This window comes from Lissotriton helveticus, chromosome 7 (assembly GCF_964261635.1).
Source record: "Lissotriton helveticus chromosome 7, aLisHel1.1, whole genome shotgun sequence".
Taxonomy (NCBI): Eukaryota; Metazoa; Chordata; class Amphibia; order Caudata; family Salamandridae; genus Lissotriton; species Lissotriton helveticus.
Genome location: NC_136068.1, coordinates 521,097,343 through 522,071,780, shown reverse-complemented (window position 1 = coordinate 522,071,780; position 974,438 = coordinate 521,097,343). Strand labels below are relative to the sequence as shown.

Here is a 974,438-nt window from a genome sequence, read left to right as displayed (position 1 = left end):
ATGGACACTTTTGACACGTCAAGACCACCTCTTATCTTGCCTATGCTAAAAGGGGTCATCAAGCATGCACCCAAGGTTTTTAAAGATTCTGTTAGGGCTAGAGTTATCAACCCCAGGATTGAAAAGAAATACAAAGCGGCCCCTGCAGACCCAGCTTATATTAACGGCCCTGTAGCCTAAGATTCATTAGTAGTCTCTAATGCTAGGAAAAGAGCCAATTCTCAGACATCAGGTGATGCTCCACCCCCTGATAAAGGGTCCAAACTCTTGGACGCTTCTGGCAAAAGAACAGCGTCCCAGGCTGCTAACATATGGCGTATTGTCAACACTCAAGATTTGTTAGCCATGTACGATAGGGCACATTATGATGAGTTAGAGACCCTATTACAGTACCTTTCAGACAAATAAAAAAACAGGGCCAATGACCTTAAACAAAGAGGGAAAAGGGTTCACTAACACTTCCATTCGCTGTGCTCTCGACGCAGCAGACACCGCTTCTAGAGCAGTCAACACAAGTGTCCTGCGTAGACATGCTTGGCTACGCTTTTCTGGGTTTAAGCCTGAAGTTCAAACTTCTATTCTAAACCAACCATTCGATCAGGAACACTTATTTGGACCTAACATTGATTCATCACTTGAAAAAATGAAAAAGGACACTGACACAGCCAAATCTATGGGAGCATTGCAACCGCAAGCTCCCAGGCGCTCCCAGACGTTCCTTCTGTTGCTCCTTAAACAAGGGCACCTCCAGAGGCTACTCCTCTGACAACCCCTCCACCTCTTACAAGGCTCCCACCCAGTTTACAATCACCAGAGGTTACCAGAGAGGCGGGTACAGAGGCAACAATAACAAAGGTAGAGGCAAGACTAATAATACCAGATCTACCTCCACACCTACCCAATGACTTCCCTCCACTCCCTCTAGACCATTCCACTCCAGTCGGGGGAAGAATACAGCAGTTCTTTCCTGTCTGGAATAACATTACCACAGACAGGTGGGTGAGACAAATTGTTCAGTCAGGTTACTGTCTAGAACTTACCCCTACCCCCACCATACCACCCACACAGCGTCCAATGCCGTTAGAACATCTATCACTTCTCAAGCAGGAAGTCATCTCACTCCTGCAGAAGGGTGCAATAAAATTAGTTCCACTGCATCAACAAAACACAGGAGTTTACTTTCTGTATATTCTCATTCCAAAAAAGGGCGTCTTTCTCAGACCTATTCTAGACCTCAGACCCCTAAACCTGTACATACAATCAGACCATTTCCACATGGTCACACTTCAACAGGTTCTTCCTCTCCTTTCACAAGGCGACTTCCTTGCCACGCTAGATCTCAAGGACGCCTACTTTCATATTCCTATTCACGCATCTCACAGGAGATACCTCAGGTTTGTAGTGGACGGACAACACTACCAATTCAAAGTAGTCACCACAGCACCTCGAGTATTCACCAAGTGCCTCGCGGTAGTTGCAGCTCATCTCAGAAGACAACACATTCATGTCTTTCCATATCTAGACGACTGGCTAATAAAAGCCAGCTCATACAGTCAGTGTGTACATCACACTCATGCTACTATTCAACTACTTACCAACTTAGGGATCACATTAAATCACGCAAAGTATCATCTGCAACCATCCCACATACAACAATACCTAGGTGCCACAATAGACACCTCAAAAGCACTAGCTTATCCCAGTCCAGCCAGGATAGCTAGCATGCAAATCCTAATAACCAAATTTCAGCCTCAACACTCTCTTCCTGCTCGAATGTTCATGCAGCTCATAGGGATGATGGCCTCTTGCATATTCATAGTGCCTCACGCAAGACTCCAGATGCGTCCTCTAGAAGAGTGCCTAGCACGACAATAGAACCAGACTCAAGGTCAGCTAACAGATATGGTGTTGGTAGAGCCAGTTCCACAGATTGTCTTGACAGCGGATGCATTGCTCTCCGGCTGGGGAGTTCATCTACTGCATCACACCATATGGGGCATGTGGACTCCTCAACAAAAATTACTCCACGTCAACCATCTGGAGTTATTAGCCATATTCCTAGCCCTAAAAGCATTAAAAAAACAAATATCAAGCAAAGCTGTCCTAGTCCGAACAGACAACATGACAGCAATGTATTACATACAAAAGCAAGGCGGGACACACTCCCTACAACTCTCCCAACTAGCACAAAATATATGGAGATGAGTGATTCCCCAGAACATTTGTCTCCTAGCACAACATGTTCCAGAAGTCCAGAACAATATAGTCGTCAAACGCAACAGATTCACAAGTGGGATTTTCATCCGCAAGTTCTTCAACCGGTTTTCCACATGTCGGGACAACCAGACATAGACCTCTTCGCCACACACGAAAATGCCAAATGCCCAAGCTTCATCGCCAGATAGCCACACCCATTGTCCAAAGGCAATGCGATATGGATGAATTGGTCAGGCAGATTTGTGTACGCTTTTCCGCCTCTTCCACTCATTCCACTGGTGGTGCGCAAACTGTAGCAACACTCACTGACCTTTATCCTAGTTGCTCCAACATGGGCCAGACAACTGTGGTACACAATATTGCTGGAACTATCAGTACTCCTGCACCAAAAACTACAACTCGCCCCACGCCTCTTAACCCAGAGGAGAGATCAGACACCCAGATCCAGCACAGCTCAGCTCAACCTAGCGATCTAGCTCCTGAGGTCTTAGAGTTTGGTTACCTTGACCTCCCCCCTGACTGTATGAACGTTATCAAAGAAGCTAGATGCCCCACCACTAGAGCCTGCTACGCAGCCAAGTGGAAAAGATTTGTCATATACTGTAACAACAACATCAATCCATTAGATGTGTCTATTCAACACATCATATGTTATCTATCACATCTTCAAAGATCTAGCCTAGCATACACATCTATTAGGTTACACCTCGCTGCCATTGCAGCCTACTTACAAAATAGACAACATTTATTGTTATTCAGAGTACCTGCCATCAAAGCATTTATGGAAGGTCTCAAAAGAATAATTCCTCCCAGGGAACCACCCTCACCTGTGTGGAATTTGAATATTGTACTCACAAGACTAATGGGCCCACCATTCGTACCTCTACATAAATGTGAGTTACAATTTCTTACATGGAAAGTCGCTTTCCTTGTGGCTATTACTTCCTTTAGAAGAATTAGTGAGATACAAGCACTCACTATTCAAGAACCATTTTTCCAACTCCATCATAACAAAGTGGTTCTTAAAACCAGTCCAAAATTCCTTCCGAAGGTTATTTCTCCCATCCACCTCAATCAGTCTGTGGAATTACAAGTTTTCTTCTCGCAACCACAAACAGTCGCAGAAAGAGCTCTACATACTCTTGATGTATAAAGAGCACTCCTTTATCACATTGAAAGAACAAAACCTTTTCGTAAAACAAAAAAACTTTTTGTATCTTTCTCACCACCACATAAAGACAACCCCATATCCAAATCTGGAATTGCAAGGTAGATTGTCAAATGTATACAAATTTGTTATCACAAAGCAAAACGCACATTATCTGTTCCTCCTAGCGCCCACTCTACCCACAAAATAGGGGCTTCAATGGCATTTTTAGGGAACATTCCCTTAGATGACATCTGCAGAACAGCTACATGGTCTACACCGCACACATTCACAATAAATACACTAATAGACCAAGCGGTACTCAAAACATTATTTCAAACTACTGCAACAGATACAGGTGGTCACCGGTAAGGATGTGTACTGCTATACAATCTATGCAAAGTGTGTGATCTGCAGCTAATATGTCTCGAACGGAAAATGCTACTTACCAGTATGCATCTGTTCTTGGCATGTAGAGCTGCAGATTCGCACACACCCACCCGCCTCCCCGGCTACCTTTATCTGTTCTGTTATTATCTTAATTAGATACAGCATACATGGGCATCTTTTCTGTTTCCTACAAAACTCCATTTCCCTGCTGGCGAAAAACAATCTGAAGATGGGAGCCGATGCCCATGCGCACTATCATCCAAAGGAGGAGTCACCTATCTCATGACTTCCAAAGACTTCTCCAAGACAAAAACAAGTGCAAACATCTGGGCCCAACACCAGATGGCGATCTATGCATAGTGTGTGAATCTGCAGCACTACATGCCAAGAACAGATGCATACGGGTAAGTAGCATTTTTCTTTTCAACAGATGCCACACACCGGGTGCTGAGGCGACAGGAGCGGAAGCCAAAGCTACAGAATTACTTAAGTACAATTAAAGTGCCTAACAAAAATGAATGTATCCTTGTGTAAGGCAATTGGCGCTCATGTAAAGCGCTCTGATACCTTTAGGTCAAGTGCGCGCTATTTAAAACTAGGAAAAGAACAAAAAGTGATAACTCCCAGAGGAACATGCTGGAGAAATGGAACATAGAACAGAGATTCAGAACCTGGAATGTAAAGGAAAGCATGCAGGGAAAGGAATCCTGCAGGCAGGGGACATAGCATTCATAGGCAAGATACAATACTTCCCTGTGGTGCATGTGCACACCAGACTGTTGCTAAATAGAAAGTCCTAAGCTGGAAGATGCGCACAGTTCCTTTGGTGTTTTAAAGCCTTTCTTGATCTGATTCACTTACTGTCCCAATTTGCCATCTTTGATCCTCAGACCTGATATGATAGATGTTCTGGATATGAACCCCAGATGCCCTGGCCTCTACTGAGTCAGGCAATGCTCAAGAACCCTGCTTCAGGCAAGTAGCCCTTCCATAGCAGGCTTCAGGTTAGCTACCTGGTTGATGGCAGATACTGAGATGCAATAAATATGAAGGCGCACTGTTGACTACTGATTGCCGATGCGCAACAGACGTTCCTTTCAAATCCCGAGAAATCGTTTGCAGCCAAGACTTTCCTAACTCTGGTAAATGATTTAAAAATAAACGAATGCGATAGCTAGGATTAATGTCTTGTTTCAATCCTGGTGAAGTGTGATTCATTTTGACCTCTGTGATAAATATAGTGCAGCCTAAAATGTTACCTGCTATTGAGGGGCGTGGCTCACTGGTTAGAGGCGGCAGACCCGGAAGCAGAGGACGGCCCGGTACCAGGGTTCAATTCCCGATGCGGCAGGGTCGTGGACCAGGGTCAGCGGACTCGATAATTCTCGCCTCGGTGCCTACTCTAACCCGGGATCACACTCGGCAACTCTGGGCATTAGCTTGCCTCATCTCCACAACGGCCCCCCACATACGCCGGGGATGCCTGGTTTCACCTTGGAGATACCCAGTAAGGACCATCTCACAGGGAAAACCAGGACGGGTTCCCCAGCGGTCTACAGCGCGGAGATACCCCATGTGGGGTGATTCATGCGCTTTACAAGACATCATTACATTACATTTATTTTCTTTTTCTCAGTAGATGGAATGAAAACTGGGTGATCTTGTCTGAGTGTCATAATATATCAAAGCCTGTACCAAGGTGAAGGTGTTGAGCTTTGGGTTGCACAGGCTGTGGGCCATCATTTCCCAGCCCTTTGTTTCCTGCATAAAATTCTCTCATCACATTAGGCCTGATTGGATGTCAGAAACGTTGCCACTGTGGCCCCGGATGCAACCTCTACAGGACACCTGAACCAGTGAAATCTCGGGCAGCCAAGGATATTTACCCATAATGCACTTTAGCTGTTCAAATTTGTTATTGAGTCACATGTTGGCCATATCCAGCTGATCGATGATTGGGGTGGGGAGGACTAGTTGTTTTTCCTAAAACTTCTTACGATGCTGACCCAGCTCCTCAGAACTGCGCACTGCAGTGCAAACTTTAGCAGTATTTATTTCTGTCACCTTATTCAGTCTCAAGGTAGAGAAAATGAAGATGTCATACAGGATCCAGATCTCGGGTATCTACTGGAGGGTGACGATCCACCCTCCAGTCCATGTCATCATGCAAATGGCAATAATTTTTACGGCACACACACATCACACAATGTACTATCAGCTCTCAACATCCGGCATTCGAGCAGGAGCATAAAAGATGAGACTTCAGGGGGACTGAGTATGTTTTACAGGGAAAACAACAGCTTCTCTGGCATGGGTTTTTAGTAAAAACTGCAAATAATGCGCCCATCATTTTGGCGTTCCCATTGCTTGGTGAGGAAGGGGTTGTGTTTCATTTGAGCTGGTGGTTGTAGGTTGTGTCCTTCGACACTTATTGTGCCTCGCCAGACTGATCATGAGCAGGAGAGATAAAAACCACAAAAAGGGACGGATGGGAAAACGGCGACATAGGGAGAAAGCAATGTAGATAAAGAAGCTGTAAGAGTGAGGTAATGGAGCAGGGGGTGTCTGGTGGTGGATTAAAGAGGCATGATGTGGAATCAAGACTTTGCAGGCTTGATATTAGGCATGCTGGCCTTTGATAGAGCAGGCTGAGGCCTTCTGAGTAAAACTTTAGTTTGCAGGGGACACCTTGGGTGTATGTTCCACCCATCTGGGTTTATCACTGTGTTGACAAGCAAACGAAAAACATAGATACCACTACCCAATGATCTTGGCATGAAGGCCACTGTTGAAATTAGAAGTATGATTGAACAAAACATAGGAGGGCTGAATCGCAAGGCTGGCCACATAGTTCCATCGCTTTTGGTCATATACTTCCTTCGGTATAAAAAGCATAAAAAGCACAATACATTTTTAAAAAACAGGTCATGTTGAAGATTACCATCTCCAGACCAACAGGTTGCACAAAAACGCCCAAACATGGACAACCTGAAAGGGTTCTGCATAATTCAATGTGGTTTTCACACTGCAGTTCCCTCTGCTTTCAGCACAAAGCACCTATAATGCTTGAAAGTTGATCACCATTGCATTTTGTATCACACACCTAGTTTAGCATCACATGGTTGTTGGAGATAAGCTAAAACAAATTTGGGCCAATATATGTTGATGATTTATATAGTAGGTGTGCCCCAAAGTGCAGAGGAAGAGATGGTGGAGAGGTAGAAAGTACACTTCTAGAAGGGAGAGCCCAAAGGCAATGAGAAAGGAGGTTGGTGGATGGGATGGTCTTCTAAATGCTGATATCTCACTGGACAGGAGAGGGACCGTAATAGATTTCAATGGGGCGGTGAAAGTTAAGAGAGAAATCAAGACATTTGGAGTTGGAAATCATGGTGAACTGTTAAAGAAATAACTAGGACAGGATAGAGAACGTTCTTTGGACGGAAAGGCACTGGCTCCTTTCCACAGTGTCTGCAGGCCGACCTCTCATGAGGCCTCTCCCTAATAGATATATTTGCCTGAGAGCTCACAGGTGAAGGCTCAGACAGTTATCGACTACTCATTTTCCTTGGAGCTTTGGTCTTCAGGAGGACCACCTAGAACATAGCAATACAACACTTAGGATGCAGAATACTGGCATGATGTCTCTCCGAAATGAGCACATAGGTTATCCAAGAGTGATACTTAGATTACATAGATCGCAAGTGTCCCTGTTTCTTCAGTGGACAGCTCATTCAGTTCAGTTTTTCTTTGCAGTTTGATTGTTGTAGGCTTAGATGTCCTAGTTACAATACTAGAAGTACCATAATGATAAGAAAAACAAGCATTTGCAATGCAATAGGTCTCGCATTTGCGACAGTTTAAGCTGTTGGCATTGTAAATGACATTGTCTTTATTTATGTGTTTAGAAAAGCTGCAAGCGGTGCGTAAACACACACTTAGTGGTTATAGTTGTTGCTTACGAGAAGCAAGGCTGGCTGTGCCTCTTTTACTGCCAGCCTTTCTTATCATAAGCAAGGACTATAAGTACAAAGTGCGTGTTTACGCACCACTTGCAGTTTTTCAACACATAAATAAAAGGCATTGTCATTTACAATGACAACAGCTCAAACTCTTGCAAATGAAAGACCTATTGCATTGCAAATTCTTGTTTATGTGTGGATTGTGTTGTGCCTTGCTTTCACGGCGTTCTCTATGTCTCTGCATCGCTATGAGTATGATGCTGCATAGAATGTTATGCAAAAGAAACAATTGATGAACGGAATGCTGGACAATGCAAACATTCACCCCCAGTCACAAAGATCTGGGTTTAATCCATTATTCGTTTGCTCACCACCCCTCCCCACCTTTGACCCAGCCATTTGCAAAACAATCTTGACCCTGTTCCTTGTGGGAACAGTCCAGCCCGCACTGCTAAGCCAGGTCCTCCCCGGACCAGAAACTAGCATCCTGGGACCGGTTTCAGGGCATCACCCTTCATCCACAACGCTAGCTTAAATCCAGTGGTGTAGTGAGCATGGGACCCATGTCTGGGCATACCCTTCCCATTTAGGGCGACAAATGCAAAAGAAACAATTGATGGACGGAATTCTGGACAATGCAAACATTCACCCCCAGTGTCACAAAGATCTGGGTTTAATCCATCTTTCTTTTGCTCACCACCCCACCCCAGTTTGGACCCAGCCATATGCAAATCAGTCTTGACCCTGTTCCTTCTGGGAATAGTCCAGCCCGAACTCCCAAGCCAGGTCCTCTCTGGACCAGAAACAAGCATCCTGGGACCGGTTTCAGGGCATCACCCTTCATCAGCCAGGCTAGCTTGAATCCAGTGGTTTAGTGAGCACGGGACCCACGTCTGGTTATACCCTTCCCACTTAGGGCGACAAATGCAAAAAAACAATTGATGGACGGAATGATGGACAATGCAAACATTCACCCCCCAGTCACAAAGATCTGGGTTTAATCCATCATTCTTTAGCTCACTTTGCCACCCCAGTTCAGACCCAGCCATATGCAAATTAGTCTTGACCCTGTTTCTTGTGGCAACAGTCCAGCCCGAACTGCCAAGTCCTCCCTGGACCGGAAACAAGCATGCTGGGACCGGTTTCAGGGCATCACCCTTCATCAGCCAGGCTAGCTTGAATCCAGTGGCAAAGAGAGCAAGGGACCCACGTCTGGGCATACCCTGCCAACTTAGGGCAAACAAAGCAAACACAAGGAGATGATGGATGGTGTTTTGAAACTTTTAAAACACTCATCCCTAGTCACAGATCAGGATTTAATCCATCATTATTCTTTAGCTCACTTTGCCACCCCAGTTCAGACACAGCTATATGCAAATCAGTCTTGACCCTGTTCCTTGTGGGAACAGTCCAGCCCGAACTGCCAAGCCAGGTCCTCCCTGGACTGGAAACAAGCATCCTGGGACCAGTCTTAGGGCACTTGGAGTGTTTGCTTGACAGTCACACCTTTTGAAATCAGAGGCTAAGGAGTGGGGTCCTGTGCTTCTGGTGGGGTATCCTGTACATATATGCACTTAACCTACAACTGGTCTTGATATTTCTTAAACTTACCCTGTTCAGTGGATAAAGAAGAAACGTATTTGTACTTTGGAGTCCACCTTGTTTACTGGGTACGTGGGACCTCATTACACTGGCAATGAGATAAAAAAATGGATGCATGTGAAAGACGTTAAAAGATGAGTAAAGATGCATTTTTGAGGCTTCAAATGCTAGAGAACGAATTGATTATGTTGGCTGTGTCGTCATTATTAAAAGCTATTATCAGACATAGGAACACCATGAATTAATATTTCATATTTATTGACTGAGTCTAATATTCCTGTGTAAATAATATGAGCTGCTTCTTATCACATTAACGTATTTGGTATAAAAAGTATAATGATGATGAACAATACTAATGTTTATGTAAATGTGCTTGTCACTTTTTATTCTTTTTTTTGTGCCTTTATTGTTTTTAAGAAACAACATCGAATAAAGCACTTTTTGAGTTGACTTGAGTAAAGATGTGTATGACCACCAGTGTCCTCGTCATCAGTAGCCTCGAGGCAAAGCAGCACATTGAGAAAGTGCTGGAAGAATTGGAAGCTGCACAGAGGGAATGTGCCGGGAGAAAAGCCCATTGTGGAATACTTTGTGAAACTGTTGATTTATTGAAATCTTCCTACTTTCTGCCCAAGGTGATTCGGGGCATCAGCTGTAGCTGTACTGAAGAGATTTCATCAGACATGCCTTCAACACAATATTGAAGCCTTTGGATTTTAAAGTGCCGCATTGAGAAGGCTGGGAAATGGTTATTCGTACTTTTTTTTTTTTTTAAAGAAGATTAGCATTCTTTTAAAGAGCTATTGTATATTGTATTTGGAGGTATTGGCCGTAACAGCACATTTGCAAAAACAGTTTGATCCTCGCACATCATGTTGGATCATCATATGATGCGGGGCAGCACAAGACTGGGCAGCGGCGTTACTAGGAGGGTGCGGGGGGGTGCGGACAGCACCGGGTGTCACCCCATCTTGGGTGACACCAATCTAGTTAGTTAGCTGCCTGGGCCCTGGCCACTAGTGCTGCTTTAGTTAGTGCAAGCGCACGCCACCGCACAACGCACGCACCAGACCAGATGTATGTGATGATCGTCACTGGTGGTGCGATGCGGATGCGCGCGGTGCGGCGTACCCAGCCGTGTGGGTTCCAGGGCCGTCAATCTTTAGCGCACCAATGACGGCCCTGGGACAGCCCCGCGCGCTGTGTGCACCTGCTCTGACGCGTCACGGCGGTCACGCGCCCGCCAGGGAGGTCGGAGACGGCGAGACTGCGTGCGCGGTGTGTCGTGAGAATAAAGAATTAATACCGACGACATCAGAGACTGCACCACCATCTTCTCTGTTCTTTGATGAGAGAGAAATAATATAATTTATTTATTAATATGAATACTGTGTGAACTAAGTAATTTAAAAATGTGGCAGTGCAGTGGCACACAAATGAACTGATCAGATTCAGTACATGCTTTTTTTTACTGGCACAAACGAAGACACGGCCCTCTTTGGGCGGGTGCACCAGGCTAAAGCTTTCTTCCTTCCTTGGGCAGTCACGATAGGCCTGGGGACTGCGCGGTAATGGCATTTTGTTTGCTTTGATACTTGCACAAGTGCCACCATTGCCTACGAATGTAACGTTTATTCTTGTGCTTGAGTGTCTACCATATATTGCAGTATTATACCTCTTCTAATTGTACTTTGTTTTCTCTCGAGCAGACTTCACTTTAAAATAGTTTATTGGGATTAGACTGTAAACACCTGGTGCAGAGATCTTTGTTTACCCAACAAATTCCAAAGCATTGTAGCTGTAAGATAACTTTGGTGGTGAATACACTTGCTGGCGAGATCTGTGTGCAGTCTAGTTGCAGGCCGGTCTGACTCATGCAAAGTATAAAGAGTTAATGTGCCCAGCTGCAAAGTGAAGCATGCACCATGCAGGTCACAGATTTGTATTTTAGGTAGGAAGCTCAGCGAGTTACTGCTTTCATTGCAGACATTCTTGAGTGAGATAGGTCTCAGGTTACCATCCTTGTAATATACCTGCTTAATGAATTATGAACCATCTTTAAGGAATTGCATGCTAACTGCAAGGTATAAGTTTAGAAACAGTGCCTTTTGCTCAGTATTTCATTATTCAAATTTTTCACAAAAGTGTTCCTTTAGTAATAAAGATGCATTAGTAATTGCTTTTATACACGGTTATTAGTTTAATTACTCGTGTAGATAATGCATCTGGCATTCAGACAGTGGATCTGAAGCTCTTACATTCAGAGATTGGAAAATTCAAAACCTGCCTTCAGTCATAGTTTATCTTTTAAGCACTTGTAACCTGCAAACATGTCACTTTTTCCTCCTGTAATGCACCGTTTGCAACCTCATGTATTTTGTTTGCTCACAATTGTCACTTTTGCCTCTTGTAACTTAACGTTTGCTTTTGTAATTTGTTCACTTGTAATTTTCTCCTCATGTTTCATTACTGTTCCTATTGTGAAGCGCTCTGACGCCTTTGGGTAAAGTCTGCGCTATATAAAAACGCATAAATAAATAGAAGACCGGAAGACCCTGTCCGGCCCCGCCCTTCCAGCCTCCTAGGCTAGTCCTGACGCACCCGGGCGGTGCATTGCGCTTGCAGTTGCACACGGCCGGCTGCATGATTCATTGCTCAAGGCAGGGAGCAGACCAGGCCTTTCCTTGAACTCGTCACTTCACTTGCAGGTGGTTCACTTCACAGTTAGTTCACTTCATACGTATACTATGAAGTGAACTGCTTTGGCTGAAATATGCCTGCTTTGCTGGCCGGTCTTCATCCTGCTGCCTTATTGTCCATCCTGGCAGTGGCAGCTTTTATGTCCCTGTGCTTTTGGCTGTGGATTTGTGTTTCTGCTGACTTGTGATTTGCTATTTTGGTCATTCCCTCGGTTGGGGCCCTGCTTCTCTGGGTACACACTGGCTGTGCCATATCTCTTTTGGGTTTCTGGTCTGTTGGAGGTAAAATCGGCAGTATGGGGTTACCAGTTAGAAAATAGAGCATTCATGCTGCGCCTTTCAAGTGCCCACAAAGAGAAGAGAGGAACCAGATTTTAAAGTGAAGATGAAAATATGGTTCTGTGATTTCATCACATGCCGCAGTAAAGAGAAACTGTATGAACATATATATATATATGATAGCTTTGGATGTGTCTGCTTTATACACCAGCATACACCACAGGGACGGTCTTAGAGCGGTGCAATATTTCCTTAATTCTAGATCTGAAGGATGCACAGAACATACACGCATGGTCATCGACATGATCACTCTGTGTCTGGAGAACAATTTCTTTCTCTTTGGGAAACAATATTTCCAACAAATAAGAGGAGTAGCGATGGGGGCCTGCTTCTCTCCCAGCTATAATTTACAACAAGGGGTGGTGATGGACAGAGTCTCTGAATTAAGCAGAGTACTCTCACCCAGTCAAGAGATCAGGGCTAGATCCAACACCGTTTTTTAGCTCATTGCACCATCCCAGTTTCAGAACCTGGCTGTATGCAAATTAGTCTGTCCCTGGCCCAGTGCATCATGGGAACAGTGCAGACCAGACTACAAAAGCCAATTCTTACACTGGGAAGGAAACAAGCTTCCGGGGACCGGTTTCTGCCATTTCAGGCGTCTTCGGCCCGGCTTGCTTGAATCCTGATGGTGCAATGAGCAAGGGACTCACATCTGAGTATACCCTTCCACGCTTAGGGTGGACAAAATAATTTACAACAAGGGGTGGTGATGGACAGAGTCTCTGAATTAAGCAGAGTACTCTCACCCAGTCAAGAGATCAGGGCTAGATCCAACACCGTTTTTTAGCTCATTGCACCATCCCAGTTTCAGAACCTGGCTGTATGCAAATTAGTCTGTCCCTGGCCCAGTGCATCATGGGAACAGGGCAGACCAGACTACAAAAGCCAATTCTTACACTGGGAAGGAAACAAGCTTCCGGGGACCGGTTTCTGCCATTTCAGGCGTCTTCGGCCCGGCTTGCTTGAATCCTGATGGTGCAATGAGCAAGGGACTCACATCTGAGTATACCCTTCCACGCTTAGGGTGGACAAAATAATTTACAACAAGGGGTGGTGATGGACAGAGTCTCTGAATTAAGCAGAGTACTCTCACCCAGTCAAGAGATCAGGGCTAGATCCAACACCGTTTTTTAGCTCATTGCACCATCCCAGTTTCAGAACCTGGCTGTATGCAAATTAGTCTGTCCCTGGCCCAGTGCATCATGGGAACAGGGCAGACCAGACTACAAAAGCCAATTCTTACACTGGGAAGGAAACAAGCTTCCGGGGACCGGTTTCTGCCATTTCAGGCGTCTTCGGCCCGGCTTGCTTGAATCCTGATGGTGCAATGAGCAAGGGACTCACATCTGAGTATACCCTTCCACGCTTAGGGTGGACAAAATAATTTACAACAAGGGGTGGTGATGGACAGAGTCTCTGAATTAAGCAGAGTACTCTCACCCAGTCAAGAGATCAGGGCTAGATCCAACACCGTTTTTTAGCTCATTGCACCATCCCAGTTTCAGAACCTGGCTGTATGCAAATTAGTCTGTCCCTGGCCCAGTGCATCATGGGAACAGGGCAGACCAGACTACAAAAGCCAATTCTTACACTGGGAAGGAAACAAGCTTCCGGGGACCGGTTTCTGCCATTTCAGGCGTCTTCGGCCCGGCTTGCTTGAATCCTGATGGTGCAATGAGCAAGGGACTCACATCTGAGTATACCCTTCCACGCTTAGGGTGGACATAATAATTTACAACAAGGGGTGGTGATGGACAGAGTCTCTGAATTAAGCAGAGTACTCTCACCCAGTCAAGAGATCAGGGCTAGATCCAACACCGTTTTTTAGCTCATTGCACCATCCCAGTTTCAGAACCTGGCTGTATGCAAATTAGTCTGTCCCTGGCCCAGTGCATCATGGGAACAGGGCAGACCAGACTACAAAAGCCAATTCTTACACTGGGAAGGAAACAAGCTTCCGGGGACCGGTTTCTGCCATTTCAGACGTCTTCGGCCCGGCTTGCTTGAATCCTGATGGTGCAATGAGCAAGGGACTCACATCTGAGTATACCCTTCCACGCTTAGGGTGGACAAAATAATTTACAACAAGGGGTGGTGATGGACAGAGTCTCTGAATTAAGCAGAGTACTCTCACCCAGTCAAGAGATCAGGGCTAGATCCAACACCGTTTTTTAGCTCATTGCACCATCCCAGTTTCAGAACCTGGCTGTATGCAAATTAGTCTGTCCCTGGCCCAGTGCATCATGGGAACAGGGCAGGCCAGACTACAAAAGCCAATTCTTACACTGGGAAGGAAACAAGCTTCTGGGGACCGGTTTCTGCCATTTCAGGCGTCTTCGGCCCGGCTTGCTTGAATCCTGATGGTGCAATGAGCAAGGGACTCACATCTGAGTATACCCTTCCACGCTGTATGAACATATATATATATATGATAGCTTTGGATGTGTCTGCTTTATACACCAGCATACACCACAGGGACGGTCTTAGAGCGGTGCAATATTACCTTAATTCTAGATCTGAAGGATGCACAGAACATACACGCATGGTCATCGACATGATCACTCTGTGTCTGGAGAACAATTTCTTTCTCTTTGGGAAACAATATTTCCAACAAATAAGAGGAGTAGCGATGGGGGCCTGCTTCTCTCCCAGCTATGCCTGTTTACATATGGGATACGGGGAGGAGCAGGTCCTGTCGACTAACTTCGGGGACACAATGGCCACCAAAGTTGTTCTATGGTTAAGGTACATAGACGACCTTTTCGTGATTTGGGATGGGTCCACACAAGAGGCTGAGGAGTTCATTAACAATCTTAATGACAATTGTATGAACCTTAAATTCACTAGTCAGATCAGTGCACCTCAATTTGCTTCCTAGATGTGGAAATTTTTGTGAGTGGGGGTAAACTTGAAACCAGGCTATTTAGAAAAGCAACAGCAGGTAATAGTATCCTCCACTCAGGTAGCCATCACCCGCCCATCTAATCAGGAGCATACCCTACGGCGAAATGCTTCGCATTAGACGTATTTGCAGTACTGATGCAGGATGTCTAGCAGCGCAGTCAGAATGTGCTGTGAGATTCAGCCAGAGAGGATATAGCAAGGCTGTAATAGAGAGGGCCATGAATCGTGCAAATGCGCAAGCAAGAACCTCACTATTAGCAATTACACCCTGCAATCTCACAGAACCCATGGAAACCACACCAAGTGAAATGCAGTCTACCAAACGCAAAGATGAAAATACAACTCGTTTGATTTTCACTTACAATAACCAACACCGCACTATCAGAAATATTATCAAACGCATCATTACGAGTGACCCAGTATTAGGCAATCAAATTAAGGGGGCTCCCATGATTGCCTACAAGCGAGCGAGAACACTTGGTAATTGCCTGGTATCTAGTAGTCCAGAAACACGTGTAGAGACTCCATGGTTGAACAAGAGCAAAGGGTTCCTTCATTGTTCAACCTGCAAGACATGCAAAAATGGGGTCAGCAGGAAAGATTATGCTACGCCTTTTAATAAGATTCCGACTACCATCAGGTATAAGCTGACCTGTCGCACCGAGTACGCAGTGTATGTGCTGGAGTGTCCCTGCGGCCTCCGCTATGTTTGCAGCTCGAGGCCGCATGTTTACAAGCGTATACTCCAGCACCTAAGAGCCATAACCAACGGGGACACTGCGTACCCCGTAGCCAGGCACTTCGGCTTAGTACACAACAAAAAGGCCTCTGAATTGCGCTATTTTGTAATAGACACTGTCCCTTCTCAAAGAAGGGGCGGAGACCGTGATCTATTGCTGCGCAGATTAGAAACTCGGCACATTATCCTGCTTGATACAAAGAGCCCCAATGGATTAAATGCGGGGGAGGACTGCCACACTTATCTTTGAATAATTCATATATTGCGGTACAATCTTGAATGAACATAGCAACTGCCTCATCCCAATATCACATTTTAAATTAATACTATATTTTTTCACATTTTCGCACTGGGTTGCACGTAACAGCTCAAGAACCAAATGTCAGTCAACCACTAGTCACTTATAGGTTAAGTGGGCACACAAGTATACTTTATTTAGGGATTCATCCCTAGGACATATGGTTATTCCACTATGGTAGTAATTTAAAAGTTAGGGAGTCCTATATGAATTAGATCATAAATTCAACAGAATTTTTATAGGTGTAAATACTTCATGATTTTTATATTTAAATGGGTCTCTTTTATATGCACATAGGTATATATTAATCTATATAATTTTATGCCCTGGTGTTTACATAACATATAGCAAATTCACCCATGATGCACTTTAGTTTGTTTACATTGCGTAATGTTGCACAAAAGTTTTTAAATTTTACTTGTTGCTGCTAGTGATGTAAATTGATGAATTTTAAATAAGCGTGTATAATATGAATGTTTATTTATCTATTCAACTCCAAAACTTAGTGCATAAGTAGGATCTTAACAAAAAACAAACACTGTACAATATCTATTGTTCAAATTGTATAATCAAATGTCACGACTAAGCCCACGTGTGTCAACAGTACGATCATGCATTTATGCAATTACCTTTTTGTGATAGTATATGTTCTATATCTATGTAACTAGCCACTGACCATTGGTTCTGAGCCCTTGAAATAGAGCACGCCCGCCTTGTATCGATGTCATGTGATCAAGGTGCTGTTTGCACCGAAACGCGTCATGGCGGTATGGTGATGAGTAATTAAAATCACTACTCCCAAATACTGGGTTTGCCTCGTCTGTTCTGCTGCTGCTGGACGTCTTTATGCCGAATATATATATATATGTATATATATTATATATATATATATATATATATATGTGTGTGTGTGTTTTTTTTAAAGATGTTACAGATTCAGGGACTGGGAGGATGGGATAAATAACTAATTATGTGCTGTCTTTGAAAAGGTGACGGTCTTCCCAGTAGACAAACTGCAACCCCGTCAGATATGGTGGTGTTTTCTCACTGCTGGGACAGTTATTTAAGCATTAATATTGTATTGTGAATGACCATTAGTTTGTTCAGTCAGTTAAATGCTTGCTGCCACTACACATGCTGGGAACAAGTGTGAATTCTAATAGAGCTGAACTAACAACTTAATTCTCAAAAGGTGAAAAAATAAAGCAACTTTTACATTAGTTGAAATTATTAATTACATTGCTACAAAATGGCAAGAATATGAAGCAAACAGAATAGAAAAATCATTTTATTATTCAGTCTGTGGGTGCATTTGTCCTGGCCCGGGACATTGTACTTGCACGCGGTGCCCGGCGCAGGAACAATGATTGCTCAGGGCAGGCCTTAGACTCCTCACTCAGTCATTGACTTCACAGTTCACTTCATATGTATGAGGTGAACTGTGAAGTGAACCACTGGGTGACGAGTCTGAGGCCAGGCCTGCCCTGAGCAACCACGCCTCCGGCGCCGGGTACAGTGTGCAAGTACAATGCCCTTAATGGCATTGATCTGTTTTTAGGTCTCGCCTGTCGATGCGCATGCGCATCGAGCTTGCGAGCCTATTGCGGCTTAAACAAGCTTTAACTAAGAAGCAAGGAATCCTGGCGATTCCTTGCAGTGCCCGTGACTTTTAAGCTCAATGCGCATGTGCATTGAGCTTAAAAGCTCGTGCACATCAGTTCCCTCAGCCGCAATCGCCGTCTGTTCCCTCTGCCGCATTCCTCCGACACCTTTTGAAGTGAAGCTTAGCTTCACTTCAAAGGCCCCGGCTTCTTCACACCCACATGCCGCTCTCCCCGCTCCGCCCCCTCCCCTGCCCGCCATGTGCATTTCTCCTACACCCCCTCCCCACAGCAATGCCCTCCGTCTGTTTTACAATTTGAAGAGGTGCCTCCTCACATTTCACTTCACTGCCTTCCAACCTCATGGTTGAAACTTTAGTCACCATCTCCTGTTTGTCGTACCCCAAGCAGCGGTGCACGCACTACCAATCCTTCTGTTATGCCACATCTCGCAGCTTAGATTCATTCCCTCTTTCTTTTAACTCTCCACATTTCTGCCTGTTTCACTCTCTCTTCCAACTCTCACCCCCCTCTCCATTTACTTACACAAATCTCGCAGATACCCCAAGCAGCGGTGCACGCACTACCAATCCTTCTGTTATGCCACATCTCGCAGATTAGATTCATTCCCTCTTTCTTTTAACTCTCCACGTTTCTGCCTTCCAACCTCATTGTTGAAACTTTAGTCACCATCTCCTGTTTGTCGTACCCCAAGCAGCGGTGCACGCACTACAAATCCTTCTGTTATGCCACATCTCGCAGCTTAGATTCATTCCCTCTTTCTTTTAACTCTCCACGTTTCTGCCTGTTTCACTCTCTCTTCCAACTCTCACCCCCCTCTCCATTTACTTACACAAATCTCGCAGATACCCCAAGCAGCGGTGCACGCACTACCAATCCTTCCGTTATGCCAGATCTCGCAATCTTCCATCACACACGGAGCTGGTACAGCACAGGCAACGGCAATGCAAGCTTCACTCAAACACGGAGCAGGTACAGCACAGGCAACAGTTCCAAGTGCAAGCTTCCCTTACACATGGAACAGGTACAGCACCGACAGCAGCAGTACAATCTTCCCTCACACATAGATCAGGTACAGCACAGGCGGCAGCAGTGCAAGCTTCCCTCACACACAGAGCAGGTACAGCACAGGCAGCAGCAGTGCAAGCTTCCCTCACACATAGATCAGGTGCAGCACAGGCGGCAGCAGTGCAAGCTTCCCTTACACATGCAACAGGTACAGCACCGACAGCAGCAGTGCAATCTTCCCTCACACATAGATCAGGTACAGCACAGGCGGCAGCAGTGCAAGCTTCCCTCACACACAGAGCAGGTACAGCACAGGCAGCAGCAGTGCAAGCTTCCCTCACACATAGATCAGGTGCAGCACAGGCGGCAGCAGTGCAAGCTTCCCTTACACATGCAACAGGTACAGCACCGACAGCAGCAGTGCAAGCTTCCATCACACACGGAGCAGGTATAGCACAGGCAACGGCAATGCAAGCTTCACTCAAACACGGAGCAGGTACAGCACAGGCAACAGCAGTGCAAGCTTCCCTTACACATGGAACAGGTACAGCACCGACAGCAGCAGTGCAAGCTTCCCTCACACATAGATCAGGTACAGCACAGGCAGCAGCAGTGCAAGCTTCCATCACACACGGAGCAGGTACAGCACAGGCAACGGCAATGCAAGCTTCACTCAAACACGGAGCAGGTACAGCGCAGCCAACAGCAGTGCAAGCTTCCCTTACACATGGAACAGGTACAGCACCGACAGCAGCAGTGCAAGCTTCCCTCACACATAGATCAGGTACAGCACAGGTGGCAGCAGTGCAAGCTTCCCTCACACACGGAGCAGGTACAGCACAGCCAACAGCAGTGCAAGCTTCCCTTACACATGGAACAGGTACAGCACCGACAGCAGCAGTGCAAGCTTCCATCACACACGGAGCAGGTATAGCACAGGCAACGGCAATGCAAGCTTCACTCAAACACGGAGCAGGTACAGCACAGGCAACAGCAGTGCAAGCTTCCCTTACACATGGAACAGGTACAGCACCGACAGCAGCAGTGCAAGCTTCCCTCACACATAGATCAGGTACAGCACAGGCGGCAGCAGTGCAAGCTTCCATCACACACGGAGCAGGTACAGCACAGCCAACAGCAGTGCAAGCTTCCCTTACACATGGAACAGGTACAGCACCGACAGCAGCAGTGCAAGCTTCCCTCACACATAGATCAGGTACAGCACAGGCGGCAGCAGTGCAAGCTTCCCTCACACATAGATCAGGTACAGCACAGGCGGCAGCAGTGCAAGCTTCCCTCACACACAGAGCAGGTACAGCACAGGCAGCAGCAGTGCAAGCTTCCCTCACACATAGATCAGGTACAGCACAGGCGGCAGCAGTGCAAGCTTCCCTTACACATGGAACAGGTACAGCACCGACAGCAGCAGTGCAAGCTTCCATCACACACGGAGCAGGTATAGCACAGGCAACGGCAATGCAAGCTTCACTCAAACACGGAGCAGGTACAGCACAGGCAACAGCAGTGCAAGCTTCCCTTACACATGGAACAGGTACAGCACCGACAGCAGCAGTGCAAGCTTCCCTCACACATAGATCAGGTACAGCACAGGCGGCAGCAGTGCAAGGTTCCATCACACACGGAGCAGGTACAGCACAGGCAACAGCAGTGCAAGCTTCCCTCACACATAGATCAGGTGCAGCACAGGCGACAGCAGTGCAAGCTTCCCTTACACATGCAACAGGTACAGCACCGACAGCAGCAGTGCAAGCTTCCATCACACACGGAGCAGGTATAGCACAGGCAACGGCAATGCAAGCTTCACTCAAACACGGAGCAGGTACAGCACAGGCAACAGCAGTGCAAGCTTCCCTTACACATGGAACAGGTACAGCACCGACAGCAGCAGTGCAAGCGTCCCTCACACATAGATCAGGTACAGCACAGGCGGCAGCAGTGCAAGCTTCCATCACACACGGAGCAGGTACAGCACAGGCAACGGCAATGCAAGCTTCACTCAAACACGGAGCAGGTACAGCACAGCCAACAGCAGTGCAAGCTTCCCTTACACATGGAACAGGTACAGCACCGACAGCAGCAGTGCAAGCTTCCCTCACACATAGATCAGGTACAGCACAGGCGGCAGCAGTGCAAGGTTCCATCACACACGGAGCAGGTACAGCACAGGCAACGGCAATGCAAGCTTCACTCAAACACGGAACAGGTACAGCACAGCCAACAGCAGTGCAAGCTTCCCTCACACATAGATCAGGTACAGCACAGGCGGCAGCAGTGCAAGCTTCCCTTACACATGGAACAGGTACACCACCGACAGCAGCAGTGCAAGCTTCCCTCACACACCGTCACACACCCTCAGCTTCACACACCCTCACTCACCCTCACACACACACACACACACACATACAACAACAAAAAGAAGAATAGAAATAAACTATCCTAATCCACACTCTAACTCCTAGATTTAAATCCTGAGTCCTAATTCACCCTAATAAACTAACAGCCTAATTCACCCTACAAATATACCCTCAAGATACGCAACAGAAAGACATCCTAGAAAATAACAACCTAAGTAAAAATACGCGCAATGATGTTTTGCAAGCTTCAGGTCACCAAACTAACAATTATTAGGACAACAGAACACCAACAAAAGAACGAAGAAATCTCGGTCAGGATGCGAGGACGAGGATGTACAAACCCAAAAGTAAAACAGCCTATTTTTAACTTGGGTAATAAACAAGCACTATTCATCCGGTAAATGGGACGGATTAAACACAATTGTCACGAGTTACACACAAAGCCGTAGGCATATAACAATAGCAGTTCATCACACGGATTTACATCAAATACAGAAAACATATTACGCAAGTTGGATTCAGCGCTAACATCCCTCAGACGCACTCCTCCCACACCCCCGCTACGCCCCCTCCCCTGCCTGCCGTGTCGAGTGGCTTCAGGTATCTTAGCCCCATTCCAGGCCCCTGCTGCTTTCACACCCTCATGCCGCTCTCCCAGCTCACCCCCTCCCCTGCCCGCCGTCTCAGTTATCTTAGCCCCACTCCAGGCCCCTGCTGCTTTCACATCTTCATGCCGCTCTCCCCGCTCACCCCCTCCCCTGCCCGCCGGGTCACATTCATCCCCCCTCCCCTTCTCTGCCTTCCCTCCATTCACCCCAGCGCCACTTCTCCTCCCCCTAATTACATGCCTTTCACGGCAGCTCTCTCGCACATCAAAGGCTGCCCCCCACTCCTCGCAACAGACTTCGTTGGCCCCGAGGCAACCAGTTCTGACACACACCAACTTACAGCTTGACTTGTACTGACCCTGCACCCCAGCAGACATGCAATCATCAGACATCCACTATCATCAGACATATATATTCACCCACTCTTCTTCAGTCACCCACTTACACAAATCGCGCCGATACCCCGAGCAGCAGTGCCCGCACTAGCGAGCGTTCTGTTATGCCACATCTCTCAGGTTACAGATCCCTTCTCTCTTTCTATTCCTCTACACGTTTCTGCCTCTTTCACTCTCTCTTCCAACTCTCTCCCCCCTCTCCATTTACTTAGACAAATCTTGGTGAGGCACAGGCAGCAACAGTCCAAGCTTCCCTCACTCACAGAGCAGGTACAGCACAGGCAGCAACAGTGCAAGCTTCCATCACACACGGAGCAGGTACAGCACAGGCAACAGCAATGCAAGCTTCCCTCAAACACGGAGCAGGTACAGCACAGGCAGCAACAGTGCAAGCTTCCCTCACACACAGAGCAGGTACAGCACAGGCGGCAGCAGTGCAAGCTTCCCTTACACATGGAACAGGTACAGCACCGACAGCAGCAGTGCAAGCTTCCCTCACACATACATCATGTACAGCACAGGCGGCAGCAGTGCAAGCTTCCCTTACACATGCAACAGGTACAGCACAGGCAACAGCAATGCAAGCTTCCCTCAAACACGGAGCAGGTACATCACAGGCAGCAGCATTGCAAGCTTCCCTCACACACGGAACAGGTACAGCACAGGCAGCAACAGTGCAAGCTTCCCTTACACACAGAGCAGGTACAGCACAGGCAGCAACAGTGCAAGCTTCCATCACACACGGAGCAGGTACAGCACAGGCAACAGCAGTGCAAGCTTCCCTTACACATGGAACAGGTACAGCACCGACAGCAGCAGTGCAAGCTTCCCTCACACATAGATCAGGTACAGCACAGGCGGCAGCAGTGCAAGCTTCCCTTACACATGCAACAGGTACAGCACAGGCAACAGCAATGCAAGCTTCCCTCAAACACGGAGCAGGTACAGCACAGGCAGCAGCATTGCAAGCTTCCCTCACACACGGAACAGGTACAGCACAGGCAGCAACAGTGCAAGCTTTCCTTACACACAGAGCAGGTACAGCACAGGCAACAGCAGTGCAAGCTTCCCTTACACATGTAACAGGTACAGCACCGACAGAAGCAGTGCAAGCTTCCCTCACACATAGATCAGGTACAGCACAGGCGGCAGCAGTGCAAGCTTCCCTTACACATGCAACAGGTACAGCACAGGCAACAGCAATGCAAGCTTCCCTCAAACACGGAGCAGGTACAGCACAGGCAGCAACAGTGCAAGCTTCCATCACACACGGAGCAGGTACAGCACAGGCAACAGCAGTGCAAGCTTCCCTTACACATGGAACATGTACAGCACCGACAGCAGCAGTGCAAGCTTCACTCACACACGGAGCTGTTACAGCACAGGCAGCTCTGAACAATGTGCCTGACCTTATTGCAAGGTGAACTATCCCTTTCTTTCTATAAATTGAGATAAGCCTAGTAGTGGATGTGTTAGCTCCTAGTACTAGTTTCAGTGTCTATTGTCACATTTCATTTGAACTATACATTCCTAAAGCCATATGTGTGTGTTCCCATTAATCCCTGGTGCTGTACTTCACCGTCCCTCAACCCTTTTCTAGTGAAAAAAGGGGGAGGGGGATTGGCAACGCCTCACGGGAGCAACCACCATGGAGGATGTGTCAAACTGGTACTCGCTTGACTCCCCACTGTATCATCATCAGCAGTTGCCAACCGTAAAAGTAAAGGGGATCAAAACATTGTGCTAAAGAAAACAAAACTCCGTGTCGTGATGTGAATGACCCAACTACGTGATAGGGGCTACCCTCCCGCAGATACCCCGAGCACCAGTGCCCGCACTAGCGAGCGTTCTGTTATGCCACATCTCTCAGCTTACAGATCCCTTCTCTCAGGTACAGCATAGGCAACAGCAGTGCAAGCTTCCCTTACACATGGAGCCGGTACAGCACAGGCAGCAGCATTGCAAGCTTCCCTCACACACGGAACAGGTACAGCACAGGCAGCAACAGTGCAACCTTCCCTCACACACAGAGCAGGTACAGCACAGGCAGCAACAGTGCAAGCTTCCATCACACACGGAGCAGGTACAGCACAGGCAACAGCAATGCAAGCTTCCCTCAAACACGGAGCAGGTACAGCACAGGCAACAGCAGTGCAAGCTTCCCTTACACATGGAACAGGTACAGCACCCACAGCAGCAGTGCAACCTTCCCTCACACATAGAGCAGGTACAGCACAGGCGGCAGCAGTGCAAGCTTCCATCACACACGGAACATGTACAGCACAGGCAACAGCAATGCAAGCTTCTCTCAAACACGGAGCAGGTACAGCACAGGCAACAGCAGTGCAAGCTTCCCTTACACATGGAGCAGGTACAGCACAGGCAGCAGCATTGCAAGCTTTCCTTACACACGGAACAGGTACAGCACAGGCAGCAACAGTGCAAGCTTCCATTACACACAGAGCAGGTACAGCACAGGCAACAACAGTGCAAGCTTCCATCAAACACGGAGCAGGTACAGCACAGGCAACAGCAGTGCAAGCTTCCCTTACACATGGAACAGGAACAGCACCGACAGCAGCAGTGCAACCTTCCCTCACACATAGAGCAGGTACAGCACAGGCGGCAGCAGTGCAAGCTTCCATCACACACGGAACATGTACAGCACAGGCAACAGCAATGCAAGCTTCCATCACACACGGAGCAGGTACAGCACAGGCAACAGCAATGTAAGCTTCCCTCAAACACGGAGCAGGTACAGCACAGGCAACAGCAGTGCAAGCTTCCCTTACACATGGAACAGGTACAGCACCGACAGCAGCAGTGCAAGCTTCCCTCACACACAGACCAGGTACAGCACAGGCGGCAGCAGTGCAAGCTTCCCTCACACATACATCAGGTACAGCACAGGCGGCAGCAGTGCAAGCTTCCCTTACACATGGAACAGGTACAGCACCGACAGCAGCAGTGCAAGCTTCCCTCACACATAGATCAGGTACAGCACAGGCGGCAGCAGTGCAAGCTTCCCTCACACATAGATCAGGTACAGCACAGGCGGCAGCAGTGCAAGCTTCCCTCACACATAGATCAGGTACAGCACAGGCGGCAGCAGTGCAAGCTTCCCTTACACATGGAACAGGTACAGCACCGACAGCAGCAGTGCAAGCTTCCCTCAGACATAGATCAGGTACAGCACAGGCGGCAGCAGTGCAAGCTTCCCTCACACATAGATCAGGTACAGCACAGGCGGCAGCAGTGCAAGCTTCCCTTACACATGGAACAGGTACAGCACCGACAGCAGCAGTGCAAGCTTCCCTCACACATACATCAGGTACAGCACAGGCGGCAGCAGTGCAAGCTTCCCTTACACATGGAACAGGTACAGCACCGACAGCAGCAGTGCAAGCTTCCCTCACACATAGATCAGGTACAGCACAGGCGGCAGCAGTGCAAGCTTCCCTCACACATAGATCAGGTACAGCACAGGCGGCAGCAGTGCAAGCTTCCCTCACACATAGATCAGGTACAGCACAGGCGGCAGCAGTGCAAGCTTCCCTTACACATGGAACAGGTACAGCACCGACAGCAGCAGTGCAAGCTTCCCTCACACATACATCAGGTACAGCACAGGCAGCAGCAGTGCAAGCTTCACTTACACATGGAACAGGTACAGCACCGACAGCAGCAGTGCAAGCTTCCCTCAGACATAGATCAGGTACAGCACAGGCAGCAGCAGTGCAAGCTTCCCTCACACATAGATCAGGTACAGCATAGGCGGCAGCAGTGCAAGCTTCCCTCACACATAGATCAGGTACAGCACAGGCGGCAGCAGTGCAAGCTTCCCTTACACATGGAACAGGTACAGCACCGACAGCAGCAGTGCAAGCTTCCCTCAGACATAGATCAGGTACAGCACAGGCGGCAGCAGTGCAAGCTTCCCTCAAACATAGATCAGGTACAGCACAGGCGGCAGCAGTGCAAGCTTCCCTCACACATACATCAGGTACAGCACAGGCGGCAGCAGTGCAAGCTTCACTTACACATGGAACAGGTACAGCACCGACAGCAGCAGTGCAAGCTTCCCTCGGACATAGATCAGGTACAGCACAGGCAGCAGCAGTGCAAGCTTCCCTCACACATAGATCAGGTACAGCACAGGCGGCAGCAGTGCAAGCTTCCCTCACACATAGATCAGGTACAGCACAGGTGGCAGCAGTGCAAGCTTCCCTCACACACGGAGCAGGTACAGCACAGGCAACAGCAGTGCAAGCTTCCCTTACACATGGAACAGGTACAGCACCGACAGCAGCAGTGCAAGCTTCCCTCACACACCGTCACACACCCTCAGCTTCACACACCCTCACTCACCCTCACACACACACACATACAACAACAAAAGGAATAATAGAAATAAACTATCCTAATCCACACTCTAACTCCAAGATAGAAATCCTGAGTCCTAATTCACCCTAATAAACTAACAGCCTAATTCACCCTACAAATACATACTCAAGATACGCAACAGAAAGACATCCTAGAAAATAACAACCAAAGTAAAAATACGCGCAATGATGTTTATCAAGCTTCAGGTCACCAAACCAACAATTATTAGGACAAAATAACACCAACAAAAGAACGAAGAATTATCAGTCAGGATGCGAGGACTAGGATGTACAAACACAAAAGTAAAACAGCCTATTTTTAACTTGGGTAATAAACAAGCACTATTCATCCCGTAAATCGGACGGATTAAACACAATTGTCATGAGTTACACAAAAAGCCGTAGGCATATAACAATAGCACTTCATCACACGGAATTACATCAAGTATTAAAAACATATTACGCAACTTGGATTCAGCGCAAAAAATAATCAATAAACATTACATATGTCTCTTAGCTTCACAAAAGAAATCGTAATACAATTAATACATTTTAAGTGTACAATATTCATGGCGAAAAGAGTACTTAGAAACTCAATGAACAGCTCTTGTACGTCAAATTACAAACAACTGCTAATAATACATTACATAACACTTTAAGAAAATAAATACATTACATATCGATTAATAAAAACAAGACTTTAATTACACGACATATTAATCATTTCGAAATATTACAAACAAAAAAATACAATGTCAACAGTATTAAAAATACACTCCTATTCATTCGTTAACTTAAATATACTATATGTAGTAAATAAAACACTTAATTGCATATAAATTACATAAATAACTAAAATAATTACAATCGCTAACAAAATATGTCACTATTTATATAAATACACTCGTAATTATTAACTATTTTATGCATACTATCAATACTACTTTACATTATATTAAAAAAACACGTCGAGGGAATCTCTTACCTATCCTACGACGCACCAACAGCACACGTACAGGAACACGCCTTCCGCATCCGGCTATTCTCCATGTTCTGGAGAATTCCACCGATTACGTATGCTAATCGGAACGCGACGTCAAAAACGTCGCGCTCCGATTGGCTAAAAAAAATGTCCATCAAAAATAAAACGTAACGGTAGGGAAAAGAAAAAAAAAAAACTAGAACGCTAACCTGGTAAATGTAGGTAGCGTTCAGGTGGCGATTTCCGTCAGACATTTTATTAACAAAAAATTTTTTCAACATCAACCCCTCACCCTCTATAACTCTCTATCACCCTCAACACATCACCATCACTCACCCTCACTCACCCTCAATCACCCTCACTCACCCTCACCCTCACTTACCCTCACTCACCCTCACCCTCACTCACCCTCACTCACCCTCAATCACCCTCACCCTCACTCACCCTCAATCACCCTCACTCACCCTCACTCACCCTCACTCACCCTCATTCACACTCACTCACCCTCACTCACCCTCAAGCCCTCACCCTCACTCACCCTCACTCACCCTCACTCACCCTCAACACCTCACCCTCAATCACCCTCCCCCTCACTCACACTCAACCCCTCACCCTCACCCTCACTCAGCCTCAAACCCTTACCCTCAATCACCCTCACCCTCACTCAGCCTCAACCCCCCACTCACCCTCAAATCCTCATCCTCAATCACTCTCAACCCTTCACCCTCACTCACCCTCAACCCCTCACCCTCACTCACCCTCACTCACCCTCACTCACCCTCACTCACCCTCACTCACCCTCACTCACCCTCACCCACCCTCACTCACCCTCACCCACACTCACCCTCACCCTCACTCACCCTCAATGCCTCACCCTCACTCACTCTCAACCCCTCACCCTCACTCACCCTCAACACTTCACCCTCACCCTCACTCACCCTCAACCGTTCACCCTCAACCCCTCACTCACCCTCACTCTCACTCACCCTCACTTACCCTCAACGCCTCACCCTCACTCACTCTCAACCCCTCACCCTCACTCACCCTCAACACTTCACCCTCACCCTCACTCACCCTCAACCGTTCACCCTCAACCCCTCACTCACCCTCACTCTCACTCACCCTCACTTACCCTCACCCCCTCTGCCTCACCATCACTCACCCTCACTTACCCTCAACCTCTCAGCCTCACCCTCACCCTCACTCACCCTCAACCCCTCACCCTCACTCACCCTCACTCACACTCACACTCAACCCCTCACACTCACTAACCCTCACCCTCAACTCCTCACCCTCACTCACCCTCAACACCTCACCCTCACCCTCACTCACCCTCACCCTCCCTCAACACCTCACACTCAATCACCCTCACCCTCACTCACACTCAACTCCTCACCCTTACCCTCACTCACCCTCTCACCCTCAACCCCTCACCCACCCTCAACCCCTCTCCCTCACTCACCCTCCCTCACACTCACTCACCCTCACTCACCCCCACTCAACACCTCACCCTCACTCACCCTAAACCCCTCACCCTCACCCCCTTACCCTCAATCACCCTCACCCCCTTACCCTCAATCACCCTCACCAATAACTACAACTTTTCTAATGCTATACTTATTGCATTCCAACCCCACTCATCCACGCAACGCCACTCATCCACGCAACGCCACTCACACACGCAACGCCATTCACACACGCAACGCCACTCACGCAACGCCAGTCACACACGCAACGCCACTCACACACGCTACGCCACTCACACACGCTACGCCACTCACACACGCTACGCCACTCACACACGCAACGCCACTCACACACGCCACTCATCCACGCAACGCCACTCATCCACGCAACGCCACTCATCCATGCAACGCCACTCATCCACGCAACGCCACTCATCCACGCAACGCCACTCTTCCATTTGCAAAAAGAAAAAAGTCTAACTATTCTATTGCGAGACCTATTGCACTTCCAATGCTTGTTTTTTTATGTTGAGGATTCATTATGATGTAGCAATGCACTACATGATTGAAATTCTCAATATAAAAATGCAGGATGCAGTTTGTCTGGGACCTAGGCCATTCGCATGTCTTCAGTTGTCTTTATTCTTAAACCGTTGTACTGTATAATTTAACATGTTTGTTAATGACGCTTATGAAGAAAATGCAATAATGAGCAAGTTTGTTCAGCGGATAATAATAGTCAATCCCGGCTTCCGTCTTTTACAGGCTTATTACCATCAATAAAATAGGCGACAAGCATAAAAACAAAAAAATATGAATGAAAATGAACAACAGCACAGGGCGACTCACAAAATGACCAAGATGAAAACCTCCCAAATCATTTGCACGAACCACTCGTACTAGAGGTGACACTGACATCCTACATTTGACTGGACCCGCTGTTTCATCAGCCCACGCCCACTACACGTGCTTAAAAACACACTTTGTTTTGGATATATTATATCACTCATGCCACATGGTATACATACATCAAAGAGGCCAAGTGGATGCCAGCAAAGAAAAGAAAAAAAGAAAGAAAATGAATCCGTCTCAACGCTACGTGGATCCATGCTTCAATATGTCAAGAGACCAGATGATGGCCAGGGTAAGGCGGGTTCATCAAAAGACACAGTTCCTCGACCACCAATTGATAACACTGATTCTGATGCTAGTATGCATTCTGCAGAAGAGGAAGGAGTTGAAATATAAGAAAATGAAGCAAGAAAACAAGGAATGGAAATTCAAATGGATGAATTTGAAGCAGAAGGCAGTACTGAAAATGGCTCTGACCATGATACTGTAAATGAGACGATGAATGAGGTTAAGGGCGAAAATTGGAATATTTTAGATAATGCTTCTTTTTGGAATATACCAGTTCCAGATCATTTGCGGGTTGAAATCATCAAAAGAGGAAGTGCTTCTTTCCAGAACGAAGATGGCCCTTTCAGAATTGCAACAAGGCAAGATCCAAAAGTAAAAGGAGATGTTCGCCAGCTATTAAAAGAGTGGTTTTACAAGGTGATGCCAAATGGCGAGAAAGTGTTGCGATCATGGATGGTTTACTCACTGGTCAGTGACAAATTGTATTGTTTTTGCTGCCGACTCTTTGCCGCTAATCATGCTACAGACACGACATCCAAATTTGTGACTGGATTTCAGACGTGGTGGAAACTGAGCCCTAAAGTGCATAATCATGAGACATCCGAAGAGCACTTACATTGCCTTGAAAAATGGAAAACATTGGCAGCAGGACTTAGACTGCACCAAACAATTGACGCTGAAAGTATTGCTTTGATGGACATAGAGAAGAACAAGTGCCGAGACATTTTGCACAGGTTGCTCGATATCACATTGTTTCTTGCCAAGCAGAATCTGGCATTCCGGGGCCACAATGAAGATGAATCTTCATTGAATAAAGGAACATTTCTTGAAATGGTTGAGTTGCTTTCTAAATATGACCCAGTGCTGAAAGAGCACCTAATGAGATTAAAGCGAAGCACATGTAAACTCAAAGCATCAGTATCTTATCTTGCACCACAAACTCAGAATGAGTTCATACATGTCCTAGCAAATCATGTGAAGGAGAAGCTTGTCATGGATATAAAATCTGCCAGGTATTTTGGGATCATGTTCGATAGCACACCTGACACATCACACACTGACCAAATGTCCGAAGTGATCAGAAATGTGAAAATCCAAAATAGGAAAGTTGAAGTAAGAGATGTGTTTCTGGGATTTTTCCCTTTAAAGGGCAAAAAAGCTGTTGACCTCAGTTCTAATATTCTTAAAAATCTGGAAAGTGATGGACTCGACATTATGATGTGCCGTGCTCAAGGTTACGATAATGCTACCACTATGGCTGGAATCCATGGGGTGTACAAGCCATTATGAAAAGAAAGAACAGGAAAGCTATTTTTAATGGATGTGTGGACCATTCGCTTAACTTGTGCGGCCAACACTCTTTTGCTGAAAATGCTTTGTGTGTGACTTTTTTTGGAACTCTTGAGACAATGTTTTCCTTCTTTGCTGCTTCCACTCACCGATGGGATGTTTTAATGGACCACACTGGAGTCTCAGTGAAAAGACTATCAACAACACGCTGGAGTGCTCATCATGCTGCAGTAAAGGCAGTGAAAGAAAAATGTGATGAATGTGTGGCGGCAATTGAAGCTCTATGTGATCCAGAGGAAAATTTAAACACAAGAGGTACAGCCCGAGGTCTTTTGCCTGCTGTCTGCAATTTCACGTTTCTGTGCTACCTCTACTTTTGGTGTGATGTACTTGAAGAAGTTAATCTTACACAGCTGTACCTTCAGACTAAGGGCTTAACTGTTGACAAGGTGGTGAAAAAGCTAGAGACGCTAAGACTTTTTCTGTACGACGAGCAGCGCAATCATCTAGTGGAGAAGGCAATTGAACAGGCGCTTTTAAAATCAGACCAATATGGAATTTCAGTAGAGAGCAGACTCAGGTTCAAGAAGAGGATGACAGGTGAGAAGACGAGATGCTGGACTAACTCTGCAAGAAGAAAACAAGAGGGCGATGCTTGAGTGTATTGATCGTTTCCATTCTGAACTCCAGATCAAATCAAGAGCCATCAATGAAGTAGCAGCCATATTTGAGGCTGTTCAAGCCAAGAGTTTGATATCTGCCACTGAAGAAGAGTTACTGGTGTCCATTCCAAAATTGACCACTTTCTATGATGAGTTATCCGAGGGAGAGCTTTTATTAGAAATACCAAGGCTGAGAAGGCACCTGAAGGCAGCAGAGATTGATCTCGGAGAAGCCAAAGACTGGTCAGTATTGGACGTTTTGAAATTCATAGCTGAATGGGACTTTCTAGAATCTCTCCCATATCTCTCATTGAGCCTACAAGTATTTCTTACGATCTGTGTGTCTGTGGCTTCATGTGAGAGGGGTTTTTCTTAGCTGAAGTTTATAAAGAACTATTTGCGATCTACCATGGGACAGTCAAGGCTTTCTGATCTTGCAATATTATCAATTGAGAGTGATTTGGCGAAAGGAGTTGATTTTGATGAAGTAATTAACAAGTTTGCCGCTTTAAAGGCCAGGAAAGGAAAATTCTGATTAGTCTAGATTTAATGTGACATTGTAATTTGTACTGTTGCATACTATTCTGGTAGTTGCTGATTGTGCAAACCCAATGCAGAACGGTTACAACCTTATCTCCTGTAACAGTAACATTTAAAGTTTAATGTTAAAATAAAAATAAAAAAGACAGTAACATATTTTCTATGTAATTCTTAGTTCTTAACTTCTTACAATCTGTTACCTCCGACCTTGTTGAATTCAATTTTTCTTCTATGGCCTTTTTAAATATAGGAACTAAATTTACAAACATTACTAAGGATTCTGTATGGTCCCGTTATTTGCCATCTGTGTCCACTGGCGGACTCGGAACGGAGGAGGTCCATGCGGTAAGTCGTGAGGGGGTGACACCATGAGTTACCCGCACCGGGTGACACCAACCCTAGTGACGCCACTGAGACTGGGTATATTTAGTAAACAAAATTCACAGTGAAGTCTCAAGTGTGTGTCTGGGAGACCTTTGGCCGTCGCTGCTTGGCGGGCCCCCTCACCAATCTGATGGCACATGGTAAAGCCACCAGAAGGGGTCCTGGGTGAAGATCTACGCTTCTGCCATCCTTTCAGTCACACCTGAGGCATTTCATTTCCAGCTGTCCCCACAGCCCGGCGCACGAAGTGCTCTTTGAGATTACAAACTCTTGTGCACAGGTGTTTCACGGGCATGCAAGCACAGTGTGACTACTGAACGATTAAGGCCCATTGTTCACCCTTTCCGTCAGAAGCTGTGGTGCAACCCGGCCCACAGTTCCTCTTGCGACACTGGCTGGGCTGGAGGAGTACAAGGTGAAAAGGGGTCTGTTGTACCGCATGCAACTGCCCAAGAGTGGGTGAGAGCTTTCCCAACAGGAGCGCCCAGCAGCACTTCTGGGCACTATATGTCGTCTTGTGGATTCTGTTTATGCTCCAGTGTGAGGAGCTTGGAGGGCCAAACTGTTCTGAGACCTGAGGCCCGCTGGTGCCCTTCGGAATAAACATTGAGGGAACGATTGCATACTGGCAGATGGCATTGGTACTTCCTGATGCATCCTGTCTTTTCCAATGTCCTTTCTGCACCCTTTGCTGCAGTGTCTGCACCGTTACACCCAAACCGCCGAGTCTGCTGGTTCAGTGGACTAATGCGTGCGTTCGACTTCATGGTCCCAGGATCAAAACTCTGTGGGCCTGCTCCACCTTTCAGCCTTCTGAGGTCGATAAAAGGAGTACCATTGAGTTCGGTACCAATAAACGTCTGTTATTCAGGCCAAGATACCCTTCTGGGTGAACGTGCGCTTTAAAAAAATGAACGTTGTGTAAAAGACTTACCCCTAACTTGTACTGTGTTTATAAAGGAGGGAATGCACCAAGCACATTTTCATTCACTTTACACAGAGAGAGGTGAAAGTAAGTTTGAAGCAAAACCAGCCTGCTTCTTTATATAAAACGCCATAAATGACGAACTGTAGGGATTACAACCTGAATCTCCAACACAGGCATGCTTGTGACAGCGACAACTATTGGCCCGCCCAAGAAAGTGCCAAAAAAGAGCTGACTATGTGATGACGTAATGCCCTGGCCATCGCCTGTAAAAAGGGCCTACATTTTCCCCCCTCTGACATAACGACTACACGAATGGTGCAAGGAAAACTCAGAGTTTGTGCTCTGGGTGTGGGGAGGGCTCAACGCCAATCGGGAGGCTAGCAGCAATATTTCATGATGGCCCCCAACTTTATAGTTTCCAGTGGGGGGAGGGGGCAGCCACCTGTGGGCGCACTACAAATACAAGAAACAGCCACCATTGTCCCAATTATTAACAAAATAGTGCTCACTGACTTATAATGCAGACCGTGTAACTAGACAAGTAAAAGTCCATTCGTTATGGGAGGTAACAAATGCAGACAAGGCGGTAACAAGGAGGGACTAACAAGCCTCATAACGAATTGGAAGCCAGCGTTTACGAAGGACAATGACACAAGCCAATCAAAAATAAGGGCGGGCTTCAAATCCATACTCCAATACTACATGCCTCACAGCAGCATATGCGTTGCCCAGGCTCGACCTAAAAACCTCAATTGCATGAGCTATTCAGACCTGGGATTAGTAAACCAGAGAGCTCTGAGGTTATGTTTTTCTACGCTTCTTAAGTACCAAACAGTTACCCTTTAAAAGCTGCTTGCCTCTATGTGGCATGCGTTTTCAGAAGAAAGATATTAAGCTTCCCTCACCTGAGATACAAATGTCACCCATGCCTAGCATAGTGCCAGCAATCCTAAAATGTGTGCACACAGCGCCATTCAGCTAAGGGCCTTTGCCCACATCCTCCTTCAGATGGACCTGCTCACTTCTGGCGCCAAAGACCTCTCTGTGCCTTCCGTGGCTGAGCAGTTCTCAAGGGCCAATCTTTTGATTTGGACCATGGGGAGGAGAGCACTAACAGCCAGAAATAACACATTATGGAAAACAAGGAAGGGAGTAGGGGATATAGGACACTGGGATGGTCATTAAAGAACGCTTTGAGTGCCATCGGTGTTGGCTGTTCTGGAGAGGGCGTGAGAGAATGCCATCCAAAAGTCTCAAAAGGTAGCACTTGCAGGCAACTCCCAGGTGTTGGCATGATAGGGTAGCTTTTGGGGAGAGACCCTGGAATACCCCACAACTAAACTAAACACCAATGTAGGGAGAGCAATGAGACACTGACTAGCTGGTCTAGATGATCTTTTCAGCACCCTGTGCTACTTCTGGTGGATCTTGAGCAACCTTTTGTCTATTTCAGACAGTTTTTTCTCCCAAAAATCTACAGTGTGCAAGGGAAATGTCATCTGCCAAAGCAACAGGTTTTAAACCCTGTAAGGACTGTTACAAACAAATGTCTGCAACAGATCCCCATCAGGTTTGCCTGTGGTGCCTGAGGTCAAACCACTTCTCTAAGGCCAGCAATGACTGCACATCAATGAACCTGAAGGCCAAATGAGACCTCAAGGCGAAGCTCTGTCACGAAGCCCCAGAAGACTCTGCAATGAGACTGGTCACAGTCAAAGGGTCGTTATGGATGCAGAAGTCACGGAATTCGTTCCGAGATTGGTCATCGTCATTCTCCAAGTCTTCCAGTGAGTCGCTGAATAAACACTGAAAATCCAAGTGGGACACAGCCCCTTCCCGCCACTTACATACTCCTGAGAAGGCGCAGCAGTGTCACCATGCCTCTCAATCAAACTCCCGAAGTCAGTCAACATCGGAGCCCATCCCATAACTTGTCCCAGCAAAACCCAAATTTCTGGGACCGTCTGTGACACATCAAAAAGTCCCACAAAGCCATGCTCCGACTCTTCGGATCATTACCAACTACCTCTGGCACACCTTTGGGCCTCAAGGTGCCATGAGACCTGCCATCTGTGCACTGCTAGTGGGTTTATACTTGTTGCCAATTGGACCGCCAAATCCACTACCTCCTCTGGCTCCTGTTTTGATTCCATCTCCTGGCACTATGCTCCACACCAGTTCAAAAAGCTTCGGCTCCGATGTAAGCTCCATATACACCGCAGGACAAAGTACCCATTGTGCTCTATGAGTCAGCCGTGCTTGGCTTCCATCAAGGTTCCCCCTCCCCCACTTGACTTACCTCTTCCACAAGGAAGGACACATATGTTGCATTCCTTATTTGACACGGATTCGGACAATGATTACGATGCAGGTTGATAACATTGAGCAGTTATACCATGAGAAGAATTGGTATGATGACCTACAAGAAGCCTGAGCCCATCATACTTCTGAGTCGGGCCTCCTCTAACCCCCTGCTCCTGCCACTGAGGGGAGTGCTTATTATGCCATGGTTATGTGTAAGACGGCCAAAGTCTTGACCTCCTGCTCCTCATCTTAAAGGTCAAAACCCATGTTCTAATGGGTGCACTCCAGCTGGGGCAAACATCTACTGATCCCCTCTTGGCCGTCAATGAGGCACTTACAAATAGTCAGTACAGGTTTGGCGTGATCCATGATTTTGCACATTGGTGGTCCCAGAGAGGTTTAATGACTTCCTCTGGCTTCCTTATCCAGAATGGAAATTATGTGATGGGTTTGCTTGAGTCGTTGTAATTGCCTAAAGAAGTAGCTGTTGTAAAATGTGCAGCACACGAGTGACTGTTGGAAATCGTAATGAGGATTAGCTGGCAAGGTACTTTTAGGGGATTGGGTCAAACCGTGCTCTGGCTCTATGGTCAATCTCCAGATTGTGAAAAGCCACCACCCTGCCCAGGTGACCCTGATTTTTTCCTCCCAGTGCCCTTCCGCAGAAAGCTTAGTGGTTCAGGCATCTACAATTCCAACTAACCCAAATACATATCTGACTACAGGAAATCTGAATGAGTGGAGACCTTTGGGAATGCTCTTTGGGATTTGGTGGCTCAAGTCCTCCCAGGTATCCTAGGTGAACTCTGACCTATCCATACCCAGGCTATATAGGATGGTTGTGATGTGGCCAAGTTCACAATACGTTGTGACTTGCATACCACCATGCCTGTATATGTTCTGCCATTTTTTAGGCAATGTCTAATCGTCACCTATGGATGTTTCCTTTGATGGGACTCGCCTATTTAGGGACAAGGCAGATTGTACTCTGCAGTGATTCAAAAATAGCAGGGCCACAGCACGCTCCCTGGGCTTATCTACCCTGCCTCGCCAGTCGCATCAGCCCTACCATTCCTTTTAAGGATTAGGTAGAGGTACACCTTATGTCAGCCAATTTAAGCCCAGCAAGGTGCCTATTAGTTTCAGGCCACAGAAGCCAGGGGCCCACGGTCTGAGTCGGCATGCTTCTCAATCAACTGACCCCCCCCACCCGCAGCCTCACCTGCCACACCCCTTAAGCATGCCCTTAGTTAATCATAGCTACTTAATTGGAGAGAGGGTCTGACGATTCTTGTTGGTTTGGCAGACCATTACGTCAAGCAGGTGGGTCCTGCAGATAGTCTGGAAAGGGTACACCTTGCCCTTCATTGCCACTCCACGGCACCTTCCATCGACCCCAGAGCAACTGACTGAGGACCATTTGTCAATCTTACGGCAGGAAGTGCAAGCCCTTTTGGCCATAGGGGCTGCCGTGAGGGTGTCTGAGCTTGAAATAGGTCCTGGTTGTTATTCCACTTACTTTCTGGTGGAAGGAAGTCCCAGGAAGGAGATGTTGTTGTTGGACCTGCGGGACGCCTATTTCCATAGATCTGCCCTGCAGGCACATCTGAGCTACCTGCAGTGGGTTGTGGCACAGGAGCCTTTTCAGTTTTCTATGCTTCCTTTGGTCTTAACAGTGCCCCTCATGAAATTTGTGGCAGTGGAAGAAGCACCTTCAGAGGTGCGAGACTTCCCCTACCACAATGACTGGCTGTTGAACGCAGGCTAGCCCCAAGCAGTTGTCAACCATTTCCAGACTATGGCGAACCTCCTGTCATCTTTGCTTTTCGCTATGGTCACATCTAACTCCTTCTCAGATACTCCTCTTCATCTGAGCCATTCTGGTTACAGTTTGGTTTTTTGCTTTTCCTCTGGAAAGGAGAGTCCAGGCCATTCAGGCTATGATCCCCATCTTTCAGTCTCTGACCTGGACTTAAGTGAGGTTGATACCAAGGCTGCTGCATCTGATGGCCTCCCGCAGGTCAAACACACTAGGTCTGCAGTGGGATCTGAAGTCCCATTAAGTCCAACATCAAGGGGATCTGTCCAACCACATCCAGATTGTAGAAAGAAACTGTGAAAGAGCTGCAATGGTGGTTACTAGACCTCAACTAGGTCAGAGACAGACCAATCTCCCTACCCCTCCTAGAGTTGACAGTGGTGACTGATGCTTCCCTTCTGGGTTGGGGAAGCCATGTGGGAGAGGTGGATCTCACTGGCCACTGGCCTCTGGCCTCTGGCCTCTGGTTGAGGCTGGGCATCATATCAACCAACTCCCTGGAGCTGAAGGCCACCCAATTGCCATTGAATGCCTTCCTCCATCCATCAAAGGTACACTGATGCAAATGCTTATGGACACCACCATCATGTTATATTGCAACAAGCAGGGCTGTGTTGGTCCTGTACCCAGTGTCAGAAGGCGCTACGTGTCTGGATATGGCTGAACTATCAAGGGATTCCTGGTGGTGAACCACCTGGCAGGATCTTTGAATGCTAGGGCAGACAAGATCAGCCTTTGACACCTAGCAGATTAGGAGTGCCAGTTACACACAAATGGGACAAGGTGTCTTCTGCAAATGGTAAGCACCTTGGCTTGAACTATTCGTCCCTGCAGAGAACAATGTCAGTACAATATCAATACAGAGTGCAATATCGGGTCAAGTTCGCACTACATAAACCGCTGTAAAATAAATAAATAAATACATCAGTGCTTCTGCATGCTGGGGTTTCCGAAGTAGCTCTCGCTCGGAAACATGTTCGTAATAGTGTGGAACCCGGGAATCCTGTACGAATTCCCACCTATACCACTCCTGCCCCGAATTCTGAAGATCAGGAATGATCAGGCCCAAGTCAAAATAATGGCCCGATATTGATCATGGAGCGTATGGTCGCCAGAGCTACTGGGCATGAGAACCTGTCCTCAGGATGCCCCTCCAGGAGGACCTGCTGTTGCAACAAAAGGGCAGGGTTCTGCACCTGGGCCTTTGCAGTCTCCACCTTTATGCATGACGAGTGAGCGGCAACAGCTAAACACCTTCTACCGGAGGTGGTTGATGTCATTTTGGCAGGCAGACGTCCCTTGACTAACACTACATGCCAGTGATTGGGACAAATTTGTGGTTTGGTGCAGCACACGCCAAGATTGACCCTCTCCAGACAGTTATCTGACATTCTGTTGTTTGTTTTGTCTCTTGCCTTGCAAGGCTTTGCTTTGGGCACAGGTAAGGGGTACCTTTTGGCCTATAGGTTTGCTGAACCTGCCCTCATTATTTAAGTAATTGGTTGTGATGCATTTTCTTAAGTCTCCAATACTTGTTTCCTCCCTCTCTCTTCATTATGCCTCATTGGGAACTTAACTAGGTCCTCACGTATTTGACGTGCACTCCCTTTTATCCACTTCACACCTGCCCCTTCCGGCTTCTCACTCTTACAGTGATCCTCGTTGCTATTATCTCAGAGCAGCGAGTGAGTGAGTTTCAGATTCTATGTGATGAAATCGCCATACACCACCTTCTTCCCAACCAAACTGGTTCTGAAGACACAAGCTTCCTTCTTGCCACAATTTGTGACGCCATTTCACTTCGGTCAAACCACCAACCTGTCGGCTTTCTATGCTTCATCTCATCCACCGGAGGAGGAGAGACTCCATCACTGGGGCTGGGGGCTAAGGTGTTACATCGATCATACAAAGGAACACTGAGTGGACAATCAGCTGTTTGAGGGGGTTCAGTCGGGTAAAGTAAGGAAAGGCCTTACAAAAGAGGACTATCTTCTGTTGGATTGTACTCTGCATCAAGATCTGGGTTGCCCACAAAGCAGCTTCACAAAAGTATGCACGCCAAAGCTGCAACAACTACATTGACACGTGGAGTTCCTACCCTGGACATCTGCCAGGCACTTATGTTGGTGTTGCTCCATATGCAGAGACGGGCAATTCGCCCACTCAGTACAACAGGATTTCTTGGTATGATCCTATTCACTGGCCCACGTCCTAATAGGTACTGCTCTGATATTTATTCAAAAGATGAGGAATATGTGGTTAAAAATCTCTATCACAATACCTGGTCATTTACCTTCGGTAACGCGCTTTCTGGCAGAGACTCTAACTGCAGATTCCTTCTCGACCCTCCCGTCCTCCCTGTTCTATGAATTGGGCTCTACTCCTCATAAGATCCCAATTCTAGGAATCTGCGCATTTTTGGAGTGGAACGGTGTCAGTGCAGCGCCACACAGTGCTACCTGCCTGCTCACAGAGATACTGCTTAAACGTTTCTTGATCCAATCTGATGCCTGGGGGATATTCAAAAGGTGAGGAATCGATTTTTGAAGTGTCTTAATTATATGCGTATTGAACACTCTGTAGCAAGCATTTCGGTAAAATCTGTTTCCAATGGCTATATTAGAATGTAAACCACTTTTATTTTTGAAGTGTCTTAATTATATATGTATTTGGCCTCTCTGAGCCAAGCAACATCAGACGGCAGACCACCTCACCTCCCTTCTCTCTGAAGCTCTGAATGGTAGTGCTGCTTGGGGCAACCCTGCAGAAGACAGGAACCAAACAAAGGCAAGAACAATGGCTTGACTAATTGCATTTAGAAGAAATTGTTAGAAGTGATTGTAATCATAAACTTAGAAACATTAATGCCGCGCCGCGACTGCCCTGATGATGATGATGCTATTAGTGAACCAAGAGGGGAGTCATTTGTCTTTTACCCCATATATGTGACCCAGAGTGTTACTGTATATAGAGAAACATTAGAGTCATTTATTTTTGTGCAGCGCACCCCCTGAACTGATGTATTTAGAGATGCTTTTATGTGATGTGAAGGAAAAGGTGGCCGTGCGAAAAAAGTAATCTGCGACTGCTATGATCCAGGATATGCATGTTTTATACGTATAGGTGGTGATGGTAGTGTTTGGGGAGGGTGATGTTTTAATGTAGAAGCTAAAACGAAAACCAGAGCATGCACCATTGGTCAATTCATTGAGCAGATCTGCTCCAAGTAGCTAAAAGTATTTAGTAATTTTCATCCATTCTTGAACTAATTCATCAAGCCTACTCCTCACCCATCCAACTATTCACTAATTTGTGGAGCCATATTGCATGTCTACAATCTCCATACATCCATTCAATGGATGCACAAGGATCTGCAATAAACTTTTAAAAGCTCCACTGATTTCCTCATCTGTAGAGTAAAGTACTCCATCCTTACAGATGGAACTAACATTGTTTCGGACCCTATCTGTCTTAGTCTTCCAGGCCAGGAGTTTCCCGGCACCTTCCCCATATTCAAAGTGGGCCAACTTACTAGCCTCCCATCTCTCTAAGACCCGAGCGTTTAGAACTGAGGAAAGATCTCCTTTCAAGGCCTTTAATCTGTCTTGCAACTCCGCTAAGGGGGACCCTAGGTTTAGATCAATCTCTTCTTGAAGGCCTGCGATCTCTAATTCCAGCGAGGCTACTGCATCCCTGTAGGTCTTATTTTTATATGAGGATAAGTTGGTTAGATAACCCCTTAGTGTGGCTTTAAAAGCATCCCAAGTGATCCCAGGTGAAGCAGACCCCAGATTAATCTCCCAAAAGGACTTGGTTTCCTGTATTAAAGCTTCTATAATATTGGAGGAAGCTAGAATTGATCTATCAAAAGACCAATTTCTTAGAGAGGGCCTGGGAGCAGCGACAAGCTCAAGAAGGATGGCTGTGTGGTCAGAAAGATGAAAAGGTAAATGAGAGATTGATTTTACCTGTTTAACCAAGATATGGCTAATCAAAATAAAATCTATCCGAGACTGATGATGAAATTTATAGTTCTTAAATGTCACCCCCCTTTGAGACCCATGGAGTTTCCTCCAAATATCAATGTAATTCAATGCTTTCATGTTATTTAGTAAATACATCCTAGTTTTGGATAAAGTTTTAGCCCTATTAGAGGGTGACTTATCCAGTACTGGGTCCAATACTATGTTATAATCGCCTGCCAAGATAACAGGCTCTGGGAATAAGTACAGTTGCGAAAAAAGTGTGGTTAAAACAGATGGATCGTCCTGGTTTGGGCCATAATACCCTACTATCGTGAACGCTGAACCCGAGACACGGAAATATATCATGAGGATAAGAGGGTACAACCTAGTCAAGCAAGGGACTGGCTATCTGGTATATCTCTTTCGACCTTAAATTTAGAACAAAGGAATGCCTTAAATCGCCCTTTTACACAGGAGGAAGTAAACTTTGCCATCTCTAAAAGTAAAAAAAATAAAGCTGCAGGTCCCGATGGGCTACCCTCCGAAATATATAAAATATTGTCCCCCATAATTCTTTCCCATCTAACAGACCTGTTTAACAGTATACTAGTCGATGGTACCTTACCTCCTGCATCTTGGGATAGGGCTTCCATAACCTTGATTTTAAAACCGGGTAAACCTACAACTAGCTGTGGGTCGTACAGGCCGATCTCAATTCTTAGCACAGATTATAAACTCTTTACATCGGTCCTTGCAAATAGATTGGGGGGAGTTGCAAACAACATCCTGCATGTGGACCAGAAGGGATTTGTTAAGGGAAGGCAACTCTACGAATTGACCTACGACCTTATCGGAGCAATAGATATGGCCACATTAGCATCTCTCCCCTTAGCAGTTTTTACCCTTGATGCTACAAAAGCTTTCGATAGGGTGAACTGGGTATATCTAGAGGAGGTGTTGAGAAAGTTTAATTTAGGTGATAACTTTAGGCGAGCTATTAAATTACTATATAAAAGCCCTTCCGCCTCACTACTGGTTAACGGTGAACTTACTGAGCCATTTAACATCACGCGAGGAACCCGTCAGGGGTGCCCTCTCTCACCACTTTTGTTTGATTTATATATTGAACCTTTTGCTCAGTTAATTCGGGATAACTCTAATATAAAATCTTTTGTTTTTGAAGGATGGGAGAAGAGGGTTGCATTGTATGCGGATGATGTTCTTATTTTTTCATCCGAGCTGAGCTCGTCCTTTCCTACCGTTATATCTATAGCGGAAGAATTCGGGGCAATATCCGGATATGAAGTGAATGCATCCAAAACTGATATCATGGTTTGGAATCATCCCGCACCGATTGTAGGGGTACAGCCCAGCTCTACCCTCAGATATCTCGGGTTAAACATCTATACTGACATCAATAAGATTGTCCCCTTAAACTTTGCTGAAGTAGCTAAGGAGGCTCGAAGATCGTTGAGATTATGGTCTGCTCTCCCTATTTCCCTAATAGGCAGGTCGAACCTGGTCAAAATGACCATTTTGCCTAAGATTACATATTTATTCAATACAATGCCTCTTTTTTTTGACCCATCCTTGATTGCCAAACTTCAAACCGAAATAAATAGATTCATATGGAATAGTCATACGCCTAGACTATCTTGGAAGAAGATTAGACGACGTTGAGAAAAAGGGGGCCTTGCAGCACCAGATTTGCAATTTTATGGTTGGGCCTTCCAACTCTCACATATTAGGATGCTCTTAAAGGCCCCTAACAATACTGGCTGCGGGAAACTCTTTTCAGCACTTCTAAGGGGGGGAAAAATTGGGCCGACAAAGTTTTTATTAAAATTTGGCGACCCTAAGTATTTCAAGAAGGTTAAACTAAAGGTTTTAAGAGACCTGGCTAGAACATGGGCTAGTCTAAGACGAACACTCAAAGTGGATTACTATTCTGGTAGGGCCCCACTTTGGGATTCCCCAGGAGCGCCGTCTTGGCTTTTAGATAGTTTAGCTCTCCCAGTTAGAGAAGCCGGACTCACATCATGGGGGGAATTATTTGTTGAAGGAACTTTACTCTCATGGGAGACTCTGAGCCTAAATATAGGAACTCGTTTTTCACGATTTAAATATCTCCAAATTCAGAGTTGGTCACAGGCCTATAGCCAAGGAAGGCGTAGGTTTAAAATAGGTATCGATAGTAATTTAGTAACTCACCTGATGGATAAACCACCTTTCAAAAAAGAGATTACATTTTGGTACAATCTTATTCTGGAAGAGACTGATGGTGAGTTTCTGTTACCCCTCTCGCTTTGGGAAACCTATATCACCGACATCGATGTGGAAGGCCTGTGGCTAAAATCATTTAGGATTCTGGGTGAGATTGTTAAACCTTCTTGGCTCCGCCGCAACCACCTGTTTACACTGCATAGAGTGTATTACTCTCCATTGCGTCTATCTAAGTTCCCCAATAATGATCAGGTGGCATGCCCTAGATGTGGCTTGGTAGCAGCATCAGATATTCATATGTTTTTTGAGTGTCCGTTTATATCAATATTTTGGAATGAAATCTGTGCTTCTCTCTCGTTAGCAATAGGTTCGCAAGTTAGCCCTAGTCCTATGTTAATCTTTTTTGGTATTATACCAGAGCTTGACGGTATGTGTAAAAAATTGGTCTTCTATAGCTGCTTGCTAGCTAGAAGAGAAATATGCAGACGGTGGAAAGATAAGACACCCCCTCTCTTTACCGATTGGCGTGCAGCAATGCTACAGATGTCCAAATTAGACATGGCTAGAGAAGGTAACCAGCACAAGAGAAGATGTTGGCTACTTTTGAACTGGTAATCTTAGAATAGGGGACCAAGGGTTTTTGTTTTTTTTTTCCCCCCCATGTCCTATGATTTTGCTGCCTGTTGGGTCGTTTATTCGATCCTCGTCTTCTATACATACCCATCAAGGGCGACGTCGGTTACAATCTGGGTTGTATTGAGCAGTACGCTAGTCCAGATGTTATCATTCAACGATCATTGAGGTGTCGATGCTTGGCACTGCGGGATATCCCGGTTGGATCCATGAAAGTCCCCCCCAGTTAATCTGGGTCAGTGTCTTAGTTATCCCCTCTAACTGTTCGTTATTGTTTGGTTTCCAAGGGCAAATATGAGGACAAAAAAAAAAAAAAATTAAAAAAAAAGGATCTGCAATAAAAAAAATGCGTAGTAGAACAATTTTTGCAACTTCTTTCAAAACATTCTGTGGGGGAGAACCCTTCCAAACACCCCTCGAAGTGGTCTGGACTGCTTGCTTGCTACAGGCTGAATGAGGTCTGGCTTGACCAAATTTGCCAGGGCTGCCTTCAGTTCCCAGTCAGGCCCTGGTTACGCCACTGTCAACAGGTAGTGCCTAGAAGTGGTGGAGGCTTGGCAGGGCTCAGTTCTCCTAGTGAATCATTTAAAGGACGCAGCACTCCAGAATAGTTGTCCCCATTGAGTTACTTGCAGCCTGGTCACTGTTGCTGCTGGCTCTGGCAAGTTACCTGTCTGGGTCAGAAATAAGAAATGTATGTAGGAGGGTCTGAGGGACAGTATTTATATACCAACTGTACTCCATACCCCCAATCAAAGACTTGCACAATTACAGGGAGAAAGTCAGTCTAATGGTATGACAAAAAAAAACTCAAATGCTCAAAAGGAGCTGCTCACTAGGTGTAAATAGCTTGCCCAATACCTGGCATAAGAGAAGTCTCCATCAGCCCACCCATTTGGCGGAGCTTCGTCATTTGGAGGACTATGAGAGGAGGGTAAAATGTAGCCAAATGTTGCTCCGAGGCTAACATAGATAGATACCTGACCTCATACTCTCAATGATCTCAGCCACAGTAGTTGTTCAAGATATGAGACAGCTGATGAAGTGCAGTGCAAGTGATAAACAGGTGCAAGTTAAAAATGACTACAAGGACAAAAAATAAGTTTATTGGGCATTGTCCAAATGCCACAAAATAAAATAGATCACCTGATAGTATGGAACGAATTTACTATCTCCTGGCGAATAGTGAGAGAGACTTCTCTTATGCCAGGTATTGGGCAAGCTATTTACACCTGGTGAGCAGCTCCTTTTGAGCATATGAGGTTTTTTTGTCATACCATTAGACTGACTTTCTACCTATCTGGGTCAGACTGGGACAGAAAATAGGCCCAGGTACCAAAATCAAAGTGAACCCCCCTTAGTGAATTAGCTAAAAAAAAAAAGTGCTCATGTTTGCAAATTGGGCAGTTTCGAGCTTGCAATGACAGACTGTATAAGTGTTTTGCAAGGCATTGGAGAGTGACTAGATTTGAGCTTGCTGAAGGCAATGTTTGTTTTGGTATCAAGGAAATCAGCTGTAAAAACTAGCCGAGCAGACTATAAAAGCGTCCCACAAACAGCCAAAAATCCGGCCCACACACTGGCCTGTCAGATCAGCCTCTCGGGCTCTGCCTGATGGCCTGTAGGCCAGCCCGACCCTGTTCTCTGTGAATAACTACATTTATCCTTCTCTCCCTGCGGTCTTGTCAAGCTAGCTGTCTGCTCGCTTTAGCCGTCCAGGACATTAATTTTGGCAGAAGGGGATGGTTTGAAGCAAAAGAACGAGCTCTCCCTTATTAGGTACATTCGATAAAGTCCCTACGAGTTTTCATTTGTTTTTAACCGCACTTGCGCTTGAGCCAAGTTATTTTTCCGGGGCTTGTGTTTAGTCTGAGAGTGTGTGTTCCAGGAGAAACACCGGCCTCGGCCCCTCCCGCTCACGCTGGAGCCGCGGAGCTCGGGCCTCATCAGTCAGAGAGTGAAGGGTGTCCCCCGGGGCGGCGGTAACACGGCCCGTCGGAGCCCGGAGCGGTCTGGCCTGCGTCCGCTGCTCAACGCAGAACAGGCTGCGACAGGCTTTATGGCCGGAGAGATAGCACTGTCGCCCGGAGCGGCCTCTGCTAAGATAGCGCCTGGTCGGAGAGAATTTTGGCGCCCTTGTTGATGCTAACGAATTAAGGGCCATATTATCAAGACTGGGCGATACAATTATCGCCGCTTTATCGGCAGGAAACTGCCGCTAAAAGTGGTGCTAATGGGCTTGATAATATGCCCTTGTGGATTCCCATAGAAAGACATCTAACCTGGGCTTCTATGGGAATTCTCTAGGGCATAATTTTATCGCCCAGTTTTGATAATATGCCCCCAAATGAGACAGCAGGGGTGGCTTTTGAGTTCACAGTTCGCAGTGACTGGCCCCTGAACACAAACGTCCCCAGACCTCCCCCAGATCAGCAAAATCACCTGTAGCTCAGCTGCCTCACAGGGTTGATGGTTCTGTTGATGTGTGTCAGTCAGCAGAGGTCAGAGGGTGAAGGGAGGCAAGGAAGGGGGCTAAAGGGGAGTTAAAAACATCGCCCGCCCGATGATTATGAAGGCCTAAAACCACTTTACACTGGCAAAGCAGGAAGAAACGAACAGGCAGGGACAAGGCTGGTGCAAGATGAGAAGGGTGCTGCTGCTGGCATAACCTTAATGCACACAGCCCCATGCACCCCCTAGAAAATTGGCACCCTGGGCCTGAGCCCAGCTCTCCCATGCTTAAGGCCGTTCCCTGCCCATCTCTCCGGTGCCTTAAAATGTGTGCGCTGTGTGAAATCTCTTTATGCCTCAGAGAAGCAGCTGGGATCTGTGGAAGAAGGACTTAAGCCAGACCAGTGGCATGTTTGCAGAGCAGGTATTGCATTTACTAAGGCTTTGCTCCAGTGCAAAGTGGCACGTGGTATTTACTAAGCAGCTCAAAAAGGTGTTTGCGCCGGAAAGGTATCTTTTCTAAGCACAAAAACGCTTTGCGAAAAGGAGACATTACTGGGGCTGATCAGCACAAACACCCATAAGTTTTGATGCAAAATCTGATCTACTAAGGTAGCAAGACCAGGCTTTGCCTTAAAAGGTAATGCCTACTTAACGTCGACGTAAACAATGAGAAATGTGCCCATTTCACCATAAACGCCAAAATGTACGTGTGGTGCAATGATTGGTGTTCTGAAAAAGTGAACTGAAAGCAGGGCTCGAGTCGGGGGTACACGCAGGTACACACCGTCCCCCACTCTTTTCACAGGGTGGACGCTGTCCCCCTGGCCAAGAAGCTGGGCCCCACAGAAATATGCTGAAAGTGTCCCGGTGTAATTTTCAGACACCGGGACACGTTCAGCACGTGATGTCATGAGGTCATTTGCATATTGTCAGTCCCCCACTTCTTTTTATAGGACTTGTGGCCTGACTGAAAGTGTATGGTTTCAGTATAAATCCTATGCTAGACAGCGCAATACACCCTCTGCACTATGGTGCGGGCTGCGCATTGGAAGATGTGTTAGAGTGCCAGCACCGGATATGACAGCAGCAGCTAGACAGTCTTAATAAATATGGCTCGGAGCTTGTGCAAAACACAGCAAATGTGGGTGCTGCGTTGTGTGAAAGCGTTGTAAATCTCAGCCCAATAGTATAGCACTTTTGTTCAAGGTTTGAGTCTGAGATGTTTGCTATTAAGGAATGTGTGTGCTCTTCTGGCAGCACAGGATGAATCAGAGTTGGTTCTGTGATGGAAACCTCAGAAGAGTTTGGAATGCGTTTTCCAGGAGGAGTGGTCATCAGGTGCTCCTTGCACCCGAACCAGTGTCCCCTGCCTTCTTGGCGGCAGTATTCTACAGCGAAACACCCAGTACAGTCTTACTTCTAAACCCATGGCTGGATCATTAGTTGACTTTGGATAAAACCCCTTATGTTCTAAATCAAAACATGCCTGATGATACCATAAATGCATCAGCTGTAATAACAGAATACAGAGAAAGGCGTCTTTAAAATACGTTGTTTTATTAAATACAATAAATGCACATATTGGGAAAGACACAAGTGAGCAACAGCAGCATTTGTATATACAGGTAAATTCTTCTTTAGTTTTTGCAGGATGAGCACTCCGTGGTGAGGGAGGAGAAGGCGCAGTCGGCGCAAAGCCGGCCTGACATCTGGTCGGAGAAGGTATGGGAGGGTTCTCCAAGGGGGGGGGGGGAGCTGGTAGCTGGTGGGGGGGGGGCACAAAAATCCAAAATAATCCTCAGAAGTCAGGTCCTCGAAGACTAGGCTCTTTAATAAACAACTCAATTGCCATAAGCAAGATAAACAAAGCTCAAACAGGCAATAACTTTAATGACGACAATAGAGAGTCAAACGCTAGGGAGGGACGCGTCAAATGACCTCAATTCAGTTTTTATCTTGGAACGTCAATGGTCTGCGCGTTCGAGGGAGAAGAGAACGTATCTTACAATATCTACGAGATTCCCCAGCGCAGATCATTGTCATCCAAGAATCACATCTTCTAAAAAGCGAGGCCAGCGAGATACTGAAAAAACAGAAGTGGATTGACAAATTCATCAGTACTGACCACAACGCTAATATAAGAGGAATTCTCTTAATTTGTAAAAAAGCTGCAAAGGTGCAGATTCTTAACTTCAACGAGGACAATAGTGGAAGATGGCTGTTAGTCAAGTTGTCTATTGATGGATGGGTGTGTAACCTTGTCGGTTACTATGGTCCCAACATAGACGACCCATCCTTCTTAGAAATAGTCAGGAACAATTTAATTACCACCTCGGAACCTATAATATGGACAGGGGATTTCAATGTCATATTGAACCCTAAACTAGATAAATCCACCTATCACGGGAGATATAAAAGTCATCCTCCATCCAAAGCCAGGCAGTCTCTCAAAGAGATTATGGAGCAAATAGGTCTGGCAGATTATGGAGAGAAAGGGCGGGCTCTAAACAAGGGGTATCTTTTAGGAACCTAAAATATAAACATACTTCAAGAATCGACTTTGCCTTGTTCAGTTATAGCCTTCAAAACTCTATATCCAGTATTAAGTATCTGCCCTCCCACTTATCTGACCACTCGGCACTCTCTTTTACATTAAAACTCCCAGGTCATGTCAAACATCCCTCTTGGTCTTTTGATCGCACCATTCTACTAGAATCGGAGGAAGTGAAATACTTAAGGATAGAAACGAGCTCATTCCTTGAAACAAACCTAGGTTCAGCCTCTCTTGTTACAGTCTGGGAAGCTTTAAAAGCCTACCTGAGAGGGTGTATCACAAATAGAGCCTCGTATCTGAGGAAAGTCTATCTGTCGAAAATTCAAACTCTCGAAATGGAATTAGAGAAAATCGAGCAGAGACTGGTGGCATCATCCGGGACAATACAAGATCAAAATAATCTCTCTGATCTGAGAAATCGGCTGGACAATATATTACAAGAGAGAGTAACTAAGAGGTGGGAGGCTAGCAAAATTTCAAATTTTGAATTCGGGGAAACAGCGGGCAAGATTTTGGCATGGAGGGTTAAAGCAGATCAGGCCAAAAGTCATATCAGAGGGATAAAGGCTGAAGGCGAAAATGATCTTAGAACATCAAACCAAGAAATTAGTATCGCCTTTAAGGAATTCTTTGAGGAAATATACAGGGAAGATACCCCTGATAACCAACAGTTAAGAGAAATATGGTTAAACCAGATTACTTTACCTTCCCTGTCACCCATACAACGTGATGGGATTGAGATGGATATCTCTGAAAATAGAAGTAAGGAGGGTCATTCTGTCACTTAAACATGGTAAAGCTGCAGGCCCCGATGGACTTCCTGGGGAATTATACCGTGTTTTGGTTGACGAAATCGCCCCTACTTTAACAGTCCTCTTCAACGATATCTTGAGGGAGGGCTTTGAGCCTCCTCGATCATGGAGTGAGACTACCATAGTATTGATTCCCAAATCCGGCAAAGACCCAACCCTATGTGGATCATATCGCCCAATATCTCTATTGAACAGTGATTATAAGATCTTCACGTCCATATTAGCATCTAGAGTGGGCTCAGTAGTGGGGGAAATAATTCACCAGGACCAGAAGGGATTTATTAAAGGCCGCCAGCTTTCTGATCTAACGTACGACCTCGTAGGGGCAATTGACATTGCCTCAGCCTTCTCCCTCCCATTGGCAACACTCACTCTAGATGCAGCTAAAGCCTTCGATAGGGTAAATTGGGCCTACCTCAATGACGTGTTGAAGAAATTCAACTTCGGGGAGAGATTTTGTCGTACTATCAAACTTATGTACAACTTACCATCAGCCCGGCTCTTAATAAATGGCACACTGTCTGAGGCATTGGGGATTTCGAGAGGCACTAGGCAGGGTTGCCCGCTTTCCCCCCTCCTCTTCAATCTGTACATCGAACCGTTTGCAGAAGTCTTAAGACGAGATGTACTCATTCCACCTTTTAGGTTTGGAGAGTGGGAAAAGCGGGTAGCTCTTTATGCAGACGATATCATAATCTTTACTTCAGACCCAGAGATAACATTCCCAGAGGTAATAAGGAGAGCCAAAGAGTTTGGTTGTATCTCAGGCTATGAGATTAACCCAAGTAAAACCGATATCATGGCTTGGAACATTCCTGACTTACAGTTAACCGTAACCAACTCGATGAGATATCTGGGTATTCGGATAGTCCACGACATCGACAAAATCGCTCAAGTTAATCTCGCGAGAGTCTCTAATGAAAGCAAGAAACTTTTAAAATCCTGGTCTAGTCTTCCACTGACTGTCCTCGGCAGAATAAGTCTGATGAAGATGTCCATTCTCCCTAAATTCACTTTTATTTTTAGCACTATCCCTCTCGCTTTTGATAATGTGGCCTTAGAGAAATGCCAAAGAGAGCTTAATTCTTTTGTGTGGTGTTACAAATCGGCAAGAGTGGCATGGAAGAAACTGAGAAGGAGGAGGGAAAAGGGGGGATTGTCTCTGCCTGATTTGCAGTATTATGCGTGGGCTTTCCAATTGTCTCACTCAAGAATGCTCTTAAAAGTCCCAACTAATACATCTATAGGTCTCATGTTTAATGCGATGCTGACCGGAGCCGGTTTACCACCTAATGGCTATATGTTCAAATACGGCGATCAGAAATATTTCAAAAAAGTTAAATTAAAAATTCTTATGTCCCAAGCGAAGACCTGGTTTCATATAAGGAGGAAACTAGGATTGCAATATTACTCTAACTTTGCACCCATTTGGGAATCTCCGGGTTTGCCGCTTTGTCTGGAAGACAGGCTGGCAACTCCGCTGAGAGAAGGAGGAATAGCAACATGGGGAGATCTGTTGGTAGGCGAATCATTGAGGCCTTGGGAGGAGTTAAGGGACCAACTGGGCTCAGAGTTTTCGAGGTTTAAATTTTTACAAATAAACAGTTGGTTTAAAACAATGAACAGGTCAGGGGTAACATTTGGGAAGTGCAGCTCCACTGAAGAGAAATTGGTAGGAAGACCAGGAGGGGGTAAAGAAGTCTCGCAGTGGTACTGGAGTCTGTTAGAAGAGATAGATGGAGAATTTATCCTCCCGGAACAGCTATGGGGCATAGAATGTGGGGCCCAGAGTATTGAAATTTGGCAGAAATCCTGCACCCTGCTATATAAATGTGTTAAACCGGCATGGCTTAGGCGCAACCATTTTTTTACGATACATCGAGCCTATTTTACCCCCTTAAAACTGTCTAAATTCGTTCCAGGGAAAAAATGCAATAAATGCAATTACATCGCAGCTTCAGACATTCACATGTTTATAGACTGCCCCAACCTATTGCAGTTCTGGAATGAGGTTAAAGCGACCCTGGATTCGATTCTTAACATCTCGATTTCTCTAACACTCCCCCTGGTTATTTTCGGATGGGACAACAGTATAAAGGGCCATGCAAGGACATTTCTGTTTTACGCAATACTACTTGCAAGAAGAGAGATATGCAAGGTTTGGATAGAAAAAACACCACCAACACATGCAAACTGGTTAACATCTTTGTATACAACCTCTAAGACTGACATGTTGAGATCAGGTGGCTCACGTAACCGGGCGTTTTGGAACTATTTGGTTCAGTGGAAGCAATAGCCGGGGTTTTTTTTTTTTTTTTTTTTTTTTTTTTTTTCCCCGGTCCAATGATTATGCCTTAGTAACTCCAAGAACTAGGCCCCCTTCGGTTGGCTCCAAGGCTAGTTCAACTGGTGTAACACCAAGGTTGGAGTCACACCCCGTCCTCTCTTCAGGCCATCCCTGCCGAGGGCAACCAACCGCATTATCAGGGGCAGCAGGAGGCCTGCACTCTGAGTAATAAATGCTTGGCAATTGGAGGCTGAATAAGAGGAGGATCAGGCAAATGAGGATAAAAAAAAAAAAAGAAAAAAAAAAAAAAAAAAAAAAAACAGCAGCATTTGTATGGACTGTTTTGATAAATTGCATGTGTTTAGTTCTTGCAATGTTTAGTGTGTTGGTCCTGATGATGATGTACTTCGAAAACGAGCAGAGTCAAGGCTGCCCTGTATCTTTGTATCTGGTCAGTTTATATTCTACGTGGTGCTTGTTGGCGGTTCCAATTGGTTTAGTGTGGTGCTCTGTTGTGTGGATATGTGTAGGGGACTTTGCCATTTTTATATTTACGCAAGAGTGAATGGTTGTCTGGCGGTTTGAGTTGGGTTGTTAGCTTGTCGAACTGAATGACTTTTCTACTTTATTGTATGACTGAAATTGTGCGTGGACTATTTATTCTGAGTTGTTGTAGTTCCAAGCAATGGATTATGTGATATATATATATATATATATATATATATATAGAACGTGAAGCCCCACCACTGCATTCGGACTGCAAGTACGTTGCACTCTGGGACTGGTAGTCCCCAACATTGACGTATGCAGAGACAATACTGTGCAGGTGAGCCCGCCACCACTGGGAGGAGGATCTTAAAAGGAATCCCTGTGTGGGTGTCTACATTGCTAACGGACTAGGCATTTGATGAAGGCACAAGCCGAAACCGGTCATGCCACTGTTCCTGTAATAAAAATTACTTGCCAAAACCTCGCTGTGTCTCTGGTGATCTTCGCAAACGGAGAGGAGAAGGACCTTCTTTAAAGTGGAGAGAGTGATTTTATATTTTGCGCGGTCCCTTTGACGCGCACCAGAGACCCTCCCGCAAGTGGCCGTGGATAGCATTGGAGAGAACTGATGGGTACCGAGGAGTCGGATTAAGCCACGGCCCGCCACTGAAACCTCTGAGGCTTGGAAAGCATCAGATAACATCAGGCATGGAGGGTACGGAGAGATGCCGATACCCGACCTGTGCCTACGGATGCGGTACCTCTGAGGCTGTGGCAGAGAGTTTGGGTGTTTTGGCAGCCACAAGTTGTGTTAAATAGATGTGAAGCCCCACCACTGCATTTGGACTGCAAGTACGTAGGAGCTTAAAAGGAATCCCTGCGTGGGTGTCTATACTGCTAAAGGACTAGGCATTTGATGAAGGCACAAGCCGAAACCGGTCATGCCACTGTTCCTGTAATAAAAATTACTTGCCAAAACCTCGCTGTGTCTCTGGTGATCTTCGCAAACGGAGAGGAGAAGAATCTTCTTTGAAGTGATTTTATATATATATATATATATATATATATATATATATATATATATATATGTTGCGTTGCTGAGAAGCATCTAGAAGCTCATCAAATACCTATGCTCCTGTATTGTTTGCACTAGGATACAATGTACTGTCTAATTGTTCAATGGCACCTATGAGCATTGGTGTCTGTGCGGAGTGGATTGTACCATTTGGGACCATTGCTTTGTCAACAGTACAGTTATGGTGCTAAGTGGTACCCAAGGGTGCTGGAAAGATGGTCTAATGTTCTGTTGTCTCTGGGAATTATGCATGTTTTCTTTGAGTAGGACATACCATTACGGGACATCGCTTTGCCTTTAATACGTTGGTGCTGTGTTGTGAACATAATGGTGTGGGAAGGTAGACCATGTTCTGTTGAAGTTGTGAGCATTGTGTAGGCTTTGGTTTTATGCAACCGACCATCAGCACAGAAAAACTGAGAAATGTCTTTTTCTAGTTTATTACCTCAGGGTACAAACACCTCGAAGTACTTAAACCACAAAATTTAAACTACTGCAAACAAGAACACTGGGGAAAACACAGTTAAGTACTAGGGTTGAAGTTAATTAAAAGAATAGTAAACAATATTTTCAAATGAAACGGGACAATATAAGGACCCTCTCTTTACCCCATTAAATAATTACCTTCAATTCCAAGTTTCTATAAATATGTAGGATATTGCTAACGCGGGATTACTGGTTACTAATTATCTTACCAAATCCCATTTCCTGTCGACCGAATCGTTGGTACCTGTCTTGAGTAAAAGGTAATCTCACTATAAAATCAATTTAAGAACTTACACCACTCTAAATGACCACTGACCAAAATTAAGTTTTAAAGATTTAATATAAAGTCAAAGATAACTGAAGATACAAACTTCTCAAAATGAGATTCAAAAGGTATATCGGTATCACTATGAACATGAACTTCTTGAATAGTCTGAGTCTGAAAAACAAAATAATAAGTACAAGTTCTAATAACATGAGCGTTGCCAAAATGAATACAAGTTGCAACCTCAAAGTCATTACAGAAAAGAAAATTAAGGTTAGTCTGTCCCTACACTATACTAAATGACATCCCTACTTAGCAAGATCTTAACCCTCTAGGTGTCAGCCGTGGTGATTTCCTAAGAAGATCACGCACTTCTCTTTGTCTCTTCTCTGATAATGGGTCTCTCCTGATCAGCCTATCTGCCTACCCATCCGCTTCCTTAGGCTCCCAAAATCATCTGCTCTGCTCTCTTCCCGGGTCTCTTTCCCTAATACCAAATCACATTTTCAATAGAAACGCCCCTTGGGACGCCCCTCACGTGGTACATCTTTGCGCGGTAAACTCCATGATGGTACTCTTGAAGACCCTCGTTATAGTTGACCTTGGTTCCCAGGCTTCTTCTTCAGTGCGCTGATACCCCCTGAAATTCCTGGAAACTCCTACAGGCCTGCGCAAGGCGCCACTGAACAAAGTCCCTTTCATTCGAGCTGATTAGGACCCTCGCACCTGCATACAGCTCGTCCTGCAGTGGGCCTCAAATTCCAGACTTCACCATATCTTAGGCCATAAAACACTCTCAGAGCTCCATACTGGACACCTCACGACCTCTCCTCTAACGAGCACATGACGATTTAAACTTCATGACATTATCTGTTCTGGCCTACTTGATTTACATGCAGCAGGTTCCTGCACTCTTAAAACGTTAACGTGATTTAAACAGCAAACATTCTTAACTAGCATACGTTTCTAAAATAACACATCTATAAAGCATATACTTTTAACCCTAAGTTCAATAGTACATTTTGAAAGAACCATGTCAACCTTGTCTCACATTATTTTAGCAGCACGTTTAGATTTGCTTGTGAATTGCCATGAGGCCTACACAAAATACTGGGTTTTAGAGTTACATTCAACTCTTACATTATTCCTTTAACATGAGAACGTGAGGTTTTCATATTCATCCCAAACATTTCTACATTAGTCTCACACAGTTATGATTATTGTTACTCTACTTAAACATTCTATGCCTTTCACCACTGAATATAAGACACTCGGTGTATTTCACTTCTAAATATAAACACTCTGGTGCAAAGTACATGTTAACTAACTACGTGCTTGTAAATATGGCGTACTTATACATTTTTTTTCAAACTTGTGCTCTCTCAGTCCCCCCTTTGATGACCTTTAGGGGTCATCATCACCATGACACTAAAATGTAGAACCTTTAAAGTGAAGACAGGGCAGTACCACTTCTTTTCATACTCTCTAATGCTTTCAGACTCTTATATTGAGTGTCCTGCATCGCTGTCAACTCTTCTTCCTGTTTCTTCATAGCTCTCTGTAACCTATTTGCTCTATACCATTGATACAAACGCACCAATCCCCACAAAGTGATTACACAAATCACTACTATGATGATGGGTTTCAATATGTACCAAACGATACCCTTTCCTAAGTTGGCAAACCAACTTCCAACTTTACCCATTCCATGACCTACTTTTTCCCACACATTTACCTTTGCCAGGTCCTCAATTTCGTAGTGTATGGCAGTGATGTTTTGTATATACTTCTCTAGAGGCTTTGAATTGTCTGGAATGTAAGTACAACATTCCTGGACCTTCAAGGCCCTACAGACTCCTCCCTCTTTTGCTAACAGAACATCTAAAGCAAGTCGGTTCTGAAGAACCATTGCCCTAATCGATTGCATCTCCCCTTCTATCAGCATCAAGGATCTTGCAGTACTGGCAGATAGCCTATCTACGACTGTAGCTAACCTCCTGATCTTAATGTCATTCATTATCAATCCTAAGAAAGGGAATGCAGCACCTATTACATCTCCAACTACTTCTGCTGCACCCAACCCTCGCTTCCATCTAGTTGATATTTCTTTCTTAGGCGTGTCTAAATTCTCAACATGATATATTTTAGGGAAGACAACAGCCAGATAGCATGATCCGTACCAATTATCTGGTAACTTCACATAGGCATATCTTCCACATACAAAATATACATTTGGTATTGCTTGCATCCCTTTCATGAAGTTCTTAGAGTAGTACTCCAATTGAAAAGCATGTTCGCAATTGACTTGTCCTACATAAACGTTTTCATAGTAGGAGTAACTCCTGTGAATACACAGTTTCCCCCGTTTCTCCTTATCCAAAGCAATTGGACCAATACTACCTTTTCGTTGTTGTGCCCTTTCCTCCTTGGTCCAATCTGTTTCTCCTTGTCCTGATGCCTTCAATACCTTCTGCTTCCTGTATCTAGTATCTACCTGTGCTATAAACTTTTTCTCAACTTCTGATATTTGACAAGTCAGATTGTTGATTCGAGCATGTGAAGTATCTAACGTTCTCCATGGAATAAACCATTTGTGTAACCTGTCTTCGCTTTTGTAGTAGTCCCATTTGTTCAAATGCTTGAAATTCGGAACCTCTGGCAATGTCGAGTCGAAATTCGAGAAGTAATACTCAAATCCGTCTCGTCCATAAAACATACTTAACAATAAACTGCACGTTATCCCATATGTCAACGGGAGATGATGGTATTTGATACCCTCCTCCACCGAAATTGGTAATTGCATACATACATAGCAGTCCTTTACCTCCATGGCATCAACATATTCATAAAGCAACTTAGCATAAGCATTTGACTTGTAATTCCCCTGTGACTCATCCATGTGTAACCTTTTTACTTCTGCATCTAACAACGCTTTGTCTTTCTCATTGATGTTTCCCTTCTCCTTAATAATGGTAGTTCTCGGTGTTGACACTCCCTTATCCTCCTTAACTGTGGTTCCATCCCCTTCATGTCCCGCTAGGAATGAAACAGTTACCACTAAAATTATAAGAGAAACCACTACTCCTAAAAATGTAACAGCTATACATTTTGCCCTGCGGTTCGGGTTGCCAGCCTCCATGTTCTCAAAACAGTGTAGTTTTCGACTATCTTCCAGCATTCACTTCCTCTTCTTTTCAAACAAAGTCTTTCTTTCTTGCAATGTCTTTCTTGGAACACTTGGAAGCTTGACAATTTGTTTCCGCAAAACAGTTCAAAGTCCAGTAGAAAATAGACAACCCTAGCCCTTCTCCATCCACTAAAATGAAACCCCTATCACTTTTCTTCTTCCACTCGGCGCTAGGTTATCTTGCAACAAGTTTACAATTCCTTTTCAAAAGTCTTATTTTCGTCTGAAGTTTTGTATGACTCAAGGAGTGACACTACTTCTTCATAAATGTCCATCCGAAGTATCATTCCCTCAGGTTCTGGACAGTTCGTACCACACCATGGAAAGTCAACCTTTTCTAGGATTATTCTCCTTATTTCGCTCAAGACAAGTGGACGGACGAAATTGAGAGTTAGCGTTTTCTCAATTTCCAATCCTGGTACTATCAGTTCTATATCCACAATTACAAAGGGGTCCGTTCTAATCAAGATCACTTTCTTCACTTTTCCAGATCTGCACCCCTTTGAAGACATTCGTAGTATGATATTAGTCCACAACAATAAGCACTCCTAGCAATTCTACTACTCGTTCAAGCATTTCCAAACGAAGAAGAGTTCCCTCCAATACTGGATATCGTGAACAGCAAACTGGAAACTCAACTGTCTCTAAAAGCAATTTTCTTATTCCACTCAGGAGAGCAGGATGAACGATGTTGAGTGTCAGCAACCTTTCGGTCTCCGCTCCTGGCAGTAGAAACTTTATTTGCACTGTGATGATCGGGTCAGTTCTGATCAGTTCCACTTCCCTGATCCTCCCTGTTCTGTGTCTCCCAGACATCTGCAACAAGGTAGGTCCAGTCGGGAGTAGAGTATCTTCTGCTAGGCACTCGCACCCTACTTGATCTTCTAAGACCCTCCTCGGCTTGATCCTGGATATCTTCTTCTGGATCTGAGTCTTCGGATATAGGAGTAAGCGTTTCTTCCTGGGCCGACCTCAAACTTAGCCTTCTTCTTCTTGTTGGCCAAGTGGCAGCTCCAAGCCTTATTCTCCTATTCCTTGTCCTCTCACTTGGTTCTTGATCGCTCCGATACGGATCTGAGTCTGAGTCGTATTCACTTCTGCTCTCTCCTTCAGTTGCGTCTTCTGTCTCACTGCCGTCCTGCCTTCGCTCTTCTTCTGAATCCGATGCGTTCCCAACTTCCTCCGACACCTCCTCAGCTGCCTCAATCCCTTCTTGCGACTCTTCTTCCACTTCCGGGCTTTCGTCTGGGATGGGAGCTGTTCCTTCTAGAGGTGCTGGAACTCTTCTAGTATGGGATGCATGGATCCAATTTGGCAGCCCCCCGCACTTCACCGCGGTGTTCGTGATCAGGATTACCTGAAAGGGCCCACGCCAGCGAACATCTAGGCAGTTCTTCCGGACGTGTTTTTTAACCAGGACCCAGTCCCCTGGGTTCAGGTCATGACACAGGTTCCTCGCTGCTGGAACTTCAGCCGCATGCACCTGAAGGGACACAGAATGGATGGCGTCAGACAGTCCTTTACAATAATCCAAGATCAGATCATCTGTAATATTCAATAGAGCAGTAGTTGGAACTGTAGGAAGTCTCATGGCCCTCCCCATCAGGATCTCGTGAGGAGAGAGACCTGTCCTCCTATCAGGTGTGCTGCGCATGCTCATGAGCACTAATGGAAGAGCATCTGGCCAACTCAAAGATGTGGATGCCACTACTTTAGCCAATCTATTCTTCAAAGTGCCATTCACTTGTTCCACAATTCCTGAAGCTTCTGGTCGATAACTACAATGCAGTTTTTGATCGATATTCAGTGTGGAGCACAACATCTTCACTATTTCGCTGTTAAAATGTTTTCCTCTGTCCGATTCCAAAGAGGCAGGCACCCCGAAGCGCGGTATCAACTCCCTGAGCAACAATTTAGCCACTGTGAGAGTATCGCACCTACGTGTAGGGTACGCTTCAACCCATCTGGAAAATACGCATACAATCACCAACACATACCGAAGGCGATTGACTCTTGGCATTTCGATGAAGTCTAGTTGCATTCTATTGAAAGGCCCCCCTGACCTCCCAATGTGACTCAGTGTGACTGGTGTTCGTTTGCCTACGTTCAGTTGTTGGCAGGTAACACATCGCTTACATACTGATTCTGCTGCTATTCTGAATTTCGGGCAATACCAAGTCTGCCTAAAAACTCTCATCATAGCATCCCTTCCTAGATGTACTGGACCATGTATTTCTCTCGCCATGGGATTAGCTAATTCTTCAGGTAACACAGCTCTCCCGTCTGCTGAAACCCAGAAATCCATTTCACTTCGCACACAACCTGCTATTTCCCATGCCTTTTTCTCTGTTTCAGGTGCGTTCTCCTGCATTATTCTTAAATCCTCCCAAGTGTCTACAGTTTCTAACATCATACTTAATTCAGTCTTTTCTTCTGCACCTTCTATTTCCACCTTTGAGAAAGAATAACTTTGTTCCGCACAATAGCGTGCGACTTCATCAGCATATCTATTACCTTGTGACACAAAATCTGTATTCTTAGTATGAGCTACACACTTCACCACTGCAATATCAACAGGACCTTGTAATGCTTCTATCAGCAATCGCACAAATTCTCCATTTCGAATGGGCGAACCAGAGGAGGTCATGTAACCCCTCTGAGACCACAACTGCCCGAAATCATGAACCACACCGAAACCATATTGGCTGTCCGTGTAGATGGTGACTCTCTTTCCATTTCCTGCTATGCAAGCACGAGTTAGGGCAATAATCTCTGCTACCTGTGCGGAATGTACTCCTTCCAGGCAAGCGGCCTCTACAACTCCAGCAATGGTACAAACAGCATAAGCTGCTCTCAACCGACCAGTATCGTCTCTTAAACATGAGCCATCAACAAAGTAAATTTCATCGGGGTCAGACAATGGCTCATCCACAATATCTGGTCTGGGTTTCGTGCATAGTTCAGTCACATCAAGGCAATCGTGGTCTTCACATCCTTCGCCTTCTATTACCGAAGGTAATGGCATCAAAGTAGCAGGATTCAAGACAGAGCATCTCCTGAGAGTCACGTTTTCTGCGGCAAGTATAACTTGCTCATAACGCGTGAGCCTACTATTGGTCAGATGCTGCGTCTTCGTCCTGGTCATTAACAATTCAACTGAATGTGGTACATATACCACTACTGGATGTCCCATAACAATACTCTCGCTCCTTTCAATGCTGACACCCGTTGCAGCAACGGATTTGAGACATCCGGGCAACGCTGCGGCTACTGGATCTAATGTAGCCGAAAAGTATGCAACTGGTCTACGGGCATTACCGTGGGTCTGTGCCAAGACTGACAAAGCACATCCCTCTCTCTCACAGCAATAGAGTGAAAACGACTTTTCATAATCTGGCATTCCCAGAGCCGGAGCACGACATAAATCGTCTCTCAGCTGTAAAAACGCCACCAGACATTCTTCATCCCATGGTACCGGATCACTCACCTCCTTGTGCGTCAGTTTCTGTAAGGGCTTTGCTTTCAGTGAAAAGTTAACTATCCACTGTCGGCAGTAACCCACCATTCCTAAGAACATTCTAACTTCTCTCTGTGTTGTAGGCGCATTCATTTTCATTATCGCCTCAATCCTCTCTGGGGACACCTTACGTTTCCCTTTTTCTAACCTGTGCCCTAGATACTGTACTTCTGTCAGACAATACTGTAACTTGCTCGGAGATACCTTATGTCCATTTTCAGCTAAATGATTCAGTAAGGCAATTGAATCTACTTTACAAGCTTCCTCTGTCTCTGACGCAACAAGTAGGTCATCTATGTACTGTACCAGAACCGAGTTCTGTGGCAGTACTAGATTCTCAAGATTCTTCTTCAACAACTGATTAAAGATGGATGGACTGTCTGTGAATCCTTGTGGAATTCGACACCATGTTAAAACGCGATCTTCCATTTTAAACGCAAAAAGGTACCTGCTCTCTTCATCCAATGGGATTGAAAAGAAAGCCTGACAAAGATCTATCACTGTGAACCATTCTGCTTGACATGGTATTTGAAACAATATTACTGATGGATTCGGTACCACGGGACAACATGAAACGACTATGTTGTTAATCTTTCGTAAATCCTGAACTATCCTAAACTTCCCACTAGGTTTCTGCAAACCCATAATCGGGGAGTTACAAGGACTGCCCACGATTTCCTTCAGTATTCCCTGCTGTATCATTGACTCGATCACAGGCTTTATTCCCGCAATCGTTTCCTGGGACAATTTGTATTGAGGCGTTCTTGGAAACTCAACATTTTGTTTTACCAGAATTTTTACCGGTTCTACCCCTTTAATCAATCCTATATCTTCTCCTGTGAAATCCCACACCTCTGACGCCACTGCATCTCTTAAGTCTTGTGGAAGATCTTCTACAGTCAGAGTAGGATATAGTTCTACACAGAATTTTGAATTGGCCACCTTAAAGGTAGCATCATCGTCGGTAGTCTGTACCTCCACTCCTTGTGGGGTGCAGTATATGGTGCAATTCAATTTGCATAACAAATCCCTACCTAACAGACATACCGGACTCGAATCACAAACCACAAACTGATGTTCGTTCATGTGGTTTCCAATTTTCACAGACACTGGTTCTGTCAAGGGACTAGTCATTCTTTTATTTGCGACTCCTACCACTTGAATTGTTTCCCCTGACATTGGCAAGTCTGGAACTACCGCTGATCTCAGAGTCGAACGAGTAGCCCCAGTGTCCACTAAGAACGTAGTGGGACACCCTGCCACTTCTGCCTCAACAAATGGCCCTCTCTGATCCACTTCTAGAACTGCCCCGAGGGTACAGTCCTCTTCACTGCTCACCCGTTGTCCTGTCAATGGATCAATGTAATAACATTTTTCTTCCTCGATAAACAGAGGCATTTGTTTAAAGACCTTTCCTCCAGCTGCTATCTTCGGTGGCTGTGGGAATTGGGCCCGTGGAGCCGAAGTCCCCCCTTTGGCCACCTTACTGCTTGGGACTGTCACTTTTTGCACTGGGTCTTCTTGGACCTGCTCTTCTACTTCTTGCTCTCCGTTTTCAGGGTTAAAGGGACACTCGCGTCGCCAATGCCCCACCTGGTGACACAGATGACACTTTGTCGTTTTCTTTAAAGTGGCAAAGTCTATCCTAGGTCTCTGCCCTTCTTCATTATCTTTGTTCTGACCATTTGGTTTTCGTCCCATCCCCTGCTTCTGCTGGCCACCCTTCCCAGCGGACTGCATTTGCACCACCATCAATTTCTCCTTTAGATTCTTGGCTTTAGAATCTATCTCGTCACTGCAGTACCTCGCATATCGTAAAATCTCATCTAGTGGTTTGTTCTGCCAACAGATTAAATGTTGCTGTATCATCAAACAAATATCAGGTCTCAACCCCAAGACAAACTTTGACACGAACTGCCCTATGTCTTTGGGATCCATTACATCTAGTCCACTGTATTGCTTGAATGTTTTCAACAATCTTTCATAAAACTCGTGAACTGTCTCCTTGGGTTCCTGCCTTGTTCGGTCTATTTTTACCCAATCTATATCCTGTGGTGGTACCTTATCTTTCAGCCATGCTATTACCCTTTCATACTTTCGCATGACTATCTCAGATGGTCCATTAGTTCGAACATCCCTCAATGGTTCAGCATTTGGCCATTCGACACTAGTCTTACAAGGGGTCCACAGATCAGATGGGACCACGATGTCAAACAACGTGTTCAAATCTATCCACAGTACTTTCGAAATTTTAACAAACCTCTCTACCTGCTTATACCACTCGACTGGGTTGTCCCGCAACTTCGGAAATGAGTTGGTAAATGCGGCTAAGTCTCCTCTACTCCAGGGCACATGTACATAATTCCCATTTGATATTTCTCGCAAAGGGAATGCCTCCATCTGCATTACCCTTCCCTCAGGGGTCATCACATTTGTACTTCGCCTAACTGTGCCCTTTTTCGACCACCTTTCTTCCCATTTATCCAGTTCTCTCCACACTCTTATCCCTGTTACCAACTCTCTTATGTGTGTTTTTAATCCAGTAGTTCTCTTCTCATCTAGATCTTGGTCTGCGTACTGTAATCTGTGGTTGCTCTGCAATGCCCTTGTCCTAGACAAATCCACGGCATACTTGTCTGCCAAATCAGTCAGTTTTTCATGAAACGCTCTAGCTTTCCTAGTAATATCCTTTGCCATGAACAATAACTCATCCTGTTCATACAATTCTATCCTTTCCAAAGGCAATGTTCCATCTATTATCTCATCAACATCTGATTTTAAACTGGTAACATCAAGCCTTTTTGCCTTTATTTCAGCTTTCAAGACACTCAATTTAGCTCCTCCATCTGCATCTCTCCCATCCCAGCTCCGAGATCTACGTTTAGGTATTGGTGAATTATAGGGAGTTCTCCCCTGTTCCCATCTCTCCAAGTCCCATGCCTTTCCGTCTTCTCGGGGTGGGTGGTGAAACACTCCTTCATGCCTCATAGCCCTTCTCTCCCCTTCCGGGCTAGTTTCACGGGATGCAGGGTAAGGTGTTCCCTTACTCCCTCTTTCTTCCCTACTTCCCTGTGATTCCTGATTATTCGAGGCGTGGCGGGACCTATCGCTGTTCTCCTTTCTCCAATGTTGAACGTCTTCCCCAAGTGTATGATGAAGGCACCTAAACCTATTCTGGAAAGCCCGTACCGCCTCATCTCCTCCGTTCCCCCAGAGACGGGACATTTCCTCACATTCTACAATCCTAGTATTTTGTTCCGGCTGTTCTCTCTGATTTGTAGGACATGCATCCCCTCTATTCTCTTGACTTTGGCCTTCCCGGCTCTGACTGCTTTCGCTGGCCCCACAATGAGATACTGTTCCGTTACCCCTGCTTTCCCACTCTGGTTCCGTTCTTGTCCTGTTACTCGGAGATACTATGGACCCGTCCCATTCCCTCAAATCAGCTCTTAACTCTGAAAAAGATCTTGGCCGCGGTCCCCTTAGATCCATTGGTCCTCTCGGACCTCCCTGTTCTGAATTGGGACCGACAGTTGTGTCTAATGGGGTGTTCCACGTTACCGAACCTGGTAATTGTTTCCATGCATTCGTCACATTATTCCTCCTTTCCATCTCAATCCTTTCCCTATCCAATTGCCTTTGTTGTTCCCCTCTATCTCTCTCAGAATTATAGATCGAAACTATGGGTCCTATGGTAACAGGCACTTGAAGAGCGTCTGGCAATCCCACAGACTCAACCCTTTCTGTGGTTGGCGTTTTCTGCACCACAAACCTTCCCACTACACTCTGTACAGTGTTGTTTAGAGGTGTTTCTCCGCCTTTGCTAGGTGTCCATTCCGATATAGGGAGTGGTGTATACCCCTCTATCTCATTCCCATCTTCCCTTGCGAGCCCTCTATCTTCTATCAATCCCACTCTCGGAGGTGGTCTATCCATTAACAATCTGTTTATCAGATTGTCCTCCGACTCGCTTTCCTCGTCTTCTTCCATGAGGTTTCCTCCTCCTGACACCTCCCTCATCGGATACATTTTCTCCACCTCAATGGTCTGTATCCTCCAACGCTTTTCCTCCTCATCCCATTTGGAATCTCGCACTGCCCTTACCGATCGCGTCAGCCTTTGTTGACGCCTGTTCAAATTTCGGTCGTGTGCAGCCTTAATCCATGCATTAAGAGCCTCAAACTGTGTTGGTCTAGGTGAGGGTTTCAATGAGGACATGGTTGCTTTTAGCCGATGTAACACCTCTAACTTAAACGTTCCATACTTCGGGAACTGCATTTCCTCATTTCCTTCCGTAAGCTTATTCCAAGCCCCAATCCACAATATCGTATGCAGCCCCACATTCGTTGCCATATAATGAGCTGGCGTACCCTCTGGGGGAGCCTCTTCCCCGTAATAATGTTCACTTCGTTTACGTTTAAAAATCCCTTTCAAACACTTAAAACACTTCATGATTTCTCTTTTCTCCGCGTTTGTTTACTTCCTGATGATATTCCACCAATCTCAGCGCCGTTCTCACTAACTGGCCTATCCGTACGCGACTTTCCTCCGACGTCACTCTAGCCGCCCAACCAGAGCGCGGCTCTAGCTAACGTCACACCAACCGCTCAATCACAGCGCGGCTCTAGTCGACGTCACCCGTCCCACTTCGCAGCAGTTCCCCTCCTTTCTCAGCTCGTCTCCTCGGTCATGCACGCATCCCATTCATACTCTGAAAAATGATTACTTCCGTCCAAGCGATCACCTTTCTTTGACTGTACGCCCACAGTCTTTCTGTAGTTGTCACCTTAACTTGGCGAAATGTCTTTCCGATTACTTCCAGACAATCGCCTTCTCCGATAGGTTACTCACACGCAGTAACTTTCGACCAGCGTCCGTTACTCATACACTCACTCTTACACTCCCCCTATCTTGGATCCACGGCGGTCAATGGTACCTCGTGACCTCCGTACTATGGTCGACAACTACCCTGGATGTTCGATACACCCAAAACCACTTAAGCTCTGGCCTGAACTTAAGATTTCACCAGTTCACCCGTTTACCAGGTTACCAGTTTACCAGGTTGCGCGCGCTCACAACCTTCTCTCATTCACACTACAGGCATTCAACTCCGCAAGACATTACAATACAAATACAACACAAAACACCGCAATCTGTTCACGCATGACCCTTTTTATACTCACTCTCCGATACTGCTGCTTTTCTCGCACCGTCTGCACCTTTCGGCACACGATTCTTCCGCTGCTCGTCTCTCGACGTCTCGGGCCTTGGGGTAAACTAACCTCTCTAGATTACCTTCCTCAAGAAGATAACCATCCTCACTCTGCTACCAACTGCTAACGCGGGATTACTGGTTACTAATTATCTTACCAAATCCCATTTCCTGTCGACCGAATCGTTGGTACCTGTCTTGAGTAAAAGGTAATCTCACTATAAAATCAATTTAAGAACTTACACCACTCTAAATGACCACTGACCAAAATTAAGTTTTAAAGATTTAATATAAAGTCAAAGATAACTGAAGATACAAACTTCTCAAAATGAGATTCAAAAGGTATATCGGTATCACTATGAACATGAACTTCTTGAATAGTCTGAGTCTGAAAAACAAAATAATAAGTACAAGTTCTAATAACATGAGCGTTGCCAAAATGAATACAAGTTGCAACCTCAAAGTCATTACAGAAAAGAAAATTAAGGTTAGTCTGTCCCTACACTATACTAAATGACATCCCTACTTAGCAAGATCTTAACCCTCTAGGTGTCAGCCGTGGTGATTTCCTAAGAAGATCACGCACTTCTCTTTGTCTCTTCTCTGATAATGGGTCTCTCCTGATCAGCCTATCTGCCTACCCATCCGCTTCCTTAGGCTCCCAAAATCATCTGCTCTGCTCTCTTCCCGGGTCTCTTTCCCTAATACCAAATCACATTTTCAATAGAAACGCCCCTTGGGACGCCCCTCACGTGGTACATCTTTGCGCGGTAAACTCCATGATGGTACTCTTGAAGACCCTCGTTATAGTTGACCTTGGTTCCCAGGCTTCTTCTTCAGTGCGCTGATACCCCCTGAAATTCCTGGAAACTCCTACAGGCCTGCGCAAGGCGCCACTGAACAAAGTCCCTTTCATTCGAGCTGATTAGGACCCTCGCACCTGCATACAGCTCGTCCTGCAGTGGGCCTCAAATTCCAGACTTCACCATATCTTAGGCCATAAAACACTCTCAGAGCTCCATACTGGACACCTCACGACCTCTCCTCTAACGAGCACATGACGATTTAAACTTCATGACATTATCTGTTCTGGCCTACTTGATTTACATGCAGCAGGTTCCTGCACTCTTAAAACGTTAACGTGATTTAAACAGCAAACATTCTTAACTAGCATACGTTTCTAAAATAACACATCTATAAAGCATATACTTTTAACCCTAAGTTCAATAGTACATTTTGAAAGAACCATGTCAACCTTGTCTCACATTATTTTAGCAGCACGTTTAGATTTGCTTGTGAATTGCCATGAGGCCTACACAAAATACTGGGTTTTAGAGTTACATTCAACTCTTACATTATTCCTTTAACATGAGAACGTGAGGTTTTCATATTCATCCCAAACATTTCTACATTAGTCTCACACAGTTATGATTATTGTTACTCTACTTAAACATTCTATGCCTTTCACCACTGAATATAAGACACTCGGTGTATTTCACTTCTAAATATAAACACTCTGGTGCAAAGTACATGTTAACTAACTACGTGCTTGTAAATATGGCGTACTTATACATTTTTTTTCAAACTTGTGCTCTCTCAATATCACACCCCAAATACGATGAAGACAATGAACAGGTTTGATAAAATATGAACCACAATTGTTTTATGTGGTAGGCTCCTTCTTATTTGGGTTTGAACTTCACAGCTCTTTTATGTGTTACAATAAGGTTCTGACATAGCTGAATGGATTAGTGGTTGCTGTTTTATGCGGAGCGTTGTGGCTCCAACTTGCAGTTTACGAGTTATATGAATACATAGCAGTGACTGTACAAAGTACAGATATTTGAGGGGGGAAACAGGTTCTACTACACCAGGGGTGTCCAACTTTGGACCTCAGGTTGCTGTAGAAAGGGATAGAGGGTAGCCTTTCTTGGGGTCAGGAAGAGAGAGACTACTTCTTCCAATCTTTGCTCCCTCCTCAACCACTGATCATGTTCCAGCACACTGTCCCCTCCGTTCCTCTCCAAGAGTAGCTTGCAACAGTAATATAGTCAGGACGGACAGAAAGCAACTCTATCCTTTCCTCTGAAAAGTGTAAAGCCTGTGAAGTAAGAGATGCAGCTGCACAAATACTGGGACCAGAGGAGATGTATAGACCTGCGAGGGTACACTCCCCTAGTTCATTGCACAAAATACAAAGAACCCTCGGATCCAAATTGGAGAAAAATGTAGGCTGAAAATGGAGTCCATTTAAAGGCCGGTTTCCCAGACCCACCAAAGGTGTCATGCTTCATCATTGGGGAACCTCCTCACACCATGCAGCCTAGTCATGGAGTGGGCTACAACCCCTTCTCTGAGTAGCCCGCACCATGACTAGGCTTCATGGTGAGAAGAGGTTCCCCAATGATGAAGCATGTGGGTGAGGGAAACCGTCCTTTAAGGGGAAGCCTTCATTTTCAGCCTACACGTTTCTTTCTTTTAGACCTGAGGGTTCTTTGTGTTTTGTGTAAGAGATGTAGGAGCATATTACCAACAAGTAGTGATATTTATCGCTAAATAGGCTTAGCGACGATTTTTTTATCGCTGAGCATCGCCGGGATTTATCGCTGAGATAACTTGCTATTAGCAACGTTTATCTCCAAAGCGATACATTTTCTGACGTTAGCGGCGAAATACGTGAATATCGCTGAGAATACAGCGATATTCACGCATTAGCGACGAAATGCTCTTAGCCATGTTATCCACCTCCAATTGGATAACATGGCTAAGAACTGGTCTGGGCAGGTGTTAGTTTTTGGAGATATTCGCGCTTAGCGTGAATATTTCCATCGCTACGACTGCCTTGCTAATAGGCGATAGCGACGTTAGCAACTGCTTTCAGTCGCTAACAGGTTGGGTACGCCCACTTTGCATGTCCTTAGCGATAAATATCGCTGACATGCAAAGCGGGCCCGAACCAGCTCGCTATCGCCTACAAGCTGTCGCTAACTGCTGTTAGTGACAGCTTGCTAATAGGGCGATAGAATTATCGCTGCTTAGCGGCCGAAAACGGCCACTAATATCGGCAATAATTGCCTATCGCCCCCCTTGGTAATATACCCCGTAGCACCATCCCCGCGGAAGCAAGAGGCCTTCAGCCTTCTTTTGTTAAGGTGTACAGAAGGGAGGGAACATTTTTAATAGAAAGGTGACCCTCCGCCCGACTACACTTTCATGATCATATGTGCACACATACACATGGCTAAACCACATACACGTCAATTCTCCCTGTTATGGAGGCAGCCTTTTCCCCTATAATATTGATATATACCCACCCTCCTTACCCTTTTTTCTTCCTACAAGATCACAAAGCCTTCCTATAAATCCCCCCAAATTAGGTTTTTGTGCTTCCAAATATCAGCATGCATTTCAATTCGCCCCACATCTCCTCATGCCCACCTATCTTCGCTCATCCAGGGACAGAACATCCTCTGTGTCAGCAAATTCTGAAGTCTTAAATTCCTTAGAAGAATTGAGAGCAAACCAAAACCACAGTCGGAGAGAGGAAGAAGACTCAAAGGGTGTTTGCGATGTTAAGAGAAACAAGGGAAAGAGGCAGCGGAAGCCCATGATACTGGTGATTCCCCCTCTTTTGTCGGTCGCTCTGCATCCAAGGTGTCATGTCATGTTCACAGTGAACAGCCTTAGCCAATACTGAGGGAGCTGCCACTTATCCAACTGAGACTTTCCTTTTAAACTTGTAATCTTATTTCACTATTGTTTTCTTGCTGACCGCTACATAGTGGCCCCTTCTCCCTAATGTTTTGCACTCATGCAAAGCAAAACACAGTGAGGCATATTTACAAGAAAACTTTTGAAATGCAACATTAAGCCAAGAAGGCTAACCCCGCACCCTGACAGTTTCCTAATGCAGGGATGCACCGTAGTCACAAGAATACGGTGCACCCCTGTGTGTGAGAAGTTGGCCTGATATGTGATGTCCACTATTCTAGTGGGCACCCTGTATCAGTCCAAACAACCCTTATGGTGATGGTTGTAAAGTCAACCTTATAGACCAGCTATCCTAGTGGTAGAATGGGCAAAGCAGTCTTAGGCTAAACTCAAGAGGGCATGTAAAGCCAGCTATTTTACCCCTTTGTAAAACCCCTTTAATACCAGGTGAAAGGACACCACACAGGTTATATATACAAATATATATGTATTTATTACTAACACAATCCTCTGAACTCTTTAGGAGGTTAGAGGCATAAGCACATAACAAGATACTCAATTATCATACAATAAGTTGCACAAAATACAGTAGGGCCCTAGGGGCACGTAAAACCATATACTAAAATAGTGGTATAAGGACCACGTCACAAACAAAGGATAGGCCTGGGGAATAGGGAATCACTGGGGCTACGCTGTACTAATGAGAGTTAGGGAGCAGGAGGCCCACGGGATGCGTGTGCAGTGTCTTTACACACACGCGAGTTACCATAGAGTTAGAATGGGAACGAAAGAATTGGAAACTAGTTCTTTAGGACACTTCCGGATGGACTAGGAGAAAGCTACTTAAAACTTAGACACTAGGTTAGTCAATACCCACAGGAGCACCGAAGTACTCGCGTTACCTCACCCACAGGAAGCGGGTGCATAGGTGTCAAAGTGTGTTGGGTTTCGTCGCTGAATCCTATGGAGCCTTGAAGAAAGATGCTGCAGGCGACCAGGAGAGAAGTGTCTGGGTGGATCCAAGGGTGATCGAGGATAAAGAGTACCTGAAAGCAGAGGGGACAGAGTCTGGGTCACTAGCCAGTGACCAGGAAGGAACCAGGCGATGTCGCGAAGCAATCAGGTGATGTCGTGAAGCTTGACTCTGCAGCCACGTGGACCAGGAGGCGTCGACGACAACCAAAAGCTGGATACGGATTGTACCACAAAGGATCTCGCTGTTGGCGGCGTCGGCTTCCGGATTGGAGTCAACCAGCCTTGGCAAATGCAACCCACGCAGGAATCGAATATTCGCTACGGGATAGACCAACAAGGTCTATGGGGCTTCTCCTTTGCAGGGAAGCAGGGGCCCACCTGGAGCAACCAGGCAGGTGGTGTAGATTCAAAGGTTCGTCGTCACAGAGGCCACTAGCCAATGGGCCAGTAACTGGACAGACTCGTCGAGCAGAAAAATGCGAAGGGCCCCACGCAGAACACGTGGAGTGTGGAGGGCTGATCTTCGGTGCAGTTGATGCTCGGGGCTGGGGCTTCTCAATCCCCAATGCACAACTTCGAGGGTGCCTCAGAAGCTGCACAAGTAGCAAGGAGCAGGCTTTTCAAGATGGCTGGCCCCACGTCTGTCGTCGCCTCCACGGGTCTCAGCTTTGAAGGGACTGTGGATCAGGGTCAGAGAAGTCTGGAAGTCTGGCTCTCGTCGGACTCTGTGCTTGGGCTCCGGCAGGAGCGTCGACAAAGTAAACCGCTGATCGCTGGATGGTGCCTGTTTGCACAGGGTGGTCACTCCTTGACCACAAGGGAGATTCTTCAGTCGTCTTCTGTAAGGAGATCGTCAAAGGTCCAGAGTTTGGTTTCAAGTTTCAGTTCAGGATAAATCTAAAGTCTCTAGACTCAGCTCCTGCCTATATACTAATCTGGTGGGCTGGATTACCTGCTAGGTCCCTCCTATGGGTGGGAGCAGGGAAGGAGGTGGTTACACCCCTTTCCCTTTGTCCAGTTTCGCGCCAGAGCTGGGGCTGGAGTGCCCCAGCAACTGGTCTGAACCGGGCTATGAATGGGACACCTTGTGTGCCCCAGGCAGTGTCTCATTTCATTCAGCCCTCCCTGCCCCAATACACTATGGCCTGTCTGGGGTGGTGCTAGCACCTCCCAAGACAGGAAACCTATTGTCCAAGCCTCCCTCGCTGGAAGGACTCCCAGCAGCAGGAGGTCAGACTTGTGTCTGTGGCAGCAGCATCCATTTTGTGATGCTGAGGCTCTGGTTACTTTTAACCGGGATTAACAGGAACAACATGTCTTCTCCCTCTAGAAGGGTGGAATGCTAACCCCGTCGCCAGAACTGGTGAGGGGGTAGTATTCCAAAGCATATGACACCTTACACGACATGTTTTGTTAAAGCCAAACCAGAGTTAGCATTTAACCGCGAGGATTATAATGCACCTAAGAGTATATGGTATGGCAATATCATAGAACAGCTATAAGGACATGGTTCCGAAAGCTGCAGACAGGCTCAGCTCATGCTAGAGCACCATCTCACATAAAACCAAGCACTCTGCCTTCAGGATTGTTAAGGCCTGCCATAGGAGTGACTTATAGGTGCATATGTGTCTATATATAATGGTAGGTATAGGAATACTATACCTAAGCAAGGGATGATTACACAACCTTGCCCCAGCTGAGTGATCAGCCAGTTGTGTCAGTTTGGATGGCCAGCCAGGGGTGGCAAACGATATGCTGCAGCCCCTGGTAGGCCTTGGATGCACCTATGCCCTGGGTACCTATGGTACATTATACAGGGGCTCATAAGGTAACCCAATCCAATTGGTGATGTACCTAAGGTACATGTAGTCCATTTTACAGTGAGAGCAGATAGCCTGGGGCCCTGATTAGCATGATACCAGGCCAACTAAGTCGAAAACCAGCTAAACACAAGGCAAGAAATCTAGGGTAACCATAGTCAGGTATCCACCTTCCTACACCCTGCATTTCCCTTAGCGCTGGTGGTAAATGTAGGCGCCTAGCGCCAACGCGGGCAGTCTTGCACCATTGTGTAAGGGTGAGTGCATTGCAGGGAAAGATTGTTTATGTGCAGGAAGGTGTCTCTTTCTGCACATAAACAATCAGTAATGGCGTTTTGTAACTTCTAAGTGTGCTGCATTCTGCAGCACACATAGAAGTTGCAACTCGTAATTTTTTTAATGATTGTTTATGGTCCTGCAGGAGGCCGCGAGGGGATGGGAAACTCCGGTCCAAGGAGCATAGAGGCATATTGGCAAGAACCTCGTTAAAATTATCGGCGTTTTAGCGGCAGTTTCCTGCTGCTAAAACGGCGATAATGGGCTTGCTAATATGGGTTATAGAATTCCAATAGAAGCCCAGGTTAGATGTTCTGCATATCTAACCTGGGCTTCTATTGGAATTTTATAACGCATATTAGCAAGCCCATTATGGCCGTTTTAGCGGCAGTTTCCTGCCGCTAAAACTGCGATAATTTTAACGAGGTTCTTGCTAATATGCCCATAGTGTTTAAGTTAACGGTGCTAAATATAAATGTGTGTGACTAAATATAAATTACAAGCCAGTTCATAGTATTTGATATTGTTGTTCTCATCTAAACACTGGGCATCTAGTGACAATGTAAAACGATTAGCCGCAACTCTTCTTGAGACAGTCGCTCTCACCCAACGCAATATCTCAGAAAATAAATGGAGTATGTGGTACTGGTCAGTGTCACTCATTCAGAAAAAAATGTACGACTAGAAAATTGTGGGCACTATAAAAAAGGCACTTAAAAAATACCGAAACAGTACTGTCAAATATACACAGTTTGGGCTGGCAACTTAGTTGATAGTTGCACAGGGGATTCTGAGTGTACATATCCACAATGGTCAAGGTTTAGGGTCAGATAGGGGTATGAGCAGCTTCCCTCTGCCCATTATATGGGGTTTTCATCCATTTGCTTAAAGGAAATGGTACGAGTCACATTCTGGCACCAGCTTTACAAGCCAGTTCGCTCCTAGAGGGCTTCAGCCCTCCAATTTGTTCACCTTCGCACCCTGGCATGAAAAGTGCCTTCTTTTTGTGCAAAGCAGTAGGGCCTACGAAATGTAAATCCTCTGTGTTCAAATCATATCTTTATGTGGTGTAACGGTAGTGGGCAGAGCTGTCAACTTGGGATCTGGGCAACCAGGTTCGAGTCTTGGCGTTGGCTCAACCGCCTGAGATCCTGGGCAAATCACTTAATCTCCCCATGCATAAAAATACATTAATGTGTCCTTGTGTAATGTAACTGGTGCTTATGTAAAGAGAGTGCTGCAATACCGTAACCTGGCATGAAAAGTGGGGGGGTTTGAGGGCTTTTTTGCTGCGCTAATCAGTAGGGCACCTGTAAGTGCAGTGCTGGCCGTGACTCAGGCACAATGGAGTACTTAAATTACAATGAATGACTGTGTGGCTCTTTCAAGACCACAATGCATGAATATCAAGGCTCGGGGGTGGGGCCCTTGAGGCTCTAATTTGTTCACCCCTCTTACACCGTGGCATGAAAAGTTCTTTTTTTTAATTTGCTAGTCAGTAGGCCACTCATAAGGATGCAGAGCTGGCCGTGATTCAGACACACTAGAGTAAATATTTAAATTATAGTGAATGTCTGCGCAGCGCTTAGAAGGCCACGATGCATGAATATCAAGGTGCTCCGCTCTGGGTCTAGACTGTGACCCAGTCACATCAGACTGCGTGGCCATGGTAGTGATGGCAAGAACCAGGTAACTGTAGATAGATTGTGCCATCTTGAGAGAACCGCAAAAAGAACTATTGATGGACAGAATGCAGAACAATGTCCTACATTCACCCCAGTACAGAGATCTGGGCCTAAATCTATTGTTTTTTTGCTCACCATGCCATCTATTAGTTTTTTGCTCACCATGCCATTCCAGTTTGGACCGAGCCATATACAAATCAGTCTTGACCCTGTGCCCAATGGGACAGTCCAGCCCGAACTGCCAGGCCAGGTCCTCCCTGGACTGGAAACAAGCATCCTAGAACCGGATTCAGGGTTTCGCCCCTGTTCAGCCAGGATAGCTTGATTCCAGTGGCATGGAGAGCACAGGACCCACGTCTGAGCATACCCGTCCCACTGAGGGTGACAAATGCAAAAAGAACTATTGATGGACAGAATGCAGTACAATGTCATACATTCACCCCAGTACAGAGATCTGGGCCTAAATCCATCGTTTTTTTTGCCCACCATGCCATTCCCGTTTGGAACCAGCCATATGCAAATCAGTCTTGACCCTGCGCCCAATGGGTACTGTCCAGCCCGAACTGCCAGGCCAGGTCCTCCCTGGACTGGAAACAACCAAGAGAAAGGACAGTATTTAAAGCACACCCAGGGAGGTCTTGATGCATCCTGTATTTGCAAAGACCGCAACATTCTTCTGGAGTTAAGCTATATTGTTTAATTTAATTTTTTTAGTGACCAAAAGAGTGTCACGTTTTTACAGAGGCCTCTGGGACGAAATGAAGGGCATGCTGATACAAGTTGTAGACCATTCCCCGGATTGTGATGTACTGCAGCTAAATCATTGGTTTTCTGTACGAAAGGAGGAAAAGACACATTTTGAGATCCCTCTTGGTTCACAATAGCCTCACCCAAAACCTTTAAGTCAAAAGACTCTTTCGAAACCCATCGAGCCAATGCAGAAAGGAACGATTTGACCTCCTCTTTCTAAGGCAGAAAAGGAAAAGAGATGATGAGGCAAGTTATGTCTCTATTGTGACTAAGAAGGTCACCTCTATGAATTTATACCAAAAACCCAAGAAAGAATTTAGGCACTTGGGGCCCTTAACATGTGCGGCTGCTAATAATCCCCAAGTGGCAATCGCACATGTGACCATGGATGTATCCTTTATCGGGCCCACAGTGAAGGTATGTAATATATTTGTAATTCTCGATTCTGGCCCAACAGGGAATTTTTGTGATTGGTCTACCGCTTGTAAGCACCATATTCCTATTGTCTGAGAGGCCTTTTTAGAACAGGTGTGTGCTGTGGGTGGTTCCCAGTTGTCTTAGGGACCCATAACACATCAAACTACAAAACTAACCATGATGGAGTGTGATGGTCAATCTAATCTTTTAACTGGATTTAATAAATGCTTCTCAATATGGGATCATACAATTAGTTGTGTGCTTAACGGAATATAATCTAACTATAGATTGGCATAACAGAATAATTACACAGTGTTTGATGAACTATTGGCTGGTAATTCAGCATTTCAAGACTGGAGAAATTACCTCATTTGAGCCAGACACCTAGTGACAGTATACACTGATGAAGAAATCTTCAATTTTTAAACTCCACAAAGGCCTTTAGCCCATGGCAGGTGAGGTGGTCATTGTTTTTTGCAGAATATTCTTTTGTATTAATCTTCAGGCCAGGTTGGAAAAATTTGTAAGGTGAACATGTCATTACAACCCACACAGAAACAAGAAACTCAAGCAGATCTACCACTCTTGTTAGCGAAGTAGAACTTTATAAATTATATAAACACTAAAATTGATAATTGCAAAAAACAACTCCTTCAGACGGTTTCACAAATAGATATTACCACTTAGTTGAAGGAACACCCTAAAGGACAATTAGTGAATGGGGTGCTCTTTCACAATGAATGGTTATATGGACAACATCTCGATTTTCTCCTTGTTGGTGGCAGAACACATTGGGCATGTATGTCAGGTCCTTCGAACTTTGCAACGATATGTGTCACTGCATTCCAGTACAAGGCATACTGGGCGCAACTTGATTAGCCTCAGTAGTCTTACAACATTTTGTCCGCCTACACGGTCTTCTGTCCAATATAATCTTGGATCAAAGAATGCAATCTGTGTCCCATTTTTGGCCAGCGTTTTGTAAATGATTAGAAATCTCTCTAGAATTGTCCTTCACCTTTCATCTTCAATCTGATGGACAGATGAAGCAGGCAAACCTGAAACAATTCCCATGTTGCTATGTGACCGAACAGAGGGTTGAACTTTCTGGTTAGAAAAATTCTCCTGTAATAACACAGTCAATTCTTCTACTGGATGTTCCCCTTTTCTATACCCTATATGGATCTCATCCAAGAATCATGTCTCTGTTAAAGACATTTGTCACCAAAAATGTCTCGGCTAATGAGCAATAGAAACAATTAAGAAACGTTCTAACTAACCAATGTAAAAGAGTTTTTAGCTCAAGCAAAAGCTTCTTGTAAGCAATAAGCAGACAAGAAAAAATAACCGGTTCCTGCGTATGCCATAGGTAAAAACGTTTGGCTGTCCACCAAGTATTCACACATAAGGGGAGCCCGAAAATGAACACCTCCTTTAATGTGTCCATTTCAAATATTAACATTTGTTGGTAACAGTGTAATGTGATTGCAATTGCATGGCTCCATGATGATCCACCCTACATTTCATGTTTCCTTGATTAAGCCTGCACATCCGGATTTATAATATATAATGCCACCAGCTCCCTTTGAAATCCAGGTACATATAGAACATGAAGTTGGTTCTATTATTGACTTGCAAACTGTTCACTGGAAGTTGTTTTATCTAATAGACTGGAAGGGTTATGGTTCTCTTGAGAGAACTCGGGAATCAGCCACACATGTCCAGGCCCCAAGGTTGTTTCGAATATTTAAATTGCTCCACCTGGTAAACACAGGCCCTGTTTCAGGGCCTTGGGATGGGAGTATTGTCAGGAAAAGTCCATGTAGGGCTCCGATTCGAGGACAGAAGGTCCACTGTGTCTTCAGATTTCTCCCACTATATTTATTGGACTCTAACCCTTCCTGGTCTTCTCTATGTCATCTTTTTGCAAGTCCTAGGCAAATAGGAATACAGTGCATGCGACAAAGTGTCTTAAAAGTAATGCACCTTATATAACACCTAATTGCAAGCACAAGCCTGATTGAAATCTATTACTTGCCTCGTACAAGTTGTCCTTAATACTTAGCTAAGTGCTGACATAGGAAACAGAAGACAATACCATCTGCCTTTAAGGCAGGCTCTCTGATGTTTGGGGCTGTGATTGATGGGCCATGAGCCGGCCCACGGTGGCTGGGGCTGCGCTGGAAATCCTGCAAGACAGCCCTAAATCTGGGCAGCCGTCTTGAGGGAACCGAGGCTATTTTATCCATGCCCATAGGAGTCTTGGTGCTTTGCATTGACACTTGGGAGGTAAGCTCCACCCATTTGCGGAGACCGCAACTCCCTGCTGGAGTTAGAATTACTTCTGGACGGAATCAAGGCACTTGCCAAGACAGAGTCAGACACTATATGGACAAGTGCTCAACTTGTTGAATGGGTGATTTCAGGCATTGGTGGTAGTACTTGTCCCCAAATGGCGAAAACTATCTACATGCTTGAGTTCGGTAACAGTTGGTGACATTCAAGGATGCTTACAAGCACAACAATCAAACTCATCTCTTAGGCTCATATCCACGTGATACAAACAGCAATGCCAAACTAAAACTGTGTCCATGTGATTCGGCGTCTACACAGAGCGCTTTGCACTTAATGTTTTTCTGCAAACTTTATCTTAAACCAAGACTCTCTTTATAAAAACCATTGTTAAGATTTTTACATATAAGAAAGTGTCGGTCCGCATCAAACTATGTGCTTCTTTTCAACGATTAATTTATCTGTTTAAAGATTTATAAATACATCTCAGCTGCTGTACGGCTTTGTAATATTGTCGAAAAACATATATATATTATTTCTGTGTATTGATCATGTCAGCTGAATTTCAATTGTATTGTGTTAATTGCTCTGAAAGATTGTTCTTTTATGTGTTCTTTTATGGCTGGTACATGGCCGAATAAAGATTTTGACTGACTGACGGACTGACTGACTGACTGAAACTCAATAGTGTTTCAGGGGAAACTTGAGAATTGAAGGTTGGATAAGTGGCGTTTGCAGGGCACCATAGCAAATACAGTGCCTTTGATATTATTGTTGCTGTTTTGAGGTCGTTCTAGAAATATCCACTGACCCACATCTGCAGATTATAGAACATTCTGTTGTTAATCTTTGGACCTGCTTGATGACCAATGGATATTTAATTAATAACCATTGATACTATTTGGTAATTGTGATAAGAAGTAAGTTCCTTGGATGAGAGTGTGAGGGATGATGTGCTTTTCTTAGGGAGAATCAAATGTAAATGTTTGAGAAGAATCCCGAGTTACGGGCACATCATTAGAGAAAGGAAAGACACATCACACCCAAACTCCAAAGTGCGCCATGTTAGGTGGATGTAAAAGGTTGTAGGAGAAGAACTTTTGTTTTCACATTAAAGCAAACGCAACTGTGAAGGGGGTGACCTTTTATCTGTTGTCTATTCGTATCAGGCAGGACCTGGCACATTGTCTCTCCATTACGTAATGCGTGTGAACGCGGCCTCAGCAAACACTATCACGCAACAGTGCAAGTAAGTAGGAGAAAGAATGTGTTATAAGTAAGTGAATAGTGCAAAGGCATATTCCAAAGGCAAGACTGGTGACCTCACTGTTTGCTTGCTCCACAAACTTTAATGTGCGCCTATATGTCTTTAATTATTTTAGATTATTTAACTAGTTTGTTGCTTTTTCAAAACCTTCCTTCATCTGGGGTCATCGGTCCCCTACTGCTTCTACTAACAAACCCAGTGATCATCAGGTGTCAACTGGGGATGTAGGGTCCATGCTATCTCTGCAACTAAAGCAGAAAGAAAGCGTTACATGGTGGTCCTCTGACAACTATCTTTAAAGCGTTGCAAATCAGAGTCTGCCTTCTCAATGAATAGTTAATGACCTTTCAAATGGCATGTCCACCAGTGAAGTCTGCACATCACCGAGAACCCAGTAGACCCCATCCAGGCATGCCGAGGAAAGACTACACTGGAACCAACCGCCCTGCGAAGGCAATCTATGCTATCAAAACTTATGTAGATAACATATGGCTATCTCTTGACCATCATGTATCATCCGAGCTGAAGAGGCCCTCAGATACTCCGTGACTGCTGGCAGGATCACACTGGCCATATCCCAAAGGGCATGGGTGTAAAAATCCAACAGGCGGAATGCCCTGACAGACCCAAATGCCAAACTAACTGCAGGAAACATGAACTTGCAAAAGGCCTCAATCATCTAAGATTTCCTATCCAGAACAGTGGTGCAGAATTAACTGGAATTCATTTTACTGGTCGAAGCCTGAACAATAAGACTGTCTGGAGTGGGATACTGGGTGAGAAAATCCAGATCACCAGGTGCTAGTCTATGATGTACTGCCTGTACTGCCTGTTCACAGGTGGGAAAGAACATGGTTTTGACACGGTAACCATCACAATAGTTGTAAGTGCATCACTGAAAGGAAGCAAGGGCTCAGATGCTGCTAACCCACGTGGTAGCATTTCTGTTAAAAATAGTTGTTTTAGGCTCAGTGGAGGACAGCTGTCATTCTAGCACCTTGGCTTCCCACCACCGCGTAGGAGGCACTTTCCTCCGATTGGTGGACCATGTGGTGACTCAAGCTCTGTCTCAGGGGAGGTGTCAGTACCACTAGCCTTTTATAAATCAGGGTGTAAGGCATCGTCATTGTAATGAGTGGTAACAAGCCACAGCCCTCACCATCATCAAAAATCTGGTATTTTGTAAAGTGCAAACTAATCACCCCTAAGGGTCTCATGGTGCTTGGGGCCGCGGGGAGATTAAGGAAGCTATTGCTCAGAGTCACATGATGCTGAGCTGTCGCGGGGTCAAACCATGAACCCCACATTCCAGAGTCAGCCGCTCCGGCCACTGCGCCACACCTCTCCCTCCTACCTATCACCAACATCCTGAAATGCACTCTGATCTGGTAAAAGATCAGAATAAAAACCAAAATGGTATTAGCTTTGATAGCATTGATGAGGTAGAGAAACCTTATTTAAATCAGGCTGCATGACGACTTGTTATTATTATTATTTCAGCACCTGTAGAGCGCACTGTCACCCTACAGGCATCCTGGCGCTAACATATGAATGCCCAATTGGGCTCATGTTAAGGACGGGGGGGGTCTCACCAATTTAGTAAAGTTATACCCTAGGGTAGAGCCATGTCTTCAGTCCTAAACAGAGACAGATCTTCCAGCTGTCTCAACTCAAATGGAAGATTATTCCATAGTCGTGCAGCAGAGGTGCTGAAAGTAGGGGTGGGCGTAGTTCGCGAAGTAGCGCTACGCGAAGCTACGCGAAGCTATGCGAAGTGCACTTCGCACTACGCAAACTTCACGTAGCACTACGCGAGCTGCGTAGTAGCATGTTCGCACTGTGCAAGATGCGTTTTCAATGATTGCACAGTGCGGACAAGCATCCGGCACTGTGCAAGCATTGAAAACGGCATCTTGCACAGTGCGAGCTGTAGTTTTCTGCTGCTCAAGTAGATTATTACTCGAGCGGCAGCTTTCTCAACGCGAACAGGTAGTTTCTCATTGAGAGCGGTCGCAAGCATGCGCAACCACTCACAATGAGAAACCTGACCTCCTCGCGTTGAGAATCTCGCCGGGATGTCATTTTGCTTGCTCGCGGTCGCGAACATGACGTTCAGGACCGCGAACAAGCAAAAAATGACCGCTGCACTACGCTACGCTGCACTACGCATGTTTGCACTGTGCTACGTGCAGCTCGCGTAGTGCGAAGTTGCGAAAACTTCGCAAACTCCGCGAGCGTAGCGTAGTGCTTCGCCCAGGGTTAGCTGAAAGCCCAACCTCTTGATTTTATGATTTTTAAATCTTGGTACCTTCACCATCCTGGCGGAGGAGGAGTGAAGGCTCCTAACAGGGGCATACCAGGCAAATGTATTCTGCATTAGTTTAGGTCCAGACCCGTGCAGAGCCTCGAATACTATGCAAAGGGACTTAAAAAGTACTCTTTGCAGTATAGAAAGCCAGTGCAGTTCCGATAAGGCCAGGGAGGTAGATGATTGCCTTGGCCTTCGCAAGGCTAATTTAGCTGCTATCGTTTGAATCCTCTGGAGCCTCTTGATGAAATGTCTTGGAGACTCCAGCAGCAAGGCATTACAGTAATCCAGCCAGCTTAGAATGGTACTTCGTACTACCAGTGCTCGAGCTTGAGCTGGCAGAACCGAAAGAACCTTACAAAGGGCTCTAATAATAGAGAAGCAGCTCCCCACGGTTTTATTTACTTGTGATTCAAAGGTCAGTTTGTTATTAAACATAATTCCCAGATTCTGCACCTTCTCCCAGGGAGCCAATGGACTGGCTGTGGCTAATGGCCAGAAATTACTGGGAAGTGACGGGCGAAACTTCCCTGCTGCACAGAGGAGAATCTCGGTCTTGTCAGCATTGAATTGTTGTGAGTTCTTTCTCAACCCGTTTGCTGTATCCAGCAGACAGGCATAAACGTTTTCCTGGGATGTAGGCTGTTCCCCCTCTAATGATAGAATAAGTTGGGAGTCATCCGCATAGTTTACAATATTGACATTATGAGCCCCTATGACAGCAATCAAAGGGCTCATATAGATGTCAAACAATATTGGGCTAATAGGGGATCCCTGGGAGATGCCATGCAGGATATCTGTGAATTCAGACTGATAGGGGGGAAGGGCCACTGCCTGTCTCCTATTTGATAGGTATGACCGAAACCACTTTAGAGCTGTGCTTACTACCCCGACCTCTTCAAGTCTGTCCAGAAGGACCTTATGGTTGACTGAGTCAAATGTGGCAGACAGGTCAAACAGGATTAGTATTGCTGATTGACCTCTGTCTGCGCGCATTCGAAGATTGCCCATCACAGTCACTAGTGCCGTCTCCGTTCAGTGTCCAGGACGGAAGCCGAATTGTACATCCTGCAGAATGTTATTGGTTTCCAAATGCTTTGAGAGCGTTCTACTAACCAATCGTTCTACGGTCTTTACAGGGTAAGGCAGCAAAGAGATAGGCCTATAATGTTTTAGACTAGTCGGGTCAAGCGTTACATTTTTCAAGAGAGGTGTCACCAATGCCTGTTTCCAACCAGCCGGTACTGATCCACTCGATAGGGATTGGTTACAGATCTGCTGAAGTATTGGGAATAATTCTGTTCCCAATTCCTTCCAAATTTTATGTGGTAAGGGATCCATAGGTGATCCTCAGGAAACACCTATGGCCATTCTGTTAAATTCCTCCGCCGATGGTATCTCAAAATTGGTTAAGAAATGTGTAATCTCCACCCCTGTCTTTCTTGTCTTTTTTATATCTGGTGAACCTTTATTGTTGTTATCACTGGGGTCTTCTACTCCCCTGGCGAATTGTCTCTTCTCAGGCCATCAATGATAGTTCTAATTTATCATCGAAAAACGTCGATAGGCTGTTATTTTAAAAATGCTTCTTGTACTGTTGGGTGCTTTCAAAATAGTATTGGAAAAGTATTCAGCCTGCGCAATATTTATTTCTTTTTTTATAGCTGGTAATTGCTGTCGTCCAACCAGTTTTGTCCTCAGCTTTATACGCCCTTCTCCACTTCCTCTCTGCCTGCTTACATTCCAGTTTCACATTTTTTACTTTCTCATTAAACCATGGGGTCGCGGATGTACCTACTATTTTATGATTTTTTAAGGGGCAAACTGGTCCAGCTTAGATGTTATCTGTGCACAAAAGGCTGCATAATTTTCTTCCACCTGTGTATCTACCTCATAAAATGTATTCAAGGAGAACACAGGAGAGGTTCTTGCCTTTTTTAAAAGGAGCTTCCAGTCCCTGCTGACAAAATTCCTCACCTCACTAACCACCGGGTTATTCATTCTTGGATTACGTACCCGGAATGTAATCAGGTGATGGTCAGACCAACCCACGGGCAAAATGTCCAGGTTTCCTAATACCTGTTGTTGCACATTTGTAATTTGGTTGCGCAACATCGGTGAAGCTCTGGCTAACATCTGTTTGGGATCTGGCATCAGTGTCAACAGTGCTAGCACCAGCATTGGGATCGTGGAAACCTGGGTGGATTGGAGGGCCGTTTTGGAGGTCTGTAGTGGAGGCCACGCAGAGTAGCTGTTACCAAGGGGGCAAACGGTGCTGGGGAGGACCCACCAACTGTAACCCAATGAAAGGCATTTGTAGTTCTTTGATGTAAGAAAGTGCCCTTTTTGTGCAGTCACTCCCCACTTTTTGCTTATGGAATTTCTTTATATAATACGAACTAGACCCGGAGATATCAGAGCACGTTACATGAGCACCAGTTGCGTTACAGACAGACAAATTCATTTTTGTTAGGCACAGGAGATTAAGTGATTTGCCCAGAATCACAGAATTGTGAGTGTCCCTGCCGAGTCTCGAACCTGGTTCCCCAGCTCTGGGGTCGACCTCCCTAGCCGTTAGGCCACATTCTCTGCTTCAATGCTGAAGGTTATACCTCTGAAAGATCACTGGATCCTGCTAACCAGGCTCCAGTGCCAGTGTTCTCTCTGTAAAACAGATACATATGATTTGGTAACCCCAATTGGCAGGGGCTTAAACCCCCTTATAAGTCCCTGATAAGTGGTACCAGTGGTACTCAGTGCATGAGAGTTAAAGGGGTCACCAGGACCTGAAGCATTGTTTGTGCCATCCTGAGTAACCCAAGTAAACGGATGACAGCAGCCCTGTCACTGCAGACTGCAGCAGGAGTGCAATCTGCTCAAACTTGATGTTACCCTCACCATGTGTGGCAAAGTGAAAGCACTATTTTTAATATCTGCCAGTCACCTCTAAGGAAGGCCTCCTGACCCCAGGAGGCAGGGTGCATTACAATAAAGGTGAGGACATATATGTGCATGCGTATATGTCCCAATAGTAGCCTTTTCCATTAAAAGCTACTTTAAGTGATCAACGGGCCATATGATAACATGGGCTGGCACCCGAGCAACCTTGAGGTAGCCAGCTCCATTATGGTACCACATAAATATGTTATGTTTGGTATCAAACAACTTGCCCTGGCACCCCTGACATGATTCACAAGTCAGAGTCGATGTGGCATGCACCCAGAGGGCTACCTTAGAGGTTGCAACAAAACCAGTGCATAAATACACCAGTACAGGGTGCACAGCCTGAAATCATCCCGTAGGCCATTGTGTTTCAAACAGTCTCTTCTCTATTTCATCCTTTTTCATCAAAAGTAATTGAGTAATCCAACAAAATGAGCCAGTAATATTCAGGTTTTCCAAGATTTATTTTCATGGTGATGACTTGTAACACAAATTGCAATGTTGAGGTCATCCATAATCATAAAACTCAATACATTTTGGGAAAGCTCCCTTCCTCAGGGGTAACTGCAATAAAAAAAAAATTTATGCAAAGGTACTATCACAGTACATATTAGTTAACTTGTACGCAACACTTATTAAAACACAATTAAATGTCGACAGCATATTATACCTATTAGGCGACCCTTAAACAAACCGTATGTATTATCCTCTCAAGTTTAAAACTAATGTCATATAATATGAACTCACCCAAAATATCCATCCCAGAAAGCATACTTACCTCCCCCAAAAAAACAGAAACATAAAACTTAGTGACCCACATGCAAATAGCTTGGTGCCCTCAGTTAAACCCACGCTTAACTAAAATTAACAACTAATCAAACTTACATTATGTGCGCTGTGGAAGTGAAATCATCTAACATCTGGAAAAAACGGTATACCATTTTTTTGTTAAGCATTCGTGCCAGAATGTTAAATTGCTGCAGATACAGCTAATTTCTCAAATCATGCCACCCGTGAAAAACCTGGGTCTACAAAGACTGAGCACCATCGCGTAATTACACCAAAACATCTTCTCAGCCAAGCTGATTAGGGAAGGGTTTACAAGCCCTGAAGTTAATTAATATCACATGACCCCAGGGTGCTCCATCCACGAACAAAAAGAAAAGAAATAAACAAAATACTGGTCTCAAAAGGTAGCCAAATACAAACATGACCATGAAACAGTCACACTTCGGAGTGCAAAATTAAACAAACAAAAAATTGGACTAAAATGATATCCTTGTATTCATCTATTGCAATGGACTCAACATATTTGTTTTAGCAAATTATCAAAAGTAGACTCAGACTTAGAGGTTGCCCACCTGGTTGCCCAAGCCTTTCCTATGCCCTGGCGGCAGTCCCCAGCTGCTGCTGCCAACACAGGAATCTGACCCCCTGCCAGGAGGTGTGAACTCTCCCAGGAGTCAGAAACAATTGCCTGGATGGGAAGGAGGTGACACCTCCCTCCCTGACAGGATGCCTAGTGTAAACTCACATCAAAGCAGTGTGCTTCAAAGCTTACACCACCTCTGATATGCATCCAGGCTGCCTCCCAGAGGAGGGCACAGCTATCCCCCTGAACTCAGGCAGGCAGGACAATTATTTAGTTTGGAGGTATACACCCCCCAGAAGGCTAGCCACATCCCTGGACTGTACAGCCAAAAAAGGTTTCTCCCATTTTGAAAAGTGGCAGAATAGAGGGTTCTGGGTAGAAAAGGTGACATACACCGCCAGATGTGGTCAACTCAGGGTGGATTAGCTCTGGAGCTATTAGCCCAGTGGCCACTTGCACCCACACCCCCAATGCCCCTAAATCTAGGATTTAAGGGACACCGTTAGCACCAATACCTCAATTCTGATTCAAATTGCATCAGAGGATAAAGAAGAGAACTGAGTCTGCGACGACAGAACCTGCACAAAACAAAGGTGTGATGCTTGGAACCTGTGGCAACCATCCTGATACTGCACGACTGCAACTTGTCCTGGATCAAAGACCGGTTCCCCCAGACAGAGGGACTCCTTTGAGAATCAGAGGCAACTCCAGACTCCATTGGACTAGTTGCACTACTCCCCTGCATTCCTCGAGTAAACACAACCTACCAAAGATTTGTCAAACATAAGAGTAAACCTCGGCACTCTAATCAGTTCAATATTGATTCATAAATAGTTCTCTTATTATTACACAAATCAATTACGACAAACAGAAAACAGTATTTGACTTGCTATTCAATTTAATATATGTAATGTATTTGGAAGCAGAGAATTTCAATAACATTATATTTCATAGATGGAGGGCACAATTTAGTAATCCTCTTGTAGGGCGTTGGACCGGCAGCCGACACGTGTTTCGTTACAGAGTAACTTTTTCAAGGCTTAAATAAATATTGGATAAAGCTCAGAAGTATTCCGTAGACGTCAAAGTTCTTCCAGTAAAAAGATAACTAGTTCCTATTTGATTATTTTGTATCTCTTGCCCGGAACGGGAATGGGGCCACACAATTTCAGTGGATCCAATAATTGTCTTATATTGATAGGCAAAGGCGTAGGGCTATGATATGCCCCTGTCCGTGTGAATTCCGCCATATGTAGCAGCCATTCCGAACAGGTAATAATAGGAGAACTATTTATGAATCAATATTGAACTGATTAGAGTGCCGAGGTTTACTCTTATGTTTGACATTTACACTGGGGTCTTTTGGACCACAGTGGGCTGACACCTTAGGTAATGGGGTGTAGTTTTTTAACCTTGAGGGGCACCAATACTGTAATGTCAATTTTTAATGCATACAAAGAGTGATGTGCTACCAGTAAGACCACCGCTACCGTTTGTAAATATTGTGGAATCAAAGATTTGCTGGCCATCGGGCCCTCTGAGGGATCGCCCAAAATGAGATGGTCCAGGGCATTGCGGGAAATGTAGTCCTGACCTCCAGCAAGTCTCAGGTGGCTGCCATTTTCCCCCAGATCACCAAACGTAGAAATAACTTATTGCTGACCTTACCGCTGCCAAGGCTTGTTGGTGGCCAGTCCAGCTACCACCACCTTTACTCGACGCTGCAACCCAAGGGAACTCTACAGCACTTTCAACCTACTACAGCAGTGGGTTCGTTTTTGACGTTTTGCACTTGTTTCCTTGCCAGCACTGTGTAAGCCGTAAAACAACCTCCACTGCGGCTTCCGCTTTAGCACCAGGCATAGCCAGGACAACTCTGCATTCAAGTTGTGGCTTAGTCCTGGGACCCACGTCATCTTAAACCCCAAGTGGGTACTATGCAAATCGACTTGCAAGTGGCTGATTATCACTGATGCTTTTTACAACTGACTGCAATGCTAAAATTTTGCAGTATTGATTTGCACTGATTTTTTTTTCCTTCTCAAATCCATAACTCAGGTTCTGCTTATCCGATTGTCTTTGTTTTGGTGTCTAAATGAATATAAAAATCTGCTTAAGTTTTATTATTTAGTCTTGTATTTGTTTTGAGTCGTGTCAATTGCTTATAGTCCATGTTGGTACTCTGAAAAACTTAACAAATGTCCCGGTAGTAAAGCCTGACTACTCGTGGTCACACTACCAGGACTGAGCTAAGGATTCATTATTGTGAATCTAAGGAGCATCGTTGGGGTATTGTGAGACTATTACATAGTGAAGCCTACGTTGCCTCACCACATAATAATCCACTTTACTACACTGGGATCAGAAGGCTTGCCAGAGGCAGACGGAAGTGTGCTCAATATCTACAGCAAGGCCTCAATCTGCTGTGGGGTTTATGATGGCCAGGAAACTTGGGGCCTGTCAGGATCAGCTGAGGAATCAGCCAAGTGACATGCATCCTCCCTTGAGGTGCAACTTGTATCTTGACACCCTCGTGCCTGCTCCTTGAAGTCAGAGTGGCGGGATTGGGTCATGTCCTGCTTTGCTTTTTATGCTTGCGTTTGGATTTATCTGAAGACTTCAAGTGAGCACTGAGTGCAAATGGCTTAGAGATTGGGACTAAGTCCAGGACTGTGACTTGAAATGTGACCAACGTGGCAATTTTATATGCTCAGCAACATACAGCTTCGCCTCTCATTCTTGAATCCCCTTTGGATGCTTGAGAGCACATTTACCAAACTACTGAAGCAACGTGCTCCGAGGCCAGGCACAAAAGACACACCACATGCGGATCCATGACCAACGCCTGCTTCCTGTATTTTGGACACAGCTTGAAGCCTGTCATTTTCGGGGTGGGCATTGTTCCCTAGCACACTGTATGAAATTCGGAAGTTGGAGGAAAACAACAAATTCGGGCCCTGAGCTCCAGATTCATGTTAAAGGGGTTGGATAAAAAGGAACTGACATCAGTACAGTTCCGTGGCCGTGCGGAGACACCATCAGGTGGAGTGCGGGACTATTGCTGTGAAAAATCTGTGGACCCAGTGTCAACCCTTGGGAATATTCTGAGGTATCTGCAGTTAGAAGTATCCATCAGAAATGACATGCAGCCTGATTCATGTAGGTAAATTGCACTCGCAAAGGGCCAGATTCTGAGAATCTGGCCCTTAGCGAGTGCGATTTTTGCATTTGGTATTCATGATACCAAATGCAAAAATCGCTATGTAAGAATTCGCATATTTGCGTGGAATGGCATTTAAGGAATCTCTAATAGAGATTCCTCAAATGCTATTCATGACACAAAACAAAATAGCGATTTTGGACTTTTGGGGCCGCTATTTACCGACAGGTCAGACCTGTCGGTAAATAGCAAAAACTCAGAAAAATGCTTTTAAAAGCATTTTTCAAAGTTGCATGTAGCACACACACATGTCCTTTGGACATGTGTGTGCGCAACACCTGTCCAAAAGTGCATTTTAGGGGTGCTACAGGGCGTCCTTTGGACACCCCTGGCACCCTTAAAATCGCTATCTTAGTTGCGAGTAGCAAATTGCTACTCGCAAATCCCCATTCATTCCTATGGGCCTCTTGGCCCATAGGAATGAATGGGGAGTATTTGCGAGTAGCAAATTGCTACTCGCAAATAAAGAACATGTAGGAATCGCTATTTAAGTAGCAATTCCTACATGAATGCCGTTTTGCGTGTCCTCAATAGCGAATCGCTATGATTCGCTATTAGGGACACGCAAAACGGCATCTACATGAATCAGGCTGATGGTCTCTTACTCAACCACTCAGAAGTGCTTTGTGCCTCATCAGGAGGATAAGGCGATATACAAATGCTACTGGAAAGATTCATACTCAGTACCTAGGCATGTAGTAAAGTTAGTAACTGGGGCCTCATAAGGCCCCTTGCTCCGTCAGAACTTTGCTTTTTGTGGCGTTCCGTGGCGCAGGAGCCTGCTCCATATTTACGAAGCAGCACTAAGCCACTTTTTTTGGCCTAATGCTGCCTCGTAAATATTGTCCCCTTTAACACAGTTTTCTGCATTAAAGAAGCGTGCAATTGGTGTTGCTGGGCATTGCCAGCAACATTCATGGCATTTTGACACTGCCCTAGATTTACAAAAAATCACACTGCCCCAGATTTACAAGAAATCGTACATCTGAGGCAGCGCCAAAAACTACATTTCCTCAAGGGAGGCGAAAGGGAGGCACAATGAAAAGGAATATCTTTATTTCTCCTTGTTTTCCCTTTTTCTGTGTCTGCTGCATTCTGCAGCACACACAGAAAAAGGATAAAAGCCTCTTGTGATTGTTTTTATGAAGGATGGTTCCCCTTACTACACAAAAACAACCATCCCCTCAACACAAGCACCCTTGCACCATGGTGCAAAGGTGCCTGCGTTGGCATACAGCAGCCCATTGTGTGTGGCGTTTGGGATATGGACAGGAATGCACCGTATCTCATAGAAACTGTACATTCCTGCCCTTTTCTTTTACCATAGGGCAGCGCAGCAGGGAGGCCTGCAGCGCTGCCATATGGTAAAACCTCATAAACGAGGCCAGGGCCGGCTCTAAGGCGGTGCGACCGGTGCCACTTCGAGGGACGCCGTGTTTGCAAGTATATTATAGTTTATAAGCACCTGCTGCAGTTACTTGCATCCAGCAATTTTCATGCAACAATAAAAATGTCAAGATAACTCATTGATTATTTTTCTTCCTAGAGAGACCACAGAGTTTTGTCTAATGGACGTTTTGACTCAGCCTAAGGTAGCCCAGTGGGTTAATATGCCAACTGCAAAGAACGTGTACCATGGAGATTGCATAAAATGTAAATAGGTCAGTGCTTTTGTCAGAGAGATCCTTTTGTTACTTGTAGCGCCTAAGTTAAAATCCTAATATAGAACAGAGAGCTAATAACTGTCATCAAAGAGCTGCATGCAAACTGCAAGGTATAGATTAGAGTGTATGATTATTCCCCCCCAGGTTTTCATTATTCTAATGTTGAAAAAAGGTTTCTTTTTATATGTAAACCCCCAACCATAGTGTTAAGTTTTAAATTCTGTGTCTGTGCGTTTCCGGAAAAAGCATTCTAAAACTATACTGTCTATCAGTATGGACAACATGTGCCTCCTACGCCTTGTAGTCCTCTGTCTTAGGTAACATTTCTATAAAGTGATTTACACTCTTATGATTGATTGTCTCAGTGCAATGTGTGTGTGCTGTAAAGTTGTCTGACAACCTATACTGGTATGAGTGGCATTATAAATCTAATTAAATGCATCTGAGTGGGAGAGTGGTTATGGAGACTTGTGGGTCATTGTCAAATGGTGGTAGTGAAGGAATCCATGGCAAAGGTGGTCATTGGGGGGCACCAACAAACATTGTCGCACAGGGCGCCACCAGCGCCTAAACCGGCCCTGAATGAGCCCCATGATGTTTAGGACCCAAGAGGGTTTGTTTCTATTTTATCAACCTCATCTGGACAAACCAGTGAGTCTGCCCAGCAGGTATTTAAAAGAGAGAAACAAAGAGAGTGCAATTGGATGAGGTGAGAATGAGGCAAGATGGAGAGAGGAAGAGAAAACAAGAGAAAGAAAGGAAGAAACGGAGTGTGGAAGAAGGAGTAAGAAGAAAGAAGAGTTGAAAGGAAATTCAGAGAGAGTATGCTAGGTCAGGAGTCCCAGCCGCTCTAGCATTAGCAGAAGCACATGAGACTGTCTGGAAGTGAATGGAAAGGAACTAGACCTCGTCCAGCTGTTTTCCAACAAAGCCGGAGTGCATCACACCAAGCATGGTGTCCCGCCAAGCCGCGAGTGTCAGAACGTGCCTGTCTGCGGGCGCAGATTGTGCTCACAGGTCCAGATGGTCTGTGTTTTTGGCTCCTCAAAGCCCTCACTCTGTGCCACCTTCCAGCTGGAGCAAAGGCCTGGCTGAGAGCCATGGCCGGCGGAGAGAAGGGGGGGTCGCACGGGAAACTGCTCAAGCATTCCAGTCTCCAAGCCCAGAGCAGCTACTCAGCTCCAGATCTGAGATCACAGACAGCAAAAGTCTTCTCTCCAGCGCAACCAATGACATCGTCTCATATCACAGACAGCGGAAGTCTTCTCTCCAGGGCAACCAATGACATCGTCTCATTCACGGACAGCAGAAGTCTTCTCTCCAGAGCAACCAATGACATCGTCTCATTCACGGACTGCAGAAGTCTTCTCTCCAGGGCAACCAATGACATCGTCTCATTTCACAGACAGCAGAAGTCTTCTCTCCAGCGCAACCAATGACATCGTCTCATATCACAGACAGCGGAAGTCTTCTCTCCAGGGCAACCAATGACATCGTCTCATTCACGGACAGCAGAAGTCTTCTCTCCAGAGCAACCAATGACATCGTCTCATTCACGGACTGCAGAAGTCTTCTCTCCAGGGCAACCAATGACATCGTCTCATTTCACAGACAGCAGAAGTCTTCTCTCCTGGGCAACCAATGACATCATCTCATTCACGGACAGCAGAAGTCTTCTCTCCAGGGCAACCAATGACATCGTCTCATATCACAGACAGCAGAAGTCTTCTCTCCAGCGCAACCAATGACATCGTCTCATATCACAGACAGCGGAAGTCTTCTCTCCAGGGCAACCAATGACATCGTCTCATATCACACACAGCAGAAGTCTACTCTCCAGGGCAACCAATGACATCGTCTCATTTCACTGACAGCAGAAGTCTTCTCTCCTGGGCAACCAATGACATCGTCTCATTTCACAGCCAGCAGAAGTCTTCTCTCCTGGGCAACCAATGACATCGCCTCATTTCACAGACAGCAGAAGTCTTCTCTCCTGGGCAACCAATGACATCGCCTCATTTCACAGACAGCAGAAGTCTTCTCTCCTGGGCAACCAATGACATTGTCCGACATTTACTTTGTCCCATTCAGGCAACACCTTCTTTTACCAAGCAATTAATTTTTTTCATCATTTACACTGCCATTTAACATTTTATATGAATTTCAAAACTTGGTAAGGGTTTGGTTTGGGATTAAGGTTTACCCTTTTCTGGTTCAAACTGAGTCCCTGTTACACCCTTTTTTACTGCCATGCAGCCTGACGGAAATGCTGATATTAATGCATTGATAAAAATGGTGATGATGTTGGGAGTAAACCAGTGTAGTGGTAAAAACATGCAACATGTTTAGTTACTATGTAGTGTATGATGATGTGTAGGTACCAGTGTAAATGTTGGCAAAGTAGTGGTTGGACATGTTGTGGTGATTTAAACTGACCTATGCCCAAGGTTTGAGTACACGGGGACGTATCCATCAGACTTGCCTCGTTCGATACATCGCACCACTATTCGGAAAAGAGGTGTAAGTTAAACTACCTTCCGGTTCCATGCTTGTTACATAGAGGTAATCAGTTCTACTGAGAGGCATGATGGACACAAGGCACATGTAGCACTTATGCGATCCAAAAGGCGGCGGGGGATTACAATTATTTGCATGGGGACGTAGCACCATGCAAATAACAGAAACACTTTGCCTCTGCTTCTGTGCTATATTATGGATGCGAGCGCAGAGGCAAAAGCTATTAAAAGCTGTTGGAGGGCACACTGAGTGTGAACCACAAAGTGGTTGCGCACGGTCTAAACATCCCGAAAGAGCACCCCATGGAAGGGAAGAAAGTGGATTCTATCTCCTCTTCCCAGATTTCCTCCTATAGAGGGATCTCTGCCCCTCTTGTAAAGCAGGCCGGGTGCCACCTGCACTTTGAACGACGGAGCGGCTGTCTTGGTGAGTGTAGTAGGGGACGCCTTGTTAAAGATTCACCATGGTACAAATGGATAGAGTGCACCCTAGCATAATGCAGACCTTGCTGCTCTTGTGAAACAAGGAGTACATCTCACTATCCTTAGGATCTTACTTTGTGATGTTTTTTCAGTGCCATGCTTGGCAGCCACCCCTCATTGGACATTGTCTGACAGCTGTGTGGATGACATTGATTCATCTCTGTTCTGAAATAAACTTTGCTTTTAGAAGTGGGTACAATACTGACATAGTGGTAGGTGTCCCTGGTGTGTTTTCTCAAAGTGGTGTTTACAGGAGAGTTTAGTGCTACACCTTTGTGGCTTCTGTTTTCCCCTTTAATTACACAACTATTGAGATACGTCTGAGGGTTGTTCTTTCACGTTTGATCAGTGAACAGTGCTCAGCAGTGACTCCCAGAATCAGGCAACTTGTACCCTAATGTGCATGCCATCTCCAGATACAGCACTAGCGTGCTCTTACGCAATGAATGACTTCTGTTACTCATGTGTTCTATGGTCAAGACTACAAGCCTAGGCTATGTGGTGGATTCTTAGTCATTGGTTGCACACATGCAATCAGTTTCCGAGGAGGTTGAATGACTCACCGCGATAAGCAACGAGGAATCTCTGCAGTTCATTCAGATCCCCACGTAGAGGACTCAGCTGGTCCCTCAGCACCAGAACACACTACATTCTGTAGTGTAGACTACAACCTGGTCTGGTTGCTTGCTCTGCCCCAAGCCTTTTTTTCACGCAGGCTGGGAAAGAGTAGCAGTCAATGTGTGGATGCCTGGGTGCCTCTTATTACTGCTCTCTCGCCATACACTATAAAGTTGGCCATTTTATGGGATCCTTGTCCCTCAGTACAGTAGCATACTGGTAAAACTACACCATGTTGTTGGATCCCTGGCCATGTCCCCATCCATTTAAAACCATGTATTGTAGTCCCTCCCAGTCACTAACTTGGGAGTCCCTCTCCTTGCTCCCTGAAGTAATCCAACACTTGCTTATAGATTCATTTTCATAGGTAGGCCGGGAGTTTTAAGTCGGATGAGACCTGTCAGTGCTCATCACCGAAGGAATAAAAAAAGTGTGACTTTGGTCACACCTTATATTGATGTCCTTAATGTTACAAGCAAAAACACTGTTTTCTTTCTCCACACATGTCAGAATCAGCTTATCTGTTGAAAGTGCAGAGCAGTGGTGCCAATATAAAGCTAACATGTACCTTCAGCACCTTCATGTTCGACTGTGATTACATTTTTCACTTTTTCATCTCTACTTTGTATGTTTCCAATACTGCACCCCTGGCAGTAAACAGTATGTATCCATGGCAGCACCCAATACCATATGAACCAATCTGCGGTAATGTCCAATGAGTAGGGTTCACCCGCAGCGGGACCCCAGCAAAGGCCCCAAGTTTACTGTGCCTATTGACTAGGCCCTAAACCTGGGTGCCATTACATAGGACCTAACCATAACATATCCATTGATAAGGCACCGCCTTTCAATTGAACAGATCCAATAGATGGCTGTGACCAATAGACTAAGACGCAACAGGGAAAGTGTCAAACAGTTAAGTCCTACCTTCCCACTCATTGCAATGCCTCTGATACAAGTATCGCTCTTTGCAGTGCCCATTCTCTGGGTTTCACACTTTCCAGTGTTCATTGCATGCACTCACCCATGGCAGTGCCCATTACCTTTGGCCCAGGTGGTGCAGAAACCACTGACCAGACCAAAATAGACAGCAGTCATCACTGAATGGACTCACATGTGGTAGTGGTCACAGACTAGGCTTGGCCTGTTGAAGCGATCACCACACAGGCTACACCTTTTATAGTGCGCATAGATTAGACTTCACCCACAGGAGTGACCACTGACCAGACACCACCCATGGAAGTTCCCTCTACTTATTTCCCACCTTCTCACCCATCGCAGTGGCCTGTACTCCAGCCCCTCTCTTCACAGTGCCTGTTGCCTAAGCCTGACTGTTGACAGTGGCCAACGCCGAGGCCCACTTGTGGCTGCTCCCATGGCTTTAGATGCCACAGGTGGCAGTTCCTCTTAACATGGGCATGGCTTTAAGAGGGCAGGTCCTGCTGAGTCTCAGGCACAGCAGTAATTAAAAACTGACTTTGAAATTAGTTCTTATTGCACTCCATATTCATCTACTTAACTTTACTGGAAAAAACATGGATCAATTACTCAGCTGTGACTGTAAAAGCCCTCATGGTAATCCATGCCAGTGATGCAGTCCATTTTACATTTCACACTTTACTTAATTTTGCATTTCCTACAAGTATTTGCTTCTCCAAATGTTGTGTTTCTTTAATATTTGTCCAAGCAACATATAACCCTTGTATAGTACATACCGTGAACTGAGTGGCATCAAGGTGTCTATGTGAGTTTAGGAAATGTGACTGGCAGTTCTTGACTGGCTCGATTGAAGCACTAAAGTAAAGGCTTGAAGGCATTGCGAGCTTCTCATAGTGGCTGAAAGCAGGTCATGAAGGTGTTCAGGCTAAAGGCACATCCAATCCATGGCCTCTCTGCAGACCACGTTAAGTGATGGTCATAAATTTGCCAATTGTCACTATCACTGTGTGAGAAAGGGCGTGGCAGTACAGAACTGTTAAAATATTGACAATAGCAAAGAAAATGCAGTGCTTGCAGGTGAGTGGGTTGTTTGTGTGCAGGGAGGGATGGTTATGTGAGTGGATGAACAAAGATAGGTGCAGAAGGAGAGTCTAAAAGGCGTGGGGAATGGCAAACAGGTGGGAAGACAGGAGTGGTTGAGACGTTTCGAAGGCCACTACCTCTCAACAGCCCTTAATAATATTTAAGTCTCACCTCATACTTTCGGTATTAAAACATTTTCAATCCTATTTGTTCAAACAAAATCATTGCTGTTAATCATTTATTTGATACTGCTAAGAAGCATTGGCAGAAGAAGGGGCGCCTCATCTCCCACCTTCTGTTTGATTCTTTCCCTGTGGGGCCTGTTCCTTATGAATCCAAGTGGACTGGGTGGCTGTGGCTTTCAAGGATGGAAACGCTTTCTAAAGGGCCAAAGGTGCGGACTCAGACTGAGTTTGAGAGTGCTATGGGTCCTTGAACACTCTAAACTTGATTTATTTGAGTTAAGAAGTCCCCGGTGAGGGAGAGGAACAAACTGCTGAGAACAAAATGGCAATCTGCAGTGATCAGTGCCAATGGGAGGAGTATAGTTAAAGGAGGGCAGAGTTTGGATTCTGTGTGTGTGTGTGGGGGGGGGGGTATTCCCTGTTGATCCAGTACATTCAATTGTCATTGAGTGTTTGAACTAATTGCCAATAAAATGTATTCAAACTCTAAAACGCCTTCCCAAAACTAATAAGTTGCCTTGTTTTAGGCCTAAGTCTGTTGTGTTATATGTATGGATGAAATAGCACAAATTCTGGGCAGGAGGTCATCCTGTGTGAAACACGGGATTGTAGTTTACGTGTTATATAAGTCACAGTTGTGTAGTAATGCCCGTTTTAGAGATTCCCCTCCCCGCCTTTTCATCGCTCTTAAAAACGGGCATGCACACCCAGGGCTTTAAGTGGGCCGGGTCTCAAGGGGTCTGAGCACCGGCAGTTTTTTTCAGGGGGCCTCGAAACGGGTCTCTATCGGGCTCTGTTTTGAGCCCTGACACAGGCCGACCGTTTTTTTCCCCAGATTGCAGTGACAGCAGTTTGCTGTCACTGCAGTCCGGAAAAAAGTGCCAGGATGCAAAACAAAGCCCGATAGAGACTCGTTTCGAGACAGCCTGCATGCACATCGATGTGTGCTGCTCACACTGCTCACTTCTTACTAGTGGAGAAGTTATGGCATGACGTCATGCCAGGTGAGTGTTGTGGAGGTAGGGAAATCCTTTAAAGAGTCATTTTCTTTCTGTATATCCCTTCTCTTTCTGAAACGCAAGAGCAGCAACATTGTTGTGGTGTCACCAGGGCTTTAAGTGGAAGCTTTGTCAATAATATATACAAGCCATAGTTACAGCTTATTTATCTTCTGCAACTAATAACCATTGACAAAGCCAATAGTCCTTACTTGTTGTAGGTATGATGTTACTTGTTGTATCACATGTCTGGATGCCATGACCGAAACAGCAAAAAACAAGTCGGGCGGCACACTATGCTAAGCATATATTTTTAGTGTGAGTGTTTTAAAGCCACGCCCCTAATTACACTGGCCACGCCCCTTTGAGAGACCCCCCAGTTTTTTTATCCCACTTAAAGCCCTGTGCACACCCATTTTACAATAGATCCGTCCGCGATGGCTCTTTATTGTGGAGAGAAAGACAGACGTTCCAGTGCAAACAGGCTCACGTGTCCCAGAGCCAGTGATTGCACGGTAATAGGCCCCTCCGCGTTTGGAATGTCGTGGTGACGTAGCCCTGGCACGTGTAGAGGATTCTTCCAGCTGTGTTGGATTGGAACGGAACGCGCGTTCTTGCCTCGGGATATTCTTGGCAGTCTCTCCGTGCGCGCGTTAATGAGGGTTCGATTACACTGCTAGGATCCAGATGTGTGCTGTGGACAGGCGCGAGGCAGGCGTCCAGAACGAGTCATAGATCTGCGTTAAAAGTCTAAGGCAAGGGACCCAGGGGAGTAACAAATGGCCCTGCGGCGCGAGCGACGGGGGCAAACCTTTCAGAGGGGCCACATTCCTCACAAGGCCAAGGATTATATGTGGAATATATGGAAGGCTCAGGGGCCCCAATTCAAATTCTGTAGGAGGGGGGCGTCCTTTTACATTACATCACTGCTGCGACCCCCCTATGCAGCTTTGCTAATGTCCTGCAGAGCCCTCTACCAGTCCAGTGCCACTGCTAAGGCAGTGGTTAATTGGTAAAAAATGAAGTACAGGTGTTCAAATGTTTGTCAAATGCCACACCCACTTTATTCGGCTCCACCCACTTCCTATAGTCCACTGGAATTTTGTGTCAACGTAGGGCCAAATTATGTGGCAGGGTTGAGTAAATTGTGCGGGGAGGAAACGGCAAATTATGCAGCATAATGAGGGACGTTTCATGAAACTTCATTATTTTGTCAGTTTTACACTTGTTAACACTTCCTGGGCATTGACTGCACCTTATTAGTACCAGTTTAACAAAAAAATATAGAAATAAGCAAAAGAAAGGTGGCCAGTCAACTTTTGCAAAGCGCCACCAACTGTTCAGCAACATGTGTTGCTTGCGTGTTTAATAACTTTTGAATCAATTGAGCTAGGAATTTTTGTTTGTTGAAATAGGCAAATTATGAAGCAGATAATGAATTATGTGGCAAAGGCGGCAAATCTATACTTATGTGAAAAACGCTGCTGCAGCACAATTGCATAATTCCAGTGGCCCTGCCTGCACGTAGGTTGTCATGTACTAATCCGTGCTGTGATTGGAAGGCTTTCCAAAGTCAACCTGGGAATCTGGTATTATATGTCAATTTAAACCACAGCATAACCTTATGGAAGGTGCCTAGTAGACGCTCCTGTCCATGATAAATACAGAAATAAGATAAGGAGCAAAATATTAGCAAGATGTCTATATCCACTGTTGCCGACTTCGTTACACTTGTTACACCAACATCAGAACGGTTTTAATCACTCACTGAGCCTCAGACACCACTTCTGGTTCTTGAAGGAACTATGCAAATGCATCTGCTCCGGGAGGCCAAAGAATTTGATAATCTGAATGTGCCGTTTATGCTTGCAATATTCCGGCACATGGGATTCAGTGAGGGGATACGTCACAGGATCTCCCTATTTAATGCTGTACCATCAGCAACAGTTAAGACAGGTTACATAATATTATCACCTTTGTAGTATCACATAGCACTGGACGATATGCCAGCTATCAACCATGCTAATTACACTCTTGACTGGAACCCCCTGTCAACATGCTGAGAAGCAAAGGGGCAGTGAGAAGGTTACAATACTCAGAGGGTCGCACAGCTCACCTACTTTATTTCAGGTGACAAGTGCGAGCAGGCTTAGTAGCAATGTTTGACTCTCTTCGTGGAACAGTCATACCTCTTTGTCTATTGGAAGAAACGAGAAACCATGCATTTTCCAATACACCCAGCTGTTGATGATGATGAACCACTGAGGCACTAACTGTGAAACACGCACATTTAGGTATCTGAGTGTATGTACGCAATGCGCATTTACCATAATATTGAGCTAAGAGTACTAACCGAGATATTGGGAGCAACACTGCACTCACTGAAAGACTGTGTAGGGTGGTGGAACAAAACAAAAGGGCGACGTGACATTCACACCTTCCGGAGTGCTGTGCCAGAATGAACCTATGACTTAGATGATTTGTGCCGGTGCTTTCCGGTGCTTAGCACCGGCACTTACTTATCAGGGCCGGGTCTACGCATCTGCTGCTTGCACGTCACATTTGCATACTGTTGACAGGCTGACTAGACTTAATTGATTAAATACCTCTCCTCATCACTGACTCGGTGCAGAGTGTTGTTCTCTCGATGTCTCCGCCGTGACCGCCTGAGCCATTCACATGGCATTGGCGCCACGGCCCTTAGCTGGTGGTCGGGAGATCGAGTGGGACACTAATAGGGCTGGAGTTCTTCCGGGGTAGGGGCTGTGCAGCAGCGTGAGCGTGCGCAGATTTTATTTAGATGATGATTGCTCGCACTGGCTCACCCGCGCACCTCACGAGTCCTCAACAGCAAGCATTAAGGCAGGCAGCCCGACGACTGAGAGAAGGCAGCACCAGGCCCAGTTTATGCTAGGGATAAGGCAGTGTGCCCCGGCCCAGTCCACCACGTAACCGTCGATCCGTAAATAATAACAAGCATTTTCAATGCAATAGGTCTCGCATTTGTGAGAGTTTTAACCTATTGGCATTGTAAATGACAAAGCCTATTAATTGTTTTAAAAACCAACACATAAATATATATAGGTGTTGTTTTAAAAAACGTATAATTAAAAGGCATTGGCATTTACAATGGCAATAGCTGAAACCCTCGCAAACGCAAGACCTATTGCCTCACACCTCCTTTCTTCCAATCAAGCATTTATCTGTGCACTGCACTGGCTCTGGTGCCAAGTGATCAATTACACCTGTGATGGCCTCAGCCAGCTCTGTGGTGCTTGTGTAAATGGGCCCTTGTGCATTGTTGCTGGCGTGCACTGGTTTGGCAGCTGTTAGTATTTATCTCTGCCAGTATGTGTGCTTGGTTATGCACAAAGGAGAGCATGCAGCTCTCTTCCTCTGTCTGAAAATGTCCATCCCAATATGCAGAAGCTCACAGGTCTGTTGATGCTTGTCGTGCTTCCTATCTTCCCTTTCCTTAATACTCAAGCATAGATTAAACGTGGGAGCGGAAATCAGCACAGTAACGGGGGCTATGCGATACTCGTCGCTCACCCCATGGACTGGACCAGATGACTGAGTTATTGGTTCCAGTTTCGTTTCTCTCCCTTGCGCTTAGTATCCCTAAAGCCTGTAGCCGAGTACTGGTGCTTCTGTTGGCCACTGCGTCCTACCAGCGGAAAAAGCTGTGAATGCATGAAGTGTATAGGGCTTCAATGGTTTAACCTTGCATTTAAAGGTCCTGCAGTACATACTGCAAGCATCTATGGTATTGCTTGCTGGAAATGCCAACCTCAGACTGTCGAAGCCAGTCCGAGTGAAGGAAAACAAACAAAACTTGGAAACGATTTCACCGATTATCAACAAGAAACTAAACTTACACACATATAAAAAAAAAAGCAGGAGGCAGATAAAACAAATCCCCGCCGGGCCGCCGCGGCCCCAACCGGAAGTCCCGCCCCATCGCGGCGAGAGGGAGCGAGAGCTGCCCGAGGAGCCACAAAGGCTCCGCATTGAGTCCCGGTCCCGAGATGGGGGACAGGGTGAAGAGCGGGCGGGCGCATGGGGAAGGCGGGGCTCTCATGTGGTGAGAGACCCCCGCAAAGCGCTACCGCCGCCCGAGATGCAGATCCGCCGCCGAGCACCGCCAGAACAGGTGAGTGTGTTGAGTGAGAGGAGGGGTGAGTGGGGGTGGGGTGTGCACGTGTGTGTGTCTCTGTTTGAGTGTGTTTGTGCGTGCGTCTGTCTGTCTGTGTGCGCGTGTGTATGTTTAAGGGGGGTGCGTGTGTGTATATGCAGTGTGTGTATGGCTTTCTTTGTGCGCATGCGTGAGTGACGACGTGCGCGCTCACGAGGTCGAATCTCGGCCTGCAAATGCGCGTGGCACTTTGCTGTCCTCATTCCCCGAAAAGTAACTACATAAGTTGTCTCGCATAGACAGCAAAAGCTTCGCTTTTGCTTACGTCTAGCGAGACCTAAAAACTTACTAGCAGACCGGCGTTGCCAGGATCTGGCTAAAGGGGCGGGGTTCAGTGCAGGCCTGCGTGGGAGCAGTAAGCCGCAGGCAAGATGGTAGGCCCCCTCCAGGGGTTGCAAAGCAGGCTAGTGCTGCCAGGTGCCACAGAACACGACTGCCTCAGAAGCCCTCAGCAGTGGTGGAAGGTGAGTCATCACACTATCTCCTGTTTGTGCCGCCATCTACATTGCCTCTTTACCGGGATACACCGCTCTGCTCCGCTCATCCAGGTCTCTCTCAAGTGGCGCCACCCGCACCACAATGCTGGTATACAATGGCACCCTAGCCCCGGGCCAAGGCTGAGACATTCAGCGCCTCCGCCGGTCGAAGGCATCTGGGAGGCAGACGTCGATCATCAGCAGGGCTGGCCCGGGGCATAAGCATGGCACGGCTGGACATCAGGAGAGCCGTGAATATTGTAAAAAAAAAAAAAGGAGCTCTGTGGCCCACGGGAGCCCGGTGCTCAGATGACTCAGATGAGCTGTGTCCTACTCCATTCCCGTTCAAGCCACGTCCCCTTCTCTTTCACTTTCATCCTATGATAGAAAGGGGCTCTGCCCCCACAGTTTACCCCAGAAGCTCCCAGTATAATATTACTGATGCACTTCCATCCCCCTGTACGTCGTTGGCAAAAAAATAAAAATAAATAACTGGGTTCAATAATACCTGTATTTACTGTAAAACTATGGCCAATTTAACAATAACTGACCTCCACTAGCAGTATGTATATTAGTAAATTATAGCAGTAATAAACTTGGACTCATTACTGTCCACCCCCAGCCTGTGGCATAGCTTGGGCCACGGCCGCCAATGAGCCTCTTGTGTGGCACTGCACGCACCTGCGTCCGTCTGTGTTTAACTTTAAATTAGGATTTTCCTGCGCTGGCTCGACCGGAACGCAAACATTATTTGCTGACACTAAACGAGTGTTGTAAGTTATTGTCTTGTGCAGAAGAAGTTGCACGTAGAAGTTCACACCTGAGTGCCCCGGCCATAGCACCGAATTGTTGCTTGTTTTTCAGAAGTCCTAGTGTTTATGGACTTGGGAATATTGGCACCAGCCAGCTTTAATGACGTCTTGTCAAAGGCGCTGAGGGACATCTCTTTGATGTATTTACAGATGTGTTTAAGAATCCTCTTAGCCCGTTGAGCAATTGTAGAGTGAAACCCTCCTTTTAGAGCCTTGGATGTCTGTCCGAGTCAGTGTTTTTTTGCCTAACAAGTGCCACGTCTAAACGTGTGTGCATGATGGAGCTTGTGACAGAGAAGGAAAACAAAAGTGAGGTGCGAAAGAAATGAAAATTTTAGAGCGGGACATGTCATAACTAAACCAAAGCAAAACCAAAATTGTCAGTTCAGAACAAAAATGTGGTTTGAACGTGAAAATAGATGTTAAAAGCACAGAAAAAAATCATTTCACTATATTTTTTCACACATTTGCTGAATTCAGGTCTTGTATTCTTTTTGCGAAGTGCAGTCTACCCTTGACCCCCAAAAATTATCACAAAATAACAATTACAACAAACCACTTAGAACTGATTTGCTTCTTTCCAAAAACTCCAAAGGGCAAGATTTGCAGCAGTTTTGCGTTTGCGCTGAACTGGTTGGTGTAGCGCCAAGTAACTGTTTTAGGTTGAGTAAAGCTTATTTTCCTTTGTTCCAATAACATTTTATGATTCACAAAGCCTGCTTAGAAACGGAGAGGCCGAGTATGCTGTGTACACCACAGTAACTCAAGGGGGAGATACCAAGGCCAACGTTTATGATTCCAGCAGGTATCTCCACTCCAGTATTCACAAGTTATTGCGCCTGGGATCAGGGTAAAAATGTAGGCCTCTGGCTTACTAGGCCCATTCCTGCATGCGGATCCCTGATCCCAGGCCCTGGTGTAGACCTTTTCCATCTGCTTCCAGCTGGTGGAAAGTGTGCGCAGTAAAGCATTGCGGATTCTTGTTTTTTTTTGTTTGGAGTTTGATATAGTGCGAGCTTGACCCGAAGGTATCAGAGCGCCTTACATGAGCACCAGTTGCATTACATACGGAAACATTCTTTTTTTTGTTTGGCCCGGGGAGATAGAGTGATCTGCCCAGAATCACAGGATGTTGAGCATCCTCGCGGAGACCCAAACCTGGTTTCCCAGCTTTGAAGTCGACCGCTGTAGCTCTTAGACCACATCCTTTCTGTGGTCCTGTACCCAGAGTTCAACTGGAGCACATAATACACAATTAGGGGTGTGGCCTAAATCGTGCAAACTAGAATCATGTGCTTAAGAAATTCATAAAGTTGTATTTAACAAAGGATAATAAAATAGCAAAATGTTACATGAGACCTGTGCACAGCATAGCCAGGCAACGCACACAAACTAGCATGCTCAAACAATTGTGATGTAGGGAGTGTGTCATGGGCTCTAGTGCAAGAAAAGAAATGGGTCAGCACTGAGAGTGACCTATAAGGGAAATACCCTTATGTTTCTGCAAACTGAAGCAGCAACTAAGTACTTATAGACAGTGGTGGGTCGCAGTGGAAGTGCTGCGGGGCCGGGAGGGCAAGGGTGGGGGGGTAGCGAAGTCAGACAAACGACAGCCAGGAGTAAAGTAAAATACTTAATTTACTCCTGGCTGTCTTATGTCTGACTTCACTACCTCTCACCCTGCCCCTCCCCCGTCCCGCCCCGCAGCACTCCCACTGCAAGCCACCACTGCTTAAACAGTATGGAAGCTTGCAAGAGAAGCAATGGTGGTGAAAAGACCGTAGGTGCCCTGGGTGTGTTGGTGACTGCACATATGAAAACTATTGTGCTTAGAAGTACATCTTTTTGGTGTTCCAAACCCAGTCTGGTAATTGGCAAGCTATCTGTTTTGGTCACCGTCTCATGTTGAAGGTGCTCTCTCAGGTGCGAATAAAAACAAAGATTACAAAATACTTATTAAAATCTTTAAATATCATTAAACTTAAATAGAGTTGTTATTTTGGTAACAGTTGTTTTCTTAAATTCTGTTGTGGAAAGAAGACTGCTTCTTCTCTTTGCATCTGTTATATAACACCATTTTCAACTAGAGGACAAAAAGTCACAAGTGGAAGTGACAAAGTGACTCATTCAAGTGTATTGCATGATTTTATTCAGTTAATTTGTTTAGAGTGTTCTAAGAACATTTTGGTTTATTTTCTCACATAGGCTAAGTACAAGTTGTATCTTTGGACTCATAGACTCTGTTAAAAATGGCATCCCCAAGTATTGTCCTCTCCCCAAATCGGCACAGAGCACTGGAATTGTCCCTTTTCAATACATTAGTGATTTTAGCTAATTTATAAAAAATTGTCCTTTAAATGCAGTTTGTTTCATCTTTTTCAAAATTTTCACAGGGCAGGAGAACCTCCTATCAAATACTTACTATGAGGAAGGCTCCATTGCTGAAATTCAGATCGGGTATTACATCTGACATTTAGCAGTGACTAGTAGAGGGTGTGGATGGAGCTAGTACAGTAAGTGGGTGGAGCCAGTGGAGGAAGTGGGTGGAGCCGGAGAAAAGTAGGTGTGGCCTCCGACAAACATTTGAGCACCTGCACTTCAAATTTTACAAATTAAGCACTGCTTGCTGGCATATCTGAACTAGGGAGTGGGAAGACATCGAATCTCACTTAATAAATTGACATTTTTGGTCACGCAAGGGCCTAGGGGGATTTAATCATCAAGATTTTGAACACTTTTAGGTAATAGCACCTTAACATTGGCCGTCTCATTTTGTTACTGTGGACCGATTTTGGTAAACAAATAAAAAATAGGCCCTGTAACAAAACTAGCGCATTTCAAAACTAGTCCAGCTCCTGCCCTCCAGGCTCCCGGCATTGGTTACTACTTACTCGGTTTTGTAACATTACTGCAGTTAAAGACCGATCACTGCCTTATTAGGAGACCTGCTGCTCTGCTGCATACCAATGTCTCAAAAGGGTGTCAGTAGAAGGACAATTAGAATTAGTACAATTAATTACTGAAGAATAAATCAAGAAGGGGAAAAACAGGGAGACCAGATACTATGCAAAACAAATTATATTGATACATTCACATATTTGACATATTCAATTCCATATGATCAAACAAATAAAGGGTTGTGCTGCATCACATTAAGGGCCCTATTATGATGGCGGACGGACGACCCCTGCGTAAGAGGGACCGTCCGCATGGGCAGCGGCGGTCCCTCCATGGCAATTAGGATGTGACCGCCACCCTGGCGGTCACATCCTGTATTTTTTACATTGCGGCGGGTGCTGCTTGAAGCAGCACCCGCCGCAATGTAAAAAATGAAAGCAGTGCATTTGCATGCACAAAGCGGCAGGCACCGTGCGGTGCCTGCCGCTTCGTGCACGCAAAGGCAGGGGGGTACCATAGGTACCCCCCCATGTGCACCACCCACTCCCTCTTCACCCAGGGGGCCCGCTACGGGCCCCCGAGGTGAAGATCCACATGCTTTTCCTCGGCGGAGAATCCGCCGTGGAAAAGCATGTTTGCACAGCCATCCTAATATGTCTGGCGGTGTCTGAGACACCGCCACCATATTAGGCCTTTTCCGCCGCGGTTGGCTTACAAAAGCGGCGGACAGATACCAGGACCCACCAGCCATCCTAATGTGGCGGTGGGTCTTTGGTGGGTCCGCAGAGGATTTTCCGCATCCTGCGGGCCGGCGGTGACTTCCGCCGGCCCGGAGGATGCGGAAAATCCTCCATCGTAATGTGCCCCTAAATGTCATGTAACCTTTTGAATACTGTGCACAAGTGCTTGTGAAGGATAGTGACGGTGCAAGTGACACGTGAGGTAGTATATACAGCGACGGTGAAGGGCACGTCGGCGAACAAGTGAGCTTTAAAGTTGTACAAAGTCAGGATAACCAAACAGTAAATGATAATGTGATATATAAGTAATTAAGTATGGTATCCTTGAGGGGAGCGCTGAGAGTTTCACTGTGAAGTCGACGACGTTTCGGCCTGTAGGGATGTTAGGCCATCATCAGGACCAGGTTACACTGATTTTAATCGCAGTGGTCTGGGACCACACCGTCAGAAGTCTGGAGTGGAAGGGCGTAAGGTCTAAGAAGAACCTAAGCGTGCCAAGGCTGGGTTATCAGGGCAGAAAGGAGGTCCCAATAGGTGAGGGGGACACGCGCAGAGTTGGCGTCCAAGGCTGTATTTCAGGAGGCTTGGCAGACAGCTGTAGGCACAAAATGGATCACAGAGCCGGCGTCAGTCAGGCTCTGTGTGGCGGGAGCAGGATCACGAAGCCGGCAGTAGTCAGGGACTACTGACACCCTTTTGAGACATGGTTGTACGTTACAGATGTTTGCCCTAGTCTCATTAGGGTATATGGGCTACCTCCTGTAGTCTGATATTATTTTCTCTTCTGCACAATGCATACTACATGACAACACATAGTGCATTTGCTCCAAACTGCATTGTGCTCATAATGATAAAGCGGGCGGGGGCCGGCGTGAATTCTAGAAAGGTTATGTTTGGTTACGGCTTTATGCATGCTGTCACAGCAGCCCCCAGAGGACCACATCCACCCAAATCAGTGCATGGATTTCGTTTGTTATTGGAGAAGCACACTTCATCGGGGGACAGAATGCGAGTGAACAATAGTTGATTATATTTTTGTGTCATAGTGACACACGAGCAGACGTCAGTCGTTGATGTGAGTTGGCAGTGGGAGGCACTCAAGTCTAGACCCGGCCCTGATAAATATGCGTTGGTGCTAAGCACTGGAAAGCACCTGCACACATTCAGCACTGGCTAAGGGCCCACCTCTGCCAATGTGGCACAAATGTGGCTATCAGTGGTGCGGCCGGTGCAGTGGCACCAGGGCCCACTGAACCCTCATTTCTCTGGTATATATTACCCAAGCTGTGGTCGTGGGGGCCGTTTCCTTGTTTGTGCTATGCCCTTGGCCTGTACATCTCATTCCCAGCCTGCTTCGGCTACTGATATCCTGACCTACAGTCCCCACTTTTGTCCCAGGACTGAGATATGCCTGCAGCTCTTCCAGTGCACCTGATTCATATCCTGCAGCCTTCACAGGATCATTACAGAGACAACACATCGATTTCTCCATTCGACTCATTGTCATCAAATAACAGTGTGAGTAAAAGCCACCCTCCTCGCCGCTCTGTAGTAGTACTGTATGCAACTAACTTCTGCACGAAAACAGCACACATAAATATTAAAATGTTTGACAAACAGTAACAAGTCTGTTAATGCTCTAACCAGGGTGAACTAGATCTGGACATCAGAGCAAGGACAACACGGATCACCCTACATCTTTCCAGGGAACGTGCAAGACGTGGGTCCAGCCCAGGTTAACCCAAGAGAGCGCATTGGCCCCTCCAAGGCCTTCTTACTGCAAAGTACACACTGATGTTTTTTTTAATCTGTTTTCCTTCCTTTATATCACACTCCCATGTTATTTTATACTACTATTACCAATGCACTCTGCAGCCAAAACAACCCAGTGCCCACCGCAGGTTGCGATCAACCCCGTCTGCTCATGGTGTGCAGTATTTTACTGGTGGTGGGGTATATATTACAGAATTGCAGGGCCACCACTGCGGTTATTGGTGACGCCTTCTTCAATAGACAATCTGTCTTTCACTCTTAACAATTGTGCTCTCCACCCTTGAACAATGTGCTCGAAACTCAAGCTTTTAGAACGAAAATTTGGTGCAGATTGGCCAAACGGATCAACAGTTAGTTGCTAAGGTTCAGAGCACTAAACAACCCGTCCTTGGCAATTTGGGGTATAACAGACATCTTACATCCTTGGAGAAGGCGAGGAGCTAACACACACTCCTCAGCACCTTTGAGCAAGACCTAGGTGTACCGAAAGATATATACCCCCCTAGCTTTCAGCAACATAGGGCAATAAAACACAGCACCCCTGCGTTCGGACAACATGGGGTTGGGAAAAAAGATTCCACCCCTGCCCTTGAGCAAAGGATAGCTGCTTGGCAAAAGAATAAACCAGTGTTCCTGGGCCTGTTTACATCACAATTTAGTTATATTCTCCCATTAAATTGTGTTGTAAACAGGTCCAGGAAAAACTGGTTTACTCTTTGTTAGTATCATTGCAACCAGTGCTCTCTGTGTAAAATTAAGATACCATGATCTCCAACTGTTTCTTTTTTGATTTCCCCTTTTGTCACTCACCTCACACATGAGCACTTTTCCTGCACTTCTCATTTTAGACAGCCGGTTGTTCTATTGATTATGCAATGTTTATAACTAATATATAAAGATTACTTTGTCTCTTGAGTTCAGTTGTTTTGTCTTTCTCTCTGGTGTATGTTGGAAGAGTATTTTTATTCTCTTGTTTAAAGTAATCATAAGAAAGCTTTTTGGGTGACTCAATAAATTAATTTGAAGTGTCGTTTTGCCTCTTTGGTCTCCAAAAGAGGCCCGTCTGGACCAATTGTCATTCTTACCATATTGTACACATGTCCTTTGACGTATTCTGGGTTACCCCAATGGTTTGAAATGTTTTTTCTGAGCTGGTATTTACTTGCAAGGGTTCTATAGATTGTATCTGTAAATGTATTCACATTACAATACAACATTTCTCTAAAGCCAGACCTATTGCCATTGCCAATTTTTGTTGCCATTGTAAACAAGATAGGACAGTTTAAGTTGTCCCTATACCTCTTTTAACGTAAAAATAATCATTGTGAAGGATGACTAGGGCACCTAACAACTGACCAATTACCCAATTACCCTCTGTGTCTACACCAGTAGAAGAGCTGTATGTCTTTTTTTTTATTTAAAGAAGGCAATGAAATTAATTATGGTAGCTAGATGTGTAATTTGGGTGTAGCGCAAAACCTGAAAAGCAGTAACTTCTCAAGTTATGGTAATACATTTACGTCAGCTGTCCTTATGCAACCTGTACTCTGTTTGAATAGAAATGTTCTCTGTATGGTAAAGACACGTACCCCTGCCCTGAGTGCCCAACTGCACTGTTGCCTGGATCGCTAATGCTGAGGTTTTTTTGTCATAGGTGAACATGGAACATGTGTGCACAGGCCTGTCCCACAGATTGTAGTTTTATTGGACTGGGGAAGTTTACAAACCTCTACCTTCACAGCGGTGGACGGCTACTGCCTTCAACCCCGGTTAAGCACCACAGCACGGTGGTGTCAGCATACCATGTACTGACCAGTAGTAGTGAACATGACCTTTTTAGGTTTTGCCTACGCAATGCGTACGAAGTACGCATGCGCTAGCAAAATCTAATGATATCTCTATGTGGGGTCGGGTATCCGCCCCCTCCTCCCATTGGCTAGCTCCATAAATGGAGGCTAGCCATTGGTAGAGGGCTCTGTCTGTCAATCCCAGACCAGATTCGGGGGCGTTCCCGAGAATTTTTCCCTTTTGGCTACGTCACGCGACGTCAGCCGAAAGCCGGGAACGCCCCCGAATCTGGTCCGACATGGACGAGTCACCGAAAAGGCTTCTGTTTTGGTGAGTGCTTTGTTTGCTGGGGCTAGGGGAGGCTCCCTCCCGCTACCCGTGTGTCCGTTCCCGCCTCCACCCCCCCCCTCCTCTCCGTGTGTCCGTTCGGAAGCCGTCGTTGAGAGTGTCTGCTGGTTTCAGAAAGTATGCCCCTGCCATTCGTAATGCAAAGCATGCAATTAAAACAATGACTCTGAGGAATTAGATGCCCATGCAAAGATAATTAATCTCACTAGTTGGGACCAAACAGGGAAAAAAGTACACAACTCCTTACCTAAGAGAACATTTGAAAATAGTGTGCTGCGTTTATCTAAAACGGGGCACTTTGCACTGTATTTTGACTCCGCCTTCCTGCCGAAGGGAAGCAGCCGTCCTTCATACAGCCAGGGCCGCGCTGGGATTGGCCCAGCCGGCCGAGCCTCCGCCGTGTCATCGGGAGGAGGAGGAGTGGAGAGCAGCAAGCAGCCAGCGTCGTCTGTCCCGAGGCAAGGAGGAGCCCCGGGGAAAGAGCAAGTCCCGCCTCGGCCCCGGAACGAAGTCCAGGTGAGTGCTTTGTTTGCTGGGGCTAGGGGAGGCTCCCTCCCGCTACCCGTGTGTCCGTTCCCGCCCCCCCCCTCTCTCCGTGTGTCCGTTCGGAAGCCGTATTGTAAAAAGGGGGACGCCATTCAGCTGTCCGCGATGCACATAAACAGAAGGTAGGACTTCAGATGTTACCCAAGCGAATTATTGCTTTTTAAACGCACAGTTTCTATTAATTTATAGGGTGCCATGGTTTGGCGTGACGTGCTTTTTATTTTTACACTAACTTTGTTTGAAAAGGGCAGAACAGGTTTCTTTTTACGTGCTCCTTGGAGGATTTTCTCTTGGCTGTTTAGCTAATGGTTGAGTGATGTGCATATATAAGCACGGATTTACTGGAGTGCATTATTTTATTGTGCTATGCAATCCTGCCTGCTTCCAGAGTACTAATGTACATGTTATGCAAATACAAAGTGCTCAAATCGGCACCTCTGTGACATTCCATGCTGTGACTTGTAGTGCTTTTGCAATCTTCTTAGATGCTGTTTTGATCACTTGATTGCCCAACAACCTAATATTCTGAAGTGTGTTGTGTTGTTAACCTATTTGGCAGAGAATAGCTGCGGCTGCCTCAAGCCGTCATTTTAAAACCTAGAGCTTTTGTTGACACGTTCTCAATTATTTGATTAGACATTAGAAGCATAATGCAGTGCCTGCGGGCAAGGAGGGCCCCCCAATCCTTCAAGGGTTTGAAGGGGCATAATCCTTCAGGGGCCCTCATTCAGCCCAACGCTAGTGAATACCAGTGAGATGGGATACTCGCCGGCACTCATTACCCCTGGAGGGTTCATTTTGTGTTACTGCATTGTAAACGACTTCAAATATCTCCAGTGTTATTATAAAAGCAAAACTTGCGAAATTTACGACTGTGCGGTGATAAGTTAAATTTACATTTAGATACTTGGAGTTAGCGATTTTTTTGGCTTCCGATGGATTTTATTAAATCTAATCTATTTTTTTTTTAACACCTGGCGGGCGTCGGGGGTTGAGTGGGCCGCATTAATCGCTAAGACTACAAGACTCAACTGCTATTCTGAGCTAACACCGCGGTAAAAATATGAGCCGGCTCGGTGACTGAATTGTGCGTACTAATCTCGCATTTGTCCCAGTTTCACCATTAACCTGGCGGGAAACAGCAGAAACTTAAAGCCGTCTCAAGAATAACAGAGTAAAAATACATGGACACTTCTTCAGCATAAAGTGTCCAAAATAGCGGTAAAAAGGAGTTGAGAATGAACTGTTTAGCCGCGGATGGACACTTCCCTCGCTGCAGCAGTAATCTTGGCTGTTATCCGGTGACACACAGTGGGAATTTACTTCCTGTCAGGAAACGCTGTTTTGTCAGTGTATTATCTCACTGAGGCGACCACGAGTGAACAATAGTGTATTACAGTATTAGAACAACAAGCGTCATACGCTAAGCCAACATTGGCCTTATCCTGAATACTATCATCAGAGCGAACGCTGGCCGGGCTCCAGGGCCGCACGCTAGTCAGGGCATCGTGGGGCTCTAGACAAGCAAAGATGCTGCTAGTGCTTCGGCATGTTGTAAGTTCATAGGCAAGCCCTGAAAGATACAAAAATAAACCAGGAAGGACCGAGACAATGCTGCACGCCCGACGTGCAATAGCAGTCTTAAAATTGATGACACTGAATTACAGCATTGGTTAGTAACTTTAGACAACAGCTTTTGTATTTATTTATTTATTTTGTATGTCTTCTTTCTTTGTTGATCTCACTCTATTGAGGCTGGATTTTATTGGATGTGTTATTTTATGGTTTGTACTGCTTTTATGGTTTTTATTCTTAAAATTAAAGAAAGTTTATATTGATATTGAACTTTGGGCTAATAAACAAGTCACTAGTGTTATTTAGCTAATGGCTAATAAATAAACTAAAATGTATTTCCCAGTCTGTGCATAGTGTCCATGTGAGAGACCACAGTGTGCAAGACTGAGTGGGAAAGATGGTGTGTGGGTGTGTGAGAGAATGAGAGAGGCAATGTCTGTGAGAGATTGACCTCCTAAATGCGGTAAAAGTGATGTCCCTCAGCCGCCTCCTGCCCTCCTCTCCCACTCCACCTCACCTCTGCCGTTACCAACATCTGCGCGTTCATTTCACTCACATCATTCTCCCCTCCCCTAACAACACACGCCTCCACCATCCACGCCGTGCCCAACACCATCATGGCAGCCGGCCTGGCCACCGTGCTCATCAACCTCCTCGCAGGGAAGGCGAATCAGGACTCGCTGGACGAGGCGCACTAGCCCCGCCGGAAGCAGCTGATAGAGCCGCTCTCGTCGTATCCTTCTTATCCGCCTTCCTCATGCTAGTTGCCGTCTTCTTGATCTGCGTGCTGAAGGATAGCCTGGAGGAGTCGCTCAAGGTGGGCCTGAAGAACGGCATCCGCTTCTACAAGGACACTGACATGCCCACCGCTGCTACCAGAAGCGGATGGTGGATAAGCTGCAGATGCCCGCAGTGCTGTAGCAAAGTAAGTCGCACGTCATGGGGAGTTTAAAACATAATGGCTAAGCGTATACAGTACTATGTGGGGTACGGGTGGCTTCCCAGGTCCGCTGTCTGTTCTTGTGCAGTATGCTGTCCTGCCAATGCTGGAAGCGTTATGCTGATAACGTGCACCGTTTGCCACGACTGAAAATGTAAATAAAAAACCTGCATACTTTTCTCTCTTTCCTTCTGCTGCAAAACTTTAGTTATCTTTATGGGGCCATCTGTTTGGCCCCCCATAAAGATAAAGCTTTTGCAGCAGAATGAAAGCAAGCCAGTCTGTCCAAGTGGGACGGACGAAAAAGAGAAAAGAATAAGTCCCATTCAAGGGAGACGCCGGTGTCTTCAGGCTGGCCTCAGGCCTGGGTGCTGGCACTTGTACGGACGGGCAGGCTGGGCCCCGGGCCGCAGGTTTCTACACTGAATAGTCAGTCACTCAGCATCTCTGCATTCCCGTCGCTGGGCCCGCCCACTGACGGAAGGCGGGCAGAGTAGCCAGGCCTGAAATCCAAGACAAGCACGATTAACATTGGAAAGACGCCCAAACATGCGCTAGTTCTACCACAACAAGCCCAACGATAGGTACGAGGGAAGCCAAGGACAGTATTAAAACGACTTTACTTTCCGGCTAAAATATTAACAAAGATACTCACCATGCAGGCCCTCTCCCGGCCTGCCCTCTCCCGGCCTGCCCTCTCCCGGCCTGCCCTCTCCCGGCCTGCCCTCTCTGTCGGCCTGCCCTCTCTGTCGGCCTGCCCTCTCTGTCGGCCTGCCCTCTCTGTCGGCCTGCCCTCTCTGTCGGCCTGCCCTCTCGCGGCCTGTCCTCTCGCGGCCTGCCCTCTCGCGGCCTGCCCTCTCGCGGCCTGTCCTCTCCCGGCCTGTCCTCTCCCGGCCTGTCCTCTCCCAGCCTGTCCTCTCCCAGCCTGTCCTCTCCCAGCCTGTCCTCTCCCAGCCTGTCCTCTCCCAGCCTGTCCTCTCCCAGCCTGTCCTCTCCCAGCCTGTCCTCTCCCAGCCTGTCCTCTCCCAGCCTGTCCTCTCCCAGCCTGTCCTCTCCCAGCCTGCCCTCTCCCAGCCTGTCCTCTCCCTGCCTGTTGTCGTGTCCCGGCGGCAGCAGGCATGTGCGTGCACTGCGTCCCCGAAGTAACAGCCCTAAAGCAAGCAAGAAGTACGCCCCCCTCCCACCAATCCCTGTTAGGTAGTGGAAACTGTCCAAACTGGGGTGCAGACAGACCCTCTCACCTTTCGGCCTGGTACCACTGCACCAGCCGCACCACTTCCCTACTGACCGTTCTCCACTTCAGCCCCGTCTAAATTACAATTCATGCTTGTGACCCTTTTGCCTGCTTGTGCTTGTTTTCATGACCCTGTTGCCTGATTGTGCCTCCGTGTGCCCCTGTTGCCTGCTTGTGCCTCCGTGTGCCCCTGTTGCCTGCTTGTGCCTCAGTTTTCGTGCCCCTGTTGCCTGCTTGTGCCTCAGTTTTCGTGCCCCTGTTGCCTGCTTGTGCATCCGTTTTCGTGCCCCTGTTGCCTGCTTGTGCCTCTGTGTGCCCCTGTTGCCTGCTTGTGCCTCTGTGTGCCCCTGTTGCCTGCTTGTGCCTCTGTGTGCCCCTGTTGCCTGCTTGTGCCTCCGTGTGCCCCTGTTGCCTGCTTGTGCCTCCGTGTGCCCCTGTTGCCTGCTTGTGCCTCAGTTTTCGTGCCCCTGTTGCCTGCTTGTGCCTCAGTTTTCGTGCCCCTGTTGCCTGCTTGTGCCTCAGTTTTCGTGCCCCTGTTGCCTGCTTGTGCCTCAGTTTTCGTGCCCCTGTTGCCTGCTTGTGCATCCGTTTTCGTGCCCCTGTTGCCTGCTTGTGCCTCTGTGTGCCCCTGTTGCCTGCTTGTGCCTCTGTGTGCCCCTGTTGCCTGCTTGTGCCTCAGTTTTCGTGCCCCTGTTGCCTGCTTGTGCATCCGTTTTCGTGCCCCTGTTGCCTGCTTGTGCCTCTGTGTGCCCCTGTTGCCTGCTTGTGCCTCTGTGTGCCCCTGTTGCCTGCTTGTGCCTCCGTGTGCCCCTGTTGCCTGCTTGTGCCTCCGTGTGCCCCTGTTGCCTGCTTGTGCTGTGTGGGTTTGTGTGGAGGGCTCTGTGTAGCTGTGTGTGTGGGAAGCTTTGTGTGGGTGTGTGTGTGTGGGGCTGTGTGGCTGTGTGTGTGGGGGGCTCTGTGTGGGTGTGTGTGTGGGGGGGTGTGTGTCATTTGCGAGAGATAAAGCTAGTGGCATTGTAAATGGCAATGCCATTTATTTATGTTAAAAAAACATAAATAAAAATGTCAAGAGCAATGCCAAAAGCTCTAACTTTAACAAAGGCAAAACCATTGCATTGTAAATGCTTGTTATTCTTTGTGCCTTAAGTGAGGCCTACAAGCTCACTCATCTTTTTAAAAAATCTGCTGATGTGTGCTTAACTCAACCTTGGCCTACGTCAGGCAGATGTGAAGTGCTGCACAGAGGAGGATTAGTAACTCTGCGTTTCTTGTATGTGTGCCCAGGAAGAATACAGTACAATGATGGAGCAGTATTGTGCAGTACATGTGTGGTTAGTACATGTACTGGGTGTATGTATGCCAGAGAGGAATACATTTTGTGAGAGATGTAGTGCTGTGCAGTGCATGCGCAGTGAAAGCGTGTGCTGGGTGTTTGTGTGGTTGCGTGAAGTACAAAACATAAAGCATGACGAATTGTGTAGCACACATAGATAGTGTGTGTTCTGGCAGTGTGTGTGTTTGTACAAAACATACCCTAGTTAAAGGTAGAAAAGCATCAATGTGCATGCACTGTTCTGCACTGAGTGTGTGTACTGAATGCATATGTACACTTTAAGGTACAATGCATAGAGGTAACAGGGCTGTGCCGAAAGTGTTCTGTGAAAGTATATTAAGTGAGTGTGCCTGCAATGGTACATTGTATGGAGGACCCTGGGCTCCATTTCAGGAAGCTCAGGCCTGTCTGGTGAAGACATGAGGAGGCGAGGAATCCCACCTTCCTGACAGAATGTGTATTGCTACATTCCAGTGAGCTGGGAGGGACACACACTGGAGGGAAAAGAAAGATACTTCCTTTACATTTTAAAAGATTGTTCTTTGATTCTGTGATCACAAGGAAGGAACCTGGACACATCTCAGGAAGGGAGATGAGGTTGATAAGGGGGTCAAAATGACTAGGGCTGGGAGCCAAGGATTAACCATTTGATGCACATATCACTTCGGCTGGCATCTGGTGAAGACTCCCTGTGTGAGGTGTGAGGAGTCGGTGTGCACCAATGGGACCGTCACCTGTGTGCACGCTTGTTTTTGGCAACCCTTGTATGCCAGGAGAGGGCCACCCTAGACTGAGCCATGTGTTGAGCTCTGTGTGAGTCTTGCTACTCCTATACCACCATGCTGCAGTATCTGTAAATCCCAGAGGGGCCACTGGTAAAGTTACCACTTCAAGGCATTCCAAGACGTGTTACCATCTGGGCCGTGGCACTTGTGCAGGACAATCCTGTGCCCCTATGACTACATACGGCAGCAACCCCGTATGCCAGGACCAGCTGCCAGTACCAATGTTGCCAGAAGGAGAGACTGACGCTACTATCCACGGGATGGACCCACACTGTGAGGGAACTGTACCGGACTCATCACAGAGTACTGCCATAGACTCCAGTCAGGCGCTGAAGAAAGGAGCAAAGTCAACTTACTGCATCTGCACAAGTTTGGAGCTGCTCCAACATGTTAGAAACCTCTGGCAGTGCAGCGGGGGCGAGAGAGCCTGCACCACAGGGTGCTGCCTCATGGGCCGCGAGCACCCCAACTTCTCCGAACCGTGCACGTTGGAGGCTCCTGCTGCATCGCTGAACTTTTCTGTGACACAAGATCGTGTAGTACGCACGTTGGGCCAATTGGGCCATATGGGGCACAGTAACCTCTATGTTCCCCGTGGCCCTCTGAAAGGGATTCTGACATACTCCAACCTCAACAACTAAGCATTCCCAACAGTAAACAACTTTCCATACCACCTTACATAATGTACTCTTTCACATATTACACCTTAATGAAAAGATGCTCAGCCACATTCTTATTCAGTATTTCATTCACATCCTATTTACACCTTTCACAATTGAAGGTGAGGAGGGAAGATAATGTAATAACTTAACATTTTATCTCACCTTTATTGTTCTCACTCAACCATCCTTCCAACCTGTGTGATCATGTTTGAACTGTGAAATTGTATATTATCTTATTTATATGTCATTTGTTATATTTGATGTTAAGATTCAGAACCTCATGCACATGACCAGATGCTCCACCCTTAGAGCGCAGTGGGCATGTGGGCTACGCTAAGCAGGTGCGGGTGGGAGAAACAAGGGACTTGGCTGCCAGCCAACCCTTGCACCTGGAGCTCATTGTACAAATGAAAATGCCATGCACAGTTGAGTTGCTTGGAACAGAGACAGGGCAAAGGACCTGGCCAGAGAACAAACCCTACCTCCAGAGCTACCTTTACAAAGCAGTGTATATTGGCTTTGTTAGTTCTGACTGTCCTGAGGTATGGTCATTATTTATGTAGCTCTTAAAGCTATGTACATGTAACAGCAAAATACAATGGCATATGAGTCACCAGAGGGTCACCTCAAATCTCTGTAAGTTAGGATAGAAGCTATGATGGATAGGGATTTTCGGAAACTTTTACTTGCTATATACTTTTTAAAAATATTTTAGAATTGGAATTTTACCGTCTTAAAATTATTTATGTTTATGTATAGGTGTGTTTATGACTTATGTGTGGACTATTGTGTACATTTGAGGGGAAGTATATGGAAGTCGGACTTCTACAATGGAGTTGGTTGATGAATTTGTAATAATTTTAGAATATATACATAAAATGTAATTTTTGTATGCTGTTTAAAGGCCACCAGTCTAAACAAACGTTACTTTTGACTGACTGACTGACCTCAAAGCTCTGAGTGTTGCCAGGCACACGACAGAAGGAAAAGAGGGACCAGGAGAAAGGAAGGTGAGACATGATGAAGAGAATGAAGAAGGGGTTAAAAGCGGCCACGTAACGCCTTTCAGTGGCTCTGATTTTCAGAAAAAGTGATACATCTGCATCCGCAGGTTTAGAGCCTTGTACAGGTGCTGATTTACCACATTTTAGACTTCTCAAAATGTTTCCAAGTTACACCTGGCAAACTGCGTCAGTTGCAGTTTTCCTGACGCAATCTTAGGAAAGCCTTGCCAATTCTATTTCCGGAAGGGAAAATATACATGTTTATAGTTGTGCAGAAAGTAAAAAAGCAAGTGGAAATGCACTTGCTAAAATGTTTCTTTACCAGTAAAATATTATTATTTTTACTCAAAGGATCCCCTTCCCATCCACTGTTATCCTGGAAGGGGATTTACTCCTGCCTTTAACTGGAACAAATCTCTGACAGTTTCTGAAGGGGGTACTAGAAGGAGTTTGTCAATACCCACATACATGTAAGTGTGTGGTCACAAACTTTCAGGGCATTCCTGCAGAGGAGATTTCTTCATACAGAAACTTCTCTCGGAGTAAATCGTTTGGGAATTACACTTAAGTGAATTTATATGCACCAAAGGCTTTATGCTTAGGGGCCGTGTTTTATAGCTCTCGGGCACGCCCACGGCAGCAACAGAGTTGTCTCCTGTTCTAACATCATATATTTCAAATTAGGTAAAGGTGAGTACTAGTAAATGCAGAATTCAAAATAACTAGAGAAATGTCATGTAAAAACGCCCTCTTTGGCAGGACATTGGACTGAAAGAGAAGTTTGGAAGAGAATAAGGGACCCGATTCACAAAAGGATTTATGGGCATGGGAAGCATTACTACAGTATTCTTTTACATACTTTTACCTGCCTTTGGGAATCCACTCCAAAACGTCCAACTCCCTATTATCGGAAGCACAAAGAGTGCATGCTCCTTTTTTATTTGTAACTAATTGTATAGGAATCTTCTCATTGCATGTATTTTGGCAACAGTTCACGAAGGTTTGTAAGAATACCTAAGAGCACTTCAAGAGGATTTCTTTAGGTACTCCAAAATGCCTGTTAATAGATCCCATCATTTTTAGGTCGAGCCTGGGCAGCGCATGCGCTGCTCTGCGAGGCTGTATTCAAGTTTGGACTTCAGGCCCCGCCTATTCTCCGCCCTTATTTATCATTGGCTTGTGCCATTGTCCTTCGTAAATGCTGGCTTCTGGTTTGTTAATAGGCTTGTTAGTCCCTCCTTAGTACCGTAAAACACAAGGACCAAGGCAGTAGACCAGGTCAAGCACTACGGTTCATCTAGTTCTTAAATCAGGATGGTGCAGTCTCTTCCCACACCCTCTGCCAAAGGATGTGCAAAATAATGAAAATACAAGCAACAAATTGGAAGGTGCACTCAAATGAAGTCAAAAAAGAAGTGGTAATGTGGATTTTCTTCTTCTTTATTCAAAAGTTATTCATAAAACATAGGCACAGCCAACGCGTTTCGTTCCTCTTGCCTCTTAGGAACTTCGTCAGGGCGAATTATGATAAGCGAAAGTGACTTGAATCAGAGAAACTTGTTTGATGTTGAAGCCGAATGACCGTTTAAGTTCATCAGCAATCAGTGCCCAGTCGGGGTTGGTATAAAATTAATTGGCCTCGTGCAATCCTAGACCGGGGTTCTATCAAGGTTTGCACGGCGTTGAGAGCGTTAAGTCTCATAAAACGGAACTCTGAGGTGAGGATGACCGTCGGGTGAATCTTACTTCGCCGGTCCGGCCGTCAATTGTAGGTATATAATGGGGAGCCCAAAACACCTGGGAGTGGTCGTTTGGTGCAAGGGCCACTGTGCTCACAGGAGGAAGCCTCCGAGGTAAGGAGGTCGAAGAGGTTGTTATTTTTGCAACTTGATCCAATTATAGACCGAACGTGTGCGGTAGGTAACCCTTAGTGCCTGTGATATGGCACTCGGGTCCCGAAGTTTCACATAGACGGCGTCCCTCCTTAGTACCGACTTGTCTTCATTTGTAATCTCCCATGAGGACTGGCTCTTTTACTTCTGTTGTTACACTGTATTTCTTATTTGGTCTGTAAGCACTATTTTCTTTAATGAGTTTCTCCTACTGCAGCCAGGACAAGCTTTTCTGCAACATTCAGTGTGCCATGCGCGCTTTCACTTTCCAAGCATCCCGGGACAATGGCGGCTGAGGTCTCACATTTACAAGAGTTTGAGCTATTGGCATTTTAATTGACAATGCCTTTTATGTATGAGTTCATTATCAAAACAGATAAACAAAAGGATTTGTAATTTAGAATGTCAATAGCTTAAACTCTTGCAAATGCGAGACCTATTGCATTGCAGATGCTTGTTTGAATTGTACTGATACAGTTCATCAATGAAAGCACATGAGGCTAGTGCACCTGTTGCAGAGACGCATCTTGCTAACAGCAGCTGCAACGCTGGAGATGACTATAAACATGTGTTTAAAACAAGCACAATCTTATGTACAGCACCACATGGTCTGAGGACTGAGGCAGCAAGCGAAGCCCTATATGAAAATAGTTATTATTTATGAAATGCAAGAGAAAGGCCGACTCTCCGCCAAACACATACGCACTTGAATCCTCCCTGGTGGGGAGCAGAGAACCTGGCAGACATCACCGGCTGGCTGGCCCGAAGCCCCGGGTGTCTGGTTACAAGCAGAGTCTGGGCAGATATATACCGGCTGCCCCCGCAGGAGGGGAGCACAGCGCTCCAGAACAGAAGGGGGACCCGGCCCGCTGCAGGCAGAACCATGCAGGTAGGACCCAGGCTTTAACAGTCCGTCTTTTCACACAGCACTGAGTCACTGCTCTCAGAGCACTAACAATACACGGGTGTGACCATTCAGAACTCAAGGGCCCTCTTTGCAGCAATCTCAGGCATGCGAAGGACTCGCTCCGCCAGTCCCACGGGTTTCCAAACCGTTTGCCCTGGAGGTACATAGCCGCCCTTCCTAATTAAGAAAATCTAAACATTGACATATGGGCCGGGCTTATGCAGCAGCAGGCGCACAACCAACTGAGCCGTTCGGCTGGGATTTAAACCCGTGGCCACTTGATTACATAAATCTCCGCAGTACGCGCATTAACCTCCTGAACTAGGGTAACATCTGAGCTGCAGCAGACGCCAGCCTTGCTGGCCAATCAAGTTTCTCTACAGCTAGCTTGCCTCCGAGGATGGCAGGTGGCAGTATTTTCACAGCTCTTAGTGCCACAGGTTTGCAGCTTCTAAGCACTGTGCATGCCAGGTGTCATGATAGGCATACGTACTTATTACGAGCTCTGAACAAGGGGGTTTGCAACGAGGTCTGCGCCAGTGAATAGGCAAATGTGCAGAATGTGATGACCCCCCCCCCCTCCCCCAGTGTCTCTCATATTTCACAGATATTCATAGGTCTTGGGCTCAGTGAGAGCTCCTTATAGTGTTGGGGGGAAATTAATGCAGGGTCCTGAACACTTTATTGTTTTGTATTTCGTTTGTGTACATGTTTTGTTCGAAACTGAACGTTGCACCCTTGCGCCGGTTCCGAGAGTCTTAAAGTTGTAAAATGTCGTTTTGCAGACACAGCTCGCAAAAATATATTCTGGCAGCGAGAATCCAGAAGTGGAGTGGCTTCTTTATGAGAGCAATGTTCGTGCCAGACCTCTGGCTCTTGCAAACCAAAACAGCGCGGCACTGTCCCTCTCTTCCACATTGCTGTTGTATTTAGAAACTATTATAAATTCCGCTCAATCCAGTCATATAATCGGATGTGTTAAACTGAAACTCACATTAACTGAAAGAAACATTCTTAAGCATTTTAAAGTCTTCACCGCATATTTACATGAAGTTTATTGTGGAATGTAGGTGGCAAAGGTTCAATGCAATGGCTTGGTTTATGTGTTGCCTATGGAGTCGAGTCTCGAATTATTTCGACTCTCTTTTCTACAGTTGCGGGCTTGCCTACCTACCTATATTCAACACAGCAAGTTGAAGCCAGGCAGGGGGAGTCCTAGGGGCGTAGCCTGGTCAGTGGGATTGGAGGAGTGTGAATCTCACATTTCCCAACTCAAAAAGCGATGTACCACAGGGTGAAGGGTTTGGATGACCATGGTTCGGAAAGGACTGTTCATTTAATGAACAGGGCCAATACTGTTTTGCATTAACTGGACCTCTGTCTAAAGTGGCATAGAGGGCGAAAAACAATGGGTTAGAATTAGGGGTGTGCATACTTTGCAGAACTCCTTTTTGCATAATTACATGGAATTACAGCAAAATGATGTGACATGCAAATACGTCATTATGATCTATATTTTATGCAGGCGCAGCCGGCACAGGTAACATCGGTGGGCTGGGCAGGGGTGGGTGGGGGGCGGTCAACAGATGATGGGATAGGGAAAGTAAAATAAAAAATGAATAGAACCACTTACCTTGTGCTTGCCGCATCGGCGATAAGGATGAGCGCAAGGTAAGTGATTTTATTTATTTTTATTTTACTTCCCCAATCATGTCTTCTGTTGACTTACCCACCCTGCCTCACCGCTGTTACCCGTGCCGGCCGCACCTTATTTTATGGAACGTCATGTACATTTTTGGCTGGAGGATGCCACTCACGTTCTGTTGTTCCTGTGCTTTCACTGTAAATGTTTGTTGTGAATTTCACCATTCACTGTAAATTTGTAACGCGAATAGCGCATAATTACGCAAAGTGGCATATGAGCGTAATTTTGGTAATTATGTGTAATGTGAGATTACTAAAATTACACTATCTTATTATAAGATTTCACCCAGACCTATTTAGAATACTACCACAATCAATTACCAGTGGTTAAACGATTTCCAAGCATTCACACCGCCTTTTGGGCATTTGCCAAAAGTATGCCTGTAAACCAGAGAATAGTTTTCCAAACCTAGTATTGCAAAAGTTTGTGAATTCCAAAAAGTAGTACATTTGCACCCATTTAATAAATACTCCCATGGGTGCAGATTTATAACTTTTTGGGAAAACCAGTCACTACATAAATGTTTAAGTTACCGATCCAAAAAATGGAGAAGTTAAAATTTCTCAGTGAAATGAAAACAAGAAAAACCAACACAAGCATAGTAGACCCGTCTCCTGGGCCCCAAAGCCAACTACCAAGCAAGGATTTATTTATTTAGATGCAGACAGGCATTTACTTCGCTGTCTATTCTCACATGTGGACTTCAGTGGCGGTGGTAAAAGCAGTGGCAAAGATTTTCATCAGGTAATTTTGATAACATTTCATTAATCTTTTCTTTAGAAAGTGATTAATTGTTGCTGAAGTGATGTAGACACTTGATTTTTTAGCACATTTTCTGATGGATAATTCTACCTGCATATTCCTCACCTCACCTCATCCAGCATGCCTGCCCAGTTGGAGGTCGAATCCCCTATTAACTCGTGGTATGGAGGATCATAACTTGAGATCAGTGGGTGTTCCAGATTGCTTTACCAGGTTATTTCCTACCCTTCCAGTCATTTCCTCTGGACATGCTACCACCACCACACCATGTACCAGAGGACCACTTGTCAAGGCTCTCTCAGCAAAGGGAGCAAAGGAGAGTTCCAGTTTCAGAAATTGGGACTAGTTGTTACTCCTGGTATTTTCTAATACTGAAAAAGGATGGGGGACTTGATCAAATTTTGGATCTTTGGCCCCTGAACTTCTTTCTAAGAAAGGTAAAGTTCAAAATGCTCACACTGGGTCACGTTCTACCTGGCTTGCATCTAGGTGACTGGATGGTAGTGAAGGATCTTGGGCTTGTTTATTATCACATTGTCATCCTGCATTCTGAGGTTATCTGCTTTTTCATGTGGGACAGAAGCATTTTCAGTTAGGTTCTGGCTCCCCTTTGGGCTGACTAGTGCCACAAAGGTGATGGCGGTGGTACAGTCCATCTGCGGACGTTAGACTATCAGTCTTGCTTTAGTACCTCGACAACTGGCTCTTAAAGGTGCTCTCACCTCGAACAGTTGTGAGCTATCTCCAGACAGCCGACTTGTTAATATATATGGGTTTTACTATCAGTCTGCTGAAGTCACATCTAACTCCATCGCAGAGGCTGCCTTTCATAAGAACTAATCTAGACATGGTGTTGAGTAACACATCCGCCTTAACAAGTCCAGTAGATTTGGTCTGTGATCCTGATGTTTTTGCTTCTCAGTTTAGCAGTTCTGAGACTTCTAGATCTCCTGGCCTCTAGCATCCTGGTTGTGGACTGTGCCTGGTGACACAAAGGCTCTGCAGTGAAATCGGAAGTCTCAGTACGCTCAATTCTACGAAAATGTTAGATTTAATTAGGGTGTCGGAGGAAACTGCAAGAGACCTGCAGTTGGGACTTCTTGACTGCAATTGCCCCAGCGGCAGACCTGCTCCTCCCAGAGCTGACCTTTGTGACTGATGTGCCATTACTGCGTTGGGGATGTCCTCTGTGAGATGCAGATCAGAGGACTCTTATTTCACATACGTCTTTTGGAGCTTCGAGCAATCCATTCGGCTTTAAAAGCTTTACTTCCAAAGATTAAGCTAGAGCTAGTATAGGTACTCACAGACCATACGATTGCTGTGTGGTATTGCAATAAACTGGGTAGAGTAGTGTCATGGGTTCTATGCTTGGAAGCTCCGTCTTTGGAAGTGGCTGGGTGGTCAGGGCATATCTCGAGTTGTCCAACACTTAATGGGATTTTTAAATGTCAGAGCAGACCAACTCAGCTGGTGATATCTAGTTGGTCGCGATTGGCATTTGCATTCTGAGATGACTTGAGTGAACTTCCAGCATTGCGGAGAACCCTAGCTGTATTTGCCACTGCAGAAAACACGCGGTCAAGAATTATGTGTGCTCTAGTTCCCAAGGCAGTGCTCACTAGGAGATGCTGTTTGCTTACATTGGGGTTTGGGACTCTCGTGGCTTTTCTCCCATACCACTTCAGTCCAGATTGCTCAAGAAGATAAAGACCAGGTCCAACACATCCTAGTGGCTCCAGCCTGGGTGAGGAATGTGGGGTACCCAGGACTTCTGACAATGTGCACCGGTCTTCCAATTTGGCTGCCTCTTATGGAGGATCTTTGGTCACAGCAACAGGGTCATGTTTGCACCGGAACTTGAGTAATGTACATCTCCTTGAATGGTGATTGCACTGTTTATGATGCCATGTTAAAGCGGTAAAGGCTCATTGGTTCAATAGGATAACTATGACCAGGCCAGTAGGATTGACCTACTTATTGTGAAGAGTACATTAAAGCAATAGGCTTTTATGGATAGTTTGTTATAAAACTGTGCTAAAGCCTGTAGGCAGGTATTTTGTTACATGGAATTCCACTGATTACACTAATAGACAGGAATTTTTGTCTATCCACAGGAACAAACTGTGGATACATAAGATATACACTGCATTAATCCTTGAGTTATGAGTGTTTTTGTTTAGGTTGACTTTTGGAAAGCTTGCACTCACCACATAAGGACTTGAGTTTGTTGGCTTGAGTTGTGAGTTGCAGCCTTCCTGTGCCCCAGATTGCAGTGAGCAGAGTCCAGGAAGTGGTAAGGAGACAGACTAGTGCTGTCTCTTCCCCAAAACAAAAGTTGTTAAAAAAAACGATTTTCCCTTTCTGTGATTGCTGTCTTTGCCTGTGGTTGTTACAGTTTAAAATTGTAGTTTTAACCTGCCTGTGATTGCATATTTTATCACCTGTTTTGTGTTTTAAACTTGTGGTTTACCCTGCCCGTGATTGCTTCGATTTAACGTTTTGAATTGTGAGATTTGCAGTCCAAACTCTGTAGTTTATCCCTCTCATTCCTGTTTACAATTCAGTTTTCCCTCCAAATTCCTCCTCGGCTCTGTGCTAAGACCCGTATCTTAAAACAGTGCACCCCCAGCCACTATTTTGTGTTCACAAGCCAGTGAAACCAGCCCCCCTGCCCCCCCCCCGCAACAGGGATATTCTACATCAGAGGGTGCTTCTGTGAGCTGTTTAAATTGTGTTTACTAGGGACTGTGCACTTCATTTTTTGGCCAGGAGAGGGAGTAAAGTTTTATTCAAACAGTATTGTTAGATTTCAAGTTAGTGAGGCCTCTATCTACAGAAGTCCAAAGTGTGGATCAAGCCTGTCTGTCTCCTAGGAGATTCTGAACAGGAGAAGCAGCTTCCAACCCCTGGCCAGCAAACCTTGTCTGTGGTCGTCAGGACCTTATATGGTCTGCTAGTGGTTGGTACATGTGTACACTGATTGGTGGTTGTATCTGTTGTTTCTATTGGATTAGGGTTAGTGTCCTCATTGGTTGGGTATTTCAGGATTCGGATTGGTCTGTGAATCAATCACTGTAGGGTTAGGGCTAGGATTTCTATTGGAAGTAGGGACTAGGTCTTCCTATGTTATTGGTTGTTTGGAATAGGGTGGGACTAGGGCTAGGGTTAGACCTTTAATTGGAAGTAGCGATTAGGGCTTCTGGTGTGATTGGTTGCTGGACTAGTTGTGGGACTAAGAGTAGGGTTAGGCTTTCTATTGGAAGTAGAGCTTCCTGTACCATTGGTTGCTTGGACTTGGGTTGGGACTATTGGTAGGTCTAGGGCCTCTATTGGACGTAGAGATCAGGGTTTTTGAACTGATTGGGTGCTTGGACTAGGCTAAGATTGGCTGTAAGGTCCTGGTCTCCTATTGGTTCTAGTTTTTACGGCTAATGTTGTGATTGGATAGTGTTGGGGCTAGAGTTCCCATTGGCTGAAGGGGTCACCTGATTACTAGGGCTATAAAAGGCCAGGGTTAGGGCGTTGAGGCTAAGGGCGGCAAGGACAAGGGCAGCTGCCTGTTTGAGCCTGTTATGGGCAGAGAGGACAAGGGCAGCTGCCTGTTTGAGCCTGTTAAGGGCAGAGAGGACAAGGGCAGCTGGCTGTTTGAGCCTGTTCGAGACTGACCAGGGCCAGAAATGCTGCCCATTTTTCCATTTAGCAATACCCAGCCCACACCATCCACATCCCCAAACTTAAGATACTTATGGATCTATAGATTTATCAATTTCTTCTAATTTAAAATTTCCAATTCACTACTCTATTTCTCAGCCTATACATCTATCAATATATACTCTACATTCACTCTCATTTATCCCAAACCTCATACCACTTCTATAATCCCCAAAATAACCCTTTCTTGACTCTCTCCTACTCTATCACTCCTTGCATCATCTGACACCTCTTTCTACTATACCTATCCCCCAAAACAAACCTTTCTAAACTCTTCCCTCTGACTCCTCCCCTCTAAAACTCCTTTGTACTCATCCAAAAGCCGCCTCCTACTACTAAGACCTAAAAACAAAAAAACCTTCACTCTTTTATCCCTCCACTATCCTTTTCAATCAAAATTTATAGACTAAAGTGTTCACTTCTCAAATTCAATATTCAACTATACTAATTCACCACTAATCTTTTTTGGGTTCCGGAGTGGCGTGCTTCAACACCCCATCATGGGTAACAAGTGCTATATGAATGCAAACCTTTTTTCCCCTTTTATCCCTCTGCTATCCTCACTCCAAATAACTGACTAATATACCCCACTGAGATTACTTTCATATTTCACCATACTAATTCACTACTAATCCTTTATGGGCTTCCGGAGTAGCGTGCTTCAACACCTCATCAGGGGTAACAAGCGCTATATAAATACAAATCTTTTCCCTCCTCGATCCTTCTGCTATCATTCAAAATCCAAATAACTGACTAACCTATCCACCACTTAAAATGTACTTGCATGTTTCACTATACTAATTCAACACTAATCCTCTATGGGTCCCGGAGTAGCGTACTACTCGCCGAAAAAGCACTTTGACGCCTCATCAGGGGTAGTAAGCGCTATATAAATACAATTACAATACAATACAATACCTTAAACACCCCCCCACCCGAAACTACGCCCCGGGTGAGGCCACACACTATGCTCTCAGGTGTCCATGTTTCAGGCAGCAGCCTGCATTGATGGTTGATGCTTATTTACTTCCATTTTGGTCTCTTAGGGGCACATTTACTATTATTCCACAAAACACGGTGCAGCAAGAGAACTTGGAGTTGCGTGAAAGGGAGAGAGCAGAAATGCTCTATATTTACAAAGATATGGAGCATTCCTGCTGGCTCCTAGTGCTGGCGCACAGTGTGCTGCCTATCGCTTATGCAGGCACCCTTACATCCTAGCGCAATGGTGTCTCCACTATAGGTAAGATTATTTTTGTGAAGGAAGGAATACCTTTCTGCACAGAGACAATCCTTAGAGTCAAAGCAGCACACACAGAAAGAGGAAGTAACAAGGAGAAATATAACTATTTGTCTTCATTGCGCCTCGGTTGAGTTGGCACAACATTTTGGTGCAAACCCAGGCTTACAAGTGTTTATAAATCTGGGTTTGCAACAAAATGTATTGGTGGATGCATGGTAACACCCATGCACCACTCATAATGCCTAACAAACGCAATGTAACACAAGGCAGCACTATGCACTGTGTTGAGTTACTTTGTATTTACTAAACCACGCAAAATGGCTTTGTGTGGCTTGGTAAATACCAGAAAGGATTATGGGTTGGTGCTGCACCACAAAAGTGACACCACCCCAATGCAAATTCATAATAAATCCGGGCCCAAATATATATGTAAAAGCAAAGGGGGATGATGGACGGAGTGTTGAACATTGGAAGCACTCACCTTCAGTGAACTGATCTGGGTTTAATCCATCATCATTCTTTAGCTCACTCCGCCACCCCAGTTCAGACTTGGCCGTATGCAAATCAGCCTGACCCTGTGCCTCATGGGAACAGTCCAGCCCAAACTGCCAAGCCATGTCTTCCCTGGACCGGAAACAAGTATCTTGGGACCGGTGTCTGGCTAATCAGCCATTATCAGCCAGGCTAGCTTGAATCCAGTGGGAAAGTGAGCAAGGGACCCACGTCTGGGCAGGATGTATGACATGACAACGCGGGCGGTTACCCCGTGCTGCCATTACGACGCTGCTTTTACAACGCAAGTCATTACAACGACTTGCGCTGTAGGCACTGGATAGTGGAATAGTTTAATTTTCTATTCCAACTCCAGCCCACGTTACAGTAGGGAAGGTGTTGGAATAGAAAATTAAACTATTCCTTTTCCAACAGCACCCTCCAGCGCAAGTCGTTGTAACGACTTGCGTTGTAAAAGCAGCGTCGTAATGGCAGCACGGGGTAAAGCCCGCGTTGTCATGGCTGCTTACCGTCTGGGCATACCATGCCAACTTAGGGCGAACAAAGCAAAACCAAAGGGGGATGATGGACGGAGTGTTGAACATTGCAAGCACTTACCCCCAGTCAACTGCTCTGGGTGTAATCCATCATCATTCTTTAGCTCACTCCGCCACCCCAGTTAAGACATGGCCATATGCAAATTAGTTTCAACCTGTGCCTCATGGGACAGTCCAGCCCAAACTGCCAATCCATGTCTTCCCTGGACCGGAAACAAGCATCCTGGGACCGATTTCTGGCTAATCAGTCGTCATCAGCCAGGCTAGCTTGAATCCAGTGGCAAAGTGAGCAATGAATGAATGAATGAATGAAAAAAATATTTAATAAAGCGCACTGTGGCCAAGCGGCTTCCTGGCGCTAGGGACTTAAAGCCACAAATCACAGAAGAGGCCACTGAGATTTAACAGGAGAACGCCTGAAAGAATAGAAAGGTTTTTAAGGCTTTACGGAAGTGGGAATAGATGGGAATAGAACGTATGGACAGGGGGAGGCAGTTCCAGAAACGGGGGGCCAAAACAGAGAACCTGGTGCCACCCGTTCTGGTCTTGCGAAAGCGGGGGAGATGAAGAAGGGAGAGAGTGGAGGAGTGAAGAGTGCGGGTGGGGGCGTGAGAAGAGATGAGGGAACTGATAAACAAAGGAGCAGAGCGGGCCTGGGCTCGGAAAACTAGGCAGCCCAATTTAAAAAGGGATCTCTGGAGGACAGGGAGCCAGTGAAGGGATTTAAGCGCCGGAGTGATGTGAGAAATTTTAGGAAGATGGAGGATGAGCCGGGCAGCCTGATTTTGAATTGCCTGTAGGCGACGAGTTTCGTAGGCTGGAATGCCCACGTGCAGGCCATTTCCATAATCAGGCCGGGAAGTGATAAAAGCCATAATAATAATTTTGAGGGCATCAGAAGAAAAGAAACGGGAAATTTTTCGAATAAGACGAAGAGACAAGAAGCAAGAAGAGACAACAGAACTGATTTGTGCGTGCATAGAAAGATCCTGACTGACCCTAATACCCAAAGTGCGAACAGAAGCAACAGGTACAGGGGGAGGGCCAAAAGTGAGGGGCCAAAAAGAAGAAGACCAGGGGTTAGAAGGGCCGCCCGTCAAAACCAGCTCAGTCTTGTCCGGGTTGAGTTTCAAATGATTGAAACTCATCCACTCAGATATAAAGACCAAAGTAGAGCGAAGTTTAGGAAGGGAGTCAGAGGAAGAAGAAAGATCGAAAACGAGCTGGAGGTCGTCTGCGTAGTTATACACAGAGACCCCCAAATCGAGAAGGGACAAGATGAGAGGGTAGATATAGAGATTAAAGAGAAGAGGGGAAAGAGAGGAACCTTGGGGAACCCCACAAGAGACCGGGCGAGGAGGGGCCGAGAAACCAGAAAGGTGAACTGCTTGAGACCGTCCCTTAAGAAAGGACGCAAGCCAGGAAAGAGCAGAACCCCGGATGCCCGCTGCGCCAACACGGTCGAGAAGGATGGAGTGGTCGACCGTGTCAAACGCAGCGGACAAATCGAGGAGGACCAGAGCCTGGGGAAGATTGGAGTCGGCTTTCCCCTTCAACTCATCAAGCACAGCAAGGACCACTGACTCCGTAGAGTGACCCGGGCGGAAGCCCGCCTGAGGAGAGGCCAAGAGATGGTTCTCCTCGATATAGATGGACAAGCAAGATGTTACATGACTTTCGAGGATCTTGCCCAAATAGGGAAGAAGAGAAATAGGCCTAAAGTTGGAAGGGAGTGATGGGTCCAGATCGGGTTTTTTAAGAATAGGGAGGACGATAGCTGATTTAAGGGAAGCAGGAACTAAGCCCTGGGTGAGGGAAGCATTAAGAAAGGAGAGAGGAGGTGCTGGGCAGCTAGAGAAAAGTGTTCTAAGAATACGTGCAGGAGCACAGTCCACCGGCGATCCGGACTTAACTTTGGTGAGTAAGGCATGGAATGAGTCCAGAGATATAGGCGAGAAATGGTCTAAAAAAGAAGAGGGCAAAGGAACAACAGAGGGCGGGCCAGGAAAAGATACAGAGGGGATATTAGATTTGATCTTAACGATCTTGTCGATAAAATAGTCATTGAGTGAAGAGCAAAGGATCTGAGATGGGACAGGGCTAGGGCTGGCGCGATCAGAAGAGGCTAAATTGTGAACTAGGGAAAAGATCTCCTTTGATTTGTTAGCCGAAAGGGCGACCTTCTCGGAAAAGTATTTAGTTTTGGCCGAGAGAATCGCTCTTTTGTATTCATGTGAGAGAAGTTTATATTTGGCCCGAAGAGTGGGACAATATTTACGTCTCCACTGACGCTCAGACCGTCTAAGATCTAACTTAAGAACTTTTAGGTCAGTATTGAACCATTTGTGAGCGTCATGGGGACGAATGGTCTTAACCCTCCTAAGCGGGGCAACCTGATCACAGGAAGAGGATAGCCAGGTTCTAACCGCCTCAGCCTGAGAGTCAAGAGGAAGATCAGAGAGAGCAGGGGTGGAAGAAGCTAGGGCGAGCGAAAGAGAGTTCAGATCGACCTGATTCCAGCTGCGAGCGAGAATATTTTTAGGTAAAGGGGGTTTGTCAGTGGAGCCCAGGTGAATAGAGAAAGAAACAATAGAGTGATCCGACCAAGTGCAGGGGAGAATGGTAGGGGAAAGGACCATACAACATGCTGACCAAATTTGGTCCAGTATGTGACCCTGGTCGTGTGTAGGGGCAGAAACGTGAGGAGAAAAATTGAGGCAGCGAAGAGTGGCCGAGAAATCTTTGGAGGACAAGTCCTCCTTAGGATCGCCTGGCCAAAAATTAAAATCGCCTAAGAGAAGGACCGAAGAGTTATTAACCACAAGAGTGGCTAAGAGTTCCTGAAGGATGGGCACAAACAGAGGCATGTTTTGAGGAGGGCGATACATAGGAACAACCGTGAGGGGAACTGAGAGATTAAGTGAGCGGGCCACTAGGTAGTCCACATTGGGTATGGGGGGAATAAGAAAGGAGTTGAAATTGCAAGCTGGAGCGAACAATCATGGCCACACGCTCCCCAACCTTGCCATCAGGACGGACATCAGCAAGAGACCCACATCTGGGCATACCCTGCCAACTTAGGGTGAACAAAGCAAAACCAAAGGGGGATGATGGACGGAGTGTTGAACTTTGCAATCACTCACCCCCAGTCAACTGATCTGGGTTTAATCCATCATATATGCTTCACATGTAGCTGATGCACTAGGAAGTGTATTTTAGATGCATTTGGCGTAGGCTCAGTATTTATTAAAACAAACAGTGTCAGTTTGTGTGCATTCGCTTGCTCAGTTTTAAAAAGAAAACCCTTTTGTTAAAAGCATTTAGATGAGGAGTAGGAACTGAGCATTATCCTCCTTTAAACCCTAATGTTCACTGTTTGCATCTTTTTGTTTTCTTATTGATATGTACGCACCGTTCAGTGCTTAATTTGAGCTGGTAGTTTCCAGTGCTCTGCACCGGCACCTTATTGTCAACACCAGCACTTATGGTGGTCTGCCAGATGGTAGCACTGTTTGTCTAATTTAGAGATCAGCACAACAACAGTTGTCCGAATTGTCATACTTGTTTGCGTGTGATTGGTAGTAGTGTTAGTACTGTAATTGTCAGCACTGGTAGAAGCAATAGGTGGTGCACACTGCAATTACCTTCTCAGAGGCTCCAGGCACATATTTGTTAGACAAATTAAGCACTGGCACTGTGACAATTGAATGCAAATGTTTAATGTTCAGCTTTTTATCATTCTCTGGGAGATTGTATATGTGTAGTTTTGTAAACTTTGTTTTCTGTTCTGGCAGTCTGGGGCCAAAACAAACAACCAACTCATTTGTAAAATTAAAATTTAAAAATAAGTGACAGGGATGCCAAATACCATGGTGGTCCGCTCTTGATTCCACTTCAAGCCTCTCCTGTCAACAACCCTACAGTTCTGGTCCCTGTATCTCATTCTTGCAGGCTCTTTTTCACTCCATCTTTTCCCATTGTCACTGTCTCCCTACCTTTCTATTCCCCTTCTGCCTTTCTGTCTCTTTCTCTTGGTCAAAGTCTGATGAAAATAAATAAGGATCAGTGTCCAGCATCTCAAAAACTATGCATTGGCCCTAGGCTCTCCCAGTATTCGCAGATAAGGGAACTGATGCACACTCCTTTCAAGTGCTTTGGCCAGGACACACACATGCACTGTGTGAATAGGGGCCCAGGGTCTGCAAGGACAGTATCAAATTTTCACCATCTGCACCAGCAAATTTCAGGAGATTTAACAAATCCTGGTTTTCAGACAGAGTTAACTACCACAGAGGGAGCCAATTTTTAGATCTGGCATTAGCCAAGACTGTTTGATTTAAATAAACGTATATGTAATTACTTATATACTTTAAAGGGGCTTTAAGCCAGTCCTCTTCTTCCATTGGTCTGCTATCCTGTCATTCACACTTTCGTCCGCCCACTGCAGCATACAGTATGGCCATTGTCTAACTTTACTGTGAGATCTGGCATGGTGTACTTTTACAACAAAGTACAACCTTACTCAATGTTGTTACCTTGAGTGCCAGGAACTAATATGTCAATGAGTGCTTTTTGAGACCCATAAAATATTTTTGATTATATAGCTAACTCTTTTAGATTGATGAGTGATGTTTAGTCCCTAAACAAAAAAGTTCAGGTAAAAAACATGGTAAAACAAAACAAGAATTGTCAAAGCAAAAAGGTGGGTGGCCAAGGCAAGACCTATTGGCTTAGCAAGCGCTTGTTTATTTTTCCTTCAAAAGGAGGACTAGTTAGCACCCCATATTTGAAAGTAATTTATGTAGCACAGATGATACTGTGTGTAAAAATGGCATTCAATTTCCAATTTATTGCCTTAATATTAGGTGTTTTCTATGTCAATGTGTACTTTCAATAAAGTCATTCTGTTCCTTTGATCGACGCTCAATTGTAGTCCTTCTTTAGTTGTGAAATGTTTGGGTTTCTGTATATCAAAATCTGGTCATATTACACATGCAAGAAATGGATCCTTAAAAGCTTAGCATAAGGGGCACGTAATTCTAGCAAAAACGCTCCCATATGTCTGCGCATTATTAAGTGTCCGAGACACACTTTAAGCAAAAAGCCTGTTAAAAATGCACTTTTCTGCCCTGAACCTCCAAACTGTTCGTTAAGAGCAAATGCATTCCATATGAAGAAAATTGGCCTATTCATGTTTCTCTATAAAAATGACCCCATTTCTGGTTAAGGTTCGGATTGCGCATTCTATCCAGTTTTTGATATTTTATTTTGAGTATTGTATCCATATCTAGAGGCCGCGTCTCAAGTGCTGTGCCCAGTCGTGAATGACGGATCTGGAGAGCGGTCTACATTTGTGAGCACCTAATATCTCAGAATAGAGTATCTAGTTCTGGATGGCACATCTAGAGCATTGTGTACAGTTCTGGTGACTACTCCGCTTCTGGTGTTCTTTCCTGTTTTGTAATACACAAGTTGAGTTTTAGTTGTGTCCACTTCTGCACACTTAGGGGTCGATTAGGATGGCGGACGGACCTGCGTCCGTCCGCTACCCCAGAGTAGGAGGGACCGTCCGCAGGGGCAGCGGCGGTCCCTCCTGTGCAATTAGGATGTGACCGCCACCCTGGCGGTCACTTCCTGTATTTTTAACATTGCGGCGGGTGCTGCTTCAAGCAGCACCCGCCGCAAGGTTAAAAATGAAAGCAGTGCATTTGCATGCACAAAGCGGCAGGCACCTCGAGGTGCCTGCCGCTTCGTGCACGCAAATGATGGTACCCCCCATGTGCACCCCCCACGCCCCCTTCACCCCTGGGGGCCCGCAACGGGCCCCCAAACAAAAGTCCGTATGCCTTTTCACGGCGGAAATGCCGCCGTGGAAAGGCATAGAAATGCTGACATCCTAATATGCCTGGCGGTGTCTGATAGACACCGCCAGACATGTTAGAGCTTTTCCGCCGCGGTCGGAAAGCGACCGCGGCGGAAAAGCTGCGGACGGTCTTCCTGACCCCCCAGCCATCCTAATCTGGCGGGGGGTCTGTGAAGGCTCCGCAGCGTTTTTTCCGCATCCTCCGGGCCGGCGGACTCTTCCGCCGGCCCGGAGGATGCGGAAAAACCGCTATCCTAATGAGGGCCTATAACTGGAGCATGATGTCCAGTTTTAGGGCTGCATCTGGACTATTGCGTTTGGTCTGGCGAAGCGCCAAGTGAATATCTTGGTAGAACTGTATGTCTCAGGGCTGTGAGTGCACACAGTGACAGTGCTTTTTGTCAGAGGGTTGTGTGCAAACAATGATTGTACTGCATGTGACACTTTCTCTGCAAAACACCCAGCAGGCCTGGTGGGATTTTAAGTCAGTGGTAGCGCACTCATCGTGGACATGACCAAGCTTCACTTTTCCCTCCAAGCAATTTTGCATGATGCACGACGTGTGTGGCTTGGTGATTCTGATCCACATTGGTTGTGACAACGGCTTGGGCCTTCTTACGTACAGGAATGTTGGCTTGTCACGTGTGACAACCATAAGCATGCAGGGTACTGGAGTGCTGAGATAAGACATAAGAATACTTAAGCTATGAGATAAGTTTGAAACTAATTGATTTTCAAACTAATTGTTTCTAACTATTCACCTAACGACATGTGCAGCATGTACAGATCTATAAATCTGATTGTAACCTGGAAGCAAGGGCAACAACCAAATTGCTGAAGAAATGTGAGTCTTCTATTTCAGGCCCAACCACAGATTAGCTGGCTGTTTCTGCAGACACTGTAAGTATTTGATTAGAACTTTTGGCAAACTTGGATACAGACTCCTGGATAGCACAATGGGATCAAATGCTGAGCAAAGATTTAGGTTCCAAAAGACTGTTTAGATGCCTTAACGTGAAAAGGCCCAGGTGTACCACTTCCTCCAGCTCTTTTAGGTAAATCTCCAAGGACCAACAAAAAGCGATCCCAAAGTGTTTACTTGAAGAGCTAGAGCGGGGTATAGTCCAGAGGAGCTATGCCAATGGTGTATCTGCTATACTTATGCTAATATCAGTGAGAGTTCAGTTGTGTTTGCTTTACATGTGTGCATGTATGAAAGTCCATGCGAATTGAAGTGTGCAGGTTGTATGATATCTCATCTATTTATGTGCAGCTGGCAAACAAGAGAGCACATCAAGTTCAGATTTGAAGCTTAGCTGCAGGTTCTTCGCTAGAAACATGGAAATGGAAAGATTCCACATTCGTAGTCAGACACAAAGGTTGCGATACAAATGTTTAAAGTTGCCCTATATGTATTTGTTGAGGCACTCCAATTGTCTCGTACCTGGAGTCATGTATTGTACAGACGAGTGAGTAATTTTAATCTATACAGACGTCAAGATGAGTGGGAACTAACAGGTATCGATTTACATCTCATTTATTTTGACTGCTAAACAGTTCGACTCATTTTTACAACTGTTCTTACAGTTGGCTTAAATAATAAACACAAATTAATTGGACACACTGATGCCCATTTTTCTTACAATCCAAAAAGGGGTAAAATTATGTCGTCCTTCTACAGAATCCACAGTTTTCTGGCATTATCCAGCTGGTGCAGACGGGACAACGTGCAATGCAACTTCATTGTCTCCCACCCCCATAGTACCTCTTTCACACAGTTAACGTATATTGAGTTTTAAAATTGTACTTAATAACCACTTCGCTCAAATGATATCTTGCGCCACTTATTACCATCTTCCATGAGAACACACATGCCAGTATTGCACTGTATTGTGATGACACACAAGCATTTGTCCAGTGATCTCTGGACAGTGCGTCTGCAGTGCTTCTTCAGAATGTACTTCTAAGGCAGAAACCTGTGAGTATGTTAATTTATCCAACTAATTAACTCTAAAACGGAAATTATCTACATCTAAGGGATTATCTTTCAACAATTCCCATTCCAAGGTATTCGGTCAATCTTTTCCCCTTTCTACCAAAGTGAAACAAGCACTGGCAAAGCCAATAGGTATCGACTGTCAGTTCTATTGCCTTGGTCAGTGTGGTGTGGCCTGTTATGATATGGTCTGTCATTGTATTGCAGGGTATGGTATGTTATGGCTCGTCATTGTATATAATATGGCATGCCATTCTATAATACGTATGGTATTGCCTGTCATTGTATAGTATGGTATGATATAGCATGGCCTGTCATTGTAAAGTATGGTATTGTATCATATAGCCTGTCATTGTATCGGCGTGTATGGCCTGTCATTGTTTAATATGGTTTAGTATGATATGGCCCGTCAGTGTATTGTATGGCAGAGCACGATACAGAACAGCCTGTTATTGTACAATATGGTATAGCCAGTCATTGTATTGTATGATATGGTCTGTCATTGTATAATATACTATGGCATGGCCTGTCTTTGTATCGTATGGCATGGTACGGTCTGTCATTGTATTGTATAGTATAATATGTTATGTTATGTTATTAAATCTTTTGTATCGCGCTCTGTTACTACAGAGTATCCTGGCGCGGTGAGTTTTAGACAAGGAGAGTGTCAGAACATAGCATAACCAACCCAACTAGAGAGGGGCATTAAACAGATGGGTTTTTAACCCCTTTGTGGGAAGTTGGCCTGATATATAATGTTCACTATTCTAGTGAGCACTTTGTATCAGTCTAAACAACCCTTATTGATGATTGGTTGTAAGTCAACCTTATAGACCAGCTATCCTAGTAGCATGGATACGAGCAGTCTAAGGCTAAGACTCTAGAGGGCGTGTTAAGCCAGCTGTTTTACCATCACATTACCCCTTGAACACCAAGTGAAAGGACACCATACAAGTTGTTATGAAAATAAACGTATATTTATTTATAACAAGACTACCCTGGCTCTTTATGAGACAGGGAGCTAAGCACACAACAAAACTCTTAAGAAAATACTTTAAGTCGCACAATTTACACAAATGCCCGAGGGGCACGAAAAACCATATACACAAAAAGTGGAATGCGAATTACTAGCAGGTAAGTAACTATTCTCATAGACTTTGGAAACGCTAGGCCTACAATGCTAAACCCTTAGATTAGAAGCAGGAGGCCTGTGGACGTCGTGTGCAGAGTGGGAACTCTCACGCGTAAGGCGGGAAAAAGTCTATGGAGGCTAGCAAAGACAAAGTTACTGTTCTCGGGCGAACCCGACTAGGTGGGTCGAAAACAAGAGTGGATCCGAACACTTAGAGTGTTGGACTATGCTGGAGCACCGGAGTACTCGGTTTACCTAGCCCAGGGGCTGCGGCTGCATAGGGTTCAAGTTGCGTCGGAAACCCTCGTTGAAGAACCAGGAGCCTGAAGAAAGGAGTTGCTGGCAGGCGGCCAGTGGAGAAGTTCGTGGTGATCCAAGCCTGGATCAGGGAAGAAGAAGACCTGAAAGCAGAGGGGACCAAGTTCTGAATCACTAGCCAGTGATTTAGGTGGGCACCAGAGTGGCACCGGACAAAGTCACCTCGACCAGGTGAGTGGGCGCTGCTGGGCTCTGCAGTCTCTCGGACCAGGAGGCGTTGTCGGCGACCAGGATGGAGGTGCGAGCTGTCCCACGAAGGTATCTGCTTCGGACGTCGCTGGACCCAGGATTGGGGCAACAAGTCTTGGCAAATGCAAGGCCCATGCGGTGGACCTAAAATGGCGTCTTGAGTGGACCAGGAGGGTCCAGGGTGCTTCTCTGATGGAGGGAAGCACGGGCCAGTCTGGAGCAACCAGACCAGCGGTGTTTGTCATCATGGAGCGTCGTAAGAGGGCCACTAGCCAACGGGCAAGTGACCTGGACAACGCGGTGAGCAGCAAAGAGCAGAAGGGCCCCACGCAGATCTCGTGGATGCAGGGGGGCTGAACTTCGGTGCTGGAGCTGCTCAGGGTCGGGGCTTCTCTTACCCCAAAGCACTCAGTCGAGGGTCACTCGGTGGTCGTGCTGGACAAGCGTCGTGCAGTCTTCAAAGATGGCCGGTCCCTCGAGGTCTCATCACACCCACGGATCACAGCTGGGCTGATGATGCAGGTTGAGGTCAGAGGTGCCAGGGAAGCCGGTTCTCGTCGTGCTGGGCAGTCTTGATCAGGAGGAGAGACTTACAGCAGACCGCGATGCTTGGTTGGTGCCTGCTGCTGCAGGGTGACTACTCCTTAGTCACAAGGGAGAAAATCTTAGGAAGAGTCTTGAGTTCCTCTCGTAGAAAGTCGGTTCAGGATTCAAAGATTGATCTAATTTGGAAGGGGGCCAGTTCCTACCTTTATCCTGAAAAAGGGGGCTGGCACGCGACTAAGTCCTGCCCTATGGGTGGGACCAGGAGGGGGGTGGTTACACCCCTCTCCTTTGGCGTGCTTTTCCCCAGCCCAGGGTCTGGAGTGCCCCTGGAACTGGTTCAAGCCGGCCTATGCATAGTGAGCACCGGGGTGCCACTTGCAGTCACCTTCCTCTAAAGCCCTGCCTACCTAGGATACACAAAATCCTGTCTGGGACGGTGCTGGCACCGCCCCTGACAGGAAACCCTTTGTCCTTGCCTCCTGCGCTGGGAGGACTCCCAGCAACAGGAGGGCAGACTTGTGTCTCGGTGGCAGCATCCATTTTGTGGAGCTAAGGCTCTGTCTGACTTTAACCGGGGTTACAGGTTACCAACATGTCGTGTCCCTCTAGAAGGGTGGAATGCTAACCCCGTCGCCAGAATTGGCGAGGGGTTAGTATTCCAATTCGTATGACACCTTACTCGACATGTTTTGATAAAGCGATACCAGAGTTGGCATATAACCGCGAGGATTATAATGCACTTAAGAGTATATGGTATGCGATATCATGGAAACGGCTAAGGGATGGATCCCGAAAGCCGCAGACAGGCTCAGCTCATGCCAGAGCACTATCTCACACGATTCCAAGCACTCTGCCTTCAGGATTGTCAAGGCCTGCCATAGGAGTGACTGATAGGAGATCTGTGTGCCCATTTAGGTTTAGATATAGGAATACTATATCTAAAGCAAAGGGTGAGTACACCACTTTGCCCCAGCTGTCAAGCAGCCAGTTGTGTCTGTTTGGTTAGTCAGCCCAGGGGTGGCATAATACATGCTGCAGCCCCTGGGAGACATCTGGGTACACCTCAGCCCTGGGTACAGGGACTTAGAGAGGGCCCAGTGCCAATTCAGTACCTGGGTACAATTTGGAATAGAGAGAACAGCTAGGCTGTGGGTCTGATTAGCAGGCCCACAGCCAGGGAAAGTCGTAAACCAGTGAAGCAAAAAGCAAAAATCTGGGTGATCATAGGATTGCAGACCCTACTCTCCTACATGACCCCCCCCAAACTTTGGGACAATAAACTAACCTTGACCAGGTGAGTCTTCTTGCTCTAAGTGGAAATACCTGGAGAGCCCATCAGCATTGCCATGATCAGTACCAGGTCTATGCTCCACTGTAAAATCCATCCCCTGTAGGGAAATGGACCACCTAAGTAGTTTGGGGTTTTCACCCTTCATCTGATTTAGCCACAAGAGGGGCTTATGGTCGGTCTGAACTTTGAAGTGAGTGCCAAACAAGTATGACCTCAACTTCTTCAGGGCCCAAACCACAGCAAAGGCCTCCCTCTCAATAGCTGACCAATTTTTCTCTCTGGGGGTCAGCCTTCTGCTAATAAAAGCAATGGGCTGGTCGTTACTATCAAAATTCAGCTGAGATAGAACAGCTCCCACACCCAACTCAGAAGCATCTGTTTGGACAATGAATGTTTTGGAGTAGTCTGGACTCTTTAGGATAGGTGCTGTGCACATGGCCTGCTTTAGGTCATTGAATGCTTTCTGACAGCTTGCTGTCCACTGAACTTTCTTTGGCATCTTCTTACTTGTCAGGTCATTGAGTGGTGTCACAATGGACCCATAATTCTTGACAAATTTCCTATAGTAACCAGTCAGGCCCAAGAAAGCTCGAACCTGAGTCTGGGTGGTTGGAGGAGCCCAGTCCTGGATGGCCTGTATCTTGCTCTCCAATGGCTGAACCTGGCCTCCATCTACAAGGTGGCCCAGGTATACAACCTGTGTCTGCCCTATCTGGCACTTTGTGGCCTTGATAGTGAGACCTGCCTTTTGCAGTGCCTCTAACACTTTCCTCAGGTGGACCAGGTGATCCTCCCAGGTGGAGCTAAAGACAGCTATATCATCAAGATAAGCTGCACAGAAGTCATCCAACCCAGTGAGAACTTGATTCACCAGCCTTTGGAAGGTGGCAGGTGCATTTTTCAAACCAAAGGGCATTACCAAGAATTGATAATGCCCACCAGGGGTAGAAATTGGTGTCTTGGGCTTGGCCTCCTCAGCTAACCTGATTTGCCAATACCCAGCTGTCAGGTCAAATGTACTTAAGTAGTTGGCAGAAGCCAATCTATCAATAAGTTCATCTGCTCTTGGTATTGGGTGGGCATCAGTCTTAGTGACTGCATTGAGTCCTCTGTAGTCTACGCAAAACCTCATCTCTTTCTTACCACCCTGGGTGTGAGGCTTTGGCACTAGAACTACTGGGCTAGCCCAAGGGCTATCTGAGGGCTCAATGACTCCCAGCTCCAACATTTTCTGCACCTCTGTCTTGATGCAGTCTCTGACATGATCAGGCTGTCTGTAGAGTTTACTCTTGACAGGCAGACTGTCTCCAGTGTCAACTTCATGGGTACACCAATCAGTTTGGCTGGGTGTCAGAGAGAACATGTGTCTGTAGGATTGCAGAACTTGTCTACAATCCTGTTGCTGATGTTCAGAGAGGCTGCCACAAAAGACAACACCATCTACTGATCCATCATCAGGATTCTGAGAGAGCAGGTCTGGGAGAGGGTCACTCTCTTCCTCCTGTCCCTCATCTGTGGCCATGAGCAAGCCCATGTCCTTCCTGCAGACATATGCTTTGAGCCTGTTTACATGGAGCACCCTGAGGGGGCTCCTGGGAGTTCCAAGGTCCACCAGGTAGGTGACCTCTCCCTTTTGCTCAATGATGGTGTGGGGCCCAGACCATTTGTCTTTGAGTGCTGCTGGGGCCACTGGCTCCAGCACCCACACCTTCTGTCCAGGCTTGTACACAGTCAGGACAGCCTTTTGGTCATGCCAAGCTTTTTGGAGTTCTTGGCTGGCCTCAAGGTTTTTAGATGCCTTTTCCATATACTCAGCCATCCTGGAGCGGAGACCAAGTACATAGTCCACAATGTTTGTTCCAGGCTTTTTGAGAGGTCTCTCCCATCCTTCCTTTACCAAACAAAGGGGTCCTCTTACAGGATGCCCAAACAGAAGTTCAAAAGGGCTGTAGCCAACCCCCTTCTGTGGGACCTCTCTGTAAGCAAACAAGAGGCAGGGTATCAGGACATCCCATCTCCTCCTAAGAGGTTCAGGTAGCCCATGAATCATCCCTTTTAGGGTCCTGTTGAATCTTTCAACAAGCCCATTGCATTGTGGACGATAGGGTGTAGTGAACTTGTAGTTGACACCACATTCCTTCCACATTGCAGTCAGATATCCTGACATGAAGTTTGCACCTCTGTCAGAGACAACCTCCTTAGGGAAGCCCACTCTGGAGAACACTCCAATTAGGGCTCTTGCCACAACAGGTGCTGTAGTGGTCCTAAGTGGTATAGCTTCAGGATACCTGGTGGCATGATCCACCACCACCAGTATAAACTTGTGCCCTGATGCTGTCTGGGGTTCCATTGGACCAACAATGTCAATCCCCACTCTTTCAAAGGGTACCCCCACCACAGGTAGTGGTGTAAAGGGGGCCTTTGTTGTGCCACCTGATTTGCCACTGGCTTGGCAGGTTACACAGGAGCGACAAAACTCCTTGGTATCTTCACTCATGTGAGGCCAGTGAAAGTGTGTGACAAGCCTGTCCCACGTCTTGTTCTGGCCTAAGTGACCTGCAAGGGGAATTTCATGGGCCAAGGTAAGAAGAAAACCTCTCTGAGACAAGGGGATGACCAGCCTCCTGGTCGTACCAGGCTTGGGGTCTCTTGACTCAGAGTAGAGGAGTCCATCATCCCAGTATACCTTGTGGGTACCTGTGGCATTCCCAGCAGCCTCAGCAGCAGCCTGCTGTCTGAGGGGTTCAAGTGAGGGGCAGTCCAACTGTGCCTTTCCCAGGTCTTCCCTGGAGGGTCCCCCTGAGCCCAGAAACTCAACCTGATCAGGTTCAAGCACTTTAGGCTCAGTTTCCCTCAGTTCCTGTAGATCAGCCTCCTCAGAGACCTGATCCACAACCTGGGGCAAGGGGGAAGGCAATGCCTTAACCCTACTGCTCCTCTTCTTGGGAGGTGTCTGGTCCATTGTTCCAGGATCCAGCACCTGTTCAGTGGGGCATTTCTTTGCCTGTGACCTAGTCACAGCAAGCACATGTGCTGGCAAGCCTAACATTTCCATGTGAGTCCTCTGCTCCACTTCTGACCATAGGGATGTTTCCAAATCATTGCCCAACAGACATTCTACAGGGAGGTCTGAACTAACCACAACCTTCTTTGGGCCACTTACCCCTCCCCAGGAGAAATCAACAACTGCCATACTATGGTGGGTAGTGACATTGCTGGCATTGGTCACTAGGTACTCTGGACCTAGCATGATTTGTCCAGGGTCCACAAAGCTAGGTGTCACCATTGTGACACTGGCACAAGTGTCCCTGTAGGCCTGAGCCATCTTTCCATTAATAAAAGGTGTCTGCCTGTATTTGCCCAAAGTATTGGGACTTGCATCAGGGGATAGATCTATATCCCCTGTACAGACAAGGACAGCCTGAGTGAGTGTGCCAACTAAGTTGTCAGACCCCTCAGTTCCCAAGGTTAAACCAACTAATCCCTTGGGAGGAGCACTACCACTACTGACTGTACTAGGGGGTGCAGTTGCCTTAGTGGCTGTAGTGGTAGGAGGTTGCCCTCCTCTTTTGGTGCACTCACTAAACCAGTGAGATTTACTTTTGCAGTATTGGCACCACCTTTTTGACTGGCCTTCTGGAGTCTTCTTTTTCTGCTGTGGAGCCTGACCCCCACCCTCTTTGGTTTGTTGGGGACCTGTCGAAGACTTCTGGTCATTTTGTTCACTCTTGGTATTACCCTTCTGGTCTGCTTTCTTCTGACCACCCTGGTTCTGAGTCTGGTTCTGCTTGATCCTTGTTCTGACCCATTTGTCTGCCTTCTTTCCCAATTCTTGGGGAGAGGTCAGATCTGAATCAACAAGGTGCTGGTGCAACAACTGGTTCTGACAATTATTTAAAATCTGTTCTCTCATCATAAGATTGTACAATCCTGTGTAATCAGTAACCTTGCTACCCAGCAACCAGCCCTCCAAAGCCTTAGTGGCACAATCCACAAAGTCAGACCAGTCCTGAGACTGAGTTTTCTGGGTGTCTCTGAACAGCAACCTGTACTGCTCAGTGGTTAAACCAAACCCATCAACCAGTGTATTTTTCAGGACCTGGTAATTGTTAGCATCCTCCACTCTTGTAGTGAGGAGCTTATCTCTACCTTTGCCATCAAAGGAGAGCCACAGTATAGCTGCCCACTGACTCTGGGGAATGTACTGCACAGTGCAGGCCCTCTCCAAAGCAGCCATCCATTTCTGGATGTCATCCCCTTGTTTAAAGGGGGGCACTATCTTGGTCAGGTGTTTAGTATCTAAACCCTTCTCTTTATCTCTTGGGAGATTGCTGCCACCAGTGGGAACTAACCCACTCCTCTGCTGCTCTCTAGCAAAGGCAAGCTTTTCTTTGGCCAGGGCAAGTTCTTCCCTTTCAATCCTCAGAGTAGCCTGTCTCATCCTTGCTTCATGCTCTAGTCTCTGAGGGGAAGTAAATCTCCTCTGTGGAGAAATCCTTCTCCTCTGAGAAGAGGCATTAGAGTGCAGAGATCTATTGGAGTCCCTAGAAGGAGATCTATCTCTCCTAACTCCAAGGTTAGGCCTAATCAGGGTCAATACTGGGGGTCCCCCAGATCCTTGCCCAAGTAGGTCTAAGTTGGCCCTAGTTAGTCTTCTGACTACCTCAAGACCCTTGTCTACCTCATCCCCAGAGGTCTCCTCTTCTTCCTCCTCCTCAACTGCATTCTCTGTGTCAAGGAGGTCTGGATCACCAAGGGTACCCTCTAGGGCTGGCATATTCCCATCTACATGAGAGGCTTTCCTAGCATCATGTGTCTCTAAGAGACCTATCAGAAAGGGAATGGTGGGGTTAGACCCCTGTTTCAGTTTCCTGGAGGTACACACTTGTCTCATCTCCTGGAAACTGAGAGCTGCATATCTTGAAGTGACCTGTGGAGGGTCAGTGCTCACCAGGGGAGTCTCAGTGGACTCTCCATGGTTAGACATGCTTTTCTAGTGAGGTGTAAGTGGTGCACTTACATACACTATTTGTTTGCCTACTGATCCCTTGCTAGAGTTGTAGTTTAGGGTGTGCTAGGCCCTAGGAGCTACAACAGCTGGTTCAGTAGAACTCAGAGTATTCTAAGCTAAGTTATATGTACCTCAGTACTTATGTGATCTTTCAAATGATATTCTTAGGATATGTGTGGTAAAACAACAGCAAGCTCAAATCCCAACCGCTGCTCACCAATGTGGGAAGTTGGCCTGATATATAATGTTCACTATTCTAGTGAGCACTTTGTATCAGTCCAAACAACCCTTATTGATGATTGGTTGTAAGTCAACCTTATAGACCAGCTATCCTAGTAGTATGGATACGAGCAGTCTAAGGCTAAGACTCTAGAGGGCGTGTTAAGCCAGCTGTTTTACCATCACATTACCCCTTGAACACCAAGTGAAAGGACACCACACAAGTTGTTATGAAAATAAACGTATATTTATTTATAACAAGACTACCCTGGCTCTTTATGAGACAGGGAGCTAAGCACACAACAAAACTCTTAAGAAAATACTTTAATTCGCACAATTTACACAAATGCCCGAGGGGCACGAAAAACCATATACACAAAAAGTGGAATGCGAATTACTAGCAGGTAAGTAACTATTCTCATAGACTTTGGAAACGCTAGGCCTACAATGCTAAACCCTTAGATTAGAAGCAGGAGGCCTGTGGACGTCGTGTGCAGAGTGGGAACTCTCACGCGTAAGGCGGGAAAAAGTCTATGGAGGCTAGCAAAGACAAAGTTACTGTTCTCGGGCGAGCCCGACTAGGTGGGTCGAAAACAAGAGTGGATCCGTACACTTAGAGTGTTGGACTATGCTGGAGCACCGGAGTACTCGGTTTACCTAGCCCAAGGGCTGCGGCTGCATAGGGTTCAAGTTGCGTCGGAAACCCTCGTTGAAGAACCAGGAGCCTGAAGAAAGGAGTTGCTGGCAGGCGGCCAGTGGAGAAGTTCGTGGTGATCCAAGCCTGGATCAGGGAAGAAGAAGACCTGAAAGCAGAGGGGACCAAGTTCTGAATCACTAGCCAGTGATTTAGGTGGGCACCAGAGTGGCACCGGACAAAGTCACCTCGACCAGGTGAGTGGGCGCTGCTGGGCTCTGCAGTCTCTCGGACCAGGAGGCGTTGTCGGCGACCAGGATGGAGGTGCGAGCTGTCCCACGAAGGTATCTGCTTCGGATGTCGCTGGACCCAGGATTGGGGCAACAAGTCTTGGCAAATGCAAGGCCCACGTGGTGGACCTAAAATGGCGTCTTGAGTGGACCAGGAGGGTCCAGGGTGCTTCTCTGATGGAGGGAAGCACGGGCCAGTCTGGAGCAACCAGACCAGCGGTGTTTGTCGTCGTGGAGCGTCGTAAGAGGGCCACTAGCCAACGGGCAAGTGACCTGGACAACGCGGTGAGCAGCAAAGAGCAGAAGGGCCCCACGCAGATCTCGTGGATGCAGGGGGGCTGAACTTCGGTGCTGGAGCTGCTCAGGGTCGGGGCTTCTCTTACCCCAAAGCACTCAGTCGAGGGTCACTCGGTGGTCGTGCTGGACAAGCGTCGTGCAGTCTTCAAAGATGGCCGGTCCCTCGAGGTCTCGTCACACCCACGGATCACAGCTGGGCTGATGATGCAGGTTGAGGTCAGAGGTGCCAGGGAAGCCGGTTCTCGTCGTGCTGGGCAGTCTTGATCAGGAGGAGAGACTTACAGCAGACTGCGATGCTTGGTTGGTGCCTGCTGCTGCAGGGTGACTACTCCTTAGTCACAAGGGAGAAAATCTTAGGAAGAGTCTTGAGTTCCTCTCGTAGAAAGTCGGTTCAGGATTCAAAGATTGATCTAAATTGGAAGGGGGCCAGTTCCTACCTTTATCCTGAAAAAGGGGGCTGGCACGCGACTAAGTCCTGCCCTATGGGTGGGACCAGGAGGGGGGTGGTTACACCCCTCTCCTTTGGCGGGCTTTTCCCCAGCCCAGGGTCTGGAGTGCCCCTGGAACTGGTTCAAGCCGGCCTATGCATAGTGAGCACCGGGGTGCCACTTGCAGTCACCTTCCTCTAAAGCCCTGCCTACCTAGGATACACAAAATCCTGTCTGGGACGGTGCTGGCACCGCCCCTGACAGGAAACCCTTTGTCCTTGCCTCCTGCGCTGGGAGGACTCCCAGCAACAGGAGGGCAGACTTGTGTCTCGGTGGCAGCATCCATTTTGTGGAGCTAAGGCTCTGTCTGACTTTAACCGGGGTTACAGGTTACCAACATGTCGTGTCCCTCTAGAAGGGTGGAATGCTAACCCCATCGCCAGAATTGGCGAGGGGTTAGTATTCCAATTCGTATGACACCTTACTCGACATGTTTTGATAAAGCAATACCAGAGTTGGCATATAACCGCAAGGATTATAATGCACTTAAGAGTATATGGTATGCGATATCATGGAAACGGCTAAGGGATGGATCCCGAAAGCCGCAGACAGGCTCAGCTCATGCCAGAGCACTATCTCACACGATTCCAAGCACTCTGCCTTCAGGATTGTCAAAGCCTGCCATAGGAGTGACTGATAGGAGATCTGTGTGCCCATTTAGGTTTAGATATAGGAATACTATATCTAAAGCAAAGGGTGAGTACACCACTTTGCCCCAGCTGTCAAGCAGCCAGTTGTGTCTGTTTGGTTAGTCAGCCCAGGGGTGGCATAATACATGCTGCAGCCCCTGGGAGACCTCTGGGTACACCTCAGCCCTGGGTACAGGGACTTAGAGAGGGCCCAGTGGCAATTCAGTACCTGGGTACAATTTGGAATAGAGAGAACAGCTAGGCTGTGGGTCTGATTAGCAGGCCCACAGCCAGGGAAAGTCGTAAACCAGTGAAGCAAAAAGCAAAAATCTGGGTGATCATAGGATTGCAGACCCTACTCTCCTACACCCTTCTTAAAAACAGAGATGATCGGAGAGGCTCTAAGATACAGAGGAAGTGCATTCCAGGCTCTGGCGGCTTTAACTGCAATGGACTGGCCTCCCAGTCTGGCATATTTGTATCTAGGCAGGGCCATTTGACATTGGTTGGCAGAGCGCAGTGCACGGTTTGGGGTGTAGAATGAGAACCGTTTCTGCAGATAAACCGGTCCAAGACGATGGGCCGCTCGAAGTGCCAGAACCAGAACCTTAAAAAGAATTCGATGCGGCACTGGAAGCCAGTGAAGGCTTCGTATATGGCTCCGCGCACTAGATCACCTAGGTAGCGAGAATAGCAGACGAACCGCCGCATTTTGGATCACCTGCAAGCGGTGTACCATGTAGTCGGGCAAGCCACTAAATAGTGCGTTTGCATAGTCGAGCCGAGACAAAATCAGGGCTCGTAATACAGTCTCTTTGGCCACTCTAGGGAGAAGAGGGAAAAATCTTCTCAAAGTTTTAAGAGTGGCGAAGCAAATGCCAGTCAGTTTTTTGATGTGGTCCGAGAATTTAAGGTCCTGTCCAAACCAGACCCCCAAATTCTTGGCTGGACCTCCCACTGAGTTAGGGCAGGGCAGGTCCGAGGGCCATATCTGGTCCTTAAAGTTGTCAGGGAAGGAACCAAAGAAAAGGACCTCGGACTTGTCCTCATTGCACTTAAGTTGGACCTGTGCAAGCCACCGAAAGACCGCTGACAGGCAGAGCCGTACGGTAGATGGATCAAAGATACCTTAGGCCAGGGGGGCGTGGCTAGCAGCATGCCAGGCTAGACGTGTGGTCCGGGAGCTCCCGGCCGACGAGAACGAAATCCGGCATTCAACACTGTCACAGATCGATATACTGCACTGTAAAGGGTGGCGGGCACCTCAGAAGCGGGGCCACCAGAAAACGGGAGATTTTGGCGGCTCCAGAGCCCCCCGATCCGAAAATAGCAGCAGCGGCCGGCGGAAGATCCAGCGAGCCAACATGGCGGACTCTCGGTGAGCTCGGAGTCCGAGAGGCGGAGGGGGGTCCCGCGGATCCGGTGCCACTGACCCGGTGACTACTCTGTCCGGCTGGGAGCGGACGCCGGGGTGCTGCGCGGTCCGTGTCGATCGCCCTGGGCTGATTGCGATACCGGCGCCGGACTTCCCATTCCAACATGGCGGAATGCCCGGGACATCGAGGCGGGCAGCTGTGAGGGTTCCGGAGGCGCTGCCCGGGGGCTCCAATCTCTGAACCGACAAGCGGCCCAGCAGCGGTGCCTGGTGCGGGACCCTGACTCCGCAGACCGGCTTCGGCAATCTGCCGGATACCTCAGCGGTAAGCGGGTGCACAGGCTTCTTCATCCGCCATTCCTGGGGTGATTGAGAGGCGGCGGCGGGCGGACTACAGGGGTGCCACCTGGTGAGATACTGCACCCCCCCACAGTGATCGGGACACTCGGCGCGGCCGCAGGGAGGGCTGTGGCTGAAGGTGCGAACCCCCCCCCTCCCAGCAATCCGGTGGTACCTTTACTAAGATGGCGGCCATTCCAAGGGAGCTGATGCCAGGAACGACCGCAGCCGGTGACGGTACCAACCTGACACCCCTGGGGGATAGCGACGACCGGCTGGAAAAGGCAGTGGCACTCTGAGGGCGGTGAGAGACAGGAACGCCGGGCGCATCACCGACATTGGAGGGGATAGGAGAAAGGCCGCCACCAGACCACTGCAATGGCGGGACATACCCCTACTGTCCCCGCAATTCAGACCCCCCCCGGCAATCATGGGGAAGAACAACCCACCGCCCAAGCCACCGAAACAGGGCCCTATGGACAATTTTGCGGCACCGCGACAGGCCAGAGGAAACCCGGACGCATCATTTGAGGCACTCGTCGATACTGGAACTCTACTGGCTGCGATACAGGCATCAAGAACGGATATTCAAGAATCACGGGCGGCGTTGGAGGTCAAGATCGGCGAGGTGGGATCGGAAGTCACTCTCCTGCGCCAGGACTTTAGGAACCTCTCGGCCAGGGTGACGGACACGGAATCGCGCATCGGAGAAGCGGAAGATGCGATTACCACAGTCCGGAGGGAAATGGCGGAACTCCAAGCATCGCACAGACAACTGCTGTGGAAGGTGGACGATGCGGAAAACCGGGCACGCCGCAACAACCTACGCTTTGTAGGTTTTCGAGAAGGACTTGAAGGGACCGACATGTCGACCTTCCTGCACACTTGGCTTAAGGACACCTTCCCAAGGGCGCCCTTCTCGACGTGCTTCGTGATTGAAAGAGCTCACAGGGCCCTACTGGCGAAACCTCCGGAGGGTGCGCGACCTAGACCGGTGATCGCACGCTTCCTCAACTTTGCAGATAGAGACTTGATCTTGAGGGAAGCAAGGAAACCAGGAGAAATCAGGTGGGAGAACGCCACCATCATGATCTTCCCGGACTACAGCCAGGAAGTGCAGAAGCAGAGGCGCTCCTTTGACTCGGTAAAGGCTAAACTCAGATCCATGAACATTACTTACATACTGCTCTTCCCGGCAAAGCTCAAAGTCATCTATAAAGAAAAGGCGATCTTCTTTACCCATCCGGAGGACGCATGGCAGTGGCTCGAGGAGAGGCCGATCTTCACTGGCAGAGAGACGGCTGGACGCGAGGAATTGGACAAGGTCGTGAGAGAAAAGACACAATGGAGCCTGCCTCAACAACAGAGAAGGAAATCCAAAAGGACATTCACTCGCACCTCGGGAACCCCATACCGTGCCCACCCGACGGCGGGAGGGAGAAGGGGGAGATCAGAATCTCCCGGGACATCCAACAAAGCAGACAGGCGATTGCGGGGTGACTGCATACAGACTTGCTCGGAAGGAGACGATGAATACGGTATTGACCTCAGAGATTCAGCAGCGGAGGCGGACGATCCGACTAGTCCACAGAACTCTGTTCATCCCCTGGTGACTGAGATCCACAACCTGGAGCAGGAGAACTCAGACAAGATGAGTGGGACGGAAGCATCGACACAAGATTCACACTCTTGAAATGTAGCTGATGTGGACTAAAGCAACGTCGGCCAGGAGGACGACGACACGCAAGTGGTCACTACCCCCTTTGTTTCTTACTTTTATATTCTTTATTGGGGTTTCGTTGACAGTTATTGAGACGTTCTCTTCAAGGTTTTACCTTTTGCTCACTGTTGCGCCTGGGCGCGGAGCCCGGCGGAAAAGTACTATACTACATCCTGCCGGGGCGGGCACAGCAAGATTTAGCTGATTAGTGGGAGGGAGAGGGTGGGCGACAGACCGACTCCTACTGAAAGCTCGGCCCTCTGGGGGATGAGTCTGGATGGGGAGGGAGGTGGGGGGGGGTTGCGGGGGGGGAAGAGTTCAGCAAGTTGGGGCAGGGGGGGGATGGGAGGGGGCGGCCACGATCGTACGAATTGAAGCACTACCTTTGGTATGAGTCCTGGATACTCACGGAACATCAGAACCATCCCACATCATGGCGGGTACACTAACTGACGCACCCCAGGACGGTAGGGGGGTATCACTCCTCACATGGAATGTCAATGGCCTGGGTTCAAGAATAAAGAGGGGGCTGGTAAATGCGTATATCAAGAGGGTGGCCCCGGACTTTGTCCTTCTACAAGAAACCCACCTACGAGGGGAGAAGTGTACGTTTATAGCGAGAGGGAGATACACAGTTCTGGCACACGCAGGGTACACGACCGATTCGAGGGGGGTAGCTGTGCTGATCAATAAATCACTACCGTTCACCACGACACGCACATGGATAGACCCGCAGGGCACCTATGTTGGGGTCCAGGGATTGTGGAGGAGGCAAACATACACAGTGCTCTCGGTGTACGCCCCACCGAAATTACAGACACGGACACTCACAGCAATTGCTTCCATTCTCCTGGAAACGGCAGACACGATCCAAATAGTAGGTGGAGACTTTAACGACGTGATGTCGGAAGAGCTGGACCGCACGGGGCCAACTCGCAGAGGGGGGGCACCGACAACACTATCGCAACACATGACCGGTCTGGGCTTCACGGACATCTGGCGGTGGCGCCACCCTGAGCAAGAGGCATACTCCTTCTATTCTGGGGCACATAGGGTATTCTCAATATTAGACTATATCTTTATGGCTAGGCATTACCTCGCTGCGGGTGACGAGATTGCATATAAGGCAAGGGGAATCTCGGACCACTCGCCATTATACGCGAAGGTGGGGTCCGATAGGGGTACAAGAGGCTCAGAATGGCGTCTGGCAGCCTGGGACCTCCAAAAGCGGGAGATAGCACAAGGACTTAGGGCTGACATCAAAGTATACGTGGCAGAAAACGAAGGCTCAGTCGACTCCGGCTCAACCTTCTGGGAGGCATTGAAAACGGTTATCAGGGACAGGGCACAGAGTAGGCTGAGGGCGGATCGGAGGAAACAACTTGCGGAGACTACGGAATTAGAAAACACGATACTGCACTTAGAAGGGGAATACCAGACTAGTAAGGAGGAGACCACCCTGAGGAGACTGCTAGACAAACAGCGGGAATACAAGGAGATAGTTTCCGATGAGGCGCGGACACAATCTCTAGCAACTCTCCATCGGTTGTACGATGTAGGGGACAAGTCGGGCAAGCTTCTAGCCTGGTTAAGCAGAAAGGAGAGGGCAGCCAGATGGGTGGAACAGATTCGAAAGTCAGACGGAGGACTGGTACATACGGAAGGGGAGATAGCGGACGCCTTTGCGTCCCACTACGCACGCTTCTACACCGCGCGGGAACTAGGGACGGAGAATGAGGCACTTCAATACATGGGAGGGGTGGATTTACCCGTGCTGACTGCCGACACCAGCCTAACGCTGGAGGCGGAAATCACACTAGACGAGATATCGGATGCCATAAATAAACTTAAAGCAGGGAAAACGCCGGGACCGAACGGATTCCCAGCGGAATTTTTTAAGCGCACGTCGGATCTGTTGGTGCGACATCTCAAAGCCCTGTACGCGGCTTCCTACCGTGAAGGCCGCTTACCACCGGACCTCACAATGGCCACTATAGTCCCGATCCACAAACAAGGAAAGCCCAAGGACGACTGCACCTCCTACCGCCCCATCTCCCTCTTAAACATGGAGGTGAAAATACTAGCCACAGTCCTGGCGACACGCATGAGATCGGTGATCCCGGATCTCATACATGCGGATCAATCCGGGTTCCTACCAGACAGAGCGACTAAGCTGAACCTTAGACGCACACATAACTGGCTCCAAGAAGTTAAGGACAGAGAGGAACCCCACTGGTTCCTATCCTTGGACGCTGAAAAAGCGTTCGACGCAGTACATTGGCCCTTTCTCATGGCAGCGCTACAGCGGTTCGGAGTGGGCCCGAAATTCCTGGGGTGGATACGGTTGCTATACACGGCACCGCAGGCACGCGTCAGAGTGAATGGCCGACTATCTCGAGAGTTTCAGATCTCTAGGGGAACGAGACAGGGATGCCCTCTGTCCCCTCTCCTCTTTACGCTGACGATCGAGGTCCTGGCAGCCAAGGTCAGGCAAAACACAGGCATCAGCGGTTTCTCGTGGGACGACTTGGGAGGAGCATAGGAAAAAATATCTTTATATGCTGACGATGTGCTACTGTATATTACCAAACCCGAGAACTCGATCCCAGAGCTGTTCAGGGAGCTGGAGGACTTTGGAGCGAGGGCGGGCCACACCATCAACTGGAATAAGTCAGTCCTCTACGACCCAAGGGGGGCTCACAACTGGGGGGCCATACCCGAGCAGCTGCTCACCACCATAGACGGCTTTCAGTACCTGGGCATATATGTTACCCTCAATAGAGCACTTTCCTTTCGCAAGAACGTAGACCGGGTAATGACTGACGCTCGTGAGGACATGACCAGATGGAGACTACTGCCGCTCACCCTACTAGGCAGGGCGGCCATGTACAAGATGATTACTCTCCCCAAGTTCCTGTATGCACTCCAGAATGAGTACTACCCACTCCCGGCTACCACACTTTCCATCATACATGCTGACCTCCGCTCATTCCTGTGGCTGGGAAAGCAACCGCGGATTGCACTCCAAACACTCCAACGACACCAATATAGTGGGGGGATCTCGCTACCCAACCTAGAGGCGTATTACTGGGCGGAACACTTGACACCCATCAATGACTGGATACACACCCCGGCAGACCACCCGACCTATGCGCTGGAGAGGTATAAACTGTCTCGCCATAACATACTCTTCTACCTATATGGGGGACAGAGACGGAGGTCGCTTCTACCAGCTACAATGATCACCCTGAGGGCGTGGAAACGAGCCACGAAACGCATGGGCTGGGAGAGACGACTGACACGGCAGACGCCGCTTTGGCACTGCCAATGGCTGACAGAAATAAAGAAACTGAAAGGGTTCCAAAGGTGGGACGACATAGGCATTTCACAAATTGGAGATGTGATAAGCAGGGGTGCCTTGAAATCATTCCCCATGCTACAGACGGAATTTGGATTGCATAGTTCACAAAGGTTTAAACACACTCAGTTGGCGCATGCGTGGAAGGCACAAAATATCACACTAGCAGACATACCGGAATACGCTCCACTAGAAGGTAGACTTCTCCAGGAACAGATGGTCCACCAGGCGGTCTCCCTCACCTATAAGACACTAACAAACCACACGTTGGGCAACTTACTGAAACTGAGAAGGACATGGGAGGCGGAGGTGGGTGTGATGGAAGATATAGATTGGGAGATGGTCCTGATACACCCCCGGGAGGTGGCGATCAAGTCGCGGCTACGGCTCATCCAACTGAACGTGCTCCATAGGACCTACTTCGATAGGGTACGCCTCCTCAAGACAGGGAAAATAATTGACCCCACATGCCTCAGATGTCGGCAACAAAGGGGAGACTTCTACCACACCATATGGTCCTGCGAAAGAATACAAATATATTGGGCACACGTCTTCATCGAATTGGGAGAGGTATTGGGACTCGAACTGGTACAAGACCCGAAACTAGCATTGCTGGGCATGACAAACGAGGTGGACCTGCCGCGCCCGCAACTCACATTCCTAGTATTAGCACTAGTAGTGCCTAAACGGGACATAGCGAAATACTGGGGAGCCACCGAATCACCAGAGATAGAGGAATGGGGAAGGGGTTTAGATCTCTACATGGCAGCGGAGAGGGTGACATACAAGGCGAGAGGTTGCCCCAAGAAGTTTGGGAGGGTGTGGGCCAAGTGGAGACAGTATCGCGGGCTTGAAGCGGGATGGGGAGAGTCGAACGGGCGGGATAACGAGGATGGTGGGTTAGCTAACGACTAAACATGACCATGTGCGGGCATAGCTCGGGGAGTCTAAGCGGTAGCCTTGGGGTTGCAGGAGAGATATGCAATGTATTGTGATGGTGAATACTGTTGAAGGCGGGAGGGTTGAAGGGCGAGATTCTGGACATGATGATCGACGACTACACATTAAAGTGCTGGGAAGGACACGATGTGGCAAGCTCCAAGTTGGGGTCTGTTTTTCTTGGTTTTACGGAACATAGTTGGGAGGGGGAGGGAGGGGATTAAACCATAAAACGTAGGGATCTACCAAGATGTGAAATGCCCGCATGGATGGCTATGCGAATTGCAACTGAGATCGATTGAAGCTATGCCGCCCGGCCTCTGGGATGTGGCTGAAGGGCCGTGTGATAAGGTTTACCCTGTTAATAGCTTTGGAGATTGTATGATAATACTGTTTCCTTTTTAGGGCAGACGATATCCTTGTATTCCCTACAACAAAAATAAAGGTTTTAAAAAAAAAAAAAAGATACCCTTAGGCCAGGTGAAAAGCAGCTGCGTATCATCCGCATAGGCCATTATTTTGGCTCCCAGCTGTTCCGCCAGATAAAGTAGGGGAGTCATATATACATTGAAGAGTAAGGGGCTTAAAGTAGACCCCTGCGGGACCCCTGTCGTCAGTTTCTTCGGCGAGGAGGTGTGAGGAGGCATCCAGACCTGCTGTGTCCTATTACTCAGGAATGATGTTATCCAGTCAAGGGCAGGCCCCGAGATACCAACGGCCTCTAGTCTCGCAAGGAGCAGTGAGTGGGGGCACTGTATCGAAGGCGGCAGAGAGGTCCAATAAAATCAAGACCGCTCTGCCACCCCCGTCCAGGCACTCCCGAACCGCCTCCGAGACCTCGACCAGTGCCGTCTCGGTACTATAGGCGGCTCTGAACCCTGATTGTGCTGGATGTAGTGCTTGGGAGGACTCGATGAAACTATCAAGCTGTCTAAATACCACCTTCTCACACACTTTTGCCAAAGCTGGCAACAATGAGATGGGCCGGTAGCTCGACGGCGCTGTTGGGTCCAGTCCAACCTTTTTAAGAAGTGGTAGCAGTTTCGCTTGCTTCCAGCTGCCCGGGACAGTAGCTGAGGATAGAGAAAGATTAATAATCTGTGTCACCTCCTGGTTAATGGTTTTCGTTATCCCTCCAAGAACCCTAGCAGGACATGGGTCTGAGGGTGACCCCGACTTTAAGGCTGCCAGGACTGCCCGTATGTCAGATTCAGAAGCAGGCGAGAAAGCAACGAACTGGGCCTCCAATTTGTGACTCTCCAGTAGCGGTAAAGCAGGTAGGGTCTGAGAAGTTTTCTGAACAGCTTCGAAGTCCAGTTGGATTTTCTTAATTTTATCAGTAAAAAAGAAGGAAAGTTCTTCACACCATTGGACAGAAGAGGGAAGCAGGGGTTGAGCAGCACATGGCGATAGGAAATTCTGGACTATCGAGAAAATCTCTTTACTATTATTGTCTGCTTTCGCGATTCTCTCCGAATAGTACCTACTTTTAGCTGCCTTAATCGCAGCATAGTAATCCTTTTGAGCAGTACGTAAGTTCTTTTTAGCGGCCGGCAGGTAGGCTTGCCTCCAGACACGCTCCAGTTTCTTACATTCCAGCTTCTGTTCTCGCAAGGCATGAGTAAACCATGGCTGTGAAGGTCTCGACCGAATCCGACGAATGCATCCCGCATTTGTGGAGGCAGCAGAACCGTTCGCAACCCAAAGTTTGAATGCATCAACAGCCGGTGGTATATCCTGTCACTGTCCAGTATGGTATGGCCTGTCATTCTATAGTAATGCATGGTATATATTGTATGGTATAGCATTGTCTGGCTTTGTGTATAGTATAGTATGTTAGGTCATTGTATAATATGGTATGGCTTGTCATCGTATTGTATGGTCTGTCACTGTATGGTATAGCCTGTTGTCTAGTATGGCATACCACTGAATAGTATGGTATGATATGGATTAGCTTGTCATTGTATAGAACAGTATAGTATTGTATGGTATGGCCTGTCGTATGGTATGGTCTTTCATTGCATTTTATATTATAGTATGCCATGGAACAGTACAGTCATGGTATAATCGTCATTCTAAAGTATGGTATGGTATTATGTTATTGTACTGCAAACAATGTTGTTCACATTAGTTGGCATAATGTAAGCAATTCTTTCTTTTTCTTGGGATCACCCTCCATGCATGGAACAATGTATATGTTCCTAGTTAGTATGATTGCTTTCACTTTGTATTTCTTGTCTGCTCATGTGAGTGAATAATAAAAGGCATATAAATGAAATGTATGTTGGTAAATGTTACATAGTCACTGTTGCTTTCATCCAATGTTTAGTCTTTATTTTGAAAGAAGTGACAAACGGAAAACAAGCGCACAGGCATTATAAAATAATATATAGAGGGGAGGTTGAAATATAAACTCACGCTTCTGTCTATTTTATTGAGAGGGTTTATGTGACCTCATGTCTGAAACTTGAAACGAGAAAATGATGTACAGCCTATTTTTAAGCGCATTTTAAGAGAAAAACATGCACACTCAGAATAAAAGGGAATGCTGCACTGGAAAAATCATTGCATTTATTGGTACCCTGATTTTATGAAACATTTTTTATTGTGAAACCACTTGAAACACACACTTAATTCACGCTTCTATCACTGCAATGTAAAAAACAAAGTTAGCTGCATATTTCCCAAAAACATTGTTTACGCACGTGTTTTGCCTTTAAATCACACGCACACAGAATTAAAAGTCATATTGCTCATGCTGATTTGGCGAAGCAATATGCCAAATAACAACAAACATTGGCAAATGATGAGGGAGGTGTGCCTAGATTGAGTTACCACATGAGGAGGAGGAAAGAGGGAGGAACAGGAGAGGAGGGAGCAGCGGCCCGATGTGGCGTAACAGCCAAAGCAGGCGACCGTGAAGCTGGGGAACCATGTTCGAATCTCCGCGTTGGCTCAAGCATCCTGTGATTGTGTGCAAATCACCTAATCTCCCTGTACCTGAAAAAGGAATGTGTCCATCTGTAATGTGACTGGTGATCATATAAAGCGCTCAGATCCCTAGCGCTCTGATCCCTTCGGGTCGAGTTGGTGCTATATAACACTGCAAAGAAATATAATTTTAAATAAGCAGTGTGGTGATCGGTACGAGGGCGTGGCTTGGTGGGGGTGGCACAGGGATATTAAGTGGCGGCAAAGTTGCAAAAAACAACTGTGTTGGCTGAGGGGTCAGCACGAGGAGATTGTGGTGGCAGAAGCTTAATAAACACAGAAGCAAAGAGCATGGTAATTGAAACTGCAGCTGTAAGCCTTTCATGAAGCCAGTGCAGGAAGTAAACAGTCCACTGAGCATCGGTCAGGTGTGGGTTAAGGGCCAGACCAGCCTACCTTCTAGATGGAGAACCAGGTTCGAGTATCGGCTCAGGCATCCTGTGATTGGTGCAAATCATTTAATATCCCCATGCCTGAAAATGTAATGTGTCCATCTGTAATGCTGTTTATGTAAAGCGCTCTGATCATTTCGGGTCCAGTTTACGCTTTATAATTTGGCACAAAAAAAATATATACAAAAGCAGTGTTGTAGGAGCAGTGGGGGGCCGACACGAGGAGATTAAGTGGCGACAAAGGTGTAAGAAGCTGCCAGAGGCCTGTGTGCTGGGAGGGGGAGGGCCATTAAATGAAGTGGGATAAAGCACTCAGATCCCTTCAGGTCGAGTTGGTGCTATATAATACTGCAAAGAAATATAAAAAAAAAATTTGTGTTCAAATCATCTTTATTGAGAAAACAAATAAGGCACCAAAGAAGAATAAGGCATACATACATTGTTACAAAAAATTTATATAATGCAGATAAATAATGAAATACACAATAAATAATGAATAAGTGAAAGAAATATTAATCAAATACAAAATACAAGATAGGATGCACATCAAAGTCCAAGGGTGATGACCATTATACATTTACCTCGGTACGAGTTGGCATGCACACATGATATCTTCTAGAGCCCAGGATTACAGTCGTCGTGGGAATTCAACTATGCAAAGAAATATAATTTTTTAAATAAGCAGTGTGGTGAGCGGTATGAGGGGGTGGCTCTTGTGGCATGCGTTTTTCACTGTGGGTATTTAATTGTGGCATGCGTTTTTCACTGTGGGTATTTCGGGCTGTTTTATAGTTTAATGTAGCTCTGTGGAGTGGTGTAAGAGACTGCAGGCATTTGTGGCGGTGACGGCGCACAGGAAGCAAGACTCGTCAAAGATAAAGATCGAAATGCAGAGGCCCATGAAAGGAAGGGGGCGGAGAGGAGCCTGCTGGCGCACGAAGTGGCTCACAGATGCAGATCAAAAGGCCATAAAAGGAAGGGGGCGGAGAGGAGCTGGCTCCCGCACGAAGTGGCTCACAGATGCATTGTGGCAAATGGAAGCATGTGCACAAAGCGCGTGATTGTGCGCGTAAGCGACACACAATCTGTTGGCAGCACTTCCAAATGCCCCTCTTACTAAATCTCTCGCCATTGAGATCGCTTACGCGATAGGCAAGGCAAGACCTAACAAGAAGAGCTAGTAAATATGGGAATGTGGTGGCAGAAAAACCAAGAGGCACTGGTGATAAAAGAAGCGCGTGAATGGGAAGAGTGGCCATGGGAGGGAAGTAGGAGAGTGGTGGGGGGCGTGGAGCGGCAGACCTTGAAGTGTGATTGGGGACAGACAAATGGTGGTGTGACGTGGCTGGTTCATTGAAGTCTAGTGCGAGGCTGATGGGTTTGCCGTGCACACGCGTCTCACACGAGTGCTCCACATGAACTGGACGCTATCCGCTTGTTCAAGAAGTTTGTTTCCCCTGCTATAGGTTCGAGCTATTAATCCCTGCGGGATATAATAATCGAAACCTAAAGACCTAGCCTTGGTGACAGTTATGGAAACATTTAAAATTCTGCAAAATCTTTCTCGTACCGACACGCATATATTAAAATTGAAGCATGCCCTGGGGAAATGTGTAAAAAGGCTACATAACATGCCAGGCTGTTCCGCAACAGAGAATGGGATACGGTCAGAATTCCAGGCTCGAAAGCCTATTTTCTTTGTCTACCAAACGTTAACTCAAACACTTTGGACAGCTGAAAGAACAATAGATTTGTGACCTGGGTTCCATCGAAGACAGAGAAATAGAGATGTATTGCTGTCCCAGAGATGGCATTGTGATCATGGTTCTGGATAGTACAGTTGAATATCCTCCACCATATCTATTACATGCCCATGCACCCAATAAATTACAAAAGATTCCCGCTATGTTGTGTCGTATGGGGTGTGGGCAGGAGTCTACCTTTCTCTACACTTCAGGGCAGTGCTCCTTAGTCAAAGATCTAGCCCCCATCTGTGAACCACCTATTCGAATTCAGCAGGGAAAACTTCCTAATAAAGGACAGAACAGGGCTACTACACATTTGTGCCCATCAAACCCCACTCAAATATTCCATACTCTTTAGTGATAATGGATTAATCATTTCAAGCCATGCTATTGTAAAGTGAAGGGACAGCCAGCTGTATCCACATTTTGACACTTGTGCGCCCTCAATGCTTGAAGCATGATCGAATAGAAAGTTAATTGGATCTGTTCCCCGAAAATATGCCGGAATCTGGGTGAAAGGAAACAGTTACTCATAATGTAAATTGAACCAAGCTATTCTGGGGGACATTGGGACTGTTGAATTACTGGGGTGCTACTGATGGGTACTCATACTCTACTAAAATATGAAATAATGTACATTGTGTTTGAAAATACACTTAACTGCTCGGTTGCTAGCCAATGGCAAGACTTACAAATAATGTGAAAACAAAATAAACTAAGTTGCTTTTAAAAGTGTGCTGTTGTCACTCAATCATGCTCTGTTGACTGGATTCACACATGATGGTCGATCTGCATTATCAATCCATCACTCGCACTCGGGAGAACCAGGTAACTACCTATTCAAGAGAACCAATGAACTACTTGTGTTGTTATACTTGTCAAAACTGGCTTTATATATACATAAATTCACTTACAGACATGAACTTTGATTGCTAATTATGTTACTGGAGCCCCGTGTGCAGTGTGAGAGTCGCAGTAAAGGGGCATTCTTTTTCTTCCTACATCCATCTCCCAACATGATATAACTGAAAACATCTCCCAAGTCCACCTCACATTTCATGATAGTATTGTTGTGACCACTCAACATATATCTTCTGCATCAGCTAGCTCTGGTGGCATGATGTATTCTGATATTTCATGAACATTTACAGCATGTCTAATCTAAAAGCTTAATTGATTTCTGTCTGCCACGTAGCCCGAATCACCTCTTACCTGCAAATCAAATCGTCTTCATATCTTAAAAATTTTATGTCATCTGTCATTGTTTTCACCATCATCCTACAACACTAAACATACAAGAGCTACTGAATTGCCAACGATGTGCAAAAAGCTAAGATCCCACCTTTTCAAAATCCCACATCTCTCTACCAAATGCCTCTTTTCTTACTTAAAGGAAGAGGCTGCTAAACTGGGGTGTTACCTGCATCAAAGCACTATATAAAATTCATGTAAACATGATGCATTATGGTTAGTGATCTACAAAATTGGGGAAAAACAATGTTGACAATTAAAGTACATTCTTTCTATTTTCAACACAAATCTGTCGAAGTGGGTCTGCTGTCACTGACTGAGCAGTCCTTAGCCCTTTTTAGGTCTCGGACCGATGGCTGGCTTGCCAGCCGGAAGTCGGAGATTTTATGACTTTCAGTAAGGGGGCTTGAACCCGCCTCTCTCCTCGTCTCTCCTCCATTGGCTGGCTTCCTAAACGGAGTCCAGCCATTGGAGGAGAGAGGCGTCCCTCGAAAGAAGCTCTGTCTCCTTCGGATTCGGGGGCGTGTTGGTGCTGTTCTTTCCACTTTTAAGCCCCGCCCCTTTTGGGGACGGCCAAACACGCCCCCGAATCCGAAAATTTTGGTCCCTTGCGGCCGCCATTTTTTTTTTCTCGTCTACCGGTGAGGATCGTCTTGTTTGTCCTGAGCTGCAGCATCAGGGTAGCACTTTATCCAATTCAAAATTCGCCATTTTGTTTCCTGCCTGCCGGCTGTTCTCTCTCCCCTTTCTTTCTCCCAGCCTGCGCAGTTCCCCTCCTCAGCCACCCTTCTCCCCCAGCTCCACTTGTGCTCTCCCCGCGCTGCCTTTCCCCCGTTAGCCGGTCTCTCTTCGCCGAGGCTCCGGCCGCCCTCCCCCGCTCTACCTGTATGTATGTATGTATGTGTCTTGCTGCCCAAACTTAGGCCCTGAAGCCATAATAACGTGGTGAATGCTGCGGGTGTTCTGCCGGCTCTTTCCACGTTTGCATTTTGGAATTGTGACTCAACAATTAAACGTGCGTTTGAGGGAAATTTTCAGTTCCGACTTGAGCTCATAGCGATTGTTGTTAAATGTTGTTGCACAGTTCATGGGTGGTCTGTGCCCATCAGTCTGTCTTGTGCTCGGTGTCGGATGCCAGTGCGACAGCAAGAGCGCTTCAGGCGTTCACACGTACTTTTAAGAGCACAGCGTGGCCCGGCAACTGTGTGCGTGGCTTTAGAGTCGGTGCTCCAACCATTTCTCCTCCCAGGGAATTAAACTGGTTCAAACGATAGATCTGAAGTCCTAAAACTCGAACAAATCGCCTTCTGTGACTAAAAATGTTGCTGTTGGCGCTACAGTCCTGCAAATTTTGAGGTGATAAGTTTGATGAGAATCAGTTTTGGCACCTGCGCAGGTATGTGCTCAGCCTACGGAATCATTTTGGAGAGGGTGAGTAAAAGGGGCGGTGCACTCGGTGAAGGTAGAGACAGGGTGGTTAGACAGTGCGCAGAGCGAGAGAAAGAGGCAGTGCAGTGAATGAGGCAGAGGCTTTACTGGGTAAGTGAAAGGGACATTGTACTAAGTGTGAGAAAGTCAAAGCAGTGAGTGCACACGGTGGGGAAAGAGACTGCGTACCGGGTGAGAGAAAGTGAGGGCGCACTCCCGCACCTGACATTGCCATCTTTCCTTAAGGGCGTCGTGTTCACCGGGACTGGAGTTGGTGAGAGCGCAGTGGCATGCCGTTTCTGCTTTAGATCTCCCTGTAGAAAATTAATATCGCTCGACAATGGGCCTGGTTGCTTTTGTAGTCAGCGTTCCACGCTTTCTTAAATCTCCAGAAAACTGAGCATGAGTTCTTGGAACCTGTATTGCTTCTGAGGCGTGAAATACAGCAATTGGGTTCTATGCCGGTTTCTTTACATTTACGACTGTTGTACGTTGAGAGCTGTGTGGGCTGTGAGAGCTGTGTGGGCTGTGAGAGCTGTGAGAGCTGTGTGGGCTGTGTGGGTTATGAGAGCTGTGTGGGCTGTGAGAGCTGTGTGGGCTGTGAGAGCTGTGTGGGCTGTGAGAGCTGTGTGGGCTGTGAGAGCTGTGTGGGCTGTGAGAGCTGTGTGGGTTGTGAGAGCTGTGTGGGCTGTGAGAGCTGTGTGGGCTGTGAGAGCTGTGAGGGCTGTGTGAGCTGTGTGGGCTTTGAGAGCTGTGTGGGCTGTGAGAGCTGTGTGGGCTGTGAGAGCTGTGTGGGCTGTGAGAGCTGTGAGAGCTGTGTGGGCTGTGAGAGCTGTGAGGGCTGTGTGAGCTGTGAGAGCTGTGTGGGCTGTGAGAGCTGTGTGGGCTGTGAGAGCTGTGTCGGCTGTGAGAGCTGTGTGGGCTGTGAGAGTTGTGAGAGCTGTGTGGGCTGTGAGAGCTGTGTGGCGCTCTGTGTGTGTGTGGCGCTCTGTCTGTGTGTGTGTGGCGCTCTGTGTGTGTGGCACTCTGTGTGTGTGTAGTCTGTGGCGCTCAGTGTGTGTGTGTGTGTGTAGCGCTCTGTCTGTGTGTAGCGCTGAGTGTGTTTGTGTAGCGCGTAGCGCTCTGTGTGTGTAGCTCTGTGTGGATAGCTTTTTTTTGTAGGTGGCTCTATGTGAGGATGACTGTGTAAGAATGGCTCTGTGTAGGTGGCTCTATATGAATGACTGTGTGGGTGGCTCTGTGTGGATGGCTCTGTGTGTGGGTGGCTTTGTGTGTGTGGCTCTGTGTGGGCGTAAATGCAATAGGTCATGCATTCGCGAGCGATTAAGCTATTGGCATTGTAAATGACAATGCCATTTATTTAACGATTAAGCTATTGGCAATGTAAATGACAATGCCATTTATTTATGATTAAAAAAAAAAAAGTCACGAGCAATGCCAATAGCTCTACCTTTAATAATGCCGAGACGATTGCATTGTAAATGCTTGTTTTATTTTGCCATCATTCTGCATATGGAACCCCAATCCTGAACGGGAACCAGCCTTAACAACGCGGGCAGAATCAAGCATGGTGTTTCCCTGCTAGCTCAACCACGAATATGCATGGTTAAGATGCTGGGATGGAGGGGCCCAGGGGCAGGGAGGATCGGGAGAGGATGCAGTGAGGTAAGTGGCCTGGGCTGGGGTTTGGGGGGGTGGGGGGGGTGTCAGGGTCGTATTTAGGGCTACGGGAGTGGGGGGTTGGGATAGTGTTTAGGGCTCAAAAGGGGGGTCAGGTAGTGTTTAAGGCTCAGGGGTCAAAATACCCGGGTAGTATTTAGGGCACAGGGTAGTGTTTAGGGCCTGGGGGTCGGGTAGTGTTTAGGGCTCAGGGTGTTTAGGGCTATTGGGGATCTGGGTAGTGTTTAGGGCTCAGAGGGTGGGGTCAGGGTAGTGTTTAGGGCTAAGGGAGGGATTGGGATAGTGTTTAGGGCTCGGGGGTCAGCCAGTGTTTACGGCTCCGGATATCATGGTAGTGTTTAGGGCTTCGGGTAGTGTTTTGGGCTCGGGTAGTGTTTAGGGCTATGGGGGGTTTGGGGTAGTGTTTAGGGCTTGGGTAGCATTTAGGGCTCAGGGAGTCGGGGTAGGGTTTAAGGCTATTTTAGGTATGATCTTTAACATGCCTCCCTTTACCAGTCATGTCTTTTTCATGAAATTGCATGGTAAAGGAGTGTGTTGTTTAGACGCATTTGTTGTTGGGCCCGCATTGTAGAGGCACACGTGGTTTACCCACGCGTGCCTCTGTCATACAACCATTGTAAACACTACTGTTCTAAAATGATATTCTGCCCTGTAATTTAATCTAATTCACTGACATCAATGAGTTTATTTCTGTAAATTGTTTCCAAATCTGGTGTTAATGCAAAATTCCTTTGTACATATTTAAGAGCGTTGGTGCCCAAAAGTGGGTGTGATGCATTCACGAAGATCAGAAATTACCAATGGCCATATTCACTAGCCAATACTGCTTTTTCAATCACCCACAAAGCAGTTCACAGCTCACAACAGTCCCAAATAATGTCTTATTGTAATGTTCAAGCACAATTGGCCTGGCAATTCGGCTTGACTGGTCCCATGGGTAGCAGGGTCAAGTCTGGTTAGCATATGGCTGGGTGCAAATTGTAATGGCATTGTGAGCAAAACAAAACTATGGATTTAGGCCCAAATCTCTGACTGGGGGTGAGTGTTTGACATTGTCCATCATTACATCCATCAATTGTTCTTTTAGCATGCGTCACCCCAAGTGGGACGGGGATGCCCAGGCGTAGGTCCCATGCCACTGGTTTCCAGCTATCCGGGCTGATGAGGAGTGATACCCCAAAACCAGTCCTAGGCTGCTTGTTTCCAGTCCACAGAGGACCTCATCTGGCAATTCGGGTTGGACTGTTCCCATGAAGAGCAGGGTCAAGACTGATTTGCATATGGCTAGGTCTAAACTGTAATGGTGTGGTGAGCAAACAAAATTATGGATTGAGCTCCAGATCTCTGAATGGGGGTGAGTGTTTGACCTTGTTAAGCATACCATCCATCAATTGTTCTTTTTGCATTTGTCAAGCGATGTAGGACTGGTATGCCCAGATATGGGTTCTGTGATCGCCATGCCACTGGATTCAAGCGATCCTGGATGATCAGGGGATATTACCGAAACCAGTCCAAGGATTCTTATTTCCAACCCAGGGAAGACCTGGCCTGATCTCATGGGGAGCAGGGTCGAGACTGATTTGCTTATGACTGGGTTCAAACTAGAATGGCGTGGTGAGAGAAAAAAACACGATGGATGTAGGACCAGATTTCTCACTGGGGGGAGGGGGGGGGGAGGAGAGTGAGTGACACTGTTCAGCCTTCCATCCATCAGTTTCACATTAAACACAACATGGGTCACATGTCATTGGGGCTGAGATATTTTAAAATTCCTGGGATCATTCAGAATTCACAACGCGATGTCCGTTTCATGATCAGATCATGGTAAAGGTTGTGACTCATTTGATGTACAATGGGTTGCTCAGAAAGTCATGCACTCAAAAAGGATGCACAACTCAGACTGCAACTTTACGTTCTAATGATGGAAAAGTTGGTTAACCATATGTTTTACAATCAATTCAACTGCATCTGCCATGATTGCAGCAAGCTCAGTATTCTCACAGAACGTGGACACAGGCTGTGATTCGTTTTTGGTTCTACTGTGGTACAATTCCACCATTCAGGGGATAACTACCCTCCACCCAGCATGTTCTTCATCAGCAGAATTTGGCCCACACTGGACTGCATCTGGCTCTGTGAAATATCTGCCTACTGGACCATGGAATGCAACAGAGATCAGTCTAGATGCTCTGAGACATCAAACCAAGTGATCAGACTCCCAAAAAATATACTACTTTTGAAATTCAAGGATGTCATGAATATCGCATCAGAAAAACTCCCTTACCTAAAAAATATGTGGAATAGATGCCCCATGAAATAATCATCACCACCTGTTTTCTCCATCCTTAAAATTCTTTAAAGAAACCATTACCATCAATGTATAAATTGATGGCCATGTGCAAGATAACATTTTGGAAACAGCAGAAAATACACTGTCTTGGATAGTGTCGTCTGATGCTGTATTGTTGTTCCAGTGTGGCTGTGCTACAAATCAGTTGTTCAGTGACTAAACTGAAAGTCCTGTCTCCGGCACACCAAAGAATAGGTCATTGAAGCCCTCGCCAAGACAAGTGGGACAGCTCAGTTTGACATTAAATGAATTCCTCCCACACACATAATCCCATGCCACAAAGTTGTGGAACTAATGGGTGCACTACATATTTTAAGAAAAAAAGTAACAAAATAATTAATAGCATAAAACATATTTATTAACTGGGTTCTCAGTGGGTGGAGTAATGTTCCATATTTCATGTGTTCATCCAACTTCAGGCAGTGGTGATAAGGTTAGAATAATTAAACTAAACATCGCTAGTCACCGCACTCAAACGCTACTAAAAAAGGCTGTTCATGTAACAATCCAAAATTCATTGCACACTCTATGCTCATCACTAACAGTAGGAGATTGTAAAGTGAATATGATGCTAAAACATCGAAACCTGTGGTCACAATCCAGCTGTCACAGTGTGTCAAATTAACTCAAAACAATGTTATAGAACAGCTACTCTCCAGAACACTGTACAGGACTGGGTTATTCATTTCTCAGTGTAACATGCATGGAGGGGAAGAAGAGGTACCAATAAGCGTTGGATATTTTGTATTTAATGATTCAGGTTGACTGGTTTAGTCAACTCGGCAATGAACTCATCCTTGAAGATGTTACTCAGCAAAGGTGGACTGCACATATTCTCAGATTTTTTAAAAACGGATGCATACATTACACAATACTCACACATATAAAATGCTTTCAAGTAAATTAAACAAGAAGGTGCTCTTAAATTAATTAAAAAGGTTGGAAATAAAAATATTCACATTTTTCGGGACATCAGCAAAGCAGTTTTCAGCCAAAGTGACCAATACAAGACTGTATATTTGCATATCATATTTTTCTTTTTAAATGGCATTCTCCCTTTTATAACAATGAAAAGTATTTTGTGCTAATCTTTGCTGCTCTACAAATAAAGAAAAGTTATCTCTATGTATATGATGCTAGTTTATAAATTAAGGTAGAAGTAACTAATGTTGAAGTGCGCAACAAAAACACTATTGCCTCCCTAACATCTTTGGTAGCTTGTGACACACAACGCAGTAGGCTTCACGTGAACAGAAGAAGCTCCAAGGATCAAAGTTCTTGAAGTGACTGTGTTTTTTTCTAGAAGCTTTCTTTACTCCTGCCTGCTTGCAGAGACAATTCAAATTCAGTTGAGAAATACAAAGAGATACATGACAAATAAACAGGAATGAGATTGGCTAGGTTATATATTCAAATTGTTAAGACTTTTTCGGGACTATCACTTGAAACTGAGTGCACCACAAAGGTTCAACCACAAAAGAGAGTAAAGGAAGTCCGAGAGGAATGGGACAGAAGCAGACAGAGCAAGGAACAGTTAGGGCTTCAACTGGGGCCATTGCGTCAGGCATAAGCAAAGAAACTGCAGAGTGGAGGGTCCTACTGCTGGAAATAAAACGGAAAGCTGAACTTAAAACATACAAATGAGTAAAGGATAAGCAAATATAATGAACAATGTATTAAAGTATTTATCTTCATTAAATGTTAAGTCTCAACGTTCATCTTGTATGTTTAAAGTTAACTAGCTTTCAAGCTGAAGCAAGGTTTCAAAATATTTCTGTTTAAATACAGTTTACAAAATTCATAGGCTCCTTTACAACCTGAGGTACTAAAATATGTAAATGTTAGATACAGCAACATTCTCTTTGGAGTAAAAAAGTTCTTCTCTCCCAATCTCTTAAGGGCCGTACAAAATATTCAACAATCTGAAGTTTAACTTGCGAAACATAATGGCGTGCTTTAACAAAATAACAATAAAAGAAACGTTGTTTGTGTACGTCAGACATATGCTTCCTTGATACAAGTGTTGACATCCCATGATGAAAGGGCACCACCAGTTAACAAGGAGATTACATTGTTTCGCCTATGGACAAACTGCACAGGTATTAGAAAAACATGCTTACAGCCCTTACATTAAAGTGGTTATGAGCTACCTGCTCCTCTTTGGCACTGGTTCTTCATGAGTCATTGTTGAGCACACCATTCTTGAGTGTTCAGCCCCACAATTAGAACAGATGTGCTTGAAGAAGCACTCTGGCCCAAAGAGGCAGATATCTCGATTGTATGCAAAGCAAATGTTTTTTAGGATAGTGGTATTTTCTGGAGCCACTGCAAGTTTGCAAGGCTGTGCTGGAGGCACTGCAAGTTTGCGTGGCAGTAGTGGAGGCACTGCACGCTTGCGTAGCAATGGTGGAGGCACTGCAAGTTTACAGGGCTGTTCGGGAGCAACAAGAGGCTTGCACGGGTGTGCTGGATCTACTGCAGGTTTGTACGGTTGTGCTGGAGCCACTGCAGGTTTGTAGAATTGTGTTGGAGCCACTGCAGGTGTGGATGATTGTGCTGGAGCCACTGTAGGTGTGGAGGATTGTGCTGTAGCTACTGTAGGTGTGTACGATTGTGCTGGAGTAAATACAAATTCACATAGCTCAGACCAAAGCCCTGAGTGTATCATTGACCAGCTTACATCTGGCTGGGCGGCTTTCAATTTACGAAATTTTTCATCATAAAGCAGCCACCCGCCATCGGGCCCATCTTCTTGGGCCTTGCGGATAGTTTCACCATAGTCAAATATGCCTTTCATCTTGTCCGGCGCATCTTCCAACAGGATGGCTGCCATAATAGCAAAGCCTCTCTGCCACACCGCAATAGATTTGCGACTGGGCTTCTTGCGTCGTTTTCTACCACTACATGGTAGCAAAGCGAACATATCGAAGTACTGCAAAGCTGCCACAGTCAACCGTAAATGTTCGGGAACACGAGCTGCCAATGGCAAACACAAGATAAACCCATCTGGCAGGTGCATTATCGGTCTCTCAACTGCAACTGACGGTAACACAGGCATTGTTGGGACTAGCGCCACTTGCGCCGCCACTGATCTAGCTAGAAGGGGGGGAGCTATAGACAGCTTGGCCAAAGAATTGGGAGATCTGTCAAACACAGGACCATGGATCGATGCAGCCTCAGGTGAACAAACTAGGCTTCTACCAGTGGAGGCGTCCATCGGGCCATACATTAATTCTATTGCTGATGTCGCTGACACTCCAAGGGCCAGATTGTCAGCCGGTATGTCTGTATTACTGTAAAAACAGTCATAATACGCTCTGGTTGCCTCAGAAATGAACCGCTGTATCTTCAGATGAAGTGTTGACTCGCTAAAAACTGGTAGACTCCTATGACATATACTCTGTGCCTGGGAGAGGTCTTGCTCACTCCATAATGACCTTGCCATCGTTTGACCTCTGCAATCATTACTACTCAGGTCAGCTGTTTCCTCCTCCTGCTCCTCTTCTTCTTCTTCATCTGCTTCATCCTCAGATTCCTGGCTGGGCAATGGGATGTCAGGATCTGCTTTGAATGTTAAGAGGTCAAAAATATCAAAGTTTTTCCCTGGAACACTGCCAAAGGAAGTTCCCTGTTGCGTACTTCCTCTTAAATTACCGCAGAATGCCTGGTCCTCACTGCTCTCTGGGGGGAAAATAACTACCCCACCACGCAAGAGGGTGTCAATTACAAAGTCCCAGCCCCTTCGCACCTGCACCTCCCAGGCCTTTAGCACGATTTCCTCATCACTTATCTCCATATCGCTCTTCCGTCTTAATCCCTTCACTGGCACTGAATTGACGCCGGTGGGTACTTCTGCCACTTTCCCATGCTGTCCGCTTCGTCTGGAAAATGCCCCTTTGTGCTGGAGACAAATCACAAAGTTTATAGAGAAATAAGATCGAGTCTTGATCGAACATATGTTCCCTTTGCCCAATTATAACTTCGATTTCACTAAATGTAAAGATGTTTACGACCGTCTAATCACGGCGGCAGCTCTCAACAATTATCTATCCACCCTTCGTCAAGCCCCCCCCCCCTTTTTTTTGCATTATAGTAAACACACAGGAGCGCCTCCCGTTAACTCTGACCACGCCACCAAGAGGAAGTATTATGGTCCAATTAAAGTAGAACACGTGAGGAGGAATTGCGTTTTGCTGGGGGTATTAGGTTATCAACTGGTGTCACTGCGTGTATGATTTACAAAGACGAGTCTTTGCTGTGCCGCTGTTTGGGTATCTCCGGTTAAAGTGGGATGCGACCAACTTAATTCCGAAACAGGGGCATCGAAGATTTATTCTCCTCTCACCTTCTACGCTCAGGCACAACAAAACAGTCTTCCCAACGAAACTCGGCGCACGGTACGTGACGCGGGGTCGCTTCAAGACGTAATCACGTACGTAAAGCCACAGCAACCAAAGGAGAAAACGATCCAAAACGTAGGACCGCCCACAAAATGACAGGCACGATTGTATGAGCGGCTCGAGCAAATAGGAACACGGTACTGAAGGCAGTCAGATCTTTTGAAATCATGCCTCAGCAGAGATGACTTTTATTTATGTATTTAATGCATTTTTATAAAGCGCGGACTTTACCCGAAGGTGTCAGAGCACTGTACAATAGAACCAGTTACGTTACATGAGAGAACTGTTACAAAAATGGAACAAAAATAGCAGGCCATAGAATCAAAACAACGCAGGCAAAAGAAACACAATATCAAACACAGCAAGCATCGTCTGCTCTCCCAATGTTCACCATGAGGACAGGCAGCAAACTGGTGGCACACAGAGAGTGGCATTTCACTGTTGGCTGGCTGGCTGGCCTGGGGGTGGGGGGGGGGGGGAGTATTATATGGTGAAAACTAAAGTGTACTCGCAAAGGAGTCACTATCAGTCAACTCTACTCACATGGTACTTGCAGCGGCGGACTCACTGTCTACACTCATCTCCGTTTATTCACTTGCAATGCACTGAATGTACATTCTCTAGTGTATATGTACTCATAGACAACAATCTGTGCATCGAAGTCTACTCACCTGAGATTATCGAGGAATGTGCATTTATACTCCTGCCATCGCTGCGTATCTGGTGAATGTGCACCTGCCCACATGACATCCTGTGTACAACAATAAACATACAGGACTATCTCTCAAATGTGTACACACATACCTGTGAACCAGCTGACCCATATTGAAGCAGAGGCATTTTAGGAGGAAGACAACTAGTACAATGAAGCCATTTTTGGCTTCAAAAATCGGCATAGCTGCCAAGGTTTCAGATTGCTGTGTGTGACATTTTCATAAATGCAGTGTAAATATGTGTGACATTTCAACAATTATGAGTGACACTTTGTCACAATCAAAATCAAGCATGAAAACCAGGAAAACATATAAATATGAGCAGTTAACCCCATTTGAGCAACAAGACATTCTAAGAAGATGTTAAAACCGCTATAAAGCAAAGCACCAGAAACTGAAGCACCTAGTTCTCTTCTGCTAATCGTACTGTTAAACAAAACGAGGACTCATGTCTGCACCAGTCATTTGCAGTGTGCGCCACGCCACTGCAAACAAAAGAATGTTTCTGTAAATTTTAGCGGTCAGTTATTGTAATAGGGTTAGATTATGTTTTTCAAAAAACGGCGCTGTTTGCTTGCCACTTACTCACCTCAAGTAGAGAATAACATAACTTCTGTAGTGGGGGATAAAAAGAGAGGGAGGCAGATAAGCACTGTTTTCCATGGGCCTTCTCACTTGAAAGGAAACATCAACGTTCGCTGGGGTACAGAATGTTGCCACAGTGCACTGCAGACTCCACTACCGAAATTTTCAGCAGGTGTTCCTCTTTAATTACTTCTGCTACTCTGACTAACGTAAAATAACAAGCTTTACCCAATTGCTTTCTTGACTGCCCCGTTATAAATCTGGCCTAATCAAATGAGTAAAGGGACATCCGTTTTATTTAAGAATACTTATAGTTTTACGAGTAGTTCAGAGTTTTCACTTACTTCAATATGAGGCAGGCGACGAGCGAAGACAGCGCCATGGCATTAGGTGCCTCACCCCGGGCTGGGACATGCTCTCACAGCTGCAGGCAGCAGCCCGCCAGCAGGTTCCAGTCGGGTCCGATTTTGTTGACCCATAGTCCAGGGGATCATGATTATACAGACAGCACGGGCCGAAAGTGACGAGCAGCAGGTATCTCTGCTACAGGTCGGCTGCAGGCTCACAACTGAGTCACCTGCCGCCAACGATGGTGGGACACATGGTGAGCCTCAGGAGGCCGAGGGCCCGAGGTAAGCCTGCGGTGGTGCGAGTAATCACGGCGCGGGTCAGGGTGGCTTGCGCTTGCTCTACCAAGACTCAGCGCGGACCCATCTCACTGTCCAGTGAACGCCGGCGCCAATGATGAAGGAGGCACCAAAATAATCATTGCGGCGTGGCGGGCAGCGGCGGCAAACTAGAAAAAAACATAACTGCTGCACACTCAGAGCGATTATGGATACACTGTTGCAATCACGTGACCACGTCACGTGAATGCCATGCCCCTGGTCGGCCTGCAGCAGCTGTGCTATAATGACTGTCTGGTCTGGTTATTGGTGCCGGCAACGCGGTAATAGGCCACCGGGTCGGCCCGACACTCCTGATTTGACAGCCATTCTAGCTCACTAGATTATTGCAAGACACTCTGACACAGCAGCATGCGGTCCGACGCTGCGTGCTCATCAGGAGTATTTGGCCAAGGCGGCAATTTCGGTCCTGCTCGTCTCTGCCTCTACACTGGCGGGGGGAATCAAGGAGGCGTTACAAATGCGTGACCTGGCATTTTATTGCGGCGATGCGGACCACTGCCCAAAAATGCGTTAGTATCACGCCTGAAGCGTGATACTTGGCAGGACTGAATCGGGAGTCTCTGGCCTGAGTAGGGTCTGTTATTACCTATGCATATTTTACTCACCTTAAATGCGTGGCAAGGTATGTGCAACAGAAACTCAGGCTGATTGAAGCCACATTGGTAAAAACACTTCTTCTCCTCCAAATATATCTTATTTACATATTTCATCTTTTTTTACCTGTAGCTGCGCAGCGTCGCAACTCTACTCATCAGCCCAGAGCTAAGCACCTTGAACTTTCCGAATGTTCGGGCCTTGGCATCATGACACAGTCTGAGAACGCGCACACGCCCATGAGGATGGACCTGCAAAACATTCTGTTATTCTTGCCAAATCTTCCAATCTGCCCGGGCCTAAGAACTGATTGTGGCCCGTGCCACGTAACTGGTGCTACTGGTGCTACTTTAAAGCGCTTCTTTGTTTCCGGTTCGCACTGTATAAAAGAGCAAAAACAGACAATGAATATTGGAGGCAAGTGTTGTAAAAACACGGAAACTAGAGCTCATAAACCGGGAACAACTGTAACTGAAACTGTTTTAAAGTTCTCTCAGCACTGCAGCAGCATGGTATGATTCAAAACTCGGGTGGCTGGTACTTACGAGTTGTTAGACGCCCGCCTCCGTCCTTAGTCCAGGGCTGTTTTCAGAGTCTTCTGCACTCTGGTGACAGACAGTCCTGGGCGGCTGCTGCACCGCCGGTCATCGACTCCATGACATGAGCTCTGTAATGAATAATTGAATTCACTGCGGGCTCACAAGATGAAGAGTTTTTTAAAGCATGTGGCGACGGCCCGGGAATGTCTGAGGAGCAGACAGACAGTGCTGCGAGTGCCATGATTGCTACGGTGCCTGTAAACCAGAAGCCACAAACCCTTCCTCCCAAAACAAACTCCCCGCCTTCGGTAGCAGGCTCTGGGGCCAGACTAATAGATGTATAATCACACTGGGCAGTACCATGACGTCAAGCTGTGAGAGCCGCGCCACTGAAAATATTCACAATTAAACATAGTTGCACAGTGCAGTGAGCCTGCCAGCAACCTTACCTCAGCTGCAAGAAATAAGCTTGCACTGGGAACAGCGCACTCAGTCTCAGGCGGCGCAGTGGCAGCTGCCACGCTCTCCATGATATAGTTTAGGCAGCGCTTTAGTAAGGTTGCTGAGGCACTTTGCATATGCATGACAATGCATTTCAGTGCGGTGATGCGGAGCACCACATTAAAATGCGTTAGTCTAATGCATGATGCATGATACTTGGCAGGATTGGTTCCGAGTTGGTCACCGTACTTGGTGTCCTCACCTGTATGTCATTGTCACCAGCTGGACAGTTGCCAGATTTTGAAACCCATCCCAAGACAAAGACGCTAAAATATAAACCCAAATGTAGCCCAATGCAGACAGTTGATTGTGGTAATAAGTTTTTGCTATCCAGAGTAATCCTTTTTAATAACCTTGGAATTACAAAAGATTGAGTATAAAAACAAGTTCAACAAGTAGCAATTTCCCCCTACACTTGCACTATTTAGACTACACAACTATTGTTTTGTTTTCACTGGTCCTGATGAAGCGCACTGGATCAACCTGACCACGCTAGCGAGAAACATGTCGACCTGACCACACCTTATGTTACCCAGGGTACATTATAACCCATGTTGTAACACACAACCTTCCGTTTTTTTTATTATGACAGGGGAACCCCTATATTAAAAATTACTGCCTCTTGGTATCCCCTAGCCATTTTTATTCACTCCTTCACCTGCACCTTTAAGAAAAGGACCCTCTCCACATACCCGCACTCATCTAACGGCTGTTCTCTTAAAAGATCTCCACAAAAGCAACCCTTCGGGGAACCCGTAGGGCATTACAGTGCTGGCCCGACGAGGAGCACCGCCCGATGATGAAGCATGACATCTTTCGGGGTGTGTGAGGGCAACAAGAGACAAAAAGTATGGCATATATCTTCCATCTCTGTATGTAAACGAAAAAATATGAGTGTAAGTTCAGCAGATTCAGCAGAAACAACAGAAGAGTGGAGGTATCTCTTTAACAGACAATGAAGGTGCAACTACTAGCAATAAAATGAGCAGGGTTGGTTGTGCTGTAGTCAAACCTAAGAGATTACAGTATTACATTTGTGAGTTGTACCAATACTTGAGGGTATAATAGTAGGTGATTTTTCGTGTAAACTGAATTTGAGGAATTAACTGTTAGTAAGATTGTTTTATATTATATGTATTAATTATTTTGTGTTTGACATGTTGTGGGAAGTTGATGCATACTTATACCATGACCTTATGATTTCACTCACCGGGACTTTGTATATGGAGCATATCAGTTGTCACTAAAGGGGGTGATGTGTTATGTTATTATAATCTACCTATGTTCCCGGTGAGACACCAAACTTGGTGTCATCATCTCTATGGTATTGCCAGTTGGAGTTTCTGGAATGTTGACAGAACTTGCAATGCAGACTGACCAGAGAGGACTTCAAGGCGAGGTGTTCCTAACTTTTCCTCTCTCATGTGTTGGAGTACAATATATATGTTTACATCTCTCCAGGTGTGTGGGGTCATTTTTACAGGGCAAGTCACTGAAACTTTGAGCTAGAGACCTGGCTTAGCTCCAGGTCCTCTTGGAACCTTGATAGGGTGACCAGATTTTGAAAACCAAAAACCGGGACACCTAGTAAACATAGAGCAATCATTTGCAAAGCCAATAGGTCTTGGTATTCCGAGAGCTATTGGTGTTGTCAATGACAATGTCTTTTAGCTATGTGTTATGGAGTGGAGTGGATGTATCTGGTGTGGAATTTTGGGGATTGAATTGGAATTGGAATTGTTTGTTGTGGATTTATGTAGCATGAAATTGTGCGGTGTTGAGTTGAGATATGTGTAGTGGAATTATGTTGCATGGTGTGCAGAGGAAATATGTGGTTAGTAAATATGTGGTTTTGAGTGCACTGAAAATATGTGGAGTGGTATTATGTATCATGGAGTGTAATTATTTGAAATAGTATTGTGTGTTGTGGAATGCTTTGCGTAATGGAGTTGAATTATGTGGTGCGGTTTAGGATTTTGTGGCATGATGTGTAATTCTGTGGTGTGGATTGGATGTAGGTGGTGTGTAGTGGAACTGTGTTGTGAAGTAGAATTATGTCATTTGTTATAGAATTATGTGGGGTGGAACTGATGGGGGCAGAGTGAAATTATGTTGAGGGGAATTATTTGGCCTGGTGTGGAGTGTATTCATGTGGATTGTTGCTCTATGGCATAGAGTGGATTTATGGTGGTGTGTTTATGTGGTATTGCGTAGAGTGTAATTATGTGTAATTAAAAAATATTTTAAAAGGCTATAAATTCCATAAAATTGGCCGTTGGTGTCCACATCTTGTACGCTTGTTACTAGAATTCCTTGCTATTGGTCTTCTTTTTTTTTACTAGAGCATTTTTGAAAAATTCCAGTACACACTTTCATACCATTTTGCAGAATTGCGAGACCAAGGACAGCGTCTGCCCTCTTCAATCTTTTGTGACACTGCTCTGAAAAGAGGGGAGAATGCTGAGCTGTACCGGTGGAGACTGAGTAACACTTGTTGTGAAAGGAGTGAGCGTTTCTTTCTGATTGAGGGGAGGCTCAGTGCCTCTTGTCACCATAGAACCCTCACGGCCAGTGGTGTGATTGTGAGCTTGGCTTTACAGGGAATGCTGGACAATTATGGCATGCTTAGGTTGATTGGATGCCCTCACCTACAGCCCGAAGCAAAAATAGCACAACATGAAAGAGGCGTGTGTTCGGACAGAGGGAAGGTTGAAATTCCTTTTAAGGATGGCAGATCATGCAGTAGATTATTAGTACACAACTGTAACTGTGCAACCACAGTTGGCTGACAATCAGACAATTAGGGGAAAATGGCTAACTGTAAGTATAAACAAGACGATGGGCAGCATGCAGAAAGTAGCAAACCCCCCCAACCCCCTCCCCCCACGATGGTGGGAGATGTACGGTGCAAGCAGCCACTGGGGCGCAGGAGAGAGCAAGCACCTGCGTCCTCGCTGAAGCAGTAGCTTTCAAACAACAGAGATGGGGCATGATGGGGTCCATACATTTGCTTTTCTTGGCTCATTTATTTTAGTGCTCTGAAGCTACCAAATCGTTTACAAGAGTCCAAACAAAGCCCCAAACTTCAGAGAATGTCGAGTTTCACAAAGACAGGCACAGGCTGGCATTGCTTAGAATCCCTTTCAGCAGCCCATCTAGTGAATGTGGTGGCTTGGATCAACAAGCTCAGTGTCAACATCTGATACGCATGTAATCCAGCTAATTTAGGAAGTCAAAACAAAACAAAAATCAGGCTCTAATCAAATGCCATCAGCCCATGTAATAGGCAGTTCAGCCAGCACCTTCGCTGCCTGCTGATGGTAAATATATCCAGAGGGAAAATAATTCCTCAAATTCTTGAGTTCAGATCCAGTGGCTAATCACTCTGGATCATTCTTGCACTCCTGTACCCAGTGGGTAAACACATGTTCGGTATGCCTCTGAACGTGCCTTCTCTTGGCCCAGCTAAGACCAGTTACGGCCGAGATAGGGGTTCTCAACAGCAGGAGCTGTAGCTACTATGGTTAGAGATGGGCGAGCCGCGAGCCAACAGTCCGCGCAAAGCTCTGAAAGTGTTTGCAATGTAGATCATTCAACATACATCACATAAAATATGATAGGGCATATAAAATACTTGAAGAGTGTATTCCTTTTATATGTGGAAACTTTGATATTAATACGGCACATTATGGCACGGCACTGAGAGGTACTTGTTGAAAGTGTTAGCTTTTACATGGTTTTTAAAAAAGTGTGAAGAGCCCTTGCAGTTATGGGTACAGGACAGTAGGAGAGGATGTGGCGTTATGGCCATAGTTGCCGACTATGGATCTGGGAAACTGGGTTCGAGTTTCGGCGTTGGCACAAAATCCTGTGAACTTGGGCAAATCACTTTATTTCCCTGGTCCTACAAAAACGAACATGTCCTTGTGTAAACTAATTGGCGCCCATGTAAAGTGCTCTAATAATACATGCGGGTGGTATTCGCGATATACAAAACTGCATTTAAAAAATAGAAAAACAAGAGATAGAGTGAGTGATGGGGTTTATAAAATACTTGAAGAGTGTATTTCGTTAACATGTGGGAAATTTGATATTAAAACAGCACATTATGTCACGGCACTGAGAGGTACTTGTTCAAAATGATAGATTTTAAATGTTTTTTTAAAAAGTGCAAAGATCCCTTGCAGTAAGGGGTTCAGGACAAGAGGAGCGGATGTGGTGTTACGGCCAGAGCTGCCGACGATGGATCTGGGAAACCAGTTTCAAGTTTCAGCATCAGCACAACATTCTGTTATGTTGGGCAAAACACTTAATCTCCCTGTCCCTACAAAAACAAGCATGTCCTTGTTTACAGTAACTGGCGCTCACATATAGCTCTCTAATAATACATTTAATACATTCAGGTGGCATTCGCACTATATGAAAATACATTAGAAAAAAGAGAAGGTGGACGAAGAAAGTGAACTGACAACACTAGCACTGTATGGAGGGCTACAAGACAAAGAAAAAAGTAGTCCCCAAAATGAAATCAGTGGATGTTTACAAGTACTTGGTCCATGCTCTGGGGAGAGGGCCAAAGGCAGGAGGGCATGACGCATCCATGCCATGGATAAATGGGGGACAAAGGATAAGAGAAAACGATACAGCAACCAAATGGAAAGCCTTACGGCGGGCTGAAGCCTACAGATTACACGTCTCTTCGAGACACTGCATGCACTGTCTAGCCGAGGCCTAAAAAGTACAACTCGATACTTAAAAAAATGTATTGGGAAAGTATTGAACAACAGGGTTTCCTGTGGAAAAAAACTGCATATTGTAGATAACTGCATTAGAAAATGCACACTTTTAATTTATATCTAACAGGATAACTCACCGGACCAATGCTAGCAAAGCTTACAGGCCATACACACAATTAAGAAACATGCTACTTGCTTGGAAAGGGTAGAGTCTTTATACTGGGATAGGGCAAATGTCTGAATCCCGTACAGAGCATGGTCATTAGGCTGGCATCTCCCCTTTTTTCTTCTTAATATTTTCCCATGCTATTATACAGTAAATTACAGGCAATTATTTTCAGGCACTATACCTGAAAGTCCTGATGATGGTGCTATATCCCTTGGTTAAGGATCGAAAAGCCATCGACAAAGTTGTCCATCTTATACACAGTTAATTGTATATGATATAAAGGTGACCTTTTTGCAATTGTTGTTTGTTTTATTGTAATTATTTGATACAAACAACTACAAGCTGCCGGAGCCTTTCACCGTGTTTGTTTGCTATGTGAGTTCATGGATACAGGCTTGAGTCCCACTGTAATTAATTCACGTTTGTTTTATTTAATTTATTTGCATATTAAACTGCCCTTATCCGGCTGGATAACGGCTAAAATATAGTACAGATTGGGGCTACATTGATTTCGACCGTATTTTTCACTAACTCAGGGACCACTGTCTCTTTTAATAAATTAGTCTGGAATCCAGCATAGATTGTATGCTGGGATAGGGTTCAGGCTCAGTACCAGCCAATAACCTCTGCTGTTTAAGAAATGGATCAATACTGAGATAGGCTTCTTGATCTCTGGTGTGATAGGCAGCATTTCCTATGCTGGAATAGGAAAAGTGCCCTATGTTGGACAGTATGTTGCAATGGACCACTAGGCCTATGTCAGGATAGGACACAGGCATTTCTCTTGGATGACCACAGTTCCTCTTCTGGGATGAACTGTAGAAAAGTGCCACTTTTAGGCATGGTTGCCCCCACCTTTTGCCTGGTATTGATGTGATTTCGACTGAAAGCGCACAGGGTCCCTGCCAACCAGGTTCCCAGTGCTAGAGCTCTTTCAGTAAACTGTACCATTGTTCCACAATTGGCACAACTTCAGCCCCATCACAAGACCCTAGTAAATGGTATCTCTGGTATCTAGGGCATTGGAACTGAAGAAGGTCCAATAGGGCTGCAGCACAAATTGTGTCACTCTAAGGACCCCTAACCAAAATCATGCTCACTCCCATTGCAGGCTACGTGTCTTGGTGCAGAAAAAAACCAGGGTTGACATGGCACAGAGGCATGTGTGCAAAGCCTACAGATACTGCATGAGATATGGATATGAGCACTCCTACAGCAGGCCTTACAGCCCTATGGCAGGGTGCACTATGACATATTGGTGGGCATACAACATGAGTGGATATGGCCCTACAATACCTAAGTCCATTCTTGGATATTTTAGTATGCATGGAAGCTATGTTGAGTACATGAGCTGGACATTCATCATTACAAGTTCGCAAGCTCCAAGATGGCTTCACTGAACCCAAAGATGTTTGGTACCAAACAGCTCATCTTAATAAACCCACACTAATACCACTGTCAGATTTATTATTAAATCCCCCAGAGGGCATCTTAGAGATGCCCTCTGAAAGCCTACCACCTGCTAGTGCATTGCTGACCGGTCTCATCCAGCCTGCCCCCACAAGACATGTTTCTGACCTCATAGGGAGGGAGAGCCTTTGCTCGCATGGTCGAGAATAAAGCCTGCCCCGGACGGAGATTTTCACACCTCCCCCAGGCAGCTGATGCTGGCCACGGCGGAAATCTTCAAAGGCCAATCCATCTTTGAAACCCGAGCCAGGTCGCGCCTATTAGTGGGAAATGCGAACACCCCTGTCTTGTCTCCACTTTTGGTGGGAGGACAGGCGGGAAAATTAGTAATACTAGGAGGTGGGGCCCCATCCAGCCAGTACCACCCCTAAGGTGGGGTAGCTGATGTAGACCCCACTTTTCACATTCCTCCATCTTCTTTCCGAAGTAATTAGCCCACAGGGTTAGGGTTATGCCCACTTCCCACATGAAGTGTGCATTTTTTTTTTGAAAATATTTTTATTGTCATATCAAGGTCATATTTATACACACATCCATGTCTTCTCCAATTATTTACATATTATTATATGGTGCCATTACAGATTAACCAACAATATCACCTTTTTCCCTTTTCCTCAGCAGTGACCCTCCCCTTCATGACCGCAAAATTATTATTGATTAATTTCTTTCTTTACCAACTTGTGTTAACTAACCCCCTCCCCCCGGCATTTCCATGTGACACAGGGCGTATTACTTGCGAGCAATGTCCATTCTTTAACTTTTCGTGGCATAATGACCATTCGTCTTGTCACTTCCTCTGCACAATGGTTTTGCAAGATGCTATATGTTCCAATCCTGCGACCTGCCCTCCGTGCACGCAATCTCCTGCGCCTTTTGATCTACCTGTCGCTTACGAGACCCCTCATGCACTCTCCATTCTCCATCATCTTCAACATCAGTACAGGCATTCACTGGATGTACGCCTCTGCACTCCTTTCAAACTCCAACATCATCATGGATAAGGAAATCGGCAGTTTGCGTAGGCCTCTTCGCTCATCCCTTTGTAGCTCCTGACCTTCCGCCTTTCCCCATCTCACCACCTCATTACTCCAAGACTCCACACTCGGCGGTTTCACCGACTTCCATTTCATTGCTATCATCCTCTTTGCTAATAACAGTGCTAGTTCTACAAATCTAGTGGCCACACTTCTCTTCTTCTCTTTGTGTCCCAGCCCCAGAATGACGTATAGTACCGACTCATAGGGTCTTCCCGGGGCAACCTCCGCTAGGATGTGATGGATTGTGGACCAGTAATATCCCAACTTGGGGCAGTCCCAGAACATGTGAAGTATACCCGCGTCCTCATGGTGACATCTGGGGCATTGATTGGATGCCTCGGGGAACATCGCTTGTATTCTGTGAGGCGTTAGGTACGCTCTATGTACGATCATGAGTTGGATAAATTTGAACTTAGGGTTTCCTGACACCTTCTTGGGGAGCCGTAGTACCCTCGCCCAGTCCCTATCACTAATGTCTCCGCCTGTATCCCCCTCCCAGCGTGTACGGAGTGAGTGCAGCGGAATATCTTTGCTTGTCCTAATACCCTTGGTGATCCACTTTGTCAAGTGACTGCCTGAACCCATGAGGTATTGCGTAGTGAGCAGGGCCGTCGCTTTCGGTTCCATGCCATCTCTAGCCCAGTGTGTGGAAATATAGTGCGTGACTTGTGCATGTAATAAGAACATCGACCTCGGTGCCTGGTGTAGATGCATAAAGTCTGCATGTGTTAGAAGTCTACCCTCCGAGAAAAAGTCCCCCACTTGTGTTATCCCAGCCTCGTGCCATGAGCTCAGCTTGCGTTCTGTGAGTGTTCAGGTTCCTAAGGGGATGCCCAGAAGAGGTATCGTGGGTGCATAGGCCTGACGATTGCCAGTGTACCGTATCACTGCCCTCCACTGCTGTATTGCAAGTTTGAGTGGGGGGGGGGGGGCGACTGTGGTATTTTCGCCTTAGGGAGCAACAATCGGTGTATGTGGCCCCTGCTCCTGTCCTCCTCTGACATGTTCAATTCATGCAGGTTACGGCCCGCCAGCCAGTAAGCCAGCCATTGAAGCTGGCAAGCGTATCCATACGCCATCATGTCAGGCACTCCCAGTCCCCGCCGTCCGTTGGCAGTTGCAGTTTAGCTAAACTTATACGTCGTCTGCCCGTACCCCAAACCAATTCCCTCCCCAGTGTGTTCAGTTGCTGAAAGAAGGCCTTGGTCACTAGCACAGGCACATTCGTGAAGTAGTATATCAGTCTGGGCAATACCACCATCTTCGAGATCGCCACTCTGCCTGCGACCGACAATGGTAATGTGATCCAGAAACGTATTTGTGGCTTTAGCGCATTAAGTGCTCTGCCCAGGTTGCCCTCAAATAGATCTTTGGTGTTTCTGTAAATTTGTATGCCCAAGTATTTGAAAGTTACTGGCGCTATTTGGAATTGGTAGGGGGCGAACTGTATATGTGTAGCCAACGCGGGTCTGCGAAAACTATACCCGTAGGACTTAGACGCGTTGATCGTGAGGCCCGATATCTTTCTAAACCCCTCAAATACTTCCGATATCCGTTCTAGTGGACCTTCCATGTTGCGCAGGAATAATAAGATGTCGCCTGCATATGCTGAAATGATATGGCGGGTATTAAGTCGGATTATCCCCATGGTATCCGCCATGGCGCGGACTTTTATCATCAGGGGTTCCAGGGCTATTATAAACAATAAGGGCGATAATGGACATCCCTGCCTCGTCCCCTTTGCAATGTCAAGAGGGGCTGAGATGCATCTATTAGACTTAACGCGTGCTGTGGGTAGGTGATATAATAAAGCGATCCATTTCGTGTATGCCTGCGGAACGCCGAATTTGCCTAGTACAGCCAACATATAATCCCACCTCAGGGAGTCAAAGGCCTGCTTAAGGTCTAGTGATATACATCCTTCACTATTCTCCCCTTCTTCCCCTTTGGCCATTAGTTGGCTCAGTCTCCTTAGGTTCACTGCAGTGCTCCTACCAGGTACAAATCCGCACTGGTCCGGGTGTATTAGATCAGGAATATATTGTGACAGTCGAGTTGCCAAGATTTTGCTCAGTATTTTATAATCCGTGTTTAGGAGCGATAAGGGCCTGTAATTCTCTAAGTACAGCGCATCTCTACCTGGCTTCAGCAATGACACTATCAGTGCCTGGAGCGTCGATGCAGGTAGTTCACCACTGTCCATCGCCTCTTTGTAGAGCGCAAGAAGGCGGGGGGCCAGGACCTCAACGTAAGCCAAATAGAATTCCGCCGGCAAACCATCCGAGCCCGGTGCTTTGTTCCTCGGTAGAGCTTTTATGGCCTGCCTAACTTCCGCCAAGGTGATGGGTTTAGCGAGAGCCTGTATTTGTGTATCTGATAGTTGGGGAATGCAAATGTCGGCTAGGAAGGATTCGAGCTCCGGTTCCGAGAGTGGTGCGTGCGGGCCGTACAGGTCTGCATAGTACTTCCGGAACGTCTCATTTATATCTAATTGGGTTTGCACTACATCTCCTACCTGGTCATACACCTTGGTGATAGGGACATTGTCCGGAACATTGCGTGTCATGCGCGCCAGTAATGCCCCAATGAAGTGTGCATATAGTAGGTAACCACTATATGCACACTTTATACCCTAAAGGTATAAATGCATACTTTATACCCTAAAGGTAGGTAGCCCATTTGGCTACCACCTGGCACTCCCTTTTAATGCCCCTAAATTTAGTATTTAGGTGGCACCCCTGAACCCTGAACTTCAGCTTCCACGGACCCAAGAAGAAACGGAGAAAGAAGAGCTAGAACCGAGTGCCTGCTGTGGAATTTTTGTGCGAAACTCTGCCTACCGCATAGACTCAACAATCAGAGTAAAGTATCTTGTCCTGCCGCTGTGAGCTATCTCAAAGCTCGAGGGGCCCTCCAGCTCTTCACAAATTGCCTGAGAAGTCCCTTAGAGGAGAGAAGCTACTCACCTGCAGCCGCAGCACCAAACCCACAGAGTTCGGTCTATCAGCTTCCCTCTTCCTGGCCTGACCGGTGCAGCATTCACCTGGGAAGAGGTACTCCTGCTCTTAAAGGACAGCTCTGTTGCCTCACCAAGTTTGGGGACACCAGGACCTACCAGAGCCGCAGTGCACCAATCCCCAGGCTACCGGACACCCTGCAACCAAAACTGACAAGAAGGAGTCCATTCAGGATATATAATTATAATTATATAACAATCTAGCATACACCTTCTGTGCAAAACCCTAACCTATGTATCTAGAGTGTAGATGAATGTTCTCTGCCAAGATGATCGATCCACCGTTACCTGTTGGGTAAGAATGTAGGTTCCTGTTTTGGTCACGAACTGGACATCCCTCACAGAGAAGTCAGTCAGTTGCAAACAGCTGAACTTCATCCAATTAGCAAGCTCCCCCAGACACCCCTTAAACTTGGCAGCCATTCCTGCCTCCTTTTGTTCCAGGGTGGCAATCAACTGAGTGTGATCAGCATATGACACCAGTTTTACCCCATGTCTCAACACAATATCTGCCAAGGGGCGCATATATATATTAAATAGGGTAGGGCTGAGAGACGAACCCTGTGGCACCCCTTGCGACAGAGGAGAGACTCTGGAATCAGAAGGAAGCTGTAGAGCCTGGAAGTTTTCATTCTATTCCCTGTTGTTACACTTTTATTGCAGCACATATATTCTACACAAGAACCACTTTGGTTCAATACATATTGAAAACGCCCCCTCTTTGTATTTTTGGTATATTTCTTTGAGCAAAAGGGAGCAAGAGTGTCTGAGTGAAAGGTTCTAGATCTGTAACCACGGTTCCTGAGGGAACAGAGTTGTCATGTTCAGTGGTAGCCAGAACGTTTTGCTCCCTGTGTAGGTTTGGGGGCTTATAGTGGCACTGTGAACTAGCTGGTCTAAGGGACTATGGGCCAGATGTAGGTCGGTCGGTAACGGCCGAAAATCGGTATTTTCGGCCGTTACCGACCGGTATTTCAGAAATGGTATGTAGGGGCATTATTTTACAGAATCGGTATTTCTGAGATGTAGGTGGGACTCTTCTGAGTCCCACAAGCCTTACCGAATCGGTATTTTACCATCAAATCCAATTTGATGGTAAAATACCGATTCCGGTGTGCATGCACATGTGTGCATGCACACCTATGCCATATGACAGGCAGATCTGCCCTTAGGGCATGTATGCCTGCCACATGGCACCCGAGCCTGTTTGGGGGGGGGCAGAGGGTGTCAAAGTGACACCCCCTGCACCCTTGTTAAAGTCGGTATTTACCGATTCGGTAAATACCGAATCGGTAATGCCCATTCATTCCTATGGGCTTCAAAGCCCATAGGAATGAATGGGCATTACCAATTCGGTATTTACCGAATCGGTAAATACCGAATTCTTCAGAATCGGTATTCCAGCACACCTGGAATACCTACATATCCACCCCTTAGATTTACCGATTTTTAATTACCGAATCGGTAAAATTCGGTAATTAAAAATCGGTAAATCTATTTTACCTACATCTGGGCCTATATATCCTATAGGGGTGCATGGAATCAGTCTGGGCCCATCCTAGGTTTATGTTTTCCACAAACACGCAGTTTCTACTGATCAGTGCAAACTACACAACACCTTAAGGTGTGTAGGGTACTCCCTTTTATATGCTGCAGTGCCGGAGAAGCAGTCACTGAGCCACAACATATTTCCCTGTTACATCACCGCATATCAACCTGGAATATCCAGTATAACAGCTCTCAATACCGAGCCAACTGAGATTCAACTGGGGGCAGGTCTCATAGTTTGTCTTCAGACCCATATTCTAAGAACTCATCCCTGAGAGTTTCGGCATATCACCTGCTCTTCTCTAAATGCTTGAAAAGTGAATGGTCAAAAAGAGAAGTCAAAGCCAGATCAAGGGTCTTCCTTCAAGAAATTAATTATCCTCACTATGCCTGTTCACGGTAGCCGAGAAACATGGAGTGTCATAGACAATTGAGATAAAAATGGAAGGATTGGACAGAACCATGTGAACAGGCTTATCCAGGTGGAGAGGGACATCTGGTAGATCATGATAATGAGCTGTAGAAAGGAAATGTCTATTGTCTATGTCTATGTAATGATTCTTGTTGAGCGAATATTTCACCCAGAGGTCTCATAGCGCTTTGGTTAGACTCAACAAACAAAAAAGAAGGACTAGAGGGAAAGAGATAAATTAAAATAGCCACGTCTTCAGGGACTTAGGGAACTTCTGGTGTTCAATCTCAGTCCAAAGTTGAATTGGCAAGGAGTTCCAAAGAGTAGAATCCAGTTCTGAAAATGTCTGCCTCCATTTCTGACTGTGCGAACCTTAGGAGTTATTAAAAGATATTTATTTGCGTAATGAAGAGTTCTAACTGGTTGATATATTTTTAATTTGTTTACCAGATACTGAGGGCCCTATCCATTGAGAGTTTTATGGACAAGACAACAGATTTTAAAATCAATCCGCTTCTTAATAGGTAGCCAGTGAAGGACTTTTAGACTATAAGCAGAGGGGGAGCGAGAAGGAAGGTTTAAAGCCAGACTAGCTGCTGTGTTCTGAAGAACCTGGAGCTTAGAGAGGTGTTCTTCGTTAATGGATGCGAGTAGAACATGACCATAGTCTAGTCGGCGCATAATTAAGCCCTGGATCAGTGGCATACCAGATGGCAATGGGACCCATTTAAAAATTTTGCGGAGGGCACGCATTAGCCCATAGCAAGTGCGTGCAACGTGATTGACGTGCGACCGCATGGATAGTTTATTATCAATCATTATCCCAAGGTTGCGAGCTGTTTCCTTCGGAGAGGGGCAGGTACCTAAGGTCGTGGGCCACCAGTCATTTGTCCACATCGATTGGGCGTCGCCAAAAATAACAATTTCTGTTTTATTTACGTTTAGTTGGAGGTTATTAGTTAGCATCCAGTTGTTTATGTCCAGCATGCATTGCCTGAATCTATATTTGCTATCAGCAATGTCTGGACCGAGAGTAATAAACAACTGTGTATCATCAGCGTACGAAAAAGTGATGAAGCCGTGGGCCTTAATGACTTTGGCCAGGGGGGATACATATACGTTAAAAAGCGTGGGGCTCGGGATGGATCCCTGAGGGACACCCCTGTTGATGGATTGACTCTTGGAAGTATAGGCACCAATTTGGACTCTGGAGGAACGGTCACTTAGATAGCACTGGAGCCAGGCTAATGCGGAGCCTCCGACACCTGACTCCCGTAGGCGCTCCAGAAGGATGCCGAGGGAGATGGTGTCGAAGGCAGCCAACAAATCCAGGAGGACCAGGATGGCAGAGTTACGGTTATCCAGAGATAATCTGATGCTATCCACCACTTCTAGTAGGGCTGTTTCAGTGCTGTGAAAGGCCCGAAATTTCGACTGAGAGGGATCTAGCACTTTGTTGTTCTCCAGGTGTTTGGTCAATTTCCCACTTATCAGTGATTCCAAGATTTTACCAAACAAAGGGAGGAGGGAAACTGGTTGGTAATTATTTTCCTGTTCAGGGTCTGATGAGGACTTCTTTAGAATAGGTCCAACTATAGCCTCCTTCAAGCTAATAGGTACCGCAGAATGTAATAACGAAAGATTGAAATGTAAGGTTAAGCTGGGAAATATAGCTAGGCTAATTTTTGATAAAGCCTGAGGAGACACTGGGTCGTTGGGGGAGCCAGATTTCACCCCTTTGAATGCCAAAGTAACTTATTCCAGTGTAAATTCAGGGAATTCATTAAGAGTAGAATCCAATGAAGAACGAGAGTTGCCTGGTCTCTGAATAGATGGGTGACTAGTGGCATGGGAATATTGACTGTAAATACTATCAATTTTTTCTACAAAAAAGTAGATAGGGAGTCAACTCACTCCTGTGAAGCCGTTAATGGGGACTGAAGAGAAGCAGGGTTTGTGAATTCTTTCAGAATCTTAAACAACTCTTTTTGAGAATTGGATGCTTTATTGATTTTTTCCCCAAGGAATTTTTTCTTAGCCAAGGCGATATGATCTAGATAACGTCTGTGTAGTAACTTGTAGTCATTACGATCAATAAGGTCTTTTGAGTGTCTCCAGAAATAGATTCTGTCTCAACATGGTGGAGATAAGTAAAAAAGGAAGAAAATGGTCAGAAAATGGAAACAATGAGAAGATAATGAAAAAGAAACAAATAAAGCCTATGAGGCCAAGAAGATAAGAGAAAAGAAAGAGATGGTGCAAAGGAAGATGGAAACAGGGCATATGGAGACCAACGTTAGAGGAAATGGGCTATACAAAATGAAGTTTCTTTGATTGTTATCATAATGCTGTTAAGCTTTAATGTGGAAACGTGGGCTGAGGAATAGGAAGGGAGAGAGAATCCAGAAGACGCTCGGAAGAAAGGTAACTATGGCGAAATGGAGCTGAATAGTGACAATAAAGTCTATAGAAAAGTGAAGGCCAGCTGAGGAGACAGGACTGACATCCAATGAAGAACGAGAGTTGCCTGGTCTCTGAATAGATGGGTGACTAGTGGCATGGGAATACTGACTATAAATACTATCAATTTTTTCTACAAAAAAGTAGATAGGGAGTCAACTCACTCCTGTGAAGCCGTTAATGGGGACTGAAGAGAAGCAGGGTTTGTGAATTCTTTCAGAATCTTAAACAACTCTTTTTGAGAATTGGATGCTTTATTGATTTTTTCCCCAAGGAATTTTTTCTTAGCCAAGGCGATATGATCTAGATAACGTCTGTGTAGTAACTTGTAGTCATTACGATCAATAAGGCCTTTTGAGTGTCTCCAGAAATAGATTCTGTCTCAACATGGTGGAGATAAGTAAAAAAGGAAGAAAATGGTCAGAAAATGGAAACAATGAGAAGATAATGAAAAAGAAACAAATAAAGCCTATGAGGCCAAGAAGATAAGAGAAAAGAAAGAGATGGTGCAAAGGAAGATGGAAACAGGGCATATGGAGACCAACGTTAGAGGAAATGGGCTGTACAAAATGAAGTTTCTTTGATTGTTATCATAATGCTGTTAAGCTTTAATGTGGAAATGTGGGCTGAGGAATAGGAAGGGAGAGAGAATCCAGAAGACGCTCGGAAGAAAGGTAACTATGGCGAAATGGAGCTGAATAGTGACAATAAAGTCTATAGAAAAGTGAAGGCCAGCTGAGGAGACAGGACTGACAGGGAGTGAAGGAAACCAGTGGTACAGAGAAACACCTGGAAAACATTTATTGGTAGTGAATAAGAGTGTAGGTGAGCAGAGATGGCAGTTTGCAGGACAACCTTGATGGAGAAGAGTGAAGGAGGACGATGATGGGTGGGTGGAGGCTGATGACGGGATACTGTCTGAAGGCAGTTGATGAAGAGGAAGAGTGAGAAAAGGATGATGAATGCACTAGAGGATTTGAAGGAAGTTGACAAAAGAGGGAGAGAAAGGAAAGACGCTGAGATTAAAGAGCTAGAGTGAGGAGAGACAGTGGAGGGAAATGAGTCACAGGATGAGGAAGAGGAAAGAAGATTGACATATAGAGGAGAGGACTGATTAGAAGAAGGAGAATGATGAAGCAAAAGGGCAGCAGGGATTGGAGGTTGAGGTGGAAAGCCAGAGAAAGCTAACAACATATAGTGTGACAGTGATCCTTGGTTTTGAAGCATGGAAGAATGCCAATGGACCAAAGGATATGCAGAGAGGTGGTGAGAGTGGGACATAGACAAAAGAGGATGATTAAGAAGAATTACAATCAGGGATATAGGCAGTGAGAAAAGAATAAGGCGGGAATAATAACAGGTCAATGGCGCTATAGTACCAACAACAGAAAGCGCTGGCAGTGGGTCAATGGACAGGGGGAATGAGGTCAGTTAGGGAGGTTGATGGTTGTAACATGGAGCCAGTGAGCAAGAGCAATGATCACATGGGTCTGATCAACGCGGCCAAAGGGACAGGATGAGTGGTAGGGGTTGATGATGAAGATGGATGCAGACAAAGGAACGATGCACAGGAAGAATGATATGGAGCAGATTTGGGACAGCAATGGAAGCAGCGAGCAAGAGTGACATGGAGATGGTGGAGAGCAATGATTGCCTATGGCCGATTGACAGCAAGAGCAACTTGGTCCGCTGATGGAAAGCAACAGTGGGACTGAGTGATGGACCGAAAAAGTAGCATAAGGCTGATGGTTAGGGTATGTACGCACAGGACTGATGGAGAGGAGTCGAAGTTAGATGGAACCGATGAAGGCAAGTGAAGGAAGGGCTGGGCCAATGGACTGCAGAATAAATTGGGGTTCATATGTGTAGTGTGAGGCTATTTGGACCCATTTGGTTCCAATGAGTTTCCAAGATTCTTTTATTCAATCAATCAGTCAAACAGCATTTGTAAAGTGCCACACTGTCACAACTTGGGGTATCTGGGGGCTGTGTCTCCACCGGAGAGCCAGGTCTTAAGTCTCTTTCTGAAGTCTGCCCGCGAGGGAACATACAGAGCTGGAGGAAAAGGTTGTTCCAGGTCATTTGGACCCATTTGGTTCCAATGAGTTTCCAAGATTCTTTTATTCAATTAATCAGTCAAACAACATTTGTAAAGCGCAACACTGTCACACCTCTGGGTATCTGGGGTATCTGGAGGCTGTGTCTCCGTCGAAGTGCCAGGTTTCTGAAGTCTGCCAGCAAAGGAGCTATAAGGAGCTGTAGTAGAAGGCTGTTCCAGGTCTTGGCAGCTATGTAGGAGAAGGAGTGGTCACAACTGCATCTGCGACGGTTGAGGGGGTTGTGTATGAGGGCGAGTGAAGAGGAGTAAAGGTGTCTAGAGGGTTTGTGGAAGTTCAGTCAATGGTTGAGGTATACCGGTCCTAAGCTGAGGAGGGCTTAGTAGACATGCATGAGGCTCTGGAAAAAGCATCTCTTCTGGATGGGGAGCCAGTGGAGGTCTCTCAGGTAGGGGGTGATGTGGGTTTCCCTTTGGGGAAATCCAGGATGAGTCTGGCTGCAATGTTCTGTATGATCCGGAGTCTTCTGAGGAGCTGGGTGCAGATGCAGGCGTAGAGGGCATTGCCATAGTAGAGGTGGCTGGTGACGAGAGCCTAAGTGATGGTCTTTCTGGTGTTGGTTGGGATCTATCTGAAGATACTGCAGAGCATGCAAAGTGTGTCGAAGCAGGAGGAGGCAATTGCGTTGACTTTTCATTTCATGGTCAGTTGGGCGTTGAGGATGATGCTGAGATTGCGTGCATGGTTGTGGGTCAGAGTTCTGTAGGCAACCAGCTGTGGTCCCATGCAGAGGTGTTCTTACCGAAGATCAGTACTTCAGTTTTGCCAGAGGTGAGTTGGAGACAGATGTCTCTCATCGATTTGGCTATGTTGGTCATGGCGTTGCAGAAGTTGGTTTTGGCGAAGGAGAGGTCCTCGGTGAGCAGGAGGATCAGTTGAGTGTCTTCCTGTAGGGGAATATGTAGAGTCCGTGGGTTCTGTTGATGTCTGCGAGGGGGGTCATGTAGATGTTGAACAGAGTGGGGCCCAGGGATGATCTTTGTAGTTCGCCACATATGATGTCTTTGGGTGTGGAGATGAAGGGCAGGCAGTCACATGCTCTGTGTGCATCCTGTCAGGAAGGAGGTGATCCACTTGTGGATGTCGTGCTGTATGTCTATGTTGTAGAGTCTGTTGATAAGTGTGTTGTGGGAGACCGTGTCGAACGCCACTGAGAGGTTGAGGAGGACCAGGGCCACAGTTTCTTCACACTCGAGGATTGTTCAAATGTTGTCTGTGGCGGCAATCAGCGTGGTCTCAGTGCTGTGGTTGGTGTGGAATCCTGATTGTGAAGCGTGCAGTAGGTGTTTTTGTTCCAGGAATTCAGTGAGCTGCTTCTTGATGGCTTTCTCAAGTCCTTTGGCCAAGTAGGGGAGCAGGGAGATCGGACAATCATTTTTTAGATACTTGTGGTCGGTGGAGGCTTTCTTTAGGAGGGGTCTGACGTCTGCGTATTTACATCTGTCCGGGAAGGTTGCTGTGGAGATGGAGGTGTTGAGGATGCTGGTGCGTTGTGTGTTGTTGAGTTTGTTGCGAGGTTGTAGAGGTGGTGGGGGCAGGGGGCGGTGGGCGCCCCGGAGAAGATGGAAGACATGATGGCTGAGGAGGTCAGGACAGTGAGCAGTGACCAGGTGGTAATGGTGGCCGGTGTTCGCTGGTTGGTTGAGGTTATTGGGGTTTAGGGTGGTGGGTTGGTGGTTTAAATTGTTGTAGATGTTGGTGATCTTGCTGTGGAAGTAGTCCGAGAGGGTGTCACAGAGTTCTTGGGAGGGGATGGATGGTATTCTCTATGGCTGTCGATTGGATAATTCTTTGACTATTTTAAAGAGTTCCTTTGTGTGTTTGGCCGTGGAGTCAATGCAGGTGGTGATGGCTACTTTCTTGGCTTCTTTGATGTGCTGGTGAGTTGCTGAGGGATGTTTTGTGTGCTGCTCTGTCGGTGGGGATCTTGGTGACGCACCATCATTTCTTCAGTTTGTGGCAGTTGCACTCAGTGGTCATGAGTTCTAGGGTGTCCTAGCTGGCATGTTTGAAGGTCTTGTTGGATTTTGTAGGTTTCTGTGGGGCAACTCTGTTGGAGCTGAGGGTGATCCAGGCGGCGAAGTTCTGGACAGCCTGATCGAGGTCTGTTGAGGCCTCGGGGTGGGAGGTGATGAGGGCCTGTGACCAACGAAGTTTCGGTGACCTTGCTCCAGCTGCGTTGGGAGCTGATGGTGTGCTGGGTGTCATTGAGGCTGAGGTGCCTCTGCTGCAGGGTAATCGGAAGATGCTCTGGAGTATCCAGGGGCACGAAGATCTTCCTGATTTGTTGAGGGGCTTCCAAGAGGCAGCAATCAGAAGGCGGCCAGCTGTGTCATTGTTACAGCCCAGCATTAACAACATAGAGAAGTGATAAACCCAGCAGTACCTGCTGCTCTCCTCTACGGAACCTCTGGGGCTGTAATTAACCAGAAAACGAGACACAGGGGGCTCCAGTACTAGGAGGGTACGATGAGGCTCGGCGAGGGAAAACTATTCATCCCTGATTACATGCACAGCAGTTCAACAGCTGCCATCATCGTAAAGGAGATTTCTTCCTGTTTACCAAAAGTCAGCAGCAGAGCACTGTGCCCACCTGAGATCTGAAAGAACAAGAAAGAAAAGGACTAAAAACGTAAACCGAAAAAGTCATTCAAAGAGTGAGGTTGTCAAAAAGATGGAAAGAAATGAAGGGAAACATAGAAAGCTGCCTACGACACTGCACCGCCATTGAACTGTTGGTACGCCCCCCTCCTTCACCCTGCAGGATTATATAAATAAGCACCATAACTCTAATTTATGTGGTGCAAAAATTCACCATTCGGCAACAGCAGATTCATTTTACGACTCGCCTGATCGTAAATAGTTTTTTCTTTTTGGCTAACATGATGCTATGGTTTAATTTACAAAGTGTTGAGGAATGGACGGCAGCTCTGATCCGGGGAGGGGCAGAGCTGAGTTACTTGGCCCGATGGAGACCGGGGCACTCTGACAGCGCTTTGTCAATGTGATGGCCACTAATACAGGAGGAAGGCAACATCATTCGTCCAGGAGGATGAGCGAGGGGGCACCTGCCCAAAAGAAAGTGTGTAGGTGATGATTGGCCATGGGCAGCACTCACCAAAATGCAAGGATTAAAAAAACAAATAAAATATATGCGTCTTATGCTGCTCTGTATTGCTTGTCTTTTTCGCCGCGTCCAGTTTCTCGCATGCGTCCAGTGATGACACCACACCACCCCTATGTTGAGCATTGCTACTTTCATGTTATTTCCCAGGTTCCTGTGAGTTGTACTTTTTTAAGGTCAATAATAACAATGGGGTGTCCCAGTAACATACAGAACTGGGGAAATATCAACAGTATCAATTTGTCCTCACTGATGTAGGATTTTCAATTAATGATGCATGAAAACACACAACTGACCATACACAGTAATTCAAATCACAACTGACAAAAACTCAATTTGACTTGAAAATCTGTGTGCGATATATTAGAAAATCATATATTGTATGTGATTTATAAACATATCAATAATAATGAGTGACAGGTGTAATACACATTGTACAAATTCAGAACAGAAAATACAAAAATATGTAGTAGCAACATAAAAAAGAGACTGAAAAATTACACAATATCAAAGAAAATAGAACATCAAAATGTATACATAAATAACACATAAACAAAGACTTATTTCAGCATCCATATATACTGAATAACCCTAGATAGGCATGCAATTTTCATTCCAAGCATAAATATGTCTATTTGGGCAAAGAACGCTTGTGCAGTTAATGTCAATGTGTTGACCCCCGAAATATGAGTGTGGGTAGGCAACATCACTGTGGGGTCTTCATCAGGACTATAAACCAAGAGTTTACAGCCAGTTTAAGAAAATTTCTCTTGGAGAGATGATGAAAATAGATTGCGCACTGTCTCTCAGAGTCAATCAAAACCTCAATGCCTGGAGTCAATACACAAATGACAAATCAAGAAAGGAGCCAATCAAAGGCATTCCTCTACTGCAGACCTCTTCTACTTCATAAAATTACTCAAAGGAGCAACCGTTGCTTCCTTGAATCCTCCAGCGTTATGTTAGCTCAGAATTGCTTGGCAGTGCGTCCCTTTTATAGGGACTCCAAAGTAATTTCCTTCTTCCTGGCAGAACCTCTGTCCGTATACAGTATTTTTTAAGGGGCTAGCCGGCCCAGCGGCCTGCCACATTGAGTACCCCTCCCATGCTGTACTACATACATCTCAGCCCTACGTGCTATTTGTTGTCTACTGACGTTGATGTTGCACAAACGGAACTGTAAAGGTGACAAAAAAATAAACATAGAGCTGGTTGGAAAGGGAATGGCAAACAGGGAGGGGAAGGCAGTGGGGCACGGAACAGGTGCCCTCTGAGAATATTATTTCCCACCGTGTTTACAGAGACGAAGCTTGGAGCAATTTAAAACAAAAGCACTCCTAAGGAGGGCTCTTTAGCAAAGAAAAAAGGAGTCCTTACATCATTATAAAATGAGAACAGTGGAGGGGTAGTGTACTTAGTCCCTGCTCTCGAGGAGTGGTAAACACAGAAAGAGGCATGTCAAATGCATGTCATGGAGAAAAAGATTAGCTGAGCAACGATGAAGCTAGCAAACTGGAAGCCTATGGGTAGGCTGAAGCCTTCAAATTCGATACAGCATGTGTCTTCGAGACAGCACATGCGCTGTCTACAACCAAGACCTAACAAGCATTTACAATGCAACGGTCTCGCCTTTGCAAAAGTTAGAGCTATTGGCATTGTAAATGACAACATTTTTATTTATGTGTTGGTTTTGAAAACAGATAAATAAATGGCATTGTCATTTATAATGTCAATAGCTTAAACTCTCGCAAATGCCACACACACACACACAGCCCCACACGGCTCTAGCCGGTAAGTCACATCCAGGTGCGCAACACCCATCGGAATCAAAGGGCTTCAGCCCCCCCCCCTCCCCCCGTCGGGTGTGGCAGCCCGGGCTCAGACCGCTCCCGGGCACACACACAGCCGCACCCGAGCACTTCACAGGTCTTTAAAAGACCATGTGCATGTTAATGAGGCTTTGATGTTGTTTCACCCCTTCCAAGAGCCCCTGCAGCTCCACTCTGCCTATTGCTTAAAGTTTCAGCCCCCCCCTGAAATTTTTTCTTACCCCCCCCCACCCCCCCGAAATGTGGCTCTAGTTACGCCTCTGGTCACATCCAACAGGAAGCTTAAATATAAAGAGAAAAACAGAGAGGGAGGGGCAAGGTAGACAGGGAGCAATCAGAGGGCAGAGAAAGATGATAAAAGGAGAGAGAGAGAGAATAGATTGATGGAAAGAGAGAGGTTGCAAAAGGACAGAAAGGGAGAGAGGATGGTGAGCATTTTGCAAGGCCTGCGTTTGGTTCTCCAGTCCGGCCCTCTGTCTCACCCACCAATCCCCCCTCACCCCCCCCTTACGTCTCTCCGTGCACGCCCCTTCCTCCGGGCATGCCCCTTTGTGTAGCTCGGCCTGACTCTAGACACCTGGGTGTGCAGATGCAATCACACTCAATCCGTCTTGTACTCTTTCATTTAATGAGCCTGCCAGGGCTCCGGGCATCAGGAGATATGAAGACAAATATATATTCATTGACTAGCGCGAGTTTAGCGTTTATTGGCGTTGTTCCTCGGAGAGCCACGTCCAGGTAACAAATGAACCGATCCCGGACAGACTGTACAAGCAGCCGCAGATGTCTTCATTGCAGTATGACTGCTGCGTGCATGCGCATAAGGCGGCGAGCCCAGGCAAGGATACTTATGATTGTGCTTAGGGAGGATTGAAACTGCAAAAGATGATTAATTAGTCTCTGTGATTTTATATGATCCGTCCAGAAATAGTCGTGCTTCATAACCTACTATTCGTGCGTGCAAGATGCTGCGAGATTTGGCTGTGAGGGGCTGCTGTGCACAGTGACGTAAACACAAAATGATGCCCCCCTGCAGAATGTGAAGAGGGACCCCTGAGTATTCCATATCCCACAGATAATCATTGGCCTTGGCCGAATGGAGGCCCCTGAGGAGTTTGAGGACCCACCGGCCGCCTGCCGGGGAGTGGAAGAGCTGGTTTCAGTCTGACACCGAGGCTGCACGGGCAGCCACGGCCCCTTGGGTCCAGATTGTGTAATCCTTCTCCTGCACGCAGCGAGGGCCTCCTCCCGCTCTCGCCGGTGTGTGTGTGAGCTCAGCGGTGACTCAGAGCATGCAGTCATGTTGCTGCACGGCAGGCGCGGGGTGAGGAGCAGCGCGGGTCCCGGCCGAGGAGGGGCGCACTGCGGGGCACAAGCTCGGCTGCAGGGTACCGGGGTGCAGACGCGCGGCCGCCGCTGAGCAGGGAGCACGCTGAACTTCCAGCGTGAGGCTACAGGACGACACTTGGAAACCCAGAGCAGCTCTCACACTGGAAGGAGGAGGTATTTGTGAGGAGGAATGCCCAGCGCGCTGCGTGTTTTAATTCCCGTGTCATGGGCGGCGTTCTGAAAACTTATTTGGGGGTGGGGGCTTGGAACTGCACATTTGCACAAGCACTCGAGTTGTAGGACAACTTTACGTTGAAATGAATGCCGGTTCAGTGCTAGGATAAACACGAAGGAACTAAGCCCCGTCCTTTTGCGATTGGGGGGGCGTGTTTTTCTTTCTCCCCTCTTCTCCATAGGCTGGAATGTAAACAACGGGTGTGTTTTTGACTTGTTGTTAACCATTCCAGCCAATGGAGAAGAGGGTAGAACAAACTGAAAAAACACGCCCCCCAATCCGAAAAGGACGGGGCTTACAGCGAGAGAATGACGACACTGAGACCTCTTCTCCAATGGCTGGCCGCCTTATAGGAGGCCAGCTGATGGAGAAGAGGGGCGGGGTTTACCCTCACTACTCAGAGTCATTAAGTCTCGCTGGTGAGACTGCGCATGTGCGCAGCCTACCCCAGTCTCGACCTAAAAAGGACTACACTTCTACATCAACCGAGGTTAACAAAATGACTTAAATTACATAACAATCAACATAGAAACACAGACAATGAAGAACTAAGAAACTAAATTAAAACAACTTTTAAAGCCAGCCTCCTGGGTGTTAATTAAATTGTGTTCTTATAAGAGTTGCTAACTTGTCCTGCTTTTAAGCACATAAAGACTTTCCTCCTTCTGTTTTCACTCGATCCTCTAAAAAACAGAATATGAGCTAAAGGTATCTATATCTGACAGGACAGCTAGTGGAAACTCGGGACTGTCCTGACAAATCTGGGATATCTGGTCATGCTAAACCTCGAGCCAAAAAAGACCCGAGCTTCCACAGAGGTGATGTGCCCTAGTGCCTACAACTACCGACAATATAACATAGAGAACCAGGTTCGAGGCTTAGCACAATGTGAGTCCCAAAAAAGCTCCCTGTGCCAAAGGATTATTCTTGGGACCTTTAGAAAGTTTTGTGCTAGGTAAAACTGCCATAAATAAAATGTGGATTCTGTCTGTCATCAGTGCTCTAAGAATTAAGGATTAACCTTTGATACCAGAGACCTATCTATAGGCTGAACTGACTGTGAAACAGGAAAAGCTGAGATCTATCTTGGCTTCCCTACTTAACCAAACTGTATGAACCTAGGTAAATACTCTTATTTCACCGAGCATCTTCCCTAGCCCTAAAGCATGCAAATAGGTCATGCCACACTGATGCATTACTTTAATGTCCTATATTTACTTGCACACTTCGCATTACATCATACTTCCCATTACCACACGCTAACACCTCCCCACATATCATGTAGTTCCTGTCCAGATTCCGCCCAGAACCACAAGGGTCCCAGCATGTATAGCATCAATATGCTACATCTCCCGCTATGCTAAATAAAAAGTGGCAGACATTAGTAAAATCACATCTCCTCAATTAGTTGGCGAGGCGCTCACACTTCTCTACCGGCTAGGGTGATCAGAGATGATCAAGGTTCACCCTGATCGGGCAACGGCAACACAGGCTCTGGCTTTTGAGCGGACCCTCTGGCGGGGTCACCTCAAATGTGGTTTCATGAGTCAACAAGTATGTATGTAGGTGTTTAAAGTGTAATGTGTCCTGATTGATTGATTTTCCAGAGCGATGTGCTGTCACCATGTGTTCTTTGCACACCACAACCTGTAAAGGATCAGCGGCAACAAGAGTGTCCTTTTTCGTGCCTGTTTAACCAGTACCCAGTCTCCTTTGTCAAAGACTGTCTCCTGGGAAGGCGGCACTGATCTGCATACTTTTTCTTTTCTGAATTGAATTGGTGTCACAAACTTTATCAGTATTCACTGATCGATTAGGGGTCCTTTGAGGTAGTTTTGTACTGATGGCTCTCCCAAATACTAAGGTGGCTGGACTCTCCCCAGTGGTGGAGTGAGGAGTTGTTCTATAGGCCCAAAGAGTCTGGCCCATGGTTTGGTTCAGATCGACTCCCTCCATGGATGCTCGCTGAATTTCCCTCGAGGGTGTCCATAAATCGTTCAACTACATCATTGGCTTAGGGCCAGAGAGTTGTACTCTTTTCCTGTTTGACGCTGTCAGACAAGAAATTCTTTGAACTCTTTGCTATTAAAGGGTGGGCCATTATCATATTTGAGGATCTCAGGGATACCCCAAAGTTGCATAGATGTCATCAAGTCATTCTATGACTTTGTCATGGGTAGTCAAAGTAAGGGTTTCCATAAAAGGAAAAGGCAAGTATTTGTCAACGACTACCATGAGATGGTGTCCATTTCCTGAAGCCTCAAATAAGTCAGCTGCAACTCTATCCCAGGCATGGGTAGGAAGGTCAGATATTGTCACTGGGCGCTGCATCATCTTGGGGACAGGCAATTGCACGTGCCACTCTTTCAACTTCTTCTCATCTGGCTCATCTACTCAAGGGAACCACACTCAATCTCTTACAGCTCTTTTGATGGGTACAAAACCACGGTGTTCTAAATAAATAAATAAATAAATGAGCTAGTTCGATGATCCACTGCTTAAGGCTCTCAGGTATGACCGTTCTCGTGCTTCTTAGTATGTTGCTTTCTTGGGTGACTAATTACTCTTCCTTTACATTTTTGAAATGTTAAAATTCAACATCACCGACAAGGGGCCTGGTGCTTCATCTCCTTGATTGCGTTTTAATACGTTCTTTGATGATTATCATGTCTTTGTCTGTATTTGCGACAGCAATGATTTGTTCCTTAGATAGAGCTGCTGGTGTGCTGGGCCTCACAATAAAATCGAGATATTCCTCAGCCATCCTAGATGTCGAACTGTGATGATGAAAAGTAATCAACTGGGTTTTTATCCTTCCCAGGTTTGTGTACGATCTCATTGTCATAATGTTGCAGCCTTAACCCCCCACCTCTTGATACGAGGGGGCATCTTCGGGTTTCCAAAGACAGTGAGCAACACCAAGTGATCTGTGTTGACAGTAAATCGTTTTTCACAGAGAAATACAAAAATGATTTTGCAAGGCCCATACCACAACCAGGCTCTCCTTCTCCGACTGAGAGTAGACATGTTCTGTTTCAGACAGACTTTGAATGAGATAGGCCACAATGTGACTCCGAGCATTCGGATGGCCGTTGTGTTGAGCAAGAATTGCCCCAAGCCCCACCAGGCTCACATCAATTATTATATTGGTATGTAACTTTGGGTCGAAGTAGGCTGTTTTAGCTGCACTCTCAATCGCATGCTTTATTGCTTTAAACTTTGGTCACATTCAGGAGACCACTGAAACAGGTAATTTCACTTTGTCAAGTCTCCTAATGAGGAACTCACTCTAGCAAAATTACGAATGTATCTTGAGCAATAACTGGCTATGCCTAGAAACGATTGCATCATGGTAACATCTTGCGGGGCACAAGTGGATGACAGTGCTTTGTCCTTGTCTGGGTCCGGAGTAATTACCCCATCAGAGAACATGTGCCCAAAAAACATACGTTTGGTTTTAAAACTCACACTTAGCTGCATTCAGAGTGAGACCTGCATTAGGAAGTAACTGGCACAATAGGGTAAATGCTTTGTCGTGTTCTTTCTGTGTTCTCACAAAATAAATTATGTTGTAACTGTAAATGAAAGCATGCATAACAGACTAGATTACTCTGCGAATAACATCCTGAAATATCTCAGCAGTCAAAGACACTCAAAAACTCAGTCTCTTTTAGCTGGACAAACCAACATGAGTCGAAAAAGGAGTAATATACCGGCAGTTCTACCCAAGCACGAATAGATGGTATCCTTTATTTAGGAAGAGACATGAAAAGAATTTGGTTCTAATCAATTACATGACAATATCCGCTACATGTGGACCAGGGTGTCTTTCCCTCTAAATTGCTTTGTTTGCCTATCGCATAGCAACAGAAATGCGCACCGCTCCACTTATGTCCTTTTTTCGGTACAGCTACTATGGGCGAAACCCACTGCATAGGGCCTGTGGAGCATTTGATAATGTCATGTTTTTAAAGTGTTTCCAACTCCTTTTCTACAGATTCTTGTAGATGAAAAGCAGCTCTATGGTGCCACTGGGCAACAGGGTGAATATCTTTGTTCATATGAAACTGCACTTTCATTTTCTTGAGTTTTCTCAGACCATGGAACACCAACAGGAATTTATTCATGATCTCAGACTGAGCACATAGGCTGTAGTTGAGGAATATCTACCCCATATCGGCAGCAGTGGCAAAACTGAGCAAGCATGCACCAGACGAGGTTCTTGTAGAACATGAATGGTGGCCTACACTGACGTTGTTTTGTGCCTCACTGTCGCTACGAACGACACTTGGCTTCATAGTGGCTTAGAAGTGGCCCAGGTATATACCTTCATGTCTGACAGAGTGAGGTGGCTCACAGGTGATAGGCTGTTAAACATTTCCAATGGCATATTAATCGACACACCACTGTCTATGATGAAGGTTATTGAGTAACTATTCACTTTCAATGTAATTTTAGGACACTGTCCAAATTAAGTTAGTCGCTTTGTTTGGTAAGTTTTCCTTGAACTTCAAGCTTCCCTGCAGGCCGTCCTTTGATAGATGTCAGCGCCCACCCATCTTCTTCACTGGTACTCAGTAGAGACAGTGAAGAACCTCGGCACGATGAACTTGACAAATATTGATTTTGCTTGGTTTCTACTTGTCGTAGCTGATGCTGTTTTTTGGTTTTGTGGGTGTGGCAAGAGTGCTTCTGGAACATGCTTTAATCAATCTTTTCTTTCCATCATAATGCACTTGATTTTTCCTTAGCTCTGCACACAGTTATGAAATGGTTCTTTTTCCCACAACCTTTGTAGATTTGTCCTAGGGCTGGGCACTTACCTTCATGAAGAAACAAAATCCACATCGAAAGCATAGCTCTGTTTTTTTCGAAGTCGTCGCCTTGCATGTACTTGTTTTTCACTGTCAAAGCGGACTCATTGTGAGCTGATCATGCTTCCATGTCAGCAGCTTGTTGTTCTGCTTGATCTTCTACTCACAGTTATCAGCATTTTCTCTCTCAACATGCACCTTTTAAAAGTATCTGAAAGACAGCCATCGATGAATCAGAGGCGCATGGCTTCTTCATTGGTAAAATCACAGAACTTGCTATATTTAATAATTGTGTCGTCTTTCAACAAACTCATCCATTGTTTCACTAGCCTGTTGTCGCGCTTGGTTAAAGAAGTACCTTTCATAGTTGACATTCGCCATTGAATTGGACTTGGCTTCCAGCTCTTCTACTTTTCGATACATTGTTGCATCAGTCTCTGAAACTTTATTTAGCACTTTTCACTCCAACACCTGCAAGGTTTTTCAAGTATTTGATGATCTTCTTGTCATCTTCCTCCTCTTGCGCATCTATAAAGTTGATCCACGCAGCCCACCTGGAACCAAACTTCTGCTTCTTAGAAGAGTTGAAAGGTAGTAGTGGGTTCAGGCAAACGGCTGCATTGTATTTCAAACTCCATTCTGCCACCATTGCGTCAGCACGTCATTCAAGCAATCCTAGTGCAGTCTCGCTACGACAACTTCTGCAAGCAGAAGTTGCTGCAGAAGCATGTTTCGCAGTATGCTTCAATCGCCCTTGATGGTGAGTAAGTTCTCTGTTTCCTATACCTTGTTGACGTTATCATTATTTCTTGCTTCGTCTCACTGATTGCTCTGTATTTGGGGCACAGAACAGCGTCTCTGTCAACCACCTCACCAGAGGTTTTGGAAGGTGTTTTGAATATGCTCCTCTGCAGGGCCTTCGGTTTCACCTGCGGCCTTTAATGGGATTGAGCAGGGCTTTGGCACAACATGTGCCAGTTGCAGACTGCTTTGCATCGATTCTGGGCACATATGGCACACACAAGCAGTTGGCAGTACTGCTGTGAACTTTCAGTGAGAGCAGTCTTGTTTTTCTAGGGCACATATCCACTACTCGTCGCCAGTTGTAGAGTCTTCTCTTGCCCTGGAGCATTTATTTATGTCATTTATAGAGCGCATGAATCACCCTGGTTAGGGTATCTCCGTGCTATGGCCACATTTGGGACAGCGAAAGTAGTTGTCTCAGAACAGTGAGGTTTTTAGTTTTTTCCTAAAGGCCATGTAGTTAGTGCAGTGACGTATGTCCAAAGGTAGTTGGTTACAGATTTGAGGGGCTAAGTAGGAGAAAGCTTTGCCTCCTAATCCAGTTTGTTTTATACGTGGTACGATAAGGAGATCCTTGCCTCCAGATCGGAGGGTTCGAGAGGGAGTGTATCTGACCACTTTGTCCTCCAGATATCTCAGTCCCATTTTATTCAAGGCTTTAAACACCATGCAGCTGATTTTGAATTTAATTATTTTTCGTACGGGCAGCCATTGTAATTTACGGAGCAGGGGGAGTGAGGGTGCTCTGGCGGGAGCACTGGTTACTAGGCAGGCAGCCATATTCTGGACCACTTGTAGACTGCTCAGGGAGGTTTTCTTTGCAGAGATCAGCACGGCATTGCTGTAGTCCAGGCGGCTTAGGACTAGAGCATGTTCCAAGGTTTTGCGTGTGGAGGAGGGGAGGAGATGAAAGACTCTGCGAAGCAGGCTAAGTGCATGGAAGCATGCCTGTGTGGTTGAGCGATGTGCTCATCCAGGTTTCATTTGTTATCTATTAGGACCCCTAGGTTCTTAACCACTGGTTTTGGGGACGGTGCTGGTCCCAGTTCCTCGGGCCACCAGTTGGGTGACCATCTGGTTACTGCATCTTCGAATAGCATTATTTCAGTTTTTTCTGCATTCAACTGAAGGTAGTTGCTGTTCATCCACTTTGTTATGGTTTTCATACCCTCAGCGAAGATGCTCTTGATTTTAGGGGTGTTTTTGTCGAAGGAAAGGAGAAGTTGAGTGTCGTCCGCGTAGGATATAGGTGTGAATCCAATGTTCCTCAGAAGTACTGAAAGTGGGGCAACATATATGTTAAATAATGTGGGGCTAAGGGAGGAGCCCTGTGGTACGCCCTTAGATACCATGGTGGTGTGAGATTTGAAAGGACCAAGGTTGACTGTTTGGGTTCTCTCCTTCAGGAAATCCGTCAGCCAGTTTAGTGCATTGTCCTGAATGCCAATGGTTCGTAGTCTCTCTAGTAGGATCTGGTGTGAGATGGTGTGGAATGCTGCGGACAGCTCAAGCAGTATGAGTATTACTGCTTGGCCAGCGTCCGCATGCATTTGGATGTCATATGTGAAATTTTTCAGAGCTGATTCCATGCTATGTCTAGGACGGAAGCCTGACTGTGAGTGGTCAAGGCAGTCAGAGGATTCAATGAAAGTGGACAGGTGTGTATTAATATGTTTTTCAAGTATTTTGCTATGGAGAGGGAGTAGTGAGATGGGTCGGTAATTGGAGATCTTGTCCAGGGGAGCTGTGGTTAAGCATTACTTTATTCTTTAGCATTTACGTGCACATTGTGCATTACATCATCCTTCCCAGAACGACACCTCTCCACATATCACGTAGTTCGTGTCCAGAGACCGCCCAGAACCACAAACGCCCGTGCGTATAGCCATACTTTTCAGGTCTTGCCTGGTTGTGAAAAAACCTCTTGGGAAAGCTTCCCTGGAAATAAATTCTGCCCATTGCTATCATTGGCTTTGTGGTTTGTAACTCACATTTGCTTGCTTTCTATTTGCTGACTTTATATGTTTTAGGTTGTCCAGCATGTCTTTGTCCCTCCCATGAGGGGCCATGTTTACCACCTCTCTTACACACCCCTTGTATTCTTTCATAATGCTCGCTTTCTGTAAACAAGCTTTTAAATCCTGTTCTTATCTTATCACATTTGCTTTGCACTTAAAGACAGAGGTCAAATGTTAGGCTCTGTCTTCCAAAGGAGCTTGGTGTTAACTTTTCTTTCTCTGACTTCAAAGTGAGAGGATTTATGTGACAATCTTGCTGGGTATTGGGGATGGGAAAGGAAAGTTTTTTTCTAGTGCACAGCATTTTAATGTCTGCAAATATTTCAGAATATATCAGAATTAGAAAAGCACAAATGAAGCACATTGTGTTGTAATTCTGAAGTGTGGTGGAAACAAATATTTTAATTCAATCAAAACAAATCAATACACTAGGTGCTGACATTTCCACACATTATCTTGTGTACCCTGTATAATTGTATCAATAAAACTGTATGTGCAAATGTAATGGTCATTTCAACTGAACATGTGTTATCTGTAATGGCATTACTCTACCAAACCATGCTTACTCCACTCTATGCCACTCCACACTACTCCACTCCACGACACAACACTACACTCTGTGCCTCTCCAAACTAAGCTACTCTATGCCACTCTACGACACCCCACTCTATGCCACCACATTCCATGACACTTCATTCCACGACACTCCATGTCACTTAACTCCACTCTACAGCACTCACCTCTACGACATTTTGCTCTATTCTACGCTAAGCCACTCCACGCCCCTCCACTCCACCTTCTGACATTTGACTCCACTCTGTCACTCTAAGCCACTCCAATAAACAAAACGTTATGCCACTCCACAACTCTATTCCACTCCATGCCTCTGCATGCCACTTTACTCCGATGTATGACGTTACAACGCATGCTTTTACCATGCATGCTGTTACAACGCAGTTTTTACATTGCAAACCTTTACAACGCATAGCGCTTTGGGGTGCTGGATAGTGAATAGTTTTATTTGCTTTTCCAACTCCAGTCCCCGTGGACACTAGGGAAGGTGTTGGATAGTAAATTAAATCTATTCCCTGTCCTAGAGCACCCCCCAGCGCAATGCGTTGCAATGGTTTTCGTTGTAATACCTGCGTTGTAAAAGCACTGCGTTGTAAAAGTTTTGTTGTAAAGGATGTTTCCCCTTTACTCCAATCTACGCCACTCTGTGACACTTTACTCCACTCTACGTCCCTCTACTCCATGACACTTCACACCCATTCACTCTACTGCACCAAGCTCCAATCCACTCAATTCGCTCTACTCTACGCCATTCCATTCTACAACACTCTGCACCACGTCATGCCACTCCACAACACTCTAGCACCACCACTCTATGACACTCTACACCACTAAGTGGTTTTTTACTCCTCTCTATGCTATGCCACTTGACTCTACACTACTTCACGACACTCTATGCCACTCCACAACACTCTCCACTCTACACAACTCCAATTTTGCCACTTTACTCCACTCTATGCCACCCCACTCAACGACACTGCCACTCCCCTCTACTGCACTCTACAGCACTCTGCTCAACTCTACTCTACACCACTCTTCTCTAACTTTTAGCACTGTTGAACAGCAGCCATGCGGGTGTACAACATGGCTAAAAAACACTGACAGAGCCAATAGCTCTTGCATAGGCGATAGCTATTGGCTTTGTCAATGCGTGTTGTTTATTACTAGTGTTGCACTGGCTTATAGGGCAATCTGGAAGTGCCAGAAGGGATGGTATGACAGGTCAGAGTATGAGCCATTTTCTTCTGGTGTTGAAGGCCTGTTTTATGGTCTGGTGAGCAGTTTTTTCTCTCTAGTATTCCTACAAACACAAAAGGATGCAGCAGCCCATATGTTGAAAAACAGCTATAAAGCTTATCTTCACAATTTCAAAATTGACCTGATCAGCAAATGTGGACCACTTTTTTGCTGCCCAGGTCGCTGATTTTCTATCCCAGTCCGACTCTGTTCATTACCAATTACGAACGAACCTTCGAAAACCCTAGTTAAAGATGTGTGTTGTACATAACCTCTCTTGTGTTTGATATAATTGCCTATTATGTTGCTCTATCTATGATAATAATGTAGGCCACATGAAGCGTACACAAGGCAACTGATTTGCCGAGAAGGAATGTACCACAGTTTATGTTTAAAAACTCTCAAGTTTAATAAATAGTTCTCAATTCTGAGATAAAATCTGATGGACTATGGTGAAACAATTCCACGTGCTTTTGTGACTTTTTAGATACTTCATTATATGCAAACATGTTTATCGCATGATTTACTTGCCTAATATTTTCCAGGTGTGGCTCATGCATGAGCTGTTACAGCCAGAGCCAACCCTTAGCCCAGCTCTCCCTCTTAACTTGTTGGATCCGCCACCTCTACTAAAAGACACATTTTACTATGTACATTCAGATTTCTTTAAAATGCTAACGTGGGTATGATTCTTGCCTTCCCTTTCCAGGGGCGGCTCCTCCATTAGGGCGGAGGAGCATCGACCCACTAAAAAAATTCCACAAGGGATAGAAAAAGAAAATGGTAATAAATTACCATTTTATTTGTCAAAACCCCGTCCGGAGCCGAGCGTCAGGAGGGGGGGGGGGGGGAGCGCAGTGATAGGCAGGGTACGTAGATTTAAACTGTGCGTGTTTTTTTGGGCCGGCCGTCTTGTGACGGCCAGCCATACATGCATTCTTTAAACCTATCTAACTCAGCTGTCTTAGACAGCTGGGTTAAAGAGAGCATAAGCTTCCAGTGCCCCTGAGAGTGGAGAGAGGCCGATTCATCCTATCCTGGTGCTGCTCTCCGTCCTAGCAAACACCGGCCGCAACTGGTCTTCTGAACTCCTCTTCTCTACCTTTGGACAGCTCTGACAGCAGGGCATTTGTCCCACCCCTTTTTGGGACAGGTGTACCTCTGCCCTTATTTGGCATGAGTTCTCAGCTGCAGCAATGCTCCGAGTTGAGACAAATGTCAGTTGCGGCCCCTGGGGAGAAGCAAGGCAGCATATGTTTTTTGGGAAACCTAGACCACTGTTGGGCCAAAGCATGTTTTCACCCATTAGTTATGGCCAACAGTGTCCGAAGTCTTACAGAGAGGCCCTTCAAGTGAAGGACAATACAGCATAAAATGATACGTTCTAACATTCTGCGACTAAAAGAGGTAGGACTGTTCAGGTTTCAAAGCTTCTAATTGGGATAACGATGACACCACCAGAAATAATGTCACATGACCTTTTCCACAGTGATGATGTCAGTATGAAATAAATCACGACACTCGGAGAGGAGCCGTCCTGGCCAAAGCAATGGTGATGCAGATGCCGCGTGCTGACAACAGTTATTATGGCCAAACACCTGTTCCAACAAGCTTCGGCAAATGCAATATGTCCTTGGCAAGCTGGTGCAACAGTTACATGTATTTTTAATGTTTACTGCAAACGTGCTAGTTGAAGAAAAAGACAACACAGACCATATAAATGTAGCAACATACATTCGCAATAAAAAAACATTTAAATGTAAAAATGCGGGAGCTTCCTGGCAGGCAGGTACAGATATAGAACAGGCCCAGAAATCCCTTTTAGTTTTGAAGCATATTTCGGGTTCATATGAGTTATAAGCACAAAGAAAATCTACTAATGGCTTTGAATTGCTGGAACAAGAATAACTTTTACAAATAAAATGTATAAAGAAAAAAACCCACCAAACTCCAAATCCTACCTGAGAAAGTGAGGTGACAGGGTTTGAATCCATTTGTGAAATAGTGTGACCAAATTCAGGGGCGTCTTGAGGTTTGGGGTGGACAAGTAGCAACACTATGTTTTACTGTGCTTCAGCTCATGAGGTCAAAAATCATATGTCTATTAGTCAATACATAGACAGTGTCTCTCCAAATAATTTAATGCAAAACACCTAATGGACTAGTTGCCTTTTGCTCAAATTATCAAATGTGATTTTAAACAGACATGAAGAAAAAGAGAGATCATTCACTGTCTCTCCCAGAACATTCACTGTCTCTCCCTTCACTGCCCTGCTTTCCTCTCAAATGCAGAATACATCTAGTTTCACTTTCCAGGAACACCTCTGATTGTAATTTTCAGTTGCCTTCCATGATCATTGTTTTTATTTGTTTCACTGCATTTTATGCAGTTAATTAAAAGGCATGCTCAGGCCTCCTGAAAGGCTGTAGGGTCGGTAAGCATCGAGACTGCCCAAAAGCGGTAACTAAATATGTAAGCTTGGTAAGTATGTAAAATGAAAGAGAAAAGGAAATGTAAACCTTGAGCCAAACCGAAGGTAAGGACACATTGGAGTGGAACAAAACCAGGTAAAATAAACATAAGGGGAGCAGAATAAAAGGGGAGAAACAATGCTGAGTGAAGTGCAGAGGAAAAACAAGAAAGCAAGAAGGGGCAACAGGCAACAGTATTTAAAGAAAAAGTAAAGGTTAAGGGAAAGAACAAATGAAAAATAAGCAAGAGAGGAAATTAGAAACAGAAAATAATTTTTTGCCATAGCTCTCGTTTCTCCGATTCATGTGTGACTAGCTCTGCCGGAACAGGTTTTTGGTTTATATTCTGAGACGTAGTCATGATCTAAAACTGGGACAAAAAAAGACTACACATCCCAGAATACAAAGATAAATATATGGATAGGCCGGGCTACTCATTCATAAACCTAGAAAATTTGAGAATCCGTTTCGCTTTTTTAATGAAAACTTGTTTTTCTTAACATAGAACAGTCACTCATTGCTACCAACAGTATGTATGTCATGTGTAATGCCTTCTTGCCTTTTAGCCTACAGAAAGTTGCATTATTGGACCTATAGTTTCTTTTTTGACACTTATAGTAATTCTCAATAAGCATAGCACACAAAATGCTACTGACTAAAGGTGCACACATGACATTGAACCACTTGGCAGCTAAGGGCGAAGTATGGAAATCAGCAGCGCAAGAGTGTAACTCAAACAGAAAAAATACAGCTCAGAGAGCACACACTTCAACCATGCACAGAACATTTGCACTCAGAGTTGTTTTTCTCTTCCAAATATTTTATTAATTTTGAGGATACAGAAATAGAGAGTTTGGTGATAATCAATTGCAGTGGATCGAATGCTTACATGAGAGACATTTTCTAGGTGCAAAGCAAGATACAGTCAGTCAGTTATTGTATGTATCTTACAAATACCAAAACATAATAATAATAATAATTATTCGGTCAATATAGACGATAAAAGCACATGAAACATATATCACCTAAGTTTAAGCTGGGTACATGATCACATCAAAAGCAAAAGTTAAATCGTATACATTCAAACAGGTGCAAAGCAAGACACATACAAGATCCAGGAGCATATGTACGATACTGCTATGTAGAGTTCAGCATTGTTGATTGTTAGCCCTAATAGAAGAGAAACGAAATGTGAGAGAAGGGGGAGAGATAGGAATGGGGGAGAACAAAGAATGCCCCAGTGAAAATAAAAGGAGAGAGAGGAGGGGGGAGATAGGGTGATGTCAGGGATAGAACGGTGCCTGTAGGCTGAGCGATCTCTAGATGGGATAGCAGATTGGTGTGGAGCCAAAAGATTTGTGTATGTTTTATATTGTATTAGTAGGGGGTTTCTGTCCCTCATGGAACATGTTGGAGTAGAAATGACAGGATATTGAAGATGTGGCCAGAAATTCGCATGTTTTGGATAAATAGGTCTAGCTTGTATGATGAGTTAGGTTTTGAAATGACTTCCATTCACATAGAATGTTTTTTACTCCAATTGTTAGGAGGAGATCCAAGTGACTCATGTCCGTGGTATTTATCTTCAGGGTAGGGGTGTGGGGCCACAGTCCTAATGTTACTGTATGGAAGTTGAGGGAGATCTTAATGTTAAAGATTCCAGTCATTATGTTTTGAATCTCTTTCCAAAATGAGTTCTGCATCTTGCAGTGAAAAGGCATATGGCTGAGGGTGCCTGGCGAATCCTGACAATTCCAACATTTGCATGAGTCTGCGATACCCAGCTTAAAGAGTTTTCCAGGTGGCCAATGTACTTTTTGAAAGATCTAATACTTGCATTGTGAGAGGAAGGGGGATACTTTGTTTTTGGGGGCACAAGTCCATATTTTCTTCAAGGTTTCTTCGTTTATTGTTGAGTGGCTAGGAGTTGGGGGTGGTTCTAGCCATTTGTTTTGGATTTCAGTAGTGATTTTATTGTTGATATAAGGGGAGTTTAAAATCTTGTATGTTGCGACAGCTGCTTAGGGTAGAGTGGGTAGTTTTGAGAGTAAGGGAATGAGAAAACTCTTCTTCACTGCGAGCTTTATCGTAAGGAAATTGTAGAAGTCGACATTATTTAAATTGTGGGATTTCCTTAGCTCTGCAAATGTCTTTGGATTGGCAACAGGGTCTTTATAATTAAAATTTTATTTTGATTTTAGATTTGTTCGAAAGGGATGCGTATTGAAATTGTTGGATTTTGTTGGGGAGTTTTTTATCAAGAGTTTTGAGGGTTATAATGGTGTATTTGAGTATGACATGGCAATGTTGTATATTAATAGATTTTATAATTAGCATTGAAATTCGGGAGTATGGTTTTACGAGGAATACTTCAATATGTAACCAAAGGGTTTTGTCTTTTAGTGTGGGACCACCAAGTAACTTGTTTGATTAGAAAGGTAATTGGTATCTATGAAAGATGGAGATATTCAGGCCTCCATAGTGTTTGTTTAGTTTTAGTTTTTTAACAGCGATTCTGCCTGTATTTCCTTTTCATAGGAATTTGAATATTATGGAGTCTACAATGTTAAAAAATGAATAGACAATTGTAGGGGTAGCATGGTGTTGAAAAAAGCTATCTGTGGGGTAATCATCATTTTGATACATTCTGTGCGACCCCACCATGTCATAAATTTAGGCTTTCAGGTTGAGAATATTTCTTTAACTTTTTTTAGAGGGTTGTCTTCAGTTAGTTTCCTTGTATCTTCTAGGTTATTTTTAAAGTGTATTCCTAAGTATTTAATTTGTGATGATTGCAAGCGAAGTTTCGTATTGTTCACAATGCATGGTAAGGTTAGTTTGTTGAGTGGGAAGACTTTTTTTTTTTTAAAGTTTAGAGAGTAGCCTGAGACCAGTGCATGAGTTGATTTCATCCAATATTGTACGAATGGCGGTTTCAGTATCTTGTGAAAAAATAAGCACGTCGTCTGCGTATGCAGCAATTTTATAAAAGCCATTCCCTATTGGTGGACCATTAATACATGTGTTAGATCTAATTGCAAAGAGTATAGGTTTGATGGCTAGTAGATATAGCAGAGGGGAGAGAGGGCAGCTTTGTTTTGTCCCTTGTGCTAGGTTTATTTTGGGTGAGAGGTGGCCATTGACTTGAATACGAGCAAGAGGTTCAGTGTATAGAGCAAAGACCTGCTGGATAAAGGTATCACATAGGTTTAATTTGCGCATGACTGCATTTAGGAATCGCCTCGAGACCTTATCAAATGCCTTTTCTGCATCTAAGGCCATGTCAATTGTATGCAAAATTGGAGCTTTAGCTCTTACAAAGATGTGGCAGAATAACCTAACATTATCTGATCCAAGTCTGCCTTTAACATATCCAGTTTGGGTCTGATTTATAAGGGGTGGGAGAACTTGTTCCAGTCTTGTTGGCAACATTTTTGCGTTGATTTTACAATCTACGTTTAAGAGGAAACTGGGCCTGTAATTTTTGCAGTCTAGTGTCTTTCCCTTCTTTATTAATTATAGTAATAGTGGCCTCAGAGGCTGTACCGGATATGTTCCCATTCATCTTATAGTGCTGGAAGAGGGATTTCATGTGTGGTAGTAGTTCATTTTCGAAAGTTTTATAGAAGTTGGTTGAGAAGCCATCAGGCCCGGGTGCCTCACCACGTTTCAGAGAGTTAATTACATTCTTAATCTCTGAGAGGGAGAAGGGTAGGTTGAGTGTTGTATTGTTTGAGTCTATGAGTACTGGAAGTTGACTTCTGTCAAGCTAATTTGTAGAGTTAACCGTCGAAGATGCAATTTTAGGGTTATATAATTCATCGTAGTAATCTAGGAAGATCTTTACTATTTCCAGTGCGTCCACAATTGTTGTTACCATTTTGCTCCTGATTGCCGAGATATAGTTGTTGTTATTTTTTAATTTCAAGTAATTTTTACGAGCTTTGTTGGATTATTTCAATGTTTTCATTTTATTACTTGGAACCCAGTTGTGGGTTCGACCACTTATTATTTTGTAGTTGTACTCATATTTTAGTTGAAACAGGAACTCTTGTTTTTCAGTTTCAATGAATTTATTTTCTAGTTGTTTCAGTGTTCTTGTTCATTTTGTTTTTTGTTTGTTTATGTTAGCCATGATATTAATGAGCTCCCATCTAATCGTGGACTTCATGGGATCCCAAAGGTTTTCTTGAGGTATCTCATTGGTGCCATTTTCATGAAAGAAGTTATTAATGGCTAGCCTTATTTTGTCTATAAGTGTTTGGTCTTGGAGTATTCCTTCATTGAACCTCCAATGTTTCATTTTGGGGGAATTGCAGGATATTTGTAATTCCACAGTAATGCACGACTGGTCTGAAACGAATATAGGTTTGATAGTCGGTGCGGAGGCAGTTAGGATGCAACGTTGTTTGTGAGTATGTAATTGTTAGACCTGGCACCATTGGCGTGGGACTCACCTGCATTTTTCGCCTTTGCCTCCTGTGTTTTGACTGTGTGTTGGACTCCGTTTTGCTGGTCTATATGCTTTGGGCACTTTGCCGCTGCTGTTCAGTGCCAACGTGCAAGTGCTCCCTTTCTTGTAATGGATTGGTGTTTCAATAATTGGCTATTCGATTTACTAGTCAGTCCCTAGTACAGTGCACCTTGTGTGCCCAGGGCATGTAAATCAAATGCTGCGAGTGGGTTTGCAGCACTGATTGTGCCACCCACATTAGCAGCCTGTAAATGTAACTCATATCTGTCCCTGCAGTATCCTTGTGCAGTCTAGTACTGCCATGTCGACTTGGCAGGTGCACCCACTTGCCAGGCGCTGCCCTTCACCTTTCCTCACAAGTTAATCACCCCTAAGGTAGGCCCAAGGTACCCCTCTGGGCAGGGTGCAGTGTGTGTGAAAGGTAGGACATGCCCTGATGTGTGTGACATGGCCTGATAGTGAATTATTGCCAATATCGTTTTTCACATTTGCAAGGCTATCTGTTCCCATTAGATAGAATGGGGAGTTTCTTATAACATCTTATAAGCATAGCTGCCCATGGGAACCAGATAGGAAAAAAGATTAGTATGCCTGAACCCAGAATGTTACAATGCATCTTTTAGTGAGGGGGATTTTTACATTCTGTGTTTGAAAAGACCACTTTTAGAAAGCAGGTGTTTTCTTCCTCAGCCATCCAGTGTGCCTCTGCTAGGTTTGTAAATTGCATGTGGTTCCAGTGAGTCTGATGAGACAGGGCTGGCCAAATACACCTGGGCTGCATTTAGAGTAGGGGAGGAGATTTACATTCACCTGAATGGGCCCGGTCTGCCAAGGACAATGTTGTCTCTACCTCCTGCCAGGAAGCTGCACCAGAGAGGACAGAACTTATTTTGACTGAGCACAGGGCTTCTCTGCCACCAGAGAACAAATGATGTTGTTGTATAAATATTGGGGCCAACAACTTCAGATCATTTCTGGGAATCAAGAGGAACCTTTATCAAGGAGAAGGGCTGGAAAAGCTGAGGAGGAATACTGGCCCTGTGCTGTTTGCTATCTGGGGTTGGCCTGCAATGGCTACTTGCTGCCACGGAAAAGAGAAAATGACTTTGCTGACTTTAGGAAGATCTCCAAGGGCTTGAATTGAGCTTGCTTCCTGTCCTGAAGTCTTGGGGACACAAAGACTTCACCACCAGCTCTCCTGAACTTCCTTGCTGGGAGTTCTGACCTGCTCAGAGGTGCCTGCTGTTGTTTTGGATCTCTGGAGGTTGTTTGGCGCTGGGAGTTGGGAAAAGTAACGCAACTTCAAGAAGCGAGACACATCCGCACCCGTTTCCGAAGCATCGCCAAAAAAATAGTCGCATCCCCTGCCCTTGGCTCAGGAAATCGCTGCACGCTGCATCAAGTGCACCGATCTCTAAAGTCCAAGATCACCACCCCGATCTCGAAGCAAGGCATGTCGTGCGGCTGCAAGAATTCACGCATCGTTCAGGATCGTCGCACCGCATAGAGGTGCCAAGTTTGTCGCATTGTTGGGTTACACAGTAAGAAACCGATGCATCAGCTCCCCATGCAGTAAGAAACTGACGCATCACCTCCACTAAGGTAAGGAACAGACGCATCACCTTCCTTGAGCAGCAGTAAGGAACCGACGCATCATCTCCCCCGGAGCAAGGAACCAACGTATCACCTTCCCTGGAGCAAGGAACCAACGCATCACTTTTCCTTTGAGCCTTTTTGTTTGTTTGTGTTACTCGACCAAGGTACTTTGTGTGAAAAGTGTTGCATCTGCAATTTGCTTTGAACTGAACTATTCCTAGCATTTGAACGTCCTATTTTTATCCCAGTATTGTGGAATTTTGTTGTTTGGTTTTGTTTTGGTTTAGATAGAGATTACTTATATTTCAAAACTGGTGTGGTGTCCATTTATAGTGGTTTCACTGCACTACAGAATGTGTTTACAAATGCTTTACACACTGCCTCTGAGATAAGCCTGTCTGCTTGTTCCAAGCTACCAAGTGGGTGAGCAGGGGTTATTTTAGAAGTGTATACCCCTTATCCTGTCTAAAAGCAAGGTTCCCTATTTGGACAAAGGTACCTCCCTCTGCCAACTAGAGACCTCAATTTCTAACAGTAATCTGAAGAGCCTGTTGTGGGAGTGTGAGTAGAAGGTAAATTAGTTATTTGTCGGTTTGTGGAGATGCCATATTTCATCTAGACAGTGTTTGTTTACGTAGGTTTCTCATCTGTTTGTGAGATTTATTGGGCCTGTATTTACAGGAAGAGCTCCTGTCTAATAGTGTCCCAGGGGAGGTTGAAATTGCCTGCAAAAATAATCTCATAATCATTGGGTAATTCGCACAATTTTTTATGCAGGATAATCAAGAATTGGGGTTCATCGGCCGTGGGGCCATATGTGGTTATTATGTAGAGTGTGTGTTGTTGTTGTTTACTATCATGATTAATTATCTCCCCTCGTTATCGTAAAAGTTGTCCAAGCTTTTTAGCTATAAGTGTAATTACCCCATTATTTTTCTTGCCGGCAGGGAAAGGGAAAGTTCTGTGTATTCAATGATGATGTATAGAGTTATATCCCCTTTGAGTTTCGCACAGTATTCTAAAAAAATTCTTCGCTTCACCGGGTGGTTGATGCCTTTTGTATTGAGGGAGAGAACCTTAAGCGTGTTATTAGTCATGGATTAAGTGGAATCTATACAATCCAATTGAGCACAGAGAAGTTGTGTGTTGTAAAATATAGTCAAGGAGCATTGAGAACTAGAATTATTTAATGTAGAGACTAGCCCCCTGTTATAATCAAGACTGAGAATGTGTCTTGTCTGATTTTTACCTAGATATGGGGTGGTTAGTGAATGGCGTATTGCTGAGGAAGTGATCAGATAATGTGTGATTATGCTGTTGCAGATAATATTTATTGTGTAAATTATAGAGTATGCTGAATGTGTTGGAATTGTATGGAAGAGTTATGCATATGGCAGATACTCAGCCCACGGGTACCTATTGAGTGAGAAGACAGCAGACTGGTAGAGAGTAAAAATAGAGAAAATACAAGTAGAGATAGACCTCAAGATGAAACCCACATGCCACCCATAACCTGCCCAGTACAGACCTTCCAGGAAATAATTGAGGGCGGTGATGGCCACATTGGCCAGGGCCAGAGTCAACGGAGGAGCAAGAGAGGTTGCAGCTATAGCTGCGAGGAGAGAGTAGACTTTAATGTTAAGTTAATATCAATAATCGCTTCTACGATAGCATCTCGTTAAACTGCATGTAACGTGTATAAAATAATAGAAATAACAATACAAGGCTGAACATATACGGAATATGGTGAGGTAAATTTGTATATGTTGGGTCTATATAAGAATGATTGTATTTCTCTGTAAATAAAAACAATGTATAATAGTAGGTGAAATAGTTGCTTTAATGGGCAGTACATGATCTGCAGGAGGAGAATCTGTAGCAGTCAACAAAGTGGGTACTTGGACAAGTATTAGGCAGTGGGGTATATAGGGTTCATGAAAGTTGTCCGGGGCCGGGACAGTTAATGTATTCTAAAGAGACAGTTTTAAAGCTTGGTACTGATTTGAAATAATTTACTGAGAGCAAATTACATGGTGTATCTAAATAGTCAATTGGCTGTACTGGATATAGTGGACTTGAGCTGCGTTTTGCGCTATGCCTTACAAGTGGTGTGTAAGGACTCGGATGTGTTGGTGGTTATATTGTAGTTGTAGAAACTTATTTCTAGCAACCAAATGTATTAGGTAACATATGTAACATATGTCCCAGCAAATAACAAGTAGTGCAACATATTAATTAACTTTGTAAGAGTCATTAAATTACAACTTTCATATTTAGGCAAGTTCAAAAACTTCATAATGACATTGTAAACTTCCCCGATGTTAATATAATGTAACAAACATCCTTGTACTCCCACGCATTTGTCGTATGAAACGATCCTAGAGCATTAATAAACATTAATGATCAGTAGCATCTGTTAATAACCATTAGTAAACATCAGTAAGTTGGACATGATGACCTACATCACCGTAACAGGCACATTATTATGGGAATTATATTCTCATCATTCCTGAAGTTGGAGCCAACATAATTGGGTAGGTGGAAAAAAAAAGTTCTCAAGAACAGTACAAACTGTACAGATATTATCATATCAGGAGACATACATTCTGGTAGCTCATACGCATTTGTTGTTGAGGAGCAACAATTAATGCATTTGGTGTTAGAGGATTGGGAAATAACAATATCCTGGAGCATCCAGTGATGACCCTTAGTAAACATTAGTAAGTTAGGGAGGTTACTTACATCACCATGAAATGGTTATCTGGTTGCCTGAGTAAACGACTTGGTGTGCAAAGCAGGAACTGGCAGAACCCGGTGATTCAGAGGGTGAGAGATGTTAGTATGTTAGTCAAGGGTGCCTAACTGGTTAATTAGCTTGATGGCTAAAAGAGTAGACCATGACAGGTAGTGTCCACATCTTGTTGTGAATGATTGTCCCGGAGAGCTGTCAGATCTGTTGGTTCATAGAAGTAGAATGATTTTCCATCTTTTGTAATTTTCATTTTTGCGGGACCCTTTAAGGAGAACGAGATGTTCATCGCTTTCATTCTATTCCTCTGAGCTAGGAATCGCTTCCTGTGGTTGACTGTATTTTTCGCATAGTCCTGTGAAATGCCAATTTTGTGACCTTTCCTTGTGAGGGACTTCATGGATCTTATTTGGCTTAGTATTCTTTCAGTGTGTTTGTAGCATAGTGGTCTGAACTTCAGTGGCGGGGGTACTTTAAGCTGGTAGGGAGCTCGGTTGGCACTCTATGGGCTCTCTCAATCTCAAAGTCTCTTTCAAAATAATGTTTTAGTACTTGCTGTATCCAGGATTCTAAGTAGGTCACACATGAGTCATAATTGCTCTCAGCTTGTTCTGGCAGACCAAAGATCCTGAGGTTTCCTCTGCAGTTCCTGTTTTTCAAGTTTTTGATTTCTTTTTCGAGGAGTTAGATCTTTTTTTCGCTGACGGTAGTCATGATTCTACCATACTGGTATTCTCCAGTGCTTTCAATCTATTTGGTGCTCTTCTGGGGATCTCCAAATACAATGGGAGGCAAGTCTCTCTGCCCTGGTTTCCTGCTACAATAAAAAGTCCCAAAACGTCATTGATGCTGTAAAATCATTCTTGGTCTCTCAGGTCCACAGACAAAGCTTTCAGCCACCAGGTCTCTCTTCAGCCATGGTTCTCCTAGTGAACAGACCTAAGTGGATAGCTAGGCAATTTTCGGAGGAGGGAGATCACCTGTCTTTTGTGTCCATGTTGCAGCAGGAGGACACCAACAACTTAAGTCTTAGAGATCCGTTCTAGTCCGTGGGTGACAGCAGGAGTTGGGATCCTGTAGTCTTCTTTTCCCACAGCCTGGCAGAGCCTTCTTTTCTTCGAGAGGTATATGAATAGTCAGAGGAGGTGGTGGTGGTGAAGTGCCAGAATTATCCTGGGTGCTAGCCAGAGATAGGAGAAGTCCCTACACCCTGTCCTGACCAAGTTCTTGCAGAATTGTTATCTATTTTTCAGCACTTTCTCTCTTGGTTTACTGCTAAACCTTACCAGGGTCCCCAAACCAAAATGACTCACTTTATCTGCCACATGAGGAATTTTGGCCCTTCTCCTATGGAGATCAGGTGTCCCCTCTGAAATTACTGAAACTGGTGTTCCCTCCTTTCCCTCCTCCTGTGGATGGATGCAGAAATTCTAGGGTGGCTCTGAGAGTTAATGGTTGCAGTTCCAGACAATGCTCTTTGGTATTCCTAAGTTAAAGGAAGAGTAGTGAAAACTGCCCTCTGTTCTGCCGGCTGGTCCTGTCCCTCCCCCAGAAGGCTATTTCAGGTTAAGTGACCACTTGCAGACAAGCGCTGCTCCCTTTCTGCTGCCAAAGTTCAAACCATTAGCTTTCAGGAGGAAGCTTGTTAGCAAGCCAGCAAAGGATAGGTATGCATGACTCAGATGCAAACTAGAACTCAAACGTGGTCCAAGGCTTGGTTCAGAAGAGGCGGTGAAAGAGATGGCACAGTGATCTGTGCTGGATCAGGAATGTGGAGGGAACAAGGAAAGACTGACAAAGGTGAACGTTGTGTGTGATGTGAAGTCACTTTGGGCCAGATTTAGGTAAACGTGAAATACCGATTCCTTAATACCGAATTTTACCGATTCGGTATTAAGGAATCATTATCTCCGATGTACCTAAAGAATCGGTAACATTTACTGAATCGGTAAAAAATACCAAATCGGAAGGTATCGTTAAAAAAAAATTCCGAAACCCCAATACCGATTCGTAAATACCAAATCCATTACCAATTCGGTAAATACCGAATCGGTAATTTAAAAATTCGGAATTTGATGAACCAGCCAATCCTGTGCATCCCAATTACCTCCCAAACAGGAAGTATCCATACCCAGGCAGCTGCACTAAACCTGGAGCTGACTGTGAGGCAGGTAGCAGAGCAGAGGAGACAGGAGCAACACAGCCTCACATTTTCACCCAGAAAAGAACAAACATTGGAAAATGGCCAACCAGGAGAGAGAGAAAGATGGAGGAGAAAGAAAAAGGAAGATGAAATTTAGTGAAAAGGAGCTGGAGGCCTTCATCGAAGACGTCAGCAAGGACCATGACAAGCTTTTTGGAAAGCAGTCCCTCCATGTGCCAGAGTCTCAGAAGAGACAGATCTGGCTTGGGATCCAGAGCAAAATAAATGCCATTGGGGTCACACAGCGCTCCATTGAGGACATTCAGAAAAGGTGGTACGACCTGAGGAAGACGGCGAAGGCAAGGATGGCGGAGAGGCAGAGGCAGGCGAGCAAAACTGGTGGAGGGAGGAGCAGAGCACCTGCACCAACACCACTGGAACTCATGGTAGAATCCACCCTCCAGCCAGAGAGTGTGAGTGGCGTAGGAGACGCAGACAGCTCTGCCAGAGCTGCCAGAAAACAAGGTAAGATGCATGCCGAGCATGCTGTGCTTCTACCTGCCCAACCCCAATCTCCAGAGAGGCATAGGGACTCCCACTCCAGTCCATGTCTTACTCATAACCTGCAATGCATCGTGGGAGATGTAGTCTCAGGAAACATGTTCAGAACAGTCAGTCTAGCAAAGCCAAAAGCATGTGACAGCAATTAGCAAGCAGAGGACAGTCAGTGTGATTGGCAGGCATAATGTTTAATGCAATGCAAATGCTTCCAGATAAGTGAGTATATCTACATTCTGTCATTACAGGCGAGACATCTCGCAGTGCAGCAGAGGGGAGCAGAGGGAAGGCACCCAGGCCAGAGGGGAGACAACAGGAGGAGGAGCAGTCGCCTGCAGGGCACACAACCACCGCACCACCACCAACAACTTCTCCATCCCCACCATCACCACAGCCCCAGACAATGCCGCCATCACCACCAACTCCATCCCCACTGCCACAATCACCACCACCACCACAGTCAGGCAGGAGACATGCCGTGGCCACCCGCCAGCAGATGGAGGTGTCGGAGGAGGAGGGCACAGGGGGACAACAGTCACCAGTGGCTGAGGATGGCAACATGGAAAGGTCTGAGACACCATCAGAGCGCGCCCGCACATCCTCCAGACGCCGCAGGGCAAGGCTAGCCAGTCCACAAATCTCGGAGCAAGGTGACAGTGTGTTCGCTGGGCTGGAAGGCAACATGCTGAAAGTCCAGCGCCTGCAATGGAGAGCGATGAGGTCAATGCATTGAGAAATGTCACACATGAACGCGCACATGCACAGAATAGAAAAGGGAATCAGTGCAATGAAGGCAGCATGTCTGAGGGCATGAGTGACGTGGCGTCGGCTGCAAGGGAGCTCTGCAGCAAGTTGGAGGAGGACCGCCTTTCTAGGCGCAGGGAGAGGCTGAGACTTGAGGCATATACCAAGACGGTGAACCGGCTGTTGACAGCTACCTCCCTCATGTGCAGACGGAAAATAGCCATGCAGGAAGAGTTGGCACATTGTAGTAGGGATGTGGCTAGGGGGATAGTGACAATGACCTCAGTACCGGAACTGCTGCAGACCGAGAAGGTGGCCACTACGGCAGAGGGGGGGACAGTGAGGAGGCTACTAGCCATAGTAGCATATGCCCTCTCCCACCGAGACCAGGAGGCGCAGCGAATGCCACAGCGCTGCCCAGGGACATTCTGGCAGTTCAGACAGTGGTGCCAAGGAACATGGCACTTCAGCGCGTGGGAGCAGGAAATAGAGCCAACTAGGAGTTGGGACTCATGTGACGGGTGATGTAACCCATGTCTGTATGGACACTGGTTTTGATCTTAATGGTGTGCTCATTAAACACCATCACACAAATACAGTAACTGGCTATGTCTCCGTACTCACTCAGAAATAGTTGTGTGTTATCCCAGCCCGTCTGTGTCTCCCATCCGGTGCTGCTGCCACACCAGCTGCGCTGGGGTCTGGCTGTAGATTGTCCTCGCCCTCGTCCTCAGTGTCAGTTAGTTCCACTGCTGTTCCCTTCTTTGTAGCAAGGTTATGTAGCATTACACATGTTGCTATTATTTTGCAGCAGATGGGGCGGTACTGACGTGCACCTCCACTTTTGTGGAGGCAACGGAACCTGCTTTTTAGCAGTCCAAAGGTGCGCTCCACAACGTTGCGTGTGCTCTTATGTGCCACATTGTATCTCCTCTCCCTTGGGGTGGATGGGTTGAAATATGGGGTTAGTAGGAAAGACCGGAGGGCATATGCACTGTCACCTAAATGTAAAAGAAAAGGCCATTTATTTGTGTCACCAATACGTTAATCCAAGGTATACATCAAGGTGTGTCACATTGATTTCCCTAGTAGGTATCCTTCTCCGAATTCACGAGCAGCCAGACGTGTATAGATCCCACTGTTCCGGAATATGTAGGAGTCGTGGGTACTCCCTGGGAACTTAGCAACGTGTCAGTGATGATCAAGTTTGCATCACATATCACCTGCACGTTGATGGAGTGAGTTGATTTGCGGTTGCGGTAAATGTATTCTGTAGCTGCTTGGGGGCAGATTGGTATGTGGGTCCCATCGATGCAGCCTATTACGTGTGGGAACTGTGCCTTTTGATAGAAATCCAGCTTGGTCTTCTGCAGCTCCGCCTGTGTGCTGGGAAAGCTTATGTAATGATGCATTCTGTCCATCATGGCGTCCAGGAAGGTGTTGAAAAAATGGGATAGGCAACTCTGTGACACACCACCTGCTGCTGCTATCACACCCTGGTAACTTCCTGATGCCAGCAGGTGCAGGCAACAGAGCACCTGTACATGGGTGGGTATTGCGTGCGCCCTTGGTGTCTGATGCTCAAGATATGGTGCCAGGTCTCGTATCAGGTCAAGGATGGTGTCGGGTGTAGCCTGTACCTGTCATGGATTTCTTGCTCAGTCAATTGGAACAGTGTGACACGCAGTCTGTACACACGCTCTTCCCATCTCCAAATCCTCAGTCCTGCTGCTCTCAAATGTAGCCGCCTTGCTATGAAGTAGAGGGCCGCCATTATGTTCACACTGTTGCATCTTGGGGCTGTTTTTATGCACTGCACCTGATTACCACATGCTCTGGATGAGTGGTAAATAACGAATACCGATTTTGGACATATTCGGTATTACCGAATTTTGCTACATCGCATTTCCGATTTATTTCAGATTAGTTAGTTACCGATTCGGTATTTTGTGTTTCGGTGTTCACCGATCGGTAACGTTTTTCCTTGGATTTACCGATTCGTTATCACCGATGGAATTCGGTAATACGTACATCGCACAGGGCTAAATACCGGTCTGTAAAGCCGAAATTTACAGAATTTCACCTTTACCGACCGGTATGCGGCCACCTACATCTAGCCCTAAGTTGTGTTTCCAAGGGACAACAGAAGGTGGTTAGCATGAAGAAACCAGAGCAGGTGTGCAGGTGACCCAAATGGATAAAAGGTTGTTTTTTCAAGTGGTTAGAGGGCTCTTTGTTGAATAACTAAGGTGGCCTGTTTTTCTCGCTTGTTGGGTTTTTGAGTGTCTGTCTTTGTGTCTTGTTGTGAAGGGTGATGTGTTTTGTCTTAGCAGATCCGTCAGTGTTGTAATTTGTTATTCCGTACTCGAGTCATAGATTTTAGAATGCTTAGGAGTAATGTTTGTTCAAGTTGGAAATAAACTGTTACTCACCGCTTTGTATGTGCAGATGGCCTTTGTAATCCTGTGGCTGTGGGTTCATTCAACATCTTTCTTTTCATTAAGTCTGGCTGCTCTAACCTAATAATCCTCAATTACTTACATGGTCCTAGTCCTTTCTCCAGATGTTTTCCTGAGGTGTTGAACAGATTAGCTCACAGAACCAGGGTAAGTAACTTTTACTCTGCAATCTTTAGTGGCATTAGCCTTTACTGTGCATGCCTTTACTCCGCAGGTAAAGTGTTTTTGTTTTAGGACTAATGGATGGGTAGAGGTGAAGGTAATGTTGGGATTCAGGTGTGGATAGTGGTAAATGGGGTTAGGTGGGGTATGGGTGATTTTAGGATTAAAAGTTGGGTAGAGGTAAAGGGGATTTAAAAGTTAAGTGTGGGTAGAGATAAATGAGGATAACATTGAAGAAACCGAGAGAACAAACTGGGAGGACATCTGACCCCACTCAGATGCCGGGATCAGAAAGGGGTGCTGTAAGCGAAAATAAAAATGAGAGGTGCTGCAGGAAAAAGTGGAGGATCAGGAGGTAAGCCCGATGCTGCCCCCTGCTTGCTCCACTCAGAACCCCAAAGGAGTGCTGTGTGCTTTACTTTTTGGAACTGTCTTGCTGTTTGGACGTATGTTCGAACTAACCAACCAGTTAAGATTATAATGCTATGCTATATACTATCATTATACTATGTCTATATGTCATCACTGTTAGGCTATTATGTTAAATCAGGCCTATATGTTCTTTTGATCCCCCTATGTAGCGTGAGCCCATCCTGCAGGCTGATTGCGGGGAAAGAGCTATCGTCTGGGGCCCTTGGATGCTTTTTGGACGCACGATCTGACCAACCTGTTGATATCATAATGCTATGCTATATAATATCATTATGCTATTTCTGTATTCTTAGAGCTCACTTCCCGCCAATATTAGCAGATTATACCTACGCTGTTAGTTCAAATTGCACATCTCTCGTGCACACCATTGTAACGTTCTCTTTTTGTGTTTAGACCATGTATCTGTTTCATATCTTATATGAAATCTATGTACATTTTAGTGCTTATATAATGTAACTGCTTCTATTGTAAAGCACTTTGACACCTTTGGGTAAAGTATGCACTATATACAAACACATACATAAATAGAAGTAAATGGGAAAGGGTTTGTCGGGGTTCAGGAGTGAAGGGCGGTTTTACAACAAAGGGGGATTTGGGAGGGTTACCCCCACCCCCAAAAATAAAAAAAGCACTGTAAAAGGGCAGTTTGATGTCAACCTCCACAAAATAAGGGGTGGTTAAAAAAGAGATATATATCTATATATATATCTATATATATATATATATATCTATATATATATATATATATATATATATATATATATATATATATATACACACACACACACACACACACACACACACACACACACATATATATTTGCTTACTGACGCCCGGTATTAAGAATCAGACATGCAACACACCAGGAAGGAATAAATAGAATGGACCGGAAATATGAAATTGAATCCCACCAACCAGACTTATGTCAAACCCATTGCAGATATGCTTGTTTTTGACGAGCGGATGAAAAGCAGTTTTAAAACAACTTTCCATCTTTCTCAAAGTTAACATCACGAGTGGGGTTCTCTTTTATTCCTTATTAATGTCTTCATGGCATCTGATACAGTCCACCACCAAAACTATGGCAAAGACTTGATCCCCTACTTTCGAAGAAGATAATATATAACAATCCTACACTTATTAACCCCTCATGTTTCAAGAGTAAAACTGACAGCTAACAAGATTCCTCATAGCACCCCTTCCCTTCAATCCTTAGCAGAGCAACCCCTCACATGAACAATGGCAACATTTGCAACTTCTTCTTAATCTAAAATATGAAAAGGAAACCCAGAGCACCTTAAAGCTAGAAACGCCTACTTTGGACAACTGTGTTTTGAGCCTCTACTTCCGATGTACAACTGAATTTCAAGAAAGCATCAATTCAACATGTCTAAAACTGTTATCCGTGACTGCAGTAAATGGTCTAGCTTCTATCTTCCCACCCAATGAACCCTGGAACTTAGAAATGCCCCAAACATTCCTTGTTAGGTAAGAAACCTCAGAGTGAACATGGATTCTTATCCCTTCCTAGTCCCACAGATCAGGAAGGTCAGTGAATCCAGGCGTCCATAGCCCAAAGTATGTTCTGCCTGAATCCCACAAAAAAAGTTTATTCTGTGGTACCTGCTTTCTAACTACGATGGATTTAGAACCCAACTTACAGACTTCTATTTCATAGTTGAATTGGAGATCTTAAAACTTCAACCTTTCATACTGTCCAGTGGCTGCGAGCAACCAGGTGTTGTCGCCTTCAAGACTTTCTACATGCACACTGAGGTGTTCATAGCACTGGCCTAGTTCTTCCACTAGACAGCGTCCTTCGATTCCATGCCAAAAAGTACCTCAGATAGAGAGGCATACCATTACTGAACATACCTAAGTCCAATTAGTGCCTTCTCCGCTGAGCCCCCTTTTCTGTACCGATAATGAAGGTTTAGAACTTCGTCCCAGTCTGGATTGGGAATTCTCTCTAATCATTTGTAATTCGAAATACCCTTGTAGACTTGTTTGTCACCATCCATGTATAAACCAGCAACTTGATGTTTAAGTGGGTGCCTGTCTACAACAAGAGATCCAAACAACAGCTTCTGCATTTTCGTGTCTGGCAATTGGTCAATAATCCAAAGGTCTCTACAAGAAGCATGTATCTATTCTTTGCTGATTTCTGCAATTCTTACTTTACTTGCACCAGTGACACACCTCCATCCATCGCAAATCTGCAGGAACAAGACTAGAGCACTCCTCAAGTTCTCACACAGCACCAAACCTTTCCCCCTTATGAAAATCTATAACATACACTCTACCAACCACAGAAAGCTTGACCTAGCATTTGAATATAAAGTATGTGTAATACTCTATGGGCCATATGTACGAACACATTTTCTCATAGACACAGAATGCGGAAAACCCTTTAATACATCTGGCCCTATATAAATGCTAAATCTATTATAATAAAATACAAGACATTTATAGATATTAAATAGGGTACAGAAACAATATTATTATTGGAAGTCCACACTAGCAGAAGCTATTTGTATACATCTTTGTCTGTATTTGTGACTTACAGTCCACTCACTCATTAATAGGGAATCAACATTGTTCAAAACATGTTTATGTTTGGGTTTGCGTGTGATCCAGGCCAACAAACACGCTACCATATTTTGAAATTGTTGGAGGTAATTCATGGGTAAGTGTGCTAATATAAACTTGATGGGATAGCACGAGAAGCAACTGTAATGGGAGCCAACGGAAGAATCTGTTTTCAGTAAATGTGAATGAAAGCTTAGGTGATACTGCAACTCTTCAGGTGCCAGATATCAGGCGTGCACGTGGCAGGCTAACAGCTCAAAAGTGAAAATACCTAGTGGAGAATTTACGGATGAAAGGGGGAGTGTAGAAAGCAGGACAAAAATAAAGGATCCCTCATAAAACATTTCTATATAAATATTGAAAATAGGTGTCTAAGGCAGCAATAAACTGCAGGATTTGTGATAGTTGTCTGTGTACATGACCTGTCCTTACCTGCCGGACTTGCTTTTAAATTATGGCCATAACAACTTCTTCTGTTTTAAGAACCACAGACTTTTCAGCACCGTGTTTCAGCCAAATCAGCACGGAGCACAATTGAGTCAGGTCAGTGTTCTTTAGGCAAAGCGTTCTTCATAGTCCCTAAAGCTGCCAGATAGGCATCCCCTGTCGAACTTGTTAAGAATACAGACAGGGCTGTTTCAATACTACTGGGTGCCGAAGATGGTGTTGACTTTTCCCTGCATGCTCTTGAAAATCCAAACTATCAAAGGCAGACCACAGCAGGGTGGGTGGAAACGCTCATGAGAAGCAGGGCAATGAAAAGTAGGAGTAGTGCAATAATGATTACCTGTAAGGAATCAAGTTATTATCGCTATGCACCCCGTCCTCGTTCCAGTTCTTAGTGATGAGATGCATTAACCACATTAGAACATTGGAATGTTGGGCGCCCCATTGAAAACAATGGAGTGCTCCAGGCTTCTGTAGCTGTGAACAAAGGCCTCACAGAGCCAGAGGGTATTTTACAAATTAGAACATTCTGCCCTCTAGAGGTGGAATATTATAATAACCTTACAGCCATCCGTAGTGGGGTCTACCGCCCATTCGAACATTGGAATGTGGCGCACTCCTTTGCATACAATGGAGTGCTCCGGGCTTCAACGGGCCGATAGAAGCCAGCAGAGCAACATTCCAATGTTGTTTATGTTGAACAAAGGCCTCTGGAGCCCGAGGAGATTTAAATCCCCTCGGACCCCCGAGAGGCCTTTGCTTTTAGTAATTAGAACATTCTGCCCTCTGGGGGTGGAATGTTCTAATAGCCTTAGAGCCCTCCTAGCTGGCTCTACCGCAAATTAAAGTCCCGCTCCCTTGTTAAAGGCCTTTGGCTTAGGCCATTAACGGTAGAGAGCACCTTTAATGGCCGGTAGAGATAGCTACAGCGGGCTCTAAGGCTATAGAAATGCACTGTTGGCTCTAAGGCTATAGAAATGCACTGTTGGTCCCAGAAGGTACGTGTACAAACTGAAAATGCACCCTAATGCCCTGTTCAATCCCTGAGGCCAGCAGAGCCAGACAAAGCAAATGTACAAGCTCAAGCAGAAATCTGCAATCTAAGCCAAAATGACTACAGTCCAGAAGACAGTTAACCAACAATGAATAATTCCAAATCCTCCTTTGTGGAGGAACAGGGACAGATGAGTATCTATGGGCAAATAAGGGTTCACTCTCCCTATTAATAGATAGTAAGCATGTCATCATATGCAACCTGGAGGCAGATACGGTGAGTTAAGTTCAGATGTCATACATGTACACCACCTGTACAAACAAACCAGAAATGCCCACTTGTTGGAAATGTTCCCTTTCTACAAACTCAGCCCAGATGTTTGCCTCCTGTTGCTGAACCTGTTTTTTATTGGTCATAGGGCTCTGTGCACCTTACCCTACTAACCAGGGGTAGAGAGCGTATTATCTCTTTTTTAAACCTGGTAAAATTAGCATACTCCTAATTGGCACATTTACTTTACTTTTAAGTACTTAGCATACTGTACTCCATGCACTCAGAACCACTAAATTAAATGCTTTTGGTGGATTCCAGCACTCATTGTGCACATTACACTTTTAAAAAGTTCTACCTTTCCTGCAAAAACCAAAAGGCTGTCCTGCCAGTGTCTCGCTGTCACCTGACAGCTCCCTTTGGTGAGATATGTATTGCTCCCAGAAAGAGCACAAAGGGCCCTGTAAGTGGGTATGGACTCCACGCTTGACAGGAGGGCCTGGGAGGCTCTGTCCAGCCCCTTCCTGAGCTTCAAAGGATGCCTACCTTGTCACTGGCAGATGAAGCTTAAAAATAGGCCTGCCTCATCTTTGCCTCTAGTGAGGCTGGCACCAAACCTTTTGGGTGTTGAGGAAATGGCCAAAAATGGTTTGGGGAGGACAAAAACTTGCCTTCCACCCTCAGGCAGGCACAGGGCATAAAAGTTGACTCCACAGCCCTCTCCTCAGAACAGTCCTCGACCTATGAAGATCAGAAAAAGAACTGCCCTGCTGTGTTCAAACGAAATGGCCAGCTGGGCCCAATTGCCTTGAACCCAGGACCCAGAAGTGACTCAATGGGTTAGTTTGCTGATGATCTGCTTGAGCTACAAGGACATACTCTTCCAGAGACCCTTTCACTGCAAATATTCAACTGACAGGTACCAACTGGACTTGTTCTGGACCCTGCTGCTGGCCGCTGTTCAAGTGACTCCTACTCCAAAGAGGTTGTCCCTAGGTCTGTGACCTTTGGTTGGTTAAGAGTTTACTCCTTCTGTCCATACTGCAAAAGCTGGGATTTAGAAAAATTTTACTTTCTGCCTGGAGAACTGAGGGGACTGGGATTGCCTTTGATGCTGCAAACATCAAACCATGGCCAACCTTAGCTTGCTGGTTTGTCCTACTAAATGAGATCTGTCTTACAGAGAAGCTTCTAAGTCCAAACATAGCAGGTTCCATCAGGACAAACACCAAGCAATATTCCATCAACATCAAGACATTCCCAGGTATAGACTTCGCCCATTCAGAGCTCTTCCGCCTTCATTGATGACCGCGTTGGGACCCTGCACATCAGCAACCCTCCGTCTCCGGCTTTGGATCAAGCTTGCAGCATGGCCAACTCATTGATGGCCACTTTTTCTCCAGAAAAGTTTTTAAGCCCAACAGTAAACTTTCACCAGGACAAACCTGGTCCCTGCATCCAAAGGTTATCCATCACGGTTGGTGTAAACTTTTGACTTTGACCAATCCAGCATAACCAGATAACAGCAGCTGATGGTTTCTGTTTTTATGAGCTATTGTTATTTCAAACTTTAAACAACTGTATCTCCAGTGCTACTAATTAAATACTTTCATGTATTTTATTCATAAAAATTTACTCTATTGGTTTGGGCGTTTTCTTATGTTGTGTTTTCACATTATTACTGTTTGAGTACTGCATAAATACTTTACACATTGTCTCAAAGTTAAGCCTGACTGCTTTGTCCCACTGTACCAGAGGGTTAAGCACAGGTTTATTTAGAGACTTTAGAGGTTCACCCTGACAAGGTTTGAGATTATTATTTAAAGTGGGTTCTTACCCCCTTCAACTAATATTCCAATTTCTTACACCCTTGCACAACCCAAGCCCGCTCCAATTGTACCTCAGACAAGATGGAGAAAATCAGCCAAACACAACAGCTTGGAAACTATTCAGGTAAGCCTGCACAGGAGAAAACCACTCTGCAAAGGAAAGAACTTCCTGAACAGAAAATAACTGACAGATTAACAAGAATGGACTCTTGTGCTCGAGAACCCTCAACTCAGCTTTGCCAAAACAACAGCTATCAATATGGCACAACTCATAGAAGGGAGTGGACAACACCAAGAACCAAGATCAGAAAAAGAGCATCACACAAAAGCTCATTTGCTAGTCTTAAGTGAAAGATTGACAGCAAAGCTATGCAAAGAGTCTGATACAACCAGTCGAAACCACAAATAGAATCCATGCACCACCGACCCAGAACTAGTGACATCAAACAATATGAGATGACATAAAACAATCAAACCTCCTTGAAGGAACCACAGAATACCTTCCCAATGAAGGAGAGGCTATGACTATTGTCGCTTTTTAAAGAGCTGCCCCTAATTGAAAGTTACGATCATGAAACAAGTGATTAGAATCTTCAGCAAACCCAGAATGCACAATTTCATTATGCACCTTGACATGCAAATAAACCCTGCTTAAGTTCTCCCAATACCACCAGGGGACAAGAATGTAGATGGTAATGCCAAACTGAAAGCATCACCTACCCCTTCATGTACAAATCTGCCAGGACCAGACATCTGCCCTCCCTCCAAGCCTGGAAGGACATATTCTCAAGCATTTTACGCACTGGGGCCAGAGGCTTAACTCCTGACGAAAAGGTGCGTGCCTGAGTACCTGTTCCACGAACTTTTGCCATATGAATGCATTTTCTTTAACAACATATGGTAGATCTGCACTTGCACATGCCCCCTCCATCAATATAATAGGAAGGTTCTCTGGTTGAATTTGACCCCTGTGTAGGCGCTTCTCCCAGTTATCTCCCTCATCCAACCACCGCGTTGCGTGTTGAAGGTGTGCTGCATAGTAGTATATGTCCAACCTGGGTCCCTTCAGGCCCACCTCCTCTTAGCGCTTTGAGAGGACCTGCAGCGACACTTTGCTACATTTCCCAGCCCAGAAAAGGGATATCAAGATTGATTTCAATGTGTCTGACTACCGACATGGGGATATTGCACAGCGAGTTTTGTAGGGCATGAAGGAATTGAGGCAGTACCACTATTTTTGCCACGGCTATTTTGCCCATTAAGGACAGCGGCATCATGTTCCAGAATGCTACTAAACACTACAGGGACTCAAGTACCATGGTCATGTTCAATTGCAGCACTTGTGTGTCCCCATGTGCTCCCTGTTTCCCAGGTACCGGAAGTGGCCTGTCTCCAATCTCAACCCTACACTGGGCAATTCCTCAGTGTTATGTTCCTTCAGCCCTGCCAGCAGGAACACCAAAGACTTTTGACTGTTAAGGCGCAATCCTGTATATACTGTGTAGTGATCTAAAAGCTGTAGGAGTTTGGGAATTGCCTTACGGGGAGATGCAACATAAAACAAGACATCATCCGTATATAGTGAGACAATATGGGTATCATTCCCTATTCGTATTCCCCAATGGTTGAGATATTGTCTGGCCCATACCACCATGGTTTCGATGGCTAGGGCAAAAAGCAATGGGGATAGGTGGCATCCCTGCCACGTGACTTACTCCAAGAACACTGCGGGGATCTAGTCTGACCCAGTCGGACCCTAACATTTGGTTCCATGTACAGTATTCTAACCCACTTACAGAAGTGTTGTCCGAACCCTGATACTCTCAGCAACTCCAGTAAGGATCCCTAGTCCACCATACCGAATGCTTTTTTGAGATCGATGGGGACCAGTGCCATCTCCTCGGTGGTTGCCTGTGTCTCATGCAGTATGTGTGCCAGGCTCCAAATATTCATAGACTTGCTCCATCCCGGGATAAACCCACACTGGTCCTCCTGAGCCAGATGACTCATGCACGGGCTCATCCAGCACCTTGCATAATATTTTCAGGTGTGTGTTTATCATAGTAAGTGGTCGGTACGCCACGGGGTCCAGACTGTCTCCGCCCGGTTTAAGGAGCACACAAATGTCCCCCTCGCTCATTGTTGGGGCAGTATTCCATTCTCAAAGGATTCATTGAATGTTTGTAGTAGTGGTTGGACTAGCTTTGCAGAGTAAGCCTTCTAATATTCAATGAGTATCTATGCTAGCAGCAGTATGAGGACAATTTTAATAGTCCTACTGGAACCCAGTGGAGGCTGGTGTTCCTATAAATTGCATTGCAAGTTCATTGTCCCAGTAGACAAGTGTTGTATGTAAATCTCCAGTCACATGTGTACTTGACAGGATCAGGTTCCACTAGTGTGGGACACAGTATCTAGTATGCATTGCTGTGTGACTGTCCTAGATACAGCAGTAGCTAACAAATGCAGCAGTTCATCCACTGAAAGGCATATGCCCTCAGGTGGGCGATGCAAACTAAGCACAATAGTTGGTTAAACAAACCAACAGTAAAAAAAAAGGGCTAGAGAAGTTAGGGACAATAGACTTAACCTTACAAACAGGTATTGACATTGCAAAGCATTTCAGTGCTCTGTCTTTGAGTGAATGGTCCTGGGAATATGCCTATAAGCAAAGAATAATTTACCTTTGGTAATGACGGACAAGTTACTGACCTTCAGTAATGCCTTACCTGGTAGATACATAATCTAGCCGCAGATTTCTTATCTTAGAATTTCTCAGGCATCAAGCTGGATTGGGAAGGTTTTTGTTTGAGCAATACCCTTATGCGCCAGTAAGTGGTGTCAGTTGGCTAAGGTTGACATAATCAGCAGCGTCACCTATATAGGTGCCACTTCGGAGTGTGGTCTGGTTGGGGAAGGGAGAGGGGTCTGCCTTTGACCCAATAGCAGTCTGTGAGCCACCACTGCAGGTCATGTGCAGTCTTTTCCGAGATCTGGCTCATGTTGAAGAGATTCCCCATATGCTGTGCCTATTGGAACTTCAAGTCCCAGTGCAGAGCCCACATATGCCATCTGGGATGTGTCACTAGCAGGATGGAAGAGGCCATGAGGCCCAGCACCCTCACAGTCTTTCTCACAGAAATCCAGGATAGAAGTTGACTCATCAGTATCATAGCCTGAATATCCTGGACTTGCTGCTCAAGAGAATAGGCTCGAAACTGCACTGTGTCCAGAACAGCTCTGATGAAAAGAAAGGGTCTGAGATGGGATCAGGTGTGACATTGGCACATTGATAGAGAATCCCAGCTAGTGTAGAAGGTTCGCCCTAGTCTGGAGGTGAGAGAGGACAGCCTGAGGCAAAGTCGCCTTCAACAGCTAGTCATTGAGATAGGCGAAGACTGGCACCCTTGATCTGCACAGATGGGCAGCGACCTCCGCCACCGCCTTGGAGAACACTCGAGGGGCGCTGGTAATGCCAGAGGGGAGTACCATGCACTGAAAGTCCTTGTGACCTACTGTAAACAGCAGATGGCATCGACCGGCAGGTAGGACAGGAATGTGAAAATAGGCGTCCTGCAAGTCCAACGCAACCATCGTAGTCTCCTGGGTGCAGGGCAGACATGACCTGAGCTAGAGTGAGCATTTTGAACTTTTCCTTTTTGATAAAGTAGTTGAAGGTTCACAGATCTAGGATAGGACAAAAGCTGTTGTCCTTTTTCAGAACCAGAAAGTAGCGGGAATAGGAACCCTCTATATGGCTCCCTTGGCTAAGACAGCCCTGACTTACTGCTGAAGCAAGTTCACATGGTCCTCCGTCAGCCGGTAGTAAGTTGGATGCGGGGAGGAAGGACTAGTTTTGAAGGGGAGAGAGTAGCCCCTTCGGACTATCTGAAGAACCCACCTGTCCGATGTGATGATTTGCCAGTGCCGGAGGTGATGGCTGATCCTGCCACCAACTAGCCACCCATGATCTCAAAGGGCCGGACTAGGAAGGCTTGCAGGCTGCAAGGGAGGAGCGGATTGACCCAACTTCTGGCCGTCCAACCCACAGGGTCGAAAGGAGCTGCGTTAATCGCTGCGAAGAGGGTTGCTGAACGTGAGCGGTCTTAGGGCTGGGATATGGCTGGCGCAACTGAAAGCCCCTTCAGTGGCCGCAAAAGGGGAGAAAGGCAGACGGGAGGTCTGGTGGCCAATGACAGGCCCAAGGACTTGGCCGTAGCCCTTCAGTCCTAAGAGACTGGTGACATCATGTCCATAAAGAAAACCTGGAAATCCCCAGAAAAGCCAAAAGTTCTCAGCCAGGCTGGGCGTCGAACAGCCACCGCACATGGAATCACTCTGCTCAGCAAGTCATCGTGTCAAGCCCACACGAATGATGCAATTCGCCTCATCTCTCGCAACTGATACTGCTTGAGAGAGAAGGACCCAGGCCTCCTACGGGACCTGTGGCAGCACTTGTGCAAACATTTCCCACATGGAGTGGTAGCAACAGCCCAATAGGCATGTGGTGTTCACCAAGAGCAATGCTGGCGGAGGAAAACATTTTTTTTGCCCCATCTATCCAATCTCTTGGATTCCATGTCCTGGGGAGCGGAGGGAACACACCTTGTGAGGAAGAGGCTTTGCCCGCCAAGCTCTATGGGGTAGGGTGGTTGGTGAGGGAGTTTGGATCGCCTGCTGCAGGACAATGGCAGCTGGCGATTGTCCTATTCACAGGAGTCCCTGAGCTGGGTTTGGACCAGGTTCCCAGAAGGACATTGGTCAAGCCCTCGTTAAAAGACAGGAAGGGGGGAGGAGCTACGCTAGCAACCAAGATGGCGGCATAGGTTCCCGGCTCCGTCGACCTTCGTCAGTTGCTAATATATCCTGTTATTGATCCTGTATCTATGCCGGACTCCCGTGTGGCTGAATCGTTCCTGGTCATAAAGTCGCAATTCCGAGATCTTTATCGCTTCGATTGAGGAAGTTATGTCGTGTTTCAATCTCGGCCTAATTCAGAGCATGAGCCGGGACCTCGAGTGCTGACTTGGCTGGGTCAGAGTCGAACAACATCGGCTGCGGGACTTGGGCGGAGTCCGGTCTTCCGAAGGTGGAGAATATCCTGGTACATTTGGATGGTAGTTCTGTGGCCCATTTGACTAAGGGGACAGCGGCGAGACGCATCTGTGGCTGTGTACGGGGGTCCGCTGCCCGGAGACCCTGCCGCACCCCCCGGGGGCGACGGGCTCGGATCCTCGCTGGGGGCGACAGGGCGGAGATTGCTGGCTCGACGGGTCACCCGCCGTTCTCGTCCGCCCCGCTTGTGTTTGTTCCCCCCGGTGTAGTCGACCTCCTGGGTCAAGATCTGATCTGCCGTTGAGCGAGCGAAGATGGAGCGGGCGGACCTTACACCATCGCTGAGAACAGTAATGGCTGCCATTGGGGCTCTCCATTCGCAAGTCAACACCATCATCCAAAAAATGATTGTTACAGTAGATACTGGGTGTTTGGGACCGGACTCCGACCCGTTGCCAGATCTGGAATGCGTGTTGTTACCCGCACAGCTGGTTTCAGCCGAAAGAGAGGACCCCGTGCGAACTCCAGGACCAGCGTCTTTGTTCAGTTCCCGGACACCAGCTAGGGAGCCCTCAACCTCTGGAAGCTCAACTTATTCAACAGCGAAGCTATCCAAGACAGATACTGCCGATCTTTCGCTTTTGGAGGAAGCTCTCAGTTTTGATCAGCTTGACTTCCTATATTTCTTCCCACATTTGGTTCTAATGCGTCCTCGAGGTCTACTGTCGGTGGAAGAGCATCTTTGTGTAACTGGTGGATTTCGAACATTAATCACTTGGACTCGCTCGGAAAATGATGGCTTTGACTTTCCTGAACAATTCAACTCTTCTGTGAACATGGCGGTTCTTCCTGAGGGCGCTCGCGCGAAGGATCGTAAGGGCCAGGGATAAGTTTGACTGTCTGGGTTTGATAAACTGATATATTGATTTCCTCGGATAACGGGACTTGATGCCTATGACATAGCGGGAGTCTGGGGGTTTCTATAACTTCCCCGATCTTGTTTGCTTGTTACTTTTTACCATTTATATTGTTTTAATTGACTAAAGGGGTCGTTTTGCTTCTGGCGGGGGGAGGGGCGACCGGGGCCAGTATGATGACTCCTCCTCCACCTTTTTTTCCTACTTTTAGGACTCAGTTCGTGGGGCGACAGGCACACTGCTAGTGGGGTTAGGCCGTAGCCATCTGCAGGGGTGCAGGGAGGGGGATGGGGGGGGGGTTCTCTTGTTCGTTTTATTTAGTTTCTATTGCCTTTTTTTTCTTTCCTTTCTTTCCTTCTTCCGTATACGAGAGGCGGGTTGTCTATCCTGAACAGACATGTTTTCTCATATTTGGGTGTCTACACTGGTCTTACTTATCCTGATTTGCAGGCGGACAGACACTTAGGGCTTCAACATAGCGGGATTGCGGAATGTGATGTTTTTCTCCTTCCACGTATCTAAACATGTCGATGTATCGTATTCCCTTAATTGATTGCACATGATTGATCTATTTGCCGGTCCACCGCTGTATTGTGTCCTATTGTATGATCCCAATATGTATACTGTTTCCTCTTGTTCTTCTATTAATAAAAATATATATTAAAAAAAAAAAGACAGGAGGGGTTCCGAGGAGGAGACACATGGCTGAAAGATCTCTGTCAAGATGTTCGTCTTTACTTCCACCCAAGCTAGCTGAAGGTCCAGGACCTCAGCTTCCCTTCTCACCACCATAGCATATGAAGCACCCTCCTCAGTAGCTACGGTAGGGGGAGAAAGGCCAGAATCTGCAGAGGTATCCAGTCCATTGGCATCGACCAGTTCCTTATATCTATCCATTTCATGCTCAGTCTGGTCTTGTAAAGGGTCCAGCTATCCCTCCCAATCCTCCTCCATTCCTAGCCCTTCAAAATAAGAATGACCTAGGCCCCAAGGGTGCTGTTGGCACCAGAATCTGTGTCAGTAGGCACCAATCCAGCTGGGGGGTCGGTCGGGCCCCTGGAAAGGCAGGGAAGCACAGAGCCAACCCAGGCATAGGTTCAGCAGAATGAGGCCTAAAGCACCAAGTCTACTCCATCAAGTCGGTCGACGGACGTGGAGAAGTTGAAGCATGCTTCAACTTCTTGTGTTTCTTATGCCTCTTACCTGAACGACCCTACAACTTTGAGTGGGAGGATGGTCCCCAGACCTTCCTCACGACCAGGACGAGAATGAGACCACCGGGGTTTACGGAGTGGTGCCGAGCACCGAGCTGCAAACACCTTTAGGGAAGCTTTCGGAGCAATGGTCCGGCAGTCGGAGCATTACTTTGAGTAGTGGTTGCGCTCTAGGCACTAAAGACAAATCAGATGTTGATTCGTCACCAACATGGTGCAGTGGAGGGCACCACACAGTTTGAATCTAGAAGTCTTCTTTCACATGTGGGAAAGCTCTTAGTCCTGCGCCCTACAGAAGGTGACCGATATTCTAGTTTTTCATTGAAACACACGTGGGTGCATTCTTAATCTGTTCTAATTTGAGTGGATCACCAAGAATGAAGTATTACAATGTTCTGGTTTATTTTCAATGATAAAAAAGTTTGTCTAAAATAGTATAGATATATTTTGTTTGCGTACATTTGAGCAAAGAGACCATTTTAAATGTATTGTTGAGCAAATTGATTTGTGTTCAGGATATGACCCACTGGGATATTAATGTTTGTTTTTAATGTCTCTTGGTGTGAATGAGCATGAGTGGATGTGGTATGGCAGATGATAGTATGATGTCAAATTTTAGCAGTGCTTTTGGATTGGGATCCTGTCATGCAAGTTTGCTTAAAAAATCTTGTTAGAGCACACATATTTCCCTTTGATCAGTGAAATATATATTTCTTATATGAATCTCTGCTTTGTATGATACGTATAAGATAGTAAAAATAAACTCCTTGTAAACAAACAAGACAGTTACTATAGTAAATTAACTTTGAGAATGTCTTACCCGTGAAATGATACTTTTGAACTAAATATGTGGAGTAATACCCATATAAAATACTTTGTAGTTGGATTTGTTTGTTTCTGAAACCTATCTTGAGATTGGCAATACCAGCGTGGAAATCTCAATTGGGACTTTTTTTAGATACTTCTAACCTTGAATGACACCTGTAGTGTTAGGTGAGGATACCGTTATTTAGCACACTGGATGTTCTTATTGTAGGAGTCATCAGAAATCCAAAGAAATTAGAAGTAAAGTTCCAAAACCATGTCGGAAGGTGTAGGTAAAAGGAACTGATATTGCACGCAAGGGTGATGCCTAAAAGCGACGCTGCTTTGTCACTTCTTGAGGAGGTACGGAACCAAGACGGAGCTACCTAGTGACACAGGAGCATTGATTAAAAAATTCTAGACCGAATAAAGTTTCAGAGAATGTAGAAATAGCAAACATTTAGTGTGGGGTCCTGAAACTGCATGCGGACCGATCACAGAGAGACTTCAACTCTCTTTCATGCATGCCCGCAGCACCCTACTCCACCAAAGCAGACATTAAGCAATATATCACTGGTCAATCCATACCCTCTAATACTCCAAGAAACAGCAGCTACAGCAACTGGTCCTGTAATAAATCTTAACCACTAGGGGAGCACGGCAGCACCACCCAGAAGGACCAGCATAGACAACGAGATTGCTGCGAACACCCAGCCTGAGCCTGATAATATGCACAGGTAAGAAATACAGTTCCTGATAAAACAGCGCATAATAAAAGTGAATGAACTCAATTACATGAACGCAATAAAATCCATCCAATCTATAGCAGATAAAATTGAGGCAAAAGACCCAACTACAGTGTTCAATATAACAAAGTCTCAACTATAAACAGCAACATGCCTGTCTGCTCAGTGACTCAGGAAACATATAAAAATATGCAATAAGAACATTCATCCCCTGTGGTATTTCACTAACGATGTAACATCCAAATTGCAAAGCCTGTTTTTTTCTTCTAGTTCTTTGAATATTTTGTCTTTCCTAATCATTGCATTTAACAATTAATGAAAGTAAGTAGGAAATAAGAAATAGATGGCATTTTCAACTGTAATTTTTTTGCCCTGGTGGTTGACCTACAAAATGTGTATGCTATTAGTTCCGGCAGACTCTTTCGTTAACGAGCACAAAGTGTTTGGTAGTTGTCCAGAAACACACAATACCCAGAGTCATCAACAACAATGATTTTTTTACTGTGTACTAACCATGCATCAATTCAGAATATAAAATCTAATAAACAAAAAAGTGGTTTGAAGTAAATCTATACATTCTTTTAGATGTGTCCAGAATCTGAGATGAAGAATAGTGGTTATTCGTATGGCTCTGAATTTGGGGGTTACCTATTATATCATATGATTCAGATGGGGTTTTGCCAAATATGTTCTTTCTTGCACACTGACTTACATTTGAAAGCCAAAAATAGAGATAAATGCAACACACAACAAATGTTCTTCTATTATCTATTCCCACACTTCTGATAATAACAGTATCCCACTTTTTTGGGTAGGTCTATCACGCACAACAGGAGACTCTCCATCTGTCCATTGCCCCTTGTTTTGAGAAAGTTTTCCTGGGTGCAGTGCAAGGCCCTTGGGAGCAGGGCACTCGAAAAACTAAATGGTGACCAACATTTTACTTTCGGAGTTAAATGGTGACCAACATTTCACTTTCGGAGTCTGATTGGGTAGGGAAGAGGGAAAAGAGTTCCTCAAAGAATATGGCACCCAAGGAGGGTCAGCTGCTAGCCCCCCCCCCCATAAAACGCTATTCCAAGAAGTGCTGGCCTGGCAGAATGTGGAACTTTACCATGCGAACTATTTAACTTAGGAGAAATTCCAGTGCTAAAAAGAACAAGTTACTTACTTTTTGTAATGCCCCATCTGGTGGAGAATCTATCTAACTGCAGTTTCCTTACCTTAAAACAGACACCAAAGCAATCTATTCCTGGAGGTGTGTCTGCGGACTGTGTTAAATTAAGGAGTCCTAGAGTACCAAGTGGGCGAAATGCCCATCACGTCACATCTGAAAATCTAGGCAGTAGTGTTTGGCCAGCATGCAGTGATACCCATGTGGCTGCCTGACAGATATCCTGAACCAGACCCCTCTCGTGCACGCAGTGGTTACAGCTTTAGCTCTAGTAGAATGAGCTCTTAAGTCCTCATGGGGCTGATTTTTAGGCATTGTGTAACTAATGTGCCTACCGTAACACCTATAAAACCAATAATGTGTTGGTCATCCACCTGGAATTCTTTGGTGCAATTAATATGAAAAGACAGTGCTCTTTCAGGGTTCAGATGGTGAAGTCTCTCCTCTTCCTTAGTGAGATGGGGATACACAATGAAGGGTGTGGGAGAAGGAGTAGTTTCTGTCCTGTAACTCCAGTTCTGTAGTAGGGGTATCTCTGTTATAGTCATAATCTAGTGAATAGTCCCGCCCATGTGCGTGGACCCCGGAGCAATCAAAAATAATCTCTTACAGTGTCGAAAAATGCAGAACTGCACAGACACTTAGGAGAGAATTTAAAGACAGATAATGCAGCCTAAAAAGGCTACACTGTCCAGTACTTCAACTAGAAATTCCACCACAAAAATCCACAAAACAGCAAAGCCTGTACAGATTTCCCTTGCTTTAACAGCAAAATCCCTCAGGAATGATAGAGAGAAGAACCTGGACAGACAAGCCCCATAGGCTGCCATTATGTGGCTCAGAACAGGATACTGTGCCTTTAAGAGAACTTTCCAGAACTTCACAGTATCCCAGAATGCCCTGCAGGTCCCAATTACTTTCAGTTCTTTTTGAAGGCGTAACACGCCAGACCTGTAGCATTCCGTACATGAATATCTCTCTCTCCACCGAGGAGGAGGGCGGGCGCTTATGACTATAACAGAGATACCCTTACTACAGAACTGGAGTTACAGGACAGAAACTACTCCTTCTGTAGTAGGGGATCTCTGTGTATAGTCATAATCTAGTGAATAGAATGGCAAGCCCATCCCCACACCAAAGCGGCGGTGGAGAAACGAGAAAATAACACCACTACTGTGCGAACAGATTTCGCAGCGAAGCCTGCCCAACCTGAGCGTCTGCCCTGGCATCAGAGTCCAGGCAGTAATGCTTAGCAAAGGTATGGACCGACTTCCAAGTGGCCGCCTTGCAGATTTCTGCAATTGGCACGTTACGAAGCAAAGCCGTCGTGGCGGCTTTGCCCCTGGTGGAATGAGCCTTAGGTTTTCCCCCTAAGGTCTTATTAGCTTTTTGGTAACACAATTGTATGCAGGACACAATCCACCTCGAGATGGACTGCTTAGAGGTAGCAAGACCCGTCCTGACTGATCCATAATTGATGAACAATTGGTCTGACCTACGAATATCTGTGGTTTTATCCAGATAATATTTCAGCACCCTCCTAACATCCAGGGAATGCAAGGACCTTTCCGCTGGAGATGAAGGCTTCTGAAAGAACGTAGGTAAAGTTATAGTCTGGTTGATATGAAAATCAGAAATAACCTTGGGAAGAAATTTAGGGTGAGTACACATAACAACCTTAGCAGCATGAAACACAGTATAAGGTTCTTGGCAACACAACGCCTGAATTGCACTCACCCTGCGGGCCGATGTAATGGCCACGAGGAACGCCGCCTTCCAGGACAGGTGCTGCAACGAAGCCTTATGAATAGGTTCAAAAGGCTCCTTCATCAACCTGGACAGCACCACATTCAAGTCCCATGAAGGCGAAGGAAGCCTGACAGGAGGGAATACTTTCTTCAAGCCTTCCAGAAAATCTTTGATCACAGGGATCTGGAAGAAGGAAGTCTGTGAAGGGCATTTCCTGTAGGCAGTCAAAGCAGCCAGATGAACCTTAATGGAATGGACATTAAGGCCAGACTGCGCCAAATGTAGCAGATAAGGAAGAATGACATCCTCCTTGCATGTTGTCGGGTCATAGTTCTTGGACTTGCACCAGATGCAAAACCTCTTCCACTTGTAAGCATAAGAAGTCCTAGTGGAAGGTCGCTTAGCCTCCTTCAGTATGTCCATACAATCCTCTGGGAGATTCAGATGGCCATATTGCACTATTGCAGGATCCATGCCGCCAGACTCAAAGATGAGAGGCTGGGGTGCACCATTCGCCCCCCGAACTTCGCGTCCCTGGCTGGTAGTACCTGGAGGCGAAGTCTCGGCATTTGCTGTTTTCGGCGGTGGCGAACAGATCTACGTCTGGAGTTCCCCACCTTGCGAAGACTTCTCCTAGTACTTCGTCGTTTATGACCCATTCGTGGTTTTCCTGAATCAGTCTGCTCAGCTCGTCTGCCTGAACATTCTGCACACCTGGCAGATGAGTGGCCGTTATCGACAGTCCTCGGGCCAGAAGCCAGTGCCAGATCGCCTGCGCCTCCTCCGACAGAGTGCGGGATCTCGAGCCCCCCTGCTTGTTGAGGTAATACATCGTAGTCGTATTGTCCGTCTGTACAAGCAGAGAGTTGGTCCGGAAGGACGGGTGAAAAGCCTTCAGCGCTAAGTGAACAGCTCTGAGTTCCAGGAAATTGATGTGGTACGTGGACTCCGTAGGGGACCACGTCCCCTGAATCTGTAAGTCTCCGGAGTGCGCTCCCCATCCCTGGAGAGAAGCATCCGTCACAATAGTCTGTGTGGGAATGTCCTTGTGGAAGGGAACCCCTCTGAGGAGATTCTCCGCTGAACACCACCACTTCAGAGACTGAAGAGCACGCAGAGACAGTCGTATTCTGTCGTCCCAAGAACCTCTCCTCTGGTCCCACTGATCTTCTAAGCACTCCTGCAGCGGTCTCATGTGCAGCCGCGCATATGGCGTCAGGAAGATACAAGAGGCCATCGATCCCAGAAGAGAAGACACCGTCCTTACCGTCGTAGATGGAGTGGACATGAGAGCCTGAGCCTTCCGAAGGAGTGATAATCGTCGCTCCTCCGAAGGAGACACGCTTGCTGACAGCGTATCGATGGAGGCTCCCAAGTACTGAATGCACTGGACCGGAGTCGGAACAGACTTGGACATGTTGATGTGCAACCCCAGCTTGTTCAACAGAACGCACGTCTTCTGGAAGTGCGCTTGAGCTTCCGAGAAGGAGGAGGCCTTGATCAACCAATCGTCCAGGTACGGGTAGACAAACACCTTGTTCTTCCTCAGGTGTGCCGCTACCACTGCCATGCACTTCGAGAACGTCCTGGGCGCAGACTTCAGCCCGAACGGAAGTACCGTGTACTGATAGTGATTGGTGCCGACTTGAAATCGCAGGAACTTCCTGTGTTTGTGTGCAATGGTCACATGGAAGTAGGCATCCTGTAGCTCTATGGCACATAGCCAGTCTCCCCGTTGCAACTGAGGATAAATCTGATGCAACGACAGCATGCAAAGCTTTTCTCTGCGAATCCACTTGTTTGCCTGTCGCAAGTCCAGAATGGGCCTGAACTCGTTCTTGTCCTTCTTGCGGACCAGAAAGAACCGGGAGTACAGACCTCTTCCCCTTTGAGACAGAGGTACATCTTCTATCGCCCTTTTCCTCAACAGGATATCGGCCTCCGCCTGGAGCTCGCGCATCTGATACTGCGAGCTGACCGGAGGAATCGATGGAGGAGGGCTGATGAACCGAAGACTGTATCCATTGCAAACAATATTCAGCACCCACTTGTCCTGAGTAATTTTTCTCCACTCTGCCAGAAAACATTGAACGCTTCCCCCCACCGGAGCGGGTAACGGATGAAGGGGAAGTAACCACTCAGGGGCGAGACCCGGACGGGTCTTTGGTCGCGGTAGAGGACTGCTGTTCACCTCTACCCCTCTGACGTTTTTGGAAGGGTCTTCGGAACTGCTGCTGTTGTTGCTGCTGCTGTTGTCCAGAAGACTGTCCTCTTCCTTTCCCCTGCGAGCCGAACCGCCGTTGGAACTGGCGGTAAGGCTTTTTGTCCTTGGGTTTCTCCAGACCCACAGCCGTCAGGGTTTCAGCCTCGGCCTTCATCCGGGCCATTTCGTCGTCGGCATGTTTTCCGAAGAGTGTTTCACCGGAAAACGGCAGATTGGCCACCCGCTGTTGTGCCTCGGGCTTGAGTGACGTAAGCCTGAGCCAAGCATGGCGGCGCTGGTTGACCCCGTGACAGTAGCCATGAGCGGCCAACAGCGCTATGTCCGCAGCGGCACTGATGGCCTGGTTGGAAACCAGCATCCCTTCCGAGACAATTTCCAGGAAGTCCTCCCTCCTGTCGCGTGGCACAAGGTCCACAAACTGTTCCAGGGAGTCCCATAGCGCACGGTTGTACCGCCCTAGCAAAGCCGAATCGCTGGAGGCTTTCATAGTGGTGGAAGAAGTCCCACAGGCTTTCCTACCAGCCGAATCAATCCAGCGGCTCTCTTTATCCGGTGGCACTGTGGAGGACGGGGAGGTAGAATGCAACTTCCTGGCCGCCGTCACTATCACCGAGTCGGGCACCGGGTCCACACGTAGGAAGGCCGGGTCCGAGTCAGGAGCCCGGTACTTTTTCAGGAGTCTGGAGGGAGCAGCCTTCACCACCGCCGGTGTAAGGAACAGCACTTCCGCCGGTTCAACCAGTCCTGGGACCAACGGCAGAAGAGGGCGAGACAGGTGCCTCTTGTGAAGCGTCACAAATATCACGGACGTCGTAGGTGTAGGAGCCGTCACCGTGATACCCAACTTCGCAGCCCCCCTCAGGAGCACCTCCTGGAACGTTCCAATGTCATCGACCGGGGACACCCTAGTCTCCGGAGAATCCGAAAGAGTAGGCGAATAGGAACGGGTCCTAGATGATGCTGTACGTGATCTGGACCTATGCCTCCTGTGGCGATGTCTAAATCTGGTGGAAGACCTGTGTCTGCTCCTTGATCTGTCTCTCCGCCTGGAGCGCGACCTTGACCTCCTAGGTCTGGGGCGTTCTGCCGGTTTCCCCGGGGCGGACGTCTTGGGCTTGGGCGGTTCCTTAGACTTAGGAGTCTTCTTGGGAGGGGTCGGAAGCCTGGGCAACGAGACCGACCGTGGCACAGGGGTCCTAGGTCCTGTAGGAAGTGGAGGCCGAGGAGGTAACGGAGGAGGGGTTGGAGCCCTCGGAGGTAGACCTCCTGGCAACGGAGGAGGAGGTGGAACAGCCTTCTTCTGGGTATACACCCCCGAATACACCGACCCCGGTGACCCGCCATCCTTTCCGGACTGAGGGGAGCCCCCCACAGTCCTAGGCCTGTCAGCACGACCCCTCGACGCCGAAGAATGGTGACCAGGCGTCGAACGTAGGTCCCTTGACGTCGAGCGCCCCTTCGGCGTCGACCGTCTTCCATGCTTCGGCGTCGAACGGCCTCCATGCGGCGACGTCGAGCCCGACCATCTCGACGACGATCCTTTATGTCTCGACGGCGATCTCTTGTGCCTCGACGGCGACCTCGACCGCCTCGACGGCGACCTCTTCGAACGCCTTGACGGCGACCTTGTCCGCCTCGACATCGACCTCGACTGCCTCGACGGCGACTTCTTCCTCGCCGGAGATCTCGTCTGCCTCGACGGCGACCTTTTCCGTTTCAAAGGCAGTCTCGACGACGAGGATCCCCTCGACGACGACGATGTCCTGTCCGTCGACGGCGATCGGCGGTGTCGCCTCGAAGGCGAGCGCCGACGCCGGGCCCGTCAACGCCGATCACTCGACGTCGACGCCGAAGACAACGACGAAGAAATCGTCACTGGGTTCGACGGCGGCCTGTGTAAGTCCCTCGACGTCGACGGGTGACGTTTTCTCGACCCAGAGCCCTGGGGAGACCGGGAGCTGGCCGTGGACCTTCCTCTCGACGTCGTGGTCAGTGCCACTGACCCAGACGGAGAATGTGGACGTTTGCTGGACTTCCTGCCCCTGGAGAGCCCCCCAGAGGCCTCAGCATGGGCAGATGAAGCCCCTCCAGACCCACCTTGCGCCTTCAGCCTCCTTTCCCCGAGGCCCTGAAGCCTTATCTTCATTCTGTCCTTCAGGGTCCTGCCAGAGAAGCCTTGACAGATCCCACACTCCTCTGTAACATGAGAAGAGGGCAGGCAGAGGATACACACCTCATGAGGTTCTGACTTTGCCTTCTTCCTGGAGCACTCCGGCCATTTGTCAAATAATGCAGGCATATTTGACATCAAAAGAGTGCAAAACACCAAGAAGAAAAGCTAAAAGTACTTAGAAAGTACTCAAATCGAATTTACAGTGCACAAACACCAATAAACCCTTGAAAAGGGAGAGCTCAATGCTCCAGGGTCCTGTTTGCAGGAGCCGGAAAAAAGAACTGAAAGTAATTGGGACCTGCAGGGCATTCTGGGATACTGTGAAGTTCTGGAAAGTTCTCTTAAAGGCACAGTATCCTGTTCTGAGCCACATAATGGCAGCCTATGGGGCTTGTCTGTCCAGGTTCTTCTCTCTATCATTCCTGAGGGATTTTGCTGTTAAAGCAAGGGAAATCTGTACAGGCTTTGCTGTTTTGTGGATTTTTGTGGTGGAATTTCTAGTTGAAGTACTGGACAGTGTAGCCTTTTTAGGCTGCATTATCTGTCTTTAAATTCTCTCTCAAGTGTCTGTGCAGTTCTGCATTTTTCGACACTGTAAAAGATTATTTTTGATTGCTCCGGGGTCCACGCACATGGGCGGGACTATTCACTAGATTATGACTATACACAGAGATCCCCTACTACAGAAAATGTGTTGTAACATTTAAGGAAACAAGTCACAACAGGTAACTTGAACAGAGAACGCTGATCTGGCAACTGCAGGAAGGTGGAAATGGCAGAAAGGTACCCCTTAAATGTGCCCAAAGCAAACCCTTGCTGGGGTAGGAATAGAACAAACAGCAGAACTTCAGGCAAGAGTGCAGACAAGGGATCAACTGATTCAGATACACACAAAACCACAAATTTGCTCCATCTGCAGATGTGAATGTTTTTTATGGAGGGACATCTGGCTGCCATTATGACATCACACACTTCGAGAGGGAAGTCAAACACTCTAAACTGTTGCTGCTCAAATTCCATGCATGTAGGTGGAGAGTGAACAGGTTCGGGTACAGAACCCTGTCCTGCTGCTGTGACAGGAGAGTCTCTGGAAGGGGCAGACAGGTCAGAGGACAGATACTCATGATCACGAGTATGGGATCCCAATCAGAAGCCACTAACATGACTTGGGCCCAGTCATTCTTTATCTTCTTGAGAACTCTGGACAATAGTGGTATCAGCGGAAAGGCGGACAGCAGCCTGGAACTCCACTAGAGATGAAGTGCATCTCAAGGAGAGAGCCACCATGGAAACTTCAGCATGCAGAAATGCCCGCACTGTGCGTTCTCTGTGGGGGCAAACAGTACTGTCCACAGTTCTCCCCAATCCCTGATAAGACCTTGCACCATTTAAGAATGTGTCCGTGGTTGAGGAGAGACCAGCTAGGAGTTGGAAATCCCTATCGATAGTGGATCCTTTCTCTGCAGCGATGTTAAGGGAGCAGGCATAAGGAGTGGCACCAGAACTGACGATGGCAACAAAGCCAGTGTGGAACCCAAAGCAGGTTCAAGAGGCCCAGACGGTACCGAAGATGAACCTGCTGGGGGGACACTGACGGTAGACGTCTGCAGATTCTTGGAGCCCATAGGGGCAACAGAGGGAACCAGAAGTGTGCTAAATAAGTGCCTCTTTTTGCTGCAACATCGCTATCACCAGCCTGCATCAGGACCACATTTTGAATTGGTTGTTCTGGAGATTGGGAACAAGACACAGTGGCACACTGATGCTCTTCCGGGAGTTCAAGAGTGCCAGGAATAGGCAGATTCCTGCTTGGACTTTTTGTGCTTCTTCTCTGACTTACCCGAAGAGGATCTACAGCAGTCCAGACTATTGGAGGTGTAACTGGACATTCCTTATGACTTTGATTAGTCACATTGCAGTCTTACAAGATTTGGTGACATAGAGTTTCACCTCATGGTTTCAAATGGTCTTTGGATTCATCTTTGTGCAGTCATCAAAGTCCCTGTTGTAGTGCTCGACCCCAGGCACCATAGTCATACCATGTGGGAGCCGGTCACCTACATTTCGTTCATTTTTTTTTTTTTTTTTTTTTTTTTTTTTTCGAAGACGTTTATTATTGCAAAAGAAGAAGTGCAGTACATATAGCAGAGCCTACAACCCTGCGGGCCGGCTGCAAGAAATCCGTGAATTGTGGGGGTATAGAGTTACAGGGGAAGGCATTGTGCATCTTCTCACTCGATGTCCGGCATGCTTCTTCACTGGCGGATTAAGTATACTCTTCACATTTTGCACACGGTCTGTTCTATAATTGACGTCTCATTTTACATTTTTCTATAATTCAACCAGTAACTTTACAACATAAAACAGGGATGATCATATCAGTATGTCCCAGTGTGTCTGTGTTGCCAGCGCCGTGCCACATATCATCTGTGCGCACGGCACCAACGTCCCATCAACTCGCTAGGCATGCGTCGGTGGCGCCTCAGTGAAATGTGGGGTCTATAGCTTGCGTGTATGCGTAGCTGCGAAGCTGGTGTGGAACAGGTCCGGTGAGCGGTGGCATCCCCCCGGCCGTCAGCTCAGTGTATGGTGTGCGTGGCAGACACATGCGCCGCCCCTGTTGCATTTTCGGTGGGTGCCACCCGCTCCCGTGTTCCTACCTACATTTCGTTCATGACAGTCCCTACAAAGTCTAATTCCTGTCATTTGGGAGGTGAGTTTCGTTGAACATTGGTAAAAAAAAATAATTGGGAAAAAATAATTATACAAGACAAGAGGAATACATCTCCAGATCTACTTTTTAGGGTTCAGAAAGAAAGAAAATATAGCCTAGTTGGCGCATACCGGTGCGCAGAGGAAATGCTTTTGAGTTTTCTGGGTCCAGTTTTTTGGTTGGAGGGAATATTCATAAAATGAGGAATCTTTGGTTAGAAATAACCATCAACATTACGTATGCAACGGTCCTCACCTTGTCTAACCCTCTTCCCAAGGCCTAGGCAGTGGCAAAGGCAGACCCAGGATGTTTCCAGAGATCACTCCCATAGTAACAGGGCCAACATTTTACTACAAATTATCACTACTGTGCCAGGTTCAGCATGTTCAATGGGATTATCAGCATTGTGCCAGGGCCAGCATATATCTTCAGGAATTACCACCATTGTGCTATGGTGAGCATCTTATCAGAATTTAAGACCTATGTGTCAGTACCACTGTGCTGTGAGGAATTAGTAGCATTGTGCCAGGGCAAGCACATTGCCAGGAGTTACTGCCAATGTGCCAAAGCCAGCATTTTACGAGAAATTACCACCAATGTGCCATGGCCAGGGCCAGTAGGCCGCTAGAGAGTATCACCACTGTGCCATAGCCAGTAAATTGCCAGGGGTCACGACAATTCTGCCAGGTCCAGCATTTTACCAAAAAACACAACTGTGTCAAAGCCAGCATGAAACCAGAGATAACCACCACTTTGTCATGAACAGTATTTTACCATGATTTACCGCTATTATTTCATGGTGGCCATGCTACTGGGGACCACCACGGTGCAAGGAACAGCATATGAAAGGAAATATCATCATTGTGGCAAGGCCACTATTTTACCAAAAAATACTACCATTGTGCCAGGAATTCCATGTTACCATGAAAAACCACCATTCAAAAAAAGCGTCAAAAAAAGCGTAGAGGCAGCACCAGGTATGAAATCAAAAAAGCACCAGTAGTATACTTTAATTAACGTTCTTTTATTCTTCTTTGTATAAAAGGTGAGACAGCCAACGCGTTTCGTTCCTATCTGAGGAACTTCGTCAGGACAGAAGATACAGTGTGTTGCACACACTGAATTCCAATGAATGAATAACCACCATTGACCAAGTCCCGTCATGGTAAAAGGCATTACCACTATCGTGCCCAGGACAGCCTTTTGCCAGGGATAACCTCCATTGTGCCAATACCTGTATGTTGCCAGAGAATACCACTACTGTGCCAGGGGCAGCATACTGCCAGTAATTACCATATCTGAGCTAGGTTCAGCATTTCATGGCCATGGGCAGTGAACCAAACATGCACCCATTACCCACACAAAGAAATTCTCACAAACGTGCACTCACACACATAGACATAGCTGTGTGCATACAAATACAGAGATGGGCACACAACTTACCTTTTTTCCCAACTTCTGCTACTTCTCTACTGGCTCTACCTCACCCTCACACAGCTCCAGATCAGCACTTCCACGAACGCCGGTGGAAGGGGGAGTGCCTCAGCCAGCCTAGATGGAGAGTATGGAGGGATGGCTGGTATGAGTGCATGGCAGAGACAGAGAGAAGAATTCGAGGAGCCATTGGAGCCCAAAGGGAATGCAGAGATGAGGAATAAAGCAGAAATGTGGGCATGAGAGAGGAAAGGGGCGGTGACTGGCTGGCAGGGCTTTGGGGCCCAACAGGAGAGCCGGTGGGGGAAGTGGATATAGAAGTGGGAGTTGGGTGGGAAAGTGGAATGGGTGTTAGTGCCTGACGAGTGAAGGCATGATTTATGCAAAACTGGAAACATCCGTCCATAAAAAAGTATGAAAAATGTTTTGGCTTTCTTCTAAGTAATATTTTGAAACATTGAATTATAGATGATTTGTATGTTTCAAACGTATACATTCAGGTGGCTACTTTTTAGTTCGACCCTATCAGACATCGCTGTTGCCTGGTTGAAAAGGTCCTATTATGGACTTACCAAGACAAGAACTTTGAGGGCCTAAAGCCAACCTAAAGATTGGGTTGTTTTCCACCCTCAGTTCCTTACTTCTTATTTAATGGCCTGCTTGTTCGTGTTGTGTTTGATCCTCCCCCAGAGCATATCCTCTTTACTATCCTCTTGATTTCACGGACTTGTGTCCTTTCATTGCTCACTTGTAGGGAACATTTTTTTTTCTTTTTTTTGATTAAGCACTCCATAAGACTGCATTCATTTTTCCGGTCTACTTGCCCCCTTGTGCGCTCCAATTGCCCACGTGCTCCATATTTCTTTATTGTGTACTTGTCATGTTGTTCTCTCACTCATGTGCTTATCTCCTGCTCTCCGTGTTGCTAACCCTTGTGCTGCCCACTCTAGATTTCTTCCTCCCCGCACGTGGCATTCTTCTCCCCAGCCCCACTACTTTATTATGTGCTTCCAATCCCCACTGTGTTGTTCTTTCCACCCCACCCTCCCTCATATGCTGCTTTCCCTTTCTTTTTCTCAACACCCACTCCTTTGCCCTCACAAGATCTTTTATTTTCAAGACTTCAGTGTCTTCGGGGAGCGGTCCTCGTACATCTGTGCTTTACTAAGATTTAAAGCACGGAAGTGACGTGGACAGTTGCCGGCGCCGCGGCTGATCTGTAACCTTCATCTGTTCCCCTTCTTTATGCACTGAACTCATACTCACCCAAGGTTTCAAAACCGGAAGCATCAACCCTCGAGAACCGGGTTAACTCCCTCCCTGCAGCTCAGTCTATCCTGGGCCAATGGAGGCTGCCTCAGTGGGTGGTCACATACTTCAGCACTAGTGAGACAGCTCAGCGACTGAAAGAAACTGTGGCAGAGTTCGGAGTAAGCTGCCTCGGTGAATGTAGCGCCTCTTACAGATCTGTGTGTAAGAGGCACTTGGTCACAAGGCTCCACCAGTAGTGAGACAGCTCAGCGGCTCAAAGCGCCGTGGCAGAGATCAGAGTGTACCTTGGAGTAGGAGAGCTGCTTGGACACAGCAGCCTGCTGGGAGATGGGTGTAACCAGCAGGGAAGTGTATCCTACGGGCCACATGTCAGATCGGAATAAGACAGCTCACTCGGTTATTGCACCTGTAGCACAGACCTGTGTTTTTGCACAGTTCCCAGTAAGCTGACTCGGTTGGTTAATGCACCTACGGCAGAGGGGGCTCATTGAATAACACGCATGCGCTATAGCGTGCAGATGTCCCTGTAAGTAACCTAGCTGAGTCGGTTCATGCGCCTCCTGCAGAGAGCTCCATCCCACATGCTCTAGTCTTAGAGATAGTTCTCAGTGTTAACACATCTGCTGCTCTGATCTCACGCTCTCTGTCTGTTTAAACTCTGCAGGTCCACTTGAGTGCAAGTGAGATAGCTCAGTGGTTTATGCCCCTGGTGCTGAGATCGCTTTGTAACAGCAGACACAGTACGCTACACCATAGCTTAAACACACAGGCAAAGGCAATAGCTCTCGCTAAACACTTATAAGGTCCCAAAGGCGAGACCTATTGGCCATGCCAATGCTTGTTTGTTTTCCATTCGAGTTCATGACAGCACAATATCTTGGTTCACGACCCAGTAAGGATCACTTAACGTACTTAAGGACTTCCCATACAGTGATTCACGCAAACCAAGATACCCACAAGAGTTCTAATTAACACGGCACACTAAGGACATATTTATTGTGTTCATTGAGTAAACTAGGAAGCCCCTGGTAGCTGGCTCAGTACAGGTGGGCAGCCCCCATTTGCCAGGCAGAATCGCTATGTTTGTTGGCACTATTATCACTTGTACGGCACAAGCTGGTTATTCAGTAACACAAACAATGCCAGCTCTTGTTCAAGCATTGGTCTCTCTGAAGGGCTGGCTCTTTGTGGTATGGGCGCAGACTTCCCAGCATCAGCTCAATGCTGAGGGTGTGGTGTCACCCCGTCCATCCGCGTGCCTCAACCTCATGAGAGTCAGATGGACGTGTTGCTGAAGGGTGGACTATTCTCCCCCTGCGGGGTGTACACACAGCTCCTGGCATGGTTACCCTAAGTCCTTTGTTAGGCTTCCTGAGAGGCTTTCCCACCTCTGCCACAGCAGGTTGTCGTGTCTCCTGTGACTGAGCACCGCAGTGATGTCGCTTTCTTGACATACATAATCTTGCGCTGACTTCTCACAGCGTTCACAAACGCTGATTTATATGGTTGTCTCGCACGACATGTAATGTAAAAAGAAAATGTATTTTATAATTGCACACATTCCTGATTTGGGAATGATGGTCCCTTTTTAGGTCTCGCTGAGTCAGCGTATGCGCTACTCGGCGAGACATTTAGTCAGTGGCTTTTGGAAGTGCTTCAAAAGGCTGTTGGCGGCCACCAGCTGTCGGTTACGCATGCGTGAACGTGCATGCAAAGCTGCCATCTTGCGGACAATGCTTGTTCTTACAGCGTCACACACAGTAAGTCAATTTCCTGTCCATGTCGGCCTCTAGTTCCCTCTCACAATGCGTCACTTGTTGATTTCTTTTCCACTTATTTAGTAACAAGAGAGAGAGAGGGAGACAAGGACGCTCCAATACCCCCGAAATAATATTAGAAACCAACAAAGGAGCGTCAAACACTAGTTCAAGGGATGACTGCCAGTGAAAGCAACAAGAAGCAGTTACACTCTGTTGTCTGAAAGAAAAAAACCATAATAGGTTTTTATTGAAAGCCCTCACTCACCGACCTGGTCGGTGACATGTTTCATCATTGGGCCCCACCAGGAATGGCCTAATGCCATCCCGGTGTGCTTCAACGCCAGTGTTACTGCGGAGCTGGTTTTGTGATTGTGCAGTGAAGAATTTAAAATGGCCAATTGGATCGAAAAAATCTTTTATTAGTTTCGCCAAATGGACAAATAAAAAGATGTAAAGGATAACGGACACAAATTAAAGGTCCACTGTTACCCCAAGTGAAAAAACGGTCAACATGTTTCAGCCTATGTGATAGGGTCTATCAGCTATTCGTCAGGACCAGGTGAATGTGAATATATTTACAGTGCTGTGTGTAAAGCCTCGGTGGTATGGACGCGCTAAGGCCCACCCAACCAAAGGACTGTTATGTTAAAAATACAAAAATTATGTATTTGATTCCATTAGGATTGGAACAGAGTTTATTCTGTTTGTGGTGCAAAACATATAAAACAGAACAGGAGACAAACAACAAGAAAAAGAGAACGACAAAAATTAGGATGGCATCCTCATCAGTACATAGCAAATTGCCAATATACTATGTTAGAAGTGCTTCAATAGAAGTTGCTCGTGGTCAAACCAGTGTGCGTGTAGCCAAGATGATCTCTATGTACACATTACTTTATTAAAAATAGGTGCACTCATACAAAGATTTCATGCTACCAGTGAATTGTGATTATTGGTCGTGCGGAGGCCTCTGAACGAGGAACTCAATATTATGTAGTATATCTATGGGTAAAAAAGGAGTGATAGACGCGGGCATGCGTCCACAAACCAACCACCCACACATGACTATGGTGTCTAAATACACATGAACAGACGGTGATAGCTAGTAAGCGAGTCACTCTCATGCGTGTGAGAATTTGGGGCAAGTAAAAGCCGCAATCCTTACAAAAGTGCTCAGTTTCGGCACTTCATGGGTCACGGGAGGGGGGTGATAGCTATTCGGCACACCCTATGCAAAGAAACATAAAAAGACAGTAATTAAGAAATGGTCCGCATTTTCTACCGGTATATGGGAGGCGGCATTGTTGGATCGCAAGACGCGGTGTACTCACGCCCTGGAAGCTAGGCACCTGCTTGGTACCTATCGTTTCCTCATTAGCCGGACCCCGAAGATCTATGCTGGAGAGGTTGGTCCGATATAAGTGGACTGAATAAAGTTAATCGCCATTGTTGACGGAGCCGCCAGTAGCCGGCTCTCCAGAAAGAACTTACATGATTGGACAGAGAGCGCTTACGTGGTTGGCAATGGTCCAACCACTGCGCGCGTAGTTAACCAATGGCAATGTTGCTCAGTGAACATGCACGTAAGGGAAAACCAATCAAAAAAGTTATTTGGTTGTCATGGAATTAATACGAACACAAAAAAACACACAAACTGGCCGAATTGAAAACGGAATTTCGCTGTATGATATTAATAGTGGAAGAAGGACCCACATAGCTCGCTAAGGGTAATATAGTGCAAGACCCTTATAATACGTTGGAGGTATTGTCTGATGGTAACAAGACCCACATGGGTTGCCATGGGTCAGCTGTGTTCGGCGAGACATACATCAATAGATGTTATGATGCATGAGGTCGGTGAGTGAGGGCTTTCAATAAAAACCTATTATGGTTTTTTTCTTTCAGACAACAGAGTGTAACTGCTTCTTGTTGCTTTCACTGGCAGTCATCCCTTGAACTAGTGTTTGACGCTACTTTGTTGGTTTTCTAATATTATTTCGGGGGTATAGGAGCGTCCTTGTTTCCCTCTCTCTCTTGTTGTTACTAAATAAATTAGCAGCACACAGCTGTGAGAGCCTCCTCCTTTATTTGACTACAGTTTTAGTCATGGCGAATCTGGGGCTTACCTCCTCAGATGTTGAGGTAGATGCAATTCTAGCTCGACCCTCCCTTTTTGCAGGCCAGTCAATATCACAGGCGGTCACTCATACCAATGAATGGGAACAACTCTCTGCACTTAAAAAGAACAGAATACGCACAATTCTTCATGGCACGATTTTAACGGAATATCTAAGGACTAACACTGCTCCCAAGGGTCTTTTAGTCACTAATGCGCCTAGGATTTTTCTGGAGGATGCACTCTTCAGAAAAGAATGGGCCATGATCGCGTGGCACTGCACACGCGACTGGCTCGTTCTTATCATAAAGACGGCTGTAAGACTATCAGAAGCCATCATGGTGGAGATTACGCAAACCGAATCCCACTTTAAAACAACTCTGACTGGTTATAAGAAACGGCTAGATGATATAAATAAGGTCATTAATGAATATAAGGACAGTCTAACTCAATCAAAAATTTCGCAATTCCAGAAAGACCTGAAAAAATTATCTTTTGCAAAGGTATACCCGTATTCCGAGCCGGATTACACAACAACATAAGGTCTTTCTGGAGAGCTGGCTACTGGCGGTCCGTCAACAATGGCGATTAACTTTATTCAGTCTACTTATAGCGGACCAATCTCTCCAGCATAGATCTTCGGGGTCCGGCTAATGAGGAAATGATAGGTACCAAGCGGGTGCCTAGCTTCCAGGGCGTGAGTACACCGCGCCTTGCGATCCAACAATGCCGCCTCCCATATACCGGTAGAAAATGCGGACCATTTCTTAATTACTGTCTTTTTATGTTTCTTTGCATAGGGTGTGCCGAATAGCTATCACCCCCCTCCCGTGACCCATGAAGTGCCGAAACTGAGCACTTTTGTAAGGATTGCGGCTTTTACTTGCCCCAAATTCTCACACGCATGAGAGTGACTCGCTAACTAGCTATCACCGTCTGTTCATGTGTATTTAGACACCATAGTTGTGTGTGGGTGGTTGGTTTGTAGACGCATGCCCGCGTCTATCACTCCTTTTTTACCCATAGATATACTACATAATATTGAGTTCCTCATTCAGAGGCCTTCGCACGACCAATAATCACAATTCACTGATAGCATGAAATCTTTGTATGAGTGCACCTATTTTTAATAAAGTAATGTGTACATAGAGATCATCTTGGCTACACGCACACTGGTTTGACCACAAGCAACTTCTATTGAATCACTTCTAACATAGTATATTGGCAATTTGCTATGTACTGATGAGGATGCCATCCTAATTTTTGTCGTTCTCTTTTTCTTGTTGTTTGTCTCCTGTTCTGTTTTATATGTTTTGCACCACAAACAGAATAAACTCGGTTCCAATCCTAATGGAATCAAATACATAATTTTTGTATTTTTAACATAACAGTCCTTTGGTTGGGTGGGCCTTAGCACGTCCATACCATCGAGGCTTTACACACAGCACTGTAAATATATTCACATTCACCTGGTCCTGACTATTGCCTGATAGACCCTATCACATAGGCTGAAACATGTTGACCGTTTTTGGGTTTCGCCTGCCGAAGGCTGCGCTCTGCGCAGCTTTTCAGCGCAGGTGAAATCCTATGTTGACAATAAGCACTTCGGGAACGTCCCCCGGCTCTCATTGGCTAGCTCCATAAATGGAGGCTAGCCATTGAGTGCCGGATCTGTCCGTCAAGGCCGGACCAGATTCGGGGGCGTTCCCGAGATTTTTTCCCAGGGCGGAGTTACGTTTTTCCCCGTTCCCTCCCCTTTCACTGAAAGTCTGTCCATTCCCGCCCCCTCCGTGTGCCTTTCTGCCCCCCCTCGCTGTCCTGTGCACGTTTCCCGCCGTCCGTGTCCTCTCCCGCCCCCTCCCGCCGTCCGTGTCCACTCCCGCCCCCTCCCGCCGTCCGTGTCCTCTCCCGCCCCCTCCCGCCCCCTCCCGCCGTCCGTGTCCTCTCCCGCCCCCTCCCGCCGTCCGTGTCCTCTCCCGCCCCCTCCCGCCGTCCGTGTCCTCTCCCGCCCCTCGGTATTTAATGTCATTTAGAGCACTCCCAGAGAATGGGCAATTTGGTAGCCTTCCGTATTGCAAGCGTCCTCGTGAGCGCTTCTGCTGCCATTTGTCTGTCAGGCGCCGCCCTGCTGCTCTGACCTGCCCCCCGCCCCTAGCAGGATTGGTGCGAGTGCCAGCGCACCTCTTCCACAGCCGGACTGGGGACCCCGAAAGATAGCTGCATTTGGGAAACCGTAGCAGGATGAACAGGCAGAGCACCCAGGTCTTCCATAGCCGCTGAAAGATGACGGAAGGGGAGACCACCGGCGCCGTGGTCTCCGGGTTCGTGTTTGGCGCCTTCGCGTTCCAGCATTTCAACTCCAGAAGCACACAGTAAGTAACAAAGTGATGCTGTTGGGTTAGTGCATAAGATCCGTAAACACTTTGTGTGTGGTGGGACCGCATGTTGCGTACCCTCACCCAGAGGAAACGCCTTTTCTTATTTACTCTTCTTAGACCGTGTGCTGTCTTCCGTGTTTTGAGTTTGCAGAAACGTAGTAAATAGCCTCTCGTTGAGAGACATAAAAAAGGGACTGGTACACTTTGCCAAGACGGCGACCATCTTGCAAGGTTAGGGCTTCAAGCCCAATAGACTGCGACTATTCCTGTCGTGACACAAGGCTTAGACAATTGTATTGTCGCTCTTTTCATTTAGTTGCGCAGTAGGTCCCACAGTTATAATACGGTCAGGAGACACGGCATCCCATTTTTTTCTTTAAATTGTTCGAAATACAGTATTTTTAAATAGACGAAGGATTGCTAGGTGGCTATTAAGAGTGTGATATATTTGCCGAAATTTTGTTACCAAGAACATGTAGGATATTTCAGGGTTTAAAACTACACTGCTGCAGTCACTACATCACACGATTTTAAGCATAGCTGCCAAAGTTTGATTGCTTATGTGTGACGTTTTCATAATTTCAGTGTAATTACCAGTGACATTCAACGACTATGAGTGAAACTTTCTCGCGAGCAAAAATCAAGGAATGAAGACGAGTAAAACATGTGCATATCAGAAATGATACCAATTTGAGCCAATAAAAACTCTTATGAAGATATTAAAACTGCTGCAAAGCACCAGAAATGGAAGGGCACCCCTAAAATAGAAGCTCAACACTTGCCTAATAATAATGAACAATACATTTCTGCATGTTTTGTTCCAGCCTATCCTATACTTTAAAACAATGCATATTCATAGTGCTTCCGGTCGCAGGCTACACGTCCGTAGCACTATAATCAGTGCTCTAAATGGACAGGTACTGTCCGCTACTGAGTACTTCCGTTTTGGGGGGGGGGGGGGGGTAGAGGAAAAGTACCTGAACTTCTCACTACTCTCACCATACATTTAATTGGAGAGCACTAGTGTGTGACATTTTAGTATATGTGTGACTCTGAATGACACTTTATCCCAGATATGTGCATGTAATCCAGTAGATTTTGAAAATGAGGAGGAATTGTTGCCCTGCACTTTGTAGCTTGTACCCGACCCCTGCCATAAATAATGCCACAGACGGAGCGCAATGCAAAGGTTTCGCCTTTGGAAAAGTTTGAGCTATTGGCATTGTAAATGACAAAATTTGTATTTATGTGTTGGTTTTGAAAACAGATAAATAAATGGCATTGTCATTTACATTGCTAATAGCTCTAACTTTTCCAAAGGCGAAACCGTTGCATTGTAAATGCTTGTTTCACTTGGGGTAACAGTGGACCTTTAATTTGTGTCCGTTATCCTTTACATCTTTTTATTTGTCCATTTGGTGAAACTAATAAAAGATTTTTTCGATCCAATTGGCCATTTTAAATTCTTCACTGCACAATCACAAAACCAGCTCCGCAGTAACACTGGTGTTGAAGCACACCGGGATGGCATTAGGCCATTCCTGGTGGGGCCCGATGATGAAACATGTCACCGACCAGGTCAGTGAGTGAGGGCTTTCAATAAAAACCTATTATGGTTTTTTTTTCCAGACAACAGAGTGTAACTGCTTCTTGTTTATTTTCCACTTAAACATCGATTTTTTTTCAGTAACCCATGGATTAATTTTTCCCAGGGACCTCAGAATTTCTCTCGTCGCCATTACGGTTCCACTCCCAGTCACCTCTTGGCTTTTCTTTAAGAGTTACACCCCTGGATTATCTTTCATGGACTGTCTCCCTTTAATATATCTTCCGCGGACACCTCTGAGTTCACTTTCACTGTTATCCCTTTTAAAGCCTTATTTCTCTCTCATTATCATTCCTCGACAAATTGTACACGGTCACCCCTTGATTTCACTTTCATGGGCAGCTCTTTTTTTATCCCTGGATTTCTATTTTGCTTTAATCAACAGATATCCGTTTCAATGCTCTCCCCGTTTTTCTTCCACACTTGAGCGTCGAAACCAGTTTCCAAAGGTGCACTCTGTAAGGAGGTGGAGTAAGCAGGAGAAGGCGCCTGCACAAAAGCCAGGCTTTCACAAACGTGTGAAAAGCTGTGCACCCTGCTCAGCGCGGATTACCGACCAATACATCTTTATGCACAAATACAGACATCAAGTCTCCAGCCGGGCGATGCCACCTACATAGAAAGACAGACGAAATGCAGGAACAGGAATGAAGCTAAAAAGCTGCAGTCATTCTTTTTCTCCATTGTTAGGAGTCAATCACACCAAGGTTCCTTCTCTTTAGGGCGATGAATAGTGCCTCATAAGGGTGCAGATGGTCGCATGTCTTGCCATGCCTTCAGAGGCACCAGTCTGACTTCAATGGAAACCTGGAGGCTTCAAGACCATCTTATCAACAAGGGCCCCACATGATAGTTTCAAAAAGAAGACACAAGAAATCATTTAGCAAATCCGATCTCACTTTCAGTTGAACTAACTCCTTACAAAAGTAGGCATTAAGTTATGGTAAAAGCAGAGGCGCAGTCCAGCGAACAATAGCTCAGGATCAGGATGGCATGACACTGGTGCACACCACCACATAATGGACTGTATGATCTCACCAACGGCCGGAACATACTGTCCTCAACACAATAACAACATAATTTATTAAATCAGGCTGGCATTATTCACACATAGCATATAATGAATAGATCCTGTGACATATTAACAATTAAATAATACAGACTCCACACAAAGTTCATGTTTCCACTCAGATAATGGACGTTACCAACGTCAATGGTACTCATTTTATTGACCTTTGGGAGGGTAAAAGGCTATGAGAGACCTGCACCTAGATCTCCACAACCCTACCTAACCCCCAGAGCTAGGGGCCTGTACAATGCGAAGGGCTATTCGGGCCAAAACAGTATTGTTATTGTTAATTGGTATTTATATAGCGCTAAATCACCGTCAGGTCTCTTAGCGCTCAGGAGGGAGTGGGCTTGACTGCTAGAGAACAACAGGGATCGAATGTGGAAAAAAAAGTTAGACCCTGTTTAAGGCCTCCATAAACAGGATTGTTTTGAGCTGTTTCCTGAATCGGAATAGAGTGGATTCCTTTCGAAGTTGTTCAGGTAGCTGGTTCCAAAGCTGGGGGAACCAAGACCGAGAAAGCTCTGACCCCTTTTGATACAGTGTTGTACCGTGAGCAGGACAGACGACAGGCCTCAGAGGACCGCAATGTGCATCTGGGAACATAGATCTCAAGGCGTTCTTTAATATAAGTTGGAGCTTGGCCATAGAACCCTTTGTGAGCAATACAGAGGCCCTTGAATTTTGCTCTTTGCCTAATAGGGAGCCAGTGCAGCTTGCGCAGCAGAGGAGTGGCATGAGACCTTCTTGGAAGCCTGAAGATCAGTCTGGCTGCATCGTTTAGCACCACCGGCAATCTGTCAGCCAGTTTATGTGGGAGGCCAATGTATAGGGCATTGCCGTAGTCCAACCTCGAGATGATAGTGGCCGACATAATCATCTGAAGTGAGGTGGTCGAGAGGAGAGGGACAAGTTTCCGTAACTGCCTTATCATGCCGGTGCAGATGCCAACAACAGATGACACTTGGTTGGCCATGGAGAGCTCGGAGTCTATTTTTATACCAAGACTCTTCACGACCCACATGGGTTGGGGGGGGTGGGACCAAGTTCTTGGGGCCAGAAAAGGTCATTCCAAGGGGATTTTTTGGTGGGGATAACAAGGACTTCTGTCTTGTCCGGGTTGATTTTTAGTGAGTTTGCTGTCATCCAACTCACCGCAAATCTGAGAACGTTTTGTGCATGGTCCTGTGCTTGGGGAGTATTATCGATGCTAAGGATAAGTTGTGTGTCATCCGCTTAGTTAAAGATTCTACAGTCCATGTTGGCTAGAGTTGCTACCAGTGGTTGCAGATAGACATTAAAAAGGAGTGGGGACAGGGCCGAGTCCCGAGGCAATCCACAGCTCAGCATACCCTTGTCTGATACCAGCTCACCCAACTGAATTCTCTGGGACCGACCTGATAGGAAGGATTCGAGCCATTGATATGCGGTCCACGAATGCCCAGGGCAGTAAGTCTGTTCAGTAGTTGAGCATGGCTGACAGTATCGAATGCCGCTGATAGATCTAATAGAATCAGGGCACTGGGTCTTTTACTGTCAGCCATCACTCTGAGCTCGTCAAGTACTGACATCATGACCAGCTCAGTACTGTGGTGTGCCCTAAAACCTACCTGGCACCCCTGGAGTAGTTGGTGGTCCTCCAGGAAAGATGAAAGTGTTTTGAGGACATGCTGTGCTAGAACCTTCGCCAGGAAGTGTAGCTGGGAAATAGGCCTATAGTTTTTGGGGCTGGCCGTGTCTGCCCCCGACTTCTTCAAAAGAGGTATGACTCTAGCTTCCTTTAGGTTGGATGGCAAATACCCGGTCTCCAGAGAGTGGTTTAACATGGTAATAATCTGTCTTTCTAACCCTATGAGATGGTAGAGGTCAGACTGGTCTGCTATAAAAAGGAAAAATAAATAAGCTTTAAAAAATAATTGGACCACTCTGGACTTCATTCCCACATTTAATATTTGAACATAACTTGATTTTTCGGGTGTTCCTCTGTACACCCCCCTCTACCCCGGAAACTGAACTGCTGCCAGGTTACCAACCACAAAACCCACACATTTTCTTATTGAAAGAAATGTTTTAAACAATAGATACAAAGCGCCACCACAGCATCACTCAGCGCCACCACAGCATCACTCAGCACCACCCAGGGCCACCACAGCATCATTCAGTGCCACAACAATATCACTCAGCACTACCACAGCATCACTCAGCACCACCAGAGCGAGACTCATCACTGGCTCTAAAAGACGCTCACACATCTCTCCAGACTTGAAATCCTTTAACTGGCTGCCATATGAAGCTAGAATACACCTGAAAATCGCGTGCATGACGCATAAGGCCATACATCACAACTCGCCCAGTTACCTCGCTGAGAAATTGACAATCTCGGGTGGCTCTAGAGCCACAAGAAGCGTAGAAAATCTACTACTGAAACCACAAAGATTCAACAATAAAAAAACATATAAACGGTCCTTCTCAGGGATGGTGCTCAGGATCTGGAATGCTCTCCCTCCAGAAACCAGATTTATCTCATCCACAACATCCTTCAAAAAAGAAGTAAAATCGATCCTCTTGGCTAAATTCACATGAATATAGGCTAAGGAAATCTCGAGACTCATTACTATTCCTTTTATGACAATGGTCAGCCAGACCACCTAGGCACCTCTGTTGCCTTTGCCTTGACTCTATGGGTACTCATTGACTTACACCGTTTTGCTCATCTTTACACAAAATGTTTTGTTAAATGATTCTTGTGGGAAACATCCTTTACAACGCAACTTTTACCACGCAGTGCTTTTACATCGCAACTTTTACAACGCAAACCATTACAACGCATTGCGCTGGGGGGCGCTCTAGGATAGGGAATAGATTTAATTTACTATCCAACACCTTCCCTACTATCCACGGGGACTGGAGTTGGAATAGTAAATTAAACTATTCACTATCCAGCACCCCTCAACACTATGCGTTGTAAAGGCATGCGTTGTAAAACTTGCGTTGTAAAAGCATGCGATGTAAAAGCATGCGTTGTGATGTCATACATCCGATTCTTGTTGTCTGTATAACCCCTAAGTGTGTAAAGCGCCGGGGGGCGTGGCCAACAGCCAACGAAGATGGCCGCTCACTAGAGGAGCTGCTTTAGCAGATTTTCCTAAAACACCCACCATCCGTCAGTATCCGAAATTTAAAGTACACTTACCCCACGAGCCAGTGAAGGAGAGATGCCGGACGGCTTGGCGGGCCAGACACGCTTGGTTTGTGCGGCCTGGAGGCCGTTGATCCGGGCCCGTGCAGCAGGTCAGGCGGGAAGTAAATGGCGCCTGCCGCCGCTGGGTCCAGCGACCGAAGATACCGGCGCCCTTGAATGGTGGAAGGGGGCCATCTAGCTGGCGGACGCTCCGTTGCAACTGTGCGGGGCTCCTGGGCCGTGCAGAGTGCGGACGGCGGCTCCTCTGTGCCGCGGGTGCCAGTCTGGCCGGTAATTGCGACTGGGAACACATGGCGCCCCGCTGCCGAGACTGCTCCGCAATGCTGGCTGCCTGAGGGAGTCCGGGCGGCTGGCGGACGGCGGCAGCTGCCGAGACTGCTCCGCAATGCTGGCTGCCTGAGGGAGTCCGGGCGGCTGGCGGACGGCGGCTGCATGCTGGCATTGTCGGGCGGCTTGCGGCTGCTCTATCTGGCACTAGCTAGGAGCTGATGTGAGCAGGGGGGACCCCCAAGTCGGCTTAGCCCAGTCGGGGTGCAGGGGCTGTCACTGCCAGCTCCCCTGTGGGCGACGGGGCGACAGTGAGGTGCCGGGTGCGCCCAGGGGGCCAAATTCGAGGTTTAATGTGACACTGTGACATCCCCGTGCAGACACTGCCAGCAATCTTGTGGGCATCTGGCGATTGGCTCAGGGGACGACAGGGGGCCCGCGGCTGTACAACGGAACTAGGGCCATTGTTGGCCGTGATTGGGTCTGGCATCAGCGCTGCTGGTGTTGTGGCCTGGGTGTGAGGCTGGACGGACAGAGCGGTGCATCGGGACACCGCATGCAGAGGAGCACAGCATCTGGTGGGACCTGTGGGGCGCACGGCGTCTGAGGGCACACCCTGTTGAGTGTCTGGAGTTTGGCTATACGGAGGGGAGTAGCGAGAGACAGCCCTGACTGGAGTGGAGATTGGGAACATGGGCCGCAACAGATCCCTGACGCAGGAGCAGATTAATCAGATTGACAGGTACACGGTCAGCATGGGGAGAGAGGATGACCACCCAGGGGGAAGCCAGCGGAGTGAGGGGACGCATGTCGAGACGGACCCTTCTCTAAAGGACATTATGGTGTTAATCATGGAGATGCGTGGCGCCCTCACGGAAATGAGGAGCACAATGGAGCCAAAGCCCGATTCGGTGACCGATGAGGTCAACCTGATACGCGCTGACCTGGGTAAAATGTCAGACAACGTTGCGGAGGTAGAGTGTGGGGTCGGCAGTCTACAGTCCAAAACAAAGCGGCTCGAGGAGCAGGTAGCTGCGCTCATGAAGAACCAGGCGGACATGGCTGCCTGCCTGGAAGATCAGGAAGGCCAGGCGCGGTGAAACAATATCCGTATAGTGGGAGTGCCGGAGGGGATGGTGGGCCCGTCCACAGACTTGTTTGTGGAAGATCTCATAACTCAGCACCTCAAGCCAAAGCGCCTCTCTAATTTTTCTCGGTGGAAAGAGCGCACCGTGCGCTAGGAGGCAAGCCCAAGCCTGGGGCACCGCCGCGCACCATCATTGCCCGCATCCTGAACTATAGGGACCCGTACGCTATCTTGCAGGCCTCCAGGGTGACGGGAGACCTTCATCTGGACAACACCACGATTCTTTTTTTCCCGGACTTTACACTCAACGTCCAGCGCCAGGGGGTCGCCGGGGTCAAGAGAGCCCTTAGGGAACAAGTTATCCAATACATGATGCTGTATCCGGCGCGACTCAAGATCCTGGATGGTGAGAAGGCGCTCTTCTTTGACTCCCCAATGGAGGCAAGCAACTGGATGGAGGGCTGGCGGACCGTGGGCCGTCACAATGGGACGCAACGCCCTCCACGTGGTCGTGCTGAGCAGGGGACCCAGAGCAGCGACAGCCAGACTCGAGGGCCTCAGCAGGCAGGGCAGTCACCGATCAAGTGACAATGGGGAGTAGACGGAAATGTGTCACTGGTGTGGAAGTCAGTATGGGAGGTGGGATACATCGGGGGCTTTGGCTTCATGCGAGGGGACGGACGAGTGACTCCGGAACAGTAGACCCCTCTTTTGAGGGATAGTCTGGGCCCTTGAATGTGATTCTGGTTGTCACTCCAATGGTTTTTCCTGGGCATTTTGGAGGGGTGTGGAGGGGGGTTGGGGGGGGGGGATTCATTACTTGATCTTTCATGGGGTGTGAACTCCGCCATATCAGTATATCTTCTTCTGCGGTTGCAGGCTTATGTTCCCTCACTTGGTTGCTATGGGTTTAAAGGGGCGACAGGCACTCTGCATCATTCAGTGGTGGGTGGTTGGGGGCCAACCTAGCAGGGAGGCAGGGAGGGGGGTGCGGATGCGGGGAGGGGATGGGTGTTGGGGGATGGTTCATGTTTGACTTATTGTGTTTTAGTCTCACAGGCATATCGCTTTCTACTCAGCCATACGCAGTGGCTCTGGGGAGATCCGGTTGACTCTAGGATCCTGTACCTCAATGGGAGATCAGGCACGATTGCGGATTTGGTCTTGGAATGTAAACGGGTTGGGTAACAAAGTAAAGCGCACATTGATCCTGCAATATGTGAAACGCCATGGCCAGGATGTTGTACTCCTGCAGGAGACCCACCTGCGCGGAAAGACTTGTAGAGCACTGGACAGGTTTGGGTATAAGCTGCTGGCCCATTTGGGGTTCACATCTGGCTCTAGGGGGGGTAGGGATTCTAGTCCGCGCGGCGCTTCCACTGATTGTGACAGGCAAGTAGGCGGAGAACTCAGGCTGCTTAGCGGCGGTCGCGGTCAAATGGGAGGGTCGCACGCTAGTGCTTAGCTCCTGCTATATTCCTCCTGGGTTGCTTGCCTCGACGTACACTAAGCTAGGGTCGCATTTGGCGGATCTTCCGTGGGGTACTCTGATTTTGGGGGGTGATACTAACGCGGTTATGAGCTCAGATCTGGACCGTTCAGGAGAGAGACAGGGCCATAGGGGGGAGGCGGGCCTGCAAAGTTTTACATCAGCGTTAGGCCTCTGCGATGTTTGGAGAGCACACCACCCCACACAAAGGCAATACACTTTTTACTCTGCGCTCCATGGGTCCTTCTCCAGAATCGATCATATCCTAGCAAGGGTGGACCAATTGGGAGATTTTGTAGACTCCTGCATTATGGCCAGGGGAATATCTGATCACTCACCGGTGGGTGTCACCCTCAAAGGGGCGGCAACTGCGAGGGCGGCCTTCCCGCGGATTGACCCATGGCGCCTCAAAGACGATTCCCTGGTAGATAAGATGAGGGAGGGCTCACAATTGTACTTTGATGAGAACCGGGGATCAGTTGATTCCCAGGTCATCCTATGGGAAGCTTTCAAGGCCGATTTGAGGGGTCAAGTCCAGGCGCTAATCGGGGCACAGAAGAAGGAGGAGGCTCTCCAAGTGGCGCAGTTAGAGAGGGAGGTGGAGGTGTTGGAACGAGAGGTGGTGAGGGCCCCTTTGTCGGAGCGTAGTCATGAGCTTGCCCTTAAACAGCGAGAACTCCGCTCGTTGGCGGAGGGTGAGGCGTGGGCCTACGCCTTAGCCGTACAACACCGGATTTATGACGCCGGAGATAAAAGCATGAAACTGTTAGCCTGGTTAGAACGTAGAGACCGGGAGAGTTCCTGGGTCGCCGAAGTGAGGAATGAGGAGGGACTCCTGGTGTCGGCCGGTGTAGATATAGCGGAGGCCTTCGCGTTGTACTACGAGGCGGTGTACACCCCGGTGTGCACCAGATCCGAATCTGACCACGAGGAGTTCCTTCGGGACTTCGCACTTCCCACGCTATCCCAGGAGCAGAGTGACAGCCTTGAGGCCGACCTCACGGCCCTGGAATTGGGCGAAGTCCTCAACGCGCTTCAGGCTGGGAAGGTGCAAGGGCCTAACAGGCTCCCTGTAGAAATTTTCAAACGACTGACCAATGTTGTGATAGACCCCATGCGCTCCATGATCCTTGAGGCGAGGCATATGGGGGTACTCCCGCCGGACCAGAGGGAGGCCACGATCGTGGTTATTCAAAAGGCCGGGACACCGGCGTACCAGTGTTCATCATACAGGCCCATTTCGCTCATCAATGTTGAGGCCAAGGTCCTGGCCAAAGCCCTGGCGACGCGCTTACTTACAGTTTTGCCTGATTTGATCCATGTGGACCAGTCAGGGTTCATGCCCCACAGGAGTACGCGGCACAATTTGCAGCGCCTATATGGGGTACTATACATGACCGAGGACGTGGGTGACACTCAAACGGCATTGATGGCGCTGGACGCCTCAATGGCCTTTGATAGCATCGAGAGGCCGTATTTATTCATGGTCCTGCAACGCCTGGGCTTTGGGCCGATTTTCTGTAGGTGGGTGTGCCTGTTGTATGAGAAGCCGGTGGCCAGGATACGAGTGAATGGAGTCGTGTCGCGAGCGTTCTCCCTGCGGCGTGGTACACGGCAGGGGTGCCCTCTGTCCCCCCTCCTTTTTGCCCTGACACTGGAGCCATTGGACCACTGGATTAGAAGAGAGCAGATGACTGGGAGGAGCATATATCCTTATACGCCAACGATAGTCCCTTACATGGCCAGACCCTACCTTTCGATGACGCAGGCGCTCCACCTCTTCGAGCTCTTCGGCAGTTACTCTGGCTACAGAATCAACTGGGCCAAGTCCTTGATACACCCTCTCTCGGGGGCCCCTCCGAGGGTCCCGTCGCGATGCCCTGACTGGGTCGTCACTGAGGGATTCAAATACCTCGGGGTACATATCACTCGAGACAGAGCAGAGTTCTTCTCCAAAAACTTGGAGCCACACCTGACAAGGCTGGCGTTGAATGTCGCTCACTGGTGCTCCCTGTCACTCACGTTAATGGGACGTGCAGCTCTCTTTAAAATGTTGGCGCTGCCGCGTCTCTTATACGTCCTGCAGAACACGCCTTAGTCGGTGCCGGATGGGGTGTTTCAGCACATTTCCCATGCCCTGAGGACGCTGCTCTGGGACGGAGGGAATCCGAGAATTACGCTGAACAAACTAACGCAGGGAGGGTACGATGGAGGGCTGGCCATACAGGACGTTCGGCTGTATTACTGGGCATCGCAACTACAGGTCGTTAATGACTGGGTCTATGTGGCAGCGTCTGAGCCAGCTTATAGGGTGGACAGGTACGCCATGCCGGATGGCAATTGCGAATCACTCCTTTATTCACGGAAGCCTCGGAGGAATCTGCCCTCCCACACGGCGGTGGTGCTCCAGTGCTGGAGAGACGCCAATAAATTTCTGGGATGGACAGGGACGGTAACGGACAGGACCCCGCTTTGGTTTGGGGATCAGCTGACGGAAGTTAAGAGGCTCACTGGCTTCAAGGGCTGGAAGTTGATCGGGATCGAATACCTGGGGGATGTCCAACTGCACGACTCCCAACACTACCACTACATACGTCTCTCTCACGCTCTGCGCGCCCATATCCCGCAGGGGACTTACATTCCATAGTTTTCCCCAATGGAGGACAGGCTTCTGCTCGACCCCATCCTAGAGAAGCCCGTGGCTACTGTGAATCGTAAATTGATAAATAATATGCCTGACCCCCTGTTGTCTCTGCAGGCGAGGTGGGAAGAGGATATTGTCAGCCTAGAAGATGATGACTGGCAGGACGCCCTGCAGAGCCCACGTGAAATAGCGGTGAGGGTCTGGTTCCGGCTGGTCCAATTTAAGATTTTACACAGGGTTAACTATCCGCAAACGCACCTGTTCGCTTGGGGCAGGTGTCTGTCTCCCTTGTGTGCGAGGGGCTGTCAGCTAGAGGGAACTTTTTATCATATCCTCTGGGATTGCCCGAACGTGGTTCCCTTCTGGACCAAGGTAGCTCGCACTATGGAGATTGTCGTGGGGCAACTGGTTGCAGTGGAGCCCAGATGGTTTCTACTAATGATCAAGGGCTCGACGGATTGGTCTAGGCATACCGAGATCTGGCTGGCCTTGGCGGCTGGGGTAGCGAAGAGAAACGTCGCAAGGGGTTGGGGGGCGCTGGAGGCCCCACAATGGGACCAGTGGCGACGAGATTTAGACTGGTGCCAGAGAGCGGAGGAGACTGTTTACAAAGCTAGGGGGTGTGTGAAGAAGTGGAGGAGGATCTTGGGCCCCTGGAGGAAGTTCCGGGGCACGCGAGGGGTGGCGGGAGAGGTGTGACATGGTGGATGCTACAATGATATTGCACGACTTGCCCTTGAATGTACCATGTAATGATTCATGTTTCTTGCTATTTGATCACTGCTGTCTTATGCAAGTCTGTGAGCAATGTTAATAAAAAGATTTAAAAAAATTAAAAAGTGTGTAAAGCGCTCTAATATCTGTGAAGATCTTGTTCGCGCTCTATAAAACTTTCAAAATAAAATAAATAAATAAATCACTCAGCGCAACAGCAGCATCACTCAGCGCAACAGCAGCATCACTCCGCGCCAGCACAGCATCCCTCAGGGCCACCACAGCATCACTCAGCACCACCACAGCATCACTCAGTGCCACCAGCACCACCACAGCATCACTCAGCACCACACAGCATCACTCAGCACCACCACAGCATCACTCAGGGCCACCACAGCATCACTCAGGCCACCACAGCATCACCCAGGGCCACCACAGCATCACCCAGGGCCACCACAGCACCACTCAGCGCCACCACAGCATCACTCAGGGTCACCACAGCATCACTCAGTGCCACAACAATATCACTCAGCATCACTCAAAACATCCTTGGTGCAACAACATTAACTGTTGCATGGCTAAACACTTTTAAAGTCCCAAAGGCGAGACCTATTGGCTCTGCCAATGCTTGTTAAGGGTGTTGGGGGGGGCTTCATTTTAGCTTTCACCCGCAAACCTCCCTCGACTTAGGTGCAAATCAACATGGAAATTAAATTCGGTCATTTTTTTGTTGTCAATCCCTCTCTCCGTTGGCATCTGCAGAAATCTTATTTCACCGCACAAATAATATAAAGCAGTGTTTTACAATCTGAAAGTTTGTTTTAACATGGATGGTCTTGCGTTTTACAACCTCTTTGTCATATTTTGAAAGTTCTTTCAGTGGATGTGTACTCTGCAAACTTTCACTCTAGTTTGAGATTCTACACATACAGGGGCATATTTACAAGGGCTTTATCTCTGCTTTTTTTGGCTTTTACAGCCAAAGAAGCGGAGATAAAACTATCGCCCAATTAACAAGAGGGAGCTAACATGCATTAGCGATTGTTAGCACCCTTTTACCCAATGCCTCCCTTTCCATCTCTAATGAGATGAAAAGTGGGCGTCACTGGGCAGGACAACCTTGTAAATATCGCTGATGTGCACATCGCGATATTTACAAGGCTGCCAACGCATTTTAGCAGACGTTAGTTTTGGGCGAAAACCGCAGTTTTCGCCAGAAACTAACGTCTGCTAAAGTGCAGACTTAGGCATACCTATTATGGGGGTGGATTGTGCTGATACGGCCCTGTGGGTCGTATCAGCAAGGTTATCGCCGTTTTGCAGGGAACATCGCTGGAAAACCAGCGATATTCCCTGCAAAACAGCGATCTCCCCGCTATTGCTGGTAATTATATCGCTCTGGGGAAACGAGTTGTAAATAATGCGCTGACAGGGCGATATAATCAAGCGATAGACGGTGATAAATAGAAAAGCGCTAAGCAGCGATTTGCGTCTATTTATCGCCGTCCTTGTAGATGTGCCCCATTGTGAATTCTTGAAGACCGCAGCTATATCTCTTTTCTCTTCTGACTGAGACCTGGCTAATACTGGAAATAGTTCTCCACGTGCTACAGGCAGCATGAAAACACCCAAGTGTGATTGGTCTTCTGGCCCTTAGGTTTGTCTCTGTTAATGGGAGCTATGCTGGACTCTCGGCTGCATGAGAGTGGGGCAGTAGTATTACTTTTGCAAGTAACACACCGAAGTCGGAATCTGATTAAGCACAACCAGCTTCTTTGCAGTCTTTGTAGGGTGACCTGACGTCCCGGATTTGCCCGGACAGTTCCGGTTTTTCACCAGCTGTCCCGGCAGATTTTGGTAATTTTGGCTCATGTCCTGGTTTTTAGACGGGGTCCACTGAAAACAGTGAGAGGCACGTTTTTGGGTGTTCTGAAGTTGTGCTAGTTAGCAGCTGTTATAAGTAAGCAATTTAATAGGTATGATGTTGGTTGTAGAAATTAAATTGTATTTATTTTCTTAATGCATGTTCTGTGATCCTATGTTGATAAGAACGGTCATTCTGCACCATTCCGTGGATGGAAAAAAATTGTAGTCCCTTTTCTATTGTTTCAAAATGTCCCGTTTTTTGACTCTCAAGTTCTGGTCACAGTAGCGTTCTGGGGAGGGAGGCCACACGTATCAAGGCACACTATACGGGGCTATGGACCGCAGGTGTAATAAGGGCACAGACACTTGTGGTTGCTCTTACGGACCGGAAGTCACGAGCGACCCCGGCCCCTTTATTTAAGCTCTCTGGCCATGCCTGGCCAGAGAGTGATACATTGTGTGTGTGTCGTTCCGGGTCTTCACACAGCCGAGTGAATGACTAGACCGCTACATCTCTTCCCAAGTTGGTATGTGAAACAAAACCATGTCAACAGATCATTAACATACAAAGTCCGCTAGTCTTTGGCTTGGCCGGGGATTCGGCCTGAGATTATATTGATGCCGGTGTCCATCTTGTTGGTATCGGGGACTTGGAGGTCCTTTGCTACTGGCCTGAGCTCCGGGACTTCGGATGGTGGTGACCTCGCAGGACTTGAAAGTGGAATTCCATCCATATCGCCTTCCGCCTCATCAATTTGCAGCTCGGCAGTTCTTGACTGATCGGCCACCCGGTGTGTGCTGCCTGAGGCCGGAACTTTCTTGAACCATGAGATTTTCCTGGTTATTGTTTCGCCGTTTCGCTCCGCAGTGACTGCTGTTCCCTTGGTTGATTTCACGGTCCACAATCCGTGTTCATAGGGAGTTCAAAATTTTCCTACACTCCACCGATTCCATAGCAGCAGGGAGCATCCAGGTAATACCATATGGGGTTGCGCTTATCGTCGATGGCTTGCTTTATCGTTGGTCTTTTGTCTCTTTGCTTGGGTACTAGCTGGGTCGTATGGTTCCTGGCTCCAGCTATCAGCCATGGGGAGTATGTCTCGCCGAGGTCCTCTTAGCATGAGTGACCATGGAGACCGTTGAGTTGTACAGTGGGGTGTGCTGCGATATTCCCTCAAGAATTGTTGCAACGCAACTTCAGGATCAGTGTTTTCTGCTATTGCTATGCGCAATACCTTGTTAGTGGTGCGCATAAACTGTTCTACTTCACCATTGGCCTGTGGCCATTGAGGGGTAATTTGGTGATGCTTGAGCCCTAAGCGTGTCAAAAAGTCTTTGAACTCACTGCCCTGGAATGGGGGCCCATTGTCGGTCTTGATGACATGTGGCAGGCCAAACAGGGCAAACGACTTTTCCAAAACGGGTTGCAGATTGGCAAATGATGTGGACGGTAACATTTCTACAATTGGTTACTTGGTGTAGCTGTCGATGAGAACAGCCGTAACTCTCCCGTCAGGGAAGCTTCCGAAATCAAGGCTCAGCCACGACCATGGTGACGGGGCCGGATCTTCGGTGATCACAGGTGCTGGAGCTTCAGTGTTGCCTGTGAGTTGACAACCTCTGCAATTACGTACGACGGTCTCTAGGCTGTCTCTAGATCTGGGAACCACACCTTTTCTCTCATTCTTGACTTCATCCTCCCGATGCCTTGATGACCCTCATGTGCCAGGACTGTCGCTCGTTCCTGTAGGCTTTGCGGTATCACGATGCGTGACCCTCTTAGGATGATTCCGTTTTCCGCAGAGCTGAGTTAATTTCTCACTTTCCAAAACTTTCCCAGGCGAGTTCTGTCAGGTTCACTCCACCCTTGGATGTTCTTGAGAAATCCTTCCCAGGATCCGCCTTTCAGAGCATCAGATACTCGCTGGAGGAACGCATCCCTGTCCATGTGCTCCTTTACTTCATCTGTCGAGAGTGCTCGCGGGCATGACCACTGCGAGACCATGTTGATGAACTCTTCTGTATTTGTCTCTTGATCAGCGTCTGCTTCTGCTGCCACTGCTGGGTGGCAAGACAAGAAGCCAGCGGGATTCTTTGTGCCTGGGCAATATAGAAGTTCCATCTGGTAATGTTGCAATTGGATGGCCCACCTTTAAATCCTCGGAGGTGGGTATGTCGCCGTTTCTTTGAATAAAGGAAGAAGAGGTTGATGGTCTGTTGTCACTCGGAACGGGTGACTGCTCACGTATAAGTGAAAATGATTGCATGCCCATTTGATCGCGAGTGCTTCTTGCTCTATTTGTGAATATCGGGCTTCTGTCGCGGTGAGCGCTTTGCTTGCAAACGCTAACGTGACCCAGGTCCCTGGTTCAGTCTCTTGGGTGAGTAAAGCTCCCAGACCTACTGGGCTGGCATCTACTAACAAATCTGTGGGACGAGTGGTATCAAAGTATGCCATGGTTGTGCTATCCAGCAGGGCCGACTTTACTTGCTTGAAAGCCTTGCCTTCCTCTGTGGTCCACTTCCAGGGGGTTTCCTTCTTTGTGAGATTCCGCAGCGTTTCTGCAATCGTCACTAAGTTTGGGATAAATCGTCCGCAGTATGTTGTCATCCCCAGAAAACTTCTTACTTCAGAAGCATTGGTCGGCGCGGGAGCGAGTTGAATTGCCTGGGACTTTCTGGGGTCTACTTTGACACCCTCTGCACTAAACACATACCCGAAGAAGTCAATCGTTTTGCGGAAGAACTGGCATTTTTCCTTGTGGAGTGTCACTCCATGTTCTGCTAGCCGCTGGAGGGTGGCTCGGAGTCGTCGATGGTGGTCCTCAATGGTTTTAGAATGAATAAGGATATTGTCGCTTACGTTAAGGACGCCTTGGAGACCTGACAGAATTTCTCTCACAGCGTCCTGAAATATCTCCGCTGCCGAAGATATCCCAAAATTTTGTCTCTTGTACAGACAAAGCCCCAGGTGAGTCGAAAACATAGTTATATACCTACTTTCTTCCGCTAGTTTCAAGTGGTGATAGCCAGCGTTTAGGTCTAACTTCGAAAACCATTGTGAGCCATTTAGGTCGGCCAAAATGTCATCAATCGTTGGGGTTAACTGTTTCTCTCGTTTTATGGCTTGATTGGGCATTCTCATGTCAATAAAGATTCGAATCTTCCCTGGCTACTTCGGTTTTTCGGCAATCACCATGGGTGACATCCAGGGAGTTGGACCTGTCACCTTTTTGATGACTCCTTGGTTTTCCAGCTTCAGGAGTTCTTGCTCTACTAGTGGTCGAAGATGAAAAGGGATCTGTCGGTGTCTTAGCGCAACAGGTTGTACAGCTTTGTCTATATGCAGCTTCACGGGTGGTCTCCTTATGCTCCCTAACCCCTTGAATAGTTGCGGGAACAGATCCAGGATGTCGTCAGTTTGGAGGAGTTTCACAGCGTTTGGAAACGCAATCAGGTTAAGGACTTCAGCGGTATGACTCCCGACCAGTATGTCGGCCTCCCTATCCACGACCTGGAAAGTTGTGGTCACTTCTTGGGTCTCAGAGTTCACCTGTACAGTCAGTTTCCCTTTAGGGGAAGTGGTTCCTGGCTTCCGTATGTTAGAATCCTTATTTTTGACGGGGTGAGCGGCGGCTTCGGGTTCAGTCGCTTGTAGTGTTGCGACCCCATCACGTTCACGGTCGCTCCCGTGTCGATCAGGCCGGTTAATGGGGACCCATCAATCTCGATGTTGCACTTGGGTTGGGGTTGATGCGTCTTCTTGAGGTCGCTTGCGAATGACACAAAGTAGCACTCTTCGTCCTCTTCTGTGGATGAATCATCCAAGCGCTGTGGGTGGCGAGAGGAGGTTCTGGTCGATCTTGAGCTTGTTGGTTTTTCCAGTGATAGATGCCTCACGGCTCCCGTTGGCGGCTTCCTCCCAGTGTTACCCCTACCTCGCGAACCTCCTCGACACACGCTCGCGAAGTTATTAAGAATTCCGCAATTTGCGCGCGGCTTTCTTCTTGCCGGGCAACTATCTGGAGGGTGTTCTTCTCTCCCACACCATCCACACGAGGTTCATCGTGTTGTTTTTGTGGGCCACTTACCTCTTCCACCTCGAGATGGTGTACGAATGGCATCAACGCACTCAGTCTTGATGCTGACCGCTTGCTCGGTTTGCAAGTTAAGCGCGGTTTCCATTGCCGTCGCACGGACATCTGATAGTTCATGTGAGCGAGCGAGGATCAGAATTTCTTCTAAGGAAATGCGGGGCTGTCGAAGTATGAGCGTTCGCAGTGTCTTGTTGCGACAGCCTTGGATGAGCTGTGCTGTCACTTCTTTAGTCTGATCGTGCATGTGCTTGCTAATTCTCTGAGGCGTGCATGATAAGTATCCATTGACTCTCCTTCTCTTTGTCTGGCTTGCCTAAGCTTGAATCGTTCTTGAGGATTGAGCTGGGGGTCAAAATGGGCATTTAGGGCCCTGACTGCCGCATCATAGTCGGTGGGTGCACCTGTGTTCGGGAGATGCTCAAACAACTTGTATATTTCATCCCCCGCAAAGTGTAAGAGTAGCGATCTTTTGACGGCTCCGTCTGTCTCTCTCGTGGCCACAAAATAATTATCGAGGCGACCGACCCATACCTTCCATCTTGGTGATGCGGTGACCGGGTCAACGAGTTCGCTGAAAGGGGGAAGTGCTGTGATTTGGGAGTGTACCGGATGTGTTACCAAAGGCGGGGCCACTGGCTGTTGGGCTGCCTCTCCTGCTGGGTTCGACATGGTGCACCTTCCTTTGACTGCACACATATCCCACTATGTGTGCTTGATGTCTTCAGTCTTGATTCTTTTCCGTCTTGCGCCTTTTGCCTGTGGTTGTGTTGGGTTTGTCAGTGTTTGTTGTCTTCTTATGTGTCCTGGGGGTGCTTGTTCTTTCCCCTGTGTAGTGCTGTGCCTCAGTTGTGTTGCTTTTTCTTTTCTCCCTGATATTTGTTGGCTCGTGAACAGCCTCAGTGCTACTGTCCCACTTGCATTTATCACTGCTTGTTGATTGTGGCTTTTCTATGCGTGGTCAGCCCTGTTGCTGGGTGTTATATCACTAACGTGGCGTGTCCTCGGTCTCTTCGCAGCTGTTCTATACCCTCGCGTGCTTCCTGTCACGCTCAAACAGGCCTTGACTGGGCTTTCCTCGCTTCTGTGCATGAGCGCGCTGGGCCATATGACCACGGAGTTTCCGGTAGTGCTGGGATACCCTCGGGTGATGCGCGCGGGCTTTTCTCCCCCTCACGGATCGGGGAACTCACGAGCGCAGGCTGCGTCGCGCTCTACTCACCGCGCGGCTTCCCGACGTTGCTGCTCTGCTCCCTCGAGTCCTCTTGCTGCTGGGCTCGGCTGGGCCTCGCGCTTGTCGGCGCTGCCCCGAGTGGTACGGTGGGTGTCTTCTCTTCGTTGGGACCAGGATTTTGCATATCCCACCCTCATCGCCAGTGTAGCGTTCGGGGGAGGGAGGCCACACGTATCAAAGCACACTATACGGGGCTATGGACTGCAGGTGTAATAAGGGCACAGTCACTTGTGGTTGCTCGTACGGACCGTAAGTCACTAGCGACCTGGCCCCTTTATTTAAGCTCTCTGGCCACGCCAGGCCAGAGAGTGATACATTGTGTGTGTGTCGTTCCGAGTCTTCACCCAGCTGGGTGAATGACTAGACTGCTACAGTCACTATAAGCCTTTGGCGTGTAGCTAATTTGGAGGTCTATCGTCAGGGTGTGTCTGAAATATGCCTTTAGGACATCTACTGCAGAGCTTGTGGACTAATGGGTGCAGTAGTTGAATTTTCACGTTAAGAACTGGTGTAGTACGAGCTTGCTTCACTTTGGGGCTGCGATTACTCAATTGGTGCATCTGCCTGGTTTATAGGCAGGGCATGCAGTCCATATTGCTAACAAAATCGAAATACTTTTTTTTTTTTTTAGAAAGCTGAGTTTTACTCGCCGAGTTACTTCAAGCTCCTTTATTTGGGTGCAGGCGAGTGTCATGTGGAATCAAGGGAGATGGATTTAAAAAGAAATCCTTTTCTAAACCTCAGGTGATATAATCAAGTTAAACATCTTCTCGACAACTGAATTCACTGCACTGCTCCAGGAAGTTGCAACCTTACCTCAAGACCAGTTGAGCGTGTCAGGGTGTGCTATAAATTGTCTTTTCCTTAATTTGCACAGAAGCCCATCCTTGGGTGTATGCGGCCGTTACCAGTGGCATGTGAAATAACAGTACATGTTGCAGCACCTAGGATGACGTGCAGCAAGGCTAAATACTTATAAGGTCCTAAAAGCGAGACCTATTTGGCTATGCTAAATACTTATAAGGTCCCAAAAGCGAGACCTATTTGGCTATGCCAATGCTTGTTTAGTTAGCAAGCCACGTATGTGCAGTCTGCCAACTTGGATAAGGAAATAAAAAACAAAGAAATTGACGCCTGCGTCATTCCATTGGCTCGTGTCAGGGTTATGATGCAACCCCTGGTCACATCATCGCATATTTTTTCTTTTTTAACAAATGTTGCACAGGATCAAGAATCAGCATTTTAAAAACATTTTATTCATGCATTTTTGGAAAAAAAGAACTACAAGCAGCGAGCAGACAATTCATATCAATATAGGCATAGGCATCACTCCAAGCATTGAGATGTATACAATGAGTGGCAAGGCAAGGTACAACATTCAGAATGCAGTACAAATCCATCTCATGCCTACACCCCCATTATTCCAGGTGAGGATTTAACTTGATGCCAATAACACGACCAACTGTCCAACAGGGCCAGCATAACCAATCAGATAGGACCGATGGGTATGTTTTGCTCTTTCCTTTTCGTCCATCGAAAAAGGAGAAGCATTACATCATGACGAGTGAGCGTAGATATGTAGGCAGAGCTTCCCAGAAGTCTCTAGCTCGCGCAGCTGCAAGAAGAACAAGTTACTTACCTTCGGTAACGCTTTTTCTGGTGGATACAGTATCTGCCTGTGGATTCCTCACCTTTTGAATAGCCCCCTGCGTCAGCAACGTTCGGAAAATTCTTTTGTAGCACGCCGGCGTGGACGACGTCACAGGAGCACGGCATCAGGCGCGACTCCGACTGACGTCACTGACTCCTTATTAGGCCTACGTCGGCGTGATGACATCAGTTCCGCCCTTATTTCCGTGCCTTCGAGGCACCCGGACGGACCAATTATTGTAGACATATACATATACAATGTACCCAGTACATAATTTCCAAAAATACACACATAGTGTGAAGATAATGCATGAAAAACACCATATATAACATATATATATATATAAACACATCAATGCATTTAAACATTGTCATAAACTCAGATATAGAAGAGTGGACAACGGGGAGGCGGGTGGGCATGTGAGGAATCCACAGGCAGATACTGTATCCACCAGAAAAAGCGTTACCGAAGGTAAGTAACTTGTTCTTCTGATGGATACATCCGCCAGTGGATTCCTCACCTTGTGAATAGATTCCCACAGCAGTCCCTACTCCCGGAGGAGGGTGTCCACTCTTCTATACCAGAAAATCCTGAAGGACAGAGCGCGCAAAATGGCCATCCCTCCTCACCTCGCTATCCAAGCAGTAATGCTTTGCAAAAGTGTGGAGGGAGGCCCATGTCGCTGCTCTACAAATGTCCTCTACAGGTACACCTCTAGACAAAGCAGATGTTGATGACTTTGCTCTAGTAGAATGAGCCATTATACCCTCTGGAGGTTCCTTACCAGCCAGGGCGTAGCAGATTTTGATGCATAGTATGATCAATCTTGAGAGTGTGCGCTTGTGCACAGCTCTTCCTTTTTTGCAGCCACCAAATCCAACAAAGAGCTGGTCATCCACTCGATAGTGTTTTGTCCTATCAAGATAAAAGCTCACCACCCTTTTGGGGTCCAGGCGGTGAAGTCGTTCCTCCTCCTTGGAAGGGTGAGGGGGAGGATAGAAGGTAGGAAGGGTAATGGACTGTCCTAGATGGAAGGGAGTTACCACCTTAGGCAGAAAAGAAGCCCTGGTCCTAAGAACCATTCGTTCAGCATGAATGGTCAAGAACGGGGGCTTTGAACTAAGAGCTTGAAGCTCATTTACCCTCCTTGCAGAGGTAATTGCGACAAGAAAAACTGTCTTAAAAGACAAAAGTCTCAAAGGACACCTGTGTAGAGGTTCAAACGGAGAACCCATTAAATATGTAAGAACCAAGTTCAAGTCCCATTGAGGTACAATAAAGGGAGTAGGAGGAAACGTATTTGTTAAACCCTTTAAAAATCTCAATACAACAGGAGATTTAAACAGAGATGGTTGATCTGGTAAACAGATAAAAGCCGATAAACCGGATAGATATCCCTTTACCGCACCTACAGCAAAACCTTACTGCGCCAATGAAAGAGCAAATTGAAGTATTTCTGACAACCGAGCTCTCAAAGGATCAACAGAATTCTCCCCACACCAGGATACAAATTTAGACCACCTATAAGAATAGATGGACTTGGTGGAGTCACGCCTGGCCGATAGAATGACATCCACCACATCAGGTGGGAGAGAAAAGGAATTCAGGTTGCCCCGTTCAATCTCCAGGCATGAAGGTGTAAGGTCTGGAGGTTGGGGTGTTGAACCTGCCCCTCCATCTGAGAGAGGAGGTCTGCCCTGAGAGGGAGACGGAGCGGCGGGCACGAGGAGAGGTGGAGAAGATCTGTGTACCACACCCTTCTTGGCCAATCCGGGGCGATCAATATGACTTGGGCCCGGTCTTGGCGAATCTTCCTCAGGACCCGAGGAATCAAGGGTATGGGAGGAAACGCGTAAAGGAGTTGTGAGTCCCAACTCAACTGAAACGCGTCCCCCAAGGCTCCCTGTATTGGAAACTGGAGGCTGCAGAATGACTGGCAGTGAGCATTCTCGTGAGTGGCAAACAGGTCCACCTGAGGAGATCCCCATGTCCGAAAGACATGACGAACTACCTCTGGATGAAGCCTCCACTCGTGATCGGCTGAGAACTGCCGACTGAGACTGTCTGCACGAACGTTCAGTACTCCGGCCAGATGATTTGCCACCAGACAAATCTGATGTTCCTGAACCCAGGACCAGAGATGCAGAGCCTCTCTGCAGAGACACTGCGACCCCACCCCTCCCTGTTTGTTGATATACCACATCGCAGTGGTGTTGTCCGTCAGGACCTGAACCGACCGACCGTGAAGGGAAGGGAGGAAGGCCTTGAGTGCCAGACGTATTGCCCGCAATTCCAAAAGGTTGGTGTGAAGAAACCTTTCTTCTGGAGACCAAAGACCCTTGACCTCCAGATCCCCCAGATGAGCATCCCTCCCTAGAGTGGATGCATCCGTTATCACTGTGGCCACCGAGGGAGGAGTTTGAAAAGGCTTTCCTTGAGACAGATTGCCTTCCACTCCCCACCAAGAAAGATCCGCCGCAGCTTCTCTGGATATCCTCACTGACTCCCCGAGATCCCCTTGGTGTTGATATCACTGCCTGCGGAGGCACCACTGGAGTGCCCTCATGTGCCAGCGTGCATGGTTGACCAACAGAATTCAAGAAGCCATCAGACCGAGCAGACTAAGGACCTTCAGGACTGGATAACCGCTCCATTGTAAAATCAAGGAATCATTTCCTGTATGTCGTGAATCCTTTGAGGTGGAGGGAATGCACGACATACAGTTGTGTCCAGTACCGCACCTATGAACAGGTTGCGCTGGGAGGGCACCAGGTGAGATTTGGGTACATTTATTGAAAAACCCAACCTGTGCAACAACTGAGTTGTCTCTTGCAGATGATGGAGCATTATCTCTGGAGATTCTGCTTTGATCAGCCAATCGTCCAGATAAGGGAATACTGGAATCCCTGACCTTCTGAGATGTGCGGCCACCACAGCCATCACCTTGGTGAAGATTCGAGGCGCAGTAGTAAGACCAAACAGTAGAACCACAAACTGGTAGTGTTGCGATCCCACCGTAAAGCGGAGATACTTTCTGTGCGACTTCAGAATGGGTATATGGAAATAAGCATCCTGTAAGTCGATTGACACCATCCAGACTTCTTCCATCAGCGCTTAAAGAACCTGCGCAAGAGTGAGCATCTTGAACTTCTCCTGCTTTAGGTAAAAGTTCAAGATCCTGAGATCCAGGATTGGACAAAGTCTGCCATCCTTCTTGGGAATCAGGAAATACCGGGAGTAGCATCCCTGACCCCTTTCCTGCTCCGGAACCACCTCTATTGCACCCTTTTTGAACAATGTTTGTACTTCTTCCTGTAGGAGCAACAGGTGGTCCTCCGAGCAAAAACCTTGGCAAGGAGGGTAATTTGGGGGAAATTCCCGAAAGGGAAGAGCATACCCATTCTCTACGAGATTGAGACCCAAAGATCTGATGTAACCGATTCCCAATCCCGTAGAAAATAAGTAAGCCGACCCCCTACTGGACCCGCATGATCCGGAATGGTGGATCTAGGGCTGCTTTGCTGTTGTAGGCGGGGGCTGGGTAGAAGAGGAGGAAGTGGAGGAGGAAGAGGCTTGACGTCCACGAGAAGGACCTCTTTGTCTGCCTCTGTAGGACCTGTACAAAGGATTTTGCTGCTGCTGTTGCTGCTGGGTCTGCTTATAGGAACGAAAATTAGACCTTCCAAAACCCTTGTATCTTTTGGCAACAGAGCCTCTAGTTTGCAAACCCAAAGAACTTGCAGTTGCTCTGCTATCCTTAAACCTTTCCAAAGCAGCATCAGCTTTCTTTCCGAAAAGGCCTGTGCCATCAAAAAGCAAATCCATCAGAGCAGCCTGAACATCCGCAGAAAACTCAGAAGTCTTTAGCCAAGCAGCTCTTCTGGTGGCGATCGAAGACCCCATGATCCTAGCCACTGAATCTGCTGTATCCATACCACTTTGTATGACCTGCCGAGCTGCAGCCTGCGTGTCAGATATCACTTCATTAAAGTTCTTTCTATCCTCCTCAGGAAGCTTAGGAGATTGCTATTTCACTGTATCCATCAAAGCATGGATATATCTGCCTAGCAAACAAGTAGCATTTGTCGATTTTAGGGCCATACTGCCTAACGAAAACACTTTTTTCGCATTTTGATCCTGCTTCTTAGAGTCTTTATCTCCAGGAACCTGGGGAAAAGCACCTGCAGATCTTTTTGAGCAAGCAGCCTGAACCACCAAACTCTCTGGCAAAGGATGTGAGGCTAAGAATTCAGGATCTCCAGGCGCCACTCTGTAGCGCATTGCCACGGACTTTGAAACTGCAGGAGCAGTAAGAGGTTTACTCCATACCTCCAATATGGGATCAGTAAGAGCCTCAGTAAATGGAAGAAGTGGCTCAACCACAGAGGAAGTAGAATGGAGAACTTCAGTAAGAATGTTCGACTTGTACTCCACAGATGGCAAAGGCAAATTTAAGAGTTCTGCAGCCTTCTTAATTACCACATGGTAAGGATTCACATCCTTAGAAGGAGCATCAGATACCGTGGGTAACCCCCATTCTGGTGAAAATTCTAGACAACTTGCATCATGCAACTCTTCAAAATAATCCTCCTGATCCTGAAGCTCGCCTTCTTCTATTTCAGCTTCTCCATAATTTCTGTCCTCCAAAAGGCGCTTCGCTCTACGCCTCGACCACTCCATTTGAACCGACGTTGTCGGATCCGGTAACGACTCCGATGGAGTCGGAGCTGGCGTCGAATGAGGAGCTGGAGCCGGAGCCGCCTTCGAATGTGAAGCTGGCACTGGCGTCGAACTTCGATTTGGATCTCAAGGTCGCTCTGGAGCCGTTGAAGCCGTGCACGGAGTCGATGACCTCGGAGGCGCCGATAGAAGCCATGGTGGAGTCGGCGTCGGCATAAACGGCAGGAAAGGAGCCGGAGCATAAGCCTGCGGCACACCCAGATTATAAGCTAATGGACCCATGGGACCAGCCGGCGCACCAGAGGGGTACATTGCTCTCGCATATACGCCATACATGGCGTTTAGAAAATGCGAAGGGTCCTGACCAGGACCAGGAAATTGAGGGTACAAACCCACCGGCTGCTCCTGAGGAGGCTGCACCGGATTGGACTCCTCCTGTACCTCTTGTTCTTTGGGATGATGTATCGGAGTCGTCGAACCCTGAGGAACTTCTTCTCCTTCATGCTCCAAAGACTGATACGGATCCAGAGACGCATTCGATTCCGGACCCGGAGTAGGCTCCCGAGATTGTAAAGGCGTGGCCTCACCTTCAGGATTACGAACTGGAGAGGGAGATATCATGCCCTTACGATGTTTTCGTGAAGATGACTTCTTTTTCGAGTCCGACTCCCTGCTGGAAGGATGTCTCGAACTGTGCTTCTTTCTCCTATGCTTCTTTTTTGATGAACCAGAAGCGTGCCCCGAAGCCGACCTCGACCAGGACCTCGACTTTGACTTTGACCTCGAGCGTCTCGATCTTGACCTCGAAGCTCTCTCGGTATCCTTACCCTTCAATTTGGCAACAAGCAGTTTTGCCTCTCGTTCCCGAAGAGCCTTTGGGTTCCTTTTAAAACAGGATCGACAACCCTTGACGTCGTGATCCAAACCCAGACACCATAGACAGTCACCATGAGGATCGATAATGGACATCATCCTTTCACATGTATCGCATGGTTTAAATCCTGTCTTCCTCGATGACATCTCGACAGAAGACCGCAACACCAAACAGATACAGAAACCAGAAATCCAGTAGTAACAAAGTTACTATCCGTACAACAGAAGATCCCAAGAAACCGTTCGCGGCGACGACGCGGAAAAAAGGGAACTGATGTCATCACGCCGACGTAGGCCTAATAAGGAGTCAGTGACGTCAGTTGGAGTCGCGCGCAATGCCGTGCTCCTGTGACATCGTCCACGACGGCATGCTACAAAAGAATTTTCCGAACGTTGCTGACGCAGGAGGATATTCACAAGGTGAGGAATCCACTGGCAGATGTATCCATCAGAATCCGCATTTAGACATCCCCCTGATGTTCTGCATCATGAAAAGCCATTGGTTAAGCCGATAGGTCCTAGAGGCGAGACCTTTTGGCTTTACCAGTTTTCTTTTGCTTTTAGCCCCTCATTGGATTGCATGTTTTCTTTCTCTCTTGTGTGCTGCTACCCCCACCAAAATGCCAGCCCCTCAAATGCATCGTGTTCAACCTTCCCTCTTAATACTCTCCACAGCTTGACACCACAACCCTACCCTAAACCTTTGCTTTTTATTTTTGCCCCTCACTCATCTTCCTTTCACCAAACTTCTTCAGTGTGCCCCCCATGCTCTCAGTGGCGTTTACACTTCCCCATGCCTGCTTTACTGTTGCTCCCTTGCCCTTTCCCAGCAATTTCCTTTATTAAATTTTGGGGGGGGGGGGGGGGGGGCTCAGCAGCTGCTGAGTTAATCCTTTCTTAAAAACACACTTTTGCACCATCTTGGAATGGTAAATCAAAAAATCAAAATGGAAGCCTCGTCAAGGTGCATGCACGTAAGATAACATTTAATCATGCTGAGCCATGATAGTGGTATGATGCATCTATGTGCGGGCATTGTAAAACATAGTTATACACATCATCATGCTATTATTCCTTTTTTTGTGTTTGCTGGTGCCGAAGAGCAGTGGCAAAGTACCTATGTTTTTTTACGGATCCCATTATTCCACGTAATTATATAATTGGCGCCCTCAGCTCCAACAGATTGATATGGTATGCCTTTTCCTTTCCCAAATTCCTTGAAATTGAAGGGGGCCCACCCCAACCAAAAAGGAAGGCATTGGTCACTTGTCAGATATGGAACATCTTGATGAAGTCATTCCACTAAGGAGGTTTTCCAACTGATACCACCATTTGAGGGTCTAGGATGCACTGGAAGAAAAAATGATTGTGCCCTACCATATGCCTGAGAACAGACATCACTGGGCAGATATTTCTGTAATGATATCATGGGGAGGCAAGCGTTCGGGACTAGAAAGAGGCAGGACACCATGAAGCCTAGTAGTGACAATGCCTGCCTCGCTAGCGGATAGCTTACTTTCTGTAATTGTTATATTTTAGATGTGTAGAGTACAGGTTCACCTCAAAAGGATACTTTTTTTTTAAGTATCCAGAACTGCTCCTAGATAGTGTAAGACCTATTCTAGAGTTTATGTTGATTACTTGTGGTTGATGTGCATTCCTAAGCGCTTTAAAGTAGAAAGTGACATTTGGAAATGCTGACTGGTTTGCAGAGATGTTGATGCTTTGGTCAGCCACTCATCCAAATAAAAACAGACAACAATCTTTTATTGCCTGAGACACGCGGTCATGCACTTTGGGACTGTCCTTGGAGCAGACTTAAGGCCGAATGGAAGGACCGCCGGTTGGACAACGCTCAGCGCCAGGACCCTGTCCCTTTCGCCCCCCGATGGTACACCGCCAAGGAACACCTGGACACCAAAATAACAGCTGCGTCTCCTTCCCCCCATGATCCACCAAAGGAACCTTCACCTGCCGACACTGTCACTTCTCCAGCGACACAACCTACGAAAGATCCTGCACCACTCCTGCCCACAAGGGCAAGAACACCCAACAATCGATCTATTGTATCCTGCTCAACGCCCGCTCACTCTGCAAACAAGTCACGGAAATCTGGGAAACCATAATCACCCTCTCCACGGATGTAACCTTCTTCACTGAAACGTGGCTCAACTGCTCCTCAAACCCTGAGATCACCACCACCACTCACGAAAGCTACCAGATAATACAGAGAGACCGCACCAACAAAAAAAGACTTAATCTTCAAGGAAACCATCAGATCCACCTTTACCGCCGATGAGTCCACGCCTCACATTGAACACCTCAACTTCCTACTACAAACTGACGCGAAGACCACCATAAGAGGCACCCTCACCTACAGACATCCAGGACCCCAAGCAACATTCTGTGGTGCCTTCCACAGTAATCGACTGTCACCACTATATCTTACTCATCAACCTCAACTTCCACATCAACAACCCCACCAACGCCAACTCCATCTCCTCCCGGGAGAACTTGAACATTGGCCTTACCTAACTTGTCACCGAACCCACACACAAAGCCGGACACACAAGACCATTTTCACCCCCCAGTGACAGAATCAAATTCAGGCACACCACATAACTCACCTGGTCTGACCACACCATTGTACCCTTCACCATCAACGACGCCAGCACACCATCACCAGGCATCGGATCTCCTCCCTCCACAGCTGGAGCAAGGTCATCAAAATATAGTGATCACAGGCTCTTAAACCCCGGGGCCTTAACAGACCTCGACCAGGCTATCCAGAACTTCGCCGCCTGGATCGCCAACAGTCGCCCCACTGAAACCTACAAAATCCAACAAGACCTCCAGACATGCCAGCTGGTGCGCTCCAGAACTCAGGACCATCAAGCGCATCTGCCAACTGGAGAAATGATGGCAAGCCACCAAGAGCCCCACTGACAGAGCAGCTCACAATACAGTCCTCAGCAACTATCACCAGTGCATCAAAGACGCCACGAAAGCAGCCATCACCACCCGCATTACCACACAAAGGAACTCTTCCAAATAGTCAAATAACTCTCCAACTTGATAGCCGTACAGAACAACACCCACCCCTCCCAAGAACTCTGTGACACCCTCTCAGACTTCCACAGCAAGATCACCAACATCTACAACAGCTTCACCCTCCGACCCAATGACCTCAACCAAGCAGCGTGCATCAGTCAAACCATCTTCACCTGGACTCCGCTCACTGCCCTGACCACCTCATCCATCATGTCTTCCATTCACTCCGGGGCACCCACTGACCCCTGCGCCCACCACCTCTACAACCTTGCAACAAACTTAATCAGCACACAACTCACCAGCATCATCAACATCTCCATCTCCACAGCAACATTCCTGGACAGATGGACACACGCAGACATCAGACCCATCCTAAAGAAAGCCTCCGTCGACCCCAGCAATCTCAAAAATGATTATCCAATCCCCCTACTCCCTTAGCTGGCCAAAGTACTTGAGAAAGCTATCAACAAAAACACCTACTTGATGCCTCACAATCAGGATTCCTTGCCAACCACAGCACTGAGACTACTCTGATCGCCGCCACAGACATCAGAACACGCCTCGACCGTGGAGAAACTGTGACCCTGACACGCCTCTACATCTCCACGACGTTCAACACCATATACCACAACAGACTCTACAACATAGGCATACAGCACGACGCCCTCAAGTGGATCGCCTACATCCTTACAGGACACACACAGAGTATCCGACGGTCACAGAGTATCCGACGGTCACAGAGTATCCGACGGTCTCCCTTCTCCTCCGCACCCAAAAGTATCATATGCAGCAAACGGCAAGGATCATCCCGCAGCCCCACCCTGTTCAACATCTATATGACCCCCCTCACAAACGTCATCACGTCCCACGGATTCAACATAATCTCCTACAAGGAAACTCAATGCCAAAACCAACTTCTACGACGCCATGACCAACATAGCCAAGTGGATGAGGGACAACTGCCTCCAACTCAACTCCGACAAAACAGAACTACTGATCTTCGGAAAGAACAACTCCGCATTGGGACCACAGCTGGTGGCCAGCAGAACTCGGACCTACACCCACACCGACCAACCATGCATGCAACCTCAACATCGTCCTCGACAGCCAACTAACCATGAAAGGTCAATGCAATTGCCTGCTCCTGCTTCCACACACTCTACATGCTATGCAGAATCTTCAGATGGACCCCAACCAACACCAGAAAGACGGTCACTCAAGCCCTAATCACCAGTAACCTCGACTAGGACGACACACTGTATGCCAGCATCTCCACCCAGCTCCTCAGAAGACTCCAGACCATACAGAACGCTGCAGCCAGACTCATCCTGTACCTCCCCAAATTAACCCATATTGCCCCACACCTGAGACCTGCACTGGCTCCCAATCCAGAAAAGATGTCAGTTCATGCATGCCTCCAAAGCCCTCCATGACCTAAGACCTGCCTACATCAACCATCAAATGAACTTCCACCAACCCTCTAGATGCCCGAGTTCCTCTTCCATCGCCCTCACACACCCCCATATCCATCCCAGCAGGGGCCGCTCCTTCTCCTACATCACTGCCAAGACCAGGAACAACCTTCCTCTCCAACTTCATACAGCCCCCTCGCTGGCAGACTTCAGAAATTGACTCAAGACCTGACTCTTCGACTGAGACACAGCGTCCAGATACCCCTATGGGTGACAGTGTTGCACTTTACAAATGCTGTTTGATTGCTCAGATTGTTTGATAACCATTGTTGCCAATCACAAATTCCAGGAATTTGCGATGTATCTTGGCTATATGTACATAGAAGTATGCGCTTTTAAGACCTGTGGAGCACAGTTAATCCCCTTAATGGATCTGTGGCTTTAGATAATGTAATGTTAGCATCCTAAACATTTTTATTATCATATCCATTTGTTTGCCAGGTTATGATCCAGAATAGGTCTGAATTTGTTTTTTGGGCCTTTCTTTAATTCGAGAAATCAGAAAGAATAAATTCCCTTTAATTTCTGGGAAGGAGGAGCAGTCTTCACATCGGCAAGAATATGTTTACTTCTTGCTGAAGGATCTCAAAATTTTGCTAGGCCTACTTCTTTGGAGATCCGAATGGTGGAGGAAGGTTGAATCTTAGACAGTAGCCTCTCTGACCAGTATGCAGCACCCATTATAATGGAACTTCACTCTTCCATGTAGTTTGAAAGGCCTCCTCCTACCAAAGTGAATAACGGAAGACAGGGAGTAGTGACTCATTGTTTTGTCCCTGATGGAGATTTACTCCCAGAAGCAACCGATTGGTGACTACCTCTGCCTTTGAGTTGTCGCTTCTGTTGGTGGAAAGGTCTATTGATCAGACCCTCCAGCTTTTCACGATTTTGCGATTGACGAAAAAATCGCGAAAACAGCTGAGAAGCGCGATGGCTGCGATATTTACTATTTCAGCCGCGAAAAAGGTGTCTCAGCTGCAATAAAAAAAATGGTGGCTGTTTTCATCTCGTCCTAGCAGAGGGTGAACCACCAGCATTTTAAACACTCCCTTTTTTTCCTGAAAACCTCTGAGCTCCGTGCCGCCGCACCAGTGGTGAGCGCTCAGTGCAAGATCAGACGTGTTTGTTGTTCAACTACATCAGACCACCAAACCCTGGCAATGCCGTTCCTCGGAGCGATTTGTTTTCCACGAAAGATGTGTTAGGTCTCATTGGACGGACTGCATGTAATTCAGGCCGCTGCTCAGGTAGGCATGGCAATATAAGAACTGCCACCGCTTGTCACTAACAGCTACTCTCCCCTACTCCTCACCCAGACCCGCCTGACTGCTTATAGAGGTTTCACTGCACAATTTAACTTTGGGGTGGGCAAGCAGATGCTTGAAGCAGTGTAATGACCGGATTGATGGCATTATCTCTCTCACAATATTTAATAGATTTTTCCGGGCCATTTTCAAAAGCGTTTACACTCTCTCTCAGGTTAATGCGTATTAAAGGGGAGGGTGTGTGGCTTAATGACCTGAGCTCACAAATTTGGATTTGGGATGTCAGGTTCGAATCGTGGCATCGAGTGACACCCTGTGATTCTGGACCAATCACTCAATTTCGCTGCGTCTTAAAGATACACCAGTAAAAAAAGCTGGTGCTCATGTAAAGCGCTACGGGTCGAGTTTGAGTTAGAGAAACCTGTAAAACAAAAAACAATTGAAAGGTCGCAGTAGCACAGGGGCCCAGATCTGTGATGTTCCCTTTGCACCTCAGTTATGGCTCACTTTTCACTGTGTACCACAGGTTGTGGGCTCCTATTTTCCTTATATTTATTAGGGTCTTTGACAACTTTACAGCACCACTGGGGAAAGACTTGAGATGTTAGTACCGACACATCTCAAATCTGGAAGTCCTTATGAAGAACCATAAAATGAAAAATCGCAAGGTTTGAAGTGAAAAAGAAAAGAAAACTGTGTAAAATAGTAATAGTTTAAAGATTAGCAATAATTTACGAACTGGTCATCTGGCATTGCTGAGGAATTCTGATACTACCCGGGATCCTAGCTGGGATTCTAAGACACCGCGTAGAAGGTCACACTAAGAAAATCCTGTAACGCCGACAAGACACTCAAGTAAAGATCACACTGCAGGTATCCTACAGCATGAGAATCTGCGACTAGAGGAAGCTAATACTTCCTAGGATCACAAAAACACAGAAAAGGCTTTCACACAGGGGCGATAGCTGCCATTGGTGCAACAGGTTCAGTGGTACCAGTGTTAGAGCCGCAAGCAGGTGGGATGTAAACTGCACACACATCACCTGTAAGTCACCTTGAGGTGGGAGCTGTATTGTATAAGGGCTCACATCCATCCCCATGCCACTGATCTGCGTAGAGCAATACTTTTTTATTTTGTTTTGATAATCTTTTTATTGGTACGTAAGATTACTGATCACGTACATTGCATCCCCATCTCTTTTTAAGGTTAGAACAAATCCTTCCTCTAGCATATTACAATAATGCAGTATTAACTAACAGTGAACAAAACATTACACGTTTTCCCATCTACAGGCCTCAGTATGACTGCCATGGTGCAGAGCGATATTTAACATTCTTACATTAGCCGTGGCAATGCACCTCCACCCACTACAATCCTGTGCCCTAGGGCACCTGAGGAAGAGGTGTCGTGCCTCATGGGTCCAGGAGGCAGCAGTGCACCAGCAGGGGTGCGTACATGGGTGCTAGAACATACCAGGGAGAAATAGGACACCCTCAAACAAGGTTAGGATTGGAGCTGTGTTTCCGTAGAGCGGCAGAACCTTAAACATACCTATTTTAAAGTATGTTTATGTCCTATATGTAGCCTTGAAGCCAAACAAAGTGTCTACATTGTAAATAAACTTAGTGGGGGTGAGATGCACACCGGTTTTTCAATTTGTTCCATGTTTTACTGTTCCTAACTTTATTTTAGGCGTGCACACTGGATCCGCGCTCCGCCCACTCGCGCTTGCAATATCAGACGAACACATGGGGGACCTATTACGATCCCACTCCAGCAGCACAGCCATCTCTACTGCCAAATTAATCCAATAAATCAATTGTATTTTATTTTTCTTCATATTTCTTCATTTTTAAACTCCACTAACTTCCTCTTTCTCCATTATTTATCGATTTATTATACCCATTTCCGTACAAGAATATCCGTAGACAGGAGTGGTTTCCGCTCAACACGACTTTATTAAAAGACCCAATGCATTCGGTATACAACCTTCGTCAGGGGTATCTATAGAAAATAAATCAGTACAACCATCAGTCTAACAATAAATTACTAGTTGCAATACAAATACAAAGTTAATAATGCATTTATGCAAAAACTTTCTTTCGAACATCCTACATACGATTTAATGACCTATCTCCGTCGACTGTCATCATTTTCCATTAATCAACGGTGCCTGCACAATTTAATCCTTGTCAAAAACCACCCTCTTTCTGTGAATAACAACACATTCCTTAACACATATACCCTCGCTGTCACAAAATTACTTTAACAGAGTTCCCTTTAATCCCCACGGTATCTCTTAGGCTTTCTTCAACTGTTCACTCTGACACTATTTCCCAGCGCGCTTACCGTGTCGTGATATTTAAAAAGAGCATTAAACGGGCTCTGCTCGCTCGGTTCCCATTCTTCAATGCGTATGTTTCATCAAATGTCCCCAGCCATCTTTTTACAAGGGGTCTGTTTCTGCTTGCTTTTACCTACTTAGTCATCTATCAACCCCTCCCACTTCCCTCTGGTGTGTGGTCACATGTCCAAGAGTAAACAAAAAAACCCGGAATAGGATTAAATTGGAAACGCACTTGCCCTCGGGTTGTGAATGAATTCGCTCTTGCTACTACATTTCCCAAAATGCTATGTGCGTACATCGTTCACAGCGTTTTGTTCTACCCAACACTGTAAACTAAATTTAAATATATCGTCTTAAATGACTGTCACAAGATAAATCACGAAATGATGTCAAACATGCTGGTTTCTAACATCCTCGTTTGTCATAAACAAACCAGCTTAAAATCAATATTTTATCTTTGCATTCCATGCCAATCAATATATTGCTTGTAAAATGAATCTGATAGTTACTCGGAAGCAAAATTCCTGCCTACTGTTCATTTATGTTGGCTGTTCAAACTTTATCCAATAATAGACCATAAATATCTTCTCTTTGATCAAGGGTGCATCCCAACGGTAGGGCAGATAATTCATTAAATGTACTTAGTGGGGGTGAGATGCACACCGGTTTTTCAATTTGTTCCATGTTTTACTGTTTCTAACTTTATTTTAGGCGTGCACACTGGATCCGCGCTCCGCCCACTTGCGCTTGCAATATCAGACGAACACATGGGGGACCTATTACGATCCCACTCCAGCAGCACAGCCGTCTCTACTGCCAAATGAATCCAATAAATCAATTGTATTTTATTTTTCTTCATATTTCTTCATTTTTAAACTCCATTAACTTCCTCTTTCTCCATTATTTATCGATTTATTATACCCATTTCCATACAAGAATATCCGTAGACAGGAGTTGTTTCCGCTCAACACGACTTTATTAAAAGACCCAATGCATTTCGGTATACAACCTTCGTCAGGGGTATCTATAGAAAATAAATCAGTACAACCATCAGTCTAACAATAAATTACTAGTTGCAATACAAATACAAACTTAATAATGCATTTATGCAAAAACTTTCTTTCGAACATCCTACATACGATTTAATGACCTATCTCCGTCGACTGTCATCATTTTCCATTAATCAACGGTGCCTGCACAATTTAATCCTTGTCAAAAACCACCCTCTTTCTGTGAATAACAACACATTGCTTAACACATGTCCAAGAGTAAACAATTGATTTATTGGATTCATTTGGCAGTAGAAACGGCTGTGCTGCTGGAGTGGGATCGTAATAGGTCCCCCATGTGTTCGTCCTACATTGTAAATAAACTAAATATACATAGCTTCATGTTGCTAAATAACAAAAAAAATTAAGATATCTGTGTTTGTTGTAGGAAAAACTGCCAAATAAAATGCTGCAAAATTACCGCTAAATTTACATATTTGTGCCGCCAAATTTCCATTTTTGTGCCACTAAATTTGCTAATATTTGCCACTGTATCCTGGGGGGTCTGATTGATGTTGTTGCGGACCTCGAGGGGTTTGACCTTTCTGTGGGTAGCATCAAAGAACCTATATGAGTGTTTCTTCTGCTTCCAGTTTTAAAGGTTTCCTCTTAGGCTTTGATATGGGCCATTTTGTCATTAGTATACCTGCCAAATAAAGTTGTGTATGAAAGATGTAAATTTAAAAATCCACTGCTGAGCTTCTGGTTGGAGGCCTGTTAACTTCAACCAAAAAGACCCCCTAATATCCATGTGAAGATGGAATAGATACAGTCTCTCGGTTGATCATTGACAAACTGTAGGGACAGTCTCATGAGGATCTGTTATCTGCCCACAAGGGCACTGACAGTTGGAAGTCTTCATTATGGTAGCAGACATGGCACACATTTTTCTCCCTGAAGAATCAAAGTTTCTGTTTTCTTCTCTGGGAGAGAGTCATGGCATGAAACGTATTCACCGCAGAAACCACAACTGAATGAGAAGAGAGTCCCATAAAAGGAAAAGAGGATTCTGGTCAGGTGGTGTGTACTTTGCAGTTTGGATGACAGTGTTAGCTGAAGCTGGAATTTGGAATAATTCTATTGCCACTTCCAACAAGCCTGTGACTAATGGGAGTAGCAAGGTTATGGATGACCGCTGGTGAAGTATTAAAAAAAATCATAAAGTAGTTGTCATTGGTAGAGGGATATTTAATTTAGGAGCTCTTCAGATTAGCAACTGTTGAACAGTGCTGATTTTGTCAACCAAAAAGATTCTTGCTGGTGAAGAATATGTTAAGGGAGGTAAAATACCTTCTCTTCAAGAAAAAGAATGGGGTCAAGAGTGATGTCTAGGCCTAGAATAACACCTTGATGAAGAGGTATCCCTTGTATAGAGTGGCATCTTGATCTTGACTTGTAACAAAATGTGAATAAGGAGAGGCATCTTGAATTTCCTTGGTGCCTCAGGTGGTCAAAGTGAGAGGATCCCCATGGGCTGGTAAGGGGGAGGGAGAGAGGGGGGGCTGGTGGTGAGCTGCTGGAGAAAATGGGTGTTGCAGAAGAATTGGTGGTGGAAGAGGCAATGATAGCCGTGGTTGTGAAGAGGGCTTTCGAGAAGGCTTGGCAGCTGGAGTCTGGTATGACCATTGGGTATGATGGTCTAGATGGCAACTAGGCCCTATAATACTCCCAATCGGATGTAGCATGTACCCTTCTCGCGGTCATCTTTTTCAACCAGTCTTCAGACTTTTGAATAGAGAAGGAAGATTGTATATGCCTCAACATCAATGGGTGCTTCGACTTCATGGTTTCTGTCGATGTTGAACACCTTTTGTCCTTGATATAAAGTGCCCTCTTCTCTTCAAACTGAACTCTGCTGTTGACGGCAAACAAGATGACATCACACCTTACCTCGACCAGAAGTGTTTTTTTCCCAAGGCGGTGTCTCCTTTTGGATGTCCTTCTGGGGCAGAACTCAGTGAGTAGAAGTAAAACACTGGTAGAGAACTGACCCTCTCGCGCTCTTGTAATATCCCTGCTACTTCCGATACTGCCTCATGCTGTCTGCACCTTTTCTCCTTTACATGAAGGTAAAATCATCTCTCTGTCCTTGAAGAAGTGCCCCAAAAAGATCCTGCAGTGTTTTCACCTTTTTGGAATGTGACGGTCAGGAAGGCAAAGTATACACAGCTCAGGTGGGGGCTGGGCAGATTTTGCCTCTTTTCTCCCACATGCAGGACTCTTTGCAAATAAAAATGGTAGTCTGTGAAGCAAAAAAAGATATACTTTCTGCCACAACATTACAGAAAAAATTCTATAGGTCAAACAATTGTGGAAGTTGCACTTATGAAGAACTGAAGAGATTCTGCAATGAAAAATAGCATTTTAGCTTTTGAAGTAAATGAACGGAAATGGTCAATACAGGCTATTTCATAAGCTGCAATAACATTTAATGGCACATGGAAAGAAACCCCTTCCTGAAGCAAGGCGAAAATGGAAAATAGAACAAAATATATTCAAAGTGCTCCAGGATCCTGCATGTGGGCGAGAATATTGAGTGCATGAGGTTATTCGTGGACATGCTGTGAGGGTGAATTAATAAGCTTTGTCTTGATTAGGTAAAGTTCCATGATAGGATTAAGGCAATTAGATTTGTATGGTGAGTCAAGGAGAGGAGAACGGTTTTTGTTTCTCTATTACACTTCTTAGCAATAGTCCATCATTCAAGCTACCGCTTCAAATATTACCTGCTTGAAGTTGTACTGCTTAGAAAAGGGTACGATCTTCCTCACACCAATTGAACAGAATCTTAGGCTAGATTCAACCACTGTTGTCCTTCTGCTTTGAGAGAGCATAAACCTGCTACTTGAACTCAACAAGACTCTTTCTTTACCGACATGATAATGTCTCAGTTTACCAAGAAATGAAAATTCCCCAGCTTTTAAAACCCATCCATCCTTTATATTTAACTGGATGTCTCATATTATCAATCACCCTTAAATCAGAACACCTTATTTCTGTATACTCATTCCCAATTCTATTGGCCTATCTGCTGCGTTGCATTTATTTATTAGGTCCTCTGTAGCACTCGTTCCAGTATTCTTGGTAGAGGTCCCTAAAATGTGGTCTCCCAGCTACCCAGTCTAGGATTGGCCAGTTTACCTAGGGCACATCTTGCCAAGTATCCTTCCCACAAGAAAATGGGTGTAACGTCCTGGGGAGAGTTCAACTGGTCACAGTGCCATGACGTCTCTATATGACATCAGTTACTAAGAAGACCTCAATTAATGGCCATATTGCAATTAACCACTTCAGCGCTAATGACAAGGGTAACTCGTCATGGACTTTCCATTGATTTCAATGGAAAGTCAATGGAAGCTCATCAGGTGCCTTAGCAGCCAAGTGGTTAAGGAAGACTCTGTAGTCTTGGCAGTCTGCTGAGCAACCGTTCAACAATTAAACACTCTAATTACCTGCAATACAGTGTTCTGGGCTTCACTAAAAGAGGAAGCTGGCTGAGACTGCCCTCACTTAGCAAGTCTCGCACAGTTTTAGAATGAAAAATGGATTGTAAGAATTTCCACACAAAGATGTAAACATTTGGAGAAAACTGCTTAAGGATTTAATATGAAGACAGATACTCTACAATTAACATTTCCTTTCCAATTCAAGCGTCAGTCCACCAAACAATTGAAGGCCTAAATAGCCACTAGGAGCATGGAAGTTAAGCATCTAGTTAGAAACAGGAACACCCCAGAGGAATTCTTGAGTACAAGTCAAATTAACACAGGGATGCCTTTCTGGCATGCGTAGTACTGGTCTCTTCAGTGGCACACAAAATATTGCGGTCCTTTGTAGCAAAGAACACAGCAGTATGTACTTAAAGCTGGGCTAGATAAGGAGTATGAATTCTGAAATGTCCGAAAATTCCCATTCGGAAGGAAAATTATTAGGCTGCATATGCTAAGGGATAACACGTTTTGTCAATTGCTAATCATGAACACCTTTATGTAGCATGTTTCTTGCTCCTTTCCCTAAACAACAACAACAGAGTCAATACTTTATATATTACGCCACATTATCAATAGGCAACCAGTATCCAAACGTAACATTGTGACTACCAAGGGTATTGAATCTCCACCGGAGTCGGAGTTTCTCACTTAAAATGTTCTTGCTTTGAGCCATTTAAACAATTTAACAGTTTTTTTTAAAGAAGACACTGCCGAAATGTGTTCAATAGGTGGAGAATGAGTGACAGGCTTCCCCTTGCTAGGAGTGACATTAGCTAAGACCCTACAATGTTGCTAAAATTATTATTATTATTATTAGGTAATTTTATAGAGCGCGCAGCTGCCCCAGCAAAGGGGCGTCCCGGCGCTAGAGGCAAAAAGCAGAGTTATTGACAGGGGAACAGAAAAGTTTTAATGGCTTTACGGAAGGGGAACAAACCGTCCAGATGGCGGATCTGAGCATGAAGGGAGTTCCACAGCCTCGCGGCCAAATGACAGAAAGACCTCCCCCCGGCTCTAGCACGTTTCACCCGGGGGACCACAGCCAACAGCTGCTCCACTGAACGTAATTGGCGGTTGGGAACGTATGGAGTCAGCAGTTTAGATAGAATTTCTGGGGGAGAAAATGTGAAGATTTTAAACGCTAGGCAAAGTGCTTTAAATTCAATCCTTTTTTGCACGGGCAGCCAATGGAGTCGCCTGATGGCGCCCGACGTAGAACAAAATCTAGGGAGCCCAAGCAGGACCCGTGCAGCAGCGTTTTGAACTCTCTGCAAGCGGTGCACATCCACCTTATTAGCCCCTAACAGAAGGGAATTTGCATAGTCTATGCGCAAGAGGATAGTAGCCTGAACTATCAGCTGGCGTGTGGCCGGATCAAAAAATCCAAGGATGGGCCTAAGGCCTCGTAAGAGAGTGAAACAGGTGCCAGCCACCTTTTTTGTGTGTTCCTGGAACCCAAGAGTGGAATCCAGCCAGATCCCCAGATTTTTTACCACTGGCTTCGGGGTTGGAGCATTACCCATAGATGTCGGCCACCACTGAGTGCTCCAAAGGTCCTTGTTTCTACCCACCAACAGCACCTCAGATTTACTAGCATTAAGTTGTAAACAGTTAGTGGTCATCCACTCAGCAATCACCTCAAGCCCAGTCCGAAATTGCGCAGGGCCATGGACACCACCATCTGAGAGGGCTACCACCAGTTGAGCGTCGTCGGCGTATGACACCAAGGTCAAGCCAACTTCACGCGCTACTCTCGCCAAAGGCTGGACATAGAGGTTAAACAAGCAGGGGTTCAAGGCAGAGGCTTGAGGAACCCCCTGCTTGCTAAGATGGACATGGGAAAGAAAAGGGGGAGCTGTGACCTGAAACGCCTTGTCTGCAAGAAAGGAACGAAACCAGTCCAAGGCCAGGCCCGCTACCCCAGCCTCCTCCAGGCGGCGCAGAAGGATCTGATGGGAGACAGTATCAAACGCGGCGCTGAGATCCAGCAAGATCAGCGCCGCAGTTTGACCCTTATCCAAGATAGACCGCAGATGTTCGCATACCGCCAGGAGTGCGGTCTCGATACTATGTCCGGGGCGGAAACCCGTCTGAGAGGGATCCAGAATACTATTGCTGTTCAGAAAGCTCGAGAGGATGTTGTTGGCGTGGGCCTCCGTCACTTTGGCGACACAGGGCTGGAGAGATATCAGCCTAAAATTTTCGGGTTTAGTGGGGTCAAGAGAGGGTTTTTTCAGCAGGGGGACCACCCTGGCTAGTTTCCAAGCCTGTGGTACCACCGCCGAGGTAAAAGAGGAGTTGATCACTTGGCATAAAGGATCGAGTAGGACCGGAAGACAGTCCGTGACGAGATCCTGCCTCATAGGGTCTAAAGGAGATCCTGATTTGACCCTACTACTTAAAGCAAGAAACTCATCCTCAGTGATGGTAGGAATAGCAGATAAAGTGTTAATAGGCAGAGGAACTGGGGTGGCAACCTGATCTGTAGGGCAGCTGGGGAAAGATTTGTAAATGGTATCCACTTTCAGGACAAAGAATTTGGCCAGCGCTTCACACTGCTCGCCTGATGTGAATGTATGGGGAGGGTTTTTTTTCCTATTTTTAAAATCACTCAAAATTTTAAAAATGCATTTAATAGGGTTTTTACTAGCCTTAATTTCGTCCGTAAGGTAAGCAGACCGTGCCAAATGTATCGCTTTGTGTTAGGCTTTAATCCCGTCCTGGTACCTTTTTTTTGCCTCTGGGTCGTAATTCTTTCTCCAGACCCGCTCAAGTGTTTTACAGGCACTACGCATGATAGCCAGGGAATCATTATACCAGGGATTAGATCTAGTACAGCGACCAACAGACTGCTTCACCGGGATGAGAGAGTCTAAAGCACATGTGAGCCATTCAAAAAATGTTTTATAGGCCTGTTCAGGATCCGTGCTTAGTGTTGGAGGGCAGGCCTCTAGGGCGGCGAGAAGCTCCTCCAACCTAAGCTTATGCCAGCAACGTCTAAGCGTAGATTTAAAATTGACTCTAGGAAGTGGAGAAGGGAGCAGAAGGGAGAGGGACACTAAATAGTGATCTGACCAACACACTCATCTAGGTGTCTTCGCTGTAAGCTCCGGGATGTTAGAAAAGACTGGATCCAGCAGGTGACCGGCCGTGTGGGTCGCCCCCACCACCAATTGTCTTAGCTGGCAGGCATCGAAGTCCGCAAGTAAGCTGCCAATTTCAGGGTCTGCGGGGAGATCAAAGTATAAATTGAGATCTCCGAGGAGAGTGAAATTAGCCGAAGTCAAGGCCAACGAGCTTACAGCCTCGATAATGGCAGACTTAAATTCTGCAGCAGGACCCGGAGGGCGATACACTAGGAGACCAGTGAGGGAGAAGTGCGCGGTAGGGGAAAAAACGAAACGAGCGCATTCACACCCCGCTACGGGCTCTCTGACCAGAGAGCAAGGGAACCTAGACTTAAAGATGACAGCTAACCCCCCCCCTCGCAGCGAACCCTCCCCCCCTCGTCGCCCTGTTCGCCCTATATAATATAGTTAGAAAAAGTCCTCTTCATACACTGGTCTTTTATTTTGTCATTCACATTTTTCTTCCACCCACCAACCCATATAGTATGGGAAATGGATCAACCCATTTCAGTCACTGGCTTACTTTAAGGTGAGCATCTGCAATGTGCCCTTTCACAAGAGGCACAACCAAACAAACAGTTACCTTTAGAGAAATTAAAAGAAAAGAACATTTATAAAGCGCAGAATACCTAAGGGTATCTAAGCGCTAAGCCAAGCAGGACTCGATAATACCAGCAACACAACTTAGAAGGAAAAAAGCCATGTTTTCTGAGTTTTATTAAAAACATCAAAAGCATCAAGCTTAGCAATGTAGGCAGGTAAGGTGTTCAAAATCCATGCCACTGCCCTGGAAAAGGAACAGCCGCCCCATCTGATCTTGCAAAATCTAGGACGGATTACTTTCTTGGCTGAAAAAGATCTGCATGACCTGCGTGCAATATAGCAATTAATAAGTGCAGGGAGATATGTGGCACCATCTTGATGAAGGGCTAGAAATACCAAGTATAAAGCCTTCAACAAATCCCCTTTTCAGGTCTCGCCTCAGCCAGCGAGCCTATGCTGCTCTGTGAGGCATTAGTAAGGGCTTTTGAACTCTGAACACAAACTTGTGCATGTGCTTTTTTTTAAATTTAACCCACAATTGGCCTGTGCATGGGTCTTTCTTAAAAAGACAGCACACAATTGATCCAATCTAGGTGATTGTCCCGCCTTCTTCGTTCCCAGGCCTAGGGTGCTCGGGTTCGAGCATCAATGCCATCTGTTTCTTTGATGACCGGGGGGCGGGATGGATATTGGGAGTATCCTACTTGAATAGGACTATTGGACTGCAACATGTGTGAAGGAGAGCCGAGCTGTATGCTGAATTGATCACAGGGGGGGGCCAGTAGAATGCTCATGGGGGCTCCTGGATGGGACTCTTTGATTGCATCCGGTTCTGGGAGGGCCTTAGTATACTGTCTGTAATTGTAATACATATTGCCCTTTCAACTGCTTCTCTGTACTGCCCATGGGGCTGTTCATATGGCGTATGAAAAGCAATAAAAATCTGTATTAAAAAATAAATCAATGCTATCTGTTTCCAATTATCACGTTCGCGTTAATTGGAAACAGATGGCGCTTGCGTTTTTCCTTGTTTATTTACTAGAGCACGGTAATGCTTCCCTGCACAGACCCCTCCCACATCCCAAACGTCAACCAGAGAGATGCCATGGCTGGTTTCACTTTAATCACCGTGGCTCCCCTCCCATGTCTCAAGTTGCAATCGCGCCAGTGTTCTTTTGCGCGATGTTTGTGCAAAACGTTAATTGCAGTGGCAACCCCGGAGCACAAACTTTGGTTCAAATTATCATTAGCTTGCTTGCACATTAAGTTGTCTCATAGTTTTAGTCCGATTGTTTCATTTCGGAATTTGTGATGAGTCGCTGTCATCGAGTTTCTTGTTTTCATGCTCTTCAGACAATGTATATGAACTCAACACAGACAAACCTCTAGGTACAACTTACAGGCTTCTAACTGCAAATGCGCTAAATTTACACTTGGCACAAACATTAACTATTCTAAAGTGCAACTATTTTATTAGCTTAAAACTGAAACTGATTGCAACTTCAAACATTTTAAAAGTCTGCTATGCAAAATATGAAAAAGCAGGAAAACTGCATCACGTGCAATCGGTTGCAAATGGGAGTTTTGTTGTAATTGCCGTTGTATATGAACATTGGAGCAGCAGCAATTAAACTGGTAGTTTTTACGTGGTTCGATCACACTGCTGTACTCTCAGCATCATTGACGAAGTAACAATTACACCACTAAACACAACACTTCACAAATAGTTTTAAATTGTTTTAAACAGTGTATAACTGAATATTTGTAACCTTGACTAATTTTGGCACACACTGTGACTTGCAGCATCTGAAGGAAAAGGATTCATTGCTGCCACATATTTGTGTAAAACTTTAGCTAGCATACTAGTCTACTGATCCCATTTAACTCTGTAAACCATATGCTATGTCACTCTACTGGGTAGCTGTATAACACAGCAGCCGGCTATTACTTTGCCTCCGTGCGTTTTTTTAAAACATCTGACTACTTGCAATTCTCTAGAGCAGGTTCTCCGTTAAGCATTTGTTCCTGAACCACACTGGTGTTGGTGTGTGTTATTTTTAAGGAGGTATTTCCCGAAGGGCAGAGAGACGATTGAGGCTTACAAAACTTGTATTTGTAAAGAGCACAAATCAACCCTTGGGGCATTTTGGCGCAGGCTACACGTTTATTGTTATCCATCTCAGTGGTACTCATTTTATCGACCTCTGAAGGATGAAAGGCTGAGTGGACCCGTCAAGATTAAAATTTCTGATCATGAGCAGTTCAGCAAGCCAGCAGACTTAATTAGACCATCCATTCTAGTCCGCATGATGAGTTTGCAGTTTATTGTCTCTTCATGGTAGTTTGCTGTAATGCTTTGGGTCTTGAGCCACACCACCTAACCTGTGTCAGGTCTGGTAGTGTTACTGCTTAGGAGTAAAATATATTGTGCCCTTACAAACAACCTGTGACTGTATGTCAACCTTCCTTGTTCAATGTGTGTGGGTCTTCTGGGGAGTAATATGTCCGAACAAGGTACCAACGGAAATATCCCATCTATAGTGCTCGTTTCACAGTCACTTGGAGAAAGCCTGTCCCTTTCTTGCACTGTTTCTGCTGCTCATGGGTGCAATCTCCCTGTGAGGTTATGGCTGATGTTTACCCGCCCTATGTTCAATAGAGAGATCTCCGAGATCCACATCTCGGTGGTTCCAAGTTCCCATGTTTTCCCTGTTCCATCGGAGTTCGGCACTCTGTTTCCTGGCTCCCCTATTGTTTTTTTCTTTTTGCCAACATCTCTCCAGATGTACACACTGTTGGCTAAAAAGAGGAGAAAGCCCTTTTGCAGCCAGCGATGGCTGCTTTGAGAGGCACCTGGTTTCCTCAATCTCCTCTTGGTGATTTACAGTTTTTACTCTTGAGCTGCGATAAGGCTGTGAGTGACTAGTTTATTGCCACGCATTTGCCTGTTCTTTCCCCAGCCTGTGTAATCAGTGCATGGGTACGCCCCAGACTTGCACAAAACAAGCATTTGCATAGCCAATAGGTCTCGCCTTTGGGACCGTATGTGTTTAACCAAGCAACAGGTGATGATGTTGCACCAAGGATATTGTACTGCATAACTAAGTACTTATAAGGTTCCAAAGGCGAGACCTATTGGCTATGCCAATGCTTGTTTGACAAGGAGCCAATGTACAGAGCATATACCCTCTCTAACAGAGGAACTCTTAAGTATGTTAAAAATACGGCAAGCAGCGCATTCTGCACCACTTGCTGTCTGTCCAATAGGGAATCATTAATATTCAAGTTAAGGGCATTGCAATAATCCAACCTGGATGAAATTAAAGCAATGGTCACAGAGTAACACATTTCAAACAGGATGAAAGCAAACATTTTCCTAAGAATCCTGACTAAAAGAAAGCAAGTAGTTGCCGTAAAATTAACTGGTGCCTCAAATGTAAAAGAAGTATCAGAAATTACCCTGAGGTTTTTAGCCGCTTTCCTTGGAATAGGCAAAGAGCCACATTATTCATGCAACCAACTGTTTGTCCAAATCAAGTCGTGGGATTACTATGGCATTGTCTGCATTTTGTGACCAAACTATATTTTTGCATGAATTCAATGTTGTTTTATTTTTTTTAACTACAAGAGGGTCAAGTGGCTTCCCCAACAATAAAGTTCTCCAAACACAATTATCAAACAATCCAAGCACTGAATATGCCAAAAGGTAGGCAATCAAACCCAGGGGCAGTACATTTGTCAATGAAACTGAAATTGTTCGAAGTTATGTTCCAGGGAATAGAACTTTTATAGTAGATTTTCATCTCGATTGTCAATGACGGGAGAGGGTGATTTGGGGAACATTTACTTACATTTCCAGGGGCTGTGTCACACTGTAATGTCATGGAATTATGAAATAACATATGTTTCAAGACATGCATTCACCCCGAGATACCCACAGAACAGTAGATACAGTGGGTCATTCAGAACGATTTGTCTCTCAAGGTCAAAGGCATTGTGTTAATTATTTCTCTAAGCAGATAATCAGTTTGTGAGAAAATCTGTACATATATGTTAACAGGTTAATATTGGGGACGATCTGCATATGTACAATGATTAAGCACAAGGCACTATTTACACCTGTATGCAAAAACAAGCACCCACATGCATACTAATGACTTTAAGAAACTCATTTGGAGAATGGAACTATATACAAAACAGCATTTCTGTGAGAAACTCTAAGGAACAGTGAAATGACTACAGCGATTAAATAAAGAATAGGAAGAGTGGGCTTTGAAATCAGGATTGTCCTGTAGGTGGGACTTCCAATAACTCAGATATGTGGAGATTTATTGTGTAATGTTGATATTGTGATTCTGGGAAGGATACATTTGAGTGAAGTCGTGTGGTGGGATTATATTTAGTGTGAACGTATGTATCGGTTTTCCCAGTTCCATGTGTCAATGGGTCGTCCAGTCCCAGTTTTTTTTCTCCTTGCACTGTGGGATCTATAGTCCTATCGCCCTCATAAAATGAGGACTACAAATCTTAGAATACAATGAAAAATGCTGGGCTGGGGAGCTACTGACCGGTGGACCAGGGAAAATTGAGATCTCAGGATATGTCAAAGGGAGAAAGTAGTCTGGTACAATGTTAAAGTCTATCAATAGTATGAAACGGGGAGAATCGCCATGTAATTGATAGCACTTGGATTAACAGTTCAGCTGTTTAAAGTTTTAATTGTGAGATGTACATTACAGGCACTGAGTGACGGCTTAAATGAGAAGCACCAAATTCCTTTAGCATTTGCTTGAAAACTGTTAAGAGATAGCAAAATATGTGTTTTGTGAACCAACACAACATAGCAGTTATTACATGCCATTACGGCAAAAGTAATTGGTCTCAGGAGCAGACACTGCAAAAACAAAACACGTTTGTAGAGATATTACATCAAGTCAGCCTGGCTGACCTGCAACTCCATGTACATCATGGTGAAAGTGGACTCGTGGACAATTTGTTCCAGTACGTCTTTTAAAATATCTGTAGTTTTATTGTAGTTACCATTGCCGCCTCCAGGTTTCCCAAATGGTTTTGCTGTTAAATACTGCTTTGACAAATCATTAAGACTGGTAGCTGGACTCATACATGTGGGGAATTCGGTAGTGATCACAGTTACCTCCTGTTTTGGTGAGAAGAGCAGCACTCTCAAGAAACGATAGGCCAGTAAAAAGATAACTCATCTCTTTAAAGGACATCCAGCGGAGAAAGAAAAACAAAAGGAACTACGAAGGTGAAGTTTCCAGCTATTAGTCGTCACTACTATTTTCTATCTAGAAAAGAAAGGCACACAAGCAATCATTATGCAAGTATAACATCTTGGAATAACGTTCACAGCTGTGCTTCTGAGGTTCACTTATGTAGTGATTCAGAGGTAGAGGAGCGCATTTCATGGAAGCAAGCGGTACAATCTCCATACACAATTCTATTATCATAAATGGAACATCTTAAATGTTGAATTGCAGAGGCAGTCAGCAGATCTCAGCATCTTGGCGGCCACATATCTACGAGACACTTGCAAATGCATAATTGGCACCTCAGTGACTTGATGCACCCATTGTACAAGATATGTCACCAGGGCTGTCTGGAACTATGCTTTGTAGTAAACAAGATATTAATCTGAACTCCAAAGATTTACTGGTTAGTCCTCATACAAACAAATGCAGGAAACACACAACACTCTGTTATCTGGAAAGGACTGGATAAAAGATTGGAACAGTCTAAAGCGTCCAGAGAAAAAGAAACAGTCTCCTCCTACATCCCACTCTTGTAGGTAAACAGCGTTTGCAATGCAATAGGTCTTGCATTAGTTAAATGTTGAGCTATTAGATTTTCAAATGGAAATGAAATACGGCATCCGCCTGCCTTTGTATTTTTATTTATTGCTTTTGTAGCAATTTCTGTACACCGCGCTTTAGCTTTGGATGTTTAAAGCTAAAGCGCTGCATGCCGCCATTGCTATAAAATTTAAAAAATGGATAAAAAAAAAAATGAAGCGTCCTCCCGCCTGTTTTTTTATTAATTTTGTATGGTTGCATGCCGCGCTTTAAATGTTTAAAGCTATAGCGCGGGGTGTCGCCATGGTCACAAAAGTAAATGCAGTGTTGTGGATGGGGCATGCCGGAGTGAACCATAAATACAATGTGCTACAGTTGGTAAAGTTACCAAAATACGATGTATTACGTCAGCAGCAGCGCAGGAAGGGTGGCAGCAATGATGGGAGGGAAGGAGTGGGTGTGAGCGAGGAGGCAACAGATGGCCAGCCAAAAAAAACTATTGCTGAGGTCTACTGGGAGGGAACCAAGCACACAAAGGCGAGACAGATGGACAGTATTGACCAACCAGAGTAAAGGAATTTAGAAAGGCAGGCCAACTACCCAACCAAAAGCGCTGGGAGTGTTGAATGCCCATATCCTGAATACAGCATGCCTTGAAGAGACAGCGCAAACTCTAGAACTCTAGAAAAGGAATCAACATTTCTAGCATCCAACTGCACCATTTAGTAAGACCAGCTCATCAAATCGACGTCCTCTTTAGAAACCCAGCAGGTGAAACAAGACGATGATGGAGCTAACATTCCAGAACAGTGGAGAATGAAAGGGGATCATCAACACTTACTATACTGGCTGAAGAGCATTCCCTGCAGCCCGTCCCATAAACCAGCAACACCAATTCTTCAAAGTTGTTTTATGCCACTTTCAGTAACCCAGAATCACCAGAAACCAGGTTTCTTAAGATGGAATTATACTTGATGCTTTGTAATTAACACAGCCTAGTCATTAACAGAAGGGGAAACAAAGGGCTGGAAATGTTTAGGTCTACTCAGTATGCTGTGCCTTTTTTCAGTAATCCTGGAAGGGTAGGCAGCAAGTGCACTCTTCTTCAATCAGTCACAGGGATGACTGTGTCATCTTCCCATTTAAAACAAATACAACTGAAGGACTGTGACAGGTAAGACAGTGATCAGAGGTGTACACCGAACTGGCTTGGTGCAATACTGGATTTAAGCAAAACCCCGGGACGCAGGGCAAGGTAGAAGTAGTACACCTGCCTCCTCTTTAAGCAGACCCTCCAGCATTTCGCGATTTGCAAAATAATCGCGAAATCAGCAGAGCGCGATTACCGCGATATTTACTCTTTTTGCCGCGAAAAAGGTCTCCGGCAGGCAGCAAAAGAAATGATACCATCTTATTGGCTGCACACGCATACCTCACTACGTGGCGCGTACAGCGGTAATACCTGCCTGCTTCTTACTGCGGCCGGCATTAGGGAATACGCGAAAAATACAGTCTTGTCAGTGGGCCCTTCTGAAACTAATTTTATTCAAACCACATTGCGGCCTTTAACTAATCCGGTCACCTGACCTGCAGCAAATTACTTCGGCAGTTAAAGTCAACGCTTGCAAACACAATCCTGTTCTATCCATCATAGGTCACCAGCTCCCTTTCTAGATTACAGACTTCTAAAGAGCATCGGGGAGTAGTTTATTAGAGCAAAATTAACGCTGACACTAGTACTCAGCTGGTTAATATTTTGGTAGCTGCACTATTTCACATGCACAAACACTTATGTTTCAGGTCGAACCAAATAAATTAGTAGAGCGAAAAAAGATGAATGCTAAATAGTTAATCTTCAAACACAAACCGCTATGTGGTGCTATTCGCCATCTTTTGCCATTACCGAATTTTGCTTCCTTAGCTAATTAGGATGACCATTTGTCAGAAAACCATCAGAAAATCTACGTAATTAGGCATAATTGTGGTAGTGTCAAGAACACAAACCAACGTTTATGATTTGTAGTTGTATATTCATATATGTATATAGAAGCCTTTTGTGTCTGGCCGGATTGGCATGACTTAGTTGTGTTCCAGCTTCCTGCAGTTTGCAGCATTAGCTGCGGCCGTCCTCATTACCTCATCAGCATACTTACTATATGCACATACATTTTCATTTCTACACCACAGGAACCCACCTAAATAATTGTATTTAAAAATTAAAAAGGCATAAGGGCCAAAGCAACGTTCCCATTCACAAGGCTCGTGTCAGTCTGCCATACTTGTCTGTGGTAGCTTGCCGGTTCCTTGTTTGGCAGTTCATAAGTTCATTTGATGTGGACTTCTCAAACCTGCTAATAAATGACCTTGTATATTCATGCCCCTATTAAAGGTGATGAAACAAAAGTTGGATATTATCCGTGCGTTTAAAAATAAATTGGCATCTTGCAGGCTAGATTACTAGGATATCAATAACAACGAAACATTTTTTTCCTGTTCCGTTTGAATTTCATTGAAGGTCTTTTTTTGTTGTTGCAGTTTTACATAGCGCAAACTCAACACGAAGGTATCTGAGCCCTTTACCTGAGCACATGTTGCATTACAGAAAGACACATACATTTTTAGACACAGGGAGAAATACCTCTCTCCCACCCCCTCGGCTTAGGGGGTATTGATCTGACGTCTGCTGCTGTCAGAAGGTGGACTGCTCTGTTCAGTGACTATGGGAGCTTGACAAAGGTCATCACCTCTGAAAGGCCCAAAGGACTGGGCAAGGGCGTAACATGGAAGGGGACAACTCTTCAGGGGTTCCAAACCCTTCAGATGGGCCCCATTCCTCCCAAGGCCATTGAATGCAGTATAATCTTGCACTGCATGCTTGGTCACATAGATTCACAATGTAACATTAACACAGGGCGGGAAGACGCAAACCCTTGCTTTGGGGAAGATGTTGGCACTGTAAGTGGAATAGGTGAGGGGTTCTCCCTTTCCCATCATAGTGGGGGTGAGCGACTTGAATACTTTTCAGCTGCATGGGTAGTGCTGGGTGTCAGCTTTGCATACCACAGCTCACATGGTCGGGTTGCCTCTTTCTCAAATATTTATCAGACCCTCCAACATTACACGATTCAGGCTCAAATCGCGAAATCATCCGACTAGCACAATGGGCGCAATATATACAATTTTGTCTGGGATATTTACAAAAAAGTGCCTACCAGGAGTCAGCAAAACAAACAATGGCCTTTAATTGGATGTGCGCGCAAACGTCACTACTTGCCGCCGTCCAATATCTGCTTGCTTCTGGCCTAGCTGTGAGAGGCGACGTTTGTATTACAAATTCCCATTTCGATTAATGAGAGAGCAAAGTCAGTTTCCAGCCATGGAAGCCTTCTGCGGCAGAATAACTATCAGAAGGGAGCGCTGGATTGCAGACATATGCAGGTCATCAATTGCATGGTCACTTTGTGTTATATATCTGGATGAATGGACAGAAGCAGCAAAATACCATTCGGGCAGCATACTATACTAAGTTCAGATTTTTAGCTAAAGTGTTTTAAGCCAGTCCCTTCATTAAATCGGCCACGCCCCTATGAGAGACCGCCCCAGTTTTTTCATCCTACTTAAAACCCTGCACACACCACTCTGCTGTTACTTAATTGCAGACTTCATTCCAAACCCAAGTCATGTGCAGTTGGAGATGTGCAGATTGGTATAGAAGAAAACTCACTCTGGCCCTGAGGCAAACACTTCTCTTGGCCCACAGGTGTAGCACATTCTGGACGTGTCCAGGAGGGAGCGGTGCCTCGGCAGGGGTGAATACATGGGTGGTAGAACACCCAGGGAGAAATAGGGACCTCTCTCTCAAGGTGCAGATTGGAGCTGTGCTTCTGTAGTGCAACAAAGACTTTAAACATGCCTATTTCACAGTGGAAAACTCTGCTAAATCAGTTTACATTGATTTAAGACTGAAAAGGAATGATTTCAAGTAAAATGAAGTGCCGCAAAAATGCCGCTAAATTTCCATTTTTGTGCCGCTAAATTTGCAAATCTATGCCGCAATATCCTGGAGGGACTGAAGGCAGGAACAAGCTTAACTAAGGCTAAAAGAAGACTCTTCTCTACCAGCTGCAGACTTGTGCAGAAGAAACTTAGATGGAGAGTTGTTTGTCCTCTTCACCGGTGGGCTTCAAGAGAAAGATGCAGCTGAGTTTTGAGTCATAAGAACTCAAGAGCCATCATAGGCTGGGCAAGGAGTTAGATTGTCGGTACTGCTTGCATGCGCTCGATGATTTGGCAGGGAACATGCAAGTCTTGTACTGATAAGATTTTTTTTAAAAACCTCATCAAAAATAGAATTAAACAAATGCCTCCCATTAAATAAAGGGAAGATGGCTTTCACTATGGACACCCAGTTTCATTTAAAATGATTTGAGCCACAACTGTGGAGCTGCAAAGCAAGAACTTGTTCTATAGCCCTAGTAGCCACAATGGCACCAGCATTATTTTGCCACAGGAAAAGAGCACCAAACTAGGGGCGGGGGGGGGGTCGTGGGCTTGACATTTACAGACCAAAGCATATATAACTGAACAGTCCTCTCAAGTGAGCCCAGTTGTAGGGAGAGATCCAATACTGAGAGTCCATGAATATTTTTTCAACTCGGAAGGCCCAGTAGGTGTAACTGGGGACAGACTCTGTAGCTACCTGGATTAGGTTAGTGGAGCCAGCTAAATCAGATAGACTAGTATGTAATCGGGTCCTCAGCAGCAAAAAAAAAAAGGTTACCCCCGTGATACAGGTGTGAGCTCCACCAGGACTATAGACACACTGTGTCTCTCTCTCTGGCCCCCAACTTCCTGCTCAGAGCTTGCAGAAGAGAGTACATAAATGTAAATCCTGCCACCACATCCACAGGGTGCTGGATGATTTGTGGAATCTCCAGCTGCTCTTGGTCCAAAACATCAGACAAATCACATTACCTGCTGGAACCCTGCATTAAGAGTCAATGAAGAACAAATCTACTGGAGACTGTCTCTAAAGGAGATAGACCACCAGTACTAGAACAGATTTGAGAGTTACTGGTTCAAAGACTTGCTTATGAAGGAAGTGAACCGACACAACAGGTGATTAGGTTACATACTCTCTCTATGAGGCTATATCCCAACAGGACTGGAAGACGTTATATTCCTAAGGAAAAAACTGAAGAGGGGTTCATCCTTCTTGAGCCGCTTATGCTTTGAAGGAAATCTGGATGTGTACAAAAACTTGATACCCGCTTCTTGAGCAGCAAATCTCTAGCACTGAATTGGTGGCACTCGTCTTCACCTGTATATAGAAAGGAGCATAGCTAAACAGGGAAGGGAAGTCAGGATTATGGAGCTTTCCAGTTAAGACTACAAGTGCATCAAAGGCTTTCCAAAGAAGAGCAGGACTTCGCCCCCCTGTATTAGACGTTGGAATCCCGGGAGTGGATGGAGTCGTGCGCGCCTGATCCTCCTCCAGGACAGAGATTCCACTTCTCAGTGCAAGACCTGTAGAACACGTCCACGAGACACTGACTTAACCCTCATATTCAATGGCAGCTTTGGAACTCCTTTCTAAGACAAGGCGTTATGCTAGCCCCCAGTTGCGCAACAGTTTCCAGCACCTAGCTACAGAGCCAGTCTAATACTCCTCACAAACACTTTCCTGGAGGGATGCCTTGCTACCGCACCAGTTACGAGGATGCATAGTACCCTGCCCAGTGACCAATATCCTGTACTGACCTTCATACGGAGTCTGGTGAGCAAATCCACTGGGTCTTTTGGGATCAGTACAGACGTCTGCATGCACAACCAGCAGCTATAGAGACACTTAAACCAATAGCAACGCACACAACTGAGATTTAAACCAGATGACTTTTCACAAAATATGAGATGCAAAGCATATGCTGTTTCAGCTGCTGCGATTAGCCAATGGCATTTAATGGCTGCGAGGGAAGAAGTTTCAAAATATTCCATCATAAAAGTTCATAGAATTGGGGCTAAACCCACATAAATAGAATGTGAAAAGCATGCTTTGAACCACACAATTTGGGAAATAGAAAGGGTGCCAATATGGTGTATGATGCATTTAAGGTAAGCAGCACTGACAAACACAAATCTATTAAACTGCCAGAGAAGCACTTTCCAGTTATACCAGTTCAGAACAGAAAAGAGCCAGAAAAAAGATCGTCTACAATTAAATCTGTATTGGCAAAAAAGTGATCAAATTCCCAATATGATTTTTATTTTGGTTTAACGCCATAAAAGACATAAAACAGATTAAAACATTGTAAGTACAAACTATTATAAAAGTCCACGAATAAGATGAAATTATTATCATTCTCCATATTCATTCAGAAAAACATTAAGAACATTAAAAAGCCTATTAAATTAACACAACTTCAGATAAATATCCATATGTATAGTTAATGATACATAGAGAATTTTCTCTCAGGTAGTTTAAAAAGTAAGTGTGTCCTTACAAACAATATAAATTCTATTTTAGCCAGACGTTACTGACCAAATATTGGAATCAAGCTCTTGTTCTTCACTCTAAAAGTGCACGTACATGTTGACTGATCATTCCTTTCGCGATCCTATGAATTATGGTCAAATGAAGCGGTTAAAACAAACTTCATCCCAATACACCATACTGAAATCAAGTATTTTGACACTCCGAATACAATATGTTGGCTTGTATCAGTTTGAAGCATTCTCAAAGCCTCCATATGACGGACAATCCCCATATTCCTACAGATAGTTATAATCCATTTTGTCCCATATAATGTAGAGCCCAAAGCCATAAGTCTATAGACTTGCATTATCGGGGAAATGGGTTTATGAAAAGACCCTCCTATATAGATTAAAAGGCCCACTGGTGTGCCGCTCATGGATGTGCCTACGTTTGGTGATGTGTGCTTGCCTACCCATATTTTTACTCAAGGTAATACCCAAGTACTCTAATGTGTGAACTTGCTTTAGGGGATCCAGTTTAGAATGGGTTTAGGTCGTGTGGAGGGGGCATGGATTAAACACCATGTACTTTGTCATGCCAATGTTTATTTCCAAACCCCCATGAGTACAGTATTTATTAAATGAATTCAAAATCTTCTGATAGCCCATAGGAGATTTGGAAATGAAAAAGGTATCATCCACAAACATTAGAGCAGGCACCATTATTTTGTCCATTGTTATCACACTGGTTCAGGTAGGGGACAAGACTATTAATAAACAATGTAAAAAGTGTTGGGGCCGGTAGGCATTCTTGCCTGACGCCTCTGGTAACAGAAAAGGGGTAACTTCCCCAGCCTGCCACCAAGGACATGCATGAAGTTCAGCTAGTGTAATCTTTTTAGGATTGCACAAAGGTTAGTTGGAGCTTCCGTATCTACCAGGACTTGCCATAGAATTGATTTTGGGACCAAGTCAAAAGCTGATTTAAGATCGACAAATACCATGTAGTCTGCTTTTCTCCAAGATGGCAGTTTTCCAATAGAGAAGGTGCAATCTAAAGACCTGGTCAACGGTAGAGATCGAGTTACGGAAGCCAGCTTTGAGGAGAGTTAAAATTTCCTTTGCAGCCATCCATTCTTGCAGTCTTCCCAATATCATTCTACTAAATGTTTTATGGACATTATTAATACGACTGATTGGTCTATAATTGGATGGAGGCAAGGGAGAGCCTTTTTTTGAAAATCGGGATCATCTCGGCCTCCATCCAAGTGTGGGATGTACATTCATTCCATGAGGACATTGAAAAGAACCAGAAAGTAATTACCCCACACATCTGTTTGACAAATATAAGTCACCAGGAATTCTATCAATAACTGGAGATTAGGCGAGATCTTTTTTTAATTGCCAATATGTAATTCAAAAAATCAGCCATCATGCTGTAGACAGGTTTGCAATCTCTGATACAATTCAAATATTTATCCAAAAGGGCAGAACTAATCCAGTCAGAAAATCACTCAACAGCACAGAGTGCAAGAAAGGGCATTATTGAATGGCGCGTGGGACAGGTCATGCATGATTGGTAAAACAGGTTAAAAAAAGACATAGAAATAGGGTGGAGATATTATTTTATTCACACAAAACAACCATTCCATAACATACAAATAACATTTGAGAAATGTATTGAGGGCCTCGAGACGAAGCCACCCTTCAATAAAAAACAGAAATAAGCGAGATAATATTGTGCTACAAGTTGATGAATGTATCCTTCGAAAAGAGGATAGGTGATTAGGTTTGGGTAAACACCTAGTAATATGGTAACTGTTCCAGGAAAAACTTAACATTATCAACTGTTCTATTGGCACTGATGCTTTCTCTTCAAATACCCACTTTTATACGAAAGTGCGGTGAAATTATTAAACCACTCAATATAAAGCATGCAATCAGGGGTATAGGTGATGTATGAAAATCAAATCTAAAATATTCACTATAATTGTAGTTTAAGTAGGAAAATTGTATTCGGCCCATCACAAACTTAAACATACAAGTATGTACAGTTATTTTTAAGGTAAAGGCCAAATCTTCCTTTTTTTCCAGCGGAAACTGAAACTATTTCCAAACCCTTCCATCTTCTGAATGTGCTCTCAGCACCAACACTTGTAGCGTGGTTTAAAATATCGTCACTCATTTGCTACCATTTCCTAGTACCAATATCCTAAAATCCGCCATTTTAAACCAGTAATTCTATGGCTACCGGAAGTACACCAAACAAGAAAACTATATATAGTTACCTTACTACAGTTAGACACCGCCAATCACTCACCGCTGGTTGCTCTTTTTTGTTGCTATTTAAGTGCTTTTGTTACTGCAAGTGGGCTTCACTTCCTATTCTTAGTTTGTCCCTCACCTGGAGCATTGACCAGATTACTTGTATTGTTTGCTTTGTTTTCAGGTGAGACTTTTTAGGTCTCTCCTGATACCATCGCATACGCAGTTACTTGCGAAGGCCTCCTATTAAATTAGTTTAAAAGCGTTTAGATCCAGCTCATTACTTACCATTGGTTGTCTTCTTCTTCCCCTACAACGGTCATTGCATCTGCTTTTACTTTCTCTTCATGTCCCTTCGAAGGACCAAGTACTGATTAATTTCTTTATAGGTGTCCACCCAGTCAGGCACGGATTCAGGTACAGTTTTTTCCTTCCGCTTGTCCTGTAGCTTTTTGCCACATCCATCCCTCACGCCCCACCTACCCCATTGCTTGTTGCCCCTTCCCTGGGAGCTTACCACTTTTCCCAGAGGCACACAGTTTGTTCAACAGAAGCTAAAGGGATTCTTAACTGAGGTGTCTTACTTCTACACCCAGAAATGTATGAATCAGTATGCCCCAACCAGCCTCGCACCGTTTTCCATACTTAGGCACAGACTACTATTATAGTGGAACAGTCGGTGCCTAGCCTCAACCCCTGTAATATACATTTGCATCCATTCTATTGACCCCCGCCTCATCCATCCTCCAGTTCCAGCACTTCAAGCAGAGGCATTTCTGGGTATGCACTTTTCTCTGGAGTGTTTGAGCCATTCCCCCCCCAAAGGAGGCCCTTAGAATCGAGAGATTTGCCAGAGCACCCAAGAAGTTGTGGCGCTACTGGAAGGGGGGGGAGGCGGTTTAAGATACTTGAACAGCATGTTTAAATTTCAGTATTAGGAGCAAGGCTTTACTTTTACTCTTTAAAACATAGAATTGCAGGTACATAAGAGCTGTAAATGACTCAAATGAGTGATACCATCTTTGCTGAACACTTTAGTATGAAGGACAGAACTGGCCCTGCCTGTATCTCATCTGTGAAGTCTGCAGCATAGGAGTCACCAGCAAGTCTGTTCTCTCGGTTGATATACCAACATATAATTTGTGGCTGCATAGATTCAATCTGACTTAGTGGAAACAAAAGATAGGAACCTTTTTGTAAATCTGCGCACTGATCTCAGATTGAAGATCACAGCCACAGATCATCAGAACCACAAGAATGTGCAGTTAGTCTTCCATTTAAGACAAACAAGAAGTCTCACCTATGCAAGATCATTTAGCCATTTCAATGTCTTTTTAGCCATGATGCATAGCAGCCTGGCTGCTGTGTAACATGGGTGAAAGTAAAGGAAAACAAGCATTGGCATAGCCAATAGGTCTCTCCTTCGGGACCCAATACGTTTTAGCCATATAGCACATTAATCATTACGTTAGCCATTAAAGTTTGTGGTCGATTAATGACGGGAGAAATCATTAATATACTGTCGAGAAAAAGCCTTCAAATGAATGGCTATATAAGCACACTTAGCAATAATTACAGTTTGTCAGAAATGGATTGATACTTTGATTAATTGCCAAAAGGCATCGGACCAGGTGTTAAGTATGTGCAGGTTAGCTTCTGTGTTCTGTAAACCTCACACTGCATGAAATGCAGACATACCGTAAACCTCACGCTGCATGAAATGCACAGACATACCTATTTATCACTAATTACTCACCTGTTGGACTTCCAAACAGTGCCAGAACATCTACAGCACACAAAAAAGCAGCCTCTACAGTACTTTGCAGAGTACCTCAGCAAGCACATTCCATGCCTTTTGCAGCCGAGAGGTGGAACAAATGACTATAAATAATGGGCAGAGTTGGTTGTCCTTTCTATGTACAGGGAGTTCCACTGCCTTTTTTTTCGTTTAAAGAAACTTGTCTTGATCTAGCAAATTTGCGCATTTTCTTGGCTTTGTAGAGCTGTGAATTAGGGAGGTATTACTGAAGTGCGGTAACTGCTGAGTGCGGTGAGAGAGAAGTCTGTGTGTTCTATTATGGATAGGTAATAGAGGTGTAGGTAATAGAGGTGTGATTAATGGAGGTTAAGCCACGTGATGCGAAAATTACCCACTTCTAATGCACAGAGCAATAGTATATAAGGAATTGTGTTGGGACACCCGTACATTGAACATGGTGTATTGTTGTAGTCTGAAAGCCTTGTAAGCGTTGCCATTTTTTATGTGTTGTTTGTTTCAGGTGCCTGCGTTTAACACTATCACGTGCTGAGGCATAACCAATGAGACGTACAGAAACTACAGCATGCACCAGTTAATGTGATTGTTAGAATGGAGCACTTGAATTGCCAATCAAACTATTAATGGAGACGGGAACCATCTCTATGGCATTATATATTTGCGGGCTACTGACATTAAGGTGCACTACCTGAAGAAACTAGTCATGCCGGTAAAAAATGGCCACATAGCAACTCTACCACGGAAATACACTCTGCTTCGAACAAGCGCACCACTACGAAGGACACTAGTTGGAGAACGCTGCACTACGAAGGTCACTAGCGTAAGAACACTATATACAACAAAAAGGAAGTGTTTCATTTGGTTCACCTGCTCCCACATATAAACGTGGATTTAAGATATAGATGTGCAATTTGCTAACTACCACGCATGGCCTCCCTATTACAAAACGAAACACTGGGATCCATGTTTAACAGGTACATTTGCACGGAAGGAAGATTTTACCCTTCCTGAAAGACTCCTTCCGACAGGTGCTGATTTAATGATGTAATGTACCGTAGCATTGCTGGCCTGACCAGCCTTCCTGCTACATAGCGCCACACCAATCGCAGACTAGCGTAAAGCACATAAAACTAACACAGCAATCTGTTACAGGCACTCAGGAGATTCCCCATGCAGGTTCTAATGGCTTATGCACGTAAACTGAGTTAGCACAGGGAGCCTAAAGAATGCACTGAAAAGGGCTAATGGGGGCACGTGCTGAAGTTCAGTTTGGAATTAACTTACATTGAAGCAGTAGAGAATGTTTTAAGTGGGAAGAGGTTACAACCACCATTTTTTTTATCTTAGTAAATCAGATGTCTCCTGTCTAAAGAGGGAGTTTTTACATGTGTATAGTGAGCAATTCCTAGGCCGCCATGCTATATAGTTTTGTGGGGGTTTTTTGTCAAATGGAATGGACTACATGAAAACCGAAACAAGCCCGGGAGTGGTGCATGCGCGCTAAAAAGGACTTTTTTTAAAAGCCCGGTGAAGCACTCGTGCTTGCCTCGGAGTGGTTTGTGCGCACACTCTTCAAGCACTGCACTCATGCTTATGGTGCGCCGCTGCTCGCTCCCGCAAAATGGATGCCGCCACAAGCACGAGTGTATGCTTGAAAATGAGCAGACCTACAGCTAAAGGCCATCCTATACAGCGCATGCGCGCTACGTAGGCGAGTCCTAAAATCAGGATCACACCTGCCCTGCCTCCAAACAAAAAGAAACGATACACTACAATCCCCGCAAAGAAAAACACAAAAAGATATTATGTGGTATCGCACAAGTTACTACTTGTGTAACGATATATCTGTAAGAGACATTAGTTAGTATTAGATTCCTTACCTTAGAATATCCCCAGGCGTCAGACTGGATCCGGAAATTTTTGCGTAGCAGTACCCATGCACGTCGGTAGGCGTCGTCTGCAGCTCCGCGTCCGTCGTCGGCGCCGTGATGACGTCGTCTGAGTACTTAGACGCCGCCTCCGCGTGCTGACGTCAGTTCTTAGACACAGCTTTTCCGCACCAGAAACGCAGAGCCATGTTAAAAACCAACACTGGTGCCATTGAAACTAGGGCCCTGAAAGGGGACAACCCTAACCCTAGATATTGGTTCGCAGAACGGGGAGGATGGGTGGGTCGGTAAGGTATCTAATACTAACTAATGTCTCTTACAGATATATCGTTACACAAGTAGTAACTTGTGCATCTGAAAGAGACACGTTAGTATTAGATTCCTTACCTTAGAATAAATACCCCAGCAATACCAACCCCGGTGGTGGGTCAGCGAACCAATAATCACACCAGAAAGTCCTGGAGGACGGAACGACCAAAGAAGCCATCCCTCCGGACTTGGCTGTCCAGGCAGTAGTGTCTTGCAAACGTGTGCAGCGATGCCCACGTAGCTGCCTGACAGATGTCTTGTAAGGGCACACCCCTGCCCAGGGCAGTGGTAGCCGCCGTCGCTCGGGTAGAATGAGCCCGCAGTCCAACAGGGGGCTCCTTCCTAGCCAAGGAGTAGCATGCCTGGATACACAGGATGATCCACCGGGAGATGGTCCTCTTGTGCACCGCTTTCCCCTTCTTCGCGCCCACGTAACCAACAAAGAGTTGGTCATCCACCCGGAACTGGCGTGTGCGATCCAAGTAGAATGAGAGCGCACGTTTTGGGTCCAGACGGTGGAGCCGCTCCTCCTCTTTAGAGGGATGCGGTGGCGGGAAGAAGGTTGGCAGGGTGATAGACTGCCCGATGTGGAAGGCCGTGACAACCTTGGGCAGGAAAGAAGGTTTGGTACGCAGCACCACTTTGTCCGGATGGACAGAAAGGAAAGGTGGAGTGCAAGAAAGGGCCTGGAGCTCACTCACTCTCCTGGCAGAGGTGATGGCAACCAGGAAAACGGTCTTCAAAGTCAGAAGGCGAAGAGGACAGTTGTGAAGTGGCTCAAAGGGAGCGCACATCAGAAAAGTATGAACCAGGTTCAAGTCCCACTGAGGCATCACAAACGGAACAGGAGGAAACGTGTGTGTGATGCCCTTAAGAAATCTACTTACAATAGGGGACTTGAATAAGGAAGGTTGATCAGGCAGCCTGAGAAAGGCTGAAAGGGCAGAAAGGTAGCCCTTGATAGTGCCCAGAGCAGAGCCCTGCTGGGCAAGAGAAAGAAGGAAGAGAAGGACCTCAGAAAGAGGGGCATTGAGGGGATCCACAGCCTTTGCTGTGCACCATGCCACAAATCTGTTCCACCTGCAGGCGTATACCGACTTCGTGGAGGGACGCCTGGCTGCCAGAATGATGTTACAAACTTCAGGAGGCAAGTCAAATGGCCTCAACTGTCGCCGCTCAATCTCCAAGCATGGAGGTGGAGACTGGACAGGTTCGGGTGGAGGACCGTCCCCTGCTGCTGCGACAGAAGGTCCTCCTGAAGAGGCAGACGAACCGGGGGAATCGACTGACAGACTGAGTAGCTCTGGATACCAGTACCTTCTTGCCCAGTCCGGAGCCACAAGGATGACTTGGGCCCGGTCGCGCTTGATCTTCTTCAGCACTCTGGGCAGAAGTGGTATAGGCGGAAAGGCGTACAACAGACCGCAACTCCACGCGCGACGAAAAGCGTCTCAGAGCGAGTGCCGCCTTGGAAATTCCAACGCGCAGAACTGATGACATTGCACGTTCTCTTCGGTGGCGAATAGATCTAACCAAGGCTCTCCCCATCGCTGAAAGAGGCCTTGCGCCACGTCCGAGTTCAGACGCCATTCGTGATCCATCATGCACCGACGGCTGAGCTCGTCCGCCCTGGCGTTCAGAGAACCTGCCAGGTGTTGAGCCACCAGGGTCACGCCCTGGCGTTCCAGCCATTGCCAAAGGCGAAGAGCCTCCTGACAAAGGGTCCACGACCCCACTCCGCCTTGTTTGTTGCAGTACCACATGGCGGTGGTGCTGTCCGTGAACACCTGCACTACACTCCCCCGGACAGAGGGGAGGAATGCCTTCAGTGCCAGACGAATCGCCCGAAGCTCCAACAGGTTGATGTGGAGCCGGGCCTCCGCCGGAGACCAGATGCCTCTGATCTCCACCTCTCCCATGTGGCCTCCCCAGCCCTGAAGGGACGCGTCCGTCACAACTATGTGCTCCGGTTGGGGAAGGGAGAGGTATCTGCCGCTGACCCAATCGCGGTCCGTAAGCCACCACTGCAGCTGTCTCGCAGTGCCCTCCGAGATCAGGACGTGGTCGGATAGGTTGCCCTGATGCGGGGCCCACTGAAACTTCAGGTCCCACTGCAGAGCCCGCATCCGCCACCTGGCGTGATGCACCAGTAGGATGCAGGAGGCCATCAGCCCCAGAAGCCGCAGCGTCAACCTGACCGAAACCCGGGATAACGGCTGAAAGATGGGAATCAGAGCCTGAATATCCCAGACCCGCTGTTCGGGTGGATAAACCCGAGTCCAGAACCGCTCCGATGAAGAGGAGCACAGGTGTGACTTCGGCACATTGATGGAGAACCCCAGCTGGTGCAGGAGGTCTGCCGTAGTCTGGAGGTGGCTGACGACTGTCTGGGGCAAGCCCGCCTTCAACAACCAGTCGTCGAGGTAGGGGAAGACTGAAACCCCTAACCTGCGCAGATGAGCTGCGACCACCGCCATCACCTTTGTGAACACCCGTGGGGCGCTGGTAAGGCCGAAGGGGAGCACGGTAAACTGAAAGCGCTCGTGGCCAACCATGAACCGCAGGTAGCGCCGGTGGGCAGGCAGGACGGTGATATGAAAATAAGCGTCCTGCAAGTCCAACGCTACCATCCAGTCTCCTGGGTCCAGGGCAGCTAGGACCTGAGCCAGTGTCAGCATCTTGAACTTCTCCTTCCGGAGGAAGCCGTTGACGTTCCTTAGGTCCAAGATAGGGCGTAGGCCCCCTTTGCCCTTCTTAGTAGTGGGAGTAGCAACCACACCCTACTTCTGGCCCAGGAACGCGCTCGATGGCCCCCTTGCCCAAGAGGGCCGTAACTTCCTCCTGCAGAAGTCGCAAATGATCCCCAGATACACGGTGGGTCTGCGGTGGCATGGCTGGAGGAGTCGCCTCGAAGGGGAGGGAGTAGCCCCTTCGGACGATTTGCAGCACCCACCTGTCCGATGTGACAGTGCGCCAGTGGAGGTGGTGATGGCGAACCCTGCCCCCCACTGGCGTCACATGGGCCTGAAAGCACGGACTAGGAGGGTTTTGAGGCGGATGCTGCGGGGGAAGGTGTGGACTGACCTCGCCGTTGCCCCCGACCGCCCGGACGGCGGTTCCCACGGCCGCCACCGCGTTGGGTATTGTCCTGCGGAGCGTGGCTGGCGGCGCGTGTGGGCGCACCCCTCCCGTGGCCACGAAAGGAGTGAAAAGCAGCCGATTGCTGGCGCGGGCCCGAGAGGTCCAAGGACTTGGCCGTAGCCCTGGAGTCCTTAAAGCGCTCAAGCGCATGGTCTGCTTTGTCGCCAAAGAGGCGACGGCCATCGAACGGCATGTCCATGAGTGTGTTCTGGACATCTGCTGAAAAGTTGGCGGACCTCAGCCAGGCGTGGCGTCTGACCGCCACCGTCGTTGCCATCGCTCTAGCTAGCGAGTCTGTGGTATCCAGCCCACACCTGATGGAATATTTGGCTGCATCCCGGCCCTCCACAAGGACTTGGCCGAGTTTGGCCCGTACCTCCAACGGACACTCTGGCAGCACCTCCGCGACCTTATCCCACACAGAGTGGGTGTAACGTCCCAAGAGGCAGGCGGTGTTGGAAGACAGCAGGCCCAGACTAAGGGATGAGAAGATCTTCTTCCCATACTGGTCATACCTCTTGGATTCCCTGTCCGGCGGGGCCGACGGGAACGCGGTCTGGGAATTGGAGGCCTGGATGACCAGGCTCTTGGGGGTAGGGTGGGTGGACAGGAAACATGGGTCGCCCGGGGCTGGGCGGTGGTGTCTGGCCACGTTCCTATCTACGGGCGAACCCGTAGCGGGCTTGGACCAAGTGCCCAGAAGAACGTCGGTCAAGGCCTCATTAAAGGGCAGCAGAGGCTCGGCCGAGCTTGACTGCGGTTTAAGGACCTCAGTGAGGAGGTTAGTCCTCACGGCCGCGAAGGGGAGCTCAAGGCCCAAGGCCGTGGCAGCCCTCATCAGCACCACACTATATGTTGCCCCCTCCTCCGAAGCCACGGTAGGAGGGGAGACAAAGCCAGTGTCCGGCACAGTGTCCAGACCACTGGCATCCCCAAGGTCACCTGTCCAGTCCTCATGAGACTGACACTCCCTGGTCAGAGGGTCCTCAGACCCCTCCCAGTTCTCTTCATCACCCATCTCCTGAAACCCAGGGTTCTCAACTAATGGGGCCTGTTCATAAAAGTGAAACTCACCAAACGACGTCTGGAGCGGCGCCCATCGGGGCCGTTCCGACGTCTGAACAGGAACGAAGGTGGAACCGGGGACGGCGCCGCCCGAGGACAGCGCCGGAGGCGACACCTGAGGGTCCGACGCCGGGGAGGTCATAAGGTCCACCGGCGACGAACCAGATCCCTAAGGGGGGCCAGCGGCGTCCCGCGGCGCCGGGCCCGAAGGCGCCGACGGCACCGGGGCCGCTGAACCCTGCGGCGCCGAGCCCGAAGGTGCCGGCGGCGTCGGGATAACGGGAACCTGCGGCGCCGTGCCCGAAGGCGTCGGCGGCGTCGGGGCAGATCCCCCGACCCGCTAGGGTTCCCAGACGGGTCCGCTGGGCCCGAAGGTGCCGCGGAGCCCGTTGGAGGAGAGAGTTTCCTCATGGCCATGAGTTAGCGCTCGATCTCCTCCTGCGACGCGTGAAGCCCAGGGACCGTAGGGTATGGGGCTGGACGCGGCGCCTGCGACTCCGTCGGAGCCGCGTGGGTGGTGTCACCCGAACCCCCGGCCGCATCGCGCAAGCGTCGGGGGGGAGTCCGAAGAGCGATGACGCCGCTTGGACTTCTTGTGCCTCTTACCTGACGACGACTTCGACCCGGAGGAGTGCGGCCTACTCTCGGAACTGTGGTGGCTCCGAGCCTGCGACCTGTCCCTCGACTTCCCGTGGGACCGGGACCTCTCGCGGCGCGGGACCGACTGCCGGAGTTCGAGTCGCCTGCGGGACCGCTCCCGCCTGGCTTTCGAAGAGAGGGCCCGGCAGTCGGAGCAGGCCTTGTCGTCGTGGTCGACGCCGAGACAAGATAAACACACGCGGTGAGGATCCGTGACCGACATCAGGCGGTCGCAATCATCGCATAGCTTAAAGCCGTGCATCCCTACGGCACCGTTCGGAGTCGAAAGACTTCGAGAAACAATCAAAAGTGATCAAAAGAGTTAGTCAAAAAATGACTAGGGTTACTGCTTTTTCCAGATCTGCGCTTGCTGGCGCGGAAAAAAGAAGAACGGACGCGGAGGCGGCGTCTAAGTACTCCGACGACGTCATCACGGAGCCCACAACGCCGACGACGGACGCGGAGCCGCAGACGACGTCTACCGACGCGCAAGGGTACTGCTCCGCAAAAATTTCCAGATCCAGTCTAACGCCTGGGGATATTCTAAGGTAAGGAATCTAATACTAACGTGTCTCTTTCAGATCAGTGTAACAGGTATAGGAGCTGTTGACATTTGTACTCATTGCTCAACTTCCCCGATTATTTTCAACCTCATGACCTGCAACACCCCCCTTGTGGAATCATCATGCACCACAAACCAATCTCAACTCACATCATAACCATATCACTGCTCCGGACTCTTAAACTCACTTCACACACAAGTATGCAAACAGCCCCTCTTCCTGTTATCCAGATCACACAGTAGAACTTATACACAGTTCCCCATTAGCCCACTATAGCACTCCCTTTCTCCCTCCTACTCACACTTCAAAGCAGCACAAGGCCCTCCCAACACCGCCCATAAACACTACAAGCACATCACACGGTCTAAATTATTCACACTCGTTATGGAAATACATTAGAATGGTGCCAATCACTCCCTTCCCGGAGCTCAATAACTAAGCATACCGCAGTCCCTTTCTTACACCTACCAGCTCACATCGCAAGTACTACACGGATCTTCCCAGCTCACATCACAGGCACACCACAGAGAGCCCCAAAGAGTCAGTCAATATCAAGCTGGGCCATATGACCCAATCCCATACTAGACGCACACACTACATACTCCTTGCGCACCCAGGCACACACTAGATACTCCTTGCGCGCGAAGCGCACACTGCATACTCATGTGCGCGAGGCACACACTGCATACTCCTTGCGTGTACAGGCACACAGCATACTCCTTGCACGTGCACACTTGAGCAGTTGCACCAACTCGAGCCTGCGTAGCTCCTCTGAACAAGTCTGTACTATTCTCACAGAATCAAGTGCCCACGCCTCTAAAGAAAAAGTTACTTACCTTCGGTAACGCTTTTTCTGGTATATACAATATCTGCCTGTGGATTCCTCACCTTCTGAATATCCCCCTCGCGTCAGCAACATTCGGAAATTCTTTTCGTAGCCTCGCGCCGACGTGGACGTCATAGAGACACGGCATCGCACGCGACTCCGCTGATGTCACCGACGCCTATAACAGGCCCACGCCGGCGTGATGACATCAGTTCCGCCCTTTTTTCCGTGCCATCGAGGCACACGGACGGACCAATGACAGTAGAAATGTACACAGTACACACAGTACACAATAGTCAAGGTAAAACACAATGTAAAGCAAATGCAGGAAAGCAATTGAACATTACCTTGACAACAAAATAATTAAACATTACAATACAGTAACTCTGGTATAGAAGAGTGGACAACGGGGAGGCGGGTGGGTCAGTGAGGAATCCACAGGCAGATATTGTATCTACCAGAAAAAGCGTTACCGAAGGTAAGTAACTTGTTCTTCTGATAGATACATCTGCCGTGTGGATTCCTCACCTTGTGAATAGAGTCCCACAGCAGTCCCCACTCCCTGAGGAGGGTGTCCACTCTTCTAAACCAGGAAATCCTGAAGGACAGAGCGCGCATAGTGGCCGTCCATCCTCAGTTCGGAATTCAAGCAGTAATGCTTCGCAAAAGTGTGGAGGGAAGACCAAGTTGCCGCCCTACAAATATCCTCTACAGGAACACCTCTAGCCAATGCAGAGGTTGACGACTTAGCTCTAGTAGAATGAGCCCTTATACCCTCTGGAGGTTCCTTACCGGCCAAAGAGTAGCAGATCTTAATACACAATACGATCCACCTGGACAAGATTCTCTTGTGGACAGCTCTTCCTCTCTTGCAGCCAGCAAAACCAACGAAGAGCTGATCCTCCAAACGACAGTCTTTAGTTCTGTCCAAATAAAAAGACACCGCCCTCTTAGGGTCCAGACGGTGTAACCTCTCCTCCTTCTTGGAAGGATGTGGGGGAGGATAAAAGGTAGGGAGGGTAATGGATTGACCAGGGTGGAAAGGAGTAACCACCTTAGGAAGAAAAGCAGCCCTGGTCCTAAGAACCATTCGATCAGCATGAATGGTCAAGAAAGGGGGCTTGGAATTAAGAGCCTGAAGCTCACTTACCCTCCTTGCCGAGGTTATTGCAACGAGGAAGACTGTCTTAAGGGTCAAAAGCCTCAAAGGACATTTGTGAAGAGGCTCAAAGGGAGCACCCATCAGAAAGGTCAAGACAAGATTTAAATCCCACTGGGGCACAATAAAAGGAGTAGGAGGGAACTTATTTGTGAGGCCCTTCAAAAACCTTAAAACTACAGGAGACTTGAAAAGAGAAGGTTGGTCAGGCAAACAGAGAAATGCCGACAACGCAGAAAGATAACCCTTAACCGTGGCAACAGCAAGCCCTTGCTGAGCCAGAGAAAGGGCAAACTGGAGAACATCAGACAAATGGGCTCTCAAAGGGTCTATAGACTTTTCCCCACACCACGTGACAAATTTCGACCATCTATAAGAAAGATAGACTTAGTGGAGTCACGCCTGGCTGACAAGATGACATCCACAACGTCAGGTGGGAGGGAAAAGGAATTCAGGTTGCCCCGTTCAATCTCCAGGCATGAAGGTGTAATGTCTGGAGGTGGGGGTGTAGAACCTGCCCCTCCGTCTGAGAGAGGAGGTCTGCCCTGAGAGGGAGACGGAGCGGCGGGTGAGAGGAGAGGTGGAGAAGATATGTATACAACACCCTTCTTGGCCAGTCCGGGGCGACCAATATGACTTGGGCCCGGTCTTGGCGAATCTTCCTCAGAACACGAGGAATCAAAGGTATGGGAGGAAACGCGTAAAGGAGTTGATTTCCCCAACTCAACTGAAACGCGTCCCCCAAGGCTCCTTGCATCGGATACTGGAGACTGCAGAATGACGGACAGTGAGCAATCTCGCGAGTGGCAAACAGGTCCACCCGAGGAGTCCCCCACATCTGAAAGATGTCGTGAACCACCTCCGGGTGAAGCCTCCACTCGTGGTCGGCAGAGAACTGCCGACTGAGACTGTCTGCACGAATGTTCAGAACCCCGGCCAGATGATTTGCCATCAGACAAATCTGATGGTCCTGAACCCAGGACCAGAGGTGCAGAGCCTCTCTGCAGAGACACTGCGACCCTACTCCTCCCTGTTTGTTGATGTACCACATCGCGGTCGTGTTGTCCGTCAGGACCTGGACCGACCGACCGCAAAGGGAAGGGAGGAATGCCTTGGGCGCCAAACGAATCGCCCGCAATTCCAGAAGGTTGATGTGAAACAACCTTTCCTCTGGAGACCAAAGACCCTTGATCTCCAGATCCCCCAGATGAGCACCCCACCCTAGAGTGGACGCATCCGCTATCACTGTGGCCACCGATGGAGGTAGATGGAAAGGCTTCCCTTGAGACAGATTGCCTTCCACGCTCCACCAAGATAGATCCGCCGCAGCTTCTCTGGAGATCCTCAGACTCTCCGAGATCTCCGTTGTGTTGATACCACTGCCTGCGGAGGCACCACTGGAGCGCCCTCATGTGCCAGCGTGCATGGTTGACCAACAGAATGCATGAAGCCATCAGACCGAGCAGGCGAAGAACCTTCAGGACTGGAACGACCGCTCCATTGTAAAATAAAGGAATCATTTCCTGTATGTCGCGAATCCTTTGAGGAGGAGGGAATGCACGACATACAGTTGTGTCCAGTACAGCACCTATGAACAGGTTGCGCTGGGAGGGCACCAGGTGAGACTTGGGTACATTTATCAAAAAACCCAACCTGTACAACTGGGTTGTCTCTCGCAGATGATGGAGCACTCTCTCTGACGACTCTGCTTTGATCAGCCAGTCGTCCAAATAAGGGAATACTGGAATCCCTGATCTTCTGAGATGCGCCGCCACCACTGCCATCACCTTGGTGAAGACTCGAGGCGCAGTAGTAAGTCCAAATGGAAGGACCGCAAACTGATAGTGTTGCGATCCCACCGTAAAACGGAGATACCTCCTGTGCGACTTTAGGATTGGGATGTGAAAGTACGCATCCTGTAAGTCGAGTGACACCATCCAGTCTTCTTCTAGCAGCGCTTGAAGAACCTGAGCAAGGGTGAGCATCTTTAATTTCTCCTGTTTCAGAAAGAGATTCAAGATCCTGAGATCCAGGATTGGACGAAGTCTGCCATCCTTCTTGGGAATCAGGAAATACCGGGAGTAGCATCCCTGACCCCTTTCCTGCTCTGGGACCACCTCTATCGCACCCTTTTTCAACAGAGTCTGCACTTCCTCCTGTAGAAGCAACAGGTGTTCCTCGGTGCAAAAACCTTGACAAGGCGGGTAATTGGGAGGGAATTCCCGAAAGGGAAGGGCATACCCATTTTCTACAAGATTGAGAACCCAAAGATCTGATGTAACCGATTCCCAATCCTGTAGAAAATGGGTAAGCCGACCCCCCACTGGAACCACATGATCCTGAATGGCGGATCTAGGACTGCTTTTCTGTGGCAGGAGGGTTGGAGGAAGTGGAGGAGGAAGAGGCTTGACGCCAACGAGGACGTGCTCTCTGCTTTGCCCTGTACGATCTGTACATGGAATTTTGCTGCTGCTGCTGCTGTTGTTGCTGCTGCTGACCTTGTCGGTAATTCCGAAAGGAAGAGCGACCAAAACCCCTGAATCTTCTGCCGGTCGAAGACCCTCTTATCTGAAGACCTAAAGACTTAGCAGTAGCCCTACTGTCCCAAAATCTCTCAAGGGCCGCATCAGCCTTCTTCCCAAAGAGGCCAGACCCATCAAAGGGAAGATCCAATAAAGTTGCCTGAACATCCGCCGAAAAGTCCGAGGATTTTAACCAGGCAGACCTTCTAGTAGCGACAGCAGTGCCCATGATGCGCGCCACAGAGTCTGCAGTGTCCAAACCACTTTGTATAACTTGGCGAGCTGCTGCCTGTGCATCTGAAATCACCTCCTCAAAGTCCTTCCTGTTGGCATCAGGAACCTTAGGAGTAAGAACACGCAAAGAATCCATAAGGGCATGCATATATCTCCCCATCAGACAAGTGGCATTTGTTGACTTTAATGCCATACAAGCAGAGGAGAAGGTCTTCTTTGCAACCTGATCTTGTTTCTTTGCCTCCTTTTCACATGGAACCTGGGGAAAAGCACTAACATTCTTCTTAGAACATGCAGCCTGAATGACTAAGCTCTCCGGTGGAGGATGAGAGGTCAAAAAGGCAGGGTCCTCAGGAGCAACCCTGTACCTCCTGGCAACACTCTTAGAAACAGCAGGAGCTGTCAATGGTTTCTTCCATACCTCCAAAATGGGCTCTGTCAAGGCATCATTAAATAGAAGTAGAGGTTCCACTACTGAATTCGGAGAATGCAAGACCTCAGTTAGAATATTGGATTTAAATTCCACAGTCGGCAAAGTTAATTGAAGGAGATCAGCAGCCTTCCTCATAACTAAATAATAAGGTTGAACATCCTTAGAAGGCGTACTAGAGCCTGAGGGCAACTCCCACTCGGGAGAGAAATCTAGGCTTCCTGTGTCAGCCAACTCCTCAAAACAATCCTCATCCAATTCACCTTCCTCCATATCAGAATGTGAATCCAAGTACCTCCGTTCTTCCAAAAGGCGTTGAGCCTCCCTTCTGGATCTCTCCTTCACACGTTTTGCAACCGGATCCACCATCTGCTCCGACGGATTCGGTATCGACGTCGGTATCGAACTCGATGGCTCAGAGGGATGTACTCGAGGACGACTTGGAGCAGGCGACGTCGGAATCGGCGTCGATGGCCTCGGCGGAGCCGGAGGATAGGAGTGAGGAACTCCTAAATTGAAAGCCAGAGGACCCATGGGACCGAAGGTGCACCAGAGGGGTACCACGCCCTTGAAAAGACGCCATACATAGCGTTAAGAAACGCTGATGGGTCCTGGCCTGGTGTAGGAAAGAGCGGTTGAAAACCTTCAGGCTGACCTCGGGGAGTGTCCGGATTCGGCTCTTCAACAGGCGCGGAATCCACATTCTCCTGTACCTCTTCCTCTTCTCGGGCCGGAGACGGATTCGGAGTCGGAGAACACACTCGCGACTCCGAAGGTGAGGCCTCACCTTCAGGTTCAGAGACATCAAGAGTAACCACCTTAGAACGTACCTTCTTAGGTGACTTCGACCTCGACCCAGACTCCTTACCGGAACGATGTCGGGACTCATGTCTCCTCTTCTTATGCTTCTTCCTTGATTTCGAAGCATGATCTGAAATCGACTTCGAGGATGAACCTTCACAAGATCCAGATCTCGACCTCGACTTCGTCCTCGATCTTGACCTCGCCCTTCGAGAACGAGATCTCGACAATTTCTCCTTTCCAGCCTTCAGTCTTGCCATCAGGAGTTTTGCTTCTCTCTCTCTCTCTCAGGGCCTTCGGATTCATCTTCCAACATGAAGAACAATCATCTACATCATGGTCAGAACTTTATCACCAGATGCAGTCATTGTGCGGGTCGGTAATAGACATCATTTTACCGCACTCCCTGCAGGGCTTGAAGCCGGTCTTCTTCGAAGACATCATCGAAGAAAATGGATACAGAGAAGCAGACAAATGCAACAAAAAGGCAACAAAGTACCAGTTGGCTACAGAGATTCCCGATAACCGTTAGCGTCGACGACGCGGAAAAATGGGAACTGATGTCATCACGCCGGCGTGGGCCTGTTATAGGCGTCGGTGACGTCAGCGGAGTCGCGTGCGATGCCATGTCTCTATGACGTCCAAGTCCACGTCGGCGCGAGGCTACGAAAAGAATTTCCGAATGTTGCTGACGCAAGGGGGATATTCACAAGGTGAGGAATCCACACGGCAGATGTATTTATCAGAAAGACTGTGCCAGCACTAATGCACATACCACCACCAGCGTCTGTACAAACCAACACCGCCACCAGCCCGAATCTTAATGTGGGCATTCACAAACGCTCGAGGACTGCCCTCAGACAAACCCTGCAGCACACCTTTGGTACAAGCCTGCACCAGAGCTGGAACATTGCAGCAGAGCCCACATAATAGTATAGCAATCGCTGACTGCACTAGCACACGACAACAGTTGACCCAGTACCCAAACGTCTACCCAATCACCGGCAAAAACGTATACCAGGCCCTGCGGAAACCTAAATACGCTTGTACAAAAAACAAGTTGGCACCAGCGTGCACGTGCACCAATCTGCACAAGTGGACTGCGTCAGCCTGCATCAGAACCTGAGCAAATGTGCATCGGCGCATAAACAAAACTCCGCCTGCACAAACTTACAAAGACTGCCAGAGTGAATCCACTTCACGCAGGTTTATGGATGGTACTGTTCACAAAGTACGCACTTCAGCTATAACTTAGTCTTCTACAGGGCGTTCGCACGTGCTGGTAGAAATGTGTGTATGCTGTCCAGGCGAGAGCATGCTGCAGAGAAAGTTGCTAGTTAAAAGGAGGGTGTGACCCAGAAGGAAAGCTTCCGGCTGTGTCAAAGGGAAAACACATTAGTAAAAACAAGCTCAGCCCAGGGGACGCGAAAGTTAAAGTGACACGCACTCTGGTTGTTCGTGTAAGTTTACGTGCATCTAGGTAAACCCAAGAGGGGGGTTGAGTGGAGCGGGGCCAGCAACGCCAGGGTGGGGAACTGGGGCACGGCTTCAAGGCTTAGTCCATCTACAGCGTTTACCTTGCAGGAGCGAGCAGCGGCACCACATGTTTCCAAAGCGCGGGCGTAATAATTGCAAACAGATGGCGCCGCTGCTCGCTCCCGCAAGATAAACGCCGTACATGCACAAGTGCTAATTGGAAACAGTGCAGTACATGCACGAGTTTCCGAAAAAGTCTGGAGTGATTCCAAGAGGTCACTTCAAAGCAGCACTTGCGTGCAGCGTTTGCGAGACCTAAAAAAAGAGCTATGACATGCTCAACATTGACCATGTCATATCTCTTTCTATGTTGCGCTGTATTGCTGTACACATTGACAAAACCAATAGCTCTTGCAAACAGACCTATTGCCTCTACCAATAATGGCTTCTTTGAAGCGCTCTACATGAGAGCACGGTTTCCTCCCGTCGCCCTCGAGTACATCTCCCTCTCTGCTGCACTCACTGCTTGCGTGCTTACCACATCCAGTTTTCATTCTTCGCATTTGCTTCTACATCTGCATTGCTCTCTTGTTCATTTCCTCCCACACATTCCCATTTTCTTCATCCCCCAAGCCATCCTGATGCTTCTCCCCATCTGCAGACCCCATTCTGTTTCTACCCCTCTTATGCTGCTTTCCCCACTTTCTGCCTCTCCCTTGCTTCCCCACAGCTGCACTAGCTGTTTTTTTCTGTTTGCCAATCCAGCTCGGATCGGCAAAGAGAAAAAAAAAAGAACACATCATTTTATAGGGTCATGTATGCTTGGTGGATGTGCCTACGAAATGATGTGGTATGCAGCATAATGTTTTTCTTTAAAACATGGCTAGAACTAATGGCAAAACCAATAAGTTCTTAAGACTAGGCCTATTAACTTTGCCAATGCCTATTTAGGTATGGTTCCTCTACTACTGTCGCCATTTGCCTTTAGTTCACTGCCCCCCTTCCTTTCAGAAGCATCCCGTGATTTCTCCCACAATCTTACCGCCTCTAGATCTGTGCAGTGAAAAGGAGGCAGCTCACAGTATAAGCATTTTGCAAATAGAAAAAGAGTACTGCAATATGGGTTTAGGAATAAAAATTGTTTGGAAATATTCTTCTGTTGATTCCTGTCAAAGAGAACCCCAGGATGGTAAACAACTCCAAGCCCTATTTCACCCTCCCCATTTAATCCTTCTTGCCCTCAACTCCCCTTTCTGAATCTCACAGTCTTTGAAAACATATGTTTGTATGGTCCTGTACTATTTGCTCGAAGCCTACAAGACAGAGCAAGAGTCTGGTTGCAAAGACATACTGAAAGATTCTCTAGAAATGCATTCTGCCCATTGCTAACCATTGGCTTATTTTGTACTCACATTTGCTTGCTTTTTATTTGATGACTCCATCTGTTTTAGGCTTGCCCCTCCCATGGGGATAGCCTGTTTACCACCTCTCCGACTGGCTCCATCTGGTCTTCCATGAGTGCTCCGTTTCTCTCATTTTAGTTCATAGCAGCAAATGTGCTGTATTTCTCTGAAAAGGTTTTCCGCTTCCTATCTTTCAGCTTGACAGATTTTCCTTCTCTCTGCCATTACCAGTCATCAATTTTTCATGTCTGTGAGGAGCAATGCTCTGCCTACAAGCTTGTTGATTTTGGTCTGTGGTCTTTATTAATAGCATAACAAACAATCATCTTAATATCACACCCATTTCATAGGCACTGGGAGTTGGGGGTGCTGAAGCGCCCCCGAAATAACCACGCTGGAGTTCAGAAATAAATGAGCAATAAACAGGCCTTTACATTTTGGTTTTATCTTGTCACATTTGCTGTGCATTCAAAGACAGGTCGCATGGGGGTGGGGGAGTGAGGGGGTGTTGATGTTTACTTTTCTTTGACTGCAAAATGAGAAGATTTATGAGACAATATTGCTGGGTACTGGTAGTCTGTAAGGAAAGGCTGTGAGATGTTCTTTTTTTTCTAGCACACAAACATAATTTAAATGCAAGTAAATGAATTATACAAACACATCAGAATTAGTAAAGCACAAATGAAGCACATTTTTGGAAGGTCTGAAGTGTGTTGGAAATATTTTAATACGAATAAAACAAATAAATACTCTAGGTGATGTTGTTTTCCACAAGTTATAGTTTGTGCACAGTACAGTTTATCCGTAAAACTGTAAGTCTGTGCCGATATAATGGCGATTTCAATTGAAAATGTGTTGTCTGTAATGGCAGTGCCTTACCACACTATGCATACTCCACTCCAATACAAGCCACAACACACTACTCCACTACACAACAGTATATCCATTCTAGGACACTCCACTTTACACTACTCCACTCTATGTCACATCACTCCACTATACTCCAATACGCTCTACTCCCCTCTAGGAGAGGGCACTCCAGTCTTCTCCACCGCATGCCACACCACACATCTCCCATCTATGCCACTTTTAGCCATGCAGAACAGCAGCCATGCTGGTGTACAAACTGGCTAAAACACATTGGCAAAGCCAATAGCTCTTGTATAGGCAAGAGCTATTAGCGTTGGCAATGTTTGTTTATACTGCTACTGGGCTCTCTTCTTGCACTATTCACATTTGGGTGTTCACCAACCAATGTACACATTATTCCATATCTAATGATGGGTTGTTGAAGCGCTCAAGTATTCCTTTCTCACACTCGGTGCACTGAGACTCACCTGGCAACTCCCGTTATGGTATTGCCTCTCTCTCTCCTGTGGTTTCAGAGTGTACTGCAGATGCAAAAAGGAGGCAAAGCGGTGCTATGCAAAATACTAACATTAGAAAAAAGACATTAAAAAAAAGTAAGCCATTATGGAAACTAGACACTAAGCTGCAAAAATGAGCACCATCCTTCAATGAATCAGTATTGCGTTCCAAGATGTATTCCGAATTAGATGAACAATCAATTTTGGAACCACAAATCACTCACTAACAAAAAACTTGCTTTTATATAGCATTACGCTTCAGAATAAAAGATGTTCCATTAAACATGAACTCTTTGTCATAACTAAAATGTTTCACGCCTTGGGAGACTTTGCTGTGGGAACTCTCCTGAGATTGCCTTTCCTGCCCACTCAGCACAACATATGCAGAGGGTGAACCCATCCAGTGAAGATTAATAGTGAGGGGGGACCAGTATCTAGGAAGAAGCACCATTGGTACATATTTTCATAGCTGCTGTGCACACAGAGCCATAAGGCTACAAGCAAGTCACAAGGTAGCCGCTTTCTAGAGCCACTAGCGGCTGAAAGAGGATCTGTGGTTGGCACATGTCGACCCATCCCTCTATAGAACCATCTGATCTGATAGGTCTTTGAGCTACAATGTTTTTCAGTTTTTTTATTCTCATCACCCAAGAGTGGGTGACTCCACCTTTAAAATCTAGAGCCTTCAAAGCGCTAGCTGTAAACTGTGGCAAAAACAAGCACTCCAAGTCTTGGGCACACTAAATGCAAGAGGTAATGTTTTTAAGAGATCATTTTGGGATGGATCATGTAGCACCAAATCTTTTCTGGCTTTCCTTTAGGAAAAGGATATAAACAAGTGCATCAACTCTGCGGTTGTCTGGACTACCCAATGGAGCATTAAAAATGTCCACATCAAGTGTATTTCAAACTCAGCCAGTTGCATTTATTGCATAAGTTTGTCGATAAAAAAACAAAACATTAAGATCCAAAGGAAATGGTCTACTATTCAGAACTAAAAAAAGTAAATCATTCAAGAATTAATTTATATAAAATAGCAATAAAAAACTGGGAGATAGCATATTCTGTGCATTGCATGCATAACCAAGGGTACATTTAGGAAGTATTTGAATCTCGGCAGTAGGACATACAAATCTAGGTGAAAAGTCTGAATGAATAAAGTTGAAATATCAATCTAAATGAGTAACAAAGGCAACAAAATCAGAACAAGTTAAAAAAATATTTTTCGAAAAAAATATATTAAATTAACAAAAAGCTTCACAATCAAGAAATAAAAAAAGAATTGAAAGTAAACATCAGTTTTAAATTAATCACCAAGGTGAACATAAGGTAGTAACAAATAAGTGACGAAACGTTTTAACACTTCAAACTCCATGGTTCTTGTGTGAAACCAAGAATACCGTATCTGCTTAAAATAATTTTTCAGAATCAAAACAGAACTGTATTCCCCCCCCCATGTCTTACTCTCCCAGTCCCCCACACATGCATTTCCTCCAACACCCCTTCAGTACAAAAAGAACATTTTTGCAAAAGAAAAGAAAATCCATTGGGTACCTCACCCTTGCACTCCCTTCTCACACCTAACCCCTTGAGAGCAAAAGTAAAAAAAGGTTTGCTTTAATTAAAATAACAAACGTCCCCTTTTCCCTTTCACAGAGACATCACTTATCCAACAGGACAGAGAAGATTGGCTTAAAACAAATAAATCAGGTTCCAACAAAGGTGGTGGGAAGGCAGAAGTAAGAGGACGAATCAAAGGCGATACCATATTCATAGATCAAACCAGGCACTTTCCTGCTGCTATGACAGTAATGAAAGTATGGCAAATTCTACATTATAACCTCGCGCCCTTCAGCAAAAACATTCTGCTACCCCCAAAGATGCCAATGTTAAATACTGGGCAAGCCATCCCCAGAGACAGGAACGTCAAGCCAATTTAGGTTCATAGGCGAAAAGAGATATTCAAAATGTGACCCAGGCTAAGGAAATAAACTTGCCCACCTTGGGACCAGGAAAAGCAGTAACTTCCAGACTGGAGATGGGAAGTTATGTTTTCACAACGGTCACACCCTGTCTCAGCTATCCCAGTGGCTGGGCCAGGAGGAGATTATACATCTGGAGTTCCAGAAATCAGGTGGTCACTCATTTAAGTTACACCTGGCAACTGGATTGGCTCACGAAAAACAAACCCTACAGGCTCGCCTAAAACATCCACAAAATAATAATCTTCTGTGATGTGCTGGTTGGAAACATCTTTATTTGTACATAATGCATAAATAAACTCTAGATCACTAACTGTGTGACCCAAGCCCCAGTATAATAAAATACAGTAGCTAATTAAACTCTTTAGTTCCTTTTTTCTCATTGCTTAGATATATTCTTCTTCCAACATGTTCTTCTCAGTGAAAGAGTCTTTCCTAGAGTCCAGTTTATAGTTCTGAGATAGGAAAATATGATAAACAGTAAGTTTCCATGTAGCTCACCTAGGTGCCACACAGTTGCATCGGACATTTTCATGAATCTGTCAATGGCTGTCACACCAGAAATGTCAAAATAACTTTATTTCGGTCTCAAAGTAAAATGTTATAGCTTCAATCTGTGCTGCCGACTTTCCCCAAATGTAACCTAGTTTCTTACTTCTTATCCCCTTTATAGTTTAGCCAATAGGAGTATGAACCCCCTTCCATATTTGCCCCTTTCTTGAAAATTAGACTGTCAGCTTCTCAGAAATATTGGTTCTCTTCCTTCATTTGTCATCACTTCAGACTTCATCTCACAAATGTTTATTCTACAACTGTTGAGTTTAACTCTATCTACACTTAACTAAGCCTTATCCATTAAAAAATTTTGAAACAGCCCTCCTACATAAGCCAGTTACACTTTTTTTTTTACAAAAAGTCTTTATAAAAGAAAAATATATTTTTGTTTATAAAAAAGTAACCAAAAGCTATAGCAAAAAAAAAAAAAGTACAAACGTGTAAGTTTCGATAAACTGGTCAACACACTGGTTCAGGGCTCTTGGTCTACTCCAACATGCTGTACAGGCACATGCCATTCCTCACACTATTGTAAAAAAAATAATAATAATAATGTATCCGGCATGGAAATTGGATCTAATCCTATGGCATCCATGAATCCCATATCATAAAGCGGTTTGCAAATCTGCATTTTTTTAAAAGTAAAAACAGACTTCCTCGGAACCACTTCAAGCAAGTCAAAGGTTGAAAGAGACACCAATAGCATGTTGATAATTAGCCACTTCCAGAATCCATAGTGCAGATTCTTCGGTCGTCCACAAAGTAGGTGAAATGTGCTGGTCCAGGGAAAAATCAGCATTGTAACGTCCATATGCACAGTGGGCACAAGGGGGAGCAAGGAGGAGGGTCACAAGTCTTTGTGGGCAGCAAACGTTCTGAAAGCCAGGCACTCCTGCCGAATTTCCATGGCAGATGAAATTGTCAGCTTCCGGTCAGACAGAAAAGGACCCTTTTATTGTCCGATGAATCTATTTGCCTTTCAATGACCCCCGACTGCAGAATGTTACCATGGCCACAGTGACATCTTCTGGATGCACCCTGGACGCACCTGTATCCTTCCGGAAATAAACAATGACCTCTCAAACACGTTTCTTAGCAGAGTTTCCATTTGCCTTCTTCCGATACTTGACTCCAATGCCACATTCTCTGGAGAATAATTCCACGCAACCACAGATGCCATTAGATGTCCAAAGGAAGTGTGTCTGGGAATTGCAATACCAAAATCTGGTATATAGATTCCATCAAATATGCTTATTTTGAAATTCAAGAATGCCATAAAAACTCCTACTTTTGCTCTGTTCACTAGAATCCCTAACTTACTTGAGGAAAAGGGATGTCAAAATTACAATTACCGGATTAATAATAACATCTCTCAGAATTTAAGAAGGCAGCATTATGGATTTGTGCTTAAGATCGGAGTTGTTTTAGGTATGTTCTAAGCTTTTTGTAAAAATAACTTTTTAAAAAAAAGCAAAACTGAAATATATTCTAGTTCATTTTACCACTTCCCATTAAACATGTGTCCGTAAAGCTAATACCACATCTTGTGCCATACGAACACACAACAAACTCTAGGTGTGCCACTGTAATATATCTAGTTTTTGAACTGCAAGGTGCATATTTGTATTCTTAAACGGTTAAAAGAATGGAAACAAAAAAAATAAAAATTCTACATTTCAACAAGCAAACTGAAAGGAAAGAAACCCAGCATAATCTATTCAGATCGCATTTTAAACTAGTCACTACACCAAGAAAAAAATTAAACTTGAGCATTTTGTACATAGTAAAAAAAAAGTCCCAGGTGCTCAGAAATGTGGAGTTTTGTCACGTAGAACAGTGCTTGTCAAATGTCCAATGGCATAAATGCCTTTTAAGTCCAAACAGTTTGTACTTTCCCACCCAAATGGCATGTCAAACACATTCCTTACCCAACTCAAGACTGCCGAGCTTGTACATTTGAGTTTGAAATTAAAATCACCCACAATTTTGGAAATGTTATAACTAATTGGTTATGCATATGGTGAGGAACACATAGGGTGCATACTAATTTTGCAACGAAAAAGGAAAGTAAACCAAAAAAATAAACAAAAATAATAACTGTAAAGTTCATTTGGGGGGGTGGAGTAGAAGGATTTTCGGTGCAGCAGACATGTATTCCATTTTCCATCTAATCTTCTAGCTTCAGGCATCTTCAGGCGGTGGTGATGAAGTTCACTATTAAGTTATCATTATCCTGTCTGATCCTTAAAGTGATGCTGTCAAAGCACAGTCCTGTATAGTCTATCTTTGCCATAAGCAGAATGTGAGCGGTTTACGGACCATAGATGCAATAAATCTTGCTAGCTCGTGTCCCTCATTCAGCTTGCAGACCTAACTTCGAGCAGAGGATGCATAAATTAGTGAAGGGACACCAACTAGCCTCATTGACCATTATGCATGCTAGTAGCACATTCATTTGCCAGAGTTACCTCCCCACCTGGTTCTTTTCCCACAGTATGTGTACACAAACCATTACACATTTGTTCTGGGAAATCACATTTTCGAATGTTCAAATAATGTGCTGGTGAATCATTATTGCCTTCTTCTTAAGGTATGAAAGGCAGTCAACTGCTCACCAAATAATCGTAGGCCCAAACATACATATTAAGGTAGACTGGCAGCACCTGACTACTAAATCTATTACCATCTGCTGCTCAACACATATGGACTCTGTCCTGGTTCCATGTTCCCACTCCACAATTTCAGTGAACTCGGGAAAGCTTGTAATGCAGGTTAGCAGCACCAGTCAATGGCCCCTTTACAACCCTTCAAATTTACTCAGCCATTCTCAGCACTGTATAAAGGAGAATCATACGAGAATGTATTTATCTGACAGCACAATGCAATGCAAATTGACTGACAATATACAAAATGTTTCTGTAAAATATATTTTCACCAGTTTTAGTAGAAATTGAAACAATTTCCTGTTAAAATGGACACATTTTCATTCACAAATGACATGACAATTTCAGAAACATTTGAGTACCGTTCCTAATATGTCCACTAAAACTAAGCAATTTCTATTAAAATGATATAGATTCGCACCGCCGCTGGGTTGCCCATTTCCTACAATATAAACAAAAAAACAAAAATTCAATGTAATCCGAACCAATTCAAATACAACATATGTGGACTCCAGGTACTAAAAAAAGAACGATACAAACTCGGAGACGTTTCTGCTTCGGAGTACTCCATTTATATCCAACGCACTCCTGTTCAACTGCAAAATAAAACAGAGGGGCACCCGCCAAGGGGGCGATTAGAGGGAGGCCTCTTCGGCCTGAACCGGTTGTGGGTGCCTCCAGCATCACCCCATATACAATGTATGGACTTCTGCACCAAGATAAACCAGGGCTAAATGCATACATATAGCTTGGAAGAAAGAAACACGTAGCAGGTCCTTCAGGGACCGCATTGAGCTTTCCCCACATTTCACCAGTATCTGAACATTATGCACAGTCCCTGTTTACAAGCGTATTACGCAGTATTACGATGCTGCAGTGCCCAATTTCTGCTCTAAAAAACAAGTAATTCCCCGTTTCCAGGCTCATGTCAGGGGTCTCACTGAAAGAGTTTAGCTGCAATTTATGTGCTTCTTCCGTAGAAAAGGTAAACTAAACCTTTTACTTTTACCATTACGCACACAATTAGTTTGCTTACTGTTTCCAAATGCACACTAACGATTTTTGGGTTCTATTAAATTGGCCATGCTTTTTTGATACTTTAACAACGGTGTGGAAATCTGTCCCTACACAAGTTATGCCTCACAGAAACAATTAGACAGCTGTGTGTATAATGCCTTAGTAAACACCAACCACATATGCCCAGTCTCGAAACTTCACTCCAAACGTTAACACTCTCGCTATCTAAGAACGCATTCCCTCTTCTTAGCTCATTTATATGATTATCGGGGCGGTTATCTGCGTATTTCAATCGAAGCACATGCAAAACAGCTAGTTCCCTCCTCCAGGGAACACCTGTAATTTTTACCCAGTACATCTCTCCTCCATTACAAGTATACATTCCCATTGCTTGCACATTACAGATCACATGGGCTGGTAAATTATAAAGGGAAGTTGTCATAGCTGTCGAGATGGCCAAACTGTTATCCATAGTTAAATATTTCACCATTCATTTATGTCTGTACATTAATGCACGTTGTTGAGAGCATTATAAAAACAGCCCAGGTTAATTTGCATCTAATTAACATAAATGAATAATGAGCCTCCAAAATGCCGAACGTAGATGGTTAAAAACATTAAATGTGCTACTTTAGTTATTTTTTGATCAAGACTCTTTGGTCCTTCCAGACTGTAGATCATTTCACCAGGCCCTGTGGTTCAAATAGAAAATGGAGGATGTAGATCAGGATTGAAATAGTTCCCAATGGTGAATTTTATTTTTAGTAGGTCGCTTATTGTTTAAATTTTTAAAATACGCAAACTACATTGAGATGTGTGCCACTATGATATTAATTAGCCGCAAACATTTTTGCCTGCAAAAAACATCAGCCATGACAATTACAAACATACTTTCTTTCAGGAGTGGTAGCTTTCTAATGACACAGGCGACCGGCACTCCATCTCATCCACCAGGGATAGCTTTGAACCGTTAATCCACCTTGGGGACATCCATCTGCACCAATAATGATTGTGTGTGTTAACATGCTGTTCAAGGAGACCCAGGCTCCTAAATGTAATTGGGGAGGAGGGTTAAGAGTAACTGCGCCAGGGTTAGAGTTTTGAATTTTGGGATACCCTTACGCACCCAGAAGATACAGATTGATTTTGAGCCTAGGATACAATTATCACAGCCATGAAAGTGCTATTTTACGCCTGCCTACTTCATGATAGAAGGAATCCACTTTCCCTTCAGCTAAAAAGTTCTTGCTGGATTTTGTAACGTGACAGTTTGAACGCAACACAATCACCCAGATTGTTGCTGCATACTCCTCCAATACAGCCAACACCGTAAGGACAAGTCTAAAGTTTTGCAGGGACATTCTTTATCAAAAAGGGCAGTAAACTGAAAAAGTTAATTCGGTGTAGACCACAGGTTGGAAAGACGTGTGCACTCAAAAAAATGCTACTTCCATTGAGTGCATCCCTTGTTGCAGTTTCTGAACACATTGCAGGTAATGCTTCATTGGTACTGCTGTATCCTGTTCTCGAGGCCACATGTATTTAAGTATGAAAGATAGCTCCCTACAGCCCAGTGTATGCCAAAGGAAGCAGAGGATGGTTTATCTACATGTCCTTGGAGAAGAGACGCAATATTTGAAACCGTACCGACTGATGGGGAGAATGAATAGGGGACAGAATGTTGCTGTTTAATTTCTCGAGAAGAATACACACAGTGCAAGAGGGAATTATTTCTGCAAAAGGGTAACTGAGCCTGGATGTCAACATCTGAGCTTTGAGTGAAAGGGTCAGGAATGGGAGGATACGATAGAAAATATTGTAGAAAGAGTACAGGTCTATAAAAAGCCTGGAACAGAATATGGAAAAAGCACCACTGATTCGGAGAAGGTAAACATAGAAAACATACAAACAGGGAGGTGTATGGACGAAGTGCATTAGCCTGAAAATACTAACTGTTGTAGAACAAAAGTCAGGTTTTAACTACGTACATTTTCCAGTGCAGAAGTCAAAGTAATCAATACTGTAGTAGGAAATCATGAAATCCAGATTTTCATATTTGGCATGACGAAGAATTCACAGGGGACGCTTAAATGGCAGCAAATAAGGAAACAAGGTTGCTGTCATTGTGGCCTTCAGACAACTGTAGATAAATACATTCAGAGGAACTGATCAAAGAGCCAGCAATCCATTCTCTTTCTGAGTGTAGTTCGGAGCTACTTTTGTTTCTTTGCATCAGGCTCACCAGTGGCTATTTTAAATGTAGCGCACATGACTCCTGGATGATCACCCCCACAATTGGAACATTGATGAATATAGCGGCAGAGGGCTCCTTTTATGCATTCATTCCTATCGTAGTGCCAGCAATAACCAATTCTTCCTGGCAACCCCGTATAATGATTCATAGGAGGAGGTGGTAGTGGTGGTGGTGGTCCTGGCAACCCCATAAAAGGATTCATAGGATTCATAGGAGGTGGTGGTCCTGGCAACCCTGTATAAGGATTCATAGGAGGTGGTGGGGGCGGGAAAAATGCCCGCTGAGGGTTAACCATCTGCAACCACAACTCAGTGTTTATAAAAGCCCAACTCAGGTTTGGGGAACCCGCTTTTATTCTTCGAAACTTGTCATCATAGATAAGCCACCCTCCCCATGCTGCCTGTTCATAGGCCTTGCGGATAGTGTCAAAATAGTTAAAGAAGCCCATCAGTTTCTCAGGAGCATCCTCCAGCAGAATGCTCCCCATAATTATAAACCCTCTCTGCCACCTCTCAAGGGTCCTTCGCTCTGGACCCCTTACTAATATATCTACGCTATCCTTTGGCAGGAGAGCGAACATATCAAAGAATTGCAGTGCAACCACCATTTCACGTAATGGCTTACTGATATGGCCTGCTAGCGGAGGGGATACGAAAAATCCGGCAGGAGGGGGGCGCGCCTTTAAACTTGCTGCAGATGGAACTGCAGGCATTGCGGGAACTGGCACCACCTGCTGCAGTGGAGGACTGTCTCTGGGAGGGGGAGTCTGAGGAACCTTGGTTAACGAAGCATGACAATCATCTGAGAGAACCTCTGGCTGTGCAGCCTCTCTAGAGTCTAGCGTGCTGTTGTCTGGTAAACTATCTAACCGTCCTTCCTTGAACTCCTCATTTAAAGGCGCCTTAGTGCTAGTGGGCTCCTCCATGTCAAAAAAACATTTATTAAACACTATGGTGACCTCATCAATGAACTCTTGGATTTTTGGGTGCATAACTGGCTCATCCATATGGAGCTCATCCTCGCACTGGATCGTGGGCTCTTTACAAGAAGAGGGAATTGTCAAGCTACTGTCCTCGGTGGGTAATAGCTCGCTCTTCTGAACACCTACTTCAGCAATATTTAGCCCAGGAAGATCCACCTCTGCTGTCTCCTCCTCTTCATCGTCAGATTCCATGCTGACCATCGGGTTGTCACTATCCACTGCGGATGTAAAAAAATTTGATTCCTGACTAGGCATTTCACTTCCCAACGTGGCTGTTCTAAAACTGGATTTATCATTTCCCTTTAAATTTTCAACCTTATGTGGGCTCTGCGGACTGTCTCCTTCCAAATCCCCCAACCTTTCCTGCTCACCTTCCTCATGGACTGAATGGGGAAAAGATTCCATTTCTGTGCGCAGGAGAGTATCAATTACAAATGCCCATCCCCTACGCATAGCAACCTCCCAGGCTTTTAACACCAGCTGTTCATCACTTAGCTCCATGTTGCACTTGTCCTCTGTTGCTTCTGCAGCACCGATGGATTGGTTTACGAGTGGCATTCTCCCCTTCTCTGGTCTGGATACCAGCCTTTTTGCACTGCAGAGAGACAAATACAGTCATGGTCTAGGAGAGAGAGTGTTTACAGTGGTCCTTAGCAAACTGGCTAAACAATTTGTCAACGTTGCTCTAAATAACCTAGCCACTAAGAAAGAAAAATACAAACACTGATCACTCAAAAGCATAAACGCATGTCTTAGTCATCAAAACAACTCTGATACCACCTTTCATAGTTAAGTAAACAGAGTACCCAATCTGGTGTTTTTATAACCTGCAATGTATTACCAGCATTGAGCCCGTTTGTAAATCCAGAGAGTCTGGTGAGACTTAGACACACCAATGTGAAGTGATTGATCAAATGTTCTTGCTTGACCGAATTGTTATCTTGGCAGCATTCAGGGAAGCTGCCTTTATAGGCTGTCATACCAAACAACTTACTGACAAAAAAAACCAACAACAAAAAACGATTACTGAAAATGGCCAGTCTTGGCTAGAATTTTCCTGGTCACAAACATTAGGAGTGAGAAGTCTGTACCCGCAAGAAAGACACCGTGCTGCCTTTAAAAAGAAAATGATGTCCAGCTGTGTCTATAAAAAAAGGTAACTTGCTAGGAATTACAATTTTGGTCGATTATTTCAGCAAAAATGATCTCGAAGGCACCTTTAGGCTGGACTAAGATCTCTCTCCCGTTTATCATTACTGCTGTCTAGACTAGTCTGGTGAAGCAGGGTCCAACAGAGATGTCTAGGCTGTTTAAGGGAATTATATTCCACTGTGACTCAGCAGGCCAGATTCAAACAAGGAGATGGACAGAGCGCTGAAACTTTTCAGACACTCACCCCAGTCACTTTAGGGCAGGGAACGTACAGTGTAAGCAGACTGACTTAATTACATTTTCTCTGTGCAAAGGTTGTGCATTCAAGAACAGGAACCTAACCAGACAAGGGTGGGAAAATGCATTCTAGTGGGCCAGAGGGCATAAACACAAACTGTTATTTGTTGGTATTCATTAAGAGAAAGACAGAAATCGTCAAGGAATCAAACTGCAAGTTGGGATTAAAAAAAGGACAAGGCGGGTTCTACTTATGGCTAGCACTTGGTATGGGTTTTGATTCTGAAGGAAGAAACAGACCTACATTATGTTGAGATTATCATTTGTGAGAAATGTGTTAGCCTTTTAGCTAGGGAATATGATGGAGATGAAGATAAAGAACACAGGCTATCCAAACACCAGACAAACAAGCAGGTTCTCATTTAACTCTGTCGCTCGACTTCTCTGACAGCCCAGGAGTGAAAGGTATGTTATATGTTGGATGATCTGGAACAGCTTCATCCATGGCTCAGCCCCAGTCACACCACATACTGTTATGGATGGCAACAATACTGCTACCAGTGGGGTAGGGTGAGTGGGTGCTGGGTGGGTGAGTGGGGCACTGGGGGGGGCGCTCGGGTTTGCGTCTGGCTGCTGAGCAACATTTGGAGTAAATTAAAGTTTCAGCAAATGGGTCACTCAGGTGGTTCAATCGCAATATTTTCTGGCAGCAGATGAAGTGATTAATCCACTTCACAAAAATGCACAGAGCAAGCTTTCTCACAAGAAAGTGAATACGTGCTTCTGCATGATGACATAACTGTGGTTCTAAAGAGGAGTGGGTCAAGAATTCCACTAAAATTCACTTCCTGGATCTTTTGAGTGGATAACAATTCCAGGTCTCATAGTCATGAACTTAGCAAGAAAACTGAATTAAAAAATAATACTTTAAGAGATAAATCCATTGTTGGGATGTGAAAACTTCTGTGTACAATGGACATCCAGTATGGCTGTTGCCATGTTATGTTCTACCCAGAACTTTTAGAGGTTTTAAGTGGTTCACTGTACAGGTGGTGCATTACCAGTCTGTAGTTCAAATGATCAGTCTAAAGTCTACCCAGCTCTAGGATTCCCAAAGCGGAAGCCACGGCAGTGCTGTATGTTTTGCCCAGGATTTTCCATCCTTTGCCTCCACTTCTCTGGATCACTTTAAGTTCGTGGGAGGGGGTGGGTTCGGGGAGCACTGGTGTTTCAGAGTGTTCATTGCTGGGTTATGATGTAGTAGACCAGCCAGCCAAATGCTAGAAATTGCCCCAGAAACTATGTTTCCCAAAGTGCTGTGAAGTTTCCAATCACCACTGCCTCATACTTCAGCTTATATTTCTTATGTTATTGGCTTTTATATCGCGCACGACTACTCAAGAGTGTCCCGGCGTGGAAGACTGAGTTGCAAGGGGAGGAATGGGGGAGGCTGCAAATCTCCTCCCCAGTTCAGCAAAAGTGCTCCTTCCAAGTTCTACGTTCTATGAAGGATGTATTCTTTTCTAACGTGACGGTCTCCAGGTTTTGCCTTTCTTAAATGACTCTTCCTAATATGTTTACAGCAGTATAAGAAGTTTAGGAGCTGAGAAAATACTTTACTCGGGTTGAAACGTTTACGGAGTCATTAGCCAGGAAATTGTTGTTCCTAACCTCTCTCTATTCTCCAGTGGATAAACTTCTCTGTAGCGTTAATGTATGCATAGGATTTTAATTGACCTAGCTACAAAAGCTTAATTTTGCAGTGTTGGGTTATTCCTTGCCATTTTCACAGCCCCCAAACTATTCAGGTGCTCAGAGTCAAAACAGCAGTATTACAAATGTATATGTGAAGGGCTCTACTGAGCTTATGCGTGACTTACACTTCTATGTGCAAGTATCTTCATTAAAGATGTGGTTGTCACATAAGGGCTTAATTGGGGGATATCTTTTTTTAGGGACAGCAAGAAAGGAATGGATTAAAAATGCAATGTCAACAGAATCTCATCTGAATGTGTGGAATCCATTAAGGACTAGCAAAGCGCACTTTCAGGCTAGCCAGATCAAATCCCAACAAGCATTTGCAATGCAATATGTCTCGCATTTGTGTGAGTTAGAGCTATTGACGTCGTAAATGACAATGTCTTTTACCTATGCGTTTTTTGTATGGAGTGGATGTATGTGTCTAGGTTGTGTTGGCTTGCTCACTTAGATATGTAATTGATGGTGGAAGAGCAGTATAAATGCATTAGACATGGGCTGGGGAGTGGGGATTTGTCTTTAGGTGCTGTAATATTGTTAGGTATGATCAGCATCATGCAAGGCCATAGCTGAACACAGCATGCCTCGCAAAGGTGTTGCGTCAGATATTAGATGTATAGAAACAAGACTCAAATGTTTGTCATAAAGACATTCATGCCAGGAAACACAAACAGTTCTTTGAGCTGGCCCAAAATAGGTCCATGAACTTTTCTACAACACATTGGGCTCCCACACATTTGTAAGATTTACAGAGTGGGCTAGTTGGGAGGCAAACATGAATGAGCTGGCACTGTTCGCACCTAAAGGAATCTAAAAGAAAAAAGCAAACAACGCCAGTTTGCCAAGACCGTTACCACTGGCACACTAGCTCACATCGATAAGGAATTACTTACTGTACAATGGCTGAGCTACTTTACGCTTTGTTTATGCAAAGGGTAAAGCCGAAGACCACAATGCTGGTACAAAATCCTTAACCAGGATTGCGCCGTGGTGCATTGACCAGCGGTAAAATAACACACTCTATTACTATTGCTTTAGTGGAAAGCTCCCGACTCAAGTCCTGTGTTTGGGAAAACATTACTTTTATTCACGGCTGCTTTAAAGGGGCTGGCAACGGTCAGACATACAAGCCTCATTTCACATTGATCACGCAAAAAGTATTGACATTTTTTGCTTTTCATGATTAGCAGCAAATGCCTTTTAGTCTTAGATCTTTGAAAAACAGGAACTCTCCCTCTAAAGTGTCTTAACGTAGCAGTCAAACGTGCAGATCCCGGATTGTGGCCTGATAAAAGTGTGAACTCACGAAACACCCTGTCAACGCCAGGAATGTGATGATTATAACGCGCTATCTGCTGTTTGCACTGTACTGCAGCAAGAAACAGAACAAGCAAGCTGCTAGAAACAAATGTGCCAGACAGAATACTGTTCAAAAAGCTGTACAAAAGTGAGCATTTTGTAGACCCCTTTGTACAACAAACATTACAACGTACTGATAGAGGTGAAATCTGACTCCAAACGCGACTGCTTCCAACTGCTAGTTGCTATCGAGAGGCCTTCTTCGGTTCCGATTGTACAGGGAAAGGGGGGGGGTTGAGGAGGTGAGGTTATTGCTGAAAAAAAGGCTTGCTGCCGCCATTGGCTGCTTCTCAAGGAACAAACAAGCACAGCCCCGCTGCTAAAGTTTCAGTTACTGTCAGTGGAAAGAAAAAAAGTTATTGTTTAGAGAGTTACATCTCCAAGGGTACAAATAATAATATTGGAAACTGCAGCCGAAGTGAATAATGCATGTAATGGTCCTATTAACTCAAACGTCAGCGGATAGAACATTTATGACTCAGCCCACACTGGAGAGACTAAAAGTGATGGCTAAGTCTGTGCAGAGACGCATCAAGGCAAAGGAAGGAACCGAATAGTGTAATATTAAGGAAACAGAAGGGTGCTGTTGAAAAGCATCATGCGTGAACCTTCTTCAGTCCTCGTTAACTGACAATTTCTGGCTTTTCCTTCCATTTTTAATTAAAGGCTGGCATAAATGTGCACTTCACGGCGACATTTTTGTTCCAAAATCATTCGCATAATCTCCTCAGCACAACTAACGAGGCGCTCTACTTAACTCTATAATTTGTCCTGCTGCTCAGCATGGAGATTACTTCACGACGGCATGTCACGCTTGAAGAGATGCTGTTTCACTGAACTCCATCCCCCCCCTTCAGAGAGGTGCATTTATGGGCATCACAACGGCGCAACTCCAGCGGCAGAGGACTCCTCTCACGTAGCACTGCACCATGAGTAACAAGAACATCAAAGCGGCCGAAAGGGGAGAAAGGAGGGGTGAGTGCACGCCGAGGTGACAAGGACTGGGCGAGAAGGGAGGGGGGAATGCCAGCAGGTAAAGTGATGGGGGCGGGAACACGAGTGGCGAGTGCGCAAATGGTGAGCACTTTCGCGGCTGCTATGATGTTTTCAGTGGCCGCGCGGCTCACTGAGAACATCAAAGCAGCCGCAAAAGTGATCACGAGGGCGGACAAATGGTGCGCGCGCCCGGTGCACATGCACTGTACCTGATCCGCACTTTGGGAGCACTTTTGAAAGCCCCTTACTCAAGGTCTGGCAAGACCAGCGCAAGCGATGGGTCAGGCTCGACCTAAAATGACACCCGAGAAGAACGGCTACTTTCAATAGGCCCAACCCAGACTGCAATTTCTAAAGAACCTCATCCAGAATATTGCACCCAAAAACACGAGGTCCTCCCAAAGCGCACACACCTCAACAAGAATCATTAATGCACTCAACCAAACTAGCACCCCTTGGAGCAGGGTCACACAAAGTATGACCTGGAGGCCGCTTACAGCCTTCCTAACCTTTACCCGCTGGGCTGCTGCTTACTTGATTAAGCACTACCATTCAGAAACTGTAAAACGGGCAAATTTTTCATTTACACCTTAAAGGAAGGAAATGGAAAGAAGCACTGAAGGTGTCCTTAACCACATATCTTGAAGTAAAACTTCATTTTCAAATACATTTGGCTACAAATATATAAAGAAAAGAAAAGAAAGTGTCTTCAAAATTAATAGGTGCATTTCAGTACTATGCAGAAGCGTTTCACTTCAGTACATTATTTTATCATTGCTTTGAGAGACCTTTATGAAAAGTGACACTTTCAGACATTACCATAACATATTCATGTCTCCCCCCTTCCCCAACAATGCGATTATTAAACTAAGATGCAAGCCAATCGTCATGTGTAGGCCCCAAGTGTTCTAAGTTGATTAAAATGGAGCATTACAGTTTATTAAATCAAACACGAGGTTTTGTACAGCCCACATCCTAAACTCATGAATTTCACAGTGCTCCTGTGATATGGATAAAAAGAGGCAAAGTGAAATAAAACAATTGCCCAAGTTCACAAAATTTTAGGAAGTGGGAAAGTTGATCCCATATTTTTTACTTTCAAGTTGTCCAATTCAGCACTAGAAGAGTGTCTCATTCCCGCTCTCGTTTTACATCAAAAGTTAATGCTTTGCCTTGAATACTTGGTGCATGAGGTTAGAGCATGCGTGACAGACAGAAGCCATTTTAAGGTATAGCTCATTTTGGGCTTGGGGATTCAAGGGAAAATAAAGCAGAATGAGGTATCTAGCTCGAGTTTGGCTTGAGCAGTCAGGGCATAATTGCAATTAGGGGGACAATGGAATAGGAAGTACATAATCTATCAACCACCAATTTGGTGAAGCAGGAATACCAACAACACAGTGCAAGTGGACTCAGACTGTGTGTTCTCTCCTCCATGAGTAAAATCAAATGATTGAACCAGACACTGATAGTAAGTATATAATAAGAAAACAAGATTGTAGTCCTGTTTTCTTATCATAGCCTTAATACCAGTGTTTAGTTTAAGTTTTCTAACTGTTAAAAAAATAATAGAGAAATATGTTATGATAGAGATAACCCAAGAGAGCTCAATCTGTCACAGAGGGAGACTGGGATAAATAAAATCCATGTCTTCTGATCCCATATTTCAAGTTTTGCTCATTGCACAACAACTTGGGTAACAATGGTTCAAATGGTGGGATGCAGGGATTATTCTCACTAAAGAAATAAGACTCTGCTGTGAAACCTTCCCAGACCTTAACTATAGAGTTCACAACCAGCATATTTTGACAAAGTGATTAAGCCAGAATTAATTGTGAAGTCTCACAGGACCATGGCTAAAATATTCCCACCTTCTAATGTCTAGCTGTGGAGGTTGGGTGTTTCAATCTGCCCACCTCGGTTAACTGCATATCCTAGTCAAGGATTTTTAGAACACTTGCTACCATAAGAGTCTGTTTCAAAGCATTCCTAATCTATACTACTATTATAAAGAGAGAACTTTGAACCTTTGAGGCGGGTAAACTCAGGAACCACAGCACCAATCCAAACACCCGATACATCGTTGTAATTGTCAGGGTCTGCAGATGGACATAGGCTATATCAAAAAATAGAATATACTTTCTTTAAAATATTTACGATAAAAAAAAAAGTAGTCCCTTGGAAGTAGCGCCGGACGCAGATTGCTCTGGAAGCTGTCAAGGAGCGAGCAGTGAAATGGATGCAAATAAACGTGCTGATCTGAACTTCGTGTGGCTTTGCTTTAATTTGGGGCTTTATTGTTTAGACTTTATGGATATCGGCTGTTTGCCCAGTCGAGAAGCGAGGCCCACCTTACGAAGGTTCGTGCAGGCTCTGAGAAGGGGCTTGCAAAGACGGAACGAAGACAAGAGCAGCTCCAATGCAGGTGGTGCTGCCTTGAGCACGAATTCACTGCTGCAAAGCGCAATCTGAGGGCTTACAGCGCTTTACTTTACTCCACTTGGTGAATACTTGGTTCAAATTGCAAGGACTGTTGAGTGGCCCCACTGTGGGAAGAGGGCCAGCGTACTACAAGGCACAGAAGGCTTTGCGATTTAGCCACGCCCACTGTGGCAGGTGCCAGTGATTATATGAGCAGACGTGGCCAAAAACTGCTCTTCCAGCCCTTCGTGAACAATGCCTCTGAAGAAAGGATTATTTCCTGAAACGCGTCAGGCTTTATATGTTCAAAGATTGCTCTGAAAGCTGTCAAGGAGCGAGCAGTGAAATGGATGCAAATAAACGTGCTGATCTGAACTTCGTGTGGCTTTGCTTTAATTTGGGGCTTCCTGTTTAGACATATATATATATACACTACTATTATAAAGAGAGAATTTTGAACCTTTGAGGCGGGTAAACTCAGGAACCACAGCACCAATCCAAACACCCGATACATTGTTGTAATTGTCAGGGTCTGCAGATGGACATAGGCTATATAAAAAAATAAAATATACGTTCTATAAAATATTTACGATTAAAAAAAAAGTAGTCCCTTGGAAGTAGCGCCGGCCGCGACGTGCGTGCTGACATCAGGAGCGCGGGGAGGAGCGGCGTACAGGAGCGCAAGGAGGAGCGGCGGACATGAGAGCGGGGAGGAGCGGCGGACAGGCGGGGAGGAGCGGTGAGGAGCGGCGGACAGGTGGTGAGGAGCAGCGGACAGGTGGTGAGGAGCGGCGGACAGGCGGTGAGGAGCGGCGGCTGAGGTAGGTGAAGCGGCCCGTGTGCGGCTCATTGGGGGCCTTGAAAGTGGCGGGTGCGCTCCGGGGGACCCACGGACAACGTCGGGGCGGGCGGGGGCCCTGAAGCCTGAGACAACGTCGGGGCGGGCGGGGGCCCAGAAGCCTGATTGCTCCCGGACAACGTCGGGACAGGCTGCTAGTATGTAGAATAAGAGACTAAAGACACAAGGAGATTGAGAGACCATAGACTATTTTATTACGATTCAGTAATCGTGTTACTTTGTACACAAGTCACCAAAGGTAGACAACAGAGGTTTATACCAGGTTGCGGTAGAAGGATAGCGATTTAGACACATCAAAACACAGTATTGCCAAATCTTTTAGAGACTTTGAGCTTAATTTAAAGCAAGCTTCTCCAACCAGTATCTCATGAGATACTGGTAGCTCTCCAGCTACCAGTAAGGAGCTCTCCTGTGTGCAGCTCAGCCTACTAACTTAGAAACCTTTGCTTGGCTGAATTAGCAGGTGTATACCAAAACTGAGTGTATTCAAGACAAAATGTGTGCATTTACAGGACTTGCAAGCTGGTGTTTGCAGAGAAATGGCAGGATTTCCAAAATATGCTTAAAGCTGATATTTATGTGAGAAATCGTGGCTTTGGGGGAGAATTTCCGAATATCACCTTGATGCCAGAGTGGCCGAAGTTATAGCCGTTATATATTCCATGGGGAGTGGAATCACTATAGCCCAAAACCCAGGACATATTGTTTGGGTTCAAGAACAACAGGTTTTTATATTTATTTTGTCCTTTGGACAAGTAGGCCCAACCCCCTGCAGCACAAACCGTTTGGCTGCCAGTTTACAGTAACGCATTATGAATCAGGGAAGGGAATTGTCTGCAGCTACGGTAATATTTAACGCTATTTAAACTTGTATTTATGGATCATTAATACAAAGCCTTTATTATTAGGGGAAGCACTCAGAGGAATTGCTGTAAGCTCAAGTGCACAACTGACAGTGGTTCCACTATAAACATGTGTACACGTTTGCAAAGTTTAACAATATTAAGCTACATATAATGCTCCCAGAATGGTCTCTGATAAAATGCAGATAGTTGCATGAGTTGAGAGCAAGACGGATGATTATTTGCTTTCATAATTCTCTTCTTTGACGCACGAGTTTATTCATATATTTATAAAGTTTTATATAATGTGAACATGGCCCGTGACGGTTTCAGAGCATTTTACATTAGGGGGACATAAAAGATAAGTAGGAGAAAGGAAAAGCAGTCACATATATGAGAGAGATGCAAACAAAGGATTAACAGGTTGATAAGTTTGATCTCCAGAGGAAGTCAGCAATAAAGTGTTTATGGTCAGAAAATCAATAATAGGCCCAGAAAAAAAATCACAAAACAAACAGGAGCGATCTTAGGGCAAAAGTTTGGATCATGAGATATTCTTTCACTTTTTAGGGCTCGGGCCTAAGCCACTACGAAGTGGAGGCGGAGCTTGCGAGCTCTTATGTGTTCAAAACAAAAATGCAGAAAGGCGTCCGGCTGGCACATTCCTTAGTTTTTTTTGGCATCTGCCTAGTGATTCGTCTTCGCTGTGCTGTGTATTTAGTAGCGTGACGTGATAGGCTATAAGTAATTTACGCGTGCCCGATGTGGCATATTCTGTGCGAGAACGAGCACGGCAGAGTGATTAATCTTAATTAGGAGCTGTCAGAGTGCCCGTGTAATGCAATCCAGATGGTGCGAGCGCGTTCACCATTGCATTGCATGTTTCATGCGCGCGTTTAACATTTAAGTCTCCCGGTCTGGCTGACGCGCAGGAATGTTGAATATTTACAGCCTGGGCTCAGAAATGCAGCTCCAGACCAGTGGTGCGCGCGAGGCTTTGAAGGCGGGTCAGCCGGAAGATGAGTCACCCTTGTCGAGCAGCTTTCGCCAACGTCACAATGCAAATGCAAAGCAGTAGTAAACACTCCGCAGCTGTGTGTACACGCGCGTGCAGCGCCGCCTCAAAGGTACAATCACTTGGAAGCAAGCTGCTAATGCGTGCTGACCTCCTGAACACGCTCTCAAAGCCCTGCGTGAAGCAGAGCAAGCGAAGGAACACAGCAAGGACAGCCAGCCTCAAGAGAGAACCCGAAGCAACGTGGACGAATAGCCGCCTGAAAAGGCTTTTAACTCACGAGGTTTAAGAACGCAGAGACTTCCTTTAACCCTTTTTGTTAAAACTTCAACGTTACCCCACATTCTCTCAGCTCCTGATAATGAGGGGTTGAACGTGGATATTCTAAATATCTGAGGGCGGTGTGCGGTCTTTCCTATTCATGTTCATGTGTATAGTCCACATTGTAACGTTCAAACCCCAAACACGTATTTGGATTAAAGGCACACTATTAATCCATTGTGGAAGGATAGGTTAGGGAAAACTGGAGAATGTTAGTAATTTAGCTACGTTTTTTATATAGAGTAAATAAATGGCACACTTTAATACAAATGGGTAAAAAATAGGCTGACTGGTATGTTGTCCCATGTATTTAATACCAAGTTAGATCTTTTGTATGTAAATTTTGTGGGAAATGCAGTGTCCCAAAACAATTTTCATCCATGTTCAACGTGAATAAGTCGCAAATTACCACGGTTTGTCCGAGAACACGAAAGTGGGTTGAGGATACACTTAAAATTATCTCCACAGCTGAACCACTGAAAACACCGCTGGTTTAACGCTCCCCACACATCAGCCGGCGCCTTTACGCCACAATCGGCACTTGGAGGCCTTCATTTTGGGAAGAAATATGCATTTCGACAATAAAAGATATTGTTTGTCGCTTCCCATTTTCCCGTGTCGGTAAAAGTACTGAGTAGTGAGTACTGAGTAGTGAGTAGAGTAGTGAGTAGAGTAGTGAGTAGTGAGTAGAGTAGTGAGTAGAGTAGTGAGTAGAGTAGTGAGTAGAAAGTAGTGAGTAGAAAGTAGTGAGTAGAAAGTAGTGAGTGGAGTAGTGAGTAGAGTAGTGAGTAATGAGCAGAGTAGTGAGTAGTGAGTGCATAGTGAGTGCATAGTGAGTGCATAGTGAGTAGAGTAGTGAGTAGAGTAGTGAGTAGAGTAGTGAGTAGAGTAGTGAGTAGTGAGTGCAGAGTAGTGAGTAGAGTAGTGAGTAGTGAGTAGTGAGTAGTGAGTAGTGAGTAGTGAGTAGTGAGTAGAGTAGTGAGTAGAGTAGTGAGTAGAGTAGTGAGTAGAGTAGTGAGTAGAGTAGTGAGTAGAGTAGTGAGTAGAGTAGTGAGTAGAGTAGTGAGTAAAGTAGTGAGTGCAGAGTAGTGAGTAGAGAAGTGAGTAGTGAGTAGAGAAGTGAGTAGTGAGTAGAGTAGTGAGTAGAGTAGTGAGTAGAGTAGTGAGTAAAGTAGTGAGTGCAGAGTAGTGAGTAGAGAAGTGAGTAGTGAGTAGAGTAGTGAGTAGAGTAGTGAGTAGAGTAGTGAGTAGAGTAGTGAGTAGAGTAGTGAGTAGAGTAGTGAGTAGAGTAGTGAGTAGAGTAGTGAGTAGAGTAGTGAGTAGAGTAGTAGAGTAGTGAGTAGAGTAGTAGAGTAGAGTAGTAGAGTAGTGAGTAGAGTAGAGTAGTGAGTAGAGTAGTGAGTAGAGTAGTGAGTAGAGTAGTGAGTAGAGTAGTGAGTAGAGTAGTGAGTAGAGTAGTGAGTAGAGTAGTGAGTAGAGTAGTGAGTAGAGTAGTGAGTAGAGTAGTAGAGTAGAGTAGTAGAGTAGAGTAGTAGAGTAGAGTAGTGAGTAGAGTAGTGAGTAGAGTAGTGAGTAGAGTAGTGAGTAGAGTAGTGAGTAGAGTAGTGAGTAGAGTAGTGAGTAGAGTAGTGAGTAGAGTAGTGAGTAGAGTAGTGAGTGCAGAGTAGTGAGTAGTGAGTGCAGAGTAGTGAGTAGTGAGTGCAGAGTAGTGAGTGCAGAGTAGTGAGTAGTGAGTGCAGAGTAGTGAGTAGTGAGTGCAGAGTAGTGAGTAGAGTAGTGAGTAGAGTAGTGAGTGCAGAGTAGAGTAGTGAGTGCAGAGTAGTGAGTAGTGAGTAGAGTAGTGAGTAGAGTAGTGAGTAAAGTAGTGAGTGCAGAGTAGTGATTAGAGAAGTGAGTAGTGAGTAGAGTAGTGAGTAGTGTAGTGAGTAAAAAGTAGAGTAGTGAGTAGAGTAGTGAGTGGAGAGTAGTGAGTAGAGTAGTGAGTAGAGTAGTGAGTGCAGAGTAGTGAGTAGTGAGTGCAGAGTAGTGAGTAGTGAGTGCATAGTGAGTAGTGAGTGCAGAGTAGTGAGTAGAGTAGTGAGTAGTGAGTAGAGTAGTGAGTAGAGTAGTGAGTAGAGTAGTGAGTAGAGTAGTGAGTAGAGTAGTGAGTAGAGTAGTGAGTAGAGTAGTGAGTAGAGTAGTGAGTAGAGTAGTGAGTAGAGTAGTGAGTGCAGACTAGTGAGTGCAGACTAGTGAGTGCAGACTAGTGAGTAGAGTAGTGAGTAGAGTAGTGAGTAGAGTAGTGAGTAGAGTAGTGAGTAGAGTAGTGAGTAGAGTAGTGAGTAGATTAGTGAGTAGAGTAGTGAGTAGTGAGTGCAGAGTAGAGTAGTGAGTAGAGTAGTGAGTGCAGAGTAGAGTAGTGAGTAGGACATCACAGGCAGCAGCTGTGCAAGCTTCTTACACTCACAAGGAGACCACAGGCAGCTGAGGTGCAATCTTCTCCTACTCACAAGAACGACATCACAGGCAGCAGCGGTGCAAGCTTCTCACACTCACAAGAACGACATCACAGGCAGCAGCGGTGCAAGCTTCTCACACTCACAAGAACGACATCACAGGCAGCAGCAGTGCAAGCTTCTTACACTCACAAGAAGGACATCACAGGCAGCACCAGTGCAAAGTTTTTACACTCACAAGGAGACATGCCAGCAGAGGTGCAAGCTTCTCACACTCACAAGAAGGACATCACAGGCAGTAACAGTGCAATATTCTCACACTCACAAGGAGATCACTGGCAGTACACACCACATGAACACACTCCACAACACATAGCAACAATACATTGGCATTTATAATGCCATTAGCTCAAACTCAAATAAATCCGAGCCCGATTGCATTTCTAATGCTTGTTTTAAGGAGGTGGGAGACTGAAACAGGCATATTTCTAGAGGCAGAGAATTCCATGTTTTAGGACGACACCCTGAGAAGGCACTGTTGCAGGTTTTCTTTTTGTGGAAAATCTGTGGTTTCAGCAGCAGGGAGGTAGGTTGTCACAGTGTTCAGCATCCGCTAGATAGTTTTAGCTTTTGTGCCAAATACCTAGAGGTATTGGAATTTAAGGCATTATCGGCCATGCATGCACTTTTATGTTGTATTCTTGCCTCATAAAGGGAGCCAGTTCCGGGGAGATGAGCTTATTTCCTTTTGTTCCGGTGAAGAGTCTGGCAGCAGAGTTAAGAGAGGCCTTTAGAAGGGCCAACTTGTATTTAGGCAAGCCCAAGAGTGTAGCACTTCCGTAGTCCAGCCTGGGCAAAACCAGAGCTTGGACTGCAGATTTAAACTCATCCTGCGGGAGGAAGGGTTTTAGTGTCCTTAGAATACTCATCCGATAATCCGTTCCTTTGGTGACAGCACTGATGCGGTTCTGCATGTTCAGGTATTTGTCTAGGGTATTTCCCAAAGATCTTGCAAAGTCTATAATGTGAGAAGAGCAGTTGAGGTACGTTACATGCTTCATCCATAGGTTGATCTTGAGATTGTGGATGGGAGAGGTAATGAGGAGGAATTCCATTTTAGCAGCACTGAGTTTGAGATGGTTGCAAATAAGGCAATTCTGAGAATTTTGTAATGCAGTGTTGGGGGACAAGAGGTCTTCTTGGTAGGAGATTTTCAGATACAATTGAGTGCCATCGCATACATGTGATAATGTTAGAAGATGTCAAGGTATCTGCTAGAGGTTCCAAGAATAAGTTGAAGAGAATGGGTGAGAGCGCACGTCCTTGTGGGACCCCAAGGGTGACTGCAGTTGGCTGCACAGGGACCGAGTGGTCTTGATGCTTTGGGTTCTATTATTGAGGAATGAGGTAAACCAGTGATGGACAGACCCAGATAACCCCAGCCTCCATTCTTGTAGTTTTAGTAGGATGTCGTGTTTGACAGTATCGAGCGCAGATGGTAGAAGACATGGTTCATTCTGGTCCAGCATTTTCAATGTGTCATCCACTCACTATGTGAGTGAGTGCAGATTCTGTGCTGTGACCATAATGGAAGCCGAATTGGCAAATGATACATGCTAGTATTTCCCAAAAAATATTCATAATGCAAAATCAGTATAACCAGTTTCAATATGATTATTGGAAACATGAGAAACAAGCATTGACAAAGCCAATAGATTTTGGTGGTTAGCCTTTTGATTTTGTCAATGCAGGACTTGTTTTGACATGTTTTTTTTTTTTAAATGCATTGTTGGAGAAGCTGCGGGCCCTCTCCATTATAACAAACATCGGCAAAATACAAGAAAATGTTCTCAAAAAGCACGCGTAACGACAGCAGTTCCTTGCAGTGAACAAAACTTTATGTGCAGATATGCTTCTTGTGAAAGAGGAGAATGCTGTCACAGTGAAGCCAGTCGAAAGAGAGACACTTTAAATAAAAACAAAAGATCTTTTTTAGTACTAGACCTAATTAGATGCCCATTTCTTAACCCAAGTCACAAGGGTGCATCCATGGTGTATACGCTTGCATTAGCAGGGATGTGGAATTCCTATAGCCCGACGCCCAGCACATATTGTTTGGGGGTCAAGCGCAACAAGTTTTAATGTGCATTTTATTTTTGGGACACGTAGGCCCAACCCCCAACAGCACAAACCCTTTTGCTGCCGGTTTACAGTAACAAATTTTAGATCAGGGTAGAGCATCGTCTGCTGCTAATGTGTTAAAGCTGTTCAAACCTTTATTTATGGTTCATTAATGCAACGCGTTTATTATTAGGGTGAGCGCTCCAAGTAAATGTTTTACGCTCGGACTGCACTACTGACAGTGGTTCCAGTATAAACATGTGCACACACGTTTTCAAAGTTTAACAATATGAGGCTGTGAATAATGGTTCCAGAATGCTCTCTGATTAGATGCAAATACTTGCAGAAGCTTGAAAGCAAGATTAATGAGTCTTTGCTTTCAAAATAAAATGTTCACAAAAAAATGCAAATAGGAAAAAAACATTTAACTAAACTACTGTAAAAGTTTAGGTACCATTTGCAGCACGCTTTGGTAATGTGCGTTGATGTATACTAGTATTTCCCAAAGATATTCATAATGGAAATTCAGTGCAACCAGGTTCAATAAGATAATGAAAAACAAAAATAAACAAGCAGTGGCAAAGCCAGCAGGTCTGAAAATGGTGGTCAGCCTTTTGGTTTTGTCAATGTGTGACTAATTTTGGCATTGTTTCTGTAAAACCTTATTGGTTTGGGAGGTGTCAGATCCCTAACAATTATAACAAACATTGGCAAAAGCAAAAGTTGGTATTGGTCTCAAAAAGCACACATTGCCACAAAATAGTTCCTAGCACTGAACAAAACCTACTTTGTGTGCTGATCGATATGCTCCTTGTGAAAAAGGAGAATGCGGTCTCTCACAGTGAAGGAGAGAGACAACATTGTAATAAACGCAATAGTTCATGGTTAAGCCAAGACCTAATTATGGGCCCAAATATTAAAGTAGGTCTCAAAAGGGCATCCATGGTATATATCCTTGCATTAAGTGCAGATTATACAAAAGTAATGAATACATAACAATTTACAGAAGTAGGCCAAGAAATAGTACTCATAGAATATATCCGTGAACTGCATTTTAGCATGAATAAATAAGCATGTGTAGATTTGCTCATGCTTGATCTGCAACTTCACTTAACCTCCAACCACTTTTTTTCCAACCTTGGAAGAAGTTTCACCTCTACAATTGTCAGGAGTAACACTCTAACCTTTCTCAATATGGGAAAAAGATTAGAGAAGAGTTGGTGAAAACCCTTAAAACATGTATGTTAGTAGGTTTGCACAGACTCAAAAGGGCATTCCAACCCAGGAACTATAGCTTTCACTAACTTCAGCCCCAGTATGTAGATCTGTGGAAACGTGGCAACATAAGGGAATTGCTAGTATTCAAACCCTACTATGGTAAGAGCCCTGGCATAAACAGAGATTAGATCAGAGCTCTTATAGAATGAGATTGCAGCCATAATTAGTCGTTGCATTACATGGCACAAAAGGAACAACTGGATTTTGTTGCAGGACAAGAAGATTTATGAAGCAACCTGCCCAATGGACAAGTAGATACTTTATTAAATTCCATACCCCTGCATTAGTCAGATTTAAGGCTTTCAGGAATTCGCACAAATTTACATAAGTAGGTCTGGAAAGCATAATTCTAGAAAATATTTGTGAACTCCATTTTAACACAAGCAAATATGCATGTCTATATTTGCTCAGGCATTTACAAGTTCACTTTCCCTCCAATCACTTTTTTTCAACTCTGAAAGAAGTTTTACTTCTGCCCTTGTCAAGGAGTAAATTTCTGACCTATCTCAGTATGGGAAAAGATTAGAGACAAGCTGATGAAAGCCCCTCAAATATGCAAGGTAGTAGGTTTGCACAGACTCAACTGGAATTCCAACCCTGGACCTCCAGCCCTACTATGTAGATCTGCCGAAAAGTGGCAAAATAAGGGAATTGTTATTATTTAGAATTTACTATAGTATGAGCCCTGTCATAATCAGAGAGGCTATTATCAGAGCTTTTATATAATGAAATTGCAGCCACAATTTGTAGCCGCACTACATGGCACCAAAGGGGACAAGTGGATTTTGTTACAGGGCAAGTAGATTTAAGAAGCAACCTGTCCCATCAACAAACTTATCTCTCGCCCAAGAGACTCCAGGCTATTGATATTACTAGAGACTCACACTGCCTGAGATGTCGTAGTGCACAGGCGGACTTTATACATTTGGTGGGGGCGTGCCCAGTAATCCAGACGTACTGGGAATCGGTCCTGGAGGATCTGACATGTGTGACGGGGTGGATAGTAGACCTGGACCAGCGTGCTTGTCTCCTGGGCCTGATTCCTCGGGAGCCCAATCGGAAAGTAAGCAGGCGATTTCTGATGTTGGGCCTTTGTAGCCAGGCGGCATATTGAGATCCATTGGTTGTCCCAACAGGGCCCGTTCCTAACAAAATGGAGGGCGGATCTGCGGGAGTGGGCACTGGCGGAGGAGGGGCACATGCGGAACACCAGGGTTATGACAAACTACCTGAGGTCCTACTGGCTTGGGGGGCAATGCTCCAGGAGATGGTGGGACAGGAATCCCAGTCGCTGCAGGACAGTTCCGGGCATTGCTTAATTTGTAAAATATGAAGTCCAGGTGCTCAAATGTTTGTCGGAGGCCACACCCACATTTTCCTGGCTCCACCTACTTCCTCCACTGGCTCCATCCACTTATTTTATTGGCACTGCTAAAAGTAAGATTTAATATCCAATCTGAATTGCAGCAAGCCAAGCGAGCCTTCCTCATAGTAAGGTTTTGAGAGGAGGTCCCAAACTTAATTTGAAAAAGAAACTTCAATTTAATGACTTTTGGGGGTAAGAATTGGAGGCCTAAAGTATTATAGAAAGGTTTTGTTGCAGGCCACACTAGAGAAATATTTTGCTCAAGAGCAAATCAGAGTACATTTTCAGCATGCCCTTGTCCTAAAAATTACAAATATCGCTCAAAGGTGTTGAACAATCACAGACGTATTATACCCTATTAGGGAGAATAATGTAGCGGATACTTTAATAAAGGGTGATTATTCAGCTCAAAACATAAGATTCAGACATTCTTAATGCGCAAATGGGCACAATGCCTGATATTTATATGTTTCTCTCGTCTTCATTGCTTGGTTTTTCTCGTCAGAAAGGGTCACTCATAGTCGTTGGAATGACACTCATATTTACAATGAATTGTATAAACTGAAATTATGAAAATGGCACTCATAGGAATCTGAAACCTTGGCAGCTATGCTGCAGGTGTCAGTGTCACTGGGCGAAGGGTGCACTGCAATGAGAGCGGAAGGACTTCACTGGCAAATGAAAATCTCCACTGTGAGCCCTGCTGCCAAGAGAAGAGCACTTACTTCCAGGCCTGGCTGTTCCTTATTTCTCATCCCCAGCCTCTGCTACGAGATAACCATGCTGCTTCCTGACCCTTTCATTTGATCCTCCACTGGTAGAGTGTGGCAAACATGTGGAATACAGAAAGAAAAATGAAATCCATATTGTTTAATATACTTTCATAAATTAGGTTTTGATTGGCTGAGGGGAGCAGACTGTATGTGAACAATATGTGGAATGTGAGATTTGTTTTTCTTTTGAGTGATTTGTTATGCAGCATCAACTCACTGGGGTAGTCAGGTTGGAACTCTGTTACAGACTCATGGCTGTGACTGACTTCATATAGTATCGGTCCCCTCTCGAGCATTATTTTTCTGAAAGCATCACTACATCACACTGGTGTGTGCCAAGTGGTGCGATTCACTTCTGTGCTTTTCGCGTCCTTTCAGAGATGTCGGTCTGTGATTGTCCAAGTGAAGTTAAGTGGGCCAACGTTTAACGTATGTGATTATTTTAAGCTTTTCCTATGATTCAATTAAGCAGAAAACATTCTGTTTTTATGTTTATGAAATAGTCTTCACACAGACCCCACTTATTCTTTTAATTGGGAGTTGGAAGGGCCAGAATTGTCTATGGAATTTTTTATATGAATGTGTTTTTGCATATTTTAATTTATATTTGTAATTTTTGAATTTTGTTTTTTCTGTCATATAGATTGCTAGGTATTAACGGATCTGTTATACAGGACTCTTTCTAACTCTTGCCTGGCCTGGTTTGGTGTGTGGATTTTTACAAAAAAGAAATAATGATAACATTTGTAAAACTGTTTAATTGCAGGTGGAATGTCTTCTCCTTAATTGCACATTCTACATTCATAGCAATTATTTAAATCATTAATATTCCCCAGACAGAGACAAAGCCCTTGTATGAGAACAGAGGCTTAAACAAAATGCGAAATTCAGTTTGTTTTTTAAACAAAGACTAATTAATATGATAAATAATTCACAGTTTGTTTCAGGATCAGGTTTTATTGGACCGATAAGATTTCATGACCCTTTATTAGCGTTAGAAGGGCATGCAGAGCAGAGGATGACAGCCCCGAGTGTGCTCCGAATCCAAACTCAAAATCTGAGCTCTGCTTGAAAAGAGATGAAAATGCTGAACATCGACAGCTATTGTGTCACAGCACTGCAGATTTAAAGTATCTGGTCACCACAGTGCAGCCTCACTCTGCTAAACTCTGCACAGAACGGGCCTCCAGAGCCTCCAGCATATCAAACAAATACCAAACGTGGCAGCTGCCGGCAATGGGATTACATCACTGAAGCTAAATGCGCAATGAAGTAAGTCAAGTTAAACATCACCCGCAAACTAAGTGCACAAAACAACCACGAGGCTTAATGACGATGGTAGCATTGAAATAAACTTTCAACTGGCGCATGCCACCATATTGCAATGCATAAGCGCACGCACAAAGATGAAACGCAATGAAAAACAGTACATTTTTATGAATAAATGTTAGGGGTTAGGTTAAAGGCCCTGCTCTTCCAGCCTCCTCCTGGCCCGGGGCATTGCAATTGCTCACCGTGCCGGGCGCCCAAGATACGATTCCTCGGGGGAGGCTTCGAACTCGATTCACTTCATAAGTAAGTCTGTTTATTAGCAAGCAGTGTTGGTTTGTTTACTTATGGTTGCTGGTGGGTGGTGCTCCCTTTCTCAATAAGCCTGCTGCAGCCTACCCTCGACGTCCACTGAACTTCTGGTGACTCGTGGGGTGCGTGTGTGCTGGGGCGTGGCGTTTTGAAAAAGATCTACGCACACTGCCTTACAACCCCCCCCCCCCCCCCCAGAACCAAATCCTACCCAATTAGTGTCCCGCCCACCGGCAACACGGAACTAAGGGCCTTCGGCAAATTTACATTTGCATATGGTTTGAATGTTTATATTTTGGGCTCTCACTGCTGCAACACTCTTCACACAGGACTCGGGAGACAAACACCACTGTTTGCGGTGAGTCAGTGAAGTAATTATATTTACTTTGGCACAATACTATTTGATGTGCAGACGGGAGGCGTAGTCCTGGCCCTGATAAATAAATGCTGGTGCTAAGCACCGGCACAAATTAAGCACTGGTTCCGTGTCAACGCCCTCTGGGCAGGGGGAGGCTCCAGAGCACGAGGGAGAGACACACGATGACCAAACATAGGGATTAGGTTGCTTAGACCTCAAATTCTAGAGACCCGGGAGCAGGGGAGAGGGTGGGGGTGGTGAGTTTCTTACAGTCGAGTTCTGTTTAAGCGAAAATGAAGCTACGAATATGGTGGACAAAGGAATCTCCACAATCATAACCATCGCTATAAGACTTGTCTTGCATTGTTGCTGATCTACGAACCACCTCGGCAGAGGCGGATAACCTGTATGTTTGTACCTTACTTGTTTCACCGCTTTGGAGATATAAACCCAATAAAGAATTTTTTTTATTTTTTTTTAAAACCTGTCCCATCAACAAGTAGATGTTTTTATTAAATTCCACACCTCTGCACTCCCCATGTAGAGGCATTCCAAATAGACAAAGCCCTTTAAGGTTTCTCCTGCACACTGCTTGCATAATTTCTAGTGAATATATATTTTTAAAAAAAGTATCTTAAAAGGGGCTTACAGCCTACCCTTAAAATAGACAAAGCTCTTTTAGGTTTTGCCTGCACATCACCTGTAAATATATATATTTTTTTCAATCTTAAAAGGGGCTTACAGCCTACCCTTACTTACCATTTGTTCGGCTGCTTTTCACTTTGTATGCCTTACTTTTTGCATTTTACTTCCTGGTTTCTTTTCATGCATTTATCTTTTCGGTGGAGTCTGGATCAAGTACTCCTTCCTTTTGAAGTTTTCATCTATATTTTATCTTTTTAGCTGGAGCTACTTTTTTAGGTCTCGACTAACGTAGGCTGCGCTTGCGCAGTCTCGCTGGCGAGATTTTATGTTTCTAGTAGTGGGGCTTGAACCCGCCCCTCTTCTCCATTGGCAGGCTTCCTAAACCCTCGGCCAGCCATTGGAGAAGAGGCTGGTCTTCAATTTAAGCCCCATCTTTTTCGGATTGGATGGGCGTGTTTTTTCGGTCCTTTCTCTCAGTGACGTCCTCAGTCCTAAACACGCCCCCCATCACGCTGCCTGTACGCCCAAGTCGGCTCTCTGATTCGTTGACAACTACCAAATAAACATTACAATTGGTGTTCCTTATTAACCAAATACACATTACAATTGGTGTTCCTTATTAACCAATCAGAGGGCCGACTGGCGCGTGCTGTCAATGGCGTCCCTGTGGGGAAGACTTGCTGCTGGTGATGTTCCGTTGGGGGTATGCTAATTTGGGCTGCTTGGCCGTCCAGCCATGTAAATCTCTCCCGGGTATCGTTCCGCTCCGTTTATTAGGAACTCCGAGGAGAGAGCAAGCCTATAGGCAGGCGCGTTTGGTGGCGGGAGCGAGTGCGGAGCAGCGGCTCCCGCGGCCCGCTCCAGGAGGGCTTGTGTCCGACCCACCTCTCCCACAGCAGGCTGCAGAGACAGGGGCTCAATTTTGATTTTGCACCGCCGCTCAGTGTGCGGTCTGGGGGGGGGGGGACCTCTTGTAAATCATCCCGCCGCCACCCCCAGCACACTGCTCCTCTCCTTCGGCCGCCGGAGGGCTCAGTGTGGCCCTACCCTGCTCTGCTCTCTCTCCGAAGGCCCCCAGGCCTGGGACTTCGATCAGGTAGGTCCCAACGGGGAAGCTATTGGTGGTTGGTTCTCGCCGCAGCCTGCACACTTCACCTCAGCACCCGGTGAGTTCACATGGCACCTCTGGAATTAATCTTTCCTCCTGCCTAAGTAAAGTACTGGAATGGATGGATGCATCCTTTCTGAAACTTAATGGCTCCAAGACCGAAATAATGATGTTGGGGCGCATGGCCCCCAAAAATCTTGATCCTTGGTGGCCTAGCTGCCTTGGGTTGCCCCCGCTCCCCAAGAAGCAAATTAAGAGTCTGGGTGTCTGGCTAGATCCCAACCTTAATTTTCTGGTACAAGCGCATAAGTTTGCGGCAACTTGCTATGGTCTGATTAGACTGCTAAGAAAGATCTTAAATCTTCTTCCTTTTGAAGCCAGGCGTCTGTTGTTCCAGTCACTCATTTTGTTGCGACTTGAATATGCGAATGCAGTATACCTGGGCGCCCCTCAGGGAACTATTAAAGTCCTGCAGATAATACAAAACTGTGCTGTACGAGTGCTAATGGATGTGCCTAAATGGAGTTCGGCCAAATCTGCATTACGCCAGTTGCACTGGCTTCCAGTGCAGCAAAGGATTTGGTTTAAGGCTATGTGTACTGTCCATAAGTCCATCTCTGACTCCGGACCTGCCTTGATCCAACCCATGTTTCAGCTCCATTATATTCCCCGGACCCTCGATTCGAACCACAAGAAACTTCTGTCAGTCCCTAGGATTAAAAAGACACGCACGGGCGGCCGTCGTTTCTCCCTACACGCTGCAAAATTCTGGAACCAGCTCCCTGATGCCATGCGACTTGAACCAAACCACCTTACGTTCAGGAAACTTCTTAAAACCTTTCTGTTTCCCTGAGCCGGAGTAATGACTAGGTACTTAATGCGCTGGGATGCCTCCGGGTAGCCATGCGCTATATAAATGCGTAATCATTCATTCCAGCGCCGATCAGGAAAGGGTCTCAGGGGCAGCACCCGTTGCAAGCTGTGTGCAGTCACTATGGTCAGTGAAGGAGGTCTTGGTGTGTCATTTGCGTTATTGGCCGCCGGAGCTGTTCGTTATGGCCTGCCATTTTGTTGTCTCCTCTGCCGCTCCAAGTGGGGTGCCTCACTAGGCTTCAATTCCCGTTGTTTTGCCCCAAAAGTGGTGCCTCAGATGAGGACCAGTATAAGAGACGTTCCCTGATGTTTGGAGGAAATCTCTGGTGTTTTGGGCAGATTTCATGGTGAGGGCTCTGGAGCCGCTTCAGCAAGCGACCATTTCCCTCGGCCGCTAGCCACGCCCCACCCCCCCATAGTGTTTAAAGTTCAAGTTTTCCTTTTCAGACTAGATTTTTAACCGTATTTTCAGATAAAGGTCTCGTGAAAAGACATGGGATACCTCAGAAACTGCACCTGGTGGCCCTGAAAGAAAGGAACAGGCGTTCGTGTACATGACTGGTACCCATTGGCAATTCCGCACATCACTTCCCGAGTGAAACAATGTCAGCGTCAACATCTCAGTTAAGAACGCTGGAATTTAATGTTCTGACATTTTGGAAAATACGTTTTTCTTATGTAGGACCTCGTGCAACAAGCAGGGGAAAGACTACTTAAGTCACCCATTCTCTTGTAGTTAAAGTGCTTTTCCTGCTTTGTTAGTGCCCTCTTATGACGTTATGCCCAATCCTCGTTCTCTGTTTCTTGTTTGAGCGTTCCTTGCCAGAGCGCCTGCGCACTAGGCTTACGGTCTTTCTCTATCTGGCGTGGAGTTATGTTTAGGGTGTTCACTGTGTACAGCAGAGTTGCAGTCCTTCATAGCCCTCTGGGCTGCAGCGCTCCTGGCACTGGGCACTCCTGATGTGCACCCCAGGCTGTGGAGAGGAGGATGTATCCAAACTCCCGGAAGCTGGGCCGTGCACCTACCCTGCGCCGGTCGGTGACTTTCTGGGTAAAATGCTTCTGTCGCTGGGCCCTGCCATCCTCGCCCAGCACCAGCAACAGCTCATGGAGTTGAAGAACACAAGGTGAGGACCGTCTGGATAAAAAGCGTAAAAGGATATGGGTGTTTGCGGGAAACTGGGTAATATAGAAGGTCTGTGGCGAGTGACTCCATGGGACTTGGGTGTTGCGAGCCCACAAGAAGTGCTTGGCAAATGACATCGGATGGCGAGTTCTGGCGTTAGTTTAGGTGGAATGCTGCTGATGAGTGTGATGGGGGTTATGTTACTACTGGACGCGAGAGACCCAGACCTTTTAAAGCTTCACAAACAATAACAAAACGTTGGCTACTCGCCAAAGCGTATGTTCATGGCTTTATGATACCATTGAAAAAACTATTACACAATGGTTCATTGTTACATGTTTATTTAGGTGTGTTTTTTTTGTTAAGAATAGTTTTCGCAATTCTTACGGTGTGTTAGAGCCAGACGGAGAAAGATTTTGAGGAGTTAAAACCGGGGCTGTTATGGGCTGGTGGAACAGGCTCACCCAGGAAACCCCGTTGTGGAACAATAGTAGGCTGCCTCAGATGTGCACGTTGGTGGGTTTCCGGGGATGGGATGCGATTGACATATCTACCTTGGGGGATGTTATGTCAGGCTGTGTCCTCAAGACATTTGAGACTCTGCGGAAGGAATTTGACATGCCCCAGACACAGTTTTACAGGTATCTTCAGTTTCGCCATGCATTACTGCCATATGTGGCGGGTCTGGAGCAACTCCCTGAGTTTAGCCCGCTTGAAGCCAAAATTATTTATGGGTGAGTTACCAGACAAAAAGCTGTCCCGCATTTACCAGACGCTTGTGCGACATTGCTCCCCGGATCTGCAGCGCCTTAGGACCTCATGGGAACAGGATGTGGGCGAATTGGAGGAGGAAGACTGGGTGGAGGCCTTAGAGGGGCCTCGGGGGCGGCGATCTCCACGCGCCTGCGACTCATCCAGTTCCGATACCTGCACCGCATCTACTACACCCGACAGCGACTGTGGAGAGCAGGCATGGTGAGGTCCCCTGATTGTTTGCGCTGCGGGATGGGGGTGGGTACTCTGATACATAACGTGTGGGAATATGGGGTGCTGCAGAGATTTTGGAACGGGGTTCTTAGATGCCTGGAGGAGGTTCTGGCCTGTGAGATCCCTCGAGACCCTAAATTAGTACTGCTTCATGTGATGGCCGGCGTGGGGGGTAATAGGCACAAGCTGCACCTCCTGTTACTGGGATTAACGCTGGCAAAATGAGACATTGCGAGAGCATGGAAGGCGCCTCGGGCTCCACCGCTGGCGGCCTGGAAGAACAGGCTGGACTTTTGTATGGGGCTTGAACTACCAGTCTATGTGGCTAGGGGCTGCCCTCGGAAACACTTTAAGATCTGGAAGCGATGGGCGGACTACCGGGGTCTGGAGTTGGACCCTCCACCGGAGGAGGCGTCCCTTCCAACTCTGTGAAAGATTGAACTCTGCGACATCACGAACTGTAGACTGTGTGTACTAGTGTATATTGTTTATCACCTATAGGTGCTGACCCAAGCAAGCGGCAGTGCTCGGGGGGGTCTGTTGTGTACTTTCTTTATTCTCTTATCATTTACTGTAAATCACTGAAGTAGCTATTAGGACGATGATGATGGCGATTGACTCTGGGTTACAGAGCTTTGCATGCATGTATCTTCAGTCAATAAAATTTGTTTAAAAAAAACAAAAACAAAAAAACGGGGCTGCCCGGACAATAAATGTAGAACTAGAGCATTTTAGCTTTGTCAATGTGATTGTTTTAGCCATGTTGTACAGTGTGGCTGTGTGTGTGGCTCTGTGTGTGTGTGTGTGGCTGTGTGTGTGTGGCTGTGTGTGTGTGGCTGTGTGTGTGTGGCTGTGTGTGTGTGGCTGTGTGGCTCTGTGTGTGTGGCTCTGTGTGTGTGGCTGTGTGGCTCTGTGTGTGTGGCTCTGTGTGTGTGTGTGTGTGTGTGGCTCTGCTGGTGTGTGTGGGGCTCTGTGTGTGTGTGTGTGGGGCTCTGTGTGTGGGGCTCTATGTGTGTGGCTCAGTGTGTGTGTGTGGCTCAGTGTGTGTGTGCGTGTGGCTGTGTGTGTGCGTGGGTGCAAATGCAATAGGTCTCGCATTTGCGAGAGATTAAGCTATTGGCATTGTAAATGACAATGCAGTGTATTTATCCGTTTTCAAAACCAACACTTACATACAAATTTTGTCATTTACAATGCTAATAGCTCTAACTTTTGCAAAGGCGAGACCGTTGCATTGTAAATGCTTGTTTGTAATTCAGCTCGTTTTGTGATTGCATGTAATTTTTGTAGCTATGCTTTTTTCGGAACATATCCACTGTTTTTTAGATTTCAAGATTATGTGCAAAAATATAATCTAATTTATTGTCATAGTCCTAAACATCGGGTATGTTTAAAACTCCTAGGTTTTCATATTTGTCAGAAAAAAAACGAGTTCTAATATCTTAACACCGTTGAGCTAATAAGGTCAAAGCACTGCATACTCAAGTTTAAAGCGAATGATGTGTTTGCAGGCCTGCGTTTGTATAAGGGTTAACAAAGGGTTTGTACTTGTCAGTCACACACTGTGTGTTGGGATTATAAAGTGCAGTCAGTTTATTCCCCACAGTGATTCTCTTTCCTGCCCCCGCTTCATGCAGACTGCACGGAGACAGAGTCAGTCAGTTATTGATAAACATTAGGTGAATGTTTACTTATTTTTTTTTCAGTGCAGGTCCATGGAGACAAGATAATACACACAGGGGTCCTTGGGAAAGGTATCAGCACGAAAGGATTTTATTTCTGGTCTTAGTAGCCTACCATCTGCATCACTGGTGCATGATACTTCACGGTTAGTAGCAGCTGATGTATAATTTAGGAAGAGGTAATTTTACTCTCTTCCTCCAACCTGGCCAATATCCCAGAAGAATGCCTACTGGTGCTACCAGATAAAACTGGTGTAGCCAGGAATGACTGGACCCCCTCCTTGCTCTCGAGTGTGAAAGGAAAGCTGCAGGTTGGATGCCCCAAATGTTTGAGAAAAACTTTCAATTTGAGTGGTTAGCATGTTAATCCACAAGTGCCATCATTTCTGCATAAAACCTGGCCAATGTATTCGGTTTGATATTTCACCTTTTTAGGTTTCGCCTGACGTCCGCTGCGCAGCAGCGTTCGCGCAGGCGAAAACTTTTGAGAATAGTATGTGGCTTTGTCCCGCCTCTGTCTTCCATTGGCTAGCTCCATAAATGGAGGCTAGCCATTGGAAGAGAGAGGCGGCCGTTATTGTCTGAGGCGATTCGTGGGCGTTCCGTACATTTTTTCCCTCGCCGCCCCTTTTAAAACGTCATTGCGGTGGTGGGCGGTTCCTATTTTTTTTTTTGGTCGCCTTGTTTTGGTCAGTTACCAAAAGCATTCTCCAGGAGTGGGCTGTGAAATTGAAGTTGCCAGGAAGGAGTTTATATTTGCGATCAGGTAAGCAGCATTTTGTTTGTAATTTTCTTTTTCCTTTGTACGTTTACCCCGTCTCATGTCGTCTCTTTGTTTTTTTACGTATTTGCGTGTCTCGTTGCTGTACCCCGTCTCATGTCATCTGTGCCCGTTCCCGCCCCCACCCCGCTGTCCGTGTGCCCGTGCTTCTTCAATCATACAAACATGAGGCAAGACCACATCGCGCTCAGGGGAATGCCGAGGCAGCGCTGGCTGAGGGAGTGCAGTGCACGAGCCGCCGGTGGCCCTCTTCGCGGGCTCTTCCTGGTTGTGAGTTTCACTACTTGTTTTAGGGGGAAAAAATGGGAGTCTCACCCTCCCAGCTGCTTCCATAGGTTGAAAGGTATGATGGCTGTTGCCTGGCACTAGCTGGAGAGCTCTCAATATGGCCGTCACACTGTATTTTGCACTGTCCCCATTAGATGACACGCGAGTATGGTGTTTGGATGTAAAACTTATCTTTTCAGAAGTCCTGCATAGCCCACAGTCTGCTGACTAAAAGCAATCCGGGCTAAAGTTTGTGAAAGAAGTTCTGTACCTTTTAAATTATATTTGCTTTTCACCTAGTCCCATAATGTATTTGTGCCAGGCCAGCCAATCGATAATCAGAACGAGCGTGTCAAGCCATTTACATGGGACCACAAACATGCAACGCTCAACTAAATGTTTTCTGCTGTGGTCATCTTTTCAGGAACTAATTAGTCGCGTGGCATTGATTGTTATTTTTTCCTGTGCCTCATGAAATTTTAGACTTCATTTGCGCTGACATCACTTGGATGAATTTAAGCGGGACGTCATTTGACGAGGAACATCTCTTTAGACATCACTTTAGCTGTTTTAGGAAGAGGCGATTGTGAAAATGACTACAAAATGTGAAGCACTGCGCTCTGTGGTTCTGCCTCACATCGTTGATATGGTGGGCATGGAAAGACGTTCATTGATTTTCTCGTTTTCTGAAGGTTTTCATTAACGTTGCAATAAAAATACATTTGACAATTTGACTTTGCATGTATATCCGGCCGGTTAGGAGCTGGCTGCATGTCACCTGGACGATCTGTTGTTTCCACCAAGTGCGCGACCAGTTGGTTCCAGTCCTTTTCTTTCTGGTTGCAAAATCATCGCATTCTGGGAGTTGTAGTTCTGTTTAGTTAAATTTAACAAAAACAATACAGATGCCAGAAAAGACAATTTGTTGATGGGAATTCCAATACGAGGTTATGTCCCAGTGAGATAGCGTCACCTGTTAACCCGTCACTTACACTGGCGTGACTGAGGTTACCCGCCCTGGCGAGGAAGTGCTTTACCTGAAATATGTTTGACATCTGTGTGGCCGATTCGAGAGTTCCTTTTCTCCAGCCCGTCTCCGAAGGCTGCATGTTGTGTCTCGCCTCTTATGAGCAGGGCAGGTTTAACTTCACGTGAGTTAGGCATCCCTGATTTGGTTATCGTTTATGCATACACCCGAAGACAAGAAGTAACCTTGCTCCCAGCCAGGTGTAAAGAGATTTTATTGTAGTGGATATTTTAGTAATGTTATATAATAAACGATTATTCATTCATAAAGCGATTTTTAAAAATAATTTGCCTCATCTCACCCTACTTTCCTGATTGTTGATCCACACTATCGTAACATGGGATTGCCAGTAATGCTATACTGCGTGTTTGCTCCTCCAGGTTCACACCCAATAGCAATTTCAGGGTGGTATGAAATCCTATCGTTTTAATTCACTACTCTTTATATGCAACTTTTTTTGAGTAAGTAACAGTTCCTTGAGATTTGTTTTACCGCATAATGCACCATAGCGATGACCTCGGTTCCACAAGTCCACGTGGTGTATTTTACTTTGCATATTAATACGCTAATGCTGTGTAACGGAAGGCAGGTCTTCGCTGCTGCATGAAGCTATTGGCATTGTAAATGACAATCAATAACTGGTGGAGGTGCACAGCACTAAATGGTCAAACTAAAGTCTTGCTCTAAACGATATTCAAAAAATTGTAGTCTTTGAAAAAACTTGCATTAAGGTTGGGTGCTCCAACAGGTGACTTAGCCGTCCTGCTATGTCCTTAGTAAACTCAAAGTAGTGAGCGCATGTACTGTGAGCGCATCCCTGTGTGTGGGCACACCATAGGTTCTCAATAACAGACTCCTTTGAAGGAGTCTGTTATTGAGAACCTAGGGTGTGCCCACACACAGGGATGCGCTCACAGTACATGCGCGCACTACTTTGATTGTAAATGACAATGCCATTTATTAATCGGTTTTCAAAACCAACACACAAATAAAAAAGTTTGTCATTTACAATGCCAATAGCTCTAACTTTTCCGAAGGCGAAACCATTGCATTGTAAATGCTTGTTACTTTGAGGTACCAACACAGAGTACGTAAGAAACGTACTTCAGGAATGAGGAACATACCTGCTGTTGCAGAGATCTGGAAGAGTAGGAGGTAGACCAGCTGGCATGCTGAGAACTTCCACATTTAAGCACATAAGTATAGGTCTATATGCACATGCTGTTAAGGCTTACACCAGAAAGCTGTGGTCAAAAATAATCTGTGTTAAACACAGACTGAACACTAATCCATGGTCGTGCTTAAGCCATATAACCTAGATTGTGCTTCTAGGGTGAAATAACCTAGATTGTGCTTCTAGGGTGAAATGTAACATTACAGCTGTACGAGTAGATATAACATTATTAGCACACAATCAAACTTAGCAGGAATTGAGTCTTGCCTCTTTCTACATAAAACAGTTTTTAAAATTGTCCCTGTGGAGTGCCTCTACTACGTGTATCCGATGTTCTATCTCACATTATCCGCCAAAAGAAAATGATGATGTTTCAACTTTACTTCACCTTGAAAGTCACAGACTAAACATAGGACATATTTGATCAGTGCACAGTGGTTCCTCTGTAGCTGTTAAAATAAGTGTCAAGTTTTACCCTGGTTGAAGACTCATGATTTTTTAGTAGGTGGTATGGAATGAAACCCTCAAACTAATAATGCGTCTCATTGTCCACATCATGTACATGCTTCACTTCCCCTACACGCCTACTTTACAACCTCCTCCCAGCCTGCACACTGCTGACTTCCAAGTCGCCCGTAGTCACACAGTAGATCATACTTTTTCGGCCCCTGGGAAAATGTGTGCGTGTTCCAATGCGTTTGATCACCCAGTCATATCACCAGGTACCAAGATGTAGAATCAAACCGGCAGCCTGCAAGGTCCCCAGCCCTAACAACTAAAACATCCAAAAACAATAGCAGCCTTACTGCAGGTATTTACAGTTTCCAGTCCTTAAATTGTATCCTACAATTCTTGCTATAACATCTGTTAGTCTAGCGGGAGGAACAAAACGACTATAAACCTCAGAATACAGGGTCGTCACCTTAAAGTCGAGGTCTAGCAACAGTGCCTGCGATGATAGTTTGAGTTTTAAGGGTTACCTGGTGACTCTGGATCACGAAGAACACAATGCTCCACCGATGCCTGCCTTCTCTTTCGATTCAGTACCGGGAGTGGCTTGTCATCTTTACATACGTTTTGTTGGCTCAACTGCCAACATGCATTGAGCCGTTAATTAAAGTCCAGTTTGAAGCAAAGCATCCTTTGTGACAGAGCCACCTGTTAACCTTGGTGTGTTACGAACACATTACACGAGGCACCCAACCAACCGCGGGACAACTGGCATCCAGCCAAGGCTACGAAGGAATGTGTAAGCCGCACAACAATACGCTTGTGGAAGACGAACACTCTAATAACACACTTTCTGAATAATATCTCTGGAAAGGATGTGGCGTTGCCAATACAGCAGCCGACTTTGAAACCAAGTTCGAATATCTCGTCGCCTGCTTTTTCTAAGCAAATCACCTTATCTTGCGAGCATGAGTAAAGTAACTGGTGCTCGTGTAAAACGCTCGGATACTGTAAAGTCGGTAACCTTCGGGTCAAGTTAGCGCTATGTAGAAGCTGCCCATAAGAAAGGAAGTGTCAGCAGCAGCTGCTCTCAGAACGAGGCTCACCTCGGGTGAGGATTCTAAACCGCCATTTTAAGTGTTCCACGGAAATCTAGAAGCTTCCGGGTTCACAGACGGCTGATGATCACGCGCGAGGTTTAGCTGGACAGGGCGCTTCCTACGGCGGAGGTTCACCGCAATAAGGCATAGTACGGGTGCGTATCAGAGACGCAGGGACCCTTCCCCTGTGCGCGGGTTGCTGGGCGGATGTGTGTCGACCTCTCGGTCTGTGGAAAGCCGATGCGTGCAGGTCTGTGCACAGTGGACGAGTTTAGCTAAAAGTAGCTACTAAGGATGTGGATTTAGATCCCATCTAACCCCCATTGCGCGTTTAAGCCTCGTCTTACCCGTAGAAGACGCAGGATCCTGCGCGGACACGCACACAATACCGCCACCAGGAACAAAGTCCGCAGCGGGCTTCGGCTCGATCAACTGTGCGCCCAGCCTGTGACCGGAGTCGCCGAGAGAACAGAACCAAAGCAGTCCCCGCCCACAAAAGGACATGAATAGCATTCTCCAAAGCCACCTATTTTTTCGGACTCGCCTACGCTGCTTAGGAGGGCGTTTAGCCAGCAGAGGGCGCGCTACGAGTGCAGTGCTTGAAAATGAGCAGGCTGGCATGCAGGCACCACTCCTGGGCTCCCCTTCCTCTCTCACGCGTGAACCTTCCAGCTAGCTCTCTAATGCAACTCGCTGCTCTCCTCACTAATGCACCGAAACCACCGCTTTCGTGTGACTTTTTATCATTTCCGGAGCTTTCCCAGTACTGTTTACCAGGACGACGACGACCCCAATTGCCCAGTCAACAACGAAAATAAAAATGTTTCCGTCAAGCTCTTTATTATTTTATATTTATTTATTTATTTATTTATGCATTTTTATATAGAGCAGACTTTACCCGAAGGCGTCAGAGCGCTTCACAATAGGAACAGAAATGAAACATAATGAGAAACATTACACAAGAACAGATTACAAAAGCATAGGTTACGTTACATAAGGTAATAGTGACAATTGTGAGCAAACAAAATACATGAGGTAGTAAAAATTGTGAGCAACCAAAAATACATGAGGTAGTAAAAAGTGACAAGTGTGCAGTTACAAGAGAAAACAAAGTATAATTTGAGGTATAATACTGCAATAGGTGCTAGACACTCAGGCACAAAAACAAGCGTTACGTAGGCAAAGGTGGCACTTGTGCAAGTATCAAAGATAAACAAGCATTGGAAATGCAATAGGTCTCGCATTAGAAAAGTTGGAGCTATTGGTCTTGTAAATGACACATATTTTATTTATGTGTTGGTTTTTAACACCTTGACCGCGGCGCTGAAGCCGCGCCCTGTGCTGGACATTCCAGGACAGGGCGCGGTCGTGACGGAACCGTTCCGTCATCAGCACAGCTCAGCCGTGACTAATGACGGAACGGTTCCGTCACCAGCATGGAAGGGGTTAAAATAGCTAAATTGATAGCTTTGTCATTTACAATGCCAATAGTTATAACTTTTGCAAATGTGACACCTATAGCATTTGTAATGCAATATGTTTTATTTACGTGACTTATATGTATTCATATTACAAATAACAATGGCCTTTATTTTTTTATAATTAATACTTAAATAAAATGTTATTGTAATTTATAATGGCAATAGGGGTGTAGAGAGAGAGGTGTAGAGAGAGGGGAGAGACGCAACACCAACACAAATCCAGTAGCATTAAAATATTTACAATAAAAGTGAAGATAATCAGCAGCTCGTAAAAATGTGATTCTTGGATAACTGCTGCCAAATGGAGGGCAAGAACGCGTTAAAATTACAAAATCGGTAAAATCTGTGCCTGGCTTAATCAATCAATCTTGGGCAAGAACAAAAGCGATTTGAAGAGGACATGACAGGAAACAACAACTGAACAGAAGACTCAGCCCGCTGTAGGGCAAATAATTTTAGAAATGCAAGGTTGGCGCTGCATCTAAAATGGAATATGGTTTACCTGAAAATTTCTAATTTCTTAAAAGTCTCAGCACGGTTATAACGTGAATAAAAAAATATGTGAAACAGCCTCAGAATGAATTAATCGTATGTAGGAATTCATAAATCACCAGACAGGATAACTCAGGAGGTTAATGCGCGCAATATAGGAGAGAAAATGTGTGCGCGCGCCTGACCTCTGGCCACAGACCTCAGACACAGCTTACAGTTAACTTGCCTGATTGATACCGAGGGTTGTGAATAACCTGAAGCGATCACTGAATTTAGAGAAGATACCACAGAGGGTTAATTTGTTTATAGCAGGAGTTCTTGTTGTAATTGCAGGTAACAAGTTCCAGTCCTTGCAAAATAACGCAGTGGGCTATGTCTTTGGAGCAAACATCTCCATGCAAATGGCGAGATTTACGTTTGAATATGTGCGAGGTATTTTCTAAAATGAGAGCGTTTGGTAGTAATTAATACCATTATTTAGTTACCAAAAAAACAAAAACAGTAAGACGAACAAGACGGAGGGCATTGCTGTGGGGAGGGGGGAGGAAAAATGCGAAACGGCCGCAGCAGGGGGCGGAGCGGGGAGAGCGGCGATGGGGGAGAGACACGGGCCGTAGTGTGAAGCAGCAGGGGCCTTTGTGCCACAGACCTCAGACACAGCTTACAGTTAACTTGCCTGATTGATACCGAAGGTTGTGAATAAGGTAATCGCCCAGTTAGGTAAAGTCTGTTTAAGACGCTATAGTCTCGCAAGAGAACGTAAGTCGTAACTTGTAAGCTTTAAGTCTGTGTGCAAAATGTGAACTATTGGAGTTTTGTTAAAAAAAGCGTCACGTTTCCAGTGGGTTTTTTTTCTTTCAGTGGGATGTGTTTTTTTTTGTTGTTGTTGTTGGGGTTCTAGGGCTAACAACCGGCTCGCATCCTGCTGTTCAAATTAGCATATCCCAAAAGCAACTTCACAACTGATTAGAATCTTGACGACGGCGCTTAAAGCACTCTAGCATCCTGTAGTTTTGTTTACGAAAGCCTTGGAGTCTGGGGCCTGTGTGTTTAAGTAAATGGAATTGAGGAGTGGTCCGAGCGGTACAGACGTATTGGTGGGTGTTGTGGGGGTTGGGTGGAGTGTTTAGTGAAGTGGATGGGAGAGAGGCTCTGTGTTTGTTTCGTTCGTAAAAAGCAATCTCCCTTATGACCCAAAAGACATACTGTAAATTTTCGCATGTATTTATTGTCCCCAAGCATTGTAAATGTTATAGTAACATTATTCCAATGATGGCAACATCGGAAATTTTTATTAGGTGCAAGCCTAGAGATACAATCCCCCAAATTTCCATAGCACGCTGTAGAGGGAGGGGGGGAAATAGTAGGCCTGCTGAATGGTGGTGAGTCTGTGTCTTTTATTAAGTTTGTACACAAGTATGTTTAAAGTGAAGCTAGCCATCCCTCCTGTGCCTCGAAGTTGCTCTCAGTTTTGTGTTTGTGGTGTGGCGAAGTGGTATGAGCTGATGTATGCTGCTGAATGGGACAGAGGGTGGATGCTTCTGATTTAAAATAATGTGCACGTTTTTTTTCTTTGTTTTGAGCCAATGTATGTGAATGTATCGAATATATGATGTTGAATGAGAGAGATGCTGGTTGATTTGTGTGTGAATAGTGAAATTTATACAAAGGTGTTGCGAAATGGTATGAGCTGATGTATGCTGCTCAATGGGAGAGAGGCTGGCTGAAGAGGAATTAAAGGAGTTTGCACGTCTTCTTTCATTTCTTTGGTCTGTATATTTGAGTGTAGAAAGAAAGGGGAGAGGGGGCCAGGAGGGGAGAGACGGACCTGCGGCGATTTCCGAAAGGAGTTTGCACGTCTTCTTTTAATTCTTGAATGTGAGCACGGCTGTATTGCAGTGCCTGTTTGTGCCCAGGTATTTTGTACTGAAAGTTATACACCCCTACAGTGACTCGAAGTTGTGATGCGAGCCTAGAGTATGAATGTGTACAATGTATGCTGAGAGGTGGCCAGGAGGGGAGAGACGGCCCGGCGGGGATTTCAGTTTGAACTCGTTTGTTTTTGTGGACTGTATGAGCGTGCTAGAAAGAAAAGGGAGAGGGGGCCAGGAGGGGAGAGACAGACCGGCACCCGTCAAAGCGAAAGCCGTGGCAGTGAATAAATTAGGGGAGGAGAAATGCCTGAGGCACAGCGCATGCTGGGGATAGCCGTGGGAGGGGAAACTTGAAGCTTTCATGTGCACGCGCTTTTAATGTCAATGCGCTTGCGCATTGAGGTTAAATTTCACGGGCACTGCAAGGAAACGCCATGAAATCGCGCAAGTTGGTTAAAGTCTGTTTAAGCCCCCATAGTCTCGCAAGCTCAATGCGCATGCGCATTGACAGGCGAGACCTAAAAACACCCTCATTGAAGCATGACCGAGACGGGCTTTTTTACCACCAAAGTTGATGTCAGAATACTTTTTAGGACATTGTCCTTTTTCACTGCTAGTTATTGTGTGAACATGAATGCTGCTGCTTGGCTTCTCAAGCCGCTCCCAGTTCTAAGTGCTGTTTCGGCCAGCCTTTAGGATTAGTCTCAATTGGTCTCCTCAGCCAGAGGCTTATCCCCGTTTTTAGCATCCTCCTGTGCTCAGTGGTTTGTTTATTCCAGTTTTAAGCTTCCTCTTGTGTCGGGCAGTCCTTCTGGTTTCACCCCCACCCCCTTTGTGGGCCTTTGTAAATCTGGCTTGTGGGGTAGACAGGCCGGTGTATGCAAAGACACCTTAAAAGCTCTGTGTTCTTGGTTGGCGTGGATGGGCAAAAGCATAAATCATCGGTTTATGTTTTTTTTTTAGTTGGAACATTTTATTTTATTAAAACATCCACTAAGTACAGGGACGCAATGCAAGTATAATGTTCGATTAAAGTTTTTAATATGAATTAACGTGCCGTGTTTATATTCGAATAGTTCTATAGTGTGACATTTACCCGAGTACATAGTGAAATCGTCATCAGTAAAAAACACAAACAAAACTACGAAATGAATACTCATCCGAACCGTACAACTTTGCTAAATACAAAGAAGAGATAGCAGACTGTTGTACACAACTTTATAATTGGTATAGTCTAGGGTTAATTTAGCATGAAGAAAAGTTCAATAAATAGATGGTCTCATATTGGGCTTAGCCAATCTCCGCAAAGGCTGAGATTCACGTAACACAAGAGTATTCCATATATGACATACTATTGTTCCAGGTTTTGAATGCAGAGACTGTCTGTTGGAACTGTCCCTGGCTGTGATGTAGCTGGGGGTCAATATACCACAACGTAATTTGAAGGATTATCGAGAAATGGATTGGGACTAGTGGAGGCAGAGGAACAGCCTCGTGATAGGAGCCCTCACATCGAGCACAAATGCAGCTGTGGATTTGTTAGTGCACGTGAGATTGCGGAGACACAGACTTTGGATTGGAAATATGCCATCAGAACAAAATTACAAATGACGTTCATACTAGGAAAAACATCAGATTATGATCTGCATTTGTAATTTTGATGGCACATTTTTTGTAGGCACGGGATAGAGCAGACACTGAGACTCGAACTAGTTCCCCTCTCATGAAGTCAGCAGCTCTGCAGCTCTCTAACGTTTCACCGAAGCACCACTAATCCCGCTGCACCAAAATGCTACTACGTGCAAGTGAGTGAAGCAAACAGCAACGGAAGATTAAGGTGTAGTCCGGGCCATTGGTATCTACCGCTAGGCCATGCCAGCAAGCAGATGTGTCCGTGGAGGGAAAAGGCAGTGAGAGGGGGGCTGAACATGTACAACCCAGGAGAGGTGAGTGCAGCCTCCTCCTGCTTTCCGTTCGCTGCTTGCAGCGGTTACTATTTGTCCTTATGCTTCTCTCCCCCAGCATAGTTTTGCTCTCTGTAGCGCATGTGCTTTTCCCCGCCCCTGTTACGTTTCTCTCCACCCATGCACTTCTCTTCTATGCCTGTTGTTGATTTCCCCACTTGCACCCTTTGTGTTGATTCCCTCTTCCTCCATGTTGCTTCTGTCATCTTCCACCATCCTTGTGTTGCTTCCACGTCCCCCCCCCCTGTTTGTTTCTTCAGTGTCCCCCTGCCACCCCTCATGGAGCTTCTGTGCGCTATGTTTCATGCGCCCCCGTTTGTTCTGCCCTGAGTAGCTTCTGCTACAGCTGTCCACCTGCTTTTAATAAAACACCTGATTTTAAATTTCGCTGCTTCTTCCTTCGTGTTGTCAGTCTGTTGCCCACATTTACTTGTAGATCTTCCATTTCATCACTGATTGTGATGCATGAAGTCCTCTGACCCCGCCAAACTCTTATCTGATCTTTGGGTAATGATCATACTTCTATTTAATTGCTATGGCTGCTGTGTGCATGGTTTTCTTGATTACATTTGTACCCCGGCTGTTTCCATTTTGAAAGCTGGCCTACAAATCCCATAATGCATCAGTAAAAAAAACAGAACGAGAATGCTTCAGCTGGGCTGTGTTATTTTATATGCCATGGCCTTTGAAGGTTATGCTGGCTCACACTGCCACTCATGCCCCCCTTCATTTGTTAGGGTGCTGGCTGAGGTGATAAGACTGTTCTGAGCACATGAGTGCCCTTCTCATCCTGCCAACAATGAAGAAAGAAACCCCCCCCCCCGCCCAGAGCTTCCACTGCCAAGTTATTATGTGGGTGGGAGCGGGTGAATCACGCCCTACTCCCAGACTGCTAATCATAAGGGCTCTTTCGTGGGGCGAGTTATCGGATGTGGACTAAAAGGTCAACTTCCCCTTCTCAAACCGTGGGATATGCTGTGTAACTCAGCTACAGGAGGACTTCACCATGTCACAGATACTCAAGGGCACATGAACACTCATCTGCTTTCACCCAGCGTGCGCCACGCTAGCTGATATGTTCTGCCGCATGCACTCTTGTTTGCAATGCATTGATCTGTGTTTATATTTGTTAACTGTATGGAGATCTCTGCTTTACCTCATCACAGAGAGAATAGCATTTTTCAAGACTTTATAAAGTTGGTTGATTTAGTACGTGTTTAATTTTATCTCTTTGCATGTATTTTGACACATTTCCATTAAAAACTGCTTTTGACATAAATTAACAACATGCCAGCCAAAGAGTGTTTCGGTTTTAATCCCCTGATTATAGCTAAGTTGGATACATCCCATTCACACATTTGGTTAAATACAGTGATCCACAACTGTTAACGTGCCCTTACTTAGGCGTCCTGCTGTGTCACAACTGGACGCTCCTGAGATCACTTTGTGGAAGAGTGGATGTGAGTTTGCGGCTACAAAGGTTTAATAATGTGGTACCTACAGTGAAGGGGGTTGTGTATATTCTAAAATATTTTGATACTCCCATGGATCTCAAGCTTGCCCTCTCACTACACTTTACGAATGCAAGCAGGTGCTAGTCTAGACTGTTCTATTACATTTCACCCGTACCTATTTATTTCCTTGTTCACTCTCACCCAACCTTCATTCCTTCTCAATAGGCTGTAAGTGGTTTGCAATGCAATAGGTCTCACATTTGCGAGAGTTTTTTTGGCATTGTAAATGACAATGCCTTTTATGTATGTGTTTTGAAAAACCTGCAAGCGTTGCATAGTCATTGCTTACTAGAAGCAAGCCTGGCAGTAAATGCGCCTCTTGTCCTGCCAGCCTTGCTTCTCGGAGGCAATGGCTATAAAACACATACATAAAATGCATTGGGTTCGATTCCCCGCCTCGGCGGGTCTCGGGCTCAAAATTCCACGGACTCGACAATTCTCGCTCTGGTGCCTACTCAACTCACGGGGTCACACTCTGCGACTCTGGGCAATAGCTTGCTTAATCTCCACTACGGCCCCTCGCGGTGGGATGCCTGGCTTTCACCTTGTGGACACCCTGCTGGGGTTTCTCACAGGGGAATACCAGGACGGGTTCCCTAAGCAAGCGCCGGGACGCTCACGGGCAGCTGTGCGCTTTACAAATCCAGCACATTTACATTTACATTTACATTGCCATTTACAATGCCAATAGCACAAACTCTGGCAAATGCGAGACCTATTGCATTGCAAATGCTTGTTTTTTTTTGCAGATATCCATAGCGCAAATTCGATCCGAAGGACCTGCCCAACTGGACAAATTTGCACCTGTAAAAGTAAATTTAATTGGATGGGTCAGTGACACTTACCCAACAATGCATAGTTGGTGTTACTGCCCTTCTCCTCGCATGTTGCAGTTTGACTCATGGCTGGTGCCAGCGCAAATTGTTGGCTCAGAGATTCACTTCTGGTGGTTGCGATGACCCCCAGCTTCCTACCCAAACGATTAATCAGGGCAGGGGTCACGGGGTTTATTTAATAATAATAAAAAAAACTTACCTGTCCACCGGCGGAAGCAGGCAGCCTCCCCTCCCCAAAGACACTCACAGCACTGCAATGGCAGCCCCAGAGGGCTGACCAAACAGTCATCGCGCCCTCAGGAGTGGGCACACCTCTCCTCTCCTGCTCACATAGAAGCCCAGTCCACCCGCAACTAAACATACAATGGTAATATCAGGAAGTTATAACCATTTAATGTTTCCGCTTCTCCCACTGCAAGAAAGCAGAAGACGCTCCTCCGCCCTAGTGGAGGAGCCGCACCTGGGGTGTTGTGTCAGCGAGCAGGGACTGAAGTTGGAACAAGGAACATGGAAGACTGGCCCAGTCATTACGCGCCAGGGGTGGATTGGCACTGCGGGCACTCGGGCATGGGCAGGTGTCTCAGTGGGCTCTGTGGGCCGTTTTTTTCCCCCTTTACCAGTCCACAGAGAGCACTGACAGGGAGAGGAAAGCAGATTTGCTGTGCGGAGGACTGTTCAGCGATGATCAGCTGTGGCCTCTCCTTGACCTCCTGCCCTGCCAAGCAATCATGCTGATGTGGGCTGGGGAGGGGTGATTGTGTGCCAGAATCGGCCTCCCAGGGGGCCAGGTGTTGCTCAGGCCTATGAGCCATTTTCACCTCGGCCCCCCTGGGGCCCACACAGCCCAGAAACAGTGCTTGCATTAGTCCTCGTGCACAGTCCTTCTCATTCAGGGCATAGTGGCGAAGAAGAATGAGTCTCACTTTTTTGGGCCAGGTGATGTGGGGTACTCGCACCATCTTCACCTTAGCACCCCCCAACCCCCATGGACGGCCCAAAAGCTGTGTTTTTGCTTTAGCCCCTCTCCTGCCACACCATTGCCCTGAGGCAGTGAAGGGCTGGGGAGGGCTGAGTAATTTACAAATAGCTGGGGCCTCGCTGTTTTTAGGTGCTCCTGCGCTGGAGGGCTGGGGAACATTTTTTAAGAGAAAGGGGCCTCGCTCTTTTCAGGTGCTCCTGCGCTGGAGGGGTGGGGAATAATTTTTTAATAGAAAAGGGGCCTCACTGTTTTCAGGTGCTCCTGCACTGGAGGGCTGTGGAATACTTTTTTTAGAGAAAGGGGCCTCGCTGTTTTCAGGTGCTCCTGCGCTGGAGGGCTGGGGAATCGTTTTGTAATAGAAAGGGGCCTCACTGTTTTCAGATGCTCCTGTGCTGGAGGGTATGGGAATAATTTTGTAATAGAAAGGGGCCTCGCTGTTTTCAGATGCTCCTGCGCTGGGGGGATAATTTTTTTAAGAGAAATGGGCCTCGCTGTTTTCTGATGCTCCTGCGCTGGAGAGCTGAGGAATAATTTGGTAATAGAAAGGGGCCTGGCTGTTTTTCAGGTACTCAGCTTGTAGGACATTGTCACCTTGGCCCTGTCTCCTTCCCAAGAACAATATCCTCCAACTTACATTCCTTGTGTGTTTCATGAAAGGGCACACCCGCGAATGTGGACCAGCCCTGCAAATGTGGGCCACTTTTTTCGTCATTGCCCGGGCCAAATTGTGATCCCAATCCGACCCTGTTACGCGCACAAAGTAGCACGGCCCAAGAGTAGAGGTCCGACTCTGACTTGCACGTCTGCATTCACTCTGTTGCATTGGACTGCAGTGCATGACCACGGCCAGGCTGCTGAGGGACCTTGCACTATTCTGCGGCAGCCACGTGCCCCAATCACTTGAGATAGTGTGCATCAGAGCACCGTCTGATAAATCGTCATGTCTCAAACTCTGTGAAAGCTGTGTGATGCACATCTTCCTATTAGCCATCTGTGGCAAGAGAGGAAGGTCCTAAAATGGTACTTAAATGTATTACCATTTTATTTTTCAGCAACCCATCCCAAAGTAAGTGTCAGGACGGGGCAGGGCCAGCAGGGAGCTGTTTGCGTTAAATGCACTTCTCTTTGTCCAGCCGTCTTGGGCTAGCCAGACATGCACATTTGAAAGTTCTCGAATGTAACTGCCTTAGCTGGGTTGGAGAAACCTTAGGCCTCCAGTGCTCTTAGGAGCACCGGGAGAACCTGCTGTATACAATCCTGGGGCTGCTTGTATGCGGAGAGCAGCACCAGGATTGGGTAGTGCAGTTTCCTGCATCGGGAGCTTCCTGGAAGACACCCGAGCAAGGAGGATGTCGTGCTGCCAAGGTAAGGGAATTTATTTTAATTTAATTTTTGGTGCCCCACCACCTTCGGTACAAGCCATCTACCACTGTAAACACGCCTGCCTCAGAAATGTGGCTACTTCAGGCCAAAAAAAGAGAGCGCCCACCTCTTTAAAAACTGCAACTGGCAGAAACCCTCTGGCAGAGCCAGGTGAAATGATCACCTAATGCACAAGTTACTTACCTTCGGTAACGATATATCTGTAAGAAACAGTAGTTAGTGTTAGATTCCTTACCTTAGAATATCCCCAGGCATCAGACTGGATCCGGAAAGTTTTGCGTAGCAGTACCCCTGCGCGTCGGTAGACATCGTCTGCGGCTCCGCGTCCGTCGTCGGCGTCGTGGTCACCGGGATGACGTCGTCGGAGTACTTAGACGCCGCCCTCGCGCGCTGACATCAGTTCTTGTACATAGCTTTCCACGCCAGGAACGCAGAGCCATGCCAGAGACCGACACTGGTGCTGTAAAACTAAGGCCCTCAGAGGGAAATACCTTAACCCTAGATATCGGTCCGCAGAACGGGGAGGATGGGTGGGGCGGTAAGGAATCTAACACTAACTACTGTTTCTTACAGATATATCGTTACCGAAGGTAAGTAACTTGTGCATCTGAAAGAAACAGGTTAGTGTTAGATTCCTTACCTTAGAATAGATACCCCAGCAATACCAACCCCGGTGGTGGGTCTGCGGCCCAAGATCACACCAGAAAGTCCTGGAGAACGGAACGGCTAAAAAAGCCATCTCTCCGGACTTGGCTGTCCAGGCAGCGGTGTCTAGCAAGCGTGTGCAGCGAGGCCCACGTAGCTGCCTGACAGATGTCTTGCAAGGGGACTCCCCGACCCAGGGCAGTAGTAGCCGCCATGGCCAGAGTGGAATGGGCCCTCAGCCCAACCGGAGGCTCTTTCCTAGCCAAGGAGTAACAGACCTTGATGCACAACACGACCCATCGAGAGATGGTCCGTTTGTGCACCGTCCGCCCCTTCTTCGCACCCACGTAACCAACAAAGAGCTGGTCGTCCACCTGGAACTCGCGTGTGCGATCTAGGTAGAAGGAGATCGCACGTTTTGGGTCCAGACGGTGGAGCCTCTCTTCCTTCTTATAAGGATGCGGAGGCGGATAGAAGGTGGACAAGGTGATGGACTGCCCGATGTGAAAGGCCGTAACTACTTTGTGCAGGAAAGAAGGACTAGTTTTTAAAACAACTTTGTCCGGATGGACAGAAAGGAAAGGAGGCTTAGAAGAAAGAGCCTGGAGCTCACTCACTCTCCTGGCAGAGGTGATGGCAACCAGGAATGCAGTTTTAAGAGTAAGAAGACGAAGAGGGCAATTGTGAAGTGGCTCGAAAGGAGCGTACATCAGAAATGTAAGAACACGGTTCAAGTCCCATTTAGGCATCACGTAAGGAACAGGAGGGAACATGTGCGTGATGCCCTTCAAGAACCTATTAACAATAGGGGACTTGAAAAGAGAAGGCTGATCAGGAAGCCTCAAGAAGGCAGAAATGGCAGAGAGGTAGCCTTTAAGAGTGCCCAGAGCAGAGCCCTGCTGGGCAAGAGAAAGAAGGAAGAGGAGAACCTCTTAAAGGGGGGCAGAGAGAGGATCCACAGCCTTTGCTGTGCACCATGCCACAAATGTATTCCACCTGCAGGCATATACCGATTTTGTGGAGGGACGCCTGGCTGCCAGAATCACATCACATACTTCAGAAGGCAAGTCAAATGGCCTCAACTGCTGCCGCTCAATCGCCACGCATGGAAGTGGAGGCTGGACAGGTTCAGGTGGAGGACCGTCCCCTGCTGCTGCGACAGAAGGTCCTCCTGAAGAGGCAGAGGAATCGGAGGATCAACTGACATGCTGAGTAGCTCAGGATACCAGTATCTTCGTGCCCAGTCCAGAGCCACAAGGATGACTTGGACCCGGTTGCGCCTGATCTTCTTCAGCACTCTGGGCAGAAGTGGTATAGGCGGAAAGGCGTACAACAGACCGCAGCTCCACTTGTGCCGAAAAGCATCTCCGAGCGAGTTCCGCCTTGGAAATTCCAACATGCAGAACTGATGACATTGCGCGTTCTCTTCGGTGGCAAATAGATCTAACCAAGGCTTTCCCCACTGCCGAAAGAGGCCATGCGCCACGTCCGAGTTCAGAAGCCTTTCGTGATCCATCATACACCAGCGGCTGAGTTCGTCCGCCCTTCCGTTCAGGGAACCTGCCAGGTGTTGAACCACCAGGGTGACGCCCTGGTGTTCCAGCCATGTCCAGAGGCACAGAGCCTCCTGACAAAGGGTCCACGACCCCACCCCGCCCTGTTTGTTGCAGTACCACATGGCGGTGGTGTTGTCCGTGAACACCTGCACTACACTTCCCCGGACAGAGGGAAGGAATGCTTTCAGTGCAAGCCGTATCGCCCGCAGCTTCAGAAGGTTGATGTGGAGCCGGGACTCCGCCGGAGACCAGAGGCCTCTGATCTCCCTCTCTCCCATGTGGCCCCCCCAACCCAAGAGGGACACATCCGTCACCACTACGTGATCCTGGTGGGGAAGGGAGAGAGATCTGCCGCTGACCCAATCGCGGTTCGTGAGCCACCACTGCAACTGTTTCGCAGTGCCCTCTGAGAGCCGGACGTAGTCGGACAGGTTGCTCTGATGCTGTGCCCACTGAAACTTCAGGTCCCACTGCAGAGCCTGCATCCGCCACCGGGCGTGATGCACCAGAAGGATGCAGGAGGCCATCAGCCCAAGGAGCCGCAGCATCAACCTGACCGAGACTCGGGATAAAGGCTGAAAGACCGGAATCAGAGCCTGAATATCCCGAACCCGCTGTTCGGGAGGATAAACCCGAAACTGCGCTGAGTCCAGAACCGCTCCAATGAAGAGGAGCTTCTGAGAAGGACACAGGTGTGACTTCGGCACATTGATGGAGAACCCCAGCGAGTGCAGGAGGTCGGCCGTAGTCTGGAGGTGGGAGACGACTGTTTGGGGCGAGCCCGCCTTCAACAACCAATCATCGAGATAGGGGAAGACTGAAACCCCTAATCTGCGCAGATGAGCTGCAACCACCGCCATCACTTTCGTGAACACCCGTGGGGCGCTAGTAAGGCCGAAGGGGAGCACGGTAAACTGAAAGTGCTCGTGGCCTACCGTGAACCGCAGGTATCGCCGGTGGGCCGGCAGGACGGAGATGTGGAAATACGCGTCCTGCAAGTCCAACGCTACCATCCAGTCTTCTGGGTCCAGGGCAGCTAGGACCTGAGACAAAGTCAGCATCTTGAACTTCTACTTCCGGAGGAAGCCGTTGACGATCCTTAGATCCAAGATAGGGCGAGTCCCCCTTTGTCCTTCTTGGGTACCAGAAAGTAGTGGGAATAGCAACCACATCCTACTTCTGGCCCAGGAACGCGCTCGACGGCCCCCTTGGCTAAGAGGGCCTTAACTTCCTCCTGCAGAAGTTGCAAGTGATCCCCCGACATTCGGTGGCATGGCTGGAGAGGTCGCCTCGAAGGGGAGGGAGTAGCCCCTTCGGACGATTTACAGCACCCACCTGTCCAATGTGATGGAGCGCCAGTGGAGGAGGTAATGGCGAACCCTGCCCCACACTAGCATCAAATGGGCGTGAAAACTCGAACTAGGAGGATTTTGAGGCAGATGCTGCGGGGGCGGGTGTGGACTGGCCTTGCCGGTGTCCCCCGGCACCGCCAGGGCGGTTACCACGTCCGCGACCGCGTTGAGGTGGGTTCTGTGGCCTGTGGCACGTGAGGGGGTGCCCCTTCCTTGGCCACGAAAGGGACGAAAGGCGGAAGTCTGCTGGCGTTGGCCGAGGCCCAAGGACTTATTTGTAGCCCTGGAGTCCTTAAAACGTTCCAGCGCGCTGTCCGCCTTGTCGCCAAAAAGGCGACGGCCATCAAAGGGCATGTCCATAAGGGATGCTTGGACATCGCCCGAAAAGTTGGTGGACCTCAGCCAGGCGTGACGGCGAACCGCCACCATCGTTGCAATCGCCCTGCCTAGCGAGTCCGTGGTATCCAGCCAACACTTAATGGAATATCATGCTGCGTCCCTTCCCTCCGCGAGGGCCTGGGTTAGCTTTGCCTGGACCTCCGCCGGGCACTGCGTCAGCACTTCCGCAACCGTATCCCACAAAGAGTGAGAGTAACCGCCCAAAAGGCAGGCAGTGTTGACCCACCGCAACCCCAACTCAGTGAGGAGAACAGCTTCTTAACAAACTGGTCGTACCTTTTGGATTCCCGAACCAGAGGGGCGGTCGGGAATGCGGTCTGGGAAGTTGAGGAATGGATCACCAGGCTCTTAGGGGTGGTGTGAACGGACAGGAAACTGGGGTCGCCCGGAGCCAGGCGGTGGCGTCGGGCCACGTTCCGATCCACAGGGAGGCCTGTGGAGGGTTTGGACCAGGTGCCCAACAGAACGTCAGTGAGGGCCTCATTGAACATCAGGAGAGGCTCCGAGTAGCTTGCCTGCGGATTGAGTACCTCAGTGAGGAGGTTAGTCCTCACGGCCGCGACTGGGAGCTCAAGAGCCAAGGCCTTGGCTGCCCGAGTCAACACCACGCTGTGCGCAGCCCCCTCTTCCGTAGCCACGGTAGGAGGGGAGACAAAACCAGTGTCGGGCGAAGTGTCCAGACCACTGGCCTCCCCAAGTTCGTCCGTCCAGTCCTGACTCAAGCCCCTCCCAATCCCCCTCATCCTCCATCTCCTGAAAGTCAGGAAGAAATGATGGAGCCGGATCGTCGGTGAAGGGCTCACCTATCGGCGCCGAAGACGGCGCCGGTCCGACGCCGAATCCGGACCGGGGTGGGGATCGAGGACGACGCCGCCAGAGGACGGCGCCTGGGGCGACACCCTTGGTGACGGCAGCGGGGTCGTAAGGTCGACACAGATCCAGGCCTGGATCCTGAGGAGCCCTGTGCCATTGGGACCGAAGTCGCCGACGGCGCCGGGGTCGAAGCACCCGACGGCGCCGGGGCCGAAGCCGCCAGCCCGCTTGGGCTCCCAGACGGGTCCGCGGGGCCTGAAGGCACCTCGACGGGACCCGATGGAGGGAAGCGCGACCTCATGGCCATGAGGAAGGCACTGATCTCCTCTGGCGTCGCATTCAGCCCAGGGACCGGCGTGTGTGGAGCTGGACGCGGTGCTTGCGGCTCCGGCGGAGCCGCCCGAACCCCCGGCCGCGTCGCGCCAGCGTCAGGGGGAGTCAGAAGAGCGATGTTGCTCCTACGAATTCTTGTGCCTCGACTTACCTGAGGACTTTGAACCCGACGAGTGGTGTCGACACGCTGAGCTGTGATGACTGTGGCTCCGTGACCAGTCCCTCGACCTCCTCCTGGACCGGGACCTCGAGCGGCGCAGGGTGGACTGCCAGATCTCCAGTCGCTTACGGGACCGCTCCCACCTAGCTTTAGACGTCGAGGCCCGGCAGTCGGGGCACGACTTGTCATCATGGTCGGCCCGAGGCAATAAAGGCACCGACGGTGGGGGTCGGTAACCGACATCAGTCGGCTACAGTCGTCACAGGGCTTGAACCTGGGCATCCCTACCGGCACCGGAGTCGATAAACGATTCGAGAAAATCCAAAATAGATCGAAAAAAGTTAGTCAAAAAGTGAATGAGGAGTACTGCTCTTCCTGCATCTGCGCTTGCTGGCGTGGAAAAAAGAAGAACTGATGTCAGCGCGCGAGGGCGGCGTCTAAGTACTCCGACGACGTCATCCAGGCGACCACGACGCTGACGACGGATGCAGAGCCGCAGACGATTCCTACTGACGCGCAGGGGTACTGCTACGCAAACTTTCCGGATCCAGTCTGACGCCTGGGGATATTCTAAGTTAAGGAATCTAACACTAACCTGTTTCTTTCATTTGTCAAATATCGGCACTTCTCACAGGTTTAAATCCCCGGCATATGCAATGGAACTACGCCACCTTTCATTGTTCCACAAGCAACAAAATAAGCATGGGTACAAATTCTAATGGTGTCTCGTTATTTGCAGCATTGTGAACACTACAACATTAAGTGCTACACAGCAATACATCTTTTATATATATTTATAATTTAATTTAGTATTTAAAACTCGCATTCGAGAAAGAACGTCATCTTACATTATGATTAAGTTCTTGAACTCCTTACTAAGAACCAATTTGAGCCGATTGATTAGGTGGGTTTTAGTTGGGGCGGGGATAAATATGAGAGAAATAAACATTGTGGCTTTATTTCTGCTTTTGGGTTTTGTTGGTGCTTAAAATCATCTCAGCAAACAAATGTAAGCAAAAGTAAATTTGTGGAGAATCTTTGTTTAAAATTATAAAAAGAACACACAGGGTAACCATTCAAGAAACCATGATAACACGCACTAAGCAAAGGTAGACCGAACAACGACTATCACAGAAGCAGCATTCCAGTCATTGTTCTTGGAGCTTAGGCACCACTGAAGCTCACAAGTAAGGAGGTGCATGGTAGAAGTAAAAACAAAACCTGGAGGGGGGCAGGAGTGCAGATGGAGTACTCCTTCATAAATAAATAAAAACACCTGCAGAGTGAAGTAGCCAGGGACCAGAAGGAGTACTTGGTCCAAGCTCCACACAACGGCATATACAGCAAAAGCAGAGCAGGAAGTGAAACATGGCCAATGAGTAGCAAGTAAATGAGAGCGATATTGGAATCACTGAATGGTAAGTTCAGGTAAGTATTGAAAGGGTTCTTACTATGTTTCATATAGGTACCCTAATATAGGCCTTGGTAATATCATACACCTTCACCTTCATTACTTCCCTTATACTCGCCATTGCCATTGCTCAATTTTGCATCTACTCTGACTTTGGGGGATTTTGTGCAAGGCAGGGCTGCCACTATATGCCTCTCTTCTCATGCCTGACCCTAAAATGGTGGCTGGGCAGGACGCGCAATGACCAGGAAATTACAAATTGCGTTATTTAGCCTGGAGCTCACCCATTGCCAGTGCTTTACTTGATCCTGCTTGCTTCTGCTCTGACTTTGGGCCTGTTTGTGCAAGCCAGGCGCAGCAATTACCAGTGCTCCACCACCATTCTGCTCATGCCTGACTCTAAAATAGCGCGGGTACAGGACACGCAATGACAATGGAATCTCAAATGGCGATGTTGGATCTGGAGCTCGCCCATCGCCAGTGCTTTTCTTGATCCTGCTTACTCCTGCTCTGACACTGGGAGTGTTTGTGCGAGGCAGGGCAGCAATTACAGGCACTCCACCACCATTCTGTTCATGCCAGTCCCTAAAATGGCACGGGTACAGCACGCGCGATGGAAAGACTGAAGTCTGCTCGAACCCCCAGCTGTGGGACACCAATACCAAAAATAAATAAAATAACGAAATAAATAAAAATACAAAATTCCAAACCCAGCCTAGGTTGCACACCGTCACTACGGCTGGGGAGCTGGTAGATGCCCCGTGCCGTAGAATCCTGGGCCTGTGCCATCACTGCCGTGAGGAGCACTCGATGCTCAGCTGAACCTTCACCGTCCACAGTGAGTACCTGTTACACCTTCGGATTCCTGGCCCAACGACCTGCTGGACCTTGGTCCACGTCTCCTGCTGGAAAGGCTACCGTGATTTCTTGCCACCCCCCCCCCCCCCCCCCCCCTCTGCCTTTCACATTGTTTGCACCTAAGGCGGATATGGAGTTTGCTACAGTGCCTGTCCCCAAGATGGCAACTGGGGCCGGTCCTGACTACCGCCGCGGGGGACTCCTGAGGTACCGGGCACTCCCAAACTGAGCTGGTAGGACGTTCCATGGGGTCAAGTATCTCTCCTGATCTAAAATCATTGGTCATCGTCCTGTTCTGGATCAGCCCTCCCCTGACCCCGCTCATGCTCACTCTCCATGACACTTGACTCGGAGTTCTTTCCATCGGCAGCTGAGACCCAGACATTTTGACTGACGCCCGATGGAGCTACCTCACGAGCTAAAGCCGGTCTTTGGGCAAACTCTCCTGCGTCTCTCTACTGGACTTTACTCCCTTCTCCTCTTTTCCATACCCCATACCCCCTACCCCGCCTCTCTACTATTATCCTCTTTCCAGCTATTGACCTTTGCCCTCACCCATCCTTGCTCATAGTTCCCACCCTGTCTATCCACTGGACTTTCTTCTGGTAACTTTCCCTCGTCAATTGAGACCTAGCAATCTGAATGATGCCCGATGGAGCTACCTGTTTAGCTATTGGGGTGATGGGCTGTGGATTCCCTACTCGGACGTCACCTACCCAGTCGGTCTTTGGGCAGACTTCCTTTCGTCTCTCCTTCCGACTTTTCCTTCATCTTCACACTCCCCCCTCCTCTCTATTTGTCTCGCCTTTCTTTCCTCTCCCAATTTGTTGCTTAATCTTTGACATAATGTGTATTTGTTTTCATTCTCTGTAACATTGTGTAGCCTAACGTAAAGTGCTCTGATACCTACGGGTTTAGCCAGCACTATATATAACTGATAAATAACATTCCTCTGAACTTCTGGTGGACCTTTGACGACGTCCCATGGGCGTCAAAACTGTTTATACTCACCTCGATACACGAGCAACCTTGGCCGATGGTCGGTGGAGCTATCATATGCAGCTAAAGAGGAGTCTGGTCCTGGTTTCACCCCCTCGGCCGTCAACTACCCAGCCGGACATCTGACATTGTTTTCCTAATTTTTCCCGTTGTGTATTCCCACCCTCCCCCTCCTCCTCCCACTGTGACTCTTTCATTTAATTGGTGTAACTATGTAACCTGTAACTCATGTAAAGTGCTCTGATACCTCCGGGTCTAGTAGCACTATATAAAACTTTTCAAATAAATACTACACAGTAACAAGCCTTTATGATTGAACCTTTACCTAGTTCTAGTCCTGGCTGCAGAAGGAGGGTTTTTCCCAAACAATAGAGTCCTATGACTTCATCAATAGACTCACATAGTATAATTAAATATTCATAAGGTTCTTAGAAACCAGGCAGGGGCTAAACCACCTAACCCCACCATATCTCCGTACAAGGTTCATCTCATACGTCATCCTCAAATCCAAATATGGCTAATACATGAGAGAAGGGACAAAGGAGCCCTACATACTTTCTGCATAAATACAGCACATTTTGCTGGCTTTAGGCAGAGGGAACCGAGACTTCCTGGCCGACACACTCACCAGAGACCCTGAAGCTCCTGCATGCAGACGCTTCAGCTGACAGTGGTGTGAACATCCCTTGCGGGGTGTCCAACTCGAGACCAGGACGGGCTCCCTCATTCTCACACTCCAGGTAATGGGGTTCATCTAAATCCTAGAGGGATTCTTGGCTTTACACCTACTCACATGCTAGGAACACTTAGGTACATCTAGATAGGCATTGTAGGAGTACGCACACTTTCATCATGCATTTTATATTCATGAATTTATTCATGCTTATTGCAAGATAGTAGAACTGTACTATCCTTTTATTCATTGTACTGCTAATCATCTATCTCTGCTACTGTCTAATGGTTGTTGCAGCTCATATATTCTACACAAGAATAACAACTGTTCAAAAAATACTTATTGAAAGGCCCAGCCAGCTTATTCTGTGTATCTCTGAGACAAACTAAGTGAGCACGAGTGACTGAGCGAAAAGTAGTACATCGTTTCCACGATTCTGAGGGATCAGGGTTGTCATGTTCTAAGGTAGCCAGAAACGATTCTTTCGCCGATAAGAGGAGACACTAGTGGCACTGTGAGCTAGCTAATACAAAACAGGCAAACATTCTCGGTGGGGGTGCTCAGAGTCAGTCTGCCCCAAAACCCGCAGTGTATGTTATCCAAACGCGCAGATCCTGTATAGGGCATAGAAGGACTACACGAACCGCCAACGTTGGTTGGGTAAATAGTTAACAGTAGAATCTGAGTAGTTCAGTCGTGCTAATTCTCAGAGACCCCTACTCACAAAACACCAGAGACATCTGGAGTGGGTGGGCACAAACTCCGCCATAGCAGAGCAGTCTAAAAATCCTATTTATTTGCTGTTGGTTATCCAGCTTGAAGGACATAGTGTTACTAAATTATGCATTTTAAAACCTTATCTTAGTTCCCTTAAATAACTTCTCCTTTACATAATGACTGAGGGCGTAGAAAATCCGGTGGTGGCTCGACACATCTCAGGAGATGAAGAGGTGGATGGAATCCTCATTGCACCTAAATTCAGACATACTATCACCCTGACATTTCTAGAATATGGTTTAACACCTAGGGGTGGCGTAGTAGCCTTTGTGATGGAGACACACAAATCAAACAAAACAGAGGTATTCTATTTGTGGGTTACATTCCCAGCAGCAGATGCAAGAACACAGACATTTCACTTCTACACAGAAGGGGATGCACTAGCTGAATACAATCCATTTGATGACATAGAGATTCCACTCACGTACCAGGAACATTTTTACTGGTTTAAAGGCGCCCTACGCCACATAAGAAACAGAGAATGATTAGGCCTGCTCGGAGGCGGCGGGGCAATATGGCCAATATTAGCGGCCTACCGACCACATCCTGATGTTGACACAATGCCACAGCCAGATTTACCTTTACAACACAAAGATTTAATTAAAATCTACAGAAATTTGACACAATTTGTCATGAGGATTTCCACACTCCAACCATTAAATGTTGCCACAAATGGTACTCAGTCTCAGGGTACATCAACTAAAATTACTCCACAAACATTACACGCAGTAATGGGCAAGAAGCCCACGAAATGTGAACAACTGTCATTCTGGGTAGCTCAGAAAATAACTACACTCGAGGCAGTATTCCCAAATACTACCCCGTTTGAAAAACACAGAATGCTAACAATCTGCTTGCCCATGGGGATAACACCACAAGTAGTGGATTGTACCTCTTGGGGTACAGTCTTTGCTGCCACATATACCAGGACACATGGTATTCCTTCATTAGCAGTAGTACCTGATGTATTAAGACAAATACAAAATGGGTACGGAGCAGAACCTGCCCTAAACTTCGGGATGAAGTTACTAAATAACTACGACCAGGTACCAGCCATAATACTAGCTAATATTAAAGGGGAAGCAGCTTTAGTGGTTATCCGCCAATGCCTAATGGGGGTTCAGCCCTGTTGATCAACAACACAAACTACCCAACATAATTGAAACTGCGTATGTAGAATTAGGAAGAGACAGTTTGGGTGGGAAAGCTTTAAAACCACAACTGATGGGCAGTCCTGAAAAGGACACTACTAAGCAGACACCTACTTCTTCTAAAAATAAGTGGGATAATAAAAAACAACAAAACTTTAAAGAAAAAAGATCTCAATTCCGAGGTAGTTCTCCTCCACAGGAGCCCCCCGAAAAGAGGTATAATCTCAGGAATAAGGATAACATTAGGAAACCGGACAGGTATCAGGTTACTGTGCACGTTCCTCTTGGTTCTTTCAGGGTTCATCGAAAAACTCAGAGAGAGAAGGACACAAAGAAGACCATACAAAGTCCAGAGACAGGCATCACGCTCAAGACTACACTTCTAAAAAAGAAGACAAGCCAACAATGGCGGCTCCTCGTTGGAGTGCTGCGGGGTGGTGGGGTGGGGGAGGGGTAGGGTGGAGGTTAGTAAACTCTGGCATAAGGCCGAACGGAGTTCAGTTAATAAATAAATAAAACAAATTTCATTGCGCGCGCTGCAATGAAGCGTTGCAATGCAGCACGCGCAATGAAATTCGTTTTATTTATTTATTAGTATCTCTTTTGGGAAAATCTGTCATCTGGTTATGACATCCTATTAGTAAAACAAGATTGGCCGCCAGCATTCGTTATGTAGTGCCCAAGGAGGGAAGATATAATTTTTTCAACCTTCTCCGACTTTGTCCCCATACACTTTAAACATGATTATGCACGACAGTGGGCAGTATCCCTAGCTACAGAATTGTATAAAAATCATGCAGGGTGGGATGAGGAGTCAACCCACCACGTGATCCCATTAAAAGTTTCACCAAATACTCAAAGGCAATACCCAATAAAGCAAGAAGCTAAGGGCCAGGGAGATCTTAGATCAACTTGAATACCAAGGGGTGATTGAAACATGCACCTCACCAATGAACAATCCTTTGATTCCCGTATCAAAATCAGATAATTGATATCGTCTAGTTTTAGACTACAGACATGGATTTTCTCTCAAAATATAGCGCCTGAAAGCAGGCGTTTGACTGCATTCTTAGCATTGGGGTCCAATCTTGTTGTCTCCCCTGGGGGTATAAGAATAGCCCCGGGGTATTCTTAGCAAGAGTAACAGAGTTACTCCAAAATTTTGATGAGGAAGGATTGTCCTGTGTTGATGATATTTATCTGACAGACTATGACGTAAAGAGGCACTTGACCAGGGTAAGCACCATAATTATGGGTTTCGCCTCTGAGAGCCACAAACTTAACCTTAAAAGATCAAAAATTACCCACCTCAGTGTCCTGTTGTTAGGATATGAGCTCTCAAGTGAAGGAAAAAGCCTGGCGGCTAACTTTTTAGAACAGTGTGCGCTGCTCCAACCTCCAAAATCATTAGAAAATGTACAATCAATACTGGGATTCCTGAATTTCGGCAAAACTTACATCTTGGATTACGCAGAAAGAGTAAAACCTTTCTACAACTAAATAAAGCCTGACTTTTCAGTTAGACATTGGACACCGGAACACACAAATATCCTGCGTTCACTACAAGAAGACATGATTGCTTCCAAACTCTTACAGACACACTTAAACGTACACAACCTAGTGATCCGTGTAATAGCAGGTCAATGAGGGTATACCTACTTAACCTTTAATGAAGGCGAAACAGTACCAATCGCATACAAATCACACCTATACACAAACACTGAAATGCGTTTCACCTCAACAGAAAAAATTCTGCCAGCAGTTCAGACCGCTGTAGCAAGAGAAAGAGCACTGGCTCAGGGGAAACGCATACTTGCCGTAACTCCGGTACCAGCTTTAGAAGCTGTTACAAAGGCTAGCATTCCCAATGCAAAAGCCTTACAACCAAGATGGATACAATGGGCTAATTATCTTACTGCAACAGATGTTGAATACAGATTTGATACAAGTCTAAAAACATAAGCATTCCTGCAATACGAACAAGAATATCCTCTACCAAATGACATTTTGCCTCTAGATCAGTATGAACATATTATTTACACTGACGGATCTGCTAAACCGGCTATAGGGAGTAAGCACCAATACCGCGCAGCGTGTGCTATCCTTAAAGGTCACATGCGGGATGGAAAGTTCAATCCAAGTTGCACAAAAACGCAATCTCTAGGAGACTGCAAGGCATAGTTGGCAAAATTAAAATCAATGATACTGCCACTTGTAAATACGGATCACGAATTCCCCACACTAATTGTGTGTGATTTCTTTTACTGTGTGCAGTCATACAATGAATACTTACATAATTGGGAACAAAACAGGTTTAAAGATGCAAAAGGTGGCACAATTAAGCATAAAATGCTATGGGAACAGGTAGTGGAGTTGAAAAACGAACTACCAAGGGCTTCTTGCACCATTGTGCCAGGTAATTAACATCTCCCTTACCACAGCAGTTGTCCCTAGGCTGTGGAAGCAGGCAAGGGTGGTCCCTCTACTCAAGAAACCCTCACTTGATCCAGCTAAATTGGAAAATATCCGCCCTATATCATTGTTGCCGTGGGTAGCTAAAATCGCGGAGGCACGTACTAATAACATCCTCACATGCTTCTTGAATAATAGTGGCTTCTTGGATCTGTCCCAGAATGGCTTACGCCCTGGTCACAGCACAGGGACTGCTCTCCTAGCTGTGACCGAACATCTGCGGTCCATTCTGGATGCTGGGCACACCGCGGCCCTGATACTGCTTGACCTTAGTGCTGTGTTCGACACGGTCTCCCACCGGATCCTTTTACATCGTCTTGAGGAGGCCGGGGTCGTTGGCCTAGCCTTGGAATGGTTTAGATCCTTCCTGTCGGACAGAACATTCCAAGTATCTGCCCCCCTTTCTCTCCTGTGCCCCGTCCATCAGGCAAGGTGTTCCTCAGGGCTCGGCCATGAGCCCCGTACTGTTTAATCTGTACGTGCAACCCCTAGCCGCTGTGGCCAGCGACAATAGTCTTACCATGGTTGCATATGTCGATGATACACAGTTAGTGGTGGCCCTCTCCGACGACCCTACACGGGGCGCCTCCAGATTGCGGAGCGGCCTGGCGGCCATCGCAGAGTGGATGACCACCAACTGCCTTCAGCTCTACGCCAACAAGTCCAAGCTGTTGTTGGTGGGGAGAGATCAGGGACTTTGGAGCGAGCAATGGTGGCCCAAGCCGGTAGTAAAAAATCTTGGGAAATGGATGGATTCCTCTCTCAGGTTTCTGGAGCACACGAAGAAAGTAGCAGGCACGTGCTTTGGCCTGCTTCGGGGACTAAGGTCCTTGCTGTGGTATTTTTATTCTTCTACCCGCCAGACGATAGTCCAGACTGGACTATGAAAATTCGCTCCTTCTAGGGGCTAACAAGGCAGAGGTGATTTGTCTGCAGCGAGACCAGAATGCAGCAGCTCGGGTCTTGCTTAGGCTTCCCATAAGTTGCTCTGTGACAGGGGCTAATCGACGTCTGCATTGATTGCCTATGACCAAAAGGATCGAATTTAAAACTCTTTGTTTGACTTTTAAGATTCTTAAACTCTCATCCCCTGAGATCCTGTCCAATTTGTTGATAGCATATATACCTACATGCCAGCTACTCTCTGTGGGACAACTTTTGGTTACAGTCCCTCAAGTGAAGCGTCTCCGAGCCAGGGGACGGTCCTTTTGCTGTTTAGGGACCAAATTGTGGAACTCCCTACCTTATCAGATTCAGTGTCTGGATAGCTTGCTGACATTCCGAAAGGCTGCTAAAACCTATCTTTTCCTGTTGCTTAGTCCCTGGTTTCCCTACTGATACTGCTGTCAGCACCGGGAAGCCTCCTCGCTGAGGCACTGTGCGCTATATAAAAATGGGTAACATAACATAACACTGAGTCATCAACGTGATGGCATTCACGTTAAAGGGAATTCATCGACTGATAAAGCCGCAAAGGGGGCTGTACGCACCGCTTCCGTAGCTGCAATCACACATTCAGAAACGAGGAAAGATGGTGAAATTATGGTGGCTGTCATTGCTTCGCACAAAGGCAGCTCAGCCGTACCTAAAACATTTCCACTCAAGTACTCCTACAAGTTAGATGCACACAACATTCCATATGCTCAGATTCCTGGAGTGTGGGATAGAGTAATACCAAATATGGATCGTAGGCAAGGTTTACTACTAGCAGCACACAAGGGTTTGGGTTCTGCGCATACAGGCGTAACAGAGACTATTCCTTGTTGAAACACCGCTACTGGTGGCCAGGTCTAACAAAACAAACTAAAGACTATGGGGTTCATTCTGATGGCGGGAGGTCCGCCACCGCCGGCCCAGCGGTGTGCGGACCGCTCGCCATCACCCTGAATATTCCCACCGCCAAATTAGGATGGCAGTGGGAATGGGATAGGTACCGCGGCGGTCGGAAAGACCATCCGCCGTGGTCCCGCAAGGCGGGCCTTTACCGCCCGCCTTGCGGGACCAGGTACAATGGGGCTATGGCGGCGGGGCTGAGCAGGCACCGCCGTGGACATTAGGATGACTGTCTTTTTTGGCAGTGATGCCGCCGCAAAAAGGCAGGCGGTGAATGCCTTTGGGGGCTCGTTGTGGGCCCTCGGGGGGGTGCTGTGCTGCACGTGGGGGGTAGCTGTGGCACCCCCCTACATATGCATGTACAAGGTGGCAGGCACCGCACATTGCCTGTCAGGTTGTACATACATATGCAAAACGTGTTTTTTACATTGTGGTGGGTGCTGCCACCCGCCGCAATGTAAACATACAGGATGTGCCCGCCAGTAGCCTAATTCATTTTACGGGACCGCCGCACCTATGGCGGTCGGTCCCTTTTGCAGCAGCGATGGCGGGCTGACTCCCGCCATCGTAATCGGCCCCTATGTCTTGAAATGTGACATCTGCCAGCAGATAAAAGGCTACACCCTATCACGCCTGGCACAGACACCGTTATTAAAATCAGACAAACCTCTCACTTGTGTGTATTTGGACCACTGCGGCCCCTTACCATCTGATGAGGCTTACCAGTATATCATGGTTGCAGCGGAATCATGATCTAGATTCCTTTGGGTTTGGCCTCAGCGGATGGCTGACGCTCAAATTAATATAAAAGATTTGCCAGTCTTTATCGGTACATACACAGTTAGCACGTTACATTCTGACCGTGTCCCGGCGTTTAGCTCTCAGGCTTACAAAGAGGCCATGGAAGGTATGGGCGTACCATTGCTGTACTCCTCTCCGTACCATCCTGAGGGAAATTTGGTTGTGGAGAGGAAAAACCGGGACTTAAAGCAATCTTTAACAGCTAGGGTATTAATTATATGGGGTACAAAGAGCTCTCAACAACCAGACAAGAAATTCTCTAGGGAGTGTCACTCCATATGAGGTCCTACTTGGGACAAGAATGTGGGTACCTGATCTTGATTGTGAAGGCACAGTGGCGGATGAGAAACCATTTGATATCCATGATTGTTCGGCTGTTTTACAGGATCTAAATGAATCCAGGACACAACAAAGTAACGTTCTCCTGAAACAGACCGACACTGGGGAAGTAAAGGCAGTTACGGCAAGAGCTGTCTGGATCCCAAAAGTCGGGGAACTGGTCAGAGAGAAAATAGCGGGCAAAAAAGAATTTGGACCATCATACAGAAAGCCTGTACCTGTCCTAGCAATTCAAGGAACAAGAACTGTACTTTTGCCGCCTCTTGCCAGAAAAAAGGAGAAAAGATTTGTCTCAATTGACTTAATCAAACCACACTATGTGGCCAATACTGAACAGTAGGCCTCGTGGACTCCAAAGTAGCAGACACCCTCCTCTTGCCACAATCCAAGAAGTTCAAACAGAAAGACTTATCACGTTTGAAGAGCCTCCTGTACGGAATGAAGGACTATGCAACAATGCTATGGAACTCGTTCCTCTTGAACCCGAAGTACAACTTCGGAATCAAACTCAAAATAATTCACAAGTTGCAATACGCCCAAATACTGATGTCTACGTCAACATGCCTCAACGAGAGCAAAATGCAATTTCAACAAATCCTGATGCAATTCCTACAATTGATCGGACTGCTTCTGGCTACTTCATAAACTTTGATACGTTTTCCTTGGATCCAAGTGAACTGGAAACGACGCCAGCCCAAAAATCATGCAACCAACAAATAAAGGACTTTCTGAACTTTCTTCAAAAGACTTACCTGGTATCACCGTGGGTAGAACTATGGATAATTACCGGGGTACTTTTCTTTCTTTTCTGGCTAGGCTTAGCTATAACTTTTAGCATGCTTATTAATGGACGATACCTTAAACAAAGCTCTACAGCCCAAAATGTTATTTTGATTCTGAAACCACATCAGTCCTCACATCGTGAACAAAGAGACTTGTGATCAGTGAACATCACAGCAGTTCCTATACCGGACGGTATAGTATGGGACAAGGTGATTTCGACATATTCGGTCTGACTGAACTTTTAAAAATATCTCATGTATTTAAAATTTCATTAAGTGATATCATTACCTCCAGTACATTGTCTGATGATTGGGACTCTGAAACTGTTAATAACATGTTGTCTGTTTAGAGAAAACTGCTGCATTTCCAAACACTGAAATGTTAGAAGGTAATTCAAACTATGACACTTTGTACTGTTACCAGCATTATGGTCATCATATCCTACATAAATCTATATCACCTAGAACTGTGTTTGAGTATCACCAGTGGGAACATTGCCCTACACCACCAAAAAGTAGTTTGCAAACATTTGCGCAGAAATTCTCATATTTTTCGGAGTTTAACACTTCTAACCCGACTTAATTTTACTACAAAGGTACACCGACATCGGCACTGAAAATTATGCTAACAAACACAAGACAGATCTACTCTGCTTCCTTTATTGCCCAACTGTCTGAACAGGGTTTTGACCTATGGAAGGACACAATAGGCTTAAAATGAGTCTGGGGTTCTAGAGACTGGCAAGTCTAGGGAACAGAAGCGCTATTTAGAGCATGCCTCATTGCACAGCAGATGATATTTCTAAATGACACTGTACAACAGACATCCTGTCTTCAACTAGCCAAGAACAAGGACCTGAACACACCTCGATTTCCAACACCATCACAGATGGAGGGGTGGCAACATTCGTCTTCAAAAGAAGGGGCGACAGTAGGTGACATTTCACAGTACAATAGATCAGACCCTGATTGGAAAGAATGGTTGCTTTGGTCCATAGACATGAATAGATGTCAGCAAAGATTCTGGGATACCACCGAAGGGTTTAGTAGCCATAGACCAGATCCACGCTATGTACAAAGAGAACATCCAGGGGTAGTGACATCATACAGTGTTGGGAAGTTGTGCCTTGATTGGCTAGAAACCTCAACACTCACAGAGGTGAAACAACAATTATCTTTACTCACAGAAGACATGGATTTTAGGGATTTTTTATTAGGTCCCCGGACACAGCGTCAGAAATGTTTTATATATGTTGGCATTTATGCTCCCTACAATGAAATTTGGGAAATATCCCAACATGAGGCCGCAGAAAGAATAAGGGAAATAGATCGTGTAAATCTAGAAAAATCGCTAGCAGTAGTGGCTAATGGGTTAACAACTTTGACATCCAGGATTTATTCCTTAGGAAACATTGTATCTTCTGCTATTGACATACGGGGACAAGATTTAGCCATATTACAACACAGGCAATCTCAATTACGTTCTATTATGTTATTAAGCTGGACACTGCAATCTTTGCGTGCAGGCTATGTGCCGTGGCGTTTTATCAACAAGACGTCTCTGTTTACAGAATACAATCTAACAGATAAACAAATAGAAATGGCACAAAGGGGAGCTAAATATACAATGCTGCGTATTGAAAAACTGGAAAGGTTACCATTCACAGTAGTTGAATCACCGCACACAGAATGGCTGATCCACGGCTAAATAACTCTACCGGTCACTACTTTTCAATTTCAATTTTGCCTCAAGCAAAGGCAGGGAGGCAAATACGAAAAAATGGGTAAAGAATACATTAAGGAATCTTAGGAGTTACCATACAGATTTTGTTGCCGGAGTAGGAATCCAGAAGGGTTTCTGAGCGGTACAAACTGCAAGAACGCTTTGAGCGGTTCTCTCATGTGCCAGGACATTTCACTGCATGGAGCATGCACTTTCAATAGCAAACTTATCCTGCCACATGAAAGGGACTCCAGCAGCTGTGGTTACGCCAGTATTCGAGCAACTCTTGAATGGGAGTTACTTGATGCTGAACGATCAAGGTTGCTATGGAATGCTTCCGGGCATTGCCTATCTGGTCACTGTGAACTCTAGGGTTACTTACTGTATGCAAGTATTGTTTCCCCCAACAAGTACAGTCAGGGAGGCGCCATTATGGCCTTTGTTGAATGTTTCCTTTATACAGTTTGACACTTTGAGCAGACTGAAAGCCATGCTTTTGCAGCAAACTGTACCCTTAACCTCCACTCGAGAGAACTTTGATCTTCAAATCGCAAGGACCTCGGCTGAGATACAGGCACTTAAATGTACAAACTGCCCCATTTATTTAGGAGAAATTGTGGGTCGTATCTTTAATATGTCTGATATGAGTGGTATTGTACACCTATTTAAGACCCTAGGGTCAGGATTTCTAAGCACCTTTCAGACAATACTCTGAGTAATTAAACATCTTGTACACCCCCCGTATTGGGAAGCGTTTTTGGAGTTCTTCCGCAGATCCTGCTTTCTATCGCAGGTATCCTGATTGTGCCGTCCATTGCAGAGCAGAAAAATTACAATCACCAACGAGATGGCAAAAGCGCTCCTGGAGCGCAAATACCGTGAATGCATCGTACAACATCTGGGCACACCTCGCCTACAGGAACTGAGCGCCTATTGATTCCTATCATTTAGACCAGTCTGGATGGACTGCATCTTACCTGTTCTTCTATGCCTGTTTTGCGGTGACGAATGCATGTTGGATCTCTGTCTGACACTTGCTACGGACACGCCTGCGGACTTGAATACCCGGCTGGAACCCCTGAGGGCCCATGTTCGCCAATGTCCCCAGCGTATTCCCATCTTAACGGTTGCATTCTTTGAGAATCCGCAGGTGCCATTTACAACTGGGTTGAGCATCAGCTCCACCACCAGTACCCAGGTATCGACTACAGCACCGGCTGCCTCTACACCAGCTATTGACAGTACATGAATATCACCTGTGCTCTATTGGCGTACTTTGCGAGGTGTTACAAGGACCGTTCCCTGCAGCAGCTAGCAACGGCAATGTTGCGTCTTCCAGCCAGGACACAATCTGTAATTGGCTCATTGTGTGCTGGAAAACAAATCAGTATTTTCCTTTTTGTTTCGAAAGTCGTCTAAATTTGGAACATTTACTCAAATTAACACTTCTTCACTGCGAATGCATTTCCTTCTAATACTTATGGTGGTTTGGCTTATATAAACGAACTCGATTAGGACTTTGGCTTAGAGTGACATTTCCATTTAGGAACTTTTTTAAATGATCCCCCCCAAGTAGACTGTTTTTTTTTTTTTAAACAGATTTTATTGATTGCATGGAAAAACATATCAAGTAATGCCCTGAGGACCAGAGACAATCACTAGAAGCAAGTTATCAATCACAAATTACATGCAATTATTTTCATAGATGAGCAAACAATTGTGTAAAACAGTAAAGAAATGGGGTAGCGCAACTCCCACCCATCTGCCCCCCTCCCCGCCCACCCCCCTCCCCCCGCGCGCGCCGCTGCCTGCTCCGCCTGTGTTTCACTTGAAACAGATTACACTTGCCAAACTTGCCACAGTATCTTTGTGCATCTCGGGATGTCGGGCTTTCAAGGGAGCTGAAATACATCGTCCTCAGGTGGTGGTTCCAAGTCCAGACCCCGATAATCCGCCCACCTCTTCCAAATCTTGTAGTGCTTTCGAGGACATCCCCTGGCCACATATATTGGCTGTTCCAGGCCCATACAAAAGTCCATCCCATTCTTCCAAGCTATAAGTGATGGGGCTTGGGGCGCCTTCCAAGACCTTGCAATGTCCCTTTTGGCCAGAGTGAGCCCCAACAATAATAGATGACGCTTATACCGATTGCCCCCCCACCCCCGCCACTACGTGTAGAAGCGCCAGTTTGGGATCCTTCTGAAGCACCCAGGCCAGGGCCTCATTCAAACATCTGAACACCCCATCCCAGAACTTCCTTATGACCCTGCAGTCCCATACTGTATGCAGCAGCGTAACCTCCTCCGATCCACACCTAAGGCACTCCGGGGATGCTATCAAGCCCGCCCTCCACAACGATGAAGGTACCTGAATTGTATCAGTCGCAGGCGCATGGAAATAGCCGCTCCCCTGGGTCCCTCCAGCGCCTCCACCCAGTCCTCCTCATCTAGCTCCCCAACATCCCGCTCCCATGCTGTCTTAAGTTGTGTAAGGTCCGTGGAGCAATGCCGCACTAAGGTTTGATAGATGCGGGAAATCTTTTTGTCAGGTAGTTCTCCCATAAAGACCTTGGCCTCGACGGGACTGAACTTCGGTAGGTCCTCCACTCCCTGAAGGTATGGTGTACGTGCATGCCGAAACTGGAGGTATTTGTAGAAAAGTAGACTGTTTTTAATGGTTTTTAAAAGACAATGTTCTTATTGTAATTTACTGACATTTTTATGCACTACTATTGAGTACAACCTATAGTTAACTAGCATTTTATCATTGTTAACTGTTCGGAAGAGGAGTGGGTGTTATGTTTCATACAGGTACCCTAATAGAGGCCCGGGTTATATCATACACCTTCACTTACATTACCTCCCTTATACTACACAGTAACGCACATTTAAGATTGAACCATCACCTAGTTCTAGTTCTGTGTGCAGAAGGAGGGTTTTCCCAAACAATAGAGTCCTATGACTTCATCAATAGACTCACAAAGTATGAATGAATATTCATAAGGTTCTTGGAAACCAGGCAGGGGCTAAACCACCTACCCCCCCATATCTACATACAAGAATCATCGCATACGTCATCCTCAAATCCAACAATGGGACAAAGGAGCCCTAGATACTTTCTGCATACAGCACATCTTACTAGCTTTATGGAGAGGGAACCGAGACTTCCAGGCCAACACACTGACCAGAGACGTTGAGGCACCTGCATGCAGACGCTCCCGCTGACAGTGGTCTGAACATCCCTTGCGGGGTGTCCAACTCGAGACCAGGACGGGCTCCCTCATTCTCACACTCCAGGTAATGGGGTTCGACTAAATCCTAGAGGGATTCTTGGCTTTACACCTACTCACATGCTAGGAACACTTAGGTACATCTAGATAGGCATTGTAGGAGTATGCACACCTTTATCATGCATGTTATATTCATGTATTTATTCATGCTTATTGCAAGATGGTAGAACTGTACTATCCTTTTATATTCATTGTACTGCTAATCATCTATCTCTGCTACGGTCTAATGGTTGTTGCAGCTCATATATTCTACACAAGAATAAAAACTGTTCATTAAATACTTATTGAAACGCCCAGCCTGTTTATTCTGTGTATCTCTAAGACAAACTAAGTGAGCATGAGTGACTGAGCAAAAAGTAGTACATTGTTTCCACGATCCTGAGGGATCAGGATTGTCATGTTCTAAGGTTGCTAGAAACTATTCTCTCCCCGATAAGAGGAGACACTAGTGGCACTGTGAGCTAGCTAATATGAAACGGGCTAACATTCTTGGTGGGGGTGCTCAGAGTCAGTCTGCCACTAAACCTGCAGTGTATGTTATCCAAACGCGCAGATCCTGTATAGGGCATATAGGGACTACACGACATTCTAAGGCACCTTCAAGATTTTGTTTTAAAAAATACAAGATTTTGCAAGCGATGTGCAGACAAAACGCTATTATATTTCTGATTTTCTTTTTTACTTACAGCCATGCTAAACAGAACATATCTAAAACAAAATTGGTAAAGCCAATAGATCTTGCAACTGTGAGACCTATTGGCTTTGCTAATGCTTGTTACACATTTTACTGCCTGTTGACATAATGTGCTATACTTTTACAAAGTCAGGGGCCATTTAATAATCGTATTGGCTAATTCCTCTGTGGTGCAGCACAAAGGAGAGTTTATATTCAATATCCAGTAGAAATAATAGCCCCTTATTGTTTGGTTGTCTAAGTGGAATTCCACTGTCAGCCAACTGTGGGCTATTTCCATAACCACACTACTAATATTTTGCACCAATATTTAGTATACCAGTTTTCTCCTGGTGCTAGTGCCTTTTACACCATTATTTAGACTGACATGTTTACTAACCAGTTGTTGCAAAATGCAGTTTTTGCAGTGGCCAGTCGGTCTGAATGTTTTTTTTGTTGCTATTTTCAGGTGGTACAAAAGTCAGTGCAAGAGATCCCATTACAGTACCAGGTTGCACTTCACATGGTTGTTGCTATATTTTCTGTGTAGTAAACAATTATGCTTACCACGGGGCACACAGTTTCATTCTAGACGTGGTGTATTTAAAATTGCAACAAACAATCAGAGGCGTTTGGTGTATTCTGACCCATGTATAAACCCCTGTTCGTGCAATTTGTAAAGATGGAACCAGGTGACTGCCAAAGTTCAGAAATTTTGAGATGGAGAAGCTGTTATTGTAATACAAACCTCCACTCAGTAGTGTTGAGTTGGTAGTGTGTTTGATTGTATATAATGTGCAAATTACTTTAAGGAGAGGCTGAATGGCTTGGAGAAAGCAAGCAGACTCCATAAACTAAAGCCGGAAGTGATTGGGTCACTGTCATTATAAAGAGGCTGCATATAACAATAGCTGTCCTTTCATATGCAATGCTAATAGTAGATGCACTAATTAATTTAGCCCACATCCTACAGGCTGCACTGGAGGCACTGCAGCAGACACAATATCGTACTGAGGTATTCCAACACCTAACAATGTGAGTATGGAAAGGCCTGGGAAGATCAGTAGCAGTGGTAAATTAAAAAAAATAAAAATAAAAAAAAGTACTGGGGCTCTAGTCAGACGGCAGCTTGCACCATCCCATTTCTCCTGTTAGAGCCATTTAAAACAGAACCAACTGCTAACCATGAAAGTAGGGAAAAGGATGTGACATATTGGCCAGAGCTGCCGACTTCGGAGCTGAGGAACCAGGTTAAAGTCTCGGCGTTGGCTCAACATTCTGTGATTCTGGGCAAATCACTTTATCTCCCTGTAAATGAATGTGTCCCTAACAGGTGCTCATGAAAAGCACTAGTGTTGATGATGAGCTCCGGAAACCACAGGCTCAAATTATGCATTGGGGGATATCAGCAAAAATGTGTCCTCACACACTGTTTGCAGACATTTCATGCACACTGGACCTGTGGTCTGTCACAACACTCAGAAAAACGCGGCCTCGTATTTCTGCTGTAAACCGAGAATGCACCTGCAAGGACACACAGATAAGCAAGAGCTGACAAAATGATTTCCTTCTTAAGTGATACCAAACTTTGTACTTAAAAATAGAAGCAGTTGCAATTTCAAATAAGGGGTACAGAAAAAACTGCACAGAAGTCCAGCAGATGCTTTGCTTTTGATTTAAACAAGCGTGCATAGGGGCCACAGTTAGGTTAAAGATTGATGCTGCTTAAAATTGGTGCAGTGTGTCGAGCATTTGACAGGCAAGTGTTTCTTGTCATGTGTGTGGCTGCAGCTACTGCATGCAGTGAAGTGCCCTGGATTTCCTGTGATGTGGGAGCGAGGGACTTGCATGCGCTGCTCATCTTCGACACTCACTGTATGACATGCGTTCTGCCTGCCTCCTATTGAGGAGTGACTCCTCTGTTGGAGGTAGGGGGGTGTAGGAGAGGAGGCATTACTGAGTACATCCTTTATTGGCATGCAGCAGTTGGTCACCTCCTATTGTATCACAGTTTGGGACATCTGTGGCTACTTTTCTTTGAATTCTGGGACTTGTAGTCCCAATTTTCTAATGATATAAACAGGACAACAAATCACAGAATGCACAGGCACAAACACATCTAAACTAGATATAATATGCTTGGATCTGGAAATGTTGACTGCTCTTGCATTGATGCCTACAAGTTATTGTCCTCTCAAGCAAAGGAGCGCAATCTGTAAGTGTCCAGGGACAAAACTAGAGCCCAAGTAGGGTCTGTGCTGTTAGTGTGTACACAGAGTGGGCTTTTGGAACCGAGTACATACTGCAAATATGCATGTCCACAACAACTCTGCACAGAGGAGGCATGCAAACCTGTCCTTCCCAAAGCACTTATTCAGGTTTTGCCTGCAGTATAGTATAGTGGATTTTCATGGCCCCAAATGAGCAACTGAGACATTTGATCGGGATGGATGATATGCCGAGGAGAGCACTGTTAACGGCTCTTTCCTCTCTAATACTGAGTGGTAACAGGATGCTGACACCACCCGTTTATACTGAGACCACGGAGGTGTGATATGGTGAGAATAGTGCCTGTGTAGTAGTCCCCTATGAACGCTGTTAATTGTCCCTGTTCACAGGAGGCTAATGCCATTTGTACAGATGGAGCAGCAAGAATTAAATCCAAGCATTAGCAAAGGCAATAGGTCTCACCAATACAAGAGCAATTAGCTCTGGCAATGTGTTTTTGCCATGTTGTACACCAGTGTGGCTGCTGTTCAGCATAGCCAAAAGTTAGTGGAGTGTCATTGTGTGGAGTGGGGGGAGTAGTGTCATAGACTGGATTTGTTGGAGTAGGATGGAGCAGGTGAGCAGGGTTGTAGGGGTGAGTAGAGTTTAGTGTTCCGTGGCAGAATGTGTCGTAGAGTGGAATAGCAGGGAGTGGAGTGGGTTGTGTGAATTAAGGTAGTGGGGTGGATTGGAGTCGATTGCGGTGGATAGGGGTAGAGTGGGTTGGGTGGATTAAATTGGAGTGGGGTGGACTTGAAATGAGGTGAGGTGGGGTGGATTAGGGTGTGGTGGACTGGATTGGATTAAGTAGGGTGGTTTGGAGTCGGGTGAACTAAAGCAGAGGGGGTGGGGTGGATTGAGATGGTTTAGACTAGTGGGCTGGATTGGATTCGGGTGAAATGGAGTATGGTGGGCTGGATGGATTGAGAGAGGTGGACTGAACTGGGGTGGAGTGGATTGGACTGCAGTGGGGTGGACTGGTTTATATTTGAGTGGGGTGAATTTTATTTGGGTGGACTGGAATGAGGTGGAATAGAGTGAGGTGGAATGAAGAGGGGTGAATTGGAGTGGGATGGATTAAAGTGAGGGGGATATGACTGAGTGGGGTGGATTGGTGTGGGGTGAACTAGATTGGATTGAGATGGATTGGATTAGATTGGGGTGAGGTGAGGTGGATTGGATTGTACTGGGTTTCAGATTGGAGTGGTGTTGCCGGATAAAAGAAATGACAACACAACATCTGCTGGCAATATAGTATACATTTTGATAAGCGTAAGCAGGTCAGTCAGCTCTACAGAACCTGAATCTGAGCGTTGCGCTTACAAAGGGAGCGGCCAGTGTTTTTTTATACACAGGTATAAAGCGTAATACATCACACATTTCCCATATTGATAACAAGTCTTTTCAAACACAAAACTGTAATAAAAGTATTACTTTTTTTTTTAAAACAGCAAATCACATGGTTAAGGAAAGCAATAAATGTGAACGTTAACTAGCTGCGCATCTACACTATCGCTTGTTTCACTGCTTGTCCTTGACTTGTCTCTTTGAAATCCAACTATGTTCTACTCCCTACATAACTACTGCTCTGCATGGGTAATCTCCCACCTGTTCTGTGCCTCTGAGCTACCTTATCTAGTTTCTCAAAAGCGTGTTCTCACAAAACGGGCCTGTAACTTTCCATTTCGGTGAGGTCCAATTATATTTCTCTATTCTACTGAAGCTCGCGTCTACTTCCTTCCCCTGAAACTTTACTCCATTTTGAGCTGCCTTTCTATTTTATTGGTGTAGACAATTTAGGCCTGTATTTCTTCTTTAATATGTAATTCTGTACACTACTTACAACTGATGCCTGTAGGGACATGAGTTGGCCTTCCTCGTTTCCTACGTTTATTATAACATTCCCCCCTTCATTTTATTTTTCAACCATCTCCTCACCTTCCCTTTTGCTTGGAGCTATCAATATATATGCCTTCTCCTCATCATTCTGCATTCTATTGGCCAACCTACTAGTGAACAGGCCTCCTAACTTCTGACTAGCCCTTTTACAACATCCTATCACTATCTATCTGAAGGACACAGAACGTTAACAGTGATATCACAAGCACAGGCAACAAGGCCTTAAATAGTCTTGTCATTCAGGATGGAACCCAAGTGAACCACCTTTAAAGCCACTCGTCCGGGGCACCTACCTCGTCCACCATCTTCTTTTGCAAAGTGCGCAGAGCTTATATAGCTTTGGTGAGTGCCCCATTATCAGCGTAATTGGCCGGGATATACATGCAGCAGGCTGTGAATCTTGGTGCATACCCCTCCTTCCGTCGCTGCCATGAAGTCTAACGCATGTCTGTGCTGCATAATGATCACTCTCATTGCACACTATTGTCCTTGGCGGCATTTAAGCCATCTTTGGTGGCATGAATAGTTTTGAAGAGCTTCCTACTGGTTATCTGCAACCAACGTGCAGTTGCTTTTGCATGGATGAACGTAGGTTGCATCCAAAGAAAAGTTGGGCATCGTTAAACAGCCTGTACTATGTGGAACGTCTTCCTAGGCTGTGGTACCGTAATACTCTGCAGTTTTCTTCTTCCAATGTTGATGTAGCAAGGTCATTGGATGGCTTATGGGATGATCATGTCACTAGGAAAGATCAACTCTTGGAGTCACCAGAGAGGAAGTGTGCACAATAATTCTTGCCATCCCAAACCAAGTTGATTATACAGACACTCACCACAACTCCAGTAATAATCAATCAGGGTGGAGTTGCCCCATTGCATGTCAGAATGATAGATTGTGTTATTGCAGTTAATGTTCTTCCCTATAGTGACTGTTCCATATCCCCAGAAACACAAAGAGAAAAGAATGGGTTTTCTACCTACTCGAAGAGTTGTAGGAGTTTCTACCCCAGTTAGCCTAGATATAGTCGCATCCCACACTACATTACACCTCTGGGCTTTGCTATCATCAGTATGATTTCCCTGCAACAACGAAAGGGCCCACCATCCAAAAGTTGCACCCTGGTGCCAATGACCATGAACATATACTGACATGTTTATTCGAAAATATGGCCTTTCCTGACAACCATAAGGCTGGGGTGAGATGGACTAATTATTTCAAAGAAGCATGGGTCTGGATGCTCCTCAAAATCCTTGCTGCCAATATTTTAGCTCTACAATTTCTATCCTTGTAATTCTTAACCTCCATCTTATCCATTGCATCTAACTTTCCTACTAGTTCTTTATTAATCTTTTTAAGACATTCATTTAATCTTCTAGCTTTTTTTCATAATGTGTGGTGTTTACTACGAATGCTCCCTGTCTGACCTGTAGTGGTTGCCTCTGTGCTCTTATTCTACACAGGACAGATGTAACAGACACATAGTAATATTCGAGGGCACCTCCATAGACATGTGTAACCTACCCGAGTCAGTGGTGTGGGGAATCAGAGCAGATGAAAACAGGAGGAATTACAAGTTTGTATATCTATCTCTGACATGTATTGATACCACATATTATCTAACAAGCTAGCATGAATTCCATGGGATACATTATCTTGCTCAGATACTGCTCACTGCAAGCGCATAATCGTATTTCACTTTCCATACATGAAGCAAAATACCATTTCAATGGCCTTTAGCATAAGAAGAAAACGTTGTAATACATAACTGGCGCTCGTAGAATCGCCAAAATATTCAACATGTGTTGTTGACACTGGTACTCTTGTGTTACGCTTCTCCCTCTTGTTCCCCTTATGTTTGAAGAAGTGTCTGAGGCAAAGTAGGGTCCAGTCGCACGTCCTGCTGATGGATCCTTGGCTTCCTGCCATCCGCTTTCATAGCAGTAGGGGTGCTCATCACTGAGAAGGGATCGCTGTAGTTCAGCTCTTTCCATTGCAGACAAAGTTCCGAATTTAATCTTTGGGCAATGGGCAATGGACTGGTGTGCTGGACTGAGGCAATCTTCTGTGCTCACAATGCCCGTGTAGAGAAGTACTTGACAGATTTAATTTACTCATTCAAATAACAGTTAATTTCTTCCTCTAAAACTCCAGCTGGTTTATGGGCATCTGGCTGTTGCCTTGCTATTGCTGGTGGGGTGTGCATAGGACGTCCTGCTAAAAATGTATGTTGCATTACATTGTGATTGCTTTCTGTTTGATTTCAAAGGGAGGACAAAGCCAATGGTAAGCAGCAGGACAGCTACTTATTTTTCAGGGTGGCACACAGTGCAAAGCAGATGTCAGTTTATGTTTTATTCCAAAGGCAGTACAAATGTACTGAAAAACATAAAATTGCATTCACGAAATAAGGGACGTTATCTGAGCGAATTGCTTCCGTCATGCCCCATCTAGGTAACACTCCTCTTACCAGGAAATTAGCTGTTGCTTTAGCATCATTATGTACACAATTTTCTGCCTCAATCCATCATGAGAATGACTGGTGTGGGTGGCATTTAACATTTTTATTCCCTACGTGGATCTTTACCCTGGCTGGGATTCCACAAACCTGATTGATCAACATACTATTTGTGTATCCTGCTGCCATACACTTCCCTGCCGCCACCCCCCCCCCCCCCCACACAATGCCGAGTTTACCTCGTTTGAATGCAGAGCTTATTGTGATTTATCCTTGTACACGATTGTAAGAAGTTGGCCTGATATGTGATGTCCACTATTCTAGTGGGCACTTTGTATCAGTCCAAACAACCATTATGGTGATGGTTGTAAAGTCAACCTTATAGACTAGCTATCCTAGTGGTAGCATGGACAAAGAAGTCTTAAGCTAAACTCAAGAGGGCATGTGAAGCCAGCTGTTTTACCATATGCAATCCCTTTAATACCAAATGAAAGGACACCACACAGGTTATATATATATATATATATATATATATATATATATATATATATACTAAATTAATCCTCTGAACTCTTTATGAGATCACAGGCACAAGCACATAACAAGATACTCAATTACCATACAATAAGTTGCACAAAATACAGTAATGCCCTAGGGGCACTTCAAACCATATACTAAAATAGTGGTATAAGAACCACGTCACGAACAAAGGATAGGCCAAGGGCCTGGAGAATCGCTGGGGCTACGCTGTACTACCAAAGGATAGGGAGCAGGAGGCCCACGGGATGTGCGTGCAGTGTCTTTACACACACGCGAGTTACGATAAAGTTAGAATGGGAACAAAAGAATTGGAAACTAGTTCTTTTAGGTCACTTCCGGATGGACTAGGAGAAAGCTACTCAAAACTTAGACACTAGGATAGTCAATACCTACAGGAGCACCGAAGTACTCGCGTTACCTCACCCACAGGAAGCGAGTGCATAGGTGTCAAAGTGTGTCGGGTTTCGTCGCTGATTCCTATGGAGCCTTGGAGAAAGATGCTGCAGGCGACCAGGAGGGAAGTGTCCGATTGGATCCAAGGGCGGATCGAGGATGAAGAGTACCTGAAAGCAGAGGGGACAGAGTCTGGGTCACTAGCCAGCGACCAGGAAGGAACCAGGCGATGTCGCAAAGCAATCAGGTGATGTCGTGAAGCTTGTCTCTGCAGCCACGTGGACCAGGTGTCGACGACGACCAGGAGCTGGATATGGACTGTCCCACGAAGGCTCTTGCTGTCGGCGGTGTTGGCTTCCGGATTGGAGTCAACAAGCTTCGGCAAAGGCAACCTACACAGGAATCGAAGATGGCTTCCGGATCAGACCAGCAAGGTCTGATAGGCTTCTCCTTTTCAGGGAAGCCGGGGCCAGTCTGGAGCACCCAGACCAGCGGTGTAAATTCAAAGGTTCGTCGTCACAGAGGCTACTAGCCAACGGGCAAGTGACCGGACAGACGCGTCGAGCAGGAAAATGCAGAAGGGCCCCACGCAGAACTCGTGGAGTGTGGAGGGCTGATCGTCGGTGCAGTTGGTGCTCGGGGCTGGGGCTTCTCAATCCCCAATGCACAACTTCGAGGGTGCCTCAGAAGTTGCACGTAAAGCAATTCGCTGGCTTTCCAAGATGGCCGGTCCCACGTCTCTCGTCGCCTCCACGGGTCTCAGCTCTGCTGTGACTGTGGATCGGGCTGTTGGAAGTCTGGAATCCGGGTCTTGTCAGGATCTGTGCTCGGGCTCCGGCGGGAGCGTCAACAAAGCAAACCATTAATCGCTTGATGGTGCCTGCTTGCACAGGGTGGTCACTCCTTGACCACAAGGGAGATTCTTCAGTCTTCTATCTTCAGGTAGAACGTCGAAGGTCCAGAGTTTCGTTTCAAGTTTCAGTCAGGATAAAATCTAAAGTCTTGAGACTCAGCTCCTACCTATATAACAAATTTAGGGGCTGGATTACCTGCTAGGTCCCTCCTATGGGTGTGATCAGGGAAGGGGGTGGTTAAACCCCTTTCCCTTTGTCCAGTTTCGCGCCAGAGCTGGGGCTAGAGTGCCCCAGCACTGGTTTGAACCAGACTATGCATGGAACACCTTGTGTGCGCCAGGTAGTCTCATTTCATTCAGCCATCCCTGCCCCAATACACTATGGCCGGTCTGGGGTGGTGCTAGCACCTCCCAAGACAGGAAACCTATTGTCCAAGCCTCCTTCGCTGGAAGGACTCCCAGCAGCAGGAGGTCAGACTTGTGTCTGTGGCAGCAGCACCCATTTTGTGATGCTGAGGCTCTGGTTAACTTTAACCGGGATTGGGGGCGTGGCCAAGCAGCATGGCCAACAGGACGTGAGCTCCACCAGCTCCCGGACTGTGGACCTAGAAATCCTGTTTATTTATCCTATTTGGGTTTCTCAATACTCAAATCGGGAGTCGAGGGCTCCTCTCCCACTGGTGGCCCCTTTCCTGAGCGACGGCAGCGGGAATCCACGAGTATCCTCGCAGGAAGAGTTGGCGATGTGAAAGCCGGACCTCTGCCTACGTGAGGCCAGGGCCTGCGGCCTAATCCGGAGTGGTGTCGAAGGGGCGGACCTACCTTGCTCCGATCCCTGGAGGTCAAGGCGCGCTCTGAGGACTGCGGAGCCTGCTGCCATCTGGGGCTCCGCCTCAGAGGGATCTGTGTGCGGCCGGCGAGATCTGCAGACGGCCTGCATTGCCTGGCTTTGATCCGGAGGCTGAGGGGAGAGACGCGACAACCGCTTCCCCCCCCCCCCCCCCCCCGGACGCTGCTTCGAGGACGGTGTGGGGGCCTCCCGATCTGGTGAGCGCTGCCTGGAGGGGTCCTCCTCTGCCCTGGGAGTCCTGGAGGGCTGGTCCGGAGTCTGCGGCAGCCGGGATGAGAGCGGCACATGAGTCCTGGTTTGCAACCCCCTCCCCCGTTGAGACGGCATCTCGCTTCCACGGAGGTGCGGCCATTGGACGCAACGAGGGGGCCTGTTGGTTGGAGGGCTCGCTGCCCCGTGCTGGCGCACTGCGGCGCCCCACCCCCACTGGGACCTTGTTGGTGGAGTGCCTGACGGCCCGGGAGGCCGTGATTGTGGGCGTTGGAGTGAGTGGCCATAAACCGGGCTAATCGCACGTCGCGAAGAGCCTGCATTCTGTGACGGCCAACTTGCCCCGGACCCCGCAGCTGGAATGGAGAGTGTGTTGTGTGCTGCCTGATATCACCATTCTGCATCTGGCGGGCCCCATTCCTTTTCTGGGCGCCTCCAGTGGGGCCTGACTGTAGCTCCATACTGCCCCTGCGGACGCTGCCGTGGTGGTCCTGGGAGGTCCTGCATGGGAGACGCCCAACACGATCTGAACAGCGCCTGGGGTTCCCTCCGGACGATCCCCTTGTGGTGTGTGCTCTGGGGGCTGGTCTGGGCGACGTCGCTTCACTTTCCCTCTGGGGACGACCGGACCACCTGGCAGGTATCCTGCATTGACGCCCCCCGCTTCTCCCCCCCCCCCCGGCGGTGGTGTTGGTAGCTCGGAGGGAAACTGGCCTCTGTACCTCCTGCCGGGTTCCCTCATACCGGATGACAGCGCACCGCTAAGATTGGCGACCCCCTCCTGGCGACTACTAGCTTGGGGACACCGGGAGTTTGACAGCTGAAGACATCAGTACGCAGTGTGCTGGCCCTGGGGGACCGGCCTACGCCGCGCATCAGGGCAAACGTAGCTGGGGGAGGCTTTGGATACCCCTCTGGAGTGCTAGTCGAGACGCTTCGGGTCCTGGCAATGCGCAAGGACAGGATGTCACGCTCCACGCAGCCCAATACTATCACGCAATATACCACCCAGCGGCTGCCCTCGCAGCGGATTGCGCGCCAGTCGGGTCAAGATGAGGGGGCGGATGGCTCTGGCGAACCCTCCCAGGCGGAACTCTTGAAGGCTATACAAGGCTCACACACTGCGTTGGAGCGGCAGATTGAGACAGTTTCCATCAACGTCAACTTATTGCGAACAGATCTCCGGAAGGTTGCGGAAAAGGTCTCGGACGCTGAGGGTAATATCACACAACTCCAGGGTGAAGTAGCCTCTCTGAAAAAGGCGGTCACGCACCTCACGGCCACGACGCATGCCCTGGAGCGGAGGGCTGAGGATGCAGAGGGGAGGGCTTGTCACAGCGACATAAGGGTCCTGGGGGTGCTGGAACGGCTGGAGGCTAGTAATGGGGAGCGATTCTTAGAGACCTGGATCCGGACGACGCTGTGTCCAAGGGGCCTCTCGGATGTCTTTGTCATCGAGCGGGCGCATCGAGCTTTGGTCCCACCGCCGCGTCCTGGGGCTCCCCCACGGGCGTTAATCGCCAAGATCCTGAACTATAGGGATCGAGATTACATCCTGCGAGCGGCGAGGGAATCGGCGGATCTCACCATTGAGAGCAGTCGGGTGTCCATCTACCCCGACTATACCCAACAAGTCCAAGAGCAAAGAAAAACCTACTTGGGGGTAAAGCAAAAGCTCCGGGAAATGAAGCTGCAATACATGCTGTTGTACCCGGCCAAACTCAAAGTGCTCTCGCAGGGGAAGGCACATTTCTTCGAGTCCCCAGCGGAGGTGTGGCAGTGGCTGGAGATTGAGGCGACAACCTTCCACCAGGAGAACGTGGGGGCCCCGGGAGATGTGGGGAACTCGCCCTTCGCGGCGGCGCCACGGCAGACGCAGGCGCCGGTCTGGGTCAGCGACTCCTGAGGAACCCAGGATCACAGTGGATGAGGACGGCGCAATGCTCCTGGATCCTTTGCCGGCGGAGACTGGGCCGGGGGGCCTGGGCCCACCCGGGTCTTGGGATGTACTGGTCCCGGATACCTTACAAGCTACGATACAGGACACGATCTTCACGGCCTCGGTGGTCCCGGAGACTGGTGGAGCTGAGTCGCTGGCAGAGACGGTCCCGTCCTGAGGTGATATGTGGCCTGAGCATTGTCTTTTTCTAACATGGGCGGCCTGTAGGTTTTCTTAGCCTTGCTGTTGATACCCGGGCCTGGGGTGTTTGACCTCCTGATGCTGGGCGGGACGGTGAACTTTTATCTTGCTGGATGGGGGCTGTATGGTGGGTTGGGGGTACGTCTGTTGGGGCAATGTCTGACTTGGGACTGCTCCACTTGGTTGAGCCTAAAGACTTTCCTGTTGGACTTGGGTCCCCTAGGGAACTGGGGGTGGAGTGGGTTTTGTTCTATTGTTTGTGAGTGAGTGTTGTGTAGGGTGGATGGGGTGGCCGTGTACGTCCTGGCACTGGCAGGGGGAGGGCAGGGAAGCATGTTTCGTTGTTGCCGTCATCTTGCTTGATGTATTGCGATGGTTAGGAGAGAGGGTGTTGTTGTTGAGGGGCACTGTTAAAGGCATCAAGTGTACTACTGCTCAGACTCATGGGTGGGGGAATCGCAGAGAATGCACATCCAGCCCAGATGGGCGTACTCACCGATTATGGGTTACAAAATCTTAACCTGGAACGTGCGCGGACTGGGCACTTGTACTTAGAGACACAGGGTCCTCTCCTTCCTCCGGTGCCATGGGGTCTCCATTGCGTGTCTGCAGGAGACTCATTTGAATGAGGAGGGTGCTCAGAAGCTGTCCAAAAAATGGAGGGGCCAGGTGTTCCATTCCTCCTTTTCCACGTATGCCAGGGGGGGTCCTGATCTGGGTGGCGCCTTGGGTTCCCCTCGCCGTTCAGTACGCGGAGGCAGACATAGAAGGCAGGTACTTGCTGCTGCGAGTGAAGTTGGATGGTAGGGATTTCCTGATTTTAAACTCGTATGCCCCTAATGTGGATGATCCTGACTTCTTCTCACATCTTCAGGAGATCCTTGTTTCGGATCTGGACGCCCCCTTCCTCTGGTTTGGGGATTTCAACTGTGTGTTGGATCCAGATCTGGACAGGCACCCCCCACGTTCTGGTACGAAACCGCGTATGACGACGCAACTCCGGGAGGTGATGCATAACTTGGGTGCTGCAGATGTGTGGCGTACGGGCCACCCCACACAGAAACTGTATACTTGTTATACCCCAACACATAACACCCATAGTAGGCTGAATAGAATCCTCGCTGCTAATATTGATGCGTCCCTTTCCTTGACGGTTACCCACCAGGCCCGATTTTTTGTCGGACCACACCCCAGTGACTTTTTTGTCGGACCACACCCCAGTGACGTGCGTTGCGCAGTGGGTTGCCCAGTCTTCCCGTCCCCGGACCTGGAGGATGCCGATGGACCTCTTACAGGACCGGGTGGGGAGAGAACATGTGGCGACAGCCCTGAATAATTATGTAGATCTGAATTGGGAGGGCAGTGATCTGCCCTATTCGACTAAATAGGAGGCCCTGAAAGCGGTGGTGCGTGGCGCATGCATGGGCCTCACCTATGGGGTCCGGAAGCAGTTGCTCCAGGATTTGCGGGTCGCGGAGGATAGACTTCGGCATTGTCAGTCTCTGTCGGATCCCGTTGACTCGGATCTGGAGTCGGAGAGGATGGCCCTCGTGTGCGTCCATGACATCCTTACCCGTCTGGATAGGTACACTCTGGGCCAATATCGGCAGCGTCTCCACCGTGAGGGGGACAAGTCTGGTCGCCTGCTGGCCTGGATTCTTAGGAGAGAATCCGCCCCGGAGCAGATAGTTGCTCTGAGGGATCCTGCTGGGGGCATGGTGCACTCGGAGTCGGATATTCTTGAAGTCCTTCGATCTCACTTGCAGGCGGTGTATACTGCCGACCCCTCGATAACGAAGGCCTCCTATAGGCCCTACCTCCAGGGATTGACACTCCAGGCCCTCTCGAAGGAGGCTGCGGAGGAACTGGACGCGCTCTTAACGCTCCGAGAGGTCAGAGTAGCATTAGCCGCCCTGCCGAGGGCTAAGGCCCCGGGCAGTGACAGCTTCCCGCCTGAATTCTACCAGTCATTTGAGGATGTCCTCGACCCCTCCTTCTGCGGGTCTATAATGAGGCACTAGAGTGTGGCGCCCTCCCGCCCACCATGAATCAGAGGGAGGTTTGTACGATTCTAAAACCGGGAGGAGATGGCTGCGATCCTGCGGCGTTCCGGCCTATAACTCTGATTAATACGGACGTGAAAATCCTTACCAAACTACTGGCCACCCGGCTGGCGCCTTACATGGCGCAGCTAGTGCACCAGGACCAGTGTGGATTTATCCCTGGCCGCAACACCGCAATGAACCTGCGGCGCCTGAACCATGTCCTACATGAGGTGCGTGGTAGGGAGGAACCCCAGGTCCTGGTATCGGTAGACCTGGCCAAGGCCTTCGACACAGTCAGCTGGGGGTATCTATTAGAGGTGCTCAATTGGCGGGGCTGGGGCCGTGTTTTGCGATTGGATCCGGGTCCTGTATGGCGCACCTCGGGCCAGAGTTAGGCTTGGGTCGGCCCGCTCTGAGGCCTGGCCTTTGGAAAGGGGCACTCGCCAGGGGTGTCCCCTGTCGCCGCTCCTTTTTGCCCTGGCGATAGAGCCCTTGGCGGTCTCTATTCGTATAGAGATGGAACAGTGGGGTATCAAGGTTGGAGATACTGTGAATGTGATCTCCCTGTATGCGGATGACGCTCTGTTCTATTTAACGTCCCCAAGGGAGTCGCTGCCCATTTTACTGCAGTTGCTGGACCGCTTTGGCGCGGCCTCAGGACTGCGTATAAACCCTAGCAAGTCCCTGATCTTTCCCCTGGCGGGCTGTGCTGTGGATCCGGGTGTGAGCCTCCCGTGTCTGGGGCCGCAATGGGAGCTGGAAGCCTTCCGGTATCTGGGAATCCAGTTGGCCTCGTCTGACGAGCAGTTGCTGGCCCGCAATGCTGATCGGGTGCTTCGCTCCCTGCAGCAGTCTGTAACCTTCTGGAACACGCTCCCTCTCTCCCTCATGGGGCGACTAGCGGTTGCAAAAATGGTGATGCTACCAAGAATGCTGTATGTCCTGAAAAATACCCTGTGCCCGCTCCCCTCGCGCATATTTCGCACGCTCAACACGCTGCTCACTTCTTTGCTGTGGGCAGGAGGGCGCAGCAGAGTCGCCCTGCATACCGTGGTCCGGAGCTGGGAGGAGGGGGGCCTAGAGGCTCCGAGATTTGACCTGTATTATTATGCAGAACAGCTCCTGCCAGCCGCGAGGTGATTCGCGGGCACGGACAATTGGGAACTGCGACTCTTGGCGGGAAGGGCGGACGAGAAGGCGCTGCAGGTGGCCCTGATGAGGGGACGGGGAGCGAACGAGGCCCTCCCCTATGTAGTGCGACACTCTGCAGGGGTCTGTCAACGGTTCGTTGAGAAAATCTTGCGGCGGGCCCCCTTTCATAGGGAGCTGCCGGTGTGGATCTTGGCCCCGGTGACTCTTATGGAGGAACATGTCCTTTCGGGACTGGCGGGAGGGTGGATGCGAAACATTGCCGGACCTTTACCCGGACGACTCCTTCGTGTCCATTGAATGAGCTACGGAAGCCTTTGGCCTGGGCGGGGGGGCAATACCTGCACTATAGAGGTCTCCAGGAGATGGCGAAGACGACCTGGCCGCAATTCCCAGAGGCACCCCCGCTATGTCACACCCTCAACATCCTTCTCTCCTGCGGCAGTGGAAGGCGGTTGGTCACATTATTGTACTCGGCCATGCGACGGGACTCTGCCCCGCCGTCCAGGGCGGCCTGGGAGGCGGACCTAGGGGTTGCTCAAGAGCCAGGACAGCGCAAACGTATTGGGCTCCTGCCCCAGAAGGTGTCGTGCAATGCGCGGTTCAAACTGATCCACTTCAATTTTGTACATCGCACTTACATGACCCCGGTCTCTCTGAGGCGTATCTCTGCGGATCGACGGGACAACTGCCCTAGATGTGGGGCAGGGGGAGCCGGATTCCTGCATCTGGCCTGGGAGTGCCCGCTGGTCCGGAACTTCTGGAAGGAGGTGGTGGAGCACATTGGGCGTGTCACGGGCCTCCGGATTGCCTTGACTGCGCTTCATTGTCTGTTGGCCCTGGTCCCCAAACCTAAAAAGAGAAATGTATCCTATAAGTTGCTGCAGTTGCTACTGGTGTTGACAAGGCGACGGGTGGCTATTACCTGGATGGGGCAGAGGGCCCCTGAATTGTCCCTGTGGCTTAAGGATGTCAGGGAATGGTCCTTGGCTGAGGACACACACATGCAGCGCACACACAGGGATGAGAGGCTCCAGGAGGACCTACTAGCGTGGAGGGTAATGTGTGCTGTGGGGTTGCCCGACGATGACTCGGTTGCCACCAGTGCCGAACTGAGGAGTCTGGTTCCGAGGAGGACAAAGCAGGAGGCGGGGAGGAAGGACTTGTTTTGGGGTAGTGCCCTGGTGGAAGCGTACGAATGTTCCCTATTGTTTATCTATGTGATTTGACTTGATTCCCAGAGGTTTGCTTATAACTGTGATGTCTGTACCCGAATGTACCATGAGGAAGTAACCGAACTATTTACACGTGTTTTCACTAGCGATGCCAAGTTGGGGGGGGGGGAACTTTTTGCTGTTACATGCTAAAAGGAAGTTTTTTACCGAAAAAGAAATAAACAGGAGGGTAGGAAACACCGCAAAGGGGGAAAAAGACGGCGGATGCTAAAAATATGCCTTTATTCCTTGCGAACCTTTATGCTTTTATATTCTGACACTTTACGACTTTATGCCGCCTGACCTCCAGGTTGTGGGCTGAATGGCTGTGTGATACCATGTACGATCGATTTGATCATTTTTCATCTTTAAGTGCCTGTGGGTGGATTTACCGGATTGTATTCTTTATACTTTCCGCAATAAAAATTTAAAAACAAAAAAACTTTAACCGGGATTAGTAGGAACAACATGTCTTCTCCCTCTAGAAGGGTGGAATGCTACCCCCGTCGCCAGAACTGGCGAGGGGGTAGTATTCCAAAGCGTACGACACCTTACACGACATGTTTTGATAAAGCCAAACCAAAGTTAGCCTTCAACCGCGAGGATTATAATGCACTTAAGAGTATATGATATGGCTAGATCATAGAACAGCTATAAGGACATGGTTCCGAAAGCTGCAGACAGGCTCAGATCATGCTAGAGCCTCATCTCACATAAAACCAAGCACTCTGCCTTCAGGACTGTTAAGGCCTGCCATAAGAGTGACTTATAGGTGCATATGTGTCTATATATATATATATAATGGTAGGTATAGGAATACTATACCTAAGCAAGGGGTGATTACACGACCTTGCCACAGCTGAGTGATCAGCCAGTTGTGTCAGTTTGGATGGCCAGCCAGGGGTGGCATAAGATATGCTGCAGCACCTGGTTGGCCTTGGGTGCACCTATGACCTGGGTACCTACGGTACACTATACAGGGACTCACAAGAGTGATCCAATATCCAATTAGGTATGTACCTAAGGTACATGGAGTCCATTTTATAGCGAGAGCAGATAGCATGGGGCCCTGATTAGCAGGATCCCAGGCCAACTAAGTCAAAAACCAGCTAAACACAAGGCAAAAAATCTGGGGTAACCATAGTCAGGTATCCACCTTCCTACAACGATCATTAAAGATGGCTGCTAAAGTGTCAATAAAAGCATACTTTAAAAAAATATCCATTGTGAGAATAGACACAACCATTATAAGGTACCTGTAGTTATTGCATCTATCATATTGACAAACTCTGAATGGATATGTTTAAAATGACCTGTTGGCCGTGGTATTGTTGAGGTGATTACTTTTGAGGATGGATTGGGACTATACTGTTGACATATCTCACATTCTGCAATGTGCATAGCGATAATTTTAGATAATTGTGGAAGGAACCAATCTGTCTGCAATGCTGAAAGAAGATACTCTTTTGCAGTGTGTGTGGGAAAGTGTAGCCATTCTAGTGCTGTGTACAGCAAGGCTTGTGACATTACCAGCTTGTCTGTACTTTGTCTGTAAAAGAAATCCGTTGGTTACTGAACGCAATCTGACTATTCCCACACCACCAGTTCAAGAGGGGGTGCTTGTTCTTGCAATTCAAGCAAATGTAATTTAGCTGCCTCTGTGTAAGGAGGAAGTCATCTGCAACATCCCTTTTTCTGCTTGTCATCATACCCAATTTGTGTTCACCAGTCAGTATAATTTGGGGATGCGTTAGCTGCCTCTTTTGCTGCCCAGACTCTCAGAGCATTACCCCTAGAGGTAAGATCTTGCTGATTAGTGTGCGCTGAACATTTTATTACTGCCACCTCGGATGGCAGTGTTAAAGCCCTCGCTGCAGTGCATCAATGATGGTCACTAATTCAGCAGCTTGTGCTGAAAATTAAGAAGGTAGTGGCATCTAGCTAATAATTTGTAATGCATCTGATGATCCAGGTTGTTCAGGTCTTACAACTACTGCTCCTCAATGTCTGGTCCTAGTTTCCTGGTCTACGTAAGAGGATCCATCAAGAAAAAGTAACATACTCCCTGGGTCTTCCTCTACCATACTCTCTTCATCTGGTATGTAATTAGCACAGCTGTGTACTTGTTTTTCATCAGTAACTGGGTGTGCAAAGAATGTTTCTAGCTTAACTGTGTGACATCGAACCACTTGCAAAGATGGTACTGAAAGTATTATTTCGTACCCAGATTACATCGGTGTTGTAAGAGTACTCTTGCTTCTTTGTTACAGAGCAAATGCTGCATGCTATACATAGTCTTAAAGGTGATCCCATCACTATTGTGGTGATATTCTGAACTGCAAATGCTGCTGTAGCGAGTGCTTGCTCACATGGATAATGAATGACCTTTCATGACAGGATCTAGCAGCCCACTGAAGTGGGCAATTGTTTGTGTCCCATAGAGGACTTCTGTGTTAACAGAGCTGCTGTTGTCAATTTCTTTATTCGGATACAATAATATCCATAAAAGTATCAGCGATACAAAGTAAGAAAAATTAATTAAAATACATTTTGTGTTTCAGCATTAAAAAAAAAACCTGCAAATTAAAAAAGTGTATATCGCCTGTAGCCCCCTTCGTGCCCTGGGGTGATGCATCCTCCACACCCGAAGCCGGTACGTTAACATCATCAAACAATGGCTCAGCCTGCAAGGAGCACTCGGGAGGTCAATAGATGATGTTGGGCTGATGTGGGGAGGCCGCCCACGGATTTGGACACTGCCACTGCCTCGCGGCCCATCCAGGGCTGATGTGGGATATTAATACATACCATACCCATCGGGGTTAAGATACAGGCTACAACACTGCAAGTCCCATAAGTCTCCAGGACTTTCTATCTAGAAGCCCATTGGTGGGCCACCATTTTTAATAAAGTGTTTGTAGCCGAGTGAAGTGAGTACTTTTGCCTATGATTAAGAAGAAACTCGAAACGTGCCAGGCATACTCTGTGGTCAGGGTACTGGCAGCACCCTCGGATGATTTTGACCTCCCGAGTGCTCCTCGCAGGCTGAGCCATTGTTTGATGATGATATATATATATATATATATATATATATTCACACACACAGCATAAACAGTAGAACAAGAATACTTTATAAAAACAATATCCATTACATATTAATAGGCTATACTTTGAGATCTTAAAATGCAGCACTATGATAGCATCTAGGACATCTAATTTCATATCGCAATACAAGTTCATTGCCTGCCCTCATATGTTAATATTTCAAAATATGACAGGGATTTCCTGCTACAAAAAGGCAGATCTAATAAAAGTAAAAACCGAATGGTATATATCCAGATTGTCCAATGCACATATATACTTAAAAGCTTCCTGGTAATAAAAACCCTTTCCAGCTTAAAACAACGGTCTTTGAAAATGCTTTCTTAAATCATTAGAATATTTACAAAAAAGAATAAAGTGCATGGCAGATTGGTTAGATATGGCATCACACAGGCATTTAGGCAGCGTCTGCAACCAACCCCTCATTTTTGGGAAGGCAGAGCCTTCATCGTCATTCCATAAAAATGACTGAAGAGGTAAAAAAAAAAAGTTTAGGTTAAGCATACCCAACACTGGAGCATTTGCAAATTGTTTTTATTAGCTCCTGAAACACTCTCGCTCTTTCATCAGTCCAGGTTATTTTGTTCCCATTTGTATGGGACTCTTAAGGCAGTCAGAAATGGTGCAGTCAGGGTGGCATAATCAAATACCAACTTTCTTACATAATTGCGAAGTCATAAGAATTGCTGCATTTGATTTGGGGCAGTGGGCTTGCGCATATTTCTCTGCTTTCAGGTCTGCCAGGTTTCACCCCTCTCACATCTTTGAATATTATCTGCCCCAAATAATGAACTTCTTTGTGTGCATACTGCAATTTGTCGTTGTCCACTTTGTATCCTCTTTTTGCAACCATGCATAGGAGACCAATAGTGTCCTCCATGCAGGTAAACGGCATCAGTAGGAATGTGTTTTAGTATGACTGATGGGTCTGGTGCTACTGGAAATTCTGGTATTGCTATGTCATTCAGGGGATAAACATTCCCCCCCTTAGCCTTTTTTATCAGGTGAATCGGAATATTATAGTGTGTGGCTCCCTCATATACTATTCCCTGCTCAGTTAACACCTGTAATGAGGGAAAGATGCCTTCATCTGCTTTTTTGGATAAGGGATACTGCCGTACCCCAGGCAGTATCGTTACAGGCTTTGTTATTTTCATTGGCTCGGCTCCTTTGATGAGTGCCACATCATGTAGTCCCCTTGTTCACAGGCTCACTGGTAGTTTTGCCAAATCTTTTCCTTTTATTGTACTGTCTTGTGCATGTTTTGGCAAGGTCATGTATTATAACTGTACTCTAAGGGGAACATCCATTTGAAATACCACTGGCTCAATTGATGGGCTACCTTCAAACGTTTCTTCCTCTAGATTTCTCAATTTAACCGCTGGATCTGTAAATACCGCTGATGCCCACGTTACTGGTCTGTTTCTTCCTCTAGGTCTCTCAATTTAACCGCTGGATCTGTAAATACCGCTGATGCCCACGTTACTGGTCTGTTTCTTCCTCTAGGTCTCTCAATTTAACCGCTGGATCTGTAAATACCGCTGATGCCCACGTTACTGGTCTGTTTCTTCCTCTAGGTCTCTCAATTTAACCGCTGGATCTGTAAATACCGCTGATGCCCACGTTACTGGTCTGTTTCTTCCTCTAGGTCTCTCAATTTAACCGCTGGATCTGTAAATACCGCTGATGCCCACGTTACTGGTCTGTTTCTTCCTCTAGGTCTCTCAATTTAACCGCTGGATCTGTAAATACCGTTGATGCCCACGTTACTGGTTTTCTGTGAAAAGATACCAATAATGCTCAACATGGATTTATTTCAAGGACCACTGTATCCAATACCATGTCAAGTTCTTCTATAGTATCCACGGGCCTGTCACGTCTGAACAATAATTATTTTGGTATCTGCACTGCTTTCCCCAATAGCGCTGATGCATGCGCTATCAAGACATATATATGCCACGCAAAAAGGCCTCAATATCCACAGGAATTTCTCTGACTTATTGTCCCAAGTCTTCATGAGCTACGAGTGAGAACATTCTGCCTGGTACATGGAGCGTAATATACCATTGACCCAGCTTCCACAAAAACAAACAAATGGTCATATTCCGCTTACTCATCAGGTCTCTTCCAAGAAGATTGACCGGTGCCTCTGGGGAATGTAACAATGATCCTTCAATCAACAAGTCTTCTATGGTCACTGATTCAGTAAAAGGAACCCACTTGATGGCCCCAGAAAACCCTGTGTGTCCACTTTATGTGAGAAACTGGTAGCGTTCCTTTCTGTATTCAAGATTTAATGTCCCCAGTATCAATCACATATCTATAGGGGTGCCCTTCTATGACTACTGTCACAGTGGGTTCCTCATCTGATCTGTGGGTTACCAATAGGAATGGACATATAATGGTTGCCCATCAGCTTCCTCATTGTGTACAGCTATTGGTTGATTTCCTTCTGGACATTGGGGTTCTGCAGAAAAGTAATAACCTTCTTGTACTGTTACTCCTCCCATGTAGGCCGGTGTTGGCCCTCCTGAAGTATTTCCGACTACCTGGAGCGTATTACATAACATTTGCCTCTGTTGTAAGGTCCACTGATCCTGCAGAGGTTGTTGGGGAGCCCACTGCATTTGCTGCAGACCCAAATGGCCCTGCAGAGCAAGCCATCCCTGTGCTTTCTCATATTTGTATTTCGCACTACATACTCCCCCAAAATGACCCTGAGTACCACAATAATAACAATATTGTTCTGCCCCGTACACTGTTTTCTTCCATGGCACTGGCCCATCTCCGCTTGGAAAAACTCCTTGTCTCTTCCCTATGTTACTTACTTGTTGCTCTCCCAGTGCTTTTACCTGCACTGGCATTGTGGCAGCCATTTGTGGTGCTGCTACGACTGCCCCTTCTGTACTCGTTGTTGTACATTTCTGTTGTGCCAACTTAGCTGTCGATCTTTCTTGCTCTGTCATTTCCTTATCGTTTTCTGATGACAGAGAGAGAACCTCTGTTTGTGCATCCTCACTAGAGTCTAACATGCTGCGGTCTGGTAAAATATAGGACCGACCTTCTTTGAAATCCATATTTAAAGGTGCAGGAGCACTAGTAGACGCCTTCATGCCAAAAAAACATTTATTAAACACAATGCTGACCTCATCAATGAACGCTAGTATCTTGGCGTGCATAACTGGCTTCTCTACATGGCATTCTTCCTCTCTCTGGATCGTGGACTTCTTACACGAAGAAGGAATTGTCGAGCTACTGTCCTCAGTCAGTAATAACTCGCTCTTCTGAACACCTACTTCAGCAATATTTAGCCCAGGAACATTCACATCTGATGTCTTCTCCTCTTCATCTTCAGATTCCTGGCTGACCATCGGTTGGTCACTATCCATTGCAGATGTAAAGAAATTAGATTCCTGACTGGGCATTTCATTGTTACTATCCACTGTGGATGTACCGAAACTGGACTTATCAACATTTGCCCGTAAATCGTCAGCCTTATGCGGGCTCTGCGGACAATATCCTTCCAACTTCCCCAACTTTTCCTGCTCACCTTCGTTAGGGACTGTATGGGGAAAAGATTCAATTTCTGTGCGCAGAAGGATTTCAATTACAAATGACCATCCCCTACGCATGGCAACATCCCGGGCTTTTATCACAATCTGTTCATCAGATAGCTCCATGTTGCTCTTGTTCTCTGTTGCTGCTGCAGCACCGATGGATTGGTTTATAAGTGGCACTCTCCCCTTCTCTGGTCTGGATACCGTCCTTTTTGAACTGCAGGGAGAACAAAATACAGACAGTAAGGTGTATGAGAGTGTTTGCAGTGGTCCTGATCAAACTGGCTAATCAATTTGCCACAAGTTGCTCTAAATAACCTAGTCACTAAGGCCACAAAGTGACTGAGAAAATCCCCTAATGAAGAATAATACATACTGATCTTTCAAGAGCATAAACCCATGTCTCAATCATCAAAATAACTCTGATAACCAACTTTTATAGTCACGTAAACAGAGTACCCAATCTGGTTTCTTTATAACATGCAAAACATTTCCAGCACTGAGCCCGTCTGAAAATCCAGAGTCTTGTGAGACTTAGGCATACAAATCTTTAGTGATTGTTGCTCCGATAAACTTGGTTAAGCTAGAATATTTGATAATGCACGGAATCTGCCTTTATAATCAGCTCTCCTGGTATAATAACCGGCAACAGATCTACTTAAAAATAAAATTACTACTGAATATGGCCAGTCTATGCTATAATTTTCCTGGTCCCAAACCTTAGGAATGAGGAATCTGTACCCGCAAGACAGGCATCGTGCTGTCTTTGAAGTGAAAATTAAGTCGAGCTGTCGCTCCTGTTTAGCTCTCCTGCTGTCTAGCCAGGGAATCAAGAACAAGATCTGTGAATTGTGCTGCTTCAGGTTTTAAATGGTTAAGTGGGGCCCAAAAGAGATGGCTAGGCTGTTTTTAAAGGCTGGGAAAGAACAGGTTAGATGTACACCAATAGGTTTCAGTTTACAGGTGAGAGGGCTCAGGTGGAGAATGGCGTTTGGCTCAAAGCAGTCAACCATTGTATTGGGGCCAACCATTTCAGGGCAAGGAACTTCCAGTGCCAGCAGATTGACTTAATTACCATTTCTCTGTCCATAGGTTGTGCATTGAAGAAGAGGAACCAAATCAGGCAGCTATGTGAAAATCTATTCTGGTGGGTCAGAAGGCGTAAACACAAACAGTTTTTTTTTTTTAAGAACAAGGCTTTAATTCAGAAAAATACATCTTTTAGCAATCAAACTGCAATTTGGGATGAGAAGGGACGAGCAGGGTTCTACATACGGCTGGCACTTGGTATGGGGTTTGATGCTGAAGGCAGAAATAGTATAAATTGTACAGCATGTTGAGATTACCATTCATGAGAAGTTATGGGGGCTTTTAGCTAGACGATATTATGGAGATAAAAATGAACACAGGCTATCCAAACACCACACAAACCTGCAGGGTCTCATTTTACTCTGTCGTTTGACTTCTCCGACCGCCCAGGAGTAAAAGGTATGTTACATGTTGGATGATCTGGCATACCTTCAGCCATTGCTCTGCCTCAGTCATACCACATACTGTTATGGATGGTAACACTACTGCTACCACTGGGGTTGGGTGGGTCAGTGGGGTGCTAGGTGGGATTATGTTTGGCTTCTGAGCAACATTCGGTGTAAAATCTATTTTCAACAAATGGGCCGTGCAGGTGGTTCAATTGCAATGTTCTCCAGCAGCACTTCACAAAAACGCATAGAGCATGCTTTTCACATAGGGAAGTCAACAACTGCTTCTGTATGATGAAATGATTGTGGTTCAAAAGAGTGAGTCAAGAATTCCACTAAATTCACTTCCTGGTTCTCAAGGCACCCAATGAGGGGAGAACAATTCCAGGTCTCGTAGTGGTGAACAACTTAGCAAGAAAACTGAATTAAAAAAAGAAACTCTACTAAGAGAGTCATCCATTGTTGAGATGGGAGAATTTCTGTGTACGATGGGCATCCATTATGGCTGTTGCCATGTTCTGTTCTACCCAGAACTTTAGAGGGTTCGAGTGGTTCACTGTACAGGTGGTGCATTACCCAGAACCCCCCCCCGGATATTGCAGCATAGATTTGCAAATTTAGCGCCACAAAAATGGGAATTTAGCGGCATTATTGCGGCACTTAATTTTACTTGAAATGTTTCCTTTTCAGACTTAAATCAATGTAAACTGATTTAGCAGAGTTTTCCACTGTGAAATAGGCATGTTTAAAGTGTTTGTTGCTCTACAAAAGCACAGCTCCCATCTGCACCTCAGGAGAGGGGGCCCTATTTCTCCCCGGGGTGTTTTAGCACCCATGTATGCACCCCTGCCGGGACCCGTCCAGAATGTGCTACACCCTGAGGCCCAAGAGGAGTGTTTGCCTCGGGCTAGAGTGTCTGTTCTTTATCAATTGGCACGTCTTCATCTGCACGGGACTTAGGTTAGGAAGGAAGTCAGCAATTAAGTAACAGCAGAGGGGTTTGTGCAGGGCTTTAAGTAGGATGAAACACCTGGGGGGGGGGGGGGGGTCTCTCATAGGGGCGTGGCCGATGTGATTAAGGTTGTGGCTTAAAACACATAAGCTAAAAATCTACATTTAGTATAGTGTGCTGCCCGAATGGTATTTTGCTGCTTCTGTCCAGTCACCGATATGTAACACAACTTGGCCATGCAATTGATGACCTGCATGTGTCTACACTCCAGTGCTCCCTCCGATAGATAATAAGCCACAGAAGGCTCCCATGGCTGGAAACCGACTTGCTCCCTCATGAATCGAAATGGGAATTTGTAATGCGAACGTCACCTCTCACAGCTTGGCCAGGAGGAAGCAGATAGTGGACGGTGTCGCGTAGTGACGTGTGCGTGCAGTCAATAAAAGGGCATTGTTTGTTTTGCTGTGTCCCGGTAGATTTTTGTAAATACCGCAGCCAAAATTGTATATACTGTGGCCATATCGCTAGTATGATGATTTCGTAATTTTTGCGTGAATCGTGAAATGCTGGAGGGTCTGATTAATATATGAGAGAAAGAGGCAACCCGACCATGTGAGCTGTGGTATTCAACCCGACACCCAGCACGACTCATGAAGCTGAAAAGTATTCAAGTCGCTCATCCCCACTATGATGGGAAAGGAGAGAACCCTTCACCTGTTCACCTTACACACATCTTCCCCAAAGCAAGGGTTTACGTCTCCCCGCCCTGTGTCAATGTTACATTGTGTCTCTATGTGACCAAGCATATAGTGCAAGATTATACTGCATTCAATGGCCTTGGGAGGAATGGGGCCCATCTGAAGGGTTTGGGGCCCCTGAAGAGTTGTCCCCTCCCATGTTACGTCCTTGCCCAGTCCTTTGGACCTATCAGAGGTGCTGAACTTTGTCAAACTCCCATAGTTACTGAACAGAGCAGTCCACCTTCTGACCGCAACAGAAGTCAGACAAATACCCGCACAGCCAAGGGGGCGGGGGAGAAGTATTTCTCCCTGTACCTAAAAATAAATGTGTCTTTGGGTAATGCAACTAGTGCTCACGTAAAGGGCTTGATACCTTTGTGTCGATTTCGTGCTATACAAAACTGCAACAACAAACAAGCATTTGCAATGCAATAGGTCTCGCATTAGGAAAGTTTGAGCTATTGGTATTGTAAACAACAAATATTTTATTTATGTGTTGGTTTTGAAAATAGTGAAATTAATAGCTTTGTCATTTACAATGCCAATAGTGATAATTGTTGCAAATGTGACACCTATAGCATTTGTAATGCAATATGTGTTGTATTTACGTGACTTAGATGTATTGATATTACAAATAACAATGGTTTTTATTTTTTTAAATAAATAATACTTCGATATAAGGTATTGTAATTTATAATAGCAATAGCTTAAACTTTTGTAAATAACTTTTGTGAAGATTATGTTCAGTGTATTTTATTGTGAAGAAAATCTAAGAACAGAAGTGAAATATTAACATCTTTTTGTGACATTTGTAATAAAGCTTGAAACATTGAGAGAACATATTTGAACCAGTTGTCAAGTCAAGTCAATAGATTTGTATAGCGCGCTACATACCCATAGGGTCTCAAGGCGCTTGAGGAAGGGTGGGGAATTACTTGTCGAATATCCAAGTTTTGAGTTGCTTTCTGAATGCTAGGTGGTTCTGAGTAAGGCGAAGGTGAGTGGGAAGTGAGTTCCAGGTTTTAGCTGCCAGGTAGGAGAAGGATCTACCTCCCATGGTGGTTTTGTTGATGCGAGTAACAGTGGCCAGGGCTTGGTTGGAGAATCGTAGCTGACGGGTGGGGGTGTAGAAGGACAGTCGTGTGTTGAGGCATTCGGGTCCAAGTTTGTAGAGTGCTTTGTGTGCGTGGGTGAGGAGGCGGAACGTTATCCTCTTATGTACAGGGAGCCAGTGGAGGTTTTTCAGGTGACCAGAGATGTGTTCTTTACGCGGGATGTCTAGTATGAGCCTGGCTGAGGCGTTCTGGATGCGTTGGAGTTTTTTCTGGAGTTTAGCGGTGGTACCGGCGTATAGGGTGTTTCCATAGTCCAGGCGGCTCGTGACCAGTGCGTGGGTGACCGTTTTTCTAGTTTCGGTGGGGATCCAGCGAAATGTTTTTTTGAGCATGCGAAGAATGTTGAAGCAAGAAGATGAAACGGCGTTGACTTGTTTGGTCATCGAGAGTGAGGAGTCCAGGATGACGCCCAGGTTCCGTGCGTGGTCCGTCGGGATGGGTGCTTTCCCGAGGGCCTCTGGCCACCAAGAGTCGTCCCAGGCGGAGGGGGAGGTGCCTAAGATGAGGACTTCTGTTTTGTCTGAATTCAGTTTCAGACGGCTGTGCTTCATCCATTCGGCTACTTCTTTCATTCCTTCGTGTAAGTTGGTTTTGGCGGTGTTAGGGTCTTTGGTGAGTGAGAGGATCAGTTGAGTGTCGTCAGCGTAGAAGATGATGTTGAGATTGTGTTGGCGAGCGATGGCCGCAAGGGGGCTCATGTATACGTTGAAGAGGGTGGGGCTGAGTGACGATCCTTGTGGCACGCCGCAGATGACTTCAGAGGCCTCTGACTTGAATGGTGGGAGGCGGACTCTCTGGGTTCTTCCGGTGAGGAACGAGGTGATCCATTCCAGTGCTTTTCCTTGGATTCCGACGTTTCTGAGGCGCTGTAGAAGGGTGCTATGACAGACTGTGTCGAAGGCAGCGGAGAGGTCGAGGAGGATGAGGGCGACTGTGTCTCCATTGTCCAGTAGAGTTCGAATGTCGTCTGTGGCTGCGATGAGGGCGGTCTCAGTGCTGTGTTTGGCTCGGAAGCCAGACTGTGAGGAGTCGAGTGATTTGTTGGTTTCGAGGAAGGCGGCGAGCTGGTTGTTGACAGCTTTCTCGATGACTTTGGCCGGGAATGGAAGGAGCGAGATGGGGCGGTAGTTTTTGAGTTCGGTGGGGTCAGCTGTGGGTTTTTTCAGAAGGGCGCTGAGTTCTGCGTGTTTCCAGCTTTCCGGGAAGGTGGCGGAGTTGAGGGAACAGTTGATGACATCTCGGAGGTGTGGTGCTATGATGGAGTCTGCTTTGTTGAAGATGTGGTGAGGGCATGGGTCAGTTGGGGATCCTGAGTGGATGGAGTTCATCAGGCGGATCATGTCCTCGGTGGAGATTGGGTTCCAGTCGTTAAGGATGTTCAAGGGGGGTGAAGGTCCTGCGGAAGGTTGGGTGGGTTGGTCTCCGAGTCGGCTGTCGAAGCTGTTGTGGATGTCTGCGATTTTGTTGTGGAAGAAGGAAGCTTGGGAGTCGCAGAGGGCTTGGGAGGGGGTGATGTCGTTGGAGTTGGCTGAAGGGTTGGTAAATTCTTTGACGATGTTGAATAGTTCCTTGCTGTTGTGGGCGTTGTTATCTAGACGATCTTTGAATGCGGCTTTCTTGGCAGATCGGATTAGTTGGTGGTGTATGCGGGTGGCGTTTTTGAAGGCGTCTCTGGTGCTGGTGTTTGGGTCTTTTTTCCAGGCCTTCTCAAGGGATCGACAGAGTTTCTTAGATTTCTTAAGATCATCGTTGAACCAAGAGGCGTTTTTGCTGCCTAGTTTGCTTTGACGTTTTTTCAACGGTGCTAGGATGTCGGCGCTGTTGGATAGCCATTGGGTGAGGTTAGTGGCTGCTTGGTCGGGGTTTGAGGAGTGGGCGGGGGGGTTTAGGAGAAGCGATGAGGAGATCTGGTCGATGGTGATTTTGTTCCAGTTTCTTCGCAGGGTAGGTTGAGGATGGTTGTGGATTGTGGTCTTATTGTAGGTAAAATGAACGCAGCTGTGGTCCGTCCAATGAAGAGCTGTGGTGTGACTGAATGAGACATGTTTGCTGGAGGTGAAGATGGGGTCGAGTGTGTGACCTGCAATGTGGGTGGGGGTAGTGACAAGTTGTTTGAGTCCGAGGTTGGCAAGATTGTCCAGAAGGGTGGTGGTGCTGCTGTCATTGCTCTTTTCCAGGTGAAAATTGAGGTCTCCCAATAGAATGTAGTCCTCGGAGGGGAGGGCGTGTGGGGTGATAAAGTCAGTGATGTCGTCACTGAATTGTGCACGGGGTCCTGGAGGCCGGTAGAGGAGGGTGCCTCTGAGTGTGGTCTTGGGGTCGGTGTGGATCTGGAAGTGGAGGTGTTCGGTGTTGGCAAGGTTGACGTCTGAGCTGGTTGAGATGCAGATGGAATTCTTGTGGACGATGGCGATGCCTCCTCCTGTTTGCTTGATGCGGTCCTTCCGGATGATCTTGTATCCTTCCGGGATGGCAATGGTGATGTCTGGGGCTGAGGAGGCGTTCATCCATGTTTCTGTTAGGAAGGCGACGTCCGGTGATTTGGTGTCTAGTAGATTCCAAAGGTCGATGGCGTGTCTGTGGACCGAGCGGGTGTTGAGTAGGATGCATTTTAGCTGGTTGGTGTCAGGTCTCTGTTTGGTGTTGGTGGATGAGGAGTTGGTTTTGGTGCCGTCGAACTTGCAGGAGTTGCAAGAGAAGGGTCCATGGGTGTGTCCAGGAACGGCTTGGACGCAGTTGGGGGAGCGACCATGGTTAAGGGCTAGGAGGGTGTTGGCATCGTAAGTGATGCGAGTGGGCTGGGACTTATGGGAACCAGGGGGTCTGGCGCTGGGCGCGGTCTCGGCGCGGACGGGCGTAGACGGGCTTACCTTTGGCGCAATTGGGGCGCGAAACGCTGCGCGCTGATGCATTAGTCATATATGGATAGTGGAGGGGCGGAGCGTGGGAGGGGCAGCAGAGAGGCGGGAGCGAGGTCCAGGGAGGGTCAGGGACGGTCAGCAAATCAACAAAATGGCAGTCTGGTAAACAGACGTTGCGAGCGTCTCAACCAACAAAAGCCACACTGAAAGTGGAGCGCTATGCAGGGCAAGACTATCTGAGGCCAGCAGAGGAAAGCGCTATATCAGGTGAAGCTAGAAAGCGCTGTGCAGGGCTAATAACTAATCACCACACGAGATGTAATTCTATTAGGCAGCACCACACTCGAGATGTAATTCTATTAGGCAGCAAGGCAGCAAGGCACAGCAGTGTCACAAAGCGCAGCGCAGCTTTAAATTCCAGAATACAATGAAAATAAAATGAAATGCGAGGCAGAATTCAGCATCAAAAATACGATACCAGCCAGGAGAGGAGAGGAGGGGGGGGAGCGACCGTTTCTGGTGTTAGCAGTTGCTGTTGAATGGTTGCACAGATTGATGCTGTGGTGGCGCTGAGTGATGTGGTGGCGACGAGTGATGCTGTGGCGTTCAGTGATGCTGTGGTAGCGCATAGTGATTTTGTGGTGCCCCTGAGTGATGCTGTGGTGGTGCTGAGTGATGCTGTAGTGATGCGATAGATAGATAGATAGAGTGAGTGTGATAGATAGAGGGAGGGCGATAGATAGAGGGAGTTCGATAGATAGAGGGAGGGCGATAGATAGAGGGAGGGCGATAGATAGAGGGAGGGCGATAGATAGAGGGAGGGCGATAGATAGATAGAGTGATGGCGTTTGATAAATAGATAGAGTGATGGCGATAGATAGAGTGAGTGCGATAGATAGAAAGACATATAGATAGAGTGAGGGCGATAGATAAATAGAGTGAGGGCGATAGATAAATAGAGTGAGGGCGATAGATAGAGTGAGGGCGATAGATATAGATAGATAGATAGATAGATAGATAGATAGATAGATAGATAGATAGAGGGAGGGAGATAGATAGAGGGAGGGCGATAGATAGAGGGCGATAGAGTGAGGGCGATAGATATATCGATAGATAGAGTGAGGGAGATAGAGAGATAGAGTGAGGTGCGATAGATAGATAGAGTGAGGGCGATAGATAGAGTGAGGGCGATAGATAGATAGAGTGAGGGCAATAGATAGAGTGAAGCGAAAGATAGATAGGGGGTTGTGTGTGTGGCGTTTTGTGTGCTGGGGGTTGAGAGGAGGAGAGAAAATAGAGAAATGTCAGGTGTTAGTGGGAGAAGGGAGGGGACAGCAAGGCAGAAAGAAGGAAAGAGGAAAAATAAAAAGGAAAAGTATATGTACATCTTAAAAATCACCTAGATATGTGCTAAGTCAGGGCCTATTCATACAACAGGCATAGCTTGGCACACAGTATATTTATATAACTTTGTGCCTACTTTGAAATATATACGCTTGTCTTAGATTTATAGGCAGCTTGTTTCTCTAAAGCCTGCATTGCATTTTTCATACCTGAAAAATGACATTGATCTTTGTAGCATTTCTTAACTTGGAAAAACTAAAGATATGGGCATCAGTGGCCAGTTCCTCACTTCACAACGAGGTATTCTGTGCATTTATGTTTCTTGTTCATGGGGTTATAGTGCAGGACCATAAATCAATCACTTAATCAGGGAAATGTAAGAGACAGAGATGCCCTAGGGAAGAGGCCTGGAATGCTGACTAGAGTAGTGCAGGTGACACTAATCACGCTAATAAATACTCCACTTTTCAATTCCAGAGACAATTAAATTGCAGGCCACCAGGAACAGATACTGAAACAAACCTTGACAAAGACCCTGTCAAGCAAGACAATTATTTTATATTTTTTCAAGCATTTACAATAGAAATTGAACGTTTTAAAGCTTAAAAATAGTTTAACAAGCACTGAAAGCGAGGCGCGAGATTGTGGCGACTGCACAGGTGACCTGTGTAAAACTCTGATGTAAATAGTGCTACCAGGTGTTATGTTTCTAACTGAACAAGGATGCTATAAATCTGATTGACATCATGGAGAGTACGGATCTTGCCCAACCTGCCTCAGGCAGACTTTGAGGCCTGCGGAGCTTCCACGTCCGCAGCAGGTTAGGCTCAGAAGAGGCGCACTATTTACAGGTCTAGTTTGAGACACTCTTTTCATATCTATCTTTATTTCGGTTCTTATAAAAGTATAACAGCACACATAAAATATACACAGTGCATAAAAACATGAAAGGTTAAAAATAGTCCACTGTAGTGCACATACACTTAGTACAATCATAATCACTCATGTGTGGACACAAATGGCCGAAGAAGCAAGAAATGTAAAGAAAAAAGAACATGCAGGAAGGTGCACCAGAGCAGGATGTGCTGGAGAGGAGTGATCCAGCATTCAGATAGTGAGGGGGAGTTACATAAATGAAGAAAATAAAAAAAAAACAGAACAAAATCATTGCATTTGTGAACTACTTTTAAAGTGTTCACATCTGCAAAATGTGTCGGGCTTATTCCAGCATAAACGAGCAGCACTGCTGCCCTTTGTCAAAAGCCTGCTGAATGGTTGCAACCAATGACTGCCATGAGACCTCGACAAACAGCTACAGCAGGCTTTGGGCTACAACTAAAGAGGGAACTGAGGAATACAACGACAGTGATATAGATAGACCATAGGAAGAACGTGTAGACTGAATATATGATCCTGTAAAATTAACAACAAAATAATGAGTGAGTAAAACACCCGTAGAGAAGCTGTGAGAATAATAAATAATGGTGCCGCACCATATATACATTTTGAACGTTTTTTAATGCATTTTCTGTAAAATCTGTCTCCAGTTCAGATATCTAAGTTAACATTGAAATTTAAGACCGATATGTTCATGGACACATCAGGACAGTGAGATGACAGAAACGGGCAGGGCAGAAAGAAGCGGTGGACAAAGACGAACATAATAAAATTAATCATTCATGCAGCGGGTGCTTAGTCATCTGCTTCTAATGAAAAAAACACGGTTTCAACAGGAGCAGAACAAAGGGAGGAGGCACCCGAAGCCAAGAAAATATTAATGTGCAAAATAAAACAGTCACAGATGCAATGGTCTCTGAGGCGAATAGTCTTTGTTAAATTGTGCAGCCTGCAGTACGTTCCTGAAAACACTATGGTCTTCTAAACCATCTACAAATTAAAACTCAGAAGGACAAGCAGGCAGAGTGGGAGGAACCCGGACAATCCTGGGTACAGAACACTTGGGGTGACAACACATCCAACTAATAGCTTATTCACGAGCAAAACAACGTAAGCAAACAGTGACACAGACAGACTACAAACACTGGGGGAAGATACAACCCAAAACACTGCCAGAGGTACGCACTTTGTAAAGCAAGGTAAACAGGCAAGTGGCAATGAAATAAAACAAAGTTGTTTCGGGAAGAGTGCCGCGCGGCCGCGAAAAAAAACAAGGAATGGCAAAACACGCCAGCAGCATCCTCTCATGGGGCAGATTACAACATTGCAGTAGTCGCAGCCCAATACAGGGATATGTACGGGGGCTACTAAGAATATCCCCAATTCAAAGAAAGACAAAAGATATCCACATGGGTCATGGGATATAAAACTCTTCCCGTGGTGAGAGGAAATGGGACCTGCGCTCCACGCCTGCTGGCGTGTGGCTCCACTGGGGCCACTTCACACAAATCAGCTATCACTGCTGTGCTAGTGTAGAACACACGTCAAAGCAAAATTAGGAAGCACAGAAATAGTTTAAACTCGAGCGCTCAGACGTGAAAAACACAATCACCCAGTCCTATAAGAACCGCTTTCATTCCAAAGGACCCGGTTAACAAAATGTTAAGTACAGTCCTCATCTCATCTGAACTATGCCAAAAGGACTGTCACTATACCATGGAGTATTTGCAAACACGTCACACGTTCTGAAGGATCTGCCCTTGCAGCCCTGGTGCCAGATATCCACCCTGAAACATTTGTACATAATGCATAAAGCAATGATTAAGGCCACATTTAAAAAAAAAAAATTTTTTTTGAAAATCTTTATTGAAACTTGCAAAATAGTACATGCGCAGGCCCACAACCACAGGGGCCGGCCGCAAGCGTATCAAATGAATCAGGATGTAGAAACAAGAACACGACCGAAGAAAGCAATATCATAGATACGACATGTGTGAGTGCGCACTGCAAAGCATAAGGATATGTGAGTTTTTGTTTTTAAAATCTTTATTGAAACTTGCAAAATAGTACATGCGCAGGCCCACAACCACAGGGGCCGGCCGCAAGCGTATCAAATGAATCAGGATGTAGAAACAAGAACACGACCGAAGAAAGCAATATCATAGATACGACATGTGTGAGTGCGCACTGCAAAGCATAAGGATATACGAGTTTTTTTTTTTTTAAAGTTATGTAGAGTAGGAACGGCTGCAGGAACAATGGCGTCACACCACATAATAAAATAAGAAGAGGTAAGGGGGGGACGTACCCCGCGGAGCAAACAGAATCAGTTGATGAACCATACTGTTGTCAAAACAATACAATCGCCGAGGCGGACCCAGAGCAAAAACAATACGACAGCAAGCGATATAGCAGAGCACCATCCCGAAAACCCGCCCTCCACTGGCCTAAAGGCATAGTTGAGTGTAGAAGCCTTATAATAAAAGGAGAAAGGGAAAGAAAGACAGCCAACCCTACTAAAGAGGTAAAGAACCCTCCCGAAGACAGACGGAAAAAGAAGAAAGGGACCATAGAACAAAACAAACTAAAATAACAAACCCCCCCCCACACCCGCAACCCCACACCACTGTAATGGCTACGGCCTACCCCACTAACAGCGTGCCTGTCACCCAGGAACTGCCCCAAAGGAGAGGGAAAGAGAAAGACAAAGAATCCACTAAATAATAAGATTATTAATAAACTGGAGGAGGGCCTTCAAACATGCCCCCGGCTTCTCCCTCCCGCACAATATATTCCTCCCCAAGGTAAACAGTAAACAACAAAAATCGAGCATGTCAGAGAGAAATGGGGAGCATTATTCACCTACTACACTATTAGTTATGCCGTGAGAGCACGCATCCCCCGTGCCCGCCCGCCTATTAAATGACAACCTCTGAAGGATCAGCCTTATCCTTGGCCTCTCTTTGCGAATCCACCAATGCATACCCGTTGACCCATTGCCATGTCTGATGTTACGAGGAAGAGGAGCGTCAAAAAGAGACCAAAAAGCAACACACACATGTAATTTGGACGTCGCTGGATACCAACACAGTCATCATCATGGAGGATCATCTTTCCCGGTACTGCCCCAGGACATGTGTTCCACACCAAGCACACAGGGTCTAGGAAGGAGGAAACAGCCAGAGCAGCCGACCGTTGCTGGAATATTGACTGGGTCGCCGGAGGCTGTGCGTGGGATAAAGTCACCATCTTCTGCTCAAATCTAAAACCTCCGGAACAGTCCAAACCTACAGCCAGCCGACCACACGTTGCCACATAGTCCGAAATTTCCAGCTTTCCCCTATTCACAGGGGCAGCCACGACACTCTCCTCCTGTGTGAAGTGAAGCAAATCCTTGTGTACCTGGGGACAGGCCGATCTCAACTGTTCCGACGCTGACACAATATCATCAAGCTGTCTCCCCAACACTCGGGCGCCGTGATCCAGGGTGGAATGAAGGGCACCGAGGGCTGCGAGAAGATCACCATACGCCAGCATAGCTCCTTGCGCCCGCTCCGCTCCGCTCCTCTTAGCCACACACTCCCAACCTTGCTGAGACCCAGTATACAGGATGATAGACTCCATCCTATCAAGATGGCCGTAGGGTAGTTCCACCTTAGATTGGGACCGGGACTCAGGCACAAGCGCATCAAGTTCCATGTTACTGCAAACAGGATTCCGGGGGCGGGCAAAATATGTGCCCAGTGTGCGGTCACAGGTAAAAGCCATCCTCACCCTGGATCAGTACTAGCGAAAAATTCGGGAGTGGCCCGCGAAAATCGGGACGAGTTACAAGCAGCGTCCGAGCAGCTCACTGGCGAGGGCTCAGGCAATTACAGAAGCATCTTGGAATTGCCACCTCGGGTATGCACTCGATCCGCTCCGCTCAGTGGTAGGAGTGACCACAGCGAAATTCAGGCCAATATTCGCACCGCTCCGGTAGTCCGACTCCACCCAGTCACCAATGGCCGCTGGTATTGAACTAGTACCCGGCCATGTTGTCCACCCGAGGTCCCGGTTCCAGGGTTGCACAGGCCGCAAACTTCAAATGAACATTTCTCCGGCGGTACCGCCGCCAGAAACCTCAGGAGCACACGATCGGTTGCCGCTCTCAACCACCATCACGGGCATGTAGCGCAGGCTCAGGATCTCGTGCAGGATATCTGTGCGGGATGTGGAGTTCACGGAGCCGGGGGCCTACGCTGCCATCCCGATCGCCATCTTGGCTCCTCCCCCAAGGCCACATTTTTTGTGAGAAAACTCAAGATATAAGGCCATAAAAGTTCGCTACGCTACAGATTAGCCCCATTGTTTCACCTTAAAAGAAGAAAAATATAGGTGGGACTTTATTTTGCGTCCAAACACTCATCAAACACAACGGGCTAACAAATTAACTGAAGTTTAACAGTATGCTGAAAAAGTGGTTATTCCCAACTTGATCCTCAGAGTATATAAACAAGCTCTTGGCATTGCTGTGGGGAGGTCGTGGGCAGCAACAGCAGGGGTGAATAATTAGGGGGGGGGGGGGGGAGGAGGAGAAATGCGAGACACGGCCTGGCGGCCGTGAAAAGTGTGAAGCAGTGGGCGGGGGAGCGGATCCCTTTGAAGTGAAGCTCTCGGAGGCAGGCGGCTCGGGGAGCAAATGGTAAAAAGCGCGTGCATGTGCACATGCACTCTATGTAATCTGCGATGGTTTCAGAGCTTGGATGAGACTATATACTCTCGTCCTATTATCCTTGCGCGATTAATAGGACGAGACCTAAAAAAGGACCTGCAGAGTAGAGCTGTCCCTCAGTTCTAATACCAGCCAGTAAGGAAACGTAGAGTGGAGCTGTCCCTCCAATAATCCGTCTTCTAGTTAAGGCTGAGAGAGCAGGGGCATCCTCAGTAAGCCCTTATGGCAGGGCCTTGCACTGCACAGCTGGCTCTCACACATACATGCCAACATTTTTAAATAGAAAGAGGGAGATTTTGATAGAGAATAAAAAGCGGAGGCTTTATCTTCCTCCTTCTGGTACATTCAGGCAAAAGACATTTTAGGCAGCAGATGGTTAAAAATAATAATTTTGGGCTTAAAAAATGGACGTCTCCTGCCTGAACCAGGTGTGCTGGCATGCATGCTCATGGTACACAGCTCTTGGTAACTCCATAGAAGGCAGTCACTGTGGTTAGTAATTTTCTAATGAATATATCTCATTTAAAACTGGTCTCAGCGAGGTGTCATACCGCAGGCCTATCCCTTGGATTAATGTCACTCAACAGGTATTGGACAGCAGAGCTACCCCTCGAGATACTCGTGTAACCTTCAGCTACAACTCGTTGTAGGTAATTATTTGAAGCACAAACACCACCCCTTTGCTTTAACAGAGCTACTGGTGATTAAAAGACATGGAGACAGCAAAGTAAAAGTGGCAGATTAGAGATAAAGGTCATCCATACAGAATTGTTTACACCCTCCAATCCTCTACCCCCTCCCCTGCACCCCTCCTGCCACAGGCAAATAGGAACTGGAAAGGAAAGGAGGGGCTAGAGCATGGGTACTAATAGTACGGTCCGCGGGCCAGCCCGGCAAGCCTTCCTCGGCGGGCCGCGGACCTTACAAACATCGTACCCATATATTATTATTTTTTTTTTCTTAAAGAGTGTCGGCTGCAGCGCCACTCAGAGTCTCTGCTGCTCTGTGGGGGACGAGCAATTCTCACATAGCCAGAGTGGAGCTGCAGGGGCCTAAGATGAGGTGAAATTCAACAAAGCCTCATTAGCACGCAAATGGCCTTTAACGACCTGTGAAGTGCTTGGGTGCGGCGGTGTGTGTGTGTGCGCGTGTGTGTGTGTGTGTGCACCTGGAAGCTGTCTCAGCCCCAGCTGACATGCAGGAAGGGTGAGATGACAGAGGGTGACAGAGGGAGGTAGAGAGAGGGAGGGAGGTAGAGAGAGTGAGGGAGGGGGAGAGCGAGGGAGGGGGAGAGCGAGGGAGGGGGAGAGCGAGGGAGGGGAGAGCGAGGAGTGAGAGAGGGAGACGGGGAGTGAGAGAGGGAGGGGGAGTGAGAGGGGGGATGTGAGAGGGGATGTGAGAGGGGGATGTGAGAGGGGGAGTGAGAGGGGGAGGGAGTGAGAGAGGGAGGGAGTGAGAGAGGGACGGAGGAAGTGAGAGAGACCGACAGAGACAGAGGGAGGGATGGACAGGGCTCGAGTCGGGGTACCACGCGGGTGGACGGCATCCCCCCACTTATGTTACCGGGTTTTTACCGGGTGGACGCCGTTCCCCCTGCCCAAAAGATTGAGCCGGTACCCGAGTCTGCACCTGCGCGTGAATGATAGCCTTTCAAATTCACCAGAGGCTCAGACTAAATCTCCCCTTCCACCTCGCGCCCTCCCCTTGCCAGCTTTTCTCAGAGCACAACCGAGGCGCCAAGGCTTCAAGGAGCTGCGCTGTCTACACGCCGAGCATGTCACTTCCAGGGACCTCGACATATGTCCGTAGTTGCTACGGCCCGAGTCTGTAATAACCATGTAATCCGAGGAATGGGTCCTGTGTATAGTGTGTTCTTGTGTTTTGAGTGACTGCCACATATTGCACTATTATACCTCTACTTGTATTGTGTATGTTGTCACGAATTTCAGACGGAGACCGGCAAATTTTGTGATGTCATTTCCTGTTGTGACGTCACTTCCGGTGACACCACCTAACTTGGAGCGTCCCCCCACTTCTTTTTTTAGGACTTGTGCCCTGGGGATGGAGAGGGAGTGAGGGAGGGGGAGAGGGAGCGAGAGAGGGGGGATTGAGTGAGAGAGGGAGTGAGTGAGAGAGGGAGTGAGTGAGAGAGAGACAGACAGAGGGAAGGAGACAGAGAGAGAGAGAGACACAGAGAGAAAGAGAGACAGAGAGGGAGGGATGGAGAGGGAGGGAGGGGGAGAGAGGAAGAGGGAGCAGGAGAGGGAGCGAGAGAGGGAGGGAGCGGGAGAGGGAGCAAGAGAGGGAGGGAGCAAGAGAGGGAGGGAGCGAGAGAGGGGGGAGTGAGTGAGAGAGCTAGTGAGGGAGTGAGAGAGAGACAGACAGAGGGAAGGAGACAGAGAGAGAGACAGAGAGGGAGGGATGGAGAGGGAGAGAGGAAGAGGGAGAGAGGAAGAGGGAGAGAGGAAGAGGGAGAGAGGAAGAGCGAGAGAGGGAGCGGAGGAGGGAGCGGAGGAGGGAGCAGGAGAGGGAGGGAGCGAGAGAGGGAGGGAGCGAGAGAGGGAGGAGTGAGTGAGTGAGAGAGAGAGACAGAGGGAAGGAAACAGAGAGAGAGAGAGAGGGAGGGATGGAGAGAGAGTGAGGGAGGGATGGAGAGAGAGTGAGGGAGGGGGAGAGGGAGCGGGAGAGGGAGCAAGAGAGGGAGGGAGCAGGAGAGGGAGGGAGCGAGAGAGGGGAGGGAGCGAGAGAGGGGGGAGGGAGCGAGAGAGGGGGGAGGGAGTGGGAGAGGGGGGAGTGAGTGAGAGAGGGGGGAGTGAGTGAGAGAGGGGGGAGTGAGTGAGAGAGGGGGGAGTGAGTGAGAGAGGGGGGAGTGAGTGAGAGAGGGAGGGAGTGAGTGAGAGAGGGAGGAGTGAGTGAGTGAGAGAGAGGGAGTGAGAGAGAGACAGAGAGGGAAAGAGACAGAGAGACAGAGGAAGGGATGGAGAGAGGGAGGGTGTGAGAGACAGAGAGGGAAGGAGACAGAGAGAGACAGAGGAAGGGATTGAGAGAGGGAGCGAGAGAGGGAGAGGGAGAAAGGGAGCAGGCGTGAGAGAGGGAGGGAGAGAGGGAGCAAGAGAGGGAGCGAGAGAGGGAGCGGGAGAGAGGGAGCGAGAGAGGGAGCGGGAGAGAGGGAGAGAGGGAGAGAGGGAGCGAGAGAGGGAGCGAGAGAGGGAGCGAGAGAGGGAGCGAGAGAGGGAGCGAGAGAGGGAGCGAGAGAGGGAGCGAGAGAGGGAGAGGAGAGAGGGAGAGAGGGAGCGAGGGAGGGAGAGAGGGAGGGAGAGAGGGAGGGAGAGAGGGAGGGAGAGAGGGAGCGAGAGAGGGAGCGAGAGAGGGAGGGAGCGGGAGAGGGAGCAAGAGAGGGAGGGAGCAAGAGAGGGAGGGAGCGAGAGAGGGGGGAGTGAGTGAGAGAGCTAGTGAGGGAGTGAGAGAGAGACAGACAGAGGGAAGGAGACAGAGAGAGAGACAGAGAGGGAGGGATGGAGAGGGAGAGAGGAAGAGGGAGAGAGGAAGAGGGAGAGAGGAAGAGGGAGAGAGGAAGAGCGAGAGAGGGAGCGGAGGAGGGAGCGGAGGAGGGAGCAGGAGAGGGAGGGAGCGAGAGAGGGAGGGAGCGAGAGAGGGAGGAGTGAGTGAGTGGAGAGAGAGAGACAGAGGGAAGGAAACAGAGAGAGAGAGAGAGGGAGGGATGGAGAGAGAGTGAGGGAGGGATGGAGAGAGAGTGAGGGAGGGGGAGAGGGAGCGGGAGAGGGAGCAAGAGAGGGAGGGAGCAGGAAGAGGGAGGGAGCGAGAGAGGGGGAGGGAGCGAGAGAGGGGGGAGGGAGCGAGAGAGGGGGGAGGGAGTGGGAGAGGGGGGAGTGAGTGAGAGAGGGGGGAGTGAGTGAGAGAGGGGGGAGTGAGTGAGAGAGGGGGGAGTGAGTGAGAGAGGGGGGAGTGAGTGAGAGAGGGGGGAGTGAGTGAGAGAGGGAGGGAGTGAGTGAGAGAGGGAGGGAGTGAGAGAGAGAGAGGGAAGGAGACAGAGAGAGACAGAGGGAAGGGATTGAGAGAGGGAGCGAGAGAGGGAGAGGGAGAAAGGGAGCAGGCGTGAGAGAGGGAGGGAGAGAGGGAGCAAGAGAGGGAGCGAGAGAGGGAGCGGGAGAGAGGGAGCGAGAGAGGGAGCGGGAGAGAGGGAGAGAGGGAGAGAGGGAGCGAGAGAGGGAGCGAGAGAGGGAGCGAGAGAGGGAGCGAGAGAGGGAGCGAGAGAGGGAGCGAGAGAGGGAGCGAGAGAGGGAGAGAGAGAGGGAGAGAGGGAGCGAGGGAGGGAGAGAGGGAGGGAGAGAGGGAGGGAGAGAGGGAGGGAGAGAGGGAGGGAGAGAGGGAGGGAGAGAGGGAGCGAGAGAGGGAGCGAGAGAGGGAGGGAGAGAGGGAGCGAGAGAGGGAGCGAGAGAGGGAGCGAGAGAGGGAGCGAGAGAGGGAGCGAGAGAGGGAGCGAGAGAGGGAGAGAGAGGGAGTGAGAGAGAGTGAGAGAGAGAAGGAGCGAGGGAGGGAAGGAGCGAGGGAGGGAAGGAGAGAGGGAGCGAGCGAGGGAGAGAGGGAGTGAGAGAGGGGATGAGAGAGGGGATGAGAGAGGGGATGAGAGAGGGATATGAGAGGGGATGAGAGGGGATGAGAGGGGATGAGAGGGGATGAGAGGGGATGAGAGGGGATGAGAGGGGATGAGAGGGGATGAGAGGGGATGAGAGGGGAGAGGGGATGAGAGGGGAGAGGGGATGAGAGGGGATGAGAGAGAGAGGGAGAGAGACAGGGAGTGAGAGAGAGAGGGAGTGAGAGAGAGGGAGTGAGAGAACAAGGGAGGGAGTGAGAGAGGGAGTGAGAGGGAGTGAGGGAGGGAGAGAGAGGGAGGGAGTGAGAGAGTGAGAGAGGGAGTGAGAGAGAGGGAAGGAGCGAAGGAGGGAAGGAGCGAGGGAGGGAAGGAGCGAGGGAGGGAAGGAGAGAGGGAGGGAAGGAGAGAGGGGAGGGAGCAAGGGAGTGAGAGAGAGGGAGAGAGGGAACAAGGGAGGGAGGGAGGGAGGGAGGGAGAGAGGGAGGGAGAGAGGGGGAGAGAGAGAGAGAGACGGAGTGAGAGCGAGAGAGGGAGTGAGAGAGAGGGAGGGAGTGCGAGAGAGGGAGGGAGTGCGAGAGAGGGAGGGAGAGAGGGAACATGGGAGGGAGTGAGAGAGAGAAATGAGAGAGAGAGGGAGTGAAAGAGAGAGAGGGAGAGAGGGGGAGAGAGGGGGAGAGAGGGGGAGGAGGGGAGAGAGGGGGAGAGAGGAAGAGAGAGGGAGAGAGAGGGAGAGAGAGGGAGGAGAGAGGGAGAGAGAGGGAGGGAGAGGGAGAGGGGGAGAGAGGGGAGAGAGGGGGGAGAGAGGGGGAGAGAGGGGGAGAGAGGGGGAGAGAGGGCGAGAGAGGGCGAGAGAGGGAGAGAGGGCGAGAGAGGGAGAGAGAGGGCGAGAGAGGGAGAGAGAGGGAGAGAGAGGAGAGAGAGGGCGAGAGGGGAGAGAGGGGGAGAGGGGGAGAGAGGGGATAGAGGGGAGAGAGGGGGAGAGAGGGGGAGAGAGGGAGTGAGAGAGGAGTGAGAAAGAGAGGGAGTGAGAGAGGAGTGAGAGAGAGAGAGTGAGAGAGAGGGAAGGAGCGAGGGAGTGAAGGAGCGAGGGAGGGAAGGAGAGAGGGAGGGAGGGAGAGAGGGAGAGAGAGAGAGGGAGTGAGAGAGAGAGAGGGAGGGAGAGAGAGAGAGAGAGGGAGGGAGAGAGAGAGAGGGAGGGGAGAGAGAGAGAGGAGGGAGAGAGGGAGAGAGAAGGAGGGAACAAGGGAGGGAGTGAGAGAGAGGGGAGTGATGAGTGAGAGGGAGTGAGGGTGAGGGAGGGAGAGGGAGAGAGAGAGAGGGGAGTGAGGAGAGACAGAGGGAGTGAGGGAGCGAGGGAGAGAGAGGGAGCGAGATAGGGGAGGCGGGAGCGAGAGATGGAGGGAGGGAGAGAGGGGCCGAGAGAGTGAGGGAGGGAGAGAGGGACAGAGGGAGAGAGGGAGAGAGTGCGAGAAAGGGAGCGAGGGTGGGAGAGATATGTGTGTATGCCAGGTCTGGTGGCTCAAGGCATCTGCTGCAGGGACCTGTGATCAACCTCATGGTCAGTTTTTTGTTGTTGATCTAGCCCGCCCCCTCCCCCACTGACCCCGCCCCCACCGGTGCGGCCCTCGGACACAAACCACACTGTAAATGTGGTGAGAGAAAGTTTGCGAGTACCCATGGGCTAGAGTGAAGGGACAGCAGGAGAAGAGGCGTGGGAAGGAGTCTATTAAGGGGAGGGATGCTGTCACGGCGAGAGGTAAAAGCGAGATGGCAAGCACAGCTGAGAATGCAGCCTCTTAAGGTGTACAATCGTGTCAATGGGCAGGGCCCACTGACAAGACTGTACATTTAATTTCTGTAATCCCTAATGCCAGTTGCTGTAAGAAGCAGGTAGGTGTTTACAGCTGTAGGGCGCTACGAAGTGACGTGTGCTGTACAGCCAATGGGATATACATTTTTAGGTTTCGCCTGGCGTCGGACCTCCTAGCTCCGCCCAGGAGAAATCTTATGTCCCTACAGTGTAGGACTTAGTCTCGCCCTCTGTTCCATTGGCTAGCTCCATAAATGGAGGCTAGCCATTGGAACAGAGATCTGTCCGTCATGGCCGGACCAGATTCGTGGGCGTTCCCGAGATGTTTTCGCTCTCCGCCTCTGCGATGTCGTCATCGCGGCCGTGGGCGGGGTTTATTTTTTTTGCTCGTCGAGGTTTGTTTTGGCCATTCCGCGGCCGACCGAAGTCCAGGTGAGTTGCTTTCAGCCTCCATTCGCGTAACGTAATGCACTGCATAAAATCGGGTCGGCTTGGTTAAGATTATTTGAGTTTACATTTGAATTGATTCATATATGTTTTCCCCGTGTTTCATTTGCATTTTATTAAAGAATTTGTGCCCACCATTCATCTGTAATTCTACATGGAGTTAATTTGTGTTTCGGGTGAATACTGTTAACAGACGTAACCTGTTTGATCCCCTTTAATTATTAACCCGTTGTAGGCTCGTGTACCTAGTCCTCTTTTGAGTGAAACAAGGAGTGGAGAGCAGAGAGAGTGGAGAGGGAGTGGAGAGTGCAGAGGGAGTGGAGAGTGGAGAGTGGAGAGTGGAGAGTGGAGAGTGCATAGGGAGTGCAGAGTGGAGAGTGCAGAGGGAGTGGAGAGTGCAGAGGGAGTGGAGAGTGCAGAGGGAGTGGAGAGTGCATAGGGAGTGCAGAGTGGAGAGTGCATAGGGAGTGCAGAGTGGAGAGTGCATAGGGAGTGGAGAGTGCATAGGGAGTGGAGAGTGCATAGGGAGTGGAGAGTGCATAGGGAGTGGAGAGTGGAGAGTGCATAGGGAGTGGAGAGTGGAGAGTGCATAGGGAGTGGAGAGTGGAGAGTGCATAGGGAGTGGAGAGTGGAGAGTGCATAGGGAGTGGAGAGTGCGGAGTGGAGAGTGCATAGGGAGTGCAGAGTGCATAGGGAGTGCAGAGTGCATAGGGAGTGCAGAGTGCATAGGGAGTGCAGAGTGCATAGGGAGTGCAGAGTGCATAGGGAGTGCAGAGTGCATAGGGAGTGGAGTGCATAGGAAGTGGAGAGTGCATAGGAAGTGGAGAGTGCATAGGAAGTGGAGAGTGCATAGGAAGTGGAGAGTGCATAGGAAGTGGAGAGTGCATAGGAAGTGGAGAGTGCATAGGAAGTGGAGAGTGCATAGGAAGTGGAGAGTGCATAGGAAGTGGAGAGTGCATAGGAAGTGGAGAGTGCATAGGAAGTGGAGAGTGCATAGGAAGTGGAGAGTGCATAGGGAGTGGAGAGTGCATAGGGAGTGGAGAGTGCATAGGGAGTGGAGAGTGCATAGGGAGTGGAGAGTGCATAGGGAGTGGAGAGTGCATAGGGTGTGGAGAGTGCATAGGGAGTGGAGAGTGCATAGGGAGTGGAGAGTGCATAGGGAGTGCAGAGTGTAGAGTGCATAGGGAGTGCAGAGTGGAAAGTGCATAGGGAGTGCATAGGGAGTGCAGAGTGCATAGGGAGTGCAGAGTGGAGAGTGCATAGGGAGTGCAGAGTGCATAGGGAGTGCAGAGTGGAGAGTGCATAGGGAGTGGAGAGTGCATAGGGAGTGGAGAGTGCATAGGGAGTGGAGAGTGGAGAGTGCATAGGGTGTGGAAAGTGCATAGGGAGTGCAGAGTGGAGAGTGCATAGGGAGTGGCGAGTGTATAGGGAGTGGAGAGTGCATAGGGAGTGCAGAGTGCATAGAGAGTGGAGAGTGCATAGGGAGTGGAGAGTGCATAGGGAGTGGAGAGTGGGGAGTGCAGAGGGAGTGGAGAGTGCATAGGGAGTGCAGAGTGCATAGGGAGTGCAGAGTGCATAGAGAGTGGAGAGTGCATAGAGAGTGGAGAGTGCATAGAGAGTGGAGAGTGCATAGAGAGTGGAGAGTGCATAGAGAGTGGAGAGTGCATAGGGAGTGGGGAGTGCATAGGGAGTGGAGAGTGGGGAGTGCAGAGGGAGTGGAGAGTGGAGAGTGCATAGGGAGTGCAGAGTGCATAGGGAGTGCAGAGTGCATAGGGAGTGCAGAGTGCATAGGGAGTGCAGAGTGTAGAGTGCATAGGGCATAGGGAGTGCAGAGTGCATAGGGAGTGCAGAGTGGAAAGTGCATAGGGAGTGCATAGGGAGTGCAGAGTGCATAGGGAGTGCAGAGTGGAGAGTGCATAGGGAGTGCATAGGGAGTGCAGAGTGGAGAGTGCATAGGGAGTGGAGAGTGCATAGGGAGTGGAGAGTGCATAGGGAGTGGAGAGTGCATAGGGAGTGGAGAGTGCATAGGGAGTGCAGAGTGCATAGGGAGTGCAGAGTGCATAGGGAGTGCAGAGTGCATAGGGAGTGCAGAGTGCATAGGGAGTGCAGAGTGTAGAGTGGAGAGTGCATAGGGAGTGGAGAGTGCATAGGGAGTGGAGAGTGCATAGGGAGTGCAGAGTGCATAGGGAGTGCAGAGTGCATAGGGAGTGCAGAGTGCATAGGGAGTGCAGAGTGCATAGGGAGTGCAGAGTGCATAGGGAGTGCAGAGTGTAGAGTGCATAGGGAGTGCAGAGTGTAGAGTGCATAGGGAGTGCAGAGTGCATAGGGAGTGCAGAGTGGAAAGTGCATAGGGAGTGCATAGGGAGTGCAGAGTGCATAGGGAGTGCAGAGTGGAGAGTGCATAGGGAGTGCAGAGTGCATAGGGAGTGCAGAGTGGAGAGTGCATAGGGAGTGGAGAGTGCATAGGGAGTGGAGAGTGCATAGGGAGTGGAGAGTGCATAGGGAGTGGAGAGTGCATAGGGAGTGGAGAGTGGAGAGTGCATAGGGAGTGGAGAGTGGAGAGTGCATAGGGAGTGGAGAGTGCATAGGGAGTGGAGAGTGGAGAGTGCATAGGGAGTGGAGAGTGGAGAGTGCATAGGGAGTGGAGAGTGCATAGGGAGTGGAGAGTGCATAAGGAGTGGAGAGTGCATAGGGAGTGGAGAGTGCATAGGGAGTGGAGAGTGCATAGGGAGTGGAGAGTGCATAGGGAGTGCAGAGTGGAGAGTGCATAGGGAGTGGAGAGTGGAGAGTGCATAGGGAGTGGAGAGTGGAGAGTGCATAGGGAGTGCAGAGTGGAGGGTGCATAGGGAGTGGAGGGTGCATAGGGAGTGGAGAGTGCATAGGGAGTGGAGAGTGCATAGGGAGTGCAGAGTGCATAGGGAGTGCAGAGTGCATAGGGAGTGCAGAGTGCATAGGGAGTGCAGAGTGCATAGGGAGTGCAGAGTGCATAGGGAGTGGAGAGTGCAGAGTGCATAGGGAGTGGAGAGTGGAGAGTGCATAGGGAGTGGAGAGTGGAGAGTGCATAGGGAGTGGAGAGTGGAGAGTGCATAGGGAGTGGAGAGTGGAGAGTGCAGAGGGAGTGGAGAGTGCATAGGGAGTGCAGAGTGCATAGGGAGTGCAGAGTGCATAGGGAGTGCAGAGTGCATAGGGAGTGCAGAGTGCATAGGGAGTGCAGAGTGCATAGGGAGTGCAGAGTGCATAGGGAGTGCAGAGTGCATAGGGAGTGCAGAGTGCATAGGGAGTGCAGAGTGCATAGGGAGTGCAGAGTGCATAGGGAGTGCAGAGTGCATAGGGAGTGCAGAGTGCATAGGGAGTGCAGAGTGCATAGGGAGTGCAGAGTGCATAGGGAGTGCAGAGTGCATAGGGAGTGCAAAGTGCATAGGGAGTGCAGAGTGCATAGGGAGTGGAGAGTGCATAGGGAGTGGAGAGTGCATAGGGAGTGGAGAGTGCATAGGGAGTGGAGAGTGGAGAGTGCATAGGGAGTGGAGAGTGGAGAGAGCATAGGGAGTGGAGAGTGGAGAGTGCATAGGGAGTGGAGAGTGCATAGGGAGTGCAGAGTGCATAGGGAGTGGAGAGTGCATAGGGAGTGGAGAGTGGAGAGTGCATAGGGAGTGGAGAGTGGAGAGTGCAGAGGGAGTGGAGAGTGGAGAGTGCAGAGGGAGTGCATAGGGAGTGCAGAGTGTAGAGTGCATAGGGAGTGCAGAGTGCATAGGGAGTGGAGAGTGGAAAGTGCATAGGGAGTGCAGAGTGCATAGGGAGTGCAGAGTGGAGAGTGCATAGGGAGTGCAGAGTGCATAGGGAGTGCAGAGTGGAGAGTGCATAGGGAGTGGAGAGTGCACAGGGAGTGGAGAGTGCACAGGGAGTGGAGAGTGCAAAGGGAGTGGAGAGTGCACAGGGAGTGGAGAGTGCACAGGGAGTGGAGAGTGGATAGGGAGTGGAGAGTGGATAGGGAGTGGAGAGTGCATAGGGAGTGGAGAGTGCAGAGTGCATAGGGAGTGCAGAGTGCATAGGGAGTGCAGAGTGCATAGGGAGTGCATAGGGAGTGCAGAGTGCATAGGGAGTGCAGAGTGCATAGGGAGTGGAGCATAGGGAGTGGAGAGTGCATAGGGAGTGGAGAGTGCATAGGGAGTGGAGAGTGCATAGGGAGTGGAGAGTGGAGAGTGCATAGGGAGTGGAGAGTGCATAGGGAGTGGAGAGTGCAGAGTGCATAGGGAGTGCAGAGTGCATAGGGAGTGCAGAGTGCATAGGGAGTGCAGAGTGCATAGGGAGTGGAGAGTGCATAGGGAGTGGAGAGTGCATAGGGAGTGGAGAGTGCATAGGGAGTGGAGAGTGGAGTGGAGAGTGCATAGGGAGTGGAGAGTGCATAGGGAGTGGAGAGTGCATAGGGAGTGGAGAGTGCATAGGGAATGGAGAGTGCATAGGGAGGGCAGAGTGGAGAGTGCATAGGGAGTGCAGAGTGCATAGGGAGTGGAGAGTGCATAGGGAGTGGAGAGTGCATAGGGAGTGGAGAGTGGAGAGTGCATAGGGAGTGGAGAGTGGAGAGTGCATAGGGAGTGGAGAGTGGAGAGTGCATAGGGAGTGGAGAGTGGAGAGTGCATAGGGAGTGGAGAGTGGAGAGTGCATAGGGAGTGGAGAGTGCAGAGTGCATAGGGAGTGGAGAGTGCAGAGTGCATAGGGAGTGGAGAGTGCATAGGGAGTGGAGAGTGCATAGGGAGTGGAGAGTGCATAGGGAGTGGAGAGTGCATAGGGAGTGGAGAGAGCATAGGGAGTGGAGAGTGCATAGGGAGTGGAGAGTGCATAGGGAGTGGAGAGTGCATAGGGAGTGGAGAGTGCATAGAGAGTGGAGAGTGCATAGAGTGGAGAGTGCATAGAGAGTGGAGAGTGCATAGAGAGTGGAGAGTGCATAGAGAGTGGAGAGTGCATAGAGAGTGGAGAGTGCATAGAGAGTGGAGAGTGCATAGAGAGTGGAGAGTGCATAGAGAGTGGAGAGTGCAGAGTGCATAGAGAGTGCAGAGTGCATAGAGAGTGCAGAGTGCATAGAGAGTGCAGAGTGCATAGAGAGTGCAGAGTGCATAGAGAGTGCAGAGTGCATAGAGAGTGCAGAGTGCATGGAGAGTGCAGAGTGCATGGAGAGTGCAGAGTGCATGGAGAGTGCAGAGTGCATGGAGAGTGCAGAGTGCATGGAGAGTGCAGAGTGCATGGAGAGTGCAGAGTGCATGGAGAGTGCAGAGTGCATGGAGAGTGCAGAGTGCATGGAGAGTGCAGAGTGCATGGAGAGTGCAGAGTGCATGGAGAGTGCAGAGTGCATGGAGAGTGCAGAGTGCATGGAGAGTGCAGAGTGCATGGAGAGTGCAGAGTGCATGGAGAGTGCAGAGTGCATGGAGAGTGCAGAGTGCATGGAGAGTGCAGAGTGCATGGCGAGTGCAGAGTGCATGGCGAGTGCAGAGTGCATGGCGAGTGCAGAGTGCATGGCGAGTGCAGAGTGCATGGCGAGTGCAGAGTGCATGGCGAGTGCAGAGTGCATGGCGAGTGCATGGCGAGTGCAGAGTGCATGGCGAGTGCAGAGTGCATGGCGAGTGCAGAGTGCATGGCGAGTGCAGAGTGCATGGCGAGTGCAGAGTGCATGGCGAGTGCAGAGTGCATGGCGAGTGCAGAGTGCATGGCGAGTGCAGAGTGCATGGCGAGTGCAGAGTGCATGGCGAGTGCAGAGTGCATGGCGAGTGCAGAGTGCATGGCGAGTGCAGAGTGCATGGCGAGTGCATGGCGAGTGCAGAGTGCATGGCGAGTGCAGAGTGCATGGCGAGTGCAGAGTGCATGGCGAGTGCAGAGTGCATGGCGAGTGCAGAGGGAGTGCAGAGTGCATAGGGAGTGCAGAGTGCATAGGGAGTGCAGAGTGCATAGGGAGTGCAGAGTGCATAGGGAGTGCAGAGTGCATAGGGAGTGCAGAGTGCATAGGGAGTGCAGAGTGCATAGGGAGTGCAGAGTGCATAGGGAGTGCAGAGTGCATAGGGAGTGCAGAGTGGAGAGTGCATAGGGAGTGGAGAGTGCATAGGGAGTGCAGAGTGCATAGAGAGTGGAGAGTGCATAGGGAGTGGAGAGTGCATAGGGAGTGGAGAGTGCATAGGGAGTGGAGAGTGCATAGGGAGTGGAGAGTGCATAGGGAGTGGAGAGTGGAGAGTGCAGAGGGAGTGGAGAGTGGAGAGTGCAGAGGGAGTGGAGAGTGGAGAGTGCATAGGGAGTGCAGAGTGTAGAGTGCATAGGGAGTGCAGAGTGCATAGGGAGTGGAGAGTGGAAAGTGCATAGGGAGTGGAAAGTGCATAGGGAGTGCAGAGTGCATAGGGAGTGCAGAGTGGAGAGTGCATAGGGAGTGCAGAGTGCATAGGGAGTGGAGAGTGCATAGGGAGTGGAGAGTGCACAGGGAGTGGAGAGTGCACAGGGAGTGGAGAGTGCACAGGGAGTGGAGAGTGCACAGGGAGTGGAGAGTGCACAGGGAGTGGAGAGTGCAGAGTGGAGAGTGCATAGGGAGTGGAGAGTGCATAGGGAGTGGAGAGTGCATAGGGAGTGGAGAGTGCATAGGGAGTGGAGAGTGCATAGGGAGTGGAGAGTGCATAGGGAGTGGAGAGTGGAGAGTGCATAGGGAGTGGAGAGTGCATAGGGAGTGGAGAGTGGAGAGTGCATAGGGAGTGGAGAGTGCATAGGGAGTGGAGAGTGCAGAGTGCATAGGGAGTGCAGAGTGCATAGGGAGTGCAGAGTGCATAGGGAGTGCAGAGTGCATAGGGAGTGCAGAGTGCATAGGGAGTGCAGAGTGCATAGGGAGTGGAGAGTGCATAGGGAGTGGAGAGTGCATAGGGAGTGGAGAGTGCATAGGGAGTGGAGAGTGCATAGGGAGTGGAGAGTGCATAGGGAGTGGAGAGTGCATAGGGAGTGGAGAGTGCATAGGGAGGGCAGAGTGGAGAGTGCATAGGGAGGGCAGAGTGGAGAGTGCATAGGGAGTGCAGAGTGGAGAGTGCATAGGGAGTGGAGAGTGCATAGGGAGTGAAGAGTGGAGAGTGCATAGGGAGTGCATAGGGAGTGCAGAGTGCATAGGGAGTGCAGAGTGGAGAGTGCATAGGGAGTGCAGAGTGCATAGGGAGTGCAGAGTGCATAGGGAGTGGAGAGTGGAAAGTGCATAGGGAGTGGAAAGTGCATAGGGAGTGCAGAGTGCATAGGGAGTGCAGAGTGGAGAGTGCATAGGGAGTGCAGAGTGCATAGGGAGTGCAGAGTGCATAGGGAGTGCAGAGTGCATAGGGAGTGCAGAGTGCATAAGGAGTGCAGAGTGCATAGGGAGTGCAGAGTGCATAGGGAGTGCAGAGTGCATAGGGAGTGGAGAGTGCATAGAGAGTGCAGAGTTCATAGAGAGTGCAGAGTGCATAGAGAGTGCAGAGTGCATAGAGAGTGCAGAGTGCATAGAGAGTGCAGAGTGCATAGAGAGTGCAGAGTGCATAGAGAGTGCAGAGTGCATAGAGAGTGCAGAGTGCATGGAGAGTGCAGAGTGCATGGAGAGTGCAGAGTGCATGGAGAGTGCAGAGTGCATGGAGAGTGCAGAGTGCATGGAGAGTGCATGGAGAGTGCAGAGTGCATGGAGAGTGCAGAGTGCATGGAGAGTGCAGAGTGCATGGAGAGTGCAGAGTGCATGGAGAGTGCAGAGTGCATGGAGAGTGCAGAGTGCATGGAGAGTGCAGAGTGCATGGAGAGTGCAGAGTGCATGGAGAGTGCAGAGTGCATGGAGAGTGCAGAGTGCATGGAGAGTGCAGAGTGCATGGAGAGTGCAGAGTGCATGGAGAGTGCAGAGTGCATGGAGAGTGCAGAGTGCATGGAGAGTGCAGAGTGCATGGAGAGTGCAGAGTGCATGGGGAGTGCAGAGTGCATGGGGAGTGCAGAGTGCATGGGGAGTGCAGAGTGCATGGAGAGTGCAGAGTGCATGGAGAGTGCAGAGTGCATGGGGAGTGGAGAGTGCATGGGGAGTGGAGAGTGCATGGGGAGTGGAGAGTGCATAGGGAGTGGAGAGTGCATAGGGAGTGGAGAGTGCATGGGGAGTGGAGAGTGCATGGGGAGTGGAGAGTGCATGGGGAGTGCAGAGTGCATGGAGAGTGCAGAGTGCATGGAGAGTGCAGAGTGCATGGAGAGTGCAGAGTGCATGGCGAGTGCAGAGTGCATGGCGAGTGCAGAGTGCATGGCGAGTGCAGAGTGCATGGCGAGTGCAGAGTGCATGGCGAGTGCAGAGTGCATGGCGAGTGCAGAGTGCATGGCGAGTGCAGAGTGCATGGCGAGTGCAGAGTGCATGGCGAGTGCAGAGTGCATGGCGAGTGCAGAGTGCATGGCGAGTGCAGAGTGCATGGCGAGTGCAGAGTGCATGGCGAGTGCAGAGTGCATGGCGAGTGCAGAGTGCATGGCGAGTGCAGAGTGCATGGCGAGTGCAGAGTGCATGGCGAGTGCAGAGTGCATGGCGAGTGCAGAGTGCATGGCGAGTGCGGAGTGCAGAGTGCATAGGGAGTGCAGAGTGCATAGGGAGTGCAGAGTGCATAGGGAGTGCAGAGTGCATAGGGAGTGCAGAGTGCATAGGGAGTGCAGAGTGCATAGGGAGTGCAGAGTGCATAGGGAGTGCAGAGTGCATAGGGAGTGCAGAGTGCATAGGGAGTGCAGAGTGCATAGGGAGTGCAGAGTGCATAGGGAGTGCAGAGTGCATAGGGAGTGCAGAGTGCATAGGGAGTGCAGAGTGCATAGGGAGTGCAGAGTGCATAGGGAGTGCAGAGTGCATAGGGAGTGCAGAGTGCATAGGGAGTGCAGAGTGCATAGGGAGTGCAGAGTGCATAGGGAGTGCAGAGTGCATAGGGAGCGGAGAGTGCATAGGGAGCGGAGAGTGCATAGGGAGCGGAGAGTGCATAGGGAGCGGAGAGTGCATAGGGAGCGGAGAGTGCATAGGGAGCGGAGAGTACATAGGGAGCGGAGAGTGCATAGGGAGTGCAGAGTGCATAAGGAGTGCAGAGTGCATAGAGAGTGGAGAGTGCATAGGGAGTGGAGAGTGCATAGGGAGTGGAGAGTGGAGAGTGCATAGGGAGTGCAGAGTGCATAGGGAGTGGAGAGTGCATAGGGAGTGGAGCGTGCATAGGGAGTGGAGCGTGCATAGGGAGTGGAGCGTGCATAGGGAGTGGAGCGTGCATAGGGAGTGGAGCGTGCATAGGGAGTGGAGCGTGCATAGGGAGTGGAGCGTGCATAGGGAGTGGAGCGTGCATAGGGAGTGGAGAGTGCATAGGGAGTGGAGAGTGCATAGGGAGTGGAGAGTGCATAGGGAGTGGAGAGTGCATAGAGAGTGGAGAGTGCATAGGGAGTGGAGAGTGCATAGGGAGTGGAGAGTGCATAGGGAGTGGAGAGTGGAGAGTGCATAGGGAGTGGAGAGTGCATAGGGAGTGCAGAGTGGAGAGTGCATAGGGGGTGGAGAGTGCATAGGGAGTGGAGAGTGCATAGGGAGTGGAGAGTGCATAGGGAGTGGAGAGTGCATAGGGGGTGGAGAGTGCATAGGGAATGGAGAGTAGGGAGTGCATAGGGAGTGGAGATTGCATAGGGAGTGGAGAGTGCATAGGGAGTGGAGAGTGCATAGGGAGTGCAGAGTGCATAGGGAGTGCAGAGTGCATAGAGAGTGCAGAGTGGAGAGTGCATAGGGAGTGCAGAGTGCATGGAGAGTGCAGAGTGCATGGAGAGTGCAGAGTGCATGGAGACTGCATAGGGAGTGGAGAGTGCATAGGGAGTGGAGAGTGCATAGGGAGTGGAGAGTGCATAGGGAGTGGAGAGTGCATAGGGAGTGGAGAGTGCATAGGGAGTGGAGAGTGCATAGGGAGTGGAGAGTGCATAGGGAGTGGAGAGTGCATAGGGAGTGGAGGGTGCATAGGGAGTGGAGGGTGCATAGGGAGTGCAGAGTGCATAGGGAGTGCAGAGTGCATAGGGAGTGCAGAGTGCATAGGGAGTGCAGAGTGCATAGGGAGTGCAGAGTGCATAGGGAGTGCAGAGTGCATAGGGAGTGCAGAGTGCATAGGGAGTGCAGAGTGCATAGGGAGTGCAGAGTGCATAGGGAGTGCAGAGTGCATAGGGAGTGCAGAGTGGAGAGTGCATAGGGAGTGCAGAGTGCATAGGGAGTGGAGAGTGCATAGTGCATAGAGAGTGGAGAGTGCAGAGTGCATAGGGAGTGCAGAGTGGAGAGTGCATAGGGAGTGCAGAGTGGAGTGCATAGGGAGTGGAAAGTGCACAGGGAGTGGAGAGTGCATAGGGAGTGGAGAGTGCATAGGGAGTGCAGAGTGGAGAGTGCAGAGGGAGTGGAGAGTGCATAGGGAGTGGAGAGTGCATAGGGAGTGGAGAGTGCATAGGGAGTGGAGAGTGCATAGGGAGTGGAGAGTGCATAGGGAGTGCAGAGTGCATAGGGAGTGCAGAGTGCATAGGGAGTGCAGAGTGCATAGGGAGTGCAGAGTGCATAGGGAGTGCAGAGTGCATAGGGAGTGCAGAGTGCAGAGTGCATAGGGAGTGCAGAGTGCATAGGGAGTGCATAGGGAGTGCAGAGTGCAGAGTGCAGAGGGAGTGCAGAGTGCATAGGGAGTGCAGAGTGCATAGGGAGTGCAGAGTGCATAGGGAGTGCAGAGTGCATAGGGAGTGCAGAGTGCATAGGGAGTGCAGAGTGCATAGGGAGTGCAGAGTGCAGAGTGAGTAGGGAGTGCTAGAGAGTGCAGAGTGAGTAGGGAGTGCTAGGGAGTGCTAGAGAGTGCAGAGTGAGTAGGGAGTGCTAGAGAGTGCAGAGTGATTAGGGAGTGCTAGAGAGTGCAGAGTGACTGCAGAGAGTAAGCTAATGGCAATGTAAATGACAATGCCATTTATTTATCTTTTTTCAAAATCAACACATAAATACAAATTTTGTCATTTACAATGCCAATAACTCCAACTTTTCCAAAGGCGAAACCATTGCATTGTAAATGCTTGTTTGCTTTATAGCTTCCGGAGACCTTTTTCTTAGTCAAAAAGGTAAAAATCGCGGCAATCGCGCTCCTCTGCTGATTTCGCGATTATTTTGTGAATCACGAAATGCTGGAGGGTCTGATTACCAGTCTGTAATTCGACTGATCAGTCTAAAGTCTACTCAGCTCTAAGATTCCCAAAGCAGAGGCCAGGGCAGTGCTGACCATTTTGTCCATGCCTTTCCTTCCTTTTCCTCCTCTTCTCTGGATCACTCCAAGTTCATGGGGGAGGGCTCGGGGGGCACTGGTGCTTCAGACTGTTCCTTGTTGGGTTAGGATGTGGTAGTTACCAGCCAGCCGAATGCTAGACATTGCCCCAGAATGGATGCTTCCCAAAATGCTGTGAAGTTTCCAATCACCACTGCTTCAGACTTCAGCTCACAATTTGTTACCTTGATTGGCTTGGAAGAGTCTGGGTTGTAAGGGGGAGAGGCTGCAAATCTCTTCACGAATATCAGTGCTATTGTCCAGCATATTATCTACCCATCAGTCCAGCAAAAGTGCTCCTTCCAAGTTCTACGAAGGCTGTATTCGTTCCAATGCGAAAGTCTCCAGGTTTCGCCTTTCTTAAATGACTCTTCCTATTAGGTTCACACCAGTCTAAAAACTTCGGGAGGTGCGAAAAGATTTTTCTCTGGTTGAAAACTTTACTATGTCATATTAGCCAGGACATTGTTGTTCCTAAGTGCTCTCCTCTCCAGCGAATACACTTCTCCAAAGCCTCAATGTGTGCATATGGTTTCATTTGACATAGCTACAAAGGCTACATTTTGGAATGGGGAGTAATTAGCTGCCACTTTCAATGGCCCAAACCAATTCAGGTGCTCAGAGTCAAAACTGCAGAACTACAAAATGTCTATGTGGAGGGCTTTAGTGTACTTTGGTGTGACTTATACTTCTAGGTGCGAGTATCTTCACTAGAGAAGGGTTTGTCAGTTTTATCAAATGAATACAAAGCTATCTATCAGACAGATCACAATGCGTTCAGCTGGACTCCTTTGTGTCACAGACTAAATTGGTGGATAGGGGAGTACCACAGGGATCCATTCTAAGTCCCACCTTGTTTAATGTATATGTGGCCCCCTTGGCTGAATTCATCAGAGGATGTGGGTTCGAGACCATATCGTACGCTGACAACATGCAGGTGATTATCCCCATAGACAATTACGTTGCCGCCCATAAATCAAAGTTTGAAAACTGCATGTCCAATATTGCGATATGGAGGAGGTAGAACTTCCTACAACTTAATTCCACTAAAACAGAGATACTACTGTTTGGGAAGGCTGTGGAATTATGGACCCCCGACTGGTGGCCTTCAGAGCTGGGAGAAGCACCTTCCCCCAAAAACTGGGCCAATAATCTAGGCATCAGGATTGGTAATAAGCTATCAATGGATGAGCAGGTGAACACACTGTCAGGCACCTGTTTCGAAACCATGCGGATGCTTGAAACGATCCTCCCTTGGATCCCACTTTCGGCAACAAAAACACTCCTTCAGTTGCTCTTGGCCAGTCGACTGGATTATGGCTACTCTTTGCTGGTTGGAATAAAGGAAGATCTATTATCAAAATTACAGGTGGTGCAAAATACAGCAGCCCGCCTCGCCCTCAACAAACCGGTGCGCACCCCTTCTTTACCTCTCCCACGCCAACTACATTGGCTGCCTATTAGGAAATGAGAAGTCTTAAAGTCTCTTCAGGGGACAGGTCCTGCCTACTTCAAAAAGAAACTGGTCCTGTATCGACCCGTGCGTCAGTTAAGATCCAGTAATCGTAATCTGCTCTGCACGCGGAGAATAAACAAGGCTACAATGGGTGGGAGAGCTTTCTCTCATCTAGCCCCCAGCGACTGAACAGTCTTCCCGAGGAGATCCGAGCCTGTGTCGATTTAATAAATTGCTCAAGACCTGGTTGTTTTAGGATTATTCTGCTCATTGGTATTCTCTTCTCCGGCGCCGAGAGATCCTCCTGGGGACGATTCGCTGCGCCTAACAAATGAGTATAATAATAATAATAAGAAATAATAATAATCAGGGGATATCTCTTTTTATAGGGACAGCAATAATCAGTAGATTAAAATAAAAATGTCATCAGAATCTCATCTGAGTGTGTGGGATCCTGTTCTGTAAGGACTAGCAAGCGCACTTGCAAGCTAGCTAGATCAAATCCCCAAAACGACACCTGAGAAGAACAGCTACTTTCAAAAGACCCAACCCAGACAGCAACTTCTAAAGTACCTGAGCAACAATATTGCTCCCAAAAACACCAGCACCTCCCAAAGCGCACACACCCAGACAAGAAACTAATGTACCCAACCAAACTAGCACCCCTTGGAGCAGGGTCACAGAAAGTATGACATGGAGGCCGCTTAGCCCTCCTAACCTTTACTTTGGGTTGCAATTTACTCCATTAAGCCCCAACATTCAGAAACTGTTAAATGGGCAAGTGTTTATTTACACATTAACAGAAGTAAAGCGAAATAAGCACTGAAGGTGTCCTTAACCACATATCTTTAGAAACAGATTCATTTTTAAAGACATTGGGCAACACATATATATATATATATATATATATATATATATATAACTAAATATGATAAAGTGTCCTAAAAATGAAAAAGTGCATTTCAGTAACATGCAAAAGCCTTTCACTTTATTACATCAGATATCATTGCAATGATATACATTTATTAAAGGAGACATTTCCAAACATTACCTTAAAGTATTCATGTCTCCCTCCTCCCCAACAATGCCATATTTTCAAACTAAGAGGCAAGCCATTTGTCTTGTGTAGGCCCTAGGTGTTGTAAGTTATTAAAATGGAACGTTATAGTTTGTTAAATGTTAAATGAAACACATGGGTTATGTACAGCCCACATCCTAAACTCGGGTATTTCAAAGTGTTCCTGTGTGTGATAATGGATAAACAAGCATTTGCAATTCAATAGGTCTCGCATTACTGAAAATTAGAGCTATTGGTGTTGCATTATTATTTGCAACGCCAAAAGCTCAAACTTTTACTAATGCGAGACCTATTGCATTGCAAATGCTTGTTCTAAACAGTAATAGCTGCGCATGAACACCGACAAATGCGTCATCATTTAGGGAGGTGTGTATGTGTACTGGGGAAGGGGTGTCGTTGGAAGCGCTGTGACCGTCCTGCCTCCTCAGAAGCGGCCGCTCCTTCACGCTGCTCCCTGCCAGACCAGTGGTATCGTAGCGCTTCTGCCAGACTGCTCATTGCCACTGAATTAATTAATTGCGCACTGCTTACTGCTCATTATTGTGCCTGTACACTGCTCGCTTTCCATTTTCGTAGCGCTTTACCGCTAGACTGCTGTGCATTCATTTTACATTTGTGCTCTGCTCGCTTTGCCTGATTTAATTTAATTTAATTATTGGGCCGGTGCCTCTGGACAGTTATTAGCGTTTATAAGGCTGTGCCCCCAATCTCGCCCTGTTTCACTTTTGGCTTGCTGCCATCTTGTTGATTGTTGTTGTGCCTTGATCCCAACCCGGCTCTCACCCACGCTCCCGCCTCCCAGCTGCCCCTCCCTCGCCCCTCCCCTCCACTATCCACTTATGATAGATGCTTTTGCGCGCAGCGGTCGCGCCCTATGCGCGCCGAAGGTGCGCCAAAGGTAAGCCCGTCTACGCCCGTCCGCGCCCAGTGCCAGACCCCCTGGCCCCCGCAAAATCCACTCCGCCCGCATAACGTACGACACCGCAACCCTCTCAGCACTTAACCCCGGTCGACTCCCAGACTGCCACCAAGCCGCCCCAGGACAAACCCATGGACCCTTCACCTGCAATACCTGCAAGTTCGACTGCATCAGGACCCACACCAAATCCACTAACTCCAAACAGAGCTCAGACAACAACCACCTAAAATGCATCCTGCTCAACACCCACTCGGTCCACAGACACTCCATTGAACTTTGGAACCTACTCGACACTACATCGCCGGATGTCGCCTTCCTTACAGAAACCTGGATGAACGCCTCATCAGCGCCAGACATCGCCATTGCTATCCCGGACGGCTACAAGATCATTCGAAAGGACCGCATCAACCAAACTGGAGGAGGCATCGCCATCGTTCACAAGAACACCATCCGCATCACGACCAGCTCCGACAATAACCTCGCTACCGCCGAACACCTTCACTTCCAGATCCACACCGAGCCCAAGAACACTCTCAGAGGCACCCTCATCTACAGTCCTCCTGGACCCCGCACACAATTCAGCGAAGACATCACCGACTTCATCAGCCCACATGCCCTCCCCTCCGAGAACTACATCCTACTGGGAGACCTCAACTTCCACCTAGAAAAGAATAATGACTACAACACCACGACCTTTCTGGACAACCTGGCCAATCTCGGACTCAAACAACTTGTTGATACCCCCACCCACCTTGCGGGGCACACGCTTGACCCAATCTTCACCTCCAGCAAACACATCTCCTTCGATCACACCACTGCCCTCCATTGGACGAACCGCAGCTGCGTTCACTTCATCTACAAAAAGACCATGACCCACAACCCCTCACCACCCATTCCCCGAAGAAATTGGAACAAAATCACCACCGACCAGCTCTCCTCTTCGCTTCACCTAAACCCCCCTGCCAAATCATCAGACCCAAACCAAGCAGCCAACAACCTCACTCAATGGATCACCCTCAGCGCCGACGAACTAGCACCCCTGAAAAACCATCAAATCAAGCAAGGCACCAAAAAAGCCCCCTGGTTCAACGATGACCTTAAGAAATCAAAGAAGTTCTGCCTCACCCTCGAGAAAGCCTGGAGAAAAAACCCAACCAATGACAACCTTACCTCCTTCAAGAACGCCACCCGCAAACACCACCAACTGATCCGATCCACCAAGAAATCAGCATTCAAAGTTTGACTCGACAACAGCGCGCAATACAACAAGGAACTATTCAACATCGTAAAAGAATTTACCAACCCCACCGTCGGCACCAACGACATCACCCCCTCCCAAAACCTCTGCGACTCTTTATCCTCTTTCTTCCACAACAAAATCGCCGACATACATAACAGCTTTGGAAACCAGTCCGAAGAACAGTCCACTCCACCTACCTCCGAACCAAAACTGCACCCTAACAACCTTTGCGCCTGGAACCCAATCACTACCGAAGACACTATCCGACTGATGAGCTCCATCCACTCAGGATCGCCAACCGACCCATGCCCCCACCACATTTTCAACAAAGCAGACTCCATCATCGCTCCCCATTTCCGCGACGTCATCAACTGCTCCTTCAACTCCGCTACCTTCCCGGAAATCTGGAAACACGCTGAACTCAGCGCCCTTCTGAAGAAACCCACAGCAGACCCCTCTGAACTTAAAAACTACCGCCCCATCTCGCTCCTCCCATTTCCTGCCAAAGTCATTGAGAAAGCCGTCAACAATCAGCTGGCCGCCTTCCTTGAATCCAACAAATCTCTCGACCCCTCACAGTCCGGCTTCCGAGCCAAACACAGCACCGAAACCGCCCTCATCGCAGCTACAGACGACATCCGTACGCTACTGGACAACGGAGAAACAGCTGCCCTCATCCTACTTGACCTCTCCGCCGCCTTCGACACAGTCTGTCATAGCACCCTCATACAACGCCTCAGCAACGTCGGAATACAAGGAAAAGCTCTAGACTGGATCATCTCGTTCCTCGCCAGAAGAACCCAGAGAGTCCGCCTCCCCCCATTCAAATCAGAGGCCACCAAAGTCATCTGCGGCGTACCACAAGGATCATCACTCAGTCCCACCCTCTTCAACGTCTACATGAGTCCCCTCGCATCCATCGCGCGACAACACAACATCATCTCATACGCAGACGACACCCAGCTGATCCTCTCCCTCACCAAAGACCCAAACACCGCCAAAACCAATCTACACGAAGGAATGAAAGAAGTAGCCGAGTGGATGAAGAATAGCCGTCTAAAACTAAACTCGGACAAAACGGAAATCTTCAGTTGGATCCCCACCGAAACAAGAAAAACGGTCACTCACGCACTGGTCACCAGCAGACTGGATTACGGAAATACCCTTTACGGCGGAACAACAGCCAAACTACAGAACAAACTCCAACGCATCCAAAACGCCTCAGCAAGACTCATACTGGACATCCCCCGTCAAGCTCACATTTCCGGTCACCTGAAAGACCTCCACTGGCTCCCCGTCAACAAGAGAATAACTTTCCGTCTCCTCACCCATGCACACAAGGCCCTATACGACCTAGGACCCGAATGCCTCAACACTCGACTGTCATTCTACACTCCCACCCGCCAACTACGATCTTCCAATCAAGCCCTCGCCGCAATTCCGCGCATCCATAGATCCACCATGGGAGGAAGATCCTTCTCCTACCTAGCGGCCAAAACCTGGAACTCTCTCCCCACTCACCTCCGCCTTACTCAGGACCACTTCTCCTTCAGAAAGCAGCTAAAAACCTGGCTATTCGATAAGTAAAGCACCCTCCATCTCTCAAGCGCCTTGAGACCCTTTGGGTGAGTAGTGCGCTATACAAATTTCTGAACTTGAACTTGAACTTGAGATGGACGCGGGAGGTGAAACACACATGTCTGAACACGGAAAATTCTCTGCTCCCAGACGTTGGTGTGATTAGAGAGCACTTAGAGTCCAAGGAGTCTGTTACTGGAAGAAGCACATGCAGGCAGAGAGAAGGGCAGAGGGGGGTTGAGTGGAAAGGGGGAGAAGTGGGGTGCTGAGTTGACATATGAGAGGAAAGGGAGAAGAGGGGGGTTGACTAGAGAGGAGGGTGAGCCGTGAGTGAAGCGGGCAGGGGTAGAATGTGCAGATAGTGTAGTTCAGGGCTGCCTGTGGAAATGTGGGTGCTCTGTGAGGAGGGTGGGTTGTAAGTGAGGAAGGTAGGGGATAGAAATGTGAGAATAGTGGGGTGTGGAGTTCGGACCTGTGGGGGCGGGGGTCTGTGAGGGGGTGGTCTGCCAGTAGGCAGCAGTGGTAGGCCTTGAGGAAGGGTGGTGATTAGGGTGGGTGAGAGAGGGTAGAGTGTATAGGCAGTGAGTTGTGGGGAGGAAGATCTGTCAGAAAGTGTGGGGTGAGCTGTGAGTGAGGAGGAGGGCAGGGTGAGCTGTGAAGGGAGTGGGACTTGAACGAGGGCAGGGTTAGCTGTGGGTGAGGAGTGGGAGGGTGTGCGGTGCGGAGGGGGCTTGTCCGCGAAGCTGCCAGTGAGATGGTCTGTGGTGCGCACAGGGATGCCGGCAGCCAGGAGTCAGACAGGGGGTGTACGGGCTTCCCTGGGAGGGGTGAGCTGTCAGTGACAGCGGAGAGCAGAGCAGTGACTGAGGAGGGGCTGAGTGGAGGGGACTCGACTCTCACAGGATGCGCGGGTTCCCTCGGCTGTGAAAGAGCCCGTGACTTCTCAACTCGTGGCTTTGCCACGCCTTCTGTTTTTTCTGACTTGAGTGCATCCTTCCTGCGGCCGAGCTCCCCTGATGATAGATAGAGGGTGGGGTAATAAAGCGGGAGGTGCCAGGAAGAGTTTGCCCCTTTCTGCTGTCAACATGCTAGCCATTTGTTTTGAGATCTGCACCTCCACTCCCCCATCTCCCGTAGAACATCCCTCCTCCCCCAACACACACACTCTCCGACTGCAAGCCATCAGCCTGAGGGGAATATCATGCAAAATATGCAGCTTCTCAACCAAATATAACTGAAATGACAACGACCGCTGGAGGGCAGGAGACAGAGGGTGGGGGGGTTTGAGAGGTGGTAGTTTGGCGGTGGGCAGTCCAGGACAAACCTGGCAGAGGGAATCTGTAGTAAGCTGTGATCTCAATCATAATCTCATTTGTAATGTTGCTTTAAGAGTAGACCACTGGTGCTTAGTTACATTAGAATGTTGTATGAGTCACTCTTTGGATGATGCCTGTTGTAGCCAGTTGAGTTTCATACTGGCTCTCTTTCCATGTAATCTGTATTAAATATCTCAAGACAACTGGTTGTTTCCAGCGTAATTACAACATTCTAATGTAACTAAGCACCAGTGGTCTACTCTTAAAGCAACATTACACATGAGATTATGTGATTGAGGTCACAGTTTACTACAGAATCCATGGGCAGGAGCGAGTCTGGTCGGGTAGACAGATCACCTCAGATGGAGGGGTCCAGGGTCCGACCAAGACAGTGGAGGGGGTAGGGGGCAGGGGGCGAACATGGGCTGACAGGATTCTAGGAAAAAGGGTACTGGTTTTGCACCCCAGATATGTACATAGCATAGGGGAAGGGTCTGACACACCGTTTCAAAGGGAGGGTGGAAATTGCTTGGCAGAGACGTGAACAGACAAACTTGGATTTGACGTGGACAGACAGACTCGGATGGCGGAAGAGAGCGACCTTGGACAGGCGGAAGACCACGGAGGATCACTGGAGGAGGACAGGGTTTGTCAGAGGGACAGAATTGGCAGGGCGGTGGAATCAATTGGCTGAGGACGGGAAACAGAGCGTGTGACAGAGGCGTGCAAAGACAGGGCTGAGGAGGGCCCCCGGGCAGGGAGGAAGGGAGAGGTAAACACAGGCTGAGACAGTGAGGAAGGGGCAGGCCTGGGATGGCTCTAGTCAAAGGAATGGGTTGGTGGCGGCATGTTGAATCACAGGTAAACAAACACTAGGTAAAAGGTATGGCTGAGAGGAGGAGATAAAGACAGACGGCACTGAGCGCAGCCGAGGGAAGAGGCAGACACAGATTGGCAACAGACATAGTCAAACACATGCTGACTGACGCCCGTAGTGAGGAACTGACAGATTTACTTTCAAAACGGCGGACAGAGCACCACATCCCGCCAGAATCACTTAACAAGCAGCAGCTGAGATCGCCAAAGACGCCGTGTGTGAACAAAAGGAAAGTGAAAGCACGTACTTCGCACATAATACAATGCCTGGAACGCCGCGAGCAAAAAAGAGATGCCGTGCGCGTGCACATCTCCTGTCCGGGCAGGCACGGCATACAGGAGACAGGGAGGGAACAAACATGCCTCCCTTCCAATCGAAAGCCAGCATTTTTGCTGTGCGCCAATGAAAAGCATGGGTGGGGCTTCCAAGGCAAAACAGACGACAATAGTCTCACAAGCGAGCAGCTTTATGTCTTAAAGCGTTACATTAGAAAGTATGTCACATCACACGGAACATTTTGAATAAATGTATAACTATTTGTGAAACAGTGATTATATTAGAAGTTCAAATATTAATAGTTGTTCTATTTTACTTGTCATTGTAGTCAGTGCTTTAAATGGAAAAAAATAAGTGCAGGTACTCACCAAAAGGAGCAGTGGGTGAGTTTAGGGCGGGGCTAAGGGGGAACAAGGGGCGGGGTTAGCTTTAGGACCGTGCCAAGGTTGTATGCACGAAATCTGCATGCATTTTATCAACCGACTAAGGATTACATGCTGCTTCAGCCTGCCTTAAATCGAACCGGTGGCCTACAGACCACTGAGCCATCTGTCCAGTACTGGTACTCTTTTGTAACATGCACACGTCACTTTTCTCTTGTAACATACTGTTTGCTACCTCTTACATTTTATTTGCTTTAGATACTTGTGCAAGTGCCACCATTGCCTCATGTATAGTTTGTTCTTGTGCTGGAGTGTGCCATTTATTGCAGTACTATACCTCTACTTGTACTTTGTATGCTTTTGTAACCTGCACATATATCACTTTTTCCTCCTGTAATGTATCGTTTGCTACCTCTTGTATTTTGTTTGCTCACACTTGTCACTTTTGCCTCATGTCACTTAACGTTTGCTTTTGTAATTTGGTCACTTGTAATTTTCTCCTCATGTATCATTACTGTTCCTATTGTGAAGCGCTTTGACACCTTCGGGTAAAGTCCGCGCTATATAAAAACGCATAAAATAAATAAACAAGTCTCTCCTGGAACATTTGTAAACCGGAGTTAGGGCCAGAGCTGACAACGTCTGTAGTGGGGAACCAGGTGCCAATCTCCACATTTTTGATTGGGCTTAAGGTCTGTCCAAGGTCGATGAAATAGGAATCAGCGAGTGTGGAAGTGAAAGTGTGCAAGAAAGCAATTCAGATGCGTGGCGACTGTAAAACCCTTCCTATACGTTCTTTTGTTATGTCCTGAATAGTGCCTCCCACCGCCACCCATTAGATTTTACAGCCCCCTCTTAGCGCCCACTGTGAAAGATCTTTGGATAAGCAAATGACTCAGTAGACACACCCCTGCTCTGATTTACAAAGCAGCTCACGCTGGGTCCTGGTGACGAGCTCCATTGATTGATTCCGTGCAGTGGTTGAAAGGTGCTGCCGTAGTATAACTTGAGGGATAAAGGGAGCGCGCTGCCTCGGTTAAAGTCAGATCCCCATGAGTACCGGTACTCTCTTTCTTCTAGAAAAAAGTGCCGGTACTCAAGGGGAGAAAATTAAGAAGTGCCGGTACTCTGTACCGGTGAGTACCGGCCCATTTAAAGCACGGATTGTAGTGATCCCTGACAAAGGGTACCAGCGGCCCGATAGGCAGTGCTGTTTATTTTAAAACCCAATGCCCAAGACGAATTTGAGTTTTTCGTGTTTTTCGAAAGAGGTTCGGATGGCCCAAGGTAAACATTAGAAACTGTGAAAATTGGCAAATCCACTCTGCGTGTGGAGGAAAAAAGTTTCAAATGGAGGTGAACTAATATGTTTATAATTTGGATTATTATGGATTACATGGATAAAATTGGAATGACTAGATGACGGCCTAGCAGGAGACTTCAGCTGTGCGTTTGGACGGGGGAGGTGGTGCCCCCGAGCAGTGAATGTTATTTACACAGGTGCCGTTTGGGCATGGCACCAGCCAAACTGCACGCATTCAGTTTCAAGATGGACAAACAAAAAGAAAATAAGTATAAGTAAGGTGTGCATCCCCACCTTTGAAAATGTATATCTTTTTGGTGGAGCCAGGACTAAGTACTCCTTCCTTTTGAAGTTTTCATTTGTCTTAATTTTTGTACTGGAGCAATTTTTTTGTTATTCAGCTCTTTTTATGACTGCATGTAATTTTTGTAGCTATGCCTTTTTAGGAACACATCCATTGTGTTTTATTGCATACCGACTTCATTAATCCAGCTCCTTTGGCAACTGCATGCTTGTGTTCACTTACCTCACATCTTCAGGGCATGAAGTCGTAAAATAAAAAAGCGTGTTTAGGTGAAACATTTGTTGTTGGGCAAAAGAAGACCCTTTATTGGTCTGACCCTTTATTGGTCTGATTTTGGTTATGCCCCATCTTTCTACCGCAGCCCCTGCTCCTTATCACCCCCTGCTCTTTGGTCTGAATGCCTCAAGGGATTTGGTTAAACTCCTCTGTTCTCCCTTTCATACAGCGCTTGTTTTTACAAGAGAATGTTATTTTTGCCTAGTGTTGCGATACCCACTTCAATGAGCACAAGCTTGTGTCCTAGACCTGAGGTATTTGTCACTTACTTCTAGTGTCCCCAATTAGTTCTGTAACAACTAGGCGGTCACCAGGGCTGCCCCGCCGTGTGCATGCCGCATCAATGATCTCCTCTATTGGGCGTGTATTGTTATTAATCAGCGAAAGTAACATAGATATGTCTTTTATATGGGACACAGATAGTTCAGACTAAGGAACTGCACTTTTTGCTTCATATTTATTATACTCATTCATAAAGAAATGACATTTCAATTTTTGCCACTGTAAGGGGGGCGTTCTGCTATTGCGACATACGGGGTGTTGAGAGCCCATATGCATTCAGTTGCTCTCAATATGGAGTGGCAGCGGTGGTTCTATGATAGGCCGACACCCTATATGCAAACTAATCGCTTAATGAATGAGACTTATGCGCCACTTCACCTTGAGAAGATGGGTCATGGATCGATCACAGAGGTGCAGCATGCAACCTCGACCCCCCCCCTGTTTTTTTTATATAACTAACATGTGATTAATTGTAGTGTGCAGAGTATGATGTCTTTTGTTGACAGAATATGTACATTCCTCAGACTTTGAACAGAACGAGAGGGAAATAGTGTAACGGCAAACGTTAACTGCTGAGGTGAATATCCAGCTATCTTATGGTGGGTGTATTACACTGCCCGTTTTCTCATTGGTTTTGACACTTTGGTTTGCGAGGATGATAGATATCGGACGTCGACATTTATCTTGAAATTCAACTGATGAGGACGATGACAGATGTAAGAGACTGTGTTAGGTATAAAAGTAATAGTTTGCGAAGCTGCAGATATCTTGCTAGAACACATTTGACTTTAGAATCCTTTTTACATAGGACATAAGAGATGGTGTCAGTCTATGGGGATGCCTTGTATTTTATGACCTTTAGCAATTTAGGTACCAGTCTCTCCTTGAGATGGTTTCTGGTTCTACGCATTCCATGTGCATATAAAATGTATAAGAGAGAACATACCATAATTCTACTTTTGCTACTAGTTATACCCTACTGTTTAACAAGTTTCAATTTGAAGGGAGTCCCTGTCATTGTAGGTTTTGTTACTCTCGGTGTCTAATACAGCACATTAGTTCATTACTTCATGTGTAACAGCCAAAATAAGTATTTGTGTGTCTATCGTTTGCACCGTAGTTTGATTTTATTTGGATTTGTGACTGTGTATTTGTAAATACATGTGAGTTTTGTTTGATGTCTACGTGCATTGCCTTATGTTTGACAGTGTTCTATGTCATGTCCACAGCCTGGAAGAAACGCATTGGCTGTGTCTTGCTGTATTGATTCATACAGAATGAATAAAAGAAGTATAAGATGTTTGTAAAGAACATTGAAACACGCAAAATGATGGACGGAATGTTGCACAATGGCAAAACATTCACCCCCAGTCACAGATCTGGGTTTAATCCATTGTTATTTTGCTCACCCAGCCACTCCAGTTCAGACATGGCCATATGCAAATCAGTCTTGACCCTGTGCCTCATGGAAACAGTCCAGCCCAAACTGCCAAGACATGTCTTTCCTGGACCGGAATCAAGCATCCTAGGACCGGTTTCTGGCTATCAGCCGTCTTCAGCCAGGATAGCTTGACTCCAGTGGCTTAGTGAGCAAGGGACCCACGTCTGGGCATACCCTTCCCACATAGGGTGAACATTAAAACACGCAAAATGATGGACAGAATGTTGCACAATGGCAAAACATTCACCCCCAGTCACAGATCTGGGTTTAATCCATTGTTTTTTTGCTCACCAAGCCACCCCAGTTCAGACATGGCCATATGCAAACCAGTCTTGACCCTGTGCCTCATGGGAACAGTCCAGCTCGAACTGCCAAGACATGTCTTTCCTGGACCGGAATCAAGCATCCTAGGACCGGTTTCTGGCGATCAGCCGTCTTCAGCCAGGATAGCTGATGGATTAAACCCAGATCAGTTGACTGGGGGTGAGTGTTTGTATTGTCAACGCTCCGTCCATCACCACCTTTGGTTTTTCTTTGTTCGCCCTAAGGTGGCAGGGTATGCTCAGACGTGAGACCCTTGCTCACTTTGCCACTGGAGTCAAGCAAGCCCGGCTGAAGACGGCTGTAATGCCAGAAACCGGTCCTGGGAAGCTTGATTCCGGTCCAGGGAAGACATGGCTTGGCAGTTCGGGCTAGACTATTCCCATGAGGCACAGGGTCAGACTGATTTGCATATGGCCATGTCTAAACTGGGGTGGCGGAGTGAGCTAAAGAACAGTGATGGATTAAACCCAGATCAGTTGACTGGGGGGGTGAGTGTTTGTATTGTCAACGCTCCGTCCATCACCACCTTTGGTTTTTCTTTGTTCGCCCTAAGTTGGCAGGGTATGCTCAGACATGAGTCCCTTGCTCACTTTGCCACTGGAGTCAAGCAAGCCCGGCTGAAGACGGCTGTAATGCCAGAAACCGGTCCTGGGAAGCTTGATTCCGGTCCAGGGAAGACATGGCTTGGCAGTTCGGGCTGGACTGTTCCCATGAGGCACAGGGTCAGACTGATTTGCATATGGCCATGTCTGAACTGGGGTGGCGGAGTGAGCTAAAGAATGGTGATGGATTAAACCCAGATCAGTTGACTGGGGGTGAGTGTTTGTATTGTCAACGCTCCGTCCATCATCACCTTTGGTTTTTCTTTGTAAAGAACATTGGACATCTCGCATCGTACTTTTTCTGTGTCGTAACGCTGACATTACATTGGAATTACTGTCCAAATTATTGGTTATTTTCCTCTCTATTTGTGTAAATAGACTGTTTAATAAAAGGCCATTGATGGTGACTGGCTTTTAGAGGTAGGCAGAAATCAAGGATCTTAACAAGCAAACTGTTTATTGTATATAACACACATAGTGGTGCGCCGGAAAGCTCCCTTGCCGCCATTGCCTAGCCTGTTTTTCGAAAACCTAAAAATAGCCCCTATGGAGTACTTCTACGTGTATCTGATGTTCTATCCCACACCACCTGCCAAAATGAAATCAAGATTGTTCAACTTTGCTCTACTTTGAAAGTTGCAGACTAAACATAGGAGATATTTGAGCATTTATTCAGTGCACAGTGGTTTCTATGTAGCGGTTAAAAGAATTGCCCAGTGGTACCCTAGATCATGATCCCTAGGGAACAGGCCTAACAAAGGAATCCCTTTCTTAATGCTTGGTAAATGATCTTGACCTAAGCTTGCCTTCACTGCTTTTATTATTTTTACGTTTCAAGTTTACATTTATAGGCAAGTTGAAACAAAGTGATTGCCCTTACTTGCATAAAGTTCAGTCAAGTGGTAAATCCTAAAGTCCTCATTCCAAAGGTCAGCAATTTAGTCAGTGGACCACATGTCAACAAGAAAAAGACTACCTGATACAGACGTGTCTGAGTTTTAAGTCAAACAAAAAAGTGATATAACGCAGGCACTGGTGGCCGTCTATTGTCCCTTTTTTTCTCTTTAAGCCCTGTTGCACAGCAGCTTGCTCTGCTGTGCAACATGTAAAAACAAGCATTTACAATGCAATGGTTTCGCCTTTGTTAAAGTGTGGATGGTTTAGTAACGGGACCAAAACAGCTGCAAAACACGTGCAGATATTGTGTCCAGATGTAAAAATCATTGACAAAAACATGCTCAGTACCTAGTTTCTGTGTAATTGACTTCCAGATTTGTTTATACATAGAAACAGCTCGTGAGTTTAAATGTCCCTACAAATGTAGAAATGTAGGGAAAGGATAGGAGCTCATCACACGACTATCTATTATATGAAGCAAAGTACCCCCCATTGTGCGTAGAGTGAACATTAGGAGTCATGCGAGTGTCTGCCCTATGACCCTACTCGGTTATGGAGCTGCACAGTGTCTTGCAGTGTTTTCATTACGTGCAGTAGGGTGTAAGTCACCCCATACAGAGCGCTTACTGAAGGCCTACAGCCTCATAGCGCTGTATGTGGAATGTGATATTATAATCACCACCCAGCAGCGCTCTTGTTATCTAATGAGGAGGCAGGGCTTAATTTAAGACAGGATTCCCTTCACAGCTGATCCCAAATACTGTACTGCTGAACTATTAATAGTGAAACCTAAGCAGAAATGGCTGACTGCGCGGGAAAGATAACATTTCGGCGCACAGAGGCGCGTATAGGCACGTTAATATAGGCGCAGCCGGCAAGTACAGGCTGAGGAGAGCAGCTGGGACACCGCGCAGCGGTTTTCAGATTCGCGCGGCCTGCAACAGCTGGCGAGAGCCCGCCCTGTGGTGCCACCCTGAGCCCTGCAGGCTCACTGTATGTGTAGGGGGGCAGCCTCGTGTAGAAAATGTCCCGGGGGTGGCATCACCCCAGCAATCCAGTGAGTGGTGTAGCAAGCGTGTCCTGAATCCCAATGCCAGCAGGGATAGCATCCCCTGCCCGCGCCCCCTTAGAGAGGCATACTTGAAATGCACTGGGTCCCTCGCACGCCTGGGCCCGGGTGTCACTGCACCTGCTGCACGCATTACAGCTACGCCCCTGAACCCATTTATAATCCGCACCCCGCTTTCCCTCGCGCCCAGTCTCTGCAGGAGGCGGACATCCCATTATAAGTGGCGGGGGTGCTCCTCGCACAGCTGCTGCTGAGGGGACGTTGAGTGGATGATAAACTGGTGGGCGGGGGAGGGGTGGGAGCTGAGGGGGGGGGGGGATAGATCCAGATTATAGCCGCGCGCCGGCCTGATCAGCCGAGCAGAAATATGTCAATTTGTATGAATGCAGAATGACTGCTGGAGTGGCACATGGCTGCCCGCCCCTGCCACTCCACGGCGCGGCCTGCCAGGGCACGCGGGGCGGACGGAGATCCGTCTGCGCGAGCGGCGCCTGTAGATCTATGCAGAGATCCGTCCAACCTGAGATCCCTCTGCCCGACCTGCGCCTGTAGATCCATGCAGAGATCCGACCACACTGAGATCCATCTGCACGAGCGGCGCCTGTAGACCTATGCAGAGATCCGTCACTGCGGCCGGCAAGCACCTACGAGGACACAGGGGGCGGGAGGGGGCGGGAGTGGACACGGACGGCGGGAGGGGGCGGGAGTGGACACGGACGGCGGGAGGGGGCGGGAGAGGACACGGACGGCGGGAGGGGGCGGGAGAGGACACGGACGGCGGTAGGGGGCGGGAGAGGACACGGACGGCGGGAAACGTGCACAGGACAGCGAGGGGGGGCGGAAAGGCACACGGAGGGGGCGGGAATGGACAGCGCATCAGTGAAAGGGGAGGGAACGGGGAAAAAACGTAACTCCGCCCTGGGAAAAAATCTCGGGAACGCCCCCGAATCTGGTCCGGCCTTGACGGACAGATCTCTGTTCCAATGGCTAGCCTCCATTTATGGAGCTAGCCAATGGGACAGGGGGGCGTATTCCATTCTCCTTACTGGAAATCAAGAGATTTCTCTGGAGGCGGAGCTAAGAGCTCCGCCCTCCAGCCGAAACCTAAAAACATTGACAAATCCTATTTGCTTTTCAAAGGTTTGTTAATATTACTGCCGGTAACACCATCTGATGAACTGAGTTGATCTCTGCTAGTAATACTGAACATGGTCACCACAAATGTAATCTTGCCCAATATGGTCAATATTACAATACTATTAATAAATAGTAGAGTGTTATGTTATGTTATGGGAACTTATATCGCGCACAGCTGCTCCAGCGAAGGGGCGTCCTGGCGCTTGACAAGGTAAACAACACAACACAACAAAGAGAGCAGCAGACTAAAAAAGAGCCAACAAGTTAAGGAAATAGAAAGGTCTTAATGGCCCTATGAAATGAGAAAAGATCATCCAGCACACGGATCTTTAGAGGAAGGGAATTCCACAAGACCGCAGCCCGCACTCGAAATGAGCGGCCTCCAGCTCGACTAAGCTTAAACCGGGGAACCACTGCAAGTTCATGGCCCAAAGATCTTAAGGAGCGGGCAGGAACGTATGAAGACAGGAGGTTAGTAAGAATCTGGGGGGAAGAGCCCTTGAGGATTTTGTAAGACAGGCAAAGCACTTTAAATTGAATCCTCTGCTTAATCGGCAGCCAATGAAGGGAACGCAAAGTGTTGGCGACGGAACAGAACCTGGGCAGACCCACCACTGCTCTGGCTGCAGCGTTCTGAACACGCTGCAGACGGATGATTTCAGCCTGGTTAACCCCTACCAGGAGGGAGCTGGCGTAGTCAAGCCGAGAGACCACCGTCGCCTGCAACACTAGCTGCCTGGTCGAGGCGTCAAAGAATTTCAAAACAGGTCTTAAACCCCGCAGAATGCCAAAACAGCATGCAGCAGTTCTCTTGGTGTGACAAACGAAGCTAAGGGCAGGATCTAACCACACCCCAAGATTTTTTATCTCCGTTACCGGAGTCGGGGTGGTCCCAAGTTCAGGAGGCCACCACATGTCGCCCCAGAGTTCCGCCTGCTTGCCGATGATCATGATCTGTTTTTTTTGCGTTCAGCTGGAGACAGTTGGAATTCATCCAGCTGGCAACCGCCTGAAGTCCATTCTGGAACCTTGGGGCATCCAGGCGGGAATCCCCGCTGAGCGTGACCGCCAACTGAGTGTCGTCAGCGTATGAGACCATAGTCATGCCCCACTGCTTGACGACATCAGCCAACGGCCTCACGTATAGGTTGAACAACGTGGGGCTCAGCGAGGATCCCTGGGGGACCCCAAGGCCCAGAGGATGGAATTCGGACTGGTAGGGCGGAATAGCCACGCAAAAAGATCGATCGGCAAGAAAAGAGCGGAACCATTGAAGGGCAGACCCTACGATGCCAACTTCCTCCAGGCGCTGAAGAAGGATCCTGTGCGAAACGGTGTCAAAGGCGGTGCTAAGATCTAATAAAACAAGCGCCGCCGTTTGACCCGAATCTAGCACAGAGCGCAGGTGTTCCACCATGGAGAGTAGGGCTGTCTCCGTGCTGTGGCCAGCACGGAAACCGTTCTGCGTAGGGTCCAAGATATTGGCCCGCGAGAGATGGTCTGACAGGGCCATATTCACATGGGCCTCCTCTACTTTCGCAGGCCACGGGAGAAGCGATATCGGACGGTAGTTCTCAGGTTTGAGAGGATCAAGAGAAGGCTTCTTCAGGATGGGCGTAACCACCGCCTGCTTCCACTTGGCGGGGACCGTGCCTGAAGCAAGCGAAAGATTGATCAGAGAACACACCGGTAAAAGACCGAAAGATGACGGGTCCCTGAACAAAGCCGGTCTAAGCGGATCAGCCGGGGAACCAGACTTGAAATTGTTCAAGCCTCCCAAATTAGTAGGTGTTATTGAATTAAACCCTCAACTAATTCTACGACTCAATGTCCACATCATGTACATGCTCCGCTTCCCCTATACCCACTTTACAACCTCCTCCAAGCCTGCACACTGCTACCAACCATGTGGCCCTTGGTCACACAGTGGATCATTCTTTTTGACCCCTGAGGGGAAAAGTCTGCGAGTACCAATTTGTTACAGCACCCAGTCATATCACAAGGCGTCAAGTCATAAAATCTTACCGGCAGCCTGTACAATACCCAACCACAACAGAAACAACTAAAGCATCCAAAAACAACAGCAGCCTCACTGCAGGTTTTCACAAACACTGTTTCCAGTCCTTAACATTTAGCCTACAATTCTTGCTATAACATCTGTTAGTCTTGTTAGTTAAACGGAAGGAAAACTACAACACTCAGAATACACTGGGATGTCACCTGAAAGTAGAGGTCTAGCAACAGTGCCCGCAATGATTGCTTGAGGTTTAAGGTTACCTGGTGACTTTGGATCACGAAGGACACAATGCTCCAATGCCTGGCCTTTCTTTTGAATCAGTTTTCAGGAATGTACGTTTTGTTGGTTAAACAGCCAGCATGCATTGAGTGGTTGATGAAAGCCCAGTTTGAAGCAAAGCATCCTTGTTGAAGAAGCGATCTGTTAATCTGAGCGTGGTATGAACCGCTTACACAAGGCACTTAGCCACCCCAGAGACAACTGACGTACTACCAAGGCCACAAAGAAACCAATGTGAAGAACCACACAACATGCTTGTTGATGACAATCATTCTACTAAATCTAACACTCTGAAGAAGGCTTTGGAAAAGGATGTCGTGTTACGCATACAGCTGCCGAATTTGGAACTGGGAAACGAGGCTCGAGTCTTAAGGCGACTCACTTATCTTTATTTTTCCTTGCCCACAATTCTTTCTAAGCTCACTGATGTAACAACTAACCCCTCAAGCATAGTTTAGTGATAGATACAGGGTGAGGATTAGGCTTACCTCCAGCCAGAGAGGAGGATTTTCTCTTCATCATACTTTCTTTCTTTTTTCTTAGAAAGTCAAGAGGGGTAGCCCAACTTCCTCCGGGCTTTAACCAGGCCAGACAGGCATTCTCTTGGCCCAGTTTTCACCAGTGCATGCCCTCCGCTGAAGGAGCAGGTGGTGCTCTTCATAGCTTGGCCTGGGCTCAACTATGACTGCTCCTTCTCAACACTGCAGGTAGGTTCAAGAAGTACAAAGTGAAGACATGCTCAAGGAAAGCATCTTGTGCTGCGGGAGAAGCTAGTGTACTTTGTGCCCTGGCTGGGCTCAGCTGACACTACTTCTCTTTAGCCCACAATGCAGGCTGGCACAAGAAGTCTGTTGTAATGTGGCTTTTGCATTGTGTGTTGCTTTGCTGTTCTTGCTCCAGAGTTCTACCTCCCTGGAATGTCACGGTTGCGGGATTCCACCAGCAGGAGCTGTTCTTTGGCTGGCGATGGTGGGATCATGCTTTGTACTACTGACGTCTGTTATGAAGAATAAAGTCTTCTAGTTTTCTTCCTGTTTTCTGGTGTCACTACTACATTTTTGGTGACGATCAGCAGCCACATGTAGTGACACCCTTTTAGCACGAAGGCGTGAGGAGACGCAGCACGAGGCTGTGGTGGCGCTCAGTTGTAAGGAACTTGATAAAAACGGCTGTCCTGGCGCCGTGTTTATAAAGCTGGTCAACGCCGTCTCTGAAGTGAGAAGCGGCAGCGAGGATTTTGCCGGGGATTGGCATCAAGTTACTAGCAACGAGCGTGTGGGGGTACCGGCTAGCTGTTCTGCCACTGTTCGTCTTAAAAAGCAAGGACCCAAGTCACTGAGGTGAGAGGTAGCCGCAGCGTTTGCCTGTGTCAGCCTGCATCAATTTTCACAGCACTGAGGGTGTGGTTGGTTATTGGCCTTCTTTCAGATGCACATGAGCCTAACAGCCGCTAATCTCTGGTGAATTGGAAAAGATGTTGTGAAGTTTAGCAGAGGCCCGCTTCCGTACCTTTAGCTTCGCTTTATGCCTGTGCACTGCTGCGCTTCAACAATTCACGCTTGATGTTAGCCCACCTGCAACTCCTTGAAGTTAACGGCATGTTGAAAGACTTGGCTGGTGCTCACAGCAGCAGCACACAGTAGCTTCTCATCGTGCCATTCCCTTGTGCTTCTCCTAACACCCACATGCAAAGTTGTGCCGGTCATGTGATCATTTACAGGCAGACACTTGACTTTTGAGAAAGAAGCCTCCTACTGGACCCCTTAATGTTTGCAAACCTCTCTATTCAGCTTGTGTCAACATATATTTTTTGATTTTTTAAGTTCACAAATTCAATGTTTTCTTCCATAGCATCAATTCTATGGTCCTGTGCACCTTTCTGTCTGTTTTTAACATGGCTGTCTCCTCCAGTTATTCCACATCCTTTTCCTGCTCATCCAGGACAACCGTCTATGCAGTGGGAGGAGTGGATTGACTTGTTCGATAACTACATTATAGATTTGGATGGTCTTGAGTTTTCACCTGAAAGGAAGAAGGTATTACTGTTAGGTACCATTGGTAAAGAGGTGCATCGTACTCACCTCGGATGTTCGGCAACGACAACCAACCAGTGTGGGACGTGTTTAAGGAGGCCAAACTATTCCTGGAAAATGGGTTTGCAAAGAAGGAGAACATGGTCATGTCTCGCTACAAGTTCTATCCCAGGCCGCAACGGGTTGGGGAATCTCTGGATGAGTTAGTTTCTAGTCTACGGGAGCTGTCAATAAAGTGCAAATTTTGGCATCTCCCATTGTATTTAATTCTAAACAGGTTGTGAGCAAAATCACATGGTCATCAACCCCCATGTTTCCGGTTAAGTTTTGTGCTTGGCAGACGTCACCACAGAACACGTTTTGAGTGAGATGGGTGATGTCTTTGGTGGTAATCTTGGTGAAATTAAGGGGTATACACATAAGATTCTTTTGGAGGAAGGTACTATCCCTGTCAAGCATAAGTTGAGGAGAGTCCCGGTCATTGTGAGGGATGAGGTCAAGAAGATGATAGAGGACATGCTCAAGGATGGGGTCATCGACCGGTTGAGGCATCTAAATGTGTCATGTAGCTACTGGATATCTTTATACCGTGTTAAGTTAGCATAGGCTCATTAGAGGTTTAAACGCCATTTTTCCTTTTTGCAACTTCTGCACACGACACTTAAATGTTGATTTAGCTTTCACCCTAGTAGTTCGTTGTGGTTTACATGAGAATAATATGTTATTGCTCTGATATCAGCTTTGCTTAATAAACTATGTCTGTACAGAGAGTGCTGAAGTTTCAGGAACAACACGATACAGATTTGTTATGAGGTCTGATCTTCACGGCTTCATAGACATAAGTGCAGCTTCTGCCAACTTTGGGCTTGAGGCTGTTTTTATATTGCTTTGCTTGAGGCACAAGAACACACTTGATGCGGTTCACATGAAGAGAGAGCTGGTGTATGCTGATGTGATTCCTTCATGCTAGGACACTAAGGTATGGGCCCGCCCTAATATAACCCAAAGAGACCTTCTTAGCTAATAATATAATATGTGTGTTAGGGAGGGTGAGATATAAGTGTTGTTAACTCTTATTCATTTACAGCATGTTATCATGCTGTCACCGTTCGCTGTTTATGTACTAGTAACTATGCTGGTAACTTTGCTATTGATAATATGTTCACTTGTATTATCTAAGATACTGCGCCTGAGAAGACGGCATTAGTAAATAAACATTTCAAATGCACATGTGTTCTTCTTTACTCCATGTTCTGGTTTGTAATGATAGTATAACGAAAGAGTGTTCATGAGTTCCACGTATCCTGAGGTACTGTAAGTTCATGTTCTGGTTTGTCTAAACATTGGGAGTTTGTTATGACCAATGAGACACTGTAGCTAGCTCGGTAAGGGGTTTGTTGGGTACTTAGGTGAATTTTGGGTCACCCTAATTCTCCGAGGTTCCAATCCTCTGTGCACAGTTCTGTGTGAGAACAGAAACCCTGCGACATGGCGCCCAACGTTTTCGGTGGTCTTATATCATGACACTAGAGTAGTATATCGTTCGAACCTTAACCCCTTCACATCCGTTTCCGGAAAACGGGGTGTCGGTGAAACCTACCTATTTATGGTAATAGGTCTTTTTCAAGCTTGATTCTTTCTAAAACGGTTTCTTTGAATTACTACCCAGTTGTGCTACAAAGTATTCTTGGTTTTTCCGTAATTCCAGTGTTATCATGGCGGCGGCGGTGGCGATTGCGCAACATAGTCGAGTAGCGGTGCGCACACATCTACAGACGTACCAAGTCCCGGTGGATGGGATGGCTGTGATTTTAGTGGTGTGTGCTGATCCGGCGTTCCCTTTTGAATTGTTTTACTCTTGGGTTACGTTTCCGGCTGTTGACGCAACTTCTGGTTTGTTCCACTCATACACGGCCTCCCCTGTACCGGCTGAGTATACACCGTACAGGGCACTGGAAATACCTATTGATCATTGGCAGCATCGTGTTTGGTTTGATGGCGCCCTCCCCCACTCTTTGTCCGCTGCGAGGTTAGGTCCACTCTCAATTCCAGGTACTAACTGGCCTGCGTTGGGTGGTTTTACCCCGCACCCGAATCACTGGGCTTGTACCCTTGCAGAAATTCACAGGCTACATGTAGTCTCAATTTCCGTGATTCGTGCATTGGTTCAATACATAGGTCGTCATCTCCCGGGTGGTCCCCCGGGGGGTCCGGCCGTTCAAACGGAACGTGGTGGTTTACGGCTCAATCCAGTTATGGTAAATTCGGTTTTTGGTCAACGCCCTGAAAATAAAGATGATTTTCCTTTTTGGCTGGCCGGGAAATTCGACCAACTGGAAGCCGTGTTTCCCAATTCTACTCCTGCTGACAAACATAGAATGTTGACAATTACTTTACCTAAGGATATCACTCCCGAGCTCGTTGACTGTGAAAGTTGGGGTAAGACTTTTACGGCTGTTTATGCGAGGTGTTTCGGCACCCCATCTATGGCTGTACTGCCTACGATCATAAAACGTGTTCAGGATGATCACGGTCCAGAGGCAGCGGTTGAATTGGGTATGCGCCTGTGTGGTTCTTTTGAGATTGTAAGTGATCTCATAGTCTCCAACGTCAAGGGAGATGCTGTGAACTTCCAGGTTTTTAATGCACTGGCAGCGTTACCCGATGCCGAAAAGCCCCGCCAGTTGGCGAAGATTGTGGTGGCCGCTTATAAAACTATCGGTCGCACAAGTAAGGGTTTAAAGTACTTCACGGTTAAGGAGAAGAAACAACCACAAGTGCAATCTGCTGCGGCAGATGTACAACCAAAGTCCAAAAAACAAAATTGGCCTCAGAAACAGAAACAGGGGAAGCAACAGCAGCAAACTCAGGAATCATATCCTGCAACACAAGTCCCTGCGCCAGCCGAGAAAGTTTATGATTTGCGCGATCGCGCGATGATTAAATCACCTGATCGATTTCAGGTTTCTGATCAACGCTCTCCTCGTTCCTTTCAGGACTCATCGGCCCCGGAGGAGGAGGCGGACGGGGACGTGGTGGCCAACAAGGACGTGGCCAGCCCCGCCAGACAGAAGGCGCATGGAAGCAGGAGGATTCTACGCCAAAGAGACCGCAGTTTGCGAAAAAGAAAGTCGCAGCCTTAACAGCGCATCGATATGCCACAGATAGTGAGAACGCGGCTTCGGAATCTGACGTGGGCTCTGACCTTGCTGGACAGCGCGGCGGAGATAACCATAGTCAGAGAGGCGCTGCGTCCACTACTGAGGGTGACAGCGACTGATGTCTACGTTGCGATAGAAACAGCGGATACGAGACTTGCTCCCCCTGAAAGACTTTATGAAATTGTCCTGTTAATTGAAGGTGACATACAGCGTACCGTTAAAGGTGTATTTTGGGAAAATCTGTCTACGACATATGATATTTTGCTTTCGGAGGCTGACTGGCCCCCACCTTTTGTGCTCGCGGCGCCGCGAGGGGAGGAGGTGATCCTCCCCAGTTTCGCGAACACTGTCTCGAAAGAGCATGCGCAGCATTTTGCAGAAGAGTGGGCTCGGGCTCTCGCGCCGGCTCTGTACCGTAACCAATGTGGTTGGGATAAATTGTCGCCTTGCCACGAAATTCCGTTGCGGTCTCAGCCGCAGCCTCAATATCCCATTCGGCGTGAAGCAAAATCTTCCGTCGCGGAAATCCTTGACCAATTGGAATATCAGGGAGTTATTGAAACGTGTGTGTCACCAATGAATAATCCCCTTTTTACTGTGAACAAACCTGACGGATCATATCGTTTGGTTTTGGATTACCGGCATTTAAACTCGCATTGCCGTAACTGTGCAGTACAGAATACTCACGGCTCTGCCCTTGTGGATAGTCTCGTGCGTAAGCGTTTCAAGACAACGCTTGACATATCCAACGGTTTTTATGCCCACAGATTGGACAGCTTTAGCTCCCAATGGACCAGTTTTACGAGCGCTGGAGTCCAAAAACAATTCCGGCGTCTTCCAATGGGCTATAAGAATAGTCCTGGTATATTTACCGCTCGCATTGTCTCTATTCTGGAGGCACTCGACCCGGATGCTTGTTCGTATGTGGATGACATAAATCTCACAGACGACGATATTTGGGAGCATCTGTGTCGTGTAAATTCTGTTATTTGTAACTTCGCTGACATGGGTTACAAATTTAACTTTGCAAAATCGCACATTGCTGAACACACAGTGTTGTTTTTGGGCTATGAGCTCAACAATGAAGGTAGAGGTTTGGCTCCTCACTTCTTAGAGAAGTGCGCACAATTGCGCGCTCCTACAACACTGAAAAAATTACAGTCCTTGCTGGGTTTCTTAAATTTCAGGAGAACATACATTCCGGAATATGCCCAGCGTATCAAGCCATTGTATGCTTTGATACAACCAACTTTTTCAAAATCATGCTGGCTGCCTGAGCATTCCGCCATTTTGCAATCCTTGCAGGCTGATTTGCTCGCTTCTAAGTTCTTACTGACTCGTGATAACCATACCAACCTGGTGATAAGAATAATACCAGGGACAGTGGGTTTCACGTACCTCACTTTTAATGAAGGAGACACAGTACCTATTGCTTACAAGTCACACTTGTACACTTCGGCTGAGATGCGGTTTCCCACTGTGGAAAAGGTTTTAACAGCTGTACAGATGGCTATTCTTAAGGAACGGGCTCTGTCACAAGGGAAACGCATGTTGGTTGTAACACCCTGTCCTCACTTGGAGGCAGTCACGAAAGCCAGTGTACCGAATTCAAAAGCTTTGCACCCTCGGTGGATTCAGTGGGCTGCGTCCTTGACGTCCACGGATGTCACGTTTATCTTTGACGCCTCGTTGCGGTCGCAGGAGTACTTGCAGTATGAGTTCGTTCATCCTGCTCCTCTAGCTATGCGACCTTTGGAGGACTTCCATTGCATCATTTACACTGATGGTTCGGCGCAGGTTTCGCATGGCTCTAAACATGCCTACGTTTCCGCATGCGCCATTGTGGTCGGTGCTATGTTGAACGATGAGTTCATATCCAGGGAGGTGCACACATTGCCGCTTGGAGATTACACCGCACAATTGGCAGAGCTTCGTGCTCTCTTACTAGCGTTTGAGTACGCAGATCCTAGTGTTACTACTCTTATTGTAAGTGATTCTTTTTACTGTGTCCAGTCTTACAATGAAAACTTGTTCTTTTGGATTCAGAATGACTTTCGTGATTCCAAGGGTAGCACAATAAAACATAAATTGATCTGGGTTCGAGTGGCTGAACTTAAGGATAAGTTACCTCTCGTTTATGTAATTCATACTCTTGGCCATCAGCGTCTTGGGGTTCACGCTGTCGGTAACTCGCTTGCTGATGAAGCGGCGAAATCAGCAGTATCTACATACTTAGTTGCAGCAGTTACTAGGTCCAAAACTAAGATTGATAGCGACATCTTAGCAGCAGTTGCTGCCTGTGAGAAGGGAGGTAAACATCCTTCGGGATTCCCTTCGAAATACAAATACCACTTAAGTCCCGAAAAGGTTCCTTTTGTGACAATTCCAGGTGTTGGTGAACGTCTGATTCCCAACTCGGATCGCAGGGCTGACTTGATTACAGCGGCGCATGAAGGTGTGGCGTCTGCGCATGCGGGCGTCTCGGCCACTGTAACTCAATTACAACAACGTTTCTGGTGGCGGGGACTGTACAAACAGACGCGTGATTATGTCCTTCTTTGTGACATATGCCAGCAGATTAAACCTTCTACTGCTACGCGTCCGCCACAGACACAGTTGTACATTTCTAATAAACCACTGGGTTGTGTTTATTTAGATCACTGCGGTCCTTTTTCCTCTGATACTGCGTATAAGTACATCTTAGTAGCAGTTGACTCATGCACACGCTTTGTGTGGGTATGGCCCCATCGCAGCGCTGATTCACGGACTGTCATTAGAGATTTGGGTGTCTTTATAGGGATTTTTGCCTGTGGTACCTTCCATTCGGATCAGGGTCCGGCTTTCGCCTCTAAGGCGTATAAGGATGCCATGAGTTCGTTGGGGGTCCAAGTCAAGTTTTCGTCTCCCTACAGACCTGAGGGTAACAGTGTAGTGGAACGAATGAACCGTGATTTAAAGCAATCATTGACAGCTCGAGTTATAGGCACTGGCAGAAACTGGCTGACCCACCTCAATGGCGTGCAGCGTGCGCTTAATAATCTCCCTAGAAGGTCTCTGGGTGGGCGGACCCCATACGAAATGCTCTTTGGCATCAAGATGTACGTCCCTGACCTTGACGGTCTAGACTGTGTGGTTCGCCCCACTTCCTTTGACGCAGATGAACATTGCAATGTTTTACAGAATCTACAAAAGACCAGAGACAGTCTTGCAAAGGAACATTTGCCCTCCACGTCGGATGATGCGTTGCAGATCCCGGTAGTCGGCTGGCTACCCCAAGTTGGAGAACTGGTTCGAGAGAAGATCGATAACAAGAAAGAATTTGGTCCTTCCTATCGAGCTCCGGTTCCAGTCCTTGGAGTGAAGGGCACCAGAACAGTCATTTTACCACCACTTCCTGGTCGTAAGGAAACCAGGTTTATTTCAATTGACAATGTCAAGATACACAGAGTGGCCGATTCTTCTTAGCATGACACCGGCTGTTTCATGTCCTTCCATTGTGAGAAATTCAGTTATGCCCACTGCTTCTATTATTGAGCCTGAAGTGGCCATTGAGTTACCTGCTGTTTCCAGTCCTTTGTTAAATACTTTACCCGGAACTGACAATGATGAGATAGACTATACCTACCCCACTGATTTGTCCATACCTGACCTGCAAGCACGTTTGGCCACGGAATCCAGATTTTCCTTTCACTCTGTTTCCCTTGCATCGAAGAAACCCTCTCGTATTGCAGTTTATGCCAGCCTGTTTAAAAAACATTTTTTGGTTCCCCCTTGGACATACATTTGGCTGGTCCTTTTTTCAGTTTACCTCTTTATGTCAATTGGTTTTGTGTTTTATTTTTTTCGACTGATCAATGGACACTATGTCGAGGAAAGAACGTGCATTACACATCTAAATGGAACTTTGGCCCCACTGTCCTCGTCTCATTCTACCCACAGATTGAAAAGAGACTTAACTTTGGTTAACATCACAGCATGGCCTGTCCTTGATGGAATTGTGTGGGATGCGGTTCGATTTCAAGTTCATGGCCCAACGGAAGTCGTTAACGTTCCTAATGTACTTAGAGTGAATATGGGGGATGTAGTGCAACAAAACATTCGTTCTGATGACTGGAATGTTAATACAGTTGAAAGTTTGTTTTCTGATTTGCAATATTATGCTGCCTTTGATGCTGAGGATTTATATTTAGAATCTGCTAATTATGGTGATTTATTTTGCTACCAACATTATGGCAACCACTTCTTACATAAAACATCATCACGAAGGGATACTGTTAATTTTACACAGTGGGAACATTGCCCAGCGCCTGCTCTAGGCAGTTCAGGAACTTTTCTGAAAAAGTATACTTATTTCACTGACTTTAACCAGTCCAATCCAGAGTCGTTTTATTTTAAATTTATTAAAATGCCAAATTCCAAGGTTAGACTTACCGATACTAAATTGTTGTATTCGAAGGCCTTCCTTGATCAATTAGTTATTGGAGGCTACGATATATGGAAGGAAACAATAGACCTTAAATCAGTCTGGGGTTCAAGAGCCTGGCAGGTACAAGGCATAGAGGCTTTGCACCGTGCATGTCTCATCCCGAATCATATGTTGTTTTTAAATGAAACCATTTCCCAGACCACTTGCTTTGGATTGGCTACTTCAAAAAAATTAAACACCCCTACTGTCCCGGATTTGGAGGAATATGATGGTTGGAGTAATTTTACTCAGTTGTCCATTAGAGAATTACAGGCCCTACTCCTTAATTCTTCCTTTAACATTTCCAGTTTGGATCCAAAAGGTTGGCTGCTTTGGCACCGTGGTGCTGATTCTTGTCAGCATCGATTCTTAGGTTTATCTGACGGTTTTAAAAATGTTAGGTCTGATCCCCGTTTTGACTTAGTCCACACTGTCACAACTTATTCTGTAGGCAAATTGTGTCAAAATTGGCTGAAACATTCTACTTTACCTGCAGTTAAAAGTCACCTTTCTAAACTGAATGCAGACGTGGATTTAAATGATTTCATTAAAGGTCCGGCTAGTGGCAGGTCAAAAAGATGGATATATGCAGTTTACAATGAAATTTGGAAAACATCACAGATTGAGGCTGCTACACGCCTTAGGGCCATTGATCAGGCGAATTTGGAGAAAGTGCTTGCAGTTGTTGACAATAGTATTAACGTGCTTTCTTCCCGTATTTACACTTTAGATAATATTGTGTCGTCCGTTGTGGATATTGTGCATGATGAAGTGTCAGTATTGTACCATGGTCAAAATCAGTTACGGTCAATAATGCAATTTGCGTGGACCCTTCAGACTCTGAAAAATAATAAGGTTCCCTGGACGTACATGAACGTTTCTTCACTCTTTGCCCCGTTTAATTTGACTGACAAACAACGCTTGCTTTCAATGCGTGATGCTACCTTTAGTATGTTACATATTGAGAGGTTAGAATCTTTGCCTTTTTCCGTGGCAGAGGCCACTGCTGCAACGTGGCTTATCCACGGTTTAATAATGCTGCCCTTTCCTTTATATAAATTTTCAAATTGTATGAAATATGTACCAATTGGTCGTTATGAACCATTGGGTAGTGGTTTTCTTCATGAAGTCTGGTCCCTTCCATACACTTACAGGTGTTTCAAAGATGGTCAAGAAGTTTATCTAAATGGGGAGGAGTGTACTGAGACACCAGATCATTCATTGATGTGTAGACACATACAATTACACGGTTCATGCAACCAACACCGACCGAATTTGGCTTGTGTTTTGAAAGGCACACCGGTTCCTGCTATCATCCCCACATTTACCTTATTAGGTAATGGTAGTTATTTACTTTTAAATAATGAAGACTGTTGCGGGTTAATAAAGGGTGTACCTTATATTGTAACAGTAAGTGAACGTGTTATTTGCTGTAGGAATGTTCTGTATCCACCCACACATGAACATAGGGAGTCCTCCATCTGGCCACAGATACCAACCTTGAGAGCAGAATTCAGCGGCATGGCAAGAATAAGGGCTCTTTTTTCCCAGAAGGAGGTGGCCTTGAGTTCGGCTCGTGAAACTTTCGTTCTTCACGTAGCGAACACCCGTACAGAGGTTCAGGCCCTTTTAAATACTGATTTGCCGTTACATTTTGGCACAATGGTTCGTACTATCTTTAACGCGTCCTCCACAAAGGGCCTGGCACATTTTTTTAAAACTGTTAGCAGTGGTCTCGTGACTTCCTTTGAAACAATTTTTGGAGTCATCCCTGCTTTCTTTCATTCTATTTTTTCATCTTTGTTTGGTGGATTCCCAGTTTTACTTGCATTAGCAGCGGGCGCTCTAGTGGTTTTCTGTATCTTTAAATATGGATGTCCTTCCTGTACAAGGCACCGCCCGGCAGCTGCTGACGCTGTTCCGCAATCGCATGCTTGAATATTATGGCACGTTGCCGTTAGCGATATTGAGCACGGCATATGGATTATCTTTTCGATTCTCCTACTTCACCTGTGTCCAGCCTGTATTTCACTGCCTGGCCTGTGATTTCGATTGGGCCATTGATTTGTGTCTCTGCGGACCGGTTTCTCCTGACGTCAACTTTAATCAGCTGATGAGTCCTATCATTACTCACGAGTTGGTTTGTCCTGGCGAGAGGATTATGGCCTTAGCAGTTATGCATGGACTAATTGGTCCTGGGAATATACTGGCGGCAGCACAGGATTTCTTGGAACTAAGCTTTCTTGAAAACCCACCGAGCTGTCCTCTGATGGTGATAGAGGATCCGGTGCTGGGAGAACACGTATGTTCTTTTCCACTTTTAAATTGGATGGCTGAACTGTTTTCGGATGAAGACGGTGATTTCCTGTTGGAGGCTGTTGCTGCTTATTTTGCATACACAGTTCTGTCCTAGACACTTCCGTGTATTGACATGCTGAAGTACTAGCATTACATTGCCTATTGGCTTGAGCCACTATTAACTTTTTGGCTATTTTTTAGCATTAAATTTTATTGCAATTTTTGCTATTTTTTTTAATGTTTAGTTTGAGAACCATGCTCATATAATGTTGCACTCTGCTCTCATGTGATGGCACTTCTGTTATCTTATTTAGTCCGTTCCCGGATCATGGGGGGGTTACATGTAGCTACTGGATATCTTTATACCGTGTTAAGTTAGCATAGGCTCATTAGAGGTTTAAACGCCATTTTTCCTTTTTGCAACTTCTGCACACGACACTTAAATGTTGATTTAGCTTTCACCCTAGTAGTTCGTTGTGGTTTACATGAGAATAATATGTTATTGCTCTGATATCAGCTTTGCTTAATAAACTATGTCTGTACAGAGAGTGCTGAAGTTTCAGGAACAACACGATACAGATTTGTTATGAGGTCTGATCTTCACGGCTTCATAGACATAACATAAGTGCAGCTTCTGCCAACTTTGGGCTTGAGGTTGGTTTTATATTGCTTTGCTTGAGGCACAAGAACACACTTGATGCGGTTCACATGAAGAGAGAGCTGGTGTATGCTGATGTGATTCCTTCATGCTAGGACACTAAGGTATGGGCCCGCCCTAATACAACCCAAAGAGACCTTCTTAGCTAATAATATAATATGTGTGTTAGGGAGGGTGAGATATAAGTGTTGTTAACTCTTATTCATTTACAGCATGTTATCATGCTGTCACCGTTCGCTGTTTATGTACTAGTAACTATGCTGGTAACTTTGCTATTGATAATATGTTCACTTGTATTATATAAGATACTGCGCCTGAGAAGACGGCATTAGTAAATAAACATTTCAAATGCACATGTGTTCTTCTTTACTCCATGTTCTGGTTTGTAATGATAGTATAACGAAAGAGTGTTCATGAGTTCCACGTATCCTGAGGTACTGTAAGTTCATGTTCTGGTTTGTCTAAACATTGGGAGTTTGTTATGACCAATGAGACACTGTAGCTAGCTCGGTAAGGGGTTTGTTGGGTACTTAGGTGAATTTTGGGTCACCCTAATTCTCCGAGGTTCCAATCCTCTGTGCACAGTTCTGTGTGAGAACAGAAACCCTGCGACAAATGGGTCTGTCTGGTGGTTATCACCAAAAAAGAGTGTTGGAAAGCTCCGGTTCTGTATGGACCTGAGTAGTTTAAACCAACATGCAGTAACTGATACCTTTTCTCTCGCCAGCATCAATGAACTGTTGCTTTCACTTAAAGGTGGCAAGTACTTTTCCTAACTCAATCTAAAAAGAGTTTACCTTCAGATTAAGTTACACGAGGAGTCGAAAAAACTCATGGAGAAGTGTGGCTCAGTGGTTAGAGGCGGCAGACCCGGAAGCTGAGATCAGCTGTGGACCAGGGTTCGATTCCCCGCCTCGGCGGGTCTCGGGCTCAAAAATTCCACGGACTCGACAATTCTCGCACCGGTGCCTACTCGACTCACGGGGTCACACTCTGCGACTCTGGGCAATAGCTTGCTTAATCTCCACTACGGCCCCTCGCGGCGGGATGCCTGGCTTTCACCTTGTGAATACCCTGCCGGGTTATCTCTCACAGGGGAATACCAGGACGGGTTCCCTAAGCAAGCGCCTTGAGACCCCTGGGTGAATTGTGCGCTATATAAATCGAAATACATTTACATTTACATTACCATGGAGGGCACTTTTCGGTTCAAAAGGCTTCCCTTTGGTTTGTCATCCGCAGACAGCGAGTTTCAGCTAATCATGTCCATGGTTTTCACGAGTGTAAACAACGTAAAACAATTTCAGGATGACATCCTTTGTTTTTGGGGAGTCTATTCAAGAGCACAACAACACTTTGAGGGAGGTCCTTGGCAGACTGAGGGAGGCGGGCCTTACCCTGAGGAAAGATAAATGTAAGCTTCTAGTGTAAGAAATATAGTATCTTGGACACACCATTTCAGGGTAAGGTGTCTGTCCCAAGGTCGCTCTTCTAGAGGTTATTTGTGATACACCCATTCCCTATCACAAAGACCAGTTAAAATCATTCATGGGTTTAATAGAGTACTATGCCAAATTTGTAAAGTGCTTTGCTACCAAGACTTAGGCCCTCAGGTTGTCGTTGAAGAAAGGGTGTTCCTCTGTGTGGGGTGATGCTCAACAGCAAACTTTTGATCTGATTAGAAAGGACATTTGCAAGGCATGTGTTCTCGCACCTTTTGACACTCACCTTACTACCTTTCTAACAGTTGGCGCAGGCGTTTGTGGGTTGGGGGCTGTCCTTTCTCAACTGCATGTGGGTGTTGAGAGAACAGTGGCTTTTGCCTCTCGTTTTTTATCAGATTGTGAGAGTAACTATTCGGTCATCGAGCGCGAGGCTCTGGCAGCAGCCTTGTCAGTCGAGCATTTCAGGACCTTCTTATGGGGTCTTGTTTTTTGTATTCGCTCTGCGCACTGACCACAAACCTTTGGTCAATGTGTTGAGCCCAGGCAGTGCTGGTAAAGGCTCTGCAAGCCTGGCCAGGCTTGCTTCAAGGTTCCAGGAATACTGGTACCAAGTGTCTCTGTTGGACAGGCCCCACAAAGGGCTCGCTCCCTCCCCGCATGACAGGGCCCAGACACCGGCTCTCCGGGGGCTACCCACAGAAGCAACCCGCAACCCGTCCCCTCCGGGACGCCTGCTCCCGGATATCTCTGTGTCACGGGCCCCCGTCAGCCCCATTGCCCGGCCCAGCCGCCATCTTATTTTATTTTATTTTATTTTCACATTTGTAGAGCGCTCTGTTACCCGGAGGTGTCCTGGCGCTGGCTGCTAGTGCTAAGATGAGTGGGTGCGCTTAGTGGGTGAAAAGCCAGGTTTTGAGCTCTCTCCTGAACAGCATCAGGTCCTGGGATTGTCTAAGCCTGAGCGGGAGTTTATTCCAGGCCTCGGCAGCCCCAAGGGAGAAGCTTCTGCCTCCCCAGCGAGCTCTTTTAGTTCTGGGGACCGTGACCAGGGCCTGTTCCCCTGATCTCAGTGTTCTTGTCGGTATATGCCATCGAAAAAGCAGTTTCATATATCTGGGGCCCATTTCATGTAGGGCTTTAAAAACTATGCATAGTGCCTTAAAAACAATTCGCTTACGGACGGGTAACCAGTGTAGAGTCACCAAGTCTTGACTGATAGATGCGAATTTGGGGGTGTCGGTGATCAAGCGGGCAGCTGCGTTCTGTAGTAGTTGTAATTTATTAAGGACGCTCTGCTGGGCATTTAGCATCAGGCTGTTACAGTAGTCTAAGCGGGAGAGAGCTAGACCTGTAACAATGGTTTTCCTATGGTCCCTCTCCACATAAGGAAGAATTTTTCTGATAGTTTTAAGCACATAATGCAAAGAGGAGGAGAGTGCGTTAACCTGGGGTTTAAAGGACAAGGAATTGTCCACCAAAATGCCCAGGTTTTTTACTTTGTCCACCGGAGTGGGGAGAGGGCCCATTTCATCTGGCCACCAGCTCGGGGACCAGAAGTTATCCGTGGCTCCAAAGAGCAGTACCTCTGTTTTCGAGGAATTAAGTTTAAGGCAGTTTTGTGCCATCCAGCATTCCACCTCACGCATGCAGCTTTTAAATCTGTCTGCTGTATCTTCCACATTTCCTGGTAAGAGAGACACCACAATCTGCGTGTCGTCCGCATATGCTGTGAGATGAAAGCCAAATGAACGTATCACCGGGGCCAGGGATGCAACATAGACATTAAAAAGGGTAGGGCTAAGCGAAGACCCCTGAGGGACTCCACAAGGCAGCACAAACGGGTGGGATTCGTAATCTCCTAGGGCCACCACCTGGGTTCTGCCTTCTAGAAAGGCCTGTAGGATGTTGAGTGCCTTTCCCTGGATTCCACAGGCCCTCAACCGGTCCACCAACCTTTTGTGGTGGACCGTATCGAAGGCCGCGGAAAGATCCAGCAGGATCAGGGCCGCTCTGCCTCCTGCGTCCATCACCTGCCTGATATCCTCCACTGATTTAATCAGGGCAGATTCCGTACTGTGCTCCGCCCGAAAACCGTGTTGTGAAGGATCGAGGTGGTCCCCTGTGTTTAGATAGGCGCTAAGTTGTGAGTTAAGGTTGCCTTCGATGATTTTTGCGGGGAGAGGAAGTCGTGCTATCGGCCGATAATTGTTCAAGTTAGTGATGTCTTGATTAGGTTTTTTTAGTAATGGCAGGATGGATGCTCGCTTCCATATGGAGGGATATTCTCCTTTCTCCAGCATCTGATTAAAAAGTGGGGTAAGTCCCCTTGCAATGGCATCTGGGGCTAGTTTGGCTATGCCAGCGGGACAAGGGTCATGCGGTGAACCTGATTTTATTTTTAAAAGGCGCGTGGCCACTTCCTTTTCCGTGATGGGCTGGAATTGTTGGAGTCTGGCTGAAAGGCCTAAGGTCTTCCGACCCTCCCTCGAGGGGGAAGTCATGACTCGACTGTCTAGTGAGAAAAAGATGGTTTCAACCTTTTCTCGAAAGAAGCTAGCTAGGTTTTCGCAGAGCGGGAGACTGGGGGGGATTTCTGTGGCTTTAGGATTGGCTAGAAGTGAAACCGTTTGAAATAATTTTTTAGGGGTGTTGCTGGCTTCCTTTATCTGTTTCGTTAGGAAAGCCTTTTTTGCTTGCAGAATACTTTCTCTGTAGCTTCTTTGTTCCAAGTTAAGAGTTTGTTTGTCTGCCTCGCTGTAGTTTGTTCGCCAGATTCTCTCCAATTTTTTACACCGTATTTTGTGTTCCCTGATTTGTTCAGTAAACCAGGGAGCTGCTGGAGAGGCCCGGGTGGAATAGGTAGTTTTGGGGGGTGCCAAGATCGAGCAGGCATGATCCAGCCAGACTGTATAGCCTCTGGCCGCTTCCTCTACATCGTCAGGGGGCGGGGTCCTGGAGTTTGCTAGCGTATTTTCCAGCTTGTCCCCTTTAATGTTCTTCCATTTTCTGACCTGTCTCGGGGCGTTTTTTGTGTTAGGAGGTTTCATAGGGGTGATGAGGGATATGGTGAATAAAATTGCAAAGTGATCCGACCATGATACTGGAAGAACCGATATGATTTTTAGGTTGGGAAGATTTGTAAAAATCCCGTCTAGGGTATGTCCTGCTTTGTGTGTAGAGCCAAAAACCTGTTGCGTCATATCAATTCCCCTCAGTAGGTCGATTAACTCCCGGGAGTTTACGTCAGTCTCACATTCTAAATGAAAGTTAAAATCGCCCAAAAGGGTGAACATTTGTGCAGATGCTGCGGCTTCGAGTACCCTATTTAATCCTGTGAAAAATTGTGCTTTCCCACCTGGGGGTCTGTAAATCAGACCACCACTGAAGGATTGATGATCTGAGAGCGTAAGGTTGAAAAGCAGTGATTCATTAAGGCCAGCGGGACCGGGTTGAAAGGAGCCTCTGATGCTGTTATGATAGATGATCGCTAAGCCGCCCCCTCTTCTTTTTTCCCTGTTTTGAGTGTAACACACATAGTCCTGGGGGGTAGCTTTGACTATGTCAGGCCCTGATGCTGCATCCGTCCATGACTCCGTAATAAATGCGATCTTAATGCCCTCCTCTTGGATGGCTTCTGCTATCTCCAGACTATGTTTGACTAGTGATCTAGTGTTGAGCAGCAGGCATTTGACCGGGGTTTTTTTTCCCTTGAGCTGGATGGAGTTATGGTCCTTTTGGGATGCAATAGGTTGCCAGAGGGATGTGGGCAGGGTTTGTTGACAGTTGGCGCAATACGCGGGGTGAGAGTGGTCTTTATGTCCTGGTTTCCTAACTTCGCAGCCCTCTGTGGCTGGCTTTATGTTTAATGCCCACAGCGTCTCTCTGTCGTATCGATGTTTGAGGGTGGGATGGAAGGTATGCGAAGCAGGGGGACAGGCCCTGGGCGCGGGTCCGGCGCGGACGGGCGCAGACGGGCTTGCCTTTGGCGCGCCGCCGGCGCGCCCGCTGCGCTCGTCCGCTGCGCTTCCTAGTGAGGGGGCCATATAAGGAGGAAAGGGCGGTAGGGGCGGAGCACTAGACTGCTCGTCTGTCTCCCGACCCAAGATGGCGCTACCTCCGGGGGAGAGCTGTCTCCAGTGCTCGGTTTAGCCCCTGAGTGCACAGACCAGCACCCCAGATTTTAAGGTGACACAGGGTAAGAACCGGCAAGTTATACAACAATAGTAAAATTATTCCAGTTAAAAACAAAGCAGCAATCGCAAAGTTTTAAAATTTAAAAGTACTGTCCCGGCTTTCCGCCTCAGGACGTCAGCATACTCACACTCGCACTAGCAATCGGCACAAGTGTGGCAGGCGCGAGTTTTTAAGGAGGAAAGGGCGGGAGGGGCGGAGCACTAGACTGCTCGTCCGTCTCCCGACCCAAGATGGCGCTACCTCCGGGGGAGAGCTGTCTCCAGTGCTCGGTTTAGCCCCTGAGTGCACAGACCAGCACCCCAGATTTTAAGGTGACACAGGGTAAGAACCGGCAAGTTATACAACAATAGTAAAATTATTCCAGTTAAAAACAAAGCAGCAATCGCAAAGTTTTAAAATTTAAAAGTACTGTCCCGGCTTTCCGCCTCAGGACGTCAGCATACTCACACTCGCACTAGCAATCGGCACAAGTGTGGCAGGCGCGAGTTTTTAAGGAGGAAAGGGCGGGAGGGGCGGAGCACTAGACTGCTCGTCCGTCTCCCGACCCAAGATGGCGCTACCTCCGGGGGAGAGCTGTCTCCAGTGCTCGGTTTAGCCCCTGAGTGCACAGACCAGCACCCCAGATTTTAAGGTGACACAGGGTAAGAACCGGCAAGTTATACAACAATAGTAAAATTATTCCAGTTAAAAACAAAGCAGCAATCGCAAAGTTTTAAAATTTAAAAGTACTGTCCCGGCTTTCCGCCTCAGGACGTCAGCATACTCACACTCGCACTAGCAATCGGCACAAGTGTGGCAGGCGCGAGTTTTTAAGGAGGAAAGGGCGGGAGGGGCGGAGCACTAGACTGCTCGTCCGTCTCCCGACCCAAGATGGCGCTACCTCCGGGGGAGAGCTGTCTCCAGTGCTCGGTTTAGCCTCTGAGTGCACAGACCAGCACCCCAGATTTTAAGGTGACACAGGGTAAGAACCGGCAAGTTATAAAACAATAGTAAAATTATTCCAGTTAAAAACAAAGCAGCAATCGCAAAGTTTTAAAATTTAAAAGTACTGTCCCGGCTTTCCGCCTCAGGACGTCAGCATACTCACACTCGCACTAGCATACTCACACTCGCACATACTCTTGGACACTGCACCACGCGGCCGCGTGGCCTCAGCTCGACCCCAACCCTGGGCCTGGCCAGGCCCCGCCATCCCGGCACCACCATCCACCCAGGAGGTGAACGGACCACTTGGCAGGCTAATGGGAGAAAGAAGTGTCGATGGCTCTCCCCCGCCAGGTGCCGATCGCCCCCAGCCTCCCCGGGTGCTGGCTCCACCCCCCTGCTGGGTGTCTGGACTCCCTCATCCCGGACCTCCCGACCTCCCAGTGCGAGGGTCCGGACATCAAAGGGCGCCAGACCTATAACTGAGGCAGCCCCAGAGCAGGAAGGCAGTTGTATCCTGGAGTCGAGAGACACCGAGAAGAACTCATCCTTGACGGACTGCTGGCGCTGCCGCAGCCCTGCCTTGTGAACTATCGTCCTGCCTGCTGGCGCTGCCGCGGCCTTCTGCAACCTTCATCCTCGTGGGACCTGCTGGCGCTGCCGCGGCCCGTTGTAACTTCCATCCTCGTGGGACCTGCTGGCGCTGCCGCGGCCCGTTGTAACTTCCATCCTCGTGGGGACCTGCTGGCGCTGCCGCGGCCCGTTGCCACCTACGATCTCTTCGGGACCTGCTGGCGCTGCCGCGGTCCGACCCGTCCGACCACCGAGCTCGAGGATTGTGAGCTACCGCCGTTTCACCTCAAGTACCCGTAGGTACCAAGACTGTCCCGCTACCCCCTTTCCCTACCAGAGACTAGAATTGAGAGGATCCTCGGGTCCTGATCTCCTTGTATCGTACTACCTTACTTCAAGAGCTGCCTATAAAAGGTGTTGATCTGATCTTCGTGTGGTGTCTATCTGTGGGGGGGAAGTTACTTGTCTGTACGATCGCTGGAGACGGCCCTCACCGGAGGCCTCTCCCCTTGTGCTCGGCCGACCCTCGAGGTCCCCGTCTAACATTGGTGGCCAGCGGCGCGATCCGAACCAACGCGTAACCGTACAGAGAGTAACTCACCCTACGACTAATCCACAATGACGACCAGAGAGAGCGGATCTGCAGAGAAATTCCAGATGGAAAAACTGGAGGAGTACAACCACCGAGAGCTAAAACAATTTTGCATAGAACTAGGCATTGCCACCACCGGTCTGAGCACGAAAGAGGACTTCAAACACGCCCTAGAATCCTGGGCAGAGACAAATACCGCCGGACCCCGGGACCCCGAGGCCCCGGAGACAAACACCACTCTGACGGAAGAAAGGAGAACGGATCTCTCCCGGGAAGAGATCCGAGAACGAGAGAAAAACAGACTACACGAGTTAGAGTTGGCACGGCTCAAATTAGACGGAGAATTGAAACTGGCAGAACAAAAGATGAACTTAGAACACTTACGGCTCCAAGAAGAGCGAGAGGAAAAGCAGAGACAGAGAGAACTCGAAGAAAAAAGACTGGCATACGAACACGAGTGCAAGCTAGCGGAGATAGAAATGCGCAAACAGAACAAAGACCTAGGGGTGCCCGAGCAACCGCGCCCCCCAGGTACTACCGAACAGAAGGTCCACATCCCCAAGGATGTGGTCCGTGAATACTATCGGAACGACGACATACAGCAGTGGTTCAAGGCCTACGAGATCGCCATGACTGCCCACCGGATCGCTCGAAGTGACTGGGGAGCCGGTCTATGGGGGAGATTCGTCAATGAAGGCCGGGATGCCCTGCTGCAGCTTCCGGACCATCAAATGACGTCCTATGACCACATGAAGGCCGCCCTCCTCAGTCGATATGGGCTGACGCCCGAGATGTACCGCCAGAGGTTCCGCAACTGCACCCGGATCCCGGGTACAACCTGGATAGAATATGTGAACTATTTCAGCCTGAGCCTTCGAGGGATGGATCAAGGGTAGCAACGTAACAACCTACGAACAGCTCTTCAACCTCATTGTGTGGGAGCACCTCTCCAACAACTGCTTCGTCGAGCTCAGGCAGCACCTCCTCGACAGTAAATTGACTGACCCACGGCAGCTCGCCGCCGAGGCTGACCGATGGGAGAGCACCCGAGTGACCCGGAGTGGGCCAAACGAGCAGAACAGAACCAACCAAGGTCATCATCGTCCCCGAGGAGGAGGAGGAGGACAGGGCCGGGGCAGAGACGCCGTCCCGGCCGCTCCCGCCAACAACACCCCGCCCCCGGCCGGCCGGGGCAACCCCCCAATGCGCCCAGGGTTCCGAGCCAACATTACGTGTCATCGATGCCAGCGAGTCGGCCACTATGCCAGTGACCCGACCTGCCCAAAGAACCAGACCTCCGGACCCCGCCAGTTGGCGGCCGCCGCCCTAGGAGAAGAGCAAGTCTCCGAAGAGCCTGAAGAGTATGAGCAGGAGCAGCCCGAGTGGGAACCTGCCGCCATGACCCTGGCCTGCCTAGGGGGAAGAGACCTGATCCCGCGGGCTCCCCTACCAGCCAACACCAGGAAGTACAGCCAGTGGGTGAACATAAATGGGCGTAAGGCCGAAGCCCTGCGTGACACAGGGGCCAGTGTGACGGCCGTCCGTTGTCACCTGGTGACCCCCGAACAAATTCTGCCAAACGTTCTTTGCCCCGTCCGATCGGCCGACAATTCAGAGAGCCTGTGTCGGATGGCCTGCGTCCCCTTCGAATGGGGAGGAGTCTCCGGTATGTTAAAAGTGACGGTCCGCGACGATGCCCCCGTGGACTGCCTCCTGGGGAACGATCTAGAGAGTTCCCCGTGGGCAGCCGTTGAAAGAAGAGAGCACCTGGGGATGTTAGGCCTCCCGGGCTGGGCGTGCGTAACCACCCGGTCCATGGCCGCCGACACCATCCCTAGATCTGAAGAACCCGAATGGCCAGCACCTCCTCCCCCGATCGCTCCAGAGGGAGACTCCATCCCTACCGACACCCCGGAACAAACCCCCGAAGAGCCCGCTCAGCCCCAAGACCTTCCGGACCTGGCTCAGTGGCGTCAGGAAGGGGGGCCCACCCAAGAACAATTCCGGCAAGAGCAAAAGACATGTCCCTCCCTCGAGGGACTGCGACAGCAAGCGCTCGCCCAGGGCGCAGGAGACACCGCAGGGGCCCACTGGATCTATTGGGACAATGACCTACTGTACAGCGAACAAAGAATAGCGGAGCTGGGGGCCAGTCGAGTGCTGGTGGTGCCCCTCCGTTTCAGAGACTTCCTTCTGAACTTGGCCCATGATGTCCCCCTAGCTGGACACTTGGGGCAGGACAAAACATACAACCGCCTGGTGACTCACTTTTACGGGCCGAAAATGAGAAATTACGTCTCCACCCACTGCCGGTCCTGCCCGACCTGCCAGGCCAGCGGGAAGAGCGGCCGCAAACTCAAGGCACCTCTGCAACCATTCCCCGTTGTGACCACCCCGTTCGAAAGGGTGGGAATAGACATTGTGGGGCCCCTGGACCCCCGAACAGCACAAGGGCATCGATTCATCCTGGTCCTGGTGGACCACGCCACCCGCTATCCTGAGGCGGTTCCCCTTCGAACTGTAACAGCACCAGTGGTAGGTCGAGCCTTAATGGGGATCTTCTCTCGAGTGGGCTTCCCCAGGGAAGTCGTCAGCGACAGGGGCACGAACTTTATTTCAAAATATATGAAATCCCTATGGCAACAGTGCGGAGTCACCTACCAATTCACAACTCCCTATCACCCGCAAGGAAACGGACTGGTCGAGCGGTTCAACCGCACTCTCAAGGGGATGATCATGGGGCTGGAAGAACCCCTACGCCGCCAGTGGGACGTGCTACTACCGTGCTTCCTCTTCGCCTACCGGGAAGTCCCCCAGAAGTCCCTCGGCTTCAGCCCTTTCGAACTCCTGTACGGACACCCTGTTCGCGGGCCTCTCAGCCTAGTTAAAGAAGAGTGGGAAATGGCCCCCCTGAAGACCCCTCCAGACGTATACAAGTACCTCCTGACCCTCCGTAATCAGACCCGGCGATTCAGAGAGCTCGCCAAAGCCAATCTTGAAGCCAGTCAGGAGGACATGAAGAAGTGGTACGATCAACATGCCTCCTCCATCGAATTCGCGCCTGGCCAGCAGGTATGGGTGATGTCCCCCATCGAACCTTGTGCCTTACAGGACAAATGGACGGGGCCCTTCAAGGTGATCGAGCGTAAGAGCCCCGTCACCTACCTCATCGACATGGAATCCCCCCGGAACCCCCTCCGGGTCCTCCACGCCAACAGACTCAAACCCCACTTCGTGCGCTCGGAGCTCAGCCTGCTGATGGCTACCGACAGTGGGGCGGAAGAGGACTCCGAGCCCGTCCCTGACCTACTGGGGGCCGGGGAAAAAGATGGTTCGGTGGACGGGGTCCAGCTCTCCGAGGCTCTGACCCCGGAGCAGCGCCAAGACTGTCGGGCCCTCCTGCTGCAATTTGCAAACCTATTCTCCCTCACACCCGGGGTCACCCCCTGGTGTCTGCACGACGTGGACACTGGCGACAGTCCTCCTATCCGACACCGGCCGTACCGAGTACCAGATCGGGTACGCACCTGCATCCAAGAAAAAGTCTCCAAGATGCTCGCACTCGGAGTCATCGAACCCTCGGACAGCCCCTGGGCCAGCCCGGTTGTACTGGTCCCCAAAGCTGCGGCCCCGGGCACCACACCCGAGCTCCGGTTCTGCATCGACTATCGGGGTCTGAACGCTGTCACCCGAACCGACGCTCACCCCATCCCCCGAGCCGACGAACTAGTTGACCGCATGGGGGCGGCCCGCTACCTAAGCATCTTCGACCTGACGGCGGGCTACTGGCAGATCGGCCTCACCCCCAGGGCACAAGAACGATCCGCTTTCTCCACCCCGGATGGACACTACCATTTCAGAGTGATGCCATTCGGCATGAAAAACGCTCCAGCCACGTTTCAACGACTTGTGAACCAGGTATTGGCAGGCCTCGAAGAGTTCAGTGCCGCATACCTGGACGACATCGCGGTGTATAGCCGCCACTGGTCTGACCACCTCCGCCACCTCCGAGGGGTCCTGCAGGCCCTCCAACAGGCCGGCCTCACAATCAGGGCCAGCAAGTGCCAAATAGGCCAGGGGTCCGTGACCTATCTCGGACACCAAGTGGGGAGCGGTCTGGTGGCCCCCCTCCAGCTCAAGATCGCTGCCATCCAGTCCTGGCGGCCCCCCGTAACTCAAACCGAGGTCCGAGCCTTTCTGGGGCTCACCGGATACTATCGGCGGTTCGTGAAGGACTATGGCAGCATTGTTCGGCCCCTCACGGAACTCACATCCAAGACCAACCCAAAAACAGTCAACTGGACCCCCGACTGTCAAGCGGCCTTCGAGAGGCTGAAGGCCGCCATGTGCACCGCTCCTGTGCTCCAGGCCCCCGACTACGGCCGTGAGTTCATCGTCCAGACTGATGCCTCAGACCATGGCATCGGGGCCGTCCTCTCCCAACTGAACCCCGAGGGAGTCGACCAACCAGTGGCCTTCATCAGCAGACGCCTACTGCCCCGAGAACAGCGCTGGAGCACCATTGAGCGAGAGGCCTTCGCAGTAGTATGGGCCCTCAAGAAGCTCCGGCCTTACCTCTTCGGAACCCACTTCCGGGTACAAACAGATCATCGGCCCCTGCAATGGCTAATGCAAATGCGGGGGGAAAACCCCAAACTATTGCGATGGTCCATCTCCCTGCAGGGGATGGACTTCACTGTGGAGCATCGCCCTGGCCAAGACCACGCCAACGCGGATGGCCTGTCCCGCTTTTTCCGCCTCGACGAGGAGAGTCCCCAAGAGGATGGGTGACTCTCCCCGCCTTCAGCTGGGGGGGACGCATGTTGGACAGGCCCCACAAAGGGCTCGCTCCCTTCCCGCATGACAGGGCCCAGACACCGGCTCTCCGGGGGCTACCCACAGAAGCAACCCGCAACCCGTCCCCTCCGGGACGCGTGCTCCCGGATATCTCTGTGTCACGGGCCCGGGCCCCCGTCAGCCCCATTGCCCGGCCCAGCCGCCATCTTGGACACTGCACCACGCGGCCGCGTGGCCTCAGCTCGACCCCAACCCTGGGCCTGGCCAGGCCCCGCCATCCCGGCACCACCATCCACCCAGGAGGTGAACGGACCACTTGGCAGGCTAATGGGAGAAAGAAGTGTCGATGGCTCTCCCCCGCCAGGTGCCGATCGCCCCCAGCCTCCCCGGGTGCTGGCTCCACCCCCCTGCTGGGTGTCTGGACTCCCTCATCCCGGACCTCCCGACCTCCCAGTGCGAGGGTCCGGACATCAAAGGGCGCCAGACCTATAACTGAGGCAGCCCCAGAGCAGGAAGGCAGTTGTATCCTGGAGTCGAGAGACACCGAGAAGAACTCATCCTTGACGGACTGCTGGCGCTGCCGCAGCCCTGCCTTGTGAACTATCGTCCTGCCTGCTGGCGCTGCCGCGGCCTTCTGCAACCTTCATCCTCGTGGGACCTGCTGGCGCTGCCGCGGCCCGTTGTAACTTCCATCCTCGTGGGACCTGCTGGCGCTGCCGCGGCCCGTTGTAACTTCCATCCTCGTGGGGACCTGCTGGCGCTGCCGTGGCCCGTTGCCACCTACGATCTCTTCGGGACCTGCTGGCGCTGCCGCGGTCCGACCCGTCCGACCACCGAGCTCGAGGATTGTGAGCTACCGCCGTTTCACCTCAAGTACCCGTAGGTACCAAGACTGTCCCGCTACCCCCTTTCCCTACCAGAGACTAGAATTGAGAGGATCCTCGGGTCCTGATCTCCTTGTATCGTACTACCTTACTTCAAGAGCTGCCTATAAAAGGTGTTGATCTGATCTTCGTGTGGTGTCTATCTGTGGGGGGGAAGTTACTTGTCTGTACGATCGCTGGAGACGGCCCTCACCGGAGGCCTCTCCCCTTGTGCTCGGCCGACCCTCCAGGTCCCCGTCTAACAGTCTCACATTCCGGGGTGGAAAAATGCGCAAGCTGATTGATTGTCTCGCTTGTCATTGAAGGGCAGAGGTGAGCTGAATCGGAGTACCTTTTGGGAACAAGATAGTGCTGTGGCTTCTTTGGGGAATGTGGAGGAGTGCGTTGGTTGTGCATTTTCAGCGGACAAGTGGCACAAGTTAATGGATCAAGACGTTGTCCTCAAGAGTGTGTAACGCATTTGGTCTTGGGTGAATGAAGGGAGAGCACTTTGGCCCCCTCAGTAAGACTGTTTGTGAAGGTCTTGGATGAGTTGAGTTAAAGTGATTCTAAAGTCCTCATGAGAAATGATAAGTTTGTACCTCCCAAGGGCTTGAGGTCCAAGATTATCAAGCTCGCCCATGAAGGTCACCTCGGTCAAACTGTTACACCTGGCAATTCTTGGCATGGTTAACCCCTGACTTTTTGCCTCCACTGCCTCTATTTTTTAATGCTGTGATGGATTTCGTTTTACTGGCTTAGATGCTTTGGGCACTTTGCCACTTCTGATCAGTGTCAAAGTGCAAGTGCTCCCTGTATAAAGTGTTATGGTAATTGGTTGTCCATAATTGGACAACACAGGCTGCTGCCACAAAGGAATGGCTCCACCTCCTGCAAAGTGTCTGAGGACCAGACCCCCACTATCAAAGGAAGAAGGTGTGCACTGGCAGGAAGACACCCAGAACTGGTTTGGGCCGGGCTGGGAGCCCTCTGAACACAAATACTTCAAAAGTATTTAGGGGTATAAATGTAAGAGCTGAAACCCCTGAACTCGAGAGCAGGAGAGCAGCTGAAGAGACTGAAGGAAAGGACTGCCCTTGCTGTGTGTTCTGGGGCTGGCCTGCAATTTGCTGATTTGACGGAGGAGAGGACAAGGGACTTTGCTGTGTGCTGTGTCCTCATGCTTGAGAGGAATTTTCTGTCTGCTGGGTCCTGAAGTAAATTGTCTCCAAGGGCCCGAGGACAGCTGGCTCCCGGTTGTGGAAACTCAGGAATATCAAAGTTTCCAACCGTGTCTCAGCGACGCTTAGTGCATGTGCTTTTGCACGCCTGAGACTGCTGTGTGGTCGGTGGTACTGTTTACGAGGTGCCCCGTAACCGCATTGCCCCCACAGCGTGAAACATCGTCCACGCTGCTGCATTGCTATTTGTGGCTCGAGCCGACATCGTAACTGAGGCCGTTAGTGAGGATCGCCACCGCCGGCCCGAGCCACAACGTGCTAAAGGATTTCTTGAAGCTAAGGAAGCTGCGAGGCGAAAGGAATGGAGATCGTTGTTCGCCGAGAGGAATCTGCCCAAGGTCGTCAACGAAGGAGAAGGCAACACCGTAACCCGTCCGGCTACAGCGTCGCCTAGCAAAGGAGCTGAACAACACCAGGGCCGCCTGCAGGACGTCTGATGAGTGGGGAGAGAGAGGCAGCACACCCACCCCAGGTAAGGCTTGAACTCTGGTCGGGAGCTGCAAGCGTGTGTGGCCTGGGGAGGCGTGCAGGAGTGCTCCAATCTCTCTCCCGCTGCACTGCGTTAGACGCGCAGAGTCCCCAAGTGGCCTGTACCTGCCCAGCAGTACCGGGGCCGCCTCTTTAAGCGTATGACCGTTGTCTCGGTTGTTGGGGCCTAGTGGTGCCCGAGTTGGCCGTGCAGATTGGCGTACCGCATTATTTTTGCATTGCGAACTAACCGATTCTTGCATTACGAACTGCCTTATTTTTGCATTACGAACCGCATTATTATTGCATTATGTACTGCACAATTCTTGCATTAGGACTGCATTAGTACTCGCATTAAGGACGGTTTCATTTCTGTGTTACGAACTGCATAGCATTGCATTAGATCCTTGCGAACTGCTCATTAATACCGTTAATAGGTTACAAGTGAATTGTTGGCCTAATAACCGGCAAAGTGAAATATTACGAATACACATGTTGGATTTTTATCGTATGGTCTCATCCTATCCCTTTTTGATAAAGATACCGCTATTTTTATAAAACCTGTGTGGTGTTCATTTGTGGTGTTATCACTGTGTTAGTGGGAGTGTGATTGCAAATACTTTACACATTGCCTTGGAGATAGGCCTGGATGCTTGTGCCAATCTCCATCTCCTTAACAAATACTTTCCTGACCCACGTCAACTAACCTAGACTTCAATATCAGAGTTGACTCCTCTCTCTCTTGTCATCCAAGGATAGTTGGTGATTGGACTGTGTTAACCACCTTTTTTTTTTTGTTCTCTGCTGCACTGTTTACTTATTTTTCAGGCTGTATTTTTTTTATCTCTAGTTAATTCCTTACTGCCTGCCTACTATGTAATGCAATTTCCTTCTGTTGTTTTTTACGGTGTGTATGTAAAGCGCTCTGATACCTACGGGTCAAGCTAGCGCTATATAAAACGTTTAAAATAAAATAAAGCTACAGGGAGGTAAGCAGGGGTCATCTGAGTGTGTGTCTGAGTGTGTGTCTCTCCTTTCCCCAACTAGAAGCAAGGGTTCCTATTTGGACTAAAGGTACCTACCTCAGCCAACTAGAGACCCCTAGTTCTAACACAAACCATGAGCAAGAAACGGGTGCAAAAGAATTTATGGAGGCCCTGCATGGATGAAAAGATCACATCTTGGATTGTGACGTGTGAAGGGAGAGTGACAAGAGACTCAAGACAGAATATCATGTCACCTCGAGTCACATTGAAGATTCTGGTGTATTCTGGGGTACTGTATGTTTGGACTTTATTGGGCCTATGCATGGTGTTGAGGAGAGGTTAAGGAATGCTTTGGTGCTGGTTGATGATCATTTTAAGTGATTTGTAGTTTGTTTTATGTCTGATGTTACGACTAAAAGGATCATTGTGCAGTTAAAGATTATTTTTCAAGAAGAGGGTCTTCCCTGTATTCTTGTCACGGACAATGGTACTCAACTTCTTTCACATGAAATGAGGGACTTTCTTGGTAAGTGTGGTATTTCACATCACTGCGCGGCTCTTTACAACCCCCAAGCCAATGACATGGTGGAACGGGCAATCCCCTGGTGAAGGATGCCATTTCCATGCCTGTACAGAGTGGAAAGGATGTCAGGGACGTGGTTGCCTAAATAGTTTAAGGTCATAGCACAACCGCCCACAGTACGACGGTTATTATCCCCTTTGGGAAAATGTGTGGGAGGAAGCCTGGCACCAAGTTTTGCCTACGTGGCTCGTTTCTCCCAAGCCAGAATTCATCCAGGTGGATGGTGTCATGTTTGACACAGGTGATGTGTGTGCTGGTGACTGGGTCAAAATCAAACATGGCATCCTGGCAAAGGTTTGTCCAAGTTCTGGGGTCCCTTCAGAGTGAGGCAAGTTTTTGATAACTACGTTCTTCTTGACAATAGCAACAAAAGGAACAAACGCAAGGTTGCGTTGTATCGCAAAGGGGAGAGTGTTAGTGTTAAAGCGGCTAGACTTGTTGGCGTACGTTCTGGTGAGTTTGAACAGCTTCATGTTGATGACTGATGTGGCTCTGAAATCAGTAGCGAGGTTGGCGCTGGGGATGATTTCATTTCCCTTCCCTGTGGTCTTTCTCCTCTTGTGGGTGCCGAGATTACCCATTCTTCTAGGTCTCACGGACCGCCTCGCTATTTAGAGGACTATGTTCCAACTTGAGGTTTCCCTCCTATCTTCAGCACATGCACTTTGCACCTTTTACTTACCATTACTTGTTCTTGTTTCCGTTGTTTTCTGTTTGGTTCTTCATTTTAGGGTAGAAGGGATGGGAGGGTGTTGTAATGTGGCTCTTGCAATGTGCGGTGCTTTGCTGTTCCTTACTCTAGAGTTCTTCCTCTCTGGAAAGTCACGGTATTCCACCAGCGGCAGTTGGTCTTTGACTGGCAATGGTGGAATCACACTTCGTACTACAGTCGTCTGTTATGAAGAATAAAGACTTCTAGTTTTCCTTCTGTTGTCTGGTGTCATCACTACAAAGCCCAAAGTAAAACCAGACTCCAAGAATCTCTTACCTCCGCCCAGAGTTTATGATGGTGACATATACCTCACTGAAGGGAGGCATCTGGGAGAGGTGAAGATCAGAGGTCTATGGTCTCAGAAGGAGATCCAGTACCAGATCAGTCTTTTGGAGCTCGAAACAAAACTTTTGAGCGCAGGTAGTGGCCGGGCACCTAAAATTACATATCACTTCTTCCCATACCCCCTAAGCTTAAAAAAAAAATCCACCAAGGCTGGTGCTATTTTAGGAAGTGCACCCACAAAATGGAACTTATTCCCCCTTAGATTTCCACTGCAACCCCTCATTTTCTTGCTTTAAATAGGACCCCAAATCTCTACTGCTTAACTACTTCAGAACTCTTGCAGTTTGATCCACGATTCATAAAGTCCTTCGATCCACAGGCTCTTTTGTTACTATTGCCTGATCCAGAAAGTCCCTACATTCGGAATAACGTTACATACTCATCCTGTTTTTCTAAGTAAATCACCTTATCTCCTGTTGTGATCTTGTGTAATGTACGTACCGGGTGCTCGTGTAAAGCGCTCCAATGCCCTCGGGTCAAGTTAGCGCTATATAGAAGCTGCCCAAAAAAAGTAAGTGTCAGCAGCTGCTCGCAGGAAGAGGCTCACCTTGGGTGAAAATTTTAAACCACGATTGTCAGTGTTCCACGGAAATCTAGAAGCTTCCGGGTTCACAGACGGCTGATGATCACGCGCGAGGTTTAGCTGGACAGGGCGCTCACTACGGCAGAGGTTCACCGCCATAAGGCGTAGTACGGGTGCGTATCAGAGACGCAGGGACCCTTCCCCTGTGCGCGGGTTGCTGGGCAACGGCTAAGTGGGCGAGATGTGTGTCGACTTCCCGGTCTGTGGAAAGCCGATGCGTGCAGGTCTGTGCACAGTGGACGAGTTTAGCTAAAAGTAGCTACTAAGGATGTGGATTCAGAACTCATCTACCCCTCACAGCGTGTGTAAGCCTCGTCTTACCCGTAAAAGACGCAGGATCCTGGTCGAGCACGCACAATACCGCCACCGGAAACAACAAAGTTCGCAGGGGGCTTCGGCTCGACCGATTCTGATCTCGGCCAGTTGGAGTCAACCAGTGGCTGAAGGAGCCGCCAAGAAAACAGAACCAAAGCAGTCCCCGCCCACAAAAGAGCGCGAGTAGCATTCTCCAAAGCCACCTATAGTCTAAACAAGCATTGCCATAGCCAATATTTCTAGACTTTGGGGCCTTATAAGTGTTTATACAGAGCTATTGGCTTTGTTAACGTCTTTAATTTGTGGTGTAGAACATTGTCATGGTGCAAGGGCCACGGCGTGTTAAAGACTGCATGAAGGTTGTGACGGTGCAAGGGCTGTGGACGTTAAAGACTGCGTCAAGGTTGTTGTAGTAACGAGGTCCACTACATTAAAGTTCAAGGATGTTTATTAAGTTCCATATAACAGGTGTTCCCAGCTTGTCGTGTAAAACAGCAGTGCCTCACCCAACGTTCTAAAGCTGCCTTCAGCAGTGACAGCGGCGTGTACCAACTGGGGAGAGGGCAAGGGGGTGGCAGGGGAGGCGGGAGGTACCATGGATTAAAGTTACAACACATCATCCTCCCTAGGGAGAGAGCAGGAGTGAGGAGGAGAGGGATTGAGTGGGTAAAGGGGAAGGAACAGAGGGAAAATAAAAACCATACAAATGTAACATTGCCCAGTTGGGCTCAACAAAGACCCTGGGTTGATCTTGAAAGGAGGTAGGGCTTTTGCCAGTGCCCTGAGCATGCCTAACCAATGGAATAGGATAAAGAAGCTGTTGGGGGTGTGGTGTAGCTAACATTTAACTCATGCTATACTGCCTGTGCCATAACGGGGATGTTCTTAGCCTGGTACTTTCTCTCCTCTGCCCCTTTTCCATCTTTCTGACCCCTATCTCGGCATTTCCTCTTCTAGTTTCGTTGTCCCTCTCTGTAACAGGAACTACCTGGTCTTGGCTCCACATCTTCCCATCCTCCATGATTACTACATTACTCTTCACCTCCGTTATTTTCCGAGGGGCATAACATTTCTCTCCTTTTTTCCCTAACCCCACAGGTTTTCTGATGCACACCCACTGTCCTTCTAGTTTCTTCTCCTTTACTCCCCACTTTTTGTCGTACCACTCTTTGTATTTACATTGTTTGTCTTCAATTTTCCTTCTCACTTCTTCATGTTCTATTTCCACCTGAGCATTTTTGCTAATCCAATTTGGGGATAGCTTGGAACCTGCTTTCCTTCTCCTCAGCAATTCAAAAGGTGAATGTCCTGTGGTGTAATTTGGAGTCGTGTGGTATGCCCACAATGTTTCCCTGATGGCGTCCTCCACGTTTTTCCCTGATTTGCTGGCTAAATTGATGCAATCTTTCAGAAGGCGATTCGCCCTTTCAACTTTACCATTCGCCTTGGGACAATATAGAGGTGTGCGAATGTGGGAAATCGAGCAGTCTCTTAGAAACCCTTTCATCTCCTCCGAGATAAGTTGTACACCATTGTCCGTTATTATAGTTGCAGGAAGACCTTCTCTTGCGAACACATCCTTTAAGAAGTGAATCAACGCCTTGGTATTGATATTGTATACCATCTTGTGTGTTATCCAATTCGAATAATAATCAATTAACACCAACAGGTACAAGTCTTGTGATCCTCTACCATGAATGGGGCCCGTGATGTCAAAGCCCAGCTTTTGCCATGGTGCCCCCGGTACTTCCACCGTGATCATTGGAGAATGCTTCGTTACTTTTGACTTATCGCTCTGGCAGCATGCATAACAGTCACGTACTTTTTCCTCCATCTGTCGATCCATCTCTGGAAACCAATAGTCTGCTCGTAGTCTTGATTTGCATAAGCTTCTGCCCAAATGACCTTCATGGGCTACCATGATCATCTGATTCCTCAACCCCTCTGGTGGTACCAGTTTTCCTGATTTCAAGATGAAACTCCCTTCCACTGACAGGTCTTCCCTTACATTCCAAAAGGGTTGAATTTCGATATTCAGTTCCTTACATCTATTTGGCCATCCTGATATGATGTAACTTTTCACCCTCTTCAAGGTTTCGTCTTGTTCCATCCCAGTTTCCCAATCTTCCTTTGCCACAGCTGTCAACCCTATTTCCAGTATGGTATCGTCCACCTTTTCCACCTCAGACTCACAGTGAATAGGCGCCCTTGAAAGAAAATCCGCAACCTTGTTCTGTAATCCAGGAATGTATACCGCTTTGAAATTAAAACCTTGTAGGCCCAGTACCCATTTTGCTATTCGCTGGGTCATTTCTTCCATATTTTTCTTTGTAAACAAAGGCACAAGAGGTTTGTGGTCTGTATGTACCTCAAATTGGACTCCCCACACAAAGTACTTGAAATGTTTTATTGCCCAGAATACCGCCCAGGCTTCCTTTTCCACTGTAGAATAATTAGTTTCCGGAGCAGTAAGAGTCCTGGACGCAAATGCCACCACCTTTATATCTTTCCCCACTCTCTGGGACAAAGAAGCTCCTATTCCTCTATTGCTGGCATCTGTTGAAATTATTATCTCTCTTTCTGGATCGAATTTTCCTATGAAAGGTGCGTGTATGATTGCCTCTTTAATTTCTTCAAACGCCATCTCTTGGTCTTTTCCCCAGTTGAAAACGCTGTCTTTCTTTACCAACTCTCTGAGGGGATACGACATAGTTGCGAAATCTTTAATAAATTTCGCCATGTACTCAGCCAGGCCTAAAAATGACACCACCTCCTCTCTGTTTTGTGGCGTGGGGGCGTCTCTTACAGCATTCACTAGGTCGCACTTTGGTTTGATGCCATCTTCCGAAATGGTATGGCCCAAGTAGTCCACTGAGCTTACCCCCAACTTGCATTTGCTCACTCTGGTGGTGAAACCAACTTCTCTTAATCTTCCTAGCACTCCCCTTGCGTTTTCATTGTGTTCCATCTCATTCGATCCATAGATCAGGATGTCGTCCTGGAAACACATGGTCTTCCTGCAGTCTTTGAGAATGTGCTGCATGACTCGTTGAAAGGCCGCAGCCGCAGACGCCAATCCAAAAGGCATCCTCACAAATTTGAAATTACCAAATGGAGTCGTAAAAGCCGTCAAGTTTTGTGACTCAGGATGTAACTCTATCTGGTGATAGGCCGATGATAGGTCCAAAACACTGAAGAATTTTGCCCCTTGGATGGTGCTCAGCATCTCTCCTATTCTCGGAAGTGGATATCTGTCTACTTGAATGTTGGCGTTCAGGTCTCTCAAGTCCACACATAGCCTAATGTTCTTCCCTCCATCCTTGGTCGTGATGACCACTGGTGCCAACCATTCCGAGCTTTCAATCTCCTTTATCACACCTTGGGAAACAAGTTTTTCTATCTCATTCTTCAATGGTTCCCTCATGAGCAGGGGAATGGAGCGTGTCCTATGTACCACTGGTACGGCACCATCTTTGAGGGTGATTTTGTGCATATAGTTCCTCAAAACGCCAAGTTTTTCGTTGAAAACTTCTTTAAACTCTGTGGTCAAGTTATCCGCTATGCTAGGTGGCTCCACTAACAGCACTTGCTCCTTGTTATTTGGATCCAGCTTTATCCCCAACTCTTTCTGGTGCTTCCACCCTAGAAGACTAGATCCCCTTGTAGTAACATACACTTTCCCCACTGTGTGCCTGTCTTTAAATGTGATGCGCATTCTTGCCATACCCTCTAAAGGAATTCTTTCCTTGTAGTACCCAACTGGATTGATGTCAGCTTTCTCTAACTCCACCCCGTACTTTGCAAATTTCCCCTCAAATACGCTCTTGTCAATCAATGTATAAGGAGAGCACGAATCCGCATAGACCTCAAATTTCTCTCCATCCAGGGTAATCTCACATTTGGGATAATCATTACTTTCAATAACATCATCATCCCCCACTTGAAATATGAATGTCTTCTCACCACCCTCCACATTTTCAGCATTTTCTACCATGTGTACTTTGGCATTTATATTCTTGCATACCTTCGAAAAATGGCCTCTCCTATTGCATTTCCTACACAACACATCTCTGGCTGGACACTTCCAATTATTCGCCAAATGATTAGGACTGCCACACTTATAACATTGTAACCCTGGTACATTACTGCGTGGATTGCTTTTCATCTTTTCACCCACCTTGCAAACTGTTTCCCCAACATGTACTGTTTTGCTCTCATTTCTTTCCCTAGTCACACCATCCTGGATTCTCATTTCCTTCATACACAATGCCGTGTGCTCTAGGCCCTTTGCTATACTAAGTGCCTCTTCCAAATCAGGATTTCTTGTGAGAAGTTCCTCTTGTATTCTAGAATCGTTTGTGCACCTTACAATCTGATCGCGTATCATTGAATCCGTTAATGCCCCAAACTCACAGGTAGCAGACAAACCCCTCAGAACAGCAACATAATTTGTGACTCTCATCTTTCTTCTGCACCCTTTTGTAAAATTTGTGTCTTTCTAGTACCACATTGAGCTTAACTTTAAAATGTTCCTCCAATTTTCTCAAAGTGTATTCATAGACATTAGTACCTTCTACCTCCTCCTGTTCGTCATCTACTTGTCTACCTGTAATGTCTTCAAAAACTTTCCTGCCATGTATACCCAAATTATGTAATAAAATGTGTTGCTTCCTCACATTGTTGTAGTTACCACCACCTATAGCTATAAGGTAGGACTTAAAAATACCTTCCCACCTTTTCCATGGTATATCTGGCTCTCCCAGTTCATTCAAGAAGGGTGGAGGCTGACTCATTCCAACTCCAGCCATGGCCATGCAAAATGGGATCCCTCCCAGGAAACTAAACTTCACAGAGGAACTGGAAGCGAGTCCTCTTTCTGTCTTTAGTATGTTTTGCTCCGAGGTCCAATGGGTGTGCCACAGGGTTTGTAGGCGGGAGCTTCCTGTGAGGTGGTTAGAGATTCTTCAGGAAACTGTCTCTCAGTCACCCGATCACCGTGCTTTCCCTCAAAATCCTCACACGCAAAGACAATTAGTCCGTCTAAACCAGCTGGGCTCACCGCTTGTTGAGACGATACTTTCCGCTGCTGGCTATGGACAGACACCGCAAGGAAGCGACACCCTTCCCCTTCACTGCTCGTCAAAAGATTCGACGGCGCCGTCCACTTACGCGCTCCTCACCCCAGCTGCTTTTCCCAAGGGCTGCGTGCCTCCACCGACGGTTGAACAAAGCCGGATGACCGCTGACAGGGAAATCCTTCTCAACTGCCGCCCATGCACCACGGACCTTCCGATCCGCTCACAGATTCTCCTTCAATCCAAATATGGGTGGCACTTGTCAGAAAATCAGCCAGTCCTCCCCGTTGCCAATTAACAGCTCCCAGCAGGGCTAGAGCTGGGGAATATCACTATCACTCATCACATCCGATGATAAACACGCTGAAGGCAAGCAATACAAACGTAGATCCGCTCACCACCACTGCCGTTTTCTTAACCAGCGCTGCTTCAAAAGAAGTTGAGATTGTCAAGGCTGGTAAGTCTCCACCTTTTATTTTTATTTCCTCCGACAAGTTATCTTAAAGCTCCAGGGAAGGAACACCAGCTGTCCCTGGCCCAGCCTCCGTCCGACGTCGCCAAAAATGTAGTAACGAGGTCCACTACATTAAAGTTCAAGGATGTTTATTAAGTTCCATATAACAGGTGTTCCCAGCTTGTCGTGTAAAACAGCAGTGCCTCACCCAACGTTCTAAAGCTGCCTTCAGCAGTGACAGCGGCGTGTACCAACTGGGGAGAGGGCAAGCGGGTGGCAGGGGAGGCGGGAGGTACCATGGATTAAAGTTACAACAGTTGTGCATGCAGGTTGCGATGGTGGAAGGGCCGTCTGTAAAGATTGTGAAGGTGAAAGGGCCGTAGTGCGTTAAAGACTCCGTTATGGTTGTGAACGTGCTGGTTGTGATGGTGGTAAGGCCTTCTGCTTAAATATTGTGACAGTTTAAGGGCTGGTGGCGTGTTAAAGACCGCGTGCAGGTTGTGATGGTGCAAGCGCCGTCTGCGCGAAAATTGTGACGGTGAAAGGGCTGGTGGCACGTTAGAGACGGTGTACAGGTTAAGAGTGGAAGGGCCCTTGTCCCGTTAAAGACAAAAGTGAAGGTTGTAGCGGTGCAAGGGCCGGTGGAGCGTTAAAAACCGAGTGAAGGTTGTGACGGTGCAAGGGTCGGTGGCACAAAGGAGATCCAGGGGCGGCTAGTGACATTTTACAGTGGTGGGGCGCAAACTGATTTGCGAGTGCGGGCCCCAGGCCACTCAGGCCGGCGGCGACCCCCCCCGACCCACATACACAACACTCAAAGAAATGTATTCACACACGCATACACACAAACACATCCATTCACAACACTCTCCACCAAACATTCATGCATACACGCACGCTCGCACCAAACACTTTAAGATAAAAGAAAAACACACACTCTTACCTTGCTGCCGGTCCTAGTCCGCGCCACCTCTGGGCTCTGCTCCCCACACGTCACCGGCTCACAGCGCCCCTGGCCAATCCTGGCGCCAGGGGCACAGGTACCTTCTCGCCCGCAGCACACCCATTAGGGCTCCTAATGGCCATGCGCAACGCCGCAAAAACACAAGTGCGCATGCGTGGGCATGGGTAAAAATTCACCCTCCGTCCCCACTTATGCGCACTTGTGTTGCCGCCTGTACAATCATGTCAATCAATCAACATGACGCCCGCCCAGCGGTCTGACGTCATGTTGATTCATTGACATGATTGTCACAGTCTTAACGCAAAAACGCAGAGGGAGCTGCGAGCAGCTTCGGGCAGGGGGGCTATGCCCCCACGCCCCAATGGATGAACCGCGCCTGAGGAGATCTGAGGTCTGGACAGAGCCTCCTGTTTATCTTCAAAGAGCAGCCCTGGGCCGGTGCAGTAACTTGGGCATGGAAGTTAACACTGTAGGGCACAGCATAAACAACCCGGTTGAAATGCATGCCACAAACCCAGCGCTCTCTGTCTGCTGCCACATTAAGTGCAAATAAGAGCTGGCAACTTGCAGAGTGCACCTTTGGAAACTGGTTTCGACTCTCAAGCTGCTCCAATCTGTTCTCATAGTCATGAGTCTGGAATGTGCTGTTCTGACAGTTTGTGTGTAGGTTTGTACGCGGCAGTGTTCAGTTGTTCTCTGTTGGGCACAACTGTTGTGCTGGTTGGTATCGTCACTACAGACAGTAGTTTCTGTGCTTCACGAGATGGCCCAGAAACATTGAAAAAGAAACTTCAGGGTGACAATGAATACAAAAACGTATAAGGGATGGCTGATAGCGATCAGGGAATGGAATAACATCAAATAAACCAATGGGAGATAGCGCGAAAAATTAAAGGGTGCGAGAAAGAAATGAAGGAGTGAACATGAGGAAAAACCACAGACAAGTGTAGAATAAAAAACTGGGCGAGCATTAAAACGTATATCAGTTGAGGATAGTAAAAGAGAAATCTAGGGATAACAAGCTTGGCTGGGAAAGCGACCGCGCTGTGATTAATTAGTAACATGATCCACGACGAGGAAGGAATGCAGATGCCACATGTGGGACATGTGCACGCCTTTGGCCATTTGCGTGCTTTCAATATTAAAGCCACATGCAAAGGCGTGGGAGTTGCCAGACCCACACAGAAGTTTCGGTGAAGTTTTGGAGTGCTCACAAGAAGCCTCCCATAGAGCAGGGCATGTGCGCTGCACTAGGTTCGACCTAAAAACAGTCCCTGTGATCCATAATTCCAAACAAGCATTTACAATACAATGGACTCTGCATTTTTAAAGTTAGAGCTATTGGCATTGCTCATGACATTATTTTTATTTATGTTTTTGTTTTTAAAACATATACATAAATGACATTGTCATTTACAATGCCAATAGCTTAATCGCTTGCAAATGCGAGACCTATTGCATTTGCACCCATACACAGAGCCACCCACACAGAGCCACGCACACACATACAGAGCCACACACACACACACACATACAGAGCCACACACACACACACACACAGAGCCGCGCGCACACACACACACACACAGAGCCATGCACACACACACAGAGCCACACACACAGACAGAGCCGCGCACACACACAGACAGAGCCGCGCATACACACACACAGACACACACACACACATAGAGCCGCGCACACACACAGAGCCACGCGCACACACAGAGCCGCGCGCACACAGACAGAGCCGCGCGCACACAGACAGAGCCGCGCACACACAGAGCCGCGCACACACAGAGAGAGCCGCGCACACACAGAGACAGAACCGCGCACACACAGAGACAGAACCGTGCACACACAGAGACAGAACCGCGCACACACAGAGAGAGCCGCGCACACAGAGACAGAGCCGCGCACACACAGAGAGCCGCGCACACACAGAGAGCCGCGCACACACACAGAGCCACGCACACACAGACAGAGCCACGCACACACAGACAGAGCCACGCACACACAGACAGAGCCACGCACACACAGACAGAGCCACGCACACACAGACAGAGCCACGCACACACACACAGACAGAGCCACGCACACACACACAGACAGAGCCACGCACACACACACACAGACAGAGCCACACACACAGAGCCACACACACAGAGCCACACACACAGACAGAGACACACACACAGACAGCGACACGCACACACACAGAGCCACGCACACACACAGACTGTGGTAGGATGGTGCGGTGGTGCTGTGGAAGGATGGCGCGGTGGTGCTGTGGAAGGATGGCGCGGTGGTGCTGTGGAAGGATGGTTTGTTTACTGTCACTGCAGATGTTCACGGCACAGCTACCTGTGGGGATTAACACGTGACCCTTTCCCTCGTTGTATTTCCATAAGAAACTGCCCACTTTAGGAACACACATACGGGCAGACACATTTACCGAATGTTAAACTTGTATGCAACCCATGATGCAATTAAAAAAACGTAAGATATCCGCTGGTCAGTCGGAGTGGGGTATAGGGCGGTAGCCACGCTCGTAAAAGTCAAATGGAGGTATTCGACTGAAACTTGAAGGGGGGGGGCTCTATCCTTGCCTTTCCTTTTATTTTCTGCTTCTTCTTTTCCACTACCTCTCCTCCTCCCACAGATAAAAGTACTTGCATTATTTCAGATGTTAGATGGGTCCTTTGAAACCCGAGCACAACTTTCGACAGTGCTTTTGTTTTGCAGGCTGACTTGAACTTTGTTTAAAAACCGGGCATGCATTTAACATTTTAAAAAGTTTTGGGCACCTGAAGAGTCCTCTGAAAACCGGGACACCTGTCACCCTACCCCTTACCCCCTAGTCTAGCGTTGCCCTACCGCCGTACTATGGCCTCTTCAGTCTGTCGCCCTGTCACAGTCATACCTATAAACATGCAGCAGGTGTAGTGACACCGCGGCCCAGGGAGTTCGAGGGCCCAACTTGCCCCATTATTGTATTATCTTACTATCAAACCATGGGATAGGTGGGTGGAGTTCCTCGCTTGCAGGGGTCCAGGTGCAAGCGCTTCCCTTTCTTAACCTCAAGTCTACGTTCTGAAATACATCCATGGCTGGGGTGCAGAGGGCTCTCAGACCCTCTGGCCCTGCGCCATTGCACCTGCTGCAGGACAGATCGCTGCCCCACCCTTCAATCGGTTTCTCAGCGACTGGCTTCCCCCTCTGTGCAACTTTCTCCCACTGTCAGGTCGATTTCCCTGTCGTTTTGGGGTCTTTTTAACTTACTAACCCACCTCCCTCCCCCCGCCGCTTTTTCGCACTCTCGCTTTTCTCCAGCTAGCATCTTGCTCTTGGATGTGTCTCTCCACTCTCCGCCTAATTTTCCATCGCCCCGCCCGCATCTCACCCTGTCCCCTATCCCCTACTCTATCCTTTACTCCCTCTACCAGCCTCCCTTCTTCTGGCTGCCCCACTCGTGTAAAGGGCCAGGTGGCGAGAGAGTGGCTGAGGTAAAGGAGTGCTGAAGTGAGGGGCCCGTCAGTCACATCCCCCAAGTGAGGGAGGCAGAGGCCACGTGGCAGGGTCCCAAAGTACACAAATAACAACGGAGACGTGTCCAGATCTCACAGCCTGATGGAAAAGTACATACACTGCAGGGCACGGGTGTCTCTTCCACGCCGTCGGCCTCCCTCACTCACTCTGGGCGTCTCTCTCTCACGCTGGGTCTGTCTCGGTCTCTTTTGGTGAATGTCGTGGGATGGGACAGATCTCCGCCCGGCTAAGAGTGCTGCGGGGGTGTCAGGCAGAGAACAAAAAAGAAATAGGCACATGCGAAACGCGTTTTCTTCCAGCACTGGAGAGCCGAGGGGCGGGGCGGCCGGAACGAGGCCCCTATCTACACCCGTGTAGATGCCAGGGCTGAGAGGGTCGGTGGTGCGGGCGGGCGCAGGTGTTCTACACAGCATTTCTTCTCTCTGCCCGGCTCCACTGTACATCCGAGAGGGGAGGGGTGCCAGGGCGCCCATCTCTGGAGCTCGGGGTGCCGGTGGGGGGGCGAAGAGCGAGCTGAACATGGAACAGGGGGGTTGGGGGGGCGAAGAGCGAGCGGGACGAGAAACAGGTGGGTGGTGGGGCGAGCAGAACGAGGAACAGGGATGGCAGAAAAGCAAGCATTCATGGTCGAGTAGGACAGAGAAGGTTTCACTAAAGGCTGATACTTTTACTTGAAAAATGTCTCGAGGTGCATTCCACATTCGCCGTGTGCGCCATCACAACAATGTTTACGTGAGCCAGTTACATTTTACTTGGAAGTAAATGGCGCACGAAGAACATACCACATAAATAAGTTAGTAGGCGTAATGTAGCTCCCGCTGTATAGAATCTTTAGGAAATGTCTGAGTTTAATATAGCGTGAACCTGACCCGAAGGTATCGGGTATCAGATGGCCCACATAGTCATAATGGAATTGATACAATTCCTGTCTCCAATCGTTTCGAGGTATGAAGCTGGCTCACTGTTTTTAACAAGCCCTCACCAAAAGGAAACAAGCAGGGAACAGAGGACACCACCATCTTTCTCCGAGGCGAGGCAGAAACGCCTGGGAGAAAGCATCGTATTTTTTCAGATTCGGGGGCGTGGTTTTTGCAGTTGAGCGACGGATGACGTCAGAGTTAAAAACTGCAAAAAACACGCCCCCGAATCTGAAAAAGACGGGGCTTGAACTGAGTAACGCCCCTCTCCTCCAATGGCTGGCCAGCATTTACGAGGCCAGCCAATGGTGAAGAGGGGCGGGTTCAAGCCCCACTGTAGCAAAACATTAAATCTCGGGCTCCGCCTACACTGCTTACGCAGTGTGACGCTAGGCCCGAGACCTAAAAATCATTACACTGAGGTCAGGGCTAACCAGCAGAGCATATCAGCCAGGGAGTCAGGAATCCTCAGGCAATATCTCCAAATAGGAGGGACATTCCCAAATGACATGATAAATGGTTTGGGTAACCCCCTTAAATCTCATGCAGAGTAAGTGGTTACTCTTGCCAATCTTCCAGAGCCTATATAGGCTAAAGAAGGTTCTATTAAAATAATTGAACTGAATCATTCTGATATTGGAGGGTATCGGGACCACTCTCAGTGCCATCTTGGACTTCTGCCGCTCATCGTGTTGCAACTTACCCACGTCTCATTCCTAAGCTGCACTTGTCACCAGTAGGTTGGGGTATTCCGTATTAAGGACCTGTAAAGCTGCAAAATGTCCTTTCGGACCCAGAGGTTCCATGACTAGCTTGCATTCCAGTGGGTTATATTCCAGGACCTCTCTCAATTCTTTCATTGTATGCAAATAAGGATACAGTTGTGACCTATACAACTTAAAATCCGCCTTGAGCTGCTCAAATGATTTATGATCTAGCACCCAAACGTCCTAGGGGAAGGATATTCCTATAAGGTCCCATTCTGTTGGGTTACTTGTTTTTGATTAGTACCCGTCCAGAGGGGTGTTAACCAATGAATGTGTCCTAGGGTGTCTCACCAACAGAGAACTAAGATTCTGTTCATCGATGCTAGCGTAACTGGAAGAACCTCGCTGTATAGGAGGTTCAGAGTAACTGCTTCCAACAGGACATCTGATTCCACATCCAGAATAGGGTCTGATCTATCTCCAAAAACCTAATAAGTTATCAGGACCAGTTGTGTCACCTAATAATACATTTAGGGCCACATGCATCATTGTTGGTATTTGAGATTCCTAAATTGCGAAAATTAAGGAATCGCAATTTAGAAATCGCAAATACCTATGCATTAAAAATTCACATTTTTTTTGCGATTTCTTATTTTTCCTTATTTGCGATTCCCAATTTTGCGAATCGCAAATAAGGAATTCCTTTACAAGGAATCAATGGGAAGGCATTCTCATTTTGCGATTCGCAATTCAGGAATCGCAAAATGAGAATGCAATTTCTAGGGTGCAGGGGGGGTCCATAGGACCCCCCCTGCACCCCTGAAATGTAACATACAGTCCATTTTTCACACATACATGCCCAAGGGCATGTGTGAGTGTAAAATGAAAGTGTTAAAAATGCACTTTTGTGCATTTTTGAAACTTTTCTAAAATTACCATGAAGGTTGACTTTATGCTAATTTAACACTTCTAATTTGCGAATTCGCAATTTTTTAAAGATGATGCATTGCATTTAAGAAAATCGCAAATAAATTGCCATTTCTTAAATTGCGAAAAAGCCAAAAAGGTTAATGCATCCCAAAACAATGAATTGCATTCGCAAACGGGCGAGTTTTGCGATTCGCACCGTTTGCGAATGCAATTCACTTTGATGCATGTGGGCCTTAGAGATCAGGCATTTCCAGCCCTAATTCATAAGAGGACTTGCTACACTTCCAGAATACCCCTGCGTGGCTTCCAAGCCCATAGACATTTTGGAACTAGTGCCTGGAATCTTGTAAAAAAGTAACGTGTGATAACAAAGGGGTGGTTGTGTAGTAGATGTAAAAATCAGGGTAGTGTGACATTTTTATACGCCACCATTCCCATCAGTGAAATGGCCAATAAAGACCACCGCTACAACTCCTCATAAGTATGTCGCATCAACAGGAAAATATACAGCTCCCATGCCAGTTAGTGATCTCAAGTGATGTTGATCCCCAAATAACTGAATTGCTCAACAGTCCCTTGTACCAGCATATTAGTGGGATATCACTGTATGGGAGCCACCATGCTGGACGTAAATGAATTTGCTCCAATTCACTACTGGCCCGATGCCTCTTTATACCTTAAAATTGTCTACCAGTTGCCAAAATGAGGTCAGTGGCTTCTGCAAGAGAACGTCGTCTGCATAATTGGATACTCTGTATCTCCTTTTCCGTTTGGCCATTATAATAGGTCTGTCTCTCTTGATCCACTCAGTCAAGAGTTAAACAACCAGTGAGAAGAGGAAGAGAGGGGGCAGTCCTGTTGAGTTTCATGTTCCAGACAAAGGCAATATTCTGACTACTCTTACTTGCATGGTTGGCACGTCCTATAAATATATATTCACTGAAAAAACCATAGGTTTCAGAGGCGTTATCATTAGTTGGACATTTCACTCGTACAAAACCAGTGAAATTCCCCCAAATTAGTTAGTTCAGCTAACTAGAACTCGCGTGCCCGCAATGCACTGCTGATGACGTCACATATTACATCACTCATGACATTTGCCCCCGCAAATATTTTCTTAAAGCCCCGGGGGTGGCGGGCCGCGGAGCTTGGGGGGGGGGGGCCTTTGAACCTCCGACCCATGTATTTTAGAAGCCCCGGGGGTGGCGGTCCCCGGGGCCCCTTTGGGGCCCCCATTACAATAAAAGATTGCCCCCGGGATTTGGCCCACCCGGTGGCTAAATATTAACGAAGCGCGTTAACGCAGCCGGATCCGCAGATCCTCCACGGATTTAGCAGATCCTTGTGTGACCCCCTAAGCAGGGCAAGGGGGGGTCAGGGTGTTTCTACCTTGCCCCCTTTTCGTGTTTTGCGCATTTGTTTTACTGATTTCGTGTGCCTCGGTTCTACAGAGGCACAAGATGGGTGCCAACACTTCCTGGTTTGGAGTGTTGACAGCCAATTAGCATAAAGCTCATGATCGGGAGGGTGTGCGGATCCTGCACGGCCATAGATATCAAAACTTTTTTAATTTTGATTTTCTCAGCAACTACTGGACGGATTTACACCATTTAACAAAAAAGGGATCTTTCTGAACCAAGGGCTACCTTTTTGCCAAATTTGGTTTAATTCTGTTCAGCAGTTCGGGCTGTAGCCGTGTCTAAAGTTTCTTATGGGAAATTGCATGGGGAAAACACGTTTTGGGACCCCCTTTTTTCTCGTACCCCCCTTGACGAATCACCCCGAAACTTTCAAGATAGGAGCAGACCGGAGCAGGCCACGAGTTTTGAAAATTTTGCGAAGATTCGTCAATCAGCGCCAAAGTTATTGGGAATACAATTTTGCGATTTTCCTTTAACTACCTACTGGCGACCGCCAGTAGGTAATACGAATGAATATATATATATATATATATATATATATATATCCGCTTGTGGGTGGAGCCAACTAGAACTATTTGAGTTGGGGCAGAACTGTTGGGCGTTATTTCTCACCTGTTACACCTGGGGCGCTGAAGAGGCCACACGGCCGAAATGCATACGCCCATGCTGATCTGTCGAACTGCAATAAAGAAGCTCCGCTGTATTCCCCTAACGTGGCTTCAGACTTTCTTTGGTGAAGGTGTTCGTGGCATATTTTTGCACGGTTAGCCAGCGACGTGCAACTGAAGTCCCTGCACTCAAGCTGACCTGGCCATCACTGGCGCTGTTCTGTTTCGGCGGAATTTCACTTAGTCCGAGGTATCGGAAGGACCAGGTCCACCACTGCACTCAGGAGGAACGGATGCGGCGCAACTTTGCTTTGGGTGAAGCGCACTGTCGCATTTATCCCCGTGGATGTTTACCTGTCTGTGGCGGTTGTGCAGTTGGGGACGCAAGGAGCTTCATCATTGTGGATAGGCAGTGCGGGATATCGGGTGAAAGCTGCTGACAGATCCTGCCCTACACGCACACTTGCGGCAGTCCTGGCAAGAAACACAGCATGCTGGGACATGTAGTTTGTTTCACCCTCGCTACTCTGAAGCAGGTGACACTGATCTCCGCTTGTGGGTGGAGCCAACTAGAACTATTTGAGTTGGGGCAGAACTGTTGGGCGTTATTTCTCACCTGTTACACCTGGGGCGCTGAAGAGGCCACACGGCCGAAATGCATACGCCCATGCCGATCTGTCGAACTGCAATAAAGAAGCTCCGCTGTATTCCCCTAACGTGGCTTCAGACTTTCTTTGGTGAAGGTGTTCGTGGCATATATATATATATATATATATATATATATAGAACAAGCAACTCCTCTCAGAGAAAGAAGCAGAAGCCACAGCGGGGATACGAGGACAACACTCTTTATTTCCAAAAGATGGCGAATGCATTTCGGCCGGTCTGGCCTTCATCAGCGCCTGCGGTAGATAGAAAGGAAGTCCTGGAAAGCTGCAGTTCTAGTGCACCCCAGCCGCACTATGATAGGTGCGAGTGTCCGCTCCGCCCCTCAACACTAATTAGCTCAGATGATGATTCGTCAGGTCCGCGGGCTGCGGACTCAGAATCCCAGAATGCAACAGTGGCTCCCAGGAGAGAAATGTTCAGGGTCGGAAAGATAGCGGGAGGTAGGGTGTAACTGCATAAGTTCTTGAACCCCGCATTGTGAAAATAAAATTTGCTGCCTCGAATCCCCATGACCCCATCAGCCATAAGTCCGAGTTGCAATATAAATGTAAATGTACAGGAATTTATATAGCGCAAATCACCAAGCGGTCTCTAAGCGCTTGCTTAGGGAACCCGTCCTGTTATTCCCCTGTGAGATAACCCCGGCAGGGTATCCGCAAGGTGAAAGTCAGGCATCCCGCCGCGAGGGGCCGTTGTGGAGATTAAGCAAGCTATTGCCCAGAGTCGCAGAGTGTGAACCCGCGAATCGAGTAGGCACCGGAGCGAGAATTGTCGAGTCCATGGACATTTTAGGACTCAAGACCGCGCCGAGCCGGGAATTGAACCCTGGTCCCGGGCTGATCTCTGCTTCCAGGTCTGCCTCCTCTAACCAGTGAGCCATACTTCTCCAATAGTCGTGAGCAGGAGGACAGTGCATCCCGCCCTGGCTGAGGCAATGCCTCGCTTACCGCTTCAATTCGCTCAGACTGCCGGCGAATATATTTATTCCATTAAAGGCTTCTGAGAAATTCCCCGATGTGGCCTCCTACTTCTTCCTAAAACGGAGTGGTTTTTGACAGAGATATATATATATATATATATATATATATATATATTTTTTTTTTTTTAAGAGTACCAGGTCTTAAAGAGACACGACAACGCCCCCAAACCCAAACGCCACAGAAACCCCAACTAAAAAGAGGAAAACAACGCGGGGTAGGAGGGGCAGGAACAAGTGCACAAGTGGCACAACCAATGGTAACTCGCAGCAGGGGCAGGAGAGGAAGATGGTAAAGGATGAACAAACCATAGTGAACCTCTCGGAGAGAAAACTAACTGCCCATGAAGAGAATGTCTTAAAAAGAGGACTAACCTTCTGTCCTATGGCAAAATTTGATCCGGTACAGACGCGAATAGACATTTTTAAGTTCGTGAGGAAGTTAAAATTGCAAAAAATATTTCCTCTGAAAACCAAATCTGGAACAGACAGGCCTCCGGAATCAACCGAGGCCATTGGGAACACTCTCAGGGACAATGACTTATCACTCCTCATGACCACACATGATTTGGCAGGAACGGGGGAAGATACCTGGTTCAATGGAGGTACTGCGGAGAGAGGAGATTGCACAAGTCAGAGATCCCAGTAATTTGAAACGTAAATCCAGATTTCTACCACATGCCACACACGACTCTATAGACGTCTTCAATGATGCTATCCTTCAGGACCTGGAAATAATGACCAATAAAAATCTGGAATTGAATAAAAATAACTCGAACATTTCGCGGCTGAAATGGGAGGCAGTCAAATCACTAAAGGAAGACATGTCCATTGAAATCAAACCCTCGGACAAGGGGGGGAACATTGTGATCTTCAGTAAGACTAAATACAATCAAGAAGCCCTGCGACAACTCCAGGGCTAGAACTGTTATACCATCATTAACAGGAAAGACTTTGTGAAGTGCACGATAGACTACCACACTTTATTGGAGGGGTGGAGGGATGAGGGAATGCTCAATAAAAATGAATTTGAATATTTATACTGTGAGCACCCAATAATTCCCACGTTTTACCACCTACCTAAGGTGCACAAGGACATAAAAAATCCTCCGGGGAGACCTATTGTCTCCTCAATAGGAAGCCTTCTGGAGAACACTTCGAGGTTTATTGACACCTACCTGGCCCCATTTGTGAGAGATCTGCCTCCCTACGTCAGGGATACCCGAGACTTTATAAGACTGATTGACGGTATTAAGTGGGAGTCAGACATGTTTCTGATTACCCTTGATGTCGCCAATCTGTACACCTGCATAGACCATCAGGAGGGTATCTCTGCAGTAAAATGGTTCCTTGGTACGATAGATATCAGATACCACCGACACAACTGCATGCTTTTGAAGATGGCGGAGTTCTGCCCCAATAATAACATCTTTTTATTTGCAGAAAACATGTACAGACAGATCAGGGGGACCGCCATGGGCACGTGCTTCGCCCCCCCAGTTACGCAAACTTGTTCGTGGGCTGGTGGGAGAAGCACGTGGCCTGGGGGGTACCAACGAGAAATGGCTAGACCGGATCATGATCTGGGCAAGATATATCGACAATTTGTTTGTCGTCTGGCGAGGCAACAGATCCTCGGCTGACGAATATGTTGCGGCGCTGAATGACAACCATCTCAATTTGAAATTCACTAGTACCATCAGTGACACATCTGTATACTATCTTGACCTAGAGGTCTTTGTAACAGGAAGCTCCTTACAAACCAAACTATACCGTAAACCCACAGCGGGCAACACCGTATTGCATGCGGCAAGCCATCATGCCAGGAGTATGATAAGAAACATCTCCTTTGGGGAATTACTCCACCTAAAGAGGAACTGTTCAGATCCTAAAGATTTCTCACAGGCCCGGGATGAAGCTGTGTGTAGGTTTCAAGATAGAGGCTACTCGAGGGCATCATTAGAGCGTGCAGTAAGTAGAGCTGACCTCCTGGAAAGGAAAGATCTGATAAAAACTAAAATCAAGGAGGTAGAACCTGAGGGAATAACTAGAATGATAACCACCTACAATATGAGATCCAGCGAGTTGGTACAAATATTCAACAGAAACTGGCATATTCTAAAAACAGATTCTGTAATGAAAAATATGCTAACCCCCAGACCTTCTGTAACCTATAGACGGTGTACATCTCTAAGTGACCATCTGACGAACAGTCATTTTGAGGACTCCCCAAAAGCTTCAAGCAAAAAACCTGTATGGGGCTTCTATCCTTGCATGCACTGTAAGGCGTGCAAGTACAGTAAGAAAAGGATAGAGTATGAAGGGAGACTCAATGATCCACGCCCCATAAGAACGATCACAAAGCTACTGAATTGCAATTCAGAATACGTAATCTACTGCCTGGAATGCCCGTGCTCCAAGTCGGAAGTACAATCAACCCGGCAAAAAAACGTATCCTGGAGCACATGCGTGCCATAACGAATAGGGATAAAAGTTATCCCGTGGCACGCCACTTTGAAACCCACCACAATAGCAATAGGGACCTATTGTCATTCTTCCTCATTGACCAGCTGGATAGGAAGGAACATGGGGGTGACAGAGTTAGATCTTTGAGGGCATTGGAATCCAGGTACATTATTGACCTCCAAAGCATGCAGCCGAGAGGATTAAACAATGATGAGGAATTATGGGTACATCTGGATTAAGTCCAACAGAAAGGGTGAGAAGAGTGTCAGTTTCGGTCAGTAAGAATAACCTGTCAGGAGAGATCTCCAAGAAAGTAAAGCAAATGAAAAATGAAGGGCGAGAACGTGGAGATGTATACTCTCCAATTGCCATTGTTTTATACTATTCTCTAACAACAATGCAGATTATGAACTGTCTAGCTGTATTGAAGGGCATGCGCATACAGGGCGTAATTGCAAAGCAGGGATTTGTGTACCAAACAATCATGCCCATACAGGGCAAGACCACACAATCGCATATCTATACGTAAAAAACTGGGGACATAGGAAATAAGATTGAATTGAACATTGATGATTGCAATGTTCAATGTTCTAATACCAAGAACAGTGCTATAACATAAAAATATGAAATAATGTGCATAAAAAACTCTGGTTTCTCTCAGTTTTATTGAATTCTGAATAGAGAGGACAGTTTTTGATAGTAAGCACATAATAATAGCAGGGTGGAAGGACATGAGTATTTGTATGAATGTATTTTCTCTTTCCACTGTTCCTTTTAGATAAAATTGTATATATGCGATGAAATGAAATGTTGAAATATTGCTTTGGATATTTCCATGTTGTTTTTAAATTGCACGAGCACTTTATACACACCGTTTTCCCCACCATGTAGAGCTCTTATTAATACTGTTCAATGCAATGTTGCATATTGTAAGATGGCTGCCGATTTGGCAAGATTCAGTCCCCCTTTCTATGATGAGGAGGAGGAGGTGGGGATATAATGGAGTCTTTCACTGTAATCTGGTTGACACTGACGAAGCCCAAGTGGTGAAACACGTTTGTCGAGGGGGCAGGGGGTCTGCCAATAAAATTTTCACCTGGAAAAGAGACTTTTGAGTGCCGTCTATCTTCGTGAAATACAGCGAATCGTGGCGACTATATATATATATATATATCAACAAACACCGCATGAGCGCGGAATCACGGGCGCAGACCAACTTTGTTACCTCAGCATTATTTTTTATTTCTCACATCAAGTCGAGACGCGTTTCGGCCGTTCAAGCGGCCTTGATCACCTTACCATGCGTAATGACAAGCCCTAATATTTAAAGTGCCATTGCATCTTACTTTCAGTAGACATAGCCAAGTTACTTTCATGTCTAAATACATACACAATGTCTTGTATTAATTTTTTCACCTGGCTTCATTATTATGTGAAATAACAGCTTAAATGCGTACACAATAAATAATTAACCATAATTAAAAATTCTTTTCTACAGATAAAATCTGTTCGAGACAAAACTTTCTGCATAAATGCTTTCAAATGTTATCTCGTCAAACTCATAAGATGCATTGTATAGATCCTTATTAGCTACGTGCTCACCTAAACGTGAAATGAACTTTAACATGTGTAAACTCATAAACAAAATAAAAGCTAAAAACATTTGCAGTCACTTTGCTGATCTTTCCCCAGCAGTAATCATTTCATAATTTTAAATGCATTGCACCAATAAGATATAAGATAATTCTTGTGAGTTTCCAACGGAATAGTAATTACATATTTGAAAGATATAGTGGAGAAACTCATGTGCCCCTCTCATGGGCCTAAAACAGTCAAACTGATGAGTATCATTCAATTCAAAATTCATTGAATGAATTAAAGTGCTATGGTGCTACAGTACTATGAATAACAGTGACATATGCCGAAGTGCTATAGAATAAAGTGACTAATGCCAACAAGGTGCCGATAATGGGATAATCCATAGAGATTCAATAGTTAGAGGAAACAATTCATAAGTATAACTTTTTTGTACAGATGGACAACCCTAGTTCAGTGGCTGAATGTGCAAAGTTGCTAAACATCTATAAAACCCTTATAAATAAACACCCGCGACACGTTTAAAACAATTGATAAAAAGACACAGATAAAACCTACCCAAATGTCTTAAAAGCAATCATAAAAAACAATGTATACGAAGCATCTTAATACAAAAGGTTCACATTATGCTTATTCACCTTTTCACTAATAGCAGCTTATTTAGATTTCTATGGTTCAGCTAATCTGTACATAGCATTAATTTAGCTGATAACATAAATGTACAGATAAAAATGTTAGAAGAAGGGCAGTACACTGGCTTTAAAATACACCCCAAAAATTCATCACAGGAATGTATAAAGATCCTCTGTTGCATTCAATCCCCCAGGCCACTTAGAGTCGAACTCTAATATATAGCTCGTTTCCATTGGCCTAAGCCTGGCTTTTCTATCCCCTCCTCTCTTGGTCAACAGTATGGACTATCGCATAGTCTCAGAGATATTGCGGGTTGCTGTCATGTACAGCCTAAAAATGTCTTGCAACAGGATAATTTTGATCTTTGTTAGTAATAGCCCTCAAATGTTGTAAGATTCGTTTGTGTACGGCCAGCTTGCTACTACCTATATACATTAGATGACACTCGCACTCCAGGACATACACGCAGTATTCCGTTTTGCATGTTAGATGTTGTTTAATTTCTCTGTTTGCCCCGGAAAATACTGTTCCATAGGTTTTGGTGTTGGTACCAAACTGGCAAGCCCTACAGGTTAAACATTTATAAAAACCCTTTCTGGAGGACAGCCAGGTATCTTTCTTAAAACTCTCCTGACTGTTTCTTGCCAACATATTGCCCATGCAAATTGATCTTCGAAAGGCTACCGCTGGATTAGAGGGCATTAGGTCACCAATCACAGGGTCATCCAGGATAAAGTGCCAATTACGCCTTATTATGCTCCTCAATTCCTTCTCTTGTTTAGAATATGTCAAGATCAGTCGGACCCGTCCAGCCTTATCCTGAGTTCTTAGCTTTATATGTGAGGAGTTCCTCTCTTGATTTTAATTGGGATTTTTTCATGTCTGCTTCCACTACTCTGTAACTGTACCCTCTATCTAGAAACCTGGCACAGCTTTCCATTTGCTTCTCCTTCGCATCGGATGAGTCACTACATATGCGTCGGATACGAAGCATCTTCCCATAAGGTATACTTCTTATTAAAGGGGGGGTGCACTTGTTGCAGGGAGTAATGTGTTACCCGCCGTAAGTTTTCTAAGAAGGGTAGTTGTTAAAACATTTTGTATTAAAACCTGTACATCTAAAAATGGCACGGAGTGCTTACTGATATTAAGTTTAAATTAAGATCATTCTGATTAATTTCCTCAATAAACTTCAACACACTCTCCTCAGTCCCACGCCAAACAATAAAAAGGTCATCAATAAAACGCATCCAGGAGACTATGTTTTCAGTTCAGATATGTTCATAATTTCGCCTGAGGACCAGTTCCTCCTACCAGCCCATAAACAAACAGGCATAGCTGGGGGAGAAACTGGCCCCCATAGCTACTCCCTGCACCTGTTGATAATTGACCATTAAAAAGGAAGTAATTATTTTCTAAGCAAAAAGACAACATATCAAGTAACATTCTAGTATGTTGAGCATATTCCATAGGTCTGGTGCTTAGAAGGTATTTAGCAGCCCGTAGCCCATCTCTACGCCTTTTCTATACTAATATTATAACGAGAGAGCCCAAACCTTTGAGGCGGGTAATCTCAGGAACCACAGCACCAATCACAACACCCAATACAGCATTGGAAAGGGCAGTTGCAGCAGAAGGACATAGGCTATACAGATGCCCACCATATACATTTGAAAGGTAAAAGAACCTTACCAGCAAAGTAGTCCCTTGTGGGCGGGGCGCGTCAGGACGACAAAAAAACAAAAACCCTTTAAACGTGTGCGTTGTGCTGGGGGCGTGAAAAAGGCCAATGGGCGCGCCAATTGCGCGGCAGCAAGGGGTGTGGTCAATGGGCACGACAACCGGCAACAATCGCGCGGCACATCTTTCTCTCTCTCCCCCCCCCCCCCCCAAAAAACAAGCGTACTTTGAGGGTGTGTGGAAAACAAACGTGTGCGTGGGCGTGGCCAATGGGTGCAGCAATTGCCGGGGGCGTGGCCAATGGGTGCGGCAATTGCACGGGGCTTAGGCGGGGGCAGACGCGACAGATCGTGCCTGCGGGGACAATAACTGCAGCGTCTCCTGCGCGCTGTCACACACTCAACTCTCTGCATAAACAAATTGACACCAGGCGCACAACATCAACCAGGGCTGGAGCCAGGCTCAGGCGGCGGATGACGCGACTAAGCGCGCCTGCTGGGACACTAACCTTTGAACGGACTAAACTTTCCCACACGCGCAGCGTCTCCAGCGCGCGCTGTCACCCACTCAACTCTCTGCATCAACGACTTTACACCACAAGCACAACATCAAACACAACTGGAGCCGGGCCTCAAGCGGGGGATGACGCGATTCAGCGTGCCTGCGGGGACACGAAATTTACAACTGAATGCACTTTCACACACGCTTACCTACAGAAGTGGAGTACATACACACTAGAGACATCTGCTAATACTTCTTACTCCGAGGTACACACAGTACGTGCACACACATGCCTAACTATTGTGAAACTTCCTGCTAAAAATGTTCTCTACCGCGAGATTTTTAAATACATTTCCCTTGCCTATTACACACATTCTATTTCATACCTGGACAACGTCGGGACGGGCTGCTAGTACATGTATAAAGCGAGCGAACGTCCAATGTTACCAATAGTAGATCCGTACTCAAAGATAAATCCTTGATTTTATTGAGAAAATCACTTGTGTCCTGAACATAGGACTCCAGGTTCTTCATATGTGCCTGTAGGAAATAGTCAATATATTTGGAAAGGTTTTCCAGCGGTCCTTCACACGCCGCAATAATGGGTCTTCCTGGGGGAGCTGTTAAACTCTTGTGGACCTTTGGTAGAAAATAAATATACGGTACCAACGGATGTTCTTTTTTGATACATTTTTATTCATCCCAACTCAGGAGGCCCAAACCTTTCCATGCTAACAGACTTTTGAACAGTGTATCCTGTATTACCTTATATTTCAATGGGGTACTTTTTTTGTAACATTGGATATTGTGTAATTGGATGTATGCTTCCTTCAAATAGTCCGCAAATGGCCACAGGACGATATTACCGCCCTTGTCCGAATTACGTATTATCAAATCCTCCTTCTGCAATTTTAAGATTAATTGACTACATTTTCTTTCTTCATTTGAATATTTTCTCCTTGTTCTATTTCTTGCGTGGGTTAATTTCTTGATTTGTGCCACCACATGTTCACTAAAGGTATCCAGACCATCATGTGCTGCCAAAGGGATGAATTTAGATTTTAATTTGAAAGGGGTTACTTGTTTCCTTTGTCCCCTCATTATTGGAGTTTCTTGTGTGTTTTTCCCATCTCCTGAAGCCAACTGACACAGATCCTGATATAGACTCAGATCCGAGACCATTAATCCTGGGGTTTCACTGTCACTTGTAGGGTTCATTTTATGCTCCGTAGCTGGTTTTTGTAGGTGTAATTTCTTTAGCTTCAGGATAAACTGATAGACATCTGCCCTTGTTCTGGTGTATTTAAAATTTGATTCCGGGCAGAAAATTAAACCCAAACAGAGCAGTTGCTTTTCTGCCTTGGACAGATCTATGGTACACAGGTTAATTATAGATTTTGTTTCTTGAGTGTCCAGTGTACTGTCAGGGCATGGTTCTTCTTCCCTTGGGGTTACTAATTTCTCCGGGCACAACCCCGGCCCCGCTTCTTTGGCTCTCCATTGTTTGCGGGCCTGGCGTCTCCCCCTTCGGCATTTTTTTTGCCACTGTTCCTTGGACCCTGGGTCTCAATGTGTCCCTCCTGCTTTGGTTTAAAATATCCAACTCTTCCCCCAATGTCAGCTTAATTCCTGCAGCTTTTCTTGCACCTTCATTTTCCGACTAACTTTCAGGTGCCGAGCTTGACATTGAGGAAAGTTCTATTTGATGTTTTTCAATCCATTTGTTCCCTTCACTTCGTTTGCTTGCTGTCGCTGCCCTCAGTGTGTCATAGCGGCGTGAAAACGTGAAACTCTTCCATTAGCATAATCGTCTCGATCTCTATTAAACTTATGAATCTTTCGCATCTTTATCTTTTCTTCTTCTTTTACCAATCTGCTAGTCATATCCTCTCTCATTTTAACTTCCTGGCGGGATTCTCCTCCCTGCTGCTTTACGCTGGCTTCCAGGGAATCTATTTTTACCTGTAGATCTGCCCCGTCAATTTCTGCATATTTGACAAGGATTTGCACTAGGCGTCTTGATGATTCGAGGTTGCATTCACCCCATTCCGCCATCAAGGGGTTTGGCGCCTCATAGCTGGGGGCTAACATGATACGCAGCCCTCTAAGGATTCTCCCCACATCAAGATATCTTTTTAGTGAGCGCGCCTCCCACCACTTAGACTGTTCTTGTCGTTTATATTTCTCCAACAATTTGAAAGAATCTTTTAGAATCTTTTTAATATTTATATGCAACCTCTTGCTGACATAGTGTACTCATTCGGCATAGACATAGTGACCTATGCCGATGATACACAATTAGTTGTGTCCATGAACCAACCCGATCACTCCCGTTCGAATCTTAGCAACTGCTTGGTAGCAGTTACACAATGGATGGCTGCCTCGCATTTGAAATTAAATGGCGAGAAAACTGAGCTCATGATTTTAGGTAATCCAACTATTCCTAGTCCTCTGATGGACTGGCCACCTTGCATGGGCCCACTGCCCCAACCAAAGCCCTATATAAAAAGTTTGGGCATTTGGTTAGATACAAACCTAAGTTTCATCCAGCAGGCAATTATTCTGTCTGCTACTTGTTTTAGCCTTATGCGAATGTTCAGAAAAGTGCTACCACTTCTCCCTGTCCAGGCCCGAAGAATAATGATACAAGCCATTATCCTGTCCCGTTTGGACTATGGGAACTCCTTATATTTGGGGGCACCTGCATCCACAATAAGGAAGTTTCAGGTGACCAGGAACGCTGCAGCCCGTCTTCTATTGGGCCTCAGTCAGCGGGAATCAGGAACAGCGGCTTTGAGGAAACTACATTGGCTTCCCGTTAAGGCTAGAATAATGTTCAAATCTATGTGCATTATGCACAAAGCCATGAGGAAGACAGCACCAACAATGATTTGTGCCTTAGCAACTCCCTACCTCCCCCATAGAGCCCTACGTTCTAGCACTGCTTTCCTGGCTACCGTCAAAATCAGACGCACCAGATGGGGCGGGCGTTCTTTTTCTTGGAATGCCGCAAAAGCCTGGAATTCCCTCCCCACTACCCTTCGCAGTGAACCTGACCTTCTGAAATTTCGGAAAGAATTAAAAACTTTCCTTTTTATCTAAATAGCCTGTTTATACTGTTCTGTTCTGTTTCTTTAGTCTGACTTTACACAGCGCTACGAGGCCTCTGGGTTGTTTAGCGCTTAATAAAACACAATTAATAATAATAATAATAATAATAATAATAATAATAAACTAGTAGACTCTGCACCAATCTCTGTATTTGCCTCTGTGTTGGCAATAGTTTCATTCTCTAAGGCATCTGAAAACATTTCATCAGCGGCGAGGTCACAGGCTGTACGCACGTCTTGCGACATTGTGTGAGAAGAAAATATTCAAAATATGCTGTTCCACACAAGAAACCACAATATGCAATGGGCTCTTTTGTCACCGCCTCGACTCCCAGTCCCGACAGTTCTATATTAGCCCTGTTCCGTTGCTGTTTTTTTGTTGTGTGTTTATACCTCCTGACCCGCACAGCCACAGTTTAAATGCCAGAGTGTTCTTACCGCGTTACGAGGATGTTCCCGGTTGCCGCCTCCGTCACGTACATGCTTAGCCGAGCGGTACTAATCAACATCAGGTGGCGTTACCGTTCTTGCTCCTCAACGCTCCACGTTGTTTGTCTGTGCTTTTTTCCTGCAATGTTAGGCTGTGTCCGGGGGGCTTCACCCGTTTCCTTTGCCGAACTTCACACAGTGCCCCATGGGTGCCGACCGGTAACCTTGACGGGCAGCAGACTGCTTGCGGCGAAGCCGCCTTCTCCTAGGAGGGGGTCCACGAACCGGCAGCAATCCAATGCCGGTAAATATCAGCAGTAGCTCGCAACAAACACCGCCTGAGCGCGGAATCACGGGCGCAGACCAACTTTGTTACCTCAGCATTATTTTTTATTTCTCACATCAAGTCAAGACACGTTTCGGCCGTCCAAGCAGCCTTGATCACCTGACCATGCGTAATGACAAGCCCCACTATTTAAATTGCCAGTGCATCTTACTTTCAGTAGACATAGACCAGTTACTTTCATGTCTAAATACATACACAAAGTCTTGTACTCATTTTTTCACCTGGCTTCATTATTATGTGAAAGAACAGCTTAAATGCGTACACAAATAATTCCCCATAATTAAAAAAAAAAATCTACAGATAAAATCTGTTCAAGACAAAATATATATATATATATTTATATTCCACAATCCTGATACACACTGTTGTCGCAAAATCAGGTACGGACCACTCGGTAGGTTTTCAAAATGCAGTGCTTTATTCTCCTTAAGACAGCAGTATGACGTGTTTCGACCGGGTAAACCCGGTCTTGATCACATGACATGCTCAAGACCAAAACGTGATTTTATACTGTTGTGAATTGAAATAATGCTCCTCCCAATGGTTCATAAAATATTTCACCGAAGGTCAAGGCGACATGGGAAACTTCTTTGAAATTAGCCGAGGCTTCGGATTTTTTTCCTTGACCCACCATCGAAACGCCCGAGTAAAAGGATGCCGTGATTGTATCTATGCCCAGAACATTACTATCAAATGCACTGAGGTCGATGGGTGAAAGAAAGGGACTGAAAGAAAATATCTTTCAATTGTGGCATAATTTCCTTTCACCTGCACCAAGTACAGCAGCTTGCTGCACCATGGGACTGGTGGTCTCTAGATAAATTCAGCGAGCCTAACTCGGTGCAGGTGGGCTAGCCACCACTTGGGAAGGAGGAGCCAGCCATAAAAGAATAGTAAAAGGACAACATGCTGTCTGAGAAAAGCATTTGAAAAAGGCAACACGCCGAAACCGGTCATGCAAGCCTCAAGAAGAAACTACTTTTAAAAGCCCTGCTGTGTCCTGTGGTTCTCTGCACTGTGAAAGGAGGAGAAGCTGATTTTATATTTCACCGCGCTGCCCTTGGCGCGCACACAGGACCAGATAAGAAGGTCAAGGCGACATGGGAAACTTCTTTGAAATTAGCCGAGGCATCGGATTTTTTTCCTTGACCCACCATCGAAACCCCAGAGTAAAAGGATGCCGTGATTGTATTTACGCCCTGAACATTACTATCAAATGCACTGAGGTCGATGGGTGAAAGAAAGGGACTGAAAGAAAATACCTTTCAATTGCAGCATAATTTCCTTTCACCTGCACCAAGTACAGCAGCTTGCTGCACCATGGGACTGGTAGTCCCTAGATAAATTCAGCGAGCCTAACTCGGTTCAGGTGGGCTAACCACTACTTGGTTCTCGGCACTGTGAAAGAAGTAGAAAATCAGGTACGGACCACTCGGTAGGTTTTCAAAATGCAGTGCTTTATTCTCCTTGCAGTGCTTTATTCTCCTTAAGACAGCAGTATGACGTGTTTCGACCGGGTAAACTCGGTCTTGATCACATGACAAGCTCAAGACCAAAACGTGATTTTATACTGTTGTGAATTGAAATAATACTCCTCCCAATGGTTCATAAAAAGCAACAACAGACTACAGGTACAAAACGATAACAAGCTTCAACTATAAAGTGTCCAGCAGTCAATATCAGTAAAGATAAAACATCCAAATGGATTTGTTTGTTTACCACAAATATAAATCTGCAAGTGTCAACCACAGAACTTATAAATATAAAAACTTCGATATTTATAGATATAAAGGGCAAGTGCCCTATTCAGTGGAATACATGAAGCAACTAATTAATTAAACTAGTACCAGATAGTCTGGTTTACTTTAAAGTGCAAGTAGTCACAAGAGAAAGGGAACATAACAGCAAAACAGTGTAAGTGCAATGAAAGATTTAAAAAACAAATCAAATTATTAGATCATAATTGATTCACTCAAATTACTCAAAATGAGTCACATAGCCAGACGCCATGTAATGTTACCCATTAAAAATAAAGTGCACAGTGCAAAAATATTGTGCATAAGTGCAAAAAGTTATTTAACATATTTTTCAAGTCATTACCAGATTCACATAAAGCCAAAGACTTAATGGATCATAAAGTGCAAATTCTGATTACAATGTGCAATATAAGCAAGACTCATGAATAGAAAGGACCCTAATCAGTAGTCCTATAACAGTACTAATGATGTTGATATGTTGAACAATAAAGTGCAATGAGCCTCCTCATGCTCAGATAATCATTACCCGATCCTCACAATTACCGAATTAAAACCAGTTAAACTAGAGACTAGTAAAACCAGCTAAAAATCCAATAAAAACAAGGCATAAAAAGGAAACAGATAAAAACTACTTAAGCTAAAAGACACCTAAAACTCTCTCATCATCCACATAGCAGCAAAGGATATCAGCCCATATACCCAAATGCTCCAGGTCACAAAATAAAACATACAATGAGAAATGGGACAAACTTGCCCCACAGACTGATCAAATCACAAGTTGATCTTATAAAAAATTGTAAAGATCCTTTCCAGTTAAGGCCATTAGGGATCTTCGTGTCTAATAATAAAATATACTGACTCTCTAGCTGCCGTAACTTTCTTTCCCTGTCACCTCCTCTTTTAGACCAGGGGACTTTGTCAAATAATAAAATATACTGACTCTCTAGCTGCCGTAACTTTCTTTCCCTGTCACCTCCTCTTTTAGACCAGGGGACTGTGTCAATTACAAAGTACCTTAGATCATTAAGGTTGTTATGGTGTACTAATTTGAAATGACGCGCAACAGGGTAGCTGGAGTCAGAATTAACAATGGCACGAAGATATACATATATGTAGGCTTTACCACTTGAGCACATGGCTTTTCACTCACTGATTATGGCGAAACTCACTGGGGTTTGCCATTGGTCAAGACATCTTCCCCTCAGCCAACAAGACACTTCTCGTCCATGTAGCAGGACCTTGCTTATTAAACCCTCGGGTGTCCTCTCAGGTTTCATCTTCCCCGTGGAAGACTCCAGGCGTACACAGAAGAAGCTGGGCTTCCTCTGATCCTGTAGGAAACCTTTTCAAGAATGTGGGTACCAAAAGTGTTTTTTTTTTTTTTTAAATCCTACACTTGTTAAAAAAACAACTAAAATCAGTACTGGGCACCGTATCTACCCCTCTTGGTGGACAACATTTTGTTAGTGCTTTCTCGGCCATATATATGCAATGTTAGCACAGATTAATTGATATCAAGTAGATATGAGAACTCCTTAAAATATAGTGTTATAAAATGTAAACATTGCCTCATCAGGATGTTGAGGTACACTTCCTAGAAGTGTCCTTAATTATGAACTGAGCACCTGACTGGATAATGACTTGATTACGAGGTACATTACAAATTGCTCACAAGTAACTTAGAGTTGAGCCCTCTTATAACAAATCCCTGGTTGGTTTAGGATATCACATATCATAAAAGCCTTACAAGTGAGTGTTTTCACTTGCTTTGCCAGAACTTTATCTAAGGGAAAGGAACATTATTACTACATTGACTATTACCCACTGGTATGCCTTGATGTTGATGAGTGTTTGATTTGCTCCAACGCTCCGTCCATCATCCCCTTTGGCATCGCTTTGTCCGCCCTAAGTTGGCAGGGTATGCCCAGACGTGGGTCCCTTGCTCACTTTGCCACTGGATTCAAGATAGCCTGGCTGATGAGTTATGAACCTGAAACGGGTCCCAGGATGCTTGTTTCCGGTCCAGGGAAGACATGGCTCGGCAGTTCGGGCTGGACTGTTCCCATGAGACACAGGGTCAGACTGATTTGCATATAGCCATGTCTGAACTGGGGTGGTGGAGTGAGCTAAAGAATGATGATGGATTAAACCCAGATCAGTTGACTGGGGGTGAGTGTTTGATTTGCTCTACCGCTCTATCCATCATCCCCTTTGGTATTGCGTTAATGTTGGTTGGTGCAGGTAGATTAACAGCCTTCATTGATTTGTGAATGCTTTTTACATATAAAATGATAGGGATTACCATTGTGAAGGTTAAAAATGAAGTCCTGGGGGCGTGGCTAACAGCCAACGATGGCGGCCGCAGCTTAGGAGAGCTCCCGGAGTAAGGCGGCATCCCCCATTAATCCGTTAATATTATCCGCTACTTTTGTCATTCTGCCGGGGCGGACTGGCTTGGGCGACTGGGCGGCATTCACCGCAGCAGTTTAGGGACAGCGGCGGCCCTGCAACCGGAATACACGGAGAGTGAGAGGAGGGGCCTGCTATCCTCCTCGAAGCAGCGGAGTGGCCGACGGACACTGCCCGGGCGGAAGTGGAGCACCAGCGGGAGTAGTAAACCGGAAGTGCCGGACATCCATCCGCAGCGCCTGCAAAGACCGGAGCAGCAGCCAGCGGAAAGATCAGCGGAGGACGATTTCAGACGGTGCGCCCACAGGCAGAGAGTTCAGAGAGCCGCGGACGGCGCCTCGGCTGGGGAGGCGGAGCCGCCATCTTGGGTTGCGGGTCGATCCTGAGAGCGTCGGCCTCGGGAGTCAGGCACAGGACGGCGGTCTAGGTATTACTGCGGCAAGGAAGAAATCGGGGGTGTGAGGGGCCACCGGTGATCTCAGCAGACCCTTCAGTAATACCCTCAGCAGGGCGTGAGGAACTCCGGGCCGGTGCACCGCGAGGGGCAAACCCCCCCCCCCCCCCCCTCCCTCCCCGTCCCATCACGGATGGACTGACTTCCCCTGCAGCTGGTGAAGCAAGAACTGGATTTAAGGGGCAAACTCTGGAACGGTAATAAACACACACGCCGGGAAGCGTCGGCAGCAGGCACCCTATTTACAATAGCCATTCATTGGGGGACCACCGCATGGTCCGGAGGAATACTCGAAGCAACGACGCCCAGGAGTAGCGGCGAAGAGTGTATAGCGCTACACTTACTGTTGGGAAGTGGGCGGGGAAGACACCCCTGTTGCCAAAAGACTACACAAAAGCCTGATCACACCGGTGCCGCTCCCGGCTAGTGCAGGGGATAGATCCAACCACACGCAGTGTAGTGCGACACGGTTCCCGCATAGGACTCACAAGTGCTGCTCCTCCACTGGCCGGGTGACACGACCCGGTTGGCACAACACGAACGCGGGGGATGCAGCATGTCGAATAGAGGCCCCAGGCACGGCTCAACACAGGCTAAGTTGGACAAATTCGCCTTTGCAAAACAAACTCCCCCCCAAGAACAGCGCAAGCCTACGGGGAAAATGGCGGATGCGGAAGGGTCGAAGAAGGCTACACTGGACGATGTTCTAGCAGCTCTGGCTCGGGTGCAGGAAACAGTAGGGACAATGGCGACTGAAGTCACTGATACGTGCGGACCTCCAGAAGATGAATGAGAGGGTGAAGCAAGTTGAAGTGGTGACCAAGTCCTTGGTCGAGGACGTATCGCAGCTACAAATCGCAATGGGTAAACTACAAACGGATAATAAACTCCTTAGAGAAAAGCTGGACGACCAGGAAGGACGCTCCCGGAGGAACAACGTCCGAATTCTGGGGGTACCGGAGTCGGACACTACAGGGGCGATGGACCTCTAATGTGGAGGATCTGATAAAGAACCAGCTTCAGCCCAAAGGACTCTTACATTTCTTTTCAGTGGAAAGGGCACACAGGGTTCCAGGGGGAAAGCCGAGGACTGGAGGCCCACCGAGACCAATACTAGCAAGACTTTTCAACTTTAGAGACCGGGACGCCATTTTACAGGCAGCCAGAGTTGCTCCAGCCATCCAGATTCAGAATTCCAGAGTGTACTTCTTCCCAGATTACACGGCGGAGGTCTCGCGGAGACGGAGAACCTTTCTTGAGGTGAAAAAAACGCTAAGGGAAAAAGAACTGCCTTATTCAATGCTCTTCCCCGCCCGGCTCCGAGTAGTGGCTGATAAAAAGGTATGGTTCTTCGATTCCCCGGATGCGGCCAGAGACTGGCTGGAGGGTTGGCATACTATAGACCGGCCCCGAAAAACTCACAGAGCAAATAGAGGACGCCGGGACGAAAGTCAGACGGGGTCGCAAACGTCTGACAGAGGAGGAGCTGGAGGCTCGCCGACCCTTGTGCTCACGGAGCCTGGTGGAGCAGAATGACCGGGAATAGACTGGGCGAGTGCGGTCGCTGTCTCTTATCAAAGGACCTAATGTTCTGCGGCTGCAGTTGGACGCTGGCCTGATTAGCCCTGGTGACGAGCAGGGATGCCGCCTGCTCGGGGAGATGCTCTCCCCCCTACGCGCAAGTACTCTGGTTTTGGGATGGGATAAGCACTCTGCTCAGTTGGGGAGGCGGGCAGTTGGAAGTCCGTTAAGCAGGGAGGCAGGGAGAGGGGGTAGGGGGGGAATGTTTTGAAGTTGTTTGGAATACACAGGTTTGGTCGAGGAAAATTATGCTGCACATGGGCGATTTAACATTGATTGGATATACACGAAGGTGGTCTAGCTCCTCTATGAGGATCCTATGCACTTTGCTGAATGGCTGTATGGATGGCTTTTGTGCTAGGCCTCAGGTTAGTTGCACCAACACTTTCATACCCACGAATGGCAGAAGACACACCACTCAATACAGAAGAGACTGACCCGGGCCCGCGAGACCTGTACCTAAAAATACTGACGTGGAATGTGCGAGGGTTGGGTGACAAGGTGAAGAGGGGACTAGTGCTTACCGCGCTGAAGAGGCTGAAACCCACGATAGCACTACTGCAGGAGACACACCTAACAGGGGGGGGCTTCCAAGGCAATGGATAGGAAAGGATATAAAATGGTAATACACTCCGAATTTACATCCGGATCTAGGGGAACAGGTATCCTACTCCACAAGTCCTCCAAGTTCATTCCATTGCAAACTAAGACTGATGACCTGGGATGCTTCGCTGCGCTGCAGGGACAGTGGGAGGGTAGGCTCCTTAATTTGGTTTCTGTATACATTCCCCCCGCACTCCACTCTGTGCAGCTGCCGAAACTGGCAGACTTTTTACTGACCCTTCCTGAGGGGGATGTTATTCTTGGGGGAGACTTTAATGCCATCGTAGACACTCAATTAGATAGGTTCCCGGTGACGACTCCTGCAGGGGGGCCCTTCCGCTTCCAGCGCTTTCTGACGGCTATTGGCCTAATCGATATATGGAGACACACCCACCCATAGGCTAAGCAGTACACCTTTCACTCTGCAGTGCACGGCAGCATGTCGAGAATTGACCACCTCCTGGCCCTAGGCAATGGCATCCAACACATAGACACTATAGAAATTCACCCCAGGGGCATCTCGGACCACTCCCCGATCACGCTGACGATATCCACACGTGAGAAGACACGTACACGGGTTTACCCCATACACGCTACATACCTCAAGATTCCTCAAATCCGCAAGGCACTCAAAAAGATGACGACACTGTATTTCACTGAAAACACAGGTTCAGTAAGCTCCTCAGGAATCGTATGGGAGGCATACAAGACAGTGTTACGGGGCCAAGCCATGAACTCAATTACAGGCTACAAGCGGGAACAAGCTCAAGAATTGACCAAATTGGAATTAACACTACAGGAATTGACAACGGCACATGAATCGAACCCCACCCCGACTTCGTTACACACACTTAACCTCCAACAGCAGCTTTACGCAGACCATTTGCGGACCCAGGTTAAGGGGCATATAGCTGACACCCAGAATAGGATTTACGAGGTTGGGGACAAGGCGGGCAAGATACTGGCGTGGCTCGATAAGAGAGGAGGCAGCTCTAGAGGAATCCAACAAGTGAGGGATAGCCGGGGAGTGTTACACACGAACCCGGAACAAATAGTAGAGACGCTCGCGACCCACTTCCAAGGGGTCTACACCCCTGAGCAAGTAATAACACCTGAAACGGCCAGAGCAGGTTTAGAGCGAATTGAGGTCCAGACACTATCCTCGGAGGTGGCAACAGAATTGGACGCAGACATCACTGAGGATGAGATCCTACGGGCTATAAATGCCTTAAACCCGGGCAAGGCGCTCGGACCGAATGGCATACCTATAGAATGGTACCAATCGGCATCAGAGAGCCTAAGTACGCATCTACTAGCAATGTTCAAGGAATGTTTAGAGAAGGGGATACTTCCACCAGATCAGAGATTGGCCACGATCGTAGCTATCCCCAAGCCGGGGAAACACCATGGAGGAATGCTCCTCATACCGGCCCATCTCGTTGCTTAATGCAGAAACCCAAAATCCTCGCCAAACTCTTGGCGACCAGAATTCTGCCACATCTGCCTGACCTCATACATCCGGACCAATCCGGCTTTATGCCACACAGAAACACAGCGCTGAATCTGCGCAGACTACATGCTGGCTAGGGCGGACTCGCTATTAACACAGGCGGTGATCTTGAACCTGGACGCCAAGATGGCCTTTGACCTCGTAGAGTGGAATTACTTGTTTGAGGTCCTGTCTCGTTTGGGGTTTGGCCCCAAGTTCATTGCTTGGATTAAGTTGTTATATGCGGACCCGGAAGCACAGGTGGTGGCGAATGGCCATATCTCACGATCATTCCCTCTAGGGAGAGGCACTCGACAAGGCTGCCCCCTCTCGCCATTGCTCTTTGCAATTTCCCTGGAACCATTGGCCACTTTAATAAGGACCTCCCCGCTACTGACGGGGATACGCTGGGAGGAGGGCTGGGAAGACCGGCTTTCCCTCTATGCAGATGACATGCTAGTATACTTAACGAACCCGGAACAGGGGATACCAGCGCTCTTACAACTCTGTGACAGCCATGGTGCAGTGTCGGGGTATACGTTAAACTGGAGCAAGTCAGATTTATGTCCTGAAGGGTCCGACTCCAGCGCTACCGTTGGACTGCCCCCTAAGGGCTGCTGGATCCTCCTTTAAATACTTAGGTATTCATGTTACGAAGGACCCAGCGGAATTTATGGATACAAATCTGGGACCTCCTATGGCGCGACTCAAACAAGATGTTCAGTTTTGGGCGGGACTGCTACTGGGGAGGGCGGCATTATACAAAATGATGTCCCTGCCCCGATTTTTGTATATACTCGAAAATACTCCCTACCCGGTGACTCTGAGATTCTTTCAGAAAGTCGCAGCATTGGTTTCGACCCTGCTATGGGGTAACCTCCCGGCACGCATTGCGCAAACCAAGTTACATAGGGGCTGGTATGATGGCGGAATCGCACTGCCTAATCTGAAATTGTATTATTGGGCGGCGCAACTGAAACCCATCAACCATTGGTTGCATACTCCACAAATTGAACCGGCGTTTCGAGCAGACAGGGCTCAACTGGGTACGGTTAGTCTACTGGCTCCGTTGTACGACCAGAGTAAACTACGCAAATTGGTGGGACCCACTAGACTGACAGCGACGCTGTGGCATACGGCGACAGCGGCACTGGGATGGAAGGGGAGGCTGACCAAAATTACTCCACTGTGGGACTCTTGAGCCCTGGGCAACATGAGAAACAGCAAGGGTTTCTCACACTGGGATACTATAGGGATATCCACGGTGGGGGACCTCTGGGAAAGGGGAGGAGTGATACCTTTTGTTAGGTTGAGGGAGTTATACGACATGGGAGAGAGGGAACTGTACAGGTACATACAGATACAACATGCATTGCTCGCAGTCATACCCCCCGACACTGAGTTGCCGGAATCCTCCCCGCTCGAAGACCGCCTTCTCACGGAGTTTATGACCGAACGTGCGACATCACTTACATACCGTAAACTACTTAACAACCTACCGGACCCAATGGCCCTACTGAAGGAGAAATGGGAGGGTGACACCTGTGAGATGGACGAACAGGAATGGAACGAGGCGATGGCATCGCCGAAGGAAATAGGCATCTCCGCAAGACTGAGGCTAGTGCAATTAAAAGTTTTACATAGGACATACTACACTAGAACAATGTTACACCGCATTAATAGAGCACAACACCCTTACTGCCTACGTGGGTGCGGGGAGGAGGGTACATTTTACCACACTATATGGGACTGCCCTCTCATCCAAGAGTTCTGCGGGCAAATAATGCGTACGCTGTCACAGGCGCTGGAGATCTCATTGCTGCCCGAACCACGAAGGTGCCTATTAAACATATGGGAACCTACTGACTTGTCCAGGCACGGTCGTCTTTGGGTCACAGTGGGCCTGATTATAGCGAAACGAGACATAGCACAGAAGTGGGGGGCGGCAGACGTACCAACGACGACACAATGGTGCCTTAACATGGAGAGTTATGGTGACAGAAAGAGCGGTGTACTCTGGCAGAACGTGTCCGGGGAAGTGGAATAAAATCTGGACCAAGTGGAACGAGTATAGGGGGGAGATTTGTGATCCCCTACCAGTAGATGAACAGGACTTGTCGGATGAAGAGGTGTAGAACACATCTTGGAAACGAAGGGACAGGGGGACCACGGAACCTAGATACACCAAGCTACTACAGGGTAGGCTCGAGGGTTGGTAGGTAGGGAACCAGGAGAGCCGAGTCTGAGGGAGCCTGACTAATCCCACGAACAAGTTCTAATGGGGGGATGGTGGGACCAGGTGGTAGGGACTCTGGGGAGGGGCCTCTATACATTTAGCTGATGCGACCATTTAGACAGGCTGCTTGACCTTAATGTGATTCTTCGAATTTTTTGTGTTGTTGTTCAAAAATAGAAAACCAAAAACATGTACTAACGGACAGGAAATTGACAGTACTGTACCTTTTAATTGATGCAATTAAGTGGCGGTGCATGAACCGTATTGCAGATCCCAGTCTGATTTCACCGCATATTGTCGACAAGAATGTGATGGCGGCCGGCCCTGAGGGTTGTAGGCCTACAGCTGTGTGAACTTGAAGGTGCAATAAAGGTTTTTGGATTAAAAAGAAAAAAATGAAGTCCTTATTTTAACCTTCCAGTTTGTTTTCAAAAATAACTTGGGAGATGTAGGAAGGTGGAATCCGACTATATGGTTACCCCCAACTTTTTTCCTGGTGTTTTGCTGGTTTTCGACTTAGTTGGCCTGGGACCCTGCTATTCAGGGCCCCAGACTATCTGCTTTCTCTATAAAATGGACTCCATGTACTTTAGGTACAGATTGGTTACTGGGTCACCCTTGTGAGCCCCTGTATAGTGTACCATAGGTACCCAGGGCATAGGTGCACCCTAGGCCTACCAGGGGCTGCAGCATGTATTGTGCCACCCCTGGTTTGCCTTCCAAACTGACACCACAGGTCTGTTCACACAGCCTGGGTAAGGTGGTGTAATCACCCCTTACTTAGATATACCTATATCTACCTATACATATAGACACATATACCCCTATAAGCCACTCCTATGGTAGGCCTCGACAATCCTGGAGGCAGAGTGCTTGGTTTTATGTGAGAGGGTGCCCTAGCATGAGCTGAGCCACTCTGAAGATTTCAGAACCATGTCCTTATAGCTGTTCTAGGATACAGCCATACCATATACTCTTAAGTGCATTCTAATCCTCGCGGTTAATGCTAACTTTGGTTTGGCTTTATCAAAACATGTCGTGTAAGGTGTCAAACACTTTGGAATACTACCCCCTGCCAATTCTGCTGGGCAGGGGTAGCATTCCACCCTTCTAGAGGGAAAAGACATGTATGTTACTGCTTCACCCGGTTAAAGTTAAACTGAGCCTCAGCATCACAAAATGGATGCTGCTGCCACAGACATGAGTCTGAACTCCTGTTGCTGGGGGAAACTCCTGCAGGGGAGGCCTGGACAATAGGTTTTCTGTCCAGGGAGGTGCTGGCACCTCCCCAGACAGGGGTTTTGTGTATTGGGGCAGGGAGGGCTGCATTCAGTGAATGCATCTAGACACTGCCTGGGGCACACAAGGTGCTCCATGCATAGCCCGGTTCAAACCAGTCGCTGGGGCACTCCAGCCCCAGCTCTGGCGCGAAACTGGACAAAGGGAAAGGGGTGTAACCACCCCCTTCTCGGGTACACCCATAGGAGGGACCTAGTCAGGTAATCCAGCCCCCATCCTTAGTATAAGTATAGGAGCTGTGTCACCAGGACTTTAGATTATCCTGGAACGAAACTTTGATACAGAAGTCTGGGACCTTCGACATTCTATTGTAACTAGAAGACGGAAGACATCTCCATTGTGGTCAAGGAGTGACCATCCTGTTCAAACAGGCACCAATAGCAACTTCGCCGGTCTGCAGTTTCAAGGCTCCCGTTGGAACCCGAAGACTCTGCGACTCAAGAACTTGACTTCCAGACTTCGCTGACCCCGATCCACAGCCACAGCAAAGCTGAGATCCGTGGCTGACAAGAGACGTGGGACCGGACATCTTCGACATCCTGCATTTTGCTACCTGCACTCCTTTCCTGAAGCCTCAGTAAGTTGTGCATTGGGGTACGAGAAGCCCCAGCCCCGAGCATCATTTGAACCAAAGCTCAGGCCCCCACACTCCGCGAGTGTCCCGTGGGCCCCGCCTCTACATTTGTGCTTGACGCGTCTTCCCGGCTCCTTGCCTGTGGGCTAGTGAGCCCCTTGAAGGCGCCATCTTGAATCTAACTTGCGATCCTGGTTGCTCCGGGCTTGCTCCAGCTTCCCTAAAAAGGAGAAGCACCACAGACCTTGCTGGTCTGCAACAGAGCCAATCTCGACATCCTGCGTGGGTTGCGGTTGCCAAGGCTTGTTGGGTCCAATCCGGATACCGACGCTGCAGTCATCTAGATCCATCGTGGGACAGCTCGAATCCAGCTCCTGGTCATTGTTTATGCCTCCTGGACCTCATTGCCTCGTGGCTGAAGAGACAAACTCCCCTTCTTCACCTTCAAGCACCAGACATCGCCTGGTTCCTTCCTGGTCACTGGCTAGTGACCCAGACTCTGTCCCCTCTGCTTTCAGGTTTTCCACATCTCCGATCCACCCTTGGATCCACCCGGACACTTTTCCTCTGGTCGCCTGCAGCACTTCTTTGCAGCTCTCCAAAGAAAACGATGACGAAACCCTGACATCAAAAGACACCTATGCACCCGGCTTCCGTGGGTGAGGTAACCCGAGTACCCTGGTAGTCGAGGGTATTGGCCCTCCTAGTGTCTAAGTCTAAGAGGGTTCCGTCCTAGTCCATCCGGAAGTGTCCTTAAACTGTAACTTTTACGAACTCCATAGAAAGTCAATGGAAACCCAAGCCTGTGTTAAGACACTGCACGCGGCTCCCGTGGGTCTCCTACTTCCTAACCTTTGGTTGTTTAGTGTAGTCCCAGCGATTCTACAGGCCCTAGGCCTGCTTTCTAACTCTCACGTAGTACTTCTACCACTTTCTTAGTATATGGTTAGTGAGGCCCCTAGGGCATAATGTATATTGTGCAACTTATTGTGTATTAACTGTATGACTTGTATTGTATTTTTACCTCTGACCTCATAAAGAGTGCAGCGGGGTTGTGTTTAGGTTAACTACATATATATATTTGATCTATACCTTGTGCAGTGTCCTTTCATTTGGCATTCAAGGGATTATATATGGTAAAACAACTTGCTTAACTCGCCTACTGAAGTCTTAGCCTGAAGACTGCTGGTTCATGCTACCACTAGGATAGCTTTCTATAAGGTTGACTTTACAACCACCATCAATAAGGGTCAATTAGACTGGTACAAGGTGCCCACTAGAACTAGTGGACATCATATGCCAGGCTAACTTTTCACAGGAGACACCAGACTGGGTTCTCTGGCCCTGTAGAATCTGCTAAATGTTTTAGGCAGCGAAACATGTTGGCCTTCCATAAAAGTAGGCCCAGAGGTGCCTTGTTGGGTTTAATGATCTGATAGGTGACATGTAAATGAAAAGCTGAATATGCCACAGTTGACACATTTATTTTACTTTTGATTTGAATATTACAGCACATCAAATGATTTAGAAGACAAATACACCTTAGGTTTTGTGCTAACTCACACAATAGGTCAGGATTAAGCAGGCTCCAACATTGGGGACACTAGAAGAGGTGGTTGAGTGGCCCAAACTTTAAACCAGCAACAATAAGGCTTTATGGGATACTTCAACTATAGACACTGACTGCCCCACAATCCATCCTACATCCAGTCTCAGGAGCACATCAATTATGAGGAACCCGGAACTCTGAGCAAAAGTACAACAAATGCAAGCTCCTGTTTTTTTTTTTTACGTGTACCTCCCCGGTACTGCAGGTCCTTCTTCAGTAACGGGAATCACACTTGCATTCACCAGTCAGGGGGTTGTTGGGCATCAATAATCTTTGCAAGCCTCTCCATACACAGCGAGGGGCTACCACCACCTTTGATACATGCCTATGCCTAAGTGAGGAATAGAATGCCACCCGCAGCCCTAACTTGACCAACAACGCTGACTGAACAGAGGCATCTGGAGCCTCTCCACTATTTAACCTCTCTGAAATCACTTATACCAGCTCTAAAGGTCACTCTTGCACCCAGGTATGTGTTTTGTATGCAGCAAGATCTTGTTAGCTATTCTGAACCTCCCAAACGATCTCCCCAGCTCACTCTTTCTGCCAATATACACGTTCCATGAAAGATCCGCACCTGGAGAAATAGCTAGACCTCATTTCCAGCTATATTTTTCCTTCACCTCTTGAATCTGGCCTTGAGCCATAGGTCAAATCTATAGAGTATTAAAACCCTCAATGAATGCACATTTGATGATATAAGCATACAAATCCACCCATGAATGTTTTATCTAAACTGCAATCCACTACTGTAAACCTTTAATGTGTCGCAAGCTCGTTTGACTTTTAACATGTTGTGGCAAGTTGTTAAGCTGGCCAAAGTATGTTAACCCCTAAATCATTTTACTATATGTTGTAAAATACTGCAAGCCGCTTCTATGCACCACACTAAAAAAAACAAAAAAGTACTAGCCCCCATCCAGCCATAGGCTGTGATGTTCTAGAACTAAAAATACGTGGCTACCTCCACAGAGAAATGACTAAAAGATCACCAAAGACACAATGCAGTACCTTCTAGCTGGACTTCCTATCAGGTGGCTATGCAGAACTGAATTGCTAAGTACCTTCTGAACACTGGCTGTTGTCCTCAATTGCAAACCTGACCTCTTATGATATAGATATATATATATATATATATATATATTCATTCAAATGGCACCTGCTGACATCTCCATGTTAATGGCACAAACAGTCAGTGACTAATAACCACTTTCCATATCCTCGTTTCTCACTCACTGTTCATTGCTAGTCTACACAATACAATACTCATTCTTACACAAAGAATGTAACTGTCAACTCAGTGCAAGGCCTAGTGTAAAGAGAGGAGCCAGGCGGTAGCGTCAATGTGCCCTGAACTTCTCACAGTCCTATGTCCTGTAGCCTTAAGGCTGAAAGAGGACTAGCAAAGAAAGGAGAATGAAAGTGAGAAGAATTAGGAACAGAAGGAGCAACAGTAGCTGGCTATAAATAGGGGGGGGGGGCTCTTATATCCAATAGGTTTTTGCTTCAGCTGGTATATGCGCCCCTGTATGCCTTATCACCACCAATCAAAAACAACTTTTCTAGCAGTTTAACCCTCCTCATAAGTATACGCTTCACAGAATCATTTATGCAGCAATGGTTCTCCACATAAGCAAAGAGAAAGCTTAGAAATAAGTAAATTATTTGGAGACAGGATAGTTAACTATTCTAGCTCTAGTCTGCATGTATTTGGGGAAAGTGTATTTGTGGGTGACCTCACTTAGTCTCAGTAAGTAGCAGGGAGAATAATAATGTGGACATGTTAGCACGCCTATGTGCAATATGTTTGTACATTTAGAAGCAGTGGTAGGGCACATAAAGGCTTTTAGCTTCAACTTGCGAAATGCAACAACTTCTGGTGTGCTCATTTGTCCGGTAACAAAAAAAAGTCTATTTTATACCTTACCTAAAAAAAAAGTCTCATTGAATTGCTTTAATCTACTGTTTCCCAGTTCTAGGAGGAGGAAATTACACATGTTTTAATGTGACTGATTCAGAAAGGGGTCGTCTCCTTCCGCTAACACAACATCACAAAGAGGATTCTATGCAAACATTAGAGCTGGAAACTTTTAGATCTGTAGGATATAGGTCTGTTGTCAGATAGTAGATTCTCATACATTTTTAACTGACTGCAAATCTTTAGAAAACTCACCAATCATCTAATGCAGAAAACAGTGTCTCGACTGCTGGACTGTGGAGTAAGACAACCTGTGTGCTACACCCAGCGGTCTAAATTTGCAAGCACTGTGATCCTGGGCATGTTACCGGGTCCTCACAACTCAGTGCCCTTATGTAGTATGAGTACGAAGAATTATACTAAGTGGTGGTATTACATTCTTCTGCTAAAAATACATTTAAGACTATGCATTACAAACGAATCAGAGGTATACAGTACAAACACTGAAAACTTCAAAATATTCTTCAACCTCAAACGTCATAAAAAGTAGTTTAAGATTCCATCTATTTTATCATAAATATAACTGCACATCAACCATTCCAATACCTAGGCCTTTGATTTCTAACAAGCCAATTACGAGTTAACGGAATCTACAATTTTAACCAATTTATGGTAACTATGTTAATTGTCACGAAACAGCCTTTTTGTGTTGGCAATGTCAGTCGTTTATTCGTCAAGGCAGCATGATCAAACATTCTTAAGATTCTGAAGGACGACATGTTGATACCTCGCAAACATGGGCTTGCAGACAAGCATTTTTGTCGAATAAAATAATTTTGTTGAGTAAGAGGGAACTCCCTATTTCTAAACAACCTTTCCTATGAAATGCATTTACGGTGATGCTCTGTACAAGTATGGGCTTCAGTATGAGATAGAAGTTGTATATGCAGACCCCCCAGGACATTGCGGCATGGATTAGGAAACTTAGCGGCACAAATATGGTAGTTTAGTGGCACAAACATGGAAATTTATCGGCATTTTTGCGGCACTTTATTTTGCTCATAATCATGCATTTTCAGTCTGAAATCACTGGAAACTGTTTTAGCTGAGTATTCCACTTTGAAATAGGTGTCTGCAGCTCTACGGAAGCAAAGCTCCAGACCTAACCTTGTAGGAGGGAGCTGGACTGAATCAAAGATGAGTCTGAGTCCACTCACAGAGTGGGAAGATTCAAAACTCATCAAACTGCTTTCCTCTCGCACATGCATCCTCATCCAGTGTTCGCTGCAACCTACACGTAGGATAGCTGGCTCTCATCCCCGGGTTTCAAACAGTCATGCCAAAGGCAGACGTCACAGCGAGTGTCCAGTATCCAGGGACATGGCAAGCCGCCAATAGTAGGCTGTTGCCCCTTATTCATAAATCCAGTCTAATTCTTGTCCTATCCCAATACGTGGATGCCTCCCTACAGTTTAGACACAGTTGTTGCCTGCCATCACTAAGCTGGAAAGGTGTATAATTCTTAAGGCTTTAATTGATGGTGGTGGGTGCCCGGATCACAACAAATGATCTCAAATGGAGCAGTAACGTTTTGTTTCAGCACAAACATGCATGCTTACCTCTTTGATCATTGCTGTGAACGAATGGGAACCCGGTATATGAATTGCTGTGAATGAATGGGAACCCGGTATATGAAGATTAGTAATCTACATACCTCACGACCCTGAAGAAGTGGGGTTTTCGGTAAACACAAGCTGGCTGCTTACACTGAAAATGGGTACCAATACCAAAATTAACATCAAACATCGAAATGGATGGCTGACATTGACAACTAAAACACCTTCATGTGACAACAACAAATACCATAAATAGGTTGATGTTATTGATCAATTTTAAGCAAAATTATCCTGTCGGAGGTCTGAGGCTAATGTACTGTAATGGTTGATGTTCAATTGTCTGTCATTAAAGATATGGAATAAAATGACTTTCTATGACATTGTGGTTAAAGAATATTTTCATATTTTACTTATGGTTTTGCGGTCTCCTCACTGATTCGTTTATAATAAATACAGAAAATTGTGACCAGTGGAATTTTCTGGTCCTTTTCAACAGGGCCACATGCGGACTTAAAATCCCATGTTATGATGACATTTACGACTACTTTGCTCTACCATTTAACATATGGTTATCTCTAGATAATTGGTATTAGTTAGCAACTGCCAACCTTTTTACACAAAAAAAGCAAATGCACTTTACACTTGTCAGACCTTTATCGGCATCCACAAAATAGAAATGACATACAAGTGCATTTTTAAAAGATAGGACAACCACACATGTTTTACTATCATGTAATTGAAGGATTTCAATAAATCACATTTCATTTTATAAAAAGGAGCTGGAACCCATATTTTGCCACAGCAGAATGGTACCAACCCTTGGAAAGGAAGTAACTTAGGAGCTGGTGTCAAACTTGAAAGACGGAGACCAGAATGTCGTGGCTTTCTCGAGTGACAGGGTCTGCCTTGATCAAGATCTACTCTTGTGCAAGAAGTTGAACATCTAGACACTTTCTGAATGCCGGTCTAGATCTATTCCAAACTTTCGATGTGGATGGATCCCACAGGTCTGGACCCACTAAGATTCCCCCGGTGGTCTGCAGGTAAGGAAACCAAAGATGTTTCCACATATAAGTCAGTGAGAAATCACCACTGAAGCCCAACCTACGAAACTTTAGACATATCTCTGCCAGACAGAGGGGTGACAAGGAGTGAGTTAAGAATGTACCCTCTTCCTTTCAGCAAATGGCTGGGTAGTGTGATGCCAATCTATGCAGGAGGACCTCAGCAAGTCTGCACATGGATGCTCCTGTGTGCATCAGTACAAGAACATGCCCCCCCCACCCCCCCAACTATGTGCTATCAGTGCAACTTCAAGAACATATGCTCAAAAACTATTTGTTCCTAGAGTGGAAGACAAAATATAGTTTCAACCTTATGAGCAGTGTTGCAGATATTTAAATATTGGCTCAGTGAAAGCGCCAGCCACTCACGTTTTGTAAGTGCTACTCTCACACATTTCAAGATATTTCTGTATTGCTATTGGCAAGAAGGCATCACTCTCCGTGGCAAACAAAACCATCCCCTTAATTTTGGGTAACTGGACGTTGTGCAACATTCCTCGATACATGCTTTCAAGTATGAGGGGAAAAAACAGTGCAGTATGGATGGGACATTATCCAATGCCCGCCCCCCTCCATCCTAAAAAATAATGCATCCATATGGAGGAGTTGACTGGGAGCAGTGACATGCCAACTACCTCGATTTCCAGATGGGCTACCACATTCCTGTTCTTGGACTACAGGGCTAACAACCCTGTTGCACAGTCTGCCAAATAGTTGCGCTTGCGATCTGCCTGATAGAGACCACACTGCCTGTGACTAGATTTAAAGTCAGGTTCTTGAGGCTATGAGTATCTCGGGAGCCATTGTGGAGTAGGATGATATACATTCTAACAAACATTCTAGGCATGTGGTTGTGAGGTTGCCCTCTCTCTTTCATGGCAGTACCAGACAACATTCCTACAGCCAAAACATGCACACTAACAATCACAAGCTTTCTTGACAGGAGATATTCATTTCATGCACATCAGACCAATAGAGCACTGAAGGACACCTTTTCCATGGAGTCAAATTCATGTTAATTACAAAACTCATTTATTTAGCCTCTGCCTAAAGTTTCTGGGGTATGAATCATAGTGAGAAAAAAAAGGTTTAAGCATGGTGAGGAGTTCAGTAGTCCATATGATCCTTAGGAGGATTATGTGCCCCTCTAGTCTTAGCTTTTGCATTTAGGTGAGGATTTTTAAATAGAGTTTCTGTGCCTTCCAAGAACACTGGATGGATGTTGACGCAAGTCACACAGGTGTACTCTTTTGCTTGTTGGCATGCTGCTTCCTCTTGATGTGCTACAACAGAGCAGTAGACTCCAAGGCCATGAAGTCTCTGTACATTTGCAAAGGGGCCTGTATTTGTGTAGAGCTGGCCGGGTGGTGCTGGGAGAGATCACTATGCACACTTGGTTGAGGAAGAAAGGATGATGTGTTTCCAGGCTTGTGGGTGCACTGATGTGTCTTGTGCCCGTTCAGTCTGTTTCGGAGGCAGGCTTTGAGATAGGTTGGCTACATCCAGTAGGCCATTTCTTATTTTACTTCCACAGAATCAGAATGCAGTGCCCGATTTGGTGTGTGCTGGAGGATTATTTAATGGTCAGTATTGCATGTGAAGCGTGCTGATGCAGTCTCCGGTTAAGTTGCCCGAGATGGGGTTCTGGGCTGATCACTGGTTTTGCTTCTCTTATTCACTGTGCAGCCGTATTAGAGGCATGGTTCTATCATCTTATTTTCATAGCAGAGCTCCTGGTCACTGCAAATCTGACTGACTGCTGACTCGGGAAGAGGCATGTAGGAGCCCGACGCTGGATCCTTCATACACGAATAGCAGCAATTGTGCAGAGGGATGCTGCCACAAAAAGGCTGGAGAAGTTGACCATTTTTTGTTCCAAATGAGTTATCACAGAGGCAAGCCATCTGCTTCCCCGAGAGGGGGCCGTAGGGTGGATCATTCCAGTGATGTCTTATTCACCAGTGTCCACTATACCAAAGTCATACAGAGTAAGAGTGCAGTATCTAGACATAACAACAGTTGGTTCTCCACCATGAAATTCTGAGTTTGCCCTTGGTGTCAAGTACATGCTCTTTATCAGACCATCAAGAGAATTCAATGCCAGAAGTAAACTTTATCAGCAAGGCGATTCAAAGACAATCACAACTTTTTACAGGGCCACAAAGCAAATGAAAGAAGTAAAAGCCTGCCAGGTGCCTGTCGTCTAAAAGCTGTACAGCCATTCTCTGTTGCATCTTTGGTCTTGCTGACATAAATATTGTTCCTTGCCGCTTTTTAGTTGGCACTGTTGTTGAGGATTGCAGTCTCCCGACAGATGCCTCCTATGTTTTTGGATTCTTTACTGAAAAGGGGAAGGAGATGGTACAGTCTTTGCCCTTCACTGGATCTGCAGATATGGCTGTTGAAGATGGGGGTTTAGGGGAGGGGTCTGCATGCCTCTTTAAATCATTTAGTTTTGAAGCATACCCATTGAACGTCCTCCTTTGCCAGTTCCTGGTCGTGGCATGCAGGCTCGCCATCTATACAGGATTATGCTAAACCCTGTACTAGTTCAAGGAGTTAAGCTGTCAAGAGAGCTTCACATATTTCTCGAGTAGGTACCTTAAAGTAAAACAAGTATCTGCTGGTGTGTGGCCAGGTATGAAGACGACTGTGGAACAAAAGGCCTTGTTGAGGTCTACCCTTCCTCCAGTTTGAAAGACTGAATAGTACGTATTCCGCACACAGCAGCCAATTACATTAGGGCGGTTGATTGGTCGGTACAAGCCAGGTAGGGATAGGAATTCTTGTGAAATGGGATGATAATCTTACCTCAGAATATCTGAAATGTGACTAATTATGGCGACAGCAATGATCACTAGCCTGCATGTTGCTTGAGAAGCATCTGGATCAAATGTGTCCTTCTGGCTTTTCATGTTTTTAACGCAGTGACAAGCTTTCTCTCTTCTCCTTTGTTTGGTTGGGCAATCGGATTTACTGTTTTTAGAGTTTAAGGTCCAGAGTTTCCACCAGATTGGTTCTTGACATGTTCTACATTTGAATTGATAGGGGCCTACATCGCGAGTCACTTGGCAAAACATATATAGGTGCTAGGACCTTTTTATTTATAAAAATCCTGTAGTACAATTGTTCTGCAGTCAATGGGATCCTACCACTGGGGTGAGAGGATGAATGTTCTGTGTAGTTAAGACCTTTTTCACATTGCTTTATTCCGTATGTTTCACACAATCGTGCAACTGATCGGCTGTGCTGCTGGGTCAGGATTTGATTCCACCGTTCATTAAGCTTTGCTATTTTTTGGTGTTCTGTATGATCTATGTCAAAAAGAAAAACATTTAGTTAAAGCATAGAATAAAGCATAGAATAAAACAAATACAAACATTCAGCCATACTATAAAAAGTACCATCAGGAGTGCATTTTATTTTAATTAAATTCAAAACTAAATGAACGCAAATTGAAAAACACCCATTTTTTGTTTTTCATCTAAAATAGAAGCAGCTATCTGAGGGTAGACTATGGCTCATTAATATTTTATGCCTTTTTAAACAGACACTGAATTAGTCCGTAGCTACAGGGAAATACCGTAGGGAGTGAGTGATGGCAGTTTACCAATTGTGTCCAGGGACCTCATGTACCAAATGCTAGTCTTTCTCCTTGGAGTCTCGATTTTCAGAAGGGACCAGTCATGACATACCAGTTACCTCTATGATGCAGCTTGGGGTTAGGAAATTCGATTAAGTACAGCACATTCACAAAGAAAAAAAATAGCATGAATAACTATTGCGATGTACATTTCGAAAATATGTTGTTTAAGACTTCCCTAGATTACAGGCAGCACAAGAAGCGAAGTTTACAGCATGTTCTGGAGAAACTAGGATATATTGTTGATGACGCTATATGGTCAGTCTGCGTCTCAGGCCAAGGCTTCTTCTGCAATATTTTGAATACTTAGATACCACCAGTCTCTGCAGAAAAAAATATGTCGCCCCCCCCCCATGGTATCCACAAACCTGTCCCTTGAAAATGTCTCCCATGGTTACAGGCGTAGTGGGTTTGAACCACCACTGTTGAATTGACAGTAGCCAAGACTCGGAGCAGATTTCCCTCCATGTAAACCACGACCCAATGAAATAAACAGTTACCAAAACGAATCCACGTCAAATGAGATGTGAAGGGGCCCCATATCTCATTTAGAAATAAAAGGGGTCTTCCTGCATCCACTAAGAAAGAGAATTGATCTTCATGAGAAACAGAACTCCAATGATGCAAGGCTAGCTCCCGCACATTGTAGGGATAATTCGTTTCTAGATATCAGCGGCAGGAGCCCAGGGCCTGGACAAGAGCAGACTAAAGAACTGGACTCACCAGAAGGAAGATGGCTCCTTGGGATTTTTTGCTGTTAATTTCCAGGGCAAATTGTCTTCTGTAATCATCCTACAAATTAGCAAGGGGGTCTTGAACTGATCTTTTCAAATGGGTGTGTAGCCACTCACAGCAGCTCTTGTTGCAGCTGATCCTTAGGTTTGGTCTTATGATAAGTAATTACATTCATATCCATTGTCAAAGCAATATCTGTTAAAAAGAATAGACGCTGTGTTCACATGAATGCAATAAGTATACTGAAGGTGATAAGCACACAAAAAGGTCCTAGTACCTTTTGAGATCAAGATACAACACATCCACCCCTGCCCCCCCCCCACCCTCCAAAATGAAAAAATATTGCTTACGTGGCAAGGAGGTAAAATAAAATACCAGGGAGGCCTAAGGCCAGAGTTAATCAATGAGCAAAGGGTTGGGTGTCCGACATGCTTTGTGGACTTTGATTCAATGTGGGTACTGTTGACAACTGTCAGTTAATATGGTCCTAATATCATGTGGCTCAGTTAGGCCCAGGGAGAAACACTGCCATTTTACATGCACACGGTTTCCTAAATTGCCTTCTTCACAAACTGACTTGACACGCATTTGCGTGCGTGACAGTACAGGATTAGTTTACATGAAATGCCACTGCTTACACATTCCACTTCATAAGAACAATCACAACAGCTTGAACATCTCATACATGGTCTGAACATACATTGGTCAAATGTGATTTTTATTGGTCAATGCGGCGATGCAGCTACCAATAGATCATAAACAACAGCGGCCTGACTAACGTCTAAGCTCAGGAACAAGGATGCTATTTGTTATTTAAAAAAAACATTTCCGGGTTGAGGCAGAGGAGCACTTGCTGTCATTGCACAGTCACTAAATGCTGAAACCTCAGCCCAGCTGCTAGGTGATCCCTCTGCAAGGAGAGATGACCAACCTGTGACCAAAACGATTCAAAAGGGGGTGGTGAAGGACAGAGTATCTGAATTAAGCAGAGCACTCCTACCCAGTCAAAAGATCAGGGCTTGATCCATCACCGTTTTTTTAGCTCACTGCACCATCCCAGTTCAGAACCTGGCTACATGCAAATTAGTCTGTCCCTGGCCCAGTGCATCATGGGAACAGGGCAGACCAAACTACCAAGCCAATTCTTTACTGGAAAGGAAACAAGCTTCCGGGGACCGGTTTCTGGCATTACAGCCGTCTTCGGCCCGGCTTGCTTGAATCCTGATGGTGCAGTGAGCAAGGGACTCACATCTGAGCATACCCTTCCACACTTGTGGTGGCCAAAACGATTCAAAGGGGGTGGTGATGGACAGAGTATCTGAATTAAGCAGAGCACTCCTACCCAGTCAAAAGATCAGGGCTTGATCCATCACCGTTTTTTAGCTCACTGCACCATCCCAGTTCAGAACCTGGCTACAGCTAAAAAACGGTGATGGATCAAGCCCTGATCTGTTGACTGGGTAGGAGTGTTCTGATTAACTCAGATACTCTGTCCATCACCACCCCCTTTTTGAAATAATTTTGGCCACTATGAGTGTGGAAGGGTATGCTCAGACATGAGTCCCTTGCTCACTGCACCATCAGGATTCAAGCAAGCCGGGCCGAAGACGGCTGTAATGCCAGAAACCGGTCCCCGGAAGCTTGTTTCCTTTCCAGTGTAGAAATGGCTTGGTAGTTTGGTCTGCCCTGATCCCATGATGCACTGGGCCAGGGACAGACTAATTTGCATATAGCCAGGTTCTGAACTGGGATGGTGCAGTAAGCTAAAAAACGGTGATGGATCAAGCCCTGATCTGTTGACTGGGTAGGAGTGTTCTGATTAACTCAGATACTCTGTCCATCACCACCCCCTTTTTGAAATCAACCTGTGACCAAGACGGGGACCTAAATACTTTCACCACCCCCTTTTTGAAATCAACCTGTGACCAAGACGGGGACCTAAATACTTTCACCACCCCCTTTTTGAAATCAACCTGTGACCAAGACGGGGACCTAAATACTTTCCCTTCAGGTAACAGGGGTTAAGTCATCCTATAGGGGATTCTTGGCTGAACACACGCACACACCCTAGGCATCTAGGTTAGGGAACGCATAGTAGGAATGCCCTATATTTATTTATTATTTTATATGCTTGCATATATACACTGTTTCAGCAAGATGATGGAGCTATTCATTTTGCTCACTGTCCTTATACTTCTAATTAATGTTATCTGCTTCAATTGATCATTGCAGCACATTCTATACAAGAATGACACTAGTTCAATAAATATTGAAATCTTCTTTGTACATTTCTCAGATGAAGAGGACAAGTGACTGAGCAAAAGGGTTCTAGATCGGTTACCATGATTCCTGGGGCAGTCAGGATTGCCATGTTCTGGGGTTGTCCAAGCCATCAGCTACCTGTCTAGGTTTAGGGGTGCTTATGGTGGCGGTGTGAGGTAGCTGGGCTCTAGGCCAACATATCCTGAGGGGGTGCACGGAATCAGTCTGGCACCATCCTTACATTTATGCTGCCCAACAAATGTGCAGTTCCTACTAGAAAATGGAACTACACAACACTAACTGGTTCAAAGAATACAACAATGTGCGACGCGGACTATGAAAGTCGGCTATCTTACATCATTTTTAAGAGGAACGGAGTGCAATGTTCAATTCTGCAATGGATCGCACTCCGCTAGCCCCTCCTCCGGGTCGCCCCTAAGCACTCTGGTATCTGAAGTGCGTGTAGTTCGAAGAATAGAAGTCAAGTTCATAAGTGGTTCACCAAAGTTGGTGCGAGTAGGTACTCGTTGTTCCCAAAATCTCTAGACCCAAGACATGGCTCGGGTTTCGGGATAGTTTCCCTCATCAGTAGAGAACAAGTATGGGGTGGATGAGAAGGCCGCCAAGTAACCGTCACAGGCCTCAATGCCTCTCTGGCTCGCAGTGCAATGTTCACTACGTCAGTGTTTAGTGGATTTGAACTCAAATGATTGAGAAGCCAGTAAGCTGGTCCAAAAATCCAAATAGTATGGAGTTTGTTTTTTAAATTTCCTAAGCAAGAAAAGGGCAGACAGTGTTCAAAGTGAAAATTTAGAGCAGGGTGGGGTAGTTCACGAAGTCTCAGTGAGCAGCTAACAAGGCTAACGGAGGTCAAATATTCTTTTCTACAATGAAATACTGTTCTAGGGGAAGCCAGTTGTGATCCAAGTCTCAGTAACAGTTCAACTAGGGAATCTACTGCTTCTGGAGTTTGACTAGTACTCAAGTATGTCATCTTAAATGTAGAAAAAAGTCAAGGACTGCTATGTCAATGCTGGCCAGAGACCAGCAAGATTCTGGTAGGAGAGACATCCACTGTACCCAAATATTCAGTATTAAGGACCACTGTACTGACAACACAATGGCATACAAGGATATCCTGAGAACAGCAAGGGTTGAAGAGAAAGGGTTTCAGCACTAGGCCAAAGCCAACAGAGACTACCACAAGACCTGGAGTAAAAAGAAAAGAAAAAAACACAAGTCTCCTCACCTGAAAAGGGTCCAATCCTGCTCCCAACAAAACTAGAGATGGCACAGGACTTGTGCAGGGTAATGCAGGCTCACCCATCTTGTAGGTCTGATCTGCTTGTTCACAATTCAGCGGTCTCAAGATACAAAGTTATTTTTTGGCTCGTTTCTACAGAGCTCAGCCGCATGGACCTTGTACTTCAAATATGATCACTTCTTTTAGAGAACCTCCATACAAGTATCTGTCAGTTGGTTCTTCCTTTTTGCCCTATTGATGAGGGCAGAGGATTTCTTCAGGGACTTGCTAGGTATCTGATGAAGGTCCTCCTTCTGATGTGATACTTCCTGTAAGACAATGAACTGGTATTATCTACTTTTGGAACAGTAACCAGCAGTATCTCATTTCTCACTTAAGTCTCTCGAGGTTGCTAAATGTTTCCATCAAAAGGACAAAAGCTGCTGGATATGGGCAAGTTTGCATAATGATTTGGGGACACAAGCAGAATGCCAGGGCTAAACACAGCACAAGCATTCAATAAACATGTTACACTTTCCCAATCATAATACATCATCCTGTGCATTCCCAGAAGGAATAGAGAAGCTGGTATTAGCTTTACCAGATATGTACATTAAATTCAACAGACATCTAATGTTTGCAGCCACGGTCATTATGTATCTACGTAATGCCCAACATAAAAAAATTGAGCTTGGATTTGACATTCGGTAGAAACTAGTTGGCAAGGACTGTATGCATATTCTCCAAGCTCACACGAAACCCAAGTTGTTTGGGGCAGTCACCCAGGTACAATGCTCATGCAGGTTGTCGTGTGCATAAGGGAAAAACACATTGTTCAAGCACACAGTATCCTTCAGAAGATGCTCACAATTTCCAGGTTAAACTACTGATGTAGAAAAGGCAAAACGCATTTTACTCCAAAAACAGCCTGAGGGGGCAAGATTATCCACCAGCTATGGCATACAGCATAGATTTTTCAGGGAACAATCTGTAGGCCAGACACGCTGCCATTAAGCAAGTAAAAACACTGGTGCACCTGAAACAAATTAGCTACCACAAACCCTTATCCACCCACGTCTTGGTTTCTGGGGACAAGTACTCTCCTTGACTATGGGTAGCAGCACACTTGTGCACCTCCTGCCCACCAGACTCCTGTACTGATGTATGCCTCAAAAACATGTAGCATCTTCAGCAGATTATCGAAAGGGATTTTTGGAAAATGCAGGGTGGGTTGGGTGGCTACAATGTCTTTTTGATAGCAAATGGGCGAACGACTAAATTGTATGGGCCCTAGAATATATCTAAAGCCCATGGCAGGAGATGGATCCACTGCCAGGTCGGTTAGGATGCCTGCTATGAATGTGGGACATTGCTCCAATATTAAAATAATTCTTGATTTTCTATCCATGGACTAATATGTGATAAATGCAGTGAGCACAACCTAGACAGATTTGTAGAACTGCCATACAGTATTCATCCATGTGGGGGCTGCTGGTAGAAACAAGAGGAACATTCAGAGCTCCATCCACTGATACTTTGAAACAAAAGGAGATTGAGGGAAGGACTGAATTAGTTCACTCAAATTACTTTCATATTTCACTATACTAATTCACCACTAATCCTTTGGGTTCCAGAGTAGCGTGCTACTCACCAAAAAAGCGATTCAACACCCATCAGGGGTAACAAGCGCTATATAACTGCAAAACTTTTGCAAACCTTTTTCCCCTCTTCTTTTCAATCCAAATAACTGACTAACCCATCCGCCACTCAAATTACTTTCATATTTAACTATACTAATTTAACACAAATCCTTAATGGGTTCCGGAGTAGCGTGCTACTCGCCGAAAAAGTGCTTTGACGCTTCGTATGGGGTAGGTAGCGCTATATAAATGCAATTATAATACAATTTCAACCATCAATAATTACACTAAGAACATTCCATGCTATCCTTTCTCGGTCTCTTCACAGAATACCAACCCTGGCAAGTAAATATTGGTGCTGCTACAAAAGGGACTTACAGCCAGAGTTGCCAAGGTTCCCCAGAACAGGAACATTAGCAACACAATCACCATACTGTGCTGAATCAGCTTTAACATTAACACGGTTCAGAATAGGGTGTCTTTGACTGGCCCTTTTTGGGTCGGATTTAATGATAATTAGACCCAGTGTCCACTACTCCTGTATTTTTAGACATTCCCCGGCCATATAAAAAATATTGTCCCCGGCACACATCAAGGATCCTTTGTTCAATTTGGCCTATGTAGCCGTACTGGGGCGTAATAAAATTGATACCACAATTTAAACTGTAAAGGTCTATTCCTACTGCTCAATGATACTAACTAGTTCAATTGGTTTGCAAAGTGCTCCAAGGCCAGTATAACAGATAGTGCCCATCTTGGTCGGTGTTTATGGAAGTTGGCCTTAAAAGCAAGGGTGCTGCGGGATTGCTGCCAGGGTAAAAAAAAAAAAAAAAAAAAAAAAAACCACACTGTTGCACTCGGCCACTTAGAACATAACTGCCGCTATTCTGCGTCGCTGCTATTAGTTTTTAGGTCTCGCGACCTGTCAATGCGCATGCACATTGAGCGGAGCGAGACTATCGGGCTTTAAATCGGGCTTTAAACAGAGTTTAACTAACTGTGGCGATTTGGTGCTGTGCCCGTGCGCTTTTAGGTCAATGCGCAAGCGCATTGACCTAAAATGCGCGTGCACAGCATCAAATCGCCAGCCATCTGCTCCCCAGCAGCTCCACCCCACAAGCTTCCCTCAGCGTGCGCTCTGGCTCAGCCGAGCCGCACTCCTCCCACACCTCTCACACACAAGTGAAGCTTCACTTCAAAGGCCCCCGCATTTCTCCTCCCCCTCCCCACAGCAATGCCGGCCGTACTTTCACTTTGACGGCCGCAGGCCGTCTCTCGTGTTTTTCCTCCCCCCTCCCAGTTTTTTTTTTTTTAACTTGTTTGGGTCTTGATTTCTCCTCTCCAGTATCCTGTAGCTTCTTAAGGCCATTATGAATACGGATCAAATAGTGTTAGCTTCGTTCCATAATAGCGTTTTCATGCATGTCTTGTTAAAACATGAGAACTTTATTTAACATTAAACCGTATACATTTATGAATGAACACCCAATTTAACTTCGATCTGCAAGTGTTTTATTAATGATTAGACTAATTAGAAGGCTTGCCTACTGACTGAAGCAATAGTCATCCAGCACTTCCTTAACAACTTTTCCCTTCTTTGTCAAGCTGTCCCCACAATTGAAGCAATAAAATATTTTGTACTGGCAAATGCAAAGTATTTCCTGTACATATATTTCATTGCCGTTTTGTTGTATTGCAGTGTATGTTGCATTATTTTGTAAGTGTGCATTCAGTTGTATTTCACAAATAGGGGTAGCCAGCCACACGTTCAATATTTTTTGTATCACGATTTTGCTGTTTTCACTTTTTGAGGCAATCTTACAAGTTTTCTATGGTAACTTCATTCACAACTGTGATTCAAAAGCACTGAATAATCCTGGAAAACCGGAAGACGTCTGGCAGATTAGGCATTAAGTGGTTTGTTGTGTCTTCAAGACCTACCACACGCTGCCCAAGGACCGTAAAAAATGTTGAGAAAGCAGATAGCTGGACATTGTGGTCCCATGCATTTTGTTACATAGGTAATGCTTCCAAGCTTGCAGTTGCAGGATCCAATATTCAGCTTGATATAGCTGCAGTATTTGTCATTCCACTTTTCCTGATTTGTATTTCTTTTAACAGGATTACTATTTGATTGGTTACTAGTGTGTTCACTTGAGTTATGTTTTTATATGGAATTAGCCCCTTTAAAAAAAAAAAAGCATTTGCAATGCAATAGGTCTCGCATTTGCGAGAGTATAACTTATTGGCATTGTAAATGACAATGCCTTTTATTTATGTTTTCAAAAGCAACACATAAATAAAAGGCATTGCCATTTACAATGCCAATAGCTCAAAGTCTAATAACTCCGAGACCTATTGCATTGCAAATGCTTGTTTATGCTTTTTACTCTTCGGGAGATCGCCTGTGAGTGTGAACCCCAATTACCGATAGCAGCAATGCGGTAAGTGCCTGAGTGCAACAGATTTTTACCGTGGTAGCCATCCTGCAGCGCCCTTGCTTTTAAGGCCAGCTTCCATAAACCCTAGAACACTGACCAAGATGGCGCTTAAGCCCCTCCCTCCCAAGTCGTGTAGTATATAACACACCACTACCGACAGGTTTTCCGCTCCCTTTAGAAAACCCTCAAAAGTGCAAAAAACATTAAAAGCGGCGACATTAAAACAAACAGTATCTGGTGACGCGCGGACATGCGATCTCCCATAGAGTATAAACTATTTAAAAACTAATAGCAGCGATGTGGAATTGCAGCAGTTATGCGTAAAGTGCCGAGTGTTTATTTACCTTGGCAGTAAGCCGGTAGAGCGGTCAGTTTGACACAAGGAGCTCGATGCAGGTGAGCGTGCTCTTCAAAACCATGCAGGAAACCCATCCAGAACATGTTTTCTCAGCTCTAAATAAAAGTCGGCTAGTTTAGGTCGAAGTGGATTCAAAGTCTGAAACCCAAACAGCATCTCTGGAGAACAGTCTCGGTGCGTGCGCTACGGCAAGGATGTTAAGGGGGGAGGGGGCGGTAGGAAACCCAGCTTTCTTTTTCGCACTAGGAGCCATCTTGGCTGTCGTAATGTTGATTATCTAAATAAATTAGTGACATTTAAAAGCACTAAGGGATGAGGAAGAAAGGCTTTCAGTTACGAGTGATGGATTGGCTTTACCCCGGGGGGTGTAACCATCCTTAACTATGAATTGGCTCTTTTTGGAGTAGCCCCCCACAGAAGCATAAGGAATTCGATTATGGGATCAAACAAAGATACAAATTGGTGCAAACCTTATAGGAGTCATTAGACAAGTTTCACAAAGATAAAAATATCAGGTGGTATGTCAAAATGAGCAAGTGCATGATAGTGCACATGGACTCTATCAGACAGTCTTGAGACACTAAACATTTCCACCTCGCCTCTTAACACTAACCCCACTCTAGTGAACATAACGGAGTTTTCACCAAACCCATACTAATGCCAGCAGCCCACGTTCCTCCTGTTCCTTTACCAACATCACCCCTCAAAAAAATCTCTATGTCCACAATCTCAGCATTCCTTACCTTTCCATTCTAGGCCATCGTGGTTCCACGATTCATCTAGTAAGCCCAGCTGGCTCTCTGCTACACCAGTTCTTTGTTCCTTCCAGTTGCAGTAGTGCCATAAAAGTCAGTATTATGAAAGCACTTTGTGTCTTTTTGCTTTTTTAAAGACATTTATGGTGATCTTTTTCAACATAAAAAGTGGCTATTCGTATGTGGGAGCTATCCTGAGGTCAGGTCACTAAGATCCTTCTTAATCAGAGGGACAAGACCAGGATGGATTGGTCTGAAGTTGGGGTCTTTGGGATGCAATAGAATGGAATCAGCCAGTAAAACGTTGGGAAATCCTGTAGGCCAATTACATTGTAAGTTAGGAGCTCTGATTAGGTTCAAGACCATCTTCCTGTATGTGCTCAATGCATGGAAGCTATTCTAAGTCAAAAGGGGGCGGTGGGTAAGAGGGGTTGGCAGATCACATGTCAATTGTGGCAGTAAAAGAAGCTCTGTTTGTTGGAAGCTATGGGTACCCACTGCAGCTTTGATGGAGTCAAGTGTTGGGACTTTTTTTGTCAATAAGAGGGCAGATCAAACGGGTGAGCGGATGGAAAATAAATTTTACTTAGTTCATTAACTTATCTACAAGGCACCCACTGACAACCATTGTGGTACAGAAGTGCAAAAGGCATCCTAACCTACCTTTTGACTTAGTTTGTCAAAAATAAAAACTATGCCTTTTGAATCTTGTGAGCTTGGTTTCCAGTTCCAACAGTAATGTATTCTTACCAATTTTGATTTATGAAAGCACGGAACAGGAGTATCGGCGAGTACTGTACTTATGGAAGGGCACCTGTACCGTTTCTGCATGGAGTGAGCTGTTGGAAGTATATTTTATATTTTAAGTGTGAGTAGATAGTTGCATATTGGCTATAGCACTTATATTGAGACTTATAATAGGGAGGTGATGCTGAAGAGAAAATGAGACCTGCAGATTAACATAGCTTATTTGGGATTGCTTTCCAACACTAGAATACACGTGTAAAGGATATTTTCAGTAGTTTAATGAAGTTCCAGGCTCCCTGAAATTATAACCCGATTCTAGTCTCCCGCCAAATCTTAAACTCCTTCATTGGCTTATTTATCGCTGTTGACCCATCATTCCTGTCTACGTTTGATAGCTGTAACACGTTTTCTTAAGATTCCACTGCACAGCTCACAAACAATTCTCTAGAGAAAGTGGTATGGAACCTGCATCACTCAAAGGAAGGGCAAAACTTTCTACAAAATATATATGAGAAGACAAACAGACTTGCAGTAATAATCAGCTGCAAATATAGATAGAGATGGTCCTAAAAACAAGGAAAAGTCACACAATTTAGAGAGTTTAAGGCCAAAACAACTGCTGTACAGAGAAGCCCAGCTCAAGCAGTTTACATTTATAGGCAAGGCAAAGGAGAACAAGGTCCCAGCAGTCTCTACTACTAGCTATAAACTCTGCAACAGGAAATGGCGGACCACTCTGGTTAACAAATTAAGCAGAAAATCATCAGTGAAGAGATGTAAACCCGATTTCCATTGCATACTTAAAGATGCATGCATCACAGGATTGAAAGTGTGATTTGCGCTCCTCGTACAACGATATCTTGTGCGAGATGAAACCACAGGTACTGGTAATCACAAAGTAAGTGAAGAACCTAGTTTCCCAAGAAATGTTTGCGGCCATGCACACTCAAGCCAAAATTTACTTTTCAAATGGTTACACGTTCTTTTTGATCAATGCATATTAAAGACACGGAGTTTGGTAGGTGTGGAAGGATTTTAGAATACCGGGCGTCAGGGAGAAAGACTTACTACCCAAAGTATATGTAGGCCTGTCCGTCTCACTCTGATATCCAATCTTTTAGCTAGAAGCTGACAGGGGATAATGATTGTCCTATACAATTAACTGGGTATCTCTCCATTTCATCCTTACGAAAATGAAACAACGCCCAAACACAAGCTGGGTAGTCCTCTGCAGTATGCTTACACTGTGCTCCTTGTATTCAGTTTATTTTATAGGAAATAATAGCCATTTATAATAAATTCAGCCTAGTAAGTATAAATTCAGACAACAGAAAAATTCCAGGTGCAGACAGTCTCCAAACCGGTAAATAGGATTGTGAGAATCTACTGAAGGACCTCAAAGATGCTAAACAAAATTACAAGAGGAACATTGGGATGAAGAGGGACATGTACAGCCAGCAGACCAGAGACGGAGATTTCATTATGCACAAATCACTGGCAAGGCATCAAGTGCAGTACAGAAGGCCAAATCCTCTCAACAACCATGGGTTAAAATTCCAAGAGAAACAACAATATGGAAGGTTTCAGCTACAAGCATCAGGGATATTACGGAATTTCAATCGACGACTTTCTAAATATTAAACAGAAGTAATGTACAAGACAAGTATTGTTCAGAAAAATATGAGTCTCAGAACTAGGAGTCATGATAGCATATAACAGGGGCGAATGAACTACAAAGTTTCTCTCAGAGAGCAACACTAACGAAGAGCAGGTGCCAACAAAACAGTAAAGGAGCTCAAGGCGTCGTGGCACGACCATGGGGATTATTACAAAGAAAGAAAGACAAATTACAGCCTATATAAAACTAGGCTATCAAGAGCAGAAGGGTTACGACGTCTATCCTCCGTAGGGGGTAAAAAACAGGAACAAATGATAAAATATCAACCTACATGCAAAAGAACCAAAAGGTTAAGAATGACTTAAGTAAACAAAGTCTAGTGTGTTTCCATGGAAAAAAGAAACTAACATTCATACTTAAATGGAGGCATCGAGGAGCAACAGCCAGGTTACCTGCTTTTGCAACAAATAGACACCAACGAGAGTAGACAGCACTTATAAGAGCAGAGTTAACTGAGAAGCTTCTAGTCTTCAAGAAGCAGCTCCGCGTTTCTACACATCTTTTGTTCAAAGACTGAATACTGTGGTACACTGCCAGACTGGATGTGCTCGATGGCAATTGGAACACAAATGCTTCAAGTTGCAGAGGTTCCCGAACCTGCATTTTTCTAAATTGTACTGCTGGCAGACACGTATTCTTAATTTCTGCTTTTTTTTCTTCTTTTTTGGCGGCTCAGGCGTAGAGTTCGATTTGCTACACATCACCAGTGGGTGATCATCCCCACAGCCGGAACAAGCATGCTTGAAGCGACATATTTTCCTCCTTACCTTGCATTCTCCTCGGTTGTACCAAGTGCAAAATTCGTGGTGCTCTGGGCCACCACTGGGATTCTTTTGGCTCTCTTGTTTTAGCCCCTCGGAGCCAGGTTTCGCAATGGTACACTGCGCACTAGGGTGCTTACCCCCACATTTGGGACACATTAGCTCAAAGTTGAGGCCACCCTTCACCAATCCTCCTTGCTGGGGTTGACAGAGTTTTTTCTTCATCACTGCCTCATCATCCGGTGGCTGCTTCTTCTTTAGATTAGGTTTCTTGGGCTCCACCTTGCCACAATTCGCCCAAGAATGCCTCTGACCGCAGCCGGAGCAAGCATGCTTGAAGGAACAGCCGTTCCCAAGCTTGCAGAACCCACTGTTATAATGCCGGCAAATGACATACCCCGGTCGTGGCTCCAATGATTTTAATTTTTGTTTTTGCTGTTTTGTATCCTTGCCACCTAGGTCCCCTGTGCTACACTCCACCTTTGGCTGAGGCTTAACGACGGCCTCCCCACTGGAAGATGGTTTAGGAGACATGACGGCCTCCCCACTTGGAGACGGTTTAGGAGACATGACGGCCTCCCCACTGGGAGACGGTTTAGGAGCTATGCTGCGGCTGCATTTCATCTTTGGGTGCTTACCCCCACAGATGGAACAGAGATGCGCAAATTGGCAGCGGTCTGCCAGTTGGCATTTATCTTCATCATACAGCGGGCAGGTTTTTCCAAATGCCTTGACCCCTTGAGGCACTGGCTTGGAGACCTTCTGCCACAGCTGAGGGTGCACCACTGCCCAGCTCATATCCGGATGGGCCTCTTTCAATTTACGAAACAGCTGATCGTAGATGCGCCATGCCCCCTCGGACAAATGGTCATGGGCCCAGCGGATTGTAACACTATAGTTAAAGAAGCCCTCCATCTTATCTGGTGCATCTTCTAGCAGAATGCTACCCATTACTTCAAATGCTTTCAGCCAGTTTGCAAGTGTCCGATCAATCGCAGCCTCCTTTTTCCCGGTGATTTTGGCGGACTGCCCTTGCAGAAGAGCGAACATGTCAAAGAAACGTAAAGACCCCACTGTCTCCCTTAATTGCATGGACACATGGGCTGCTAATGGCTTAACCCAACTAAAGTCGTCAGCAACCCCTGTAGGAGCTGGAGGGCTAGACCCAGTAACTGCCACTGAAGTCAACACAGGCATTGCCCGCACCAGTGCGACCTGCTGAGGCAGCGGACTGGCTCTGGAGATTACATCTTTAGGGAGCTGCTTTACAGGAACCGAGGATGCCCGCGAGGGGGCTTGGGTCTGTGCATCTTTACTTGGCCTCTTTTCCAAAACTGGCATGCCATGTATCGATACTGGGCGTGAAGGTTCACGTGTTGTCAGACTCTGCTTGCTACCAGACCCCTGTATGCCAGAAAAATACTTGTGGAACACGCTGGTCACCTCAACAATGAACTCTTTTATCTTAGAGTACACAGACGTCCCATCCTGATATTTTCCCCGGGCGCTCAGCACTGTGGGCACCTCTCGAGAAGAGAGAGTGGTTGCACTACAACGAGGACACTGCCCAGACCATGAAGGCCATTCCTTGCTATTCAGGCAGGCCTTTTCAGTCACCTCCTCATCTTCATCCCCAGACTCCTGGCTGACCATTGGATGGTCTGCTGGGGGACCTTGCTGTGACCAATCCCCAAACTGACCCCAGAATCCCTGGTCCTTTGAATCACCACCGGTAGGGGAGAAAAGTTCCACTCCACCACGTAGTAGGGTATCGACAACAAATACCCATCCCTTTCGCACTGCCACTTCCCAGGTCTTCAGCACTAGCTGCTCATCACTTAGCTCCATGATGCCCTTCTTTCTTGATGTCGTTGCTGGACTGCTCTGCTGGTGGCACGGTCTGCCAGTATCTCTTCGAGAATAATGACACTCTTGTATTAAAAAAGGGAAACAACGCTCTTTCTGGGTGAAAGCTGGGGTCTCAACCTAATCAGGTCAGCATACCTCCCAATATAATGGTCATAAAAATCCGAATTAGGATGTTTGTGTGTTATAAAAAGACACTACGGTGTCTATCCCAACAGCTTAACCGAAGTGAGTTATCGCACCAAGTGACTTTTCATTCCAGGTTATATACATATAACAGTGTAAATCGTGTTGGCACCCGATGGGCTGTGGGGGTAGTTGTTGGACAATATGACTTTTAAAGAGGTGGTTGCTGGTTAATATGGCTTACGAAGGCGGGGGTGGGACGCAGGTGTGTAGTGTTGGTGTGTTTCTAGCGGGGTTAGTTAGCTATTCTGAGTAGAGGTGCTATCTTCGATCTTTTGGTGTGTGTATTTTTTAAAGATGGTCGGCGTTCAGTCGGGATATATATGATTGGGGGGAAGTTGTAACCAGTGGGGGTTGTAAAAGATGGTGGGTGCCCAAGGTACTGGCCGCGTCGTCGGGGAAGTTCGGGTAGCTCTACAGGGGGCAGGTGTACAGCTAATCAGTCTCGGGGGAAGGGGGTCTACTTAGCTCGTTGTAAGGATCCCTCCGTTACCGGTGGGGATAATGTCGGCAGGCCAGTTCGACCTCCCCACTGAGAGAACGCACTCCCAACGCGACCAAGTGCGCACCAGATCACCCATCAGCCCCGCAGAAACCGCGCTCAACGTGACCAAATAAAACCCCGCCCACAAAGGGACCCGCAAAACACGGAGTGGACGAGCTGGCAATGGAAGAATCGACGCCTCAGCCCAAGTATATAGGATAATATAGCGGAACTTTCTGGTTGTGGGTTACGGAAAGTGCTATTTTTTGGGTGACACATACTGATGTATTCAGAAGGAAACGGATACCCCTAATGTGCTAGCGGCAACGCAACCATAAAGTATTAAACGAAACAAGCTCTTTTTAAACTTGACAAAGAAGCCCAGTGATTTCCCTTGAGTCTACGAAATCATATATTAAAACGGAAAAGGGCCGTTTTCGTTTTAAATACGCCGGCAACGCATGGATCGACGGGTCTTATTGGGCAGCTCGAGAATAACGATAGTAACGTGCTGTTGGAAGAGGACAAAAGCCGATCCAAGATGGCCGCTGAGTTAGACTTCTTTATTTGGGATGCGCACCTTGTCACCTTCAGCTTTTTTTATTTAGAAAAAAATCGAACCTCCCGCTTCATCGTCGTAAAACGCCCACTTATCTTTCTCTTTCCCCCTTAGTGCGCGCTGAGCCTTAAGGTGGGAAGTTTAAGAGCGCTACGTTAGGTTATGCGATAAAAAAAACATTTCAGGAGTTATTTAGCGAGAGGGGCAGTGGCTCCCCGCTGAATGTTGGCTCACCTCAGTGCAGCGTGCTGGCCCCTTGCTCGGATAGAGCGGTGCCGGAAAGAAATTTGGCTCCCTCCCTGCAGTTATGCACGGTGCACATTTGGTTTTCGTCAGTTATGTATTGGAGCATTGATTGGCGTCTTAGGTTTATCACACTGTGTAGTAATGCGCTTTACAATTGTTTATTTATTTATCCATTTTTATATAGCGCGAACTTAAAAAAATAATATATTCAATTTTTCACACAACAACTGAGCAGTCGTACATAGAGTTCAACTTCATATCACCATCCAGCATGCTTCTAATTTGCATCTATGTCCTATACACAAATCGTAAGTATATATTAAGTCATGGCACAACAGGATACTTACCATCGCACATAGCTAGGGTATTGCCCAATTACCAACTTTACATTTCACTGCTGCTGTCGGATCCATTGTCCTGAACATTTCCATTGCCCGTTGGGTTTAACAACTCTCCGCATAACTTTCCCTAGTGGAATGTCCTCATCTAACTTCTCGTCTTTCAGACAGGTTTTCATATGCAGCTCTTCTGCAAGAGACCACTCCTCCACATCCCATATCCAGCTTTCGAATGTTGGGGCCCGTACCCATCCAGCATATAGCTACCCTCCGTTTGGCCAATACCAGTGAGAGTTGTAATAATTTATTGGCCATTTTCCGTTCCTTAGGTTGCGGAGCCAGCCCCAGGAGACATTGTTATGGTTAGGCCTCTACCAAAGTCCCTACCCCTACCTGGATCCTCAATACTACATTGATCCAGTACTGCTGTATCTCTGGACACAACGACACCAGGTGCATGAACCCCCAAATGGGCCCTGTTACATCTAGGACATTCATGAGGACGGCTGGCATCTATGCGGTGGGGCATGTACACCAGTTGCAAAAAGTTATAATGCAGCAGCTTGAGGTGGGCATTGTAAGATACCTAGCGTGTTAATGGAAATACCCTCACCTAGCTTTTTTTACGCTAATGGAACCTGCAGGTCCTCTTTCCATGCGTCCGTGCCTTAAGGGCTTGGGACCCAGAATCTACTCTCATAGCTTTATATAGCAGCAATACTAGCCTATACCCACTGCCACATGTTAACAGTATGTCAAGCGTCTCGGTTGTCTGAGGCATATTTGCTTTAGTGGGCCACGTAACCCTGGCCAGTTTCACTAGGCCCGCATATCGGAGATACTGCCCCTGTCCCAGGTCAAATCCCTCGCACGCCTGTTCAAAAGTGATGAAAGTGTAATTTATATATAAGTCCTCCAGAACCATACAACCACCCTCCCTCCAAGCCTGGAAAGACATGCTCTGTACCATCCTTCGCACTGGGACTAACTGCTAGATGGGTAACTCCAGGTGAAATGGAGCCCGTCCAAGCACCCGTTCCATGAACTTCTGCCACATAAACAGAGTGCCTCAAAGATTCAACTACCCTATTCATGTTCAGTTGAAGTATTTTTGCGTCCCGGTGTGCTACCTGTACACCCTGGTACCGAAAGTGGCCTGTCTCCCATCTCAGTCCCAAACTTGACAGCTCCTCCAGTCCGAGTTCTCTAGGCCTGCCAGGGGCATAGCCAAAGACTTTCGCCTGTTCATGTGCAATCCCGAATATGTTGCAAATTGGTCCAGCAACTGCAGGAGTTTCGGAATTGCCTCTTGTGGGTATGTGACATAGAAAAGCATGTAATCCGCATACAGTGAGATAAGGTGAGTAGTATTCCCTATTTGTATGCTCCAGCTGCCTAAATCTTGTCTGGCCCATACCGCCATAGGCTCTATGGCCAGAGCAGAAAGCAACGGCGACAGGGCGGCATTCCTGCTGTGTACCTCGCCCCAGTGACCACTGCACTGACCCGGTTTGATCCAGTCGCACCCTGGCTTCTGGTTTCATGTATAGTATTCTAACCCACCTAGAGAACCGTGGCCCGACCCCAAGACCCTAATTATCTCCAGCAGGTATCCCCGGTCCACAGTATCAAATGCTTTTTCAAGGTCAATGGAGACCGGCATCATCTCCTCAGGGGCCGTCTGTGTCTCGTGTAGTTCATGTGTTAAGCGTTGTATATTCATGGACGTGCTACTGCCCGGTAATAAAGCTGCAATGATCTTCCTGAACTAGATATCTCGTGTCTTTTGGCCAGCACTTTACATAGAATTTTTACTTCAGTGTTAATCATTGTCAGCGGTCGTTAAACGGCCGTGTCCTGCCTGTCACCACCCAATTTAGGTATCATACAAATGTCACCTTTGCGTGTCGTTGGAGGCAATATCCCATTTTCATAGGATTCATTAAATGTCTGTAACAACGGTTGGGCTAACTTTGCCGAATATGCCTGGTAATATTCAATTGGTAGCCCATCACCCCCGGGAGCCTTGGCCTTGAGTATGTCTGCTATTGCCTCCACTTCCTCTTCTTCAGTTATCTGCGCGTCCAACTCTACCCTAGCTTCTTCAGACAACTTCCTCAGTTAAAGACCTTTCAAAAATGGAGTGTAGGACTCTTCTCTGACCAACGAGTCAGCCATGTACACTTTCTCCAAGTGCTGCTGAAATTGCTCCAAGGTAAATGCAAAGATAAATACCAGCTCACTCGACTGACGGCATAGGCTTGTGATGAGTGGGGGGGACCTGTTCCTTGCGTAATATCCAAGCCAGTAGTCGGCTGAACTTATCTCCGTCTGTCTGCGTGTAATCTTTGTCGATATTTGGTAAGTGTGTAATTGTCCAGCCTGTCCCATGTATCTGCAACCTGCTCTCGCAGTGCACGCTCTCACTCTTGGGTGTCATCCTCACCATGTGATCCTGACTGGAGCTCTGCTAGTGAGTCTTCTCTGTCTCGCAGTTCCGATTGCAATTGCTTCCGAATGCAATACGTCAATCCCATTGCTGCCCCTGGACCACCGCCTTCATTGCGTCCCACTAGTTAGCTCTAATGTCTGTAGCGCCCCAATTGAGAGACATGTATTCTGTCAGTGTGTTTGAGATTGTCTCTCTGCAGACCTGATCTTCCAGGATATCAGCGGGAAGCTGCCAGCTGCGCAGGCCTTGTTCCCTGGCAGCCCACTGCACCGAGCAGCACACTGATGCATGATCAGACAGGAAGCGTGACAGGTGAGTTATTTCTGCTGCTAAGATTGCGGGGTGTTCCGTTGCTAAGACCCTGTCTAGCTGGCTGTACGCATTAGGTGTAGGTGTATAACATGTGTATAGCTTCTGTGTTGGATGATGGTCTCTCCAAACATCCCTTAAGCACAGATCGTGCATCACCTTCTGCAACTGCTTAGTCATCCATGGCTTAGTGCCCCTCCTGGGGGGACATCTGTCCAGATCAGGGTCCAATACACAGTTAAAGTCCGCTAACCAAAGTGCTAGGTCATCCAGTTCTGCAGTGATCAGATCCTGTAGTGAAATAAAAAGGTGGGCTCATCGATATTTGGGGCATAAGTGTTCAGTATGGTTACAGCTTTACTTTCCAACTTCCCCCTCAATAGTACATAGGGGCCCTCAACATCAGCTTCAGCATACTGTAGCATGAGTGGGGCGCTAGGAGCCACCCAGATCAGAGTACCCCTAGCATAAGTAGAATACAAGGAGTGAAACACCAGGCCCCTCCATTTCTTCGCAAACCGCGTAGGCCCAGCATTGTCTAGATGAGTCTCTTGCAGGCATGCAAACATTATATTGTGCCTTTTAAGAAACAAAATGACTCTATGTTGTTCGGTGCAGGGGCCGTACCCCCTGACTTTCCAACTAAGGAAATTTACCTCGCGTGCCATATTCAATTGTTCGTAATTCCTGTCCGTCCATGTGCCTGGACTCACCGCCCTCATGTTTTGACCCTCCCATCCTCATAACATAGCTTGCCTTAAAACATAAACACAAAACTAAACAGAACCCCCCCTCCCCTTACAGACAATACCTGGCTAACATCACTGATGATTCTGCCCACCCTCTGCTCGTGCCAGGACGTGCACAGCATCCTCAAGAAGCCCAACAGGGGCAACCAATAAGCTTTTATCCCTAGTCCGCTTGCCTGTACCTAGCCATTGTCACACTGCCATTTGAGACATTAGCCCTATTGCACATCTATATTCTATTGTTCAAATGACTCTTCTACAAGTTTATGTTTATGTTTATGTTTGGGAAATTTGTATTGCGCACAACTACCCTAGGGTGTCTCGGCGCATAGGACAGTACCAGCCTAAAAAACAAGAGGACGCTACTGATTAAATAACCAGGTCTTTAGTTGTTTCCTAAAGATTAGGAGAGTGGGACAACTTCTGATGGAAATAGGAAGAGAGTTCCATAATTTTGCGGTGGCCACAAGAAAGCGTCTGTCTCCCCAAGATGATGTTTTTGTCCGAGGGACAGGGAGAGGAAGGGCCGTAGAAGAGCGAAGAGTTCTAGTGGGAGTGTAAATGCGAAAGGCATCCACAAGAAACTGAGGCCCTGAGTTATGAATGGCCTTGTAGGCGATGCAAAGGGCCTTAAAATTGATCCGGTTTCGGACCCTAAGCCAATGGAGATGGCGAATGGCATTCGTAATTGATTTAAATTTGGGAATCCGGAGTAACGCCCTCGCTGCAGCATTCTGCACAGACTGAAGTAAATGTAAATGTAAATGTAGTATACTTGTAAAGCACACAGCTGCCCCAGCAACGGGGCGTCCCGGCGCTGTATAACTCTGGGGAACCCGTCCTGGCTTTCCCTGTGGGATGGTCCCTGCTGGGAGTCCCCAAGGTGGAGCCAGGCATCCCCGGAATTGGTGGGGCCGTTGTGGAGATTAGGCAAGCTAATGCCCAGAGTTGCCGAGTGGAACCCCTGATTAGAGTAAGCACCGAAGCGAGAATTATCGAGTCCGCTGACCCAGGTCCACGACCCTGCCGCGTCGGGAATTGAACCCTGGTCCCGGGCCGACTTCTGCTCTCGGGTCTGCTGCCTCTAACCAGTGAGCCACACTACTCCACAGTTTATTCAGCACTTTCTCTTGGGCATTAAGAAGGAGTGCGTTGCAGTAGTCGATTTTCGAAAAAATCAAAGACTTGACAAGGGTTTTACTCGACGAAGATGGAAGATAGGGAATCAATTTTTTGATTTTCTTTAAAAGATAGAAGGAGGAGGATACCACATTATTAACGTGGTGGTTGAAAAGGAGTTTGTCATCAACCATCACTCCCAGGTTCCTAACCTTGGGGACAGGTTGAGGTGGAAGGCCCAAATCTTTGCGCCACCAGATGGACGACCAGACGGGAGATGGATTTCCAAACGTCATGACCTCGGTTTTATCCGAGTTTAACTTTAAACAGTTATTGGTCATCCATGAGCTGGTGGCTAGCATCGCCTCCTGGAATCTTGAAGCTAGTTCTGCTCCATCTTTGTGAACTGCTAGGACCAGCTGGGTATCGTCAGCGTAGGTGGTTAAGCTCAGTCCGTATGATTTGATTACCCTCGCCAAGTCCAAGACGTAGATGTTGAATAACGTGGGACTTAGCGAGGAACCCTGCGGCACCCCACAGGGAAGCGCAAAGATGGGAGAGTAGTAGGAACCCAGTTTGACAGTTTGCGTACGGTCCGATAGAAAAGATGCCAGGAGGTCCTTTGCAAGATGATTAATGCCAAGAGATGCGACACGGTCGATCAGAATAGAGTGATCGACCGTGTCAAAAGCCGCGGATAGGTCCAGTAGTATAAGTACTGCTGATCCGCCCTGATCCATAATTACCCTGATTTCGTCCGTTGCTTTAATCAAGGCCGTCTCTGTCCTGTGGCCCTGTCTGAAGCCAAACTGAGTATCGTCTAGTAAGTGGTTACTCTCAATGTAATCAGATAACTGCCTATTGAGTAATTTTTCAATTATCTTAGCAGGAAAAGGGAGACATGCTATGGGGCAATAATTGATGGAGGCAGTGGGGTCCAAGGATGGTTTCTTCAATAGTCAAGTGACCAAATCCCGCCCCCTCCCTCCGATCGAGCACCCAACAATTTCTCACCACATCAGCAAGTATTGTTATACATTTTTACTGTACATGCTTAAAGTGGTTACGTTGCAGTTCTTTTTGTTTTACTAATAATACCAGAGCTTTTATATTAATCACTTAGTCCTTTTCTCCCTCCAGGGCCTCTTCCAGCAAAGTCTCAGGCACAGTGTCTATTGAAAGTTGTAGATTCTGAGACTGGACATCCAGGCCAACAAGAGCAGCTTCCAGCGAGTTAGTGGTCATGTCCTGGTTCACAGGGGCATTCAGATGTAGTGATCCATCCTCTCCCACCGTGATCCTCTGTTGCCAAGACTCAGGTACACTCTGCGATTCCGGGGGCCCTTGTCTGGTCTTGTTCCCCACTGTCTTTCCTGACCCCGCATCTCCCCAGGGTGCAGCCCATCTCCCTGGATCTCAAGCCACTCCCAGATATCCTCTGGGGAGTCGAAGAAATGCACCTTGCATCCCAACAACACTTTCAGTTTAGCACGGTACAGGAGCATGTGCAGGTTCAGTTTGCGCAGCTTACGTTTGGCCCCTAGAAAGGATTTGCGGAGGTCGTGAACTTGCTTAGTGTAGTCCGGGTGCTACAGCGCGGCTCCAGAAATCATTTCTAATCCATACTCACCATTTCCCTGAAACCTTTAAACACACAACCATTCGTCAGTGGGGCCCATAACACTGCACGTTTACTCTGTTCACTTACACTTGGCTTCAAGGCTTTTGGTGAATCACACTGGAGAAATGCTGTAACACTTGGTGGAGTGTCTAAAACCTACTTAAATCAGTTATTATTTACACCTACGGATTATTACACTTTACCATGGTTTTATTCAAACATTTAATTATTCAGACGCACCACCATAGTGGCAATGGATCTGCTAGAAAGACAATTAGGCGTAGGAAAATCACAAGACCAGCTTTTAAAATTCAATTTTTCCAATTTTATTAAAAGCAAAACTTTATTATGTCTGACATCTATGCATTAATTTATTCTTTATTCAGTAAATCTTAAACTTTATTTTAAAAAAATGATCATTTTATTTAGAGCTCAGGAAAAAAATCGCTTTATTTTAGAAATCAGTTAAAGTTTAGCAAAGAACAGATAGTTCCAAATTCATTCTCCCCTAACATCCCTAACTAACACCCTCATCTTATCCTTCAATCCTGCAAAGCAAACAAGTAAAGATCATTAAAGTCTTACATCCAGGAATCGGTCCTCAGTTGGGCAGCACTTCCAGTAGAAATCGGGAAAAGCAACCCCTTCTAGACAAAACCAGGGGTTTTTATACCCTAATTTCCTACTTAATCTATCTAAAATGTATCTAGCACTACTTATTCGAACTCTGATTGGACAAATTCGGGGTGGGTGAGCATCATCTCACCATTACAACATCATTTTCTCGATGGTTCAGCAGAAAAATAAAGGGTCTTTGTTTTAGGACAGTCCATAGCTTAGCTAGTTCCTCTAGTTGAAACATCGGCACCTTTTCCCATGATCACAACATTCAAGCGTCCATGTTTGGCACCCATCCTAGGTTCCGAGCCAAGGTAGCCTTGAACTTCCTCGAGCACAGGCAGTTCTCTCTGACTTGCAGGCTTTTGGCGCGCCTGCACTGTCAAGCTCTTGCTCACAGTTTACCCGAGCATCCATCTTTTATTTAGGCCTCAGAGGCCACTTTTGGAACTATCATAGAAACAAACACAAATTCATGTTAATTATTGAAAAAAACCTTTCTGTTTACCTCTCACCATACTAATGTTTCCCCATTAGTTGTTACCTAGCAAATAAGCCACACAAATGCGTTTATACTTACATAATCGACCACCGCTTAGCACAAAAAACGTGTACAGTAAGCATATTTAGGTTGCGTTTGTTTATAACTAAGCTGCACATTAATTCACAACACAATAACAATCCATATTAGCGAGTTTATTGCAACATGCAAGCAAAATTAATACTCCTGTGTATAATAAAATGTGTGCATCTTATTCTATGGTTGATTAATTTCACAAAACATACCTTTTAGTAAATGTTAACCATATGGGACATTGACTTCAAGAGGGGTACACAAAATTTTGCGTTTGCCACCTCGCTCCATCAATTCCCTCATCTGGTGATTTTATCACCAAATAACTCACAAAATTTTGGAAAATTTAGCAGAATATGTTTCAATTTCTTTTGTTAATGTCATTTATACTTTTGTTTCTTTCTCTTTTGAATCTTTGAAAAACTTTTCTCTTATTTCTTCCATTTCTATTTCATTCTTTTCTCTCATTCTTGCTTGCTGTACCTCATTCCTTTTTCTTATTGACTTTCTAAAATCTCTTCTACCTTTGTATATACAACATAATCTTATCATAAAAATTACTATCACTAGGATTGTTATCGGTATTAGTATTTTACCTATAATTGAACTACCTATTTCTTGGAACCAGTGCTTAATTGCTGAAAAAATGTTACCCAGCCTTTCAAGGACACCTTCAACCTCCAGTGGTTCAATTTCTCTATGCAAATCTGTAATATTTATAATATACTTTTCAATATTCTGACTTTTATCTGGGATATAAGTGCAACAATGTTGAACTTTTAAAATGCCACAGACTCCTCTCTCTTTTGCTAAAATTATATCAAGGGCAAGTCGATTTTGCATAACCATAGCTCTCATCGAAACCATTTCAGTATTTACCACCAGGAATCCTCCTGCTGTATCTGTTGATAATCAATCAACTATTGTAGACAATTTTCTGATTCTATTTGCATTGAACGAAATTCCCACTGCTGGTATCAGTGCTCCAAATATATCTCCTATTATTTCTAACACACTTTCTCTTCTCCTACTCAAAACTTTGCCTATCTCACGCTTTCCATTAGTACTTCTATCTACATGAAAAAGTTTTGGAAAGACCAAACCCACATAACATGTCCCATACCAATGGTCTGGTAATCTATAATAAGCTCTGTTCCCACAAATGAAATACATTCCAGGAAAAACAGGATCATCTCCTTCTTTAAATCCCCAAACCCCTCTAATTCTATAGGTGTCTTGACATTGACTTGCACCCACAAAATAATTGTCATACATTGAATTGTCTCGGGGGGCGTGGCTAGCAGCCGATGCCAGCAGACGCAGCCTAACGAGGCTCCCGTCCCTAGCCCAATAAATCCTTATTTTATCCCTTAAACAGCGCGGACTCCCCGTGAAAACTGGGTCGAGTCCGCACCAGACATCGGAGCCTGCCCGGGAAGCGCGCCGGGCGTAAACATCGCCCACAACCAGTGCTGCGGCCCCGCCGGTCCCGGACGGGACGAAAACCTAAAATGGCGGCGTAGAACTCCGAGAACCGCCGGACTGCGCCCTGGGCGACCTGGCACCCAGAAACTAGTTACTGCCGACTGTGCAAGGTGAGAGCGGTCCTAGAGTGGCTGCTGGAGCGCGGAGGTCGGGGCGGAACCAGCGGCGGACTGGGAGAACCCAGCAGCGGCCCTGTGGAGGAGGGTGCGTTCCGTGCCCCTGAGGGGCTCCAAAATTGAGGTCCCGGCTTCTGGGCCTGAGCGGCTCTGGCGGCGGCGCTGCGGCGCCCGATCCTGCGCTAGCGAGTGAAGACCAAGGGGCGGGAAGCGAGGACACCGCCAAGCCCAGAGCGCAAGCGGGGCACCCCCACGAGCGATCAGAGGCGCCTGAGCGGACTCGGACCAGAGAAGCAGGAGGCTGAGTGAGAGGTGGCTCGACACCGGTGAGGCGGAGAACGAGCCCAGACTGAGGACCCAGCAGCCCCACTTTGCAGAGCCTGGGTGGGGGCCCGGCGGGCTCCAACACTGAATTGAGTCACCGGGCAGGGCGCCCATTCCCGGGGGTCGTGGCCCCCCCCCACGCCCAGCTGCCCCGCTTCGTTGCCCACCACCCGGGAGGAGCCTGTCGGAGTATGCGACACCCTGCGACGACCTGACGGGGCATTCAGCGTGGCGCTGACCAGCGGGACGACCCGACCACAGCGGGGTGAGATCGTGAGTGAGGACTTCGGAGCGGTGGGTAGATTGGGACCCGGCAGGGAGCTGTGACACACACCGACAGCTGCGAAGAGGCGACTGCCTGGCGACCGTGAACCCAGCCGGCGGGTGGCTTGCTTGCTGGGTGGCAGTAGAGGCTGGCGACCCCACTTCTAGAACGACGTCCAGGCCCGCCACTGGGAGACCTGCACCGGCGGCAGTGAGGATCCCTTACACGCGGACACCCTGCGCGACAGCGGAGGCCTCGGCGGCCCGCTGTGGTGGGGGGAGGCGAGGAGACGACGCCAGTGAGCGGCACGGGGGCTCGAACTGGCCTGTGGCGGGGAGCGGATAACGGCAAGCCGGCTTCGGGTGGGTGCCCCTGGCCTTACGGACCGCGGACTACAACTGTCTGGGCGGCGACGGCTCTGCATCGACGAAGCGACCGACCAACCGGCTGAGTGGCCTGTCGGTCTCGACCGCCTCCACGGTTGCCCGGCGGTTGGCCCGGAGGAGGCATGGGGAAACCGAAAGGACCAAAAGGTGACGCAGGAACGGCCACAGAGGCCCCGGACGCCATGCCGCATACCCAGTCGGACTTGCTAACGATGCAGGACAGAATCCTGGAAGCTATAGCGGCCACGAGGACCGCCTTGCAACAAGACATTGCTCAGGTGTCGACGGGTCTGGGACTCCTGCGGGCAGACCATGGGAAACTGGCCGACAGGGTCAAAGACACAGAAATAATCCTGAAGGAAGTGGTGCCGGGACAGAAAGCCTTGGAAGGAAAACTTACGGACGCCCTGGAGCGTATCCAGACGCTAGAAAGGAGAGCGGAAGATGCGGAAAACCGAAGCCGGCGGAACAATGTACGACTGGTGGGCCTTCCGGAGAAAAGCGAGGGGACGGACATGCTGGGTTATGTGGACAACTGGCTACGGACAGTGGTGGCGCCAGAAGGCCTCTCCCCCTTCTTCACGCTGGAGAGAGCTCATCGAGTGCCTGCCCGACCCCCCAAACCGGGGCTCCCCCCGAGACCGGTGGTGATCAAAGTCCTCCACTACAGGGATAGGGACTGGCTTCTGCAACGAGCAAGGGAAGCGGGCCCGTTCCAAGTTGACAATAGCGCAGTCACGTTGTTTCCGGACTACACCTTTGAAACCCAAAAGCAACGAGCTTCATTCCTCTCCATTAAAAAGGAACTGCGGACGGAGGGACTGCAATATTCACTGTTATTCCCGGCGAGACTCCGAATTTCGGTGGATGGGAAGGCACTGTTCTTCAATTCATCAGCGGATGCCTGGGACTGGTGGGACTCCTACAAGGCTGGAACGGATGGGGCCCACCAAAGGGCGGCCGCGGAGGAATTCCAACGGGGCTCGGTCAGGAGATCAAGACGAATTCGGAAGAGGGGCCAACATCAGAAGCGACTGACGGAATCGCAGACGACGGTGGAAAGGAAGGCAGCACTGCAAGCGGTGAAAGAGGTCTCGGGAGCGGAGGTACCACAGCAGGAGGGGGACTCGAAATCGATCTCGGAGGACAAGCAGACAGGGTCGGAAACTGAACTGTCGGAGGTGGACAGCGTGAAAGGCCCGATGGTAACGCCGCAAACGGCGGAGGAGGTCTTCGGCAGCTGAGTTTTGAACTGGGGGATGTGGGGGCTGGCAGCGTCGACCTGGAGGGAATGGCGAACCTGGCCGATGGAGCAGGCTGACGTGAGACTGATCAATCGTGAGTTCGGATGTACATAGAGGGGTGAATGGGAAAAGGGACGCTGATTTTGCTACGGTAGCTAGTACACGCACCCAGAGGCCCCTAAGGCCACCGCAGTACAGACTGCGGACTAGAAAGTTTTGAGAGCACCTTGCTCAATTGTTTGGACGGGGGTAACTCTTCTGCAGTTAGGTCCTGTTCTAGGGGGGGTGGATGTCTAGAGATGTTGGGGTTACTCAGGACAGGGAGGGGGGTAGGGGAAGGAGAGCGGAGCTGGGGGGGGATGTAGGGCGAAGGGGGTGGGGAACGAACCAGTTGGGGAAGGGGGACGGGGGGCCATTACTGTACTGGTGTCTGGCCACTGTGGAACAGGGCTCTTAGCCTTCAATGCCAAGACTATGGATAGTGTGGGATCGTTAAAATGTGTATCATGGAACGTGCGGGGTCTGAACTCAATGACTAAAAGGCACAAAGTTCACTCTTACCTAGTCCGCAGAGGGGTTCACATCGCCTTCCTACAAGAAACACATCTGACCAAACAGGAGGGGGTAGCGCTCCAAAGGAGGTGGCGGGGGCACCTGTTTTACACCACATATTCGGCGTTTGCCAAGGGGGTGCTGCTATGGATTCGGGCTGGGATCCCCTTCCAAGTCACTAGGAATACTGTGGACCCGGAGGGTCGTTTTGTAGCAGTTGAGGGTTTACTCAGGGGCCGTGCTATAGCGCTATGCAGCGTGTATGCGCCCAACACTGAACAGGCGCCTTACTTCACTAAACTCTCCATGCGCTTAGCAACCTACTTCGCAGGCCCACTATTGCTGGGGGGGGGGACTTTAATTCTATAGCGGACACTACATTGGATAGGTCACACCCACCGCTCCATGCTTCCCCGGTGCACAGGCTAGCGAAACATAGGATGCATTGGCAAGGGCAGTGGGATCTCACTGACGTATGGCGCGCACAACACCCGGCTGAGTGGGACTATTCCTTCTATTCCAGCATGCACGACCTACATGTCCGCATTGACGCATTCCTATGCTCTCATCAGGTTCTCCCGGCAGTTGCTCGCACAGAATACCTCACACGTACAATATCAGATCACAATCCCCTGCTGCTCACCCTGGCCTGGATGAACGGGTCTACACCGATTCCAACGTGGCGGCTCCGGCCGGACACGTTGGATGACCCGCCCTTTAGAACGGACTTGGAACTCAGAATCACCCAATATTTTACTGAGAACGAGGGGACCACCTCCTCCAGGGCCGCTGAATGGAACGCATTCAAGGTGGTGGTAAGGGGGCACTGTATAGGGAAATTTGCGGGGACAAGACGGACGCTAGTAGAGGACGTGGACAGGGCGGAACGGACGCTGCGAGAAGCCGAGCGATTGCGGCCCGGCCACCCCGAATTGCAGGGTAGGGTTAGTACGCCGAGGGAGGCAGTGGCGGTTGAAGTGGAGCGCCTACGCTGCTTCGATTATAAAGCTTATGTGACCAGGACACTCGCTGAGGGGGATAAGACGGGGACACTCCTAGCCTGGCTGGCCAACCCTCACAGAGGATCCACCCCAATACTGTCCCTGGCGGGAGCGAACGGGGAAACCTATCACACACAACCGGACATAGTGCGGTGCTTCCAAGATTACTACGGCACCTTATACAGGCAGGGGTTGGAGAACCGACCCGAGGCGACGGAAGCCCTGTTGGCGGAGACCCAATTGCCCCAGTTAGACCCGGAAGACGCTAAGGCTCTCGGGGATCCGATTGGCCTCGAGGAAATTAGAGGGGCCATCAAGAAGATGGCGCGAAATAAAACACCGGGGATGGATGGTCTCCCTATTGAGTTTTATGTGAAATATATGGAGCTACTGGCCCCGAGACTCAGAACGGTGTATAATAAAGCCAGGGAGAAAGGTGAGCTGCCCCAATCGATGCGCGAGGCGATCATGATCCCATTGCTTAAACCGCGCAGAGATAGCGCGAACCCGGCGTCATACCGACCGTTGTCGATGCTGACGACGGACTACAAAATTTTGAGCACGATTCTGGCCGGGAGATTGATGGCTCATATGACAGGTTTGATTCATAGGGACCAGTCGGGCTTTATCCCAACCAGGAACACGGCCCACAACATTCGGCGGCTGCTCAGGCTACTGGCGGACCCCCCACAAACGGCATTAGCCCCAGTGGTGTTGTCAGTTGACATTGAAAAGGCCTTCGATAGCCTGGAATGGGACTATCTATATGCGGTGATGCGGAGATTCGGTCTCGGGGATGGTTATATAAAATGGACCACAGTGCTCTATGCACGGGCGGGTGCGAGGGTGAGAGTGGGAGATTTGATATCGGACCGCTACGAGGTGAACCGGGGGACGAGGCAGGGTTGCGCGCTCTCTCCACTGTTGTTTGCACTGGCCATGGAACCATTTGCAATGCTGGCCAGACGGGGTGAGGCGTACCTCGGACTGGAAGTGCGAGGGACCTACCACCATATATCATTATATGCGGACGACCTTTTGCTGTTCTTGGATAACGCTGATGAGGCGGTTAGGGGTGCAGAGGATCTACTACAGAGATTCGGGGCGCTCTCAGGCTTAAAGGTGAATTGGGAGAAGACATGCTTATTCCCGCTCCGGAAAGGGGAGACATGCCCGACGACCAACAAAAGAGTGCGCTGGGAACCTGATTGCCTGCACTATCTTGGGACCTACATATACCACGATCCCGCCAACTTGTTGGATGGGAACATCGGGCGATGTATCCGAGGATTGAAGGGTAATATGGCTTTCTGGGCTACCCTCCCCCGTCTATGACGGGGCGCGTGTCCCTCCTCAAAATGGTCGCCCTACCGCGACTATTATACTTTTTTAGGACCTTGCCGGTATGGATACTGGGAGAAGTGTTCAGGCGCCTGAAGTCCAGCATAATAGCTTTTCTATGGGGAGGCGGCAGGCGGCGCATAGCACTGACGACTCTCATGCGCCCCAAGGATCAGGGAGGGTTAGCGGTCCCGGACTTTGAACTCTATTATCTGGTGGCGCAGCTTCAATTCTTCACGCAGGAAGTGGCGAGAGTGTACCGGGGGCCGGAACACGAGAGAGACGCGGGCACCCCCCGCCATGTGCTGGCTTATATAGCCCTCCAGCAGAAATTATTACTGAGTGGACTGACCCAGGAGGAAAAGACGCTGAGGTTATGTTGGAATCGCATGCAAAAGCGCGCAGGCCCTGGTCACCCATATGCCCCAGAGATACCGTTGGGGATGTTGACGGCACTTCCACATGGGGGGGACTGGTCGAACCTCCAACTGTGGGAAGAGGCGGGTCTTCAGATGGTGGGGGACTTATACACAGACGGGGTGCTGGTGGAGTTCCGTACTCTGCAGGGACGCTATGATCTTCCACGGGGTGACTACTTGGTGCATGCAGCGGTGGTGCGGGCGCTTCGGGCACATTGGGGAGAGGGACTGATGGAACCTGAGACGTCATTGGCATGCCAATATACGATGATGTCAGCAGGAATGAGGAAAGCGGTTACATGTCTTTACTCCAGAATGCATACAGAAAACATACCACCACTAACGCGTCTCAAAACACAATGGGAAGAGGACTTGCAGAGGGAAATCCCAGACACAACATGGTCCCAACTGCTTCAGCGAGCAAGGAAAAGCACCAGAAACGCCCGTTTCCAATTAATACACCTCTATATCCTTCACAGGGCCTACCTCACTCCGAATAAGATAGCGAGATATTTTGGCGCAGTTGATGCAGCATGCCCCAGATGCACGCTAGTTGGCGCTGACTTGCAACACATGCTTAGGAACTGCCCGCTCATCCAGGAGTACTGGGAGGGGGTTGGGGACGCCCTAAATGAGGTCACGGATAGAGCACTGCACTATGATAGCGCGGTCGTCCTCCTACATTGGTTCCCACACACGCGCAAAACGAAGCTGTCGAGTAAATTTATTGACATGGGCCTTATGATCGCAAAGAGGGAGCTCACTAGGGGTTGGAAATCAAAGACAGCTCCAACACACCAAAAGTGGCTGAACGAATTTCTGAAATGGGCAGCGGCAGAAAGCACACTCAGATACCAGTTGGCCCGGCGGACGGCAAATGAAAAGGCTCAGGAAGCGGCGCTAGCATGGGAAACCCTAGTCCAGGCGCTCAGGGATAGTATGGAGTTGAGTGATGAGGAGGAGGGAGTAGCACTACAGGAGGCCCCGAGGGAGGAAGTATCAGGCCCTGCACTGACACCTGACACAAGCACCTAAGTATTGTTTCCACAATCCTAATCACACAGATTGGCCCGAGATTCCACACTAGACACGTAGGCTTAGACACCAGGGGAACGGGGAGGAAGGGGAGGGGGGAAGGGAGAAAAGTTGAACTGTTTATTTGGATGGAGAGAGATTATACACAACTACAGAGTGGGGGGGCACGATAGGCGTTGACAAACTAAAAGCGGAGAATACTGTAAGGCTGAGCTATTTCTACATGAACCAACTGCACCATGCTACATGATTGGCCGCCACCCAACCTCCGGGATGTGGGTCCAAAGGCTGTGTATACAAATGATATTCGGACAATGCCTGCAGTTGTGCTGGGGTTCATAATGGTGTGTATACTGTATAATTGCCATTATCTCTGCAATAAAAATTGTTTTACAAAAAAAAAAATACATTGAATTGTCTCTTCTGATACAAAATTTTCCCAACATTGGAGCATCTATATTAATGGCCACATTCACATTCTTATCCTCAATATTCTCTTCATCAAATGTAAAGTATTTAGATTTTGCATGTTTCACTTTCTCATTTAGTTTATAAGCAATTCTCCTTTCCTCAACCATATTTAAAAATGCTTTCTCTTCAATTCTCATTTTGCATGTCAAGTTATTATTGAAAGCGTATTCATGTGTCAACTCGTCTACTTCTAGGAAATACTCTCCCATTTCCTTTGCAGGTTTTCTTTTATTCAACGTACCATCAATTTTTAAATTTGCAAATATCTCATCTACTTTGGAATAATGATATTCCAATTTCCCAGTCTTGTAAAACAAACTTGCAATTACACTACAAGTTACTCCATATGTAAGAGGAAGGCGGTGATATGTCACCCTTCTGACTCTGATGCTGGCAATTTCACACAAACATAACAGTCATCAACATTCATAGTTTTAATATACTCCAGTAGCAATTTTGAAAACTTATTTTTGGTAAAGTCACTTATAGACCTATCTTGATGCAACTCTGGCTTGTACACATGAGTCTCATGCACCTTTTCTTTCTCAATTGGCTTAACTGAACTCGCATTCGGTTTTAATTTTGTTAAATTACTTTGGAAAGGAATCACAATAGCTAAAATTATCCACAATATAATCAACAACCCCATGCATATTGTAAAGCATCTGTACCATTTTCTGAAAATAGAACATTTCGTTTTGTGATTGTTCATTGCCATTTTTCCCTAACACCGTTTCTTCGACCTTATGTCACTTATGAATTTCACACTACTTAATGCACTAACAAGTTTTCTTCAACCTTGTGTCAATTTCTATCCTAAATTATACTATAATTAGATTTTTCTAACAAGTTTTCTTCGACCTTTTGTCAACTCCGACCTCTCCTATATTTACAATATCTGTCTCACAGGACTTCAGACTTTTTACTTTAATATCATATACTTTGAGCACCTATCTTCTATTTCTTAGTTGACTTCTTTACTCACTTTTCCCAATTGGCTTTGGGTTGTACAGGTTTTCTTGACTGCTATTGACCTCAACAATTGGTGGCAGGACAATATATGTCCACCCGGGTGATTTGTACCTCTGATTTGGACGTCTTACTCTTTTTGGCCTTTGAATAGTCTCTATTTTCTTTCACAGTGTTTCTTTCTGACTGGTAATCTCGTTCACTTGGTCTTCTTGTTCTTTTGTTTTGATCACTATTTTGAATCTCAATCCTCCAGCTCCTGTAGGCCAATTGTCTCATTTGCAGACTTTCTTAGTCTTTGGCTCTATTGTATAATGCTCCACTCTCCAAGCTCTTTTTCTTGTGCTTTTTCTTAATGGAGTTTCGACTGCACTGTCATCAGTTTGACTTTCAGTATCTTCTACTGTATCATTGATTATGATCTTCACAATGTCTCTATCTTCATCAGATTTAGTTTTCTCTTCTGTTACTCTGTTAGGAACACCTTCATAACTGGTACTTGGAATCTCATCCTTGTCGTGAGTTACTTCCTCTTCCCCAGTTTCAGGATTTCCGTTCCTGCTTTCAGAGTCTTCAGATTGTTTTTCAGTTTTCTCCTTTTCAACAACTTTCTCTTCACTTTCCTTTGCGTCTTTACTGGTGCTTGTCTTTACAGATTCTCGATCTTCAAGTTGTCACATTCTCACCTCCCAAAATTATTTTGTCATACCTGCTCATTCTACTGTTTGTCATATAATGTGTTTTTGCTCTACTGAGGAGAATCTCCACAGAATAAGGTACGTACACCTTCCCAGGAAATCCCATCACAATTCCTTCACTTTGTTCCAGACTTACACTGGTTGCTGCTACTGCTTTCAGACATCCTGGTAAAGCTTTTGCAACAGGATCCAGAACAGCTGAGAAATACGCAATTGGTTTTCTCATTCTTCCATGTCTTTGAATCAACACTGACAAAGCACATCCTTCTTGCTCACTGCAGTACAGTTCAAATTCTTTTTCGTAATCAGGCATTCCCAAAGCTGGTGCTTCACACAACTTAGCTTTTAACTGTTCAAATGCTTCCATCTCTGTTTTGGTCAGAACAATAGGGTCTCTGATATCTGCTTTTGTCAATCTTTGCAATGGTTGTGCAATCAATGAAAATCCACTTATCCACTGTCTGCAATAACCTACCATTCCCAGGAACATTCTTACCTGTCTTTGAGTTTTAGGCGGCTGCATTCCTTGTATCATTTTAATTCTCTCAATTGTGACCTGTCTGATTCCTTTAGCAATCTTGTGGCCTAAGTACTGTACTTCTTTTTGACAAAACTGTAATTTCGATGGAGACACTTTATGTCCCTCCTCAGCCAAATGGTTCAACAATGCCACTGTATCAGTTATACAGGCATCCTTTGTTTTTGATGCAACCAAAAGATCATCAATATACTGCACTAACACTGACTCTCCAGGCATGCTCAAATTTTCTAATGATTTCTTTAGCATCTGATTAAAAATCGATGGACTCTCACTGCACCCTTGTGGAATTCTACACCATGCTAAAATACGATTTTGGAAACGGAACGCAAAAATTGGTTGGCTTTCTGGCTGCAATGGAACAGTAAAGAACGCATTGCAAAGATCGATCACTGTGTACCATGCTGCATCATGAGGTATTTGGTACAAAATCACTGCTGGATTCGGAACAATTGGACAACATGGGACAACAATTTTATTAACCTTTCTCAGGTCCTGCACAATCCTAAATGTTCTGTTTGGCTTTTTCAATCCCATAATTGGTGAATTACAAGGATTGCTCTCAATTTCTCTTAAGATTCCCTGCTCAATCATTTTGTCAATTACTGGTGTAATTCCTTCAATTACCTCTGCAGTCATGTTATATTGAGGTATATTTGGGTAACTTGCACCTTCTTTTATAGACACTTTCACAGGATCAACCCCTTTCATCAATCCTATATCCTTTCCAGTGAAATCCCACACTCTTTCTTTCACTGCCTCTTTCAGTTCAACGGGAATTTTCTCTTTATCAAAAACAGGAAACAGTTTATCCTGTTCTGCCTCAATCATGAGCATTGTCAATTTATACAAACTATTTTCATCTGGAGTTTGCAATTCTATGCCATCTGGTGAACAGTATATAGCACAGTTCATTTTACACAGTATATCTCTGCCTAGCAAATTAACAGGACTGCTGTTGCACACCACAAATCGATGCATGTCTTTATATGTCCCAATTTCTATTTCAACTAGTTGTGTCAAAGGAGTATTTATTTGTCTATTAGCTACACCTACAACCTGGATTGTCTCACCCGAGAGAGGAAGATTTTGAATTTCCACTGATCTAACAGTAGAACGGGTAGCACCAGTGTCCACTAGGAAAGTTATTTCCACATCATTCACATTTCCGCTCACAAATGGACCTGACTGATCTACCTCAAGAGTGGCTCCAAGCATACACTCTTCTTCCTCCCGTCGGCACCATCATGAAGCTTTCATCCGGCTCACTGCCATTCTCTTCTTGCAACCAATATTGCGGACACGCATTTACTCTTTGCGGTCTTTTTACCTGCTCACCTCCGCTAAATCCTGTCTCTGCACTGTATTTCTGTTGATTCCCACTGTATGGCAGTGGCGGTTGCGGCACCTGACTTTGCTGATTTGCTATCTGTTGTTGCGGCTGCTGCTGATTTACCTCAAACTGCAACAATGATGTATGTTTCCCATTAACTCTAGGCGGACATTTACACTATCGTTTCCAATGCCCAAACTTGCCGCAATTGAAGCATGGCATTTTCTTTTTCAATTCATCAATGTTCCCTACCAATTTAGGTTTGCCTTTAAACCCACCTTGATCCCCTGCATTTTTATTCTCCATCTGTGCTACTTGTTGTTCTGCTACTTTTTCTTGTGCCCACATGGCTTTTTCTTTCAACTTTTTCTGTTTTGCATCAATTTCTTCACTGCAATACTTTGCCTGTCTCAGTACCTTATCTACCGAGCTTGACTGCCAATCCATCATGCTATGTCTAATCATGTCTGAAATTTCCGGTCTTAATCCATATACAAACCTATACACAAAGTGGCTCATATCTTTTTCATTTAATTCTTCATAACCACTATATTGTTTGAAAACTAACAACAACCTTTCATAACATGAATGCACAGTTTCTTTCGGCTCCTGGGTGGTCCTGTCTATCTTTACCAAATCAGTTTCTTTTGGAGGTATTTTATTTTTCAACCACGCTATCACTTGTTCATATTTTCTCAGGAATTTCTATCATAGGGAATTCAGTTGCCACTGTTCCCTTTTCTCTAATAGGGAAAGCTAATGTGGATTTGTCACTATTCTCTTCTTTCTTCTTTGCCCACTTGACTCTCCATTTACCTACATCACCCCATGTACGCAACAGCACAATCAAGTCTTTTATCTGAACTAGTCTTCCAGCAGTATTCATGTTTTCAATGTCTCTTTCTGCAAAATCTACTCGATAAGTTTTCTGCAGTGATTTTATTTTTGAAAATTATATTCCACATACACTTGCCACCTCTTCTAGTTGATCATGCATTGTCCTAGCTCTCCATGTTATGCTTTTACATAAAAACATGAGCTCATCATCCTGGTAAGTTTTTAATCTGTCTGTCTTAATCGTTCCAATTATTAATTCTTCCATATCTACTTTTAATTTGGCCACATCCAACACTTTTGATTCCTGCTCTTTTAATTTTAACGTTTTAATCCATTCACTCAACTCTCTTTCTGATGGTCCCATGGGTGTTTGTGTTAAATCTATTTTCCCTGCACTTCTCTCTGACGTTGCAGAGTCAGATTCTGCTCCTGTCGGGTATTCACCTGACAAATTTTGATTAAAAGTTAATTCTGGTGGATTTACACTTATATTCTGCCTTATTTCTGAAAAATCAGGGTATGTACTCCCTTTTGCTCTCTGTTGACTTTGTTGTAATGGAATGGTTAATCTCAGCTCTTTTATTTTCTGATCTTCAAATACTGGTATCACAGGTCCTATTGTTACTGGGACAGTTACAGCTTCCATATTTTTAGTAAGGGTTTGAATCAATTCATGTGTGGAATGCTCATAATCAGACATATTTGGCTGTTCATCATTTCGTCTTTCTGCATTTAACACAATTCTGTGTGAATCATTACTTTTTACAGGAGTACCTGTAACTCTAGCTTCTCCTATCGGTGTACTTGGAACATATCTTGTTTCTACTCTCTCAGGGAAATCTCTGAAATTTGATGGTTGTCTTGGCGTTTCATTAACTCTTTCTTCTACCATTGGGGCATTTGGTGTAGTCCATAAAGAACTTGGTTGATATGGGGGCGGTCTCCTATTTAATATTTCATCTAATACAGCATCCTCTGATTCACTTTCACCATAACTTTGAATTCCTAATTCAGTATTCTTTTTCTTCTCTGTACTTTTCCGTCCCTCATATTCTTCTACCAACCTGACCGGATACATGCCATCACACATATTTCCATTCCTCCATCTCCGCATTCTAGTTTCATGTGTTTGTCCCCATACATCTCTACCTTTTCCTCTTGGTATAAGATATCTACTTAACCTCTCACTCTCCATTTGATGCATCTCATCTTCCCACTCAACCAGTGCTTCAAATTGAGTTGGTCTAGGTCTCGGTTCAAGTTTCATCATTTTGTCTCTTAAATTCCTCAAAATGGCCAAATCAAACGCTCCTCCTTCTGGAAAGGCTAATCCACTATCATCCTTGGTATACTGTACCCAATTCTCCAACCAAATACACGTATGATAACCATATTTCTATACCATATAAGAAGCAGGTGTTTTCGGTGAAGGAAGTATTTTTCCCTCTCTCGTAACTACCTCTTTGTCTTTTACAAACATGTTTTTCAGCCTTTTAAACCATAAAGGTTTCTTCTTGTCATCATCATAATAGTAGTATGACATTTTCGGTAAACTTTCCTGCTTTCAAAAGATCGCGTACTATTCTGTTGCTGATTCCGTAACACCAACCTATCACAGCGCGGTTCGCCCTAATGCACCAGTTAGAACACGATACGTCACTATAGTGCTTAACCAATAGCCTTTGCTGCTTTCTGTGATGAACCAATCAGCTCCTACTCTGTCTTGGTCACGCGGACCAATCCCAGCGCGACACTTTTGACGTCACCAGAACTCCGGCTTCTGCAGCGCCAACTGACCCCCTCCTTTACAGGGTTTTTTCAAGAAGCCGTATTTACAAGATATTTTACAAAATCAGTTAGTAACTTACACAAAACAATTCCACTAATCTGTTTCGCTAATAAAGTGATAGAATTTTCAATCGCACAAGTATTCTGTAACCGGAGTAGACACCGCTTATCTCCTCAGAATTTTTAGACTCGTCGATAAAGCAACACTACTGGCCTTACCCTTCTATCAGGCAATAACAAACTCGTTTCTCCAGGAAAGCACATTCAGAGATCTTTTTCACCAGACCCCCCAGGATATAGCGGCAGGGATTAGCAAATTTAGCGGCACAAAAATGGAAATTTAGCGGCACAAATATGGAAATTTAGCTGCAATTTTGCGGCATTTTATTTGGCCATTTTTCATACAACAAACACAGATATCTTAGTTTTTTGAATATTTAACAACATGAAGCTATGTATATTTGGTTTATTTGCAATGTAGACACTTTGTTTGGCTTCAAGGTGCCGATTTCGCGGCAAACCGAGAAATCGCGGAATCCTGGAGGGTTTGACTGAGATGAAGCACTGGTACTTCTGATCGCAATGCATAAAGTGTTTGAAGGAAGTCCTAAAGTTCCTATGAAAGTAACTCCTCTCTCTCTTCCTCTCTCTCTCTCTCTCGCTCTTCCTCCCCCCTCCCTTCCACCCCCCAGCCTTCTGCCTCAGGTTGAGGGCCTTCTGGTGCTGACATCATTTTCTTGGTCCTCAAGTCAACAAATATTTATGTGTCCAACTGGGGGTGGAGCCTGTGTTTCCCATTACGTTACAGATATATGTCAGCAGCTTTTCCAAATAGCGATTCTGGTTTTGTTCGCAAACCCCAACTGTGATTTGGTAACAAGTTATCGAATCGCAATTTGTTCTTTGTACATTACGAAAAACATTTTTGCGTTCACAAACGGCCAGATTCAGCAAATCGGGTTGCTTACGACAGAAAAAATTCTTAGTACATAACACTTTTTTCTTAAACTATGCCACTTTTACAAAAGATTAATCTCACACCATTTAAAAAATGAAAGGAAAATGGCCTTCTGCTGCAGCTAGGGAATTCATGGTGCCACACAGCGGTTTCCAGCAGCTCCCATGCATCTCTCAGTTCCTTGTTGCCAGAGGTCCCTGGGACTTCTGGCACTGGTGAAAGGAGAGGATGGCTGCCAGGGAAAGGCACCGGAGAAAATGACTTCTGGCATTGGAGAAAGGAAGCCGAGTATGTTTCCCTGCTGCTGCTTAGGGCTAGGACACCCCTGATTGATGATTGATATTAGAGAAACATATTTGCCTGCAGACTGATGTTGGGTTGGACATTTGACTGCAGTGATTGACTGGGGTGAAACTGCATGCAACTGAGCGTAACTATGCCTCGGGTGAAGTACTATACACTTCATGTAGAGTGAAGTTCTCTCTCTTTGGCCGACTTTGCATGGATAGTATTTCGCTTGGCCCACCCCTAACAGTAGAGCATTAAAATGAAGCAGTGGGGAAACTTTTCATGAAGAAAATCAGCGGTTTCCCGAACGTCTGTTAAATATGCATAGTTGATCAGCAGACTTGTCCAAGCACTATGTGGTGATTCTGTTGCCATATTGCTCTACGAATCCTGATATTACAGAGACAGTTTTGATCTATTGATGGCAATGCCGTCATGCCTATTGTATTTTAGATTTCTGGTGATCAATATCCCCTGGTAGAGAAGTAATTTATGCTTTAAACTTTATGAAGTCCTATACAAGGCAAATAATTTCCTCGCAGAAAACTTGTGATGACCTGTCCCCGTACAAAACCATAATGTCTACCAAAATTATTTTTCTATTCCTCTTTTTATCAACTTGTCCAGCAGCTTCTCTTTTCTAAGCAGCTTGAAAGCTAATGACACGTCTCAAAGGGAAACCTACCAGTTCATTTCCTTGAGTCCTTGAGTGCTTCCATTGCAAATGCGTAAACGTAAAATCGTCATTAAAAGAGCACAACATTGCACAAGGCTACCCTGGACTGGAATCGGACAGCCGTCTCTGCTAACCAGGTTGTTTGGGGTATGGCATGCTCACCTCCACCTCTCCTTGATTGCTATTATGGGGCACTTTTGTAAAAATCGCTGCATTTTTACAAAAGTGCCGATTTCGCAGGCACTTTTGTAAAAATCGCGGCATTTTTACAAAAGTGCCGATTGCGCGGCAAATCGTGAAATCCTGGAGGGTCTGTCTTTAGAGACAATCCCAGAGTTTCACCAGAACGCGCATTGCGATTTCATTTACACACGCTCATACGGAAAACCCTATTCTTATATACATGAACTCTGTTTTACCAGTAGGCAGCGCGTCCATCTAACCCACCACAGAATTCCTCTATCGTTAGTAAAGTAGATGCCGCTCCTTAACCCTTCCTTCAAGCTCGGGTTCAGTCCTACTACTCTCCCAGCAGTAAGTTTTAATCAGGATACGCAATGATCCCTGTGCTTGAAGGCTGAAATTTCATAGACTGTCCTCACTATACATTTATCCTTTCACACCTAATGTCCCTAAACAGGGATATGGGACAATACCACCGCAGTATTCGACAATACTCCTTTTTTGAAACAGACTAATGCACTGTGCGACTTTACCTTGCCACACTTCCTCCGCCTGCAGACAGAGGCACTGGCTTCACACAACACTTGGAAGCCTTTTCAAAACTACATATAACATAATACGAACCCAACAGATGTTAGTCATAAATCTCTGCATCAAATTGTATATAGTACTTTATACATAACTCTAGCTAATTTCCTTAGCAACCACTACTCTGCTACCAAGATATAACTGCTACAGCGCGGCTCCAGAAATCATTTCTAATCCATACTCACCATTTCCCTGAAACCTTTAAACACACAACCATTTGTCAGTGGGGCCCATAACACTGCATGTTTACTCTGTTCACTTACACTTGGCTTCAAGGCTTTTGGTGAATCACACTGGAGAAATGCTGTAACATTTGGTGGAGTGTCTAAAACCTACTTAAATCAGTTATTATTTACACCTATGGATTATTACACTTTACCATGGTTTTATTCAAACATTTAATTATTCAGACGCACCACCATAGTGGCAATGGATCTGCTGGAAAGAAAATTAGGCGTAGGAAAATCACAAGACCAGCTTTTAAAATTCCATTTTCCCAATTTTATTAAAAGCAAAACTTTATTATGTCTGACATCTATGCATTAATTTATTCTTTATTCAGTAAATCTTAATCTTTATTTAAAAAAATGATCATTTTATTTAGAGCTCAGGAAAAAATTGCTTTATTTTAGAAATCAGTTAAAGTTTAACAGAGAACAGATAGTTCCAAATTCATTCTCTCCTAACATCCCTAACTAACACCCTCATCTTATCCTTCAATCCTGCAAAGCAAACAAGTAAAGATCATTAAAGTCTTACATCCAGGGATCGGTAATCAGTCGGGCAGCACTTCCAGTAGAAATCGGAAAAAGCGACCCCTTCTAGACAAAACCAGGGTTTTTTATACCCTAATTTCCTAACTTAATCTATCTAAAATGTATCTAGCACTACTTATTCGAACTCTGATTGGACAAATTCGGGATGGGTGAGCATCATCTCACTATTACAACACCATTTTCTCGATGGTTCAGCAAAAAAATAAAGGGTCTTTGTTTTAGGACAGTCCATAGTTTAGCTATTTCCTCTAGTTGAAACATCGGCACCTTTTCCCATGATCACAACATTCAAGCGTCCATGTTTGGCACCCATCCTAGGTTCCGGGCCAAGGCAGCCTTGAACCTCCTCGAGCACAGGCAGTTCTCTCTGACTTGCAGGCTTTTGGCGCGCCTGTGCTGTCCAGCTCTTGCTCACAGTTTACCCGAGCACCCATCTTTTATTTTAGGCCTCAGAGGCCACTTTTGGAACTATCATAGAAACAAACACAAATTCATGTTCATTATTGAAAAAAAAAACTTCTGTTTACCTCCCACCATACTAATGTTTCTCCATCAGTTGTTACCTAGCAAATAAGCCACACAAATGAGTTTATACTTACATAATCGACCACCTCTTAGCACATAAAACGTGTACAGTAAGCATGTTTAGGTTGTGTTTGTTTATAACTAAGCTGCACATTAATTCATAACACAATAACAATACATATTAGCGAGTTTATTGCAACATGCAAGCAAAATTAATGCTCTCGTGTATGATAAACTGTGTGCTTCTTATTCTATGGTTGATTAATTTCACAAAACATACCTTTAGTAAATGTTAACGTTATGGGACATTGACTTCAAGAGGGGTACACAAAATTTAGCGTTTGCCACCTCGCTCCATCACGGGTACACAGCGACTTTGTTACAAACTGGAGGTTCTGGTGTTCTCGGGCTGCTCGCAGGTTGCAGTCTCTGTCCCGGTAGTTGAGAATTTTGGCAATGATAGTGCATGGCTGCGCTCCCGGGTGTGGAGGCGGGACAAGGGCCAATGCACTCAATGACACATACACTCCAAATACCACTCAGTGACACATAATTACACGCCACAAAATTACACTCTACTGAATACAACATATCAATCAATCAATCAATCATAGCATTTATATAGCGCACTACTCACCCAGAGGGTCTCAAGGCGCTGGGGGAGGGGGGTCCGCTACTGCTCGAACAGCCAGGTCTTGAGTTGCTTCCTGAAGGCGAGGTGGTCCTGGGTCAGGCGGAGGTGGGTGGGGAGGGTGTTCCATGTCTTGGCGGCGAGGTAGGAGAAGGACCGTCCCCCTGTGGTGGCTCTTCGGTTGCGGGGGACGGCGGCTAGGGCGTGGCTGGTCGATCGAAGCTGGCGTTTGGGAGCGTAGAAGTTGAGGCGGCTGTTGAGGTATCCTGGGCCTTGGTTGTGTAGGGCTTTGTTTGCGTGGGTGATTCTCTTGTTGACCGGGAGCCAGTGCAGGTTTCTCAGGTGTCCGGAGATGTGGCTGCGACGGGGGATGTCCAGGATGAGTCGTGCTGAGGCGTTCTGGATCCGCTGGAGTCTCTTCTGGAGTTTGGCGGTGGTTCCGGCGTAGAGGGAGTTGCCGTAGTCCAGACGGCTAGTGACGAGGGCCTGGGTGACCGTCTTCCTGGTCTCGGTGGGGATCCACCGGAAGATCTTACGTAGCATGCGCAGGATGTTGAAGCACGAGGAGGAGACGGCGTTGACTTGTCTGGTCATGGAGAGGGAGGAGTCCAGGATGAAGCCCAGGTTGCGTGCGTGGTCCGTTGGTTTGGGTGCGCTGCCTAGGGCGGGGGGCCACCAGGAGTCGTCAGACGTAGACGTAGACGTTGAAGAGGGTTGGACTGAGCGAGGAGCCTTGAGGAACGCCGCAGATGACTTCGGTGGCTTCTGATCTGAACGGGGGAAGGCGGACTCTCTGTGTCCTTCCGGCGAGGAAGGAGATGATCCACTTCAGTGCCTTCTCCTGGATTCCGACGTTGCTGAGGCGCTGCACTAGGGTACGGTGGCAGACAGTGTTGAAGGCCGCGGAGAGGTCGAGGAGGATGAGGGCCGCTGTTTCTCCGTTGTCAAGCAGCGCTCGGATGTCATCGGTGGCTGCGATCAGGGCGGTCTCGGTGCTGTGGTTGGCCCGGAAGCCAGACTGCGAGGGGTCGAGGGATCCGCTCGTCTCGAGGAAGGCGGCCAGCTGCTTGTTGACGGTCTTCTCGATGACTTTTGCAGGAAACGGGAGCAGCGAGATGGGGCGGTAGTTCTTGAGGTTGGTGGGGTCGGCCGATGGCTTCTTGAGTAGGGCGCTGAGTTCGGCGTGCTTCCAGCTCTCCGGGAAGGTAGTGGTGTCGAAGGAGGTGTTGATGATGTCCCGCAGGTGGGGTGCGATGACAGCGTCAGCTTTGTTGAAGACGTGGTGAGGGCAGGGGTCGGTCGGAGATCCGGAGTGGATGGAGTTCATCGTGCGGACGGTGTCTTCGGTGCTGATCGGAGTCCAGGCGCGGAGGGTGGTGGTGGGGGGCGGTGGTTCGGTTGTGGCGTTCGTCGGTTGAGTGCTGAAGCTGTTGTGTATGTCCGCGATCTTGTTGTGGAAGTAGGAGGCGAGGGAGTTGCAGAGGTCTTGCGAAGGGGTGATGTCGTTGTTTCCGGCGTTGGGGTTGGAGAGCTCTTTGACGATGTTGAAGAGTTCCTTGCTGTTGTGTGCGTTGTTGTCCAGTCGTTCCTTGAATGCAGTTTTCTTGGTGGCGTGGATGAGTTGGTGGTGTTTTCGGGTGGCGAGCTTGAGGGCAGTCATGTTGTCCGGTGTTGGGTCTCTGCGCCAGGTTCTCTCGAGGGCTCGGCAGTTCTTCTTGGAGCTCTTGAGTTCGTCGGTGAACCATGGGGCTTTCTTGCTGCCGGGTCTGCTAGGCGGGGTCCTCAGGGGGGCGAGCTCGTCTGCGCAGTCGCTGATCCACTTCGTGAGGTTGGTGGCCGCCTGGCTAGGGTTCGTTGTGCTGGTGGGAGGGTTCATGCTCAGGGAGGTCGCGAGCTGGTCGGCTGTGATCTTGTTCCAGCTCCTGCGAGCCACCTGTTGCTGGTGGTGGTGGATCGTGGTCCTTCGTAAGCTGAAGTGGACGCAGCTGTGGTCCGTCCAGTGGAGTCCGGTGGCGTGGCTGAAGGCGATGTCCTTGCTGGATGAGAAGATGGGGTCGAGTGTGTGTCCGGCGTAGTGGGTGGGGGTGGTGACTAGCTGCTTGAGTCCCAGGTTGGCGAGGTTGTCCAGCAGGGTGGTGGTGTTGTGGTCGTTGTTGTTCTCCAGGTGGAAGTTGAGGTCCCCTAGGAGGATGTAGTCAGCGGAGCGGAGGGCGTGCGGGCTGATGAAGTCGGCGATGTCTTCGCTGAATTGTGTGCGTTGTCCCGGGGGTCTGTAGATGAGGGTACCTCTGAGGGTGGTCTTGGGGTTGGTGTGGACCTGAAAGTGCAGGTGCTCGGCGGTTGCGAGGGTGTCGTCGGTGTTGATCGTGATGCGGATGGTGTTCCTGTGGACGATGGCGATGCCTCCTCTGGTGTGGTTGATGCGGTCCCTTCGGATGATCTTGTAGCCGTCTGGGATGGCGATGGCGGGCGCTGAGGAGGCGTTCATCCAGGTTTCCGTGAGGAAGGCGACGTCTGGGGCTGTGGTGTCGAGTAGGTTCCAGATCTCGATGGCGTGCCTGTGGACGGAGCGGGTGTTGAGCAGGATGCATTTCAGGTGGCTGCTGTTGTTGCTTGTCTTGGTCTTGGTTGGTGCTGGAGTGGTGCAGGTCCGCAAGCACGTGAACTTGCAGGAGTTGCAGCAGAAGGGTCCGTGGGTGCGTCTCGGGGTGGCTCGGTAGCAGCCCGGGACTCGGCCGGCGTTGAGGGCGTTGAGGGTGGCGGCGTCGTACGTCCGGCGGGCAGGCTGGGGTCTGCGGGGGCCAGGGGTCCTGGCACTGGGCGCGGTCCAGGCGCGGACGGGCGCAGACGGGCTTACCTTTGGCGCACCTTCGGCGCTCATTCGGTGCTCCCGCTGCGCGCGTCCGCTGCGCGGTCGCTCTTGGGGCGTCATAAATCTGGATCCGGGAGGGCGGGTCAGCTGGGAGGCGGGAGCGGGGCGGCCAATGGGCTGGTGATGGGCGGGGCCGCAGGGAGGCAGCGGCGGGAATCGGCGAAGACGGGCGGCTCAGCGGCGGCTGGGTCGCTCGGTACAGGCAGGCAGACAGGAAGGTTTTGGCAGCAGGAGGGGTGACCCGGCCTAGCAAAAGGCACAGTGGTCACTCCTGAATCGCCAGCAGCACTTCCCTTAAATCTGGATCCGGGAGGGCGGGTCAGCTGGGAGGCGGGAGCGGGGCGGCCAATGGGCTGGTGGTGGGCGGGGCCGCAGGGAGGCAGCGGCGGGAATCGGCGAAGACGGGCGGCTCAGCGGCGGCTGGGTCGCTCGGTACAGGCAGGCAGACAGGAAGGTTTTGGCAGCAGGAGGGGTGACCCGGCCTAGCAAAAGGCACAGTGGTCATACACCCCATATTACCACTCAGTGCCACATAATTACACGCCACATAATTACCCTCTTCTTAATGCAACGTAAATACACTCCACATAATACCACTCAGTGCCATATAATTACACACCTCATACTTACACTCTACTCAATGCAACATAATTACACTTTAGCTATCTGTCTATCCATCTATCGCTATCACTCTATCTATCCATCGATCGCCCTCACTCTATCTGTCTATGTATCGCCCTCACTCTATCTATGTATCGCCCTCCCTCTATCTATCTATCGCCCTCCCTCTATCTATCTATCGCCCTCACTCTATCTATCTATCTATCGCATCACTACAGCATCACACAGCACTACCACAGCATCACTCAGGGGCACCACAACATCACTATGCGCTACCACAGCATCACTGAACTCCACAGCATCACTCGTCGCCACCACAACATCACTCAGCGACACCACAGCATCAAAATGTGCAACCATTCAACAACAACTGGTTCAAATATGTTCTCTCAATGTTTCAAGCTTTATTACAAATGTCACAAAAATATGTTAATATTTCACTTCTGTTCTTGGATTTTCGTCACAATAAAATACAATGAACATAATCTTCACAAAAGTTATTTACAAAAGCTATTGCCATTATAAATTACAATAACTTTTATTTAAGTATTAAAAATTAAAAGCCATTTTTATTTGTAATATTAATACATCTAAGTCACGTAAATACAACACATATTGCATTACAAATGCTATAGGTGTCACATTTGCAAAAGTAAAAAATATTGGCATTGGAAATGACAAAGCTATTAATTTCGCTATTTTCAAAACCAACACATAAATAAAACATTTGTCATTCATAATACCAATAGCTCAAACTTTCCTAATGTGAGACCTATTGCATTGCAAATGCTTGTTGTACTTACTACCATTCTTATGTGAGTTTAGTTGATCTTTTTGTATCTTTTATGCTTTTCATGTACTCTGAAGTCCTTATGTAATGTAACTGGTTCTATTGTAAAGCACTCTGACGCCTTTGGGTAAAGTTCACGCTATATGGGCGCGGCCAAGCAACTCTCTCTATGACAACCATATCCAACAATCACTTGGGTCGAAGCTGGGTACGAATCCAATGTTCTAGAATTTGTTCAGCTGCTCCCTGCTCTGCTTTTTCTGGTATACCCAGCACACGGATGTTGCTGTGTCTTGCCCTTCCCTCTGCCTGTTCTGCGCGATTCTCCAGTGCCCTCGTAGTCACGGACATCTGTACCACTGGCTGCTTGAGTGTTACCACTTCCCCTTTCAGCTCCGCTATATCTGGTTCGGCATTCGTAACTTTGTCAGCCACCTTGCGGTGGTCCGCTCGTAGCAGGTTTACATCTATAGAGACAGTGTCTTTCGGTCCTCTAGCGCCTTCCTAGAGCCCTGGATAGCTGCCATGAGTTCTGCCCTAGTGGGCTACGGGCTCTTGCTCCGACTCTCGCTCCGTCCCTCCAGTCTGTCTGGTCAGTTGCTGGGGTGGTGTATTGCGTAATGGTGTTGGATCCGACCGGTTTCTGGGCCTTGTCTTTGCCCATCATGCTGCCAGCTGTGTTCTTGCAGTGCGCCCGCCAAGGAGGGCTGTGTTGTCGTTGATCCTCCTCAGGGGGAGCCCGCTACTCCACCAGACCAGTAATTGCAGGTCCCCCCAGCACAAGTTAAAATTTCTGCAGGCCCCACCACCAGGGGACATGCGGATGCCCTCTCAGTTCCACAGTTGCAGGAGTGGCCCTCCCACCCTGCCAAGTCCCAAGGGTGGGGGGTTCCCTCAAAGTCCCCCTGTTCTCAGGGATGCAGCGATGTGTGACCTCTTTATCCTGCTCAGCTAACGATTATCGGGGGGTAAGAGGCTAAACATTCCACAGCCAATAACTTTGCCCAACAGTGGGAGTCTGCCTGTCCACAGAGTCACCCTCTATGGAGCCAGCTCCCTCCTTGATTCTCCATCCACTGAAGCTCAACCTGCGCTGTGCGCAGTTCACTAGTGCAGGGAGGTCCAATATTTCAGCTAGCATAGCGGAGTGATCCTCGTCTCACACTCCTTAGTGGGCCAACCCAGGGTACAGGCCCAGCCTAGGCACGGTGAGCACAACCCGCTACCCCCGCGGGGCTCATCAGCCAATTGGAGATGCCTCTCCCCTCGCAGTCTTTTTCAGCCCCTCCACAGGATCCGACTCATCTTCCTAGAGGGCAGGAGGGGGGCCTCAAATACGCAGAGTCCTTCAGCCCGCACGCTCCGCAGGGCCAGACCACAGGCCAGCATCCACCGACATCACCGGTGAGTGTGTGGGACACATAGGTGAGGGGCTCAAGGGGCGTGGAGGAGATCCACCAGCGCTCCTGTCCAGCAGCTGCAGTCTGAGCTCTGCAGGTGCCCCGACCGTGCCCGCAGCGGACCACTCCGGCTCGAGTCGGGAACACTGCAGCAATCCTCACTTCATCCGCCTCCGCTCCCAGGGCGGCTCGATTTGCAAATGGCCAATGCCTCGAGTATTGTCCAGGGTGCCAATGGGGAGCATCTCAGCCCGGCAGCTCTGCTCAGGCCCAAGCAGGGGAGCCGTGACGAGCTCCCGTCTCTGGCGTGCGTTCACACAGGCCCGATTGAGGCCTCCTACGCACTTCTCAGTCCCGGCCACTAGGGGACACGCAGAGCCTCCAAGCTCAGTTCCAGAAGATCCAGGAATCAATGCCAGTCAATTCCAATGTTATTTGGCAGGTTTCAGCCACTGCTTGCAGGATAAACAACAGGATTTCAGGCGGACAGACTGGGAGCTCGAGAGGCTCACGTAATGTCGGCCATGTTGCTTGGCCGCGCCCATATAGCGTGAACTTTACCCAAAGGCATCAGAGTGCTTTACAATAGAACCAGTTTCATTACATAAGGACTTCAGAGTACATGAATAGCATATAAGATACAAAAAGATCAACTAAACTCACATAAGAATGGTAGTAAGTACAACAAGCATTTGCAATGCAATAGGTCTCGCATTAGGAAAGTTTGAGCTATTGGTATTGTAAATGACAAATGTTTTATTTATGTGTTGGTTTTGAAAATAGCGAAATTAATAGCTTTGTCATTTCCAATGCCAATATTTTTTACTTTTGCAAATGTGACACCTATAGCATTTGTAATGCAATATGTGTTGTATTTACGTGACTTAGATGTATTAATATTACAAATAAAAATGGCTTTTAATTTTTAATACTTAAATAAAAGTTATTGTAATTTATAATGGCAATAGCTTTTGTAAATAACTTTTGTGAAGATTATGTTCATTGTATTTTATTGTGACGAAAATCCAAGAACAGAAGTGAAATAGTAAAGATTTTTTGTGACATTTGTAATAAAGCTTGAAACATTGAGAGAACATATTTGAACCAGTTGTTGTTAAATGGTTGCACAGACTGATGCTGTGGTGGCGCTGAGTGATGTTGTGGTGGCGACGAGTGATGATGTGGCGTTCAGTGATGCTGTGGTAGCGCATAGTGATGTTGTGGTGCCCCTGAGTGATGCTGTGGTAGTGCTGAGTGATGCTGTAGTGATGCGATAGATAGATAGATAGATAGATAGATTGAGGGCGATAGATAGATAGAGGGAGGGCGATAGGTAGATAGGGTGAGGGCGATACATAGATAGATAGATAGAGTGAGGGCGATAGATAGACAGATAGAGTGAGGGCGATCGATGGATAGATAGAGTGATGGCGATAGATGGATAGACAGCTAAAGTGTATTTATGTTGCTTTGAGTAGAGTGTAAGTATGAGGTGTGTAATTATATGGCAGTGAGTGGTATTATGTGGAGTGTATTTACGTTGCATTGAGAAGAGTGTAATTATGTGGCGTGTAATTATGCGGCACTGAGTGGTAATATGGGGAGTGTATGTTGTATTCAGTAGAGTGTAATTTTGTGGCGTGTAATTATGTGTCACTGAGTGGTATTTGGAGTGTATGTTGCATTGAGTGCAGTGTAATTATGCAGCATATAATAATATGGCACTGAGTGGTATTGTTTGGAGTATATGTTGCATTGAGTGCAGTGTAATTATGATGCCTATAACTATGTGGCACTGAGTGGTATTATGGGGAGGTTATATTGCATTCAGTAGAGTGTAATTATGTGGCGTGTAATTATGTGGCACTGAGTGGTATTATTTGGAGTGTATGTTGCATTGAGTGCAGTGTAATTATGTAGCATATAATTATGTGGCACTGTGTGGTATTATGTGGAGTGTATTTATGTTGCATTGAGTAGAGTGTAATTATGTTGCGTGTAATTATGTGGCATTGAGTGGTATTTTGGGAGTGGATATTATATTCAGTAGAGTGTAATTGTGTGGCGTGTAATTATGTGGCACTGAGTGGTATTGTTTGGAGTGTATGTTGCATTGAGTGCAGTGTAATTATGTAGCATATAATTATGTGGCACTGAGTGGTTTTAGTGTGGAGTGTGTGTTGCATTCAGTAGAGTGTAATTATGTGGTGTGTAATTATGGGTCACTGAGTGGTATTTGGAGTGTATGTTGCATTGAGTGCAGTGTAATTATGTTGCATATAACTGTGTGGCACTGAGTGGTATTTGGAGTGTATGTTGCATTGAGTGCAGTGTAATTATGTGGCACTGAGTGGTATTTGGGTTGTACGTTGCATTGAGTGCAGTGTAATTATATGGCGTGTAATTATGTGGCACTGAGTGATATTTGGAGTGTATGTTGCATTGAGTGCAGTGTAATTATGTGGCGTGTAATTATGTGGCACTGAGTGGGATTTGGAGTGTATGTTGCATTGAGTGCAGTGTAATTATGTGGCACTGAGTGGTATTTGGAGTGTATGTTGCGTTGAGCCCAGTGTAAAATGTGGGACTGAGTGGTATTGTGTGGAGTGTATGTTGTATTCAGTAGAGTGTTATTGTGTGGCGTGTAATTATGTGGCACTGAGTGGTATTGTTTGGAGTCTATGTTGCATTGAGTGCAGTGTAATTATGTAGCATATAGTTATGTGGCACTGAGTAGTATTGTTTGGAGTGTATGTTGCATTGAGTGCAGTGTAATTATGTAGCATATAATTATGTGGCACTGAGTGGTATTGTGTGGAGTGTGTGTTTTGTTTTACGGAAATGCAGTTTTGTTAATCCCCATTTAAATTTGTCAATTAACTAGTCTTTGAAAATCTACTGGAAACATAAATCCCAACAAATTGCAGAAAAAAAATCAGGGTTTGAGACAACGAAAGTACAGCACGAATATAATTTATTTTCTCTTTCAAAATACAAATATAGAACATTCTGTGCGTGCTTTATAAAAATAGAATTCACTTAAAGTGCACTGCACTTACTTTTTGCCTTGGGTGCTTGCCAGCATTTGAGCCCGCCACACACACGGATCCCATTTACAATTAGAAAATGGTAATTCATGGCACTGGCAAAATGACATTTCGTTATAAATAAACAGCCCTTTTATATTTTGTTCGTGTTGGCTGTTTGATACTCCTGGATTTACAACCCCGCATATTTTATATTTTTGTAACGTTTCAGTGAATATTAACCAAAATGTAGCCCTAACTGCTCACGTCACATCTGTGGGCACTTTGAATTTAAAGCGCCTGGGAAGGTCTGAAAAGGGCCAATCAGCACGCGGTGAAAGGCTGCAGTCCCATTCAGCAGTAAGCCTGGAGAAGTAACCACGTTGAAGTGGCATTCATTGTCCTGCTGGTCTCACACTGTGCCAGGGATCGGTCTCCAGGATGGCACCAAGTAAAGGATTGTCCAGTCTGTGTACTATTCACACGTTTGAGTTCAACATCAAAAAAACTAGAATGTCGCAGAAGCGCTGCAGGCATCTCTGCATTCCTCTAATGTGCACAGTCCTCATGTGTGGCAGCCTGAACCGCTGCTCCGGTATCAGTGTCCGACAGGAGCATGGCTATCGTTTATTTCGATAAGGCGAGCAAAGCTCATGCGGTTTCCAGAAGCGGCCGCTAAGAAATGAGCAATTTACGGCAAAGATCATATAAATAGCATTGACCAGTGTTTGACTGACTCTCGATGGAAATGCAAGGGGTCCTGTTTACTGAGTCAGAATTCCCTTCACACCCCTGAAGGTACATAGCTGTGTTGCGGTTTAGGGTGAGGGAGGCGACCACCCCGTAGACGGCGGATGCCTGCACAGGATTGCCACTTCGGAGAATGTAGGATGATTGTAGTTCTCATTGTAGTGCTTAATTAGCATGTCAAGTACACAGAAAGGCCTCCAGTGTAGCAAGTGAGCCATAAAGGCCCCCGTTCCCTGGTCCAATGGTAAATATTAAACAAACATTGGGGAAGGGCATTAGATCTGCTCGATCGCTATTGCAAAAAAAACCACAAGCATTGGCAATATGAAATAATTTTTTTAACAAGCCCTCTGCATTGCTGTGGCTGGGAGCGTTAGCCTTTGAAGCCGGAAGCGTCAAAAACAGCGCTATGGGGGGGACACATTGCAGTAAGCATTGAGAGACTGATGTGAGGCGGCTCGGGGAGCAAATAGCAAGCGCGTGCACGGGCACATGCACTCTGCGTAATCCGCCTGCCAAAGCCCCTTGATCAGCTTTCCTGATCCACCTCTAAATGTCTCGACGTCTGCAATGCGCTTGCGCATTGGCAGAGGTCGAGACCTAAAAATCTACTATAGATACTAATGGTTAGAGTTAAATATATGCAAGTTCCAAATTCAGTCAAGATTACATTTTAAGAAGCGATTAGGGTTTGACAATTACATATTTATAGAGCATGAACTTGTCGCCGTCGTTCAGCCAGGCTTTCAAGGTGCTGTTGCACTCACAGGCAGAGTGATCTTGAAGTCATGAGGGTTCCCCAAGCTGGTGTTGATTTAATGTTTATGTTCTACTGCTTGTGCTGGTGTTGTTCTGCATGCACTTGTTTATACAAGGTTGTGGAGTATTAGTATTCAAGGGAGTTCTAAGTTCTATATGTTGCTGTACTGGCTTTATCTCTCTTCCTAGCCAGTGCATGGGTGCTAATAAAGATTACATATGAAATTTCACACAACTCCAAGTTTTTATGTACCACACACTAGTGGCAAATTGTTAGTGATTCAGAGGCGGTGTTGGTGGAGGAAGGGCAGATGATAAGGACTTTATAAAAGAGCATAAAAAGGCCCTTTTGCAAGTTAAAAAAGAGCAGTTCATTCCGAATCATTTGAACCAAGAGGGACCCCGCTGTCTGCAGGACATTAATACCGGCAATATCAAATGCCCCTCTGAGGATTGGCACTCTGGGACTAAACCCAGGTCGGCTATGCCAAATGGCGGCCCTGCCTCTCCAGAAAAAGGCTTTACCTCCAAGCAGCGGTGGTCAGGTTTTAGTTTTTCCTTGTTTTAGCAAGCTGTGTGAGTGAGGTTGCCACCTCTCCGGATATTTAAAGAGTTAGCAAATTCCCATAAGTTATACTAAATAGGAACGTAAACTAAATGTTATGTATTATTTGTTTGTAACACAACTGTTCTGTCTGTGTTTACTGTTATTTTGAGAGATTGTTGATGCATCTGTAGAACACATTTTACCCTTATGCTGCTAGGCATCAGCCCCTTCCACCCACCCTAGCCCCTAAGCCTTTTTTTGTCTGTTTGAGGTAATTCGTGCTTAGGCCCCATAACATTTTGTCCACATAAGGTATCCACACCAAATTTGGTCCCTTATTTCCACCTCCCTGAGGATTTTAAAGGTACCCAGGGTTTGTGGATTTCCCTGAGGGGACTGAGAAATTAGCCAAAACACAGGTACTTTGTGGGAAAAAGTCCTGCAGAATACAGCGTCTGTTTCCCCCCCTGAAAATGGTATCAACGAAGGGTTTGCCGTGCTTAAATTACAGTCTTCCCAGCTTTGAGGAACAGGCAGAATTTTGTCACAAAACCACATTTTTCTACACAGTTTTAGCATTTTACATAGCCGATTTTTTGTGCTTTCAACCTCCTTCCAGTTAGTGGTAGAATGTGTGTGAAACCAGTAATGGACCCCTGAAAGCTATACATTTCTGAAAAGTAGACACAATTCTGAATTCAGCAAGGAGTAATTTGTGTAGATCCTTCAAGGTTTTTTTTATAGATGCCAAGAACACTTGCCCTGAGGCTGGAGCACCAGCCTTCTTGCCTAGACCAATGTGCCCTTAAGAAGGAGGAGGAAAGTCTGGACGGTGTGAGCCCTGCAGGGGGACGGGGACAAGGATGCCAGTGAGCAAAGTGGTAATCTGAAGATCCATTGGGACCGACAACGTGAGACCGCCACAGTGCACCGAAGGCCGTTTGCCTAGGTGTTGTGGGCCATCTTCTGTTGGTACCGATTGGGGGCCATCACTGTGAGACAACTGGATTGCTATCCCAGTCTTTTGTTAGGGCCACCAAGGAATCAAGTGAACTTGAGGGGACCCTAACTACCTTGATATCCGGTCTGCCATCCGCGAACCTGTGTGTAGGCAATCAAGCCCAAGGAGTCAAACAGCTGCTTACCTGCCATGAATAGTGCAACCTGCCTTGTGAGAAGGATTTTGCAAGAGCGTATGGTTCTCACCTTCCCAGTGGATCGCCGGCTCCTGCCAATAGGGTCTTACACCAACACAGAAGGATTCAGATTCACCGAAATGACTCTGCCTGATGTCAAGCCGCAGAACTCCCATCCTAGCACTGAAATCACCAGACACATGTCGGAGCATAGAAGGGGACTGTTATGTTGTTGCTACCACCTGGTTAAGACACCTGCAGCAGGGGCTCATTAAACCTTGTGGACTACGGTGTGATGTGCTGTTTGTGAGAACTTTATAAGAGACTTCCAGGCACTGGTTCCAAACGTTGTCAATGGATGTTTAGAGTAGAGGGGAGTTGCACCTATAGGAGAGACGCCTCATATATGACAAAGACACTTCAGACAAGGGAGAGGGCCTAGATGGGAGGGACTCTGGTGAATTTGCCCGTAGCCCTTGAAGTGTCTCTGCAAGGCATTGTGTTGTTTATTTCACTGCGGTAGATTTGAACTGTTGTGTGTAATAAATACTGTTTTTTCCATGAAACTTAGTATTGGGCTGGACCAGATTTATTGGGGTTGCGTTTAGTTGTGTGTTTATGCCTACATCACACTCTACCTCCCCCTCAAAAGCCTTGGATTGCTCTACCAGCGCTACCATTGACTCAAGTGCTGATGGGGTAGTACTTGGCCCAATTGTGCAGGGTTCCTAGTAGGCTGGACCCCAGGACTGCCGAAGTAAAAGGCCCTAACATCCACTGTGAGGCCCAGTAACCCCTGCCCGTCTAAAAAGTGAGTCTGACAATTGGAGACAACAGGTGATATGCTTAACATGTTAGTAACCTGTTGTGATTGTTACCCCCTCCTGAGGCGTGAGCCGGGAGGCTGCTGTATTTTGTGTTTATATTTATATTTTTTGCACGTTTTTATTAGCTGCTCATCCAGCTTTTAACCTCACTCGTTTTTGCTTGCATACGAAGCATATTCATTGTATTGTGTCATTTAACGTGACCTCCCCCGCCTGATTGAAAACCGGTGGTTATATCCTCCCCTCGCCCCCCCTCGCTGCTCACTTGTTTAAAAATCATTTCTTCCGCCCCCAAGACTCTTTCCTATCTCAGCCGATCTTGACGCTAAGCTTAGCGCTGTCTTGGGTGGCCGGAATTACTTCCGCGGCCATCTTGGATTGGGGCAGCCTTCGAAGGCACTCGATTGGCCAGTATAAAAGGATACTTCAGGATTGTCTCTCTAACCTGTTGTGATTGTTACCTCCTCCTGAGGCGTGAGCCGGGAGGCTGCTGTATTTTGTGTTTAGATTTATATTTTTTGCACGTTTTTATTAGCTGCTCATCCAGCTTTTAACCTCACTAGTTTTTGCTTGCATACGAAGCATATTCATTGTATTGTGTCATTTAACGTGACCTCCCCCGCCTGATTGAAAAGCGGCGGTTATATCCTCCCCACGCCCCCCCTCGCTGCTCACTTGTTTAAAAATCATTTCTTCCGCCCCAAGACTCTTTCCTATCTCAGCCGATCTTGACGCTTAGCTTAGCGCTGTCTTGGGTGGCCGGAAATACTTCCGCGGCCATCTTGGATTGGGGCAGCCTTCGAAGGCACTCGATTGTCCAGTATAAAAAAGGAAGGCAATGCCTCCGCGCAGCGGACGCGACCAGCGGTCGCGCCGGACCTGCGCCGGAGTCGTGCCAGAGTCCTGCCCGTCAACGCCTGTCCGCGACCAGAACGCGACTGCAGACGCAGGCACCGGTACGTCCAGTAATCCCCCACATCCCATCTCCTATGATAGTGCCATGCTTAAGTCCCTGAAGCCTCAACACTGTATTTTACCTCCTATTACATCCATGGATGTTGGCCACCACTTACCTTTTACTAAATGTCTTTCAGGACAACCTCACGACCCAAAACATAACTGCCTCTTCCTACACACAACCCCTAACCTGGTACGTTTAAAATCCGGTTTGTTAAACTGCCGCTCCCTAGTAAAACATTCCCTCGATATCGCTCACACCCTGGAAGAGGACAAATGGGATCTGTTGTTTCTAACCGAGACATGGTTAGGAGATGATACTAATCCTGCGTTACACTTAGCCATTCCCCCAGGCTATAGCATATTGTGCGCTAATAGACAGGGCTCTCACCCTGGAGGCGGTGTTGCCATCATATATAGATCTCACTGGACTATATCTTCTTTCCCCTACAATCAACTGGAACGCATTGAAGCACTCCCTTTTTGCATTAAAATAGCGCCTAATTTTACCTTTTCTGGCCTTCTAGTTTACCGTCCCCCCAATTCTAAAACATCTTATCTTCCTGCATTCCTAGACTTTGTGCGAACAAGCCACTTCACGATACACTAATTTCACCCTCCTTGGGGATTTTAATCTCCATGTTGACAATACCTCGGATTCTATCTCCCTTAATTTTTTGTCTACTTTAGCAGATGGAGGGCTAAACCAACTTATTAGCTGTCCTACACACAAAGCGGGCCATACCCTTGATCTGATCTGCACCAACCTGGATGATCTGTCCATTTGTGATCCCATTCCGGTAATCTGGTCGGACGACCTCCTCGTCCCTTTCTCGTTCCCTTGGCATCGTCAAGACCGCCATATCTGCCCAGCCAAACTACAGGGCAGAAATTGGAGCAAGATCTCCCCTGACAGCCTGGCTGCCTGTCTCCAATCTACTAATTTTTTAGACACAAGTTCTGACTTAGATACTCGTTTGACCAACTTCAACGGTCGGATCTCTTCCGCAATTGACCTACTTGCCCAGATTAGGCCCATTAAAACCTACCGCTCCGCCCCATTGGCCCCCTAGTACTCCAACGACCTCCGAAACCTTAAATCAGAATGTAAACGCCTTGAGAGACGTTGGAGAACAAACTATTCACCTGTTCGTAAATCTCTCTATAAGTCTGCCTTAAAAAATTATAGGAAAAAAATCATTGAACATAAAAGAACTTTTCTAGAAGATAAAATCAACCGTTCTCACGGCTCAGCTAGGGAAATATTTGATACAGTCAGATCTTTCACCGATCCCCTGGCTTTAAAACGCCCTCCTGTGGTATCGCAGACTCTCTGCGACAGCCTCTCTGACTTTTTGGAGAACAAAATAGCCACCATTTACGATTCCTTTCCTAATAATACTTACGTAAACAATAGTACCATCAACTTTACTAACACAGGATCTGGGGGTACGTTCCCCTACTTTATAGAGATTTCTCTGGAACAATCCCTCACGGAACTTCTTAAAAGCAAATCTGGCTCTCCCCTCGACCTGCGAAGCAATACAAATCGCTAGCACCAATTCTTAATCAAACTCTGAACGGGATTTGGAATGACTCATTACAGACGGGAGTATTCCCTGACTCCTGGAAGCAGGCGCGATTAGTCCCCATAATCAAGAAAGTCAACGCCGACCCGAGTGAACCCTCCAACTACAGGCCAATCTCTCTTTTACCAGCCCCTGCTAAAGTGCTCGAAAGACTCGCTCAGCAACAACTAGCGGGTTTTTTGGAAACATCAGGTGCTTACCATGATTCTCAGCACGGCTTTAGGCCAGGATATAGCACTGAGTCAGCACTGATTGAGATGGCAGATGCAGTACGCTGGAGGATGGATGAGGGATCAAGAGCGGTGTTGGTGCTGCTGGATTTATCAGCAGCATTCGACACCGTCACACCGTCTCCCACCCCCTCCTCCTAGATCGCCTCCAATCCAAGGGTATCCAGGGTATGGCCTTGAAATGGATCGCTTCTTTCTTGTCCAACCGTACGCAGGCAGTGTTCACTCCCCCATTCACCTCAGACAGCCGCCCTCTCCGGTGGGGAGTCCCCCAAGGCTCCTCGTTGAGTCCCCTCCTATTTAACGTTTATTTTTCACCCATCTTTGATATCATCGCCCAAACCGGAATAAAGGCCACCTCCTACGCCGATGATATTCAACTTTTGTTTTCGTTCAACAATTTCACCCCAACAACCTTTGATCCCCTAAAAAAATTGCCTCCGCACAATCGCCCAGTGGATGGACAATAATTTTTTTAGATTAAACGCAGGTAAAACGGAGGTACTTTTCTTTCACCAGCCGTCCCCACTTGACCCTAACATTTGGTGGCCTCTTGACTTGAGTGCCCCTCCTTTACCCAAAGACTCCGTGAAAAATCTAGGGGTAAGATGGGACTCCAACCTCACACTACATCATCAAGTCCACACAGTCTCTGCGGCATGCTTCGCCAAGATCAGAATGGTAAGAAAGTTTATTAATTTCTTGCTCAGTAACACCAGGAAGATTTTAGTCCAGGCGTTGATTACCTCGCACCTGGACTACGCCAACGGCTTGTATACTGGCCTGTCTGCGGGTCTCTGTCATCGCCTCCAGACAGTCCAGAATGCTGTAGTCCGACTGGTGGGAGGTATACCCTTACGTGAACACATCTCGCCCCACCGTCGTAGACTTCATTGGCTACCGATACATAAAAGGGCGGCATTCAAGGCACTGGTATTGGCTCACCGTGCACTGAGAGGCAAGGGTTCTGCCTATCTTTCTACCTGTCTGGTCCCCTATAACAACACCAGGACTCTTCGCTCCTCTTCAAAAAATTTCCTCACTATCCCCAGATTTAGGAAAACTCGCTCTGGCGGAAAAACTTTCCAAGTGTCTACCTCAGCCCTCTGGAACAAGTTACCAAATTCCATCCGGTTGATTCAGGAAGAACAACCCTTCCGGAGAGCCCTAAAAACTCACCTGTTCTGCTGACCATCTTTTTTTCTAAACACCATCTTAGCCAGTATATGATCACTCAGGAGCGCCGGGACACCCCGTTGGGGTAGCTGTGCGCTATATCAAAATACACTAAATAAATAAATAAATAGGAGTCCGGGTATGAGGAAGACATACAACCATTTACAATTCGCATCAGCACAATAAGGCACGCTTAGTTTCACAAACAGTCTGTACAGTAAATAATGGAAAGCACAGGGTTGGAAGTAGACCTTAGCACCATGTCTGTAGTTTAGACAAAGGTCTATGTACGGACAGAAAGGGACTAAAAGGCCCTTGCTCATTTAATTAGGGTCCAGTTTGGGCAACTTTGTACAAGGGAAGATTCTCTATCGGACTCAAGGGAGGGAACCATGAAAGTGAGTGCTGTGGAGTCAATCTCTAGAATTCCTTTAGCAAAGATCCATCCCAGATACATGCATAGTGGGTCCCCTAATGCACTTTTAGTTTCCAAACCAACTTTAGTTTTGTGGGTTCCACTTTCACCAATTCCAGGAATAAATGCCCTTGGTAGGTTAAATCTAGCAGAGACCCTGTGTCAGGCTCCTCTGTTCCAAATCCTCAGGGTTGTATAGATGCTCTATGGGGGCCCACCTCTGAACAACCCCAAGTCCGGCATATAAAACACACAGACTCTTGGGGTAATCGAGCGGGGGAAAGGAAAGGTTAGGAACAGCGGGGAGGGAGATCTGTAGTGATACAAAAGACAAGAATCAGTACAATATCTAACTTCAATTCTGTGGAACAGTAAATGTACAAGCTTTCCCTCCTGTATCGCTTCTCACCCCTCACCTGTAAAGGAAAGAAGGTAGGACCTATCAGGTAGAAGAGAGCAGAAGGTTGTAGCGATTTTGCTTCAAGCAAGTAGCATATCTTAATCAGGAAAAAGAAAAGACACATTCCATAAAAGGTTAGTCATACCAGCATATACTTGATCTGAACACTCTGAATGTCTACCTACCCACTATGTTTGAGGTGGAACTATTCCGCCTTGTCTAACTAGACATCAACCCTCTCTGAAGGCTCTCTCCTATATGTGCAAAACAGAAGAGAACAACACGTGAACTTTCTCAGTCTTGTTTGGGCAATAACAATAGCACAATAGACACAAATAACAGAGGTGAATGTTATTGACTGTTTAAAAGCACAGTCTTATTTTCAGCAAAATAAACATTGCCATGACTCTCTGAGTATCAGACTTATGGCTCGAACAAACCAGGGTAGTGTCAAAAAAGAAAAAATAATGCGGAGCCTTAGTCCGGTAAACAACCTTTACAACGAAACTATTACAACGCACTACCATTACAACGCGGTCATTACAACGCAAACCATTACAACGCATTGCGCTGGGGGGCGCTCTAGGATAGGGAATAAGTTTAATTTTCTATCAAACACCTTCCCTAGTGTCCACGGGGACTGGAGTTGTAATAGAAAATTACACTTACCACTATCCAGCACCTCTAAGCGCTATGCGCTGTAAAGGTTTGCGATGTAAAAACCGCGTTGTAAAGGCAGGCGTTGTAATAGCCTGCATGGTAACGTCATACATCCCTTAATCCACGAGGTTAAATCACCATGTGAAAGAGAAGCTGCAGAACATCAATAAGTTCCATAAACAATGACCTGTCTGCAAGAAGACCACGGCAAATTGGTCCTCGCCAACAGAGGAGTCGTAAGAACAAACACACAATGATTCCTCTGCAAGAGACTTCAAAGACCAGTCTCCGCCAACAGAGGAATTTATTTATTTATTTATTTTTGTATATTTATAGAGCGCAGTCCTGTCACCCAGAGGGCATCCTGGCGCTTTGATCTAGGAACAGTTGCACTTTATCCGCTCAAGCAGTTTATGGAAACAGGTGCGTTTTTAACGCTTTCCTGAACGGAAAATAGTCCTCGTGGCATCTCAGAGAAAGTGGCAGGGAATTCCAGAGTTTGGCCGCTGCAACACTAAAGGAGCGGCCACCCATCCGCACTCTCTGGAACCTCGGGACTACAAGTAGATGCGCCGTAGAAGAGCGGAGGGGCCGCGAAGCAGAGTACCACGCAAACATCTTTTGCAGAGGGATAGGACCCAGTTGGTGTACAGCTTTAAACACCAAACACGCAGCTTTGTACTGTACCCGCAGGTGTACCGGGAGCCAGTGTAGGTCTCTTAGAGCTAAAGTGGAAGAGCTAGACCTAGGGCGGGAGAGAGCTAACTTGGCGGCCATGTTCTGCACCCGTTGTAGCTTCCCCGTCAGGTTTTTCGGGGCCTCCAGAAGTAGCCCATTACAATAGTCGAGAGGACTTAGTATGGTACCACGAACTACTTCCGGCCTGGCTTGAGCGGGGAGAAGGGGCAGAACTTTGCGCAAATGCGCAGCAGCATCATGCACGTCGAGGTGATTTTATTGACGTGCATGTCGAGCTGTAAATTTGGGCCGAAGATCACCCCCAGGTTACGGGCTGATTCCGCCGCCAACACTGGCTCGAGAAAGGTGCTAGGCCAGAAATTCTCTGGGAGTGCCCGCGGAATCCGATCTATGGAACAATGGAGCACCTCCGTCTTGGAGCTGTTAAATTGTAAGGAGTTAGCTCGTAACCAGTCCGCTGTGGCTGCCATGCAGCGATGGAAAGTCTCCAGCGAAACTGCATTGTTCCCTTCCAGAGAAAAGACCAGCTGGGTGTCATCGGCGTAATTAAAAGCCGAGACACCAAAAGATTTTATTAGCTGGACTAGTGGGCGTAGGTACAGGTTAAAAAGTATAGGGCTGATGGCCGAGCCCTGTGGAACCCCCTGTCCTACACTCCTTGGCTCAGAGCGAAATGGAGGGAGTGAAACCAACTGTTGCCGGCCGCCAAGATAGGATAACAGCCAGTCTCTTGCGCCCTCAATGACCCCGCACTCCTCCAGTCTCCCGACTAGGGTCCGATGGCAAACCGTATCGAACGCGGCCGACATGTCGAGCAGCACTAAAAAGGCTGCCCGACCACTGTCGACACGCAAACGAAGATTGTCCAATACGGTTACCAGCGCGGACTCCGTCCCGTGCCCGGGGCGGAAGCCAAACTGGGCCTCGTCGAACCAGCCGATGTTCTCCAGGAAACCTGAGAGTGAGCGAGTCACCCATTTTTCCAGAGTCTTGATGGGAAAAGGGAGCAGGGAAATTGGCCTATAGTTGGAAAGACAGGCCGGGTCCAACGTTGGTTTTTTGAGCAGAGGTGACACTACTGCTAACTTCCAGCACTCTGGCACAGATGCCAGCTCCAAGGACTGGAGACAGATCGAAAACAGAGGCTGAAAAAGTTCTGCGTGAAAAACCTTCCAAAATTTGGGAGGCAGTGGGTCGAGCGGGGAGCCCGAAGACACCATATGTGCCAAACTACAGAATTCCTCGAAAGAGGGGGAAGGGAAAAACCTTAGTTGGGGTCGACTGGAGGGGGTACCCGGAGCTCCCAAGCAAAGGACAGGGGCGTTCGGCTGGGGTCGACTGGGCGAGCTGCCCGGAGCTCCCAAACTAATGCCAAAGGCGTCAGTCTGGGGTCGACTGGGCAGGCCAACCGGAGCTCCCGCACCAGAGGCTCCCGATGTGCGAGCAAAGTCAGTCGGCTGGGGTCGGCTGGGTGAACTGCCCGGAGCTCCCAGACTAGGGCCAAAGGCATCAGTCTGGGGTCGACTGGGTAGGCCAACCGGAGCTCCCACACCAGAAGCTCCCAAAAGGAGAGCAGAGACAGTCGGCCGGGGTCGACTGGGTGACTCGGTCGGAGCTCCCAAGCCGTAGCTAGCAGCAGTAGGCTGGGGTCGACTGAGCGGGCCAACCGGAGCTCCCAAGCCGAGAGCAACAGGCAAGGGGTTTGTTAGGCCCTCTAAGATCTTAGCAGTCTTCTCCTCGAAAGCGTCCGCCAGCGAGTCGCACAAAGCCTGCGACGCGCGGACCGTATTAGCCACGCAAGCAGGGTGGGACAAGTCCCTGACAATTTTGAACAGGGCTTGGGATTTATTAGGCGCCTGATTCAAGGAAGATTCCAAGAAGGCCACCTTGGCCAGCTTAATCTGTGTCTTATAGCCTTGCAATGCGAGCCTGAACGAGGCTTTTGCCGAGGGGGAGTACTGTTTCCTCCAAGCTCTCTCAGCACGTTTACAGCTCAACTTCAACTGTCGTAATTCTTCCGTGTACCAGGGGAAAGCCCGGTTCACTCTCCCTCGAGATTTGCGGAGGGGCACCACCTTGTCGAGCGTGTCGGTAATAGACCGGCACAAAGTGGAATAGCTTTCCTCCACCGAGTTACTCAGGCGAAAGTTACCAGGTATTAGAGAGGGCAGAGGAGATGAGCTGAGTAGTCGGGACCAAGGTCTACCCAGTTTCAAAAGTCCTACCCCGGCGCCTTCAGAGGAGTGATCCCCTAAGCAAAGGGAAAAAGCCACGAGCGCATGGTCAGTCCAGCATTGGCAAAGGATGTCGTTGATCACTACTGATTGAACGTCAGCGAAAATCAGGTCCAGAACATGGCCTCCCCTATGAGTCGCCGAGCGGACCAGTTGCTGCAGTTGGATGTCAGCAAGAGCTTACGGTAGAATACGGTAGCAAAATAGGAAACACCGGTCTCTGCGCAGAATATCGGAACTTCCGATATCTGCCCACAACAGCAATGTACCAATAGAGATTGGGAGCACGAAATGGCCTCTACAAAGTATGCTAGCGATCTCAATGCGTAACGCACTCTTACCGCCCCGATACCGGGAAGTCTCGGCTGCAGGTCCGCTCCTGATGAAAATCCAAGAATTATCGGCAGGGAGAGTTCTCACCGCGGGCTTTTACTTCCGCGTGTGACGTCATAGGATCTCTCTCGCGAGATCGCCGGGCATGTAGGGATTTGTAGTTTCAGCACGTTATGTCTGTTTATTCGCCTACGAAATTGCGGCAGTCAGTGACTACCGGTGGCGAATCGTGACAGTACATCTCCGTCCCCAGGATCACTGACTGCTAGAGGGCTTGCAAGGAAACAGTTTATGGAACCTAGACACCAACCTCGGAGCATGGACTGCCCCTGCCGGTTCCCAGGAATCCTCCTCAGGACCGTAGCCTTTCCATGACAACAGGTACTGCAACTTGCCCCTCACCCTTCGGGAGTCCAGTATACCCTTGACCTCATACTCCTGCTCAACCCATACAGGACTCGGAGACTTCTTTACAGGTGTTCGAGAAGGTTTCAAGAGGGAGACGTGAAATACTGGATGTATCTGGAAGTGGGAAGGCAGTCTCACATTCACAGCCACTGGATTTATGTGTTTCACCACCCTGTACGGACCGATGTATTTAGGATTGAAAATGCTGTATTTCCTGAACCTAATGTGTTTTGTGGACAACCACACCCAGTCCCCACACCTAAACACAGGGTCCGGCCTCCTCCTCTTGTCGGCCTGAATCTTATACCTTTCCTTCGCCCACCTCAGATTGCGTCTAGCGTCTAACAAGGTTTTACGCATGTCTGCTAGCCTAACCTGCAAATCAGGGAGTTGGGTTGTAGAGCCAGGGAGTACTAACGGAGTAAAACGTGGATGGAAACCATAGGTACAGTAGATCGGGTGTGTTTTGTGGATGTATGTACAGCGTTATTGTAGGCGAACTCAGCAGCCCACAACTCATCAACCCAAGCATCAGTAGTATTGTCAACATAGCATCGAAGATATTGTTTCAGGGTTTGATGTAATCTCTCCGTTTGGCCTTCTGTTTGGGGATGGAAACTAGTGGATAGGGCAGAAGAGATCTGTAATCTGGAACACCACTCTTTACAAAACTGGGCTGTGAACTGGGCCCCTCTGTCTGACACTATGACTTGTGGAAGACCATGGAGTCGAACAACATGTGTGAGAAGTAGATGGGCCACCTGACAAGCTGTGGGGGCTTGGGTACAGGCTATAAAATGCCACATTTTTGACAAGTAGTCAACTACTACTAGAATAGCTGTCTTTCCCTGGTCCCTGGGTAGCCCCACTATAAAATCAACTGAGATTCTCTCCCATAGCTGTTTAGGAGTAGGCGTGATTTGGAGCAACCCCTGTGCTGGTTTATGATCCGTCTTCATTTGAGCACAGATATGACAGTCCTTGACCCATGAATGGCAACTCGGGATTAGCATAGGCGAGTACTGGAGCAGTGGAGAAGGCTTTTTTCAATCCATCAAACGCCTTCTGAGCTTCGCTGGTCCAAAGGAATGGCATCTCCTTTCTTGTCAGTTTGGTCAGAGGAGCTACCATGTTGGAGAATTGCCGAATGAATCTGCGATAGAAGTTTGCAAAACCCAACAGGCTCTGGATGTCTTTAATGTTACAAGGACATGGCCAATCGGCTCTGGCTTTGACTTTCCTTTCTGCCATTATTTGACCCGAGGGGGTAAGCATCACCCCCAGAAACTCCACGGTAGTAACGTGAAATTCACATTTCGTGAGATTACAAAACAGCAAATTCTTCTGCAACGCCCGCAATACCTGACATACATGAGTGACGTGTTCGGTTTCTGTTGCGGAATAAATCAGAATGTCGTCAATATAGACGACAACCGAAATGTCCAGATATTCTCGCAATACTTCGTTGAGGAAGAACTGAAACGCCGCAGGGGCGTTACAGAGCCCAAAGGGCATCACCAGGTATTCAAAGAGCCCATACCGCGTCTTGAAAGCAGTTTTCCATTCTTCCCCTGTACGCATCCTCACCAAGTGGTATGCCCCTCACAGGTCGAGTTTAGTGTAAATGCCTGCCCCTCTCACCTGCTCCAACAGAACAGGGATCAATGGAAGAGGGTATTGATTTTTTACAGTGATGGCCTGAAGTCTATGCAGCACTTTAGCTCCCCATTAGCTGTTGGTATGAAGATAAGGGGAGAAGCTGCGGGCGACCGGGAAGGACGGATGAACCCCAACTCCAACAGCTTGTCCAGATAGGACCGTAAATGTTGATTTTCAGGCTGAGTGAGAGCGTATATCCGTCCACAAGGCACCACCGCTCCTGGAACTAGATCAATGCGGCAGTCATAATCCCGGTGAGGGGGAAGAACTTCTGCTTTAACCTCACTGAATACCTCCCGAAATGCGTGATAACAATCTGGCAAGACCACCTCCTTTTCTTCCACTGTAGCTATATGATGCCAGGTGGACAGGACCACTGATGGTCGGGTTGGCAGACAAGAACAATTATTCTGACAGTATTCCGACTGTAGTTGCAGGGTCTTGTTAGCCCAATCTATGTTAGGCTCATGTTTTCGCAGCCAGAGAAGACCTAGGATCTCCCCGTAATGCGGGGCTCGGATGATGTTGAAGGACACCCATTCACGATGATGGTCTCCATATGTAAGTTCGTATTCAGGGGTGTGATATTTGATGGGTCCTGACTCCAATTCTTCGCCATCCACTGCGTAGACTGATTCCGGGTTGTCCTTCCAGACAAGCAACACTCCAAGCCTGTTGGCTTCTTCTTGGTCCATGAAACATCCGGAGGCAGGCGCAAGATTTTGACGCAACGGCGTCCTAAACGTGACGCAGTGAAATCTCATTTCACTGCGTCACTTCTACGACCCTTCCTTGCGTCAATACGCCCCCCTTGCATACATTATACCTGGCGCAGGTATAATGTGGCGCAGGGGTTTACAAAGTGACGCATCTACCTGGAGGCGTCACTTTGTAAATATGGTGCAACAAGGCACATTATTTACGCTGCTGGTGCGTCACGAAAAGTGATGCACCGGCAGTGTAAAAGTGACGCACGGCCTCATAAATGAGGCCCCACGAGTTTCTGTGCAAGATATGCAGGGGAGTTTGAGTATAGTGCCTTGTGCGTGATGCATGCCAGTTTGAGTTGAATTCTGGCCTTGAGAGGAAACCAATGCAGAGCTTTCAGATGAGGTGAAATGTGATCGAATTTCCTTGTGCCAGTAAGAAGTCTGGCGGCCGCATTGAGGCAGGCTTTTAAACGTGCCAGTGAGATCTTGATGAATCAAATAAATCCTTGAGATGATGATGAACTGTTGGGAGAAATGCACCAGTATAATGATATCTACTTAGGGTTAATTGTTGTAACATTGTTTATTCTTAACTATTGTAAGTGCACATTTGTATCTTGCCTATCTCAGTGAGTAGTTTTGAACTGCCCATACCAGAAGATAATAAAGATAATTTGGTTTATGTAGCGGACCCTTGAAGAGTCCACTTATAAGGACTATTTTTCTGAGGTTTTTTCCCTTTTGGCCTTCGTATTGTGGTAGCATTTTGACAATCGATGTATCATGATTGTAATTGTTTTATCTACTCACATTGTCATGAGTAGTGATTCGTATCTATCAAGTTTTTATGTATTTAAAAAGCCTTTGCACTGTGAAATTTTATGGTCCATTGAACCAAAATGAAGTTTGTTGATTGACTGAAACAGTTTTGTGTAGCCTATCTGGATGACACAGCAGTGTTAAGCAATTCATGCCAGAACCACCTGAGCCACTTAGGACCGTTCTCAGCTAGTATTCAGGAGGTAACATAGACCTTCAAGGCAACCAAGTGCCAGGTGGGGCAGTCCTCTGTAGTCTACCTTGGGCATGAGGTGGGCAATGGGAAGATTCACCTATTGGATGCTAAGATATAGTCTGTTTTGGAGTGGGAGGTGCCTACTATGACTCAGACAAGGGCCTTCTTAGGTCTCACTGGGTACTACAGGAACTTTGTGGCCAATTATGGAAATATAATTGTCCCATTGGCTGCAATGACCTAGAAGCAGACCAGGAAAGTGATTTGGACTGAATAGTGTCAAATGGCATTTGAGGAACTGAAGAAGGCATTGTGCAATGCTGCTGTACTGAGAGTGCCTTATTACAGTCAGCCTTTCATTGTGCATGTGTGAGCTCAACTAGATGATGAGCTTTTATTAGTGGGAGGTTACTACACAGCAAACAGAAATGGGTGGCTCTTGAAAAGGAGTGTTTTGTCATTGAGTGGCCCTTTCACAAGTTCCCCCTTACTTGTTTGGTACTAGGCTTGTGGTGCAAACACATCAGAAGCCACTGAAGTGGTTAAAGCAAGGGCATAGTCAATCTCCCACTTTAGCAGCTACAGAAGGGGTAAGGTTATTGATGGGACTCTCCTGTCTGCAACTCAGCAGACAAAAGCTCCTAATTAATGTGGAAGGGTGGGCGGGTGAGTGGATGGATGAATAGATGGTTCGCTGATTGAAAGGCTGGCTGGATAGATGCATGGATAAATGGATGGATGTAAGGATAGATGAGTGAAAGGAAGTATGGATGGATGAGCGAAAGAGGGAACAGATGGATGATGCGAGAAAGGATGCATGAGTGAGTGAAAGGACAGATGATGAGTGAAAGGGTAAATGGATTGGATGAGTTGATACATGGATGGATGGAGTGAAAAGTTGGATGGATAGATGATGTGAAAGGATGGATGGATGAGTGAAAGAATGGATGAATGAGTGAAAGGGAGGGTAGATGGGTAGCTGGAAGAAAGGATGGATGAATGGATGTGTGAAAGGGTGAATCGATGTATTAGTGAAAGGGTAAATGAATAGATGCATGAGTGGACGGACGAAGTGAAAGGCTAGCATGATGGATAGATGGATGAGATAAAAGAATGGACGAATGAGTGAAAGGGAGGCTGGATCGAAGGGTGGACCGAAGGATGAGTGAAAGTATGAATCGAGGGATGAGTGAAAGGGTGGATTGATGGATGAGTGAGTGAAAAGAGGGATGGCTGTGTGACTGAAATTGTGGATAGAGGGGTGAGTGAAAGGGTGGATGGATAGATGCATGGATGAGTAAAAGGATGGATGTAAGGAGGGATGAGTGAAAGAATATATGAATTAGTATAAGGAAGGGAAGATGGATGTCAGATGAGTGAGTGAAAGTATGAATGGATGAGTGAATTGGTAAATGGATTGATGAGCGGATGGATGGATCAAAAGGGGGATGGATGAGTGAAAGATTGGATGACTGCATGAAAGGGTAGATGGATGGATAAGTGAAAAGATGGACGGATGGAGTGAAAAGGTGGGTGGATGAGTACAAGGATGGATGGATGAAAGAGGGGATGGATAAGTGAAATGTTGGATGACTGAGTGAAAGTGTAGATGGGTGGATGAGTGGATGGAAGGAGGAAAGGATGAATGTGTCTAAGTGTCAAGTAAACTCTTCTGGGTAGAGTTGCAATGACGTTATGTGCTTGCTTGGAGCCGTAAGACCTTTTGGTTTAAAGTGTGTGTGTGTGTGGGGGGGGGGGGGGGGGGTATTTTAATTTTCTGGCTACTCACCTGCAATGTTCTGTCTAATTTGTTTCCTCTGTGTGCGGCACTGTAAGGTGTTTGTGCGCTGCAGCCAAGGCTATGTGCCCGGAACCAGTCCGAGTGTGTGGGTGCAGCGTCTAAAGAAAGGGGCGCGGTCAACCTTAAAGTGAAAATGCCTATGGGGCGCTTTTACACAAAGTGTAATAAAAATAAAGAAAGAAAGAAAGCTTTTGTAGAGCGCCCGCTGAAGTAAAAGTGGTTGTACTGTGAATTAAATAAAGAAATAAATAAGTGCAGCAACTAAAAGTGAAATTGGCCTGCGTTGTAAATTAAACTAATAAATAAGCACAGCTACTAAAGTGAAAGCGGACCACGCCGTAAATTAAATAAATAAGCGCAGCTGCTATAGTTAAAACGGGCTGCACTGGAAATGAAAAAATACATGAGTAAATGACATAATATAAAAGGTGGCGGCGTGCTGCGTCATCGTGGGTGGAAAAGGGAAGATCATTAAAGAAAACAGTGCTCACCCACTAGATAAAGCAGACCATGTAACAACACAAGTAAAAAGTCCAGTCATTATGGGAGGATACAAATGCAGACAAGGCGGTACCAAGGAGGGACTACTAAGCCTATTCATGAATGAAAAGCGGCGATTTTGAAATGTAACTTAGAACTTTGGGTACTTCAACTCCTTAACAAACTGTCTGTTACTTTTCAAACCTGCCATTGGAAAGAGCTGTTTACTCAAATGTGTCTGGTTTGCTACTTGGTAAATAAGCCTTGTCAATCACGTACTGATACTAGGTCTTTGTTCTAGGGGAAACACTAAAAAAACAAGCATCTGCAATGCAATAGGTCTCACATTTACGCAAGTTTGAGCTATTGGCATTATAAATGACACACCTTCTATTTATGTTTTAAAAACCAAAACGTAAATGAAAGGCTTGTCATTTACAATAACAATAGCTCAAACTTGCGTAAATGTGAGACCTATTGCATTGCAAATGCTTGGTAAATGATACTGTTGACTTCTCAGAATCAATTACATTGATGTACCATTAATTATACAGATGATTGTATCCGGACTGAAATTACCATTTCTGAAAATGTTTCAACACTTAAAGTAGTAAGTACCAGACTAAACGTTAGTGTAAGGAATATTGTTATGTGTGCTTAGTTAAGGGGCAGTGTTTGGTTTAAGTGAAGGATAGAGTTAAGGTTCGAATTTGGTTCAGCTCTCAGGTAGGCTTATTCTTCAGTTTAAGATCTGTGAACTGTTGTGGCAATACTCAAAATATTCACCATAACTATGTAGAGCCCGCAGACATACATCACAGAGGTGGTTACATCAGGCATAATGTACCACTTTTGTGGCTATCTCGGGCAGAAAAAATCAAGAGCAAGCATATCTTCAATGTAATGGTCCAAGACACAATATCGGCACTATGATAACGCGCATATGCACAAAACAACAATGTAATGCTCCCAGGTACAAACCACCACCACAGGAAGATCCGACACACACATCAAAATTAAACAGCTGCATACACTACATGTCACTACTGGGATTATCAATTGCACACAACATTCCTAATGCAATATTCCTAGACACGAAACACCACAACTTGGTTGATAGCATGCTGGAATAATCCCAGATGCAAAATATCACCATCGTAAAACTTTCAAGCACTACATATGAGCATTAACATGAAATGGCGCAGCATAGATTGCATAGATTGCAGTGGCGTAGAGTACAGTGGAGAGGTGTAAAGTAGAGTAGAGAGGCGTAAAGTAGGTTGTTTCAATGTGGAGAGAAGTGGTTTGGAGTGGTCCAGGGTAGAGTGGAGCAGTGTAGGGAGTGGCGCAGGGTAGAATGTCGTGGAGTATAGTGGGGTGGAGTGAAGTGGTGCAGAGTAGATTGGAGTGGCATAGAGTGGATTGGCATGTAGTGCAGAGGTGTTAAATGTAGTAGTGAAGAGGGCATTGGTGTAGAGTACAGTAGAGTTACATATATTATAGTAGTGCAGAGTCGAGTGCAGTGGCATAGAGTGCAGTGGTGCAGAGTAAAGTGGCATAGAGTTCAGTGGCAGAGTGTGCAGTGTTGCAGAGTAGCATGTAGTAGAGTTCAGTGGTGTAGAGTGGCATAGAGTGCATTAGCGTAGAGTGCAGTGCCTTAGAGGAGAGTGGTATAGAGGAGAGCGGCATACAGCGCAGTGGCATAGAGTAAAGAATAGTGGCATAGACTGCACTCATGCAGAGCAAACTGGCAGAGACAGCAGTTTCTAGAGTGCAATGTTTTTGAGTAAAGTGGTTTAGAGTGCAGTGCTATAAAGTGCAGTGGTGCAGAGTATAGTGGCATTGACTACACTGGCATAGAGTAGAGTGGTATGGAGTAGAGAGGCATAGAGTTCAGTGTCGCACAGTGGAGTGGTGCATAGTAGAGTGCAGTGATGCAGTGTGGAGTTGCGAACAGTGGAGTGGTGCAGAGTGAGTGGAGTGGTGCAGAGTAGATTGGAGTGGCATAAGGTGGAGTATGCATGGTTTGGTTGCATACTGCCATTTCAGAAGACACATTTTCAATTGAAATGACCAGACATTTACATAGTCTTGCAGTTTTACTGATAAACTGTACATCACACAAACAATAATGTGTGGAAATAATGTCATCTCCTAGTGTATTGATTTGATTGCATTAAACTATTTGTTTCCACCGCACTTAAGAATTACCCAAAAATGTGCTTCATTTGTGCTTTCCTAATTTGGAAATATTCTGAAATATCTGCCCAGTTCATTTACAGACATTTACATTTTGTTGTGTGTTAGAAAAAAGTAACATCGTACAGCCTTCCTCCAGCACTCCCCCAGTACCCGCCATCCTCTTACTTTGAAGTCACAGAAAGCAAAGTAAACTTCAAGCTCCCTTGGAAGACAGAGCCTGACATTTGACCTCTGTCTCTGAATGAACAGCAAATGTGACAAGAAAATAATATGTTTTAAAGGCCTTTTTAATGAAGGAAGCATTTGTTTGAGAATACAAGGGACCATTGTAAACTGGCTATGCTCCACAGAAGGGATGACCTCAAGCTGGACAGCCTAAATCAAATAAAGCCAGCAAATAGAAAACAAGCACATGTGAGTTATGAACCACAAAGTCAATGGTAAGCAATGGGAGGAATGGATTATCAGGGAAGCTTTCCAAATGTACCCAAGATGTCTTTATCGAACCAGAGAGCTCTGCTGTATGATAGGTATTGACCTAAAATGTTTGACAAAAGCTGTTCTCTTTCCTTTGAGGAAAGTGGTTACGTCTTGACAAAGGAAACAATCACTCAAGAATTTAGCTATTGGTTAAAATGAAAACAAAAATGCATCTCTGACAATTTCGAGGCCTTATTGAATTTCAGGTCTCACTTATAGACAGCATTTAGCGGTCTACAAAATACCTCTTGTGGACCATACCAAAAACATACAGTAGGCTTAGTGTCCAGCCATTGCTTACTGTTGGTAGGCCTTCTCCTGGCTATTATTTGCTTTCCTCTTCTTGTGTTTGTACCTTTCTTGGTGTATAGCCTCTTTTTCATTATTTTGACTGGATGACTTATATCCTTCCACTGCTCAAAATAATGGGTCTGCTTTTTCATTAAGCACTCTATGAGGGTGCCTGTATTTTCTTTCTTGCTTTGTCTCATGTGCTGATTCCCCCTTTCATATTCCTACCCTTTTGTTGCTTCCCTTTAGAATGACCCCATCTGTTCCTCAATTGCTCTCCTACCGCTGATGGCACTTTAAATAAAATTGTTTAACTTTCATTGTTTTTTAGAGCTGTGCAGCTACTCTTTGCTGGGGGGCGACTTTGCGTTCCAAAAGGCGTTTTTACGCACCTCTGTTATTTCTCGCCCACACATTGTTGCTTCTTCCCTGAGAACCTGCCCAACAATTTTCTCATTTTTCTTTTGGGTCGGGGGGGGGGGGGAGGGGCAGCAACTGCAATATACTGTTGTGCCACGCTGCATTCCAAAATGAACTTTAACTCTAATTAAATGTATTATTTTAGTTACCAGTCCAAGTAGTGTTTACTATTTTAGGTTACTAAATAAAAATAATAAAATGGCGTTTCATTCTGTAGGAACGTCATCAAAGATGTGGGTGGGTATGAAATGATGTCGCTACATTATTGCATCTTTCTTGTTTCATTTTTTTTTTCAAGATGCCCCTCACCTTCGGCAAAAAGCTTTGGAGAAAGTCAGTTGACAAACAAGGCAACACCTATTTTCTGTGGCAATGCTTGTTTGTTGTGAAAGGTATTTCATTTGCACACAGTCCCAGTGAGTCAGAGGGAGCGCTGGCACAGATTTGCTTATTTACATCCGCTCGAGGCTATTTCTTGTGTCTACTGATGATCGCCTTCTGAGATTAGTGTCAGAAAGAACTTTGGCATCCTTGTCTTATCAGTGCAAGCTGCGGGGCTGATTGTGAACCCTTTGAGGTAGAATCCTTATTAATTGCAGCACACACGGGCGCCGCACTTAACATGAATACGGTCTTGGAGATGAAGGGGCTAAGAAGGTGTGAAAAAACGACAAACCTCATTATTGTGCAAATGGTCTTTTAAAGATCCGCGAAGTACTTGGGTGCGGCTGTTGGGTGCCCGAGAAGCTGTCTCAGCCTAGAGGGTCCACACATGAGGGGAGGGGAAGGGGGTGAGAGGTGGCTGAAGCTGAAGTCTCAAGCACTTTGAGCACAATGGGCTTTGCGTCTCTTCCTCTGCCTCCCGCCTGGATTTCGCGCCGCTCGCGTTTTAAAAGCAGCGGTGCGAATGGTCTGGTAGGGGTGTGCACGCGAAATCCTGGACATTGCGCGCTCCGGGTGACCACCGTGGGCGCGCGCACACGCGTGCAGCTTAGTGGGAACAGTGCTCACCTCTGTTAAAGGCTAGAAAGGGGGAGAACCCCAAAATATTGAGTCGGTCTATCTCTTTGGAAGGGTTTGGAAGCCCGATTGAGCCACTTGAATGCAGATAGTTTCCCCCCTGTTGTTTACAAATCGGAAGACCCAGCCTCTCTAGATGAGTAGTTGGTTTGGGGTAGTCTGACCTGGGAGGGGCATCTGTTGAGACAGAAAAACCACCTGCATGGTAACAGACATGCACCTTAGCTCAGAGTGCCCCAGCTGCTGGACCCCTGGTTACAAAATGGTCATGTAACATGTACTGATCATGCATGCGTACCATGACCTAGGTTTGCCTTGATGGATTGGGCTCCAGCATAGACCAGGAAAGGTGCCAAAAGCACTTCCCTCAGAATGGGTTGGGCTACTGTCTTCAACTAGAGTTATGGAATATGAGCGCTGTGGTGGCAGCGTACCCATTTGGTCAACAATAGAATAGCCCGGTTGTATTCCCTGTCAGAGGAGTGGACCCTACAAACCCTCTAAATTTGTTACTTGGTTGTATTCGCAAAACACTTGGCCTCTATTAGAGTTATGTAGTGCTGTGAAGTGCACACATGCTTGTGTGTGCTTGGACTGCATGTATGTGTGCCTCTGAGAATATGTGACTTGCAGACCCATGGGCTCCATTGTGGGAAGCACAGGGACTAGAAAACTCTAAAATGGAGGTTCAAACTGCTGACCCAGACAGGAGATGTGGATAACTGACATTCCTGAGGCTGGGATGGAGAGCTACACTTGGATGTGCACCTCAAAGGTATATTATGATTTGGGAAGGGTGCTGGGCAGAGAGACCAGAACACAGTATTTATGGTTAATGGTGGGACTGATAAGGTAAACACTACAGGAAAACAGAATCAAAAGATATGAGAGTTTTAATTCTTTTAATCTTTGAGAGGCATGTGTGGCTGTAGACTGACACCCAGGTGTGACTCTTTGTTCCATCCATGACTTAAGTTGTGGGGCCATTACCTCTGGTGCCCCCCTTCCTGAGTCAGACAGGCCCCTGGACTAAGAACAGAAGCAAGGAGTGGGCAAATCAAGGAGCCCAACACCCACAGCACAAATTTCAAAGGCCCAGTCACTAAATCACGTTTGCTTCTGTAGAGACTGTGAAAGTGGAACCTGAAAGCCCACTCATTCTTTAGAGCTTGACAAGATCACCACGACTTGAGCTACTGCAACCAGGACCAGGGATCGATGTCTGCTGGGCCCCCGGCTAGGCACGTGGGGCACCAAGATCACTTGTCCTGAGCCTGGGGCACCAGCCTGCCTGCCTACCTTGTGGGCCATCGTCTGGGGACATCGTTGGAGCTGTGTCATTGCGATGATCAGATCGCGCCCCAAGTACTTCATTCGGGCCATTGCCCAAGGGATCAAGTATAGTTGCGTAAACTATCTCCCTTCCACCCCACTGCCAGGAGAGGGTGCCTGCTTGACTTTGGGGCTGCCATCTACAACCCCATGTGTGCACCACCAAATCGAGGCAGTACCTGCTTACTTGCTGTTGATTTCCAGACAAGCCTGCTGAGAAAGATTCTGCAAGAGGAGGGCGTTCCCGCCTTCCTGCTGGACCACTGACCCCTGCCGAAGGAGTCCTTCAGCCAAATTAGTTTCCTGCATCATCAAGGGTATGCTGCCTGAAGCCAGACAACAACACTTCTGCCCCAGTGCTTAAATCACCGGAACACACACCAGAGCATTGACAGGGACTGTTACGTTGTTGTTACCATCTGGATAAGACCTCGAGCAGGAGCTCATTAAGACTTGGGAATTAAAGAACAATGTACTGCATGTGAGAACTGTGTAATAGTCCTGCAGGCGCTGGCCTCCCACACGACCTAGACGCTTCAGAACAGGGGAATGGGCTTACATGGGAAGGACTAGGGTGAACTCGCTAGAAGCGGCCCTGCAAGGAATTGTGTTGATTATTTCACTGTGGTGGATTTGGAATGTTGTGTGCAATAAATACGTGTTTTCCCATAAAACTCAGTATAGGCTGGACTGGATTTATTTATTAGGGAGGCTCGAGGGCGAGTTGAGTTGTATGGTTATGCCTACACTGGCAATCTAAATCCCCCATGAAAGCCTTGGACTGCTTGACCCATGCTACCATTGAGAGTCAAGTGTTAATGGGGGGGTAGTACTTGAACCAGTTGCTCAGAGTTCCTAATAAGCTGGACTCCAAGAGTTACAGGCCCGAATCAGAGTGTAGTTATGTGTTTTGAATCGGTATGGGAGGCCCAGGACTTTTCTAATCTACATGCATTTTGACATACCTCAACATAGAGTTCCTTAAGGGAATGGTGTTTTTAGGTGTCGCCTGACACAGCACATGAAACGTCTCTTACAAGACATATTGTTTTCTAACAGTGGGCTTAGAGACCGCCCATTGCTTGCCATTAGTAGGCTGCATTGCCCCTCTCATTTAGTTGCTTCTTATTGGTCAGTCGTCGAGGGTTCCTTCCTCTTCGTGCGTTTGTCCTTCCTTGGAGCATGGACGCATTACTTGCTTTCTTCCGCTGCTCTTTTTGTTAGAAGCTACTGTTTTCTTTGTATTTAAGCACTCAACAAGAGTTTATGTTTTTCAGTTGTCTCCCTCATGTATTTCTCCCCTTTCATGTTCCTTCTGCCCACCTGCCCTTTAGTGTCATGTTGCTTGCCCCCACTTCATTTTGTTTCTGTATTTCTTGCCCCACCCACCTTACTCCTTCCGTTGTCTTTGTTGCTTGCCTCCACCCATACTCTGCTCTTCTGTTGTCTGTGTTGAATGCCCTCATCTACCCTGCCTCCCTGCTTTGTCAGCGTGCCTACCCTATGAGCCCTCCCTCCTTCCATTGTCCATGTTGCTAGCACCTTCCGCCAACCCTCCCGCCATTGCCCATGTTTCCACTTCCATCAGCCCCACTCTGTTATCTGTGTTGTTCTTCCACCTGCCAAAACAAAATAAAGTGCTATGATGTGGCCACTGCATGTCCAAGTAATAGCCTTTTTTCACCCACACCCTCGCTGTCCATGCTGATCCCACACTCTGTATAGTCTCCCTCTTCTCTCCGTATTTCTTTCCACCCCACAATAAAATGCCAGAAGCGCGAAATGAAAGATTCTGTGATAATTATTCAAAAAAATACGTTTACACTCATTACAAGTGGGTGGCTGCAGGTGAGCGGTGAGTGATTGCTGAGTGACGAGTGGTGCGTTAATGCAGAGTGTGCAGTGGGTGAGTGTAGAGTGAGAGGCGATGAATGCAAGGTGAGAGGTGTGTGAGTGCTATGATCGAGGTTTGTGAGTAGAGTTTGTGTGTGTACGGTGAGCTGTGTCAGTGCAGCAAGATGAAAGCATCTTTCTGCTGGGTGAGCAGTGCGATATTGTGAGAGGTGTGTGAGTACTGCATAGCCAGGGCAATACAGCGAGGGCAAGGTTAGTGGTCTTATTTACTTATTTATTTTATATTCCCTATTCCGTTGTATTCACTTTCACCCTCTTCTCACCCCGCCTCACCACACTTAGAACAGGCCGCCACTGGTGTAGAAAATAATATTTTGATGAGGCAGGACTTATTTGTTCCTCCTGCTGGTATTAGAGAGAAATTCGTTGATTTAGCGCATTCAGGACATCTAGGGGTGTCTTGCACTAAAAAGATTTTGAAACAGCACTAATGGTGGCTAGGATTGGATGCAAGTGTTGTTATATGCGGATAGGTACAAAGTGTGCATACATTCTCATAAACACTGGAAGATTTCAGATGAGCCTTTACATTTGAGAGAGGGTCCACAAAGATATTTGGAAAGAAATTCTGTTGATTTTTCAGGACCATATGATTGTTTGGGTATACAAAACTGATTTTTAATTGTTGTAATTGACAATTTTTCCAAGTGGCTATATTACACCTTTGTTGAACACCCTAGTACTGAAGAAGTAATCACATTTTTGGAGGATATTTTTCAAGTGGAAGGTTTTCCCAAAATACTTATGTCAGATAATGGAGAACAGTTTGTTTCTGTTGTTGCTCCTCAAAAAGTGTGGCATTGATTCAGAGAAAGCACCACTATATTGCCCAAAAGCTATTGGTCAAGTTGAGAGGGTCAACAGATTCATTAAGGATGGCATTCAAGCTGCTTTTGCATGTTATTAAGTTCTCTCTGGACCCCATTTAAGTGATTGCCTCAATTGCCACCCAAGCCTAATACCCTTGCTGTTAAGGATTGGTTTTAGTCACAGCTTTTCCTCTCATTTACTGAATTTCCCTCAGGATGGCAGGGGGAGAAGTACCGCAAGGTCACACCCAAACTTCCCATGGCTTCTTTGTAAGCCTGAGAGTTAAAAGCTGGTCCCTGGTCGGAATGTAGTGTGCTAATCGTGTATGTTCTGATGAAGACTCACAAATCCTTTATAACAGTTCAAGCGTCAGCCGAGCGCTGTGGCCAAACCCACAGGAATCTGGAGCATGAGTCCACTGCCACCAATATATACTTGTAAGCCCCAAATGAGTGTAAGGGGCCGCAGTGGTACAAATAAATACAAGCCAAAGGCTTGTCTGAGATCAATAGAGGTGTCGGCACTGGACTTGCTACGGTGGAACCTTTCATCTGCTGCCAGATGTTGCATTTAAGGACAATGCTCTTTGGCTGTTTGGTAAGAACTAGCCACCAATAGCGATGCTTCAATAATGATACTGTAGCCGCAATCCCTGCGTTAGCTGTACCCAGACCCTCATGTGCATCTAGTGTCAGTCCCAATCTGCGATCAGTGTTTGGTATAACTCTTTCCCCACCCCTGGAACCTAGCATACAGTATGTTTTATGCATTCAACTTGTGGGGGTACTTGAGTGCAGCGCCTTTCGGCAAATGGGTGTTGTTGACATCCACCATGATGTCTCTCATACTTGAACAAGTGATTGCAGCAATGGCAGCAGTACGAACTGTTGCCTTAGTGGCTTCATCAGCCATTGAATTCCCTTCAACATGAATACCAACACACTGATGAATCCATCTATGGATAACAATAAACCTTGGCATGTATGCTTTGTTCCCAAAGCATATTATACTTGATTGTGCAACCCTTTGAATGTCAAAGTTGTTTTTGGCCCCAATAGCAAAGATATTTGTTATAGGACCAGACACTGTAGTATGAATCGCACACTATTCGTGTGAGGCATTCGGGACCCGTGCTTTGTTGTGTCATTATCAGGGCTTTTAGTTCTGCTATATGTGCTGTACAGTCCCCAAGGGCCTGAGTGTGTGTTTTTTCGGGACATAACTTTCCGTTATGCATGCGCCCCTTCACGATTGCGCATGCTGCAGAATATTATTGTTGTGTCCCTATGGCAGGCTGAATAATTAACAACAAGGGGTGGTGATGGACAGAGTCTCTGAATTAAGCAGAAAACTCTCACCCAGTCAAGAGATCAGGGCTAGATCCAACACCGTTTTTTAGCTCACTGCATCATCCCAGTTTCAGAACCTGGCTGTATGCAAATTAGTCTGTTCCTGTCCCAGTGCATGATGGGAACAGGGCAAACCAAACTACAAAGCCAATTCTTACACTGGAAAGGAAACAAGCTACCGGGGACCGGTTTCTGGCATTTCAGCCTCTTCGGCCCGGCTTGCTTGAATCCTGATGGTGCAGTGAGCAAGGGACTCATGTCTGAGCATACCCTTCCACGCTTAGGGTGGACAAAATAATTAACAACAAGGGGTGGTGATGGACAGAGTCTCTGAATTAAGCAGAAAACTCTCACCCAGTCAAGAGATCAGGGCTAGATCCAACACCGTTTTTTAGCTCACTGCATCATCCCAGTTTCAGAACCTGGCTGTATGCAAATTAGTCTGTTCCTGTCCCAGTGCATGATGGGAACAGGGCAAACCAAACTACAAAGCCAATTCTTACACTGGAAAGGAAACAAGCTACCGGGGACCGGTTTCTGGCATTTCAGCCTCTTCGGCCCGGCTTGCTTGAATCCTGATGGTGCAGTGAGCAAGGGACTCATGTCTGAGCATACCCTTCCACGCTTAGGGTGGACAAAATAATTAACAACAAGGGGTGGTGATGGACAGAGTCTCTGAATTAAGCAGAAAACTCTCACCCAGTCAAGAGATCAGGGCTAGATCCAACACCGTTTTTTAGCTCACTGCATCATCCCAGTTTCAGAACCTGGCTGTATGCAAATTAGTCTGTTCCTGTCCCAGTGCATGATGGGAACAGGGCAAACCAAACTACAAAGCCAATTCTTACACTGGAAAGGAAACAAGCTACCGGGGACCGGTTTCTGGCATTTCAGCCTCTTCGGCCCGGCTTGCTTGAATCCTGATGGTGCAGTGAGCAAGGGACTCATGTCTGAGCATACCCTTCCACGCTTAGGGTGGACAAAATAATTAACAACAAGGGGTGGTGATGGACAGAGTCTCTGAATTAAGCAGAAAACTCTCACCCAGTCAAGAGATCAGGGCTAGATCCAACACCGTTTTTTAGCTCACTGCATCATCCCAGTTTCAGAACCTGGCTGTATGCAAATTAGTCTGTTCCTGTCCCAGTGCATGATGGGAACAGGGCAAACCAAACTACAAAGCCAATTCTTACACTGGAAAGGAAACAAGCTACCGGGGACCGGTTTCTGGCATTTCAGCCTCTTCGGCCCGGCTTGCTTGAATCCTGATGGTGCAGTGAGCAAGGGACTCATGTCTGAGCATACCCTTCCACGCTTAGGGTGGACAAAATAATTAACAACAAGGGGTGGTGATGGACAGAGTCTCTGAATTAAGCAGAAAACTCTCACCCAGTCAAGAGATCAGGGCTAGATCCAACACCGTTTTTTAGCTCACTGCATCATCCCAGTTTCAGAACCTGGCTGTATGCAAATTAGTCTGTTCCTGTCCCAGTGCATGATGGGAACAGGGCAAACCAAACTACAAAGCCAATTCTTACACTGGAAAGGAAACAAGCTACCGGGGACCGGTTTCTGGCATTTCAGCCTCTTCGGCCCGGCTTGCTTGAATCCTGATGGTTGAGGGGCTGATTTTAATAGGATTTCAAAACATGGAGACTCAGCATCCCACCCAACAGGATTTCGGTATAGTGTAAGGGCTATCGCTAATGCCCAATCCTGCGTGTTTGAATGTTTAACTGATTCCGGAACGAGTTTGTAAAATGCAGGTAAAATTACAGTTTCTCCCGTTAGACAATTTATTACGAACTCAGGTGGCCAATCCTTTTCAGCCAAAGAAAAACGGTGTTGGATCTAGCCCTGATCTCTTGACTGGGTGAGAGTACTCTGCTTAATTCAGAGACTCTGTCCATCACCACCCCTTGTTGTAAATAATTTTGTCCACCCTAAGCGTGGAAGGGTATGCTCAGATGTGAGTCCCTTGCTCATTGCACCATCAGGATTCAAGCAAGCCGGGCCGAAGACGGCTGAAATGCCAGAAACCGGTCCCCGGAAGCTTGTTTCCTTCCCAGTGTAAGAATTGGCTTTTGTAGTCTGGTCTGCCCTGTTCCCATGATGCACTGGGCCAGGGACAGACTAATTTGCATACAGCCAGGTTCTGAAACTGGGATGGTGCAATGAGCTAAAAAACGGTGTTGGATCTAGCCCTGATCTCTTGACTGGGTGAGAGTACTCTGCTTAATTCAGAGACTCTGTCCATCACCACCCCTTGTTGTAAATAATTTTGTCCACCCTAAGCGTGGAAGGGTATGCTCAGATGTGAGTCCCTTGCTCATTGCACCATCAGGATTCAAGCAAGCCGGGCCGAAGACGGCTGAAATGCCAGAAACCGGTCCCCGGAAGCTTGTTTCCTTCCCAGTGTAAGAATTGGCTTTTGTAGTCTGGTCTGCCCTGTTCCCATGATGCACTGGGCCAGGGACAGACTAATTTGCATACAGCCAGGTTCTGAAACTGGGATGGTGCAATGAGCTAAAAAACGGTGTTGGATCTAGCCCTGATCTCTTGACTGGGTGAGAGTACTCTGCTTAATTCAGAGACTCTGTCCATCACCACCCCTTGTTGTAAATAATTTTGTCCACCCTAAGCGTGGAAGGGTATGCTCAGATGTGAGTCCCTTGCTCATTGCACCATCAGGATTCAAGCAAGCCGGGCCGAAGACGGCTGAAATGCCAGAAACCGGTCCCCGGAAGCTTGTTTCCTTCCCAGTGTAAGAATTGGCTTTTGTAGTCTGGTCTGCCCTGTTCCCATGATGCACTGGGCCAGGGACAGACTAATTTGCATACAGCCAGGTTCTGAAACTGGGATGGTGCAATGAGCTAAAAAACGGTGTTGGATCTAGCCCTGATCTCTTGACTGGGTGAGAGTACTCTGCTTAATTCAGAGACTCTGTCCATCACCACCCCTTGTTGTAAATAATTTTGTCCACCCTAAGCGTGGAAGGGTATGCTCAGATGTGAGTCCCTTGCTCATTGCACCATCAGGATTCAAGCAAGCCGGGCCGAAGACGGCTGAAATGCCAGAAACCGGTCCCCGGAAGCTTGTTTCCTTCCCAGTGTAAGAATTGGCTTTTGTAGTCTGGTCTGCCCTGTTCCCATGATGCACTGGGCCAGGGACAGACTAATTTGCATACAGCCAGGTTCTGAAACTGGGATGGTGCAATGAGCTAAAAAACGGTGTTGGATCTAGCCCTGATCTCTTGACTGGGTGAGAGTACTCTGCTTAATTCAGAGACTCTGTCCATCACCACCCCTTGTTGTAAATAACCTATGGCAGGCTGAGCAGATCCATCGGTATAAATGATGTATTGATATCAATCTAGAGGCATTATTTCATTTGGCAGAGGATATTCTTGTTCGTACTGCAGGAATGCTTTTGTTTGTAGTGTAGAATCGATCAAATCTATAGTCTACATCTGTTGCAGTGAAAAAGTTAGCCCATTAGATCCATCTCGGATGCAAGGCGTTAGCGTTTGGAACGCTTGCTTTGGTAAAGGCCTCTAAGGTTGATACAGGGTTAACAAAAAATATTCGCTTACCCTGAGCCAGTGCTCCCTCTCTCTCTCTCTCTCTCTTTCTCTCTCTCTCTCTCTCTACAGCAGTCTGTGCCACTGTGAGAATGTTCTCAGCCGGTGCAAAAGGCATTTCAGCATTTGTGTACAAATCTGATTTGTATGCAATTGGTACCGTATCACCCTCATTGAAAGTGATATAGGTATATCTGGTTGGTGCAGCGACTGTTTGGACCACCAGGTTCGAGTTTACACATGTGTGCAAATGTTTAGAAGCTATTATGTCAGCTTCTATGGAATGCAAAATGTTTGTATGTTCCTGTGTCCTATGATTGATTGAAAAATCAGGTCTGAAAAAATCATAGAACTGCGTTACTTGTTCTGCATAATCCAAAATGTATGTTCTGCCAACATTTAGGAATCCTAAAATGGATTGTAATCTTTTCAGAGTTGTTGAAGGTTGGAGCAGTGCACTTTTTACAAAAAAATGTGCTTCCAGGCTTATGCCTTCACTTGACAACTCGTATCCCAGAAACAGGACATCGAGGTGGGTAAATTCTGATTTTTTTTAAATCACATTTGTAACAGAAGTCAGTAAACCTGAGAATTATGTGGTTCACTCTAGTCAAGTGTTCCGTTAACTTATTGTCTGTCAAATAAATATCATCTGGATAGGACAATGGCTCCTCATCAAAATTTTGAAGGAACTCTGTCACTCTTGCTGAAAACAGCCCGGGCTGTTCTTATGCCCCTGTGGTAAATGAAAAATTGCAGCTGAGACCCTAGCGTTGAGAATGCTGTCAAGTATCTGCTTCCAGGCGCTATATTTTGGCAAACATTCCATCTGAGATATCTAATTTCTAATTTCTAATTTAAAACATTTATAGAGCGCAACATCCACCGAGCGGTTATCTATTGTTGTTTTGTATTTTTTCCATACAATGCTATTCATTAGTGTGGCACTATATTTTGTACTGCAAATGTGCATGTGGAAGTGTTCAAAATGTCTACAGTCTAGGACCAGACTGTATGAAATGTCCGCTTTCATTACGGAAAGCAAGGGATTATCCATGGGTGAGGTGCAGTTTTCTATTACACCTTGATCTTCAAGTTGATCCAGTGTTTCTCTAAATAGTTTTTTAGCTTCATGTTTAATTGGGTATTATCTCTGGGGTTGAGGGGCTGATTTTAATAGGATTTCAAAACATGGAGACTCAGCATCCCACCCAACAGGATTTCGGTATAGTGTAGGGGCTATCGCTAATGCCCAATCCTGCGTGTTTGAATGTTTAACTGATTCCGGAACGAGTTTGGAAAATGCAGGTAAAATTACAGTTTCTCCCGTTAGACAATTTATTACGAACTCAGGTGGCCAATCCTTTTCAGCCAAAGGAATATCGTACTCATAAGTCAGGTTCTCCCAAAAGAGACCTTTAACTGTCCTGGGTACGTCCCCCTCCAATTGGAGTGTAATTTTGTATAAAGAATGGGGGACACTTACCCTTGTTTTCCTGTGTTATGCTCACCCAGCGCTACCACCCCCAGATAATCCATCAGGTTCCAGTGAGCTATTGTGACCTCAGCCACGTTGTTCAGCATCATGCAGTGTCCATTCCCTGTGCAGAGGCAGAGTCCTCAGTAGCCAGGGAATGTCTTATTTTGATCCCTGCTACCTTCTTCTTTTTGAATCAAGGTTTAGGATTCTTTTCTTTGTCTTCCTTTTTGATGATGTAGTTCAAAGTGCGATGTGTCTCCGTTTTCAACTTCACATGCTCTTCAGATCTGTGCTCTGTCTGTCCACCTCTCTCTGAATGTGTATCATATAAATCCTGAAAGGAACGAGAGGAACATGTCTCAGTATCCTGATACCTGTCAGGCTTTCTAATATTATCATGGTGTCCTAAATTGTATTTTTTCTCAGTGGGTTCCTGTTGAGGAAGCCCAGCCCTTGATCATGTTTTATTTTGTCTATTCTTTTATTTATCCCACTACTTCTTGGAAGAATCGGGTGCTTGCTCGAAGTTATCCTTTTCAGAATTACCATTAACCTTTGGTTTCCCATGTATGGTCCCCAAGTTATCTCAACCCAGTGTAGTATAGGTTTCTTTAATAATTGTAGTTAATTCCTGCTCCTGCAATGCAGGAGGAAGTTCCTTTAGGCATTGGCGTACAGCCAACGCTGCTGCCTCCCCTGTTTTGTTAGTTCCAAATATAGAGGATACTGTGTCAAAGTTCCCTACCAGTTTTATCCCTAAGTCCAGGGCAGGTGCTGCCCTGTACTCATTCTGTACTTGTTTCAATACTTCAGGTAGAACTTATATTGAAGGAGTACCATGTGTTCTGGTATGAACAGCAGCGAAGACTGTACCCCAAGTGGCACAATCTTCCACAACTGGAGCCATCCCTATCGGCAAGCAGACTGTTAATATTCTGTGATTTTCCTGCAGACCCGTATGGAGAAAAACTGCTTCAAGCTTACCAATTTTCTGTGCTATCCAGAACGGAATTTGCTCCTGACTGGTAGGAACTTGTTCCATAACGGTATTCAGTGTTTGAGGGCTGATACCCATAGAAGTGAATTGTAGTTGTGCAGCCTGAGCTGTCCACACAGGTTTAACTGTAAGTGTTCGCATAATGTATTACGTGATGTTTCTGTACATTTTTACAAGATCTTTGTATAGTTTTCTTATTTCTGCTGCATTTAAATTAGCAAGATTAGCATGCTGTGTATAAGCAGCTAAGACTGCCAGGTTACTCCTTCTTTACTGAAGGGATCGAGTCTCACATTTTCTATGGTGTGGTGGAGGGCACCATCAAACCAATTTATATGTTCTTGGCAAGTTTACGGAATCTCTATGTCCACGTATGGAAAGTATTCTTCTGGTGTTTCATCTTCAATGAAAGTGTGAAACAATTGTGTGCGTGCATGGATGTGCAGCCGGGGACTTGACCCAAGAATACAATACCTCTGTTCTGAATGCCTCGTGTGCCTTGACCACAAAGGTAACGTCCCCACACGATGCCAGGGGGCGTAACGTAATAATTTCACAGTAACTGCATATCTGCAATTTTCTGTAATATTTAGTCTAACTACTTGTTCTTCAATGTCCTCAGCTTGTTAGGTCTCTGTTAAAGAAACCGGTATTTCATTAAATGAATTTATGGAGACAGAGTTAGCACAATGTGGTAGAATTTTTATCCTACAAGCTGAATAGCCTACAGCCAGTACATAGGGTATACCAACTCAGCTGAGGCACATTTCCCTTCCCACCATGGACGTCTCTGGTTTTGAGGTGAATAGCGGTCTCTGAGAAAAGCACAACTGAACTACTCAGATAGACTGTTAAATAAGAAGCCAACATTCGTTGGCGGCTCTATGTTGTGTAGTTCCTACTAATCCGTAGGATCTGCGTGTTTGTTTGGACAACATAAACTAGGGGCTTGATGCCTAGACTGATTCTGGACACCCCACAGTATATGTTGGCCTATAGACCAGCTAGCTCACAGTGCTACCGTAAGCTCCTCTAACCTTACCAGGGATTGAATAGTTTCTGGCAACCACTGAACATGACAACCCTGACCCCACAGGGATCATGGAAACAGCCACTTGTGCTTACATGTGCTCAGAGAAGTATACAATACACACAGGGATGTTTTTAATGTATTTGTCGAATCAATGTTATTCTTGTATAGAATACATGTATTGTATTACTATAGTGAAATATGAAAGTAATTTGAGTGTGTTGGGATAAGCAGTAGACAGAAGCAGATGAAGCAACAAGAGCGTAAATAGTAGATACGGTTCTACCATGGTGCTAAAAAAGTGTACAGATGCAGGCATACAGAGAAGGAAGTAATCAGGCGTACTCCTAATATGCAAAAACCTACTCTGAATGTACCTAGAGTCTGTGTAGGTCAGAAGCCAAGAACCCCCCCAAGGGACGAGGCAATCACATTACCTGGTGAGGGGGAATGTAGTAGCCCGTCTTGGTCACAAATTGGACACCCCCTCGCAGGGATGTCAGACTGCTACGATGTGAAGTCTCAGCATGCAGGTACCCCTGGTGTCAGCTGAAGTGCCTCCTCTGCTAATCTATCGGGATGCTCATTATTTATAATTGAAAGCAACCTTGCGATGTACGTGTAGATTAGCAATGTTATGGATATGTACATAGCCCTGTCACCCCGTGGATGAAGATATGATGACATTTGTACCCAGTGCATAAAGAGGTTAAGTACATGATGTTCGAGGCATCGTGATAATGTAGTACGACGCTAAATGTATAAACAAAGTAGTCTCAGAGAAACTAATCCGAAATTGCAAATATGTGCATAAGTTCAAGCTGAAAAATAGGACAGTGTAAGAAATAATACGCTTCGCTACATGGGCCTAACCTGGAATATGCGGTACAAAAGGGGGTGGTGATGGACGGAGCATCTGAATCAATCAAACACTCACACCCAGTCAAAAGATCTGGGTTTAATCCATCACCGTTCTTTAGCCCACTCTGCCACCCCAGTTCAGACATGGCTATATGCAAATCAGTCTGACCCTGTGCTTCATGGGAACAGTTCAGCCCGAACTGCCAAGCCATGTCTTCCCTGGACCGGAAACAAGCTTCCGAGGACCGGTTTCTGGCATTCCAGCTGTCTTTAGCCCGGCTTGCTTGAATCCAGTGGCAAAGTGAGCAAGGGACTCACGTCTGAGCATACCCTGCCACACTTATGGCGGCCAAAATTAGTGTGGCAGGGTATGCTCAGACGTGAGTCCCTTGCTCACTTTGCCACTGGATTCAAGCAAGCTGGGCTGAAGACGGCTGTAATGCCAGAAACCGTTCTTCGGAAGCTTGTTTCTGGTCCAGGGAAGACATGGCTTGGCAGTTCGGGCTGGACTGTTCCCATGAGTGAATGAAGCAGGACACCACACACCTTCCTTATGAAAGGAAAAAGGAGCACACACTAAATAAACTGAACAACAAATAAACCTAGTGAACCTTCATTGAATGTAAAAATATCCTGAACAGCACATCAACACAATAGGATCCCTGAATAATTAGAATGTACAAGCCCCATCCATGTCCCCTAAATTCAAGCCCAAGGAGTTCTGACAAATTTTCATTTTTTGATTTGAGTTTTATAATGCTGGTGTCCAGTGATTACACTGAACATGTTATTTTGAGAATAGAAAGGTGTGTTCCTGCCAGATGATGATGTACAATGTTGGCAAAGGTTGCAAAATGATATTTTGTGTCTTCTTTCTACTAGATAACGGCCCATATTATCTCAAAAAAAGGGAAAGGTGGGCCCTGTGTGTTCTTTAAATTATACTAACTGTGGAGCTATGTATGTGGATGAGCTGGGGATCACCTCTGTGTAAAATTCTCCAATTCAAGTCTGTTTGTGTTTTCTCTTTCAGTCCCTGTGTGTATCGCTTTTCCAGCTACTTCTCCTGTTGGCGAGTAGCTCCCCAAGCATCCAGCAATCCTCCAGCGTTTCCCAGAACGGTATGGCCAATGATAACAGCCTGTTTTGTACTCGTAAAGTAACAATGTCTAATGTTAACCTCGGTGTTTTCTCATTTTATAGTGTTATGAGAAAGGGATTCGGAGGGGAATATTTTTGTTTCGCATTTAACTTGTTCCTCTCCAAAGGAGTTCATAACCCCTGCTATAATGCAAGAGCAGAGCAAGTTTTTTTTTATTTTATTCAAGCCTGCCTTTGCAAGAACGCCTTCAAAAAATCTGCACTTGGTATCTCCAAAGTTTTCTCTTAACATGGAGGGTACTGTTTATTCCTTGGTGCTACAGTCGTGCATCTGGTGTGGGAACCACTTAGAGAGTTTCAGTCCAACAAGTCTTTTAACTGCAAAAATGATCTCAGACGCACGGTGTTGTGACTGCAAATGATCCCGATAGGTCAAAAAGTTTCAACAAAAAATTAATTCTTTATTCCAAATTCATATCTCACTAGAAACAAAACCTTGCAGCAAATGCTCAATCACTTTTGGCACGTGTTTCGGCCCCTCTTCAGGGTTTCATAGGGTAATGTCAAAAGGAGCGTTAGAGGCCATCTTATGTAATTTCACTCCATAGCCCTTATTCGTTATGGAACAATTATGTTCTAATTGTTTCAGTTAATCAAACTCAATTGTGGATCTAGTTTCAGAATTAATTTTCAAATTGAGTAAGCAATTGCTTCAGGCCTCTCTTGTTTCTTTCTATTATATACACACCACTCACATAATTAAAACAAGAATTGGCAATGCCAATAGGTCTGGCTTGAAAATAGTGTTGTATGGTAAAATGAAGCATTACAAGTAAATAGCATAGGGACGAATATGTATTTCTGTGGTAGCAAAGAACTATAGAACTATATTGGTATTGGTTAAAAGGCCATGTTACAGTAGCACTGCAAATCCAGACCTAAAACTCCATGCAGGTTAATGATTGCCCTCCTCCCATCTGTGCTGGACAGAGAAAAACAACGTAAATTATCAAGTAATCTAAGACACCTTCATAGCATTCCAGTGTCATGTGTGTGCCCCAGAAAGTTCAAGCTTCTGCAATTGGATAAATACACAAAATGTTCACAGCTGTGTAGGAAGCACACAATTTCTGCACAATCAAAACATTTACTCCTTGCTCCCAACATGTGGGCGGAGTCAAAACCCCTCTCTAGTGATGTTCACATAATTGTCTGGCAACAGCTGTGCTGTCAAGCCAGACCATAACTAATCAAATACGAAACTGTAATATTAGAATTCTCTGGATGCCAACCAAAGTAATACAGAAACAATTTAGAAGGCTCTACTGCCATCTACTGGATGAAGACTGATTCGTTAAAATAATGTAATTGCATCTGTGATGTCACAATACCTAATTGTTGCCATCTATGATAGAAATATTCTGAAGAATCAGAATTCATTCTTGCAGCAATATTTCTGAATGTTATTATTGCTAAAGCTCATTTACTTACAGAAATACAATATCCACCCTCCCTCTCTATTGTTGTAAAGACAGTTACTAGTTTCCTTCTGCTAATATTCTGAGGTGCCATATCAGACCCAAACTGGTTTAATCTCCTAGTTTTACCATAATGTATATCTAGAAATTGTTTGCCTGTAGCGTAACTAAAATCTTTATATTCTATAGCACTTTCATGTTCTGCAATTCGGAATGTTAGGCTTCCAATCGTGCTCCCAATATATTATTTTTTGGTAGGTTATTCAATAATTTACACAAGAAAAGATGAATTTAGTCGATAAACAATTTAATATATTGTTTTTTAAATTTTTTACCAAATTGTATTTGTGGAGAACCCTTTAAGTAAAGGTGGCAGCCATGCTCTTCCAATCGGTTCTGATTTTTCAATATAACTGTTAAGGGAGCTTAACCTTAAAATTTAGTAATTTTGCATTTGTTATGGAGAGATATTCAGAGAAGCTCATTATTTTAACTTCGATAATAAGTGGCAATGTTTTATAATAATTATACTCCTTTCTCTGTGATCTGTATCATATTTTAGAATTTTGTGGTTTGAGTCTAAATATTTAGATTCAAGGTAGGGCCCAAGTAACAAATGCCCCCCTTGTAAGGAGTTGATTCTGTTTAATCTAGCTTTTAGTTTCTGGAGTTTACAGCCAAGATTTTTTAAACGTTTCCATCATTTTATGAGTTCTTCCATAAATTTCAAATTTCTACTGTTTTCAACCTTAAAAACTCCAATGGATTTGCTATCAATAAATAATCTGGTGTAGCATGTTGCATACATACCAGCACTGAGACCGCAAAAAGAGTGAGATTTAAAAACAAAATATCAGACGAGTGTATTTTCCTCATTGACTTGCATTGAAGTGGGGCTGATTTCTGGCAGGAGAGCAAAGTTAAAGCCTGGCTTTAAAAATCATGAATCTCCCACCTGAATCGGGTCTGTTAGCATGTGTTTACGAAATTGCATACCAACTCAAATGTTCGGCAGCGTGTTCTCTTCGGGTATACAGTTCAATTTGGCCACTTATTATTTCAACTGTTGTATCCGGACATACTAGTCTTTCTTCGCTTTTATGCATAGTCAAACGAATGTTAGAATGTTGGAAGGATAACAATAATAATAATAGTAATAAAAATAATTATAACAAGCCATTTATATAGTGTGCATCTGCCTCCTAAGAGGTGTCTCGGCGCTAAGTGGAATTAGCAACACGGAGAAGGCACCAAGAGAAGAACTCAGTCTGAAATTAGTCAAAAAGGAAGATTTATAACTTCTATGAGCAAATCTTTCAAGATAGCGCCCCTATTGCCGCATACCTGCCTTTCTGGTTGCTTAGTTGTTTGCCTGAGCGCCTCCTTGTTTGACTCATATGTTGTTTATTTTGTCCATCTTGTTTGGTTTTGGGTGCCTTTGTTTCTCCCATTGTATTTTCTGTTGTTTTTCTGCCCACTCACCTTCCCGCGGTTTTCCCCACTTTTTGTCTGGTTGCTGAGTTGTTTGCCTGTGCTCATCTTTGTTTATTTTGTTCAACCTGTTTAGTTTTGTGTTCCCTTTGTTTCCCCAGACTTGATTTCTGTTGTTTTGCCACCCATTTGCCTTCCTGACATTTTTAGGTCTCGCTGGTGTTAGCAGCGCGAAGCTCTGCTTCCAGCGAAAAGACCTTATGTTGTTCACTTGTAGGGAATGTTGGACAGGGGAAGGGTACGCGCAAGCCCTCGGCGATTTCACCTCATGGGCGCACACGTCCAGCCCGGCGCCGTGCACATCTCCTGTCCCACATTCACAGCAAGTCAGCCTCTCTCCTCTCTCAATCACGCGCGCACACACACAGCCACACTCACGCATGCACACGCACCCCTCCCCCTCCTTACCTCACCTCACTTCTAAAGTTCCCTTCCATCTTCCCGCCCAAAAAGCACTCCCAAAGTAAACCCCCTTCCGTTGAATTAAGACAACTTTTCATCTCTTCCAAAGAGCTCTACTGTGAACTTAATAGTGCCCTCCCATCTGCCCTTGCAAAGTGCCCTGCCTGCTCAAGTCCCAAGCGTTGCGAAAGGTGAGCTGCCATCTACCCTCCCTTAGTGCCAAGCCTTGCCAAAGTGTCCTACATCTACAATAACCTTTCCGACTGGGGCAGCAACCTCCCAAGCGGGAAGACTTACCTCCTTTTGCCTCCCGAAAGAAAATCTTTAAGCATCCGATTACTTGTGCTTTGCTATCGACTCCGAAAGAACTTGAAAAGCGGGGGGCGGAGCTAGCCTGCGTCCAAGATGGCTGCCTGAGTCCGGAGCTCCTCCGCCCAGACGAACGATCCTGCATTTATTCTGACTAGTAGCCTCACTTTCTTTTGCCAAACTGCAGCTCCGGAGTGTGTGCTCACGACGTGAGCCTGAATCCTGTGTCTCCGCTCGAGTTTGGTCCCCGCAGCTCCAAGATCGGGTGATCTGCACTGAGACGCGCGGCGGGCCTGCTGAGCCGCGGTCTCGAGTTTCACGCTTCCTGCGGCGGAGATCGAGGCCTCTCCCATCGAGGCCCCTAGAGACACCGCGCTGCGGTTTGAAGCGGCGAACCTCTGGCACGGCGGTGAGTGGGGGTGCGCGGGCTTCAGGGGGGGCTCTGGCGGCCATAGCGAGGACCCCGAACACCGGGTCTCTCCCCCCCCCCCCCCCCCCCTTCCCCCCCCGCTTTGTAGATCGGACTGCCGATGAGAAGCCCACTGCGCTGCTGCTGAGATTAACACGAAGGGGCCTTTCACGTTGGAGGACACGCTACTCTGGCTGCGGGCCCTCTCTGGCCTCCAGTAGCCAACGTGAGAGCGCTACTTGCTGTGGCAAGCCCGGATGATAGTCCAAGTTGACCCGGGGCTGCTCTCACCCCTGACTGCCTGGGCTGTGGACTCCTGCTGAGTGGGGTACGGCGTTCGCCACTGTTCCCCCCCAACACCGTCGCAAGTTGGAGCGATTGCAGCGCCTTGGCGAAGAGTGGGCGCTGACTGACCTCGCTGAGGTTGCCTGTCCACGCACGTGCTGATAACTCCTGCCCCGGTGCACAGCGGCTTCCGCACTGATGTTTGGGCTTGTGCCACAAGTATTGGAACTGATCTAGGGACGATTGATTCTACCCGTTGACTGCCTGCTACTGAACGCCTTTGTCCTGGTTATTACCCATATCGTATCAACACACGCCCTACCATATCCCCGGGCCCGTACCGACCGCCTCACAGTTACGCACCCACCTGCTCCCCCCGGTCATATCTCTGCGGTGTGACCTCCTTCACTCTTTCTCCCCTCACTGATGCTATCACCCTCCTCAGACACCGACGTTGTCCCTAGAGTTGTATCCTGCTGAGAGTGTGTTTGGAGTGGGACCCATAAACTGTGACCCACCTTGGGGGGACTCCCGACTGCGGCCTCGCACCTGCGGAGAGGGGGGCGCATTCCCGACTGATATGGGTCGCTCCGACAGGACGCAGTCCAAGCTTTCCTTTGGCCCCAAGGGCGCTAAGGCGATGGAGGACGCGGGCGGAGGTGGAGCGGCGGATAGGTCTGAGACAGACGAGGAACATCAGCAGGACTTACGTGGGATCCTACTTGCCATGGAAAATAACCTGCAAGGGGGTATGACGAACCTGGGCACGAAAATAGACGCTCTTACCTACCGCATGGATCGCATGGCCGAGCGGCTTGACGAACAAGCGGAGCGGATAGATATGTCAGAGCGTCGGCTCACTGAGGTGGAGGAGGCCCAGTCCACTCTTGACTCGGAGAACAAACAAATTGGCAGAGCCATGCAGTCCCTCCTGGAGAAAACGGAGGATTTGGAATCCCGCTCACGCCGATGTAACCTGCGCGTCACGGGCCTTCCGGAAAACACTCAGACAGGCAACATGGAGCTCTTCATGCAAGTTCTCCTGAAGAAACTACTTGGTGATATGGCTCTCATCAATGTTTATTGTGGAAAGGGCGCATCGCTCCTTGGGTCCACGACCTAAACCGGGGTCTCCCCCCCGGCCCATCATTGCCAAACTGTTGAACTATCGGGACCGAGACGTAGCTCTGAAACTGGCCAGAGAGAAACAGCCGCTACAATACGAGTGCTCAGTGCTGTCCATATACCCTGACTTTACGGCCAGGGTGCAGGAGGCCAGGAAACAGTTTGCGCCTATGAAGCGCCAGTTACGTGAACTGGGCGCCGATTATGCGATGCTATATCCAGCAAAACTGCGCATCAACAGACAGGGGAGATCTATGATTTTCACAGACCCTAAGGCGCTACAAAAGGCTCTGAAAGACTCGCAGAAGGAGAAACGCTCGCCGAGGAGGGAGGACGACGCTGTGGACAGGGAGTCTTTGGAGGAGCAAGACTGAATGCAACCTTACGTGTCTTTTCGGACGCTCTGATGCTTCACTACGTGGCAAGTTTGGTGTACGGGGGGGTGGCTGGGGTGCATGGTCCTTCTTATTTTTTTGCAGGTATGTTTATTGCTTGGGGGCCCAGTCTTTGATCTAGTGACATTTGCTGGAGGGAACGACGCCTATCCTACAGGTACTCTTTATTACACTCTCACGGCCTAATTATTTTTCGGCCTCAGACAATGTAAGATGATATTATGTTCCCGGGCCCTATAGGGTTTGCTCCCTGATCCTTTAAGCCGCACTCTGTTTGTGAGTACTCGTCCGAACTCTGCAACACTGTTCAATGTCTTGGCAGCCCTCTGATTCCGTGTGTTTTTGCAGTTTACGATTCTGCATTTGTAGATTGAGACTTTTGGCAACTTAATACGGGGTGGTATTGACACCCTTCTATTTTCTTGTTTCCTGGGTTGGAGGGGCGAAGGGAGGCAGTGTACTTGGTTCTGTTTTGAGTGATTTCTGCTCTGTTTTTGTCGACTACATCTGCCCCCGTGTGATTACCACTGAACTCAAATGTATATTCAGGGGGGTGGGTGGAGAGGTTTGAATGTGCTGGGATGTGCGACTGTGAGTGTTTTGATGTTGGGGTATGATAGGGGAGTTGGGGAATGTTTGGCGGGACGGAAGACTGTATGCGGCCTAGTTGGGGTTGGGCAGGCGTGGGCGGGGGGCTGGGAAGGGGGATCGGTGGGAATTGTTCTCATGCAATGTTTTGTATTGGTTAAATTGGCTACGGCAAACAAGCGAGATGTACAAATAGGCAGAAATGTGTCTACAATACTCCTTGCATTTGCACTCGACATGGTAGGGATGACCCCTTCACGCACATCATGACAGAGGACAAGACAGTAGGGGATGAATCTCCTGACACATTACGATTCCTGACCTGGAATGTACGAGGACTGAACGATCACCGTAAATTGCGCAAAGTCCTACAATATTTAGTCAGACATAGAGTAGACATTGCTATCTTGCAAGAAACGCATCTCCCATTAGATAGTCCCATTGTTGGAAATGGGATCCCCGGCTGGCCAGGGCTTTCGCCAAAGTCAGTCAGAGACCACCACTCCCAAGTCAGGGCAAGGGAGTTACACGCCAAGATAACCCCTACTCACCCTCTAGGTAACGTGGCGTGAGCAGCAAGGCTAAACTTGGAGGCGATGTAAGTTAAGTATTTGCGCACGCACCCCAGCAACAACACCCAGGACCCAGGTGCACCCCTCCCACATATCACTCATGCTGATCTCACACTCATCACCGGGCAGACCCATCCAGACTTCCTGGAGCCTGGCATGCCAGCCAGCTCCAGCCAATCACACTCCAGCACCCTCACTGCACACATACATCAATGTCCAGAAGTAGCACTTCCCTTCCTGACACATACAAGCCGCACATACCATTGCGCAGCATTCATTCTCACGAGTTCATACATACCAAACTCGAGCCTGCACTCCCCACACATCAGGAACTACCAGGGACACACACATTCCCCATGCATTCCTATGGGAGGGCAGGCCAGCCATACTACACGCGCGCACTTTACTCTGGGACACAGGGAAAAAGTGCGCCAAGACCCAAAAATCACTAACACTGGGTCACAAATAAAAGCAAAAAGATTAGGGATGAACCTGCCCTAAGGCCCAAGTCCAACACGACCCCCTTCCAGCCAAAACACAGGGCAGACCAATCACCACCGTGATGGACTTCCCTGCTTGGGGCGATAAAACACGGACGCGGGCCCGCAACTGCAGGGACACCCTCCTGTTTTACGCCACGGTGAACCCCTAGGGTTCCTTCTAAAACTACTGTAGGGACTAACTGGGGTACCCCACTGGTACTCTCCAGCTGCCCTCGGCCAGGACCAGGCCCTAGGCCCCCCAGGTACCACTGGATCCTGCCTACTCACAAAGTGGGGGGTAGTAACCCCTGGCACATAATAGCCATTCTCCACCCTTCCTGTCTGCAAGACAGGGCTAGACTGCCACTGGTTCTCCAACCTAGGGTCTACAACCTCAGGCGGACCAGGAGTCTCAGGGAAGGCTCTCCTCCCCCTACCTCTTCTTCTAGGGTTCCTCCTCCTCCTGCGAGGGGTACCCTCTAAACACCATTCTCCCAACCTAGGGTTTAACCCCACAGGTTGCACCGGGGTCAGAGGTGGGCTCTCCCACCCTCTGCACCCCCTTCCAGAGTCCTGCTCCCTCCCAACCGGGGCGGTACCTCTGGAAAAAGAACTGGTCAGGACACTGATTACAGTAGTCCCACCCTTCAGGTCAGGCGGATCCTGAACCTGGCCTTCCAACCTCTGGTCTAGAACCTTTGGTGGAACCAATGCCTGGCACTCCAGGACTTCTGGGGACTCACATACTATCCCCAAATCACTCCTTTGGCTGGACTCCTGTACCCTCCCTACTGGAGCGGTACTGCCAGACTCTAGAACCATAGAAGCTCCGCTTACAGATGCTCCAGGTTCTCTACCCACTAGGAGATATCCCTCAAGTGAACTAACAGGCAAGCCTAGGTTCCCATCCTGGTGTTCCCTAAAGAAACCATCCAGGCTCTGTGACAGGGCTTCGGGCGTCTGGGGACTCTCGATCACACACTCACTCCTGCTCCACTGAGACAGGCAGTCAGCCCCTACACCCTCCTCACTAACCTGGGACCTAGCTGAGCTACTCTCACCCTCCTCCACCACGCTGGGCTGGAGGACACCTGACCCACTATTGTTGGAATCACTCACTAGTGACTCGACAGAACCTCTCGCACTGTCCCAGCGCTCTGCTTCCTCTGCGAGGGTGTCTGGATCAGTCAACCCATATTCCAACAGGTGTTGGCGCAACCCTGGCAAACAACTATTGAGCACCTGCTCTCTTAGAACCAGATCAAATAGCTTGGTAAACTCAGTTCCCATGTGAACCTCCAGCCAATCAGACAGTGCATCTTGACATTCATCCACAAACTCTTCCCAAGACTGGTGAGACAGTTTACTAAGGTTCCTGAATTTCAACCTGTTCTCCTCCTCTGGGGAAACAGGCACCACACTCGGGAAACTGGGAGTGGGACTGTCTACACTAACACTTAAATAGCTGCCACCACTGGATTCAACCCTCCCTGGGGAATCCAGAAAACCACAACTGCACTCAGGGGATAACCTACCCTCTAGGGTTACCTTCCCCCTGAACAAGGCCCTTTCAGCCTCTAGCTTGGCGTGCTCCAACCTGAGCTGTTCCATCGCTAGCTGATGCTCCCGCTCTTCCCTCCTATCCAACCACTCTTCTGGGGACAGGGAAAGGGATGGGGTGCTGATACTGACACTGGACCCAGCAAGGGACTCCCTATCTATGGGGTCCTCACTATCTGCTGGTGCCCAATCACTGTCATCCTCATTCACTTCACATTTTTCAGGGCTCCCCACAGACTCACCACCCTCAGGGCGTGCGGCCCGGGCCCTCTCCTCACTGCGCTCAAGATCCCTTTGTACCTTACACCATTGGACCAGGTAGTTCCTAAGTTCGTACTTAGTATCTGACCCATCCACCCCTATGTCTCTCTCTCTACAGAACCCTTCCAACTCCTGCGTATTGTACCAAACTAGATCACTGAGATCAAAGACAAGCTCCATCTTGGCAGGACGTTCTCAAGAAGAGTTTGACACAGGGAACCTGGGGGTCTGAGCTTACACAGGAGTACACAATTACAAAAATCAGCAAGATTCCTATCTCAGAGAACTTGCACTCCTCTGTCCAGTGTAACACACCACTCATTCACACACACCCTCCCCTCGGACCGGTAAGGCAGTTTCTACCACCCCTGATTTTCTCAACCTGACCACAAGTGACACAGGTACCAGACTCTGGGCGCAGGGTGGGGGACAAATGCACTGGACACAATTGCACAATGATACCTTCAGGAGAAGAAAATATGAAACTTCAAAAAAAACAATCCCCTAAAATGTGGTCATCTAAAATGCAGAGCTTTGTAGTGTGGCCAGTTACTACTGTGGTACAACGCAAACACAAATTCTTATCCTCACCGCTTGCCGCCAATGTTGGAAATGGGATCCCCGGCTGGCCAGGGCTTTCGCCAAAGTCAGTCAGAGACCACCACTCCCAAGTCAGGGCAAGGGAGTTACACGCCAAGATAACCCCTACTCACCCTCTAGGTAACGTGGCGCGAGCAGCAAGGCTAAACTTGGAGGCGATGTAAGTTAAGTATTTGCGCACGCACCCCAGCAACAACACCCAGGACCCAGGTGCACCCCTCCGAAATATCACTCATGCTGATCTCACACTCACCACCGGGCAGACCCATCCAGACTTCCTGGAGCCTGGCATGCCAGCCAGCTCCAGCCAATCACACTCCAGCACCCTCACTGCACACATACATCAATGTCCAGAAGTAGCACTTCCCATCCTGACACATACAAGCCGCACATACCATTGCGCAGCATTCATTCTCACGAGTTCATACATACCAAACTCGAGCCTGCACTCCCCACACATCAGGAACTACCAGGGACACACACATTCCCCATACATTCCTATGGGAGGGCAGGCCAGCCATACTACACGCGCGCACTTTACTCTGGGACACAGGGAAAAAGTGCGCCAAGACCCAAAAATCACTAACACTGGGTCACAAATAAAAGCAAAAAGATTAGGGGTGAACCTGCCCTAAGGCCCAAGTCCAACACCCATCCTTCGATATAGGGGGCTCAGGGGCAATATACACGCAGCAGGTTTTACCACACATGCCAGGGGGGTCCTTACCTGGTTCAACCCAAAGTCCTCCTTAACATGGACGCCTTTAGTGACAGACAGCGATGGTCGATATGCGATCACAGGCTGCTACGGCAAAGGCGCGGACATGTGTATAGTGAACACTTACGGTCCCAACTTTGATTTCCCTACCTTCTATACAGACCTGGCGACAAAAATCCTTACATATGCTGACAAGATCACCTACTGGGGTGGGGACTTCAACCTGACACGACACCCTGGGCTGGACAGATCGTATGGCCCAACGCGGCTCCCCTCGGATTCTCTGCACGGACGCTGTCTTTGCAACTTCAAAATCTGAACTTGGTAGATGTCTGGCGGCATAGACACCCGTCGCAGGGCAGGTTCACACACTACTCAGCCCCCCATAATACATATACGAGAAAAGACTATTGGTTTGTATCCTCTTGCTTTCTCCAGAATGTGCGGGCATGCGAAGTCTTGCCGCGAACCTACTCGGATCATTCCCCAATCCTGATTACTTACTCCATGCCTGGATCCCACCTTTTGCCTGGCGCTTTCCTCCATACTCCTTGTTGGATCCTCTCTTTAAAGAGGAACTGCTGACGGCACTGGAGACCTTCTTCGAAACAAATGTAAGTTCTGTTGATACGTTCCAATTGGTTTGGGTGCGTTTAAGCTCTACACTAGGGGGGTCACTATTTCCAAACATGCAGGGGTTCTGAAGTCGATCAGGGGCCGTCTCGAGTTATTGGAAAGCAAGCTTAAGGATCTGGAGGTTTTGAGGTCGCAGGCTGGTGATGATTCAGTCGATCAAGAAATAGCGAGGGTTCTGCGAGAATATAATGACGAGGCTGATTCGGAAATCAAGCACCTAGGGAACTATGCCACAGCCCGGAACTATTGTGAGGGTGAGCCCTGGTTCTGTTCTGGCCCGTCTGGCTAAACGCGGTAGAGATAGTGTCTCTATACCGGCGCTGCGTTCGGAGGACTCGGACGTTCCGCTTTCAAATGAATCAATCGCGGAACGATTTCGGGATTACTACGAGAAATTGTACGCGTCGAGAGGTCCTGCCCCTGAGGAGCATATCGTGGATTACCTGGCACATATCGAGCTCCCGCGGCTCTCCGACCTACATCGAGAATTCCTCGCTCGACCGTTTGAGAGAGACGAGGTGGCCCTGGCTTTGTCGTCCATGAAAAGCGGATGCGCGCCAGGCAGCGATGGTCTTACTGTCGCCTTCTACAAGGCTTTCTCCGAACTTTTGATACCACACTTACTTACTTTGATTGACGACATGGCCAATTCGGGCACCATGCCGCCCTCCATGAGAGAGGCTATCATCGTGGCGATTCCTAAACCGGGCAAAAACCCGAGCGACTGTGCCTCGTACCGTCTACTTTCCCTCATGAATGTCGAAACAAAATTTTTCGCTAAGCTCCTATCTAACCGCCTTCAACCCTTGGTCACGTACTTGGTGGCCCCAGAACAATCTGGCTTTGTACCAACGCGCAACCTTACATACAACATTAGAACTGTCTTTGCCGCATTCCAGCACACGCGCCCGGAGGTGTCGGCTGTCGCAATCTTCCTGGACATGGAGAAAGCATTCGATTCGGTGGAATGGGGGTTCCTACATCAGGTTCTGAGCAGGATGGGAGTGGGACAGCTGTTCTTACAGCCTCTGACGGTACTGTACACTTTACCGACGGCTCGTATACGTATAGGCCCATTGGTATCGGTGCCCATCGTTATAGGTAGGGGCACGAGACAGGGATGCCCCCTCTCCCCGATACTCTATGCTCCAGCTGCTGAGCCGCTAGCGTGTGCGCTCCGGGAGTACCATAGCCATTGCGGCATTCGCTTCCCTACATATAATTTAATTGTTTCCACCTATGCTGACGATACGCTACTCTATGTTAAGGACCCCTCTACACATCTCTCTCCGGGTCTGCGAGAGGTGGTTCTTTTTGGATCACTCCCCGGCATACAGGTCAACTGTGCTAAGTCTATTATGTTCCCTTTGACGCTCTCCACAGAGCAGTTTGAGCCGGAGTATCCACTGCAGTGGACTACCGAGGCAGTTAGATATCTTGGAATACCCCTCCATACGGACTCAGAAATCGTTCTTAGTGAAAACTATGGGTGCGCTATATCTAAACTGGAGGACGACGTAGAGAAATGGATTTCTCTTCCGCTATCACTTTTGGGGCGTATTTCACTAATGAAAATGGTGATACTCCCGCGTTTTCTCTTCTTATTTTGCAATATCCCGATGATTTTATCTTCCCACTTTTTTCGACGATTACAATCCATACTGGTTCATCTTGCCTGGGCGTCTTGGCTCGACCATATGCATCGGGGGGCCTGAACGCTCCAGACATGGGATCTATTATCGCGCTGCGCAGAGTGCTCATGCTTACTCCTGGATGCATGGCCCGCGGGATGCTCCCCACGGCCGTATTGAAATGATTGTCGCGGATCCGACTCCTTTGCCTACACTGCTGACGCGATGCCGAGATCGCCGTACAGGCTTACTTGATTCCTTAAATTCTGTTATCCATGCTTGGCATCACATGATGGAGATTCAGGCGTGCACTTTATTGTACTGAGATTGAATGGTGTCATTGGTTAGCGCCATGCAGGGAGAAGGGGGTAATTCTGGCTCTTCATCAACTCGGAATACACAATATGGGCGACCTATTTGCAAGAGGCACGGCACGTATGTGGGACGACATCATCACCGCTGTGATGAACCCCACACTGATATCACGTTTTCAGTTCCATAGGGTGCGACACGCTTTGCGGGAGCTCCTAGGCGACGACATGGAGGAGCCGGTGACGGTCGCTTCATTTGACTATGTGGTAGCAGCCAAGTCTCCTTTGAAACCAACGACTAATCTCTATAGGATAGCCCAAACTGAGAAATACACTGAGTACACGAAGCCGAGACTAGCCTGGCAGCATGACTTGGGCACTGAACTGGGTGAGGACCTGTGGCAGTACTGCTGCACTAGCACTAGGAAGATCTCCCTAAATGGGTGCCACAGACTCATCCATTTTAAATTCCTGAACAGGACTTACTATACCCCCGAGAGGCTCCAAAGGTACCGCCTGCATGACTCATCTGAATGCGAGCGTTGCAGAGCCCAACTAGCGGATTTCCTGCATGTAGCTTGGATGTGCCCCACCGTCTTCTCTTTCTGGCAGGCAATCTACGGGGAAATCAACAGAATAATGTCTTTAACCCTAGTCCCGGACCCACTGCTGGCCCTCCTGGGATATTCGAAACCCTTACGTCCTGCCCAGAGGAGACTAGTTGACATGGCGTTTCTAATAGCTAAGTGGTGTACTGCCCGTGCCTGGATGAGAGGCCCTCCCCCTACTCTTAATTTTTGGAAGAGGGAATTATATATACTCCTGTACACAAACTGAATTATACAGTGACCTGATGCCCCCGAAGAACAGGCCTAAGAGTTTTTGGTCCCTAATACTGGATGGTACGTTAATGTCAAAAGCTCAGAACAGGGACAGTGCAGAGGACGGAGACACACAAGACAGTGAGGAAACGACAACAGGGGACGCCCACTACGACAGCACTGACACGGCTAATATACCGGGCGGGGCGGAACACTGAGCCACCTCCTTAGTTTAGACGGCTCGCTCTTGAGGCTAAGATGATGGGAGCTGGGCATGTCAGATAGCTTGGTCTTGTCTTCAAATCTGTCTTTATGGCGAAGATGCCTGCCTATTCGTTGATACCATTGTATTGTTGTCATCTTGATACCCTGTCGGGTGTAATCATTCACATGATTGTACTAATTGATGCTTGTGATTTGCCCACTTATTTAGTTGTACCTTGTTTCTTATCTTTGAAATTGCAATAAACAAATAAAAAACTTGAAAAGCGAAGGCAAAGAACACCAATTGGAAAGCTGGTTCGCGCAGACTGGCACGGTAGGGGTGGAGTAAGGAAAGGCTGGCTGCACCGCCCCGTGAAGCCTGTCATTGGCTAGGCGCGAGAATGACCAGCCCGGAAAAGATGACACAGCCACACCGGAAGTGATCGTCGAGCCACCGCCCAGACAGGGAGCAGGATTCATCCACCCCGGATGTGAATGCCCCACCTTCACGCGGGCGGTTGCTGTTCAAGTGGTGGTTTACGGAGACAATCGTACAGCGGCCAGTGCGGTTGCCTTGGTGACGGAGCTCTTCGACAAACCGGCCCTGGCCGAGGAAGGGGGACCTGGTAGACGGGCGCCGTCCTCGCCCCCAGCAGCGGCATTCCAGCAACCTGGAGGAGGCACAGTGACAACATAGAAGTAGGCGATGGAATCCAATGCCCCACAGCCTCTGGGAGGCCCGCGAGAGACTGGTATCCCCTGGCTATTCGTGACACTGCCCCCTCTCAGCCTTGCACCGTTTTTTTGTCCGTATCCCACTACAACCTCACCTGCCGTTGATTTTTTGTATCGACATATTTGTCTACTGTAGTACATTGTACTAGGGACAGTAACCTGGTATGTGTATGGCCTGGTGATACATTTTGGGAACTTTTCAGGATATTGTCCGAGTTGTGGGCTCTCCAGACCCCCTGGCAGCACAACTTAGTCAACCTACCAATATGAGACGGGGAACCCATTGGGCTGTAACTTTTAGGCAACGATCTGTCCTGTGATACACACAGGAATACTGGTTGTTATTGAGTTCCAAACCTTTCACCATGAATAGATACACTCAAGAATACGCATTAAGAACATACTTTCATGATTTTGTTAAAATCAGAATCCCACCCTAGTGTATACAATATGTATAGTTGTTACTAGTAAAACAAACAGAATAGTGGCAACAAAATTACTTAACAGAATAGTAGGAACATTGTAACCGGTATTTCTTGAGCCACTAGCTTCAACTCATCTATAGCTCTCGGTCACTCTTGTTCGAATGTATAGCCCTATTGCGTGCGCTCTTCGTTGCTTTGTAGCTAGGATACCACTTCATAAGGCTCATGCATAGGAGAGTACATGGGAGGACAGAGGATTTTGAAGAAGCGCACCTGGAGGCGGAGGGTTCTTAATGAGGTTCTTGTTCAGGAACCCAAGGGTGGTAGGGAATATAATTTCTCTGGAGTTGTTGGGGGTCTTATGGGAACTCTCTGGATATCGTGATCAGGGCATTCTCTTGAGGTAATAATCTCGGGGACTGGGATAGGTTTAAGTGGCAGGCCGGTCTGACGTGGTGGGAGATGTACTGAGACAAGTCCTGGTTCAGAATCGGGAGGTTGTGTATCTTGACCTGTATGAGTAAGGGCATATCTTAACTACAGCACTTTGACGCTCAGTATTTTCCTGGAAAGGATGACTGCAACAACTGTAGAGTTCAAATTCTCACTCTGAGACATTGTGTAACTTTTTTTAAAAAGCGCGACCCCCTTTACTCCATTTTAGTTTCTGCCAGGCCGCTCAGCTTCTGCAACAATACACTTACCATTTATTTATTTTTTATGCTGACGTTAAAACCCATACTAAAGTATATACAGCATAAAATATAAAATAGGTAGATTTTATTTCTTCTACTATAATGTCTTTGCTTTGCTCTGCTAGATCCAGAACATTAACACCTCAATCTATTATCTGTTTTACTCAAATTGTATGCACCTTGTTTAACTACATTGGCTCTTGGAATTATGCTCTGTGGCTATGTGTGTGTGTGTGTGCGTGCGTGAGGCTCTGTGTGTGTGTGTGGCTCTGTGTGTGTGTTTGGCTCAGTGTGTGTGTGTGTGTCTCTGTGTGTGTGTGTGGCTCTGTGTGTGTGTGGCTCTGTGTGTGTGTGGCTCTGTGTGTGTGGCTCTGTGTGTGTGTGGCTCTCTGTGTGTGTGTGGGGTTCTCTGTGTGTGTGTGGGGTTCTCTGTGGGTGTGTGTGTGTGCAAATGCAGTAGGTCTTGCATTTGCGAGAGATTAAGCTACTGGCGTTGTAAATGACAATGCCATTTATTTATCTGTTTTCAAAACCAACCCATAAATAAAAAGTTTGTCATTTACAATGCCAATAGCTCTAACTTTTACGAAAGCGAGACCTATTGCATTGTAAATGCTTGTTTATACTGTTTGTTCCTCCTGCTTATCATCCTTGCAGCCCCACCCACTGCCTCCCAGCGCCCCTCCCTCCAACCAAGCCCTACGTAATGGAGGGCGCAGTGCAGTCCCATTGAGCAGTCCCCCCCCTTTGCTGCCTCTCTGGTTGGTGACTTGTTTGCCTGTGCTCCTCTTTGTTTGACTCATCTTGTTTATTTTGTCCATCTTGTTTAGTTTTGTGCTGCCTTTGTTTCTCCTGTTGTATTTTATGTTGTCTTTCTGCCCGTTCGCCTTCCCGTCATTTTCCCTCCGTTTCTCTGGTTGCTGAGTTGTTTGCCTGTACTCATCTTTGTTCGACTCATCTTTGTTTTATTTTTTCCAACCTGTAGTTCTGTGCTGCCTTTGTTTCTCCTGTCGTAAATTATGTTGTTTTGCCGGCCACTCGCCTTCCTGTAATTTTCCCACATTTCTCCTTGCCCTCACTGTCCCCACTCATTGCCTCCCAGTGCCCCTCCATCCTCCCAGGACCTACTTAATGGAGGCTGCAGCACACCAAAGGTGTGCCAAAGGCAAGCCGGTATGTGCCTGGACATCTCCCAGCACCTGGAACCTTGGCTGTCCCACCAATCACAGATACACTGCCGCCGAGCTCCGAGCCCTTGACGATAGACTTGGCAACAACAACTGCTGCCAACCTCTCCATGATCAACAGTAGAACCGTTTTGATGCAGGCACCGCTTCTTCTCCTGTGAAACCGGAGAACCCACATGCGTGACAACTACCACCATGCCGACCATGACCACTTCAGAACAACTCCACTGCCTCCTGCTCAACACACATTCTCTCTGCAAGCACGTCACTGAGATCTGGGACACCATCCCCTCCCTCACCCCAACATCATCTTCCTCCCCAACTTCTGGCCCTATTCTGCATCCGTGCCTGACATCGCCTCAGCAACACCCGACAGCTACAAGATAGCTCATTGAGACCACATAAACAAACACTTAGATGGAATCACCATCATCCACAAAGAAACCATCCACTGCACCACCACCAACCACAGACAACACCACCCGATCATGGAACACCTCAACTTTCATCTCCGAACTGATGACAAAACCACCATCAGAGGCACCCTCACCCACAGATCTCCAGGACCTCGCCTCAGCTTCTGTGACGCCATACCAGAATTCATCACAACACTCGCCATTGATTCCAAACATTACATCTTCCTCAGGAACCTCAAGTTTAATCTCAACAACCTTAATGACACAAACACCAGCAGCCTCCTCGAAAGCTTGAGCAACATTGGCCTCACTCAACTGGTCACTGACCTCACATACATCACAGGACACACACTCGACCCCCTCTTCTCGGCCAGCAACAGAGTCAAGTACAGCCATGTCACCGAGGTCACCTGGACAGACCACGCCACGTCCACTTGTCCATCACAGGATCCCCCAATCACTGCCACTAAGAAACCCAGCAACTCACACCGCAGTTGGGACAAAGTATTAGAAATCCAGTGGACCAACACCCTCAACACTTCCCACTCTGACACCACAACCAACCCAGAGCAAGCTGTCCACATATTCTCTGCCTAGATCATCAATTGTGCCAATGAAGTCGCCCCGTCAAGCCCAACAAACTCAATAGATTGTCCAAACAAGCCAGTTGGTACACCGCCAAACTGAGAACCACTAAATGCTACTGCTAGTGACTTAAAGGAAAGTAAGGAACCTACAGACCAAGCCACATTCAACACATTTGTCAGCCTATACCACCAACTCCTTAAACTGCCCAAAAGGAGCGCCCTTGTCGACCGCATCAGAGCCGTTCCAACCACCATAAAGAGCTCTTCAACATTGTCAGACAGTTCTCCAACCCCTCAGCCACCAACCACATCATTATTCCTTTCCTGGTGAACTTATTCCACAACAAGATCTCCCTCATCTTCAAAAACCTCTAACCCCAACCCACTGCAACCAAAGCCGTCAGCCTCCTCACTCCCACAGATGCAAACCCTGACCATCTGTTCACAACATGGGACCATCTCACCACTCAAAACATCACAGCCATCATGAACTCTGTCCACTCAGAAGCTCCCACGGACCTCTGCCCCCACCACATCTTCAACCTCAGAAGCAAGATGATAAGCAACAAGCTCACCACCGTCTTCAACACATACATCACCATGGTCACCATGGCCACCTTCCCCGAAGCATGGAGCTACACAGAGGTCAAACGCCTTCTCAAGAAACTGTTCACTGACTCTAGTGAACTCAAGAACTACCATCCTATCTCTCTGCTCCCCTTTCCCGCCAAAGTCCTAGAAAAAGACATCTACCGCTAATTTACTGAACACCTATAGAATAACAATCTTTTTGACACATCCCAATTCAGATTCTGCACCAACTACAGCACAGAAAACACCCTGATCGCTGTCATTGATGACATCAGATCCCTCCTTGACCGGGGAGAAATGGTGGCTCTTTGAATGATCCTACACCCACAAGGACCACCCCCCCCCCCCCCCAAGTGCCTTGAGAACCTCACGGGTGAGTAGCTGTGCTATACAAGCCCATAATTGATTGATTGCTCCTCCTAGCTCCTCTCAGCAGCGTTTGACACAGTTTCCCACCACACGTTTAGCAAGAGGACCTGATTGGTATCCAAGCAGATGCCCTCAAATGAATCGCCTTGTTACTGACCGGAAGAACCCAGAGAATCTGCCTACCACCTTTCACCTCGGAACCTAAAAACATCATCTGCAGCATCCCTCAAGGCTTGTCCCTAAGCCCTACACTGTTTAACACCTATATGACCCTCCTGGCCAACATCGTCAAAACACATGAACTTAATATCATATCCTACACTGATGACACCAAGCTCATTATCTCGCTATCAGAAGCCCTCCATCATGATGGTCAACTTTAACAGGTGCATGATGAGCACCTTTGACTGGATGAAAGACAACTGCTAAAACTCAACACAGACAACATGAAGTGTTGATCTTCAGGAACACCACATCCCCGCGGACCGATGGCTTTTGGTCTTTTGAACTTGGACCCACACTCACTCTACCATGACCATGCCGCATCCTTGGCTTCATTCTAGACAGCAAGCTCTCCATGAAAATCCAGAACAACTGAGTTGCCTCTGCCTGCTTCCTCATTCTTCGCATGCTCTGTAACACCTTTAAATGGCTCACCCGTCAACACCAGACAAACTGTTACTCAATCCCTAGTCACCAGCAGGCGGGACTACGGCAATGGACTCTACGTAAGAATCACCTTGCACCTCCTGGAGAGACTGCAGACCATCAAGTATTCAGTAGCCAGACTTATCCTTGACTCCACAAAGTGGACCTCCAGCACCCCCACCTCAGGAAGCTCCACTGGCTCCTCATTCAGAGGAGATGCTGATTCAACACGCTGATCTACAGCTACAAAGCCCTACTCAACCAATGACCACCATACATCAACCACCAACTGAACTTCCACCAACCTATCAGACACTTGCGCTCTGCCTCCCTCTCTCCCGCTCACACTCCCCGCATCTGCAGAAGCAACAGTAGAGGACCCTCCTTCTCCAACCTCGCTGCGAAGGCCTGGAATGACTTCCCCCTTCACCTCTGGACCTCATTCTCTCTGTTGGAATTTGGGACCCAAGATCTGGCTGTTCAACTGATCCCTCCATAGTAGCAGAGTTCTCAGTGCCTGGATACCTCATGAGTGATTAACCATGCTTTACAAGTCCTGTCTGATTGATTGAGTGTTTTTAAAGATGGATTCTGAACTTCCTAAGAGCAATGGATAGGGAATTCCATAATTTGGATGCTAGGTAAGTAAAAGGCCTGCCTTCCATTCAAGCTTTGCACACTTTTGGGGCTTGCAACAGAAGAAGACTGTTTGACAGTAAGGCCTAACCCATCTCTTTAAGTAAAGTAGTTTTTGCTGAGAAAAGCTCTATAATATAAGACTACGGGGGGCATGTTCAACATGGAGCTCGTGTAAGACATGTCTTCACTGAGCCCCTTCTGCTGTGACCATCGGCAGTGGTGGCCCCGGCTCCCTTCAGGGCCCTATGCATTGCCGAAACACTCAGGGACTTTCTCCTCTTGCATGGTAGGACGACCTGGCTAATGCCAGTTTTCCAGGTGAGTGAGGTTGAGTACGGCTGCGTACAAGACAGTGGCAGTGGTACCGCTCTGATTGCATCAGAAGCAACGGCCCACGTGACCTCACCGATCTGCACAATCCCTGCTCCCCCCTGCCTTGATGGTGCGGAGACCCGCTCCCCATTTGGACCAGTGGGTAGCAGAGAGCAGGCTGGCCCCTGAGGATTCAACGGCTGCCTAGGAGATGGTTGGAGGAGGTGCTGGGGACGGCTGAGGAGGACAGCAAGTGCCCCCTGGGGACAGCGACCTATGAAACTAGCTGCATTTTCCAGTGTACCCGCTGTCCACCTGCTGGGCCTGTGAGCCCCGGCAAATGGGTAAAGCAAACCTGGCTGTGGCCCTGGACACTGCTATACGTGGGCGTCCGTTTTCCTGGCAGCTGCGGGGCTCACCTGTGCAAGGAGAGAAGACCGTGGTCCCCGCTGTCAGCTGAGGCTACAGTCTTTTAATTGAAGAAAATTAAAGAAATAAAGAACGAACTGCAAACAAACTCCACTGAACTGCTGCTTTCATCGTTTTGAAAAAAATGTTATTATTGTTGAAATATTGGAATGTATTAGTGTGCTGGGCCATTGTGTGTTATGGAGCTGTCAGCTGAGGCCTCCCATTGATGCTGCCCGAAAGTGTTGTGTGACCTGCACATACCCACCCTGTCTTCGCCTCAGGTCAGTGGAGTGTGAGCAATCTGTCGGCCTTTATGGACGTGGGGTTTGCCGGGAGACCCCAGGATTGGATTCTTGGGAGCAAAGGGGAGCCCCTAGACTCCTTGTGTGGGGTGGGTGTGGCACGCTGCTGACCAAAAACGCACCACTGCCTGTAAGCAGCACCTCTTCTTGGATATAACAAAAGGGCCATAGGCCCCAACGTGTTGTCTGAGGCCTCCCAGGACACTACGCCTGGGCAATCTATGATCCACTGCAGTCACTCTGCTGCCCCAGGGCTAGCATCAGGCGTGGAGGGGCTCTGGGTGCTGAGGTGCAACATCAGTGTTATTGAGTACTACCTTGTGACTGCCGGTCTGCTACAGAAGGAGCACTTGTCGACCCAATCACTCCCTGCACTACTTGCATTGCCAAATCCAACCCATGGGTCTGTGTGGTGATCACTCGCCCTGGGTGCTCGTCTGCAGCTGTGAGAGCCCAATTATAGCAGCCACTGGAGACATTGGCCTTGGCTCTAGACCCCCTGAAAGAGACTTGTCCCTGGCTCAGGGCCCCTCACGCTGTGACCTGTGGGATTGAGGCACAATGAGACACCCTTTCTTGGACTCATCGGATCAGGTGCTTATCCTCAACCATTTGTCGCAGAGGGCCCGTCCCCCCCACTACTAACGAGAGATACTGTCCTGTGTGGACCCTCACTTTGCTCTAGTCTGGCACCAACGCCATACCCAGCCACCAGGTCATTGACACGCTATGCTAGGAAGGATTCCTCCATTAGAAACTTGCTCATAAAGTCCTCCACAAAGAAAAGTGACCAAAATGGAGATGGATCAACGTCGGCATCTGTCCCTATTGTCACCGCCTTGGAGGGTTTCCGTGACGACAACGCCCCAGTCACGTGGACATTCTTGGAAAGCCTCATCGGAACCCTAAGGGATGACATAGCAGCCATTAAATAGGAATTAGTGACCGATGTCAAGGACATCAGGAGGAATCTGTGTGAACTGGACCAGTGGGTTGACTCCCTGGAGCAGGCCAGAAATTCCCGTGATGAAGAATTGGAGGAGCATCGCCAGGAAATCCTTACCCTCCGGGACATTCTGATCTTAACTACCCACTGGAAGATCTAGAAAACAGGGCATGGCACTGCAAAATCCACATCAAAGGTGCCCCATTAGAGGCTGGAAGAGTATGTTCCTCACATTTTTCATCAGGGAGTTGCAGCCCTGGCTGACCAGGAGATTGTCCTGGATAGCACACACAGAGCTGGTCGCCCGGCCTGTCCCCTTAGCAGGCATAGGACCTACTCGTCTTCATTATTTTAGACTGAAAGAAGTCATCATGTCCTCAGTGCGTGAAAGAAATGTTATTGGCTTTGAGGGTGCAAAGGTGTGTCAGGTTGTACAGGACCTCGGAGCTTGCTCAATTTCAGAAGGCCCTCCTCCAGGCAGCACGAAGTCTGAAGGCTGTTATATTACAGATTATGTTATGTTATGTTATGTTATGTTATCCCGGGGTTTTATATAGCGTACGGCTACTCAGAAGAGTGTCCCGACGCTTTGAATTGCACACAATCTCATAACACAACAGGAAAAGAAAATAAAAACAGAGAGGAAGAAACCTAATAGGGCCAGGAACTAAGAGGAAAAAAGCCAAGTTTTGAGCCCCTTCCTAAATGTTAACAGGTTAGGGGAACTGCGCAGGGACACAGGCAGTTTATTCCACAGCTGGGGCGCTAATAGTTTAAAAGAACGGCCTCCGATGCGGGCTCTCTTGACACGGGGAACCGTAGCAAGAAACAAGGCTCCTGACCTGAGCGGCCTGGCAGGGTAATAGAATGATAGCCTTTTCTGAAGGTATTTTGCTCCGGAGGAATGCATGGCTTTATATGCCAGAGTAAGGGTCTTAAAAATTATCCGCTTCCGGACAGGAAGCCAGTGCAGAGCCTCCAGAAGACCCGAGGCTCTAGCACGGCGAGAAAGTCCATAAATGGCGCGTGCTGCCGAGTTCTGGACAACCTGTAACCGTTGGAGCAGGTATTCTGGCAGGCCGAGATATAGGACGTTGGAATAGTCAATTCTTGAACCTATAAACGCCTGAACTGTGATCTTCTTGTGTTCCTCCGATAACAGGGGAAGGAACTTGCGTAACATCCGGAGCAGTCCACAGCAGGTGCCAGTGAGCCCGATTACCTGTGAGCGTAGTGAGAGGCCATTGTCGATCTTGATCCCAAGGTTTTTTGCCACCTGGGACGAACTTGCTGGTGGAAACATGTTCTCAGGCCACCACACTTTCCAGTCCGGATCTGAGCTGCATCCAAAAAAGAGGACCTCGGATTTATCCGAGTTGCACTTGAGGCTGTGATGTTGGAACCACTGAAACACAGCCTCAAGGCAACCCTGGATCCTATCTCCATCAAAGTCCGCCCCCCTCTCACAGGTGAAGAGGAGCTGGGTGTCATCGGCGTAGGAAACGATCTGAGCCCCGAAAGACTCCGCCAGTGCCGCCAGAGGGGTCATGAAGATGTTAAAAAGAGTAGGGCTCAGTACTGAGCCCTGAGGAACTCCGACACCCAATGGCGACATCTCGGCGGAGCAAGCAGAAGCCCAGACCGTTTGTCGACGGCCAGCCAGAAAAGATCGAAACCACTGGAGCACCGTCCCCCGGAGACCAATCTCTGCGAGTCTTCCAAGAAGACCCTCATGGGGGACGGTGTCAAAGGCCGCCGACAGATCTAACATCACCAGCATCACTCTTCCACCCGAATCCAGCACCTCCTTTATCGCCTCCGAGACTTCCAGGAGAGCTGTTTCGGTGCTAAGATTGGCGCGGAAACCTGACTGGGTAGGGTGCAGTAGATCGTGGGACTCCAAATACTCGGCAAGCACCTTATGCACGTGCTTTTCAATGACCTTCGCGAAGGCCGGTAGGAGCGAGATAGGTCTATAATTCGCCAACACCACCGCATCCAAACCAGGCTTTTTAAGCAGGGGAATAATCATTGCCTGCTTCCAGGCCTGGGGAACCACTCCCTGTACAAGAGAGCAGTTCAACAGGGGGTTCACAAGTGGATTAATGACAGCTGCCATTTTAGCCAGAAATTTAGCGGGGCAGGCATCCCGAGGGGAGCCAGATTTAAGCCCAGCCATCAGGTCAAATGACGCGGCCATCGAGAGAGGCGGGAAGGCTGCCAAGGCCACACCGGCGTTAGGCAGGGTAACAGCGGTATTCTCCACCCGATCGGGCATCTCAGGCTCCAGCACAGGGAAGGAGTCCTGGATCCGTTGGATCTTAGATGTGAAAAAGTCCGCCATCGCCCTGACCCACGGCGCAGGAGGGGGGGCCTGAGTTGGTGCCTCACGTGAGGTTGTAAACTCCCGCACAATGGCGAAAAGCTCCTTACAGGAATTGGAGGCAGCGGCCATGTGAGGGAAAGGGTGTTGGGACACGGATAACGGGGAATGAGACCTGTAAAAGAAGACCGAAAGTGTGACTAATCTTCCTAAATCTATCTTTCATATACACCCAACCCCCCCCCCCCCCACCGCCACCATCACCACCATCGTCCTATAGTAAAGGATAGTCACCTGGATATTGGGCTAGAAATATAGTGAGGTGATGTCTATCTTTTGCTAGAAGACAAAAATGAAGCACAATGCTGAACACTACAACAGCCACCTTGTGTATCTAAGCATAGAATATTAATATGACAGATGTATAGCTCTAGAGATAAATCTACCTACCAGACTTCACCCTTTACTGTTCTTTTATTGGGATTGGGTTGTTGTTAACTGTGAAACATGGTGTCATCTGGTTATTGTTCTCCATAGGAAGATATGCATTCCCCAGCAGTCCTCATTATTTACGTGGCACCTGCCATGCAACTTTGTACATGGATTGTCAAGTCCAAATCATGAACAACATTCCTGGGAGTTCAAGTGTCCAAGAAATAAATGCACAATGCAAATATGCGCTCAAAAACAATACCCTTGCCAAAAGAGTGTCCAAAAATTATGCTGACATGAAATCTAGTTATGCGCAAAGCACTCTTACCCCAGAGATCTGTCCAATCTTTTAGGACATGAAAATCTATAAATATTGTGGAACGTAGAATTCTTCAATGGTTCCCAGCTTCCACTCACCAACATTTGCTGCAAGCCCAGTGACCTTGGGAAATCATGCCCCTTGCAGTCCCGAAGACGAGGACCGACACACGTCTTCTTCGCAATCAGCCAAAAGAATAGCAAGCGCGTGACAACGGCCTGTGTTATGTTTCATATAGGTGCACCTTCACCTACATTATCTCCCTTATACTACACAGTAACGAGCCTTTAGGATTGAGCCTTTACCTAGTTCTAGTCCTGGGTGCAGAAGGAGGGTTTCTCCTGAACAATAGCGTCCTATAACTTCATCAATGGACTCTTACAGTATGAATAAATATTCATGAGGGTTCTTGGAAACCAGTCAGGGGCTACACCACCTACCCCACCATATCCACGTACCAGGTTCATCCCATACATCATCCTCACATCCAACAATGGCTAATACATGAGACATGGGACAAAGGAGCCCTAGATACTTTCTGTATAAATATAGCACAACTTACTAGTGTTAGCTAGAGGGAACTGAGACTTCCAGGCCGACACACTGAGCAGAGACGCTGAGGCTCCTGCATGCAGACGCTCCAGCTGACAGTGGTCTAAAAATAAACATCCCTCGTGGAGTGTCCAACTGGAGACCAGGACGGGCTCCTACATTCTCACACTTCAGGTAATGGGGTTCAACTAAATCCTAGAGGGATCTTTGGCTTCACACCTACTCACATGCTAGGTACACTTAGGTACATCTAGACAGGCATCGTAGGAGTACGTACACTTTTATCCTGTATTTTATATTCATGTATTTATTGAAAGATGGTAGAACTGTACTATCCTTTTATATTCACTGTACTGCTAATCATATATCTCTGCTACTGTCTAACGGTTGTTGCAGCTCATATATTCTACACAAGAATAACAACTGTTCAATAAATCATTATTGAATGACCCAGACTGTTTATTCTGTGTATCTCTGAGACAAACTAAGTGAACACGAGTGACTGAGCAAAAAGTAGTACATTGTTTCCACGATCCTGAGGGATCAGGATTGTCATGTTCTAAGGTTGCTAGAAACTATTCTCTCCCTGAGAAGAGGAGACACTAGTTCCACAGAGAGCTACCTAATGCAAACAGGCTAACATTCTCGGTGGGAGTGCACGGAACCAGTCTGCCACCAATCCCACAATTTATGTTATCCAAATGTGCAGGTCCTGCATGGGTACTATAGGAACAACATGACAACGGGGCTTGTTTTATACCCAAGCCCCTCCCAATCTGGCCATCGTGCTTGTCGTGCCTGCACTACCGGGAAACGTAGTCCAGTGCTCGTGCTTCTGAGCTGTATCAGGCACGTTTCATACAAGTCTTGAAGGGAAATAAAGGAAATAAACACAAAGAATCAAAAACAAAACCAACAAGCATGTTTGTTAGGAACCGTTCAGCAGTTTTCACTAAATGCAGGTAGTCCAACCATCTAGAGTATATCTTCTGTTCAAACCATGGTTAAATTAGAGGGCAACACCACCATTACCTGGCATTGCTATATGGTCCATGCACATTACGACAGATAGGTTTGTTGCACATTTGCTTGGCATACCCTCGAGGAGTATCACCTGATGATGGCAAAATGGTGGTAGTCCACCTAGAGCCGCAGCCCATAGCTATGACAGTGTGGTTGTATCAGGACTTGTCTTCCATTACATTGCGATGCCGCAGGGCCCTTTGTCCCCTCACCAGTCTTCTACGCGACAAAGGGTTCAGATACAAGTGGGAGTATCCATTCTTCAGTAAGTTTCTGTGGAATAATGAAACACGCAGCCTGCGCACCCTGTAGGATGCCCATAATACTGCTGGACATAGATGAACTGCAGATTGACAATCCTCCCTAGTCTCAACACGTGTGACTATTGTCCCCTCCAGTGGCAGCGACCCATACCCACACTCAAAACCTTTTGCAAACCCTCTGCTCAATAGCATATAGAAATATTATGATGATAGGAGATTTCCACATGATCCCTGACGCTTCCCTAGACCCAGAGGATGGGACAGATGGGAGCACTATCACCAGCTTGTCTGCAATGATTCACAGATGTCAGAGTAGTCAATATATGACGCCAACACCACCCTCTCACTAAAAGCTATACATTTTTTCCACGGCACACCAGTCATGCTAGAATTGATTGATTCCTTATATCCCAGCATTTAAGTGCAGCAACTAAGGCGATTGCTATCAAAGTAGCCACGCTCTCAGATCATCTACCCATATCCATTATATGCTGCCTGCTGGTTCCCACACCGCATCATCGTACCTGGCACCTTGATCATAAAAATTTAGTACATGACGCCACTGTTATTGAAATGACAAACGGCGTCTGAGACTTACTGGGCACCAATGATACCCCCGAAACCCCCTTCGCATTGCTAAGGACACATTGAAAGCAGTAATTTGAGGCCGCTTTGGTGGCTCAGATGAACAGCGATAGGAGGGACAAACAGTCACAGTTGGAGGATGAGGTGAGGGACTTGGAAGAAGTAAATAAACTCACAAGTTCCCTTAAAGCATGGCGGCAGCTAACCGTGGCCCGCAAGCAACACAAAAGCCCTTTACATTGATAAAGCTGAATATGCACTCCTGCATACGAAGCAGAAATTTATACTGGGGCAAAACACAGTCTTCGGTCTCGGACCCTCCAACATTAATTATTAGAGATTGAGAACTCCCGGGGCACTAAGGTTGACCAAGAGGAACACATAGCTCAGTCATTTGAACACTTCTACATCATTTTCTACACAGCTGAAGCTCTGTACGGGAGGGACGCTGAACCGTATTTGGCGCAGGTACCCCTAACCCATCTTCCCCTGACCGATTCCTCTAACTTAGATAGAGACATCTATTTTGGTTAGCCTATATAACTCATTTAGTTCAACTGGTACACTCACTGATACAATGCATTTGGCGACCATCGCGGTAATCCCTAAACAGTGTTAGAACCCCACTCACTGCTCTTCGCATCACCCCATCTTGCTGCTGACAATGGACGGCAAGATCTTTACGAGTATTGTAACTGCCTGCCTCGCCCCCTAAATGCAAAGCTTCCTGGACCCCTATCACTCTGGGTTCATACCTGAACGCAGCTGCAGCAATAATACTAAGCATCATTGCCATCTCCTTGATAAAGCCCAGCGGTCTCGTACACCATCCCTTTTGCTATCTGCTGATGGCAAAAAGGCATTTGCTTGGGTCCACTGTCCATATCTCCAACTTCTACTTACTAAAATGGGCCTATGCCCATGGCTCTCCTGCTGGATATGGTGTATTCCGTGCACCCTAAGGCATCGGTTTGGGTCAACGGACTGATGTCGCAGCCATTCGCTATCGCTAGAGTCACTCGTCAGGGCTGGTCCCCCCCTCTACTTTTTGCCCTCTATATGGAGCCATTTGCCAAATGAATATGCAGGAATACTGACAATGGGGGGCAGGGAGCATAAATTAGTACTTTATGCTGATGACGTGATGATAGTGGTATCAAAAATCTCACCTCCTTACCCCCTCTGATGCAGAAGATGGAGGCCTTCCTGTTAGGCTCTGGTTTCAAAATGAACTTTACAAAATCTCATGTCCTTAACCTCACTCTTCCCAAGGCTGACCAAACTCATTTGGAACGCCTGATCCCTTCGCCTGGGCGTCCCATGATGTGGGATATTTGGGCCTCCAGGTACTCCCAGCACCAAGCCGTACTGCCAAAAGCAATTGTGCTACACTCGTGGCTCCTGCCATATCTGATTTCTCCTTATAGAAAAAAAAACACCCTTTCATGGTTGGGAAAACTGACAGCAGGCAAGATGAACCTCCTACCTAAGATCCTTTATGTCATGCAAATGTTACAGTTTCAGCCTCCTACACATGTCTTTGATAAATAGCAGCAACTCATAAATGACTTTATCTGGCCTGGGGAAGAGGCGCATGTGACGAAAAAGCAGGCCCACCTAGCCCCCTCGGAGGGTGGACTAGGCATCCCCCACTTGATAAGATACTATCAAGCAGCTCAACTCCGCTACATGGTGGAATGGTCTAGGTCACGCACAGAGAAGGAATGATGCTTCATAGATCAGACTGTGGCTGGCATACACATCTAGAAAATACCAAGGCTGCCTAAACCCTACCACCCACCTGGTGTCTACGTCTCCCAGTGACACGTGCCACAATAGGAGTCTGGGACATGGTACAAACCCAGTTTAAACTCTATACCTACATATCGCCTCTAACTCCATTTATTAGCAAACCTGATGACCTGCCAGCAGTACAGGGACCTTCCTTTGCTCCCTGGAAAGCTACCAACTGCAAAAGGTTGGGTAATCTCTTTGAGGTTGTGGGATTATGGAATTTGCGCAACTCCAGTCTGATTATGGCTTCCCGTCCAGTGCTTGCTGGCAATATATTGCCCTTCGATGCTGGCTCTTGCAGCCTCACATTCATCCCCACGTGAGCCGACCCCTAACCTCCTATGAAAAAACGCTTCTTACCCACTCATTCGATAAATGCATACTCTCTGACGTATATAATTTTTTGTACGTTTCTAAATGCCCTAATAGTGATCTCTAAATCTATGGTGCAAAGGCAATGGGAGCACGAATAAGAACACACGTTCACTACCAAACAATGGGGCAAAATTTGGCACAGGGTCCGCACTTGTGCATGCAGTGCATCAGGTAAGGAAATGATGCTCAATATTGCCAACTTTTTATACTACACACCAGCGAGGGTGGCTAAGTGGAAGCAGGGCAGGGATGCAATCTGTTGGAGACCCTGTGGACAGCCTGACACACTTACACATCTTCTTTGGCACTGCTCCAAGATAAAATCATTCTGAGGGGACATCTTGGCTGACATTAATATAGCCTGCCGTAGCGGGCTTTACCAGCTATTAAAGGGAGCAGGAATTAAATAGCTGGTATAGCCCAGCTACGAAGGGCTATAAGGCTATTAGAACATTCTGCCACTAGAGGGCAGAATGTTCTAACAAATAAAACAGAGGCTTCAGGGAGCGCGAGTGGATTGAAATCCCCTCAGGCTCCCTGAAACCTTTGTTCACAGCCACAGCTATGAACAAAGAAACATTGGAATGTTGGAGCTCCCGGCTTATATCAGCCATTATAAGCCCGGAGCAGCTCCATTGTTCTCATTGGAGCTCCCGACATTCCAATGTTCTAATAAAGCCTTATAGCCCGCCGTAGTGGGCTGTACCAGCTATTAAAGGCCCGCTCCAGCGTTAAAGTTAGCAGGACTTTAATAGCCGGTATAGCCCAGCTATGAAGGGCTATGAGGCTATTAGAACATTCTTCCACTAGAGGGCAGAATGTTCTAAGAAATAAAACAAAGGCCTCTCGAGCCCGAGGGGATTGAAATCCCCTCGGGCTTCAGTGGCCTTTGTTAAAAAAACATTGGAATGTTGCTCTGCGGGCCTTTACCGGCCCGTAGAAGCACGGAGCACTCCATTGTATTCAATGGAGTGCTCCACATTCCAATGTTCTAATGAGATTAATGACACAGACATCCTCAGTTACATCCTTCTAGGACTACAGAAAACTCTCATATACCCATTGTTGGAAGTGGGGGGTCCTTATCGCTTACCGCCACCACCAAATGCTGGAGGCGGGAGTACCTGACCCCTCGCTTCAACGTTAGGCTAATTAAGGACACCGTCTGAGCTAGGCCTGGTCACCCTCTTAGTAGCTTGGCACGAGCAGCCAGGGTTATCTCCCAGGCACGAGTGTACAGTATGTGCAACCACGTTCACAGCAATCAAATGATGTCACCACAAATAGACCCCACTCAAGTTTTTAGAAAAGGAGTATAAACTTTATATAAGAGGTTATACAATATGACTACATGCTACAAAATCAACATACAAGAATGGGTAGTATTCTTTCCGGTGGGTTGGTAGGTTCTAATCGCAACCACCACTTCTAACCAGCAGTTAAGATAATTTCTAACCATTTCAAAAGGTTAGGCCAGTCGTATTGCTAGAATCACACACATTGCCAAAGGAAACAAATACTGCAATGCATAACGATATTCTCTTGTACTGTGCAACAAAGAAACAATGGCAAACGTAGCGCCACAGTCATGTACTTTCCAATAGAAGGAATAATGCAATGCATATCACTACCAGCATGCCCTGTACCTGGAAGAAACAAAGCAATGCGTCACGCTACAATCCTGTACTGTGCAATAAAGAAATAATGCACTGCACCACGTTATAATCAGATACGGTGATATAAAGAATGAATGCAATGCTCCAAGTTACCTGGGGGGGGGGCGCAATCACACTCTCCTCTCCGACGTCAGCGACTTGGGCCTTGATCCAGAACTCTGTCACGGGATGCAGCGAGCTCGGGCCGGCGCCTAAGCTCCTCCGGGTCTGCCGTTCCGGGCCGCTGCTGTTTTTCTCCAAGGGCCCAAGGACTTGGCCCTCCTTTCTGCAGTCTCAGGGAACATCGAGACCCACCCTTAGCACTGTGGAGACCTTACTCCAAATGTGGTGCACACCCGACCAGTGCCTTGGATTGGACCCCGACATGCACACTGCGCGTCAGAGACTTGCCTCTTCTCTGGTGCTCACAATGACCTGCCGCTCTTCACCAGCACCTCTGCTTACACCTCGACACGCACCTTGCGGGTCCGAGTCTCTCCTCTTCTCCCGGTGCACACGAGGTCCAGGCGCTCCTCACCAACGCCCTGGCTGCACCACGACACACACTCCGTTTGCCGGAGTCTCACCTCTTCTCCCGGTGCACACGATGACCAGGCACTCCTCACCAACGCCATGGCTGCACCACGACATGCACGCTGCGTGTACAAGACTCACTTCTTCTTTCAGTGCCGATCATGTCCAGGCGCTCTTCACGAACGCCCTCGTTGCACCACGACACGCACCCTGCGCGTCCGAGTCTCACCTCTTCCTTCAGTGCACACAATGTGCAGGCGCTCCTCACTAACGCCCTGGCTGCACCACGACATGCACGCTGCGCGTCTGACACTCACTTCTTCTTTTGGTGCACACAACGACTAGGCGCTCCTCACCAATGCCCTGGCCTGCACCACGACACGCACTCTGCGGGTCCGAGTCTCAGCTTACTCCTGCGTGCCCACGATCACACGGCAAAACTTCTGAGGGTCTCAAGCTGCAAAAGCACATGCACACTGCGTTGCTTGGGACTTCTCTGGAAACTTTTATGATCCTGTATTTCCAAACAGGGAGCCAGCTCACCTCGGGCCCTTGGGGTTACAAGACACAGCACAAAGCACAGTCTTCTTCAAGCAGGGGAACCCAGCGCCTCCAAGCACAGTCCCAACAGCCTCCCCCTTAGTTAGAACAGCAAACTGCAAACCAGCCCCAGATCACGAAGCAAGGATTGGTCTTTCCACCGCAGTCTCTTCAGTTGCTCCTTCTTTAGCAGAGGTTCCTCTTGACCACAGGATGGGTCCAAGCCTTTTCAGTCTCAGTCCATTTCTGTTTCATACCAACGTTCAGGGTTCAAGTTCAAACTTAAAGTTTATTCAGACCATTTAGTCTTTAAACAACAGCTCATACAATAACTTTTAAAAGAGTCTACACATTAAAAAAAATCTTATGCACAACCATCCATATAAACATCATAATCCTTAAAACTTAATTCCTAAAATTTTAAAACAGTGATATTTCATTTTAAATAGTGATACGCTTTTTTTTCGCTTAAGCCTCCAATGAGTTAGGGAACTTATATACACCCTGCATATATTGCCCAATGGCTATTGCTATATCTAAGTTTTCCATATCTGTTAGAAGTTCCCATGCTTGCAAGCGCGTCTTTACCTCATACTTTAAAAAGATCGGGCGTAGAAATAAATTACGTAACTTTAAAAATATTCGACAATCCAATAAAATGTGGAAAATGTTACATTTCATCCCCAACACAAACATGCATTTGCCATCGGGTTGCAATAGGCCTATTTTTATTGCACTATTTATTACAGTTGGATTTATTCTGATTCTTATCCTTAAAACTTCCATTCTGAACCATCGATTAGGTAGTATATCAAGGTAGGATAACTTATATTTTTCTCCAAGCTTTTGCTCATAAATTTTACAGAATCTTTTTTACTCAGATACTCTAGGTCTCTTGCTCTTGACAGTTTTTTCCCTGCCTTTTGAGCACACACTTTATTACAGTAGTTTGTAGTGTCTCCGGGTCAAGTTCCACCTTCAGGTGGTCACTGATGGTATGAAGTTTGCTTCTTGGTGCTTTAGCCCATTTTAGCTCACTTGCTTGGATCTCTTTCATACACCATTGAGATACCTTTGTGACCTCCTCACGACCCAAGCGATTCCAAAACCTAAGAAGACTTTGTTGCACCTGTATATTCCATGCTATCAGCCCTGATTCCAGTCTGATAGCCTGGATCAACGTTCAGGGGTTTCAGCTCTCATAGTTATACCCCTTACTGTCTTTGAAATTCGTGTGTGGTCAGGGGTCGACGACCCCTCCCTAAATCAGTTCTGGGGGTCCCCTCCCAGTGTCACCTCTCTCCCTTTGATACTGGGGATCTGGCTCCTTAATCACTCAGCAAGAGATGGGTCAATTGGTTTATAGCACCAGCCCAGTCCTTTTCACCTCCGGGGCTTCTCCTCCCCCTACTCTCCAGGTGCAGGGCACTGGTGCCATCTCAACCCCTCCCTGGGTCAAGCCCTCTTCCAGCTCCTCTCACTTTTCAGATCCAGAGAAACAATCTACATTCCAGCAGAGGCACACAGAAATGCCTAGAGCGCAAAACGCATCCACTTTCTAAAAGAGTGGTTTCTGAACACACAGTGACAAAACCATCTACCCAGAAAGATGTGTTATGACACTGTGAGTTCATACATACTAAACTTCACCTCTCCATTATAAACGTACAGGAAACTAGGCTAACAAACACAACACCCAGCCTCCCCCATTCTGTCCTATGGGCAGGATGGCCTTTCAGCAGTGAAAAACGAAGTGGAGTGTTTTTCACTATCAGAACATAACACACACCTTAGGATGTGTCCTGCCTTTGACCTACACTGCACCCTGCCCAGGGATTACCTGGGACCTACCACAGGGGTGCCCAATGTGTACGTAAAACGGAAAGTCAGGGCTGACAAGTGGTTGCACTTGTCAGGACAACATGCTAACTTAGCAAACTGCGTGCAGGCCCTACAATGCAGGCCTGAGTTCCCTTCTCCGCGTGCCTTTGCATTACTAGCCCTGGCACACACAGTGCACATCACTAGGGTCTTTACTAGAAAGGCAAACACACCAATCATGGCCAGCCAAATACCATTACATTTTACATAGGGAACACTTGTACTTTGACACTGATCAGCAGAGGCAAAGTACCCAAAGCATCTAAATTGGCAACTCTATGTCAGTAAAACGGTCTAGGGGGAAAGCAAAACGTTTAGGAAACTTTAGCCAAAAAGGCCAAGTCCTACACCCATTAAAGTCATTCAAGGGGCAGGCTATCGCACTAGTGTTTGATGCGGCCAAACAGGTCCTTCTGGCATGTTGGGGCTCAGACTGGGTGCAGTTACGCCTGGACTGGCTCCATAGGTTAGGGGATCTCCTGGGGATAAAGAAATTAAAACAGCACCCATAGCCAGTATGCTACCACGCTTTGATAAAGTGTGGAGGCCTTGTGTAAGATTCCTGTCAGATGAATTCAGGGAGCTAACTTGCCCAGCCTACCTATGTGTCCTTGGCATTACCCGCTTGGACCATGAAAGTCAATGAGGTGTTGGGAATGGCCTTCCCTATTTCTTGCCAGTCCTCAGTAGTAGTTGTTCTACGCTTCCACCTACACTGATCTGTAAAGGACGTTTTTCCACTGTCCCTATTTCGCTCCTCTCCCTTTGCCCTCTCCCCCATCTCCCCCCCTTTTTCTCCCACTTTATTCAGCCCTGAGTTACTATGCAGCAGTATCCGCTCATGTGGAGGTGGGACGCCGCTCTTTTGTTTTATTTCTTTTATAGCGCTTTAGCACTACTGCAGTGCTAAAGAGCTATAAAAGAAATAAAACAGTGGTATTTAAATTATTTGTGTAAATACTGGGGTGACCAATACGTCTGACATGCTTACAGTGTATGAATGTCTCTTATATACTGGGGCTGAAGAAAGTCAAAAGCATTTCCTTCTTAAGTAGCTGTGAAGTGATAAGTGGTGCAAGACCACTGACTCATTGTCAGTGAAATTGCTCTCCCACCCTCGCAGCTCCACCATTAAGTGAGGTGCCCCTGCCCCTGCACTCTTGAGTGTTGGTGATTGAGGCCCTCCTCCACCCGCAGGTTTCCCTGCGCCTCATCCCTGGTGGTCTAGTGGACCTCTGTCTCCTTTCTTTCTTTCTGCTCCTTCACTCGTTTTTCTCCACTTTCTATCTTTCACCTTTCTGCACCTCTGCTCTTTTGCGCCTTATTTCTGCCCATTTCCCTTTCTCTCCCTCTGCTCCTTCACTCGTTTTCACTCGTTTTTTCCCCTTTCTATCTTTCACCTTTCTGCACCTCTGCTCTTTTGTGCCTTATTTCTGCCCATTTTCCCTTTCTCTCCCTCTGCTCCTTCACTCGTTTTCACTCGTTTTTTTACCCTTTCTATCTTTCACCTTTCTGCTCTTTTCTGCATCTCTGCTCTTCTGTGCCTTATTTCTGCTTATTTTCCCTTTTTTCTTTATCCCTTCTTTCCTCCCTTTACCTTTCCCCGCCGCTGCTGCCCCCGCGGCCCCTCCCCCCCCAGCACGACCGGCCCAATCCAGCTCCCCTCCCCGCTCCCGCCTCCCAGCTGTCCAGCCCTCCCCGACCCCTACTTAATGGCGGCCACTGCGCGGCCGCGGGCTGCGGGCGCGCCGCTGGTGCACCAAAGGCGCGTCAAAGGCAAGCACGTCTGCGCCCGTCTGCGACCCGTCCGCGACCAGCACCAGGAACCCTGGACCTCCGCCCCGCCAACGCTACGACCCAGCAGCACTCCACGCACTCAACCCAGGCTGCAACAACAACTGCAAGCTAGCATCACCAGCCGACACCCATGGACCCTTCAGCTGTCACCGCTGCCGGCACACCTGCAGCACCGCCAAGAACACGGATCCAGCACAACCCGCCCACAAGAACACAACCGAACCGAAGACCCTGCAATGCATCCTCCTCAACGTCCGATCCCTCCACAAACACGCCACAGAAATCTGGGACCTCCTCGACAGCACAACCCCAGACGTAGCATTCTTCACCGAAACCTGGACCAACACCACCTCGGGACCGGACATCGCCATCGCCATCCCCCAAGAATACAAGATCTCCAGGAAGGACCGCCCCATCCACCCAGGAGGAGGAATCGCCATCGTCCACAAATCCAGCCTCCGCCTGAGCACACTCCCTGACGAGTCCACAGAACTGATGGAACACCTTCACTTCAAGATACTGGCCAGCCCCACCGCAGCCCTCCGAGGAACCCTCATCTACCGACCCCCTGGACCCCACAGACCCTTCGCCAACTCCATCACGGACATTATCTCCCCGCAGGCCATCGCATCCACCAACTACACCCTGCTGGGAGACCTCAACTTCCACCTCGACAATCAACTGGACCCCAACACCACATCCCTCCTGGACAACCTCCACAACATTGGACTCCGCCAGATCGTGACCGAGCCCACGCACTCAGCAGGACACACCCTCGACCCCCTCTTCACTACAGGAAACTCCATCACCTTCAGCCACACCACCGAACTCCCATGGACCGACCATCGTTGCGTCCACTTCACCTTCAGAACACCCACCATCCACAGACACCAGCACCTGCTTCCACAAAGAAACTGGACCAAAATCACCGATGACCAGCTCACCTCCTCACTCAACAACTCCACCCCAACCATCGCGGAAAACGACGACCCCAACACCGCAGCCCGAACCCTGCATAGATGGATCTCGGACAGCACCAACACCATAGCCCCCCTCAAGAAAAACAACAATACCCGTGCCAAGAAAGCCAGATGGTTTACCACCGAACTTCGAGAGTCCAGGCGCACATGCCGCCGCCTCGAAAAGGCCTGGAGAAACACCAAATCCACAGAAGCCCACAACAACTTCAGAGCCGCCACCAACGCCCACCATCAACTCATCAGAGAAACGAGGAGAAAAGCGATTGAAGACAGAATCTCCACCCACGCACACAACAGCAAGGAACTCTTCAGCATCATCAAGGAGTTCGCCCAACCCACCAGCGAGTCTACCGACATCCCTCCCTCACAAGACCTCTGCGACAAACTCAGCATCTTTTTCCACCACAAAATCAAGAGCATCTACGACAACTTCGACGAAGACAACCAACACACTGAACCCTCACCAACCACCCCCGACACCCGGAAACCAGCGATTGATGACTGGACAGCCCTCACCACCGAAGACACACTGAAGACAATGAAGTCAATCCACTCAGGGGCCCCCACGGACCCCTGCCCCACCACATCTTCAACAGAGCCGCCAACACCATCGCACCCATGCTCCGCCAAACCATCAACCGCTCCCTGGCGACCGCCTCATTCCCCGACGACTGGAAACACGCCGAGGTCAACCCCCTCCTAAAGAAACCCTCAGCGGACCCCACCGACCTCAAAAACTACAGACCCATCTCCCTGCTCCCGTTCCCAGCGAAAGTCATCGAGAAAGCCATCAACAGCCAACTCGCCACATTCATTGAAGAACACAACATCCTCGACTCCTCCCAATCCGGCTTCAGAAAAAACCACAGTACGGAAACCGCCCTCCTCGCCGCAACAGACGACATCCGCACCTTACTGGACAAAAGAGAAACAGTAGCCCTCATCCTCCTCGACCTATCAGCGGCGTTCGACACAGTCTCCCACCGCACCCTAATACGCAGACTCTACGATGCAGGAATCCAGGACAAGGCCCTCGACTGGATCTGCTCCTTCCTCTCCAGCAGGACGCAGCGGGTCGGACTCCCCCCTTTCCTCTCGGACCCCACACCTATCACCTGCGGAGTCCCCCAGGGCTCCTCCCTCAGCCCGACGCTCTTCAACATCTACATGGCTCCACTTGCCCCCATCGTCAGAACCTACGGACTCAACATCGTGTCATATGCAGACGACACTCAGCTCATCCTCTCCCTATCCAACGAGCCCAACACCGCCAGACGCAACTTTCGAGAAGGCATGGAAGCCGTCGCCAAATGGATGAAAAACAGCTGCCTACAACTAAACACCAACAAAACAGAAGTACTCATCATGGGCCCAAACCCCGACGCCTGGAGTGACACCTGGTGGCCCACCGCCCTCGGAAACCCGCCAACCCCCACAGACCACGCACGCAACCTGGGAATCATCCTGGACTCCGAGCTCAAAATGGACCGCCAGATCAACTCTGTCTCATCTTCCTGCTTCCACACCCTCCGCCTCCTTCGTAAGACCTTAAAATGGATCCCCCTCGAACACCGAAAGACAGTCACTCACGCCCTGGTCACCAGCAGACTCGACTACGGCAACACACTCTACGCCGGAATAAACAAAAACCTCATCCGCAAGCTACAGAACATCCAGAATGCCGCCGCAAGACTGGTCCTCAACCTGCCAAAACACTGCCACATCTCCCAGCACCTGCGAAAACTCCACTGGCTCCCCGTCGAGGCGAGAATCACCTTTAAGATGCTCACCCACACACACAAGGCCCTCCATGGCACCGGACCAGCATACCTGAACAGCCGACTCAAATTCCACGCACCCCAAAGGACCCTACGATCAGCCCAGCTTTCCTACGCTGTGGTCCCCCGCACCAGAAAGACCAGATCGGGAGGCCGCTCCTTCTCCTTCCTCGCGGCCAAGGCATGGAACGCCCTTCCGCTCCACCTCAGACAGACAACATCGCTCCCCATCTTCGCAAGAAACCTCAATACCTGGCTCTTCGACAGACCCCCTCCTTGATGGAATGGAACCCCCCAACTCCCCCCCACCCCTAGCGCCTTGAGACCCTTACGGGTGAGTAGTCGCGCTTTAACAAACTCCTGATTGATTGATTGATTGGGTGCCTTTGTTTCGCCTCCATTGTGTTTAGGGTTGAGGCTCCCATTCGCTCACAGCCAAGATACTCCATCAAAAAGAGGCCTGGAGGCACCTTAATTGCGGCTTTTGTTATGGGCCCAGCGTGCATCTGATAAGGCCCATCCCTGCCTGCACGTTGTTTTATTAATTTTTCATTTTTATATAGTGCGAACAAGACCCTTGTGGGTATCAGAGCACTTCACAACAAATATAGGAAATAGACATATATATACAAGATACTATTAGTTATATTAGTCCAACTGTGGTAACTATTACAGCACAACAAATATCTACAAGACTGCATCTAATAGTTCAAGTGAATTTGGCCAGGAGAATCGATTTCACTTCTTTTTTGAAGGATGCTGTGTGAGGGTTCTGTCACTTTTTTGGGGCAAGAAATTCCAAATCCTGGGGGCCTTTCCTGAGAAGGGGCGGTTATAAGTTTTATTCTTGGTAAATCGTTGTGGTTTCAATGGAAGGTTATAAGAACTCCTGGTGGTTCTATTACCACCCGATAGTACTATTTTCTCTGCAAGGTATCGTGGGGTTTTGTGATGCAGTGCCTTGTGTGTCATACAGGTGATTTTCAAATTGATTCTGGCATCAAAGGGTAGCCAGGTAAGGGCACGCAGGTCTGGGGAGATGTGACAGTTTCTTTTGGAGCCTGTGATTAATCTTGCGGCTGTTTTGATTGACGCTCTTAGCAGAGCTGTCGTTAATCGGGGTAGGCCGCAGAGAAAGACAATCCCATATTCCACTCTGGGGATTACTAGAGTTTGGACTGCCTGTTTAAAGTCATTAGCGGGTATGAAGGGTTGCAGTCTTCTCAAGGTGTTCATCTGAAAATGTGCTCCTTTAGTTGCTGCGCTGATGTGCTTCTGCATATTTAGCTTATTATCCAGAGATATTCCTAGCGATTTGGCCGAGTCAATAATGAGCGGTTGGCCGTCGAGTGCTGTTAAGTGCTTCATCCATTCTCTGATGATGGTTGTTTGGTTGGGGGGTACTATCAGGAGGAATTCTGTTTTTAGGGTATTTAATTTTAAGTAGTTATTTGCCAGCCTGGTCTGCATTTTTTGGAGCGTTGAGTTGAGAGACTTGATGTCCTCAAGTGAGTGGTAAGTGCTTCATCCATTCTCTGATGATGGTTGTTTGGCTGGGGGGGGCGCTATCAGGAGGAATTCTGTTTTAAGGGTATTTAATTTTAAGTGGTTATTTGCCAGCCTGGTCTGCATTTTTTGTAGCGTTGAGTTGAGGGACTTGATGTCCTCAAGTGAGAGGACCTTAATGTAGAGTTGCGTGTCTTCTGCGTACATGTGATATTGGAAATTTAAAGAGTTGAGAAGCTCGCTGAGTGGTTTAATAAACAAATTGAAGAGTGTCGGGGAGAGGAAAGATCCTTGGGGTACTCCTAAAGTGACTGGAGTGGGTTTGGATAAAGATTGATTGGTCTTGAATCTTTGTGCTATGTTTTGAAGGAAGGAAGTGAACCAGTTTCAGGAGGTCTAGTAAACTGTTGTGTTTGAGGGTGCCGAAGGCGGAGGATAGGTCCAGCAGGATTAGTAAACAGGCTTTGTTTTGATCCAATATTTTTAATGCATCGTCTATTATGTAGGTCATGGCAGATTCAGTACTGTGCCCTGATCGAAATCCAGATTGGAGTTTATCAAGCAGGTTTAAGTGGTCAATGTTTGGTAATCTGCTTGTGAACACATTTTTCTAATAATTTGGCCCGGGTAGGGATGTTGGATATAGGGCGATAGTTATTTAGGTCTGCTGGGTCAGCCAAAGGTTTCTTTAAGATGGGAGATACCTGACCAGCTTTGAGGATGTCTGGGATAATTCCTTGCAGCAGAGAGATGTTTATAATCCTAGTCCATAGAGGCACTTACATTGGAGTGAAGTCTTTTAGGTGGGATGCTGTGAGTGGGTCAGAGAAGTGATTGGAGGGATTCAAGGCTTTGAGCCTTTTTTAGAATTGTTTCTTTACTGTAGAAGTTGAAGGAGGCCCAGTCGGCGTTGTTTTTGAGGTTGAGCTTTGCAAAACAACTAAACGGGTTCATGAGGGGGGTCCTTGAGGCGATCATGTGAGGGTCGGTGAGAGCTAATAGGTCGGTAAGTAGGTCTGTCTTTAAGTTTTCAGTTTTCGTTGTGAAATAGGATGTGAATGCTTCGCAGTTGGGGAGTGTTTCTAGATTAACTTGAGGTGAGTGGGAGACACCCTTAGATTGAGCTTTGATTATTTCAAAAAGTCTTTTGGGACGATTCTTGGATTAGTCCAATTGTTTACCAATGAAGTTAGTTTATGATCGGCTAATGTTTCTTCAATAGGCGTTTCTCGTGCTTCTGAGTAATTTGAGGTATATAGCGGAGGGTGCTGCTCTCCATTGACGTTCAATTGTTTCTAGTTCTCTTCTGTCTTCATTTATCCTACCGTCATACTATGGGTTTGAGTCTTTTTTTGGAGACTCTTTTTAATTGTAGTGGAGCTATATTGTCTAATAACATGTTCATAGAGTGGAAGCAGTGATTAGTCAGATCGTGTACGTCATGTAGACTGTCAGGTGAAGGCTTTAGAATAGGACTAGCAGTTGCAAGTGAGATAGGATTGATGTTTTTTTAGGTTTCTCTTCCAGATTCTCATTCTCTTGGGTTGGATAGAGAGTAGTTTAACTGATTCATTGATATGGAAAGTGATGATGTGATGGTCAGACCAGTCACATGGGAGGATCGATTCCAGCTGGGTGGAGTCCTCTTTGGAGATTACTAGATCTAGGGTTGAGCCTTTTTCATGGGTGGGGCTGTCACTAAGTTGGGACAGGTTAAGGTCATTCAAGAACGTTTTGAGGCTATTGACCTCAGGGTTGTCAGGGTCATTCCAGTGGAGGTTGAAGTCCCCTAGGAATATCTGAATGTTCAGGTGTCCGGCATTTGTGGCTAAGATATCCATTATGTAAAGATAAGGTTGTTTCATGGTGGATGGTAAAATGAGTGTAGTGAGCATATTGGGTTGTTATTGTTAGAGATGTTTAGACATAAGTATTCACAGGCGGAGAGAACCGGGGAGTTAAGACGATTCACGGAGAGGTAGTTCTGATGTATGCAGGGAATACCACCTCCAAGCCTATCAATTCTATCTAGTCCTGTGATGTGATAGTTTGGGGGGACTAGTATGTCTAGGAAGGGTGAGGATGATTCGTTAAGCCAAGTTTCCGTTAAAATTATGAGGTCAGGTTCGTTAGTTAGTATGAGGTCAGCTATATCAGCCGCATGTCGTGTGGCGGTCCTACAGTTTAGTAGGATACATTTTAGCCGGGCCTTGGTAGGGGTAGTGTTGGGGTCTTGTAAGATGGGTACTCTCTTGAGGTTTTTTTCAAAAATACCTCTGGGAATGTGTCTTGTGGCTCTATCAGGGTTGGGAGGGATGGATTGGATAGAGGACAGTATCAGTGTGTTGTCTGTGTGCGCAGAATGGGGGGGTGTAGTTGGGAACTCGTAGGAACGTAGTGGAGAAGTTGCTCTTGCGGTTATAGCGGGTTTTTTATTCTGATCGGGCGGGATAAGGCATTGGGGTCAGGTACTGTTTTCCATCTAGAGTGCTTCTGTCTCGTGGAGCTAGCGTGTGGTTGGTAGCAGAATTTCGCGTGTGGTTTTGGTTGTATCAGGATCAGGTCATGAAGAGTTTGGATGTCTTCTTTGAGTTGTTGTAGAGATGGTACTATCTCCTAGAGGCTAGTGTCAGGAGTCGGAGTTATCGTATTCATCGCCTGGTCTGTAGGTAGGTGAGGATGGGTTACTTGTCTGGGGTACTGGGGCGGGAAGTGTACAAGTCCATTGAATGGCTGTTTTCCAGTTTAGTAGTCCATGGGAAGGGGGGGGGAGTAGAGAAGGGATGTGAAGGGGTAATGTTGTGTGCTATAGGAGGAGGGACGGTGAGGTTTGTCGTGAGGGGGGAGGGGGAGTGTAGGAACGCTGGCTGATCGAATATACAAGTGTAGGGGGAAATTGGGGCCTAGTTTGTAGCGGTGTTGCTGGGCATGGAGAGAGGTGGGGTGGGTTGAGTTGTATAATGGGTAGGAAGGGGAGTGGATGTGGCGTGGGAAGGCTGGAGGAGAGGAGAAACTCGTGTGCAGAGTGTCAGGCATAGTGGAAGTTGTGGTGGTTCTGGTGGAGCTGTAGGACTTGGGGAGATGTATGTCATACAGTGGGGTGTCAATTGGGGCAGGTGCATGTACACAGTGGGAGCTGGAAGGAAGAGGACTAGTAGGGGAGTCAGGTAGGTCATCGGGCCGAGTGCTGGTAGAGTGGTATGTTGGGAAGGTGGGAAGGGGTCTTACAACCTTCTCTTTGATGTGTGGAAAGATGTTGTTCAGTAAATTCAGGTTATGGTCTGAGGCTTGCATGAGTATGATCCCATTAGGAAATATGGTGAATGTCACAGCCGTTTTATAGCACGGGGAGGGAATGATGGATAATGTAAGCCCATGTGCTGTTTTCTTAGGGGATGCAATCGAGAATAAGGCGAGAAAGGCTTTTCGTCATTGAGCCCTTCTTTTGGTATAGAAGATGATGTCATTTGTTATATGCCCTTTGTTGTTTGAGAAATAGGGGTCAGAATTGGAATTTCTGGGTGAGATTTTAATAGACTATGTTTGAAGCCTTTGGCCGCTTTTTTTGTAAGGTTAGGGGGTATTTAATGGAGTATGTGTGTAGGCTGTGAGCTCCATGTTGGAGGTGTAGCCTTTTTTGAGAGGGGGTTAAAGGGTCAGAGAGTAAGAAAGGTAGTATATATTATGACAGTGAATTTTCTTTTTTTTTTTAATAAGGTGTGGGCGGGTCAGAGTATGAAAGGTGGAGAGAATTGATTTGTTGAGGAGGAACTCAGATAGAGGGAACTAGTTATGAGTTTGTGGGAATGTAGAAGTAGAAAATCGTGCCCGTTTTATTCTGAGTAAATCTTACTGACTTAGAAGATAGTGGCTGTCAGAATATGTGGCCTTATTATCATCTGTGGTTTTGTGGTTTAGGTAGACCTGGGATGAAGTTGGGGTATGCTATAGTTTCATTAATGAATAGAAAAGCTGTTCCAAGATGGCTGCTTGTTTGACAAATGATGGTTTGGATCTGGGGTGTAGTCCCCTATCGCTCTTTCCATCTAACAGCCTCTCTGGGTGTAGTCCTCCGTCTCTTTCCATGGAGACCGGTTGCAGTTGTTGGTCCTTTGCTACTCAGAACAAAATCAGACACTGTGCAGGTGATGCTGAAAGTGCCCCGGTGTCAGAAAATTACATCAGAACGAGTTCAGCATATTTTGTTTTAAGAAACAACAGTTTGTAGCAAGCAAAGAAGCAAATGCTTAAAAACGTTGACTTCAATATTCTAGCATATACTACCTGTCACAGGGAAATCAGTAAAATTAATTAAAAAAACATTGCCCCTTACGACTCTAGATAACTTAATGTACATCTCTGAATATTCCTCTGTCTACAACATATAACAATTACCAATTCTTAAGGATCAGCACTGTAACGGTTATTTTGAAAAACACAATCAATTGGAAGAGCATGGCTGCCTCCTTCATCATAAAGGTTCAACAATACATATAACATTTGGTAGTCAGAATACCAAATTCAAATAAATACATATATAGGGAAAGTGTTGGATTGCGGAGGGGTAAAAATTAGTATTCCCACTTCAGTCAATTCAAAATTAAAAACAAACAAAATATCAAAAACAACAAAAGAAATGTTAAAAAAACTAAATAAAAATGAAAATACAAATACATTTATTATTAAAATAAAACATATAAAATATTTTTTAATGTGAAATACATATAACAAATACCTAAAAATATTATATTAAATAAAATCCAAAACGTTTTTCAATCAAATAAATATTTTAGTTAGAAATTTTTTAGAAACATTAATTAAAACATTATTTATTACATACAATTAGTTTATTTACTTCCTAACCTATAACACCACAAAATTCACAACCCACTAAATTAAACAAAATGTACTTCCATTGTTAACATAATTATTTATCAATTAAAGAAATATTATTAATTAAAAAACAAATTAAAACACATAACAATTAATTACCTTTCCAGCCTTTATCCCTATAATCCCCAAAACCCACAGCTAAAATTAAACTGTAAAAGAATGTATTTCACAAATAAAATGTATTTTCAATTAAAAATCTAATATTTAACAACTGAATATTAAGTAAGTAAAAATAATTGACTCCCCATCCTTTACCCCTATGAGACCAAAACCCACACACACAAAAAGTCATCAATTACCCTAAATAATGATCAATTAATTAATATTAATCAACTAATTATTAATTAATTAAGCATACATTTCTTTCCACTCTTTACCCCATAGACCCCACAACCCACACCTAAAATTAATTACACAGTTACCAAAGTTAATTTTCAATTAATTATTATTAATTAACAACTAAATATTAATTAATCAAACATAAATTACTTCCCACCCTTTTCCCCTGTAAACCCCACAAACCCGCACCTAAAATTAATTACACCATTTCCACATTTCATTTTAAATTAATTAATATTAACACAATTTCCATATTTCATTTTCAATTAATTAATATTAACTAACTACTGATTATTAATTAATTAAAATCCCACCCTTCACCCCTATAAACCCCACAACACCCACCTAAAAAATACACAATTACCATAATTAATTACCAATTATTTAATTAATATTAATGAAAAACCAATTAATAATTAATTACAAATAAATTACTTTCCACAATTAACACTATAAAATCTTATTGAATAAATATTAAGAAATTAAAAAAAATCATTAATCTGTCATAAATATGGGTCCCATTACGATGGTGGTCGGACACCGCAACAGCCAAAGTGACCGCCCGCCATAGGTGCGGCGGTCCTGCCGTGCGTATTAGGATGCCCATCCACACTGGTGGACGCATCCAGCATTCTTAACATTGCGGCGGGTGGTGCTGTCAGCAGCACCCGCCGCAATGTCAGAAATGCATGTTGTGCATTTGCATGCACAACGTGACAGGCACCGCACAGTGCCTAACACCTTGTGCATGCAAATGCAGGGGGGTACCATAGGTACCCCCATGTGTACCGCCCACCCCAGCTCGCAACGGGCCCCCAAAAGCAAAGACTGCATGCCTTTCCATTGCGGCAACGCCGCCATGGAAAGGCTGATCTACGCCAACATCCTAATATGGATGGCTGTGTCTTGCAGACACCGCCACCATATTAGACATGTTTTCCGCCCGGTCGAAGAGTCGAACGTCAGAAAGCGGCAGACGGTCTTTTCACGCGCCGTGGACCCCCCAGCCATTCTAATATGGCGGGGGGTCTTTCTGGTGTGGATGGTGGGCAGTTGGCCCCCGCCCGGCGGGGGCAAACCGCCTGCCATCCTAATGGGCCCCTAAATTACTTCCCAACCTATTCCCCTATAAACCCACAACCCGCTACGGAACTAAAAAACACAAGAATGTAATTAAAATAAAATTGATAACTACTAAGAATTTAATGAATTTAATATATATTAAAAACATAACCAATACTTATACAAAAAAACATATATCACATACATTTAAAATATAAACTAAAATACATAACACTACATATCTCACAGACACCGCCACCATATTAAAACCTTTTACGCCTGGTCAACTCATGGACCTAGCGGAAAACCGGCGGATGTTCTTTCCATCCGCAGGGGTCCCCCTCGCCATAGTAATATGGCGGGGGGTAAATGGCATGCGGGCGGAAGAGAATGTCAGGCGGATTGCCACCACCATGCGGGCGGTGGCGATCCGCCCGACATTCTAATTGACCCCATAGATTCTTGATTGGGTTGATGATTAACTGGAGCCATCAGCACCCAATTATTTCATATTGAATAACGGATAGTGGAACTTTTTAAGGTGGCTTTAAATGCTAATTCCTCTTTTGACATCTGGATTACTCATGGGACCATTAGAAGGGCCAAGTCAGGGGTCAAACTGACTGATGCATTTGCTACTAGTTAATGTTTTTGATGTGATGTGATTTTTAATAAAGTTTTGATTTTTATGGAAATTGTTTTAACATATGAAGATCCTATGGAGTCAGAACTCTGTGCAATGAGAGCGTTTTTGAATCAAAAGACGTGTTGACTTTTTGAACTACAACTGTGTGAATGGTTATCGACATCAGCACCAAAGAACAAACCGTACTCTCCATAAAAAAATTGTAAGGCACGATATGTTAATATTATGGAGAAGTAAATCCAGAAAATTGAAAAAGTTTGTAAACAAAAATTGACCAAGTTGTGGGAATATAGAACAAGAGAATTTAACGTGACTTGAGAATCTTATTGTGACCTAGATATGAAGATGAGGATTTAAAATTACACTCTTTGCAATTTAGCAAAATCTTGAAAAATATGCAGAGACGGCTCTTGATACTTTCAAACAAGAGCAAATGGTTTTAGAACAGGAATTTTTGGTTATGAATTTGGGTGAAAAAACAGAAGAAATGTTTAACAGAGTAAAACAGAACTTGAATGTATTACAAGCCGAAATCAAAAGCAAAAATAAAAGAAGGATTTTGATACCTGAAAGATTATGAAAATACATTTGTATACAATACATGTTCTTTAATTTTATTTATCCAGAAAAAACTACAAGACACAATATAAAAACAAATAGATATTGTGAAATCACTTCTCTGCGATGGACTCAACCACTCTGACAGAAATCCGAAAGGAAGAAATGGGAATGTTAAATCTGATGGCCATTGTTTTGACATAGAACGAGATTCCTTTGAAATTCACACCGTAGATATAGTAGAATTTTGCAGAGTTCATTTATTGTTCAAAGACAGAAACGCAAACATTATACTTTATGTGGCAGTAAGGGAGTGGGTGTGTTGGCCTGCAGAGATCAATGAGATTGAGGATCATTTTAAATCCACGTTCCAAAGGACAAGTAGTAGTCATAAAAGTCTTTAAATAAGGATTGGATAGTGCAACATTTTCCTGTTAGTTTGAGAATTTATGTAGCCTAAGGCTTTGTTCACAGCAATATTATTGCAGAAATCCATACTGTACATAATATAAATAAATTTCTAGCCACACTAGAAGGTGCTACTGTTTTCTCTATATTCGATCTTGATTCTGCTTACCACCAAATAGACTTGCTTTCAGAATCAAAATTACTAGTGCCATTTTAAAAACCATAAGGACTATTTCAATTCAAGAGATTGTTGTTTCGTCTAGTGTCAATAGTGTCAGTTTTTCAAAGGGCAATGTACAACATTTTTAAGGTTATGGAGGTTTTTGTTTAGTGCTTTGTGGTCGGGACACCCTCAACAGTCTTTCTGCCCCCCCCTTTTTGGTATTTAAACAGTCCCATGCTGTACTGGTTTATACTTTTGGACAAATAAATTGGATGAGTTATTAATTGTGGGGCCCTTTACTGTAGACTTCCTTGCGCCTCTGCTCCCGGCTCCTTGTCTTGACAGGCGAGCGTGGACCCAAAAGAAACAAAGAAAACAAAAAAGGGCTCAGGCTACTGTTTCTTGTTAAACACTTGATAAAGAGGAAGGGGGAACTTGCACCGTCACCAATCCCTAGCATGTTGTGCCTAGTGTGGGGGAAAACAATGGTGATTTTACTGGTGCCCCGTTATGCGCACCCACATCCCCTGAACAAGCCCCGAGCATGCACCCGTTACTTGCCTGCTCCCACGACCCTCCTGGGCTGTGGTGTTGGGAGTCCAAGCCTCCTCGCCATTGGGGAGAACAGTGGTCCCGGGGGCAGTGCTCCTTGAGCAGTTCTCTGTTTTATGCTCCGTCCCGCTGGTGTGTGCCTCCCGCGCTGTTCCTCCCGCGAAGGTACCGTCAGCGTTCTCCTCCTCCTCACTCGCTGTCGTGAATCCTCGGTCCTCCTCTGGTTCGGGTCGAGCGGCGTCCTCCTCTCCTTCCCGCTCCAAAACACCTGAACGCCCTTGCGGACGCCAGCCATGCTTCACCGGTCTCCTCCGCTTGTCCTCCTTCAGATGCTAGACCGTCAACCTCACTTCCAGTTTCCTCGTCGACGGCGGCCATGTTGGGTTGGTCGGTATTAATGTCCTGTGAGGGTCGGAAACCATCACATGCTTCAAAGATGATATTTTGGAGTTTTAAAAAAATGACAAAGATCATAGAAACAGACAAGGAAGTGTGTGAAAACATATCAGATAAGTGTCCTTGGTGGTTGAAAAGGTGGTTGGTATGTTATTTATTTTATTTAAAAAGTTTTGTATGGCGCGAACACGACCCTAGAGGGTATCAGAGCTCTTTACAGAGAGTTGCGACACACATTAGGTGAGGCAATCTTGGCAAAAACATTAGCAATAGACAAAAGTAACAATAGGTACGTAACGGCATAATAATGAAGGATATCCATAGGTAAGCAGAGAAGCACGACAAGGAGGGCAAAAGAACATGTAAGTATAAAACGGCACGAAGAGTCTTCGTGACACTACATGAGGTGTAGCTGATCAATGGGCTAGGAAGGACCCATCAGTATCAGGCTCATATAACGCAGGACCCCGGCTAAACTTCTAAGTTAGAAAAGTACTCATCAGTAACGCTTTCACTTTCTTTTGAAGGACGCTGGTGATGGAATCAGTCTTGTTTCCGTGGGTAGGGAGTTCCAGATTCTCGGGGTAATTCCTGAGAAGGAACGATTGTAAGTTTTCGTTTTTTTATTGTTTCGGTTTAAGCAGCAAGGTACTGGATCTCCTGGAGGAATGGGCACTGCCTAACAGCTCTAATTTATTTGCGAGGTACAGAGGAGTGTTGAAGTGAAGAGCTTTGTGTGTCATGATGGCAAGTTTTAGTTGTTTCCTTGCATTGAAAGGTAACCAATTTAGAGATTTGAAGTCGGGGAGATGTGGTTGTTCTCGATGTGATGATTGAGGCGACCGCATTCAATGAAGTTCTGAGGGGGGCCAGTCTGTACCTTTGAAGACCACAGAGGGTTGCACTGCCATGGTCCTAATGCTTGCACTGCAGACTTGAAGTCATCAGGGGTAAGGAAAGGTTTTAGTTTCCTTAGGATGCTCAATTGGAAGTTCGCTCCTTTGGTAGATGCGCTGATGTGATTCTGCATGTTCAAGTTCTTATCCAGCGCCATTCCCAGGGATTTCATAGAGTCTATAATATGTGGTGTACAGTTGAGAGCGGAAAGATTTTTTGTATATTTCTCCAAGATGGGGGCTTATTTGGGCAGGGAAAAAGGAGGAATTCTGTTTTTAGGGCGTTCAGTTTGAGATGGTTGAAGGTTAACGCGTTAAAGGTTTTGTGCAGGGTTTCGTTGAGTGTCTTGATATCGTCAGGTGAAGAGATTTTCATGTAAAACTGGATGTCGCTTGCATAGATGTGATATTGGATGCTAGATGTTTCGAGGATTTCTGTAAGAGATTCAATGAATAGGTTAAAAAGTGTGGGTGAAAGCGAGGAGCCTTGGGGCAACCACAGCGTGCAAGGACTGGGATTGGAGAGGGAATGATTGGTTTTATTTCTCTGTGTTCTGCTTTGGAGACAAGAGTCAAACCATTTTTGTACTGGGCCAGAGATTCCCATCCTACGTTCTAGAAGGCTCAGGAGATTGTCATGTTTGACCATATCAAACGCTGATGAGAGGTCAAGTAGGATTAATAGACAGGATTCGTTCCAGTCGAGCAATGTAAGAGTGTCATCAACTATATGAGTGATGGCTGTTTCGGTGCTGTGGCCTTGACGGAAGCCTGATTGGAATTGATCCAGCAGCTGGAATTCCTCAATGTGTTTACATAGTTATACATGTACACATTTTTCAAGGAGCTTTGCCAGAGTAGGGATGTTTGTGATTAGTCGGACGTTATTCAGATATTCTGGGTCAACCGTGTTTTGTTTGAGAATAGGCAGAACCATCCCGGACTTTAAGCAGGCAGGGATCTTTAGGGGAGTGGCATGTAGGAAGAAGGGACTGCAGGGTTAGGTGGGAGTCTGGTAAGGATGATAGTTCCAGCAGAGCTGACCTTAGATCAGATTCAATCTTGTTAGACTTTCCCAGGAAGAAGGCAGCAAAGTCCTCGCAGTTAGGTTGAGTACTGGCGATGATTGGCGATTGAGTGGGAGTGTTATTGGATTGGCGTTTAACCAGATCAAACAGCATTTTGGAGTGATTCCTGGCTTTGTCCAGTTGGCTTCTGAAGAAGGTCGCTTTCGCAGTTCTGATGTGTTTGTTAAATAGACTTGTTTTTAATCTCAAAAATCTTAAGGAGTTCAATAGATGGAGAGGATTTCCATGATCAATCTGCTAATCTCAGGTTGCGTCTGTCTGAGTTTAAGCTGTCATTGAACCATGGTTTGGAGCCTTTGTTGGATTTTCTTTTTAGTTGAAGGGGAGTAATTGCATCCAGAACTTTTTACATGGAGTTGTTGTAGTGCTCGGTAAGTTCATGGACGTCTGACATGCATGTGGGAGGAGGCAGGGACAGATTGCTGCGTGACATTAGCTCATTCACGTTTGCATTCTACAGCAATATTTTGCAATGTCGCAGTTTCTTAGGTTGGAGTCTTTGGGTGTTACATCATTCTAGGATGAGGAAGGTGATAAAGTGGTTATTAGACCAGTCACACAGGGCAATCGATTCCATCTGAATGGTGCGGGTTAGAGATGATTAGGTCTAGGATTGAGCCCAAGTTGTGTGTTGGGCTGTCACAGAATTGACTCAGGTTGGGGTCAACTAGGAAGTTTTTAAGACTTTTCACGGCCAGGTTATTTGGGTCATTCCAATGTAGATGGAAGTCTCCCAGGAAGATCTGGGGGAAATGGAGACCTAAATTGGATGAGATGGTTTCCATGGTTTGTTCGATCAGAGGGAAGTTGTCTCCTGGCGAATGGTAAAAGATGTGCAGGTTGCATAATGGTCTTTGTTTGCTGATGATGTCAATACTCAGGTATTCACAAGATGAGACAGTTGCGGAGGGAGACTCTTTCGCTGAGAGACTGTTATGGTATATACAGGGGATGCCTCCACCCGTTCTCCTAGCTCTGTCAAGTCTGATAATGTTGTGGCTAGGAGGGACTAGGATGCCAAATACAGGTCCTGAGCAGAAATTAAGCCAAGTTTCGGTGAAAATCAGGAGGTCGAGTTCCTGATCAAGGATGAGGTCAGCAATGTCCGCGGCAAGTTTCACAGTTGATCTGCAGTTGAGAATTATGCATTTCAACTGTGTTTTGGAGTCAGTGGAAATAATCTGTGTGATGTGAACTTGCATGAGGTTGGCAGTGTTTAAGGCATTAGAGTTATGTCTTGGGGGCTCTATGCGGGTTTAGTGTAATAGTTTGAATAGCCTCCGGGATGATTGGCTTATGTCTAGCAACTCTAAAAGGGTTTAGAGGCATAGTTTGAGTCGGTCCAGGTATGTCTGGCATGTCATGTTGAGTGGAGTTGTATGCTAGAAGAAGAGAGAGAATATCCGGGTCAGATAGGTAGTTCTTAACTCTAATGGGTCTGGAGGGGACGTTAGAGTAGGGAGTGGTACTCCAGTTCCGGACGGGTGGTGTCTGTTTAGGGTCCCTCCTCTTCTCAGTGGGAGGAGTTGGTGTTATAAGGTATTGTTTGGTCACTTGCAAGATATCCTGCGAAGCCTTGTTGGACGATAAGTCAGAGGGCAGCTCTGAGGTAATGATTATGAGCTTTTGTATGTCAGTTTTGAGTTTTTGTAGCTCCCAGTTGATTAGAGAAACAGAAAATTAATGGAGGGTCCGAGGGGAGAAATTATTAAAGACCTACTAGTACCTAGTCCCCCAACTAATCACTAAAACACATGGAAGGTACTATAGGTCTGAAGAAAACAGAGGGAGAGAAAAGTAAATAGCAAAACTCTCTATGGGACCTAATAGTGTCCTCTTTTCATACCCAGATCACACAGTTGATCTGAAGAAAGACAAGAAAGAAGAGAAGATACAGAAAAAGGATACCCATCAGCCCACTCATAAGTGGAATCTCGTCATCTGGGTATGTGTTGGTAAATGGTGTCCTCTAGGATTTGCCTTGGAATGAACCCATAGGACTGCCTAGTGATGGACCCAGAACATTACACCAACAGATGACAGTAGATGAGCGGGAGGGGCTAAGTGTGCAGTGCTCAAAGAAAAAGAAGAAAAAAGAAAATGATCCAAGTGATTATAAAAATACCTACAGTGATGTCATAAAACACTTTATTGGGGCTGACCATCAAAGTGGTATGGTTAAAAACAGTGTGCTGATAGCATGTAAATAATTGCTACCCATGTGTGCTGTTCCAGGTAGCAGGGGGAAGTCATTAGGTGAGGTAGGGGGATCCCTTGATGGTCCAGAGGAGTGGATGAGGGGCTAGAGTCCCATGATGATATGAGAGGGAGACTGTTAGTCGGGGAATTTTTAATGCAGGAGATGGGCATGTGAGTGTTGTTCTGGGTCGCAAGTGAAGTCGTAAGGTGATTAGGGTTGAGGAAGGAGACTTCATGGAGGACCTGAGGAATTTGTGAAGGCTTAGAGTCCCTTGATGATTTGTGAGTGAGTGTCTCTATTGTTAAGGGAATTCTGAATGACAGAGAAACTTTCATCAAAGATTCCTAGATTACAATCAGTGGCTTGTATGAGGTTAGTCCCATTGTTGATGGATATGGTAGCAGCAGCCTTGAATGCGTGTGAAGTGACTGCTGACAGTCTCAGGCCATGTGGAAATGTCTTAGCAGAGGAGATCCTGAGCAGTGAATAGAAAGCCTTCCTCCACTGTGCCCTTCTTTTAGTGTAGAAGATCAGATCGCTTGTGATAGCTCCTTTTTAGGCAAAAATATGGATCAGAGATTAAGGTTTCTGGGTTAGATTTGAGAAGTCTGTGTTTAAGGGATTTTGCCAGGTTTTTTCATAGGTTGGGTAGCTAGTTAATTATGTAATAATTCTGACCTAGCCTCTCAAGTCTGGAGACCGGACTGCTCAGTGCACAGAAGGCCATGATTTATAATGATGACGTAGGGATCTATGGTGAGGAGACTCACGAGTAGGATAGCAGAGAGAGGGGATTCTCTTACAACCAGCGTGTATCTTTAGTGAAGGGCATATGTGGACATTGGGAGTGTCAAATTAGTGGAGCTACAAAAAAGAGGAAACTTGCAGTGGTACCCCCTACCAGGATGGATAATTTGACTTGAGGAGACAGCAGCAGTGAGCCATATCATTCCAAGATGGCCGCCAATTAAGGATATTGAGGTGCTGATTGAGTAATGAAGAGCTGTGTGAGGAACCTAAGTTGTTGGTGCAGGACATCAAAAGGAGGTTGAAATAGTAGGTGCAGAGATTCCTCAGTCGTAGCTCACGTGGACAGCAGCATTGATCTATACTATGCCAGGATGGATATTGAAATGTGAGTGGCAGCATCAGTGTGCCAGGTCCTTCCAAGATGGCCACCACATTAGGAAATTGAGGCGCTGAGGGAAAAAATTTAAGATGGCCACACAGTGAAGAGCAATGTGAGGAAAGTAAAGTGGAAGTTAGGGTCAGGAATCAACTAAAGAGCATGCCCACACTGTAGGAGCACAGCAGCGCCTCCACTTAAATTATAATTCACGCATGAGCTATAATCTTAACAGGGAGACTGCTCTCCTGTGGTTACAACACTATTGGGATGCTCCGGAAAAGCATTCTACCTGCTCCAACCCATGTAGTGGTGGAGGGAGGCTGTTCTGGACAGCAGGACAAGGCTCCGTGCAGCCGTTGGGTGGATCGAATCAGGATTGGCTCTTGGGGGCAGAGTTGGACCAACAATCCAGGTCCCAGACTCAAGAGGCCTTCCCAAGAAGGAAGTCAGGACTCTTGCAGCACCCCTGTGCGGGGGGAGGTCAGGGGAAGAAGAAGAGAGGCCTGGCCAGTAGCAAGCAGATCCGGTTGATGGATTGAGTTAGGACCCGTTCTCGGGATACGCCAAGACCCAAACTCGAGCAATCTCCTTGAAAGAAGGTCAGGTGAGGAAGTCAGGGCTGGTCAGTAGCCTACAAAACAGGGCGTCCGGGCCTCCTTGAGAGGCGGCGCGGCAGTTCCGCTGGCAAGGCTGATTGGGACTCCATTTGAACCGTCTCGGTTGCAGCGGGCGGGGCGAGGGCTCACCCTTACTGTGTCCTGAAGTCGGTAGCAGGCTCCTATCCCGAGCGGAGGGCTGATGACATGGACGGTTCCTTTGATGTTGGATCACCCTCATGCGGTCGGCTGTCATCGTCCCAGCAAGATAATGAAAGATCCCGGGTGGGGTGCAGAGGATGAGGAGGGCACCTCAGATCATCCCCGGAAGGTCGGCTGATGTCGTCCCGACAAGATGAAGCAGGGCTCAACCAAACCTCAGGTCCGAAGGCAGAGGGCAAAGGGCGAGGAAGGCGTTTCCGGGATTGGATCGTTCACCTGTGGTTTGCAGTCCCGGGGGATGGATGCCGAGCCTGGAGGGTTAGAGAACAGCCTTGGGGAGATCCCTGCAGATGCAGTTGGCCAGCACTGGATCAGCTGCCAGGATGCCTGAGATCACCGCCTAGAATCCACCGCCCTGATGCTGAAGATCACAGCTTGTATCCTCAGCAGTGTGGGTCCGGTGATTAAAGGTCACAAGTACAGATCTATTTATTTTAAATATTAACTTAGCTGGTTTGGTTTGATGGGCTGGGTTTTGCAAGAATTTACGCATATGGCGATCCCTTACCCCCGGAACCTTCAGGAAGAGCTCCTTCACCATCGGCCATCTTGTTCCACTATCCGTATCAGTGGTTATTTATGAATATAAAGAATATGAGGGTTTCAAAAGGTCTGTTGTGGAGTGTATAGCAAATGAACAAATTAAATCCAAGGCTTGACATGATGGCAGAGGAAATGCATTTTCTCCCTATTTTGCTGTGAGAGATTAGGTGATAAGCCACAAACTAGGTCATGTTGAGATTGGTGCTTCCAGATCTGAAACACCTATAAAAAAAAGTCAAAGTCAATTCTCACCTTGTTGTAACCCAGTATGGCTTAGTGTGGAAAATGAGACGTGGCGCAGTGTAGAAAAGGAGGAGGAATTACCAAAGACTCACCAAATGGGATCACTACTTATAGTCAGAGTAGATACATCTCCTACTAATGAGATCACTATTGGGGAAGAATCTAGCTTTGAAACAGCAGTGGGCAGGAATCTAAACCTGTGTGAAATTATAGAGGTTATTGATTCTGTTTGTGATATATATGTGGATTGTGTAGCTACAAGACTCAAACAGCTGGGAAGAATTGAAGCAGCTTCTTGAGGGTTCTGTGAACCATCAACCTCAAAAATCATAGTAGTAGAATGGTTCAAGCAAAAGATGTGCAAACTCAAATTAAGAGAGAAATGTTGTGCAGCAGCTCCAAGTCAAATTGCTAGACAACTTCCATGCACATCCATGTGAACTTACCAGCACGTACAAATACAACAACCAGGCAAAGCAGGTGAACGTTCAAATCATTCAGGGTTGAAGAGCTCCATTATCAAGGAGACCAATCTTCTGTGATGCACAAATGAGCCTCAACACAGTTCTCACGTTAGGAAGGTCCCACGAATGATTCAGTGTCCAGGCCACCAAAATGGAAACTACCTTATCCAAAATGTCAACACTGAACCACATAAAAATGTGCAATGTAGGTAGAGAAATTTTCCTTATACGAGTGAAGGCCCCCTGTAAAACATCACATAACCAAAGGCCTTATAACCCGCCTTCCAAGAGGAATTGCGGAAAGTGCTGTGGCAAAATTTAGCACAAACACTTAAAACAAATTCAACAATTGAATTATCATAAAACAATTATCACATGTCTTGCCGCTAGACAGCCATAACTAATTGTCCAATCAAATGTCTGTTACTAAAAAAACACTTTTCTGTTTAGATGCCAGATCTGCCAAAAGATAATCATTTCAAATAAACAATTTTATTTAGACAATCATTTCAGATTTTATCATTTGTAAGTCTTTTTGGAAGGGGACCTGCAGTATAAACCCACAGACCTCCCTTGTGGCTTACAACTCCTGCTCTAGTTGCCGCCTAACCAGGCTTCACAAAAGACCCAGAGTTTTCCAAAAACACCTGGTAAGGCAGGAAATCCTGATTTAAGGAGCAGGCTTTTAGGTTTTGACTCATGCTACTTTAAAGGTTTCAGGTGCTACGTTCTCAATGAATAGTAGATTAAGGGGTATTATTTCTTAAATTCAGGGCTGAACAGGAACGGCCTTCTTACCAGTTTGGCTGTAAATATGACCACTGAACCTATTGTGCCGTTCCGACCACTGCCACACTGCGGGCCTGCCTGCAGTATTATAACTGCGGGGTAGGACAGCCACAAGTTCACTGGGACCGCCGGGATCAAGGATCCCACTGGCCCGGCGGTCTTTTACTGACCGGAATACGCTGGCAGTGCCGCAGCCGACACTGCAGAACATATTCCAAGTTGCCATTTCACTGCCCTTTTCAAGGTGGTGAACCCACCATCAAATGTGCGGCATAATTGGAATAAAGGAATTGGGCCTGGGGATGCATGCAGGGGGGGGCACATGTAGTGCCCCTTTTTATTTGCACCCCATTTCTTGCACAGTGTGGCATTTATGCCACTCAGTGCAGGAAGGTGCAGTCAGCATTCTGGCAAAGGCGGTCTGCGGCTCTTCTATAAGCCTCACAGACCACTGCTGTCAGACCGCCCCAAGACAGCCTGCCAGACCAGAATTGAAGTCCTAATCTGGCGGGCGGCAGCACCATGGCTTTGGCAGTCCTACAGCGGACGGAGCAAACAGCTTGTTGCACCGTCCGCTGTGGGAAAGTCAAAGTTGTAGTAAGGCCCTAAAGCTTCATGTACCATCATTTGATCACCTGTCTGAAGCTAACAGACAACTGGAAAACCCATAGAGAGGCATTAACATGTCCAAGGTTGGATTTTAATAATGGATCCATTATGACAAGTGCTCTCTTACACTGTTGTTTTGCATGTGGAGCCAGACGTCCCATGCCAGTTAGGAGCATTCTAATTTACTTGGATTGTGGTTGATATTACCTGGGGTGGCGAAGTGAGCTAAAGAACGATGATGGATTCAACCCAGATCTGTGACTGGGGGTGAGTGTCTGAAAAGTGTCAGCCCTCCGTCCATCATCTCCTTTGTTCTCCCTAAGTTGGCAGGGTATGCCCAGACGTGGGTTTCTTGCTCACTTTTCCACTGGATTCATGCTAGCCTGGCTGAAGAGGGGTGTTACCCCGAAACTGATCCCAGGATGCTTGTTTCCAGTCCGGGGAAGACCTGGCTTGGCAGTTCGGACTGGACTGCTCTCATAAGGAACAGGGTCAAGACTGATTTGTATATGGTTGGGTCTGAACTGGGGTGGCGAAGTGAGCTAAAGAACGATGATGGATTCATCCCATATCTGTGACTAGGGGTGAGTGTCTGAAAAGTTTCAGTGCTCTCTCCATCATCTCCTTCTCCTTGTGTTTGATATTACCAAACAACTGGCTTCCTGAGGATGGCCCAACTCAATTACTTGCCTATGGCCTGAAACCTTGACTAATTTTTTTGCTACGTTTTTCCACATAATTGTATGAAACTGTTATGCAATGCCAATTTCTACCTCATTGTTTTATGTGATTGTGAATAATTGTATAAATGACATTACACTTGTCACTGTATTTTCACTCCATTTTACTTCACTGTTTGTTTGCCTTGCCTTAAATGTGACCATTCTGATTGAATTTGTTCAAGGTTGATTATGTAATGCAGAACCTACTCAAAGATTAACCCAATGCTCCTAAATCTTGTCTCATGTATGGCTGTATGCGTGACTGCTCAAATATTCCAAGCGAGCGGATGGCACCCAGATAAATTAGTGCCTATGCCATATTTCTTGGATATGTTTGTTGGGTCCTCACCCACTGGTACTCCATGTGGCTTGCTTCATCATTGGACCCACACCCAACTCACCTACTGTGAGTGGGTAAGTAAGTAATTACAACTTTTATTAACCACACAAATACTGAGTATCTTAGCGCTTATGGTGAACCTCTGAAACCGGCTAGTTGCAATCAAGGTGCCTTTTACTTTAAGTGTGATGGAAAAAGCCAAGTTTTGAGCAATTTCGTGAAACTTGGCAAGCTGCATTGAGATCTTAATGCCAATGGAAGAGAATACCAAAGTTACAGCCAAGGTATCGCAGACTCATCCGGCCAAAGACTGGGATAACATACTAGCTGGGACACCAAAAGTATCGAGAAATACACGCTTTAAACTGATAACCTATTATGTCCTGCACAGGGCATACCTGACCCCCGAACACATAAGTAGATATTTTCAGGTGGAGGACACGGCCTGCCCGCGATGTGGCGTACCCCAGGCCCACGTAATACATATGTTCTGGGATTGCCCCCAGTTGCAGGAATTTTGTGAACAAGAAGTGCAAACTTTGAGCGAGGTCATAGACAAAGAACTGACATGCACACTGGCTTGCTGCCACCTGGGTTGGTTCCCGCCACTCAACTAAAACTAAGGCCACTAGCAGATTTCAAGGACTAGCCTAAATTTTCGCAAAGCGGGAGATAACTAGGAACTGGAAGATGAGAAGGGGTCCTAGGATAGCAGCCTAGCGTAAGGTGGTCCTGAAATGGGCGGTATGTGAAGGCCAAATATCGTTGTGAGAAGCTAAAAGAGGGCTACGACACATAGCGATAGCTAGAGACTGGGAGACCCTAGTGCACGACCTAGAATACCCAGAACTAAAGCCCCCAGACGACGAGAGCGAAGCAGAATGAAAATGAACGCTCCTGACATAAACATGTCAACAACAAATACATATGCATAATTGCCAGCCACCACGAGACTATCAAACGTCACACCTCATTGGCATCACCCTACCCTGCGCGCACAACTAGGAAATTAATAATACACATGACCCAGTACTACACGAGAGACCCACTAACAAGATGACTCAAAGGAAGGGTGAGGGAAATTTAGTTATTGTTGTCAACTTATTGTTGCTTGGGCATTCCAATTGACCACTCCTGTGGCAAGTGAGAAGAATGTGAGAAAACTAATATCAAATTAAACAAATTGCCTTATGACTATTTATTAAGCTGCTGCAGCGGAGATAATTAATAACATTTGTTTAAAAAAAAAATAGCGCAGACTTATGCCCCCCTATCTAGATTTCTTTATCTGAGGGACTTTTGTCAGATAGGCTAATGCAGACCGTAGAACCCGTTGAGGACAGTACCAAAATAGTTTTTTTTAATGATAGTTAGACCCCTTTCATACAGTGTTTTGTGAATAATACAGAGAGATTTGTATATAACCCTGTCCACTACCGGAAACGGTCCTAATGTATGGTCTGTGTGTCACGTGCATGCTTCTTAAAAAGTACTATGAATGCATTATAATATGCTGGAAAGGCCAGCCATATCAAGCAAGGATTTATCTTGGTCCTGAAAAAAAACAATTGAACCTCGTGGGGAGTTACACGGCTGAAACACGTCGACGCTCTGGTGTCAAGGACCATTGAAGCCTTATGACATGTCACTACTTTTAATCTAGCCCTAGACTTTATTAATTAAAACAGTGCTTAAGGCTCTGAGAGGCAATTTTAACTTGCTCAACAATCCCCTGCAATTTAACTCTTTAAGAGCTATGCCTACGAGCGCATAGAGCCCACCCACTCACACTAGGTGAGTTGGCTGTGCGTCCAATGATGAAGCAAGTCATAGGTGGTACCTCTGGGTGAGGACCCCACAAAAATATCCAAGAAATGTGGTGTGGGCACTAATTTACCTGGGTGCCATCTGCTCACTCACTTGGGATATTTGAGCAGTCACGCACACAAATGTATATGAGACGGGATTTATTAGAATTGGGTTAACCCTCCTTTGAGTAGGTTCTAGATTATAGTTAGGCTGTGAGGTTTTAGGTTTAAACCTATAATAACTGATAAAACCCCACTGAAAGAAAAATAGCCCTCACCGGTGAAAACATATAAACACTGAAAAAACACCTGGACAACCACAAACTAAATGCCATTCAAAGAAAGGAAAAAGAGAGTGAAATTCATTGTTTTCTTCCTGAAGAAGTCAATACAATGTAACTTTGTTATACAAGTAGCAGCAAGAAAGACTGGCTAACATTATTCTGCTTGAGTTTTGTTCTTTAGGGATGCCACTAAAATATTGTTTCTTCTTCCTTTTACTTTTTCAGTTTTGTGGCCTTTGGTCTAAAGATGCAGGGTTTAGTTTCATGTTTTATGTCTAGTTTAATTAATTTATAAACTATAGAGAATCAGGAAATATCAAACTCATATTTGATATTTTGGCTGCATTTGATTCATTCACCGATAGGTAAAATGGCTGGTTTCATAAAAATCTTTCCTAATATGTGTCATCACATTTACCCACAGAGAATGGGTAAAAACCCTTAATACATCAGACCATAGTTTCTAGTGGGTCAGTATTGATAGTAGGTGAATTGCCAACACCTCAGGCTTTAAACATTCAATATAAGGTATAGTGACAAGTATATATATCATCAAGCATCTGGGATAGTGGTGAAAACATGACACCAGACTTTTGGAAAACATGGAACGCAGTGTCACTTGTAATGCTCTGCAAAAAAGGTTCTTTCCAAGTTCAACAAAGATTGGAGTGATATTGTTTGTATTTGCAGTGATTCAGCTATGTATATAAAAAAGTTGTGTGATGACCTGTCAAAATTGATACCCGAGCTGAAGTGATTCCCTGTAGTAGATCCTTGCCACTTGTTAGATGGTATGCTGAAAGCATCTTTACAATCTTAAGAGTTAATGAGGGATGCTATTGACTTTTTAGTCCATTCTGGTGCTCTGGTTTCTAATGCACAGGAACTAAAACACAAATATTTATCATTTCATGCTTTATGTGGCATCAAGGAAAGAGTCATCCCAACTGTGTCCCTTAGCTGATGGTTCTCAGCCCAATGGGCTAAGAATTCTGAGAGGGCCTTTTCAAGGAAGTTTACATGGGAAGGAAAGAGCGAGCGCACATGACCCAAAGACTCACTGAAGAAGTATTGTATGGTGTACTACAATAAGATTAATTTGCAAAAATCTATTTGGGCCTCATATACACTATAAGTACACTGTCTATATACCATGTTCTTTCAGTGCAGAAAGCAAGCAATAATAAAAGCAAAACGGTCCATAAACACCGGAAAAACACTTTTTCTATTGCTTTTAGTGGCGCAAAAATGTGTAACCACTAATAACAACTGTTTTTTAAGATATTGAAAACACTGAAAAAACCACACCAGAATTTTCCCAAAAATAGAAACTGAAAACAGGAAAGCCTAATTATAGTATGGGAAACTGATGGTTTACCCCAGTAAATACTTCTCGCTGCTTCTCTGTGTTGTTGATTGTGTAATGCACCTGTCAGAAGTCAGACGGAAACTCCAGGTGATGGCTTACCCCATACTGTAATTATGAGATTGTAATGCGATGTGTAATCATGATCTTCTCTGCCTGCAATATCCTTATAGTTGTTGTGAAGCTCTAACCTTTCTAGACACTATTATCAATCAGTCTCCTTTTCAGTGGTAGAGAGGGAGGGCTTCCCCCTGGATTGTGATGATATCAGTGAACAAGGAGATGACGTCGATGGTGTATATCTGATCTATCCAGCTGGACCTGGAACACCTGTTCCGATCTATTGTGACATGACCACCGATGGCGGGAAGTGGACTGTGAGTATTGCTGGAAATGGTTGGCCATTAAGATGTTGTGTCTCTTGAAATTCGCCCTACATGATCAGTGTTTATGAATATTCATCAATGTGAGCATAATATCAGAAGTATTTGATATATTTTCTACGTAAAATACCTCATTCTGGGGCTCTTTTTACATTGATAATGGGTTCACTTATTTTGCATACCTTACAAATTGTCTTATGCACTGATAATAGGTGTCAATTATTGCTCAACAAAATAGTACACAATTTTTTTGACCTCAAAAGAATGAGGGTCTGAGTGGACCCACAAAGATTAGTAGTTTTTACATTTAGGTAACACACAATTTAATACACTGGATGCTCTAGGCAAGTGGACTATCATACTGGTGGATGCATGTGAGCTTTATGACCCATACTGCCTTCTCTCTTGTAGGATAGGGAGATAGTTTATGGAATTATTGCACGGAACAGCAGCGAAGCTGGGAAAAATGTTATAAACCTCTTTAGGATGGTGGCTGCATCTCACAGCCAGTAAAGCTTGTGTGTTGGGTTAGAGGATTTGACCCTGTACCGCTCTTGTTAGTCCGCAATCAGTAGTATGTGATGTGCTTAGAAAATGCCGAATTTCACCACATGAGAAAAACGAGAAAGCTCAACTTCTTCTAAGGAGTCCAAAGAACATACTTAAAAAAATTGTTACAAAATGGTGCATTTTAAGTATAATGTTCCTACATATTGACTAAAATGGGAATCTATTCAGATTCAGTTTCACATAAACTTTCATTTTCATGCTATTTATCTTCACTTCTACATTTCATTTTACTTTTTTCTTTATTCCTACCCACTTGCCGGAAATAGCACCCGCAAAGTTAGTCATCGGGTCTATGATGCGGGCATTGCTTTGCCTGATATTCAAAAATACTATTGGCCTTGCAGATGGTGCCAAGAAACGAGTGGGCCTTAATTCCACTGCACAAATCCTGTCTAAGAGTAGGCAGTCATATCTTGGTGCCAAAAGGTTACTTAGTGGCCTCCTACACTCGGAAAAACCAAAGTCACTATCTGACATCACCATTGAAAATATTGGAAAAAACTATCAGAGCCCAAATGGGAAGAAATTCCGACATGAGGAACCCCTCTGTGGGTCAGAGATATATTAAGAGAGGTGGGCACTGTGAAGGGGTTAAAAAAATGGGACATGATCGGTCATTAAACTCGGGGACATTAGGGGAAAAGAGGGACCCATTACATGGGAATGGCATAGGGACGCATACGAACTAGCAGACTGAGTCGTACAGGTGGATACAACTTTGCCATGCATTAGCAGCCCATATTCCAAAATCGATCCCATCTAGAAGAATCTATGCCATTAGAAGACAGGGTCCTGTTGGAGCCACTCCCCAGAAAAGCTACATTCCTCATATAGAAAAATATAATAAACAAATGGGAAGAGGTGATGAGCTCTCCTAGGGAGTGTGAACCAAAACAGGATTTAAACTGGTGAAACTGAAAATACTTCATAGGGCATACCCCACCAGGGTGTGCCTGACTCGAATAGGGGAAGCTAGCTGGAGGTTGCTCCTGGGGTTGTAGACAAATAGTCAGCGTTATGCGCATAGTGTGGGAGTGCCCTGGCCCATCATGCTTTTGGAAAGGAGGGGGGAAGTGCTTGTCTGTTCTCTCAGGTTTTGAACGGACTCCCAGTCCCAAAGCTTTTGTATTCATTCTCTGCATTCCAAAGGCACCTAAAGATATTTTATAGGTTGGAACATAGGGTGGCAAGATGGAATGTAGTCAAGTAATGGGGGAGGAGGAGGGTGGGTGGTTGGGTGGCTAAGACTTTATATCTGGAAGTGGTGAAGAACCACTCAACCCACACCAAAATTGAAGAGTTAAAGGGTCAGAGGACCCAGCACCACCAGCACACAATCCAGAAAGATGACTCAGAAAGAGCTACCAAACCCAACCCACACTGATAGCATAAATCGCAACAGGGACTAGAGGTATCTTCTGGAGGACCACAAGAGTTCAGAGGGGACGGGCAACTAGAGGAGTGCCTCGAGCATCGCCTCCAAATGCCCCTATAACATGACAGGGGTTGAGCAAAGGGAGCTAGCATCTCCGTGAATAGCACCCCACCAGAACAACACTCATTTGCAATACACAGTCCTATAGCTAATCAGGAGCCAAGCAGCATCACCTGAAAAATGAACTACAGGGAGCAAAAACGAACCAGACCTTGTGCCCGGCAGTCAAAGCATAGAGGGCAAAGCCAAAAAGGAACACAGCAACCCTGAATACAAACACTGAGGCATGCATGGCACCATACCTGGTGTCTGTAAGCAGAAATGCACCACAGCCACACAACCCAGCTCCAGACTAAAGCCCAGGACAACAACAACAATGCCGACTGGATGGGTAGGCAAAAGGATACCTCCAGAAGAAAGGCAGTGCAAACATTGCCTGTCAACCGCCCTCTGCAAACTCCAAAAGCTCAGGAGGAAGTCCAATGGGATAACAATTGCCAAAAGAAGAATCAGCCACCAGTAGGGAGTTGCTACAATAAACCCACAACTACCTACGTTCACGAAGCCTGTGAGGAGTGGACCAGGTCGGAAGCACTGATGAAAATCCAAAGGCACCAAGACGTGCCAACAGGGGATCCAGCCTTGAGGTGGTCACTCACATTGAGAATGTGACCACGTAAAGACCACATTGACACTACAGTGACTTTGCATGGTTACAGTTTTAGTGCATATACATTGAGAACGTTTTTACAGATATCACCAAAAACAAACATCGGATTCAACTTATTATCCTAATCAGAATTCAGTGACTGGTCTGAATTATCAGCTATATCAGAAGAGAACCTGCTCAATATCATCATAAACTTCATATTAAACTTATTTGTTGATTATCCAATTCCAGGACCGTATCATGATGCCGTTATCTGTGTTGTGCCAGAAAGGATCTGTATACTTGTTTTAGTGTTTTGAGCACATACATTACCTGTGGAGAAGTGTGGCTCAATGGTTAGAGCGGCAGACCCTGATGCAGAGGTCTAGCCCGGGACCAGGGTTCAATTCCCCGCCTCGGAGGGTCTTGGGCTCAAAATTCCACGGACCTGATAATTCTCGCCTCTGTGCCTATTCCAATCATGGAGTCCCACTCTGCAACTCTGGGCAATAGCTTGCTTAATCTCCACCACGGCCCCCACAACGCTAAGGATGCCTGGCCTCCACCTGGGGGTGCCCAGGAGTGGACACCTCACAGAGAAAGCCAGGAAGGGTTCCACAGCGGTATTCATACAAGCGCCTTGAGACCCTTGCGGGTGAGTAGTGCGCTATACAAGTATCAATTTACATTTACATTACCTCAAAATATAGCAATGTTAATGCTTGCTTTTCTTATTGCAGAGCTTGGAAACACAGGGCAGTAATGTTATGTTATGTTATGGGGATTTATAATGCACACAGCTACTCAAGAGTGTCCCGGCGCGAGCCAAAGAGTCAACAGGAAAAAAGAGAAAAAGATCAGTCAGAACACAGAACCAGCTAAATCAAAAAGGAAAGTTTTAAGCTTCTTCCTAAACTGGGTAGAGTTCTGAAGGCTGCGCAAGTCAAAAGGGAGGGAGTTCCAAACCATAGCTGCCAAATAGGACAGGGAACTGCCCCCCCTTCTTTTCAGATGAAATCTGGGGATGGTGGCCAAAAGCATGTTGAAGGAACGCAGATGTCTGCTAGGAGTATAGAACTGGAAGCGTTTCCTAAGATACCGAGGGTCATATTCATAAAGTGCAGCATGAGCCTTTACCAGTACCTTAAAAGTGACCCTTGCCCTTACTGGTAACCAGTGCAGCTCCCGAAGATGCTGCCTGACACTAGTACGCTTGGGGAGGTAAAGAAGCAAGCGAGCTGCAGCATTTTGAACCACCTGAAGTTTGTCCATTAGGTAACCAGGCAGGCCAACATACAGTGTGTAACAAGGGCTCAGATGACCGTTTCTTTTGCTGCTAAAGGCAGGCGAGGCAGAACTTTTTAAAGAAGTTTCAAGATGCTGAAACAAGTGCCCGTCAATTTACTGATTTGGTTGGAGAAACTAAGCTTTTTGTCAAACCAGATCCAGAGATTTTTTACTGGGAGTCCCGCAGGTGAGGGCCTAGGGGACTCATCCGGCCAAAAACTATGCCAAAACAGAGAGGTACTCCCCAAAGAATAAAATCTCAGTTTTATCTTCATTACATTTCAACTGGGCTGCCGTAAGCCAGTTAAACACTGCAGCTAAACAGGTTTTGACGGAGCAAAGGAGGTCTCCGGCTTTTTCCAAGTAAACAGGAGCTGGGTGTGGCCAGCAACAACTTTAGCTCCCAGGGCCTCTGCCAGCTGAATCAGAGGGGTCAAGTAAACATTAAACAAGAGAGGGCTCAGCACGGACCCTTGCGGGACCCCAGTCTGAAGGGCTTGAGGGGTAGATGTAAAAGGGGGACTCCAGACTTGCTGGGTTCTACCTTCTAAAAAGGATTTCAGCCACTCACTGGCGACACCCATGATGACAAGTTTAGGCATCCAGGCTAAAAGAAGCGAATGGGGGACAGTATCAAAAGTGACAGAAAGGTCCAAAAGGACCAGAACTACCCTGCCCCCAGCATCCAGAGTCTCACGAATAGCTTCCGTGAAGTCCACCAAAGGTGACTCCGTACTATACGAAGCCCTGAAGCCAGATTGGGCCGGATGCAACAAGCCATGCAGTTCGATTAAGGAGGTCAGCTGTTTATTAACCATTTTCTCACATACTTTGGCAATGGCAGGTAACAAAGAGATAAAGTGATAACTGGCTGGTAGATTGGGTTCCAGAGTAATTGCCTTGTTGTGCTTCCAAGCTCTGCTGTGAGAAAAACATGCATGAACTCAGATACATTTCAAGTTAACGTTGGTGCCCAAGATGCCAAAGAGAAGTGCACAATTCCCTTACTAGATGGCACAGTGCAAAAAACTGCATCATGATAAGTCCCCCAACCACTTACATCAAAAAGAACTTCCATCTCTTCACAAGGTTTCACACCTATTAATGAACACATCCTTATGAGATGGCATCTTCTCAGATGTTCACAAAATGGGCTAAATGACCTCACTATTGTAAGGTGTTGTGATTTAGAAATGATGGAACCTTTTGGCTCCAGATGGACTCCGTAGAACTGCGACGTGTTAGAGCCGAATGCACTGAAGGCTGGTTTAGAATGTTGAGTTTGCAGTTACATGCAGACAAATAAGGACGTATAATACTAAGCTCTGTGTATGATTCAGTCCTTTGCTGGACCCTAGCTGGGGAGGACGCTGCAACTGGCGACGAGTTAGGCGATAAGTAACCCAAAGATCGACTGTGCTCTCCCAAATAGTTTGTTGTGGTCCAAGCAAACTGCATGTGTGTGCCACATGCATTGCAGTCAAAGTGCGGAACCAACACTTAACATATGTGGAGTCAAAGTGCAACTCCAGCCTCTGTAAAGAAGTTAAAAACTACAAAAACATTGCAAAGAAATCTTCATATCGATGATCATATCGATGATCAACCGTTTGTAAAGGTACCACGCTGATACGCATTATACAGTTGTGTGTTATCTGAAGTGTTAACGCTAAAGGCGGATACAACCAGGTTTTCAATAAGCAGCTATTGAAAACCACAAAGTGCATGTTAATGTTAAAATTAGAAAGTAGTGAAGACAGAGAGTGCGTAAAGAGCTATCGCAGAATACAACAGTTATTTGCTCACCAGAACCTGAGTAAAATGAGCAGGTACGACCTTAGCGCCAGGTGCTGCAACCCAGACCAAACAAGTGCGCGGCAATCACCACAGTCTTTAATAGCTTCGGAATAGTGAAATGTTCAATCTGGGAGAGAAGGAAGTAAGGTTTCCAGCTATCATTAAAGATGATCCTGAGGCCAGCATGTCACAAGGCCTCACTGCTGCGTCACATAATCCAAGCCACAGAGATTAATACACAGTATCAGTAAGTTCCCCACTGGTCTATCATGCTGACGCTTTCCTGAAACCACCGTCACTGTTCTATACCGCAAAAAGCAAAATATTGGTGATGGATGGACCGCTTGGATACATACATTTGATGATTTCATTGATGCACTTGAAGAGACTGATGATAAAAAAATAATCAAGTATCTCAAAAATCATGCTGGTGATGGTGTAACAGAAGTCATAAAGAGACTGCCACAAACTGATGACAAAGTATATATCATCAGATTAAAGAAGTGTTGAATCTCAAGCTTAATCAAATGCCAAATGTTGATTACGAAAAATACATCTTCAACCACGAATGCCAGAAAGTTGGAGAACCCATTGATGAATTTGTGGAGAGACTCAACACACTCATCAGACATTGTAAGGTCTATGAATTTTTTGCTAAAGAAGCTCTGTCTGAGAGTTATTGATGGATGCTTGTCAGATTCATTTTGATGACAAATTCTGAGAAAGACTCTTAGTCTGGAGCGAGTGTTAATGACTGCCAGAGCTGAAGAGCGTGCTGATAGACAAGCTACTAACATGGAGGTCAGAGGTGATCAGAATGAATCAGTCATAAGTGTGAAAAAAAACTGAAGCAAAATACTCACATAAGGTGATGTCTACCCGTAAAAAGAATCTGTGTTTCAGATGTGGATTTCTGTGTCCCTATGTAGGTAAATGTTCTGTAGGTGGACAAATATGTAAAGGCTGTGGGAAGTAGAACCACTTTGTGACACTTTGCAAAGCCAAAACAAACGTAAGTGCATCACAGCGCATAAACAAACTGGCCCCATGAAAAGTTCGAGAAGCAACGTTAGACGAGCACCCACAAGGTCAAGCAGTGATATCAGTGAAGACAAATCGACACTGAACAAAATCAATCATCATGCAAATCATCATCAAACAGTTCTTCTGTATCAGTACCAATTGAGAGTGAAGACAATGATTGCACCATGTCAATGGTTGTCTCAGAAAAGAGTGCGCATGCTGGCCTCTTGTTAAGAAAAATGTGAATCAAAGAAAGATCAACATGCCAAAGCCCTAAAGTCTTTCAAACATTGACCAAAGATTACACTGAAATAAAATGGTTGCTTGATACCTTCCATTATCACAGTGGTGTATCGATAAATATTATGCCTGAGGGAAATACAATGAATTCTCTTCAGTACTGCGACTTACGCCAGCAAAAACCTAAGTGTATACATGGGCCGCATCAACACCCTTAACCGCAGGCGTGCTGCGGTCATTTTCGCGCTGTGCGGCTTTTTTCGATTTACCGCGTTACATAACGAGCTGAGCTCGTCATGAGCATGCGAGCGGCGCAACTCATGACGAGCTCAGCTCGTCATGAGCATGGAAGGGGTTAAAGAGTCAAGGTTAATTTGTAGCTACTATGAAAAACAAGAAAACGAAGATGCAAGCACCCATCCATGTACTTCAAGGCACAGTGTCAAGTGCCTGTCTACTCAATTTTAGCACTACCGCTAATATGGGACTGATTTCGGTGAATTACAACATCAATGTTTATCACGAAATAGTAAGTCAGTTCCCTTTATTATTTCATGGTTTGAGAAAAGTTAAGACTATGAAAGTAAAATTGACTATTAATGAGGACGTCAGTCCTGTTGCTTAAATACATTGACAAATTGCTTTTCATTTGCAAGAAGCTGTTGAGAAAGAACTTGAATTGTTACTTAAGCATGATATTTTTAGCGTCTACTGGTCCAACACCATGGGTTACTCCCATAGCAGCAGTGCCCAAAAAGGACAATAAAGAAGCTGTACTCATATGAGCTGACATGTATCAGGCTAACAAGGCAATTGAATGAGAATGATATCCAGGCCCACACATTGCTGAAATAAATACACAATTAAATGGTGCAAAGGTCTTCTATCTCCTTAATTTAAATAAAGGTTATCATCAGTTGGAACTTGAACAAGATTGCAGGTACGTTACAAACTTTTCTATAGATGTTGGACTGTGTCCATACAAAAGACCAAGTTTTGGTGTGTCATCCACTGCAAAACTGTTTCAAGACGTCATTCAACGTATGATACAGCCTGTCACGATTGCTTTCAATTACAGTGGATGACCTATTGCTTTTTGGAGCTACACAAAAAGAACACCATAAAGCTCTGGCACAAGTATGTCTTTTACTTGCTGAAGCAGGTTTTACTTGTGAGAAAAGTGCATAAAAGTGCGAGTTTCATAAGCCAAAGTGAATCTCTTTGGCCATATCTTTTCTGAAGGGGATATGACTAAAGCACAAGCACTGTCAAATGCTGATCCCCACAAGATGTTTCTATGGTGTGTTCATTTCTCAGCATGGCCAGTTATATTCTAGATACATACAAGACTTTTCCACTGTAAGTGCTATGTTGAGAGACTTGACAAAAAAAAATGTTTCTTTTCATTTTGCACGTGAATGTGAGAACAATTTTAAGAAAATTAAACAAGCCATTGAGAATGCTGCTAAAATGGTATATTTCAATCTGAAGCTTCATTCAGAGGTTGTTGTTGACGCTAGCCCGGTCCAGTTAGGTGCTGTCTTGCACAGCACAGTGGGCACCCAAAACTCAAATGCATATTGTAGCATATGCAAATATAAGTTTGTCCCAAACAGAACTTATTTACTTACAACCTGAAAAAGAAAGCTTAGCTGTGGTATGAGCTAGTGAACATTTCCATGTATTCCTGTACAGAAAACCTTTCACGATGGTAACTGATCACCAAGCTTTACTGACTATATTTGGAAATCCAAAAGGCCAAAATGCCTCCTGACATTGAGCAATGGGGACTATGGTTGCAGGAGTATAATTATACCATTGTGCATTGCCCAGGGAAGGATCAGAACCCTGCTTCAACTTTTCCAGGGTACCTCTACAAGTTCACGGTACACCATACGAGATGGCTGCGGCCCATTCAACTTTATTGTAAAATCAACACACCAGCTGCTATTTCATTAGCTCTGATTATCACTGCCACAAGCCATGAAAGGGACATGTTAAAGTTGAAGGATAATTACACCTCAGTCCTGAAACCAGCACATTCAACTGCTCAAAAGTGATGGTGAATATCAAAAATGTTAAGGATGAACTGTCCATAACTCAGGAAGAAGTTACACTCCAAGGTTCAAAAATCCCCTGATCGTGGACAGTCTGAGACAAAAAATAATTGAAGTGGCCCATGAAGGACATTGTGGAGTTGTTGCCACAAAACAAGATCTCCTGGACCGAGTCTAGCTTCCTTACCTTGATGACAGAGTTGAAAAGGAATTAAAGGTCTTCCATCTATGCTACTGCCTTTCTACACAAATTACTCACCACACCTTGAACATGTCAGAACTCCGGAAGCATGCATGGGAGAGAATAGGCATTAACTTTTTCGGTCCACTTGACAACGGACATCATCTGCTGGTGATTATGGATGAATGCTTGTGATTTCCATTAATTGAAGATCTTTCATCTTCTACTCAAGAACGAGTCTTTGAAAGATTAGATGGCATCTTTGCGACATGTTTCAGCCATAGTTAAGTCTGACAATAGACCGCCTTTCAATATTCGACAGTTCAGAGATTTCTTGGAGCATTTGGTTATAAAGCATCAGAATGGCACACCTCTGTGGCCACAGGCCAACAGACTTGTAGAGCATTTTATGGGTACTCTAAAGAAAGCAGTGCAGCATGCAACTCTTGAGAAGCTCAATTTGAAAACTGTGTTTAAATCTACTTTGACAGCTTGTCATTTAACTCCCCACTTGACCACAGGTGAGAGTCCCGTGACATTGATGTTCGGGAGAGCAATGCACACCAAGTTACCTTAATGGACCAATCAAAGAACGAAAGATGAGACAGCAACTCGTGAGAATGTCTTGGTTAACATACAAAAGATGAAAGTGTATGCTGACAAAAGACGACATACTAAAAACATAGTCTTCAAGAAAAGAGATCTCGTCCTCGTACGCCAAATGCAGAAACCAACATCTGATGCTTCTTTTGATGCAGAACCTCTTCAAGTGGTGTCTACTAAGGGACACAGGGTGACTGCCCAGCACCCTGTGAAATCCATTACCAGAAACTCTTCTTATTTTAGGCACATGACTAATTGTTCATTAGATCTAATAGTTGAAGGAGAGACTGGGTCTGAAACAACAGCAACTGCTGTTGCTTCTACGCCATTGATGCAGGTCCTGGACATCGGACACAACACTTCCCAGGACCCCGGGACAAGATCAAGTTGAACAATTAAAGCACCAAGAAGATTAATTCAAGAGGTTTGACTGTATATGTCCATTTATATCTTTTGTAAAAATTTACATTTTTTATTTAACAGAGAGGGGGAGATATAGTGTCTTGTGATTTAGAAATGATTGAACCCTTTTGGCTCCAGATGTACTCCGTAGAACTGTGATGTAAGTGTAAGAGCGGAATGCACTGAAGCCTGGTTTAGAATGTTGAGTTTGCAGTTACACGTGGAAAATAAAGACGCATAATACTAAGCTCTGTGTATGACGCAGTCCTTTGCTGGTACCCCAGCTGGGGAGGACGCTGCGGCTATTAAATAAAATGGACTTGCAAATTACAGAGTCGTCACTCCCCTCCAATGGCTAGGCAATACCATTGTAAGATGTGTGGTCGTAAAGCTATCAGGAAACACTGCCATAAGTAGTCTGCTGTACCACTTATAAGTTTTGCTTTTGTACAGGCTGCATTTGAGAAATCGCAAGTCAAAAAATCTGAACATATATGGCATGCAGACAAAGGTAGAGCCTGCCTAGAAGATGAAAGGACCATCCACAAACGAAGGGGTGCAGGAGGAGGGGTTTCTCCAGAAGTAAAGTATTTCCTGATTAAGAAATTAAAACAAAAAGAAAAATATTGTCCTCTTGAACAGCAGGGCTGCCTTACCCTGGAATTTATTCGCACTCTGTGTATAATTAGCCATTGGTGAAATACCCATTAGCAAAAATATATGACATTGCCAGCAGTATACCTGAAAACCTGTGACTCGTGCAGCTTTCCAGGTGGACTACTCCGAGTTTATAAAATCCGAAAAGTAGTATGTCTGGATCCATCTAGGTTTTCAAATATTGTAGCCACAGACGACATATTTATCTCGGGCATGCTACACCAATGAGCTTTTTTAAGGAACAGAATAACTTTGGAGGCCGACAAAGCTAATGAGCATCATGGACTTTGTGCTCCACAACCTTAGAGACTTTCACCTTCTACCACATTGAATGTATGATCCCCAGAATGGCACTAAGATCAACCCTGATAACTTTCTTGATGGGCTCTAAGCTTGTTCTGTGCCTGGAAAAAGCTTATTGGCATTATATGTCTGAGCTCCACGTGTTGGCTGTAGGTGAACACCCAGCAGAATACATTAATGTTTCCTCACTGTAGAAGCTTCGTACGGGAATAATTCTTGCTCATATTTAAATGTATAGCAATAATCTAATTATAATATATTATAGTCTAGAATTGATTCCATATAAAGTAATGCCTTACTCATTTGTATGCAGTTCTTTGTTGGGCTGTAGACACCTAAATGATTGTATGGAAGAAACAGCGTCCTATCTATCCTGTTATATGTTTAGGCTGTGGGGTTTTAGGTGTAAACCGATAACTGATAAAACCCCACTGAAAGATAAATAGCCCTCACCGGTGAAAACATATAAACACTGAAAAAACACCTGCACAACCACAAACTAAATGCCATTCAAAGAAAGGAAAAAGAGAGTGAAAGAGTCATTATTTTCTTCTTGAAGGTGTCAATACAATGTAACTTTGTTATACAAGCTAGCAGTAAGGAGGACTGGCTAACATTATTCTGCTTGAGTTGTGTTCTTTAGGGATGACACTAAAATATTATTTCTTCTTCCTTTTACTTTTTTCAGTTTTGTACCCTTTGGTCTAAAGATGCAGGGTTTAGGTTCATGTTTTAGGTCTAGTTTAATTATTTTATAAACTGTAGAGAATCAGAAAATATCAAACTCATATTTGATATTTTGGCTGCATTTGATTCTTTCACTGATAGGTAAAATGGCTGGTTTAATAAAAATCTTTCCTAATATGTGTCATCACATTTACCCACAGAGAATGGTTAAAAACCCTTAATACATCAGATCATAGTTTCTAGTGGGTCAGTATTGATAGTTGGTGAATTTCCAACACCTCAGGCTTTAACCACATCGCTGCTTAAGAGTTTCCCTGCTGTGCTGGACAACAACGAAAACAGGTGTGGTCATGACGAGCTCAGCTCGTCATGAGCACCTGAGAGGTATATGCCATGACGAGCTGAGCTCGTCATGAGCATGGAAGGGGTTAAACATTCAATGCAAGGTATAGTGACAAGTATATATATATCACCAAGCTTCTGGGATAGTGGTGAAAACATGACACCAGACTTTTGGAAAGCATTGAACTCAGTGTCACTTGTAATGCTCTGCAAAAAAGGTTCTTTCCATGTTCAACAAAGATTGGAGTGATATTGTTTGTATTTGCAGTGATTCAGCTACGTATATAAAAAAGTTGTGTGATGACCTGTCAAAATTGATACCCGAGCTGAAGTGATTCCCTGTAGGAAATGCTTGCCACTTGTTAGATGAAAGCATCATTACCATCTTCAGAGTTAATGAGGGATGGTATTGACTTTTTAGTCCATTCTGGTGCACTGTTTTCTTATGCACAGGAACTAAAACGCATATATTTATAATTTCGTGCTTTATGTGGCATCAAAGAAAGAGTCATCCCAACTGTGTCCCTTAGCTGATGGTTCTCGGCCCATGGGGCTATGAATGCTGAGAGGTCCTTTTCACAGAAGATTACATGGGAAGGAAAGAGCAAGCGCACATGACCCAAAGACTCATTGAAGAAGTATTGTATGGTGTACTACAATAAGATTAATTTGCAAAAATCTATTTGGACCTCATATACACTATAAGTACACTGTCTATATACCATGTTCTTTCAGTGCAGAAAGCAAGCAATAATAAAAGCAAAACGTTCCATAAACACCGGAAAAACACTTTTTCTGTTGTTTTTAGTGGCGCGAAAATGTGTAACCACTGATAACAACTGTTTTTTAAGTTATTGAAAACTCTGAAAAAACCCCGCCAGAATTTACCAAAAATAGAAACTGAAAACAGGAAAGCCTATATATGTTTAAAAACATTGCTTTTTCCAGTGCAGATTTTGTTGTCTTGTTCATAGGTCTTCTGTCTTTATTTAAAACTTGCCATACTGAGCCTTAATGTTTTCCCACATTATTGTGTTGTCTTCTTTCAGAAGTTCTATCTATATATTCCGTACATAAGAAACATCTCCGAGAATATTTTAATTTTTGTTGTTTAATATTGCATCTCTCTCCACGTTATCTTGTCTTCTCTTCCCCTACGATCTTAATTAATGTTGTGGTGTCCTGAAATGCAAGTGTATTAATACTTTTTCTCACTGTGGTTTTGGCAATCTCCAGGTTTTTCAAAAGAGATTCAATGGCTCTGTCAGCTTCATCCGGAACTGGTCCGATTACAAACTCGGGTTTGGAAGAGCCGACGGGGAATATTGGCTGGGTGAGTAAAATACGCTCGTTTTATGTCACAAAGCCAGATTTAGAAGGTGAAATCGATGTGTATTTTTTTACAGCAGCTGGCAGACAAACTGAGCATGTGATTTCACATGGATCCACTGAATTTTGAACTGGTATAAACGGCATGATGCATTGTTATGTTATGTTAATATTTATTTGTTAAGCGCTCGTACGCCCGAAGGCTTCATGGTCCTATCGGAGGGAACATAACACACAGTAAATACTCAACAATAAGCCTGATTGAAAAGCCATGTTTTAAGAGAATGTCTGAAAGTGAGAAGATCTGAGCTCATTTTTAAAGGAAACGGTAGCAAATTCCAAAAGGTGGTTGCAAGATGGTCAAAGCAGCAGCCTCCAAGGCGTTTTTTCTTAAAGGTCGGGACAACCAATAAAGCTTTATAAGCAGAACGAAGATTTAATGAGGGATTGTATCTGGAAACAAGGTTTGTTATAAATTTCGGACCTGTGTCTTGTAAGGTTTTAAAAATAATGCATCCAGTTTTAAACGCAATTCGCTGTGCCACAGGCAGCCAGTGAAGTTGTTTCAAGCCAGGTCTAATAGACTGCCATTTTGCTTGTTTCAGGATAAGCCTGGCAGCTTGATTCTGAACAAGTTGGAGTCTTTTTTGCAAGCCCGCTGGAAGTCCCAAGTAAAGACTGTTTGAGAAGTCCAGTCGGGACAGAACGAGGGCAATGATAACCTGAGTAAGTTCGGCTTGCGTAAGGAACGGGGCTATTTTTTTTATTTTCTTAAGTTGAAAGAAGCTGGCATAGACTACTGTACCAACTTGTCCTTTCAAAGAAAGATCCACGCTAAGTGTGACTCCCAGACTTTTAACCGAGAAAGATCTCATTGGTGGGACCCCCCATACTAGGTGGCCAAAAGCATGGACTCCAACTTAGTTCACTTTTCCCAGGCAAGATTAATTCTGTTTTGCCTGGGTTAAGCTTCAAGTGGTTGAGGCTCATCCACCTCTGTATGTGTGTCATAGTGTTTTGAAATTCCACCACAGAGTCTGTGGTGTTAAGAGGAGAGACAAGTTGGAGATCATCCGCATAGTTATAGATGGTGACTTTGGCATTCCTTAGGGAGTATAATAGTGGGCGAAGATACAAAATAAATAATAAAGGTGATAATGATGATCCTTGCGGCACCCCACATGTAGTGGGAGTTGTAGGGGCTGTGAAAGTACCAAGTCTTACTGATTGCGTGCGTCCTGTAATAAAAGAGGTAATCCAACTTAAAGCAGGGACCCTGAGGCCAGCTTGTTCGACACGGTTGATAAGAATGGTATAATCAACCGTGTCAAACGCTACCGACAGGTCAAGGAGCACAAGGGCCTGGTGGATGCCTCTGTCGGCATTGTGTCTTAGAGTGTTTTGGACAGCAAGGATCACGGCTTCCGTCGAGTGACAGGGGCGGAAGCCAGCCTGGTTAGGTTCAAGGAATTTTCTATAAATTTGGACACACACGTGGAGACATGGGCTTCCAAAATTTTTGATGCATAAGGTAGAAGAGATATTGGCCTGTAGTTTATCGGGTCATGTGGGTCTGCTCCTGCTTTTTTAATCAGTGGAATGAGCAAGGCTTTCTTAAAGCTGCTGGGCACTTTACCCTGTAGAAGTGATCCATTTAGCAGCGAAAGAACGCCCTGAGGAATGGCCGACCCCACCTCTCTAAAAATATGTGGGGGACAGATGTCATCAGGTGATCCGGACTTAACACGAGCAAGGAGATCAGGCAGGACTTTAGCATCGATGGAAGGCAAGGTTTCTAGAGTAAAAGGGTTGTGATAGACATCATCCAGAGGGAGAGGGGGCAAAGAATTGAAAATGCTCTGCTCTATAGTAATGATTTTATTTAAGAAAAAAGCATTCAAAGAGTTACAAAGCTCTTGTGTAGGAGTAACCAGAGAGGTAGTTCTATCACTATTACAAAGATCGTTCACTATGTTGAACAAATCTTTTGTCTTATTCTGCGAGTTCAAAATTTTTTCAGAAAAATAATCAGTTTTCTGTTTTAGGATAGATTTTTGATAGATTTTGCGGGCCATACAGTAATTTGCTTTGTCTTGTGGTAAGTACCTGGTCCTCCACTTCCTCTCTTTTTGACGCACTTCAAGTTTTAAGGTCTTCAATTGTGGAGTGAACCATTTATGTGCGTCGTTAGGGCGTGAGCGGGGGGGAATTCACACAAGGTGCATGGATGTCTGCTGCCCGTTGTATCCAGTGTGAAAAGGCTTCTTCGATGATATCGATGTCTTTAGTCATTGGAGGAAGGGTAGTGGCCAAGGTGTCCAGAAAAGCCGGTGTGTTAATGCCCTTCCATTTCCTAATTTTTCCCCCAGCTTGAGATGACTGTTTTGTGCCTCTATCGATGGTAAGTGTAAAATGTATGAGGAAGTGGTCAGACCAGATGCAGGGAGTTATGGAGGAGAGGGATAGGGAAAGATTGTGAGACCATATTTGATCCAAACTATGACCTTTCTCATGAGTAGGAGAGTAAATCTGTTGAGTTAAATTCAAGTCTAAAAGTAGGTCCTTAAGTTCTGCTGCCTGGGGGTCTACCTCAGTGTCATCAAACCAGAGATTAAAATCCCCAATTAGGACAATTTTAGAGTAGTTTGTTACGAGAGAAGCCATTTGTTCGGCCAGTGATACGGAGAAAGTAGGCCTAGAATGAGGGGGTCGATAAATCAAAACTAGTAATAGTGCTCCACTGTCGGTGTCTGTCTTAAAAACGATATTCTCCGTGCTGGTCAGGACAAGAGATGGGAGTATAGTAAATTTGTGAGTGTTGTGAATGATGGCAGCCACTCCCCCCCCTTTTTTTCCTGAAGATCGATTAACATTTCAAATATAATAGTCAGATGGGAAAGAGGCCAAGATATCTGGTAATGAGTCCTGGTTAAGCCAAGTCTCAGTAAGAAGCATGATATCAGGTTTCTTAGATGTCAACAATAAAAAAATATGTCCATTTGGTGTTTGACCATAGAACGCGTGTTGAGGTAAATGCAATGAAGTTTAATCTGTGGTTTTAGTAAAGGCTGAGGGGCAATGCGTGAACCTGGGTTAAAAATAGAGTTACCAGCTATATACTTGTTTTTAGAAATACCATAAAAAGAAGTGCGTTTTAGTACATACAGGGGTAGTTGCGGGCAAAGGTGATCAGGGGGTCTTAAAGTAAGTAAGTCGTTAGAGGAATAGATATATGTTTGGCCATAAATTTTGGCCCCTAGCCCCGACCGGCCGTGGACGGGCGCAGACGGGCTTACCTTAGGCGCACCTTTGGCGCGCCATCGCCGCGCCTGCTGCGCTCCCGGATGCACATGGCGTTTTAAGCCCTGCCTCCCAGAAGAGCTAGACCGCTAGCTCCGGTCCAGCCCGATCAAAGATGGCGCCTCGCCTTCCACGCAAACGGCACAGTCAGCCGCGGTGGAACGGGGCGGGGTACAGTTCAAAATACACAGCTACACAGTGCACATAAATGGTGAGTGGCGCACAAGTGACTGTTGATAAGCAGATTAAACATGTGCGCCCAAAGGCCACACATCTTCCATTCAATGATTGTCTAATTCCACTCCTTTCGTTGGCGGCATGTCTTAAGCCTCGGTTCCTGATCATACTCTAACCAGTGCGGAATGGATCCTGGGTTCACCTTCTCTCCACTCACCTGGCTCTTGTGATTGTTCTAGTGTGCATTTCCCCTTTTACTGTACACTGGAGGCCGGCATCAGCCTCTGTTCACTGCTTGTACATTTGATATGCAGTTGACTCTTGGCGAACTTCTTCTCATGTTACAGTCTATTTCCCTAGGAACCAATTCTACCTAATGGCAGGCATCAGTGAGAAATTACCTCGGGAGCCAATGGGCTCCCTCTTCATGCTCCTGAGACCCATCATGGGTAAAAAGGCCTAAAACATAGGTCACAGTCTGCGCAATACTAAAGGCTAGAAGTCCTGGAGAGAGAATCGAGTAAATGTTTTAAGGACTGCTGGAAGATGATCTCCATTGGATATCTCTGTCCTATGCAAGGTCTCAGCATCAGCTCTTTGCCGGGCAACATGTCCTTTCATAGGCCTGTTCTGATGTCGCCTTTACTGAAGAGGGGAATGGGGGCCGAAAGAGAGCCCGAGCACCTACAACTTCCCAGAGCAGTTTCAAAGCACATTCCTCAAGGACGATAAAGGTGACCGAGAACCTTTCACGTTAGACCCTGAGTTTCAAGTGCCTCCGCTCCTTCCGGCCAATATGGTAAGAGTTCCATATCAATGGCTCTGAACAGTGCACGTTTAAGTCCCAGTGAATATTTTTTCAGTCTTCACCATTTGTTCTATAGCTAACATCCCTCATGTATCATGGAACGTATCAAAATAGCCCTTCTTGCAGTATGTTTCTCCCCTATGCTTATAGATGCATTACTTTTTCTGATTTTAGTGCTAGATAGCCTCCAGCAATGCAACGAATATGTGCTGGTGGGCCCTGCCCAGCAGTTTTTCTATTTGCCCCCTCCCTGCCCTGAAGCAAACCTGGGTGCCAGCAGCTCACCTTGGGTGCCAATGCCTTTCCTCTAATTGCCCCATCCCCAGCTGTCTCTCTGCTGCCTGTGCCTCTTCTGAGTGCTACTGCTCCTTCTACAACGCCTGCACTACCCTTCTGTAGGCCCCTGCCATCACTGTAGACTTTGGGCACTGGCCATTCAGCCTCTTTGTGTCCCCCAGCTCCCTCCCCTATGCAGAGGATTTATATGAAACCCTCTCTCAATCGGCAACATTTGTTTTTTTGACTTTTTTCTTTTTTATATCTCTCCCAAAGTTCACAAACACTGGAAGAACATACACACAAAAAAACAGGGCATCAGGGATGTTTGTTTAAAACTGCTTATTTTCAGAAACGAAATATCTTTAATATGTTTGCACAACCTCCTCTTTGCCCAAGGGCGAGGAGTAGTTTGTTCCCAACCACACGCCCCTTCAACTTCCTCAAAGGCGATCGCCAGGGAAATAAGTCCCTCCCCAGCCGCACCTTGCTTTACACAAGGGAGAGGAGGTTTGCAAATAAATAGTGTGAGCTGGCACCCAGTCACGCGAGGGGTCCTGGCATGAGAACCTTTGTAAGCAAAAGGACATTATTTCATTGTGCACTTGTACTTACCAAGCCACTTCATTTATTAAATGTTGCCAACATGATTTCTCCTGCAACCAGCAGGCTCAGGAAATGCATCTCTTTCAAGACCTGCCTTCAGTGTAGGCACCAGCAGGGCAGCCACCCCCGTTGAAGGAAGCCTTAAGCACATTCCCCCACTCCTACTTCCACCACAGAGAAACTCCGACTGAAGAAGAGGTTAAATGGCAGCTGCAGATTATTAATCATAGTGACTTGCGCTCCCTGGAATTATCCTTGTATTAATACGCGGTAATGAGTTAGGGGGTGGTCTAGCTGGTGGTGCTCTGTGGGTTGGTGGATGTTGACAGGGAAATGGCACAGGTATTTGTGGTATGAGGGGTGGTGCAAGGGATAAGTGGTGGTGTAGGATGAAAGTGATGGTGTGGGGTGTAGATGGTGAAGTGGCATATGGTGAAGTGGCATATGGTTTAGTGGATGGCACGAGTGCAAGGCGGGGTTGTAGTTAGTGATGTAAGTGGTACTCTAGGTGCTGGCCCCAACTCTGCCACTAAGCCTTTACCCAGACCTGAACAAAGGACGTCAATTTGCCTTGAAAGGAACGAGTGCCATGTTAGCACCAATATGCACGGCAGCAGCAATGAACGTATCCTTTTGTAGAACACCAAATTTGAAATGTACTGTATTTTTCTTCTCTACGCCTTACACATGTCAGTCAGTCAGTCAGATTACTTTATTTCGATAAATCAATATCATAAAAAGACAACGGTACAGTACAAAATATGTGTTATTTACAAACATAGAGTAAAACGTATATAGCCATTTAAAAGGTTTCAAAAGGATTTCATAAAATTTCATAAGATCACATAAAATCAGCTAAAATCCCAACAACCAGTTTCGTTACCCTCACTGTCAATGTTACAGGGTAAACTAGCGTCATTTCAATTTACAAGATCCAATTTCATTTAAGTACAATTAATTATTTTCCTGATCCGAGCAGCACCCACTAAGAAACTAGCAACATGAAAAATGATACGATGGCTATTTAATAATTGTAGATACAACAGAGCGGGCTTAACACATGTAATTTTAATGCAGGGGTTTTCTCGGAGAGAAACGAATGTGCCAAAGTTGAAACGCGAATATTCTATAACACAGATTAGAATATTGGAATGTTGAGAGCTCCATTGAAGACAATGGAGTAGCTCCAAACATTCCAATGTTTGTCTTCATGTTTATCCCTCTTTAATTTAAAACATTCTACCCTTACTCTTTGGAATGTTCTAATAGCCTTATAGCCCTTCTGGCTTGGGCTATACCAGTTGTTAAAGGCCCTCTCACTCGTTAAAGGCCCTCGCCTGTGACTAAGGCCTATAACTTGGTTTTAGAGACTTTAACAACTGGTATAGCCATCTGCAGCGGGCTATAAGCCTATATCAGGACAATGGAATATTGAGAGCTCTAGTGAAATTCATGAAGTAGCTCAGGGCTAATGATGGCTGCTATAAGCCTTCTGCTCCAACATTCCAATGTTTGTCTGGGTGGAATGTTCTAATATCATTATATCCCTTCTGCCTTGGACTATACCAGTTGTTAAAGGGCCTTTTCCTCAGTATAGCCACTTCCCTTTTGCTCGGGTCCATAACTTGGGTTCAGGGCTTTTAACAACCTGTGTAGCCCTGGGCAGCTGGTTATAATGCTATAATGTGCAAGCGCACTCATATTGTGTCAACTCTTGCATTCTAAGGGAACAAATATCTGGATACTCATACAAAGCTTATTTTCTCAGCATTAGTGATTAAAACATTTCTATTTCTAATCTGCCATGTGTAATATGACCTTGAATGAAGAACGGATGTGTGTCGCATGGCTCCCTATGTATAATGAAGTTACCTTTTCCTCTGGAAGACTCCACCACTGAGCATACAATGATTTCCTCTCTTCCAGGACTGCACAACATCTATCTGTTGACCCTAAAGCAGAAGTACGAGCTGAGGGTGGACCTGGCAGATTTTGAAAATGGCACAGCCTCTGCGACATACACTGAATTTGCCATCTCGCCTCATGCCATCAATGCGGAAGAGGATGGATACATGCTGCATGTAGACGGCTTCGTCGATGGGGGAGCAGGTAACCTCAATTTGATGGCCTGAGATTGAAGAGTTCAGAGTGACACCATATCAATATTAAAAGAGGGATGCAGATTCTGTGGAAACAGATTTTCTGATTATCTTATTTTCTCACTAGCTGCAGACAAAGATATTGAGCTTATGAGAAGATACATCCGTTCTGAAGCTATATAACAATAGAGTAAAAAACCTGATGCACAATTAGCTCTCTCGATTTCATTTTCCAAGATAAAGGGTGATAAAAGATTTTACAAAGCATCAACTACAGAGCATTTAAAGACCAGGCGGCCATAACGTTAGCGAGTAACCAAGAGAAAGAAAAATACAGCTCTTCGTGGTTAGGCAAGCAAGGGGCGGCAAGATTGCCCACAAAATTATACATTCTTACCACGGACAGCAATGCACAAATATGCCACCCCAAAGAAAAAAGATACTTGTGGCACTTTAAACTCTAGTCAGTGCTAGTGGTCCATTATCTGGAGGCAACAGTGCTACTCCCTTCCCGTTGAATCAGACTAGCTTCATATCTATGAATGTGGCCTGTGCTGTGGTGCAAATGGACAACTCGGACTGGATACAGGGCCTCATTAACAAAGTGTTTTAACTGCTGCAAACCCTCAGATTTGGTAAATCTTAGGGATTGTGACAGCTCAAACACTTTGAAATGGACTAAACCCAATTAACGTTTTGGAAAAGGTTTTCTGAATCGTTAAATAGGTTTAGGAAAAAATAAGGAATCAGTATTTGGAAGGGGAGTACTTATGGCATCCCTTTTCAAACGCAGTTTCCTGAAGGTATGTATTAATGCTTTGTTTGTGAAATTCGGCTACAAAAGATTAATATTTTACCACCAATTCAAAGAAGGTGGTAACCCATTTGCAAACAGGAACGGGTCCCAATGTTGATAAAAATGTTTGTGTAGCTATTCATTTTTTTAAAAACATATCCCGTTTTTCTTTAAGGTAAATTGTGACCCACTGCAATTCTGTTGTTTGTGAACTAACATATTAGTACATAGGTCGGGTCACAGAAGCAAAAACGATTAAGTAAAAGTTGGTGCTCAATTTGCAACCACTTTCACTGAATCAATTCTTTGCCCAGAAGACCCACAATTTTTTTATCAACAAATGAATCCTAGTCATTCTACTACAATAAACCTAGACTATTAAGCCATAGGGTCTATACTGGTATCTAGACTTCACCAAGCTTGCTAAGCCCAGCAGGCACCTGTAGTCCTTCAGCTGTTGCTCATGGTGGAAGTATGTAAGAGAGCACTTGAACATAGTTTATCACAAGTAAAGCCGAATGGCGGATATCACTTTGCTAGTTAACACATTCCTTAGAGTACCGAGCATCCACAACCATCTGTAAAGGTGGCTGTTAGAACTGGGGTTTCTGGTTGACTGACTGAATGACTGACTGACATACTTATAAAGCGCTCGATTGCCAAGGCGTCTTGGGACTTGTTGCCGTGGCACAGGCTTGCTGAGGTTAGTGCTGAGGGAAAAGCTAGGTCTTGACCAATTTCCTAAAAAGAGGCCCATTAGACTGTAGTCTAATGGTATTAGGTAGCGTGTTCCATAATTTGGCTGCTCTTTGGGAGAGGCTTTTGCCTCCCCATCTGGCTTTTATCATTTTAGGAACCTGTACTAGCCATGTGTTGGCTGACCTAAGATTCCATTGCGGGCAGTACCAGGAGAATAGTTTCTGAATGTCCATGGCTCCACCTTCATATAGTGCCTTATGCACATGACAGAGAGCTTTAAATTCTCCCGCTGTAGGACTGGACACCAGTGAAGCTGCCTTATACTGGCAGATGTGGGATGGTGTTTGGGAATATCAAGTAGTACTCGTGCTGCTGCATTCTGCAAAGACTGCAGTTTGGCAGTCTGGCCTTCGTCAATGCTTAGGAATAACACATTACCATAGTCGATTTTCGAGTGGACAAGAGCTGCTATTACTGTTTTCCCGAGGTTTAATGGAATAAACGGCAAAAGTTTTTGCAAAATTTTCAAAGTAAAGAAACAGAAGAAGGTTAAGTGATTGATTTGTTTTGCAAACTTTAATGAGTTGTCAAATATAAATCCGAAGTTTCTTGTCTTAATAGCAGGAACGGGGCAGTTTCCCGCCTCAGATGGCCACCACAATTGGCTCCATACAGAAGGACCCTGCCCAAACTCAATGACCTCAGTCTTTTCAGTATTAAGCTTGAGAAAGTTTGAATTCATCCAGGCCATAACGGAGTTTAGACAATTACGAAAGCTGGCGGCTGTGGTGTTCACCCTCTGCATGGCAGATACTACTATCTGGGTATTGTGCGCATATGAAATTAACGTAAGACTGTGATCTTTGATTAATCTAGCCAAAGGGGTGACATATATATTGAACAACATTGGTGACAATGCCGACCCTTGTGGAACTCCACACGGGAGACAGAAGTTTCCTGATTTGAGACTATCCCAGTAGATCATCTGCTCCCTGGATGCCATGAAAGATGATAGTAAGGTTAAGGCCGTCTCTTTGATACATACTGCCTTCAGCCGCCGTATCAGTACCGCATGGTTAACGGTATCAAATGCTGCTGATAGGTCAAGCAGGATGAGGAAGACTCTTCTCCCCCCATCCATCCGTCTATGGATCGCCTCTGTGGCCATGATATGGGCTGACTCAGTGGAATGGCGAGATCTAAAGCCATGTTGGATGGTTGGAATCTGGGAGGGTGTTACAATCTAGGTAGTTGGTGAGTTCCATGTTAGATTTTTCTAAAAGTTTAGCCGGTATTGGTAAACACGATATTGGGCGATAGTGTTTCACCTCAGTAGGATCCAATGTAGATTTCTTCAGGATAGGCCTAACACAAGCCTTTTTCCATGACTGCGAAAACGTCCCGGAACTAGTAACCTCATTTAAGCGAGGGGTCAAATGAGCGCAAATTTTTTCAGAGACCAAGTACAAGATAAAAGGGGGACATATGTCCATAGGAGAACCCGACTTGGTCAGTAGTAGCAGATCATTTACTTTCTCTATTGTTAAAGTAGAGAACCTTGACAAGCTACTATGAGTTGGATTATCCTCCAGGGTATCTTCATTGTTTTCAATAGAATTAGGTGACGTCTTGTGAAGTTCGTTATAAACTGCCTGTACTTTAGTTTAAAAAAACGTAGCAATCTTGTCAACGAAATTTTGGTCAGGTGTAAATTGGCTATCCTGCTGTCGCTTGGATAGAACTGTCACTGTTTTAAACAGCTCCTTCGAGGAGTTTTTGACTGCAACTATTTTTGTTGGTAAAAACACAATTTAGCGTTTTTATAGCTGCCTTGTATTCCTCTAGAACTAGATTATAGGCCCTTTTACGTTCCTCACTAAAATCTGTCCTAAAGAGTCGTTCAGAACATCCACATTTGGATTTGATAAGTCTAAGATCTGCGTTATACCAAGGTGAGGACGCTTGATTTCTTTGAAAGTTCTTAGTTACTTCTGGAGAGAGCAGATCCACTTATGACCTAACCCAGTCATCAAATTTGCTGGCTGCCCAGTTGGAATTAGAGACATCAGGCAGGTTCCTCGCAAGGACTGCTTCCAGTTTGCTTTTTTTAATTGTATTCCAAGGTCGAAAGTTCACATGGGGTAATCTGTTCCAATGGGGGCTGCTAGTTGTAGGTATTAGTACGTTAAAATATATTTCTCTATGACCGGTCCACAGCAAGGGCAGCGTGTTAACCAGCCTAATGTTAGGATTATTAGTAATTATGCCATCCAGGGTATGGCCAGCCTTATGCATAGATTCAGACACAATCTGTGTGAGACCATAACCTGCAAGATTGTCCACCAATATGGCAGTATCTACTTTGTTGTTTGCTTCTAGGTGGAAATTGAAATCCCCTAGAATTGTAAAAGTAGGAGATTCTAAACATGATTCTGAAAAAGTCTGGAAAAAATGGGTGAAAGTGGACCTAACCCCTGGTGGCCGATAGAGAAGTAGACCCGGGAAGGATAGGGAGTTGGTACATTTAATGCTAAAAATCCCAGCCTCTGCTTCCAGTTGTTGAGTGGGCTCAATCCTAACAAAAATAATGGAACAGATAAATTATGGCTATACCCCCCCCTTTTTTCCCCTACCTGTCTGCACAGGCTACTTGATAACCCGCAGGTAAAGCGACATTCCAATCAGGTTCTGATGTATCGTTCGCCCAGGTGCCTGTTAGAAAAATGAGATCTGGGTTTTAAAGTTGTATCAAATATTCAAATTCATATCTGTGCTTTATCGCCGATCTAGTGTTCAGCAAAATACACCTATTTGGATCTGCAGTAGAGCACTGCAAGGTGCTGCCACCTGTATGAAGACTAATCCGGGAGATGGCTAATGATAAGAGTTTCGCTTGATGGTCATACTAAAATTTTGGTGGGTTACTATGGTCCAAATTCAGATGACCCATCATATCTAGATGTAATAAGGACTCAACTACTAACAGTGCAAGAGCCAATAATCTGGATGGGTGATTTTAATATTGTGCTCGATCCTAAATTAGATAAATCAACAAGATCTAAAAATATTGGCTCGATTAAATCCAGAGAAACACTTAAAGCAATTATGACACACATGGGTCTGGCTGATCTTTGGAGAGAAAAAGTGGGTAAAAAGATTGGGGTGTCCTATAGGAATAGTAGGTTTAAACATAAATCCAGAATAGACTATGCCTTTTTTAGTTATTGCCTAAAAGATATTTTAGAATCAATAGAATGTCTACCATCACATCTGTCAGACCACTCGGCGTTAGAATTTACTCTTAAGTCCGAAACCTCTGTCACACACCCTTCATGGTCCTTTGATAGGACACTCCTACTTGAAGAAGAGGAAATCAACTTCCTAATAAGGAATCTATAACTTTCTTTGATCTAAATAGAAATTCAGCCACCCCAACAATCATCTGGGAGACATTTAAAGCGTTTTTAAGAGGGCAAATTACCAACAGAGCCTCCCATAGGCGGAAGCTATACTTCGACAAGATAAAAAGAATAGAACAAGACATGAACACTTTAGAGTTAAAAATGGCTTTGCCACTAAGAACAGCTGAAGAACAAGAACAAATGGCTGAGTTGAAAGCGGAGTTAGAATATACACTGCAGGAGAGAATAAACAGAAGGTGGGAAGCGAGTAAATCTTCTCAATTTGAGTTTGGAGAAAGTGCAGGAAAAATTCTGGCTTGGAAAATCAAAGCTGATAAGGCCCTAAACTACATCAGGGAAATTAAGATAGAAGGGGAGCCAGAGACAAGAACTACCACTCCTGAGATAGGGAGAGCATTTCTTGAATTTTTTCAGGATATTTACAAAGAGGATCTCCCCAATAACTCAAACGCAAGAAATAGCTGGTTGGAAGCTATTACATTACCAAACTTCTCAACAACTCAGAGTAGATCATTAGAATCAGTCATCACACAAGAGGAGGTGAAAAAAGCTATCACTCAAATTAAGAAAGGCAAAGCGGCAGGCCCGGATGGATTGCCGGGAGAGATCTACAAAACACTTCAGAATGCCATTATACCAGTACTAATCGAACTCTTTAATGGCATTCTCTTGGAAGAACAGCCTATGCCTAAATCTTGGGGTGAGGCCACAATTGTTCTCATCCCAAAACCAGGGAAATCTCCATTAGAGTGTGGGTCATACAGACCAATATCGTTACTCAATAACGATTATAAAATTTTCACAACGGTAATTGCCACAAGATTGTCTAGCGTTGTTGGGACCGTAATCCACCAAGATCAGAAAGGATTTATTAAGGGGCGACAATTAGCTGAGTTAACGCGTGAGCTAATAGGGGCTATAAATATTGTCACCGCTTTCTCTCTCCCCTTGGCCACCCTGACTCTAGACGCAACCAAGGCGTTTGATAGAGTTAACTGGCTTTACCTCAATGACTTCCTAAAAAAATTCAACTGTGGGGAAGGGTTTTGCAGAACGATTAATCAGCTATACAACTCACCGTCAGCTAGGTTGCTGGTTAATGGGTCCTTGACCGAAGCATTTAATATCACAAGAGGAACAAGGCAGGGCTGCCCGCTTTCCCCTCTCCTATTTGATTTATACATCGAACCCTTTGCCCAGGTGTTAAGGGAAGAGGCGAATATACCATCCTTCTGTTTCGGAGAGTGGGAAAGACGAGTAGCACTATATGCAGACGACATATTAGTGTTCACAGCTGATCCAGTTAAGGCATATCCAGTGGTTATACAACGCGCTCTAGAATTTGGCCAGGTCTCGGGATACGACATAAATTCGAGTAAGAGCGAGATCATGGCATGGAACTTTCCCAATTTAGATCTTGGGATTAATATCTCATCCTCAATGCGATATCTGGGAATCAAAATAACTCAAGACGTGGACACCCTTGTACAAACTAATTTGGAAAGAATACATAGTGAAAGTAAAAGACTTATGAAATCTTGGACACAGGTGCCTCTTTCTATAACAGGAAGAGTAAACTTAGTCAAAATGTGTATCCTCCCAAAATTCACCTTTCTTTTTAACACTATCCCAATAACTATGAACACAAAAATAATGGAAAAATGTCAAAGAGAAATCAATTCATTTATATGGAATTACAAGACCACAAGAATATCATGGAAAAAGCTCAGAAGAAGAAGAGAAAAAGGGGGCCTTGAACTACTGGACCTTATGTTCTACTCATGGGCTTTTCAGATGTCCTATTCTAGAATGCTTCTTAAAATGCCATCTAATCTACCTAATACATCCATGTACGGAGCCATGCTAAAGGGGACAAATCTTGCAGCAGACGGCTTTATGTTTAAGTTTGGAAGTCAGACATTCTTCAAAAATATAAAATTGAAAATATTACACTCATGGGCCAAAAACTGGCTTAACATCAGGAAAAAACTGGGCCTATCTTACTACTCAAACTATGCCCCAATATGGGACTCTCCAGGGCTACCCCTATGCCTTAAAGATAGTTTGTCCACTATAATAGAACAAGCAGGCATCAGTAAATGGGGCCAACTATTTAAAGAAAATAAACTCATAACTTGGGACGAGTTATATGAGCAGGTAGGCCCTGGGCTTTCCAGATTTAAATATATTCAAGTGGATAGTTGGGCAAGATCTGAAACCCGCAAAGACAGTAATATTGGGAAAATTAGCAATACGGAACAACAATTGGTAGAACGACCAACTGGAGGAAAAGAAGTTGCTAGATGGTACTGGCTTCTGTTGGGGGAAAGCGAAGGGGAGTTTAAACTCCCGGATGAGTTATGGGGGACAGAAATCGGGACTCCATGCGAGGAGAGGTGGATAAACTCTTTTGAGATATTACGCAATATCGTAAAGCCATCTTGGCTTGTACGAAATCACATTTTCTCTGTACATAGGGCATACTTAACACCACTGAAACTCTCTAAATATCAAATAGGCAAAAAATGTAATAAATGCAACCTAGCAGATGCATGTGATATACATATGTTCTTAGAATGTCCTAATATAAAAAAAATTTGGGAAGATGTGAAAAACACCTTAAATTCCATACTAAACACTTCTTTGTCAATAACTCTCCCACTTGTTATCTTTGGGACAGAAGGCAATATCACAGGCAATGAAAAGTCATTTCTTTTCTACGCAATTTTGTTGGCGAGAAGACAGATATGTATACAGTGGGTAGAGAAGACACCTCCTTTACACTGTTCATGGCTTACATCATTATACGAGATCTCCAAAAGAGACCTAAAGAGTTCTGTAAATAAGAGAAAGTTGGCATTTTGGGATCTCTTGACCAACTGGAGATGATCCGGGGTTTTTTTTTTTTTTTCCCCGGGTCCGATGATTATGCCACCTTTACTCTTTTGGACCAAGGGCTAGGACAGTTCCGAACAAGGTCCGGCAGGTTGAAACATACCTAGATGGAGTCAAAAGAACGCACCCCCAGCCGTTTTTCCTCGACATATATCTCCCACCAATAGTACATATCACGTCAGTAATGTCGTGCAAGGTGGTTGGTATTTTTCATCGGAGGGGCAGGCAGATGAGGACCAAAAAAAAAAAAAAAAAAAAATAAAATTAATGACCATTGCGTGCTTTATGGAATTAGGCAAAAAACAACTAGAGCGCTGACGTGTCCTGGCGGGCCCGCTCTTACATACGGGCACCGTGATTGAGCATGTGGAAGTTAAAAGAATATTAAAAACAGTTTAAAATGTGTTGTTTATCAAAGTGCAAGTTTAGAAATTTACCATACAGCAATTACTAAACAGCTCGGCAGAGCTATGTGGCTAGGGCAGTAACATGTCACCCGCTGCTGGGATGCGCCATTGTGTGCTTTATCGAATTAGGCAAAAAACAACTAGAGCGCTGACCTGTCCTGGCGGGCCCGCTGTTACATATGGGCACCGCGGTTATGCATGCAAAAGTTAAAAGAGGATTAAAAACAGTTTAAAATGTGCAGTTTATCAAAGTGCAAAGTGCAAGTTTAGAAATTTACCATTCAGCAATTCCTAAACATCTCGGCAGAGCTATGTGGCTAGGGCAGTAACTTGCCACCAGCTGGTTGTCAGAGTATGTACCGTGTACAAGCAGGAACCTCCACTATAGTCAGGGTTAGCTAGATACACACTAAAAGATAACCTGTGTTCACCGTCTGGTAGCTTGGCACGAAGCAGTCAGGCTTATTTAAAGAGGCAATCTGTAAAGTATTTGCGCAAAACACACACACACCAGCGCCAGACTGGGAATGTAAGCCAGCCCTGGCAAATAGGTCAAACCGGTCGCGAGCGCTGGTGTGGTGGAGTGGGGGGGGGGCACTGGTGGGAAGCACTGCTGCTGCTTTTGGTACAGGGGGCCGATATTGCAGCACTGCTGCAAAACCAGCCTCCTGCACCAAAACCGGCCCCCACCCTTCCGGCCCACCAAGGAAAACGCCCAGTGCCCGCTACGGCCAGTCCGGCCCTGACACACACACACTCTGAAAACACCACAAAAATATTCCACACAGGGTTAGAAAAATACATTATATATTTATGAGTAAAACAAGATCAAAGCAACACAAATCCAATACGTAGAACCAGAGTTATGCATTTTATAAGATTAAATCAAAATGTAGTGTTTAGAAACAAATAGCACTTGGGGGTAACTTGAGGTTGCAATGGACCAGGGAAAGTCCAAAGTTCAGACCGTACGCAATGGAGGGCAGGCTGGGTACAGGACTCACGCAGGTCCAGCTGAAGAAGTACTTTGGATGGAGGAAGCTCCAACATCAAAGACTCCATGCGCTGGTTTCAATCCATGGAGGCAAAGAAGGGTTCGTCGACTAACTCTTTTATGATGCAAGTGATGCATCACCGTCGAGCCGCACAGTCCACCGTCGTCAAGCTGCTCAGTCTATCAAAGCAATGTTGTTGATTACTTACTGTGTTGAAAGCCAATGCGTCATTTTCGATCAGCACAAAGTCACCAATGCTTTGGTTTTGATGGATCAGCACAGCATAAGTCACCTTTCAAGGCCCCAGGACTGGATTGGCAACACTTGTCAGGGCCGGACTCACATTTGGCAGAGTCCAGGTGCTCTTGCAGGGTTGAAGGAAGTTTTTGATAGCCCTGAAACTTCAGAATAGGGGGGCAAGCTCTTGGAGCTACTATGGGTTCAAGTGAGATGGGTCCAGTCCTTGTCCTCAGCAGGGCAGAGATTAGCAGGGCAACACAGCAAAGCAGAAAAGCAGTTCCTCCAGAGCAGTAGTCAAGCAGACTAGGAATCCTTGTAGCACAGCAGTCTCCTCCTGGCAGAGTTCTTCACAGGTCCAATAGTATACTGTCTTGGTGGGGTCAGAGGCCCAGTACCTATACTCAGTGGGAGTGACTTTAAAGCAGGCCTTTTGAAGTGCACAGGTCCTCCATTCTTCATATCCCCGGCTCCAGACTATAAGTAGGGGGTCATTAGCGCTTTGTGTGGGAAACAGAACACTGCCCATACAGGTGTATTTCAGGTTCCCCCTCTCTTCCTGTCCAAGAAGAGCTATCAGAATGTAGATGAGTTCTCTGTCACAGCAACCCTTCCTGTGTTTGTAACTGTCTAGAGGGAATGCACAAAGTGTAGCTGTCAACCACCCCAGATGTGTATTGGAGACACCGCCGTACAAAAGGGGGTGATGATGGACGGAGCATCTGAACCAATCAAACACTTACACCCAGTCAACAGATCTGGGTTTAATCCATCACAGTTCTTTAGCCCACTCTGCCACCCCAGTTCAGACATGGCTATGTTATGTTAGGCTGAATTTGAAAAGCGCACTGACACCATAAGCTTCCTGGCGCTAGGTATGTATGTAGAAGGTGCGGCAGAGCCGGCTAGCAGGACTTAGAGAATAACCAGGTTTTTAAGGTCTTTCTGAAACTCAGTAGGGAGTTGCTGGTCTTGATCGCCATTGAGAGGGAGTTCCATAGCCTAGGGGCCAGGTAGGCAAACCTGCGACCTCCTAGCTTTTTCAGTTTGATGGTGGGAGTGACCAGTAAGTGTAGATGGTCCGAGCGGAGATTGCGTGCCGGGCAATGCTTTACAATGAGGTCCTTCAAGAAGTCGGGGCTAGTGTAGTGAAGTGATTTGAATATAAGGCAGCCTGTCTTAAAGGCGGCTCTTTGAGCGATTGGCAACCAGTGCAGTTTATGCAGCAGGGGTCTCGCCGATTGCCACTTCGGAGTTTTGTAGATTAGTCTTGCTGCCTGGTTTTGGACAATTTGTAGGCGATGGAGCAGAGACTGGGGTAAACCTAGGTAGAGGGAGTTGGAGAAGTCGAGGCGAGATATAACCAGAGAGATAACAACTTGCACCAGTGCCGCATGCTAGAGCAGATGGGAGATCTTTCGAATTTTTCGCAGCTGAAACATGCTAGATGAGATCACTGCCCCCACGTGACCTTTAAGGGAAAGATCGGAGTCAATGATCACCCCTAGGCTCTTAACCGAGCCAGAAGGTGCGGGACAGGGGCCTAGGGCAGCTGGCCAGAACTGTGGGCCCCAGTGTGCCACACTGTTTCCTGGCAGGATGAGTTCCGTTTTCCCTGGGTTAAGTTTGAGTTGATTGTGATTCATCCACTGCTGTATGTGGAGCATCACTGCTTGGAATTTGTTGCGGCATTGGGGGAAGCTAGGGTGAAGATGATCTGCAGATCATCAGCGTAGCTAAACACCGTGATCTTCCACTTTTTTAGCGAGTGAAGCAGTGGCCAGAATACAGATTGAATAATAGAGGTGAAAGGGAGGAGCCCTGGGGAACTCCGCATGCTGTGGGTGCCTTGGTAGCCGTGTAGGGACCCAGGCGGACCGTTTGTATTCTGCTTGAGAGGAATGACTTAACCCACTCGAAGGCAGAGCCCTGGATGCCAGCCTGTCCGACACGGTGTAAAAGGATGTTATGGTCCACCCTGTCGAACGCAGCTGACAAATCCAGGAGTACTAATGCCTGCGGGGCCCCCTTATCGGCGTTTCCCCTCAGAGCATCCAGAACAGCCAAAATGACGGTCTTGGTAGAATGTGCCGGCCTAAAGCCTGCCTGGTTGGATTCAAGGAAGCTAGAGGTCTCTATGAATTTGGAGAGGCACTTAGTAACATGGGCCTCAAGAAGTTTTGCCAGGTAAGGCAGGAGGGAAAAGGGACGGTAGTTAGAGAGGTTGGCGGAGTCTGCCCCAGGTTTCTTTAGTAGGGGGACCAGAATGGCCTCCTTTAGAGAGCTGGGGACAGTGCCCGTGCTGAGGGATGCGTTCAGGAAGGGGAGGATACTGTGTGGTAGGGAAGAAAAGATGTCTCTGAGAATGAGGGGGGACAGCAATCGTTGGGAGACCCCAATTTAATGTGGGTTGTAAGCTCTGAGAGGATGCTAAGACTGATGTCGGGAAGTGAGAAAAAGATAGCAAATTAGGGAGAGAGGAGTCCAACGGACTATATGCAAATCAGTCTGACCCTGTGCCTCATGGGAACAGTCCAGCCGGAACTGCCAAGCCATGCCTTCCCTGGACCGGAAACAACCTTCCTAGGACCGGTTTCTGGCATTACAGCCGTCTTCAGCCACGCTTGCTTGAATCCAGTGGCAAAGTGAGCCAGGGACTCACCTCTGAGCATACCCTGCCAACTTATGGCGAACAAAGCGGTACAAAAGGGGGTGATGATGGACGGAGCATCTGAGCCAATTAAACACTTACACCCAGTCCACAAATCTGGGTTTAATCCATCACCGTTCATTAGCCCACTCTGCCACCCCAGTTCAGACATGGCCATATGCAAATCAGTCTGATCCTGTTCCTCATGGGAACAGTCCAGCCCGAACTGCCAAGCCATGCCTTCCCTGGACCGGAAACACGCTTCCTAGGACCGCTTTCTGGCATTACAGCCGTCTTCAGTCAGGCTTGCTTGAATCCAGTGGCAAAGTGAGCAAGGGACTCACGTCTGAGCATACCCTGCCAACTTATGGCGAACAAAGCGGTACAAAAGGGGGTGATAAAGGACGGAGCATCAAAACCAATCAAACACTTACACCCAGTCCACAAATCTGGGTTTAATCCATCACCGTTCTTTAGCCCACTCTGCCACCCCAGTTCAGACATGGCTATATGCAAATCAGTCTGATCCTGTGCCTCATGGGAAGCGTCCAGCCCGAACTACCAAGCCATGCCTTCCCTGGACCGGAAAAAAGCTTCCTAGGACCGGTTTCTGGCATTACAGCCGTCTTCAGCCAGGCTTGCTTGAATCCAGTGGCAAAGTGAGCAAGGGACTCACGTCTGAGCATACCCTGCCAACTTATGGCGAACAAAGCGGTACAAAAGGGGGTGATGATGGACGGAGCATCTGAAGCAATCAAACAAGTCAAGTCAAAGATCTTTATTCGGAAAAAAATAACCCATAAAAGTACACAACAAATACAATGGCATACAGTACAATACAAGAATAAACAACCAAAAATATAAAATCTGTCTGATCTACAAAAATGCATAAACATGTTAAAAAGACAATATATACAATATTTATAAAAATTCTTAAAAACAGCGACAATTATGGTATAAGACAATAGAGAATGGAAATCCAAACAGATGTATGTGTGCAAATTACAATGTGCAAAATAAAGATGAGTATAAAGTGCAATATGCAATATATAGGTTCTTATCAATCAATGTGCAAAGTAGCTCGTGAGCGAACCGCAGCTTTGAGAAAACAGCTCACTCTAAATATTATTTCTTCTGTACCTAACATTAGTAGATTCCTCATTGCAATCTTAAAATCTAGGAGATCGTGTTTCCGACAGTATGGCATTAAAAAGTGCACAGTAAACAGTTTATAAAAATCACAAAAGAACATCAAATGCATAAGGCTTTGTTTCATGGTCGGGTTACATGGACAATCTAACATTTCCAAATGTTTATTGTAGCCCAAAGGAAAATTTAACAAATTTACTATGCTCCCGTCCCGGAAACGGAACAGTAATCTTCTGTTCCATCTACCAAGATTTAAACGTAGATATTTCTGGGGCGGGGCAGAGTAACTAGAAGCGGGCTCTAAATGGCCCATATATTTTGCGACCGTGCATTTTGGGAAATTTAACCTTTCCCGTTTTTCTTTATAAAGGTTGTACAGAGCCCTTTGAATACACTTCTTATGTGAACGATCTATAAGATTGGGAGATGTAAACAGATGACCTTGCCCTACACTCGTTAGACATTCATTTACTGCTTTCAGCCATGGTATGTAATGTGCCCTATCACATTTTAAGCAGTCTGAGATTATATCTCGGGTCAATGTGGCTGCCGGGTTCGTCCATATCTTTAACCAAAAAAGGGGAGGCCTTGATCTAACAAAGTACTCAATATAGGGAATATTTAATTCACTATGACATATGTAGTTTGAAGCCCAGATAACTCCACCCAACACCTTCCGGCAAAATCTGTTTTCTTCCGTCTGGATATGAAGACAATTTGTATATCCCCATACCTCTGCACTATAAGTACCGGTAGGGATGCATTGTGTTTGATAAATCTTTATTAATGGAGTTATCACATCCGCATGGTTAGGTTGGCGCAGAGAGATTATTGAATTAACAGCTTTACCCAATTTGTTCCTCGCATAGGAAACATGCGGTTGCCAAGAACCGCTGTTTGAGAACAACAGCCCCAGATATGGGAAAGTGCATGTGCTTTTTAGGACGTTCTCCCCTGAATCAATCTTGATAATTTTATACTTTTTTGGGCCACAGGACATAATAAGGGATTTTTTAAAATGTGTACTTAAGCCCAAGTCAGCCATAAAACTAACGAATCCTGAAATTAAAATACGCAGTGCCTTTGGGGTGCGGCCCATTAGGACCGCATCATCAGCGTAAAGTAGGGTGGGTATCGGGGTGCCGTTAATATACGGTACATCTTTAGTTAGGGTACTTAATGAGCTACTCAATTCATTAATATACAAGATAAAAAGCAGAGGGGCCAGAACACAACCCTGTCTGACCCCCCTGCCAATTAAAATGTCACTGGAGACCTCGCCAGTGGAATTGATACGCACACGAGCTCTTAAATTGCTGTGAAGATAAGATAAAAAATAAACCAAGTTATCATCTAAACCATAATTAAGAAGGACGGACCATAAACGGGAGCGGTTTACAAAATCAAAAGCAGAACTCAAATCCATAAAACCAAAGTATAAGGGGGATTTTTTGGCGATTGTATATTTAGCCATTATCAAATTTAGGTTTAAACATTGTTCTACCGTGCCCACCTTACTACGGAACCCTACCTGGCTCGGGTGTAAGATGGAACTTTTCTCCGCCCAGGATCTAATTCTTTTAAAGATTACCCTACCCAGGACTTTCAGGGTGTTATCAATTAATGATATTGGGCGGTAACACCCGGGATCCAGCCTGTCACCTTTTTTAAAAATGGGGACGATAGTACTGTTTGACTATGTTTCAGGGATGGATTCGTATGTTAGGTTATTAAATACATTGCATAGAAGTGGTGCCCAAAAATTAATTTCACATTTTAGTTGGTCGATGGAAAGACCATCTGGGCCAGGTGATTTATTACTGGCAGATTCTGCAATGGCATCCTCTACCTCAAGCAATGTGATGTTCAGAGAGGTTGGGGGAGGAAGGATTACTGCAGGGTGACCAGATACAGCATAGATCTTTGAGAAGTGGTCCACCCACACAGGTCCCAAGATATTACAATTAATTGATGTTATATTTGAACCGAGGGATCTCAAGTTCTTTACCTCCCTCCAAAACCCTGGAGTGTCTTTTAGGGCGGCTGTACGTACAAGGGATTCCCAATGATCTTTAACTAATTCATTGGATCTAATATGTAGGGTTGATTTATACCTTGCTCTCAAGAGCCTTACCTGGGAAATATCCTGTGGTTTGGCCGTGAGAGCAGCCCTTAGATCCCGGTTTGCCTTCGAGCAAGAGGCATCAAACCATTTTGGGGCATCCTCTACTTTCCTGGATATTGGCTTGGAGATCTCGTTTTTTATTGCGAAGCAAAGTTCTCCAAATGATTTAATCAAGTTTCCCCCGCAACTGTCAATGTCAAGACAATTCGAGATCAATACAGGATGTTTATTAATCACGGTAGCCAAAATACCCCTATTATCCACCCCCCTCCAAACAACCCTCAATCCATCCGTCGAGGCATCCAAATTTGTTGCCCCAATTTCCCTGCGTGATTTTTCCCCCCTAACAATTTTAGATAAATCACAATTGGGTAGTGATCGCTATATACATTACACACTACCTCTGCTTTTAATAAAACATCGGCAAGGGAGGGTGAAACAAATATATAATCAATAGTTGTTGCACATCCGTGACCGACGTAAGTTGGAACCGGTGCGATGCTTATGTCATTGCCAACAAACTCCATAGAGTTTATGAGTTCTCTAGTTGCAAGGAGATCAGATAGTTCTGCACCTCTCCTGCAAGGGGGATTCCTTAAATGAATGTGAGCATTGAAATCCCCTCCTAAGCAAATGCCATCAAACTTCCCATATTTGCGTCCCTCCACTATGTCGTCAAAGAAATTAAACAAGTATAAAAAACTACAATTGGGATAAGATAAAAAATCATTATTATAAAAATTAATCAGACATAATTTTACCTCTCTTGCATATGCCAATGCCATAAAACTTGGGTTATTGGTTTGTATTACTTCTATTTTTACCTCTGCTGTTATCTTTACCCAAATTGATAAACCCCCACTAGGACGGCCTAAGGGTGGAGACAGCACAATCCTATTGTGGCAGCTATACCCTTTCAGTAACAGATTAGTTGTACTCCAAGTTTCCTGAAACATTAAAACATCATAACAATTTACCCAATCCTTCCAAGCTTTAATTTCCAATTTTGCCTTCAGCCCTGCAATATTCCAACTTATAATGGACAAATTCTCATTGATACATGGGCAAACATGAACGGCAATGGCTGTTGAGTTAGCTAGTTGATCACATTGAAGGTTTGATGGCAGAGAAGGGTTGGGTAATATCAAAGCCACCTCGGACTCTGCGATCATTAAAGAATCATCAGCATTGGGCACCGCTGCAACAGGGACTTCCTGAGTTACTGGCAGTCAATCTAAAGTGCCCTAGTCTGATAGTGCTGAAAATCTATTATGTAGCGGGAACATAGGAGGTGGTTGCAACAATCTGTTAGGGGGTCTGTAAAAATAACTCAGAGGTAGGGGGGTCACCACGGTGGATGGCCCATAGTGAGTATTCTTCCTGTTTAGTAAAAGTTTTACTACGCCCGGGTTCCTAAAGTTGATTGTAATACAATCCCTGTTAATGTTTTTGAACAGGGGTCCAACCCAGGTCACCCGGCGGGCAGAGAGAATTTCATTTGATATATCGTAGCCGACCCCCTTGTGTTTGGTTAACCAGTCAATGCATTTGTTGTGTAACTGTACCCAAGATTCACCTTGACCCTCCCTAAGCGGTGGTATACCGGCCAAAACCAAAACATATGGGCACGACTCTGGAGGAAGATGTAAAGCAGGACCTTGATGTTTTATCGGTCTATTGTCCTCCGGTTGTCCTCTATGTTGGCCCGGCCTGGTAAGTACTTTCTGCTTAGCTATACCACTGGGGGGGTTACTCTTTTTGGTAGTGTTTGTGGTGTTAGACTGTCCGGAAGATGGTAGAGGAACGGGAGGCGGAGTAGTTGGAGAGTTGTTTTGCCTTGTATTTGCTTCCACCAATGGTTGTGTCAAGGAGGTGGTATCAACGTTTAATACCCCTATAACCCCTTTAGCAGTAGCTAAATTACAATTTTTGTTTGGCTCTCCGCTAGATAGGGTGCTGGTGATAGACTAAGTCTTTTAACAGGCGATCACCTCTAATTTGGTCTAAACAAACCATACCTTTCCTCTTAGCTTCATCGTTTTTCACAAGGGTTTCTAGTCTATCAAACCTCTTAAAAATAATATTAAATTGTTTGATCATTTGACCTTCAAGTTGTTTAAAAATTGTATCTGCAATGGTCTCTATAAGATTCCCCTGTGGTTTAAGTTGATGAACATTTTCATTAGGGAAATCCGTCTGTGTGCAGATTGAGTTAGTGCTCTCATTTATTATCACAGTATCACAATGGTCCCCGGTGACAAAGCAGGCTGTTGGGACCTCTGTTTGACGCTTCTTCCCCCTAGTCCACATACTCTGTGGGGTTGGCTGATTATCACTCCTAGGAGGCTGCTTCCTCTTGTTTATTTCAGTCTTTGCTGGGCCCCTTTTACGTTTCGCTCCTGTGATCTTAGTGTTTGCGGGTGGAGGCGCTGTCAGCGACGCCGGATCACACGCAGCGTCACTAGCTATGACAGGGGTATTTACTTCTTGTGATACTTCAGATGAGCTCACCGCAGGGGTAGATTTCACTACAATTACCTCTGGCAATAGAGGTGTAGTATGTTTAGGGCTGATAATGATGGTCGGTTGGCCGTTACTTTGGGAAACCAAAGACAGCCTCCTTTCAGTCTCTGCGATCTCATTAAAGGCATTATCCAAAAGACTCTCAAATGAGAGTTGTAGAGATGCAGGGACTTCAGTAGCCTGTTTGTCTATGTTGGCAGTGATGGTGGTGATATTATTACGTTTCCCCATGGTAGACACAAAGGCTCACCTTTCAATGGAAGTTAGATGGGTGGCCCGCCCGACCACTGTTGACCTCTGACGGCCTCAGACGGCCCGCCCTCTGCCCGGGCTCAGCCCGGCGCTGCCCGCGCGTCCCGCGAGGCGGGAGGCGTGCCCTTCTCTTAAGGCGCCGCCTGGCGCGTTCTTGCCGTTGCTCCCGCCGCGCCTGCCGCGGTGCTGCTGGGAGTTGTAGTTTCCCAGTGGTGCCGGTGATGTTTACCGTTGCCCTCACGGCAGGGGAGACTGGCAGGGTACTGCTAGCGCTGCTCGGACTGCCGTTTCCCTCACAGCGCGGTATGCTGCTTCACAAGGTGATCTGGGTTTAATCCATCACCGTTCTTTAGCCCACTCTGCCACCCCAGTTCAGACATGGCTATATGCAAATCAGTCTAACCCTGTGCCTCATGGGAATAGTCCAGCCCGAACTGCAAAGCCATGCTTTCCCTGGACTGGAAACAAGCTTCCTAGGACCGGGTTCTGGCATTACAGCCGTCTTCAGCCAGGCTTGCTTGAATCCAGTGGCAAGTGAGCAAGGGACTCACGTCTGAGCATACCCTGCCAACTTATGGCGAACAAAGCGGTACAAAAGGGGGTGATGATGGACGGAGCATCTGAACCAATCAAACACTTACACCCAGTCAACAGATCTGGGTTTAATCCATCACCGTTCTTTAGCCCACTCTGCCACCCCAGTTTAGACATGGCTATATGCAAATCAGTCTGACCCGGGCCTCATGGGAACAGTCCAGCCCGAACTGCCAAGCCATACCTTCCCTGGACCGGAAACAAGCTTCCTAGGACCGGTTTCTGGCATTACAGCCGTCCTCAGCCAGGCTTGCTTGAATCCAGTGGCAAAGTGAGCAAGGGACTCACGTCTGAGCATTCTGAGTGTATTGGAGACAGGCTGCAAGGCACACAGGGCAGTAAGAGCAGAGAAATGTCCACTTTCTAAAAGTGGCATTTCTAAAACAGTAATGTGAAATTCTACTTTACGGGTAAAGAGGATTTATCATTAGCATTCCAAACATATGAAACATGATTCAGCTACTCCTTTCTAACCAGGAATTACAGCGCAAAAGTGTTTTAAGGAATTCCCAATGCTACCCTATGAGAGGAGTAGGCTTCATAGTAGTGAAAAACGAATGTAGCCATTTGTCACTACTAGGACATGTGAAACTAAGAAGTACTAGGCCTACCTTTTACTTACATAGCACCCTGCCCTTAGGATTACCAAGGCCTACCTTGGGGCTAACTTATGTGTAATGAAAGGGGAGTTTAAAGCCTGGCAAGTGGTTGCAAATGCCAGATTGAAGTGGCAGTAAACTGCACACACAGGCCTTGCAATGGAAGGCGTGAGACAGCTTTGAAAGGCTACTTGTGTGGGTGGCACAACCAGTGCTGAAGGCCCACTAGTAGTATTTAGATGGCAGGCCGTGGGTATATGCTATACCACTTTACAAGGGACTTATAAGTAAGAATGAGTGATAGTGCATAGAATGAGTGATTTATGTACTTTACCAGCACTTACATATATCTTCCTGAATGGTGGTGAGTTCAAGGCTAATTTCCCATGTGAGTTTAAGCTTTCCATAAGTTGCAGATACAGAGTTGTAGGGATCCCAATACTATACCACAGTTACCCCAAAAGCAGATCCAAAAAAGAAATGTTTATTTTATTTTTGTGCCAGTTAAACTTTAATACTTCTGCCTACCTGGGGTCCTGAGTAGTGTGAGGGGCCACCATGGGGTATGCATGAGATAATTCGCCTTTCTCTAACTGAACTTCACCTCTGCAGCTTTGTCTGCAAAATAACTGATGCACTTATGAATATTGATTTGTTTTTCTTCTGCTGTGCTTTTGGTATGCTCCACCGAGGTATTGTACTATTTTAGAAATTCTGCAGCATTCAAAGCAGCACCATCTACAAACATTTATATTTCTTAAGCACTTTAATGGAAGAAAAAGGACACATTCAAGGACCTTACTTCAGTAAAAAAGGAACTTTACTAATTGTTTGACTAAAGGCTACTACATTTTTCAATGCTGAACAATACTTACTGCTAATATGAATCTCTAAACTCTAAATACCCCTTAATACCCTGTTTCCTTACCCATCCCTGAACCCTAACACCTTTACTATCCTGTACCCTTACCCAGCCCTGAACTCTAAAAACCCATACTATCCCTAAACACAAAATACCCTCTTACTACCCTGCGCCATTTTCCCTCTCTGATCCCTAAAACCCTTACTATCCTGTACCCTTACCCAGCCCTCAATCCTATAACCCCTTACTATCCATACCCTTACTCGTCCCTGAATCTTTAAATACACTTCTTACTAACCCCTTCCCTACCCTAGCCAAGAACCCTTAAAACCTTTCAGAACCCTTCTGACCCCGTCCCCTTACCTATCACTAAACCCTTAACAGTATTTACACCCCTTGATTCCCCTTATTTCCCTTAATAAATAATAACTGAAAACATTTATCTGCATTGTAAAACAAAGACAAAGTCCCTCATGCTTACATGTGTTTTAAAGATTGTGTTGGAATGTCCATCATGGTAAAAATGTGTTGCAACATTACATACTATGTTTTATAATAGTAAATAAATCAGGCTGTTAGACCAGTCAGCCTTAGGGAGGCCTCCCCCAAACAATTTGCCTTCACGCCTCTTATTTTTGCTTATCTTGTTTTTGTTTGCCCTAGGACTCTTCACTTTACTGTTGCTAACCAGTGCTAAGGTGCTTATGCTCGCTCCCAAACATAGTAGAAATGGCTTGTAACCAATTAGCAAACTTAATTTACCTGTACGTCCCTTATTAAAGTGGTACCCCATGTACCCAGAACCTGTAAATTAAATGTTACTAATGGGCTTGCAGCACTGATTGTCCCATCCACTTAACTTAAGTACACCTGTAAAACATGTCCCAGGCCTGCCATTGCATTCTGTGTGTGCAGTTTTAAACTACCATGTTGACCTGGCAAAATAAACCTATCACCATGCCCACATCTTCCTTTTTATTAGACATGTCACCCTTAGGGTAGACCCTGAACAACCCAGAGGTCAGGGTGCTGTGCATATAAAAAGTTGCACATGTACTTTTCATTACTGCAAGGCCTACCTCTTCCACAGGATAACATAGAGTTTTCTTATTATGTTATTAAGTGATAACATTCAAATGGGAGTAGGTAAACAGCTCTAGTGTGGTGTCTAAAGAATTGTAATTTAAACCCCTCTTTAAAGGTAAAGTAGGATTTTAAGTCTCAATTCTGAAAACGTCACTTTTAGAAAGTTATCATATTCTTTCCCCTAATCATTTGGCCTGTCCCTGGGTCACATGACTATGTGTAGCTGGCAGTTGATCCTTGTGTATTGTTCCCAGCCAGTGAGAGAAAGGAAAGATAGGTGTTGGCAGGATGGGTCACTTTTACTTAACCCTTTTAATGCGGCGCACGCTCAACGGACGTCGCGTGCACTACCTCGGTAGTGCTGCGCACGTCCTTTGAACGTTCCAGCCCGCCCGCGCAATAGAACGTTCCACACCAGCGCGGAACGTTCAGCGCAGCGAAGGTGTTAAGGAGAGGGTAGAGCTATCACCTACCACACTTGCACATCACAAAGGCCCTGCCTGAACACACTCACAAAAAGTTTTTCACTAGTCTTGGGTGTCTTCAGACAAGCTGAGGCCAGGGTGGGAAGAAAGGGGCTGCCTGACACCTCAGGCAGGTGGAAAACCCCCAGAATCTTCTCCTCCGTCTAAGGGGGCACCAGGTATGAATATTGTACCCCCAGGCCCAACTCTTCAGTAGACATCTGGAGCTGTGGAAGCCTCAGAAGAAGGACTACTTTGCTACTGTGCTACAGGAAGGACTGCCACTCTGCTGTCCGGCTGTCCTGCTGCCCTGCTGCCCTGCTGCCCTTCTGCCTTAGTGAGAAGGACTGGACCTGCATCTTGGACCCAGAACCACCAGAGTGACTCCTAGAGCTAATTGCCTGGCCTCCTGATCAAAGCCTTAGGGTCATAACAGACTCCAGCAACCTTGACCCCAGCACCTGGACTTTGCTAGCGGTGAGCCTTGCCCTCCCAAATAGTGCCACCCCAGTTCTGGGCCTGAAGGAGCTCTGTCAGCTCAGCTGTGTTCCCAGCAGAACTGATACAGTGTGATGCATCACTTTGCAAAACTCTGCATCGGATCTGCTGCACAACGCATTCCTGAGGTAAGGCTTCGCATCGCAAGTCCCGCAACTTCTTCAGAACCTACCGGAGTGCGATGCATGTTCGGTCAAGGACTTTGCATGGCGTCTTATTGACGGCACCCTCGTTGACAAATCAGGGCCTTGCATCTCAGGCTTTCAGCTTCCTAGAACCGCCGCTGTGTGACGCATCTCCAGAGCAAGACCTTGCATTGCCTCTGCCGTGCAATGCACCCTTGACGCGGGACTCTGCATATTTCATAACCAGGATTGAACTATTTTCATCTGGTCTAACTGGGTCCCTGTAGCCTATCATTGCGGTCGGCCTGTATTTATAACTTTGTCTCAGTCTAGCGCTAACAGATAACCACAGTTGTTGTGCTGTGCTTTTTGGCACTATTTTCACTTAAATCTTTAAAATTGCATAGCTCTGGTTCTTCTTTTGTTGTTTTCGTATTAAATTCATTATAAATTACTCTATTTTTCTTAACTGGTGTGGGATTTTTCTTCTGTTGTGTTTCACTTTATTACTAGTTGAAGTGCTGCAAATACTCTAAGTTAAGCTTGACTGCTCTGTACCAAGCTACCAGAGGGTTGAGCACATGCTAATTTGAGGTTTGCTTGTGAGTTCACACTGACAAGGATTGTGGTTGCTGCTTAAGTATGGTTTCACCTCCCTCAACCAGCAACCAATTTCTTACATTAGTGTTCAGTGGTGAGGATTAGGACTTGTATTGTGTGCAGTGCCAGCAATTTTATGTTACACTGAAAATCCCAGACGAGTAATCTAAGACTGATTCAAGCCTTTTTAAATCCTCCCTTATTTTAAGATTGGCTATTTTTTTGTTTTCTTAATTTAAGTTCCCTACCTCTTTGGATTGTACCATGGAGATGCTCAATATGGTCAGCCTCAGCAGGACTGAGCTGCTGAAACTCTGCAAGGAGAGGGGGCTGCGTGCAGGAAATAAGGCCACAAAGCTAGACTTCACATAGTCCTCTGTGCCTTTGGGGAGGCCAAAAGGATGCAATCCAGTCCTGAGGAGTCTGAGGAGGCCCTTAATGAGGAAGATCCTGATAAGGAGGGACTTGATTTTGGAGCAAAGGAGGACCTGGCTGAACAGGAGCTCTCAAAGGAGAGAAACCATCTGCCCACTGTGAGAGAGCCCTGTGTTAGGGCAGGAAGCAGCTTGCCCCCAAAGAAATTGGAGGACAGGAAGGCAGAAAGAGAGCTCAAGCTGCAGTTGGCCAAAATGAAACTGGAGGAGGAAGAGAGGAAGGCTAAGGCTGAGTTTGGGAGTGCTTTGGCATGAAACAATGCTGCTAAAGCATGAGATAAGCCTGAAGGAGCTAGAGCTCAAAGCTAGACAAGCCCCTGAGTCCAACAGCAATGGTGGCAGCATTACCCCAGTATCCACTGGAGTAAAGTGGGTTCACATCCCAAAAGATCTAGAGCCTAAGTTTGTATAGGGGGATGACATAGATAACTGGTTTGAGGCCTATGAAGCTGCCTGGGAGATAACAGAGACAGTCTCTGGAGGCATATTCCCAAATAAGGGAGGGATGGCCAGCTAGCCCTAGGGAAAGGGGACACAATGAAGAATTCCCTCATGAAGGAAGCCCTGCCCAGGAAGTATGGAATGACCTCGTAAAACTAAAGGCTGAAGTTTAAGGACAGCCAGAATCTATCCCAGCAACCCTGGGTGGATTGTGTGGACCATTGTTGTAAGGCACTGAATGGTTGGGTGAAGGGTAATGAAGTGAAGGAGAACCAAGGGCTGTATACTGTGATTTCCATAAAGCACATGTTCAGTCTTTGTTTTGCAGATCTGCGCTAACACCCTGTAGATAAAAAGCTCACTGATCCTAAAGAGCTTGCAAGGGAGGCGGACCACTGTATCAGCACAAGGGTTCAGAAGAGGGTATCTAGGGGAGGCTCTCAAAAGGGTGGTCAGGGTTCCCACCAGAAGAAAGAGGGGACATAAAAACAAGAAATAGTTATCTAAAGGCACCCAAATAGTTAACAAGGGAAAGTGAAGCATTCCCAATCTGTCTACCAGAAAAAAAGAGGCTTTGTATATTAGATACTGGTTAAGTTTGTTCCTGAGGGCTACAAATACTACCAGTATGGGCAAACCAAGGAAGATACCAAGTGTCTTAAGAGGGCATAGCCCCCCAGTGCTGGGAATGTCCCAGAGGTGGGGTAGCGCTTGGGGAGGAGATGGTCCCAGTCAGAACAGGTGGAGGGTAGCTGAGGTTTCCTTAGTGTCCCTGGGTGACATAGAAATGGTGCCTGAAGCCCTCATGCCTACCAGTTCTTCCAAGTATAGGCAGTGGCTCACCATAAATGGGCAGAAGGTGGAGGCTCTGATGAACACAGGAGCCAGTATGACTACTGTTAGTTGTCATCTTGTGTCCTCGGAGCAGGCGATACGCCAGGTTGTGGTAGAAAACAACTCCAAGAGCCACTACCCGGTGGCTCTGGTTTCCTTTGAGTAGGGGGCTCTCAGCTTCTCTTAAGGTAGCTGCGAGCCCTACCATGCCTGTGGATTGGTTGCTAGGGAATGACTTGGAGTCTACCCATTAAAAAGAAGGGGAGCTCAGGTCATAACTGGAAATGTTGGGGTTGCCTGAATGGGTCTGCGGGAAAACCCGGCCCTTGGCTGCCCAGGAGGCGGATTCAAGAGAGAAGGGATTCTGGAGGAATGGCCCAGGGAGTTGCATGGAAGGGTCAGGGCAGGGGGTAAGGGAAACCAGCATCTAAAGCTCCTGGGTACCAGTGGATGTGGTACCATAGGAGGCCACCCCCCAGAGCTGGCGGGGAAGGGTATTTGCTCCCTGGGAGACCTGCTTGGGCATACTGGATGGTAAGTTTTTTTATTTATTTATTAAAGTTTTGTATAGCACTAGCTGGACCCGAGGGTATCAGAGCGCTTCACAACACGTACAAATAGGCATCAGAAAGACAGTGAGGAAGGAAAACAGGGTAGGGAGCACATGGGTGAAGAGAAAGTCTTTACAATAGTCACAGGAGCGCAAAACAGGGCAAGAGTCAAAAGCAAGTCATCCGTCTCTGGGAACGCAGAGAGAATGGGCTTTCAAAGTCAAACGTGGAGATCAGAATACTATCCAGAGCGCTCAAGAAAGAGGGCTTTGAGTAACATCTTGAATTTCGGGAAGGAGGCGGTCGTTCTGATATGTGGGGGGATGGCGTTCCATATCTTGGGAGCATTGCCCGCAAAGGATTTGCTGGATGTTTTGTGTTTCTGGGATTTCAGAGGAATGAGTCGTAGCGTGTTGGAGCTTCTGAGGTTCCTTGACTGACCGGCCTTTTGAGCTTGTTGGCCAGATATTCTGGTTTGCCTGTATGCAGGGCTTTGTGAGTGAGGCAGGCTGTGCGGAAGCTGGCTCGTTGGTCAATAGGGAGGCACTTCAGATCCTTGAGAGCCGGGGAAATGTGATCGTATTTCCTAGTTCCGGTGACCATTCTTGCTGCGGCGTTGAGGGTAGAGGTCAGAGGACCCAGGTGTGATTTGGCTGATCCAGTCAGAGTAGCGATGCCATAGTCAATTCTGGAGAGTACCGGAGCCTGAGTGGCCTGTTTCAGGTCTTTCGTGGGGAGGAAGGGTTTCAGTTTGTAGAGGAGTTTCAGGTTCAGGAAAGCACTTTTGGCAGTGTTTGAGATGTGTTCTTTCATGTCCAGTTCAGGGTCAAGGGTGATCCCTAGGGATTTTACAGAGTTTGTGGGAACAAGAGGAACATTCAGGGCGTTTAAGGCTTTGAGCCATTCTAGTATTTGGGGGTTTTCATCTTTGTTCGAGATGAGGAGCATTTCAGTTTTTCCTTCATTGAGTTTGAGGTTGTTGGATGAGAGCCAATGTTGAACTTCAATGAGTGTGCAGTTCAGTCTGTGGATGTCTGCGATCAAAGTGGTTTCCAGGTAGAGTTGTGTGTCGTCCGCGTAGTGGTGGAAGGGGATGTTGGACTTCCTTAGAATTGACGTGAGGGGCTCCATGTAGATGTTGAAAAGTTGAGGTGAGAGTACTGACCCTTGAGGCACTCCTCTGGTGATGGGGAGGGGGTCCGATTCGCAGCTTTTAATTTTGATTCTTTGAGTGCGGTTGTTGAGAAAGCTGGAGAACCATTTTAGGAGCGTCTTTTCCAGAGCTGCTCTCTCCTGGAGAACATTGAGTAGCTGGGCATGATCCACTGTGTCAAATTCAGCCGAAAGGTCTAAGAGGATGAGAAGGCTATATTGGTTGGAGTCGAGCGACATGTGAAGATCGTCAAGGACATTTAGGATTGCGGTTTCTGTACTGCAGCCTTTTCTAAACCCTGATTGGTGTGGGTCGAGAAGATTCGTGATTTCAAGGTGCTGGGAAAGCTGAGACAGCACACATTTTTCCAGAATTTTCGATAAGAGTGGAAGGTTCGAAACAGGTCTGAAGTTGTTCATGTCCTTATGGTCCAGGCCGGGTTTTTGTAGGAGTGGCGTGACTTGACCTGTTTTAAGGCAGTCAGGGATGGAGCCCTCGCTCAAAGAGCTGTTGATGATCTTGGCCCAAGTTGGGGCTAGAGTGAGCTTCAGGTCTTTTGTTACTCTCGGGGGAAGCTGATCAAGGGAGTGGGATGAGGGTTTTGCGGTGGCTATGAGATTGCTTATCACTTCAACCTGGATAGGCCGGAAGGAGGATCAGCGAATGGCTGAGGTTGCTGGCCTGATGTGGGTAGTTGCAGAGGGCATAGCGCAGAGTGAGCGATCACTTTTGGCAATTTTTTCGTTGAAAAAGATGGCAAAGTCGTCACATTGATATTTGGACGCCACCATGTTGTCTATCACAGGAATGGAGGTTTGGTTCCTGATGATGTTGAAGAGTTCTTTTGGGCGGTTTTTAGCATTGTCTAGAGCGGAGCAGAAGAAGGACGACTTTTTGTTCTTGATATGGTTATAGTAGATTTTACGAGCTGCCTTGAGTTGGTCCCGGTTAAGGGAGGTGGGGTTGGTCCTCTAGGATCATTCCATGGATCCTAGGTGTCTTCTTTCTTTATTGATGTCAGTGGAGAACCAAGACCAGGAGGGGATGCTTCTTGGTTTTTTTTTTTAGTTTCCGCGGTGCCAGCTGATCTAGGGCGAGCTCCAGGTTGGCGTGGTACAGCGAGGTGAGTTCCGTGGTTGAGAGGAGTTCCGTCGAGATCGGGAGGAGTGAGCTAAGTCCCTCTTCTAGCTTGTCAGGAGGGATTCTCGAAAAGTTTCTGACCCACTTGGGGGAGGGTTGAGTAGGTGGCAGGGACAGAACCGAATGATTGATATGAAAGAGAATGGCGTGATGGTCCGACCAGTCCACCGGGATGATGTGGTTGATCGAGATTGTCTTTTTATCCGCGATGATTGCATCGAGGATTGCTCCTCTATGGTGGGTTTCCTCTGTGCAGTGCTGGGTGAAATCGTAGTCATGTAGAAGGGAGGTGAGAGATTGGATGTGCAGGTTTTTAGTTACATTCCATCTTAGGTTGAGGTCGCCAAGAATTATTCTGTAGTCGCTATCCAGAGTGGTTTGCGTGATCAGATCCATCAGCTGAGCGCCAAATTCGGAGGAGTTGCCCTGAGGATGGTAGAGGAGAAGGCATTGAAGTGGACAGTTCTGCAAGGAGCACAGGGCACACCCAACCCTAGAGGGGCTGAGGCATCAGGCAGGAGCTCAGGCAGCTGATGATACCTCTGGAGATCACCTTATTTACCGGGAAAACAGCCTACTCTACGTTGAGCCTTAAGCACTATAGCATGGGGCAGTACATGTGCTGGTTGTCCCCCAGTGCTACAGGACCTTGCTACTGGGTCTGTTATGTTAAAAATATTTATAAAACACACATACACCATAAGGCTTCATGGCACTAAATAGCCAGAGAGCATAACAATAATCATCTGTTGTAAAAGAGGAACACCCTAATTGTATTTTTGTAGGAAAATAAATGTAACAAAAGACGGGGAGTATAGAGGTAACGGATAGAACCTACCTCCTGTAAGACTATAAATAAACAACATGATTCTATCCTTTTTAGGTTTTAATATTTTTCTTGTGATGTGTGACTTTAGCTTATACCCATCAAATGTACGGGGAAAGCACTAAGCACTCTTTCTTCCCCTTCTTTAACGTTCCCAGCCAGAGATATGAATAAAGTATATTTTTTCTACTAGCCAGGGAATTTTTACCTTTTTCTAATTCTCACCTTTTCCCTACCACTCTGTCGTGGGCCGTGTGGTATCCTCAGGATCGAACTGATGCTATATGGGGTCCACCTCTCAACCGCCCCGAGTCTGGATAGTAATACACACGCAGACTCAAAGATGATTAAGCGAGGGAAGGAAAGGAAGTGGACAGCGGGGAGGGAGATCTGAAACGAGAAACAAAAGGAGAGGTCAGAACTAACCATCAACCTTACACACTGTAATACATATATCTGTCTATTCCTAGCTCCTACTGACCTGTAAAGGAAAATACAATATCTGGTGCACAGTGGGGTGAGCTGGCTCTCCGATCACATAGTCGTCAGTGAAAACATGGAAATGCAATTGTCAGAACCTTCTACGCATGTCAGAATACCAAAACCTAGTATACATTATGCCCTATATCACCTGTGATGCTGGGGAACTCTCAATAGGCTCAATCAAGACAATCAGTCGTAGGACCCCACTGTAATAAGGAAACAGAAAATAGTGCAATAGTGTGAGTAGAATGGCGAGGTCCAAAATACTTCCTCCAATCTGGGAGAGTTAACCGGTGCAGAGCTTACCAAGTCATCCAACACACATACCATCTCATGAGGGGAGTTACGTCACTCAACCTCATGACAAACAAAGATTCAATGAGTTTTTCGTGGCTTGTAGTTCCGACTAGAGAGGGCTGAACCCAACTGCCTTTGCATGAACTCACAGAAACAAGAGTTCTCCAACGCAAGGAAGTATAGGCGCCCTCCCGGTAAGTTTCCAGAATCCACAAAGTCCACCAGAACGCTAAAGGCTCAGGCAGGGCAATAGCGTTAACACAGTATAGGTTAGAAGCTGTCAGGAGCACAATATGCAAGAACACATACAAGAACCTTCCGTGTTCCTGTACGAAGGTCTATAGCAGTTTCCAAAGTAATTATACGAAAGCGGTGCATGAGGCACCCTTACCCGACCACGAAACAAACGACAGAACTGCAGCAACAAGGATCCAAGTGACGGAATAATCGGCAGCGTCTGATGTCCGATAGCCCGATTTACCCGGTTTCCGCATCACGTGGTGCACGCCACGCCGTGACGTCAGACGCAGTGCGACACAGGAGGCTGCCGGGAATTGTAGTTCCTGTCCGGCGCGAGCCTGTGCGCGTCCCGTCTTTGTGCCCCCTGACAGTACATCCTCCTCCCGGAAGGCACAGGCAAGCACAGGGGCTCTCAGGACAGCGCCTGTAAAACGCTGACACTAATCGAGAAGCATGTACAGAAGACTCAGGCTCCCCTGAGTTCTCCTCAGCACCATAGCCCTTCCAAGCAATCAAAAACCAGACCTTGTTACGTCTGATCCTAGAATCAAGAATCCTAGCCACCTCGTATTCCTCATCCTGGTCCACCCATACCGGAGATGGAGGAGCTCGAGCCGGACCACGAGCAGGTTTCAACAAGGACACGTGGAACACAGGGTGTATGTGCATATGTGAAGGAAGAGCTAATTTCACAGTTCCTGGGTTTACATGTTTAATCACTTTGTAGGGACCAACGTATTTGGGATTGAAAATGCTATACCTTCGAAAACGAATATTGCGAGTGGAGAGCCACACCAACTCCCCTTACTGTACACCGGTCCTGGACGGCGATGCTTGTCGGCATGCTTCTTGTACACTATCTTCGCCTGTACTAGATGTTTTCTGGTATTAAGCAATATCTTCTGGATCTGCCCTATCCTTTCATGTACCTCAGGGATGCGCTCACATCTACCAGGCGGCGAGAAGGGAACAAAGCGGGGGTGGTAACCATAGGTACTGTAGAACGGTGAGTGTTTCGTGGATGAATGTTGTGCGTTGTTGTATGCAATTTCAGCCAACCAGAACCATCCCACCCAAGCGTCAGTGTTATTACCTACATAACTACGCAGGTATTGCTTTAATGTTCTGTTTAGTCTTTCGGTCTGCCCATCCGTCTGCAGGTGGAAACTAGTGGATACCGCAGCGGATATATGGAGAGCAGCACACCAAACCTTCCAAAATTTGGCTGTAAATTGGGATTCTCTATCCGATACTATCACTTTGGGCAACCCATGGAGTTTCACAATTTGTTCCATCAACAGCGTGGCCAGGCTGCCAGCCTCGGGGATAGTCTTACAGGCAATGAAATGTCCCATTTTCGTTAAGTAGTCGACTACCACCAAGATGACCGTATGTCCGTGATCAGGTGGTAACCCAACTATGAAATCTAAGGAGAATCTCTCCCACGAAACGTCAGGAGTGGGGAGAGGTTGGAGCAATCCTTGTGGTTTTCCTGGAATCGACTTGTTTTGTGCAAATACCGTACACTCCTTAACCCATTCGGATGTATCTTTTCTGACTGAGGGCCACCAGAAGCACCGTAGGATCTTTTCACACGTCTTTTCCAAGCCGTGGTGGCCTGCACTGGGGTCCGCGTGACACCACTGGAATACAATGCGCCTTAGTTGCAGAGTGGGGACTAATACTTGCTTCCCTTTCATCATGACTCCTTGTCTCCGTACCCATTCAGGATGGAATTTGAACCACTCCTTCCACTTGAACGACTGAATCCCTCTGGCTACATTTCGTAGGAAAGAGTCGCTGTGTAATGCTCCAATCACTTTCTGAGGTTCCATGATGGAGCGTTCCGGGTTGTATTTAGGCATCGCCGTGGATACTTGTCTGGTTAAAGCATCTGCTTTCCTGTTCATGCTCCCTGGGCGAAAGGTTACGATGAAGTCGTACTCTTCAAAAAAACGTCACCCACCTTAACAGTCTAGGGGTAAGTTGGCGAACCGTTCTTAGAAACTGTAAGTTGCGGTGGTCGGTATAGACCGTGACTGTGTGTTGGGCCCCTAACAACCAATGCCTCCATTCACCAAACGCCTCCTTGATGGCGAGCAATTCTTTTTCGGTTATGGTGTAGTTTTGTTCCGCTGTCTTGAGTGTTTTGGACATGAAAGCGATCGGGTGCATCTGTCCTGTGGCTTTGTCTCTCTGTGACAGCACGGCACCCAAAGCTACATCCGACGCATCTGCCTCCACGATGAAGTGAAGACTGGGATTTGCGTGTTTGAGAACGGGGGCTGTCACAAATGCCTTCTTTAACAGATCAAACGCACTCTGGGTTTCTGAAGTCCACTGAAATCTGCTGTCCTTTTTAGTGAGACGTGTTAGCAGAGCTGCTTTATCGGAAAACTGAGATATAAATCGCCGATAAAAATTGGCGAAGCCCATAAAGCACTGAATGTCTTTGACGTTTTTGGGACTGGGTCAATCAATGATCGCCTTCACCTTTCTTTCCGCCATTTCCTGACCCTCCGGTGACAAGATGACTCCCAAGAATTCGACTGTTGTCACGTGGAATTCGCACTTACTAAGTTTGCAAAATAGATGGCTGTCTTTCTGAGCTTGTAGGATCAATCCTACATTTCTAGTATGGTCTTCGGTCCTTTTGGAGTAGATAAGAATATCGTCGATGTAGACCACCACTATTCTATCCAAGTATTCCCTTAGGACATCATTCAAGAAGAACTGGAACGCGGCAGGCGCATTGCAAAGGCCAAAGGGCATGACCAAATATTCGTAAAGCCCGTACCGCGTCTTGAATGCCGTCTTCCACTCATCCCCGGGACGCATCCGTACTACGTGATAAGCCCCTCTGAGGTCCAATTTCGTGAAAATCACCGCTCCCATGACTTGTTCCAGCAACACTGATATTAGAGGGAGAGGGTATTGATTGCGGATAGTTATAGCGTTCAATGCGCAAAAGTCGATACACGTCCGCAATTCCCCGCTGGTTTTAGGGATAAAAAACAACGGAGAAGCAGCGGGCGAACTGGACGGTTGAATGAATCCCAAAGCTAAATACTTATCCAGGTATTCGCGCAGATGTTGATTTTCGGGTTCTGTCAATGCATATACTCTCCCACAAGGTACCACAGATCCTGGTTTCAAATCGATCCTACAGTCGTAGGGGCGATGCGGAGGCAGTACTTCTGCCATCTTATCATCAAAAACTGATTCGAAATGCTGATAACAGACCGGTAATAAGGTCTCCTTTTCTGCTGCAGTGGCAATGTGTAAAACGTTTTCTGTAGTTATGACCTCCTTCCTGTCTTCCTTCCAACAATGTTTCCCACAGTACTCAGAATCAAAGATGAGTGTCTTTTGTTTCCAATCGATTGCGGGGTTATGTGTTGATAACCAAGGCAATCCCAAGATGATTCTATACAAAAGGTGCTTGTATTATGTTAAAGGACAGGGTTTCTAGATGTCCGTTGACACATTCCACCTGATAGGGTGTGGTCACTTGGCATATGGGCCCAGATGCCAATTGTTTTCCGTCAACTGCCAATACCACCTCTGGAACGTCTTTGAGGAGTAACCGTACTCCTAACCTTTGGGCCTCCGTCTTGTCCATACAACAGCCGGTGGCTCCAGAATCCACCATGGCTTGTGACTCACGATCCCCTTCCTCCATTTGAATCGTAATAGGAATACAGAAATGTTCTCTTATGGCCTCGGTTTTTCGTGAGAGAGAAGGGACACACATCACGCTCAAGGACTCCCCTTCAATCAGTCTCGAGTTCCGCAGTTTTCCGACGTCTGTTTGGGTCTGGTTGCTATCTCCCCAACCTGGGGTCGGTTGAATTTGGGTTTGACAGGACATTCCCTCAAAAAATGACCCTTTTTTCCACAGTATAGACATAACCCATTTTTTCGCCGGTGGTCTCTTTCATCCACAGTTAAGGTTGCTCGCACGGTGCCTATGTCCATAGGTTCCGGGGCAGCTCCAACGTTGTCATAGGATCGAGACCTCTTGAACCGTTGTGTGGGCCGGTCTCTTTCCTTTCCTTCCCCTCTTCTCTCCTTCATCCGAAGATCTAGTCGCATGGTCAATTCGATCAACGCAGAACACGTCCGTGGTTGTGGATCTACTTGTGCGATTAAATCCTTCAATTCTTCCCTGGGGCCCTGATAAAATATAGCCGATTGTTTGTCTTCGGGCCACTGTGTCTCTGCCACCAGTCTTCGAAAGGAGTTTAAGTAACCTATCAAGTCCTTGTTCCCTTGCCTTAATTCCAGCAGTTCTCTATCAGCTGAAAAAGTGTCTGCCCTTCTATCAAATATTTTTTCGAACTCTTCCCTAAATGCCTCCCAATCATGTAATAGAGGATCGTCTTTTCGAACAAACGGGACCGCCCATTGTGCTGCATCACCAGCCAGATACGAAATCGCAAAAAGCGACTCTTGCTTGATTTGTGGAAAACAATTTGGGTTTGCATTTGAAATGCAACAGGACAGTGAACTTTTCGGGAGGTGCAAGGGGAATGGGAGTGGGAATTTCTACCACCATGGAACTAGGTTGTGGTCGCGTTATATTGCCGAAATCAAAAGGATTCCTTTGCAGCCTGTCTACTCTGGCTTGGAGCGCAGCGGTCTCATTACGTGAGGCCGCTAACTCACCCTGTACCAGGACCAGTGCTGCCATGACGTCATCTAATGACGCCATCTTAGGATCAGCTCGACCAGGAGGATAAGGATATCGTAGGCCGATTATTCTGTCGTGGGCCGTGTGGTATCCTCAGGATCAAACTGATGCTATATGGGGTCCACCTCTCAACCGCCCCGAGTCTGGATAGTAATACACACGCAGACTCGAAGATGGTTAAGTGAGGGAAGGAAAGGAAGGGGACAGCGGGAGGGAGATCTGAAACGAGAAACAAAAGGAGAGGTCAGAACTAACCATCAACCTTACACGCTGTAATACATATATCTGTCTATTCCTAGCTCCTACTGACCTGTAAAGGAAAATACAATATCTGGTGCACAGTGGGGTGAGCTGGCTCTCCAATCACATAGTCGTCTGTGAAAACATGGAAATGCAATTGTCAGAACCTTCTACGCATGTCAGAATACCAAAACCTAGTATACATTATGCCCTATATCACCTGTGATGCTGGGGAACTCTCAATAGGCTCAATCAAGACAATCAGTCGTAGAACCCCACTGTAATAAGGAAACAGAAAATAGTGCAATAGTGTGAGTAGAATGGCGAGGTCCAAAATACTTCCTCCAATCTGGGAGAGTTAACCGGTGCAGAGCTTACCAAGTCATCCAACACACATACCATCTCATGAGGGGAGTTACGTCACTCAACCTCATGACAAACAAAGATTCAATGAGTTTTTCGTGGCTTGTTGTTCCGACTAGAGAGGGCTGAACCCAACTGCCTTCGCATGAACTCACAGAAACAAGAGTTCTCCAACGCAAGGAAGTATAGGCGCCCTCCAGGTAAGTTTCAGGAATCCACAAAGTCCACCAGAACGCTAAAGGCTCAGGCAGGGCAATAGCGTTAACACAGTATAGGCTAGAAGCTGTCAGAAGCACAATATGCTAGAATACATACAAGAACCTTCCGTGTTCCTGTACGAAGGTCTATAGCAGTTTCCAAAGTAATTATAGGAAGCGGTGCACAAGGCACCCTTACCCGACCACGAAACAAACGACAGAACTGCAGCAACAAGGATCCAAGTGGCGGAATAATCAGCAGCATCTGATGTCCGCTAGCCCGATTTACCCGTTTTCCGCATCACGTGGTGCACGCCACGCCGTGATGTCAGATGCAGCGCGACACAGGAGGCTGCCGGGAATTGTAGTTCCTGGTCAGCGCGAGCCTGTGCGCGTCCCGTCTTCGTGCCCTCTGACACACTCACATCACTCTCACCTATTACACGTATAGTCTATCCACACAATATCAAGTGCTCCCGCGTAGTCGTAGGTCGAAGCACACCGCGCCCCGTAGAGGGAGACCCCTATGATGAAGCATGACACTATGGGATTCATAGTGTGTGAGGGGTATTTTTAAAAACACTTAGTGCTTTCCCCGTACATTTGATGGGTATAAGCTAAAGTCACACATCACAAGAAAAATATTAAAACCTAAAAAGGATAGAATCCCGTTGTTTGTTTATAGCTGAACTTTATATAGTTAGGGGCTCCTATTTTAGGAGAATGGGAATTCCAAGTTTGGAGAGCCAGGACGGAGAAGCTGGAACCATCCAGTCATTTACTTTAAAACATGGAAATTGAAAGAAAATTCTGAGAAGATGATCATGGTCTCCTTTTTGGGGTGTATTTCGTAAGTCTGAAATTGATAAAGGCTGGACTAATCGGGGCAAGAGCTTTAAAAATATTACACTCTATTTTAAAAACAATCCTTTGCCTCAGTGGGAGCCAATGGAGGTCTCTCAGCACAGGGCTAATATGACACATTTTAGACTGTTCATTTATCAGGAGAGCTGCTTGATTCTGGACAACTTGGAACCTAGAGTGAAGAGTCCTAGGGAGTCTGATAAAGAGAGAGATATGACTAAGGCTATGACAACCTTGATCAAGGCTTTGAAAGTCAGTAATTTAGAGATGTTTTTGATCCTGCAAAGTGATAAGAAGCAGGATGAATAACTGCACCTAACTCGGTTCCAGAGATAACTCATTATCAAGGCTTTTGACTGATTTCTTTGGGGGATCCCCCATATTGGTGGGCCAAAAAGGGGCCTTCCAGTAGACCATTTTACTTTTCGTGATGAGAATCTCCGTTTTATCTGCATTAAGTTGGAGATGATTGCTGTTCATCCAATCGTGGATAAAGTACATAGTATTCTGGAACTTTTCCTTAGACAGTGGGGAATTGTCTAACTTAAAAAGTAACTAAACATCATATGCATAATTGTAGATAGTACAATTCATGTTTGTTAGCACTTGAACAAGATGCAGAGAGTGGGATGACCTTGAGGTACTCCACAGTCAAAATGAGTTTCTCTTGACCTAACAGGGGTAAGCCATACTGACTGGGAGTGTTCCTTAAAGAAAGATTTAATGCAGTCCAATGTTGAACCATGTAGCCCTGAGGCCTCAATGCTGTTCACAAATATATTGGGTATGGACCATGTCAATGGCAGCTGATAGTTCCAATAGGGCTAATGCCAATGTAGAATCCTTGTCGTACTCCAGACACATATCATCAACCACTGAAAGGATTACTGATTTTGTGGAATGTGCTAGACAAAAAACAGTTTGGCGCTGCTCTAAGAACTTAATTTCTTGGAGAAAGGAGCAGAGACTCTGCCACATGAGCCTCAAATAATTTTGCCACGAAAAGGCAATAGGGATATCAGTCAACAGTTTTTCAGTATAAAAGGATCCTCACCAACTTTCATCAGTAGTGGAATAACCACAGCATCTTTAAAGGAGCTAAGTACCTAGCCTTGAAGAAGAGAGGCATTAAGGAGGGGCAGAGCAGGTGCCTGGGAGGGTTAAAAAGACAGTTTTATGGACTTTCAGGATGCAGGGATCTTAGGGTGAACTTGACTTTACCTTGTCCAGGAGTTCCAAAACCTTTCATTACTGATAGAAGGCAAGGTAGCCAGTGTTGCGATGTTCCTATCTTCAGGTCTGGCTCATAAGATACCCTTAGCAGGACATTTGATGAAGGAGAAGAACTTTGCCAGGCTTGTCATCCTCCTGTATTGGCCCTGAATGAACACAGCCTCAGAAGCTTCATTTAGGACTCGCCTCACCTGCCAGGTCAGTGGGAAGACAAAGAAGAACCACAAAGCTCCCTTGAATCCCATGCCTATTATTGGCATCCCCTTTGGGAGGGTGGGCATTGAAATTGTTGGGCCCCAGGCCCCCAAAACTGCCCTGGGCAACAAGATTATCCTATTTTTGGTGTACCATGACATCCCACTGATGACCATGACTAGACTGCACCTACAGTAGTTATGGTCCTGATGGGGATTTTTAGCCAAGTGTGTTTATCATAGGAAGTGGTGTCTGACAGGAACACCAGCTTTGTGTCTGCGTATATGAAGTCCATGTGGGAGGAATGTGGGACAGCCCACAAGTTCTCCACCTCTTACTTTCCCCAGACTAATGGGCTTATTGAAAGGTTCAAGAAGACCTTCAAGGTTATGATAATGAACCTGCCTAAGCCCATGAGGAGGAAGTGAGACATCAACTTGCCATGCATCCTCTTTTTGTATAGGGAGGTACCACTGAAGGGAGGAGGGTCCTATAAGACCACCCTGTGAGGGGATATCGCAGTTTGATGAGAGAGGGGTGGAAACAAGCCCACAAGAAGCACCCTCAGGATGTGGTTGGCTACATGCTAGCCCTCAGCAACCAAAGGCAGAAAATCTTTAAGAAGGCTTCCAAGAACTTAGAAGCTAGCCAGGGGGTAATGAAACAGTGGTATGACTAGAAGGCCACCCAGTCGAGTCTCAGCCTGGCCAGAAGGTGTGGGTGATGGAGCCAGTTCAGTCCAGTTTCCTCCAAGATCATTGAACTGGGCCCTATAAGGTGTTTGAGAGGAAGGGCGAGGCAACCTACCTGGTGGACATCAAGACCCCCCACCCCCCAGAAACCCTTTAAGAGTCCTCTACCTCAATCACCTCAAACCCCACTATGAGACGTCGGAAGTCACCATGCTGTTGGTGATGGATGATGGGGTCTAGGAGGCGAGTAAACCGCTCCCTGATCTCCTATCATCTAATGACAAAGATGAGTCAGTGGAAGGTGCAACTTTCTCCTTCCCTGACCCCAGAATAGCAGAGTGACTGCTGATGGTTTTTTAGGCAGTTTGCTTCTCTGTTCTCCCTCAACCATGGGCTTATACACTTGTGTACCCATGACATTGATGTTGGTGACAGACCACTGTCATCAACAAAATCTACACACTGTCAGACAAGGTGAGGGTCAGTATCACGGAGGAGGTCTCTTAAATGCTGGAGTTGGGAGTGATTAAGCACTCCAGTAGTCCCTGGCCCAGCCCCGTGGTGCTGGTACTCAAGATCCATCCTCCAGGTGCCACCCTAGAGTTCCAGTTGTGTGTGGACTACTTGGGGCTCAATACAGTCATGAAGACTGATGCTCACCCCATCCCGGAGCAGATGAGATCATTGATCGGTCGGGGGCTAACAAGTTCCTCAGCACATCTGACCTAACGTCTAGGTACTGGCAGATTGCCCTAAATGAGGGACAAAAGAGAGGTATGCCTTTTCTACTCTAGAGGGCCAATTTACATTCACAGTGATGCCCTTTGGACTCAAGAATGGTCCTGCAACCTTACAGCGGTTGATGAATCAGGTCATGGCTGGGAAGGATGGGGGCATTTAGTGCTGCTTACCTGGATGGCATAGCTGTCTTCAGTAGCAGCTAGAAAGACCACCTGTTTCACTACCAGGAGGTGTTTGAGTCTCTGTAGCAGGTAGGCCTGACTATCAAGGCCAGTAAGTGCCAGATAGAGTTGTGGTCAGTGGTATACTTGAGAAATCTGGTGAGCGGGGTAAGGTACAGCCCCTCCAAGCCAAGATAGAAACCATCATGGCCTAGGAGCCTCCTCAAAGCTCAAACAGAAGTGAGGGCCTTTCTTGGCCTCACTGGTTATTATAGGAGTTTAGTCAATGGGCATGGCACCATGGTTGCTTTCTTGACTTAACTGACTTTGAAGAAGCAGCCCAAGAAGGTGATCTGGACAGAAGCCTGTCAGAAATTACTCCCTTAAACAGGTCATGTGTACAACCCCTGTACTCAAGGCCCAGTACTTTTCCCAGGAATTCATAGTGCAAAAAGATGCCACAGATCATGGCCTAGGGGTAGTGATGTCACAATTAAATAAGGATGGCATAGACCAACCTATAGCCTTCATTGGTAGAAGGTTACTTCCCCGGGAACAGAGATGGTGTGCTATTGAGAGAGAAGCCGTTGCCGTGGTCTGGGCACTGAAGAAGCTGAGACCATACCTGTGCGGGACTCACTTCTGGATTCTAACAGAGCACAGACCCATTAGATGGTTGATGGAAATGAGGGATGAGAATCCCAAACTACTGAGGAGGGCTATCTCCCTACAGGGAATGGAATTTACGGTGGAACACCATCCTGTGTCAGATCACACCAATGCTGACGATCTCTCCAGGTTTTTCCATCTTAGTGGTGAGGACTCCCAGGATGTTGGGTAGTTCACCTCACTTTAAGCTGGGGGTACACATGTTAGACCTGTCAGCCTTAGGGTGGTCTTCCTCCAACCTTTTTGCCTTCACCCCTCCTATTTTTGCTGCTCTCATGTGTGTTAGCTAATGAGTTCTAAAGTGCTTGTGTTCTCCCACCTAAACACAATAAAAATGACTTGTACCCAACTGGCACATTCAATTTACTTGTAAGCCCCTGGTAAAGTGGTACCCTATGTACCCAAGGCCTGTAAATTAAATGCTACTAGTGGGCTTGCAACACCGATTGTGCCTCCCACTTAGGTAGCCTGTAAAACATGTCCCAGGCCTGCCATTGCAGCCTGTGTGGGCAAATTGAAACTGCAATTTTGACCTGGCAAAATAAACCTTTCATCAGGCTCAAATCTTCCTTTGTAATAAATATTTGACCCCTGGGGTAAGCCCAGAACAACCCAGAGGCCAGGGTGCAGTGTATATTAAAAGTTGTATATGTACTTTTAAGTCTTTCATGTTCTTGTAGTGAAGAAAACTCTTACATTACTGCAAAGTCTACCTCTCCCATAGGAGAACATTGGGTTTCCTAATTACATTTCATAAGTGATAACTTCGAATTGGGAGCAGGTGGAGAGATTGCGTTTGGTGTCTGAGGAGTTGCAATGTATAGCCCTCTAAAATGGTCAAGTTGAATTTTAATTTACAATTCTGAAAATGCCACTTTTAGAAATTGGCATTTTCTTGTCCTTGCCATTTGGTCCCTGCAGCCCGGACCACTTGACTAGGTATTGTGGTAGGTGGTCCTTGTGTATTGCTCCCAGACAGTGAGACAAAGAGCAGATAGGTGTTGGCAGTAGGAGCCACTCTGACTTAACGAGGGGACAGAGCTGTCACTTACCATACTTTCACATCACAAAGGTCCTGTCTGAACACACTCACAAAGGGTTTGTCACTAGTCTTGTGTGTCTCCAGACAGGCTATGTCCGGGGCAGGGAGGAAGGGGTTACCTGTCCCTTCTTGGGAGTGGAAACCAAGTATAAATATAGGAGCCTAAGACCCAACTCTTCAATATACATGTGGACCTGTGGAAAAATCAGAAGAAGGACTGGTGTACTGCTTTGCTGCAATAAGGACTGCCACTCTGCTGTGGTCCAAGTACCACCACAGTGACTCCAAGGGACAGTTGGCTGGCCTCCTGACAGAGCCTTAGGGACAGAACAAGCTCCAACAACATTGAACCCAGCCCCTGGACTCTGCCAGGTGTGAGTAGTACCCTCCCAAGTGGTGCCATGCCAGTTCTGGACCCTTGGGAGTGGGTCTGATGGTGCTCTGCCAGCCCAGCCGTGGTCCCAAGCAGAACTAATCCAGCACAATGCATCGCCTTGCAAAACTCCGCAAATAAATCTTTGATGCAGGACTGTGCATCACAAAACACTTGTTGACAGCATCCTCGGCCATGACGCAGGGCCTAACATCGCAGCCTCCCGAACCGCCGGTGCAGGATGCATATCCACACCAACACCTTGCATTGCCACTGCTGCATGAATCAAGCTTGACTCGGGACTACGCATCTCTCAGCAATCAGGATTTTGTGCTTTTTGGCACTATGTTCACTTACATCTTTGAAATTGCATCTCTGCAGTTGTAATGAGTGGATGTTTAAAATTTTGGGCTTAAATTATTTATCAAACATTACTCTATTGTTCTAAACTTGTGTGGAACGTTTCTAGTGTTATGTTTCACTTTATTACTGTTTGGAGTGCTGCATAAATACTTTACACATTGCCTGATCCATGCCAAGCTACTAGAGGGTGTTGGTAAAGGTTAATTTGGTGTTGGCTTGTGACTTCACCCTGATGAGGATTGTGGTTGATGGTTGAGTAGGGTTTCACGCCACTCAACCAGTAACCCAAATTCTTGCACAAGCTTATTCTCAGTCATTTATATAAGCAAATCACACCCAAGGAATCTGAAATAACATTTACCAATGAACCAATTGGGCCAATAACCTTTATCACCATAGCCAACTCAGACCCACTATATAGAGCATAAGCTTTTCCACAAGGCAAACATTAGCTACGCTGTAACGAAACGACTAATAGGTTCAAGATTACAGTTGCAAAATGAATACAAAATCCTTCCTCAGAGGAACTCTTTTTTTAAAACTATTATTCTTTTTATTTGCAATGTTTATTTATATACATCCACATAATAGAATTGACAACACATTTCAAAACAGTGCACTCCTTTTTGTTTTCCGTTTTATCCCTGACCCACCCACCCCGGGGGAAACTAGGATCTCAGTTTATCTCCCTGACAGCCTTGTCCGATCATAAGATCTTTATTTCTTAACACATTTCATAGGCTATAAATCATCCTTTTTGCATTACTTTCCCCTAAGTATTTTAACAGTTTCCCTCTACCCACCCTGCTACTGGCGCCCACCTTTTAACTCCTGTAGTTCGTGCACAAACCTTTTTTCTCACAAACACCACTTCTTTTAGATTATAAAGTGCCAAGAAGCGGGTTAGCCATTGCTGAAAAGTTGGGGGATTAGGATCCAACCATGCAGATGCTATACAAAGTCGTAAAATTGCCATGGCTATAAACTGTATCTCTTGAACCATGTCCCCCACTTCACCTTCCGCCACCACTAAAACCATCATGCAAGGAGATAGGGTACATTCTATTCCAAGGGTTTCCTTAAAAAATTTAGTAATGTCTCGTTTTATGGTCATAAGTGTATTACAGGAAGAACAAATGTACACCAAATCTGCCTGGTATAGAGCGCATCGAGGACAAAGTGCCCCATTGCCATTCCCCCATTTAGCTATATTTTTAGGAGTGTAGTATAAAGAGAAGCAGGTTTTATAATATGGTGTCTTTGGATGAGGCCCTGTTTCTCCCTGTTGTGATGAGTTCTCTCTCTTGTCTTTCCCAAAGAAGACACTCAAATGGATCATCCTAAGAAACTCAACAAGTTCCCATATGAGGTTGAAGAGGTCAACGTGGTTAGTAGGGACAAAACCCAAGCCCCTATTCAGAACACTCTCTTGTTCATAGCTACGTGCAATGTCTGTCAAGTTCATAATCAGAGTTATTATTTGCTGGATCCTGGTTGGACCTCTCTGGTTATACTCTGAGTGACCCGCTGATTCAGGTCCTCCCACTGAACTCGGTGTCCCTTCTGCCAGCCTCTTCCTCTCCCTCTGTCTAAAAAAGAGTTCTGATTGGGAAAGTACTGAAAGGGTGGTACAGGGGGATTCATCAGTGGCAAGATCTGGCCCAAAGGTTTAGGACCTGTTTTTCTTTCCCCCTGTTCTGAGTCATTCTCGTGTAGTGATTTGTTTAGATTTCTTGGGAGAGTGAGGGAAGGCTGAATCTCTTGTCCCTTTTGTTTGTGTGAATCACCTTTGCTGTCAAGTCTGACCTAACATTAACCTCTGCAGGCTATAATACAGAGTAATAACTAGTCACCCTTAAATGCCTAATGATTTTAACATTTGTTTTTTGCACTAAATATGTCAGGCGTACTGACTTTATAGTAACTTTTCATTATAAACAGTCAGGCATATATCCTTGATCACTGACCTTGCCCCTATAACCAACTCACTCCTGTTGTTTTAAGCATAAGCTTTCCCACGAGACAAAAAGTGCAATACAAACCCTTTTTCAGTGAAAGCACACAATGCCTTGTCAGTGGTAGTAAGTGCCATACAACTGCAATTACAATACAATAGAACTTCAGCCCCATTAAATGATGTACTGAAGAAAACCAACAGGTGGGAGGAGCGTAGGCCCCTCTATCAATAGTACTTTTTAAAGCTCTTTTTCTGGTGGTCAAATAAGGCATTCTATCGCTATGCTGTCAAGCTAGACCTAAAAAGAATGGAAATAGAAAAGCATTGGCAAAGTAAGACTGCAAATTCCATGGGCCCTACTAACCTACATAAGCCTTTAATGAGTTATGGATGCTCCAGAGTTGATAACTCACACTAAAGAGCCTCCATGATATGGTGATTTGCAAAGATGACGTACAACTGGCAAAGTAAAACTGGAACCTCCATGGGACCCTGGTTTCATAGAAATCTGTAGATTATCAATAGATCACACACAAATCACAGACTTCTGCTCTACATGATATATGATTGCAGCATCATGAGAAGTACACCCCGCTACTCATTGGCCAGACACCACAAATCACATACTTAGGCTAAACCAATAATACATCCTGCCAATCAAACACAATCAGTCGTCATCAAGGCATTACCAGTCTACGCCAATTATAAAAATAATGTATCAAAGGGAAAGGGAGAAGGTACCCTAGTCCAGTACATATGACCATCAATTAAAGTGAACGCTAAAAGAATTGTGATAAAAGTAGAAGACATGGAACGAACTAGATGGGACACATGCTGCTGGATGTCCATTAACCGGGGGCAGAGTCTTGGGCAGTGTCAGTCTCCCCAGTGATTTACGTGGCTCTCCCGTTTTCCAAATTCATGCTTCAGTAGATTAAAGCCCAGGATTTTTACTTTGCATTTTGTAGTTCTTTAATTCCATTATTAAATCAGGGCTACAAGTATATCCATTATTGGACATAGCGCCTTTAAAGCGTTACAGAAATATTCACCATGTATTCTTTTATTTTGTATAGTGCCAACATAAAACATGGAGGCAACTTTATAGCACATGAGGATAATCATGTAATGCAGTAGTGGAAGATGTTAAACTTATACAATCGCACTACAATATTGACACCCCTTCGTGTGGTGCCCCACTTGGAAAAAAGTCTGCCGAAGCGGGAGATGCCCGCAGTGCCTTACCCGAGGAGACTGGTGGGGAGCACTGCTCTTCATTGTGAGCACAAGGATCATCTCACCATGTTAGCAGCCAAGCGCCTGATGTGCCAAAAGGACAGTGTCTTTAAGGGTAGCGGCTTGGCGTACGCCCACCTCACTTACCGTCCTAGCTTTCCACTGGGTACCATGGCAGCTCACTTCCTGGAACAGTACCTTTTTCGGTCCTCCTTCCATGACATAAATGAAGTGAAAGAAAAGGGCTCAGGAAAAAACACACCCGAAATCTACTGCAAATTTACACCGGGGATGCTTCTGATGAAGAAATTCTTACCTCAATCTGGCCTCGCCACTTGATGCCGTGGCTTAACTGTCAATCCATGGCCCGGTGGCCTGGTCCATTTGAATGCTAGGCCTTTTTCATGTCAGTGAATTTTTGCCCTGTATATTACGGCCTTGACATTTTATAACTCAAGAGAATGTGTGAACACTTTTGACTGTAAAATTTTAGCTGTGCTTACCATGTTGGACACTTAAGGTTCTGAAGGAGGTTTGGACACCTGTAACTGTGTAATTTTTTACTTTGTCTATTTTCTCCTGCTGTGATATTTCATTTTATGTATATGTCTCCTCTCTGTAGTTACTCTTGGTTGTTTACATGTACCCCCTGCCTCTTATATTGTAAAGCGCTCTGATACCCCCGGTGGTCATGTTCACGCTATATAAAAACGTATAAATAAATAAATACATTCTGTAGCGGGGATTTTTATACTTCTGAATATCACCCTGTCCCAGTTATTAAACTTGTAAGTCAAACAGGGGCGCTTATTGAGAAAATAGTAAAAATAGGGTAGGGGGAGGAGGGGGTCGACATGGGAAAAGAGGTGATTGACACAGGGAGGCGGGGAGGAAGGAGCTACAGGGGTCCAAGTAGCATTTAAAAAACATAACGCAACCTCAAAAGAAACAAGGAAAAGCAGCCAACAACTTGTGGACAAGAAAAAAAAAAAAAGTCCCTTAAAACTAACAGATCAAGACAAAAGCGGAAATGATAGTCTAAGTCAGGTGCTGCTCTGTGGGAGGAAACAAAGGATGATAAGCCGGAAAGAAGAAGGGGCATTAACTAATTGAAAGGAAGGCCTTTTAAAGGGCAAGCATAATAACCAATAAAAAGCCAATGATCGGGTTGTTAGTCCACAAACTTTGTACAACAGATTGAGAGTGCTGTCGAGGCTTGACTCAAAAGTGAAGATTTTTGAGTGTCAAAGTTCCAATAAAAAAAAGAACCCCATGTGTTAAGGAGGCGGAAGTAACAGAGGAGTGGGTGGGAGGGAAGAAGGAGACAAGCATCATAGCACAAGAGTGAAAGAACACCACAGAAGCTCGCGGAAGGGTGAGCAACAGGGAGCACAAGTGGGGAGTGAAAGAAGCACAAAGACAAGAGAGAGTAGCACTGGGGTAGATAGAATCACACAGATGAGAGAGAGCAACATGGAGTGGGAGGAGAAAGAGAACCACAAAAGGGAGAAAGCTGGAAAACACATGCACTCATGGACTGCTTCAGCAAAAAGAAACAAGCATTGTCTTAGCCAATAGGTCTTGTCTACGAGAGAGCTATTGGCTTTGGCAATGTGTTTTAGCCATGTTATACACCAGTGTGACTGCTGATCAGCATGGAAAAAAACTAGTTGCGTAAAGCTGGGTGGGGTAAAATGTAGTAGGGTAGATTGGGTAGATTGGAGTTGGGTTCAATGAGATAGGTTGAGTAGAATGGGGTTTATTTAAGTAGAGTTGAGTGGGGCAGATTGCGGTGGAATTGTGTAGATTGTACTGGTGTAGATTGGGTAGAGTGAGGTAGACTAGAGTGGGGGAGATTGTGGTGGAGTAGATTGGGGTGTAGTAAAGAAGAGTGGGTAGATTAGAGTGGAATGGGCTGCAATAGGGTAGATTAGAGTGGGGTAGATTGAAGGTGGGTGGATTGGGGTGAACTGGGGTGGAATGAGGTAGATTGGAGCGGAGTTAGGTAGATTGTGGAAAGTGAAGAGGGGTGGGATCTGGTAGAGTGGAGTGGGGTAGATTGGAATGCGGTGGGGTAGATTATGGTGGAGTGGAATGGATTGGAGTGGAGTGGGATTGACTTGAGTGGGTAGATTTGATGAATTACAGTAGTTTACATTAGAATGGGGTGGGTAGATTGGGTGGATTGGAGAAGTGTAGATTGAAATGGAGTTGGGTAGATTGAAGTCAAGTGGGGTAGTTTGGAGTGGGATAGATTTTAGTTGGTTGGGTTAGATTGGAGTGGAATGTGGAAGAATGGGATGGGTGGGGTATACTGGGATGGGGTGGGGTAGATTGCAGTGGGGATGAGTGGGGTGGGTTGGAGTGGAGTAGATTGGGATATAGTAGATTTGGGTAGACTGGAGTGGGTTAGATTGTGGTGGAGTGCTGTAGACTGGAGTGGGGTAGATTCAGGTGGGGTACATTGGAGTAGGGTAGATTGGGGCAGATTATGTGGGGGACATTTGAGTGGGTGTGTTAGGTTGGAATGGGGTAAATTAGAGTGAAGTGAAGTGGGGTAGGTTGCGGTAGAGTGGACTGTGGTAGGTTGGGGTAGAGTGGGGTAGGTTGGGCGGATTGGAGTGAGGCACATTGGAGTGGAGTGGGATATATTGGGGTGGAGCTTGAGGTGGAGTGGGGTAGATTGTGGTAGATTAGGGTAGGGTTGATTGAGATAGATTGGAGTGAAGTAAAAGGAGTAACTTGACAAGAGTGGGGTGGGGTGGAGCGTGGAGTGGGGAACATTGGAATAGAGTGTGATAGATTGGAGTAGGGTAGATTTGGGTGGAGTGGGGTTGGTTGGTTTAGATTGAGTGGAATTGGGTAGATTGGAGTGGGGTGGGGTGGGGTAGATAGGGTAGAGTGGAGTAAGGGTAGATTGTAGTAGAGTGGACTAGATTGGAGTGGGGTAGAGTGTATTGAAGCAGGGTAGATTGTATCATAGAGGAGTGCATTGGGGTAGAATGGAATGGGGTAGATTGAAGTGGGGTAGGGCAGATTGAAGTTGGGTAGGTTGGGGTGGAGTGGGGCAGGCGCTGTAGATTGGGATAGAGTCTGATGCAAGCTCAGGCGCATTTGACCGATTCAAGCTCCATAGCCTACCGTTATTGCCCCTCAACCCTCCATCACGCCGGAGCTCAGGAGGGAGCCAGCCAGCAGCGGGGTTACTCATTCGCCATCTTGCCCAAGCCTACAACAGAAGTAATTTTCTATTGATGTTATGCCATATTGGTGGAGTACACAAGTCATAGTCTAATAAACTTACATTACACTAATGGTAAACAACAATGGTGGAACAATAAGTCATTCCCAATTGATGTGCTGTTACAATGATCAAAAGCAGAAATTATTGTCCATTTATATGACAAAACTCTTTTGTAGAATAGAATTTAGTAATGACGTTACATAATGATAGAGAACAAAAGCCATTTTCTATTAATCTGATGTGAAGAAGGCATTCTTTTTTGATATGATGCTACACATCAATGGAGGACGACTTCTCTGCTGATGTGACTCATATTGGAGAAGGGAAACAATTCTCAACTGATATGACTCCCACAGCCCACTCTTCTCCACTCCACCACAATCTATCCCAATCTACCTCACTCCAGCCTACCTCACTCTACCCAATATTAGAGAACATATGTTATTCTCTAATAATGTGATTTTATACTGGAGGATAACATAAGTAGTTATCTTCTGATGTGATGCTAATTCGGTAAAACAAGCTAGCCTTTATTGATTTGGTGTTACCATGACGGGGAACAGAAGCCATTCCTTTTTAATGTGATATTGCACTAGTGGACAAAATAAGTCATTCTCCACTGATATCACACTGTTGAAAGCAGACCTTTTCTACTACTATGACATTGGTGAAGAACAAAGATCAGTCTATTGATGTGGCATCACACTGATGAAAACCAGAATTATTTTTTACAGAAGTGAACAAAATAAGTCATTCTCTACTTAACGCGAAAGCACAACAGTAAAGAATAGAAGCCGTTTTTTAGGTCGAGCAGACCTACATTCAGTGCGTAAGCATTGATTGTGTCTGCTTCAGACCTATTGTGATCCGTATTTGGGAATGTGGACAACAGTCAGACGCGCGCTTTTGCAGTCTCAGTTTTGACCGCGGGAGCGCGCGTCTGAGCCGCGCTTGCGCACACGAACTCACAGCCCCTGCTTTCGCTTCCCTCGCATGCATTATCGGCGCGCACACACACAGACACAGCCAGCCCCCACCCCTCTGCATGCACGCACACACATACACACGCTGCCGCCCCCCACCCCCCTGCACACACACAGACACGCACGCATACACACGCCGCCGCCGCCGCCGCCCTCTACCCCCCCCACACACACACACACACACACACGGTGGTTGGGTGTCACGGGCAGCTGCCCTCTGCCAGGCTCACAATGAGCGAGAGGGAGGGACTTTGGCGAGCCTTACCGGGGCTCTTCAGATGGCTGCGGCTGCTGCTCTCGCGGATGCTCGTTGTTTCTTCTTGCCCCGCCCCCTTTGCGCTCCAGGCCTCACTTTCGTCCAGGGCTCCCTTGTTGGGCCCGTGAACTGGTGCTGTCTTCGCCTCCTGGAGTGCCGGTGCCTCCGTCGTCCTCCACAGCTACCTCGGAGGAGCAAGTGAGAATCCACTGCAGGAAGCTCCACTGGAACAAATCTCCGGCTACCCCGCCGATCTACCGTCGGGCTTTACTTCAGATGTGCCGACATCGGCCATAGATCGCCTTATGTGAGGTCAGAATCATCATCACATAACAAAAGCTCTGGGGCGAAGGGTGTACGCAAGCTTCGCTGAGGAGATCTCTGAGCCGGTTGTGTGATAGGGCTGCCGAGGTGTGCTTTGCTGAGGCACACTTTCGTTTTTGGTGTGTGTTTATTTATTAGTTTTGGGATCAGTTTCTATTTTGTGCACGATTAATTGGTGTGAAGAGAATTTTGCCTCTGATTAGCATTCTACGTTCTTTATGAATGCAAGCACGTATATCTCAACTTCCTGTTATCACAGTTACAGCTTATATGAACAGATCTTTCATGGCCAAATCTGTTTGAAATGTACGTGCAAAAAATGTTGTGAAGTAAACAAACAGTCCTTTAATGGCGCCATTGAAGATGAAATGTAAAAAATAATTTCCCCTTTCTGAGGGTCTATGTTTTGAAGTTGATATGTGATAATGACCATATACAACTGAACATGGTTAAAAAGCATATCAACTTGTGCACAGTTTTGCGTGTTCTACTGAGAAATTAAATGTTTTCTATTGAATATTAAAAAGGGGTTTGCAGGTTTTTTATAGTAGTTAGCTGAACAGTATTAAGTTGACTACCTGTGCCCTCAGCTCTTACCGCTGTGCCCTCCGCTCTTACCCCTGTGCCCTCCGCTCTTACCCCTGTGCCCTCCGCTCTTACCCCTGTGCCCTCCGCTCTTACCCCTGTGCCCTCCGCTCTTGGCCCTCTGCCCTCAGCTCTTTGCCCTCAGCTCTTTGCCCTCTGCCCTCAGCTCTTTGCCCTCTGCCCTCAGCTCTTTGCCCTCTGCTCTTTGCCCTCTGCCCTCAGCTCTTTGCCCTCTGCCCTCAGCTCTTTGCCCTCTGCCCTCAGCTCTTTGCCCTCTGCCCTCAGCTCTTAGCCCCTCTGCCCTCTGCCCTGACACCTGTGCCCTGTGACCCTCGCCGGTGACCATGGCCAGCACGGCAGGGGAGATCCTGGCCTTCCTGCTGGCCCTGTCGGGCTGGGTGCTGGTCTGCTCCACGCTGCCCACCGACTACTGGAAGGTGTCAAGTATTGACGGCACGGCCACCTTCTGGTCCAACTTGTGGAAGACCTGCATCACCGACTCCACCGCCATCTCCAACTGCAAGGACTTCCCGTCCATGCTGGCCCTGGAGGGTGCGTCCCGACGGGGGGAGGGGGGTGCTGTGTGTGTGTGTGTGGCTCTGCGTGTGGCTATGTAGGTATGTATGTGTGTGGGTCTGTGTGTTTGTGTGTTGCATTTGCGAGAGATTAAGCTATTGGCATTGTAACTGACAGCCATTTATTTATCTGTTTTCAAAACCAACACCTAAATAAAAATGTTGTCATTTACAATGCCAATAGCTCTAACTTTTTCAAAGGCGAGACCGTTGCATTGTAAATGCTTGTTTAATTATGTGACATCACAGTGGTGGAGAACATAGATCGTTATCCACTGAAAACACGTCACATTGTTGGCAGAAACCGGTGTCCCTGGATGCCATTACAAACATTTGCAAATCTTAGGTCAGCCTTTTGAAAAGGACAAAATCCCTTCTCTCTTCACACGATATCAACTGTTGGACAATGATGGCTATCATGCATAAATGTGAGGTCAGGCACTTGTGAATTTTAGCATTCTCTATTCGTCTGTCGTGATATTCATCGAGAGCAAACGCCATTCTGCAATGATATGTCACAACTGGTGGAGAAAGTAAATGTACTCCTTTTTCCCATTCAGATTAACCGTGTTTCACCTGGCATGAGCAAAGCTGTCGAGTTACACTGATAGAGAGGTCGAGGTTACAAAAAGATGTCTTCTTTCCAATAAGAACTCCGGAATTCATTTGTACACATTTTATTTCAATGAAAATAGAATGCACAAAATTCATGAACAATTTCACTCACTGCTGGGATTGTTCGATCATTTATTGTAAAGAAACCTGTGAAATGCTGCCCTGACATTTATTCTGTATTTAGTCAAGTGTTGCATTATTTTTTTGTTTAGAAATATTTTTATTTGCATTTTCAACCAATACAAAACAACTTGCATGTCACAAGTAGTCAGTCTTGCGCCTGAATACCCCCCACCCACAACCCACATCATTATCTCCATGCCATGCCCAGCCACCTACGGCAGACCCAAGACCTGCTGACCTTCAGAAGACTCATCAAGATCTGGCTCTTCGAGCAGTAGCAGCACTCCCCCCCCCCCCCCCAAGCGCCTTGAGACCCTCACGGGTATGTAGTGCACCCTCAAATGCTATGATTGATTGATTGATTGCAGCCAAGCGAGATCCGGCTATTCTGTAGGTGCCACTTTTGGTAAACACCACCCCCCCCCCCGCACTGAACAAGTGTTGCATTATTGAGATATGTGTTCATGTAGGGGAGGATCTCTTGCACTGGGTAAATATCTCCTTCAAGCCCCTTTAGGCTAAAATGAGTAAATAGGTCATCGTCTACGCTTGTCCCATAGCAGACCCTTCATATTTGTCTTTATGTGGAATGATTATTATGTGTCTGGCTGTATTCCGTAGTTTTCCAGTAGAGCATTTCTTTTATCTCACAACTATCATCATACTGTAGATTACTTTTTCTTCTATGCTTAATCTCCTGCAATCCCCAGACATTTTATCTTTGGTGTTATCATAATACTTCAGATTAGAAGTAGTGTATTCACCCACTGCAAGCAAGTTTAACCGCTTCCGTGCGGCGCCGATTCCGCCCCTGTGCTGGACATTCCAGAACAGGGTGCGGTCGTGACGGAACCATTCCATCATCAGCACAGCTCAGCCGTGACTGAAGACGGAATGGTTCCGTCACAAGCATCGAAGGGGTTAAAGCTTATGAGTAAATGTACCATTATCTTGCAGACATCTTGCACATTTATCTGTTGATTTGAATCATCCTTGAAGCAGGTATTCTGGGATTAGATAAAGGTATTGCATAGTAATACGTTTTACAATACAGAGTAGCAGTGCGAGTCTATGTATAAACATAGCATAGATTATTTCCACTATTCTTGTGTTTTTTTTATTTGTATTTCCAGGTCTTTTCACCATTTCTCTCCTACTCCATCTCCTGAATATTTCTTACACTGAGTTGCTTAATCGTTTTGGGAAGTATGATTCATGATTAGGTTCTTGCACTCTCTTTCCTCTATTTTATTTGATCTACCAGTGATGGAGTGGCAACGTGGTGCTAAAAAAGAGAATAATTGGGTACATTGAATTGTACTACTGCCAATCCTCCTAGCCTCCTGAAAAGCCAAGGGTTTGGAAATATTTGTTAAATGTTTTACCCACCTCCCTAGTTTTACTCCAATATGCTCGATTTGAGTATATCCACCAGGGAGGAGTTATGCCGTACTGGGATGTTGGGAGTATGCATAATAATTTACTTTTAAGAAATGAACCTGACCAAATCTCCACATTTCTCGAGTACCTTCAATATTATTTTTTTAAATAATGGCAACATTTGCATATCCTCTGTGGTGATTCTTTCTCTAAAAGAGCCTTCAATGAAGGTATAATATTGCTTCTATTGACTAAAACATTAGTTAGTCTGATGGTCATTGCATTGTAGTAGACATGACATTGGGTAATTCCTATCTTCCTTTATCTTATAATGCCATAGGCTTTTCATAAGAAAGCCTGAACTTTTTATGATCTCACAAGAAATTAGTTATGCAGCGTTTTAGTTTACTGAATAATTAGTTTCAAAACTGGCGTTAGGAGGACGGATTGTAGGCCAAAAAGCAGTTTAGATAAAATGGTAATTATACTATCATTTAAATGACTTATAAATGACATGACTGATTTCTGACTCTCTAGCTCCTGTACAATTTCTCCAAGTTGACTTCATAGTTTAGCCTCTACCTCTGGAACAAATATGGAATCATAAAAAATATGTGCTCTTGGGCTTAAGAAAATGTTTTTTTATTTCTTTGGCGTGACAGCCGAGCGTTTCAGTTTTAGTTTAACTTGTTTATCCTGATACCAGCCCAATATTTGATGTTTTTAATTCAAAATTTCAAAGGTTTGTTTAGGGTTTGACAGAATCACATCACTTTGTTTACCTGCCATATTCCTTGTTCCTCTTGTCTCTCAATAAATAGCTTGTGGGTTGAGTTGCGCGAATCCATACGCAATGATATCCGAATCGCATAAGTTCTGCCGCCCTAGCTGGCTGTTCCCTCCTTTATTTTTGTGCAGCTTGTAAGTGATGACCTTGTGGAGATTGATGGTTTGGTGGGAAGCAACAAAATGAAATGTCAAAAGGCAGAAGGAGAGGCAAGAAGATGTAATGATTGACCCAGACCCTCTTATTTCACCCTTTTTATCTCTTGTAATTCCCTTGCTGCTCAAAAGAATGCATTCAAAGTGGAATATTGTTAAAATTTACATAAGAGAACTTTATAACTAAATTGAGCAAGTGCAATGTGAATACTTGAAAGATGATCTGCTGGTCACCTTTAAAGATCACAAATAATAATAATAAAAAAGATGTGCCTAAAGAGGATGCTTTTACAGCACATCTCACTGATGTGCTTTATTTGTTATTTGATGGACATATGGGTTTGTGAACGTGTGATGGACTTATCTGATTGGTCACTATTGAACCATTTGCTTTTTTTGTTCTTCTACAGGAGACGCCTTGTCCTATCACAGTGGGATGAAGTTCTCTACCATGGACCGCGATCAAGACCTTTATCCTCAGAGCTGTGCAGCCCTCGCTTTCGGAGGTTTCTGGTTCAAGACTTGCCACGCAGCGAACCTCAATGGGCTTTATTTACGGGGAGCTCAGCAAACCAGTGCCATTGGCATCAACTGGTACCAGTGGAAGGGCTTCTCCTACTCCCTGAAGGAAACACAGATGAAAATTCGTCGTGTTTAATATCATGTATGTGAAGAACTGTGGAGACAGAGCCAACACAGTTCTATCACAACTATAGATGCTAGAGAAATGACCTTACATTGTTAACTTGCCTGCTTATCGTAATATAGCCTTTGCTTTGTAATATTTCACAGTAGGTTTTGAGGCGTGTGTTTTTTGGGCTTGCCTGGGATGGAAAGGGGGGCCCTTGTATGACTGCTTTTAGCAGCGGCAAACTGAGATTTGCGTCATTTGCAACAGCTAAAAAGGGTTGTAGCATGTATCAATCCTATTTTATGAGTTGGTAACCTGTTACCAACTCACAAGATAGGGTTTGCAAGTCACTATTAGGAAGGGGCATCCCTTCCTAATAGTGAGTCGCAAGAGCATGTACGATTGTTTTGCGACCAGAAAGCAGTTGCAAAATATTCGCAGTTTACTGCCTCCTTCAAGTAGTTGGTAAGCCCCTTCCCTTTTGTGATTCGCAAAAAAAAAAACAGACCACTGCCTACTCTTAAAAAATTAAACTGAAATATCTCATTTTTGTTTTTGAAACGCATCCCATTTTCCTTTAAGCAAAACAGGTTGTTTAAAAAAAAAATGTTGCTTTATTCAAAAAGCCAACACAGACATGTGGGTCTACTGTCCCCACCAGGCCACCATCCCTGTGTTTTTGCCCATCCCTATGGGTCACTAAATGCAACCTGCCTCATGAACATTGATGAGGCAGGTCAATGACAACCCCATTGGGAATCGCAAAATATGTCTGAGACTCAATAGTGTATTTCATTTTCGAGTTGCAGAAGGAAATAGTCGTACATGTGGACCTTGGCCACAGAAGCTCACTATCCCATACCACTCTGAATTTCCCACTAACTTCCGTAAGAGGAACAGATAGAATGTGAAAGTCTGGAGGTTACCTTGGGCACAGTGATATGATAAAGTAGAGAATGAGAATTCACGCTGGAGGGGATAATTAATTTCCTGGACAGTTCATTATGCTGTCATCATCCAGTGGAAAAAGGGAGAGCTACAAAGAAGGTGTTAAGTAACTCTTGAGTTGCACAAGGTCTTTTCATATGGACTAGAGATAAGATGATTATCAAAATAAGGATGAAATAAATGGAATGCCTTCTCTGGAGAGTTTTTAGAAAAGGTTGCATATAAGAACCAGCCAGAAAGTACAAAGGATGCGATATAACAGAAATATAAAAAAATATTTCATAAAACAGGAAAGGAGGCAGATTTCATAAAAGCCCATGAAGAAAGTGAAGAATACCTCAACGAGGACAAGGGCGTTCCTCTCAAAATGTGGTGTACAACTAGGAGAGGTTTCCCAACGGAGGAGGACAACTGGACTGGGATTACGACAGAGCGCATCTGCCACGATTGGAACTGGACTGATGTTTGAGTCAAACAAGATCCCACTGTGGAGGATGGTTCTGGACTGGTGATGGGATAGGTTTCTGAAGTGTTTCCATTTAAAGATAAATTAATGTTGAGATAAATGTGCCCACTTATTCAAATAATTGTTTTTTTCTTCTTTTCTCGCAGTATATTTAGCCAAACAGTAGATCCCCTTCTAGAATGCCAATGGAATATTCATGATTAGTTGATGTTTTAAAATTCCAAATGTTAGAAAAGGTTGATTTTTGGATCGGATCAGATATTGCATGTTCTCCTTTCGAGAACGTTTTGAAGAACGTGAAACCTTTCACCATCTCTCGTTAGACACCTCTTCCATGTTGTTCCCAAAACTTGTCAAAATATGAATTTTATCAAAGCCTGTCTTTTAGCCACTCTTGTGTGTGCATTGGTGTGTATTTAACACTGAGTTTGCATCCTTTACAATGAAGAAAAAATGAAAAAAAGGAATTACTTTCTGGTAGTGATTAGCAGGAGCCATATTCGCCATAGAACTTATGCTCTTCAGATATTGTTTTTATTAGTGCATGAAAACCTTCTAGTACAGACTGTTTGTTGGCAGCAGTTATTCCTGTAACTCTTTCTTGCTTTGTTTTTCTGCCAATAAACCTTTTATCTTAGAAGGCTGTGTCTGTGTTCGTGAACCCCAAATGAATTGGTGGCTTTAATTTAAGAATTTGGGTGCATTTGTTTTGCTATTTTTTTTTATCAGTAGACCAGCTAGATAAGAATATTGGGAGATTTCTTGACAGGTGGTGAGAAGGTCTTTGAAAGCCAATTGGGACAGGACAGAGTCAGTCGCCTTAGGTATCCTATACATCTCTGTCCAGAGCACTTGCCTGTTGACATTTTCCATAGACCATTTATCCCTCTGTCCAGTGCTTATGGTGGTCATGTAGAGTTGAAGAAATTAACAATGATATATATATATATATATTTTTTTTAGATAGGAGAGATTTTACAGAGGACCATTAATTGTATTGTATTGTAATTGTATTGTAATTGCATTTATATAGCTCTTACTACGCCTGACGAGGCGTCAAATCGTTTTTTTTCGGCAAGTAGCACACTACTCCGGAACCCATAAAGGATTAGTGTTGAATTAGTATAGTGAAATACGAAAATAATTTGAGTGTTGGATCGGTTAGTCAGTTATTTGGATTCAGAAGGATAGCGGAGGAATAGAAGAGGGAAAAAGGTTTGCATATATATAGCATTTTTTTGGCGAGTAGCACGCTACCCTGGAAACCCATAAGGATTAGTGCTGAATTAGTATAGTGAACAATGAAAATAATTTGAGTGGTGGATATTAGTCAGTTATTTAGATTGAGAAGGATAGTGGAGAGATAGAAGAGGGAAAAAGGTTTGCAGTTATATAGCGCTTGTTACCCCCAATGGGGTGTTAAAGTGCTTTTTCGGTGAGTAGCACGCTACTCCGGAACCCATAAAGGATTTGTGGTGAATTAGTATAGTGAAATATGAACCTAATTTGAGTGGTGGATATGTTATTCAGTTATTTGTATAGAGAAGGGTAGCAGAAGGATAGAAGAGGGAAAAAGGTTTGCATTTATATAGTGCTTTCAACCCCTGATGAGGTGTTGAAGTGCTTTTTTTAGCGAGTAGCACGCTGCTCTGGAACCCATAAAGGACTAGTGGTGAATTAGTATAGTGTAATATGTAATTTGAGAAGTGGACATGTTTGTCTGTTATCTTGATTTAAACGGATAGTGACGGGATAGAAGAGTGAAGGATTCAGACTTTCTCTTTTTTTTGAGAGGTCATAGCAGTAGTAGGATGCTTGGGATGAGTAAAAGGGATGTGGAGGGGAAGAATCAGAGGAAAGAGTTTAGAAAGGCTTGTTTTAGGGCATCAGTATAGTAAAAGAGGTGTCAGATGGTGCAAGGAGTGGTACAGTAGGGGAGAGTCTAGAAAGGGCAATTTTGGGGATTATACTAGTTGTATGGGTTTGGGATGAATGATAGATTGGATGTAGAGGATGTATTGATAGATGTATCAGGTGAGAGATAGGGTAGTGCATTGGAAAGAGGTTTGAGATGAGTTCGAGAGTTGAGGTAGAAGATATATTGAGAGGTATAGGGTGAGAAATACGGTAGTGCATTGGATATGCTGAATTAGAAGAAAGTAATAAATATATAGATCCATAAGTACATGGAAGGTATTTAGATGCAAAAAAGGAAGGATGTCTATGTAGATTAAAGATATTGATAGAAGTATAAGGTTAGAAATAGGGTCGTGCATTGAATATGTTTTTTTGGGGGGGGAGAAAAGTAATAAATATATAGGTCCAAGTACATGGAAGGTATATAAATGCATAAAGGAAGTAAATATGTGTATATTAACCCCTTGTGTGCTGGTGACGGAACCACTCCGTCACCAGCCACGGACGTGCTGTGCTGGTGACGGAGTGGTTCCGTCACAGCGCGCCGCCCAAGCTGCCACGATTCCGCGCCTGCGCGGCATGTTCTATTGAGCGGGCGTGGCCGTGACGGAACCACTCCGTCACAAGCACAGCGCACCCGTGGCTCGTGACGGAGTGGTTCAGTCACAAGCATGGCAGCGCCAGGCGGTCCCCCTCCCCCCCAGCGCCGCGGCGGAATTACCGCTGTGGCCAAGGGGTTAAAGAGGCATTAGATAAACTCTGGTTTTCAAGAGTTGTAAAAAAACTTTTAGACAATTATTCTACATGTTTATACAAAGCGATACACATATATAGGTACATATCTATAGTACAAAAAATGCTTTTAAACCGAGGGATATGCTGTATATATCTGTTTGCGTATAGTACTTTGGAAGAGCCAATTCTTCAGTAGTTTTCTGAAGATAAGTTTGTTGTCGGTAGATCTTATGCTGGGGAGTTTGGCTGCTTGAACAGAGAAGGATGGGCCTCCCAAGTTTTTTTCTTGTATCTTGGGATTTTGAGGTGAGGTACCACATTAGAGCAGAGGATCCTTTGTTGAATATGCTTGGTGATTTTATTCCTGATAAAGAGCGGTCCCATTCCATGAATCACTTTGTGAGTGATTCAAAGCAGCTTGAACGTGGATCTTCTGGCAACCGGTAACCAATGCAGGGCTTTCAAGGCAGGGGAGGTATGGTCTCACGGTTTGATATGCAAAAGTAGCCAGGAAGCCGAGTTCTAAATCCGTTGTGGTCTTTTCATAGTTGTTAAAGGTGATCTGTGATAGAGGATATTAACGTAATCGAGTTTGGACAAAACAAGGGAGATGGTAGCTTGGACCTTGTGTGGAAGTCCCAAAGGGGGGAAGATTTATCGCAGAGTTTTTAAAGTAACAAATCTTGATATGGTTAGTTTGTCCATTTGGGCATTCATCGATAGTTTGGAGTCCATGGTTATACTGGGGTTTCTTACTTTTTTCGAGACTTTAGGCGTGATCACAGTTCATCGGGCCAGGCAGCATGTGGGCCATTTGGTTTCCAAACATCACACGTGAGTATTTCCGTTTTGGAAGCATTCAATTTGAGATGGCTCTAAGTCATCCATTGATCCACAGCTCTGAGACAACTGAAAATTGGTGAGTTTCCAATGTCTTTGGGGTATTCCAGTTGAAGGAGTATTTGCGTGTCATCTGCATAGTTATAGCATGTGAGGTGAAACTGATTGATCAGTACCGGTAATGACTTCATGTAGATGTTAAAAATCATGGGCAGTATGACAATCCCTTGCATGTGTACCAAAACATTCAATCTATGGTTAGCCAAACAGTAAGATTTCAGTTTTTAGGGCGCTTGTATTTATGTGGTGATATAATGTGGACATTGATGAATTGTACTCTTAACCAAAGCAGTTTATTTACTCAAGGGTGAATTTCACACTGAGGCTCAGCAACCTCCTGAGGCTGCAGAACATTGGTCAACAGTGAGGAGAGTGCAGCAATAGGTTATATTGGTCTGGATGGGAGCCATGCAGGTGTGAATACAAAGGGGCATATTTACAAGCCCTTCCTGCCACTGGAGTTTCACTGTTTTTGACTCTCTGCTAACGTAGCATCATTTTCCATATTTGCAAGGTGGCACTAAGCCATTTTGCGTGGCTTAACAGCACCTTGTAAAAATGCCCCTTTCTGCTGCAGTCCTCTGCGGCAAAAGGGGCATGCAATGGGTATTTCTGTGGGCATTCCACTGCAACACCTATTGCTTTTTCATGCTGCCCCAGATTTATAATGCTGAAGCAGCACCACAAACTAACGCCATGACTACCAGGCGTTAGAATGGCGATACAAAGAGAAATGATATATTTCTCCTCGTTTTTTGCTCTATGATGCAGAATGCAGCACACATTGAAGGTGCAAATCGCCAGTATTGATTGTTTACGTGCAACTAGGTGTCCCTTGCTGCACATAAACAATCGTCCTTGGTTCAGGCACCTCTGCAGCATGTCAGCAGGGTGCCTGCAGTGGCGTAGGCAGCTTTTTTGCGGCAGCGCTAGGGGAAACCCAGGGACGACTGTATTCTTGTGAATACGGTGCATCCCTGCTTTTTTAAAATGTTGGAGCGCAGAAATGCCAAATTTTGCACAGCTCCATGCTACAACATTTTATTGTAAATATGCCTCACAATTATTTGACATTTTATGACATACAACTTACCCAGCAATAATTCTTCAGCTGACAGCACTCCTCAGTCCAATGCTGTGCAAGTCAGCCCTAGTTGAGCAGGACCCAGCTCCAAAGCCACGTTTGTGACTCACAGCCTATGTCCAATCCAGCCAACTCTACCTCAAAACATGGACCTCAATAATTGAGCTCCACAATGTCCACTTCAGTGACACATGCTCCTCCCCGCTAAAGCTTTACCCAGAGTCTTTATTATCCAGGCTACTTCACTGTTGGATTCTTACTTTTAGTCCACAAAATTCACTCATCAAATATGTGGTGGCTTTCATGACTGTGAACAAACCATGACAAAAAAGTCTTAGACAACTGCCCTCTTGTGAGGGTGAAGTTAGCCCCATAAAGCTCTGCACCTCATTCCTCCCAGCCTCACACCTACACCCCACACCTTCAATCTCAGCTGCATACCTTGCCACTCTCATTTATGTAAAGAATGCTTTTTTTTTTTTACAACTGTATCCTACTCACCCTATAACTTGAAGCGCTCTGATACCCTTTAGGGTTTTGTCAGCGCTATACAAAACTTGATAAATAAACGAATAAAAAATACCGGCACCTCACAACTTCATCCTTCTCTGTGGGACCACAGCGCCACAAGGACAACCAACCACATCCTCATGAGGCACCCCCTATTCTGCAGTGGCACTGGAACAATTTTGAAAGTAGTGGTGCTGGCACTGAACAACACACCATAAAGTCATTTGTGCCATAAAAAATGTAGGTGTTTCGCAAGTGCAGTAAATTAGCCAAACCAATTTAGCTCGAGTAGTGGTGGTAATTCAGTGGTGTATTTTGCAGCACATACTACACATTTATGGTTAAGATTTGTCAAGGAATTTCAGTTTATGCACATTCTCAATTCAGGGGCGGCTCCTCCACTACGGCCGAGGAGCATCGCCCACTGCTTTCTCGCAGTGCAAGAAGCAGAAACATAAAATGGTAATAACTACCATTTTATGTTTCTGCTTCTCGCACTGCGAGAAAGCAGAACAGAAGGGGTTGGTTGTGGGCGGAGCTGCTCTGCGGGCAGGGGAGGAGTCGTCTGTGCACTACTGAGGGCGCAATGACTGTTTGGTCAGCCCTCTGCGGTCACTCAAACCAGTCATGCTCACACTATTCCCTTTTTCCGTGCAGGCTGCAATGCAGCCTACATGGAGAATATGGCCTCCCCGTAAGCCCCTGGCTAGGTGGCATCCCCACCAATCACAACGCTGCCATTGTAGGGTTGTGATTGGCTTAGGGGAGGGGAGGAAGGCTGCCTGCTTCCTGTTCCTGCCAGAGGCAGGAGAGCAGGAGCAGGCACCAGCAGGCACCGAGCAGGACTGATGCCTCGAAAACGCAGAACCCAGCCGGCGGACAGGTACGATTTTTCTTTATTATTAAGTTACCCCACTTCCCCCCCACACATGATTAATGATGGTTTTGACTGTCTCAATCAAAATTACCTCTGAGTAATAAATCACCAAAATAACAACTGGATTACAAACTCAGATTCGTTTATAAAAGAATGAAGTCTTAATTGCTTTTCACAATTTAAGCTGGTCGGTTTACAGACACTCCAGGGAAGCCATACACTATGGTATTTACCTTGCCCCTCTAGATGAATTGGTTTCAAGCCAACCTCGACAAGGGAATGGTTTGACCACTGGTTTGTGTGCCTTGACGGAGTATTAATATACTCATCCCAAAAATCTCTTCACTAGTTTGGCACATCTAAAATGAACACATATAATCAGGGTTTGGATATTGGCCCAGCTCACTCCACCCCCATGAACTCTTATAAATCAGGGCAAGTAGAGATCGATGGGCAGTCCCTAAGGGAAAGCAGGGCTTGTTGATAGCAGCGATACCTAATGCATCAAATTCTTGGGCGGAACAGCGCTCAAGCGACTGAGGCTTCTGGTGCTCCGCAAGGGGTTCCATGTGAGATTTTGGAAGAAATAAAGTCAATGAAGGTTACGAAACCAACAATTAATAAGTAAATGGAAAACCGCCTAGCCAGTTTAGAGGGGTAGATTATACAAGCTCTGGATAAAATGGAAGAAATGGAGCAACTCCTTTCAGAATGTGAGGTCAAGATGCCATTGCCTCTGGGACTGTGCAGCAAATGAAAAAACAATTAACAGCATAAAGGATTAAACAGGAAGAAATAGAAAACCACTCCCGAAGGTCTAACCATAAAATTACAGGTATTCCAGAACATAAGGAGGATGCAGAAGGTACAAATGCTTACGTGAACAATTTGATTAAAAAACATGCACTTACGGATTTTTCACAGGGTTTAACAATTGTGCGTGCGCATTGTGTACCTGCCCAATCTCACCCAAATACCCTTGCACTCTGTTGATAAATTTTGTGGATTTCTGCATCAAAGACAAAGTCTTGATGAAAGCAATCCAGAAGAAAGCATTTGAGGTGAACAATGAGTACTGAATGCATTTTTATTTCAGATATGACGTTGGAATCTAGTCAGAGGAAAGAAGATTTTAAACCATTACTTCCAGAGTTTCATCTTGCGGGGGTACAGGCTACTCTTATCCATTCTGCCAAGCTGAAAAATCTACATAAAAGCCAGTTTAACTTGTGCATCATGGTGGAGAAAGCAAAAACGTTCCTTGAGGAACTTTCAGAGAATGTGTAAACTTGGCAGACTGAAGAGTAATTCCTATATTCTTTAGGTTGAGCATTCGAGACCTCTTGTATATAGTTTAGTATATACTTATATGAATGAGTATGGACTTTGTGGGCTCTGGAAATCAGCCCTAGGACTGGTCTGCTTTCTTTCTCTTGGGGACTTTTTTCTGTTCAACTGCCTCTATTTAACTGTCTTGATACAAAAACGACCAGCAGAGGTCAGTAAAATACCATAATTGCTTTCGGCTGAGGGACTTTCTTCTTTTTATTTTTCTGGCAACTGCCTCTATTTAACTTTCTTTTTTTTTTGAAAAACCTTTATTTTATAAAATGATGACAGATACAGACCTACAACCACCAAGGCCGGTCAGTAATGCGAAGCAAAAAGAATAAATCAGTACACAGCTCATCAGCCGACAACCCAGGGGTTCGGCAGCGTAGAGGCATGATGTGGTTCGGAGCATCTGGCAGATGAGGATAAATAAAAGGTTCTTATATTTTATTACATACAAACAACAAACAAGAAACCCCACAAGAAAAAGAGTCGAGGCAAAGGCATCAATATAAGGGCCGCTACGTGTGGCATGAGGGAGACAACGAAAAGCAAGCGTCAAGAAATCATGGAAATGGGGAGCGGGGACCAAGAGCAAGCAATATTTCACAGCAAATAGAAAATCAAAAACACTGGAACGAACAGTCAAGAAGAGCCTGTAGTATCAGGGGGTTCTGCTAGGGGAGGGACACAAATCTCTCCACGATACGAGTTCCACTGACCCCAAATCCTATCCCACTTCTTGGGCCTACCTCCGGAGATGTATACAATTTTTTCTCTAAACATGCACCAGTCCATGTTCTCCTCCCAGGCCGAGACCAGCGGTGTCCTATGAGACCCCCAGAGCTGAGCAATGTCTCTTTTCGCAATAATGTTGCCCAGCGTGACCCATTGAGTCTGAGCAACGGTACAATCATTCGGTTCCCAAACATTCAGCAAACAGCGTCGGGCCTCAGGAAGTAGCCCGACGCCCGTCCCTTCTCTCATCACTGCATGCACTCGATTCCAAAAAACCACTACCGCCGGGCATTCCCATATAATATGGAGGAAAGTAGCAAGCAAACCACATCCACGCCGACATAACCCATCCACAGAATAGCCCATATGCATCAATCGTGGACCTGTGACATAGATACGATGAAGAATCTTGAGCTGCACCAGTCGGAGACGCGCCAGAATAGCGACTTCTTTCGGAGAGGATACTGCAGCCTGCCAGTCCTCATCATCTAACTCCAGCCCATCACCAGTCCATGCCTCACGTAGCTGTAGGAGACGGTCCGAACGGGTATTAATAAGTTTTTTGTATATGAGGGAGATAGTGCTGTCGGGGACATGTCCATCCAGCACTCTATCTTCCAAGGGGGAAGACTCAGGAATCGAGATACCAGCAGGGAAGACCGAATCGAGCGCATGGCGGATTTGAAGGTACCGAAAATATTATCTGTCACTCAGCTTATATTCCCGTTTTAACTCGTCAAAAGTTTTGACTCTATCGGTGGCCCAAAGATCACCCACTTTGCTGATACCAATAAGGTCCCATCTATCGAACCCCTTCGAAGACCACAGACCACCCAATCTCTCAGCTGCATATAGAGGGGTCGCCCTAGTAAGTTTATCAGTCCAGCCCATGGCCGATGTTGCACTATCCCATACATGTATTGCCACCGCAGTGGGGCCCGTCAAATACCTCCTGTCGGTCTTAGAATAAAGCACTCGATTATAATCCCCCCCGGGCAGTTGCCACCTATCCATATCATAAGCGGGATGAGGAACAGGTCCATACATGGCATGGTTAATAGCACCCAACTGGGACGCCCAATAATAGCGTTTGACATCCGGTAAAGCTATACCACCGTCATACCAGGGCAAAGTCAACTTCGCAAGCGCTATGCGCGGCCGCCCGCCCCAAATCAATTTCCTCTGGAGGCCCTTGATTTCTCGAAAGTATCCAGCTGGAACCAGATCCAGCGTGTTCTGAACGGCGTACAAGAACCGGGGAAGGGACATCATTTTAAACAAAGCCGCCCTCCCCAAAGGGGAAAGAGGCAACCCACACCAAGCCGCCACATCCGACCGAAGTCGGGCGAGTGGAGGCAGTAGATTTCGCTCAAATCGGACCTTGGGGTCCAAAGAAATATAGATCCCCAAGTACTTGAAACCAACACTGGAAACAGGTATAGGGCAGTAGCGAGGCAGAGAAGGCTGTCCACCCGTAAGTGGGTAAATACAGGATTTAGTCCAGTTGATAACCAAACCAGAGTTCTTCCCGAAAGAGCACAGGACATCAACCAGGACACACAATGACTTACGGGGAGAAGTGAGGTACAACAATATATCATCGGCATAAAGAGACACCCGATCCTCGAAGGTAGGAGACTACCGTATGCCCTTGAGCGAGGGCTCCCATCGGAGCCACGCGGCAAGGGGTTCAAGAGCCAGCGCAAAAAGGAGAGGCGACAAAGGGCAGCCCTGTCTCGTGCCATGCCCGAGGACAAAAGGATCCGAGGCCCTTCCATTAACCACCACCTGTGCAAGCGGTTGTTCATATAGAAGTTTAACCCACCCAATAAACTTAGGACCAAACCCAAATTTAGCGAGAGCAGCCCACAAATAAGGCCACTCCACCGTGTCGAAGGCCATCGAGGCGTCAAGGGAAACCAAAATGGCCGGTTCCGCAAGAGACCCCGCCCTCGCCAAGACACCGTGGAGGCGACGGAGATTGAGTGCAGTATTACGGTGGGGGATAAATCCGGACTGATCAGGGTGCACCAAATCACCGATCACCGTGATCATGCGGCTCGCCAAGATTTTAGCAAGAACCTTGGGCTCCACATTTAAAAGCGAGATCGGCCGATATGACGAACAGCGTTCCCGGGGTTTTCCATCCTTGTGGATGACCACAATGGACGCCAGTCTCTGATCTCGGGGAAGAAGCCCGAGATCTTGTGACGCCAAGAATGACCGACGAAGATACAGCGCCATTTTGTCGGGACACAACTTATACAGCTCGACCGGCAAACCGTTCGGGCCCGAAGCCTTACCAGAGCGAAGTGCACGGACAGCGAGCGCTACTTCATCGGTAGAAAAGTCCGCCTCCATAAGCTCCCTGTCCGAGTCCGACAGACTAGGCAATGTGATATCTCGGAGCAACAGATGCGAGTCCTCCACAGGTCTGTCCGAGACCGGCGAGTACACCTCCCGAAAGTGCTGGGCAAAGACCTCAACTATCTCGACCGGGTCCACAACCCGCACACCATCCACACTTTCAATAACAGGCACTACACGATTCACTCTATCGCGTTTACCAAGCCAAGCAAGCAATTTCCCAGCCTTGTCACCCACATCATACAGGCGACCCTGCTGTTCAAGATTCATCGCCTTAGCCGCATCAGTCACCAGAGCTCTATATTCAAACTGTTTAAGCGCCAAGGAGTGCAGGCTATCAGGCGTAATCACAGATTCCATCCGTTCCTCCAACTCAGAGATATCGCTTTCAAGTCGTACCACTTCTGCAGTTCTGCGCCCCCTTTCACTGGCAAACAAAGAGAGAGTCTGACCCCGGATCACAGTTTTACATGCCTCCCATAAAATAACAGGGGAGGATACTGACCCTTCATTCTCAGCAAAGTAGTAATCCACACATTTAACCACTTCCTTACTAATGTTGGGGTTACGAAAATGCCACGGATTAATAGGAGCAACACGACCCCCGGACTCCAGCCGCACATCAATAGTAAGCCATGGTGGGGAGTGATCTGAGATCCCCCTCGCCAAATGCCTGATTTCTCTCACGGAGACCATCTGAGCCGCTGGTATAAAAATTTAATCAAGTCTCGAGAGACTACCATGGGCCCCTGAATAAAAGGTGTACTGGAGCTGGCCAGGGTGAAGTTGTCTCCAACAATCCGCTAATCCCAGTGTATCCATGAAATTACCCAACCATAGCTGCGACGGGGGGAGGGTTCTACGAGGGCTACGATCTTCATCTCCACTGACAACCGAATTGAAATCTCCACCCACCACCAGCAAGCCATCGGGGAGTCCCAGGACCACCCCACCCAAGTCAGAAAACGTGGTAGCCTGTAGACCAGGGGGAACGTACACAGACAAAATGGAGATCGTCTTCCCCTCCCATCGACCTACAACAGCAGCATAACGACCCCTATCATCCAACACCTCTTCATCTATCTCAAGGGGGAGGGAGTTCCTAACCAAGATACCCGCCCCTCTCGACCCAGTGGTAAATCCAGAGTGGGCCACCAAACGGTAGCCCCTCCTATTCAGTGCGCGGCACGTATTTCCTACCAGGTGTGTTTCCTGTAGCAAAACAATATCCGGGGAGTGCCGCTTCAAATACTGTAAAACTATTCCCCGTTTTATTCTATCCCCGAGACCATTAACGTTCCAGCTCAACACTCTCAGCCCCCTACCCCCCATCCCAGACAAAAACCAACAGTCCCCCCCCGCCACAAAGCAGGCACAAAGGATAAAATATCGACCAAATCAGAGCCTCGAAACAAACAAACAAGAAAAGACCCCCCTCCTCCCCCCAAGGAACCCTCAACACGCAACCTCCCACCCTGCACCCCTGCGGTAGACCAAAAAGCCACCCCAACTTGCAGTGTGCCTGTCGCCCCATTAAACTAACCTACAAAAAGAGAGAGAAAAGTGTCCCCTGAGGAGGAAGTGTCCCGAATCCCCACACCCCCGGGTACCCACAGCGTATAAACATCGGTATCACAGAGCCACTGCAAAGCGTCCAAGAATGGCTCATCGGCACTGACTCACTACTCCTGTTCTTCCAGGCCGCCTTCGGCACCTCTCGAACTCTCCGGGCTGGCACGCTGTGTCGGCAAGCTATCCAGCCAGTCATTGGCCACCTCAGGGCGATCAAAGAAAAATGTACGTTCGTTATGCTCAATCCTCAGGCGAGCCGGAAAAAGCATGGCATACTTCAGTTCCATGTCCCTGAGGCGTTGTTTCACCCCCGTAAAGGCCATACGTTGCTTCTGTACTGCCTGAGTGAAGTCTGGATAAAAGCTGATCGATACATTTTCAAACTTAGTGGGACCATTAATGCGGGGGGCCTGCAGGATGGCGTCTCTGTCCCGGAAATTAAAAATCCTGGCTATGATAGACCTCGGAGCTGCCCCAAGCTTGGGCTTCCCACCTGGAATCCTATGAGCACGTTCCACCGCAAAAAGATTACTAAGGCCCTTCGGTGACAGATAGTTCTGGATAAGGTCCTCTACCAAAAGATCCATTGGTACATCCGTAGAATTCTCCGGAATGCCAACAATGCGAACATTATTTTGTCTGGCCCGGCTCTCGAAATCATCCAGCCGACGGGCAAACGAGTCTCTGGCCATGCGAAGATCGCGGACCTCGGTTTGAAGATCCGAAACATCTGTAATTAGGCTTGCTGTCTTAACATCCAAAGAGTTGACCCGTTCGTTGGTTTTCCCCAAGTCCGTCCTGATAAGGTTGACCTCAATCGCAACCGTATCCAACTTAGTAGCAAGAGTTTCATATTGCTGACCCATCGCGGTCTGGATATTGGCAATGGCGCCCATGACATCCGCCAAAGTCGGCTCCTCATTCACAGGAGTACCGTCACCAGCCTCTCCGAGGGACTTGCCCGATCCACCCGGGGAGCCCTTCGGGCGGGTGAAGCGGTCTATAGTCTGGGTCTGAACGGCTCCCCCTCGATTCGGGCCTCTGGTGTTACGCCTCTTAGGGTCCGTCCTGCCCGCCATGATGGTCGACGAGCTCCGAGGGGTCCTCTGAGATCTGGGCAAAATGATTCCTTCTATGGCAAGCTTATTAAGTCGAGAGGTCAAGGAATGACAGCCAGAGGAGAGTTGGCGACTAAACCAGGGCAGCAGTGGCAATCAGCAATGAGTCGGCACCAACAATGACCGAAATCGAAACCGAAAGTACCACAGAGGCAGCGGAGGCGTCTCTCCAGCCGTTGTTGTTCAATTGCCACCTGGGCACCCCGGCAACTCAAGACCCTGGATGGTCACTGCCGTAGGCCTCAGAGTACGGGGAGCAGCAAGTCCAGTTCCCGGCGGCCAAATCAATTTCTGGAAAATGCTTTCAATATCAGCAGGGCATCAACAAGAAATACCCGTCGTCCAAATCAGGATGTGTTGCAGGATAGATGAGGGTGGCGGAAGGGGTCTCGGGAACCCTCTGCTCACGCGTCCATCTTGGATCCGCGCGTAGCTCCTCCCCCCCTATTTAACTTTCTTGATTGAAAATGGCCAGCAGAGGTCAGGAAAATACCAGAATCACTTTAGCATTCTCTAGATTCCAGTCCATAGAAATTGTCTCCACGAGCACCGTAGACAAATTTTTTTCAAATGTTGTATTTTCAGTGAAATGACCACCAAAGGCCCTGATTTTATATTAAAAACAGAGCTTTGGACTATGCCATTTCCAGGTTAAAGGTAATATTTCTCTCCATGTGTTCCCATACCTGGCTTGTTACGCAGTTTGGTGCTTACTCTCCCCCCATGTTAAAGCACAGTAGATGTTTCAGCACACAGGCTAATGTGCTGCATATAAACAATGGGATTCCATCCTGTGCATCTTATTTTTTGTTTTTAATTGCTTTTGTGATAGGTGAAAGGGGCTTGTCTCTGGAAATGTTAGAGAGAAGCACTATGTGTTTTTAAAATACCCCTCTCACACTATGAGTCCCATAGTGTCATGCTTCATCATAGGGGTCTTCCCGTCCCTCTACGGGGCGGGGCGTGCTACGACCTACAACTACGCGGAAGCACTTATTTGTGAAAGGATTATGTGTGTAGTGAATTATGTTAGAGTGATAGGGAAAGTGAGGAATATTACACGATTAAAAAAAGACATTACAAAATGTCCTGGCTAGTGGAAAAAATACACTTTATTCAGTTCCCTAACTGGAAACCTTAAAAAGGGGGAATCAGATAAGTTGGGGGCAAAATGTACTCCCTACTTGGTCGACGTGTTTCGAAAGCAGTCCCCACTGCGTTTCTCATCAGGACCTAGATACGATCCCTACTACACTCTACACGCATCCAGTGGATATATAGTTTGCCTATTATCGCACAGAGACTGACCGCAAAAAAAAGGCTGGCCAGTATTATCCAAAAGGGTTGAATCGCCCCATAAAAATGTACCAATTTGGTCTCTGTAAAGGAAGGGAAAATAGGAAACAAAAACACATAAATGTACAACCTACTGGTTGTCTGCTTCATAATACATGATCATAATGTGGATATCTTCCATGGTATTTTTATAAAGAAGAAAAAATGTTCACATAATTTTGTGATTTATTTTTCTCAATTCATTCTCTTGGTCATAAATACTGCCATGTCACTGTTTGAGAGAGGCACTCCCCATAGTAAAAATAGACCGAACCTAACACACCATACACGATTGCACAGGCAGTCATTCATTCACACATACATTCTCAAAGTTCTGGTACATATTTCGTTTTAATGACAAACTCTTGCCTGCATCATACCTCCGTGCTGCTCCGTGGTTTGTTTTTGACAGACTGGGTATCCGCTATTTAACCCATGGTTAATTGCATTTCCCGCCTCATTAGTTGCTCGAAAGTGCACACACCTGTGTGCTCGGCTTCACCCGGAAGTGTACTCATTCAGAATGACTAGTTTCTTGACCGTTGATTGGTCGATTCTCTCCGTCCTATCAGCATCGAGCCTATCGACTAGAAAGCAAACAAAAATGGCCGCCCTATATTGGAACTATTGTTGATGCAAAAATCTACTCACTTCCTGTTTCATTGCGTGAAGCACGTGTGTGCATTCGGTATGTTTTACAATTGTCCTGTTTCTTTCTTTGATGTTTTCCAAGATTTTTTTCATATATATATATAAAAAAGAAAGAAACAAAAAGAAGCACTCGGGCATATTTTGCTTCAAAACTATTTACATTGAATATTGTCTAGTTCCTTTTAACAAATGGGTGAGCTTCGCTAATCTCAACATATTTGTCGAGCAACTAATGAGGCGGGAAATGCAATTAACCATGGGTTAAATAGCGGATACTCAGTCTGTCAAAAACAAACCACGGAGCAGCACGGAGGTATGATGCAGGCAAGAGCTTTCCTGTTTTCCACGTAAGTTAGACTTTGGCCAAGTCTTTAAACCCCCGGCCTAATGCCCACAGATAATAAGTCCTTTTTCTTTGATAATATCACCCAACCAGAGATGCTGTGTTACTTTATTTCATTCTAGAATTAAAAACATTGATTCCTAGTAGGAAGCCTTCTTCCCCGTTTGCTTGCTCATGTGGCTTATCATCCAGAGACAACGTGTATGTATCCACTTTGATCATAACGATAACCTATGTCATTAAAACGAAATATGTACCAGAACTTTGAGAATGTATGTGTGAATGAATGGTGTGTTAGGTTCAGTCTATTTTTACTATGGGGAGTGCCTCTCTCAAACAGTGAAATGGCAGTATTTATGACCAAGAGAATGAATTGAGAAAAATGTATCACACAATTATAAAAATACTATGAAACATATCCACATTATGATGATGTGTTATGAAGCAGACAACCAGTAGGTTGTACATTTATGTGTTTTTTGTTTCCTATTTTCCCTTCCTTTACAGATACCAAATTGGTAAATTTTTGTGGGGCGATTCAACCCTTTTGGATAATACTGGCCAGCCTATTTTTGCGGTCAGTCTCCGTGCGATAATAGGCAAACTATATATCCACTAGATGCGTGTAGAGTGAAGTAGGGATCGTATCTAGGTCCTGATGAGAAACGCAATGGGGACTGCGTTCGAAACATGTCGACCAAGTAGGGAGTACATTTTGCCCCCAACTTATCGGATTCCCCCTTTTTAAGGTTTCCAGCTAGGGAACTGAATAAAGTGTATTTTTTTTCCACTAGCCAGGACATTTTTAAATCTCCTTTTTTAATCTTGTAATATTCCTCACTTTCCCTATCACTCTCACATAACTCACCACACACATAGTCCTTTCACAAATAAGTGCTCCCGTGTAGTCGTAGGTCGTAGTACGCACCGCCCCATAGAGGGACGGGAAGACCCCAATGATGAAGCATGACACTATGGGACTCATAGTGTGTGAGGGGTATTTTAAAAACACATAGTGCTTCTATCGAACATTTCCAGAGACAAGCCCTTTTCACCTATCACAAAAGCAATTAAAAACAAAAAATAAGATACACAGGATAGAATCCCATTGTTTATATAAAGTCTAATAGGAGGTAGATTCTATTCTTTAGAAAGCTGTATCCTCCCTCATTTGTTGTTTTGATAATGTGCTGCATAGCTAAATACATATAAGTTCCCAAAGGCGAGACTGATTGCATTGCACATGCTTGTTTTTAGGAGGTGGCGTTATGTGAAGCGTAGGGCGGGGTGGGGGGGTTCGAGAAAGTGTGGCACAGCACCATGGTGCCAAACAGGGGAAGGTTGGGTCTCAGGTGCCATATCGGGGGGAGGAGGGTGAAGCACCCAGGGGTCACATTTTGAGGGCCCTAGAGTGAGGTGGTGCAAGGGAAGTGGGGGGCAGAAGTTTATAAAATAGGAAGAGGTTTCATGATGAGAAAATTAAGAGATCGAGAATTTACAGGCAAATTTGTTTATTGGAGAACCACTTGGAAAAAATATACATGCAGTTATGTCTGCTCAAGAATTCACGTGCTCAGGTATATACCCAAGATCGTACTCCTAGACATGAGTGGGCGAAAGGCCTTTCAATCATTTTAAATGTTTAGGCACTTTTGCACATTGCACTTAGTCTAATGGCACTTCCTTTGTTGTTGAAAGAGGATGAAAATGACGAGAAGGATCTTTTTTCTGGCCTGGACAGGGCGAGTGGTCTTTTATGTGCTTTATATAACGAAGAACTTTTTCACTTTGTTGCTTGGCATTTAGCACTTTGTGATTCCTGAGTGAAGTATTTTTCTGACCTAGTAACGCCATAGTGGAGACATCTCGGATGAATTCAAGACATTTAAGATGGCAGCTAACAAAGCACGTTTCCTCAACGGCTGCTAAGCTTAAAGATGACACTTTTTTATTTATTTATTTATTTATGTAGCTTATACAGCGCGCAGCTACCCCCGAGGGGGTGTCCCGGCGCTAGAACCAGAGCCTCAAGGGAGAAGGGGGGGAAAAAGGTTGTCATCAAGAAAGGGATCACAGTCCGGAAAACAGCCAGGTTTTGAGTCTAGCACGGAAGATGGGTTCAGACGGGCAGAACCTGAGGTCGGTTGGGAGGCAGTTCCACAGTTTAGCAGTGATTACGCTGAACCCTCTGCCGCCCATTCTGGCGCGGCGAAAGCGAGGAGAGATCAGGAGGCGTAAGTTGTTAGATCTTAGTGATCTAGCGGAATGAGATATTGACACTCGCTTTTTAAGGTAGCTAGGACCAAGGCCGTTGATAGCGCGGAAGGCGAGGGTGAGGATCTTGAACTGGATACGGCTTGCAACAGGAAGCCAGTGGAGTTCTTTGCGGTAGGCGGCAACAGACTGACGGTAGGGGATGTTTCCAATCAGTCTAGCCGCCGCGTTCTGAACGATCTGGAGCCGATCGATCAGATATTGAGGAGCGCCAGCGTAAAGGCTGTTCGCGTAATCCAGGTGAGAAGTGATGAGGGCCTGAGTGACTGTTCGGCGGGCGTCCAAGGGGAGGTAGGGGAGGATCTTCTTAATCATGCGCATCTTCATGAAGCAGGCAGAAGTGACCTTATTGACTTGTGCTTTGCATCAAAGTGAGTCGTCGAACTGGTAACCCAGGTTGCGTACTGAATGGACAGGGGTGGGTGCGGGGTCAAGTGCAGTGGGCCACCAAAGGGAAGGGTAAATAGGGTTTTTCTGGTTAAAAAACAGGACTTCTGTTTTATCAGCATGGAGTCTTAGGTGATTGTTTGTCATCCAGACCTGGATGTTGCCTAGACATTGGCGAAAGTTGGTACACGTGGAGTCCGAGTGGTCCGCAAAGGAGAATATCAACTGAGTGTCATCAGCGTACGAGACCACTCTGACTCCACAAGACTCCACCACGGCGGCCAAGGGTGCAAGATAAACGTTAAAAAAAAAGGGCTGAGGGCAGAACCCTGCGGAACACCACACGGCATGGGTTTACCCTCTGATTTAAAAGGCCTAAGCATCACCCTTTGACTTCTGCCAGTGAGGAAGGATTCTATCCAGGTGAGAGCGATGCCACCAATTCCGACCTGCTTGAGACGGCTTAGAAGGATTTTGTGGGAGACCGTATCAAAAGCGGCAGACAGGTCGAGGAGGACTAGCATGGCCTCCTCGCCCCTATCTACACACTCTCGAATAGTCTCAGCCACTTCCAAAAGAGCCGTCTCGGTGCTGAAGCCTGCTCTAAATCCGGATTGAGAGTCGTGCAATAGAGAGTTGTCCTCCAAATACTCTGTTAGCTGCAGTTGCACAGCCTTTTCCAGGATTTTTGCGGGTTTGGGGAGAAGGGAAATGGGACGGTAATTAGTGAATTAGTGAATTAGTGAATCAGCATCGGGCTTTTTCAGGATGGGGACCACCAGTGCTTCCTTCCATGTAGTTGGAAAGATGCCATGTTGGAGGGAGGCATTCCAGATGGAGAGAAAGGAGTTGGCCAGCGAAGGGGCCAGCTCACCCATGATTTTGGCAGGGATGGGGTCGGAGGGGGCACCAGATCTGCATAGGGTAAATAGCCTGAGTGCCGTCTCTAGAGACAGCTCGTTGTAGGACTGCAGGGAGGCGGATTCTGGGGCCCTTATGTGGGGGGGCGGAGGGGGGATCACAGTAGGGAAAGAGGCACGTAGTTTATTTATTTTTTCAAGGAAAAAGTCCGAGAGTCCATCGCATAGTGCCTGGCTAGAGGAGTTCTGCGTGGCCCTAGCGGGGGGGTTAATGAAATCCTTGACAATATTGAAAAGGATTTTTGAGGAGTTTTTGGCGTTGGCAATTTGTAATGAGAAGTAGTCTCATAGTTGTTTTTTTGTTTAAGAATTTTTTTTAGCGCGGTTTTATAGATAACTTTGGCTTCAGGGTCGTAGTTCTGTCGCCATTTGCGTTCCAGTGTTTTGCATCTGCTTTTTTCCTCACGAAGGGTAGTGGAGAACCAGGGGGCAGAGGGGCGGGATCTGGCGGAGGAGATAGATTTGAGGGGGGCGATGGAATCGATGGCCTGAAGCAGTGCAGAATTAAGTCTGGAGACATTTCCATCAATGATTTTGGAAAAGGGGGGTGGTGATGGACAGAGTTTCTGAATGATGCAGAATACTCTTACCAAGTCAATAGATCATGGTTTTAATCCATCACCGTTTTTTAGCTCACTGCACCATCCCAGCTCAGAACCTGGCTATATGCAAATTAGTCTGTTCCTGTCCCAGTGCATGATGGGAACAGGGCAAACCAAACTACCAAGCCAATTCTTATACTGGGAAGGAAACAAGCTTCCGGGGACCGGTTTCTGGCATCACAGCCTTCTTCGGCCTGGCTTGCTTGAATCCTGATGGTGCAATGAGCAAGGGACTCACGTCTGAGTATACCCTCCCACACATAGTGTGGATAAAAACGATTTTGGAAAAGGGGGGTGGTGATGGACAGAGTTTCTGAATGATGCAGAATACTCTTACCAAGTCAATAGATCATGGTTTTAATCCATCACCGTTTTTTAGCTCACTGCACCATCCCAGCTCAGAACCTGGCTATATGCAAATTAGTCTGTTCCTGTCCCAGTGCATGATGGGAACAGGGCAAACCAAACTACCAAGCCAATTCTTATACTGGGAAGGAAACAAGCTTCCGGGGACCGGTTTCTGGCATCACAGCCTTCTTCGGCCTGGCTTGCTTGAATCCTGATGGTGCAATGAGCAAGGGACTCACGTCTGAGTATACCCTCCCACACATAGTGTGGATAAAAACGATTTTGGAAAAGGGGGGTGGTGATGGACAGAGTTTCTGAATGATGCAGAATACTCTTACCAAGTCAATAGATCATGGTTTTAATCCATCACCGTTTTTTAGCTCACTGCACCATCCCAGCTCAGAACCTGGCTATATGCAAATTAGTCTGTTCCTGTCCCAGTGCATGATGGGAACAGGGCAAACCAAACTACCAAGCCAATTCTTATACTGGGAAGGAAACAAGCTTCCGGGGACCGGTTTCTGGCATCACAGCCTTCTTCGGCCTGGCTTGCTTGAATCCTGATGGTGCAATGAGCAAGGGACTCACGTCTGAGTATACCCTCCCACACATAGTGTGGATAAAAACGATTTTGGAAAAGGGGGGTGGTGATGGACAGAGTTTCTGAATGATGCAGAATACTCTTACCAAGTCAATAGATCATGGTTTTAATCCATCACCGTTTTTTAGCTCACTGCACCATCCCAGCTCAGAACCTGGCTATATGCAAATTAGTCTGTTCCTGTCCCAGTGCATGATGGGAACAGGGCAAACCAAACTACCAAGCCAATTCTTATACTGGGAAGGAAACAAGCTTCCGGGGACCGGTTTCTGGCATCACAGCCTTCTTCGGCCTGGCTTGCTTGAATCCTGATGGTGCAATGAGCAAGGGACTCACGTCTGAGTATACCCTCCCACACATAGTGTGGATAAAAACGATTTTGGAAAAGGGGGGTGGTGATGGACAGAGTTTCTGAATGATGCAGAATACTCTTACCAAGTCAATAGATCATGGTTTTAATCCATCACCGTTTTTTAGCTCACTGCACCATCCCAGCTCAGAACCTGGCTATATGCAAATTAGTCTGTTCCTGTCCCAGTGCATGATGGGAACAGGGCAAACCAAACTACCAAGCCAATTCTTATACTGGGAAGGAAACAAGCTTCCGGGGACCGGTTTCTGGCATCACAGCCTTCTTCGGCCTGGCTTGCTTGAATCCTGATGGTGCAATGAGCAAGGGACTCACGTCTGAGTATACCCTCCCACACATAGTGTGGATAAAAACGATTTTGGAAAAGGGGGGTGGTGATGGACAGAGTTTCTGAATGATGCAGAATACTCTTACCAAGTCAATAGATCATGGTTTTAATCCATCACCGTTTTTTAGCTCACTGCACCATCCCAGCTCAGAACCTGGCTATATGCAAATTAGTCTGTTCCTGTCCCAGTGCATGATGGGAACAGGGCAAACCAAACTACCAAGCCAATTCTTATACTGGGAAGGAAACAAGCTTCCGGGGACCGGTTTCTGGCATCACAGCCTTCTTCGGCCTGGCTTGCTTGAATCCTGATGGTGCAATGAGCAAGGGACTCACGTCTGAGTATACCCTCCCACACATAGTGTGGATAAAAACGATTTTGGAAAAGGGGGGTGGTGATGGACAGAGTTTCTGAATGATGCAGAATACTCTTACCAAGTCAATAGATCATGGTTTTAATCCATCACCGTTTGGGGTGGTGATGGACCATTGACTTGGTAAGAGTATTCTGCATCATTCAGAAACTCTGTCCATCACCACCCCCTTTTCCAAAATCGGTTTTATCCACACTATGTGTGGGAGGGTATACTCAGACGTGAGTCCCTTGCTCATTGCACCATCAGGATTCAAGCAAGCCGGGCCGAAGAAGGCTGTGATGCCAGAAACCGGTCCCCGGAAGCTTGTTTCCTTCCCAGTAGAAGAATTGGCTTGGTAGTTTGGTTTGCCCTGTTTCCATCATGCACTGGGACAGGAACAGACTAATTTGCATATAGCCAGGTTCTGAGCTGGGATGGTGCAGTGAGCTAAAAAACGGTGATGGATTAAAACCATGATCTATTGACTTGGTAAGAGTATTCTGCATCATTCAGAAACTCTGTCCATCACCACCCCCTTTTCCAAAATCGGTTTTATCCACACTATGTGTGGGAGGGTATACTCAGACGTGAGTCCCTTGCTCATTGCACCATCAGGATTCAAGCAAGCCGGGCCGAAGAAGGCTGTGATGCCAGAAACCGGTCCCCGGAAGCTTGTTTCCTTCCCAGTAGAAGAATTGGCTTGGTAGTTTGGTTTGCCCTGTTTCCATCATGCACTGGGACAGGAACAGACTAATTTGCATATAGCCAGGTTCTGAGCTGGGATGGTGCAGTGAGCTAAAAAACGGTGATGGATTAAAACCATGATCTATTGACTTGGTAAGAGTATTCTGCATCATTCAGAAACTCTGTCCATCACCACCCCCTTTTCCAAAATCGGTTTTATCCACACTATGTGTGGGAGGGTATACTCAGACGTGAGTCCCTTGCTCATTGCACCATCAGGATTCAAGCAAGCCGGGCCGAAGAAGGCTGTGATGCCAGAAACCGGTCCCCGGAAGCTTGTTTCCTTCCCAGTAGAAGAATTGGCTTGGTAGTTTGGTTTGCCCTGTTTCCATCATGCACTGGGACAGGAACAGACTAATTTGCATATAGCCAGGTTCTGAGCTGGGATGGTGCAGTGAGCTAAAAAACGGTGATGGATTAAAACCATGATCTATTGACTTGGTAAGAGTATTCTGCATCATTCAGAAACTCTGTCCATCACCACCCCCTTTTCCAAAATCGACATTTCCATCAATGTCACTGGAAAGAGGCTCCGGTTGAAAGTGGAATAAAGGGTCAAAGGTGGCAGAGGTGACTTTATGCCAATTTCTCCCCGGCTCTTTCCTGGGGGCTGCAGGGGCGGGTCACTTTAGTCAGCGATATATTATTATTGGACCCCGTCTTGTCCCCGGCGCACAACAAATTAAAATATAACTTAATTAGGTTAGAATTCGATGTTATGAAACTTATTTTGTATAATGCTAATGGCCTAAACAACAAGGGACAGTGTAGGACAGTTCAGGACTGGGTAAAAGGCCATTCCCCGATATAGTTTTGCTTCAGGAGACCCATTTTAGGCAAGGGAGAAAGCCATGCCCTGCTAGGTTTAAAAACTGGGCTGGATTGTATGCTTATCAAATGCTTGCGCAGCCCATAGGGGGTGGTTGTATATGTGAACAAGATTCTTAAATGTCATATACGTTTTCCCCAGACTAAGTGGTGAAATGGGCTTTGGTAAGTGGAATTATAAATGACATTAGAATCTCGGTCACCACAATTTACACCCCTGTAACGGACGATCCAACTCCGCTGTCGGAACTGTTCTATGCTCTATCATCTATTCCTGGTAGATTCATTCTGGGAGTGTATTTCAATCTACTATAAAATCCGACACTAAACTCATCCCCAAGTACTCTAAAGCAGAACAACAAACCACGATCTGGTAAACTTGTACTTGATTATATGAAGGTTCTGAACTTGGTGGATGGTTGGCAGTGGGGGCCGGTACTGTTTGGGGGTGGGGGGGTGGAGGGGGGTGTAAAAAAAACGAAAAAAAAAAAACGTACCTTATCGCTGCTTCCTTGCCTCATCTCTCCTCTGTAGTCACTCACTCCGCCGAACAGGAAGCACACTCAGGCCCCCCCAATACAGCCTGGGTGGAGTACATGCAAAGTGTACATGAATGTTTGGCTAGCCGGAGACGGTCAAACATTCATGCAGGCAGAGTGTGCCTACCACTCCTCCCCCTGCTCTGAGAGCAGAGCTGCCCAGGCAAAGCTGCTACAGCAAGACAAAATAAATTAATAACATCAAGTTATTATCGTTTTATGTTTCCTTTATTTCACTGCTGCAAAGTAGTGGGGCGACGCTCCTCCTCCTTAGCAGGGGAGTCGCTACTGATGTTTGGCGAGATAAACATCCATCCAGGTGCGAATTCACCTGTGTTTCAGAATGGTATAAGTCGACATCAAGGTTGGACTACTTTTTACACTCTCAGGGACTGGCCCCACAGAGATTTTATAAATGTGCCAAATGGGTTTTCTGACCACTCCCTAGTCGCAGTTTCGGTTAGGGAGACAAGCTAGTGTTCGAAGGACTTTTAGTAGGGTCAAGTTAGAGGATGAGGATTGGTGTAAGGAGATTGTGATTGCCCACTACTTTGAGGCTCATCAACATACAGATAACTGTATGGGGCACATTTAAAGGGACCATAAGGTCTTGCATAACATCTAAGAGTATTGTGGAGAAAAGTACAGTGCAAGAAGAATTGAATTAGAGCAAGTACTCGAGAAAGCTAATAAAAACGTTTTGCTGCTCATCAGTCCTAACAATCGATGTGAGCTTAGGAAAGCGAAATTGTTAATGCAGGATTATTATTATGAGAACGTTTATGTTGCGAATAGTGCTGATTTACAATAAGTATAAGTAGACTAAAATCCGGGCCATTGATTCAGGAAAGATTCAGGCCAAGTTTGGGAAACATTATGAAGAGATTTAATGTACGATGCAGGAGAACACCTTGGATGTTTCCTGAGTAGTCTTCCATCCCCGGGATTATACAAAACAACAATTATAGGATTTGACTGCTCAGTTCACTTCAGAAGAGGTGGTTGGAAGTCACCAATTATTTAGCCAATGAGAATTGCCTGTGGGGAAGATGGCATACTTAGAACATGGTATAAATAGAAAATATCAGGCCATTTCTAAAATCTTTGTGTGGGTCAAGGTGCGACTAATCGTAAACTCAGATGTTATCGGCACATGTAAAATATTCGAGGCACCAGACAAGGGTGCCCTCTTTCACCTATCTTTTTTGCTATCTTTATAGAACCTTTAGCGAATGCTATTAGAAACAATGAGCATGTAGATCCACCTCTGGGCTGTATGTCAAAAATTAAGTTATATGCGGAGGATGTTGCACCCTTTTTAAAACCCGATGTTGTCACCCAACAGAGGGTTTCGGACATTTTTCATGAATTTCAGAAAAGTGGGTGGTTATAAAATAAATAGGTTAATAACAGAGATTCTTTAATGTAACCATACAACCGATTCCCTACCCCCAGAACTCTGCGTGTTGGTGAATCTGAAGCCCAAGAGATATCTGGGCATTTACTCTACAGACTTCCTCGACGATTTATTTACATTCAATTATCTACCTCTTACAATGAAAATTAAGGCACTCTTCTTTGGTGGTCAGGTCTGCCAATATCTTTAATGGGTATGGTCGCCTTGGTCCATTTGTCTATATTGCCTCCGTTTAACTTTTTATGCACCATCCTGCTCTGTGCTTTGCAGATCAAGTTTGTAAGGAAATTGAGGGATTATTGACTACTTTCATGTGGGCTAATAAAATATAGCATTTTGCACTGAGCACTTTATAGGCCAATAACAGAAGGTGGCATGTCATTGGCAGAAGGTGGACTGGCATTGCAGAATATAAAAGAATACTTTTTTTGCCAACTTTGCACATTTTTCATTAAGTTCCCTTTCTCCCTTAGGTCCGGGTAAAACAATTGATATTTTTTTTTTTTAATCATGCAGGAATATAAAATTAAGAATTTCCTACGCCTGACAAGTTCACCGGAAAACGTTTGTTACAAACTTATGCAATGACTTTTAAAACGTAAAGCACAATTATTCAAATATTTGAGTATGCCAGTTATTACCGGTTCCACTCAACTAATCTATATTTTTAAGCGATCACATGCCTTTTCGGCATGAGTATTGCCTTCAAATGGGAACTAAATGGGCATCAAAAACTTTTAATAAAAAAGTGGTCAGAAATAGAACCAGGCATTAAAATATGGTAATACAGCCCGTTGTTGGTCCTTTATTTGTATTAGACATTTGTTAAAAGAGTTGGACTTGGAAAAAATTAAAGCTAGCTCAGAATTAGTCGAAGAACTGATTCAATCTAGCCTTTAGATATTGGCTAGCAAAAGTACAAGGAGGAGGACTTGTTTAAGAAAGCTAGACAGAAATAGCAGTCAAGGGAAGGAGTGTTAATCTCGGCTGAGGTTTGGAACAAAATCAACATGTTTAATTTTCTTTGATAAAAGGCACCAACATCAGCCGGATGCAATTTAATGCAAAGTGGATCCTTCATAGAACACCTGATTGTCTGCATAGGATTAACCTCCAAATACAAGTAAAATGTGTTAGATCATTAAAAGAGAGTGAAGGGAGCTGGCGGCATATAGTCTGTGACTGTTTAACTCTGTTTTTGCTGGTTTAGTGTCTCTGCGCACTTTCTCACTGCTGTTCAGTGTTAAAGTGCAAGTGCTCCTGTTGTAAATTGTTATTATGGATTGGTGTGTCCATGATTGGCTGATTTGATTTACTAGTCAGTCCCTAGTACAGTGCACCTTGTGTGCCCAGGGCCTGTAAATCAAATGCTGCTAGTGGGCTTGCAGCACAGATTGTGCCACCCACACCAGCAGCATGTAAATTTAACTCTGGCCTGCCATTGCAGAGCCTGTGTACAGTCTGGTCCTGCCATGTCGACTTGGCAAGCGCACCCACTTGCCAGGCCCTAACCTTCCCTTTTCTTGCATGTTAGTCACCCCTAAGGTAGGCCCAAGATACCCCTGTGGGAAGGGTGCAGTGCATGTGAAAGGTAGGCCATGCCCTGGTGTGTGTGGCATGTCCTGATAATGAATTACTGCCAATTTCGTTTTAAACTATTGTAAGGCTACCTGTTCCCATAGGACAGAAGGGGGAGTTATGTTTATAACATCTTATAAACATAACTGGCCCTGGGAACAAGGTAGATAACGTTTAGTATGCCTGAACTCAGAATGTAAAGATGCACCTTTTAGTGAAGGTGATTTTTACATTCTGTGTTTGAAAATACCACTGTTAGAAATTAGGTATTTTCTTGCTCAGCCATTCAGTGTGCCTCAGCTGGGTTTGGGGATTGACTATTTGGCTTTGGGATGATAGGGGCTGGGGAGGAGCAGTGGCTCCAGATGGGTCAGGGATGGGCTGAATAGACCTGGGCTGCTTTTAGAGTAGGGGGAGATTTCCTTGTCTGCCTCTGACAATGCTGTCTCCACCTCCTGCCAGGAAGCTGCACCAGAGAGGACAGAACTGGTTCTAGCTGAGCACAGACACTCTCTGCCTGAAAGGACAAAGGATTTTGGGCTATAAAAAGTGGGGACCAAACCATTAAAGTTTAGAACTCTTTTGGACCAAGAAGGAGGAACTACCACTTTGCAGATTACTTTGCTGTGTGGTCCTGCAGTGGCTGCTTCTGTCCTCGGCAGTGAAAGGACTGGACTGAACTTTCTGCAACTTCTTTGAGTATCTCCGAGGGCCTGAAATCGAGCTGGACTCCTGTTCTGAAGTCTCAGGGACTGCAAAGACTTCACGAACCTCTGGGTACCGCTAATAGAACAGCTATTTCAGTTGCCAAAGAGAAGGGAAATGCAACCCACTCCCTCGCTGGCTCTGTGTCCTGACGGCACTGCAGACCGCACCGTCCGCATCTCGCACCGCAACCCTGGTCTCACCGACGACGACTGCCGCCACCGCCACTGAGCCGCTGCTTGCATTGTGATCTGTGACCACCGCACTTCACATCACCTCGCTTCACTTCGTCATCCGGGTCTCACCAACACGGTTGCTGCCACTGACTTCTACACCCCTAACCGCATTGTGGCAGGGGGCACCACTCGTAAGTTTTGCGATGCACCGCCTGATCCCACACAGCCGTCTTGGTCGACTGCTGCCAGCTCCAGCTAACCAGCTCTGTCGCCTGCACTGCAACCTGCCAACACCGCTTAGAGCACCATCTCGCCCTTCACTGTAAGCCTTGGTCTCACCGATGCCAGCTAGACGATCACCGAGCCTCTGCCTGCACTGTATCGAGCAAACGCCACGCCCTACACCCCATAGGACAGAAGGGGGTGTTTGTTTACAACATCTTATAAACATAACTGACCCTGGGAACAAGGTAGAGAATTGAAGTTCAGCATGCTCGAACTCAGAATCTAAAGATACATCTTTCAGGTGAAGGTGATTTTTACATTCTGTGTTTGAAAATACCTCTTTTGGAAAGTAGGTATTTTCTTGCTCAGCCATCCACTGTACCTCAGCTGGGATGTGGATTGACTGTCTGGCTTTGGGATGACAGGAGCTGGGGTGGAGCAGTGGCTCCGGTGAGTCTAGATAGGTCTGGGATGGGATGAATAGACCTGGGCTGCAATAGAGTAGCGGGAGGAGATTTTCTATCACCTGAAAGGGCCTGGTCTGCCTCTGACAATGCTGTCTCCACCTCCTGCCAGGAAGCTGCACCAGAGAGGACAGAACTGGTTCTGGCTGGGCACAGACTCTCTCTGCCTGAGAGGACAAAGGATTTTGACCTGTAAAAAATGGGGCCCAAACCCCTAAACTTTAGAACTCTTTTGGACCAAGAAGACTGCCAGGAAGAAGAGTTGGAGAAACTGTGAGGAGGAACTACCACTATGCTGATTACTTTGCTGTGTTGGCCTGCAGTGGTTGCTTCTGTATTGGGCAGTGAAAGGACTGGACTGAACTTTCTGCAACTTTATTTGAGTATCTCCAAGGGCCTGAAATCGAGCTAGCCTCCTGTTTTGAAGTCTCAGGGACTGCAAAGACTTCACCAACCTCTGGGTAACACTTCTGGAACCACTGTTTCAGGCGCCAAAGAGAAGGTAACCACAACCATCTCCATCACTGGCTGCAGCGCTGGCTCTGTGCCCGGACGGCACCACAGTCCGCACCGTCCGCATCTCGCACCACAACCTTGGTCTCACCAACGACAACAACCACCATCATCATCGAGCCTCTGCTTGCACCGTGACCTGTGTGCACCGCACTCCGCACAGCCTCACTTCACTTTGCCATCCTGGTCTCACCGATGCCGTCGCTGCTGCTGACTTCGACACCGGTAACTGCATCGTGGCAACGGCACCGCTGGTAAGTTGCATGATGCAATGCCTCGTCATACACAGCCTTCTGGGCCGACTGACGCTAGCTCTCGCTAACCGGCTCTGCCGCCTAAACTGCAACCTACCAGCACCGCACCGAGCACTGTCTTACTCTGCACCGTAAACCTTAGTCTCACTGACGCCGTCTGGATGATCGTCACCGAGCTGCTGCCTGCACCGCATCGAGAGGACACCGCACCCTGCACCGCTTCCATTTTGCAACGTAACCGCAACGGTTGCCACGACCGGCTCATACCAACATGTCAGCCACAACGAGAAAGGTACTGTTACCGAGTCTGTGCACGTTTTCGCTGGGCCGTACCGACGTGGTCGGCTGGAACTGTTAGACTCTGTTGTTTTCAGCATCGCAGTAGCCCCGGACGGAGCTACTGACTTGAACGAACTGTGTTTTTCAAGTATTCTCGCAAAGTATACCTTTGTAAGTACTGTATTGTAGTGTTTTTTATTGTTTTGGTCTTGTTTTAAGTATATAAAATATTGGATATTTTTTTTAAATTGGTGCAGTGTCCTTTTGTAGTGTTTTCACCGTATTACTGTTGGTTATGGGCAAATGCTTTACACACTGCCTCCAAGATAAGCCTGACTGCTCGAGCCAAGCTACCAAGGGGGTGAGCAGGGGTTATTTTAGGAGTGTAACTCCCTTACCCTGACTAGGAAGAAGGGTCCCTACTTGGACAAATTTGCAAGCCCTTGCCAACTAGAGACCCCCATTTCTAACATCCATTAATGGACATATTGCACACTTATGCTCAGTATTGATTTTGTGCAGGATATGCAAACCATCATATTAAGGTATCCCTCAGATTCCAGTGACGTATCCCTCAGATGCCAGTATTTGGTTTGGTGATGGAAAGAAGCTGGTTTTGGTCACTTTGATAGCCAGAGTTTTATTACTTCAAAACTGGAAGTCTGAGACCCCCCCTACTTTTGAACATTGGCGGGCTAAAATGTTGAAGATAAAGGGTCTAGAACATTGTTATGCACTGCAATCAGGCTCGAACAGTACATTTCTCAAGCTCTGGGAAGGGTTTTAAGTATATTAATCTTGTTGTTACAAAGAATTTCTGCATGTTGGTACTAAACAAATGGGGGGCGGGGTTGGGAAATGGTGGCTCGACTTGCTCATTTATTGCACTGTAATTAATTTTTTACTTCTTTTAGGGTCATTTGGTGTATTTATGTGAGCTCTTCCAATATATAAAAAAAGTATTTAAAATAAATATTGCAAATGGAAGTGTGGCCAGTGTATCTGTGCGCTAAGTTAATGATATTGCACATGATGAAAATGACTGTCCTGGCCATAGCACATTATCAGCAATGACAAATGAACCTTAGCATGATAATTTAAAAGTTGCAAACCACAAACCTCAAGTGCTCTGATCGTGCTGCAGGGCAGTGCCTTTGTGAACTATAATTAGTACAGGGTCCTACAACAATCATTCACAAATCGAAAGTATACCAGCATTAATGCTTGCATTGCATAGACCTTATTGACCTCACAATATCTTATAAAGAAGAAAAAGGCAAATAATGAGCAACAAAAATAACATAACATACAACAAAATAAAAGATTATGAATAAGCAATATCACTAAAGTTAAAGCAGCAAATTCCTGCTCATTTTGAGCGCAGAACCAAGGCGTGAATTATGATCTGACTCAGTAAATATGGTGGAAACAAAGCTGTCTTTACTCTTATTGGCTCCTTAGGTGATAATTTAAGGAATGCCTAGCAGTAGAAATGAGCCATCACCGTAACATTATGAGCTTTGCACAATGTTCTCTTTTCATTTGCAGGAGTTTTGCAGGTATCAACGGGGCCTATTGTTAAGTTTCACTGTTGCTGTTAAGAGCATCATGTAAGCAATTTTACAACTGAGCTTGTATTGCGTATGCATTCAATCTCTCTCACGTAAATGTAGTTTTCCTACATATTTACGACTTGCACAGCTTTATAATAAGCAAGATGTAAGAAAATAAGTAAATGTAAGCGTGAAAAATTGAATCATATTTACTTGATTCATTGAATCTGCCTACTATTTTACTGAGTACAATATAATTGGGTTTGCTGTTCTATCAATTTTAAATGAAAACAGAATACAAGTGATAGAGAGATTACGCATCAAATTAATTTTAAAGGTTTAGGAACCAAACAAATGAATCTCTTTTTTGGTGAAGCTCGGAAGTTGTTACCTTGCGGTGATTGAAGGTTTAATGAGAAGTGACTAAAGTAAATGTCAAAAGGCAGCAGGATGAATTCTGACTAGCATGAAAAAATGTCCGAAATCAATTAAAAAATGGGCCTTTCTGCAGGCCACCACCAAACCTTTTGACTTTCTCCTCCTCTTTTTCCTGAATTTGTTTATGTTGGTTTTTAGGACTCTTGGCTCTTTACCACTGCTAACCAGTGCTAAAGTGCCCATGCTTTCTCCCTAAACATGGTTTGATTGACCTATCCACAATTGGCATTTTTAATTTACTTTTAAGTCCCTAGTAAAGTGCACAACATGGCCCAGGGCCTGTACTTTAAATACTACTAGTCGGCCTACAGCACTGCGTGTGCCATTAATGTAAGTAGCCCTTTACAATTTGTCTCATGCCTGCCACTGCAGAGACTGTGTGTGTAGTTTTAAAATACCAAGTCAGCCTGCCAAGGTAATCCTCTTGTCAGGCCCAAACCTTCCTTTTTAATACTTATAAGTCACCCCTAAGGGAAGCTCTGGACAGTCGAAGGAGATGTAGTTTTATGTTTTACATGTCCTAGTAGTACAAAATCTTTAATTATTTTTTCACTACTACACAGCCTATCCCTCCCATAGGATTGCATTGGGGTTACCTTACTACATTTAATAAGTGTAATTTCAAAATGGGAAGAGATAGCTAGTTCATGTTTAGTGTCTCTCGAATCCCAATTTAAAATCCTAACTTGTGGTGAAGTTGGCTTTAAAATTATAACTCTGAAAATGCCACTTTAAGAAAGTTGGCATTTTCTTGCCTTAGCCATTTTGTGCATGCAGTCTGTCTGTGGTCACATGACTGGGTGTAGTTGGGCTTTGTGTATTCCTCCTAGACAGCCACACACAATAGGAGCTTAGCTGTGACTGAATGGGCCATCACAGGCAGGAAGGGAGGAAGGAACTGAGCACAGCCCCGCTTACACTTGAATAGGCTGTGTCCTGTCTTCACACAAAGGGCTGAATAGCTAGTCTGAAGCCAGGACAGGAAAGGCAAGGCATCTGTGCACTTCAAAGGCATGCATCTAGAAGATTCTCCCCTCTTCAAAAGCACAACTGTGTATACAAGAAGGACCTTAGACACCAACTCTTCAGTTCACTTCTGGACCTGTGGATACTCTGCCGGGAGTAAGAACTGCTGTGCTGCTAGAAAACCTGCCACTCTACTGGACTGCTGCTCTAAAGGAACTGCTGCCCTTCTATGCTACCTTTCTGCTCTCTTGCCTGGTGAAGAACTGGACCCGACGCTTCCTCTTGAACTCAGGACCACAGAGTGACTCAAAGGGCTAGTCTGCTGGGCTCCTGATCTGAGCCTCATAGACATAAACAGCTCCTCACACAGCTCCTGGACACAGCTGCAGCAAGTTCCTGACCCCTAGTGGTGCCTATCAGGCCCTGGACACTGAGTGTGGTTTACCAGCTCATAAATCAAGCTTTTGGGCTCTTCGCAACTGCAAGCGGGCCCATTTGCAACAAGACTGCACCACTCGCATTGAAAATCAACGTGATCCACCACTAGCACGTCTCTTTATATTGCAGCATTGACCGGTATAGGGAGATTACCAGTGCAAAGCACCAATATACCTATCCGCCCTGCCCTTCACACCACTCTCCTTGGTTCTCACCACCCTCTCCAACACACACATGACTTTTGGCAAAAAACTTGAGACTGTAAAACTTCAGCAGGACTAATCTGGGACAGTAGTTGACCTGCAATTGTGAATTTAACCAGGTCCACCACGACCAGATAGCTATGGCTGACGCTTTATACATTTAAACTCTATTTTACACTTAAAAAAATCAAAAATCATAACTCCAGTTCTACCGATTAGAATTTTTTCGTTTTGGTCTTTTATTTATTACATTTTGCTATATTGTTTGGTGTAGGGTCTTCTTATATGGTGTTTTCACAGTTTTACTGTTTAAAGTGTTGCACAAATATTTTACACATCTCCTCCAGGTTAAGCCTCACTGCTCTGTTTCAAGCTACTAGGTTGCTGATTACAACCAAACTTTGAGACAGAACCCAGCTCCATATAATCTACTGGTGGCTGTAGCAAAAATAAAATATAAACATGCAATACTGGAGGTGGCATATCTATTGCTGCATTGGAGAAGAGCAATACAATTGATTATTGTTGAAAAGGTATGTCAGGCCACTACAACCTATTTAAAGACCTTACAAGTTTCACTGCATCATTAGGTCATCCGGACTGCTCCCTATCGAACACCCAGACATTTGATTGACTGACCAAATAAAAGGAAAACTTCCATGAACACATAAAGTAATGTACCATCCAAGTGAACAACATGTTGCAGCAAAGGACACTGCATATCTATTTAGACTAGATTACCACCATTGCTTTCCATGGTCACCCACCTTTAAGTTGCATTTAACTTCCTTAACTCTGCAGGCACCTGAGCAAGACCTATCCTCAAAGACATTCAGAAGATTAAGATAGAAGCCACAGCTCTGAAGCCCTTTAGCATGGAGAAAAGGAATACAGTTAGAGGATCCAGGAAAAACCAACACCCATAGTCTCATATACTGCACTTGCACTTATAATTACAGCAACTGCAGCAAACTCAGAAACTCATTCCAGTATCAGAAGACATCTAGAGTAAGGGGTAACACATACACCCTGCTGGCAAACAGTGACTGTTAATCTGACCTACTGTCCAGTGCTAAAATTGGGGAAGCATTTCTAACCAACTCCTGGATTAACAAAGATTTCCAAGAAACATGAGACTGATACGTACAACATTTGATACACAGATTTGCATCCTAAACTCCACAAAAAGTGTGAATAAAAAAGTTTCTTGTAATCTTAATATTTCGGAAAGTGAAAATCTCAACACAAATGTGACTGATTTGCATATGGCTGGGTCCAAACAGGAATGGCATGGTGAGCAAAAAAACGATGGAGTTAGGCCCAGGTCTCTGTACTGGGGTGAATGTATGAAACCTGCAGTACTAACAAAAAGTACAGACCCAGTTGTTAAAAAAATACATTTACTAAGAAAGGGTGATTTTTTGTTATTGCAAATTTGCCCCTAGGAGTTTACTGACAGACTTAAGCAACTAAGTGAGTTCAAATTTCAATGAAAGTATGAGCTTTTGTTGTGTACGAAACCAAAATGTGTACCTTGGTACAAATGACTCACAGTAAAACTGCTGATTGGTCCTTTCACTGTCTTTATTCATTTTGTATTGGGTCCTGCACTATTAGTCTCATTAGGGATCTGCACTTGTGTGCACATCTTCAGCGTTCATATTTTTTGGGAGTTTTGGGGGGATTAACAAACTTCAGAACTTTTTCAATAAGGCATCTGGAGGAGACTAGGGACAACCTAAAGTGCCTCAGGAAGAGAAACAGTACCAGAGGATCACTCCAGAGTACAATGCATGGATGTTTTTCTCCCCAAGACCTGGAGAAAAACAAGGAATTCACACAATTGTACTTTGTCATTCTTTCATTGTCATACTTTGTAAAAGAAATATTCAACAAATACCAAACAATTTTATGAGTATACTTTTGGAACACTGAATTCAGTGCATATAAAACAACTATGTACAGCTTGTAAAGTGCAATACAATGTAACAATGTTATGATTTCTGGCTGTATACTCTGAAAAGAATAAGAGTTTGTAATTAGGCATAAAACATTTTGTTTTTACACATTTTCAACTTATATCACTATTTATCAGATGGGAAACAATTTATTCTGTGTGCAGACTTTCTGAAAATACCACCCATTTTTCCAAACATTTCATTTTTTCAAAAATCTTTTTTGATATTGATACAAACAGTACATATAAATATGCAAACCAAAAAGCAGCATACCGAGTCCATTAGATAATTACTTTTGATATATCTTATTAGTGGAGGAATTGTCCAGGAAACACATATGGGAAATAACCTGAAACGAGGCAGTCTACATCATTTACTGTCTACTCATGTCTAGACGCAAAGTGTATCATGTTCATCATCATACCGCCTAGGGTGGGTCCTATATCTAAGTCCCTATAGAAGCACCTTCTGGACTAAATTTTCTCCCATTTACGTGGGCAGCCCCTTCCCTGCTATATTTACTTCTCATGGATCATACGACAGTCTAGTTCCCACTCCCAGCCTCCTATCTGCGGAGCCGCGACCCCTCCCCAGATTTGTGCTATGTTCTGCTTGGCTACTATAAGGCTCATTGAGAGCCAGATTCTTGCATATTTTGTTGGTGGCTCCTCTCCCTAGATATGTAGGAGGCACTTCTTTGCTGTTGTTGGGAGGGGGTTGGGGGGTACCACAGTCACCTTCCCCATTATTTTCTGGAGGTCGGTCCAGAAACTTTGGATCACTGGACATGTCCATAACGTGTGGAAAAAGCTTCCCTCAGACCCTCAGACATAGATCTGTAGAGGCACGTCCAAAAACAACTTTTCTTTGTTCGTAAAGCAGTATAAACGTTAGGGTTAAAACTGAGAAAAGATTTCTTTTTCTCCTCAGTGAGTCACATTTCACCACATGTACTGTTTTTTACAACTTGAGACTAGCTGTAGATCATTGGTATGGCAAACATTACAAAGAAATGCCCCTGGGAGAGCAGAGAGGCCGTCATTCAAGACCACCCCGGAACAACTCAGATGCTTTCTGATCAACGCCAGATCACTTTGCACACACACCACTGAAGTCTGGAACACCACCTCCACCCTTTCCACCAAGGTGACCTTAATCACAGAGACCTGGGTCAAACCCTCATCGGCCCCAGACATTGCCATTGCAACCCCCAACGGCTAGAAAATGCAACACAAGAACTGCACTAACAGACATGGAGATGGCTTCGCCATCGTACACAAGGAATCAATCATTTGTACAACCACCAAAGATAAAACCACGCCAATCATGGAACATCTTAACTGCCACCTCCACACCAATGACTAAACCATCAAAGATGCTCACTCGAGTAGACCCCCAGGACTGTGAACCCGCCTCAGTGATTTCTTCACAGAATTCTTCACCCCGCTCACCACCGAATCCGAACACCACGTCTTACTGGGGGAGCTCAACTTCCACCTAGATGACCCCACAGACACCAACTCCACCGACCTCCTGAAACAAATGGACAACATCAGTCTCATGCAGTTGATCTCAGACCCCACGCACAGAGCAGAACAAATATTGGACTCCATCTTTACGCACAGCAATAGAATCAGATACAGCCACACCACAGAACTCAACTGGTCTGACCAATCCATTATGCACTTCACCATTGCTTGATCCCCCTGCACCTCTCCCAAAACCCGCCGGCCGAGTCGCCCCCACCAAACCAGTCAGAAGACACGGACCCACCAATTTAGCCAGCTGGTTCACCCAGAACTCAGCGTAGTGAGACGCAGATGCAAACAACTTGAAAGAAGATGGCACACCAGCAGAACCACTGATCATTCTCGACCCCCTTACAGCCTCGACAGCCTTCAACACAGTCTACCGCCACCCTCTCATCACCCGACTGCACCAGATCAAAATCAAAGAGGACGCTCTTAGATGGATACGTCTCAAGGGCAATCCCTTTTTTGCCCATGGGGACCAGGGTCTATAGTAGTTATATAACAGAGTTCACCCTGGGACACCGTTTTTGGAAAAACGCCTCCCTCCCGCACCTGTCTGGGGAAGGTAATAATCAATGTGTTATTTGAAAAATCCAAGTCATATATACACACTTTCGTAGCATTTTTACACCAAAAATAATAAAATAATGATCCAATTTGCTGACAAACTCTTCTGTGGTTTATTTTTTGTATTATTCTTCAATATATATGCAGATAATGTAACAATAAATACGTAAGTGCAGGCAACACAGTTCTCAATTGTGTGAATAAATATAAAATTTACACAAAAGGTACACAACAAAAAAACGATTAAATATTTACAAACGGATAACGTGCATATTACATTGCAACATGTAGAATTATTACTGATTTATAACCAAGTGAAACAATGTTGACGTTTTGACCCCTAATCATTATTTGGGGTTTCCTCAGGAAAATAGCTGTCTGACTTAATACCAACACAGTGGAATTCTATTATGAGTTGGGGACATGGCAAGTAGGTTATATCTTCAGACAAGCTATGAAGATAGTGAATATACTGGAAGAATACTGGCCTGGCAAGCAAAGGAAAAGCAAGTCCGAAATAGAATCGAACGCATTGAGGATAAAGAAACTAAAACTCAAGTAAAGACCACGTCACTAATAGGCGAGGTGTTCCTCAGACATTATAAAGATATCTATCAAGCATCTCACCAGGTCTCCTCAGAAATAATGAACACATTTTTACAGGGTTTGCCAATTCCAACTTTGGAAAATGCTTTTAAAGAGCTGCTGCTAGCCAAATTTACGAAGGAAGAACTGGATACGGTTATCAGCTCTTTGCCCAACTGTAAAGCTACTGGAGAGGACAGCATTCCTGCAGAATTTTTTTAAGCATTTTCTACAGTACTTTCCCCCTGAATTTTTAAGACTAGCAAATTATTTATTACAAGGAGGTGACCCACCTGTATCTTTTCGCACGGCAGTAGTGGTCAGTGTTTTAGATAAAGACAGTGAAAATGTGAACTCTATAGGCCAATAAGCCTTTTAAATACGGATTATAAAATCTTTACTAAACTTCTTGCCAATAGGCTAAATAAGATGGTGGGTTCACTTATTGGTATAGATCAGTGCGGTTTTGTAGCGGCGAGACAGCTCTACACCAATACATTTTTTTTATCGGAGGCACTTGATTTTTTTAATATTAATAAGATCGAGGCACATGTCTGGTTTTTAGATGCCAAAAAAGCTTTCGATCTTGTCTCTTGGAACTCTCTTTTTACAATTTTAGGAAAATTTGGCTTCCAAAATGAGTTTATAATTTTATTAGAACGACTCTATATGAACTCTCAAGCACAAATTGTAACTAATTCTGTTAATATAGGGACATGCCAAATAAGTAGAGGTACCGGACAAGGCTGTCCCCTTCCCCCGATTTTATTTGCCCTATTTATAGAGCCATTAGCAATTGCAATTAAGGAAAAAAGAGCTCATACAGTCCCGGTCCAAGGAATGACTAACATAAAATGATATGCGGATGACATTGGTTTTTTTTTTACCCAAAGATGGGCACCCAGGCAGAAGTTATGAGAGTCTTTGCAGTCTTCAAAAGAATAGGGGGTTATAAGATAAATAAGACCAAAACAGAAATTATATTAATCAATTGTGGGGTGAATTCTATCTTATCAGAATTTAGACAGACATACAACACCAGCCCAAAGAGGTATCTAGGGATCTATGTAACTGAGAAAGTAGAAGACCCTTTTTCCTTAAATTATATTCCATTGTTGAAAAGGTGCACTCTCAGTTAGCACGATGGAACCAGCTGCCGTTATCAATAATAGGTCGAGTTGCATTCATTCGGATGTCTATTCTTCCATTGTTTAATTTTCTTTTTAGTGCAGCTCCCTGTGCAATACAGAACTCTTTCTTTAAAGAAATAGACAGTATGTTCTCCTCTTTCCTATGGACGAATAAGGTACCAAGATTGGCACTCAGCACTTTAAATTACCCGGCCGTAGAGGGAGGATTATCTTTACCAAATATCAGAAATTACTATTACGCGCCATTTTCACATCATAGCTTTAGATTTTTATTTTTAGATCCTCAAGAGGCAGACCATTTTTTTATGAAAAAGATCCTAAGGGAACATAACATGATAGATGCCACAAGAGTTACCAAGTACCCTAAAAAAGTGCGTTACAAGACCGTACTAAGAATGTTTAAACAAAAATCTCAGCTCTTAACACACTACGACGTTCTAAGAATCAATGTTTCAACCAGGCTTTCGCATTTATATACGGGGGAAATAGGTTTGTTAGAGAACAACATTCTAAGATTGTGGGAAGAAAATGGATATGTTCAGATCCAGGATTTCGCCATGGGGAATTGTTGGAAAACTTGGGCGGAGATTGAAATGGGGCTTCAATATTCAAGTACAAATTTAAAGTTGGCATTTATTAGATTTAAACCATTTTGGAAAAGCTAGATATGGAGAGCCTGTGTTATAAAACTATTCTCAGTGAAGCCCTTAATTCCCCTACACAGCGGAAGGTTAGCAATTGGATTAAAATGTTCGATGATTATAAATCTTCTTCTCTATACGAAAAAGTTAGGGATTGATCGAAGAAAAGGGAAAGTATACAGATCCTTAAACCAACCTGGAATAGGCTTAATAAATTCAACGCAGTTATATTCAGAGGGGCAAACTTTAAAAGTATGCAATACTACTCGAAATGGTTGATATATAGAAAGGAACCTGGACACATATCGTTTGGGAGTGCCCAAAAATCCAGAGTCTCTGGGAGGAGAGCGTTGTTTATTGTAGCTTTAATAGTAAGATCCCTAATCCTACAACTCTGGAGAACAGAGAAAGTGCCTACTTTTAACGAGTGGAGGGTAAAATTGTCCTGAATACAAGAATTAGAAAATAAATATGCATTAAGAGGAGCAATAAGAAAGTATGGGAAATATTGGAGTGTGTTTGAAATATAGGAAAACATCTTGCAGTTGACAAAGGATAGAACATGTACGTAGGTACATGTTCGGATATAGCACTCTGCACTTAACTTTAATGGGATCTCTTTCTGCTCTCTTGTTATATTTGGTATAAAGCGACAGGGTACACATGTATCTATATGTTCTGATTTTTCACTTTGCCCTTTAACGGACTAGGATCTATCTGAACTATAGGAATATTGCACTGTTGAGTATTTGTAAATGCATATCTATCATGCTGTAATGTATTGTACTTAAACCAATTTTTTCTCCCCTCAATATTTTGAAATATTCATTTATATATGGTATTACTTTGTCATAATGTCTATGAACTCTCAATAAAAAATTAATTTAAAAAAACAAAACAGTGGTATAGACTAGATTGATTTAAAACAATAAAAACAAGTAGGTAGTGACAGTCAAAATCCTCCATGGGGATAATCCACTAAAACATGGCAATTTAAATGTTGCCACCAAATCCACATGGCATGTGTCTCTTAGCCTGTGTGGAATTCTCAGCCAAAGGTTCAGGGACCTCAGACCCTGTCTGAACGTCATCAAATGATTTAAATGTAGTAGGTAGAACGTGATGTCCAACCAGCCATCTCCACTCACCCCTGTAGATAGATAATGAGGGAAGCCTGGACTTGCCCTGGAAACCCAGATGTTCTCAGCCAGGCATGGAGTGTCCGGTTTTGCTCCACAGAATCTGGTTGTAGTATATAATGGTCCACCTCCAAGCGTCACAAATACTCTAGTTGTATATACACAGAGTATTTGAGCCATAAGGCGAGGGAAAAAAGGAAGGGAAAGGGAAGGGACTGCGGGGAAAGGAGAAAACCTGAAACGACAAAGCATACACTTAAAAACAAAGCTTTTAGCATCAGGCTACTCTCATATGATCTCACTAAATGATGTAGTATACCTACTAAGATAAGATAACATAACCATCTGTTGAAACGCCTCCTCATTCACCACCTGTATGGACTTTGTTTCGCCTAGTGGAAACATAAACAATGCTCAGAATACACACGTAATCACATATGCCCTACTTATGCGAAATAAGGAAACAACCCTCCTTCATACCATGACAAGAGTAATGGGATTGCATAGGAAAACTGGATTCTGGTTGCAACGGTTCCACGAAGAAAAGAAAAGCTGGTACTCCTTTGTGACGAACTGACAAATAAAGAATAGCCCACTGGCTTCACAGACACGGTGGTGTGTAGGGAGCAAGAACCACAACACTCCGCTCTGAAATAACGACAGTAAATAAAGTATCCTCCTTTCTCCTTTAGTAAAGGTTATTGTACACGTATGAAACGGAGTAATCCAAACACAAGTGTAGCACCTCCCTTAGGTAGAATGACCATGTCCTGTAATATGGAACACGGTAGTGAGGAGTTCTTCCCCCAGCACTCCGCTTCCTTAAGGAAATGTTTAAACAAAAACTGACCCACACGGTAGCGCGTAGTTGTGACCACCACGGCGCTCTGCTGGGATCCAAAGTACCGACAATTTCCCAGTAACGTACGGTCAAGACACAAAGCTTCTAGAAGTTAAGATTCACTCCTAAATGAAGCAGAACGGCAACGCGTAGCTAGGACTACCGCGCTCCGCTCATATGACAATCTCCAGATGGAAAATGCTGCGGAAGGCAACACTTTCCGTGAATAGAACTATTCCTGAGTCCCCGGATCTACCTCGAGTCGGGGAACTCGGTAGTTGGATTACAGCAAGACTCCGATGCCGGAAATCACCGGCGACGTGCAAGAAGCTTCCCCTTCACAGGAAATTGACCAATCTTCCAGAATTACACGCAACAGGAAGCATGTCTCTGAGATTCAAATACCTCCCCTCACCGAGGAGTCTGGGAATTGTAGTTTTCAAAGCATCAAGTCTAGTTTCTGGCCGTGTTAAGCCCGAGTACCCACACAGCATTGTAGGCGCAACTCAGGGAAACCTGACAGTATGTACACACTCCTAGCCCCTCCTGGGTCCAGGCTGCATAGGGAATCTACGGTGAAAGGAACGGATAGCCTCAGTGGCATGGATGTTGTACCGGCTCCCATGAATCGTCCTCCGCCGAGTACCCTTTCCAAGAAACCAAATACCACAAAACACCCCTCCTCAATTTGGAGTCTTTGATGCTCCTCACCACATACTCAAAACCTCCATCGCAAAACACAGGAGGAGGTGCTGTCAGGGACTGTCCGGGACTATGTGGGGAACACAGTCAGGGACTTGGGCAAGGACTGGGAACTGGATAGAAAACTTACACAGTAAGAGGAGTACAGCGCTGCCCAGGATCATACAGGAGTCAGAGGAGAAAAAGGGATCCAAAGGGGAAGCCTGTACAAGTGAACAAGATGGGTAAGACTTAGAAAGGAAGGGCACTCACAAAGCAATTTAGCATTCAGAATAACTACACCCAGGATGAATGTGCAAGACATATATATGAAACAACATTAACAATAAAGGGGGGTGTGGGGTAAAGCACTCAGGAGCTCCACACAGGAAGACTGAAGCTCAGTAAGTTTCTTACCCACAATTGCTGTTACAGATACTGACTGCAAATACCCACATGTAGGATATGGATACAAAGGCAGAGACTGTGGAGCTTATACCTATGGTGATGTTATACATGTAACTCAAAGACAATACTCACAGTGAACGAGAAACACCACCTAGGTAGTCAGCTGTGCCCACGGATCCTGGCGATCAAACAGGAATGTGCAAGGCAGTAACAGCAAAGGGGTAGAACTAAACACAAGCACAATAGACAAGGAGCTAGCAAGGAGGAGTGCTTAACAGGAAAGGAAGGAAATGACCAGGCACACTTGGCAAAAAGCAGGTAACAAACATACAAGGTAACAGAAGTAAGACAGCAGAATAGAAAGGCAGCAAACTAGAACTGGAACCAAGGAAATGGGAAGCAAGGCAGGGACTGGAAACAGATATACAGAAGGGGAGGCTACAAGGGTATACTAGAATAGTGCAGGTTAAGGAATCAAGAAAACAAAGTAGCATAGAAGGCAGTGCTGGGGCAGGAACAAGAAGTGAGCTAAGGCTCAGGAGTCAAGGCAGCACTGCAGACAGTGCTGGTTCAGGAACAGGGAACTACCAAAGCTTCAGGAGTCAAGGTAGCACTGCAGGCAGTGCTAGTTCAGGAACAGAGAAATTACTATAGCTTAGGAGTCAAGGTAGCACTGCAGGCAATACTGGTTCAAGGAAACCGGACATAGCTACAGCTCAGGAAACGAGGAGTCCAGAGAGCACTGCAAGCAGTGCAAATCAGGAACAAGAAATAGCTAAGCCCAGGAACAAAGAATAACTATAGCTCAGTAACTCAGGAAACAAGGTAGCACTGCAAGCAGTGCTAATTCAGGATAAGGGAAACTGCTGCAGTTCAGAAACAAGGAATACTAAGGCTATGGGGTCAGGGTAGCACTGCAGGCAGTGCTAATTCAGGAACAGGGAAAACGGCAGCAGGTCAGGAACAAGGCATAATTAAAGCTCAGGAAACACTGGAAACAAGAATACCAAAAACTCAGGGAACTCTGGAAACAAGGATTGATCTCACCGGTAAACAGCTACAATGACCAACCTTTGCCTGAAGGGAGCTGGGGATTAAAAGAGCTCACAGTAATCACATGCAGCTGGTGTGAGCAGGCTAGCAGCATCCAGCCACAGGTGAGCTGAATTCCTCCACCCATCCTTGGTCTGCAGGGGTGGAGACAAAGCAGTGAGCAGGGAATTCTGGGTAATGGAGTTTCAGGCATGAGTAGGCTTGCTTTAAGTCTAAGCAGACTGGCTTTCACAAAACCCGGCATGGATTCGGAATGGATATCAATTCCTAAATGATGTCCATATGCCTGGAAGTCAAGATATGCATACAGGGGAGTGTCTGGAGGCATATTAGAACACTGGAAAGCACCACAATTCAGCCCCCTGGTGGTGGGCACGAGAGCATAGGGAACGAATCGTGACAGGTGCACGCCGCCTGGCCGCGAAAGCAGGTTTCAGTAAGCTGCAATGGAACACAGGATGTATTCGAAGTGCACCAGGTAACTTCAATTTGTAAGCCACAGGATGGATCCTTCTCAGAATAACATAAGGGCCTATATAATCGAGGATGAAAGATACTACGTAACTTAAACCTGATGTTCCTGGTGGATAGCCATACCTTGTCGCTCACCTGATACAATGGGTTTTCTCTCCTATGTTTATCCTCCCCTCTCTTGTACTCAAGTTTGGCCTTTTTTAGATGTATTCTGATCTTCCTGTGTATAGCTTGCATCTGTCGCATTTGCCCCAGTACCGTAGGCTGATCCGCCAACCCCTCCGGAATGCTAACAGGAAGTATGCGGGCATCAAATCCATAGGTAGCACAAAAAGGAGATACACCCACCGAACTATGCCAAGCGTGGTTATACGCGACCTCAGCCATCCATAACAGAGAGACACAAGAGTCATGAGCTTCTGCAGCATAACACCGAAGGTATTTTTTCAGTGTTTGATTCAGTCTTTCTGTTTGCCCATCCGTCTGTGGGTGGAAGCTAATGGAGAGTGAAGGTTGGATGTGCATCGCCTGACACCATACTTTCCAGAACCTAGCAATGAATTGTGGACCCCTGTCAGACACAATGACTTCTGGTACTCCATGTAAACGTATAACGTTACTCAACAGTAGTTGTGCAGTTTGTCCAGCAGTAGGAAGGTTCACACAAGGAATGAAATGTCCCAATTTGGTGAGACTATCAATGACCACTAATATTGCAGTCTTACCCTGGTCAGGGGGTAGTCCCGTAATGAAATCTATGCTGTTTTGCCAGGGTCTTTTAGGAGTGGGTAGAGACATCAACATTCCTTTCTTTTTTCCCGTCTCGTTCTTTGCCCGAGCACAGACTTCACACTGCCCTACCCACTTGGACACGTCACGTTGGGCATTCTCCCACCAAGAATGACGTTGCAATAACTGAACAGTTTTGCTCACACCTTGATGACCTGCCAAAGGGGAGTCATGGCACCACTCGAAAGCCTTCTTCTGTAAGGCTGAAGTGGGTATATGCAGTTTGTTGTCTTGGAAAGGCAGCCCTTGCTTTAAGGTGCGTCCACTTCCTTTTGTTGCCCAAGTCACCCATGCATCCTGATCTTTTGATTTGCGGATCAGGTCCAGAAAGCGGTCTGCCTGAATCACGCAAATGACTTTTACTGGATCCACTATTGCCTCCAAGGCATCCTTGCTACTCGTCTTGTCTGCATGATCCTGTCTGGACAATGAGTCTGCTTTCCGATTGTCCACCCCCGGTCTGTATGTGATCAAAAAGTCATACTCCGAAAAGAAAAGCATCCACCTCATTTGTCTCTGAGTGAGGTTTCTTGCCGTTTTCATAAATTGAAGATTTCTATGGTCAGAATATACTGTGATCGGGAAAACAGCCCCCCACAAATATTGCCTCCATTCTGAAAAGCCCTTTTATTGCTAACAGTTCTTTTTCAGCAATCGTGTAGTTCTTTTCTGCCACGCTTAGTTTCTTGGATAGATAGGCTACCGGTTGCAATTGCCCTGTGGTCTGATTTCTCTGAGACAGTATAGCCCCTATCGCTTCATCAGAAGCATCAGCTTCTACGATGTAGGGGTATTCAGGCTTTGGATGAGCGAGTATCGGAGCTGTGGTGAATGCCTCCTTCAGTTTCTCAAATGCTTCAGCGGCCTCACTAGTCCATTGAAAAGCCACCCCTTTCCTAAGTAATCTTGACAATGGCACAGCCACCTGAGAGAATTGAAGTATGAATCTGCGATAGTAGTTCACGAAACCCAAGAAACTCTGGACATCTTTCACACATGTGGGGACAGGTCATGTTTGTACTGCCTGCACCTTTCTTTCAGACATTTGTAAACCTTTAGAGCAAAGCACAACCCCCAAGAATTCTACTTCAGGCACACTGAATTCACACTTGCTCAGCTTACAGTAAAGACTATGTTCTCTCAATTTCTGTAAGACCTTAGAGACATGCTGCCTGTGTATCTCGGTCTGCTCTGAATATATTAGGATATCATCTATGTATACTACTGCACAGATGTCCACAAACTCCTTAAAGACGTCGTTAAGGAAATACTGAAATGCCGCTGGGGCATTACATAGCCCGAACGTCATGAAAGTATATTCATACAACCCATATCGAGTCTTGAAGGCAGTTTTCCACTCATCCCCCTCTCGAACGCGCACCAAATGGTACGCGCCTCGGAGATCCAACCTGGTGTATATCTTAGCGTCTCTCACTTGAGCCAAGAGGACTGATATGAGGGGTAAGGGGTACCTGTTTCGTACCGTATTCTTATTTAACATGCGGTAGTCCACATAGGCTCTCAGATCACCATTGGCTTTCTTGATAAAAAATATAGGAGAGGCTGCAGGAGATCTGGATGGTCTAATAAACCCAATCTCCACATAGTGATCCAGGTATTCCTTCAAATGCTTAGTCTCTGGTCTATGCGACAGTCATACATTCTATGTGGTGGTAACTGTTCTGCCTTGCTTTCGCTAAATACATCCTTGTAACACATATATTCAGAAGGTAAGGTAACCATTTTCTCAGCTGCAGTAACCACCACCACTGCAAACAATAAAGCAGCTGCCTGATATGCATTGTGCGTTTCCAGGTATTCCTTGTATTCCTCAGATAAAAACTGAATCTTTTTGGCTTTCCAATTTATCAGAGGGTTGTGATGGCTTAGCCAAGGCATTCCCAAAATGACCTCATACTGAGGTGCCTCTATGATGTTAAGCGACAGTTCTTCTCTATGTCTACCCTCAGGTACTTCAACTGACAACACCACCACATCTGTCTGTTCTGTGATAAGACCGGATTTCAAGGGCTTCCCATCTACCGCTAATACCTCTTCAGGTGTGTCTCGGGGCACCCTATCTAAGGATAATGTAGACACCAACCCACTGTCTATAAAATTCCCAGTGGCCCCGGAATCTATCATAACCCTGACCTGATGTACCTGTAGCTGACTTTCAAGTCTCATGGGAAGAATGATATGCGTCTCAGTGTCTTGCAAGGTTAAAATGGTTAAAGAAGGGATTTTCAAAGGCTGTATCTCTTTGTCCATTTCCGGTGGAATCTCTGAAGTCATCTCGGGTGTTCCTATTACAGATACTGCTAGCTTTTTACTCCGAATCCATACACCCGAGGTCTTTGGTTTGGTAGGGCACTCTTTTACATAATGCCCCTTCTTAACACAGTACATACATAACCCAAATGCTCTGCGATTCTCTTTTTCCTCTCTGGATAAGGGTGCCCTTACTGCTCCAATCTCCATGGGTTCAGGGCCTGATTCAGACGAGGGTGTCTCTACAAGGGTTGGCTTCAGATCCAAAGGATACCCTGTCCAATCTTCTCCTATCACCCTCTCTTTCAGCTAATCTACCCTCCAAACGCAGAGTCAAATTTATCATGTCAGTGCATGTGACTGGTTGTGGATCGATTTGTGCAATGATGTCTTTTAGCCCGTCTCTGAGCCCTTGATAATAAAAGAGACATTCTTTTTTCCTCGGGCCAGGCCGTCTCGGCCACCAATCTATTGAAATCAGTCAGATAGGTTACTAGATCTCGTCTTCCTTGTCTAAGGGGGAGAAGTTCCCTGTCTGCGCTGAAAGTGGTGGCCCATCTGTCAACCACCCTTTCAAACTCGTGTGGAATGCTGACCAATCTGATAATATGGCGTCGTTATTCCGTACTAGTGGCACCGCCCAATTAGCCGCATCTCCTATTAAGTAAGAGATAGCAAAAGCCACTCTTGAGTGGTTATTAGGGAAGGAGGCTGGTTTGCAAGAAAAATGAAGCATGATTTGAGTTAAAAACACTTGAGTTTTAGCTGGGTCCCCAGAGTAACGCTCTGGACTAGCCAAAGGGATAGGCGGGGGTACTGTAAACTGTATCTGAGAAGAAGAAGCATCAAAGGGGTTTCTATTTAACTTTTCTACTTTTTCTCTTAAAGATGCTGTTTCTGCCTTATAAACAGCTAACTCCTGCTGTACCATGACTAATGCCTGGAGTACATCCTCCATGGAAGCGATTATAATGACAGCCGGATCGGGTAGAGCTATATTCGTGGGCGTGTAATTCTGTCCGGTTTTGCTCCACAGAATCCGGTTGTAGTATATAATGGTCCACCTCCAAACGTCACAAATACTCTAGTTGTATATACACAGAGTATTTGAGCCATTAGGCAAGGGAAAAAAGGAAGGGGAAGGGACTGCGGGGAAAGGAGAAAACCTGAAACGACAAAGCATACACTTAGAAACAAAGCTTTTAACATCAGGCTACTTTCATATGATCTCACTAAATTATATAATATACCTACTAAGATAACCTAACATAACCATCTGTTGAAACGCCTCCTCATTCACCACCTGTATGGACTTTGTTTCGCCTAGTGGAAACATAAACAATGCTCAGAATACACACGTAATCACATATACCCTACTTATGCGAAATAAGGAAACAACCCTCCTTCATACCATGACAAGAGTAATGGGATTGCATAGGAAAACTGGATTCTGGTAGCAACGGTTCCACGAAGAAAAGAAAAGCTGGTACTCCTTTGTGACGAACTGACAAATAAAGAACAGCCCACTGGCTTCACAGACACGGTGGTGTGCAGGGAGCAAGAACCACAACACTCCGCTCTGAAATAACGACAGTAAATAAAGTATGATCCTTTCTCCTTTAGTAAAGGTTATTGTACATGTATGAAACGGAGTAATCCAAACACAAGTGTAGCACCTCCCTTAGGTAGAATGACCATGTCCTGTAATACGGAACATGGTAGTGAGGAGGCCTTCCCCCAGCACTCCGCTTCCTTAAGGAAATGTTTAAACAAAAACTGACCCACACGGTAGCGCGTAGTTGTGACCACTACAGCGCTCCGTTGGGATCCAAAGTACTGACAATTTCCCAGTAACGTACGGTCAAGACACAAAGCTTCTAGAAGTTAAGATTCACTCCTAAATGAGGCAGAACGGCAACGCATAGCCAGGACTACCGCGCTACGCTCATATGACAATCTCCAGACGGAAAACGGGCGGAAGGCAACACTTTCCATGAATAGAACTATTCCTGAGTCCCCGGACCTACCTCGAGTCGGGGAACCCGGTAGTTGGATTACAGCAAGACTCCGATGCCGAGAATCACCGGCGACGTGAAAGAAGCTTCCCCTTCACAGGAAACTAACCAATCTCCCAGAATTACACGCAACAGGAAGCGTGTCTCTGAGATTCAAATACCTCCCCTCACCGAGGAGTCTGGGAATTGTAGTTTTCAAAGCGTCAAGTCCAGTTTCTGGCCGTATTAAGCCCGAGTACCCACACAGCATTGTAGGCGCAACTCAGGGAAACCTGACATGGAGCTGATGGCCACCATCGACGAAACCGCTTTGCCCAGTGAGTCAGTCATGTCCGGGTCATAACGCATAGTGAACTTCGCTGCGTCTCTCCCGTCTGCCACTGCTTGAGAGAGAATGGCCCAGGCCTTCCCCGGTACCTTTGTAAGGACTTGCACAATTGTTTCCTACAGCCCAATAAACATCGGCTTGTATTAAAACTCAAGCAAAGTTATCACACTACTGGTAAGAAGGAACGACATTCAACTCATCCAAAATGTTCCATTGGCCTACTTGTTCTACAGCAGTGTCTTGCTTGCACATAAAACCAGTAACTTGTGATCGCGTGGCAGTTTTCCTAGCTATAGATCTAAAATGTTCCTTGTTGCAGATCTGAAAATGTTTGTGAGCAGCAAGACTAGCAACAGTTGTAGAAGCAGCCATGCATCTGAATGAGTCAAAACAACCTTTGCTCCTAGAGGCCTCCCAGCTTTTGAATGGCAAAGAATTATACACGTCAAGCCAGCACGCTACGTCCACTTTGAAAGAGTGTCAAATGACGCAAACAAATACTATTTTTTAAAGTCTTTGGTTTAATGCAGGTAGAATATTAATGTTCAATGTGTAAAGTGTTTTTACTGTTTCTGGGAGAGGGTGTGTAAACAAAACAGGCAACATTATCTTTATATCCAGGTGAAAAGGAAAAGATTTAATAATATTTGCGGAATCGCAATCTAACTTTATCCATGTAAAATCTTTGCTATTATTCCTAAATTGTAAGAACTTCAAGGTCTCCAACTTTGTTTTTTGATTGAATGTAGTCTTAGTGGGAGCATGGCTTTCAACGAAATGAACTACACAGATACCCAGTGAATGGGTTTGAATGGAGGTCTCCATGCTTCCTGAACGGATTTACCTACAGACGAGAGGTTCTAACCAATCCCAGTAAATTCTGCAATCTAGTGGAAGGACATAGGGGCACATGTATCGAAGTACAGTTTGGAGAGTCCTTAATAGCGATTTTATTGCAAATCGCTATTAAGGACTCGCAAACTGCTTTGTAGGTAGGATTCACATTTAAAATAGCGATTTCTACACATTCTTTATTTTCGACTCGTAAATTGTGAGTCGCAAATAAGGAATTGCTTCCCATTCATTTCTATGGGCCAAGAGGCCCATAGAAATGATTCTCTAAATGTATGTGCAAAATAGGAATCACAATTTCTGTGATTCCTTATTTTGTGAGTAGGTTTTTGCCTACCTACATTGCACACAGCTGAATTGCGATCGCAAACACTGAAATTCTGTGAATTTCAGGGCTTACTATCGCAATTTAGCTTGATACAACTGGCCCATAGTCGGTTTGGTTGTTTTGGGAATCAGGGAAGGGTTACCCATGTGGCCTCTAAATCAATGAATATTTCAATTCAAGTCAGCTGCATGCAAGAGCGAAATGCACAAGACAAAATCTGAAGTGGCTTGACACAGAACGGGATCAAGCTTTTGTTAAAGTGCCCATATGCAAAATGTATTCCACTTCAAAGCATGAGATTGATTCACTGTGTGTTTTGCGCCCGCTGCTTTCAAGATACAGTTAGTTATCTGACATAATGAGAGATCTAGACTCTAGGTCCTCAGAAGCCATGGTTTTACCTGGAATGGGATGTAAAACTTACCCCTCCCACATTATTAGAACTGAAAGAAATGAGTACATCAGCCGACATGCTCCATAGGTGCATGAATTGGTGTTCTCCGAGCCATAATGGTGCCACTAGAATGATGGTGCACGACTTTCATCTTCTGGAGGAAGTAAGGAATTAGAGGAATGGATTAAAAAATAAAGTACATTTCCTCCACAATAGAATCACAGCACTAGGAGGGGGTTCTACTGATGTCCGTTTTGACAGTTGAACAAATGCAGCTTGATTTGCCACAATTTCAATTCCTGAAGTAGTCTGTCTGCAGTCCATACATGCACATTCCAACCACTCAAGTTGGGCACCACAGAGGATCTAGTTCTTCCTGTGCAATGCACATTAGTGAAGGATTACAGGAATGTACAATGAGATGCATCCTTGCAGAGCTTTGCTTTTGGAGCCTGTACCCAGAGTTTGAAACTACAAATGTTTCTGCGGCCTGTGTCCAGAGTTTGAAACTACTAATATTTCTAATTTAGTTTTCTACCTCTCTGCCTTTACCAGACCATCTTCACTGAACTTTAAGTCCCCAAAAAATCCACAATCTTTAAATTGTGAGCATTTGTAGACATTGGGGATGACAGCTAATTTTACATCTACAGTTGTCACTTTGTTGGCCTTTGAAGATGGAACATACTGTATCCTGTTGTCTAGCCAGGTGATAAATGTGCACCCCAAGACACCAGAGGGACTCTGCAAGGACACTACACAGCTGGTGAATGTAATAGGTGCTGATTTGAGGCCAACACACAAACTGCTGATGGTTAACCAAGAGACAGTTTGGCAATATCTTCGGTGGATAAGGAAATGGAAGTCCATCCTTTAAATTCATTGACCAGATAGACTTGTAACTGTCCGAACAAAGAAGAATGTCTTGAAGAGTAACCTTATGAAACAGACTTCCTTAGCTATGCTCTTTGCTCACAGACGTTTTCTACCTTTGTTCTTATTTTGTTAACGTTGTCGACTGCCTGGATACGTGTAATCTATATTGGATGAACTGTTATAGCCAAAACAATTACAAAGATAGCCTTCTCTGCTGGCATACGTCTGCCATCTTTACAGGGAAAGTAATGACTGTTTCACTCCTTGTAATGAAAACATGCATGCCATGCAAGTCATGGCAATCACAGGGCTTGTCAAACATTTCACCATCCACCTTTGTTCTAAAGGAGGTACTGCATTACATGTTCTTGCTTCGATGTTCGGGGGCTTTTTGTAGGCCTGTTGTAGCATTTACCACCTTGAATGAAGTTGCTGCAAATGTATTTACGACCTTGCTTATACCATCCATCTCGCTCCAATCTGTTATGTAGTATGTCACATACCGCGTTTTATTTGTGGAGGGCTACAATACCAATGAACTGTGTATTTTACTTAGTTTAACAGACAACCAGGTGTATTTTCAAGCACCCTCTAGTTTTTTCAACATCGGTGAGGTCAGGAGAGGCTATACCAGAGTTCTTTGTGTATTACTCTCATGTGTGAGCAACTTTAATCTGGGGACTGCTTAAAGACAGTATGGTGGTTCACTGTTGAAATGGACCGGAAAACAGGTTTTCTTAGCAGCAGGCATCAGAAAAATCAAGCAAATGATGCTCTCTCCAGGGGACTGTGTAGAATTTACAGATCTCCTCAGATGGCAAATCTCTGAAAGGCTTCACTAGATCCCTCATCTGGTGTGTTGGCTGGTTTGTATCTGGGGGTGTGTGGAGCACAGGTCATCCTTTGTTCTCATCAACTACATCTTCTGCTCAAACTTTATTTTCTTTTGGTGGAGGTTGGATAGATTAACATCAGCCAAAGTATTCCACTTGAGAAATCAGATGTTTGCAGAACTAAAGGTGTCATAAGCAGTGGTGGTCAACTCAAAATACTAATGACCCATTTGGCAGTGAGGTTGAAGTCTCTGCTGTTGGTCTTCAGTGTGGAAAACTAAACTCTTGCATTATTTAGGAGACTAGTAAATTCAATACAAGGTGCACTTTTGGCGGTGAAGGGTAATAGAACAGCTGTTTCACTCCAATGAGAGGATACTCTGTAGCACCTACACCCTCGATGTGCTTCCTCAGAAGCAAGCACTTGGATCCCAAGAGAGCACTCAGCTTTTCCATTGATCAGACCAAATAAATTGGGTGGCCATTCAGCTCTTTGTGGTATTCTCTGGGGCAAAGAAGGGCAAGTTGGTGTAGAAACGGACAGTGGCGGCTCCTCCATGGGGGCATGCTTTGGTAGTTATTGCCGTAATAACTACCATTTGTTTCTGCTTTCTCGCACGGCGAGAAAGCAGAATTTCCTGGTTTAAAGTGGGCGGTGTTCCTCGAGAACAGGGGGGAGTGGCTTGGGGGAGTGGCTTTCCTACTGTTGTTAATACTGACTGTTTGGGCACCCTGAGGCCGCCCAAACAGACCGTATTAACAACAGTTGGAAAGCCACTCCCCCCTGCCCTCGAGTAACACCACCGGCACCTACTCACTCTTCTCCCTGTTCTCTCTCTGTATGCTGCAGCATACGAGAGAAAATGACGTAGGTGGGGCAGCCGGCCGCACCCATCAAGAACGCGGCGGTGGAGGAGAGGGCAAGGGAGGCTGCCTGCCGCACCGCCTTCCTGATGACGTGCTGCAGGACTTGAAAACCAGGACGGCGGGAGACGGGACGGAGTCTCCGGACGGTAAGTGTACTATTTTATATACAGTGGCGGCTGGTGACATTTGAAAGTGGGAGGACGTAAAAGGTCTGGATCACTGCCAAGAGGCGGGCAAGCGTAGAGAGCAAGCCAGACCATCATAAGTGCGGTTCGTGGGTTCCCCCCTTGATAACATTTTGAAAAAAGAGGGAGCAAATGGAGCATTTTCAACTAAATTTGAGAGATTAAGAAGGTTAATAAACCGATTATGAAAGTGTATTATGTAGTGCTGTCAGGTTATGAATGTATGCTAATTTACTTTTTTCAGTACACACTTCCATCGGGACGTTTTAGTACAGACTTCCATCGGGAGTAGCATGGTTAGTAAGATTGGGGAGTATGAGCTTCATATTTTCCAACAATAACACTAGCACGTCATGTTAATATACAATGTTTTGAAATGCTTTAGGTTGTCACACAACAGTGAAGCGAGCAAGACCCCCACAGGTAATTTTGACATGGCTATGACATCTCCGCCCTCACTGCATAACACGGTGTTAGTGCCCCCCCTGTTTCCATTTTGATTTTTGGCAGCGCCACCCGAGAGAAATCGACTCAACAGAATGTTGTACTTTCTACATCCGCAGTGCACATTAAGGTGCGGATCTTCACGGTCTGCGGTGCTCCCATGTCTCCACAAATTAAACATAACCTGTTCTCATTCCCGTTCTCTCGCGCACTCCAGGCAGGCGCATTGCTAGACACAGCACAGAAGACAATCTGCACTCAGCAGTTTGTCCAGAAGAGGTGGATTCGCGGGACATTGTACCGGCTCCAAATCAAACATTAAAACCACTACAGAGGATGCAAACGTCGCTAAACTCTGGCCAGCTCTCCAAAGTACAAGCATGGCACCTACTAATTGTATTGCCGGCCTTAATTTCTGCTGCCGTGAACCATTACGCTCTTTGGCCCAATTTAGGCCACTGACTGAAGATAAGGAAGCACTTTGTTTGTTTGAAATGCTAATAGCAGAAAGACCTGGCTGATCTAGCAGAGTTCCTCCGAGAGAGAGCCATTATGTCTGCACAATTATAGCCAGGCCCTTCGGCGGCCGGCATTACGGGCGGGTGGGGGGGGGGTTGGAAATGGGGTCGCGACGACCTGAGGGGATGAGGGGGAAGGAGGGAGGGGTTTGGTCGGAAACAAATATATATATAAAATAGTACACTTACCGTCCGGAGACTCTGTCCCGACTCCCGCCGTCCTGGTTTTCAAGTCCTGCAGCACGTCATCAGAAAGGCGGCGCGGCAGGCAGCCTCCCTCGCCCTCCCCTCCACCGCCTCGTTCTTGATTGGTGCGGCCGGCTGCCCCACCTACGTCATTTTCTCTCGTATGCTGCAGCATACAGAGAGAGAACAGGGAGGAGAGTGAGTGGGTGCCGGTGGTGTTACTCGAGGGCAGGGGGGAGTGGCTTTCCTACTGTTGTTAATACTGTGTTTGGGCGGCCTCAGGGTGCCCAGTCAGTCATTATTAACAACAGTAGGAAAGCCACTCCCCCAAGCCACTCCCCCCTGCTCTCGAGTAACACCACCCACTTTAAACCAGGAAATTCTGCTTTCTCGCCGTGTGAGAAGGCAGAAACAAATGGTAGTTATTACGGCAATAACTAGCATTTGTTTCTGCCTTCTCGCACGGCGAGAAAGCAGGGGGGCGGCGCCCAAACGCCCCCATGGAGGAGCCACCACTGTTTATATAGATTTGTTTCCGACCAAACCCCTCCTGCCTCCCCCCTCATCCCCTCAGGTCGTCGCGACCCCATTTCCAAACCCCCCCCCACCTGCCCGTAATGCCGGCCGCCGAAGGGCCTGGCTATAATTGTGCAGACAGAATGGCTCTCCCTCGGAGGAACTCTGCTAGATCAGCCAGGTCTTTCTGCTATTAGCATTTGAAACAAACAAAGTGCTTCATTATCTTCAGTCAGTGGCCTAAATTGGGCCAAAGAGCGTAATGGATCCCGGCAGCAGAAATTAAGGCCGGCATTACAATTAGCAGGTGCCATGCTTGGACTTTGGAGAGCTGGTTGGAGTTTAGCGACGTTTGCATTCTCTGTAGTGGTTTTAATGTTTGATATGGAGCCGGTACAATGTCCCACTAATCCACCTCTTCTGGACAGACTGCTGAGCGCAGATTGTCTTCTGTGCTGTGTCTAGCAATGAGCCTGCCTGGAGTGCGCGAGAGCACGGGAATGAGAACAGGTTATGTTTAACTTGTGGAGACAAGGGAGCACCGCAGACCGTGAAGATCCGCACCTTAATGTGCACTGCGGATGTAGAAAGTACAACATTTTGTCGAGTCGATTTCTCTCGGGTGGCGCTGCCAAAAATCAAAATGGAAACAGGGGGGGGGGGGGGGGCACTAACACTGTGTTGGTAACACGTTATGCAGTGAGGGCGGAGATGTCGAGATGTCATAGCCATGTCAAAATTACCTGTGGGGGGTCTTGCTCGCTTCACTGTTGTGTGACAACCTAAAGCATTTCAAAGCATTGTATATTAACATGACGTGCTAGTGTTATTGTTGGAAAATATGAAGCTCATACTCCCCAATCTTACTAACCAAGCTACTTCCAATGGAAGTCAGTACTGAAACGTCCCGATGGAAGTGTGCACTGAAAAAAGTAAATTAGCATGAATAAAATAATTAGTTTGCAAGGGTGACCTGGATCGGGCAGTAGTTCATGTCACATTCCTAACCTGACAGCACTACATAACTACACTTTCATAATCGGTTTATTAACCTTCTTAATCTCTCAAATTTAGTTGAAAATGCTCCATTTGCTCCCTCTTTTTTCAAAATGTTATCAAGGGGGGAACCCATGAACCGCACTTATGATGGTCTGGCTTGCTCTCTACGCTTGCCCGCCACTGGGGATTGATCCAGACCTTTTACGCCTTCCCACTTTCAAATGTCACCAGCCGCCACTGGAAACGGACCATCTCCCAATGGATAAACCCCTGCATCAAGGTCTGCTACACACTGGCTAAGAAGCACTCTCAGAGAGCCCACAGCCTCACTCCACCAGAGTCAAAATTGCTACTGCTGCAATGCCACACAGTGCTGGTCCTGGATATCTGTTAGGCAGCTATGTGGGCATCAGTGCACACACTCACAAAACACTACTACCTGAACAGTTAGATCCTCTGAAATGGGCATTTTTGTCACTTGATCCTGCATTTTCTTTTAGGTATGAGCCATCCATAGACCAGTCTCTTCCATATAGAAGATCCCAATGTAGGAATCTGCACAACGGTCCTTTCAATTCACTTGCATACTCTGTGCGTTTGAGGGCGAGGACCTCTGTTGCACATTCTCTGGAGAGTGGCGGGTTCAGCTTGGATTTCCTGTGCGTGATCTTCAAATTAAACAAAGATCTGGACCTCAAGGAAGATCAGCCTAAGGAATTGGTCCACTCTTCCAACTTGGAGCAGGACCTGCAAACAGCCTTCCAGTGATTTGCCACACAGAGCTTGATCTCTCAATCTCAACTGGACTTCGGGTTCAACTGGGCACAGCTGCAGCAGGTCTTGGAGTCATGCAAGGAACCCAAGCTGATGAAGCAAAGCTTCGCATATTTTGCGGCTTGCCGAAATCAAGAACCTCGTTTATGTGTAATAAGGTAACAAAAATGTATGTTTTACTAACATTTATTTTGTTTAAGCAAAGTTCCCGAAGCTTGCCTATGTGTATTTCTAATGAATTAATCCGTGTCCCTAAAAAATGGCCGCCGCTTGTATTTTAGTTACTGCGCATGCGTCAGCCACACTCACGTGTCCTGACGCGTCTGCAGAAGTGGAGGGAAAGTTATGCGCATGCGTAATTCATAGCTGTGCTTATCATGTGGTACTGCTCGTGCCACTGCTCTTGTGTCCGTATCAATGTAGCTAACATTTAGATGCCATAAGTTTATTTCTTGATGATGAGTTAAAAGTACAAACCCTGTGATGTGTTTTCATAATGACATTATTGTGTATTAATTTGTTTTCGCTTACTTTTCATGTACCGCGGGCAATGGGGGTCTGAGTGAGAAGAGAGCCATATTGGAGGTCCCTTCTGCGCCTGTGCGACATTCGGCAGCACGAGGGACCTTGGCTGATGGAACATAGCCAGTTGGCAGTGATGGGCGAGATGCTCCTGAGAAAGTCACCTCTGCCCTGCGAGAACAGCGAATGTGGCTCCTTATATGATACATTGTAATATTGCGCTACTGTTTGCCGTGTAACTTCTCATGGGAACCCCAAACCTGCTAGGCGGTACCCAAATATGTAAATGAAGGCTTCAAATCGTGTATTGTGATTGGTGTGTTACCCAAACCCTACCTTAGGACCAATCGAAATTGAGGGATTCTGACACTTTGCAACATTGGGGGGTGGTACACTGTCCCCAAACTGTATATCTACCCTGGGTTCACCTAGTGAACCGTCCGACTTGTCTGGTTTAGCTGACCTGTCACTGACCCAACGCACTCAATAGGTGACTGAAGATACAGAGCGCTGCGGAGCACTCTGTCCGAATTTGACCATAGACTAAGGTTCTACTGAACCTTAAAGTGCTGGCAAGCACTTAGCTGGGAGTTCGCTGACCCAATCGGGGTCTTGATCGATAGTTGCAGAGCGGGTGGAGCGCAGGCGTTGCTTCCGAACTGTGGGTTCCGGTCCTGTCCTGAAGAGGGTCCTGTTCTGAGGGTTTGCTGTCCTGTCCTGAGGGTCCTGTCCTGATTCCTATTCCGAGGGTATCCTGTCCTATCCTGGGTGTCCATTCTGCACCTGCTGTCCTTTGAGGGGTATCCTTCCTTGAGGGTTTCCTGTCCTTAACTAACCCGTGGCCAGGGTTTGGTTTCCACACTTTTCTAGGTAAATATTGCTCTGAATCTCTTGAAATTCTTGCACCTTCTGAATTTCTAACTTTTGCTTTAATAAAGTTCAACATTGCATATGTTATATTTTCCATGCCTTTCCGCAACTATTGAAAGTCATTCATATTTTTCCATAAAGTTTATTCCTATGTCTTCTCATTTGTTAGAAATTATATTTTGCATAGCAGTGTGTCATTTCCTGATATGGTCTAGAACTTCGTTGCCTAGGTTGTTCAAAGGCCCCTTCACCTTAAGTGAAGCGTGTTATTCATTATAAACTCTCCTATAGTCACTCACACTTAGGTATCCCTGTTTAGATAATACTGACTTGCATAGTATCTTTTCTCGTTACATTTTATTTAGTACCTTGATGATTACTCTGTCATTATTTCTTTCTGCCTATGTGATTTACGTTATCTTGGTTATTGATTGCCTTGTTTTATTGTACCTCATGCAAGAAAATATTGAATTTAGATAAACATTTTAAAACTTCCAGTTGTCCGTGGTCATTTAAACAGTATTTGAATGTTATTGTTTGGGTTTGTATTTTGCTGCCTTTCCTTTACAGCTAGCTCCCTGATTCATTGTGGTCATTAGGCATCCGCATCGGTGGATGGTAAGTCGGGTGCACCGAAATTTGGTAGCAGGGAACACACACACACCAACTTGATAGAGCTCGTGAAGTCACCTGATCGATGTATATGGTGATTTGAAAAGTATATGGGCCCTGAAGCCGGAAAACGGCGAAAACTGTTGGTCGGGTGGCCTCGCGCGCTCTATCAGTTTTCTGGTAGCTAGAGGATGGTTAGGGACTAGTTGAGAGTAAGGCAGGGATTAGTTGGACTATAAGAGCGGCTGTTCTGAGGGAACTGATCACTCTCTTGTGAATACGCTGCTGAAATTCATGAATTACTGTATTGTTATTATTCTTGTTCTTATATTGTTATATGTACTAATCCATGCAATTGTCAACCGTCTTGTTTCTTGTTGTCCGAACTCCCCGGGGAATTGAAAGGGCAAGTGGTGAATAGAATCCATTGTCCTGAGGTCACAGGTTCGAGGAAAGTTAGGTGCAGGTTAGGATAACCGGGAAGCACTAACTAGGGTTTTCTGAATACATGTGTGAATAAATGACAGTAACGGGGTTCATTGGCAAAATTCCCATAGTGGCGTAACCTAGTAAGGGTCACATCGGAAGAGTAGCAGGTTCCTCGGAGCTAGCGTGAAAGCAGAGGGGTCCGCTGAGAAACCTTAAGCTCGGAATATATCCCGGAAAGAAGTGGATGAGTTTAGGGGAATAACAGGTTCACCGATGCTAGAGTGAAGGGTAGGCGGAAGAGATCTGCCCGTAGCGCGTGAAAAGTAAATGGAAGTAGTTTACTTGCAGTAAAAGAATTCTTTCTCTGTCTAGACACTTGAGCACTGTGGCGAATGTGTATTTGTTGTAAAATAACCAAGCACTGAGCACTTTAAAGGAAAGAAAGTTTCCGTTACCTTGTGAAGGGAGGGAGTCAGTCGCGAAGCGTCTCTGACGTCACTCTGTGCCGCGCTGGGATTGGTAGAAGCAGCGGGCGGGTAGCGGAGCTGAAATTGTAAAGGAGGGGTGAGCGCCGGAGCGTGGGAACTGTCTCACGAAGGGGCCGCGCACCCATTGGCGGAGCTTATTTTGTGTCGCGCACCCATTGGTTGCACGAATTTTCTGAAGCGCGTTCTGATTGGAGGTAGTTTGTAAACAAAGTTAGCGCAGAAGTCGTATGTGGCACTCGCGGACTACAGAGACTCGACCTGATCCAAGGCATCTAGGGTTTGAAAGGGATCAGTGGAAGGCTAATAGATACGATATTATGTACGGAACCAAGAGAAAAATGTCCCTTGTAAGTAAGGTGAAAAATTATTTTAAAACGGACAAACCGATTAAATCTAGAGAAGGTGTTCTTGTCCCAGCACCCAATACTCCCGCCTCATTCATGATGTTTGACCGAGGGTACAATACCTGTGTGTGGCTGGAGAATTGGGTGAAGTACACAAAAGATGACGGAGTATTGGCTTTTCCGTTAGATGGTACTTTCAATGGTAGGATCTTATTTAATTTAAGAACCCGAATGAATGAACTGCATCCCAGACCGAGACTAACGCAGTATGAGGCATTAGAGGAATGGGAGATTGAGGCTTTTGAAAGAGAAAGACCCCGAATGGACAAGGGTTTGACCAAGTGGTACCCCAGGCAGAAACAGGAATCCAGGGAGAAAAGGATGAAACAGTGGAGGCAGAGCATGATTGTTGAGGGTCTGTTTCCCATGATGCCTGCATGTCATAACATTGGAGCGGGTGAGAAAAGTACTGAAAAATGTAAGCATTGGGGGGCCCTGGGGGATTCAGATGATGAACTAATAGATGACATCTGTACCAGAAGTCCGCCACCTTACAATGAGGGAACCCGACCTTCCAGTGTAGGAGATGTTCCCCGACGCCACTTCCTAAAAGAGGAAGACAGGTCCCTGGGACTGGGAGGGGGTGGTCAAGTATTGCCCTATCCTGAAAAACCCGAACTGACGGAAACAAGGGATATATATCCCAAAGTGCCCGCAAGTCAGGAAGAAAAATATTCACGTACGAAAACTTTTTTTCCCAGACCCTTGTATGAGAGCGAAGAGAAACCCTCGAATTCAGGACTGCCTTTTGTTCAACCTCCATATGGGGAAGAGCGCAGGTCCTTTAATACTGGAACTTTATTCCCGAAACCAAATTATGGGGGAGGACCAAGTGAAACGCATCCTACTGCCCCAAGTTTTACTCCTCCATTGACCCCCCAGATATTACATGACACAACTCTAAGAAGGGTACTAGTGGAAAAGGAGCAAGAGGCTCTAGCTAGACAAAGAACAGAAATAATTCAGAAAATTTCTCAGTTAAATACCAGTCCTGAGGCATTGACTATTCCAGTAACTATTGGACCGGTGGTCCCGTTATATGGAAATGGTCAGGGAAATCCGATTACTCCAGTTATGACCCCAGTCATGGCAACCCCGAGACAGGAACCGATCATTATAGATGATCAGTCCAGTGAGTGCGAGTCTGAAGTTGCGTTTTTGGAATTGCCAAACAAACAGACTGGAAAGGGAGCACAGCAGAGGTATAACCCTTTTAATACAAAAGAAATTAAATTAGAGACAGCAACAGGTACTAGGAATGTCTCTCTGGTAACTCCGGATGAAATTGAGAGTTGGAGTCGTGAATTAGAGAAGCAGACTCCGCAAACAAAGCCTTTAGATCTCTACAAGCTGAGGGTCGAAATAGAAGAATTAATGGCAGGAAATGTGGGGTTGGATCGATTGAATACCTACTCTGAAGAAGAATTGTCGTTTATATGTAAAAGCTTTACAAGGAACACCAGAGTGCTCCACGAAAAACTGACCGAAACAGCAGTTAGTATGGGGGTAGATATCTCAAAATCCAAGCCCTTACAGAAACCGTACAGAGCAGACTTCTCAGACAAAGATATAGAACACCTGAATGTGGCAGGGAAGAAGTTGCAGATTAAAGAATTAATGGGGGTACTGCAGAAATGGGGAGATGTGGAAAAATGGAGAAGCAGGTGGGCGAAAAAGAGGGAAGAGGTTCGCTCCCGACAAGTGACTCCTGAGTTTGCTTTAAGAGAGGTAGAAAAACCTGAGCAGTTATGCCCCATGCGCGAAGTTCCAGGGGGAAAATATGTGCATGTCCCCTGGTCTAGGCAGGATATTGTGTCCTTCACGAACGATTTTCCAAAATTACGAGAGAAACCAGTTGACTGGTACAGGCAGGTGGAGAGGTTCGTGAAGGTACAGAAATGTCTGTGGAAAGACCTGGATGGGTTTTTCGACATTGTGGTTCCAGTAGATTTATGGACCCAGTGTAAAATAAACATAGACTGGCCGAGTGAGGAGTACCCAAGAAATAAAGAAACAGGGGAGCCATCAAAGGATGTCATGCGAAAGTATGAGCAGGTAATTCAGCATTTGAAAGAAAAGGTGCCCGCAAAGGAAACTGATTGGACAAAAATAGATAGAACAACACAGGAAAGGGACGAGACAGTGCACTCCTTCTATGAGAGGTTATTGCAGGTATTTAAAACATACAGTGGTATTGACAACATCGACCTGAAGGATATGACGCACTTTATTTACAGGTTTGTAAATGGTTTAAGACCTGAAATTTGTCAGTGGATAAAAGATAATAAAATCTGTTGGCATACTAAGAAAATGGATGAGGTCCTGCGGTACGCTAAGTACTGCGAGGACGAGATGGCAGAAAAGAAAAAGGCCCTTAAGGAGAAGGTTATGTGGGCTCAGGTGAAGCTCGCAGAACAGCAGGAAAAACAATTGAGTAACATGGTTAAAAATGCTGAGAACAAAGGTCCTGGGGGAGGGGGTGGAGGAAAGCCCCGGCCCAAATTTAGCAGGGAAGAGGCTATGAAAAAATTTCCCTGCCATCAGTGCGGCGAAATTGGACACTGGCGAAACGAGTGTCCCCAATTAGTCGATGTTAATGAGAAAACTCCTGATTTAACTCCACAGACGCAGAAAGAAAGACCAAGAAAGACTCAACCCCAGGTAAAAACAGTTCAGGTGCCTCGAGCACCCAAGCAGGTATACAGGGGAAGACAGGCAGAAAATGAAGAGATAGAGGTTTGGGAAAGCGGGGAGAACAGAAATACAGCAACTTCGCAGTATCTGCTGAATGATACCTTCCTTTGTAATGATCAGGACTGACGGGGCCTGAGAGGGGAGGACGAGGAGTGCGTACTTGGCGCTTCCTTGCCGGTAGACCAGTCTGGACCATATATTGAAGGAAAGGTTGACGGAAATGATGTCACCTTTCTGTTGGACACTGGCGCTACCCGTTCTACTGTAAGAACAGTGGACGTTCCAAACCTACCCCTCTCGGGAGAAAATATCCAAGTAGTGGGTGTATCTAATCAATTGATTAGTACTCCTGTTACCGAACCAATGGAGATTTCAATTGGAAATTTTAAACAGATGCATAGATTTGTCGTCTGTGACACCAGTCCAGTGAATCTACTGGGTCGTGATTTGCTGTGCAAAATGAACTGTACCATCTTTTGCACACCAAAGGGTGTTGAAATACAGACCCCAGATGAAGACGGCATTTATAAATTATTGTTGCTTAGACCTGACTCAGAAATTAAAAGATTGACCCTGCAGGACTTGCCCCAAGAACTCCAGGAAGCCGTAAAGCCAGAAGTGTGGGATTTCACTGGAAAAGATGTGGGTTTGATGAAAGATGTGGACCCCATACAGATAGCCATCAAGGACAATGCAGTATATCCTAACACTAGGCCCTACCGAATGAATGCTGAAGTGAAAGCAGGTGTCACTCTGGAAATCCAAAAATTATTAGAAGGAAACATCATACAGGAAGTGATGAGTAGCCCATGCAACTCACCGATTATGGGCATCAAAAAGCCTAGTGGCAAGTATAGGGTAGTGCAGGACCTGAGAAAGGTTAACAAAATTGTAGTTCCTTGCTGCCCTATTGTCCCAAACCCTGCAGTGATATTATACCAGATTCCTTGGGATGCTGAATGGTTCACTGTGATTGATTTGTGTCATGCATTCTTTTCGATACCCCTGCACCCCGACAGCAAATTTCTTTTCTCATTTGCCTTCGAGGGTCACGTGTATTGTTGGAACCGGGTCCCTCAAGGGTATACAGAGAGCCCCTCTATCTTTAATCAGATCTTGAAAAAATGTCTAGAGACTTTGATCTTACCTGGGAACTCTGTGTTAGTACAGTACATAGACGACCTTCTACTGGCGTCTAAAAGTCACAGGGACTGTGTAGTTGACACCATTGCCCTCCTAAATCATCTGTGTGAGAAAGGGCATAAAGTGGCCCCTGACAAACTACAGTTCTGTGCGAAATCAGTGAAATATCTAGGACACCAGATAGAAAAGGGTGTCAGAAAAGTCACATCAGAAAGAGTGAGAATAATTCAAAAGATGCAGTTGCCCCGTACTCAAAAAGATGTCAGAATGTTCCTGGGGGTATTAGGGTACTGCAGACAGTGGATTCTGGGATTTGCAGCTTTAGCCAGGCCCTTGATAAAAATGACCACGAGAGGAATGCCAGATGTTGTAGAGTGGGACGATGAAAGTCTAATGGCTTTTACAAGACTGAAAAACGGTCTGTGTACAGCCCCTGCGTTGGGAATGCCAGATTATTCCAAAGAGTTTGCCCTTTTCTGTGACACTCGCGATAATTGCGCATTGTCAGTCCTGACTCAAGAACATGGCACGACCAGAAGGCCTGTGGCTTATTTCTCTGCCACATTGGACCCAGTAGCTGCTGGGTTACCAGGCTGTCTGAAAGCAGTAGCTGCTACCTGTGCAAGTTTGGAACAGAGTGAGTCCATTGTCATGGGACATCCTGTGACCGTGTATGTTTCACATGGAGTGGTGATTCTATTGACCAGAACTAAAACACAGTATCTCACCCCTAGTCGGCTGACTAAATACGAGAGGATTCTTGTGGGTGCAGCAAATGTAAGCATTGTTAGGTGCGGTATTCTGAACCCTGCCACCTTACTCCCCGACCCCTTGGAAATGGAAGGTGGGGATGATGATGAACATGATTGTATTGACCTAACAGAGTTCAGTACCAAGCCACGCCCAGACATAAAAGAAGTACCATTGCCTGAGCATGATAAAGAACTATTTGTGGATGGTTCCTGTCTAAGACATGAATTAGGAGGCTTGAGTGCTGCTTATGCAGTAGTGTCTTTCACAAAAATTGAACAAGCAGGTTACCTATATAACATCAAGTCTGCACAAGTAGCCGAATTGATAGCCATGATAATGGCTTGCAAAATTGGGAAGGATTTACGCATAACAGTGTATACTGACAGTCAGTACTGTTATGGCGTTGTGCATGACTTTGGCCAATTATGGCTACAGAGGGAATTCATGACTTCCTCAGGTACTCCCATTCGGAATGCAAAGGTTGTTCATGACCTTTTAGAGGCCATCCAGTTGCCCAAAGAACTGGCAGTGGTAAAATGTACTGCTCATCAAAGAAGCATGGACAGAGTATCACTGGGGAACGATTATGCTGATCGAGTGGCTCAATGGTGTGCCAAAGATCGGTATATTGTAAATCCAAAACGAGGGGGGCCAGGAACCAGCTGCCAGCTTCAGGTGTTTGAGGAAGTGCCTACATGGGATGAGGTGAGAGAGTGGCAGGAGTCGGCTCCTTGGCAAGAAAGAGAGAAATGGAAGGAGGATGGGTGTAGACCGAGACGTGTGGATGGTGTGATTTTGGGCCCAACTGGTATGCCTGTGTTACCCCGACACTTGCTTGGCACAATGGCAAGATTAATACATGAAGGATCACACATTGGTAGGGATGCCATGATTCTGGTATTTCAACAGACTTGGTACAGTAAAAAGTTCAGGAAGGTAGCAGAGTCCCTCTGCCAGAGGTGCCTGTCATGTCAACAGATGAACCCAGGCAAGAGGACAATGGTTGAACTGAGCAAGATTGGGAGATCAGGGGGTCCCTTTATAAAAATACAGATTGATTTCATCACCATGCCCCGTTGTGAAGGGAAACGATATGTCCTTGTCATTGTTTGCGTATTTTCAAAATGGGTAGAAGCTTACCCTACTCCTCAAAGTGACGCACTGACAGTAGCGAAGTGTTTACTAAAAGAACTGATACCTAGGTTCGGAATACCATGCATTATTGAATCAGATAAGGGTGGACATTTCCAGAATGACATACTGGCTGAACTCTGTAAGGCCTTCGGAATAAGGCAGAAACTCCATTGTGCATACCACCCAGAGGCTTCTGGAATAGTGGAACAAGTAAATGGAACTATCAAAAACAGACTAGCAAAGCTGACAGATGCTACTGGCATGACCTGGGTGAAGGCCCTGCCCCTGGTCCTGATGGGACTAAGAAGTGTTCCAGACCGCAAGACAGGCCTAAGTCCCCATGAAATCATTATGGGAAGAGTGATGAGACAAGCATGGGTGCCAGGAAGCAAACTGTTGAGTATTACTGATGATTTGGTGCTTGAATACCACAGAAGATTGGGTGACCAAGTGCGTTCTATCTCTCGCCAGATTGGAGACGACGGCATCCTCAATCCAACGACTCCTCTCCACAGCTTGGTTCCAGGAGATTGGGTCAAAATAAAGAAGCACACTCGATCAAGCTGTCTGGCACCAAGGTGGGGAAAGAAACGCCAAGTAATCCTGGTGACAACCACTGCAGTAAAGGTCGCAGGTGTTCCTCAGTGGATCCACGCTGGACACACCCAGAAGGTATTGCCAGACAGAGGATTTGAAGAAGAAGGGCAACCAGCAGAGGACCCTGAAGGAGCCAGACCAGAAGCAACTGACAACGAACAGCCCAGCACCAGTCAGGTTGCAGGAACAGCAGACGTTGGCCCAGGAATAGTTGACTACGAACTGCCAAGAATCCAGCCTGCTGAAGAGGTCCAGGAAACTGAGCCAGGAGTAGCTGAAGACGAGCTGCCAAGCATATGGCCAGAAGAATGGATACCGATGATTGATCTGACTGAAGATCCTATCAGAACAAGAGAACGACTTAGTGAAGGTAGAGAGTGGACTAGTCAGGAAAAGCAAGGCACAGGCGAAGAACCTCAGCCGCTTGAGATTCAAATCAAAACTGAGGAAGGAGAAGGTCAGACAGGGACAGAGCAGGTATTCGATACACCACCGCGAACACCTGATGCAGATAAGGGAGAGACTAGAAATAGAGTGATAGTTCGAGCAGAAGAAAATCAAGAGATCGAAGTGCTTGAACAGGATCAGAGAGGGTTAAAAGAACGGGTTCAGGAAACAGAAACAGAAACAGAGACAATCGAAAGCCAAAAACAAAATATTCCTGAACAAGGCCAGATTAGCAACCAGGCAGAAGAATTTGATGCTAGCCCTGGAACTAGCCAGATAAGGGAAGTAGGAGAAGAAAGTGGAGAAGAATTACCACAAGATAAAGAGAACAAAAGAATAAGAAAAGAAAGTGAAGTCCAAGTACCAACTAAGAGACTAAAGAAAAGAAACAATCTTGAGCCTAGGTTTGTAAAAAGATTGAGACTTAGGATAAAGACAGTGGAAGAAAAACGTGCAGAGGCAAGAAGAAGTGCTCGAATAGCAGAGCAAGAAGAAGACTCTTCCAAAAGAAGGAGTGAGCGAATAAAAAGACAAAACAAAAAGTACAAATCTCCTGAATGGACACTGGTATTGGAGGAGCTTGAAGATCTTGATATAACTGACGTGAGCGACGGAGAACCTGTCCCAGAGTACTCAGCTGAAGAGGAAGACGAACCACCGTGAATTTGCACAAAGTAAGCTAGTTGTGTAAAAAGCTAAAAAGAGGGGTGAGAATACTCCTTCTGAGCTAAAATGTCTGATTCAACAGTGAATGGTAGACCTAGTTGCAGCCGTTTTAAGACGTGTTGCAAGGTGTGTATATGTAGTGTAGTAGTACTGATAGTTATCTGGATAGGATTAACAATTTTCATTCCCTTTGCTGTAAGTAAAGATACTAACATTGTCCCTACTGAAGTTGTAAATACTGACAATGAGGAGCTAACAACACAGAGTGTAGAAAGACATGAGAGAGCATTGAGACAAACTAAACGAGACTTAGAAGCATCAGATGAGGGAGGACTACATTATCATGGAATGAAGAACAGGACACATTTAAATGTTTTCGCAAACTTATTAATACACTATGTAGAGACTATGGAAATTGAAGATTGCTATGTCTGCATGAAGCTACCTACTTCGGTGGCTGAAGGCGTGACATACCATCATCTGCCATTGACATATGGAATTTCCTGTAGCATTTTAGCTAGTTTATTTTACAAAAGGGGACCGTTACAGTATTATTACTCTAACAATGACGTGATCTTTTCTGAGCTTCCTATACGTGGGAACTTGAATCCTGTACATACCAAAACTGACACCATAAGATATATGGGAGACTACTTTCTGACTATAGGGAACATTGACATAGCAGACGCACACAGAGATAACTTGACTTGTTCTTTGCGTGAGCAGGAAAAGATGTTCCTGAACATGGCAGAGAAAAGGAGAATTAAAATTCAGAAGAAGGCTAATGACGAAAGTCAGAAAAAGCCAAAGTGGGCAGAAAATATGGAAGGCACATCATCTGGTGGAGCGGGTCCTGCTCTGTTGCTGGATTTTGAAAAGAAAGGCAAGCTATGTCTTCACCGCGAGAAGACTAGCTATTATAATAATGTTTTCATTGGTTCCAGTGAATGCGAACATAATTACAAGGTAATTGGAGGTTGGGGTTTCAAAAATGGGTCAGAGCCTGTGTTTCCTGGAATTTATTATATTTGTGGGGACAAGGCTTATTTCAAATTGCCGGATCACTGGTATGGAAGCTGCTACTTTGGCATTGTTTTCCCGAAAATATACCATGTGAATGGAAAGGCTGGAAGCAATGAAGATACTAATGGCTTAGTGCGTAGTAAAAGAGAGAGTATAGGTGAAATTATGGGTAGTATTTTCAGTGCACTGATACCTGGAGTGGGAGTGGTTCTGAACACTCACAGAATTTGCAAATTGTCTACTATAGTAGATGTGCTGTCTACTGAAACAGCTCATGGATTTCTGCTGGTCAATACCGAAATGGTTGCGATCAGATCAATGGTTTTACAAAATCGACTTGCTCTTGACACCTTATTAGCGAAAGAGGGCGGAGTCTGCCGGATGTTGAAGGCGCAACATTGTTGCACTTATATTCCGGATAAAAGTGTACAGATCAAAAGATATGTGAAAAACATTACTAATTTGGCAAAGGAACTCAAACCACTCGAGGTTGATAGTGCCTGGAAGAGACTGGTAGATGGTCTCTCAAATGTAGGTCATTGGCTTGCTAGCATAGGTAAAAGCTTATTATTCAAAATTCTGATGCCAATTGGTATTATAGGTCTTATTATACTTTCCATTTTCTTATGCTGTAAATACCGCAAGCGCACCAAAAAGCACGAGGTAAATGCAAGAGGAGTGAAACGAAGTGTGGATGAGATTGAATTAGAGGAAGTGAATGATCAGATATACAAAAAGGTGAAGACTTCTCACCCTACTAAAACTGAGAGAGAAACGTTAGAACGGTTGCTGGAAGAAATAGAACTTTATAAAGTGTGAAAGAAAGTTGGCATCTGGTTCCATTATAATTTGTGATGATAGTAAATATCATCAAAGAGGGGATTGATGAAGCAAAGCTTCGCATATTTTGCGGCTTGCCGAAATCAAGAACCTCGTTTATGTGTAATAAGGTAACAAAAATGTATGTTTTACTAACATTTATTTTGTTTAAGCAAAGTTCCCGAAGCTTGCCTATGTGTATTTCTAATGAATTAATCCGTGTCCCTAAAAAATGGCCGCCGCTTGTATTTTAGTTACTGCGCATGCGTCAGCCACACTCACGTGTCCTGACGCGTCTGCAGAAGTGGAGGGAAAGTTATGCGCATGCGTAATTCATAGCTGTGCTTATCATGTGGTACTGCTCGTGCCACTGCTCTTGTGTCCGTATCAATGTAGCTAACATTTAGATGCCATAAGTTTATTTCTTGATGATGAGTTAAAAGTACAAACCCTGTGATGTGTTTTCATAATGACATTATTGTGTATTAATTTGTTTTCGCTTACTTTTCATGTACCGCGGGCAATGGGGGTCTGAGTGAGAAGAGAGCCATATTGGAGGTCCCTTCTGCGCCTGTGCGACATTCGGCAGCACGAGGGACCTTGGCTGATGGAACATAGCCAGTTGGCAGTGATGGGCGAGATGCTCCTGAGAAAGTCACCTCTGCCCTGCGAGAACAGCGAATGTGGCTCCTTATATGATACATTGTAATATTGCGCTACTGTTTGCCGTGTAACTTCTCATGGGAACCCCAAACCTGCTAGGCGGTACCCAAATATGTAAATGAAGGCTTCAAATCGTGTATTGTGATTGGTGTGTTACCCAAACCCTACCTTAGGACCAATCGAAATTGAGGGATTCTGACACTTTGCAACATTGGGGGGTGGTACACTGTCCCCAAACTGTATATCTACCCTGGGTTCACCTAGTGAACCGTCCGACTTGTCTGGTTTAGCTGACCTGTCACTGACCCAACGCACTCAATAGGTGACTGAAGATACAGAGCGCTGCGGAGCACTCTGTCCGAATTTGACCATAGACTAAGGTTCTACTGAACCTTAAAGTGCTGGCAAGCACTTAGCTGGGAGTTCGCTGACCCAATCGGGGTCTTGATCGATAGTTGCAGAGCGGGTGGAGCGCAGGCGTTGCTTCCGAACTGTGGGTTCCGGTCCTGTCCTGAAGAGGGTCCTGTTCTGAGGGTTTGCTGTCCTGTCCTGAGGGTCCTGTCCTGATTCCTATTCCGAGGGTATCCTGTCCTATCCTGGGTGTCCATTCTGCACCTGCTGTCCTTTGAGGGGTATCCTTCCTTGAGGGTTTCCTGTCCTTAACTAACCCGTGGCCAGGGTTTGGTTTCCACACTTTTCTAGGTAAATATTGCTCTGAATCTCTTGAAATTCTTGCACCTTCTGAATTTCTAACTTTTGCTTTAATAAAGTTCAACATTGCATATGTTATATTTTCCATGCCTTTCCGCAACTATTGAAAGTCATTCATATTTTTCCATAAAGTTTATTCCTATGTCTTCTCATTTGTTAGAAATTATATTTTGCATAGCAGTGTGTCATTTCCTGATATGGTCTAGAACTTCGTTGCCTAGGTTGTTCAAAGGCCCCTTCACCTTAAGTGGAGCGTGTTATTCATTATAAACTCTCCTATAGTCACTCACACTTAGGTATCCCTGTTTAGATAATACTGACTTGCATAGTATCTTTTCTCGTTACATTTTATTTAGTACCTTGATGATTACTCTGTCATTATTTCTTTCTGCCTATGTGATTTACGTTATCTTGGTTATTGATTGCCTTGTTTTATTGTACCTCATGCAAGAAAATATTGAATTTAGATAAACATTTTAAAACTTCCAGTTGTCCGTGGTCATTTAAACAGTGTATGAATGTTATTGTTTGGGTTTGTATTTTGCTGCCTTTCCTTTACAGCTAGCTCCCTGATTCATTGTGGTCATTAGGCACCCGCATCGGTGGATGGTAAGTCGGGTGCACCGAAATTTGGTAGCAGGGAACACACACACACCAACTTGATAGAGCTCGTGAAGTCACCTGATCGATGTATATGGTGATTTGAAAAGTATATGGGCCCTGAAGCCGGAAAACGGCGAAAACTGTTGGTCGGGTGGCCTCGCGCGCTCTATCAAAGCAACATGGGCACACCTCATGGGGACCCATCACAGACATTAGTTTGTGAAAGTCTTTACATGGCTTAAAGCCTGTAGTCTTTGGGTGTCAGAAAACAATAGGTAACCCAAAATTAACCCGAAGGACCTGGGTTACTTATGATACAGACAAAGAATGGTATTGAAAACTCTTAGCTCCACAAATGGATAAAATGATGATCACTTTATCCATTTGTGGAGAGAAGAGTTTGGTATAATGTGTAAATAAGAATGTTGTTTGAGGCGAACTTATATGTAACTAAACTTTCAAAAATGCAATCATGCATATGTGTCTTAATCTTCTGTTTTTGAAATCTTGTCTGCTGCCCTAACCTCGTAAATGTGGATTGAATTTACGAGACTGTTTTTCTCCTTTTCTATATAGTGTTAGGAGATATTTTGATATATTCAGTTCTCCTATGCCTCTTATTGCTTTTTCCGATCGGAATATTGTACTCTTGGGAGGTGGGGTGGGAAGACTTCCCGTGCACACAGTAAAAAATTTAGGTCTAAGAAAAATCTTTTTACAAAGGAATAAAAAACAGAAATTATGTCAGCATGCATAGGTAGGACTTCCATGCAGCTCCGCTCAGTAGCAGCTCCTGGAGGGACTGCTGCGGCAGGGAAGGGAAGGGGAGGGGCAGGGTGGGGTGTAGTAAACTCCGGCATATGGCCGAACTGAGGTAAGTACATAAATAAAATGAATTACATTGTGCATGCTGCATCGCCATTTGGTGTTGCAGGGTGTGCAATGTAATTAGTTTTATTTATTTATGTACTTACCTCGGTTCGGCCGTATGCCGGAATTTACTACCACGCACCCTGCACTTCCCCCTCCCAGCCCTACCGCCCGCAGCACATCCTCCAGGAACCACTACTGGCTACGCTGGTCAGAAAGCATTTTGCCAGTTTGTTAAATACTAAGACTAAGCGGTGCCATTTGATGATGATACAGGATGGCTGCTCTCAGAGAGTTATCCAGTTGGGCTAAGCTGTTATTTAAAATAACTGATTTTGTGTCACCGGATGAATTGGTAGCTTGGTCCAGTGTGCAAGATTTCTTTAAAGCAGGTAAGGAGCTCTGGTGGCCTTACACCAATGTATGAACGTTATAATCAATTTGGAGAGGACCACACATTTTTTTTTAAAACGGAGGCAGAATAAGGTTTAGTCCCGGGCCCCAAAAACATCTGGTTAGAACAATGTATAAGCGGAGTGTTAGAAAATATGAAAAATAGGTATCTTCAGTAAAATATAGCCCATACATTGGGAAAAGGGGGACAGATTAAGTAATCTAGGAATTTAATAAATAAATTAAATTAAAAGGTGCAAACTATAGAAGGAACCAGTTTTTGCCAAATGGCTAATTTATAGAACACAGCATTTTTTACCTAAATCTAACCATGAGATGAAACAGAGAATTTAAGAGCTCGGCAGAAGGATGGACTTGTATTCATAATTAATGTGTGTGAACAAGAATAAACCAATTTTGGATGAAGATTTTTTTGTTAGGTTGAAGAGGTTCTGTAGAAAAATAATGTGGGTTCAGATGATTGTACTTTTGGGATATTGACCCCCTCTGGTGTCTCTCTCTCTCCGTGAGAAACATCTCATTTACACAGCTATGTCAGAAGCAAGATCTCGGATATCCCACCGAAAAGTTCAACTTGTTCCCAATGCTAGAGAGTGGAGAAATACAATGATGAAAGGCACCGAAAAGGAAAGAGATAATGTAATAAGAATAGGAGCCTGTAAAAAACGAGATTATGGACATTTTCTGCACAATTGTGAATTATCAGATGTGTACTTTATTGTTTACTATACTGTAGCATGCATGTGTCACTTTGAAGGAATACCAGGTGGAAAGAACTCAGATGGGACAGATACAATTTTACTGCTTACACATGGAATTAGGTTGATAAAATGTGATGTTACAGTAATGTAAATGTTGTGAGACATACAGATATGAAATCTGTTTTTGTTTTTTCTTTCTTGTTTAAGCATGTATTTGTAGGTGGAGTACATGTTCATGTCCTCCCTGGTTAATAAAATTAAAGTGAAAAGAAAACAATAAAGACACTCCACAAGGCACCTTTACCCGCGCATGGTGTACACATTGCAAGTACCGAGACATTAGCAGCACTCTCAGTACATCTCCCTCCCAGCTGGCGGCATGCCCTGCCAGTACTATAGTGACACGTCCATTGCTCACAGGGCGCCTGCTCTATAACCTGCGATGTATTGTTCGTGGAATGGATGCCAGTTTCTGTTTCTCATTTACGTGGTAATGTTGCTTCGATGCATTGGGTTTCGATTACTCTTAAAATGATGTTATTTCGGTGACTCCATGTTTTGTGTTTGAATAAGTTTACATTCCCTAGCGTGGTTTATACTTCAAGATTTTACAGTTTTGCAATATTGACATTGCTTGGGGTTTTGTTTGTCGCGTGACTAACCGTAATAAGGTCTACATGCCTTTCTTGTGTGTGGTACAATCTCTATACAAGGACTACCTCCACTGCAACTTCCCGTGGGCTTTATTGTATATTCTTCAACGGTGGCTGTGGCACCTGGAGTTTGGTAACAGGAGATCGAAGTTCTCAGACACCTGCAAAGTTTAGCAGGACACGGTTTGCCCATGAGTTGCTGAAGCCGCCGTTCTCTTGGTGGAAGACAACAAAGTTGCGATTCAGTGATCCTTTAAGGGTTGGCCTCGCAACAGTTACCATGTAGAGTTACTTCCCTTATTCACCGCGGTCCGCACATCCAACTTTGTAGTTGTGCCAACTCATCCTTATTTTGTGAATTTTCGGTAGTTCATTTTAGTGTTTAACGCAAAAAAAACAAGATTTTGTTATACTTGCCTTTCTATTGTTAGTACTGTGATCTTTTTGAATGTGGCGACTCGTCATTGAAGGGACAGAAAAGCGTTGTGCCCCTGCCCTCAGTGCCCAACTGTACTGTTCTCCCGATCCCTAGTGCTGGCTTTTTTGTCATAGGCGAACACAGAAATGCATGCGTGCCATAACATAAGCAAATCTCACGGTTTGTCGTGAAGTTGGATCGGGTGGGGTGCCCAAAGTGCTACCTCATAGGGGCGGTCTACATGCTCATCCTTTTGAAAGTTCAGTGTGCCGAACTCTTGGCCTACATCAGGTTGCTGCAGAGTGATGCGTAGCACAGGAGTAGTGACTCTGTGCTGGTTGTATGTGCCCCTGAGAAGGGTACAGTACAGGGATAGAGCACTACTGTGCAGTGTGTGTGGTTAGTGCATTTACTGGCGTATGAATGTCTGAAGAATACAATACATGAGAGATCTAGTGCTGTGCAGTGTGCGCAAAGGGAGCATATGCTAGGTGTATGTGTGCTTGCGTGGAGTACTATATATGAAGGGTGAAGTGCTGTGCATCGCACACGTGTGAAAAGTGTGTGTAAATAGCACACCCTGGGAAAACGTAGAACAGCTTCAGTGCTGAATTGTGCTTGCAGACTCAGTGTGCGCTGAATGCATGTATACATGCGAGGATACAATGCATGCAGGTATTAGTGCAGAACCGTACGTGTATTATGAAGCTACACAGACCAAGCATGCCTACAATGGCACATCACATGGAGGCCATTCATTCCCTTTCCACTTCAAAAGTCGCTCTTTGATTCAGTGATAGATCACCAGGAAGGGGCATGAGCACATCCCAGGAAGAGAGATGGGGCTGATAAGGGAATCAAAGAGTAGGGCTGGGGTCTGGGATTACATTGTTGCTGCCATCCAGGTGTGAACTCTGGTTGCTCCCATGAATTACGTTCTGGGACAATCCCCTTTGGAGTCATGCCTGCTGTGACAGTTTCAGGAGGAAAGAAGAAAAGGAGTAGCAGAACCTCAACATAAAACTTCAAAGACCCAAACCCTAAATTACATTGTGGGGTCTGGAAATGTACTACAAGAAGGGGAAGTTGTGACCCCAAACTTTGTCATTTGCCAAGCAGCCAGACAGGTTGCTTGAGAAGGGGAAGCTCTGCAAGAGTTCAGACTGACCAGGAGTAGGGGGCCAATACCTGCTAGTCATGGTCACCTTCCCTGGAGGCTGAAGCGTCAGTGCCTGGCTGCTTGCGAGCATTGGAGGGAGTGAGGTCAAGCGGGGAGTCCAGCGAGAGGATTCTCTGAGCGAGGTGTAAGGCTGTGCACCTATCTGGTTGTTCCTCATATGCAGTGTTGGCTCTACAATCCCCGTATGCCAGGAGAGGATCACTGGGGCTGAGCCAAGAGTGGAGCGACATGCAGGGTTAGGCAAACTCATACCACCACACTGCGGTGACCCTGTATGCCATAGGGAGCCACCGGTAAAGTTATCAATGTGGAATTGCTAGGACTATCTCCGCGCAGGCATTGTCACCAAGAAAGTCAGCGCACGTTTTCCCAAGTAATGTGGCAGCCTGCATGCCAAGAGGCTGCAAGTATCAACGCACCAAAAGATTTGGTCACTACCCAAAGGCGAGCGACTACATTAAGCGGGTTTGACTCGCACTGCGAGGGAACTGCATTTGAATGACCAGATGTCTGCCAAAGACTCAGTGGATGACATCACATTCTCACTGGACTCCAGCCAGGAGCAAGGAAAAGACTAAGACGACCCGATGATGCAGCAGTTTCCTGTATGCGGACCAGATTGAGCTCCTAGCTCCGTTCTTTCTTGCGATCGGGGTGGGCTCCCGGTGCCGTGTTTCCACTTATAGTGGCTGGTGGACCAGGGTGGGATCCTGGCTCCGTTGAAACGTGGCAGAGGCCACAGGCACATGCATCTGATGGCCATTGCAGATCCCACCTTTTAGTCGCCAGTTGTCATGTCCCAGATGTTCCTCGCACCCCAGGAACACGCAAAGACTGGTAGATGGTTATTATTCTTTATTGCATGCGATTCGTCCGTGCTCACAGGCACGTCCTCTTGCTTCCCCTTGCGTCCCCACAATAACCCGTCCCCACTCCCTGACTGGAAGTGGTGTCTGGTGGCTGACCCCTTCCATGGCTGGCATGCAGGGTCCCAGTACCCTCTGCACTAAATCACAATATCCCCCCACCCCCTTTCTTTGGGTAAAACCAATATATATCGTCTTTCCAAGCTAGAAGAGGCTCCAGCAACAGCCAGGTGCTGCAATGTGGGCCGCGAACAGCCTGGATTCTCTAAACTGAGCAGGATTTACAGGTGCTTGCTCTGAGGGTACACACTGCTCCACCAAACTCCTCTGCACTGCGAGAGTGGGTAGGATAAGAACTGGGCCAGTTTTACCCCAAAGGGCCTCACTACTAATAGTGCTGTGGCATCACAGACACTTGCCTAAAATCCTGAAGACGGCTAGGACTCTGACATGCATCTACAGAGAAAGGTATTCCATTATATGCATTTTGTACATTTTAATCATGTAAACACTTTTACAATGGTCAAGTTATAACTTTCATTTCAACCACATTTCACATTGTGTATAATGGGTATACAATACATTTGGTTTTCATCACATGATACTAGATACCCGAAAGGATGAAGTTGCATTTTTATTGTGACTTAGTCTCTGGGCTTATCAGAAAGCTTGTACACTTTCCACCTAGTGGCAGGTGTAGAAAGTGGAGAACCGCAGCCTTAAGGCCCGGTGGTGCAGGCTACGCCTAAAATCCCCAGGATTCACCTGCCTTGTCAAATACAGAGACACGGACTCTTCGTCTGGCGTAGAAGATGATATCTATTAGCTGCAGCTAGTACAGTGGTCTTAGAAGTCGTGAGTATAACGAGGTTCAAAAGAGACTGCCACATAACTCCGTGGCGCACAGGTTTATATATGGTACAATACAAAATACAATCACACAAGAGCAGGAGACAAACAAATGTTACAAACAATGCCTTAAGCCCAAAGTAACCCAAGTTTCCCGGTTGTGTTTGTTACTGGACCCCTTGTGTAAATTATCAAGTGAATCTACACAATTCAATTTACAAGCAGAGAAAACACAGCTGTATGTGTTAGGAGAACAGTCGTGAAACAGGAGAATACATGAGACATGTAGCGAAGGACAGCAGATAAGATAACCTGGAGGACAGAATGGTGTGAGCCAACAAATAGTCCGGACGGGGATTTTAATCAGCTCAGACAGGAATTAGTGTACTCGGCCAGACCCTGACACTCAAAAGTAAACATAAGCAAAGAAGCCACCTGACCGTGAAGGCAGACACGGCAAAAACATCGCGTTCGCCGCGCTGCCTGAGTGAGGGCAACATAAAATGGCGGCGATTACAAAATGGAGGCTGAGCACGAACAAATTCATAATTTACAGAACCTCAGACCTCCTTTTGCCATTACTCAGGCAAAAACAAACCAACTCATGCTAATCTGAGTCGGAATCAGCATCGATGTTCATAAAGTCCTCAAGCTGTTGCTGCACCATCATCCTAATGTTCTCTGTCCTCTGAGTTACAGGACGTGAGACGTATAAAGTAGCCAGTAGGCCACAGACTGCGGGACCACATTGAACACACAGACAACAAGAAAATATGATGGCCAAAATTGCTCCCAGGAATGTCAAAATCTTCCATCCCAATGTTGACAATAGTCTCCAAAACCATCCCATAAAAGACCAATCTCCTTCGTCCTGATGAATCGACTCGGAGATGGTATGCAATTTGGAAATGGCTTGATATACTGCCGGAGCATCGTCTGGAATATAAATGCAGCAGCTAGATCCGATCAATCTACAGACGCCTCCTCTGTCTGCTAGGATCACATCTAACGCAATTCGGTTTTGCAACATCATAAGACGATCAGCCTGAAGCTCTGCTGTAATGTTACCTATTGCACCTGCAGTAACATTAATGGTGGTCTTGACCACACGAACCAATTGCCTGATGTATCTGCTGTTTATCATCGGGCCCCAGAAGGGAAGAAATCCCTTGAGGAAATCCCCTCCTTCCTGGGCTGCAGTGTCCTTGGCATCAAATATCCCTCGACTATATCTAATTTTATGGTGGTCTGACGGAGCCGAATACGTAGGGGGAAGAAGGAAGGCTACATAACAAGTTCCAGAAAAATTGGAAGGGAGCCAGGTGTAAGCTCTGTCCTTACAAACAAAATATGTTCCTTGAGACGGAACCAATGGAGGGAAATCAGGGGACGAGAAAATATAGGTGTGTGAACAACTCTGCTTATTGTCCGTTTTCTTACAGTTGACTTGGAGACAAAGTTTACCTTGATGGGGTACAGTCCATACAGGGGAAGACTCACCCTTTTTAGTTTTGTAACTAAGACCAGAAACATAGTGGGTAACATTCCATCCTTCATAGGCTCTCTTCTCATCCAGCGGAATTTTACCCTTTTCTACAATCTTAGCCATCACCACTATACCATTGATCAACGAGCTGTGGCTAAATTCCAATCCAGTCCCAGAAGTTTTTACAGGATTTCTAAGTCTGTTGTGGTATGCAGCCGAAAACATAGTCAGGTAAGCCCAAGCCGAACCTTCATATGAAAAAGGAAGGACCAGATAAGGCATTCCCTTCTGTGTATTATGTGGCATAAGACCGCACACCCAACAGTCAGTCATATTACTGGCCAACTGGTGTTGGTGCAATAACTGAATAAACGTATTATTCATATATTCAGCTCTCCTTATATGTTCATGAGGGGGTAGAGTATGCATTTTATGCGAAAAGACAAAGACGAGAGGGCAAAGAGGTAGTAGAATTAACAGCATTTCTCGGGTGTAGAATATGAACAATCCAACCTATGCAGGCTAATAAAATACACAAAAACATAAAAATACACAAAGTTACGCCAAATCGACTACGCAATGATTTGCAATATTTCAGTCTAATTTCTTGTTTCCTATTTTCCCTACCTAAGGTTGTTGTACCATCCATTTTTACCCAAAAAAAAATGTCGCTCACGGCAATCTTCTTCAATCACTCAGCTATGTATGTCTGTATATCCTGAGGCGCTAGCCACTTACTAAAAGAACAAAATCCCAGGTTACAGTCTGAGTCTCCTACCGTGACCCTGCGACGGAGACGGATGGCACATCTAATACTAAAACATCGCACAAAAAACAAGAAAGCAAGAGATCAGTACATATAAAAATGTCTTTTAAATAATAAAAAGTGTTCAAAATATTCAGCTCTTCTTGTCAGCTCTCGACCTTAGGTTGTAGCGAGTTTTGCTCGGCACTGTCTGGTCCTTAAATAACGTTTTTGGATCCGTAGTGTCTATTCGAAGGTGCGCAGGCACAGCAGCTTGAAGAATGTCGTCATCTGCTTTCTCAGACTGAGTTCCATAAATTTGAGCATCACTGAAGGGCACAAAACAAGGGACGGCTGCAGTATCCGATTCTCTTATACCACTACGAATCCACTGGTCAAAGGGTAATGGTAGTCGCAATTTTTTACAGTGCACGCCATGCACCCAGTTCCGTTTGCCGACCACTTTCACAGCCGTGCGGGTGACTAGCAAAACTTGTGTAGGTGTAGACCAACGAGGCTCCAGATTCTTTGTCCGTTGAAAGTTCTTTATACAGACCCAGTCACCGGGCAAAATAGTGTGACCTGGGTCCGAGGAGACCTCTGGCAGAGCACTTTGTACCTGTTGACGAATGACACTTAATTTGGTAGTCAGATCATGCAAATAATCAATTAACAGAGGATATGGTATGTCAAAATATTTCTTGGGGTGAGGGACACCCCAAACATTAGCTGGGCGTCCAAATACCACTTCATATGGACTGAGTCCCATACGAGAGTGTACAGTAGTTCTGGTTGACAAAAGAGCTAGGGACAAAGCATCTGGCCAAGCAAGACCTGTACTGGCTTGAATCTTAGCTAGTTTAAGCTTGAGTGTACCATTATAACACTCAACCAAACCTACTGACTGTGGATGGTTTGCCGCGTGGAATTTTTGTCTGATTCCAAGACCAGAGCATACTTTCAGCATAATTTGACCCACTAATTCACTTCCATTGTCACTCCAGACAATTCGCGGCAAACCAAATCTGGGGAAGAACTCTTTAATCAACACTTTAGCAGTTGACAAAGCAGTGTTATCTTTCAATGGGTAGGCCTCTATCCAGCGGGAAAAGGCACATACCACCACCAGAACATACTTAAGATTGTTGCATCGATCCATATGAATGTAATCGATCAGCAACACTTCAAAAGGATATGACGGGGGAGCAAAATGACCTGCTGGAGTTGGGGTACCCTTTCATGGGTTATGCATTAGACAAACAATGCAATGCTTAACCACATTCTCTGCACATTTCGGAATTCCTTCACTCTGCCACACAGGAGCCAAGAGTTTACAAATGCCTTTCGCACTAATGTGAGCTGGACCATGAGCCATAGTTACAACCGGCAATACATAAGCATCCGGTAATAACCATCGCTAATGTTCCGACAATTCTGTCCAACAACCAGACGAGTCCAACATTCCGGTACTTTCTTTCCACGTCCTTAATTCTTTCTCAGTTGCTTCTCCCTGAATCGTTTTCACACTCAATCGTGTCTTCACACATTCCGACTTCCCTGACCCAATTTGCAGGACCTGCCACATACATTCGACTAGCTGTATTTCTGGCTGTAGTTCTTGCTACTTCATCTGCAAATGCATTTCCACGACCCACATCATCTGTAACTTTATGTGCGCTGCACTTTATGATTGCTATCTGTGCAGGTAAGGTAAGTGCCTCAAGAAGTTCGGTCACTAATTGACCATGCTGGATCTTTGTCCCATGAGAGGTAAAGAATCCTCTCTCCCTCCATAACCTGCCAAAGCTATGAGCGACGTCAAAAGCATACTGGCGGTCCGTGTACACATTCACTCTCTTTCCCTTTGCCAACACACATGCTCTAGTCAAGGCTATCAATTCAGCTGCTTGGGCTGAATTATGTCCAATGCGTGCCGTCTCAACAATAGTGCATAAGGTAGTAACAGCGTAAGCAGAAGTAGTCTCACCATTTGTAAGCTTAAAACAAGAACCATCCACCCATAGGGTCCAATCCGGATCCTTGAGCGGAGTGTCCTTCAAATCAATCCTACCCTTCGTTTCTTCTTCCGTTGGAAGAAAACAATCATGTTTTTCCTGAACGTCTTTCTCATCTGGCAGTGGCAACAGTGTAGCTGGGTTTAACGTGTTACATCTTTTGATGTACACATGACTCGCTAGAAGTGTCAGCTCGTATCCAGACAAACGAGCACTCGTAAGATGCTGTGTTCTGGTTCTGTTCAACAAGGTATCCACTGCATGTGGAACCATAACAATGAGTGTGTTATCCAACACTAATCCGGCAGATTGTCTAATAGACATCGCTGCAGCTGCTGTAGCTCTGAGACAACTAGGCAGAGCTTTAGCTACTGGGTCTAATGTAGCGGAGAAATAGGCACATGGCCTCTGTTTATCTCCAAATAACTGTGTCAAAACTGATAATGCGCAACCCTCTCTCTCGTGAACATACAATGTAAAAGACTTACTATAATCTGGGGTACCCAACACAGGAGCAGAACATAGAGCAGTACGTAGGTCAACAAAACTTTTCTGACATTCATCCGTCCAAGGGAGCGGATGTGGCGTATCCTTCAACGTTAATGCCAACAATGGTTTAGCCAAAAGTGAAAAATTAGGAATCCATTGTCTACAGTAGGAAGTGATACCCAAAAAGGCACGCACTTCTCTCTGCATGGTGGGTACAGACATCTGTGAAATAGCATGAATGCGTTCTGGGGTCAAACGCCTTCCCTCCTTCGACAAGAGATGACCGAGATAGGTAACCTCTTGGCGGGCATATTGCAACTTAGAGGGAGACACCTTATGTTGTAGAGCAGACAAATGATGCAGAAATACAACAGTCACTTCCTTACACACATCTTCCGTATCAGCAGCCACCAACAAATCATCCACATACTGAATAAGTGTAGCGCCAGGAGGCAAAGAAAGAGCATCAAGTTGTGATTTAAGAGTCTTGCTATAGATAGAGGGGCTTTCACAATAGCCTTGGGGAGCTCTCTTAAATCTAAAACTTCGGGCTCCGAGAGAGAAACCAAAGATATCCCTACTTTCTTCAGCAATAGGAATACTAAAGAAAGCGTTCTTGAGATCAATAACCGAAAACCAGGCTGCCGAAGCAGGAATCATTGTCAACAAAGCTGTAATGTCCGTAACAGGAAACTGTGGCACCACAATTTTATTGACCTCTCTAAGGTCAATAACAAATCGATAGACAGGAGGTTGTGAAGGATCAGTTCTTTTAAGGATCGGAAGAACAGGACTATTACAAACATTTCCTCTCGTTTCTTCAACCACACCTTTCTGAATAAAATCATCAACAATAGCCAAGAGTGCTCTCTCTCCATCATTGGAGATACGGTATTGGGGAATGCGCGTCAGTTTTACATTTTCCTTCACTGTAACAACGTACGGTGGGATCGCAAGACAACCTACGTCATTAGGGTCTGTAGCCCAAAGACTTTCAGGAAGGGGAAGCAATTCGGTGGGAATCGATCTCGAGATAGATACATGGAAGACGTCAATTTCTTACCCAACGTTAAATGCACACCAGAAGGGGAACAATACAATGTGGCGTGTAGCCTTTTTAACAAATCCAAACCTAGCAAATTCTCACCGCAACCAGTTGTCAGAATAAGTGAAGCATCCAAATCATAGGGTCCAATTGAGACAGGCAAGGGACAAGAAACCAGATTACAAACTGGGGCGCCAGAGAATCCTACAGAAGTATTTATTAAGCCAGACAAAGGTGCCCCAGGGAGTTTAGCATGCATAATAGAACTTCTCATAGCACCAGTATCCAAAAGAAACAGTTCTGAAACACCCATAGTATTGATCGTGACATATGGCCAATTTTGATCTACTGGAATCGAGAACTCCCTCACTTCGTCCATGGCTGTCCTATTCGGTCTGAAAGTCATCAGTCCTATCGTCACAATAATCGTCATTATAATACTGCGTGGACTGAACTCTCTGTTGATCAAAATAATTCGTAGTAGAGGGCACAGTAGAACGCTGTTCCTGAGAGGACACACCTCGTCCTCTACCTCTAGATCCTGACTGAGAATTTCCACGTCCTCGTGGAGCAGACATCCCATTATTACGCTGTAATAAAACCGGACAATTATTCTTAAAATGTCCCTCTTCTCTACAATACGCACATTGATTAGAACCCAAAGGAAGACGTGGCGTGAAATACTCATACTGTGGGGGTTGAGAAAACTGAGGCTGTGCAGAACGTGGGGGATAAGCTTGCTGTAAAAGAACCTTCGTTTTCAAATCTTTATTTTTCTTCTCTTGTTTCTCTTTCTCCTCTTTATCTCTATTCTCATAATATTGTGCAGTAGGCAGTATTTTAGCAGGGAAAGAGACAGCCCATGCACTCTCAGAGCTCTTTAGTTTACTCGACAATTCAAGAAGAAAATTGTATACAAACTTATCCACAAACAACCGCTGGCCACCCTCTATACTCAAATCCTGACCACTATGGTCGATAAATGTTTCTTCAAAACGGGTGAAGAAATCTGAAACGCTTTCCTCTTTCTTTTGCTTGCACGCGGCTAGCTTATCCCAATTAACTCGCACCGCGGGCATCATAGTTTTCATTAATTCAATTATTCTGCCCGGTAGGGACGTAATCAGATCATCGGATTTCGCACCACCCACTTGACCTGCATCAGCGGCTCTAATAGCAGCCCAATCACCACCTAATTCACCATTATGATTTTCCTTACGAATCCGTGCCCACAATGCTTGTGGAACAACATTCCCGAACAACATATCAATATCGGCCAAATTCATAATACAGGCGTCAACTGTTTGGGACAATTCCTTATAATATCCAGCTGGATTTTTACGCGGATCTGGAAGAGTTTGTTTAAGCGCCAATACTTCAGACCTTTTCCAGGGTTTGTGAACCCATATACGTTGGAAATGAGCAGGGATAGCAGGCGGACCAACTATTGCGTCCCTCCATACAGGAGGAACTTCACGCATCGGATAATTCTTAGTGCCTTTGGTTTTGGCAGGACTAGTCTTGGAAAGGGATAGGGACAAAAACATGGTTCGAAACGCAATGAGTGTATTCACTGAGTCTTCGACTCGTGACCCTACGATAAAACCTTTATCAAAGTCAGTCTGTAATTTCAATAGCTCTGAAGGGACCGTATCTAACCCCATATCCTCCCAACCTTTAATAAGAGTCTGACACATGACATTAAAAACATATCTCTGTGTGGGCTCTACCCATTGGTGAAAAAAACTCATAATGTCTTCTATACTATAGTCCAATCCTCTCGCAATCCATTTACGAGCAAGGGAACCCAAAACTACTTTCTCGTCCAGAAGAGGAAGTTGACAACGGGATTGTCGTCTAGAAAAAGCCGGAGACAGATTCAACGATCCGAGAAGAGGAGAAAAGTAATTGGAAACAGCATCAGCTAATCTATGCGACGTAGGGGAATCCCTCGAGAGAACTGGAGGCAATACAGATGCAGTTGATGACGGAGACTGAAATGTAGCTAGCTGAGGAATGAAAGTGGGAATTGGTAAGGATGGGGGCTGAATTGTAGGCTGTGAAGATGGAGCAGAAACAAGCAGGGAAGCATTAACGGGCTGAGCCTGTTGCTGAATAATCAGCAATTGAGCAACCATCGGTTGAGCAATAGGAGGGGGCAACAATGGTGCAGTAGGATTTTAGGCATAGGGTGGAGGTGAATTCAATAAACAAGACATCAGGGAGTCTTCTTCTAATTCCTTATTTTTAACTGAAGGGGAAGTAGGCAACACCGGATAGCATCTATCGCCATGCGATGCGGTCTTTCTGATATTTCATTCGCACCATCTGTTTCATTATTTTTAAACTGTTGAGCGGCCTCTATGATGGACATGTTCTGTGCTTTATCCTTTTTCGCTTGCTTAATTTCTTTCTGTTTGGCTTCTTTACGCCAGAGGCGGAACGAGTCAAACATTGCCGGCCGGGCTTTTCGGTTAAACAGGATCGTTTCCAAATTATCTAGTATAGCGGAGTCAAAACTACCATTTGGGGGCCATCTCAAAGCTCCACTATTTTTCGTGTATCGGACCCACGTTTCATTAAAGGTAATGGGACCAATACCATGTTTAGAATAAAGCTCATAAGTGGGAGTTCCAACTGGAGGAATCGGACACGAATCTTCCAACTGGGAATCCCTCGTACAACCTAAACAACAAATTCTTCTGAACTTACTTAACCCAGGCATCGTTACTTCTCTAGGCTATTCACAAACAACAAGGGGTATAAATCAACAAAACAGTACAAACGTACTTACCCCTTGGCTTCAGTTATTGCAATGACAATCAAAACCCAAGAAAAAAAACAAAAACAAAGGATTGTGGGGGCGACCCACCAAATACTTAACTAAGGAACGTCCTACACCAGCGAAGGTCCGTCTATCGTCTCACTTTACCAAACATCATCAGAAGGGTCCAAGGCAGGGCGACAGTCAGGGCAGCAGTCTTCAGTAGCCGTCGGAAAGGAGTAGCCGCGCTGTCAAAGACTTTCGGTCCACTTGCGACATACAGGGGTCAATCACGTGGTGCGCGTCCTCCAGAATTTTCTTTCGGGGCTCCTCACGACCCTCAGGCTTAACCGCTACCTCTGAAGTCGCCCCACGTTGGGAGCCAGTTGGAGAACCGCAGCCTTAAGGCCCGGTGGCGCAGGGTACGCCTAAAATCCTCAGGATTCACCTGCCTTGTCAAATACAGAGACACGGACTCTTCGTCTGGCGTAGAAGATGATATTTATTAGCTGCAGCTAGTACAGTGGTCTTAGAAGTCGTCAGTATAACGAGGTTCAAAAGAGACTGCCACTTAACTCCGTGGCGCACAGGTTTATATATGGTACAATACAATACAAAATACGATCCCACAAGAGCAGGAGACAAACAAATGTTACAAACAATGCCTTAAGCCCAAAGTAACTCAAGTTTCCCGGTTGTGTTTGTTACTCGACCCCTTGTGTAAATTATCGAGTGAATCTACACAATTCAATTTACAAGCAGAGAAAACACAGCTGTATGTGTTAGGAGAACAGTCGTGAAACAGGAGAATACATGAGACATGTAGCGAAGGACAGCAGATAGGATAACCTGGAGGAAAGAATGGTGTGAGCCAACAAATAGTCCGGACGGGGATTTTATCAGCTCAGACAGGAATTAGTGTACTCAGCAAGACCCTGACACTCAAAAGTAAACATAAGCAAAGAAGCCACCTGACCGAGAAGGCAGACACGGCAAAAACATCGCGTTCGCCGCGCTGCCTGAGTGAGGGCAACATAAAATGGCGGCGATTACAAAATGGAGGCTGAGCACAAACTAATTCATAATTTACAGAACCTCAAAAGTGTTTAAGCATGCTGGTACCAAGTAAACAGGACTCCATGTATGCACACCTACTTATACTTTAGAATATACTTATATGAGTATATACTTTGTGGGCTCTGGAGATCAGCTCTAGGACTTGTCTGCTTCCACTTAGGGACTTTTGTTTCTGTTCAACTGCCTCTATGTAACCGTCTTGATAGACAACGATCCGTAGAGGTCAATAAAATACCAGAATTGCTTTCTGCCGAGGGACTTTATTTTCTGACAATTGCCTCTATTTAACTTTGATAGAAAACGACCAGCAGAGGTCCGTAAAATACCAGAATCACTTTAGCATTCTCTAGTTTCCAGTCCTAAGAAATGGTCTTCCACGAGCATCCGTAGACAATAACATTTTTATCAAATCTTGGATTTTCAGTGATATGATCACCGAAGGCCCTGATTTTATATTAAAAACAGAGCTTTGGACTATACCATTTCCCGCCGAAAGGCAATATTTCTCTCCATGTGTTCCCATACCTGGCGTGTTATGCAGTTTAGTGCTTACTTTCCCTCCATGTCAAAGAACATTAGATGTTTCAGCACCCAGGCTAATGTGCTGCATAGCTAACTACATATAATGTCCCAAAGGCGAGACCGATTGTATTGCAAATGCTTGTTCAAATGGAAGATGAGTGGCAAAGCGCAAGTGTACAAACAGCAGAAGGTTCAGCTGTGTTACTGGCATGGTTGTCGACTTTGAGGGCAATTTGTACACGTCGGTAAAAGCGAAACAACTTTGTCCACCATCTTTGTTGACGGTCTAGGATTCCTCTAGGAGCAGGCTTTTATTTTGCACGCTAGCACGACTGACCTGCATTTAATGGGACTAATTGCTACAAGTATCGCATTTTTACACAGACCTCGGGGACACTTCTTAAAAGGTTTTAAGCATATGTTTTATACTGTGTGTTACTGGCATGGTTGTATTTGGGGGCACTTTGTTCATGCCAGTAGGAGCGGACAACTTTGACCACCGTCTTTGTAGACAGTCTAGTCTTCCTCTATGAGGAGGCTATTTATCGCGGTTTGCTAGGGCAGCAGTGCCGCCAAAGCAATCCAGCCGATCCACCAACCACCCCTTCGAGCCCCGAGGGCCCTTTAATATTGGAGTGAGTTATACCAGAGACAAGCTACTACATTTAGATAAGCGTTTTTAAACAAACCCTATACTGAACAACTATGCTTACCAAAACTGAATCCAGTTCCCCTTATCTCACAAATACTTTAGCGTCTGGTACATTAGATGTAGCCCTTTTAATGCAAGGTCTTTAGGAAAGCATTCTGCAGAAACAAATCTATTTTTAGGGTCTGGTAAATGGGATGCACAATTTATCACAGAAACTTGGACTACCTGCTGATATGAGCTTGGCTTGTCCTCCGGGATTTAAAATCCTTCATAAACCACAAATTACTAAGTGAAGGGGGGGGGGGGAGGGAGGGAGGGAGGAAGAGGAGTGGGAATTATCCTTAATGAAAGATGGAATTTGGTATCTCTGTAGATGGGCTAGCTGGCCCCAAATTGGCGATTTCACCCTGAAAGCTGATAAAGGAAATATCCTATCTGGTATCCTAGGTTATCGACCTGCAGCCCCTACAAGTCTATATCTGCAACCCCTTATAGAGTTCATTACCAAAATGGCTCTTGCCCACTCAAATGTCTTTATCTCGGGAGACTAATATGTGGGTGTAGGGAGATCTCCATCTTCCTTTTAAGGAACTACAAGGCTCCTGCAAAATCGTAGGTCTGTGACAGTTAGTTCACGGCCCCACCCATTAAAGTGGGCATACTCTGGATCTCATCTTCACCCCAGTGAGGCTAGACCCTATGGGAGAAATTCTACACCTGTGCTGGACAGATCATGCATTTGTAACCTTTTCTCTTCATACAAGCGAATCCATTATACCAAAGTTGTCTTCAGCCAAACTACATTCCAACAGCGCTTGGAATAAACTCAACAAGGCAGATTTAAACGGTCCACACTATTTTATGCTGGGAAATCAGTAGAAAAGAACTGTAAAGCATTGGAGGGAAGAATTCTATATACACTAAATGTAGAAATTCCTATTAAAAATTTAAAAACCCGTAGTTGACCTTCTGCCCCATGGTATAGTGTTTCATTAAAATGTTAAAACAAGCTTGCATGAAATTGGAGAGAAAATGGCCTGCTTCCTAGCTGAAGGACAAAAAATGACTAAGGACATCGTTAAATGAATACAAGAGGGATTCATAAGGTCAAAGCAGATCATTATGCCAATGCATGCTCCAAATAATGTCAAAACGGTAATCTACATTATGCAAGAAGTATCAATATCATGAGGTCATGAGACCGGAAATTATACAGTCTCAAGCACTCTGATGATCTTGCAGAATTCTTGGAGAAAAAAAAGGCAAGCTCTGGAGGATATTAGGGACATTCATCACCAGACTGATTCTAGCGTAAATGTTAGACCCTGAAGGAAGTCCAGTAACAGATGTCCATCCACTTCAAGATTGGAACATCGGCATTGGCAAACTCCCCTGATAGCCTTGGGAGCAAGTTTGACTACTCTGAACCCATACCTGAAGACTAGCTATGTCTACCTTATCAGGCTCACCTCTTGATGTCCTGCCACAGCAGACTAATTATTCCCACCGGTACTGCAGATCTGTAATCAATCTTTGGTCTACGGCATCATACCACATGCCCGGAAAAAGGCCACAGTTACCCCTATTCGGATCAATCTTTTTAGGCCAATTTCACTGCTGTCCTTCCCAGTAAGAATTCTAGAATGTTTAGTTAGTAAAAACTATCCCAATATCTGGAAGATCAAGCCCTTTTAGAGAAGCAGCAGTTTGAATTTATGCCTGGACAGGAGTCTGAATCTGCCTTACTCCTAGCCATGGACAAAGTCAAGATAGATGCTCGTAGATAGAGGCCAGCAGCAGTCCTGATATTATTTGATCTCTCAGCCGCATTTGATACGGTTAATCACAAAACGATCCTGGCTAGACTGTCTCGATCAGAGTATGTGGTACTTTATTGAACTGGCTGTGCTCCTATTTGTCAGAGCGATGTCAGACGTTTGCTGTGCCCCCACACCCCGCCCCCATCTGATTTTAGGAGCAGCAAACATGGCACCCCTCAGGGTACGGCATTTAGCATATGTATCTCTTCAAAACACAGTTGCTCAGCAAAGAGGGCGCACTCCGGAAACAAAAAACAACCAGCTGGCATCAACGAACACTTCCACCATCCGGGTCGGCCGGACGCATTTCGGAAAACATTCTTTAATCATAAGCCATCACTCAATTGATTTGTGCTGCTACAGCCTTTTATTTAAATGTTTGCCCTCTAATGGGCTACTCGATTGAGTCCCCAGTGCCCACTGGGATTTGTAGTGCTGTAGCCTGCATTTTAACCCCAATGGGAAAGAGTCAATGAAATTCAAACATTTAGATTTTTTGGCCGTGACAAATGTTAATTTCTTAAAGACCTGTTGGGAGAAGTATTTGCTTAATGCTTATGACTTATTATCCAGTACCTCCTCGAGTCATTTCTTGGCCAGCATGGCAACCAAACCAACTTTTATGAAGGAAACCATTAAGGCGGTAATGAAATAGGATTTCAGGTAGTTCAGAGAACCCTTGTTTGTGCAGGTCTTGTGCTAGAGCCACTGTGGGCTGCACACTACAGACCATGCAGACACTTCAAATGAGAGCATAATCTAGGTTGGGTGGCAGTGAACCTTCGGAGGATAACCGGAAGGATGCTGCCAGGGTCAAGAGTAGCTGCCAAAGTGTAATATTTTGACGACCATGGCAGTTTTTACCACTCAAAGGAGCTATGTGTCTTTTGTCATCGGTCCAACGATGGTAGCGGGGGAAATGTCTGGCAACAAATACATCAAATGGGCCTTGTGAGAATGTGTAGAGGAGGGAGTCTAGTTCGAAGAATTTAATGTGACCTTTTGGCCTTTGAAGAAAATGCGTGCTTCCAGAGAAAGCGGGTACAGCTGGTGTCTTTGAATGGCAACACTTCCTAGCGTTTAAATACTAATTCCTTCACCACCTTGAAAAGTGGGGTGGATCCATCAGTACTGTTTGGATGGTGCTCAGCAATTTTTCCTTAACACTGTAAGTAGTTTACTACAGAAAGACAGTGTTGGGGGAATCAAACATGTAATTTAAATTGAATGGGGAGGGTCAAACATATACTTTCAGCTTCTGGTCAGAAATCTAGAGACATAAGACAGCTTGATAACCATGGTCCTTGACCACACTGGCTTAGTCCCAGACATCGGTTACTGACAGCTGGGCCAGTGACATCATGGAATGGGCTGGAAAGTAAAACTAAAAGGACACAAGTTAGAACAAATAATAAACTAGTTTAGGACTAGCTGAAGTGAGTTGAAATGATCTCACTGACACAGCAGGAACTAGACTTCCCCCTATGAATGCTGGTGGGCGTAACCACATCTGTGGCTGGTGTTTTGGGAGAGGGAACTATTGCATAGACGAGATACAATTGGGAGTGGGATGCAGTCCTCTAGAGGGTGCTGTTAAATAAGTCTGCAGTGGTGTGGAATACAACCCATAATGGGGCTAGGTGTGGTTGTGGAGTTTGTCCTTGAACACGAAAAGTCCAAATGATGATTAGATAACAGAGTATCGGAGAATAGTTATTTGGGGGATAGCAGAGTCTTTATTTCTTGAGCATTTTTGAGTAATAGGTGGATTGGTTGACTGGAAAGGGCTTGCCTATCGACTAGGAGTTGAGTTTTCGGTTTCTCTGTAACAGATTTTGATTTTAGAATTATTAATTTTTTTTAAGTGTAAACTGCGGTGATTAATGTTAAGATTATTTTTTAAATCTTAAAGATGTTTAACTTACTAGTTAACATCCAAGACAAATGAACAAATGGTATTGTCAACTGTTTCAGTGAAGTTCCTGGACATCAGCAGCTATCTTGCCAATGTTCAGCCTGAATGGGTTTTCTTCGTTGCCTATTCATCGAGGACGCCTAGTGGTCAACTTGTGCAAGAGAGACATTAACAGGCCAGGATGGCCTTGGCATTAGCTTGGAGATGGAGAAAAACCTCTGGACTGGAAATTACTCCCATCAATCATTTCCAACTAATTGTCTATGAGGCAGCCAATATTTTGCACTGCAGGGAAGCTGCCATCTCTATAAACTGGGTCTAGAAGTTTCCCTGCTCAAATACTGGCAGGCAGTATCAGTCCTGTACCTGGTGTTCAATGACAGGATGCAGAAGAAAGGGTTCCCCTAAATTTCCAAACGCACCCCTGAAAACTTGAGCTTCTATGGCTAGGACTGGTCTTGGCAAATGCAGTGTTGCACTTGACAGCAGCGTAAATGCCTTGTCCATAAGTACTTCACAGCACCAGATCCTAGGCCTGCCCCCATAGTCCCCTGTATCAGCCTGTTGACCTGTGTCTTCGAAAAGATACATATGTGAGGCTGTATTGGGCCAGCAAACAGATCTATGAAGGAATAACCCTTTCCTTGTGAGCCAGAAACCAAAGTCTATGCCATTACCTGAACTCCATGGTACAGACAGTCTGGGGTGCTAGCGATGTGGGCTCATTTTGACCTGGAGTGAACAATAAAACACTGCAGGGGTTGGAGTTTGAAACTTTGAGAAAGAATACCCACAGGAGTTCAGCTTTGGAGGATACTATGGATATACATCCTGCAGCCAGAGGCAGAGAGGAGAGCAGATTGTCCTTCAGTTGAACTGGACTAGTTTCCCATCAAGTCTATAACCCATCCCAGGGAAGACAGCTTGTGAAAATCCAGCAGAGGCAGCCATTCGAAGAAACTAGCGACAACTGCACTACTGCTATACCAGAGACTGGCCCAGTGTCCTGCACAAGAATGAACTAGACTCGCAAAAAGGAAGCAGGGAAGGCTGGGGGCACTGGGTTAAGTGTATGTGTGAGAGAGGTAACCTCAAAAGGACTGGAGCAGGTGGGCTGCATATAAAGCTAGCTGGGCAGGGACTGGAGCATTTGCTCTGTAACACTCTGGGCCACCATGGGAGGCCTACCACCTCCACTGTCCCATCTCACTACTTGCTGGCAGGCCAGTGTGGGTGCTGAACTAATCTACAGGGATAGAAAAAGGAGGTGGGAGCATGGCCTATGTCAAATTCCCCACTTGGGCAGCAGGGCTACACTTCACAGCTTAAGTGCCGAAATTGAGGGGGGCGTGGCCACGAGCTGAGCATGGCGGACGTGCTTTAGAGTAGCTCCGTCCGCTGCCCGACACACAAGCAAATTATCCTGATTCCCATTAACCCCCGATCGCCCATTTTACTCCTGTGCTACGCTGGAGACAAAGGATTACCCAGATCCCCCCTGTGACCGAAACCGGGGATCGGCATCTGTGAGGCCTGGCTCCCGGCTGACAACCACGGCCCACAGTGGGAGCGCCGCGCCACCAACTCGGAAGCCGACTGCTTGGCTACCCCCGGAGTGCAGCTACACGGAGCCGCGCTGGGCAGCGAACGAGCGACCCCCGGGAACCGGAGCATTGCCGTAGCTGACCGGACCCCAGGACCGAGGACGGAGTGAGAAGGATGTACGCGCCTGGCCACGAGAGGCGAGATCCGGGCATCTCACACGGCGGCGCCCGTAAGACAGAACCGGCGCTCTAGCGGCGGAGACCCGGTCCGCCCGCCCTCTGTCTTCGGAGGTGGAGCTGAGGGCCTGGCTGCGGAGATCCCCACCCGTGGAGACCAACGGTGAGTCCGGAGTCCGGTGCCAGATTCCCTGGCCGTGAGGTGACTGAAGGGGCCCAGAAAGAAAGGCTCGCTACAGACGCTGCAGCCGCCATTTTGTCTCCAGTGAAACCAGTGACACCGGGATCCCCATAGAGGTGATATCAGGGCTGCTGCTGCACGAACATTATAGCGCTACAAAGAGCCAGAGGTACGAACACGGTGCACAGTGCCACACGCGCCCTGGCGGGCGGAACATATATGTCTCCATTTGAGCTAGTAACAGTCTGAGGCACCACACGTGGCAGCGCCAGGCGAACCTACGGGGGTGGCCGGCTCTGACTTGGCAGGCAGGGCCACAACGGGGTATTCCAGAGCAACACGAAACGGAGATTCGGGCTGGCTGTAGACAACAGTGTATAGCTGACTGGGGGCAAGGATATCATCGGACACTTGCACCGACCGCATCGCAGCTGAGCTACGAAACATATGCCTATGCTTGTCTATAGACGTATATTAAGTGACAGCGTTCTCTGAGTACACGACCTGCAGACGACTGCTGCTCATCTTCTACCACCGGACGCACGTGCAGCACACAGACTGCCGTCTTTCTAACGAGAGCCATGGGAAGGAACAGAGCCTAGGCGCATGACCCCGGTACAATCTACAGGATCGGAAGATCCACTAGCCTCCTCCAACGTGGAGGTCATCCCACCGACGGTCAAACTGGACCTTATACTAGCCGAAATAAAGGCATCCAGGGAAGGGCTGGAACTGCGTATGGACAATATGGCGACCTAGCAGAGAAGGTATCTGAGCACAAGATAGCGCTAGATGACCTAATCCCGCTACAAACTGTTCACTCCACAAACTGGAAGGCATGGAAAAACAGATCAAGCTGCTGTGGGACAAGATGGACGACGCGGAGGGGCGTTCCCGCCGCAATAACGTGCGAATTCTGTGAATTCCAGAGCGCAGCGAAGGGAGGGACCCCACTAAATTTGTGGAGGACTGGCTGAAGCAGATTGTGGGCCCACAAGGCCTTACCCCGCTGTACAGTGTTGAGAGGGCGCACAGAATGCCGGCGACGCCACCTAAGCCAGGAGCACCACCACGACCGCTCATAGCACGACTTCTGCACTATAACGATAGAGATACAGTGCTGAGGGCTGCTAGGGAGAACGCGCCACTACGATATGAGGACAAAACCATCTCAGTGTACCCTGATTTTACCCCGACAGTGCAAAGGGCCAGATCGTCGTTCCTGGGGGTGAAGCGCAAGCTACAAGACAGAAACCTTAAATATGCCCTGCTGTTCCCAGCTCGCCTCAAAATAATATATGGCAACAAATCGTACTTCTTTGACTCACCTGAGGAGGCGGCAGAATGGATGGAAGTAACACTCACACCGCCGAATACCCAAGACTCATTCGAGGACGTACAGGACGGAGGACCTCCTCACCAGGAGAAGAGGCACAAGTCTGACGCGAATGTAAGACACGCGAAAGGTTCCTCGGCCAGTGGAGGGACTACGTCGGCTAGGTCCGGGAGAACCATGAAGATCGAACACCTGACGGAGGCCGCGTTGGCAGCACATGATGCAAGAGGCAACACAGCTACAGACACCCGCTCAGACACGCCAACGGAGGTGTCGGGCTCAGCTGATAGCCTGCAGCTCTTCCCCAAAATCACAGCGCAAGTGGCAAATGACCTCTGACTGCGACATGAGAAGACTCCGATTGGTAAAGTATGAAGTTGCGCAAGGGGCGATCGGGGGTGGGGTCACACCAGCCAAGGGCGTGAGAAAGTGCCACCTACAAACTCTGGACTGGTGCGGGTGGACCCCTCTCCCCACAACATAGACATGTTTTGGTTCTACCATTGCCCACGTTGGACGATAAGGTTTGGACCCCGAGAGTTTTCACTTGGGGACCTGAGAGTTGCGGGGTTACTAGTTGGTTTGGCACTGAGGTCATGGCAGAATATATTTACACTCTCTGTATCGCAGAGCCCACTAACTTTGCTTGCTACAGCCCAAAATGGGGACTCTTAATGAATACAAAATGTGCACCTGGAATGTCCGAGGCCTGGGGTCTATCCATAAAAGACAGACTGCTGGCACAACTCAACCGAAGGAACGTTAAGATTGCCTGCCTTCAGGAAACTCATTTGAACAGTGTGGAGGGTGGGAAGCTACTTAAAAAATGGAAAGGGCAATTGTTTGCTACCTCTTATTCTGTGTTCTCGAGAGGGGCAGCTGTGTGGCTGAGGAACTCTGTCCCGTTTAACCACTTGGATGCTAAGGTGTTTTATGGCTTCGCATGTAATTTCCATTGAAGTCAATGGAAACTCCATGACGAGCTGGGCTCGTCATGAGCGTCGAAGGGGTTAAACTGGTCGAGAAGAGACTAGATACGGAGGGTAGATATGTGTTTGTCCATGGGTTGCTGGATGGTTCCCCTGTGGTGATAGGCAGTATTTATGCACCAAACCCGGGCCAATCAGACTTCCTAACTAGCGTCAATAGAGTGGTGGCGGACTGGGCAGACTATCGTTGGATAATAGGTGGGGACTTTAATGCTGTGTTAGATATTTCATTGGACAGGTCACATCCGCCCTTACAGGCCACGAAGAGCAGGAGGCAAGCAGATGCACCGACGAGGTGGGCCGGGGGCTGGGGACTGGCGGATGCTTGGAGAAGTAAACACTTGCTAAGTAGGGAATACACTTTTTACTCACCACCCCACAGATTACACACCAGGAGAGACCACATCTTTTGCGCTAAAACACTGCTGGGGGAGATCACATTGGCGGAACATATGGGCAAGACTATCAGACCACAACCCAGTGGAGGTTACGTTTCAATGGGGTAGAATTCCAACACCAATACCTACATGGCGTCTCTCGCCGGACCTACTGGAAGACACGGTCTTTCGCACAACACTTGCAGACGCCATAACCTCCTACTATGACACTAACACTGGTTCGGCGAGTTCCCGGCAAGTGGAATGGGATGCCTTTAAAGTGTCCATTCGAGGCGAGGCGATGAGTACACGAGTGGGTATGCGGCATATTGTCATGGAGAAGCTCCGGGAGGTGGAGGAAAGGCTGGCTATGCTTGAGAGCGAGGCCGCTGGCACGAACGTACCGTTCACACCACTCCAGGAGGCGCACATACAGCATGCGGAGCTACTGGAGGAATTACGAGTACTAGATTTTAGAGAGTACACATGAAGACAACATGCACAAGCCGAAAGGGCCGGGCCCCTACTGGCTCGCATGGTACGGGATGACCCAGTACATCTACCTATAATGGAGGTCATCGATCGGGGGGTCCCTAACAACGACACAACTAGGCATTAACACCGCATTTAGGACATACTATGAAACCCTATATGGCCCACACGGCCCATTATCAGACACAGCGTTTGAGGAGTTCACTGAGGGACTAGACCTGCCGAGACTTACAGATCATCAGAGCAAGGAACTATCTCGTCCTCTCACGCTTGCGGAAATACGCCAGGCTATAAGCGCACTACCGCGGAAGAAGACGCCGGGAACGGACGGCCTCCCAGCTGAATTTTACGGAGCTTTCATTGACCTCCTTGCCCCGCGCCTCCTGGTGATATACCGAGAAGCGTTACAAATACAGGGCCTCCCACAGACATCACTTCAGGCCCTGATAGTGTCCCTACTGAAACCGGGCAGGGACAGCCTACAACTAGCTAACTATAGACCTTTATCCTTGCTAAACACAGATTATAAAATATTGAGTAAAATACTGGCAACGAGACTAGCACAATATATACCGCGACTGATACACCCTGATCAATGCGGCTTTGTGCCGGGTAGGAGCACTGCCATGAACCTGCGGAGACTCAGTCAACTTATGCTCAGCGGCCCAGAGGCGCTGAGTAGGGAGGGATGTATTTCCCTGGACCTGAAACAGGCTTTTGACTCCCTCAGATGGGACTACACGTTGGCAACTCTCACGATTCGGAATACCGCCCAAATATGTCACATGGGTCAAATTACTGTACTACCGTCCAACAGCCCGGGTCCGTACGAATGGATGCATCTCGTCGCACCTGGACATAGAGAGGGGTACCAGGCAGGGATGCCCACTGTCCCCGCTATTGTTTATACTGGCATTGGAGCCATTGCTCTGCAAACTCTGGGGATTGGCACAACACAGGGGCATATGTAGGGACGGAGTGACACATGTGGTATCGGCATATGCTGATGATATTATTCTGTACCTCAGGGACCTGGGAGAGAGACTGGACCCTATCCCCGACATATTTGAAAGCTTCCGCTCATTATCAGGGCTTACCATAAGCGAGCCAAAATCCTATGGGTTCTACTTCTCGGCAACGGAAGCGGAGGCCCAACTGCCCTTTGCACCACATACGTTCCAAGTGGCGGAGACAACCTTCCGCTACCTTGGGATACAGGTCTACAGAAACGCGAGAGACATGCTGGATGGCAATCTGGGGAGAGCAATCACGGCGCTGAAGTCGCAGGTGCTATTTTGGACAGCGTTACCGCTGTCCGTGTCGGGCAGGGTGACCATATCTAAGATGGTGGTACTTCCCCGTCTCCTTTACTATTTCACAAGCATGCCCTTTTTGATCCACGTTCAAAACGCTAAATACCCTACTGACTGAACTGGTGTGGGGTTCTGGGAGGAGACGGATTAGTTTAGTCAAGCTGCAGCTTCCCACTACGGCTGGCGGTATGGGGGTCCAGGACCTGCAAGCATACAACTTTGCCTGCCAACTGCAATGGCTAGCCTACTGGGTGGCCGGGAGGAACTTACACGAAATCAACGTTTCCGAGGCGGACTGGAACAGGGGGAATGTACACACCCTGTTGCCAGGAGCGGAAATTCCCAGGTCGGCACCTCCTCTACTTCGACTTGCAATTTCATACTGGAAAAAGGCGGTGAGATTTACATCCCACGCGACCTCCTACGCCCCCACGATTCCACTACTCGGACTCCCGGTGGGACTGAGACCACTCTCGAATCAAAGGCTTACGGAGTGGCACGAGGCGGGTGTAACACAGACAGGGGACTTGTTTACAGATGGCAGGGTCTTGTCCTTCGAGGACTTTCGTACTACACACCACACACCGGGAGGGTCGTTCCTACTACATGCCGGGGTACGCCGATATATCACACAAGTGTGGGCCCCAGACGGGACGGAGCCGCCCACAAACCCCCTGCAGTACCTAATGGGGATGGGCAGTCACCTCACGAGATGGTTGACACATGGTATACGAGAGGGCAGGGCAGTCTCATTACAGCCACTACGGGACAAATGGGAACGAGACATAGGGAGGCCAGTCAGGGACAAGGAATGGGACAGAATACTTGCATTTCCGAAAAAGATATAGAGAAACCCGAAATTCAAATTCATACAGCTTATGATACTGCATAGAGCTTATCTGACACCGCGCCGCATTCATGCAATGTTCCTCACCGCAGCAGACACATGCCCCCGGTGTGGTGCGGAAGACGCGAAACTGATCCATATGTTATGGGAGTGCCCAAAACTGGGGTACTATTGGACGACAATTCATAATGATTTGGCCAGACTAGTCCCCTCCAAACCATACACTGCATTGGAATACACATTATTGGGGCTGGGCCCTGTAGAACGGAAGAGGAGTGTAGGCACACGTTTCGCTGATCTGGCCCTGCCTAACGATGAAGTGGAAGTCGCCTAGGCCACCAGACCCCGAAATGTGGAGGGCGGAGGTGGTGAGATGGGGAAAAGCCGAAAGCATGACGTTACAACGGGAGGAGCGTAGAGGGCTCAGGAAGAACCCCATATCATTGGACTGGAATGCATTAATGGGGTCGTTTGAGGCAGGAGAAGGCGATGCATCCGATAACTCTATTGTGATGGGTTGATGGATACAGAGATATGCAAGCAGCTAGTACTACCCGCTCTTAGATCGGGACCTACACATGTACCGAATGTTGTAACTATCTGTAGGTGCACGGAACAGTCAAAACATACAAGGAGACTTGAGTATATTCCCCTATGAGGTTGTGATAGATACGTCACAAGTACTATGATCCAATAGAGTGGACCATGAAACGTGATTGCTGAACTATGATCTGCACAAGTGCCCAGGGTGGGTGGGGGTGGGAGAGGGATGTTATATTGGGAAAGTTTTGGAACGGATAAAATGAAAATGTATAATTGATGCAATGAAATGGTGCTTGATTACTCACCTGACATGTAACATTTACGAATGAGATTACCATGACATGACAATCTTTGATTATACTGCTAATAAAAAGTGCCGAAATTGAATTAGGGCATGGTGCTTCAACCTGCAGTCTGGGTACGAGCTTTCAATCAATCAATCAATCAAATAATCAAGGCATTTGTATAGTCGCTACTCACCCGGAGGGTCTCAAGGCGCTTGGGGGGGGGGGGGTCCGCTACTGCTCGAACAGCCAGGTCTTGAGTTGCTTCCTGAAGGAGAGGTGGTCTTGGGTCAGGCGGAGGTGGATGGGGAGGGAGTTCCACGTCTTGGCCGCCAGGTAGGAGAAGGATCTTCCTCCCGTTTTGGCTCTTCGGATGCGGGGATCGGCGGCAAGGGCGTGGCTGGTCGATCGTAGCTGGCGGGTTGGAGTGTAGAAGGTCAGGCGGTCGTTGAGGTATCTGGGGCCTTGGTTGTGAAGAGATTTGTGTGCATGGGTGAGGAGTCGGAATGTGATTCTCTTGCTGACGGGGAGCCAGTGCAGGTCTCTCAGGTGTCCGGAGATGTGGCCGTGTCGGGGGATGTCCAGGATGAGTCGTGCTGAGGCGTTCTGAATGCGCTGGAGTCTTTTCTGAAGTTTGGCTGTGGTTCCGGCGTAGAGGGAGTTCCCGTAGTCCAGTCGGCTGGTGTTGAGCGCCTGGGTGACCGTCTTCCTGGTTTCAGTGGGGATCCACGGGAAGATCTTCCGTAGCATGCGTAGGATGTTGAAGCAAGACGAGGAGACGGCATTGAATTGTCTGGTCATAGCGAGGGAGGAGTCCAGGATGAAGCCCAGGATGAAGCCCAGGTTGCGTGCGTGGTCCATTGGTTTGGGTGCGCTGCCCTGGGCAGGGGGCCACCAGGAGTCGTCCCAGGCGGAGGGTGATGATCCCAGGATGAGGACTTCCGTCTTATCGGAGTTCAGTTTCAGGCGGCTGTTCATCCACTCGGCTACGTTTTTCATCCCTTCGTGTAGGTTGGTTCTGGCAGTTGCTGGGTCGTTGGTGAGGGAGAGGATCAGCTGGGTGTCGTCGGCGTAGGAGATGATGTTGAGGTTGTGTTGGCGTGCGATGGCCGCGAGGGGGCTCATGTAGATGTTGAACAGCGTGGGGCTGAGCGATGATCCTTGTGGTACGCCGCAGATGACTTCGGTGGCCTCTGATCTGAACGGGGGGAGGTGGACTCTCTGGGTTCTTCCGGCGAGGAAGGAGATGATCCACTCCAGTGCCTTCTCCTGGATTCCGATGTTGCTGAGGCGTTGCACTAGGGTGCGGTGGCAGACCGTGTTGAACGCTGCGGAGAGGTCCAGGAGGATGAGTGCCGCTGTTTCCCCGTTGTCGAGCAGGGCCCGGATGTCGTCTGTGGCTGCGATGAGGGCGGTCTCGGTGCTGTGGTTGGCTCTGAAACCAGACTGAGTGGTCGAGGGATCCATTTGTCTCGACGAAGGCGGCCAGCTGTCTGTTGACGGTCTTTTCGATTACTTTGGCAGGAAACTGAAGGAGCGAGATGGGTCGGTAGTTTTTGAGGTCGGTGGGGTCCGCTGATGGTTTTTTCAGTAGGGCACCGAGTTCGGCGTGCTTCCAGCTCTCTGGGAAGTTGGCGGTGTCGAAGGAGGTGTTGATGATGTCCCGGAGATGGGGTGCGATGATGGAGTCGGCTTTGTTGAAGACGTGGTGAGGGCAGGGGTCGGTTGGTGATCCGGCGTGGATGGAGTTCATTGTGCGGATGGTGTCTTCGATGTTGATCGGGGTCCAGGCGCGGAGGGTGGTGGTGGGGGGCGTTGGTGTGGTCATAGGGTGCGTCGGCTGTGTGCTGAAACTGTTGTGTATATCTGTGATCTTGCTGTGGAAGAATGAGGCGAGCGAGTTGCAGAGGTCTTGCGATGGGGTGATGTCGTTTCCGGCACTAGGGTTCGAGAGCTCTTTGACAATGTTGAAGAGTTCCTTGCTGTTGTGGGTGTTGTTGTCTAGTCGTTCCTCCAATGCGGTTTTCTTGGTGGTGTGGATCAGCTGGTGGTGTTTTCGGGTGGCGAGCTTGAGGGTGGTCATGTTGTCTGGTGTCGGGTCTCTGCGCCAGGCTTTCTCGAGGGCTCGGCAGTTCTTCTTAGAGCTCTTAAGTTCGTCGGTGAACCATGATGCTTGCTTGTTGCCGGGTCTGATGGGGGGGGTCTTCAGTGGAGCGAGGTCGTCTGAGCAGTTGCTGATCCACCTTGTGAGGTTGATGGCGGCTTGTTTGGGGTTCGCTGAGCTGGCGGGAGGGTTCTGGCTTAGGGATGTGGCGAGCTGGTCGGCTGTGATCTTGTTCCAGCTTCTGCGGGGAACCTGTTGCGAGTGGTGGTGGAGCGTGGTCCTTCCGAAGCTGAAGTGGACGCAGCTGTGGTCTGTCCAGTGGAGTCCGGTGGCGTGGCTGAAGGAGATGTGCTTGCTGAAGGAGAAGACGGGGTCGAGCGTGTGGCCGGCGGAGTGGGTGGGGGTGGTCACCAGTTGCTTGAGTCCGAGGTTGGCGAGGTTGTCCAGCAGGGTGGTGGTGTTGTGGTCGTTGTTATTCTCCAAGTGGAAGTTGAGGTCCCCTAGGAGGATGTAATCAGCGGAGGGGAGGGCGTGCGGGCTGATGAAGTTGGCGATGTCTTCGCTGAATAGTGTGCTTGATCCCGGGGGTCTGTAGATGAGGGTACCTCTGAGGGTGGTCTTGGGGTCGGTGTGTATCTGGAAGTGCAGGTGTTCGGCGGCGGCGAAGGTATTGTCGGAGCTGGTCGTGATACGGATGGTGTTCTTGTGGACGATGGCGATGCCTCCACCTGTCTGGTTGACGCGGTCCCTCCGGGTGATCTTGTATCCGTCTGGGATGGCGTTGGCGATGTCGGGTGCTGAGGAGGCGTTCATCCAGGTTTCGGTGAGGAAGGCGACGTCTGGGGATGTGGAGTCGAGGAGGTTCCAGAGTTCGACGGCGTGTCTGTGGACGGAGCGGGTGTTGAGCAGGATGCACTTCAGGTGGTTGCTGCTGGTGCTCGGCTTGGCGGGTGCGGTGCAGGTCCGGATGCAGGAGAACTTGCAGGATAGGCAGGTGAAGGGTCCGTGGGTGCGTCCTGGGGTGGCTTGGTGGCAGCCGGGGTCCGGCCGGTGTTGAGTGCGTTGAGGGTGGCTGCGTCGTAGGTCCGGCGGGTGGGCTGGCTTCGTCGGGGGCCAGGGGTCCTGGCGCTGGGCACGGGCCAGGCGTGGACGGGCACAGACCGGCTTGCCTTTGGCACGCCTTCGGTGCGCAATCGGCGTGCCCGCTGCGCGTACGCATGCACTCTGCCATAAAGGAGAGTGGGGGGGCGGGGCGAGGGAGGAGCAGCTGGGAGGCGGGAGCGGGGTGGCGAGTGTGGGGGAGCGTGCGGAGATGCTGGAGGGAGCGGGGGTGGGGCCACGGGGGAGCAGCGGCAGGGAGCGGGGTGGGGCACTGAACAGCGATGGACAATGGGACAAACTTACAGGGCAAACACGAGCAAACGAAAAAACAGCAGCAAAATCAAACAGCTGACAACGATAAAGACAAGCAGGCACAGGGAGGGACAGGGGCCAAACCAAGATAGGGGCAGTCTTGACTCGGCAGCGGCATCGGGAGGAGATCGGGCACACTCTGGGTGGCCACGCGGCAGGAGGAGCGACCGGGCTGACCAGGTCAGGTCACAGCTCCTTGCCCCGTGAGCCTCTCCTTATGTACCTTTGTGGGAGGGAGGAGCAGCTGGGAGGCGGGAGCGGGGTGGCGAGTGGGGGGGAGCGTGCGGAGATGCTGGAGGGAGTGGGGGTGGGGCCGCGGGGGAGCAGCGGCAGGGAGCGGGGTGGGGCAGGGAACAGCGATGGACAATGGGACAAACTTACAGGGCAAACACGAGCAAACGAAAAAACGGCAGCAAAATCAAACAGCTGACAACGATAAAGACAAGCAGGGACAGTCAGGGACAGGGGCCACACCAAGATAGGGGCAGTCTTGACTCGGCAGCGGGAGGAGATCGGCACACTCGGGGTGGCCACGCGGCAGGAGGAGCGACCGGGCTGACCAGGTCAGGTCACAGCTCCTTGCCCCGTGAGCCTCTCCTTATGTACCTTTGTGGGAGGGAGGAGCAGCTGGGAGGGAGGAGCAGCTGGGAGGCGGGAGCGGGGTGGCGAGTAGGGGGGAGCGTGCGGAGATGCTGGAAGGAGCGGGGGTGGGGCCGCGGGGGAGCAGCGGCAGGGAGCGGGGTGGGGCAGGGAACAGCGATGGACAATGGGACAAACTTACAGGGCAAACTGGAGCAAACTGGAGCAAACGAAAAAACTGCAGCAAAATCAAACAGCTGACAACGATAAAGACAAGCAGGCACAGGGACAGTCAGGGGCAGGGGCCAAACCAAGATAGGGGCAGTCATGACTCTGCAGCGGCGGCGGTAGCGGGAGGAGATGGGCACACTCGGGGTGGCCACGCGGCAGGAGGAGCGACCGGGCTGACCAGCAGAGCTGCAGCACCACACCCAGGTTGACTGCAAGACTAAGGAGGCAAGACAACGACTAAACAGTCTCGACAGCAGAGGGTGTTGATTACAATAGACCTTCCATGAATGAAATTTGTAAAGGGCTATAGCTACCCATTGGTGTAAAGATGAACCAAAAAAGGCACCACCCCATACTGGGAATTCTGAAACGTCCAGGTTTTGATCTTTTCCTAAAAGCACAGTCATTGGAGGTGGTGCAAGCTGTCCATGGCAAGGCAGTTCAAAGTTTGGAAAATAGAAATTATTAAGATCTACCTCCTTGACTGGCAAGCTTAATTTTCAGAATCACTCTCTGCGCCCAGAAGCAGTCGGTACTCTCCGAGACCGTATTAAGGTCCACCTGAAGCAACTCCAGTATAAGGCACAAATGTTCTTCAAATTGAGGGTTTTCACTGTTTTCCAGGCCAGTAATGGGGAGATCCACAAGAAAGGATGGTATTTTGGGGGAGGTCCATGAGTCTGGAAGTACAGGCGACATCTCCCTCTTTTACAGTCAGATTGCGTGCTTGATGTGGTGCCCAGAGGCAAAAAGTAGTAAACCATTATTCTGTATACAAGATAGGGTGAAACAGTACAAGGTCGCTAGAACTGCCAGAGGACAGGTGTTTACCACATAACAACCAAGCATGAGACAGACATTATGTGGGTCAGCTGTTCCAAACAGCTAAAGTCACATGTACATGGCTTGAAGCTAGTGTGGTGCAGCATGAGCTACTGGTCTGAAGGGATAAAGAGTCGGAAGATATGAAGACAAAAAAATACAAAATGAATAGGTTTAAAGGGAAAGAAAGGAGCAAAGGCTGGCTAGAGAAATTCGCCGACCAGGACAAATCAGGTCCTGAACCACACAAGTGACCGGATAAAGGGAACTGGTAAGGGCACCAATAAGCTTAGGCTGGGATCCCCCTTACATATGGACAATGATACAGTATACCTATGGAGAGTCATGAGGGGTGTTACCCCGATTCTGGTCCCAGGAGGTTTGTTTCTGGTCCAGGGAGGACCTGGCTTGGCAGTTCGGGCTTGACTGGTCACATGAGCCACAGGGTCAAGACTGATTTGCATATGGCTGGGTCTAAACCTTGGGAGCTAAAGAACGATGATGTATTTAACCTAGATCTTTGACTGGGGGTGAGTGTCTGAAAAGTATATGGCTTGAAGCCAGTGTGGTGCAGTATAAGCTACTGGTCTGAAGGGATAAGGAGGCGGAGGATACGAAAAGAAAAAAGCCAATGAATAGGTTCAAAGGGAAAAAAAGGGGCAAGGCCTGGCTAGGGAAATTCGACGACCATGCCAAATCAGGTCCTGAACCACAAAAGTTAGCATATAAAGGGAACTGGTAAGGGCACTAATAAGGTTATGGTGGAATCCCCGTTACATATGGACACTGATACAGTACACCTATGGACAGCTCTGTATTTAAACAATTATGTAATAACTTTCGAATGCCTACACTAGTGGCAGGAACGTCCACAGGTTGAGACTGGGAAAAGACAAGGGCACCAGCGAACAGAATCTGAATTACAAAAAAATACCCACTCAGCATTGCCCGTCTCTCGGTTATCCTACAGTAGACACTTGCCACATTTGTGATGAAAGAAATTAGGCAGAAATTATAAATGAATTAAAATATAACATTTATTTATCAGCAAATAATGAATAAAAATAGAATAATAACTCTCAAAATAAATATAACAAAGCAGTTCATGAACAATGTGTTGCGATAGTGCGGAATGCAAAGCATTTTGTGAGTAGAGCACATATCCCACGATAATGCCATCCACAGCCTCCTAAACCTAAGACAAGCTTTGGCTAGACACAAATTGGGGCGCAAACAATCGGGCATCCACCAACCCTTCCGACTCCACTATTATTCTTTCCGGATTGAACCAGGGCCAGAACAGTTGGTTTTATACATTGTTTTTGAAAGTTTCGAATACAATGTCTCTTTTTAGGATTGTCTTTCTTTCTTCTCTGTTTTTTTTCTTGTTTTTTTAAGTGCACATTTTACTAAACAAAAGCTTTTAAAAATAAACAAGCTACTCACAGCAATGTTAGAACTTTGGGGCATAGGGCCGACTGTACTTGTGTGTTCCAGATGTTGGAAATAATTTTGAAATCACACCAGAACAGATCTGTCTATGTTACATGTTTACAGTAGTGTTGCTGCACCTTAGCAACAAGGAACAGCTTTGTGTAGGACCTATCAAGTAACCAGTAGAGTCTCTTCTTTAAAAGAGAAGAACCGTACCAGACTAGAACAAGCTCCGGGGTCACTAAAAGCAGAACTTCCAAAGCGCCAACCTTTAGGTCTGTAGACTCAAATACATTTACCCATCTATTCCTTAAACTAGAGGTGGCCCATTAGAAGCTTAAATCATACAACTGTATATGAGCTACACGCTCTACAGTAACACTGCCTGAATCTTCTTAAATAGCATCTTCAAGGGATTCATATAATTTTAGGCAGCCACTTAACACAAAGTTAGTAGGTGTTAACCCACGCCCACCTCTTCAATGAGCAACCAACTTTTAATAAAAAATAAAAAATCCAGCTTGATTTTATACGCAAGAAAAGCAGCCTCACAAAGTCATTAAAAAAATCCATGAAACCATAATTTTTCAAAAAGACAAATATATAAAAACAAACAACATACTACCAAGTGAACCCAAACGGAATGGAATTCAGGACTTAGACGGTTAAGGGCACATGTGTTGCCCTCCTTGAAGGTACACGAGAAAAGTTCATCCCTTGTAGGCTAATGGCAGATGGTGAGCAACTCACATTTATTCCTTGGAGCACCTGCAAAGAGTTGGAAATAGGCAAAGAGTTTCGAACTAGTGCTGAAGCCAATTGAATGCAGGTGGGTCATTTCCTTTGCACAATAGAAAGATATTACAGCCGCATCAAAGTCCACACAGACACCAATCTTTGTGGGAGTGGAGGTAAGAGGCAGAATCCTGGCTGGGGTTTGCAGAGCTGTGTAAGTGTTATCTCTTGTCAACTCCAACACCCAGGCTCCATTATCAGGTAAAAGTTCAAGACGGTCTTTCCTGCTTATGGATTCCTCAACCACACCTATAATCCATGCAGCTGCACTGCCCACATCCACCACCCAGTAGTGCATCCCTGAGGTGTAGCCTTCCGATCCCAGGACGGCAGATACCTTGATGAACCTCTTGGGGTGGTCAGCCAGACACCTGCATTTATTACTGAAATGCATGGTGGTTCTGTCGTGAGAAAGGACAAGGCGACCGTATGCAGTTTCAGGATCCAGAGTCAGGCGCGATGGAACTACAGGTAGAGAGAAAAAAGGACTTACTTAAATTACATAGGAAAATGCATAAACTTTTTCTCCTATGTTCTTTTTTTCAGGTTCTAAAATAAGTATTGAACTTTATTTCCCAAAATGTAATATCTTTAGTGAGATTGCTTATACGTTAGGAAAAAAAGCAATGCTATAAAGTGTTACAGGAAAGCTAATCCTAGCACAATTCAGTGACAACATACTAATTTGTAATCTTTCCATGAAACCTGTTGGAGTGATCTAAAGACCAAGCACACAGTGGAAAGATCCCACAGAAACCACCATCTTTCTGGTTAACCCGGATGAAGTCCAACCATCAACTTAAAAGATGCAGTCTTTCAACCTTTCATTCTTGCTGCTTTTTGCAGATCAATTTAAATTGTCTCTTCCGTGTAATAAATCTCAGAGACCATGTATCAATGTTACCTCTTGCAAAATTAAACTCTTGTCACTGAACCCAGAGACCTCCCCGCATCCCCCCAATTTTTAATTATTTGAAGGAAAAGTTTCCTTCTGAGAAAAGCTCTAGCTAAAGTGGCCCATGTCCAGTTATGACTCAGACATGCTTTGTGGTGCTGGTCCTGCTGTAAAGACAGCCAAGGTAACTATTTTTCCAAATGTATTGCATCCCCATTTAGAAGACTAATTGCCTTAACTTGTTTTCCAATAAATATGTTCTACAAAATGATGCTTTGCCTCTATCTTACTTTCTAGAAAGAAGTCCCATTATGAAATGCTTTTGCTAGAGCTACTGCTTTAGCCTTTAGTAGAAGTAGACACTGCTTAGCACTGAGGACCAAGCCAGTTAGGTGTGTGTGTGCGCGCAGTGTAATCATTAAAGTGGAGGATGCTTGCCTGGCTGTAAATCTTGAGGGAACCTTGGTATCTCATGTAGCGCTCTACACAACCTGTTTCCTCAATCTACTTTTCTGCTTCATGACCAGGCACTACCCCATTTGATTGCTTGACCACCCCATGCATTTACATTTCTTTATATCCAACAGCAGGGAATGCAGAGCACAGAGTAATTTAGTTATTAGATACAAGATTCACCCAAGCATACTGCTACTAGGAATGGACCAGAGAAAAAGAAAACATTGAAGCTCGCCCCTGGATAATCACCAGGCATCCTAGCTGTGCAAGTAAGGGTGGGGCTAAGAAGGTCTGTAAATATTTTACAGCAGATCTAAAAGCCATAAAATAACATACATATATGCAGAGGGAAGATCATTCCAGACTGTAGGAGCCCAAACACGAAACACCCTGCACTGGCGCAGAGGATGTCTGAAACAAACAGGTAACTTGACAGCAGAACAGGATCCTAGCGATTCTATCAGCTGGGAAGGGTCAAAGGCGTTAGAGGTCCAGTTGTGTGAGAAAGTTCCCTGCTTGAACCTATGGAGCTTAAGATGGATCCTTGGTTTAGAAAGCTAGTGAAGGTTATGCCTTTTGGAATAGGTGATCAGTTCAAAACCTGTCACCAGTTTGGCCCCAATATTCTAGAGCCAAAAAGATGGGCAATGGCCCTTTCTGCAGGTCACCCCCAAACGTAACCTTCCTCGTCCCCTTTTCTTTAATGAACTGGTTTGCTGGCTTTAGGACTCTGGGCACTTTACCACTGCTAACCAATGCTAAAGTGAATGTGCTTTCTACTTAAAACATTGAAAAACTAAGGAGTTAGGCCCTTGTGGACACGTGGTTAGGCTGGACCCTATTTAAATGAGAAAAACACAAAACTGCCCTAAACCACCATTATTTTGAACAGGATTCAATAGGCCAAACCACCAATTATCTAATTTGACCAGGTCATTTTATTTATACCAACTGTTTATATCTATTTTTTCAAATTTTTATGAAAACATTTTTTAGCAAAAAAGGCAACTGTACATCCATATATTTACACTGTTATACAATACAATTTACAAACAAATCATGACAAAGCAAAAAGCATTAAATGAAATGAATACCAACATCCTACATAAAACACAAGACTAATAAACAAGACCATACATCATATAATCATGTGCCTTGAAATTTGATACTTAAATCAATTCAAAACCAAAGGAGTTTTAGGCGATAAATGACCACTATTTGGACCAGCGATTGCTGGTTTAATGCTTTGAATAGCCAAAAGTGCTCCTTTTTAAATGCCGACTCGTTTCGATCCAGGACACCAGTTCCTGGGATCTCTTCAGGGCGTTTTCATTGTATCAGGTAATTTCAAAAGGAAGCGGGAGCTGCGGATTACATTCTTGTGATTGCACGAGTCTTGTCTCGTGAAAGTGCAGACTTGGAAGTCTTCCTTGCCTGTTTGATGGTCGCCTCCGCATTACATGCAAAACACCATTCTTATTGGGCCGCTATATGCAGAGTTTAGCTGGTTAAATTCATGTGCCTTTTTAATTGTAAACCCCCGGATGTTTTGTTCCGACGGGGTTATAGCTCAAATGTAGCGCGATGTCCTTGCGTGCTGTACACAAAGCGATGGTAGCGTTTCTCTCCCTCCGTTACTGCTGCTCCTCTCAGGGTCGCATCAAGATGATCTACTTAAAACATGGCAACATTGGCATATCTACAATTGACATTTAATTTACTTATACAGCCCTAGACATGTGCACTACATGTGCCCAGGGCCTATAAATTAAATGTTACTAGTGGGCCTGTAGCACTGATTGCGCCAACCACTTAAGTAACCCTTTAAACATTTTTTTAATACATATAAGGTCACCCCTAAGGTAGGCCCTGAACATCCCAAGTGCAGGATGCAGTGTATGTAAAAAGTAGAACATGTCCTGCTAGTGAAAACTCTCCTGTAGGATAACATTGGGATTACCTTATTACATTTTCTAAGTGTAATTTCCAATTAGGAAGAGATGGGGCCGCAAGTTTGTCTATGGAATGGCAATTTAAAACCAACTTATGGTGAAGTCAGATTTTAAATTGTAATTCTGAAAATACCACTTAGATAGTTGGCATTATCCGACTTTAGCCATTTGGTGCCTTCTGCCCGTCTCTGAATACACATCTGGGGTAGCTGACAGCTGGGTGTTATGCATTCCCTCTAGACAGCCACACACAAAGGAAGCTTTGGTGTGACTGATGAGCCATCCAGATCCCGATAGGCCATACTGGGCAGGATGGGAGGGAGGAGCTGACACATACACCAAAATAGGTTGTGGCTTGTCCCCACACAAATGGCTGCATACTCTGCTGTAGCGAGTCTGGAGCCGGAGCAGGAAGTGCAGGGTATCTCCCCCGCTTCAAAGGCACAGTTGGGTATAAGTACTGGGCCTCTGACATCGCCACTTCAGTATACTTCAGGACCTGTGGATACTCTTGCAGGAAGAAGGACTGCTGTGATGAAGGGACTTCCACTATGCTGGATTGGCCTTCTGCCCTCCTTACCTGGGAGTGAGAAGGACTGGGCTACAAGGGTTTGCCTCCTATTTGAAGATACAGAGACTTCCAACCCATCTGCCTACAGCACCTGGATTGCCATTAGAGTGTTGCCCTGCCAATTGGTGCCAAGCCAGTCCTGGGCCCTTTGCAATGTGTAGATTTTTGAAGTTTCTGCATTTTATACCCACTTCGGTGGTCATGCCGTTTGGAACCAGTGCATTTCCATCGATGCTGCTGCGAGGATACCGCACCTCCATCAATGCATCGCTGATGCTGCAAGGATAGAGGACATCTCATCACTCGCATCGCATTGCCTCCATACCGGATGCATCTCAGACTGTGTGGCTCGGAGCAGATGGAGCGCCTACATCCTAAGGATAGATGCAGATGCATTGCCTGCTTCGCTCATTGCATCTCGTCCTAGATGTCGATGCAACTGCGAACCAAGGTACTGTGTCATCAGGCCAAGACTGGTCCCTGTAGCTGACCCACGATCCATTGAGGTCAGCCTGAACTTTAGGATTTGATCCCGTGTAGCATGACTAGAAAGTCTCAGTCAACACTTTGCTTTTAAGCACTACATTTCAGTTTAGTCTTTAAAAATTACTAACTCTGCTTAAACTGAATATATTTTTTTCTTTTCGCTCTGGTTTTGGTCAATAAATCAAGCTCTATTTTTCTAGCCAAATGCGTTCTCTTTTTTACTGTTTGAAGTGTTGCACAAATACTTTACACATTCCCGCTTAGGTTAAGCTCGACTGCTCTGTGGTAAGCTACCAGTGGGTGAGCACAGGTTAATTTATGGTGTTTATCTGACTTACCTTGTCTAGGATTGTGATTCCTGTTTGGACAGGGTGCATACCTCTGCCAACCCGAAACCCAATTCATAATGCTGGTGATCAGCTGCAAGGATAGGACTGGTGTTTGTGCAGTGCAAAACAGTGACTTTGTATACACTACTGTTAGATGGTGGTTCGGTTTTTACTGTGGGAGAGCCTCATAAGTTGGGACTCACCCACAGTGAACTCATTATGAAAGACTGCATGTGGATTTAACTGGTGTCCCCCTAGCTTGACTCGGCCACTGCCCAGCAGATGGAGTAAAGGGCACTGGGCTGGTTACATGCAGACATGTGTACATGCATGTGCATACGTGTAGGGGCTGCGCAGGGGTGATTCCTGGCGTGCGCAGCCATGGAGCAGGTGCAGATAGGCTGGTGTGGCAGGACATATGCAGAATTGGGTGGTGACATGGAATAGGCTTTATAAACTGGGAAGAAACATGCCAGGGAAAGTCAGTGTGTTTTACACTTCATTATTCTCCTATGGGGATGTGGTGCCCATGGGCTAGTTTCACTTTCCCAAGGCCTACAAATTCCAGACACGCACTAGAGTCCACTGTAACTGGTGTGAGAAGAAGTATTCTGCCAAAGTCATTTCTGTACTGCTTTTGGGTCATCCAGAAATGTCATATTTCTCTGAGTCCGCTTCTAACCAGGGCCTGGCTAGGGGCTGACCCTGGCTGGCTGGATTAATGACCTTCCGTCCAAGAGCGAAGGCCTCCTCTCCAAGAAGGGAAGATTGATGGAGCTATAGGCTAATCCATTACCTGGTGCCAGGCACCAAGCTGCACAAGGGAGAAGTCAGGGTATCTGGAAGGGGCTTTCAGAGTCCATGTGGCAGGAGACCCTTGGACGATGCCATTTTGCACAAACCCAGAGGCCTGGGCAGGAAGGAGGGAGCAGGGGCAGAGAATTGATGTGTCGCTGTCGCCGTGTGATAGGGCAAACAGAAAATCCCCCCCCCCCAACTCTTTAAAAAAAAACTTGCAGAGGAGTGCTCTCTGGGGTGTGGTCGGCAGAGGGGGCTGGAGCCTGGCGCCATGGGCAGTTGGAAGGAGGAACCCCCGGACTGTCCCAAGATCCTGAATAGTGCCAGAAGGGGAGCCCATGACCAGTGAGCAGAGCCTGGGGCTGTGCGAAAGGAGAAGAAAGGCCCAGGAGGAGAGTCAGATGAAAGGCTGGCGCAGGGAGCCAGTGAAGACAGCTCCCTGCTGAATCCACCCTTTCGGAGACAAGGAGGACGGAGAGTCCTCCCAGTGGCTGGGGAGCACCACCAGGAGCAAGAAGAGGCCAGAATTATGAAGATCGGACCCCTGGGGGCTGAGACATGCCCCCCAGAAGGTAGGCAACCTTTGACCTCTGGCAGACCGACGAAGCACGTGGGGCTCCGCCGCTTGTCCTGGCAATCATGTTCATGGCCTTATTTGAATACAACTGGATCTACAGCCACAATCCATATGACGGCCACATAACAATGTGGTACCGTTATATTGACCATGTTTTTATGCTGTGTAGAGGGACACGAGAACAACTGATGGAGTTCCAAACCTGGCTTAATAACAGGAATAAAGAAATCCAGTTTACAATCAATGTTAACAATGTGGAGATTAATTGTTTGGACCACTTAATCAAACACGAAAACGGCACCTTGTACACAACTCTGTACACAAAGAAAACGGATAAAAACACTACTCCATTTCTCGAGTTTTCATCAACAGAATCTGCGTGAAAACCTGCCATTCAATCAATTCTTGAGGACAAGAAGAAATTGCACTCTTAAGGATGATTAATTTTGCAATGCCAAAATACTTTTGGAAAAACTTGCTGAACATCAATATCCAAGAAAACTTCTTAAAAGGGCAATGAAGAGAGCTTGGTACACTCCAAGGGAGTCCCTGCTTATACCAAAGGAAAAGAACGATGGTCTACCCTTGGTATGTGTGACCACTTTTTCTGACAGTACTAATTAAATCAAAACAAGGCGACCACTGCGCATGCGCGGCTCCGGGGAGACCAGCGAGTCCGAAGCCTTTGCCGCGAGCAGGCACACGGACGTCACTCCGCTCGCCTTGAGGTTCTGTTCCAGACTTTTGACCCAGCGTTTCAGCTTCGAGCTACAGGAGTAGCACTTTGATAACACTTTCACCGCGCCAGTAGAGGGAGGAGACAACTAACGCAAGGCCGCAGAGGAGGTGAGAGGCGCGGCCCCGGGACTGCGAGGAACAGCGTCAAGTCCATCAGCTGTTTCCTCTTCCCGCGTGAGCCGCGCCCCCTCCCAGTGCCACGCCCCCTCTTCAATCAACGGTGATTTAAACAAGACCTGTAACGCGCATCGCGGGACGCGCGCGGGTCGTAGCCCGGGGCGAAGCCCGGGCCAAGGGCGGGCCCGTTGTTGCCCGGTAGAGACCGGACCGGGCCACCCCTTTTTCACCCCAGCATCCAGTCCTAGTTGATTACAAACATGCCGGCAAAAACAAGGAGCACTACGAAGACTAAGTCCAAAAACGCACAGGAGGTAGCACAAATAACTGGCCCCATTGATCTGTTCATCACCCGTACTCATGAGGTAATAAACCAGAGTATCTCCCTACTCGAAAAAAAGAGTGTCACTGGATCTTATGAACGCGAAGCGTTCATCTTTAGGCACCATAGCAACTGCCATATCCCCGATCCACCTTACTTCCCAAAACTGCTCTTTACCCGTGACTATGTCAGTCTCTGAAACTATCACAGTACCATCCACAGTAGACCTTTCAGTCACTCAGACAGAGTCTGACCTTTCACTAACTTCGGAGAATCTTGAGGCAACCCCTGACTTAGCGGCCTGCCAAACTCTAACTCAGGCAGGATCCCAGTGCAATTCCATCCTGCTCTCTCAAGGAGAAAGGGAAGGAGCCATCTCAAAACAAGGCAGCACAAAACCTATCGATAGTGTAGCAGAAGTGACTCCTATCCCCGCTCATGCCACAGATCACCTAAACCAAGCAGTATATCCTCTCCAACAAAACACACCACTCCTTCCGGCAGTCAACACTTTCCATCAAACAACTTTGAACGAGGCGACTGCTAACCTCTGCAGAACATGTAACGTGACCTCGCAAGTCCTGACTACTGTAAAAGATTTGCTGTATCAGTATCTAAAACCCATTCAACTCAGTATTAGAAATCTGGAAGGCCAGATGACTATTGTGTCGGCAAAACTTCTTGACACTAACACATCCATAGAAATAAAGGGCCAGCGAAAAGCCCCTCAGTCTATTAAAAATCATTTTCATCCACAACCATCTATAGTAATAAAACGACCAAATTTGACCATTCACCCTCCCAAAAATCAAACGCAAAATGTCATTAATCAAACTTCACAAACTGTAGAGCCCCAACCGCAGCAGAGTAAATCCACTGTGGTAGTAGATCGGCAAACATCTAACACAGGCCTGGTAACACAAGATACACCAGGCCCGGTGATTAGTAAAGCCAGCAAACCCCATTCACCAAAAAAGTTAGTACCTTCGTCACCAAAACCAGCGGTCCCCCAGCCTTCGCCCAAAAATAATCCCAACAAAACATCAGCTACCAGACGTTCAGTCCACTTGCCCCCAGAAGCCACTCCATACACGCTAGTACTCACCGGTGTACCAGAGCTAACCGACGATACACCTGAAACTGCATGGTCTCTTAAAAACAAGGTCATGCAGTGGTTAAGTATCAACAGGCCTTTAGAACCCCACCACTCGGGAGGGATATCCACAGTCCGCAGGGTAGTATGGGTAGGCAAAACAACAAAAACGACCCGCGGAGACTGCATAATAGTAACTTGCAGAGACCCCTCCGCAGTGGACCATATCTGTGCTTGGCCCGCAATGGAAAAAAAGGGGGGAATTGACGCTCGTCACCTTTCTTTCTTTTACCCTCCTGCGCGACAACATCGATATACCCCACCCTGGAATTGGCACCAGACCCCTAGGGAATCCTGGCGCCAGACCCCAAGAGAGCCCTGGAACCAGCAGGAGTACACCTATGATCAGGGAGGCAGAAATCCCCCGAGAGACCGGCCAAGGCAATATTGGCAAGATAGACCCATACAATCCTATGAAGGCTGGCAGGGTTTCCCAACGCAAAATCGCTTTGACTGCCTGGAGATGGTCGATTGACCATCCAGGGTCGAACCTAGGAACACAAACACCTCTTTCCAATCGCAAATGAACCTCACCCAGCAGCGAGCTTCTTTGGAGCCAGTTCTTTGCAATTTTAGGAATGTAAGCCAAGAATTATCAACCGGTTCCCTTAGTTCTCCCAATACTGTTACTATTGACGATCCATCTCCGGAATCACTAGTTGTTCCTACAAACACTTCTAACAAAGTTACCCAGATCACCTCCTTAGCTTCAGAGGGAACCAACACTGGTTTGCACCACCAGCATATTCTAGATCCTAAACCTCCCGTTTACTTCCTGCAGGTTGAATTCCACCATCCTAAAAGTCATTTTAACTGCAAATACTTTACTAAAATCGCCTTTTGTCCCTGCAGACCTTACAAATCTGAGCATCTCTATTGCTTACTGGAATATCGCAGGCTTACTATCAAAAATAACACTAGGGCCATGGCTAGACATGGCCAGAGGACATCAGATCCTATGCCTGCAAGAAACTTGGTGCACAACCCCACTCCACCTGGCGGGTTATAAAACTTTCTTCACCACAGCAGAACAGGGAAATATGGGCAGACCCAAAGGGGGCCTCACGATTTACGTAGCTAATACTCTCGCCCTCAAAATGAAATTAATAAAGGAGTCATCTACATTCCAAATTTTACAAATCTCTCAGATGTCATCATCCAAAGACAATAACAATTACATTCTCATAAATTACTACAACAATCTAGGTACTTTGGACTGCTGGTCAAACTTAGAGGAGATCGCTACAGCCCTAGCAGTGTTTCAAAATGACAACACCAAAACCTCAAATTACACTATCTGGGGCGGCGATTTCAATCTTCCTCTGTGTTCAAACTATAAAAACGGAAATTGCGGCCTCCAAAATGAACTTGGGAATCCCATCTCACTTCGCCCACTCGCTCTGCGGTAATAAACTCAATGAAATTTTATTCTATCTTGACATGGTCCACGCGAACGAACTGGTCAATCCGCAGCAGGATTTCCAGCCCACATTCCATGGGCGAGGCTACTGCACAATCATAGACTATATAATAGCCTCTAATTCACTTAAAGGGCAAATAGCAAATTTTGAAACTGGGTCTAACCCAATAAGCGATCATTACCCACTTAGTATACAACTTAACATCAAACGGAAAAGAGCCCATTCCATAAAACTGAGCTCCCTCAATCAACAAACACTTTCTATGAATAATCTGAATGGGTATACTGTTAAATGGACCAAGATAGACCCTGAAGAGGTGACACAGAGGGTCCTTGAAAAATCAGGTCAGTGGCTATCCAAATGCACGTCTCCGGAGGCATCACCGCAGACGATTGTCAGCAGTTTCCAAAGTATCCAGGAAACAATAAGGGGAGAGCTATTCGTTATCATAAAAAACAAGACTAAGCATCCCACCACGAGATGGTTTGACACCGCATGTCGGAAGGCCCTTTCATCACTTAAAGACGCCTTGCATAAACCTACTAGGGATCCCCAAGAAATTTCCTATCTGAGGAAGACATACAATACAGTAAGGCAAGATCGCAAAAAACAAATCAAAAAAGACCTCTGGATGCGCCTACATGACAGTGCTCAAAGAAAAGATAGCACCTCATTCTGGCAAACCATAAGATCGCCCTTCCTGGCCAACAATACAGACATCGATCATCTTGATGTGGCTATATCGGAGGAAAACTGGGTTTCCCACTTCGCCCAAATTTTTGGAACAGCCCCTGGTCCCGTAACAGAAAACACAACTCACGAGGTCCAGCCTACAAGTAATAACATCTACCCAATTAAGATATGTTTCCATCTTAATGAAATCATAAAGGCAATTAGGGCTTCCAAACCTGGCAAGGCCCCAGGCCCTGACGGTGTTCCAATGGACTTGTTCCTTCATGATGTAGACTTTTGGGCGCAGATAATCACCCGGGTCATGTCAGCAGTAACCAAGATCGGCCTATTTCACTCATGGTCTACCTCCATCCTCCTGCCCATTTTTAAAAAAGGAGACCGCAACGACCCCGCCTGTTATAGACCAATCTCCCTTCTGGACTCAATGGGCAAGATTGCAGGTCGAGTACTCCTGGACCGCTTACAATCTTGGGCCCGGGAGAATAACATCATAACCGACCTGCAATACGGTTTCCAGAAGGGGCTTGGGACTGTGGAGCAGGCTCTGAACCTTGTTCTATTGGCTGGTAAATATGTACACGCCAAAGGAGGTAACATCTGCCTCGTCTATGTCAACTTAAGTGCGGCATTTGACTGCGTCCAGCACGCGAAACTCTGGCAAATACTAACTGACCTGGGTGTGGATCCCCCGATAATAACATTCCTACGAGAACTTTATTCAAATGCCGAAGGCCGAGTTCGTTATGGTACCAGTGGCGAATTGTCGCGTCCATTTCAGATAACGAAGGGAGTAAGACAGGGCTGTGTCCTGGCTCCCTTCCTGTTCAATCTTTATACTAATGGACTTGAACAGGCTATGCTGGACGGGAGTCAGGACCTCCCCCAGATAAGTCATCGCCCAATACCTACGCTGTTGTATGCTGATGACTCAGTGATTCTAGCACGGACACTAAACCAACTTCAGATCCAAACCAACAAGTACACAGCGTTTATGGACTCACTCGGTCTCAAAATAAACATCAAGAAAACCTTCGTAATGCATCTCGGCCCCAGGACCAAAACCACAAAACCAATAACGGTTGACAACACCAAATTGGAAAAAAACGGGATCTATCCATACCTAGGTATCCTAGTGGACGATGCTATGAATTGGCGGAAGGCAATCGAGGCCAGGAATCTCCACTTTCGACGTGCAACTTCAGCATTAATATCTTTCTCGAGAAAATTGGGGAAACCAGCCCCATCTGAACTCCTGACAATATATTATGCGAAATGCCATAGCGTGGCCACCTATGGTGCTGGAATCTGGGGTCATGGACGTATCGACCAATTACAGGTCACCGAAAACGCCTTTGTAAAGTATATCCTAGCCCTCCCCCAAAGTTCCCCGACTCTAGCCTCACATCGGGAGCTAGGTATGGAATATATTATTGACACCATCCGATGCCAGCCCATTCTGTTGTGGCACCGAATATGGTGCAAACCTGAATGTCATCTCACTCGCTCGCTCATAGCTGACTGTTTAGCCATGGCAAATTGGCGGAAAATCCCCTGGTTAACCTATGTATCTAATTTCTTTAAAGATTTGGACGGTGAATCCTACTTTGAAGAACCACCTTCAGTGGAAGACATCTCTAGGAAGCAGTTAAAATTAATGTGTCTGGACCACCTAAGGGATTTACGGAATCAGACAGAGATCATTAAACCATCAAACGAAAAAATCGGCGCCCAACAAACTGGAAAATGCATGCAGCTGTACCTGACGTATTTTTTATCCAATCATGAAAGGTTTTTATTAACAAGACTTCGCTTTAACATTTTTTTTCGATTAGTTACATTCCCTGAAACGAACAATTGGTCGCCCAATTTGCTAAACTGTCCCTGTGACGGAATTTCTCCTCAATCTACGATCCACGTTGTCCTTTTTTGTAAATATTATAAAATATCAAGGAAAAAGTGGATTATTCCGATCCTCCGAATCTGTGGTCACAGACAAACACAAGCGGCATATTTTTATTTGCAATCCTTAAAATCAATGCATGAAGCTAAATACATAGCGACCTATCTTAAAGCAGTCTTGATAACACGTCGCAGCATTTCTAGCTAATTCCGGAACTGAACCGTATCTTAAAATTTATTTTTCTACTTAAAAATGTTCTTATATTGTGTTTCTTAACTATGTGTCTAAAAAATGTTATTATGTACTTTTTATGATTATTCACTTGATAATCGAATAAAAGTTAATGAAACTGAATTAAATCAAGAAAATTGTACGGATGAATTGGAACACAGTCAAAGCATTGGAACCACTGGTCGAGGCCCCCAATGTTTGCACTCAAAAATAGGAGCATAAGGGGCAGATTGGTTAGGGCGAACACAATGAAGAAAAAGAACATCCAACCAATCGGGTATCTATTGACGTTACCACCTATCAAAGGGCCTAAAAGATGCAGGAATTGTTCGTCATGCGCAATCACGATAGAAGGCTCCATATTTATATATGGCAAGAAGTTTGTAAAGCATGAGGAGTTCACAAATTGCAATACCCACAATGTTATATACTGCATAGTTTGTCCTTGCCCAAAAGCATACATTGGTAAGTCCCCCCCCAGGCAATCAAAAAACGAATAATGCAACAATGCTCAAGAATAAGATGTGGCATCACAAGTGCCCCAATAGTTCCTCATTGTTTAGAATACCATCATGGCCCGAAGAAATAAAACGGACCATTATGAAGCATGTAACTGGCAACAACATGGACACCCTCCTCTCAATATTTGAGGCAAAAACCATCATGTATTTAAATACATTTGACAAAGGGGTCAATTAGAGGAGTAAGATCAGCCATGGATTATGAAACCCTGATGCACCTACACCCCTCTTGCTGACCAAGGAGGTACAAAATGTCATCATGCATCCTGAATAAACAGTTGACAGCTAATTTAGGATCCTGTGCAAAACAATAGAAAGCTGAGATTTCTGTGTGAAAGACACCCCTTTAATATTTTGATTGAATAAAACAACGTATGGGAGCAACATTTTAAGTGAAATAGCCTTCACACAAGAACAGTCCGTTTATACTTGCATCCAGCTATAAATATATTTCATATTAAACAGCAGTATCGAACCTGCCATCGAATTCATGTGATTACAGGAACCTGTAAAAGCATGGCCGGAAGCGTGACAAGGTCAGGCAAACTGAGGCCGGGCCCCGGAAGCGGAAGTGAAACTACGGCCCGATGCTGTGAAGTACTAGAAAAAGAAGATGGACTCAGGCGTTTGGGAGCTAAACAAACAAGCAGAGGAATCAAATCCTTGAACTGGAGTCAAAAATTTGCTAGCATTCGCGACAAGAATTTTCAATTCTATTAAGGACACGGAGGCGAGGATTATGCTTCTCAATCTTTACTGCATAAAACACAGCAGCCAATGAAAATTTATATTTTCACAAAACATTAACAGAAAACTTCATTACCCATGAACACACATGAGCATAGGCACGCCCCCACAGTCCATAAGAACCCCTTGCGTGCTCCCATCATCCTCTTTCTTTGAGGCGAAACAAGTCCAACAAAACTTGAACAGTCACAATCCTCCAACGTGGAAGAACAGCTTCAGGTGTAACATCCTGACATCCGGAGTCGATCAGATCCTGAAATAAAGAAAATAACACCACCGTAATCCTTGCATAAAAGGGTGGGTAAGCTTAATACATACAGTACATTAAGCCGGGTGGGATAATCCTCGCCTCCGTGTCCTTAATAGAATTGAAAATTCTTGTCGCGAATGCTAGCAAATTTTTGATTCTATTACAGGACCGGAGGCTTCAGATTATACTAGTTTAACGCTGATTAAATACCACTGAAGTAATATCTCCCACCGGCTTATAATAAAACGTTTTAAACGTTGAATCAGAGGACCAATCTGCACAACGCATGATATCCTGGATACTTGATCCTAAACCATATGACTTTGACGCCATTGCGCCTCTTACTGAATGAGCACCAAAAATGCTTGTATCAACACCTGCTTCCTTCATAATGAATCGAAGCCATCTAGCAATAGTGGCAGCCGCCACTGGTTTAAAGGGCTTTTGAATAGCAATCAACAATTGGGAACAGCCCTGCGGCCGCAAGGCCTTCGTACATGCCTCGTAAGTCTTTAAACATTGGACCACACATAGTTTTTCATTTTCAGGAAAAGCATTATAAGATATATGTCGAGACAATGTTTTAGTACGACCTGTAATATGAAAAGAAACCCCCTCTGGGGTAAACACTCTACCTGTTACGTCGAGCGCTCTGACATCCGAAGATCTTCTGCAAGATGATAAGCAAAGCAACATGGCCAGTTTAGCCGATAATTGCTTCCTGGACAGGAGAGAATTAACCGGCCATCTGTTGAGCAAAGAAATTACAACTGAGACATCCCACAAACCCGTATATTTTGGTTTGGGAGGGTTGGCTACCCTGATGCCTTTTAACAACTTACAAACAACCGGATGCATGCCCACTGGCCTACCGTCCACCCGGGCATGCCCCGCCGAGATGGCCGAACGAAAGTTGTTGACAGAACGATATGCTAGGCCATCGGCCGCTTTCTCGGATAGAAAGTTCAAAATTTGGGATAACTCTGCCCCCACGGGATCCAGATGTCGTCCCACGCACCAATCCACCCAGTTCTTCCAGGCAGCGGAATATCGCTTCCTGGTGGAAGGTGCCCAAGCCTGTTTGATAAAGTCAGCAGTCTGGCCCGAAATTCCTGGCAGCTGCCACTGTTCCCGGAAAGCCTCCATGCCATCAGGGTTAACCTGCCCTCCAACAGCAACGGATGCTGTTCCTGACGAGGGCCCTGCAACAGCCACTTCAAATCCGGTAATAGCCGGGGGCGGTCGCAGCTCCACTGCAACAATTTGGGAAACCACGCTTGTGATGTCCACCACGGAGTCACCATGACAATTTCCGCCCCTTGCCGTATCACCTGAGTCATCACTCTGGGGATCAACAAAGGGAGGAAAGGCATACTGGGTCCCTTGCAACCAATCTTGCAGAAATGCATCAGTCGCCATTGCCATCGGATCCGGTCTCCAACTGAAAAACCGGGGAAGTTGGTATGTCAACCTGGAGGCGAACAGGTCCGTCTGAAATGGACCCCAACTCGCCTGCAACCAGAGGAAGACCTGGGGAAGCAGCTTCCAGTCGCTGTAATCCCGTAAATGTCTGGAGTGCCAGTCCGCCACTTGGTTGGCCTGTCCCGGGATGTACTCCGCTATGACCGATATCTGGTTCTGAAGGCAGTAATGCCAGAAATCCTTGGCTATTTGGACAAGAAGAGACTACCTCGTGCCGCCCAACTTGTTGATATACCTCACTGCGGACACATTGTCCAGACGCAGGAGGATACAACATGACGTCTGCTTCGGGAATAACGTGCGGACCGCGAACGATCCCGCCAGAAGTTCCAAACAATTTATGTGAAGTTCTAGATCCTGTGAGGACCACCTGCCGCCTGTGGAAACCTCTCCACAGCGCGCGACCCAGCCCCATCTGCTGGCGTCCGACTCGATTACTACGTCCGGCCGCGACCCGAAGATCGCCCTGCCGTTCCAGGCATCCACGTGGCCTAGCCACCATTGGAGTTCGTTCCGAACCTCGTCCGTAAGCGGGACCGAGTCCGTATACGAGAGACCCTTTTGAAGATGCCTGATCTTCAGGCGTTGGAGGGCTCTGTAGTGTAAAGGACCTGGAAATATCGCCTGGATTGATGACGCTAGGACCCCTACAATCCTGGCCAGCTTCCTGAGCGTGACCAATTGACTTTCCAGTAACTTCGTGATTTCTTTCTTCAACTCCCTCAACTTCGCCTGTGGAAGACACAGTTGCGCCGTGAGGGAGTTGATCGTGAACCCCAGAAAATCTATCACTTGAGAAGGGGTCACCACGGACTTCTTCAGATTCATCACAAATCCTAGGCGTTGTAACAGCGAAGTAGTCATGGTCAGCTGTTGCTGTAAAGCAGACCGATCCTGCGCCATGATCAGGATATCGTCGAGGTAAATGATCATTCGCACTCCTCTCTCTCTGAGATAGGCTACCACTGGTTTCATTACTTTGGTGAAACACCAGGGAGCCGAGGAGAGACCGAAAGGAAGAGCCAAATACTCGTACCAACGGCCGTTCCAAAGAAACTGCAGGAATCTGCGATGTGGAGGAAAGATCGGAATAGAAAGATATGCATCTTTCAGATCCAGCCGTACCATCCAATCTCCTTCTTGTAACAAATCCGCTAACATGTGAGTACCCTCCATTTTGAAATGGTTGTACATCAGATACTGGTTGAATTCTTTGAGGTTGAGCACTAGTCTGTTGCCACCTCCTTTCTTTTGAACTATAAAGACATTGCTGGAGAAGCCGCGAGGGCTTCTCTGACATGGAGCGATCGCGCCCTTCCTCAGCAAGTCTGCCACCTCTGCTTTTATGAAACTGTGATCTAGTTGGGAAAAATGGAGAGGTGGCGGGGGAAAAGCTTGCGCTGGAGGAGAATAGAATTCTAGGTTGAACCCCTGAATGGTCTGTAAGACCCAAGCATCCTGAGTTAACGCCTGCCATTGCAGAAGACAATGCTGCGTGCGACCCCCCAATGGAAGAAGAGACACATCTGGTACACTCACCGGAACTTTGGTGTGCCTTGAAACTTGCTCTGTTGTTTCCCAACTGGAAACGTCCTTTGTTGAAACCTCTCCGAGACGGATAGAAGGTGCCACCGCGGGTGGAGTCCCACTCACCCCGGCCGCGACCAAAATCTCCTCTCTGGGAGCCTCTGTGGAAACCTCGGCCTGACGAGCGACCCCCGCCTCGCCCGGCCCTGTTGAAAACACCCTGCGTGAGTGCGCGCTTGATACCGCTCTGGGCCTTGTCCAATGCGGTGAAAGTACCTACATATTTGGTGACATCTTTAACGAAACGGTCACCAAAGAGACAACCACCAGCCAGGGGACCCAGCTCCGCTTCTGCAAGTTCCGTCAAATTGCCGTCCATTCGCAGCAGCAAGGACTTGCGCCTCTCCGAAGAGACGGCGCAATTAGCGTTGCCTAGAAAGCAAATCGCGCGCTGAGTCCACTCAGCCAAGATGTCTGGATCCACAGGTGTCGCCCCCTCCTTGGCCGCCAAGGCCATCTCTAAGATCTTCGCTAGGGGCCCAATAACATCAAGCATCTTGTCCTGACAGCCCCGCCAGGCCCTGTCCAGCCCTCTTTTGGGATCTTTGGAAAACTTCTTCAAAAAGGTCAGCATACTAGCATCAATCTCCGGAGTGTCAGCGACATTGTCCGGTATATCTGGACGCGGGCACTCCGACCGCAGTAGGTTGCGGACCTCCCTCGTGAAACTCTTCCGGAGGTGGTCGTGAATGTAGTCAGAGACCTCCGCTGGCGGGACCCAGTCCGAAGACCGAGGGTGAATTATATCGGAAGGGTCAAAATGAAAGGCCCTGGGGGTCTTGTCCTCAGCCGCCTTGGGAGCCGGCTTGGCCTTCTTAGGAGGCGGAGGCTGTTCCTCAGAGGTATCAGTGTCTGTATTGGTATCAGTATTTGTGGTGGTGGTATCTGTGTCCACTACTATATGGCGCTTACTCTTCGCCTTACCGCCAGAACGTGGCTGAGCTAGGGCGTCTCGATCCGGCAAGGAAGCCATGGACTGAGCATGCGGCCACAGTTGGCGTTCGTCCGAAACTGCAGTAGAGGTAGAGGGATTAGCCCGCTTTTGCTTCTTGTGCTTTTCATAGCCGTGGCGCTTAGCAAAGCCTTCCAACTGTTTTCTTATGGGGCGCAGGGCCACTGCGAGTGCCTGTTGCACAGTCTGGGGGACCTTCGTCTCCATCGCTCGATTAACTGAAGCCTGGACCGAGGCATCCAATGCTTCGACAATATTATCTTCTAGGACAGCCTCCTGCTGTCCTTCATTTGTTTCCTCCCCATCTGCCTCCTCCTCCTCAGGGTACTTAGCCCAATTCTCCATGGTGCTATAGAACAAGGTAACACAAGGGATTAAACCCTGGCAGAACTCGGGGGTGGTGGGGGGGTCAGCCCACTGCACACAAGTATACAATACACGCACAACGGTACCCAAACCCCCTCAGCAAAGCTGTAGTCCACAAGGTCAGAGACCCAGGCCCTGAACAATATATAGAGTGTGTGCTCACTCTGGACCTCGTAATTATTACAACCACAGAACTGGCGGTGTCACGAGAGGCAAGCCGGTGTGTGGAACGTGCAAAACGCGCGTTCCTGTATGCCTTGGTAACGTGCCGAGGCGCGCCGCCCAAAACGCTACCAAAACCTACTAGAAACAAACCCAAATGGTCAGCGTTTTTGGGCGCGCGCGTCGGCCGCGAGCCACCCGGCCTCTACGCAGGGCACATCAGGGAGCTCCTGCGCGCCTTCAGGCTGCCGGTAACGGGGCTCATCTGATGTGCGCGGCGGCCCCTCGCCGGTCAAAGACCGTCCCAATCGCGCTGACACGCACGCGCTCCTCAGCGGGAGCTGCCCCAGAAATAAGACGGCCCAACAACGAGTGCGACGCGAGGTGAGAGTGCTACTCGCGCGCAGTACACAAATAGAATTATACTTATACACACACCAGATATAGCACCTATGTCCTCAAATTGGGAGCGGAATGACCCGCATTAAATCCAATACAATCGCAAAACAATCTCCCAAAGCACCCCCAAACCAACAAGCAGAGTGAGGGGACAGGGAAGGTGCACTTAACTCTGGCTTGTGAGCAGCAAAGAAAGAGGATGATGGGAGCACGCAAGGGGTTCTTATGGACTGTGGGGGCGTGCCTATGCTCATGTGTGTTCATGGGTAATGAAGTTTTCTGTTAATGTTTTGTGAAAATATACATTTTCATTGGCTGCTGTGTTTTATGCAGTAAAGATTGAGAAGCATAATCTGAAGCCTCCGGTCCTGTAATAGAATCGCAGCATCGGACCGTTTACTGCAAAATTTGAAAGCTGGCGGCTGCTCGAAGGATTTACTACACCCCAGGAGCTCACATGTTAAGGTACACTGTTTTAAAACCAAAGCGCACAGTGCATGTAGCACTTGAGTGGTAGCCCGGTGTCCTGTAATTGAAACTACGCATTATTCACACTAGATTCACGATAATAAGCAAGCACAAATGAGAGGCATTGCTTAGACTCAAACACCTCAGTGTTAGCCACAGTAAAAAAAACTTGGTAACATCACTGGCTCGATTATGAATATATATATATATATATATATATATATATATATATATATATATATATATATAAAACAAATCCCCTCCGTTCCGAGCAGAATCAAAGGACACATCGGGGCTTCAAAATGACTTAAGGAATAGGGCATAACGCGTTTCAGCGACTGCCTTCATCAGATGCCATTTCCTTCCCCCCCCCCCCCCCCCCCCCCCCAAGTCTCTCCACCTTAGATCTTAAGTAAGCACCTCCTTCCATGTGGTGAGGCGCACACCTGGACCGCATTTGTCAGTTGGTAGTTTGAGTTGCAAAAACTACTGGCCCCACAATGCAGTACATTGTTAGCAGAGTGCTTTGGAAAATGTTCGTACTTGTTGTACCAGGGAGAAGACTCAAAAAATGGTTGCAACAAAAGTCATTGTGTCCCCTACTTTCAGCACGCTAATTGCGGTGCAAGGAACTGGAGTCGCCTGTGCAGTGACTGCGTCTCTCCATGCAGTCATGGACCGGATATTGCAGGCAGTTTCCTCCCATCATAAGGTAAGGCGGCGGGCCACAGCAACATCCAATACCTCAGGAAAACAACACTCCTTTCCAGTAAAAGTCGTGGCCTCTTCATGAAAGGGTCCTTTGCACGTGATACTGGAATCACGTATAATGTCCAAAACAAATACCCTCCGTTCCGAGCAGAATCAAAGGACGCAGCGGGGCTTCAAAATTACTTTTAAGGAATAGGGCATAACGCGTTTCAGCGACTGCCTTCATTAGATGCCATTTCCTTTTTCCCAAGTCTCTCCACCGTAGATCTTAAGTAAGCACCTCCTTCCATGTGGTGAGGCGCACACCTGGAATGAATGAGTATATATATATATATATATATATATATATATATATATATATATATATATATATATATATATATATATATATATATATATATATATATATATATATATATATATATATATATATATGGTCCTGGGAAGAAAAACTCTCTTTCGGCGAACTGCTACACCAGGAACGGACCACCACAAAGGTTTTTTGAAGTTTTCTTAGTGCATTTTATTCCAGCCTTCACACAACATGACGCGTTTCAACCGGGTTTCCCCGGCCTTGATCACATGACGTGTTAGGAAAAATTTCACCCATAAATACCATGAAACAATTTAGACCCTCCCATCTTTCACATAGAGAGGGAAAACAGACTAAGTCATATATAAAGTGCATAATGCAATATGTGCAAACAAACGTCCAATACATTTCATTTTAAACAAACAATGCTTAAATAATACCTATTAAACATTGTTTAAGCAAAAGTTGAAATCTTGCTAAAATTGATTGGACCAAGAAATTACATTTATATTGTAATCTTAATCAAGAAAAAATCCGGGGCAAGTGCCCAAATCCTAATCCACAAAAAGGATTACCAATATTGCACAAAATGACAACAAACAATTGATCATAGTAAGATACCCAATGTGCCGATCGTGAAATGTGGCTTCTTTTAGCCATAGATTATTATTAATTAAAATCAGATGATAATGGGGATGCAATTATCAAGCAAGTCATATAGAAGCAAAAAAAGATACAAAAGTTCATAGCATAAATCAGATATAACAATGATAGAAAAGGATCAGTCCACATAATCTTCTAAATGAATAAACATATATATATACACACATAAATACATTCTAAAGTACGGCTTTCTCAGTGGGATCATTATTGAATACCAGAATATAAATGGTATATAGGGATTAAATAAAAACTAGTAATCCTCTGCCAGATCGTCCTTTGGTCAAACTAGGAGACCAAAATTTAACATAAATAAAAACTCATGTTAAAATTCATTATTGTCAATAAATATAATACCCATAATATAAAACCTAAATTCATATATATACACACATATACATTCGATTTGCATTAGAAGACCATGATTTAATCAAGGATAAACAACACCTGAATATAGGTTAAAACAAAGAGGATAGAGATCTGATGTTGAGCCCAACATCAGATATACGGACAATTTAATATTCATATAAAATCCCATACTGCATGTATATTCATAGAAAATGGACCAAGTCTTCCCCTGTATTCAGACCATTGGGTATCTTCGTATTAAGTCTAACTATGTAATGGCTCTCTAACTGGCGGAGTTTCTTCTCTCTGTCTCCACCCCTTATTGATTTCGGCACAGAGTCAATTACATAGTATTTGAGGTCTTCCAATTCTTTTTGGTGCACAAGTTTAAAATGGCGGGCAACCGGATAAGATGGATCAGAATTCACGATTGCCCGCAAGTGCTGGAGGATCCTATTAAATACAGGGAGTTTGGTACTGCCGATATATAAAAGATGACAAGTACATTCTAAAACATATACCGCACAGTCAGTTTTACAGGTGAAATGTCCATTAATCTTATTTATTGAACCTGAAAAAGGATCCAAAAAGGACTGTTTATTTATTCCGAACTTACATGCACGACAAGAGAAGCATTTTACAAAGCCCCTCTTGTCAGTCAGCCAATTACTTTTATCAATCACCTCAGGATTAGTCTTCACTAACGCATCTCGCATCGATGGTTCTCTTCTAAAAGTAATAGTAGGCTGTTTAAGAAGTTCCGGAGATAAAGTAATGTCAGTATGTAAGATGGACCAATGTTTACTGACAATTTTCCTGATGGCCTGCTCTTGACTACAAAAGGTAGTGATTAACCTTACTGGAGGTGGAACGGTTAATTCAACAGGATTCACATCAGTTACTTCATTAGTCTCTGATGGAACACATATATTCAGTTTATCAAGAGCCCATTGCAAATCTTTAGCCTTATATCCTCGATTTAAAAATCTTTCCCTAGATTCGTTCAAACAGGTGTCTAGATCCTCGTTCCTATTGCAAATCCTCTTGATACGTAAAAACTCACCGTAAGGAATACTTTTTATGAGGTGTCTAGGGTGAGCACTGCTGGCATGAAGAATGGAATTTCCAGCAGTTACTTTGCGATGTAATTTAGTGCAAATGTTCTTATGATCAACAAAAATCTCCACATCTAAAAATTCTACCTTTGAATCACTGACTTGTGCTGTAAATTCCAAGTTTAGAGAGTTGCTGTTAATCTTTCTGACAAAATCCAAAGCTGATTCTTTTGTGCCCTTCCATATGACGAACACGTCGTCGATGAAACGCCACCATTTGATGACGTGTTTTGAAAAGTCATCCTTATGGGATTGTGTGAGGACGTGCTCCTCCCACCAGCCCACGTGCAAGCACGCGTAACTGGGAGAGAAACACGCCCGCATTGCCACACCTCTAAGTTGTTGAAACAATTCTTTATTAAAAATGAAGAAATTGTTAGTCAAACACAATTCCGTCATATGGAGTAGCATTTTGTTATGTTCATTATAACAAATATTCCTTTTTGACAGGAAGAATTTGATAGCATTCAGGCCATCTAGATGGTTGATACTTGTATAAAGGGAACAGATGTCCATCACTAAAAAATGATACCCATCTTCCCAAATCACATCTTTAAGTTTTTCCAAAAAATGTCCTGTATCACGAATGAAGGAAGGTAAGTCAGCTACATAGTCATGAAGAAAAAAATCCACATACTTAGACATGGATTCTAACAGGCTACCTTGTGCCGAAATGATTGGACGGCCTGGCACTGGAGTAATCAGTTTATGAACTTTAGGGAGTAAATATAAGGTAGGAGTAATAGGATGTTCTGTTCTTAAGAAATTGTACTCATCCTTATCAATTAAACTCTCCCTCTTCCACTTAGATAGCTCTTTAAAAATCTGATCCTTCACTTTTAGTAAAATTGGAAAAGCTACCTTTTTGTAACAATTGACATCACTTAATTGTTTTTTGGCTTCTTCCAAATATGCATCTCGTGGCCAAAGAACAATATTTCCGCCTTTGTCCGCTTTATTAATTATAATATTTTTTTCTTTACTCAGTTTATCCATCAGGCGGGAATATTGTTGCTCTCTAAAATTGCCTTTTTTGTTTGCAGAAATGCATTTCTTATGTAAAGCCTTCAGATCATTGATCACACAGTCACCAAAAATATCTATAGCATCTCTCGCCATGACCGGCATGAATGTCGATGGTGGACGAAAGGGAGTGAGGGCAGCAGTAGAGGTGGAAATACCCATACCCAAAAGATCCTCTTGTGTACTTATGACATTATCATCATCATCATCTGCCAAACCACTAACTGTACGCAATGCCAATACATCAGCTACTTGAAAGCGAGCACTAGGCTGATTGCTAGCAATGATTGATGTTGCTTTTACATTTGCTTTTTTAAGTTTATGAAACTTTATAAGTTAACTTTCTAATAAACTTAAAAATATCAATGCGTGATTGTACATACTTGAAATTACTTTTAGGACAAAAAGAAAGTCCCAACGACAAGAGCTGCAATTCAGCAGTGTTTAATTCAAGCTCCGTCATATTATTAACAGTATTGACAGATGATTTAACCACGTCTTTAGGTTGACTCTCCTGGGTATTCAATTTCTCTTTTTGAAGCCTCCGCGCTTTCCTCCTCACTTTGCGTTTCCTGTTGCGTTTGCAGCATTTTGTGGCTGCGTCTGGGGTGCCCATGATCTGAGCGTTTGACGACGGTCCTCGATCATGAACCCCAACTCTTCCGAGGGAGTGAAGCTTTGGGGTTCCAACAAGTTTAAATGTGATTCATTTTCATTATATATATATATATATATATATCTGTACAGCAAACGTCCCTTGTTAAGGAGGAGCGGCCAGTCAGCTGGTGCAGGCGACGAGTCAAGGACTGGACTCGTGATTTATTGCCAAGCAAGAAAATACTTATGCCGCACTCTTCTGGGATCTTTTTTCAAGCGATTTATTCCAGCTCAAACAAAACTTCCTTCACCTACGCGTTTCGAACAGTAAATGTTCCTAATCACGGTAGTTACAAGTCCGTTTTTTGTTTCTGTTATTTATACCCTCATCACCACGCAGACAATTAGGAGGCATTGTGGGAGGGGTAGTTCCCTCTTGGCTTAATTAAAACCATTATCGAATTCCCATTCTATGCGTTTAGCTAAACTTGTGTGTTTCTGGCATTTGTTACCTGGTTTTGACTTTACCATGCACAGGAGACTTTACATCCCTGTTGCAGAATAATAATAAAAGGGCACTCAGCCCGTATAATGGTAAAGTCAAAACCAGGTAACAAATCCCAGAAACACACAAATTTGGCTAAACGCATAGAATCTATAATTTACAATTGCAATTATGCGAGCAACGTGAGCAGTGTTATATATATATATATATATATATATATATATATATTCATATATTCACTGAAAAAACCATAGGTTATAGACCATATATAGTTAGGAATTAGCATTTACAAAATCTTGAAAATTCACTGAAAAAACCATAGGTTATACACCATATATAGTTAGGAATTAGCATTTAAAAAACCTTATTTTACTCACACAAAACCATTGAAATTCCATATATAGTTAGTTGTACTAACTATATATAGCGCACCCGCAATCCACTGCTGATCATGTCACATATTACATCATTCATGACATGGTCAGTGACATCACTGATGACATCACTGATGACATCTCAAATGACATCACTGATGACATCACTGATGACATCTCAAATGACATCACTGATGACATCACTGATGATAACATCCAGTGACTGTATTTTTCTGTAAAGTTAAAATATGTCTTACATATTTAAGAATGAGTGGATGTATAAATGTCTGGATGAAGGATTTAGTAGGTGCATGACTGACTGTATGAGTGATTAAATGTGTCTCACTGAGTGCATGGGTTAGTGACTAAACTGTCAATTTGTGCATCATTATGTCTGTTGTTCTATAAACTGCTGCATGTGTTGATCATTAGCTATATGATTAACTACATGGGTTATTGATTGGTTGCCCAAGTATTTGTATGGGAGACAGAGTGTGTATGGGTGGCTGGGAGGTGTATGACTCTGTGCATAGATGTGTGAGCAGTTGATTCACTAGATGTATGGGTTCAAAAGTGCATGTGGAAACAGCTGTATGGGCGGTTGACTGTGTGCATGAGTGTATTGGTGAGTGAATGGATATCTCAGTGCTACATGTCAAAGTAAGTACATATGTAAAACACTACATGTGAGAGTTGACATATATAAATAACTGTGCAAAAGAGCCAGTGAATGTGTGAGTGGCTGTATGGATCATTGTGAACTTGTATCAGGGATTGTATAAGAGAGTAAATATGTGTTAGTATATGTTTGAATAAGTAAGGTGTGTATAACTGTATAGTTGAGGAAATGGAGGTGTGATTGATTCTTTGCATGACTGACTAGGTGTGTGAGTAACTCCATGGATGAGTGACAGTCTGTGAGTGTCTGTTTACACTGAGTGTATCTAAGGTTATATTAGAGTCTGAAGAGCTTCATCGTATTATCACATGAATGATGTCATCAGTGATGTGATCAGTAATGTCAAATGAGATGTCATCAGTGATGTCATTTGAGATGTCATCAGTGATGTCATCAGTGATGTCATCAGTGATGTCATTTGAGATGTCATTTGAGATGTCATCAGTGATGTCATTTGAGATGTCATCAGTGATGTCATCAGTGATGTCACTGACCATGTCATGAATGATGTAATATGTGACATCATCAGCAGTGGATTGCGGGTGCGCGATATATAGTTAGTACAACTAACTATATATGGAATTTCAATGGTTTTGTGTGAGTAAAATAAGGTTTTTTAAATGCTAATTCCTAACTATATATGGTGTATAACCTATGGTTTTTTCAGTGAATTTTCAAGGTTTTGTAAATGCTAATTCCTAACTATATATGGTCTATAACCTATGGTTTTTTCAGTGAATTTCATTGGTTTTTTAAAAGCTAATATCTATAGCTGTAAAATGTATTCTTCTTTAAATCCAAAAATATATTTTATAGGTTTATTAATTTTTTTTTAAATATTTTTTTTGTTTCGCTCCCGGTCCGCGAACCGGAAAGCTTTCCGTTAGCTCAAATTGATGCCGCGACCCGGTCCGCGAACCGGTAAGAAATCAACATCGTGACGCGTCGCGAAAGCGCGACGTATCGCGTTGCCGCGTAATGCGTCTTATGACGTACCGCGTTAGCGCACCCGGAAGTGCCCCGGGGCGCAGACCGAGGCGCGAAACGCAGCTCCCCGGAAGCGATCCGCGGCGCGGCGCGAAAGCGCGACGTATCGCGTTGCCGCGTAATGCGTCTTGTGACGTACCGCGTTAGCGCACCCGGAAGTGCTCCGAAGCGCGGACTGAGGCGCGAAGCGCAGCGACCCGGAAGCTAACCGGGGCGCGTTCCGCAGCGCGTAACATGAGCGTGAGAGGTCATGTGACTTGTTAATAAAACTTTTCATTGGTTCATTTCACTTTTGGTTTCATAATCATGTAAGGCTAGGTCAGGTGACCTAAAAATAACACTTTCCATTGGTTGAGAACTATTGTTTTTCCCAAATGATGAAAACCCCTCCTTCTTTCCTCACTCTGACTTTCATCATTGTGAGAGGAAGACCTTTATTAATACTTCAGAAATGGCTTCAGTAGTTGCTTCAGCTGGTGCACCCCCACCACCACCTCCACCTCCTCATGGGAAGAGAGGACCACCTCCCCAGGTCATGACCAACACAGAGGAGGAAGAGGAAGAAATGGAGGAAGAGGAGGGAGAAGAACCACAGTTCTTAGAAGAGTTGCCCCGGGTTTCCCATAAGAAACCCAGTTTCATCTGGCAGTTTTATTCAATCCCTCCTGGCCAAAAAAAAGTGAATGCGAGGTATGTCACCTGTCTCATCTGCAAAGATAAATTATCAAGAGGGACGGATAAGAAGTATAGTTATGGGAACTATACTATGCATAGGCACATGACCAGGAAGCATCCACTTAATTACAGCCGGGCGGAAATACGGGATTTGGAGGAAAATCCAACATCAACTCCTGTGGCCAGATCAAGATCGTCAATTTCATTGACACCAGCAGAGGCACGGGAAACTGTGCCAAACATACAAGAGAATTTTGGCCACATGAAACATACTTGTATGCACTGTGGTGCGTTGATAGCATGTGGTAATATGAGTATAAATGCTATCAACCTGGCTTATGAACATCATAATTGCCCTAACCGCCCCCAGTAATTTTTTTTTTGCTCCTGTTGAGCCCTTTTCAATGCCTGTTTTTTGTTGTTTCCCCCCCCAAAAAAAACCAAAAAATATATAAAATCGTTCAAAAAATACAAAAAAAACAAAAAATAAAAAAAAATATAAAACAAAAATATTTTTAAAAAAAAGTTCTTTTCAGAACTACCTCCCCTTTCAAAAATAATTGCTAGAATGTTTAGCACTCTGGCAAGCTCTATTTCTTTTGGTTCGCTTCCCGGTTAGCTTCCCGGTACGCGGACCGGGAGCTAACCAAAAAAAAAAAAAAAAAAAAAAAAGTGTAAGTATAAGGAAAGTAAACAGAGTGATGTTAAAAGAAAGACAGCTATAGGGAGTAAAGAAGAGATACTGTTTAATAGATCTATTTACCAAAGAAAAGACGGAAGAGGGTATAATTGTGAAAAACAAAATAGATAAGGAAGTGATAGAAAAAAAAAGAGAGTATAACATTAACAAAGAAGAGTTTCTTGGAGAATGTGAGTGAATGTTCAAAATAAGATTTAAACATGGGGAATAACAGAGAAAAAATTGAAAACAGAAAACAAAAAATAACAGAAAAAGATTAATTGAAACAGCAAAGAAATGTAAGTAACAGAGCCATATCATCAACATAGGCAATAAAAGTTTTGCAGCTTTTATTGGCAGAAATGTGTCGCTAAAGCCGCTTTTGCGGCAGAAAACTGCCGCTAAAACCACTTTTGCACCAGTTTTCTGCCAATAAAAACAGCAATAATTTTATTGGCTGTGTTCATAATATGCCCCTTAGTGTGCTTCAACTACACAGAGAAAGCATTATGAACAAATAGTGATAGAGTCAAAGACACTAAGAGTAATAGAGACGGAGTGAGTGAACAAGAGTGAGGAACTATGAGAAGAGAGGGACTGAGAAAAAGAGTGGAAGGAGTTGAGTAAGTAGGTAATAGAGAAAGGAATGAGGGAAGTAGCAAAGGCAGGAAACTGAGGGTTAAAGAAATGAAGCAGTGGAACTAATAGAAGTTAAATGTGATAGAAATGTAACGAAAAGAGTACAAAACATTTACCTTATAATTGTCGTTAAATTACTCACTTTTTGTTTTTATACTTTCAATCTGTGAAAGAGAGAACAAACATTTGAAAAATATTAAAACATGTATTTAAAAATTACAAAAGACAAGGGAAAAGATTGAAGGACAAACAGTTTTTCAACAACTTTGACACTTACAGAAGCTTCTGCTTCTCCAGGCCCCCTACATAGTCCTAAAGATATACATTTTAAACTAACAGTATCTTGATGCAGATGAAGTGAGGCCTATCTTAAAACATGGTGCATCTTTTCATTGCTGTTGTCTCAGAAAAGTGTCGCAAGACACTAAAATTTTAAATGATTGCTTCAGGATGCCAATAAGATGTGTCCTATCCAGAGGTTTGTTTGAGGTGAGGCCTACTCAGGGTTGCAGATGAAATTTCGAGTTGTTGAAGAGAATAGAGGACATAATACATGTGAAGGTCTACCAATGAAGTGAGTCATGTCCATTGCACTCTTGAACAAAGTCCAAACCTCCTATGTTTCCCTGGACAGACCTAAACTTGATCTGCACAATGTGATTCGTAATGATAGGAAACACAGGTGATGTAATTGAAATACGTGCAATTTCTTTTGCTCATTTCACAATCACATCACTTGTGTTTCCTTTGCTTAGGTATCTCATTGTGCAGATGTAGTCCAGCATATGAAAGAGTACGCAGAAGTGCAGCACTGCATGCAACAACTTTGACACTTACAGAAGCCTCACCTTCTCCATGCGTCCTACACAGTTCTACATATACATCATAAATGCAAACAGTACAGAATTAATTATACATGTTAAATGGTTTATTTTTGCTGTTCTCAGAATGTATCAAAATTCACTAAAAACAGTGACTTGAAGGTATTCATCATATAACAGCAGGGAAAAAAAAACACAATCAAAATGATTGTGTTTAAAAAAAAACCATACAACATAACAAATCAGAATTCAGAACTCCTTAAAGTTAACTTACTTTCCATGACGTCAAAGGATGTCCTATGAACAGCTTACACTCTGTTGTACTGTTATTACTTTCAGCCCGCCACTTTCTGAAAGAAAACCTCCATCGTTTTTAAAAACATGTTACATGCAATAAATGACTTCTTGCTCTCTACCACAAGTTTCCACAAAGCCAAATCTTGTCAGAGCCATTTATAACTCTTGGATTTCTTGTAAGCCAATCCCGTCATTTGGCATTTCTGCAACTTTCAGAATTAAAATGTTGAAGATCATTTTCACAATCCTGGAATAGTAATATCTTCCCCTTCTTGCTCAGTCATGTTCTACATTTCCTATGACACTGATACTGCTTACTATGAAGCAGACTTACACTACCTCTATGACTACTACAATTATTTAATTCTCTACATCACTTTTAATCACAAAGCAATGTAAAACAGTAGACAGCATTGCAGACTTACATTCCCTCTACTCTATGTTTTGATTGGCTGCTTCAATTAGCTTATAAAAAGAAATAGTTTTTCTGAACTCATTCAAAGTGCACTTATTTCTCCATGACGTCCAGTCTTATGGTTAGAAGTTATGTCTCTGAACTACACTTATCCTCAAGGCCAAATCGTGTAGGAGCCATTAGAACTTCTTGAAATTCCACAGAGCACATCCCGAGATTCTTTCCCTAAAATTTTGGTTTTAAAAACACCAGGTAAGAGTTTTTAAGGTCATACGGCAATTTTTTTTTTTAAATTAAAACAGAATCATTGCAAAATGACCAGCCATTTCTAGACTTTAAATAAGCTGTGTAATGTCCTGATGTTATTGAAGGACCGTCATGATATATAATTGCTGCAGTTACAAAAGTCCTTCCTGATATTGACAACTGCGAAGCCACAAAATTTTTAATTAAAGTTGTCAATTTTGTTCCATCAGGCCTACATCGTTGGAACATTAAAATGACATACTGGCCATATGTTCGTATAAATAATGTGGACATCATTTCAGATTTACATTGGCTACACTCCATGTTGTGATCAGCTGCTTTTACTAGCTTATTAAAGGAGACTGATTTACTGTCTGGCAAAGTTAAATATATAAATCTTTCTGAGTCTACACTAGTAGTACTTGATACTATACAGTTCTCGCAGTCATGCTGCCATTGATAAGAAAGCCCAAACAGCTGATCTACATCTACACCTTCAGCATGCAATACATCAAGCATATACATTAAAAACTCCTGACAATCTTGCTGAATATTTTGAGAGAATTGTGTTTGGCCTGAACATCTGTCTAACAGATTTCGAATTTCAGACACACTTTCTATGTTTGTTCTATCAGTGCTACATTTCTCTAACACAGAATTTAACAAACTGCAAAATCTTTGATCAGAATTGACCACAATCTCTTCTTTTACATTTTCTAGAGAAAACAAAACATTAACCACTACATTAGCATAGCAGTTGCCACCAGAACTGTTTTCAAATTGAAAACCAACAACATCAACAGAATTCTTTTTGTTCCTGCTTATAATTTCAGGTTCATCGACTTTGTCTTTTTGCTACAACCTCCCCAGTATTGGTTACATTTCTTCTTTTCCGGCCTACCACACGTTTCTCAAACAAAGGATATTGAGGCAAATGTGGCGCATACTCTCTTCTTAACCTATTGTATTCCTTAACACAATCTAGATCCGCACAAATGCTTGTGACATCACACTCAATCAAGTACAATCCCGATAAAGTTCTAACTCGTGACAATGCCACATATGCCATACCCTCCTTGAACACAGAACTGCCAATATTCACCAATGCACTGTCTACACTTAAACCTTGCGATTTATGGATTGTCACCGCATATGCCAAGCAAACAGGAAACTGCTTACGGCGAACATATAAGTCTTTTACAAGCAAAAATCTAGCTGAGCAACGACCAATTAGCTGTACTTCCTCAATGCCATCAAATTTAATTTTTAAAAATTCAATTCCATCTCTATTTCTGTATTTTACAAAATCAACAACATTACCCATTGATCCATTTACCAGACCTCTTTCAACATGTAAATTCCTTCTTAAAATTATACGGCAGTTCAAGCACACATTCAGAGTCTTTTCAAAACCTGCAGTTTTAGATATACTCTTCTCTAATGAATCCAATTTTGTTTTCAGATTCTCAGACAAAATAATTGTTGATCCCATATGCTCTACTCTGTCAATAGCTTCCAGTTTCACAATCTCTTGCTTTTCTAAATGCAACATTTTGTTGTTGAATTTGGCACATTCTGCAAGAGTTGGCATCAAACATATTCCAGATTTCTTCTCAGTAATTTTCTGAAAAATATTCTCAGGCACAACATCTTGTTCTGGATATAAATTTGACAGTAATCGTGCATGTAAAGCTTCTTTCCCATGCTCGGTCACTTTTCCAATTCTAACATCTTGTAGAATAGTCTTGTAAACTTCATCCTTCGCCTGACGCATATTTTCATGCAGTTCAGCATAATTGAAGTTTAACCATACATTGACGTTGCCAATGCTGCCTAGGCACTTCCTGGTATCTTCATGCGTGAGCATTTTGAACACAGGTTGCCCTTTCACTGGTGTCAGCTGCAGAAGATCTCCGAAAACAATGATGTGTTTGCCACCAAATAACACATCATACTCTGTTTTGAGAACTTCTTGCATTCTCAAATGCACAAAGGCAAGCATGACATTGGAAACCATGCTTACTTCATCAATGATAAGAAGTTTCATTTTCCTCAAGATTCTTGAAACTTCAAAACAAGCATCTCCAGATAGCTTGTGATATTGTAATTTGTTGTCATGCTCCACTGGCAGCATCAGTAAACGATGTAAAGTAATCCCTTTAATGTTATGTGCTGCCAGTCCAGTTGGAGCGGTGACAACACAAGACAGCGATGACTCTGTCCTTTCCTGCAAATAGCATGAAATTGCTTTAATGAGGAAACTTTTTCCAGTTCCCGCTTCTCCACTCACGTACAGTCGGACAGGCTTCAACGACGTACATGAGCACTCTTTCTTGTCATGACTTAATCCATGATCAATTTGCATGGTAACTTCGTCATATATTTTCCTCTGCTCAACGTTGAGTTGTCTTTCCAACTCTTCTAAGTTAACCGCATCCTCCTGAGCATGTGCCATGGCTCTTTCCACTTCATTCATAGCAGTGGCAGCTTCATTTTCGATAACAGGTCCTCCTAGTGGATCCTGACTCAATGAAGCAGAACTCTGACTGTCCTGAGAACTGTCTCTGGCAATCTCGGCTGCAATCATTGCTTCCTGCTCAATTTCCGCATTCAACATTTGTACATATTTGGGAAAAGCAGGACATTCTATGGTCTCCTTGGCGGCATTGAAAGAGTCTTCGTAACAGAGGAAATCTCCAAGCAGTTCCTCTTCTGCACGCCAAGGCTTAAAAAGTTGCAAAAGTGCTAAATAGAAAAACTCCTTTTTTTCAGGAGATTCGCCACTCAATTTTCGATGGTTTACCAAGTGGCATTTTCTTTGCTTGACCAGACATCCCTCACTTCCTATTACAGCATACACTCCTTTCTCAGTATCTTCTTTGATGTTCCTCTTGAATATGTAATTTTGCAGAACCTCATACAGACAAACATTCTCGAGGTGACTGCTTCTATTTGGATAATATGTATCCAACATGTTGGTCTTCAAAATGTCGGTACTGTTTGGCTCCTTTTCCGCCAAATACTCAATTTCCCGCACAGGTTTGAGAACTCGATTACGCGTTGCAGCAAGACCAAGACTCGCCCAAATGATACTCCTGGACTTGGCATAGAGACTTGCTGAAGACAACCAGTCAGAACATTCGTACGCTCCGATTTCTCGATGCGACAACATCTTCAGACTGAAACTGTACAACTTCTTGCTGAGGCTCTTTTCATGGGAAATGTCCTCCCACATATCCTTCAATTCTGTCTTCTCTTTTTTGGTGATGTAAGACGTCACATACCGAGCCACAGCCATACAGTTATCAGCCACAAACTGTATATCCATGTTAGCATTCCACATGGACAAAATCACCGGGTTGTAGTCGTTGATGTACTTGGACTCTTCGTTCCTCTTCAAATTGTATGTGTTTTTAGGTGATTTCTTCATCACATTATGTCGCAGCGAAGACATCAAACTGTTTACTCTTCCTTTAGAAATCACCGGTCGTGGAAAACCGAAACGACATTTGGTGTAGAACTTGTCCTTGTTTCGGAATTTACGACGACAGTACTTTCCACATCGATGGCTTTGGAAACGCAGAACTTTTTCTCTTAGGCTTTTCTTCTCCTTTGCGTTTGGAACAGCACACGTAGAATACTGTTGTATAAAACTCATCACTGAGTCTTCTGGATCCGTTCCAAATTTAGGTGCATCCTTGATCCACAGCAACATATGTATATGAGGAGCACCTCTTGCTTGGTACTCCTTTCTCCAGAAGAAATCCAACACCTCTCCAAGAGGTGGATTCTTCTTATTCATGATTAAAGACATCATAGCTTCAAATCTATGATTGAAGTACCTACATACATTGACTGGATCCAAAGAGCACAGTTCTCCGGGTGTCTTGAATTCGTTGTTTTCTACGTTAGCATTTGCCTCTTGTAGAAATTCAAGTAAGTCTTCCCAGCCATACTCGGCACAGCTCAGAGTGAGGAACCATGTGGGAGTACCTAAGTTCCTCAGCATACATTTTAAATCACCATGACGACGGTACCAGTACTCATTAGTACCACGCTGACACGCCATGAGATTAATCAGGTGAGAATCCAAAATACTGTCTTGGACATTGACTTTATCCATAAAGTCACTTGCCGAGATGTTTTGCATGTGTATATACTTTTCAAGATGTGGTTCACTGCATATGACAGTCCAGACAGATCGCTTTCAAACAGGAGATGAAACAAATAAGGAATGCATTGTCGAAACCTAGCATCTCCTGCATACAATCGCAAAGTCCGGTATTCAGAAGCAGGAATTTGATGAGGTCGCTCATCATATCTTCCTCCCTGACCTGTTGGAAAAAGCTGTGGGAAACACCGAGCTTCCAAACTTTCCTCCCAAACACTAATGGGACTCCCTTTGGCTTGTTTCATTTGAAACAACTCAATAGCATTCCCCATGACTTCCTTGGAATGCAAAGGATGAACACTATAATGTTCATATATTTCTTCACTAGTAGAAGTTTCTACTTTCTCAATTTGACCAGCACACAAATCGCTATCCTCTTCCTCACTTACTTCCTCTTCTGCAACATATACATTCTTATAGTATTTATTATTTTTTTTCAAATACAATGTTGCCTTTTTAACTTTCCTAACATCTACTAAATCTTGCCATATTTTCTTATTCTTTGTCGGAACCCCATTAACTAAGATAACCAGAGGTTCCTCGTCCACTTTTTCTACTCCAATTCTGTTAATGTTTTTCTTCAAATCTAGAGGCAAATAAACAACTCTTCCCTTTAATCCTCTCTGTAAATCTGATGGAGGCAATTTCCCTGTCTTTGGCTCCATTCTTACAATAGCCTGAAAGGGATGGATACTTTGAATCAAAATAGATTCATAAGTATTTAAATCCTTCAATTCAGAAGGAATCTCAACCAATTCCAGATTATTATGAACTGCTCTAGCAGGCATCTGGCTTTGATTTAATTTGCAACAACAATAAGTACACACACGTTGATCCAATCCCAAATCAAAACAATTTTCTACCATCAAGTATGTTGCGAAATCCTTCCATTCACTATTATTTTCCCTTTCACTTTTTGCATATAAATCCACTAACTTAGTCTGATTCTTATAATAAGTGCGTCGACAACACACACAAGTGAAATTGGGCCTCTCACTTGATTTGACCTGAAACGTGGCAATTTCCCTCTGGAAATTATCTGTACTGGAAACCTGTACACTTTCTTCCACATTACCCGCTTCTTCTTGGTCAATTTCAACATTCTCCTCTTTACTTCCAAAGTAACAAAACTCAATTTCTTCACATATATTCTTCACATCTATTTCAGAACCATGCAAAAGAGCAGCACATAATTTTTTAAGCATAATTGCTGGACTCTTAGCATAATACAACATTCTAACTAATTTCCTCACTTTATTATGATGCACTGCTAGCATCCTGAAATGATGAAAAACACTCTGGCATACTCTCCTGGAAAGACAAGCCAGTGAATGACCATGCAAACCTGTCACTTCTCTCACTCTGCAAGGATCTAATTCTTGCAACAACCTTATTTTCTGCTTCAAACTTTTCTTATTAAATGACCGTACAAAATCACAAAGCAAATTGATGGAATCCTGTCGCACACTGCAAATACTACTACACTTCCAGGTGTACACAGGACCCTTAGCACATCTTCCTAAAACCTCATTACCTAACACCTCTTCTGCCTCTGTTGTCACAAGTTTTTCTTTTTCAACTGGACAACCATCTTTCACTTCATAAGCACGACCACTGGTGTCAACTGCATGCACCAAATCATTATCCTGGAAATAACTCTCCTCATTAACAAATGCCTCACAGCTTGAACTATGCATCCATTCTCCAGAAAAAACTTCACAAAAATTACTACGATTAACTATTCTCTTCCATCTACTATTTCTTTTGAAATCATAAATTGCCTTGTTTAGCTTCCTAATTCTATTGATTATCAAAATAAATAACTTACGTTTAATTTCAAATGCCTGATCAATAACTCTCAACTTTTTTTTTCTCTTATAAAAAACCACTTTCTGTTGACCTTTAATATTTTTTAACAAATTGCCAATTATCCTGTTGCGGAACATTCGTTTACGAATGTCCCTAAACTGTTGTTTCCTTCTACTATCATGCACAGAGTTATCTCTTGCTCTAGCAGTAACATTTTTGATTGGCCTTTCCTTTCCATTTGAATTGCTTCTCTTTTTCTGGACTGAAACATTTTCTGTAGTAATATTTTTTTTACTGCAAATATTTCTTATGAATGTTTTTGTACTCTTACCCGGTGCTTTCTTGTTGACTTGACAAATCTTTTTGTTAGAGGACTGCTGCTTTTTTTCAATCACCTGCTGTCTTTGACGTTTTGCAGCCTTTCTCAGTCTTTCTTTCGTTGGCATGGTGAAATGTTGAAATGATCTGCAGTTGAATCTGTGGTAAAATATGTTAAAAAATGTTATTAACCACTATTACCCAACAGTACATCAATAACAGTAATCAAAAACTTAAAACACTACTTTACATTTTTACATATAAGATTTTTTAGTGCATGGCAATTTTAGAATACAGAAATAGCAGAAAAGAAATGGAATTTATAATCATGTTACCTGTGCTATCTTATATGTGAATCTGATCTAATTTTATGAGCATATTTTAATATTTTATTGAAGACACTACACAACCTGTTTTTGAAGGTGTCTTTATTTTTAAATTAAACGCTTTACATTTTTACTTTTTTTTTTATTATAAATTTTTAAAATAAATGTTTATAGTTCCATAGGCTCAAGCAGGTCAGCTTCCCACCCCATGTCATATAATTCGGACAAATCTGCATCCTCATCACGTTCTTCTTCATCCTCAGGATTTAAATTATCCAAGGGATCAACATCCACTGATGTTTCAATTACAAGTTCAATGATGAGGTCAAAATCAACTGATTGCAGATTATCGCTCATGTTGATGTTGTCTTTATCTTTAAAGAAAGATAACAACAATGAGATGTTGCAGAGTAAGAGTCAAATCTCAGAGATTATAATAGTAAAATTGTTTAACAAGAGTAACATTTTGCAGATATTATTTAGCCATGTCCAGCGATGCTGAGCAGGTGAAGCCTATGTCTAATTTTTCAGTGAACAGGACTCATCTCTTCTTAACCTTGGATAAGCCTCACCGACTCTGTGTCCCCTGCAGATACTTAAATGTAAAGGGGCAGATTTATTTTAAATGGCACATCCCCAGGCATGCACCAGTTAACGTGCACCGCTGCTCTGCCACCCATGGTGTGCCGCATTTACAATCAGATAGGAGAAAGCTGCGTCAAAACCCTGCGCCTGCTTTAAGCAGGCATAGGTCTTGACGCAACATTGTGGAGATGGGGCACCTCTGAGCCTTGCTGGAGCTGCATCACACTTGCAATACAACTCCAGCAATGCGCCACCTTTACAGCACAGATACGTCACGCATCTGTGCCATTTTTGCCCCATGCTGCGCCGCATTGTAAATGCAGCACACCATGGGTGGCGGAACAGCGGCGCAGGATGACTGGCACATCCCTGGTGATGCGCCAGTCATCATAAATCTATCCCTAAGCTTCTTATCTTGTTACAGATGAACCGCCATATGTATCATCAAACTATTTAGCATTTCCTAAATAGCGAATTTTAAGGAATAAATAGCAATTCTTTACCATTCCTAATTTGCAATGAGCAAATTGCTAATTGCAAATTACCCATTCATTTCCATGGGCTAGGAGACTCATAGGAATGAAGGTGCAATTTGCGATTAGCAATTAGCTCATCGCAAATTAGGAATTTTTTCAAGGGTGCAGGGGTGTCTCAAGAACACCCTGCTGCACCCCTGAAAAAGAAATTTGGGGGCATATGGCGCACATACATGCCCTAAGGGCATGTATTGGCGTCATATGGCACCTTTTGTTTTTTGGAAAAAAAGCTTTTTAAAAAGAATTCGCAAATTACCACAAACTAGAAGTTGGTGGTAGTTTCCAAATCCTTAATGTCATTTTTTACATATTTTTTGTTTGATACATTGCATTTAAGGAATCGCAAAATTTGCAAATCCTTCAGTGCAATCGCAAAATAAGGAATAGCAAATATTGCTATTCCTTATTTTGCATCAAACTTGTTTGATACATACCATTTGTCTAATTAGCATTCGCAAAGGCCAAAATTTGCAGAATTTTGATCTTTGCGAATGCTAATTAGCTTGATACATATGTCCCAAGTGAGGCCTGTCTTGCAACATGGTGCATCTTTTGCATCACTGCTGCATCAGTTTCATGTGGCACGTTTTTTTTACACCATGACACATCTGCCTAAATGCATCAATTTGTAATTTTGTCGCCTCATAGCAAATCTTTTGCACCGCCGCTGCATCATAAAAGTGACGCACAGTGGCGCAAAAGAGGCATACACCTATCATAAATCTGTCCCTAGCATTTTAAATGATTAATCCAGGATGACGATAAGGTGTGGCCTATCCAGAGGTTTGTTTAAGGTGAGGCCTACTCAGGATTGCAGATTAAAGTTACGCTTGATGAAGAATACAGAGGAGATAATACATGTAAAGGCCTACCAATGAAGTAAGTAATGTCCACTTTATTGCGCCAGTCATCATAAATGTATCCCTAAGCTTCTTATCTTGTTACAGATGAACCGCCATATGTATCAAACTATTTTGCATTTCCTAAATAGCGAATTTTAAGGAATAAATAGCAATTCTTTACCATTCCTAATTTGCAATGAGCAAATTGCTAATTGCAAATTACCCATTCATTTCCATGGGCTAGGAGGCTCATAGGAATGAAGGTGCAATTTGTGATTAGCAATTAGCTCATCGCAAATTAGGAATTTTTTCAAGGGTGCAGGGGTGTCTCAAGAACACCCTGCTGCACCCCTGAAAAAGAAATTTGGGGGCATATGGCGCACATACATGCCCTAAGGGCATGTATTGGCGTCATATGGCACCTTTTGTTTTTGGGAAAAAAAGCTTTTTGAAAAGAATTCGCAAATTACCACAAACTAGAAATTGGTGGTAGTTTCCAAATCCTTAATGTCATTTTTTACATATTTTTTGTTTGATACATTGCATTTAAGTAATCGCAAAATTTGCAAATCCTTCAGTGCAATCGCAAAATAAGGAATAGCAAATTTTGAATTAAGGACATTTTAAGTCATTTCCACATGTGCAGTGTTTTCAAATTTTGATTTGAAAATCTTTTTTAGGGAAAAGGAATGGTTTGTAAATTTATGACAAGGACATAATGGTGTATGCTTCTTTATAAGGCATTTCACTGTCTCTGATGTCATTTTTCCCATATTACATTATAAGACCTTTCCCCATGGAGCACATTCCTTGTAAATATGCTCCCACCTGTGCATGGTGAATTTAGATTTTGACTGTTTGAGTCACATAGCCATGTTAAAAGTGACCCAAAAAAATTGCAAAGGCTTTAAAAAAACACTTTCATGTGTCTTAAGGACATTTTAAGTCATTTCCCCATGGGCAGTGTTTTGTAAGTGGCGCAAAAGAGGCATACACCTATCATAAATCTGTCCCTAGCATTTTAAATGATTAATTCATGATGACGATAAGGTGTGGCCTATCCAGAGGTTTGTTTAAGGTGAAGCCTACTCAGGATTGCAGATTAAAGTTACGCTTGATGAAGAATACAGAGGAGATAATACATGTAAAGCTCTACCAATGAAGTAAGTGATGTCCACTTCATTGCGCCAGTCATCATAAATGTATCCCTAAGCTTCTTATCTTGTTAGAGATCAACCGCCATATGTATCATCAAACTATTTTGCATTTCCAAAATAGCGAATTTTAAAGAATAAATAGCGATTCTTTACCATTCCTAATTTGCGATGAGCAAATTGCTAATTGCAAATTACCCATTCATTTCCATGGGCCAGGAAGCCCATAGGAATGAAGGTGCAATTTGCGATTAGCAATTAGCTCATCGCAAATTAGGAATTTTTCCAAAGGTGCAGGGGTGTCTCAAGAACACCCTGCTGCACCCCTGAAAAAGAAATTTGGGGGCATATGGCGCACATAAAAATTAACATTCCTTTACCTCAAAAACGATTTTCAAGTCATAATTTGAAAACACTGCCCACAGGGAAATGACTTAAACTGTCCTTAAGACACATGAAAGTGTTTTTTGAAAGCCTTTGCAATTTTTTTGGGTCACTTTTAACATGGTTATGTAACTCAAACAGTCAAAATCTAAATTTACCATGCACAAGTGTAACCATATTTACAAGGAATGTGCCCCACGGAGAAAGGTCTTTTAATGTAATATGGGAAAAATGACATCAAATGTCCTTAAGACACATAAAAGCGTTTTTTGATTGCCTTTGCAGCATGTTTGTATCACTTTTAACATGGCTATGTAACACAAACATTCAAAATCTAAATTTGCCATGCACAGGTGGGAGCATATTTACAAGCAATTTGCGCCACAGAGAAAGGTCTTACATTGAAATGGGAAAAATAACATCAGAGACAGTCAATTGCCTTATAAAGAAGCATACACCATTATGTCCTTGTCATAAATTTAAAAACAATTCCTTTTCCCCAAAAACGATTTTCAAATCATAATTTCAAAACACTGCACATGGGAAAATTACTTAAAATGTCCTTAAGACACATAAAAGCGTTTTTTGATTGCCTTTGCAGCATGTTTGTATCACTTTTAACATGGCTATGTAACACAAACATTCAAAATCTAAATTTGCCATGCACAGGTGGGAGCATATTTACAAGCAATTTGCGCCACAGAGAAAGGTCTTACATTAAAATGGGAAAAATAACATCAGAGACAGTCAATTGCATTATAAAGAAGCATACACCATTATGTCCTTGTCAGAAATATTATAACCATTAATTTTCCTCAAAAACGATTTTCTAGTCATAATTTGAAAAGACTCCACAGCTCCTATGCAGAAAAACACCCTGTCAGTACTAATACTTCACATTTTCTCCAATTACATTTTCTCAAAGAAACAACATCTATTTGTAAAACACTTGAGACAAAGCAACATTTGAAAAACACAACTTTCTTCATAATTTTCTCCTTAAAGCACACTATTCTCTATCTAAATTAAAGAAATATTTTCTCACCTTAGCAAATACTTTGAGTTTCAAAACAGTCTCAGAAACACACCAATTTGTCTTCAGCAGAGCAAAAGGTATGCACTCCAGAGTCTGCAGCTATCAAAAGCACAGACATGCTGTAATTCTTCACACATATCTCTCATGTCACCCAATCAAAACTCTTCCCTCACTTTTTTTCAAATGAAAACCCTTCCCCCCTCTGCCATTTCATGCCTTTTCTGCATGGCAACCACCTCTTGGAAGACCTCTGGTGTTTGCAAGTTCACACAACAATGTTGCAATTGAACTCTGAACTCTCAGTGCACCGGCGTATCCACTGCAATCTTTCATTTAATGATTTTTTATTGACCATTCAAAATACATCTTTCAAAGAACTCATCCATGCACCCTAACTTTCTGTTTTCAGCAATCAAAATCCACCAATCACTGTTACTGCTTCAATAACACAGAAACTCCACAGTTTTTTTCATTTTAAACTCATTTTTTCAACTGCCATTTCATTGCCACACTTCATCTGACTGCAGCAGAACCTTCTCTCACCATGTTTTCTGTCTGGATTGTTGGACATAGTTATATCCACTGGGCTCACAGGTATGCTAAGAACAGAAATTTACCTAACCTCAATTTACAAGATGTGGAAATTAAGTGGTTTGGCCACAGAGGATTAAAATGTCACCAATTGATACCATTGGTGAAAACCTTTATGCATTTGCCAAAACCTGACCTGTTAATTGTGCACTGTGGAGGTAATGATTTGGGCACTTTGACTGGGGTAGGTCTGGAAATGCTTTTAAAGGACACCTTTGAGCAATTGATGGCACTTTTTCCTCAAACTGCCTTGGTATATTCAAATATATGCCAAAGACAGAAATGGAGGTGGTCAAACCAATTTTGTCCACAAATTGAGAAGTCGAGGAAGCATGTAAACAAATCTGTTTCAGCTTACATGAGAGACCATGGAATGGGCTCCATGTACAACAATAACTTGCATTACTACATGCAAGATATCTACAGAGGAGATGGAGTTCACTTCTCAGATGAGGGCAACAGAATTTTCATTCTGAATTTAAGACTGTGCATTGGTACCTACTTATAAGTACCTAAATGTACCATAAACCCAAAAGCTCTTCTCAGAGCTACCCTACATCTGATCACTCACAATTATTATTTTACTCTAACTTTTTTCACTAATTTTCAAAAAAGTACGCTCCCTGGGGCGCTACCCGGTACGTGAACCGGGAGCTAACCTCGCTAAATTTTTTTTAAAAAAGTTTTTTTTTCGCACATATGGGCCTCCTCGGCCACCCTCAGAAAACCTAGGGGGTCAAGATAAGTCTACCGTGCCCCCTTCTACCCATTCTGAACATTATTTGCCCTCCATCTTGTATCTTAATTCGACCGAAACACAAAATGGTGGACTCCCGTAACGCTTAAGGTTCGCGAACCGGGGCGCCCAACAGTTCACGTACCGGGTCCCTCCCTGGGAAGCGCACCATCAAAAAAGGTGGGAAAGTAGTTTACAGAAAAGCCACTGGAGACAATTTCACCAAATATAGATTAGCTCATACTACATACCAATCCCTACCATTTTCACAAATTTGATTGGAATTCCATTTAACCATTTAGCCTGTAGACCTCTCTAAATACCCTGAGGTAAATTACTTCTCAAAACACATCTGAAGTGTTGGAATTGACAACCAATGAAAATGTTACTTTCATTTTCTACTTTTTTTTTACCTGACATTTGATTGGTTATGTACCTGAATATATATAAAGAAAGAGAGAGAAACACAGCCATTTTGACTACTACTTCCTGAATTACATTGCAAGATCATTTTCAATCACAACTTAAACTTGTTTTTAGAAGGTGAGATATTATTTTATAAATTTGAAAACATTTTCAGATAGTTATATACTATCCCTCTGTAAGAGTTAGACATTGAGAAAGGCTTCTTTATTATAATTATGGATTGATTTAGGTTTCTGTGGTATAATTATGAATTTACTTAGGCTTCTTCACAGGCACTTTTTAATAGTACTACTTCACGCCTGAAACCATACAGTGCCAATAGATTACTTCTCTGTTATAAACTCACAAGTACCTGTCTGAACTTAAACCCAACAGTGTCCTATCACTACTGATATATTTATTTTTTATGCAAATTACAGCAATAAAATGGAAGGTGAGCAGAATGTTTCCTTCGAAATTGTTCTGGACAGCAACAATGAACAAGTTATGGAACCCATTGATGACTTAGAATTCATGGATGAGTCACGGGACTATGAATTACTTCAATGTGTAGAATCTGTCGATCATTTACTCCATTATGATGACGGTCAAATGTGGGAACTTATGTTCACTCAACAAGAGGACATATCGGACAGTCAAATGCTAGACGTTCTATTAAATTTTGAAAAACAATCTGAAAAATAAAATTGTATGTAAAATAAAAAAATTGTTTGAGTCTTTAATCATTTTTATATGTAATTCATAAACTAGTTAAATGTTAGAAATGTTATTAAATTTTGAAACACAATCACAATAATAAATAATTGCTTAAAAAATTAAAAAATAATCAACAAAACCAACAATCAATTAACATACAGTATTTGAAAAGTCTATCATTCATTTTTCATTATAGTACGCTGCCCAGAACGCTTCCCGGTTCGCGGACCGGGCGCTACCCACGCAAAAAAACAAAAATCTTTTTTTTTTTTTTGCCCCGCGGGGCCCTTTTAAAGCCTCCACATTAAACCTAGGGGGTCAGGGAGGATATACTATGCCCCCTTATGGTCATTTCCCCCTTTGTTTTGGCCTCCTCTTGTCTCTCAATCCTACCGAGAGACAAGATGGCGGCCGCTCCGGACTGTTTAGAATGTTGACAGACACCGGAGAGCCAATCAGCTTCGCTACGCGAAGTTCCGGTACGCGTAAAGTCCGCGAACCGGAGCGCTGCCCGGTCCGCTGTTACAGATATATATCTTTTTTTGAACATTAATTTCTCAAAATCCACTGAAGCACATACATTGAGACCTAGCAAAGGCACATCGGGCTACCAGTCCCTACAATTTTGCCAAGTTTCGTGGAAATCCATTCAGCCGTTCGGGCTAAAAGTGAGGCCAACCGCCCTATGGAAAACTCAATGTTAAAAACACGTTTTGGGACCCCCCTTTTTTCTCGGCCCCCCCTTGACGAACCCCACCCCAAATTTCCAGGGGCTGCTCAGAAACAAAATGTTCAATTTTCCAGAAAATTTCAGCCAATTCCGTCCACAAACGCCAAAGTTATTAGACATAGAATTTTCAAAAATCCCATAGGGAAAAAATCCTAACTATATATACCTACTGGCGACCGCCAGTAGGTTATATATATATATATATATATATATATATATATATATATATATATATATATATATATATATATATATATATATATATATATATATATATATATATATATTAAAAAAAAAAAAAGACACTGGTCACAGGAAAACACCCCCTTTGACAGCTCTCCCATCCCACAAAAACATTTGGATTAACCCACACTTAAGGATCGTCACCTAACTGCTAATATAATCATGAACAGGACACTTCCTGTCAAGCTAATATGTAGTCATTTGCTTTTTTCAGCCCATGCCATTTTGAGGCGAAAAAAGACAAAAGAATTCAACCTTTTGAGTCCCCAAGATGCACATATGGTATGTGTTGGTTCCCACTTTAGAATAGATCCACTCTTGTAAAATAGTTCACATGACACTGATAATCCCGGTACTTTTCATTCTATGTTTTTAATTCACCCAGGTGTACAAGTCCTCTTTTGACAATCTACCATCCCTGATAAAGACCATCCTATAAAGACGTGCCATTCAGAAGGTCGAAACGCGTTGGTTCTATCCGTAGAGAGGCTCCATACAGAACCAAGCTTAAGCTAGGTCCCAAAATTGGACAAAATAGAACCAAGGAAATAGGGCTCTATCCTTGAGTTCTGACCACCATCTTTGAACTCTCCTCTGGCTGAACTAGTATTTTAGGTTGAGAACGGGAAAGTAACAACCTGTCTCTACTCTATTCCACTGCGACAGAATTGAGTGGGACAATTTTTGCCTGATGTAACTTTTAGGATGTTGTATGTACTTTAGATTCACTGTCAGGCAACAGTGTTTGCGATATACATTCTTCATTGAAAAATGCACTGTATGTTTAAGTTTTTTTGATTGCACTGTATAGAATTGTTGAGCACATTTTTTTCTGAAAAATGTTTTTCCGTTTTTGATGTGTACATATATAAAAATATAAGGGAAGTGGGCCACATTCTAGCTTGTCCCGTGACAGGATTGAAGGTTTTGTAAAACAAATGAAAAAAAGAGTAAGACAATACAAATGAATATAACCCAAGGATAATTAAAAAATCTTTTGGAAATAAATTTGGATCTTTGATTTATGGTGTCAGAGGTAATTAGTTTTTTTCACATGTATTACGATTCCGGCCTATGACTTGTCCTAAACTGAATCACTCCCCTGTTTTTTACCCGCCCTCCAGCGTAGTTGCATTGCGAGAGGCCCAGGTGGCACCGGGCCTTCCTGAAGAGAGAAGCGGCCGGGGGTGGGCTACCCGAGCCGGAAACCCTTACCTGAGGGTCCGGGTGGGACCGGGCCCCCTCCGACGAGCCTGGCAATGTGGGAGGGCCTGGGAGGGACCGGGCCCCAGCGAGGAAGACTAGCGTCCCGGGGTGGGCTCCCCCGAGCCGCATGGAAGCACTCACCTGGGGGTCCGGGTGGGACTAGGCCCCCCCCCCCCCAATCGAGGGTGGAAGATGCGGTGGGAGGCCGCCAGCAGCAGTCACAGCTCTCCCCGAAGCAGCAGGGGAGCCACTGCTACATTATACATGTGGACAAGGAAGCGCCCCATAATACCTTGCAGGTCCGGACCGGCAAGTCCAAACAGTGTTTTCTCTACTCGTGGTGGCCCCAGGAGGACGGGGTCACCACTAAAAGAGTGACAGGGTACAGGGGGAGCTGCTGGAGCAACGCAGTCTCCCGCAACACAAAGAAGAAAAGTCCCTCCCTAAGTCTCATTGTAAAGAACAACCCCACAAGGGTTCAGGCAAGAATCATCAGCATCCCCATGGCTGGAACTTGTGTTCTGCAGCTGGGGGTGTCTAAATGACTGCACCATGACATGGAGGTCGGAGTTGGGGATGTCTGGAAGGGCATCCCCTGGAGATGAAGAGGTGTAAGTGTTATAAACGAAATTGAGGTCTTAACATAGGTACTGTCTCAGAGGCACACATCCTTTGTGTCACAGAGACAAGCAGGCCCTTTCACAGAGACAGGCAGGCCCTTTCACAGAGACAGGCAGGCCCTTTGACCTAGATTAGCCCTCATTTCACAATAACGAGCAACAGAGAGGCTGTCCCCTTATATGGTCACTGTGTGCTCTGTGCACAGAAGATGGTCCATCCTAAATACGTAATCTCCATGTCCAACAGTGACTAACCTACGTCACAACAAATTCTTGGAAACAGACCAAGAACAAATCTTCCTCTGACCAACATTAAGTCAATCCAAGACACTGATCCAGTAGAAGTATACCTCCCTTTGCCCAAGCAACCCAGAGGAGACAGACTTCCAGGCCGACACACTGCCCGACGTGCTGCAACCTGCGTCATGCCACAGCTCCAGCTGGCAGAGGTCCATCACCCATCTGTGGGTGTCCAGCTCAAGATCAGGATGCAGTCCCACTAAAGTAAAGGGGTTAGACTAACTCCTAGGGGGATTCTTGGCTCTCTAAGACCTCCACACATGCTAGGTACACTTAGGGACATCTAGTTAGGCATCATAGGAGTATAGGCTTTATCTTAATGCATTCTGCATTTCATGTATTTGTTCATTACTATTGCAAAATGGTAGAACTATACAAAGCCTTTTTTATTTAACTGCACTGCTGGCCATAACTCGCTGCTACTGTCCAACAGTTGTGGCAGCACATATAACCAGTACTAGAACAACAACTGTGCAATACATTTTATTGTAAACACACCGACTGTTTCTTCTATGTACTTCTCTGAGATGAGTGACTGAAGGAAAAGTAGTATATTGTTTCCATGATCCTGAGGGATGTGGGTTTTATGTTATGTGGTTGCCAGAAGCTATTCCCTTCTTGTCTTCAAGAAGTTTCTAGTGGCCTCCGAGCTAGCTGGTACACAGTAATTAAGTTTAATATACATAATAGGGGCATACAGACCTCAGTCCTATGCCAAGCCTATTGTGTATGTTATTCCAATGCGCAGAACCTATAAGGGATATAGGAACTACACTACAGGACAGGGTCACCACTAAAAGTGTGACAGGGTGCAGGGGGAGCTGCTGGAGCAATGCAGTCTCCCGCAACACAAAGAAGAAAAGTCCCTCCCTAAGTCTCATTGTAAAGAACAACCCCACAAGGGTTCAGGCAAGAATCATCAGCATCCCCATGGCTGGAACTTGTGTTCTGCAGCTGGGGGTGTCTAAATGACTGCACCATGACATGGAGGTCGGAGTTGGGGATGTCTGGAAGGGCATCCCCTGGAGATGAAGAGGTGTCAGTGCACCAGAAAGGCATTTACTAATGTTATTCTTTTAGAGGGACTGAAAGTCACATGTGCAATCTGAAGTACCTGTGTAAGGGTATGTGTAGTGTTCTGTCAGGTTTGCCTTCTAGTCTTTTCAGAACCTTCCACGCTCTGTGTTCTTTCCACTGAGCCTTTGATTCCGTTTAGAATGTGGTTTTGAATTATCAACTGTATTGATGTATTACTCAAGAGGTAGGTGGCGTTGAGCATACTTTAGGATATGCTTCCAGGGTTCTTCGAGGAGCGGAGTCCAATTTTGCAGTAATTGAAAAGGAACTCCTAGCTTGTTGTTGGGCTATCAGGAAGTTCAATCCGTATATATGGGGTAAACATTTCTGTTTGAGGACTGATCACAGTCCTTTGGTTTCAATCCTGTCTGGGGTTCGGGTTAAAGATCATTCTCCTAGGATTGCCAGGCTTTCAACAAAACTTCTCCAATATGATTTTGAGGTCAGCTACATACCCGGGAGTAAAAACGTAAGGGCTGATTATCTTTCCAGGAATCCTGTTGATGCTGATACTGACAGAGATTGCGAGGAAGATTATGATGAAGAAGACTGTTTTGTAGGAGTTGATGATATGCGCTCCATCAGTGAAAGGGAGTGGAGAGAACATTTATATAATGACACTCTACTAGGTGAAGTGATCAAGTTTGTTAGAGAGGGATGGCCCAGGGAGAAAAATGTTCATGTTTCTCTTCAGACCTTTGTTAAAGTGTCTGATGAGCTTTCCATTGAGGGGGGTATTCTAATGCGTGGAGATAGACTGATTCCTCCTAGTGATCTTAGAATTAGAATTGTCAAAGGTGCACATGAGGGTCATCTTGGTAAAACGCTAACCAAAAGAAGGGTTAGAGAGCATTACTGGTGGCCCCAGATGGATCAAGATATAGACACTGTTGTTGCTGAGTGTGTGGTTTGTTCCAGTGCTGAGAAGTGTTTGAAAACACGTTCTCCTCCTCTTCAACCCATTCCTTTTCCTGATAGGCCGTGGGAAAAGATAGGTATAGACCTAGTTGGTCCGTTCTATTTGCTTCCCTCTACTTCCAGATTTGCTATTGTTGCAGTCGACTACTACTCTAAATGGCCTGAGGTCCGTTTTGTAAGTGAGGCCAACTCCAAGAGTATTATCGATTTCTTGAAAGACCTGTTTTTGCGTGAAGGTTTTCCTTCCTCCATTGTAAGTGACAATGGCACACAATTTGTCAGTCAGGAATTTTGCTCGTTTGTAGAATTGAGTGGAATCGTTCACCTGAGGAGTGCTCTTTATCACCCTCAGACGAACAGTCTGGTTGAGCGCATGAACAGGGTACTCAACAATTGCATTCAATGGGCAATTGCTCAACATTGCCATGTCCCGAACGCTGTCAGATCCATGTTATGGTTCTATCGTACCACTCCCCACACTTCCACCAAGGTTTCCCCATTTGAACTGTTGCGTGGGAGGAAACCATGCTCGAAAGTTTGCCCAGGGTGGATGTCACGTTGGGTAAAAATGAATTCCATTGATAATGTTGATGAAGTTGTCAGGTCTAATGTCTCACATGCTCAGTCTAAACAAAAGAGTGTTTTCGACTCCAGGAAGAAAGTGATTTCTCAGTCATTTGTGGTGGGTGACAGAATCCGGATCAAGTTACCCACTCACTCTACCAAGGGGAGTCCCAAGTTTTCTGAACCTTTTGTTATTGACAAGGTATGTGGGAATTCTGTGAGAGTTAACATGAAGAACTGGTGGAATGCTGCCAGAGTGGTTAAAGTGGGAAATTCTGTGGTTCATCCTCAGTCTTCTCATGACATGTCCATATTACCTTCTGATGTTTCTGTTCTACCCTCTACCTCTTTTGCCTGTAATTTGCCTCGCAGATGTTCTCCTGTTCCATCTCCTCATGATGCTTCTGCATTACCCCCTACCCCTTCCACTACTGTCCTACCTCGTAGGGGTTCTCGTATTCGAGTCACTCCTGCCAGGTTCCGATAATTTCTGTGGTTTTTGTTCTTGGTCCATTGCTGTTCTGTCCCGCTTCTTCTTTTGTTTTGAAGGAGAGAGGATAATGTAGTGTTCTGTCAGGTTTGCCTTCTAGTCTTTTCAGAACCTTCCACGCTCTGTGTTCTTTCCACTGAGCCTTTGATTCCGTTTAGAATGTGGTTTTGAATTATCAACTGTATTGATGTATTTTCACTGGCTGAGTGAGCTGCTGCGCAGCACTTGTTCTAATAAACCAGCTTACAAATCAACCCGCCTGTGAGCAATTTACTACAGTATGTCATAAGGAAAGTGGGGTTATGTTGCCAGACATTCCTGCTGGGGTGTCTGGCTGTATATGCTTAATCCTGTGATTCATCTGTGATGCCTTTAGGGGCTGTAATTGCAATGCATTATAATGATCAGCAAATGTGAGGAGTACTGTAATTCTAAAGTGATGCTAAACAAGTATTCCTGCTGTTGTGCTTAGGTGAAGAACAACCCGGATAGTTAGCCACTAAAGATGTAGAGGTCTATACTGTAAGGTCAGGATGAGATAGTCAGGGTTATGTGTCACCCGGGCAGGTGTGCCGGTTTCAAATACTGGTTGAGATAATGGGGTGGGTCGCCACTGGGATGGTGCAAGTGATGGAGCAAGGATTCGCATGTAACGCGACTTGCTTGTACTCAACCCTCTCAACATAACAGTAATGAATTAATCAACATGTTCGTATTACTAATATTGCATTACATAACATACGAGGGAAGCTTGCATATGTGCTTTTACTAACCGTAATCCGCTTGCAACTAAAATGGCTGCTGCTACGTGGGATTTTCTACTGCGCATACGTCTGTCATACTCACGTGACATGACTTACTCCTTGCTTTGGAGGGAATCTTTTGCTTCTGCGCACTAGAATTAAAAGGGCTGCTCTGTGTTAATAGCATGCATGTAGCTTGCACTGCTGCTTTTGCTAAGCTGTTCGTTCTGCTTAACCTTAACGCAATAGTTAACAATAAATAAATGGGAATAGAGTACAGATAAGTGGTATACAGTGCACTCATTTATTCTGTGTTCTAATATTGTTTCTTTTCTACCTTTCATGTATGGTAATCTTTGGGCCCTTAGAGATTCTATTACTCCATCTTGAAAAGCCAAACTGCGCATGTCAAAACTCCAGAAGGAGCTATGTCATTTGTCATTGAAACGCAGCCAAGGCACGACTTGCTAGAAGATGTTCCTGGGAAAGTCAACTTCTGACCTCTGTGAAGGAAACTGAACTGAAATATAGACTACATTGTAATCATTATTGATACATTCACTGCCGGGTGGAATAAAACAAACGTGAGAAAAATAAAATTGATGGGCGGGAACGTTATTAGAATATTCAAGAGAAAAGTGTCATTTTGGTATGGTGTGATGATGACCTTTCCTCCTCTTTCTGTCCAATCAAAATTGGGAATCCTTAAATTTGCAACATTGGGGGGTGGTACACTGACCAAAAAAATAGTATAACTAGCGTAGGTTTAGCTAGAGAAATTGTCTGACTTGTCCGAATAGCTGACCTGTCACTGACCCAACGCACTCAATAGGTGATCGAGAGCAGAGGTGCTGCGAAGTACTCTGTCAGAAGATTCGGTGACCCAATCGGGGTTCTGGGAAGCTGAAGTGCTGGCGAAGCACTTTGTCGGGGAAATCGATAACCCAATTGGGGTTCCGGCTGTTAGCTGCAGAGAGGGAGTAGCGCAGGCGTTGCAACTTAACTGCGGGTGCCAGTCTTAACCTTCGGTGGTCCTGTCCTGATCCAAATCTGGTTATCCTGTCCTGATTCTGATTCCGCACCTGCTAGCCTACTGGCGACTGCCACTTTCGGGGTTCTGTCCTTTAAACTGACCTGTGGCCAGGGTTAGTTCTTCACACCATTCCTAGGTAAATATAAATTCATGTGGGTTCATCATTTACTTTTTTCCCTTTTTTTCCCCTCCCTAAATGTTACATATTTGATAATTGTGCTTGCATATTATGTTCCTTTTCTTTACCCTTCCCATTGCTAAAGTTTGAAAAGTTCCCTTTTCTCCCCTCCCTTTTGATAAATGCTTAGATGTTTTGATAGTATTTTATGTTCCCTTTCTTTACTTTCCCTATTGCTAAATTTTCAATATCAGTTTAATACATCTTTTGCATAGTTATATTTTGATTCTGATCTTCATAATTGAGTCCATTTGTGTTTAATCTGTGGATCATGACCATTTAAGATACTTAGATAAAGAATTTAAAACTTCCAGAGTTTGTGGTTATTATATGAGTGTATATGTTATTATTCCTATTATGCTAACACCCTTGATCCCTTAGGACTTTAGGTACCGGTGACGTGGATTGGTAAGTCAAGGTATAGATAGGTCAAAAGTCCTAAATGTCTAAAATACACTGGTAGTAGAGCGAAGGTTACCTGCATAATTTTGAGAGATTTCATTTGATTATGGGCCCAGGCGAGTATTTGATAAAAAGACTAGTCGGGTGACCTGGGCGCTCTATCAGTATTATTATTTTGGTAGCAGCAGTATGGTTAGGGTTTAGTTAAGATAGGTAGGTAGTTAGTTTGTTGGTTAAGGAAAATATTTTTACATATTTGAAATGTATTATTGATTGTATAGATTTTATGTATTAACCAAAATTGTTCGTACAGATTATAGGTTTTGTCTGGAATCCCCGGGTGCAGAATAGCGGGTTGTAAATGGAAGCCACACTGCAGTGAGGTCACTTACCTGTAGGAAATTAGTGCATGGTTAGGTAGAACCGGAAGCACTATTTAGGGATTTTTCTGTATGAATGTATGAATAAATGATAGCAAAGAGTTCGCTGGCAAAACTTCACCTAGAAAGGGGTCACATGGAAGGAGTAGCAGGTTCGTTTATACTTGAGTGATAGCAAAGGGGTTCACGGGTGAAACTTTGGTCTTAGTATATTCCAGTAAGGGATAACTCTAAAGAAGTAGCAGGTTCTCCAATGCTTGTGTGAAGGGTAGACGGAAGGGATCTACTCGTAGTATATGAAGAGTAAGCGGAAGGGATTTACTCGCAGTGAAATACATCTTTTTTTTAGTCACTCAGGTACAGTTGCAAATGTTTTTACGTTGTTGTTAATAAAATCTGCACTTTAAAATAAAAGAATTAGGCTTTTGTATTACCTTGCGAAGGAGGGAGTCAGTTGCGGAACTGCGCTGACGTCACTCAGAGCCGCGTTGGTATTGGTGGAAAACAGCGGGTGTGGAGCTGAGGTAATAATTGTAAAGGAGGGGTGAGTACAGGAGCGTGAGAACTAGTCTCGCGAGAGAAGCCGCGCAAACATTAACTGGATTTATTTGAATTCAAAAATTGGATTGGTTGCAGGAAAATAAAAAACGCGCTGGTATTGGAAGTATTTTTTGTAAACAAATCGAGTGTTATCTTACGGATTTAGACTTCCAAAATATATGTGGTATTTCAATCCAGGAATTACAGAAACCCGACCTGATAGAAGATACTTAGGTTTTGCTAGAGAACAGATGATAAGGGGTAGACCTTACATAACGTATGGAGGTGAAAGAAAAATGTCATTCGTAAAGAAAGTTAAACATTTCTTTAAAAAAGATAAACCGATTGAAACCAGAGAAGGAATTATTATTCCACCACCAAATACACCCGCGTCATACATGATGTTGTCTACCACACCTGTGTATGGTTAAAAAATTGGGTGGAATACACTAAAGATGACGGAGTTTTGGCATTTCCTGAATATGGTACATTCAATGGCAGAGTTCTATTTAATTTGAGAACACGTATGAATGACTTAAATCCCAGGCCTAGACCTACGCAGTATGAGGCATTGGAAGAGTGGGTGATTGAAGCTTTTGAACGAGACAGACCCAGAAGTGACAAAGGGTTAAGTAAACTCTACCCTAAGTTTCCACGAGAAACTAGAGACAAACAAATGAAACAATGGAGACTGTCCATGATGGTAGAAGGGTTGTATCCTGTGTTCACACAAGAAAAACCGCCAGGAAGTAAAAGCACAGAAAAAACAAGAAACCTAATGGTTAATGATAATCCAGAAGATGATTATTTGATTTGATTTTAAAACTTATAAAGCGCAACGAATGCCCGGAGGCGTCTTGGCGCTAACACTAAAAGATCAAAGTCAGAGCGGAAGCAGGTGCATTAGATTTCTGTTTGAAAGAGCCAGGTTTTTAAAGATTTCCTGAATATAGTGAGGTTCAGACTGTTTTTAATCGTAATGGGTAGACTGTTCCAAAGTTTAGTCACTCTTACCAGAAAACACCTGCCACCCCAGCGAACCTGCTTAAATCTGGGTGCTTGAAGCAGCTTCTGTTGAACCGATATGAGATTCCTGGAAGGAGCATAATACTTTATTCTGGAGGTCAGATAGAGAGGACCTCTGCCATGAAGTGCATTAAACGTGATGCAAAGCGCCTTAGAAAGCTATTCTTTTCTGGACAGGTAGCAATGAAGTGCCACCAGTCGCTGGGCCATTGATTCATGCCTAGGAATATTCAAGATCAATCTGGCAGCCTCATTCTGCAGACGTTGAAGCTTGCTCAAATGTTGATTTTGGATCCCAAGGTAAAGAGCATTAGCATAGTCCAACCTTGATATTGCAAGGGCAATTACCACTGTTTTCAAGGTCTCAGAAGGAATAAAAGCCCGGATCTTTCTGATCAACTTGAGTATGGCCCAGAACTTTACCGTAAGGACATTGATCTGACTGTCAAAAGCTAACAGATCATCAAAGATCACCCCGAGATTTCTAACTTTGGAGACTGGTTGGGGGCACTCGCCCAACTCATCAGGCCACCATTTAGGTGACCAGCCCGAGGATTGGTCCCAAACAGTAGAACCTCTGTTTTGCTGCAGTTTAATTTTAGACAGTTAGATTGCATCCAGCTATTAACATGTGACATGCAGGTGTTAAAGTGATCTGCCACCTCCTTTTCGTTGTTGGTAATTGACACCACAATTTGTGTGTCATCAGCATAGCTGATTACTGAAAAACCATACTGTCTAATCAGAGCAGCTAGAGGGGCCACATAAACATTGAAGAGTGTAGGGCTCAAGGAAGAGCCCTGAGGCACTCCACAATGCAGATTAAAAGTTTGCGAGCTAGTACCTCCTACTTCTACCCTAAAAGATTGATCAGCAAGATAAGATAGAAGGAGCATTAAAGACAGGCTGTGAACACCCAGTTCAGATAGTCTCGAGATTAAGATATTGTGGTTGACAGTATCGAAGGCCGCCGATAAGTCTAATAATATCAAGGCGGCCTTCCTGCCTCCATCGAGAGATTGCCTAAGCTCTTCACTTGCTTTAATTAGGGTAGATTCGGTCCCAATACCTTCTCTAAATCCATTCTGAGAATGGTCCAACAAATTGTTTGAGGAGATAAAAGTGGAGAGTTGGGTATCAAGAAGTTTCTCCAGGACCTTTGAACAAAACGGGATTCTGGAAATTGGACGATAGTTGTTGGCATCATTGGGGTTCAGGTGGTTTTTTTTTTTAGCAGGGGAAGCACGGATTCTTTTTTCCATGCCGTTGGAAACTTTCCACAGTGTATAATTCCCCCAAACAAGTCTGCTAGTTGTGTACTGAGCTCATCAGAGCAGAGCTGATATACTTTGGGGGGACAAGGGTCAGAGGGGGCCCCTGATTTAATTTCTTTAATAGTTTGGATGATTTGATCCCTGCTAGGTAGAGTGTAGGAGAAATTCAAAAGGTTCATTGAGGGAACAATTTTTACATTAGGCTCGGTGTCATAAACTGCTTGCACTTTATGAACAAAGGCCTGGCCCAAGATATTGCAGAAGTCTGCATTGTTACCCGAAATCACTTTCTCGGGTATTTTGTCCAGTTTAACCGTCTTAAAGTTCTCTTTACTCGAATTGTTAGATGCTAAGATTTTTTCCGAGTAGTATCTACTTTTTTCCTCCTTGATTAACTTTTTGTAGGAGGCCAAAGACTGTGTATATTTCTTTTTTAGCTCTGTATTATAGTTCAATCTCCATTGTTTTTCTGTCCTACGACATAGCTGTTTCTGGAGCCTTAGTTTCTCTGAAAACCAAGGTTCAGATGTTTTTTTTCTTCTTGTCGAGGCGGTTATGAAAGGTGCAGCAATATTGGCCGCCGGAGAGATCCAGTCGCTAAGATTATGGACCGCTGGATCAGTGTCTAACCCCAACTTAGGTGCCTTCTCTTGAAGAGGAGAGGTGTGAAAGAGATCCAGATCAATTTTATCCCAATTTCGATAAGAAAAAGTTGAGGGCAGCACAGACCCTATATTTGTTTGGGCAGTGGCTTTAATTGTGAATGTAATAGCTCTATGATCAGACCATGCCACCGGGAGAATTTTGTCAATGCTGATCATAGGATTGGACGTAAAAATACCATCCAGAGTGTGGCCCGCATTGTGGGTGCACTCTTTAACCAGCTGTTCCAAACTCAACCCTGCCAATGCCTCAAGAAGGTCGCCATTAATAGTGCCTGACGTGCTCTCTAGGTGGTAATTAAAGTCCCCTAGGATGGTGTTGCTTACATAGTTTATACTAGATTCCAAAAATGGAGTAAGGATATCAAGGAAAGGGCGCTTAGCTTTGGGGGGGGGGGGGTAGATTTGGAGGATTTGTTAATGAAAAATCCACCACCGTATAATGATGAGCTATAATGATGAGCCAAGCACGAGTAAGAACAATAGTTACTTACCTGTAATCTGTGGATCTCCAGTATTGGTGTCTTTCATAGATTCACATGCCTGAATCATTCCCCGTCGTCGGAGTAGGAGTCCCACGGTATATAAAAAAGCAGTAATATGCCATTTGTACATAGCAAATAACAGTTATAATAAACCAGGAAGTAAAGTAGCCTTAGCTACCAATGAAAAACTTCCACATTAGTGACCATCCAAGTCATTATGTTAGACCAAACTGCAGCCAATCAGGCCACAGCTCCCACCAAGGTATTCTCCCCAGAGACCCAGGCTGTCAGATTTTTGTAGCACTGGAGTGTACCAGAGTCTATATACATATATCTTAACAGTCTGGGTGAGACTCTGAGGGGAGGTGGGTGGGTGCATGTGAATCTATGAAAGACACCAATACTGGAGAACCACAGATTACAGGTAAGTAACTATTGTTCTTCTCCAGTATTAGGGGTGTCTTTCATAGATTCACATGCCTGAATCCGAGTAGTTAGCAGTAATACAATATGTCACTCTTAGACGCCAAAGGAACAGTTTTCATGCATGAAAAGAAAGCAATGCAACAACATATGAAAGCGTCAAAAGAGCAAAGGAGGTGGGAGAGATTACCAGAGGCTCACCTTATTGAAAAAGATTACGCAGGACTGCTCTCCCCACCGAGGCATCGGTATCGCTTGAAGAATCCAGACAGTAGTGCCTCGTGAATGTGTGTCTGCTGGACCATGTTGCGGCTCTGCAAATGTGCAGGAGAGGCACACCAGCAAACAAAGCAGTTGAAGAGGAGACTGCTCTCGTAGAATGCGCTCTAGGTAAGGTCTGTAAAGGTTTACCTGCTTGTTGATGGCAGAGCCCTATCGTGGATGAGACCCACCTGGCGATAGTCTGTTTTGTCACAGCACAGCCTTGGTCTGCCATGCGCTACAAATAGCTGATCCGTTTTTCTGATGGCAGCTGTTCTTGACAGATAAAATTTAAGGCATTTCTTAATGTCTAAAGTGTGTAAAGTCCGCTCAGCTGGTGACTGCGGATTGGGAAAAAATGTCTTAAGTATCACTGGCTCATTTAGATGAAAATCCGATGGTACCTTGGGCATGTACTTCGGGTTGGTGCGTAGTATCACAGAGTCATGTGTGAATTGCAAGAATGGTGGCTTAGTGGTGAACGCTTGCATGTCACTCACCCGTCTGGCTGATGTTAGAGCCAGCAGTAATGCAACCTTCCAAGTGATGAACTTGAGATCGACCTTATGGATAGGCTCAAAGGGATGGCGCATAAGCTGAGCCAGTACTATATTCAAATGCCATGATGGAGGTGGTCGACGAATTGGTGGAAACATACGAAATAAACCCTTAAAGAATTGTTGGATTATTCTTGAGGAGTATAGAGAATTCTTACCATCCTGACGGTATCGTGATATGGCCGCTAAAAACATTTAAGTGTTGAGTGCGCCAAACCTGATTTAGCCAACTGCAAAAAGAAAGGTAAGATCTTTTCCGGTTCCGCATTCATGGGATGTAAATTCATAGTTTGGCACCAAACACAAAAACGCTTCCACTTGAGTTTGTAAGTTTTGTTTGTTGAAGGCGCTCTAGCATTGGCCAGGACTTCTTGACAGTCTTGTGGAATGTTCAAGTGTGCAAATTCATGGTGTTGAGGAGCCAAGCCGATAATTTCAGAGAATGAGGGTCCGGATGATACACCCTGCCTTCTTTAATTGTCAGAAGATTCGGAATTTGAGGCAGTTGGACTGGCTCGCGCTCTGACAGAAGGAGAAGCTGAGTGAACCAATATTGTCGTGGTCACCGTGGAGCAATCAGAATTATTCGACACGGTTGTCTCCTCATTTTCTTGATGACTTTGGGAATTAACGGAATTGGCGGGAAGGCGTAGGCAAATATCCGTTCCCAATTCATTGACAGAGCATCCCCGCAAGATTCTTTGTGGGGAATCCAGCTCGCAAAGTGAGTACATTTCTTGTTCTGATATGTTGCAAAAAGATCCAGATCGGGGAAACCCCATATCTGGAAGATCCGATCCAGCGCTGGCTGATGCAGTTCCCATTCGTGAGTGCTGTTCTTGGATCTGCTCAGTGAATCTGCCAACACATTGGCCACTCCTGGAACATGCACCGCTGACAAGTTGATGTCGTGATCCAGAGCCCAAGTCCAGATCTCTTGAGCCTGTTGAGACAATCGGGCTGATCTTGTGCCCCCCTGCTTGTTCAGGTAATGCATGCTCGTTGTGTTGTCTGTTCGAATCAACACTGTCGAGCCTTCTAGAACTGCCTGAAAGGATTTTAAGGCGAGGAAAATGGCCCTTAATTCCAACAGATTGATGTGCCATTTCTTTTGTTGAGTGTCCCATTTGCCACTGATCGTCATCCCTTGAAGGCGAGCGCCCCAACCTTCTAGCGAGGCATCCGTGGTCACTATGAATCTGGGGACTTCTGCGAGGAAAGCACAGCCCACTTGCAGGTGGTGTTTCTGACTCCACCATAGGATTGTATTTTTCATTCGAGGTGTTAAGGTGATGATATCCTCGAAGGAACCCGATATCTGCACCCATTGGTGACTGAGTTCCTCTTGTAAGGGTCTCATCCTCAGACGACAGTTTGGAGTGAGAGGGATGCACGATGAGATCATCCCTAGGAAAGATTTGAATCTCCGAACAGAAACGCACTCTTTTCTGAGGAGTGTGGTTGCCATCATTCGGATTTTCTCCTGTCTTTCGTTTGAAATGAAGACCTGAGCGAGCTTGGAATCCAGCGTTGCTCCTAGGAAAGACTTCCTATGTGATGGTATCAGATCTGATTTCTCGAAGTTCACTGAAAACCCCAGGCTTTGAAACAGGCAAAGGCATTTCTGGACATGTTCGTTTGCTGTGTCGTAGGAATTGGCCTTGATAAGGCAATCGTCCAGATAAGGGTATATCTGAATACCCTGCAATCGTAAGTGGGCCGCTACAGGTGCCAACATTTTTGTGAATACCCTCGGGGCTGAATGTAGTCCAAAGGGAAGCACCTTGAATTGGAAATCCCTGCCAGCCACTCTGAACCTTAGGAACTTCCTGTGTCTGGGGAAAATAGGTACGTGGAAGTAGGCATCCTGAAGGTCGAGTGTTGCCAAGTGGTCCCCTTCTGCCAAAAACTGGAGGATCTCTTGGAGAGTTAACATTCTGAACGTTAATTTTTTGATGTATTTGTTGAGGGCACGCAAATCGAGGATTGGGCGCCATTCCCCTGATTATTTGCGTATCAAGAAAAAACGAGAGTAAAAGCCTGTTCCTCTCTGGTGTTGAGGTACTCTCTCGATTGCCCCCTTTCGAATCATTGTATTGATTTGGATGAATAGCTCCTTGAGATGTGCTGGGGGCGGCCCCTTTGGTGGTGAATTTGGAGGGGTTTTTACAAATTCTAATATGTGGCCCTTGGACACCACATCCAGCACCCATTTGTCTGTAGTAATCTTTGACCAGTTTGAGCAATGCAGGGATATTCTTCCTCCAATTCGTTTTTGGCTGGGACACTTTGGCGGCAGGAAGTGAATCTCACTTCTTGTTGGTGTTGTCTCTCCCCCGATATGTGGCTTTTCCTCGGGGCTGTGAATAAGTATTTCTTCTTTGGCCATACGGTTGTTGTTTATATGGCTGGTACCTCTGGGTGTTTGTATAGGACCGTTGTTGGTAATATCCCCCTCTATTTGAGAAGCTTCCTCTTCCTCTAGCGCCACGAAAGGAAGATTTGCGATACTGCAGAGTACCCAAAGATCGTGCAGTTTCAGTATCCTTTTTTATGGCCTGCAACGCCTCATCCACATGCGAGCAGAATAGGTACTCGCCATCATAAGCCATGTTTAACACCTTGGCCTGTACCTCCTGCCTAAAGGATGTAGATTTCAACCATCCCTCTCTCCGAAGGACTGCGGCTCCTGCCAACTGTCTGAATCCTGTAGCTGCTACGTCCACTGCAGCATCAATGATTTCTGACGATGCACACTCCCCTTCTTGCAGAATTTTAATAGCCTCAGACCGGTCCGGTTCAGGCAGTTTCTTAATGTAAGGCGATATGTCAGACCACATCTGCCTATCATACCTGCCAAGAATTGCCATAGAATTAGCAACCCTCACTGTGGTCGCTGCAATCGTTGATACCTTTTTTCCAATGGTATCGAGTCGTCTCCCGTCTGTCCGTTGGAGTGGAGATTTGAGATGACGGGTTCTTTGCTCTTTTTTGAGCTGCCTGCGCAATGACTGACTCCGTCTTGGCCTGGCCAATCAGGCAAGCAGGTGAAGAAGCTGGTGCTCTGTATTTTTTATCCACCCGAGGTAAAACTGCAGGTAAAGAATTTGGTGTGGCCATGATCTTTTTACCTTCTTTCCAAATAAAGTCTATAATCGGAATAGACCAACTTTGCCTCTGAGACAAATTCTTAAAGTCGTACAGGAAACATTCGTCCTGTTTAGTCTCCATGGTAATGAGGAATCTCTTGGTGGCACTGTCCATAATCCTATGGAAATTCGCAATATCCACCGGTGGCGATTCAGACTTTGGCTGTTCATCTGGAGAAGGTGAGTCCGCCTGATAATCTTCATACTCCGACGAATCTGATTCATCTAATTCACCTTCTTCCTGAGCCTCCTCCTCAGTAATTTCATCCTCCGTTTGGTTATTGGGCACCGGTATGCGAGGGTTATGCCCCGTTTCTTCAGGTACAGTAGGCATGAAATCTGGGGCCACTCTGGGCTGTGGGGACGAGATATGTGAGTCGCCAGACTCCGAGGGCGGAAAACGGCGATAGTAATCGTCCAACATGGACATTAAATTTCTGAAAAGCTCCATAGGCATTTGTGTCCCTGGTGGTGGTGCAGTATCCAACCTGGGCGAATGTGTCACTTGCTCCTCTTCTTCCTGATCCTTTACCAGTATAAGTAATTCAGAAGGACTTTTGGCTGCTGGAAATAAATCATCACCAGAGTCCTCTACCTCAGAGTCCAAGAGCCTGTCTGGCATTGTTAGTGGCGACATACATGCAGACTGGGATGGGCGCTTCTGTAGTAGTGCCGCAGTGGTGGCTGGAGATGGCAGCGATATAACGTTACTTTTTGCTGCCCAGACTTGGATATCTGTGCAAGATGACAGCTTTGGGGTTATTGGATGCTCTTGAGCCACTGGGATGTCTTGTGGCGTAGATTTTGTTGTGAGCAATGCAGTCGCCGTCGTTGAACGCTCCGTCGACAACTGTGGTTGAGGCTTCGTCGACGAGATGTGTTTCGTCTTCGACGACGTCGCCGACGGAACTGTTTTCTTCGTCGACGGGGCCGTCGACGGAACCAACTTCTTCGTCGACGGGGTCTTCGTTGACATGGTTGTCGACGGGGTCTTTTTCGTCGACGGCTGGATGGTCGACGGGGTCTTCCTCATCGACGATGGGATGGTCGACGGTTGGAGAGACCTTCGTCGACGAGATGGGACGAATCTGGACATGGACAAAAGTTGGAGAGGACACCGAGGACATCACCAAGGAGGTCTTAGGTGAGGAAAAAGTCATGGTAGAAGTCACTGGAGTGGCTGTCTGACAGGAAACCGGCAGAGAAGTCGCTGCCTTGGTAACTGGCCTCTGAGGTGACAATAAAGACCCAGTCTTTTTAGATACTGGTGGCTTGACAGATTTTTCAGAGGATTTCTTCATTTTAGAGGTAGATGGCTCATCAGCGTCAAGAGTGAGCTGGGCCTGCTTCGCTACCTTTGCCTTAGGGGTAGTCACCTTACCCTCAGCCAGTCTTTTTCTAGATCCCATAGAAGACATACAGGCCAAACTTCCTACCTCAGAAAGTGGCAAATCCTTATCCTTATTCCTCTGTATCCACAGGAGCAGGTGACCCTCTCGGTCCCTGAGGGTCTTGGTAGGAAAAGTGCGACAAATCTTGCACTCCTTAGCTTGATGAGCAGGATACAAGCAATATATGCATAGAGTATGCGGGTCCTCCTTGAACAGCCTTGCCTTGCCGCAAGATTCACAGGCCCTGAAAAGGGACTTAGATGTAGACATGTTTGAAAGTGAGAACTTTCAAGAGTAGAGAAAAAACTGAGCAGAGCTCAGAGAGACTCCCTATCACACGACGTGCGGTAAAAAATCTGACAGCCTGGGTCTCTGGGGAGACTACCTTGGTGGGAGCTGTGGCCTGATTGGCTGCAGTTTGGTCTAACATAATGACTTGGATGGTCACTAATGTGGAAGTTTTTCATTGGTAGCTAAGGCTACTTTACTTCCTGGTTTATTATAACTGTTATTTGCTATGTACAAATGGCATATAACTGCTTTTTTATATACCGTGGGACTCCTACTCCGACGGGGAATGATTCAGGCATGTGAATCTATGAAAGACACCCCTAATACTGGAGAATCCTAGTGCTCCGTTTCTGAAACCACCTCTGATTCCGCAAGTGGTACATGAGACTTCATTAGAAGAAGTCCTGCAAGACAGGGAAAGGGAAGCATTAAATAAACAAAGAAGTGAGTTTATTCAGAAAATTTCCCAATTGAATACAAGTCCTGAAGCCCTAACAATTCCGGTAACTATTGGCCCAGTTGTTCCTTTGTACGGAGATAAGCAAGCTAGTCCTAAAACTCCTGTTATGACTACACCTGTAGTTCAGCCCAGAAAAGAACCATTAATAGTCGATCATCAGGCGAGTAAATGTGAATCAGTGATTACCCTGATGGACTTACCAATAAGGGAACCAGTGAGTGACTTGGTTAGGAAAACTACTCCTATAAGTCCTAGAGAGGTACAGATTGAGACATCCTCAGGTACAAGAATTGCCACAGTAGTAACACCAGAAGAAATAGAAAGATGGTCACGAGAAATAGAAAAACCCAAGTCACAGACAAAAGTATTGGATAAATATAAATTAAGAATCGAATTAGAAGAATTGATGGCTGGAAATGTGGGAGTGGACAGGTTAAATACACTTAGTGAAGATGAATTACTATTCATATGTAAAAGCATTACTAGAAATACCAGAGTGGTGCACGAAAAACTGACAGATATGGCTGCTAGTATGGGAATTGACATTGGCAAGTCTAAAGTGTTACAGAAACCATATCGAGCTGAATTCTCTGACAAAGATTTGGAAAACATGAATGTATCAGGAAGAAAGGTACAAATTAGGGAACTGTTGACTATTGCAAAAATGGGGTGATATAGAAAAATGGAGAAGTAGATGGGCAAAGAAAAAAGAAAAGGCTCGATCAAAAGTTGCATCTGAATATGTTTTAAAAGAAACAGAAAAGGTGGAAAGGTTGTGTCCCATGAGAGAAGTACCAAGTGGAGGTTATGTACATGTTATGGTCCCGACAGGATATTTTGTCATTTACAAATGATTTTCCAAAATTTAAAGAAAAACCTGTAGAATGGTACAGACAAGTGGAGAGATTTGTAAAGGTTTCAAAATGTCTATTGAAGAACTTGGATGGATTATTTGACATTGTAGTACCCATAGATTTGTGGACAGAATGCAAAATAGCTATTGATTGGCCTAGTGATGAATACCCTAGAGACCCAAAAACAGGGGCGCCATCTGATGAGGTTATGAAGTATAACCAAGTTATACTCTACCTCAAAGGGAAGGTGCCTGCTAAGGAAACTGACTGGACTAGAATAGATAGAACCACTCAGAATGAGGATGAATCCATACATGCGTATTATGAACGTTTATTACAGGTCTTTAACCCCTTCGATGCGGATGACGGAGCGGTTCCGTCATCAGCATCGTTTGGGCTGTGCTGATGACGGAACCGCTCCGTTATCAGTACAGCCCGGGGGGGGGGGGGGGGGGTGAGCGCTGGCGCTCCCCCCTGGGGCATCGATCTTGGTCCTGTATGCAGGGGTGGCAGCGGAAGACTTTCCGCTTCCACCCCCTGGCCCCCCCACGCTTCCTGGTGACGTCAGCACGCACCGACGTCATCAGGAAGCGCTGGACGCGCTGGAAACCATTTCATTACAGCGCGTCCAGCACAGAGGTTAGTGTTTGCTGCTCCGGTGGGGTGGGGGGCCGTTTTTCGGTGCCTTGAGGCATCGGGGGGGGGGGGGGAGGAAACTGTTTCCTCTCCCCTGATGTCCCAATGCAGGGCATTCCTGGTGCATGATCGTGCACAGCGTCGCGATCGTGCACCAGGAATGCCCCACTAGACACCAGGGATTGTGTTTCTGTGTGATTATTTGTGCAGGAAGCGACCCCTTGGGCAAGGGTCACTTCCTTTTGGGGCCAAATTAATTTTCAGACTTTTCTGCCCCCCCCTGGGGCAGATCGGCCGTTTTTGTGGCCGATCTGCACCCAGGGGGGGCAGAAAAGCCCACTAGTCACCAGGGATTTGTTTACAATTGAAAAGGAAGCGACCCCTTGGGCAAGGGTTGCTTCCTAGTGGCCTTTATTTTTTTTAGACTTGTCCGCCCCCCCTGGGGGCAGATCAGCCATTTTTTGGGCCTCGTCTGGACCCAGGGAGGGCCGAAAAGCCCACTAGACACCAGGGATTTGTTTATAATTATAAAGGAAGCGACCCCTTGGGGAAGGGTCGCTTCCTAGTGGGCCATCATTTTTTTTAGACTTGTCTATCAGCCATTTTTTGAGCCGCATCTGGACCCAGGGGGGGGGGGGTAGAAAAGCCCACTAAACACCAGGGATTTTATTATATTTATAAAGGAAGCGACCCCTTGGGCAAGGGTCGCTTCCAGGGGGCATTATAAATATTGTAGACTGTTCTGCCCCCCCCGGGGGCAGATCGGCTGTTTTATTTTACCGTTTCTGGACCCTGGGGGGGGATAGAAAAGCCCACTAGACTCCAGGGTTGTTTTTATTTTTATAGGGAGCGACCCCTTGGCCAAGGGTTGCTTCCTTGGGCCCATTTGTTTTCAAAAGTATGTTCTGCCGTGTCTTTATTTGGCCTCTCTGCCCTCCGTAGGGTTGCTTCCAGGGGGCCCACGTTTATAATTATTTATAATCTTCCCCCCTTGGGGACAGACACCCCATTTGTGACATACCTTGTGACATAGCCTGTTGTAATGTGTGTTGTTTTTGTTTCTTCTAATGTGTATTGTTTTTTTTCTCTTTAGATTGTTGCAGTGTGCGGTTCCGTTACTGGTGGTTCTGTTGTTCTGCTGTTTCTGTAGTTGCATGTGTTTGGTAAGAGACCTCTTTTTTGTTCAATTGTAATGTAATTGTTTATTTTGCAAAGTGTGTAGTAATACGAGTATGTTTGGTTTCTGTTTTTTGTGATTGTAAAACATGTTTTGCATTTGTTTTTGATGTGTCCTTCTGTAGATGTAAGTTTTTTTTTCTTTTTTCTAGTGGGATATCGTTGCCTATTTGCTGTGTCTTTGCAGAGTAGGTGCTGTTGAGTGTAGTTGTGGCTTGTAAGTGAATTGTATATTTTTTCTAAATAAAGATTTTTGTGAAAAAGGCTTACATTTTTTATCTTACTTTGCACAGTGTTGGGGTTGTTGAGTTGTTTGTGCAGACTCCTTTATTTGTAAGGATAATGGCTAGCCGCCGGATTACTGCTCAGCAAGTTTTTGGCGTTTTGACTACGGTTACGGAGTCGGCTGACATTCGACTCGCTAAAGGGCTATTGTATAGACTTATCATGGTCTTACTCGACACCAATTTGTTCTAACTACCAGGAGGGATTACTCATTAAGCGCAGTTTTACTACACTACAAATAAGAGTACGCACATTTTGAGCAATACTGGCGGTTAGGTTCAGAATATATTCTATATACTGAACCGTGATTTTTTGAGCCAACGGCAATTCAACTAAACTGACATAACAGCCATACTTATATTGCTAGGAGGGAAGGTTTTGATAACCTATCCCCTATCTATTGTGAGGAGACACTACTGGATGGAATATTCTCGTCAAAAACTGTGGTCTCTGTACAACAGTCGTCCGCACGCCTTTTTTTCTTTGCCTTGAAAAAGTCTCTGTGAGACGAAACACGTGTCGGTGGTGTGAGCTGTGAAGTTGTTATAAAACTATTGATACCTAATAAAAGAATCTTTGGAGGAACATAACCTGACTTGGATCTCTAAATTTGGAGTTGTTTGATTACGAATATTGTATATTATACAAACTGTGATCGGGTTTGGACTTCTACTACAGTCATATGAAATTCTATGATATATACTAATTGAACACACACAGGAGTGCTGAAGTGGCTTGTTATCTTCTTTTCTTGTGATTGAGGCACTTGTGCCTTATTGACATCCTTGGTGGTGGGTGTGTATCAGGCCATAAAAGCACCCTTTTTCAGACAGCCTAAATAATTATCTTGTTTACAACAAGGGGTGGTGATGGACAGAGTCTCTGAATTAAGCAGAGTACTCTCACCCAGTCAAGAGATCAGGGCTAGATCCAACACCGTTTTTTAGCTCATTGCACCATCCCAGTTTCAGAACCTGGCTGTATGCAAATTAGTCTGTCCCTGGCCCAGTGCATCATGGGAACAGGGCAGACCAGACTACAAAAGCCAATTCTTACACTGGGAAGGAAACAAGCTTCCGGGGACCGGTTTCTGGCATTACAGCCGTCTTCGGCCCGGCTTGCTTGAATCCTGATGGTGCAATGAGCAAGGGACTCACATCCGAGTATACCCTTCCACGCTTAGGGTGGACAAAATTATTTACAACAAGGGGTGGTGATGGACAGAGTCTCTGAATTAAGCAGAGTACTCTCACCCAGTCAAGAGATCAGGGCTAGATCCAACACCGTTTTTTAGCTCATTGCACCATCCCAGTTTCAGAACCTGGCTGTATGCAAATTAGTCTGTCCCTGGCCCAGTGCATCATGGGAACAGGGCAGACCAGACTACAAAAGCCAATTCTTACACTGGGAAGGAAACAAGCTTCCGGGGACCGGTTTCTGGCATTACAGCCGTCTTCGGCCCGGCTTGCTTGAATCCTGATGGTGCAATGAGCAAGGGACTCACATCTGAGTATACCCTTCCACGCAGGTGTGGCAGGGTATACTCAGACATGAGTCCCTTTCTCACTGCTCCATCAGGATTCAAGCAAGCCGGGCCGAAGAGGCTGAAATGCCAGAAACCGGTCCCCGGTAGCTTGTCTCCTTTCTGGTGAAGAATTGGCTTGGTAGTTTGGTCTGCCCTGTTCCCATGATGCACTGGGCCAGGGACAGACTAATTTGCATATAGCCAGGTTCTGAGCTGGGATGGGGCAGTGAGATAAATAACGGTGATGGATCAAGCCCTGATCTTTG

At 46.2% G+C, this 974,438-nt stretch overlaps 6 protein-coding genes across 10 annotated transcripts in view; 1 reads left to right on the top strand and 5 right to left on the bottom strand.

Moving 5' to 3' along the window:
- Positions 1 to 122,662: 122,662 nt before the first annotated feature.
- On the top strand, positions 122,663 to 798,956 carry LOC144768705 (microfibril-associated glycoprotein 4-like). Of its 2 annotated transcripts, none has more exons than XM_078652571.1 (6): positions 122,663 to 122,776; positions 658,376 to 658,463; positions 721,854 to 722,014; positions 735,490 to 735,586; positions 742,676 to 742,858; positions 796,682 to 798,956. In XM_078652571.1, the coding sequence occupies exons 1-6, from the start codon at positions 122,771 to 122,773 to the stop codon at positions 796,927 to 796,929; spliced, it is 783 nt and encodes a 260-aa protein (XP_078508697.1). In that variant the 5' UTR covers positions 122,663 to 122,770; the 3' UTR covers positions 796,930 to 798,956. The 2 variants fall into 2 exon arrangements, with proteins under 2 accessions (XP_078508697.1, XP_078508698.1); XM_078652572.1 differs by having other exon boundaries at positions 122,666 to 122,776; positions 721,866 to 722,014.
- Positions 170,075 to 174,147, bottom strand: LOC144768702 (uncharacterized). The gene is made up of 2 exons (XM_078652567.1): positions 174,084 to 174,147; positions 170,075 to 173,639 (listed from the first exon to the last, which is right to left on the bottom strand). The coding sequence occupies exon 2, from the start codon at positions 173,532 to 173,534 to the stop codon at positions 171,885 to 171,887; it is 1,650 nt and encodes a 549-aa protein (XP_078508693.1). The 5' UTR covers positions 173,535 to 173,639; positions 174,084 to 174,147; the 3' UTR covers positions 170,075 to 171,884.
- On the bottom strand, positions 340,207 to 381,651 carry LOC144768701 (uncharacterized). 2 transcript variants are annotated; one of them, XM_078652565.1, is made up of 2 exons: positions 381,200 to 381,651; positions 340,207 to 349,355 (listed from the first exon to the last, which is right to left on the bottom strand). In XM_078652565.1, the coding sequence occupies exon 2, from the start codon at positions 349,316 to 349,318 to the stop codon at positions 347,738 to 347,740; it is 1,581 nt and encodes a 526-aa protein (XP_078508691.1). In that variant the 5' UTR covers positions 349,319 to 349,355; positions 381,200 to 381,651; the 3' UTR covers positions 340,207 to 347,737. The 2 variants fall into 2 exon arrangements, with proteins under 2 accessions (XP_078508691.1, XP_078508692.1); XM_078652566.1 differs by lacking the exon at positions 381,200 to 381,651 and adding an exon at positions 380,283 to 380,372.
- Positions 434,051 to 519,833, bottom strand: LOC144768704 (uncharacterized). The gene is made up of 2 exons (XM_078652570.1): positions 519,641 to 519,833; positions 434,051 to 437,306 (listed from the first exon to the last, which is right to left on the bottom strand). Exon 2 carries the CDS (start codon positions 437,210 to 437,212, stop codon positions 435,911 to 435,913), a length of 1,302 nt encoding a protein of 433 aa, XP_078508696.1. The 5' UTR covers positions 437,213 to 437,306; positions 519,641 to 519,833; the 3' UTR covers positions 434,051 to 435,910.
- LOC144768703 (uncharacterized) lies at positions 566,287 to 584,477 on the bottom strand. 2 transcript variants are annotated; one of them, XM_078652568.1, is made up of 4 exons: positions 578,337 to 584,477; positions 573,161 to 573,483; positions 569,638 to 569,844; positions 566,287 to 568,585 (listed from the first exon to the last, which is right to left on the bottom strand). In XM_078652568.1, the coding sequence occupies exon 1, from the start codon at positions 583,380 to 583,382 to the stop codon at positions 581,280 to 581,282; it is 2,103 nt and encodes a 700-aa protein (XP_078508694.1). In that variant the 5' UTR covers positions 583,383 to 584,477; the 3' UTR covers positions 566,287 to 568,585; positions 569,638 to 569,844; positions 573,161 to 573,483; positions 578,337 to 581,279. The 2 variants fall into 2 exon arrangements, with proteins under 2 accessions (XP_078508694.1, XP_078508695.1); XM_078652569.1 differs by lacking the exon at positions 569,638 to 569,844.
- Positions 798,957 to 905,538: 106,582 nt separating the features above from the next.
- LOC144768700 (zinc-binding protein A33-like) overlaps positions 905,539 to 974,438 on the bottom strand; it is a 404,351-nt gene continuing 335,451 nt past the window's right edge. For both annotated transcript variants that reach the window (XM_078652562.1, XM_078652563.1), the window contains one exon: positions 905,539 to 906,491. In XM_078652562.1, the coding sequence (XP_078508688.1) occupies positions 905,956 to 906,491 (536 nt within the window). In that variant the 3' untranslated portion in view covers positions 905,539 to 905,955. The remainder of the gene's footprint in view (positions 906,492 to 974,438) is intronic.

Excerpts from the sequence above, each read along its gene's own strand:
- LOC144768705 (XM_078652571.1), top strand. Across the intron at positions 735,587-742,675 it reads CGACGGGGAATATTGGCTGG|GACTGCACAACATCTATCTG; the intron begins GTGAGTAAAATA and ends CCTCTCTTCCAG. Across the intron at positions 742,859-796,681 it reads CTTCGTCGATGGGGGAGCAG|GAGACGCCTTGTCCTATCAC; the intron begins GTAACCTCAATT and ends GTTCTTCTACAG.
- LOC144768702 (XM_078652567.1), bottom strand. The coding sequence starts at position 173,534 with ATGGAGATAAGTGATGAGGAAATCGTGCTAAAGGCCTGGGAGGTGCAG.
- LOC144768701 (XM_078652565.1), bottom strand. The coding sequence starts at position 349,318 with ATGCCACTCGTAAACCAATCCATCGGTGCTGCAGAAGCAACAGAGGAC.
- LOC144768704 (XM_078652570.1), bottom strand. The coding sequence starts at position 437,212 with ATGGAGCTATCTGATGAACAGATTGTGATAAAAGCCCGGGATGTTGCC.
- LOC144768703 (XM_078652568.1), bottom strand. The coding sequence starts at position 583,382 with ATGGAGCTAAGTGATGAGCAGCTAGTGCTGAAGACCTGGGAAGTGGCA.